This window comes from Sciurus carolinensis, chromosome 14, assembly GCF_902686445.1.
Source record: "Sciurus carolinensis chromosome 14, mSciCar1.2, whole genome shotgun sequence".
NCBI lineage: Eukaryota > Metazoa > Chordata > Mammalia > Rodentia > Sciuridae > Sciurus > Sciurus carolinensis.
Genome location: NC_062226.1, coordinates 43,022,274 through 44,175,706, shown reverse-complemented (window position 1 = coordinate 44,175,706; position 1,153,433 = coordinate 43,022,274). Strand labels below are relative to the sequence as shown.

At 36.3% G+C, this 1,153,433-nt stretch overlaps 5 protein-coding genes and 1 non-coding gene across 10 annotated transcripts in view; 2 read left to right on the top strand and 4 right to left on the bottom strand.

Moving 5' to 3' along the window:
* The window catches only part of Mob3b (MOB kinase activator 3B), a 194,386-nt gene extending 110,747 nt beyond the window's left edge, over nt 1–83,639 (bottom strand). Inside the window, exons 1-3 of one of the 2 annotated variants that reach the window (XM_047525588.1) lie at nt 83,431–83,639; nt 45,324–45,440; nt 9,415–10,030 (exon numbers count right to left, since the gene is read on the bottom strand). In XM_047525588.1, the coding sequence (XP_047381544.1) occupies nt 9,415–9,832 (418 nt within the window). In that variant the 5' untranslated portion in view covers nt 9,833–10,030; nt 45,324–45,440; nt 83,431–83,639. The remainder of the gene's footprint in view (nt 1–9,414; nt 10,031–45,323; nt 45,441–83,430) is intronic. The other variant, XM_047525587.1, reaches the window with a different exon arrangement.
* On the top strand, nt 69,043–69,630 carry Ifnk (interferon kappa). The gene has a single exon (XM_047524007.1). The coding sequence runs from the start codon at nt 69,043–69,045 to the stop codon at nt 69,628–69,630; it is 588 nt and encodes a 195-aa protein (XP_047379963.1).
* Nucleotides 83,640–103,410: 19,771 nt separating the features above from the next.
* C9orf72 (C9orf72-SMCR8 complex subunit) lies at nt 103,411–128,808 on the bottom strand. Of its 3 annotated transcripts, none has more exons than XM_047525722.1 (12): nt 128,742–128,808; nt 121,961–122,448; nt 120,719–120,778; nt 117,930–118,025; nt 117,245–117,309; nt 115,986–116,058; nt 113,888–114,004; nt 109,444–109,679; nt 106,557–106,614; nt 105,559–105,693; nt 105,367–105,476; nt 103,411–105,242 (listed from the first exon to the last, which is right to left on the bottom strand). In XM_047525722.1, the coding sequence occupies exons 2-12, from the start codon at nt 122,402–122,404 to the stop codon at nt 105,056–105,058; spliced, it is 1,581 nt and encodes a 526-aa protein (XP_047381678.1). In that variant the 5' UTR covers nt 122,405–122,448; nt 128,742–128,808; the 3' UTR covers nt 103,411–105,055. The 3 variants fall into 3 exon arrangements, with proteins under 3 accessions (XP_047381678.1, XP_047381679.1, XP_047381680.1); XM_047525723.1 differs by having other exon boundaries at nt 128,702–128,761; XM_047525724.1 differs by lacking the exon at nt 105,559–105,693.
* A 34,022-nt stretch (nt 128,809–162,830) lies between these two features.
* Nucleotides 162,831–164,797, bottom strand: LOC124964638 (ras GTPase-activating protein-binding protein 1-like). Its single transcript, XM_047525180.1, is given in 2 exon segments — nt 162,831–163,964; nt 163,967–164,797. Coding segments are annotated over 2 exon segments (1,368 nt in total). The 5' UTR covers nt 164,775–164,797; the 3' UTR covers nt 162,831–163,404.
* Nucleotides 164,798–496,185: 331,388 nt separating this feature from the next.
* Lingo2 (leucine rich repeat and Ig domain containing 2) lies at nt 496,186–988,558 on the bottom strand. Of its 2 annotated transcripts, XM_047524702.1 has the most exons (4): nt 988,471–988,556; nt 879,825–879,857; nt 815,720–815,878; nt 496,186–498,404 (listed from the first exon to the last, which is right to left on the bottom strand). In XM_047524702.1, exon 4 carries the CDS (start codon nt 498,367–498,369, stop codon nt 496,549–496,551), a length of 1,821 nt encoding a protein of 606 aa, XP_047380658.1. In that variant the 5' UTR covers nt 498,370–498,404; nt 815,720–815,878; nt 879,825–879,857; nt 988,471–988,556; the 3' UTR covers nt 496,186–496,548. The 2 variants fall into 2 exon arrangements, with proteins under 2 accessions (XP_047380658.1, XP_047380659.1); XM_047524703.1 differs by lacking the exon at nt 879,825–879,857 and having other exon boundaries at nt 988,471–988,558.
* On the top strand, nt 639,154–639,227 carry Trnaa-ggc (transfer RNA alanine (anticodon GGC)). Its single transcript has one exon. It is a non-coding gene; the product is annotated as a tRNA-Ala (tRNA).
* Nucleotides 988,559–1,153,433: the final 164,875 nt, after the last annotated feature.

Below are 1,153,433 nucleotides of genomic sequence, written 5' to 3'. Positions count from 1 at the left end.
CATTGCCCTCCAGCACTGAGGCTTGGGCAGCATGATGGGAAACACTAAAAGTCTTTGTTTCTCCGAAGAACATTTTTTTTTTCTCTTAGAAATAGCTAAGACATCCAGTTTGTCTCCTGAGAAGGCAGACTTCAATTTCCAAAGACATGAATTAAGGATCAATTAGATGTATCACTACAAGATGTGTTTGCATAACAAAAGGAGTCGTTGTCAAACTTTCTTCCAATATTAAACTTTTTCTGAGAAATGAAAATATTGTCCAAGTGACCAAAAAAATGCAACCGCCTCACAACTTTCAGGAATACATCTGTTTAACATACACTATACAGTGCCATCAATCAATTCATATTTTCACAGTTGCAACATTTCATCAGGCACTACTTTCTACAGGGTCAAGCTGGGTGCTGTTGCCTATAGAAGAAACAAGAAGTGAAAGTGGTTTTGTGCTGGCCACATACGCTATCCGTGTGAAATGTCCTCTCCAGTTCTATTGTGCACCCCTTCCTCCTTCTACCTGTCAATGCCGAGTGAAGTCTGTCTCATCCGTGGAATATTTTCTGTTCCTTCCACTGGCTCCACAAGATACAGCCAAAGACAGAGGGGAACATGGATGATCAAGTGCACGAGCAAAGGCTTGATCTAGTTATGCATTTTCACCCGAGGTTTCCTCCTTTCTCAGCTCAGTGCACCTGATGAGTCTACTCCATCATACTGCGACTGTGTGGTACGGAAGGAACTCACATTTCAACTTTAGCTACTCTATGTCCCAACACTTTGCCAGGTGTCTTCATGTTGCATGCTATTTAACACTCTCAACAGTCCCACCAAGTGGGTACTTCCCAATGCATTTTACTGATGAGGAAACGGGATCAGAGAGACTGAATATTTGCTAATAAAAGTTAATAACTAGGATCACACTCAGGTCTTAGGGGGACTAATATGTCTATTCCCTTTAACTACTCCTCCTCCCTTCCCAAACTGGCTTGTCTTTTCAGAGCATCCCTTTCACTAGAAGACTGAGGGGGGAAAACCTGATTATGTGAGGGGAAACATGGATAAAATTATCAATTGGAATTTGAAATTAGCATGAGGCTTTAAAGAATGGTTCTGTTCGCAGAGGCCTCTACAGGTAAGACCTCTCTAGACCTATAGAGATACTCTGTCAATCCAGAGGGGAGGTTGGGCACTGGGCGGGAGTAGAGAGAAGGCCTCTAGGGTCAGGACCCCTGCCATGTGCCTTCACATTTGATGCTGAGCTGGCCTGCCTCCCCAAGCACCACTTACTTCCAGGGTGCAACTTCAATGATGCCATTAAAGTCAGAATTAAAGACAGAATTAAAGTCAGAATTAAAGGCAGTTAGTGCAGAATAGGTAATCAGGTTGAATAGAGAAAATGGAGGTCCATCTGAGTCCAGGAAGTTGGAAACTGCCCCTAGGAGATTGGAATGTTCATGTCTCCAGAGCCCTTGGATACCACCCTTCCCAAAAATGTTGTTAATGAAGCAACTCCTCAGCAAAGAGCTACTAATCAATGTCCCTTGGGCTGCCACTCCCTTCCTGCCTGACACTCCTCTTTGGTCCTTCCAGCCCACCTGCTCACCCATGGCCATCCCATCTCCCAGTCACTATGCAGGATGGGGGAAATGAATAAGATAAGGGAGAAGAATGTAAGAGAACACAGGAAACTTCAGTTGTATAAAAGGGACAGGACTTCCTCATTTCACAGATTGCACCTTTGGGTTCCCTTCTTCCCACTGGGAGAAGTCTGTTTTACTCTCCTTTAATAAAGTTTCTTACTTTCTACTCTATGCTTGCCTTGGCATGCTTCTCTGGTATTATACTTCAACATTTGAGCAATCAGGATTCATCAAGGTAACCAGTGGTAGCACCATGGCTACAACTGACCAACCACCAATGGAGCAGCAGATGTCCCCTTCCCTACTCAATTATGACCTTTGTTTTTAATCTCTGGTCTCCACTGAATATCACATGTCCCAGTTTCCCTTCCCAGCTGGTGCTGAGATGTAACACCTTGTCACCTGAGATATGGCCCATTAAAATTACATAGCACAGGTAATGGAGAACCCAGAGCAAGTCAGGACAGCAGGTAATTAGCCTTAATTTACAGGATAGTCTCCAGGCCCCTGTCTCCACTGCCCTTCCTCTCTGCTTTTTAGCATACTGGAGGTCCTTTCCAGAAGTATCTCTTGGGATTTGTTGAGCAGGGATGGTTATTTAACACTGTCCACATTAACTTTACCACCAAGTCACTGAAGTCCTGGGTCACAATGTAAGAGTGAAGAGTTGTGACCCTCCACAATAGACCATCAATTCTCCAGTGGTGGTAGTGAAGGCTTGGGGAGGGGAGTAGATTCAGCTGTCTCTGCATGTTTTCCATGGACAAGCAACTGAACAAACTTGGGTAGTACCAGATTCTAGAAGAGGCAAGTTCTTGAAAGGCACAGAGTATTAGACTTCCCACCTAGAATAATTTGAATCAAATGTAGGAGCCTGACTGTTTGACCCTCCTGTGACTGCTGGTTTTCTCTTAGGATGTTCTTTAGAAAGGATTCAACAACTGAGGTAGCAGGGACGACCCAAGGGTGATGCTGACTCTGGGGTAAGAACACCACGGACTTGAGAGATTGGTGTAGTTTCAAGCAGGGCTTTGGAGCCCAGCTGTGTTCTCTGTTTTGCCTGTGTGATCCTGGGCAAAATACTGAATACTTTTGAGTCTCACTTTTCTGGTCTGTGAAATGGAGATCATACTATCTGCCTTATGAAGTTGTTTTACAGGTTAAACAATGTACCACACATAAAATGTTAAGGTAATATGAATTCAGAAAGTGGCAAATTTCCTTTCATGCCCTCCCAACTAGTAAATTCCTAGGAACCAAACAATTTACCAGATTCCAAAAGCAAACCATGTTTCCAGAGCCTTGGAAAAACTTACCAGTTCACAAGATTATTTATGGAGGTGGGGAAAAGGGGGCTCCACTCCTGGCAGTAATGATCTGAGGACACTTACTCCATCCTTGAGAGATACAGTCCAAGTAACCTTGCCCAACATTGGTTTTAATGAGCAGATTGCCCTAGATGGGACCAGTGGGCTCTCCCTGACTTCTCTAGCTAACCTGCACTCACTCTCTGCTGCAGTTAGCTGATTTGATATTGGACGTAAGATTTAGTACTCTGTGTTTTGAAAACCAACAGTAAAGACCCTTCCTAGTGGCTATCTCTCTAAAGATTTAGGTGCTCATCCCTGAAGCAAGGAGTTGGTCTAGCCCCAAAAGAAACAGTGGAATTTTCCAAAGCCTATAAAAGATGACAACCTGAAGAATTTGTGATTCCCATCACCAAGTGATTTAGCAAGGAAGACTAAAAATTTTTTTAAATCTCACTGAGTCTTAAAATACAGTTTATTATTCTGCAGATACTATTCAGAAATTGTCTAGTAGTCCCCATGCATTTTGGTTGATAGTTATATAGAAAGGCCTGGAGTCAGGGGTGGGGACTAACACACATTTATTTTTAGTAACTCATGTCTCAGGCTCTGGGGTGTGTGTTTATATTCATATTGCCTCATTTAATCCTTATGATGGCATGATAAGGTCAGGATTATAATCCTTAGTTTATAAACAGAAAAATGGAAACATAGAGATAACATCTCATAGCAGCTCATAAATAGCAGAGCTAGTTGATTAAACCCAAATCTGTGTACAAGTCTACAGTGCTATTTCTACCATATGGTAAATACTTTTTGTTGATGCACATTTTATCTTGCCAGTGTTATATGGATTTATATCAAAACTTAAAAATATAAGGGAGACCCACAGCAGAAAATAAGAAGTTAAAATGTATAAGCTAATTATAATTAACCCTTCACCATTCTAAGTCTGAGAAGTTCATCCCTAGGGGAATTTTTACATTCTCACATTCCTTGCCACAATATTTTGAGAGAGGATGAAATCAGATGTGGTCTCATGAGAGAGACTGCCAAAGGGATGCAGCCATTTCCACAGTGCATTTGACCACTGGATAAACTACTCATTTTAGAAAAATGTGCAGAGTGATTTTAGCAACTAGCCATCTGGACATTCTATAAACTGCTCCAAGATAGGGACTTTGGATGCTTTGCTCTCTTGGTAACTAAAACAAGATCTGGTCCTGCACAGCAAACACTCATTGGATAGATGAGTGAATGAATGAATGAATGAATGAATGAATGAATAGCAGTAGCAAGGTGTAGTGGGCCAGCAAAGGGTTTTTATGAGCCTAAGCATCCTCTGCCCAATCCCAGAAGGGAGCCTGGGAACAGTTATGGTACCTAGACACACTGCCTAGGCATGTCGGTGGTGATTTTTTTAGAGGAGCAAAAACCAAAACAATAACCATGTATTAAAATATTCTAGAAAAAAAAAAGATGAAAATTTCTCCATCCTACACATCCAGCTAAAACCATTCATAGAAAAGCCTCCGACCAGAAGGCTTTCCAGAAGGAAGATCTGTGAAATAATGATACAAGCTATGAACCATAGTAGTATGTGAAGACAACAGATTTTTGGTCAAACTCATATTCTGACTCCTAAATTCTGTAGCAGCAGTGCAAGGGTGAGAAAGTCCTTTATCATCTTTAAACATCGGCCTCCTCACTGGTAAAACAGAATGTTAACTTCATTTTTACTCCATTCAGCCGTTGGAGGAATTAAGAAAGACTAAGAGTAGCAGGTACTGCCTGGCATTCAGCAGGCTCCATAGAAGTGAGTTCACTTTCCCTCTTCTTTTCCCTGATCTTTCCTATTCTGGCTCCCATTTTATTTAAAAAACCACAGAGGTGGGTGAGCTCATGTAATTGTGTTTTATGTGTTCTTATTCTTCCTTTTCAAAGACTTTTAAAAAACACATGAGTCAGAGGATTCTAAGTTTTCTAATCAATTTTTTTCCTGAGTTTCAGATCTAAAATATTAAATCTTATTATATAATGGAAAAATAGGGAAGCCAGAGGCAAGAACACAGAACTTATTCTAATTAGATGAGCAAAAGTTTTTTTTTGTTTTTTTTTTTTAATGTCTGTGGTTTTCTGTTTTTCTATCTCGGCTGTTATCTCTAAAGGTGGTTCGAGAGACAATCGTGAGGAGATAGCCCTTGCTTCTGAAGTTGTGGCTGTTTTCAGGGCTCCACAGGGACATCTGTTGGGTTCCTCGCAAAGGAAACCAGAGGGGTCCAAGGGAAAGTGGAGGAGACTGTGGTTTACAAGGGAGCCACATCTGTTTGGTATTCTCCCATCTGAGAAAGCAGGACTTCTGGAAAGGCACAGGTCTCCTTGTTAAACTTGAATCTAGCAACAGATGAAAGCCTTTTTTTTTTTTTTATCTTTCCTCATTGTTTCAATGGCAGAGACCAACAGCCATTTATATCCTTTAATTCCTAACTAAGGGTGAAGCCTTCACAGCTGCAGGTATTTTCCGGTTCCGTTTCCTTGGATTACAGTCGGGAGGAGGTGAAGTTTGATGCCCTGCCAGTCTCCAGGCAGGAAACAGAAAGACACCCTGGATTGAAAGCTGCAATTCTAAGCAGAAGTCCTGTTTTTTTGTCCTCCCAGAGGTCTGCTGTTTGCCTAGAGTTCTTTTTTAATGTTATCCTGACAGACATCTTGATCGTTCCCATGATAATGACTCATGACAGCACAAAGATCAAAAGGAAGAAAAGTAGGCTGGAATCAGGGGGAGGAAGAAGAGGCTGAAATGCAGTGTAGAAGAGAAAACGTCTCCTAAAAATAGGTTCTTCCAAAAGACACCAACAATATCTGGGAGCAAATCACAGAGGTATGCAGGATGCTGATGAAGAGCCTCATAGTGATGGGCGATGCTGGTCGTTTTTAACCGACTCCTAACACTGCACCTTGGAAAGGCTAAACAGAAAATGAAACATGGTAGAAACAAGGTGCAGGAAGTACCCAGGAATGGTGACAGAGGGATTCAGAGACATTTGTCACACTTTGCTTTGTCCATCAGTACCATGTACATACTGACTTTATAAGGTTATCTTTCCATTAACTTGTCCATCCAACCAATCATTTATAAGATAACAGGACTGGACTTGGTGCTGGGATATTCAAATGCATAGGACATTTCCTGTAATTATAAGGAGTTCACATTCTAATGGGTGAAAGCTTCTATGGAGGACATAGCTCTCAGTTGGGACTCCAAGGATTCCCCAGACAGAGAAGTGGATCGTTAATGACGAGAGAACATGGGAAAAAAACCAGGGTAGAAAACTGAATGCTTCCAGGGGAAGGAAAAGCATTCTGGGTGGTTATAATTAACAGAAGAGTAGTATGTGCTTATGAAAACTGAAGGTTCATAAGGAACTCAAACAGCTCACCAGAAATAACTCAATTAAAAATACACAAAGGAACCTGTCGTCCCAGCAACTCAGGAGGGTAAGACAGGAGGATCACAAGTTCAAAGCCAACCTCAGCAACTTAATGAGGCCCTAAGCAACTTAGCAGAGACCCTGTCTCAAAATTTTAAAAAAGGGCTGGGGGATGTGGCTCAGTGGTTAAGCACCCAGGTTTCAATCCTCAGTACCAATAAATAAATAAATAAAAAATACACAAAGGACCTAAACAGACTTTTCTCCAAATAGGACTTGCAAATGACCAACAGGTATATGAATGGATAATGAAAACTGTGGTATACATACACAATATGGCATATGCATGAAGTTTGTATATATCCAGTGGACGAATGGATTTAAAAAATGTAGCATATATATACAATGGAACACTATTCAGCTTTGAAAGGAAGAAAATCCTGTCATTTCTGGATGAACCTAGAAGTTATGTTAAGTGAAAAAAGTCATGCACAGAAAGATAAGTGCCATATGATCTTACTTACATATAAAAATCCAAAAAAGTTGAATTTATGAGAGTAGAGTAGGATGGGAGTTACTAGGCGTAGGTAGGGGGCAGCTGGGGAGATGTTGGTCAAAGGATACAAAATTCCAGTTAGCTAAGGGGAATAAGTTCTTGAGATCAATTGTACAACATTGTAACTACAGTTTTTGTTTGTTTGTTTGTTTGTTGTAAACTTCAGGTTTTTAGGTCTCACCTAAGAGATTCTAATTTAGTTGTTTAAAGGGGAGGATCAAGAATTTCCATTTAGAAGAGAAGGTTCAAGTAATTCTGACATAAATAAAAGTTTGAGGACTCTAATTTATATAGCTTAACACTTCCCAAAAGATGATGATGGTTTTTTGTTTTTTAAAACAAAGATGTTGGGTCAAATTAGGAAACACCACATACTAAAGTATTTTCTTCTTGGAAATTCATAATGCACATTGCCATATTAAAAGTCCTGTGGTAAAGAAATCAATTTCACTCAGTATTTCCCAGATGTATTTTTCCATGGGGGTGGGGTGGGGGATCATATTAAGATCTCTCAGAATACCAGTGTGCTATGGAGTATGGACTGGGTAGAACCGAAACAGAAGACTCAACTTGTTCTCTGAGTATTTTGAATAAAGAAATGTCTAGAAAAAGAAAGCAAAGTCGGTAACTCTGGGGGACATGGAGGCATCCACCCATTTCCTCCGAAGTCTAAAACCATCTATGATGCCCTGTTTTCCAAGCAGACAGCCAGAAGCTGCCTTGTTCTCAAGTAACACACATAGCTTTGCACTGCAATTCCTGTTCAGCAATTCTATCTGCTAGGGAGAAAAAGTGCCCAGAGTTCAAAGTATCCAGGAGCAGGCACAGGGGAAGGACAAAGAGGAGGTATCTTTGTGCACATTTATCTATCTTTATTGCTATCATATGTTCTGCTCAGAGCTTTGCCCATTGTTTATAAGGTTTCCAGAAGAGAAAAATTCCTCCCAGCACAGTAAGTAGCTCTGGCAGTCAATGAAAGTGCAAAAAGACAAGTCTCTAAGGAATTCCCATCTCTCCCAGGTGCCCAGAGAAGTTTTTTAACCTACCTTCCATGCCTCTATGCACACTACCATACAGTCTACCTCCTTCCTGTTTACAAGGGACAAGAGATAGAGGGAATTGGACAAGCCTTGGTAACAACAGGATTCTGACAAATCAGTTTGTGTGCTGAATATTTCAAGATGTTTAATATTACACCAATCAATTTATATGCTTTTTTTTTTGTATAAACTTAATTACTTCCATACGCCCCTTCTCAACTTTCCACATGCCTCATGGGAAACCACTCCCCCCACCACCCCACCACCCCCCGCCGCTAGCATCTAAAAGTGATTTCAACAGTGTGCTTCAAATACTTTTTTTGTAATACCTCTGTCATCTTGGAGCTTTTTAAGAATGCTAATAGCACAGTATTTACTCAATCATTCCAGAAATATTTCCTGAGTGCCCCCACAGGCTTGAGGACACTGTACTAGGCACTGCAGATACAATCATGGAAGTAGGGTATCACTCATTCCTATTGAGTCCTAAGAATGAAGCACTGAATTCTAAATTTAGCCCACCAGTGGTCCACAGCATAAAGAAATATAAGAGGCAGAAAAGGTTTGGTCCTTCCTTTAAGTTTTTTATGGCTTATAGCACAAAACAAACCAAAGCTTTTGCATTTTAAGAGTTCTGGTAGGTCCAGCAGCTATGCAAGGGTTGGAGTTAACAGTGCAGCTTGGAATTAATAACCTATGATTAGAAAGAAGGGAACAGAATGCCAGGATCTTCAATTCCCCAAAATGTGATCCCCTATTTGTTTGCTCCCCAAACAAATCCATGGATTCCCACACTGGGGTTTATTAATCCTAAAAGCTAAATACTGCCAGTAATGCATCAGAATCAATATAACCTCAACGAGCTAATTAGTCAAAAAATAAAAATCTTACCAAGATAACTGGGTAGATTTGGAGTCTAGTTCTAAGAAAGCCAATTAGATCAAATCTAACAGAGGATCAGCGTTCTCTGGCATGTAACACAGTTCTACTGGGGTCCAAAAAATAATTGTAAGTGCTTCATAAGTTATTTTTAAAAATTTCAATAAGGTTTTTAGGTATGGAGAAAGAAATTTCAGGTCTATGACTGATAGAATTCGGGGAGTCAGGCATCATGGTGCGTGCCTATTAATCCCGGTGGCTTGGGAAGCTGAGGCAGGAGGAACGAAAGTTTAAGGCCAGCCTCAGCAATTTAGTGAGGCCCTATGCAACTTAGTGAGACCCTGTCTTGAAATAAAGAATAAAAAGGGCTGGGTATATGACTCAGTGCTCCTGGGTTCAATCCCTAATGCCAAAAAGAAAACAAGAATTTGGGGAAACATTGCCACGGGTGCTATCCAGCACTCACAGAAAACTGGGGAGAACCACCTTCTGCACACTTTCTGAGCTTGAGTGGGGATGAGTGTCAATAAATAAATAAATAAATCAGGCTAGTCATGGACTTACCCACACATGTCGGAAATATATCCTCATTATTGATCTGGACCTCAATCCAATCCATAAGAAGGTTCATGTACTGGGGAGCTGGCAGCGCAGTTGGTTTCTTATACTTGAGGTCATCCTGCCACCGATACTCATATTTGGGGCCCCCTGACATCACAGGGCAGGTCTGCTCGGTACAGAATTCACAGATGGTGCCATAGATGAGGTTGATACGATTAAAGAAGTCCACCACGTGCACCGCCACCCAGTCATTCTGGTCTTCCCCGCTCGGAAGCTGCACAGCCGCCTTCAGGTCCACACCTGAGTTGAGGGAGGCCTGAGCCCGCTTGTGCAGCTCAAACCTCTGTGTACCAGGTTCAAACTTCCTCTTGGGCCGAAAGGTCTTGTCCTTGTTGAACACCTGCTTCAGGGCTATAGACATGGTCTTCTCCTTCTCTTCCTTTCTTTTACAGGATGCAAAAAGGCACTTGGAACTTTTCAGTGAGAGATCACAGCCCAACAGGGTTTTCCACTGCCAGCCCTCTGGCCCCAGCCTTGCAGCCTGCAACTTGTAATCTCTCTTAAATGGCCCCTTCCATCTTCTTCTTGAATGATAGCCAAGAGAACCTCATGTTCCTTCCTAAAGGCAGAAGAGAAAAGGGAATTTGTGAGTGGTTGGTTTGCATTTAAGAAATGATAGAGCAGAGAGGGTATGGGGGCACACGCCTGTAATCCCAGAGGCTCAGGAGGATGAGGCAGGAGATCACAAGTTCAAAGCTAGCCTCAGCAACTTAGCAAGGCCCTATGCAATGTAGTGAGACCCTGTCTCAAAATAAAAAAGAAAAAGAGCTGGAGATGTGGCTCAGTGGTTAAGCACCCCTGGGTTCAATCCCTGGTAGAGAGCGAGCGAGAATGAACAAATGTACAGAGGCTTAAACACATTTCCTGGCTTCCATTCAGGTATACAGACAGGAAGTTAAACCACTGTCCCATGACTCTGCACTGGTGCTGTGAACCATAGAAATGACTATAGAAGCAAAGACATCATTTTCTTCCTTCATGACCTTTGTCAAATCTCTGCTGGCTCTTCTCTGGGTGATCACAGTTCAATGAACCTCTCCAAGGTGGCAAGGATGAGTGTGTTGGTCAATGACCTTCATATACTCCATTCTAGAGCTTCCTCCATTGCCCTCCTAAGGAAGCATATCATTACCCCTCTTTTTCCAGAAAGATATTATGGGAGCAGGAGTGGCTATCATACCTACTTGGCTAATCAGAATTTCTCTCCTGGGAATTTAGAACCACATTCCAAATTCCAAATTCCAGCTTTTGTTGGATATGATTCATGATAGGTGATGAAAAACTGTCATGGCCCCGTATGGACCATGTGTAGTAAAGTTGAGAAAGATGAACTGTAAAACTAAAGAAGAAGAAAGCAAAGAAGAGAAGGAAGGAAGGAGGGAGGAGGTAGTGGCAGTAGTAGTTACTGACATTCAGAGAAAGAGACAAGAGCTCAAGAGGGCTTAGGGAGAAGACAAGAGAAAAAGGAGACAGACAACGAGAAAGGAAAAGTGGTTTCTTTTGTCCCAGATAATCTTCTAGGAAGTGGTTCCAAATCCTCCTGAAGCTTAGCTGTGCTTCCTGCCTTTGGGATTCCATTTGTTTTTCCTACATTAGTCAAATAAATCTGTTATTTTAGTTCAGCTAACTTGAGTGAATTTTGTTTCTCTCCAAGGATTCCTAACTATGAGCGCATTTGTCACCCCTATAACATGTCATCTTTTAAATATTCTAAATACCACAGCCTAGCTAGCACTTTGCCACAGAGTTGTCCAATAGAACTTTCTGATAGTGTGCAAATGTTCTCTATATATTTTTGTGCAATATGACAGTCGCTAGTCACATGTGTCTAACGAGTGATTGATATATGGCTTTTAATGCATCTTAATTAATTTAAATGTAAACAGGCACATGTGACTACTGGCTACCATATTGGATGGGATAACTTTGAAGACTTCAAGGTTCTCCTTTCCAATAGTCTCATTTAACCCTCACAAAAATTAAGTGAGGTTTATGGATTTATAGTAGATACAGTAGGTTTAGAGCAGGTATTATTTTCCTGGATCTCCAAGAGATAAAATTACTTGCTTAACAAGGTCCTATAACTAATAGAAGACACAGTTGGGATTGAAATCCAGTTCACTGACCTCTAGGAAATGTTCTTTCCACATTACCTGACTTTCTAAAAAGTGAAACCTTTCAACCTCCCTTCAACCTACTGGTTCACAAATCTCTCTTTACCCAGAGTTTTATCCCTCTTACCTTTTATTCACACATTCCCCAAAGACTGCTAGTCTAATGTGCTAGAGGTGAAGACTCCCACTGCTAGGTCATGCTCTAACAATGTGAGCCAGAAGCCAAGGCCAGATTCAGAATTGCCCATCATGGACTCTATTAAAAAGGACTTGGAGCACAATCCCACTGAACTGTCTTTTTCCCACTTGGAATGGATTCTGTTGTCCCATAATCAAACATGGCTTGGTGATGCATTTGATCTTACGTCATCAAGGCACCTGAGATCTTTGCTCAGAACTGCTGGTCAGGCTGCTGAGTGGCTCCCAGCAGCTCTGCCTGCTCACTTCCTCTCCCCCGACTTCACCATCTTCCTAATAAGGTTTTCACTGACATGCCCTATCTGGAAGGTGGTTCTTTTTCCTCCTTCTCAAAGTCATTGAGCATTCAGTGCCTGCCCCAACAAAGAGATCCATGTGGAAAAGCAGTAGTCACAAGGCCTGAGGGAGTATGTAAAATCATAATCCAGGGAAAGTGCTGCAAACTCTAGGGAAAGCAAGGGGCAAACTCCTTCTCAAAAGAATAACTTCCCAAAAACTTAGCCTGCTTGAAAATAGGCCTGAGAAAATGGAGAGTCTTGAAAGGGCATTTCAAAAATAAAAGGGTGAGCTAGAGGTTGGGGAGAGAGAGAATGGTGAAGATTTTTATTTAAAAAAAAAAAAAAAAAAAAAAAAAAGGCTAGACAATAGTCCCTCTATGTCTCCAATGCTTAATTGCTGAGAGTGAAGCAGTAACAACCCAGCAGCTGCCTCTCCAATGTCTCCAGTAAAGAGGACTTGCTGTTCTGTTATTCTGATAATGAGGGTATCATCCATTCCCACGGTCCTCAGAGCATCTTCTTTCATGGCTTTATATGATTCTGCTGTCTCCCGTGGTCTGGAGTATCTATTTGTGTGGACACCATTACCTGTGACAGGTTCTCATGGATACCATGAAGTTTGTCTGTCACCTCAGATGGGAGTGTGAATGGGACAGAATAATCATAGCAAATCCTCAAAATCTTGCAGTGGTTGGTACTCAGAAATATTTAAAGAAATGCTAAAATCTTGTTTGACGTTTAGAGATTTTTCTCCTAGAAATACATAAACAACAAACTTTAAGATTTCAGTCTCTTGAACTGGATGGGTGTTTATCCAAAACTTAACCAGCTTTAATAAAATCACCTTGTCATTGTCTCTCCATTTAACAGGCTTCCCTGGGGAAAAAGACATCTTTGAAGGCTTATTTCCCAGTCAACCCTCTTAAGGGCAGCTCTTGGCCACCATTTATTAAATTCCACATATATCACTAACATTCCTGATCCTCCCCACACACTGTATGGTTGAAGTTATGATCATTTTTTTAAAAATTGAAGTTCAACTAGATGGAATAATTGCTAGAAATCACAAAGCTAGTAGATGGTAAGGCTAAATTTTGAACTCACATCCCTGTTACTGAAACACACATGAAGGTTTCTCACTAAAGCAGTCTTAACATCTCATGAACCTTATGTTTTCAAAGTTCCTGCTCCTGTTTTCAAATTTCTCACAAACCAGGTGATAAGGGAAGCCAGAGTGGGCAGTATCATCATGCCCATTCTACAGATGAGCAAATAGAAGCTCTGATCACCTAGTGCTGGATTGAACCTGTGAATCATTCTGATGTGGTTGGTCATGAGGCTGTCTCTTCTGGGGAAACCTCTTCCTCTACTGTGAAGTTCTTAGGGGAATGGTTGGTCAGGTGGGCCCCCATGCTGAAAGACAACAGCAAACAGGATGGGTAAGAACAGTTTCATCATGCCACCAAATGAACAAACAGGCATCCATTTGTGTCTTGTGCCAAGTGTCAGGCATAAAGACACTTTAAAGAGTTTGAAAGGAAAAAGGAAACAGCACACCAACCTGGTCTTACTTTTCATCCTCTATCCCTAGTGCAACTCCATTCGTGATTAATTCTGTCAGCTACTAAATGGTTAATGTTTGTCACATGTTAATGTGGGACCCCTGTAAAAATGCAGGTTCTGATTCAATTGGTCTGGGTGGCTAGTGAAAGACTGTAGTTCTAACAAGCTCGCAGGTGATGCCAAATCTACTGGTCCATGGATGATATTTTAAGTATCAAGGCCTGTCCTAACCGAAGCATCTTGTTAGAAATGCACTCTCAGGCTGCACCCCAGACCTAGCAGATCTAAATGTGCACTTCTCAGAAGAAGATGCTTTGAGAAGCCTGGGTTTGGAGGGATGCCTGGCTGGAATAAACAAATAAACGTCCAGTTGTTTTGCTGACAGTTTGCTTCAACTGTTCAGTTGAGTGTGCGTGTAATTGGATGGGGGGGTGCAAAGAGAGACCCACTGTTGTAAATACAACCGCCTTGGCAGATGGTGACAATGACCGCGTCTTTTGATCTGGATGGATTTGGATAGCACAGCACCCAGCACCTAGGAGGTCCCCAGTGAATACCTTTTCATTATGCCAGATGGGGAGCAGCTGCTGCTACTGCAGCTGCATGTGTGGAAGTTCCTTGGGCTCAGTAAAATGTAGCACTAGCAACAACACAGTGATTATTCTCTGTCCTTGTTCAGAATCCAGAAAGAAAAGGAAAAATTCTAAGTTTTGCTCCCTGGGTACAAACTCTAAGCAAATTCTGTTATGAATAGTACCTACTAAAAGGCTGATTCTCAAGAAATATTTGAAACTAATTGCTCGTTCAAACAAATAACATTTACTAAAGACCTTTTATTTGCCAGGGTTAGACACTAAGGACACAGAGTTAATTAATTACAATTTGGCCCCTGTTTGCGAAGAGTTCACAATTTTGTGTCTAAATTTGAGGTGAGTCTGAGGTTTTGCTTTTTATGCTACAATCTTAATGCACCAGAATGGATACCAACGTGACTCCCTTGGCTTATTCCTTAGGTTAGGAAATAAAAGGAAAATAAGGAGAAAGATCTTAGGAAAGATAAAAGCAGAAATCCAAATAAATGACATAAAACTGACAGAAGCTTCACGTGTTTCCATATTTTATGCTTAATAAATCAATTTTAGCAATAAACCATAATGCACTACAAAATATGCCGAGAGAATTCAGCTAGGCTGCAAAGGAATGTTGATGAGGTAACTAAGCAACATTGGCAAGGAAAGTTCTTATTTTTCTTTTTCTATTGATGTCTTCTGCCTCATTAGTTGAAATGTGAGAGTCTTTGCCAAGGATAAGGAAGAAATGAAACAACTCTCCCACTCGCTCCGGAGAACTCCATCTTCTCCAGCTGTGACCACTTCTGAGACACCTTGGTGGAGCAGAAAGGTAAAGGGACCAAGAAAGAGAGGGACTAAAGTTGATACTAGGTGGAGGAAAAGAAGTCTGAAATCTCATCTGTGGGAAGGAAGATCTTTCCTGGCAGGACCAGCGGGCAGAGCAATTCACTACAAGAAGGCCATAAGAGAAATACCCCAGTCAGGTGCTGTGGTGCATGCCTTTGTAATCTCAGGGACTCGGGAGGTTGAGGCAGAAGAAGCACAAGTTCAAGTCCATCCTGCGTAACTTAGCAAGACTGTTTCAAAATAAAAAGGGCAGAGGGTATAGCTCAATGGTACAGCTCCTGGGTTCAATTCCCTGTATAGTAAGAATAAATAAAAGCCCCAGAAACATCCTACATGAAGAAGGTACAATGTCATCTTTGTTATCAGAGCCCCCAGGAGCTGGAACAGTGCTGGCACAGAGCCTACGTCACTGAATATTTGCTGAATGAATAAATAAATGACAGTGAATGAAGAATGCTTTACATTAAAAGTGAAACCACAAAAGCGAAACCAAATCAGACCTCCTGTGTGTATTATTTGTGAATTCTACTTCAACCTGAAGCTCACTGCCAACTCTCTGAGTCAGGATATCTCAGCTTCTTGGATGCTCAGCAGCCACATGCCCATCTCCTGAAGGAACAAGACATCTGTCCATTTCCTTTTCAATGGACTACTCCTTTCCTCTGTGCTATCTGAAATTCCAGTTCTTCAGAACCAAAGAATGACAACTGTGATTTCTCATCCTCCCCCTCTATTTTTCCTCTGTGTGGTTAGAATAGTCTGTGAACTTTCCTCTGATGCCTCAAATATTGAATTAAAGTAGATTAGGTTTTTTGGTTTTTGTTTTTTACGTGTGGTGCTGGGGATTGAACCCAGGGCCTTGTGCATGCAAGGCAAGCACTCTACTACCTGAGCTATAGCCCCAGTCCTTAAGTTTTTATTTTAGAGTTGTGTGTGTTGAATAAAATAAGCATCATCTGACCTTCCCATGCTCCTCTAAAGGATGTCCTTAAAGCTGTCATTCTGTCCAACCTTATGCACTGTTTTACTCCTAATCTCAGTCGGTGCTACCTTTACTGACAAGACGACCCCAAAATTGGAGAAGATTCCTGTCTGAAAAGCAGTTTTACTTTCTTTTCCCCCAACTAACCCACTTCCTGCACTTGGAGCTGCCATACTGCTGCACTTTGTTAGATTAGTTGGAGGAAACACTGCTGCCTCATTTTCATCTGAAAGACATGCACAATTTCAGAGTTTCAAAATACCCGTGTTATTTCTGAACATGTCGTTTCTGAAGTTAAGAGGAACAGGTACAGCCCTGCATAAGTCTGAATCTTGATCTTCACTCCCATCATCTTCTAGCTCTTCAATGCCCAGTTGAGTTGCATGCTCACTGTTTTCATCTGCTTCGTTACTGGCCATGAGTGCATTCTAGCACTAAATGCATTCTAGCATTAAAAGTATGAATAAGTATTCAAAAAATGAAAATATTACATGCAACTGATATGCTACTGCAGCAGCAATAACGGAAACAAGGAAGGCACGGGTGGTTTTGGCAAAGACCCATAATAATTTAACATTTCCTAGACTCAGAAGCATCACGAGAGGAGGACTGTTACTCAGAACTTCATTGCTGTGACCAAAACACCAGACCAGAATAACTTAGAGGAGGAAACGTTTATTTTGGCTCAGATTCAGAAGTTTAGTCCATGGCTGGCTGATTCCATTGCTCTGGGTCCAAGGCAGAACATCATGGTGGAAGGGTGTGGTGGAGTGAAGCTGCTTCACTCAAGGTGGCCAGGAGGCAGAGAAAAGGGAAGGGCTGCAGGGAAGAGAAACCCTTCCAGCCCATGCCCACAGTGACCCATCTCTTCCAGCCATGCTCCACCTGCTTATGTTACCACTCAGTTAGTTCACTTAAACTAGGATGGACCAATTAGGCTACAGGTCTCCTAATCTAAACATTTCATTTTTGAATATTCTTTCATTAACCCAGGGGCATCTCATATCCAAACTGAAATATTCTGCCCCTAGGCCCCAAAAGTTCATGTCTATCTCACAATGCAAAATGCATTTAGTTGATCTTCATGAGTCCCATAGTCTTAATAGTTCCAGCATTTCCCAAAACTCTAACTCCAAAGTCTCATCTAAGACTAAAAGCAAACTCTGGGCTGTCTTTGTAATGATCAAAAGTAAGTTGCATGCATATAAAATGTAATGGCACAAAGTAAACATTTCCATTCCAAAAGGGAGGAATGGGGGCATGAAAGGAAGGGATGGAATCAAAATAAAACCAAAACCCAGCCAGGCAATGGGTTCCATAACTCTGCATACAACATTTAGGTGTGACATGCCTATAAGATGTGCTCTGCAAAAGACGTGGGCAGTCCTTCTCTTTTGGCCCAGTACTCATGGACTCTCAGTCTGGCTCTTTCCACAACCAGCATCTTTTCTCAAAAGACAGTCCATGTTACTGGTATCTTTTAATTCCTAGGGTTTCCATTCCAGTTTCAGCTTCACATTCACAGTTTCATGCATTCCACCTAAGGGGCACCTCAGGGATTCTGATTTTGTTACACTTTGGTTTTCTGGGTCTTCCACTGAAAACTCCAAGGAAGCCTCCATGACTCCTTAACTCCAACATTCTGCATCCCTGCAAAATCAGCACCATATGGATGGCACCAAGGACTAAAATCAGCTGGTTCAGTAGCTAGGTCCCCTGGGATCATAGCTGCAGTGGTCTCTGAGTGTCTAGGTGGCTGAACAGTTGAAGCAACTTCCTAAGTCCTTTTACTAGCCAGGTACCCTCATGATCTCTTAGAGGAGTTTTCACTAAAATCTTGAGGCACAAGCCATCTTTTTTATTGTTTCTGTGCAAAGTACTTGACTTTTCTTTAGTGGTGGTAATGTCTCCAACAACCATAACTTCCTTGTCACCAGTTTTACGGGCACTTTTTCTGGCCAAATAGCAAGTTTTAAAATCCTCCTTCTCTGCTCTTTGTTCCTAATTATTCCAGTAAACCTATCTAAAAGCTACCAGCAATATCCATGACTGACTGTATGATGTCCTGCCTTGAAATTTCCTCCACTAGATTAGTTAGTCCATCACCTTTAAAGTGTCAGGACATGGGCACAATACAGACAAGTTCTTTGCCAGAAAACACAAATGCCCCTAGTCCAATTCACAATAGAATCCTTATTCCCCTCTGAAACGACACAATGAGTACAATCTTTACTGTCAGCATTCCTATCAGCATTCTAGTCTTTTAAGCTCCAGAATTGCCCACTAAGCTCTGCTAACAGCATTCTAAGACTTTTCCAGCCTGCATCTTCAAATTTTTCTAAACTCTTTCTGCAAACCAAATCCAAAGGTTGTTGAACCACAGGGTCGGTTAGTCACAGCAATGACCCCACTCTAGGTAACAATTTTGTGTTAGTTAGATTTTCATCACAGTGGCCAAAATATCTCACTAGAACAATTTAGAAGAGGAAAGGCTATCGTGGCTCCTGGTTTCAGAGGTTCCGTCCACGATGGGCTAATTCCATTGCTCTGGGCCAAAGCTGAGGCAGAACATCATGGTAGAGGGGTGTAATGGAGGGTAGCCGCTCTACTCATGGTGGCCAGGAAGCAGAGTGGAATGAAGAGTAAGGGACTACATAGGGAAAATGAATCCTTCCAGGGCATGCTCCCAACTACCCTCTCCAGCCATGAACCATCCGCCTACAGTTACCAGCCGGTTGGTTCACTTAAATTAGAGTAGACTGATTAGGTTACAGATATCTTGATATAGTCATCTCACCTCTGAATGTTCCTGCATTAACCCAGGAGCTCTGGGGTGATGCCTCATATCCAAACCATAATAAGGACCTTCAGCAGTAAGAAAGAGTAGAAAGGGTGGAAGATAAGGAAAAAGAGGAATTTATTTGGTGTGACTTAATATACCACATACTCACAGTCCATAGAAGAAAGACACATCTAAAACATTTCTTTCCTTAAAATAAAGAGAATAATGTTCTCTTAAATAAAGGCTTTCTGGAGACTCATACAGACTGGCTTGGGTTGCCAGCAATAAGGACAATGGGGAATTTATGGCTCAAACTTGGATAGGATTGATCTATCTTACCACAGTTTTAAAAATAGATAGTGAAGGCAAAATTATCATAAGAGTTCAGGTGACCCACTTAATCTTTATACTAGACATTTTAATAATTATATTGACATTTTAAAAGGAATAAGATAAAAGGTAAAAACTTCAAGTCAGTTTAAATTTTTTACATTAATTCCAGATCTTTTGACCAGCTAGAAAATATTCATTTTTGTGGTTTTTAAAAAAAGCAACAACGTGATTTGAGAAACACAATATCTATGTCAGGTGAGGTAGGAGAAAGGTGGATGGGGAGGGAACTACAGACAAAACTAACATAACAACTGAAATAAAGAATTAAGACAGATCAACCAATACCAGGGAAAAAGTCATTGTCGATTAACGTTTTCTTTCTTTTTTCTTTGAGATACAGTATGACAATCATTCTTTCTTGGAAAAGTTTTACTTTAAAGGAAAAATGTTCGAATGCAAGGAAGTTGGTTCCTATAATTGTCAACAGACTTATTTACCCTTATCATTCTTAGTGAATTTAAGACTCAGGCTGGAAATTTTTTATTGTTGGCTCCAGAGCAGCTTATGTGCGACACTGCAAGAGATCTTTGAAGGGAGATGGAGAAGCCAAAATGGGCTGGCAGACTGGAAACTGGAAAATACAGTTCTAATTTTCAAAAGTATACAATTTTAAGCTTTAGGGTACCAGGGACGGTTAAAATTTATACCAATCACAGGCAAAACTTAGAGCCAATCAAACCCAGTGACCACAAGCACAGCTTCTGCAGGGTTGCAACAAGAATTCAAGAGGTTATATGTAAAATGTTTGGCACATGGCAGGTACTAAATAAAAATGGTTGTTGCTATCCCATCTTCATAATTTGGATCTCATGACTGTGTAAGTTTTAACAGAAAATCAGATGTTGGAGAAACCAAATAGCCACTCAGATTCTATCTTAGGATGCTTAAAATTCTATTCAACCTAATTAGATAATAGTAACAGTAAAAACTGACATGTATTGAGAACTTGCTATTTATTTCAGTCTTCACAATGTTATGCATTATTATCCCTATTTTATACTTCAACTGACAGTAAGATAAAAACTTTGTTCCAGGTCATAGAAGCAATTTGTAGTCCAGCTGACTCCAAACCTCTTCACACTGCCCTTTAGACAGCTGGATGATTAAAAAAAAAAAAAAAAATAGGCCCAGAGAAGTTCTAGGTCACATCTAAGGGGGTCAGGAAAGGAGATGGGAGCAACACAGACATAGTCCTATGCCAGAAGACATCTTTCTTGAACTTTTGTGGTCTGGAGTTGGAAGACCTGGATTCAAATCCTGACAATAACTTCAACTGACAACATCTTTGGACGAGACACCCTTTACTATCCTCAGTTTTGTCTTCTTTCAAGTTAGTGCTACTTACACCTCAAGGTTATTATGAAAACTAATAGAGATCAGAGCTGTGAAAATACTTTGTAAATGGAAAGCAGCTATGTGGTTGATACCGTGACTGGTACCAAAGAGAACTAATACTAATCATAGCAATCTGATGGTAAGTCAGCATTCCCCAGCACTTATAACTCATTTAGACTAATATCATGGGGGCATTCCAGTATTTTTTCTTTTTCTGCAAGTCATAAAATCTAGTGCACATGGTTTATTTCATGAATTTGGACATTACATTACCAGAACAAATTATATCCCTCATGTTCTCCCACTAATTCCTCAAATGCTTTTCAGAAGGAAACACCAAATCCTGTCATGCAAAATTTTAAAATGCTCTACTTTTAGCATATGCATTAAGTTATAGCCCAGCTACAATCTCTTTATTATTTTTTTAATAATATCTTTATTTATTTTTATGTGGTGCTGAGGATCAAACCCAGTGCCTCACACATACTAGGCAAACACTTTACCACTGAGCTACAACCCCAGTCCACAATCTCTGTATTCTGATATCAGGAGTAACTTTTCTAACTGTTTACAAAGCTGCCAGAAATACAGAGATCCTGCTGCAGGATTAAGGCTGCATCCCTAGAAACTCTCACAAGAAAACAGACCAGTAACATTACCTCAGAGCTTTTCTCGTTGTCTAGATGAAAACATGTAGAAAGAAAATAAAACTGAAATAAAAACTAAGACAAGTAATCAATGATGCTATTGGTTCTACCCTTGGAAACATGTTCACAACAAGTAAAACAAAAAGTATGAAATAAAATTGAGTCAAATGCGCAATTATAAACCCTGTGCCCACCTGGGAAAAGTTCTACCTTTAGAGCCACAAATATGTGGTCTTGTGTTCATGGTCTCCTCATTGACTCATTCCCTCTGAGGCTACATGGTTAAATGAGGCATTACTACCAATATCATAGCATATTTGGGGGACAAGTGAGGTAATAAAAGCAAAGACAGGCAAATACCAAGCATTAAGTTTATTGATTCATATTTCTCATATTAGCAGGTTTCAGGCTTCAGGAACAACGGGGAATCCCAACCATAATCAGGGTTTTTTTTGTTTGTTTGATTGTTTGTTTTTTACTTCTTTCCCACAAGACTTAAGGACCTGGGTCTCAAAATGTACAATATCTCAGAATCTGTTAGAGAGACGCATCATTTCCCCACATCTGATTTTTATGAGGAAGAATTTTCCTAAGCACATTACTGGCCTATCTTTGTCCTTTTATTAATGTTGCCTCAGGAGATGAAGAGGAACTGATTTATTTAATTGGTGAATTCAAGAAGAATAATCTGAGCATGCTCAGTTGGTTCAGCTTTCCCTTTTTTCCTCTTGAGAAGAAGTTTCTACCCTCAAGGAGTGAGCTATTTGCTGCTTCCCCAATTTCCTGTTCCTATGAATGGAGGAGGCCTGAGCACTCCACTACTGCATGGAAAAAAGGTGTGTACACTGCAGGGTGGAGTTAACAGGCCCATCTGCTCCAGGCCTATGGCTATATCCTCCAGTCTGGCTTCTAGAATGAGTAAAGTCAATGTTCATTTTTGGGGTTTTGTTGTTTTAATCAATTTCTTAAAGCTATTTAGAGAAGAGTGATAATATTTGTTTATTGCAGGGCCCTCTTAGAGATCCAGTATTAGCTTGTGCAGACTGGCTTTCCAGTGCAAAGTAGTGAAAAGCTAGTTTTTTGTTTTTTGCTTTTTTTTCTTGCAGATATTTGTGACAACAATTCTGAAAGAACCCTGCTTAAGATGTAACTTACTTGCTGCAGGTCTGTGGCTACGTGCTAGGAAGGCCTGGGAGAGAGTCCAGTAACAGGGTTCATTTGTCCCAGATGCTGCCCAGCTGCTGGCACAAAGACTGAGACTACTTAGAACAGAGTGTCTCTCATCTGTGAGTGAGCTCTGGCCTGGAGTCCCCTGTTCTGTATGTTGACTACCATCCAGGACACATGGTATCAGAAATGTGTGCTACAGGGAATCTAAAAACTTGCCAGTCACCCAGATAAGGCCCTTGCCCAGCCTCAATTTCCTCAAACTTCTTTCTGGTTCAATTCCAAACCCAATGTAGAAGGTAGGAGGTAGAGAAAGAATAAGGAAAGAAGGTATAGTGAATCATCCCAGTCCTGTGTCTTCTGCATCTTGCATGCACCTCTGACATGCAAACCCCATGACCCCACAGTATGATGCATTTTTGTGCCCACATGGCTGGTCTCTTCATCAGGCTGTGAGTAGAATTCATTGAAGCATTAGGAGGACCTAGTGCAGAACCGGCAGGAATAGGAGATCAAGAACCTTTGTGGCTCAAATGTTTATCTAAATGACTGCTAATCAAATATGACACAGATAATCAGTGCTTCCTCCTGCTGACAGATCATGCCCCCATAATCATGATGAGATATGATCTACACAAGAAACCTTCTCAGAAAATAGCTACTCAATTCAAAGAACAACCACAGCTACTGGACCTGCTGTTTCCCAGGTCAGTGGAAACAGCTGGCATATTTTCATTTGGTAGCATTCAGTGAAAAGTCAGCTCCTTTGGAAGCATGCCCAACCTTAAAGAATGTTTAAAAACTCAGGATGGATCCTTTTTATAGATCTTTGCATAGTGCTACAAAGACCTCTACCTGTGTACTTTGCTTAAAAATAAGTTTTAAAAATATACATTAGGGTTGGGGTTGTGGGTAAGTGATAGCACGTTCGCCTAGCATGTGTGAGGCACTGAGTTCAATTCTCAGCACTGCATATAAATAATAAAATAAAAGCTCATTGACAACTACAAGAAAAAAAATATATATATATTTTAAAGGAAAAAATAACAGAGAAGAAATTAATCAGTTTAAGAATTTTTTTTCCTAATATAAAAAGAAAAGGTAACATATTTCCTTGAGTGCAAACTCTCCTTTGTACATGATACGAATATGTAACTGAATTCCATCATTGTGTATAATTATAGTGCACCAATAAAAATAAATAAATAAAAAATAAAGCAACATAAGACTTACTGTATAGTCAAAAAAAAAAAAAAAAAACTCTACTTTTATGACTTTGCTACCCTTCCCCAGGCTGTCTCTGCTGCTGCATCCACCCCAGTCCTCTTGTCCCCTCAGTTTGTAACCCTACACGATACCATGCGCCAGTTCTCCTTGTGCTCTGACCTACACACCTCTATGTGTCCGTTGGAGAAATCTGACAGAAAATTGTTGCTGATAAGATTTTACAGCAGAAAGAACTCTTGAAGCATCACTTATTTCAATTCAACCTTTTAATTTGCTAAAAACAAAACCAAACACACCTAATGCCCAGAAAAGTGAAGTGAATTTTTTAAGCCCACAGTTAGGAATGGCCTGGGCTGAAAGCGAGTCCTCAACCTTCATGTTAATGCTCTTCCCCCTGAGCAATGGCTCTCCTGAACACTTCAGCAAGGCGGGTGCTTACTGCCTTGACAACTGCCCCACTCAACTTCTCTTTAGGTAGGTAGATTTTTTTAAAGCCCCTGGTAGTTTTTTAAAAAGTGGCAGAGCTCTATTCTCCCCCCGCCACGTGAGGTCTTATGCAGGTCACTAATTTTAAAAAATTAGACCAAATTCCTCTCTTCTATAGTTGAAGTTGGAGAGAGTCTACCTTGCTCCCAGGTCACTCAAACACCTTGAAGAAACTGCATGTTTGACTTTATCAGACAACTCAACATATTCCTAATGCACCACTGTGCTTGTCAGTGACAAAATCTCTGCCCTTGCCCTTTCCTCTGCCTGCCACCCACCATGATCTGCCTCTGGCCTTCCAGGCCCTGACAATTGGTGCTTCCAAGTGACCTCTCCTGACCACACTATTAGGAAGCATCTGTTGTCTCTGCTTTGCTCCAGAGCTCTGAATCTGCTACCTTTCTTTTGTATCAAAACAGTTTGAACCATTCGCTATTGTCATGCCTCACTCCCAGCTATGACAGAGCCCACACGCCCATCTGTCAGTCACTGTGGGTCCATCAAAGGAGGTTTAAACATGGAGTGCCCCTTGGGTGGAGTTCAGCCCACTCCTTCCCTTCTCTCCTGACCCTTCCCTAATCTGCCTTTGTTTCTGCTTACTCCTACTGCACTCATTTTGATCGCTTGCTTCTAAGCAAATATTTATGGGTCTGACTCTTCCTACACTCTTCCCCCAGCAATGCTTCCCATTTATTCTTTTTCACTTTTCTCCTTTTGACTTCAGGACTCTGGTAAATGGTGACTGCTGAATTTTAAAAATACAACCCCTATTCACCCTGAGCCATCTGTCGACTGACTGACTGTGAAATTCCCGTCAGGTCTCCTATGGACCCTCAGAAATGCAGGAAGATCACCTGGGGTGCGTGTTTAAAAATGTAGGCTCTTGAGTTCCAGCGCTCACCTTTGACTGCATTGGTTCAGATGCACTCTAATGTTTAAGAACTCTGAGCCAGGGAGGCTGATACACCTGCTCTGGCATATTCAGGGGTCACTGAACCCAAAGTTATTTGCCCAGCAGAATAGGCATGATAGAAACGTGGTCATCTGAAGACCCAAGTTTCCAGCAATAAGAATGACAGAAAAAGTTCTTGGGGAGATGGAGGACTAACCTGAACTACACTGGGGATAGAGGTGGCCCTTCCCCTGCTAGCTATACCACCCATGGAGCGGATGGCTTCCCCTGTGTTCTGCATCTATTGGTCCCTGAATCTTACAGCCTGGTGGTTAAGTATAAATGAGTCTGAGATCAGACTACCTGAGTTTGACTCCCAGGTCTACCATCTTCACATCTGCTGTGCTCTTGAGCTTATTATACCATATCACTAAATATTATTTTCCACTTCTGTAAAATGAGATAATAAAATGATGATCTATCTCCTAGTGCTATCGTGAAAGTTAAATGATATTATCCAAATAAAGCCCTTGACACAGGGCCAGGCATAAGAAAAGTATGTAATTATAAACATTAATTCTTATCATTACCAAAATGCTATCTTGCATATATTCAAATATATATGTGCCCCTCCTGGACAGGGAATTTCTTAAAGCAGAACCCACAGGCTTCCTCCTTTCCTCCTTCCCTGCTGCATAATACACTCTTATTGCACTGTACCTTGAAGCACTGCAGTGGTGTTCCGACAGGACAGTAGGTGAGAAGGGGTTAGCAGCATCAGGCATGGCACACTGTAGGCATTCAATAATTGTTGCTGATAATTGAAGAGGGTGACCTACTTGACCCCTCCTGAGCAGACCAGGCTTTCCCTAGGGTGGAGCACAGATCAGGAGGCTGCTTCAGCGACCTCATGGGAGGCTGGCCAGAGGCGTATGTTGACTGGACACTTAGGCCTGTTATTTTGTCTGGAATCCAAGTTCTCTTAGCAGTGCCAGAGAAACTCCTCCTGAATCGAGGGATGCTTTTTTAATACCAAGTATCTTAATTCTGATTTTCTTATGTAACCACAATGTGTAGACTTGCCAAAAATTTTTAAAAATAGAAGGAACAAAAAATTAAAGAGAAAAGCTTCTCATAGTTTCTAAACCAACTTGCAGTGGAAACTGTTGCCTCACAAAAGCATGATGGGTGTGATTTTCTTCACTCACTTGGGGGAGCTGTATTTGTTTTCTTGCTTTATTCTTTGGGTGGTTTTATTTCTTTTTCCCACACAATTATTGGCATGACAAGTAAGGATGGCACTGCTCTTTTTAAAACAAGAAAACCTACACAGGGGCGGGGCGAGGGAAGAAGCCCTCAAAATTCTCCAAAGCTTTTAGTAACTTTTGCCAGGGGAAGCGTCTACTCAGGCAAAGCCATGGAAAACAACTGCCCTTGCAGTCACTGGGCTGAGCCAAATCCCTGCAGGGAGGACTTGCTTTATTTTTGGCCCAAGCAGAGTCCTGGAAGCCACATCCACTGACTTCTTTTTCATTTAAGATTCTACTTCGTCAATATGTCCTGATGAGTAAGGCCCCCATTAGAGGGTCCACTATTTGTAAGAAAAAAAGAGGAAAGAGAAACACACACTCACTATTCCTAGGAAAATGGTATCTGCCCAGCAAGAGAACCAAACAGGTGTTTGGTAACAGCTCTTCCTCTATTCCCTTTAAATTGTACTTTATTCTATGGAAAGAAAAAAAAAATTCCTTTTGGAAAAACATGGTGGGTGGTGTAGAATTCTATAAAAACTCTGATAACTATAAGCATTTCTTCAAAAGCCTAATATAAGTGAAAAACTGAAAAATACAGAGTTCCACAAAGACAACTAAGAATGTCATGTACAAAAGAAGCATCTAAAAGTCATTTTGGCACATGTCAAATGCAGACCTTTATGTTTCTGAATGAGGTACAAATCATTTCCAAATATTTATACTTTAAACAACAGATACCTGTTCCCAGACTCTAGAGATTTTATGTGATTATATAATGAACTAGTCCTCACTTGGTCTCCTCCATTTGTCCTAACATTGAACAGCTTCTAGAAAAAGACAAAACCTGACAGAACAGGGCAGTATAGCCAAGGAACTCTGATTTATTTCAGCTTTGAAAGGCCTCTACACTTGGATTCTCATTTTTGCAGGGAATGCAATCCACAGGACTCAGCTTGCTGTCCTGAATAAAGTACACGTTTTTCTCATCTAGCAGAGTAATCTTGTGAAATGTAAGCACAACCTGCCCAGGCGTCTAAGGGAGGCACAAGGAGGAGGGTGGGGTCATGCTGGGACATGGAAGAAGGAGTCACTCCAGGTTTGGAAAGCCTAGCTCCCAGGGCACCAGGCTTACAGGAGGGTCCTCACTTCCAAGGTGCCTAGATTTCCAAGCTGGAATCACAAGAGAAGAAGGAGCTGCAGCCTTGAGGGCGAGGTCTCCAAACTAACCTACCTGGTCCCCTTTGTGGGGCAACACAGGAAAGGAGAGACAGAGGGTGGGGGAAATCCCAGCTTCTTTGCACATAAGGCTAGCACAAACAGCAAATGTTGATGAGAGAACCCATCAAGACGTTCCCTTAGTCTCATCATGGGTCATGTACCCTCCCTAGGTCCACACCCACCTAACCCTGCTTATAACAGGAAGGTACCTTAGATTCCTTAGGGAAGCTGCCAGGATAATCAAAGCCTTCAATGGGGCGCCTAACCTAACAGGAGCCATAGCGCCATGGGCTGAATGTTATGCCCTTCAAAATCTACACACTGAAATTCTAACCCCTAAGGTGATGATATTTGAAGAAGGACCTTTGGGAAGTAATTAGGTCAGATGGGATCCACCTTCATGAATAGAATTAGCTTTCTTGTAAAAAGGACACCAAGAGCTCTCATGCCTACAGAGGATCCACACCAGAACCCAACCATGCCGGGGTCTTGATCTTGGACTTCCAGCCGACAGAACTGGAAATAATATTGCTGTCGTTTATAAGCCACCTAGTTAATTATACTTCATTATAGCAGACTGAACTAAGATATATACAAACTTGGAACACCAATTGCTTCATTTTTATAGTAGTATAGGTTGAAGATGGTGTTTAGTTTTCTAAAACCACCTCAAATTGTGTGAGGAGATGAAATAATTCTTATAATAATTTACATTTCCTCCAACCATCCTGGTAAATATAAGAGGGTTCTTTTATATAAAGAAACTTTCAGACTAACAAGGAAATAAAATCTCATTATTCCAAGTCCTACCACAAGCTCCTGAACTCTGAAGATGAAGAAGAAATAATTCAAGTGGATCTTCCCTAGACATCGTGGGACCAAGCTTATTTTTCTCAATTCCTCTCATCAAGATTAGCCAAATAAACCTTACCAAACAAGTAAAGGCAATGGCAATTTTTAATGGCACAACCCAGGTCATCATATCCTTGACCAGTTACCATGATGACAGGGATTGCATGTGCCTGCTGGTTAGAACCTTTGTATCACTTGTTATGAGACAACAAGTTATTTCCTATTCTGGGAAATTTCAGAGGGTGGAGAAAAAGGAAGCCAGGAAGGGAAGAGATATTCATGACAAAATCTGGCAAAGTCTCTTTGAGGATCTATAAACTCTCCCTCTCAGGTAGTAGCAAATAACCCCACTAAGATGAACTTTGAAATCTAGAGTAAAGTTTTTGGAGATAAATCTAGTACTAGAAATTAAATCTTAAAATATGCAAATTCACCTTTAACAATCTATCAAAAGACAGAAGTATTGGGTTATTGTGGTAAAAGATTTCTAAGATGGCTCACAATGCCCTTATATAACCAATCCTCTCTGTTTGAGAGAGGGCTAAAACTAGTGACTTACTTCTAATGAATGGAATACAGCAAAAGGAAAGGGGACCACTTCTAAGATCAGGTTATAAAGGACAGTGACTTCTGTCTTGCTCCACTACTTTTACTCTCTTGTTTGCTCATTTTGATGAAGTCACAGTCTTTTATATCCAGGAGATAATAATGTTGCTTTTAAGTCAGTAATTTGGTAGGGGAATACTTTGTTATGAAGTCATAGATAAATAATATGGTTGTTTAAGCATCATTGTTTATAATCACGTACACAAAAAGAAAAATGACCCCAAACTCCATTCAGAAGGAACTAGTTCCAGAGTGATACATTCATACAAACAACAATGCATAGCCCTCAAAATACTCTGAGGTCAATATCTGTATTGAAATTGAAAGAAGTCCATGAAAATGCAAAACAAGTTGCAAAACGCTATGAGACGTCTAAAATAGGGCAGATACCTACATTTCCATTCCTGTAAACTCCACACAAGCTCCTTATCCAGTTTTCCCATCTCAAAAAAAATTCCAATTGTCTAGTTGCTCTATTGTAATGTATGTTACATGATACACGTATGTGTGTGTGTGTGTGTGTGTGTGTGTGTGTATTCATTCTAGACTCTTCTTTCCTCACGCTGCTCATCCAATCCTTCCATGAATTAGTTTACCCATCCCACGCTTCTCATTCAATCCACCATTCTCTCTTTCTTTACAGCTGCCAGGGACCAGACCGGTTGGCCTGCTTCTACTTCTGCTCCTCTTCAATCTAGTTCTAGATAGTAGCCAGAGTAGTACTCTAAAAATATAAGTGAGTCAGGTCATTACCCTCTCCAAACCTTGTAAAAGCTTCCCATCACAACTAAGGATAAAAACCAAAGTCACCATATTGGTTCACAAAACCATGATGTACAGACCTGGTCCCTGGATACTTCTCCTTCTCCTACAACTCTCCCCTCACTCACCTGCTCCATCCCAATGGCCTCCTTGATGTTTCCACAACACACCAAGACTGTTATAACTTCAGGACTATTAGTTTGCTAGGATTACTGTAACACAACATCTAAAACTGGGTGGCTTAAAAAATAGAAATATATTGTCATCGTTTTGGAGGCTAGAAGTCTGAAATCAAGGTATCGGCATTGCATTGCCATGCTCTTTCTGAAGAGTGCCAGGGAAGTATCTGCCCATTCCCTCTCTCCTTGCTGCTGGTGGTTTTCTGGCTATCTCTAGTACTGCTGGAATTTTCAGCTGATGCTCTTGTGTGCATGTGTATCTCAAATTTCCCCTTTTTGTGACATTTGGGGTTAGGGACCTGGCCTACTCCAATGTGACCTCACCTTAATGAATTATATCTATAAGGATCCTATGTCCAAATAAGGTTATATTCAGAGGGATTGGAGATAAGAACATCAGTATGAGAATTTTGGATAAGAAACATGATTCAACTGATGACAAGAGATTTTGCAATTGCTATTCCTTCTCCCTAAATAGGGAAACTCACCCAGTGTAGCTGCCATGAGAATGTGTCTTATAGACATCCAGCTTACAGGGAGAATAATTACCCAGGAGTTAGTCACAATGGTCTTGTTTTGAAATTCTCTGCATTTCTGCAAAAGCCAGGCTTCCCACAGGCTACTTCTAGCTAGTGACTGAGCAGGCAGGGATACCACGACAAACTTGTTCCTGGGAGATGAAAACTCCCATGACAGAGGGCTTCAGCTCAAAGACTCCCCAGTGGCCTCGCCTAACTCTCTCAGAATGGTACAGCACTCTAGGATGCTTCCACTCAGCCTTCATCCCATTGCTTCTTCACCTGGGGTCAGACTTGTATCACAATCTGATGAGCCTCCTGGGGTCCCACCCCCTTCCTCTTTTCCCTCCCGGTAGGAGTACTCAAAATGACTCTGCATTTGAATGCTCTGCCACAGCCATCTTCAAATTCTTAAGATGTTAATTTGCAATAAAGGGTCCACAGATTCATTCTGCACTGGCCTCTGGTCTTACTTATAGGAGTTGCCTTAACAGATCTCTTGCAGAGATAACCCTGTCTTGACATCTGCTTCTCAGATTACCCAAATGGAAACCCCAGATATCAGCATGTCTGTCTCTTGATCACATCACATAAGTCTCTGATCAAAGGTCCTTTGCAGTCCTTTACAAAGCACATTCACCTGACCTGTTCCTTCTCTCTCCCCTCATCCTGACTTATCTTGCTTTAATTTTCTTCATAATTCCATTTGATTTTACAGTATTTCTAATTGTTGTCTTTTGTCTTTTCTTTGAGAATGCAAACTATAGAGAGGCAAAGACTTCGTGTTGCTTATTTTTGTACCCTAGATCTATAAAATAGCCAGAGACATGATAGTCAATAAACAGTTTGTGAATGTTGAACTGAACTCACCGGTATATCCCTTCAGTTTCAAATATATATAAAATAAAACCCAATGTGGCCATCAGGAGAATGTATCATACAGACTTATAAAACACAACTGTTCTCTTCAATATAAGCCAGACATGAAGGGAGAAGCCAAAGTCAAAGCAGTAGGCATGATGTTAAATGCTTTAGTCACCCAGAGGTGGATACAGGTGGAACTGGATACAGATGTTTAGGGGCCTAGACTAGGATTTTAATGCCCAGTTGAAGACAGGTGATATGGTCCTGGACCCCATGCAAGGTAAGAGAGTAGAATCACATAATTTCATCAAATAAAAAATTCTTGAAAACCTTCATCTATATTAAAAAAAGACTAGAAAAACTATCACTGTCCCCTAAGTAGATAAGGGAAAGCAAGTAGGTCATGCAGACCATCTCAAGGTGAAAAAAATACACCTAAAGAAAAAAAAAGGATAAAAAACAACACCAAGCCTGTGCCATATACAAGTGTATTGCCCCAATTTACATTGTTTAGATTCTGCAATAAATCTGAACCAAAAAATCCTGAACCAAAAATCACCATTAAAATGTTCCCAGAATCAGGGGAACCTCTGCAGAACCAAACTCAGAACGCTAAATAAAAATACTTTCATAACTCAGGACTCACAAGCCCCCCTCAGAGTAAACAACTCTCTGCTGATCAAACCAGATAAAGAACCAAACCAGTCAGAAGGAGCCTCCTAGCACACCCAAGAAGCAATGCTAACAGAATAACCTGATAGGTTCTATACACTATGTTTAAAACTATTTTATTAAATAAAAGAAGGAAAAATAATGAAAGAACCATCCTCTATAAATAAAGAAAGGGCAGATTTGAAATTAAAAAAAACTAAATAGAATTCTTAAAAATGAAAAAAAAATACTGTAAATCGAATCCTAGATACAACTGAAAAAAGAATTATTATTATGAAAGATGGATTTGCAAAAGTGTTCTGAATGTAACAGAGTGAGAAAAAAACAGATAGAAAATGTCAAAGAGAGGTTATAAGACATGGAAATTAAATCAAGAAAATTAAACATTTAAATGGAGTTCTAACACTTTTACAGTGTTGTTGGAATTATAACGAGTACAACCACTATGGAAATCAGTATGGAGGTTCCTGAAAAGACTAGGAATGAAACCACCATTCTACACAACCACACCACTTCTCAGTATTTATTCTAAAGAATTAAGAGTCAGCATACTACAGCGGTACATGCATGCCCATGTTTATAGCAGCACAATTCACAATAGCCAAACTATGAAACTAGCCTAGGTATCTGTTAATAGATGAAGGGGTAAAGAAAATGTGTTACATATACAAAATGGAATTTTACTCAGTCACAATGGAATTTTATTCGGTCATCTACAGGAAAATGGATGCAACATAAAAACATTATATCAAGTGAAATAAGCCAAACTCTGAAAGTCAATGGTTTTATGTTTTCTCTGATGTGAAAGCGAAGAAGATAAAGGAAAAGAAAGGTGTGTGAAAGGATTTTGTGAAAATAGAAGGGAAATCAGAGGAGTATAGGAAGACCAGGAGGAGGAAGCAGGAGAGGGAAAGGGGAGATACTGGGAAATGATATTGGCCAAATTATATTGTTATATCTGTGCATGTACAAATACGTAACAATGAAGTCCACCATTATGTATTCTTATAACACACCAATAAAAATGTGAAAAAAAATGTTTAAAAACTAAATGGCATTCTGGAAGGAAGGAGAAAGAAATTGTGAGAGAGGAAATATTGAAATGATAAAGCTAATAGTTCAGCAGAAACAAAGCAATACATGTATGCTTGAGTTAAAAAATTACAAATCCCAATCAGGATTTAACACACACACACACACACACACACACACACACACACATTTAAGAAACTACAGAACATCAAAGTCAAATAGAAAGTCATAAAAACCACCAAAGATAAAATGATAAATTACCAACCTAATGAGAGTGACAGCTCATTTGTCATCAACAATATAGAGGCCAGAAGATAACAGAATAACATATTCAAAGTGGCATAAGAACATAACTATCAAACTAATATTCTATATCTAACTAAATACTGTCCCCAAAATGGGAGTGAAATAAAAATATATTTATACAAGAAAGAGGAGGAGATCCAATTTGTGGACAGTCCTTGAAAGAAATACCAAATAATAATAACATATTTCAGCATAAAGTAAACTGAGAAAAAGAAAGATAAACAACAAGGAAAGATGATAATAATCATATTAATAAATTTATAAACACCTGAACTGAAAAATCTTTATCAGATTAACAGGGAGAGGGGTTATAAACAACTTGAAACTATATAAAACTTGAAACTATTATTGCTGTAAACTAAATATTTATAGCAATAATATGGAAGGGCAATTAACATAAAATAGTCCAAAGTCTGTGTACTATTTTATAAGGGAATAGCAAGTTTGAATAATTTATTTTTTTAAAAAAAAGCTAAGCATACATATTATAATTGGGGGAGATGAAGGAGGAGTGGGAGGGTAAATAGAAAGTGTAATTTCTAAGGTAGTAGAAGGGTAGAAAAAGGAAAAAGAACACTCAAATGAGACATGTAAAAACAAATAAAACCACAATAAATTTGCCATCAACAGATCCTCATTCAAAGAAATTCTAAAAAATGCCCTTTGGGCAAAAAGAAATTAACCACAGATGTAAGACACATAAGAGGAGTTTAAGGAGTAATTTCTAGGATATAGAAAGATAAATGATTCTGAGATATAAGAAAAAAGCAAGAAGAAAAGAAGTGGTAAAAACACAGATAAGTGAATATAGGCACTGACTCTATAAAAGAATAAGAGAAACGATGACTTGAGAGATTTAAAAGAACTCGTAGACTTAAAATACTCATAAGCTAGCATAAGGATTGGAGGTATGAATGGGAAGGGTGTTATTCAGAGGAAGGTAAAGGTATTGATCACTTTGGGATTTTATAATCTAAAGATGTGTGCTGTCATTACCAGGTTAGTCACTAAAAGACTGTAACAGAGTATGATGTTCAGAGTGTTCAGGAAAAAACAAAAAATGGAGTGATACAAAAACCCCAGCAATCCACAAAAGATAAGAAAGCAGAGAAAAGGAAACACAGGGATTGTAGGACAAACAGCATGAAAGACTCCAGATGTGAATTAAAATCTACCAGCTAATATAACAAATGTAAATCAACTGAACTGAAGGCTCCAGGTAAAAAACAGTCACAAATAGGAGTGCTTACTGGGCAGAGCAGGTCATATAAATGAGTAAGCAGGGAAAGAAAGGCAACCGCTCCCAGCAAATGGCCACTGATGTCTCCTCAGGGTCCAGACACAGTGGGGCATGGAGGGTCCTGGGTTGAAGTGGTGGGAGTGTCTGTCTCACAGACCGCTGCCATGCGGGAACACAGGCCAAGGCCATATAGGCCAGCCTTCATGCAAGGCTGGAAATCAGTGTTTTATGGGAAATCTGCTTTCTACACATTGCTCCCTAATTTTTTTAAAAAGCAAACACAAATGAAGAAGAAGGAGGAGGAGGAGGAAGAGAAGGAAGGGGGAGGAAAAGATTAATCTAGGGGACAGAAGCAAGGAGATAAAATGAAACAAGTGAGAGAGAAAAAAAAAGCATGGCAAATAAAATACAAAAACATCCCACAAAAGAGAAATTTTAAAGAGAAGAAGAACCCTCACAACATGCATGAAGTGATGGCTGGTCCTAAAACACACTGTGATCCCCACCCTGTAATTTCCACCCTGCTCTACCTTATCATTTGGCTGAAGACGCCTAACATTAAAGGATGGGAAAATCACTGAATAGTCCAAACATGAGACACGCGGAGCCCCAGTGGTCACTCTAACTCAGAATAATGTCTGGATGTTTGTTCTGTCAGTTCTGCTTACACCAAGTCTCCCTCAGGGCCTACTGGATACCTGGGTTTGTCTAGCTGTTAAGAAAAATCATGATGTTGAGAAAAACCATGATGTTAAAAAGAACCCTTCATGTCTCAAAAGACGGAGAAGAGAAAGATAAGGAAAGTAAAATCAATGGCATTCTCCTTAAGTTATTCTTTGAGTCTGCTATTTTTCCTGGGATGTCAGTTCTTCTCCCTGGCCTATGGGGTTAAGGTCTCAAAAGTTCATTGTGGCTTCCAAGGCCTTTTGGACCTGACCTAGCTGTGTCCCAGCCGCTGACTCCACATGGCTGTCCATGCTGGATCCTCCATTAGGTTGCCTCTTTCCATCTGCACTCTAAACCAAATCCACTCCCACGAGAAGCATTCTCTACAGGTTGCTTGAAGTTCCTGATGAAATAGTTCTGTATGAGAATGCACCAGGCGGCTATTTTCCAACTTAGCTGTGCTCTGTAAAAATATGTATCATGAGGGCTGGGGTTGTACTTGAGTGGTAGAGCACTTGTATCTGATGGGGTTTGGTCCCCAGCACTACAAACGTATAAATACACACACACACACACACACACACGTGTGTAATGATACCAAGAAAGTTGTGTTCACTGAAATTCCAGAAGGCATGAGGAATAAATGAGCTGACCTGATGGGACTGTTCCTGGCAAGGAAAGCACATCCTGTAGGGACAGGATACTTTTCCTGAGGTGTCTTGCCTACGGACAGACAGGCCTCCTGCTTAACTGCCTTAGACACTGAACACACAGCTACAATGCCTACTGCTCACTCTTTTTTCAGGGTGCACATAGAGATTTGATGGCTTTAAAAAGATTATTGTCTCTAGAACATAAAGAGAAAAATAGAAAATTTGTAAAGATTTAAGTAAATATCTCCAAACATATAAAGCTTACTTCTTTTTTTTGAGGGGGCGGTGGTACCAGAAATTGAACTCAGGGGCACTCAACCACTGAGCCACATCCCCAGCCCTACTTTGTATTTTATTTAGAGACAGGGTCTCACTGAGTTGCTTAGTACCTCACTTTTGCTGAGGCTGGCTTTGAACTCATGATCCTCCTGCCCCAAGCTGCTGGGATTACAGGTGTGCGCCACTGCACCCAGCTTGATGCTTACTTCTTTAATTGTTAAATTTATTATTTGAAAATATTTTATTACATATGAAAACAATTGTAGGTTACATTTTCTCATTTTTAAAAAACTCTCAACTGCACTGCTCCTGAGAAATCTGAGCCAATCATAAATTGAATGAGTTACTTATAGTCAAATGATACCGAAAAGCAAATTATAAACATGCTTTTCATTGCTTGAAGCAAAAATTATATTTAATGTGGGGTGTGGGTGCACATTGATATGTTTGGCATGTGTGTGGGCAGAAAAGAACCTAGGGCCTCAGAATGTCTCAAAGCTCTGGTCCCATGTGCAGCTAGAAGGTACAGAGGGTGCTGGTAGAATATGAAGCAACGCAGGGGGAGTGGCACTGAAATCTTTAATAAAACTACAGGCCCAGCACGATGCTGATTTCCACTGGATTTCTTGGAGGACTGCACACAGGATAAGGCTTTGAGTTCAGGTAGGAATCTGTGGGAGTGAAGGGCTACCAAATTCTGAGGCAGGGACAGAGAGACAAGGAAGGCCTGAGGGCAGAGGGGCCATGCTGAGCTCAGAGAGCTGAGTGTCAGGGTTCAAGACAAGTTCTGTCTGAGTTTTTTTGAGAGACAGTGATGCACCAAATAAAAAATGTTACTGCATTTCATAAGGTATGCTCTTTTGAAAATTCAGGGCCTATCAAAATTGTCTGGAGCTAAGGATGGGTTGCAAATAGAAGTGGTCAGGAGTGTTTTTATAAGGGCTCCCAATCAGGGGTTCGCATTAATTCAGAGATAAAGGCATTAGGGCTAAGAAAAAGTTCTGCTACAGAAGATTCTGATCCAACAAGTCTCCCAGAGTCTCCAGGGCAGCCTCCTGTCCACCAGGTCCTTCCAGTTATATTAGATTTCTGTTAAAAATGAAACGAAATGAGCCAGGCATGGAGGTGCACGCCTGTAATCCCGGTGGCTCAGGAGGCTGAGGCAGGAGGATCCAGAGGTCAAAGCCAGCCTCAGCCACTTAGGGAGGCCCTAAGCAACTCAGTGAGAACCTGTCTCTAAATAAAATACAAAATAGGGCTGGGGATGTGGCTCAGTGGTTGAGTGCCCCTGAGTTCAATCCCTGGCACACTCCAACCAAAAAAAATGAAACAAAATGAAACAAACAAACAAACAAACAAAAAAAAACCCAGGTGGGGCAGCAAGCCATCATAAGAAGTGAACATGTCTCTCTGTACAAAACTGATGGGTGGAAAGTAGTAACCAGAGAGCACAGTAAAGTCCATTATTTTAAGTTGACTTGTACTTTTAATAAAAAGCATAAAGAACTTGAAAAATATTTGCTGCTAACCTCCAATGGAGTCACACCAACCAATTGACATTGAAGGGCTGCCATGAAGGTTCCAAGGGCAGTAGTCCCAGGATAATTCCCTCCTAATTGCTCCAGACTTATTCCTGCTGCATTTTAGGTCTGCTTATCCTTTCTCTTTCTCTCTCTCTCTCTCTCTCTCTCCCTCCCTCCCTTCCTTCCTCCCTCTCAGAACTCAGAGACTGGTTCCATCCATCCTTAGACTTTTTCCGCAAGCTCTTATGTACACACGTGGACTCACCAGGGTACCAGCTGATGAAGCAGATTCACACAGACTGGGGTACCCACTTTGGAAGAGGAGTCTGGGACATAAAGAGATAGTGACCATTATACCTCAGTTAGTAGAAGTGACACCTACCCTTTAATCTTGACAAGATGTGAGCCACCAGGAAAATTAGGCCTTTTACTATGTTTTAAACAGGCCACTCAACCAAGCTCAGAACCAGCATTTTCCATTGCCAGGTGGACAGTGTCAGCTGGACATTTCATTGGCATCCATTCTACATACTGATAAAAATATCAGTAACAACAGAGATCATAGCAAGTTGTTTTTATATATTACTTATTTCATAATGTGAACTCATCAATCCTCATAACAATCTATAAAGTAGGTGTTCTTATTATTCCCATGTTATAGTAGAGGACACTGAAAAAAGGTTAATTTATTTACCCAAGGTTGCATAGCTAGGAATGGGCACAGCTGGGATTCAAACCTAAGCAAGCTGGCTCCATAGGACAGAGTCTTAGCTTCTAAACCACGCCAAACAAAACCAAGCAGAATTCTGCCACAAGATCAGTCAATTCTCCTCCTCTTCCTAATGTTAACAACTTCTTGTTTTGTTGGTTCATTTGTTTGTTTTGTTTTATTGTGTGATCCTGGAGATTGAACCCGGGGGTACTTTACCACTAAGCTACATCCCCAGTCCTTTTTATTTTTTATTTTGAGACAGTCTCACTAAGTTGCCCAGGCTGGTCTCGGACTTGGGATCTTGCCGTCTCAGTCTCCCAAGTCTCTAGGATAGCAGGCAAGCGCAGTGGAAATGAGTCTTTGCAGAAGACAGCCATACACAGAGTCCAGAGGGATTCAGGATAATTCAGAGGTAAGGCAAAGAGTGGGGAAAGTTTCTAGTGGAGAAATCCTGGCAAGAGAAAAGTCCTGACAGGAGCACTGAATTCTTCTGTAATCCTTGAAAACACTGCAGAAGGTGACGGTGGCGACTTCATTCCTTCACCGTCAGTCGAGTTCTTTCAGATCCTCTCCTTCCACCTTCATCATCTTAGGTCCTAAAACGTATGCTGTGTTTATCCACAGAAGAACTTAATTACCACTACTAAAACTAATACAGGTAGTTTTTAAAAAAAAAATTGTGATGAAGAACTCTGGTCAATGTTTTGTCAGTCCTTTAGAGAGCAGCGTAATCCCCAGATCAACTTAACAAAAAAAGTATATTTAAAATAAAAATTATTATATATGATACAAAAATTATATTATAATATGCATTGAATTTTATTGTATGTAAGTGTTTATTTTAATATATATTTAAATATTTTTTTTTTGGTGCCAGAGACTAAACCCAGGGCCTTGAACATGCTAAGCAACTGCTCTACTATTTAGCCATATCCACCCCACCGTTCCCCCTAAACAGAGCAGATTTTAGCAGATTCCTATTGTGTTTATATTTCTTTCTTGTGTGTAGATCTGTGAGCCAAGCTTTATCTTTTATAAGCATCAAAGTTTCATTTAATTAAATGGATCCAGACTTTTCAAAGAAGATCTGGAACAAGACAGCCTGATAATAGTAACTATAGGAAGGAAAACAGATGATTTCCAACTCTAATTCAAATTCCATGCTAGGTTAACAACATATGGAGGCAACAAACAGAAATGATTCCCTGTGAGTTGGTCAGTCACATCCCACATGAACAGAAATGAAGCTGGTCATGTGGCAACCAAGCATCAGAGTTTCGTATGTGATTAGATGAGAAGTTCTGAAGCAGGCTTTCTATGGAGAATAATTGTGTACAAAGTAGATAAATATTCAATTACACGACAAACTTTGTGTAATAAAAATTTTTTAAAGTTAAAAAAAAAACAAAACTTTTACCTAGCATTTAACATTCTGAACATACCTAATCCCCTAGCTTTCTATTAGCTCTGGTCTTCTAGAAGTGAGGAGCAGAAACCCACCCAGGCTGATATAAGTAATGGGAGGAGTGGTACTTTCAAGAGTATAATATTGCAAGAAAGAAAAGGTGGTTTCACATTAATTCCAACAGAAGATGAAGTAGGACTTGGCCTCATGGAAACTGGGAAACTCATGGCAATTTCAGAGTTGTCAGTGCTGGAAGACAATTCTCTATGATGCCTCTACAAATCTTAACTCCAGACTATCTTTTCTGAAATCTCTGCACAGCAAACAGCCTAGGAAGCCAGGGGTAGGATTCCCTGCAGATCAGAGGGCACATTTGTTTCCTGATCAGCATAGTAAAGACAGAACATCCTCTGCCCACGGAGGATGTGTTTACTTTCCAGAGTAATAAAGATAATGTTACTGTCTCTAGTGGGGAGGATGGGCAGGTCCCCTTATAAAATTGGGAGTTTCCTAAACTCAATGTTGCTCAGCTCTGAAATGGACCCCAGTACTCACAGAATGCACTTGGCCCACCTCCATATCATCCCCATGGGAACTGGGGTCAAGGAAGGACAGATGTCAACATGATGCTCAAGCTACCTGCTGGCCCTGAGCCATAAACAGAAGAGATGCTGCATTTGGGTTTGTTGTTTCCTTACCAGCAATTTAGTGATTTCTCACCCTATGCTGCTACATAGTACTGCTTGGCCACTGACTCTTAGAAGCAAGAGTCTATAGATTTTCACCTTTGTGTCTGCTATTAAAACAATTCAACCATCCCAACAGAATTTTCAAGTAAGTATTTCTCACCCTGATGCTATATTATTTCCTCTGTCTATTGGTTCTACTAAATTATTGTGATTTCTGCCTTCTCATAATTTGAGTTTGCTCATAGCCTAGTATTTGCATTTTAGCTTCCTTGGTTGACTATCTGATAATCTTTACCTCTAAAATCAGATTTCTGAGAGAAGTAAATTATTGCATCAACTTGTCTGATTGAATGGAGATTTTGAAGCCAGGTGGGCTTCCCTTGAGTCAGGGGACCACCCATGATAATTACTTATCTGCTGTCCAAGTCTCATACCTGGCTTACCATCTTTGCTTTGTGTTGCCCCTAAGGCTGGAAATCTATAAGCAACTTATTCCCAAGACTTATTCCCAAGTTCCTTTGCCCACTGATTCCCTATTGTGTTGAATTCAGGGGAAGTGGAGGAGGATGAGCATCAGGCAGAAGAGAGAGAATATTCCTGCACTGAACCCTATCAGTGTGGCAGCTGCTGTAGCGGTAGCAAGAGTGGGATGATTCAGGACACAATGCCTCGCTCAGAGCCACGCTGTTCAGTCTAGTAGATAGCATGGTACACTCAGATTAGTGTCACATCTCTAAAGTATTCATGACACACCCATCAATGATCAGGTGGAATACCCTTTGCCTCCCCCACAGAACACCACGGTATCTTGGTCAGCACACAGAGAGTGGCTGCCACGATGTATGAATTTCAAGGCTGCCCGTGCTCACTTATCTGGTGCTGGGTCTGAGAGAAGGGCAGGTATGAAGTTATAACCATTCTATGGCAGGGACCCAGAATTACTCATACTCATTCTGGAAAGATTGGTAGCTTGCACAGACTAAAAAGGGGAGATGTGATGATGTTGGTGGGAATGTTAGATAATTATGGTTCCCACTGTGGTATTAGTAAATTTGGTATTTGCTGCCAGGTTTGTTTTCTGGCCATTTTGGGCTCATTTTTCAGGTTTTCTCTGCTGTTTTATATTCACATGTGCCTTTTGTCAACTGTATTCCCTTTCGCTTTTCCTAGTCCATCCTCCTCTTTCACTAGCGGTTTTCTTCCCTTGTCATTTAAGCTTTCTCAGTTATGCATAGAAATCCAACAGAAGCCTTTTGTGTGTGACTTTGCCTTGCTCCCAGGCAGTTCTGAAAGCAGCAGGTGCCTCCTAGGCAAAGGCTTTGGGTAGACCTCAGCCTACAAATCCTGGGCTCTCACTCTCAAAAGCAGTAAGATGAACTAAAATCAAAAACAAGTCTGGTGGGGGTTAGCTCGCACCTCTTGAACTAAAGCCACTTGTCTTGACATTTTTTAAAAACACACTATGTTTTTGGAATGAGAGAAAGACTATGCTGCTGGTATAGAACGTATCACATGGTAGAGGAGGCAAGGCATGGATTTCCCTAAGCAAGTGATAAAGATCAAACTGTGTGCATGTGGGTGGGGCTGGCTTACAGGGTGCAGGCGCTGTAAGTGGAATAACAAATTTACCTAGATGGAAATAGGTCCTGGAAAGGGAAATATCACATCAGATAGGAAAAGAATCTATTTCTTTTTGCCCAGCAAGGCACAAGTTTCAATATCATATGAATAATGTCTACCTGTATGGCAATATACAAAGCAGATTCTCTCCACTCTCAGTAAGACCTATCTCTGAAATAGGCAAAGTAAAAAGGAAAACAACTATAAAATGTGACTTGATGTTGTTTATGGATCCATTTGTGTGTGTGTGTGTCTGTGTGTGTGTGGTGTACTCGTTAAATAAAGATATAAAGTACCAATAGTTTCTAACTAGAGGATAGTTGTCGACTCTGGAGAGAAAAACAGTGAGAGAGAATGGGGATGCCTGTAAAGTTTTATTTCTTTAATAAGAAAAAAGGGACCTAAAGCTTTTGTGGAAAACTGTGCTAGATCTGTGTAGAGTACATTTAGGAGTATAACCTATTATTTTCTATTTCTCTTTATTTAAAATACTTCATGATGTAAACAATTACAATATAGAAATGGGAGTGGTATAGTGGAATTCTTCAAATCATACTCCCTCCTTTAAAGCATGGCAGATGGGACTGACAGAGAAACTTATGAAATCACATTCACTAAAATGTATCAGAGCGGAAAAAAAAAAAAAAAAGACAAATAGACACACATCTGTTTCCAAACTTTTTAGGAACAATCCCATCCATCCTAGAAACACAGCAGCCAAAGTGATACTTCCGAAATACATATGTGATCAAAGTTCCAAGCTCAGAGCCCTCAGGGCACTCCACTGCCTTCATAGCATAGGAAAAGCACCTGGTCCCAAACTCAGGACCCCTCCAGATCTGGACCTTCCTTACTCCTTTGAATTCAATGCTCCAGTCAGAATATACTTCCTGGGCGCCCCCAGGGCTGCATTCCCTGACTTCTGGGCTTGTGCATGCCATATCTCTGACTGCCTTGTGCACTGTATTCCTTTTGCCCTTCCTGGCCCTGCCAGGGGCTCCCTGCTCCTTTCCCTCAGGTCTGAGCTTCCATAGGCATCTGGGAAGCTGTCCCTGCCTGCCTGAATCTGAGTTAGGAGTACTCCCTCCGTACTTCCTATGTCATAACTCTTACCATAAGAGAAGCCAGCTGCCTGGTCCTCTCTTTCCCCACCAGAGAGTGAGCTCGTGTTAGCAGGAACTGTTTTGTGGATCTCTGTGCCTAACACATGGCATAATGCCTGTAGCCCAGCAAACCTCAGTAAACATCTGTTCATAAGTGGAGAGTGCCTGAGTGACTGGATGAATGGATGGCCCTAGAACTAGCACTGCCCAGCTTCCCTAGTCACTTCTAGTCCAGGGTCAAGAGGCCCAATCATTTATTTCCTGAAACACATAAAAAACAATGAAAATCTTTCAACCCGTATTTGATTTCTTAAAATGGCCACTTTTTGCTTAATTAAGCAAATTCAGCAGGCCAATTTGCAGTGATCACAGATGAGACAGGATTATTCAAACCTGTTAGAGACTGGGGAGAGAATAATATAACATTTTATAAATTTATTATAATAAACTGGTGATCACACTATTGATTTTTTTAATTTTTAATTTTTAATTTTTTACAGACTGCATTTTGATTCATTATACACAAATGGGGTACATCATTTCATTTCTATGGTTGTATATGATATAGATTCATACCATTCATGTAATCATACATGTACATAGGGTAATGATGTCTATCTCATTCCACAATTTTTCATACTCCTCCTCCCTCTCATTTCCTTCTACATAATCTAAGGTGGTGTATTAAGACATCAGGACTAATAGTACAGTTCATTAGAGCACTAAGGAAGTCACATGCCTCTTACACTCACCAGGTGAAATGGCAACACAACAAACTGCTCATGTCACTGTCATGCTTTCCTTTGTGTGTGCTGCACACACAAAGGCTCACCTGACTGACCTGAGTCCTCTTGTTCAAGGTCTCTGTCCAAACACAAAATTCCAACACCATTCAGCCCAATCCCCTGCTGCACATAGGAAACTAAGGTCCACACCTTCAGTAAGCCAATAGGTAGCAAGCACTTACAACGCATCAGGGAGAAGCCCTAGGCCCTGGGAAGACAGAGATGATGAAGACGCAGTTCCTGTGTTAAAGGCATTTTTGACTTTGGGAAAGAGGTTCAGACAGCCCTCATCACACAGTTGCAATGAAATACTGAAAGTATTGTCCTGTTTGCAGAATTATGATACTACCCAAAGAGGAAGAAGCAAGTGGAAGTATTTAAGAGAGTCTTAAGAAAAGAGATCTCAAGACCCTCTCTTAAATTCTACCATCTCTTATGGGAGATAAAATTTGAAGTTGGTCATTTAAAGATAAGTAGGAATTTGGTGGGAGATAAGAAAGAGCATCCAGGCAAAAGGAACAACATGTACAAAAGCCCATGTGAAAGCACTTCACCTACTGGGGAGGAAGCTGGTGTGGCCCAGGGCTTGGGAATAAGCAGTGGTACAAGGAAGAGATCTATACAGGTTCCTGACCTGCACAAAGGTTCCGTGGGCCACTGCCCACCTAGCCAGGTTTCTTGACTCTCACTCCAGGGCTCTTTTCACTAGACCTCAATGCCTTTATTTCCAATAAAACACAGTCACATGAAACAACAATCATTTTAAATAAATGCATCAAATGCTGTGGGCATAATGGGAAACTCAAGAGGAGGCCTGAAGGAACTTCAGAAGAGAAAATTAGAAAGGGGAATATAGCAAGGATGACAATCAGAATAAATGAGGTGATGTCGTTGATCCGTGGGCCACGAGCTGAGTGGCGAGGTTCTAGGGTACAACAGCTATAAGTTAAAATAAAATGGATGGCTGAGGAAGCCAGGAAGAACTTTGAGAGGATTACCCCACCCATGTGCCTGCACACCCTGGGCACACGTCCATTGCAGCAATCATCACACTGTACTAGAATCCACCTCCCCAGCTGCTCTACTGGGCTTGGAGCTCCTTGAGGGCCAGCAGCCCATCCTTACAGCCCTCATGGCTACTGCACTCAATTTAGACAATTCACTCAATTTAGGGTAAAAGGCAATAAGTGAAGGGAGGAATGAAGCCATGAACGGAGTAAAAAGTGAAATTCGGGGAAATTGTTGTTGATTAGCACATTAAAGTATAAATGAGTTCACACTTTGTGTTTCTTAATTACAGAGTTGGTTTCACATATCACTGAAGCCAGGGAATGGGTTAACCTGCTCCTAGCACTAGCAGGTCTTACTCACTGTTTCTCTGTTGCCTCCCTCCTCTAGTCCTCCTTCCCCAAATAATTAACCAGTAAACTCACCCTGCCTGCAAAGAAGAATCAGGAAAACATCAGAAATCAACCCCAGTCATAAGTCCACGTAATCAGTAAGCTTTCTTTTGGTTTACAGGAACCAGGACGTCTGGAATTCCTGGTGACCTGTGGACAACATGAAACCATGTCAAGAGAACTGATTACTAAGAAAATTAATGACTACTCCGGGGCCCACCTGGCTATGGCTGAAATGAAACGCTCTAGAAACCTCACAGAAGCTTTGTGCCTGTGACCTCTGGCAAGATGGAATTTTGGGAGCAGCTCTCCATCTTCCAACTTGCCAGCCTGTTGCCAGTAAAGCTGTTTTTTCTCCTGTCATTCTGTCTCTCCAGTTGTTGGCTTTATCGGGGTGCAGCAGAACCAGACCTTTCATGGTCACATTACTAGTGTTGTTGGTGTTGAGTGCTTTATTGAGCTTGATAAGAACCATCCAAAAAGCTCAATCATGGACTTTCACTTTAGAAATAGAAAAATTCAAGAATTCACTCTACTGTAACATAAAAAGAAAGACCTAGAACTCCCTTCTCTCCAGGGAAGTATCCCCCCTTTAGGGGACACACCAATGTAACAACATCTCTTAGAAAACAATCATTACTGATACCATATTAAATCAGAATAGATTCTCTTCTAAGGCATTTAACAGATCCATCCCTCTATGCGCTTCCAATTTATTGATTTTCTAAGTGACTGAGGATCTCTAAAAACAAAGAAGCAAAAATCTCTCATCACACCTATGACAAAATGAGGCAAGTTTTCCAACTACAGAGTCAACTTGTACAATGAAATCATGTGTGTGTGTGTGTTTTTTTTACTTTTATTTTTTATTTATTTATCTTTATGTGGTGCTGGGATTGAACCCAGGGCCTCACATATGCTAGGCAAGCGCTCTACCACTGTGCTACAACCCCAGCCCGTCACTGTGTTTTCACCTAATGCTACTGCAGGAATAAGCAGAGATCAAATTGGCCAAGTAAGTCACTGAAGCAAAATCTGGTTTTATTGCTAGGAGTTAGAAACCTATCAAACTCAGAAAGACATTTAAAATTCCATATTAAACAATATTAGGAAACAACTGTCCAAATGTGATCTATTACACAGCTTGAGTCTTCTGATCAGAGACTCCAGTTGAAGTCAATTGGTCGGTTCAGGTCTCCTTCCTATGGCTCTTTCCTTGCCAACTAAAGACAATACACACAGAGAGTGGCATATCAACTACTCAGCCTCTCCAGGTCTGTTTAAAAGTTTAGTTCTACAGTCTATGTTTTCAAAAATGTGGGTGTGGTTAATCTTCTCAATAGAATAAAAGGACTCTAATAAATAGGATGCATCCCATTTGTAATAAGGGACTGTGTAATTAGGTATGTTTTAAAATGTAGCTCTGATTTAAACAAGCCACCCCAGGCAGTCAGATATTAGTACTTGTCAGTAAAGGAATCCATCCTTTCTGAATTCTAAGCTTCCAGAGAACTTTAAAACCATCTGTTAATTAAGGTTTTCTGCACCCCTGCAGCCTCATTGTGCAGTTGTTATTAAGCATTTTATTTTCTTGGTCCCAAAGGCTTTCAAAGCAAATGCATGTTCCCCAGCAGACTTTTATATTTTCTTACATAAGAGTCAGTTTTCCACTCATGATCTAAAACAAATGTTAATTAAAGTGATGGTTAAGATGGCCCACACTTTTTCCAAACATTTCCAAAGCAGGCACACTCCACTTTCCTCTTCCCATATTCCAAGAAACTCTAGCAAGTAATTAGTTTTCTTCTTTGGATGAAAATACCTAGAAGAAAGCAGTCAAAGAATATTCAGAGCTGCTTCCTGGAAAGACAGTCTTAGAACAGCTCACTGTTTGGGGCTTTCATACAATGCCATAGGAAGGTCAATTCCTACAGTCTCTGTGGAGGTCACTTTAAAACCCAATTGTCCTTTGAATCACAAATCACTTCAAGAATGTTTCCAAAAGGAAAATTGCGGATTTGCACAAAAGTTGGATGTAAGAGTTTAAGTACATCTTTATCACAACACTGTTTATCATTCTAACTTGAAAAACACAACTATCCAAATAATGAAATTCTACCTAGATATTAAAACTGCTTTCATAAGGTATTTAGATATGAAAATATTTATGATTAAGTATTATAATGAAATAGCATGTCTAGAATTCTGTTTCCTAAAAAAATATTAGGACTTGACTGAAAGTCAAGTTCACAATAGTAACTTCTAGATAGGATGATTTTAAATTTCTTCTTTGTACTTTCCTTAACTTTTGCAGCTTTACATTTAATATACTAGAAATGTATTACTTTGTAATTAGGATAGAAACTGTTTTCCTCATTTTTTTCTTCTTATCAACCTGAAAACAGTCTTCACACACATGTGGAACTAATCACTAGATTAGTAGGAAATTAACAAAATTAAATAATGATGGGTGAGCATAAAGTCAACTTACCACATAGATTTGGTTTTAACTTCTTGTATTTAGATAAATTCTTGTATTTAGATAAATTCTTCCCAGTAACTAGTTCCAGTTTCACCTAGCTGCTCCTTTCTCTGAAACAGTTCAGTAATTCCTAGTAAATCGGAATGAAACTCCAAGACAGACAAGGAAATGAAATGTGCCCAGGGAGCTGGCCTCACCGCTGTGCAGAGGGATAGCAGCTATGCCTGTGAAGGGATGAAGCCTTTGGACAGCAGGATAATGGAAGAGGGAAAGGCCATTCAGATGACAGCTGCCAGCTCCCTCTCCCTGTCCTGTCACTCTGCTGCCCACCCCCTTCCGCGGGCCTTGATTCTCAGCCCACAGGAACACTGTGGTGCGTGTGGCCTTCATGGTGTTCTCACACTCCAAAAGCACAGAGGATAAAAGGCTGCTGTGTTGAAAGCTTGTGCCTCATAGAGTATCAAGGGTGCTAAAAGTGCATAAAAATACGACGCTCCTTTTCATATCAATTGCAGTGTTGGCCAAGCTACTCCCCAATCTGCCGGGAGGTACAAGGGTGAGCATTGTTTAATTGGCTTTGGGAATCTGAGCTGTGCTAGACCTTTAATTAGAAGTTGTTAGAGTAAGTGTTCGATGTGTGTGCTAGGCAGGGGCAGCCGGGTTCTGCTAGGGTCATGATATTGTGCTCTTAAAATAAAGTTAGAAGAATTCACTTCTTACTAAAAGAAAGTTCAAGGTAGCAGGACCCTAAGCTTTTATTCATGACCTTAATCTCTTTGAATACAAATAAGGCTTAATAACGCTTCAATTGTTTATCCTCAATTTCAGAATTTTCTTATCCAGGCCAACAGAGAAAACTCAGATTTACAGAATCGGAGTTTCATGCTCAAATGTGTTTAGCTGCCAGGTAGATATAGAGACAACTGATGCAAGAAAGGTACACCATTGAAAAAGGGTAGTTCCTCAGCGCCAGCCACAGGTGCTGTGTGGGATCCGTGGCTGGATCTTCTGATTTTTTGAGAGTAACTGGAAATCACATTTTCATGTGAAACCTGTGTAATTTTACACAAAGAAAAATCACTGCTCTCCATGAACAAAACAAAACATCTCTGAGGGTAAAAATAGGCCTACAGACTATAGATTCGTGACCTCTGATTCAAGAAGAACAAGATGTTAACATAGGATTTTAAAATGCACTAAATGTATTGTTCGTGCACATAAACGCTAGAAAAGAATCATGAATTTAAATTCTAATCTGCCTGACCAATTTACCCTAGTTAAGTTCCTAAAATCATTTTTGGTCCCTTTTCCTCTGTTAATTAAAATAAGAATAATGTTCTAGGGTTTTAGAACTTAAATATTTTACCCAAGGGCTTAATAGGGCAAATGCATTTATTTTTGTACTCAGAGATACTGCTGATTTCTCTCTTTTATGTGTGAAAAGAAATGAGGACAAAGTAAAATCATATGTAAGGTAGAGCATGAGGCTGGAACACAAAGTCTTGTCTCTTTATGATTTAACAATGAAATAAAAAAACTTCTCTAAAGGATGATCAAGAACACAAGCCTATTAACCCTTCAGGTTCAGGAAGCAAGTCGTCATGCAAACAAATTACTTTTATAGTAGTCCCAGTAAGATGAACTCACATTCTTCCTTCAAATTCCTGGAAAGGAAATGTGTAAGTTTAGACATCTTTACATGTCTTTAACAACTGGAAAATTAATCACATCTACAGCATGGTACATTTTAGGATGAGTAACTCAAATGTTCACAGGGATGTCCAATTTAACGAACAATCCTAGTGTCCTGGAACTGATACTTCAATATTTACTAATTTGCTTTCTACACTTGGCATTTCTTGGTAGAATGACATCTTCCAATTTGTGAGGGAAGTGAGTCATTTGGGCAAGCATTCCATCTTCTAAAGGACAAGTCAAAGCAAGAATAAATATTTCCCCCCTGTGTCAGTACAGGAAAACTGTATTCTAATAGTGAAGGAGCTCGACTTTGGTGTATCATTTGTTTATAGATAATCTTTGCAACCTTCGGAACTTTGTATATTAATGTAAACAGCACAGAATTAAAATTTTGCCATGAAGTTTTAAGTTGAAATAACATATAATAAATAAGATACTAATACAGATACCAATTTCACTTTAAATGAGTCTGGTTCATCTCTTTAGTTTCTTTTTGGGTCTTCAATTTCCTGTACTAGGAAAAGGAAAAATAAAACTGTGATCTATAGATATAAGATAGATTGTGAGAAATCCAAATTCCTTTGAAAGCTGCCTTATTCGCTAATCAAATTACAGAAAGAACAAACAAGTATCCTTACTTAAGGGACACAACCACACATCCTTTAAAATTCCTACTACAGCAACAGGATCTGTTAAAAGGCACAATTTGCAAGACAGGAATATACTCCTGGAGCAATGTCATGAACTTCCAGCAAGGAAAAGAATCCAAGAATTGATAGATTAAGGCAGCCTCTGGTTTGTTTGCTTGACAAAAATAAGTTACTAGGAAAAGAGGAAATTTTAAAATTACAGCTGAAGTTTTATCCATAGTCCTTGACAATCTTTCAGGAAAAGACATCCTCAATAAAAATATATACAATCAACAAATATACAAAAAAATGTTCACCATCTCTAAAACTTAGAGAAATACAAATCAAAACTACCTTAAGATTTCATCTCACTCCAATTAGAATGGCGATTATCAAGAATACAAGCAACAATAGGTGTTGGCAAGGATGTGGGGAAAAAGGTACACTCATATGTAGCTGGTGGGATTGCAAATTAGTGCAGCCACTCTGGAAAGCAGTATGGAAATTCCTTAGAAAACTTGTAGTGGAACTACCTCTTGACCCAGCTATCCCACTCCTTGGCCTATAAAGAAGGACTTAAAATTAGCATACTACAGTGACACAGCCATATCAATGTTTATAGCAGCTCAATTCACAATAGCTAAATTGTGAAACCAACCTACATGCCCTTCAATTGATGAATGGATAAAGAAACTGTGGTGGATATACACAATGGAATGTTATCCAGCCATAAAGAAGAAGAAAATTATGGCATTTGCAGGTCAATGAATGGAGGTGGAGAATATCATGCTAAGCAAGATAAGCCAATCCCAAAAACCCAAAGGTCGAATTTTTTCTCTGATAAGTGGATACTGATACATAAGGTGGGGGTGGACACAGGGTGGTAAAGGAAGAAAGGAGAAACTTTGGATTGTGCAGAGGAAAATGAGGGGAGGGGAGGGGGCAGCAGATGGGAAAGATGGTAGAATGAGACAGACATTATTACCCTGTGTACATGTATGATTACAAGAATGGTGTGATTCTGCATCATGTACAACCAGAGAAATGAAAAGCTGTACTCCATTTGTGTTCAATGAATCAAAATGCATTCTGCTGTCATGTATAACTAAATAGAATAAACAACAGAAGAGAAAGGGTCACAGACTGGAATCTGACCCACTTTGTCCTTGTCTTCTGCCACCAGTTCAATCCCCATTTTTCTTCCACGCACACATCATCCCTCCTCCAGTTCCGCAGATCTCCAATTTCCAATCGTGATTTCCCAAGTGTAGTGCTGCAAGCTCTGCCTTCATACTTCACTGCTTACTATCAGATCAATACAATAATGAGAGAATTCTCCTTTATATCAGCACACCCAGCCGCGCAGGACTAGAACTATCCTGGTGGAGTCAGTCATTGATCTATATCTCCGGCACCATATCGAAACAAGATAATATTTACATACTCGAATCCAACTTTCTCTCTACTATTTGAATGACTTACTTTAAGATTTATCTCTTCTCCTAGAGTCCAGGGGTAACAGAGCTAACTCTTTAATTTGTCATCTGATATTCAGCATTTTATCTCTAAATAACTAAAAAAGTATAGGACATCCCACACTGGATAAAAGACATGCCTTGAATATCATCTTGAAAAATGAGACACCTTCGGCCAGCTGAGGACTGTTGTGTGGAGACTCTAGTCCAGAGATGGCAGGACATGTGCCAGGTGTCCACACCTCCCCAGGTGTACAGCTGCCTCCCAATCAGACAAGGGCTCTTTCGGAATTCAGAATCTTTCTTGACACAGCCTCTCCAGGCAGACACTACCTAAGGGTCCCACTTGATTCTCCAGATGAAGAGCCTTTGTCCTGGGGCCACCAAACCCTCTGTCCTCCAGGATGTCAAAACTAAGTTCTTACAGATGGCAGTGTCTTCGTTCTTTCTTAAGAGAATATCACAAGGAAGTGGGCAGGACTCTCATTTTATCTGGTATTTAGCCTAAGCCTTAAGATCAGCAATTCTAAAACACAGCTGTCAGCTCTCTGTGACAAAGTCCTCCATTATCCTATTTATCTCCCCACTGAATTCTTAGCCACCACCCTCAGAGGTCTACTGACCCTTTTTGGAGGGTGGGGATAGAGGAAAGTTCCTCAAAGTGTGAGCCGATCAGTCACTTCAGAGCATGAGAGGTGCTGACCCCACCATTTTGTAATTCAGTGACATAGGAACCAGACTCCAGGCATGTAATTCTTCATGAATGAAGACCTGGAGGGGGCTACACTGGAGGCAGAACGTGATGTGTGTTGGGGGTCTAACAACCAAAAGGAAAAAGAAAATAGGGGAGAGACATGGAGCTCAAAAAGAATGTCCTCTTGTCTTTACACCACACCTATATTTTACTAGAGGAAAAAGAGCCCAGAAACATTAAACCTAGCAACTTTTTATTCACATCTGCTGCAATTCAGAGCCCAAGTGCTCTGAAATGACGAGATGAGACCAAGTAACAAGACCTCCATGTTCCTTCAGATTATCAAGTTGCCATAACTGAAAGCAAAAGTGGAGGCAAATCAATCTACCATGTTGAGGCTACTGTTCTCTCTGGGCAGGGGAGGCTGCCACTCATGCCTAGAAGGCAGCCCTGCCTTCTTCCTCCAGCAGTCCTGACCTGCCAGGTGTCAGTACCCTGTCAGCTCCTCTGCTCTGCCTGCTTACTGTGCCCCAGATTCTGACTTGTGCTTGCTAGAAATACTGACTGGATCTCTGTAAAGCAGAGTTGGCCAGTAGCACCAGAATCATCGAAAAAAAAAAAAAAAGTGTATTGGACCCTTAATGTGCTGTCCAGATTCCTTTAGGATGAGTGTCTTTATGTTCCCAGTTGTTGGGAGTGTTGGAGGCTGACAGCTCCAGCTGAGTGCTCTCAAGGAATCATGCTTGGTTAGAGAGAGAGACTCCCCAAGGACGGAGCTTGTCCCATGGGGGATGGGCCACCTGCATCCACCAACTGGCTGATGCAGGCACATCCAGGCCAGACCCCCTTGCCTTGATGAGGAATAATTCCTCAGGCTGTCTGAGCTCCACAGCCCCCTATGCATCACAGTCAACTTCTCCCCCTGCCCAATTTTGCTCCTTTATTTATCTGAAGGGTGTTGTTGCCATCAGCTGTCCACAGTAAACCTCCTACATGCAAATCTCAGGGTCTTAGAGAGTGATTCCTGAAGAATTGAACTGTGACCTCAGACAAGGTACAAGTAATGCTTCATTACTGTTTGCTCAACTTTAAATCCATGGATTGTTTACTGACATCCCCAACACTTGTATCAGCCAAATTTAGTCTTTGGTATTCAGCAGATGCATGAGGGTACCCCAGTCTGTCCCCTAGTCCTGTTATACCAACTGTACTGTAGAATTTATGCCATAATTTTAATATACACAGTCCTTATCTCACATGATTCTGATATGCATCATTTCGTGACTGCAGGGTATTTATTAATAATTGAATGAAGTATATTTTCAGCAGTGAACTCTTTAGTTCAGCAGTTATTACATAAATAAAAGATGCACATCACAGCTAGCAACCAATCACATCACTTCTTTCAAAGTCTGTTGGTGTCTGATTTGGTCACTGTAATCTGAGCAGGGAGCATGAGCCAGGGTGATGGTTGGCCCCTGGAATTTAAGGAAATAGAGAAAGGACAGCAAGAAAGCAGGACCCTTAGGCCAGATGCTGGGAGCAAGACATTAGAAGGGACCTAGGAGTGTGTTAATCCAACCACCCATTGCCTTCAAGCACAGGAAAAATGGAACCTTTCCTATTGCTTCTCTAACAAATTATCACAAACTTAGTGGCCTAAAACAACACAAATTAATTATCTTACAATGCGGAGGTCAGGAAGCTAGAACAGGTGGCAGGGTTAGGTTCCTGCTGGTCCTGTGGAAGAGAACCCATTTCCTCACTTTTCTTGCTTGCTGAGGCTGCCTGCATTCCTTGACTGTTGGTCCTACAAACTCTGACCTCTACTCTGTTACTGCATCTCCTCAAACTGTGACATGCCAGCCTCTCTCTTTAAGGACCCCCAGATAACACTGCAATTAACCATTTCAATAGCTTTAACATGATCCCATATGCAAAATCCCTCTTGACTTGTAAGAAACATATTCATAGGCTTTATGGATTAGAATATGGACATCTTTGGGGGAATATTACTTTGTCTCCCACACCCCATCAGGTTTTCCAAAATGACTAGTGCTCTCTGGACAGTGTCTGGCTTTTGGTTGTCAGAAAGACAAAGCTGCCAGCAAACATCTGACTACAGAAAAGCTCTAGTTTCTGACAAAAAGCAATCAAATTTGTCAAATGAGTAATACAAAACTTTTAGTGCTCATTATTTAATGTAAGGCACAAATTTGTTCATTCAATAAAACAGTATAAAAAGACACATTGTTGTTCTAAGGTCAAGTATTAATATCAACATATATTTGCTACAGGAAGGGAGGGAAGGTGGGAAGGAAGGAAGGAGAGAGGGAAGGAGGAAGGAGAGAAGGAGGGAGGAAGGAAAGAGGGAGGAAGCTCTCCAGACACTCCAAGTTTCTCAAATTTAAAGAAACATAAATCAAGTTTTCAGCCCAACAAATATATGTAATACTTTAAGTGACAACATGCACTTCATTTACAACTGTATTTTCCTTTCAAGGGAATTTTAACACAACTTCTGAAAAAGAAAACATAATTTTAAGTCACTCATTTGATGAAAGTAAGGCATTTATGTGGTAATAGAAAAAGAGAAAGGAAAAAAGAAATGGGGAAAAGGCATTTTACAACATAAAAGCATGAGTATCTCATACTTCACTTTTGTTTAAAAATCAAAGAAAACAATGATGCTATGTGATCACTACTGCTGCTTATGTTACCCAAATAAAAGTAATTTTATAATCCTCTCTGGAGATGGGTCACCAAAATCTGGATATCGGATTTCTTTCCTAGCATTGTCTACTTTGTCCACTCTACTTAGATCAGTGGTTCAGAGTTGGTTCCCCCAAAATACTAGATCCTCAGGATATGAAGTGTGATTTTTTTTTAAAGTACATGGTCACATAAATTTAACATGTCATGGGTTAAACAAGTTGAACAGGTATCATGATGCAAGATTTTAGAGACTTTTAATATGCTACCATACACTGAGTCTACACTCGACATATAGGTATTCTAGATTTCTTTAACTACAAAATCCTTTTGTGGTGTTTCTAGCAAAACTAGAATTTCACTGACTCAACTCTTGGAAAGTGGATGTGAATACTCTGCACCTCAGGATGCTTTCTGAAAATCAATCCAACCTAACTGCTTGATGCTTCTGCTCCTTCCCACAGCCCGTCTCTATAGTAGGATCCAAAGGACAGCCCTGGGATGCTCATCACATTTGCGGCTGCGCAGAGACCTTGGCAGACCCAGGCTCTCGCCTCTTCTCCCAGGGGCAGCAGTGCCTCCTGCCCCTTCTGCCACAGAAGCCAGAATGAATTCCAGCCACACCCTGGAATCAAGACTGCCTGGTCTCCGAGGTTAGGTCAAGCTGCAGGGACTCATAAACAGCTTCCAAGCATCTAAACAGACCACATAAAGAGGGAAAGGACTGCGCACTCCACAGGCAGAAAAAGAGACCCAAGCGTGTTTAACTCATCTTGTCAGAGCCAGAAAGACTTTACCAGTCTGTCTTTAAAAAGTTATTTTTGAGAGGTTAGGGTTGTAATGTTATTAGGTGACAAATTTTCTTCTTTATTAAAAAACAAAAAAAGGAAAACATGACATGCTCAAGACACCTATTTTTGACATAAGTAACAGCTTAATGGAAAATGATGCAGAGTTTAGTTTTATGTGACTTTGCCAAGATGTGCAACTCTGTTGAAGCCCTAGTCCTTCAACTATAAAATGAGGATAAAAATATCCATCTTGCAGCATTCTTTGGGTGACAAAGTGAAATAACAGATGCAAGTTAGCAATGCTATGCCCACTGCAGTAGTAACTGGCGATGGTACCAGAGATCTTCTATGTGTTGGTCCCGTGGTGAATACACTCCATAGGATCTGGTCACCCCACAGCTTACTATTTTATTTACTTATTTGTTGTTGTTGTCATCTTACTATTTTATTCTTTAATTGACAAAAAAATTGTTATGTATTTGTCATGTACAATATGATGTCCTGAAGGACATGTACACTGTGAAATAACTCTAGCTTATAACATGGGTTCTAGTTTTTAAAGAAAGTCAATGATAATATCTTTCTACCAAACAGTTTTTTCGATTTTTTTGTTTGTTTGTTTTCTTGTTTGTTTTGTTTTTATTTTTTTGATAAAGAAAGCATGCTTTTTTTAAGATGGAAAATTAATCATTTATCTTGTTTTCGGTATAATTTTGAAAAGAAATTTTAAGTCTTTTACTTCAACAGTACTACTTCTTATACTCTTTCAAAAAAGAAAATAACTCTACTGGAAAACTAACTATGGTTGACAACTCCAATTCCCTCTAGGTGGGTTTTAACAAATCTCTACTGGGCATGTACAATGTGCCCCATGATGCCCGGCCAACACTGTGGGCCAATTTATATCAGTGCAAATACATTCTGACTGATAAGACTGTTTTCCCAATGGATCAGGAGCATGGCGGAGGTGAGCTAACTGTTCCTCAAACTGTGCCCTCCCTTTTCTAGGCATGTGATGACATTTCCTGGCATCCCTTGCACTTTACTGTGACCACGTAAGTGCCAGTCTATGTGATGTGAGTGGAAGTGGTATGTGCGCCCTACACCTAGCCCACGCAGCCCTCCACACACACTCCTCTATGATCTTGCTACTTGGCCCCAACTTGATGAGGATAAACCTTGCAACTTGGGAAGCCACCTGGAAGATGGCAGAGCCACAGATCAAATGTCTCTGTCCCTGATCACTGCTTAGAAAGGGCCCACTGCCCTTTTCTTTTCCCTGAAAGAGCATCTTCATAGGTTGTATGGCTTAAAATTTAAAGCCATACATTTTAAGCCATAAGGTTTAAAATTTAAAGTTCACATACCCCCATTCCAAACAGAGGAGCCAGCAATGCTCTTCCATGTTTGAGCTCTTCTATGTTTTTGGATGCTTTTTACAGTAGTGAGTATCAGGAAAGTCCTGAGACTGTTGCAGAACATTATGAGATTATTTGTAAAAATATGAACCTAACCGGTGTGTACCAAATCAGATGCTAGCTCATAAAATAACTAATCTAAAGCTAAGATATCACTGTAAACTAGGTTTTACTAGGTAAACCATCAGAGGTGCCACAAGTTTAAGAAAAATATTGAAAATTCATCTGAAATGTAGAAACTTCATTGATTTAATATTTCTGTGACACAAGAAAGGCTGTGGATGTTCACTTTCAGGGACAGGAACATCTTGATCCACTCTATTAAACACCAGTGCTTCACAGAAGTGCAGTTCGAGTCCGAGCATTAGTACTGAGAGACATTTCTGTGATTTAAAAAAAAATCAGAGAGAGATGACATTGTTGGCTATAGGCTGTCATCTGTATTTCATAAATAACAGATTAGGATCACTTTCTCTAAAAATTATATTATTTCTTAAGTTATGCTTTTGTGTTTATTTAACTGTAAACTATACATATATATCTATATAATTATAGTTATCTATGATATCAATAGATCATTTAATTGTTAGAAATACAAGGATATTCATTTGTCCTGTGTGCATATAGGAACTGCATCAGGGATACTTTCAAAAATTTAAGCCTCAAGCCAAACCTGTGAAATTCAAGCACTAGCCCCAACCTAAGTAAACCAATTAAGTAAATGATTTATGTCATTATCTAATGAATAAGGACCTAACCTAGTTTAAGGCCATGGAGCTAAAGATCTAATGCCAAATGTGATTACTTGCTTACTGATTACAAAACCCTGTCATGTTGATTTGGTACAGACCTAAGAATCAAATGGATAACCAGTGGCACTTCTGGAAACTGCCTTTGGTGACAGATGTTAGTCTGGACCCAAAATGCATCATAAGCAATTTACTAAAATCATCTCTCAAATCAGTCTCTCATCTCATGATCCTGCCTTTACCTAGACCACAGAGTTCTCACCTGTCTGCTGAAATACAACTCTCAAACTGGCCTTGCTTCCATGCTTGACCCTTCTCCAAACTTTCCTACCACCGGGCCACCAACATGTCTCTTTAAAGCACATCATACCACTCTCATTTAAAACTCTTTCATATGTTTTCAGTGGTCAAATAATCAATTTGGAAGTCCACCATGGCCTGCCACAGCATACACAATCCCAACCATTCCGGTACCTGCCTCTCTGTTCCTTTTGTTCTAACACAATTAATCTCCTTCGCATTTAGATATCCCAAGCTCTCTTGCATCAGAGCCTCTGAACTGGCTGTTCTCTTGGCCCCAAATGCTCTCCTTCCTGCTCTACATAGCTGACTTTTCTTCATCCTGCAGAACTCAGTTCACCTCTCGCCTCACTCAACCACTCTCTGGCACTGTTTATATCCTTCATAGCACTTATTAAACCTTATAATCTTAATTTATTTCCTGAAATCCTGGACATTCCATGGACATAAACCTTCTCCCACCCCTCTTTTACCATGTTGTAGCAGGCATTATATCCTCAGACATGGATGATGGATAGACTGTAGTAGACTCAGTATTGCTGGGACCAACCATGAGAATCTGTATTTCCATATTTAGCAATAAGCATGTCTGCCCTGTCCTGACACAGATGTTATAGGACATGCCCAATTTCTGTTCTCTTAACTCTATCTCCACTGAGAATGCAAAGAAGCTTCAGTTCTGGGGCCATTCACATGGTCCTTTCCACATAATGAGTTTTACTCTTAAAGGAAAAATACTCAAATATACAATACTGATAATCCCAAGAGGATGTGATAATACTAGTTGTAACATTTGGAGACATGAGGCTATCCTGGCTTTAAATTTTAAGCCATACAACCTATGAAGATGCTCTTTCAGGGAAAAAAAATTACTTCAATGGAGAATGAACCCCCAGCTGCCTCCTTAGGTGGCTGAATCTAGTTCCTTAGAACAGCACCCAGCAACTCAACCTATGACTAGGTGGACATCCAGTATGCTCTTCCCTGGTTCATGGCACTGAACCATCCCACACGATAGCTTGTTTTTTTCAGTGCTGACTAAATGGGAGAGAGTGGTGCCTACAACTTGTTTTCCCAAAAGTTCCTCTGTACATTTAATAGGGAGTACAGGACTGGATCTGGGCAACAGCTCTGGAAATGCCAGGGCAGTCTGTGGAGAGACTGCCAACATGTGTGACCACACTTTTCCCCATTTTGGATGGTGGGGAGGAAACACTACCTCAGGCCAACTCAGCAGTCAAACTCCTTCCTGCAGCTTGACATGAGGAACCCACCGAACCCCTGCAGAGTGCTGCAGAGTGCCTGCCACAGAACTGCACACTGGCAAGGAGACATCTGTCCACCTGAGGGAGGTTCAAGGATCAGCCCTGCCATGCACGTGGCAGTGGTCACTCCTGTGAGCGTGTTCCAGGGTCTTTGCCCAGGCTAGCCCACAGTTCTCTCTTTGAAGGCCTACAGGAGAAATTCCTCCCAGAACTCAGCACCAGAAAATGATCTGCTTCTACCGAGGACAGTCTTGCTGTTGCTATGTTTTATCTTTTGGATAGTGTGAATTTTTTCACTGATAACATTTTCTCTGCTTGCAGAAAAGATAGGGAAAAATATGACACTCTCTGCAATAATTACCTGGACATTATGACATGCATTTTTATGTTCTAATTCTAACCCTGACTTCCCATTTTCTTTCTCTTATTTTCCCTTAATTCTGATTTATTACTCTTTACCCTCTTGTATTATAGGTCTTTAAACAGCTTCAAATTCTTCCTCCTCTTTACTGAGGATCAGAACACCTATACTGTACAGTGGCTGTAAGAATTATAGAAGATGTAAAGAGTTGGCACATTAGTAATTGCTAAATAAAAGTAAAGTCTATGCAGATTATTACTAAAGAATACTTAAAGATAATGTCTGGCTGATCATGTTGGCAGATCTTTGAGAACATTACTAATAGCTAATTACTAATATCATTGTATAGCACATTTCTTTCTAATAAAGACCTATAGTTAAACAACTTCCAGGTAAGTACATTGTCTGCCCTAAGCCATATTTTTTACAACATACTAGAAATGGTGTAAGAACCTGTCCCTTTTAGGGTTTCCTGCAGCATATCCCCTACTATAGATTGACTGTGTCCTCCCAAAAGATGTATATTCATATACTATATGTATATATGGTTAGTATATTCATATACTAACCAGCAGAACCTATAGTGTGACCTTATTTGGCAAAAGGTCTTTAGAGAGAGAATGAAGTGAAGATGAGGTTATACTGGATCAAACTGGATTAGGGTGGATGCTAAATTCAGTGAGCAGTGTCCTTACAGAAGGCCCTGTGTGGAGACACAGGCACATGGAGAATGCCATGTAATTATGGAAGCAGAGACAGCAGATCTAGAAACCAAGGATTGCCAGCAGTTACCAGAAACTGGAAGAGATAAGGAAGGGTTCTTGCCTGGAGGCTTTGGAAGGAGCATGGCCATGATGATGCTTTTATTTCAGACTTCAGAATTATGAGAGAATAAATTTGTTTGTTCTAAGTGTCCAGTTTGTGGAAGTTTGTCAAGAAAACGCTTGGAAAGTAATACATCCTCCGTCTCCTACAGCCCCAAGTGGCCGAAGTAGAGCAACCAAGCTGACCTTGATGATGCTGACAAAAACTCACAGACACACATCTGGCAACAGGATGTTTTTCATGGAGGGTATATTCTAGAATGGCCCAAAGAGCTTGATCTTAGGATTCAATGGATTATGTCCTCTCTAAGCTTTAAATATCTCATGGGTAAGATGGTGTCATCTTCAATGTTAGGTGTAGGTCAAACAGTGGAAAACAGAGCTTAGCTGGGAAGGGCTGCGTGAAAATGTGTTGCTGAGGAGAATTCTGCGGCCATCTGGGCAAAGTGGCAGAGACAGATAAAACAGTTGAAGTATTCCCTCCTCATTATCCATGTGCTTCTGGCACTTTCCTTCTCGTTTTCCTCTTCTGCTGCCCACTCTTTAAACACAGGAGATTCTCAGGGTTCCAACACTGTCCCATGTCTTTTCATTTCTCCCTAGCTAGACCCACTAATTGTTATGGTCTAAATTATCATCTAAGGCTGCAGCTAATACTTTCAAATCCTCTCCCAGGATCTCCTGCATCAGTCTTTTGTACTTGTCCAGACCCATATGTCCAGCTGAGAACTCACCAGTTGCACCAGTAGGCCTGCTCACCCTTCACAAGCAATCTCAGCTAGTTAACCTCAGCTTCTCCCTAGTTTCCCTTGGCCTCTCTCTCACTCTCCTCCTATTCCAAATAAATTGCCATTCTTACCTTCCAAGTAATTCATTCATTTCCATATCTACCTTCACTGTCCTAATTCAAACTTTTGCCTTTTAAAACTGAACTCAGGTATCACTGCCTCCATGAACTTCTTCAAGGGATGACATCTGTCTTGTCTGCCCTTGTATCCTTAGATTTATCATTGTCTAAAACCATAGGCAACTGAAGGTAATAAAGATGACAACAGTGAGGACAGCTATCATGCAGTGACCACTTACTATGTACCAGGCACTGAACGTCTGTCAGCACTGAACATCTCCACAAGCGTGCTTTGGATAGATATTCTATATCATCCCTGTTTACAGAGGAAGCACAGAAAGTTTCAGTGATTTCCTCAAGGTTACACAGTTTAACAAAGACAGAGTTGTTGAACTGATCAGAAATTCAATTTCTATTATAATATATTCATAGGTTAAAACACTGAAATATATTTATTCACCAAATATTTATTGAAAGCATGCTATTAATACACAAGAGTACAGGCAATGATACAGTTATAGGCATGATTTGATACATTTCATGTATTTGATGAATGTGTTTGATGATGTATTCAATGAATACATAAATAAATTAATTTCGGATATGGGACAAAGTCCAATATCTCTCAGGAAACCCATTATAAGTCACTTTTCTAGGGCAATGACTTTAGGCCTGCACTGACCTAGGAGTCTAAGAAAATGGAGTCTTTATTTGCATAATGATAAATAACTTTGTAGAAATAGGAGAGGATCAGACTGAAATCAGGGTTTTTTCCTTTGCTAGGCTTCCTATTAGAGCTGAAAAACCCTTGTGAAATACCAGCCCTTGTGAAATACCCTTGTAAATTATGGCTACTCTCTCTGGCCTCCCAGAAAGGACAACAGATCTCTGGATAGGGGAGCTTCTCCTCTGGAAAGAATCAGAGGGAAGGGAGCTTTCTGCATGACAATGAAGGACTTACATTTTTGGAGTCAAAGTGAGGGGACCTGAATCTCCATCCAACTTTCCCCAAGTACCAGTGTGACCTTAAGCAAGTCAACCCTCTGACCTCCATAGTTGATGTTTAAATAAGTCCTCGGAACCCTACTTCTATGATTAGCGTCTTCACGTCACACGCTTCCTAGGACAGGGGTGTCACCAGGAAGAAAAGATATCCCCCTCTGGCTCTAGATTATTCCCAGACACCATTTCTAATCCCAGGCATTGCAGGGATACTAAAGAAGTTCAAAAATTTGCAGCATGTGAGTCCTCTGCCAGTCTAGAGAAAGATCTCTTGACTTTTTCCATAAAAATGCTTTTCTATGCTCTTCGTGAATGTCAAGAAACATTATGACCACATATGAGCTCAACAGTAATTAAGAGAAGACACCTTCCTCATCTCTGCACCACCAACTCCTTAGATTTTTATCTGTGACAGAGCACATCTGTCAATTGCCCACTCCACTCTTGTCATTTCTTCCCAACTACTACAGGCACCCTCAGAGGTCTTTTAGGAAGAAGTCCACATCTGCTCAGCGAGTAGAAAAATCATCCTGATTAGTGACATCTTTCATGGCCACCATCTGAAAGTCCTACTACTACTCCAGAAGTGAAAGCCCTATTGGGACTCAAAAGGACCTAGAGAAGCCTACAGTGGAGTAAGGATGTGGATGGAGGCTCTGCTAGTAACCCCCAAACAGAGAATATGTTTTATATGTGCATATTTATTTACAAAAGTATTTATTTCACATGGTAAATTTCTTTTTGTCAGGGATCATTTTCTAATGATTCAAAATGCTTCCTATGTAGGGAGTTACTATGTGCATAGTTTTCAGCTGGGCTATAAAAGAGAATCAGGTGTTAGTTTGTCCCAAGAGCCTCCCTAATGGTGATAAGATAAAGTGACCATTGTTGGTCATATCTAGTACAAAGGACTCATCATGTGGAGGATGTTCTCAGAACTCAGCAGTTTTGCCCACAGTGGTTAATATCAATCAGGCTTGAGAATCACAAGAAATCACATGATTCAACACTCAGTGTCTATATGTAACAGCTGCCATGGATACCAAACTGACCAAGTCACTTTTCTAGTCTGGAGGGGAACATTTAGGAATCAACCAAATAATACAAGAGTTTGATATCATTAGAGTACAAATACAAAAGTACTTACGACTTAAACAGTCCCAGGGAAATTCAAAAAAGAAGCATCGGAAGTAGTAGAGGACATTAAATGGACACTTGAGTGGCCCTCAATCATTCTATGAACTCTTCAGTCCACCCCAAACACCTGACTTTGTCCTCCTCATATCCCTGTACAAAAAGAACTAAACCAAGAACTAACTTCCCTGTTGAGACATGGCTTCATTCTCTTCATTCAGTCATCCAACAAATACTAACTGAGCACCTACTATGTGCAGAGTGCTATGTTATTAAAGGATCAGTATTGCAATTTTTATAATAGTATTTTGACAACTGAATAAATACATATACTAGTCCTCCCATCCCACCCATGGAAGTGATCCAGGCCTCTCAATCTCTGAGGGTCCTACTGAACAATCAGGAGGGAGCACCAAACAAACCAGCCACGATATGTGCTATCATGAAAATTAAGAGTATAATGGGGAGAAAGAAATGAGGTCACATACCAAACTGTTAATTACAGTTACTGCTTGAGAGGAGAGTAGCATCAAGTGAGGCTGAGGTTTCAGGCGGCCTTCACATCCCTTGAAGAGTTTGAATCTTTGCAGTATGGACGGATCAGTGTATTATTTGTGTAGTCATTATGAACCTCTATACCAGATACAGCATTGAAAGAAATACAACCAAGAAAGGGACGGAAGACCCTGTGAGATGCTGGACCCAATGAGGAGGCAGTGAGATGGAGTTGACAGAGTTTACAGGGTTGGTCCAGGCTGTAACAGCTCCAAGTTTGGGGAGACCATGGTCTACATGCCCTGAGGGAAGTTCTGCCTGGCCTGGAAGGAAGCCTCCTGTCCCTGGGCTCTCTCCTGGACTCAGTCACCTTCTGAGCTCACAAACAGAATGACTCATGTTCACAGACTGAGTAACAGGATGATCAAGACATTCTCACCCTGATCTAAAACCTGCCTCATCAGGGGAAGCAATAAATCTTAACAGCAGATGCTGTGTGTCCCTGAGCTGAATCAAAGCTATTTTGCCAGACTGAAATATGTCTCATGTCTCCATTTTGTCAAATAAGTTGCATCTTGTCCTCCCACTGTTTGCCTTATAATCCCCACAAAGTAACACAGTTCCATGAATAACAGGGTTGCCTCTGCTAATCAGCTTCCCCTCTGGGGACAGCCTGACTACATAGAGATCACTCCAGGTCATGCTAAGGAACTAAGAACCTAATATTACAGGAATAACTTTAGCACACCAATCACATCCTGCTAATGATAGACTGGGCAGTTGTGGTAGACACATTCTAAGGATAAAGGTGCTTTCTTATACTGACATTCTTTTCAAATTTCTGATTATCTTTTGAGATACAGTCAGGTGATGGCTTCAACAAACTAGGCAAGACGCAGTAACTAAGCATTCAATAATGTTTCTAAATGGAACAAATTGCAGTGATCTGTGCATACAGTGTGCTCTTTCGGATATGTACTGTTGTTAGGAACATGTGCACAAGTAAAGCCAGCACAGAGAATGAAATCAAATGCAATTCCACAGGAGAAAGAGAGAGACAGACAGACAGACAGACAGACAGACAGAGAGACAGAGAGAGAGAGCACAGAGGAAAGGCTTCCTGCAAAGGCTGTTTTCTAACTCTGTACAGAGACCAGTGGGAGCTTGCATGGTGAAGAGGCTGGCCAGATAAAATAAATTAAATTTTTGGATAAACAATGAATGGATATTTTTGTGAAAGTTGATCTCAAATACTGCATGAGTGTTCAGTAATTTTATTTGCTAAATCAGGCAATCCTAATGCTGGGAAAGGGGCAGGCATGCATGCCAACCATCTTTCCTTCTTTGTCACAAATATTGTCAATATCATCATCAATTAACATTTACAAAACATGGGGAAAGAGGTTCATGCTATAGGAAGCCCTAAGGTTTGATCCTCCTACTTAAAACACTCCAAAGCTGCCTGTTTCTTCAACTGTGACTACCTTGAGATCATGCACTGTTTATTCCTCCTTACATGCCACCTGGGTCATGATTTACCTGTGATAAATGCTTAAAATATTTTTCAATAAATGAGTATATGATGTGGAACAGCAGTAAAGGGAGGAAATTTGGGATGAAAAAGTAGAAATGACAAAAACTATGCATGGCGGAAAATACAGGGAACTTCAGGATGGTTTAAAAAAGACAAATCTGTTGCCACTCCATCACCTATGAGCAGAAACTTCTTGTCATAGTAAGACAACTGAACAACCTCAGTTTGGTTAGTACTGCTGAACTGTCTAAACAAGAAAGTATACTGGGCACTATAGGCAAGCTGGGGTGTGGGGTAGAGTGTAGTAGATCAGGAGATCAAAACTTACACAATTACCTGTTTTAAAAACTTATAATTAAGGAAGACGAGGCACTGCAAAAGCTCAAAAGAGGAGGAAACAGGTCTAACTGGGACTAGTCAAGAAGTTTTAGATAGAAGAGATATGAGCTATATAAGAAAGCATGGCCCTCAGTGGGCACAGTGGGTGCACACCTTTAATCCAATGACTTGGGAGGCTGAAGCAGAAGGACTGCATGTTCAAGTCAGTAACTTAGCAAGATGCTGTCTCAAAAAAAAAAAAAAGTAAATAAAAAGGTCTGGGGATGGAGCTCAGTGATAGAGCACCACTGGGTTCAATTCCCAGTGCTGTTTAGAAAGACAGAAAGAAAAAGAACAGAAAAAGAAAAACAGGACCCATGACCCTCAGGGGTGCTTTGCACTTTATAGATAGTGTGTACATGTGTGCATGTGTAAATGAGTGTGTGATCATAAATGTATGTATTCATACATAAACATATTTTAAATAAAAAGCTGCAAGAACAGTAAACTGAACTCCCACATAACTCTACATTGCTCATATCAACTGAATTGGAACTGAACCTTAGGGGAAATTGACATTTCCTTTTGAAATACTCCAGAATGGACATTTTTAAGTAAAAAAAGAATATTGATTACATTTCACGTATATAATAATTTTCCTTTTTTAGTGTATCTTCTTTTAAAAATCTAATCTTGCCTTATTAAATGAGAAACGCTGATCACAGAAAACTTAAAATTTTAGATAAATAGAAATATAAGAATAAAAATTACTCATTCTTTCAGTCAGAGACTCAGCTGGGCACGGTGGTGCTCACCTGTAATCCCAGCAGCTCCTGAGGCTGAGGCAAGAGGACTGAGAGTTCAGAGCCAGTCTCAGCAACAGTGAGGCACTAAGTAACTCAGTGAGACCCTGTCTCTAAATAAAATACAAAATAGGGCTGGGGATGTGGTTCAGTGGTCAAGTGCCCCTGAGTTTAATCCCTTGTACCAAAAAAAAAAAAAAAAAAAAAAAATCAGAGATAATGACTCAAAATTTTTAGCATATATATCTCAAGGATTTTTATGTATATCTATGCATATATCTATATTTAACAAAAAACAGCATCAGAATCTACCATGAGGAAGCTTGTTTTTAAGTTTCAAAGTGTATCTATCCAAGGGACCAAATATAGTAGCACACATAATTTTTAATACTTGCACAGAAGTCTTAATTGACAGTTTACTGAAGTAAGTACCCATTACTGTACATTTAAATTGTCTTCCATGTTTTAGCTGTGATGAACTTTCTAAGAGGCTAGTCTTTAAGGACATTGTCAGTATTCCTTGGAGATAAATTCCTAAAGGGTGAATTGCTGAGTTGAAGATTATATACAGTTTTAAGGCTTTTGATCCATAGCCTCCACTATTTTGACCTCTATGAAGGCTACGTCAATTTCTAATCTGATAAAAAGGTTCATTTTTCTAATTCCTTTTTGAAATTAGTCACCCAAGAAATGTGTCTGGGAAACCAGAATTTATATAGATAGAAAATATAGAGCAATATATGTACTAAGTTTTCTTTTCATAAGAAACCAGTCCAAAAAGACAAGATTTTAAGAAATCTTATTTATTCAAAATGAGTCTTTGATGAAGCCAACTGATTTAGACAAGAATTTTTAAGCCAAATTTTCAATGCCTGTGGTTGTTGTGGAATTTTGACTACTTACCATGTTTAAATGACTACATTTAAAACTAATGTATTTCTTTAAAAAAAAAATGATAAAATAAGCTAGACTCTTTTTTTTTTTTATTTTTTTAAGCTAGACTCTTTTAATGAAATCCCATTTTATCTTTCTAGGGAAAGGAATCCATTTGCTTTAACCATAATCAGAAGATTATTCGGCCAAAGTTAAAGGCCATGAATGGAGGATAACCATCATTACCACAGTCCACTGGTCCAGGTGTGAATTAGTCTGGCTAAAATGGGTAGTCTCCTTCCTATTGGCCTCCTTAGTGAAAAAACAAACACAAGAACAAACAAAATTCTTTACAGTCCAGAACCATCAAGCAAAAAAAGGAGAGATAACCAAGCAAAAGTTTAAAAAACTGTCTAAACTAAATCTAAAAAAATAGAAAAGAAAACATATAATACCACAAAAGAGAGACACATGAAGCAGAAAAATATCCTCAAATATAACAGAACTCACTGGAGGATTTCTAAGGCATATGAAATGTAAGAGATGGATTTAACTGAAGGAAAGAACAACTGGAATACCAGCCTCTTCTAATGACAACAGAAAATCCAACCAGTCTGTCTTTTATTTGATAAATGCCACCTTAAATTGACCAACTCTGTTCTTCAGCTTTTCTTGAGACCCAGAAAAAACAAATAAAAACAAAATATTCAAATATTTAAACTTAATTTATCAAAATTGAAAAAAACCTAAATCAGGTTATGTTCTGGTAACCTGACCATCAATAATCACAGTCATTTGATCAATGTCTATGATTAACTCAATGAGAGAGGATGTTTGGCTACAGGGCTATGTATGAAAATATATTTTCTGTAGCATCAATCTCTATTATGTAACAGAGTGGGTAATTTTTCTTTTAAATTAAAAAGAATCCTTTCTCTTTTCCAGTTCTGGGGATCAAACCCAGGGCCTCACATGTTAGGCAAGTGCACTACCAATGAGCTGCAACCCCAGCTCCTCTGTATCAGTTTTGTTAGGGTGATTCTTTAGTGCTAGGATAGGCCATCTAGGTATCTAAGGTAAAACAAAGGTAATGCTCTGCTCACTTTTCTCAAAAAGAAAAAAAAAATTTTTTTAACATTTCTGGTATCCGTGTAGTGAACCAAAGGTAAAACAGTCCCAGGGGCAAAAGAAGCTGCAACCTAACAACCATCAAATGAAGAGAATGCGAAAACTCCTCCCCATAAGGAAATTCAGGTATATAGAGTCACATATAAGTGAACTTAAAGCATCTTTGTCAACCTCGGGTGTTGGAGATTTTGGTTTGGGGAAAAAAAAAATCAAGGTTGACATGACTCCAAAGTACATCTGGCTTGCTCACTTTGTGGGTTTGTTTGTGACTTGCATCCTCTCTCAGGACTGTAACTTCCTGAAAGTTCATCTGAGTACAGTCACCTGGCAAAATCTGAAGCTTCTGAACGAGATGAGCAATTCAATTCCTATAGAATGTCTCAGAGAAATCCAAGATTTTAAGTTGCCCAAAGAGATCCAGCCGGAGAAAATAAGCGTCAAGTACATCTTCTATGAAATGTACACACAGGCCTTCAATATCTTCAGCCAAAACACCTCCAACTCCACTTGGGACAAGGAAAAACTGGTACAACTCCAAAACAAACTTTATGAGGAAATAGAGTGTCTGAAACAATGCTTTAAAAAAGAGAATAAAGAAAAGGAAGACATGAAAGAAGTGAAAGCTGATGAAAAGGAACACTCAGGAGCTGGGGTGCTCTGGCAGGACCAACTCAAACTGAGGAGATACTTCAGCAGAATATACAATTTCCTGAAGGATAAGAAATACAGTCGCTGTGCATGGGAGATCGTCCGAGTGGAAATCAGAAGATGTTTCCACTACTTTGAAACATTCACACACTCCTCTTAGGAAATAAGGTATATTTTTTAGAATAAAATTCTAATTTCCTCCAAAATCCCCTGCTTTTCCTCCCTCTTCATCTTCCTTTTAAGGATGACTATACTATCCTAGAATCAATCCTGTGCTCAGTCAGACTGCTGGCAGTTTATGAAATGTTTGTTGTCTAACTGAAGTCTGACCTTGGAACATCAGTCACATTCATCTCTCAAAAGAGATAATACCAACCATCTAATGAGTGACATGACGAATTCTGTTAGAAAGTCCTGATGACAGGTTTAAAGGATTAGATTTCCTCTCCATCTTATTCTACTTTTTCTTCCTTTTTTCTTTGGCCCTCTTGTATTAGCTTTGCTCTACCACCTTCAAAAGTCACCAGGATAATGGCCAGAAGACATGGAGTAGAGAATGCTGCAGAATACAACATCCCAATGGCCTACCTTCTGGTTGTCAAGGTTGTTTATTCTATAAAAGTTCAGCTTCTATAGAAGCTCTGTAGAGTCAAACCCCTCACTCCTTTCCCAGAGGAAAGAGGATGACATTTCTGGACATTTGCTTGGCAGCTTGGTTGGTTTGAAATGATGCAGTTTAAAGAATGGTATTCACAGTGGTATTTAGATGGACTGTTAAATTAGATGACCAGTAAGCTTTCATTTAAATAGTCCTTGGGAGCCTATTACTCTAATGCAAAGTGCCCCTCATGCCTGATGTATACTGTTTGATTCCTATGTCTAAAGGCATAGAAAATTCTAAAAGAAGTATAGTTTTAATTCTCACTGTTTTTGTTTTTGTATGTTCATGTGCCTAAAATGAATGCCTTAGAGTCATTTTATGAAAGAACTTTACATTGCATTTTCCGAGTTAGAAGACTACTTCCTGTCAGTCAAGTTAAGTAGCCTTCCTAATAATACATGGCACTTAAACTTTTATCTTTTATCATTATAATAAATTACTTTATATCCGCATTACCTAGATTATTTACTTAACTCTTCTTGGATGGTCCTTTGTCTGTTTTAATTAGCCAACTAGCTAAATGAATTGTCTCTTTCTCTTTCTCCTCTATCCCATTTCAGAATCATCTACCTTCAATCAAGAATTAACCCAGAGACAGTGGTTACACAAATGATGGTGAAATGTACCTGATCCAGTTCTTGAAAAACCTCTCCTACTAATGCTATTAACAACACATTACTAAACAGTTCAGATTCAAGACTGTTCCAAGGGCAGGGCTCTTAGCCAAAAGAGTCAAAGAAAGTCTTACCATAAAAGCAAGGCAAATTTCAGCCAAAAAGTTAGAAGAGATGTTTAAATGAACAAGACGTTGTGGCTCATGGAAAACAGGTTATCAGCAGAAGGATCAGATAATAAAATGAATTAGCGTAATCCCTTTAGTAAAAACTACTCATCAACAGAGTTCTTCCAGATTTTGGGGTGGGGGGTGTAAAAAGAACAGCAAGAGCTATAAAGGAATTAGGGCATGCAAACAACTAAGCAGAAAATATATACTTGATTTTTTTTCTCTGATTTTCTCTAATACTGCCTTTACCTGCTCTAATTACTAGGATGATGGTGGTTACTTTAGTAATTTATTGTTGCAGTTTTGCCAAGCATTTTTCTGCATGAGGGAAGATAACTGACCAATAAAACTGACACTTTCCAATCAGTATAGATTGTCTGATTATGTGGGCAGGGGCAGCCATCACATGTATGCTTTTTTTTTTTTTATTGTAAACAAATGGGATACATGTTGTTTCTCTCTTTGTACATGGCGTAAAGGCATACCATTTGTGTAATCATAAATTTACATAGGGTAATGCTGTTTGATTCATTTTGTTATTTTTTCCCTTCCCCCCACCCCACCCACCCCTCTTTTCCCTCTATACAGTCCTTCCTTCCTCCATTCTTGCCCCCCTCCCTAACCCTAACTCTAACACTAACACTAACCCCTCTCACCCCCCATTATGTGTCATCATCCACTTATCAGTGAGATCATTCGTCCTTTGCTTTTTTGAGATTGGCTTATCTCACTTAGCATGATATTCTCCAGTTTCATCCATCTGCCTGCAAATGCCATAACTTTTTCATTCTTTATGGCTGAGTAATATTCCATTGTATATATATACCACAGTTTCTTTATCCATTCATCAATTGAAGGACATCTAGGTTGATTCCACAATCTGGCTACTGTGAACTGAGCAGCTATGAACATTGATGTGGCTGTATCTCTGTAATATGCTGATTTTAAGTCCTTTGGGTATAGGCCAAGGAGTGGGATAGCTGGGTCAAATGGTGGTTCCATTCCAAGTTTTCTAAGGAGTCTCCACACTGCTTTCCAGAGTGGCTGCACTAATTTGCAGCCCCACCAGCAATGTATGAGTGTACCTTTCTCCCCACATCCTCGCCAACACCTGTTGTTGCTTGTATTCTTGATAATTGCCATTCTAATTGGGGTGAGATGGAATCTTAGGGTGGTTTTGATTTGCATTTCTCTTATTACTAGAGATGTTGAACATTTTTCCATATGTTTGTTGATTGCTTGTAGATCTTCTTCTGTGAAGTGTCTATTCATTTCCTTAGCCCATTTGTCGATTGGATTATTTGCATTCTTGGTGTAGAGTTTTTTGAGTTCTTTATAGATTCTGGAGATTAGTACTCTATCTGAAGTATGATTGGCAAAGATTTTCTCCCACACTGTAGGCTCTCTCTTTGCATTGCTGATAGTTTCCTCTGCTGAGGGAAAGCTTTTTAGTTTGAATCTATCCCAGTTATTGATTCTTGCTTTTATTTCTTGTGCTATGGGAGTCCTGTTGAGGAAGTCTGGTCCTAAGCCGACATGTTGAAGCTCTGGACCTACTTTTTCTTCTATAAGATGCACGGTCTCTGGTCTGATTCCGAGGTCCTTAATCCATTTTGAGTTTAGTTTCGTGCATGGTGAGAGATATGGGTTTAGTTTCATTCTTTGCATATGGATTTCCAATTCTCCCAGCACCATTTGTTGAAGAGGCTATCTTTTCTCCATTGCATATTTTTGGCCCCTTTGTCTAGTATGAGAAAATTGTATTTATTTGGGTTTGTGTCCGTGTCCTCTATTCTGTACCATTGATCCACCTTTCTATTTTGGTACCAATACCATGCCGTTTTTGTTACTATTGCTTTGTAGTAGAGTGGAAGATCTGGTATTGCGATACCCCCTGCTTCACTCTTTCTACTGAGGATTGCTTTAGCTATTCTGGGTTTTTTATTCTTCCAGATGAATTTCATAATTCCTTGCTCTATTTCTGTAAGGTACATCATTGGGATTTTAATTGGAATTGCATTGAATCTGTATAGCACTTTTGGTAGTATGGCCATTTTGACAATATCAATTCTTCCTATCCAAGAACATGGGAGATCTTTCCATCTTCTGAGGTTTTCTTTAATTTCTTTCTTTAGTGTTCTGTAGTTCTCACTATAGAGGTCTTTCACCTCTTTTGTGAGATTGATTCCCAAGTATTTTATTTTTTTCAATGCTATTGTGAATGGGGTAGTTTTCCTAATTTTTCTTTCTGAAGATTCATCGAGAACTCAAAGCTGCCGGGTGAGTCTCTCCTGTTGGGGAGGCGTCCCGGATGGGGCGGTAGCCCCGGAACGCAGGGAATTTGTGAAGTGGAGTTGCTCGGTGAGACGCCCCTCCCCCCGCTGGAGCGGTAAACAAGGACAACTGGGATCATCGTAGAGGAGGCGGCTCAGCACAGCGCTTGGACTCGAGCAGCCGCTGGGGCTCCGGGCGGCTGCCTGGGGAGGAGCTGCGTGGACCCAGAACAACCGCTTCTGAACACCGGGGGGTTGCCCGGAGGAAGAGGAGGAGCGCAGCGGGACGCTTGGTCTAGGAGTGACTGCATCAGAGCCACGGGCGGTTGCCAGAGGAGGAGCTGCATGGTGAGCTGTTTGAACTCAGAGTGGGCACTCCTGAGCACCGGGGGACTGCCCGGAGGAAGAGGAGGAGCGCGACGGGACGCTTGGTCTGGGAGTGACTGCAGCAGAACCACAGGCGGTTGCCAGAGGAGGAGCTGCGTGGTGAACTGTTTGAACTCAGAGCGAGCGCTCCTGAGTGCCGGGAGGTTGCCCGGAGGAGGAGGAGGAGGAGCGCGGCGTGTTGCTTGACCTGGGAGTGACTGCATCAGAGCCGCGGGCGGTTGCCAGAGGAGGAGCTGTGTGAGGAGCTGTTTGAACTCGGAGCAGCTGCTCCAGAACACTGGTGGCCTGCCTGGAGGAGGAGAGCGGTGGGACGCTTGGTCTGGGAGTGACTGCATCAGAACCACAGGCGGTTGCCAGAGGAGGAGGCGAGTGGTGAGTTGATTGGACTAAAATCAACCGCTCCTGAACACCGGTGGCCTGCCTGGAGGAGGAGCTTGGTGAGTCACCTGGTCTCGGAGCCAACGCTCCTGAACACCCGGGGGGCTACCCCAAGGAGGAGGAGGAGGAACAGGGCGGGTCACTTGGACTTGGAGTGACTGCCTAGGGCTATGGGTGGTTGGCGGGAGGAGGAGACCCGAAGTGAGTTGTTTGGACTCCTAGTGACTGCATCGGAAACTGGGCGGCTGTCCGGAGGAGGAGGTGTGTGGCGGGTCTCTGGGTCTCGGAGCTATTGTACGGGGCTCCAGGTGGTGGCTCAGGGGAGGGGCTGCATAGCCAGGTGACTGGTGCAGAGCAGGGTCCCAGGAGCTAGGTGGCTTCTTGCTGGAAGAGCCGCACAGAGACACGCCTAGGGACGGAGCGAAGTTTCCAGGACTGCGGGCAGATTCTCTGGGAGAGGCAGCCTAAGGAGACTCGCCTGTGAAGGGTGAGGCTCCCAGGCCCAGGAGGTAGGTCCGGGCCCCTGGGATCGTTGCAGAGGAAGACAGCCCAGCCCAGGCAGTAGTTGTAGATTGAGGGGAACCTCTAGGAGGGCAACTGACCAGCGAGACATCCCCACCGAGTGATTCTTCCCGGCCGGGGGAGGTTTTCCCACAGGGACGGTAAAGCCAGAGACATAGGCACAAACAGGCCTTGCCTCAGCCCGCAGTCTAGTTCCCCATTGGATGACCATTGGTCAACAAGTGGAGGCACCTCTGCCCACTAGCAGGGAATATACGCCACCTGAGGGTTACCACCCTAGAGAGGCAGCTTCTTCGTGGAGCTCTGCATTATCAACCTCCTCCAAGACTTCAGGCTACTGAAGGATAAGAGGGGATATACTAGCAATCTTCAGGGACATTATAAGTTGATAGAGGAAATCTGCAATATCTTACTGACCCACTGATTCCTGAACAATATGAGAAAACAAGGGAAGAAGATGCCCCAAACAAATCTAGATGTTACATCAATAAAATCCAACGACAGCATGGCAGAAGAAATGACAGAAAGGGAGTTCAGAATGTACATAATTAAAATGATCAGGGAAGCAAACGATGAGATGAAAGAGCAAATGCAGGCATTGAACGATCGCACCAATCGACAGTTAACAGAGCAAATTCAGGAAGCAAAAGATCATTTCAATAAAGAGTTAGAGATATTGAAAAAAAACCAAACAGAAATCCTTGAAATGAAGGAAACAATAAACCAAATTAAGAACACCATAGAAAGCATAACCAATAGGATAGAACAGCTGGAAGACAGAACTTCAGATATTGAAGACAAAATATTTAACCTCGAAAACAAAGTTGAACAAACAGAGAAGATGGTGAGAAATCATAAACAGAATCTCCAAGAACTATGGGATATCATGAAAAGGCCAAATTTGAGAATTATTGGGATTGAGGAAGGCTTAGAGAAACAAACCAAAGGAATGAACAATCTATTTGAAGAAATAATATCAGAAAATTTCCCAAATCTGAAGAATGAAATGGAAAATCAAGTCCAAGAGGCTTATAGGACTCCAAATACACAAAATTACAACAAGCCACACCAAGGCACATTATAATGAAAATACCTAACATACAAAATAAAGACAGAATTTTAAAGGCTGTGAGAGAAAAGAACCAAATTACATTCAGGGGGAAGCCAATACGGATATCAGTAGATTTTTCAATCCAGACCCTAAAAGCTAGAAGGGCCTGGAACAACATTTTTCAAGCTCTGAAAGAAAATGGATGCCAACCAAGAATCTTATACCCAGCAAAACTTACCTTCAAATTTGACGATGAAATAAGATCATTCCATGATAAACAAAAGCTAAAAGAATTTACAAAAAGAAAGCCAGCATTACAGAACATTCTCAGCAAAATATTCCATGAGGAAGAGATAAAAAACAAAGAAGCAAATCAGCAAAGGGAGGAATTATCCTAAAGGAACTGTCAAATAAAGGAGGAACCAAGATGTGTCAAAATTTTAAATATGAACCAAATGACTGGGAATACAAATCATATCTCAATAATAACCCTGAGTGTTAATGGCCTGAATTCATCAATCAAAAGACATAGACTGGCAGATTGGATTAAAAAGAAAGATCCAACAATATGTTGCCTGCAAGAGACTCACCTCATAGAAAGAGATACCCATAGACTAAAGGTGAAAGGATGGGGAAAAACATACCATGCACATGGGCTCAGCAAAAAAGCTGGAGTATCCATCCTCATTTCAGATAATGTGGACTTCAAGCCAATGTTAGTCAGAAGGGATAAATAAGGACATTTCATACTGCTTAAGGGAAGCATAAATCAGCAAGATATAACAATCATAAACATCTATGCCCTAAACAGTGGCTCATCCATGTATGTTAAACAAATCCTTCTCAATTTTAGAAACCAAATAGACCATAACACAATAATACTAGGTGATTTTAACACGCCTCTTTCACCACTGGACAGATCTTCCAAACAAAAATTGAACAAAGAAACCATAGAACTCAATAACACAATCAATAATTTAGATTTAACAGACATTTATAGAATATACCATCCAACCAAGAGTGAATACATTTTCTTCTCAGCAGCACATGGATCCTTCTCTAAAATAGACCATATATTATGCCACAAAGCTAATGTCAGCAAATACAAGAAGATAGAGACACTACCTTGTATTCTATCAGATCATAATGGATTGAAGTTACAAATTAATGAAAGAGTAAAAAACAGAAACTACTCCAACACCTGGAGATTAAACAATATGCTACTATATGATGAATGGATAACAGAAGATATTAGGAAGGAAATTAAAAAATTCTTAGAGGGAAACGAGAACAAAGAAACATCATATCAAAATCTCTGGGACACTATGAAAGCAGTACTTAGAGGAAGATTTATTTCATGGAGCGCATTTAATAAAAGAAGTAAAATTCAAAAAATAAATGACCTAACACTACAGCTCAAAGCCCTAGAAAAACAAGAACAGACCAACACCAAAAGTAGTAGAAGACAGGAAATAGTTAAACTGAGAGCTGAAATCAACGAAATTGAAACGAAAGAAACAATACAAAAAATTGACAAAATAAATAGTTGGTTCTTCGAAAAAATAAACAAAATTGATAAACCTTTAGCCACACTAACAAAGAGAAGACGAGAGAAAACCCAAATCACTAAAATTCAGAATGAACAAGGAAATATCACAACAGACACGACCGAAATACAAAACATAATTAGAAGCTATTTTGAAAATCTACACTCCAACAAAATAGAAAATTTCGAAGACATCAACAGGTTTCTAGAGACATATGAATTGCCTAAACTGAACGAGGAGGACATACACAATTTAAATAGACCAATTTCAAGTAATGAAATAGAAGAAGTCATCAAAAGCCTTCCAACAAAGAAAAGTCCAGGACCAGATGGGTTCTCAGCCGAGTTCTACAAAACTTTTAAAGAAGAACTCATTCCAATACTTCTCAAAGTATTCCAGAAAATAGAAGAGGAGGGAACTCTCCCAAACTCATTCTATGAAGCCAATATTACCCTGATTCCTAAACCAGACAGAGACACATCGAGGAAAGAAAATTTCAGACCAATATCCTTAATGAACATCGACGCAAAAATTCTCAACAAAATTTTAGCAAATCGCATACAAAAACATATTAAAAAGATAGTGCACCATGATCAAGTGGGTTTCATCCCAGGGATGCAAGGTTGGTTCAACATCAGGAAATCAATAAATGTCATTCACCATATCAATAGACTTAAAGTCAAGAATCACATGATTATTTCGATAGATGCAGAAAAAGCATTTGATAAAATACAGCACCCCTTCATGCTCAAAACACTAGAAAAAATAGGGATAGTGGGAACATTCCTTAACATTGTAAAGGCCATCTACGCTAAACCCATGGCTAATATCATTCTAAATGGTGAAAAACTGAAAGCATTCCCTCTAAAAACTGGAACAAGGCAGGGATGCCCTCTTTCACCACTTCTATTCAATATCGTCCTTGAAACTCTAGCCAGAGCAATTAGACAGACCAAAGAAATTAAAGGGATATGAATAGGAAAAGAAGAACTCAAACTATCCCTATTTGCTGATGATATGATGGTATACTTAGAGGAACCAGGAAATTCCACCAGAAAACTTTTAGATCTCATAAGTGAATTCAGTAAAGTAGCGGGATATAAGATCAATGCACATAAATCTAAGGCATTTTTATATATAAGCGATGAATCTTCAGAAAGAGAAATTAGGAAAACTACCCCATTCACAATAGCATCGAAAAAAATAAAGTATTTGGGAATCAATCTCACAAAAGAGGTGAAAGACCTCTACAATGAGAACTACAGAACACTAAAGAAAGAAATTCAAGAAAACCTTAGAAGATGGAAAGATCTCCCATGTTCTTGGATAGGAAGAATTAATATTGTCAAAATGGCCATACTACCAAAAGTGCTATACAGATTCAATGCAATTCCAATTAAAATCCCAATGATGTACCTTACAGAAATAGAGCAAGCAATTATGAAATTCATCTGGAAGAATAAAAAACCCAGAATAGCTAAAGCAATCCTTGGCAGAAAGAGTGAAGCAGGGGGTATCGCAATGCCAGATCTTCCACTCTACTACAAAGCAATAGTAACAAAAACGGCATGGTATTGGTACCAAAATAGAAAGGTGGATCAATGGTACAGAATAGAGGACATGGACACAAACCCAAATAAATACAATTTTCTCATACTAGACAAAGGGGCCAAAAATATGCAATGGAGAAAAGATAGCCTCTTCAACAAATGGTGCTGGGAGAATTGGAAATCTATATGCAACAGAATGAAACTAAACCCATATCTCTCACCATGCACGAAACTAAACTCAAAATGGATTAAGGATCTCGGAATCAGACCAGAGACCTTGCATCTTATAGAAGAAAAAGTAGGTCCAGAGCTTCAACATGTCGGCTTAGGACCAGACTTCCTCAACAGGACTCCCATAGCACAAGAAATAAAAGCAAGAATTAATAACTGGGATAGATTCAAACTAAAAAGCTTTCCCTCAGCAAAGGAAACTATCAGCAATGCAAAGAAAGAGCCTACAGAGTGGGAGAAAATCTTTGCCAATCATACTTCAGATAAAGCACTAATCTCCAGAATCTATAAAGAACTCAAAAAACTCTACACAAAGAATGTAAATAATCCAACTGACAAATGGGCTAAGGAAATGAATAGACACTTCACAGAAGAAGATCTACAAGCAATCAACAAACATATGGAAAAATGTTCAACATCTCTAGTAATAAGAGAAATGCAAATCAAAACCACCCTAAGATTCCATCTCACCCCAATTAGAATGGCAATTATCAAGAATACAAGCAACAACAGGTGTTGGCAAGGATGTGGGGAGAAAGGTACACTCATACATTGCTGGTGGGGCTGCAAATTAGTGCAGCCACTCTGGAAAGCAGTGTGGAGATTCCTTAGAAAACTTGGAATGGAAACACCATTTGACCCAGCTATCCCACTCCTTGGCCTATACCCAAAGGACTTAAAATCAGCATATTACAGAGATACAGCCACATCAATGTTCATAGCTGCTCAGTTCACAATAGCCAGATTGTGGAACCAACCTAGATGTCCTACAATTGATGAATGGATAAAGAAACTGTGGTATATATATATACAATGGAATATTACTCAGCCATAAAGAATGATAAAATTATGGCATTTGCAGGCAAATGGATGAAACTGGAGAATATCATGCTAAGTGAGATAAGCCAATCTCAAAAAACCAAAGGAAGAATGATATCGCTAGTAAGTGGATGATGACACATAATGGGGGGTGGGAAGGGTTAGTGTTGGGGTTGGAGTTGGGTTTAGTGAGGGGTGCAGGAATGGAGGAAGGAAGGACTGTATAGATGGAGGGGAAGGGTGGGAGGGGAGGGGGGGAAGGGAAAAAATGACAGAATGAATCAAACAACATTACCCTATGTAAATTTATGATTACACAAATGGTATGCCTTTACGCCATGTACAAACAGAGAAACAGCATGTATCCCATTTGTTTACAATAAAAAGAAAAAAAAAAAAGATTCATCGCTTATGTATAAAAATGCCTTAGATTTATGTGCATTGATCTTATATCCCGCTACTTTACTGAATTCACTTATGAGATCTAAAAGTTTTCTGGTGGAATTTCCAGGTTCCTCTAAGTATATAATCATATCATCAGCAAACAGGGATAGTTTGAGTTCTTCTTTTCCTATTCATATCCCTTTAATTTCTTTGGTCTGTTAATTGCTCTGGCACATGTATGCTATTATAAAGAGTACATCCAATAAAAAGGCAAAGTAGAACACCCCCGCCAAAATGAATGTCAAGGACACCAAGAGTATCATCACAAAGGAGGAAGTAGGGAAAACATTTACTCTCACTTTCAATTTAAGAAATGCAAAATAAGGCAGCAATAAAGTATTCCCATTGGTATGGCAGAGAGGAAAAACAACAATACACAGTGTGAGTAGAGGGTAAGATATGCAAAACAGATCCTCTTGCATATTGTTAGGGAGATGATAAACAGGATAATATGGCAATATTAAATATCCTAAAAAGTGCACCAACTCCTTTCCCATCTCCAGAAATTTATTCCAAGGGTATAATTAGATAAGATTTTTCACTCAAATGCTATTCATAAAATTACCTCCTCCTCCTCTTCCTTTTGTTTCTTTTAATTTTCACTTCTGTATTTTCTATTTTTGTCTACAATAATTTTGGGGGGAATTTTTTAAACTCTAAAATTAAAAAAAACTGTAAAGTTTATCTTCATCTAGGAGTACCCTATTTCCTTTATGTCCTTTCACCTTTTTAATAATGTTTTTGGGTACTTGTTGAACAACAGTACCCAAAGCAGGCCTTTCTTGTGTAAGGCCTTATTGTTATTTTGCTGCTGCTGCTAAATTTCAAAGAATCCTTCCTTGGGGATCATTTCATAATGAAATGTATGAAATGTCTCCCAGAACTTCAAAGATCTTGCTTATTTTTTTTTCTTTTGGTGATTCCACTGGTAATATCCAGAAATTGCTGGAGAAAGTTATCTTTGTGTCCATATTCCTGACTTAGCAGTCTTACTTTCTCTGTTAAATGAAAGCTCAAAAGTTCTGTTAAGTCAGTAAAGGGAAACCTAGACCTGTGCAGAATCCAGCACAATAAAATTTCCACTAAAAATCTTTGAGTGGGGACCAGGAGGGTAGCTCAGTGTTTCAGCACTTGCTTACCATGCAGATGCAGGAGACGCTGGGTTCCATCACCCAGCAAGCAAAAAAAAAAAAAGGGGGGGGTGGGCATTGAATGGGCACATAGGTCACAAAAGTCCCCACATAAGCCTCCTCCTTCCCCTGAACTGGAGAGTGATCAAAACTTGGAGAGCTGGAAGACAAGGGATGGGGAGGTAGCTCAGTGGTAGAGTGCATGAGGCCCTGGGTTAAATCTGCAGTAGGGGGTGGGGAGAACAAAGACAAATAGAGTGTAACTGAGTCTCCTTGGGAGAGGGACTGATTAGGACTCCCATAGAAAAAAACTGGCGAAACAGGTCAACTGCAAGGCTATCAAGAAGTATAGGTTCCAACAGGTGCACAGACTCAGCCTCCCCTGATAGTAAAACCGGCTCTCCAGAAACCATCTGGGGCACTTTCCTTCTCAGAGCGGCTAATTTGCTTTTACCCTAGTTTCTTAGTAAATGGTCCACACTCAATAAGAATTAATATGATGTTTTCGCATCTAGTTTTTACAGGCAAACAGGGCCACCTGTAATCTACCAGGTGCACCCACAGAGGAATTTGGGGGTATCCCAAGCCACTTGTTCTCAGAGGTTTGGAAGCAGTAATACTGATCTGGCCCCACTTGCACCATGTGCTTCTGGTCTGCTTTTTCTACAATGCAGGGAAGAGGTGTGTGGGGTTGAACTTGAGCCCTATGAGAAGTTAGAACTCCCCATAGACTCCACTCCAGAGTGTGCCACTACACCACTATTTCCAGGTAAAGTCTTGAAGTTTCCCAAGTTATCTGCTTCTCCAATCTTTAGGGAGTATCACCTGCCCTCCTGCCCTGGGAAACTCAAACTCCAGAACCTTAGCCTTATGCCTACCAGAGGTGCCCTGGCTCACTTCTACTGCCCTGAACAGTGGCCCAGTCACAACGTCCTTAGTTAGCGATTGAAATCCTCTAGAACCAAACGCTGAACACCCCAGATTGGGGCAGAACCTTGCTGCCACTCGAAAGCAGCATCCCTCTCGGATTTTCATCCTTTGTGGAGCGCTTGGGATAAGATCTGAGAAATGCGCCCTGGGCCACAGGCAGCCAAGAAGGCGGGGAAGAAACAACTTTCTCTCCGCCCTTTAACCACAAGGCCCGAGTGCGGCGGCCTCACCAAGGTCCCCCAGCCGGGATCCCAGACCCGAGTTGGCCCAGGGACTGGCGTGGAATGCGGGGGAGGGGGACAAGAGGTGCTTCCTTCTCTCTCCAAGCCCCACCAGATGTTGGAAACACAAACAATAAGGGAAACGTGGAGAAACAAAAGGCCATTCGACACAATCTCGGTCGGCTATGTCGCGGGTCCCTGCAGGAAAGGGTTGGGTGGGGGGCGTCAGGAATGGGGGCTGAAGGAATTTCGAATGGTTTAGGGTCCTCTGGTAAAGCCAGGCGCCGGGGGTCGACCCTTCACCCACATCCCCTTGCAGGGGTCCAAGGTGGGGTGGGGAAATCGAAGAAAACGTTAAGGGTTTTCACCTTCTTCATGCAGGGAAAGAGAGGGGCTGTAATTCCAGATGTTTGACAGTTGGCCTAGGAGTTCAGTAGGATCTGTACGTCCCACATACCCTCCCTCCCTCTGTGAAGCATCCACAGCCCGACGGCGGGCGGGTGCGGAGCGGGGAGCGACCTGGCTAAGGGTGCAAGTTCCCTTACTCATTCCCAAGTCGAGCCTCTTCACTAAGATCAAGCCGCCCAAACACTGTCCTCTGCCCAGACGCACTTTTGTAAAAGTTTGTCTTCCCGCCACCCACAGCCCAGCGCGCACCCTGCAGGCATCTGTGATGAGGGATGGCTTCGGGGATAGATTTGCACCCCGAAAGGAGGATTTTCTTGGGATATCTTTTAAAATAAAGGCCACGGATTCATGATTAGAAACTGGACCCAGGTTCCTGCCGGGGAAGTGCGCACCGGGAGGCGGCCAGAAGCCGAGGCGCGGGCACGGTTTAAAGTGGGCTCCAGCCCCGGAAGCCAGCCGGCGGAAGGCGGGTAGGGAGGGGTCCACCACCTCCCGGCTGCCTGTTGCACCGGCCCCAAGTGCGCCCCACACCTCTGCCCTCTTGGACACAATCCGAAGCGAGTTGCTACGGGACTGCGTCACCTTTCCTCGCTGGGAGTGGGGTTCTTACCGCGGGGTTTTTACCTTCAGTCTAGGGCCCTGTCGGCTCTCTTTGCCCGGTCAGCCGTAGTAGGCGCAAGAAGAAGAGGGTGAGCTCCAGGAGAAGGGGCGGACGTTTGCCGATCCACGCGAGGGGCTTTCTGGTCCGCGCGCTGAGCTCTGGCTGTAGCCGCCGCAGCTCCAAAGCAGCCCCCACATGCACCCAGCGCGCCTCGCAGCCCTCCGGGGTTCTACTATCGCCACGGGGCGCCGAGCAGGGACCCCTGGCGGCCGCCTGTGGAACGGCAGCTACGTGGGAGAGAGAAGTCAAGTCGCCTTTAGAATCATCCTCGCTCCAGAAAGACTTGGGACAGTCTAAGGGAGCTCAGAACCTTGCAGAGAGACACAAACCCTCTTGACCAGAGCGGCAAGAAAGATGTCGGATCAGAAAGAACGCGTTCTGGGTCCACAGTGGCCATTTCCAAGGCACCCAGAGAGAAGCAAAAGGCTTACCTTTTTTGAGATTTTCTGAGTGTTAAAAAATGCCACAGACAGAATGGAGCATTAATCATTGGGAAATACTTTGGAATTTCAACAGATTTACTAGAACAAGCTGGGAGCCATGGAAAAAACATGACCTTTGAAACAAAACCCACATAGCCTTCTACTCTCTAGTTGATCTTGGTCTACCTAGGACCTTTAGGCCTTAGTATTCTCCTGTGTAGGTTGAAGGGTGGTGGGGGGAAGCAATATATGTACTTTACAAGGAAGTTATTGAAGATAAACTAAATATAAAAAGTTCATAGTAGGAGTTTTCTAATATGAGGTTCCTGCCTTTCTGAGTGAAAGAAATGAATATTTTATTATCTTTCTATTCCCCTTATGATAGCATCTTAATATGTACTAATATTACATTTTACAATTTTTACTTTACATTTTAAGAAGGTGTGGAAATATAGTAAGTAGAAACTAGGCAATATAGAGAAAATACCCTCCTCAAAAAGATTTCTCCAGGACTACTAGATGAGAACCTCTAAAATCACATGTTTTGCACTATCAGGTCATCTCTGATATTGCAAAATAATTCAGTGAGCAATCACCATCCAATGAGATAAACGTGGATTAAATGATTCTATGTAATTCTGTGTCATTTGGGCAATAAAATATTCTAGACTGTGAATATAAAACTTAAACATAATGAAAGAAAACTACCAAATAAAAAAGTGCAGTCACCAAGCAAAGTTTCTTCCATCTGTCACTGAGGAATGCAAACTTATTTACAAGCTGCCGCAATCTTTACACACACAAACCCCAGTCACTGCATTTAAAACTTCTTTGGGCTCTATACAAGCAAAGAGCTTACCCATCATGCAGAACAGTTAGGATATAAATGTCTCTTAATTACATTACTTTACTTTTATCAGTCCTTCTCTCACTCATTAGTCCCTAGTTCAGAGGAGAATGTTGGCTACCTTGAGATTCTCATTACATATCTTTTTTTTTTTTTTTTCCTGTCAAGAAGTGAAGATAAATAAGATTCCTTAACTCACAAACCTAAGCAGAACCTTGACATACAACTTTTGCCCTTGGAGGTAGGACTCACCCCTCTGGACACAGATGAGCAGTTCATGGACAGAGCTGAGAGCATTCAATTTGAACCAACAAACATTAGCAGAACTGTCTCTGTCTCTCTACTTGGACTTCAGTCTTACATTAGGGATAAGAGAGCTTTTATCCCACTTCTACCCCTGTAGTGGCTCCTTCCCTGGGGAGGATTGGCGACTGGGAGGGAATCTGAGGTGTTGCCTGGCTAACTTTCACCTCACCCACCCTTGGATTCAGCTTCTCTACCTGTGACCAGGTGGCTGGAAGAGGATGCCTCCACCTTCAGCACCTGCTCATAAGGACCATCGTTGTAAATTTGAGCCCTCTTTGGTCCCTCTGAGCTACATCTCATTCTCTTAATTTATCAGAACCCTGCATAAATATTACAGAACAAACTTAACTCCACCATGAATAGAGCAAGAAACTGTTTCCCACTGGCTGCCATTCCTTATATATGTGCTTCCTTCTTCCTTAAAAAAGCAATATGGCTGGGTGCATGGGCACATGCCTGTAATCCCAGCCACTTGGGAGGCTGAGACTGGAGCCAAAATTAGGCGATAAGCAACTCAGTGAGACCCTGTCTCTAAATAAAATACAAAGTAGGGCTGGGGATGTGGCTCAGTGGCCCCTAAGTTCAATCCCTGGTACCCCACCAAAAACAGAGCAACCTTAAGATGAAAAATAAACAGGGAAGATTCAGGTAACAAAAATCCACCCAAACTGAACTGATTCAAACTTGCTTCCACTGCAGTCTATCCCCTCTCGGTGAAGGGCCACTTCAACCTTTCAGTTGCTCAGGTCCCAAACCATGGAATCATTTTTTACTTCTCTATTCTGCCTCTGATCTCTCAGCAAATCTTTTTGCCTTCAGAAGAGATCCAAAGCAGAACTTCTTCTACCATCTCCACAGTTACCACCCTGGTCTAAGCAACCCCTACCTTTAGCCTAGATTTTTACAATAGACTGCTACCTACTCCCCCTGCTTTCATCCTGCCCCCTGTACTCTAAGCTCATTATTGCAGTGAATGTATTCTCTTAAAGTGCATGCCACATCATGTCACTCTGCTACTCAAAATCCTCCTTTGGTTTCCTGTTTTACTCAGAGTAAGCCAGTACATGCTGATACCCATGTGTTTCTGACTTCATCTCCTACAAGCCCTTATATCACAAAGGTCTCTCTATCCATACTGCCCTCCGTGGTTCCCAGAAATGCCAGGGAAGTTTCTACCTTAGACCTTATCATTGTGTCCCTCTGCTACAACAGTTTTTCTGATGGCTCAGCTGCTTCATGGCTCAGGTACTCCCTCACTTCCTTCAGCTCTTTGCTCAAAAGTCACAGAGTCCTCCTGTTTCAATCTGATTTAAAATCACAACCCTCCTCTTCTTCTGACACACCCTGTCCACATTCCTTGCTCCAGTTTTCTCCATAGAATTTACTGTAATCTGATACACTATATATTTTACTTGTTTTGTTCATTGCCCATATTAGTATTCTGTGGCTGCAGAACAAAATACCACAAATTCAGTGGCTTAAAACTATGCAAATTTATTACCTTATAGTTCTGGAGGTTAGAAGTGCAACATTGCTCTTTTTGGACTAAAATCAGCATGTTGGCAGTGTTGCATTCTATTCTGAAGTCCATGTAAGAGATCCATTTTCTTATGTTTTTGCTGTTATCAGCTTCTAGAAGGCTGCCCACATCCCTTGCCTCCTCTTTAAAGTCAGCAATGACCCATTGAGTCCTTCTTTTATAGCATCACTATGACTATTCCACCTTCCTCTTGCATTTATAAGGATCCTTGTTGTTGACCTGGGTCCATTCAGGTTTCCTTCTCTATGTTGAGGTCAGCTGATTAGCAAACTTAATTCCATCTGTGACCTATTCTCCTTTGCCCTGCAATATAACATATTCACAGGTTAAGGAGATATATTAAATAGTCTCTAGGCACTGTTATTCTATATCCCATGCTTACTTTTTCTACTAGAATTAATGTAAACTCTAAGAAATAGGAATTTTTGTCTGTTTAGTTCATTGCTATATCCCTAGATTAGCTCAAAAAATGTATAGATACTTGACATTGACTGAAATGTGTTCCCTCAAAATTCATATATTGAAGCCCTAACTCCCAGGGTGATGTTTTGGGGATGTAATTAGGGATTGATGAGGTCATTCAGGTTAGGCCATTATTATAGGATTAGTGCAGCATCAACAGAGGGAGGAGGAGAAGGGAAATGGAAAGAGGAGGAGCAAGGGGAAAGATAATGGGGAAATGAGGGAGAAGGAGGAGAAGGAAAGAAAGCCCTTTCTCCACCATGTTAAGGACACAGGAAGAAGGCAGTCAACTGCAAGCCAGAAGGGGGCCTTCGCTAGAAACCAAATTGACTGTCTCCCTGATCTTAGTAATCTTTCCAGCCTCCAGAACCGTGAGAATTAAACTTCTGTTGTTTAAACCTTCCAGTCTATGGTATTGTGTTATGGCAGCTCAAGTGCACTAATAAATTATTGAATTAATCAATGAAGAGACCTCACTGTAGGCATTGCAAATGCTTTACATCTAGTAAGGTCCCAAAATACTTCAGGTGCTTGCTAAACACTTTGCCTGAAACAGCTCATTTAATTTTCATGAGATCCCATGTGGTAAGCACAGGTGAGGAAACTGAGGGTAGAAAGTTGAAGTAATTTGCCCACAGACATGCAGTTAGTAATCATGTTGCCATGTGTCTTGAGCTCATAGCTGTAACCCTTGCACTGCCCTGCCACTGTTGTATGTCAGTGGGCAACCTGGATCTTGCCCTCACGATGCGTAGGCTCTAAGAAAAATGGCAAGGGAACCACAAATAGCAATGATGCAAGAAAAGATGGAGGGAGGTAGGATTTTAAAAAGCACAATAAATGTACATGGAGCATATAGACAGGAAAACAAATATGGGTTGAAACAATTGTGAAGAGCTTTAGGGAGGATGGGATAGTTGAACGGACCTTGGAAATGGGGGGCATTGCTTTAGTTAGGTTCAGATCATTTAGAAAGAACCACAGAAATAAACAAGGGAAAGAATAAAAATTTGAGATGTATTCTGGAAATAAAGATGAATTTAGTTGGCATGAGGACCAGGCAAGTAGATAGATGAAAAGGGCTGGGGTCCCAATTGCTAGGCTAAAGATCAAAGGAAATTTAATGGTTTTTGTTAACAGTTATCAATGGGGAAAAATTACCTGAAGCAACTGCCAAAGTAATGTTCAAAGCTGTAATTCAAAAACGAACAAGTTGAAGAGAAAAAAAACTTTTTGCCGGGTAAAATGTTTTTGAAGAATGTTAACACTGTGAACAGGGAGACTGAGGCAGGAGGATTGCAAGTTTGAGGACAGTCTAGGCAACTTAGTGAAACCCTGTCTCAAAATTAAAGCAATTTAAAAAGGGGGCTGGAGATGTATCTCAGTGGTAGAGTTCCCTGGAGTTCAATCTTCAGTTCTGAAAAAAAAAAAAAAAAAAAAAAAACTGGGGGAGGGACAGTGGCAATTTTGGACTCATAATTCTGGGTCCAGAGTAAAACATGTATCTTAGATTCATAAGGTTCTAAAATAGCAAAAATGGACAATAAGAGTGTGTAGCCCATTCCTGAACTTTAGACCAGTGTTGTTATTTTTTGTTTTGTTTCGTTTTGTTTTTCCCTCCCCATTTCCATTGCATAGGTGAAATATCTGGCTGGAACGATTAAACAACTTCTCAAGATTTCAGAATTAGTAAGACAGGGACATTGATTCCAGATCTTATATACATAAGTGCTCTGTGTGTCTTAATATATACATGGAAAAGATAAAGTTGTCAACTTTTAACTGACTTCTCCCTGGGTTCCTATGGAAGAAATCTGAGGAATTTGTGGATCTTAACTGTAAGTTCCCCCAGGGAAGACAGAAGGGCCAGGTTCACCTGAAAGATACCAGGGAGATGAGGTGGCCTGGTGATTTAGGGGGTTGGCCTTTCAGGTCGGAGACACCCAGAGTAACTGAGTCTAACTTCTCTAAACTTCACTGGCCTCATCTTATAAAATGGGGATAACAATAAAAGCAGTTGTATGAATTTAATGAAGTAATGCATAAAATGTGCCTAGCACAGTGCCTGTCACATGGTAAGGATCAAGACATGCCCCATGTTCTTTCCCACGCATAGTTCTCACACCACCCACAGGTAGGTCCCCCCTTGTGAGGATAGGAGACCCCAGCACATGTTATAGTCACACTGAAACTGGAAGCTTCACTGTCCCTTGGTATGTTAGCTTCTGGGATTGGGAACAAAAAGAGAGTATTTCCAGCTAGTTTGTTATTGAATGAATAACATTCACATTTATCACCCATTTCTATCATTTTCAAATTATACTTTCTACATTTCCTCTAAGAGGAAAATCACACTGGTCTTCAATAGGTGTGTGAGCAAAAGCCCCCAAAGATTCTGTTACCAAGTCCCTTCCTTACGTCTTCTTCCCCTCAGAGGTACTGAAAGAACAAGAGGATAGGATATTGAAAAGGTGTCACCATAACAAGATCCTAACACTCAGGTGGCAACAGAGTAAGAATGAAGAAGCATGTTTGCCTCTCAGTGACAAGCATAGACCCATGGTCACATGTTCTGGACAGCAGAGCTCAGAGTTCAAGGGCTACTTGCCTTTGGTGAGAGGCTAATCTTATTCAATTTTGCCATATCTGATTACCCAGCATCCTGGTGCTCTGGGATGTGCTGGTTTCAGTGGTTACAGGCAGTTACATAGAAGTGGCAGTCATTCTCATTCTTTGCATCTTGAGCAAAGAAAGATGACACATCTAAGTGAGTACCTACCAAATCTGCAATAGTAAAGCATACTTGTTTTCAAGACCCTGACTAAGTCCAGGGCTCAAGAGATTGTCTCAATGTTTTATAGGAGTATCTGTGATAATAGAATTTATATTAATGAGGCCTGGGTCCTGAAAATGAATGTGCATGGTTCCTCCTAAAGACAGAAGTAATGGAAATTCAAACAAGAAGATAGACAGATAGGTCCTTTTAAGCAATTTGAAGCTGTAACGAGAATCATATATTACCTTAAGGAGTGTTTTCTGCTAGCACAATGCTTATCATTTAACAATAATGACACTTTCTGTCTACAGTAATTTCCTCTGAAACCCACATTAAGTCAATCACATTTTGCAGAAGTGGAAATGAGACATAGAAAGGTCAGATCTGGGAGTGAGGAAAAACTATGACACTGTTCAAATCTGCACCTGTGGCAGCTGCTCTGGGTGGTGCAGTGTGCAGTCGTAACAGGCAGGCATCTACCTTCCAGTCTATAGGAATGGAATGAATGTTCTTTTCCAAGTTACTTTCAAGATAATTTTATGGAAAAAAGACTATGCTCCTTGCTCCTGAGCCTGCTTTGTTTTTGTCTTTCATGGTAACCCAATGCTCCTTCAGATCTTCCTACTAGACTTTGTGTCTTCCTTTTGAAAAAAATAAATTGAATTTTTAATGAGTGACTCTCCTGGTATGATGGTGGTCTGCCTCCATACTTTTAATGATGCACAGGAATTCCCTCATCATGAAACAGGTTGGTTTAGTTATTGACTGAGGATGTTAGTTTCCAAGAGAATCTAACAGAGACACCCTAGGCTAGATCCCCCAAATCAGTTCTAGAGTGAAACTTTAGTATCCTTCCCAAATGGGAAAATAAGACCACTGTGTGTGCTTAGTAGTTTTGGGAATTCATGCTCTCAAAGTAATGAATTCAGAAAAGCATAGGAAGATAAGAGCAGAAGCTAGTGCATTAGGGAGGCTTCTGACTTGACGTACCCATACCCATCTTCCCAATAGGAGGATAATGAGGATCTCAAGTAACTTTCTTAAGCTGATAAATATTTATTTTATTGCTTTTATGATCAGTGACCACCACCATAATGAACATGAATCATCAATCCCCAACCACCTTGTGTGGCAAACAAAGGAGTCTTTTTTATCTCCTCAGCCTTCCTTGAATGCTTGTGGGAAAAAAAATAAAGGAAGTAAATGTTCTACTGTCAGACTGAAGGCAGCTTTTGATGAACTGGAAACTTCTCCAAACCACCCCACTACCCTCCTGTCATAAGAAAATAAAGAAGATTTTTTTTCTTTCACATCATAATTAAGGCAAAAGACAAAAGTGAGAGTACCTTTCATTGTGATCTTCTTCAGCATTCAACTATTCTATGGACTCAGGATTCTATTTTCTCAAGATTTCAATTAGGTTTGATACACTGTTCAATAATAAGTTCCTTTTAAGAAGCTACTTCACCAATTGGAAATCCCCTTGGGCTAAAAATTATTGAATTTCTAAATGGCTTCTGGCCAGCCTCAAATTGTGATTGCATTGCATGTTCAGCAATACAAGAGACTTGCCTTGGGTATTTAGTAGCCTTGATGATGCTTTTCAGATGAAAAACATCTCTCAGAAAAGAGTTTTGGAAAAGTTTTAGTTAAGATTTTCCCTATGTCTTGTTGCCTAATGCTCTGTAGACATGAATCCAGAACTAGCTAACTTCCTCTCTCCTGTCCTCCCTTCTTTTATTACTCCCTTTCCCCTCCTTTCCTTTTTCTTTTCTCTTCCTTTCTTTAATACCTTGTTCCAAAGAGCATTACCACAGTTCGGTAATTCATCAAGATTTCTACCCAGTACCCTAGAAGAACAACTCTTCTTTTTTATAAAATTGAATTACATGTTCATCTCCTTTCCTGTATTCTTTTCTGGATTTTGTTTGTTTGTTTGTTTCCCCAGCTCATGGTAACTCAGGTTTTCACTTGAAGTGGCTCCTCATTCCTGCTCACACTAGCAGCCCCAGAAGCCAAAAGGAGAACATATCTGACAGAGAATCCTGAGAAACCTGGGGCCGGAAAGGATCTCCACAATCCTAACCCCCTATGACAAAGATGGAGACCCAGATACACCAAGCACCAGTCTGAGTCTCAGTTTGTTGGTAGCAGCACTAATCTTAGAACCTAGATCTCCTGGCTTTCAGACCAGGCATTTTTCTTGGTTTGGGAAGAGATTCCACTGTTGGCATTGACCAGTGATCATGGCACTCCCGTGCCTCTCCTCCTTGCCTTCTTTCCCTACCTCTACTCCACCGCCTCCCCCACCAACCTGCCCCAGGCTATAGTTCACTGAACCTTCTTGGCTGATGACATAGGAGTCTGGCATAATCTCTTTAAAAATTCCTTCCTTTTGAGAAGTTTGTTTGCCCAAACCACTTCATTCTTAATCCTACCTGCAATTTCCTCATTCCTTGGTTTAGTTTTGGAGTTTTGAAAGAATACACTGAAACTCATTGCTTTTACCTTTTTCCTTTTGCCTCACACATAGTCCAGCTAAAATTCATTGGGTCTGACCCGTTTTAGCAGAACTGCCCAGTTGATTCATGTTCTTGAGCATTGATAAATAATTGGTTGTGGTTTAAGTCACTGAATTTTGTTGTTGTTGCTTGCTGCTAGGTCTTGAGCAAGGGCCTCACACTCTTCCACTGAGCTGCACCCAGCCCTTAAGTCACTCAATTTTGCAGTGATTGTTATATAGTATTATTGTGGCAAAAGTAACTGATACAGATAATGTAGAGGCTATGACTATTAAGCCTTGGCTTGTACGCAGTCATTAAATGTTTGACAGACTAGAATAAACTTGTCTATAAATTAATATTCATAAATAATGGCTTGATGAAATTTATTTTGGTAGAGGTCAACAACATTAAACAGCTATTAAAAACAATGAACATAAATTCAACGAGCTAACTCTTTAGGATTTGTGGATTTTTCTCATGTATTTTAGATATCAGTAAAGAAAGCCTGTTATAAAGCAGCATGTAACATATGATCCCAGTTTCTAATATTTAAAAAGACAACATTGTGGAAATTCATGGAAAAGGACCTGAAAGTATGCATACCAATATGTCAACAATAGTTTTCTGGATGAAATCATAACAGGTAGTTTTTTTTTAAGGTGTTTCTTTATACATATACATATATATAATTTTAGTTGTCAGTGAATCTTTCATTTATTTATTTATATGTGGTGCTGAGTATCAAACCCAGGGCCTCACACCTGCCAGGCAAGTGCTCTACCAGTAAGCCACAACTCCAGCCCCAATAACAGGTAGTTTTTTTTCTTTCCTATACTTCTTTATCTATTTAAAATTTTTTAAATTTCATTTTTATAGTAATAAGGAGAAAAGGTCATAAGAAATATTTTTATTGAGTCTAAGACACCTGGAGTGAGCTACCCTGATATGACATTTCCTATTTATTTCTCTAAAGCACTAGCTATCTCACCGAGGACCTCATACCGCACCCAGGGAGAGGGCGACACAGTTAGGCTTTGTTTGATACCAAATGAATGTGCTGAGTTCTTGCATTGTTCCTGAACAGCTCTGTTTTGAAGCTCAGCATCGGGCCCCATTCAGCCCCTGGCTGGAACTCTGCAATTCTGCTGGCATTGGCAGAAGCTATAAATGGATCCTGCCATGACTGTGGGGGCCTACCAGGGTGACTCTCCCCTCAACTGCCAGTAGCAAGCAATGGCTGGTCTGCCAGGACCTCTTCTGTCCATTTCTGTGTTCCTCCTCTTCATTGTGTCCCTCCTTTCACTTTGTCTTAGTGAAATGTGCCAAACTGCAGCTTTTCTGCACATCCTTCCTCTGGCACAGAAACTCTGCCCCAGCCCATGGGGTTCCAGCAGGGTCCAGGAATTTCAAGGGCCCCACCTCCCAGGCATTATATAGGTACTTGAGCCAAGCAGCACCAATTGGAGTCTTCCCTAAGATTTCATACATGGGCCCTGAGGTCACCAAGCAAGGATGATAGAAGCTGGAGCTCTCCATGTCTAAAACATCCCCCCTTCACCACTCCTGAATAAGGGCAAACCAAGCTATAAAACTGAGAACAGAAGCAGCAAAAGAAGCAACTGAGGGGGACACAGAGAGAAAGCATTGGTGACATTATTTGAGTTCCTGCACCTAGTAGTGCCTGAAACCAGTGCCAACCCTGGAATTTCCAGTTATAGTTTCCTTTCTTCTTTAGTTTGAGTTGGGTTTCTGTCACTTGCCGCAGTGAGTTCTAATACAATTCATAACCTGCAGGAGAAATCTCAGAATCATTCAGTGAAGAGTTGGAAGGACCCTCAAGACCATGTGCCTAAGTATCTAGTGCAGCTCCAGAACATGTATATAAGGTAGAGGGCAGGGAACTAATATTTCTGGAGTATCTATTATTGCTAAGACCGTTCTAGGCACAGGGATTTTCACATATATCAGCTCATCTAATCCTCCCAATGACCTTGGCTGGTAGGTAAAATGTGACACCCACATTTTAGAGAAGGGGAAATTTATCTGAGATTTATACTGTGCTTCTTAGGTGCTCTAAACCATGACTTGGTGTCTTCTCATATCCATCAGGCCTAAAATTACTGATACTACTGTTTAGGGATTAGGGTTTGGTGCAGTAGAGCAAAGATGGTGCTCTGTCACAGCTCTCAACACATTTTTTACTTGAGTGCATGTGTGAAATGGCCAGTTCCTAGACCTCAGGTGCACACCAGGCATAATTTTGCTGTCTGCTGCAATACTGTTCCCACAACTGCAGGAGCTTGTTCAGCCCAGGAGCCAGCACAGCGTCTGTGTGGCTGTGAGGGAGGCTGATCACATTCTCCAGGGACAGCCAAATGTAGAATGAGACCAGTGAATGAACACTTGAGGTGGGTGATCATGGGAGGCCTTTTTCATGTTTTTTAGAGACCCAAGCAAAATTTAGCACCAGTTGCCTGAAGTGGTCACTTGCCAAATTTATTCTTACATTGGCTTTTCCTTTGTGTTCCAGTCTGCCTGTTCTCATGGAATCACCTCTTATATAAACTAACTGCACTCCAGTCCTTGTCTCAGGTAATTTTGGGAAAATCCAAACTGCAGTACTTGATTCCTAGTAGACTGGAAATGAAGACCGTCTTGTGTGCTGACCACTAGGTGAAGAGGTTATTGTTGTGAGGCCTATAAGAAAAATGAGCTCAGAGGGAGGCCCTGAAACAGACACTGAATTCCAAGCTAGGAAATCTATTAAGAAATACTTCCTATGTAGAACTTCCTTTGAGAAACAACATTCAAGTGTGGATTAAACGTGCTCAGAAGGAAATACATTAAAATATTAATCATTTTTTTCCTTCTGAGTAAGTTTTTGGTGCAAATTCCTCAGAGCTTCCTCACTTCTCTTGTTATTCATCAGTCCCAATATGCTCCCTGAGGAATCTTAATTCTTGTCACTGCAGATAATGACCCTTTTTCCTCCTCCTGAAATTAGGTAGAAGCCAATTGACTATCATTCCTCACCTGGAAGACAGCACTGAGTTAGTACAGGGTCTGGCGTTTGCAATGGAAGAAGGTCAAGTTCTAATCATCTGGGTGACTTGGTCTGTCAGTCAAGTTTTTCTATAGAAACAAACCCCTGATTTGTCAACTTGATTGAGCTACGGGGTGCTCAGATAGCTGGTAAAACATTATTTCTTGGTGTCTCTGTGAGGGTGTTTCTGGGAGAGATTAGCAGTTGCAGGAGACAAGACCTCTTCGTCATTGGGTGAGGGCATCATTCAATGTGCTGAGAGTCTGAAAAAAACAAGCAAACAACAACAAAACAAAAAAAACAAAAAAAAAAAAAAGAGGAAGAGTAAATTTGTTCTATCTTCTGGTGCCGGGAAATATTTCTTCACCTGTCCTTGAACATTGCCTGGTTCCTGGGCATTTGTACTCTGGAACTTATACCATCAGTGCCCCCATAACACACACCGATTCTCAGACCTTTGACTGAATTATGCCATTAGTCAAATGCTTCTCCTCCTCCAACTTGCAGATGGCAGACTGTGGGACTTCTCAGCCTCTATAAACATGTGGGTCAAATTCCATAATAAGTCTCTGTATGGATAGATGCATACAGAGATAATCTCTTATTGGTTCTGCTTTGGTGGGGAATCATGATTAGTAAATCTCTCAAATCCATTGGCTAACACTGCAAAGTTTAATGTCTTGCTTATGCAACACGCACACCTCAATGGCAGCTGGAATAGAGGCTCTGCTCTAGTATCTTCCTCGGTGAAACCTAACCTGAAGAGCAGTCTCCGTCTAGAGCTGATGGCCACTGTGGCAAAGTGAAAAGTAGGCAGAGCACCTACTTCCATATTGTCTCTTGAACTGTTCATCTAAAAGTGATTTATACCGTTCATGTTTCATTGACCAGAGAGAGTCAGTGGTCATGTCCAAGTTCCACTGAGAGGGAACACACAATCCAACTTCCAGATTGAGAAAGGAAATAAACAGGGTGTGAAAAAAAGGTCACATTTGGACAATCATTTAACCAATGATCAGTGATCTCACATGCTATGTGTGTTTATTTTAGGAAGTTATTATCAGAGTTAAATGAAAAACTGCCTGCAAAGGACATGGCACAAAGCCATTATTCAATAAATGTTGATAATTTAACCATGATTCTTTTTATTCCTTTGTATCCCTGAAATAAAATGTTAAGGTTTACCCCTGTCTTTTCAAGATCTCTGGGGATTAAAATTCTTTAACCATGTTTTTCCATAGGTTGCATCTTTTCCTTCCTTCCTTCCTTCCTTCCTTCCTTCCTTCCTTCCTTCCTTCCTCTTTCTCTCTCTCCTTTTTTTTGTACTGGGCATTGAAACCAGGGGTGTTTTGTCACTGAGCAACTTCCCCACCCCTTTTCATTTTTTCTTTTGAGACAGGATTTTGCTAAAGTTACTGAGGCTGGCCTCAAACTTACAATCCTCCTACCTCAGTATCCTGAGTTGCTGTGATTACAGGTGTGCACACTGTGCCCAGCCATAGGTTGCACTTTTTACTCTTAAAGATAATTTTCTGTGCCTTTTCTTTAATTTCTCCAAGTTCTGTCCATTCTAAGATATGAATCCAACACAATGTTCCCCACATAAGAAGGATCTGAAACACCACTAAGGGAATGAGAACATACTTTGTTTTGAAGGCGAGCTCTACAAATATGATAATTGCATTTATTATCTATAGCATATATTATTCTGGTATCCAGACAAACTCAGTATAAGTACATTAGTATGGTATGGGCCTCATTAGAAAGAACATAGTACAGTGATGCTCAAAAAACTAGGACTGGGTACAAAGTTATTATAATAACTTACGCTCTGTTGGCTAAGTATGTTATTATAGTTTCAATGGAACCATTATTTTGTCAACAGAACACATGGTGAAACCTGCAGGGGCTTCCTCTGACTTCATGAGAGTATGCAGAACCTGGCTTTCCCTGGGGAAGGCAGGGGCCTGGCAGAGTCTGAGCCAGAGCCTGGGACTCAGACAGTAGCCCCTCCACCCTTCACCATCCTAGCGTTTGATTTGGAAAGCCAGTTTTTCCAGAATTTAGTCAGAAGACTTTCTTATTGCCTTTGGGTAGGGTCTAGGCCCCTGGCCCCTCCTTGTTTCCACATAAGGTCATTGACCCTTAGTTTTTTATAAGGTGTTATTTCTGCAGAATTTGGATCAGGGGCTCTTTCTGTTCGGCAAGTGATTTTGCTCATGTGGACCCTGGGGTTGTTTACATTTTCAGGAACTGCTATTGCGAAACTCTAAAGTTTATTTTATGCAGTGAGATTGCCCTCGCCAGATGAATACACTTGGTCAAGTTATTTTTAAAACTTTTTTTCCTCTTAGCTCCTTAGAGAAGCTCTAGTCTCCTCTTGTTTTGTGAGTCGAAGCCAGGAAAAAAAAAAAAAAAAAAAGCCAATTCTACTGAGAGAAGTCAGAGAAAATGTCTAGCCAAACTGGATCAAAGAAGGTTCTCAGCTTCGAACAAAACAAAACAAAACAAAAAACCCTCTATGCCCTGAATGCTGGGATAAGACACTATATGGTACTAGTTCCAGGGCCTTAAATCTTTGATGCTCCTAGAAGACCCTGCACATATTGGGGGATAGGGTAGGCTGGGGGTGGGGCTGGATGTTCATCCAGAAGAAACAGCCTCTACTGCCAACTGGAACTGCTACAATACAGCAGCAGGGAGACCACTAGAGACTGGAGGCAGTCAGGGTGCAGAGCCACAAGCCTCATCCAGGTCAAAAGCCTGAGGACCCATTAGGCTACCTTGCACACATTTTAACAACTAATTTTTAAAAATAATTCCTTAGGACATAGATTCTTATCTTTTGGAGGATCAGACACCCCTTTGAGAATATGATGATTATAGAAAAATATCTGAGGAAGGTTTTGGGAAAAAAAAAAAACAACCCACCCCTCAGAAAAATATACATATATGCAAATTTTTGCTTACAATTTCAGTGGTGTAATTGGGATAACATCCAAGAACCGTTAGGTTCAGAATTTGGGGAAACTTTAAACCTGAGTTTAACAGATGTACATACTATTCATACATTCATTCAGAACTTAGTAAATTACTGTTTCATAGCAGGCACTATGTTGCAAGCTAGGGAGACAAGGACCCAGCCATGCACAGCTCAGTCTAATAGGAGATACAAACAAACTCATAATAATGGTGCATAATAATGAGTTAAGTGCTGCTAGAACTATAAGCACAGGAACTAAGAGCCCTCAGTAGAGAGCAATTAATTCAACATGTGTTTAATAAAATTATTATGTGCCTGGCAATTAGGTAGAAGTTAGGGCACAGAGTAGGTCTCTGGCTCAGGGAGGCTTCATGTCTGGAATATTCTAAATCCAGAGTTAAGGGAGGGTCCTAGAAGAACATGACCCACCTACCGTGAATCCTGACAAGTGAAATTTACCCAGTTGCATGGAGAGAGATTCTAGCTGGTGAAAGCAGCTTATATATGCACAGGCCCAGAAAAGCAAGGTGATTTGGGGAAACTACAAGAGCTCATCAGGGCTCCACACATGTAAGTGATGAGGGAAAAGGCTGGAGAGGTGTGCTGGGGTCTGACCCCAAAGGCTCCTGTGCTTCACCATGGAGTGTAGACTTTATCTTCTGTCAAAGATTGTCACTGAGTGTGTGAAGAGATCAGTTTTCTATTCTAAATATCACTTGGCCTTCTGTGGAGAATATGGATTAGGAAAGGGGGTATAGGGAGGTGAATGGGTGAAATCCTGGACCAGAAGGAAGGAAGCTGATGAATTAATCAGAATGAGGAATGATGAGTCCTAATCATGACATTAGAACTGAAAAGCAAGGTGAGGCTCCTGGACAGTGCCTCACATTCACTGTCTCACTCCCTACAACAACTTTCACCTAAGGCAATCTCTCTGTTGTGCAAGGTAGTGATGGGTTCAAGCTAATAAACTTAACTTGCTACCAAGGGGGTATCTAATAATCAGATGAGGAAACTCTAAATTTAATTGCTTAATGGTGATAATGACAATGATAATAATAGCTGCAGAACAGTTATTATTTTTCCAAGTATTCTATATGTATTAAGCCAGTTATTATTCAAGTGGTCCTATGATGTAGGCTCTATTCTTATTCCTATTGAATAAGTGAGGATACTGAAGCAGCACAGAGAAGTAAATACTTTGCTTAAAGTCATACAGACCCTTCCTCTGAACAATTCTATTTTTGACTACAATTACAAACAGAAACATAGTCTTTCTCCGTAGAATTCATATAAGCATTAAAAATGACTTTTTTTCCCATTTGTTCTGAACAAGAACAATAAAAAGGTTTCCACATCACTCAACTCCAGAAACGTCAGAGAGGTACATAAAGCAAAATACTGGGTGTGAGTGTTTTTGCAGATTCAAACTCCAAAGAATAGAAAAGCAGAAAAAACAAACAATGGTGTTTTTACACAATGATTGCTGTTTTCCTTTAGACATAGAGAATTTTAAAACTTGAGGAACCCATTCAACTTTCAAAGCATTCCACATTCCCCACCCACAGCAGATGCCAGAAGGTGCCAGTTTGAGCCAACTCTGAGTTCAGGAATGATTTTCTAAATACATATCAGATTCCTTGAATGTCTACACTCCACAGATGGATACCTACCATCATCCTAACTGGCCTGATGAACAATGCTTAGGACTTTATTATCCAATTTGAAAAGAACATTTCAGCAGGAGATGATAGGCACAAATGCAGAAATGGAAAATGCTAAGGCATTACCACTTCAAAAAGATTGAACATCATGGTTTAAGGTCTTTGAAATTTTAGAGCTGGGTTATGCATAGGCTTAATTTCCAATGAAGGTCTTTGTGGAAAAAAAAAGGCTGATTATGTACAGAAAGTAATTTCCTCAATTTGCAGGAAATTGTTCTTTTCGAAGAGGAAAAAGAAAATAATGTCTATTATATTCACTATATTCATTCATTCAACTAATGTTTCCTGGAAGCATGCCCTATGTCCAGCATCATGTAGGCACTGAAGTACCTGAATGGAAAAGCATAATTTTTTAAATAGATCTCTGTGCTAGCATAGACCTAACACAGCTGGGGAGATGGACAAGCCAGGGAATTGTGTAATAAATGTGACACATATGCACTAGGTGAACCTGGAGAAGGAAGGTCAGAGGGATGAACAGAAATGTTGTTGCTGAATTTGGACTTAATTCTGTAAGTGCTCAAGATTCATTAAGCAGAAGTAATTAATTTCAGAATGATCATGCTATTATCAATGTGAAAGTGGTTGAAGGATGAGGGGGAAATCAAAGGCAGATTGAGTTCCACTTTGTAAAAATCATTTCTGGTGCTTCACTATTTGTTTCCAATCCTTTTTACCTTGCTCCCAAATACACACAATTTAGACATTTTCTAATTTTTAAAAAGCGCAATTTACTTTCCACATTTTTGAGGTTTTCCCAGATATACTGGTTTATAATTTAGTTCTTCTGTGACTGAGAACATACTTTGTCTGACTGAATCCTTTTAAATTTATCGAGACTTATTTTATAACTCAGAATATGGTCTATCTTGGTACACATTTCATGTACTCTTGAAAAGAATCTGCTGAGTTCTACAAATGTCACTTATATCTACTTGGTGACAGTCTTGTTGAAGTCTTATATCCTCATTGATTCGGTGTATTCTTATTCTATCACACATTCAGAGAAGGGCATTAAAATCTCCAACTAAAATTATGGATAATGGATTTTTTTTCTTGCAGTTCTATCGGTTTTTGCTTCATGTATTTTGAAATGTTTTTTAGGTAAACATTTAGGATTGCTATTTTTTTTTTTTTTTTGCTCTGTTCTCTTAATGGATTACCCTTTTATCATGAAATGACCTTCTTTATCCCTAGTGTGTTAGTTAACTTTTCATCACAGTGATCCAAATACCTCACAAGAACAACTTGGAGGAGCACAGATTTATTTTTGCTCACGGTTTCAGAGGATACAGTAGATGGTCCGTTGCCCCATTGCTCTGGGCCTCAGTGATGCAAATCATAGTGGAAGGGTGTGGCAGAGGAAAACTCCGAGAGGAGAGGGGGAGAGAGAGAGAGAGAGAGAGAGGGAGGGGTTGGGGAGAGGGGGGGGGCAGGGAGAAGAGAAACCTTTCAAGGCATGCCCTCTGTGACCTACTTCTTCCAAATAGGTCCTACCACACAGTAGTCCTTTCAACCATCGCTGGATTAATCCACTGATGGGGTTAGAGCCCTCATGATCAAATCACTTCCAAAAAGCGCTACCTCTGAGCACGAGACTTTTGAGGACATTACAGATCCAAAATCACAATACCTGCTGCTATGCTTTGCTCTGAAATCTACTTTGGTTGATATGAATATTGCTACCCTAGCTTCTTTTGATTAACATTAGCATGGTGTTCTTTCCCTTTCCTTTATATTTCGTCCATTTGCCATTTGTTTGTTTCTAGGGCACCCTACCACTGCAGTTATATCCCTAGCCCTCTAAAAACTTTTTGAATTTTGAAACGGTCTTGCTAAGTTGTCCATGTTGGCCTTGAACTTTCATCCTCCTGCCTCAGTCTCCTTAGTAGCTGGGATTATATGTGTACACTGCTGCACCTTTATTTTTAAGGTGCATTTCTGTTGGCAGCCTACAGTTGGATCTTGATTTTTATACAATCTGACTATCTCAGACTCAAGTTTTTAATTGACAAAAATTAAATACATTATGATGTACAATATTTGATCCCACATATATGTGAGATTATTTGGCATTAATTTATTTTAATTGTAATGTTTAGAACACTTATAAGTAAAATCTCTTAAAATAATTGTGCTTAAGTAAAAATAAATGTTGAGTTTATAACATAAGGAGAGGTAGAATGTGAGTCCACTACAGTACAAAGGTAAGAAAGAAAGAAGTATACCACTGTAAAGATGTTTTTCTTTCATGTTTTTTGTTCATTAAAATTGTACATAATGGTGGATTACATAATCATACATGCTCAAAATTTAACAATATAATTTGCCAATATCATTCCCTGATATTGCCCTTTTCCCTCCCCTTCTTCCTCCCCCTGATTCCTTTACTCTGCTATACTGATCTTCCTTCAAATTTCATGAGTCCCCCCACCCTTCTTTTGCTTTTTCCTCTCTAGCTTCCACATGACAGAAAACATACCCTTGGCCTTCTGAGTTTGGCTTATTTCACTTAGCATAATGTTCTCAAGTTCCATCCATTTTCCTGCCAATGACATAATTTCATTCTTCTTTATGATTGAATAAAATTCCTGTGTGCATATATACCAGCACTGCATGAAGCTTTGGTTTCTTCTCTGAAAATTTTACAGATGAAATGTCAGGTTTTGTTTATTTTTATTTTTTGCGGGGTAGAAATACTGGGAATTGAACCCTCAGGTGCTTTTCCACTGGGCTACATCCCCAGTACTTTGTACTTTTTGTTTTAAGACAAGGTCTCACTAAGTTGCTAAGGTTGGCCTTGAACTTGTTATCTTTCTGCTTGGACCTACTTAGATGCAGCAATTACAAATCAGTTTGTGCTTGGTAAATCAGTTTTGTTTTAAAGAAATCTTTCAACCCAACTGCTATATTTGTTGATGAAATTTTTTCCTTGAAATGAAAATGTCAATCCTATTTCTTGCTTTCCAAATTAAAGAGTTCAGATTAATTGTATTTTTACCTTGGATACCTATACCAGATGCCTGGACTTAGTGACTTTGGGTAATATTAGTATCATTATAACAGCAAACTTTAGAAAGTTTATGCAACTACTATTTTACATTTGAAACATGTAATTGAAAAATCAAAATGTAATCCTGGAAGTTAAACAAAACACTTTTTTATTTTTTAAACATAAGATTGCGGTACCATACAGTACCTTTAAATATATTTTCTTTGCAAATAGAAAATTAAGAAAGATAGGTTAGATTCAACATGACTGTCAGCCAAACTAGAAGCTAATCAGTCTTCCGATATCATAATAGTGTTTTTTCTTGAACAATAAGTGAAAGAGACAAAATTTCAAAGATATTTTATTCAAAACTCTCCAACTAGGAGAAGAGATACATAACAATGTTTACACATGCTTTAATAACTTATTTCACTGTACATCTTACATTCTACACAACAATATAATAAACCAGCAAAAGAAAATAAGTCAGTATTTAAACAGGAATCTACCATATAAAAGCATTGAGTACACATGGGACACTAAAAGATGGTATCTACAAAAATTATCGTGACAGAGCTACATGTAGTATATCCATCTTGTTCAGTGTATAAGATGTCTACCTCTTTCTGACTCATCATGCAAAAGCTATTATGACCTTTCAGAATAGAATATACCTTTTTCATTAAATTTTGTAAGTGGGAGCAGAAAAGCTCTATCAATTTTATACCTGTCATCTAAATATATTTTCCCTTTCGAATCATTTCCAGTTTTAAATAAAATAATGTTGTGTTTAACATACTCATATGTTAACACTTTTCTAGAACAGAATTATATTAAAATTATTTTATAGCTAAACACATTAAAGAAAGTAAAGAAATAGACCACTTAGTTCTGACAAAGTAGCACCTAGAAAAATATCACTTCAGTGAAGTTTCTCCCACTGCCCTTATGTGATTCAAGCAGCAAGGCAACAACTTCAAAAATGTGGGCAGAAATAAAAGGAGGAAGACGACAAAAAACTGTTTTCTGTTCTCAAAAGATCTTATTAGTTAGTGCATTCTCTAACCAACCTGGAGTCATCATGACTGCAAACCAGGTACATGGTAGGCTCTGTAGGAGGGAAATATAATGGAAATGACTGACTAGTAGAATCTGAACTTTTTCCAAGTAATTATATTTTCCAAGAGGGGGAAAAAAGGCACAGGAGGTGCACATTTCTATTTGGCTTGAAAATAATGAAAATTAATTTAAAAGTTGGCAACAACCACTAAAACAATTCAGTTCCTATATTTTCGTGGACAGAGCTCAACCGTATAGGATATTGACAACAACAATAAACAAACAAAAACCATACTGAGTTTACCATAATCAGGGATTGCACATAAGTGCTTGACATTTTTATATGGACTGAATCTAAGGACTACTTACTACAAAGTACGATCTAATAATTAATTTCAGTAGTTACTGATTATTGATCAATATCTTCTTCCTAAAAACCTATATTTGAGCTAATTTCCTTTCTGTGGAACTGAAAAATTTAAATGCTCTAAATTTGCGGATGATTGCAAAAGGCTTACAAGAAATCCTACATACCAACAAACACTAAACAATGTAAAGTCAATTACTATATTTGCAAAAGCTAACTCAGATTTTACTTTGATACATGTAAACCATGAATCATAAGTTTAAAAGAAAAACAGTAGTTGTGGTCAAATTTATGTACTATTTTAATATCTTTAAAAGACAGCAATAATATTTATTATAATTGTAAACAGAAGAGAGAACATCTAGGAAGAGAGACATTCAATGTAATGATGCACCTGACAGCCCCTACAGACCTTTTGTGGCAACTGTAGTGTAACTAACTTTAACTGCAATGCTGAGTAGGACTCTAGAGGTATAAACCTGGGGGAATGATGCTTCCCACACCATGAAACTACTTCAACAGCAATTGTGATTATGATGAAATATACTTAATAAATCACACCTTTAAAAAGTCATTAGAACATCTCGTTCTTGTACACTAGTGTAGAAAGGTCTTCCAAAGATAAAAGAATGTAGGCCTGGTTTAATTTTCTCAGCTAGAGCCATTATTATGTTAAGATCGCCCTCTGCTGTTAAATCAAGGTCTATCTTCAGGTTCCGAAGAGATTTAAAGGGCTTTTTCCCCTTTTGCCTACAAATAATAAGAAACAAAGCAAAACAAAACAATCAAACATTATAATACAGAAAATATCAAAAGGGAACAAAACAAAAAGTTTTAACATACAAATTTTCTTCTGTACAGGACTGTTACTCACGTATCATCTTCTATGTATTTTATTAGTGTCAAGGCTTTTCTGTGAAGGACAAGCAGAAACTGTGCAAGGAAAGTACTCCTGAGAGATAAACCAGGTTTCAAATGAAAGACCTGCAGGAAAATGAAGCATTTTAACACAGATCCCTACCATTCTGTATATACAGCATACCTTCGTGACAGTGTCGACAGTTACCTGGCAGAGAATGCATATTAGAGCCATTTCCACTGATGCCCTCCAACAGACAGGAGTGGCAGCACTGGTCTGAAAGCAATCTGAGTTTTTTGAATTTCCTATTTTTTCCATTTTGATACACTCAAATTCTGCATTCTATATCAAAACATATCCATGATCATTAATTTTATTATGAAAAATCATTATATAAGTTATTTCATGTTGTATTATATAAATTTTTCTAATCAAATCTTAAAATTGAAGCTCCCACAGGTTGGGCCATGCTTAGACTATGGTTTTGAAATACATATCTATACTCTAACGTGGGTGGGAGTATGTGTGCTTATGTGGGGGTAGAGTGGAAGGGTTTTCATTTCAGCTTGAGAAACGTGGAAATTGCATGACTACAAACCATCCTTGAACTTTGCAATATTTCACACACTACACAGACCTGAATTCAAAATTTCCAGTTAACATAAGGATCTCATTATTTCAAAGTAACATCTACAAGCTTCTTGGCCTGATCCCCAGTATAACATTACAACAAAGTGTTATTATGTAAGAAATAAGTCCCAGGTAATCTATCATTTTCTTCAAAAGTATAATTAAGTAAATTTTTTTTTAAATGAGACAATAAAAATGTTATCATTTATATAGAAGTATATCAAGTTTTAAGAACATTTTTGGATCAATTAAGGCAAATAACCTCCCTTCCCTCAAAAAACAAAACAAACAAACAAAAAAAACAAAAAAACCCAAAACCCCTTGAGTGAGGCTAGTACTTGAAATTAAAATATTTATTTTAAGTTGAAATGCTGAATCTTTAATTGTTAATGTACAGGCTACTAATAATTCAAAAGAAAAAATTATTTAGAGATTTTAAAAAGATCATAAAATAGGCACTACAAAAAGACAAGGACTTAAATCCATGATGCTTTAAATATATAGCACAAGCACCATATGACATGTTTTAAAAGAAAACATTTCATCATTCTGACAATGGCTGGTTCCATGTTTACCTGATCCAGGAAGGCTTTTACTAGAGTGTCTCTGTGTAAGACATCCTGGAAAATATTCCTATGAAGAAAAGAAAAAGGTCCAAATGTTGAAATGACAATTCAAGACTTTCTACAACCTCTCACTCCAGTTAATAAGTTAAATTCATATAAAAGGGATATCATGCATAAATATATGTCAGAGTATAGATGTACATATTTGGAGATAGAAAATATATTTCCAGGGGCTAGAGGGGAGTTCAGTGGGATGTGTGCTTAGCACGCATGGGGCCCTGAGTTCAATCCCTAACACCAAAAATGAATAGATAAAAATAAATAAATAAAATAAAAAATACACAAATAGATTAAAACTCAAGGATATATTTGCACATTATTGGTGTTTATCAGGCTAACATATTAATTATTTTCTCTAAAGAGTATTCTCACACCATGGAACTACTTCAACAGCAATCACGATTGTGATGAAATATACACAATATACCAGGAAGGGTATGTATACATCTATTAATCTATTTCAGACCTCTCATCTTACCCACAAAACAAAAAAAGTCTTAGACAATTAATAAATATAATTACTAATTCTTACAATCTCACACACACACACAATAAAATACCAGCAACAAAAATAAACACTAATACTATCACCAAAAACTAAAACAAACCAGTGACAAAACCTAAGAAACATTTGAGTGGGATCAAAGAATAAACCCAGTTGATAATGGACAACATTACAACCTCTGGGTTTGAATCAAGAGGCCACAATTTGCAAATAAAAAGCCAGCAACCTAAGAAAGTGTTATCTACCCTGGCAATGGCCAATGAAATTATTTGTGCCTAACAGAGTCCCTAGGACATACCAGATGCTAAAACAAACAAAAGACTGTTTTCTTCCCAGGTCTCATCACCTTTTGTCTTTTTTCTCTTCCATCTTCCCTCGGCTATATTCAGGTCAGAGAGGTAATATAATATTCAATAAACCAAGTGATTTTTTAAATGAAAGACTGAAAATAGTAGAGATCATGATACTACTAAATGGAGGGACACAAAAGAAGACAGGTGGTGCAGAGTAAGTAAGAAAGTAACTCAAGTTTCTTAATTTAGGAGATGAGTGAAACTATACAGCAGGAACTGAGAAGGGAAAATCATGATTTCATGACTATTGGCTGGGGATTGACAGTACCACTTCTCAAACTTTGAGGAAAGGTCATTACCATTAAAACCCAGTGTTCTGATTTTGTTTCACTGAATGAATACCTTGATCATATAAGAATTATATGAAGCAAAGTACTGGAAAGAATATTTCCAGTGACTGAATTTTAACATATTGGCAATGACTAAAATTATTTTAAAGTTAACATGAGGTAGAATGCTTGCCTAGCACGTGCAGGTCACTTGGTTGGATTCAGCAGAGCAGGAAAAAAGAAAGAAAAAAACAAAACAAAATAAAACAAAACAGCCCCCAAAACTTAGAAAAAGTGGATAATATTGTTTAAAACATACAAAATGGTAAAATGAATCTATGATAAAATTTACACATAATCTTGTGATTAAAACTATTTCTGACAATTTTATGTTCAAAACATTTACTTGTAAATAAAATTTTAAATTTATGATATTATTATTCCATGTTCAGCAAAACAAGAATAGCTGGCTTAAACATATCTACAAAACAAAATGAAAACACTAAATGGTTGCAAACTCATTCTAAAGTTCACTAAACTCTCTTAATGGAGTTCCTATGCAGTCAATCAACTGAAAAAGAAAAAATCTAAACCCTTTAGAAAATGAAGATTAATTTCGAGAACGTCTATACCCGTACCCAAACTATGAATAACGTGAAAACTCAGTGACATGGAATTCCATTTTGCCAATGCTTTTTTCTGAAGCAATTCCTCTAAAACTTTCTAAGTAGCTAATCAGAACACTGGAGACCTGAGAAAGACCTGATTAAGTCATCTTTATACACCTAGAGACATGTGTTGCTGGGGATCCCTTGGACATGATGTTCCTATTCTGTGCTTTCAATCAACATTTTACTGTGGCTATTGGTGTACATGGTTCTGCTGCCTCAGCTCAAAATTTTCCTTATGAACACTGCACAGGGCTGCTCCATCCAATTTTACTGCTGCTTTATATACTTAAATTTGGATTATTATAGTTAAGGCTTTTTGAATATATTCTATGTGCCAGCACTATTTCAAGCACTTTTAATTGATTCAAAAAATGGTAATAGTATACAATTCTTTTTCTAACTTCAAAACACCATTAAAGTATTTCTTGAAGTTTTATAACTGTGGATTTATCATCATGATGTTTTTTCTTTAACTGAAGCACAACCAATATTTAATTATCATTATTATTCTTTTTAGTGCACTGATCACACTTTGAGGTAAGAAATGACTAAGGCAAATTAAAAAATAATATAAAATATATTACATGCAATATAAAACACAAAATAAAAGAACGCTATATTAATATATTTCAATAGTTCTGCTGTATTTTATATTTATGTACAAGAAAAAAAGACTTAGAATTACTTTATATAATGATCCTGTTCAGATTGTTATACACTAAACTATAAGCAATGCAAGGTCTGGGAGGCTGTCTGATGGACTACTATTAACCATACTGTTTACTACAGGGTCTAAGAACTCAGTATCTATGTGTTAAGTAAGTATTTAAATGCTTCTTTTAAGTGCTAATTTTCACTTATTTTAGGGGAAACACAATATTTTAAAAATGGAATTTTAGAAAAACAGTTGATTAAATATTTTGAAGAATCATTATGCTAGTGATATTTCTTTCCTTTCGAACATAATGTGTTTGTTTTTACTCATAAAAGATACAATTAATATTGTTTGCTAAAATCAAAAGGCAGAGCATTACATACAAATCAGGAGTGAAGCTCTCGTCTGTGTAGATGATGGTATCCTGTGCCATGTCTTCTTCTGAAGTAGCTCTCCAGAATGCCGTCAGTTCCGATCTCATGTATCTACGCTGATTATAAATGTGTTCATGACAGGGTGGCATCTGCTTCACAGTGTTGACATCCACATCAATATGTGTGGTGGGATATGGCGCATACATGACTTGTCGGAAGGGCAGTACAAAGCTTCCAGTTGAATCCTGTCAAAAGGAAAAGAGAACTTAACTGTCTTATGTGCCAAATGATATGAAGTATTTTTTTTTTTTAATTGAAACCATGGGCTTTGATTTTATTCTAAGAAATTTATCATGACTGCACCATACCTTACAGACAGAAGTGTTCATTATAATATCAGTTTTAACAGCAAAAACATGAGAAACATTCTTAAGCATACAAAAGTCATTAATAAATTTAAAAATGCATTTACTATTTAACAGATAAAAATAAAATTACTGAAAAGTTTGTGTTGAAACTGGAAGAGGTTTTCAAAATATTGTGGAAAAAGCAGGTTAGAACATGCAGAGTATATCCAATGGGGACAGGTTGAAGAAACTACATACGGAGGAAAAAAAAAAAAAAAAAGACTAGAAAGATATCTGCCAAATAACGACTGTGGTTATTTACAGCTGGGCATGGTGGTATATGCTGGTAATCCCAGTGACTCAGGAGGCTGAGGCAGAGGACCATGAGTTCAAAGCCTGTCTGAGCAACTTAGCAAGGCCCTAAGCAACTTAGCGAGACCCTGCCTCAGGATAAAAAAGAAAAAGGGCTGGGGATGTGGCTCAGTGTTTAAGTGCATCTGGGTTTAATCCCTGGTATCAAAACAACAATTAAAAAAAATAGTTTTTTGCTGATTGTGTAATTACAATAGATGTTTTTTCTTGATTATTCTATGTTATTTTGAAATCTAAATGAACATGTACTTTTAAAGTAAAACACTTCTTTCTAGGTACAGTCAGGTAGCCAGTTACCACATAAGGAATACCTACTGAATATGAGATACTCTGTTATGAAAAGGACACAGAGGCTATTTATATTTTTTTATTCTAATAATGCTGCAGTAATCATTTTTAAATAATGTCAACGTATTTTCTGGAAGGCTATAAAATTTAGACTTACATAGAGAACTCTTGGAATAGTTTTTCACTAAATCATAGTTTCAAGTTTTCCACTAAGCTTCTGGTATAGGTCTCTTTCAGGACAAAAACCATGTAATGAAATGAGAGACTGCTGGGGAAATAATTGTATTAAGCCCTTTATATTATGCCTTTAATAGGAAGAAGTACTGATTTTCAAATTTGTAAAATTTAAATTAGAAACTTTTTTTTTTGTGGTACTGGGAATTGAACTCAGGGGAACTCAACTACCACATCCCCAGTCCTATTGTGTATTTTATTTAGAGACAGGGTAGCACCTCACTTTTGCTGAGGCTGGCTTTGAACTCTCAATCCTCCTGTCTCAGCCTCCCGAGTTACTGGGATTACAGGTGTGCGCCACTGCGTCTGGCAGAAACATGTTTCTTTTAGTTTATTTAAATACTACTGTTCTGAGCGCAGAGCAGGCACATTACTGTGCTGAATTAATAACTTACAAAGCTGAATTAATATTTACAAAATTTTATTGTTTCATTTTTAAATTCTTAACTGACACACAGTAATTGTACATATTTATGGGATATGACATTTCAATACATGTGTATAATGTGTAACAATCTGATCATGATAGCATATCCATCACCTAGACATTTATCATTTCCTTTTGTTAAGGATGTTCAAAATACTCTCTACAAGCTATTCTGAAATAAACAATTGATTGTTGTATCAATTCACAGTTATCTTAACATTCTATAGGGCATTAGAAGTTATTCCTCCTATCCAACTGCATCCCTATACTCATTAACCATCTTCTCTCCATTCCCTCTCCCCGACACCTTTCCCAAGTTCTGATAACCATTACTCTATACTTCTATGAGATCAACTTTTTAGCTTTTACATGTACGTGAGAACATATATTATTTATCTTCCTGTGCCTAACTTATTTCACATAATAATGTCTTTCAGTTTTATCCATGTTATAGCAAATAACAGAATTTCATTTTTAATGACCGAATAACATTTCATTATATATATCTACCATTTTCTTTATCCATCCATCAGTGAACATGTAGAATGATTCCATACTCTGGCTGTTGTGAATAGTACTACAAGAAACACACTTATGAAGGTGTTTTTTTGAAATGTGGATTTCATTTTCACTGAGTACATATTCAGTAGTAGGAATGCTAGATTAGATGGCAATTCTATTTCTAGTTTTCTGAGGAATCGCCACGCTGTTTTCCATAATGGAGTGCTAATCTGTGTTCCCACTACATATGAAAGATCTCCTTTCTCTATTTTTGAAAGGAAATTATTTTTTGACTTTTTAACTGGGTCTAAATTGGTATCTCATTGTCATTTTAATTTGCATTTCCCTGGTGATAATTTTGAGCATTATTTAATTTATTTATTGGCTATCTGTATATGAGAAATGTCTATTCAGGTAATTTTAAATCTGATTACTTTTTTTAAAAATTGCTATTGTTTGAGTTACTTATGCATTCTGTATATTAATTCCTCGTCCAATGAATAGTTTGCAAGTATTTTCTCCTGTTCCACAGTTTGTCTCTTCCCTCTGTTGATTGTTTCCTTTATTGAGTCAAAGTATTTTGGTTTGAGATAATCTCGTTATTTTAAATTGATTTTATACAGGTTAAGAGACAGTGGTCTAGTTTTATTCTTCTGTATATGGATATCCAGCTTCCCAGTGACATTCATTAAAGAGAATTTCTTTCCTCTAATGTATGTATTTGTATCCTTTCGCAAAGCTGAATTGGCCGTAAATATTTCTGGGTTCTCTATTTTGTTTCATTGATTTATGTATATGTTTTTATGCCAGTACAATGCTGTCTTGCTTGCTATTATTTTGTAATATGATAAGAAGTCAGGTAATATGCCACTAACTTTGTTTTTTTTTCCTTAAGAATGCTTTGGCTATTTAGGGTCTTTTGTGGCTCCATATAAATTTTAGGAGTGTTTTCTTTGATTTCTGTGAAGGATATCATTGATATTTTGAGATGAAATGTACTGATTCTATAGATTGCTTTGGGTGGTAAGAACATTTTAAGATTTTAATTCTAGTTCATAAACACTGGATGTCTTTCCATTTTTTTGTAATCATTTTCAACTTCTTTCATCTGTTTTATAATTTTCATTACATAGCTTATATTATTCCTAGATATATATGTTTTTGTAGTTACTGTGAATAGGTTTTTTCTTCTTGATTTCTTTCTCATGAATTTTGTTATTGGTATATCAATCAGTACTATTTGTATGTTAACTTTTTTATCTGCGACCTTACTGAACTTGTTTATTAGTTCTAACAGTTTTTTTGATGAGGTTTTCAGGTGTTTTAATATATAAAATCAAGTCATCAATAAACAGGGGTAATCTGACCTCCTCCTTTCTTTTATGTTTTTCTCTTACCTTCTTGCTCTAGCTAAGATGTCCAATACCACATTGGATAGGAGTGGTGAAAGTGTACATCCTTATCTTGTTCCTATTCTCAGATGAAATGATTTCAAGTTATCCCTAATCAGTCTGATTGGTTGTAGGTTTGCCATGTACAGCCTTTCTTGGACTGAGGTATGTTCTTTCCATACCTAAGTTTTTAAGGGTTTGTGCAACATTTTTTAACATTTTAATACTTGTTTTTCTTCCATTTTGCTATACCTACATCCTTAAGAGAGCATTTACTATGAAAGAAAAACACAACCATAAGGAAAGCTATTTCTTCATTTCTTTGACTATAACTGAGATATCAATAATAAATTCAATAAAGTGAACAATTGCTTTCCCCTTAATAATTGAAAATAATTATCAATTTACCTTTATATGTTTTGGTCCCTGAAAAGTAAACTCAGTTAAGTGAATATAGAACTTTTTCTAATATATATAGAAATACATATTTTTCTTATGTGTATGTGAATATACATATGAATTACTGAAATACTTTTTAAAAATGCTTTAAAGTTTTTCAATAAATTTCACAAGTAAATACAAAATGATAACACAAAAATTCAAATCTGCTTAGTAAAAAGAAATATTTAGAGATGCAACCTAATTTGAGCATATATTTTTTAAAAATTCCTGAGGCTAGACACATACCTACAGGAAACTATCTGGCAAATAAAAGATATTCCATGGTGTTGCACTGATGATTCTAATTGTAAATCCTTAAGAAATACACTCTATGCTCAGAACTATGTAAAGGAAGTCAGTCCCTGGGCATTAAACAAAATACTTATTTTTACAAAGAGTCTTAAAAATTAGTTTTAAAAACTGGTTTTACTTGTGATAAATGGAAAGTATACCTTAAGCAGGCCTTGTACAAAGAGACCTGACTCATATTTAAATGATGATTCTGCTTCACATAATCTGGAGCATTTTCTCTCGGCTGGAGTCAGAAAAAGGCATAATGTTCTCACTATCTAGAAAAGAAAAGATTTTAGCATTAAAATATGAAGTAAAAAGACCACTGGTTTGCTTATGAAAAAGATTTTTAAAATTAAAAATTTTAATTGTTATTGTCAATAAAATATAAATCCTGAGCAATAAGTATTCTTTAGTCACCTGGAACAGTCCCCAGGATACAACACTTATTGCTTACAAAAGGTGATTTTTGTGACCAATTGAGTTCAAGAAATGCTTGGTATATTAACTGTATGGTATCTCAAAACCTGTAACTTTTTTTTGGTGGTGGTGGGGTACCAAGGATTGAACCCAGAGTCGCCTAACAACTGAGCAACATCTCCAGCCCCTTTTTAAATTTTTTTTTTTTTTTTAAATTTTGAGACAGGGTATTGATAAATTGCTTAGGGCCTTGCTAAGTTGCAAAGGTTGGCTTTGATTGCCATCTTCTTGCCTCAGCCTCCCCAGCTTCTGGAATTATAGGTATGCACTACCATGCCCAGCAAAACCTGTAATATTTGAATACAAATTGTGATTCTCTAGGTGAAAAATATAATACGTACTGTTTCTCATACTATTTGACTTATTTGTATTAGGTCATTAATTTCAGTGGGAATTAATGACCCAATACAATAATTGGTTATATTTCCACCCAACAACAATTATTTTTCAATCACGTAAATAACTTTGGGGAAAAAACTAAGTGCATTTAAATTAGTCCAAACTATAACTTCTGTTGTAATAGTTCTACAAGTAAATCCCATTATAATGAACATCAAGGAATATTCAAATTCCTCCACAGAAAGAGAATTCATTCTATTAAATTTGACTTAATATAAGCATGCTATTGGTGGGGGTTCAGAAAACACTGATTCTAACACCATCTAACCTATAACACAACTAGAAAAAATAAAAATGAGTCATATAACTGTTGGAATTCTGACTAGAGTGATAATTTTAAAGCAGTGGCTTTTAACTAGAGCAGAAGCACTGTTTCTGTCAAATTAAAAAGACAAAAGGCAAGTTATTCAACCTTAAAGGGATAAAGGATAAGAAAAATTTTTCATAAACACAGCCCCAACCACGGAGCCTTCCTCCTTTCATAATGCAGATCGAGAAGTACTTCTAAAGAACTCTAAGGCTTTGGGGGTACAAATGGAAAGCTACCTTTTTGGAGCAACAGAAATAAGATTACTAGTTCCTAGATGAAATACAATGAGAGAAGAATATTAATCTCTCATAAATGATTGTGTGAGATTAATTTTGGAAAATTAAGGCTCATGTGAATACATGGAATAACAAATTAAACAAAACAAATAATGAATAGCTTTGTAAAACAAATAGTCACCCCCCCCAATATATCTCCTGTGTAAATGTTAAAAAGAAATTAGGTTTGCTTAAATTGATAGACCTATGCACTTATCTCTGGATTCTTTCTAATTTCTAATTAATGGTCACTAAAGAAAAGTGCAAAATACCTTAATTTACTGACTAATGCTTGGAAGTATAACTATTCATTAATTATTTACTCAAAGCACTGAAGGAAGTGGTCAAAACACTATTGAGTAAAGTACAACCTCCACTGACCATCTAGAAGTAATAGCTATCTAAAAGGGACAAAAACCAAGGTAGTGAAATCAAGATGATCAAACACACTTCCTTAGAACTAGTACCAAAAGTACATTTTATCTTATTAAAGATAAAATTGGGAAATAGAAGGCATTTTTAAAGTTATCTGATTTTAAAATATTCTCAAAACCCTTTATACACAACTGAGATTGGTGTTTATGGGTTATCAAAATGAAGGTGATAACTGAATTCTTATTCAAACAGTTTATTTCAAATTCATTTTTGCCATAGGGTGTCACAGTAATTTGCTAAGATTCTAACTTCTTATACTATGAGATCATTTAAATTGTAACTTGACATTTAAATGAAAATCCATGATGGGTTAGTAGTATTAAAAATTCAGATCACAGACTGTGTTATAAAAGGAATTACCTTATTTACTTTCTCTGCACTGCTGCCTACTACGACAGAGCAGCCACAGGTTTGCAAGTGTGAACTGATGGCACTGTAGATCAATAAAGAAAACAGATTTAAGACACTGGCTGTAAAACAACTTCATAAACTTAAAAAAAAACAGTAAGTGAGCTTCAAATAACACAGAACAGCTTTACATGATAAACACCAGTGCTATAAGTATAATGCTATCTTTTATTTGTATAAAACTTTCCATTTTCTAGGGGCCTTTCACAGAGATTTTATCACTTGAATATTAAGATGACCCAGTTAGTAAAACATCATTTTATACCTGAAGAAACTTATACATAGAGGGGTTAAAGTCAAATGAGATTAAAATAACATATGAAAGGCTGCCACTAGTATATTTAGTACTAAAGGGCTTATGATTCAAGCCATTAAGACTTTTTTTAGGTTAAACAAACCTGATATTTCATCATGAGCCTAAAGGAAAAGGATGTAAACATAAAAGTGAATACTTTATTCTTTCACTTCTCATTTTTAAAAACAAAAGTTCATGATTACCTGCAAACGTAAGAAACTAAAATAAAATAGAAGATAAGATAATACACCTAAGGCACTTGGTGTTAGGAACTAACACATAGGCACCCAATAAATAGTGGCCATTACTATTATTTTCCTTAGAAGAAATACACATAAAAAATGTGAACTATTGGCTCGTAAGTAATTTTATGTGCCAGGTAAGTGGTTTAAATGATTTATTTGTTCGATGCTCACCATAAACCTAGAAAGTAAGTACTATTATTATTTCCATTTTACAGATGAGGAAATGGAGGCGCAGATACTTCAGGCGGCTTGTCCAAGGTCATACAGCAGTAATTCAGGCAGTCTGGCTTGAAAGTCACACTCTTAAACACTGAACTTAAACAGTTGGATGAAAAAGATCAGTACAAATATGGGTAATTTCCATTTTAAGGGTCCTTGGTTTTAACTTTACTAAGAAGTAAAACAAGAAACCAGAACAAAAGAACCAAGCTCTCTTGTCTGGCACTATCGAAACTCAGCATCTTTAAACAGTAAAAGGAGTAATAGCAGATATATCACAACAAGTGAAAAAGTACCACATGGGTAAGTGATAGCTCAAATATGTAATGTTGTCCTTAAATAGTCTGGGGAAGTAGGTATCATTATTTTCTTCCTTCCAAATTTTGTCATAGGTGAGCATAAGATTTGTATCTGCTTCATTCAGCATTTGGGAAATAAAACAAAATTCTTACTTGAGAAGAAAGCCTTCATGACAACTGTCACCAATATCATCATCATTGAGTACTGTATCAGCTATCTGAAATGCACCCAAAAAATGAACAAGTGAGTGAATTAGTCTGGGTTTAACAGTATTGAAAAAACACTTTTATACCTAAGTTTTAAAAGTCTAGGTTCAATATAACACACTGTCCTCATTTTTGGGCATCATGAACACCCATAAAACAATCTCTGAACTACCATAACCTTTCAAAGAACAAATGTGAAAGCTAGTCAGTCAGGTTAAGCAAACTTTTTACAACACGGCTTCCTCTTCTGAGCTGTCAGAATCAAGAGACCAACCTCAATGACAAAGTCAGAAAGCAGTAAGAATACTTTCCAAAGATTTCTCTATACATGCATAATGTATGATTTAACATGTTCTCAACAAATGATTAAGGAAACTGAATTAGTGTATGTAAGTAAACGTCCACTGACTCATTATTTTGCATACTGCTTTGTTCCAAAAAGCACTGCATTAAATACTTTAATGTTTCTATAAAATCTGGAATTTTCCCACTTTCAGGAAATAGAAAAGTGGTGAAATAACTAAATTTAATTCTGTCATGACTATTGGTGATAAAAAAATATTATTAAAACACATAACAGAATAATTCAGGAGAACTGATAAGGGTTACCATTGCCCCCATAAGAACTTACATCTATTTCTTCAGGAACACTGTGAGATTTCATAGATGAAAGCAGTTCCATTACAGGAATGACTTCCCCAGTAAGCATTGGAATAATACTTTGACCCTGCGTAATAAAGTAAAATGAAGAGAAGATAATCACATACTAGAGGAGAAGATGGGCAACAAATAATTAAAATGAATGCAAAGAATAACAGCCTTTGATGGAACGTTTGGTAACTTGTTCAAACACAGACCCAAACAATCTACTATAAAATATTTCTAAAGAATTTTCTTGCTATTTAAGCTCATATTTATTCTTTCAGGAATAATTTTCTTTAGTACGCATGGAATCTCTGGTTTATCATTTACTATTACATGAAACAAACAACCGTGGCAAATTTAGAAAGGATCCCCTTTGAAATTTAACTGAGATATAAAAACTTTGTTAAAGGCCATCAATAAATTTTCTATTTAAAAGTGAAGAAAGTCGAACTTAAAAAGACTTTGAAACCCATACCAAATAACTCACTGGTAAAGTTTTAATAAATAGTCAACCTCTACATACAAAATAGGCTATAATCTATCCAAAGGCAAATCAAAATCATCACAAATATTTAAAAAGTCTATTAAGAGAAGAAGTTCCTTGAGAGATCTTTCAAGGTGGTACTACTATTTATTATGTTGCAAAATATAATTTTGGAATTTGTATTTTCTGGAATAAAGCTTACAGCACAAATGTAAAGTGTCTCAAATAAGGGTGATTCCTCATTTGCTCACTACCACACCCCCATTCTGTTTTACAACCAATGTAAATATGTAAAATTTTAAAGATGCAGATAAAATTATTGAATCTCCATCAATTTTTAGCTAGACACGCTGAACTTCCATCCTTGTTAAGTGATTTCAGATAATAGCTATGAATGTGACAGCTATGAACATCCAAAATCAGCACTCACTAAAGTTGCTTCAGACTACTCTGTCATCCCCAAGAAGGATTTTTGTTCAACATAAGGCTGTCGAAAGCATATAATGTGAGACATGCAAGGACTCATTTATAAGACAACTCCGCCTTTTCAGAAAGAACAATTTCAGGAAAATATTTCCCCTTACTTTAGGCTTAGATAACATTTTGGACAAGGAAATTCAGACATTTATGATCACACTAAGTAAACGGACAGTCTAATGCTCAACAACAAAAATACTACAAGGCTGGATACAGAAGAGGCTCTTTAAAATATATATATATATATACATATACACACACACACACACACACATATCCCCCAGGTTTCTTTCCCTCCTTGTACTTCTCTAATTTGAACTTCTCTGTTTCCTCTTTAAATTTCCAATTTGTCCTAAATATCCTTTCCTCCAGAAGGGTAAGATAACAGTTTTAAGAAAAGCCCTTAAGAGAGGCAGAAATTCATTAATCATGGCAGAAATTCATTAATCAAGGTTTCTGGTTTGAAATAACAAAATCCCACTAAACACAGAATTTTATTTGATCCTAAATTTCCTTATCTTGAGATAATTCTACTTAATTACTCCATATGTATCAGGTTAGAGGCTGGTGAACCCACTAAAAGTGGAATTTTATTTGGTCCTAAATTTCCTTATCTTAATTCTCCTTAATTACCCCATAAATATGAGGCTGGAAATTGGTGCATCACCCCATTCCTGGGGACCTGCTTACTGACCAGCAAGCAAGTAAAAGCTAGGTTTCTCTAGATAAAGGTAAATAAACCTTTTCTTAAAAGTCTCAGCCTTTTCCCCAGAATTACTTCACCTGGCTTGGAAGATTGTTCACAGAAGTACAAAGATAGTAATTTTGTAAAGTTATTTTATAGGGTTTAGTACTTTCTTTGTTAATGTCCCTGTACTCTCACGAGATTTTTTTTCTTTTTTTTTGCAGGCCTTATACCTGCTAGACAAGTGCTCTTCTGCTGAGCCACAGCCCTGGAAGCCACAGCCCAATGAGTATTTAGAAAAGTTGTTTTTTAAAGCATCATTCCATCTCAGTCATGCTAAGGAGAACTAGAGCAAAGGCAACGAAGCCATGCTTAAAAGACTGGAATTTTACAAGGAGGAACCACAAGGGAGGGTGGCATGCCAGGGCAATAGGAGTAAAGTTAAGAACCTTTTCTCCACTGAAGATTCCCTCCAGGAGAACTTCTTAACTCCACAATGAAAATGGACTGTATTTAATTTCTATAAGGGAAGTCATCCTTTTGAAGTCATGCTTCTCAAACTCTTAGCATCTATTCCCCAAGATACACATGGCACCTCTTCCTAAGGAATCAATGTTACTGAATGACTGAATGGTAAGAAGCTAAAAAATATCACTGGAAAATTTCAACATTAAAACAAACAGCTATGTCCTGGAATAAAACGTAAGCTGCATTAGTTTTAATGGTACATCATAAAACTAAAGAAATACTGTACTTAAAGTTGTGTTGCACCCCTGAACACCCCACTCCTCATCTTTCAGTTACTTTTATACAAATATCTGAGAAACAGTATCTCAAAGAAAATCACATATACATTTAAAAATTTTTGTATGGACAAGTTTTCAAAAAAAGGGAGCAAAATAGTAATTTGTAGATGTAATTATCACTTCCCTTTATTTAACTCTTCAGACATAAGATACATAAATTTTTCATCCCATTTATTTTATATTCCCCCATGAAGATTCTGTTCATTTTCAGGCTCACTCTGTCAGACTAACAATGTTATCAAGGCCTTAAAAATAGCCATCACCTTATATGAACATATGCTATGGGAATAATGTTATCTGACAGCATGTAATCTGCATTTTACCTGATCTTCCATTCTCTCTGTGCCTTCTAAGACAATCTTCTGGATGTTTTCTTGCCTTTCCTAAACAAAAGAAAATTTATTTTAAAAAAAGTCACAGTATTTGGACAATTCTTTATTTTTTCAATGTACATGTTCTGTGTAATTTATAGAGAATATATTCTCTAGAGGGAGCTAAAGGGAGGGAGGTAGGAAATGAACTCAACAAACCCATGCTCTCATAGACCATATAAAACAAAATCAACATATTCTTTATTTTGAAGTGAGAAAAGAAATATAAATTTAGTAGAAAACAGTCAAGGTTATGTCTATAGTTTCAAAAAGGAACATGATGAAGCATTTTTCAAGTGAAACAAGATCAAATTGAATCTGAGGAATATAACACGAGTTTATTGTAAATGTTTTTCATAAATGTGAGAAATAAGGAGATGAGTCTACAAAGAGTAAATATCTATTCTTTAAAGGTGCCATTTTTCCTTACAATCAGTTAGAAGCCTTATAAAATTAATAGTACCTTAATAAGACTTTCGGGTTAGTATTAAATTGAAAAGTAGGAAGGAGAATTAAATTTGTTGTGTCAATATGCCAAAAGTATATTGAAATATAAATATCATTACATATTAGACTATAGGGCTTAGAGGAAAACAATAATTTCATCTATCTTAACCTGCAAAATTAAACCTAGAAACTGGCACAACTTTCTCATTTTATAAATTTGGGAACTTGGCAAGTTAAAGGGATGAAAGGCTACCTGGAAGATAGTTTATGAAACAAATGTTCTGAACTATTATAATACACATTACATTAAGTGCAAGACTGGGTCAAGCAATGAAAGAAAATAAAAATGTTTAGAGTGAAAGGCTCCCAAGACAAATCTAAACTCTAAAAAGTTTTTCCTCTAAGCTTTAGCTTTTTGTTTGTAATAGAGTTACAAACAAATGAAAGAAATGAAAGAAAAATAAAAATATTTAGTCAAAAGTTCCCAAGACAAATCTAAACTCTAAAAAGTTTTTTCTCTAAGCTTTAGCTTTTTGTTTGTAATAGAGTTACCACCTTCTACTTTCCATGGTTATTGTGAAGACTATAAACATTAAACTAGATTTATCTATATCTATTGGGGTAGACATAAAATAATGGCTATTGGCAGATGTTAACTGCACATAATTTCTAAAAATTAAATAAATATTTCTGAAAATAAACTCTGAATGGCTGTTAGCATGATTAACAAGTCGAGAAATCACTCACCTTATGCATCCATATCCTTCCTTTCCGAATAATATGTGTTAATCTATCAACACACACTCTGTGGAGTGGGAGGTAGAAACTAAGCTCTGTCTGTGGAAGTATAATTGATAGTCCATAAGTACTTCGATCTCCATTCCAGTTTCCATCAAAGATTAATGAAACAATAATTACTCCTTTTTCAGATAAGACAAAAAACTTTACATCTATAGCCCCACTCTCTGCATTTCGAAGAATTTCTCCATTTAGGGTGTGGTTGGCAAGGAAAGTTATTTCTCCATCGCTGAGAAGTACCTGGTCTGTCTTTGGGGCCCAAATGTGCCTTACTCTAGGACCAAGAATGTTGTCCCAGTAAGCAAAGGTAGCTGCTAGTAAAGGTGATTCACCACTTAAAGCAATCTCGGTCTTGGCAACAGCTGGAGAAGGTGGTGGACAAAGAGTCGACATCACTGCATCCCAAATATTACATTATCCAAATGTTCCAGAGATATCTAGATAAGGGCATACAAAAAAAAATGATTAGGTTCAGCAATTTTAAAGAGACTCATCCAAACCCCCAAAGGGACAAATGTTATAACTAAAGCTCATACAACAGACCCCCAATGTTCCCAAATATTTAGTCTATGTGCGATTCTAGTATGATTGGATATTTGGTTCTTAACCACTGCAACTAAAAAGGAGCAAAATGAGAAGGGGAAGCCTCAGCTAAACATGGTGACACTTCTTCTTGAGGGTTGAACTGTGTTCCCCCAAAAGATATGTTCAAACCCTAACTCCTTATTTATGTTAATGTGACTTTATTTGGAAATAGGTGTAATTAAGTGAAGATGAGGTCATATTAGATTAGAATGGGTCCTAATTCAGTGAACATCTAAGGAGAGAGAGTGATTTGGAGATACGCAGACACAAAGGGAAGACAGTCATGTGAAGACCAGAAGGTAGAAACTGGAATGATGCATCAACAAGCCTAGGAATGCCAAGGACTACAGGTAACACCACAAGTGGAAGTGCAAGGAAGGAGGTTTCCCTAGAGCCTGTAGGATCATGCTCCTGCTGATATTGGACTTCCAGCTTACAGAACCCTGAGAGAATAGATGGTTGCTGCTATAAGTTACCTACTTTCTGGTGCTCTGTTACAGTAGTCCTAGAAAAGTAATACCACACCTGACAGCAAAAATATCTTAAATCTGCTAAAAAGACTAAAAAAAATAAAAAAATGTTGTTTTTTTTTTTTATAAGATGACAAAACCACACATCTGAAGTCATAACAACAACAGAAATGATTAAAAAGTCCTGTTATCCTTGATAGACTCTCAAGATAATCAGGGTACTGAAGTTCAATTCTGGTATTTAAAATGCCACTTAAACATGAAAACAAAGATAAATACACTTAATACATTAGTCAAGAAAATGGTATAGCACTTTACCATTGTGAAGAGAGTTCTATAGTAAGTGGTTAAAATAAATGCTTTAATTATTAGGACAGGTAGAGATCAAAAGGGATGAATGAAGTCTGTTCAAAGCTTTCAGTCTGCTGAGGAAACAGACATAGAGAAGTGCAAACAAGCTTGAGACCAAGCTAGAACCCAGGGCTCAACTCGTATATTTTGATCCACTGAAAGATATCACTCTGAAAGGGTACATTCCATGTAATATTAGTGTAAACCTAACCACTCTTGCAAGTACTATAATTGAAGACTTGTGATCAAAAGATTAAAAGTGAAAATCATTAGGATAATTTTATATAAATCTAAAAGTATGGACTCTATTATCATAATGTAATGGAGAGCAGCTACAGGTGAATGCTGATATACCTGTATGATGGCTTTGGAGCTAACATTTGATCTGTAACAAAAACTTATGTTGAATTAAACCATTTTTCATAAAGTAATTTTACCCATATCTTGTCAAAAGAGTTCAGTCTTATGAAAAGCGGTGACTTCTATTTTTAGAGCATGAGGTGAATATTTTTATCATGTCATGAAAAGGCATAAAAAGTGTGGCAAAATACTTAATGGTGAAATGTGTGCAGAAATAGCTAACAAAAAGACAGTATTTACATGTGTATTTTTAATTTCATAACTTCATTTAGGTAATGTTTGCTTTTTAGTATATGTCAATTTAACAAGACTTAAAAAGAGCACAGTGGTTATGAGCTCTACAGCTTGTTTAAAACATCTACTGTTCTGAATACAACTTAGTCAGTTTACAATGATGAAACAACGTAATTTGAATTGGAACTGTAATGACGCTATTGCTGTCACCATTAACAACAGCAAACCAGAAGCTGAGGTGATAAATTAAGAAAACACATAACCATAAAATCATACTGCAAACTATTTCTCTTTTATTCTCTTTTTGGATAAAAAGGTGAATAATCAAAAAGGCAACATTACAACTCAAATTATTATATTGAAAATAAAACAATTTCCTAAAGAGAATTTCAATAAATCTGATTGAAAGATGAGAAAATCTTTATATGATTGTGAGAATTAAATTACTATTGACCACTAATTACATTCAGTCTCATCCCCAGTATAAGAAAGAAAATGAAGGGTAAGAATCACGTTGAATTGCTTAGCTTTAAATGTTGACAAAAGAAATATAGTCGTTGCCTCTTATCGCAGGGGGGATACCTTCCAACTGGATTCCTAAAACTAAAAAGATAGCACCTCTCTATATATACTGAGTTTTCCCTCCACATACATATCTATGATAAATTCTAACTTATGAATTAGGCACAGAAGGAATTAACAATAATAAAAAAATAGAATTATAACAATATAATAAGTTATATGAATATATATTGAATATATTTTGCTGAACTGTGCTCACCTTCTTCTTCCTATGATGATGGGAGATGATACAATGACTTATAATGAGATGAAGTGGGGTGAAAGACATAGGTGCTGTGACTTAGCTTTAGGCTACTACAGACCTTCTGATGATACATCAGGAGAAAGACATCTGCTTCAGGTGACCCTGGATCACTGAATCATGACAACATTGATGTTACCTGTCAGTAGCAGACAACTTTGATGGTTGAAGATATTCCAAGTTGAAGGGTAAAATCTTTTGGAAGAACATTTAATCAGAAGATGTCTCTTTCTAACTCACGGGGTTGCTGCAGAGGTTTTAATCCTTTGGGTGACTTTAATGCTGTTCTATCTGAAGATTTTGTCCTTTAATATCTGTACAATTTGAAACACTTCAGCAAATTTCGGTAATGTTCACTTTGCTAGTTGTTTGTTTCATCTTCCTCTTTCTCTGTAGATTACTAAATAAGTTCTTCTAATTCCTCATTTTCAAAACTTCCCGATGGTTTTCAATGTTCTTCTACTTCTTCAGCAAGCATTTTGGCAAATCCTTCTCCACCAACTTGTCTTGCAGCCTCTCCAGTAATTTTTGTATATTGCAGTAAATGGCTTGATGCCACTTGTTTCAGAATACCTGCTAATGCCTTTGTGTAAGTTCAATGCTTTCTGGTGCAACGTGCTGCCATCAATCAGAACACATTTTGTCTGTCATCCAACCACAAATTTAATGTGTTTTCCATCTTAACTAAGTATTTATCACACACTGTGGCTGTAACTTTTATAATTTGAGGCAACTGGCAAGGCTAGCATAGTATTTTTTCCTTCCTCACAATTTCACAAAAAGAAGATTCATTTTTACCATAGATCTTACTAATGTCAACATAGAAGGTTTTTTCCTTTCCTTATTAAGAACTTTTCCCTTTTCCCTTAAAGGAAGAACTTTATGGCTTTTTCTTTGGCATATCCAAATTGCCAGCATCCCTACTCCTGTTTTTTGGGCCAACATTAAGTAAAATAAGGGTTATTTGAACATAAGCACTGCAACACTGTGACATCCTCTCTGATAACCAAGATGGCTACCAAGTGACTAACAGGAATGCAGTATATACAGTGTGTGGATACACTGGACTGATGAAGGACAATTGGATGAAGAGATGAATCATATACTGGGTGGAACAGAGTAGAAAGGTGCAAGACTTCATCAGGTTACTCAAAATGGCATGCAGTAAAATTTTTCATTTATTATTTTTGAACTAAAGTTGAATGTAGTAACTGAAATCATAGAAAAGGTGGGACTACTATAACCTAAGAAATGAAATGTCACAGAGAAGTATAATTAGGAGAGTTGCAAAAATAAATTTTTTCTTGAAATCATTTTTGATTAGGAAACTCCAGTACAAATATGGCAAAAATTCAGCTCAAAACCAAAAGGTTTTTATCTATATATATCTTATGTACATGTAGTGTTGGCTACTCCAGAAGGTTATCTAACATTAGCCATATACTCTTTTTAGGGAAGCCAGGATCCAAATTGGGTGAGATGGGAGATTTGCCACTCCTATAAACAAAGCACAGGTTTTTTTTTTTTTTTAATATTTTGTTTTCTTTTAAATATTTTGTTTTAGTTGTAGGTGGACACACCTTTATTTTTATGTGGTGCTGAGGACTGAACCCAGGGCCTCATGCATGCTAGGGGAGCACTCTACCACTGAGCCAAAACCCCAGCCCCCAATACTTTCTAAAATAATCCAACATATGCAAACATGATATTAATTAGCACCTGTTAAATCTGTCAGACATTGGTAAATTTGAGCTTTGCTTCTTAAATCTTGTTAAAAATTGGCTCTCTCCTTCTTGGTTGACTGGTCCACTGCCACTGTGAAAGAGAATTCTTCCATCATAAGGCTCTCACTCCCAATAATATGCTTTCTGTTTATTTCTCCCAGGCCCAAGAGAAGCATGGTCCTAAACCAGCCCACCTTCCAAAACAGGGGCTGCCTAGGATCACTTTGTGGACAGTGAATTGCCTAAAACACTTTCTAAATTTTTAACATCAGGCAAGACTCAGATGAAGTTTCTAATATCACTATCTAGCCATCTCTCACAGATTCAAATTTCTCAGATTAACAGGTAGGCTAATCTACCATCCCTTAGAACTAACACAGTCAAATAGAGATATTTTTATCACTTTCTGAAGTTGAATGTAATTGTTTCCTGGAAGGGGTAAATACTGGCTTGGTTCACAATCAAGAATATAGTCTGCAATTTTTCTCATTTTTGTTTCATAAAGAGCAGAGTCATCTTGAGGCAGTTTCCAACAAATTCAGTCTTCTTAAAGTGGCAAGAGCCTGGCAGAGGTACTGGTTAACAGTGCTTGTGTAACACCATCATTCTATAGTCGCTCCCCCCAATCCATGGTTTTACTTTCTAAGGTTTCAGGTATCTGGGGTCAAACTTGATCCAAAAATATTAAATAAAAATTTCCAAAAAAACAATTCGTAAGTTTTAAACAGCACACCATTCTGAGTAATGTGATGGAATCTCACACTGTCTGCTTCAAGGATGTGAATCATCCCTCTGTGCTGTGTATTCATACACACACATATTCATATGTATATTCATATACTCTAACTGCCCATTAGTCATTCAGTAGTTCTCTTGGTTATCACAAGACTGTCTAGGTATCAAAGAGATGGTTCATGTAACCCTTATTTTACTTAAAAAAGTTGAAAGTACTATAAGATATTTTTAGAGAGAACATTCATATAACTTTTATTACAGTATTTAGTTATAATTGTTCTATTTTATTATTAATTTCTTGGGCCCATTTAAACTTTATCATAAGTCTGTATATAAAGGAGAAAACAGTATACACAGTGTTCTATACTACATATAGGTATAATCTGTGGTTTTAGGCTTTACAGGAAACCTTCTTAAGCACACCTTAAAGATAACTACCCTGTATTTCAAGTATCCTGGTTCCATATAATTAGTACCCCATATGTCATAGTCTTGTTTTCTGTGACACTTCTAGATTATGTTAAAAGCTTCCCAAAGTATGCTGAAGATCCTAACAGTATTTTCTAAGACCCTTTTTAAACCGTCTGTACAAAGCAAAAGTGATGCTGATTGTGTACTCTTGCTCTGCATCACTGGTGATGGACAGGAACAGAATGAACACACTGGTGATGGGCAGGAACAGAATGAACAGGAGTTTATTCACCTACGCCTAACAATCTGGGAGTCTGAAAGGTAGACTTCCCTCCTGTTCCTGAATTCAAGTCCTGGTGGAATTCACCATGATTAGAGAGACCCTGTGTGGACGCAGAGATGTAATCAGTGCACTTCTTTCTGGAACAGATTACCATCAACTAAGTGATGCCTAACTCACAATGGTCACTTCCTTTAATAAATGTATGCAATCTCGGAGTTGTGAAGCAACCAGCCATGTCTCAAAGCACGGGAGTACACTCTGCCTAGCACAGCTGCCTACATTTGCAAGACAGCACTCCTCAGAAACTTCTACTGACAATCCGTAGGCGAGCAGTAGTAGGTTCACACCCCATGGCACCCCGCGCTGCCTCCTCACCGACAGAAGCCCTCTCAGGCTCGCCCGACTCAGTGCGGAGAGGCCGCGCGCACTCCCGCTTTCCAGAGGAAAGCCTCCAGCCCGCAGCGGCAGCGCCGTCGGAGGTTCCCCTGGGTCCTGGGATGAGGCCGGCTCGCGGCCTGCGGGCGGAAAGCCGGGAGAGGCCCGAACCCATCCCTGTCTTCCCGGCGCTGCCGCCGCCGCCGCCGGGGGCGGGATGTAGGCAGCTCCACTACGCGTGGCTGGAAAGCCCGAGGGCGGCTTTCGGTCAGGGAAGAGAATGAGTCGAGCCCTGGGAGAAAACCCGCAGTCGCCCCCGCGCCGAACCGGCAGACTGACCCCAAACTACCGGTCGAGGGCTCGCCAACTCCTCACTCACCCACTCGCCGCCGCCAGCGCCTCCGCCACAGCCGCGGGCGCAAGGACCGCAACCGCAGCACCGCCCCCGGCCCGCCCCCGGCCCGCCCCTCGGGCGTCCTAGAGCTCCCGTCCCGCCCCACGCTGCGCTTCCCGTTTAGTTCTCTTCTGGTTAATATTTATCGGCTCTTTTCTTGTTGGCTCTGTGAGAATACTGAGGAAGCAAGTGGAGGGCAGGAAGGGCGGGAAAACAAAAACACACACCACCTGCTCTAGCTAGACCCGCCCCTAGAGAGAAGGAATAGGGCAGCAGGCGTGGCTGACGCGCCAAGCGCCATCTTTCACGTGGGCGGAACATGTCCCTGCCTGACGCACGCCCATTTCCTAGTGGGACACCGTAGGACCCTCCTAGACGTTTTCAATTGGCGAATGTCGTTGGCGCGTGAGCTGGTGAAAGGAGGCGTGGGGGTGGGCCGAGAGGCAGGTCATTTTTCTGAAGACGTGCTGTGTGGAAATGTTATCGTGGCGTTAACCTAGATAGATGGTGTGGCCAGTAGTAGGGAAATCTGGGTTCCGAGAAAGGAGAACAGAGTAAGAGGTTGTCAGGTAGTGGACGTTCACCAAATATTTGATGAGTGAGCCCCCCTTTACCATATGGTTAGCTAGAATACGTTTATAACTCCGTGACAAGCACAGTGTATTAGGCACCACCCCCGGTAATTCATCACCGCGATTCTATCTTCTTTACCTTTAAGCATTTCCTCAAGCATGATTGTCATTCTTGTAAACATTTTTGCGAATCGCACGGTTTGCGTACTTTTTTTTTTTTTTTTTTTTAACCTTGGAAAATGCACTTTACCTTTACGTTTGATATGCTTGGTGATTCTTTTGGTCTACAAGTGTGCGTGTGCCTGTTTTTCACTACAGATGAATACCATTTAACTTTTTTTCAACATTAAAAGTCATACAGCAATGTTTTTTAGTCTCAGAACAAGAAAGGGAGAAATACACAAATACCTCTCATCAGTCTATACCCTCAGACCCCTTACTTACTGTTATATGCTAAGTGGTTACCATTTATCAAGTTTTTGCACGTTTTGTATTATGCTATTCATTCCATAAGGAATTATACCTCATTTATATGTGCAATTGAATGCATAGAAACAGTAGAACCATGATTGGGAGGCCAGAGTGGGGCTGGGAAGCTGTAGTTTGATCTCTACAGGAAGTTTTAGTTATGTCAGATGAGTAGGTATAGACACCCAAAGTACAACATGATGAATATAGTTAATATTGTATTCTATACGGGGAATTTGCTAAGTAGATTTTAGGTATTGTCGTGCACAAAAAAGGTAACTTTGAGACAATGGGTCATTAACTTTTTGACTGTGGTAATCACTACATATGTATGTTAAAAAAGTCATGTTATGTACTTTAAATATATACAATAAAAAAGAATTACACTTAATTTTCCTAATATCTTTGGGATATAGATATTGCCATCTTTGTTTTTCCGAGGAGATAATGAGGGTTCGGAGAGAGAGAGTAAATTATTTACTCAAGTCCACCTATTTAATTGATTCTGTTCAGGTTCAAGCAATTTCAGAGCCCATGGAGTGCTTAGGACATCAGTCTGATACCAGATTGATGACGGCCCTTCTCAGATAACACTTGTGGTGGTTAATACAATCAGAGTAAGATTGGAACTTGGATTAAGTGCCTGGGGAAGGATTACGACTCCTAAAACAGTTTTTCCTACTTCAAAATTTTGCCTGGAGACAAAATAATTCCATTGTTTCCAACAGATTTCTGGTTTGTGCAATATCATCCCTAGAACAATAGTTTCATAACAGAATTAATGAAACACCAAGGCCTAAACTCTGCATAAACCTGAGAAAAAGGGTAAGTTGTAATATAAAAGTGGTTTTGTAGGGTTAGGGTTAGGGATTTGTAGGGTTAGGGATGACACCTGTAAGCCCTATGGCTCAGGGGGTGAGGCAAGAGGATGGTGAGTTCAAAGCCAGCCTCAGCTAGGCAACTCAGTGAGACCCTGTTTCTAAATAAAATACAAAATAGAGCTAGAGATGTGGCTCAGTGGTCGAGTGCCCCCGAGTTCAATCCCTAATACTCACCCCCCCCTAAAAAAAGGTGGCTCTGTATGCATGATGATTTGTGCTCAATGAATGTGAATCTTTTCCCCCACATCTAAATGGACAATTATTTAGTTTTTGTATAGCAGTACAGTAGCATATGTGTCTTCCATTGAAGTGGAGCAAAATAGGAGGGAAATAATAATTATTATTCTGTAAGGTGGTTCATAGTACTTGTATTGCCTTAAGATGTAAAATTGGAGGACAAATATTCTAACATACATCCCTTCCTCAGAAAACCAAAGAGAAAGTGACATTAAGTATCTAGTAAGGTGATCCACCTTAGCTCACCAAAGATAGATTTGGAAGGACTCTAATCCTTATTCCCTCCAAACCCTTAATCTGCCCAAAGAAACAACTCAAATAATTCTACCATCTAAGTGAAAATGAGCTTTGCAATAGATTCATCTCTTCAAACGAATCATAGTCCCCTATTTTCAATCAGAAGGACAATTTTAAAGCCCCTATTAGAAATGTTTGAACTAGTCACATAAAATTATAGAAAGAGAACTAAGTGAACAGTAAAGCAGATAAAAACAGAGCTGCTGTAAGTATTCTCTGCTTTTGATTAATTATGAAACTTTGGGCAGTACTCTGTGACTCAGTTTCTTTAGCTACAAAATGGCATGCATAATAATTTCTCGCAAGGTTGTGAGACTCGTGTGCAATTAAGTAAGCTAAGAATTTAGAACAGTACATTCAAGAAGTGATGGCTCTAATCTCAAATTTAGTAATTACCCAGGGATAATAGAAGCAATAACAAATGAGTTGTAAGTTTTTAAGCTATGTACATATTTACAGTTTTAATAAATATTATATCACAACCCAGAGAGCCTTACTGCTGTCTCTGAAATGCCAGTTGTTGTCAGAAAACCTGTTTCTCATCCTCTCTATTAATGTGTTTCAGAAATGTAATATCTGTTGCTTCAGAGTTGGAGCTGAGGGTTTGTTGATTAGCTCCCATTTACCAAGATTATAGCAAATTAGATTTAACTGTGACTGGCATGTGAACAATCTGATGTTGGACATGGATGAGGAATATTGCGATATGAACCACACTGCATTTAATTTCTTTTAAGTAATGAGATTTTATGTGGTTGCTTTAATCATTGCGGACTTAACAAAATGTACTTTATGGTACATTACCTTTTGGTGAAATCTGAATGAACCAACACACGATGGAGGTACATCCAGATGTAAGCTTGGTTCTTAAATGTATCAGCGTAATTCCATGAGCCAAGTGTGATGTAATGGTTTAGATAGATCTCTGTCTCTGGAGTCAACACGATATAGTTCCAACTGCACAATGTAGGCAACACCCTTGCAAGAGAATGTCATTAAGATCCAATTATATTTCCCTTCAGCTCCTCCTGGGACTTGCAGTTCTATAAACTAAACCCATAATATTCTCAATGAGAGGAATTCCATCATCTACCAGGAATTAGCCTCTGTTCCTTCCATTGTTGGTGTTCAGTTATGAGTGACATAAGGCCTGATTTAGAGTTCCTGAATAGGGGTAGGAGATGAAGTTCTTAGCATCATAATATACACAATATGAAAGAAAACAAGATATAGGAAAATAGAGCACTCTTCTTAAGTCTTAAGAGCACTAGCTTATGGAGGAGAAGAGAATTTGAAACATTACAATTTCTTTAGAGGCAGAGCGAAGTTGTACTTGATAGTCTGGTGATCATATGGAATGGATTTTAGATGCTGTGAATAAGTGCACTCTGATGCTTTTGATGCTGCTGTATATGCCTGAGTATCAGAGGACCTGTCTAGATGAACCACAGAGTTCTCAATGGCAAGGACTCCCTTTTTACCAATGCATTTCCTAAATTCAGCTCAGAATATTTTCCTGAGTACATCTGTCTTGTTTTACCCTTCTCACAATGCTCTCATGTTTGCATTTATGCTGTACTTCATTGTGCTTACTGACATGGTGCTTTGTAAGCAGGTTCTTTAGTTATTTTCTGTATAGTGTGCAATAGTTGCCTCTCTACTTTGTCACAGGACCATATGCTTGCAATTTCACCCATTGACTCCTTTTTTTTTTAGCGTGTGTCAGATGATTAGCAATGCCATGTGGTTGATTGAAACTTCACTCCAGCAACTCAGGAGTATATTCCTGGGCCAGTCTCCTGTGATGCAATTGCTTCTTTTGAAAATAGCTTTTGCCTTTATTTAAGTGTCACACTGATTTAAAGTGGGTGAGAAGCTGTGGGATAACTAAAATCTCTTTTGTCATCAGTGTAGCCTCTTTCCTATCTTCCTTCCCCCTACTATTTCTTTAACCCAATTAAGAGAAGAAAAAATTTGATGATGTACAACTGTAATTTTAGCTACTGGGGAGGCTGAAACAGGAGCATTGCTAGTTTGAGATCAGCATGGGCAACTTAGTGAGATACCATCTGGAAAAATATGGGTGTGTGATGGTCAGGTAGGGATAGGGATATAACTCAGTGGTGGAATGACTGGGTGTTTAATCTCCAGTAGCAGGACAGGGAGGAAAAAAACTTCAAAAAAGAACACAAACTAATGTCTTTGGACCAATTTAAGTCATTTAGTGTTCAAATGTTTTGACATCTGGTAGGTTTTGACATCTCCCTTTTTTCTTCATTAAAATTGTCTTGACAAACTTGGCGCTTTCTCTTCCATATAGTTGTAAGGACTGATTGCCAGCAAATTTCACAAATAACTTTGTGATAATCTTACTGGAGTTGCATTGAATTTATAGATGAATTTGTTGTCTTTCCATTTATAAGTATGGCATAGCTCTCTACTTACATCTTCTCCTGTCATCATTAATTAGGTTTTATAATTTTCTCTTCATATCTTTTGTGAGATTTTCCCCAAATTGTATATTTTTTTAAATAATGTTTTAGTTGTAGATGGACCCAACACCTTTATTTTATTGATTTTTTTTTTATGTGGTGCTGAGGTTCAAACCCAGTGCCTTACACATGCTAGGCACGCGTTCTACCACTGGGCTACAACCCCAGCCCTCAAGTTATATTTTAAATGTATTTTCACTGAAAATTGTTTCTTCTAAAAATGATACTTTCTACTTGTTGCTGATGTTCAGTAATGCCAGTTTTATGTGTTCTTCTTGAATTTGACAACCCTCCTAAATATTCTTATTGGTTATAAATTTTAAAATAAACAACAAAGCCCAAACAATTCCCAAACCAAAAAACTACGAGTCATTTCACTTCCACGGTCTTCAGTTCTCAATAGCTTCCCATTTTCTAGTGTCCAGGGTTGTAAGTGTGGCTCCAAAGTCCCTCCACAATCTGCTTCAGTTGACTTTCCAGAGTTCACTCCTACTGCCCTTTCCCCTTGCTCTTGCAGATCTCCAAGTGTTCCCTGCTCTGTGACCATTCAGTTTATCCAGCCCTCTCAGTTAATAGGGAAATATCATTAACTATAGCCATATGCTGCCTCCTATATGAAGCCTTCCAAATTTTCCCTTTTGGAATCATTGAATCATTCGATTGTGCACCTTAACCTCCACTAGTAACACAAAAATCAAACTCTATATTCACACTCTACATTTTTAGGGCAAATGATGGTCATCTAATACTGATAGACCTAATAGAAGCTATCAGGAGTGATACAGCATAGGGTTTAAAGGCATGAGCTTTAGAGTCAGACCAATCTAGGCTTAAATTCTGGCTTAAGCACTTCGTACCCTGGGTGTTACTGAACATCTTTGAGTTGCAATTTCCTCCTCTTGAAAATGGAATTGCTTTGAGGATTAGATAAGATGATTCCTGCAAAGTGTTTGCTCTGATACCTGTGCATGGTGATTGCTCAGTAAGATTAGCGACTATTAACCACATGCTCAATGGTGACTGCTGAATAAATCTATTCTGAGCTCCTAGTCTACGGATGAAGATATTGAGAGAGGAAAAGTGACTTGCTCAAGGTCGCATTTTTAGTTTAGGGCTGATCTGTAACTAATACTTTTGCGTGCCATTTACCAGTTGAGACCTCTTTATCAAAGGAAGGCATGTAGAGCCAGGCGCGGCGGTGCACACCTATATTACCTGTGGCTTAGGAGGCTGAGGCAGGAGAATTGCAAGTTCAAAGTCAGCCTCAACAACTTAACGAGGCCCTAAGCAACTCAGTGAGACCTTTTCTCTAAATAAAATTTTTAAAAAGAGCTGGGGATGTGGCTCAGTGCTTAAGTGCCCCTGGGTTCAATCCCCAGTCTGAAAATAAAAAGGAAGACTTGTAGAAGAAGTCTGTCTCCTCATTAGACTGAAAGCTTCCTGAGGACAGAGACCTTGTTTTGTTTATCCTTTGCCTCTAAACATAGTGATTGCTTATGTTAGAATCTCAATGAATGTTGAATACAATTCAACTTAAGAAAATTTCCATTAGAGACAAGTATAAATTAGTAAAATCCCTTTAATCAGCATATAGGTTTCAAATTTTACTAAGTTCTAAATATGGCCCACACTCAAGTAACACTGATGATAAAAAGTGTAATTTGAACATTATTGCATTTTTAGGTGACAAAACAATGGATCACTTAATCATCAAGTTGTCTAGATAGACATTTCATACACTGCTAAGCAAAATGAATAAGAAATTAAGAGCATTTAATACTTTCAATTGTATCTATGGCATTTATCATTAGTTTAAAATTTGTCTATAGAAGATTATAAAGTATTGCCTTCACAGAAGTAATAGAATTTGACAAGTTTTTTTCAAAAGGACTAATTAGTTCTTTTTGTAAAAGCAAGGAACTGAGGTACAGGTAGTAGCTCCACTTTCAATAATATGTGAAGGAACAGATTGCTATGTCATTGTTTTTTATCTCAAAAATGTGTGGAGAGATGTACATCTTAAATAGCTTACCTGGAAAATTGCAGAATGTCTATTTTACTATATTTAAGATTTTGCAAAATTTCACATACATTATAGACAGATATGCATACATAATTTAGTATAGAACAACAAACAATGGATAGATGGGAAGTAAGTTATTATTTTCAAATCATATTATTTTTCTCAAAATTTATTTTGTTACTCAGAAGCAACTCATCGTTTGCCTATATTTTGTGTGCAGGATGTTGAAGAGAAATAATCTTCTCACATTGCTGATCACATCTCAAGTGTCAGTTGCTTTTACCAAATAGTGCTTTAAGAAAAGAATGAAGAAGCTGCACAGGAAATGACACAGGATCTAATACTAAAGCAGTTTTTCCACTAATAAACTATGCATTACAAATCCAGAGATGTGTAGTTTTCTCTTGTGAACATAGAGGAGAAGAGATAAAACCAAGTGGTCTGTTTGATGAATAGCAAACACCTAACTCTCCTCTAGTTTTGTTATACCGAGATCCAATTATCTCCCACATTTCTTGGGTTTTCACAAACTGTGTGTATTCAAGTAGAATTAAAAGGTAAAGGAATCCTAATGAAGGAAAAAAATGTTAAAAAAGAACAAAGTAGAATTGCAGTTCACATAATTTAAAATGTTTAAATAATGTCCTTATGGGAAAAAATTATAAAAAGTGTAGTTCAAATTCATGCTTGGTGTAGGGCAGTTTGCACACTGTCCAGCTCACTTTGCCAAGTGGTTGTTAAAATTAATTATCATACAGCAGCTTTCTAAGTAGAACTCCCAGAAAATATGCTTGGAGTGGAAAAATGCAAATTGGGTTATGAGGTAATTTTGCACTCTAGGGACAGACTTTTTTTTTCATCTCACATTACTTCATGTTGGAAAAGGTTCATTATTATTTATAAAGCAGAACAAGCCCCAAAGTCAATCTATTTCCAGCCGCATTGTCACTTTCTGCATTCCAAACACCACTAAATTCCCAGATGAATAGGCTAATTCTTTCCTTACAGAGCCATAAAACTTGCTTGGGGCATTACTAACTTAAGTGACAGGACTTTATTCAAAATAATTCTTATTCTCCATGACAAGTATTCCAACACCTTATTTGATGTGGCCGTAAACTCTGGTGGAAGAGAAATAGGTTTATTGCTTGCTTATCACTATTAAATTTTGTTTCTTTGAACACCTTGGTCCTATAACAATGGGGGCTGCTGAAATCCTTCAGAATATGGGCTTAGAAGGCAATTATTTACTATTTACCGTTTTACATGCACTCCTAAAACTTATTTTTCAAGTATATTTGATCAGTGAGATGATCAAGTAGTACGTTCAATGTAGAATGCCATAACACCCTATTTTGCATTATCTAAACTTAGTTAAGTAATTAATCTTTTCAAATGCAAAATTAATAAAAGTGTGTTTAAACTAAACAGTAACAAAATTATTATGCCCTCCCCTCCTCTAATATCCCTGCATCCTAATTCTAAAGTAATTTAAGGTAGGGTACTTTTTCTGGGGTGACTGGTTTAACTCATGTGAGATGAATGTCTCTTCAGGGCTCCAAGTTGCCAGGAGAGCCAGTGTGTTGCAGCTAGGAGGTTTTCTAGCTCAGCAAAAGAACTTGTGACAGTCAGAGCTGCATCAGATGGCAGCAGTGGTGATCTCCTGTCAGGGGAGTGTTCAAAGGTGGGCTAGCTGTGCCAAAGAGACCATTCAAGCATTCCATGTTCCAGTCCCAAGAGCCATGATTTAATGGCTTCTTTCAGTGTACGCTTCCTCTTTTCATTGATGCCTGGTTCCTGCGACCTGAAGAGCATTTACAAAGTGAAATCCCTTTGTAAGTGTAGGACAGGAGCAGAAACTTTCAATTCCTCTTCTGATTCTGGCCAACCCATGCAGAGAAAATGTCTGTGAAGGCTGTCAAAGGGAATAAGCTTCCTGAGATGATAGAAGATTTTAAATTGGAGAGGAATAAAATAAAGAAGTGAGACTTTTTAAATTATAAGTTTCAAACCAATTCTTATTTCTGAGAACTACTTTTGTTTTAAAAAAGGACCAAAGACTACTGGGGGATCTAATTTTGCAGGATTATTAACTTTTTGATCTTTGGGTAGAAACCATGGGGCAATGTCCTTCCTACTATTCTCCCTACCTCCTGCCTTGGGAAAAATCAACACTTTCAGAGCAGTGCTAATTATGGCAGAACTTTTTATGAAAAAGGCTTAATTTATATGATATCCAAGCCCATTTACAGTTTTTCTTCCCCAGAAGCATTTCTGGACTATTTTGGCCAATAGGACTTTTTTCTTTTTCTGATCTAGAGCATCTTTTAGGGTTTATTTCAAAATTTGAAACAAGTTTTCATCTATTCTGAGGTGTTTGGATCCATCATTTTAGAATCATGATTTATTTAATGACATAGTTTAGAGGTTGAGAAGATGTAGGGGAACTGGGACAAGGACTTGTTCCTGAGATAGTCTCTGTTTAATTGTGTTCATCTCAAAGATAAACTGCCACTTGCCACCCAGAGGACAAAATAAATACGATTCACCAGAGTACAAATATTTTTACCTCAGGAAGTAATTACCTGCTTCATGTTGGACAGTACTGTTGAAAGTATATTTTGTAGTAATTTTAATCAGTTTTTTCACCACTGTGATCAAAAGACCTAACAAGAACAAATGTAGAGGAGGAAAAGTTTATTTGGGTCTCACAGTTTCAGAGGTCTCAGTCCACAGGTGGTCAACTCCACAGTTCTGTGCATGAGGTATTGGCAGAACGTTATGGTGGAAGAGTGTGATTGAGGAAAGTGATTGAGGACATGGCCACCAGAAAGCAGAAAGAGACTCTCCTCATCATGAACAAAATATAAACCCCAGAGGCCCACCCCCAATAACCCACCTCCTCCAGCCACACCCTACCTGTCTACAGTTACCATCCAGTTGATCCCTATCAGGGATTAACCCAATCATTTCACCTCTAAATGTTCTTGCCTTGTCTCATACATGAGCTTTTGGGGAACACCTCATAACTAAACTATAGTAATAGTCATGTTGGTTTCCAGCACTGATGTAACCAATGACCACAACCTAGGGAGTTTCAAACAACTTTTCTTCATTCTTTCACAGTTCCAGAGGTCCGAAGCCCCAAATCAAGTTGTTGGCAGTCTTCACTGCTCTGGAGACTCTGGGGAAGTATCCTTCCTAGCCTCTGTTTCTGTGGTAGTCCTTAGTTTCCTTGGTTTGTGAACACATCTCTCCAATCTCTGCTGCTCCAGTCTCATGTCCCCTTCTCTTCTGTCTGTTATAGAGATACTTGTTATTGAATTTAGGGCCCACTTGGGTAATGCAGGATAATCTCATCTCAAGAGCCTTAATTTAGCTACATGTACAGACTTCCAAATAGAGTAACATTCCTAATCTCCAGGGATTTAGATCCCTGAAGTCAGACTTGATGAGAAGTTACTAAGTCATTGAAGACATGCCATCCAAGACAATTGGGCATTTTGGGGAGGGATGTGTCACAGGACTCTAAGCAGTATGAAACTTTCTCAGGAACTTCTAGCCCTTACTCACTGGCAAGAATCTACTCCATCTGACTGTGGGAAAGGAGCAGAATTTGTGTGCCTTTGTTTCCATCTCCAACAATCACTATCTGAAACAGTGGTGAAGCATATAAACTTAGTATGCAAGTCAGTTTAATGCCCAGCACTTAAAACAAATGTTTTTAGTAATCCCATTTTGACTGGTTCCAGGATCATATGTCCACCTAATTTTCCTTTGTGCTGTGCTATGGGTAGGTGGAGGGCAGTGCTTATTGACCTCTTAGTTCTTAGTAATCTGTCCTGGGACAGAGGAATTAAGCATCCAAACCTGTAAACCATCCTATTGGAACGAGCTTACTGAAGGAAAACATTTCTAGTTGTGGGTGTTGCTATAGTTTATGAGAGACTTGGTCCCCAGAGTTACACTATTGGGAAGTTGTAGAACTTTTGAGAAGTCAGACTTGATGAGAAGTTACTAAGTCATTGAAGACATGCCATCCAAGACAATTGTTAAGACCTCAATACCTTCCTCTTCCTCTCTTTGCTTCTAGGCCATGAGGTAAGCAGTTTCACTCTGCCATGTATTTCTGCCATGGTATACTGCTTAGCTACATGCCCCGAGCAATGGGGCAAATTATTTTTGGACTGGAACCTCCAAAACTGTGAGCCAAAATAAACCTTTTCTCTTATTAGTTTGATTATCTCAAGTATTTTGTTATGGTCATGGAATGCTGACATAAATGTCTTCAGAACAGTTCAATTCCAGGACCAATTATGCATGTTAGGAAAGCAATTCTAATTTTATAGACACTATTACACATCAATAGAAAACAACATTACAACACAAGATCAATATTTATGATATCATGCTTAATGTTATTCTTTGAGAATGACCAGAAATTGTCATTTATATAGAGATGTGTTCTATTTTGATAATGCTAGAGAACAAGTAATGACTTTGGAGAACATAAAGATTAATGTTCCCAGGTCAACATTTACCCCCTAGTCAATGTAATATTAAAGTCACTAGTACAGCTTACCTGAAGGGAAAATGAATTACATCCCCACTTTCTTTGTTGGTCAACAAATAAATAATAATATATTCTAGTCCTATGTCTGTTGCATTTATTTTTTAGACTTGTTTTAAAACTGAAGAATATAGCACATACAAAGAAAAGTACACAATTCTTAGGAGCACAGATTAGGGAATTATCACAAAGTAAACACCTGGGTAATCACCATTCAGGTCAAGGGGAAAAAATGCATTGGGAGTCTCAATCTCTCCAGGAGTGACCCTCAATCTCCTTCTCTAGTACTATTCTGACCCTTCTCACCAAAGTAGCCACTATCTTGGCAGCTAACAGAATTAGTTTTGTCTGTGTTAGAGTTTTATATTGCATGGATACTTCAAACCTTTTTAATCAAAACATCTGAAAACCATTCCTTTTGTGATATCCCATCTCAGAGGTAGAATAATTGTTTCTTTGTAGGTACCTCTCTGTCGGGAAGATGAGTAGCTTAACCCATAAATCATTATCATAAAAACTTGTTTGTAATTTACGTGAGAAGTCAGCCTGAAGAGTAACGTTGTGACCTGGTGATCTAATACACATAAGCAAATGAAATTATTTAAAATAAATAGAAATGAGCACTGGAATTTTATATTTGTAAATTATCTGGTTCTCCTTGCTTTATTCTTTTCTCTTGATAATATGACTTTAACATTTAGGACATAGTAGCACTTGTTTGATTATTTTAAAACATTTTTCTTTTTACTTGCGTGGTCTCCTGTTAGAATGCATTTTCCCAACAAAATGCTTCAATGTTTAATGGTTAAGAAAGAAATGACTTTGAGGACTGGGTTTGTAGTTCAGTGGTAGAGTGCTTGCTTGCATGTTTGAGGTCCTGGTTTCAGTCCCCAGTGCGCTACAAAAAAAAAAAAAAAAAAAAAAAAAAGAAAAGAAAAGAAAAAAGAAAGGATTCCTGAACTGACTTTGAGTAGAAAGGCTTAAATTTGATGACATAAAATTCTGACTGACCCCAAGTCCTATTAGCCCATGTGAACATTATATGTACTTCATTCCAAGGGTGAAATTGGGTGTGAGATGCAATGAAGAAGGAAAAGGAAAGACCACATGGAATATGAAATCAGGTGTAGGTACAATCCAAATTCAGAAATGTTGAGATGTTGGGGTTAATGTGCATTTTAGAATCCAGGAATTGTGTTACTGCCATCTGCTGATGACATTGTCCAGAGATACCAAATGTTGGTAGAACTTCTAAAAAAAAAGTCAAGAAGTCTCTCTGGATATTTTATTAATGTTCATTGGTTGTCATTAGAAGTAGGAGCAAGTTATCTTCTTAAAGTAGTGGGGACATTTGTGCATCTTGTCATTTCAGTATCTCTCTTTGCCCTTAAATGTTTGTTCTACTGTCTACCTTTCCTTTCTACCATCTAAAGAATTGAATTTTTTGAGTTTGTCCTTTGAGTACCATTTGTGCAAGATGTCTGGGAAAGGAAACTGGCTGCTGGGTTTCTTCTCTAGTTTTCTCTTGGTTAATTTGCATGGTTTAATTGTATATGTTAGTTAATTGTCACTATTAAAAGCACAGCTCCTGACCTGGAAGTAATGAAGTACAGGACAGATACCTCTTAATTTCCCAACTGTGATCTCAGTTTACTGAGAATAGAAAATCCCCTCAAGATCTGAGAGTGTTTGGCTCACATGAAGGAAGTTTCCCAAGGGTGTAAAAAGAGGAAGCTCAACTGGCTGAGTAATCTTTTTCTCCACCCTGTGTCTAAATTCGAGTACTGCCTCTTTTTCATGGGCTTTTAGGAGTGGTCAGTAAATGCCATTTACTTGAAATTGTTTCACTTTGACTTACTTATAAATGCATGTATTTATGTAGTACCATTTGCCATATCCTTATAAATGTTTGAGCTATTACTTTCTTAACTTTTTCTTTAAATCATCTTATTTTCTAAAATATTAGTGTGAGGAAAGATCTTATACCACTTGTATAATATAAACCATTACCACTTCGCCAAAATGTGAAAGAAATAAATACTTTTAAAACCATCTGCGTTTTTGGTAAGTGGCTTAGAAGAATGAATTTGGGATTTGAAATTAGAAGATGAGACTTTTCATCTCAGATCTGCTACTTTTGAGTTCTTTGGTATTGGGAAAATCATTTAACTTCTCTAAATCATACTCTCCTCAATGGAAAAGAAAAAAAGCTGGAGGGGGATGGGATGAGGTGGGGTGGGGAGGAAATATTAATGCCCACTGCAAAGGGTTATCATGGGGATTAGAGATGACACTTATATAATCCTGATATTTGACTTCTTTCTTTCCCAATGACATTGGATCAATCAGGCTGCAAAGGAAAATGGGTGGCTTCTTTTATTTTCAAGCCTAAAGTCAAGGTAGGTATGGCACATGGGGCTCATCTCAAGTGCAAATGCCCATCCCATTGGTTGGTAGTGGTTTCCTGATGTGGCAGGGTATGAGAACCCACCGTGACCTATGAATATATGATGTCTGCTCCAAGTTTTTGGGGAAAGAAGGCTGATCTCACTTAAGTGACACTACTTAACTCCTGACTCCTCTTCACCAACCTCTCTTAGCTCTCCAGAATCTGCATCTTGGAAGTCATGTTCAGCACATACTCAGAGGAGCCCCCCAAAGTCCCCTCAAGTCAATCATATAGTCTTTTCCATCCTGAAACAGTGTTCCAAAGGAAGACCTCGGGCTCCTTTCATTCTGTCACCACTTTCTCACTCCTCTGAAAGAACTCACCTTGCAGTTTAAGGAGTCCTTCTTTAGGGAGAGAAAATGGAAAGAAGAGCTGCCCATGTAACTGATACAATTCTTCTACCACTTTCCATGCCCTGTAATGTGTCACAGAGGGTTATCAGGCACCTGCCCAAGGAGGCTGGGGTGGAAGAACACTATGTGAAACCCTTAGTGTTAATGAGGTTAACACTAACAGCACTGGCTGATTGCAACTTTATCAGGCTCTGCAAATAATTTCCATAATGGGAAGTACTACCAAGAGTGACACAGTAGAGAAAGCATGGGGCATAAAAGACCATTAATGACACTTCCCCTTTTTCTAACTCAGACTTTGAAATGAAAGTAAACAAATCATTAACACACAGCAAAATTATTCTTCTACGTTTTAATGTCTTGTAGGGAAAGAATACTGTAGAAGGAAACTTGATGAAGAACACTTGGGAAAACTTCACTTTTAAATGACATTTTGATGCCAACAGATTCCAAAAGCTGATGTTGACATTTCTAATATTTGTCCATTACTGTTTAATACAATAGGTTAAGTGTTGCTTCAGGGAGTTTGGAATTGTTCACTTCCAAGAAGTGAAGAGGATGCTTATTATTTCTCTTATTACTTCTCTTTAGAATTTGCATTGCTTTTATCATCCACAAACTGCTCCTTGGTAATTTTTATTACTAACAAACCCATAGGCTGATTGGTTTCTCTTGAAATAGAGGGTATTGTGAAGTCACTCAGGATAACAGATATTGTACTGATGGGATCAATTAAAATGAATCGTAGCCCAGGGAAAGGTGCTTTGTGAACCATTACAATGTGACAAGGATGAGTTTGGAAATAATAACTTATTTTATGACCACATTTCATAATCTTGCTCACCCAGATATTTATGACAATCACATTCTGGACCGACATAAAGGATGAGATAGAAGAAGATAAACTGGCAAACATGATTTAAAAGGAACTGATGTTTATTGATGAACATTTCAGTATTTCAGAGGGCTTTCCAAAAAGGCATCTTTTATAGACAACTAAAGGAAGAGGGCTGTTAATTCAGTTGGCATCTGAAAGCTTTTCCACACCTCCTCCTTACTATACTTTCCATTCTCTTGCTCCCCTCCCCATTAGACATTAGAGAACCTCTAGGCAACTGCATTTGAAAATGACCCCAAATCCCTCAAACATTGAAAGGGTCAATATTAGGGTGTGTGTGAGACCCTTCTGTCATTTTTTAAAATCATTAAATTGAATACCTAAGCTGCACAGTTCCTGTCATATTATTTGGAATTCTGATTTTAGTGATTATATGAGAACTTTCTAATATGATGAAGGATTTAAATAACTCACTACGAGATTTTTCTTCTTCATCTTCAGCTTTATCCCAAATCTTCCTTACTCAAACATCTTCAAAGGTTGTCTTTCTGACTGCTGAGGAAACCCCAAATTTCTGCCTAACTTTAACAGCTCAGTTTCCTCACATTCTCTCTACCTCCCTCCTTCTCTAGCCTCGTTAGGCTATTTTTCCTCTGTAATCTCCCTCACACTGCAACTCATGCTACCTCTGTTCTTCCTCTTACCTTCTCCCCTGACTTTCATTTCATCAATCTAATTCCCATATTGAACTTTTCTTTCTCTCTGCCTCTCCAAGTCAGAAAGACCTATTATTCAAGAACTTTTTCTTCCAGAGACAGAGGTTAGTCCATTCTGTAAGTTCCCCTTCCTCTGAAGTAGTTTTTAAAGCCATACTATCCAATAGAAATAAAATGCAAACCACATAGGTAATTTTACATTTACTAAAAACAAGTAAAATGAATTTTGACAATATGGTTTATATAAATTAACATATCCAAAATATCATCATTTCTACATGTCATCAATTTAAAAAATCAGTGATAACATATTTTCAGTTTTTCTAAATCTTAGAAGCCTTGTTGATATTTTACAGCAGATCTGTTTGGACTGGCCAAATTTCAAGTGCTTAATGTGGCTAGTGACTATAATACTGGAGAGTATAGGTTTAAAGTCTGTACCACTGTTATGGTTTGATTGTGAGGCATCCCCCAAAAGCTCACATGTGAGACAATGCAGAGGAGAAATGATCGGGTTGTAAGAGTCTTAACCCAATCAGTGAATTAATCCCTGATGAGATTAATTGAAGTGGAAGGATGTGGCTGGAGGAGATTGGAATTGGGGGCATGGCTTTGGGGTATATATTTTGTTTCTGGAGAGCGGAGTCTCTCTCTCTCTGCTTTCTGATGATGTGAGCTGCTTCCCTTTGCCATGCTCTTCTGCCATGATGGTCTGCCTCACCTGGAGCCCCAAGGAATGGAGCTGGCCTTCTATGGACTAAGACCTCTGCAACTGTGAACCCTCAAATAAACCCTTCCTCCTCTACAGTTGTACTAGTTGGGTCATTTAGTCACAGCAGTAAAAAAGATGACTAATACAATCACCTTCTCTAGCTCTAAAATATATACTTTCTTATATCTTTGTGCCAGGACCTAATTGCAAACCACTCCTTGGCTTTGGAGGCCACATTTTCCTCTGTCTTCAGAGTTCATTCCTGGATATGCAGTAAGCTGTTAGTAATTGCCTATTGATGGATTGGTGATACTAATCTTATCTGTGATTGCTTCAACAGCACATTTACTCCTACTACATCTCCATGCTTGAACATTTCTTCCTCTTCCCCATACTTATATTATGATTCAGTAATCACATCACCTGTGTTGTGTTAGATTTGAACTTTTGTGTGTATGTTAGATGGAATTATAAGAAATAAAATGTGCATTATTTTCAGTTCTGTTGCACTAGAGAGCAGCATTTTCACAGATTACTCACCATTCAGACAACTCAGGCAAAATAGGATTTATAGCTGAAATCAATGGAGTAATTGCCTGCATTGTTCTTCTTTACTTTCCTAACAGAGACCTGGGCAAAAACACATTATCATCTTATGGTCGCAGGACTGAACCATGAAGCAGAGACTCTTCAATTTGATTATAATGGCAGAGACACAGTTTTCCAAGCTGAAACCAAATCACTGGGATAAGAATAGCTTATAAAATAGCAGGCAAGAAAAGAAATCCTAGAGAATGCCAAGACAGAAGAAGGAACCTGAAACAGAAGACAAGATGAGGAGGTTACTAAACTCTGTCATGGTTGCTAAATGGGGATAAGCAGGTAGACCATACAAACCTTATCTGTTCTATAATTCTATGAACAAAATGTGGATGTGCACTATTTCTAGGCTTCTCATCAATTTATTTCAAGGCAAATGTCCCCAAAACAGAATGTTAAAATTCTAATCCTAGAACTGTGCCAATAAACAATAAATCAAAGCTTATAATTTTTCTTATTACATAAATTATCATATTAAAGTTGCAAATATTTTCTCCTTATCGTCTAGTGCCTAGATCTTATAATATTTATTAAGAATCTATCAATTGGTCCCTATTAAGCATAAAACCCATTTAATTTTAAAGTCTTATTTCTGTTTCTTACTGATGATGTCAAACTTAGTTGCCTATTAACTTTCCCCCATGTCATATCCAATATATCTATTCCTGAATAGAATTGCTTATCTTGGCTTAATTTTATGTTTTACAACTTCTACATTTAAAACCTTTAGAGCCTTCACACACTAGTGAATTTCAGTAGCAGGATCTTCATATCATAGCCACTTCAATGAAAGCAAAACTACACGTAAGCACCTGCATTGCTTCAAATGAGGGGCTTGGGAATTTACTGTGACCCAGGTGTGAAAACTGTCAAACTTCTGCTACTGATATTTTTCTTTCAGATCCTATGTGTGTTGTCCATGCCCTGACCAATTCCTTCATCCTGAACACAGGCCTGCACATGAGCATGCTGGCTTCTGAGAGGCCCGAGAGATCCCTGTCTCAATACACACTTATCACTTGCTAGGCAATGCCTAGAGTGCTAAAACAAAAGCATCACTTTTTGCTTATGTATTTTGTCAATGGAAATGGAAATGCTCACAAATGGAAGACTGCTTCTTGGTAATTTATGTCAATGTTTGGCAAAGTGGGCTAGTCCATGATGCTTATTTTTACCTTACTACATATTTCTTGTTATGTTTGTCTTGATTTCATTTACTAAAATATACTTTTAAGTATTTTAAAACTAATAATAAAAATTGGGATTTGTTGTTTGAATGCCATTTTGTAATTTATTTTTAAATTGCATTTTCTTGTAACTCATTTTTATTGCATTGTACAAAAGTATTGGTCTTCAGTGGATCTTTGGTCATAGTTTGAGATAAACTTATCTTATTCCTCGGAATGTAAGTAGGCAAGGGATTCCCATTCCTTCCTTCCCGGCCACCATCTGTCCTACCTTAGAGTAGATTTTGATAGGAGGAAGGAAACATAAATCTTTGACCATGAGAGGGAGGGAATAAAGAAGGGGGAATAATTATTTTATGAAAAACAGGGCTGTCCTTATTTTCCTAAGGTTAGTCTCTGCATCTGTTCTACGAGCTCTTATTGAATGTTCTCTATCTTCAAGGCATTTTCCTTGGTGCTAAAAGGGATTGGGGTAGTCTTGACTTTCCTCTTGTTAAAACTTTAGTCTAATGATTCCCAAACTTGCCTGCTGTTTAGAATCCCATGGAAAGCTTTTGAAAAAGTACAGATTCCTGATTTCATCTGAAATCCTACTGAATCAGTATATATGTGGTTGGTATCTGAAGCTGTGTTTTCAAAAACTTTCTGGCGATTTTGATGCCTGACTCGGTTGATTGTACTAATTTTAGTCCTCTGTCACCCTTTGACATAAAGGGTGTAAATTAGAATTAGCTACTATTGGAACATGAAAAAAAAAGTAATCCCCTCAATAAGTATAGATTAAGTACTTTTCTACACCGTAGATATAAGGAAGTTGAACTAGTCAGGGTTATTAGTGCTAGATACTATAACCACAACATTTACACCTTAATTGGACAATATAATAGAGCTTTATATCTTAGATAGAGTCCAGTGCACATTTGTTCCCTTGGTGAGCTCTTTTCAAAAAATGAATCAGAAATCTATGCTCTTTCAGCTTGGAACCCTGCCATCTTTGCCACAAGTCCTCCAAGTTACCCATGTAGGGGAAGAAGGAGAGGATCATGCCTGAGGCATGTTTGTGAACCAAGCCAACAAGTAGGATATGTTCCATCTGCTCACACTGCCTGTATGGAAGTAGTCACAGTACCTCAGTTAGATGAAAGTGGGCACAGAAATGACCTTTCTCAGTATCCAGGAAGGACATAAAATGCTTTGGTAAATACATATCATCTAGGACACAGATATATAAAGTGTAGTCTCTGTTAGTCTTTCAAACAGCCTCATTTCTCCCAAGGTAGTGGGAAATAGAACCAGTGAGGAGAAACAGTTTAAGCAAGTACAAGTTTACTTCTATAGATTTTATGAAGGGTTGTAAAAGGTGTTCTCCTAATTCTCTCAAAGAATGCATAGTAATGGAGGTCCTTGCTTTTACATTATAAATTACATCATTAGTGCCTCTAAAGATAGGTACATATCTATGAGGTCTCTAAATACTGTTGTACCCATTCTACATTCCATATAAATATATATCATATATATATTCCATAAATATATATATATATATATTTTTTTTTTTTTCAGTACTTGCAATTGCATTCAGGAACACTCTACCACTGAGTCACATCCCCAGTTCACCCATTTTTTTTGGAGACAGGAAGCCTGGTCACTATGTTGACCAGGCTGACTTCAAACTTGCAATCCTCCTGCCCTAGTCTTCTGAGTAGCTAAGATTACAGGTGTGTGCCTCTGTGCCCAGCTTGTTTCAAATATTTTCAATCCAAATTTTCATCTGGTCTGTCTTTTAGCTTAATCATGGATCACAGATGTGATGGTGGTCCCATAAGATTATAATGTGGTCAAAAATTTGCTATTGCCTAGTTAATATCATAGCTATGTTGTAATACAATGCATTACATGTCTGTAGTGAAACTGGTTTATAAAAGTATAGCCCATATAATTATGTATAGTACCTAACATTTCCCAATGATAATAAATGACTATGTTCTGGTTTATGTATTTATTATAGTATACTTCTTATAATTATTTTAGAGTGTACTTCTACTTATTAAACAATTTACTGTGAAAGAGTATGCCATCTTATACAACCAGTAGCCTTGTGCATCTTGTGCTTATTGTCTCTTCATTGCCTGTTTTCTGTTCCGTTCTATTTAATTTCATGTTGTTTTGTTTGTTGTGGTTCTAGGAGCAACAGACTATGCCACACATGTTTAACATATAGCCTCGGTGTGTTGTAGAGTATGGTTTTTGGATGTGTAAATATACTCCATGATGTTTGCATGATAGAATTATCTAAGGGTGCATTGACAGAATACATTGCTGTCATTAAGTACCTGACTTTGTATTAATAAAAGCAACTTTTTATTAGGGTAAGAGATGAACTATCTAAAATTGCTTTCTGTTACCAGGATTATGTACTGAGTAATTGCTCTTCTGAGTAATTATACTCCTGGGAGGTATCTTTAGGAAATAACAGAACACACACACACACACACACACACACACACACACATACACATAATTGTGCATTGAACCATTACTATTATTCAAAATAGATACATTTTTAAATAATCCAATGCCTAAGAGGGAGGAATGGTTAAATAACTGCTGATGCACTCAAATGATATATCAATAATTATCTTAATGTTAAAAATTGATGACTTTCTAGCAGTTTGAAATGAAGTGTATGATATAATAAGGTATTAAAATACCAGCATACAAAGATGTGGACTTTCCCACTAGTAAAACAAAGATTCACTAGTAAAAGGAGAAACCAAGGAAAGCAATCAGAGGACAATGAGATAAAGCATAGAATCTTTCATTTCAGTGAAGCTTGAAATATGGACAAATGAAAGGCAAGAGAGGCAGGAAATGTTGAAGTGCAATCCATTCATCAGCTTTAATGCACTTGCATTGTTGTAGATCCCAGGAGGAAATAAAAAAGCGATGGTTTTAAAATTGTGCCTCCATAGACCCTTGTCTTTACAAGGTCGCAATTTCATTGAGAGCTTTTTGTAAACTTGGGAGCATTTCAGTTATTAATATATTCAGATGATATTTGAAATTCCTCAACAAGGTGTAATTTATCTTTTAAAATAGTACCCTTTCTAGAATGCACATGCTGCACATACAGTTACTAAATGTTTGAATTTAATAGTTTTTAGCACTGCTCTCTGCCCTTGAGTTTTGTTTGAAACAATCTGAATATTCTCTAAAAGCAGTGCAAAGAATAAACATACACAAAAGACTCATTATTTTTGCTATTAAGCACATTGCAAAAATAATATTTATTATGATCTTAGGAATATGGATTAAGAGCAAAACAAGTTACTTGGAAGATGTCATGGTTCTGCAAGAAGCATACTTTGACTTTGAAAGTAGACCAGCAAGGTTGAAGCACAGAATCAAAAGGCCAAAGGGGGCTTGAGAAATCATATTTCCATTACTTGCTTTCATGCAGGACTGCAGCTAACCCATCCTAGAAAAATGAGACCCTGGTTTTTAATGACATTCAGGAAGGCATACTGTAATCATATTGAAGAATGGCTTTGTGAGTGGACAATAAACTTGTCTGCATATCAGTGTTATTGCATTTGAAGAAACATTGCTTTAGCTATAGAAAACCTCAAGGATTAAAAATGCCTGTGTGAGGCACTAGCTCTGGGGCAGCAGTTTGTTTCTCTGGATTTCCACAGTCTATGTGCAGAGAAGCAAAACAGATTCACACACAAATTGTGTATACATATATAAGCTTACAGTAATAAAAATAACCAACTACAAACATTTCTACACAGGACTCTATAAGTTAATGTAGTTTTATTATTAAGTAATGTGTTAAATATCTCCAATTCAGTGGTGATGTCTTAGAAAACCTAGTATTGTCATTCCTTGCTTATTTAAAAATATTCATTGAGGGGCTGGGGTTGTGGCTCAGTGGTAGAGCACTTGTCTAGTATGTATGAGGCACTGAGTTCGATTCTCAGTACTGCATATAAATAAATAAAATAAAGGTTCATTGACAACTGAAACTATTTTTAAAAATATTCATTGAGACTTTAGTGTACAAAGTATCATTTTAGGTGCCATGAAGCTTCCAAACACATAAAAGGGTGCTGCCCTCAAGCACACTTAAGGGTGGGGAGGAGACACAAATAAAACATACCTAGGAAATATGCCATAGGATATTGAAAGGAGATGGATGCCTTGCAGCTGAAGCTAAAGACATTGAACTTGGACTTAAGATCAACTGTTCTCTGGGTAAACACATTCATTCTTTCAACAGATATTTATTCAGTGACCATAGGCCAGGCTCTGTAAAGGTAATGAGTAAACAGTGGTGAAGATGATCTAGATCCAGGTCTCCTCAAGCTTGTAGTTGAGGGATAGTTATGAAGCAAATAACTACCAAGCTAAGTCAAACTAAAACTATCATCAGTGCTGAGAAAAAAAATTCTTCATTTCCTAGGACTATTAACAACAAAATGCCATAAATCCGGTGACTTAGAACAACACAAGTTTATTCTCTTATTGTTCAGGAGGTCAGTAGCTGAAGATCAAGGTGTTGGTAGGGGTGGCTCCTTTGTGGGGGCTCACCCCTAGCTTCTGGTGGATACTGGCAGTCCTTGGTGTTCCTTGGCTTGTGGCAGCACAACCCCAATCTCTGCCCCCATTGTCACAGGGTATTCTCCTCCTGTGTTTCTGTGTCCGAATTTCCCTCTTCTTATCAGGCCAGCAGTTATATTGGATTTAGAGGCCACCCTAATTCAATGTAACTTTATTATAGCTTGATATTTCTGCAAAGACTCCTTTTCCAAATATTTCTCCAAAGACTCCATTTCCAGGTCATGTTCACAAGACCTGGGATTAGGACTTGGATTTATCTTTCTGGAGAACACAATGCAACCCATAACCAAAAAGAACAGGATTACATGAATAGAAGTAGTGTGGGGACTTAATATATATTGGGGCCCTCAGAGGAACTAACATTAAAGATGATCCTAGATGTTACCTAAAAGAAAGGAGAGCAGAAACTTCCTGTTTCTCCAAGAAGGGTCTTTTGAATCCCCCTTCACATTTCCTCTTCAGGATATATGAGGAGTATGGTCCAGGAGCATGGGAAGTCACTTGGGATTAGTTATCACTTAGAGATGCAACCAGAGTACTTGCAAGCTATAGTCAGGTGGAACCTGAGATAGTTCCAGTCCTTACAGGTTTCAGCTACCAATCACAAAAGTCATTTGGCTCTTTACCTTCAACCACATACAAAGCTAAGATATTGGACATTAGAAGTATGGACTTGGTATTCCAATAATGAAGTTGTCATCACTGTTTCATAAAACATCTCAGAAAACCTCATGTGATCCTGAGAGTCAAAACTTCACTTATTATTTTGCCAGTGGAGCAGAACTTGATCACTTTTCTCCCGGAAGGCAGGCAAAAATGTAAGTCTTTTGTGAAATAAATTGTAATTGAAAAATGATACCTTAAGAATACCTCATAAGCTAAGAGAATTCTGCTGAAAGTTACTACTTAGGCTATTTTATTGTAGAGAAAAGGCTGGGGTCTCAAGGTTCACCTTTATTATTACTGTACTTTGGTCATTAGAAATTATCCTTTGTTTGGTATTATGACTAATTATACAAATAAGCCTGGGAAACATTCAGTAACTCTCATTATTCTAGTATGTATGCCCTCTATTATTGACCTCTTCCCATGAACAGTAAGACTTGAAAATCTATGTCATTACCTATAGTGTTTCATTTAGTCCCATTATCTCCTGCATCTCGTTCTTATTTTAGAACCAGTTTTTACTCCTGGACACTGATTTATAAATGTGCTACAATGAAATCACATTTTAAAACAACCATCCAAGTCAGGAATGTTACACTTAAATGCTAACCTCACAGAATACCTGAAACTCCTCCCTTTCAGGATTCTTCATTAGTGTGTATTTATTATTCTCAATTACATTGCTCTCAACATTTATGAATCAGTATTTGGTCCAGATAATTTGCAGCACAAGTTTTACCTTGTAAAGGAATTTGAGAATGCCTTCTCTGTAAGCATAGTTAGTTCTGTGTTATCTTTATTTATGGGTATTCAGATGGTGTAGTCTGAATAAATCAAATCAGATAACACCCGGAAATTTAACTCTGCAGGATGGATTACTTTCCTTCCAGTGCTGGGGATAGAACTCAGGTCTTTGCATATACAAAGCATTCACTCTACCAATGAGCTACATCCCCATCCCTAGATGTATTCTGAATTAGCAATTTTCAAATTCTATGTAAGTCCTGAGAACCTTTCTTCAAGTCCAATATCGTGTACGAACCTGATAAAGGAAACAGATGAAAGTGAAGATGCTTTGATTAAAACAAGGATTGGAGGCTGGAACCTTCAGGAAACCTCAAGGTTTCTCAAAGTCCTGACATCCCTGCCTCAGACCAAGGATTTTCAAAGCTTGTCATCAGTAAGTCCTGGGGGCAGAGGACTCTTCTGATGAGTTGTGGAATGATCATTTTCAAAAGAAGAGAATGCAAATTTCTGTAGGTTTTAATCTTCCTGATGAGGAAGGGAAAAAGAAGCTACTTAATAGTGATCTTGTTGTGTGTTATTATGGGACACAAAAGTTGCATCTTCATTGTTTTCATCTTTTTAAAATTATAATTGTTAACATTTAAACAGCCCTGAGTTCTTCCTTGATTGAAAAGTGGGAGTCCATGTTGTAGAAGGGTCTTAGATCTTTTAGTTTACCTAAAGGAGTCATGGGGGGAAAAGTTTGAAAATCTCTTTTTTTTAAAGCTATATTCAATTTCCTCTCTGTCCAGTCTTGGCAACAAATAGACAAATGAACAACTTTTCATTCCAGCACATTTTATTTCCTCTGGCCACCTTCTAATGGAGGTGTTAAAAGCCAAATTGTGAATAGCTAAAGGGAAAAGCAGAAATAGCAGCAAAGAGCTCCATTAATGGAAGAAGCAATATGTGAAAGGGCTTCAAGATACTGAGAACACAGATATTGTGTAGCAGTTTATTGCTGTTATTATTCTACTATGTGCAAATTCAAAAACAGCAGGATGTTGTTGCTCTGTCTCTGCCTATCTCCCAACCTCTGTGGCCTTACCCCTTCCATAGCCTACCGCTGCCAGCCTCCCACGGGATCAGCCCCACCACTCCTTAGGAAGGTATCTGAGTGCAGTCAGGGATAGCTGCCACCTCAACACTCTGGGTTTGCATCACTTTACTCTCCAAATTCTTAAACCTGTTTTGCTGCAGATCTGATAAGTGGGGCTCTCTGAGTCTCATGACACAAGGCTTCTGGAGCCCTGCTACTCAAAATGTGGCTCAGGGATCAGCAGTGTCAGCATCAGCTGGGATCTGGTTAGGAATGTACCTTACCTCAGACTCAATCAGAATCTGCATTTTTATAAGATTCCTAAGTAACTTATATGCACGTTAACTTTTGGGAAGCACTGGTATAGTCACCCTTGTGACTCAAATCTGTCCCCGGGATACATGCTTCCTCAGTGGTAGTTGACTGTTGCTCATCTACCTGCTTGTTAGGTCTTGTCATTACTGCCTGCTCTGAGGTTGGCCATCACTTTACTGGGCTCAACTCTTTCCTTTCCATTCTTTGTCATCTCATCTCGGATGGCCCCAGGCTGATGCTACTCCTGGTTTGCCTTAAGTTGTGTGCATTGATGATCTTTGGGAACTATGTATCTGCTGTGGTTTGGAAGTGCCCCTCCACCTCCACCAAAGCCTACATGTTAAAGACTTGGCTGCCAGTGTGTGATGCTATTGGGATATGGGACTTATGAAAGAGGTTAGGTCATTGGGTATGTACCCTTGAAAGGAATTTTGGGAGTCTGGCCCTTTCTTATCTCCTTCATTGCTAATTGCCTATTACAAGGTGAACATGTACTCCCACCATGATGGGCTGTGCTGCCACAGGATCGAAGAGACAGGGTCAAGTGACCATGGACTGAAACCTCAGAAATTATTAGTCAAAACGAACCTTTTCGCCTTTTTAAGTTGATTATCTCAGGTATGCATTACGGTAAGGGAAACCTGACTAACACAATGTCAAACTGGACTCCCTTGCAGTATCTGTGGCTCTGCATTCACCCAGTGATGAATATGTTTAACAACCAATGCTCTGACTGAGGAATCATCTTTAAATCATTAACCTGAAAAATTCCTTTAAAAGTATTATTTGAAACTCCTCAATGATTAATTTCTACCAAAAAAAAAAAAAGATTAAACAAAGTTTTCTTTCTTTTCTTTTTTTAAATTGTGTTTCTCAGGGAGCTATTAGTAATGGGAGTTGGATAATGAGAAAAAGAAACCAGGTACAGAAAGATAAATATTGTATGATATCACTCATATATGGATTCTAAAAGAGTTGATCTCATAGAAATTTAGAGTACAATAGTGATTACCAGAGGCTGGGGAAAGTAGGGAAAAGAGAGAAATGGGGAAAGGTTTATATTATTAAGCAGGAAAAAAAAAGTTCTGGTGTTTTATTGCACAGTTAGAAGATTATAAATGATAGCATACTTTATATGTCAAATGGTAGAAGAAAAAATTTTGATTGTTTTTACCACAAAAAGATGATAAAGGTTTGAGGAGATAGATATATTTGGCCCAATTTGAACATTACATAGTGTATACATAAATCAAAACATCAAATGGTATACTACAAATATATATATAATTTTTATGTCAATCAAAAAATAAATTTAAAAATTAAGAAAAAAATATTTTATTTTTTCTCCCTACACATTTTTTCCCTTTTGAACTTCACATTTGATGTCATAATATTGGCTGGTACTCATTCTCAATGATTATGGTAGATTAATAACACTATGGTAGATAAATAACCCTTCAAAAATTTCCATGTCTTAAACTTTGGACCCTTTTACAGGGCAAAAGGGACTTTGCAGATGTAATATAGGTTAGGGACCTTGAGATGAGGGAGATTATCCTTTATCCTAAGGGGCACAATCTAAACATGAGTCCTTAAAAGTGTAGAACCTTTCTCAGCTGTAGTCAGATAAATCTACTTTTTTTTCCTCATTTTTAAAATTTAAAAAAATTGTTCTAATTAGTTACACATGACAGCAGAATGCATTTATACATTTTGATAAATCATACATAAATGGAGTATAATTTCTCATTTTTTTGATTGTACATATGTAGGATCACATCGGTCATATCATCATATATGTACATGAGGTAATAATGTCTGTTTCACTCTACCATCCTTCCTACCCTGAAGCCCCTTCCCTTCCCTTCACTCCCCTATACCTAGTCTAAAGTAACTCTATTTTTCCCTAGTGCCCCCCATTCCTATTGTGAATTAGCATTCATATATCAGAGAAAATATTTGGTCTTAATTTTTTGGGGGGTTTGGCTTATTTGTCTTAGCATGATATTCTCCAACTCCATCCATCTACGAACAAGTGCCATAAATTCATTCTTCTTTAAAGCATAGTAATATTCCATCATGTATATATATAATGGATAAAGAAAATGTGATATATGTATATATCTTCATTCATTCATCTGTTGAAGGGCACCTAGTTGGTTCCATAGTTTAGCATTGTGAGTTGAGTTGAGATCCTATAAACATTGATGTGTCTGCATCACTGTAGTATGCTTATTTTAAGTCTTTTGAGTTTTATCATAAAAATAACATAAAATAACATCTGGGATCCAAAAGGTGTGACCTGTTGTTTCTGACTTTGGAGATAGAGAAACAATGCCATGAATCAAGAATGGTGGGTGGCTTCTAGAAGCTAGAATGGCAAGGACTAGATTCTTCAAGAGACTCTAGAAAGAGATGTATCCTAGATTTCAGTTCAGTAAGATCCATTTTGGACTTACTTTCAACTTTCAGAATGTTAAGGTAATAAATTTGTGTTTTCATAAGCCACCAAACCAATAATTTGTTGTGGCAGCAATAGAAAAATCATGCTAAAGCATTAAACAATTAAATATAAAGTATACAACACCTAGATATATTTTCATAAAAATTTGCATTAAGATAAATATAAATTTTTAAATGACATTATTTTTCATATATCTCTTCAAAAAAGTTTTCTAATGCTACATTTATCAATATTTGGTATTATTAAATTTATCCAACATAAAGGAAAACATACAAACTATAATAAATAAATGTGAACATTTAAAATAAAATTAGTAAATAAAGTTGAAGATTTTTGTGGGGGAGTTTTTTATTTTTTATTTATTTATTTTTAAATTTATTTTTATTGGAAACAAATGGGATACATCTTGTTTCTCTGTTTGTACATGAAGTAGAGGCATACCATTTGTGTAATCATACATTTACATAGGGTAATAGTTTTTGACTCATTCTGTTATTTTTTCCCTCCCCCCACTCCAAAGTTGAACTTTTAAATATTTTGATGTTTAATTAATCTGATTATTCTTATGATAATGGAAGTATTTGTACTTCTTATGTTCTCTGTTCATCTAATTGCCAATATTTTAATCCTATTACACTAAGCTTATACATATACAAATTTAAAACTAATACAAAATTCGTGATGTTGCAAAATGTTCTTAAGCAACCATGTTTGATTTTTAAAAATGAATTTAATTCAAAAGTACCTCTGAACTACAAATTGGAACATGAAGAAAGCAAGAAAATAGATGATTGGTACTCCTGGGAAACTATACTTCATTATGCAAGAATCTATTGCATTCATGTTATCTGAAAGGAAGGATCTGACAAGTTAATTAATTTGTCTCTTCTCTTACCTAAGTGCTTCTGCCACTCAAACACTCCCTGCTATCTAAAGCAGTGTCTCTCTCTGATTTTGGCAGCGGCACAATCCTCAGATCTTCACAAAACTCAGACACTCTTGCCTTTTGTTCAGCAGTTACAGGGCATGAGTTGTGGGAAGCATTTCTCTGGGCCCTGAATGATATGAATCATGAAAGCAGATGTTTATCGTGACAAGTCATGTGTGACAACACTGTGCAATGGATCACGAGGGACAGAGGCACCTGTGTATTTTCTTCATGTATTTATTTGTGTTAGTTTCTTACATTGGCATTCCCCTCTAAAGAACAGGGAATGGATAAGTGACATCTCTTGCCTGAGTTCCAGGACAGTACTGAAATAGCTAACATACCATCCAATCTTCCAAGCTATTATTGCTTGCTTTTTGTATGAAAAGAAAAAAGTTTGTTTCCTTCAGGGTTGAGTTATATTACAAATGGTCCCCCTTTAATTACCTTAGTGCCAGAAGTGCCAGCTCCAGAAATGGTAAGAAGCAGCATTTAAGAAATCTCGTTCCCTTTTATCAATGAGCATGACTCATTTTACAGATGTTTCTTAATCATATTACTTGGGCTTATTACATGTATTATTTGTGCTCTTGGCTTCAAGTTCTTATGCTTGAATTTTCTTCAACCCTAACTTTTGTAATACACTGTTCTTTCTCTTTTCTGATTGCTCTCCTGTAACTACTTTCTCTCTCCTGCAGTGGTACCCTGGGCACGGGCAGTGGTCTACTTCTGCTGCTGCTGGCTCTGCATCTCTGTTGCATGAGCTTCTCCCAACACTTTTCTCCCTGTACCCTGGGCTGAACCTGCTCCTTGTCAGAGAGCTAACAATTCACTGGAGTTTCCTCCATTTTGTGTTGAATTTATTTTCATGGAATTGAGGCTCAGTGTTGTCCCAAGAAGATCCTTGAGATCTAAGTTTTTATTCCAAATTCTTTTCCTGGTAGAACTAAGGTAAATGTCAAAGGTTTCTATTATAAAAGAGAAAGCAAAGCATTGTTCATATAAAAGAAACATATGATCCAAGTTACTCTTGATGTAAATGATCAAGCAAGATACAATTGCTGATCTTATTCCTCAGAACAGTTTGCATATTTTGAATCACTCATTATAAAGTCATTACTCTAACATCTAACATTTATTTAAATAGCACTTAGTGACATAAAAGTAAAATAAGGGAATTGTTGAAATATTGTAGTATATGTTGTGGTGGCAGCTCAGCCATTAGTAGGCATCCCTAATTTTAAAAGTTGTCTTGGTGTGTTCTGTCTTTGCACTAAATTTGCTTCTTATGGTCACAGGTCCTCTCTGCACTGTAAGTGAACCTTTCCCAGCTGTAGTCAGAGAGATGTAAATACTTTTATTATCATTAAAATAAGATAAAATAACATCTGGGATCCACAGGCAGTTCTCTAGAGTACCTCTAGCTCGTTTCCCTTAGAGGAGGAGGTAGGTCCTTAGAAGCAAAAGCTTGCCTGCCTTGGAATTCCAGAGCTGAGCAGCAGGGTGACTCTACTGCCTACTCTGTAGGATTTAGGTAATTCTGGTTAAATACTTGAAGAGCACCATAGAGGTGCTCCTAATGTTTACAAATATTCCTAAAAAATTAATCCTATGAGATAAACTTAGTGGGACATTTTTAAAGAATGAACAAGGAACCAGTAAATTGTAAACTTCCTCTTTTTTTAAACAACAACAAAAAAATCAGAGTTCTGCAATTTCTCAAGTTTCTTTTTTTTTTTTTTTCTGTTCCTTTTCCTGTCTTGCAACCTTGTTAGTACAACCACAGCATAAAATTCTAATATTGTTTAAAAAATTGAGGTTATAACCAAGTTAAACCGGGGTAAGTGGATGTGATCTGCTAAACTCAGACTTTACCAAACTTTGCCTCCTTGGCTTTTCTTCAACTGAGCCCATTTGACCCACATTTATGAGTTCAGTGCTGCCCAATTTCCAAGGGCTGTCCTTTTGAAAACAGGGATTTTCTTTTTCTAAAGAATATCTAGCTCAGTGGCTTATAATTCTAACTGCACATGAAGAGCACCTAGGGAGTTTTTATAAAATACTAGTATCTCAGCTCCATTTCAGACAAATTAAATCAGAAATTCCAGGATGGAGCTTAGGAACCACTCCCAGGTTCTTCTGATGTTTTTCTTGGGTTGAATACTCTTCTATCCTAGGCCAGTGGCCCTCAATGGTGTAATTTTTGTCCTCCAAGGGACATTTGGCAATGTCTGGAGGCATTTTTGGTTGTCCCAAGTGGAAGGGTGCTACTGGCACCTACTAAATAGAGACCAGGGTTGGAGCTACACATCCTGTGTGTATAGGACAAGAGAGTTATCTTGCCACAAATGTTAATTATGCCCAAGATTTACAAACTGATTTAGATGAACACCAAGACTGTGTCAAGTTACCTGAGTTGAGTCTGTTGAGATTCTAATAGTCTATCATAGATGTCATATGAAATCCTCACCTAATCCATAAGCCTCAATTCCTCTAGCTCTGTTTCCAAACCTTAATATTTATTAGCAGAATGAAAGATCTCCAAAAGGTTGATGGTCTTTTTGCTATGTGGATAGCTGAGGAATTATTGCTCCTAACTGCCCATCACTGTGTTCTTCCCCATTTTTGGGACACAAAAGTCACCATCTCTCAACCTTCCTGTTGCCAACTGTTAGTCTTTTCACAGAAGTCTCAACCCTGGAATTTTCATTTGTTGTTCTTGTTTTCTCTCTGTGGTTACAATTGTAAGTAGTGGCAAACAAACAAAAGAACCTCTAGTGGCTTTATTTAGAGATAAGAGGTCACCTAGAATTCAGGGAGAAAATTGACCATCAATTGCAAGAAAATTCTGTAATACAATTTTTGATAATGAAAATGCTACCGGGAAATTTATAAACGAGTAAGACAAGCATACGACTGCCCCAGGAGGCCTCTGAGCAGACGACTATTCTTGAAATCAGAATAAATCAGAAGAAAAGAGTCAGGGAAGGGAAGAATGAATGAATAGCAACTTCTTGCAGGCTCACAAATAGATGGGCAAGTGGGACCACAGAAAGACATTTAGACTTTAATGTAACACTGCTCCCTGGGAGGGTCCAGCCCTCTGGTGTGGCAAAGACTTCAGGGAGAAATGTCCAACAGGGACACTTTATTGCTTTGTACTCTGACCCAGGGCACCAGAGAAGCAAATTTCATCCTTTTTTAGATTCTTGATATGGAGTAGGGTTGAAAGATTTAGCAAAGATAGGTAAAGGGTTCTATTTGAATTTCAGATAAATAACATTTTTTTTTAGTATATGCATCCCAAATATTATATAGGGCATATTTTTATTTAAAATTTTTTGTTGATCTAAAATTCAAATTTAATTTGGCATCTCATCTTTTATCTCACAGCCCTAATCCGGGATTTCCTTCCAAGGAGGAATGATCAGGATTAGACTAACTAGGATAACATGGAACTGCTACTGCAAGATTTACTATCTAACACTGACTTAAACAGAGTTGACGTAGGAAGCAATGGGTGAGGAGTACTCAGGGCTGGTCTCAAGGGCTTAGCTGGAGGTCTCAAATCTCACTCAAAGTCATTTTGTGATCTTCATATCCTTTCCCTCCATGTCATCATTCTTCGCAGCTCAAACTTCATTGAAATTTTTACCTAGAACACTCTCATCCCATGACCACCTAGAGTTAACCTGTCCTAAAATGGCTTTGCCTTTAATTACTGTCTACTTCATTTGCATGTAATTTTTTTCTCCTTTTTTGGATGCCATTTTTATAAGGTGGGGAACCATTGTGAGGTTAATCTGGAATGGAGTATGGTAGAATTTTGATAAAGTTTTCCAACTCTGTTTATTAAGATTCTTTTTGCATTCTTGTCTCCTCTTACTCTGATACTGAAAAAAATGAAAATCATTCCATAGTTCTATATCTTCCCTTGGTTTTAGCCTTCTTCCCATCCCCTTCATTTATTAACTTAGCTTCATGATGCTATTTTTTTCTTTTCCTGTTTCATAGGTCTTGTTCTCCTACAGGGTTTTCTACAAAACAAATGCAGTTCATGGACACATGAAGCAAAAGAGACAGACCTGCATTAGTGTCATCCAACTGAATGGATGAAGATTAATTTTAATGGACTTTTGTCATTTGAGGATTCTGGTTTTACCTACTTTGTGTGAGGCACTGTGAGGCATGTGGACAAGGATATGTAGTTAGTGGGTAAGCCACACTGACTGCTTAGCACCTGACTGTCAACATTACTGTGTGCATCATTCTAGACCTGGAGACTCAGAGGGCAACACACCTTGTCTTCATAGAGGAGACAGATAATAAACAAATAAACCAGCAAAACATTACTCTCAGGTGTGACAAGTGCCATGAAGAAAAATAAGGTGGGGTGATGGATAAATGTACCTTATGGTGAGAAGGAGAGTACATTTAAAGTACAACAGTCAGAGAGGAGTGGAATTTGACAGAGTCTTCATTGATGGGAAGGAGAAAGTGGAAGTTGCTGTCTGGGGAAAAACCTAGACAGAGGGAATAGAAAAATGCAAACACTTAGGCTCAGGAAACAGCAAGAAGATGGTAAGGAATGAAGGGAAGAGTTAGGGAGGGATAAGGGATGAGTCAGAGAGGGAAAACTCCCAGGAGGACACACTGCTTACCTACTCAGGTCTGATATCCCTAGCCGTGATACCATTTCACCTTTCCCTGACCCATGATGCTCTGTCTCAACCTCAGGTATCTCTTCCACTTTCCCTGCTTCTCCAGTTCCATCTGAGACAGATCACTGTGCCAATCTTACTCACTTTGCTTGGGCTCTGACATTTCAAATCAGGTGTTGCTTTTTTTTTTTTTCTACTAACACCTTTTATTCAGTTTTTAACCACATCAGGGAAAATCGAATGTCAAATTTTCCAAATGGCAATTTTTCCACATCAGAAGGTAGTCAACTCTTAAAGAATAAACAATTTGGATATTTCCTGCCTCCAAAATGCTTATCAAATCCTGCCTTTCTCACAGGCTTTGAAACACGTAGAAAATAAGTAAGAAATATTCCAATGAATGAAACATACCAAATGTCAGTAATAAGCAAGATACATTCCTTTGGGAAAATGGCTGTTTAAAAAAAAAATTCCAGTCTGTATATGCAAAGTAAGCAAGGAAATTCAGTCTTTTCATTTTTTCTTCTTTAAAAATCCGTTACTCCTAAAATAGCGTTCCACAAAACTGGAAGTGAAGGACTAAAAGGCCAGGAGAAGGGAGAAGGGAGGGAGCACACACCATTAACACAAAAAGAAGTAAAATTGTTCAAACTTAAGCAGTTTATAAGACTAGGATCATCATACTCCAAGATAACAAAGGCTGGTTGAAGAAATTCACCATTCTGCAGAAGCTGGGGTTTTTATGCTTCATGAAGATCAGTGAAGAGCAATTCACTGCCTTGGAGCAATCCCCCTTCCCACTCCAAATCCTGGTTTCTGCACCATGCCTCCATGGGGAGGGCCTCTCATTCCACCACCCAGCCCACCTCGAGGGCCCCCAGGTCCTTGCAGGTGGTTATCTCCACGGTCCCCTTTCCCAAGCAGCTGAGTCTTCTTCTCTTCCACATTCAGTCGGACTTCACCTCTGAACATGATGGGCCTGTTGCTAAGGACCTTCTGAACAGGCTCAGAATCATCAAACACAACAAAGCCAAAACTGGGTAATTTTCCACCACTATTTATGCGCAGCTCCACCACATTCCCATAATTTTGAAAGAAATCTTTAAGTTCTGATCTGTCCACTTCATGAGGCAGGTTGCCATTGAAGAGTTGGTGACTATCAGGGTGTCTTACAATTCTTCCGGGCTCAACATCACCTTGCTCACCAGCCTCACAAATTGGTCTGGGTCCCCTCTGAGGAGGAATATTTATTCGTTGTTCTCGTACTCTTTGATCCCTCTGAGGCCTCTGGGGTGAAATCTGAGATTCGGGCTTAGACTCTGGACGGGGCTGTGAGGTGGTATCCCAGTAACAGGAACAACTCCACTGGGAGGAAGGTTCTTACTGGTCACAGATGCCCAAGAAAATGTCCTCAGGTCTTCCTGTACTGTCTGAGCTATGTCTGTAGGTGCTGGAGAAGAACTCTTCTGAGCATCCTCAGGAGCAGGTTCTTCTAATACCGGCTCAGACTTTTCCTCTTGGATTTCAGATACAGGTTCTTGCTCTGGTTCTGGTTCAGGATCAGGCTCCGGTTCAGCAACAGGCTCCTCTAAATGTTCTTCCAAGTCATTGCTGACAGTCTGATCATAGAACATTCCAGAATCATCAGGTACCACCTCAGGTGTCTGCTGTCTTTCTTCAGGCTCCTCTACTTCTTCCTCAGATTCCTCCTGAGGCTCAGTGACAAAGCCACCAAAGACCTCATCTTGGTATCTGAAGATATCATTATGAACATAGAATTTATTTGCAACAGAGCCCTCAGAGGCAAGGACAAATGTTTGCATGAATCTTCTCAAAGCCTGGTTGTTGTTTGATAACAGCCCCATCACCTGGACCACCACACCGTCATTAAGAGTAGCATGAGCATCAACATGGCGAATCTTGGTGTGGCAGTTGGTGAAGTTTTGTGACATTACTTTCCTGTGAATTTCTTTCTGCCCATTGACTGCATCTGCTGGCTTTCCATTTGAATCCAATCCCCCATGGACATAGGAAGAGTTCTTTCCATAAAATCTATGCAGCATATCTGAGGCCTGGTTCAGCAGTGTGTAATACTGTCTCACAAATTCCCGCCCGACCAGCAGGGGACTAGGCTTCTCCATAACGATTGCTTTGGTCAATTCAACTCCGCTAGGTCGTTGTGAGAATTACACGAGGCAGACAACTGGCTCAGCACAGTGCCTGGCACCGTGAGGGCTGAGAACACTACTGGTGTTGTCACTAACTCTCCATGCACGCGCTGCTCACTTGTTGCTTACTCCTGCGCGGCTGAGCGGGAGAGGAACAAGCTTTGCCCCACGGCACAGAAGGTGGCAGGAATCCCTCACGCAAGTGCATCCGCCAGGTGTTGCTTTTTAATCAAGCTTTTATTCTCTATTATTTTTCACAACTTTTAACAAAGTGACACAACACCTTTTCATTGAAAACAGCTACGGATTTTATTATAATATCATTTGAATATTAGGAATATGCTAATCAATGGTGTAAATAAAACAAATGCTATAAGAGAAATAAGATGCAAGCATCCCATGACAGTAAAATGTGTATTCCATGGCTTGGATTTGCTTCTTTGCAGCATAATTTAAACACTTTTGGAAATATCTGGAGAAGATAACAAAAATTACAAAAGATGAAAAGAATTTTCTTATTATAGCACCAAACTTCAAGAGGAGAAGGATGCAAAGAAAAATACACTGACATGAAATTTGGTTGAAATTTTATGCTTGTAAAATGATAATATGCTTTTTTACTCGAAAACAATGAAGCTCTTTTAAAAAATTAGTAATTGAGGGTTTTTTCAGTATCCTGAATTGTGAGAACTGTGATACTTGATGTGATAAATCCTGCAAAACTCTCTCTGGGTTATAAAGCCGATTTCTTCAAGAGACACTGCAGTTGAATAAGATAATTTTTACCAAATAGCTCAGGGGAAAAACATGTTTGAGATTTAAGGTGCATCTTTTGTTGAGAAGTGCAAAAGAAAGTAAAAATTTAAGAAAAAGGCAAATTTTGCTGTCAGCTATTTTATGTATCTGTTAATCTTTTATAACCAAGTTTGCAGGGCAGAAATATAAGGAAGCATCTTCTACTTGATTGGGTTACAAAAACAGGTGCAAATTTCAGAGTTCCTGTTAGAAAGGTTTTTTCAGTAGTCGTAAAATCACTTTTCTTCCCCAAATTTTCTGACTTGTACAAAATATACTTTAAAATAAGAATCCTTTCCTCTTCTTATAAAAAACAATTGCAGAACCAGAAGGATTTTTGGTCTTAGTTCCAGGATGCACTTGGCAGGATGCTGAGAATCTGCATCATGCAACATTGGGATGAGGTTACAGGATCAGCCACAGCAGAGGAAATGAAACTTATTAGTTAGATCACAAATTCTCATATCATTGTTGCTCAGATCAGCAACATCAGCATCAGCATCACCTAGCAACCTAGAAATGCAAATTTTCTTGCCCCATTTCAGAATCAGGAATGCAAAGATCAGGGTCCCACAATTACGTTTTGTTAAGGCTTTCGGATGATTCTGACAACACATGCTCAGGTTTGAGAACCGCTGAGTTAGACTAAGATACCACTGGCAAATGTTCCTTCCTCATTTGCTCTTCTGAACAGGCATACCTTCTGCCATTTCTTGAGATCGTGACCACTACAAAATTTTGAAAATGTTTTCCCAGCATATTAAAAATGCTTTCGCTATCAAAATGTATAAATGAATTCTAGTCATATACAACTAATTAGAAAAAATTTAAAAATTAGTAAAAAATGCTTTCACATGTTTTTCTCTTCTTAGACAGACTATATGCTTAATACAAGAATTAGTATGTAGTAACAACTCAATGAGTTTTAGTTCCCAGTCTCCTATCCCTCAGATATTTGCCTGCTATTCATTAATTGAAAGATAAGACAATTGGCATTTCTAAAACATCCAAAGGTAAATTCAGGGAGTAAGTTGGTAGTCATTTTTTATAAAAACTATACTCAAGTTTGCATATCAAATATGTTAATTTATAGAGCAAAGCAAATTAAACACATGTTTATCTTCCTAAACAACCTCTTGTACATTAATAATGATTAAAAAATTAAGACTACCAATATTTCTGACATTTTCTGACATTTCTATATTTTTTCCGTATTATGCAGGAACTCAGACTCAGGAAACAGATTCAGGATTCGGCAGGTGGAAGAAGATGCAAGATGCAGTTAGGATAACAGACATGCTTTATTCAGAAGTGGTAACAGATTCCAGCCTCCGGTCTCCAGCTTCAGCTTTAACCTCAAATCAGTTCCATTTTAGCCTTCATTTTGCTTCCATAGTTCCTGAGTCTTTTACATCAGCCCCTTTGAACATGTAGGCCAAACAAAGACACACTATCAACAAATTGCATTAGTAGGTACATGCTCACAAGTTAATATTTATGACCTTGAGTATATTGCTGAATCAGAGTGTTTTTGGCCTTGACTAAACATAACGTGGCTGATTTCCAGCCCTGGCTATATGCTAACATAGCCCCCAGAAGCCTCAGTGAGGGAGCCTAATTACAGCCATTTTGAGTCTGCCCCAACATCCCCTAAAAGCAAAAATGAAAAAAAAACCCATGTCTTCCTCATCATTTCAAAAATCTCTAGCAGTTACATGTTTCCCACTAGGAAATGTCCATGTGAAGGCTGTGGATATCCAAAGGGTGGTTCTCTTGAACTCTACAGTTTTAGGACCTTCATCCTTTGAACAACTCCTATTTTGGCCAGTGTCAATAATATGATTTGGTAGTATTCTATTTGATGAGGAACAATGTCAGAGATAAATATTTTGCCCATTTCAACAAATTTGAATTGTCCCAGTATTTTTTTGACTACCCAGTAATGATTTTCAGACTTAGGTCCATGAGAAAAAAAAATAATTTCATGATCTTGTTTAAAGTAGACAATCTGGGGGATCCAAGATGGTGGACTAGAGGATGACTGCATTTCCTGTCGCTCCAGAACCCAGGATTGAAGAAGGGGAGGCATTGAGAGACTCAGACCAACATAAGCTGCGGGGTGAGTCTCTCCCACCGGGTGAAGCTCGGCCCGGGCAGCAGGCCCGGACAGGGGCAACTTCTCGGAGCAGGGCAGGGCAGCTAGAGTCTTCCCCAAGCAGCCCTGCTTTCTCCCGTGGCAGGCTCGATCCACAGCCAGCTACTAGGAGGATGCCCGCCCAGTGAGAGCTTTTCCGCACAGAGCCAACCCCAAGCCTGGACCCGGTGGTGGGCCCTGGCCCACAGGCGGCTTCTGGGACCAGGGCAGGGCAGCCAGAGACTTCCCCAAGTAGCCCTGCTCCCTCCAGCGGCAGGCTCGATCCACAGCCAGCTTCTTGGAGCAGGCCGCCCAGTGAGAGCTTTTCTGCACAGAGCCAACCTCAAGCCCTGAACCCAGTGGTGGCCCCGGCCCATAGGCGGCTTCTGGGACCAAGGCAGGACAGGGAGAGGCTTTCCCCTAGCAGCCTGGATCCCTCAGGCTGGGGCAGACTCTGTCTATAGCCAGCTTCTAGGAGTAGGACCGCCCAGTGAGAGGGTTTCCATACAGAACCAGCCCCCAGCCCTGGACCCAGTAGCGGACTAGGGGCAACTTTCTTCAGAAGCACTGCATTATCAAGTTCCTCCAAGACTTCAGGCTACTGAAGGCTGGGAGGTGATATATTGGAAATCTACAGGGACTCTATAAGACAAAGAGGAAATCTGCAATATCTCAGAGTCCCACTGATATCTGACCAATATGAGAAAACAAGGGAAGAAAATGTCCCAAACAAATCTAGATGTTACATCAATAAAACCCAATGACAGCACAGCAGAAGAAATGTCAGAAAGGGAGTTCAGAATGTACATAATTAAAACAATCAGGGAAGCAAATGAGGAGATGAAAGAGCAAATGCAGGCATTGAAGGAGGAGATGAAAGAGCAAATGCAGGCATTAAATGATCTCACCAATCAACAGTTAAAAGAGCAAATACGGGAAGCAAAAGATCATTTCAATAAAGAGTTAGAGATACTGAAAAAAAAACAAAACAGAAATCCTTGAAATGAAGGAAACAATAAACCAAGTTAAAAACTCCATAGATAGCATAACCAATAGGATAGAACACCTGGAAGACAGAACCTCAGACATTGAAGAAAAAATATTTAATCTTGAAAACAAAGTTGGCCAAACAGAGAAGATGGTAAGAAATCATGAACAGAATCTACAAGAATTATGGGATATGATGAAAAGGCCAAATTTAAGAATAATTGGGATTAAGGAAGGCTTAGAGAAACAAACCAAAGGAATGAAAAATCTATTCAATGAAATAATATCAGAATATTTCCCAAACCTGAAGAATGAAATGGAAAACCAGGTATAAGAGGCTTATAGGACTCCAAATATACAAAATTACAACAGACCCACACCAAGGCACATTATAATGAAAATACCTAACATACAAAATAAAGACAGAATTTGAAAGGCTGCGAGAGAAAAAAATCAAATTACATTCAGGGGGGAAATCAATAAGAATATCAGCAGATTTTTCAATCCAGACCCTAAAAGCTAGAAGGACCTGGAACAACATTTACCAAGCCCTGAAAGAAAACGGATGCCAACTAAGAATCTTATACCCAGCAAAACTTACTTTCAGATTTGATGATGAAATAAAATCCTTCCATGATAAACAAAAGCTAAAGGAATTTACCAAAAGAAAGCCGGAATTACAGAACATTCTCAGCAAAATATTCCATGAGGAAGAGATGAAAAACAATGATGCAATTCAGCAACGGGAGGAACCAGCCTAAAGGAATAGCCAAATAAAGGAGAAACCAAATCACGTCAAAAAACAAAAATGAGTCGATAAAATACAGCATCCCTTCATGCTCAAAACACTAGAAAAAATAGGGATAGTGGGAACATTCCTTAACATTGTAAAGGCCATCTACGCTAAGCCCATGGCCAAAATCATTCTAAATGGTGAAAAACTGAAAGCATTCCCCCTAAAAACTGGAACAAGGCAGGAATGCCCTCTTTCACCACTTCTATTCAACATCGTCCTTGAAACTCTAGCCAGAGCAATTAGACAAACCAAAGAAATTAAAGGGATAGGAATAGGAAAAGAAGAACTCAAACTATCCCTGTTTGCTGATGACATGATTATATATTTAGAGGAACCCAGAAATTCCACCAGAAAACTTTTAGAACTCATAAGTGAATTCAGTAAAGTAGTAGGTTACAAGATCAATGCTCATAAATCCAATGCATTTTTATACATAAGTGATGAATCTTCAGAAAGAGGCTAGGAAAACTACTGCATTCACATTAGCCTTGAAAAAAATAAAATACTTGATAATCAATCTTTCAAAAGAGGTGAAAGACCTCTACAATGAGAACTACAGAACACTAAAGAAAGAAATTAAAGAAAACCTTAGAAGATGGAAAGATCTTCCATGTTCTTGGACAGGCAGAATCAATATTGTCAAAATAGCCATACTACCAAAAGTGCTATACAGATTCAATGCAATTCCAATTAAAATCCCAATGACATACCTTACAGAAATAGAGCAAGCAATTATGAAATTCATCTGGAAAAATAAGAAACCCAGAATAGCTAAAGCAATCCTTAGCAGAAAGAGTGAAGCAGGGGATATCGCAATACCAGATCTTCAACTCTACTACAAAGCAATAGTAACAAAAACGGCATTGTACTGGTACCAAAATAGACAGGTAGATCAATGGTACAGAATAGAGGACATGGACACAAACCCAAATAAATACAATTTTCTCATACTAGACAAAGGTGCCAAAAATATGCAATGGAGAAAAGATAGCCTCTTCAACAAATGGTGCTGGGAAAACTGGAAATCCATATGCAACAGAATGAAATTAAACCCCTATCTCTCACCCTGCACAAAACTCAACTCAAAATGGATCAAGGACCTTGGAATCAGACCAGAGACCCTGCATCTTATAGAAGAAAATATAGGTCCAAATCTTCAACATGTTGGCTTAGGATCAGACTTCCTTAACAGGATTCCCATAGCACAAGAAATAAAAGCAAGAATCAACAACTGGGATAGATTCAAACTAAAAAGCTTTCTCTCAGCAAAGGAAACTATCAGTAATGTGAAGAGAGAGCCTACAGAGAGGGAGAAAATCTTTGCCACTCATACTTCAGATAGAGTGCTAATTTCCAGAATCTATAAAGAACTCAAAAAACTCTACACCAAGAATACAAATAATCCAATCGACAAATGGGCTAAGGAAATGAACAGACACTTCACAGAAGAAGATGTACAAGCAATCAACAGATATATGAAAAAATGTTCAACATCTCTAGTAATAAGAGAAATACAAATCAAAACTACCCTAAGATTCCATCTCACCTGAATTAGAATGGCGATTATCATGAACACAAGCAACAACAGGTGTTGGCGAGGATGTGGGGAAAAAGGTACACTCACACATTGCTGGTGGGGTTGCAAATTAGTGCAGCCACTCTGGAAAGCAGTATGGAGATTCCTCAGAATGCTTGGAATGGAACCACCATTTGACCCCAGCTATTCCACTCCTTGGCCTATACCCAAAGGACTTAAAATCAGCATACTACAGAGATACAGCCACATCAATGTTCATAGTTGCTCAATTCACAATAGCCAGATTGTGGACCCAACCTTGATGTCCTTCAATTGATGAATGGATAAAGAAACTGTGGCATATATATACAATGGAATATTACTCAGCCATAAAGAATGATAAAATTATGGCATTTGCAGGCAAATGGATAAACTTGGAGAATATCATGTTAAGTGAGATAAACCAATCTCAAAAAACCAAAGGACGAGTGATCTCGCTGATAAGTGGATGATGAAACATAATGGGGTTGGGAGGGGTTAGTGTTAGGGTTAGGGTTAGGTTTAGGGTTAGGGTTAAGGAGGGTGGTAAGAATGGAGGTAGGAAGGACTGTATAGAGGGAAAAGAGGGGTGGGAGGGGTGAGCGGGAAGGGAAAAAATAACAGAATGAATCAAACAACATTACCCTATGTAAATTTATGATTACACAAATGGTATGCCTTTACTCCATGTACAAACAGTGAAACATCATGTATCCCATTTGTTTACAATAAAAATAAAAAAAATAAAATAATGAGTAAGTAAATGAATAATTCTGTAGGTCAATTTAGAAATATTAAAATAAAACAGGTTAATAATAAAAAAATGTAGAAAATCTGGTCTTATCTTGATTTAGTGACCAAGTGCAAAGTTCAGAGAAAAAAGTACATATTTTCAACTAATATACAAGCATTCTTGGAAGGTTGGGTCTTTCCCTTGATTCTGTGCCCATTTATAATTGGGCACATATGGGTCTTCTTGTCAGTGTAGATACATCCACTATCCCTGTCATGATTAGGACAAGAGAATCATGTGGATTAATGGCACCTTTTCAGGCCCAGGCTCCTTGAAGTGGTTTTGAAACACTACCATAGAAAGAAGTCAGCCGTTCACTTTATGAGACCCCAGCATAGTAACTCCTTAAGAACCCAGTGAGGAAATGTGCTGAAGAAGCTTCACCCACTATGTTCTGGCTACCTTACCCTGGAAACTCTGGTAGTGTCCAGAGACATCATTGTCTGTATGGACAGTGCAGTTCTCAGGAAGGCTGATGAGGATGACCTCGAAGAGGTGACGAGGGCAGTGGGGACTGAATCAGGCAAAGGAGGAGAGTTGGCTCTGTTTGGGTACTGTCCTTATTTGGAGCATATTTGAGAGAATTCTTTGGAGACTGTAATAATGGAATGGCTTAAGAGGACAGTTTAAGGTCTTCAAATTATACTAACTAGGCCTGTTAAGGTAGGAGATATTTGTATCTCAAATTTCGTGTACACAAGGCATGTGTTTTAATCTATGTTAAGGGAAGTCATGATGCTGGAGAAGCATCACTCACTGAACTGAACCTTGTTTGGCCCTGATATTGACTTAGGACAATTAAAAACTTTCAGGAATGGTATGGAATGTGGGCATGTTATTTTACTACATGAGCCTCTACCATACCTAGAGTTTTGAAAAAGAGCAACTGATATTCTGACCTTCTGACTCACAAGTGGAGTCAACCAATCAGAAGCCAACAGTGTCTTGGCTACAGGTGACTCATAGGTGTTCTTTGCACCAGTCACCAAAATTTGATAATTATACCATTTTCCTGAAGTTATAAATATCACAGATCAACTGAGAGTGGATTACCTGGAGGTAATAACTAATATGTACTTAAAACATGAATTTTTTTTGTTCTGTAAGAAATCATAAGAAGCATAGAAAGTTGCCTTCAGAATAGACAGAAAGTTCCAAAGCCTTTGACTTTGAAAGAACACTGTTTATTTGACAGACATCTTTTCTCCTAGCAACTTTTTCACTGGAGCTACCTTAGATTGTTTTTGTCTTCGTGGATTCATAGTGTACTACAAAGAGTCATGGTGGGTGGGTGGGGTTGAAATCCATAGACAACACCTGCTACCTTTAGGTGATAATTAAACTAATCCGGCATAGCCATTGGCCATTATGATTTCTTGGAGGCTTCCTGGAGAACAAGAGAAAATTCCCATGATGGAATTTTCGATTGCTTCCATCATTACGTACATCAGTGATTTTTATCTTGTAGAGAAAATAGTCTGATGTTGTTACAGAGATGGACATTCTTTACCTGCTTTTTGAAAATGAATCATTGGCATTTTCAAAAAGGTCTAACTGGACTTAGCACTCAGAAAAACTAAATCATAAACATTCATAGTATTCTAAAGCACATTCACATACAAAATGCTTAACAGTTTAGATTAGAGAAGAAGGATGGGTCAACTATGTCTTTTCTTCTCTCTTCAAAGTTTTCCAAACTTTTATCTTTTTTGCCTGATAACTATGTAAGAGTTAGCACTCTTTTATTTTACAAATATAAGGATAGTAAATGTTTTCCTAATACAATTAACGAAAACATGAATATTATGAATTATTAGATTCCATTAAATTTTTACTAAGTACATTTAGGCAGCTTCAGGGAGAATGTAGGTCAAATTATGATAGTTTGAACATTAAAAAAAATACTATTGACCTATATTCCGGTCTTTTTTTTTTTTAATTTTGAGATAGGTTTTCTAAGTTGCCAAGGTTAGCCTGTGGAGTAGCTGGAAAATTTTTTATTTTTTAAAGAAATTTTAATGTATAGTTAACATGCAACAAATTTACCCTTTTACCTTTTTTAATTTTTAATTGTTCATTTTGAAGACTTCTGCAAGTTATACAACTGTATGACCACTACCTAGTCAAGACCTTTGCATTATCTCAAGATAATTCCTCTTTGGGGTCAATATCTATCTCTCTACCATTCCCATTCTTGGCCTCAAACACTGCTCTGCCTTTTGTTACTACTTGGTTTTACTTATTTCCCCCTGTAATTTAATATAAGTGGAATCATAAGTCTGTACTCTTTTGTGTTTGTCTTCTTTATTTCAGCATAACTATTGATATTTGCTGGTTGTTACATTAGTCAGCATTTAATTCCTTTTAATTGCTGAACACTATCCATTATGTGGTACTATTGCTATTTGTGTAGTCTATTACTGATGCATTTCAAAGATGTCTCTGGTTTAGGAATAAAGCTCTATGGACATTCTTGTACAAGTTGTTATAAGGGCATGTTTTTATTTCTCTTGAGTAAATATATAAAAGAGGGACTGCTGGGTAAAAGTTTTTCTTTAAACTTTCATTAATGTGTTTGCTTCATTTATTTTGTTTATTTTAGGATTTGGTCTATTTTAGCTTCAAATAAATACCTTCTTATTTGTAATACAATCACTTGGTTAAATTTTTCTGTAGAAATGAGCCATGGTCTAATTTCCTCTTTATCTTAGTTGTGCACTGCAGTAGTGCAGATCTGCAGTACTGCAGATCTGTTGGGAGCTGTGTATAAATTATGAGTTTATTTGAGTCATTAAGGCAGGGAAGCTGCTTTTCTGGGAACTCCTGGGTGAAATTCCCCAGTACAAGAAAGCCCACATCATGCTGACGCCTTGCCTTAGCCCACAGCCCTAGGATCAAACACAGCTGCCTGGAGATGGGTGTAATCTGCCAAGCAAGATCCCTGCCACAATGATATACTTTGATATACTTCCCCTTAATTAAAGGATTGGGGCCTTGTTCAATTGCTCAGTTCTGGTTCCTATCAGGTCTGGAAGACCCATCAGGTGCTTCCCTTTAAATCTAATTTCTGGCTTTGTCTTTTATTCCTTACTGATTATTTTACACTTTTAATTTTCCCAGGCGGTTCACATCTCTAAGCAAGAATCTGCTCCACCAGGTTGCTGGTAATCCCAGCACAGATCCACTGCAGTTTCTTTTGTAGTATTGCCTACATTTCTGGAAACTGGGAACTTGTCTTAGTTTACATGGGAGAAAAGGGAAACATTCCCTGTGGTAAAGTTCAGGAAGAAGGGAACTGGGGACAGAGATAGTAGGCATCAAGATCATTGGCCTATGGACTGGTAGAAACAGGAGATCAGGCATAAGGAGAAAGATAAATAAAGAATGCTGAGTACAGAAGCAATTTAAAAATAATCTTTAAGACCTTTCTATCGTTTAGATAACAAATATGTCACTTTACCTTGAGTTCTTTAGGAACTCTAATTTATGAAAACTCTTAGGTATATAATACCTTCTTATGAAAGACAAACAGATGTAGGATTTTTCTTTTTCTGTTTCATAACATATTATGTTATGTGTTAGAGAACCCTTTCATATCAGGATGCCCAGAAATTACAGCATATTCTACAAAACATTTTTTTCCTCTTCTCCTGAATCCAGATATAGTCAATTTATTGCTATAACTTGGAAGCAACAGGGTGTTCTAGTTAGAGATTACAAGGAATAACTACTCAAATCATTTTAAGTAAAAAAGAGATACATGGAGAATATATAAGGCCATGTTACTAAACTGAAAGTAGAAGATGTGGTCATGTATTGTGGGAACAAAGAGATGGAAAGCTCCTAGGAACTAATGAGTTCTCTGCTCTGACTGTTACTCTCTGGATCTCTCAGTGGGCCTTTCTATCTCACTCCTGTCTTTATTTCTCTCCTTCACTGTATCTCTTCAGCATAATACACTCTTTCAACTGACATACCTGAAAAGTCTCCCTAATTCTTCTCTATACTGCATGGGTTAGCTTGCTAGTCTACAGTCTCCACTTCTTAATTACATAATTTGTCTTGACACCAGCTCTGGATTCAACTCCACATGGCCTTTCTGTCTTTCTAGGCACCACTTATGTAGATTGAAGTTCAAATTCTCAGAAGAAAGAGTCCAGCTGGTAATAGGCCAATGGACTGACAGGTATGGGAAAGCTGCCCATTTTTGGCAATACTTGTGGCCAGGATAGGCAGGGTCACATAGTTCTCTTCTGGTCATCCAGCCCTTCCTTGTAAGCACAATGAGTGAGGAAGTTTAAGGGAAGGTTGGGCAAGGCAGATAATTGAAATGACACGACCACTATGAATGGATTTCTGCCTACTAGAGGTGTTTGGAAAAAACAACAACAACAACAACAACTGTTCTATTAGGTGTCTATTAGCTAACGCTTCCCTGATGTTTAGTGGACAGACAGGTGGGCACTATGGACCAGGCTATCAAACTAGGCATCTAGTTGAACTTCAAACTTTTCAGTCATTTTGAAAGAATATTCTTTCCTCATCTAATAAAAATTATCTGGATTGTCAATGGCCTACTGATTTGATTTAAAACAACTATTTTAATGCTTTTTGGATGAAATATAATGAATAAACACAGAAGTGAGTCAATATAAGGGATAGTGACTCAAGAGCTTCAACAGCAGTGAAGAACATGTCTGAATTTGCCTGTCTGCTGAGCCGCCATCACCTTATCCAATGCATTAAGATCTAAGCCATGAACCTGCAACCTATATTTTGACTAGTCTTGTATGTCATAATACTTGAATTTAACAGAAGCCAGCTATCAGCTTTGACTTACTTTGTCTTTAACTCATCAGGGTGTAAATGGGCTTCAAGGTAATTTTTAATCTATATGTAAATTAGCTATTTCTATAACAGCCATAGTTTGAATTTGAGGATGTGCAGAAAAGAAGGATTGGATTCAAGCAATATTTGGAAAATAATGTCAAGAAAGAGGCTGTACAAATGATACATGACTTCTGATGAATTTGAATACAGGTTACATTAAGACACTTTCAATGAAATTATTGTCATTGAAAATTTTCTGGAACCGATAATGCATGAAGTAATATGTAGAACAGAGAATGAAAATATGAGTTCATTGTAGTTGTGAAACTGTGTTAAAGGTCACACAGTTTTCCATTGGAGAGCTTCTATTTGGCAAATTTTGTATAAAAGTTGATAGTATCTTTACTGAATTTTTTTTCTCAGTAAAGTTATTTAAACATGAAGTGACTAAAACTCTTGATTTTTAGGGGCAGGCAGAGCGAGAGAAAGGGGAAGTACTAGGGAATGAAATTGATCATATTGTATTATATACATGTACAAATATGTCACAATGATTCTCATTATTATACTGTACCAGAAACCTTATTTTTTGATACAAAATGATATGCTTTATCTATTTAAATGTAGGTTTATAAGTAAACATGCTATCATATTTATAGCTGTAGTGGGACATGTTTAAACATCATAAAACCCTAATTTTTCCTAATTTTAATCAGATAAAAGTTATATTAATATATGGTCTCCCAAGCTTTTTAATTAAATGTTTAATTGTTAAGAAACAATGTAACATAGAGAAATGTTCTGAAGGATATTAATAAAAATAATAAGTATTCAAACCTCATTCTAAAGTTGAGTATTAGTCTCTGATTGCAGTTGTCTAGCACAAAGATTAAAATAAAATGGAAAGATACAGAATGAATTATTTTGGTTGCCACCTTCCTTTCTCTAATAGTTTCATGAAAAGAAAAGTTGAAAATTAGCCTGTCACCAAAGTGTTAGATTCAAGATACAACCTAGGACATACTTCCTGAGCTCTTGTGATTATAACTGGCTTTAACTCAGTATGCCGTAAATTTATTTCCAGAGGGAAATCAATGCATTTGTTAATGATTTGAATCATCGTCATTAGGATCAATCTAAAAATACAAATCACTGTCCTTAAGATCAATGTTAAGTACCCTTAGGAATAAAGAATTTCTATACTTCTCAAGTTACTGTCTTGACTGCCCAGAGATGTTAAACACCATTGGTCCTTTAAGTATCAACTCAAAGGATTTAAAAAATTCTGACTTTGTTTGTATTTATACAATCCCCTGGAGTTTAACCACTGTGGTGGATGGTTCTTATTATGAAGTGACTCTCATAAAATTGTGTTCTTGCTGGGAAGTGATTTTACTGCATAAGAAAATGAATGAGCAGAGACCAGTGAGCTGTGTCTGCTGATAGACTATAATTTGCAGGCTGTGATGTCAAAGCAGATTTGAGATTTGTGACAACAGTTGGTGATTGCACTACTGGACAATTCTGTGGTAGCAATGAGCCATACCATGCACAATCTTATTCTACCAAATTGTGTGCCTATAAGTTTAGTTTATGTACATATATATAAATATACAAAATGGTTACGATGTAACACCCGGCACAAAGTAAGAAAATGATAGCAATTATTTGCACTAACCCTATCCCCAATGTTTTATGACATTTTTTTTTTAAACAATCAGACTGGTTTCTTTTCTGTAATACTAAAGTATTCTGTGTCTTTCAGAGTTCAGAACAGTTTTATGTAAACTAAGTTAGTTGGTTTGGCTACCTTCTGAGTAGAGAGGCACACTTGCATAGGGTTTTTCTCACACTCGTAGCTTCTGGAAGATAGCCTGGTGGTCTTGGCAGCCACATTCACCTGTGTGCCAGGTCCCCTGAGAAACAATGGTGCTGGTGGGAAGTAGAATTTTGGCCCCCAGGAGCTTAGCCTGTGATAACGTGTTGCTCTCATATTATTTTAATTGGTAATAGAGACTTTAAGGATGTAATCAAGGTTAAAACCTTAAAATAGGGAGGTTATTCTGGATGATCTGGGTGGAGCCAATCTAATTACAGCAGGCCTGCAAAGTAGAGAAATTTCTGGAGAATTTGCTGAAGTCAAAGATATGGAGAAGTTAGACAAATGTGAAGCATTAAAGGGATTCCATCTACCTTCTTGGTCTTATATTCTATTTAAATTCCATTCTCCTAACTGTTGGCCCATTTTTTTTATGACTTCCTATCCCATCCTATAACTCATTATAACATTCATTAATAGCCTTTAACTTCCACAACATAGGTACAGTTCCTATAAAATGTTATAGTCATGATCTATAACTTCTATGTTATGCACAAAATAAACCTACAAAGGTAGGAAGCATGGCTGGGGAAATTACTCCTCTGATCCAAGTAAGTTTCATCTCTGGAAAATGACTGAATTATATCTAAATCTGAAGAGGCTTTTTTTTTTTTTTTTTTTTTTTTTTTTTTGGTGGTGCTGGGGATTGAACTCAGGGCCTTGTGCATACTAGGCAAGCACTCTACCAACTGAGCTATATCCTCAGCCCCTATATCTAAATCTATTTTAAAAATAGAGTACCATTTCCTTCTCTCTTTTTGCTGACAGCTCCTCCCTACTCCCCACTAAGCAATTGTTTTCTAGTTGTTTGCAATTTAGATTTGGAAAACTCAGATTTATCATATGAAACCATAATGTTAGGCTACTTCAAGGTTGTCATTAACAAACTCCAGCTCTACTTACTCAATAGAGAATTGCCTCTCTTTGGTCCACTTTAGCTCAGAGAACAAATTAACTCATTTGTTTACTCAGAATTATACTTCTGGAGTTAGACGGGGAGAATATGAGTTTACAGTTGAGTTAACTATGGCTATGAGAGCCCTTTCCATTAATTGCAGGCTATTGCAAGAGTGTGTTATGTCCATTATTTCTATTTCCTTTACCAATTTGTGAAAACACCCAGAGGTTTAATAATTGTGCCTTTGCATTCTGAAATAAATAAGCAGGGCAGTCAATTAAGGATACATACATATAAATCAAAATTATTTTCATATTTGTGCTTGTGAAAAAGAGAGATCTAGATGACATTTGTAAAAAATTCCCCCAAATAGTTAGTTTTGGTAGGATCCCTGGTATTAGGAAGTACCCACACATTTCCTCAGCTTTGGAGCCACAGCTGTGGATGTGCCATTGTGGCTGTTTGAATATCTTATCCATATCTTGGTGGCCAACTGATGTTCAGCAAGATGCTTAGCTTCTCTAACCTTGTTTTCTCATCTTTATCATGTGAGAATAATAAGTATTTTGAATCTTTAAAGTACTTGCACAGTTCTTCCAAAGACCATCAGGGAGGATGCTTTCTTCAAGACAATGCAAGGTCCTAACTCATTTAAAGTAGTCCTTTGCACATGGCACATTCCATGTAAAACATTAAGCTAATTGGAATCTCAGATAATTTCTCCCACTAAGCATGGCTAAGAGTTTTCTACATTGTTCCAAAGAACAGAATGACAAAATGAGAGAGGTGAGAGGAGAGAAAAGACTCAGGTGGGTTGGGATGTCTCTGGAAGCTGTCCTGTATAATCCCTTGGAGTAATTAGTGTACAGATGTCACAGATTTTTGTCCCCTGGGGCCAAATTATTTTGAAAGATCTTTCAATATAATTTTAGAATGTTTTGCTTTGGGGGTACCATCTATGATGTGTTAATATCAAATCTTTGAAGTTCATTCTCAGACTTGAATCTGAAGTTACATTTTCAGCATCTGAGAATGGAAATTGAACTTGTGTGTGCTGTCTTTATGATGGTAGCAGGGCATGCCAGGACAGGTCTGAACATAAAAAGAATTATTATTTCAAATTTTCTGAGGATCCCAGAGAGAACTATCTTCTTATATAGAGTACTAATATTTTTCCTTTGATAGAAACTTAAATTGCAGGGAAATTCAGTTGGTTAAAATCTTTCTTTTTCTGCTTGGATATCAGACCCACCAGCGGCAATGTGGAAATTTGTTCTTCATCTCAGTAGAGGACATTATGCTGATCATTTTAGGTGGAAAAGAGTCATTGTTTTCTAAATAATAGTTTGTCAGATAAAAGTATATTATAATCTCTTTAAAAATAATTTAAATTGGCTATAATCTCAGGTGAGTTTTTGTTAGCTGGCAGGGGAGATATGATAAATTGTAACAGATAAAAGATGCTCTTTCATGTAAGTTAAAAAAAAAAAAAACTCCTGTCTCAAAAACATTGAACTACTGAAAGTCAAAATCATAGGAATTCAGAATTCAGCCTCAATCCCCTATCTCCTTCACCCCAAACACCCAGAGGTCCAAACTCTGTGCTTTACAGTTGTGCCATCCTCCCTCAACTCTCTAGCCCACACCCAGCCTCCTACTTCAAGCCGCTCTTTCCTCTTACATAGACCATACACATCTGCTAGCTGGTGTCCTTATTCCTACTGTTGGCTCTTCCATCACTAGAAGTCACCTGTGCAATGCTGCCGGTGTGACTATCTGAAACAAATCCAAGCATGTTGCTCCTCTGCTTGAAAGTGGTTCCTGGCTTCTGTTGTTTAGAGGATGAGGTCTGTTATTACTTTTATATGCCAGGGGGCTCACAATTTTGCCTTAGTCATTTCTATTTTTTTCTGCCCTACCTTCCAGCCATCACTCCCCATTTCCCCACGCCCAAAACAACTCATTCTTCCCAGAATCCACCAGTATACCTTGTTCTCCATCTTTGTTCAAATGATTTTCATTATCTTCTCCTTCTCCCATTTTCCTTATAAACATTAATCTTTTAGATTGAACTCAGTGCTAAGTCTCTGACCCCATCCATCCTACCCACATAGAACTGCCTTCTCTCTCTTTCCTCTGGATCTCTCTAGAGTGAAGAGAGATCTCTGCCATAGTGTTTGCTGTGTTTTATTGCATTTGTTCATGTGACTTTTTTCAACCGCAGACAAACTCTCATTAAGACTATATCTTATGTTGCAAGTAGTAATGTGCCAGCCACTTAATACATATATGTGGAAAGGAGGAGGAAATTGAAAGACCTGGAACAGAGTCATGTGCTTGCCCGGTGTGAGAACATTGACAAACTATGTAATCTCTCAGAGCTTAAGCCTATAAAATGACAGCATTGTTAATTCTTCCCGTTGGACTGGAACAAAACCCTTCATACACAGGCTGTTAGCATTGGCCTTAGACATTGTCTTTACTCTGTGACCACATTTCAGTCCATCATCTGCTCCCTCTCAGTTCTCCAGAGGAATTTGCCTCCTGAGAGTTTCCAGAATTTGCTAAGTTTTTTTCACTTCCCCCTACTCCTCACCCAACACCCCCCACACCACATTTGCATTTGCTGGTTCTTCTGAAAGGGAGGTGGCCCCCACAACTTTGCAGAGCTCCCTGCTTCTCATCAAATACCACCTCCTCAGAAAGGTGTTGACTGACTCCTCTCTAAAATGGGTTGGCTCATATTATGCCTGATTATTATCTTACCTCATAGTGTTCTTGTTTTTTCTTTAAAAATCCATACTCTATACTTATTTTTTATATACCCCCCCACCCACATATACAGTTTCACCTTCTACTTTGTTACCTATGGTCAACTGTTGTCTGAAAATATGAAATGGAAAGTTCCAGAAATAAATAATACATAAGTTTGAAATAACTTTTAGTACAGTGCATTGCTCAATTTTTCTCTTCTATTACTAATTTTTATTAATTTTTATTTATTTATTTCTTACTGTGCCTAGTTTATAAATTAAACTTTATCATAGGCCTGTATATGTAGGAAAAATACAGCATGTATATCTATAGTTTCAGGCACCCACTGAAGGTCTTGGAATTTATTCCCTATGGAAAAGGGTGGACCACTAAATGTGAAAAACACCATATTGGTGTTTTTCAATGTTCACTGTTCATTCCTAGGGTCCAAAACATTATAAGTACATAAGTATATAGTGTATGGCTATTTATATACTTGTATATACTTCTAATTAAAAAGCATAAATCACAATTACTTATTTTTTTTTAAGTCAGGAAAAAATCCTTGCCAGAATATGAAGATATAAGCCTGCTCTAGGGAGATATGTTGACTGAATTGAAGTTTCTCGTGTCCAGATGAACAGATCAGAAAGTAGAAACTCTTGCATCTTACAGAATTGTGCCTGTACCAGGGCAATTCCCATTTGTGGGTGGTATATACATACATACGTACATCTATATACACATGCAAGTATATGTGTGGCCCGTGTCATTGACTCACTTTTCAGATTGGTTTCCTTGACTATTTAATGGAAGAAATGTGTTCTTGAAATTTCTTTTATGTTTTAAACATCATAAAACATTACGGGAAAGGAAATTTGTGAATGGGCATGTGCAGTTATCTAAAATATCCTGAGTATAGTGACCTACAGATATTCTGGATTTTTTTCCCAATTGTCTTCAAAGCAAGCTTAAAATTCTTCAGGATACTAAGCTATTTCACTTTATAGTCTTGTCTTATGTGTTGATACAAAATGAACATTATTCAACTTGATCTGTCACTTTATTTATCACCCTTGACTCCGAACAACTTTCAGTGACTTCAAATGTGCTTCTAAATCATAAAATTTTTCTATTCCTTAAAAGAGGATGTTAAGGCTATGTTGCAGGAATAATGGCAATTCCAAAGGAGATTCTCCTTCTCTTTCTCCCAGACTACTACTCTCTGCAATACAAAATTTTAAGTAATTGCAATATGGCTAAAAATAACTAATTATTAAATGCTCATCTTTTGTTCAAGGATACACCATTCATTTGATGGTTTCTTTAGCTTGGAGTCATACATTGAATAGAGAGGAAATCTCAAAGGGATACGACATGCTTAAGATCCTTGATAATAATTTTTTTGTGAGGTGATTAAGCTACCTGTGTTCTTGTTTCAGTTTCACATTTAAAGAAATGAGATTGCTGAATGAATAAGACATGTGCCTCTGTTAGCAAGCAGCAACATGCCAGAAACAGACCTTGTACTCCAACTTCATCATGGTAGTTACCATTCCACACCACCAGTGAGACTGCCTCTATACCTCCACTCCTGATTCCTGCAGAAAATTTCTCAAAGATTTGATGACAAAGCAATGACAGAATGTTGTAGTGGGGTGGGATACATGCTAGATAGGAATCAGAAGACCTGGTTAGAAATCTGAGTGCTAATCAAATGAAATAGTGCATTTGAAAGCACTTACACTGGTCCAGCACCCAGCTGGCACTCAAATACTGACTTCTGAATCTGAGCTTTAGAAGTTAAAGCTCTAAAAGTCAAGGCCTACTGGATTTTATATACACATTTTAATAATGGGACAAAATTGCATGCTAGAAGAGGTCAGTCTTTTAATAACCCAATACAGTGAATCTCCTAATTCTTAATAAAAAGTATAAAAAGATGAAAGAACCTAGCCTATAATTATTCTGCCAGGTCATGAGATATAAGCAGGTAATTTTAGAATGTTCTATAACAATCCTTTAAACCATGGATTGCATTAAGTCAAGGTAATAATTTTTTGGTTTCCTGTGGCAGGGTATATTTTCTTGATGTAGAAATGTGCAATTCATCATGCAAAAAAATTTTTGTAGGTTAGTCCTCTTCCCCATCCCAATTTTCTTTATTTCCATCTCTTTACACTCATCCATAGCATAATGCAATGTGTGTGTCTGTGTGTGTGTGAGTGTGAGTGTGCATTCTTGCTCCTTTACATACAAATTAAAGCTCAGTGGACATAATCAGTCACCTTTTGACTTATAATTTGTATTTCAGTGGAAAGGCTTCATCTTATTTTTCTCCTTTTGAGAAAACTGTGGAGCAATATATTAGCATTCTCAAATGTGTTGGTCTCATGCATTCCCTTTCTTTTCTTGCATGTAAACTTTGTAGTCTTGCCAAGGAGGTGCTGTAATATCTGCATGTCAAACACAGATTACAAGCCCCCTGGGTTGGATTCACACTGACCTCTTGGCTTTTTACAGAACCTTACATAGCCTTGTCACTAGCTTGATGTTAAAGCAAATAATACTAGCATCCTTAGTAAGGCCTTTGCACTGAAAACTGAGGGAAATTCGACCACAATAAACATGCTGAGAATAAAATCAGGCACTGCTATAATTATTAGGTCAGAGTCAGGTAAGCACAATTATTTCTGTACTGAACAAAGACAGGTGGGGAGTAGCTGGCTTTGCAATGAGGGGGCAAGGTGCATGAGGTCTGGGGATGCTCAATCTATAAGCCCACACACATCTAACACCCCCGAATTACCTCCTATATGTTTTCTCCTTCTATGCTATTCTTGCTTTTTGTTTTTAAAAGCTGAATTAAATTGGTTACCTTTGTTTTTCTCCCCCTTCACATACTTCTTTCTGTGCTTACAGGCAAGGACAGTAAATTAAGCATATCTAAGGATTTAATGCTCAAAATCACCTTGAATAATTGGCTTAAGGGGTTGAGCCATGTTTTCCCTTGGTCTCTTAGTCTTAATACTATTTCTCCTCAGAGGGTACATCTGTCAATAATTGATGGTGCTTTCTTGGGTAAATGAGCTGTTTCTTGAGACATTATAAATCATATTTGGAATCAAGTTTATTTTCAAGCTGCTTTTAAAGTCTTGATGCTGTGCTAACTGAATAGCAAATGCTAAATGTTTGAAGGAGTAGTGTAAGCTCTCAAGGGCTAATGGCATGAGCCAAACTTAAGAAAACAAATGGAATTTATACCCTCTGAGGAAACAGGAACACTTTGGTTTGTCAGAAAAGCATGTAGTTTTGCAAGGACCTTCTGGAAAGGAAAATGTACCAAGTACCTACTATGTGCTGAGCATTGTGATCCATGATTCACTGGGGTATCTGAATCACAACAGTCTCACCTGGCATGTGTTATTATGACTTTTCTTTGGATGCAGAAACTGAGGCCAGGAAAGTTGATAACCTTTTCAATGCACAGATGGTGCAGTGGTAGACTTGGAAATTGGATCAGTTGGATTACAGTCTTGGTATTCTCTTTCTACCAAAAGTCAGACATCCTTTATGACCTGTTCTCCATTCTATGTTTGTCAATGTTCTGATGTTCTTTCATGCAGTTGGTTTAAAACTGAGGCCAACAGCTCCTTATCATCAAGCCTCTTCCAGGTCTCTCAGTGGTGCTCAATTAGAGCAGCTCCATTTCTATGTGATTTGTACAGAGGACTTCAGCATGGAATTTTGGTAATAAGACTCTTCTGCTAAAAGAAGTTTTTATCCCCACAGCTGTGAGAATAAAAAAATCTGTCCTATAAAATCATGATATTAGCATATGCAAGAACACAACTGGTATGCAGAAAAATTAGGGAATATTTTGCTCCTTTCTCTGCTTCAAAAGACACCATCAAAGGACATTCCAGAATGGTCCTACTTGAAGCATTGCTGCATAGTGAGAGCTGAACAGAGACTCAGCATTCTAGGTTTTTATTTTGCTCAGTCATTAATTCACTATGTGCTATCATTTTCCCTTCCTCAGTTTCCACATCTATGAGCTGAATTTCAGACCTTTGATGTGATGATCAAAGAAGACAAGATATAAGAAACTAGTCTGAAAAAGAACTAACATGCTAAAATAGTTAAGTATTGCCACAACTGCAGTTTCTGCTTTTTAGGAAGTTGGAAACTCATCAGTAGTTGATCTGAACATCATAGTTAAGATTTCAAAGGCAAAATGGTAAGAGTTTAGGCTATTTTAATAAGGGACAGATGAGGATGTAAAAGGCATAAAACCATTTTTAAAAGCTCATTCAGAATAATTATTTTAGAGATAATGGTTTATTAAGTCCATAATATCTGCCCTTGAGTTTTAGTTATGCACAATATTGGCTACTGCTCATTTTTAGACTTTCTAATGAAAAGATATAATATAAATCACATTGCCTCTTTGTTTCCCTCCTAATTGTCAGGGAAAATATATGCTTGATTTGAAAGGATGAAATGGCTGACATGAGACCAAAATTACTATCTGTCTCGTGCTTGTTGAGATAAGGAGTTGTTCCTGAATGTCTATCTGTCACTTTCTTCCCCTCCTTTACTCCTATTTTTCTTCTTCCCTTCTAGCAAGCATTTATTAAAATCAATTATTTTCACACATGAATAGAATACAGTGTCTGCTCCAAAGGTTTTCAGTCCACCACCTAAATAAATTAATTTCTTACGATATGAACCAAGTCAGAGATCCATCTTCGCCTTTCTAATGCTGCTTGCTGCACACAGCCTAGAGACCTAGCAGGACTGCCCCATATTGCCTGTGGCAGAAGCCTAAAAGCTTTCATAGTGACTATTTAGCTACAGATAGCTGAGTGATTTCATGTCTGCATCTCAACTAATCAGTTGCATTACAACCCACTTGAAACCTACTCATATCCTTGAGTCTTGTTGATACAAGGATGTTCCTCTGAGGAAATCTTGAGAACTTTCTGTGTGTCTTGCCCTTTTGGTCTCTCATCCTAGTTACATATGTGTTATGATCTTGAAAAAACTTTAAACCTGCAGACACTTGCCCCTGATTCCCTTTTGACCTCTATGCCTTCCCAGCTTTCCTTCTATCTTCTTTCATTTCTTTCTCTTTCTTCTTCTTACCCCCACTTTTAAGAAATTAGGGACAAGAAGGTTAAAATGGTTATGGGAGACCTGGGGAAAATTAATGGAGAAAGTTGAAAAGAAAACATATTAAAAATCAATGGTTTGATATTTTAATCTTCCTTCCAATCCACTTCACTGAATTTCCTTCAGATTTTCCTGTTAACTTTTCAAATTTGAGTTTTAGTTATTTCTGGCCTGAGAGAAAAAGAAAATTTTCTAAGTAGTATCGAGGGGGAAGCTTTTCTTGCAGATGAAATTGCATTCGATAGTGCTTGTCTGAACTGTGCAATTAATGTCATTTGACACAACTAGATCTGTTTCTTAAAAATTCAGTGTTTTTGGAGGTATTTCATCTGTCTGTCATTACAGGACAAAAGTTTCAACAACCACCTCACCCTGTAGCTGAGACCAGATCTGCAGAACACATAAGGGTTTATTTACCTGGAATTTAAAAGAGAATTAAATTATAAAGAAAGATAGAAATGAAAATTACAGGAGGTGATTTTGTCAGTCTACTCTTTTTCTAGCCAGGTACCTAATCATTTCCACTTCTCCCCATTGAGCTATTTTTCCTCTCTGATTCCAGGTAGTGGGCACACAAGTCACAGCAGGTCCAGATCAGCGGAAATGTATACAAAGCTCTCAGTTATCAGCTACCAGTGTACGGGGGTACACAAAGCAAACAGAGTTTGGAGCCAGATAGCCCTGATTCAAATTCTGGTTCTCCCACTTAATTTCTGTAAAAGCTTGGCAAGAGACTAAACCCTATGAACTTTTAATTTGTAAAATGGGACAAACATTTATCTTTGATGCAGTGTTGTGTGAGGATTGAAAGAGGTAATAATTAGCTCTAATTCCGGATAATGACAATACCTTGCATTTATTGGTTAGCAAACTGTAATATATAAGATATCTACAGAAACTCAGTGAGTTAGGACTGAATGAAGATACAGGTTTTCCTGATTCTTCTGCAGTTAGGCAAACCTGTCTTGGTGTCTGTCTAGGTGAATTTATTTAACTCCTTTTAGCTGACATTGAATCAGACCTAAGACTTTTACCTTCCATAGCTCATTTAATCCTCCTCAAAATTTTGCAAGGTTGGGTAAACATAATCCCATAACAAAGATGGGATTAGCGAGGCTTAGAAATGTTAGGTAATTTGCCTGAGGATTTCATCCTAAGCCTGTCTGCTGCTAAAATCTTTGCTCATCTACCATACCATGGTTTTTGGTCAGCTAGTTCTTATCAGTAGGTCACTTGCCTTCTCTGAAATTGCCTGCCACTTTCACACTGGACTCTGAAAAGTCCCTTTTCTAGCCTCTTGGGTAAAATTCTAACTGTTCATTTACTCTTCTGCATATTCAGGAAGCATATCCATTTGGTCTTTTTCCCTGTGGAAAGAGCCCTGTGCAGAAGTAAACCTATTTATTTTCTAAGGTCTACTCAGATCATATCTTGTCAAAGAACATCTACCTGGTCAAGAGGCATACTCTATGCTGTGATGATTTCCCCCCTCCATGAATACTTATTTATGCATTTTAAAGCAATATAATATCGGAGAGCACTTAGTCATTTTATATTAAAATAATAATAGCATTTATCCAACATTTGCTTGGTGCTGAACTCTATTGGCCTTATTTAACTTTATCTCCTGAGGATGCTACTAGTTAGGTTTATCTAATATGCCCCTCACTTTTGAGATGAGAAAATTGAGATTTTGATAGGTTAAGTGACCTGCCTTAAACCACAAATGTGATAGAGCCAGGTTTCCAGTGGTTTCATCCAGAAGCACCATCTCTTAGTGATCACTTTTGCTATCCTCTTTTGTCCTAGTTTGTCCAACACAATGCGTATGACCCCTAGACTTTGCCATGTACTACCAAGGCACTCAGTGAAGACAGTCTCGACTTGATTCATTTGATGGGTGTTTTACCTAATTATTTTCACACAGGTATACTAAACTACTCAATCCATGGAAAGTACTGGTGTTCCCTGGTCTGTCAAATGAGGAATGAGGAGATATTGATTTCTAATCAAAGACAGGGCATAAACTCAATGGATGGGTGTCCAATATCTTGAACTGATGATATTAAGGATCCACCACTCCCTTTCTGGCACTAAGTTGAATCCATTGATTCTATTTACCTTAACTGCTTTTGAGAGGAAAACTTCTACTTTATTCCATGTCTGAAGAGAAATGCATGCAACTGTTTTCTTGAAAAAGATGAAGCAGTGTATGAAAAAGGAGATCATTAACTATGAGGAGGATAATGCAATCAGGTTCTCTGCATGTAAAAATCAACATAATCATAGCAGTAGTTGGAGTCTTTACTCCATGTTAGGTGCTAAACTAGACATCCTTCACACAGGTAGCACATTTAATCTTCACAACAAAGTTATGAGGTTGAAATGTTTGCCTTCAGATTGTCATAGACACTTCAATAGTCTCAGAGAGATTAAAGAATGTATCCATGTTCACACAAAGCAGAGAGACATTGCTTAGTCTACCTGATGTCAGAGACCAAATTCGAACCACTTTACTGCACAGTAGTCCTTGCTTATCCTAGAGGGATATGTTCTAAGACTCCCCCAAAATTGTTGAAACTACAGAGAGTACTGAACTTATCATGTACTGAGGCAATAATTTTTGCAGTTTTATGTGTGATAGTAAAACTAGCAAGAATTTCTTTTTCCTTCTTCACAATTTCACAGAAGATTTTTTTTCTTATCATAGATCTTAGCAACTTTAGCATTGAATTTTTTTCTTTCCTTAATTAAATTGAAAACATTCATCTTTTTACTTAAGGGAAGCATTTTACATTTCACTTTGGCATATCTGAATTAGCAGCATCACTAATCTTATACTTTGGAGTCTTTATGAAGTAAGACAGGAGTTACTTGAATTCAAGTACTGTGACACTGTGATAGTCAATCTTACAACCAAGATGGATACTAAGTGACTAATGGGTGGGTAGTATATATAACATGAATACATTGGACAAGGAGGTAATTTATATGCCAGGTGGAATGCAAAGATGGCTCAAGATTTCATCACATTTCTCAGAACGGTATATACTTTATAAAATACTGTGATGGGCTGACAGATCTGACTCCATGATAATGTTATAGGCCAGACTCTAAGGGAAATGACTAAACAGACTCCATTTTGCTCTGAGACTCCATGTTATATAGGAAATAAGCTTCTCCCATGGGAACACCCTGCCTCTGTGCCCATCATCAGTTACTTGGTGTGACATGTTTAATAATATGCAATGGCAACTCCTATGTAGTAAAGAATTGCTCTCTTTTGATTCCTATTGCTCCTAAGTAATGTACCATGTGAACAGTGATTGTGTGGATGTTAGTAACCATTCTTTAGTTTGTACCTAGGTAAGGGTCATTTTGACCCACTTCCCCCTCTATCGATGATCTCATGATGTTAATGTGTAATTTCAAATCATAGCAACAGACACTTCTGATTGATGTAATTTTTGATATAAGAACCCCTACAACCCTGTGGTCGGGGCTGTTCTCCCAATAACCATTTTTTTGGGGCATTGTGTGAGACAGTCAGTCGGCTGGCTTAATAAAGACTCTCAAATTTGGACTTCTCAGTGGTGATCGGTCTTTTCTTAAGTTGCGCCCCATAACAATATAGGTAGTCTATTGCTAGAATTTTTTATTGAATACTTTCAGCCCATAGTTGACTGCTGGTAACTGAAACTGTGTAAAGTACAAGCTCAGGTAAGGGGATGGTGGGGTGTTTCTGTACTGTCTCTGTACCAAGGCTAGAGAAGAGAGGAGGAGGAGGAGGAGATTGGAAGGAACAGAAAGAGAAATGTCTTGAGCTCCAAGCACATGACGTTATTTTATGGATCTAGAACTTTTTAAGATAACTATTTTTTTTTTTTGTTTTAGAGATGAGAAAACCGAGCCTCAAAGAGTGAGTGACTTTCTCAATGGCACATGTCGAACCCAGCTTTGAATCAGCCTGTTCTTTCTGTCGCCCTGGAATGCTTAAAGGGGAGATGTCCTGCTTCACATCTTTCCTCTACAGTAACATTAAGTTCTATGTTGATTTCCTCTTGAAAAAACAGTTTATATCTAGTTACCTATTTTTGTACACTTTATTAAGATACTATTTACTATTAAGAAAAATCTAAGTGACAGTAGTAGATCTAAAAGTCACTCACTGGATCAAGGTTGAATGATGGAGATTTTTTTTAAATTATTTTTTTTGTAAACAAATGGGATACATGTTGTTTCTGTTTGTACATGAAGTAGAGGCATACCATTTGTGTAATCATACATCTACATAGGGTAATGGTGTTTGATTCATTCTGTTAGTTTTTCCTCCCCCCCCATCCCTCCCACCCCTCTTCTCCTATACAGTTCCTCCTTCCTCCTGAATGGTGGAGCTTTTAAGGTTTTGTGTCCTGTTTTAAATTCTTTTATTACCTTACTATCTGGGGAACTAAGGAAGCTGCTTTCTCTTCTGGGGTTTGTTTCTATAACGGAAGATTTGGATGACATGGTGACAGTGTCCTTGCAACCTTAGATATTTGTGATGTTTTCAAGGCCAAACTGCCTAGAGACTGAGCTTTGAAAAGCTTCTTGAGAGGATGGGTTCTATCTCCCCATCTACCCACAGTTTTGCAGACCTAATCCAAGTATATATATCTCTTGCCAAGGTTCTTACCTTAGTCTCTTAGTTTGTCTTCAGATTGCCAATCTTACTTCAGCACTCCAAACAAGTATTTTCAAACCCATTTAAAAACATCCTTGTCCTTGGTTCCCAGAATCTCCTGACTAAATCCACCATGTGGTTTCCGACTTCTGTACCTTTGCTTTCTCCTTGTGTGTCTGGCTGCCTGGTTGGTTCCTTGTTAGGCATTAGGTCTCAATTCTAGTGCCAACTCTGCCAGGCCAATTCCCTCAAGCTCTGCTTATTCAAGATCATTGCCTCCATTTATGTCAAAATTACCTCTTTTAACTGTTTCCTCCACCAAACTGGAAGTCTGTAAAATAAGCAAGGTCTGTCTTACTCATCTCTGTATCCTCAGTACCTTGCATAGTCTGGCACACAGTGGATGCTCTGTAAATATTTGTTGAATGAATGAAAATCTTAGAGAAATGTCAGTTTCTAATTTTGAAGACACTCATTATATTTAGTTGAAATTTCCTGCTCTATTGGCCCAAATTCTCGTCCCTGGAGTCATTCAAAATAATTTTCCTTTCTTTTGGCACATCCAACTTAAAATTTTTTTACTAGTGCCTTATAATTATACATAATATTGGGGTTTGTTTTGTCATAGTTCTGCAAGCATGGGATATAATTTGCTCCAATTCAGTTCCCAGTACTTTCTCTGTTTCCCCTGTCCTCCCTTTCTCTGGTCCTTTTCCTCTATTCTACTGGTCTTTCAACTATTTATTTATAGTTTTTTAAAATTTAGATATTATAGATATACATAAAGATGAAATTCACTGTGATATATTCATATATGTATGCAGGATAGTTTGGTCAGTTTAGTTCCACTATTTCTTCTTTTTCCCCATCCCTTCTCCATATAACTTTCTAAGTATTTAAATTCAGTTAGGTCTTTTTATCTTGAGACTAAAGACCCTTAGTTCTTCATCCTGTGTTCTTGTACATGGAATATGCACCTTCTCACCATTTTGGCTAGCCTCTTTTATTGTGTTGTAGTTGACACCTGTTTTTCTTAAAATGAGAATCCCAGACCAGAAATCAAGGTTCCAGATATTGTCCCAAGTGATGAATAACCCAGTTTGCCAATCCTTCCCTCTGTCCTGTAAATTGAAATTAAAAGTTGCTTTAAAGTTCAAAAAGTAGCAAATGACTTTGTTAAAATAAGGTAAAATATACACATAATGTGAGTACATAGAATAAAATACATTAAAATCTAAAAGTATAATAACAATGTGTAAAGCAAAAATAACAGAAAGCTGTTGGTACTTTATGAATCTCTAATAATAACTCTGGTGAAGGGTAAGTGCTGCTGTTATTTCCCCTTTTCAGATAAGGAAACAGTAGAGAGTTATGCTACTTTTAAAAATCATAAGAGGAAAATGAGCAGGAGAGGCACATTGCGATTCTTGGAGGACTTTAGACACATTTCAAGTATCTGTAAAAAAAAATTATTTGGGATGTTTAAAAAAAATCATGATGCTTAAACCCTTAAATTAAAAGTAAACCAGTAAATAGTTATCCCCCAAAAAAGTGTGATGTTCTAAACTAACCAACTATACACAGATATCCCCTGGGGCCTCCATGAGCTTCCTGAAACCAAGAACAAAGCATTGTGTAAAACTATGTGTTTCTAAGGTGAAGCTTCTTAATTTTTATCATGTTCTTGAAGGAATCCTTGAGCCCAAAGAGGTTGAGTCAATGTATTAAAAGTAAAGGGACACAGAGTTTGCTGCCAATCACACATGGAACTCACTTTCCTATATACTGCTATTAAGCTGCATTAAGTTGTGAAACTGATATTCTGAACCCACACTTAGCAAAGTATGCTTATCCATGCTGGATTTTATCTTACCATTTTTATCTCTTTCAAAACAGTTTTTCTTCACCTTTCCTCTGTTTTTTAAACTATTTTCAATTTTTTCAAATAATTTGGTCAGCACTCTGTCTTGATCTGTACCTAAATTATTGCTAAATTCTAGGACTGACCCAAGGAGGACAATAGCTGCGGTGATGCTTTCAAAGCCTATATCTCCTTGGCATTTGCTTTTCTCCTCAGGTTGCGGAGGGTGTGTCTTGGGAGTGAACAGAGGCAATCCTCCACTCATTCATAACTAGACAAACTGCTGTTTCCAATCAGCAGTAGCCTTGATGCTTTGCAGATCCAGTTTCTGAGAGTCCATCCACACTCCACATCTTTTCTGTGAGGCTGTCTTGTGGGAGTCTCTCAGGAACATCCCACATGGATAAGAAAAGGGTTAACTGCTGGAGGATGATGTTGGCTATAAATCAATCAATTACCATAAACTTATCTAATCCATAAAAACACAAGAGCCAATACTCTTTTTAAATGAGAGGGGTCCTGACGGGTCTGACCATACCAGTTCTAACTTCTAATAACCTGGAGTAGCCCAACTCTATTTTACAGTCACACAGGTAAAGGGGCCTATACCAGGAGCGGCTTCTGTGATGAACAGGATGGGGTGGAGTTAGGGGAGCCATTTTCTCAGGGAAACTATCACAGAACCAGGCAGGGAACCACTCCCACATAGTGCCACATGCTTCCTGGCAATCTGGGACATTCCTCTGTGGTAGCCAGTCCCTAGAAGCCAGACCTCTGCATCCCATGGCTCAACCTAGTCTGATTCTGCTAAATAAGGATGGCTCCCCACATGTCTTATAGGATGACATTTGCCCTCTGTGATTTTTAGTGCTGTATTAGAGATTCACAACTCCTTCCATGAAGGACCTTAACTATCAGGAATTTTCTTATAACTCTTTGGAAGCACATCTCATCTTCTCATTAATCTCCCAGTGCTTTCTGAGAAACCGGGTTCAGGTATGTATTAGGTCACAGAAATGAGACCTACCCCAATTTCTTCTTTTGCCCCCGGTCTTCAGGTCATTTCAAAGTTAAACAGCTTCTGGTGTGAAATGTGGGACAGATTCAAGTCTTCCTATTTATTTTTAAAATATTTACTATGGGTTAGATGGGCTGTATCTAGAGACATTAAGAATACCTTCAAGAATATATATTTCCAATTTCTGAAGAAAAACAAATTATCAGCAGCCTTTGATTTTTCTTCAAGCTTCAGACTGATGTCTTCCTTTTGTGATAAGTAATAACCTATGTCTTTGCACTTTTTAAAATCTTTTATGTCTCCTACCTATACTGTGTCATCTTTGATTTTTCTCTTTGGCATTTTATTCTATATTAGTGATTAATAACTTTTTAAACTCTATTTTCCAAAATACTTGTTCCTCCTCAAAGTTTCCATCAACTGACTGATTCTCATGCTGTCATTGAAACTCCTTCCCTTCCCTTGACTGACAGCATTTGAGACATTTTTTTTTCCATGTTCCATGCAAATCATGCCATATTTTTGCCACTACTTAAGAAAATATGTAAGCTTTGGTCCATGTTTCCCTTTGTTCATAGCCCTCAGTGTCAGTCAGCCCTTCTCCAGTGAGGGAGTGCTAATGCCACTCCACGGCAACCACCAGCTTGCTGATCCCTTTCAAGTGGGAGGATGCATGGCATGTTGGCCTTTATACTGGGGAACTATGGGAAAATGTTTTTAAGTCTATTTTTCAAAAATATTCTGTATGTAGTGGGGGAAAAAAATACAAGACTTGGGTTGGAGCCTCATTTGGATCATCACTCAGGTTCTGTGACTGTGGCCATCAATTTATTTCCATAGCTCACAACTCGCCACGTTTAAAAAGTGGTAGCAATTCCTACTCCATCCCTGCAGAGGTTGACTGTGGTTAGGAATGGTAGAGATGAACTATGTAAAACATGCTGTAAGTCACTTGGCCCTCCCTGAAAGAGAAAGAATTGTGTCTTCAGGGGAATAGAGATAGGAATGACAAGCCCTGGTCATTGTCAATCATTTGTAATACTTCTTTCAATGTCTGTGATTAAAGGTTTTGGAATTTCTCTTCATCCCATGTCCTTATCTCAGTCTCACACCCTGAGTAGTCAGGACATGATTCTTACTTTAAGTTGTACTGAGCATTTTGCCAGTGCCCAGGCCAGTCATTTTTCCAATCCATTTTGTGCCCCCTTGGTGGACGGAGTCCTAGGTGTGATACAACATGACTTGGCCTGGATTCTCCACTCCTCCTGGCATGCACTCTTTACCTCGCCCCTGGGTTTAGTCGTGTGACTTATTTGGCCCTGGAGTTATTTGCATGATAGAAGCAGAGCCTTGAAAACTGTATTTGTGACTGAGCATGCCAGCTCGTCCTCCATGCCCCAGGAGGAGGAAGAGGGACATGTGGACAGGGAAGAGCTCTCTGTCACATACGTGAAGCCAACCAGATCATCCAGCAATCAGCTAACCCCAGATACGTAGGCAACCCCTGCACAGTTCAACAGGGTCACCTAGCTGACCACTGGTTGCTCTACAAGTGATCATAAACATTTGTTGAATGGCTCTGAAGCTTTGGAGTTGTTGTTGTTGTTGCTTTTTTAGGCTATTTTGAATGGGATAGTTTTCAAATTTATTTTTCAGCAGATTCATCATTGGAGTATAGGAATGAGATTGATTTATCAGTATTGATTTTGTAATATCCTGCAACTTTGCTGAATTCATTTATTAGCTCTCAAAGTTTTCTTGCAGTTTTTGTTTGGTCTTCTAAGTCATGTCATCAGCAAATAGATAATTTGGGCTCTTCTTTTCCTTTTTATATCCCTTTAATTCCCTTCTCTTGCCTGATTGCTCTGGCTAGAGTTTGAAGGACTATGTTGAATAGGAGTGGTGAAAGTAGGTATCCCTGTCTTGTGCCTGTTTTTAGAGTGCTTTCAATTTTTCTCCATTCAGAATGATGTTGGCCTTGGATTTGTCATATATATCCTTTACTATGTTGAGGTAAGTTCCTTCTATCCCCAGTCCTTCTAGTGTTTTAAACATGAATAGGTACCATACTTTGTCAAATGCTTTGCTGCATCTGTTGAGATAATTGTGTAATTCTTGTCTTTAAGTCTATTGATGTGGTAAATTACCTGTATTGATTTCTGTATGTTGAATCCACCTTCATCCCTGGGATGAAACCCACTTGATCGTGGAGCACTATCTTTTTAAATGTGTTTTTGTGTGTCATTTGCCAATATTTTATTAAGAATTTTTGCATCATGTACAACAAATTAGAATAAAAATTTAAAAATTTTTAAAAAAGAATCTTTGCATCCATGTTCATCAAGGATGTTGGTCTGAAGTTTTTTTTTTTTTTTTTCCTTGATATGTCTGTCTAGTTTTGGTATCAGGGTGATAATGGCTTTGTGGAATGAATTTGGTAGTATTCCCTCCTTTTCTATTTCATGGAATGATTTCAGAAGGATTGGTGTGAGTTCAGACTTAAAGGTCTGGTAGAACTCAAATGAGAATCCATCTGGTCCTGGGCTTTTCTTTGTTGGAAGACTTTTGATAGCTGCTTCAATGTCATTACTTGAAATTGACATGTCAAAGTTTTTATATCATTCTAGTTCCATTTGGGTAGGTTCATATGTCTCTAGAAATTTGTCAATACCTTCAAGATTTTCTAGCTTATTGGAGTATAAATTTTCAAAATAGTTTCTGATGACCTTCTGTATTTCAGTAGTGTCTGTGGTAATATTTCATCTTGGATCTTGGTGAGTTTTTCCCATCTTTCTTTTGGTCATTTTGCCTTAGGTTTTATCAATTTTGTTTATCTTTTAAAAAACCAATTCTGTTTTGTTGATCTTTTATATTTTTTTAATTCTCAATTTCATTGCTTTCAGCTATGATTTTAATTATTTCCTATCTTCTATTGAAATAGGTGTTGGCTTGTTCTTCTATTTCTAAGATCTTGAGATGTAATGTTATTTATTTGGTATCTTTTTATTCTTTTAATGTATGAACTCAGTGCTATGAACTTTTCTCTTAGATGTGCCTTAATACTGTCCCAGAGGTCTTGATATGTTGTATCACTATTCTAATTTACTTCTAAGAATTCTTTTTATTTATCCCCTGATTTCTTCTGCTATCCATTTATCTTCAAAACTGTATTATTAAATCTCCAGGTGTTAGAGTGGTTCTGTCTTTTAGCTTATCATTGATTTCTGATTTCATTCCTTTATGATCTAATAGAATGCAAGGTATTAGCTCTAATTTTTGTATTTGCTAAGATTTTCTTTGTGATCTAAAATATGACCTATTTTAGGATGTTCCATGTGCTGCTGAGAAGGAAAGGAATCCAGTTGTTGATGGATGAAATAATCTATAGATGTCTGTTAGGTTCATATTATTAATTGAATTTTTTAGTCCTATAAAATCTTTACTTAATTTTTGTTTGAATCCAGTGGTGAGAGAGACATGTTAAAGTCACCCTCTGTTATTGCATTGTGGTCTATTTGATTCTTAATATTGTGAAGGCTTTGTTTGATGTATGTAGATGCTATATTGATTGGGGCATAAATATTTATGCTCATTCTATCTTTTTGATGTATAATTCCCTTAAGCAGTATGAAGTGACCATATCTGTCTCTTCTAATTAATCTTGGCTTGAAATCTACTTTATTTGATATGAGAATAGCAACCCCTGCTTGTTTATGAAACCCATGTGAATGGTAGGTTTTTCCTGTTCTCTCAATTTCAGTCTGTGGATGTCTTTGCTTGTGGGGTGAGTCTCTTGCAGACAGCATATTGTTGAGTATTGTTTTTAAATTCAATCTGTCAACTTATGTCTTTTGATTGATGAGTTTAGACTGTTTACATTCAATGTTATTATTGAGAGATATTTATTTCCTGCTATTTTTATTTATTTATAATGTTTTCATTGGATTTGAATCTCCTTTAGTTGACTATTCTTCAAGTATAATTTTTTCCTATGCTTGTTTTCATTTTTATTTTTCCTTCATGGAATATTTTACTGAGTCTGTTTTGTAGTGCAATCTTTCTAGTTATGAATTCTTTTAGTTTTTGTGTATCATTGAAGGTTTTTATTTAATCTTAAGTTATGAAACTTAATTTTTCTGGGTGTAGTATTCTTGGTTGACATTCATTTTCTTTCAGAACTTGGTATATATTATTCCAAGTCTACCTGACTTTCAGGGTCTGGGTTGAGAAATCAGTTGAAATCCAGATTGGTTTAACTCTAATTGTTACCATTTTTCTCTTGCAGTTTTAAAAATTCTATCCTTATTCTATACATTGGGCATTTTCATAACAATATATCTTGGAGTGGATCTATTACAATTTTGTATATTTTGAGTGCTATGTGCCTCTTGTAGTTGAATTTCCATCTGATTTATAAGGTTTGGAAGATTTTCCATTTTTTTTTAATTGAAAAGGTTGCGAATTCTTTTAGTTTGTATTTAAGAACCTTTATCTATCCCAATGAATCTTAAATTTGACCTTTTAATGTTATCCCAAATTTCTTGACCATTCTGTGCATGGTCTCTTAACATCTTTTCTTTATTGTTGACTTTATTTTCAATAATATATACTTTGCCTTCAATGCCTGAAAGTCTGTCTTCAAAGTGATCTAATCTAGTGGCGATACTTTCCACTGAATTTTTAATTTGATGTATTTATTTACTTATTGTTGAGGATTTCCATTTTTTTTTTTTCAGATTCTCTGTCTCTTTATTGAAGTGATCTTTCACCTCCTGTATTTGCTACCTCTTTTACTCCATCTTTATCTCCAGAACTATGGATTTTCTAAATTCCTTCTCCAACATTTCCTTCACTGTGGTATCAATAAAGTCTATTGTTGAAGACTTATTGTCTGGGGTGGTTTGTTCCCTTGCTTTTGATATTTTTGTATGTATACTTATCTATTGGTATAGGTCCCACTTCTTTTAAGTGAAGGACTACTTTGTGAGCTTCATTTCTCTTAAGAACCCTGGGCTGGGTGAATATCCAGATAATGACATTTTAAGTCAGTGTGTGACCTCTGCTGTTGCCAATATCAGTATCACTTTAAGAGATGCCACTGAACCCTATTTACCATAATCACTTCAGAGCCATGCCTTATTCTATTCAATCTTATAAGAAACAAAAACTTGTTGCAATTGTTCTCTATAATACCTCAAATTTAGGTATAAACCTATGATAAAGTTCTGAAATAGGTAAAAAATTAGTTGTTATATTTAATAAACATTATAACCTTAAGTGAGGGCTAAAAGTGGTGTTGGGTGGTGGGGGAGAAAGATTGGGCAAAAAGGAGAGGGAAAATGAGAAACAAAGAGTCAGATATACACATATATATGAAGAGACAGAGAGAGAGAGAGAAGATATAAAAGAGAAGGTAGAAAGGAGAAGTAGATGAATAGTGGGTAGTTGATGTAGTAGCATAGTAGCAGATAATGCAAGGGAGTAAGGGGAGAAATATAAACTAGAACCAGGAAGATGCAGATAGGAAGATTGATTCCAATAAATGCCTTAAACCATTAGGTGAAATACATTCAAATGGGTTGAAGGTACAATGTTGGCTATTGGGCTAACAATTATCATTCAAGTTAAAGGGTTATTTACATGATCAAAGTTGATATTAGAGCTGTTTATAGTAAACCATGTCAAGGTAAAAATATCTTACTGAATATTGTTTTGGATTTCATTGGGGTTTGGACACTTAGAAGATGTCCATCAGTTTTTGGCTATGGATCTCTCCAGAGTTACAGGGACACAGGAGTCAATTACCTAGTTGCTCTGAAGTTCCTACCAGTAGCTTCTGGTGTAGTGTCATGGGTTGGCTATTTCTATTGTATGTGGTAGTTCAGGATACAGGCTGTGGAATGTCTCTGTGATTGCTATGGGTCACCATGTATCTGCTCCCCTCTACAGGGTCCTTTTTGTGGAGGTGAAGATCCCCATGGCTATGGGTGCAGGAACTCTATAAATTTTCCATGGGTGCTCTGTGGTGCAGAAGTATTCCCCTGCTCATTGCCACTTTCTGAGGCACTGTAGTGAAGGGTCACCTGGACTCTAGTTTCCACTGCCCCACATTGTGAATGGTGGGCATTGAGTCCCTCTGTTTACTAAGTCTGATGAAATATCTCATCAGTATCCAAACAATTCCCTGTCACTTGCCAGTATTGATCATGGGTTATGCTGTGCACTAGTTAAAGCTGTGATCAGTTCCTTCCTGCTGCATAGACTCTGGTAATTTTCTGCAGGTCTTTATGTTACTAGATATTCAAGCAGCTTCCCTCTCATATATAACGGGGACAATTCCTAGGCTTCCTCATGGTGCCTCCCCCAAATGGTGGTTTGAGCCTGTTGAATCTGCTTTCCTCTGTTTGGGGCCAAACCTGCTTTGTTGCTGTTTCTGTCTGAGTCAAGTTAGTGGTTGCTGTGCAGAGCTTTCTGCCCTCGCCTAGGTTGCAGAGTCTGAGCAGGGTTAGGCACACTTTCTAGCACAGTGGAAGTATATTTTAAGAGGCAGATTATTCAGTTTCTTCTGGTGGGTAACATCTTTTGAGTCACCTTCGATGGTTAATGCAAATTGACTGTGGCACTGTAGTTTGCTGGGACAGGTCCTCGTATGGTTTTAAGTTGTTCAAAAGCCACCACTTTTAAAAGTTTTGTGCTGAGCTTTTTAGTCTAACATTGAATGTATTTTTAATTTCCCCTTTCTTTCCTTAGATTTTAAGTAGTACTAGCAAAATGCCTGTAACTTCCACTTCACACTTAAGGAAACATTTACACATACTTGTTCTCTATTGTATACAGTGATAAATTGAACACATTTGATTTTCTCTGTCCAGGTTTCATAGACCCAGTCATGTGGTGTACAAAAGGGGAGAGAAATAATACATGGTTGGTGTTAGAAAGACAATGAGTGAAATATTGATACCCACTGACCTCTACTGACTTTTAATCCCATGACCTTGCCCTAGTATGTCAGGAGACATGTGAAACTGTCTCTTCCCACTAGGGGCTGGTGGTGGAGTACACAGAACAGTGGAGGTTGTGGTGTGGATAGGGAAACAGATGTCAAACTCCTGACTTTGAGGTAAAAACTTTCTCTGTTCATATTTTTCCTTGATCTCTCCTGTCTGTCACCTTCCTTCTGTAGATAAATTTTCTCTCAACTGAAGTGAGGGAAAAAAGTTGAAAACTAATAAAGAAAAATGGACACTGGTTTTAGAACTGTGTCCTCATTTTGAGCCAGGGCCCAAGTGATGAGCTAAGTGATGGATTAAGAGGCTGAGATGCTAGCCAAGTGTGAAAGGGTGAGGGGGACTAGTGCTTCAGAAGGCATTGCTATGGTACGCTTTTCATCCTGGCAATGTACTTTCCTTACCCCTTGAAGACAGATAAGAACCTGTGACTTGCTAGGACTAAAACATTGTGAATGGGAGTGATGTAAGTAATTTCTCTGTTGCAGCATCTAATTACTGGTGCTAGACTTTCTAGACTGCTTCTTCTCTGACTAGTTTGGAAGGCTGAGCCATTTCATGAAAGGCAGGTATCATGGGAGTTTTCTGGAAGTGTTATGAATTTTATAAGTAAAGAATGAAATCTTGTTGTCCTTTGGATGTTGTTTATTACCACAGCATACCTACCCCATCCTGACTAGGGTAAACATTCTGTTTCCCATCTGGATGGTTGGGAGAAATATCACAAACACTCTCATACCACTCAGTGGAACAGAACAGAGGGTCTGCACTGAGATGGTGTTATGGGTATTGAGCGCTTGGTGACAATTCTAATTGCTCCACTGCCCCAATGAGACATGGGGTAGTAACTGAAACTCTCTGGTATCCCCAGTAAGGATGCATATTATAGTGGACAGACAAATCTGGGATCCAAAAGGGTCTCAAGGTCATGATAAGGTGATGCAACTTATAATTTATGCCATAGGTCATTAGAGCTGAGACCAGATGCCATCCGGGGAATAGCCACTTCAGTGGGAGCCAATTCAGAAGGGTGGTGACACAAAGAATCAGATGTCATGATCACCCATATCAGAGAATCTCAACTCTGGGCAACAATTAAAACATTTCCTCATGTATATTATGTCACTATGTAAGCACTGGAATTAGAATCAAGAAGAAAGGGAAAACTCCATCATCTGAGTATAATATTGAAATTACTAAGAAGTTATTAAAGTGGTTGAGTTTACTTGGAAGCAATCAGATCATTTTCCCATCAGGAAGCAGTAAGGTATTGAGACAGAAATTAACTTTGGTTATAAAGAAAGAGCTCTGTATTTGCCCATCTGAGCTTGTAGCTATGGAAATCATGAATACCTCAAATTTTTTTGTGAGTTACTTTAATGGAACAGAATTCAAAAAGAGAAGGACTAATGCTTTTATATTAACATACAGAGTCATGCTGTTTTGCAACATGGTGTGGTTGTTGATGGTGAGGAATTACCATATTCCTTCACCTTATAAACCTCTGCTGGGCCTTTTGGGAATCTGGACCTGACTATTACCATTGGGCACTGGGCTGTACCTACCCAGCTTCCCATAGATGGTCAATCTATGTAGCTCAGGAACCCAAATCCCAGCTTACTATGGCTGGGAGTCTCTATCCAGGTCCTGGATGCATCAGAGATAAAACCATGAGATCAGGTCACTTTGCCAAATTATCAACATGTTCAGTGAATGCTGGTATTCAGTGGCCCATAACATTGGGTACTACTGTTGGGTGTGTCAGATTCCTTGTTAATACTTCCTTATTGATTTAGAGATATTAAAGATAAAAGTATTTAAAATTTATGCATGAGATTAAGATATCTAAAAGTACAGAACAATGCACTCATTCATGTTGTACTACACATTTGACAAGTATTCATTAGAAAAATAAAATTAAGTTGCAAATAGATTATCTGCTTAAAATAACCCTTCAAATGCTGAGAATGTTGCCAAAAAAAAAAAAAAAGAAAGAAAAAAAAGAAAACCAACATGCCTAGAGTGATGTAAAAAATCTCAAAAAGAGTTGAAATGTGAACACATTGTTCCCTAAACATATTAATACAGGGCTTTCATTAAACCCATTTAACAACTTCCTGAAGAATATTTTGTGTACATGACAGATGAGAAAACTGAGATGAAGATAACTTCTCTTATCCACATACTAACCCAATGAGACTATGCTTACAAATCAGATAGCAGATAATAACTTCTCCAGTATCATACAATCAGTAAAGTGATTTTTTTTTTTTCGTGACCATTAAATCTAGACTCTTAGTTACTCTAGTCTTTCTGAATAGACTTCATAACACCTTATTTGGTGGTATGGATTCCTTCCTCATTCTTATTGGCATACCTTATTGGGGGATTTCTTTAGATAGATTAAATTATCAAAGGGATGCTGATGTCAGGGAAATAAAGTCCCCTTAAAGGTTTGTATCATTCAGTGGTTCTTGGCCTTGGCTGTATGTTACAATCAATTTGGGACTTATAAATCATACTGATAATAAGGATCCACCATGGTCCAATGAAAATAGAATCCCTGAGAGTAAAACCTGGGCACTGTTCTTCTAAAAAGGATCCTAAGTGAGTCTAATGTGTAGCCAGGGCTGAGAATCATTGACTTAAGCTCACATTTTAACACACTGAAAATCAGATTCTATTAGGATAAAGCAATTAGCACAGGTGTTAAGTCAACGCATTAAGAACCTTATCAAAACAGGTAATCATCAGTAGGAGGTAGAGAAAAGAACTCTAATCAGTCATTTAGGAGGGCCTGTAACTCGAGATGTTATTCCGGAACTTGGAAAATGAATGAGCTCTCAGTTGTAGTATTGGCATTGAAATCTCGTATCATTTCAGATTTTAAAAATGAGAAGAGGGAAAATAAATTATGAAACTCTGTTGGGACTGATGCTTTGAGATTTCCCCATGCATTCCTATTTGTGAAACAGTGTTTGAATAGGAATGAGTGTCTGAATGTTAATAGAGCTGCAGGCAGAGAGGAGGCCTTGTGTACTAGGCACACTCTCTGTGCTGGGGGACCCAAAGAGCCACTTCCTGCCAGAGAGGAAGTCACACTCCTAACAGGAAAGACAAGGCATACATCAGGAAAGACCTTAAAATTATGTGACTGAAACCACAATACATTGAAATACATTTAAAATTCGATTCCTCATTTCCAAAGTCCTATTTTGTGGTTAAAATGGTGTTAAAATTAATCATTGTAGGCCATTCTAAGTAAAAATCCCAAAATCCTATTATATGATTGTGAAAAATATAGTTTAACTGTGTAATGACTATGATATTCTGCCATTTCCTCCTTATCTGGCCTTCAATCAAACACCAAATTACCTTTCTTTTTTTTTTATTGTAAACAAATGGGATACATGTTGTTTCTCTGTTTGTACATGGCGTAAAGGCATACCATTTGTGTAATCATAAATTTACATAGGGTAATGTTTGATTCATTCTGTTATTTTTTCCCTTCCTCCCCACCTCTCCCACCCCTCTTTTCCCTCTATACAGTCCTTCCTTCCTCCATTCTTGCCCCCCTCCCTAACCCTAACTCTAACCCTAACACTAACCCCTCCCACCCCCCCGTTGTGTGTCATCACAAATTACCTTTCAATATTGCTAAATTCATCCTCTTCTCCTTCCGTATCTCCCAGTGAAGCACCTGCCATTTTTCTTGTGGATCATAGAAGTCATCCTGTGTCTGCTTCTAGCTTTTTTGAAGTGTGGTCTCTCTCAGGCTAGAAAAGCCACAGAATGGCCTCCACCTGCCTGCAGCCAAGGTTTAAGATCCAAAGCATGACCTGTAGCCTTCTTACTCCACAAGGATTCTGAGACCAGCAGAATTTGCATCACCTGGTAGTTTGCTAGAAATGAAGACTCTCGAAGGCTGTACCTCAATCAACCTGCATTTTTCGAGGATCCCAGATGATCTGTGGGTATTGTAATGTCAGAGAAGCACTTGTGCTTTAAGGACTCTTATGAACTGGCTTTAGTCTATTTCTTTCTCTCTTTTTCTGGGCATAGTGTGCTCCAGAAATATCATACACACCTCAGAGGCACTCTCTTCTCAGCATTGTTCTGGCAAATGCCAGCTTGTTCTTTAAAGACCTCTCCCTGGAGCAGAGTATTTTGTGAAGTTTTCCCTGCCACTTCCTGGGTAGTTAATTCTGCCCTTCTCTGATGATTTTTCATGCATGTGGAAAGTTCTAGTGTTGAAATGGCTTTTTTACTTGTGGCTAAAATTCACCCGCCAAACTTCTAGTGCCTGAAAGGCAGGGACGTGTTTCTAATCTCAGATTCCTGGTTTGTTGATCAGGGATAGGTGGTTGGGCACTTGACAATTAGCACTTCAGATTTATTGCTCACAATTTGGTCTCATCATTCCCTCTCCCTGAAGGTACATGTGGTTCTTCTTCAGCTTCTGAGATGGTCATGCCCGAAGACAATTCTTAAGCAATCTCAGTCTTCTCAAGTTGAAGTTGATTATGAATTTTCTTCATTAAAAATTAGTGGGTATTCATATTTTTCCCTATGTAATAACTTCCACTCAGTCTATGTTTTTTTGTGAGTTTTGTTTTGTTTTTGTAGCAGCCTTCTGAATCAGGTTTCTTGGTCATATCTGAATTTTATAACTAGTAGCATATCTTTACTAGCAACAGAAGAGTGAGCAAGAACTGGTCCAGGAGCATCTGTCCTCCCAGCACTTCAGGGTTGGCGGGTCTCTGCTTCCTTGCTGCCTTGGGATACTGGAAGCGTTTGCAGGTTGCTCATGGGCTTGTCTGGCTCGATATTCTCCCTCCTGCTTTTTCTCAGCTACTCTGCCTGTTGTGTTAATCTCCTTCTTTTCTTTCCCTCTATAAACTGTTTTCCCAAAGATAGGTTTCTAGGCTTAGCAAATAAAAAAAAAAAAAAAAAGAGGCTTTCCAGTTAAATTTGAATTTCAGATAAACAACAAATCACTTTAATAGAAATATACTCCAAATATTGCCAGGGTCATACCTACACTAAAACATGATTTGTCATTAATCTGAAATTTTAATTTAACTGAGAATCTAGTATTTTATCTGGTAACTCCCCTAAGGGCTCAGTCTTTGAAAAACTCACACCTTTTATCATCTCTGAAGTGAGGAAGTAGACAAGTTACTACTTTGAAAGAGAAAGGGAAAAAAAATCCAGGGAGAAACATTCATGTGTTAAGATTTCCTGGTATTATTCAGTCAAAATAACTATGTTGAGTGTATAGGAAACACTCATTTATAGGCACAGGGAACATTTTCATTCCTACATAGAAACTTTAGTAATCTTACACAGGTGATTTGTATTTTCAGTGAGTTTGGTTTCAATACATTTGGGAGAGGGTGGAGAGTAGCAGATGCTAATGCAAATTATGGAATCAGACCTCTGCTTAGTCCTGACTTCACCACTGACCCACTGTGACATTGAGGCATGTCACTTCTTCTGAGCCTTGTTTTTTTCTCATTTGTAAATGGGGATAATAATTATAGATACTAAGTAGGGGTCTTTAAAAATGATGTTAGTTGAGCTAATACATGTTTCTGGCAGCTAGTAAGTACTCGATAAAGGGTTATCTACTAATAATATCCCTACTGCTATTAAACGGTTGTCTCTAGCTAATGTTCTGAGTACTTCAGGGAGCCTTAACTGTTATTTTTACATTAGACCGTCAACATTTGAGAAGAATGGTGGGGTGGGGATGGGACTCTGAACATGTGTGGTATCGATGGTGCCACAGGTAATTTGGATAAAAAGCCACTAGTCTTCCTCAGTCCAGATAATTGCCACTGACTTGAGGTATAGCATAAAATAAAGTCACACAGAGAAAGTCCTATAATTCTGAGATCCAAATGAATAAGGACTCTTATTTTGAATGACTTTGAAAAACAGTATAAGGAGTTTTTACCAACATAAAATATAGTTTTTAAGTGGAAATGTTTTAGATTTTTAAAGGAGAACATAACAGGGTGGAAGAAATAAAAAGTGATGACCCCAAAACTTTCTGGTGTATTTTTATTTTCTAAGTAAATGAAAACTCTGACAATGGAATATTTCACAAATTTTAAATGCATGCTAAATCATCCATTTGAATACTTTAAAAAAATAAATTAAGTGCCTTTTATTAAGAATTCTAGGCCATCACTGGTTGGTTGCAGTCGCGGAGCGAGCTGGCAGCTGAGCCAGGCTGCCTACATCGCTGAGATAAGCAGCGGGCAGACAACCCGCCCAGCCAGCAGCCAAGGACAGACGTCATAACTGAGCGACCCCGCCTGACCCCTGCACCTAGGTCGGAGCCATCACTGGTTGGTCGTAGTCGTGGAGAGAGCTGATGGGAGAGTCAGGCTGCTTATATCGTGGAGGTAGCAGGTGGGCACCCAACCTGCCTGCCTTGAGGAGCGGGGTGGTGGGTAGCCAACCCGCCCAACCACCAGGCCAAATACAGACGCCACCACTGAACAACCCCGACCGACCACCACACCGAGGTTTGTCGCCATCACAGAGTTAGCCAGAGGCTTCTTTATAGGCTGGTGCAGGCATTTTGAATTACTCCTGAGGGCGTGGCCATCATCGTTGGAAGGGCAGCTCCCTTCCTGAGACACCTACAGGAGGTAGAGGACCTTTGACAGGACCCTGGAACCAAGAAGAGGAGATATTGAGAGACTCGGGACCAAGTCAGAACCACCAGGGAATATACCCCACCTGAAGGCCACCACCCCTAGAAGGTCAGCTTCCTAGTGGAGCACCGTATTATCAAGTTTCTCCAAGACTTCAGGCTACTGAAGGCTAAGAGGTGAGTTATTGGAAATCTATAGACAATATTAGTCAATAGAGGAAATCTGCAATATCTCAGTTTCACTACTAGAGAGGTAGATGCCTGACCAATATGAGAATACAAGGGAAGAAAATGTCCCAAACAAACCTAGATGTTATAGAATATCCAATGACAGCATGGCAGAAGAAATGTCAGAAAGGGAGTTCATAATGTACATAATCAAAATGATCAGGGGAGTAAATGAGGAGATGAAAGAGCAAATGCAGGCAATGAAGGAGGAGATGAAAGAGCAAATGCAGGCATTGAATGATTGTACCAATTGACAGATAACAGAGCAAATACAAGAAGCAAAAGATCATTTCAATAAAGAGTTAGAGATAATGAACAAAACCAAACAGAAATCCTTGAAATGAAGGAAAAATAAACCAAATTAAAAACTCCGTAGAAAGCATAACCAATAGGATAGAACACCTGGAAGACGGAACCTCAGATTTTGAAGACAAAATATTTAATCTTGAAAACAATGTTGACCAAACAGAGAAGACCGTTAGAAATCATGAACAGAATCTACAAGAACTATGGGATATCATGAAAAGGCCAAGTTTAAGAATTAATGGGATTGAGGAAGGTACAGAGAAACAAACCAAAGTAATGAACAATCTATTCAATGAAATAATATCAGAAAGTTTCCCAAATCTGAAGAATGAAATGGAAAATCAAGTTCAAGAGGCTTATAGGACTCCAAATACACAAAATTACAATAGACCCACACCAAGGCACATTATAATGAAAATACCTAACATACAAAATAAAGACAGAATTTTAAAGGCCGCGAGAGAAAAGAATCAAATTACATTCAGGGGGAAACCAATACAGATATCAGCAGATTTTTCAATCCAGACCCTAAAAGCTAGAAGGGTCTGGAACAACATTTTTCAAGCTCTGAAAGAAAATGGATGCCAACCAAGAATCTTATACCCAGCAAAACTTACCTTCAGATTTGATGATGAAATAAAATCCTTCCATGATAAACAAAAGCTAAAGGAATTTACAAAAAGAAAGCTGGAATTACAGAACATTCTCAGAAAAATATTCCATGGGGAAGAGATGAAAAACAACGATGTAAATCAGCAAAGGGAGGAACTACCCTAAAGAAGCAACCAAATAAAGGAGAAATCAAGTCGTGTCAAAAAAAAAAAAAATGAGCCAAATGACCAGGAATATGAATCATATCTCAATAATAACCCTGAATGTTAATGGCCTGAACTCAACAATCAAAAGGCATAGACTGTCAGATTGGATTAAAAAGAAAGATCCAACAATTTGCTGCCTGCAAGAGACTCATCTCATAGAAAGAGAAACCCACAGACTAAAGGTGAAAGGATGGGAAAAAACATACCATGCACATGGACACAGCAAAAAAGTATCCATCAATGGATACCGGAGTATCCATCCTCATATCAGATAATGTGGACTTTAAGCCAAAGTTAGTCAGAAGGGATAAAGAAGGACATTTCATACTGCTTAAGGGAAGCATAAATCAGAAAGACATAACAATCATAAATATCTATGCCCCAAACATTGGCTCATCCATATATGGCAAACATCCTTCTCAATGCCAGAAATCAAATAGACCACAACATAATAATACTAGGTGATTTTAACACACCTCTATCACCACTGGACAGATCCTCCAAACAAAAATTGAACAAAGAAACCATAGATCTCAAAAACACAATCAATAATTTAGACTTAACAGACATTTATAGAATATACCATCCAACAAAGAGCGAATACACTTTCTTCTCAGCAGCACATGTAGCCTTCTCTAAAATGGACCATATATTATGCCACAAAGTTACTGTTAGCAAATACAAGAAGATAGAGATAGTACCTTGTATTCTATCAGATCATAATGGATTGAAATTAGAAATAAATGACAGAGTAAAAAACAGAAACAACTCCAAAACATGGAGATTAAATAATATGCTAATGTATGATGAATGGATAACAGAAGACATCAGGAAGGAAATTAAAAAATTCTTAGAGGTAAATGAGAGCAAAGAAACAACATCAAAATCTCTGGGACATTATGAAAGCAATTCTTAGAGGAAAATTTATTTCATGGAGCACATTCAATAAAAGAAGAAAAAAATCAACAAATAAATGACCTAAAACTATGGCTCAAAGCCCTAGAAAAAGAAGAACAGAGCAGCACCAAAAGTAGTAGAAGACAGGAAATAGTTAAAATCAGAGCTGAAATCAATAAAATTGAAACAAAAGAAACAATACAAAAAATTGACAAAATAAATAGTTGGTTCTTTGAAAAAAATAAACAAAATTGATAAACCCTTAGCCACACTAACAAAGAGAAGAAGAGAGAAAACCCAAATTACTAAAATTTGGAATGAACAAGGAAATATCACAACAGACACGATTGAAATACAAAACATAATTAGAAGCTATTTTGAAAATCTATACTCCAACAAAACAGAAAACCTCGAAGACATCAACAGTTTTCTAGAGACATATGAATTACCTAAACTGAACCAGGAGGACATACACAATTTAAATAGATCAATTTCAAGTAATGGAATAGAAGAAGTCATCAAAAGCCTATCAACAAAGAAAAGTCTGGGACCAGATGGGTTCTCAGCTGAGTTCTACAAAACCTTTAAAGAAGAGCTCATTCCAATACTTCTCAAAGTATTCCATGAAATAGAAGAGGAGGGAACCCTCCCAAACTCATTCAATGAAGCCAATATCACCCTGATACCTAAACCAGACAGAGACACATCGAGGAAAGAAAATTTCAGACCAATATCCTTATGAACATTGATGCAAAAATTCTCAACAAAATCTTAGCAAATCACATACAAAAATATATTAAATAGATAGTGCACCATGATCAAGTGGGTTTTATCCCAGGGATGCAAGGTTGGTTCAACATCCAGAAATCAATAAATGTCATTCACCATATCAATAGACTTAAAGTCAAGAATCACATGATTATTGCAATAGATGCAGAAAAAGCATTTGATAAAATACAGCATCCCTTCATGCTCAAAACACTAGAAAAAATAGGGATAGTGGGAACATTACTTGACATTGTAAAGGCCATCTATGCTAAGCCCATGGCCAATATCATTCTAAATGGTGAAAAACTGAAAGCATTCCCCGTAAACACTGGAACAACGCAGGGATGCCCTCTTTCACCACTTCTAGTTAACATTGTCCTCGAAATTCTAGTCAGAGCAATTAGACAGACCAAAGAAATTAAAGGGATACAAATAGGAAAAGAAGAACTCAAACTATCCCTATTTGCTGATGACACGATTATATATTTAGAGGAACCAGAAAATTCCTCCAGAAAACTTTTAGAACTCATAAGTGAATTCAGTAAGGTAGCAGGATATAAGATTAATGCTCATAAATCCAAAACATTTATATATATAAGTGATGAATTTTCAGAAAGAGAAGTTAGGAAAACTACCCCATTCACAATAGCATTGAAAAAAAGAAAATACTTGGGAATCAATCTAACAAAAGATGTGAAAGACCTCTACACTGAGAACTACAGAACACTAAAGAAAGAAATTAAGGAAAACCTTAGAAGATGGGAAGATCTTTCATGTTCTTGGATAGGCAGAACTAATATTGTCAAAATGGCCGTACTACCAAAAGTGCTATACAGATTCAATGCAATTCCAACTAAAATCCCAATGACGTACCTTACAGAAATAAAGCAAGCAATCATGAAATCCATCTGGAAAAATAAGAAACCCAGAATAGCTAATGCAATCCTTAGCAGGAAGAGTGAAGTAGTGGGTATCACAATACCCGAACTATACTATACTACAAAGCAATAGTAACAAAAACAGCATGGTATTGGCACCAAAATAGACAGGTAGATCAATGGTACAGAATAAAGGACACGGACACAAACCCAAATAAATAAAATTTTCTCATACTAGACAAAGGTGCCAAAAATATGCAATGGAGAAAAGATAGCCTCTTCAACAAATGGTGCTGGGAAAACGGGAAATCAATATGCAACAGAATGAAACTAAACCCCTATCACTCACCCTGCACAAAACTCAACTCAAAATGGATCAAGGACCTTGGAATCAGACCAGAGACACTGCATCTTATAGAAGAAAATGTAGGTCCAAATCTTCAACTTGTCGGCTTAGAATCAGACTTCCTTAACACAAGAAATAGCACAAGAAATGAAAGCAAGAATCAATAACTGGGACAGATTCAAACTAAATAGCTTTCTCTCAGCAAAGGAAACTATCAGCAACGCGAAAAGAGAGCCTACAGAGTGGGAGAAAATCTTTGCCACTCATACTTCAGATAGAGCGCTAATCTCCAGAATATATAAAGAACTCAAAAAACTCTACACCAAGAATACAAATAATCCAATCAACAAATGGGCTAAGGATATGAACAGACCCTTCACAGAAGAAGATCTACAAGCAATCAACAAACATATGGAAAAATGTTCAACATCTTTAGTAATAAGAGAATGCAAATCAAAACTACCCTAAGATTCCATCTCACCCCAATTAGAATGGCAATTATCAAGAATACAAGCGGGCTGGGAAGATAGCTCAGGTGGTAGAGTGCTTACCTCGCAAGCACAAGGCCCTGAGTTCGATCCCCAGTACCGCCAAAAAAAAAAAAAAAGAATACAAGCAACAACAGGTGTTGGAGAGGATGTGGGGAAAAAGGTATACTCATACATTGCTGGTGGGACTGCAAATTAGTGCAGCTACTGTGGAAAGCAGTGTGGAGATTCCTTAGAAAACTTGGAATGGAACCACCATTTGACCCAGCTATCCCACTCCTTGGCCTATACCCAAAGGACTTAAAATCAGTGTACTACAGTGATACAGCCACAACAATGTACATAGCTGCTCAATTCACAATAGCCAGATTGAGGAACCAACCTAGAGGCCCCTCAATGGATGAATGGATAAAGAAACTGTGGTATATATATTCCATGGAATATCACTCAGTCTTAAAGAATAATAAAATTATGGCAGTTGCAGGCAAATGGATGAAATTGGAGAATATCATGCTAAGTGAGATAAGTCAATCTCAAAAAACCAAAGGACGAATGATCTCACTGATAAATGGATGATGACACATATAGGGGGTGAAAAGGGGGCAGGAATGGAGAAAAGAGGGACTCTATAGAGGGATAAGAGGAGTGGGAGGGGTTGGGGGGAGAAAAAAATAACAGAATGAATCAAAAACTATTACCCTAGATTAATATATGATTACACAAATGGTATGACTGTACTTCATGTACAAACAGAGAAAGAAGATGTATCCCATTTGTTTACAATAAAAATGAATTAAAAAAAAGAATTCTAAAAATGTAAATACATAAGCAATCCTTGATAGTTATAGAAAGGGAGGCATAGAAGATAAAAATAGTAGGAAAAAGGTCCAAATTTTAGTACAAATCCTATGTATGGAGATAGCCACTATAAATGTTCTTGTGGAAATATGTTATTTTGAATAATTAGCATCTATAGTAGTATCTTTATTAAGTCAATATGCTATCTTATATAGTTTTTAAATCTGATTTTACCACTTAACTTGGACTTATAAACACAAGCACACACACATACATACACACACATGAACAAATGGTACTCATACAAAAGAATATAATACAAGAAGGGCTGAAGAACTCTGAAATAGATACCTTTATACATGCAAATTTGTTCATCATGTTTCAAACAATATGTTTAATATTTTAGCAAGTAGCCAAACCTATGAAATTTTCACCATGTGCCAAATGCCCATGATTTTGTAATACTAAAGTAAAAGCAGCCACCATTGCTTAATATTTAAGTTAATGTGAAAGCCCTAATTCATTCATTCATTTTTTTGTATTCAGTTATTTCGTCAGTCATTTAAATGTCATTGAGGATATATAGGTCTATAATTTTAACCAGACAGGCTTGATATGTGCCCATACAGAGGTCAAATACTAATGGGGATGGTAAAACAAATGTATAAACAAATTAATATCTAATTAAAAGTTATGATTAGGATAGCTGGGTCAATTGGTGGTTCCATTTCAAGTTTTCTAAGGAATCTCCACACTGCTTTCCACAGTGGCTACACTAATTTGCAGCCCCACCAGCAATGTATGACTGTACTTTTTTCCTCACATCCTCTCCAACACCTGTTGTTGCTTGTGTTCTTGATAATCGCCATTCTAATTGGGGTGAGATGGAATCTTAGGGTGGTTTTGATTTGCATTCTCTTATTACTAGAGATGTTGAACATTTTTTCATATATCTGTTGATTGTAATCTTCTGTGAAGTGCCTGTTCATTTCCTTAACCCATTTGTTGATTGAGTTATTTGTATTCTTGGTGTAGAGTTTTTTGAGTTCTTTATATATTCTGGAGATTAGTGCTCTATCTGAAGTATGAGTGGCAAAGATTTTCTCCCACTCTGTAGGCTCTCTTTTCGCGTTGCTGATAGTTTCCTTTGCTGAGAGAAAGCTATTTAGTTTGAATCTGTCCCAGTTATTGATTCTTGCTTTCATTTCTTGTGCTATTTCTTGTGTTAAGGAAGTCTGATTCTAAGCCGACAAGTTGAAGATTTGGACCTACATTTTCTTCTATAAGATGCAGTGTCTCTGGTCTGATTCCAAGGTCCTTGATCCATTTTGAGTTGAGTTTTGTGCAGGGTGAGTGATAGGGGTTTAGTTTCATTCTGTTGCATATTGATTTCCCGTTTTCCCAGCACCATTTGTTGAAGAGGCTATCTTTTCTCCATTGCATATTTTTGGCACCTTTGTCTAGTATGAGAAAATTTTATTTATTTGGGTTTGTGTCCGTGTCCTCTATTCTGTACCATTGATCTACCTGTCTATTTTGGTGCCAATACCATGCTGTTTTTGTTACTATTGCTTTGTAGTATAGTTGAAGTTCTGGTATTGTGATACCCACTACTTCACTCTTCCTGCTAAGGATTGCATTAGCTATTCTGGGTTTCTTATTTTTCCAGATGGATTTCATGATTGCTTGCTCTATTTCTGTAAGGTACGTCATTGGGATTTTAGTTGGAATAGCACTTTTGGTAGTACGACCATTTTGACAATATTAGTTCTGCTTATCCAAGAATATGGAAGATCTTTCCATCTTCTAAGGTTTTCCTTAATTTCTTTCTTTAGTGTTCCGTAGTTCTCAGTGTAGAGGTCTTTCACCTCTTTTGTTAGATTGATTCCCAAGTATTTTATTTTTTTCGAAGCTATTGTGAATGGGTAGTTTTCTTAATTTCTCTTTCCAAAGATTCAAAATCAGCATACTACAGAGATACAGCCACATCAATGTTCATAGTTGCTCAATTCACAATAGCCAGATTGTGGAACCAACCTAGATGCCCTTCAATTGATGAATGGATAAAGAAACTGTGGCATATATATATATATACAATGGAATATTACTCTGCCATAAAGAATGATAAAATTATGGCATTTGCAGGCAAATGGATGAAATTAGAGAATATCATGCTACACGAGATAAGCCAATCTCAAAAATCCAAAGGACGAATGATCTTGCTGATCAGTGGATGATGACACATAGTGGGGGGTGGAAAGGAGGTAAGAATGAAGGAAAAAGGAACTATATAGAGGGAAAAGAGGGGTGGGAGGGGTGGGGGGGTAGGAAAAAATAACAGAATGAATCAAAGACTATTATCCTATGTAAAAGTATGACTACACAAATGGTATGCCTCTACTTCATGTACAAACAGAGAAACAGTATGTATCCCATTTGTGTACAATAAAAATAAATTTAAAAAATGACATGTTAAAAAAAGTTATGATTAAGAAACTAATCATATGTTTTGTTTTGAAATAAAAGTCTAGGCTATATATCAGTGGTCAGGGATAGCTTAGCCATAATAAAGAGGTAAAAAGTCTTGTTATTTGTTGTGCAATATTTTAATTCTCATCAGATACTTGAAAATGTTTATAATCTGTAGTTTAAATATTTAAAATATGAAACTCAGAGAAGTTATACTTTTTGTATATTACCATACAAAATTTTGATACCATAAAATCCAGTGGTGGTGTGGAGAGCACTTTAAAGTTTATGGTTTGGTTGTTCTCAATGCTTACCCATCTAGGGCAATTCCTGTCAACTGGGGTTTGTGTAAATCTGTACAAGCCTGGAGTGGTCCCTGGAGACTAAAGTCAACAGATGCACATAACTAGTAATGACAGGTTTCATTCTGGTTTGCTTTCCCAACCTTTGTTTATTTTTGATACACTCAAATGTATTTTAATAAGATAGAGAATTGTGGACTTTAAGACACATTTTAGAATATTTGGAGCAATGAATATATAAGTGTGTTTTAGGAACTTTTGCAAACATGATTTTGGGCATCTGAGCTTTTGGGAGGAATTGAAGAACAGAGTTCAAGGTTATCAGTGTTGCAAAGTTTTTGAACAGGGTAATTGCTGTTTAAGAAATAGCCGTATACTTTGACAATCAAGACGGAATGAAAAGTCTGGGATGAGGGCAACAAAAAAAATCTAAGACATGCACCTGAGTGGGTGCTCACATCTAATAGGTTAGCAGTGAACCTTAGTGCACCTATGATCAGATCTAGAATCTTCCTGAGGAAGAATCTGCTTTAACAAAGCCTGGGTCTGCTTTAACAAAGAAGGTTGAATAGATGATGATGTCCGTGTTTAATTCCATATTAACAGCGTGATCATGGTGAATTTTTCTTAGGTAGATTTCAAAATGGGTACTTTAATTTCCACCATGATTATAAATGAAAAGTAAATCCTGTGAACAGTATATTTAATTGAATATCTTGTAGGATACTGAGGAAACAGAATGATCATCTGTAAAGGGCTGTTGGTTACAAATCATCTGAAGCTGGAGATTTTTCCCACCTGGAGAGGTCTTGGGAATGGTTTCGGGGGATGACACTGGGGGACTTTGTCTTCATTCCTTCCTGTATGCAGGGGATTGGGGATGAACCAATGACACTCACTTTGGTCAGAGCTCCTCCTCTTCTAGAAAATCACCGGCATGGTGGCATTGTGCTAAGCCCTGCCACCATACTCAGAAACATCATGGTGAGCTACTGGATGGCAGACTGACCCATTATATTAGCTTATATGCAATCGAGGTATTACTATCTGACTAACTCAACCTTAGGGCCTGGGTGATGTTGGGGGGGAGTAGTATCTGAGACCCCCTCTAAACCTTATCATTAGTCAAGGTCAGGGGACAATGGGATTTTGACTGCCATAGACCTGAGAATTAAAAGATCATTTACCTGCTAGAACATGCACAGCAATTTAAGATAAGCTGGTAGAATTCACTGTGTCACAGTGATTACAGGTCTAGACAAGTGGGATGTTAAAAGTAGAAAGTTTTTTCCCAGGTCACCTTTAAGTAGACGTTATAAACCTTTAAATACAAGTTGCTTCTCTTCTCAGGGGGAGTCTGGTAACGATTGCTAAGGTGACTCCCGTTTGTAAGGAGCTGGTATAAAAGCTCCTGGCAGCTATTGTTCTTGGTAATCGGTTCCTTCTCTACTATCCTGAAATTACTTTCAAGGTAGTTCATAAACAGGTTTACAGTTATTTTATGGCTTGCTGTTCAATAGTGCCTCCCCAGTTTGAATTTTGCTCAATATATTTTACCTTCCCAACAGGGCTAAATTTATTGGCTCTATTAGATATGGATGCAAAGTTAGAAAATGGATGGAAGTAGGTGTTTTCTTATTGCACAGAGTAGATATATCAGACCAAATTTGCTGGATTTTAAAGCTCAGGTTTGTTACTTTGCATTTGGCAAGAATAATTTCTGTATTTTTCTGAGAGAAAAAAAAAAGTGTGTTTTAGTTCCAGTACCTAACTCAGTGCCTGGAATCTAGCAAGCACCCGGTGGACATTTGTTTACCAACAATTTATCTCAAAGTTTATTGATTGCCTCCTCTGCACCAGGTTCCATGTCCTGCATGTAGTCATTGCTCCATAATTTAATGGATGAATGGAGACTTCACTCTAGGTCATTAATTATTTATGGAAAAAATACCTATAAAAATGGTAGGACCAAATTAGAATATTTGCTGTCTAAAACCAAAGTTTAGTTAAAGCACTCAGAAAGGGAAGATCAATCTTCTCAAAGCAATAATGATAAATTTCATGAAGAGCATTATTTCTGTGCCCCACAAATATGTTACCAGTTATAGAGTGCTGACTTGAGTGTAAATGTCATCAGTTACCTCACTGTGGCACCAGGGTTGAAGGAAATGCCTAGTACTAGGGCTTATCAGTTTTAATTTCTCCAACAAATTGAAGAGAAGAATGTGTTTTCCTTCACAAAGCACCATAGTCTTGAGTCTGAGCTTCTGAAGACCTGTCCTAGATTCTAACATGGGTGGTAGCTTTCTGCATAGAATGTGAGTTATTAAAAGGAAGAAAGAGGGAGGGGTGGAGGAGGGGAGAAAAGGAGGGAGGGAGAGGGGAGAAGGGAGAGAGCTGATAGAGCCAAAGAACATTAAGATAACACTTAACAGTAGACTATCAGACACAGGAAAAATGAATCAATTCAGAAAGGTATTCCCATAAATCCTCATTACAGGGACTTCTGGAGCTGTCTAAATGGAGAACCACGATTGGCTATTGTATAGGATTCAAACAAATTGGTACAAATTAAGATTATGTGAAAACAGGATCAATGGCTTCTCATCCAGCATTAAGTGAAATAAAGGTAGATTCTAAACATTTCTGTGAAAGCCAGTAGCAACTTTGTTCAAGCACATACAGCTTTGTATAATAATAGAATGGAACCAAGTGCGTAGATTTATTGATAACATATGCTGTAGGATGGAGAGAAAATGACTTTCAAAAAGCCATTTGCAACAGCGACCATATTTTAATATGAAAATATAAACTACATTGTTTTAAAAAATAGAGGTGACATTTAGTAGAGAAGCCTTAAGGGGAACAGATCCCCCTTAAGATTGCACTGAGGAGGCAGAAGAGGATTTGTTTATCCAGCATTATGTATGTTGTTATGGATTGTGGAGAAATGTTTTAGCTCCTAAATATAGTGCACTTCTCTGTTCCCTTTTGATCTGCACTTGTAATACCAAAGTGCTTTCTGAGAGTGACCTGAAACAGTTCTAGTCTTCCTGGTTCCAGATCACACAGCTCAACCCTGGGGCCATGTCCCAGCAGAGGAAGTAGGCAGAGATGACTGCTCATGCAGGCTCTGCATTGTGGAGGTACAGAAAGAGCTTAACCAATGCTGTGAACTGGTAGGTGTGATTTACAGACAAGGTAGCGGGGAACAAGAGCATCCTTCAGGGTTAGTGATCCTCAGGGATACCAGTCTACCTAAAGTCATCAGTTCTGGAAGGTGCATACTAAATTCTGTGACAGAAATGATGTGTTTAAAAAACTTCCCCTTTGTGCTTTTAGATCTGAACTGACCCTTTTATGTTAATAACACCATACTCCAGAGTCTCAACTTATTTCTTGCCAGCAAAGATTCAAAGTTCCTTTTTGAGCAAAACTTGGATATTTTCTTTGGATCCCTCTGAGACATTTTTATATGATTGTATTAATCATGTTGGACCTAATAAAGGTCAACATGAAACTCAACACATAGTGGGACCCTAATTAATATTTGTTAGCTGAAATAAGTAAATTGCTAATGCCTTCCTTTCTGTCTTCATAGCAGCAGCATCTTGTGTTCCTTTATCTACAAAGTTCCAAAGTGCCTTGGTGGTTTCACCTGGGTGGGGTGACTATTATGCTATAACAGGGCCTCCTCGAGGGTAGTACAGGCTTCACTTTTTCCCTCTTTTCTCACTCTCTGTGTTCTGCACCAGAAACATAGTAGATTTCTATTTTTGGTATGGCATTCAGCTATGATGCTATGGAGTGTCTCTGTGGTTCAAACCCCTGCCCTCTTTCTTTCCCTGGAGGGGACGTTAGCACAATTTTATTTCTGATGAAACTGGCATCTCAAATTCTGCCTTAAGTCACCTAAACCCAATTTAAAGCTTTCTTGTCCTCATAGCTTTTATAGATCAGCAGCATATGTCTTGCAGAGCCATCAAATCTAATAAGAGCAGACAGTCTTGTCTCTCTGATGGTTCCTGTATAATCATCCTGTATACACGTGTCATCTGACACAGAACCTTTTGTCAGGTTAAGAAAGTGAAATTCATGAGCTTCACAATAGAGGACATCCTCAGGAGAGTTGCAGCCATGCCAGAGTTGTACTTTCTTCCAAAAGGGGCAGGAGGAAAGCTGCCTTGCTGGTGGGAGCAACACAGTTTGTGTTGTTAGCTCCCTTGGAGGTGGTATCTAAGACCGCTGGTCCATCTGGCACTGATATGGAAATCTTGACCACCATTAGCACATTTCCTGAGCTTGACATTGCCCTTCGGCCAAACTTCACCAACATGGTGCATGCTACTGCTTCAGACAGCAGCCTCTCACGTCAGCACTTTCTGTTGTTATTTCACTGGCCTCCTTTGGTTCAGATGTGACAGTGCAGTCCTGACAAGTGAAAAATTAAGAAAGAACCAGCAAAAAGGTAGAACACTCAATGGACATCACAACAAAGCATAATTACCATTAGGATATGCACACTTCCAAAAGAGGACTTTTTAAGTGTTAAAAGATACTGTGTTGGGATGTTGTATCACCTCTTTCCAGGATACAGCTGACTCTAAAGCAAAAATAATACTACCTAAATTCTATTAATGTGATGTTAGAAGAATATACCAGCAGTTCAGATTTCTCACTAGTAACCTGAACTTGTTCTATATAGCAGACTTACAGGATCATTTGAATAATAAGGGCGATGATGACGATAAAGGTACTTACAATGTCATCAGCTAGTGTGTTACCTTTACTTCCTCCTTCAACAAATCTCTCCTTCAAAGAGACCTACAAAGTGGAAATTACTATCCCAATTTTTACAGGTGATAAAACTGAAACCATGTCACTGAGTTCACATAACTGATAAATACAGGGAACAGATGGTCTAACTGCAAAACTTCCATGTGTCACTAGGTGTTTTATCAGGGAAGCAGAGTAACTATCAGTGATATGGAATACATATTTGATTTTAAGGATTGGAGCTTTCAACTGTAGGAGTTGACGTCTAAGAAAGATTGTTTTCTCTCCATCTCTAAAGGACTTGAAGTTGCCATTAATTAGCAAGGAGATTGTCTTATAAGGGATACAGAGATATTTTATGACATTTTTGGCCTCAATAAGTGCCTGGAATCAGCAACTGGCAAGACATCAAGAACAGGTACAGGTCTCTCTCTCTCTCTCTCTCTCTCTCTCTCTCTCTCTCTCTCTCTCTCTCTCTCCTTTTCTCTCTGGATCTCTTCTCATTCTAGAGATTGACTTTTTTTCTTCGTGCATATGGTGGCAGATGACACCTATGTATTTATCAGATGCATAGATCTTATACCAGATAATAACCTGAAGCTATGGATTCTAATTCCAGATTCCAGGTTTACAGAATCTCATTGACCTAACTTGGCTATAGTGCAATCAACTGTGACTGGAGTCATGGGTGGGTAGCTACCTCCAAAAGAGTGTGCAACCATGATTGTTCTGGCACTTTACAAAGAGTGAATGTCAGGAAGTGATAACTATAACAGGGAGAAGAGTTAAAACACCATTGCCTCTTCCCATTTCTGTAGTTGTGGTGCCAGTGGAGAGCAGTGGTCAAAGTTTGGATATTGATTTTACTTTTTTTTTTAAATTTTATTTGTGGTCCTAGGAATCCAACCAGAACCTTGTGCATACTAGACAAACTTTCCACCACTGAGCTATGCCCTTTCTATTTTTATTTGGAGATAGATGTGCAGGCTGACCTCAAATTTGCAATCCTCCTGCCTACACTCCTGAGTTGCTGGAATTATAGACATGTGCCACACTGCACCGGGTAGATTTTGGATAATTCTGAAATTTGATTTGACAGCTTTGTTGCTTGCTTTTGTAGCAGAGTCTTTCTGAAACTAATTGAGCAAAGGGACTGAGATTTTTATTTTTTAAACCAAAAAACTGGATGTAAAATCTACTTTGGAAAGGTTGTATTCTGTCTGGATTTTCATGGTTTTAAGATAATTATAGAACTGTAGAGATACAACCTAATTCCACTTCCTCAGTTCATTAAAAAAGAAACTAAAGATCAGAAAGATTAAGGGATTACTAAATCTTTTTTTAATTTAATTATATTTTTAACCATAATCCTGTATCCAAATTGCGTAGATCTCTTTGAAATAGGTTTAGAAAAGAAACTCAGTGATCGGAACTCTATTTGACAGTTTGGGTTAATCTTCAAATTTTCAAGTGAATTAGGATAAATATAAATTATTCTCACTATATCTTAAAATAATGAATTTCCTCACCAAAAAGAGCATTTACTTAATTTGACAATCTCTTGGTTCTGATTCTGCAAATGTCTCTAGTTTGAACATACGGTGATTGTACTTACCACCTGTGCTGAAATTCCTGCAAACACTGGGGATTTGAAACCAAATGTCAGCCCCCAAGTTTGATATTTATTGGCTTTAGTAACTCTTTCTCATAACCTTCTCTCGACCTTAAAGCAGTTTGAGATTATTACGTTTGTCTGAGTGTTAGTTAAAACATCATTACACTGTGGTAGAAAATAGTATTTTAGCAATTGTGATGATTTGCTTCAATGCTAGAATATTATACTTCTCTTTGTCATTGTGAGGCTTTCTAAACCACTGATTCCTCTCCTTGATATATCATAATAAAGTTCTTGTTTTTTTATTTTTATCATTTCATTATCTATCTTATGTGAGTTTAAAGTCATTTACAAAGAGAAAAAGAATAAAAGATTTTTCTTAGGCTCCTGCACATTTAACTTTTAGTACTGGAATACTTTTATGCTGTTCTTATTTTATTGCACCTATTAATATTTATGTATAGTTAAATTCCCTTCTAATATTTTCCAAGAGTCCAAACTTTAATAGTATAGGCAGAACAATGTGAAATGTATAATAGAGTGGATGTTGAGGCAATTTACAATAGTTAGCCTGCAGGTAGGACTCTTCTTAGCATAATGCATCAAAAATATATCTCATACTATTCTACAGACTTGAAATGGTTACTATAGTGAAGCTGATTTGAAAAAAAAATCAGCTTATAGGCTTTAAAAGGGAGGGTAGAATAGAATTAATAGAATCAAGGACTGAAATGGAATACATTGACTGGATGTTTATGGAAAAATTTTGTTCAGATGTAAAAAAATATTTATATCTGATCAAAAGGGTATGTGTAGATACATTCCAATGAGTTGATTTTTTTGTTCCTCTTTCATAAATGTTGAATAGGACTCATAGACATATTGAGGAGCTTGTCCAAGGTCATTTAGCAGTGAACCACTAAAGGAATTAACAGAAAGGAAAAGCGTTATGCCCTAATCCTTAGCTCTGCCTTAAATTTTGTACCAAGGTAGGCAAATGACTTGTATGGACTTGAACCAGACTAGGAACTCAGTAAACCACTTATTGATTGAAAACACCAAGTCTCAGTTTTCTCATCTCTAAAATTGGAATGATAAGACCTAACTGCATAAGGGATGAAATTCATAACTTTCATGAAGATACTTGAAAAAGTTTAACAAGAAGGCAAACAACAGTCTTTAAGGGTTTAGAGTTCTGTCTCTACAACTCTCCTGCCATATTGTTTTAAAACACAACATAAAGCAAGAGAAAGCGTATCCACTTGTGGTTAGTCAATATGTGATTGTAAGAAGACTATTGAAAGCTCATAAAAGTTATAGAAAAACAAGAGAGACCATGTACAGAAGACCATTTTAGGAAGAACAGAGGCTGAAGTGAGTTAAAACTGACCAAATGCAAGGGCACTGTCCTCTCTCTGCAGTGGGAGCTAGAGATTATGTTGCCCCTTTGCTTTTTGAGTTCTGTGGAGCTCTGCTTCAGCATCTGCCTTCAACCTGAACCTCTTTCTAAAGAAACCACATGATATCCCAGTGAAGTTGTGGGTTCACGGGTGGGTTAGAGTGCTCCCTTCCTACCTCATTGCCAGCATATGGTCTATGTGAGTAACCCTTCTATTATTTGCACAGCTGTTGAGAAATATCACGTTAAAACATTACATGCACAATTATGTTCAATTATATAAAATGAATCTATTTTACCTAATGCTTATTCTCCAGGGTTTGTGCATCTTTAGTTACAGGAAGTTTAGTACAGAGTGGCAGATGGTACAACACAATATTTGTCAGCTAATAAATTTAAATGTCACGGCATGCTACATATTTTAGAATATATCTCTATATAGTCAAATGCCTGACCCATTTCTGAAGTAGAAGAACAACTGCATTAAACTTTCACCTAGATTCTTCTTTGGTTTGATGATCTGACTTTTGGGTTAGAGGGCAAGTGGCATTAAGTGGTGACATTTTCTCCTCTGTTCTTTGGCCTATTGCTCTTCTCTAGGGACACCACCTGTCAGAGGCACTTGTGTGATATTGTTCTCTGTCCTTTCTCTAATACTGCTTTTCCAATTCCCCATTCTTGTTGGATGATAGTGACACTGCTGTCACATCTTTCCCTTCGCAGTTTCCATACCTGGCTGGGCAGGCTGCAGACTTCCTCCTTCAGTGATTCCAGCAAACCCCAAATTCTTGATGAGAGTTGCTTTATGTGAGGAAGTTCATCCCCTCTTATTTCTCTTAATTTTGCTGTATAGCCTGCTATGATTGATGGGTTATAAGAAAGATTCCACTGGTGGAAGCAGGACAATGGAATGATTAAGAGCCCAGATGTCAGGGATGGAGTTCTGAGTCTCACATGTTAATCTTCTAACCTTGACCAACCTTTCCCCCTTTCTGAACTTCAGCTTCCTCACTTGTAGAATGAGGATGATCAACTCTACCTCAGAGACATGTCATAGAAATTAAATGAGATAAATCATTTAAAGCACTTTCCATGGTGCCTAATACAGAACAAGCACTCAGTAAACAGTATTATTAAGATGATAGGGATGAAATTAATTGGGAATAAGATTTTGTTCCTTCATCAAATTAATATATTATGCTAATAATGGCAGCTAAATAAGCATGTGACCCCTACTCTTGTGATGCTTACATGCTGTGGAGTTTATGTTCTAGACTTTCTGTATTTACCCCAAAGTTCACAGAATCATGTACACAAACCCAGCTCCCAGCTGTGTGGCACAGAGAGGAGCAAGGGGGTCCAAGTTCAAATGTGGCTCTGCCACTTATTCTTGTGTGGCTCCGGATTAACTCACATATCTTTTCTGCATTAATGTGATAATAAAGATAAAATTGCTGTGTGTAGTGGCATATGTCTATACTTTTCAGCAATTTTATCAGCTTATTTCTTTAAGAGCAATTCCCAGGAGGGAAATCCCTCCACAGATTTGTAAACCTTTCACAGTTGTTAGAATATTTTGTCCTATCCCTTTCCAAACTGGCAATACTCTTGTCCCTGCCACTGCAGTTTATAAGTACAAGGTTGGGGGAACATCTCTGTGTGAGCTGTGTGAGAAATGATTTTATTTTTTTCCTCCAAAAGAGTGATCAAAGATTCAAACCCAATGGTTGTAGTGCTAGGTTGAATAAAACTATGGTTTCCTTTGGGAATGGTTCATTTTTTTTCCCTCCATGGGAAAACTCTGTAATCATGGAAATAGGGAGAGACACTCTAACTAGAAGCAGCTAGAGAAGCCAGAAAGAGGGGCTTCATTCATGACACTGGGGCGAGGGTATCAGGACAACTGGAAAGAATAGCTTTGTCTGGACCAAGAGGAGGCATCTACTCATGCTAATGGAGGGCAAGCACTGGCAGAATACAAAGTCAGGAGAGAGAGATGAGACTCAGAAAAGATTGCCCTCAAAGTGCCAGTGTTGTCTGGGCTGTGTTAGGAGTAACGGGGTGCTATCTTCCTGATGCCGGTCACAGTGTCAGGGAGAGGCGCAGAACAGAAAGGATCCATGAAGTAGAATGTTACAACAGCATTACTGGGCATTAGTGAGGGGTGGGAGCCATCAAGAGGAAACCAATCAAACTTGCCTTAACACAAGCCTGGGTTTGACTCTTCGGTCACTCTCTTGTAGGAAAAAAAATCATTTCTCACACAGAGATATTCCCCCAGTCTTGTACTTATAAACTGCAGTGTCAGGGACAAGAGTATTGCCAGTTTGGAAAGGGATAGGACAAAATATTTTAACAACTGTAAAAGGCTTATAAATCTGTGGAGGGATTTCCTTCCTGGGAATTGCTCTTAAAGAAATAATCCGATAAAGGGACAAAGTTTTATGCACCATGATATTCATTGCAGTACTGTCTGTTTTAAAGAGAATTTGAAAATTGCCTCAAAGTCCAATATTAGAAAAGCATGAACTAAGTTAAGCTCATCAAATCAATGGAGTGTTCTGTTACCATTATGAGTTATAATTGAAGACTTTGTAGTAATAGTGGGAAAAAAGTTTGTAACATAAAATAAAACCTGCAAATATTGTATCAAAGTTGCATCCAATGGTATAGCATTTATTTCCACTTACAGAAAAGGATTAGAAAAATGAAAATGGAAATTTTGTAGGGGTGATGAGAATATAGGTGATTTTCTTTTTTATCTTATTAATGTTCTTAAATAAAATGTCTGTGCAACAGAAAGTTTGGGACCAGTCCCGACAGTGGTGATGAGATATGAGAAGAAAGGATTTTGCTGATTTTTATTCCTCAATCAGGGCAACAAAAATGAGATCTTGTTTATAAGGAGTGTTTCACAGGTGTGTTCAGCCACTCTTTCTTTTTACAGAAGGCTGGGGTCAGTTATTGGGGGAAATACAGAAGTGGAAAGCAAAATGTCTTGAAAAGTCAAGAAAATGTTTGTGTTTCATGGCAGTTGCAATAAAAAGATACCAGATGTAGGTCAATGAACAATTTTCCAGCAGGAAAAATTACTGTCCTTGGAGATGTCAATGTGATTAACAGGTCTGTTGGGAGTCAACTTTATCTGAGAGCACTGTCATGGGTCAGGCTGTAATGTTTGTCCTTGAATATCCTCAAATGCATGGAGTCTGAAAGTGTCACTAGTCTGATATGGAGAGTCTTGTGGTGTCTGGTAAATTCTAGTTATCACAGTTAGTGGAGGGCTATGGTCAGATATAACTCTGTGCTGCAAGAATGCACCAGTTCAGAGGCAAGAGGACTAGGTCTTAAGGAAGCTGTATAAGAAAGTCCAGCCAGGAAGCCTTGTCAAAAGTGGAAGCAACTGGTAGGAGAGAAGGTGTGAGAAGCTGCCTAGAGGCTGAAAATCAACTAGTCACCTTAGTTACCCACCATATGGGCGACCAGATGGACTCATCCTTAGGAAGTCAAGAATCTCAGGTCCCTCTGGGTAGGTGAAGTGAAGCACTGAGGCTGAGCCACAGGCTGGGGATATTACAACTGTTTTATTTCCTGAGGTCACAAAATATACTTGAGGCAGTGCAGAACCACAGAGAGCCCAGGGCCTGACTTCTTGGGGTTGCTTCTCCAGGTTCACTTGCATCAGAGGTCTTTACATACACAGCATACCCTTATGGTGCTTAAAACAGAAAGGCAGAAGCTGGGGGTTGAGGTGGGGAAGTAAGGGGTTGGGGGCAAGGAGAGCACAATTTTACTTGAATGTATTCATCCACCTTTATGTGCTCCTCTGTGTGCCCATCAGGGAAACAAAGAGAGGAAAATAGATATCCAGTTTAATGCCTTCCTTTTGAAAAGAACCCCTCTCTCTTTCCCCCTACCTTTCTTCCTCTCTTCCCCCCTCCCCTTCCCTCTCTGTTCCTCCCCAGTATACCTTCTTTTCTCCTTCTTCTTCTTCTTCTCCTCCTCCTCCTCCTCCTCCTTCTTCTTCATCATTTATTTATTTTTTGCATCAGAGAAGAAAGCCTTTCTGATCGGCCACCACAACAAACCAAAAAACAAACAAACAAGAAAGCAAACAAAAACCAAGCAACCACCTTTCCTCCTCCCCTGCAAACTCCAAACAAAGAGATTCTTGCTCTCCAGCTTTGGGGACAGAAAACTGGTCTTAGACAAGGCACTCCCACCTCCTTGTCCAATGGCTGCTTGCCTCTGATCAGACTTTGGTGCCAACCTGAAAATCACCAGCAGGGACTGGCATCACTAGTTGGATTTTCTGATTAAAAATATAACTTAGGGAAGATTGGCAGAGGGTTAATCTAGCAGGCTGGGATCTGGCAGGATTTGAGACAGAAGAGATGGAGGACATCTGTGTTATCTGGAGATGAAGCTCAGTAGAGGCAAGAGAGGCAGGTGAATGACCCAAGAGAAGAAGAAGGGGGGGGGGGGAGAGAGAGAGAGAGAGAGAGAGAGAGAGAGAGAGAGAGAGAGAGAGAGAGAGAGAGAATTGTGAGTGGGTTGAGAAACCCAAGGAGTCTGAAGGGAACATATGAGACTGAGAGGTTGATTGCTCCTGTTCAAGGAAAATGGAATTGGAAATATTAAGTGACATACCTATCTTGTGGTATAGCAAGATGTTGCTCAGGAAGTCTGGTTTGTGGGCCTACAGATGGTCTCTCCTTCCATGAAGTTCTGGGGGCTTGGATTCGTTTAGGACTCTGGGTGACGTATAGTGGTTTTCAATGTAAGAAACATTTCAGAAATAGAACTCGGTCTATTTAAAGAAAACCAATCTCTTTCTTTCTCTTCCCCTCTCTCTCTTCTTCCTTTCCCTTCTCTTCTATTTATTCTTCCTTTTGTTTTATTTTTAACTTCACTCCTTTGTTCTCCTGATAGAGATAACCATAGATGGGACCAAGATCAACAGTAGGCAGGAGGCCAGAGTGAATGCTGGGGAGAGAAGTGGACCTTCTGTGGGAAATGTGGAGTCAGGAAACATGGGCCATGTTGAGTAAGGCCATTGAATCACATCATGAGAAGGGAGAGAGTCCTGGAAACCTGAGGGAGTGAAAGGAAGCCAAAGACAAGGCTTTTTTCAATTAGGCAGGACCAAGATGGCTATTGGCACAGTGGAGTGGCAGGCTGTGGGAAAGCAATTTTGATAGCAGGAGAGAGAAGGCAGTGTGCATTCAGGAAATTAAAACACTTCATGGTACTTTGCATGAAGGGGCCCTTGTACCTTGAGAAAGCACTTGGACTTTATTTAGGAGTTGGTGTGGGGCACTCTAGCATCAGTCTGCTAAATGGGATGGGCAATGGTTTGGGATAGTGTTGGAAGGCTTAGCAGGGAACCTGGTAAGACACGCAGAGGCCCTGACCTGAGACACAGCAGAGAAAATGGGGAGGCAGGTGGTGAAGGGGAAGGTAGGCTCAGAGTTTGTCTCAAAATGCAGGAAGGGAAATTTAGAGATCTTGCTGCTTCTGGGACAAAAATTTCTTCCAAAACAATCTATCCATAAGAAATCAAAAGTTATTAAATGAATGTTATCCCTCTACCCAAAATGAAGCTCTAGACAAGTTGGAGAACAGGTAGGGAAGGAAAGCAGAGGCTGCCAGGAGGAAGGGTTGTCACTTCTAATCAAAACCTGAGTTTCTGGTGACAAGACCCTTCTTGGTTATGGTCACTACCAGTGGGGTTCCAGGTCAGTGGTGTGGCACAAGTACTCCTTCCTTTAATATACCAGGTGAGATCTAAGACTGCATCATGAAGCTAAGTTTTAATGAAGCCTCAAGAGATATAAAGGGAAAAATAAACATATGATAACATGAAACCAGAGGGTTGGCTTAGAAAAGATGACTGCCTGCCAAGGACATAGAATTGACCACCTTGATTGCATAATGTTCAGATCAGAGAGAGGAGACCCAGAGTAAAAAGTGATTCTGAAGACCAGCAAGGACCTCTCCTCCAATATGCATCTTGCCTTTAGTGAACAATGTGCAAATTAGCATTTCTGGCTAGGATGATTTGTCCGGTGGGTAGAGTGATGTAAGGGTCTGCAGGAATCATTTTTTTCTTGACTTTTTGGCATCTTGCCCAAATTCAAGGGAGCCTCAAGTTCCAGGGAATAGGTCACTTTAGGGTAAGAGAGATACTTGAATGTGATGTTTTCAATGTCTCTGTGACTGTTACCAATTCCAGAAAACAATTTCTAGCATTATTTTGGATATTTTAGTGATTAGTGGGGGTTTGTAGACTAGACATAATTGTGGTTAAAGACAGCTGAGGAAATCCACAGGTTCCAGTGGGGTAGGCTGTGATGTAACTCCATCCATGCACGGGACACACAAGATGTGGGGAGGTGGAGTAGCAAGAGGTGAAACATCAAGGGTTGGTCCTGCCTCTCCCTGAGTCATATCTGAATCCCTGTCCTTCTTGTAAACTCAGCTGGGATCCTGGCATAGACAAGGAAAGTCTGACTTACAGAGAAGTCGGCTCATTCCTGGCAGGGACTGGTCTCTCTCAAAGCTATAAACCTAATTCACCAAGGGAATGATGAATATTTTCTCTTCTTACCAGCAGGAGAACAGAGAGAACAGCTTTAAATCCACGTGGCTAGGACTCTGCTGGAAAGGAAAGACCAACAGTCAGTTATGAAAAGCAACACTGATTTTTTTTTTCTCAGTCTAATCTGGCTTTTTGACCCTGATATAGCACATGAAGTATTTCACTGTATTTTCATACCAATCTGATAAGGAAGGCATGACCATTCCAATTTCCAGCATAATGAATCAGGACTGGTTGGAAAGGCTCAGTAAATTGTTCAAAGACACACAGCTAATAACTGCCAAAGTTGTTATCAGAACCCTCAGTCAGTCTGATTCCACAATACCTGTTATCTGATCCAGTGCATGGCCCTACATCTCTTAGCCATTGTGTTCCCATTTCTCTTGGATGTTTATGTCTTTGGAGGACCTGAAGGCCACAACAAGAGAAGCACAGAAGCAGTTAGGGGACAGTCAAAGTCCCTGTGTGCACTGGAATGATCATGTGCTCCATTTGTGGGACATTGTCCATCGACTTGGTTACCAAGAGTCTCAGGGGACTCTGAGATACCAGAGTATGTATCCTATATTGTAAATGGGATGGGACTGATCCACCGTTAAAAAATAAGGGCGCCAACCATCAGGTATTGACGCTACCTCTGAAACATCCAGAAGGAATTGTGCAAAGGTTTGTGAATGTGCGTGTTGAATAGAGGTTTATCTATAGACACTAGAAATAGACTGACATGCAGGTAGGTTTTGGTTCACTGGAGAAAAATAATTTCTAAGAACTGGAGTTGTCTTCAGGGGAAGTGAGCTGGCTCTGTTTCAACGTCTGTCAGGCATATTGGAAAGATCATTGCTATTATTGCTAAGAATTTGGGCAGGTGGCCCCCAAATTCCCTTCTAGTATTCAAATTATAATATATAGGGCTCTTAAAGTTGACTATCATATTTCCTGCTCCATCTAGCTAAGTGCTTTGCTAGATTTGTTGATTGAATAAATGAAGGGCAAGTTGGCTCCTGGGGTTCTCTGCAGTGGTGTGTAGACCACGTTTGCATCCTCCCGCAAGCTTGGTGATCTCACTGCTGTCAAATCTGTGAAGCTATTGCTCAGCCAACCCTGGATGGGCACAGGGCTTTCTACAGGTGTTCACACAGATGAAGAGGAGCAGATTAAAGGACCAGGGAAGTCTTGCAGCTCTCCTGAGATGCAAACATTTCTGAGGCAGGTATTCCTGATCTGGGGCAGAAGAAGAAGTGCAGTTGGGATGACAAAGTCCGATGGGCAGGAAAAAGTGTGGGGCAAAGCCAGAAGCAGGAAAGGGAGAGGAGACTGGAGGTGGAGTCAAGACCTTGCTGTGGTTCTGTAAATCTCTTTACAAAAAGAACTCCATTGCCTTCCATGAGAGCTCAAAGTGTCAACTGCAAATGACCCTTGATCTCCATCTAACTAGAGTGCAGCTGAACCTCTCTGTGGTAGGTGTGAAGAGGAGCAATGGGAAGATGGGAAGATCCCGCACTCCTGAAAGGAGGCTCTGTCGGTGGAAGGAAAGGGAAACTGGAGAACAGGAGCAATCAAGACTTCTCTCTCATAGTTTTGCTTCCACTAGGGATCGAGGGTGATGGTACTCCACATTGAAAAAGGGCCCACTGGCCTGATAGAGAAGGTGGAATTTAAGTAATGCTTCACACCTCAGGAATTTCTCTGAAGTTTTGATTCAGCAAACTCTGACTGGCAGATTTTGACTAATCCAAAGCATCTCCTGAGGGATTCTTGAGAGCCCATTGTCTAAAGAACACCTCTGATGGTTTCAGCAATGGCTCACTCTGTTCCTGTATCTCCTCATGGGAGTTATTCTGAACACTTGGCCAGAGGAACCTTCTTCCAGGCATCCTTTAGCAGGCACTGGTCACCAGTTATGTGCCAACCATGGCTTCGTACTGCCCACCAAAGTGAGTCTAAAAGAACTTCTCTGCTAGAAATTTAAGTTTGCTTGGAGAATAGAAATGTCCTGTGAAAAATATTTTCTATAGCATTTTTTTTTACATAATAGAGTCACGATTTTGAATTGTGTAAACTTGACTCATGATAAAAAATATGTTTATAAATTTAGTCAAATGTTTTGAGTAGTTATAATTTTGGTTTCCAAATGCATTCATACCTCTAAAGCTCCCTGTTTCTTTCAGTGTTTGCCCTAGCTACTCTGATTGGCAGAAGCCCTAGGTGCTATGATTAGTGGAAACCTTAGCTTTTCTGATTGGTGGAAACTATAAATACCCCTTCAGTTCTCACCTGAACTCCTTCATCCTGCACTTCTCCAATATGGTTGACCTTTTTCTTTATCGGGAATACACTTCCTGACCCCCACCTCCACCATTTTTTTTTTTTTCCTATCCAAATCATTCTTATCCTTCCCTTCTCATTCTACCTGAGGTCTCTCTCCATCTCAGAAGCAGGCCAATTTCTTACCATTCCTTCCCTTGGCACCTTGCTCTTTTCTAGAGCACTTGCAAATTCACCACCCAAGTGAGCTTGGCCTTTTATTTTCTTGGTGCACTGTGAGAATCCTGATTGGTGTCCTTGTCTTGGTGGAGCCAGGGCACTTTGTGCCCTGAACTGTACTTGGTAGTTGTACCTGATGCTGTCTTCAAGTGGAGGGAGATCAATTAGTCTAACTCCTACCTACTCTTTGACCCCTTTATTCATAGCAATGTGGGAGGGTAGTGATTTATCTGACTGGTGAGTTCTAGAGAACAAGCTGAATACACGCAAGCCCCCTCTTTTCCCTATGAGATTTGGAAGACTGATGGCAGGGAACATTTGTTCTTGACCATTTTTCAGGAGGGGAACTTTTCCATTTGAGTGGGAGGGTGCAAATCTCCCTAAGGTGGAAGCTCAGGTTCAGACATATTTGGCTCTCTTGCTGAGCACATCTTCCTGTTCACACTTTATGGATAATTAAAGTGATACTTTGAACTGTAGTCTGGCATTCCTTTGTTTTATTTTTCAGGTTATTCAATGCTCAAATGAGGAAAAGGATACTGTTTATTAGGAAATGCTAAAACCCAGAAGTGATGGCCCAGACATAGGTAAGCTGAGGCTGGAAATGGGAAATGCCTGTTTCAGAATGCTGTAACTCATTTCATTTTGAATTGGCTAAATGTCAGGATAAGGCAACTCCGAACTCCACTTTTAACTTCCAGATGGGGTCTTCTGTAAATGGAGTTTTCAGTTATCATCCATCTGAATACTTAGTGATCCAGGCAAAAAAAGGGGTCTTGATTTTGACACTGTGATTCTATAGCTCTTCCTTCTGATAAAGATATCTAAGATGTTTTGCTGCTTGAAGAGGCTACTACTGGAACCTGAAATGTCACTGGGTCAGTGGGAGATGCTGGCTGCATAGTTCCCCATGGCCAAAAACCTGAAGTCCAGCCCACATGAATCTTATGGTCAATTCTAAGTTAGAAGGAATGATCAGGATAAGTCTTTACATGATTAAGAATATAGATTTTAGATTAAATAGTCCCTCAGTCACTAGCTTTCCTGGCCTATTGTCTCTAGCATATGCAGTTATGAAAGTCGTAGAGAAGTTTAAGAGCCAGGTATCACAGTTGATATACTGCTCTCAGGTCAATTAGAGATTTATTGGGTTTGGAATTAGAAGCTGATAACAGAGCAACAACAACTCTGCGAAAACTCTGATGTTGTTTTCTGTGGTTTTAGGTTAGGTGGATTAAAGAGCAAATATGGCTAAATAGAAAACAGTCAAGCTACCAAGTCTCCCATTTCTCAGGCAGAGTATTAGATTGGATCCTGTAGATAGACTTCCCAGACAGGTGGGTCTGTAATTTAATCTCAGGCATGGTTCTTCTAAGAGATTGTGTGGACAGACCCCACTTAGGATTGGATGCATTTAGAATAGAGTACATGCATTTGTGCCCAAGAAATGAAATCAAGCACCTGACTCTCAGAGAAAGCTTTGCATTTAGGATTTTACTTTATAGCTCCGCATGTCCCGTGGGCTGCATTTCTGCATCCTCAGCCTTGAGCACAGGTTGCTGAGGTAACCAACTCCTCCCATTTTTCTGTTATTTTTCTGGTGTTAGCACTGAAAATCCAGCAACCTGCAGAACAGCTCAGTCCATGAAAAACAGGGATGGTTGATCACCCTATACAGTGTGATATACGAATGAGTGTCATGGCAACAGAGCAAGTGTCAGATAGAGGGAAAAGCACAAGCTTTAGCCTGATGTGAGCCTAGGTTAGAATTTTGACTCCTGCTTGTCAAGTGTGTATTCGTCTATAAGTTAGTAACCCTCCCTAAGAGGTAATGCATAGAAAGCACCTGAGTTAGAGCTTGAATATCAAGTGCTCAATAAATTGTTTATTATACATGATTTGAGGCATAAAAATGTTAATTGAGAATGGATTATAATCACTTATTCCTGATTCCTATAGAGGTTCCCAGAAACCTAAAGTTATCTTCTCTGAAACTAGGGACCCTTTGGGGGTCTTATGTCTAGTGTACTTTAAGGACCTGAGTCTTTCTATGCCATGTAGATTTGGAAGTATCTATGTATTGCTCTTTATGCCACTGTCAAGACATTTAGGAAATGAGGAGATAAAACAGGGCTCCCTTATTCTTCTAAAAGCTTTTCCTTAATAAGCTCCTAGTTTGTGTGTACTCAGGGAAGCTGATAGTGAGCTATCATTGGTATGGTGTGGCTGGAAGGAGAGTTACCCATGTTGTGAAGGACCCAATTTTATAGGTTTGAAGCATAATGGAGGTAGGAGAGGGTCTCAGAGTTTTACATGGTTCAGCTTCATCATTTTACATGTAAGGGAATATTTTACGTGTGGAATTGAGAGAAGAAAAATGATTTGCCCAATATCACTCACTGTATTGGTGGGGTCAGGTTCAGAATTGAGGTCTCCTGATAGCTAGTGAGAATATTACATATCACATGTACCACCTTTCCTGCACCTTGTCCATATTTTCTTTATTCTTTTTTTTTTTTTTAACCACAAACATTGTGGCTTAAAACATGTACATGAAACTTACAGATTCTGTGAGTGAAGTCTAGGCAGTTTATCTAGATCCTCTTAATATTTTTCAAGGCTATAATCAAGACGTTGAACAAGCCTCACTCCTCTCTGAAACTCAGTGTTCTATTTCATGGTCATGAGCTTGTTGGCAGAGCTCAGTTCCTTGCATTTGCAGGACTGTGGTCTGTTTCTGGCTGGATGTCACCTGGAAGCTTCTACCACTACTAAGGGACACTCTCAGGTTCTTGCTATGAGACTTTCTCAAAACATGGTACTTTACTTCTTCATTGCCAGCAGGAGAATCTCTCTCCCAGGAAAGGACCAACTTCTTTTTTCTAAGAAATTTTACCTGATTAGGTCAAGTTACCCAGATATCTTCCTTTTGATTAATTCATAGTCAACCAATTTGGGGCCTTAATCACATCTTGTAAAGTCTCTTCACCTTTCCAAACGAGTATAATCTACTCATGGGAGTGACATCCCATCATATTCAGCTTCTTCTCACCTTCCGAGAGAGGGGATTATACTAGGTGTATGCACCAGGGAGCAGGAATCTTGGAGGTCACCTGGAATTCTGCCTCCACAGGAGAGCGTTGGTGAGGGAGCATGTCTCATGAGAAGGGACACCTGAAGCTGAGTGCTGAGGGATGACAGAGATTTTGAGTTTCTCAAGGGTCCATCATTCGTACTTCTTTTACTTAAATTCTAGATGTATCGCACAGCGCCTGGCACATCACAAGAATTAAGTTTTTGTTATAGAACTGAATATAAAAAGAAATGAATTTAAGTCTTAGACACTTGATAAAGAATTTGAGTCTTAGGAACTATCAATGGTCAGGTTCAGGAGAAGACAAAGGAAGGAGTATGAAGTCTCCATGATCATTTGGTCTATATTATTCTAATGGATGAAGAGAATCAAATGTTCAGATCTGGTTTCTATTGCTCATCACTTACAGTATTGCATCCTGCATATAGTTTTCCCACCACATTCTGGTAGAAAAACCCAGGGTTTCTAATGCTGACCCAGGAGGCTGTTTGGGGCATGGTCAACTGGATTCTCTTGTATCCAGAGAATGTATATCCATAGGCATTATAGCTTAAGACCCAAAGAATCAAGCAACAACTGTTTTATCATTTCTAGAAACATTGAAGGAGACTCGGGATTACAGTTACAGCTCTTTGAGCTTAAAATGAGCTTCAATCAAGAGGAGGAAGGAAAGTTGCTTAAGTCAGACCCCACCACTGAAGGTAAAATGCCTATGTTATTTGAAAACCTTAGTTTGAAAGCACTTCTAGTGTTCAGCTCAGCTAATGGGAGGGAGCTCTGTTACAGAATACAATGACAGCTCTGGAAAATAGCAGCGTCTATGACTTTCTGACACAGGGAACACAGATGTAGGAGGGGAAACAGTTTTGTGAAGTGCTACCTTATTTGGAAAAAGCTTTGGTTTAGGTTAAAGAAAAAAAAAAAAAAACTCAAGCTTTGTAAGTTTGGAAATGAACAGAAATAGATATTTCTGGTCAGACGTACCTGGTATATGTATGTGGGGGTATGACGGCAGCTTATGGCATGTTTTTCCTATATAGGATGAAAATGTATAATTCCAGTGCATTTTTAGCTTAACTGTTTACCTTCCTTTTCTTCCATGTCTTTGACTCCAAATTATCCTCTTTTTTTCTCTTTAATAGCCACTGGTCCAAAAATAAAATTATAAAATGAACTTTATTAAAAACAGCAATGAAACAGCACTACCACCACCATCATTTGGGAAATGTCCCAAATGTATCTTTGTTCTGTGTGTGGGTGTATGTGTGTGTGTGTGTGTATGTATGTGTTGGGGTATTTATATAAGTTTTGTATAGAAATTCATTGGTAGGGTCCATCCCATAATAAAGTCATACCAACACACTAAAAGATGGCAAAACTTTTTAGACTAAAGATTGCATCCTCTCAGTTTAGGAAATATAATTTAATGAGTTTCTCTCTTCTTTTTAGCTTTGCACAGTAGCTAATGTTTGAGGAAATTGGATTTCTTTTTAAATATCTGGGGCTCGGATTCTCTGAAGACCAGAATTTCTCCATCTAAAGTTTCTGAAACTTGAATTTGCAAAGGGATCCACTGAGTTACTTGACGAAATGTGGAAAGAGTTATCTTTCTGGTGCATAAGAACCTCATCTTAAATACGTCTTCTGGGGATTTTGATGCAGGGCATTCACACTTGGAAACACATGATTGATAACAGAACTTGGGGATTCAGGGCCATTTTTTAAGGAAAAAATTCAGGAAGTGAACTGGCACTTGCAAACATTTTTTTTTTCATACCCAGTACTTCTACATATGATTATTGAATCACTATTGGAATAAGATGCTGTTGACCACATTGCTCTTTTTAAATATGTGTTCTCTCCCCCATCTAAACTCCAAATGCAAACACTGAATTTATATTCTTAGAAACCTTAGTGAAGCTTTGCTCCAATAGTGTTTGGCATTCATCAATTCCTTCTTTTTGTGCCTTTTCACTTACTTGCCCTTCATTTTTGTCTGTGATAAGAGTTGACCCTGGGTCCTGGAGGGGTTGTGCTTCCTCCTAGCATTCTAAACATTTTCTTTCTTCAGGTTAAGACCAGAAGCAAGGGCACCAAAGTGATATTCTTAGCTTCTGCTAAATGGCTTTGAAAACAAACAAACAAACAAACAAAAAATCTAAAGAATGCCCAGGGCTTTAAATTAAAGAGTTCTTCCTTCATCCTCCTGAGATTAGATCAAATTATCTACATTCTCTGCATTAAGCACTCTAGAAATTCATGACCTGATGTTGGACTGCTTCCCCAAAGTGGAAGGGAAACCCCTAAGCCCCTCCCTGCCATCTGCTAACAACCCTTTTTGAAAAGGAGAAAAGAATTAATCTTTTGAGTGAGCTAAATTGTGTGTGATGGAGCCTGTTGACTTTTGCCTCCCTCCACGGGAGGCCTGTTCCTCTCTATTGACTTCTGTTGGCCCCTGTGGAAGCCTCCCAACCCATCACTCTGGCTCTGACCTTTCTTCTCAGCTCTCACACTCCCTCTGGCCCCTGGCCAATTTCACTGGCCCAATGGGCCTTGTCTGTGAGTTTCCATAATAAGAAAGCAGACTTATCATCTCCTCCTTTGCAAACCAGTTGCCTGTTTTCTCCATTTCTGGCACTCAACTTCCAGACTGTGAAATATGATGTTATATTTTATTCCTTATTCTTCTATAATTCTATATGCGTTCACTTATAAAATTTTATTGTCCTTCCTAAGATCGTTTGACTAAACCTATTTTTTTTCATTGAATCATTCAATTTAAGTTCTTAACATCTCATAAGTGAAATATTACAAGAGGCCTTTAACATCAATTTGCAATCATTAATGACTTGTCTGATATGGACCCACAAACCCACACATGATAGATGGAGAGAGCGGACATTATTTTGCTCTTAGGAAAATTATGTCTTCTAAGATTTTGATACACGTAAAAATTATGGATTCTAGATCCTACAGAGGATTCACCTATTTACTGTTTATAAAGGAGTAAATACTCCCATATTTGGGAAAGTTTTCCTCTCAGTTTAGCTCTCAGATGACTTCAGTGACTGACAGCTGTTGTAGATTGGGTCTGGAAGCTTCCCAAAAGTTTATGTGTTGAGGACTTTGTCCCCAGTGCATCTGTGTTCAGAGGTGGGACTTTGGGGAAGTGTTTGGGTTATGAGGACTCTGATTGCCTCAATAGATTAATCCATGGCTTAATATTTAGGACTATTTAGAGGTGATAGAAACTATAGTATTATAGAAACTAGTTGGAGGAAGTCGGTCACTGGGACATATCCTGGAAGGGCATATCTTGTCCCTGGTTGTCCACCACTTCTTTTTTCTTTCTTTCTCTCTCTGCTTCCAGCTTTCCCTGTGACATGCTGCTGCCTTATCACAGACCCAGAAAGAATGGAGCCAACTGACCATGTACTGAAACTTCTGAAATCTTGAGCCTAAATAAATCTTTCCTCCTTTAATTTGTTTTTCTGAGTGACAGAAAAATAACAACACCCTTCCTGTTTCACACTTTACTGCCTTGTAACAAGCCCTACCATTTTCTCCTCCAGCTCCATTGTGGTCCCTATCCTAGATCAGAGCCTTCAGACCACCATCAGGAGAGAAGAGGAAATTGGGGCAGTTGACTCTCCTGGCAGGACTTGCAAAGGTAAGTAACCAACCATTGAACATGGGGGTAGAGAGGGGAGACAAGACTCCATAAAACCAGAAACACTGCATAGTCTCACTTGTGAGCTCTAATGTTAATTGAGGTTCCCATAACTTTTGAGATCTGAGTTAGGCTGCTTTGAAACTCCCAATACTACAGACCTTGGAGGTCCAAAGCACTCCTCTGAATTTCAAACATGTGCTTACCTTGGTCCTTAGGGTTTCGGCTTCTTTACATGCTGCTTCTATCCTGCTGTACATGGAAACCTCATTCCCCTCTCCAGTTCATCCCTCAAGCACATAAGTGTGAGTGTGTTGTTTAGACTTCAAGGAAAACTTCAGTTGTTCTTGGTGCCGTGCAGCTGACTGCCCTCCCCAATTCTCTTTGCCTAAGCTCCTAAAATTGCCTCCAGAAGCTCCAGATTCTTTTGTTTTACGATTTTCCTTCCTCCTTTAATCCTCAGAGCTGACTAACCCTCAGTTTTTGGAATGGGTAGGGAGAGGTGGGAGGATGGGGTAGGGGGGACGGCATTTAAAGAAGCGTTCTTTTTTTTTTTTTTTTTGGTCTCTTCTTTCCTTAATGTGAATTGTGGTTAATCCTATAAGATTAAAACATTTTCTCTCACTATATCCAATATCATATATACAAATGAATAGGTATATGTATACATATGCCTCTATAAGGAATATTTGAAATATAAAAATGGCTCTTATACATGTACACATACACACAAACATGAAATACACTAATACACTAAGATGGTAACTAACAATGGTCATCTGAATGATGGGATTATGGATGATATTTATGTTCATCCTTATCCTTTACTGTGATTTTAACATTTATATCTGTATTATTTTGTGATATAAAGAGCAATGAAATATCCCAGAGCTCACCTACTGTCAGAATTTACTGCTCCAGTACACTCAGAGGGGAAGCTTCATCCTTGCCTACTCCCTGTGACTTGACTGATCATTTCTCCTCTCTGAGTTGTTAGGGACACAGATTGAATTTGTACAGGTGAAGTCATTGGTTACCTTGAAAGAGCTATTTCAGAGCAGTGGTGGGGACAATTCTGATTTCTAAATGCATATATATATATACACATATGGCTAGATTTGATCAATACTCTCTGAACACTGATCTCTTCAGAAGATTTAATCTAGCCAGGTGCAGTGGTGTGTCCCAACTACTTGGGAAGCTGAGGCAGGAGGATAACTTGAGCCTAGGAGTTCCAGGTCAGCCTGGGAATTGTTAGGGAGACATCTCCTATCTCAAAAGAGAGAACGAAAGGAAGAAAGGAAGAAAGAAAAAGAAAGCAAGCAAGAAAGAAAGAAAATACTTGATTTATAATCTTCTAAAGAGACCAGTTACTTCAAGACTTTGAAAATGCAGACTATCTTTTTTCATTATTTTGAAATATGAAAATCATCTGATGTGATCCCCTGAGTGAGAGGTGGGCAGGGCAGAATGGGCTCCATGTGGGTTTTGGAATGAGTTGTAATTCTTTCTCTAGGAAAGTTATGTTATGACTTTCTTTGCTGTAGATGATACTTAATGTATTTTTTCCTGTCATTGATGAAGGTGATGCTATTTATCTCCTGGGAGAAGGCCCATAGAGCTATTTCTGCAGAAGTAGGCAAGGCTTTTGAAACATGCTTTAATACTCCTCATGTGTCTCTTCTTGTCACTAGAAGACTCATGTTCAAGATGGTCAACTAGGCATAGTGTTGAGAACACAGGTTTAAATTTAGACAGGAACCTGGATTCTAAGATTCTATCTTTTGCCTTGTCACCTTAGGCACAAATTTAATCTCTTCGTTTCCTTGTCTATAAATGGGGATTATGATGCTGACTTCATTGGCTAGTTGGTATAATTAAATGGGACAGTGTATGTTCATAAAGACACCTTGCATCTGTGAATGTTAATCCTCTCTCTGTATGGAACAGAGCATCTATGAACTTGCCCTTGGGGTTGAATTCATGACCTTGGCCCACATGGCAACAATACCACTAACTGGTCCAAGTGACCACTAAGCCATCCGTAGTGACACATGCAATTCCTAGTTTGAGACATTTTTGTCATGATGCCGTGCCATTGTTTGTTATGTGCTATATGTGATGTGATATGATGTGTTATTTTATTAGTAAGCTTAGTAAGTTAGTAAGTATAACTTAAGGGAAAAATGACCTGCAGCAGGTATAAATCACGTATTGGGTCCTTGTTTACTTCCTCTGATAAAGATGCAGAAACTGATCATATGTCATGATGTCAGCTATGCAAATATGTCCCTTATCAGCCAACATGACAAATATCTGGTTGAACAGGTACAGTCACAGGGACCTGGAGAAGATTTCTTCAAGAATATTACAAGAAACATACTGTTTATTTCCAATTTTGTCTTTCATATTTCACTCTACATCCATACATTTAGTTCCTGGAGATAAAAAAAAAACATTAGACATGGGTATAGAAGGAAAGAATATTAAAACTGGTCCAGTTTTCAACCCTCATGTGGTCAAGAGAGTCCCAAAGTGAACCACCGACTCTATGTTCTAACACAAAAGTAGAGGCTCACAGACAACGAATAGGGCAACAAGAAATGTGCTGCTAGAAGAAAACCAGTAGGTGGCGCTGCTGCTCCACGGGTCATTTTTGAGGTCCTCAAGCGTACATGAAGAAGTTGCGTTTTCAAATGGCGAAGTATTTTAATGATGTCAGTCCGAGGGTCTGCTAAAAAGAGTAGCCCCTTATTGTGTCAGTTTGGAGTAAGCTCCTCTCGGAAGGGGCTTAGCTCATTTGACCTTGGAAACTGAAGGCTTAGCTCCACCAAAGAGAAAGAAAATTTAGAGGGAGATTTGCAAAGAGCAGAGCTTTCAATTCCCCCATTGAGAAATACGGTTAGTGGTCTGGAGACAGCAAGCAAAAAACAGCACAACTAAAGATATTAGCCCTGGAGAGCTCTGAGGTTAATGTGGATGATAAGAGCCATGAAACCCTACTACATACTAATTTGGTTTGTTAACTTATTACATCCTAGAGAGAATATTTTGTTCCCCCCTGGACTGGATGAAGAATTCCCCTGAGCAATAGAGGTTTTTGTACCAGGAGATTAAATAGCGTAGAAAATTACAGCCTTGCATTTGTGCTGTCTGAGTTAAGGTGGTGTCAGCATTCCTATTTTAAGCCATTATTTTCAAGGATGTGAGTTTGCCTGGGACATACAGATCCAGCCACAGTATCTCACATGCAAAACTTGTGGTCTGATAGGGCTCATGCAGACAACCAAAATCACTGCAGGAGAGATTGGTCACTGGAATTGACTCATTCTCATTCTTAAACGGAAAAAAATCACAGAAGTAAGTTAAAAATCCATTGCCCAAATATGTAATGAGTTTTTTTTTTTAAAGCTGCAAGAAGATTTGTAATGCAGAGACTAGTGCTCATGCATGACAACTGAATTGACAAAACACACTCTTATTAGCTTTTAATGATTACTTGGGCCAATGGTCTGTGAACTAAGATAGATCTCCATGAAACTGTAATGACCCTAAAGGGTGTCTGGGTAATAAATACATATTTTCAAAATTGGTTAGCACGCACAGATGAGCATTACTCTGAAAGGCCAGCTGGCTGGGTTATGTGATAACAGAGTTAAAATGTTTGACAATATATAGAGCTTCTCATTTTCTATATATGCTCATTGTAATCATAATGGAAGAAAGGTAATCAACACTTACAAAGGTTTTTGTATGGTTCGGAATCTATATAATTTACCCCTACAATGACTTCTATAATAATGTGTGTGTAATAGGAATTATTGTTCCTATTTTAGAGATGTGAAAACTGAGGCCTTATCAGCAAAGCAGCTTTGCATGGGTACTCAGTTGGTGAGTTCTGAGATTGTGAGCTCAGAATTATTCAGAATGAAGTCCATGTTTTTTTTTTTCCATTTCAGTTGCTCATGTCTCTTTTCCTTAAAAGATGTTTTATTTTCTTTCAATTCCAATTTGTTTTTGATATACTACAGTAATCTCAGTATCCTCATCTGTGGAGTGAGGGTAACATTATCTGCCTCTCATGGTTGTTGTGAAAGAGACTTAGCAGGTGCCTGACACACAGAAAGCCCTCCAGGGAGGCAGCCACCATTATGGATGTGACATTTGGCATGGCTTGGGAAACAAAGCCACAGTGACAATGAGCTTTGGTTGCAACTGCATCTTTCAACATTGAAGGGAATTGTGCCACAGAAGTGTTAGTTTCCTTAATTTTCCCAGATTCATGAGGTGTGAGAGTAGAGTGCATACATTGATTTTCTAGCCAATAAGTAGACAAAGACCAAGAAGAAAACAGGCATGGAAAATTGCATGTCAATACTTAGAGAAACAAGGCGATTACAGTAATTGAGTGGAACCAAAAGAAGTCACATGTGCTGTTACCAACTGTCCTTAGGGTACTGGTGCTGGTCTCTCAAGGTGGACTAGGTGGGATTGTGTAGATAGGATACCTTCATCTTAGATCAACAGGGTGCGTTTTTAAGGGGGCTATTATACATATGCAATGAAGTGGTTTCCAGAAACAAAACACATACCAGGGGTTTGCCAATAAGCACACTAGTGCCTCAGTCTCTCTCAGGTCCCATAGCCTCTTGTGGTTGTCATGATGCCAGGAGGTCCCTTGGCTTTTGTGTTGTGGAGTTCACAGTGATGCTTTGTGGACAGAGTCTGCAACTGTGAGAATTAGTCTCTCAAAGGAGACAACATTTGAAAAGGAAAACCAGGGAGGCAGAAAGGCAGAGAAATGGGAAAGGGCAGGATAAGAACACAGAAGAGCAAGGAGAAGAGCAGGTGTCCAATGTGGAGGTAAAGACAGAAAACCAGCCCAGAGAAGGATCTGCCCAAGTCTTACGTTTTAGAATTGTCAGGAATGAGAATTTTCTGCACAATGTAAAACTCACATGTACTGCAGACACATGTGTGTGCGCACACACACACACACACACACACACACACACGCCCCTTAAGTTTTTGAGACAGGGATCCCTGAATTACTAGGCTTGATAATATGCTAAGTGCTTCTGCTCTTGTTAACTAATAGAATCCTACTATGCTGGATATCACATTTTTTCCACATGAGGACACGAATTCAGCTTTCCAGAAAGAGGCAGAGCAAAGGTCTCCATTGTGCCCAAACTTTCATTTTTTTTTCTAACTAGGTCAATGCTGAGTTTTCATTGTGGTGCAAGAAGTTGATAGTAGCACCATTTTCTGAAGTCACTTGTGAAAATAAAAATGGACAAGACTGTATAGATAAACTCCCTCAAACAGAGATCAGTGCATAATACAAACTCAGAAAATGTTTATCTTTACTTCCTCAATAAACATCAGAATGTATGTACCTAATGCTGCCCTGTTAATTACTGAACTGGACTTCATTCAAACCTTTGTATTTGGAGAGAAAAAGTTTTTTGTTTTTTGTTTTTTTTAATAGGAGAAAGACCTTAATTTTTTAAATGGTCTTTAAGAGACCCTGAGAGGTTGCTGAGAATCAAGTTCTGTTTCATTACAAATAAAAACGATAGCAATGGCTGGACAAGGCAGGACAATCAATTACAGGTGACTGTCAGGAGTGGCATTCATTGGGAAGCAATCTACAAGCACAGCAATATTGAAACAGTGGAAGTGCAGTGTTCTTTAATGGCTCTGGCCCTCTGGATATAGGCAGGTGTGTGCGATATGGCTTCTTTAAACTATGTTATTCTTCTTCCTGAGGGATTTCAATTCATCTCCAAGAGCTCATCTCCATACCATGCAGGCTGTTGCTAGTAGAAAGTGTCTTAGGAGGGGCCAGTGGTGAGATTTGGAATAAGGAATCAACTCCTGTTTAATGCAAAGGAAACACACTGATGCTAAGTAGAGAACTGTGCAAATTAACACCATCTGGGTTAATAAGGCCGATGTTGACAGGATTTAAAATTGCTTCCGCAATTAAAGAGCCCAAGGAAATCTATATGCTTGGGTCTCAGTGAGGATACACCAAATAGTGATGAAGATTCGTTGTTTTACTAAAAATAAGACAGGAAGGTTTTACTTTGCACATTTTAAAAGGGAGTGATGCGAAGTCAAGGGAACCAAGCGGGAGGCTTCCTCCAGCCTCACCTGCAGCAGCCCATTTGTAGCATAGCCTGGTAACACCGTTGTTTTCCGAGCAGATTCAACCAAGCCTTGGCACATTCGTTGGTATGGAGGGAAGGCAACTCATTATTTTCCAGGATTATGTGCTATGCATTAAGTAATTATTTGCTGTGCTATGATCACCATAGCTCCATGTTACAGAGTAAAGAATTGAGGCACAGAAAAATCAATGTTCAGAGTCCTGGCCAGTGAGTGGCAGGGTTAGTATCAGGATGCACTTCACTGCCCCCTCCAGATTTTACGCTTAGGCTGATTGGCACCTTTTGTTCTCCAATGACTAGTGACTCTTATAGGGTTGCCACCAGGACACCTGAGTATAGTCTTGGTGTCTAGCACCTGCTGCAGGCAATTCACATCACAGAACTGCCTGGTTGAGGCCAGCCTAGTTTCCTCTCTCTTTGCTGCTAACAAAATCTCTTAAGAACGAGTTCATCTGAATTGACATGTTTAACTTTTGGAAATAGAATAAACATTAAATCAGACACTTCATAAGGAAGCTGTTTCCCCTGCGGTACTAAGTTGCTAACCTGGAATGTTCTTTGTTTACTTGTAGGGTTGTAGGGGTGAGGTCTCTTTGGAGTCATCTTTCCCAGGTGATGCTCACCTGAGAGCATGGTCCAAAGCATCTTTACCATTTCTGATGTGTTCTCAGTAGGGGCTTAGACTCCTGGAAGCATTTAGAAACCAGCTGTTCACACCTTTCTTTGTGAAGAGAAGAAGAAATTGCAGTTCCTTTCCTCCAAGTGATGCATCTTTTCATTCCTTTGTCTATTCTGTCTTAATCCTCCCTACCTCCGTGGCAGGAACTCTTAAGTTGGGGTCTACCCATGGGCTTCAAGGGCTCCAGAGACCGTCAGGAACTGCATATAAATTCTTCTGTGTGTACTTTCATGTATCTCCAGCTCATATTTCTGAAGAGGGGGTCTATGGCTTTAATCTGATTCTCAAAGAAGTCATAAAGCCCATGGAAAAATGAGGTTGCATGGCTCTGTGAATTCCTTTGGATGAGCAATTTCTGGCATGTGTTGGGTCTTTTCTATTATTTTGTCTCTACTATGCATTATTATACATTCTACATTCCATTCGGTTTTTCTTCTACAATGTAGTGGAATAATAAGGATGACTTATGTTGCTTCCTATTTATAAATTTTGGACTCCCAAAGTGTGGGAAACTTTGTGGAGAGTAACTACATTTTCATTACTTTGTTCAAGTAGATGTTACATATTGTTAGTTGGGCTCAGTGGTGCAAGCCTGTAATCCAGCTAAACAGGAGACTGAGGTAGGAGGATCACAAGTTCGAGACTAGCCTGGGCATTTAACTTATACAGACTCTATCTCAAAATAAAATTTAAGAAAAGGGGGTGGTCCTGGGGATGTAGCTCAGTGGGAGAGCTCTTGCCTAGCATGTGTGAGGCCCTGTGTTCGATCCCCAGGCCCTTCCCCACCCCAACACACAAGGGTTGCATATTGTTCACCCATAGGTCAATTTGAAAACATTATAAAATGATTATTTTAAATTTGGAATGACAGTTAGAAATTGATAAATTTCAGATGAAAATTAAAATTCTTGGCTCTTCTCAAACATTCAGAAGACCTACTGAAATTGAACTTATATGCTGGCATGAAAAAGCCAGCTAAGGTGACCTGATACCAAGGTCACCTCTCTGTTACTTTTTATTGCACTTACACATCTTTTCCTCCTTAACGTAGAGAAATATTTTCCTGGACATGCAGTCATCTCATTCATTTGTATTCCCTGAGGCATTTAAGTTTAGGATCCTGTTTTAAAGCTGTAGGATCAGAAAATGAGAAGAGAAAAGGGGAAAAGGATGGTCAAATCCCTTCCATCCAACAGATACCCCTTTCCAGGCTGGTCCCTCACCCCTAGCTGTCCTGAGTGTTGGCTGCTGGTAGCCCACGGCTCCCCCTTCTTGCTTCTTTCTGCTGGCTGGGAAGGTCGCTGCCCTTGAGCCCACTCAGACACTCTGCACCCTGCAGCACACAGCCTGTGACTGATTAACCCAGGATGTGAGGAGCTTGGCTGTTCAGTTTTTGTTTCAGAGTCTCCAGTGGGGTCAGGCTAAACTAAGGCTCCAGCTGAGAAGGCAGTTCTTTCCAGCAACCCTATTCTGCTTCCCTGTCCCATGTCTCTGAAGGGTGCTTCCTAATCAATCACTTGCATGAGAATTCCTGTGTTAGGCTGGGAAATCCAACCTGCTTAAGATGCAGTCTGTTAGAAGGAGACCCTAGGAACAATTGCTGTCTGTGGTTACCAGCTCCAGTTTCTTAATGGAACAAGTGGGACCAGAATCAGAAATGGAATATTCTAGAACCCTTGAAACCATTCCTTACCAGAATAACTGGTGTTTTTAGAGATGGCAAGTAAACTTCACCTCTCATCTAAATACTAGATACTGCTCCTCACTTGAAATACTATGTTGAGAAGGACAAGTATTTTATGCCCTGCTCTGAGTTCAGAGTTGAGCAAGTGACAACACAAAGAGGTTAGTGGGTGGTCTTCCTACTTTCCTGGTACTTGGATATTTTAGGGCAGGGGAAATATTGCTTTGGTGTGTGGGAATTATAAAAGGAGTTAGGTGGGAGTATGAACCCAGAATGGGTTGGTTTGCATAAGAAAGGTTTGTTTGTAGGCAAATTATTATCTTTATGAATTAGCTATTCCTGAGAGAGGGCAGTCTTTCTAAGGATCTGTAAGATTCTCAAAAGTCACAGCACCAAGAACACAGAAAATAAATATAATTAATACAGTTGGCCCTGTGATGACTGAAAGACAAAAGGACAAATATACAAACAGAGAAAGCACAGAGTAAGATGAAGAATAGGCTCAGGGAGAGAATGCAATGAATGATTATGAGCTTGGTTGATACTCTGGGTAGGAAGGGGTAGCATGAGCATCTTTTCTGTCTTGCCTATTCCTTCAAGGCTCAGTGCAGGTGCCATTTCTTTCAGGAATCCTCCATTGACCTTGAATCAAGACTAACTGGTCTTTGCTTTGAGCTTCTGTGATTATGCATATTGCTAAATTTTTCTAAATGCTTATTAGTAATTATAGAGGTATAAATGATGTATACATATTTAAATTGTACAATCTGAGAAGTTTTAACATCTGGGTACCTCTGGAAAACCATGGTCACAATTATGATAATGAACACATCATTCACCTTAGAAAAAATTTTCCTCATGCCCTTTGTTATCTTTTCTACCAGCCCATCCCTCACCCTCATCGTCCTTAGCCTCCCCAGGCAACCACTTACCTGTCACTATAGTCTTGTTTGAGTGCTTGAGACTTTTATATGACAAAAATCATTCACTATGTACTTTTTTTTTCTCTTGTGGTGGGGGATGAGTATTCAATCCAGGGCTTTGCATACACCAGCCAAGTGCTCACCCACTGAGATAGATCCTCAGTCCTATGTGTTCTTTTTGTTTGACTTCTTTCACTTCTTTCAATTATTTTGAGGTTCATTCTATTATTGCTGCATATGTCATGTCTTTTTATTGATAGGTAGTATTCCATTGTATGAATATGTCACAATTTGTTTATCCATCCCCTGTCATTGGGCATTCTATTGTTTCCATTTTTTTTTTCTTTTTGGTTGTTACAAATCAAATGCTGTGCTTATTTTAGGAGAATGAAATGATAAGCCGTAGAGGAGGAGAAAATCATTGCAAAGTATATGTCTGAACAATAACTTGTATCCATAATATTCAAAAGGCTCCCCAAACTAAATAACAAGAAACCAAACCATCCAATAAAGAAATGGGGAAAGATTTAAACAGACACTTGGAGGACATGGGGATAGCAAACACATGAAAACTGCTCAATATCTTTGGCCATTAGGCAAAATTAATATCCAACTGAGATGTCACTTCATTCCCATTGTAGAACAGTTTGGAAATTTCTTAGGAGATTATCCACACAACTACCATGTGATTGGGTTGTTCATAATTACACAAACTGAATTTTAATTCCTGATTATTTGGCTGTTTATTTTACTAGAGTATAAGTATAAACCTTGAGTCTAGACATTGTTTTTGAAATCTTATCTTTTAAAAAGCAAAATAAGCAGAAGAAAATTAGCCCAGAATTGTTTCTGTACCTGGGACCCTCAAGTAAGCAAACCAAACATGAAGACCTAAAGTCTAAACCCCAAACCCAAAAGCCAAAACACAAAAACAATAACAAATACCAAAAAGCCAGTCACAGCCATCTAATGGCTGATTGGTTCAATGGTTGGGGACCTCCATTCAGTCACATCCAGAGGAGGCAAACACTGCCAAGCTGTAGCCTGTCTAGTAATTTCTTCACTTCTGTGTTCAGCTTTAAAATTCTACTGCTTGTGCTACTAGAGTAGAGCTCTCTGGACCTCTTCTTTGCATCTATGAATTCGGTTACATTTCTTGTGTCTAAAGTTTTTATTTTACCACTAGCATCAGGTCTCATCTCTGATGGTTGCTCAGAAAATGTTAGCCCATAAATGAAAGGTGGCTATAGAACATATTCCTGAATTTGAGTGGATTATTATCCCTTTTTAAGAATGAAGGTGAGAACATAGAACAAGCACCCTTTGGACTCTGCCGTTTTGCTCTTTGCCTTCCTGTGAGACATTTTCTAGGTTCTCCTTCAAAGTGGCTACTGCCTACTGCATAGGTATATACTTCCCAAGTCAAGGTGAACACCTTAGGTCCACAGTCTCCCTGGAGGCACCTCTGCTTCCCTCTTTCTTTACCTAGTTTTACATTTATTTATGCAGATGAGGCCTTGAGTTATTTAAGGGTAGGATCCAATTCTGATTTATTTTTGTGTCTCATCCCAGTTATCAGTTTATACATACATTTGCTTAACTCAGTACAATAACTGGAAGAATTAAACATAGTTTGACACCCTAAACATGATCTACTCTCAGGAGATATGGGAACAATGAAAGAAGTAGATAATTACCCTGTTTTTATTCAATTAATCCAAGTGTTGGTGCTATCTCTGGAACTGGACTCTGAAAAAGCTTTAATTTTTTTTCATGCAAGTTTTAAGCAAAATATTAAAGCCAGTTTTTCCAAAAATATTTATTATCTGTGAACATTATACAATATGTAAAAAATATGGAAAATTCACAGGGAGCAGGAAAGCAAATGTGGTGTAACACTTTTTGGGAAGATAATTTGTCAATTTCAATTTGTTTCCCTTTTATTCTAGTATCTGTATTTCTACAAAATCATCCTACAGAGAAGATTAAGATGTCTACCAGACTTTCTTCTATGCACTTTTTAGTTTATACAGGGACATAATTTTGTATCCAGTTTGTTTCCACTTAACACAAGATGATGATAAAATAATCATTCCTTTGTGCTATTTCCAAGTCTTTTACATGTCATTTTAAATGGCTGTGCAAATGTCTAGCACAGAATGCTGGCACATTTCTCTTCTTATTGATGATGTAGTTTCTTTTCATGCTTGGAAATGAGTTATCAATACTGCATGCCTGGTATCTGTAGAATAAAGCTTTTTGTATCTATTAGATTATTTATTTATTTATAGACATTATTTAATTGCTTTATAGGAAGATTTCCAAAAAGGATTGTGCCATTTATTGTAACCCTGGAAGTACTTGAATGTTTTTAAGCAAACTTAATAGCTTTCAAAAATTCACTTGATTGTGAATCAGTTACATGTTTATGTGAAGAGAGAGGCAAGAATGAATGGTTATTTATTCAGTCCCTGACACCCGCTAAAGATCATCTTCTTATTTTGTGCACTTTATTTTCACTGTTTGCTTGTTAAATAAAGCAGAAGTTTAAATATAGCAGAAGATTAATAATTTTTTTTTTGCCACAGTTGATGTTCTGCAGAAGTTATGAGCACTGATTAAGGATCAAAAGAATCTTGCAATTCTGTGCTCTAATTTTTGCATCAAAGCTTTCATTTGGCATTCAAACATTCTTAATGATATGAAAGCATGACAAGCAATATTCTGATTAATTTATTTTCTCTGGTTTATGCTTTTTCACTGCTTGCAACATTGCTACCAGAATCTCCTGAAAAGTAGAATTGAAGGGATTTAGTGTCCATCTCTCAGTCAAATACAACCATCAGCTTCCTAATACAAGATTTGCCTTCATTCAAGTTGCATAGCTTTTCAGATCTATGGCAAGAGAGGTGCAAGTCTAATAAAGTTAGATGTAATGCCAATCATCAATATGATTAGGCTTCAAACTCTAAATAGAAAAAATAAAGATATACTAAAAAGTGTAATTGGAGAAAGTAAATATCAAGTCTTCATCTTTTCTTTTGAAAATGCTCTTGATTCTTACATTTGAGAAGAAATTTATATAGTCTTTGTATTTATTAGAGATATCTATCTATCAAATCTATCACCCACCTATCATTTATAACAGTGACAGGTATCACTTGATTGCTTCTCTGCTGTCCATCACTCCTCTTTGTGATGCTGTGGCTGACCTTATTAGTTGCCAGGCATTGTGCTAGGTCCTGGAGACATGGTAGTACAGAAGATTGACAAGGTTCCTGTCCTCAACAACCCTTCGATTTCCACATAATGAACAAGTAAGAATGACAGGGAAATGCATTTAGTATGAGAGTCATGGATCAAAATGTTCTTCTTAAGGAGGTGAAACTTTTAACCAAAAGATCAGTAGAATCCAGCCAGAGAAACAGGTGGGGAAAGAGTGTTCCAGCAAAGAGAAGAGTTTGTCTGAGGATTGGAGTCAGACTTGAGAGCGATGTATTTTAAGACCTGCAAGATGTAAACCCCATTACCGAGGACTGGGAAGAGGGGGAGAGAGAAACACAGGTTAGCTCTCCGAAGGCACTGACAACTATATTAGGAATTCGGGATTTTACCTAATGTCACAAGGGTCATTAAATCACTGAAGCATTGTTAGTAAATAAGGGATAGGATCAGATGTTTGTGTGCTCATAACTTGGAGTGGCGGTTCTTGATTCTGAGTGCATGTTTGAACAGGGTGCTTAAACAAAACCTGGATGCTAGCGTCTGAATGTTGGTGCCACTTTGTGTTGGAATATAGTGCTCCATGTGATGGCATTAAGAAGCGGAGTCTTTGGAAAGTGCCCAAGTCATAAGGGCTCCACCCTCATGAACAGGATCAGTGCCCTTATAAAAGAGGCTAGAGGGAGCTCCCTTGTTCGTTCTGCCATGTGGACAGTACATCTAGAGGGCAATGTCTTTGAAGCTGGGAAGCCTTGGCACAGACTGAATCCTTATATTTTCTAGCCTTCAGAACTGTGGGTGATAAATTTCTGTTTATAAGTCACATAGTCTAAGATGTTCTGCTGTAGCAGTCCAAAGGGACAAAGACACTGGGCCTGACTTCAGACCAATGACATCAATCTCTCTGTGACAAAATACCAGTCAGCTGTAGCTTTTAATGATCTCCAAGTGATTCCAGTGTACAGGCATGTTTAAGAATCACTGATCTTGAGGAACAGAAACAAATTAAAAACTATGACAGTGTGGCATGATAAGGGCTAAGTGACCAATTATCAACCATTACCCCATTTGTTAGTAGGTGAAATTTTCTAGCCTAAAGATACTTAAGCTGGTCTGTAACAATGCTTCATTATGTTGAAGTCACTTAGAACTCCAAATGCAGATTTGGCATTTTTGCTAATTAGAAAGTGGTTACAGGTAGCAAATATTTTTTTATGTACATTTCTTCAAATACTCAGGGCAAGAGTGGTCTCACTGGAGAATTAGGCAGATGTCTAAAATTAAGAAAATAAATGTAACAAAGAACTTTCTAATGAGTTTTGCTTTAGCTGAAAAAGAATGACTTCAGAGAGTTAAACAAATATTTATTGAGAAAATGAATGAATGAATGACCTCTTTATGGTTAGATTCCAATTAAACAAAATAAGGGAAGCATATCTGACATCTCTCAACTAAAATTAATTAAAAATTAATTTCTCATCTGAGATTAACCTAAATATAAACTAGCCCCTTAGAGCTGTATTAGACTAACTTATGAAAATCTAGAATTAGCATAAAGGTGAGGAGTATCAGTACCTTTGATTTTCCTTTTTTTCTGGTACCGAAAACCAAAGTCAGTTTCAAAAGTATCTGAAGCACTTTTTTTTTTTCGTTTTTGCTGCACAGCTGCTTCTATTGCTTTCTAACATGCTGTGCTGACCTCCAAAGCACACTGTTTACTTTCCTTTAGAGACTAAATCAGATGCACCACCTCTGGAGACCAGGCAGTTTAAAGAAAAAAATCCATTAGACTTTGCATTATAGAAGTATTATGGGGAACAAGGATTGAAACCCTAACATAGCCACAGTAGACCAGCTAATCTCAGTCAAATGGAACATGGCTCTTGTGCACTGATTACGTGGCATGATAACTGATGCACAAATGGATTGCTGTTGAGAGAGAATAAATTAATTGATTATCAGGGGGTATTTTAGTCAACCTATAATATAGTTGGAACTTGAAAATTAATGCTATTAAAATTCCCACTGGATCCTGAATCCCCTTCTGTAGCACTTATTTTCCATTCCACTTCTTTTGGCCCTCTCTTTTACAAGGTGTTGCTTTTTTCTCCAGCAGTTGGTTGTGTGCTTGCTAACCTCTTCCATGAGATTAGAATCCCTTGAGACTACAGTACCAAGCTCATTATAGACTATTTTCCTTTTACTCACGTGTCTGGTGGGGAACTAGACTCAGAGCTGAGATGTGTAGTTATGTGCTTTTTGAATTATGTTGGAAAGAGGATTGGGTTGATAGGTCATTCCATAAGGAAAACATGTGACTGCATCCAGGGTATTATAAAACCCTTCAATATACTGTAAAATAAAAAACCCTGCCTCATTCCCTGGGGTTTCACTCTATCTTGTTTCATCAACACTCAGCTTCCTCATACATATTCCATAGCTGAATTACTGTGACATAGAAAACTTTGATGGTATCTGAATGTTTTGTTTTTAAAGTAGCAATGGAATAAGTTCTGAGCATAATGTGTGCTCTTTTGGTGGTACCTGAAATAAGACTCAAAAACAATTCTTACTGGCACAAAATAAAAATAATAGGAGAATAGTATCTTAATGACTAGAGATTGAGTAAATCTCCCAATTGCTCAGTTTAGGCTCAGCAAATCCTTCACAAGGTTACACTGAGAATTACAGCTATTTACATACTACTGTCCATATGGAACTCCATTCAACTGCCAGAAATGTGTCGCTGGGCCTCTCATTAATTATCCCATCACTTATATCTGATATTAATAGTTACTATAGGAGAAGGAGGTAGAGGAAAGAGAACTAGGAAATGTAGGCTCTAGCTTTGACTGAGGTGTTGAGTAGCATATGGCCTTGGGAAATGCATTGGCTCTTTTTGGAGGAGACACATCTAGTCTGACTTTTTAGTCAAAACAAAGCATTCTCTGCAGCAGAAGCTCTGGTAGATTCAGCTTCCATGTACACACACTTCCTTTAAGAAGAGAAAGCTCATTGTTCCTGATTTAGTTTATTCTTTTGTTGGATACCTCCAAAGACTTGATTTTAAATGGAAGACAGGGTTTAGCACATAGAGAACATACTCTGTGACCATTAGTCATCATTACCACCATAACTGTCATTATAGACCCATATTACATTATAGTATCTGAAAAAAATCAACCTTGTAAAGTTAACATAGCAGTAAAAAGAACCAGTGTTCAGGATTAGACGACTTTAGTAGAAGTTTCACTCTCAGTAATTAAATCTGTATGAATTCCAAGCCTCGATTTTTAAAATGTCCTATGTGAGAGTTTCTATCCCCCTGAGAACATTCTCTGTAAAATATCACCATTGCCTTTTTGACTTCCAGGTTTTGATTGTTAACATGTTTGCAGTGACATCCTTCTCATTCCTTATAACCTCCTATTCCATTTTAAAGAGCTGTAAGGTAACATCTGAAATGGCAGCCCACTGCAGCCCATGCTCCTCAGAGCTACACCTGTGTTCCATTGACCCTTCTATGAGTTTTTTCACACTACGTTGATGTTTCTTTCTTTGACTGTCCTATTGGCTTATGAGCTCACTGAGAGAAGACTTTATATCACTGCTTCTTTCCATAGATTCAATTAGTTGAAGGGTTAATGCTGAAGGGTTATTATGAATTAAATGTTACATTGCATGTGAAAAATGATTTGGGAAAGAGGCTGTGTCATGTGAGGTTAAGGTGGAATTTATAGGTGTTTTAATAGGTGCCTCACTGAAGAAAAAAACTTTTTTAGCAGCCGAGGAGACTATAATGAGGTAGAGAAGAGGAGATGTATATTATTTTCAATGAATCTAATATAGATTCAGAAACTTTCAGGTTCAAACCCTAATTTATGGTCAACATTGGGTAAACCGTAAGATATTGCTAGTTCTTTTCAGTCTTGTAGAGTATTTCTAAGGGACTAGGGTACCTTCTAGAACCATGGAATTCTGAAATGTTTCTCCTATTTATTTATAGACAGAATATGAATCTCCTCTGAGTTTCTATTAAATATTATCTTATTTCACTTAGCATAATATTCTCCAAGTCCATCAATTTATCTGCAAATGCCATAATATTATTCTTTTTCTTTATAATTGAATAATATTCCATTGTGTATATATACCACAGTTTCTTTATCCATTCATCTGTTGAAGGGCATCTAGGTTGGTTCCATAGTCTAGCTTCTGTGAGTTGAGCTGCTATAAACATTAATGTGACTGCATTACTGTAGTATGCTAATTTTAAGTCCTTTGGGTATAAACCAAGGAGTGGGATAACTGGGTCAAAAGGTGGATCCATTCCAAGTTTTCTGAGGAATCTTCACACTACTTTCCAGAGTGGCTGCACCAATCTGCAACTCCACCAGCAATATAAAAGTGTGCCTTTTTCCTCCGCATCCATGCCAACAAAGCCCAGATGTTTTCCCTGACAAGTGGATGATGATTTATAATGGGGGTGGGGGTTGGGTGTGAGAGAAGAATGGAGAAACTTTAGGTAGAGGAAAATGAGAAGGAGGAGGGGGTGGGGGTATGAAAAATGGTGGAATGAGACAGACATCATTACCCTATATACATGTATGATTAGACTCTACATCATGCACAACCATAGAAACGAAAAGATGTACCCCATTTGTGTACAATGAATCAAAATGCAGTCTGTAAAAATAAAAAAAAATTATCTTTTTTGTTGTTTTTGTCAAAGCAAGAACAAACTTCTTATTCACTAAAATTTGTAATAAAAGTTTCTTCAAACCAGCTTGCTGTTTTGGTTAGCTTTAATACCAAGTGTTGTCTGGGATAGGGTTTAAGAATCTTTGTGTGTGTGTGTATGTGTGCATGTGTGTGTGTGTGTGTGTGTGTGTGTGAAAGGTCAGATGGTAAATAATTTTTAGGCTTGGTGGGCCTTAAGATCTCTGTCACAAATTCCCTATCTTATCATAGTGCAAAAGCCAGTCACAGACCATATGCAAATGATTGGGCATGACTGTGTTCCAATCACACTTTATTTATAACAACCAGCAACTAGCCAGATTTGGCCTTCAGGCCAGAGTTTGACGACTCTTGATGTAATACATTGCTACTTAAAGTGTCTTCTGCAGAATCTGAGTATCAGCTACACTTCAATACTTGTGTGAAATGCAGACTCTGGCTCCACGGAGACCTACTGAGTTAGACCTGAAATTTAACAAGACTTCCAGGTGATTCATACGCATATGGATGTTTGAGAACCATGGCTGCAGATGAATAGCACAAAGGAGACATCTGGGAGTATATTGTATCAGGCTTACCAGGGTGGGCTGCTTCTCCGAATGCAACTTGTGAGCCTTTTTCAGTCTCTTCTTCCTGTGCCAATTTTCTTCCCCTGGTACATTCTCACCCACTAACCGCATGCTCTGCTTAGACTGTCAGCTTGCTTTGCCACCTCCTCAGCCTAGCAGCTGCTCATTCCCCAGGTTCTGCGTCCTCAAGGGAGGGCCTTGGGAACTTGTCAGATGCAAAGGGTTTGGCCTGCTTGAAGCACTGCTGAATACAATACTTTGCCTTGTATATTTAGTCCATGACCCTGCATGTACACCTTCTTTTCTGCACCCATTTTTCCTTTCAAGTATCAATATAAATGGGAGCTCAGGGTGCAGAAGCTATTTCCCTTCCATATTGGGATACTGAGGAGCCTACAATAATGATAACATTATTCAGTAATATAGTAATGGCAACAACAACAACAACAACAACAAAACATTCTAGGAGTGCCAGGGAGTAAAGCAATCGAAATTTTCTCATATTTTCCTAGAGGGAAACCAAAGGGCTTAATTATGATGTATGTCTTATCAGGTAAGACTTTCAAGCAAATTTCAATAGACAATCAAGTGATTTCCTTGCTGTTCTCCACCCCTGTCATCTTCTTTATGAATATAGGCACCTATCATAATAAAGTGGACCATGCACAAGTATTGGGTTTATTCAAATGGGTGCTAAGTCGATTATTTAGCTGTGAAATCTGACTAAAACTCCCCCTAAAATAGTCCTCTAGGCTGCACCAACTTTTCTACAGTGGAAGAGGAACTGTGCTGGCTTCAATTCTCAAGTTATTGCCTGGTTCATACTTAAATATCACCAGTGTAGACAACTTGTTTGGAGCCTAGTGCTTCATACATATTAGGTTCTCAATAGATAGTTTTTGCAGGCACACCTCTTCTTCCAGGACACTGTTTTAGTCAGCATTTTTGCTGCTATGACTTGAAGGCCTGACCAGAACAACTGTAGAGGAGAAAAAGTTTATTTAAGGACTCACAGTTTCAGAGGTCCTTAATCCATAGAAGGCTGTCTCCATTCCTCAGGGCTCCACAAAATGGCAGAAGAGTTTGGCAGAGGGAAGCAACTCATGTGGTGATCAGGAAACAGAGAGAGGCCTCCACTTGCCAGATACAAATGTATACCCAAGCCATGCCCCGATTCCCACCTCCTCCAGACACACCCTACAACTTCAGTTACCACTCACTTAATCCTTATCAGGGACTAATTCACTGATTGGGTTAAGACTCTCACAACCCAATCATTTCTCCTCTGAATCTTCTTGCATTGTTTCACACGTGAGTTTTTGGGGAACACCACACATCAAACCATTATGAGCTTTTGGGGAACAATTCAAACCATAACAAGCACCTTACTAAAGTCTCTCTTCCTATAATTTCTTCCCATTAATTTTTCTAGTGACTTGGGTCCTATAAAAAAGATAATAAAAATAATCATTCTTGATTATGCTTGGCACTGAACCTTGATTTTCCCATTTAATCTTTAGTAGTTGCTACTACTATTCTTATTTTAAAGATGAAGAAACCAAAGTTGTTTTGAAAGAGTAAATGTTTTGAGTCTTACAATTAGAAAATGGAAGAAGAGAGATCTGAATCCAGGCAGCATAACTGGAAAGTAAATTCTCTTTACCATGGACAACAATGTAAGATTCATAATAGAAATGTAGGGTATGTTGGTTTTCCTATGACTAGCATTTCCAGAAACTTGCAAGTATCAGTTGCAAAGTGAGTCAGGGACTCTTGATGCCCATGCACAGGAAACAATCATGCATGGGTCACCAGGAAAGATTCTGAAAGCTGATGCTGACATTCTGTTAGTCCTGTGAAAGTACACCAATACAAAATCCTTCAGTTTGTTAAGGGTCTCATTGTAATCAGAACCATAGCTCCATTGAATACATATACTTGCAGAGTTAGCTGCTAGGGTTTCTGTGGTCACCTTTCACATCTTCATTGATAGTGAAGTCTCCAGGCTTCCCACCAAAGCCTCAAATGCAATCCTAGGGCTGCCAGCTGTGCTCCTTGGGGTAAGCAATGCGTTAATGGTGTGAAAAATTGCAGCTTGTAAGCCATTCCTTGAGCAACTGTGGTGACAGTAACAGACCACTTCTGCCACTGTGGGGGCAGGTCTTCTAGCAGAACATATAATTCTAAAAATTAGAATAGGCTGGGTCACCTCAAATGCATAGATATTGAGATTCCATTTGGATTTCTGTGGTCATAAGCCTAAGTATTTGCCTGGAACCTGCTGTTTCAGGCAGTTACTGAGGCCAATAGAACTGGGAGAGAGAGGAGATGAAACAACATCTCAGCTATTCTGCAAAATCAAACCTGAAAGATACATGGAAAAAACAGCACACAATTTTTTTTTATCTTCCTCTGATTGATAATGACAACATATCATTATTTATGGGTTGACACATAGAAGTTGCCCTTCTGGATGGTAGAATAAGTATTTTATGATTTCAAGTGTTATATAAATACAAGGTGGATACTATTGTTATCCACCTTGGTTATAGTGTTTATTGCTGGATTGGCTTTGGGCAGAAAAGCAGTATCTAAGCAAACAGGAAGAAGAAAGAAAAGAGTCAGAGAGATCAAAATGTACACATGAGCTGAGAGCATGCTGTCTCAAAGGTCATATATAATAAGCATGGATGGAATTAGAGGGTGATTTAAACCCGGTTCAAACCAGTCTGTGATAACTTGCAGCATTCATTTCTCCTTGGGAGTCATATCATGTAAACACTGTGTTTGTTTTAGCCTATTGTCCTCCCTTACTATCTAACTTACCCAGATTTCTCAAGCTTCCATTGCTATCCAACCATCCTTTGACTAATACTTTTATATTCAGACTGATTAATTTGCTCAATAAATATTTACTAAACAGCTATCATGTCAGAGGCTCTGGTTAACATACTGGTACAATGATAAACAAGATAGGACTCTGCTGTCAGCATCTAAAAGGATGAGGGGGACAATCGCATGCAGGCAAAATATATTACAGGCCTTAAGAAGTTACCTGTACAATATATACTTGGAGAAAGGAAGAAGAAGGGGTCAGCTCTATCTGAGGGATGGGGTTAGATACAGATCAGAAAAGATTTCAAGCAAGATCTACTATGGCCCAGAGGTGGTTATGACTCTTCAAGGAAACTATATGCCTGATCTGATCCATTATATTCCAACCCAGATGGCCATTTTGTTTGCCTAATTTTCAAACATCAATTGGGCACCTACTTGGCGCCAGGCATTCTGGGAATTTAGTCTAATGTGGATGTAGACATACACTTAAATGTGTCAACAGAGTAGAGGAGCACTCCAGAAATAAATCAGGTGGCATTCATACATCTTGCCCTGATCTGAAAACCTTTTCCACAGGCCCCTGACCTCTCCTCCCACTTTCTGGTGCTAATTGGGATCTGCCTTTATGATCCAACAGAGTCATTGCTGGTTGTGCATGTCATTACTGAGCACTTGGGACAATTGTACTTCCTAGCTTGATGGGGCCACGTGATTAGTCTTAGCCAATGAGAAGAGAGATTGATGAGTGCCACTTTTGGTGAAGTATTCAAATGCTAAGGTCAGAGCCTCAGAAATCTCTTTGTCCTTCTGGGTTAGTGTTTGGTATTATTGTAGTATTCCATTAGTCTGTGTCCCAACTTAACCATTATTAGCAGAAGTCTATGCTGAAATGCATTGGGCATCTAGGGTTAGAAAGAAATAAACTTTTAAAATTTTATATCCCTGAGATTTTGAACATTGGCTTTCACCACATAACCCAGGGTGTCCTGATTATATACTTTTTGGCAAGGCCTGTGTGTGTGTTGCTACCTGCACGTGTTCTTTTATTTAAAAAAAAATCACACTTTAGTGTATGTTTCAATGGTTAGACTCTGTGTCAGCAAACTTTTTTTGCTGATATTTCTAAAAGATCTGACAAGAACAATTTTAGAGGAGGAAAAGTTTATTTGGGGGCTCACAGTTTCAGAGGTCTCAGTCCATAGACAGCCAGCTCTATTCCTGGGTGCTTGAGGTGAGCAGAACATCATGGCAGAACAGTGATGGAGGGAAGTGGTTAACATGATAAGGAAGCAGAGATAAAAGTCTCTACTTGCCAGATGCAAAATACATTCCTCAAAGGCATGCCCCAAAGACCACCTTGTCCAGCCATATCCTACCTGCCTTCCACTCAGTGAATCCCCATCAAGGCATTAATTCACTGATTAGGATAAGAAATTCATAACTCAGTTATTTCACCTCTGAATATTCTTGCATCATTTGACACATGAGCTTTTGGGAGATACCTAATACCTAAATCATAACAGACTCTAAAAGGAGATGAACCATACTTGTCTTATTTATTACTGTGCCCCAAAGGCCTAGTGGTGATTGGCACATAGAAAATAAATACTTGTTGAAAGAACAATGAATAATTAACAAATGAACCAGGAATCATTGTTTGAAATCAAATGTTCTTGAAGAGAAACAATTCTTCATATAGATTCTATACTGCTTAAGTCTAGGAGGTGATTTCAGAGCATTTCTTCTACCCAACCCTAAACTTTGTCTCAGTTTTAAATATACTCAACTCAATAATTCTAATTTCAGTAGGAAAAATTGTAGTTCCCCTCAAAATCAATTTGTGAGACCCATTAATTAGGAACAAAGGTTTTCCCTGAATTGTTCTGGAATTTACTCCATTCCCTTTGCCTTCATTGGAGGAAATGCTGAGCCTGGCTATCATGATTGGGTCTCTTGTTAGCTATAAGCCTCTGATGTGGACAGTGGATCCCCAGATCCCAGGTTCCAGACTACCACATGCTCTAAAATTCATGTCTTTGATGAAGTGAATTCCCTCCCTGCAGAAATACAATTAACCAAAGCAGGTAAGATTGCACCTTGGGAAGATAATGAAGTTTACTTCTCTGCCTGTATAATTTTGCCTGTGTGTCTGGTATCCTAACTTGGATCTCATCCAGTTTACCCCAGGGAAAACATAGCTGGTGTACTCCATGGTGCTTTAATGAAGCACCTGCCTGTGTTAAGAAAACATCAAAGTTGTTCTAGCTTCAAAACAAGCTAAATTGTGGCAGGTACAACTTGGGGTCAGTGTGGGCAGCTCTGTTCACCTTTCTAGTGAACTAATGACAAGAGAATGTGTACCACTGCCATTGTGTGTCATATGTATCACTGAGCTCTGAGTCTTAGCACATCTACTTTATATGTGATCGCTTTATTTAGACTAGGACATGGGAGGCACAGGGAGACAGGCAAACAAGAAAGGCCTTGCACATCGGCTCATAATCCGAAGACCTGTGTTCCTTGAGGGAACACAGAGACAGCCTGGGATGTGATGCAGCAAGTGCCAGGTAGCCCCTGTCAATCACTTGCACCCTCCTCTCACCCGTTCTTCGTGTGCCTCAAGTTGACTTGACAGTCTGTTTTGCCTCAAGTGTAAACCTATTTCCAGCTCCCCCTCTGAAGCCTACTGAGCATTTATGTGCAGAGGAACTGGCTGCATGGCTGAAGCGATCAGTGATCCGTGCTCACTGCCACCTCTCTTTGTCTTGCTTGCTTCCAGGACATTCATCTTCTTGCTAGTTTTTGTCTCCCTGATCATTTGTGATTGGCTGTGTTCTGCCATTATATGACCACTCATCCTTAATTTCCAGTGACAAGGACAGTCTCCTTTTGACAATTAGGGGCACACAAATATAAATAGCATGATTTATAGACCAAAGTGCCAAAGTGGTGGGGGTAGCTCCTGTATAATCTCCATAATGTTGATCTAGAGATATACTCACAAAGTCAGGAAATGAAGAATTTAGGTTGTCCATTTCAAAACTGTTTGACTCCAACTTGGAAGGATAATTCTAGGTTATATTGAAGAAAAAACAATAAAGCTGTGTCAACGTGATAGCAAATCCATTTTAGCACCTCTGCCGTGGATAGGCTTGGATGTTGAAAATATGATGCTAAAGGAAGGACATTAGTTCAAATATTGGGTAGACCTGTGTGGTTCCATGTGTCTTAAGACTAGCACAGAAGGTTTTATCCTTCATTGTTCAGAAAGGAATGGGAAGGGGGGTATAGGAAGAAGTAAATCAGTACAGGAGTATTAAGACAGTACATACAATTGTGGTTATAAAATTAAAGCTATATGATCAAAGCATGTTCTTTGGATATACAAAAGTTTCCCAATTTACTATGGTTTAATTTATAATTTTTTGGTTTTACAATGATGTGAAAATTATACCCATTTAGCAGAAAACAAGCTTTAATTTTTGAGTTTTGACCTTTTTCTAGAGTAATATGCATAAGATACTGTCTTATGATGCTGGGCAGAGGCAGTGAACTATAGGTCTCAGTGAACCACATGACCAGGAAGGTAAACAATTGATGCTCCATAGTATACTCTTGCTAAGCTGGGATGTCTGGTAGGTTATTTATAATACATATGTTTTGGGCTTATATATTTTCAATACATGATGAGTTTATCAGGATATAATTGAGGACAATATGTGTCTCAAACCAGTTTTTTTGGATTTAGTTGATTGGAGACTTGTTCAGAGACAGTGTGTAGTTCTGAGCCTGATCCTATTGATCCACTGAGTCAACAGTTAACACAAAGAACATTTATCAAGCACCCTTTGTTTAAAAGAATGAAGAGAAAAGGACCAGTATATTTAACTTATCCCTTTATTCTCAATCCTTAGAATGAGGTAGAGCATGTAGCCATCCATAAATGTTTGCTGAACTTAGTGGGAGTACTATATGGGGAAGGAAGGCTAATACGTACAGTAAGCACTCACTGGTACATGGCATGAGAAGCCCTGAGAATGCAGTGGCAGATGACAGTGTCTGCCTCTAAGTGCCATACTCAAGTCTTTCCTCATGGATTATACATGCAGAAGATGATTTGGAAAATTGAGCCCTTTCCTCATACACTTTAAGGGCAGTTTTGGAATTGTCTAAGTTTATGATTAATTAAGTTTCCTTTTTCTGCTTATGCCCTTAATTTGCTTGAAGAGAGGAGGATATAGACCTCCAGCTTGGACCTGAATGTGGCATGGAAACCTTAAACCTACAACTCATATTTTCCTTTCTTTTGGTTGATAGATGGCTTAGGTTGGATCAGAGCAAAACACTCATCAATCAAGCTGGGTGCCTCTGAGGGCACTGACTCCCTGCACTGAACTTGAGCGCTGGAAGCATCTCATAAACATACCAAGGGTCATGCATATAGATTAAACCATTGCTCAATGGCTCTTGTGTCTAATTATCTGTCACCTTACTGAAACACTACAACAGAACACCCCTAGGAAACTGACTGGTCCCTTCTCGATGCTTCCACTAGCATGTGTATAGCCCTTTTTTCTCCAAGCCATCACTGTTCAGCAATAGTTTACTGCCCTGTCACTAGCTTCTTGAGGAGTTCAGACTATTCTAAGTGTAGATGGTCCAAAATCACCTGCAGGGGGAGCACACATTGCTAGGAGCTGAAACTTACCTTGGGAGAAGTATAACCATTAAAACCTCTGACTTCCACTTTCTCTTTTGGGTTGCTCTGAACACAAAGGACATTTCTGTTTTGATCATATCTTCTGTGCTGATAATTTGCTGATATAGGCCCAGGAGTCCTCCCTTCCCCACTTTGGTTTAAAAAAAACAAAGGAAAACCAGAGTGAATACTTGGGAAATTATGCATGAGGAGAACTTCATGCAAGACCACCCATTGCATCAGCAGAGGTCAACATTCTCATGGAATATGATGTGAATTATGCACCCTGGAGCTGCTGCTGTGAACGCTGGCTTTTCCCTCCTCAGTGGTCACCTCTGCGTGAAAGCGAAGCCAGTTTTCCAGAGTAAATAAGCAAATAGGAATTTAGAACCATAGCCCGAGCTGTGTTCCACTGTTGGCAGAACCTCTGAATGGTGACATTGCCTCAGGCTCTGCAGTGGGGACAGTTAGCATGATGCATAGAGTTCTAGATGCTCTATTCCATCACTTACAATCACACTTTAATCCCTTATTTATTTCAGCTGTATCAGGGACCCTGCACATGGTAGGAATTCAATCGATGGTGACCGAAGAAATCTATTTGAATGTCATTCCTCTGATAGATCACAAAAGAGGATTAAGGATATGTGAAGACATTTGAGATCATTATTGACTTGGTCTGATGCTTTTACTGTCATAGGTCCCATTTTAGTACATTAGAAAAAGCATAAACTGGGGTTGGGTTTGTGGCTCTGTGGTAGAGCGCTTGCCTAGCACATGTGAGGCACTGGGTTCGATCCTCAGCAACACATGAAAAACAAACAAATAAAATAAAGGTATTGTGTCCATCTATAACTAAAAATATTTCTTAAAATACTTGATGAAATTGGAGAATATCATGCTAAGTGAGATAAGCCAATCTCAAAAAACCAAAGGACGAATGATATCGCTAATAAGTGGATGATGACACATAATGGGGGGTGGGAGGGGTTAGTGTTAGGGTTAGAGTTAGGGTTAGGGAGGGGGGCAAGAATGGAGGAAGGAAGGACTGTATAGAGGGAAAAGAGGGGTGGGAGGGGTGGGGGGGAAGGGAAAAAATAACAGAATGAATCAAACAGTATTACCCTATGTAAATTTATGATTACACAAATGGTATGCCTTTACGCCATGTGCAAACAGAGAAACAACATGTATCCCATTTGATTACAATAAAAAAAAAATACTTGAAAAAAGAAAAAGCACAAATTTTTAGAGTCGGTTTCAGAATAAGAATTCAGCTTTCCTACTTACTGCATGTCTGATTCTGAGTTACATTTTCCTCATTTAAAATATGGGGATTGTATTACTTAACACTGGGACCTAGTGTTGTTATTATATTTGTTATCTTCTGTCTTCAAATCTGGATCATTGTGTGTCTTTGTGCCCAACATCTAGTTACCCTGTCTTATTGGGTTTGACTTCTTTTCCATGACCATGACATGCCACCAAATTTTTAGTTCATGTTTGGATATTCTGGATTTGCCCTCCTAGTGTTGTAACCACTACCAGATGTGACTGTGTAAATATAAATAATTATAATTGAAATTTCATTTCCTCAGCTGTACTAGACACACTGCAAGTACTCAATAGCTGCATGTGGGTAGTGGCTGCCATATTGGACAACACAGCTATAAAACATATCTATTATTGCAGCAAGTTTTGGAGGCATGTGGCACTCTAGATATCGTTTATTTCTCACATCTGGATATCACAGAATGATCCTCTAGCAAACAGATTCTGAGACAGAGATTTGCATTCAGGACACTGATTTGGAACATATCTGTAAGAGAGCGAGGGAAGGGCTGGGGAGATAGCTCAGCTGGTAGAATGCTTGCCTTGCAAGCATAAGGCCCTGAGTTCGATCCCCAGTACCGGGGGAAAAAAAAAAAAAAAAAAGAGAGCGAGGGAAGTAGTCTTAGGCAAAGGAAGAGATGCAATTGTGATATATTCACAAAAGAAGCCTCAGTATGTACTACACAGACTTCCTGACTCAACAGAGTTCTTCAATAGTATCTGGGATTGAGGCCAGGCCTCTGTATCTGTTATGGTTTAGATATGAGTTGTTCCCCAAAAGCTCATGTGTCACACATGCAAGAACATTCAGAGGTAAAATAATTGGATTATGAGACCTTAACCCAATCAGTGAATTAATTCTCTGACAGGGATCAGCTGAGTGTTAACTGAAGGCATGTAGGCTGTGACTGGAGAAGGTGGTCATTAGGGATGTGCCTTTGGGGTATATATTTTGCATCTGTCCAGTGAAGTCTCTTTCTGCTTCCTGATCATCCTGTGAGCCATTTCCATCAACCACACTCTTCTGCCATGATGTTCTGCTTCACCTCAAGCCTGGGGGAATGGAGTTGGCTGTCTATGGACTGAGATCTATGAAACTGTGAGCCCCCAAATAAACTTCCTCTTCTAAAATTGTTCTTGTCAGGTCTTTTAGTCACAGCAGCAAAAAACACTGACAAAACAACCCATCATCAATAGTCATTGGATATTGGTTTCCCTGTCTTCCTTTTGAAGAAGAGGCATACCTTGGAAGAAACATATTTATTTCAAGGAGAGGAATTCCTAGGGGCAACACTACCAGTAGTTGAAGAATAGATACCTCAGTCCTTAAGGGGTGGACTGGGTAGTGCACCACTATATATCCTGCATTGCCCTGTGGTGCTCTGATATCAGAGTTCTCACATTCCTGCTACCCAAGGATCTCACACTCTGGGGTTTTTGCCTCATCAACTCTTTTCTTCTGATGCTCCTGTCCAAGGTAGCACAACAATGGGCTAAGAGTAAGAGAGTTTATCTGAGACCCTGCATTACTTCCAGCTCTCAAATGATGATTCTAACTAGAGTCCAAATTGAGTGATGTTGGAGCCATGAACATGTTTTCTCTGTAGGTCTTACCTTCTGATCTCTAAAATGAAAACAAAGGGAGCAGAGGATAGGACTAACTCAGCTGCTAGGCTAGTACTGACATTGTTCTCTGGTATTCCAACATTGACTCCTAATCATAAACAGTTGTCTTTGGATGATTTTGTTTATAAGTAATAGAAACCAATTCAAGTTACCTAAATAAAATGGAAATTTATGGGAAGGATACTAGGATATATCATGGAATTCAATGTCAATCATCTAGAATTCAGTCCATGCTCTTTTTTCAACTATTGTCACATTAGGGGAACCAATTTTTTCTCTTAAAATGTTTCCCATGTAGCAAGACCTCTATTGGCGTAGCATACCAGGTTGTTTTCTATACCTTCACTCACTCCTTCCTTGGAAAAGGGCAACTTGTCTAATTAATGAATTTGGAGAAATAAGCTGGATGGATCTGTTTGGTTCAGCTTCAATTTTGAAGCTATCTTCTTATAGAGGACACACATTCTGCTCTGCTTCTTTATCCCATAGACTTTTAAGGTTCTGACAGGCACCTGTGGGGAAAGGCTGCAGTGGTCTAGCCCAGACTGGGAAGACGGGCCTGCCTAATCTGAAATTATGAACTAGGGAGCCCATTTTGCCAAATACCTAAAGTTGTAACCTTCAAGCTATATCACAAATAAAGGATATATTTCGATCTCAAAATATATTCTGCATCTCTCAATAAGTTTAGAACTTGGGCAGGAAAGACAGGTCTTTGTATTCTGCCTTCTCAGACCCCAACACATCTCTCTTCTGTGAATATCCACTTTAGATTAGTCCTTTCTGTCTTCTGTGAAATGTCAGAAGATGACCACATCTACAATCATCTGATTGGTTCCCTTTCAATCCCAACTCTTAATTCATACAATAGAAAATCTGATTGATACTGCTTTGGTTAAATGTCCATCTTTGGCTGAATAAATTGTGAAGAATAGGGAAGGGGCAAATTCATGCATTATAGAAATATATGTGATTGGTGTGACCGATAGAAAATGAACTGGTTGTGACTGTTCAAAGCAGTGATATTGACAGCAGAGATTAAGTATTGTGGGTCAAATAATTATTTTCATTAAGCTGATTGAAAAGTGTTTTTCTTTAAGTCTGTCATTGTCATGATGGTCCTGTTTATGTTGCTGTGAATCTATATTCTTTCTAAGTTGATTCTTCAGCTAGGAGAACTGAAGATTATTTGGCTAAATAATCTCTTTATATCTCTCCAAATGTCATATGCTATTGAAAGTTTTATTGGGCAATTACATGAGAAGGATGGCAAAAAGGGGAAAAAGTAGATATTTCATGAAACACAGTTAATTAACAGATAGGAAATTGCTACCCAGAAAGAGTTTTCCTATATTTAGAACCAGATATCACCAAGCTTCGTACAACTGGTAGCTTTTGATGGTATTACTAAAATAATCTTTTACTTGATAGTGATGCTCCATAAGAAAATGCATGGTCAAACCAGAGCATCTTCTGTGCTTTTACTTCAGAATTACTCATATTCTCTAGAAACCCAGAGCCAGCCCAAAGCAGGTTCGTTTAAGAAATCACTAAGGTCATGTGACCTCTGTCACACAAAAGGCAGGATATCAATGATGAGCCACCCTTCTGAGAAATTAATCTTCAATCAACATGTGTATATGTGTCCTCTGGAAGTCACCATTGATATTTCATGGTTTCTTTTATTGTAGAACTGAGGGGCATGTTACATGTCAAGATGAAATCAATGTGAAATTGATGGCTGAGAGGAATTTGGTCTTAAGGGCTTTGCAGTGGTAAAACAAGCAACTGATTCTTCCCCCTGCCTTACTGAACTATTTTACTTGCTGTAGCAAATTCTCTACATAAAATTCTATGTATTCTTTTTACCTAACTCCTTTTTCTCCAGTCCTCCTAACTTCTTCATTGTATTGCTTTATTTTTTTAAAAAAATTACAACATGAATATATGATCAATTTATAATGTTGAAAAACAGAAAATAAGATAAAAAATTGATCATAATCCTACCACTTCAACATTTTAGGCTATTTCCCGTGAAATATTTGGCAAGAATAAAATTGGATGCATTTTGTATTTTGTATCTGTCATTTTGTTTCTGCTTTTTTCTAATTGCTATTATAGTAGGCATTAATCACATTATTCTAGCTACCTTTTAACACAATTTTAATGACTGCTTGACCTTTCTTAATATTGGATATTTTATTTATTATCACTTTTTCATACTTATAAGATTCTATGATTTATATAACTGCATTCATGCAACAAAATTTTATGTATTGTATACATGTGTGTATATATATATACGGTATATTGTATGTATATTATGTATTGTGTATATATACAAATATGCATGTTTGTGTATATGTGTATGTATATATATAATTTTATATATTTTTTTCCTTCAGATTAATTCCCAGAGTGGAATTACTTGTTCAATTTTTCTTTCTAAAATTTCACTTCTTTTTGATTCAGGTCCAGAAAGATTTGCTGGAACCTTGTGAAAAATACACTCCCTTGCTCTGAGATTTCTCTGAACAAACAGAAGTGTGTCCTCTTCATTTCAGGGAAGATGATTAAGTCCCTTCTTGCTTTAGAATGCTTTGAGATGCTTTTACTTTCTCAGTCATTGTCCCCTTCCCCCAACACACAAAAGCATACACCATTCAATCATGGAAAATGGAAAGTTTCTGCTTATCTTGTGCTGCCTGAGAAAGAAATCTCCTGGCAATTTTGAATAATACAGTTGAAAGTAAAGGAGTTCTAAGTGATTTTAAGGTTTTTTTTTTCTTTTTCTTTCCTCAGGCATTCTGTACACATTTGCTACTGAAATCAGTGACCTCAATTATCTGTGGTGTTATAAACACGTGGTGGACTCTTATAGGATGGAGGAAAGGGGACTGGATTTGAAATTGGAACATCTGACTCTGGACCTGGTGATCTGCCACCTGTGTGTATTTTATACCATGCAATGTACCTTTTTTCCATATTTTTTTATTTGTTTATTATAATTATACATAATAGTGGGATTCATTGTTACATATTCATTCATGCACATAACATAACAACATAATCTGGTCAATATTGTTCCTTAGTATCCTCCCTTTCCCTCTCTGCCTTCCTCTTCTGGTCTCTTTCCTGTACTCTATTGGTCTCCCTTTGATTCTCCCCCCCCACCTCTTTTCCTCTTTTCTTGTCTAGTTTCCACATATGAGAGAAAACATACAACACTTAACTTTCTGAGTTTGACTTTCATTTAACATAATGCTCTAACATTCTATCCATTTTCCTGCAAATGACATAATTTCATTCTTCTTTATGGCAGAATGAAACTATATACCACATTTTCTTTATCCATTCATCCATTGATAGACACCTAGGTTGGCTTCATAGTTTAGCTATTGTAAATTGTGCTGCTATACACATGGATATACATGTATTCCATGTGAGGTACTTTATTGAAAATCATCATCTCTTTAGTCCTTATAGAGAACCTCTAGAGAGCACGTGAAGCCAAGGTCTAGCGTGGTAACACAATGACATCTGGCTGGCAAGTGGTAGACCTGAGAAGCTCAGCTCTTTTGACCCAGTCATTTGTTTTTCTCATTGTCCCAAAGTGTTCTTATTATTCATGTTTCATGGGACAACTACTTAACCTCTCAGAGTGTCATTCTTGTCCTTTTTAAATTGTGGATAATTATATCTACCCCACAGGGTATTTGTGAAGATCAGATGAGATTGTTTGAATTGAATGTGCTATTTAAAGTGTTAGGAATTATGAATATTGCTAATGAAAAGATGACTAATGCAATGTTTACTTACATGGCTCATATTGACATCTGAGAATTTCGTATTTACTTGTTAGTTCCTAGTTTCCTTTTTTCTTTTTCTCTAAAAAGGAAAGAAAAATGTAAAAACATTTAATAATTAAATATTAAAGCAATGAATGTAAGCAAAGCAAGAAGTTTGGTTTTTGAATACCAGTTTCTAAACCTCATCAAGGTTGGATAATTCTTTGTTGTAGGGGCCTTGTCTGTTGTATAGATAGACATATCAGCATTCCTGGCTTCTACCAACTAGATGCCTGTAGCATTCCTTTCCATCGAGTCAATAAAAAAATCTCCAGATACTGCCAAATGTCTCTTGGGGGTGGGGGATGCAAACTTGCTCCCACTTGAGAACTACTGCTTTAGCAGAAAGTTCCAAAAGATGCAAATTTTATTCACTAAGGATCTTGGTCTGAATGTTTTTATTTCTTAATATGATAAAAGTGTAATATAGGAGAGTTAGTTCTGCAAAGGAAAATATCTTTGGCATTCGTTGCCTTAGTCTATTCAAATTTTACAACCTTGTTACTAGGTGAACATCATTGTTTTCCTGACTGCCCAAACAAATTTCACTGAATGTCAATACTTTAAGATCTGAACACAAGATTATGGAAAACAAGTAATATAGACAAATAATCCACACAATTACAACAAGAAGCCTTTTCTGGGAACAATAGCTGCTGTAAAATTTCCCATTTTTATTAAAACTTTGGTCTCAAGAATGGGTTTGTGTTGTTTTCAGTTCTTGTTACCATCATTGTCATAACAGGAAATGAACCTAATTGCAATGCCTGGGAGAGTCTGTCATTTGCAATAGTCCGGCCCTGCTCTGACCTTCTGTTATTCCAGAACCACAAGGAGGCACAGCCACTGACCAGAGAAGATGAAGCTCTTCAGAGAGATCAAAGGCCATTGGGGCTGAGTGGCTGTAGGATTTAACACCAGGGATTCTATTCAGCAGTCTAAATTGCAGCAGGTCCGTCTGTCCAAAGAGCAATATAGCACATAGCTATGTGACATCTCTCAGCTCAGCAAAAGGCAATTTCCACTGAAGCAAGGAGAGGAAGATAAGAAGAAACCTAGTATTTCTTGACACCTACTGTGTACCATTGGGCTAAGAATTTTTATTCTGTTTTTTCACACAATCTTCACACCAAATATATGACATAAGTATTATTATATCAATTATTTTTAAATTAAAGGGGCTAAAGTGACTTTTGTAAGACCAGGTACAGCTGGGGATTCAGATTATGGTTTGAAAACCCCTTGGTACTTCTAGCCAATATATTGACATATGAGCTATTGGTCTAATAATAATAGAGCATATTATTATGTTATAAACTTGATTCAGATATTTAAAACAATACATTATTTTGAACAGTGGTTTGTTAATTTGAAAAAGGGGGAGGGAGTCTCATGACCACCTCAAGACTAGTGGGTAAGCAGAGGAAGATTTCTGGTGGTCATGACTGAGGTTTAGAAGTTCTCTAGAGTATCTTCCAAGATATTATAGGCTTTTAGTTTTTCTAAGAACTCCAAACCTTTGTGGTGTTGCCAAAATAAGTCAGTGTTTTTCTTTGTTTTTCCTAATTCAAGGTTTGTTTATCTTTCACCCTTCTATTAAATAAATATTTATGAAGCTTGTTATGTGAAGGGACTGAACTTGGTCCTAGGAACAGGGATAAAATACAGTTCCTTCTCTCAAGGCAGCAACCATCTTGCAGGGAACATAAGAATGATTGTTAATTTCCAAAAATCTTTAGACATCATTGAGTAAGATTAAGAGAAGCTCATGTGAAAATAAGACTATTTAGATCAGGGTGTACATTCTTTTGGATTGGAGCTCACAGCACGACTTTGGAAATAATCAGAAGCGCAGCTGCAGAACTGAGAACAGACTGGCAAAATGAGCTTTTGCCATGAGGTAAAGCAAAGGTCACTGATGAGCATCCTTTGCTGACTCATCTTCCTTTTACAAAACCCTCCCCACCCTAGCACCCTGAGTCTTTTCTCTGTAGCCAAGGTAGCACCTTCATTCTCTACAAAAAAGCAGGCATGTTGTCATTATCTCCTGCTATTCTCTGGCCAAACTTACCTAAATCACATCCTTACATCTTTCTTTAAATCCATCTTAAATTCTCTACTAACCACACATTTTTCTTTGGACTCATTAGCCCACTCCTTTCTTGCTGAAGAAATTGGCAAAGACATTCCTATGGCCTGTGGGATCCTTTCCTGGTCAGTAAACTGGTCAGAGGTTTATGCCTGGCCAAAGGGAAACCATTTAAGCCATGCCAATTCTTTCTTTCAATAACTGGAACTAAGTGGTGCAGAGCCTTTCCAGTGGCGGGAGAGATGGATCTGGTGCATTAGATTGACAGCTATGTTGGCCCAAGCAGAAGAGTTGAGAAATAAAGAGAATAAGAAAGCCAAGGGAAACAGAGATCAGAGAATACTTGCAACTTCTTAGTAAATAAGTGAAACTGCTGACTTTCCAGGGCTGCTTCTAGCACACAGAAGAATGAGTTGTTCTTATTTCTCTGCTGTAGATGCCAAGAGACTTATAAGCTGACACCAAGTTTCTCTTTAGACTCAAGCTAATTAGAATGGGTTTCTCATCCTTTCAGCTCAGCAGGCTTGGAACAAAACCCCTGGCTACACTGATATTCCTATTCTCTGAACTTCCATTCACTTAGTCTGTACTCATTATGTTCTAAATTCTTTGGTTCTTTCTAGAGTTCTTACTTGACTGTGTATGTTCATTTGTGTGTCTTTCATTTTACCCAACAGACTGCAAGCTCATTGAGGGGAGAAGCAAACTCTGAACTCGGGAATCAGTGTTAACTAGTGATATTGCAAGCAGATTCAGGATGCAAATTCTAGCAGTACCACTGTATCAACCGGGATAGGTTGGAGTATGCTCCACCAAGAACCAGCCCTCAAATTTGTAGAGACTTGACAGCACAGGAACATTTTTTTTTTTTTTGCTTATATTAAATGTCCCACCAGATTGGTAGGAGGCCTACAATCATCCCAGTTATTCAGAAACATAGGCTGATGCAGTTTCAATCCTGATACTAACTCCAGGAGTCTTCAGATCAGAGTAAAGTAAACATTGTAGATTAATCATTGACTCTTCAGAAATTCTGCCTAGAGATATTCAATAACTTATTTACATATTTCCTTGACCAACACAAATCACCAGGGTATGTTTAATTTCAAAGGGAGCGAAGTGCAATTCTCTCATGAACTTCAAGAAATCTGAAATGTTTATGAACAGTCTTTAAGACTTAACCTTTTGCTAGTGGTAAAACTCAAGGAATAATACTTAAACTTTTTTTTTCAATTTTGCCTCAGTTTCCTCTTCTTTCAAATGAGGCTAATACTTACCTGTTGTGAGAGTTAAGTGCGATGATACATGTAAAGTGCTTTAACATGTGTCCAGCTCAAGTAGTTGGTGCTAATTGTAAATACTTAAAATCAAAGTTACTATCTTGAGTTATTTCATTCACATTCTCACCTAGGAATCAAACACTCCCACAAATATCACAGTTGGCATGCTTCAGGGATGACATCTTAATAAAACTACTTGCTAATCTTTGATTTCTTATTCATGTAGGGGCAGAAATTTCAACTGGTGGTTTTTTGTGCCATTCTCTTGCCCTATAGCTTGGTTTTCTTCTAAAAAATCAATTGTACTGCAAATGTTGGTCATCATTTTTCATTGCAGCATCTATCCTGCCTTCTGCATGAAATGAAATTCTAAATAACAGTTGATAGCCAAAAAGAAGGGAATATACATCTATTAGCTATCGTGTCCATAATCCCCTTGAGAAAATAAATTTAATGACAAGTTGCCACTTTGAATACCTGCAGATAGTTGGTTTAGGGATTTTTGTTCCTGTTTCTAGGTAGTCCCCTGAATAACATATCACCCTCCTAATACTATTGGGAAGGATTTTTTTCTTAGCTCAAATTGCTGCGCTCAGCAATAGCTTTAGGGGAAAAGCATAGGGTTACTAGTTGCAGAAAGCCTGACATTACTTTTAGAGTACATATCAGAAAGCTTTCCACTCAAACTGAGCACTGGTTAGGAAAAGGAAAGGTGGAAAAAACTTTTAGAAAAGCTCCTTAGAATAAGAAATGCTCTCTATTTTAATAGGGAAGAAATGTGGTTTGGTATCAACAAGGGAGTGGGTAAGATGCAGTGTAATCAGAAAAATGCAGCTTCTAGCCTCATTCAGGGATCAAAGCAAGTCTGTTCTTTGGAATAGTTGCTCGGATATTTGTTTGAGCACACCCACCAGGGGGCCTCAGTGATTTTTTTTCTCTCCAGGAGGGATGATAAGTAGCACTTTGATTCACTGGGAGAGTCTATTTACATGGTGTCTCCAGCTTTGTCTCTCTAAAGGCAGAGCTTCTTTCCACTTTGTGCAGAGCTCTGTTAGCTCCAATAGGCGCGCAGCAGGTGGATTCACTTGGTGGTTTGTGCCCACCATGTCTAGACCTGAACCAGCAGATTCAGCAGGTGGCTTTTTCTATATTGTTTTCTAATTCCTTGGGGATGTTGCTGCTCCTCTGTCTTCTCTTTTCTTTCAGTCATTTTTTTTTTTTTTTTTTTGGTAACACTTCTTCTCCCACCATTTCTCTTGATCTCCACTGGTCTTGCTTGAATCCCTTCTTTTGCCCTAGTGTCAGGCTGGGCATTATGTTATTGGGTTCTTGGTTATAGGTAGACTCAACTATAAGATGGGGTGGGTGTTTCAGAGTAGAATTTGTTGTTGGCACTTGTACAAGTCCCTTAAAGATGTAGTGGATCAGAGCTGGCAGTTGGAACTAACCAGTGGACAAGCCACCTGTTGACTGAGGTTTGGCAGTGTGTCAACCGTGGTGCTATGGAATACTCAGTTGGCTTAACAAAACTAGGAAATGCTTTCAATTAACTTTATAGATGTTGCAAAGAGACTTGGGGAAGTTAAAGGACAAATCTAAATTTTAAATCATTCTATGATACTTAAGCCTCTCTGGAGCTCAGTGTCCTCCTGTGTAAAATAAAAGGATTCCTCTAAATAAGAGTTTCTCAGCCTCTGCACTATAGATATTTGGAGTTGGAGAGTTCTTAGGTATGGGGGCCTGTCCTGTGCATTGTAGGATGTTTGGCAACATTCTTAACTTGTACCCACCAGATGTCAGTAGCATCTGCCTTCACCCAGCTAAGAAAAATATCGCCAATCTTTATCCAAGGGGAGCAAATTACCTCTTGTTTGTCCCTAAATAGTTTCCATGGTATTTGCTAGATTGAACTGTCTACAGTTCAGTGGGTACTTCCTTGGGGTTCTCTCTCAGTTCTTCTACATTTACTTTCTAGTCCTTCTCTTTGCTTAGTTTACCCATCTGCAAATCTGAGATAGTACAAGTGTCCACCTTCCCATGCAATGGTTTTGAGGATAAAGTGAGAAAATGGATACAAAATCCCGAGGACAATCTTTAGCACATGGTAAGTGCTCAGTAAAAGCCACCTGTATTGCTAAAATTCCTGGTCCTCACAGGCATATTAATAACCACAACTCCAGCTCCCTGTCCCAGCTCACTATGGCAGGAGAAGAGAAAGATGAACAGCTATTCTGAAGTTCCTGAAGGAAGCCCTCCCTCTTTCCTCCAGGCTTGTAGCCCATTTATAATTTTTCAGGCTAGTTGTTCTAGTGGTGTGGGGAAAATTAGAACTGACTTCATCCATCTGAAGTTAGTTAATTGATGCAAATCACTTTCCTTGCAGTCAGAATTAGGTAAGGGTAGATCTTAAATGACAAACCTTGCTATTTGTCATTTTCACTAAAAAAAAACCCTCAGCTGCTTTCCATCTCTGTAAATTCTGAAGAGAGGCTGATAGGTTTTGCTCATTTAAATATAACATAGATGCATTTTTAAGAACCCATTGCATCTGAAGGGAGTGGAATTGACAGATCTGGACCTTGGATGCTCATTTGATATACTGATGCTCTATGGAGCTTGGCAAGGCTGTTTTTCAACCCACCCAGGAGCATTTTCTGTTTTCCTCCTTGGTTCTATTTTAGACTCTTACTTTACATACTACCTGCAACCAAAGCAGTGATTATCTTCCCCAGAGAGAAAACAAAGAATATTTTCTTCTGGAAATTTCTAAGATCCTTCTCCTTTCTCCATCCCATATGCAGACCTAAACAATGTCTCCATCTTTGTCTTCTACTCATTTGCCAAGCTCCAACCATTGTGTCAACTGCCTTTTTAGTCAAAATCTTTTTGGTGAATGAATTTTGAGAGCAGTTGGGCTGGGCTGGAAGTCTCTCCCCTGAGGTGATGCTCTCACTTGCCTCTTTTGGTTTTCAGGAAAGAGCCCCATTGTCTTCCAGCTACCTCACAATCTCTCTCCATCTTTTATCCTATCCAATTTCTGTGCTAATGTTTTCATTTAGTCTCTTTTTTTAATGAAATTTAATTACTGCCTACAAGATGGAGAGGCAAGAAAGGAAAAGTTCCCCACTTCACTCTGTGTTCTGAGAGAACTTATAAAGATTATAAAGACACTTCCATGAAATATTTACTCCACAGATCCTCATTGGACATTGTCACCAAATTAGGATTGAGTATCGAGAGGCGTATCAGTGTAGAAATTTAATCATTAGTTTTTTTTAAATGGAAGCATTTTTTCAACTTTTAAATCATGATAGCAAGAGTTGTGAATCTCAAAGAAAAAAAAACAACTGTTTTACAAGAAAGCATTTTACAGTGTTTGGTGAAATGCATTTTTGGGAAGCACTATTTTAGGATATGTTGCTTGTCAAATTACGAATGATCCTTGGAGTTTTATATCCTTGATACTTTAAAATTAAATCTTGCTTTGGACTCAAACCATGGGACTTCTGATTTCAAGAAAGAACATGTACTTACAAAAGGACAGAACATAAATCATAGAGAGCACACTTTCTCAAAAATTATTAAAACATGCAATGCTATGTGTTACTGATTTAACAAATGAGATGTTCAGAGTTATGTGTTTGAGTAGACTTATTCACAGTTCTACCTGTGAACTGAAGATACCATAGATGGCATGCTTTGGGGATGACAAGTAGAATTACTTACTAATTTTCTTTCATCTCTTATTCATATAGGGACAGAAATTTCAACTAAAGGTTATTTGTATTGTTCTCTTGTTTTATAGCTTGGCTGTCTTCTAAAAAATCAATTTTACAGCATTCACATGTGAGGAGGTCTACCACTATGAACATTTTTTGGACTCCCCCAGGGGAGTGAAGCCCTTCCTCTGCTCCCTAAGGAATGGAGGCAAAAGCCCACTAAAACATTGTGCTTTCTACCTCAGAGGATTCTTCTATCAGTCTACTACCTTATGGAATTTGTAGTTGTCCCTCATTGAAACTGTTATGAGGTGATGAGGATTAGTAATCAATGGGATAATTATATTATTTGTAGCACGGAAGAAACTTGCACTATTCTTTGGTGTTAATTTGCAAGAACTAATTTCAGAAGACAACAAAGAAGATCATTTAATATCACTTAACACATAAAAATTAATTCCTAAATGCAAATAGTCTTCATAATATTTTTTGTGATGGCATTGTATAATTTCTAAAACAATTTTCATTGTTTGAAAATCTTTTGTCATTGATAGAACTACCTTACTTCATTCACACACTATTTTCTGTGCTCTATTTCCAGGAGTGTCATGTCTAGGTGAAAGGTCATTAGCAGCTGTCCAACTCTTGCAATTTTTATGGCTAAAGTTCATTGTAAATGACTTCCAAGTGTTTAGCAGTAAGTTCACTAAAAATTTGAGTAATATCACAGCTCACGTGCATGAAAATTTATAGTAGTAGGCATTTAGTGGATTTTATATTTAATTTTAGTAAATGGAATTGCCTGATTAGACAATTTTCATATAGTTATTTTTAATTTTATCTATTTAAAGCTGTAGTCTCATACCAATTCTGTGACCTGGTTGGGCTAGCTACTTGTACATTCCTTCTCATTGGTATATTCATATTCTCTGTATTTTCCTATTTTGTTGATCATTTAGTTGCAAGTCTCCAATAGTGCAATTTCCTGCTGGGTTCTCCAGCTGTGAGACATTCCCTCAATCCCCCCTCCCCCATTCTCCAGCTGTCTGTATGGCAACATCAAATTGCTGATTTTAACACATTTGGTTAGTATTTAACAGGGGCCAAGAACTCCTGTTAACTTCTAAAATGTGTTTATGATGCAAAGACACATTTTGCTCCTAATTAAGCCTTTTACTAAGGGGAAGAAGAAAGGAGTGTAGAGGTTTGAGATTTTAAACATCCACCATTCCAGAACAGGGCAGAAAAAAGTCAAATGAGTAATCCAAGAGTTCAAAGGAACCTGAAGCTCACAGCGCTGTTACTTGTGATTTGGGGGACTAACATTTATTTGCCTTCACTCAGGCTGGGTTGTCTACTGGGAAAGCAGTAGAAATACCTGTTAGGCAGGAACCCCTGAAGTGGACAACACAAGAAACTCCTTTTATGAAGGCGCCAATTTTCAAGTGTTCCAGTATCCTGGAGGTATGTTGTCATTTTTGAAACGTTCGCAACATGCAACAGCAAGAAAGAGACCCTTTGTTAGCTCCATTCAAGGAGGAAAATTGAGATGCAGCTGAGAGAAACAGGAAGAATCCAGTCAGCAAGATAGCAAAGAGAATTTATATTAGATGGCAGATTGTGAACATGTTTACTTTAAGACAGACACGGTGCTGCTACAAGCAAGGCAGGAAGTAATTTTTTTAAAAAACAAGTGTTGGTTCTAATTTGTCTCAAGATGGTGTCCCCATCAACCTTGATACTCAGTAAAAGTATTCCGAAGCAATGAAAAAGCCTCCAGACCAATGCCTGACATAGAACAAGCCCTCAATACATTTTTCCTGACTTTCTTGATTGCTATTTTGTAATATTCTGAACTTGGTATATAAGGAGGATAATAATGTACATAGTGACAGGAAAGCTTTTGTATTATCCTATTTGAGATATCACCTACAGAAAGGGTTACATAAAACCCATTATTTCAGGTGGACCATTTCATTCCTGAACACAATCTGTCTATGAGATCCAATAGAAGCCCTTAGAACCCTGTGAGTTCCTTGTAAAATTCACCACACTTGACTTCTAGCTCTACAGTCTCTTTACTGCTCTTCGGGTGTGCTAGTTCATGCTCTCCTTGGAGCACATGCCAAGATGGAGTTAGAAGTACAAGAGATTTATTATGGGAAATGCTTATCAGCCATAATAGGGAAAAGGACAGACAGGTTAGAAAAGTCTCAGACCTAGAGATAGGTTTGACACCTGAAAAGAAAGAGGGAAAGAAGAAAGATTTGGGAGGAAGTAGCAGGGAAGCTCTAGGAAAGTCTCGATTAGCACCCTTAGGGAGGCTTAGCCCAGAGGGGAATCCTGCTTTGTGCAAGAATAGGCCTGTGTCTACTGAATGCTCAGTGTTACTGCCAGTACCCAGGGAGAATATGGCCCCTGGGTGAACACAGCAGCAAATCACTAAGGTGAGGCAGCTGGAGGCTGTCTGCTAACCATATGGTTCTCTTGTGCAGAGATGGGAACAGAGCATCACCATGCTACCACACCATGACGCCATCTATCACGTCACTACCAACTCCAACACACCACTCCAAGAAGGACACAATCACTAGAACCAACTTTTTAAAAATTTTTACTTATTTATTTATGTATTTATTTTTTACAGACTGCATTTTGATTCATTGTACACAAATGGGGTACATCATTTTGTTTCTACGGTTGTAAACCATGTAGATTCATACCATTGTGTAATCATACATGTACATAGGGTAATGATGTCTGTCTCATTCCATGATTTTTTCATACCCCCCTCCCTCTCATTTCCTTCTATATAATCTAAAGTTCCTCCATTCTTTTCTCACTCCACACTTCCCTACCCCCATTATATATCACCATTCACTTATCAGGGAAAACATTCAGCCTTTGGTTTTTTGGGATTGGCTTATTTTGCTTAGCATGATATTCTCCAACTCCATCCAATTACCTGCAAATGCCATAATATTATTCTTCTTCATGGTTGAATAATATTCCATTGTGTATATATACCACAGTTTCTTTATCCATTTCCTCTGTTGAAGGGCATCTAGGTTGGTTCCACAATCTAGCTATAGTGAACTGAGCTGCTATAAACATTGATATGGCTACGTTACTGTAGTATGCTGACCTTAAGGCCTTTGGGTATAAACCGAGGAGTGGGATAACTGGGTCAAAAGGTGGATCCATTTCAAGTTTTCTGAGGATTCTCCACACTGCTTTCCAGAGTGGCTGCACCAATGTGCAACTCCACTAGCAATGTGAAAGTGTGCCTTTTTCCTCACATCCATGCCAACATCTATTATTATTTGTGTTCTTGATAATAGCCATTCTAATTGGAGTAAGATGAAATCTTAGAGTTGTTTTAATTTGCACTTCTCTAATTACTAGAGATGTTGAACACTTTTACATATACTTATTTATCACCTGTATATCTTCTTCTGTAAAGTGTCTGTCCAGTTCCTTGGCCCATTTATTGATTGGGTTCTTCGTATTTTTGGTGTGAAGTTTTGTAAGTTTTTTATAAATTTTGGACATAAGTGCTCTTTGTGTAAAATTTCCCACGTTTTCAGTATTCTTAGAATGTTCTCTTCACCTAGTTGTCCCAGATAAAGCAGATAAGCTCTGCTTTCTCAAGTCGTGGTGACTTTTTTCTCATATGAATGTACTGGGTATGGATGAGTCAAATGACCTGCTTACTCCATATTTCTCTGATTTCTTCCTCAAAAAAGCAATTTTCTTTAAAGAATACTTCAAACTATATCCCCAACTCATCTTATCTGTTACAGTTATCTCTCAACCTCTTGGTCACTCCTCATTCACTGAAGATTTAGCCCTATCTCCTTCTTAGTCATAAGTTCTGTAACTATGGGGGATTTTAACATCCATGAAGCTGATTTATGTAATACCCTATATGATCAGTTGAATGAATTCATCCTGCAGCTAACTAAGGCCCACTTTTCCAGTGGGCACTGAATCTTTCCTTCTCTTATCTATTCATGGAAATGACTTTTACAACTATTTCCTATTTTCTATATTTGAAATGTGCCCACTTACCAATGGATTAGTCCTATCTGCTATTATATTTCTCATTTTAATCACATGAACTGTAATATTAAAATAAACATTCTTCACCTAAAATAAAATCTGTCTGGACTTATATTTCTCCTGGTTTTCTTCCCATTTCTCTACTCTCCTTCAAAGCAAAATGTTCCATTTATGCCTACACAGCCCATTCCAATCAGGCTTTCATCTCCTGTAGTTCACTATTCACTAGCATTGACTTTTTCATGTTTACCAAGGATCTCCATGTTGCCAGACTCAAAGGTGACTTCTCTTTCCTTATCTTGCTGAGCTTCTTAGAAAAATTTGACATAGTTTACTTTCCCTTATCTTTTCAATATTTCCTTCTCTCAAGTTCAGAAATATAATAGTCACTACTACTTCTTACTCAGTCATCTTTGCTGGCTCCTCCATTTTTCTTACCTAAATATTGGTTCAGTTCTTTACCCTCATATTTCTTGGCTTATACTGACTCCACAGCTGATCCCATATTGTTCCACGACATTAATACCATCTGCATATCTCCAACTTGCATCTCCACTGATCATTACACTTTACATATAACTGCCTCATGACAACTCTACAAAAGCATCTGAAACTTACCATAGACAAATAGCATCTTTGTTTGTTCTTCCACCCTAACATATATGCGTGCTTGGGGTAGGTACATATGCACATAAGAACATACACACCTTCTAGATTCTTCTTGCATTTAGGAAATAGAAGTACTTGCCAGGTCCGCCTCCCCAGGCCCCAAACCTAGGAATCATGCTTAATCCTCTTTCCTCCACAAATCACATTCTTACGTTTTGTCAGTAAATCCTGTTGGTTTACCTTCAATTTATATCAAGAATCTGACCTTTTTTAGCTGTCACCTGTTATGATCCCATTAATGATCACCATAAGTTCTCTCCTACACTCTTCAGTGTTCTTCCATTTCTCATGTTTACCATCCTTACTGCTATTCACCACATTATAGATAGTGATGTTTTTAGAGATCAGATCATTTCACACCCAATGGGGATCACCATACACATGCCAAATAAATATTTTGATCTAGTTGAAATAGAAAAGTATTGAATTTAATGAAAGTTCACATTGATATTTCCATAATTTCTTCCTTCTCACATATCTGCACCTTTATACAAGGGCTAATCCTAAGGCTTTGGAAGACCTTTCTCTTGCCAAACCTACCCATCTTTCACCAGTTCAACCCTTCTTTCACCTTTCAATTTTCTGTCAAAGAACTTCCACCTTCTTCAAGTCTAATAAGATTTTCCAAAGCAGAATTAGTTTCTGAATCATTTGAGCCTCTCTGTACCTGGAATTCACCTCTTCTTAGTACCTGACACTCTGTTTTATTAATTCTTTTTATGCATAAATTTATTTTGGCTCCTTAGTTTAGCATGATGCCTGACAAATAATAGGACACAATATTCATTTGATAGGCAATTGAATAAACAATTTGGCCTATGAATTTTTTTCTACTTCAATTGTAGGAAGACTATAATCAGCCAGTATGATATTGAATAGTTCCCTAAAAACAAAAAACAAATGCAGGCCATTTAGCAGCAGTCACTAAGGGAAAGGGGTTGCCATCTCTTCATCAATGGAGTCAGATACAAGAATTAATATGGAAGGAGGACTCATGATGTCTAGTCAAAGGTAATGTAAATGGGTCCACCTAATGAGAAAACCCCAAGTTAGTCATATGCACCTTGGTTTTAAGAAATAACTAACTTTCAAGTCTTTGAAAATAAGGGATACAAATCTGTTCACTGAATTTCAACAGTTATTTTCTTAAGTTCTATGATTCTAGTGGTAACTTCTATCTTGGTTGTGGGTTAAAAATAAAGCAGAAAACAAAAAAACATATGTTTGACATAATCTTTTGTTTCAAAATTATTGCTAAACTGTAGACGTATTTTCCATTCATTTAAAAAAAAGTCTGCTATGTGTAGTAAATAGTATTTTAATCTTTTCTGCAGAAGTGTGAGTAGTGTGCACACTAAGGGGTAATTCTGTAGGAATAGACTTTTAAATTCAATTCAGCACTTTTATCGAGAATGGAGAAGCTTAAAAATTAAGCCAGCAGGCATCCAAAGCCTGAGAGAACACTACTGGATGCATTCTTAATTAGAGCCAATAAAGTGTGGTTTTAGGGAGCGCTTTCCCATGGAAAACTCAATGGTGAAACTCAGAAGAAGCAAACAAATTAAATTCTCAATATTAACTGTTTGTCACACTGCTTCTCATGGAGTTATTTAGCCCAATGTGATGTTGACAAAATCTCACTTTCTAACTCCAAATAACCCTAAGATAAAGTACCAACTCCTTACATATTTTCCCTGAATATAAAACAATCCATAGTAATTTCAAGTCCTACTACAATGCAAGCAGAAAATAGAATGCTGGAGCAAGAATGATGAGCTGATTGATGGGTGAAGATTTCAGAATCTTGCAATTTGTTCCCATCGGTTTTTTTTTTTCTTTGACTCATTAGGCATATTTTTGTTATGATCATTAAGAAATTATAATTTAAAATTAAAAGTAAATACTAATTGATTTGTGAATCATTCTTTTCTGGAACTCACTGTTGCCAAGAACAGACGGTAAATTAACAGATATGGTTAACAGGAGATGAAGTTTTTGAGACATGCTGAGTACTGTGTTCCAAATATGGGGTTGTAAATAGCATTTCAGTCTTTTCTGAAGATCTATTAGTGGGGTGCACAATTTATTAAAGTGCTTCCCAGAAGATTAAATCGGTCTGAACACTTCTTTTCCTGTCACATTGTAGAAATATTTTGAAGTCATAAAACATAAATATACCTAATGATTTAAATCTAAAATCTTATGAACCCTTGGGAGATAATTCAGAATATTGTAAGTAAGAAAGGGATCAAGCAATTTTTGAACTGACATTCACTAGACTGTGAGTTTTTCAAGGACACATGCTATCTCATCCATCTTTGTTTTCTTTCATTGATTCATCCAGTGAATGATTTTTAGATGTTATTTCTGAATTCTCAGCACCCTGAACAGTCTTGAACACAGTGAGTGCTCTCCTATGTTGTTGAACATGTGAGTGAATGAACAAGTACTCCTAGCTCATCAAGGTTTATTTTTCTTTGTAAAGTTTTCCTTCCTCAAACTTCTTTTTTGAGGAGGTATACTCGAAAAGCTATTTTAATATATCTCGGTTCCTAACAGTAATTTTGACTCCAGTGACAATAAACATTTATTTGGGAAAGTACTTAAAATTAAGTCAAATGGGGACTAGTCGAAGAGGACAAAGCTCAGGTCTAGCAGTGTGGAGGTTTTCCAATATCTAAGCGCATGTATTAGAGACTGACTTTGTACTTTTGGAGGGCATCTGAGTAAAGGCTCCTGGAGATTTAAGTTCATGGTTTAAGAATGTCCTACACTGCTGTGGAATACATGGATTTCCACTCACTGAAAGTACCTTGTAACAACCAGGAAACCTGAGGCCAAACCAAAGGCAGCATTTCAGCATCAGGTGTGTGATTGTAAGGTCTCTTTCTAACCCAAGAGTTCTTTGCGTGAACGAGTACCAATGCTGTCCACTGACTAAAACTCCTTTTGAGTATAAGCCCCAGGTACTTTAAAATTGTAATTCTTCCTGCAATCTTTCCAGAAAGAATTTTCTGTCCATCTTCCCAAAGACCCAAAGACATGAGTAAACAAAAACCTAGGGGAAAATATTACTTGGAAAAGGCACTAATGTTCTCTGATTTCTTCCAGTGGTTTAAGAAAAAAACTCAACATGGTTTTAACCAGTTCATATTTATTTTCAGTTATCACTGCTACAAAAAATGTGTGGGTGTGGGTGTTGGGGCACATGGGGAGGGAAAGATAGTTTTAGGGAATGGAAGGTTCTTTAAGGAGAAGATTGATGAATTGGTTTATATTGGTTTTTATGGTTCAGTAAATTAGTAGTCACATGAGGCTAAGGGTTGTTACTTTATTTCCTTGATGAAAGAATTTTCCAGGCATGTCTCTTTAAGCTCATGCATATTAAATGAGTGATAAAGAAAAAAATAATTAGCTCCTATGTAATTAGAGGGTACATAGTCTTTTCAGCATATCAATCTAATTATATTCTGCAGAATGTGGTCTGGATTTAGAGCTAATTATTAACCACCATTATATGTCAATTCTTAATATTTAAACTATTAATTTTAGTTTGCAACTGATTATAAGCAAAATATGTTTTTTTCTTTCAAAAAGGCAATGCTAAGACAAAGTAACATTATTATTTATGAAGTTCTATTCAAGCTTAATTTCTACTTTAAGCTGCCACTGAAGAATTTGCACTTGTGTTTATTGCACAGCATAAACCAGATAAACAGAATAATACTATGTGCTTCAAAATAAGTACCTACTAATGTAATAAGTACCTGAAGAAATACCTAATTATTTTTTATGAACTCATAATAGTACATGTGGTATTTCATTATTTTATTGCTCTAATAATCAATTGTTCTTTTACTTTTAAAATGAAAAAAGGGACACTGATGCAATTTCAGTGGAAACTATTCAAATTCTAACTAAATTATTGATATAATGAAATCAATGAATAAAGTATCACAAAATTAGAGAGAACTAAGGGAGCCAAGAAAAAGCCAAGTATTAAAGACTCTCCTGACATTATTCCAAAAGGCAGAAAATTAAGATAATTCACACTTTTCAATAGTAAAGACCAACATAATAGGAAGGGAAAAGAACTACATGAGGCCTTGTGGTTCTGAGTAACTCATAATTATAGATAATTTCATCAAATATACCAAACAGGCTTGATAAAAATCTCATAATTAAAAAATACATGTAAACAACATGTTCTTTTAAAAAGTTGATATCTGCTTTTTAAAATATAAATTTGTTTTTAACTGAGAAATCTGATACATATAAAAATCTGATAAATATAAAAATTATACCTATTTATGGAGGTATCATGTGATTTTACAAGTATACATTAAATTATTTTAAATCAGGTTTAACATGTCCATCTTTTCAAACACTTATTATCTTTAGATTAGCCTCAATAATATGATGACAAAGATATATACTATTAACTTTTTTTAATGGTGAAAACATCCAAATTCTTTTCTTCTAGCTTTTTGAATTCTGCAGTAGATTTTATACACTATAAGAAATTAATTGTTAGAAATCTCTTTTACAACTTACTTTCCATTAAATCACACATCATTTACTACTTGTAAGTTTCTTTTAAAAACAATGACAATTTTGTCTTTGTAAAAATTAAAGATTTGGTGGAAAAAATTCATGTGAGATTTGTTTCTAATTTTTTTAGAGCAGCGTGATACAAATCATTGCTATCACTGAGGATAATTAAAAAACTAATTAAAAAGGATGCTAATTCACATTGAGGCGGGGCTAGGGAAGAAGAGAGTTACTTTATGTTAGGTAGAGGGGAGTGAAGGGAGGGGAAGGGGTATGGGAGTAGGAAGGATAGTAGAGTGAAACAGACATTATTAACTTATATACATATATGACTACATGACTAATGTGACCCTACAATATGTACAATCAGAAAAATGAGAAATTACACTCCGTTTATGTATGATTTATCAAAATGTATAGATGCATTCTATTGTCATGTACAACTAATTAGAACAAATAAAAAGTAAAAAAATCTGTTAAAAGACAATAGTGAACAATTATTTAAAGTCTGCAGGTCTTCAATTCAAGACCTTTAAAAGGTGTGTAAGGACCAAAATTATAGGGATGAGGTAATTGCAGAGAAGTGAGATGATCTTCTGCAGCCACATTAATCCTGGGGTGGTGGGACACTTGGTGATTGTGGGTATAAGACAAGAGGTTGAGAACCCATGGTTTTCCTTAGCAGAGGGGCCAGTTGAGTGATGAAGGAACAAACAGAGTTTTGGGAATTCCTAAATTGGACAGACAACTGAAATTCTGGGGTCAAGCTCCCAAGAAGAAAGATGATATGGAGAATTAGGCCTGATAAAGGGTCATTTCCTCTTTAAGGTATTTATTGAATTCTGAAATTACAAGGGTCAAGGGGCCTTGAAGCTAAGCAGAAAGCCACTGGGAAACAAGGTATTTCAGCATACTCAAGGTACTGACGTGGAAAGATTCTGTCCAGAACCTCTAGTGAAAGAGCATAGGTGAATGCATCAGTCTTAAGGTCTGAAACCTGGAGGCTCACACTAAAGGAGCAGAGTTGAACCAGAGGGAAATGGAATCTTACCAGAATTACTGCAAAGTGCCATGTAGCTCAATCTTTAGCAGAGGAAAAGAGTGAATATTTTCTAAAGGAAAGATAATTTTTCTTTTTCTTTTTTTTTTTTTTACAGATAACACCTGACATTCAATAAATTATTTCTGGGCATGATACAGACTATAGCTTGAAATCTAAGATTCACACCCAACCCAAATAGTACCAAGATTCACACATGATTCAGACAGTCATTAGTAGAAAAAGAACTACAGGTATAACTTATATGCCTCCCCAAAACAGGGAAAGATAGGCAAAATAGATGAAGAGATAGAGGATCTCATAAAAATTGGAATATATAAGAAGAATCAAACAAGAATTTCAAAATTGAAAAAATCATAGGAACCAAAATTAAAAAGTCAGTCAATAGATGGTTTAAATAAAATGGCTGAACATAAGAAATAATGAAAATAGAGCAACAGAAACGAAACAGAAATTCTGGAAGAAATAGAAAAAAAAAGCATAAGAAATATGTTGATCTGATTAAAAAGTTTTATATGACATAGAAATCTGAGGAGGAGATAGAAAGAATGTGAACTGAAAACTATTTGAAGAGTTAAAGACCATATCAAAGAAGGAAAATCATAGTCCAATTATCTCTCAAAACTTATTAAGCTGAGGAGTTATGGTTTCTACACTTTTCAATATATTTATTGCCCTTCAATAAAAAAATTAAAAAGCCAATGCATGTATTACTACAGGTAAAATTTGATATTTTGTTCTATGGATATATGCTTTTTCTATGATGCTGAAAGTCTTGCCATCCTAGCATTCAACAGAACTAAAATAGAATAGCAATGATTTTTAATTTTCTTTTTATACTTTTTGATTTGTTTAAATTTTTATAACATACAAAGTATAAGGTAGACTACAAAGAACTCTCTCTAAAGTTCCACTGTGTAGATCTGTGTGTATTTATATTTTTCCAAATAAAAATAGAACCAAATTACACATAATATCATACATTATGTGTTAAAAATATATCACAGAAATATTTCAAAAAAATTCTTCTGAAAAAATTGTTGCTCCCTCAAAGGGAATGAATAATATCTCTATCTTATTATATGTTTTTATTTCCTCATGAATGTAATTTGGATGCAGTGTTTCCTTGGTGGCAATAAAATATTTAGTTTTTTGTTCATTCAGGTATATTTATTGATTCTATCTTACATACAGACACTGTGCTAGATAGTGAAAAATAAGGATAAACAGAACAGACATATTTGATGTCCACATGGAATTTAGTGTCACTTGGGATTACAGACAGTGACATGTAACACAGACAAAGGGTGTTACATGAAAGGAGCATTCAGGGTCTTCCAGGAATGAACAGGATCCAGCTTAAGGAAGGGAGGTATTTGGATAGTTCCTAAAGAAAGTCCAGAGTCCAGAATGTGGGGAAAAAGGTACACACATACATTACTGGTGGGACTGCAAATTGGCATGACCACTATGCAAAGCAGTATGGAGATTCCTCGGAAAACTTGGAATGGAATCACCATTTGACCCGGTTATCCCACTCCTTGGTTTATACTCCAAGAACTTAAAATCAGCATATTACAGAGACACAGTCACATCAATCAATGTTTATAGCAGCTTAATTCACAATAGCCAAACTGTGGAATTAGCCTAGGTGCCCTTCAACAGATGAATGGATAAATAAAATGTGGCCCATTTACACAATGGAATACTATTCAGCTATAAAGAAAAATGAAATTATGGCATTTTCTGGTAAATGGATGGAACTGGATGCTAAGTCCCAAAGAACCAAAGACCAATGTTTTCTCTGCTATGTGTATCTTAAATCACAATAAGGGGGGTGGGTAGGGAAGATAAGAAGTACTTTAGACTAAACAAAGGGGAATGAAGGGAAGGGAGGGAGAATGAGAATAGGAAAGATAGTAGAATAAATTGGACATTACTGACCAATGTAATTCCACATCATGCACAACCAGAAGAATGGGAAGTTATATTCCCTATATGCATATGTCAAAATACATTCTACTGTCATGTATAACTAATAAGAACAAATAAAAACAAAAGGTCCAGAGTATGAGTAAAACTTTTCATGTACATAGGGACAGGGGAAGGGTGTGTTTATGTTGAAAGAGTTATTATAACCAACAAAAGCTCTTTCAAATAATTTCAGAGCCTCATACAAATTTCAAAAGGAAACCGTGTTTTTCTAGAAATGCAAGGTGCCAATATACACATGTTGTACTCCCAGAGAAAGCTTATTGACTACCTAAACTGTTGGATGGTTCACATGCAAAATGGGTATGAATTTCATCCAGATGAACATGTCCATTTCCCCTTATATAATTTTGGAACATTTATTGGTGAAAAGTCATTAGAATGTTATATTCTAAATAAAATTTCCAAATACATCCTTATTTTAAAAACCAGACTACTCTAGGCTATGAGGAAAATCAAAGTAAGAACAGTACAACACATGAAGAAAAGAAAGGGCACTGCCCCACACCCTGTGTTCCAGGACACAGTCGGGATGGCTGTGGCCTCTGAACAAGCTCCCTGTGCTCCAGCACAGATGCGGCAATGAGCCTCAACAGTGCTTGGGGCTGCTGAAACTCACAGGACCTGACCCTAAAATATGTGACCACACATCTCACAGAATTGGACATGCTCAAGGATTTTATTATTTGATTCCCAGAAAAAAAACTTGAATAGTGACATCCTTGCCTCAGAAGTGTCTTCAGTTAGAGGTTGAAGAGATGCTAGTCATTAAGATGAAGGTCAAACAAGCATGGGGAGTGGGGATCCTGAGGGTGCCCAAATATCCAATCCACAAAAAGATCACAATAATGCTGATGTCTTGCCTCTTCCTGTTTTCTGTCAGAGCCAAGGCCAAGAGAGGGCATCAGAGAAGTAAGAAAGGTCAGAAATGAACAACAACTGCCAAATAATGAGAGTCTGTATGTGAGAACTCTGAGATGAAAAGCTCATCATTTGTCCCTAAAAGCCAATGGGATTTTAAATAAATAATTCCATATCTATTTGCCTTTGTATTTGGTGCTTCCTATGAGCTAGTGGAGATTCCAACAATTTGGTATTACAGTTGTCACTGATTTTTTTAAGAGAAACTGGATGTTTATGCTTATTTTGTTCTTCAGTGTACTGAAGTGTACTGTTCTTCAGTGTACTAAAGTAGGGAATTATATAAATTGATTTTCAAATGTTGAACCAGCCTTGAATTCCTCAGATAAACCCTTTTTAATCATGATGCACTATACTTACTATACATTGTCAGATTTTATTTATTACTTTTCAAAAATATTTCAATGAGAGATATTAGCCTATAGTTTTCTTATAGCTATTCAATCAGTATAATACTGGTTTCATAAACTAATTGGGAAGTATTATTTCCTTCCTTACTTTCTCAAAATGATTATGCAATATCAGCATTATTTCTCCTTTAAATGCTTGCTGTACTTTATTAGTGAAGTTGTTTGACTTGGAGATTTTTATATTATACAATTTTAAAGTATGAATTCAATTTCTTTGACATAGGATTGTTCAGATAACATATTTACTTTGAAGTGAACTTTGTAATTTGTGCTTTTCAAGGAATTTGTCCACTTTTTCCAAATTGTTAAATTTATACACATAAAGGTATTTACCACATTTCCCTATGATTCTTCTAATATCTTATGGGGTCTTCAGAGATGTCCACTTTTATATTCCTGCTATAAGTAATTTGTGAAGTAATTTTTTGTTCACTCAGGCTAAGGTTTATCAATTTTATTGCCTCTTTTCAAAAGTCAGTTTTTGTTTTATTGATTACTTTAGTTCTCTTTTTCCAGTTAATTTCTATGTAACTCTTTATATCTGCTTTCTCTGAGGTTAATTCACTAGTTTCTTAAGCAGATTTATTGGTAATCTTTCCTAATATAAATCTCTAATGTTAAACATTTCCCTCAAAGCACTGTTTTAACTGCATCCCTCATATTTTGAAGTCATATTTTAATTTTCATTCAATTAAAAATGTTTTCAAATTTCCTATGTGACTTTGATTTTGAACCATGGGTTATTTAGTCATTGGTTGTTTAATTTTCAAATATTTGTGGATTTTCTACACATCTTGCCATTGGTTTCTAGTTTAATTCCATCATACGCAGGGAACTTATTTGTAAGATTTCAGTTTTTTAAAACATGTTAAAGTTTGTTTCATTACTAGAACACTATCTGTTTTGCTGAAAATTTCATGTGCACTTGAAAATGACATATATTCTGCTGTTATTGGGATGTTCTATAAATGTCAATGACACCAAATTAGTTGCTAGTGTTCAGGTATTCTATGTTCTATTTGATTTTTTCAACCTGTTCTAACTATTGCTTAAGGGGTGCTAGAGTCTCCCAATGTAACTGGATTTTTCTGTGTTTCTTCTGTCAGTTTTTACTGCATGTATTTCAAAGTTCTACTGATGGATGTGTAGATATTTAGGATTGTCCTATCTTCTAAAAGTATTATGCCCCTTCATTTGTGGGATGTTCTTTGTTCTAGAGAATGGTTACTGTTCTTGTGGTCTTTGTTTTAGCAGGCTGTCAGTCTTCTTAATTTCAAACCACAAGTTTTCTTTTACCTTCTGTGGGTGATGATTCCAATCTTAGTTTTTTTGCTATGCAGTTTTGGGTCTGTCCTGCATATTTGCCTCTCAGTTGTTCTGTGACTTGAGTTGGGGTTGGAATTTTGGCTCCATTTTTAAAACCTTTGCCATACTGCCTTGGGTCTCTCTTCCACATCCAGGTTCAGGGGTGAACTTGAGATTGGTATGGGTTCCTCTTCAAAGTAAGAGTTTCTCTTACTTAGCCTATCTCCTCTCTGGAATTTCTCCCACCTCCATTCTCAAACTTGTTAGGGTCTTTATCCCATCCCTCTATTCAGAAATACAGTATTTCTTTTGTAGTTTTTTTTTTTTTTTTTTTGTACTTCTATTACCATTTAACTTATATGTAGCTTCCTTCCCTACATTCTGGCTTTTTTTCTAAAATCTACCACTTTTTAAATTTTAACCTTTCACAGTTCTCAGGAAGTTGCCACCTGTATTTTTTCAAGTAGTTTTCCTTGTAATCAGAGGACACTATAGACTGTATTAGGGTTTCCTTCAATGCTGAAAGAGACTCTACTCCCTTTTCAAAAGTATGTTAGGCAGACTGAAAATAACTTATTGTTTTGGGATCATCAAGAAAATGGAGAAGTCTTCCTAATTTGGGAGGATCAAGGAGAAAAATAACAGTCACAGGCCCCTGGAAAGCCTTAGAGACATGAGAGGATAAAAGATTCAGGCAAAGCTTTGTCTGTATCAGCTTTTTTCATTCTTCTTCCCTGCTCCAAAGAAATTTACTGATTTTTGCCTGTGAAAATATTTGAAGAAACCCAGAGCCCTACATTTTCACAAAAGATATAAATCTGTTCTTCTGAAAAGTCTGTTGCCCAAATTCAAAATTGTTCATTCAATTGGAATATTGCCCCTGCAGGACCACTCTTTCATTCTTAGGGTGGGAATTGATTTTTCTTCTCTTATTTGTCATGTGAGAGTACTAAGTATATTACAACCTCAGAATTTTCACACATTATTTAAAAACCTGTTCACAATGTGAGAAGGTCTTGCATAGGCTTGTCTATGCCAATGTGTAAAAACCTCCAGCTGCCTTTGAAATTGTGAAGACAAGCCATGCTCCTCATTAAGTATACAGACTAATGTCTGGGGAAAGTGAAAGCTTTCTACAGGCATTTTCTGAAATTTGAATTTTTCCTTATTTAAAGTGACTTCACCCTAACCTCTAAGTTTATGCACACAAATGAATGGATCTTTTCTCTCCATAATTATAATAGCTGCTTACAAAAATGCATTTAGACACTTAAAATTAGGGAGGAAGTAGTCGAAATGTCTGATTTATATAAATCAATGCTCTTTGAATAAGCACATCTAAGTATTTATACTCAAACACTTGTTTGCACAAATTCTGCATCAAAATCAGAATGACAATTTACAGAGTAGTCTTGGAATTGAAAACTAACTGACATAGCTTTGTCACATTCAAACTTGTGTTCTTTTCAGTTCCTTGTCTATATTTCCTACTTCCTTTGATTCTTAACTTTCAAAAGGTAGGTTATTCAAACATTTCTTTTTCTGTTAGTAAGAAAGCATTGAAATGTTCAAAATAGAGAATTTAAAAATAAAGAATTTTAACATTTCCATAATGTTATTTATGAAATGGACTTGTGCAAATATGGTAAAGGCTAGAATTTGCAGAAAGAAGGATCAGAAGATGCATGGGTCTCCTGCACTCTCAAAATGTGATGTCTGAAGCCAGGTGAACACATCCTGGGGATAGGATCTAAGACGGAGCCCACCTCCTTACTGTACCTTTTCTTGTGGAGCAAGTGCGAGAGTTGCTGCTGAAGAAAATATTTTGAAATAGATTGCCAAATAGTCTGGGCTTGATGGTCAGCTTCTTTGGGGAGTTATCAGAGACTTCGGGGGAAGTTGAGGTCATGTTCAGTTCCTCCTCCTGAGGAAGAGCAGCCCCCAGGCACAGTTAGCTGACTGCCAGGCAGCCCAGAGAGAGCTCTCAGGGGCTTTGGGCAGTCCTCTAACACTTCAGTGTCTGTGTTTAATAAACTTTTAAATTTGGAATCATTTTTGATTAATAGAAAGATTGCAAAGAGAGAATAGAGATTTCCCATGTACACTTCATTTATAGTGAATGAAACATTATGATGGGACATTGGTTAAATCTAAGAAGCGATTAACTAAACTTCAGACTTTATTCAGATTTTACCAGCTTTTGCATGAAGGACTTCTTTCTTTTCCAGGATCCAAACCAGTATACTATATTTCACTCAGTATATATCTATTTTCTATGTGAATGAATATTATGGCTTTATGTCACTGAAAATTTTCTGAACATGATCCTTTCGGAAATAGTCATAAGCAAAATCGTAGGCGAAAGTGAACTGATGGGAAATTTCAGCGAGGAATGCTTCTTGTTGACACTTGGCACTCCAGGTGCCAGGTCTTGATCAGGATTGTTTGAGGGCAGGGACTTATCTTTGCACCATCCTTTGTCCTTAGCACAGTGCATGTGCCTTGCAGACATTTAGTACTCATTATGAAGTTAATGAACAAACAGACATCACTCCCCGAAGCTTATTGTCATGGTGTAGTCTAATGTTTCAACATCAGTACCTCTGTATTTTTAGAATTTAGATGGTGTTCCAATGAATCTTTAGTTTCCAACAATACATATGATTGATGGAAGAGTAGAAAATAGTCCATCCTATTTTTTAAAACAAAGTATAATAAGAGAAACTATAACCTGATCATTATTCACGCATAATATACATTCTGCTGGGCATTGCCACCCACCTCTAAGTTCTCCTTCTCCTTTGCTCTTCTTTGTTAAGAGAAATTAACTTTTTCAGTAAGAGATCATTAAGAAGTTGGGTATCCAAGAAGTTTACTGGGTCTCCAATTGAATGGATCAGGTGTGGTTACAGAGTTTTGATGAGTCCTTCACAAATGTGAAGAGTTGGTAGCTGAGCCAAATTAGGTTGATCAAAAGTAGTCCTGGAATTTCTCTATCTGATATTTAGATATATACATTCACAAATGGTGTTGACCCTGCCCAAAGATAGACAGACGTGCACTCCACCCCGTATACATACACAGCCCTTCAAAAGCAATTGGTTTGTTAAGACATTTTCAAAGAAACTCTTGTGATAAAAGTAAACATAGCCACAAATAGAAATTAGAAAATGTGTTTCCAATACAGAAGTCAGTAGCTACATATAACTATATAAATAAAACTATTTAAACTTAAATTAAGAATAAACTAAAAAAAAAAAATCTGCTCCCAGTCACACTTGCCACATTTTAAGTGCTCAGTAGTCACATGTGGCTAGTTACTAGTTACTGCTTTGGACAGTAAGAACATTTCTATTATCTTAGAAAGTTTATTGGACAGAACTAAATTTAAAAATATTAGTGGGATATTTTGTATCATTTAAGGACTAAACTTAAATGATTCTGAAACCAAGCAGAACTGATTCATTGGTTATGTCTTACTTTAATTCTGCTTAAATTCAATCCGAGCAAGTAATCTAGTATTTTCAACTAGTATTTTCAAGTAACCCATATTTTCAACTTGGTTTTTTTTTTTTGTGTGTGTGTGTGTGTGTTTTGGTGGTGGTTGTTTGCTAGACTACTTGCAAATGAACAGTTTAGGGCTCATCTAAATTTCCATAAATGAATTTCTGATTTTATGCTTTAGTTTATTCAAACAATATTGCATTCTTCAAGTTTATTCTACTTACACATTGAGTTTTATTACCACTTTTATCTTCTCTATATTGCTGTTGTTTCTGACCCATAGAGGTTATTTGGTGAACCCAACTGTTTTTTGTATTTTACTTTTACAATATTTTATCTCTCATTTCTATGTATTTGAAACAGGTTGGTGGTGGGGGCATGAGCATACATGAAAGCCTTAATTTGTTACACCATCTTTGCAGTCCTAGTCAATAGTCAACTGATACAATTGGTTCACTGTGCCTAAACTGTTTAAATAATAGGATTTAGGATAAACAACTGTGTTTCTTCTGAGGTCTGCAATTTTCATATGTACCAAGCAGAGGGTGCTTGTGTGACCAGCCCCCAATAGGCACTGAGTCTCTAAAGGGCTTCCTTAGGCAGGACCATGGGATACAGAAGGCACTTTTGTGACTGGGGGAAGAGTGTGCTCTATAGATCCCCTCCTGGAAGGGAAGGAGCATAAGAAAACCTGCATATGGAATGTCTTTTTATTCCTGAATTTTTCCTTTCTAACCAAGATGGTTATTCTTACTACTTTGTTGTAAAAAACCTTATCTATGAGTGCAAATTTATCTGAGTCCTGTGAGTCCTTCTGAGGGATTGCCAAACATGGGGGTAGTTATGGGGACTTCTGATATACCATCTTAAACAAAAGTTCTGTTTTTATTTTTTAAAGGAAAGATAAAAGGGCTTTCATTATGGGAAACTAATGAATATCAATGTTTAAACCAAGACAGACTTAAGTTCCCCCAAACTAAAGATGTTTTCCAGAGGTTAGAGAAAATGAAATAGTGTTTCATATAAATATATATGTTGAGGTGACTGGAACATAGTAGGATTTCAGATATCCTTGCATTTCTCTTTTTCCTATTCCTCTCACCCCCAACCCCATTAGAACCCAATGTCCTCTTAAGTAGGTGGACATTAGAATACATTTATTTGTCTATCTTTCTTCTGCTATTTTCTTTGCTAGAAAGCACACAATATATTTTAAAATTAGATTATTAACCAGGTTTGTTCTTTTGGCATCTGGTGTTTGAGGCCGTTTGAGTTTTCATTACAATGCTTTTCATCCTGTGTTTCTACCAAACGATTCTCATTTGCTCTTTTCATAAAGAGAAATATGAAACAGAGAGAAGGATCATTTCATGGCTTCAAAGTCATCAGGGTCAAGCAGGAGAGCTCATAACTGAAATCTAAAATGTGTGTGTTTTCTTTTTTACAAGTAAAGGGGAAGAGAAGAGGCCATGACCCAAACCACTATCACTTTGGTTGATGAACAGTAGAAATTGAGGCAATTACTAGAGCTTGGATATCAGGTCTGGGATATGTGGGAAAGCACTTATCCAGGAAAGAAGTCATTCAAGAAATTTCCTAACACTGGGATAAATGGCTGAAAGTCTTATCTATGTATTTTATTATAAAATGTATAGCATAAACATGGTCCATAGGTCAGGTCACTGACCAACATATAATCAAAAGGTACATAGTAAAGTTAAGGACTTGAAGGTGAAATCCCTCAAGAAAAGACATTTTAGCATCTAAATATACAGTTATTATTGTCCCCTTTTTACTTCCACCCTTTCCCAATTGTACAAATTTGCTTTTATTTTGTGAACTTGAGTCAAATTTTCAGTAGTGTTCCAATGAATACTGACATTTCCATATAGTAATCTGTCAGTATCTCAATTTAGTGTATCCAAAAATGAATTCAATTCAGAGAAAAAGGCTACCAACCTTATAATCATCCCTCAGTATCTGTGAATGATTGGTTCCAGGATACCCCAAGGATACCAAAACCCATGGATGCTCAAGTCCCTTATATAAAATGGCACAGTATTTGCATAGTCTATAATATCCTCCTGTATACTGTAAATCTTCTTTAGATTACTTATAATATCATACTCAATGTAAAAACTATATAAGTAGTTATTATAGTGTATTGTTTAGGGGATAATGAAGAGAAACACAATCTACATATGTTCAGTACAGACCTATCTGCATAACACTTGAGTAAGGAGCAGTTAAATGATGATGCAGAAATGAATGCCAGAGAGAGATAAGACCTGTGCAATGGAGGGAGACTGTAGCACAGTGTGCCTTTGCAGCATTTAATTCATGTGAATTCAGTGTAGTACTTTGTGCAAATCAAATTTAAGTTTTGCTGTTTGGAACTTTTCTGGAATTTTTTTTAAAAAATGTTTTTGATCCAGAGGTAGTTGAATATTTAGACATAGAACCCACAAATATGAAAGGCCAACTGTGCCTGTTGTATATCACTTGCTATGCTGAGGGTATCTATATATGTCATGAAATAATTATGCTATGGAGGCACTGGTCTTGGCAGTAAATATTATGGGGAAAGGATGCCTCAGTTAAGAGTCTAGGAATGTTCCTTCACTTATCCACAGCCTCTGAAGAGGTTGCACAGATCAGAATCATTTTGGCTATCTTCCAGTTTTGTGAAGCTGGAAGGGGAGACCTTCATCTATGTCTCTCTGACATTCCTGAATGAATTGTAAGTACCTTGCAGTCAGCAGGCAAATCACTCAATCTAGCTCTCCATTTCCAGTATCGCTTCTTTGATGAATGACATAATTATAAAAGGGTCAGAAAAACTCAAAGTCAGTGCTGCAGATTCCCAGCCTAACAAACACCCAGAGGCCATCTCCCAAGTCTCAGGCTATTCCTTTGATGCTTTTTGCTCCTTATCTATTTCTCCTGCTGCTGTTTCTTCTGGCTTCCTCTTACCTGTTGATTACATATTGACCTTTCAGAGGCTAGACACTTCTAAGCCCTGTAGCTAACTTCAGATATTATTATCCCTCCTCTGACTGCAAAGTTGCCAAATGTTCTATTTCAAAAAGCACTGGTCAGGAGTACATCTGCTTATCTACCATTGCTCACACATGCAGCCTGTAGCACATCTATTCTTTCTCGATGAAGACCTGTATTTTCACACATATGACCCTCTGCTCAAAGAAAGGAAGGGAGGAGAGGTAGGTACAGGAGAATAAAAAAAATATGGTTACATGACTTGCTATAACTCTGAGCATATTTACCATGAAATTAAAATTGTATACCAGTACCAGCTGTAGGATTTTTACAAATTATGAATGTCTTGGGATTCCAATATTTCACTCTGTGCTAATCTTTGATATGGCTAAGTTTAGATGTAGCTAGAAGTAATGGAATAGAATAACGGCTGTTGAACATCTCTGTTATTTCTTAGATTATACCTAAAGACATGTAAATGATGAGAGCTGATTATTCAATCTGAGACTATCACTTGAAATGTCTCTAAAAATAAGTTTCTGAGTAGAAAATTGTGATGTTCTAGGTTAGGTTGCCATTTGCTTCTTTAGCAAGTGCTAGACATAGTTTTAAGTCTTTTTTTCTTCAATTAAACATTAGAATATTACAAAAGAAATGCCCCTGGGTGTGTTCTGTATACCCTCTGGATAAAGACTGAACTAGAACTATACTCCTGCCATTTCTTCTTTAAAGGGCTGAAATAATCTCCAAGATCTTCAGGCTTTGTGGATCATAAGGGATTACTAGTGGAAACAGAAACAAATTCTCTCATTAGAATGGGAGTTTGAATCTCAGCTCCACTGAAAGTACTTCTTGATCTCAGCAATTTATTTAATTTTGCTGAGTATGAGTTTTCTCAACTTTGAAAAAGAACTGGGGAAAATATGACATATTTGAGGCCTTTTAAGGATTGAATATGATCTGTAGAGTGTGGCAGACAGTAGGGATTTCACAGATGTTGGCATTCTTTCCCTCTTCCTTCAGTTAGAATGAAAGTCATGGCTTTTGGGGATGGAAGTTTGAGTGCTTCCTTGGACATGTTGCCATATATGAAGATTGGTTTAGATCAGAGTTAAGAGCCAGGCCAGAGAAGATGAGAGCTGATCAGGTTAGGAGAGGGTGACAAGAGGAAAGCCAGAGGGCAGAGGAAAGAGCCATAAAGACGATCAACTCAAGTCCTGCCCAGCGAGGGGCTCCTTACATAATGGGATACAGAAGACAGCAAAAAGATTCGGGGCTGAAAAAGAAACATCACTGACTGTACAAGGGAAGGGATCCTGATGAACTTACAGGGACATTTCCAAGATAAATCTCACCACTTGGGACTGGCTATTGAGAGGACAAGCAGATTGTATCACAGAACTTCCAAACTGAAAGGGGATTTATTTTTCTTCTGGTCCATTTTTCTTAGCTTATGGAAAAAGGAAACTGAGGTGCAGAGAGGTTAAGTGACCAGCACAGAGTCTTTCAGCAAGTTGGTAACAGGATTGCAGTCTCGTATGTCTGTATCTACTGCCTGCTCCTCCAGCTTGCCCCTTCTTTCCAGGTCAGACTGCATAAGGTTCTATAATCTCCCCTAGCAACTGCTGATGATGCTCACGGCCCAGAAGGTAAACTCTCAAGAAATTCTGTTTTACATACACTTGAATCTCAACCACTCACATATTTTCTAAAAGTCACTCTAACCACAATAAGTCTAAATATTTTAGCTGATTAATAGCATATTAAATGCAGTAACCTTGACACATGAGGAACAATTCACAGAGATAAAGGGAGGGAGTTTTGATATAGAGTAGAACCACATTTTAAACCTCTTGAGAAAGTGAAACCATAGCAGATGATTAGGAGTAGAAACATTAAAATACCTTCCCAAGTTAAGATCTAATTCAATTTCCACCAAGGAGTAGGTTTTGGATAGGGCAGAAAAAGCAAAGACTTGTGATTGAATTCATTAGGATTTTTAAAAGATATTTTTAATTTAAAAAATGAAATAAAACAAAAAATATTTTGGTATAAAAACACAAGGATTTAAAATCCTGCCTGTTTTAGTTTGGGGAAGAAAACAATAAGATAGTCCCTGAAGGGAATAGGGGTTGCTGTACAGTCAGTCTTCACATCTCAGATTCAACCAACTGCAAACTAAAAACACTGGGAAAAATGTATCTGTACTGAACATGTGCAGACATTTTTCTTGTCATTATTCCCTAAGCAATACAGCATAATAACTATTTACATAGCATTTACACTGAAATGGGCATTATAAGTAATCTAGAGATGATCTAAAGCATACAAGAGAATGTGCATAGGCTATATTCAAATACTATGCCAGTTTATGTCAGGGACTTGAGCATCTGCAGACTTTGCTGTCTGTGAGAGGACCTGGAACCAATCTGTTTTAGTCAGTTTTTTTGCTGCTATGACTAAAGGACTCAACCAGCATAACTGTACAGGAGTCAAGGTTTATTTGAGGGCTCACAGTTTTAGAGGTCTTAGTAGAAGGTCCGTTCCATTTCTCAGGACTCAAGGTGAGGCTGGCAGCTCACACCATGGTAATAAGGAAGCAAAGTCCACTCGCCAGATTCAAATATATACCCCATAGCCATGTGCCCAGTGAATCACTTCCTCCAGCCAGACCCTACCTGAGATCAATCCACCCATTAATCCACCCACTAATCCATTAGTTTAAGGCTATAACCCAAACATTTTTCCTCCAATCCTTCTTGCATTATCTTACATGTGAGCTTTTGGGGGACACCACATCTAAACCGTAACACAATCCCTGCAGATACTGAGGAGTGAATGTTCATTGATATGATAACCACCCTCCAGGGGTTATGGAATTCTAGGGGATGTGCTTGATAATAAAATTTATGAGTGACTAATGTAAAAATCCTGTGTGACTTTACTACGTTTCAATAAAAATACAATTTCTATAAGGACAAGAAATTTTAAACTTTTGTGACAGAAACATATACTCAGTTTGAACCATCGATAGATAATAACTAACTGGAAGAGTATATGGTTGGCATGACAAAAGTTATTAGATAATCTTAATGGTCATCAAACTATGATAATCTGTTGACTCAATCTCCCTGACTTAGGAGTAGGCCTCCATTTGATCTGATAGTTATATTCATAGTTAGGGGGCTATTTTTTTGGATGGTGCCAGAAACACACTGTTGATGTTATTGTGAACACTCAACATGCTGAATGCCCCTTTTCTGAGGAGTACCTTCATTCATTGATTTGATCAATTTTTAATGAATATGTATTATCAGGTTCTGTTCTAATGCTGGGTATAAAAGAGCCATGGCCACCAGAGAAATAGTAGAGGGAGTGTTATGATTTGAATATAAAGTATCCCCCCCAAAGCTCCTGTGTTAATGCAAGACTATTCAGAGGTGAAATTATTAGATTTTGAGAGCTGTAACCTAACATTCCATCCTATTTTGAATGGCTTAACTGGGTGGTATCTGCAGGCAGATGGGGCATGGCTGAAAGAGGTGGGTCACTGGAGGTGTGCCCTGGAAGAGTTAATCTGCCTTATAATTTCTTCCACTTATTCTCTCTCTCCCTCTGATTCCTGCCCACCATGAACAAAAAAGCAGTGGTCCTCTACCATGCCCTTCTGCCATGATGGTCAACCTTATCCTGGGCCCAGAGCAATGGAGTCAGCTGACCATGGACTAAATTTCTGAAACTGTAAATTCAAAACAAACATTTTCTCCTCTAAATTGTTCTTGTCAGATATTGTGGCCACAGCAATGAAAAATTGACTAACACAGGAAGTAAGTGGAGTTCTGGAAGTAAGGAGTAGGGGGACCTAACCCAGAAAGGAATTGGGAAGTCTTCTCAGTAAATGGTGTTCATAGATAAGGGTGAGATGATGTCCCAGGAGGGACCTAACATGGGCCATCTAGAAACAAAAGGGAGAATGCATTTTAAAGAAAAACACAAGGACATAGTCTTTCTTGATAAGTGTGTGAAAGTTTTTTTTTTTTTTAAAGACAGTTCACATTGTTGGAAAATACGTGAGTACAGTCTCATACATAGCTGAGAAATATAAGTTGGTATGAAATTTTAAGAAGATAATTTGGTAATACTGTCAAAAACTTAAGGGTAGGTATACATTTGACACTAATTTTAGATATGTATTCTAAAGAAATAATTATAGATGAGTAAGAAGATATAAAATATACTAGGTCTCAGTTTTTTGAAGAGAAAATTGGAAACACGAGAGAATAGGTTAAATAAAATTTTATATTTGAGGAAAGAAACAGCTAATAAAATGTTACCATCCAATCATTTAATGGTCTAGATCAGGAATAGCAAACAATAGTCAAACTACGGCAAAATGCCGTGCCATCTGATTTATTTATTTATTTTTTAACTTTTACTTTGAAATAATTACAGATTCACAGGGAGCTGCAAGGATAATACAGAAAGGTGCTGTGTACTTCTTACCCAGTTTCTTCCATTTGTTACATCTTACAAAACTATAGTGTAATATCAAGTCATGAAATTGAAAGAACAATGTGAATGTAGAATCCTGGAATCACAACTATAGTCACAACACAATTATTCCATTGTCACAAAAATATTCTCCTGTGCTACCCTTGTATAGTCTTATCTACCCCTTCTTCCTGAACCTTGGCTGTTACTAATCTGCTCTCCCTTGCTATAATGTTGTCACTTGGGAAACGTTATGTATGTGAAACCATACAGTCTGTCACTTCCTAAAACTGACGTTTTTCCTTTTGCTCAGCATATCATCCTAGAGATACATCATATTGTTGTTTGCTACATGTATCACTAGCACATTCTTCATAATGCTGAGTAGTATTTCATGGTATGGATATCCCACGTCTTGTTGAACTGTTTACCTATTGAAGGATGCTATGGCTGTTAGAGTTTTTGGCTATCACAAATAAAGCTTCCATGAACACTTGTGCAGAGGTTTTGTATGTATATAATAGTTTTTATTTCTCTGAGCTAAAGCCTAGGAATGTGAATGCTAGGCTGGGTGGTAAGTATATGTCTAGCTTTTCATGGAGATGTTGAGTGACTCTACTATTTTACAAGTCAAGTCCCTGAGCAATGTATAAGACATCTAGTTTCTCTACATCTTTACCAGCATTGGTTCTTGTTATTATTATTTTTTAGTTAGTATAATAAATCTGTAGCAATACCTAATTATGTGAGTTCTGCAAATATTTTCTCTCACTTCTTTTCATTCTCTTAATAAGGTCTTTCACAAAGTAAAAGTGTTCAGTTTTAAGTGAAATTGATTTTTTTCTCTTTTTTTGTATTATGGCTAAGAAGTCTTTACTAAGTCCTATGTCCTAAAGATTTTCTCCTGAAAGTTTTTATAGTTTTATGGTTTACATTAAAATTGTGCTTCATTTTGAGTTGATTTTTGTATAAAGTATAAAGTTTAGATTGAAGCTTACTTTTTAAATTTTTTAGTGTGATTGTCTAATACTCTATTACCATTTGTTGAAAAGGTTGCTATTATTCTTTGAATTGCTCTCGCACCTTTGTCAAAAACCTGTTGTGTATATTTGGTGGGTCTATTTCTTGGTTTTATGTGCAGTTATGTTGGTCAATATGTCTAACTTCCAACAATGGAATATTACTCAGCCATAAAGAAGAATAAAATTATGGCACTTGCTGGTAAATGGATGGAGTTGGAGAATATCATGCTAAGTGAAATAGGTCAAACCCAAAAAAACAAAGACCGAATATTTTCTCTGGTAAGTCAATGATGATACATAATGGGGAGGATGGGGGAGGCAAGAGAAGAGTGGATGAACTTTGGACGGTGTAGAGAAAAATGGGGTGGGAGGGGTTGGGGGAAGGAAAGATATTGGACTGAGACAGATATCATTCCCTATGTACATGTATGATTATACAAATGGTGTGAATCTACATTGTGTACAACCATAGAAATGAAAAGTTGTACCCCATTTGTGTAGAATGAATCAAAATGCAGTCTGCAAAAATTAAAAATTAAAAGTTAAAATAAGCCAACAACATCCAAAAAATATATATATATCTAACTTCCATCAGCATCACGCAGTTTTGATTGCTGTAGCTTTAAATATATCTTAAAATTGGACACAGTGATTCTTCCCACTTGAATTTTCTCTATGAAAACTGTTCAAGCTTTTCTAATTCCTTTGCATCTCCATGTATATTTTAGAAAAAAATTATTGATATTCGTGACATATTTTTTTTAACTGGGAATTGGTAGAAATTATGTTCAATTTGTGTAAAAATTCTGGTAGAACTGATTTTTATTTTATTGAGTCCTCTAATCCATGACACAGTATGTCTGGAACCCATTTTGGTTAAAAAAAAAAAAAAAAGTAAAAAGTTCTTATTAGAACATAACTGTACCCATTCATTTACATATTGGTTTTGGTTTTTTTTCTGCCTTAGCAGAGTTAGATTGTTGCTACAAAGATGAAATGGCCTACAAAGCCTGCAAGATTTACTATCTGGTCCTCTATAGAAGAATTTTCCATCAGGTAAATATTCATGCCATATTGTTAGGTGGAAAAAGGAAACATATTAAAAATGAGTATAAGTAGTGTGGTATCATTTTAATTTTGAACATAAATTTTAAACACTCATTATTTATCTAGGTATAGCAAAATGACTGAAACAATGTAAAAATTAATTTCTTGTCTCAGAACATTAGTATCAAGGATGATTTAGGTAGTTTTTTTTTTTTTTTCCTCCCTGCATTTTCTACTTTCTATTCTAGGTAGCTTAAAGGAATTTGGCAAGTTAAGGAAGGCTTCTTTCAAATTTCTCTGTCACTAATCTTCTGATACCTATTCCTTTCAGGTAAAATGTAACTTTCAAATTATGGAAGATATGACAATCAATTGTTTGTGTGAGAGATAGCAAATCATCCCTTCCCAGCATACCTTTTTGAATTACAGATGAATTCTTGCAGGTTCATAATTTAAGCATATTTACTTTATAAGCATAGATAAGAAAATGCCATAGATCTAAAGAGTCCTAATCCTTGGTTTATTCTTGATTAACTGACTTTAGGTCTATTTACCAGGAACTGTGTGCAAATGCACCAGGCTTAAGCCTGAACTCTAAGATGAGAAAATTGGCTACTGCTGACTGACCATTTGGAATTATGAACACTGGCAAAATGAACACTTGCATTTTTGCCACTCTAACCCTCTTTTAACTATTACTGCAGAATGACAGATTTTTCCAGTTCTGATGGTGGATCAACATAAATATAGACAGCTCAAATAGCAAGTCTCACCGTGAGTGTTGTCTGCTGTCTGAGAAACCAAGTGTACAGCATAAAAGACAGTAATTATAGCTATGCTTTCATTTGGAAAGGGCTCTCTGATAAGGTTATTTAAGACCAAAGGGATGCTTAGAAGGGACATAGGTACCTGACAGATTAATAACCAACTTCACAAAGTTAAAATGCACTGCAAATAACTCCATTCTTTTCCTGAGGAAATAATTTCTTATGCTCAAATCTTGATTTTTAGCCATATTCTAAATTTACCCTGCAAATCCATCCTTATTCACATAATGTGAATAAAAATAAATTAACATTATTTTAATAATTCTAGGAATTATACATTAATAAGTCCCTCATCATAACCAGTGAAGAAAGTTTATATAGGAAAAAGACATGAAATTCTAAAATGCACTGATCTTCCTCAGAAAAAGGCAACATTTTTTTCAAATGAAAACATGTTTATTACATAAAGACTGCAGATGCTCAGAACAGCTTGTCATCCCTTTGCTTTTAGGTGATGCCCACACAGTACTAAGAACAGCAGAGATCTGGCAATTTTCTAATTATACGTGATCAATATTGACAACCAAATGGCATCATTCTGGCCCTGGAGTAGATTTCTAGGCCACAGTTATCCTATTTTCTGTCTACACTGCTCATATTAACTGGGTAAATTGGATGAGCAAATCTCCAGTTCTACAATATCAACCTTTAGGAGAGAGGTTTAGGAATTTGCACAATAGTAGAGAATCAATAAAAGGTATGCATTTGTTCGTCTATTATTTTAACAAATAAAGGTTGACCGCTGCTCACTTCTGCTGTGCTTGGTATGTGGAGATTACAATAATGAAGAAGGCAGAAATCCTTCTCCACAAGAAGATTACAAACTATGATAAAAACAGAGTACACAATCATGAAAGCATGATCTAAGGCAGATTTGTGCTGTGGGAGTTCATAGAATAAAAACATGAGGTGCTTTTGTCTGTAGGGGAAACAGAAAAGACCTTCTGGAGGAAGCTACCTCAAGTGCGTAGACTTGGAACAAGGTGTAGGTTAAGTCAAAGGCACAGACAGGGATGCAGGTTCAGACTTCTTATAACCCAAGAAGAGTAAGTTTAAGAAAATGGGGAAATTCCTTTAAGGATTTGGGGTTTTTTAGGGAACTTATAGGCAGATGTACAGGCAACTTCAGTAAGGAGTTAGAATCAGAGTTGAGAAGTGTGTCAATCAGTGTCTCATTGCTGTGACCAAAATACCCAATAAAAACAACTTATAGAAGGAAAATTTTATTTTGGCTTATGGTTTCAGAGGTACAGTCAGTGGTGGGCTGACTCCATTGCTCTGAACCCAAGGTGAGGCAGAAAATCATGGCAGAAGGGCATGATGGAGGAGTGTTTCTCCCCTCATGGTGACCAGAAAGCAGAAAGAGCCAAGGGAAGAGGCTACAGGAAAAATGAAACCTTCTAGGGCATGCTGCCAGTGACCTATTTCCTCTAGCCATGGCATACCTACCTACAGTTTCCTCCCAGTTAGTCCATTCAAACTAGGATGGACTGATGAGGTTTCAGCTATCATAAATGAATCATTTAACCTATGAACATTCCTGCATTGACAGGAGCTTTAGGGGTGACATCTCATATTCAAACCATAACATTCCAAAGAGAGTAACCTAAGGAGAACAGGGAAATTACTGTAAACATACAGGGTGATCTGGGGGGACTTACAGCAGACATACCGCCAGCCTCATGAAGGAATTAGAATTAGGATTTGGAAAGCAATCAGGAACCAAGGGAATTCTTCTTCTATCTCTGCCTCTTTCTCTTTGAAGACTTGCTGTGATGGGCTGACAGATATAACTCCATGAGAATGCTATAGGCCAGATTCTAAGGGAAATGACTAAACAGACTCCATGTTGCTCTGAGACACCATGTTATGTAGGAAATAAGCTTCTCCCGTGGGAATACCCCACCTCTGTACCCATCATCAGTTACTTAGTGTGACATGTTTAACAATACAGAATGACAATTCCTATGTAAAGAAACATTGCTCTCTTTTGATTCCTATTGCTCCTAACCAATGTACCATGTGAACAGTGATTGTGTGGATGTTAGTAACCATTCTTTAGTTTGTACCTAGGTAAGGGTGATTTTGACCCACTTCTCCCTCTGTTGATGTTAGTTTGTAATTTCGAATCATAGCAACAGACACTTATGATTGATGTGATTTTTGGTATAAGAACCCCTACAACCCTATGGTTGGAGCTGTTCTCCCAATAGCCATTTTTTGGGCATTGTGTGAGACAGTCAGTCGGCCGGCGTAATAAAGACTCTCAAATTTGGACTTCTCAGTGGTGATTGGTCTGTTCTTAAGTTGTGCCCTATAACATTGCTTTCTTTACTTTTCCATTCACGTGGTGAAATATGACCACCCCAACTCTTTAATTGAAGGGCAGCAAGGAGACTTGCCTCACATTATCTCAGTTTTATGAACTACTAGGAGAGTGAAGTCACAAATAAGCAGAGCTTCCAGAAGAAGATCTAAATAAGATCTAGTTCCTAGATAAGGGTATATGACTTTCTTGATGATCATATATTCCCTAAAGGGTGTCTACTGTGTTGTATAAGTGGAACCTTAGAGCAGTGCAATTGGAGTACAGGCTTGGAAGGACTGGTGAGGAAAGGTAAATGACCTTAGGAATCACTGAGAGTAGTAGTGTCATAGGATCTGAGTTATGCTTTGGATAAATTGACAATGTTGAATATGATAAAATGAAGTAGTAAAATTTTTTTTTTGCAGAAATTACTTTTATAAGCCACATTAGCTTCTTTTGGAAACAAAGCAAGATGATAAAATAATTGTTAACTTAATAAAGAATGCAGGTTAGAGGGAATAAAATTCAACTTAGAATGTGTTATCTTCTTAGATGTTTTGTTATCATACAATGAGCATAACATCACATTCTAGACCCAACTTTTCTAGTTTAAATATGATGAGAATTCAACTAGGACAAACATGGTCCCTTGTGTGTCCTTCTTCTTGCTTGGTCTACCAGACATTAGCTAAAGTTCTTGGCTCTTTCCCTTTGAGCATGAATTGGGCTTGAGAATCCTTTTCTACCCTTCAGGAGCTCATAAATACCAGCCAGTCTACTGAAAGTGTTATTCAAAGCTCAAATATTTTCCCTCCTTATACTGCAATTCTCAATTGTAAGATCTAGGATTTTCCATCATGATGTCTTCAGCATTGCTAAATGACAGAGAATGAAGATGGAGTCTTTAGTCTAACCTCCTTGTTTTTAATATTTATATGCATTTTTCAGTACTGGAGATTAAGCCCAGAGATGCTCTGTCATTGAGCTCCACCTTCAGCCCTTTTTATTTTGTATCTTGAAAGAGAGTCTTGGTAAGTTTCCCAGGCTATCCTTGAACTTGTCTCAGTCACATCCTCCACTGCACCTCTGAAGCTAGGATCACAGGCATACACCACTGTGCCCGGCTCCAACTTCCTTATTTTATAGATGACAAAATTTAGTGCCAGAAACAATAAATGATTGGCATAATGTCACATGGATTGACTCCCAAGATCATATGCCTTTAGTAATTTTAATGGAAAATTTGTCCTTGTTATAATCCTCTGTTTGGACATTGAGCTTTGATTTGAAATTGGTTTTCTAAATACATTTAATTGAACTTTTAAATTAATTTTTTAAAAATACCATACTTCTCATGAACTACTGGGACATTATTATATGAATTTTTATTTTCTGGTTAATAAAATCTGAATTTTAGAGGACTATTACTCACATACTAGAGTTTAACAATTAAGCAGAAGCTCATAGTCATTTCTTTAATATTATGTGGAACTGGGACTTTAACCTATTTATGTGTATGTGATTGATTTCTCTTTTGATGGCTTGTCAAAAAAATCATACTTTAGTGAACATTACCTGGTTTACTTTGCAAGTCTAAGTGCTGTGCTTGCTGTTCTGCAAGTTATGTATTATTTTATCCTTCTTGCCTATAGAGAAAGATGTCCTGATTCTCAATTGCTAAGGGAGTGCAGAATCAGAATCCTAGAGCTTTACAGTTCTTCCAGATGTCACCTGATTTGGTCCTTGGAGTATAGGTAGATGAATTTTTTAATTAACTAAGACACAACGCTACTAAATCTATTTTGAGTGAACTCGATAGGTGTAGACCAGATTAAGATTTTATAGCCTCCTTTGGTACAGACATTTATTTGAGTTTATAATTCTCCTTTAGGCAGTCCTCACTGTATGGTGTTACAATTATTTGTTCATCTGTGCATTTATCCCTGGAGGTCCTTGAGGACAGAAATATATAGCTTTCATCTTTTAGAACACCCAACACACAGTAGGACTTGCTAAATTCCTATTGTTTAATGCATAAGGCAGGTGTCCAACTGAATTCTTTTTTGTTACAAAGCATAAATGGAAGTTATGTCTTTTCAATTGGCCCCTTTGGAGGGACCTGCATGGCATGTCCCAGCATGGGAACTAATACAAAGTGGCCAATTAGAAAGTGGTCTTTGAATGAATGAATGAATAAAAGATGACTTCATACCTATGAAAAGACTACTCATACATTTATTCTTGCATTATCCCTTGTTTCCCTACTCATATTGATGTATTTAAGATATTTTCCCCTATAAGCCTGTTCATGCCCTGTCAAACTTCAAAATATTAGCCAACTGGAAGATGTAACAGGCAGAGAGAATTATATCATTGCTTCTTGTGCTGGGACCTTCCCTTATATTGCCAATTAAATTTAACAAGCAATCTTGAGCATCTGTGTGCACAAAGCACAGGAGTTAGAGCAGATAAGTAAGACTTTTCAGTAGATAAATGACCAAACATATGCACCCTGTTGCCCCTTCAGTATGGCCAATCCTTGCTGACTTTCTTCCTGCAATGACTGGGCTTCCTCTCATGGTGTTCCTGTACTGAGGCAAGACAGTATCATGCTGGCTATTCAGTCAAACATCCTGTGTTTGAATCCTGAGTGCTATTATTTAGTTGTGTTTCCTTGGACAAATTACTTAATGACTCTGAGTCTCAGTTTCCTCATCTATAAATGGGTATAATTATACTTCCAAGGGTTGTTTGGAAGACTCTGTAATAATGCATGCAAAGTACTTGTCTGACAGTCAACAAATGATGGTTGTTTTTGTTATAACTATAAAGATATATTTACTCCATTTTCTTATATCCTCTCTCTTCAAGGTCCAATTTAAATGTTACTTCCCCTGCAAAGACTTTACTAATGCCAGCCAAAGGGATCTTTCCCTTTTAAAATGTCTTTTGTACTTAGTAGCTCTGCTTCACAATTATTCTCCTGTTACATAGCACTATCCTCTTCTCCAGTGGTTTGTGGCACACAATTTAGCTCATGGGTGTAAAGATATTCAGTAGCATACCACCTTGTTCTGGTTGCCTGCATTTGTCTTCTCCTCATATGAGGTTTAAACAACATGTGGGGTCAGGGACTATGTAATACAAAACAGAATCTCAAAACATACATTCTGATTTAGTGACTGAAAGACCCAGACCTCAAGTGTCTTAGCTCCCTGCTCCCATAAGTTTTCTTGCTAACTCCTGCTTTCAGTTAACTTTTTGATTTCAATAGCACTTGTTTTTTCTTTAAAAAATACTGCCACAGTCAATTTCTGGCCATATAGCACTGTGACAATCATCGGTTTGTGAAGGTTTTCTGTACCAGATTCAACTGTTTCCTCAGTTAAAACCCTAAGCATTCTGCACAGCTGTATGGAATTGGCATTTCTATATTAGCTACTTCAAATCAGCTTGGGGAGTAGCCAAGTCTGGAGTCTTTATCCATTAATTCAAACCATTCTAGGAAAATAGTCTCCAGGACTTGCCTGCCAATTGTGTACCAAGCAGGATGGAAGGCTGTATTTTCACTGTTGTGAGGTCTTCACCTGCTTCTCCACCTGGAGTTTCTTGGCCTTTCCTAAAGGTACACTGTTCAGTTGTCCTGGGGATGATATAGACAAATTCCAGGTAGTGATTACCTTTTGGCAGGGAGGTTCAGAGAAAGAAAGAAGATGAGAAAGGAAGAAGAAATAGAAGCAGTTCCAAATACAATGCTGACATTCTTTTTAATTTGTTAATGGTTACTTGGATGCTGTTTGTATTGTTTTTTTATGCCTTATAATGGAAAAAAGTGTGTATTTAGTACAGTTTTTAAAGTGGAAAAACTACTTTAATGGTAACAATTGCAAGCCTATTATATATTATTTTTTCTTGCTGTATTGTTTCTGTATTCAAAATGCAGAGATAGGCAAGAATTCTAAAACTTAATTTTGTATTGGAATGGTCATCTAGTGCTGCTCCCCTAATCAGCAGGGTTTTCAAACTACCTCTCTGAGGTGCCTCAGGCATCACCCTTTGGAGTGAGCAGATGACAACAGATTGTCTAGGCCCACCATCCCTTTAAACCACATTTGATTCTGTTTTACAAATTATGATTATGAGTAAGAAATGGTTAAAGAACCAGGAGGGATGTCAGTATGGCTGTCTTCTAATATAAAAGGATACCAAATGAGATCAGATTGATGGTATGACTCCAAAAGGAAGAATAAAGGTAAGTGGGAAAAAGTTCCTGGGAGATGGATTTCACAAATTTGCTACAAATAACATGACCATTTGCTATACTTCAGATCTGAAATGTCCCCCAAGGCCAATATCATAAAGACTTTTTCCCCAGTCATGGTCACACTGGGAGTTGGTCGAACCTTTAAGCGGTGGGGCCTTGTTGTCACTGGAGATGTGCTCTTAAAAGGGGTATTGGAACCCAGGCCAGCTCCTGTCTCTCTCCTTGCTTCCTGGCTGCCATGAGATGAGCGTTTTCCTCTGCCATGATGTGCTCCTTGCTATAGGTCCCAAAACAACAGGCCAACCAGCAGGGACTGAAACCTCTGATCCTGTGAGCCAAAATTATCTTTCTTCTTTCTAAGTTGGTGATTTCAGGTATCTTTCACAGTGACAGCTGATTAACACACCATAAATAGCAATTTGCAGAGGCAGTATGTTTGTTTAGACTTGTTTCTGTGGAATTTGATTGTTACCAGTAGGACCTCCTTTCAGACTCGAGGTGTACCAGATTGGATGGCAAATTGTAAGGTCACTCTAACTATAAGCAACAATTTTTTTTTTTTTTTGGCCACAAACGTGTATGATTACTAAGGTTACTTGAGCTATAAGTGATTTTTTTTAAACAAATAAATGTATGATTACAAAGAACTGCTTCCTGAAGCAGAAGTAAGGTAAAGGAAGAGGACCAGTTAGGGAGCTTAGCTAGATCTGCTGTTTTTAAATGTGAGATTCTTATGAGGTTCCTCTGGGATGGAGCCTTGGAGGCTGAATTTCAGCATGTTCCTGGTGATTTTTTTTTTGGCCACTTTTGAGAATCTCTAAGGAGCCTGTTGATTCTCAAGTCTGGAGCCATGACCTCAAGGGTGGGTGGGATACAAAATTACTTTAGTTATTCTAACTGCTGCCCTTTTTCTTATCAAATAAATATCACTCATCTGCCTCATAGTTAATATATTTTAACTCTACGATGTGTTGTGATGAATAAGATATAAATGTATTAGAAAGTTGTCTAATTTTATAAGCTTTATACCTTTGTTTATTCTCAACACATGAGTTACAGACAGGTCATGGCCCGTGGTGCGCTGGTAAATATTGTAATTTTGTGTATTTGGAGTCCTATAAGCCTCTTGAACTTGATTTTCCATTTCATTCTTCAGATTTGGGAAATTTTCTGATATTATTTCATTGAATAGATTGTTCATTCCTTTGGTTTGTTTCTCTAAGCCTTCCTCAATCCCAATAATTCTCAAATTTGGCCTTTTCATGATATCCCATAGTTCTTGCAGATTCTGTTCATGATTTCTTACCATCTTCTCTGTTTGTTCAACTTTGTTTTCGAGGTTAAATATTTTGTCTTCAATATCTGAAGTTCTGTCTTCCAGGTGTTCTATCCTATTGGTTATGCTTTCTATGGAGTTCTTAATTTGGTTTATTCTTTCCTTCATTTCAAGGATTTCTGTTTGGTTTTTTTCAATATCTCTAACTCTTTATTGAAATGATTTTTTGCTTCCTGAATTTGCTCTGTTAACTGTCGATTGGTGCGATCATTCAATGCCTGCATTTGCTCTTTCATCTCATCATTCAATGCCTGCATTTGCTCTTTCATCTCATCGTTTGCTTCCCTAATCATTTTAATTATGTACATTCTGAACTCCCTTTCTGTCATTTCTTCTGCCATGCTGTCGTTGGATTCTATTGATGTAACATCTAGATTTGTTTGGGGCATCTTCTTCCCTTGTTTTCTCATATTGTTCAGGAATCAGTGGGTCATTAAGATATTGCAGATTTCCTCTATCGACTTATAATGTCCCTGAAGATTGCTAGTATATCCCCTCTTATCCTTCAGTAGCCTGAAGTCTTGGAGGAAGTTGATAATGCGGAGCTCCACGAAGAAGCTGCCTCTCTAGGGTGGTGACCCTCAGGTGGCGTATATTCCCTGCTAGTGGTCAGAGGTGTCTCCACTTGTTGACCAATGGTCATCCAACGGGGAACTAGGCTGTGGGCTGAGGCAAGGCGTATTTGTGCCTGTGTCTCTGGTTTAACCGTCCCTGTGGGAAAATCTCTCCCGGTAGGGAAGACTCACTCGGTGGGAACGTCTCGCTGGTCAGTTCCCCTCCTAGAGGTTCCCCTCAATCTACAACTACCGCCTGGGCTGGGCTGTCTTCCTCTGCAACGTTCCCAGGGGCCCAGACCTACCTCCTGGGCCTGGAAGCCTCACCCTCCGCAGGCGAGTCTCCTTAGGCTGCCTCTCCCAGATAATCTGCCCCCAGTCCTGGAAACTTCGCTCCGCCCCTAGGCATGTCTCTGTGCGGCTCTTCCAGCAAGAAGCCACCTAGTTCCTGGGACCCTACTCTGCACCTAATCGCCTGGCTATGCGGCCCCTCCTCTGAGCCGCTACCTGGAGCCCCGTACAATAGTTCCGAGACCCAGAGACCCGCCACACACCTCCTCCACCGGACAGCAGCCCGGTTTCCGACGCAGTCACTAGGAGTCCAAGCAACTCACTTCGCGTCTCCTCCTCCTGCCAACCTCCCGTAGCCCTAGGCAGTCACTCCAAGCCCAAGTGACCCGCCCTGTTCCTCCTCCTCCCCCTCGGGGTAGCCCCCCGGGTGTTCAGGGGCTGTGGCTCCGAGACCAAGTGACCCACCGCGCTCCTCCTCCAGGCAGGCCACCGGTGTTCAGGAGCGGTCGCTTTGAGTGCAATCAACTCACCACTCGCCTCCTCCTCTGGCAACCGCCTGTGGCTCTGATGCAGTCACTCCTAGACCAAGCGACCCACCGCGCTTCTCCTCTTCCTCCAGGCAACCCCCCGGGTGTTCAGAAGCGGTTGTTTGAGTCCAAACAGCTCGCGATGCAGTTCCTCCTCTGACAACTGCCTGTGGCTCTGATGCAGTCACTCCTAGACCAAGCGACCCGCCGGGCTTCTCCTCTTCCTCCCGGCAACCCCCCGGTGTTCAGAAGCGATTACTCTGAGTCTAAACAGCTCACCATGCAGCTCCTCCTCAGGCAGCCGCCTGGAGCCCCAGTGGTTGCTCCGAGTCCTAGCGCTGTGCTGAGCCGCCTCCTCTACGATGATCCCAGTTGTCCGTGTTTACCGCTCCAGCTGGGGGAGGGGTGTCTCGCCGAGCAACTCCACTTCACAAAGTTCCCTGCGTTCCGGGGCTACCGCCCCATCCGTGACGCCTCCCCAATGGGAGAGACTCACACGGCGGCTTTGAGTTGGTCCCAAGTCTCTCACTATCTCCTCTTTTGAATCCTGCGTCCTGGAGCAACGTGAAATGCAGCCGCCCTCTAGGCTGCCATCTTGAAACTCTCCGTATATAAGCCTGATATTCTCTTGCTGTGAAGGGCCAGATAGCAAGAATATTAGGCTGTAATGGCCACATACAATATCTCACATATTCTTCTTTGCTTTTCACAACCTTTTGCCTGGCCGCGAGTCCGACTGGTGCCAAAAGGGTAAATATTAAGCAAGCACTTCTGTGTCTGCATGAGGAGGGTGTGTGGAATTGGGGTATAAGGGGGTAGAGAAAGCTCTGCTTTGTGAAGATTATCAGTTTCTGTATTTTAAATACTTTCATATGGCTACTGACATTACTCCCTTCAGTGTGGAATTAGCAAAAGATGCATGCAATTGTCTTGAGTGCAGCTGGTACAAATTGACTCTAGCAGACCCCTTGGGCCGACAAAGAATCTAGTTCTCATGACTCCTAGATTAGTGTTCTTTTCATTACTCTGCAAATAAAGCTGTCATGTTAATAAGCCCTGGTAGCACATTACTCAGGTGCTGTCTTTGTATATCCTAACTTCAGAGTCACACAAATGTAAAGCTATCCCTATCTGAATTCCTAAGGGCTTTCCTCTTGCCTCAGTATAACCCTTCAGAATCTACAGTTGCTACTTTTTTGTGGGGGTAGCAGGGGTTGAACTCAAGGACATCCAACCACTGAGCCCTATTTGTATTTTATTTAGAGACAGGGTCTCACTGGGTTGCTTAGTGGTTTGCTTTTGCTGAGGATGGTTTTGAACTCGCAATCCTCCTGCTTCAGCCTCCCAGGATGCTGGGATTACACCACTGTTCCTGGCTTCAGTTGCTATTTTTGCTTCTAGTGGAAACTTTCCATGAGATTTGACTTTCTCCTCCACCTGGTTATTTTATTCCATCTAGTTTATCTTCAGATTAGCTCCTTATCAGGTGTCCACTTTAGTGAGGCACAGCCCACCTCATTATGTCTTTGAGTTTCAATCTGATTTGGTCTCCCAAGAATCATGTTGTGTCTTTGATAATATTCTTATCCCAGGCCCTTTTAATTTTTATCAGCTTTCCTTAATACTGTGCTTTCTAAAGTAAGTTCTAGAAAACAGTAATCCTTAAAGAAACTTAATGTTTACACTTGATCATGGAACTTTGTATTTAAACAGGAAATGTGCCTTCCACCCTTTCAGATTCACAGTTCATAGTTGCCAGGTAATGACTCTGCAAAGTCTTACAGAAAGATACTTGGTTTGATCCAGCATTTTCAGAATCTGTTCAAGTATGGATGCTTCCATCACCAACCCTTATTTAAATCTCATGAAATATGCTTTTGCAAATACTGAGTTATCACCTTAGTGCTCCATTTACTATATCACACTTAAAAATCTATATTTCATGGCAAAGTACTCTTTAGTTTCTTTTTACTGGCTGATACCACCATGCATGCCCCACTTTCTACAATTCAATTTGCAGATAGAAGAAGATTGCATTCTGAGATCAATGATTGACCAGACTTCAGTGGCCAGCCTTGTCTATCTTCCAGGATTCCTTTATTCCTTCTTTGAAGGTCTTATCCAGCCTAAGGAAATGTTTCATTTTTTTCATTCAATAAGGCATATTTATATGGAAGAACTACCAGACTGTATTTGTTTGTTTTATTTACTCATATATGTGAATAGAATGGGTGGCATATTGGTAGTGGTGAAGAGGATAAGGGAGTGTGGAAGGGTGTAGGGTAAGAGGACCTTCACAGACAGGGATTTCAATGTGAAGATGCTTAAGGAAATGGAATAGCTCCCTTCTTTCTTACTGGCTTGGTCAGTTTCTTCAGGGTAAACAAGTATGCAGTACCTTTATAAAAACTGCAAATTTATAATGCATTTCTTTGTTTTCCTTAGATAGTGACATGGACTTAAATCTGAGCAGCAGCACCAAATGCGAACCAGGTGGCTTCTGTTAGGCTCTCTGTCCTATTCTTGCATTGATAATCCTTACTTCTTTTTCTTGTTCGGTCCTCATATGCTTGATTCATTGCAAATGTGCTCTCTGGTACTCAGCCTGGGGTCCCATGGCAATAGTCATGAATTTCCTCATTGCACAGGGTGATAGCCTTGGAGAATGAAACCTGCCCAGAAGGAACAATAAGGTTACTAGTATTTTTCTCATGAGTGCCCAATGGAATTATATCATTGCTTTGAATTTCACTCTGATGAGATTTCTTGTCTTTGGGGAATACCTGTTCCGCAAATCAATATAAGCTACATCTGCAGGGAATAGAAATACTTAAACCACCCATCATGGTTCTGAAGATATTTACCTGTCTCAAGAGCCAGTGAGAGAAATGTGGGAACCTTTTCATCTGCCTTCTTCCACTGCCTTGGTTACCCATATCTACCTTAAAGTAAAGTTTTCTGACGTGAAAGTCCCCACCGCCTGCCTCTCCATCATCTGGCCGTTTGACAATTCCCGAGCGTTTCACCCACGGTTCACTCACTGCCAACCTTTACATCCTACTTCCTAAAGCTTCTGCAGTCCAATTTCATCCCTTTTTGTATTTATCTATTCTTGCGATATTGTCACTCTGCATTCACCCTTTCAAAGTACTTCCTGGGAATTTGCTCTTCCTCTCAAACCTGAGCACTGATACCTAAGAAGAGGCACTTACTTTGGAGAGTAAGTGTTGAAACACTCTTAGACTTCTGATCCTTTGTGGTTTTGTGGTTTCTAGGAATTCCCAGTGGAAATACAGAGGAGATCATGGAAGGAGTTTTTAAATGATTATAATCTAAACTGTTGCGTTTGGTACTCCCCTCACTGAGTTGAGTGTACAGATGTCGTGGTGGGTCCTAATCATTCCCATTTTCCCTGTTTGCTTTCTTATCCTTGATCCAATAACACAGCTGACCATAATGCCTCTGCAGACACAAAGGTGGTTCAATCAGAAAAGTCTATTCCTGCTAACTGCCCAAGGTCCCTTTCAATTTATTCTGAGCTCACTGTTCCTTGTTCATCTCCTTGATACTTTGATCTCTAATGTTGTGATTTAAAGCTCACTATTTCTTTCAGCCTTTATGGTTTTTGACCTTTTAGGGGTTTTTTTTTTTTTTCTTTTTGGCTTAAGAGTTGATTTCTATCTTAAGCTCTTTGCTCAGCATACGTTTTGACTCCTACACTTCTTACAATATAAGGTGAATGATGCTCATCTTGGTCCTGATCCACATGGAACCCCGCTAGCTGGGTCAGATTCATCATCTAGGGAGTGGGTTTTGAGATTTTATTTGGAACTCAAGGCTTTTGGTCCTTGACTCATAACCAGCATAGGGATAGTGGTTGAGGTCTTCAGGATACCACAGTGTTGTAGGCGATGTAACACCTGATCACATGCATGGCTCACCTAATGGAAAAAAGTTTGGTGTTATTGAGACTTCATGTATATCCACTTTGGGATGAAGCCTCTACCCTCCCCACCCACATACTACTATTGATCCTGCTGTCAGAGAACCACAAGTAGGATTGAAACAAACTACCATGCATTCATCTAGAAATTCAGTTCTACACGAATTATCACAAATTTAGTGTCCTGGGAACACTTCAAAGGATCTTTGTCTTCTGTTGGGATTTTGAGGCTAAGAAATATATGGTTCCTTCAAAACCCTGGGAATATCCCTTTATGATGTACTGAGTTCCAGTCTGTCTTACATTTGGCATCATTGCTGGACTCAAATGGAATTAAGGTGAGCAATGTACTCATCTGCTTGAAGAGTTGGAAAATTGCCTTTCTTTAGGTGATCCTTTGCATTCTTCTGTTCTGCTTAAAATCATTAAATCTTTATTTTAGGATGGCTCTATCTGCTGCATTCTGCATTTTCTTTCTTTGAATGTTTTTTATAGGCTTCTTTATGACGGGATTATAGATGATTACCTGTTTGCAATATAGGGTGTGTGTAATCTGAAGCTCTTTCGATGTGAGTGCTAGGCAGTGGGGGGGAGGACAGGTTTGACTTTAAGTGTGACTTTGGTATTGAGATAGGTGAAGTACCTGGTCCATCTGAAGCATTTAAAATTGTTAATTGGAATATGCTCTATATCACATGATGAACCTAGGAGATGTGAATATAAGGGAGGACCCTTATTTAGAATCATCAAATACTCCCCTGACTTCCTTGGTAGCTTCTTTAAATTCTCTCATTACAGGGTAATGAGTGAGGTGAGAGAAGCTGAGTTGGGAGTGGACTGAAAAAGACATTTTTTAATTGAAGTTTTATTTATTGAGATAGTTGTAGATTCACATGCAGTTATTTGAAATAATACAGAGAAATCCCATATATCTTTGCCAAGTTCCCCCAATGATAACATATATGGAATTATAGCATAATACCACAACCAGGATATTGACATCGACACAATCCACCGATTTTATTTAGATTCAATGTTTCTACTTGCATATGTGAGCATGTATGTAGTAAGTTCTATTCAATTTTATCTGCTGTGTAGGTTCATATATCTACCATCAAAGTTCTGAACAATTCCAACTCCCTGAGGATCTCTAGAGTTGCCTCTTTATAACAAAACTGACTTCCTGCCAGGCACTGTGTGGCATGCCTGTAATTCCAGCAGCTTGGGAGGCTGAGGCAGGAGGATTGTGAGCTCAAAGCCAGCCTCAGCAACAGTGAGGCACTAAGCAACTCAGTGAGACCCTGTCTCTAAATAAAATACAAAATAGGCCTGGGGATGTGGCTCAGTGGTTCAGGGCTCCTAAATTCAATCCCCAGTACCAAAAACAAGACAAAACAAAACAAAACCATAAAAAACAAAAAACTAAAAAAATGACTTCTTTCTCCTTCCCTGTTCCCTACCTTCCCTGGTTCCAATCCTTTGGTAATCACTAATCTGTCCTCCATTTCTAAAGTTTTTTCAAAATAAAAATGTCATATAAATGAACTCTTATGGCATATAACATTTTGTGGTGGGCTTTTTTTGCTCAGTTTAATTCCCTGAAGATTCATCCATATTTTTGAGTATCATTAGTTTATTGATCTTTATTGCTGAGTAGTAATGCACGCTATGTATGTATTAGTTTATTTAACTACTCATCCCTTGAAGGACATCTAGGCTAACTCCTGTTTTTGGCTATTGCAGATAAAATGGCTATAAATTTCATGTGCAAGTGGTTTTGCATGAGTATAAATTTTTACTTCTCTGAGAGAAATGCTCAGGAGTCATATTTTCTAGGTCATATAGTAGTTACATGTTTAGTTTGTAAGAAACTGCCATTTTCCAGAGTGGCTGTACTATTTTTTTCCCACTGTATCTTTGCTAGCATTTAGTGTTGTCACTATTTTTTTATTTTAGATATTCTGATAGGTGTATAGTAATAACTTGTTTTGGTTTAAATTTTCATTTAAATAATGGCTAATAATATTAAATATCTGATCATGTGCTTATTTGCCTTCTGCATATCTTCAGTGAAATGTCTCTTTAGGTCCTTTGTCTAATTTCTAATTGGATGAGTTTTGACTCTTGAGTTGTTAGAGTTCTTTATATATTTTAGATACTAATTCTTTGTCAGATATGTGGTTTGCAAATACTCTCTCCCAGTTTCTACCTTGTAATGTCATCCTCTTCATAAAGGTTTTCACAGAGCAAAATTTTTTAGTTTTGATGTAGTTCAATGTCAAGTCTAAAAACTCTTGTTTAGCACAAAGATTTTCTTCACATGTTTTAAGTTTCAAAGTTTCATATTTATATACTTATTAATTCTGTGATACTTTTTGAGTTATTTTTTATTTGTGATGAGGTTTATGTTCCAATTGACTTTTTGACTATAATTATCTAATTGCTCTAGTATTGTTTTTTTCCCTTTTTAAAAAATTTTTACTTTTATGGATTATTTTGATTCATTGTATACAAATGGAGTACAGCTTTTCATTTCTATGGCTGTACACGATGTAGATTCATACCATTCATGTAATCATACATGCACATAGGGTAATAATGTCTATCTCAGTCCACTATCTTTCCTTACCCTGCCTCCTCCCATCCCATTTCTCCCTACACAACCCAAAGTTCCTCCATTCTCCTCTTGACCCCCCACCACACCCCTCGTTATGTATTATCATCTGCTTATCAGAGAAAACATTCGACCTTTGTTTTTTTGGGATTTGTTTGTTTCACTAAGCATGATATTCTCCAACTCCATTCATTTACCAATAAGTGCCATAATTTTATCATTCTTTATGACTGAGTAATATTCCATTGTGTATATATACCACAGTTTCTTTATTCATTCATCAATTGAAGGGCATCTAGTTTGATTCCACAATCTGGTTATTGTGAATTGAGCAGCTATGAACATTGATGTGGCTGTATCTCTGTAGTATACTGATTTTAAGTCTTTGGGTATAGGCCAAGGAGTGAGATAACTGGGTCAAATGGTGGTTCCATTCCAAGTTTCCTGAGGAATCTCCATACTGTTTTCCAGAGTGGCTGCACCAATTTGTAACTCCACCAGCAATGTATGAGTGTGCCTTTGTTGACTGAAAAATATGACCTAATATAAAAGAAACCTAAATGAGCATCAGGAAAACATTTTCCTTTTGTCTGGGTTTTAAATGCTGCAATGATGCTCCAGTGTTAGAGTTTATCATGAGGTTCATAATAGTTCTTCAGATCTGTAAAGCAGACTCTAATTTACTCTGGTACATTACTGAAGAGATTACTTCAAAAGGTTTCCAAGGGACTTAAAAAACTCAGGTCAGGGTGATCTAGTAGCCATTCACTGTAGAATATTTTCTTTTACCAAAAGGGTAGAATGAGATGAATCCATGGGTGTAGTTCCAAAAGAGCAGAAAAGTCTTTTTATCTGCTTTATCATTAATCACGCAGGCAAACAGATTTCCAGCTTCAGGGCCTGTGGACCAAGAACTAGCTAGATCACCTCTCAAGAGGTCTCTGTGCAGCGTTCATTGGGAGACTGAACTGTTGATCAGCATGGTCGAATAAACTGACCAATACAATGAAAATTTCTCCCCTGCATCTGCATGTCCTTTAGGTTTTCTACAATCTCAGCAAACTAATTTAGCCTGTTTTCAGTGATTTGGGTCCTCTATTATCTTCTATTCGAAAGTCTTTCCTTTCATTCAGCTGTCACAAGAAAGGGTAGCAGGAATGTATTTTTTCAGCTCTAATGCTGAAAAATTTCAACAATAGTCAAATAAAACACTCACCATTACTGATCAAAAGTCAAGAAATACCATGTCTTGGAAAGGTCTCAATTTAGTTGCCCTTGGACAATTGCAATCTAGATAAAGCACCAGGGTTCAGGGAACTGCATTGGAAACCGGACTAGATTGCAGCTTACAGGTCAGGAATCTAGTCTAGTCCTCATTAGCTCTGGGACCTCAGGGAAACCCTTGACCTCTTTGTATTTTCGTTTCCCTTTCCTCAAAACGGCAATAAAGACTTGTCTTACCTACTTCACTGTGCCATTGTGAAGCTCAAATGAGATAATAAATGTGAAAGTACTCTGAAAACCTCACAGGTTTTCAGACTGAGAAAGAACACTGTGGCAGTCTTCCACAGCTATACAGGAATCCTGACTGCTGCCAACTTCCTCACTATCCCCTTGCCCCAGAATTTTCTGATTAAAAACCATTTGGGGGATTATAGGTCAAGAACCAAGCACAGTGTCTGTTATCTGAGGGTTCAGTCAAACATGGTTGTCATAATTATTCTGTCACATTGCTTTACAACTTGTCATAATCCGCTAGATAACAAACTTAGTTATGGGTTGGGGCAGAGAAGGCTGGCCACCAGATGCTATAATCTCCTTCTGGGGTACAAATCATTGGGAAGTGGCTGCCACCCGGGGACTGTATTTTCAAATCCCTCTTGCAGTTAGGAGTAGACTGAACTTTACCCAGAAGAATGTGAGGAAAGGTGTTGTGTATCACTCTGAGGTGTGTCTCAGAGAACTCTTTGGAACCTCTGCTCTTTTCCTTTTCTGGCTGCCTGGAATGGGGACGATGCCCAAGGAGACTTTGGAAGGTGTGTATTGAAGATAACAGAGCCCCCATCTGTCCCCTGATATTCTGTGTCTGCACAGAAAAGAACCAATCTGCCAACCTGTTTAACTGCTCAGGAAAGGTGTTGCTTGAGCCGAAAATAGATTTCTATTGCATTTGATTCATTCTGTGTTTTACACATTTTTAGAGCAGTTAGTCTAACTTATGGAGGTCGTGGTTCGCTTCCTCATTTTCATGTGAACGTGTTACATATATACATAGAGATATATGTATTTAGATTACTATGTGTCACCTTATATAATCTTACTTCTGGATCTGCCTAACCACACCAGCTTAAGGATCATGTCTTAGGTGACAGCCACAGAGGCATCTGCCTCAAGTCCCTACTCTGTTCTGAGGGTACCCAATTCTACCCTTGAGAGCTTATTTGGATGCTTCCCTTGTTTGGGGATTCTTAAATTCAAGCAGGAAGAATGGTGCAGCTGTGGCCTGAGCTTCCCAGGGTGTAGCATGATGGCTGAGGCTGACTGTACAGATGGTTCCCTAGTGTGCCTTTATTCCCATGGGGCAGCTCAGTCTCCTGTCCCTGCCCCTTGGCTTCTGGCTCTCACCTTCCACTCTTCCAAGGTTTACCAAATCTTTTCTGTCTCAAATGGGAAGAGACTTTTCTTCAGGAAAGGGGGACACTCTTTCTACAAATCTGAAAGGTCCCATCCCTAAGTGATTCTCCTTTGGGGACCTGTTAAATAGCTTGACCTCTCCAGAATCCAGTAACATCTATTGAAATTTGACTTTCAAAGTCTAGGCCTGAGGACCATTTGACACAGAGACCATCCTGTGTCTCACAGTAGGGCTTTGCATTCATGAACATATATCCTTCCCGTTACCTTCCCTGACTTCAGAGTTGATACCTCATTTGAATGGAGTAGCCTCTATTTCCTTTCCCCAAGACTCCATGCAGATGTCTTTCTAAAGAAACGTCACCAACTATTTTTCAAGTTCCCCTTTACATTTTCACAGATCCCTTGAGCCCTTCAAGGCAAGAACACTGGACCATCTGATGTAGATCCAAGAGCCACCTGGTAGATTTGCAGATGGGAACCTAGCATGGCCCTTGTTACTGAGCTATGGCAGACAGATGCTGATCTGTCCTCACAACTGAGGTGCAGAAGGTGCTTGCCAATCAGGAATCCATTGGCATGTGAAGAACTGCCTGGGAATGAAATCATTCAAAGAGAAAGGGAGTCAGGTGCCCAGGCGTGGTTTCAGCATAACACCCTCGTGGTTGAAAGGCCAAGACAGTTCTGACTCAGCTACAGCCTGGTGTTAGTCAATAGATGCCAAGATCAAGTAGAAAGGAGATGAAGACAAAAACATAAAGTGGTTTAGACGTACGGAGCTCCTGAGGTTTGGAACACAGGACAGTATTGCTTGGGGCTAATTTTTATAAAGAATAGCACAAGTTGGGTTTAGGAATTATTTCAATTTTATCCTCACTTTCACTTTCATCTCATGCCAAGATTCTTGGCTTTGGGGAACCTGGGGCTATGTCAGTGGTGTTTGTTTACAGAGATATTGGGTAAGGAATGACCAAAGTAGTGAATGGTACAAAGAAAAAGGTCAGTTAAGAGGCTAAAGGTGTGGAGTAAAGATGACAATGAGGACAGTAGTAATCAGACAGATGTGGCCAGAGAAAAAGAGAAAGGAGTTGGAGGAGATGATTCAGGAACAAATCTGCTGGCAAGATGAACAGCATTTTTTTTTTTCTCCTGTGGTCTGAGATGAACTTCACTTAAAATTAGTAAGAGTCTTTACTTAACTCCACTCACGTGAAGAAGTAGAGCTGAGAAAGATATTCTAAGAGGATGAAGGATAATCATGGGGACTCTGGACATGTGAAATATTGTATATTTCTCTTATGTCTCCCTCATGACATGTAAAAAACCAAATTACACAGAGCAATGATGTCTGGGAGTCTCTGGTTCAAATAAATCAATCAGAAGTAAGTTTTTTAAATGTAATCTTTCTACTTTAAGAGTTGACTTTATTAAGTGAAATAAGTGAGCCCTACAGCTATTAGCCACACCAATTTTTGTGACATGTTTGATAGGCAGCATTTTCTCTTCCTAAGGAGTTTCATCTAATCAAATTTTCTTAATATGTCTCACATTTGGTGCAGGCACAGAGTCTATAAACTTTTCCACCTTTACTTTTCATACCCTGCTAGGTTTGTCAAACACAGTGAAGCTACCAGCCCCTTAGGTACCTTAGAAATATGAATTTGAACAAATGAACAAAACCCCAGGACTGAGAAATGCTAACATATCACATAGGCATTTGGGTGGTTGTTAGCATCACAGCCTCTGGAAGAGATTTAGGCTTTGATTCCAGCTCTGCCCCCTTCAGGTCAGTCGTAGACCCAGTGAAAACGGATCCAAGACAGCTTCTTCAATTGAAATCAGAGACAGTAATCGTACCCACCTTCTGGGCAGAATAAATGAAATGAAACATACAGATTGCATAGGTTCATAAATAAACCCAATAAAATTTGTATCATTTGTTTACACGAAGTCTTCATCAAGCTGTGCCTGAAGCAATTTAAAACATTTCTGCCTCTATTAAAATGAAAGTATTTTGCTGGTAGTACAATTATACTACCAGTCATAAAACCAACAAAAATTCTAGGGAGACTCCTATCTGGATGGTGACGAATAGCATGTGTAATTGTGTGTGGGGGGGAGGGGAATGAAATGCAAATGACAATGGAATGGTAAACAGCTTATATCTAGACTAGTTCAGAGAATGTTAGAAAAATTAAGTTGGAGTGACTGTTATCTGTCCTATGAGTTATGCAACCTTTCTAATCTCTGAAGGATGAAAATAACATTGCCTTCCTTATAGGATAATTAAATGAAACAATGTATATAATGCCATAGTGCTGTACCTAGAGCACAGGAATCACACTGTGAACGCTAGCTATTACTAACCCACAAACTTGCAAATCACAGACTTTTGTCAACATGGGATTCACCTACCCTTCTAATTTAAATATAGAGCCCTATATATTCATAGTCCCTATGGTTCTTTTGGGGTTCATCTGTTCTATGTGAATGGAGGGGTATAATTCTCTATGATTTTGAGTCTAAGCGCCAATTTGCATGCCAGCCAGACATGGATAAATGCCTGTATAGAAAAGACTTGAATAGTCTTCAAAATATTCTAATTATTCATCTGAGCAATTTGGTTTCACAAAAAAGTTCCTTGAAGAATTGAGCATCATCAACATTTGTCTAAATCAAGTAAACTCAGAATGTTTGGTAGGCTATCTCCCAGTGTGAATACAACTACTGTCCCAGAAATAACAGAAAGAGTAACTCAACCCATACTAAGTCGCCTTCCTGCCTCAGATCTCTCCCCTCTCACATTGGTCTTTTACACCTCACCAAACTTGTTCCTAGACACAGATCTGAGCATGTCTCATCTCTAAGTCAGACCCTCCAGGGGCTCCCTGTCATCAAGACCTTCATCTGACATGCCTGGCACAAATTCCTACTCTCAGCTTAGAGGATGCCTCCTCAGAGACCTTATGTTCTAGAGATACCCAGACACATTTTATTCCATGTCCCATGCCTTCCCAGAGGGAATATTTAAATTCTACCCATGCATTGAGGCTCAGATAAAATGGCATGTCTTCTTTGAAGCTCTTCCTAATTCCCTTGTCCAAATCCAGGTTGATAATTCTTGTCCCTAAACTATCACAGAACTTTATTTTACTTGTTTTAAACCATATTGTGCCTGCCTGTCTCTGTCTCCCTTCCTCCCTCCCTCCAATATCCTGTGCACCTACTGTGTGTCACATGCTGTGCATATGCTGAGCACCTAGTGATGAATAAAGCAGAAAAGATCCACACACTTAAGGAAATGACAGTCTACTTGGGCAAAAGATCCACTAATCAAATAACCAAAAAGAACATTTATAAAGGCAAAAAGGTATAGATGAGTACCACTAAGGAATTCACAGGGTACATTAGCTAGAACAGCAGAGGTAGAATTTGTTTTGAGGTACAGAAGAAAGAATTTTGGTCAGGAAAATGCTGCAGACTTGGCATAACTTACTTGAAGGTGCTAACAACAGAGATCAACAGGTGTCATATGTTCAGGTAGGCTAGCCTTTAATCCAGAGGAAAACGGTCAAGCTCTTTTAGAGAACTCCTTAAAAAATTACGTTTTTTTTGATGTTCACCTAAGTGCCCAAGAGCAAAACATAACTCTCTTCTTGTTAATTATCAACTTACCTAGAATTTGCTGTTTTAAAACTGTTTTTTCCTGTTTCCCCTTTCTCTAATTAAATCCCAGTTTTGATTTGTTAAATGAAAACAAAATTGTCTTTTTATTGGGTTCTTCTGCATGTAAATAATATGCTAATCAATAACTGTATGCTTGTCAAATTTTTTTGTTTGTTTTGGCAGAAGTTAGCCTTTTTTTGATGCTTTTACTATGTGCCAGACTAGGTGCTAAGAGTTTTAGATATATCATTTAATTCTCACAGTAAACCTCTAAGATCAACTACTCTCCTTTGATCACTGATGGAAACTAAAGCACAGAAAGATGAGTCAATAGAGGACTATTATTTGAACTTAGTTCTCTGATGCTAAAACCTGCTCTTCTAATCACCATCCCATGCCACTCCTAAGTCCTACCACTTGTACAAACTTGTTAAGAAGAGAGAAAAAATGTTTCATCCATAGTGAATCCTGACTGACTGAGATGAAAATCAGGTAGCAGATGTAATACCATCATATTCTAGAAATACAGGGGCTTATTCTGATTTTCTGAAAACTTGACTCTCAATTTTGAGAACTCAAATCAGTCTGAATTCTAAATGCCCATTTTCATAATAACTAAAATAAGACTGGCTCACAGACAATAATTCTGTGATTTTTCCAGGAGAACTGTTAGATGACATTGTTAAATGTATTGTATTCCCTTTGATTTCTCTCAGTACATTTTTTCTAAGTAGATTTTGTCATATTTATATTTTATCAGTGTGAGGATGCTTATTGCACAAATCAACTTTAATCTCTCCTGATGTTTCTCTCCTAACTTCCTTATTCCTTTTTTTCTATGAAAATTTTTTCTTCCCTCCTTTTGAATTTCCTTTGCTTTTCCCCTTTCTTTTCCCTTCCCTCTTGTTTCCACTTCTTTTGATCTATCCACACATGCATCTGTGCATCCTTCTTCTCCGTCTGTAAATGAATCAAGAAGTAGGAAAAGGGCTTGGGATATGTCTCAGTTGGTAGAGTGCTTGCCTTGCAAGCACAAGGCCCTGGGTTCAATCCCCAGCACCACAAAAAAAAAAAAAAAAAAAAAAAAAAAGTAGGAAAAATGAGATTTCCAGGAAGTTTAAGAATTCTCATATTCAACAAAAATGGTTTCCCATGCTTTAGAATTAGAATTAGCTGAGGTCAGAAGTTGGTAGACGAGTTAACATACTAGTTTAAGCATTTCTCATTGAGGGTGATTTGTAACTTTATTTGGGAACAATTGTTGTTTTCTCAATAAAATTCAAAGGTACTGCTTGCTCCCCACCTCAGAGGATTTCTAAAACTTTCAAAATTCCTCCACCATGAATGAAAAAAATAAGACTATGTGATAAAGAGGTGGACCCTGAAACCTTGAACATGGAGATGCTTTTCTGATTCCAAACTATGCTTCAGTAAGCCATCCTGATTAACTTCCCAGGCTCTTCACACTTTCCAGTCAGGTCAGAATATCTCCAAGGGAAACCACTTATCTGTCACTTTGGTGATGTCCTACAAAATATCAAAATAGTACAGATGATAGCAGTTTTAAACGTTTTGGGACATACAGGTACAGGTGTTCAATCAGATGTATGAGTGTAGGATTAAACGTTGAGAGAGCATCATGAGGTGCCTGGTAAATTGGTATCTCCATAAAGCAATATTCTTTAAATAGTCATTCTACATTTATGTAGTGGCATGGGGAGGATCTGGTTTTCTCTTAGAACTGTATTCCTTTCTTTACATTCAGAATAATAAAATTGTAGGCCCTAAATAATATTTTTGAAGTTTCTGGAATTGTATTTCCTTCCATAGTTTTTAGTCATTCATAATTAATTATTCAGTTGCATTTACTAATGATATGTTACTTACAGCTGTAGGCTGAGTTTAAAGTGTTCTTTCTTTCTCTAGATTAACAGTGACTAAATATTTTTCAGTTTTATTGTGGTTTTAGCTTTTTCTACTTTCCCATTGTTTAAGTTGGAGGATTTCTTGGAATTCACCTAAAAATTTTAAATTTAGATAAAGTAATAACATCTCATTTCAGCAGGCATTATACCATGCTTCTTGTTTTTATTTCAGATTTTTTTGTATGATTTGATTTGACCTTTGATGGGTATTCTCTATGTTGGTGGCTTGGCTTTATAGATATGGAATATAAAATTTTTATACCTGTTGATCTATAGCACACAATGAATAGCTATATAGTTTTCCAGATCACCAACTTTTTCCGCTGATTAATTTGAGAAGTTTTGCCAGAGCTGAGGGAAGTTTGCACATGTACTCCTCTTTACATGGCAAAGAGGATCTTAGGCCTACAGATTTATAGAAACAAAGTTAAATCCAGCAGCATCCTCAGAGATTGCGTTTCAGAGGAAAAGAAAATCGCACTCAGAAGGATGAAGTCGGACCTTTCAAAACTCCTGAAAGCAGTCCCTCTGTTCTGTATGCAGGAGGGCAGCAGTCACATGTGGTTCTTTTGGGTTTCTCTGGTTTTCATGCTTTAGTGGCATTGGGGGCAATGTTTGAAGCACCAAGAACCTTTTGAATGTCTTTATCTTATTCCTCACAGAGCAGCCACTACCAAAAAGCTTGCACTCTGAAAGCAAGATGTGGGAAGAGAATTATCCAAATAATATAAATACAATTGTTGCAAATACTACAAAGGAAAGGGAAACAGTTCTATGAGTGTATATATGCAAAAAGAGGGACCTGACCGGGTTAGGTAGATTGGGGAGACCCTCACCGGGGATCTTAAGGGTGATTAGGAATTGTGCGACAGTTCCATTATGAGGGCTGTCATCCAGAGATGCTGCGCCTACTAGAAGAAAAACTAGGCCCAACTCTCCATTGTGTTGGTTCAGGAATGGACTTCCTCAGTAAGACTCCTAAAGCACAAGAAGTAAAATCGAGAATCAATAAATGGGATGACATCAGACTAAAGAGCTTCTTCATAGCAAAGGAAACAATCAAGAACATAAATGAGAGTCTTCAGAATGGGAGAAAATATTTGTCATCTGTACCTCAGATAGAGCATTAATCTCTGGGATACATAAAGGACCCAGAAAACTTAACACCAAAAAAACCAAATAACACAATCAATAAATGGGTGAAGGAACTGAAAGAGCACTTCACAGAAAAAGAAATATGAATGGTCAAAAAATATGAAAAAATGTTCACCATCTCTAGCAATTATAGAAATGCAAACTAAAACTACACTGAGATTTCATCTCGCTTCAGTCAGAATGGCAATTATAAAGAATACAAGTTCAATAAATGTTGGCAAAGATGTGGGGGAAAAGGTACCCTCATACATTGTTGGTGGGACTGCAAATTGGTGAAACCACTCTATAAAGCAGTATGGAGATTCCTCAGAAAACTTGGAATGGAACCACCGTTTGACCCAGTGATCCCACTCACTCCTCAAATTATCCAAAGGACTTAAAATCAGCATCCTACAGTGACACAGCCACATTAATGTTTATAGCAACTCAATTCACAGTACCCAAGCTATGGAACCAACCTAGTTACCCTTCAACAGATAGATATATGGATAAAGCAAATGTGGTATATTTATACAATGTAATATTACTCAGCCATAAAGAAGAATGGAATTATGGCATTTGCTGACAAATGGATAGAACTGGAAAATATCATGCTAAGTGAAATAAGTCAGTCCCAAAAAACTAAAGGCTGAATGTTTTCTCTGATATGTGGATGCTAATCCATAACATGGGAGGATAGGGAGGGGAAGTATAGAAATTCATTGGATTATACAAAGGGGAATAAGGGGAAAGGAAGAAGATGGGAATAGGAAAGCCAGTAGAATGAGTGGACATAAATTTCCTCATATATGCTCATATATGAGTACATGACCAGTCTAACTCCACATCCTGTATAACCCAAGAATGGGATTGAAATTGGAATGGGTTTCTCTCTATGTATGTATAATATGTGAAAATACACCCTACTGTCAAGTATATCTTAAAAAAGAAAGAAGAGTGCTGTTATAAAAAAACATCCTCTAGTGCTTAGATCATAGGATTTGAGACCTCAAGCACTGGGATTGACTATCTGACTGAAACTCTCTCCCTCAAAGCAGGGTCTGTGTTCCCTGGGTAAGACCCTGAGGTTCTTCTGTTCCTCACCAGAGTTCTTCTTTAAAATTAAGATAATATTATCAGGGTATTACACTATTAAGCTATCATCACACTATTATGAAAATCCCATGTGAGCCTCTAATGAAGTAAAGTATTTGAAGCACTTTAACACAGTGCCCAACACACAGTAAAAAATCAACACGTTGTCCACCGTCATCCAGCACTTTGCACATTACAAACCCCTTTTGTAGAAATCATATATCATTTGGTCACCAATGCTTGCCTAGAGTACTTAGCACTTAGGGTATTTCCCCTCTGCTAATGGTATTATGATTCTATTTGGAGAAAATAAACACTGTGGACCTCTCTTAGGCTTTGTTTTAGAGGCCAGAAGTATCCTATAGAGAAAGTCCAGACATAGACTGTGTCTTGGGGTCCTGAAGAACATTCAAGCATCCTCCTAAGTAAACTAGAAGTTTGTCAGTGTTTCATTCCAACAGTGTTTCATGTGGAATAGAAGCACGCATTTGAAGGACTAGGTTGCATTAAGGATTTTGACAACATTTACGGTTTAAGTGACCCTCTGGAGTCATGTCCTCTATTCAATAATGATGTAGGGTGAGTGAGCAAACAATTTAAATGTTGCTCTAAAATAACCTGAGCATGGTATTGTGAATAGTTGTCTTTATGTTTCTCTTCAGTGAAGTCACTTTCCATTGTTGTCCATTTTCCTTCATAGGTATAGATCTTTGATCAAATCATTTAGCATCTTCTAATAATTCTTCAAAGCTCCTCTACAGAAATCTACTGTAAGATGGAATGAACTATTATCCTGACTGTAAAGGATGCCATTTCTCTGATCAAGAACAAATTTTCCACGGTACACATTTGACCATCTTTTTTTTTTTAATTTATTTTTATTGTAAACAAATGAGATACATCTTGTTTCTCTGTACATGAAGTAGAGGCATACCATTTGTGTAATCATACATTTACATAGGGTAATGGTGTTTGATTCATTCTGTTATTTTTTCCTTCCCCCCACCCCTCCCACTCCTCTTTTCCCTCTATACAGTCCCTCCTTCCTCCATTCTTGCCCCTCTCCCACCCCCCCTTATGTGTCATCATCCGCTTATCAGTGAGATCATTCATCTTTTGGATTTTTGAGATTGGCTTATCTCACTTAGCATGATATTCTCCAGTTTCATCCATTTGCCTGCAAATGCTATAATTTTATTATTCTTTATAGCTGAATAATATTCCATTGTATATATATATATACCACAGTTTCTTTATCTATTCATCAATTGAAGGGCATCTAGGTTGGTTCCACAATCTAACTATTGTGAATTGAGCAGCTATGAACATTGATGTGGCTGTATCTCTGTAGTATGCTGATTTTAAGTCCTTTGGGTATAGGCTGAGCAGTGGGATAGGTGGGTCAAATGGTGGTTCCATTCCAAGTTTTCTAAGGAATCTCCACACTGCTTTCCACAGTGGCTGCACTAATTTGCAGTCCCACCAGCAATGTATGAGTGTACCTTTTTCCCCACATCCTCTCCAACACCTATTGTTGCTTGTATTCTTGATAATTGCCATTCTAATTGGGGTGAGATGGAATCTTAGGGTAGTTTTGATTTGTATTTCTCTTATTACTAGGGATGTTGAACATTTTTTCATATATCTGTTGATTGCTTGTAGATCTTCTTCTGTGAAGTGTCTGTTCATTTCCTTAGCCCATTTGTTACTTAGGTTATTTGTATTCTTGGTGTAGAGTTTTTTGAGTTCTTTATAGATTCTGGAAATTAGTGCTCTATCTGAAGTATGAGTGGCAAAGATTTTCTCCCACTCTGTAGGCTCTTTCTCCGCATTGCTGATAGTTTCCTTTGCTGAGAGAAAGCTTTTTAGTTTGAATCTATCCCAGTTGTTGATTCTTGCTTTTATTTCTTGTGCTATAGGAGTCCTGTTAAGGAAGTCTGATCCTAAGGCAACAAGTGAAGATTTGGACCTACTTTTTCTTCTATAAGATGCAGTGTCTCTGGTCTGATTCCAAGGTCCTTGATCCATTTTGAGTTGAGTTTTGTGCAGGGTGAGAGATAGGGGTTTAATTTCATTCTGTTGCATATGGTTTTCCAGTTTTCCCACACCATTTGTTGAAGAGGCTATCTTTTCTCCATTGCATATTTTTGGCACCTTTGTCTAGTATGAGAAAATTGTATTTATTTGGGTTTGTGTCCGTGTCCTTTATTCTGTACCATTGATCTACCTGTCTGTTTTGGTACCAATACCATGCCGTTTTTGTTACTATTGCTTTGTAGTAGAGTTGAAGTTCTGGTATTGTGATACCCACTGCTTCACTCTTCCTGCTAAGAATTGCTTTAGCTATTCTGGGTTTCTTATTCTTCCAATTGAATTTCATGATTGCTTGCTCAATTTCTGTAAGGTATGTCATTGGGATTTTAATTGGAATTGCATTAAATCTGTATAGCACTTTTGGTAGTATGGCCATTTTGACAATATTAATTTTTCCTATCCAAGAACATGGGAGATCTTTCCATCTTCTAAGGTTTTCCTTAATTTCTTTCTTTAGTGTTCTGTAGTTCTCATTGTAGAGGTCTTTCACCTCTTTTGTGAGATTGATTCCCAAGTATTTTATTTTTTCCAGGCTGTTGTGCATTTGATCATCTTATATCCAGTATTACAGCACATCTGAGGGTATAGAGAACTATATTTGCAATTATATAGCAGTTAGCATTGGTTGATTCTTTCAATTTGCAAAATATTTCATTATGTTTGTTTCTCACAGTAGCCTTTCTCAGTTTTCACTTTGCTAAATGAAGACCTAGAGATGCTAAATAAGTTCAGGTACGTTGGTTGATGACAGAGCATGGACTTTGTTTTAGTCAGCTTTTTCACTGCTGTGACTAAATGATCTGACCAGCACGATTATAGAGGAGGAAAGGTTTGTTTGATGGCTCACAGTTTCAGAGGTCTTAGTCCATAGAAGGCTGTCTTCATTCCTTGGGGCTTGAGGTGAGGCCAAATATCATGGTGGAAGAGTGTGGCAGAAGAAAGCAACTCACATCACCAGGAAGCAGAGAGAGAGACTCCACTCTTTATATACTCCATAGCCACACCCCAATTCCCACCTCCTTCAACCACACTGTACCATCTTAATTAATTCCATCAGGGATTAATTCACTGATTGGGTTAAGACTCTTACAGCCCAATCATTTCTCCTCTAACCTTCCTGCATTGTTGCACATATGACTTTTGGGGGACACCTCACATCCAAACCATAACAGACTTGAACCCAAATGTTTCATCTCAAATGGAGAGTTCTTGCCACTAAACTTTGATTGTGTGTGTGTGTGTGTGTGTGTGTGTGTGTGTGTGTGTGTGTTGTTTTCAAACAAACAAACAGTAAGCATTTTGAAGTTCTGAGACTAAAACACAGAAGATGATCTTTGACCAGTATGTCACTGAGGATCCCACTGAACTACTGTCAGGTTCCAGGAGTATTAGTAATTCAAAGGCGAGGGAGGAGGACATTGCTGTGCCTCTGCTGAGTTGAACCATGGAGACCAGGTTGCAGCAGCCACCTCAGGGAGAATGCTCCAAGGTAGAGTTGAATGAGGCTTCTAGTCCCTGTGACTCCTTCCGAACTTGAGAATTCCCCAGAGGCAAATGTCCTTTCAAGACCTTTGGGGGATGTCCAAACCTTTTTGAAAAGGAGAACCCCCAGCCATTTAAGGAAGTCACTGACAAGTTGCTAATGACTCCCTGAGGGTTCCCTCACTTCAGGCACTTTAAAAATCGTTTCATTTGAACTTGAATCAGAGCATCTTTTTAAGAAAATTCAGTTTACTTTTTACCACTGTCCTTTGGGAATAAGTTAAGGAAACGAAAGCCATTATCTGTTTGTGGCTTTGCTGAATCAATGATTTTTACTCACTATAAACCCATGTTCTTTTTCATGAAAAGATGGCATAGGCATTTTTGAGCCTTCAGCGTTGAATATGCAGAGAGTCCTCTCTGATAATTAGACCTGGCTTCACTGCAGTGCACATCAGCAGTGGCAGGGGCTTTTCCATATTAGACACAGCAACAGACAGAGGTACAGATTCTAATTAAAGTAAAATTTAAAACGGGACTCTGTTTAGAAGGCAATAATAACATTAGGAAATCACAAAAATGGTTTATTCTTCTTTGAATGTTGCTCCAAATTGGACCTACTCTTCAGTCACTTGATCTAATAATTTTGCTTTGAGGAGCAAATGTAATGGACCAGCATATGTGGCTTCGGCTTAGAAGTGAAAACTCAGCAAAACCACCATAGTTTCTTAAATTTAAGACTCCATTGATTCTAAGATGCATCAAATTATTTTTATGTACCACTAGAAAGAGAAAAAAAATACCAGTTGCTGCTCACACCAGCCTCTTATGATATCTTGGATATCTACCTTGTCTTTTCAATGGTATGGGTGATGTTCCCTGCCTTTATTTCTTGGCACAGGAGAGACACGTGTCTTCTGCTTGTGTCTCAATCACAAGATGTAGTACTTTCATCTATGTCTGTGAAGTTCTTGGCTCTTGCTTTGCAAGAAAGTAGGGAGTTTGAAACATTACTTTGACAGTGAGTATTTATTTCCCTAATAGTATCAAATTTACATGCAGAGGCTCAGTATTCAACAAAATGACTTGGTTTCAAAATGAATCTCTTTTTGAAAGACTGAAAAGTTATGCCATTTGATATGTCACCACTGCCACCTGGCCAACAGCGGATGTAAAACATCATTGATTAGAAGGTGCATCCCAGTTTTAGAAAAGTTAAAATGTGACCCAAAACGTGTGATCCAAAATTGAATTATAATAGTTCATAGTTCACCAGCCTAAACAGCCAAGAAATGAGAAAATCACTCAACTGTGGGAATTTCTGACACAATGACAAGATGGAATTGAATCAGTACCAGAGTGACAAAAAGGGCCTTAATGTTCTCCTCAACTTAACAAAATTTTAGATGGATTTCTTCCTGACTAAAATTCCCTGACTTCCCCTTTCTTCTCTTTTAAAAAATTAAGTTTATTTTTAACTGATACATAAAATATAAAAATTATACATATTAATGGGACTTCATATAATGTTTATGTCTATTTTATATAATGTTTAAATTGACTTAAACATATCAATTTACTCAAGTGTTTATTTTTTTTTTTGCACGAAAACCCCAAAATTCTTTCTTCTACCATTTCGAAATGTACAATTCATTAGTGTTGTCTGAAGTCACTCTACTGCTCAATTGCACACCAGAACTTGTTGCTCCTAACTGCAACCTCATACGTTTGCTCACTGTTTGCCATTGTTCTCAAATCATTTACTGCAGAAAATTTGCAATGGTATGTTTTTCTGCTTCTTTGATATGTAAATTTTCTAAGATTCTATCTTTCTCCATCCCTGAAAGTCATCCCTTTGAAATGAAATTATCTGAAGAGACAGGCCACTATCTCCCAGACTCTGTGAGGGGGTAGGAGTTTAGCTCCAAAGGGCAGCTGTTTGCAAACACAGATGGCCTAGCACACTAACCAGCCTCTTCTGCTAACATTCTCTAGGACTTTCATATTTACTTACTCCAGCATTTAAAAATCCTCCTCTTCCGCTTTCACTGTCTCCTGTTGCAATAGGCTGAAATAAGTCTTCCTTGCTTGTTTAACTGGTCCAGTGCATTTTCTTTTACATTAGTTACTTAGTTCCAGAGAAATGGTCAGTATTAAAATGGTTCTTTTTAAACACTTAACATATGCTACTTTGAATTGTGAATGTTTTATGCATGTGCTTTGGCCTCTAACACAGCTTATTAGTTTGTATGTATTCTGAGAGTAAAATCTTAGTAATGTATTTTCCCCTGAAGTATTTCCCTGTTGTAAATGCTAAGTGTGAATGTGTTGAGAATTATAATTTATGGTTAGAACTGGTCATTTTTATTGTTTAGAACCATAGGAATTGAGAGGTTAAAAGGAGATTCTTTTTAGTCCACTTGTCTAATTTTTCAGTCTAATGTTCTGTGGACCAGAGGGTTTAATGATTTTCTCAAGATCACATACCTAGTTAATGGTTGGCCAGAAAAAATACCATGTTCTAGAAAAGGAGGTTGATTATCATTGGTCCTCCAGGCCAAAGATGTATCACATTGAGCTATACTTTGAAGACACCTAAAAAAAAAAAAAATGCTGACCCAGTTTTTCTGTCAAGAGCAATTAAGAGTCTCTGCTTGTAGGTCCAATCATTGATGGTTTGCAAAAGCTTACTGGGTGACATTAAGAGTCAACTGGGTCTAAGAACTACTAGAATATGCTCTCTTCTTGTGTACAATATACTAAAACTTAGTGAGAAACTCATTGTCAGTTTGCATTTTCTGCAGTGTTAGAGGGCTAAAGTTTGAAAGCTCTTAGCATTTGTGGATAGAGTCCTGTTTTAAAAGACATCTATTGTTCCTTATTATTTTTATTCCTTCCACTGTTTTCATGCTTAACAGCATGGCAAGTTGCATGTTGTCTAACTCTTTTGCTGGTTACTGTAGCTCACAGAACCTGGGAGGGTGACCTTTGTAAAAAAGCAAACCGGGCCAAGCATGGTGGCACATATCTGTAATCCCAGCATCTCAGGAGGCTAAGGCAGGAGGATCAAGAATTCAAAGCCAGTCTCAGCTAAGCAACTCAGTGAGACCTTGTCTCTAAATAAAATAAAAAATAGGGCTGGGGATGTGACTCAGTGGTTGAGTGTTCCTGAGTTCTATTCCCAGTACCAAAAAAAAAAAAAAAAATTGTAACCACACTTGATATACTTCTGGAGCTGGCCATTTCACAGTTTGGGCTGCTGGACACAGAGGCGGAGTTCTTCTGCAAACATGTCTATAATGTTACCAGTCTGCTAGACTGGAAGCACACAAATCTGTACAGGTGATAGTATTTTTGCAGGTAAGGAAGATATATTTTGAGACTGCATGCTCCTAGAAAGAAAAGAATTGTATAAATGCAAATGATCATTTTTATTATGCAAATAAGTGAGCTTAATACAGTAATAATTGCAATTAAAAAGAAATCCAGGTCCCTATGCCCTGGAGAGCAACACCTTTGTAAAGAAATTTTAAAAAGACTTTTACAACAATTATTACATGCCCTAACTGCAAGGCTCTGAGCAAGAACCAAACTTTTAAGTGGGTGTTTTTTTAATCCATTAGACATAAATTAAACCAAACCAGGAGATTGAAGTGTCTCCTCCCTCTTCCTCCCACACCACTATCGGCCAAACCTGAATGTGCTGATGTTTGCAGTATTTGTAGGAGCACTGCTATCTTCTGGAGCAAAATCAACGCTACTGTGATGATTTGGGAAAGAATTAGAAACTATATATTTTTTAAATCTCCCTTTATGAGCAATTTAAATTGGCAGGAAAAACACAATTAAGCAATTTCAAAGGTGTAATTTTATGGAGATTTAAACATCACATCTCTAAACACTGTTTCCCAAAAAGAAATTTGTAATTAAGTTTTCCTATTATTTATAGTCCTCATCTTTGGAAGACAGTGGCAAAGAAAATTGCCAAGAACATGATTTTTACAAAGTATCATTTGAAAAATTCTAGCCTTAGAATGTTGAAACAGACAAAGGTGAAAGTGACTATAGATTTCACACGAGGAAAAAGAGCAGCGACGTCCTCCTGGCATCACTATTGAGGTCATTAACCAGAGGACCCTGCGGACTCCATCCCTTGGCTTTAGAAGTCAGGAGCTGATGGGAAAATGTCATACCTGCAAATAAGAGATGGTGCCATAGGTACTGTAAAAGGAAAGGCAATCACCAGATGTCTTTAACTCTTCCATCTTCACATCCTATCTTGGTAATCTTCCAATACAAGGTTACATTTTATAGTTATCTCCAACAACATCGAGATCTGCTTCAATTACCTAAAGTTCTGGGAATGAAACCCCAGTTTTTGAGCAATTCAGGTTCACTGCAGACTTCCTTGTTTGAAAATTTTGTGGTGAATTAATAAAATCTGACTCCCAATTTTTCTTACTGCTAGGTAGAAGTTGCTTCTCAAGTTCACATTTGATGATATCTGGTTGGAACTTGGAATTGGCCATCAAGGAAATATGCAAATGCTATGACTAATCAGAATTTTTGGAGAGAGCTGGTTGTTAAGCCTTTATCAGCACACCTTTACCTATGGAGTTCAGCAGAAAAACTCTACTTCCTCATCTCTATAACAGTCTTTCAAACATGTTTAAGGTTCTTCTTCTCACTCAGAAATTCAGGCTATGCAAAGGAGAAGGACCTTGTTAAGGGCTCTGGGGGGGGGTCCCTCTAATAGTTGCAAGGGACTTATATTTGTCTGTGTGTGCATACCCACCTAAGATATACTGCTTGCTTCATTGAGCTGTTTCAGGAATTGAAGAATGCCTGCAAATTACCTAGCACAAGGTAAGACTTGGGATATTTATATTTCTTATTATTTTTAGTGCAATGTTTATTGTTCCAGAGAAAAGTTTGTCTTACTCTTTTCTTCTAGATAGGGAGATTAAGGAAAATTACATCCTAGGAAGAATTTTTACTTTTTTCCAAATTGTTTCATCTGACTAAATATAATGCAATTCTGATTAGGTATAAAGGCCACATATACACTTACTTCCAACTCCATATTAAATGCAACATGTTGTTAGGATGTTTGGATTATTAGGATGAGGATCCCACAGTCTGACTTGCTTTTGTCTTGCGAAAAGAACCTCAATATTTTTGAAAATGTTTGGTTGTAATGAACATAATCTCTGACCTATGGAGAGACTGTGGAGGGCATAGTCATTTCCCGTGTGATCCTTCTCTGGTTTGTCTATGTCTCGGAGCCTGTAGCACTCCTGGTCCTCTGTTCAGGATTTCCTACCTTTCTTCTCCTAAAGTCCTTAAAACTCATGGCTGTCTTCTTATAATCCTCTCTCCTTGAGAGTGGGCATGAACTATGGATATGATGGGATAGGAGGCCCATAATTGGGTTATGCTATATGGCACAATTAATTTTTTTTTTTTTTTGGTACCAGGGATTGAACCCAGGGACACTTAACCACTGAGCCATATCCACAACTCTTTTGTATATTCTTTTATTTAGAGACAGAGTATCACTGAATTGATGAGGCTGGCTTTGAACTTGTGAGCCTCCTGCTTCAATCTCCAGAGCTGCTGGGATTACAGACATATGTCACCATGCCCAGCTAGCACTCAATTTTTAAAAAAAATTTAAATTTGTTCTAATTATTTATACATGACAGTAGAATGCACCTACATATTTTGATAGAGTATACATAAATGGAGTATGATTTCTCATTTTTCTGATTATACATATTGTAGGATCACATCAGTCATGCAGTCATATATGTACATGAGTTAATGTCTGTTTCACTGTACTATCCTTCCTATTCCCATACCCTCTCCCCTCCCTTCACTCCCCTCTACCTAATATGAAGTAAGTCTATTCTTCCCTCTCCACCCCCTTATAGTGAACGAGCATCTGCATATCAGAGAAAACATTCCTGGTTTTTTGGGTTTGGCTTATTTTTCTTAGCATGATATTCTCCAAATCCATCCCTTGTCCAGCAAATGCCATAATTTCATTCTCCTTTCATAATTTCATTCATAATATTCTTGAGTAATATTCCATCATCTATAGTTTAGTTATTGTGAGTTGAGCTGCTGTAAACATTGATGTGACTGCGTCACTTAGTATGCTAATTTTAAGTCCTTTGGGTATAAACTGAGGAGTTGGATAACTTGGTCAAATGGTGGTTCCATTCCAAGTTTTCTGAGGAATCTCCATACTGCTTTACATAATGGTTGTACCATTTTGCATTCCCCCAGCAATGTATAAGTGTAACTTTTCCCCCACATCCTCACCAACATATGTTGCTTGTATTCTTCATTATTGCCATTCTGATTAGAGTGAGACAAAATCTTAGAGTAGTTTTGATTTGCATTTCTCTAATTCCTAGAGATGCTGTACATTTTTTCATATATTTGCTGATTAATTGTGTATCTTCTTCTGTGAAGTGTCTGTTCAGTTCCTTAGCCCATTTATTTATTGAGTTATTTGTTTTTTTGGTGTTAAATTTTTTGAGTTCTTTATAAATCCTAGAGATTAATGCTTTATCTAAGGTGCATGTGGTAAAGATTTTCTCCCAATCTGTAAGTTCTCTCTTCACATTATTGATTGTTTCTTTTGCTGAGAAGAAGCTTTTTAGTTTGAATACATCCCATTTATTGGTTCTTGATTTAACTTCTTGCACTTTAGCGGTCTTGTAAAGAAAGTCAGATCCTAGGCCAACTTGATGAAAATTTGAACCTACTTTTTCTTCTAGTAGTTGCAGGGTCTCTCTTCTAGTGCCTAAATCTTTGATCCATTTTGAGTTGAATTTTGTGCGGGGTGAGAGATAAAGGTTTAATTTCATTTTGCTACATCTGGCTTTTCATTTTTCCCAGCACCATTGTTGAACAGGCTATCTTTTCTCCAGTGAATGTTTTTGGCACCTTTGTTTAGTATGAGATAACTATATTTATGTAGGTTTGTCTCTGTGTCTTCTATTCTGTACCATTGGTCTACATGTCTGTTTTGGTGCTGTTTTTATTACTATAGCTCTGTAGTAAAGTTTGAGGTCTGGTATTGTGATGCCTTCTGCTTCTCTTTTCTTGCTAAGGATTGGTTTGGCTATTCTGGGTCTCTTATTTTTTCAATTGAATTTCATAATTGCTTTTTCTATTTCTATGAAGAATGCCATTGCAATTTTAATAGGAACTGCATTAAATCTGTGTAACACTTTTGGTAGTATGATCATTTTGACAATATTAATTCTGACTATCCAAGAGCATGGGAGATCTTTCCATCTTCTAAGGTCTTCTTTGTTTTCTTTCTTTAGTGTTCTGTCATTTTCATTGTAGAGTTCTTTCACCTCTTTTGTTAGATTGATTCTCAAGTATTTTATTTTATTTTATTTTATTGTGGCTATTGTGAATGGGGTTGTTTTCTTTATTTCTCTTCCAGTGGATTCATTACTGATGTATAGGAATGCATTTGATTTATGGGTATTGATTTTGCATGCTGCTACTTTGCTGAATTCATTTATTAGTTCTAGAAGTTTTTGGTAAATTTTTTTTTGATTTTCTAAATATAGAATCATGTTATCAGCACATAGGTCATAATTTGAGTTCTTCTTTACCTATTTATATACCTTTAATTTCTTTCTTCTCTCTAATTTCTCTGACTAGAGTTTCAAGGATAATGTTGAATAAGAGTGGTAAAGGAGGGTATCCTTGACTTATTCCAGTTTTTAGAGGGAATGTTTTCATTTTTTCTCTTTATAGAATGATGTTGGCCTTGAGTTTAGCATATATAGCTTTTATGATGTTGAGGTATGTTCCTATTATCTCTAGTTTTTCTAGTGTTTTGAACATGAAGGGGTACTGTATTTTATCAAATGCTTTTTCTGCATCTATTGAGATAATCGTATGATTCTTGTTTTTAAGCCTAGTGATATGATGAATTACATTTATTGTTTTCCATATGTTGCACCAACTCTGCCACCCTGGGATGAACCCCAGGTGACGGTGGTGAACTATCTTTATGATATGTTTTTGTATGTGATTTGCCAGAATTTTATTAACAATTTTTGTATCCACGTTCACCAGGGATATTAGTCTGACATTTTCTTCCCTTGATGTATCTTTGTCTGGTTTTGGTATCAGGGTGATATTAGCCTCATAGAATGAGTTTGGAAGGTTTCCCTCCTTTCCTATTTCATGGATTAATTTTTGGATGATTGGTATTTATTCTTCTCTGAAGGTCTTGCAGAACTTGACTGAGAATCTGTTTGGTCCTGGGCTTTTCTTAGGTGGTAAGTTTTTTTTTTTATTGTATACAAATGGGATACATGTTGTTTCTTTATTTGTACATGCAGTCAAGGCATACCATTTGTGTAATCATACGTTTACATAGGGCTATGATGTTTGATTCATTATTTTTTCCCTTCTCCCCACCCTTCCCACCCCTCTTTTCCCTCTATACAGTCCTTCTTTCCTTCATTCTTACCACACTCCTTATCCCTAACCCTAAACCTAATACTAAACCTAATGCTAACCCCTCCCACCCCCCATTATATGTCCTCATCCGCTTATCAGCGAGATCACTCGTCCTTTAGTTTTTTGAGATTGGCTTATCTCACTTAGCATGATATTCTCCAATTTCATCCATTTGCCTGCAAATGCCATAATTTTATCATTCTTCATTGTGGAGTAATATTCCATTGTATATATATGCCACAGTTTCTTTATCCATTCATCAACTGAAGGGCATCTAGGTTGGTTCCACAATCTGGCTATGGTGAATTGAGCAGCAATGAACATTGATGTGGCTGTATCTCTGTAGTATGCTGATGTTAAGTCCTTTGGGTATAGGCCAAGGAGTGGGATAGCTGGGTCAAATGGTGTTTCCATTCCAAGATTTCTGAGGAATCTCCACACTGCTTTCCAGAGTGGCTGCACTAATTTGCAACCCCACCAGCAATGTATGAGTGTTCCTTTTTCACCACATCCTCGCCAACACCTATTGTTGCTTGTATTCTTGATAATCACCATTCTAATTGGGGTGAGATGAAATCTTAGGGTAGTTTTGATTTGCATTTCCCTTATTACTAGGGATGTTGAACATTTTTTTCATATATCTGTTGATTGCTTGTACATCTTCTGTGAAGTGTCTGTTCATTTCCTTAGCCCATTTGTTGATTGGATTATTTGCATTCTTGGTGTAGAGTTTTTTGAGTTCTTTATAGATTCTGGAAATTAGCGCTCTATCTGAGGTATGGTTGGCAAAGATATTCTCCCACTCTGTAGGCTCTCTCTTCACATTGCTGATAGTTTCCTTTGCTGAGAGAAAGCTTTTTAGTTTGAATCTATCCCAGTTGTTGATTCTTGCTTTTATTTCTTGTGCTATGGGAGTCCTGTTAAGGAAGTCTGATCCTAAGCCAACAAGTTGAAGATTTGTACCTACTTTTTCTTCTATAAGATGCAGGGTCTGTGGTCTGATTCCGAGGTCCTTGACCCATTTTGAGTTGAGTTTTGTGTACGGTGAGAGATAGGGGTTTAATTTCATTCTGTTGCCTATGGTTTTCCAGTTTTCCCAGCACCATTTGTTGGTGAGGCTATCTTTTCTCCATTGCATATTTTTGGACCTTTTGTCTAGTATGAGAAAATTGTATTTATTTGGGTTTGTGTTTATGTCCTCTATTCTGTACCATTGATCTACCTGTCTATTTTGGTACCAATACCATGCCGTTTTTGTTACTATTGCTTTGTAGTAGAGTTGAAGATCTAGTATTGCAATACCCCCTGCTTCGCTCTTGCTACTTAGGATTGCTTTAGCTATTCTAGGTTTTTTATTCTTCCAGATGAATTTCATAATTGCTTGCTCTATTTCTGCAAGGTACATCATTGGGATTTTAATTGGAATTGCATTGAATCTGTATAGCACTTTAGGTAGTATAGCCATTTTGACAATATTAATTCTGCCTATCCAGGAACATGGGAGATCTTTCCACCTTCTAAGGTTTTCTTGAATTTCTTTCTTTAGTGTTCTGTAGTTCTCATTGTAGAGGTCTTTCACCTCTTTTGTGAGATTGATTCCCAAGTATTTTATTTTTTCGATGCTATTGTGAATGGGGTAGTTTTCCTAATTTCTCTTTCTGAAGATTCATCACTTATGTATAAAAATGCATTGGATTTATGAGCATTGATCTTGTAACCTGCTACTTTACTGAATTCACTTATGAGATCTAAAAGTTTTCTGGTGGAATTTCCAGGTTCCTCTAAATATATAATCATGTTGTCAGCGAACAGGGATAGTTTGAGTTCTTCTTTTCCAATTCGTATCCCTTTAATTTCTTTGGTCTGTCTAATTGCTCTGGCTACAGTTTCAAGGACGATGTTGAATAGAAGTGGTGAAAGAGGGCATCCCTGCCTTGTTCCAGTTTTTAGAGGGCAAGCTCTCAGTTTTTCACCATTTAGAATGATATTGGCCATGGGCTTAGCATAGATGGCCTTTATACTGTTAAGGAATGTTCCCACTACCCCAATTTTTTCTAGTGTTTTGAGCATGAAGGGATGCTGTATTTTATCGAATGCTTTTTCTGCATCTATTGAAATAATCATGTGATTCTTAACTTTAAGTCTGTTGATATGGTGAATGACATTTATTGATTTCCGAATGTTGAACCAACCTTGCATCCCTGGGATAAAACCCACTTGATTGTGGTGCACTATCTTTTTAATATATATTTATATGCAATTTGCTAAAATTCTGTTGAGAATTTTTGCGTTGATGTTCATTAAGGATATTGGTCTGAAAATTTCTTTCCTTGATGTGTCTCTGTCTGGTTTAGGTATCAAGGTGATATTGGCTTCATAGAACAAGTTTGGGAGGGTTCCCTCCTCTTTATTTCATGGAATACTTTGAGGAATATTGGAATGAGCTCTTTAAAGGTTTTGTAGAACTCGGCTGAGAACCCATCTGGTCCCGGACTTTTCTTTGTTGGTAGGCTTTTGATGACCTCTTCTATTTCATTGCTTGAAATTGATTTATTTAAGTTGTGTATGTCCTCCTCGTTCAGTTTAGGTAATTCATATGTCTCTAGAAATTTGTTGATGTCTTTGAGGTTTTCTGTTTTGTTGGAGTATAGATTTTCAAAAGAGCTTCTAATTATGTTTTGTATTTCAGTCGTGTCTGTTGTGATGTTTCCTTGTTCATTCTGAATTTTAGTAATTTGAGTTTTCTCCCTCTTTCTCTTTGTTAGTGTGGCTAAGGGTTTATCAATTTTGTGTATTTTTTCAAAGAACCAACTGTTTATTTTGTTAATTTTTCCAATTGTTTCTTTTGTTTCAATTTCGTTGATTTCGGCTCTGATTTTAACTATTTCCTGTCCTCTACTACTTTTGGTATTGGTCTGCTCTTCATTTTCTAGCGCTTTGAGCTGTAGTGTTAGGTCGTTTATTTGTTGATTTCTACTTCTTTTTTTGAATGTGCCCCATGAAATAAATCTTCCTATAAGTACTGCTTTCATAGTGTCCCAGAGATTTTGATATGATGTGTCTTTGTTCTCGTTTACTTCTAAGAATTTTTTTATTTCCCTTCTGATGTCTTCTGTTATCCATTCATCATATAATAGTGTATTATTTAATCTCCAGGTATTGGAGAAGTTTCTGTTTTTTATTCTGTCATTTATTTCTAATTTCAATCCATTATGATCTGATAGAGTACAAGGTAGTATCTCTATCTTCTTGTATTTGCTAACATTAGCTTTGTGGCATAAAATATGGTCTATTTTAGAGAAGGATCCATGTGCTGTTGAGAAGAAAGTATATTCGTTCTTTGTTGGATGGTATATTCTATATATGTCGGTTAAGTCTAAATTGTTGATTGGGTTATTGAGATCTATGGTTTCTTTATTCAATTTTTCTTTGGAGTATCTATTCAGTGGTGAGAGAGGTGTGTTAAAATCGCCTAGTATTATTGTGTTGTGGTCTATTTGATTTCTGGAATTGAGAAGGATTTGTTTGACGTACGTGGATGAGCCAATGTTCGGGGCATAGAATTTTATGATTGTTATGTCTTGCTGATTTATGCTTCCCTTAAGCAGTATGTAATGTCCTTCTTTATCCCTTCTGAGTACCTTTGGCTTGAAGTCCACATTATCTGAAATGAGGATGGATACTCATGCTTTTTTGCTGTGTCCGTGTGCATGGTATGTTTTTCCCCATCCTTTCACCTTTAGTCTATGGGTACTCTTTCTATGAGATGAGTCTCTTGCAGGCAGCATATTGTTGGATTTTTCTTTTTAATCCAATCTGCCAGTCTATGTCTTTTGATTGATGAGTTCAGGCCATTAACATTCAGGGTTATTATTGAGATATGATTTGTATTCCCAGTCATTTGACTCATATTTGTTTTTTGACATGATTTGGTTTCTCCTTTATTTGGCTATTCCTTTAGGCTAGCGCCTCCTGTTGCTGATTTGCATCGTTGTTTTTCATCTCTTCCTCATGGAATATTTTGCTGAGAATGTTCTGTAATGCTGGCTTTCTTTTTGTAAATTCCTTTAGCTTTTGTTTATCATGGAAGGATTTTATTTCATCGTCAAATTTGAAGGTAAGTTTTGCTGGGTATAAGATTCTTGGTTGGCATCCATTTTCTTTCAGGGCTTGGTATATGTTGTTCCAGGCCCTTCTAGCTTTTAGGGTCTGGATTGAAAAATCTGCTGATATTCTTATTGGTTTCCCTCTGAATGTAATTTGATTCTTTTCTCTCGAGGCCTTTAAAATTCTGTCTTTATTTTGTGTGTTAGGTATTTTCATAATAATGTGCCTTGGTGTGGGTCTGTTGTAATTTTGTATATTTTGAGTTCTATAAGCCTCTTGTACTTGGTTTTCCATTCCATTCTTCAGATTTGGGAAATTTTCTGATATTATTTCATTGAATAGATTGTTCATTCCTTTGGTTTGTTTCTCTAAGCCTTCTTCAATCCCAATAATTCTCAAATTTGGCCTTTTCATGATATCCCATAATTCTTGTAGATTCTGTTCATGATTTCTTACCATCTTCTCTGTTTGGCCAACTTTGTTTTCAAGATTAAATAATTTGTCTTCAATGTCTGAGGTTCTGTCTTCCAGGTGTTCTATCCTATTGGTTATGCTTTCTATGGAGTTTTTCACTTGGTTTATTGTTTCCTTCAATTCAAGGATTTCAGTTTGTTTTTTTTTTCAGTATCTCTAACTCTTTATTGAAATGATCTCTTGCTTCCCGTATTTGGTCTTTTAACTGTTGATTGGTGCGATCATTTAATGCCTGCATTTGCTCTTTCATCTCCTCCTTCAATGCCTGCATTTGCTCTTTCATCTCCTCATTTGCTTCTCTGATTGTTTTAATTATGTACATTCTTAACATCCTTTCTGACATTTCTTCTGCTGTGCTGTCATTGGGTTTTATTGATATAGTACCTAGGTTTGTTTGGGACATTTTCTTCCCTTGTTTTCTCATATTGGTCAGCTGTCAGTGGGAATCTGAGATATTGCAGATTTCCTCTATTGGCTTATAGTGTCCCGGTAGATTTCCAGTGTATCACCTCCCAGCCTTCGGTAGCCTGAAGTCTTGGAGGAACTTGATAATGCAGTGCTTCTGAAGAAAGCTGCCCCTAGCCCCCTACTGGTTCCAGGGCTTGGAGCTGGCTCTGTGCGGAAAGGCTCTCACTGGGGGCCTGCACCGTGCAGCTGGCCGTGTGGGGGGAGCCCACTGCCGGAGTGTGGAAGGCTACCTGGGAAAGACTCTAGCTGCACTGCCCTGCTCTGATAAGCCACCCCTGTCTGTGCCTGCTGCCCAGGCCAAGTTTCGCCCAGTGGGGGAGACTCACCCTGTGGCTCTATTTTTGTCCAAGTCTCTCAATGCCTCCCCTTCTTGAATCCTGGGTTCTGGAGCGACTGGAGATGCAGTCACCCTCTAGGCCACCATCTTGGATTGCCCCATGGAAAGAGCCTGCGGCCGGAGTGGGCCGAGCCACCTGGAGAAGTCTCTGGCTGCCCTGCCCTGATCCCAGAGGCTGCTTGCAGTTCGAAGCTCTCCGTTGGCTCGGGGACTTGTGGCTGGCTCTATGTAGAAAGGCTCTCACTGGGCGGTCTGTTCCGAGAAGCTAGCCTTGAAAGGCGCCTCCCACCGCAGGGGTCCAGGCTGCTTGGGGAGGTCTCTGGCTGCCCTGTCCTGGTCCCTGAAGCCGCTTGTGTGCCGGAGCACGCCGCGCTGGCTCCGGGACTTGGAGCTTGTTCTGATCAGAAAGGCTCTCACTAGGGGGCCTGCTCCGAGAACCTGGAGAAGCTGGCTGTGTGGGAGGAGCCCAGCGCCGGAGTGCACAGGGCTGCCTGTGGAAGACTCTAGCTGCCCTGCCCTGCTCCAATAATCCACCTCTATCTGAGCCTGCCACTTGGGCGAGCTTTACCCAGTGGGCAGACTCACCCATGGCTCTATTTTGGTCCGAGTCTCTCAATGCCCCCCCTTCTTAACTCCTGGGTTCTGGAGCGACTGGGGATGCAGTCCCCCTCTAGTCCGCCATCTTGGATCGCCTAGGTGGTAGGTTTTTGATGGCATATTCTATTTTATTGCTTGAAATTACTCTGTTTAAATGGTATATGTCCTTCTGATTCAGTTTGGGTAGCTTATAAGTCTCTAGAAATTTGTTGATGTCTTCAAGATTTTCTGTTTTATTGGAGTATAAAATTTCAAAATAGTTTCTAATTATCTTCTGCATTTCAGTTGTGTCATTGTGATACTTCCTTTTTTATCACATTTTTTAGTAATTTGGGTTTTCTTTCTCTCTTTATTAGTATGGCTAGGGGTTTATCAATTTTATTTTTCAAAGAACCAACTTTTCATTTTGTCAATTTTTTGAATTGTTTCTTTTGTTTCAATTTCATTGGTTTCAGTTCTGATTTTTTTATTTTCTGTCTTCTACTATTTTTGGTGTTGATTTGTTCTTCTTTTTCTAGGACTTTGAGATGTAATGTTAGGTCATTTATTTGTTGGCTTTTTATTCTTTTAATAAATGGGCTCAATGCAATGACCTTTCCTCTTAGTACTGCCGTCATAGTGTCCTAGAGGTTTTGGTATGTTGCATCAGTGTTTTCATTTACCTCTAAGAACTTTTTCATTTCATTCTTGATTTCTTCTACTTCATTTGTCATTCAATAGTGTATTATTTAGTCTCCATGTGTTAGAGAAGCTTCTATTTTTTAATTTAATCATTGATTTCTAATTTCAGTCCATTGGGATCTGATAGAATGGCAGGGTATTATCTCCGTTTTTTGTATTTACTAAGAGTTGCTTTGTGGCATAAGATATGGTCTAATTTAAAGAAGAATCCATGTGCCTCTGAGAAAAAAGTGTACTGTTCATTGATGGATGAAATATTCTATATGTATGTCTGTTAAGTCTAAATTATTGATTGTATTATTTAGTTCTATAGTTTCTCTATTGAGTTTTTGTTTAGAAGATCTGCCCAGAAGTGAGAGAGGTGTGTTAAACTCACTCAGTATTATTGTGTTGTGGTCTATCTGATTCTTGGAATTGAGAAGTGTTTATTTGATGTACATAGATATTCCATTGTTTGGGGCATAAATATTTACAATCGTTAAGTCTTGCTGATGTATAATTCCCTTCAGTAGAATGAAATGACCTTTTTTGTCCCTTCTGATTAACTTTGGATTTAAGTCCACTTGATCTGATATGAGGATGGAAACTCCTGCTTGTTTATGCAATCCATATGAATATGTTTTTTCCCATTCTTTCACCTTCAGCCTGGCACAATTAATTTTTAAGAAAGGGAGATTACCCTTTGTGGGTCTGGCCCTACCAGATAAAACTTTGGAAAAGACTGGGCTCTTCTTAAAGTCAGAGATTTGAAAAGTGGGACAGATTTGATGTCAGGAATATGAGTAGATTGAAGCCAGTTGACTATGATGTTTAGCTATTCATTTATAATCTAGATAGTTTGTATGAAGTATAATGACTTAGATTAATTAAAGTGGTTGATTTGCTTCAATTGATGTAAGATAAAGTCTTGCAGTCCTTATATCAGGAATTTATTAATTGTACTTGCTTAGGACTTTGAAGGCCTTTGGTCTATTTAGCCCCAGTTCCTAGTTCAAAATTAATAACATAAATGCAAATGGTAATGAGAGTATTAATGTATGAGTATAGATATAAAAGGTGTTAAGTTTCATATTTCAAATTGTCATTTTATTTTTATACTATTAGTGGGTGAAAATACTTTGCATGATGTGGACAGTCTGTTACAGGCTTTGAATTTGGAGGGTAGCAGTTCCTGAGGATTTAAAGCAGCCTCTTTGAGCTCTCAAGTAAGCAGAAAACAGGACCTCAGGCACACAGCCTCAAGGAAATTAATTCTGCTGACAGCCCGAATGAGCTTTGATTCTTCCCCAGGTCCTTCAAGAGAAAACTCAGCCTGGCTGACATTGTGAGCATGAGACCCTGAGTGAAAGACCCAGCTTAGCCTGTATTGACTTTTGACCTACAGAACTGTGTGAAGATAAAGGTATTAGGATGCTAAATTTGTGATAATTTCTTATGTATTAATAGGAGACTGAAAGATATGAGCTATCAAATGCCTTCTTGAATTATCCTTTCCAGTCTAAATATCTTCAATCTCTTTACTATATTGCCAGGTTCCCTCAGTCACCATGGGTTTCTCCTTCTGGATTCTTCCCAGGTCCCCCTGAATGTTTCCCTCTAAAGTGAACTGCCTTTTCTGAGGTTCTGGCTCAATATTCACTCCACCCAAGTAGACTCTATGCTAAAATGACCCAAGAGACATTCCAAAATGAAGTAAAGGAACTATGAAGGGCATAAAATTTTGAGAAGACATGCATAAGTTACTTTGACTTGAAAATGTATAAGTCTTTTCCAGAACAGGGCAGGCTAGAAATAATTGAATAACAAAGCCTCTGGCTGAAAGTGAGACCTATCTCTCTACTGAGGCACTTTTTATTTATTTATTTTTTTACACTTCCATGTGATTATTTCCATGTCTGTCTAACCTGTGAATGTGTTGGGGTTGAGGGACTATGTTACGGTTCATCTCTAATCTCTAAGCGTAGGTGCTCAATAAATGTAGTCCACATTTACCTGAAATGGAAGCGTTTGCAAATGAAATAATTTATAGCTTGCTGAGATTGATTGAAGATATTCTCCAAAACTGAAAAACAATAGAACTATTTGTTCAGAAAGATCTGAGGGCTAAAGATACACCATGGAGTAAATACTTTTTCAGAATCAGAAAGCAATTTTGAGAAAGTAGGAGGTACTGGTGAGCTCTTTCAGAGTGGGAGATGAAGAATTGAACAAAAATAAAAATGAGACACCTCAGAATTTGCCATAGAACAAACAAGACAAGAGGTGATAACACTGATAGTTTGAGCTGCTCTCAAGCATGGTTCTATAGTTCATGAAGGGCACTGTTTCTTCTTCGAGGGAGACTGGGTTATGTACACAGACATAGCCAGGAGGATTTGTCCACCGTAAAAGAGCCAAGCTAATATTAAGAGAAGAAAATCCACTCACAGCTGAAAAATAAATGGAACAAAGAAAAAGAAGCTGAAGTGCTGTAGGCAAGTCTGGGCTCTCCTATAGGGAACCCAATTAGTACTTTCTACCTTGGGCTACCGGTTTGTTAGAGTAAAATCTGGGGAGCAGTCAAGAAGTCAGTAATTGGAGAATAATAAAAACCAAACCTAAATATATGGTTGTTATTTGCAGTATTCACATAGCATGCATACATGTAAGATTAGTAAAAGTTTCAGCATTTGTTAGTTGGGGAAACTGAGGCTCAGAAGGTAAGTGAACTGCCAAAGGTTGCAGAACTGGTAAGTGATAGGGTCAGGACTGGAGCACAGTATAGGAAAGAACCAAACACCATGTTCTTTCAGAACATCAAATCTTCTCTCTAAGAAAGAACTGAATAGAAAAATATTGTGTATTTTAAAACCAACATCCAAATTCCTCAGCTTTTCTATGAGATATAGATGAAAAGTTATGCTCCTAGGAAATTCATTTGCTATCTCTGAAAAAAAATCCAATAATTCATTCATCTCTGATAGTCTTTGATTGCTTAAAAATTTATTGAGCCCCTAAAATGAATAAAGTGAGGACTGAGATGTTATAGGAAATACATAAAAACTAGGAATTCCTATGCTTGCATATTCATTTATCTAATAGATATTTACTAAAGATTTTTGTTCCAGGCAGTCTAGGAATTCTAGACACTAGGACATTTTCCTCTACCAACCAGTTATGCCAAGGTTTTTATCGAAATTTGATTCATAAATTACTGTCTGCTTTGATGCCAGTCCTATATCAGTGATAACCCTACAAATGAATCCAATGTTATGTATTTTACAAATTTCTTTCTAAAAGCAGTTACTTTTTTCATTCAATGTTCAAGTGTCCCTTTTACCTTGAAGGTACAGGTAATGTTTGTTTTCAGTGGTAATACTGGTGATGAGAATCAGGGAAAAGTACTGTTTCCCTGATGTGAAGATTGAACACCTGAGAAATGCTGAGGCAGGTTCATTTAAAGGATAGAACAGAGACAGACTTCTCTGAAAGGGAAGGTACCCCAGAGTTGCCCGTCCAAGGAAGTGGGAGTGTCCTTCCCCTTTTATACATTTTAGATTTCCTTTGTTCTCATGCTCACTCCTCCTCCATCCTGCCTACATGACTAGTGACCAAAATGTGGGCCAAAAGGTGTAGTGATCCAGGGGCAGAATGAAGCAGCCCAGGGTACAGGCAGGAAGGGAGCAGCTCAGAGGACATTTGTTAACAACTCCTACAACTCCCTACAGGGAGGAACAATCCCCTGGAGGCAGGTTACCTTGGCAACAGGTGGAGGAGGAAGGGGATGTGCTCTGGAGGTATTAGCATTTATTTCCTCCTGAATCAGCCCCCATCTTTCTGACCCAATCATTCATTACCTACACTGACTGTCCTTTTGCCCCCAGCCTCAATAGTTGCTAGGAAATAAGCCAGCAACTACCACTTTACATCACAGAAAATATTCACTTAGGATGTTTAGCTTTTTATTTTATATTCTGGGAAATAAAAACGTATAACCCTTCTTTGCAGTTCACCATCTTTTTACAATTTTTTTGTTGGCTAGGCAAATTTTTTATATATTTTTAATTTGTTATTAGTTACACATGTTAGAATGTATTTCAAAACACTATACATACATGGAGTATAACTTCTCATCCTTCTGGTTGTACATATGGAAAATTACATTGATCACGTAATCACACACACACTTAGGTAAAGTCCGATTCATTCTATTTTTCCTATTCCCATACCCCCTCCCTTCCTTTCATTCCCCTTTGTATAATACAAAGTATTTCTATTCTTCACCCCCATTGTGATCCGCACATCAGAGAAAACATTCAGTCTTTGATTTTTGGGGGACTGGCTTATTTCACTGAGCATATTTTTCCAGTTCCATCCATTTACCAGCAAATACCATAATTTCATTCTTATTTATGGCTGAGTAATATTACATATATGTATATATACCACATTTGCTTTACCCATTGATCTGCTGAAAGGCACATAGGTTGGTTCTATAACTTAACTGTTATGAATTGAGCTTCTATAAACATTTATGTGGCTGCATCACTGTAGTATGCTGATTTTAAGTCCTTTGGGTATAAGTCAAGGAGTGGGAACTAGGTCAAATGGTGATTCCATTTCAAGTTTTCTGAGGAATCTCCATACTGATTTCCAGAGTGGTTGCACCAATTTTCAGTGCCACCACCAATGTATGAGTGCACCTTTCCCCCCACATTCTTGCCAACATTTGTTGTAACCTGTATTCTTGATAACTGCCATTCTGACTGGAAATGAAATCTCAGTATAGTTTTAATTTGCATTTCTCTAATGGCTAGTGATGTTGAACACTTTTTCATATATTTGTTGTCCAATCATATTCCTTCTGTGAGATGAATGTTCAGTTCCTTTGCCCATTTATTAATTAGGTAAGTTTTTTTTTTTTTTTTTTTTTGGTGTTAACATTTTTTTAGTTTTCTATATATCCTGGAGATTAATGTTCTATCTGAGGGGCAGGTGTGCAAAGACTTTCTCCCATTCCATAGGTTCTGTCTTCCTGTTACTGATTGTTTCCTTTGCTGAGAAGAAGCTTTTTAGTTTGAAAACATCCCATTTGTTGATTCTTGATTTTATTACCTGTGCTTTAGGAGTTTTGTTAAAGTAGTCAGTTTTTAAGCTGACATGATGTAGATTTGGGCCTACTTTTTCTTCTGTTAGGTGCAGGATCTCTGGTCTCATGCTTAAGTCCTCAATCTAATTTGAGTTGAATTTTGTGCAAGGTGAGAGAGGTTTAATTTTGTTTTGCTGCATATGGATTTCCAGTTTTCCCAGCATCATTTATCAAAGTAGCTATATTTTCTCCAATTTATGTTTTGGTGCCTTTCTCCAGTATGAGATAACCATATTTATGTGGGTTTGTCTCTCTGTTTTCTTTTCTTTACCATTAGTCTACATTTCCGTTTTGGTGCTAATACCATGCCATTTTTGTTACTATAGCTCTGTAGTGTAGTTTAAGGTCTGGTATTGTGATGCCTCCTGTTTCACTTTTCTTCTAAGGATTGCTTTGGCTATTCTGGGTCTCTTATTTTTTCAAATGAATTTCATGATTGTTTTTCTAGTTCTATGAAGAATATCTTTGGAATTCTAATAGGAATTGCATTAAACCTGTATAGTGCTTTTAGTATTATGTCAAAATGACCAAAGTTAATCTTGCCTATCCATCTTCTAAGGTCTTCGTTTGTTTTCTTTCTTTAGTGTTCTGTCATTTTCATTGTAGAGTTCTTTCACCTCTTTTGTTAGATTGATTCTCAAGTATTTTATTTTATTTTTTTGGCTATTGTGAATGGGGTAGTTTTCCTAATTTCTCTTTCAGTAAATTCAACACTGAGGTATAAGAATACAATTGATTAATGGGTGTTACTTTATATCCTCTACATTACTGAATTCCTTTATGAGTACTAGAAGTTTTTTGGTGAATGTTTTTGATATTCTAAATAAAGAATCATGTCATTAGCAAATAGGGATAGTTTGAGTTCTTCTTTTTCCATTCATATCCCCATAATTTCTTTCTTCTGTCTAATTGTCCTGGCTAGAGTTTCAAGGATAATATTGAACAAAAATGGTGAAAGAAGGCATCCTTGTCTTGTCCCAGTTTTTAGTGGGAATGTTTTCATTTTTTCACTGTTTAGAATGATGTTGGCCTTGGGTTTAGTATGTATCACTTTTATAATTTTGAGGTATGTTCCTGCTTTTCCCAGTTTTTCTAGTGTTCTGAACATGAAGGGATGCTGTATTTTCTCAAATGCTTTTTCTGCATCAATTGAGATAATCATATGATTTTTGTCTTTAAGTCTATTGATGTGATGAATTATGTTTATTGATTTCATAAGTTGAACCAACCTTGCATCACTGGGATGAACCCCAGTTGATCATTGTGCACTATCTAGTTCATATGTTTTTTGTATGTGATTTGCCAGAATTTTATTGACAATCTTTGTATCTATGTTCATCAAGGATATTAGTCTGATGGTTTCTTTCCTTGATGTGTCTTTGTCTGGTTTTGGTGTCAGGATGATACTCACTTCACAGAATGAGTTTGGAAGGGCTCCCTTATTTTCTATTTCATGGAGTAATTTGAGTAGTATTGTTGTTAATTCTTCTTTGAATGTCTTGTTGAACTTGGCTGTTTTTTTTTTTTTTTTTTGGATTTTTTTAGTTGGTAGACTTTTTTTTTTTTTTTTAAGTTGGTAGACTTTTGATGGAATCTTTTATTTATTGCTGAAAATCACTCTGTAGTATATGTCTTCCTGATTCAGTTTGGGTAGCTCATATGTTTCTAGAAATTTGTCAATGTCTTCAAGATTTTCTATTTCATTGGAGTGTAAGTTTTCAAAATAGTTTCTGATTATCATCTGTATTTCAGTAATGTCTGACATATTTCCTTTTTCATCATGCATTTTAGTAATTTGAGTTTTCTCTCTATTCGTTTTGCCATTTTGTGGCAAAATGTTTATCAATTTTATTTATTTTTTCAAAGAACCAACTTTCTATTTTTGTCAATTGTTTCATTTGTTTCAGTTTCATTGATTTCAGCTCTGATTTTAATTATTTCCTTTCTTCTACTACTTTTGGTGTTTATTTGTTTTATTTCTAAAGCTTTGACTTGTAATGTTAGGTTTTTTACTTGGCTATTTTCTACTCTTTTAATGAATGAACTCAATGCAGTGAACTTTACTCTTAGCACTGCCTTCATAGTGTCCTAGAGATTTTGATATGTCATATTGCTATTCTCATTTATCTCAAAGTATTCTTAAATTTCATCCCTGATTTCTTCAACGATCCATTGATCATTTCATAGCCTATTATTTAGTCTCCAGGTGTTAGAATACCTTCTATTTTTTTTGTTTTATCATTGATTTCTTTTTTCATTCTATTGTGATTTGATAGCATGCAAGGTATTATCTCTAATTTTGTATTTGCTGCAAATTCCTTTGTGACTTATTATATGGTCTATTTTAGAGAAAGATTCATGTACTGTTGAGAAGAAAGTGTATTTAATCATTGATGGATGAGATACTCTATGTCTCTCAAGTCTAAATTATTGATCGTATTATTTAGTTCTTTAGTTTCTTTGTTTAGTTTTTGTTTGGAGGGTCTATCCAGTGTTGAGAGATATGTGTTAAAGTGACCCAGTATTATTATGCTGTGGTCTAATTGATTCTTGAAATTGAGAAGAATTTGTTTTATGTAGATGCTCCATTGTTTGGGGCATAAGTATTTACACTTGTTATGTTTTATTGATGTATAATTTATTTAAGCAGTATGAACTGTCCTTCCTTATCCATTCTGATTAACTTTGGCTTGAAGTCCACTTTATCTGATATGAGGATAGAAACCCCTGCTTGTTTATGAGATCCATGTGAGTGATATATTTTATCCCAGCCTTTCACCTTCAGTCTGTGGATGTCTTTGCATATGAGGTGAGTCTTTTGGAGACAGCATATTATTTGGTGATGTTTTTAATCCAATCTACCATTTTCTATTCTTTGATTGATAAGATTAGGACATTTCCATTCAAAGCTATTATTGAGATATGATTTGTTTTCCTAGTCATTTTGGTTTATTTCTGGCTTTTAGTGTGAATTAGTTTCTCCTTTTATTGACTATTCCTTTAGTGTAGTTCCTCCCTTTGCTTGTTTTTATTTTTATTTTTCATTTCTTCTTCATGGAATATTTCCTGAAATGCAAGCTTTCTGGTTGTGAAATATTTTAACTTTAACTTTGTTTATAATGGAAGGTATTTATTTCATCTTCAAATATTTGGGTATATTATTCTTTGTTGGCATCCATTTTCTTTCAGAGTTTGTTATGTATACATATTATTCTGAGACTTAGCTTTGAGGGTATGGGTTGAGAAATCAGCTGAGATTCAAATTGGTTTTTGTCTAAATGTAATCTGATATTTTTCTCTGGCAGCCTTTATAATTTTATTCTTGGTCTGTTAGACATTTTCATGATAATGTGCCTTGGTGTGAGTCTGTAATTTTTTATATTTTGGATCCTGTATTTGGTTTTCCATTTCATTCTTTTTAGCTTTAGGAAATTTTCTGATATTATTTCATTGAAAAGATTGTGCATGCCTTTTGTTTATATTTCTGAACTTTCATCTATCCTGATAAATCTTAAATTTAGTCTTTTCATATTATCCTATATTTCCTGAAAGTTCTGTTCATGGTCTTTTAACATCTTTTCTCCATGGTCATCTTTATTTTCAAGATTATATTTTTTATCTTCATTGCCTTCAACTCTGTCTTCCAAATAGTCTACACTGTGATGCTTTCCCTTGAATTTTTAATTTGGTTTACTGATTCCTTCATTTTGAGAACTTCTGCTTGATTTTTTTCAGAATTCGTATCTCTTTATTGAAGTCATCTTTACCATCTGAATTTTCTCTCTGATTTCACTCCTTATATCATCCTTATTCGCAGATCAGTTTAACTACATACATTGTAACCCCTTCTTCGATATTTCTTTCACTGTGGTGTTTATGGATTCTATTTTTGGAGCATTTTGGTTTGTTTGGGGAATTTGTTCCCTTTTTTTATGTTGTTTCTGTGTCTACCTGGTTAGCAATGTGGATCTGAAGAAGTACAGTTTCTACCCTATAGACTTATAGTGTCTCTGAAGGTTTCTGGTATCTCACCATTAAGGGGGAGACAAATAATACCAGCAACCAATGCAAACAATATACAGCCTTAATTCAAATAGCTCCTACTAAGATGTCTACAGTTTTGTCACAATAAACAGAAATGATATGTCCAGTTATTATCTACTATAAAAGCAGTAAATTTGCAAAAGAGTTTATAATTTCAAATGGTGGACAAAAAAAGAACAGAAGTGGTGTAGGATGTGATGTTTATGAGGAAGGAGGAGAGCAGATAGAAGTAAAAAGTTAAAGGAAGAGTGAAAGGGGGATTAATAGAGGTTGGCTATTAGGAGGAGAAAAGAGAGAAAGAGAACCAAGGGAAATGGATATGTGACAGAAAAAATACATATCAAATAAAAATTTTAAAAAATTAGGAATAAAAAAAAGTAAAAAGAAAGCATATAAAACAAAAGTGAAATATATTAATACATCCTGGTCCTCAATAAGCTGATTCATGCAAAATAATTGTTTTCAAAAATGGTAGAAATGTGAAAGAAAGTGAAAAAGAAAAACAAGAAAAACATCTTGAAAAATTGAACATTTTTTTCCATTGGAGTTCGAAAGATTCTCAGCTTCACTTCTCAGCAGTTAGGTGGGATTGTCAGGAGTGTGGTGCTTGCTCTACCCTCAGGGTGGAGTTTCTAGGATGAAAGAGTTAATCCTGGATGCAGAACTCCTGGAGGTGGTGTTTAGGCTTAGGTATGCTCGAGTCTCTTGATTGAATACCAGTTAATCTGGAGATTGTAAATCAGTGCACCTCCAGAGCCCAGCAATTGCCAGTCCATGCCAGAAGACTGCATCCCAGGAATCTCCTTTGAGTTCCACTCATGTGGTAAGAATACAGTTCTTAGTTCTCTATTTCACCTGTACACCCCACAATTCCTGGTCTCTGAATCAGTCCCCAAACTCAACCTCTCCTTCCCCTGCCCTTTTGAATTTCTGGTCAGGCATTTCTTTTCTGACCAGCCCTGCAAGCAACTGGATTGGAAGGGGAGAGGGAACCTCAGTGGGTTTCCTTGACCAGTATTCCCCTGAGTAAACCTCTCTCCATGCTTTATTTTCTCCTGGTCACTTAGGTACACTCTGTCATGCAGTGGTGGTTTGCCCAATTTGCTTTTTGAGCCAGACTCAGGTCTGCCAGAAATTGGCTCCTCCAGCAACTTGTCTGTGTGCTGTGGTTGCAAAATGGTTCCTTCCACTCTCCTCCATACACCCCCAGAAGAAATAGCTTCTTTCCCGTACAAGGATATTGCATAGCACACCTTATTGTTTAGTTTGGCAGTGACTCTGGTCTCTGAATTCTCTGTACCCCAACTTGCCTCAGTTCTCCCCAAAATGGGGAGTTCCTTTAATTTCCTTATTGCTTTATTGCATTTGTGGAGGGACCATTCTGGCTTGTGCCTATAGCTGCTACAAATGGCTGTGGCATTGGGAATTTCTTCCTTATTTATTATATTCAGTCTCCTGAGGTCCTGATCTGTTTTGAGTATCCAGTATTCAATTCCAGTTAAAGTCCTCCCTAAATTTTGTTCATTCATCCACCTTGCTGAAAAGCTGTCTGTCTGCTTTTCTTGGTTTCATGCTATGGCCATCTTCTCCTGTTGTGCTATGGTAGGTAATTAACAATGAATATCTGCATTGTACAAAAGAACTGTTATGGTTATTTACCATTTCATTACAAAGAATCATATCATTTTTATCATTGGAAATACCAATCTGTGAAGTCATTTAATGATGAAGACATGCAGTGCAGTGTAATCTAATATGCTGAAAGTGAACAAATGAATGAGAATGCCATTCATGGTTGTTCCCCTCCCTCTATTGGAACTCCTAGGATAGTTGATTTGCTATGATACATATTTCTGTAACATAAGGATAAGAAGTCATAAATAGATGTTCTAATATTTCTCATTTCATTTCATAAATCTATTTGTTCCATCTCATACCAACACATTCATCACTCCTCTACCATTGTCCTCTATTCTCCAAGCAACCTCAGTTCATTTTGGAGAGCATCATTTAAATAATCCATGATAATTTGAAAAAAAAAAAAAAGATTTCAGTAACACATTGTAAGGAGGAAATGAAACATAACCCACACATAATCTACCACCCCAGGCAAGTGTATTTTACATAATGGAAGTTTTGTGTTTATGATTGTTAGTAGGTTTATGTATTTGTATGAGTATAGTTTTTTAATTAATAAAAAACTCAACACTAATGTTAATAATGGGATTTGTTTCATTTATACAGACTTCTTGTTAGTATAAATAAAGCCTGTTTTAATATTTATCCTACATTCATTTTTTTTAATTTATCTCTTTATTCAGTCATCTTACCAAATTATCTGTCATTCTCTTATTAAAAAACTAGAGGTACTTGATTAAATTTTCTTGATGTAGAATAAAATAACCAGTAAGATATTTTTAAATATTTAAATCAACTGATTCATCTTGTCATATACCATTTGCTACAACCTCCAAGATTAGAAATAATGTAAATATATTTAGCAGTTATAGTGTAATTATATTACTAAGCAGCCTATCATTCTCCTTTGGATTTAACTATGTACTGCTACATCCATTGCTTACAACTGATCACTCTATTTTTCATCTTTTCCTATCTTGAAACTCCTGCTCTGATATTTTTTTCTTTGTTTCTTTTCTTTTCTTTTGAGCTGGTCTCTTCTTATATACCCTTATTAGAGTGGTTACTTGGTGAGTATGATCCCTGACTCTGAATGTAACCAGTTAAAAATACTTGTCCAGGTGTAGGGCTTTGAGTTCCACCGACCTCTTCTCAGTGTCTCCAGATGTTATTTCATATCTGGATGTTGCAGATGTAAAATCTGATCTCAGTCTGATTCTCTTTATTGTGAAAACTAGTTATTCTTTTTTTGATGAAGCTTTTAAAATTTTTCAGTTTATTCTTAGAGATCATGATTTTTTATATATTTAATGTATATATTTTATCAAATCTGAAAGCTGGGTAGCTATTTACATTTGAGACTCAAATATTTCCTGTGCTCTTGAAAATGTTATTGTTTGATTAGCTATAGCTTTCATGCATGTGGGGTTTATTTATTTATTTGTTTATTTTTATCTTTTAAGAACTCAATGTTATTCAAATCTTAGGCTCCCTAGATCCATGTGTCAAGTATTTTCCTCATGATATAAATCACTTTTTTTTCACTTAATCTCTGACCATGACTAAGGCATTAACAAAAATATACTCATTTTTGATGTGTATGGTGATTTTAAGTTCCAGAAAATACTTTTGATTCTGAAGTTGAAGATTCTTAAACATCCTCCTCTTTCCTTTTCCCTTTCTTCTTCATCTCTTCTTACATTTCCTTTTTCAATTTAAGTCACAATTTTGATTAGAGAGGTCCTGATCAGAATGTTTTACTATTCCATCTTCTGGATGGTATGATCATTACATGCATTTTTATTTTTCTTCACTCCAAGTTTATATCTACCTCCCAGAGTTCCTTAGTAGCAGTAGTATCCCAAGTGGCCTGGAAGTGCGGCAGCAGGGAGGTTTTCAGTACTGTGTCAAATCACTGAGAAAAAATGAAATGGACTTGGAAGTGAAGGAAACAAGATTCTATTCAAGTCTTCGTCTTCTAAGAATTCTCTCCTCACTTTTCAGTTTAATAAATCCTCACTTTAAAAAATTTTAAAGGGGCTGGGGAGATAGCTCAGCTGGTAGAGTGCTTGCCTCGAAAGCACAAGGCCCTGAGTTCGATCCCAAGTACCACCAAAAAAAAAAAAAATTTTTTTTAAAAGAGTAGTGAAAGGTGGTCCTGGCTGAGGAGGAACAGATGGCCAGAAGCTCAGACTTAACTTCCTGAGTTTCTGGTATTTGCTGGTAACCACACTTCTCACTCTCATTTGTGCACTCAGGAGTCCTTGTTTTAAAATATAGATTGTTATTATTTAGGCATGGCAAGGCCAACAGATTAGGAGATAACTGTCATTGAAAAGAATTTGATAGATTCACAAACTTCTAGAGAATAGGGCATATCAAGGATGAACCTTATAAATGGGTACTTTGAATCCCTCCAAAATACATTATGGAAAGTCTCTGTGTACATGAACTGAATCTGATTCCTGGCCTGGTCTACTCTTATCTTGGTTCTGACTTGTGCATAGTCACTCACTCTTTTCTAATGGCATTAATACAGTAAACGCTAATCCCCTGAGTGATCCATCAACAGAGTCTGATACTGTTGTTTGGCAGGAGTCAGGAAAACTCTTTCTGAATCCTGGATCCTTTCATGTCTGTCTTAATTCTGGTTTCTCCTGACATCTATGGCACCCATTTCTTGACACTAAATTTACTACATTGGTTCCATCACAGGGTTGGGAAGGTATTTGTGTCACTTCCTATGCCACCAGCCATTCATTTCCTATCTTTGGTATAATTCTCTGTGTTGTCTGTATGAACTCAAGGAGCCAATTGTGATAACACTGTCTATATATGAAAGTCCATGAAAGTTTCAAAGGATGAAATAAAGTAATGGACTTAACAGATGACTATGTTTGCTTTGATACAAATGTGAAACTTAAGCTATCAGTTTTCTCTGCCTATAAATGAAAAAAGCCTTTTATTCTATCTCAAAGAAGCCTCACTCAATTGTTTGTCCATATTTACAGTCCTTTTTGTATAGTTCCTTCTCTGCACCCTTATTTCTCTCTCTAGACCTTTTAGAAATTAGTTAGTCATAATAATTTGTCATCATTTATGTGTACTTCAGGGATATTTTATTCAGACAGATCTACCATTCAAAGAGAAGAAATGTATACAAAGATTGAAGGAATAAATCTAGTTTATATGGCTTAGAGAGCAAAGAGACCTGAATTCTAAGTGAGTTTTACTTGCTTTTTTTTTTTTTTTTTTTTTTTTAAACAAACCTTGTATAAAAGAGTTTGAACGTGTGTTGGAAAGAAAACACAGACTGAGTGGGAACTGTTACTTCTGGCTTATCTAAAGTTTCTTGTCCTCTCATGAATACCAAAATAACACTAAAACATTTTGAGTCATGTTTTTCCCCCTCAACTCCATTGGACATAATAGAACCGAAACTGACCAAATGAATTAAACTGAGACATATGAAAAAACTGAATGGTTAGAAAAAAGTAAAAATAAATCTTAGAATTAAGCTTTTAGGTTTACCTAACACCCAACTGGGCAAGTATTAGAGAAAATGATTATTTGAGATACAGAAGACCACCCACTAACCCTAAGCTTCTTATATTGGGATGAGGGAATTGTTCCTGCACAAAATCAAGGTTCTTGCCCAAACATTCACCCAAGAATCAGCACCTGGGAAGGTGGATTCTATATTAAGAGAATATCTGCTCCTAATTTTTCCTACATGGATCAAGAGCTCAGTAAGACAGATTCCTTGACTATGTGAGCATATATAATTTTCTGAGCAAACAGGTTGAAATACACTGACATATTTGGGAGGAGATTAATAAGTTACATGATTCTTAAGACATATTCATAAATGGCTTATAGAGTATAAAGAGTATTTCTAAACCTAGGATAAGGGAACTGAAGAATTTCTAGATAACAAAAGAATTAACAGGTGCTTTAAATACCCTGGCTCTTTAAAAATTTTCAGACCCTTGTTAAATCTATTGAGAAACTTCTTTGCTGTATTGTTAAATTACAGTGACATTTGGCTTGTGAAAAACTAAAAGAATGTTAGTATTAAGGCCCACTTAAAGATTTTTCTTCTCCCCGATTTTGTTTCAGAGTTAAAAAGTAAACATTCTTGACATTCTTGGGACCATTTAGTCATAATTTTTATCTTCTTTCAACCAACTCCTTTCATGTAAATTCTTCCAACTCCCCACTGCACCATTCCCAAACAACCACCATGGTGAACAGCAAGCTTCCAACTTTTGGCTTTGATCCTTACTAGAGGGATCTGACCTGACCTTAGGCTCCCCTGATAAGGATCTTGTAGCCATAAATACAGCCATATTCCCTTTTACAGGCAATACGAGAATATGATCAACCCCAATAATTAACTGCTATTATTAATATCTTACACAGATTCAAAAAAATTTTAGAGAACAGGGATAGAAATGGACATGAAGTAATAATGCAAGCTATCATCAAATTATTTTTCATGAAGTTATATAGAAATCATGATAAAATCTATTTAATTTTACCAATTTGTCTTAACCATAGTCAAACCCATTAAGACCAGAGTAATGAATAGCAACCAGTTATTATAAATGACAAGTCATATTTCTTCAAAGAGCACTTTCAGGTATGGTTGTGCTAACGGGAGAGTGTGTACTTGTGCCTGTGTATTCAGATGATCCTCCTGTGCTTACTACATCAAATTGTGACCCGTAATTTTGATGTGGTTATCTTGGCTTCCCCAGTTAGTAGTTTGTTAAGAAACTGATAAAAACTTACTTAGGAGGATGCCTCTGAGATCCTGGATATCATCTGTTGTATGAGGATACTTTTCTGTTTAGAAGTTCAGAAACTGGAACATCTGACATACAGCGTAGAGCTGGTAAGGCCCAGAAAGCAAACCAAAGCAGCCCAAGATTTAGTTACCCAACTGACCAGCAAAACTAGTCTCATATAAGAAATTCTTTGCTGGTCAGTCCCAGTGAGAGGTGCGCACAATGATTAGATCATCTTTTCATCCTGGGTAAATACTTCAGGGAAATATGAAATCATAATCAGTTTGGAGTAAAGGCCACTTCATTATTTCAAGTTTAGCCATTATCCATAGGAATAGTTCTTTATGCTAGGTCTAATCTGAAGAGGAAATTTCATACAAATTGGATTCAAAATGTTTCTAATGAATTTTTGATTGCCTTCATTTGACTTTTCCTCTGACTGATACCTCTTGCTTATATGTTTATCATCATGTGGATATACCCAAGGGAATATCTGGGGATATTCACTTGATGATAGAGAACCTGAAAGAAAGTCCTGATGGTCAATTCACTCAGCTCCTTTGGGATCTGAGGTGGATTTGATGGGGGAATGAGAAATCATGAGGAAATAGTGCAAGCCTTACTTGACTAAACAACCATAATTCAGAGACAGATGTGTCACAATCCTAAGATAGCAGGTATTTCTAAGAAACCCCTCAAAGAGTGGAAATTGCCTTTCTCTATAACTTCATCTACTGCTGAAGGGCAGCCAGTCCTCTTTGGTGGATTTCAGCCAATTAGCTCTGCCAAGAGATTGTTTGACAGAGCTCCTGCAATGTTGGCTTCTAAAGCTTTGCCTTTATTCACTGAGATGATCTATACATGCTAGGTCCCTCTCACATATGAGTTATTTTTAGCTATACTCTGAATTTGGATGCCCAGACTTATTTTGCAAAGGGCAGGATAATAAATATTTGAAGTTTTACTGAGCATGATTTCTGTTGCAACTACTCAATTCCACTGTTATTGGCAAAAGCAGCCACAGGATAAGAAAATGAATAAGCATGAATGTTTTCCAATAAAATTTCATTTATGGATTTTGAAAATTTGATTTTCATATAGTATTCCTATTGATGAGAAATAGTTTTTGATTTATATTAACTGCTTAATAATTAAACAAAATTCTTAGCTCATGGACTGTACAAAAAACAGATGAAAGTTGAATTTGGCCCATGGGTTGCAGTCTGCCAATACATGCTCCCACTGATTGTTTTTATCTGAATTGTTCTTTGATTGGTTGCAACATGTAGGAAAATAAAGGGAAACAGGAGGAACTTAAGAGAAAAATCTCTAGAATAACCTGATTATGTGAAAGAGAGATTGCCTGCTGAGAAATGTTGACCCTGAGGACATTCTCAGAGAAAACCAAGAAATGGCAAAGAAATAAACTGGAAGATAACATATTTTTCTCTTTGTTTTTAATTTGATGGATTTCAAGCTTCACAATGAAGAGCACTATGCCTGCTTATTTCATAAATAGATGGGTCAGGACAGACTCAGAAATGTTGCTCTGACGTCATCTCACTATTCTGATAAACATGCACCATCCTATGTTCATATGGTGCTGATGAGCTTTTCTCCTCCCAAGCTAATAGTGAATTGGATTGTTGTCTCAAAGAAGCAGAGAAACATATTTGCTTCTGAAAAATGGGAGCATGATGTGCTGATATTTGTGAGAGATTTGTTCTGAGAATTTGTAGGAGGAAGAACAACTAAATGAATGTTGCTGAGTAGCTACCATATCATGCTAATATGTGTAGAGTACCTGGAACAGTGGTTAGCAGAGTAGCTGTAAATACACTCAATAAACAGTTACTAAATGCACTGAATACCTTATAGCAGTTATAGTGTCTTAACAAAACAACCATGCACTTACTTTTCTTCCTTTGTTTTGCACTTAGGGAAAATAAGGTTTGTAAGATTAGGTCATTTTTCTCATGTTACATAATTAGTAAATGGTAGCACAAGGTACATAATAGGCTATCAATAAATATTTACTAAATTTTTATATGAGTGACCCTATTGGATTTGAAGCTATTATGAGGCTTTCTTGCTTCTACCTGGCACAGTGTGTAGTCTGTTCGGGGGACCATTTTAATGCTAAGGTAACTCCTTGATGTGCTGCTGAGATCATACTTAATGAATCCAAGAAAAGAAATTCGTTAGTAGCTAGGCAAGAGTAAGCTCTTGACCCAGAATTGATGATGCTGTTAGGGGATTAGCAGTGCCATGCGTGGAGTTATGATTAGCTAAATAATTGGTGACACTTAACACGGGACTTTTGCCAAGGACAGGGTGGGGTGTAACACCATTTGTTGTTCATATAATTAGATTTTTCACCTCAAGTGAAAAGTAAATTGAGCACAAAATATAAGCAGACCTGAAGTGGCTGCTCAAAGTTGATGTGGATCTTTAATTACAGAACTCATCAGATATTGGACTTCAGACTCACCATGCTGTGCTGATTTGAATTCAGGAATGTTAAAATCTCTGAGATAGCAGATTATTGGTCAGCTCTGCAACTGCTCTGGCCACCAGCAAACGTGAATCATTCATACTGGCACTTCATGAGGATGTGCAATCAAATCCCACTTGAGGTGCCTTTAAATAATTCTGCTTCTCTGCCCTGGAAACTTTCCTCAATCAGTAATCTGGGCTGCTGTTCCTTTCCCCGTTGCTTTCCCCAGCTTGGCAGCCGATGAACCTTTGTGGTCAGAGATTTGCTAATGCATCAGCTCCAAGGCACACATTTCTTGTTTCCTGTGCCCTCTCATTTCCTACCTCTCAAGACATTACCTCTCCAAGGATCCATTTCAGTGTTTCTAATAATTACCCTACTCTTGAGACAGTGACTATGAGAAAGATTTCGGTGTGGCTGGCCTCTCATTTTCCAAAATATGATCTTCTATTGCCTTGCCTGAGTGTTCTGCAAAATCACATCTTCACTGTGCTATACAATACTGTGACCCAAACTAAGAGGAGTGAAAGATTAGGAAGAAGCACAATTTTGTACTTGGAGAATGAGGTGAAGAAAAAAAGTATTTCACATTTCTTTAAAATATACCTTTAATAACGACTAATCATGGATATGGTTTCCTATAGCTTCCTATTTTCTGATGGAACAATGTAATTCCAACAAACTACTTTTTCCAGGTCTCATGACTAACTAGAAAGCAAAGAGTAAATTCTTTTTATGAATATGTGATATTCTTTTTTCATTGTTCCTGAATTTCTACTCCTTGTATTTTACATTATTATTTTATAAAATTCATATAGAATCCTTTAGCTTTCTGTATGTTCTGATATCTCTTTAAGTTCATTTTAGTTAATCTTGTGAATATATCCTTTTTGGAAACTAATTTGAAAAAAAGGACAGATCCCTTAGAACAACAGAATAAGATCTAAAAATTCAATGCACATGCACACTTTCTTTAATTCTGACTTCAGGAACATTTCTGGCTAGTTCTTGATTAGGTGAGCTTATGTTTTACAGCATTTGTAAATGTTTTACAGAATTTGGTTTAGAGTTCTGAGTTATATTCTAAGCACTTCCATTTATAAAGGTAAATACAAAGTTTGGCACATTGGGGTTTGCTCATCAGGGGAAAGCCTTAATGAAAGTATCTGGGCCATTTCTAAGGAGGAGCCTTTAGGATGTGAAAGAAAAGGGTTCAAAGACCGGCTGGCACATACCCCTCTTCCCAGAGCTCTATTAGGGAGGGATGTGAGAGATTGCTTAGGACTGGGGGCTCCTTTAGAAAGAATGTGAACGCAGAGAAGAACTTATTTTTTATGGATAATATTGGTGTAGATATTTATTATTAATATTGCTATTTACACAGGGCTCAAATTGGAGGTGGTTTCTTAGAGATTGGTTATACTATGACCTTATAGATTTTAGGAGGTTATAAAAAGAAGGTTTTCTCTCTTTAAGTTGATGCTGTTTTCTTTTTGTGGTACTGGGAAATAAACTCAGGAGTTCTCTACCACCTAGTTGTATTTTCAGCCCATTTTATTTTTTATTTTGAGACAGGGTCTTTCTTAAGTTGTAAGGCTGGCCTTGAACTTGCTATCTTCCTACCTCAACCTTCTGAGTCACTGGGATTAAGGCATGTGCCACCATGCTTGGCTTCCTGGTTTTCTTTGATTGTTTGTCCCTACAGGTTGGCAACTTTTGCTTTCATTCTCTTTGGGTATTATAAATTGGAAGAACATTCTTCTGCATTAGCCTAGTAGAGGCATAGTTTTTTACTGTGGTCCTGGGATAATTATGAATAGTAACCCTTTTAAATTTCAAAGATACTTCAATTCAAATGGTAAATTACATATTAACCCCGTTAGAAGATAAAATGATGGTTTTATAGGTCTTCCCCAAGACAGAAAGAGAACTATGACGGAGTGTATGTATGTAGTAGTTTGGCTTAGGGACCAACAAGCTGCTCAGAGAACCATGAGGTGAAGGAAGGCGGAGCCCGTGCAGAGAGGTACAGGTCCACAGAGTGAGGTAGAAGCAGGTGGGCCAGCTCCAGGGAATTGGAAGCAGGCTGAATGGGGGTAGGGCGATCCTGGCCAAGCAGAGTGAGCTGGAGGACCTGACTGACAAGGTGGTGCTATCTGAGTTCTTCTACAGTTATTTTTCCTTTTGGTGACTGACTTCATTGCCATAGCAGTAGCACATAAAATAACAAAAAATGATATCCTTTGCCAAGTTACAAAGGTTTAAGAAATCTTATGAAGTTCCTGTAGCTCTTATACTTTCCTTCATTTTATGGACTGAGTTACCCAAAAGAACTCTGGAATTTTTTCTCTGACCTTATTTCTGAGGGCACACCTTATCCAAATTCTGTCTTTCAGATCCCTGCCTTTCTATAGTACACTGATTCCTTTTTTCTCATGGCATACTCCCCCACCACAGTAACCTTTGAAAAATATTAGAGCCGAGTTTTGACATGAACATAATTTAGTCCCATAGGTGTACACTTACATCTTAGGGAACACTGAATGTAATGAGTCCCATCCCAATGAGTCCTGATGTAGTTCTTCATGGTTTCTTATTTTAGTTGCAAGGGATAATGAATCACATTAAGTGTGGGTACTTTATGCTGGATCTTAGAGAAATGTCAAAGACCTTAAGGGAACTAGAGGTAACTGAATCACCTGCTGCTCAGGCAAGAGTCTGGAAAGCAGACTTCAAGAAGTGAATACACCTATATTTGTTTTGATACCTATCACATTCTTTTATTCTTTTACTCATGAATTCACAACACGTATCTACTTATATTTGGAATTCTGCTGGATCTTGGGGACACAGAGTTGAAAAGATACAACTCTTGACCTTATGTAACCCACTGTCAAGAGAAGGGACTAGAGAAGAAAACGAAGGTAACTTGTACTATCTAATAAGTTAAGTGTTCCAACAAAGGTATACATAGACGCTATGGAAACAGAGAAGAGATACGTAGAAAAGTTTTCAAAAGTCAAGGAATTCTTCTGATCATGACTGTACTTGAAAATTTTTTTTCCTGTTATACTCATTAAAGACCCTCATTAAAGCCTTACCACATTTTAATGCCACCTGGCTAGAATTTTATAATATGGACAACAGATGTAAGTTCAAACCAAGGTTCTAAGCTGGGTACAGTGGCACACGCTTGTAATTCCAGCTACTGGGGAGGCTGAGGTAGGAGAATCACAAGTCTGAGTTCAGCCTCAGCAACTTAGTGAGACCCTGTCTCAAAAAAAAAGAAAAATGGAAAAAAAAAAAAAAAAAAGAAAAGAAAAGAAAAGAGAAAAGGCTAGGGATGTAGTAGGGATATAGCTCAAGTGGAAGAATGCCCCAGGCTTTCATCCCCAGGGTAATAAAATAGAGATTCTGAAATAACATTCCCATTATGACTCTCAAACTCTAAAAAATAAGTTTTACAATGCCATTCTGCATGGTTGTGCAGTTATATATCTTCTATGAAAATTTCCATATTCTTAAGACATATTCATAAATGGAATAACAAATCTGCTTGGCATACAACTAAATTCACTTGGAAACTTGATTAAGGCAGAGATTTTCTAGCACTCAGTATGATATCAAATTTCTGGGATTCAAGAGAGTTAGAAGATGTCAAGGGATCAGAATCAATAGAATAGTGTGGCAAGCAGAGTATCTCTAACAACTAACGATTCCACCTTGAGCAAGTCTTAAAGTATGTCTTCTCAATTTGCTTGATTGTGATACTTTGATTAAAACTAAATTGAGTTATCGGTTAGTTAAAGTGGAGGCCTCGCCCCTCAGAGGAGTTGGCTGCATTCCAGGAGGAAGAAGCGGAAGAACATGTTTAGAGAGATTTACCTGGGGAGAGTTTCGTTTAGCCAATAACTTGGTTATTAGTAGCCTGGAGTCTTAAATCTGAATCTAAGATTATTTTTTCCTTATGAAATCATCAGAGCCCTTTGGAAAAGGTGGCTAAATATTTAGCATCTTACATGAAGAGATTGTTGTTACTTGTGCCTGAGAAAATTTCCAAAGTGAAATGGCTTAATAAAATCCTCACAAATGGAAGAGCTTCTTTCCAGTTTCACCGTCAAGTATGACAACTTTGGAGATGGATGACTGAAGCATCCTTGAATGGTAATAATAAATTGGTGACTGCATTCATTAAGGAAAGGAAGGTCCCTTAGATACAGCAGCAGTCTTATTACAATTGTTTTATAGAGAGGGAAACGGAAGGCATCCATTCATGTAGCTAACATTTATTGAAACAAACCATATGTGCCAGGATTTGTGCTAAAAACACTGTAGTACGAGGTCAAATAAGTCATGTTCTTTACTTGAAAATATATTACATTCTAGGGAGGAAGTCAGGCTAGAAATAAATAAAGATACTACAACATCTTTTGTGCCCTAAGAACAATTTGAAAATAAAAAAGTGGAGTGGAGCTCAGAAGATAAAGTACTAATTCTGCCTGAGATTGTAAAGCTGTTTCCCAGGTGAGAGGGAGGAGCAGCATCAGGGGTGTCCAGTCAGGGTGCTGCAAGGGCCTGGTGGTTACAGTTACAGCAGGGACAATAGGGCAGGTTGAGCTTTTTTAGCTTTTTTTTAGCCAAAGGAGTTTGGCCTTCATCTGTGTGTGCAAATGTTTCCTTCTTTAAATATAGTCAGTCCATCGAACGGGAAGTGCTCTTTAGGGTACAATCAGGAAGTAGCTTCTTGCCACCATTGTCCTTGAAATCTGTTTCTCTCTAAATTGGGGAGATATCCAACTTTAATTTTTTTTTTTTTTTAATTTCAAGATAGGATCTTGCTAAGTTGCTGAAGCTGGCTTCAAATTTGCCGTTCTCCTGTCTCAGCCTTCTGAGTAGCTGGGATTACAGAGGTGCGCCATTGCTTCTAGCTAAGATTTCATAGCTTCAAGTCACTTCCAGTTATGAGTGATCAGAAACTCATTAGGAAGTCCAATATTCTGTGAGTCATAATTCCAATTTCTTAGTCTATGAAGGACATCCTCATTGCAGCTAAAACCTGGTCCTGGTTCTAAAGGGGGCTTGGGGTGGGGCATGCCTCTGGACCAGGACTAGGTGACTAGGTTACTCTCTGAGTTCCCCATTTTCCTTACTTAGCTCAGCCTTCTCTAATTTTTCTCCTGTTATGTGTATTCCTCTCTTCTATTTATTTTGCTGACTGCAGGAACAGAATTCCTTTTCACTTTACTAGTGCCTTTTATCTTAGCTGTTAATAATCCTAGTAATAGTAGTGGATATACACATGCTCTTTTGCAGCATGGAATTTTTGGAAGCTTCTGGACCTTGGACAATGACAACTCCCTGATGTGAGTTAGCATTCTCCATCCAGCTGACATCTTTGGATGCCTCCTCCGTGTCTATACCAATTATATATAACTCACATAGAAGCAAATTTACTGCAAAGCTAATGGAAATCTAGCTCCAGAGTCCCTCCCTCCTTTCGAGGGCCCAGAAAATCTTTCAGAAATGTTTGTGTGGCTGTATGCTTTTGTCAAATCTGTAAAAGTAAGCTTATCTTAAAATAATTAGTTGAAAGTTTCTCTCATTTATGATTTTCCTTCTGAAATACATCCCCTTGTATCTGTAGAGTTAGAAGTGTTAGTGAGAGGTTGGTTAAGAAGAGATTGATTTGGGGATTCATTTAGTTACTATTTGGTGAGATTTATTTGTGTGATTCATAAGTGACAAGATTTTGCCAGCTATTCCAGTATGAAATGACTTCTACAAATATTTCTCAATCACTATGATAGGAAAGTGCAGAGGTTTTATTGACATAAATTGTCCAAATGACATGTGACCTTAGAAGAAACAAGATTTGAATTCAAGAAGAAACAAGATTTGAAACATATGAGGCTCAGAGCAAATCTGTGAAAAATCCTCTCAAATATTGTAGATTGGATACGAAAGACACTGTGCAGTTTACCAAATTTGATAATAATCCCCCAAATTTACATGTCACTGTCAAAATAAGATTCGAAGCAGGAAGAAATTTTCTAAACTATCAAAAATTCCTAAAATTAACCATATCCAGTGAAATACTGACTGAACTTTCAATTTTTTTTGTCATTGTTATATGAAGCAGATACAAACAAGATGTGACCAAAAATTTTAGGGTTAAAACAATTTCAGGGGTATATCAGACAGTTAATAAAAATGTGATTTTCTGGACTTTCAGTGCTTTGGCATTTATTGGCTTTAAAAAATTATAATTTATTATTATTCTCGAGAAATATTTTTTGATGTGAAAAGTATCATAAAATTCTGCATATGTAAAAGATGGCTTCCCAAATTGTATTTACTTCAGGTACCACAAAGCCCAGATTTAGATTCCTCCTAAATCTCAGCAGTAAGTTTTCAAGATGATTCAGATCCATGACTTCCAGAATGCCACGTAGGCCACAGGAAATAGTTGTATCCCTTGTTTGCCAAACTTGAGAGGGGTGATTTGCTCTGAAGGTCTTATTCTCACTCTCCTCAGATAGCCAGGGCAATGAGAGGGCATGCTGCGGTGCCCTCTGGCAAAGATTCTCCTATTCCATGCCCATTCCCTACACAGAGTGCTGCTTCGGAGACTTACTTTGAGGCAGAGAACCCAGAATGGGAAATGCCATATAGAATCACCTTTGTAGTTGATAAATAATCATTTCAAATAAATTTGCCCTGATTCTTATCAATGATTCTCTAGACTTTGGTTTTTTATATGTATATATATATACATATATAGTACATGTTGGACAAAGGGCTCATAAATAATTTCACTTTTTCTTGGGGATATAGCACCTCTGGTTAGAGAAAGGGGTATTGTTACTTTACTAAGATGCAAATTTGGGCACAATTATTCTTGTCTGAATGCAGAGTCCTTCCTTTGACTTAAAGATTTTAACCAGCAATCATGCCAGGAAACAAACAAAAGAGAAGAATTCCAGGCAGATGAGTTGACTCCTGCAAAGCATTAGGAGTATAAAGAAAGGGGTCTGGCTCAGCATAGTGGGATATTAAGGCAGCTGGAGCCCAGGGCACATGAGATGAGGTGTAAAGAGATGGTATTAGGGGCCATTTGTGACCTTTTATACAACATTTATTGTTTCCCTGAAAGGGTCAAGGATTAAATCTGGGGCAGCACTTCAGAAATTTTCAGCATCCACCCACTTGAATATTCCTTCAAGTTCTTTTTCTTATGTCCTAAAGTCTAATCTTGTACCTCCACAAATATTTTAGGAACCTGCTTTTGTCTGTTTGGGTAATTGATAGATCATATTTCTTTGCCCTTCAAATCTCTTCCCTTCTTATTCATCACAGATTATGACCTTCCAATCCCAGACTACTTTCTCTGTTATGAAAGAATTCAATGGCAGAGGAATTAAGAGGCTTTTCATGGTATTTTTGGAAAGTACTAAGCCTGGAAAGAGGAAATTGGATGTAATGATTGATTTTTTTTTTCTGTGCTATGTTAGGAATTTCACCATCTGTGCTATAATTTGTACACTCTTTCGGTCAAAGTTCAAAACAATAGCTACCATAAAGGTGTTTTAAGGATGAAAGAAATTGGGGAAGAGGTGAGAGTACTTGTGCTTGCTACATTGCTCTTTTCCAGATGCTTGACTGGACTTCATCTTGTAGGAGTCTCACTACAATCACAGGAAATGTGATTGTAGCAGTTACAGAGGAGGAAAGTGAGAGACACAGGAAGGCAGGGTGAATTGGTTAGCAAGTGACAAAGCCAGGACTATAATTCTAACTACTCAATTCACTCTTTTATGTGGTGTTTTTCCCTGAACAGCTACTGAGGCTGATCAAGGAAAAAGAAGAAATTGGAGTAAGTAGAGACAAAGGAGAGAGTGGGGTGAGCCAATGATAGAGCCAGATTTCTGCCAAGTGGGCCCCACCCTACAGGAAGACCATGGGAGTTTGAGGGTACAGGTATCAGTTTTAGCACAATGAAAGCCAGGAAAGTGCCTAGGCACATCAATCCCTAGAAAGTCTTCCCCTAAGGAGACAGTGGAGATGCCTCCCTAAACAGCCAGAGATGTTTAGGGATGACTCTGTAGGGATTTTAGGGACCCTTAGAGAAGACTTGGTGTCCTGGTGTGTGTGTATGTGATTTGCACATGTTATTTTGCATATTTAAAATGAATTCTCTTTGTATGGAAAAAATTCCCAACATTGTGATTATGTAAGATGAATTTTTCTCCAGGTCATTTGTCCACTATTGTATGTTGTTGAAGAAAATGGCATCTAGCACGAGATTTTTGCCTTCACTTTTCTTTTTCCCTCTAGTATGGTGGGCCAAATGAGTCACTACAAAAAGTTACAACATAGCATAATTTGACTATTTTTTGAGACCAACATTTTGGGGTGAAGCCCAACACAAATGGAGGTTTTATTTTGATGACTTAATATTCAAAGCACTCTTTGGGTATTTATTTTTTTTCTTAGCACAGTTATCTAGATAACTATTTCAGAAACAATGAAATTTTAGCATTTCAGAATATATGAGTCTTTATTCCCCTATACATCTTCTGTTTTTGTAAATATTAGAATGCATGTGGTCTGAGAAAATTTAACAAATTATTTTTGTTGCTTTACTTAAAATGTCTGAAGTCAAACTCTTATGGAGCTGCAGTTTAGTTATTATGCAAAGAAGGAATAATTTATTTTATTCATTGAGTGAGAATAAAAACTATTACAATGTATTTTCAATATTTATAGTTTTTTTCATGGAAAATAAGTATCTCACCAATTTTGCATCATTTTAGTAATAATTTTGGTTGGCATACAACATAGTGTCTTGGCTGAAATATAACAACAGATGTCTACAAATTTTTGAGTTACTGATTTGTGCAATGAAGGCAAATATGCACATACAAATATTCAAATAGGGAAGGAAAAGGGTTCTAGAACACTTAACAATGAAGGCTAACTAACAGGAATGGAGGCTTCACAGGAAGGTACTTACATTTCTTGACTATAAAAGAGTAAGATAAAATGAATTCATTCTCAATAGCTGTGATTTTGCTTAGTAGATATCTTTGAACACTGTGTTAGACCATTTTTCTACTGCTATAACTGAATACCACAGGCTAAGTAATTTATAAAGAATAGGTTGATTTATTTCAAGGTTCTCCAAGTGCAAGAGAATGGCATTGGCACCTGGTCAGTATCTGGTGAAGCCCTTCCTGTGGAATAATGACATGGCAGAGGGCATCACATGGCAAGATAGAGCAGCAAGCCTGAGTGAGCTTGCTTTTATAACAAAGCTACTCCTGCAATGACCCACAAATCCATTAATCTACAAGTGGATCAATTCATTCTGATAGCAGAGGCCCCCACGACTTAATCACTTCTGAAAGGTCCTACCTAGTCTCATCTCTTAATACCTGAGAATGGGGATGGGGTTTAAATTTCAACATGAGTTGTTTTTTTTTTTTTTTTTTTTTTTTTTTGGAAAGATTAAAACCATAGTAAATACCTACCATCAGAAAATATTTTTATTGCAACACTCAGTAGTTCAGGGTGGTTCAGTATAGAATGCATGCTATAAAAGGGAAAGTTAGTGAATGATGAAGCTCTGTATAGACAGGAGCCTCATATTAGGGGAAGTTGGGCATCTTGATTTTATTCTAATGGCAGCAAAGAGCCACTGTGAAAGCATGTGTGTTGGTAATCTTTCTGTCACTGTGATAAAATAAATTAAGTAAATCAATTTAAAGGGGGAAAGAGTTATTTTAGCTCATGGTTTCAGAGGTTTCAGTCTATGATTAGCTAACTCTACTGCTTTGAGGTCTGTGGTAAGACAGAACATCATGGTGGGCAAAGTGTGGCAGAGCAAAGCTGCTCACTTTATATTGGCCAGGAAGCAGAGAAAGGGAGAGAAGGGGCCAGGGGCAAGGTTTACCCTTCCAGGGCACACTCCAGTGACCACCACCTCTTTCACTACATCTCATTTCTTAAAGGTTCTACCACCTTCCAAATAGCACCACAAGCTAGGCACTAAGACTTGAACACACAAACCTTTTAGGATATTCCAGATTCAAACAGCATGCAAATGGAATTAGAGGTAGAAAAGACTGGAGGTAAAAACATTAATATTATATTACTACAATAGTACTGTACTACTATCATAGTCTAGACCTCTCAGGAAGAGGATACAAGAACCAGAAGAAAGGCAGGGGTATTGTGATCTGAAAGATTGAGTGGGAGTCACTGAGAGGTGCAGTTTCCACACTGTAGCAATTTATTGGTAGCAAATCAATACTTGAGAAATAACCCTAAGATTCCAAATGCATATAACCAGGTATATAAATTATAAAAAATAGAGGTCAGAGAAAGAAGCATTTGGGGAATATGACAAGTCATGCAGATATTCATGTAAAGTTTTCTAATAGGTGGGTAAAGTATTATATGTTCTTTGTGAAGAAAATGGGACATTAAGATACATATTTGGGACTCATTTGAAGGCATTTATGGTGTGGGGACAAAAACCCTGGACTTAAGTGCTAGGGTTAAGTTTATAGATTTTTACCATTTTCTAGTTTTGTGACCCTGAGTAGGTCACTGTACCTGTCTTGAATTTCTTGATTTCTTCTTCATAAAATAAGATCACTAGCTGTTTGGAAGTATATAAAAGGTCTATATATTTTCTAATCATCTAGACAGATACAAGAGGAATTACGTGGAGAGCCAATGGTGAATTAGTGAGAAAAAAATGAATGAGATTGCCTAGGGAGTGAGTATAAGGACATAGGAGAAGGTTCTTTGGGAATTCCTACCCAGAGGGGGACTGGGGAAGAGTGATTGGCAGAAGAGACAGAGGAATTGGTCATTGTGGCAAGCCACCTAGTGTCACTCAAGTCAAGAGTTTTTAAAGGATGAAGTTAATAATGCCAGATAATATCAAAGAAAGTTAGGGCCCTACAGAAAGGATCTCATTAAATTGGACAACTTCCAGTGATCCTCAGCAGTTGCAGTGAAGGTATGACAGCAGAAATCTGAGAGATAAATGAGTGGGCGGTGAAATATCTCTCTATAATGTACTTTTGCCACTCAGCCTTAGCTTGGATCCTCTGTGCCTGTATCAAGATTAAGGTGTTGCTCTTTATGCTGTCTGGACTCTTGTGACTTGACATCCTTTGTACTGAGAGGTTAAAGGAGAGATGTGGGAGAAGCAGCAAAACAAAAGCTTAGCAACTACTGTACGCGTTTGGTACCATATATTTTGCATTTACTGTTATGGATAATGACACGGAAAGTTCCATTTGCTTCTATGTAAATAACCATGCCAGTGAATTTTCAGACCAAAATGGATGGTAGAATGCACTGAAATTGCCATTGTGTTTGCCATTTTGTTCCTGCTTGTTTTCTATTTCTTGCTTTTTTTTTTTTGTTCTGCTTGCTGGACTGGGGCTGGGGCTCAGCAGTAACCCAGCAGAACCCAGCAGTCCTGTGAGGCACTGGGTTCGATCCTCAGCACCACATAAAAATAAATATAAAATAAAATAAAAGTATTAAAAAAAGAGTGCTTCATAATATGGATAGAATTTTTATAAATTTCCTGAATCCTAATAGCATTTCTTTCTTTCTTTTCTCTTTACTGAGATTGAACCCAGAGCCTTGCACATGCTAGGCAGGTACTCTGCCACTGAATTACATCTCTAGCTCCTTTTTATTTTTAATTTTTTATTTTAAGACAGGATCCCACTAAGTTTCCCAGGCTGGCTTCAAACTTGCAATCTTCCTGCTCAGCCTCTCCAGCCTCTGGTGGTATAGGTGTGCACCACCATGGTTGCACATTCCTATTTTTTATACCTGTTAGTAAAAATTTGAATACCTTGCTGTCTGGGTGTTTGTATGTGGAGAGGTTGCTGTACTTCTATGGGATGATCCACTCTTATCTTCTTTATAATGTTTCTGGTTCTCAGAATGATTTTCTTCTATCAAATCACATCCTTGGTGAACATAAATCAAGACGTCACCTTCCTCTTTTCTAGGCAAATTGTACTGTAAATAAATTCTAGTTTTCAAAATTTGTGTAAATTAACCCAAAACAAAATTTTCCCTACTTATTTATAATTTTAATAGCACTGTCATGAATAATGTTTAGGTAGTCAGTGCTCTTGAGTTCTGTTCATGATGTTCTTTAAAGTATTTGGGGGAGAGCCTGTACTTTAAGAACCATGAGAAGTCAAGATTTGCCTTCATTTTTTTGTGTGTGTGTGAAGAGAAATTTGAATTCGTATTGAATTTGTCTTTTTCTCTTTATTATGGATAAATTCTGAAGAGGAAATTACCCCGGTAATAGTAAAATATCCTGTGTTAGGAAGTTCCTTATGAACTTGTGAGTCAAGATCCTAATATGTTTATAAAGATTCTACATATATGGGTATTTTTTACTATGATTAAATCCCTTATTGTGGTAACTTCAAAAATGTTAATTTTGCAGCACAAGTCAAATGTAAGGGAATTGACTAATTTGCAAATGCAGATATGGACTGTCATCCCATGCATTATCACTTATTGATTTTATTAGTTCTTAGGACAAATGTAAAAATGTAAAAGACATCAGATAAACCTACAGACAGGTCATCTATGGCAGTATGTTGTCTCTGTTCATCAAATTTTTGCCTTTACAATTATTTTTTCAAACATCTGTGACATAGATGAAAACTAAAGTACTTAGAAAGTGAATTGAACTGGAAGAGGTGATTTAAGGGTTTAAATTCCAGATTCATCATGAACCAACCACACACGTGACCTTGAGCAAATCACTCTACCTCCTCTGGCTTCAGTGTTTCCTCAACTGTAAAATGAAGGTTTGACTAAGATTATCTCTAAGGGTCCTTCCAAGTCTGTGATTCTCTAAGTTTTCTCTTCTTTCTGGCTGCAAGAGATGAAGGATTGAAAGCTATCTTAGCACTAAACAAAAGAACACATGATTTTATGCATGCTGTCTTTCTGAAAGAGTTCACAGTATGAGTTTCAGGCCCTGTCACCTTGACACATCGTCTGTGTTTGAGCTGGATCCCTGGTGCTTTTGTCAGCCCTGGGTTTTTCTTCACAGAAAGTGCCTACAGGCTGAGCACTCTCATCTCTCAAATGTTTGAACACCCTCCTGCATTTGTAATCAGTTTTTTTAAAGCACTGGTTCTCATTAAATAACAAGTTCCCTCATGTAGCTAGGAACCCTTATATTTCCCAAGGACAGTCCCAGTTTAGATTACTTCACTAATTGTTCAGCGTTGCCAGTTCTTTAGTATTCTTTCGTATGTCCAAAGAGTAGTGAAATAAGAAGGTTATGTTTTTCAGTTTTCTCTAGAGAAATAGAACTGAAAAGATTCACATAGCTATATAAAAGGGGGTTTCTTATGGGGATTGGCACACACTATTATAGAGGCAGAATCCCAAAGTATGTCTGCAAGCTAGAGAACCAGGAAAACTGGTGATGGAATTCAGCCCAAGTCTGAAGAAGGCCTTTGTAAGTAAGTGCCAGAGTCCCAAAGCCTGAGACACAGGAGCTCTGATGCCAGGAAAAACATAGACAGGAAAAAAATGGATGTTCCAACTCAAAGAAAGGTAACTTGCCCTTCTTCAACCTTCAGTTCTGTTAGGGCTTTCATGACTGCCCTTAATGGTGAGGGCAGATATTAATCATTCTACTACTTCAAATGTTAATTTCTTCTTTAAACACTCTCACAAGCACACTCAGAAATAATGTTTTACCAGCTATGTAGGCAATCCTTAATCCAGTCAAGTTGACACAAAACAAACCATGCTATAAAAAGTGACTTTCTTTGCCATCTCATCTTAATAGTCTCTTGTTTATTGGTTCATAGACCTTATGCCCTGAGCCTTCTGGGTTCTGTCATCCTCTTTTGATGACTTTCAAGGTATAACTAGACAGGAATGTCGTCCTGAGCTGATGTATCTATGTATTCTTTTCTGTTTCTCTGGAGAACCCTGACTAATGATGTGTTCTTATTCTTATCTGTTAGCTCTTCTCTAAGTTCATAGCCTGGGCTTTGAACTATTAATATAGAACAATTGAAATTTTTGTACATATTTTATGATCACTTCAGGTTTGGTTATGAGGTTATATGAAAGCCCTTCTGTGACCATCTTTGTAGAGACCCACAAGGTAACAGAAGGCCAAGGGACCCTTCATTTTCTGTCCCTCAGAACAGCTTACATTTTTTATCATCTTTTTCTTTGGATCTCCCTTTGTTTAGTTTTTGCTTTGCAGAGTTAAGGTGACAGAGCCAGTGTCCCTTGAGGACAGCCATGCCTGGCAAGCCAGCTTCTGTGATTCTAACCTACTCTTTTCTGCTTTTCCGTCCCCCAGTATTTATTAAGTTTAAGATCCTTTAAGCTATGACTTGGATATGTGAGAGTTGCTTTTTCTATCTTTAGTCAGAATTATGAAGGAGAATCAATGTCACACCCTTACAGTCTTCATGGTAGTTTTACCATTAGTCAGCAAGATTTTAGGGTCATTTATTACCTAAACTCTGTGATTTTTTACTCGTGTATGTTTATATATGTGTGCATATACCTGTGCATGTTGGGACTCAGCAAGAGGAATTCAAAGATACTAAGAGTCTATGCTTGTAAATATTTTTGTGACAGGGGCACAAAATTTTCGTGAGATTCTCAAAGGTATACATGTCTCAAAATAGTTAAGATCCACTGCTCTAGAGGATTATAAATCTGAATGAAGTTCTGGGCTATAAGATTCATACTGGTGTTTTTCCAAATGGAACTTTTCTCTCCATCATAAGCCATACAGCCTTTGTGTCTAGTTTTACTAAGAATGGTGCTGATTTATGCCTATCATCCCTTGATACCCTGACTTGCCCATAATGGGAATTGACATCTGTATTCATCAATTCTAGGCAGCAATAAGGCTCTTAACTGTGTCCCTGGGCTCATCTTGGGCTTCTGTTCTTTGTTGCCTAGTTCTGTTTAGTGGCAATGACAAAATCCAAGGAAGGAAGCTCATTATGGCTGGCAAGCGATCCCTCAGAAACCTCTAAAAGACACCTCGTAGGACATAAAAAGTTCAGTGGAGGTTTTACCTTCTGGGTTGCCAACATCTAAGTTAGATTCTCAAAGGAGAAAATTGGTATTCCTGCATTCCTTATTTGTTTCATATTAGCTGAAACAAATACTTAGCATCTTTATCAGACTAAATCTGCCTTTCCTGTCTTTCTGTTTCAGGTCATTCCTCTGTGCTAGGCAAGAGAAATATAATTGCTAGTGTTCAGACACCAGAAATATAATTACTAGTGTTCATGAGCAAATTCTTTTAAATGCATCCTTAGACATTATGGGCTCTAATGTCACTTAAATATTTGAAGGTTTCTTAAATTTCAGGGAGAGAAAGGACCATGTTCAAGTAGCAGAGTGGCTCATGGGCCACCCATGCACCATTCATCTCCTTCAAATAGATGAGTCTTGGCCCCCAGGAAGGCTACTAGCTGATTCTTTAGACAAAAGTCTTCCCTACCTGTGTGATTCAACCTCTACAGAGAATTTACAAGCTGAATGTCTCTCAGGCTCCACAAAACCACCTCCCTGGGGTCCCTGGAGAGTTAGCACTCCATATGGCTGATCAGTAAGATGGCCCAAATGGGAAGTCAAACTCATCCAGAGCTAGCATGGTGTTATCTGAACTCTTATTACAAGTAGCCTATAATTAATTTGCTGCTGTGGCATATACCAAACTTAAACAAATTAATCAGGGTGGTACTGAAATCAGTTATCTTGAGCACCTCCACATCCTGGCCAGATTTGGACAGATTTAAAACTGAAAGAAAACAGACTTATTACACTCAGTACAAGGAACAGCTACCAGAGAAAGAACCACTACAAGGCAGATGGGTATTCAATAATTTCTGGAGCTTACACAGGGTTAGGAGACATTTGAATCTGACATGATACTTCAGGAGAAGCACTCAATGGACTACTTCTTTGTAGCAGGACTACACTATTCCTATAGTGCTCCTCTAGATGCACTATAAAAATCTTAAGTCTAAAAATGTCAAGATAAAATCTGCCTACCAAATAAAACTTAACCTTCTTTAATGGAAGACAACAAAATCTGGATACTCCATAATATTAAAATAAACTATTCCCTGCATAAAACACAAAGTTAGTAGGCAGGAAAATGTTATAATCTATAATCAGGAGTAAAATAAGAACAGACTCAGAAACTTCAGGAATGATGGGATTATTTGATAAGGGCTTTAAAAGAGTATTATAAAAATGTTCAAAGATTTAAAGGAAAGCATGAACATTTTGATAAGAAATAGAGAATGTCAAAAGAGCTAAGTGGAACTTCTAAAGCTGATACCTGAAATAAAAAATTTGCTGTCTTTGTGCATTAGTAAGTAGATACTAGAGAAGAAAACGTCAATGAACTTAAAGCACAAAAGAAACTATTCAAATCCACATATACACACAAGCAGAAAGTCAGTGTGTAGTCTTAGTGACCTGTGGGAAAATGGCAGGCAATCTAGCATGTGCAGTTAATGTCCCAGAAAAAGAGATAGCAGAAAAAAGTATTTAAAGAAATAACAAGCAAAAATTTTCTTATTGATTAAAACTACATACCTAGAGTTCTGTGAAACTTAAAGAAGCTAAGCATGATAAACACATACAAAAACTGTAGCAGGGCACATCAAATGACTGTCTTAAATAAGGTTCATGCCTTGTAATCTAGTCAACTGAACTAATGGGTCATAGATATTCTGTAAATGTTGGGTATGTATACTGAGAGGACTGGTGGACAATTATTAAAAGTCTTCCTCAGATTAAACTTCTATAACTAATAATGTTTACCTATACCTTTCTTCTCATCATACATTAATAAATTTAAAACAAATGACTCACTTCTGCCATTTATTATTTAGAAACTTTAAGGAAGATAAGATTATAAACACCAACATCCAGATATTATATTACCTGGGGCAGCTATGTGCTGTAGAAGAAAGGCTGGAAGGAACACCAACACTGGCTAGTTACTGGTTTTTTGTTTTTGTTTTTTTTTTAATATGTTTAGTGAGATGAGAGATCTTTTTTCTTTCCTGTGCTGGGGACTGAACCTGGGGCCTTGCACATGCTAGGTAAGTGCTCTATCACTGACTCATATCCTCAGCCACAAGAGGTATGAATTCTTATAATCACTTTACAGATGAGGAAACAGACTCAAAGAAGAGATATCAACTCATTGTGTTGAATTAGGCTGATGTGGAGACTTTAAATTTAAATTTTAAATTTCTATCTGCAATGGATTCCTGGAAAAATAATTTCAACTTTGAAATAAAACTGATCAACTTGCTTCTGCAGTTATCTCAGTCTTTAATTCACTCTTCTGGTCATTCCAATTAGAGGTCTTCAGAGAGAAAGGAATTATTGATAGATTTGGTGCAGTTATCTATCTAACTTAAAGCACTTGAGCTAAGTTAACAATTTCAGTCAATTTTTATTTTTAAATTTGCCACTAAATTACACAAAATAACAAATAGATGAGTTGACTTTTAGGAAGATTTGCAATCTATTTTCTTTTCTGCTTCTTCTTTATTTGAATTATACTTTCACACATATTATGTGTATATATTTGTGGTTGCTTGCCTCTGTGATACTGTCGGTTCTCCAGTTATTTTAATAATTAATAATCGTCAAGAATAATTTCATCTTGAAATTATCTAGACAATAAAGTATGATAATTTCTGGAACATCTTGTATAGACACTACTCAATTTGAGCCTGAATTTTATGTAGAGTAACTTTTTGAGTTAAAATATTACATCATCTGATGTTTAATGCATTTTTAGTATTACAACATCTACAGCTCACCTGGCTTCTTTTATTTTATTGGACATTGGTTTCTGCAGCAGGAGTGTCTACCATTCTTTCTTTTTCTGTCCTTTCCATTTAGACCTACATCTCTACACAGACAGACTATACCCTTCCCTTCTCTGTTTGCAATATGGCACTAAGCAAGGTGGTCTATGTCCTTATTATTCAGAGTAAAATTATTAGAAACATGAGGGAGGGGTGAGGATTACATACCTCTGGTTACTGAAAAGAACAAAAGGAATAAAATTAACATGTTTTGAGTACATTTATCCCACTGCTGTGCTCTGTGATTTACATACATCAACTAATTAATCTCATGTCCAGTATTTTATGTATTACTTTTAAATTATTAATGAGAAAACAGGCCTGGAGAGGTTTGATTCTAAAGTCCATTATATTTCTTCTGTTACTCTCTGTTGTCTCTAAAATAGTTTATAGTTGAATAAGTAGGTTTGTAAATGAGAAGGAATAAGACTGTGAGAGCCTTAGGAAAAATTATTTTAATGGTAGATAAAAGTTAATGATGGTAGCAACAATGAAGAACAATAATATTACATAAAAGATAAAATAATATTAAATAAGCTATATGAAATTCATTGATGGATTAGGCATTTTTCTCAAACTTTAATGTGAATTAGATTCAGCTGTGGTGCTTGATCAACTCTCAGTCCCTGGACCTGACCCTGAGCCTCCTGAATCAGAAAATGTTGGGATGGATCTCTGACAACAATGGTCTAAATGGTATGTTTCAAAGACATAAGATTGAACAAAAAATAATGAAATAAAGACCTAGCAAATTAACAAGATAAAACTGAATTTTCAGTGTATTTATGAGATACTGAGTGAACAAGTAGAATCACTGATGCTCTCCTGCTGAGACCTGTTGGTGAGATCAGGAGGATATGGCTTCTCTGTCCAGCTGCACGACCTTCTTGCCTCCTGATTCCATGACTCTGCTTCCAATAATTCTACGCTGGCCAAGTACAGTACTACTCTGCTCACACCTAGATTTGGAGGACTGTTCAATCTTAATAGTAGGAACTTCAAAGAATAGGACTAAGGTGATAAAGTTAAGAATGAACTTTCATTTTACTTTGAGGAGAGAAGGAAAAGGAAGTAAGAAAGAAGCTTAATGTTTGGGGCTGTCAGTGAAATATAAACATAATTTAATGGATCCCAAGTCACTTAAATCCTAGATCTCTTTCTTTTTGTAAATTTTTTTCAGACTAAAAATTCATTGAAGATGAGAGCTTGTATAACTAACCTTATTAGAGAATTGGAGCAGGACAGACCACCCCAAAAGAGTTCAACTTTTCTCATCAATATTAAATAAACACAGATGGAACCTCCAGGAGAAATTCCTGAATGCTATTGATTCTAAAGATATATGGAAAAGAGAATAGAAGTCAGAAGTACAGATGGGGCAACACAGTCCTGATTTTCACAAAAATCAATTATAATAGGTGTTGGAATATGAACTAGAAACATTGATGTCCCCATAGAAATAATTTAAATTCATATTCTTTTTCTAAGTTGTTTTAAGTAGATGTACTTAAAAGAAAGCAATGATCACAAACACCAGCATCAGGAACAAATTAGGTCAACTATAATTCACTTCCTTCTTTTATAGGACTACGAAATTAGTGGTTCCTGGGAAGTATAGATCTAGGGCATCTCATATGCACTACTGCATTTGATTTAAAATCTTTAAAGCCACGGGGCACACACATTTTCTCCTTGGTTTGCTTAATCTCCTAATCCTTCATCCAGCTTCAGTTACATCAGGAGTCACAATACTGAGAAAGTAGAGTGTTCACAGGGCAAGTGAAACTTGTGACCTGGCTAGGGTGTCTGCCTGCCAAAAATAATTAAAAACCAATAGTTTTGATGCCATTTGACATTTGATATGTCATTGATATTTGGCATCATTTGACGTCATTTGACATTTGATATGTAAATGTGGTTACCCTTAGATTAGACTAACATGAGAAATTGTTATTTAACATTTTCCACTGTTAGTATGCTTTACTTAATAGTGATTTCTTTTTTTTTATTGTAAACAAATGGGATACATGTTGTTTCTCTGTCTGTACATGGCGTAAAGGCATACCATTTGTGTAATCATAAATTTACATAGGGTAATGTTGTTTGATTCATTCTGCCATTTTTTCCCTTCCCCCCCCTCCCCTCCCACCCTTCCCCTCCATCTATACAGTCCTTCCTTCCTCCATTCCTGCCCCCCTCCCTAAACCCAACTCCAACCCCAACACTAACCCTTCCCACCCCCCATTATGTGTCATCATCCACTTATTAGCGATATCATTCTTCCTTTGGTTTTTTGAGATTGGCTTATCTCACTTAGCATGATATTCTCCAGTTTCATCCATTTGCCTGCAAATGCCATAATTTTATCGTTCTTTATGGCTGAGTAATATTCCATTGTATATATATACCACATTTTCTTTATCCATTCATCAATTGAAGGACATCTAGGTTGGTTCCACAATCTGGCTATTGAGAACTGAGCAGCTATGAACATTGATGTGGCTGTATGTCTGTAGTATGCTGATTTTAAGTCCTTTGGGTATAGGCCAAGGAGTGGGATAGCTGGGTCAAATGGTGTTTTCATTCCAAGTTTTCTAAGGAATCTCCACACTGCTTTCCAGAGTGGCTGCACTAATTTGCAGCCCCACCAGCAATGTAAGAGTGTACCTTTCTCCCCACATCCTCGCCAACACCTGTTGTCGCTTGTATTCTTGATAATTGCCATTCTAATTGGGGTGAGATGGAATCTTAGGGTGGTTTTGATTTGCATTTCTCTTATTACTAGAGATGTTGAACATTTTTCCATATGTTTGTTGATTGCTTGTATATCTTCTTCTGTGAAGTGTCTATTCATTTCCTTAGCCCATTTGTCAGTTGGATTATTTACATTCTTGGTGTAGAGTTTTTTGAGTTCTTTATAGATTCTGGAGATTAGTGCTCTATCTGAAGTATGATTGGCAAAGATTTTCTCCCACTCTGTAGGCTCTTTCTTTGCATTGCTGATAGTTTCCTTTGCTGAATGAAAGCTTTTTAGTTTGAATCTATCCCAGTTATTAATTCTTGCTTTTATTTCTTGTGCTATGGGAGTCCTGTTGAGGAAGTCTGGTCCTAAGCCGACATGATGAAGATCTGGACCTACTTTTTCTTCTATAAGATGCAAGGTCTCTGGTCTGATTCCGAGATCCTTGATCCATTTTGAGTTTAGTTTCGTGCATGGTGAGAGATATGGGTTTAGTTTCATTCTGTTGCATATGGATTTCCAATTCTCCCAGCACCATTTGTTGAAGAGGCTATCTTTTCTCCATTGCATATTTTTGGCCCCTTTGTCTAGTATGAGACAATTGTATTTATTTGGGTTTGTGTCCGTGTCCTCTATTCTGTACCATTGATCCACCTTTCTATTTTGGTACCAATACCATGCCGTTTTTGTTACTATTGCTTTGTAGTAGAGTTGAAGATCTGGTATTGCGATACCCCCTGCTTCACTCTTTCTGCCAAGGATTGCTTTAGCTATTCTGGGTTTTTTATTCTTCCAGATGAATTTCATAATTGCTTGCTCTATTTCTGCAAGGTACATCATTGGGATTTTAATTGGAATTGCATTGAATCTGTATAGCACTTTAGGTAGTATAGCCATTTTGACAATATTAATTCTGCCTATCCAGGAACATGGGAGATCTTTCCACCTTCTAAGGTTTTCTTGAATTTCTTTCTTTAGTGTTCTGTAGTTCTCATTGTAGAGGTCTTTCACCTCTTTTGTGAGATTGATTCCCAAGTATTTTATTTTTTTCGATGCTATTGTGAATGGGGTAGTTTTCCTAATTTCTCTTTCTGAAGATTCATCACTTATGTATAAAAATGCATTGGATTTATGAGCATTGATCTTGTAACCTGCTACTTTACTGAATTCACTTATGAGATCTAAAAGTTTTCTGGTGGAATTTCCAGGTTCCTCTAAATATATAATCATGTTGTCAGCGAACAGGGATAGTTTGAGTTCTTCTTTTCCAATTCGTATCCCTTTAATTTCTTTGGTCTGTCTAATTGCTCTGGCTACAGTTTCAAGGACGATGTTGAATAGAAGTGGTGAAAGAGGGCATCCCTGCCTTGTTCCAGTTTTTAGAGGGAATGCTTTCAGTTTTTCACCATTTAGAATGATATTAGCCATGGGTTTAGCGTAGATGGCCTTTACAATGTTAAGGAATGTTCCCACTATCCCTATTTTTTCTAGTGTTTTGAGCATGAAGGGGTGCTGTATTTTATCAAATGCTTTTTCTGCATCTATCGAAATAATCATGTGATTCTTGACTTTAAGTCTATTGATATGGTGAATGACATTTATTGATTTTCTGATGTTGAACCAACCTTGCATCCCTGGGATGAAACCCACTTGATCATGGTGCACTATCTTTTTAATATGTTTTTGTATGCGATTTGCTAAAATTTTGTTGAGAATTTTTGCGTCGATGTTCATTAAGGATATTGGTCTGAAATTTTCTTTCCTTGATGTGTCTCTGTCTGGTTTAGGAATCAGGGTAATATTGGCTTCATAGAATGAGTTTGGGAGAGTTCCCTTCTCTTCTATTTTCTGGAATACTTTGAGTAGTATTGGAATGAGCTCTTCTGTAAAAGTTTTGTAGAACTCGGCTGAGAATCCATCTGGTCCTGGACTTTTCTTTGTTGGAAGGCTTTTGATGACTTCTTCTATTTCATTACTTGAAATTGGTCTATTTAAATTGTGTATGTCCTCCTCGTTCAGTTTAGGCAATTCATATGTCTCTAGAAACCTGTTGATGTCTTCAAAATTTTCTATTTTGTTGGAGTATAGATTTTCAAAATAGCTTCTAATTATGTTTTGTATTTCAGTCGTGTCTGTTGTGATATTTCCTTGTTCATTCCGAATTTTAATGATTTGGGTTTTCTCTCGTCTTCTCTTTGTTAGTGTGGCTAAAGGTTTATCAATTTTGTTTATTTTTTCGAACAACCAACTATTTATTTTGTCAATTTTTTGTATTTTTTCTTTCGTTTCAATTTCGTTGATTTCAGTTCTCAGTTTAACTATTTCCTGTCTTCTATACTTTTGGTGTTGGTCTGTTCTTCTTTTTCTAGGGCTTTGAGCTGTAGTGTTAGGTCATTTATTTTTTGAGTTTTACTTCTTTTATTAAATGTGCTCCATGAAATAAATCTTCCTCTAAGTACTGCTTTCATAGTGTCCCAGAGATTTTGATATGATGTTTCTTTGTTCTCATTTACCTCTAAGAATTTTTTAATTTCCTTCCTAATATCTTCTGTTATCCATTCATCATATAGTAGCATATTGTTCAATCTCCAGGTGTTGGAGTAGTTTCTGTTTTTTACTCTTTCATTTATTTGTAACTTCAATCCATTATGATCTGATAGAATACAAGGTAGTGTCTCTATCTTCTTGTATTTGCTGACATTAGCTTTGTGGCATAATATATGGTCTATTTTAGAGAAGGATCCATGTGCTGCTGAGAAGAAAGTGTATTCACTCTTGGTTGGATGGTATATTCTATATATGTCTGTTAAGTCTAAATTATTGATTGTGTTATTGAGATCTATGGTTTCTTTCTTCAATTTTTGTTTGGAAGATCTGTCCAGTGGTGAAAGAGGCGTGTTAAAATCACCTAGTATTATTGTGTTATGGTCTATTTGGTTTCTAAAATTGAGAAGGATTTGTTTAACATACATGGATGAGCCACTGTTTGGGGCATAGATGTTTATGATTGTTATATCTTGCTGATTTATGCTTCCCTTAAGCAGTATGAAATGTCCTTCTTTATCCCTTCTGACTAACATTGGCTTGAAGTCCACATTATCTGAAATGAGGATGGATACTCCAGCTTTTTTGCTGAGTCCATGTGCATGGTATGTTTTTCCCCATCCTTTCACCTTTAGTCTATGGGTATCTCTTTCTATGAGGTGAGTCTCTTGCAGGCAACATATTGTTGGATCTTTCTTTTTAATCCAATCTGCCAGTCTATGTCTTTTGATTGATGAATTCAGGCCATTAACATTCAGGGTTATTATTGAGATATGATTTGTATTCCCAGTCTTTTGGTTCATATTTAAAATTTTTGACACATCTTGGTTCCTCCTTTATTTGACAATTCCTTTAGGATAATTCCTCCCTTTGCTGAATTGCTTCTTTGTTTTTTATCTCTTCCTCATGAAATATTTTGCTGAGAATGTTCTGTAATGCTGGCTTTCTTTTTGTAAATTCTTTTAGCTTTTGTTTATCATGGAATGATTTTATTTCATCGTCAAATTTGAAGGTAAGTTTTGCTGGGTATAAGATTCTTGGTTGGCATCCATTTTCTTTCAGAGCTTGAAAAATGTTGTTCCAGGCCCTTCTAGCTTTTAGGGTCTGGATTGAAAAATCTGCTGATATCCGTATTGGCTTCCCCCTGAATGTAATTTGGTTCTTTTCTCTCACAGCCTTTAAAATTCTGTCTTTATTTTGTGTGTTAGGTATTTTCATTATAATGTGCCTTGGTGTGGGTCTGTTGTAATTTTTTATATTTGGAGTCCTATAAGCCTCTTGGACTTGATTTTCCATTTCATTCTTCAGATTTGGGAAATTTTCTGATATTATTTCATTGAATAGATTGTTCATTCCTTTGGTTTGTTTCTCTAAGCCTTCCTCAATCCCAATAATTCTCAAATTTGGCCTTTTCATGATATCCCATAGTTCTTGCAGATTCTGTTCATGATTTGTCACCATCTTCTCTGTTTGTTCAACTTTGTTTTCGAGGTTAAATATTTTGTCTTCAATATCTGAAGTTCTGTCTTCCAGCTGTTCTATTCTATTGGTTATGCTTTCTATGGAGTTCTTAATTAGGTTTATTGTTTCCTTCATTTCAAGGATTTCTGCTTGGTTGTTTTTCAATATCTCTAACTCTTTATTGAAATGATCTTTTGCTTCCTGAATTTGCTCTGTTAACTGTCGATTGGTGCGATCGTTCAATGCCTGCATTTGCTCTTTCATCTCATCGTTTGCTTCCCTAATCATTTTAATTATGTACATTCTGAACTCCCTTTCTGTCATTTCTTCTGCCATGCTGTCGTTGGATTTTATTGATGTAACATCTAGATTTGTTTGGGGCATTTTCTTCCCTTGTTTTCTCATATTGTTCAGGGATCAGTGGGTCATTAAGATATTGCAGATTTCCTCTATCAACTTATAATGTCCCTGAAGATTGCTAGTATATCCCCTCTTATCCTTCAGTAGCCTGAAGTCTTGGAGGATGTTGATAATGCAGAGCTCCACGAAGAAGCTGCCTCTCTAGGGGTGGTGACCCTCAGGTGGCGTATATTCCCTGCTAGTGGGCAGAGGTGCCTCCACTTGTTGACCAATGGTCATCCAATGGGGAACTAGACTGCGGGCTGAGGCAAAGCCTGTTTGTGCCTGTGTCTCTGGTTTTACCGTCCCTGTGGGAAAACCTCCCCCGGCCGGGAAGAGTCACTCGGTGGGGACGTCTCACTGGTCAGTTGCCCTCCTAGAGGTTCCCCTCAATCTACAACTACCGCCTGGGCTGGGCTGTCTTCCTCTGCAACGATCCCAGGGGCCCGGACCTATGTCCTGGGCCTGGGAGCCTCACCCTTTGCAGGCGAGTCTCCTTAGGCTGCCTCTCCCAGAGAATCTGCCCGCAGCCCTGGAAATTTCGCTCCGCCCCTAGGTGTGTCTCTGTGCGGCTCTACCAGCAAGAAGCCACCTAGGTCCTGGGACCCTGCTCTGCACCAATCGCCTGGCTATGCAGCCCCTCCTCTGAGCCACCACCTGGAGCCCCGTACAATAGCTCCGAGACCCAGAGACCCTCCACACACCTCCTCCTCCGGACAGCCGCCCGGTTTCCGACGCAGTCACTAGGAGTCCAAACAACTCACTTCAGGTCTCCTCCTCTCGCCAACCACCCGTAGCCCTAGGCAGTCACTCCAAGTCCAAGTGACCCGCCCTGTTCCTCCTCCTCCTCCTTGGGGTATCCCCCCGGGTGTTCAGGAGCGGTGGCTCTGAGACCAAGTGACTCACCACGCTCCTCCTCCAGGCAGGCCACCGGTGTTCAGGAGCGGTCGCTTTTAGTCCAATCAACTCACCACTCGCCTCCTCCTCTGGCAACCGCCTGTGGCTCTGATGCAGTCACTCCCAGACCAAGCGTCCCACCGCTCTCCTCCTCCAGGCAGGCCACCAGTGTTCTGGAGCAGTTGTTCTGAGTTCAAACAGCTCGCCATGCAGCTCCTCCTCTGGCAACCGCCTGTGGCTCTGATGCAGTCACTCCTAGGTCAAGCAACCCGCCGCGCTCCTCCTCTTCCTCCGGGCAACCCCCCGGTGTTCAGAACAGGTCGTTCTGGGTCTAAACAGCTCGCCACGCAGCTCCTCCTCAGGCAGCCGCCCAGAGCCCCAGTGGTTGCTCGAGTCCAAGCGCTGTGCTGAGCCGCCTCCTCTATGATGATCCCAGTTGTCCGTGTTTACCACTCCAGCGGGGGGAGGGGCGTCTCGCCGAGCAACTCCACTTCACAAATTCCCTGCGTTCCAGGGCTACCGCCCCATCTGGGACGCCTCCCCAACGGGAGAGACTCACCCGGCGGCTTTGAGTTGGTCCCAAGTCTCTCACTATCTCCTCTTTTGAATCTTGCGTCCTGGAGCAGCGTGAAATGCAGCCGCCCTCTAGTCCGCCATCTTGGCCCATCCGTGATTTTTTAAAAATAAAATTGATAGATGATTTAAAACTAACAGATTTCATAAAGGTATAAAATGAGGGAAAAAAAACCTCTAGCTCCTTTCTTTAAGAAATATTACTTTTTTAAGTTTCTGAAAAAAGTATCTGCACACCACACACACACCACACACACACACACACATACAGGAGATGTGTATAGATGTGTATATGATTATACTATGTGTGTTACATCTTCCACTTTTACACTGATTGATATGCCTGGCAGATTCACACACATATGTAAATGAAAAATTTTTTATCCTATTATTTAAATTGATGAAACATACTGTATTTGAAGTGCTCAATACCTTAACCATGTTTTACATTAAATACTTGAAATGTAGCTAGTTTGGATTAAGATGAACTATATGTATTTTCTACTTTACAAACAAATTGTATCCACTTTCTATTTGGTGGACATTTAGGTTATTTATAGCTCAACTTTCAAAAAATATTTTTATTTCAAATAGTGCTGCAATGAACATCCTTGAACAGATTTCTTCAAGTTCAAAGTATATTTTGGGTAGAAATTTCAATTTTTATTTTTTATCACAACTTGGTGTCAAACATTTTACAAATCACAGAAACATGAAATCCACTCTCTTTTCTCATTTTTCCTCTCTTTTTATTACATTGTGAGACAAGTTCCATCCCACATTACTATTCAAGAATTGAATGGCAGTTGTTGACTATGTAAGTTTGATAATAGGCTTGACCATTTCTTTGGAAGCCCTTGTCAGGAGTTGAGTCTAGCGTTAAATTACTGGAATATTATATATAATAATAGTAATGTTCCTGGTCAAGAATATGATGTACCTTTCCATTTATTTATAGATTGATTTTGTGTTTAAGTTTTGCAAATTTTCCCTATAAAGCTCTTGTCATCTTTTTTGTGACTTACTCTGAAATCACCTCATCTATTTCCTTATTTGATGTTTCCTAGTTTTTATAGCTGGATAGAGTTTTTTTGTTGTTGTTTTGAGATGGGTTCTTGCCATATTATCCAGTTTTGTCTGGAACTCATAATTCCTTTGCCTCATTCTCCTGAGTAACTGGAATTATAGGCATATGTCACTGTGCCCAGTCCAACCTCATATATTTTTAAGATTTTTTAGTATATTTTTAAGTTTATGCATGTTGTTGGCATATAGAGATTAATTGATGTTAATGTGTATCTTTTTTTTTTTTTTTTTTTTTGTGGTGCTGGGGATTTGAACCCAGGGCCTTGTGCTTATAAGGCAAGCACTCTACCAACTGTGCTATATCCCCAGCCCCTTAATGTGTATCTTGTACATAGAAATTACAATAAAATTTTAATCATTTTTTCCTTAAAACATCAAATCCTAGTTGTATTGATGACATTCTGATGGTTTTAAATTTTCCAGTTTGTCTAGTTTTTGTACTATAAAAATTGATTTGATACAAAATAAAAATACAGTTAAAGCAGAATAGAAATATTTTGCATTTATATATACAATCTATCTAGCATTGGCCTAAAATTTATTGTAGACTAATTAAATTATTGGGAGAACTCCTTTTTTTCTCTTCTTTAAATATTTGCCTTTAGATTGTAGTGGATACTTTTGAATCTGGTCGAAATTGGCTATAAAACCATGTTGACATTGTTTATTTTCATGGGAATAGTTTATAACTACATATTTTAAAATGATGGTCATTATTAAAGCATATAATATTGTTTCTTTTGAGTCCATTTTTGAATTTATATTTTCTAGGAATTCATTTTGACTACATTTCAAATTCATTCACTTCAAATTATAGTATTACTTTCTTTTAGATCTCTGCTGAACCTACAGTTCCCTCCCTTAATTCACACCAATGTCATTTCTGCCTTTTTTCTTTTTTCAATTTCCTTCAGAAATTCATTTATTTTTACAATTTTGCCCCAAAGAATCAGCTCTTGGTTTCGCCTACCATGTTAACTCTCTGATTTCCATTCCATTAATTTTGACTTTTCTCCTTTTCCAACACAAGCACAGAAGGTTTACTGTCCATGGGGCCTGCTGTTCCTCTTCATAGCACAGCAATTGAGTCCCTTTATCCAGGTCGAACATTGATTCATCTTCCCACAGGCAGCCAGTCATGCTATCCCAACAAATATTCACACTCAAGTGTTTTTCCATAAACATATATCAGCATAATGTTCTCTTTTGCCCACCTTTTCTTTTCTTTTTCACTTCTATCTTTTGTGACAAGAAATATTTGGCAATTATTTACAAGCTAGCTATCATAAGTACATATTTTATCATTGTAATAGAGTGCTAAATTCTTTTTTTTTTTTTTAAGATTGATGCTACAACTTTATTAGGTTTTAAATTTTAACATGATGTTTCGTTTTGGTAAATCACTTATATTTGGGCAGTATTTTGTCAACTGCAATGTAATTCAATTAGCCAAAATTTCTGTCAATGTTTCAAGTTTCCAACTAGATAAAATTAACAACAGATAAAATGCTTTTTTGTGTTAATAAAATAACACAAAAATAAGCCAGTCACAGAAGTACAAATATTGTATGATTTCACTGGTATGAGGTACCTACAGTTGTCACGTTTATAAAACCAAAGTAGAATGGTGGTTGCCAGGAGCAGGAGGGAGGAGAAAATGGGGAGTTGGTGTTTGATGGGTACAAAGTTTCAGTTAGGAAATGTGGGAAAATTCTGGAAATGGATGATTATGGTAGTTGCATAACAATGTGAAATGCCAGAGAGCTGTACATTTAAAAGTGCTTTAAAAGGAAAACTTTATGGTTTACATATTTTACCACATGTAAAAAAAAAAAAAAAAAATACAGTCTTTAAAACCACAACAGATATCAGGCCTATTTCATTACATTTATCAGCAGACCGTTTTCATTTTGATAATTCTTTCTCAATTCTTTATCCATTCTTTCATAATAGTATCACCCATGTGCAACCCTTACTTTTTGAATATTGGAACTCTAGAAGTTGTTTTAAAACCTTCTAAATGTTAACCTTTTAAAGTAGTTTAAGGAACATTCTTTCAAAGTTCAGCAAGAGCATTGGTCATTTAAATATTTAAATTTTCTTCCTGAATTCTCAAAACAAATTGCTTTTATATTAGAAAAACGACATTCATGTAAAGTTTATGCATATAAAGTCCTTAGAGACTCAGTTTGAGAAAATATGTCAGTTAGTGCCACTGTATTAAATTCTTTTGAAAATCACCAATGTATCTTTCAACATTGCATGTACCTGAATACTAAAAATAATAACTACCAACTGAAGTTTTTGGTCCACTTGGGCCATGGTAGCTGTGTAATATACAGACAAAAGCATATCAAATATCTGGAGCTGTGGATACTTTGGAAAATTTGCCACATAGGGGGTGGAAATAGGAAAGACAACAGACTGAATCAGACATAACTTTCCTAAGTTCATATATGAATACACAACCTGTGCAACTCCACATCACATACAACCACAAGAATGAGAGGTTATACTCTCTATATGTAAAATATGTCAAAATATACTTTACCACCATGTATATCTAAAAAGAACAAATAAAAAAGTTTTAAAAGAAAATTCGCCATATCTCAAGCACTGTGCTTTGAATTGGCTAAGGGTCAGAAAGCTCTTTTTGAGGGTGAAGTTGTTCAAATTTGAATGTTGTCATCAGTGGATTAAAAAAGTAACCCCCGTCCATCATTTTTACGTGAAAGTATCTCAAAATGAATCACCGAGCCCCTCATGGAATAAAATCTCTTGATAATCAGTTATATTTAAGATGGTTCAAAATTCTGCATCAATCTGACTAAAAATCTTAGTGCTCAGGTTGAGCACTAAGTTGAGACTGAATCTGTATGGGTTTTTTGTTTGTTGTTTGGTTGGTTGTAGTTTTCACTTGTTGATGTGGCCAAGACTAGTGTTCAAACTAAATACTGGAAAACCCTGTACTGATTAGTCTGTACCCAGGTCTGCCTTTCAAGTGCACCCAGCTAGACTGAGTGAAGTTCCCGCCCACAGTACCCACTGCCTGCTCACATCCCAGGATGCACCTCACCCTTGCCCAGGACTGTGTCTGCTGCTCCCACTTTGTTTAGGGGCCTCTTGGATCTTGTGCAGAACCTCCCCTCACTTTCTTTTAGTCAGGTAAGGAGTTGGGAGTTGGCTAGGCCTATGTGGACCCAGGGTCTGCCCTAAACACCTTGTTGCCAAGAGGTAGATAAAATTTCTCTAGGTTCCAAGACAATATACACATTTGTTCATAGCTAAGACTACACTTAATGTTTTGGAAATAGAGTGTATTTCTTAGAAGATTGGGAATGTGTTTACTTTCTTTCTCTCTTAGAAAATTTCTATTATTAAACTTTATTACTATAATCAAAAACATGCACATGGATATCCTGATAGGAAAAATTGACAACAAATGCTACTTTGTTCTTGCTTCATGTCAGCAGTTAGACTGAGTAGGCCCAATGATTCTGCAAGGTCATTTTCCCTTTTTGATTTATAGTTCAGGTTCATAGAGAGCCTTGAAGAAATGAAAAGCAATTCTTTCTTACTGATATGAAGCTATCCTATAGAAGAGGTTAAATTTTTAGTCAGATACGTGGAAATAATAATGCTGAAGGTCCTCTATTGCTTGACTTGGTGTGTTCTGCATTTGTAGAATATGCTCATAATCCCAGAAGGTCATTGAATCCTATGAGTCCCTGATGAGCATTTATTAAAACAACACTTTAGAAAGTGAACTTTAACTGCTCAGCACAATGTAAGTAGGGAACCTTCATAGTTTTTTGACATTGTACCCAGGTGTAGATAGATTACAGCAATCACTTACTAAAAAGACTCAATATCATTAGAAAAATGAGATCCAACTTTTAAGAGTTTTCAGGATCCCTGTAGATCCCTGACCTAGAAGTAGAATCAAAATAATTTATAAAGAATGACCATAAGCCAAGCTGCCCAAGAACTTGGAGGTGAATTGGGATTCTTCTGTGGAACATAAGTAGTGATGATCTGAGTTTAGCTGTCCCTGAGAAGAGGGGCATGGGGAGAACCTTGAGCTCATGACCAATCTCATGGTACAGTCTGGAAGAGATGTAAGAAGCAGAGGAGATGCCACTATCATCTCCTCATGAGGTCATCAAATGTGCCTGTATGTTTAAGAAATGTACCTGTATGTGTTTGTTAACAGTTGTCCTATTCTTTCCCATTGATCACTCGGTTCCAAAGATACTGGAAACATTCAGAATCTGTACTTGTAAAAGTTTTCAAAGCTATTTATCTATCTTTTGCCACGTCCCATATTTGATTTATTGTGTGTCATCACCCACAGAATTACAGGTGACACCATAGTTAGCTACCTCCCTAGCCATGTATTCTTTAAAGGTAGGGTGTGGAAGAACTTAGAGTAGTGTGGGAATGCTCTTATAGATATGAGCCTGGAAACTCCTCTTTTTATGTCCTATGTGGTGCTTTTTACAGGTTTCTAAGGGATCGTTCACCAGCCACAATGAGCTGTCTTTCTTAGGTTTTGTCATTGCCAGATATACTGTGCTGACAGTTTTGTTTTTTTTTTTCCTCCCAATGGGGTAATATTTAATAGAAATAAAGCATAAATGAATCTGTAAGTGAAGCTTCTGTCTGTAATAATACCTCTGAATATTGAATACCAATTTCACTTTGGACATTTAAAAAATGGTACATACTTAGAGAAAAAAGGCACCTATAGTAAAAGCACTAGAATTTAAGTCAGATGAAATATGCTTGAAAGTATCAGGAGTATTTAAATCAGATAAGTAGACTAGAACTCATGATACAGATAGTGTGAGAATTTTCCAGTGAAGGAGTTTGTTTTATGTGAATCCAGAGGGTATGCTCTCTACCTTTGACTTTACAGTAAGATTTGAACAATTACAGCAGCCACGCATGAAAGAAACCCAAATACTTGGTTATCTGAAGTTAACCAACATACTTACTTAGAACTGAACATTTAGACTTTCCTTTTTTTATACACCCAGTTAATTAATTCTTTGACAAAACTTTTGTTCAATAAATGATTCATTGACAAGTGGTTATTGTGTACTAGCCATGAGTCACCTCAGTTGTGAACATGACCATAGTCTCATGGTTTCTTTGCTTGGGCCTTTGACAAAATCTGACACACTTTATTAATATCACCTCCTTTGTGAACCCTACTCACCCCTTTTAGTTACTTCTTTTGCCATCAATATCCCTTTATTAAAGCATACTTCATGTCACATTGTAATTACTTTTTCAGATTTACTCAAGGGTAAGTGAAGGTTAATTTTTTTCTTTATAGTTCCAGTTCCTGGCACATATCAGGTGTTTCATAAGTGTTTGTTAACAAAAAGAATGCAATTACAAACATGGCTTTCATGTCCCCAGCTGTTCAGGTTATTTAAGGGACATCTATAATTCTTTAGTCAAAAGGGAAAGGTAAATACTTCCTTTCCTCCATACCTTTTGCAATCACTGTAGATAGTTCCAGTGTCAATACTACCCACACCAGAGACAGAAGGATTATAGTGAGAGGAAGCAAACAAGGAGCCTGCTTGCTTGCCATTCAAATTAATTCTTGATCTATACTTACTTATACTTCAATTCTCCAACAAGTTAAATACAGGGTAATTTCCATACCATTTAATTTTCATAGTAACCTCTAATTTGATCCATTTTTGAGATATTGAATTAAACTCTCAGAAATTAAATTCATCCCCAATTTACATTTTTGATATGGTTGTTAGAACAGAGGATTATGGTATACCACTGAAATGGTGCCTCTGATTAGACAGCCTTAACTAAAATCAGAAAAGCTTTAAACAGGGCTGTCGACTAATGCTTCAGCAGTCCTTGCCTATTGAACTTTACAGAGAATGATTGTTGTTGACCTATTTGAACCTTCTTTAGAATCAGATTTATCTCAATGGTTGCTGATTATTCATATTCAATCAAATGCTTCTTTCATTGGTTAAGATGGGTGTACTCTGCGAGGAACATCCTGAAAAATCACCTGAAAGATGTAGTATTCACAGATCAGGATTTTTGTCTTGGTTTCCAAGTCTGGCATTTAAGTTACCCAAATAATTTTGTCTGTAAATGAGAGTTGGTTTAGCTCTTTGATCTTTTAATCATTTTATTTGTGGAGGAACATGATATAAATGGTACATTTCTGCTTCAAATCATGGATTCACATTATTAGTAAAGGAAATAAAGTTCAACATGAATTTTATTCCTATTTCTTATTTTTGTAGATGTCTAAAAATATCTACTCTAAACATGAAGATGGAAGGAATTTTGTCATAGCAATATCACTTAAATTAAAATGCTGAGATAGATGACACAAATCACATAATGATTAATCATCAAAAGTAATTTTTGATGCTCACTGGTAAATTCTTCAGTCTCATTGAAAGCAAAAAAAATAGAAGCCCCTTGATACTCAAAAGAGTTGTTCTAAAAAATCCAGTGTTATGGTTTGTATTTGAAATGTCCCCCATGTGCCAAAGATTTGATTGCCAGTCTCCAACACTATTCAGAGTGGGAGCAACTTTAAGAAATGGGGTCTTGTTGGAGGAAGTAGGTTGCTGGGGTTGTGCCCTTGGAGGGAATATTGGAACCCTCACTTCTTCCTCTTTTGCTTCCTGCCTGCTATGAGGTGAGCAGCTTTGCTCCATCATGTGCTTCCCATCATGGTGTTCTGCCTTAGGCCCAGGAAACAATGGAGCTGACCATGAACTGAAACCTCTGAGACCAAGAGCTAAAATAAATCTTTCTTTTTTAAGTTGATTTTCTTAAATACGTTTTTTCCCAGCAATAGAAATCTACTACATCGAGTCATTAGAGTTATTCACTTTCAGAACATGAACACTATTTAATCATTCATTTGACATCCTGGAGATTGTTACCACTAGGACAGTGAAACCTACTAAAGTTAGCTCAAGAACTAAACTTTTCCGACCTTTTATTTTTTCATTGTAAACAAATGGGATACATGTTGTTTCTCTGTTTGTACATGGAGTCAAGGCATACCATTTGTGTAATCATAAATTTACATAGGATAATGTTGTTTGATTCATTCTGTTATTTTTTCCTTTCCCCCACCCTCCCCACCCCTCTTTTCCCTCTATACAGTCCTTCCTTCCTCCATTCTTGCCACCCTCCTTAACCCTAACCCTAAACCTAACCCTAACCCTAACGCTAACCCCTCCCACCCCCCATTATATGTCATCATCCGCTTATCAGCGAGATCATTACTCCTTTGGTTTTTTGAGATTGGCTTATCTCACTTAGCATGATATTCTCCAATTTCATCCATTTGCCTGCAAATGCCATAATTTTATCATTCTTTATGACAGAGTAATATTCCATTGTATATATATGCCACAGTTTCTTTATCCATTCATCAATTGAAGGACATCTAGGTTGGTTCCACAATCTGGCTATGGTGAATTGAGCAGCAATGAACATTGATGTGGCTGTATCTCTGTAGTATGCTGATTTTAAGTCCTTTGAGTATAGGCCAAGGAGTGGGATAGCTGGGTCAAATGTCGGTTCCCTTCCAAGCTTTCTGAGAAATCTCCACACTGCTTTCCACAGTGGCTGCACTAATTTGCAACCCCACCAGCAATGTATGAGTGTACCTTTTTCCCCACATCCTCGCCAACACCTATTGTTGCTTGTGTTCTTGATAATCGCCATTCTAATTGGGGTGAGATGGAATCTTAGGGTAGTTTTGATTTGCATTTCTCTTATTACTAGAGATGTTGAACAATTTTTCATGTATCTGTTGATTGCTTGTACATCTTCTTCTGTGAAGTGTCTGTTCATTTCCTTAGCCCGTTTATGATTGGATTATTTTTATTCTTGGTGTAGAGTTTTTTGAGTTCTTTATATATTCAGGAAATTAGTGCTCTATCTGAAGTATGAGTGGCAAAGATTTTCTCCCACTCTGTAGGCTCTCCCTTCACATTACTGATAGTTTCCTTTGTTGACAGAAAGTTTTTTAGTTTGAATCTATCCCAGTTATTGATTCTTGCTTTTATTTCTTGTGCTATGAGAGTCCTGTTAAGGAAGTCTGATCCTAACCTGAAATGTTGAAGATTTGGACCTACTTTTTCTTCTATAAGATGCAGGGTCTCTGGTCTGATTCCGAGGTCCTTGATCCATTTTGAGTTGAGTTTTGTGCAGGGTGAGAGATAGGGGTTTAATTTCATTCTGTTGCATATGGTTTTCCAGTTTTCCCAGCACCATTTGTTGAAGAGGCTATCTTTTCTCCATTGCATACTTTTGGCACCTTTGTCTAGTATGAGAAAATTGTATTTATTTGGGTTTGTGTCCATGTCCTCTATTCTGTACCATTGATCTACCTGTCTATTTTGGTACCAATACAATGCTGTTTTTGCTATTATTGCTTTGTAGTAGAGTTGAAGATCTGGTATTACAATACCCCCTGCTTCGTTCTTGCTACTTAGGATTGCTTTAGCTATTCTAGGTTTTTTATTCTTCCAGATGAATTTCATAATTGCTTGCTCTATTTCTGCAAGGTACATCATTGGGATTTTAATTGGAATTGCATTGAATCTGTATAGCACTTTAGGTAGTATAGCCATTTTGACAATATTAATTCTGCCTATCCAAGAACATGGGAGATCTTTCCATCTTGTAAGGTTTTCTTGAATTTCTTTCTTTAGTGTTCTGTAGTTCTCATTGTAGAGGTCTTTCACCTCTTTTGTGAGATTGATTCCCAAGTATTTTATTTTTTTAAGGCTATTGTGAACGGGGTAGTTTGCCTAACTTCTCTTTCTGAAGATTCATCACTTATGTATAAAAATGCATTGGATTTATGAGCATTGATCTTGTAACCTGCTACTTTACTGAATTCACTTATGAGTTCTAAAAGTTTTCTGGTGGAATTTCTGGGTTCCTCTAAATATATAATCATGTTGTCAGCAAACAGGGATAGTTTGAGTTCTTTTCCTATTCATATACCTTTAATTTCTTTGGTCTGTCTAATTGCTCTGGCTAGAGTTTCAAGGACGATGTTGAATAGAAGTGGTGAAAGAGGGCATCCCTGCCTTGTTCCAGTTTTTAGGGGGAATGCTTTCAGTTTTTTACCATTTTAGAATGATATTGGCCATGGGCTTAGTGTAGATGGCCTTTACAATGTTAAGGAATGTTCCCACTACCCCAATTTTTTCTAGTGTTTTGAGCATGAAGGGATGCTGTATTTTATCAAATGTTTTTCTGCATCTATCAAAATAATCATATGATTCTTAACTTCAAGTCTGTTGATATGGTGAATGACATTTATTGATTTCCGAATGTTGAACCAACCTTGCATCCCTGGGATAAAACCCACTTGATCATGGTGCACTATCTTTTAAATATATTTTTGTATGCGATTTGCTAAAATTTTGTTGAGAATTTTTGCATCGATGTTCATTAAGGATATTGGTCTGAAATTTTCTTTCCTCGATGTGTCTCTGTCTGGTTTAGGTATCAGGGTGATATTGGCTTCATAGAATGAGTTTGGGAGGGTTCCCTCCTCTTCTATTTCATGGAATACTTTGAGGAGTATTGGAATGAACTCTTCTTTAAAGGTTTTGTAGAACTTGGCTGAGAACCCATCTGGTCCCGGACTTTTCTTTGTTGGTAGGCTTTTGATGACCTCTTCTATTTCATTGCTTGAAATTGATTTATTTAAGTTGTGTATGTCCTCCTCGTTCAGTTTAGGTAATTCATATGTCTCTAGAAACTTGTTGATGTCTTCAAGATTTTCTGTTTTGCTGGAGTATAGATTTTCAAAATAGCTTCTAATTATGTTTTGTTTTCACTCATGTCTGTTGTGATATTTTCTTGTTCATTCTGAATTTTAGTAATTTGAGTTTTCTCCCTCTTTCTCTTTGTTAGTGTGGCTAAGGGGTTATCAATTTTGTTTATTTTTTCAAAGAACCAACTATTTATTTTGTTAATTTTTCTGATTGTTTCTTTTGTTTCAATTTCGTTGATTTTGGCTCTGATTTTTACTATTTCCTGTCTTCCACTACTTTTGGTGTTGGTCTGCTCTTCTTTTTCTAGGGCTTTGAGCTGTAGTGTTAAGTCGTTTATTTGTTGATTTCTACTTCTTTTGTTGAATGCGCCCCATGAAATAAATCTTCCTCTAAGTACTGCTTTCATAGTGTCCCAGAGATTTTGATATGATGTGTCTTTGTTCTCATTTATTTCTAAGAATTTTTTTATTTCCCTTCTGATGTCTTCTCTTATCCATTCATTATACAATAGCATATTATTTAATTTCTAAGTGTTGGAATAGTTTGTTTTTTATTCTGTCATTTATTTCTAATTTCAATCTATTATGATCTGATAGAGTATAAGGTAGTATCTCTATCTTCTTGTATTTGGTAACATTAGCTTTGTGGCATAAAATATGGTCTATTTTAGAGAAGGATCCATGTGCTGCTGAGAAGAAAGTGTATTTGTTCTTTGTTGGACGGTATATTCTATATATGTCTGTTAAGTCTAAATTGTTGATTGGGTTATAGAGATCTATGGTTTCTTTATTCAATTTTTCTTTGGAGTATCTATTCAGTGGTGAGAGAGGTGTGTTAAAATCACCTAGTATTATTGTGTTGTGGTCTATTTGATTTCTGGAATTGAGAAGGATTTGTTTGATGTACATGGATGAGCCAATGTTTGCGGCATAGATATTTATGATTATTATGTCTTGCTGATTTATGCTTCCCTTAAACAGTATGTAATGTCCTTCTTTATCCCTTCTGACTAGTTTTGGCTTGAAGTCCACATTATCTGAAATGAGGATTGATACTCCAGCTTTTTTGCTGAGTCCATCTGCATGGTATGTTTTTTCCCATCCTTTCACCTTTAGTCTATGGGTATCTCTTTCTATGAGATGAGTCTCTTACAGGCAGCATACTTGTGGATTTTTCTTTTTAATCCAATCTGTCAGTCTATGTCTTTTAATTGATGAGTTCAGGCCATTAACATTCAGGATTATTATTGTGATATGATTTGTATTCCCAGTCATTTGATTCATTTTTGTTTTTTGACATGATTTGGTTTGTCCTTTATTTGGCTATTCCTTTAGGCTAGTTTCTCCCGTTGCTGATTTTTATCGTTGTTTTTCATCTCTTCCTCATGGAATATTTTGCTGAGAATGTTCTGTAATTCCGGCTTTCTTTTTGTGAATTCTTTTAGCTTTTGTTTAAAATGGAAGGATTTTCTTTCGTCGTCAAATCTGAAAGTAAGTTTTGCTCTGTATAAGATTCTTGGTTGGCATCCATTTTCTTTTAGGGCTTGGTAAATGTTGTTCCAGGCCCTTCTAGCTTTTAGGGTCTGAATTGAAAAATTGATTTCCCCCTGAATGTAATTTGATTCTTTTCTCTCGCGGCCTTTAAAATTCTGTCTTTACTTTGTATGTTAGGTATTTTCATAGTAATGTCTCTTGGTGTGGGTCTGTTGTAATTTTGTATATTTGGAGTCCTATAAGCCTCTTGTACCTGGTTTTCCATTTCATTCTTCATATTTGGGAAATTTTCTGATATTATTTCATTGAATAGATTGTTCATTCCTTTGGTTTGTTTCTCTGTACCTTCCTCAATCCCAATAATTCTTCAATTTGGCCTTTTTATGATATCCCATAATTCTTGTAGATTCTGTTCATGATTTCTTACCATCTTCTCTGTTTGTTCAACTTTGTTTTCAAGGTTAAATATTTTGTCTTCAATATCTGAGGTTCTGTCTTCCAGGTGTTCTATCCTATTGGTTATGCTGTCTATGGAGTTTTTAACTTGGTTTATTGTTTCCTTCATTTCAAGGATTTCTGTTTTTTTTTTTTTTTTCAGTATCTCTAACTCTTTATTGAAATGATCTCTTGCTTCCCGTATTTGGTCTTTTAACTGTTGATTGGTGCGATCATTTAATGCCTGCATTTGCTCTTTCATCTCCTCCTTCAATGCCTGCATTTGCTCTTTCATCTCCTCATTTGCTTCTCTGATTGTTTTAATTATGCACATTCTGAACTCCCTTTCTGACATTTCTTCTGCTGTGCTGTCATTGGGTTTTATTGATATAGTATCTAGGTTTGTTTGGGACACTTTCTTCCCTTGTTTTCTCATATTGGTCAGATATCAATGGGACTCTGAGATATTGCAGATTTCCTCTTTGGCTTACAGTTTCCCTGTAGATTTCCAGTATATCACCTCCCAGCCTTCAGTAGCCTGAAGTCTTGGAGGAACTTGATAATGCAGTGCTTCCAAAGAAAGCTGCCCCTAACTCGCTACTGGGTCCAGGGCTGGGGGCTGGCTCTGTGCGGAAAAGCTCTTACTGGGCGGGTCTGCTCCGAGGAGTTGGCTGTAGATCACTCCTGCCCCTGGAGGGAGCAGGGCTGCTTGGGGAAGTCTCTGGTTGCCCCGCCCTGCTCTGAGAAGCTGCCCCTGTCCGGGCCTGCCGCCCGGGTCAAGCTTCACCAGGTGGGAGAGACTCACCCCGCGGCTCTATGCTACTCCGAGTCTCTCAATGCCTCCCCTTCTTGAATCTGGGTTCTGGAGTGACGGGAGATGCAGTCACCCTCTAGTCCACCATCTTGTATCCTCTTTCCAACCTTTTGAGACTTAGTTTCTTTCTCTGTAAAATTGGGATAAGAGTATACTTATCTCTTATGAGGTATAATGAGCTATGTGTCTATTATAGTGAGGATAAGAGCTACTCATGAGTACTCATTGCATGATGCTCTTTGACCAGATATAGGCAGATAACCTCACCTAAGGGTGAAGATTTTTCAAACTGAAAACAACATCAGCAAAAGTTTTGGTACACGTCACACCTTTAAGTAGGATTTCACACAATGTTAATGTCTAATCTCTTTGAGAAAGATACTGGCAAAAGTTAGGATGGGTATCAGCATACTGGAAATGTGGGCTTCTGTTAAAAGAGAACTCTGATTTCCAACTGGAGGTCTGTGGGGGAAAATCTATTCCCTGCCTAGCTTAGCTTTTGGTAGCCTCAGGTAGCCCTTGACTAAAAGATGATTCATCCCATCTTCTTGTCATCTTCCTTATGTCCATCTTTCCAAACTTCTCTGTTTGATAAGGGCACTGGATTAGGTCTCACCCTAACAACCTCAATTTAATTTGATCATCTCAGTTACAAAGACCCTATTCCAAACAAGGTCATTTTCCCAGGCCTTGAGGGCTAGGTCTTTAACATTCAATCTATAATATTGATCCATCCTTAAATAAGAGATAAAAAGAATTTAGAGACGAAAACACACCCACGGATTTCCCCAGAGAGTGGAAGAACACTGATTAGTAATTAGAAGCATTTGTTGAAGTCCTTAATTTGTCTCTTACTGACTGTAACACCCCAGGAACTCCTTCTATTCTCTTAGTCTTGGATTTCTTGTCTACAGTGGGAATAAACTTTCATAGTTGTGTGTAAAGTATGATAACAAATGAGGACATGTAAAGTAGTAGTGATTTTCCACTGTTCTATACAAACTATATGCAGTTAAAGCTTTCATAAATGCATTTATTTTGTGTCCTATCTTTCCCAGATTATTTCAGTCACTATGAAGATTGAAAGCTCTGAAACAGCTAAAAGAGAAGCAGAAACAGGAACTGTTATCTATGTAATTAGTTCCTGAATTAGCAGTGAATGATTTAATTGTAAGCATTAAGTATGGTTTAACAACTAACTATCAAAACATAGTTTAAAATATATTGCATGTTTCACAATTTCATGTATGAAATAATTTTCTTTATTAGCCTATAGATATTAAAAATCAAAACAACTTTAAAAATATTTGCAGTTTTTTGGAAGAAAAGCCCAGTGATGAACACCCTAGTGGAAAATATACCAAATTAAAGTTGGTATAGGACTGCAGGGTCAAACTGGGTTCTAAATGCTATGAGATAAACTTTTGTGGTTGGCTAAATGAATTTCCTCAGCCTTTTATTCTGCATGGTTGGTATAAGTTTTGGGGGCTGACAGATTGCTATTATGACCACTGCAGACATTGAAAAATGACCTAGGAGAAACAGTCACTGCTAGGAGAGACAAATAGCCTCCCAAGAGGGAAGGATTCATGCAGAGGTCATTAGCACATATTCAACCACCTGAACCTCAAATATGTGCAGACAGTTCAGTATTTGGCAGAAAGAGTGCAGAAGTTATCTTCTAATCCCTGTTATTAGGCACAAAACAGATAGATACCCAGAGAAAATGAGCAAGGATCTTTAATAGTCCCTGGGCCATGTATCTTCATCAGCATGATCCCTGTCCTATAAGTGGCACAGATAATCATATGCAAGACCATGAAACTTGTATATGCAGATTGTTTTTACTAGTTGGTGTTCAGAAATATCTGACAAGCAAGCACTATACCAGGTGTATTCTAAGTCCAAAGGATAGAGTCAGAAACCAGAAAAGTACCCTTCAAAAGATTCATGGTTTAGCACAGGAGGGCAATAAGGAAACAATTAGGAAATGATGTTAAAATTGCAATGATTGGAGTTGTACAGGTATTGTAGTAATATAGAGAAGAGGTACTTTACCTGAACTGGGAGAGGCGTATAAATGTTTTATAAGGAAGATTTTCTAAGAAAGAGTTTCCACATTCACAGTGAGTTGAAGGTGTGAGCATGGCAAGATACATTATCTTCCTCATTTTAATAAAGGTGAGGAACATTCCATGTTAAGCTGCTACTAAAAAGAAATATTAGGTCTTAATTTAGTTATAAATTGGACTTGTTCTTAAGGGAACTGAAATTCAACTTTTCAATCAATTTGCCTTGGAAGTAGCTATATAAGCTGTGTGTGGGAAATGTTGTTATTCTGAATGGCTAGCTTCTTTTTTTTTTTTTGTACAGTTGTCATATGTCTCTTAACTCAGATTTTAGTCTGAGGAAATAAACTTCTCATTAGTGTAACAAACCCATGCTAGCTCCATGCACACAGGCATTAACATGTATAGTATTTGGTTTATTTTCATGTAAGAAAAATTAATAAAGGTAGCAAATAGTAATGGCCCTTTGTAACCCAAAGTTCTACACATTTTTTTCTTTTTCTTTTAGATTTTTTTTTAATACTGGGGATTGAACCCAGAGTTTTACATATCTGAAGCACATGTTCTCCCACTGAGCTATGTTCCCATTTCTTTTTATGTTTATTTTGAGACAGGGTCTCACTTAATTGCCAAGTTAGGCCTTGAACTTGCAATCCTCTGGCTTCAGGCTCCTGAGTAGCTGGGGTTACAGGTCCAACCTGGTCTCATGGAGTATCTTAATCCTACATGGATTAAAATTTAGCCAGGCACAGTGGCGCACACCTGTAATTCCAAAAGCTAAGGAAGCCGAGACAGGAGAATCTCCAATTCAAAGTCAACCTCAGCAAAAGCAAGGTGCTAAGCAACTCAGTGAGACCCTGTCTCTAAATATAACACAAAATAGGGCTGGGGATGTGGCGCAGGGGTTGAATGCCCTGGTTGAGTTCAATCCCTGGTATCCTGCCTACTCCCAATAAAAACCTGATATAACTGTCCATCCATGGATAATAGATTGCTTTATAGTAAACCTTTGACAGCAGGACTATTCCAATGCTAAAGGATTTTTCCTTGGATATTGTTAGCACTGAGTCTACCTCTCTTCCCAACCTCTATGTTAGTTATGCCAGAACAATATTCTGGGACCCACATTATACCTTTTGTTCTTACTGCACTCCTATAGTATTTATGATATGCTATACAAGTGAGGTCAGGCTCTACTGATTTTATGCACTATAAATATTCTTAGTGGTAGCTTATCTTGTCCAGGCCTTCTTGGAGGTATAAAGGGAGAGATCTTATTATACAGAAACCACAGTGGCCGGGGTAAATTTTATCTTTTCCTCACTTATTCAGAATGCTACTTTTAAATTATTGTATATTTTTCTGAAAATGGATATATATCTTTCAATTTTCATTAATTAATTTGTCTAGTTTTAAATGAATTGCACATAATTTCAAATATTATGGTTTTATAATATGTTTTAGTAAGTATTAATGAAAGTTTCTGTTTGTTACTCTTCTTTTATATTCTCAAAAAATGTTAAACTATAAAAAAATACTGGGAGTTATTTTCTTCCAGGGCTTGAAATGCATCATTTCATGCCCTCCTGACCTTTTGAATTTCTGCTAAAATGTCTTCTGATATTCTGATAGACTTGGCTTTATATGTGATTTGTTGCATTTCTCTTGAAATTTTTAATGCTTTTCTTTGTTCTTTACTTTTGGGAGTTTAACTATAATATATAATGGAGTGGTTCTTTTCTGAATGTGTTTGGGTTTCTAAATGCCTCCTATACCTGGACGTCCATATCTTTCCCAAGATTTGGAAAATTTTCTGCTATCATACATGTGTTTGCTCTGTTAATGGTGTCCCATAGACCTCATATGTTCTGTTCATTTTTATTATTTTTTCTTTATTACTGTCTGCAGATGATAATTTATCAACCTTCTCTTCAAGCCGTGATGCTCTTTCTCTTAATGTAGTCTATTGACAAGGCTCTCAACTGTAACTTTAAAAATTTCACTTATTGAGTTTTTCATTTCTAAGATTTCTGTTTGGTTCTTTTTAATAATTTCTCTTATTTGAATTACTCTTTCTTTCCCTGCACTATCTTCCTTAATTTATTCAGCTATTATATCATGTTTCAATTCATTGATCATTTTTCAAATCACTCAAATTCTTCAGCATTTTATCCCTTTCATTATCTTTGGAATCAATCATTAGAGAGTTACAAACTTTTGGAGGAATTGTGTTGTCTTGTTTTTTGCAGATTTCTTGTGTTTCTTTGTTGAGATTTATATATCTGTTGGGGTGAATATCTTTCACTTTTAAGTGAGGACCTTCCTAGTGAGTAGCCTTGTCTTCACAATTTAACATGGGATATTGGTTTGTTGCACAGTGTTGAGTTTCATTCCAAATGAACTTTGTAGTCTAGTTGCCCTCTGGCTTCCTTGACTGTGATTAGTGGGTTTTGCTGAAGTGCAACCTGTATTAGAGTCTGAGGGACTGGCTGTCTCTGTAGGTTTCCTAAGAGTGGGGCCCTCTGGTAGTTCAGGCAGCAGAGTCTATGGGGTATGCCCTCTGCAGCTTTTCCTCCAGTACTATCATCAATGTGTGGTCTTATAATATATGGGAGTGACCTATGCTGAGGTCCCTTATAAGTGCGGCATCCACTATTGTGCTATTTCTCTCTGTGGGGTAAATTTCCAGAAGCAGGGCTTCAGGCCCATCCCCTCAAATTGCTTATTTGAGGATGGACTATGAGCTGGGGACTTTTATCTCCTCTATTCTTTAAGTTGAAGTGTCCACAAATATTCAAGCAAGATGGGTTGTGGCTGTAAGTTCCAATTTCTTCTAACTGGGCTGGGAATGTAGCTCACTGGCACAACACCCACCCAATGAGCTCAAGGGGCTGAACTGAATCTCCAGCACCATTCAAAAAGAAAAAAATGAAATAACAACATAAAACCAAATCAGAAATAGAAATACAATAAAAATAAAAAACTGCATCATCACAGCACAAACATCAATAGAAAATAAAAAGGCAAATAATACAGAATAGACTACATAGTTAAAAAGAAAGGTAAAATTTGTGAAAAATGATAACAGAATAGTGAAGAAAGGGAAACAAAAGGAAAATGGAATAGAGAAAAAAATTTTTCAGAGGCAGGGAAGGAGAACGAGAAAAAGCCCAATTAAAGAATAACAATAAAATATCACTAAGAAAAATTAGTAGGAAATTAAAAATAATAAGAGAATAGACAAAAAGAAAAAGAGTTGAAAATTCTTTCTAGTTAAGGTTCTTGGATGGGAGATGTTTTTTTTCAGGTTTTGTAATGTTGAAATTCACCAGGTATGGGGGACTCTTGGTTAGTGTGTCACAGCAGAAGTATCTTGTGTCTCCTCCTAGATCACATCAAACAAGTTGGGATGGTATGTAGGCTATGCTGTTTCTTGTTGGACAGGATAAGGGAATGTTGGACATGCCATGACTACAGAAGTTTTCATGTATGCGTTCACAGGGCACGGGGAATATTGTAGCCACCATGAATCCTTCTCTGACCAAGCTTGGTTGGTATGTGGACCTCTTGCTCCAGAGGCCCTCATTCTGCATGTACTGTGTCATGGTTAATGTTTGGGCCACTGCAGGCCCTTCTCACACACCAAGCTTCCATGGCATGTGGGCTGTGCCAAGCACATGTACATTCAACCTGGAGGTCCCTAGTCTGCACCTGGGCATGTAGCAAATGATTGAACTGTGGCATATTCCTGGAATGCTTCCCAAAGTGGCGGGGTGGGAGGGGAGGTTGGACAATCAAACCCTGAGTCCTGCACTGGAGGAGGGGCATTGGAACTGAGCAATTTCCCAGTTTTAATCTTAGCATTCTGACATGGTCCACTCATGACCACCATAGTGACTGTCCTCACTCCTCCTCTCAGAGAGTGGGACCAATCGCTGCTGTCCTTTCCACTCCTTTCTAGTCATAGCCCACAATCCCTGCTGCTCAAACCTCTCAGCTAGTTTGAGTCAGCTAACTCCCTCACCCTACCTCCAGTAAGCCCCTACCTCCAGAAAGCCACGATTGTCTTGTGTGGTCATTTTCCACCCAGTCAATCTGGTGTGGTGTCCACAGGAAGCCTAAATTTTTATTTTTCCATTTTTTTTTTCTGACCCCTAGAGAAGGTTAGTTGCTAACAAGAGTACCCATCTGAAGATGGCTCCTGGTTATAGTTGGGTGATGTAATAAGTTCTCTAAAGCTAGCTTATGTAGGAGGAGTTACTTTCATACCGAATTTCCAAATTGTGTTTATATCTTGTAAAAGTGATGGATTTCTCCTGCAGTTAGGACTGTCAATCTCCTATTATTCTTGGGGTTTTGGCATTCTCTGGCTTTCCTTGTGCATGCAATGCCATATTCTCCATCCCCAGCCAGGTAGTCAGGGTTGAAGTTGCCAATTGCTTTATACTTTCTTGAGTCACCTTTGATTCTCCATGCTGTTTGGGTTTTCCATCACTTTTCATTGGTCCTGAGTCTGTCCTCTCTTTTCTTCTTGGAAAATAGTTTCTCCTTTATTGTCTCATCTCTACTTAATGCACAGAAGTGTTCAAAGGGTAGTTCTGTGTTTTGCCCAACATACCTCCACAAAGGCAATCCCGTATTGGACACCAAAGACCCATGTAGGTACCTGACCTAAAAAAATACTGGGAACAACATAACATCAAGAATATCCTTCCCCTCCAAAATATACTAGTAGATTTTTATTTTATTTTTGATTACAGGAAACAAAATATTATAAACAATTCTCTTTATTTTTCCTAGTAATATTACCATCCCTGGTCTTTCCTAAGGCAAACAACATCATCAATTTTCTATGTAGATTTCCAAGCCATTTAACAATATTTTATGTAGCTATATATCCATATAAAATATGTAGGGTTACTTTTGTATATACTATTGAAAATTAGTATAAAGATATACATAGTAAATTTTTTTCAATCTACTTATTTTTTCTTATTATGTTCTGTAATCTATCTGCACTGATATATTTTTTCCTTACAATTAATATATACTATTTCCTCATGAATTTTCCATCCATTTCTGGCATTTAGTTTTATTATTTTTCCTGTTGAAAACATTACTTTATTTAAAGTACCGAATCTATCATTTCTTGTGTGTGTGTGTGTGTATTTGTGGTTATCATTAAGGATTATTCCTATAAATAGAGTTGCTGGGTCAAAATATATGAACATTTTCAAATTTACAATCAGATCTTGAAGAGATAGTCATAAATTCATGTTTATAGCAGCGATTTTCATATTAGTTACAATGTGGAAGCAACCCAAATGTCCCCTGAAAGATGAATGGATAAGCACATGTGGTATGTACATACACTGGAATATCATTCCTTTTAAAAAGGAAAGGAATTCTGACACATGATACAACTGAGATGGCCCTTGAGGACATTAGACTGAAATAAGCCAGTCACAAAATGATACATACTGTATGATTTCACTTAGATTAGATGTGTGACTTTTATGAGTAGTCAAGCTCATAGAGACAGAAATAGAATATTAATATCCAGGGTTTAGGGAAAGGGGAAAACAGAGTCTTATTTTTAGGATTTCAGTTTTGCAAGATGAAAAAGAATTCTGGGGATGGATGGTAGTGGTCATTGCACAACAACATGAATACATTTAATACCACTCAACTGTAAACTTTAAGTGGTTAGCATGGGAAATATTGGGTTAAGTATATTTTACCACAATAAAGATGTTCTATTAAGAAAATATAGTTATTTAAAAAAATTGATGATGGTGATTACCTTAAGGGGGAGTGAAGAGGGTAAATAACTAGAAATAGCAGCCAAACATGTATTTTTTTGTAAAAATTTCTTTCCTTATGGTACATAGAAGAAACATAAAGGTATAAATCTTTAAAAGGCATAAATCATGCAGAACATTAAATCTTTATCTGAGTCACCTCTTTGAACAGAAGCAGATGGATGCTTAAAGTAGCAAATATTTCTCTATAGTAGATAAGAATAGACATATGAAGAAAGTCCTTATGTCAAAACATTGAATTTTTGACAGTTTTAGTCTGTTTTATTCAGACATAAGGGGATATAAAATAGCTGGTCAGCGATTATTTTGATTTTTCTTTTTCTTTTCTGGAATTAGTTCTATTTTCTTAAATTCTTCCCTGTTGGATTTGTTTTACAACAATTTGTAGATTTTCTATGAGTCTGTTCCAGTTTCTCCTTTTAGAAATCTATAAAAAATATTGCTTCTATTTTATAGTACTGTATCATTGGTATTATATTTTTTTCCTTAAAGAAGATAAAACTCTGAGCAAGAGCAATCCAGAAAATATAATTTAAATGCAGAAATGCAGCAAAGGGGAAAAAGTTTGATATGACAGAGATATTTAATTCATTTTTTAAATTTATTTTTTAACTGATATGTAAAGCATAAAAATTACACATATTTGTGAGATGTTATGTTACATTTCACACATGTACATTGCATAATGTTGAAAAGCATCTCAAACATTTTCATATGCTGGAAACTTTCAAGGTCCTTTCTTCTAGCTTTTTGAGATGTATAGTACATTATTGTTATTTACAGTCACCCTACCATGCAGGAGATCTAGAACATGCTCCTTTCTATTGTGACTTAAAAACTGTTGTTCAAACTTTTCTTTTCTCTCCCTCTGCCTATACTCCTCCCAACCTCAGATAACCACCATCCCGTTCTTAACCATCAAACAAGCTTTTCAAGATTTCACATATGAGTCAGCTCATGTAGTATTTATCTTTCTGTACCTGGTTTATTTCATTTAATGTAATGATCTTCAGTCCCTTCCATGTTGTTTTAAATGGATTTCATTATTTTTTTATGAATGAATAGTGTTGCACTGTTTGCATGTACCACATTTTCTTTAACCACTTATCATTTGATAGACATTTAGTTTTTCATTTCTTGGTTATTGTGAACCATCTGCAGAGAACAAGGAAGTGAAGATGTCTCTTTGACATACTGCTTTCAATCTTTGGATATATATCCAGTAGTAGAGTAGCTAGATCGTATGATATTTTTAATTTTGTTTTAAAAACCTCCATACTATTTTCCATAATAGTTGTACTAATTTACATTCCCACCAATAGTATGCAAGAGTTCCCTTTTCTCCACATCAGAATCAGCATTTGCCATCTTTAGTCATCTTTTATTGATGATGGCCATTCTTACTGGGGTGAGGTGATAGCCCATTGTGATCATGATATTCATTTCCATGATTATTAGCAATGTTAAACATTGTTTTCATGTGCCTGTTAGCCATTTATATAGTGACATTTGAGAAATGTTTATTTAGATCTATTGCCCACCTATTTCTAAAGTGAATTTTTCATTATTTTTTCTAATAAAATTTTATTGAAATGAAATGTACAAAACATGCACAAGTCATAAATGTATAGCAATTTGAATTTTCAAAGAACACGGACCCATATAACCAGCACCCAGCCAGATGCAGGAAAAACATCACCATGATCTAAGAACCACCCTATAACCAGTGAATTTTTTTTTTTTTTTTTTGCTCTTCAGATTCTTTTTGAGTTCCATTTTTATTCTGGAGACTAATTTATTTTCATATGTATAGTTTGCAAATATCTTCTCCCACACTGTAGGTTGACTCTTTACTCTAATAATTGTTTCCTTTGCTGTTTAGAAACTTTTAGTTTCTTGTAATCCTTTTGTCAACTTTTGCTTTTTGTTTCTTGTGTTTTGGGGTTTCTTTTCTTATCCATAAAAAATAATCTGTATGCACTATAATGTACTGAAGTGCTTCACCTATGTTTTCTTCTAGTAGTTCCATGTCTTACATGTAAATCTTCAATCCATTTAGAGTTGATTTTTTTGTAATTGATGAGAGATAGGGATCTCCTTTTATTTTTCTTCATGTGGATATCCAACTTTTCCAGCACCTTTTATTGAAAAGACAGTCTTTTTTCCAATGTCTATTTTTGGTATGTTTGTTGAAGATTAATTGACTGTTCATCTATTAGTTTACTTCTAGACTCCTTATTCTGTTTCATGGTGTATGCATTGGTGTTTATACATTGTCATGCTGTTTTGATTACTACAGCTTTGTAGTATGTTTTGAAGGCAGATAATATGATATATCCTTCTTTGTTACTTTTCTCAAGATGGTTTTGGTTATTCAGAATTTTTTGTGGCTCCATATATATTTTAGAATTGAATTTTTTTAACTCTGTGAAGAATGTCATTGATGTTTTGATAAGGATTACATTTAATCTGTAAATTGCTTTGGGTAGTATGAACATTTTAACAATATTGAGTCTTCCAATGCAAGAATACAGGATGTCTTTCCACTTTTTTGTTACTTCTTCAATTGTTTTCATCAATATTTTACAATTTGCATTGTAGAGATCTTTCAACTCTTTGGTTAAATTTATTCCTATACTTTTGGGTTTTGTTTTGTTGTATAGTTATTGTAAAAGGAATTGCTTTCTTGTAGTCAAGATAATTCACTATTGGCATGTTCAACATTATTGGCTTTTTAGTTGATTTTGTATACTGCAACTTTGCTAAATTTCTTTATAAAATTTATTTCTAATTCTAATATAAATAGTTTTTTGGTGGAGTTTTGGGGATTTTCCTTGTGTAAGATCATGTCATCTATAAGCAAGACATCTGGCTTCTTCATTTTCAATTTCAGTACCATTTAATTCTATTTCCTGATTGTTCTGATTAGAACTTCCAGAACTATATTGTGTAAAAATAATGAAAATGGGCATGCTCAACTGGTCCAGATCTTAGAATTTATGTTTTCCATAGATGATCATGTGGCTTTTATTCCTTATTCTGTTGATGTGGCATATTTCATTTATTGATTTGCACATATTGAACAATTCTTGCATCCTTGAGATGAAAAACACTTAATCAAGGTGAATGATCTTTCTAAAGAAAAGTTGAATTTGGTTTCCTATTATTCTTTTAAGGATTTTTGTGTCTGTGTTCATCAAGGATACATGTCTGTAGATTTCTGAGTTCTGTGTGTGTGTGTGTGTGTGTGTGTGTGTGTGTGTGTGTGTCTCCTTATCTGGATTTGGTATTAGGGTAATACTGGCCTAATAGAATGTGTTTAGAAGCATCTTTCCTCTTTTACTTTTTAGAGTAACGAAAGGAGATTTGGTATTTCTTCTTCTTTGTGTGTGTGATTGTTAAAATTTGTTTTTTTTTTTTAGATATATATGACAGTAGAGTGTATTTTGGCATATCATACATACATGGAGTATACCTTCACATATTTGTGATTTTACATGACATGGAGTTACCCTAGTAATGTCCTCTTGTGTGAACAAAGGAAAGTATGTCTGATTGATTCTATGGTCTTTACTCATTGCCCTTCCTTCTCTTCATCCACCTTTGTCTAATCCAATGAATTTCTATTCTTCTCTGCATATTAGCTTCTGCATATCAGAGAATATTTGCCTTTGGTTTTGGGGGATTGGCTTATTTCATTTAGCATGATAGTCTCCAGTTTCACCCATTTTATTGAACAAATAGCATCATTTCATTCTTCTTTATGACTGAGTAATATTCCATTGTGCATATATACCACATTTTCTTTATTCATCTTTTGAAGAGCACTTAGGTCAGTTCCATAGCTTAGCTATTGTGAATTGAGTTGCTATAAACATTGATGTGGCTGTATCACTATAGTATGCTGATTTTAAGTCCTTTGCATACATACTGAGGAATGGAATAGCTGGGTCAAATGGGAGTTCCATTCCAAGTTTTCTGAAGAATTTTCATACTGCTTTCCAGAGTAGTTGCCCCAAATTTTCAGTCCTATCAGCAATGGATGAGTGTACCTTTTCCCCCAAAATCCTTGTCAACATCTCTTGTTACTTATATTCTTGATAATTGCCATTCTGACTGGAGAGAGATGAAATCTCAGAGTAGTTTTAACTTTCAGTTCTCTAGTTGGTAGAGATGTTGAACTTTTTTTTTTTTTTTTGACCATTTGTATATCTCCCTCTGTGAAGTATCTGTTCAGTTTCTTTGCCAATTTATTGATTGGGTTATTTGTTTTTATGGTGTTAAGTTTTTTAAGTTCTTCATATATCCTGGAGATTAATTCTCTATCTGAGTAGTGAGTGGCAAAGATTTTCTCCCATTCTGTAGACTCTCTTTTCACATTCTTGTTTCTTTTTTTATGAATATTTTTAGTTTGATAACATCCCATTTATTAATTCTTGATTTTACTTCTTGTTCTTTAGGAATCTTGTTGAGCAATTCAGTTGATGGAGAGTTGGGCCTACTTTTTTCTTCTAGTTGGCAAAGGGTCTCTGTTCTAATGCTTAGTTCCTTGATCCCTTTGAGTTGAGTTTTGTGCAGGATGAGAGATAGGTGTCTAATTCCATTTTGCTAAATATGGATTTCCAGTTTTCTGCATTTTTTGAAGAGGCTATCTTTTCTCCAATGCATATTTATGTCACCTTTGTCTAGTATGAGATAACTGTTTTTATGTGGTTTTGTCTCTGTCTTCTATTCTGTACCATTGATCTTAGTATAAGTTTTGGTATTAAAACCTTTCTGTTTTTGTTATGTTAGCTCTGCAGTATAATTTAAGGGCTGGTATTGTGATGCCTCCTATTTCACTCCTTTTGTTAAGGAATTCTTTGACTATTCTGGTTCTCTTATTTTTCCAAATTAATTTCATGACTACCTTTTCTATTCCTATGAAGAAAGTCATTGGGATTTTAATAGGAATTGCCTTAAATCTGTATAGTGCTTTCACTAGTAAGATCATTTCAACAATATTAAGAACACAGGAGATCTTTCCATCTTCTAAGATCTTCTTCAATTTATTTTTTCATTTTTCTGTAGTTTTCATTGTAGAGATCTTTCACCTCTTTTGTTACATCAATTCCCAAGTTTCTTTTTATTCCCAAGTTTTTTATTTTTTATTTTTCAGAACTTACTTTGAATGAGATAGTTTTTCTAATTTCTCTTTCACTTGATTTATTACTGATGTATAGAAATGCAATTAATTTATGTGTGCTAATTTTGTATCTTGCTACTTTGCTAAATTCATTTATGAGTTCTATAAGTGTTCTGGTGGAGTTTTTTTGAGTATTCTAAATATAGAATCATGTCATCAGCAAATAGGGATAGTTTGAGTTCTTTTCCTATTTGTATCCCTTTGATTTCTTTCCTTTGTCTGATTGCTCTGGCTAGAGGTCAAAGACTTTGTAAAATAGAAGTGGTGAAAGAGAGCATGCCTGTCTTGTTCCAGTCTTTAGAAGGAATGCTTTCAATTTTTCTCCATTTAGAATGATGTTGGCTGAGGGTTTAACATATATAGCCTAAATATTGAGGAATGTTCCTACTATCCCTAGTTTTTCTAGTATTTTGAACATGAAGAAGTGCTGTATTTTGTCAAATGTTTTCTCTGCCTCTATTGAGGTAATCATATAATTCTTTAAGTCTATTGGTGTGATGAATTATGTTTTTGATTTCCATATCTTGCATCACTGGGATGAACCCCAGTTGATCATTGTGCACTATCTTTAAATATGTTTTTGTATGCAATTTGCCAGTATTTTATTAAGAATTTTTGCATCTGATAAAATTTTGTATTTTATCATCAGGGATATTGGTCTGAAGTTTTCTTTTCTTGATGTATCTTTTTCTGGTTCTGGTATCAGGGTGATACCAACTTCATAGAATGAGTTTGGAAGGGTTCCCTCCTTTCCTATTTCATGGATTAATTTGAGGAATATTGGTGCAAATTCTTCTTTGAAGGTCTGGTAGAATTTGGCTGATAATCTGTTGGGTGCTGGGCTTTTCTTTTTTGGTAGGCTTTTGATGGTGTGTTCAATTTCATTGCTTTAACTTGATCTGTTTAAATTTTCTCTGTCCTTGTGATTCAATTTGGGTAGGCCATATAGCTAGAGAAATTTGTCAATTTCTTCAAGATGTTCTTTCTTCATTAAAGTATAAATTTTCAAAATAGTTTTTGATTATTATTTGCATTTCGTAGTTTCTTCATGCTATTTCCTTTTTCATCACAAATTTTAGTAATTTGATTTTTCTTCCTTGTTCTCTTCATTAGCTTAGCTAAAAATTTATCAATTTTATTTATTCAAAGAACTAATGTTTCATTTCATTGATTTTTTTATTAGTTTTTTGTTTCAATTTCATTGATTTCATCTCTGATTTTTATTATTTCATGTCTTCTACTGCTTTGATGTTGATTCGTTCTTTTTCCAGGACCTTGTATTGTAATGTCAGGTTATTTATTTGGTGACTTTATTCTTTTAATTAATGAGCTCAATGCAATGAACTTTCTTCTTAGAACTCCCTAAATAGTGTCCTAGAGATTTTGATATGTTGTATCACTATTCTCATTTACCTCTAAGTATTTTTTAATTTCATTCCTGATTTCTACAGCTATCCACTCATCATTCCATAGCCTATTATTTAGTCTCCAGGTGTTAGAGTAGCTTCTATTTTTTATTTTATCATTGATATCTCATTTTTCCCATTATGATCTAATAGAATGTAAGGTATTATCTGTATTTTCTTTGTATTTTTTAAGAGTAGCTTTGTGGCCTAAGATATGGTCTACTTTAGAGAAGAATCTGTGTGCTGCTCAGAACAAAGTGTAGTCAGTCATTGTTGGATGAAATATTCTATAAATGTATGTTAAATCTAAATTATTAATTGCATTGTTTTAGTTCTATAGCTTCTTTATTTAGTTTTTGTTGGGGGAAATCTATTCAGTGGTGAGAGAGGTATGTTAAAGTTACCCAATATTATTGTGTTTGGTCTATTTGATTCTTGAAATTGAAAAGGGTTTATTTGATGTATGTAGATGCTCCTGTTTAGGGATCTTAAATATCTGATTATTATGTCTTGCTGATGTATAATTCCCTTCAGCAGTATGAAATGTCCTTGTTTGTTCCTTGTGATTAAGTTTGGCTTGAAATCCACTTTATCTGATATGAGGATAGAAACCCCTGCTTGTTTACAAGATCCATGTGAATCTGGTTCCCCACCCCCCATTCTTTTACTTTTAGTCTGTGGATGTTTTTGCTTGTGAGGTGAGTCACTTGGAGATAGCATATTGTTGGGTTGTCCTTTTTAATTCAGTCAGTCAGTTTAGGCCATTTACTTTCAATGTTATCATTGAGAAATGATTTTTATTCCCTGTTATTTTGATTTATTTCTGGTGTGTACTTTTAGTTTCTCTTTGATTAACTATTCTTCTAGTGTAGTTCCTCCCTTTTCTGGTTTTGCTTTATTTTTCCTTTCTTCTTTCATGAAATATTTTACTAAGTATGTTTTTTAGTGCAGGCTTTCTAGCTGTTAATTTTTAACTATTGTTTTCATGAAAGTTTTTTTATTTCATTATCAATTCTGAAGCTTAATGGGTATAGTATTCTTGACTGGCATCCATTTTTTGCAGAGCTTGGTATATGTTATTCTCAAACCTTCTAGCTTTGAGGGTATGAGTTGAGAAATCAGCTGAGATCCAGATTGGATTTCCCCTGTAGGTAATCTGATATTTTTCTCTGGCACCCTTTGAAGTTCTATTCTTGGTTTGTGTATTAGGCATTTTCATAATAATGTACCTGGGTATGGGTCTGTTGTTATTTTCTATATTTGAGGTACTGTAAGCCTCCTGTATTTGATTTTCCATTTCATTCTTTATCTTTGGGTAATTTTCTGATATTATTTCATTAAAAAGTTTGTGCATTCCTTTGGTTTGTTTCTCTATGCCTTCATCTATCCTGCTAAATCTTAAATTTGGTCTTTTCAGGTTAACCCATACTTCTTGGAAGTTCTGTTCATTGTCTATTATCTTTTTTCCATGGTCAACTTTATTTTCAAGATTATATATTTTGCCTTCATTGTCTGAAACTCTGACTTTCAAGTGGTCTAATCTGTTGGTGATGCTTTCCATTGAATTTTTAATTTGGTTCATTGATTTCTTCATTTCAAGGATTTCTGCTTAGTTTTTGTTTTTTTCAGAATTTCTCTTTATTGAAGTGATCTTTCACTTCTACTATTTCACACCTTACATCATCCTTTACTTCACAGACCGGTTTAGCTATGTATATTCTAAACTCCTTCTCTGACATTTTTTCCACTGTGGTATCCATGGATTCTGTTACTAAAGTATCTTGGTTTGTTTGGGGCAATTTGTTCCCTTGTTTTTTAAAGTTGTTTGTTTGTCTACCCATCTAATAGTGTGAATCTGAAGTAGAATTTCTACCCTGTGGACTTACAGTGGCCCTGAAGGTTTATAGTACCTCAATGTTTAGGGGGAGACAAATATGACAACAACCAATGCAAACAATATGATTTTTGCTATGACATGTACTATGCTAATTGTTACAAAAACCATAAATGATATTATCAGTTATTTCTCACAGCAAAACTGCAAATTTTCCAAAAGAGTTTACAATTTTGAATGACAAATATGGAGAGAACAGAAGTGGTGTAGGATGATTTGATTATGAGGGAGGAGGAGAGAAGATAGACGGAAAAAAAGACAGTGAAAGAGAACAAAAGAGATTCACAGTTGGCAGAAGAAAGAAGAGAAAGAAAATTAAGGAAAATAAGTTAGTGAGAGAAAAATATATATAAAGTAAAAATTTAAAAATTTAAAATAAAAATGAAAGGATACAAAACGAAACTGAAATATACTTCTCAAACATCCTAGTCCTCAAAATACTTATCCATGAAAAATAACTGGCTTCTTCAAAAATGCTAGAAATGAGGGAAAAAAAGTGAATATGTTTAAATGTCCATGAACCATTAATGTTACAACTAAACACAATTAAACAGTAAAAAGAAAAAAAAAGGAAATAAAGAAAAAGATCTTAATGAAATTAAGAAGATAAATACAACAGTCTTTGGAGTTAAAAAGATTCTCTGCTTCCCTTATCAGCAGCATTAGGAGGGGTCACTGGGGTGAGGGAGGTAATCCCATAAGTGAAACTCCTGGAACTTATTTAGGCTTAGGTAGGCTCTAGGTTCTTCACTGAATGCCAATCGGTCTGGAGATTTTAAATCAGTGCACCTCCATGGCCCAGCAATTGTCAGTCCATGCTGGAAGACTGCACCCCAGAGATTTGCCCTGGGTTCCACTTGTCTGGTGGTAGATCCAATTCTTAGTCCACTATGTCACCTGTAGACCCCATGTTTCCTGGTCTTAGGTTCAGTCTTCAAACTCAATCTCTCCTACTCCCACCCTTGGAATTCTTGGACAGAGGCATCTCTCCCAGCTGGTCCTGCAAGCAGCTGAACTGGAGGTAGAGGGGGAAACCAGGGTGGGTTTCCACAACCAGTTGTCACCTGTGTAAATCTCTCTGCACATTTGATTTCCTCCTGGTCATTTAGGCATACTCTATGTCGTGGGTTTGTCAGGCCTGTATTTTAGGCCAGACTTGGGTTTGCCAGGAATTGGCTCCCTCAGCTGCAGATCCCTGTGTTGCAGTTGCAAAATGGTTCCTTCTTCTGTCCTCTGTATGCTGCCTGGAGAGATGGGGCTTCTTTCCAGCACAAGGATATTGTGCAGCATGCCTATCAGTTTAGCCTGGCAGGGTCTTTGATCTTTAAACTCTTCATACCCATACGTGAGTCAGGCCTCCTAAAAATGCAGGTTCCTTTAACTCCCTTGTCCCTCCACTTTGCTCTGGCTGGTGCCTCTTGCTGCAGCAGCAGCTGTGACACTGGGGATTTCTTCCTTATCTTATTATATTCAACCTCCTGAATCTCCACACTGCTTTGTATGTTCAGTATTAAATTCCAGGAAAGTACTCCCCCACCTTTTTTGTTTGTTTGTTTGTTTTTGTTTTTGTTTATCCACCTTGCTGACATGCTGCCTATCTGCTTTCTTGGTTTCATTCAGTGGAGCAGTCAGAAAAGTGACCTTCTCTATTTTGCCATCTTGAAAACCTGTTATTTCATCTTTAAGTGTTTAGTAGAATTCATCAGTGAAGCCATCTGGTCCTGGACTTCTCTTTGATGGGAGGCTTTTTATTAATGAGCCCATCATATCACTTGCTATTAATTTGTTCATGTTTTATATTCATGATTCAGTCTCATTGAGGTGTACATGTCTAGGAATTTGTCCATTTCTTTTAGGTTATCAAACTTTAGGGCACACAGTTGTTCCTAATATTCTCTAATGATCTTTTGTATTTCTAGAGTATCAGTTGTAAAATCTCTAATTTATTTGCATCTTCTCTTTCATAGTTAGCCCAGCTAAGAGTTTGACTATTTAGTTTATCTATTTGAAGAAACAGCTCTTTGTTTCCTTGAGCTTCTCTATTGTTGTTTCAGTCCCCATTCAATGTTATTCTGCTCTGATTTTTATTATTTCTGTGTAGTACATATTTTACTGCATAATCATCACTACTGCACAATCATTGCACCTGTTTTATTTTCAGTCCAAAAATTGGTTTATGTTTTAGTTGGCTTTTAGTAGTGGTAACCAAACCACCTGACAGGAAAAAGTGAGAGGAGGAAATGTTTATTTGGGGCTCATGGTTGCAGAGATCTCAGTTCATAGATGGCTAATTCTATTGCTCTGGGCCCAAGGAGGCAGCACATCATGGAGGAAGGGCCCAGTGGAGGAAAGCTGTTCAATTCATGGCAGGGTCAGAAGCAGAGATGGGGTAGAAGGCAGAAGGAGGAATGGTCTACAGGGAAGATGCACTACTCTAGCACATGCCCTCAATGACCCACCTCTTGCAACCATGCCTCACCTGCTATGGTAGTCACCTGGTCAGTTCATTCAAAATAGGAGGGACTGATTAGATTACTGCTCTCATAAGAATCATTTCACCTCTGAATACTCTGCATTAACAGGGGCTTTTAGGAAACACCTCATATCCAAACCATAACCGTTTATAACCTTTTATCATGTAACTGTTGCATGTTATAATTATCTTCATCATGCTGCTTAAAAGGTAAACAGAGCAGCAATGCATACAGTGGCATACAGATACACAATTGTCTTCTTGTGAACTGTGAGCCTTAAGCCTAGAATTCTCAGCACACATACGTTGTCAGTAGATTTTCACAAGGTGATTCGCTTGGTTTTATTGAGCACTACAGTACTAACAACAAACAAGTCTTATATGAGTGGCAATGAAGGCAGCATATCAGATGAAGAAATGATAACTGGGTGTGGTGGCACATGCCTATAATCCCGGCAGTGTCAGAAACTGAGGCAGGAGGGTTGCAAGTTCAAAGCCAGTCTTGGCAACTTAAGGAGGCCCTAAGCAACTTAGAGGTCAGAAGCAGAGGTTGGGGAGGTGGCAGAAGAGAGGAAGAGTTCACAGGGAAGATGCACTACTGTCTCAAAATTTAAAAAATAAAAATAAAAGGCCTGGGGATGTAGCTCTTTGGTTAAGTGCCTCTGGGTTCAATCCCTGGTACAAAAAAAGAAAAAAAATAAAATAAAAAAGAAAGAGAAAGAAAAGAAAGGAATGACAGGGTCCTGAAATTTAAATTCTGTGAAATCCACACTTTGCAACACTGTAGTGAATTTTCTCGACTGTAATATTTCAACTACAATGCACAAATCATAACTAATATGTTAACTTTATTTTTCAAACTGGAAAACTATCACTGAACTGATATAAAAGAGACATTTTGATTTGGACTATTCAATTTTAACATATACTCATGAGTATTCTGTGGATTCTAATCTTGAACCATAGACAATTTAATGGAAATGAATTTTAAGCAATACTGGGCCAGGTGTGGCACACTCCTATAATCCCAGTGACTTGGGAAGCTGAGGTAGGAGGATTGCAAGTTCAAGGGCAGCTTCAGCCAATCAACAAGGCCCTGGGCAATTTAATGAGAAAGAGTCTCAAAATAAAAACAGGGCTGGGGATATAGCTCAGTGATAAACTGTGCCTGGGTTCAATTTCCAGTGCAAAACAACAACAACCACAACAGCAATACTGGCACATTAAAAAAAAAAATAGCTTCATACAATGGTTCCATCTCACTTTTTTTGCAAAAACATTTGGCATATAACCAACAATAATTATGTGGTGAAATATTGTAATTGGTTTGCCATTTTTCAGTTCCTTGTTACATGTCTCTGCATTTTGATATGGGAATTGTTCATTATAATATTCTTAGCATTGCTTTTCTGTATCCCGTATTGTGTTTGTTTCATTTAAGAATTCCAAAAAATTCCTCTATGATTTCTTTGTTGATCCATTGGTTATTCAAAAGTAAGTTTTTAAGTCTCCATGTATCTGTATATTCCCAAACTTTTCTTGTTAATGATTTCAAATTTTATTGCATTTATTGGTCAGAAGAGATACTCAATATGGATTTCAATTTTGAAAAATATACTGAGACTGGTTCATGGCCTAATATATGATCTGTCATGAAGAATTTTCCATGTGATTATGAGAAAAATTTGAGTTCAGCAACTTTTTGATGGAATATTCTATAAATATCTGTTAAGTTCCTTTGTTCTAGGATGCAATTTAACACTCTTGTTTCTTTAGTGCTTTTCTTTCTAGATGACCTATCTGTTCATTGCTGAGAGTGAAATATTAAAATCTTCAAACTATTTTCTCTCCATTTAGGTCCATTTATACTTTTTAAAATAATTTTTTAGTTATCTATGGACCTTTATTTTATTTATTTATGTGCAGTGCTGAGAAATTGAACCCAGTGCCTCACACATGCTAGGCAGGCACTCTACCACTGAGCTACAACCCCAGCCCAGGTCCATTAACATTTGCTTTATATATTTGGGTGCTCCAATATTGCCTGGATATGTATTTAGAATTTATCTTTTCTCTTTCTGTCTATGACCTTAATCTTTATATAAATATCTTCCTTGTCTCTGTTTTATTTGATATGACTACTCCTGCTTTCTTGTGGATTCCATTTGCTTAGAATATATTACTTAATCCTTCAGTTCCACTGTTTGAGTCCTTAAAATGAAGGTAGTTTTCCTTTTTTTATACATTCAGTCATTTTATGCCTTTTTATTGGAGAATTTCTTCAAATGGATGAAATTCATCAAATGGATGAAATTCTCCAATTAAAAGTCATAAAAGGATTGAATTTTCACCAAGGCAAAAATTGGTGAGGTTTTTCTATAACCGTTATGTAACTTAATTTCTACTCTTATTGTTTTTCTTTTCTTTTTTCTTAGACTGTTCCTTTGTAGTTAAGTGATTAGTGTGTGTTCATTCCTTCTTTATTGTTTTTGGTCTACTGCTGACTTTTGTTTTGCAGTTACCTTGAGGCTTGTGAAATACATCTTTGGATTATAACAAGCTAGTTTGAAATGATAGCAATTTAAATACCTTAAAGTACAGAAACATTAAGAAATAACAAGAGAAAATGTACAATAAGAGAAATCTACTTTTGCACCCTGTTTCTCCCCACATTTTGAATTTTTGATATTCCATTTTATAGCTTTCCATATTGCCTTTTAACATGTTAATAGAGTTATTCTTAATTGTTTTTTAGCTTAATAAATGGTTAATTATTAATGATTACAATATTGATGAGTTCTGAATTTATATAAATAGTCATATCAGTGAGTTTTATATCTTCGTATGTTTTCTTCTTCGTCATCAATATCTTTCAGTTTAAAGAATTTCCTTTAGCATTTCTTACAGACAGGTCTGGTGAAGATTTAGTCTCTTAGCTTTTGTTTGTCTGGGAAGATCTTTATATCTCATTAATTTCTAAAGAGTGGCTTTGCTGGGTACTTTTCTTGGGTGAGAGTTTTCTTCCCTTCAGTGCTATAAAAATCTCATGCCGTTGTTCCTGACCTGTAATGCTTCTGCTGTAAGGTGCTGTAAGGTCCCTGTGCATTGTTTCTTTTCTTTTGAACTCTTGAGAATCTTCTCTGTTATCATTCATCTATGAACTTGATTATAAAATATCTTGGGGTAGACCTTGTTGAGTTCAATTTGACCTTTGACCTACATGTATGTGGGTATTTGTATTCTTCTCTAGGTGTGGGGAATTTTTTGTTTTTATTTCTTTGAATAAGCTTTCTACCCCTTTGGCATTCTTACTACCTCTTTGAACCAATAACCTGGATATTTGCTCTTTTGTACTATTCCAAACTTCTCATAAGCTGTCTTCATTCCTATTCTGTGCCAGTGGGACACACTGGAGGTTCAGCTTGCATAACTTCCAACCTCATAGGGACTTGGGGCATACCTGCCTTTATCTTAAGACTGTGCAGGCCCTGACTGTGAGATTCAAGTGTGACCCAGCTTAGCAATTGCCTTGGTGGCTAAAGTACTATTTCTACCACCTGTCCTCCAACCTCAACCGCACAGGTATTACCAGGTTGGAGCTCATGTGCGGGCAACTAAAACTATCCTTGTAGCAGGCAAAGACCTCTGCCCCTGTTGGGTGAACTCATGGTTTAACCTCATGGTTGGGTGCACTAAGAGTGTAAGCCTTAGTGCACTTCTGAGACTATGCAGGTCCTTGTGGCTGTGACACTCTGAGACTCATGTTTGACCCAACTTAGCATCGGCATAGGTAGCCAAGGGACTACTTTCACCAACTACCCCAACATTGGGTTATACAACATGATGCCAGACCCCACTTTCTGATGATAATACAGGGTAGTAAGCATAAGGCTTTGATCTGTAACTTATTTCTGGGCTGGTGAAACCTATCACTGGGCAGATCCTAACAGCCCAGTTGGCCTGCTTGTGGATGTATCTCTGAAAAACTTTAGTGACAGGGAAATATATATGGCCCACCCATGTGACTTTTACTCCAGTGAGAATCTCCTGAAGCTGGTTGCAGCAATCTTGGGTCAGTAGCCTACCCTGGTAATAGGAAGTCCACGGCAGTGTGGGCCTCAGTTCTAGCCCTTTTTTTTTTTTTTTTTTTGGCTAGTCTTGACAACAGGTAGGTTTAGGCAGTATTGTTAGTCATAGGTGTGATACAGAGGCCTGGGGCTTGTCCATCCATGGTGACTTTGCCCAGAGCTGGGTAGAATCTTGCAGTGCCTGATCTCAGGGGGATAACTATCGATGATGCATTTGGGCCTACACCAGCCCCAGGCATCAGCTTGTGGGGACAGACTACACTTACTAGGTGCTCTTCTGGGTCTTTCTGAACAATATACTAACAAGGTATTTTTGGCATACCTGGGCTTGGATTACCCTTTGAAATAGTGACAACACATCAACTGTAGACTCCTGGCGACTCTGGACCTGGATGCCATCCAGTGAAGAAATAGTGGAAGTGACAGCAGCAGACTCAGAAAAAATAAGCAACCTGCTTATTTTTGAAAGACAGGCACAAACAAAAGCCAGGTTAGGAAGACTAGAATAAAAACTGAATCCTTCAAAGCCCAGATGACATCACATGCCAACAAGCATAAGGACATAAGCCTTGCATCTGCATATGCTGACAAACATAAGCAGAAGGAGCTTTAAGGAGAGCATGACCTCTCCTAATATTCAAAATAAGGTACCAGGAACTGACCAGATAGTAATCAGTATGAGAGGCCTCTTAGGGAATTTGAAACAGCTGTTTAAAGGAAACTCAATAAGCTTCAAGAAAACACATAAATATTTCCATATTTTAACTGAAAAACTTAACAAAGAAATGGAAACCATTAAATCAAATAAATTCTTGAGATGAACACAGCAAAATTAAAAAGGCAGTTCTGGAGGCTAGATCAACAGTTATGAGCCTGTTGGTGGAGGTTGCGGAGTTTTGTCCAGCGCTGGGTTTGTTTGACAGGCCTGGTACCAGGTTTCCAGTGGACTTAATTCTCCCCAACTTGCCCAAGTTGGAGGTATCTCTCCACAGGGCACTGCTTGGAAAGGGGTAATGCAGGCAAATTTTCCTTCCTGCCATCTTCAGTAGTCTTTTCATATACTAAAATATGCAGAGGTCTCCTGATTTCCACAGCTCTTGTGAAAGTAGGTTGGCTCATGAAGAGCCAGCTGTTCTATTTGTTGCTTCTGTGGGGACATCTTCCTCAGCCATCATCTCGCTTTGCCCATGGCAGAGATATTTCATTCAATTGGAAACTATGGGCATGGTAAGTTTGTAACTGGATGGGAGCATTAACATTTCGAGTCAGTCCCAGAAAATACTTGCAAAGAAATAAGGAGCAAGAATATTATCTTAAATTATGGCAAATATTTGGCAATTCAGAAAAAAAATTTTTTCCAATCATCTATTTTAGAGAGACAGAAGATGACAGTTGAATATTCTTCATTTTCTTTCTTCTTTCTCCTGTGTAGAGACTGATGAAAAGGAAGTCCAACCAGACTAGAGAAACTGAGTTGAATTGGGGGAGGATAAAATGTCGGGGCTTTCTATAACTCTGCTCTTAAATCTACATGTGAAAACACTAAGGCAGAATTTTCACTTTTATACATTTTATGATGTAAGTCCCCAGCACAATTATAGTGAAATTCACATTTATCTTTTAAAAAATTTCCTACCTTCCTTTCGAGCCTCTTTCTACCTCCTTTATCTCCCACCTTGCTCTGTTTGCCATAACATAAAATTCACTTGCCAAAACCTTGCTGCAGACACTGATGGAGTTGCCCATCCACAGCACACTGCATTCTCTATTTTACCTTTGGAAAAGTTTCCACAGCCTTGGGAGTCTTTTTGATGCATAGGGCTATTGTAGAGGAAGACCATATGGTTTGGTTCTAGAAACCGCTAACATGAAACAGATGTTTTCTTGCACAAAGACTTTTGTATAAAATATAGTTTTAACAAAGCAGTAAAATCACCCCAAATATATCTACTCCCAAATTTTATAAGTGGACTTTTTAAAAGTATTCATACTTTTATATTTATACCTGTAATGCTTCTCATTCTACCTCCCCTTATTTCACCTGGATTTTGCTTATCATATCTTTAAAAAAAATAATTTTGTCACACATACATAGATCTTCCTAAGCAGTACATTGTTCAGTTGTATTTGTTTGTACTTTATAAAAATTATGTGCTATATGCAATACTGAGGGAAATGCCTCTTAATTCTCTTTCTCAGATTCTTTATTACATGTAGCTACAGTTGACTCAGATTAACTGCTGTATGTGCTATTGTTTATACATAGCAATTTAGCAATTTTAGTTTTATCAAATTTATGAATATGGCTGCTATGAACCTTCTTATACACATCTCCTTGTACACATATGGAACAGATTTTCTAAGGTATATATTTAAGAGAAGAATGCAGTAAAGGGTCTATGAATATTGCCCATTAAAGATATCACCAAAGTGTCTTATGAAGTTGTTTTTCCAATATATGTTCATAGCATCACTGAGTCCCCATTGACTGCATATTTATGCTGATACTGTTAAATTTCTTAAATTTTGCCTGTGCCATGAATGTGTAATATTATTTCTCATTGGTCTTAATTTCCATTCTTCTATGCACTGGTGAAATTGAGTATCATTTTATATTTTTAATTGCCAAATATTGTTTTCTATTCTGTGAAGTATTTGCTATTTTGTGCATTTTCCACATTATTTTCTAAGAGTTCGTTATATACTTATATATTTGGAATACTAATACTTTATCAAGAATTTGTGGTAGGTATCTTCTCTCAATTGTAACCTGTTTTTTTTTTTTTTTTTTTTTTTTTTATTTCCCAAAGGATTCTCCTGATGAGCAGAAGCTCTCAATTATAATATAATCAGGTTTATCAATTCTTCTGCAGTTATAATTTTCAGAATTTTATTTGAGATGTTGTTCCCTATGGTTTCATCATGACAGTATTTTCCATATTTTATTGCGAAACTTTAAAACATTTCTTCCTTCAGTTTCTGCAGAAGAACTTGGGGAAAACCATGGCTGCAGGCCTTGGTGTGCCAGGAACTGAAAGGCAAAAAGCAGTATGTGATTGCATGGTTCTTGTGTAGCTGCTTTCTATGGAGTATTCTCTGTTAGAGAGGTTTTTCTGTCTTCTGCCCATCAAATCTCAGTTTCCAGATTAGATATTTCATGTGTATAATTAATAAATTTGGGACTCTTCCTTTTCAGAGAACATAAGATTCACAAGGAAACAGGATCACCTTATCTGTAATAAAGGTAACCTCCAGCTGTTGGATACTTGTCTGTCAGTGCAAGTCTGTTGTTTAGCACTTGCACAGTGATATACAGGGTAGGTAGAATAGGCCAAGCCTATCATTTCAAGACATTTGGGTTGACTTGGATGTTCAGAATCATCTTTTCCCAAAGGGCAGACACAGAGGGGACAAGATATGATGGCTTATGGGGGCATCTATATTTCCTCCTTTCCTCTGTCCTTGGGAATGAGGGTCATCTCAGCCCTTCTAGACTGAGTACTAGTACTGTCTTCAGTAGCCACTGAGACCTGGACACAGGACCTGTCAAGTTTAACATGCTAATGAGAACAGAGGCTGTATAGAGGCTGAAGCAGCATGGGAAATTTGTTCAGCACCAGCCATGAATAAAGGCTTTGGGCAAGGTGGTTTTAGGGAATACATGCCTTCTTATCCACTTTTGGATTCTTACCACGGACACAGCTAAAAACCATGTTAGCTTTCTAGGACTATCAAGAAATTTTGGTATTGAATCATGAAAGGTATCTTTTTAGGTCACTAAAATTTCAATAGAAATTAATAATAAAAACTAAAATAAGAAATTTTCATCTTTTGAAATTAGTCAAGATACCTTCCAATGTCCTCTACATCAAAAACGAAATTAGAAAATGTTCTAACTGAAAAAAGCAACAATACAAGTTAAATCTACTAGGACATATCTAAAACTGTGCTTTTAAGGAAAAACTGTAGCCTTAAATGCACACATTATGAAAAAACGAGAAAGCAAGGAATCCTAATCCATCTAAATAAGTTAGTTAAAAAAAAATAAAAAGAATTAATAGATTAAGTTAAAAATGAATAAGAGAATAATGAGGTACAGAAATTAATGGAATATAAAATAAACCCAAAGTGATAACCACAAAACCAAATTTTTAAGAAAAACTACCAAAGTTTATAAATCCTTGGTGAAATGATCAAGAACAGCATCACAAAAACAAATATCAGGAATGAAAAGATGGACTCTATAGATCCTAAAGAAGTTAGAAATGTAAGAAGATATTATGAATAGTTTTTGCTAACAAAAACTAATATTAATAATATTAATATTAATATTTAATATTAAGTAGGATGGATAAATCCCTAGAAAAATGAAATCTATGAACAGTAACACAAAAGAGATTATATAAAAATTTCTCTAATTGTTAAAGAAGTTGAAGTTTTAATTAAAATTTTTCCTTTAGTATGCTCCACTATCAGTCATTTCAGAATATAATAACAATAGCATAAAAGAATTTGCAGAGAATTTAAAAGGCTGCAATTTTCATCTCATATAAAATTTTGTTACAAAACATGAGAAGAAAGAAAAATTATAGGTCAATGTCATTCCAAATATAGATGTAAAAATACTAAGAAAATTATTAGAAATTGAGTCCAGCTTGATTTTAAAGGTAATATTTTATTACTAAATTTATTCTTGGAAAGTAATGGCAATATGCCATATACAAGTGAACCTAAGAAATTAATAACATTAACAGAAAAAAGGAGAAAAATCTCACAATAATTTCAATAGACATAGAAAAAGCATTTTATAAAATTCATCATTTACTCACATGAAAAAAATCTCAGCATGCCAGGAATATAAAAGAACTTCCTCAATCTGATAGAGAATATCTACTAAAAATTTATAGCAAGCAATGTATTAATTAGTAAAAGTTTTCCTCTGGGATGGAGAACAGGAAAAAGATTCTCACTTTTATTTTTATTTACCATTTTACTGGACATTGTAACTGGTACAATAAAGCAAAACATAACTAAAGGTGTAAAAATGGAAAATGAGTAAATAAAACTGTCATTTCCCAGATGCTATAATTATTTAGAAAGCCCCCACTCCAGTAAACCTGAAGATAAGTTATTAGGAGTAAAAGAATTTAGGAAGGTTACTAATTATACCCTAATTAATAGTATTTTTCTTTATCAGGTGAAAAACAGAAAATAAAACTTAAAAAAATCTGTATTATTTTTAGCAGCATAAAAACTCATCAAAACTTGGAAAGACATGTAATGTAAGATATTCAATACTTCTCTGAATAAGATATTATTAAAAGAAATGAAAGAAGATGTAAAGAAATGACTCAATATTGAAAAAACATACATTTCCTTAAGTTTATATCTTCAATAAAATCCCAATCAAAATCTTTATTTTTAGTGTGTGGAAATTGACAGCTTGGGTTCAAAAATTAAAATGAAAAAGGTGAAGCATAACAAAAGCATTTTTAAAAAATCGAATATCTTCTCAACTGGATATGGGCATGTGATAAATAATATAGTGTTTACTTTTTTTTCATACCATTATCAAGGTAAAATTGAAGTACAATAAAATACACATATTCGAAGTATGCAATTTGATCAGTTATGACATGTATGAAACCAATACAATCAATATAAAAAGAATTTCAATTACTTTTTAAAAATTTGAAATTATGCAGACTGTTTCCTGCATGATTTTTACACTAAAAATCATTACCTTTAGATATATAGAAACCACCCCACATGTCAACTATTTCAAAATTAAATGACACACTTACAAATATCTCAGAAAGCAAGGAAGAAAGCACAAGAAAAGTAAATAAAAAGTGCTTTGCATTAAGTGATAATAAAAGCTTAAAATATCAGGATCTCTGGAATAAAACACTACTCAGATGAACATTTATAACTTAAAGTAGTTATATAAAAAAGAAGCTAGAGTAATAACCAAATTATTTGCAAATTATGTAGTAGGAAGGAAAAAATAAGAGTAGGAGCAGAAATATATGAAATAGAGAGGAACTATACAGCTAAATTTTTTAAAAAATTTTACTTTATGTGGTGCTGAAGATCGAATCCAATACCTCACACATGCTAGGCAAGCACTCTACCACTTAGCCAAAACCACAGCTAAAATTTGATAATAATTGAATAAGTCTAATCAAGTAAAAAGTAAGAACACAAAATTAATATCAATTGAAAGAGAGCTATCAAAATTACCCTACAGATGCTAAAAATATATTAAGGTAAAATTACAATCATATGCCAACATATGTGATAGCTTACATAGGTGGTCTATATTAGAGAAGGATTCATGTGCTGCTGAGAAGAAAGTGTATTCAGTCATTGCTGGATGAAATATTCTATATATCAGTTAACTCTAAATTATCAACTGTATTTTGTACTTTGATAGCTTCCCTTTTAGTTTTTGTTTGGGGGATCTATCCAGTGGTGACAGAGGCATATTAAAGTTATCCAGTATTATTGTGTTGTGGTCTATTCGATTTTTGAAATTGAGAAGGATTTGTTTGATATACATAGATGCTCCACTGTTTGGGTCATAAATATTTATGAATGTTATGTTTTGATGTATAATTCCCTTAAGCAGTATGAAATGGCCTTCTTTGTCCCTACTGATTAACTTTGACTTAAAGTTCACTTTATTTGATGTGAGGATAGAAACCCTGGCTTTATTATGGGATCCATGTCAGTGATATTTTTTCCCATCCTTTGACTTTCAGTCTGTAGATGTATTTGCCAAAGAGATGCCTTGACCTTGGAGACAGCAGATTGTTGGGACTTTTTAAAAATCCAGTCTGCCAGTCTGTGTCTTTTTATTGATGAGTTTAGGACATTAATGTTCAAGGTTGTTATTGAGATATGATTTTTATTCCTGGTCATTTGGGTTTATTTCTAGTTTTTAATTTGAATTAGTTTCTCCTTTGATTGACTATTCCTTTAGTGAAGTTTCTCCCTTTGCTGGTTTTCACTTTTTAAAAATTTAATCTTTATGGAATATTTTGTTGAGAATGTTCTGTAGTGCAGGCTTTCTCGTTGCAAATTCTTTTAACTTTTGTTTATCATGGAAGATTTTTATTTCATTGTCAGTTCTGAAGTTCAGTTTTGCTGTTTGTAGGATTCTTTGTAGGTATCCATTTTCTTTCAGAGCTTGGTATGTGTCATTCCAGGGCCTCGGAGCTTTGAGGGTCTCAGTTAAGAAATCAGCTGAGATTCAAATTAGTTTCCTCCTATAGGTAATCTGGCAGCCTTCACTTTGGCAGCCTTTAAAATTCTATCCTTATTCTGTATGTGAGGCATTTTCAATATAATGTGCCATGGTGTGGGTCTGTTGTAATGTTGTACATTTGGAGTCTTATAAGCTTCTTGTATTTGATTTTCCATTTCATTCTTCAGCTTTGGGAAATTTTCTGATATTATTTAATTGAAAAGATTGTGCATTACTTTGGTTTGTATCTCCAAGCCTTCATCTATCTGGATACATCTTAAATTTGTTTTTTTCATATTATAACATAGTTCTTGGAACTTCTGTTCATTGTTTCTTAACATCTTCTCCCCATAGTCAACTCTATTTTTAAGATTATATATTTTGTCTTCCTTGCCTAAGGTTCTTTCTTTCAAGTGGTCTAGTCTGTTGGTGATGCTTTCTATTGAATTTTTAATTTGGTTTATTGTTTCTGCTTTTTATTTTTCAGAATCTCTACCTCTTTATTGAAGTGAACTTTTACTTACTGTATTCTCCCTCTAATTTCATTTCTTATACTGTCTTTACTTTGCAGATTAGTGTAACTATGTGCATTCTAAACTCCTTCTCTGACATTGCTTCCACTGTGGTGTTAATGGAATCTGTTACTGGAGTATCTTGGTTTATTTGGAGGATTTGTCCCCTTGCTTTTTGTTGTTGTTGTGTTTGTGAGCCTACCCATCTAATAGTATGGATCTGAAGCAGTAGAGTTTCTATCCCATGGATTTATAGTGTCCCTGAAGGTTTCCAATACCTCACTGTTTAGGGTGAACAAATGATAACAACAACCAATGCAAACAAGAAACAGCATTAAACAAAATAATTCCTACTATGACATGTACAATGTTAATTAACACAATAAACAGAAATGATATGATCAGTTATTGCCTCATAAAACAGCAAGTTTCCAAAAGAGTTTGTAATTTCAAATGATGGACTGAGAGAGAATAGAAGTGATGTAAGATGTGACAATTATGAGGGAGGAGAGATGAAGAAGTAAAAAAATTAAAGGAAGAGTGAAAGGAAGAACAATAGAGATTAGCTATTAGCAGAAGAAAAGAGAGAATCAAGGGAAACAGAAGAAAAAATATGCATATAAAGAAAAAATAAGATTAAAAATAAAAGTATGCAAAACAAAACTAAAATATACTAATCAAACATTTTAGTTCACAAAAAAACTTGTTCATGAAAAATAAGTGGCCTCAAAATTGCTAGAAATGAGAAAAAAAAAACCCTTATATGAATATGTATAAATGTTCATGTGCCATTAAGGTTACAATTAAACAGATAAAAAGCAAAAATATATATCTTGATGAAAAGTTAAAGAATTATTTTCTTTGGAGTTCAAAAGATTCTCAGTTTCTCTTCTCAGCAGTTTTAGGTGTAACTGTCTGGAGCCTGATGCTCCATGCTCAGATTGCTGAAGTGAGAGAGGGAATTCCATAGGTAGAATTCCTGAAGGCAGGGTTTAAGCTTAGGTGGGTTTCAGGCTCTTTGCTGAATGCCAATCGGTCTAGAGATTTTAAAACAGTGCACTTCCAGGGCCCAGTATTTGCTGGTCCATGCTGGAAGACTGCACCCCAAGTCTTGATCTGCTCCTGTTGTGGGGGAGACAATATTTAGTCCCCTATGACACCTGCAGACTTCATCTTTCCTGGTCTCAGACTGAGTCTCTGAACAATCTCTTCCACCCCTGCACTTCCAAATTCCTGGTCAGATGCATCATTCCCAGCAGGTCCTGCAAGCAGTCAGATTGGAGGGGGAGGGGTAGAGTTGGGTGGGTTGCCAGGACCAGTTGTCCCCTGTTTAAACCTCTCTTCATGTTTGATTTTCCTCTGGTACTTAAGCATACTGTATGTCCTGCAAAGTGTATTTACTGGACCTGTATTTCACACCAAACTTGGGTATGCCAGGAATCGGGCCCCTCAGTTGCTGGACCCCACAGAGCAACTGCAAAATATTTTCTTCCTTTATCCTCCACATGCTGGCTAGAGAGATGGCTCCTTCTTTCCCCACGTGCAATATTGTACAGCATGTCTTTCAGGTTTGTTAGGCAGTGTCCTTGATATCTAAGCACTCTGTACCCAGACATGACTCTGGCCTCCCCCAAATTTGGATTCCTTTAATTCCCTTATCCCTCTACTATGCTCATGCAGGGACTGCTGTGGTTATGACACTGGGAATTTCTTTCTTATTTTATTACATCCAACCTCCTGAATCCCTGTTCTGCCTTGAATGTCCAGTTTTAAATTCCAGTAAAGTCCCCCTGCTTTGTTTTGTTCACCCACCTTGCTGGGAAACTGCCTGTCTGCTTTCTTGGCTTCACTCCTTAGAGCAGCCAGGAAACTGACCTCCTCTATTCTGCCATCTTGGAAAGCCTTCAAGTGTTTTCTTATGTAGGAATTTCTCTTTTAATTATCCTCAAATATCATGAAGATAATGTATAATATTATCCTCTAGGAATCTTACTGGTTTACTCTTCACTTCTGGATCTATAACTCACTAAGAATGTGTGTCTGGTGTGAGGTAAGGATCAAGTTTCATTTTTGTATCTGTATAGTTGACCCAGCAGCATTTTTTGAAGACAATATTAAGGCCATTTCTTTGCATTGATATTTTTCTCACAGATCATGTGTTTGTGCACATGGTTTTGTTCATGCTTCTTTTTTATTGCATTCATTTCTGTGGCTCTGTACCAATTCTAGAAAATTTCATTGGATGTCAGAAAAGAATTCTTTCAAAAATCACAAGGAAAGGAAGATTACACAGCCACTTTAAATATTATAAAAATTATACTTGGGGTGAACTGCCAACAGAACTCTGTGTGTGTGTGTGTGTGTGTGTGTATAGATAGAGAAATTGTTTTTCCGAGACAGATGGAAATATTGTGGACTAAAGCACTTTTAAGTGTAGTTGATTTTAAAAATTAGAGAAAAAAACTTGATAATTTCAAGTCTTAGCCCATATTCAAAGTTGGAAGGTAACAAAAGGTCAACCCATTTATTTTTCACTTATTTTTTTAATTTGTTCTAGTTATACATGACAGAAGAATGCATTTTGACTCATTATATACAAATGAAGCACAGCTTTTCATTTCTCTGGTTGTACACAATGCAGTCACACCATTCATGCAATCATACAGGTACATAGGTTAATAATGTCCATCTCCATTCCACCATCTTTCCCATGACCCTCCCCATATCCCCAATCCAAAGTTCCTCCATTCTTACCTTGCCCCCCCAATTATGGATTAACATCTACTTATCAGAAAAAACATTTGGCCTTTGGTTTTCTGGGATTGTCTTAGTTCACTTAGCATGATATTCTCCAGTTCTATCCATTTACCCCCAAATGCCATACTTTCATTCTTCTTTAAGGCTGAGTAGTAATCCATTGTGTACATATATGCCACAGTTTCTTTATCCACTCATCTATTGAAGGGCATCTAGGTTGATTCCACAACCTAGCTATTGTGAATTGAACTGGTATAGACATTGATGTGACTGTGTCACTGTAGTGTCCTGATTTTAAGTTCTTTGGTTATAGAACAAGGAGTGGGATAGCTGGGTCAATGTGAGACTTGAGCTGCTATAAACATTGATGTGACTGTGTCACTGTAGTATGCTGATTTTAAGTCCTTTAGGTATAGACCAAGAAGTGGGATAGCTGAGTCAAATGGTAGTTCCATTCCAAGTTTTCTAAGGAATCTCCACAGTGCTTTCCAGAGTAGTTGCACCAATTTGCAGTCTCACCAGCAATGTATGAGTGTACCTTTTTCCTCACATCCTCACCAACACATACTGTTTCTTATATTCTTGATAATTACCATTTTGACTGGAGTGAGATGAAATCTTAGGGTAGTTTTGATTTGCATTTCTCTAATTGCTAGAGATGTTGAACATGTAATGGGATAGATTCAAATTAAAAAACTTCTCTGTGAAGGAAATAGTCAATAGTGGAAGAGAGAGTTTATAGAATGGGAGAAAATCTTTACCACACACACATCAGATAGAGCACTAATCTCCAGGATATATAAAGTACTCAAAAAACTGAACACCAAAAAAACCAAATAACCCAATCAATAAATGGCCTAAGGAACTGAGCACACACTTCACAGAAGAAGAAATTAAACTCATTTACTTTAAGGATGTGGAGTGTGAGGTGCAGAAACTTTAAAGTGATTGCTACATCATACAATTAGTAAGTAGAAACCTACCCCAGATGGTGCCTCTCCCATTAGGATTACTACAGAAGTTTCAAACAAAGCCTTTTCTTGAAGTACAGAAGAGTAAATCTAAACAGAGAGCAAAGAGAAGAGGTAAATTCTGAGCAACCTTCAGGTCAGGTCTTCATATAGTGGGAAATTCATCTAATATTCCAGGATACGACTTGTTCATTTTGATCAGTCTCACATGGTACTATTTGTAACTGACAAGTTCACTCCAAGTTAGTTGTAATGGCATGAAATCTGCCCTGTCATTTGATCGTAGAGCATATACTTGGAATAGATGAAACAGATCTGTAAACTTTCCAGTAGTAGCTATGTTTCTGTACTTGTAAATGTGATCAAAGGATTTCTTTCCTTGTAGGATTCTTTGTTGTGTCTGGACTTTTATTTTGATTCTAGCTGTGTTTATCTATGAGCACAAGCAAATCAGACTAGATCAAAGGGTGTTTTCTGTTCCATTTGCTAAGGCTTGTCCCTGTAGTTCTTCCAGAACTTCTTTAGCAGGATCAAGACTGTCTTGATACTGGAGGTGCTTAACAGATTCAAACTTCTTAGAGCTAACACAGTGATTGTGTTGTCAATCAAAAGTAGGTCTGTTATGCTTGACCATTTATATTGACTTTAAAACAAACTGGAAGCATGAAGAGAGAGCAAATGAGTTCCTCTCCTCATCAATACAAAATTTTTATGAATGAAAGAAGAGAAGAAGAAGAAGGAAGATAGAGGAGGGTACAGGTTAAAAGAAGAGAGAAGGAAAGTATGTTATTCCAGGAAAGGGAGGAGGGACACAGGGAATGCAGTTTAACATACACTGAGTATGGATATTCAGTCAGAGGTGAGGTTAAAGTTCCAGTTTCTAGCTTTGTAACCATGGGAAAGTTACTTAATGTTACTAAGCATGGGTTGCTTAATTCATATTGTCTTAATCTGTATTCTGTCATTAAAACAAAACACTACTGACTGCATAAGTTATAAAGAAAGGAGATTTATTTTGGCTCACAGTCCTGGAGGTCCAAGGTCAAGGTTCCATATCTGGTAATGGCCTTCTTGGTAACAAAGACCCAAAGTGGTGTAGGGTATCATATGGCAAGAGAGGGAAGGTGCATGCATATGCATATCTCTGCAGATCTGTCTCTTACAAGGCTACTGGATTCAATCATGGGGTTCTACCTCAATCCTATCTGATCCTGATCATGTCTCAAAGGTCCCACCTATAGACACTATAGTCAGAATAAATTTCCACCATTCAATACCTCATGATGAAAATTAAATTTCAACACATGAAGCCTTGGAGGACACATTCAAACTATATCCAAACCATAAAAATACAATACAAGTAATGGTCAATATTAGTCATTGAATGGTTTCTTTTTTTTCTCTCATATAATTATTTTGAGATCCAATGAAATCTTACATGTTTGACCTTCACTGATACAATCAGAAACCAAGCTATTGTTTGTTTAGCTTAGTTAGGTAAGCTAAATAATTAACTATATTTAAAATACTTCTCCAAAACTAAGTTTCTTTACAAACAATTCTGTATTTTGTATTTGATGAGTCAGACTTTCCTTCCCAAATAATTGTAAAGTGTAAAATTTTAGAGTCTAACAAATTTTTCCTTACCTAAGATTTTAAAGAAAATTCTCCTCTCAGGACAGGGTCACTCTAGTCCATAGGTAATCAAATTCTGTTGAATTTGCAAAATGATCTCCTTAGTCTCATTTAAGATATTAAGTAGTTTGTGGGTGATTATCTGAAGGCTCCATGAGGACACTTAAACCTTGATGAGGAATGATAATTTTCCTAAGAACTAAACATCTTTAATGCAAACTTCATAAATTCCTTGGCATTATCACTAGGGGCTATGTAAAAATATGAACTGGGATGTAACTGGAATTTTCATTACTATGACACTTGGATTGAAGAAATATAGATTATTCTGATCTTGACTTTGACTCAAATTCATAGCAATGCCTTTGGAAAATCTTCAATCAATCTGATTCTCACTTATTGCGTTGTAAAGTGGGAGAGATTTCTGATTTCCTTTTAGCTCTAGGGTTAATCTAAACCTGTCTATTCAATTCCAAACTTCTCTTATTTGAAAAGATGCTTAACTGCCGAGAGTAATAACACATTCTTGGGACATTCAAACTTTATATTTTAGGTTATTGTTATTGTGCCCACTACATCGTTTTACATTTATACTTTTATCCCCTATAACGTATACTGGGAGAGAGAATTATAGTTTTTAATAATTTTTTTCATAACAGTCTTGTGCTATTAGTCAAGGAAGGGCAGCTTCATTCCATGGACCAAGACCATCCTCTCAACCATCCTAAAATTGAAACCATTCCGATAATCATGCCAAGTACCAAATATTGTTAAAGTATTTGTGGTAGCAAGAAGTGACTAATACAGAAGTTTTTCTTTTTTTTTTTTTTTCTGGATTTTTTTTTTATTGTAAACAAATGGGATACATGTTGTTTCTCTGTCTGTACATGGCGTAAAGGCATACCATTTGTGTAATCATAAATTTACATAGGGTAATGTTGTTTGATTCATTCTGCCATTTTTTCCCTTCCCCCCACCCCTCCCACCCCTCCCCTCCATCTATACAGTCCTTCCTTCCTCCATTCCTGCCCCCCTCCCTAAACCCAACTCCAACCCCAACACTAACCCTTCCCACCCCCCATTATGTGTCATCATCCACTTATTAGCGATATCATTCTTCCTCTGGTTTTTTGAGATTGGCTTATCTCACTTAGCATGATATTCTCCAGTTTCATCCATTTGCCTGCAAATGCCATAATTTTATCGTTCTTTATGGCTGAGTAATATTCCATTGTATATATATACCACAGTTTCTTTATCCATTCATCAATTGAAGGACATCTAGGTTGGTTCCACAATCTGGCTATTGTGAACTGAGCAGCTATGAACATTGATGTGGCTGTATCTCTGTAATATGCTGATTTTAAGTCCTTTGGGTATAGGCCAAGGAGTGGGATAGCTGGGTCAAATGGTGGTTCCATTCCAAGTTTTCTAAGGAGTCTCCACACTGCTTTCCAGAGTGGCTGCACTAATTTGCGGCCCCACCAGAAATGTAAGAGTGTACCTTTCTCCCCACATCCTCGCCAACACCTGTTGTTGCTTGTGTTCTTGATAATCGCAATTCTAATTGGGGTGAGATGGAATCTTAGGGTGGTTTTGATTTGCATTTCTCTTATTACTAGAGATGTTGAACATTTTTCCATATGTTTGTTGATTGCTTGTATATCTTCTTCTGTGAAGTGTCTGTTCATTTCTTTAGCCCATTTGTCAATTGGATTATTTACATTCTTGGTGTAGAGTTTTTTGAGTTCTTTATAGATTCTGGAGATTAGCGCTCTATCTGAAGTATGATTGGCAAAGATTTTCTCCCACTCTGTAGGCTCTTTCTTCGCATTGCTGATAGTTTCCTTTGCTGAGAGAAAGCTTTTTAGTTTGAATCTATCCCAGTTATTAATTCTTGCTTTTATTTCTTGTGCTATGGGAGTCCTGTTGAGGAAGTCTGGTCCTAAGCCAACATGTTGAAGCTCTGGACCTACTTTTTCTTCTATAAGATGCAAGGTCTCTGGTCTGATTCCGAGATCCTTAATCCATTTTGAGTTTAGTTTCGTGCATGGTGAGAGATATGGGTTTAGTTTCATTCTGTTGCATATGGATTTCCAATTCTCCCAGCACCATTTGTTGAAGAGGCTATCTTTTCTCCATTGCATATTTTTGGAACCTTTGTCTAATATGAGAAAATTGTATTTATTTGGGTTTGTGTCTGTGTCCTCTATTCTGTACCATTGATCCACCTTTCTATTTTGGTACCAATACCATGCCGTTTTTGTTACTATTGCTTTGTAGAAGAGTTGAAGATCTGGTATTGCGATACCCCCTGCTTCACTCTTTCTGCCAAGGATTGCTTTAGCTATTCTGGGTTTTTTATTCTTCCAGATGAATTTCATAATTGCTTGCTCTATTACTGTAAGGTACATCATTGGGATTTTAATTGGAATTGCATTGAATCTGTATAGCACTTTTGGTAGTATGGCCATTTTGACAATATTAATTCTTCCTATCCAAGAACATGGGAGATCTTTCCATCTTCTAAGGTTTTCTTTAATTTCTTTCTTTAGTGTTCTGTAGTTCTCATTGTAGAGGTCTTTCACCTCTTTTGTGAGATTGATTCCCAAATACTTTATTTTTTTCGAAGCTATTGTGAATGGGGTAGTTTGCCTAACTTCTCTTTCTGAAGATTCATCGCTTATGCATAAAAATGCCTTAGATTTATGTGCATTGATCTTATATCCCGGTACTTTACTGAATTCACTTATGAGATCTAAAAGTTTTCTGGTGGAATTTCCTGGTTCCTCTAAGTATACCATCATATCATCAGCAAATAGGGAGAGTTTGAGTTCTTCTTTTCCTATTCGTATCCCTTTAATTTCTTTGGTCTGTCTAATTGCTCTGGCTAGAGTTTCAAGGACGATATTGAATAGAAGTGGTGAAAGAGGGCATCCCTGCCTTGTTCCAGTTTTTAGAGGGAATGCTTTCAGTTTTTCACCATTTAGAATGATATTAGCCATGGGTTTAGCGTAGATGGCCTTTACAATGTTAAGGAATGTTCCCACTATCCCTATTTTTTCTAGTGTTTTGAGCATGAAGGGATGCTGTATTTTATCAAATGCTTTTTCTGCATCATTCGAAATAATCATGTGATTCTTGACTTTAAGTCTATTGATATGGTGAATGACATTTATTGATTTCCTGATGTTGAACGAATCTTGCATCCCTGGGATGAAACCCACTTGATCATGGTGCACTATCTTTTTAATATGTTTTTGTATGCGATTTGCTAAAATTTTGTTGAGAATTTTTGCGTCGATGTTCATTAAGGATATTGGTCTGAAATTTTCTTTCCTTGATGTGTCTCTGTCTGGTTTAGGAATCAGGGTAATATTGGCTTCATAGAATGAGTTTGGGAGAGTTCCCTCCTCTTTTATTTTCTGGAATACTTTGAGTAGTATTGGAATGAGCTCTTCTGTAAAAGTTTTGTAGAACTCGGCTGAGAATCCATCTGGTCCTGGACTTTTCTTTGTTGGAAGGCTTTTGATGACTTCTTCTATTTCATTACTTGAAATTGGTCTATTTAAATTGTGTATGTCCTCCTCGTTCAGTTTAGGCAATTCATATGTCTCTAGAAACCTGTTGATGTCTTCGAAGTTTTCTATTTTGTTGGAGTATAGATTTTCAAAATAGCTTCTAATTATGTTTTGTATTTCAGTCGTGTCTGTTGTGATATTTCCTTGTTCATTCCGAATTTTAGTGATTTGGGTTTTCTCTCGTCTTCTCTTTGTTAGTGTGGCTAAAGGTTTATCAATTTTGTTTATTTTTTCGAAGAACCAACTATTTATTTTGTCAATTTTTTGTATTATTTCTTTCGTTTCAATTTCGTTGATTTCAGCTCTCAGTTTAACTATTTCCTGTCTTCTACTACTTTTGGTGTTGGTCTGTTCTTCTTTTTCTAGGGCTTTGAGCTGTAGTGTTAGGTCATTTATTTTTTGAGTTTTACTTCTTTTATTAAATGCGCTCCATGAAATAAATCTTCCTCTAAGTACTGCTTTCATAGTGTCCCAGAGATTTTGATATGATGTTTCTTTGTTCTCATTTACCTCTAAGAATTTTTTAATTTCCTTCCCAATATCTTCTGTTATCCATTCATCATATAGTAGCATATTGTTCAATCTCCAGGTGTTGGAGTAGTTTCTGTTTTTTACTCTTTCATTTATTTGTAACTTCAATCCATTATGATCTGATAGAATACAAGGTAGTGTCTCTATCTTCTTGTATTTGCTGACATTAGCTTTGTGGCATAATATATGGTCTATTTTAGAGAAGGATCCATGTGCTGCTGAGAAGAAAGTGTATTCGCTCTTGGTTGGATGGTATATTCTATAAATGTCTGTTAAGTCTAAATTATTGATTGTGTTATTGAGACCTATGGTTTCTTTGTTCAATTTTTGTTTGGAAGATCTGTCCAGTGGTGAAAGAGGCGTGTTAAAATCACCTAGTATTATTATGTTATGGTCTATTTGGTTTCTAAAATTGAGAAGGATTTGTTTAACATACATGAATGAGCCACTGTTTGGGGCATAGATGTTTATGATTGTTATATCTTGCTGATTTATGCTTCCCTTAAGCAGTATGAAATGTCCTTATTTATCCCTTCTGACTAACATTGGCTTGAAGTCCACATTATCTGAAATGAGGATGGATACTCCAGCTTTTTTGCTGAGTCCATGTGCATGGTATGTTTTTCCCCATCCTTTCACCTTTAGTCTATGGGTATCTCTTTCTATGAGGTGAGTCTCTTGCAGGCAACATATTGTTGGATCTTTCTTTTTAATCCAATCTGCCAGTCTATGTCTTTTGATTGATGAATTCAGGCCATTAACATTCAGGGTTATTATTGAGATATGATTTGTATTCCCGGTCATTTGGTTCATATTTAAAATTTTTGACACATCTTGGTTCCTCCTTTATTTGACAGTTCCTTTAGGATAATTCCTCCCTTTGCTGATTTGCTTCTTTGTTTTTTATCTCTTCCTCATGAAATATTTTGCTGAGAATGTTCTGTAATGCTGGCTTTCTTTTTGTAAATTCTTTTAGCTTTTGTTTATCATGGAATGATTTTATTTCATCGTCAAATTTGAAGGTAAGTTTTGCTGGGTATAAGATTCTTGGTTGGCATCCATTTTCTTTCAGAGCTTGAAAAATGTTGTTCCAGGCCCTTCTAGCTTTTAGGGTCTGGATTGAAAAATCTGCTGATATCCGAATTGGCTTCCCCCTGAATGTAATTTGATTCTTTTCTCTCACAGCCTTTAAAATTCTGTCTTTATTTTGTGTGTTAGGTATTTTCATTATAATGTGCCTTGGTGTGGGTCTGTTGTAATTTTGTGTATTTGGAGTCCTATAAGCCTCTTGGACTTGATTTTCCATTTCATTCTTCAGATTTGGGAAATTTTCTGATATTATTTCATTGAATAGATTGTTCATTCCTTTGGTTTGTTTCTCTAAGCCTTCCTCAATCCCAATAATTCTCAAATTTGGCCTTTTCATGATATACCATAGTTCTTGGAGATTCTGTTCATGATTTCTCACCATCTTCTCTGTTTGTTCAACTTTGTTTTCGAGGTTAAATATTTTGTCTTCAATATCTGAAATTCTGTCTTCCAGCTCTTCTATTCTATTGGTTATGCTTTCTATGGAGTTCTTAATTTGGTTTATTGTTTCCTTCATTTCAAGGATTTCTGTTTGTTTTTTTTTCAATATCTCTAACTCTTTATTGAAATGATCTTTTGCTTCCTGAATTTGCTCTGTTAACTGTCGATTGGTGCGATCGATCAATGCCTGCATTTTCTCTTTCATCTCATCGTTTGCTTCCCTAATCATTTTAATTATGTACATTCTGAACTCCCTTTCTGTCATTTCTTCTGCCATCCTATCGTTGGATTTTATTGATGTAACATCTAGATTTGTTTGGGGCATTTTCTTCCCTTGTTTTCTCATATTGTTCAGGGATCAGTGGGTCATTAAGATATTGCAGATTTCCTCTATCAACTTATAATGTCCCTGAAGATTGCTAGTATATCCCCTCTTATCCTTCAGTAGCCTGAATTCTTGGAGGAGGTTGATAATGCAGAGCTCCACAAAGAAGCTGCCTCTCTAGGGGTGGTGACCCTCAGGTGGCGTATATTCCCTGCTAGTGGGCAGAGGTGCCTCCACTTGTTGACCAATGGTCATCCAATGGGGAACTAGACTGCGGGCTGAGGCAAAGCCTGTTTGTGCCTGTGTCTCTGGTTTTACCGTCCCTGTGGGAAAACCTCCCCCGGCCAGGAAGACTCACTCGGTGGGGACGTCTTGCTGGTCAGTTGCCCTCCTAGAGGTTCCCCTCAATCTACAACTACCACCTGGGCTGGGCTGTCTTCCTCTGCAACGATCCCAGGGGCCTGGACCTATGTCCTGGGCCTGGGAGCCTCACCCTCCGCAGGCGAGTCTCCTTAGGCTGCCTCTCCCAGAGAATCTGCCCGCAGCCCTGGAAACTTCGCTCCGCCCTTAGGCGTGTCTCTGTGCAGCTCTACCAGCAAGAAGCCACCTAGCTCCTGGGACCCTGCTCTGCACCAATCACCTGGCTACGCAGCCCCTCCTCTGAGCCACCACCTGGAGCCCCGTACAATAGCTCCGAGACCCAGAGACCCTCCACACACCTCCTCCTCCGGACAGCCGCCCGGTTTCCGACGCAGTCACTAGGAGTCCAAACAACTTACTTCGGGTCTCCTCCTCTCGCCAACCACCCGTAGCCCTAGGCAGTCACTCCAAGTCCAAGTGACCCGCCCTGTTCCTCCTCCTCCTCCTTGGGGTAGCCCCCCGGGTGTTCAGGAGCAGTGGCTCCGAGGCCAAGTGACTCACCACGCTCCTCCTCCAGGCAGGCCACCGGTGTTCAGGAGCGGTCGCTTTTAGTCCAATCAACTCACCACTCGCCTCCTCCTCTGGCAACCACCTGTGGCTCTGATGCAGTCACTCCCAGACCAAGCGTCCCACCGCTCTCCTCCTCCAGGCAGGCCACCAGTGTTCTGGAGCAGTTGTTCTGAGTTCAAACAGCTCGCCACGCAGCTCCTCCTCTGGCAACCACCTGTGGCTCTGACGCAGTCACTCCTAGACCAAGCGACCTGCTGCGCTCCTCCTCTTCCTCCGGGCAACCCCCCGGTGTTCAGAACAGGTCGTTCTGGGTCTAAACAGCTCGCCACGCAGCTCCTCCTCAGGCAGCCGCCCAGAGCCCCAGTGGTTACTCGAGTCCAAGCGCTGTGCTGAGCCGCCTCCTCTATGATGATCCCAGTTGTCCGTGTTTACCGCTCCAGCGGGGGGAGGGGCGTCTCGCCGAGCAACTCCACTTCACAAATTCCCTGCGTTCCGGGGCTACCGCCCCATCCGGGACGCCTCCCCAATGGGAGAGACTCACCCGGCGGCTTTGAGTTGGTCCCAAGTCTCTCACTATCTCCTCTTTTGAATCTTGCGTCCTGGAGCAGCGTGAAATGCAGCCGCCCTCTAGTCCGCCATCTTGGCACCCCCCCCAGAAGTTTTTCTGAACTTTCATTATAAAACAAATGAGGCAAAACCTTAAAAGCTACATAAATTAAGATGCATTTGTGGATCCAAACCACTTCCATTATTAATCCTGAGAGTGTCACTTATACCACCAGGCAGAGATTAGGGGTTTGGGATCTGAGGAGACAGCAAACTGGAACTATCTTTATGTTTTTAGAGTATTTTAAGGTATAGTGACATTGAGTGGTAATATACTTTTTTCCCTCATGTGAGTAGACACCCTCATTATCAAAATCCCCCATCAGATTTTGATATTAACACATCACTATCACCCAGAGTCTTGTTAGGGTTTATTCCTGTTGTACATTCTGTGGCTTTGGACAATGTGTAATGACATTTTTCACTACTGTAGTATTATATGTGTTAGTTACACCGTGTTGCACTGTTTGCCCGTTCCTCTGTGTTGCACTGTTTGCCCGTCTCACCCCTGAGCTCCTGACAGCACTCATCTCTTTATTGTCTCCATAGTTTCACCTTCTCCAAAGTGTTATATAATAGGAATCATACAGCATGTAGCCCCTTCCTGATTAGTTTTCACTTAGTGAATTACATTCAAATTTCCTCCATGTCTTTTTGTTTCTTGATAGTTCATTTCTTTTTAGTACTAAATGATACTCCACTCTTTGGATAACCATGTTTTCCTTATCTATTCATTTACTGAAGTTCAACTTGGTAACTTCCAATTTTTGGCAATTATGAATGAAGCTGCTGTCAACACCAGCAGGTTTTTGTATAAATGAAAATTTTCAACTCTTTGGTAAATACCAAGGAGTGAAACTGCTGAATCATATGGCAAGAATATGTTCAGTTTTGTAAGAAACTGCCAAACTCTCTTCCCAAATGGCCATAACTTTCTGTGTTCCTAGCAGCAATGGATGAGAGTTCCTGTTGTATCTCATTCTCACCAACATATCGTGGTGTTGGTGTTCTGGATTTGGTTCTTTCTAATAGGTGTACAGTAGTATCTCCCTGTTGTTTTAATTTGCATTTCCCAGATGATGTAGAGAACTTTCATATACTTGACTGTCATCTGTCTATAGTCTTTAGTGGAGTCTCACTTGAAGTTTTTGAGATTTTAGCCCTATTTTTAAAAATTAGGTTGTTTGGTTCCTATTGTTGACTTTTAAGAGTTCTTTATATTTTTTGGATAGTAGTTTTTTGATATATATTTTGAAATTTTTTTCTCCTAGTCTGTCTTTTCATTTACTTGACATGGTCTTCTTAGTAGACAAGAAAGTTTTGATTTCAATGAAGTCTAGTTTATTAATTCATTGTTTCATGGCTCTTTGGTGTTGTACCTAAAAAGTCATTGCTAAAACCAAGGTTGCCTATATTTTCTCCTATCTTGTCTTCTAGGTATTTTTATAGTTTTGCATTTTACTTTTAGGACTCCAACACACTTGGAATCTTTGTGAAAGGTAAAAAGTCTATGGCTAGATTTTTTTTTTTTTTTCTCATGGATATCCAATATCTAGTTGTTCCCAAACAATTTGTTGAAAAGACTTTCTTTTCTCCATTGTGTTGTGTTTGCTCCTTTGTCAAAAGATCAGTTGACTATGTTTATATTGGTCTATTTCTGTGCTCTGTATTTTGTTCCATTTATCTACTTGTCTATTCGTTCAAAATGTCATGCTGTCTTGATTACTATAGTTTTATAGTAAGTCTTGGAGTCAGGTAATGTCTGTCCTCCATGTTTGTTCTTCTCTTTCTATATTGTGCTAGCCTTTCTGGGCCTTTTTTTCTTTTTTTATAAATTTTAGAATCAATTTATCAATACTATAATATAATATTATGTTTGGAATTGCATTGAATCTATAGATTAAGTTGGGAAGAACTGACTTCTTGACAATGGCTATGGTCTAGAAGTTTGTCTCCCCCAAATTCATGTTGAAATACTAAACCTCAAAGTGATGCTCTTAATAGGCAGGCACCTTTGGAGGGTGACTAAGTGTGATGTTAACTCTAATTTTTATGTGAATATTCTTTATTAAATTGATGGAGATTCCATCTATTCCTAGTGTACTGAAAATTTTATGTGTAAGCATTGGATTTGGTCAAATGCTTTTTCTGAATTTATTTATATGATCATGTGGTTTTTCTTCTTTTGGTCATTGATATGATGGTTATATCAATTAAGTTTCAAATGTTGAACCATCCTTGTTACATATTGGAGAGATTCTACATAGTCATGATATTTAATTATTTTTAAACATGATTGAATTTGATTTGCTGATATTGTTCAGGATTTTTGCATCTATGTTCCTGAGAGATATTGATCTATGATTTTCTTTTCTTCTAATGTCTTTGTCTGGCTTTAGTATTAGGGTGACACTAGACTCACAGAATAGGTGAGGAAGCATTTTCTCTGCTGATAGCATTGGAAAGAATGCTGATATGTCTTACATATTGGGCAGAACTCACCAGTAATTTGGACCTGATACTTTCTGTTTTGGATGGTAAGTAGGTAATTATTGATTTAATTTCTTTAGTAGATTTAGGTCTATTTCTGGTCTATGTCTTTTTGTGTGGGCTTTGTCTCACAAAAAGATAGATCGTCTTTCAAGGAATTCATTCATTCTACCTATACTCTCCAATTTGTAGACATACAACTGTTCTTAGAATTCTTTAGTTATGAATGTTCATAGAATCTGTAGTGTTGGACCTTCTTTGTCTTCCCTTGAGGAAGGTCTCTTTGAGAGTGAATCAAGAGAAAGGAACAGAGAGATAAGGAGTAAAAGGAAGAGTTGACTATTTTACTCCTTAAACATCTATATCTGGTCTTTTCTCAGGTTTACTTCCTATAAATTTTGATTATGTGGGATACTAAATTTGTTTTTTTCATTGAAAGGTTTTTAAATTGAGTTTCTATCACTTGCAGCAACATATGCTTAACTGACATGCTTCATTATATACAGAAAGAAGCTTTGACCTGGAAAAGTAATGTGATTTGCTTCAGGTTCATATTCTGGGTCAGAATCTCAATCTGTATCCTTTCAGTGCCGAGATCTTTGTATTTCACACCTCTCCTTTTCAGAAGAGGTCACCTACACCCTCGGTTTAAGTAGCTGGCAATTCTCCATCTTGCTCCAGGTTCATTTTGCATTCCCTGACTGTACCAACCTCTGAGTGTCACACAGAGAATGAAGTTCCCAATCATTTATGCTCCTGACACAGAGGCAATAGAATTGACAGATTCAGAAGGCATAAAAAAGATGTCCTTTATTTCTGGGTGTTTGTCTTTTCAGAAATAAATAAGGTTGAGCTTTGATAGGATGCCTTGTAAATAATTCTTAGGTGGAATATTCAGAACACTCCCTTTGCCAAGTCTGTGACAGCTATTATAAATGGAAACGGTGTGCTTTCTCCTACCTAGATGAACTTTAAAAATCAAAGTTTTAATCTTTCTTCTAATCTGGAAACTTAAAAAAAAAAAAAAAAACCTCTCCCTTAGGAATTCTAAAGCTAGGTAATTTCATATGACTTACTTTGATGAGAATTATGTTCAGTGGCATTTTTCTGAATTTTGGTAAACACAGAATATAACCCTCTAGTCCAAAGATATGAAGCTTCATTTAAGCAGTCTTTGGTTTCCTAGTATGTTATGATTCTTATATGATATTGACTTACTGTTTCCTATCAGTCCAACTTGAGCAAAGAATTTGGTCTCTGAAAAAGTTGGTCTTAACTTTGAGGTAAGTATTGTTGAGGGTTCTTGTTGTTGCATTTCTAATCCATCAGGATAACTCGGGGAGGCACTCTGAATATTAAAGTGAATTTATATTTAATAGTGCGTGTAAGTGGTGTTCGTTTAGTCAACAGCAAAGGCAAATGCAGTTGCAACATTTCCTGCTGCTTTTCTCCCTTTATAGTGTAATAATCTTCAAGGTGGTATCAAGATGGCACCAGTGTGAAAGGAGTCAGTTTTGAACACAGCAAGGGTGCCCCAAGCAAATAAAAAACAAACAAACAGCAACCCCCATCAAACAACAGCAAGCAAACAATATACAACACAGAAGCAGAAAACCTCTGATTCTAATTAAGAACTTTATTTCCTGTCTCATATGTGACTGATAGAAATCAAGAAATTATTTTCCTTATAGGGTTTCCCATATATATCCATGAATAAAGCTTCTGTTCTTGCTTCGAATGCCATTAAAATTCTTTTATTTATTTTTTTATGTAATTTTTTTATTGTAAACAAATGGGATACATGTTGTTTCTCTGTTTGTACATGGAGTCAAGGCATACCATTTGTGTAATCATAAATTTACACAGGGTAATGTTGTTTGATTCATTCTGTTATTCTTTTTCCTTCCCCCTCACCCCTCCTACCCCGCTTTTCCCTCTATACAGTCCTTCCTTCCTCCATTCTTGACACCCTCCTTAACACCAAACCTGAACCTAACCCTAACCCTAATGCTAACCCCTCCCTCCCCCCATTATATGTCATCATCCACTTATTAGTGAGATCATTTGTCCTTTAGTTTTTTGAGATTGGCTTATCTCACTTAGCATGATATTCTCCAATTTCATCCATTTGCCTGCAAATGTCATAATTTTATCATTCTTTATAGCGGAGTAATGTTCCATTGTATATATATGCCACAGTTTCTTTATCCATTCATCAATTGAAGGACATCTAGGTTGGTTCCACAATTTGACTATGGTGAATTGAGCAGCAGTGAACATTGATGTGGCTGTATCTCTGTAGTATGCTGATTTTAAGTCCTTTGGGTATAGGCCAAGGAATAGGGTAGCTGGGTCAAATGTGGTTCCATTCCAAGCTTTCTGAGGAATCTCCATACTGCTTTCCAGAGTGGCTGCACTAATTTGCAACCCCACCAGCAATGTATGAGTGTACCTTTTTCCCCACATCCTAGCCAACACCTATTGTTGCTTGTGTTCTTGTTAGTCATCATTCTAACTGGGGTGAGATGGAATCTTAGGGTAGTTTTGAATTGCATTTCTCTTATTACTAGAGATGTTGAACAATTTTTCATGTATCTGTTGATTGCTTGTACATCTTCTTCTGTGAAATGTCTGCTCATTTCCTTAGCCCGTTTGTTGATTGGATTATTTTTATTCTTGGTGTAGAGTTTTTTGAGTTCTTTATATATTCTGGAAATTAGCGCTCTATCTGAAGTATGAGTTGCAAAGATTTTCTCCCACTCTGTAGGTTTTCTCTTCACATTACTGATAGTTTCCTTTGGTGAGAGAAAGCTTTTTAGTTTGAATCTATCCCAGTTATTGATTCTTGCTTTTATTTCTTGTGCTATGGGAGTCCTGTTAAGGAAGTCTGATCCTAAGCCAACAAGTTGAAGATTTGGACCTACTTTTTCTTCTATAAGATGCAGGGTCTCTGGTCTGATTCCGAGGCCCTTGATCCATTTTGAGTTGAGTTTTGTGCAGGGTGAGAGATAGGGGTTTAATTTCATTCTGTTGCATATGGTTTTCCAGTTTTCCCAGCACCATTTGTTGAAGAGGCTATTTTTTCTCCATTGCATATTTTTGACCCCTTTGTCTAGTATGAGAAAATTGTATTTATTTGGATTTCTGTCCATGTCCTCTATTCTGTACCATTGATCTACCTTTCTATTTTGGTACCAATACCATGCCATTTTTGTTAATATTGCTTTGTAGTAGAGTTGAAGATCTGGTATTGCGATACCCCTGCTTCGATCTTTCTACTGAGGATTGCTTTAGCTATTCTGGGTTTCTTATTCTTCCAGATGAATTTCATAATTGCTTGCTCAATTTCTGTAAGGTATGTCATTGGGATTTTAATTGGAATTGCATTGAATCTGTATAGCACTTTTGGTAGTACGGCCATTTTGACAATATTAATTCTGCCTATCCAAGAACATGGGAGATCTTTCCATCTTCTAAGGTTTTCTTTAATTTCTTTCTTTAGTGTTCTGTAGTTCTCATTGTAGAGGTCTTTCACCTCTTTTGTGAGATTGATTCCCAAGTATTTTATTTTTTTTAAGGCTATTGTGAATGGGGTAGTTTGCCTAACTTCTCTTTCTGAAGATTCATCACTTATGTATAAAAATGCATTGGTTTATGAGCATTAATCTTGTAACCTGCTACTTTCCTGAATTCACTTATGAGTTCTAAAAGTTTCCTGGTGGAATTTCCAGGTTCCTCTAAATATATAATCATGTCATCAGCGAAGAGGGATAGTTTGAGTTCTTCTTTTCCTATTCATATCCCTTTAATTTTTTGGTTTGTCTATTTGCTCTGGTTAGAGTTTCAAGGACGATGTTGAATAGATCCCTGCCTTGTTCCAGTTTTTAGGGGGAATGCTTTCAGTTTTTCACCATTTAGAATGATATTGGCCATGGGCTTAGCGTAGATGGCCTTTACAATGTTAAGGAATGTTCCCACTATCCCAATTTTTTCTAGTGTTTTGAGCATGAAGGGATGCTGTATTTTATCAAATGCTTTTTCTGCATCATTCGAAATAATCATGTGATTCTTAACTTTAAGTCTGTTGATATGGTGAATGACATTTATTGATTTCCGGATGTTGAACCAACCTTGCATCCCTGGGATAAAACCCACTTGATTGTGGTGCACTATCTTTTTAATATATTTTTGTATGCAATTTACTAAAATTTTGTTGAGAATTTTTGCATCGATGTTCATTAAGGATATTGGTCTGAAATTTTCTTTCCTCGATGTGTCTCTGTCTGGTTTAGGTATCAGGGTGATATTGGCTTCATAGAATGAGTTTGGGAGGGTTCCCTCCTCTTCTATTTCATGGAATACTTTGAGGAGTATTGGAATGAACTCTTCTTTAAAGGTTTTGTAGAACTTGGCTGAGAACCCATCTGGTCCCGGACTTTTCTTTGTTGGTAGGCTTTTGATGACCTCTTCTATTTCATTGCTTGAAATTGATTTATTTAAGTTGTGTATGTCCTCCTCGTTCAGTTTAGGTAATTCATATGTCTCTAGAAACTTGATGTCTTCGAGGTTTTCTGTTTTGTTGGAGTATAGATTTTCAAAATAGCTTGAAATTATGTTTTGTATTTCACTCGTGTCTGTTGTGATATTTCCTTGTTCATTCCAAATTTTAGTAATTTGAGTTTTCTCCCTCTTTCTCTTTGTTAGTGTGGCTAAGGGGGTATCAATTTTGTTTATTTTTTCAAAGAACCAACTATTTATTTTGTTAATTTTTCTGATTATTTCTTTTGTTTCCATTTCATTGATTTTGGCTCTGATTTTAACTATTTCCTGTCTTCTACTACTTTTGGTGTTGGTCTGCTCTTCTTTTTCTAGGGCTTTGAGCTGTAGTGTTAAGTCGTTTATTTGTTGATTTTTACTTCTTTTTTTGAATGTGCCCCATGAAATAAATCTTCCTCTAAGTACTGCTTTCATAGTGTCCCAGAGATTTTGATATGATGTGTCTTTGTTCTCGTTTACTTCTAAGAATTTTTTTATTTCCCTCCTGATGTCTTCTGTTATCCATTCATCATATAATAGTGTATTATTTATTCTCCAGGTATTGGAGAAGTTTCTGTTTTTTATTCTGTCATTTATTTCTAATTTCAATCCATTATGATCTGATAGAATACAAGGTAGTATCTCTATCTTCTTGTATTTGGTAACATTAGCTTTGTGGCATAAAATATGGTCTATTTTAGAGAAGGATCTATGTGCTGCTGAGAAGAAAGTGTATTCGTTCTTTGTTGGATGGTATATTCTATATATGTCTGTTAAGTCTAAATTGTTGATTGTTTTATTGAGATCTATGGTTTCTTTATTCAATTTTTCTTTGGAGTATCTATTCAGTGGTGAGAGAGGTGTGTTAAAATCGCCTAGTATTATTGTGTTGTGGTCTATTTGATTTCTGGAATTGAGAAGGATTTGTTTGACGTACATGGATGAGCCAATGTTCGCGGCATAGATATTTATGATTGTTATGTCTTGCTGATTTATGCTTCCCTTAAGCAGTATGTAATGTCCTTCTTTATCCCTTCTGACTAGTTTTGGCTTGAAGTCCACATTATCTGAAATGAGGATGGATACTCCAGTTTTTTTGCTGTGTCCGTGTGCATGGTATGTTTTCTCCCATCCTTTCACCTTTAGTCTATGGGTATCTCTTTCTATGTTATGAGTCTTGCAGGCAGCATATTTGTGGATTTTTCTTTTTAATCCAATCTGTCAGTCTATGTCTTTTGATTGATGAGTTCAGGCCATTAACATTCAGGGTTATTATTGTGATATGATTTGTATTCCCAGTCATTTGACTCATTTGTTTTCTGACATGATTTGGTTTCTCCTTTATTTGGCTATTCCTTTAGGCTAGTTCCTCCCGTTGCTGATTTGCACCTTTGTTTTTCATCTCTTCCTCATGGAATTTTTTGCTGAGAATGTTCTGTAATGCTGGCTTTCTTTTTGTAAATTCCTTTAGCTTTTGTTTATCATGGAAGGATCTTATTTTGTCGTCAAATCTGAAAGTAAGTTTTGCTGGGTATAAGATTCTTGGTTGGCATCCATTTTCTTTCAGGGCTTGGTATATGTTGTTCCAGGCCCTTCTAGCTTTTAGGGTCTGGATTGAGAAATCTGCTGATATTCTTATTGGTTTCCCCCTGAATGTAATTTGATTCTTTTCTCTCGTGGCCTTTAAAATTCTGTCTTTATTTTGTGTGTTAGGTATTTTCATAGTAATGTGCCTTGGAGTGGGTCTGTTGTAATTTTGTATATTTGGAGTCCTATAAGCCTCTTGTACCTGGTTTTCCATTTCATTCTTCAGATTTGGGAAATTTTCTGATATTATTTCATTGAATAGATTGTTCATTCCTTTGGTTTGTTTCTCTAAGCCTTCCTCAATCCCAATAATTCTTCAATTTGGCCTTTTCATGATATCCCGTAATTCTTGTAGATTCTGTTCATGATTTCTTACCATCTTCTCTGTTTGTTCAACTTTGTTTTCAATATTAAATATTTTGTCTTCAATGTCTGAGGTTCTGTCTTCCAGGTGTTCTATTCTATTGGTTATGCTTTCTATGGAGTTTTTATCTTGGTTTATTTTTTCTTTCATTTCAAGGATTTCTGTTTGTTGTTTTTTTTTTTTTTCAGTATCTCTAACTCTTTATTGAAATGATCTTTTGCTTCCTGTATTTGCTCTTTTAACTGTTGATTGGTGCGATCATTTAATGCCTGCATTTGCTCTTTCAACTCCTCCTTCAATGCCTGCATTTGCTCTTTCATCTCCTCGTTTGCTTCCCTGATTGTTTTAATTATGTACATTCTGAACTCCCTTTCTGACATTTCTTCTGCTGTGCTGTCATTGGGTTTTATTGATCTAGTATCTAGGGTTGTTTGGGACACTTTCTTCCCTTGTTTTCTCATATTGGTCAGATATCAGTGGGACTCTGAGATATTGCAGATTTCCTCTATTGGCTTATAGTGTCCCTGTAGATTTCCAGTATATCGCCTCCCCGCCTTCAGTAGCCTGAAGTCTTGGAGGAACTTGATAGTGCAGTGTTTCTGAGGAAAGCTGCCCCTAACCCACTACTGGTTCCAGGGCTTGGAGCTGGCTCTGTGCAGAAAGGCTCTCACTGGGCAGCCTGCTCTGAGAAGCTGGCCATGGAAGGTGCACGCCATCAGAGGGGCAGGGCTCCCTGGGGAAGACTCTAGCTGCCCTTCCCTGCTCTGAGAAGCCGCCCCTGTCCGGGCCTGCCACCCAAGCCAAGCTTCACCTAGTGGGAGAGACTCACCCTGTGGCTCTATGTTAGTCTGAGTCTCTCAATGCCTCCCTTTCTTGAATCCTGGGTTCTGGAGTGACAGGAGATGCAGTCACCCTCTAGTACGCCATCTTGGATCCCCCCTAGATTCTTTTAGAGACATGTGTGCCTTGTTTTGTGTTTTAAAACAGGTTTGTGGCCATTGTTTTTCCAGATTGCATTTGTTTGTTTATTTGTTTGAGCTAATGTAAACATCCTGCCTTCTTATATAAATGTGACACTTAATTCTGTATTGAAAGTTAAATGGTAATGGTTAACTGGGAAAGGAAGAGTTAATCTGGCACTCAGATTACAACAGCTGCAGTCATTAGTTGGGCAGAAGCAGACTTAGCTGTAACTGTACTGTAGCTATCCTAGATAAGGAAGTTCAACTTCTGCAGATGCAGATTGCTGAATTGAGGACTACAGTGGATCAAAGTGTTTGATTCCCATTATCCTCTAAGTAAAGTTGATATAAAAGAACAATAGCTTTAAGGTTGATCCAGGTCCTATTTGAACTGTTTAGAATAAAGAGTAAAGATAGCTGTCTCTCTCTCTCTCTCTCTTTTTTTTTTTTTTTTTTTTTTTTTTTTTTTGGTACTGTAAGATGAACCCAGGGTAGTTTACACTGAGCTGCATCCCCAGTCCTATTTATTTTTTATGTTTTTGTGACAGAGTCTTGCTAAGTTTCCAAGGCTGGCCTCAATCTTGCCATCCACCTGCCTCAGCCTCCCAAGTAGCTGGGATTACAGGTATGAGCCACCACACCTGACTAAGACAGTTCTAACTTAATGATGAATAGTTCCATCAGTTTTGTGGTCTGGTGAATTAGAGCAGGTGCTCCTGGGTTGGATTTACTGCTAAATCCGAGCTCATTCAATAGAAAGGAATAATCATAGGAGGAATATTTTGTTACTGAACCCAGTTAGTTGAGTCAGAATTAATACTTGCTGAGGTATGTGTGTGTGTGTGTGTGTTCTTTTTTTAATATTTTTTCTTTGTTTTTCTTTGTTTTAATTTGTTGTACATGATGGTAGAATGCATTTATACATTTTGACAGATCATGCATAAGTCAGTATAATTTCTCATTTTTCTGATTATACATACTGTAGGATGTGTATTCTTTATGATATACAGTGAGGAATTTTGATGGGACGAGGAGCGAGGACACCATAAAACTTCTTAAAATATAGTTTCAAAGGTATAGTATTATTGAACAGACTCTGCTAGCCTGCACGACTATGAGCAATTCATTTTTTTTTCCTCCAGAAGTTCATATTGTTTTCCTAAAATCTGAAAATAATCTGAAGATGTACTAATTAAAGAGATAGGAAACAGTTATGCAGAGAGGGGCCTTCTTCACCACTGATGCCTTGATGGTCAAGTAGGGGGCCTCACTCATTTCAGAAAGGCACATACCAAATAATACACAAAGAACCATCTTTTGTATTTTGGTTCTCTTGGAAAAGGCAGACCTTAAAACATACAACACCAAACTTCAGAGAAAAAAATAAAAATAAATAAAAAACGGAAATGTCTCATAATTCACTAGGAGAGGAATAGCACAGTTTGATTTTGCAAGACACGACAAGCAGGCCTGCTCACTCTGACACATCATTTTCCCAGAAAAATGTTGATGCCAGAGACTTTGGAGAGTGCAGGAGGCAAAGTCTGTGACTTACAATGAAATCAGATGAACATTCAGGCTCGAAAGGTTTAATGAGATCTTTAGAATGCCTTTCTTTGCTTTGGGCACAGTGTTGCTGAAAATTATCTTCAGCTGTTTGCTGATACATGCAGGTCTTTGTTAATTCTGGGTAGTTGGCATCGTGGCAAATTGGGATATGGAATTGCTCTAGTAATTTAACATTTTGGCCAACAGTTAGACACCTGCTTTCTCCCAGCATTAGAATCACCTCCCTGTCTCTCATCTCACTCTGTTTCTGCTTGCTCTTTCTTCTACAGGTTTTCTCCTGGGATGTCCATAGGAAACAAAGACTTTAAAGGGACAAGGTGTATCTAACTGACAAGCAAGACACATACCTTGGCAAAAATGTAGACTCTGTATTTTGTAGATGTTTCAGAGTCCAATTACAGATTAAGGAAAGAAATAGATCAAGCAGAGCTTCTCAACTATGGGACAGGCTCTCCCAGGAGATTGAGAGTTCTCTCATGGCTGCAAGTTCAAATGGAAAAAGTGAAGCAAAGCTGTTGATGACATGGATTTTGGATTTTTGGAGATGGGCTGCCCTAGTTTAAAATCATGGCATCATCCCATGACAGTGTATGACTGGGACAATTTGCTCATCTCAGGAAACCCAATTCTCTCAGTTGTAAAATAGGGACAATAACATCTATCTCAGAAGGTAATTGTGAGCATTTAGTAAAATCAAGTTAAAGGATTCTTACGAAGTGACACATAGTAGGAACTAAACTGTGATTGTTTTGACCTCTTATTACTGTTACCATAGAAGGAATCTGATTTAAGTGGCTTGAAGCATTTCATTTTGATGCAATGCTCTGCTGTTTTTAGGATAGAATAAACTTTCCGCTTGTTACTTTCATCATCTTCCCTCAAGAGTTTTCTCTAAGAACTCATAATGGTACCATGTCATTAATTGGTTAATCAGGGTATTTTTATAGGAGTTAGTTATCTAAATCTCAGAATTAGAAGGTGAGATAGTAAGAATTGTATGTTTTGTATAGACCTTTGAAGTTAATAGAAGGCTCACATATGCATTGTTTTTTCTAATATTTTATTTAAAATATTTCACATATATAAAGTATTTGAAAGTATTATACAGTGAACCACACACACCCTCTCTTACCCTGCAAATTCTGACATTAACTTATACTTGCTTCATTGTATACCTATCAATCAATCCATCTCTCTAGCAATTCATCAATTAATTTTTGGTGCATTTTAAAGTTACAGATACTAGCACAAATTATCCCTAAATGTCAATATGAAAATCATTAGTGATAGTTTTATATACATGTATGTATATATTCAATCACACATATACTCACACATATATGAGGTGTGTGTGTATATATATACATATGCATGTGTATATATACATATACATATGTGTGTATATACATATACATGTGTGTGAGTATATATATACACATATGTGTATGTGTGTGTGTGTATATATATATATATATATATACACACACTATATATATATATATATACTAGGGATTGAAAGCAGGGGCACTTTACCACTGAGCTACATTCCCAGACTTTTTTTTTTAATTTGTATTTTGAGACTGCGTCTCCCTAAGTTGTTCAGGGCCTCCTGAGGCTGGCTGTACTTGGAATCCTCCTGCCTCAGCCTCTTGAATTGTTGGAATCACAGGCATGAGCCACCGCTCCTGGCAATATTTTATAGTGCTTTTTTTAGATAAATTTAGTGACATTTATAAAACTTAAGTGTATTATTCATACTTTTGACAAGTGTATATACTTGTGTAGCCAAAACTATAGTCAAGATACAAAACATTGTCATTACCCCAGTAATGGTTCCCTGGTGCCCCTCCAAATCACAGCGCTTCCTCCTGAGTCAATCCTTGTCCTTGTATTTTGTTCATAGATTAATTTTGCTCTTCCAGAACTTCCCAGATTCTTTAATTCAACATAATCTTTTGAAATGTATTCCTTATTGTCACTGAGCAGTTTTTCATTGTTCATGAATATGTTATATTTTTAAATATATATGTTCTGTTGATAGACACTGGGCTACTTCAAGTTTATGGCTAGTACAATAAATCTACTATGGATTTTCTTCTATAAGAATTATTGCGGACATATGACTTCGTGTGTCTTTGATTAATATTTACAATGCGTATGAGTTCTAGTTGCTACACATCTTCAACAATGATAATTGTTATTGGTCTTTTAAATTTTAGTCATTGTGGTGGGTGTGGCAGTGTCTCAATGTGGTTTTATTATACATTTCTGTGAAGAATGTGATGAGCACATTTTAATGTCTTTATTGGTCATTTTATATTTTCATCTCATAGGGTCTGCTTAAGATTTTAGGCCTTTTTTGAATTATTTGTCTTTTATGTTGTTATAGAAGTTCATCATTTACCTTTGATATCAATTCTTTGTCAGAAATATGCTTTGTAAATATTTTCTCACAATCTATTACTCGCCTATTTATTTACTTAATGATATGTTTTGATGAGCAGTTCTAATTTTCATGAAGTTTGATACATCATCTTTTTCTTTACAGTTATTATTTTCCCTTACAAAACAGTTTCTACATCCAAGAGGTAGTCCCATTTCATTTTAGATTTCTAATTGTATTATGCACATTTAGGTATGTAATGCATCTCAAATAAATTTGGAAATATATTGTGAGGTAAAAACAATAACAGTTCAAAGGATGAGGTATAAATGGCATTACATATTTGAGGGGCCATATATTTTACATGATTGCATTATTTGAAGTAAAATTGAAATATGGCAAATTTGCATATGATAAAACATTGCATAAATATTGAAACACAAAGAGATGAAGTCAGTTAGCTAATAGTGGAGAAAAAGAATCTTATGAATGCTCAGGTAAGCCAAAATAAGGCAAAAAATAGGGGCAAAAAGAGAAAAAAGAACAACCAAAGCAGGTGAAATAGAAAACAAATACCAAGTAGTATATATATATATATATATATATATATACTAGTATATATATATATACTACCTTGGTTTGCAAGCACAAGTTCAATCCCCAGCATATCCCCCAGCCAAAAAAACAGAATGCTAAGCCCAATGATACTGATAATTATATGTACATGATCAAATATTCCAATTAAAAGAGATGATCAGATTCGATAGAAAGTACCTAAACAAATGCATTAAGGCAGAAATTCACTTTACCTCCATGATGTTATAATTTTAACATTATTCACTCCAATGTTTCTTAAAGAGGAAAACTCAGTATTTTGATAATCTGGCATTTCTAATTTCAATAAGCTAATGTATCATTTCTTTTCTTTTAATGGCTATTGTTTCTTTTATTGTGTGCCACACATCTGTGAGAGGGGAAGCCACATTTTTCTGATTTTAAGTCCAGGGCTATCATCACTATACACTGGTGAAATTCTGCATATGGAAGTGCCATGTTCGCTGTCAGGTCCCTTACAAGTCAATAAAGTGTGTGGTTCTCCTTAGGAACCTCATAACTTCAAGTCAGTGGCAAACAGGAGGTTAAGAGTAGTACCCTCAGCAGCTGGCATCCCTGCCACGGGAGATTCCAGTCCAGGTGTCTGGCTTTAGTGAATGCCTGCAGTCATGTCTGCCTGCCAGAGGAGAGTCTCCGATGGCAGGTGCTAAAATCACTTGGCACTCTCTGTCCTAACTTAGTTCCCCATAGTCTCTACCATTTCATCAAACAATTGGTGAAACAGCATGTGTAAAGCACAGGTTTGGGTTACTGTGCTCTCCTCTGTCAGAGAAGTAAATATCAGCTAGACCTGGAAGTGGGAAGCCAGGGTGGGACAGGAGGAGGAAATGGGAACCAAAGTCCAGCAGACAACTGTCATATATTACTTTGCTTTCAAGTCAACTGGAGGTAGCATTTTTTTGGTTTTCTAAATCACAAATTAATGAACAGGCGAGTCCAAATTTTTTTCCCTAATTTTAGCAGCATTCATTCATTTTTTTTTCCCTGTCACGAATGTTTCTAGAACACCATTACCAAAACAGACAAAGTCTGATGTGCTCTCTAAAAGCAGATAGATGGCCTGCTCCTTACCTTTTGGTGGCAGCCCAAATGGATAGCAAAGATTACTCATTGACAGGGTTGGGGAAATATCCAGTGCAGTCTGCACTGTGCTGTGATCCCTTAGTAAATGAGCCACCCACCGTAAAACCAACATTATGTTTCCTCAGACATCAGAAAATATTGACAAATTTACATATGTTCAAGTTTAAAGTTGTGTAATAAAAAAAAAGAATAAAAGATGATAGCAGTGTAAGAGAACAGGTTCTCAACACGTAAGAAATGGTTAACTATTTTAGTTCACTAAATGCTCCTAAAAATCGATAATAAAAAGGTGGGAAATCTTAAACACACAGGGGAAAGCACATAAAATGTGGTTTAGAGAAAGAAAGTAAAGCAAATAGTTAAAAAATAAACAAACATGGAATGAAGCTCAATTTCATTCATAATTAATAAAATGCAAATCCAAAGTAATGATGAGATATCATTCCCCTTCCTCCCCATCAGATGAGAATTAAAATGTTTAATGATATACAGAGCTGGTGTTGAGAGGATGGGTAATAAAAACCTTTAGATTTTGTCTCCAGGAGAAAATTGGGGCAACTTCTCTGGAGAGAAATTTAGCAATAGCTATGAAGATAAATACAATCTATCAGTCCCTTTGCTAGTTATTTGCTGTATGGATGTGCTTGCAAAATTTTTGCCAAGGCACATTGCTATGGCTTGGATTTGGTTTGGGTTTCCCATAATGGCTCAAGTGTTGGATGCTTAGTCCCTAGTGTGGACTGAGTGGAGATGATGTAGAAGCATTTGTGGGAGGTCATCAGGTTATTGAGGGCACTGCCCTTAGAATGGAGCAAAATAGTTCCCAAGGGACCCCTTGGTAATTTTAGTTTAGTAAGTGAGTTGTTAGAAAAAGAGCAGCCTGGACCTGGCATGGTAGCACATGCCCATAATCCCAGCAATTTGGGAGGCTGAGAAAGGAGAATTGCAAGTTCCAGGCTAGCCTCAGCAAGTTTGCAAGGTCCTAAGCAACTGAGCAAGACCCTGTCTTAAAAAAAAATAAAAATAAAAAAGCCTGAGGATACAATTAGGTGGTAAAACACCCTTAGGTTCAATCCACAGTACAAAACAAAAGTAGGCAGCCTGGCCCCACCCAGAATTGGCTCTCTCTTGCTGAGTGATGTCTCCTTTCACAGGAGCTCCCACCACTGATCTGTCATGAGGCCCTCATCAAATCCAGCCCTGCTCTGCTTGAATTTTCAGCTTCCAAACTGAGCTAAATAGACTTACTTTTTGTCATATGTAGATTGCCTCAAGTAGTTCACTATAGTAATGAAAAATGGGTTAATACACATCTTCTAGAGAGAGAGTCGAAATTCTTTCTTCTATATTAACAGTGTTTGATCCCTACTAACGGAAAACACTGATCTTTTCCTGCTCCCTCATTCACTTCTCCCCAGGGCAATTGGAGTGACACATCTGATTTGTAAGCTTGGAAACCAAAACAGTCATGTGCATCTCCATTATCCCTTCCCCCAGCATCCTCCCTTATCGTTTTATTGGTTGCATTTTTTTATTTTTTAGCTTGCTGATAAGTCAAACTTATCATGCTATCCCTCTATTTTGGGGCATAATGATTATTTTCAATTTCTCACCCAAATGATACAATTAGCATCTTCAAATGTGTAGCATTTTGGTTTTGTTATATTGTGAGGATGAATTTGAAGGGTCTTGTCTGATTCATAATGGGTGTTCATTAAATAAATGTTATTGATTTGTTCCCAAACATTTTTTAGTACCTTTATGATCTGAGTCACTATACAAGTTTCTCATTTTCCTTTGGTCAAAAAGAACATTTATTTATGGTTACAAAGGTATTTTCTCCTCAGTTCTAATATCTAACTTTGAGAATGGTGAATATAGTGGAATAAAAGTCTAAGATGTATGCTTTTGCCTTTAAATCCTCTGGACACCAGACACAACAGCAGCTAAACAACCCACTTTTGGTTTTAGCTTACAAGAATAAAACTTGATTACCCAAATGGCATTGTCTCTATACACGTGGACAGCACAGAAGTCTGTCCAAGAAAATAGGTGTTGGTTCCTCTCATGCCTCTATCTGCAGCTCAGTTTCTACTGTTTATTAAATATGCAGAAAATTTTGCTGGGATTTATCATGGGCTCACCAGGCTACCCTCCTTTTACAGAAATAATCACAAACCATAAAACATGCAAGAATTGAAACAGTATATGACATTCATATAAAGACGGTTGTGATTTAAGAGACAGGAAATATAATTATGTGGTGCTGAAGTTCTTGTCCTTTCTTATGCAAGGGCACAGTGAACATAAAGTTCCCATATCCCACCTAGGCAGTGAAAAGTCTTGCTATAACTTTTGTAGCGCTCTCCAGAATCAAACCCCCAAATCACCTCTCCTGACATAGCAGTATGTAAATCGTGATAGAAACATACGTATCTTTTTTAGTCATGTTTTTCTGAATCAAATGAACTTTCAGAAGTGCCCATCTCTAGTGCATCCAGATATAATGTGGTGTCTCTATTCTTCATTTCCAGGAACTCTGGGTAATGCCTCTGTTCCTGTTCTGTTATGAATCCATCTCAGAATTCTGCAACTTATGGACTAAAGGGGAACGTTCATCACCACTGACATACTAATGCAAGTAGCAAGGGGGAAGGAAGGGGGAGGAGAAGCAAGCAGAGACGCACAGAGGGATGCCCTGGCTTATGCTATGTGGCCATGACTAGTATTTGCTATTTTTATGCCTTTTTATTATCTCTCCACATCCCCCCTTTCTCTATATAGCATCTACAGATTGTCAGAATTCTTTGTCTGGTAACCTTAATATTTAGTTTTGAAAAGACAAAGTTTGTGGTGGTCCTGCTGATGTGTGTTTTAGAGTTTGCCCTTAAGGTGAACAGAGTGAGGTAGGAGTTGGTTTAGGGTAACTTCTGGGTTCAAACTTCATTTAGCCAACCACATTTCCTGTTATTGTCAGGGTCAATCACCCCCAGCCAATCCCATGACTCCCCTTTTTGCATAAGGTATATGATCCCCAAATATCCATAGTGCAACTTGGATTTCATTTATTGGAAGTATTATCTTTGTCATAGTAGAAATGTCTCTCCCAAATGTCTCTTTGTCATAGTAGAAATGTCTCTCCCTAACCTTGAGGACCAGTGGAGTGTTGAGTGTGGAATGAAGGGGCAAACATTTTGAGTACAGATGATTAAATGTAATATCAAGAGGTACCAAACACACCTCCACTATTGGGTTCCTAGTTGGGGTTTTCTAGTTGTGAACGAAAAGATGTGATTATTGACCATTGGTTCAGGCATATACATAAATTATAAGATATCACTCTAACTCTATATTTTATCCCAGCTGGTACTATATACACTATTAGTGATCTCTCTCAGTATTCTTCAATACAGCTACTGTGGGATGATAAGGCGTAATAAAGATTAAGACTAGTGATCACCTCTGACTTCAAACAGGATGGAGAGCTTGGTTGTTGCAAAAGCCTTCACTGAAGAAATTAGAATTAAGCACAAAGCTAAGTTATAAGAAAACATTTACTGGATGAAGGAAGGAATTTGTGTTCCAAGGGCATTTGTGTTCCAAGCAGATGGAATAGAGTATGCACCAAGCTTGTAGTGGGAGAAAAGATCTGAAAACCTGCTAGGGCATAATAGTACAGAGATTGAGGGAAGAGAAGCCACAGAGATTGAGGGAAGAGAAGAGCGAAGTGGGAGTGAATGCATAGGTGGGGACAAGAGCACATAGGGCCTTATAAGGCCATGTTAAGTATTTTTGGCATTTTTCTTAAAAATGATAGGAAGTCATAAACAATGTTTTAAAAATGTGTGTGGAAGAGGGACTGTGCAGAAAGGAAAAAAAGTTTAGCATAGCAGATTTGTTCTACAAAACATTCACTCTAGTTAAGACTTAGAGAAACTATGGAAAGGGAGCCAAAAATCATTCAGGGAGACAGGTTGGAGGGAGAGTATAGTAATAGTATGAGAAAAAATGGTGGTAAGTTCATGGTGATGAAGACTTGGACCTGTTTAAATTTCAAAAGATTTTCAGAATGTAATTGATGATGTAGAAAAGGATGCAATTATCCAAGGAGGGAACATAGAGTGAGGACTAAAAAAGGACTGAGGTTGAGACTTGAGCAACTTAAAGCTGTGAAGGAGGAGATAAGACAATCCTAGAGGGTAGGAGGAAACCAGGAGACTTTGTCATGGGAGCCAAGGGAAGAGAGTGTTTCAAGTGTTTGGCATGGGCAAGAGTGTGAAATGCAGAAAGAAGTAAGATGAACACTGAAAAATGTTGGATTTCATGTTAGAGAAGCAGTGGTGATCTGAGTAAGAGCTGCTTTGGTGGATGGATGTGGGTGGAAGAAAGAATGGAAAGTGAGAAAATAGAGACCAAGTGATGGTAACAAAATATTTGAGAAATTCTTTTGCCACAGTGGGCAGAGTGATGAGTTGCTGGGCAGGAATGTGGGTTAGCGGATGGTGTTCTTTTAATGGGAGACTTGCGAGAAGGGATGCTCACTAGTGTAAATTTACAGAAGTAATGGAAGAATAGAACTAAAATAGATGGGGATCTGGATAGCTCCCTTACTGTGGTAGGAGGGAGGTGGATATGGATGTGTGAGTACTGGGGTATTTGGTAGCAGGGAACTGAGGAACTACTATTTGATGGTTCCTAATTTCTCTGCAAATTGGGAGTTATCCATTGAGAGTATGGAGTGATAGGGAAAAGACTGGACAGGTGAAAAGCTCTGGAATCATTGTTAAGGAGAATGGAAAGAGTGAGATGACCAATAAAAGAAAAAGAGTAGGACTATTGGTTAATAACAGTGATTATGAATTTATAGCATCTAAATAGGTAGGCTCAAGGGTAGTTTATGGAGGCTTGAGAGCTAAGTTCAACTGCATTTATATAGGCCAGCAAGTCTCCAACTGTGTGTAACAAGCTTTTGTTAAGTACTTCTGATGTGAGACAGGTATTTTGCAAAGAATGGCACAGGAGGAAAAATTTGAAGGGATTTTGCCGTTTTCTCCCTTACTTGGACTTCATACTCTTCATTGCACTGCATGGTCTGTGAGAACTCTTAAAATGAGGACACTTGCTGAATTTTGTTTGAATCAATTCCCCTAAGAGAGGTCTTCTCTTCATGATCTGGCCTCTGCCTGACAACCTTGTTATTGCCAGTCCCCCAGCCCCTGTCCCCTTTTTCAATATCCTGCACTATTTATATTTCTTAAAAATGTCCAGTCCTTCTTTTGTCATGTCTTTTGGCCACGATGGTTCCTTAGCCTGAACCTCCCTTTTATCCATCTGCTTTTTTTTGTGGTGGGGGGCACCTGGATTGAACTCAGGAGCATCGACCACTGAGCCACATCCCCAATCCTATTTTGTATTTTATTTAGAGACAGGATCTTGCTGAGTTGCTTGGCACCTTGCTTTTGTTAAGGCTGGCTTTGAACTCTCCATCCTCCTGCCTCTGCCTTCTGAGGATTATAGGTATGCCCCACTGCATCCAGTTCTACCTGCTTTTCATATCACCATCACCAGATAGAAACCACTTAAGGGCTGGGGTTGCGACTCAGTGGTAGTGCGCTGCTTGCCTAGCACATGTGAGGTGCTGGGTTCTATCCTCAGCACCACATTAAAAAAAAAAAAAAGAGCAATTAAAGAAAAAAATGAAATAAGCGACAAACCCTTCCTTAAATCATTCCAGATTTATGCCTCGATCCACTTTCTTATTCTCAAAAACTCACCCTGTTCTGTGGTTCTTTTCAGCAGTGGACTGTAAGTAATTTGAAGCAAGGAAACATTCTCTCTTTAGAGCTATCTGCCTAGCACCTCAAACAGGGTTGACACAACAATACACATGGAGGAGAGTGAGTGATGTGATGAAGGTACGTACCTTTCACCTGTATGGGAGAGGAGGAGAGGAGACAATTGCTACAGATACTGCATCAGTTCCAGTGAGTCCTGAGTGCTGTCACCAAATCAGCAAACCCTCTGTGCTGATGCTGGAGGCTTATATTTTTATATTTAATTGCTAGTATTATTCTATACACAATTAGATATGCTCATATATGCATTCATGCATGCACACATTTGTCTATATGCACATTTGCACACACAATTTGCATTCCCTATTTTCTCAGCTTTTACTTCCATCTGCTCCATTTGCCCCAGATTCCTTATAGATTTATGGTTATTTTCATACTCTTCATGTTCATTTTGATCTCTCTCTCGCCTTATAACATTTCCTGTATTCACTCCTCTGGGCCTTTTGGCCTTTCATTTTGTGTTTTATTTCTGCTGCTTCTTTCCAGGCTGCTCAGAGCTCCTCCCAACAGACTTTCAGTAGGAATACCAAGGCTCACTTTGGCAGTGCAGATGTTACACAATGGCAATGTTCAATGCTTTTTTTTTTTTTTTTTTTCCTACGGGGACTGGATGCATACAGTGTTTCACTGCTGATTCTTTGTAATAGTACTGCACAGGCAAAATGTTAATCAATTATAGCAGCAGAACTAATTAAAAGGCATGCATTATACATCTTGTGGACACATTCTTCATTAGCATAAATTCTCAGCATTACACATTCGTGTCAGGGAATTAAAAGGAGAAACTTAAAAATAAAAAGGCAATACATACTGAGACCCAGACACTGGTTTTCCCAAGACTTTTGCTGAGTGTGTATCCTTGTGGATTCAGTAGTTCTTTTAACTTCTGTGTGTGACTTCAAAAGAAAATTACTATGTCCCATCTTTAAATTCTCTAAAAATCCAATCAGCTTTAAGATGATAAAGTTAATCCTACTGCCCCTCAAAGCTTAAGTAATATTTAGTGAATTGGTTTCTAGAAGTAGGACTGAACTCTTATTTTAGTTCTTCCATAATGTTCTCTTATAGGAATTTGATTATGAATAGCATAATAACTAATTATCTCATATTAATAATGTGTTTTCAACTCAGTTCTTATTCTAGAGCCCAGCTTGGTCAGGGACCAGACTAAAGAGTATCTGGTACATCAAAATATTCGGGGAAGGTACTGTTCACAATTCCCTCATATTCCCACTCAGTTATTTGATTTCTTCCTTAGAAGGATACATTAATGCAGGCTTTTGTAGTAGTTTGAACTTAACAATCCTAGGACATGTATTATTGTCTGTGCTCAAAGATTCCTTGTGCATTAGTAATTCTCATAACTTACTCTATAGACACCTCCACATGGAAACCGATTGAATACTAGAAGTAACAATAAGGAGAGGAGAAGGCACCCAAAGTCTCTGAGCCACATGGACTCTCCACTTAACCCCAAGTATTTATATCCCTTCTTAATTTCTTGGCTTCTTTCAGAACAGGATTACACTATTACATGAGCTTTCTAACCGAATTCCATAATTTTACTCTTGGCCAAAAAACAGTTGTCTATGTAACAGTCCAAGTGAGCTTCTGAAAACATAAATCAGGTCACACTACATTCCACCTCAAAATCCTCAAATGCTTACTTCATATAGAAGAAAATGCAAAGTCCTTTAAATAGCCTGTCAGAGCCTACTTGATTTGGTCCCATGGTCAATTTCATTTCTAACCACTGCCTGTTTTTTCCACTCTGTCCAGGTCATATAGATGCTATTCTTGCTGTTCCTGGCATATGTCAAGCTCTCTTCTTCCTCAGGACCTTTGCATATATTCTTCCTTCTTTCAGGAAATCTCTGCAGACATGTTTGCTCCCTCAGTTCATCCAGGAGTCTGATGGGATGTCTCCTCAGAGGGTGTGTCTCTGACTACCCTATCTAGAACTTCGGGTAGCACTACGGCTATTTAACAGTATGTCATGTACTAATATGTGTATTTTCTCTCTCTAGAAAATATAAGATCCTTGTGTTTAGGAGTTTTATTTGTTTGATCCAGTGTTTTTATAGCAACGTCTGAAAGAGTGTCTGGTGCACTGATGTTATTTGGTTTTGTTGAAAAAAATAACGAGTGAATTGTTTTGCTGGGGTTGAGTGAGAAGTCAAATTTGGATTTGACCAGTTATTAAACTCTTTGATATAAGAACTTGTGATGAAGATATTGCAGACAAAGTGTCTACTGTCATTACAGAACAATGATGTAGGATCAAGTGGGATGTATATAGCTTTACCTAAAAGGACAATTTGGGGGGGTATTGAACTAAGGGTCTTACACAGGCTAGGCAAGAGCTCTACCCCAGGGCTATATCCCCAGACCCTTTTTAAATTTTATTTTGAGACAGGGTCTTTTTAAATTGCCCAGGCTGACCTTAAACTTATAATTCTCCTGCCTCAGTCTCCAAGTGGCTTGAATTTCAGGTTTACATTACCACATCTGGCTGACAATCTTTATTTTAGATGTTTTCATCAAAATCTAGTGTAATTCATGATGTTCAAGGAAAAGAGCCCTTTTGTACCCTACTCGTCCAAGTATAAATTGGTATCTCTCTAGAGGTTAATTTATCACTACTTACAAAAGCATAAAAATGGCATGAATGTTGTTCCAGAAGCTGCACTTCCAATAACTTAAGAAATTAAACAAGTTTTACTTTCAAAATTATCTAGTACACTGTCATTTGTAATAAGAAAAAAATATTGGAAACAGCCTAAATACCAAACAATAGGACTTTGGTAAGATAAATTATAGTATAATTAAACAGTGGTATTCTGTGCAGATATTTATGATGGAAAGAGATTCACAATAAAATGCTAAGTGAAAAAGAGGTGCATGAGACAATACGCACCTACTTAAAATATCTATATGATAACAATATGCACCTACTTAAAATATCTGTGATAAAAATAGCGGTCTGTGTTTATGTTGGTTTAATCAACTAAGTGTTAACAATGGTATCTTTTCATGTTGGAGTTTTCAGAGTTTTTAAAATTTTGTTTCTGATTTGGTTTTCTGATGGTTCTACAACAAATATGCATTGCTTGTGTAATTAAAAAATACACAGCAATAAATCCAATAAAAGTGAAAAACCGATTACAGAGCTTCATGCAATTAAGCTCCTATTTCTTGTCTGTGGATATGATTCAGTGTGGTATGTCCCATCTTTTTAGGTCACCCCATCACTCATCTAACTCACATTCATTGAGTAAATACTTTACTCAGAGTTATTAGGTATCCTTTCACCATGGGAATGTTGACTCCACACAGTCCTTTACCACCATGGTAAGCATTTCCACAATACAGAGGCAAGACTATTACATATCATTTTTTTCTCTCTTTCCTTGAAGATATCTCTAAAATGCAAAGTGTCTGTATGGGCTTTTCCTTTTGGATAGCCTACTCCAAGGGGACTTTATGCCAGGAGAGGTGCTTGGTAGCAAAACTGAGTTTTTGGTGTGTCACTCTTTTTGTGTGAGGTCTTCTCACTGTGACCCTGGGATATTTGCTTGGCCCAACTTCCCATAGCAGAGCTGAGACACCATCCTTGTTTTCCACCTCAGAAAGCTGACAGAATCTGGAATAAAAGGCAACCTGCTAAATGACTTTAAAACAGTGGTTAGTTGCCTGCTTTTTCCGGTGTCTAGTGCAATGCAGTATCCCCAGTGCCTGGTGAATTAGCTGACCTGGAGTAGGTACTCGATAAGTACTCAAGTGAATGATTTACAAGGAAGTCAGATATCGGTTTGCTTGTTTCTAATCTCTCTGAAAGCACCCAAGAGTGAGCCTGCTTTTCTAAATTTCCCCGGGTACCAACCCCAGGACATGTCAAAATATAAGGAACTTGGAAAAGGCAGTATGTATGTAATAACTCTGACAAATGAAAGCATGCTATGGCAAAATGACAGTGATGAGAAGGAACATAAATAAACCATGCTGCACCATAAAGATTGCACAAGCACACAGGGGCAGTCAGCTTTGTCTCTGCTTAACATGCAGGCATTTAATTGGGAAACTGAATAATATACTAAGCTCTCTGTGTTGGAATTATTCTATCCCTTTCTGCTTATCTGTCCCTGAATGGGGTGATTTCCAGTGGCATGCTCAGATTGCTTTATTCAACGGCAGCAGGCAGCCCCTGTTAATGATCTTTCCTCTCCTTGTAGTTGGGTGTGGGGTTTTATCATCTTGGGGAAGGTGGTTGTGATGCATGGACTAGATTTGCCACACAGTGTCCGTTTATACCACTAACCTCTGTGAAGAACAAGCAGTCTCTATGTCTTTTCTTTACCACTTAATAGTAATTTCCAAACTTACTCTGTAACAAATGTTCCCTAATTAGGCAAACATGCTCTTTTGTTCCACTTACCCAGTGTTTCCCCTCCTTCTGTGAGAAACTGACCTTCTGCGCAATTGACAGAGGTGGTTCCATGTAAAAAGATGGGGTTTGCTCTGTCTTGGTATAGTTCAACTTAGTTGTATTTTCCTCATTTATTTCAATTTCTGGAAAATATCATTCTCATCAAGAAAAATACCTCATAAGTAAAACAGACTACTCTGTTGTATTTGGGCTACATAACAAATTTTCTGAACTAGTTAATAACATGGGGACTTTGGTAACATGAGTAGAAGATTTTTGAAGGTGACAAAGAATGACAATCTTTTCCCTTGTGGTGACTGTGATAGCGATCATGAGATAATTTCAGCAGAGAGAAAATGTCCCTTTGCCCTTTAAGACAGTCAATAGACTTTTATGAGCAGGCAACTAAAGACTACACTATATTCTTATTTCTTAATTAATACTGAATTATTATTTTCAAAGCATTTCTTGTTAGGCCCATGTAGAATTAACAGAGTTCACCTGGATGGATGTTGTTGCAAAGAACATAAAATGGATGATGAGTAGGAGATCCATGATCTCTGTCAGAGAAAAGCACAAGAAAGAAGTGAAGCTCAACTAACAGCAAGGGGAGCTATGGAATCGAGTGGTGTGTGTACAGCACCGATAATTAGGAGCCTGTTTGTGAAATGATTGTTAGATTCTAGTCTACTTAGGGAAGCATGGCAAAGTGGAAAGGGGTAGCATGGCAGAGTGGAAAGGGGATGGATTTTGGAATTGACAACTCTAGGTGAAAATCCTATAACACGATAAAGATGGTGCCACTCTTTATGGCTCCTGGGAAGATTAATAAGCCTGCTTTTGTACTGTGCCAGATGCCTAGGTGCTCAGTAATTGGGAGCTATTATCGCCTCTAGTTAGGGTTTTCAATTTTCAAAGATGACCATTTAGACCAGTCTGAGTATGAGCAATATTTTTAACAATCAATTTTTAAGGATCTGACTCTCATCATGAATACCAGAAGATTTTTCAGGACCTTTTTCTGAGGATCTACGTAAGAGTAGGTAGGTTGTTTCTACTTAGGGAGTAAAAGTTATTTGGGGGCAATTTGCAAAAGTCCCTGAAATGTTTAACGAAGAGAGGAGTAGGAGAAAGAAAAGGGGTGAAGGAAGGAAAAAGCAGGAGCAGGAGGGAGCCCTAGATGTGATAGTGAAATATTTTATATCTCTATTTAAAAACCTGGGTGATTTCAAAAAAGACTAAATGGTATTCTACTGCAATAATAACAATTGCAATTGCCTTCAAAAGATGGGAGCATTGAAGATTTTTTCTGGCCTATCTGTACTTTCCAAACCTTTACAGTAAGCAAGCATATATTACCTTTATAGCTGGGAAAAAAGCAAATAAAATAGAACCCTTGTTAATTATTTCAGTATCATATGTCTTTTAATGGGCCTTTGAAAGAGTGATGTCTGAGGAGTTGGCTAACAGACATATACACAAAGAATGGGAGGGTCTTAGAAATTCAAGTTCCAGACTCAAAAATCATAAGCCAAGGTCAACAGTACCTTACCTCCTTCAGTGTTCACAAAAGGCACAGGACAGTGTCTCCTGAGGAAGTCAAACTTAGTAAACACAAATCTGATCTTTGAGAAAGAAAGACTGTTTTCCATGTGGACTCTGATGGTCTCTGAACTTTCCCAATTCCTGAAACTTGTTTTCTAGGGTGTTGGGCAAAGGCTTGGTCCGACTAGCCTCTGACAGCATTATGAATCTCTGGGAACCTTAGTAAGCATCGGTGAGTTTAGACAAACCCTGACTGACACAGATACTGACACCCTGGGTCTTGCACTATCTGTAGAACCAGTAAGAATGACTGCAGGGGAACTTGTATTCATCTCCAACTACTTTTACCTTAGGCAGTTATCTTCTTTAAACAGACAGTCTCAGGGTTGACATTTCAATCAATGGGACTCTTCAGGACTAGAAAGTAGCCTTAGTAGACTAGTAAACACTATGGTGCTTGAACACTTCGATTAGCATTTCCACATCAAAATAACTAAGAAAATAGCCCATCTCCTGGGTCACATGGTTGAACCCATATCATACTGAAAATGGCACAAATGACTAGAATCATGAGTTGATTTTGAATAGTGGGAGGCATACTGCTACATCTTTTCCCTTACATAATGCTCTCATTAGATAGAAGGGTGCAGTGGGGCATGATATGAAGAGAACTTCTGTGTTTGGGAGGAATGTCAGATGAGAGACAGGTATTCCAGAAAAAGTGAGTTGACTAATGATATGAAATAAAAGTGAAAGAAATAAAAGTGGTTAAGATTTTTGAGTAATGGCAATAAACCTCTGGGGATGTGTTGTAAGAAATCAGGATACTCAGTTCTTTAAGGACTTCAGTCATATAGAATGAAGAATCATGTGTTATGGGCAGAAAATTAGTGACAATAAGCCAGAGTCCTGAAGAGTCAAATAGTAGCAAAGGGAGTGAACTGAGAGAAATATTTACTAGTTGAAAATCCTTTTCTTTTCCATATTTGTTTATATCAACTTCCCTAACTTGTCTTTCCAATTCTATATATCATCTCTTATACTCAAGGTAAATAAAAAGCGATAGAGCACTTGGATCAATGTATAGAAACCAACTGTTATGGACTGAATCTCATCCCCCCACCCATTCATGTGTTGAAGCCCTGACCCCCAAAGTGATTGTATTTGAAAATAGGACTGTTAGGAAGTAATTAAGGTTAACTGGGATCATAAGGGGCCGAATTTAATTGAATTGTTGGCTTTGTAAGAAGAGCTGATTCTGCATGTGTGTCGTGGGGAGCAAAGACCACCTGAGTGTACAGAAGGCAGCCATGTACAGCTCAAGGAGAGTCCTCACCAGATACTGACCATCCTGGACTTACTGGTTTTCTTCACTGTAAGAAAACAAATTTCTTTTGTTCAAGTCATCAGTGTATGGTCTTTTGTTATGGCAGTCGGAGTTGACTAAAACACCAACATTGTTGTGGGTTTGGGGACTTTTGTCATTGTTTGTTTTAGTTTTCTTTCAATTACTATGGCAGATTCTTGGCGCAGAGGATTTTTTTAAATCAAGCTCGGTTATTTTCACTTCATCCTAAGATTTCCTAACTGACAGAAATGGTATTTCTTGGCCATTTCCAATCACATGCAGTGATATTTTCCACTGGAGGTAAAAAAGAGATTAAAGACACCATATGTCTTGAAAGATCCCTTTCTTCATACCCATCTAACCATTTAGTGTAAGGCTGTGTTTAGCCTTGAGTGTAGACCCCTCAAAATGGTATATTCACACTTTATCTCAAGTTTAGGTCTTGAATAATTCTATTTTGCTGTTTCTCAAGTTCATGCAACAAAGGACAGCTCTGGCGATAAATGTAGCAGAATGTGAAGCTTCTATTATATGATTAATAATGTGATTGCCTTAATGAAACATTAAAAAGATCAATAGAAGCATAAATACTGTTTTAGAACATTCAAAAACCACATGCAATTTTTTTAGGAAAGTATTTTATTTTATTTTTTGTCTCAACAGATGAAATTTATAACCTTGTTTTCTGATAAGACAATTCAAACATACAAATCAATTACAACAATGTGCTTATCAGCTCCCCCCTCCCACCCCTGTATTTTAAAGCAACTGACAGTTTTGAAGGACACGAAGACAATAGGGCTTAGCTAAACAATATGGCAATTAAAAATGGCCCTCTAAGAAAATAATTACAATAGTTGTTGAAAAGAATTTGTCCTTTGAGCAAAACAGACTGAATGAAAATATTCATCATGAAAAGAGGAAGATTTTTATCTTCCCTTCTGATAAGAGAAAAAAGGGGATGTATGTTAAAACAATGGTACAGAAAGCTGGGGAGTCAGTCTGAAAACAATAGAAAGCCCTAGGCAAAAGTTTCTCCAATAAAATGCATCCCCTTGAAGATATCCATTCAAATTCTTACTTTGTATTGAAATAAATAACTGTATTCCCCACCCCCAGCACCAGGAAGTGAATAATTTCTTTTCTCCCTTGTTAAAATTAATTTTTTCAATCTAACAACTTTTAGAGAGGGGAGGATATGTTTTGAATTTTGTAGAAGTCAGCAATAGTAAAGATAAACCAATTAATGGACAATAACATTTTAGAGACTAACCATAAAGGGAGTAGAAGTATCCTGGATGACCTGGGGCTTCCAAGGGAGAGGGGTTTAAACTCACAAATTTTTTTGAGTCACTCTAAATCCTGTAGCACCTTTGTAATAGGTTCCCATTTCTACATACCGCTCCCTCATGCTTTCCACAGCCTCACAGAACCCTTGTGAGGTAGGTAGTGTTATGGTCTTTTGAGAGGTGGGGATGCAGAGATGTTCAGTACTTTATCCTTAAAGAAACATGAATCCAGTAACAGAGCCTTGAGAACTCACTCCAGACCCTTGTCTTTTTAATACATAACTATTCTGACTCCCTGAGAGTGTATCATTACAGCAGGTAGGTCCTTAATACTAGACTCATGCCTGGCCAGATGGACACTAAGGCCCATCTTTCAACCATATTGTTCAGAGGATGGAATGAGAGACAGTTTTTGAGCAATGTGGAAACCAAAGGAGTTAATGGGGATTAATGTTTGAACCACAATTTGATAATGACTTTATTGATGTTACTATGGTTATGAATACTTGGTAGATATTGCATGACTGACTGAATGAATGAAAGAATGAAGGAGATTGTGCTTGGATAAGTGGAATATTTTCTGCATCTTTTTAAAAACAAAACCTGGAGAAATCTGTTTTATAATTTCTAATCAAAGATGAGAAGGAGAGAATTAAGTAGTTTCCTGAATTTTCTGTAGGTGTTTATTTGAACTAATATTGGCAGCATTTAAAAGTATATAAATACAAAAACATTCAAAATAATTTCCAGTATAGACTTTACTTATCAGTTTGGAATCCTAACCGTGAAGTCACTGTTAGAGGCAGTGCAAACCTACATGAGCATCATCCATTTCCTCTACAATTAAATGCTCTCACATATGCTTACTCATTGCCATTTACTTGAAAAGCTCATGTTCTGCAGCTTTTATCAAATGCTATTTTGAAGACATTGAATGATCTAAACAATGAATAATTCTTCTCTGCACTTACCAGTCGGGGGACATTTTTCAGTTACTTTCCATTTCTGTGAACCCATTTTTTTTTTTTTTTTAACTCCAGAAGACTCAGAGCAGAAAACAGTGCTTTATATTGAAACCAACTCTGCATTAATACCCACAGCTTTCTTATAGTAGTGCCATGGAGAGCTCTTGAGACCACTGAAGTACAGGCAACTGGCTTCTCCAGGTATTGCTGAAATAGAAGAGCTTATATAAATCAAGGTGGTGGAGCTGACTTGGTAATCTCTTTACATTACACATTTGTTCTGTGCTCAGTGAATTTATTCCCGGTGAGGTGTTTAAACTGATACACTGTGAGGTTTAAGAATCTCTGGATGCCATAGTATGGATTTGTGTCTGTGTGTATGTTTAAAGAAGTATTTGTTTAACTTTCATGAGAGCCCAGTATGTATATAATGGATGTAACCTATTAGTCTTTTGTATATCCAGCTAATAGCCCATGGCTAAAGGAATAGATTAGATGTAGTGAATTGCTTGTGTGCAATGGGACTAGCATGCTCAATCTCTCTAGCTAAGGAATAATATGACTACTGAGACTGTAGTTAGAAAAAGGTTTACATAAATGTTACCTCTTCCTTAGAGAGAGATTTGGTAAATAGATTTATCTCCTAATGTGACCATAAAAATTCTAAAATTATCTACAGATTTAACTTTTGTAATGATATCCAAGATTTAGGTCTTTCAATCAAAGAAATTCTTGTATATGCTGTTATTTGTGGAGCCTCTCCTTGGGTTTTCAAATCTCAGACCTTGACTTCTGGATGATTGAGTTGTATTTAGTTTCTTTATTGGTGGCGGAACAGAACAGTGAGACTCTTCAGATAGGTCCTTTATTTTCCATCTGCCATTTATTTTTCCTTATCTTTTCTGCAGATGGTACTAGGTAATATATATGTATATATGTGTATGTGTATCTGGCATTAATATACATGTATTATTTAGAGAGATTTATTGATATGTCCTGATTTACAAAGTTCAGAGTACTATGGAATGAAACAATGCCTGCATAACTATATCAAGGGATTTCTTTTTCAATCCAAGTTTTTTGAAAAAGGGTCATAATTTTTGCATTTAGTTATATATAAGAGTTGATGGAAGGCACCAGAATGACAAGCCCTACAAGCCAATGTTTTCAGATTTTCCACCAGTCAATGGTAGAAATACTAGGTGGATTTCCCCTCAGGCTTCTCCATCTTTGCTTTAAGTTGGCTTTATTCCCCATTAATCTTCATGCCCTGTGTTTTGGGTTCGACAACGAGGTAATTAAGAACATAGGGTTGTACAATAAGCTTATCTGCCTTAAAGGGAATGGGTAGGAACTCATAATTTTATTTTGACTATATCAAATGACACAGAAACAACAGCCAGCTAGCTGGAGCAGTATGCTCATGACTGAAGAAAATGAGAGAATCAAAACAAAAAGAAAAACACAAAATTTTGATGAGATTCTAAATTTATGAAGTAGCACATGATCAAGAAGTCTTTCCAAGAACAGAAGCAGAAGCCAGACTGCTGAGTTACAAGGATGCTTAGCTTTCATTTAATATTGTGACTTCATTATAGTACCTCCTTTCCATAATTTAAAGACAAGTCTTGATGTATTGGGTCCATCTTATCCCTGATCAGTAAGTTTCCTAGACTGGCTAACTTGTGATATTAGTTGACAGAGATATGCACATAACACATTCAAGACTATGTTCATGGGAGATTGCTTGTTTAGTCAGACTAGTTTAGTGGTATAAAATTAAAATCCACTGTCAGAGATGTGACTGCTGCCCAGGCAGTTCTAGCATTACCAGGAAATCTCCAGGGAGAAGGAAATTCCTGTCTGGTGGCAAGCTCTGTATTTGCAATTAAAGAATAGCAAAGCAGCCTTTTCTGAATCTCTTGGTAGAGTAGCCTTAGAATTTGTGTTTGCCATTGCCTAGAGGCAAATTTTTTTTTTTTTTTTTTTTTTTTTTTGTCCTCTAACAATGTGACTTGCAGGTACCATTACTGACAACTTTTTGCTTTTTCCTCCTTTGACACCCTTTCAATGGAAGGTATCAGATGAACCACAGAGACTGAGGATGATACTATAGCTGATGACAGGTACCTGAGCACATCTCCTATAACCGATTCCCTTAAATACCAGGGGGAAAGAGAAAGCATCTTCACTCTCAGCAGAAAGATTGCACAAGAGCAGTTTTTAAATTTTCAATTCATTCCCTCTTTAACACTAAACCACCTGCTCTTTCTCCTGTTACCAATTTGTTTAAAGACAAAAGATTTTTCTTTTAAATTCTTTGTCTTTCTACTTTCCATGATGTTTTGAATCATGAAAATCTGGTTGAGTGAAAGCTAATTCAGAAAAAGTAGATGATGATGTTATACGTATGGCTTGCTGAACCCTTCCAAGTCAAACAATTTGCAAGTGATACAGGATTTATTCCTACTAAAGTAGAATGTCTTTATTATGTGGTTTATATTGCATAGATTTCAATATACAGCAGGTCAAACCATGACCCTTTTGTAATTTTTCAGATAAAGAAACTGATAGCCCAGCCTCTGCTTCCTCTTTGAGTAGTCTCCTCTCCACATTTACAGTAGGATTCCAATGGACCTGCCTCTTCTGACAGTTTTGTAGATTATTTCATCAATCACTCAAGCAATTAAAAAACCTTATGCTCCTTGTGAAGTCCATATAACCTATCTCTTTTAATAAGGAAATATTCCCATGTGACTTTAATTGCCCTTTATTATATTTCTTAATAATACCCCAACAGATTTGAGATGTCAGATGCTTAAGCCCTTTTTATCAGCAAAGAAAACATGTTTTTCTAACTTATTTTACATATTAATAAAATAAGTTAACTTGTTTTTACATGTTATAAAAGAAAAAAAAAAAAAACCAACAACATGCCCACAACAATTACCCAATAACAGTCAATAAGACATAAACCTAAATCAATGTACTTTGAATTTAGCACTAGTTTTTTGAGAACAGAAACAAGCTATCAGGCATTTAAGAAAAATTTTGTTAGGTTGTTGGTTAGAAACTTCTGATCATAGGATATTCCCAGAAAAATATTTTGATAGACATTAAAGAAAAATGCAAACACACATATTTTTTTCCTCCTGCTCAAACTTATCAGCTTTTAAAACAGTTACATCTTAAACACTTAAATCAAACACCCTCCCCCACATATTTATATATGTATATATAAACAATAGCCTTTTAATTGATTATGATTTGGGGCATTCTATACCTTATGGATAAAATACGGGACAACAGCTATCTTGTGTATGAAGTGACCCAAGTTCGTATGGTACACCTGAATTTATAACTGGGAAGGAAAAGAGCATGATTTCTTCTAATCAATGCAGTTTGTTCATGACTCAGTTTCAGTCTTTCACTGTCAGACAGATATGTATATGAGTTGGTATACGTTGGACATACATGGTTGTAAAGACTGAGGGAATTTTTTGCAAGTTTGAGTTAATCTGCTTGTTATTTGTTGATTACATTATAGATTGTATAGATTGTATTGCAGGGCAGATTAAAGATATTAAAGCAATTTAGAATAGGAGGTGTGCAATAAATGAAGAAAGTTAACACAGCAACCAAATTTCTGTTTTCACTTTTCCCTTTGAGATCTGATACAAAGTCTTTGGGCCATTTTCAATATGGATAGTTATCATTTGAACTTTACTGGAATTAGAATAGTTAACCAATTTAGAGAACATAAATTTGCATTTTTGTTGTCTCCTAATGGCTATTTAGCATATTAAACTTAGAGCCTTCCTTAATAAGAGAAGTACTCTCTTGATTAAGCCAGCTCTTTTCTCACTCTGCTAAAGCTATAAATAAATCTTTCTATTTAAGACTGGCATTATATCAACCCACCTGCTTCTGGAAGAGAAAAAATCAGATTCACTCAACCTGCAGATTGCTGTCAGCTTGTGATTATGTGAATGGTAAGTCTTAACTTTTAAAGTGTTATATAAGATAGGCTGGAGGGTTTTTTTTTTTTTTTTTTTTTTTTTTTAATAAAAGCAATTTCCAGTTTAACAATTACCCAAAAATTTCCGAGTACCAATGAAAGAAGACTTATCCCCGGAGAGAGCATTCATTGATGAGCCATGACAGCAGCTCAGAGGTGGCAGACATGAGCAGGCAGGCTGGAGAAGGAAGGATCATTTCAATTGTGACATCAGGAGAGACAGGAACACAAGGGAATGCCAGAGCTTTCCTCTCTCTGGGCTCTCTCTGGGGAGTTAGCACAGTGGTTCCTCCTTATTCATGGTTGGTTTTGGTTTTGATAGTTTCAGTTACCTAAGATCAACCTTGGTCTGAAAATATTAAATGAATATTTGTGGAAGATGCATGAAAGTGCACATTCCTAAAGCTTTCATTACAGTATATTGTTATGATTGTTCTGTTTTATTGTTAGCACTGTTAAACTCCAACTGAGCCTAATGTATAAATTAAATCTTGTCAACAGGTACATATAGGGGAAAACACAATATGGAGAGGATTTGATAGTGTGGCTTCGGGCATCCACTGAGATCTTGGAACCTTTCTCTCAAGGATAAGGGCATCTACTGTAGTCCCTGATATTTTCCTTCTTGCCATTCAGGATCTTTTTCAGGGAGCTAGGGGTGGGGGAAGGAGAAGGGTATTAAAGACCTTGACAAATTGAAGTAGGGCAATTGGGGCATATGTAAGCTTATCCTGATCAAATTGCCATATTTGGAAAGAGGAACATCAGCACCAATCTTATTTTAGAAAAATAAACCTTTTACATACATCTTAATCATGCCTTTGTTGTTTCTTTTGCCAACATGTTGCCATAGGCCATCTGTTGAAAAACTCACACAAGATAAGAGTTTCCAGTCCTCATGTTTTTTGAAAAAAAATGCAACTCCATTTACTGCTCCCAAAACTGACTTCAGAATTAAAAACCTGTTATTCATTGTTGATTTACAACTGATTTTCTTAGTTAAACCTTTCAAGCCTAGACTTACGGCCTCTGGACCCAGTGTTCATTAGGCAAACCTAGTTAAAGATCCTAGCTAACCAGCTCTCATTTCATCGTGCAGAACTATGTTACAAAACTCTTTTCCCAGGAGTTACACCTTGTGGGAACACAAATGAGAAGGTTCTCTTGGAAACAGTTTTTGAGGGGTAAAGCAGAGTGTCACCGAGAGCGGTCAGGTATTTGCCAAATAACAAGAAAAAAACCTTCTGTTGTCTAATCAAAATATAAATTTCTAACTCAGTAAGTCAAATAATATTTCATCCCTTAAAGATTTTTTTTGTACACAAAGGCAGAATAACTCCATAACTCTTCAATCAGAAAATATCAAGGACTTCAGCCGAAAGAAATTGAATGGAGCTCCCAAAGTCAATGGTGGGAAATAACCAGGCACATGATGGAATAGTCTAATGGAGAATGTTAATTTCAGTAATAAAGATGATAAATCTTTACCTAAGTACCAAGTAGGATGAATGGCTTTGGCCCTAAAGGTTTTGTGACTGGTTCACATGCCTCAAAAATCCATTTGGAATTTCAAGTGAGGTATAGGTGGCCAGGACATAGAGGATAAAAATAGCTACCAAGGAAAGTTTAAAAAAGAGCACGAGCTCTGATTCTTCAGTTAGAAGTTAACTATAAAAATTAGCAATAAAGGAGATAGAGTAAAAGAGATCCCAGTGCCTCCTTCCATCCTTTCTTTGAATTCCTGATATGTCTTTTTGTCAGGGCTTAACTTTAGAGGCTGAAAATGATCCATTTTTTCCTTTCCTAGGGAGCCTCAAGACACATTCTGTGTTGCTGAACATCTTCCAAGCACAGCCCCTGAGGATAAAACAAACGTCTTGACTCAGAGACGGAGGGAGACCCTGGAAGTATAAGATAATTTACATGGGGCTCTACTCACTTCATCTTCTTTTTTGTATTTCTAATATTAAAAAAATACATTTGTTCCTACTTGAATAATGGAAAGTGACAAAAGGCAGGCTTCAATGCAGGTGAGATTTAAATAATCCTTTTTTAAAGAGTAACAGAAGATTGTCACATCTGGAATCCTGGGAGAACTGAGAAAAAGAATTTTTGACAGAACAATGAGAAAAGAATCTAGCCTAAATACTGTAGAACACACCTGGAATGCCTTCGTACTACTGGAGAGTTGGTGGTAGGCAACTTTTCTGAGAAAGTTGAGCAAAACCAGAATTCTGACAAAGGACCTCAGAAACTAGGAAGTATGAGTCTTAGTGATTCCTGGTTCACACTTTTCACACTTGGAGACTGTTTGACAGGCACATGATTATAAATGCAATGAAAATGAAAAAAAGGCTAAAAAGTAAGTAACATGAATATTTAGAAAAGTAGAAACTCCATATTAGGAACTTATTAAGCAAATTTGTTTGAATTCTCTTACTTTAATATGTATGTCAGACATTTGAGCCCATGTATCAATTTTCTTAGACCATTAGGGCTGTAGTCAGGGAATTTTTTTCTTTTATAGATTTAATGGCTAGAGAAAGTAAATATTTCTCTGAAAAGGCTAATTACATATAGAGTACTGATCAATCTAGAACAAAATGCCCAGTCAAACAACTGTATTTCTTCATAAGTTACTTTGAAACAAACCCTCAAGGAAGAAAATAACTCAGGTTGTAAAATCTAAAGAGAAAAGTTGACCCACATGCTGATCTAAGCAGTTATCCCCTACCATGATGTAGCAAAGGGTTAATCAGCAGTCATAAAGAAAAATTCATGCAATCCCTTTGTAAAACTGGATAATAAAGCCCCAGAGTTACAGTCAACGGAATGCCAGAGTTTTGCAGATATAAAAAGGAACCCAAGATTTGTACCAGTAGTAAGAATGTAGAAAAGTTCAGTGTCCATTCAATTACCTATAAATCCATTGCAACAATGCTTCAGGCAGTAATTAGCCATTTTCCTGGAATAGTTGGTCAATGTACTTTCATGGTCTGAACAGTTAGGCAGGTGGCATATATATTTGTTGCAGTTGAAGCCCAATTCAAACTATAATTTTACAATTTTATTCTTATTAGAAACATTGGACCTAGGAATATTGCAGAGGAGTACTAGAATGTTGAATATTTGGGGTTCCATGAAACTATAGGTTTTGACGGTGTTCAACAGTTAATTAGGAAAAGAAATACTTTGTGTTCAAATAAGCTAAACCCACCAGGTAAAAAATATTTTTAAAAACAATTCTTGTTTATAGGCTTTATAGAGGACTTATTAGGTTCATACAGATGTTGAACCTCATTTGCCCAACTTTGTCAGTGGGACTCTTGGAAAAATGCTTAGCAATATCATAACTGTTCTATGACTCTAAGTATGGAAACCCCTGAGAGAGTTCAATCCCTCTTCTTTGAATGGACTAATATCTAAATCTTTTAACTAAATCTTTTCATGGATGGGCTACCTTTAATCCAATTTTATTTCATTCAGGTGTTTTATGGTTAGCTTTTGACAAAAACATAGCAGTTAGAATCTCAAGCCCTTTTATTAATTGTTCTATGTTTTTGCTTGCACACTCTAATCTGTTAAGTATTTTCTTTATATAAGTTGCAAAATTCAAATTAACTAGTTTCTCTTTTGGAAGACTACCCCTTCACTTTATTATTTTTTTTTTAATTTGAAAGGACCCATCTGATTTATAAGAGTTGAATTTTGATAGAATGCACAACTTGATTTATATTGTTAGACCTAAATAATGCCACAAATGGGAAAGGAATTTCTAAAAGATCTGTTAGAATTACCAGGAAAGCCAATGAAATATGACTCAAACAGGAAATTCTTCAGTCTTTCTATCTCATTCCACCCTTTATTAGGAGAGAAATGGATTTAACTGTGTTGCTATTCAATTGTAAAAACAGTGTCTGAACTTGACACTTTTGGTGGTGGGGATCAATTTAATTTTATTAAAGTTCCTCAAAATTTCAAATACTGAAAAAATCCAGACTTTTGAAAGTCAGACCCCTACCTGACATGTCAAGTGGAAAATCTCAGAGATCTTCACCAGCTCACATGCAATTCAGAGACCTTGTTTAAGAATCTTATTAAAATATGAAAATGTAGAAATTTCCTATTTGTTAATACTGATCGGACACTTCACAAATAGTCTATATTCAATGGCTTCTCAGATCCTATATGTTGTGAAAGTCATTCATTCAACATTTAATGAAATGGAACTATGCTTCCTTTAAATAGATCACTGTTGGGAATGACATGATAGTATTTTTAAAAACTTAAATGTCTGAGAAGCAATCATTAATACCAACTGAATTGGCAAATATCATTAGGTCAGGGAATAAAAGAATCAGCACAATTTCGCATATGTATAGGGCTATAATCTTAGTTTTTACTCAGTAGAGAAAAAAATCAGTAAGTTTTTTGATCCACCTTATTTTTTTCTCACCTCTTTAAAAATAAACAGATTCCTCTTCTCTCCACAAGATAATTTTTAAAAAATCTACTCACTAGGGAAGCAGGGCAAAACCCTGAAGTTATCAAGGTAAAGTGGTGTGTATGGCATTTGAATAGAGAACATCAGAATGGCAGTAGCTAGATGTTCCCTTTAAAGTAGCGGTCCAGTCTTCACGCAGCAATCACATTTTAAACAGATCCTTAGTTGCATGACCATCATGTTATGCATGGGTCACACTGGTTTATGTTGGCATTAGAGAAGAACTCCTTACTCAGAGAGCTTTTGAACAACAGAACTATTGATCTTAGCTACTGGTAAATATTACCCAGTGATTTTATATAATCTTTGCTTCCTTTCATTTTCTATTAACTCATTAGTAGTGACTGGTGAAAGTAAAATCAAGGGGTGGTTAAATGGATTATTTTCATTAATAACACCTACCTTGCATTTTACAGGTACATCTGGTGGCACCCCACCTTCTGGAGAAACCAAGGGCTTTGTTACAGTAAACTGGTCCAGTGTGATATTACAAGTATAAAAAATATTCCATTCTGTATCAAAACTAGGCACATGCCTTTATTTATAGTAACATAAGTTAACAGAATTGAGCAGTTTTGCCTTGGGTCCTATTTGTTGGCATCCTACATCAGACATACACATCTCTCAACACATCTCGGCCGTAACTCCAGGGATCTAGTCTCAGGCTTATCTGTAGGTAAAGGAAGGTGAAATCACACTTGGATCTATAATGGTGAGTAACTAAAAGCACAACCTCTCATTCATATTGCTTTAAAACATATACAGCATATATGTTTAAAAAAAAGTAAAGAATATATTGATCTCTTTTTTGGTGCTGAACCAACAATATGGTATGATGCAAGGCTTTAACAAATGATAATCATAGATACAAATTTTTCTGTAGATTATGTTTTAGACAAATGTGTCTTTTTAATATGTAAATCCTACACTGTAGGTTGTTCTTATTTTTTTTTTTTTCATTTGTTTTTGCAGTGGTAGAAAATGCTGAATAATTGTCCATGAGCATGAGCCAAAGGTTCAGGTTCATTACTGAGATCCCCAGAATGCCAATATTTGCAATGCAAACAATTAGTATCCCACCATGTGAAGGGTTCTGACATATGCCTGCCTGCCTCTAGATGGAGAGGCTCCATAAGAAGTCCTCCTGTTTCCACGGACCCTGCATTGATTGACACAGGGGCAGCTACACAAAGCTGCCTCTTAACCTAGTGATTTACTGTGCCAGACTCTTACTGATTACCAACAATAACAGACAGTAGCATGAGTGGTAGACCCTCAAATCATTTTCATGTTGAACCTCCTGGGTCCAGCCACTTCCCCTTCCACAACAGCACCATTGTTTTTTCGGGGCACATACTCAAGGTCAATGCTGTTTTTGTGCTTGCCTTTCCCTCGGCTCCACACAAAGAGGAGAAGAAAACAAAATAAAACCACTCCCAGGAATGTGAAACAGCCCATGGCTGTGGATACCAGTATTGTTTTAAGGTCCAGGGAAAAAGTATTGGCATTGGTGCCATTGGAAACGGTGTCATTGGAGTCAGTCATGTACATAGGGGTCCTGTTTGCGTAAAGAAAGCGGTCTGAGGCAAACCCTTTCACAGTTAAGGAGGCTGTGAAGGTATCATTCCCAGCAGCATTGCTAGCGATGCAAACATACAGCCCACTGTCCTGATCCTGGGCAAAGCGAATTTCTAGGGTGCCATCGCCCAACACAGTGGCTCTTCCATTGGACTTGGTGGTGATAAAACGCCTTCGGGGTGTCACCCAGGAAATCACAGGCTGTGGGTCTCCATCGGCACTGCATTCTAACTGGACTGTCTGCCCTTCATCCACTAGTAGATGCTGCAACTTCTTTTCACGGATTTTGGGTTTTTTGCAGGTAAAGTAAAAAGAAAGGGCAGTGCTGTGGAAATCCTTGAATGATCTCTCTCGGATGGTGTCTGGGCCAGCACACATGGGCTGCTGGCCACCAAACTGTAGGGTGGGCTGTCGCTGTAGGATCCAGAGGAGACGGCAGTCACAGGCCAGTGGGTTGTTATTAATGCTCAAGACCTCCAAAGCCCTAGGGGAGGAGAAGACATTCTCTTCTAAAGTTTCCAGTAGGTTCTGAGATACATTGAGCACGCGAAGAAAGCGGAGCCCTTGGAAGGAGTGGGGCTCAATGGTGCGGAGCTGGGCCCCCACGATATGAAGCTCTTGAAGGCGGACCAGGTCAGAGAACATGCCTGCTTCAATAGTGCTGATGGGATTGTAGGAGAGGTTTAGGTGTGTCAGGTATACCAGGTGTTTAAAGGCAAGGAAGGGTACAGTGGACAGATTGGTATTAGTGATGGAAAGGGATGTGAGGTTGAGGCCATAGAGGCTATTGGCAGGCATCATATCCAGTAAAGGCCAATAGTCAATCTCTAGGTGTTTCAGGTGGAACAATCTTTTAAAGGCATACACAGGCATATTGTTGATATTAAGATGCTTCAGATGCAGGCTGATGAGGCTGCGGAGGTGGGAAAGGGCTTCTGTTGGTACTGCTGTTAGGTTGCATTTCTCCAGGGTGAGCTGCTCCAAGCTAAGAAGCCCACTGAAGGCCCTGTGTGATATATAAACCAAATCATTGTCCCCTACTTCTAGAGACTTTAGGTTATGCAGATCCTGGAACATGTAGTCCAGTAAAATGACGATCTTATTCTCACTAATGTCAAGCTTAGTGAGGTTGGAGAGTCCTGTGAATACTCCTAAAGGGACCAACTTGAGACGATTGCCTTTCAGGCGGAGGGAACGCAGGTTAAAGAGATTGTTAAATGCTCCTGGTTCCACATTGGCGATGATGTTGTCACTCAAGTCTATCTCCTCCAAAAGAGGGTATGATATGAATTCTTCAGGGTTGATGCTTTTCAACCTGTTTTTGCTCAGGTCCAAGATTTTGGTCTCAATGGGAATACCCTCTGGGATGGCAATCAACCGCCTTCTATGGCAGCTAACAGATTTGTTCTGGGCAGAGCACTCACAGCGAGCAGGACAGCCAATGGTGGATCCCATGAAGATTAACACCACAGCCAGACCCAGGAATGGCTGCCAGCATGATACGGCCGTGTGAAGCATGACTCCACTTCTTAGTCTACACCTTGGTCACAGACCTGCATAGATGGGGCAGAAGAGGGAAGAGAAATTAAGGAAGGGTACAGATAGGTGAAGGGGCATATGTAAGGCAGCAAGTGTAATGGAAAAGACACTGGGTTGGAATCAATCAGATCCAGGATAGTATATGAGGGCTGCCATTTTTACCTACATGATCTTACATAAGGTATTTCACCTTTCTACCCTTCAGTATTCTTGGCTATGAAATGGGGATAATGGAGGTAGTAATCAATTGTAGTAGTTTCCTGGAGTTATCATGACAAGTTCAGTGTTTGACAACTACGAAGAGAGAAATTCAGTGTCTGGCACAGTGAGGCCAGACAGCATACAAATAACACACAAAGACTCTACCTTGAATTCAAATGAGAGGTCAGTGACTAAGAGGAAACCAGTTCTGTGTGAATGGGTGCCTATACCTTTAATGTTGGGATATCATCCACCATTCAAAAGAAGCTAACAGAGTTCCATTCAACCTCAAGCCCCAGGGTCCACTATACAAAACCAATGCAAAGTGCCAAGATTTTTTTTCATATATATATTCTATTAAAAAAATGAACTTTTCTTTAAAGGTAAACCTCTGCCAGAATTCAGTGAATTTTCATTTATGAAGGTATTCTCCATTTACCTGCATTATCTCCTGGTATTATTTTTGTGTTTCTTAGAAAGAAGAGATGGAATCAGGTTACCATAATGGATCTGGTGAATGTGCTTCCTTTATGATTTTGGATTAAATATTCAGGAATAGGAAGAATTGTAATTTTAAGTGGTAAAAACCTTCAATAATAATGTACAAACTATCGTTCTTTCATATTCAAACAAACCAAGTGGACCTGTTAAAATGAAATTAAATAGGTAGTAAAAAATATTGGAACTAAATATGTCTATGTCTTAAATGTGTTAAGCAGATACTGAACCTACGGTTCAATTGAATAGCAAAAGGTATGTTGTTGAACAATGCTTCTCAACTAAGGTCCCCAGGGGAATATTTCAATCATGAAATATTTATGCAAGGAAATATAGTTTAAGACAAGATTTTAGACAAAAGGGTGTTTGGAAACTTCATAATTTATTCCTGAACTGTAAAAGAAGAATTAAAAAATAATTTTGTTAAAATGTTTTACACATATAGGTATATTTATATCTATGGCTATATCTAAAGAAAGTTATACATAAAAATAACTAGTTAGTTCCAATTTAATGGTAAATAACTAGATCCTTAGAAAAATTCCCCCCAAAATGTAGAAACAAGATGAAGATTCAGAAAGTGCTACACAAATAAGATAAATATATAAAAGATAGTTCTGTGACAGAACTATCATCATTTACAGATCAAATTAATATGTCATGAAAACCCACTGAAAAAACATTGGAACATATGAATAAGCAAATTCACGTATTGAAAAATGTATATAGTTATTTTCTTATATGTAAAAATAAGCTCTATAGAAAACATTGTAAATTTGTCACCAGCATTTCTGAAAAATATTAAATTTCTTTGAATGAATTTAACAAACACATATAACTGATGTGACAACTATCAAACCCTACTAAGGAATCAAAATAAAACTTACTAAAAGAGGGATATGTTTATATACTTAGGTTGAAATATTTAGTATTATAAAAAACACATTAATAAAGATTTTTAGACTTGAAAAATTATAATTAAAATTGAAGTTGTGAACTAATGGACATAGATATTTTGAAAGACATCTTTTATTAAGTTTTATTTTGATTACTCTGCTGTCATATTCATTCTATGTGTTTCTTAAGTCTATTCTGGTTTGTCTATAGTAGAGAGAAAAATGAAAATGTATAATAGTAAAAGTTGTTACATAAGTTATATGCACACAGTAAATTACCACCATAGATTTATGTTTGGAAGAATATATGCATGAGAATAATCAGAAACATCAAATAAAAATAATAAAGCACTCTACCATACATTTAAATATAAGATGTAGAAGTATAATAAAGTATGATATTGACATAAAACAAAATCAACAGAGTAAGGAATAATATCTAAATGTATCTGAAAAGTCAGTTTATTTTGAAGATGGCATTTTAATTCATTGAGAAAAATATAAATAATTGGTTAGTTGGAAAAGTTGCATTTCACTTTCACTATCTGTAATAAAACAAATTCCAAATGAACTAAGGATTAAAATGGAAGACAAAAAAAAAGGTACCGAAAGAAAATTCAATTGTTTTATAATATTAGAGTTGCAAAGCAAGTATGTGGCCAGTATGCCACAAAATGTAGTTCTATACTTATTTACATAGAAATTATGATGTACACTCCCATTTGTGTGTATGAACATATGTAAATATGTCTATATGAAAATTATGGACCACAAGATAGGAATATGTTTAGTATTTATAAGAAACAGAACTTTTTCCAAAGTGACTATACATTTGGAATCCCCACTAGCACTGCATAAGTATTTTGGAAGCTCTACATACTCTACAACATGAGTACTGTCAGTCTTTCATCTTTTAGCCATTCTGGTGGGTATGTAGTATTATCTCATTGCATTTTTCTGATGAAAATGCTGAACATCTTTTTGTGCTTATTATCCATTTATATAGATTCTTTGATAAATTTTATGTTCAATATTTTGGTCATTTTTAATTGGGTTGTATTTTATTGAGATGTAAAAGTTATATATTCTAAATACCTGTTCTTTATTAGATATAAGTATTGTGAATATTTTCTGCTCATCTGTGGTTTACCTTTTCATTTTTTTATTAGTGTCTCAAAGAACAGAGGTTTTAAAACCTAATTAAGTCCATTTCAACATTTTTCCATCTTATGATTAATACTTTTGGGGTTCTCCCAAGATCTTTGCTATGCCAATATCATGAAGATTTTCCTCTATGTAGTCTTCTAGAAATTCTGTAGTTTCATTATTTACGTTTAGGTCTATGAGTCATTCTGCATTAACATTTGTGTTGATTACAAGGTGAGATGGAAACTTTGTCCCCCACAGTCATATAGTTTTTGGAATGTTGTTTCTTATAGACTTTCTTTTCCCTATTGAGTTACCCTGGGGAATTTTTCTAAAATCATTTGGTCATATATATATGTGTCTATTCTGGATTCTATTCTTCATTGATATCTGTCTATCCTTTCACCAAAACCACAAGTATCTTTGTTACTGTCAATATTTATGGTAATCTTGAAATCGGCTACTTTTGGTCCTTCAAAAAAATTGTCTTCAAAGAATCTTTTGGTTCTCTGATGTCATTTAGATTTCCATATGAAGTTTGCTATCAGCTTGTTAATTTTTTTTAAGAAAACTTTTTTATTTTTATATAATTATAGATTCATAAGAAGTTACAGAAAAAGGTACAGAGAGTTTTTATGTACATTTCGCTTAGTTTACCCCAGTGATAAAATCTTAAATAACAAAAATCAAAACCAAAACATTGACATTAGTACATTTCATACAGCTTATTCAGATGTCACCAGTTTTACATGTACTTATTTGTGTGTGTGTCAGTGTGTGTATGTGTATGTGTCTGTGTATATAGCTCCATGCAATTTAACCAGATGTATAGATTCCTGTAATCACCACCGCAATCAATATATAGAACAGTCCCATGACCACAGGGCTCCCTTATGTAAGTTTTTTATAATCATACTTATCCCCTCTCCTCATTCCTCACCTCTGGCAAACACTAATCTGTTCTCATCTCTATAATTTTAACAGTTCATGTAAATGGAATCATATAGGATGTCATCTTTGGAGATTAACTTTTTTTCAGCACAACTCTCTTGAGATCCATCTAATCTGTTTAGGTCAGTAGTTTGTTTCTTTTATATTTCATTTAAACATTCCCTATGAAGGACATTAAGGTTGTTTCCAGGTTATTATGAAAAAGCTACTATGGGCATTCTTTTACAGATTTGGGGGTTGACATCAATTTTCACCTTTCTGAAATTAATGCCCAATAGTGCAATTGCTGGGTTGTATAATAAGTCAAGGTTCCAAAGAGACTGACAAACTATTTTCTAGAGTGGCTGTTCTGTTTTACATCCCCACCAGCAACATGTGATCTGGTTTAACTTCAGAACTTAGGGCTAGGCAAAGAGTTCTCAGACTCAACATCAAAAGTGTTATCCATGAAAGGAAAATTTCAATAAGTTGGACCTTATCACAATTAAAAATTTTGCTTTGCAAAAGACACACAAGAGATTGGAAGAAAATATTTGAGAATCACATAGTCAACTTAAGAATTTATGAAGAACTCTCCAAACTCAACTGTAAAAAAAAAATTCCACTTTGAAAATGGGCAAAAGACATGAATGAACAGACATTTCAATGAAGAAGACAGATGACAAATAACCACATGAAAAGATGCCCAAATCAATATTAGTGAAATACAAAATATTCATCTACCATATACCCATCAGTATTAGTTAAAATAAAAAATAGTGATAATACCAGCTTGTTAATTTCTAAAGAAGTCTGCTGAGATATTGATACTGTGTTGACTTTAGATAAATTTGTGTAAAAATATTGAGCTTCCAATCCATAAATGTGATAATCTCTTCATTTACTTAGGTCTTTTTAAGCTCCCTTCAGCAAATGTTTTGTCTTTTACAAAGACAGTGTTTCTTTTCCAATTTTTATCTTTTCTGTTTCTTTTTGCATTTGATAATACCCCCAACACAATGAATATAAGTACCAAAAATTATTTTCCTTGCTTTGTTCATAAAATTAGAGGAAAATCATTGTTTTTTTCACCATAAAGTTTAACAGTGGATTTTTCGTAAATGTTTTTCAGTAGATTGAGGAAGCACTTTTCTCAGTTAATTAAGAATTTATGCCAGAAACAAGTATTAAATTTGAAAGGTGCTTTTCTGTATCTATGAAGATGACCTATTTTTTCTCCATTATTCATTTTAGGCAGTAAATAATACTGATTTCTGAACATTAAAACAAACTTGCACTCTTGGGATATACATTACTTTGCCATTTTTAAATACATTGTACTTTTATGTTTTGTTGGATCTTTTGTTAATACTTGGTTAATTTTTGTAGTTCAGGAGAATTTTTTTTCCCTCTAGTCTTTATTTTCCTTGTCATATGTTTGGGTACTTTTAATATCAGAATCATATATGTCTAATAAAGTCAGTTGAAAAGTATTTCTCAGTGTTTGTGTATGATTGTTATAATTTCTTCCTAAACAGAAAATATCAGTGAAACCAAGAGTCTAGAATTTTCTTTTTGGGCATTCTTTGAACTACAAATTAATTTCCTTAGTAGATGTTGGAATACTTAGATTTTCTATTTCCTTTTTGTGTTTTGTTTTTAAAGAAATTTTCCTATTTCATCTAAACTATCAAATTTGTCTGAAGTTGTCATAAAGTTCTGTTATTTTTCTAATGTTCGTAAGATCCAGGAATTGTTTCTTTCAGTTGTGACACCGGTAGGTTGTACTTTTCTTTTTTCTTGATACATCTAGCTAGAATTTTTCAATTTTATTGAACTTTTCAAGGAACTTTTGCTTGTACTGATTTTCTCTGTTGTGTGTCATTATTTCATTACTTTATGTTCTTATCCTTATTATTTCTGACCTTTGGGTTTAGTTTGCTATTTTGTTTATTTATTTTTTGACTTCCTAAGGTGGAAACTTATATAAAAAATTTTGGATGTTCCTTGTTCTCCTTGTAAGTTTTTAAAACTATTAATACTCCCCCTCCCATGTTTTGCTATAGTTGCATTTCATAAACTTTATTTTTAAAAAAGCAATCAAATGGTTTTCTAATTTACTTTATCCTTCCTTCTATGACCCATGGATGCTATAGAATTTAGTTGGTTTATTTCCAAATATTTAGATCTTTTCTAGATGACTTATTTTTAATTTCTAATTTAATTATTTTTTATCAGAGAAAATACTATGTTAGAAGTTTAATCTTGAAATCTATTGATGTCATTTTACTAGATCAGCATATGATCAATCTTGGTGACTGTTTCATGTTCACTTGAAATGGATGTCATTTATATTTTTGATGGGCATTGTCTCTAAAAGTCATTATGGTTAATGTGGATTATATTTAGATTTTTTAATCCTAAATTTTTTCAAAGTTGCTCTAATAATTACAGAGAGATATGTGTTAAAATCCCTAACTATGAAAGTGATAAAGCCATGATCACCAGCCTGTGGTATTTTTCGGGTGTGGTGAAACCTTTAGGAGGTGGTACCTAATGGAAGAAAGTTAGATCATTGCTGGGTCTGCCCTTGAAGTAGGTAATGGGGACTTGGTCTCTTCCTCTTCTTTTGCCTCCTAGCTGTCATTAGGTGAACAGACCTCCTCTGCCACTCACTCCTGCATGACACACTATGCCGCTTGAAGCCCCAAATAGGGGTAAGTGATCATGTCCTGAAACTGAGTCAAAATTTTACTCCTTGTAAGTTATCTCAGCTATTTTGTCACAGTGACAGAAAGTCAACTAACACAATATTAATTTGCTTCAAGGAAGACATGGGAGCCTTGCAATAGTAGGTTTCTATTTACATCCCCCATCCTTGGTGGAGAGAAACATAGTGGGGAGGGTGTGTGAAGGCAAGGAAACAATGGGAATACCCTGATTGTGACCTTACAATAGTTCAGAATGGCTGGAATACTAAGGAGAAAAAAGAGGCTACAGCAGTAAGTAGAGGAGTGAATTGACATGGGACTTAAGAACTCTGTTAAGCTGTTTGTACTTTATCCTGAGGGCAACAGCAAACCATTTATGTGTTTTGTGCAAAGGAGTAATATGATCAGATTTACATTTTGGAAAGCATGAAATAGACTTGTAGGAGGAAAAGACTTGAATCTAGAAACTCAGTGACTGTTGTATTCATCCAAGATAGAAATAGTGATCACAATGAGGGTTGTGGGAGTCAACTTGGGTGTAGGAGCAGATTCAAGATATACTCCGAATCAGAGCAGAAATGCTTCACTTATAAATTGGATGCAGAGTATGTATGCAGTATCTAAAGCAGAAAGGAGTTCAACCAAGGTGGGGATTACATCTAATTTTAAAAAAATGGTTATTTTGGCTCTGGTCAAAGTGAAGGACTGTCAAAAGGATTAGTACTTGGCAAGCAGGCAAGGTTCCTTGAGATCTGGACCACTTCATCAATTCCACTGGCAGAAGTGGACAATTTGTAGCCATTTTTCATGAATGTTCTTTGATGTAGCTTGGAAACTGTGGTTCTACTTTATCACTCCAACCTTAAGTGTTTCTCGGATTTAGTCTAGAAGGGCAGACTGCCAACTTCATTTAGCTTTTGCTGTCAGCAGAAATCTTACAATCAAAGTTTGCTCATAATGTCCAACTGTGACCAATGTTTGACAAGATGAACTTTGTTTCATTAAGAATAAAGCAGGAAACTAAAATCTATAGGGAGCTTACTAGGGCTTTTCCACTAATTCCAATCAAAGAGACTCTCCAGCACAGTGATTAGTCCCTTTTGAAGCTTAGTGTGTGAAACTGGATACTTTCAAACTCACATTTCTCATATGCTGGGTATTTATTTCCCACCTCTTCTATTAATGAAAGAAACTGAATAAAAACAACAGGGAGTATACTTACAAAACAGCAAAAATTGTGCTTATTCATACCTGGCTCAAATTCTAATTCTGACATTTGTTAGCTATGGAACATGGATGATAACATCTGTGATTCTTACCTCTCCTCAGTTAATTCTTGATAATAAAGCAGAATAAATGTGAGCACTAAATATGGTATATGTAAGGTGCTTAGCACACTCATACTGTCATTACCATCATTTTTATGTGAGAATATTTTGGTTTGTTGAGGCAGATTCTGTCAAGATGGAAACCAAGCCACAGAAGGACATGGATTTCCTCTGAGGACAGGAGAACGCTGCAGAAAGGGGTCTTCGAATGAATGATAAGGTGATTAGGAAAAGTGGAGAGATCAGTAGAATGGAGTCAGAGAAATGGAGAATTTCAAACGTCACCATCTTTTCAAACACAAGCGAGAACAGGGGTGACGGTTGCCCATTGTTTAAAAAGAAAATTCAGAAGGGATACAGCAGCTTTGATGGATGATAAGGTAATGATAGATTGCTGAGTCTGGGAATTTTATGATTAATTTAGTTCTCTGGCAACTGAACAAGGGCACAAAACAATAAAAGGATAGCACAGAAATTCCTTTAAACCTTTACATTGGCTAATGATAGGATTTTTTTTTCCCCAGTAAAACTATTTCCCAATGGAGAGGGATGCGTGACAAGAAGAGTCAGGTGGGGAAGAATAGAAAGCAAAGGATTTAATGAATAAAGTCATCCAAAACACATTCGAGGTTATAATACTGAGATTTAAAGTTTCCAGGTATCTAAAATTGTAAATCAGAAAGACTGGTCTGTGTCAAAAATCAGATGCAAAAGAATTGTGAAACGTTCAATAAAACATTTGAAAACTAAGAGAAATTTCAGTGTGAGCAGGTCTTGAAACTCACCAGGGTTACCCAAGTTCTTTGAAGGACATAGTGAACTTGATATTGAAGCCCAAAATTCCAAACCTGGCAGGAACCGTTGGATTTGTGCTCTTTCTACAGAAACAAAATTTATCCTTCTACATGATCTCCAATTACCCTCCAAAGTGTTGTATTTTTATCATTCTCTCTACTCATTTTTGGTAAGGAAAAAAGTTTCAATATTAAGACTCAACTTAGAGAAAATTGGAAGGGAAATAGTAACAGCCACTGTGGAAGACAGACTTGGAGAAGAATGTCTGATGTTTTATATTGTGAGATAATTTTTAAACCAAAACTTACCAGTGTCATAATAAAATTACTCGGGGTTTCAGGCAGAAGAAAAAATAGTTACTGTTGTAAATATTTCTCAATTAACTGTATTTAGATTACCAATTCTGCTAAGAATTGAAGATAACATTTTGATCTTCAGTTACAGGCTAGAGAATATTAGATGATTGTAATTACTATTTGGTTTGAAGCCCATATAGATAATGTAAGATTCTATCTGTATGGAAATGAGCTGTTCATATGATTTAATGCAATGAAGTTTATATAAGTTGATATAAAGTGAGCATACAAATAGTAAATTGAACGTGAAATCAGATCTCTTTATTTTTTTCCTTTGCTGTCACTTTATAATTTGTTTAGAATAGGTAAACTGATTAAGAAAGTTTTTATTTAACTGGAACTGCCATTGGTAGCAGTGTTCTTTGAGGCTGGCAGATTTTTAAAGTTGACACTTTTCATGTGGCAATTTCTGGGGCTTTTTCAGAATACACAATTAAGGGATATCTTATGCATGGTTCCTTCTGATTTGGATGAGTGAACCTCTCTCAGGCTTGTTGAGTAGTCATTCCACAGTCCAAGGGAACATTGTGGATGCCAAGACCCTATTGCGCTCCTAGGTGGCCTTATTGTAGAGGATACACTACTGGTTCTGGCTCTCTCATGCATGTTGCCTTCAAGGACATGGGAAAAACTCATTTACCCAGAGAACACCTGGAACTGATGCCAGCAATGGGAATTTCTGACCTGATGTCAACAGAAATGAAGTGGAGATGACCAGAAGTATGGACACACAAGGTGGAGCTTTAATTAGGGGAGAGAGCACAGACAGGTCAGGCTGTTCCTCAGGCGAGGGAGGGGACAAGCATTTTATTGGGTTGCTGGGTAGGCTAGGGTCTGTTTTTGCCATGTGGCTCTGTAGAAGTCCTTTTGCTTGAGGGGATAATTTCCATTTGTTCTGTAGAATGTTTACCAGACCTGTGGGGGCAATTTGGTTCCCATAAGATGATTGTTTCTGCTTGGGGTTGGAGCAGTCTCACCATGGAGTGATCTGTTTACAAGGTTCTACTGCTTGTGGAAGGTGTTGGGCAAAGGTGTAAAATGTGTAGGTGCTGCTCTGGGGGTCCAGGGCGGGTGGTTGTGAAGCAGGCAGTTGAATGTGACTATAAATCTTGAAATACCTGACTTAATATTTTTTTTGGGGGGGGTTAATGTTTTTTAATGAAGTGTTGGAGTTAAGATGGAAACATCTCTAGTCTAATTCAGTTCCTGGCAAGAGAGGCTGTTCCTTCTACTGCTGATTAGAGATCTGCTCTCTTTTCACATGTGTGTTCAGATGATAAATGCAAATTCATAGGATTTTATATATATATACATATAAATTTATATATATACCTATACATTATATATATACATATATATAATGCTACAATTATATATACATATAAATTTATATAATGCTACATGTACATATACATATAATATTATATAATGCTACATATATATACATACAAATTTATATGTTACATTTATATATACATATAAATTTATACATATACATATACATTATATATATACATATACATTATATATATACATATATAATGCTACATATATATTTGGTAATTTTTTCCCTTTTTTTATTATTATTATTTTTATTTAGCTTTTAATTTTTACAGACTACATTTTGATTCATTGTACACAAATGGGGTACATCATTTCATTTCTATGGTTGTACACAATGTAGATTCATGCTATTCGTGTAATCATACATGTACATAGGGTAATAATGTCTGTCTCATTCCATTTTTTCATACCTCCCTCCTTCTCATTTCCTTCTATATATTCTAAAGTTCCCCCATTATTCTCTAATTTCCCACCCTCCACCCCCATTATATATCATTCTCCACTTATCAGGGAAAACATCGGCCTTTGGTTTTTGATATCTTCAGCCTTCAAGAGGATGGATTACCAACTTTAGGTAAATAATCCTTAAATAATAAACATGGCTATGTGCAGAGTTGTGCAAGAATCTGACCCAAAGTTTCAGGCAAATTGGACAGAAACAAAATGAAGGTAGAGATGCCATCCCCTTTCCTTCCTTCCTTCCTTTTCTTTCTTTCTTCTTTCTTTTTTTGTACCAGTGATTGAACTCAGGGGCACTCAACCACTGAGTCACCTCCCCAGTCCTATTTTGCAGGTTTCACTGAGTTGCTTCCCGCCTCACTGTTGCTGAGGCTGGCTTTGGACTCTCAATATTCCTGCCTCAGCCTCCTGAGCTGCTGGGATTACAAGCATATACCACTGCACCCAGCTTATCTTTCTTTAAGTTACTCATCAGGCAATTGGTGGCTCAAGCTCCTCCATTTTTGTGGTACTTTTAATGGGTCATGAGTTATATACAGTCTTGGGAATGTATCTGCCCTCTGTCCCTATAGTGGTCCCAACTGTCTCAAAAATTCAAAACAATTCTCATACAGCAGCAACTTCCTTTACTCTGTCACAAAAGAGAATATCTACTTAATATTTGTTTTCAAAATTTGCCAGAAATGGGTTAGACTGAAGGCATGCTGTATGTTCAGCCAAAGCAGAAGACAATTGAAGATGCCATATAATCCTGTCAAAGCTCTTATCTCCTGATTTCAGGAGGAGGGGAAAGCAACCTTCTTGCTTGGTGTGCCATTTGCCTAAGGTTATAGTCTTAGTATTGGAGCCAAAATTTGTATCCAGAATTTTTAGAGCTCTTTTATATTCCTCTCTTTCTTTCTCATTATTACTGCATATAGCTCATCCCAAATAGTAACTAAAACTAATTTTAAAAAACACATTTTTTTACAGTAACATTTTAAAACTAGGGAAAACATACAGTTTCTCATTTCTCTCTGGGCTATGCTTTTGTATCTTTTTCTATGGTTCAGAATCAATTTTCTACTGGACTGTATTTCAAACATGAGTTCATCTTGTATTCAAGTGACTGGTGAACAATTAGCAAAGCTTGTCCTAAGTCATTAATTAATAGTTTCTGTTTAATCTTTGTTGAAACTGGAGAACCCTCTGTTCTGGTGTTTATTTTTATCTCTTTGAAATGTAAATTATTTGCTCTTCTACAGTTCTTTCTGAATCTCCTTTTGGCCTACATAGAATTACATGGGACATATAGGGTATGCCTACTTTACTGAAAACTTTTAAAGATAAAAGTGGTTTTTGTCTAGCTTTGAGGTTTTTCTCTTTGAAATTGATGCTACTAATTAAAGGGTAGTTGGCTTAAGATGCCTGATGGCCTCACAGATGTGATGCAGAATGTCCCCAATTTGTAAGGCAATATTGGATAAGGGCTAAGAGTGTAGATAGGCAACAAACCTAAACCACCTCTTATTCTCAGTTTTCCTTCAAACATAGGAACAATAATAACTATCCTACATGGTTATTGTGTGAATCAAATGTGATAGTATAGCCCAAGTCAGACCTTCATCCTTTATTATTACTTAGAGAAAGGGAAAAGGTGTTGTATACAGATCCCTCAGTTGAGAATACTAAAACCCTCTTTCATGTAAATAGTCACCTACAGAATAGATAATCTGGAGCTACTGGATTAATGTATTAAGGTAGATATTAACATCTATTTGGAGATTCAAAAATTAACCCAGGGCGCAAATGTCTGTGAAGAAATTACTTAAATCCCTCTAAATATAGTTAGAGCTATGAAATAGGTGCCTCACTTTGACTGGAGTAAAAGAAATAAAAGGTTGTCTACCTTTCTGTGATAATTGCTTAGCCTTCAACATCTACCCAGGTCAATCTGTATGAAGTGTGTGACCACAGAGGTTAATAACCTCCTCCATAAGGTTATTAAATTTTACTCAAGAAAATAAGATCAAATAGAGGAGAATTCTGTTAAGTAGTTTCCCTTTCAGAGTCTTGAATTTTATATATTGTTCCATGAAAAACTGGACTCTTTGAAGTGTGGATATTCATGAACAAAGGAGACTCTCTCTGGAGATTACCTGATTTTAATTAGTTGGTGCTGAAGGCACCAAGACATTTTAGCTTTTTTCTTGTTCAAAGCTGTTCAGATAAGATAGGTGTCTTAAATCCCTCCTGGAACACTCTGAAAATGAAACAAATATAAATTTCTACCAGCTTCTGCAACTGATAAATTGTGAAATCTCAACAGTGTACACTGCAGAAGTTTATTAGTTGAACTTCATAAAGATATCGAGGGACTTGGGCTCTATTTTACAGTTCTACCCTTTTCTAAGTATTTGAAGTCCTTTTCATTTGACATGGAGAAAGACAAAAGGATCACAAAGAAGAGGTTTCCATGAACCAGACGTGACACTTGCACTCATAATTTCTATTCATATTTCATTAGCCAGAACGCATCCTGTGGGTATCCCTAATAGCAAGGGAGACTAGGAAATGTAGTTTATCTACATGACTATGAGCAAGAGGTAATAGGTTTGGAAAGTAGCTAGCCTTTCTATGGCAAAATAAATATAAATTTATATTAAGTATTAATCTAGTATGTATGTACATATTTTTGCTTCTATTTTGTTTATTTATAAGTTGTTCCAGAAAGGACTTAAAATTATCTATATTTTATCTAAAAGACCAGTATTATAATTTTGTATTTAACCATTTTTTTGTTGCATATTGGAGACACAAACACATCTAACTTTGGCTTTCATTGATGTAACAATCTTTGCCAGATAGAGCATTGTATCCAAATTCATATTTATATACATATTATTAACTTATCAAATATTATTTTTATAGCCATTCATTTAAGAATGAAGGTCAAATACAACCCATATTAAAAAAAAAACTACATAGCAATCAAGCTCAATAGAAACATACATTCTTTACCTTCTAAGTGTCAAATTTTTGCCTTTAACATTAGCAGATATTTGGAAACTTTCCCTTGTTTTAGCAACTGATGGTTGTCAACTAATTGCTTGAATTCCCTCCACAGGAGTAGAAATCTATCAAAGAAGGAAATATATTTAGTTGAACTCTATAAACACACTGGGTGCCTTCTGTGTGCAAGGCAAGCAGCAGATATAGAGTTAAATAAATGCAATTCATGTTCTCCAACAGCATATAGTCTAGTAGGAAAACGCTGACTAGTAGCATATTAATGATATGAATTTGATTTCCATAAATTTGAATCAATCTATAACTTTAAACAGCAAAGATGCACCTTATTACATTTTTAGTATATTAAAGTATTACAAAACTAATGTACATTTGTAGAAAAATACATTGCTATGATTCTTCTAATCATTTTTTATTTAGGAATTAAAATGATGGCTATAGGAGATATTTAATAACTTGTAAAAATGTTTATATGGAAAAATGCTAAGTGAAAAGGATACAAATTTATAACGATATAATGAATATAAATAAGGGAGAAAATATTCTTATGCAAATGAAGACTGGAAGGTAATTCACCAAAATGGCAAGTGCTAAGATTGTTATAGAGGAAGTGAGTATTTATCAGTTAAGAAATGATTTCAGTGTGTATCGTATTACATCAGTTTTGAAAAATCAAATATTAGAAACCTAAAACTATAATGAAAGTTTCAAAATTTAATCACAGAAACTTTTCTTCTGAATGATTAACTGGTATATAGATATGTCAATGGGCCACAACATACAGTTAAAACAGCAAGTCTTTTTTTAGGTTACCACTTCTATTTTCTCTGTTAATGATTTAGTAATTTATCACCCACAACCTTCTGATGTCCCACCACATATGATGTGCATACATGTTTCATTGACCCGACTAAAGTCTATGTTCTTTTGAGTTGATATCTGTATGTCTACTTGGAATAGTAGTTCTCAATGGTGGTATAAATGTAGAGTGAGTCAGTGGGAAAGAAAGGGCTCAGGCCATAAATGACACAAAGAGAGCTACACATTTGCCTTGGTCTATCTGATGTATGCAGAAACTCTTTTCATACATAAATCTGATTTTCTTTGCTTATTTGTGCCTCAAAGGAATAAAGATAGGGGGCAGTGATCTTAAGCTTAATTCAGTACCATACACAACATGCATGGTGTTTACCAAGGTAATAAAAATAGAACACAATGATTCTAAATACCAGTCCTTTCTTATTAATACATGACATGACTTTGTCAAATCTGCATATCACTTGCACTATTATTTACTTAACATTATTTTTTAAATAAACACGTTTTAGTAATTTACTCTAAAAATTAAAATGTATAATTCCAATGGAAAACCCAAATGGAAAATAATAAGTAACTAAAAAATAAATACACACACACACACACACACATATGCTCATATATATATATACGCAGACCCACAATAGGAACAAGATGAAAATCTGTTGGCTGAGCCATTTAATGGTTTTATTTCAAAACAATTTATCCAGATGAGGATAATTAGCATGTATACTATGTGAGGGTAAATATAATATTTATGATAATGTGATTCCCTATACTATATTAGTTCTAGCTAAAACTTCTTATCTTTCAAGAGACTTGCTCTCTATTTGGAAGAATATTCAGGGTCAGAAAGGTGTTAAAATTAAATATTTCTCATTATAATCTTAAAACTTAAACTTGAAAGGGAATAGTGCTGTCCTCTTGAATTTGTGTTACTAAATTCTGTGTCTCCTAAAATCAGAGCATTACACTGGATTGCATCTCATGCTTTAGGAAACTCAATACTCAGGCGTTGCTTTATTCACTCATGATGCTTCATTTATTCAACTTCTTCAGGTCAAATATTTAAAACACGCAGGAATGTGAATTTATACCTAAGCCTTCTACCCTCTCAGTATTCTACCACTCCTTTCTCCAACACTGTTTTTTTTTTCTTTTTATTAGTTCTAATTAGTTATACATGACAGTAGAATGCATTTTAACACATCATACATATATGGAGTATTACTTCTCATTCTTCTGGTTGTACATGATATAGAATCACACTGGTCATGTAATCATATATGTATATAGGATAATAATGGTGTCTGGATAAAGAAAATGTGGTATATATGTACAATGGGGTATTACTCAGACTTAAAGATGAATGAAATGATGGCATTTGTAGGTAAATGGATGGAGCTGGAGAATATCATGCTAAGCAAATTAAGCCATTCCCCCAAAACCAAAGGCGGAATGTTTTCTCTGATATGTGGATGCTAATTCACAATAAGGGGGTGGCTAGGAAAAAATAGAGGTACCTTGGATTAGGCACAGGGGAGTGAAAGGAGGGGTGGGGGTAAGGGAGTAGGAAGAATAGTAAAATGTATAGAATATTATTACCCTATGTATATTTATGACTACACAACTGTTTTTTTTTTTTTTCATGCAGTTTTGGCATCTCTTTTCATTTTGTTGCTTCAAATCAATTGCTATAGGTAGAGTATTAACACATTTTCTTCTCATATTTAAGTTATTACTAATGAGGTAACAGAAATCATATTTTAATTGATTTTATGGTTTCTTTTAGTTGAAAATGTACACATAAGATGAAGAGATTTCATTTATATATGTTTGGGAGAGGAAAGTTCAAATATAGGTATTTTATAGTTTATTAGTATTTTCCAGTTTGTTTATACTTTGATGAACATTATCAAAGTATAGGGAATCACATTATCATAAATATTATATTTACCCTCACATAGTATACATGCTAATTATCCTCATCTGGATAAATTGTTTTGAAATAAAACCATTAAATGGCTCAGCCAACAGATTTTCATGATTAAAAATGAAGGTGAAAAATAGATAAAGAATGAGAGAACTCAGATAATATAAAACAGTATACACCAAGAAATGAATCCTGGTAATTTAACACTGTGTCATGGAAACCAGTGTCATTTGAGGCTTTCACCTAGCCACTTTAGGAGTACAATTCATAGATTATGTTTGTGTGAAAACATCACTTGAATATTTAAAGCCAGGTGAAGTCTTGGTTTGGTTTTCAGAGAAGAAAACTGATTTTTAAAGTAAGACTCTCAACAGTTTGTGCTCAGAAGAACAGGCAATGTAAACTAACAATTTCTGGCACAAATTATTTATAGGCCTTATTAAATATTTTCTGCTATTTCAAAATAATGATAATAATGACAACATTTATAATATATATTATGGTTTTGAATATGAGGTATTCTTCCCAAAAACTTAATGCAGAAATTTTCAGAGATAAAATGATTAGATTGTAAGAGATATAATCTCATCTGTCCATCCTAGTTTGAATAGACTGACTGGGGGGGTAACTATAGTCAGGTGGGGTGTGGCTGGAGGAGGTGTGTCACTGGGGGCACACCCTGGAAGAGTGAATCTTCCTTGTGCCCCCACCCCGGCTTCCTGACTCCCCACCATGAGCTAAGCAGCTTTCTTTCACAGGGCCCTTCCCCCATGATGTGCTACCTCAGCTTGGACCCAGAGCAATGGAGTTAGCCATCTATGGATTGAGAACTTTGAAACCATGAGCCCCAAATAAACTATTCCTCCTATTAGTTGTTCCTGTCAGGTATTTTGGTCACAGTGATACAAAAACTGACTAAAATGACATGCCTTATTCAGTCCTCAAAACAACCTCCCCTGAGATAGGAAGTGTTCTCATTACTGTTTTATAGATGGGAAAACCAAGTATCTGGGTTAAATTTACTTGTTAGAGGTCACACTGTAAAGAAGTGATAGAAATATAATTAAAACTCAGATGTTTATGGCTTTCAAGTTCTAGTTATTCTGGCAATAAACAATCCTGGGTGCTAAATGATCTTATTTCTGTCTCCTTATCAGATTATGCAGTTGAGTCTCAGGAGGTCATTGCAACGAGTCCAAGGTCATTGAGGCAGTAAGGGTCAGAGCTAGGAATTCCAACTAACCCAGATCTGTTATTGATCTCATTGAACTCTTGTACCTAACTTTGAAAAACAAAGATCTTCCATATCAGAGAAACAAAGAAAAATGAGTGCTATCTCAATACTTTGTAAATTAGATAACCACAATTTATTGCTTCTAACTTAAGTAAGGTCTTATTATATTGTATTAATATACCACGTTCTAAGTATGGGAAACTGAAAGGGGGAAAGAGCTACATTTGTGTCTGCTCTGATGATAAGGTGTTCTATAGATGGAGTGACTAAAGAATATGTCACTCAAACCAGGATACTATTCATAAAATTGCTGAGCACAGGGACTCTGCCAGCCAAAGGTAGACTTATGGTCATTATTCTGGGGCAGGTAGACACTGTCCCCTGACAGTCCTAGGCTGGTGGTTTCCTTGGCTTCAGCAGTTCTGTTATAAATGCTTTTGTTCTGGATGTTGCTCTCAAAACCAATTGAGTGCTTTCAACATTAGTCTGAAGAAAAATTTATTTCTTTGATCCTAATTGATTAATCTAGTTTAGGGAAAAATATCTAAGATTAAGGATGAAGTTTGTGACTAGAATTGAGCAGCTTCTCCCGACTCTCGAGGGCTTTGCCAACATTGCAGAGAGAAGACTAATAGTAAGGAGTTTGCATTTTAACCCTGAGTAAACAACATTGATTTTTATGTCCCATTTTTGCTGTGGGAAGAACGATGCTTATGAATTCTATTAATGCCTCAGGAGATATGTTGCCTTTGACTTTCAGTAGTTGTTCTACACTCTGGTGTGAGAACTTTTTGTACAGTAGACTTACTGTGGTACCAAAGATGTTATAAGTAGGGGCTGAATTCATGATGAAAGACTAAAATCAGCAATTATCAAGAAATCATAGACATAAAGATATGTCTTGAGATACAACCATGAGTGTAACACAAAAAGGGCACAAGACATGTTATATGACCACGTCTGTCCAATTCCAGATTTTGCATCGGCTGCTCACTTGCTAATCACATGCAAACTCATAGAACCCCAATGTCAAAACCTGCATCTTTCAACAATTTGCTCTGAAAGTTGAGCTTAAATACATAAATTAGCTAGCACAGAGGAAGCCCTTAGCAAATCTTTGTTCTCACCTTGATTTTCATTTAAAATAGCACGATCACACCCCAAGTTCTGTAACTGCACTTGCATTTTTCACATTAATCATGTAAAAAGTCATAATCCTCATTCCCCAGCTCCATTTTCCTTTCTTTGTGTGCTCTTTTGTCTTCCCTCTCCGCATCTTTCCTTCTTTTTCCCCTTATTCTGCTTTACTCCCTCTCTTCCTTTCTTTGTTTAATGCAAAGAAGGTGGACAAAGTATTATAAAATGCACAAAATAATTTGGTTGAATCAGAAATTTAACCCTTTTGATGTCAATCATTATTCTCCCAAATCATTAGTCCTTTAATTAAGCATGAGCTAGGTTTGTTTAAGAGATTGTATAATCACAACACTTAAGGAATGTGCCAACTGCTTCCCACGTTATTCTTTTTTTTTTTTTTTTTTTCTTAGAGGGTTTTGTAGAGGATAAAGTTCTCTGTTGATACATGAATATTATCTTTAGATAGAACACTCTTCAAAATTATTTCCTAGAGACAAATAAATATCACAATATGGAAATACTTAGGGCCTTAATTTTAAAAATATCCTTTAAGTGTTCATGTTTGTTTCTGTTCTTGTTTTGACTCTCTCCCCATAGCCCTCAGTAACAGGTACCTACCATGGAATCAAGGTCATAAGATGATTTCTAAAAAGGGAATGAAAAATATGTAGGTAAAAGGAGGTGGAAGAAATGAAGGAATCAAATTCCTTTGTCTTGTTTTAGGAGACAGTAAGGGCATCTAAGGATTTATTGTATGAATTTTATTTTTCAGTACTTTTTAGCATCAGCAGCTGGGTTCCAGTAATTGAAAGCTGATTACTATGTAAAGGAGTGAAAAATAGATGTTAATTAGATAAAATTGTCTGAGGAGAATAGCAACATTTTGAAACCTGGGCTCCAAAAAAGCTAGACTTTCTGCAAGTTTGTTTAGCAAAGAAACAATTTCCCCTCATCATCCCAATCCTATTTCCCTGTCCTAAAAATCCTCTCTGTCAGAACAAGTCATCACTCCACAACACAGGATCTGGGAGAGTACTGACCTTTGCGGCAATGGGACCTTGTGATTTGGTCTTGGCTCACCACCTCCACCAATCCTAAATCTATTTGCTGGGGAGGTCAATTTAAACAATAAAAGACTTTGCTGTCTTTTTCATGCAAGTAGAAGTCACTTAGGTATTCCCTACAGGGTGGCACAGAAGCTTTTGACAGGGGTAAAAGAAGTTTTTCCAACTAGGATGCTCTTCTTGATTTTTCCATATGTTTTCTTTCTCACATTGTTACACCTTAAAGGACACTGTCATGGTTACTTTTATATGTCAACTTGACTAGGTTAAAGGATGCCCAGATAGTTGGTAAAACTTTATTTCTGGCTGTTTCTGGGAGATTGACATTTGAATTAGAAGACTATGTAAAGAAGATCTACACTCATTAATATGGGTGGACATCATTCTGTTGTTTGAGAGTTCTGAGAGAACAGTCTGAAGAAAATCAAATCTGATTCCTTTGAGTTGAACCATCCATCTTCTGCCGTTCAGTATGGCAACTCCTGGCTTTCAGGCCTCTAGACTAGCACCGAATTATACCACCGGCTTTCCTGGTTCTCCATCTTGCAAATGGTGGAACTTCTCTGCCTCCATAATTACACAGCCAATTCCCATAATAAATCTTTCTCTGTATATGTGTGTATATTTTCATATTCTATTAAATTTTTTTTTGAGAATCCTGAATAATACAAATATCTTACAGAATCACCAGTGTTGGCTTAAAGCAGTAGGTTCTCCAACATTGGTATGCCAATATAATGGGGAAAATATTCTGATTCATGAGGCCCAGGGAAAGTCCCCTGAATAAATGTTCATTTTTTAGAAGTACTAATTCAGATGATGAATGGACCACTCTTCCAATAGAAGAATGTAGACTAGAAACTAAAGAAATTTATATGACATAAGAACAAGCTGAATTCTCAGTCTGACTTATGGGAATAGCTATGAGACAGGAGCTCCAAAGCACTTAAGGAAAGAAATGAATCAACAGGAAAGCTACAGTGGGGCCAATTTGGTCAGTATATTGTCTAGAGAAGGGACTCAATGAGTGAGATGAGGATAGTCACTCCTAGTTTAGCATGAACTTCAGGTGGTTCTGGAGAGGCAACCCAAGACCCTTTTATTGTTATTGTTGGAAAGGAATATTACTTCAAAATGATAAAAGCACATGCTGGTCCTTTCATCACTCTTCTTGGTTTTTATTAGTATTTTATTAAAGAAACAGATAAACTACAGTTCTCTAAGTGGAGCACCAATGACATTTATATATGTGGGACATTCCTGTGTCACAGTTAAAATATACTGAAGTAACTCCACCATTTTCACTTCTAGTGAAAAGTACAAATGGAATCCTGAGTAAGAAAAAAATGAGGCCTTATATGCAAAGTCACTGACACACTGTTTGTTAACAGGCTGTATTACTGACAAACTTCCATACCCGTGATATTCCTCACGATGGCTTTGGGAAAACATGGTGAAGAACTGAGACGAGAGAGTGGCTTTGTCCCTGGTGGATCTGAGAGGATGAGGGTCACATGCTGTCGTGGTGAGAATTCAGGGGAGAGGTTGCCCCAAGCTACATTCCTCAGGGATGCCCCTATCTGAGTCCTCTCCTCCCTTCTTGGGATGGAGGAAAACAGTTTTAATTGAAGATCTTTTATCTTCATGGTCTTGTTAGGTGTTATAAAAGTTCTTTAAAGAAGGTTTTTGAGTCTGTGTAGTTTTGAAGAAGGATAGAAATGTGTGAAAAACAGACAAGAGTCAACAGAGGCCTGCTGACCCTGCTAGGATTCTGTGTAATACCTTGCTTAACCATCCATACCATGCTATTCACCATGCCTGGTTCCTACCTGCTGGTTCCCACCAGGTACTGCATGCTGATATCCAGGGCTTATCATACCACATAGAGCTCTCAGAGCAAAACCAATATTCTTTCTAATTACTGAATGGAAGTTTTGAACATCAGCAATTGGGTTTAAAGAACAATTAAAATAACATAAAAGCATTTAATTATTTTGAAAGTTAAAACTGTAGCCATCATTAAGCTGAGAAAAAAGATTTTTAAGTTCAGGGAAAATGTAAGAATAATCTCAACCTAATTGGGGAAATTCCAAGCCTATTTAATGCTGGAAGATTCCAAAATGCTACTTGATGTTAGGACAATTTGCTACAAGAGTCAAAGACAGGATATTTTGAAGTTGTTAACTTATCAAAACTACTGCTTACAGACACATTCTTTTTTTTTTTTTTTTTTTTTGCCAGAGAAGTTATTAGAAATACAAACTTCTGATTTGCATCCTAGGACTATCAGAGGAAAGATATAGGAGCACATTTTCTTCATCATGTTGAGCCTTAAGATCTTTGCAGAAGTGATGATTTAGATACTTAAGAGCAAAGGGATGAGATAAATTCTGTGTCCAATGCAGTTTTTGTTGCTAGCTAGAATTCAGTGATTAAAGCTAAGAAGTCAAAATAGTGATTAACATGCTATTTACAGTGCAAGTCTTGGTAATATACACCTTAAAATATCTTTCTTTTTAAAAATCCCTACCAAAAATGCCATGTCTTTGGTTTGGGATCCAAGACCTACTGAAATAGTGGTATGCTGGTAAATATTTAATGACTAGCTCTCCAAAGGGTTGTAGGAGGCCTGCAAATACTCCCACCATGACCAATATCTACCTGCTGACATTATAATGACATTTTTATAAAATCTGTGAAAAATTCATAGTTGACTCTTGAAAAACTGGAATGAGTTGAATCCAGCACACAGTAACTGGACCCTACCACTCAAATAGCTTTGAATGTCCTAAGGTAATATTTTGTAAGTTGAAAATAGTTTTGTATGAAAATCATGTGAGCAAATGCATTAACAAATCTGTATTTTAAAAAGATACTTATAATTGGGTTTAAAATACTGGTATGTCTTAATTTATAAAACTGTTTCTAAAAGCTGTAAATTAATTGGAAATTTCTCAAAATCAAGGCATAGCAAAATGGCAGCTAAGTAAAATCCTCCAGGGATCATGTCCCCTCAGAAACAACAAGTTAAACAGCAGTCATGCACCAAACTGTCTTCACAAGAACTATGAAAATCAGAGGAAAGAACACAATGCCTTGGTAGTAGTGTAACAAAATTAAAAGACATACTGAAGAAGGCAGCAAGGTACCCTGTCACTCCTCCCATCAATCTAAGTATTTCAGCATGGAGAGGGATGCTTCCCACTTTGAGGAGGGAGAGAAAATAAGGTCCAGGCCTTAGGCTTGGAACCTACCACCAAGCCTGACATGGTGAAACCCAGCATTGGGCAGAGTCCCCTGACCCTAACCGCTAGTTCAATACTCATGGACTGAGCCTCATTCAAACTTGGGTTGCAGAGTGGAGACCAAATTTCCTTCTGCAAGGTAGCAGGCCATGAAAACTAGGACAGGGATTTGTCTCGGAGGTCAATACGAGACCTGCTACAGTGAGACCCAGTACATATAGAAACTGAAGGCCCAATACACAGGCCAGAGCTCACAGATAACTTAAGTGCTGGTGAGGATGTTGAGAAAAGGGAACCTTTACACACTGTTGGTAGGAATGATAAAAGTCATTATAGAAAAGAGTGTGGAGATTCCTCAAAAAAACTAAAAACTACCATGTGATCCATCACTCCTACTACTAGGTACATATCCAAAGGAAATAAAATCAGGATATCTAAGAGACTTTTGTACTCCCATATTTATGGCAGCACTGCTCACAGTAGCAAAGAAATGGAAACAATCAATGAACTAATGAATGGATAAATAAAATGTGCATGTCTTACAATGGAATACTATTCAGCCACACAAAAAAAATGAGATCCTGTCATTTGCAACAACATGGGTGGAACTGAGATCATGTTAATTGAAACAGGACAGGTCAAGAAAGACAAGTACTACATGTTCTCAGTGATATGTGGAAGCTAAAAATAATATCATAGAAATTGAGTAGAATGGTAGTAAACAGAATCTGGGAAGAATAAACTGAGGTGAGGAGTGGGGAAAGGTTGACCAATGAATACTAAGTTATATATATATAACATATATATATATATATATATATATATATATATATATATATATGAACAGGAAGTTCTGGTGTGATACTGCACAGTAGGGTGACTGCAGATAAAATAATGGACTAAACATTTCAAAAAGCTAGAAGAATATTTGAAAATTTTTTTTTGGTATTGGGGATTCAATCCAGGAGTGCTTAACCACTGAGCCATGTCCCCAACCATTTTTAATATTTTCTTTGGAGAGAGGGTCTTGCTGAGTTGCTTAGGTCCTTGCTAAATTGCTGAGGCTGACTTTGAACTCATGATCCTCCTGCCTCAGCCTCCTGAGCTACTGGGATTATAGGCATGTGCCACTATACCTGGCCTAGAAGAAAGAATTTTGAAAATTTCGACTGTAAAGAAATGATAAATATTTGAGTTGATGTTTAACTTGATTGAAACATTGCACGGATTCTCCCTTGAAATGTTCAATTTTTAATTTATGTTTTAGTTAAATAAATTATATGAAATATGAAAACTTCAAATTTGTTACAGGAGAAAGCTAACAAAAGGAAAATTTTTGGCATGTGTTAAAAGAAGATTTCTTCAAAAAGGATATATTATGTATTTTGTGCTACTAAATTTTCACATTTAGGAGCTATGTAGTAGGTGAAAGAGGTTCTTAATCATATTTGGTGCTGATGATTTGAAAGCAACAGTCTATTAAGCCACCTCTGAATGCTAGAAGGCAGTACAGGGTGATGGTTAAAACCATGGGAGTTGGACTGGTTCTATCCCTTAACCCCAGGAAGAATGAAGCTGGGGAAGTTACTTAACCTATCTGTCTCAATTTTCCCTCTGTAAAATGTGATAATAATATCTGTCTTACGGAATTGCTTCAGGTTTAAACAAGTATATATATGTGTGTGTGTGTGTGTGTGTGTGTGTGTGTGTATACATATATGGCACTTAGAACAGTTTTGCTTCCTATTTTATAGCCATGAATAATGTATTTGGGGAAGGCAATTAAATTAAGTCTTGAGTATAGAATTTAAGAAGTATTGCTATAGATTCATGATTCTCAAAATAGTGGGATCCATAAAGCTATGTGTAACAAACTCTGCAGGTAAATATGGTGGACCTACAGTTTGAGAACCACTGAGATGACCTCCAGGTATTACTGTGTTCTAAAAGTCAGTGTTCTTCCCAGAAGAGTTGACTAATCAACTCAAGATTGCCAATACCAGAATCATCTGTAGAGATTGTTTAAAATGAAATAATACTCAAGCATGTCATTACCTATATGTGAATAGCTTTGGAAGAATACAAAAGATAATGCATTATCCAGGGGAGAGAAATAGGAAAGAAAATTTTATCTGTTTCTGTCTCTTAAATTTCGAATCATATCCTCAGAGAACTTGAAATGTAATCACCATTTGACCCAGTTATCCCACTCCTTGGCATATACCCAAAGGACTTAAAATCAGTATACTATAATGACACAGCCACAGCAATGTTTATAGCAGCTCAATTCACAATAGCTAAGCTATGGAGCCAACCTAGGTGCCATTCAACAGATGAATGGATAAAGAAAATGTGGTATATATACACAATGGAATATTACTCAGCCATAAAAAGAATGATTCTATGACTTTTGCCCATAAATGGATGGAACTGGAGACTAACATGCTAAGTGAAATAAGCCAATTCCCAAAAATCCAAAGGTTGAAATGTTCTCTTTGATATGTAGATGCTAACACACAACAAGGGGGTAGGGAAGGAAGAATAGAAGGTCAGTAGATTAGACAAAGGGGAATGAAGGGAAGGGAGGTAGGATAGGAATAGGAAAGACAGTAAAATGAATCTGACATAACTTTCCTGTGTTCCTATATGAATACACCACCAGGGAAATGCTACATCATGTACAAGAATGGGATCCTAATTAGAATAAGTTACACTCCATATATGTCTAATATGTCAAAATACACTCCACTGTTGTGTGTATCTGAATTTTTTTTAAATAAAAAAAAATAATTTCGAATCACAGTAACTTTAAATGTTTAAATATTGAAATTAAGGTATACTACGAATATAGAATTATAGGTTAAAAAGGTCATATCTGTGAGTTTCACCCAAAGTATTTTTTATCAGAGCCCAGAATAGAACATGCCAAATCAGAATCCATGTGGAATATTTCCAGAATCTCCACTTGGTTGCCTTGGTTATCATAAAGGCACATAGGCAGAAACCTGTTATAGGGAAGTTTGCTGGTAGCTTGACATTGTGTAAACTGTGCTCTTTGTTGGACCATCAGAAAAATGAAGAGGTCCTTACAGATGGAACATAACACTGAGGAAAGGCATTATTATGGTTTATGGCACTTGGAAACTCTTCAGATATGGGACATTATTGACACTATGGGGTAGGAAGTTTATTCTATTCTGACCCTTTCATTAACTGAGTAGCTTTGTGTAAGAATCTGTCCTTTTGTTCTTTTCCCTCAAATGGGACCTTTAATAACTGTCCTACTTACCTCCCTGTGTCAAATGGGACAAAATCTGAAACTATTTCTAAAGCGCAAAGTTAATGTAAAAGGTAACTAAATCTGGCTTTGATAGGTTGATTGCACATTTATGATATTTGAATGACATTTCAGGTTTTGTTAGGACAGTTGTTTCATACTGCAGATGGGATATGTGTGTCTAAGTAATTTAAAAATTAGACAAAATTAATGTATCAAAAATCTATATCCCCTAATAAGGTAATTCGGAGGAGCTTAATTTCCTGTCTTTAATCCTATCAAGTTGTACAGACTTTGTGGAATTTAAAGTGTCTTTAACACTATGAATGAATTCATTATTTCAACAGAACTGGATTTATTTCACTTAAAGTGAATGCTTTTATTTGGGCAAAGCATTATAGATCAATTTGTCTGAGTAATTATTACCTTCCCACAGGTTGTAAGATTACCACATGTGAATCTGCCCACATGTAAGAGGGAAGTAAATGGGGTGACGACTTGAGCAATGAAATTAGCATAGAAGAGCCACTTTTTTTCCTTATTCATGTCCTGGTGGTGAAGCAGTCTCTCAGTTTGCCCAATTCCTGGAGAGTTGCTCAGTTTGCCCATACAGGGTGAATTCCTCGAAATCTCTGCCTGAAAGTTTGCTTTTTGGAGAAGAGAGGGGATTTGTGCTCACAGCAGAGTCCCTACTTCTCTTCTTTGCAATGGAATTGTAGTGTTATTAAGTCAAACTACTCTTTTCTACTTATGCAGGTCCAGAACTTCCCTTTCCATATTATAGTTTTTGACCCAGTGACTCAAGTTAGAACAATCACTTAATAATAAAATAATAGCTATAACTTATAGGCCAAAAACCATGCTGTGTTCTTTCTGGGTTCTCAGAACACTGGGTTCTCATATCATTTATTCCTTGCAACAGTTCTATGAAGTACTGCTGAGGTCCTTGGTTTGTGGATGAGGTGGCTATTCTCAAAGCCCCCAAGGAATATGCCTGATGTCACACACAAGAAACAGGTCTGATTCCATCATCTGTACCTTTTATCTACTGGACCATATATGTTCATTTCTCTGAAAGGTGTCTATTCAAAAATTCCACCTTTTGTTTAAAGGGTTAAGTTTTGAGTAGGTGATTCATTAAGTTATATAAAGGTGCAAATTCAAATGTTATACCCTTCGTATCATTCTCAGTTGAGTAGATGATGGGCCAGCCATCTGACTAGAGGGAAAAGAATTATTTGTGTGACAGGAATATACTATGAGCTGGACCACTCCCATGATATTTTGCAGAACCTTCTGTATATTTTTTGATCTAAGTTTGGTTCCAAGTACATAAATCTCTGTGAGAAATCCCGGGAGAAGATTCCACTAAGGCAGCAACAAAGACTTCTGTTTCAATCGACTTTTTATGTAAATGTAGAAAAAAAATGAACCAGAAGCAAACACCTGAAAATTCATAAGATGCTACTCCTCAATAATTATGCAATATTCATGGAAATAGACTTTAGGCATCATGCTAAAATTTGGACTTTACATTCTTTTTTTTTTTCATCAATCAAAAAGTGGAAAAGCAGAAGGGAGAAAAGATGCTCACAACCAGAGACCATAGAAAGGAAGTCAGGAGGAGGCATTTTACAGTCACTCCAATGGTAAGTATCTGAGAATTAAGCCCCCAGACAACTAGGAAGGTTTCAGTTGCTGGGAATATTCACATCCTTCTGGATGACTAATTCATTATTTCAGGAAATAGAGAACTTGAAGGGTGCCTGAGATTTTTTTTTCCCCCTATGGCTTACCCTTATCTCTTCAAAAGAAAATTATTTTTTGCTTTTGCACTTTCCAGGTTACCATGACTCCCTGGCTACTATTATAAATAAGAATAAACTATTCAGGAGCTTCTATTACAAATGACAATATTCTAGGGAAAGCTCTTGAATACATATCCTCAGAAGACGAGTTTTATTGGAAATAAAAAGGGAGTGTGAGTATAATAAACAGCACTATCACTGTACACTTTTTAAATATTCACTACCATGTTAGTAAAATATTTAAAGCGATTATCTGAACTGCTCCCCTTATCACATGGGAGCCTGAATGTGTCACAATCCAATACAAATGTCAGACAATTTCATGGTGGCACAGTGCTTTCCAGAGAAAGACAATTCATGTCAAAGATTGACTACAACTGTTTTTGTTTTTAATGGGGAAGAGATAGATCTCAAATTAAATAAGTGTAAAGACTAGGCATTAAGAGATTCAGTAAACTATTTGTCCCGAATTCCACTTCAGCAAACAAGCCCGGATAGGCTTTGATGAAAACATCATTTGGGGTTCTGTTGAGCATTTGCTTGACTGCTGTTAGCTCCCTATTTCTGGTTGATGTCACTGGAAAGGCTTTCTAATAAAAGGGCCTCTCAGGCCTGGCTACATATACTGTGTGGGTTGTTTGTCCTTTGCCCCCTTTTGCTCCTGGGATAAGATGTAAGAGCATTTCATCTCCAGACTCACTCTTGGTGCTGATTCCACCCTGAATTCTGAAAGCTTTTCCAGCTTTAGACTGAGCCATCCTTAGGTGATCTGCAGTTCAATACAGCAGATTCCTCAGAGGGACTTCGAGCGTGTGACTAAAATGAATGCCACGGGCTCTAACACCTAGATTTATTTCTAAGGGGTGTCTTTCTAGAGACTGTGTCTCCCCAAAATTCATGTGTTAAATTCTAACTCTCAGTATGATGGTATTAGGAAGTAGGGCCTGTGGGAGGCAATAAAGTCATGATGGAGAACTCCTAATGAATGGGATTAGTGTCCATGAAAAAGAAGGCCAAGAATATTCCCTCTCCCCTTTCCACTAGGTGAGGATATAGAGAGAAAATGCCATCCATGAATCATAAAGTAGGCCCTTTCCAAACACTATCTATTGGTGCTTTCATCTTGGATTTCTCAGTCTATAGGATAGTAAGAAATAAGATTCTGTTGTTCATAACCACCCAGTCTATGGTGTTTTGTTACAACAGGTCAAATGAATTAAGGTACCATCTGCACTGATTTGCACTCATCTTCAGTATAAAATTTAACTCCAAAGACTAAGTTTCCATCAGCTCTAAAAACCTTTCCCCAGACACTTTGCTTTATCTAATCCTGGAAGGTTGAAAAATGGAAAATACAAAAAAGTGGTTGATTCTTTTGGACCTCTGGATCAATATCATTGATTGAGAATTTATTATGTTGCATGCACTGTGTTAAACATTTTACATACATCATAGAACAACCCTGAGAGGAAATTAGAATTATCTCTATTTTTCAGAGGAATCTGAGTTTTAGAGAAGTCACTTGTTCAAAGTTACACAGCTAGTTAGTGGTAGACCTGGACTTGAAAAGTTGTTCAGTTTTATTCTAAACTCCATGCACTTCATTGCTAAACAAGAAATAGGAAATATGCTTCACATTGTGTACCAACTCTAATTGGTACAGTAGATAAAGGTGACTTCTAAGGCTCTGTGGGTCATGATCTGATCACAGGACTAGTGGCAACTCTCCTGTGAAGATTTGCCATCCTTAATTTCCATTTTACTGTCCCTGGTCACTTGTCTTTATCACTTAGTTTCCTCATAGTTTCATGTATGTGGGAAGGAAATACCGTGAAGTGGAAAGAATCAGGGTTAGTATACTGCTGGTCACTATCTCACCTGACAATCCTGGGGTACCTACTGTCCCTCTTTTTTATATATATGACCTGGAGGAATTAAATCAGGTAGTCTATGGGAGTAAATAATTTTAGAAATAATGTATACTTTTAAAACTCTTACCAATTAAGCAACTTATCCTCCTAGAAATCTGCCCAAATGAAAACATACAAAAGAGATACAATAATATAAAGCAATGCTCCCAAATTTTGAAAGTGCATTCTACTCTAATTCTTTGATATCAATTGCAATAATGAAAACAAAAGTTTTTCTGTCATGAGAAATTGAATTGTTGCATACTAAAAGAAGAAAGACTTGCGAAGGAGAAAAAAATTAATAATCGCTCAGAATTATGCAAACTAAACTTAATGTGATTGAAAACAGATGAAAACCAGTGTCATTTTTATATTCTGAAGAGGGGGAATCACATCTCCTCTGGGGAGTCACTTGTCTCTAACTAAGCAGGGAGGCTGGATTCCAGTCCCAATCTCTGTTGACATAGGAAGGATGTAGAGTAACTATCTCCAACACCAGCTATTCAGAATGCTTTAGCTTACACGTCAGTTGAATTCACAAGGATTTTGTCTGGATATTGAGAGGCAAAGGTACAAAGTATGAGTTCCTATTTATTCAGGAGAAACACTATAATGTGTAGTCATGAAACCAATCTGAAACAGATCAAGAAAGGCTCAAGCTTGCAGGATATTAAGGACTTTTCTATGCCAGTCATTCATTAAATTCCCTGGCAATTAACTAGCAAGGAAATATTGAATTAATGATCCATTTTTCAGGTTAAGTCTAAGGTGCTTCACAGGGGGAACAGCCTTTTCCAGAGAGATATAGAAAGACATAGCCAACACAGGCAAGCTGCCTAGCATTTTGAGCATCCAGTGTTACATTTAAAAATACATTTTTTTTTTTTGCTCCCAAGTTCAAGAGACAAAATGTATTGCCATTGCCTTTATAGGGAATATCTTTAATGTTTTGACCATCATTAACAAGATGATTAGTATGCCTTTCGCCATCTTTATGCAACAACAGATGTTTGCTTTGGCAATTTTCCCAGTCTTTCTTGTGTCATCAAGCCTAATATTCCCTTTTCATTAGTTGATGTGCTATTCATTTCTGGTCCTCAGTAAAGGGGCTGCTTCTCAACCATGCCATGGAGTTGCTTCGATTTCAGATGTGAGAAGATGGCCTATTTGGGATGTGAAGATATTCCCTTGGCCCTTGCACAGGTCATGTGTGAGGCTCAGGCAGATTGGGGTAAGGAAGCAATAGGAGAAGTGCTCTTTAAGTGGTACTTTTTCTCATTGAGGACCCTGTGTTCATGTTTAGCTTCTAATGTGACATAATGAATTATGAACTAAAGGTAATTGGAAGATTTGTGCCCTCTGTGCAGAACAGAAGTTTAATGTAGGAAAGCAAACCATGGGTCAATTAGGAGAGTTGATCAATATTTATATTGCTCTCTAAAGAAAGGAAATAACCCTGATAGATTTTCCTTGGGATTGCTGATGAGTATGTATTTGTAGTCAACACATGGGGTTTTTCATTGATCTCAGTCAAATTAAAACTTTATTAACAGGTCAGACACCCATCTGTATTTTTCCAGAAGTTACACTCACTCTAAAAGCCACTTAATCCTCCTGCCTTCCATTTCTCTTTCTCTTCACTCCCCCTTAGAATTAACATTGAAGTGCCCACTATGTGCCAAACACTGAGAAGAAAATTGAAGCAGAGAGAGGCTAAGTAAACTTGTCTATTGACACAGGTAATAAAAAGCAAAACATGGATTCACACAGACCTTATTTTCTCTGACTCATAAATCCTGTTATTTATGCAGTTCCACTGTTTCCTAGAGGCAGAATGAGGGTTCTTTCATAGCATGGCCTTATTTAAATGAAAATAATGTGACAGGATATATGTTGAGATTGACAAGGAAATCACCCTCTAACAGCCCAGGACCTGTCCCTACCCACTTAGGAGGGCCCTGGGGCTGCTGCTCCTGCCTTGTTCAGAGAGCAGAACCTCCCATCCATCTAGATTAGTGAAGGAACAGAAAGTCAAATGTGGCCTCTTCAAGTCAAGTGATGGGGTTTAGCATATGTGACCTGAAAACCTTCTAAGATTCAGATCAGTCCCTTGTTTTTTAAGTGGTGATAGAACAAATGCAACAGTATTTTGAAGTTTTCTACTCTGTTTGGATTGAGTGTCCTCACTTTGTTCAAAGGCTGCTTTTAGACATCCAAGTAACATGGAGCACATTAGGTAGTTTCAGGTTTAATCAATAAAATCGACTGGGAAAGAACTCAAAAGCCACATTGCCTGATTTCTTACTTCATGCACTGGGCAGACACTGAGTCTCCTCTAGTGTTTGATCTCGATTCTCCATGAAAATTGAAACTTCCTTCCTGCATGAAATTTTAAATTACAGCTTGCATTATGTTCAGTGGGCTGCAGGGCTACTGCAGCAATCACCTCCTGAAGTGGAGGGATTTTATCTCAGAAGTATTTCAAGGAAGACTCCATGAGAGGTCAGAGTTTTGTCTTATACGCATTGGGATCCTATTCCCTAATGGCTGATCTGGTGCATGCTCTCTATCTACCCATAATCACACCACACATAATTTATAACTAGGGAGCTTCTAGGAATGAGCTCTTTGGATAAAGAAAAGGAAATGTACTTTGGGGCTAATGTGTAAGAGATTTTCAGAAATGTGAGAAACAGTTTATGGTAGTGAAACTCATGCACGCGCACAGGCACACACACACACACACACACACACACACACACACACACGACAAAAAACAAAAAACCCCAAGAACATTTACGTGCTTCCTACATGCCAGTTTCATTCTAAGAACTTTGCATGCATTAAATCCACTCTGCCAATCACCATATATATGATGATATTGCTTAATACAGTAATCTTTGTCATATTTTGCTAATGGGAAGCTGAGATACATACAGGTTAAGTAATTTGCTCACATAGCAAAGTAAGTAGCAAAATTGTGATGTTAATGCTAAGTAAGCTGGGTAAAAGAGATGTACCCTTAACTATTTGGCATTCCTGGATCAATGTTTGTTCTAAGAGCAGAGAATCTGGATATGAATCCCAGTTTCAGCTTTGTGATCTTGGACAAGTCACTTTCATGATGCTTAGCCTCAGCTTCCTATCAATAAAGTTGGGTTAATAATACCAATCCCACATGATGACTATTAGGATCTAGTGAGAAAATTTATATAAAGGTGTTTGGTAAATTATGACATGCTATATACATAACTATCAACAAGCTGTAGACAGCACACATTAGACACTGTCTTTACGGGGTTATATTACCCTGTTGCCTGTGAACCCTCCCCTCAAGGGACTGAACACACAAAGATGCATACTTTCAAATAATTTCTCATTGAATATATCGCAGTAATCCCTGAAACTAGATCTTGATCTAGCAATTAATATGAGTATAAATACAAGATTTTATGTCTCAGAGAAAATGAAATAATTTCTGAACAATGGGTACAAATTTTGCCCTCTAGTCATGGGAAGTGCATGCAGCTTAAAGACTCAATCTGAATGATAATACTGAAAGTATTGTCAGTAGTAAAGATGTTATCACCTTCAAAGCAAGGAGACTGTTGTTCTATGGTCTTAGGGCATAGATTAGAAGGGTCTGTCAATCATTTGAAGTAGGCTGACTCTTAGCAGAAAGGAGATACAGTGAGGAAGTGAGATACCGAATGTAATAGGCCACAGGGCATTGACTCCAGATTCAGAAACTCAGGTACAAGCCATCTATCCATTCGTAAGTCCCTGAATGCTCACTTGTTCCAGTTCCTCTGTCAGGGAGGCAGGAGAGATACAAAAGCACATGAAATCTAGATCTGTGTCTTACTAGAGCTTTTCATACTACCTGTGTGACCTTATATTAGTTCTTCTATCTTAAAAAAAGATGAAAAAGCCTGGGCTTGGTGGGCATGCCTGTAATCTCAGTGACTTGGGATGCTGAGACAGGAGCATCACCAATTCAAAGCCATTCTCAGCAAAAGCAAGGTGCTAAGCAACTCAGCGAGACCCTATCTCTAAAATACAAAAAAGGGCTGGGGGTGTGGCTCAGTGTTTGAGTGCCCCTGAGTTCAATCCCCAGTACCCACGCCCCCCACCCCCCCCCCAAAAAAAAATGAAAAGCCTTATTTCCATATCAGGAAGAAATAAAATGAAATGTCAGAGATAAAGTCACTTTGTAAAGTTTCTACAGCAAATTGGCAGCACAAAGATTGGAATGACAACTTCAGTCTTCGATTCTCTGCTTTATTATTCCTTTTGTAATTAGAACTACAGTTTCTTTCATTTACTTATGTTGGACCATCATATGCCAAGATATTAGTAATTGATTTTTGAACTACCCATATTTTTCTCTCAGCTTTTCCACTAGAAATTTTTGGCAAGGTCTACAGCAGAGTCTTCCCCTCCCAAGATGGGACAATTCTTGGGATTTGCAAAGAAAAAGTGATGTTAAGAAGGCAGGGCAGGGTAGAGGACACAAGGAGGAAGCAAATTCAAGGACTATAGAGTTCTCACAGTTTAAGGAGGGAAAAGCTGTATTGTGTGGGGTGATGAATTGAAAAGAATCCAAAAAGGGTTTATTGCCCAGGACATTGTATACCCTTCACAGAATTGAATAATGCTAGCTTGAACTATTTTGAAATCATTCTTGGTTGCTTGGACTGTGGTAATTCAAGCACAATATTGCTCTGAAATTGATCTATGAGAGTCACAGATTTATAAGCCGTACAATAACTACTGACCTTACCTTAACAGGGGAAGACTGTGTTCCTTCCCAGTGCTTCTCAGATGCTTTAGTAGGTAAGTAATGAGGTGTAGTAGCATGGCTGTCTAAAATCTAGAAGGATATTAGCAAATAGAATTGGGTTTTTGAACAATATCTGGCTAAGTATCTACTTTAAAACTTCCTATAAAACCTGAGTTTGAAGGGAAACACCTAGTGTTTATCATTTGTTATCATCCTATCTGGGGTTAGAACTAGCAATCTATAAATGTGGGCTTTGGGCTCTAGATTGAGGTGTGGGCGTAATATGGAAAATACTGCTCTTTTCTGAACCAAGGAAATGGAATCCTAGGAATACTGACACTGTGGGAGATACAGAAGGGCATAGCATTCAGGGCAAGATGGCGAGTGGTCAGGGGCAGGAACAGAGCAAAGGAGCAAGGAGAGGGTCTTCAGATGAGGTCAGCTTCCTGGTTGATGAACGTGCTTGTGGACACAAGCGGGGGACCCAATCAGACACTTCTGTACTTGTGCTCCTAAGTGGAGGATCCAATAGAAAAAATAAAACAGACTTGTGGACAGAGGGGGCGCTAATCAATAATAGTGAGGAGCATGTGGACAGGGACACAGTGAGGAAAGGAGGAAATTCCAGAGACCATAAAAAGAATAGAATCCTCTATGGGATTCCCAGCTCTGGGGCCCCTTCTCTTTGGAGAAGTCTATCTCTGTCACTTTTGTAATAAACCTACTTTTTGCTTGCTATCTCTGTGTCCTGTTTTTCAATTCTTTGCTGAATGGAGACAATGAACTCAGTATCCCTAGATGGTAACAACACAAGCAGCAAAATTTGATTCACTTTCTGTGCTTCTAGCTCTGAAGTAGAGGTCAAAGCTAGCTCTTGCCCTTTAGGATGTTACATTCAGGAAGCAGAATAGGGCAAGGAGATTGACTTTTACTATGGGTCAACTGGTTTATGTTCATCAGCTATTTTAAAAAAATACTTATAAACACCCTATGCAGGAGTCTTAGCATTATATCCTTCTTAAAACAAGGAACTACTTAGTTTAAATGACTTGCCCAAGGTCTCTAAGTTGTATTTATCACAGATATAAAAGAGGAAGAAAACAATGGAGTTTTTCATTATAAGATACATGTTGGAAACAATGGAGGGTTTGTGGGAGGAGAACTGGTGTATTTCTGATTTAAAAAATAAAGAAATTAAGTACATGGGTCTTCTTTGACTCTGAATTATTTTAGTTTGACAGTTTAGCTGTGATTTTAAAATGCGGAAACAAGTTGGTGGAATTTTTATGTCCTTCTTTCTGAATGAGAGGAGAGGGTGTGTCTACCCGCAGCTTCTTACTCTTCAAGATGAGTGTTGTAATATCACTCATGTGCATCATGTATATACAACACGTATTTATTTTTTCTTCTACTTTTCAGTTCTGCTTTGATGTGAATGCATGATAATTTTAGTTAGTCAAAATAGTATTTCAATAGGGTACTCATTCAAATGGTGCATATAGGCATTTAATACATATAATTATCATTTCTTTCATATTTTTGTTAACAAATTCAGAAAAACAGTTATGGATATAGTGGTTCTACATATCAATTGTCTATTATATACTTTCAGTGGATGATTTATGTAGCTTTTACAATTCTATTCTTTTTTCCTTAAGGCATGTTTATTTGGTTGTGTGCGTGTTTGTGTGTGTGTGTGTGTGTGTGTGTGTGTGTGTGTGTTTCATTTTATATGGGTTGAATCCAGTAATAAAAATGGGATATTTCGCAAAAAAAAAAAAAATACAGTATTTCAAAACTTAGCAAGCCATTCAACCAAGTCCACACTATGCATCCAACATAAAAAGCCACAATGTTTTCTTCTTATCTTTATGTAGAGATAAGACACCATATTTGGCCCCAGGAAACCCTTCACGTGAATCCTACCCTGAATAGTTAATTGTGTATCTTTGGGTGAATTAATGATACAACTTACTGAGACTTGGTCTCCTCAACTGTAATTTCAGGATGATAATACCTAACTTTTAGTTGTATTACAGGTATTAATTGGTAAAACATAAAGCAGACACTATTGTTTTCAATTAGTGTTTATGATTATTACTCTTATGATATTACTCTTGTTCTATGTTGAGCAAATGTGGCAGTCTGATATACAAAAATCTCCTTGTGAATTTACCAACATCGCTCAAGTCACCCTGACTATTCTACAGTGGAAGAGGCTGGATAACATATCGAGTGCAGACAGATTGCAGTGAGGTGAAAATTGCAATAGTGAGAACTCGATGGTGAAATCAAACTGAACTGGTTGTTTATCATTCTGACTGATGGGAATTGAGGATTTCCAATTCCCTCTCCAACCCAAGAAACTTCTTCCTACTGGGAAACTCACCAGCAGAGTTATAAAAAAGGAGAGAGAATTTTACTCTCAGGAATTCCTCTTAGAAAGGAAACTGCATTGTTAGGGAAAAGCATTGTGTCTGCATGGTAGATGGTGAGCCACTGAGGAAAGTGGTTTGGGTAGAATTATTATACACGAGCCTTGGGATAGAGATGGCTTCTGGAGAGAGAGAAGGAGAGAGAAAGCTGCCGAAGACAACAGAATGCAGAGACAAGAAAGAACAGGTGTGCAGACTTGACTTGGGGGGGAAGGTAGAGGCCAGCAGGCTGTGGCTCCACATGAAGGAGAGGTCCTTCCTGGAGCAAGGACCTTCTTCACAAGGGCACTAGAATTATTCTCCAAGTGATATAGAAGCACATATTCTAAAACCAACAGGTTAAAGAGCATTGGTGACACACTCTTAAAGACTGTAGTGAAAGCAGCTAGAGGACGATGAGATACGTAGAAAAAGGAATTGTGTGGCACCTTTTCTGAAATGTTTCTTCACTGTGCAAGAAGATGGAGGGCGTGAAAGAGGGTTTTTGAACATCCCTCTTCACTCAGGGTCAGGAAGACCTGCGCTTTGCACTGTTGTCTACGGAGAAGAGGGCAGGGAGTAGTAATTTCTACTTTTCACACAATGTTACTTAAAATCAACCTGTTTTGTGAGGTTGGGGCAATTATTAACCTTGCAGCATCTCTGTCTTGTACTAAGTAAAATGGAGGTCAACCACACAGCTTAACAGGGACTGAGGAGGATAAAATGAGATTCCTTTTAAAATGAAGCCAATTTTTCCCCATCAGATCTTATTAATAGGCAGTTATCAATTTTGGATCTAACTGATAACCTGTTTTCAGGTGGCTTAGTATGTCTACAATAAGATGATAGTTTCTCTCAGTATGGATTAGACCCTCAATTTCAGTTTTTTAAGCCTCATGCCCAAAGCAACTGAAATAGCTCTGTATCAGTGCTGCATTAAATAAAATAAGATATCTGATTTAAAGTTCACTTTGTATGTCAAAATACATCACTCAACCATGAGATAAGTGGTGTTACAGAAGTGGCCTCATTTATGAAAGGTATCTGTTGCTCAGGCTACAGCCTTGCAGGGGTCCAATACAATCCTCTGCAACTATGAAACTTAATGACAATGGAACGTGATCCTCAACTTCAGTTATGGCTCTTAATATTAAAGAATCCCTCAAACTTTTGGTTATGGTTTGTTCTCCACAGGTTTGTGTGCTAGAAGCTTGGTCCCCAGGGTAATGGCATTGGGAAGTAATAGCTCTTTAAAAAGTGGGACCTAGTGAGAGGTGATTAGAAAACTGGGGAGCCACTGTTGGAAACAACGTAGTTCTAGCAGGACTGGGTTCATTACTAGGAGAGGGAATTGTAATAAAACAGTGAGGCTCACCCTGTCTGGTCTCTTGCTCCCTCTGGCCATGTGAACTCTTCCACACAGTCTACTTATCCCTCTTGCCTACACCCTCATCATTTCCTGCCATTTGCCATGTTATGATGAAGTCAGAAAGTCCTCACCTGAGGTTGACCAGATGGGATCCCCAATCTTGGACTTTCAACTTCCAAACTATGAGCTTGACAAACCTCAGGTATTCTGTTACAGCAACACAAAATAGAATATCAACTGACTTCCCACAATTCTATTCTTTCCCAACTCTTCCCATCTCTCTAAATGATACCACCAGTCAGCCAGTGGCTCAGGGTAAAATCAGGAGTTCTTCTTAATTCCTCTTTTTCTCACACTCCTTTCATCCAACTGGATTTATCCTCAGCAGTGAATGGGTTTAATGCTCTATCATATATTTTTTTAAAATTTTTATTTCAACAGCATAATTGAACATGCAAAAAATTGACATATTTAAAGTAAACAATTTGTAATGTTTAATACATACACATTCCTGTGAAACCATCACCACAATGGAAGATAGTGAATATATCTCTCATCCCCAGTGGGTTGCTCATGCTCCTTAGTAATCCCTACCTCCCAATCCTCCCCACAGTCCCACCTTTTCCCAGGAAACCATTTATCTGTCTTCTATCACTATTTATTTATTTGTAACTTCTAGAATAAATGAAAATCTACCTAAATGGAATTATACAGTACATACTCTTTTTTGTTTATGGATTCCTTCACTCAGCGTAATTAAAGAGTTGCCCTTATCAATAGATGCATCAATAGTTCATTGCTTTTTTTTAAACCCAGTAAATTTTTTATTTGTTCCAATTAGTTATACATGACAATAGAATGCATTTTGACACATTGTACACAAATGGAGCACAACTTCTCCTTCCTCTGGCTAAACATGGTGCAGAGTCACACCTGTAGTGTAGTCATACATGTACATAGGGTAATAATGTCTGTCTCATTCCACTGTCCTTCCCATCTCTCACCCCTTCTCCTCCCCTCACTCCCCTCTGCACAATCCAAATTTCCTTCATCCCCCACCCCCCGCCATTTTGGATTAGTATCTGCTTATCAGAGAAAACGTTCAGCCTTTGGTTTTTGGGTATGGCTTATTTCACTTAGCATGATATTCTCCAGCTCCATCCATTTACCTGCAAATGTCATAATTTCATTCTTCTTTAAGGCTGAGTAATATTCCATTGTGTATATGTACCACATTTTTTTTATCCATTCCTCTGTTGAAAGGCATCTAGGTTGATTCTATAGTTTTGCTATTGTGAATTGAGATGCTATAAACATTGTTGTGGCTGCATCACTGCAGTATACTGATTTTAAGTCTTTTGGGTATAAACCAAGGAGTGGGATAACTGGGTATTGGCACCAAAATAGACAGGTAGACCAATGGTACAGAACAGAAGACACAGAGACAAACCCACATAAATACAGTTATCTCATACTGGACAAAGGTGCCAAAAACATTCACTGGAGAAAAGATAGCCTATTCAACAAATTGTTGTGGGAAAATGGAAAGCCATATGTGCCAAATGAAATTAAACTTCTATCTCTCACCCTGCACAAAAATCAACTCAAAGTGGATCAAAGACTTAGGTACTAGAACAGAGATCCTGTGTCTAATAAGAGAAAAAATAGGTCCAAATCTCCACCATGTTGGCTTAGGAACTGCCAGACTTAACAAGACTCCTAAAGCTCAAGAAGTAAAATCAAGAATCAATAAATGAGATGGATTCAAACTGAAAAGTTTCTTCTCAGCAAAGGGAACAATAACATGAAGAGAGAGCCTATAAGGGAGAAAATCTTTACCACAGGTACCTCAGATAGAGCACTAATCTCCAGGATATATAAAGAACTCAAAAAAATTAATACCAAAGAAACAAATAATTCAATCAATAAATGGGTTAAGGAATCAAACAGACACTTCACAGAAGTACAATTAATTATCAAACATGAAAAACATGTTTCATCATCTCTAATGATTAGAGAAATGCAAATCAAAACTAAGAATTCATCACACTCCAGTCAGAATGGCAATTATCAAGAATATTAGCAACCATAAGTGTTGGCAAGAACGTGAGGGAAAAGGTGCACTCATTGATTGCTGGTGGGACTGCAGATTAGTGCAACCACCATGGAAAGCAGTATGGAGATTCCTCTATCATAAATTTTTTAAAATGGGACCATTTCTTACCATTCTCATTACTACCAACCTAGTTCAAGCCATAATTATCTCTTGTCCAGATGACAGCAATCCTCTTCCTCTGCAGTTGCTTGTCTACCTGGGTCTTCTGCTTTCCATATAGCATTCAGGGCAACCAGGTCACCCAGCTCTATTGATATTTTTGAAATTTGCCAGCTTTGTTGATATTGTTGAAACCTGCCAAGAACTTTCTCACCTCGAGACAACTGCAATCTCTCTTCCCTCTGCCTGAAAAGCTCTTGCCAAGATCTCTGTGAGACCTGCTCTCTGAGTTCATCATTCCCATCAAGGGTTTGCTTACTCTTCTCTCTCCTCCCCTGATTTATTGTTCAAAGCCTCTGTTACTACCTGGAACTTTACTGTATGTTTATTTGCTCCTTTGTTATACCCTAGTTTCCCACAGAACATAAACTTCATCTAGATGGGAACTTCATCCCATTCACTGCCTCATCTTGAGGGCCTACAGTTTGTGTTCAAATTCAGTACTTGTTCAATGAATGACAGAGTGAACTTTGTGTGTGCACATAAACTATGGAAGGAACTACATCATGAAAAGAAGGTTCTTGAAGACATGGGAAATGACATGCTTTGGGCAGACTGGAGGTCATTTTAAATCAAAATCATTTATGCAGCAAAAGCATTATTGCTAGGTATAACTAAAACAAAAGACCTATGTCCACTACAAAAGGACACAGATATATATGAGTTAAGCTCTGCTATATGCTTTTACAAACATGCTATATGTTTTACAAACGTGGTCTCATTTAGTTCTTACTTCAACAACAAAATTGATATTTTTTTTCTTTTCTTTTCTTTTCTTTTTTTTTTTTTAGAACAAATGAGGAAAGGAAACTTACAAAGTGTAGGTCACTTGGCAATGTTCAATCAAAGTGGTAGCATGGAATTTCAACCCAGGTCTTGTGATTTCTGATCTCTTGGTTTTTTCTCCTACATGTGTTGCTTCTATGTTGTTACCAAAGTTAAAAGAAAAAAAATAAAGATGGGAGTAGGAGAGGAGAAATGAGAAGGGGGTCCGAGCTTTGAGGACCTCAATCAAACCATGCTTCTGTACGAATCCTCTCTTACTGCTTCAGCGTGTTTTAAGCAATCATTCCCTTGAATGTATCCTCAGTTCTTATTTAGCAAATGGCATCATTCAAGTACCAGGTCGAGTCTTCTGAAATTGCTTATATTCTACCATTTTTGTTCTATAAAAATAGCAATTCCAGGGGCTGGAGTTGTGGCTCAGTGGTAAAGCACTTGCCTGGCATGTGTGAGGCCTTGGACTTGATAGCACTACAAATAAATGAATAAAATATCCATTGACGACTAAAAAAATTAAAAAAAAATAGCAATTCCATATGATTCAACTTAATAGAATGAGTATTCCTTGAACATAGGGACCACATCTAATGTCCCCTTGCTTCTACTAGTTTTTGTCTCATGGTAGTAGATATATGTGCACCTCTGGTAAACAGATGGAGGACAGATGCAATGGTCTCTGTTTCTCAGCACACTAAATATGCTTTGCAATATCACTGGGCTTCTATACTTCTGCAAAGAATCACATCAATGGTCTTAATTTCCCTATTTCGTTACCTCAATGGAGAACGCTTTCACTGAAACCTCCAACCCAATGTATGTATGAAATAGCCACTTTAAAAAGTTGAAGCAAAGACATTCACAAAAAGAAAACGCATAATAACTACCACTTACATTGTTTCAGATAGGAGGCTAAGCACTGTATGTATATCATCACAGTAAGTCCTCATAACAATAGTGTAAGGAGGAAAAATAATGCCCTCATTTCCTAACAGAGGAAATAGGAGCATTCAGCAGTGGAATAACTTGACCAATGTTACAAGGCTAGTGGTGGAAGAATCAGAAGTAAACCCCAGTTCGGACTGACAGAACCTGCATGTGTAACTATCATCATCTCCACCAAACACCACCGAGTGCTTTGCCTGTGAGAAAAAGTCATTTAGGGTGTCCTGGAATGGGGTGTGGTCACATGTTCATTTTACTATCTGGTATCTACCGTCATTGTGCTTGAAACCAAAGAGCTCCATTTGCTCTCCTGAAGCCAGGGAGTTCAGGATCCAGGCTTTAAGAACCACTCTCCACAGGTGTCCTGCTCCTTACTAAATATAGCCAGGCAGTCAGGGCCATTGCAGATGAGCCACACTACTTGGGGCAGCGACAAAACATGGGAGCGGTGAAGATGCCAACATCAAAAACAAAAGAAAAATAATATAAAACTATTAAGCTCTGCTTTTCTTCCACAAAGTACTTACATTCAGATACTCTCACCACTAAATAGGGAATCTGGGTAAACACAACCAGCAACAATCAGGTTTCTGAGGTGAGTTATTAGGGTGTCCACAGCTTTCTCGGAAGCTTAGAGAATAATTTTTCTCTGTGGGATGATCCACTTGGGGCTTTGGTCCTTCTACATCAGAGTGAACAGATAGACTAGGTGACCTCCCAAGGTTGCCCCCAAAGCCCTCAAGATCTGTGTTCAGACAATAAATCAAAATGAGTTCAGAGTTTTAAGGACAACCATAATTAGCATAGCTCTCTCCAGACCCGGCAGATGCCAGGTGTCAAGGTGTCCTTATTTTTAGAACACTGAAGTTGGTTGCCCACGAAAAGGATATAGACAGAAAGAGAGGGGTAGACAATGTCAAGGGCAACTCCAAACACATAGGAGCATAACTAAAGTATAGATCATGCAAACACAGGCCCAAATAACTTCACCTTTGGTAGATTTGCCATTAACTGTCTTTCTCACATTACAGAATTCCTCCGCATAAAAAACACTGTATGAGACAAAGAAGTGAGGAAAGCATACTATTTTCTTTGTCAGAGGAAGTTCTTGTAGGTATTTGCCTTTTTTTTTTGTAGGGAATGGGCAATTTTTATAATTATTATGTATTTCAATGCCTGCCCCTGTGAACTATCTTACATTTAAAAACTATCTTTGTTCCTTACCTTCTTCCACCTGCCTCTCAATTTCCACAAGGCTCCAGATGTCACCAAAACCATACACTCATTTTCACTTCTTCCCCTGCTAAACCACATCCTGACTCTGGAAAATTCCCATCCTGGGTATTCAGATTGATTTCTCTGACTTTTCTGCTTCTGTCAAGTTGCTGGTAAAGGTGTTAATGATAACACAGTAGGCTATGGCCCCAATAACTCACCATCAGTCTGATGAATTTTGACTGAAAACAACTTTCTAGTCTTTTGTCTTCATCTGTTACTGGCAACATTCTCACTTTATACGCTCTCTTAAATGCTTATGTTTTCCAATACTTAAATACCAAAGTTGGGAGCAACAGGTAGATGGATATTGGACAGCATGTAAATCTCAACCATAAGAAGCAGTGACTACATACAGTCTGACATATTGGTTCAATGAGATATAGGCACTTTAATTAATTTCTTCAACAATTATTAAGTCTTTGCACCATATCCTGTGCAAGTTGCTAGAGAGGAGGCATAGGAAATTGTCTCTGGGTGAAAATAAACTCGAAGGCAGGAAAAGAAGCCGAAGAAAAATTAGTCATACAAAGGGGTAAATGTTATAAATTAGGTGAAAATCATGTGCTATGGAAGAATAAAGAAGGCAGTAATCAACGAGAAAAGGATTTAATGATAATGTACAGTAAAATGAATAAATAAAATTGTACTATTTCTATGGGCACATTACATGTACATATTGACAAACATTAGAAGGCAATGCAGGAAAGAAGTTAACGTGTTAAGATTTCTGGACGGTTTTCTGTTTTTTTTTTTCTCTCTATTTTGTAATAAATGAAAATTTGGTGAGAAAATATTTAACTAAGTAAATGGTGTCTGGTGTGCAGCATGGCTAACTAAAATGAATGGATCTTGCCTACGTAAGAGACACAAAAGCAAATTGTCAGACTTTCTATACACAGGCACAGGAAATCGATGTGCAAACCAATCTCAATACCACCAAATAGACCACATGTGTGAACTAGGGGAACTATTTTTTTCCTTGTATTAGCCAGAATATGTTGTCATTATACAGGAAGCTAACTGTAGAATCAATAGTTCTCTGGATAAAAGGCATTAATCACTTAACCATGGGTTAATGCAAAAGACTTATTGACTGATATGCTAAATTTATGGACTTAGTTGAGCTTTGCATTTGAATTAGTTGAATTCAGGGTTCTTTCATTGTCATACATGGTATTTGGTGATTGTTTTCTTCTTTCTCATTGTAATTTCACATGTATCTTTGACTAAGAAATAGCTTATCTTTTTACTGCTGGTAGAAGTAGTATTTTGAGGATAAATTGTGGACAATTTTAATATTATCATTGACATCTTATGAACAATATTGATAAATTTCAAACTTTATCTGTTCAATTCCTATTTATCATTAAAGTCTATATCAAATCCCCACTCCACAAAATTTTTCCTACCAACAATAAACCTTAAATGGATATCCCCCCTTAACTTCTGCTTCTTTAAGCACAGCTTACAAATGAGTTGCTTATTAATTTGTGCCTAAAAGTTTATGTGCTAGACTTCACTACTTTACTTAATTATAAAGTTCTTAAAGAGAAGTAATCTTACATTTTACCACTTATTCCCAGGATCTAACATATGACTAAAAACATATAAATAGCTCAATAAATGATTTTTTAAAAAGATTGATATTTTTATATACATACACACCCCTATTGTTTTCAGCTTTAGTTCCACACAAGAACCTCTTATATAGGAATATGTCAAACTGAATTAATAATATCCCAAGAAGTGTTTGATACACACACACACACACACACACACACACACACAAAGATTCCCTGAAAGATCATCAGTTACTTTGACATATAATGGTTTTTGCTGGTTTTATACCAAATTTTAATCAAAATCCAGGACAAAATTCTGCAATCTCTGTTAACTGGCTGAATCACAAGTCTATTCAGGGTCAGGGCTAATTATCTACATTTGCACCCACCTGGTAGATGTGAAAGACTTAAGATGTGCATGTGTTTGTTAATTGAGGGTCAAGCTGTTCTTTGTAGAATTCAGCAAAAGTCCAGGTGAATTACAATGGCATTCATTTTGAAGTAAAATTCCCATATTATTAAGCACTTTGATATGTGATTCTTTTGTCATAAGTGAGAGAACCTAAGTCCAGGTGAGCACCAGCCCTAGCTTTGCTTCTAAAAGCTGTGTGACCTTGGGCAGACTCCTTGCCAAGCCTTAGACTTCTGCCTATACATACAGTAGTTTTACTAATGGATCATTAAGTACCATTTCTCTCAGACTATGATTCTCTATTATTTAATTGAATACTAAGAGCCAATTTTTATTGTGTACTTACTATACACAAGGCAATTTGCTTTAATAATTTTGCACTGTGTATCAAGCTGAAATTAAGCCATCTTGGGTTTAACCACAATGGATATATCTTTGTGAAATTGTATCTTTTTGTCTCATCAGAGAACTACTGATAAGTCTGGCTTATTCTTTCTTTCAGATCTAATGACTTTAAAACAAGTTGGATGATATGACTTCAGTGCATTCATTTTCCAGGACTAAGTGAGTCAGTCATTCCCAAAGAGTGTTTTGTAGAGCAGTTGACACCCTTTTCAAATAGTAGGCTTCCCGGGTTTATTTTCTAAATGGGTTTCAGGAAGTGGGTTTGCACAGCTTTTTTTGTTTGTTTGTTTCCTTTCTTTCTTTTTGTCTGAGACTGACATCAGTCTATGCTTCAGTTACTGTTTGGAAGATTATAACGTGTTTATTTTCTACAATAAACTCATTTGTTACCCACTGTGGTAGCTTGTCTCCAAGATTATGCCCATCAATTCCTCTCTTCCCTGGACACACAGGTCATTCTGCCTTTAAAAGGTAAGGTCTATTGGAATGCCCAGCCATCCCGACCCTGGCACCAGTGAGGAAAACTCCAGATGACTCTAGGTTTGCCACCGTCTGACTTAGTTCTATGAGTACTTGAGGGAGTACTGTCATACTGAGTCCTGAAACTTCCAGAACATGAGAGAGAAGAATAAATAATTGTTTTAAACCTCTACATTTTGGGGTGGTATTTTAGGCCACACTGTATAATTTGGAAAATGCACTAAGCTCAGAATATCAGAGAAGATAGAATTTTATTTTTTTGTAAATGATTGAAGTACTTAGGGTCCTATTAGAGGGTACAGATTGCTATCAGTCCCGGAGTTCCCTCCTACTTTCTGTGCTGTCTAAACCTTTGGCAGAGCAGTGAGTTCTAATGCAGCTAGGAATGAAGACTGATGAGACAGAAAGGCCCAAAGGGTCCAAACTCAAATGTACTTCAAAGAAGACAGACACATTGGGCCCTGGACCTTAGACTCTAGGTTAGTGCATGTAACTGAAAATTTTAAAAAAACTAAACAAACACAAGCTGCAAAGTCAATAGAGAGAAGCCGTAATGGCTTAGGAAGAACCTAATCAGAAAGTATAAACCATGTATGTTTGAATGGAGGAATGCCCAAGTGAGAGACTCAAGTGGAAAACAAAAGGTGAGAAGGCTTTGTGTGCAGGTATAACCTGCTAGCTGACTGACAAAACCAACTGCAGTTTGACTCCACAAACCCCCACAACTTAATCTCAGTGTCTAAAGGAGAGAGTGCGTGTGTTTGTAGGTGGCACACAAGTGCATTGCACTGATGCCTGTCTGGAGAGCCTGATGGACCCTACATGAAACATACTCTCGGCCCTCTACCCCAGAAGCAGTCTGTGTATGGAGGACCACTTCCTTCCTCCAGTGTCTTCCTGGCAGAGACCACCACCCAGGTGGCTGGGCTGTCCTGCCCACAGATCTTCCTGTAGAATATTATATAAGTCAATGTACATGACAATGGATATCTCTAAGTACAATTAAAGACAGACCGTACAAATGAGTATTATAGATCAAAGGAGAGGTAGATACTGATTTCTAGGGCTCAACAAAGATGTTAGTTAACATAGATGTGATGGAAATAGAAAATAAATTATTAGAGGGAAGAACGGATTTTAAATTACAGAATTCTCTCACTGTATGTTAGAGCCTCCATATATGATGTTCAACGATTGTTGTTATGATACTTGAAACGAGTTTTTGAGAAGACTGGAATGTTTCCTAAACCCTATTTTTCAGATATGCAACAATGATGTGATATTGATGTTGGATACTTAACAGGATAAGCTCAATGAAAATTCAGATGTGAGTGAGCAGGAACCCTGATGGCAGAGGTTCACTGAAGTGCTCAGAAGGCCCCCAAATTCAACTGTGAGAAGTAAAGCTGTGCTCAAGTTACAGAAAGGCAGGATTCTAAAATCAACTTGTGAGCAACTGTTTGTATAACTCCAATGTGTTTTCCCATTGAAACATCATCATAAAGGATGCTATCTGCACTGGGCAACCTTCGGAAAATTGACTGGACATATAGAGTCACACAGGGTCCTAACAGGAGGATGGAGAACAAAACAGGAAGGAAAGGGAAGAATGCAGGTTATTTTCTTCTGGTTCCTGCATTATAAATTTAAAAAATCAGTGTCAGCTGGGGAATAGCTTAGTTGATAGAATGTTTGCTTTGCATGCACAAGGCCCTGGGTTCAATTCCTGGCACCACAAAAAAAAAAAAAAAAAAAAAAAACTGTGTCAATTGGGTTTGATTAAAATTTTAGTAAAGTTACCACAACAATTCTTTGTTTGGACACTGGACTTTTACATGATTCTGTGTTCATCAAATGATTGACTTTAGTTTCTAAAATAATACCTCTGCAATCCTGGCATCCTATTCAATTAAACATACATTTACTGAGCACCACCTGAATGCCTAACACTGAGCTAAGTGCTGTAGAGCAATTCTGACAGATTTCGATTTGGCAGGCCTGCAGAACTTTTAAAAGTGGAGGCACTATCATAAAGTTGACAGGAGTTTTTTTGTTTGTTTGTTTTGTTTTTAATTGTCAAGAAAGCACACATAAAAGAAAACAACTTCTATATCTATTGCTCTTCACTGTAGCCTGGTAGGAACTTCACCCAGACTCTCCTTTGGGGATTGCTGCACTGTAAAGTACCACCCAAAAAATACAAAACAAATTTCCATCTGCCTGACACATCAGCTTAATTCTTACTTGAAAAATAACAAAAGCTGGTATTTCTTTCAAGACAATTCCAAATAACTCATATTAAAATATTTTAGATTAACTGATTATTACACAGAAATTCAGTATTTTCCATTTCTAGACATTATCTGTTTGGGATCCATATTCACCATCAACAACTTTTACGTATTTTTAAAGGAAGCTTTTAAATCTATTACAGAGATTTTTGAAACTTTTTTTGTTAAGCCACAGAATTCTTTCTTCAAACAAAATCTTACTCCGGAAGACCAATATCTAAAATAGATCAAAGTGAGCTGTTCTGATTGAAGCAGTCTGCTTGATTCCCCTCACCCCTCTCCACCAGAGCACAGGAGCCCCCAAGGCACCTCCACAAAACCTCCAGGGACTCACAGAGCAGACCTGAACAGCACTCATCTAACAGAATCATAGACATTAGAATTTCCAAGTCAGGAGATATCTTAGAAACCATCAGATATTACAGAATAGCAGAGCAGAAAGGACCTTAAAGATCAACTGGTTAGCCCAACTCAATTCTCAGATATGAGAACTGAGGCTCAGAATGGCATCCTTCCAGTGTGACATTCATTGCTACTTAATAGTAGACACATGACTGAAAACCAGGAATCCTTTGTCTAAGTTCAAAGCCTTTTCTACATTATTGAAAAGTCTTTTGGAGGCACTGTATATATAGAGAAAATGATAGGATGATTTCGAAAAGGAATAATTTAAAACAAAGAAAGTATTTACAGAGAAAGCAGGAGAAAGAAAATGGAATAAATGAGTAGAGCTCAACTATTATCAATTTCTCCCAAGTTCAAAAGAAGCAAAATCTAATCATTATAAGTGCTTATAATCTACTTAAGATAATAAAGACAAAGTGATGCAAGAGATATTTATAACTTCTGTAATGTTCTCAGAGTACCAATGCCAAGCAATGACTACAAGTCATCAGAATCTTGATGATTGTTAAAACAGAAGTAACACAGACACATAAAGGAAACTTGCTGCACCATAGTCATAGGGTTAAAGGTTAAAGTTTAGACCCTGTTCTGGTTTGGATATGAGGTGTCCCTCCCCAACCTCCTTTGTTAATGTAAAACATTCAGAGGTGAAATGATTAAGGAAAACTATAATCTAATCAGTGTGTCCTGGTTTGAATAGACTGGATGGTAACCGGTAAGGAAGTGGATCACCGAAGGCATGTACTGAAAAACTTCCCTTCAGCCCCTTCCTCTTTCCTTCTCTGTTTCCTGTCTGCCAAGAATGGAGTAGCACTTCTTCACCATGTCCTTCCACCATGATGTTCTGTCTCACCTTGGGCCCAAAACAATGAACTCAGTCCACAATGAGCTAAACTTCTGGAATCCTGAGTCAAAATAAACTTTTCTGGTCTAATTCCTAAGTCCTTGATCCATTCTGAGTCAAGCTTTGTGCAGGGTGAGAGATAGAGGTTTAATTTCATTTTACCATGTATGGATTTCCAGTTTTCCCAGCACCCTTTGTTGAACAGCCTATCTTTTCTCTTTGTATGTTTTTGGCTCCTTTCTTTAACATGAGGTAACTGTATTTTTGTGGGTTTGTCTCTGTGTCTTCTATTCTGTACCTGTCTACCTGTCTATTTTGGTGCCAATACTATGCCATTTTTGTTATTATTACTCTGTAATATAGTTTAAGGTCTGATATTGTGATACCTCCTGCTTCACTCTTTCTGCTCAGGATTGCTTTGGCTATTCGAGGTCTCTTGTTCTTCCAGATGAAGTTCATGATTGCTTTCTCTATTTCTATGAGGAATGTCATTGGGATTTTAATGGAATTGCATTGAATCTGGATAGTGCCTTTGGTAGAATGGCCATTTTGACAATGTTAATTCTGCCTATCCAAGAACATGGGAGACCTTTCCATCTTCGAAGGTTTTCTTCAATTTCTTTCTTTAGTGTTCTGTAGTTCTCATTGTAGAGGTCTTTCATCTCTTTTGTTAGGTTAATTCCCAAGTATTTTATGTTTTTTGAGGCTATTGAGAATGGAGAGGTTTTCCTAATTTCTCTTTCAGAGGATTCATTATTTAGGAATAGACAATCTTCATCATGTTGGCTTAGGACCAAACTTCCTTAACAAGACCCCAAAACACAAGAAATCAAAGCAAGAGTCAACAAACAGGATGGATTCAAACTAAAAAGCTTTTTCTCAGCAAAGGATACAATCAACAATGTGAAAAGAGAGCCTACAAAGTAGGAGAAAATCTTTTCCACACGCACTTCAGATAAAGCACCAATCTCCAAAATTTATAAAGAACATATAAAACTTTACACCAAAAATACAAAGAACCCAATCAATAAGTGGGTCAAGGAACTGAAGAGACACTTGACAGAAGAAGATATACTGGCGATTAATAAATATATGAAAAAGTGTTCAACATCTCTAGTAATTAGAGAAATGCAAATTAAAACAACTCTAAGATTTCATCTTACTCCAATTAGAATGGCTATTATCAAGAACACAAACAATAATAGATGTTGGCATGGATGTGGGAAAAAGGCACACTTTTACATTGCCGGTCAAGTTGCAAATTGGTGCAGTCACTCTGGAAAGTTGTATGGAGATTCTTCAGAAAAGGTAGAATGGACCCACATTTTGACTCAGTTATCCCACTCCTTGGTTTATACCCAAAGGACTTAAAATTAGCATACTAAAGTGATGCAGACACATCAATGTTTATAGCAGCTCAATTCACAATAGCTAGATTGTGGAACCAACTTAGATGCCCTTCAACAGATGAATGGATAAAGAAATTGTGGTATATATATATATATATATATATATATATATATATACACAATGGAATATTATTCAGCCATGAGAATAATAATATTATGGCATTTGCAGATAAATGGATGGAATTGGAGAATATCATACTAAGTGAAATAAGCCAATCCCAAAAACCCAAAGGACTGATAAGTGGTAGATGATACATAATGGGGGTGGGGTATGGGGGTGAAAGAAGAATGGAGGAACTTTAGATTATGTAGAGGGAAATGAGAGGGAGGATGGGGCAGGGATATGAAAGATAGTGGAATGAGACAGGCATCATTACCCTAGGTACATGTATGATTACATGAATGGTATGAATCTACATTGTGCACAACCATAGAAATGAAGAGTTGCACTCCATTTGTGTACAATGACTCAAAATACAGTCTGTAGAAATAAATAAATAAATTAACTTTTCCTTCTCTGTGTTGTTCTTAATGGGTACTTTGGTCGGAGTGAAGAAAAACTAACATGGACCATATTTGGCAATTAAATTCACAAAAAGTGCTTTGAAACAAAACTTTCATGAACTTTAGGACAAGGCATTTACTTCTTTGCAAGTCACAGAGCTGAGTTATGGCACAGCTGTCCCAATCAATCAAATTGTATACTACAATGTGAGCAATACCGACAATAACCCATGAAATAGATAAATGAGTCCGGGAGCATGTGGTGTAGGCTACTTTATATACCAGATTTTCTCTGTCCAGTCTGACCTCACAGTCAGTGCTCAACACTCAGAAATTCCCTCTCCCTTTCTTCTCCCCATTACTTTTTTCCCCTTCCCTTTTATACTTCAACTTGTTTCATGTTTGTGTGTGTTTGTAAAAATCAGAAACTAGGGCGGGGGAGATAGCTCAGTTGTAGAGTGTTCGCCTCGCAAGCACAAGGCCCTGGGATCGATCACCAGCACCGCAAAAAAAAAAAAAAAAAATCAGAAACTAAATAATCTGCATTTTTCCTAATCTTTAACAGCCAGTTGGATCCAAATTTCTGCTCACATGTAAGACAAACACAAACCCGTTCCTATAACGGCCATTGTCAGTGGTTCTGAATTAGTGTGACTGCCAAGAAAGAAACTAATAAGTCTACCAAATCATTTTCCTACTACTAAAAACCACTGTAACAATATTAAAGAAACATTTCCAGAAAAGAAAAAAAGTCCTCCTTGTCTTTGTATTACAACTGATTCCATTTGTCTATGTTCTCTTTCAATCTGTCTTTGCATTCTCATATATTTCTAAAACAATTGAAATAGTGATCTGGCATGTAATTTTGCATCTTTTATGGTCATGTTGCATAATTAAGTATAGGTACATGCAAGTACCTAATCTCTTTACAAGGGATGTTTAGCAACCAAGCTAACATCCTTGGAGAAATGTAAATACTTAAAAACTAGTCATCTTGATTATCATTTGAATATCACTATGTACCAATGCTGAGGAAATACAAATTTTACTTGTTTGAAAATATTTTTTAAAATTGGCCACTCCATACGTCCTTTAGTTTTTTGAGATTGGCTTATCTCACTTAGCATGATATTCTCCAATTTCATCCATTTGCCTGCAAATGCCATAATTTTATCATTCTTCATTGCGGAGTAATATTCCATTGTATATATATGCCACAGTTTCTTTATCCATTCATCAACTGATGGGCATCTAGGTTGGTTCCACAATCTGGCTATGGTGAATTGAGCAGCAATGAACATTGATGTGGCTGTATCTCTGTAGTATGCTGATTTTAAGTCCTTTGGGTATAGGCCAAGGAGTGGGATAGCTGGGTCAAATGGCGTTTCCATTCCAAGCTTTCTGAGGAATCTCCATACTGCTTTCCAGAGTGGCTGCACTAATTTGCAACCCCACCAGCAATGTATGAGTGTTCCTTTTCACCACATCCTCGCCAACACCTATTGTTGCTTGTGTTCTTGATAATCGCCATTCTAATTGGGGTGAGATGAAATCTTAGGGTAGTTTTGATTTGCATTTCCCTTATTACTAGGGATGTTGAACATTTTTTCATATATCTGTTGATTGCTTGTAGATCTTCTTCTGTGAAGTGTCTGTTCATTTCCTTAGCCCATTTGTTGACTGGATTATTTGTATTCTTCGTGTAGAGTTTTTTGAGTTCTTTATAGATTCTGGAAATTAGCGCTCTATCTGAAGTATGGTTGGCAAAGATATTCTCCTACTCTGTAGGCTCTCTCTTCACATTGCTGATAGTTTCCTTTGCTGAGAGAAAGCTTTTTAGTTTGAATCTATCCCAGTTGTTGATTCTTGCTTTTATTTCTTGTGCTATGGGAGTCCTGTTAAGGAAGTCTGATCCTAAGCCAACAAGTTGAAGATTTGGACCTACTTTTTCTTCTATAAGATGCAGGGTCTCTGGTCTGATTCCGAGGTCCTTGATCCATTTTGAGTTGATTTTTGTGTAGGGTGAGAGATAGGGGTTTAATTTCATTCTGTTGCATATGGTTTTCCAGTTTTCCCAGCACCATTTGTTGAAGAGGCTATCTTTTCTCCATTGCATATTTTTGGACCCTTTGTGATCTCGCTGATAAGCGGATGAGGACATATATTGGGGGGTGGGAAGGGTTAGCATTAGGTTTAGGGTTAGGTTTAGGGTTAGGGATAAGGAGTGTGGTAAGAATGAAGGGAAGAAGGACTGTATAGAGGGAAAAGAGGGGTGGGATGGGTGGGGGGAAGGGAAAAAAATGAATCAAACATCATTGCCCTATGTAAACATATGATTACACAAATGGTATGCCTTGACTCCATGTACAAATAGAGAAACAACATGTATCCCATTTGTATACTATAATAATAAAAAAAAAATCTTTGCATCGAAAAAAAAAAAAAAACTGGCCACTCCAAAAAAAAAAAAAAAAAAGGTGAATTTTAACCGATTGACTAGACAATTTAACCCAAGTGTAGCATGTTTCTTTTTTAGAACAATGACATAGCTGACCTGGCCTTCAGTATGAAGTATGTACTTAATATTCTTTAATAAGAATTAATCACTTCCTATCCTGGGAAGTTTCCATAAAGGGAACACAAACTCTTTGTTATTTTCTCATATACTTTAATTTAAAATACTAGGAAGAATAAATAAAAGTACATTATTTAACATATTTTAAGAGCAGACAATAGTCTATTGGTTCTTGAAGAGTATAGACTTTGATGTGTTTTGTTTTCTTCAGCTTGCACCACAGTGTTGTATAAAAAGAGTATGTGCTCATACTTTTGGTGAACTGAATTTATCTTAGCTTCAAAATAATCAGTTACCAGGGACAAGTCTGTCTGACAAATCTAAGCCAGTTTGCAATTTAGGTCCTGACACTTGGTGAGTCATTCAACTGTGCTGGTGGAATATACACTCCAAGAATTTGAAAAGCTATTACTCTGAGTATTTTTGTCATCTCAGTTGTGGCTTAAATCATTTAAATAAGTTCTGACTCCAGGAGGATTTTGAACAGGTGACTTTTTGTGTCCCTTTGTTTGAATTCATTTTGAGTTCATATATTCGTGTATAGTATGAAGAGCATGTATTATATAATGCCATGCCAGAAAAGAAATTCAGATTAGATAACATGTTCTTCTTTATTCACTTAGAGGGCTCACTCCCTCCTAACACCTTTGTGTGACTATTGATTAATGTGCATCTCCCTTGGATTCTGTAAAGATCATGAGAGCAGAGCAGGTTTGTCTGTGTACTGTTTTATCTCCAGAGTCTGACCTACAGTGGAAACTCAGCAAAAGTACCTGAACAAATTAATGAAGTTCTAAAGAAGGCAGAATTTAAGCTGGGTTTTGAAGACAGGTGAGAGAACTGATGTACCAGAATAAGAAACAAACACCAAATAGGGTGAGTTTTGAAGTGGGGAATTAGAAAGTAGAAATATTAGGAAAGATCCCTAAGGGATTCCACAGAATACAGCAGGGATCTGTGTGTTTTGGTGAAGGTATATATATATGTAATGAGAGTTCAGTCAAGAAATGAACTTCAGTTTTTTCTGACATTATTTTAAAACGATCAAGAATCCTAGGATATGAGGTCTGTCTTTCCTTCTATCTTTTTTTTCTTTCTTTCTTTTTTTTTTTTTTTGTACATCCTAGATTGCCTGCATTATGCAAAAGGAAATTTCCATGATGCACTTAATTAGGCAGTGATTCTGAAAGTGGCGGGTTATTGTTGTTTTCATCTCTGGGAAAAAGAAAAATATTTAACCATTTTTGCCAGTAGCATATGACTCTCAACTGAGTAAACCTTTTACGTACTGGAGGGTATAGTCAGCTGAGATCATAAAAGTCAGTGGTCCTGAGTCACATGGTCATGCTCCACAATGTCCACTGTTCTACCATGTTCTGTGCCCACCGTGGATGCTTTCTTTAGAAGTTTAGAATGAATGGACCTGTTTCAAACTTCGGCAATGTATTTACCATTCACTTACTAGTTTGATGAGGGAATGATCAAAAATGTGCTTCCCAACTCTGAGATGATTGGAGAACAAATGAGACAGGCCCCTTTATTTCTTCCTCCTCCTTCTTGTTAGTTCTGTTTCCCTCTTCCTGTCTTTCTCATTGTTTATGTCTAATTCTCCACATATCCTAGGATATTTGCTGTCCAGTGTTCCAAACTGGTATGCTTATTTTGTATGTAGAAAGTTCATTTTTTAAAAAATCTTGTTTAAAGAATGCAGCTGTTTCTAAGCATCCTGCTGGGCTGAAGGAATGTTTATTTTGAGTGTGTGATGTTTAGGTGATTTCAGTCTGAGATTCATTTCAGTTACCTAGGGAAGTAAGAATGGCAGCAAGTGTGGATATATTTTAACATGTAATCTTTTATTTTGAGTGCAGCTTTGACAGAAATGCAGTTTGCAACTTCCCTCTTTCCAGGGCAGTCAAGTCAAAGCAAAGGGGATTTGTGTGTGTGAGGAAAATATCCAAAAATGCTGAGATGGCCTTATCATTTTGAGATAGCCAAGTTGGTCAGTTTTTCTTTGTCTGGCTTGTATTAAAGCCATTAATGGATTCAGAGAATTGCACTTCCTGTCTATCTTCTTCGATGTGTAAACCCTGGTGGCATCAGAATCATAAAATAGGACTGTATATACTGATAAGCAATTATCACTGGGGCAAAAGGAGGAATGATAAGGTCTAGGCCTATCATAGGGCAAAGACATTAAGATTTATTTCCAGTGTTATCAGAGGAGATTTGTTACCCATGCAAAGCTCTTTCAGGGAGGGGGAAAAAAAAGAACAGCATAAGAGGAGATTATATTTCTTGCAAACATTTATCAATCAAAACAAGAAACTCCGAGTGCAAAAATGAAACACAATCAAAATGTCAATTTTAAATGGGGGTGAAAGCCACAGAGAACATGAACCTCCTGAGGATTAAAAAGAAGAAACTCTTCTTACCTAAGATTTAAAAAAAAAATCCTTACCACAGATCAAAATAGAGAGGGCTTGTGTGAGAAGAAGAAAGAGTGAAGATTGCTTTTACAAATGATTTTAGACTGAAATAATTTATATGGCTTGAATTTAGTCATTGAGAGCAAGATGGAAAATTTATAGAACTATATAAAATGACCTGCATTAGATCAGAACTATAAAAAATAGAACACAGGCTCAACTCCAGGGATGCAGAAGGTTCTTTCATTAGAAAATTCAAGTTATCCATGAAATGCAATTTTAATCATGAACTTGAGGATGATGCATATTAATTCCAAACAAACCCTCTTAACCACCATATCTTTTGCCCCAATAGGACTACAATGATCTCTCATGGAAAGATCAAAACTCTATTAGGAAACACTTCCCATAATGCATTCTTAAGGCAGTTGCACTGAAATAAAAATTTCAAGGAGTGTACCAACTCAGGAGCTACCCAGCAGACTCAGGAATACTAAAATGATTTATCATATATCATGCATGGTTCCCTGTCTCAGAAATGCCTTCCACTAAAACTGAACAGCAATGCCTAACAAATACTTATGATTGAACCAATTTTGTGAACATTTAATTCATATGTACTGAGCTAGTCTCATTCATTTCATTCCTTTACTCATTCATTCATGCAACCATTATTTATTGAACACCTAAATAAGATGTGTTAGACATTGGCCTAAGTACTGGGGAAGCTGAAGTAAAAAAACAGATACCAGTTGCTCTCTTGTGACTTGTAATAGGGCAATCTTGTATTTCACTGGTCTGTTAGTTTGTATTTAAACTATTGTTTAAGCCACAAACTCATTTTGCCCCAGTGATAATTGCTTATCAGTATATACAGTCCTATTTTATGATTCTGATGCCACCAGGGTTACACAGGCACAATGGCACACACTTGTAATCTCAGCAGCTCAGAAGGCTGAGGCAGGCGTATTGAGGGTCCAAAGCCAGACTCAGCAAAGGTGGGGTGCGAAGCAATTCAGTGAGACCCTGTCTCTAAATAAAATACAAAATAGGACTGGGGATGTGGCTCAGTGTTTGAGAGTCCCTGAGTTCAATCCCCAGTACCCCCGCTGCTTCCCCCCCAAAAGCCAGAATAATTTATGAAGCATAGAATATAAAATTTACATTGATAGAAAGGACCTGAGGAATTCAGAGACAGGTCATCTAGCCCAACTCCTAAATTAAAAATAAGGTAAAATCTAGACTTACTTGTTACAAAGAGGCCTAAGACTCAGGAGATGGTGTTAGGCACAATAGTAGCTGAAACCTAAGAGAATCTTTTAAAGAAGATAGTGATTGCATAGTACAACAGAAGAACTGGAAAAGCAAGTAAACATACAAACCAACCAAGAAATGATCTAATACCAAATAGAGTCTTTAGATTATTATTCCAACAATGAGGAGTAAACTTCACTGTGAAAACATTCTTTCAATCAGTGTCTCTCCACAAAAATAACCCCGCTTAACTTTATTTCTGGAGCACTAAAATAACTCTCTTGAGAGTTAAAAAATTCTCCTGGTAGCCCCTCTCTGAGTTATGAGATAGCCTTATGAATAGAACAAAACTTTGTAGCCAAGCATGGTAGCATATGCTTGTAAACCAGCAATATGGAAGGATAAGGCAGGAGGATTGCAAGTTCAAGGTCAGCCTCAGCAACTTAGTGAGACCCTGTCTCAACATAAAAAATAAAAAGGACTGGGGATGTAGCTCAGTGGTAAAGCACCCCTGGGTTCCAGCCCAGACATGAAAAACTAAAAATTAAAAATGTAAAAAACAAATATCATTTTGGAGAAAATATTATTTATAACATTTTTATAATTAATTTAAAAAGTTAACAAATACCTGTTAAGAATCTGTACAACTGAGAGTCTTAACCAAGAATTGCAGGGTACTTTATGGTTTCCTAAGTATTATTACCTTTAATTTTCGTAAAAATTCTGACAATTGACTGGGCAACAACACCAACCTCTAAACTACTAGTGAAAATACATAAGTGACAAAAGAAAGTCAAAGTCCACAAAAGAAATCAAGATTATAGACTAGGTTTTTCTCACTCCTGGTTCGCTCTTCTTTATATTTTATCAAGGTGCCACTCACAAACCTCCTCATGAGCTGGGTGCTATGGCACACACTTGTCATCCCAGCAACTTGGGAGGCTGAGGCAGGAGGATCATGAGTTCAAGGACAGTCCCAGGAGTATCAAGGCACTTAGCAACTCAGTGAGAATCTGTCTCTAAATAAAATATTTTTAAGGGGCTTTAATTAAGCACCCCTGGGATCAATCCCCTGCACCACCACCACCACCACCAACTCCCTCTCATGACCCAAAGCATCAGCAAGTGGGCTTTTTCTCTACTTGTGGGAATATTTATACAGCATCTCCCTCAGAGCTTGGACCATATTTGTTGAAATCAGGGACTTTTGCTACATGTTCTGATAGAACGTCCATCTTACAGCATTTCTCAGCAGAATAGCCTCATAGTCCTTTCAGGAGAGGCCTACGAAGTGAGCTGTCTTCTGTGGAAAGTGGCAAAGTAGGAATAAACTCAAAGATTATTTCACTGAATTGCATACTGATGTAGTACATTAAAATCAAATATAATTCCCTTATACTATTTCTCAGTCTTTTGGTCTTCCTCTATATAATTATAGCTTGTGTGCTTTGGAAAATACATACCTATCAACCTATCTTATACGGAACCTCTAAGATACAACCTATCTTATAAATTATATATTTAATATGTACTTATATATATAATAGATAAGTCATGTAAATATAACCATGAAGGCACAGCTATAAACCCCTTAACTCACAGTGGACACATGGAAGAATAACTATACTATTAGTACTTCTATTCAAAATTGTACTGGAGATTTTAGAGAAACCATTAGGGGTAGAAAGGAAATGAAAGGTTTACAGAGTACGAAGAAAAATAAAACTAATTCTCTGGGGTAATATTGAATTTTTATAGACAGAAGATCTTCTGAAAACCTATCAGAACTAATAAATGAATTCAGTGAGGATTCAGGATATGAGATCAACATAAATACGTTAACTATCAAATTATTTCAGTATTTCAGTAAACAATCTGAAAGTCAAATTATAAAACCAATTCCATTTACAATAGCATGAAGACAAATAGAACACTTAAGAATAAGTTTAACAAAAGAAATACAAAATTAAAAAACACTGTCAAAAGAAATTAATGATGTAGACAAATGGAAAGATAGCTCATATTCATTGATTGAAAGGATTAATATTAAGATGATAAGATTCCCCAAAGTGACCTACAGATCTCATATAACTCTTATATATACAGAACTTATATAACTCAATAATAAAATATCAACCCAATTAAAAATAGGCAAAGGATCTTAAAAGATACTTCTCCAAAGAAGATATAAAAATGACCACTAAGCATATGAAAAGGCAAATGAAAAAACTCTTGACATCATTAGTATCAGAAGAAAGCAAATAAAACAGCCTTGAGAAATCTCTTCAATGGCAATACTAAATAGACAATAACAAGCTTTGACCAATGTCCCTGAGACATAGGAACCCTCATTTTTCTTCGGGTGGGAAGGTAAAATAGAAGTAACCCAATTAAAAAAGAGATTGGCTGTTACTCACAGTTAAGGTAACACAGATTTGCTGTATGACCCAGCAATTCTATTCCTATAAGAAATGACAATATATATCTACAAAAAAAAATCTACATGTGAATATTCATAGTGCTGTTTTTCATTACAGACTGAATAGAAATGACCAAAATGTCCATCACTGATGAAGGAATAAACAAACTGTTTTATCCATATCTATCAAAAGTATAATTCTTTGGCAATAAAGAAATGATACATACTACAATATGAACCTAGATAGCATGATACAAAGCAAAAGAAAGAACTCACAAAATACTATATATTGCATGATTCATTCCATTTATATCAAGTGTCCATAGATGCAGAAAGTAGACTAGTCGTTGTCAGGGGCTTAGGCATGAAGTGGATGAAACAGTTGATACTAAGGATATGCAATTTCTTTAGGGGATGTGTTTTGTGTCACTGTTTACACATCTCTAATAGTCTCAAAACCACTGAATTGTACACTTTAAAAAATATATATTTTTCAACAAATTTTGACAATTGTAATTAAAAGAAAACTTAAATATAATTGATTTGTAGGGAGGTAGTTTATTTGAGTTGTAACATCATTTTATCAGCAAGACTCTACTACAATAATTTGTAATCTGAACACACGGGCACAGAGAATTGCCTCCTCTGTGTCTCAGCTTCCTCACCAATATTATACTAGGTGATTGTTTTTCTAGCACTATGGCCTCCTTTTCCCCAAAATAAAAATTTCATGGAAGCTCAATGTGGAAAGTGGAAAAAAAGTTGAGTTTCTCTGGTTCAAATGGATGGAGGTTCTGAACCTCAATCACAACAGTGATTTCTCTTTGTCCCAGCAGCATCCTCAAGTAGCCACAGAACACTCTGGGCTCAACACAGAAAACTATAAAACTAATCTAAATGGACTCAAAGTTACCTTTTGCTCTTAACAGTATAGTGTTTACTGCCTGTCACCGTATGTTTTTAGTCCTAAAGCAGGTATGATATATGCCTATGCTATAAGACCTGGGTAAAGATAAGGGATGAATCGGTCTGGGTGGTAGAGAGTGATTCAAGAGAATAAGGAATAAAATAAATAAGCAACAAGTTGTTATGATTTGGATATGAGGGGTTACCTCAAAGTTCCTGTGTTAATGCAGGAATATTCAGAAGTGAAATGTTTAGATTATAAGAGCTGTAATCCAACTGCCCATCCTAATTTGAAAGGTAAATGGGGTATGACTGGAAGAGGTGGGTCACTGGGGGCATGACCACTAAGCATGGTTAATCTTCCCTATGGCCTCTCCTCTCCCTCTTTCTGCTTCCTGAATTGCCACAAGAGAAGCAGCTTTCCCCTACCATGCCATTATGCAATGATTTTCTGCCACCTTGGACAGGCCTAGAGCAATGGACTCAGCTGACGATGGACTGAAACTTTGAAACCGTGAGCCAAAATAAACTTGTCCTCCTATAAGTTTGTCTGGTCAGGTATTCTAGTCACAGTAACTGAAGCTGATCTACACAGAAATTGGTACCAGGAGTAGGGTCACTGATTTGGGTAATCTGACCAGGTGGTTCAAAGCCTTTGGAACTGGTTTGCAGGAATAGCGTGGAAAAGTTTGGTGATGCAGGCTGAGAAGTCTTAGAATGCTGTAAGCACAGCTTAATGGGCAATTCTGGTGGAAACTCAGATGAGCATAATGCAGAGAGTAATACAGACAGCAAAGACTGTGCCACTAATGTTTTAGGTGGAATTGAGGCTTCTGTTGGAAAGTAGACTGGAGGCCATTCATGTTTTACTCTGACAAAAAACTTGTCTATATTTTGTCCATTTCCTGAGACTTTATGTGCAGATGAATTTAAGAGTGATAGATTAATTAATCTGATGGAGGAAATTTTAAGGAAGCATAGCATTTAGGAAGTGAGATAGATTTTGCTGGCAGTTTTTAGGAAGATTTACTGTGAGAATTATGAATAGAAAGCAAGCTGAAGGATTTTAAAAACTTGTAGTTTGACCAGAAAAGTTCATATTAAATGGACTAAGAAAGATGTGGTTGTTGAAGAGATAGCATCCCCTAAAGAGATGTTAAGAACTTTGTTCAGAGACTATAGAAAAGATGACTTGAAGGCATCTCAGGTATTTGCAAGATCACATCTATTTCAGGCTAAAGGATGTAGAAGGGAAATTGCTTTGAAAAGAGATCCTAGGAGTACCATGCTTGAACAGGGGAGCCTTCAAAGTTGTTTCAACATGCTGAGTTGCCCAGGAATTCAATCACTGCAGCCAAGATTCAAGGGGGTCCAGTTACTGCTTGAGCTGGCAGCAGATTGGCATCATCTACATGGTTCTGGTTCACAGGAACATTGGATGCTAGAGTTAAAGGGTCGTGGAGGTGTCCACTAAGATTTCGAAGGAGGTACTGGGAGGCTGTTCAAAATATAGCAGGGTTAGAAATCCTGATGGCAGCCCCTGAGAGGGTAATGCATGGAACTGTGAAGGTGAACCCAAAACTGGAATGGAGATTCAAGGAATTAAGAGATGACAGTAACTTGGACTATCTGCTGAGAAAGGCTGCTGGCTGCACAGTCAGTCTAGAAAGGTCATTTGTGCTGCAGTCAGGAAGGACAAAAGGCAAGCTTGGCCCAGCATTTTGGAGAGCACATCTAACTGTTGTGTGTCCTAGAGGATGTGCACAGTTACAGGACCTGTTTGCCACCTCAGTTTCACTCTTATTTTGGTCCCATCCTTTCTTGACCCTCTTACTCCCTTTTGAAATGGTATGTTTACTTTTGCCATTGTATATTGGATATACATAACTTGCTTTTGATTTTTATGGGGGCTTACAACCAAAATTTTGCCTTGAGTCTCAGATGAGACTTTGTGCTTGGACTTTTGGGCAGTGCTGAAGTTGTTAAGATCATGGGGCCCTTGGAGATGGACTATTGCATTGTGAGATGGATGTGAGCTTTAGGACCATAGGCAGAATGTTATGGTTTGGATATGTGGTGCCCCCAAGAGCTCCTGAGTTAACACAGTAATATTCAGAAGTGAAATGTTTAGATTATTAGAGCTGTAACCTAATCAGTCCATCACAGTTTGAATAAACTAAATGGGTGATAACTGTAGGCAGGTCAGTGTGGGAGGAGGAGGTTGGTCAGTAGAATTGTGTCCTGGAAGGGTTCATCTTGCTTTATGCCTTTCCCCTCCCTCTCTGTGCTTCCTGGCTGCCACAAAAGGAACAGCTTCCCTCTGCCACACCTTTCCACCATAATCTTTTGTCTCACATTGACCTGGAGCAATGGATTCAACTGACAATGGACTGAACCTCAAGATGTAAGCCAAAGTAAGCTTTTCTTCCTCTACATTTTCTGGTCAGGTATTTTGGCCACAGTAACAAAAAATAGTACATCATATCAAATTAATTTTTAAAATCAGTCATTAGGAGTAAAAGACTATATTTTTGTGCCATAAACAATCAACTTCTGGTACCAGAATCATTCTTACGGAGATGTATTCGTCTGTTCTCTGTTGCTATAACATGATACCTGAGGTTGAGTACTTTATAAATGAAAGAAACTTATTTATTTCACAGTTCTGGATGTTTAAGAATATGGTGCCTGCTTCTGTTTGGTTCTGGTGAAAGCTTCCTAAGGATGTCATCTTGATGGGAACATGTAGAAGATAGAGAGATCACACAGATAGGAAGCAAAAGATCAATGAGAGACCATTCTTGTTCTTTTATAACAACTTGTACTTATGAGAACTGACTTGATGAAATCAGCATTAATCCCTTCTGTGGGCAATGCCATCAATGACTTAGTGACCTCCCACTAGGTCCCACCTCTTAAAGGTTTCATTATCTCTCACATCATCACTCTGGAAACCAAGCTTTCAACACATGAATCTGCATTCAAAACAACAGGAAATACCATTGCTTAGAAAAATTCTTTTACAAGTCCTTATGTAGAACATGAGACCCTAAGGGCATGAGTATTTGGAGAAAATGAATCCAACAGAGTGCACATTGTTCTGCATTAGCGAATAGCAAGATGCAGGGAAGAGAGTAACAATGCCTGACTTGGGAATGAGGAAGAACAGTTGACAAGCTTTAAGAACAGGATGAAATTCACTTGACTTAATGTTTGTTTCACATACAAATGCTGGGTGCTTTAACAGGAGGCCAGACAAATGAATGCAGTTATATAGGTCTATCCTCTGTATTAACAGTGATGGAATTTTATTTCACTTATTTGTTGTTTAGAAGGTTCATGACCACTGGGATTGATGAGCTCTGTACATTGTCATTTTATTGGAAAGTTTAAATACCCTGGGGTCCTAGCACAAAAAGAGCCTGATGAGGAGATGACCATGGTGTACAGCCAAGGAGGCTCAGGGTATGAACTCAGATCCAAGAAAGCTCATGTGCACAAACAGCTGTGCTGCATGTCCAGGGACCTGTTGGTCTCACCTGGTAACCCAAGTCTCTTAGAAACACCCACATCCCCATGTGGGGCACTCTTATGATCAGAAGATTATGAAATGAACTTTTTATTCTAGGGACCTGTGAAAGTTGCTTATTATTTTCCTTTACCAACTTTGTATCAATGCAAATCTTACTCTTAATTTTCCCCTAGGTTTTTTTTTTTCATAGTAATTTGGTTTAGAACATCAGAAAAAGAAATTAGACTCCTCTTGCCAGAGTGGAAAAGGATTTTCTTCTTTTTGCCCACTGTAGGTAGGGGTTAGGGGAAAAAACACAGGAAAAAGAAATTTTGAAATGAATATATAAGCTCACATACACATAAGATCATTCATGGGGAGGATGTGAAAGTTCAAAGAGTTGGTGTCAAGTTAACTCTATGTCCTTCCTAATCCTGAGAGAAAAGAGAGTTTTTAAAATACTGGACTACATTATTTGGTGCATGTGATCAAAAGGATTATCGTTTCCTCACTATTTATTACTCATCAGTAAAAAATAGTGGGGAGATAGATTTATTCATCAAAGTATCAAAGTCAGGGTGTTCTGAGTTTGAGCTTTCTCAACTGTCTTTACCAAGGTCCATTCAAGGGTATCAAGAAAAGTGTGATTCAGATCATATACTCCCGCATGGTTTACTCATCCTGACATCATGTTCCTGAAAGATTCCTCCAAGGCATCAATCCCTCCTGATTGTTGACATCAATCCCTCCTGCTTGACAACCTATCCATAATGTCTTCCAAGTCATTTCACTCCACAAAGGCCAGTTCAGTGATATTTTATTTGGGGTTTGTAGTTTTCCCAAGAGGATCATTTGCTCCTAGCTGCCTCCTCCCTGGGCAATACCCAGTTATATTCCTGAGGAGCCAACTTTCCTTTTTTCCCTTTTGTGATATCTCTGTCATGAACAGCTGTCAATTGAAATTGACTGTTAAAAGAAACACCATCTTCTCTAAGACTCTTTATTTTTCTGTAGTTTTCAGTGTTTAGAAGTCATCATTAGTCCTATAGGGTATCAAAACAGACTTCTGAGCTCTATCCTGACTCTGGTTTCATAATCATGTCAAAGCTGCCTGAGAATTTGCTTTGCTATCAAATTCTCCAGGAAAACCTCTGTTGTTGGTGTAGGGTCTAGGGCTAGCAGGAGTTATAGCAATATAAGTTCTAGACCTAGAGAATGTCAAAATTGTTTTTTAGCATAAGATACACCAAGTGTCCTTTACAAGCACTGGGTGTCTAGTCACAATCACATTTTTAGAAGTAATAACAGATAAAACATGTTGACACATGTAATTCCCTATTTCTACCTCCTACTGAAGAGTCTCCTCCTCTTTATCTAGCTCTTCATATTTATTCTCTCTTTCCTCCTTCCCCAAGAGTCAGTCAAAAGAGCCCCGTGCTCCAAATGACAGGAAGGAACAATAGGAGTGGCATGAGAACCAAGCACCAGGGCAAACCAATCTGCTCTTTATCTGCTCTGTTGTTGCTACTATGGTCACTACTTCCTCTAGTCTAGTAATTTAGAAATCAGTCAGTCAAGTAATCATTCAAACATGCTGTAAACATTTGACTTGATGCTTTTATCAGTATTTTCAACAACTATAAAATCACCTGTTTGGAGGACTATGCAGAAGATGGGTAGAAGTCAAAAAAGACTGATGGTAGTTCTACCTTCAGTTTCTTAATGTCTACGCTGGCTCTCCATTTTGAAGCCTGTGCTTTGCTTTGTGGCAGGATCCTAAGTTGCTACTAGGAAGCAGAGGCTTCCTACGAAGAAGGGATTTCTGATTCTTCTTTTCTGAACCTGGACTTCAACTTGGAGTTGAAAATCAATAAGTTCAAGGACATTTATTACCTTTATCCTCTTAGCACAGCAAATTGGGAGATGACAGGATTTTAACTAGTCATTAGATTGTTAGGTGAAAGGATCTTTCTAGCTGAAGAATGGAGCTTTCATGGCCCTTATTTTCTTTTCAATTATTTTTCAGGCCTTAGAAAGAACTGAAACTAGTTACATCTCTAAGGTGAAGAGGTGCATGCTCTGGCAGTCTGCTCTAGTATTTCTGCAATGAAGTTCTTCAGGCCTTGACATCTTACAAGCCCACTTGTCAATCATCACTTCTAGCATGTGCAGCCTTTTCACCACCACTGTGTGGGATGTGGTTACCACTCAGAAATTATAGCAAGTTAATCTAGAGGCCTTATTAAATGTCTTTAGAAATGTATGAACACAGTTGGTGTTCTTGAGCATTTGGAAAACTAAATTATTCTTTAGAATTATCCTACTGAGCTGGAAGAAAATAAAGAACATTCACCAAAGGGGAAAAAGTGACAAAAATTGCAATCACTAATGGTTTTTAATTATAATTGCATAATAGTCTCTTGATACAAGTGCTACTCATTGTTTTGATGATTCTTGCCACTGATCCATTAGGCCCCTCCATACTAACAGAAGTACCTAGACTAGAAAACAGAATGTAAGAATATTATCTAACTGCACTCAAGTGCCTTGAAGTAGATCAGTTCAATGACACTCTTAACAATTCTACTATTAACAAATGCTGAGAATATGATAAATGATAAGCAGTTTCCAACTTATATGCTATAAAATGGTTTTATCCTAGGATAAAGTAAGCAAAATATATAACAATAGTAATATTTAGTTCATTATAATACTTTATTTTTAAATTTCCTGACCATTATGAATAGTGCAGTTATAAATATTCATCTACTGGTTTTTATATGAACATGAGTTTTCATGCCTTCAGGATAAATTCCTAGAAGTTGGATAGTTGGGTCACATGGCAATTATATGTAGGAAGAGTCTGACCATAAAGGGTTCACCTGAGATAATTCTGTGGTGGTGGTTATAGGAATCTTAATATGTAATAATATTCAAAGAAGTATACATGGAAAAGCAAATGCTACTGTGTGAATTTAAAATTCTTAACATGTAACAATTTAACAAATTCTCCAGATAATCTGTAGCAGATTTAAAATTATGGCAATCTAATCAAAATTATCATAAAGAACATTAAGATACCTCTTGTATTTCAGAAAGCAAAAGTTTGTAAAAGAAATAAAAAACAAAAACAAAAACCAAAATGTTTGTGAAATATAATTTCTAATGGGTAAAATTATATATCTCCCCCACCACAAGGTCAGGCTACCTGGAAATTCTTTGATTCAAAATATAGTCAAATCCTTCATTCTACTCTCATTTTTGAATGGGAACTGGGATACAAAATTCCTCTTACTTGAACTTAATAATTTAATTATCTTATTCTCCAATCAAGGATTAGCCAAAGCATCTTACATTAAGAACTTCTGGGGCCTGGGATTATGGCTTAGTGGTAGAGCGCTTGCCTACTATGCGTGAGGCACTGGGTTTGATTCTTAGCACCACATATAAATAAATAAAATAAAGGTCCATTGACAACTAAAAAAATGTTTTTTTAAAAAAGAATTTTTGGTAGAATTGAGAAAAGATTCTGCTTCTGTATATGAAATCCATTAAATTTTCAGTCTTCCAATGGCAAATGGTTGACAATTTTATTTCTAAAAATGCATGACATGCAATGGGATAATTAAATATTTTAAATTTTAAAATTAAATCATATTTTTTCACTGGCAAGACCATAATAACAAATCAACAATGAAATAATTTTGAGATTCAGTGTGTGAGAGGAGTAGATTACTGGTCTTTCCTCTACATTTTAAGTGTTTAAGGTTGACAAAATTTTTATCAATAAGATATTCCTTGTAATGATGGCAATTTTCAAAGTCTTTATTGCATTAGGGAAGCAGGTCTTAGAAAGAATCAGAGATTACTTCCATGAAAAGGAAGGACACCAAAAATAGTAGGCATGACTTTAATAAACAGAATAAATCAAAACATACATTTTGAGAAACAGCTATGATTATAAAACTGGAACTACCATTTTTTTCCTATGCAAAATTCACTAATGAAACAAACTAAAGGCAATGGCAAAGAATATTATAAGTGATCAGTAATGTAATCAGACATACTTAAATCTCTGACTAAAATGTCAAATTAAAAGCAAGATTTATCAAAATAACTCAGCTATATAAAATTCTAACAGGGTTTATCTTTGAAGTATTAAGATTATTCCAATTCCTAATTTATTATTATTTTTTGTTTGTCTATACCTTCTAATTTTTCTCATAAACTTTTCTCCAAAAATACAAAACATTGAAAAGTGTTCTAAAAATTATGTATGCCAGGAGCACCTGAGATCAAATGAATCAGATTCTCCAGAGAGAAGCCTCGGAAATAGCCCCAATGATTCATGGGATTGGCTGACTGGGAAACACCGGGTATATGATGTCCATGATCATTTTTCAGACTTAATGGGTCCTCTATCAGTACATGGCATGCTCTAGATCAAGTCATTTGTAAGTGGGAAGATAACTCTTGATGGAAATAAACATGGGTGCCCAGACACACAGTCCTATCTTTAATTTGGTTTTAGTATTAGGGTATTGCTAAGCTTACAGAATTAATTGAGAAGTGTTATCTTAGCCTCTATTTTCTAAAGAGATTGTGGAGAATGGGCATATTTCTCTTAAATGTTTGGTGGTATGTACCAGTAAAATCAACTGGATCTGCCACATGCATTTTTTTGAAAGGTTATTAACTGTTGATTCAATTTCATTAATAGATATAGACCTACTCATATTTTATCAATTTCTCCTTATTTTAGAAGTTTTTTTTTCCCCCCAAGGAATTAGTCCCTTCATCTCAAGTATTCAATTAATAGGAATACAATTATTTACAGAATTTCTTTATTGTTTTAATCTGAGATTTGTGATGAAAACCCTCTCATTTCTGATATTAACAATTTGTGTAATCATTCTTTTTTTTTTTTTTTTTTTGGTGGTGCTGGCAATTGAACCCAGGACCTTATGCATGCTTTTTTTTTTTTTTTTTTTTTTTTACATTTTATGTTTTATTAATATTATTGACTTAGTTTAGGAAATCACATTGCCATAAAATGCTGTTAACATCTCAGGTAGTATCAACATTTTTTAACTAGAAAAAATTTTTCATTTGTACTTTTAGTTATACATGACAGTAGAGTATATTTTGACATATTTATACAAACATATACCACATCTTTTTCTTCTCAGGATTCCAGTCTTGTGGTTGATTGGACATGATGTGGAGATTCACTGTGGCATATTTGTACATGTACATAGGTAAGTAAAATCACATTCATTCCACTATCTTTCCTATTCCTATCCTTTCTCCCTTCCTTCCCTTCATTCCCCTTTGTCTAACCTACTGAACTTCTATTCTTCCCCCTTCCCTCTTTGTTGTGTATTAGCATTCACCTATCAGAGAGGACATTCAACCTTTGTGTTTTGGAGATTACTTATTCACTTAGCATAATAGTCTCCATCTGCCCAGAGGTTTATAAGTTTTATTGATCATTTCAAAAATCAGTTTTAATGTTAAAATAATTCAATTATTAGAATTATTGTCACAGATTACATATTTTAAAAATAAAATTCAAGATGAGATAGTTGGCTGTAAAAAAAAAAAAGGTAGGACATTGAAGAGAAGGTCTTCAATGGGGAATAAGATTGATTGAATTATGAGTCCATGTACAAATACAGCATAATGAATCCCACTGTTATGTATGCCATTACACTTCAATAATGAATCCCACTGTTATGTATGCCATAACACTTCAATAAAAATTTTTAAAAATAAAAAAAGCAGTTTTGTGTTCCCTTATTTTCTCTAGTGTTTCCTTGTTTTCAATTGCATTGATTTATGCTCTAAATTTTATTTCTTTGCTTTTTTTTGGTTTGTGTTTAAATAGTTCTTTTTTACTTTATCACAGTGGATGCTTATATTAATCTTAGAGATTTCTTCTTTTACTTGATACATAGAATTATAAAAGTTATACATATTTATGGGGGGACCCAGTGATATTTTGACACATGTACGTACACATTATGTAATGTTTAAATCAGGGTAAACATCTAAATTCAAAAATATTTATTAATTTTATATGGTGAAAATATTCAAAATCCTTTTTTCTAGTTTTTTTTTTTTTAATATATACTGGAGATTGAACCTAGAGGTACTTCACCACTGAGTCATAACCCCAGCCCAAGTTGCTCAGAGTACTGCTAAGTTGCAGAGACTGTCTTTGAACTGCCTCAATCCCCTGAGCCACTGGGATTACAGGTATGAGCTCTTCTAGGTTTTTGAAATATATATTATCACGACCTATAAAATCCTGTGCAGTATCTTCTGGCAATGGCACACTAGAACATTTACCCCTGTCTAATTATAACTTGGAGCCCATTGATCGACCTTTCCCTGTGCTTCCCTCCCCTTTGTTCTCCCCTGCCTCTGAAAATACATGCATTTAAAGTGTAAGTTGCCCTGGATGCACTGCTTTCGCTACATCCTACAAATAATGAAAACTTGCAATTTTATTTTTATTTAGTTCAAAATATTATTAATTACCTATCAGTTTTTTTTAAAATCCATGTGGTAATTAGTACTGTGTAATATAACTTACTTTCTAAATATTTTGAGATTTTCCAGCAGTTATTGATTTCTACTTTACTTCCATTGTGATCTAAGAACATCAAATGATTTCTGTTCTTTTAAAGATGTTAGGGTGTAGTTTTTGATGCACAGTGTGGTCTCCCTTGGTGAAGGCTCCATGCGAGCTTGAGAAGGACATGTTCTATTGTTACTGAATGGAGATTTCTGTAAGTGTCAGATCAAATTGGTACTACTGTTTAGGACAACTATATCTGCATTTTTTTTTCTTCCTGATTATCGATTATTGAAAGAGGACTTTGAAATTTCCAGATATAGTAATGGATTTGTCTATTTCTCCTTGTGGTTTACTGTTTTTGTCTCATTTATTTTGATGCTGTGTGGGTATGTAGTATACATTCTGGATGGCTATATGCCCTTAGAGATCTGACCTAGTTATCGTGATGTAATGATTTGCTTTGTCCCTGATAATTTCCCTTGTTTTGAAATGTTGTCTGAATTCTTACAGCTACTCTGTTTTCTTCTGATCATTGTAAGCAATGGTGTATCTTCTTACATCTCTGAGTCTTAGTCTCTAAGGTTGATTTCTTAGAGATGACCGAGAGTTCAATCTTTTTTTAAACCCGCTCTGACAATTTCCCTTCTGTATTTGCTGTTTAGTTGTTAACATATAATTATTGATAGTCGGATTGGTATCTTCTGTGTTTGCAACTTTTTATTTATTGCATTCTTAGTACTTTTACTGCTTTCTCTAAATTTGAGGATTTTATATAATTCCATTTTTAGTTAAGATTCTTCATTGATTTTTTTTCATTAAAGGTTGTAGTTTGCAATATACATTTTAACTAGTCTAGGCACTCTTTCAAATAACACTATATTATGTAGTATGTAATACAGGCATTTTAATAAAATGTTCCCAATTCCTCCTTCCCATCCTGTGATTCTGCTGTCCATTTCACTTATATGCTATGAACACTCAATACATTGTTTTTATTACTCTTTTGTAACAATTAAGAAAAATAAAATATTTTACCTTCTTTTTGTCCTTCTGTGATGCCCTTCCTTTCTTGACATAGATCTGAGTGTCTGACCTATATAATATTTATTTCCCTTCAGAATTTATTTTAACATTTCTTACAGTGCATATCTTCTGGCAATGAAATCCCTCTGTTTTTATTGGCCTGAAAAGTTTTAATTTCTTCATTTTTGAAGGATAATTCAGTGGATATTCAAGGTTTCTTTTTTTCCAGTGTTTTACATATTTCATTTTATTCTTCTTTTGCTTATTTTTTGACAAGTCTAATGTAATTCTTAGCCTTGTTCCTCTCTTAATTGCTTCCCAAACTGCATTCTCAGTTTCTTTAAAATGTTTTCCTTTTTGTCTTTTTTCTTCTCCTCTTTGAATATAATATGCCTAGGTATAATTTTTTTTAAGGTGTTTATCCCACTTGGTGTTTTCTGAGAATCCTGGAACTGTAGTTTGGTATCCATCTTTAATTTTGGGAAGTACTGGTCATTATTACTTCTAATATTTCTTCCATTTTGCTTTCTCATCTCCTTTATCTTCCAATTACTCTCACATTATGCCTTTTGAAATTATCCTGCAATTCTTGGGTATTTAGTGCCACTTTTTCAAGGTTTTCCCTCCTCTTTGCTTATCTATTTGGGAATTTTTTACTGGCCCTTTTTTTTTTTTTCTTTTTCTTTTTTTGTTTGATACTGGCGATTGAACCCGAGTAAGCTTAACTACCAAGCCACATCCCAGGCTCTTATTAAGTTTTGAGACAGGGCCTCCCTGTGTTGCTGAGGCTGGCCTTAAAACTGCCATCCTCCTGCCTTAGCCTCCCAAGTCACTGGGATAACAGGCCTGTGCCACTCTGTCCAGCCCTCTATAGACATCTTTAAAATCATTGTTTCTTTCCTTGTTGTTGTTGGTTGACTAATAAAATCATTAAAGGCAGTCTTCATTTCCACTTTTGATTTCTAACATTTCCTTTGATTCTTAGAGTTTCCATTTCTTTGGTCACATTACCCATCTGTTCTTGCATGTTTCTCCCATTTTCCAATGGGATCTTAAACAAATTAATTATAGTTATTTTCAATTCTTATCCAATAATTCCAAAATCTGTGTCACATCTGAGTCTAATTTCGGTGTTTGCTTTGTTTCTTCAGATTATTTTTCTTGCATTTTACCAACTTGAAATTTTGTTGAAAGCTGGATATAACAAATTAGGCAATGTAAATAAACCTTCTCCTATGCATCTAAGTTTATCAGGCCAACAGTTGAAATGTATCTGATGCTTGTTATATTTTAGATACCAGAAGCTTTAAATTCTTCTAGTATCCTTGTTTTTGTCTTCTTAATCAGAGCCTGTGTTGTACAGTTTTTTCAACTGTAACCCAATATTAGTATCCTAGAACACCATTGGTGTGTTGCTAAGATGTGGGCAGAGGAAGAGGAAATGTTCTTTAATCTTATGAATAAATGTCAGACTTTTAGTGAACCTGCATTTCTTGGCTGTGGCTTTTATAAGTATTTTTTAGCTTCCCCACATCCAGGAAAAACAGGAAAGCTCTACTGTGCTAGAGTTCGAGAAATAAATGGGATAAGGCTACAATAGCTCTTTCTCTCTCTCTCTCTCTCTCTCTTGATAGTGAATATCTGTTATAAAAAATGTCAGGGCATATCTTTTAATGTTTCTTCTTCTCCCCTTTACAACCAAGAACTTTCCTGCCTTGTCATTTTGAGACCCTGGTGAGATTCTTAGAAGTAAAATCCACCAAAGTAGGGGGCTTCCCCAAACTACAGCACTCGAGAATTTCTCACTCTTCCTTTAGTGTGTACTCGGCCTTCGAAATGTATCATATGTACCATTAAAATCTTCCTACCAGTGTACGGCTTCAATAGCTTCCCCTCAGGTCAGCGATTCTTAGCATGACTCTCTAGATTCTGCCATAGTTCTAGATTTTGAAGTAGCAGTTTGTCTTGCTTCCTCAATGCTCTAATGAGTCCAAAAGAAGTCACTGATTTTTAGTTTGTTCAACTTTTTCTAGTTATAAGAACAGGGGTTACCACTTTCAAGTTCTTTAAATGTTGCGAGTGAAATCACAAGTGGCACCTTCTTTTTATAATGAAGTGTGTCTGGTGATACCCTTGAGTGAACCTGCACGGTTTTAAATGGTTTAAGTGTTTTTCTGAGCTACTGCCCATGGTTGTGAAGGCTGTTGCTCTGCCCAAAGGCAACCAGCCTAGAAGGCAAGAGAGTCTAGGTGGCGTCCAACTTATGGAAAGGTGCCCAGTGACCTAACAGCTGATCCTGCATTGCAGGGTGAGGCAAGAGAGATTGAAGCCTAAATTGACAAATTACAGCCTTCTTACAAAGCTATCCATTGGATTTTTCCAGCTTACTCTGAAGAGGACATCCAGATCTGTCCCCAGAATTCCTCCACCCTGTTGAGGCTGGACAGAATAGGGCCCAAGCAGAATTCCCTTTCAGATGGAGCCAAATGTTGCAGAAATGTTGCAACTAAGAGGGGCATTTGAACTGCATCTCCCCAGCCCTGAAAATGAAATTTGGTCCTGCTGTGGTTGGTGGCTACAGAATCTGGTAATGGTTCTGGCCCTGTACTGGCAGCAGGCAGCCCTCATTTATTTTGCTGCCTAGCACTAGGGCGAGATCATTGTTTATTATGGCTCAAAGGCAGTAATCATTTCACATAATGTGAGGATTTTTTTTTCACTCAATTACTTTCATGCTTTGGGCTGATGAGAATAATAATCATGTGTTGATTACTGGTATCTTGACTGATGATGCTCAGAAATGCAGGTCACTGCTCATTCTTGCCCTTTCCCCCCCTAAATACTAAAGGTCATGATTTGGAATCTTCTTCAGTTACCACTTTCACATTCCAAAGTTTCTGATGTTGAGAAGACCAAGACAAGATATTCCTTTCAGGGTTCCTCAATTCCTACAGTCTGCCCTGTGGAGTAGTTTATGCTGATTTGTTCTAAAGAGATAGGCATACATAATTCATGTCTTGTGCATTGCGGCTTTTGGACATTGAAAATACTATCTCTCTTTTGGCAGTGCTTGCAGGAACTAGTTACAATAAACATTTCATACCTCAGTGGACATTCTTTTCTCAGCTAATAGGAGCCTGACTTAAATGTAGACTTCATCATGAGAGGAGGGTATTTAATGGTGAGCTCAGCTGAGCAGTTTTTTTCCTTCCAAAGCATAAAATGAACTTATTATCAGTATCAATAGTTGGTTTTTCTCAAAAGGAGTCAAGGTGTGAATGGGCATGAAAAGGAAATTAAATTGAAACTCTTGGTGGTTTCATGGTTGGAGGCCAGTTTAAAACTCAAACTCTAATAACTGCTTTTGAACTAGCCAGGAGAATTGTAAGGTCAGAAAGCCCACAGATTTGAAGGGAGGCATCGGGCTGGGTTTTCTATCCAGAGGGCAAAAGGACAGACAAATGAAATTTCTGAGGATATTGGGGCCATTGCTGATGATGGTTGAATTGATACCTATGTAGATTACACTGATAGGAAATATATTCTATGTGAGTAGAATCCAAGTGGTCTTTTAAAATGCAAACTTCCTTAAGCTGCTCCTCAGAACTGTTCAGCGGGTTTCCGTTTCATTCAGGACTAAGGCAGAGGAAGCTGCTTGGTTGATCAGGTCGGTTTCTTCTGGTGCTCATCTTCATCAACCTTCTGCTGTCCTTCCCTTCTGTGCCCCAGCTGCTAAGGTGCCTTCCTCATCTCTACAACCACATGGTTTTACTCCAGAAACTCCTGTTCTTGGTTCAGGATTCATCTTTTTTTATTTTTTATTTTTTTTTTATTTTGAAGTTTTTCTTTTTATTTATTTTCTTTTTTTTTTCATTTAGCTTTTAATTTTTTACAGACTGCATTTTGATTCATTGTACACAAATGGGATACATAATTTCATTTCTATGGTTGTAGACAGGATTCACCTTAAATGTCACTTCTTCAGCTATTTTTTTCCTATTTATTATATCCCCCTATCAAATGTGCTCATGAATTTTTTTCCTTCTATGATACTTTTTATTACTTGAGTACTTTTTGATGCTTGTGTTCTCCCACTGACTGTAAGTCCCTTAAGGGCATCTGTACTCCAGTGTACAGACGATCTACCTGAGGCATAAAAAAATAGTTGTAAAATGAGTGAATGAATTAGAGCAGTGATTCTCAAACATCTTGGTTTGTTAAAACACACACACTTCTGAGCCCCAAGAGTTTCTGATTCATGAGTTTGGGGCCCAAGAATTTCCATTTCTAATGAGTACTGGAACCACACACATGAGTACCACACAGTAATAATGGTAAACCCTTTCATCACTCCTTTCTGATTGTGGGAACCCAAAGTTAGAAGATTTGCTTTCTGGATCCATCCCTGCAGCTATCCACCTGGAAATTTTTAAGTGAGCCCTTATACTTAGTTAGGGCAATCTATTGCTTATTTCATGGAGGTCTCTCTTGTACCTACTGATTCCTCCCCCTCTGTCATGTTTACATTTTGGGGACATTGTAACCCTGCATTTGAATTACTATAACCACGTCCTTATCATTTTCTTGATCCCCATTCTCTGCTCTTTGAAAATCCTTCATTAATTTTATTGCCATTTTTATGTGCCTAAGATACCATCATGACTATGCCTTGCCTTCATCTAACATTTTGCTGGGAATCTTTCAAGACATTTTACAACCTGGACCTCCTGCTGTGTGTGGTTTTCATCTATCCCACATTCAGCAGGCATTTCCTCATAGTTTATTGCATTTACCTAATTGCCTATCTTTCCAGGCAGGCTGCCAACTGCATAGAGGGCAAGTATGTCAATCCTGTCCACCTTATGTAATAGCTATTGCTTCATCAAACATTACTAGACAAATGAAAGTCACCGAACACTAGGTTCTCCCTCCCAGACAATAATAATAATTCTAGACAACACTTAATAATAATTCTAGAAAACACTATTCTGACAGAATTCTTCTAATCATTTTATATATACCAATTTATTTAGTACTTACACCAAGCATACCTATTTTACAGATAAGAAAATCGAGGTACAGAAGTTAAATGGCCTTCTTGCTGGTCTCACAAGTGGTAATGCAAGGATTCAAATCCAGGAATTTGGCTGTCAGAGTTTATGATCTTACCCATCTTGCTGTACTGACTGAGGTGTGACCCAAATAATGCCTGAAGTACTAAGAATCTGTGTGTCTGTGACAGCTTATTGAGCTATACATACACAATCACAAAAATAATTTAATAAGCACCTTTTATGTGTAGGGAGCTATGACAGATACTGAGGAGGCAAACAGGTATAAAATACAGCATGAGGCCGTCTAGTCCAATAAATGCAGTAGGACAACCCACATTCCACCACTTTCTTATCTATATGACCTTGGAAAAGTTACTTAATCTCCTTCTGTGTTGTTTCTCATATTTAAAATGGGCAAAACAAACATATTTCACATGGTTTCTGCTAGGTGTAACGCTATGTGTATGTAAAGCATTTAGCATGCTAGCAAACACAGGCTTCCACTTCAGCAGAGGTATTGGAGTTTCTATCCTACCCTCCCTCTATCCTCCCCTATTAGTCACAACACAGGAACTGGAAGTGATCCTCTTGGATTAAGAATTTAGCTACTAAAAGCAGTTGTCTCAATATATCCAAGATGGAATACCACATATGGCAAGGTTTGGTCCCGAAAGCTATTTAGGAAGGGTAGAAATATACAATGAAAGAGGGACTGAAGCTCCAAAGTCATAAAACTGTTCACAAATAAGCTTTTGTGAGCACTCACATATTTGTTATTTATTGAGTACCTGGGTGTCAGGAACTGTGCTGGCACCAGGAGTTCAGAGAATAGTTTTTTTTTTTTTTTTTTTCTCCTCCAGAGGGCTTTAAGCACCCCTGTTGTATTCAAGTTTTTGTTGTTGTTCTCCTTGACCTGTGTGTTAAAAATGATTTAGGTTAAATTTAGGCTTGTTCAGAAAACAAACCAGAGTCCTGGCACTTGAACAGAATTAGAAAACTTGGTTGAGCAGACTCTTAACATCACCTTTCAACAACGAGGCGGGTCTGATGCAGCCATAAGGAACATGCATTTCAACATTTCTTTTCTTTCACTTTCTCAGCATTTTGAGCTATTCTGCCTGTCACAGCAATAGAGTTATATCATGAGAAGTTAAGAGGATATTTTGGATATTCAAAATATGAAAGATGAATGTAGAATTTTGTTTTATATATATATTTATTCATGCAGAAGTTATATATATCAATCCCATAAAAGATTATATGCATATTTAATATTGAAAGTAACATTTCTCTATCTAATATATGTGAAGAATGTGTGTGTGTGTGTGTGTGTGTGTGTGTGTGTGTATGACACACTCATAAGCACACATTTGTAATCATTCAAAATTTACTACTTCTGAGCCTATGGGACCAATTTAATCTTGGTGCAGCAGGCCCCAAGGCAACCATCAAACTCTGCACAGACAAGTACTTATTAGGTGCTTACTAGGAAAGTTCATAGACGCTTCCAGAAATAGGACTGGCAGACCTAGATGAGAATACATAAAAGGCCCTCTATGTAAAAAAATTACTAGCACTGCATCTTTCTCCTTATGAAGAAATCTGTTTAACTCATATTTTGTTTGAAGGTATTTATCCCAAACTAAGGCCCTTTAAAAAAGGCAAGTGATGAGACAATTTTTCATCTAGGACAGTGGTTTTCAAACTTTGGTGTATATTGTTATCTCTAAGGACTGTTGTAAAAATGCCAGGTCAGATGCAGGGTGGTATCATCTCTTGAGGGGGGGGATCCAGGAATCTGAATTTTAACAAGGATCCCAACTGTTCTGCTGCCTCTGATCTGTGGCCAACACAATGAGAAACACTAAGGTGTAAATTAAAAGGAGGTAGGAACTCCTTCTTAGCTACTCAGAAGATAAAGGAAGAAGAAGATGCAAAGTTGGTCTGCAGCAGAGGTGGTTAAACCACTGCAAAATTGAGAGGCAGTTAGGGAAATTTAGCACCCAGAGTATCAGCAATAGGGGGAGCTAAGAACGGTACCATACTTATAAATACAAAGACCAGTCAAAAAGAAGATGAAGGAGATGATGTCAGCAAGTATAAAAAGTCACCTGAGATAGGAACTAAGAAGAGATAAATTCAAAAAATATACCTTGAGATATTTAAAGTTTATAATAATTGGTAAACAGGTACTAGATTATTTATAGTTTCTTTTCAATATTCTCTGAAGGGTTATTTTCTTATTTAAAAGCAATAACATATTTTTTCCTATGATTTAAAGAAGTCTTGTGTTTTCATGAGTACACATACACACATATGCATGCCTATACAGATTTCACATTGATTTCATTACTGGCAATGGGAATTATTAGCTGGTTTAGAAATTAAGGATAAATTTCAAGGAGTGCTATGAAGATTAAATACAATAATGTGTGGGAAACTCTGAGAACAATTCCTGGCATGTCTATATTGTTCAATAAATTGTACTTATTACCCTTAATAATTAATGTGAAATTATTTGACTTTGAGAGCATTTCCTGTTGGTTGGAGCAAGGTTGCAGGTCAGAGAGCAAAGCTTAAAGCCACAATAGTTCCAGAGTCCCTAGGGAGGTAAGTAATCAGGTTCCTATTGAGGGTGAGGACAAATCTCAAGTGCGAAGAACAAAAGAATAAATCTGGAATCCTAAAAACCAGAGAGGATGATGCAAGATCATCAGAGATGAGAAAATAGGAGTAAACCAATCCCCAAGGAGAAGGCATTCTGACTTGTAGGAGCCTCCTTATATTTTATTTTATTTATTTATTTATTTTTTTACGTTTACATAGGGTAATGATGTTTATTATATTTTTCCCCTCCCCCCCACCCCTCCCACCCCTCCCACCCCTCTTTTCCCTCTACACAGTCCTTCTTTCCTTCATTCTTACTGCTCTCCTTAGCCTAACTCTAAACCTAACCCTAAACCTAATGCTAGCCCCTCCCACCCCCCATTATATGTCCTCATCCGCTTATCAGCGAGATCATTTGTCCTTTAGTTTTTTGAGATTGGCTTATCTCACTTAGCATGATATTCTCCAATTTCGACCATTTGCCTACAAATGCCATAATTTTATCATTCTTCATTGCGGAGTAATATTCCATTGTATAAATGTGCCACAGTTTCTTTATCCATTCATCAACTGAAGGGCATCTAGGTTGGTTCCACAATCTGGCTATGGTGAATTGAGCAGCAATGAACATTGATGTGGCTGTATCTCTGTAGTATGCTGATTTTAAGTCCTTTGGGTATAGGCCAAGGAGTGGGATAGCTGGGTCAAATGGTGTTTCCATTCCAAGCTTTCTGAGGAATCTCCACACTGCTTTCCAGAGTGGTTGCACTAATTTGCAACCCCACCAGCAATGTATGAGTGTTCCTTTTTCACCACATCCTCGCCAACACCTATTGTTGCTTGTATTCTTGATAATCGCCATTCTAATTGGGGTGAGATGAAATCTTAGGGTGGTTTTGATTTGCATTTCCCTTATTACTAGGGATGTTGAACATTTTTTCATATATCTGGTGATTACTTGTACATCTTCTTCTGTATATTTTAGAAGTAACTGGTTGCCATTGAAGTTGCAGGTCAAGCCAAAAGTTTGAATACTAGTGGTGGGTATTATGTTTTGGAGTTGGAATCTCCTCTAAAGACTCATATACTTAATGCTTGGTCCCTAGTGCAGCAAGGTCTGGAGGTGGGGCTTTTAGGGAGTTAATGGTTTGTGATTGGTTCAAGAAGGAGCTAAATTCATCAGTACATTAATACATTTGACAGGTTAATAATTTGAATAAATTGTTGGAAGGTGATGGAAATTAAAGGAGGTGGGACCTAGCTGGAGCAAGTAGTCCCTGGAGACATGCCCTGGAAGGGTTTATCTTATCCCTGACCCCTCTAGCTCTTGCTCTCTGCTTCCTGGCTGTCATGAGCTGAGAAGCTTTCCTCTGCCATACTCTTCCACCATGATGTTCTGCTTAGACTCAAGTCCAAAGCAATGCAGCCAGCTGACCGTGGACTGAATCCTTTGAAATCATGAGCTAAATAAATTTTTCCTCCTCTAAGTTGTTTTACTCAGGTATTTGTTGCAATGACAAAACAGTGGGTAAGCACTTGGGCACAGATGACTTGAGTTCAACACAAACTGGGGAGTGAGAAAACACCTTTCTTGAGCAACTTCTACTCAGAATAGATGCCAAAACACTAAATTTGATTCTAAAAAAAACTATGGATTCTGATAATTGGAAAACTCTGATAGGATGCTCTCACTCCCCAAAGTTGTTGACCAGAAGACACAGTGATATCCTTCAAAATTAGGTCCATCCTTTTTTTCTTTAAAAGCTACTTGGTCTTTCTATTTTTTGTTGAATTACAAAGGTAATCCTGGAAATTAAAAATAATTTTCTTAATTTCTAATATTATTAACATTTACATGGCAGGTGACAAACCCATTTGCTTTGCACAATACAGATTACCCTGGAGTTACATTATTCAGGTTAAACAATCTATAGATTCTTTAAACTCCCTTCCCTACCTCTGTGCTGTCCAGGTGGGCTTCAGTCTCAGTTTAAACATTCACATGGAAAACCTGTGACCTCATGAGAAGAAGAAAATAGAATGAATCCTCTGTGGGTCATATGCCACCCACCTTTGGATTACCAGTGTCTAGCACAGTGACAAGCATAAATGTACTTAGTATAAGTTTCTTGGTGAAATTTTTAATTGGGCCAAATGAACTAACAAAGAAACTTTGACTTAAAATATTTTGCTTTCCTAATATAGAGATGCTGTTCTAAATATTCAGGAATAGTGACTTAATAAAGTCATATCTAATAAAGGTCCCCAGGGAGCAGGCTTTAATGAAAAGATAAGAATGACTCATAATTAGTATATCAATCATTTGCATGTGAATGAATGCTCGAAAGCAATTTATTCTCTTAAGTAGCTTAAATATTCCATTGTAAGAATGTTTATCCTGCTAATTTGCTTAGCAAACATTACCTTCTTAGTGGCTGTGAAGCTAAACTTCAACCCACCCTCCTGTCCTGATTAGCACAAATTCTGAATCCTGTATTTATTTGCACACCTTTGATAAGCTGACAGATCCCCAGGGCCACATTGCACTTTGAGGGGTAGGGGGAGAGAATGGAGTTGGAGATAGAAAGTAGAGACAGGTAGAGATGAAGATTTCCAGGGAATAAGGATTTATACCATACAGTAACAAAAGTAGTCTGTGAGACAGTGATAAGGACATATGATCACTTTAACACTCTTCCAATTTTGATATCAATTCTATAACAATGAATGGAGCCAGGTTTCACAAGTCTTTATGGTGTTAGGTAAATTCTCTTCTTCTTCTGGGCTGTAATGGGACTTTAAGATGGAAAAAGCAATAACTTCTCCTGGAGATCAAGGTCATGTAGAAGACATGATTTCTCTGATATATCCAAAATGTCAGTAGGACTTGATAACTACTGATACTTACTAAATACTTAATAAATAAAATGAGACTGTCTACCATGTTTTACTTTGATTTATTTTGCAGAAGTTGAACGGTCTCTATCCTGTTTACCTTAGTCACTTAACCTCTCAAAAACTCAGTTTCCAGCCTGGTCAGTGGCATATGCCTGTAATCCCAGTGGCTTGGGAGGTTGAGGCAGGAGGAATGCAAGTTCAAAATCAACCTCAGCAATTTAGGGAGGCCCTAAGCAACAACTCAGTGAAACCTTATCTCTAAATCAAATATAAAAAGGTCTGGGGATGTTGCTCAGTGGTTAAGTGCCCCTGGGTTCAATCTCCGGTACCAAATAAACAAACGAATCAACCATCAGTTTCCTCACCTATATGATGGGGACAATGAGGTGTCATTGGGTGGGATTAGCTGAGATGATTATGATGTGCCTTTGGTGTTGACTGTGACTACTATCTGTGTGGGGCTGACTGGGTGTATCTGGGAGAACCCAGCTAGTTCCCTTTCATTAGTGTGCAGCCACAAGCTGTTTGGTGCACACACTCATCTACCAGAGGAAAACAGATCATTATAGTGAGATATTAGCAATTCTATTCTTAAACTATTGGGCAAAACCAGACTTCACCATAATCCTCCAAATCCTCCTTAAAATACCTTAGCAATCTGGCATGTTATTGTGGTAGCCAACTGTGTGGAAGACAGGCAGTACCTATTAAAAGTTGTTTAGAGATTAGGACTCAGAGAACAGCTGGGCACCTTTGTTGCCGGCAGGCTGCTGACTCAAAATGATGGGGAAAAAAAAAAAAAAGCCTCACTGGGATGGAGAAAGGAGAGGAAAACCTCAGAGCTGGGGGGATATAAAAACAGCTTTGGCCTTTGAAAACAGATTTCTCTGCTGTGCTGTCATGAAGTAGGTGTATGAGCATTCACAATTCCACCTATACACACAAACACACACACAATACATGATAAAACCCAGGTCCAGATGCAGTCTCTTTTCTCTTGGTACTTCGTTTGAGGAAGCATTTGTTGCTGTATTTATATTAAGGAAGTGCACACGTTGCCCTTTCTCGCTACCCAGCCCCCTTCAGTCTCCAGGACTGCAGGAAAGCTGACCACAGAAGGGCTCCCACTGGAGATTAGCAGATGCTGCCCTTGTCAACAATAAATAAAGTTCTCATAACTAAGTGTTCCTGCCTTATGATCCCAGGCATCCAACCCTTTGTGGATCTGGTAAGAGCTTATGGAGAAGCAGGTATCAGAAATCTCTTCTATCTCTCAATGCCTTTGGTCACTCTTATTTAGTACTGAAAGAAGTCTGATGAAACAGACAAAATAGAGTTTCTTAGCCCCTTTTACAAATGAAAACACTGAGACTTTGAGTCCAGAAACCTGTCCAAGGTAACAGAACCAGCTGGCAGCAGACCTGGAATCCTGGAATGAGGACCCACAATCTACTATGGAACATACATTGACATAGACAGATCCTGCCAGAAACACTCCCCACATCTATGTGACGGACGTAACAATAAATGCTATGCCATACACAGTTCTACTCTGGTTTAGTTGAGTCATAATAGAGCCAATCAGTGATGCCATGTCAGGGAAGTGTACAGAAATAGGATGTAAATCAGTTTTCTGCATGCTTTTGTCTGAAAAAGACATTTGAGCCTGGAAATTTTAGAAGAGAGCATCCTGGTTGTCCTCATTCTTTCTATGACAATTATCCAAAATAAATTCCTGCAGTTCCCAAATGAGATGAGAAATGTGCTAGAAAACTAAAACACATGGCTCAAAGAGAGGTCAGTAACTAATACAAAGCCTGCCCCATTCTTGCTCCCAGGATCTCTTCAGCTATTTGTTGTGTTGGTTGTGTATTTGAATTGTGTCTTTCATTTTCTTTGCTCATATCCACTGAGCCCAACTCAGTGTGTTACACCAAATAAGTGTTTATGAATTCTTTTAAAAATTGATCATTAAATTCCTAGTGTGGCCTCAAAAATATGCATATTACATTCTTATAACTGAAAGAATTCCAACAATGAAGGGAAGTTAGGGATAGGGCAAGGGCAGTGCCCTCCAAAATGGGAGCATGTTGGAGACACTGAGGTAATTCTAGGAGGGGGATCGCTCATTAGCAGTCATCAAAATTTCTTGCTTATCTGCTCACTGCTCTGCCTCACTGAATCCCCGTACAGGAGGGACCCATCATCAGCTTCAGTTGGGGGTAGAGAGAGGCAGAGAAGTAGGGATATAAGTGGCCATGGAATAGCTTTGAAAGGCTCCTAGAAGGTCCATACAACAAAATGTCAATTTGGTCATTTCATCATGGACTGATTTTTTTTCTCCTAATTTTTCAAAATATTTTGAGTGTGGATTATTTTTATTATGGCAAACAACAATTACTCAACAATATTTGAAGCATTTTCATTCTGCCCAGGATTAATACTGTTCTTCACATGCCAGTGTAATCTGTGAAATATTAAGAAGTACTTTAAAAAATTAACCAGTATCACCTGCTAAATTTACTAGAGTGACAGCAGAAGATTTTGCTGAGTTCATCTAGTTAGTTTGACATGAACTCAGCCCAAATCATGTGTGTGGTCTCCTACACACATGCAGGACATTTGTTCTGCAAATAATGATTTTGCCTGCCCCTGGTTGAGGGGGGTGCCACCCCTGCCTCAGTTTATTGCTTTCCTTTGGGACCTTGTATATTCTTTTCTTATAAATACAACTTCAAATATCTCTTTCTCTAAGAAGAGGAAGTTTGGGCTGGGGATGTAGCTCAGTTGTTAGAGTGCTTGACTTGCAAGCACAAGGTCCTGGGTTCAATCCCCTGCACTACAAAAAAAAAAAAAAAAAAAAAACCACATCAAGAAGGAGAAGTTCATTTTTATGAACATATGCAGGTCTTCCCTTGAAAAGATGTCTTGGTGAAGCTCCATTTGCTCTGGAGGTCTCCAGCCCTCCCCAGGTCTAAGATGCTCCTCCTGAGTGAATCAGCTTCATTTCCCCTTTTGCTCTACTTTAAACCTGTGAGGTGTTTGTTTCCCAGGGCCAGGGCTTGCTGGGGCATTCAGTTGCCTGTACACCAGCTGCTGCTCTGCTCCCCAGTGCACATCTTGTAACAACACAGCTCCTTTGCTGGTTGTTGAATAGGCAGAGGGGCAGCTGTGAAGGGCAGAAGAAAGCTGATTATTCATTTTCTTTCTTTTGGAAATTCTGCTTTGGGATCTTGTTCCTACTTAGAATGTTTTCCCAGTAGCCCATTCTATTTAGCTCTCTTGCTAGGGAGCGTTTTCTGTCAATTTTCCAAAATGCATATATCCCAGGCAGTTAGTAGGTTGGAGGTTTTAGATATATTCTAGGTAAGAAAGCTCAGCATGGCTCTTCTTTGTGGCCCAGAAGCCCAGATTTTTAGCAGCTCACACATAAGTATCCATATGTGTGATACTTAAAGAGTAGATCTTTGCAAGTTAACCTAGAAAACAGGATAGTAATACTTAGTTGTAGAATAAAGTAGAAAAGTTCATCTCATTCTGGCTTGGAGAACAAGCGTTTATCCTCCAGAAGAAGTTCTCAGGGATAATAGTTAGGGACTAATAATTTTTCAATGATGAGTTAAAAAAATGATATTTGAGCTAATAATTGCTATCTTCTCTTCTTTACAGATCCTTTTATTTCCTTTCACTTGTTTGGTTCCAATACTTAGAAGCAGAACAAAAGTGCCATTTCAGGTAAACCAGTTGGGAATTGCTAATAAGTATGAGTTACAGATTTGCATGTATCAAGTGACTGTTGTCTCGGATGAGCACTGTGTCACTGTATCCATGAGGGGTATATATCACTGGAGGCCCTCCCACCCACAACTGTTTCACACTACAGAAGTAACAACATCAATGCAACTCCTTAAATTACCTGTTTTGATATTTGCACATTTTCTACACAAAAGTAAAAATTATATATTAGCTTGCAGCATCTGCACTCAAGAAAATCCAGCCCTCGGGGTCTTTTGGTACAATGGTCTGAAATTGCTTTTATTTTCCTAGCTCTTGTCAGCATACAGCTACTCAGTTAATGCGTGTTCTCTCTCTGTTTTATGATTTATGCTTCAGAGGGATTTGTATAGGCAAAATGGATAAAGTCATAAATTTCCTTATAGGACATATTTTAAATGACATTACTTTGAATTCAGAGTCTGTATTCTCACTCTGGGTATCAATGCCTTTTCCAAAACAATTTAATAAATAATTTCAAGGGCAGAGTCACACTTATGACAGGTTTTTACATTTAATTCATCTACTTTAGACGAGTCTAATAGTGTTTCTGATATGCAACTGTATACAACAGAGCCTAATGTTATTAACTATGAACTGAAATAGAATTCCTATTAAACTCAATATAGCTTAATAATTAGCACAATGCTACTATCCGTTGCATATTTGCACAACTGAAAAATGTAATACAAGTCTATCTTCAGTGGAAGAATTTAAGTATCTAGTTGAATTGCCCTTTAATGACTACACATATTTCTGGGGCAACATTATTTTTTAAGTTCTAAGAATGTCTTAGAGCATTAGAATAGAAATGAAATTCATCTTTTGAACATACAGAGCTGATATCACAGTAGGGGTCTGTATGTTGAAATTGTATTGTTACATAACTTTAGTTGGAGGGGTCTATATGAATATAAAAGCCTATCATTGTAAGTTTTAGAACATTTTCTTGCTTTATTATTTAAAATAAGAAGAAACAAATAGCATAAATTAAACAATACACATACAATACTAATATAATTCTGACTCAAAAGGTAGTTGACTTGATGTGGTCATTCAATACCTATCCCTCAATATTGATTATTATTGAGACAATGACAAAGAAAAGGGTAGTTTTGTAGTCTAGTTTGAGACTTAGGAAATCCTCTACAGCATTCTATGAAAGAGTTAAAGAATTTAAATGAGACCCAAGGGGATATTCCATTGGTAAGGCAGCAATTACAATAGAAGTCAAAACAACACACTATTGAGTAGGACTACTTTGCTTTGTGCTAATGTTTTGGAAGGGGAAACAAAGACCAGGTAGAAACAATGTTCTGTTCTTAGCTAGACAATCTTATCAGAAATTGGCTTCCTAGTTATTCCTTCTTACAGAGAGCAAGAGGATATAAGAACTCTGCAGATCAAGGGAAAGGAAGGAGATCATCAGAACAGGCCAGACCCATGTGATTCAGGGCTAGTTTTCCCAAGGTAGTCAGATTCTTTATTGTGACTCCTAGGTGGTCAAACATGGTTGCCAGGGAAACCAAAGAGATGAAAATGATCAATCCAGTTCCAGTTGACTTATGGGTGAAGGTACTACTCTGTCTAGAGGGCAGAATTTTTAACCAATGGAGTCAATAATATTTTGGTAAAAAATGTGGTTGAAAGACTACTTTGAGAAACATAAAAGAATGAGAATTAAAGGCATAGGAGCCCAAAGATTAGTATAACCTAAACTACGATGACTCTTAGGTACATAATTAGATGGAGGATAGTCACTGTGTTTTAGTGGTGTGGTGAAATATTGTAGATGGAAAATGTCAATAGATATACATGAAAGGATTAAAACCAAGTTGGGGGAAAAGTCTTCTTATTAACTTAGATGAAGAAAATTCAGGAGTGGGAGAAGTTAGGATATTTCTAGACACAGAAAATTATGACTAGCCCAGCCTGAACCAGAGATTCTAAAAATACTCCAGGAAAAAAGGAAGCTACCAATTCCTACAACTGAGGGGTCGGTGTTTAAATGAGAAGGATGTGGTGCTTATTGCATTTAATTATATTAAAGCCTCAGTGTAATGCATCCATGCTGCTGCTTTGCTTACTGAGTGAATTCCTGTTTTTGAGTCCAAACTCAAGTATTCTGTTCAAATAGTGTTAATGCAGGTAAATCAATGTTGGGGTAGAACTAAATAATTAACCAAATAATTGCCTGGTCACAACCTGTTTTTTCTTAGGGCCCAGTGGGAGCTCTGAGTTGGATGCCTATTTATACAAACACTAATCATGGAACCTACAACCAACTTACATCCCTTTTCTTAGTGGGAACCCCTTCATGGCTCTTGTCTACTGCTCTAGCACCATCTCTTGTCATTCCTTGACTCATTTTATACTCTAATACAACTAAATTCCTTACTGTTTGAAAACTTTGCATGCTAATTACTTGTCTAGAATTTATTTCTTCTCCTTTTTTACCTGGTGGGTTCTTACTCACCCATCAACAACTCAGTCAATCATCCATCTCCTTGAGGAAGTCTTCCCGGAGCCCTCACACAGTCTTAATTACTCTTTCCTTTGCAATGGCTTTGTCTCTTATATACTCTTGATTCTTCAACTTTCCTACTGCATTTTCATTTGTTGGGTTATGTGCTATTTTCCCTGCAGTGTGAACTCTTTGGGAAAAACAACTTTGTCTTTTCTTTGGAGAATCACTGATGGTGTAATGCCAGAAATGACAGGAAGGGGATCAATGGAAGCATCATTGTTTTGGTCTGTTCTGTGTTGCTATAATGGAATACTAGAGACTGGGCTATCTATAAAGGAAAGGACTTTACTTCCGATATGTCCTGCAAGCTGAGAGGTCCATGTTCAAGGACCCTGCACCTGGTGAGGGCATTCATACCCTATGCCAAAAGTTGAAGGAAGAAGGGCAATAAAAGGTGGGAGAGTGCAGGTGAGCAAGAGAGGAGCTGAACTCACCTTTACAATAAGATGCTAACTCACCCACTCTTGCACTGAGGATGTTAACTCATGCATGAGGCAGAACCCTCATGACCTAGCCACCTCTTACTTCACCCCACCTCCCAACAGAGTTGCATTGGGGATGAAGCTTCCTACATACAAACTTTGTGGAACACATTCAAACCAGAGCAATCACTGAAAGAGTAAATGGCTGAATTAGAACCCAGGAACTCAAATATGGATTACCATATCTGGTTACTGTCATTCTGTCAACTTTTCATGCAATGTCTAAAGGATGACTTCTTAAAATATCTGCTATTTGGGGGTGGTTACTATGTTAGGTGCAAGCCTCTCTACAAGTCCTATTATAGGGACTAACTTGCAGTGTCACTACAGCCATGTGAGGTTAGCACTGTTTGTTTTTTACATGAGGAAAGAGACAAATAAAAGTTAAGAAACTCTCCCAGTTCATAGAAGCAATAGAAGTTGAACTGGTATTTGAACCATTCAATATAGTGGATTTAAAAATGTAGGCTCTTCTTAGCTAATTCTAAAAAATGAGCCTGTAATTTCATTTTCTGAGATGATAAGAGGGGTTTTAGCCTAAGTAACCTAACAATTATAATGGATTTAATTTGATACCATGCCAGGACAGACATTTATCATGGTTCACTTAAGTAACTGTTCATTAAGTGGCCAGGGAAAAGAAAACCACTAAGACCAGAAGGGGCTCTAATGAGAAAAAGATGATAATGTGGGAAACCAAGAATCTGAGGTACTAGGAATGTATATTATAGATAATTGTAGAAATGTGCTCATATTCATAAATTTAAAAAGCATTGCTTATAAGCTTGTAGCGTAGACCAGAGTACTGTTGAGACCAAAGAAAAATACTCCAATAGCAACAAAAATGTATTTTTAAAAATGCAGGTTCTTCACATGTGGCTCTTAAACACTATAAAGGACATTCACAAACCACAAGAATATTTTTAAAAATCCCATTTGTTTTCTGTAATCACTTCCCTTAGACCGTAGTTGTTTGCTTCATAGAATGTCTCTCTGAATCTCTTCTGAATGAACCTGAATTTCCTCCTCCAGGACCACTATTCTTCTTGATTTCACAGCATGAAATCTCAAGGAAGGAATTTGGCATGTAAAGACTGTTCTCAGATGGTGAGGGAGAGGAAGACATTGAAGGCAAAGCCAGAGGCTTGCAGGAGAGGACCTGTTTCTATTAGCAATTGTTCCTCCACCTCATGGAACTGAAAAACAAGAATAAGCTGCCTGTGGTGCTCTGCAAACTGGACGTTCATGGAGTCCGGTTTTCTATAAATGTTTCTTAAAGTAACAAGGCTTTGCTTTTAATTTATAAGAAACTGGACTAACAGAGGAAATGACCAATAAATTTGACTAAGCAATTTTTAAAGTTTTAAAAATTCTACATATAAAATGTAAGTACAAAGAAAACCTGAGATTTTTATTTGGGCAAAATATGGAAAACACGTTACTGCACACACATTCTTACAAAAGGGACACAATTAAAAATGGGGAGGAAGGGACATAAACTTACCTGAGGAACTGCCCCTAGGTGGCTGTGAAGGATGGGTATTAAGAGGCAGAGGGTGTGTGTTTGTGTTTGTGTGTAAAAGGACCATCATCAAAGTGGTATCTCTTACAATTCCTTTAAGTATATATAAGACTTTTGTGTCCTGTATGAACATTCTCACATCATTGCCATTGAACCACTGACAAGGGAGGGGTGAGGGTCTTTGTGCCTTTATGGAATATACTCCAAGGTGAACTAACTCAGTCATGGCAAGTCTCAACTCCTGAGCTTTTTGAGCAGACATAAAAACTTAGTCTTTACATAGTTTCCTAATTTAAATTCTTTTCCTCAATGGACACGACCTCCTCAGAAGGCCCATTTCTGCTCTTTCCTTTGAAGGGCTCTGCCTCTGACACAGGCCCTTGTGTATTTCACTGGAGCATCAGTTCCACTGGTTCATAGACTGGCTTAACGTTCTTTCTTTCACATCTTTGCCACATTCTCTGAAAATGGGAACTTAATTAAAACACAAGCTAAGCCAGAGCCCACGTGCTAGTCAGCATGAGATAAAGTAAGTTATTTTATTTTGGTTGGTCCTGGGTGATTTTTCAAAACCATTTTGCTTTATTTACTGCATTTATAGGGTAAATAAGATACTGGGTGATTATCATTCTCTTCCTTACAGATACATTTGACTTTCCTTCTTCTTATTATTTTGTTGTTGTTGTTGTTGTTAATGTTGGAAAAGCAGGTTGATTCATTAAAAGTTAGACATGATCTCTTCAATACCCTTCCCAAATTTATGTGATTACAGCAAAGGCACATTACTAGTGGTTTGTCTTGAACATTGTGGCTCAGTGTTTGACAGGGAGGACTTTACCACCAAAAATGAACCTGAATTTAAAAAACTGCTGAACTGGAAATTTCCTATCAATTTTACTTTGAAATTTTCTTTCCATCTTTTTAAATGGTTGTTCAAAGACTGATTGAAACCTATGTTTTTGTTTTTTGTCAGAGATCTTACTATCTCAAAAGATAGATTCACTCTAAATTGTTTAAATCAATTTTCTTTGTATTTTGAATAAAATCCCCTTTTCTTGATAGATTTATAGCAGTTTCATTCCCTATTATGACATGGCTCATAATCTAGCTATTTATTATAATTCTATTATTCCAACACATATTGAGTGCTGCCTACTTCAAATTTTTCTGCTGTTGGCTACAACCCATTGAGTACCCATTATTCAATAGCTGTCTAGACTGTTCAAAACATAAACGACAGTCCTAAAATAAGGTTTGCTATTTCTGTTTTACTAATAAGGAAACTGAATTTCGGAGAATTAGTGGACTTTTCACAAAATGCACAGACAAATTAGCAGATCCAGTACTTTGAACTGAGGAGAGTCTGATCCCAAATTTATGCTCCCCTGCCCCAGTACAAAATACTCTCTACTGCTTTCTTAATATATTGACCAGTTCATATTAGGCACTTAGCTAGGTGCTTTAGTAACAAAGGGATTAGTCTATGGAACATATTTGGTCCTTGGAACTATCTGTGTGGCAGGAAATTTAATCAAATATGGATAGTACCTGTGGTAGGTGTCATGAGGTGGGGTCTCATTCTCTTACTAGGTGTGATCATGCCACAGCAATGCTGATGACATTTCCTCCATACAACCCAGAGTCTAAATGAAGTGAAAGGTCAAAACTTTACAGTTGTTGTTGGATGAAAAATGTACGTTAAAAATGTCTAAGACCAGCAGTGTCTTATCTGGCAGCTATTCTCTTTCTACTGTACCCATAATCTCCGTTTTCTCAGAGATTGGAGGTAAAGAAAGTGAAGACTCTCACCACAGCAGTCAGAGTTGAGTTGGGTCTAGTTGACATCCTTCAGTGGGTTCACAGAGAGTGGAAGAACATAGTGGGGTGGATAGGTGGACTGCTATCTTAAGCTTCAGTGCTCAACCTATGCTGAGAAACTGAGCATCCACTCAATAGTTGCTTACAACTACTCCCAATCTGTGTGCTCAGTATAAGAGATCTACTCTGAGTTGCCCTTGAGTTAAATATAATAGTGTTAGGTAAAAACAATAGTGTTAGACAGTATCCCTGTGGGTACTGTCTGTGAGGGAGAGTGTGAAGAGAGAGAGAGATGAGCTAGCATGAAAACCTATTTAAGATTTTTTTTTTAAATTCAGCCCAACTGAGCAGTTAGATTTTTAAAAGTCTCTTCTGACTGATTGAGATTTATAATCCATCAACCAGAAATAGAAAATCACAGAAGAAAATAATTTATGTTTTATTTAACCAAGTCACTTTATATTTGGAAGAGATGATTTGGGACCAGAGAATTAAGGCATTTATTCAGAGACATACAAATAGTTAGTGACATTTTATAATGTATACGTTTTTTCTTTCTCTATGGCATCTTATTCTACAAAATGCAAGTTTGTACTTAATGATTATTGCAGGTTGAAAAGTCAATAACTCTACAGTGCCTGGAATAATTCTTTTTAAAATCCGTAAGCTACTTTGGCATCATATCCTATATAGTAACAAAACCAATAAGATGCAATAAAAAGAAAACAGATGTTAGACTCAGAGCTGGTTTTGAAGCTTAGCCCTATGCTTCCTGGCTGTACGACTATGGGTTAGTGAATTTTAAATTTCCAGTTTCCTCATCTGTGAAATAGAGAATAAAATTACCTCCACACATATTTCTAAGGATTTAATTAAATAAAATGTGTGGGAGCACCTCAATTCATACTGGCACAAGTATCAGTTCCTGTACAAGACCAGTAAGAATGGAAGACTCAGTGAGTTAAAATCTACAGACCGCCCGCTTCCCTTTCTTCCATTTGCTTTCATTTTAGTACTCTGAAGCCTTTTCTGATCATGCCTGTTCTGAAAAGGACAAAGGTAGAACATTTGCCCCATTTGCTCATCTCTATCATCACCACCACCTACTACTTGCCCTCTTTTGCTCTATCAGCTCTGTATTGAATGAATCTAGTTGTATAAAACTGACAATAAGTTTTGGGAGAAGATGGCACTGGTATATGCTGGGGATTTGATGATGAGCTATATCTTACACTGATGTGGATATTTTTAATGACATATTCCTATTTTCTTTGACATTTGAAGAGAAGTCTTGGAGAAGGGAGTGACATAGCCAAAGGCTACCCTCTTCCATCCTGAATCCTGGCATTAGGCAGTTCAGGGTATGAAAGACATCTGTAAAATTCTAGGAGATATTTTCCCTTACACTTTAAATTTCATCATACGCCTTGTGGAAAAATTCACATCTTTAATCTATTTTTCAGTGTTTTGTCTCCATTTCAGAGTCCCACTAGAATCTCAAGAAGGATAACTTACTTGCTTCATATTCTACAATAAATATCTTACAGTTTTTACTCTTTCTCCCCCATGTATATTAGCTTTGCCCCTTTTCTTTCTTCTCCTCTTTAGCATGTTAATAATTATATGAATGATTGTGAATAATACTGAGAGGAAAAGAGTTATTAAGGAAACATTGCCATCTTTCATTTCTGGGCTTGACAAACATGGTAGCATGGAAGAGAAGGAAGGAGAGAAAACAGGGTAACAGTTCTACAGAAAACAAGTACTCTTTGGAGGTCTAATGCAATGTGACTAGTGCATTTCATGGGATGAATAAAAATCTTGCTCAGGGAGCATGCACATGCAAATTAGGGCCTCCTGCCTGTGCCAACCCCCTGGTGTTAATGAGACACTCTGCAGGACAGCCTGGCTTTACCAAAAACAGGTATAAGATGTCACTGTGTGCCTCCTGGGCATTGGAAGCTGGCACTAATTTTCAAATTTCCTTCCAGCCTGGCAGGAGAAGAGCTACCTCAGACACATGATAAAACTACAGCATGAAGTGGAATAACAAGACTCTGGGAAGACCTATTTCAGAGAACCATTGTGCTCACTTGGCACGTCGACTGCAACCTGACTGTAACCCCACCCCACATCACTTAGGAGAAAGAACCACCTCTTTTTAAAACTACACAATAAGAAGAAATTTCATCTGACAAGACTCATCCAAGAGGAATTGGTCAACTGAGGACTATGATGTGAGAGGAACGTGGAAGTTGCTACAGCGGTAGAAAGAGATGGGTTGAAGGTTCAGGGGCTGGAACTGCAAGCAGGCAAATGTGGTTGACTAATATCAGAAAAAGAAGACTTCCCTATTCAGACAGCAGAGGGAACACTGTTCTAGTTATCCCATTTTCACAAACTTTTTTTTTGGAAAGTCTCAATGGGACCATGGGACCACGGGACCATGAATCCATCACCCAGCTTTGACAATGATCAAATTACGGCCAATTTCGTTCCCTCAGTTTCTCTTGCTCTCCCCAATTCCTCCATTCCTTATTAGATTAAAACAATTCTGGCTTGGCTTTATTTCACCTATAATAATTCAGCATATGTCTCAAACCTATGATACTTATGAAATAAGTACTATCTTTAGATAGAATATCTTTAGAATCTTTTTATTATTGCTAGAATAATTACTGTCTTCAAAGTCTATGATACTTATGAAATAAATAATTCCTTATCAAATGTCCCTTCAATGTTCAAATTTTACTAATCATCATTTTTTATGTTTTTTGTTTTACATTGTGTTTGAAACAAGATCAAATGAAGGTCATTACATTGTAACTGGTTGTTGGTGTATCTTTTAGTTTAGTTTAGTTTTGTTTTAAATCCATACATTTTACCCATCTGATCTGAAGTGTCCTTTGAATCTTTCGGTCTTTGTACCAGGAGTTGTAAATCTGTCTTTACAGCAACTTGAGGCAATTTAAAGGTCCACATAAGGAAGAGTGGTTAAATCAACTACAGTGTATACATTTAGCTAAATATTACATATGATGTAGTTTAAAGAACACCCTCTTTATTAAACCTAGGGAAAGATATATTTGCATCCTAATGTATCATTTGTAAAATGTGAATAATGATACCAATTCATGGATTAAGTAAATTAAGATTACATTTCCTATCACAGAGCTTAGTATATAACACTGTGGCATGTAGAAATGTTTTGATGTAATTTTAACATACATGATATTTAAATATTTTAATAGACATTTTAGTTTCTCCTTAAATCATATTAGTTTTCAGCAAGGTCTTCAGAGAAGAGGGCAGTGGATATTGCCCTAGTTACCATGGATCAGCTTTACATTTCAAATCAATCTCCAAGAACAGAAAACCTGAAATCCAGGTTTGTGGAGCAACAGCCTGGGTCGCTTTTTCATATCAAGATCTTGGACTTATAAAAATAGCTTTTGATTTGACTTCTTTCTTTCTTTGGTGTACAGAAGGCACCAGATAAACAGTATGTGTGAATCTCTAATGAGATAAAAGGAAACCGCTCTGTCCATGTGCTGTGCTACAGGGCATAGTCTAGACAAGCAGGGTGATGACTAAGAAGTCCAATAAGAAGGGGATGAATCAGGGAGGCAGATGGGAAGCACAGGTGTGCTTATTTCCCACCCCTCCTCCCCCAGGCAGATGTGTTAGGGGTAGGGAGGCTTTCCACAGGTTGGAAAGAAAGTTGAAAGCATACTGGTCCATTTCCCTTCTTCACTTGGAAAAAATCCTCCCCTCAGGACCGTAACCAAAGCAATGTAGGGTATGAAACTGGTTGAATATGGCTAAAGAGATTAGTGTAAGACAGTTCTCTTCTCTCCCTGCAGATCCTGAATGTGCATTCTAGGATCCCTACATGCTAGAGGACCAAGGGAGGGCCTGTGGGCTCTAAGAAGTCAGTGAACTAACAAAGACTATTGCTGGAAGACAGGAAAAACTGAGTCTTCTTTTCCCTGACCATGATGCCATATAGGCCATTTATATGCTCATTTTCACCACACCCCTCAAAAAAATCCAAACAAATCCAGAACAAAATGCATTCAGGTTTCGTCTTAAAAACAAGCCGGAGGAAGGAAGAAAATCTGAAACTCAGCATTTATCTGAAATACAACAAATTATTCAACACACCCCGATCTGAGAGAGTTGAACTTTACATTTCACAGACATGAAATGGTTAAACTGAGACTGAGATACTACTGTCAAGTTTTAGTTTTCCCATTACTTAGTAAGCTAACGAGAAAAATCAAGTTAGCTCTGGAAACATAAAAAGCTATGTTCTCTTTGCACATCTGAGTGTTCTGTGTAATTTGATTCACCCAACACACACTGATCCAAGGGGAAGAAGCAGAATTCAGAATTTTATGCATAGTATGATTATAACAACATAAAACAAAGTTCTAGGGAGTGTAAAAAGATCTAAAATGTAAATAGTGTTGCGTTTGGTTATGGGAGTCTAGGGGGTGGTCTTCTACTATTTTGGTTTATTTCATCATAATACTTTGAATTCTTAATAGAAGAATCTAAACCTGGAAAACAGATGAAATTAAATACATTGCATTGAATGAGCAATGGTTGAGCATGGATGTTTCCCAGGCACTGTGCTAAGAACTATGGAAGAGACAAAGATGGATGAGACATGGCCTCAATGCCAGAGGAACTCACAGCATGGTGGGAGAAACAGATGGGTAAGTGGCAAGGGGAACTCATCATCCGTTGTGTCCCAACTATAATAAAATGCACTTCCCATCTATCTTAACTCACCTCTGGAACATTTCAATTCAGTTTGACGAGGAAAAGTAGAGAGCCAAAATTAAGATATTAGTTTTTAAAATTTCTTCATGTGTCCTCTGGGGGGAAATTAGACATAATGAGGATGATTCCTGCCTTCACTAGTGGACACAGCTTGGTGTGCCGAGAGAGCTCCAGTCTTGTATAGAAAGGACTGAAGTTCAGTTGAACAGAGTTCCAGGGTTCACACCATGAAGAAATTTACTGGATAATAATAATGAGATCTTTTTGCTGTTTCAATTACTAACTTCCCTTAGATGATGTATACCAAATTATTGTATGAACTGATATGAATGTGTACTATATCATGACAAATAGAATTAACAGTTGTAAGGGACATTAGGCATTTATCTAGGTATAGTACTTCTCAAATTTAGTGTGCATCAGAAAACACCTGTATGGTTGTAAAAGCAGAGATTTCTGGGTCCCACCTTCAGTTTCTGAATCAATAGTTTGGGACAGGGTCCTCTAATTGGTATTTCTTATAGCTGTAGTTTCTGGTTGATGCTATTGGTCCTGGTCCTGCAGTTTAAGAACACCAAAGATAGAGGAATGAGACAGACATCATTACCCTATGTACATGTACGATTACATGAATGGTGTGAATCTACATTGTGTTCAACCATAGAAATGAAAACTTATACTCCATTTGTGTACAATGAATCAAAATGCAGTCTGCAAAAATAAAGTTAAAAAAAAAGAACAGTAATCTAGGTTAATTTCCTTCTCAACTTAGGAATCTCTCTTTTATCATCTTTGGTCTCTGCTTAAGGATTTCAAAAGGTGAGACCAAAAATTGCAATGAAGCCAGTTTCGCTGTTGGACAGGTTAATTCTTAAAGATCTCACCATAGACCAAATCAGTCCATTTAAAAGTCCTGTTCACCAATATACTTATCCTCTTCTGAACATAACAGTTCTTCAGATGCCTTCTTTTAACCATGTTTAAAGTTCTCATCCTCAACCAGTTGTTCCATGTCGCTCCTCTTAATCTCCCAGAACGAGAACAACCCAGTTGTATAAGACATTCAAATGTGGGGCTGAGAACATAGCATTCAAGATGTTAAGCCACTGGGACTACCCCTTTCATAAATTGACAACACGTATCTATTAACACAGAACTGGATTTCATTGCTTGGATTAAAGCAATTCTTGTGAAAATCTGTTCCAGGTATATGACCATGAAACAAGTTAGTTGTAGGGACACAGTGACTGGAGAAAGAAGACGGTGCCAAAGCAACTGCTGCAGCTCAGAACATCTGGCCCGTTTTGGGATATTGGCCAGATTGCAGGGAACCCAAACAGTCTCTTTAAGCAGAAAGTAAACAGATTTAAAAGCAATCAGATGGTTTAAAATGCCATCAGTGACTTTTTTCCTTTTCCTGGTATAAAGGCTAGAGAGGTATGCATTGTAAGCACCCTCTACCTCCTCTTACTGCTACCTAAAATTTCCTTATACATATTTCTCCTAATGAAATACTTGTCTACCTAGAAGCCTGGAGTGATATGCCTCTTTCTTTGATCAAAGATTGTCTTCAGCTTATGGAGGGTGAGTCTTGGTTCTGGCAAGGTGATTTCCCAAAAGCAAGTCATATTATTGGTTCACACTAGTATAAAAAGATTATGAAAACTGTGCTCTATTTCATATTCTAAACATATTGACCTTCCCCTCTTTGTAAAATTAAAATATTGACCTTAGCACAATATTTTTTTAAAATTTTGACTAAATTTCATTAATAGCTCATAATTTCAGTTTAATAAGGGTAAGATGGTACTTAAGAGCATGGCTTTAGAAATCTGACCTTTCTGGGTACAAATCATAGTTCTACCACTTAACAGCCATGTGGCCCTAGACAGCATACGTGATCAATTCAAATCTCAGTTTCTTCATAGACATTATTGTGATGATGACAGTAGTTACCTCACAGGGCTCCTACATAGATAACCTGATTGGATAGTTAGATCAATGGCAGGTATAAATGTGAGCTATTACTATTTTATGAAAAGAAGTCTAAGACAGGTTTGCATGAAACATGAGCCAAGGCATACAGAAACATAAATCCTTATTGAAACTCTATTTTTTAATAAAATATAAGACAGGTAAAATGCTTGCCTCAGTGAGACTAAAGATTATTTATCTATCTGCTCACACAAAGGGAATTTACAGACTGAACAAAATTTTAATCAAAATAGAAATATTATTTTCAGTAATCAATAACATTTCCATGAAAAATGTGAGAAAAGATAAGATCAGACAATAATAGAAAATCTGAAAATAAGAAAATCTAATGGTTATTAGACATTAAACTTAAGGATTGGAGTTTAAAATTTTGTGGTACTGGTGTAAACATGGAAAGACATCAACAGGAAAGAATAGAAAAATTAGAAATAAGTCTGAAACATATGAACAGAGTCAGCTTTGCCAAGTAAAAGGATAAGGAAGACTTATTTAATATGTGGTATTAAGATAAAACAATTTAGGAGACAAAAGTATTCAAGTTATGACATAAAATAATCCATAGAAAAAACTTTACGAAACACATTACCATTACTCAATATAGTAAAATTAAAAGCCTCCAAGTGAAAAATGTTGTAATTTTTATATAATTGATTAAAATATATTTGTATTAAAATGTCAGACAAATTAACATTTGTAATATATGAAGAGTACAATTCAAATTAAGAAAATGTCAAAGTTCAAAAAACTGCATCAACAACTGATATATGAACATAAAAATTATACAGAAAAAGTTAATTAAAAAGTCACACAAAAAAGACTATTCTCAATAGAATCTGGGGATAATTTTCATGACCTCTTAATGTAACTACTAAACTAAAAAATATTACATTCATTTCTGGAGAAAGTTTAAAGTATCTGTTAATTTATTTCTAGTGATTTTATAAGTTGGTTTATCCCCTTTGGAAAATAATACATTAAGTATAGTAAAGATATACGTATTCTTTGGTTTAGGAATTTTACTCTCCAGAATTTCTAAGGAAATGATTCAACAGAAATAAAATAAATGTATGCACAAAATAATATATGATTTCAAAAGACAAAAAAATTGCACAAATGTCCAAATTAGAGGAATAGATTTAATAAGATCAACTCAGGCAAATATTATGCAGTCACTAAAAGGAACATTATGAAGGTCATATAGAAATGTCTAAAATATCATGTTCAAGGAAAACAGCAGCATATGTATTCTTATACATATATTTTTGCATTTTGCCTTTTACATGCATGTAGGATGGATTCCATCCTGCATGTAAGAAAATGAATACATGTGCATGTAAAATGCAAAAAGTACTAACAATACTATTAGAGGAGGATCATTGTTTTTAAATCATTATTTAAAAACTCACCCAGGAAATTTTTATTGAATATATACTCTGACTCTGCAAGGAAAATATACAAGGAGAACATAATATGATCTCAGTTGTGATGATATAGTGAGGAAGACTGACACAAAGGCATATAAAAAGATCATTAAATTAGAAGTTAGTAGGTACAGTACTAGAGTTATGGTAGGGTATTTTAGAAGAACCACAGTGGTATTTAATTCAACATACGAATTAATAAAAGATATGGGACCTGAATTACAGGATTAGTAGGAGTTAAGGAAAAGGACAGGTAATTAGGGGAAGGGCATCATGTGCAGAGTATGCTTGATGGTAGAGAATAGTGTGGTGAGGAGAGAAAACCTGGACAGGTGGAAAAGGCAAGGGTTTAGCTTCATATTTAAGTCTGGTTCTAACATGTATTAGCAGGACAATTGAAAACAATTCCTCCTGTGTAAGATGCAAATGATTCTACTTGCCTCACAAACTGATGAAAGGATTAAATGAAATCATATGTGTAACAACGGAGGCACTGCAATGCCCAACATGGGGGAGGCCACCAACAAAGGGAGGTTACTAAGGCTATTTTAAGAGTTTTGATGTTTTTAGAACACTTGATCTTGGCCAAAAAGACTGAGAAACAATGACGGTTTTAGAACAAAAAGTACGAGATTGGATGAAGTGAGAGGTAGGGGACAATCAAATCATGAAGGGCTTCTATATCAGGCTAAAGAACTTGGACTTCATTCCATAAATTATTGAATGCTCTGGAAGTGTTTAATCAGGAGAGCAACGCGGCCAGGGCTGCTTTTTGATAGATGACTGAAAACTGGCTTCAAGTTGGATTGATGGTACTGACTATAGCAAGGAGGTCAGTCAGTAGGCAGCTCTAACGGTTTTGGAGGGGGTGATGAAGGCTTGAGATAGAAATAGAATGAGGGATTGATTCCAGAAATGTTCATCATGTAAAATAGTAGGGCTTTGTGATTACAAAGTTGGGGGCAGGGTTGAGGAAACTGAGTTATCAAGCATGAATATCTTTCTGGTATAGGTAGTTGAGTGGATGAGAGTAGAACAATTAAAATGATAATTGAAAAGGAGCAACAATTTAAAGGAAGACTGAGTTATTGGGTACCATGTTCTAGGTACCACGCTGAGTTCTGAGTTACAAAGATGAATGGCTACACTCATACATTGCTGGTGGGGTTGCAAATTAGTGCAGCCACTCTGGAAAGCAGTGTGGAGATTCCTCAGAAAGCTTGGAATGGAAACACCATTTGACCCAGCTATCCCACTCCTTGGCCTATACCCAAAGGACTTAAAATCAGCATACTACAGAGATACAGCCACATCAATGTTCATTGCTGCTCAATTCACCATAGCCAGATTGTGGAACCAACCTAGATGCCCTTCAGTTGATGAATGGATAAAGAAACTGTGGCATATTTATACAATGGAATATTACTCCGCAATGAAGAATGATAAAATTATGGCATTTGTAGGCAAATGGTCGAAATTGGAGAATATCATGCTAAGTGAGATAAGCCAATCTCAAAAAACTAAAGGACGAATGATCTCGCTGATAAGCGGATGAGGACATATAATGGGGGGTGGGAGGGGCTAGCATTAGGTTTAGGGTTAGGTTTAGAGTTAGGCTAAGGAGAGCGGCAAGAATGAAGGAAAGAAGGACTGTGTAGAGGGAAAAGAGGGGTGGGAGGGGTGGGGGGTGGGGGGAGGGGAAAAATAAAATAAACATCATTACCCTATGTAAATGTAAAAAAATAAAAAATAAAAAAAAAAAAAAAAAGATGAATGGCACGGCCCCTTTCTGTAGGGAGCTTGTATTCGGGTAGGGATGACATAAAAATAAGCAAATAAAATACAGCTTGATTTTCTTAAAGTTAGCTATCTGCATTCTGCCCCAAATCATTTGCTATCTAATTATGAAAAAAAATCATTCATATCCCAATTAAGGGGTATTGTGCAAGACAATGTGGACTCTGAAAATATTAATGTAATGAAATATAAAGATTTGGAGACAGATCAATACTAAAGGCATTAATAAGATATGACAACTTAATGGAATGTACAATCATTGATCAGATGCTAATCTCCCCACCCCACTCCTGGAGAACAGTTAAAAGGACATGAACTATGATAATGGGAAAAGTTGAGTATGGACCATAAGTAAAACAATTCTATCATATCACTGTTAGCTGTCTTGGCTGTACCAGTGCTAATGTGGTCGGTCATGTAGGAGAGTCCTAGCTATTCAAACACAGGTGCTGAAATACTTAAATATTTGGGGTAATATGCCATGATGTCTGTAACTTACAAATGCATATATGAATATTCTGAACAAACATAGAGAAAGCACGTGTGAATGTTGCAAAATGTTCAATTTGGTGATTTAATATGACAGGTATTTGCATATTTATTTAATGCTCTTTCCATTAAATTAGATTTGATTAGATTTGAGGTTTTTTCAAATTAAAAAAAATGGAAAAATACAATGAGATACATGTTATGACAGAAGGGGGATCAACATGCTGTCATCCCAGTAGCAAGTTCACATGATACGTAACCAAAGCAAAACAAAGTTTTAAATCTTTAGTTAATCCCTTTCTCAAAACTAGGGTGTGGCTAATCCTGTGCTCCAATATCTTCTCTACATTTTGGTTTTCCCACATGAAATATGTGAAATTTCATTTTCAGAATAATTGTATCTGTGATGATGAGTTGAGCCACATTCCACTGTGTGGCAGAAACAGCAACCACATGTCATAGTACAGCAAAAAACGTCATAACTGCAGCATAATCAGCAGTATAAACAGTTTTCTCCACAGGGAAAAGTGAACCCATAAGAAAAGATGTACTTAGACCAGTATTGAAATAAATCCACAAACCATTTGACAAATTCCCCCATCTCTAGCAGAAAAGTTCATCCATTTTCAAAGTGTTTCTCTAGAGCATTTTACATTCTCAAATTTTGTCTATTGAATAGATTTCCCATTCCCATTGGTTCTGGAAGAAATTCTTGCAACTTTCATTTAATACTACTACGCACCAAGTATTATGGCTGATATTTTACATATAATATTCATTTGTCCAGAAAATATTTACTAAATAAATGCTTTATGATAGACACTATTTAAGGCACTGGAGATAGAGCAGATATAAATTCTTGCCTCTTGGAGCTGATTACATGCTAATGATCTCAAACTTCACTCAAGATCTCATTCAGTTTTTAGTAATGCTGAAAGGGAAATTTGATGAGATTTCAAACCCTCCAGGTCAACTTCCACCATACTTTTACAGTGTGTTTCAAAGCACATTTTTTTTCTATATCACCCTTCTTTCCACTAATCAGCATCACTGAAATTTGAGGAACTTTCGAGGTGATGTGATTAAGCAGAGATTTGATGAGAAATAAAAAAAAAAAAAAAACTCATAAAAACCAAATAAAAAACAGGATATGCATTCTGTCCAATAATACGCAAGTGAGTCTGGGACACAGTTTGTACAGCAAAATGTTGGCATTTCTTGTACCTAACAATAAAAATAAGTACAGAATATTCAAAATCACAATTGCCCTGGGCACTGTGGCACTGCCTCCAATTCCATGTGTCCTATCTCTCATTATACAGTTGGGGTTGTCTCCTGCATTCTGCTCTTATCACTTTGATATGCTAAGAAGCTCTGAATCAGCGGTGGGTGAATTGGGCCCAGCCAGTGTTCCAGATTTAAATTTTAATTCATTAAAGAAGCACAGAGTTCTCTGTAGTGAATTCAGCAACAAAATTATGGATTCTGAAAAAGACAGTCCAAATATATTCCTAGGGCAACTTGATCTTTGACAAAGTAAAAAAGTGCTGCAAGTTTGAGAGCTGCTTAATGAAAACAACAATAATCCTGGAGAATGGAAATTTAAAGTGCTAATACCAGCAATTAGAAGTAATGACTAGTTTATTAGGCTATCATTTGAACAATGTTATTTCCACTTCAACACAAATCGTATGGCTAATACCTCATACATGGGCAATAGGATCCACTGTGGGAATTTGGGGGCACCCAAGGAGCTAAAGAGCAGAGTTCTGGGACTTCTGTTTCTTACCTCTGAAACATTTCCCAAATATACAACAATGACTGGCACTTGCACCATCTGCCAGAGAGGACGCTGTGCAGCCCAGGCAGTCCATTACTTGGAAACAGCAGACACCTAACTTGACAGCATGAATCTCTCCAGGTAATTTGTGACAAGAGGCCTCAAGAATAGGATCAGGAAATAAAAGTTCTTAGAGTTAGAAAGAACCAGTACTATTCATTCCCAAACTTTCTGGCAGGTATATTCTCACAATTACATATTACGCAAAAACTTTCTTTTTTTTTAAATTAATTTTATTCGTTCCAAAAAATTTTTCTTAAGGAATTAAATCTAGTAAGAAAAAAGGAATATCTGTCTATTAGTTCTCAAATGCAAGAAATATGGCATGAGTTTCCTCCTGGGGAAATGACCAAGCATTTGGACATTTTGTAAAAGTTATTTGGGCTTGAAATGTCTAGATAACTACCAATTACTGCATCTGTATGCAAATAAAAATTCATATCCATATAGCGAATTCAACATTTTTTGAGCATCTACTATATGCTTGGCAAATTTCCAAAGCATTAGGTCTCATCTTTTCTAAAGAACAGCCTCAGTCTATCTTCTTCTGTTGACCCAGCAGTCTCTATAGAGGGAAAATAGGTTGTAGCACAGTTTAGAAATCAAGGAGTTTAGGCTGAAAGGGACATTAGGGGTCTTGGCCCTTCTTGTACTTATCTTCAGATAGTAAGAGAAATCTTGACCACAAGCAAGGAAACAGTGTCAGACAGACATTTTCATGAAAGACCTGGGACCTTCTCCAATCTTCTCTTCTGTTCTTTTACTCAGTTCAATCAGGAGAAGTTGTGATTGCATCTTAACTTTTCAATGTGACTTTGCATTTTGCTTGGCTTGGCTATTTTACCTACTGATTGTGAAGAGTCTGGAAAGGTCAGTAGTAGTTGAAAAGTGAGATAGACTTATCTTCTTATCTATAGCCTAATTTACAGTATATATTAAGGATTTAAGGAAGAAATATATATTATATTTATTGGGTGAAGTCTAAAGTTCCCTAACGTATTATTTTTAAAATTTTAGAAGATACTTAAATTTTTATATCAGTACCCTTTTACCTACTTCAAACATAAGCAAAATACAAAATTTATATTTCCTTTGGTGAAAAGGTACCACACCCGCTGCTTAGAAAATTATTAGTATGTTTATAAATTAAAAACCAAAAAATGTAGAAATGGTAATATTCCAGGCTATCACCTTCAAGAATTTTTAATTTCTAATATTTCCTTAGGTATTTATACAGAACCTAAATTTTAGGTTTTTATGGTATGATTTTAGAAATAAAGCATTTTCAAATATCCAAGCAGGACTTTCACACATGCCAGTCTGTTTTGCACGCCTAACATGATATGACAGTATCCTCTCCTTTCTTCTAAAACATGAGCATCTTTCACTAGACATTTACCAAAATTTAATTGCCTTCAGATTAAAATGAAACACACAAACCTACAACCAAATATACAGCCTCTCAGAGAAAGACTGGATTTTTTAATCAAGGATTTCTGGGAACCAGAGTATGTTTTACTTACAAACAGCATTTCAAAGCAAGCTACTGAAAATATTTTTCTTCTTTTCCTTGTGATTTATTCTCATGTGTGAATTGCCTTAATCTTTTACATTCTTGCACACTTAATTCCTTATGAATGAAGAGGACCTGTGAAGTATGAGGAGACTTTGAACTTGTATGCTTTGCCATTAGTGAGCTTGTGCTTTTGAGTGTCATAGTAGTACCTTGACAGAACAGGACCTGTGGTAGGGAAATTGTTCCTCAGATGAGCTCCAGGCATATCCCAGCCCTGGCTTCTGAATGGCTGGAGCATTTTAGGCCTTGCCCACTTCTGTCATACTCAGTATTGTATCTGTTGGGAATAATGGTATTTGCAGCAATCTATTTGCATGTAGTTTAAGAACTTATGAAAGGTTTAACTTTAGTAAAGTGTGAAGTACTTTTTGTAGACTGATCTTGTGACTTCCACACTGAATGGAACTCTTCATTGGAAGTCCAGGCCTTTAGTGCAGTTTTTCAAAATTTTTATCTCTATCATGGTCTTTCATGGCTTACTTTTGAGATAAAAGGTTTGCATAGAAGAAAAAACAATGAATAAAATTCTTTGTTAACCATCTGCTATGCTATTGAAAAAAAATTAACTATGTTTACTTCTATTTGAAGCTTGTGGATATAATTTGATGCAAAAGTAGAGTAAATCTTATTGCATAATTTGGGTCACAAATTGCATGAGTTTCAGAGCAGGTCTATAGCAAATATTAAGAGTCAATGTTTTTGCCCAGTCTCAATTTTTTTCCCCATGGGAAAACTACTTTTCCTACATTCTTTAATCATTATGCAGAATTCATATGGTTCATCTTAATCTGCAACACCACTCCCCTCACATCCCAGGAGTAATCCAGTGATTTGTGGACAACACAGGACTGAATAGAACAAGAACACTCTTCCCCTGGCACAGTCATTGGCCCAAACCAACCAGTTCCTGTCAGGAGCTATTAAGAAAAAGGCACTTAGGAATCTGCAGCTCTCAGAATGATCTTGGAGCTGTCACCAGCCATTCTGCAGGTGGATGGAGCATGAATGAGAACAGTGTTGTGGTTTAAGCTGGATTGTGTTTTTGCCATTTGTAACTTCAAAGAAACTTGGTTTATATAGAGAAGAAGGTAAGGTGATGACATTTCTTTTAGAATGAAATGTCATAGTTTGACATATGCAAACTCAATTCAGCCTTTTAAAAAATAAGAATGACAAAAATTGCTTTGACCTGAGATTAGGCATACTATATAACTATCATAGAAATATTACCCTGAATTTTAAGAGAATATCTTAATTTGGGTTAATCTCAGAAGCACCTTCCATAAATGGTACCATACAAAATGACTAAGAAACACCATAGAAATGAAAAAATGAATCCACACGATGATATAACGTTTGTTTTTCTAATTTTGAAGTTGCAGTGGTTATACTTATAAATGAAATAATTGATGATTATAAAAAAAAAAATCACTTAAACCAAGATGTCCATTTCAGTTCTCTTCAGGTACTAGCTATCCTATTTTTTTTCATGATATTCTAATTGATTTGGGCTGAAATATATTTCATGTTTAACTCATTTTGGAATCACTATGTTAAGAAAAGTTGAAGTTTTTTTTTTTGTATTTTTGCAGAATTTTTCAAAACCCTGAAATAAACCATATAGTCAGACTTTTTCAAGTTTATGTAATCAAGGAACCTTGTGAGACTAAGCAGTTTTTGAGGACTAGTGTTTTGAGATACAATTTGAAAAATTCATGTCCATGTTGTTTAAATGGGCTTTGCATACAGTACTTTTCAGTCACTAATGCATATAAAATAATTGGCCAAGTAAGAAAGAAATCTCTATCCATTTGAAAGGTAGTGTGGTGGTGTTATCAAGAAAACATCTGTGATCCAGCTCTTCTACTTGCTAGCTGCTTTTTAAGCCCATTACCTTCTAGGATGTTGGTGAAAATAAAATAGGATCTTTTCTCTGCCTAGGCTATTCTTCTTCTACTTCTATATATAGATAACCACCACACACACACACACACACACACACACACACACATATATATATACACACTTTTTTTTTTGTACCAGAGATTGAGCCCAGGAGTGTTCTACCACTAAGTCACATCCCCAGCCTTTTTGTTTTGATATGGGATCTGCTAAGTTGAGAAACCTAGCAAAATTGCTGAGGTTAGCCTCAAATTCATGATCCTCTTGCCTCAGCCTCCAGAGTCACTGGGATTACAGACCTATGACACCTTGTCCAGCACCACCATGTATTCTTAAAAACAAAAACAAAACAGTTCAAGCATTGACACCTCCCCTAACATTCTCTGTTTCTGTGTATTATTATATTAAACCACAGTGCACCATAGCTTTCCCTTTATTTATTAATATTCCCTATTAATCTTTCAGCTACTTTAAAGCTGAAAGTATTTAAAAACATGATGTGATTATTTAAAAACATGATGTGAACATTTCATATTCTTGGGGACAAAGTGCCTGGCATTTAGAAAATTCTTAATAAATGATTGTGCCAACTGGAGAGTTATTCCTCTTAGCTACTTATGCTTGCTCATGAAGAACTCCAGCTACTAGTTGAAACTAAAAGGATTAATGGGTCAAAATATTTGATGGCATCTTCTCTAATTTTTTTTAGTAGTCTCTAAAATTGGATGTGTTCACCAAAGGTGAGGTATAAATGTAATAACTAGCATGTTGAAAGAAATTAGTATTTCTATTTATACATATTTTTACTAAGGAAAACTTCAGTCTTTATAGACATCTAATCATTGTCACCCACAAGACACATAGTGCATAAGGCATTTGAAGTATTTTTTACACAATAGAGGGAGGACTATAACATGTAGGAATAAAACTGACCCAACCCATTTCTCCCTTTTCAACATTGGTTGGTTAAATAAATTTATAGTTTCCATTATGGGGCAAAACTAAATGTCACTGAGTAGACAGATGACTTTAACAAGTTTCTTTCCAGTAAGCCACAGTTTGAAGATAGAGCAAAATACATATAATAAAGCACAACTGACTGAAGAAGGTAAGAACCGATTTTCCTTCAATTCCTGTTTTAAACTTTCAGCCAATTTTTGTGATACGTATGGTTACAGTTTAATCAGAGAAAAAAAATCCATGAAATTTTAAACTTATCAAGAAACTTTGACATGTAGACTTATATTAGCTGACTTTAGTTAATGCTAGTATAAACACTGGAATTAAGATCTTAAAAATATTGTTTATTCCCACTTGCTCCAATCTACTGTTGAAATCTATATTTCCTCCTAGGTATGAACAATAGTACACTTACCTAATTTATAGATAATTATATATAAATTGGTATGCATGATCATGCTTCCTTTCTTCTTATAAGGGCATACATCAGAAAAACAGTTCAGAATTTACACTACAATGGTACAAAGTATTTTACTGGCCAATAAAAATACCAGTAATCAGGGAATGCATTTAGACAGAACTCTGACTTCTCTCGGCACAGAGGATAACCAGGGAATGCCATGTAACCAGTGGTACATAAATGTGAGTAGAGAGCTGATAATAAAAGAACCATCAGGCTTATGGTTTCTTAACCACAGACTCCTGAAAAATTAATTTCTTATCAATAACAACATTCATGGGAACAGACAATTATGGGATACATTCGAATAAGCAAATCCAATTATAAACAGTATATTGGAAAAGTCCTCTACTCATCATATTGACTTTAACAAGTTCAATTCACCAAAATTATATAGCTAACAATGTTGTTATAATGATATTATTTTAATGGGAGGATACTGAATTGACTGTTCTCAGTAATGCTTTGGCCAGAACCAATTGCACAGGCCCTAACTACATGTAAATAGAAGAATGGGGTATGAGAAGAAAAGTAGAAGGTTTTGCAGTCAAAGACCTGGGTTCAAAACACAGGTGTGCTTTGTACTCTCTGTGACTCTGGAAGCTTCACAATCTTTTCTTAGTGTCAGTTTTTTCAGTTATAAAGTGAATTAAAAGTACTTATCATAAATGATAAGTATGGTTTTAATGATAATTGCTACTATTATTATAAAATTAAAGTTCCTAGTCTGCTATATTACAGAACCAACCAAAATGAAAACTCACAATGTGACCACTTGACCAAAAGTTTACACTTAGTTTTTACCAAACAAACTTTCATTATGATAGTCTAGGAGTTAGAAACAATTGAATTTTAAATCTAAATATTCAAAAATATAAAAAAAATCTTCAAAAATATTTTGTTGGCTGAAATTCCATCAGCATTGATATTATTATCATTATCGATGCCTTATGAGAAAACATTTATTAAGCATCTAATTATACTAAATAAATAATTAAAGCTAATGTCTTGATTTCTTATTATATGCTGGGTACTCTTCCAAGAGCCTCACATAGTATTTACACATTTAACCTTTCATAAGACAAAAAACTACTATCCTCAGTTTATAGATGAGGTAAATGGGCACTGAGAAATTAAGCGAGAAGCCAAAGATACAAAGCCAGGAAATAAGTAGATCTCAGGTTTGAACCCAGGCAGTCTGTTTCCAGAGCTTGAGCTGATTGCCACTGTACACATCTGCCTGGAAGAGAGGCAACCTCTGTGAGCTCAATATGCAGAGACAGGACAGCAGAAATGTAATAGAACTGAGATATGACACCAGCTCCTGAAAGGAGATCAAATAAAACAGTAAATCTTCAGGGCTAGTTTATAAAAAATTAAGATTCAAGTTCAAAAGGAAATGTATAACTGGAATTTTGAACTGGGGGGAAAATCTGGCCTAATCTTGAAGTTAGTTTCTGCTCTTAGCCACACTGATCTCTTTTCTTTAGGAAATGCCCTCCTTCTTTAGGGCTTAGAGACATGCCATTTCTTCTTACTGGTACACACCCCCAGCACCCTTCAGTTGCCAACTTTAAGGTCTTTCTTAAGGACCTTTTCCTTCTCATTCCTCCCAAGATGAGGGAAGAATCTACAGTTGCATGCTCTGACTTGCCATTCTCCTTGGAATAATTGTTATAATTATTTGTTATGGTAGTTTTAAAATTCTTTTCTTCCAGAGGATAAGCTCTTAAATCTTTTTGTTTATCCAATTTATGTCATATTCTCTGAATCTAGTAGGTTCTTTGAATGAAAAAAAAAGAATTCTAAAACATGACTAGTGGACACAAAGAAAACCATACTGGTAGTGAGACCTCTAATGATAAAAGGAAATAATGACCACAATGCCCATATGCTCCATGGACACCAGTTCTCCTCTGAAACTTATTCCAACAAACCAGAGTCCCTTCTCTTGTACATTAGAACTTCTCTTCTTGTCATGCTTCCTGAAAGCACAGTCAAGGAAATTAATGAAAATAACATAAAACCAGATAGTAAAGTGATTAAGAGAACACTCTGCCTGGATTTTAATCCTGACTTGAACAAATCTCTCCAAACTTGTTTTCACAACTATAAAGTGGGATAATAAAATAACTTTCCAATAATGTTGGTGTAATAAATAATTAAAATTAAATGAAAAGAACCACTCAAATTTTTTTTTGTTTTGTTTTCCACAGTGCCAGGCAATACTATTTCTACTAGTGATGGGAAAAATGTGTGTGTGTGTGTGTGTGTGTTTCTTATTATATATATATTTTCCCAGTGAGAATAAATGGGATGGCTTTAGGATATGAAAGGTATTCTATCTCATTGCCAGAGGTCATTAGGACCAAACTCAGAGGGCCAGACTTGATCAAGTCCTGATATTTAAGCATTACAGAAACAGAAGGGTAAAAGAACCCAACACCAGAAAAAGGAAGAGAGACATGGAATTGGCTTCATATTGAGATACAGTTTTGCCTGCCTTACCAGCTTCCTAGGATGCACAGCCCTCACTAGCTTTACTATAGGTTGCCACAGAATTGGTGATGACCCTCTTTGGAAATGTGTATGCAGACTTCTTCTTTTCCAGTAGAATATTTCATTAAGGAGTCAATATTTTACATTCAGAGTCATACATTCATCAATGTCTAATCAATAATCAGAAAAATGAGAGATTACACTCCATTTATGTATGATCTATCAAAATGTATAAATGCATTCTACTATCATGTACAACTAATTAGAATGAAAAAATTTTAAAAATTTAAAAATATCATTGTGTGCCCTAAGGTATATATATACTTAATATATTTTATTACATTTATTTCTTATTCATCTTTTACTATATTTATGTGTATACACATAAATGTCAATTATATTATCTAAATGCACATTTTTGAATATCAGGTTATTGAGATATAATCTACAAATAATCTACCTATTTAAATGATTTTTTTCATTATATTGGAACAGACATGCAACCATCATCACATTTTCATCAATTTCTCCAAAAGTTGGTCACTCCTCTCCTACACCCACCTTCAGTCTTACACAACCACAAATCTACTTTCTATCTCTCTATATTTTCCTATTCTGGACATTTCATATACCTGGTGTATTTTTATTACTACATTTATTCTGTTCTCTACATTGCAAAGTCCTACTTGGCTTCAGAAGAATTTAACAACTTATCTTTGAGAGAAAGAAGTAAAAGAACCAAGGCAAAAAGACCTCAGTTGCAGACTAGTTTCTGGAATGATCCAGAAGTTGCAGAACATAGCTAGGAACAATTCATGGTTTTTGTGTGTGTTGCAGAAATGGAAGAACAAAATACCATCCATCACCAAGAACTATTTTTGTCTTAAACATTATTGTAAGTGCTCGATCCTAATGATTATTTATCCAATCTTTCAATCATATATTAATTGAGCCATGTAATGTGTATCAGGCACTATGTTCAACTTTTAACAACAATTCTGAGACAAAAAGTAGGACTATATTGTTATTCCTCTTTTAAAGATAATAAAATTGAGACTTGGAGACCCTAATCCAATATAACCCATACATAGAAGGTATAAAACTTGAATAAGGTTTTTTTACTTCTATTGTGTGCTCACTCCATCATGTTACACTTTGCACTCTTGAACAATCAGTTGTCTTTTTATAAAGACTCTGTGCAAGAGTTAACACCATAAAAATGATTTCAATTTCTCTAAGACCATTTTCCTAAGGTACCTATGATTATAGTTCACTTCTACATGCAACAGAATCACCTCACCAAAATTAATATTGTAGGTCTGAGCACAAAGCCTCATGCACAAAATCCCTTTTCTCCTGGTTTACTGCTCTCCCCTATTGTCCCAAATGCAGAAGGGTTTAGCTATTTAAGCTCTAGAATTTATCATTCTTCTCATTCATGCCTCAATACACAATACTCTCTCCTGGTTATTAAATCCCAGTGGGCTTGTTGCAAACTGAAAAAAAAAAAAAAAAAACATAAGACAAAAAAATAATGTGTGATCATTTTACACAAAGAATGTTGGACTAGAAATTCAATAAGGAGGAGGAAAAGAAATGAGGGAAAAAGAACTGGTGATTACAAGGTCAGCTTCCATCAGCAGCAGCAGTGGCATAACAATATTAGAGAAATGTCTAATCACCTTACCCATCATTGTGCTCTCTTGCTGTGTTTAGTACAGTGTGTTTCAGGGTGGATTGCAGCTTTCCTAGCTCTTAAGTACCCTCCGGTTGAAGGCACCAACATTTCCATGAGGAACACATATTTAACCAGGGGCAGGAATCATCTTCTGCAGTAAACAGGGCTGCCTATATGTAGGTTGGGTTTCCAGAGTCCACTGGCACAAGTCTTCACTGAGCAGAAACAGGGCCAAGCCAGGCAGGACTGCACTGATAGATCAGCCGGGCTTGTCTTGGTACAGTAACCTAATAAACTCCAACTGGGAAAGGCACCACTGATGCAGAGAAACTGGATTGTTCATAGTAATGGGACTTTCTCCAATACGGTTGGTGAAATATGCAAGTGATCCTGTCTGCTAGTAATATCCGGGGCACTACCTCATCCATTTAATTAACCCCCAGAGAGCTAGCCAAGGAACCGCTCTGATTACAAAATAATGGGTCCATCAGGTACAATTAGTACCCAAGTGAAACATGGCAGTTTGCATGAAAACAATTGAAGTAAACAATTCCAGGCCCTGACAGGGGCTTGCTTCCTAATTAACCCTTAGAGGGCTAATCTGTTTGCCTGAACAAAACCTAACCTGGTGCCTTTGCCAATTGGCATGTTGGGGAAAAGATTTTTACATCAGATCTTGCTAGGCATGGCACTGGTAAGTGGAAATGACTATTCCCAGAAGACTTATACCATGGAACACCTTGGAAACATGCAAGATTCAGTGAACTATTAAAAAAATGATTTGCCAAGGCATTAATAGACGGATCATAGAAAATGAAACCTAGAAAAAGTCTTAGAAAAATCCAAAATCCTGGAAGCACAGAATTCCTGCACTTGTTATTGGAAGGCAAGACATTCTTTCTTCAACCTGATAGCTTCATAGAACCTAACACGATGCCCAGCCTGCAGGAGGTACACAACCTGAAACATGGATGTGCTTTGAAGTGAGATCGGAAGAGAGAAATTTGTTAGTTTTTCTGCCATCAAAAAATAAAATAAGCCATGCACTGTGAAGCATACCTATAATCCCAGTGACACAGGAAGCTAAGGCAAGAGGATTGCAAGTTCAAGGTCAGCCTCAAGACTTGGCAAGACCCTATCTCAAGATAAAAAATGAAAAGGATGGGGATATAGCTCAGTGGTAAAGCATCCCTCGGATCAATTCCCATACCAAAAACAAAACCATAACAACCATTGTCTCAAGGTCAGTTTTAATAACTGTACTTTTGTTCTGTAGTCTGATGAGATTTGTATTTATTTTCATTCCTTGCTATAATCCCCCAGTCTCTAGAACTGTGCCCGATATAAAACAGGTTCTTCTCAAAATACTTGTTGAATAAATATGTGAATGACCTAAAATCAGGCTACTGTGAATGAGGGGGTGGGCACAGCAACAGTCATTGAAAAGCACATATTTAAGTGTTGTATGGTAAATATGACAATGATTTACATTTGATAAATATGGTCAGTCTTTATTACTACTTAAAATGTTATTAAATATACTTTTATTACTTTAAGGTACATTTTATGTAATTATAAAAAAAGGTGATAAAGACCTGACCACATTTATCAAATGTAAATTAGTAATTTCCACTTGGCAGCAACATGCCTAAATATTTTAAAAAATATGTATCTTCTAAGAGTCTTATGTAGGCAGATCTAAGATGCTGATTACTAAATAAGTGAAACTTTTCCATTACCCCTCAGATTTTTAGTGTCCAATGGATTGGAAACAGCATGAATTGGATACCATAAGGTTGAATGGTATAAACCATAGTGTCCTTACCTGTAAATGGGATTATTGCTGCCCAAATTGGTCTCCATGTGAAGGACTCAGTAATTATTATTGATGATGATGATAAAGAAAATTATTCCAGCAGTTCACAGTAACACTCAATTTTTCACAGGTGCAAGAAATCATTTTGACTCAGTTGTATGTATGCACATATCCATACTCACAGAAAAGGTTCTCTATATACATCTTACTACATACCAGAAATAAAATCTAGCCAAAGATTGTGGTTCTTGCTGTGCCAAAAACACATCAGAAGGGGATTTCCTATATGATACAGCATTCTATTTTGTTAAAAGTGCCTGAAAATATTCAGTGTGGCAGATTCAATAGTCTGATACCTTACTTTACCTAACTTTTAACCAGTGAAACCACTGATTGTGGAGGGAGAAGCTGTATTTTCTCTATGATTTTGATTGTCAGAGCAGCAGGCAGAAATCATACTCACAATACATTTGTGATCAGAAGAAGAGAGCAAAGTTTGGAAAGTACCACTTGTTGATTTCTCTTTCATTTGGGCAAGTGAATACTGAGAGCCTGTCTTTTATCTGCCTGCTTAGCATGATTACTTAAATACATGTTTAGCGCTGGCACCATGGCAAGCCCAGTCTGAGGCCATGATCTCATATGTACAGGAAAGTCCTCTCAGCTGGGCCCTTTGAAATTGTATCATGACCTCAGCACCTCCGGGACCTCCTAGGAGGAAACCTTAGCTGGAGAACAGGAATTCTCCTGAGGACTGAATTTCCACAGGAGGCTCAAGGGTCCTGGGCTTTTTCTTTATCGAACTGCCATTAAATAAGATTTAGGGAGAAGAAATTTTCATATCACTACAGGAAGAAATACATTCTGTTCTTCATCCAAGACTGACTTAACAAGATCTTTAAAATACAGAAAGGGTTTTTAAGAAACCCATCTGGGCTCTGAATGCCCAATTTGCTTTAAATTCCTGGGAGTCAGGCTGGCTGTCAATATAATCTGAGCAACAATGTGTTATTCATGTTTCTCTGAGGTCATCAACATCTTTGCTTGCTATTCTTACTATTCTTCAGAATAATGGTGCTTAGTGAAGCAATTTCTTCTGAACTTCTACCATGTGCCTAGTTATAGGCTATATTCAAAATCCTATTGTAAAATTCTACACCTCATCACCATCCTTCCCCCAGAGATTTCAATATAATCTAGATTTTTCACCTTGTTATTTGCTTAATAAATAATATCTGTAGATGTGGAACATTAACCTAGTCCTTTTATTTTATGCCAGCTCAAGCTTTAAACTATGCAGGATCACACATTTTTTTTTTTTTTTTGCTATTTATAAACATAAACTATTCCTAAAAGAATAAACTATTCTTTTAGGAATAGTCATTTTTAAAAATCTTTGTGAAAGATTACATATCGATATGCCATTATGCTGATCTTAATTAATAAGGGGACCATTAACAATGAACAAATGATCCTCTGTTAAACTGAACCTTAAAAATAGATGCCAATAAGAACATTGTCTATTTACAAAAATTTAAATTAGAGATAGTGGAAATTTTCATAAAATCTCAGATATTTTTCTTGGATTGAATGTGATAAAAGAAACTGGATCTCACTGAAAATAAAACTATTATTTTTGAAAATATAAGTTTAAAACTCAGAAAGCTCATGTCTTAGTACTTTTATGGAAAGAATTACATATCTGGAGCTATTGTATATGTATTGGGAACCTTGCTGTGCCATTGGCAAGCTGGGTAGCCCTGGACAATTTACTTTGCCTCTGCGAAATAGTTTCTTTCCTGTAACGTGTCTCACTGGATTGTTGTCATTAAAAAATAATATTCTCAATAAATTCTAGGATGCTTGAAATTTCTAGGTCATAAGCACATCTTGGTAAAGAAGCTAATTTTCAGAAGCAAAGAATGTAGTATAAGCCAAGAGTCTTTAATGGCATGCTACTACCAATATGACCTGACATTTTATTGGCATTTAATCCTTTGCAAAGTATTTATCAACACATAAACTTAATTTGATTATCACAACAATGCTAGAAGATAAGATATTTGAAGCATTTTAATCTTCACTTTATACAAGGGAATAGAGGATCAGAGAGTTAAAGTGTCTTGCAACAGGCACCTAGTGAGACTTTAATGACTTAATACTCAGTTTAATTCTTTCCTTTATGTTCTGAATTTAGGAATGAAGTAGTTGACTTTAGGAAATATATTCAGCAAACTTGGGCCATAGTGCTTTTAAACATCAATTAATTTTCTGGAATGAATGAATAAGTTCTATTTAACAAAATAGAATGCTGTATCATATAGGAAATCCCCTTCTGATGTGTTTTTGGCACAGTAAGAACCACAATCTTTGGCTAGATTTTATTTCTGGTATGTAGTAAGATGTATATAGAGAACCTTATCTGTGAGTATGGATATGTGCATACATACAACTGAGTCAAAATGATTTCCTGTAGACTATCTTTGTTTACCTCTTGATTGGGTCCCCAAATTGCTTGGATTTTATGGAATCATATATTCTATTTATCCATTCATGCACGCATGTTGTTTTAGTCAGCTTAGGTTGCCACCGCAAAATACCACAGACTAAGTGACTTAAATAACAGACACACTTCTCAGTCCTGGAGGCCAGGAAGTCCAAAAATAAAGTGCTAGCAAGGTATGTTTCATCTGGAGGACTCTTTTTGACTTGTAGACAGTCACCTTCTTGCTGTGTGCTCCTCTGACCTCTTTGTGTGCACAAGAAGAGAGAAAGAACAAACTCCCTGGTATGACATCAATGTAAGTCCCCACCCTCATGACCTCATCTAACCCTAACAACTTTTCTAAAGGCCCCATCTCCAAATGCCAGTATATTGGGGGCTGAGGCATCACTCTATGAATTTTAGAGGATAAAAACATTCAGTCCATAAAATATGCATTCATTCCATTATAATCATTATACAGTTAATTGTAATTACTTTTACTAATTTAGCAGTGAACAAAGGGGCTCTTTTCCATATATATCATAATTATTTGATTTTCAAAACAATTCTGTATAGTGAGTAAATCAAATTATTATTATCTTACATATAGGAAGCTGAATCTCAAACAAAGTCAACTTTGGAGCTTGATTTAAAATCTAGGAGGACTCTGGAGCTCAAAGCCAATACTCTCTATAAAGCACAAGAAGGTACTGTGATGGAGACAAAGCCATTAATCAATGAATTAATGCAAAATATTTATAGAGTTTACCTCATGCCTACTACCATTCCTGGGGATATGGTAGTGAACATAAAAACTCAAAGAGTCATGCTCCTTTGTAAATCTTGTATTCTATCTAGATCTTTTACCCTCCAGAAACATACAGCTTGGAAGGATATATACACAAAACCAACAATACAGGCAAGCAGAAGATAAAAAGCCATCTGAGCAGTGAAGACAGGAAAATGCAACAGGATTTTAAAGGACACAGAGAATATTTTTAGTATAAAACATTCAGAAAAATCTTCACACAGGGAAGTCCTTGAGGTGAAGCTTGGAGGATAGATGAAATGAAGATGTAAGCAAGCAAGAATAAAAGCAATGCCCTGAGGAAAAGTTTTTCTCTCGTATTAAAGGACTAGACCAGATACTGACATATATTCATTGCTTAATATTTATTGAGTTAGGATACATGGAATGGCATCCTGAAGGAAGGAAGATAAAGTTCAAGGTGTGTCTATAGGAGCTGTAGTGAGAAAAGCAAGTTGGTTAATGTGAACTATACATATCATAGAGAAAGGTTATCAGCAGATTCTTCGATTTTCTTATCTTTCAGCAAAACTTAACCTAGTGACTGTTTTGTATTCAACCCATGGCTTGGGTTTTGATATTGTTTCAGAATGCCTTTCTTCTACCACTCCAAAATGGAATTTCACTTCCCAGAATTTCTGGCCCTTCAATCTCATCAGATTTTCTGGTGAGAGAGCATATTCTCTCCACAAGAGGAACATACTGAAAGAATAGCAACATTTAGTGCCTTGGGAATGTGACGTTGAGCACAAAGGAAAAGATATCCAAGTTATGAGATCTCCTCATTTCTATAGTGTGCTCCTTATTCCCCTATGGGAATCCTATCAGTGGGGGTTACTGGTGACACTTGAATACTTTTTTTTTAACTGCCAAATGGTCAGAGGAAAATGGTATCTCTTCCAATAACCCTTGATGAGTATGGTGGTGCAAGGCAAAGAGATGCAAGAGAGAAAGGGCAGCAGCCGAAGTCAGCCCAAATGTAGCAGGTAAGAACAGATGGTTCAGACAGAGCAAAGTGGCATGCTTAGAATAGACAGCTAATGTAAGCCCACTCTCTTAAACATGAGAAGGCACTCTGACCAGGGTGCCCCAGACATCCTAAACCTGGGAGATACCCCAGGCCTCTCCAACTAAAGAATGATCATTCTCCTTTGGTGGTTCACTACTGGCCAATTTATAATCACAACTACACACACCCACCCTCACTCTCCTCAACCCCATGCTGCAAATATACCAGGAATTGAGTCATCATGAAGAAGACACTTTCCCTGGGGTTGGCTGGGGTCATCCACCTTAGATATGGTAGTACAAAGTTATTTAGCCTTTTCTTTCCCCTTTAATCCTTTCGTCTATCAAGTTTTAGTTTAAAACCTACACATAGCCAGCCACACCGTGGTCCAGACAAACAATAACAAATCAACCAACATAAATAAATAAATAAATAAGACCCCCCCCCCCACACACACACATGATCTTTCAAACATATTTACATGTCCTGCATTCTGACCTTAGATCCCAGGATGGCCTATTCATGTACTTACACAAATGCAAGGAAGCGATGTTGACATCATAGAGATGCTCATATTTCTTCTCTAATCTAATGAGTTGTTTAAAATGACAACTCATTCACAAACTTTTATATTTTAAATATTGGAAATTATAAATTATTGTGATTAATCTTATACCTAATTAATATGTACTTAGTGTCCTCTATGACTATGGACTAGAACTACTATTTTAAAGGGTCTCAGGGAGGCTGGGGTAGTTTACATGTCCATCCAAGTCATTTTTCCTGTTCTGAGGACTTTTTGTTTTGTTTTTAAGAAATTCTTGACTTGCAGTAGTAGCTTACTTATCAGGAGGTATCAAGAAACACCCATCCATCTGGTAATGTCCAAATTCAGGTAATGTGTTTCATAGAGAAAGTCACCATGAAACTGAGTCACCGTTCACAAACTGAATATCAGAAGTTACGTCGTGGAATCATGTAAGAGTGACGCTTCCCTTCATGCATTTATAGGCGACATTAAGAAATGGAAGATGAATATTCTTACTTATTTTTCAGGTGTATTTGAAAGTCTACAATTATTGGTGCTTGGGGGTTGAAGGTGGGGAGTTTGTTATCTCTGGGCTGTAAGTTTCAAGTGGTGCAAGCTTTCAGCATCTGCCAAACAACTTTCCAATCATATTTGCAACACTTACGTAGCATAATGTGGGGTAGGCTATGTTCTTTCTCCTTTCTCTTTATAGCCTTTTAACATAGAAACAGAAATACTGCACTTTTCATTCTTGGCCACTATTGGTGACTTTTCAATCGCTCTGCTGCCCTTTAATTATTTGTTGTACCCTAGTTGATCATCACATGTAGATGTCTAGTGCTTGTCACCTCAAGTTTCTTTTTTGAGGGGTACCAGGAATTGAACTCAGGGGCACTCAACCACTGAGCCACTTCCCCAGCCCTATTTTGTATTTTACTTAGAGACAGGGTCTTACTGAGTTGCTTAGGGTCTCACTTTTGCTGAGGTTCACTTTGAACTTGCAATCCTGCTACCTCAGCCTCCCAAGCTGCTGGGATTATGGGTGTGCACCACCATGCCCAGCCACCTCAATCTTTATTTCTTGGCTGGCTTTTTCCAGATAATTCTGAATTTTCACACTTATAATCACTCAAGATAACTTTGATCTAATTCCTGCTTTTACCAAGAGCTCTTAAGAATACTATCAAGTGGGTATTTGTATCTCCACTTGATAGATAAGAAAGTTAAGGACCAGAAATATTGTGTACCTTGTCCCAAACCAGTCATTAAATCAGTGATAAAAACTGGATATACACCCAGAATCATCTGATTCTAAAACTTTCACTCTTTCTATGCTTTATTCTCTTATCCTGCTTAAAAATATAAATATAGATATCAAATATGTTTATGAATTATATTTGTTATCCCAGAATGAAAACTAAGAGTATAAGACAGCTAATATAATGACTATATGAGTTGAAACCATTCAGCTTTCAATGTATTTCCATCCTCCTACATGCTGTATAAGTTTGTAGAAAATGTACATATAATGGTCTTGTTAAAGCACAGATTTCATTGGAATAAAATCCTATATTCGCCATCTTCGTACATATAAGTACGTAACTACAAATACCCTTTCTTCTAGTAACCAAGCACAACATGTGACTATTTCTAGATAAATAATAAGGAATGCTGAGTCCTATTTTCCTAGTTGTGTATTTTCTGGGAAAAGGACTTACACAACATTTGTACAACTCATGTCTTACACACAGTGTGGATGGAGACTGGAAACACTAGATCTCTTATCAATATTCTGAGACCCATCCTCTCTAAGAATACACAGCTGCAGGCTCACCTTTCAATCTTCCCCTCAGGGGCTTTCCTAAGATATGGCCAGGCAGGGGAATACTAAGCAGAGTTCACACTTGTATGTATCAGAACATTCTCCATCTGGGCTTTAGCAGCAACTAAAACCTTCAAGCCCTCAACCACATACTTTACTTGACGAAGTGACCACTTGGTATAGAAATAAATCCTGACAAAATGCTTCACCTAGACCACACCTAAATGTCAACAGGTTTAGTGTAATTGCTTTGATGTGAAGATTCCTATATATCTTCCCAGTAGGACTTTAAATTATTCCATTTTCTGACTTGAGCTTTTAAACAATAACTGCTTGGTAAATGAGGTAGAAATTCTCCCTTTGGATTTTTTCTTTTTTCTTTCTTTTTTTTTTTTTGGCTTGGAAGCAAATATCTTTAATTCATTTCTACCTTCACCAGTATAAATGCCCCAGAGTCTTGCTCACACATTATTGTCGAGGGGTCAGGAGATATTCTCTTTTTTCAATATATCTAGAAAGCCAGGGTTGGAGACCTTACCAATACTCAGTGCTCTCACTGATAATACAACATGCCTCTGGGGTCTCCTCTTGGCCCATGTCTAAATTCTGTTCAGGTCTGTCTTGTGCTCTAGTGATCCTAAACTTGTTTGATATTTATTTAAACTCTTTGGTCTTGGCTTGACTTCTTAGTTCACATTAATATCCTGATTCATGGCAGATTCTGGACACTTTGGCCTGGGTTTAATTGACCTGGACCTTGGGACAGCAATCAGGTAGTGCATACAGCAGGCCCGTCTCCAGTACTCTTCCTGAGCATACACTGGGGCTTCTGGAAGGTTGACCAGCATTTGATGAAGAATACATGGAAGTCCAACTCTCTTCCCCAGTTTTAGTGAAGGGCTACCCATTATTAATTGGGCCCCTTTAAACTAATCACTTAATTTCTCCAAGTTTGTTTCCTTGCCTGTTAAGTAAGGATGGAAATAACTTGCTTGTCTAGTTTTGTGGCAGGGATGTTATGAGTTCATGCATATATGAGAGAGCTTCATAAACTGAAGGGCCCTGTATACGGTTGAAACAAAAATAAAATATCTTTTAGGTTAGTTCTCTGCTGCCCTCTTCTGGCTCCCAGTTTTCAAAACTGCAATTTAACAGTGGAATTAACCCTTTAAATCTTGAGAGTCCTAATGACTAGACCACTGATAGGAGCAACTTTTTAAAAAGATATACTCTTGTCTCTCTCTCTCTCTCTCTCTCTCTCTATACACACACACACACACACACACATACATATGTAAAATATGTCCTTATATATAAAATATAAGTCCTATAAATTGGTTAAGATTCTTTTAAAGTCTATTCACATTTAGAGTCTAACTTCTGAATCACTTTTCTACTCAGTATTCCTTATCTGAGTTTTCCCAATCAGTCTTGCTCTTTGTGCCTATAAAGAACATTTTTGATGAAGTTTTTCTTTAAGGGTGCTTTACTAGTAGTAGCTAGGGCATTCTTCCAAACTACTGATATTCATTTTATAAGTTTTGAAACTGGGTTGTCTTGATGTGTCAGAATATGTCAACGGGAACTTTTCAGATGGGACAAGTAGGATTCACAATCTTTCTTCAAATGATTTAATGACTGAAACATCAAGGGAATTCTGAGATCTTATGCCACCAGGAAGAATCACTAAAATTTGATAATACAACATAATCAGACAATGACAACTGCATCACAACTGTTGCCTGACTGACAGTAGTTGGAAGACTCACCTTTTATTTTAGAGAAAGAAAATATGAAAAAAACATGTATCCTAGAATTGATGACTCTTTGTGATACTTTAGCATTGAAAATCCCTATATGGTTATGTGAAACCATGTGATTTGTCTTATAATGACTTCCAGAACATGGTGAGATTTGACTATGTCCAGCATTCACTAACATAAAATGCCAGAGTTCTTTATTCCACCAACCTTTGTCTGACTATCTACCATATACGAGGTACTTATAAGGCACTGGAATCACTGCTAGGAGAGACATGGCTTCTGCCTTCCAGAATACCAAAGCTTGTAATGTGTTACATGGAAACTTGGTGCAGAAAATCTCTTAGAAGTAGGTTGCTCTGAGTATCATAACTGACAGATGAAGGAACTGAGACCTGGAGACATTGGTGCCCTACTCAAGGCCAGACACATGAACCAATTAATGATAGCTCCACACATTATACATTGATTTTTAGGGAATATTTTAGGAACCAATTTTAATCAAAAAGCTTCAGTTAAGCTCATCTTTAAAAGAAAATTTGTAATACATTTTTTCTATCAAAATTAAATTAATGTATGAAAGTTCTCCTTTTTCCCTAACCTCACTAAGATTTGCTAATATCCTACTTTAATTGTTTTTAAGAATGTTAGGTATATAACACCATTTCATTGTGGAATTAATTGTATTTCCGGTATCTAACGATGAATGGATAAGAAAATGTGGTATATATATATATACAATGGAATATTATTGATCCAGAAAAAAGAATGAAATCCTGTCATTTACAATAACATGGATGAAAATGAAGATCATTATGTTAAATGAAATAAGCCAGCACAGAAAGATGAGTGCTGCATGATCTCACTCATATGTGGAATCTAAAAATGTTGATCTTGTAGAAGTTGAGACTAGAATGGTGGTTACAGAAGTTGGGACTGACAGAGTGGGGAGGGATGGGGAAAGGTTGAACAATGGGCACTAAGGTACAGTTAGAAACAGTTTCTAGGGTATGCAGGGGACTGCCTATAGAAAACAATAACACATTTCAAAAGTTTAGAAGAAAGGATTTTGAAAGTTTTCACCATATAGAAATGATAATTGCTGGGTATGGTGGTGCACGCCTGTAATCCCAGGAACTCTGGAGGCTGAGGCAGGAGGATCATAGGTTGAAAGTCAGCCTCAGCAACTTAGGTAGTAAGCAACCTAATGCTGTCTCTAAATAAAATACAAAAAAGGGCTGCGAATATGACTCAGTGACTGAGTGTCCTTAGGGTTCCAACCCCTGGTGCTTAAAAAAAAGATAACTGAGGAAATAGACATTTTTAGCCAGATTTGGCATTACACAATATATACATGTGTCTAAACATTACATGGCACCCTATAATATGCATAATTTCAATGTTTTCATGTAGAGGTAAAAAATAAATTCAAAAACAACTTCACATTTCCTGGATTAAAAATGAGAATTAAAATATTTTCATTTTCATTAAAATATTTTAATTTTCATTAAAATATTTTCATTTTATTAGTCTGTTGAGTTTCCTATTCTGTGAAATGTATGTTTATTCTTTTGCCTTGTTTTACTATTTTGGTAGCTTATTTTTTCTCAATGACTTGATAAAGTTTTATATATCATAAATCCTAGTTCCTTTTTGGTTGTACAATCAGATGTTATGATGCAAATATCTTCTGTGATTTTATGACTCCTCTTTTATTTATATCTTTGATGAATGGTTTATAATTTTAAAATAGTCAGTTTGTCCACTTTTTCTTTCATGATGTCTACCTTTTGCGTCCATCTGTGTTAATTTGAGGGAAATATCCATTTATTCCACACAGATTATCAATTGTTACAATGACATCTATTGAGTGACTCATCTTTTCCCCAATGATCAGTAATATTACATCTGCCATATTATCCTAAGTTCTTGTCATGTTTTAATTACTATTTTTCTTTAAAATAAATCTTTAATATTGGCTGCCAAAACTAACTTCACATTTTCTTCTTCATGAATTAGATTTTCTTGATTCCTTGTTTTTCTATATAAATCTTTAAATCACATTGGGTTTTTAAGTGGAAATGTGTTTGGTTGATCATATCTGTTTTCTTGTTTTATCAGCTGGTTACATACACTATCCTTATGCTGTTAATTTATCCCATTGAAGTGTAAGCATGCACACTTAATACAAAGTCAGTCAGCCTCTTTAACCTCCTTCCAAGCAGTAAAAAGATCCAAGAGTACTTTAATCCTGTCCTGGCTTAACTGCATAGCTTTCTGACACTTTACCTAAAGTTTTTCCACCCCCCTCCGTTTTAGGCCTACAAATTAGACATTTTGGGGTTATTTTTAAGAAGACATTGTCTTGAGTATATCAACATGTTGTTTTCTTTGCTCACTTTCCTTCCTTAATCTCAGATTTTTTCCCCGATACCAATTATTTCTTTCTAAAAATATATTTTTGAAAAGTGAAGGTCTTTCATTGGTAAGAAAGACCAATATTTGTTTGTTTCTGGAATTGAACTTATCTCAATCTGACTTTTTAAAACATAGTTTCAGAACAGCTAGGCCCTGTAGGACCCCTGGCTGGACGGACTGAGCCCCGTCTCCAGGATCCCTCAGCCCGACTGATCACTCCCTGCCTCTGGGGCCTCACATTGACTGACTGCTCCCTGCCACCAGGACCCCCAGACCAACTAACTGACTGCACCCTATCACCAGGACCCCAGACCGACTGATTGCACCTGGTGTCCAGGGTCCCTCAACCACACCAAACACGCTTGACCTCCAGGACCCCTGCCTGACAACCGAACCCCACCTCCAGGACCTCCAGCCGACCACATCCACACCCTGAACTGCAGCTCCCCATTTGCCAACACATTTCCAAGCCAGAGGGGCCATCTTGGATAATCCTGGAAGCCGGAGCTCCGATCTTTAGGTGGAACAAATCCCATCCTTAGACACCTGCTGGAGACTTGAAGCTCATTGTCAGGTACCTCTCATGCATCAGGCTACTGAAGACTGGGAGGTTTCATTACTATATGACTGTTATACTTTAGATTTTCTTTGTTCTCCTTATTGAAAATTTTTAAGTTTTTATTTATTTACTTTTCTTGCTCTCTTTTCCTTTTGTTTACCTGTTCCCTCAGAGTCTCTTTTTCCCTTTTTTGCATGCTAACATCCAATTTCTTTTGATTACACTCTCACCCTTTCTATTTTCTAGAACTTCTGTATATTCTTTTCTTATCCCATTAACAGTCACATTCTACATCCCTCTGCATCCTCTTTGTCCTCCATCAGAAACTGCAGACCTTATTGCAAATCTGTTTGTTTTATTGAAGATAATATTTGAACTCATTCTGTTTATTATGACATTTTTGTTATTGTTCTCATAGGGGCTATTTGGTCTAGGATTGCATAGTATCTGAATTGGGCACTGCTAATATTGATCTCCCCTTAAAGAAAGGGTTTTGGGAACCTATAGGGCCCCTATAAGCCTATAGGGGGGAATCTGCAATACCCCAGAACTGCACTGCTAGAGGGGAAGATACGTGAACAACATGAAAAAACAAGGGAAGAAAATGATCCAAACAAATCTAGATTCTATATTAATAGAATCCAATGACAGTATGTTAGAAGAAATGTCAGAAAAGAACTTCAGATTATACATGATTAAGATGATTCGTGAAGCAAAGGATGAGATAAGAGAGCAAATGCAGGCAATGAATGATAATACCAATAAGCTGAAAGAGCAACTGCAGGAAGCAAAAGATCATTTCAACAAAGAGATAGAGATTCTCAAAAAACTACCAAATGGAAATCCTTGAAATGAAGGAAACAATAAACCAAATAAAAAACTCAATGGAAAACATCACCAAAAGAGTAGACCACTTGGAAGACAGAACCTCAGACAATGAAGACAAAATATTTAATCTTGAAAATAAAGTTGCCCAAACAGAGAAGATGGTAAGAAATCATGAACAGAATCTCTAAGAACTATGGGACATCATGAAAAGACCAAATTTAAGAATTATTGGGATTGAGGAAGGCACAGAGATACAAACCAAAGGCATGAACAACCTATTCAATGAAATAATATCAGAAAAGTTCCCAAACCTGAAGAATGAAACGGAAAATCAAATACAAGAGGCTTAAAGAACACCAAATGCACAAAATCACAACAGGTCCACACCAAGGCACATTATAATGAAAATGCCTAACATTCAAAATAAAGACAGGATTTTGAATGCCGCGAGAGAAAAGCATCATATTACCTATAGGGATAATACGGATAGCAGCTGACTTCTCAACCCAGACTCTAAAAGCTAGAAGGGCCTGGAACAACATATTTTAAGCTCTGAAAGAACATGGTTGCCAACCAAGAATCCTATACCCAGCAAAACTAACCTTCAGATTTGACGATGAAATAAAATCCTTCCATGATAAACAAAAGTTAAAAGAATTTACAAATAGAAAGCCTGTGCTACAGAATGTCCTCAACAAAATATTCCATGAGGAGGAAATGAAAAACAACAATGTAGGTCAGCAAAGGGAGGAACTACCTTAGAGAAAAACCACTCAAAGGAGAAACCAAGCCAACCTAAAAACCAAAAATAAGCCAAATGACTGGGAATACAATTCATATCTCAATAATAACCCTGAATGTTAATGGCCTAAAACTCATCAATCAAAAGACATAGACTGGCAGAATGGATTGAAAAGAAAGACCCAACAATATGCTGCCTGCAAGGGACTCATCTCATAGAAAAAGACATCCACAGACTAAAGGTGAAAGAATGGGAAAAAAACTACCACGCAAATGGACTCAGTAAAACAGCAGGGGTTTCCATCCTTATATCAGATAAAGTGGATTTCAAGCCAAAGTTAGTCAGAAGGGATAAAGAAGGACATTTCATACTGCTTAAGGGAACCATAAATCAGGAAGACATAACGATAGTACATATTTATGCCCCAAACAATGGTGCATCTCTGTACATCAAACAAATCCTTCTCAATTTCAGGAATCAAATAGACCACAGCACAATAATTCTGGGTGACTTTAACGCACCGCTGTCACCTCTAGATAGATCTTCTAAACAAAAACCAAACAAAGAAACCATAGAACTCAATAACACAATCAATAACCTAGACTTAATAGACATATATTGAATATATTCCATCCATCAAGGAGTGGATTCACTTTCTTCTCAGTAGCACATGGAAGCTTCTTGAAAATAGACCATATGTTATGCCACAAAGCAGCCCTTAGGAAATGCAAAAAAATAGATACTGCCTTGTGTTCTATCAGATCATAATGGACTGAGAGTAGAAATCAATGACAAAATAAAAAACAGAAATTACTCCAACACCTGGAGACTAAATAATATGCTATTGAATGAGACATGGATAACATAAAATATCAGGGAGGAGATAAAACAATTCTTAGAGGTCAATGAGAACGATGATACAACATTTCAAAATCTCTGGGACACTATGAAAGTGGTACTAAGAGGAAAATTCATTGCATGGAGCGCATTTCAGAAAAGAATGAAAAGTCAACAATTAAATGACCTAACATTACAGCTCAAAACCCTAGAAAAAGAAGAATAGAATAACAACAAAAGTAGTAGAAGACAGGAAATAATTAAAATCAGAGCTGAAATCAATGAATTTGAAACAAAAGAAACAATTCAAAAAATTGACAAAACTAAAAGTTGGTTCTTTGAAAAAGTAAACAAAATAGACAAACCCTTAGCAACACTAACAAAGAGGAGAGAGAAAACTCAAATTACTAAAATTCATGATGAAAAAGGAAATATCACAACAGACACCACTGAGATACAGAACATAATGAGAAGCTATTTGGAAAATTTGTATTCCAACAAAATAGAAAGTACCAAAGACATTGACAAATTTCTAGAGACACATGCTCCTCCCAAACTGAACCAGGAGGACATACACAATTTAAACAGATCAATATCAAGCAATGAAATAGAAGAAGCCATTAAAAACCTACCATCCAAGAAAAGCCCAGGACCAGATGGATTCTGAGTTAAGTTCTACAAGACTTTCAAAGATGAACTCATTCCAATACTTCTCAAAGTATTCCAGGAAATAGAAAAGGAAGGTACCCTACCAAATTCATTCTATGAAGCTAATATCATACCCAAACCAGGAAAAGACACATCAAGGAAAGAAAATTTTAGACCAATATCCTTGATGAATATAGATGCAAAGATCCTTAACAAAATATTGGCAAACTATATCCAAAAACATATTAAGAAAATCGTGCATCACGATCAAGTGGGGTTTATCCCTGGAATGCAAGGATGGTTTAACATCCATAAATCAATAAACATAATCCATCATGTCAATAGACTTAAGGATAAGAATCATATGGTTATTTCAATTGACACAGAAAAGCATTTGACAAAATACAACACCCCTTCATGCTCAAAACACTAGAAAAAATAGGGATAGTAGGAACATACCTGAACATTGTAAAGGCTATTTATGCTAAGCCCATGGCCAACATCATTCTTTATGGAGAAAAACTGAAAGCATTCCCTTTAAAAATGGGAACAAGACAGAGATGTCCTCTTTCACCACTTCTATTCAACATTGTCCTTGAAACTCTCGCCAGAGCAATTAGACAGAGTAAACAAATTAAAGGGATACGAATAGGAAAAGAGGAACTTAAGCTGTCACTATTTGCTGATGACATGATTCTATATTTAGAGGATCCAAAAAACTCCTCCAGAAAACTTCTAGACCTCATCAGTAAATTCAGCAAAATAGCAGGGTATAAAATCAACACGCATTAATCTAAAGTAGTTTTATATACCAGTGATGAAACATCTGAAAGGGAAATGAGGAAAACAACTCCATTTGAAATAGCCTCAAAAAAATAAAATACTTGGGAATCAATCTAACCAAAGAGGTAAAAAATCTCTACAATGAAAACTACAAAACACTGAAGAAAGAAATTGAGGAAGACCTTAGAAGATGGAAAGATCTCCCATGTTCTTGGATAGGCAGAATTAATATTGTCAAAATGGCCATACTACCAAAAATGCTATATAGATTCAATGCAATTCTAATTAAAATCCCAATGATGTACCTTACAGAAATAGAGCAAGCAATCATGAAATTCATCTGGAAGAATAAGAAACCCAGAATAGCTAAAGCAATCCTTAGCAGGAAGAGTGAAGCAGGGGGTATCACAATACCAGAATTTCAACTATACTACAAAGTAATAGTAACAAAAACGGCATTGTATTGGTACCAAAATAGACAGGGAGATCAATGGTACAGAATAGAGGACATGGACACAAACCCAAATAAATACAATTTTCTCATACTAGATAAAGGTGCCAAAAATATGCAATGGAGAAAAATAGCCTCTTCAACAAATGGTGCTGGGAAAACTGGAAAACCATATGCAACAGAATGAAATTAAACCCCTATCTCTCACCCTGCACAAAACTCAACTCAAAATGACTCATGGACCACAGAATCAGACCAGAGACCCTGCATCTTATAGAAGAAAAAGTAGGTCCAAATCTTCAACTTGTTGGCTTAGGATCAGACTTCCTTAACAGGACTCCCATAGCACAAGATATAAAAGCAAGAATCAATTACTGGGATAGATTCAAATTAAAAATCTTTCTCTCAGCAAAGGAAACTATGAGCAGTGTGGAAAGAGAACCTGCAGAGTGGGAGAAAATCTTTGCCACTCATACTTCAGATAGAGCACTAATTTCCAGAATATATAAAAGAACTCAAAAAACTCTACACCAAGAATAAAAATAACCCAATCAACAAATGGGCTAAGGAAATGAACAGACACTTCACAGAAGAAGATCTACAAGCAATCAACAGATATATGAAAAAATGTTCAATATCTCTAGTAATAAGAGAAATGCAAATCAAAACTACCCTAAGATTCCATCTCACCCCAATTAGAATGACGATTATCAAGAATACAAGCAACAATAGGTGTTGGCGAGGATGTGGGGAAAGAGGTACACTTATACATTGCTGGTGGGGTTGCAAATTAGTGCAGCCACTCTGGAAAGCAGTGTGGAGTTTCCTTAGAAAATTTGGAATGGACCCACCATTTGACCCAACTATCCCACTCCTCAGTCTATACCCAAAGGACTTAAAATCAGCATACTACAGAGATACAGCCACGTCAATGTTCATAGCTGCTCAATTCACAATAGTTAGATTGTGGAACCAACCTAGATGCCCCTCAGTTGATGATGGATAAAGAAACTGTGGTATATATATACAATGGAATATTACTCAGCTATAAAGAATAATAAAATTATGGCATTTGCAGGCAAATGGATGAAATTGGAGAATATCATGCTAAGTGAGATAAGCCATCTCAAAAAACCAAAGGACGAATGATCTCGCTGATAAGCGGATGATGATACATAATGGGTGGTGGGAGAAGGCAAGAATGGAGGAAGGAGGGACTGTATAGAGGGAAAAGAGGGGTGGCAGGGAAGGAAAAAATAACAGAATGAATCAAACACCATTTCCGTATGTAAATGTATGCTTACACAAATGGTATACCTTTACTCCATGTACAAACAGAAACAACATATATCCCATTTGTTTACAATAAAAATAAATTTAAATAAATAAATAAACATTTAAAAAATAACTGCATTAGATTGAAAATTTAACATTGAAAGTTATTTTTGGTCATATTAAAAATCAATTTCATTGTCTTCCAGATTCCATAATTGTTGATGAAAAGTTACCTGTCATACTCAGTGCTGATGTTTTATAGGTGAGCCATCTTTTCTCCTCTGGCTACTTTCCAGGGATAACCAAGTATTTGTCTTTGAAACTCTAAGGCCTGTTCTTTCATTGCTTATTTTGTTCCAACAATAGACCCTGGGAATTGTGTCATGAAGTTGGAAATGGTAATGTGTAGTGACAGTAATAAGTAGGGGTGCCTTTCATTAACATTTGTGGTGTAGCTTAGTAAAGTTCAACTGCACAGTTCAGAGTTTCTACACCATTTAAAACTATAATAGATTACTCTATGACAAACACTTTTGACAATGTGGACATATGACTGGATAAGAAGATCTGCAACAAGAATACTGACAATTAATGGAGCATTAAGGTGTGTTCCCACTAAATGGTATACACTTACTACTTTTAGAGTAAATGAGTGACTGTTCTACTCACCACAAAATGTTAAGAAATAAGAGTTGAGGCTATCTCTCCATCTGTTTTCTCCCTCGATTGTGTATTTATTTTACCCCCACAGATGTGCCTCTCTTGAGATAGCCCACATCCTTCCTTTACTGTGAACTGCTTTCTTAAATACGTCTGTGTCCAAAATAATGATGGCAACAACAAAAATAATAATGATTGAGGAAGGCACAAAGGACATAAAGTGCAGTGAATGTGTTTATTTCATTTCCCAAAAATTATACATAAAATATATTTTCACTTACTCAGTCCTATAAAAATGACTTTCATCTTGTATACTATCCTATGGTAAAGGATAGGGATTAGATAACTTCTAACCTGTATATATATATATACTTTTTTATTTGCCATATTTTATTAGTAATATTTACTCACTTATAGATTCATTAATTCACTTAAAAATATTGACTAAGGAAAAAATATTGACTAAGGTCTTCTATGTTCTGGAGACCCAAGTTCTGATTTAATTAAATGGATCAATCATTTTCTCTTTTTTCTCAGAATGAGGAAATAAAAACTCTAGGGTTATGAAGGCAATCACAACACAGGTGTGCTATTTAATTGTCACTGTGGAAGAATATTTTCATTAAAATGCCGTTTAAAGTGAGTAGAAAAAAATACAAAAACTAAAAACCAAAACTCATGTTAAGTACTTGAGATTGTTAAAAAGGTTTGCTTTATTATTGGACAAGACTGCAAGGAGAAAGGGGACAGAGTCAAGCAAAGAGAGAAGTAAGAGAGGAAAAGAGAGAGAAAGAAGGACATATAGGAAGAAAGGAGGGTAGGAAGAATTAAAAAGAGAAAGGAACCCCAATCTGACATCCAAATGCTCAATTTCCAGCTACTTCATTTTGTCAAAATGGACCTATTGGGCTGGTGCAGTGGTATACACCTGTATTCCCAGTGGTTTGGGAGGCTGAGGCAGGAGGATCGCAAGTTCAAAGCCAGTTTCAGCAAAAGCAAGGTGCTAAGCAACTCAGGGAGACTCTGTCTCTAAATAAAATACAAAATAGGACTGGGGATGTGAATTGGTGGTCCAGTGCTCCTGAGTTCTAAACAACTTATCAAGACTTTATCTCTAAATAAAAAATATATTTATAAAATATATTTTTAAAAATATATAATATATATAATATACATAATATACATATATACATATAAAGGGTTGGGGAATGTAGCTCAATGGTTAATGGTTAAGGGCCCTGGGTTCAATCCCTGGTACTCCCCCCCCCCCACAAAAAAAATGGAACTAGTATAGTGCCTTTTTGAAGGAAAAGAACACACTGTATTTGATGATTAGGTCTCAACTCTAGAGAATGATATGGTTGTCATCTATTTGCCACATATTTATGCTTAAGTGGTAGTGTAACATATCTATTTTTTGAAACTTTTAAAGCTTAATGAATGTAACAAACAAATATGACTTTTGTCTAAAAATATGCTAGTGACTGCACTGACACAGGAAAACCCCCGTACTGCTAATCCAAATCCATCATCTGTGCCCATGAGAAGAATGCTCAGGCTGGTAAGAGAGATTCACACATTGGTGAGAGGTTAGTGAAAATCAAAGGAAGTGAATTCATTCTCAGGAAGTGAGTGATCACTGCCAGATGGAAGGAAGTACAGGCCGGCAGGGCAACTGAGAGGCTGGCAGCGGTGCTGTCAGCAATCTGTGAGGAACATGGAGAGCAGAATAGATGCTGAAGGACTATCTGGGTTAATACCTTGAATAACGAACAAACAAAACTCCAAAGTTAAAGACACTTCTAAAACCTAACCTTAAAATGGATTACTTAAAAGAAACTTACAAGCAATTATAAGCAATTAGTAAAAGAATAGCAATCCTAGGAGCTGCCATGTATTTTCCATAACAACCATGTCATACCGACCTCAATACTTTTCCATTAGTTAAATCTTATAGACAGAGTGGGAGCATGTTTCAGCTAAACAGATTGTAAAATAAAAAAACAGAAATGAAAGTAAAAAAATAAAACTAGTTCAATGAGTGCATTGGTTGATGTTTGCGTAGTTGATGGTACCCAAGAGAGGTGGAATGTTTAACAAGAGGAAGATCCCTAGATCCCTGGGGAAATGGGGAAACTCTTTAGGTCGATGGTCCTCCTCAAACTGATTTTTTTTTTTTTTAAAGACTTAGGTGAAGACATGTTTGTTAAACTTGCAGGTGGCAAAAAACTGGAAGAATACTATTTTTTTTTAAAGCAAAATCAGGTTTTTAAATAATCTCAACTGCCTAGGAAAATGAAATTCAGCACAGATAATTGGAAAGTCTAACACTTGAATATAAGCATGATTATTGATTATTTAACAACTTAGCAGGAATGTTGAAGAGCACAAGTAAATGTAAGGAGGTGATGATAAAAAGTAACCATTCTATTCTCTGTGCTCCAAAAAATCCCAGGAAGGACTTATTCAACACAACACAAATTCAAAAAGCCCACCTGTCCAAATGCATTGTGGGATATATTTACTTCAAGTTCTCTTCTCAGTTACTCAAAGACTCTTTAAGGAAAGAAAACTTTAGACCAATATCATTGATGAACATAGATGCAAAAATCCTTAACAAAATACTGGCAAATCACATACAAAAAAATATTAAAAAGATATGCACCATGATCAAGTGGGGTTTATCCCAGGGATGCAAGGTTGGTTCAACATCCAGAAATCAATAAATGTAATTCATCACATAAATAGACTTAAAGTTAAGAATCATATGATTATTTCAATAGATGCTGAGAAAGCATTTGATAAAATATAGCACCCCTTCATACTTAAAACACTAGAAAAAATAGGAATAGTAGGAACATACCTCAACATGTAAAGGCTATCTATGCTAAGCCCACAGCCAACATCATTCTTAATGGAGAAAAACTGAAAGCATTCCCTCTAAAAACTGGAACAAGAAAGGGATGCCCTCTTTCACCACTTCTACTCAACATCATCCTTGAAACACTTGCCAGAGCAATTAGATAGACCAAAGAAATTAAAGGGATACAAACAGGAAAAGAAGAACTTGAGTTGTCACTATTTGCTGATGACATGTTTCTATATTTAGAGGATCCAAAAAACTTCACTAGAAAACTTCTAGAACTAATAAATGAATTCAGCAAAGTAGCAGGATATAAAATCAATACACATAAATATAATGCAGTTCTATTCATAAGTGATGACTTTTCTGAAAGAGAAATTAGGAAAACCACTTCATTTACAATAGCCTCAAAAAAAAAATACTTGGAAATCAATCTAACAAAAGTGGTGAAAGACCTCTAAATGAAAACTACAGAACACTAAAGAAAGAAATTGAAGAAAACCTTAGATGAGGAAAGATCCCCCATATTCTTGGATAGCAGAATCAATCAAATGGTCATTCTACCAAAGGCACTATAAAGATTCAATGCAATTCCAATTAAAATCCCAATGACATTCCTCATAGAAATAGAGAAAGCAATCATGAACTTCATCTGGAAGAATAAGAGACCTCAAATAGCCAAAACAATCCTGAGTAGGAAAAGTGAAGTAGGAGGTATCACAATACCAGACCGTAAACTATACTACAGAGCAATAGCAACAAAAACAGCATGGTTTTGGCACCAAAATAGACAGGCAGACCAATGGTACAGAATAGAAGACACAGAATAGAAGACACAGAGACGAACCCACAAAAATACAGTTACCTCATACTAGAAAAAGGAGCCAAAAACATATGATGGAGAAAAGATAGCCTGTTCAACAAAGGGTGCTGGGAAAACTGGAAATCCATATGCTGTAAAATGAAATTAAACCTCTATCTCTCACCCTGCACAAAACTCAATTTGAAATGGATCAAGGACTTAGGAATTAGACCAGAGACCCTGCACCTAATAGAAGACAAAGTGGGCCCAAAGCTTCATCATATTGTCTTAGGACCAGACTTCCTTAACAAGACTCCCAGAGCACAGGAAATTAAAGCTAGAATCAATAAATGGGATGAACTCAAACTAAAAAGCTTTTTTTCAGCAAAGGATGCAATTGATAATGGGAACAGAGAGCCTACAGGGTGGGAGAATATCTTTTCCACATGCATTTCAGATAGAGCACTTATCTTCAAAATTTACAAAGAACTTACAAAGCTTTACACCAAAAATACAAAGAACCCAATCAATAAATGAGCCAAGGAACTGGACAAACATTTTACAGAAGAAGACATACAGATGATTAATAAATATATGAAAAAGTGTTCAACATCTCTAGTAATTAGAGAAATGCAAATTAAGACAACTCTAAGATTTCATCTTACTCCAAATTAGAATGGCTATTATCAAGACCACAAAACAATAATAGATGTTGGTGTGGATGTGGGGAAAACCGCACACTCTCACATTGCTGATGGAGTTGCAAATTGGTGAGGTCACTCTGGAAAGCAGAGTGGAGAATCCTCAGAAAACTTGGAATGGACCCACCATTTGACCCAGTTATCCCACTCCTTGGTTTATACCCAAAGGAATTAAAATCGGCATACTACAGTAATGCAGCCACATCAATGTTTATATCAGTTCAATTCACAATAGTTAGATTGTGGAACCAACCTGGATGCCCTTCAACAGATGAGTGGATAAAAAACCTGTGAGATATATATATATATACACACAATGCGATATATATATATATATATATATATATATATATATACAATGGAAAATTATTCAGCCATAAATAAGAATAATATTATGGCATTTGCAACTAAATGGATGGAATTGGAGAATATCATGCTAAATGAAATAACTCAATCCCAAAAAACCAAAGGTCAAATGTTTTCCCTGATAAGTGATGATAATATATAATGGGGGTGGGGGGGTGAGGAGTGAGAGAAGAATGGAGGAACTTTAGATTATGTAGAAGGAAATGAGAGGGAGGGGGTATGAAAAATGATGGAATGAGACAGACATCACTACCCTATGTACATGTATGATTATACAAATGATATGAATCTACATTGTGCACAACCATAGAAACAAAAATGTGCAATGTACAATGAATCAAAATGCAGTCTGTAAAAAACAAAAAACAAAAAATTTAAAAAAAGAATTAATGATCCTACCTTTTATTTATAATACTTTATGGTTTTAAAGCTTGTTCCCCACTGCCCCCAAATATACACACACTTTTCATTTGGTCTAGACCATGCTAAGTAAGCATAATAATTTTCCAGATCTTCTCTACTGCACATAATATTGCTTACCTATCTGTTGGTAATTTTTTTTTACCTGCAATTTTTTTTAACATAGGATAGATGTTAATTCCTGGAGGTTGAGTTACTTCACATTTCTTTATAAATGTCTTCTTTTCTCTATAAATACATGCTCCATAGGGGATCTCATTCAGTTTCAAGGTTTTAAATGTCATTTTCATGAGGACAACTCTGAATTCACATGTCTCTTTTTGATCTTCTCCATGATGTCCAGATTCACTTATCCTGCATCCTTGACATCTTCAGTTGGATGTCACAAACAACACAGTTCTGTCTGACCATACAATATTTCCTCCTATAACGTATTTAGCTGTCCATACCAAGCCTATCAGCTCCAGCTCTGAACTCTTTTTAATGACCCACTCTTCCACCTCCACTGCTCCACCATTGTCTAAGGAAGCAACATTTCCCATCATTTCAAAATCCTTCTATCTGACTCCCTGATTTCACTTGTGCCTTCCACAGGACATTCTCCAAAGCTGAAGATATCTTTCAAACCACATGTCAGATTTCCCTATGTCTCTACTTAACATTTTCTAATGGTTTTTCATTGAAATAAAAGAAGACTTATCATGACATTTGGGTCCTTACCTAATCTGGCTTGCTATAGTTTTTTTTTTTTTTTTCTTTTTCTTTTTTCAGACTCTTTTCTCACCCTATCAGTTGTTCACCAGAATCAAGGGTCTTCTTTCTCTTCTTTAAACATTTCAAACTTATTTCTTCTTTAGAGATGGAATTTTTCTAGTCCTTTGGTTGGGATTCTCTGCTCCCAGATTTTTAAGTTGCTATTTTCTTGATGTCATTTGTATTATAGTTCAAATACTACCTTCTCAATAGGGACTCTCATCCGCCTCCCCCTCATTACTGTTACAACATCCTGTTTGTCTCCCGAGCAAGCAAATATGACAATTATATTGCCTGTTTCCTTATTATCAACCTCTTCTGAGAGTGTAGGCAGTAATGGGATCCATAACTGCAAACCACTGTATCACTAAAACTTAGAACAGCGGGCTGGGGATGCAGCTCAGTTGGTAGAGTGCCTGCCTGGCAAGCACGAGGCCCTGGGTTCAATCCCCAGCACCACAAAAAACAAAAAACAAAACAAAACAAACAAAAAAACTTAGAACAGCACCAAACACAGTAGACACATGGTATTTCTTGAATGGTGTATTCTGTAATTAGTGATGAGAAGTCTAAAATGCAGCATTGAAATTTCAATAAGGGTGTAGAGTTAATCAAGAAAAAATGACTACAAGTAGATACTTTCAGCTTTACCGAGATGAGACCATGAAGAGTCGAGGAAGGCTCTGGACTTTAATGGAAAAGACTTCATTCCCAAGTGACAGCAAGTAGAACAGAGTTGGTAACAAGGGGGGGAAGCTTGGAACAGGAGACAAGGTGCACTTCCAATAATTTGAGTCTACAACTTCCTCCTCCAGGAATTCACCAATGGAGAAAAACACTGAAAGCAAGATTTATCAACCACAGCACTACTAACACTTTAGGCTCCATAGTACGTTGTTATGGGGGCTGTTGAGAACATGGTAGAACATTAGCAGTATCCTTGGTCTCTACTCACTGGATGCAGTACCATGTTCACAGCAGTGACAACCAAAATCATCTCCAGACATTGCTAAATGTCCCCAAAGGGGAGGAGAAGCAAAATCACCCCTGGTTAATATTCAAAACTATAAAGAAAGTTTTCACATTTGCATTTAATTTATATTTTGTGTACAGAATTTTGTACACAAGATTGGTTGGAAAAAAATCAGCTCTTATGATGAACCATTATAAGATCTTCAAAAAGGAAGATCTAGAGAAAAAAGTGGCTATGACTTTCATAGTGGTATGTAATGTTTATTTTAGACTCAATTTTTAAATTTCAATATTGAAAATAAGAGGTATTATATTCAATTACAATTAATGGTAGCTTCAAATACAAAAACCTAGAGAGGTTTTGTTGAATTCTGGACAGAGAATGAGCTATATAAATAGAACAGCTGTTTTAAATCTCAGCGTGGGGGCTTTCAAGCTGTGTGACCTTGGATGAGTTATTTAATGTAGCTCAACATCAGTTTCCTCCTCTGTACAATAAGAACAGAATCCCTGTTATTTTAGAGGATATAAAGACTAAATGAAGTAATGCATGAAAATATTCTGCCTGAGTGTGTATCACAAATAGACTCTCTTTGAATGGTGGCAAAATTTTTTCCAAAGTTAGTGGGTTTTTTTCTTTTTATGTCATACAATGTAGCTAATGCAAATATATACGGTGATACAGAACTAATTTACACTGAAAGACACCAAGGGAATGCCTTCATTATTTCCATGCAAATACAATTTGACAGGAGTCAAGTATCAATTAAAGTACTACTTTCTGGTTACTCTTTGGACTACTTGATCATAAAACCTTCTTAATTAGATCTGATCTTTATACTTGGCACATGCTACTACACTCTCACAACCTCTGTTTTACTAATTTCATTTTGTGAGGTATGTTTTCCTTCCAGAAGCAGGTGGGGGTGCTCCTATGTCACTTTGGTTTTTAAAGCACATCAAAGTAAATAAAACAGAAAATTACCTTCTGAAACCTTAAGGCAGAAAAATCTTTAGTGCTATCACCTTCAATTATTGATTTCAAAAGACTTCATCTCAAATTGGTAATGGAGCCATAAGTCAAATCATCACAGGTATGATAACCAGTCTGTGCATGAACTCTGCATAAAATCTTCAATATTATTACAAAGTGTCAGATTTTTTTAAAAAACTTGCTATTGATTGTCTGATTCAGGATCAAACCTCTAAGGTTGTCTTAGCATGGAAATAAGTCACATCTTAATAGAGCTTTTTCAAATTCATACCAAGCTATGAGTATAGCCTTTAGCAATAAAACATGGGCTTAGTATTTGGATGGGGTTTGCAATGAGACATTTTAAAAATGGAAGTAGATAAATGGGTCAACATTTGAGATTTTGAAAACTTTTAACTGGGCTTTCAAGGTCTCTTTTATTTAGTTTTCCAACCTGAGTAGTATTATTTATTGTTTTAAACAAAGTTCTATTCTCTATTTCACAATGAGCCATATCCCAGTTAAATAAAGGTAAAGTTCTCTCATTCTTTCTTTCTCTCTCACCTTTCCTTCTGGATCATTCTCTTGTTCTGGATTTTTCTGACTCTTATGTAAGTTTCCCTTTCTCTGGATTGTCCTGCCATCTCCTCATCCTTGAGGGGGAGGGCCAAACTTTGGATGCAATTTGTGCTATCTTATAAGGTCTATGCTTGTGGGTTCCCACAGTGCCTCTGACATCATCTCCATGATGCACACTGATGACTTACTGTCCCTCCACTGGTACAGTTTGGTGCTTCCATAGCACTGGTGCTTGCCCCTTCCTTAACACTTGTCTTTGATATTATAACTGTCCTTCCCTGCCTGCTTCCTCTCTCAACTGAAAACATGTCCTGGCTTTCAGTGCCTACCTTCAAAAAAGTCTCCAAAAGAGACTCACATGCAGTGCTAAATATTATGTCTAAAAACAAGACTCACAACCAGGACACATTTTTGGTGAAGACAAGAAAATGCCTGCAGGCAAGTAGTCTGAATGTTTGCCCCAGGAAAGCCTGTGGGGTTCTGGAATCCCTTACTTTGGCCTCAGCCCATTTTTAACTCCGTAGAACATGCTGTGTTGCCCCAAGAAGTCATCAGTCTTCTCACACTGTTGTGCCACTGAGTGACCGTGGGAACCTATCTCAACACGATGCTATTGTTCTAAATATGAAAAGACTATCTGGGTGGCCATTATGAAAAAGGAGTGCCACTTCTTCCTCATAATAGGTTGATTATCATGGATTGCTTCTTTCTAGTTGACATCAATGCTACCCCAGGTTAAAACTTCCTGTGTGTCACAGTGGAAAAACTAGGTATTGTGCTTCCCAGAATCCCCTACTCTGCAGCTCCCAGTTAGATTTGGCTGCTGTGAAGAGTGAATATAATACCCCATGTGTAAAACCAAGCATAATGCCTGATGCAAAGTAGTTATTCATTTCACAAATTGCTTTTCTCTTTCTTAACTCTGGAAACTGATGCTACCTTTAGGGCATGCATACCCAATCTAGTGAATTTATGACCTTGAGAAGGCCATCAGATACATTCATTAATCAATAATGATCATTTTTTTCCCCTTGAGTTAACTATAGTAATTGTAAAACCTAGAATTGACTTAGTGTAAAGTCAAAGTGAGGAAGGAATAAAGAACAGTTAAGAGGACATATGTGCTGGCAAATTCATATAATAAGAGTAATTGTACATCATGTGTCACATCGAGATTAAGATCCATTTTTTAATTAACTAATAATGATTATGCTGTCATTTTACTGTGTTGTGCAAATCTTCCCAGACCTTCTTGGACTTTAAGAGTACAATCTGATGAAATATTAATTAAAAGAAAATCGGTATATTCTGAAAAGCAAGGGAAGTGAAGAAAGTGGTTATACATACAGTACTCACAGCATATTTGTTGTCTTAAAGAACTTGTCATAGTCTGGCTTGAGGTTTAACATTATCTCTAAAAAAGACTTTTGTTGGTAACAGAATCATCCTCATTAAGCTCTTTGTTTTCTTTGGTTTTACAAATATTAAAAGCATCACTCACTTAGCATCTATTCCTATTCCTGGAATGACCATGAAATACATCCTTACTTGCATGGTTCAGCACTCAGACACAGAAATATGCCAAGTGTATTTAAAAAGCAGTTTCAAATACTCCATTTCTACTCCTTTCCCTTTATTATTTTGCCAGTTCCTTAATCAAGTATATTGAGGGCCCTTATGTAGTTCCTGGGACAATTCTATGGAAAGTAGAATCTCACCGGCTCATGTTTTCAACCCTAAGACATGGGTAACCTGTGACATCACCTTCAGTATGGTACAATTTCCTCCACTTTAGCTAGGACAAGATGTCAACACCAGTGGAAGGAACCCTTAAGGCAGTTGCAGTATTCCCAATAACTGTAATGGCTCAGTCTAGGATAATAGGCACCTGCCCTGATAACTAGATTATTCATTGTCAATTTATGCTACTTTGATGCCCAGTGAAGCAATTGAAGGGAACAGACCTTACAGTTAAAATCCTGGCACTGTCATTAACTAGCTTTGGGTTAAAGAGTGAACTAATCTGCCTATCAGCTTTTTTGTTTAAAATGGGAATAAGAGTACCTCTTTCACTGAGCCTTAGCAAAAAGAGAATGGAGGGATAAGATCACACACACACACACACACACACACACACACACACACAATGGCTTAGTACAACTAAAGGGCAAATAAGTCCTGAAAATTATTAAGTTTGAAGTTGATTTATGTTCTAGGAAAGACTCTACATCTACTTCTAAGGTATACGCTTGGATTCTTTGATTGTGACTCCTGTGCACTCTAGGTTCTGGTTTTCATCACCAAGCTATATTGATTAAAAGCAAAATTTAAATCCAAATTCTTCTGTAAAAACACCATGGTGATCTGTGTTCCACCTGGTTCTGGCTCCCCTGCCACCTTGGTGTTCAATGATGAAGTCCTAGTATGTCCCAGGTCTAAGTTTTCTGATTACTAATAGAAACATATGGCATGCAACAAATAAAAGAAGCTTCAGTGTAGAACTAGATACCCTTCAATAAATGAATGGATAAAGAAACTGTGGTATATATACACAATGGAATATTACTCAGCCTTAAAGAAGAATGACATATGGCATTTGCAGGTAAATGGATGGAGCTGAAGAATATCATGTGAAGTGAAATAAGCCAATCCCAAAAAACAAAGGCCAAATATTTTTTTCTGATATGCAGATGCTAATTCACAAAAAGGAAAGGTGCTAGGGAAAAATAGAGGTACTTTGATTTAGAGGGAAGTGAAGAGAGGGGAGGGGGTAAAAAGGATAGCAGATTGGACATTTTTACTCTATGTGCATATATGACTACACAACCAGTGTGATTCTACATCATGTACAACCAGAAGAATGAGAAGTTATACTCTGTTGGTGTATGATGTATCAAAATGCATTCTACTTCATGTATAACTAATTAGAACAAATAAAAAATGCTGATAAAAAGATCAAACGTGAAAAAACAGAGGTTTTCTCTATTCCAAACTGAGCAGCATCCTATGAACAATAAGAATGCTATATCCTTTAATGGCAGTAAGCAGTTCATAACACAGTGTCATAAAGATAATGACCTTCATTAAATACCAGACATTAGTCTATGTGCTTTATATGCATGTGGTTTTTAATTCTTTTTGAAACCTTATGAGTTAAGTGCTATCACTGATTCTACTTTATGGCAGGGATAAGTAATGCCAAAAGTCTAAGTAACTTTCCCAGTTCCAGAGTTAGCGAGTAATAGAAGATTTCAACCCAGGAAGTTGGATCTCAAGCACATCATCCTTATTTCTGTGCTAGTTACCTTACCTGCACTAGGCAATGGAGCCAGGCTTCTGCCTTTAGAAGGATTCTTAGACTAGTTCTGAGGCTCTGCTGCCTAAGAGATAGGAATTTAGAAGCAATTTATACAGTGCATTTTCCTCTGGAATGAAAGGACTCATTTCCTTGTCAGAGAGCTGCAGACACCTCTGTGGAAAAAAAATCCCTGGTCATTACCAGGAGCATTAGTTGCAATCTCTGACAAGAAGCAAAGGTTTCTTTGTTCTGATAATGACAAAGATGGGCATTTGGGTGAGGCAGACTATGACACTGCAGAGTAACTTGCTTTCAGCTTAGCAATATCTTAGGGTCATTGTGAAATATAAGTCATTCACAGACTGTATTTAGTGTGGCAATTAGGACATAGTAAGTACTCATTAAACATCAGTTTCTTTCAACTGTCACCTTTGCCAAAACTTTTAATGCTTTCCAATTAAATATTAATGTCAGACACATTATGACACTTTTTCAGCACTTTTGTTCCTGAAAATGGCATTTTAAAAGCCATTGCTTCTGGTCTGAAAATGCAGTGTGCTGCTAGCTTAAATAATCCCTTGCCATTAGAGTGTGGTTTTTACGCTCTCAACCAGGAGCATTAGTGTTGGCAGACTGAGCCATGAGAAAACAAGGGCGGCTAGCCACATTGTGGAAGATCTTGAAATGTGTGTATCTTTCCCAGAAGCTAAACATTTTTTTTTTTTATTCTAACATCTACAACCTTGGAAATTCAGCCAGAGCCACTTTTTAGGAATTTGTAATAAAGGTACATACTTGAAGAATATAACTCTGTTATGTCAACTGCCACATTTATTACAGATTCAGAATTTTCCAATACATCATGAGTCTGGCACCCAAAAGAGGCCCTGGCATATGGCTAGCACTCGATAAGTGTGGTTTGAACAAGGAGCTCTTGGCAAAGGTCCAATAGCCAAACATCATTTATAATTAACATAAAGTATCACCTGGGAACCAGAATTATTTTGACAAAATTTAGTATAATGGGTATGACTTATTAGGGAAGATGATGATGAGATAGTCTTCCCCCATTGGCAATTTACCTAACTTAATTAAAAGGGTACCTAGATAAACCGCTGGGGAGACTGCTATGAACAAATGAATACATTTCTGCTGTTGCTCAGGTTTCAAAAATTTCAGGAAATAACAAGAGGTAGTTTATCTCTGTAAGGCTCCTCTCCCACTTAGCCAGTCCAGACTTTCCCAAAATAAATTTAGTGTATGCCACTAAATCCTCTAAATTTGGTAAAAAATCTATCAAGGTATATTTTATATGCTGAAAAAATTGGTATAATATTCATATTTCATTTTATTTACATGTTTTATAACGAAGCTAGGAAAATCTGTTCTTCTGATAATATTACAAAGATATCAAGCATCATGGGAAAGGTTCTATGTGTACTAAAGGTGGATAGTGATTATTTTCTCCCTTGAGCATCCTCAAACACTTAATTTCAATTTTCATGTTTTCCATTAACATATGAGAAACATGATATAAAAAGCATACTGAAACATGTACCACATAACATACAGAAAAGTAGGACTTCTCTGTACCAAACTCTTTCCTATTTGATGAGGTCCTCAAAGGTATTTGTGACATTCTTCAAAGGGAAAAACAAATACTCCTCTCACTTAAGTTGCTTGGAATTATAATGCACCTTTGGTGGCCCCTTTATAGAGACAGGAGATAGGGCATAATGAACACACATAATCTACTTCAGAAGTAATTAGAAGGTAATCAGACATATCTAAGCCAATAACATGATGTTTTAAAAATGTAATAACAATCTAATTAGAATTCCATGATTAAAAGTTTAATATTATGTCTGAACTCTGAAATTTTCCAATCAGATTTCTGAAATTAAATATTGTATTTCTCTGGGAAGACAGCTGCCCATTCATTGTGACCCACTGAAGAAAATGCACATTGTTAGCCTAAGAATATTCAGCCCCCAGCCAGGCCCAGGACCACTGAAATGCTGTGCTACCTTTACAACCCAATTAGTATTAGGAGGAGCTGATGGAGCAGGATAACACATTTCAAAATGTCTGCAAATAACCCTTGGGAAATGCTTCTGTTCCTTTATTCTAAAAATATACTTTTAAAAAATCTATAACATCACATTTCTTTGTCACCATTTCGTCGACCTGTCCCATGAGTTTGGCTACACTCGGCTCACTTATGTCTACATACAGTGCCTTTGTGTTGGATTATCTATTTCTTAGCAAGTAGCCCTTCCTGGTGCAATGTAGTTTTTAAACTTACAACACGGATCCTTCTCTTTTTCTCTGTATGCTAGATAACCTCTCTGTTGTTATTATTATTATTATTATTTTTGTGGTTATACTAGGCACTGGCAAAGCCACATATAAATTGAAAGAGTCAAGAATTGTGAGCACCATATGAGGATGTTTAGAGAATCAACTGGTAGGTGTTATGCATTCTAAAACATCAAAACAAGAGTTCACAAATAGGTAAGAATATTTATGGGACATAGGAAGTGAAGTCCCCAAAGCTTGTACCCATCTTGACAAGGGCCCACAACTTGTTTGGAATATGGAATATTCTGAGAATGGGATAGTGCTGAGATGAGAAGAAACAGTGAACATGTTTGTATTTTGGACAGAAGAGAGTAAATATCTACACAACTTTTGTGACATTTTTAGGCTGACTTTGAAATGTATTTCATGCTGCAATAGTGTTGGTGGACACTAGAAATGAAACCAAACCCTAGAAACAATATGTCTCATTGGTGTTGAATTCAAAACATTGTGCTCAACCTCAGAAAACCACATATTTCAGGTAGGGCGATAGAAATAACATTGGTATTGCTGGTTAAAGTAACAGAAATGCCAAAACTGCCTCAAATTTCCTTACAAGTCAATTTTGTATCATGATCTTGACTCTTCAAAAATCTAAGCTTCTCTAGTAAATGCCAGGACTAGGAATATTAGTGGGACAATATGTCTAGCAATTTTTTAAAATGGCCATTTTTATGTGTTTATTAGTACATCATTGTTATATAGTTATATAATGTGTTCATTTTGACATAATCATAAATGCATATAATGATTCAATACATTTCAATCTCCAATACTTTCCCCATCCCTCCCTTCCTCCCTCTCCTTGATCATCTTCTTTTATTGGTATTTTTCTCCTTATTTATTAAATTTGTGCATCATAGTATACCTAAAAGTGGAATTGGTATATTCACACACACATTAACACAATTTGGTCAATTTCATCCCACAATTCCTCCCCTTTCACTTTCCTCCTCCTTCTCCTTCCATCCCCTTCCTCTACTCCACTGTTCTCCCTTCTATTTTCATGAGATTCCCCCCTTTTTTATTCCTTATTTCTTCTAGCTTCCACATATGAGAGAAAATTTTCAACTGTTGACTTTCTGAGTCTGACTTATTTCACTTAGCAAGATGTTCTGCAATTTTATCCATTTACCAGAAAATTTCATTCTTTATGGATGAGCAAAATTCTGTTGTGTACATATACCACATGTTCTTTATCCATTCATCTTTTGATGGGGACCTAGAAGGGTTCCATACTAAACAGCCATTTGAATCAGTCAAACATTATCAAGAAACAGATTTTTGAAAAGTAGTTATGCAATTTGACCTTTCATTTTGTTTTCTTAGAGCATGGTATTTATTCCAGAATGGAGACTTATATAGTTTGTGAATAAGAACAAAAGAAACTAGACTTCATCCTTTCCCTTACCTTCTGTATATAATCCATGGGCATGTCTTGCTAACCTAGCCCACTGTTCACTCTCCCCATCTCACTACGGCAATTCTGGCCCACAGCTCAGTATCTCATGGGGACAATCACAAAACCCTCCTATTCGTGTTTACTATTGCTCACTTGGCATAATTAAAGCCAAGATGATCTTAAAAATGCAAATATGATATTAATCTCCTATTTAACATTTTTTAAGATTTTATTTTTTCTGTTTAGATGGCAGAGTGTATTTTGACATATTATACATACATGGAGTATAACATAGGATCCAATTCTTGGAGTTTACATTATGTGGAGTTGCATTGGTCGTGTATTCATAAATGAACATAGTAAAATTATGTCTGATTCATTCTATTACCTTTCCTATTCCTAAACGCTATGCTCTTGGAATGTTCACTCATATTGATAAAGTAGCTTTTGAGGTCAGGAATAATTTGATACCAGAAAATCTATTTCTTTGAGTTCATCATGCATTACTCTTCTCCAAAGTCACTGTTCTCTAGCTCCTTTGACCCTTTTGTTCAATTATGGCCTTGACTTAATGCTGCTCCCTCTGTATGGAATATCCTTTTACTCAGTCAACCACTACACATTCTGCAAGTGTGAGCTACCTACCACTTCAACAAAGAGCATATTCTTGCCTACTATGTTCCCAGCATTTATAGCTCCAAGTATTACTCCTTTTAGCATTTAAAAATTAAATTCAAAATCTTACTTGTGGAATTATTTGTTTTAAATCAGCTTTTCCATTAGATTGTAAGTTCTAGGGGACAAAGATTCTTGTTCACTTTTGTGTTAGCTTATTGTTGCTGTGACCAAAATACCTAATGAGAACAACTTAGAGGAGAAAATATTTATTTTGGCTCAGGTCTCAGAGGGTCTGGTCCATGGTCAGTTGGCTCCATTGCTGTCAACCTGAGGTGAGCTACAACATCCAGGAGGAAAGCTGCTCAGCTGCCAACAAACACAGAAGGGAAGGGGAGACTTCCTCTAACTGGGTCCCACATCCCACAGTTCATCCTGCTACCAGTGGATTAGTTCACTAATGAGGTCAGAGCCCTCATGATGCAATCATTTCCTGAAAGTCCTACCCCTGTCATGTGGGCCATACCTACCCATTGTACCAAAAAAAAAAAAAAAAAAAAAAAAAAAAAAACACAAAACAAACAAACAAACAAACAAAAAAAACAGAAGTTCAAAACTTGTTTGGCAAATAAGAAAATGAATAAAATCAACAAAGAATACCTAGGTGAGACTCCCCACTGTAATAGCAAGTGGATCACCCATTCAAGAAACAAACTTCTCTTACTATGGACTCTTAGCAAGCACTAGGCACTGTGTATACAAAAATAAATGCAATGCTCCCTGCTTTTGAATAGCTAGCTCCTACTTTAGAGGGGCTTGGGGGAGAAAGTAGAGGGAACAGTAAATAGATGAACCAGAATGATGTAAAAATGCTAACAGATCTGAACAATATTATATGAAGTAGAGAGAAATGAACACACCCTGATAAGGAATTAAAAGTTCACATTTAATTAAGAATATGAAAAAAAGTCATATTTGAGTCTCAAAAAGAGAATTAACACAACATTCAATGTTCAGAAGAGAGGTCTAGTTTGCTAATACTATACTCCAGGCTTGTTTGTGGTCATTAGTGGCTCCTTACCAAGACATAACCAAAGCAAAAGAAGCTCTGTGGAAATCAAAGCTGAGCTGATCTTCATCGCAGAGAATGTTACTTCTCATTCTGCAACTTGATCCTGTCTTGGTTGAGTCAATGTCTATCCCATAAATCTCTTCAGGATCTGACTTCTTAGCATCAATGGCTCTACTGGGATTGAAGTTTACTTACAACTTTCTTCCTTTTAAGTTTTGTTTTTGTATTTGCCATTTTGTGTCTCTCCTGATTACATTTTGAAAGCATATTTGATAGAGTACTGCATCAGAAAATATCTAGATGAGTGGAGATGTGTAGTTGGGGGTAGGTGTGAAAGAAAGCTGAAGGAGCAACAGTTCTCCTTGAAGACCTTCAACAATTATACAGTTTCAATTGGGGTACATAATATGTTTATATAATTTTCTTTAAAGGATAATAAAAAGTCATTGGCAACATTATAAAACCAAGGCAAGATAAGGAGAGAAAGCCACAAAATGATGGTTTTTTTTTTTTGATAAATCCTGGCTCCCCCTCCATCCAACACTAGTACCTCTCTCTGCACCTCTGGGCTATGTCCGCCTATACTTGAACTTTGACTATACTATTGATGGTGTGTCCATTCTAGATCAAAATCTTGAAATACAGGGTTATATTTTTTGCCTTTTGATTAATAAGTCTTGAATTTGCTAAAGGCTATGTATTCCTACTAACAGAGCAACCAAATGTTATCCTACAATATTAAAGCAAGACAGCACTTCAAAATAACTATACACATGATTTTAACTAGGTCACTTCAAGGCTATGGCTAAGGGGAGAAAAAGGCTTTTAATTGCTTGCTATTGTAAATGTTGCACAGCCCAATACCTCACAGTGTGAAGGGTAAATTAGAACAACTTTTCATTGACAAAGATTAAACTTTTTCATCATTCCTAAATTCCTAGGGATTTCCCCCACTGATTCTATATGTTTTAAGCTTTTCAATTAAATCTCCTGGGTAGTGATTACAAGAATGCCCACTGACAATGGAATATTGGTGTCTGGAAGAGTTAAACTCTTTCAATAACTGTTCGTCTTGTTTACTCCTAAATAGAGTGACTCTCTCAGCAATGGTACCTTATCAGTACGCACTGCTAGAAGCCAAGTGCAGTTTACATTACCATGCCACCAAAATGGGACTAACGATAAATTTAGTTTTGGAAGAGAAAGAGTTTGTGAAAAGTGAGGAAGTCAAGAACAGTCAGCCTTGATAACTCACTTGTTTTTCCTGGGATAATTTACTTTGACATTTAGGAGTACACACTAGGAATATAAACCCTAGTGAACATGCTACCATAGACTGGTGTGACAAATACAAGCTTCTGCCTTCCAATTTTCCATCAGTTTTGCCTCCAACTCACCTTGATCCCTCCCATTGAGTGTTTTGAATGCTTTAGTGGGCTACCACAGAGACTGTGCTGGAATCACAACTGTTTTGGTCTGTCCCTGGGCTGAAGCAGTCAATTAAAATCAGCTTAGAAACAGCCTTGGAAAGGGTTGAATTTTTTTCCTATAAAATATTTCTGGTGAGACCAAGGGAAAAGACAGCTTTCAATTTTAAACAGTATATATGCTTGAATGATAGATCAAAACAGCCATGTGGGAAACTGGTAGCTTGAAAGGTTGTGGTGAAAATAACAATAATATTTTAAATTCAAGTATTAATTCTGATTGAAAAAAACAAGGCAGAGAAGGGGATCCCCAGTTGCCAGAAATGAGGTAAAAGATGAATTCATTTAAGAGACCTTTATTTCCTAAAACTCAAACTTGCCTTAAGCAATAGAACATTTGCAAGATATTACAGATGGGAGAAGAGGGCAAACAGATCAGTAATTTTATTTTAAATATGCTGTATGTGTTTAATGAGTTTCAAAACAAGGATTAGTGTGAGAGACTACAGCTGGGAAGGCAAAAGGGTTATTTTTTTTTTTTAATTGAGCAGCTTAAAAATAAGCTTAGTTTGGATTTGAGAGATACTTAAAACCATAACCCCAATGATAAATTGTACATCCAAAAGTATAAAGAGGAATTTAACTTTGATTCCTTATCACTCATATGCATGAAGAAAATGTTCACTAGCCTGTTTTCTAAATTTTTATTTACAACTTACACCTACTTAAAAATTACTTAAAAATAGGACATAGGAGAAATTTAGTGACCAAACATCTTTCCAAGGAAGTCTGAAAGTTAGCATTTAACAAATAACTAGCCTTTGGAAACCGAAGAGCTACAGATACATCACATTCCAGAGTGATTATTCTGAACATCTCTGTTTGTGGGGCCAAACTAGTATATTAATCTGGAGAATCCATAGTGAATTCGAGATATTCTTTTGTCTGTCTCACATTTTCTGCTTGGGTCGATTTAAAACATGCTTATGTTTAAACCATTAGCATTCTTCTAAATGTATGTTAGACTTATTGGTAAAAATTTCTGATAATTTACCATGCTTCAAAATATAGATATGTGACCTATGTAACTTAAGATGCCTTGAATTTTAATGCAAAGTCAAAAAGCATAATTAAGTTAAAACAAGTTAAAAATGCACCTGCATTTTCATTTACATGGACTGTGGCAGATTATTAAAATTGTCATAATTCTTTGCAGCTCCTCTCATCAGGAGGAGGAATTTCCGCCCCTTGAAGTGGGTTACCTGTGACTTGCTTTGTTCAATGTAATGTGAGTGAGCACATGCAAGTTCCAGACCTGGGGACACTTGTTCAAGTGGTGGCTCAGTTTCCATTCACTGTCTTCAGACCCTGAGTTACCAGAAGAACAAATCCAGATTAGGTTGCTGGGTGATAAGAGATATAGTGCTACCCATATTGTCCCCATGGCACACAGCCTGCAACCTCAAGGAACAGAGCTACCAAACAAACCAGCGATTGATCTTAGATGCATGAGTGAACCTGTTTAAGCACAGCAGAAGAGCCACTTAATTGAACCAAATCAAGATTGCTGACCAAAAGACACATGACTCAGACAAATAATTGCTGTTTTCAATCACTAAGTTGTAGACTTGTTTGAGATAACATGAAAAATAAGTGATACATATACATGGAGAATAAATATGACAAAGCCATCATGGCCATATAGCAGCAGGAACTGATATTTTAACTCTTTTGAATACCCAAAGAGCTAAGGATAAAATACAGAGTAGGAAAATAAAAGTTATAGGATCTCCCCTCCAAACACACATGAATAAGTATGTTAATGAAAGATTTTAACTGCTGGGCTCACTATATAATTGAAAACATCTTCGTTTAGCCATTGATCGACCTGCCATATGCACATCCTCTGAGGTATGGGGACCCAGAATCACTCATCATTCCAACCTGATTGCAATTAGAGTGAGGAAGTCAGATTGGCACACTTTATTCTCTGGGTATGCAGTAATAGGTTTCTAGAGAGAAAGTAAGAATATGCATGAGCAGCTGAAGACAAAAATACTTCACTTCTGTTTTCCCTCTTAGGACCTGTTTTGAAACACCAGGGGGTGGTTTTTCTTGTGCTGATGAGAAGTCACAGTATTAGGAAGTGCTCAGAAAATGTGCTCTCCAGTGAAGCTCTCCTAAGATATATGAGAATTGCTCTTGTCCTCATTTGGTCCTGTTTGTGTGAGGCACTATTCTAGGTACCCAGAGTACTGTATTGAGAAAATCAGAATCGTACTCTAATGAAACTGATATTCTAGTCTGAGGAGATAATGATAATGAAAATCAAGGAGACAAATAAATGAACAAAAATACCACAGGGTGATAACTACTACATAGAATTCAATAGGATGAATAAATTTAGGGGGGCAGGATGAAGCAAGGTGCTATAGACTGAATTGTGTTGTCCTCTCAAACACATACTGAAGCCCTGTGTGAACCTTGGTGTGACTGTATTTGGACATAGAACCCTTAGGAAGTAATTAAGTCTAAATGAGGTCATAAGGGGTTGAGGTCCTAAGCTGATAGGAGTCAAGGTTTCATAAGAAGAGAGAGTTCTGCCCTTCTCTCTTGCTCTTTCTCCACCCGTGATCACTAGGAAAATATTGTCCAGCAAGACAGTGGCCACCTAGAGGTCAGGAAGAAAATCCTCACCAGAAACCAAATTAGCCAGAATCTTAATCTTGGATTTCTAGCCTATGGAATTGAGAGATAATTTCTGTTGTTTATGCCATCTAGCGTGTGGTATCTTACCACAGTAACACAAGCAAACTCAGAAGGAAATCCCACATAATTTAAAAAATACTCTTTAGAACATTAGTCTTGTTTTCCTCCAAGTTAGATACAAAACAGGAACAATTCAAGACTGACAATTGTTCTTACTCTAAATATCAATTTTCAATTGCCTTCTCTCCCATTTCTACTCAAGAGATATGAAACAATTAAGAAGTCTGAGGAGGAGGAAAATTCATTTCATCTTCATGTCTGACCGAGAAATATAATCTAGGTGATACATGGCCACAGGGTACTGTACACATTTCCCATGCTCCTACACATCCTCTGTTCATTGTTGTAGCTTCACCTTCTTCATATTTCAGCATCTCTCCCCAGCTCCTCCACACTTTCTGTCCCCACAAGGACTACAATGTGTTCTTAAATCTGACAGTCTGACAGTTTTATTTGCTAGCCTGAAGATTTCTCAAATCACTTAAACTACTCAAACTTTTGTTTCCCTATGTGCAAATTGGAGAAAAAATACCTATATCATTGGGTTGCTGGGAAGATTAAATAAAATCATACAAATGAAAGTAATTTGCTCATGGCAAATGTTACTTATTTATACTTTTTCCTCCACATCTTAGTCCTATTCCTCATGCAACTGCTCACTCCATAAGCAAAGGATTCTGAGTTTTTTCCTGGTGTTTCCTAAAGTCTGGAATGAACCCAGCATCTCTCCCCCATTGCTTGACTCCTCTTCAACCCAATTAACTGTTTGCTTCTTCGTTGTTTTTCAGATCTTCCTTTGTTCCTCCAGATGGTTTAATTCTCAATTCTCCCTTCTGTGTTCTCTTAGCATACACCTCTCTCACATAGAGCACTCACCACAATTGGGTCTTTACATGTATTTGTATGATTGTTTGGGATCTTTCTCCCCATAGACCTGTATGCAGGCTGAAATCAATATTTTTCTTTTTTTTACACACTTAGGACCTGTCACAATGCTTAATGTATAGAAATTATAATAAGAGTTTAGAATAATTTTAAACCTTCATTTTAATCATTGTCCTTCAGTATTGCCATTTTACATTTTGGAATATATTCTGAGCTTGGGAAAGTTTTTTAATGTTATGTCTTAATTTTTTGTTTTTTACTTGTAAGTCATTGGGTTGGACTAGTAACTCTAATATTTCTTCAGCCCTAAAATTCCAATTCTTTATCTACATGTTTCCAAGCCACCCCAACTATTTATTTCTTTCAGTAATTCCCATTGCTTTACTTCCAGTAGTTGTCTATGTACCTCCAATAGGACAGAGTATTTCTTAATATTAATTAGAAAAGCACACTAAATTAAACCTTTTCTGAGCAACAGAAGACAAAGCAAAGAGGCCAGGTGCTAATTCATCAATATGATTTCAGAAATAATTCTCAGTTGGCTTGCTTGACCTCATTCACGATTCCTTTCTAAGGATGTTGTGTGCATTTTTTTAGAAGATATGAAACTCCCATATGCTTAGCCATTTTTGAAAATAGGTGAGTCATCCACATCTAGAATTCAGAGGTACTGCAACCTCCCCTACACTTATACCTTCTAAGAAAAAGTCAGTCATTTCAGAAACCCACTTCACGTTTCAGGACATGGAATTGCAGGGTCTGAAGTACAGTCTATCAGAGTCGTTGTAAAGGGAACACAGATATGAGAATAACAGCAGTGCAAGTTCATTGATGCTCACACACAAATGGGAGGGAGAAGCCAGTGACACTGCCGGAGCCTTGTTCAGATGGGTGTAGATACAGGCCTCAGAGCTCTGAGTGAATCTTCCCTTTACTCTTGATTCCGAAAGCTCTCACGGTAACAATACCTAGTGATTCAATCCCAAAAGCCATCTTCGAAAGGGAACACAGACTCTGAGGTCCCTTTAAGGTTGTAATTAGGTTGTTTCCCTTATGAAAAGGCTGGAGGAAATGGGTGTGAGCTAACTCTCTTTTCAGATAAAATTGCCTTTGAAGAGTCTTCAGGCAGCACTATTAAACAGCATGTCACACTTGATGAGATGACTTAACGCTTGGGTACACTTCCCCATGAGGAGAGTACACGGGAAAATCTCCTCCTCCTCACACTGCCCATTGATCTTTCATGCTCACTCCATGCTACTTTCATCTCAGAAGGATCTAAGTGTAACTTCAAACCCAACAAGGAGAGAGGAAAGGCAAGAAGTAGATTCTCACTCAGGAGTGTAACTTTGTGAGCCACAGGTTTCCTAGAACTGCACACTATTTTTTCTGTTAGGTTTGTTAGGAGTAGGAAAGGGAAAAATATAGAATGCAACCTAGGCCTATTGGTTCTTGGCAACACAGGTCCCAATGGATGAAAACTAAGGACCCTTGAATATTTATTAAATGTCAAACACCAGTCTGAATACTTAATTATTTCCCATTTAATACACACACACACACACACACACATACACACACACACACACATATATATACACACACTATTATCAGGTATGTTTTGCAGATGAGGGATGTAGTTTCAGAAAGGTATTCCAATGTGCTGATGCTCCAGCATGAGAGCAACCTTCAAGCCATCCCAATAAGTGAATCTAAAACTTAAATGCTTTTTTTCTACTTAATGCAAAAGTGGGGAGAAAAAGTCTAACATCACAAACTTCTTATGCTAGCTTACTGGAGTAAAGTAAGAGAAAAAAAAATTCCAGGGAAATTTTAACATTGGCCTGCTGTTTCACTAACTTATAATCATATTTTAGGAGGGAAATAATCATACTGAATACAGCTAGTTCAGATAATTGTTATTCTAATTATATGTTAATTCTACAAATATTTTTACCCCTTTTCTGAAGGGAATTAAAAATCTATCAGTAAAGGGGAAGTTGGAAAAAGATAATTGCAGTACAATAACATAATGTAAAGGGCTCCAACCATTTAATGGATCAATGAGGTATACTTTTCTTCTCATATTAAAAATGGAAGAAAATTCTACCATAGAAACATATGAGAGTTTTAGGATCACATGCAAGAGGGATGCATTGTTTCTGGAGAACACATAATATATGAAGGTGATATTTACACCACATCTTAGAGGATGGAATGAGAAATTATTGTAAGACCAGGCTGAAGAGTACATCAAAAAATGGGAACAGCAAGAGTGAAAGCACAAAGCTTAAGAATCCAAAGAGTGCAGAAAAGTGTATTGAGTGTGGAGAACAACAAGAAAAATACTACATATCTTTTTCTTCTAAATGAATTTCAGATTGGTTCAAAGTTGGAAGCCATATGCTACATGCTATACAAAGTATAAAATTGTTGCTAGATTCTCAAAAACCTTTAATGATTTTTTCACCAGAATTAAGTTATAGATATAGCTGTTGGTTTAATAAGGACCAAACAGTATATTTAACAGCAATAACACATTCATAAAGTTATCCAATTTGGGAGTGGTACATAGAACAAAGGTGGATATAAGGAATGAGAAAGGTTGACACCCCTAGGTTTAAATGCATTAACAAATGGCAGTTTGACTTTCAGTTGATGTAGCAATACAGTGATTCTGGTTCACTGGTACAGTGTGGTGTTTGGAAAGCTTAGATAGTGACAGATTATCTTCACAAAAGAATAAGATGGAAGAAAGTACTAGTTGCAGTATGCATATGCTGTTATATATATATTCACCATTACTAGGAAACTTAACTATATGCTAATCAGTATTAGTTGTGTTAATTTTTTACAGAATTTACAAATTGTATCATGCAAGGTTTTTTATTAACATATGGAGTATACATGAAGTGAAGTATAATAAATATGGTACAAGATAGTAAATTATCTTTGCCATGAATTATACAGGAGGATAGTCTGAGACCTTAATAACAAGTGTGTCTTATTCTGTAAAGTGATCTAAGGTAAAAGAAATGTGAAGAGTATGGCATCTTTGATAATTCATAATTTGGGTGAGGAATTAGAAATTAATTGTATAATTTGACCCTGATCCCTGAATTATTACTAGCCAACATCTGGAATAAAATAAGTTAAACAGGGTTAACTGTTTTTGTTGTTGGGAATTAAACGTATGACTTTGTACATAGTAAGCATGTGTTGTACTACTGAGCTATAACCCCAGTCCCCATATTTTTTTTTTAACTGAGACTTACTTCTCTGAGTCTGCTTTTTAAAATGAAACTTAATTCTCTGAGTCTGTGGTCATGGAAGAGCACTAGTGAATAAATTCTGGCAAAACCTGTCTTGAAAAGGAACCTCTCTGGGAAAGGATTTCAGCACCTAGGACAGTAACTGCTAAACCAGATTCACGTTGTGCAGCTTCCCAACCTAGAAAACTCTGAGACTTAGAAAACTACAACTAAAAGCTTTTTTTGAGGTAAAGGGTTCATAAAACCTGAGTTTGTAGAAGAAAAAGCTGAGATCCAAAGGCTGTATCATCAGCTTAGATGACATGTAATCTGGTCTTCCTTTTGGCAAAAATGACAGATTTTATTAACAAAAACCTGACATACATATATTCATAAATCTATGTCTAGTAAAATTTAAAACTAGTCACTCCTGTTATGCTCATCTTAGAAGTATGGTTAAATACACTGGGATAAACATACAAATGGACAAGCACATCAAGATTTCTAGTCAAAATTTTGAAACAATTCAATCTTAATAATTTACAAGTCAAACCATAGTTTAAAACATATTCTTTTTTTCTTATATATGTGTTATAGAGAAAACAGAGGTGAAAAAACAACTTCAGCTTAATTTTGAAAGCTTTGAGTCTTACTTATATTTCAGTTGGGAATGGCTCCTTGTAAGGTAATATGGCAACTTAACAAGTAAATTTCTTCTAAAACAAACTGGAAAGAAATAGGATTGATGCTAATGAAACTGAGGAGGGGACTAAATAGACTGTGAAAGCCTAGGCTGCTGTCCTAAGCACAAAAAGATGGGGAAAACCAATCTAAGGTAATTCAGTTCATCACAAAAACACATTGTCCAATCCGAGGTACTGTGAATAATACCTTAAGCCTGTCACAATAGACGGCAACGGTCTGTCTTTTATTCTTTTATTCTGAGGCAATCTCATTGTGGGACTTTATTTGTGTAGCTAACAATCTGAATGAGGGAGCTCTTGTGAGGACTTATGCACCATTATTGTTGCCAGGGAAACTGGGTCTTAATTTCTAGTGGCTGAATGCCAAAGGAAACAGGCTACAGAGAGAGGGGAGAAACTTAGTAACACTGAATTCGTTGGAAATATTCAGCATTAAAGGGTCCGTTTTTGTGAGATCACAATTTCAAGTAAAACTGTAAATCCCCCCTCCTTTTTAACCCCTTAAGTTTAAATGCATTACCAAATAGTAATTTGATTTTTAGTTGATGTGGCAATACAGTGATGATCATTCATAGAATTTTGAGACTTGAAATGGAAAAAACTTAATAACCAATGTAGATTCTTATTTAATTCCAATAGCAACAACACATAATTATTTTTTTCTGACAGCTCAAACCAGTGTATGGGGAAAGCCTACTGTTTCAATTTACAAGGTTCTTCTTACCCAGACTGGGGAGCTATGTGTACGTTGTGAGGTGCTATTCAGTGGTTCACAACTATGACACTTTAACTGGAACAGAGGAGAAAGGAAGAAACGAAACTGAATTAAAAAGAAAAAAAAGCAAACAAAATCCACCACAATTTTGTAGTAAATGATATCTATTCTATATTGATTTATTTAGAATCTGCTTAAGTTTTGAGACTATTTTGGGTTGTATTTTCCCTCAAAATTAGATTTTAGATATATGTATAGAAGGTTTTTTTTTTTTTTTTTTTTTGTCTCCAGGCCAAAACAAATTCTAGATTATAAATTTCTGGCAAAAATCCTAAACAAATAAATAAAAGAGGAATGAAGAAAACGGAGAAAGATGCGAGTAAGGGAGTGTATATATTCTGTCTCTCTGGACAGAGGTTTCTTCTCTAGCATCATGTAGATTCCTTGACAAATTTATTTATCTGTAAGTAATTTTTAAGTATTGGTAAATAGCTTCAGTTTTACTTTACTGACATGATGAAGACAATAAGTAAAACATGCTCTTTTAGGGTTTTTGTTCTTTTCCTGCTCATATAAAGGAATTGAACGTTCTAAAATTTTAAATCTATTAGCTTTGATCATCCTTACTTTTTTCTGCATTTTGTTTTTCTGTTGGACTTGGTGGCACTCCCATGGAACCTTCAGGAAAACAAAGAGACCCAGTCCTTTTTGTACTTGGAGCTACTGCAGCCAGTAGATAGGCAATCTAAATGAAATCAGCTGGGTCTCTTGGCAGAGAGCCACAAAAGACAATAGGACAATAGAGTCTAAAATGTGTCCCTTACAAGAATGTTCTTCAGAAAAATACCCAAAGATTTATGAAATATATCTTGGAAAAGATTGCATTATTTAAGAAAAAAATACTCTTCTAAAGACCAGTGAATAACGAAAAACCGGGCACTTACAAAATCCAATTTATTCTCATTACTCCACTAGAATATAAATCAGTGAAAATAAGCATGAAGACTTCAGAACTGCTGAATTATATATTCAACCTTTGTGCTATGAAAATAAATATCTTGCAAAAATGTAATATTTAATGCTCTTTAAATTCCTATTAATGGAAAATTTTATAGCACTGCCCAAAATAAATGCCACCATCTTCATTTTATGTATAGGAGAGAATAAAAGATAAATGGACATACCTAGAAAAATCAGACCTGAGAGAGGACTTAATTCCTGGCCTTCATGAAAGCAGAAGATAATACTTCTCTTTACCTAATCCCCTAAATTCAGTGGCTTCAACTAACTTGAAATGGCATACAAGTAAGTTTAAAATAAAACGCTCAATACTATATTCTTTTTTAGTGTCCACTTTGGGGATAGATAATTTACCTGAAAATTCATTATAATAATTTTTCTAGAAAAAGACAGTTGTATGATACTACTACTAGCAATACCCACCATATTTAGGATTATTAAAGTGTGTTAACAATTCCTAGTGAAACAGGGCTGTATACACAAACAGGGATGAGAAGAAGGAAAACAACAAGTGCTTAGTGGCTCACTAGGCATCAAATAAGTACAAAAGACTCATGAAACTCCCATCTTGTGGGGTAGCTCTCAGCATTATTATTTTGTATATAAGAAAATAGAATCAGCAAATTTGGCTAACTTGTCCAGAATCACACAGGCCTGGACAGAATTGGAACTAGAAATATTTGGTACCTAAATCTTTATTTTTCACCATGCTGCAAAATAATAGGTCCATGGGTTTCAATGTGAACATTATGCAGTGGTTCCTCCTTCTTGACTCCATGCTGGGAGTAAAAAGCAAGTTATCCCAGAATATTGCTGACATAGTGTTTTCCATGCTTTTCTATTTCCAAGTCATCATCACGATATCAGCAGACTACACAACATGTTTTATAATTTTGTACCTTATTTCATGTAATTTTTGAAGTTACATTTTTAACTATTATAATTCTTTATTCCTATGAAATTTGTTGGAGGGACCATGAGGCCTACCATAGGCAACCTGCCTACTGCTGCCTAATTTCCAATGCAAGGGTTGGAAATATCAAGTCTGTCAGAACAGAGGTATGGCATGTAACAATTACTTTTTTTTTCCTTTTGGGTGTTTTAATTAGTTTTTATCTTTGGATCAAATTCTTAACATTTAGAAAACATTGAGTTATAAATCAGCATTTTCTTCTTATTCTTGGGCTCACCTATTTCTCTTTGGGACCAAAGTTGAATCAAATATTGAGAGATTTGAATAATGCTCAGTAGAGGAAAGGAATCACTTTATATGTCTAGATTTTTAAAAATAAAACTAAGAATAGTTAATATTTTTCTAGTTTAAAAGAGGTGATCTGTTAGAATTACTTAATTTCCAAAATAGAAATCAATATAATTAACAAAACATAGGAAGGAATGTTCTACAAAGGGACCACATGTTTAGACCTACTTGGCTTTGTGAAATGTGAGGGCAATCTGGAATCAATTCCAGCATCAATTCTACTAATCTGCCTGGTCACTAGTGTCTTCTTTGTTCATTCCCTCTCTCTTGCTTGCAGGTATGTCCTTCCCAACGCTTCATTCTCAGAAATGAAGGACAGCTTCCCAGAGGAAAGGGACCTACCTTTAGTCAAGAGTTACACTGATCTGTGTGGCCCTCATGGTACAGAATATAGTGTCTAACACATAGTCAACATTTCAAAATGTGTTTCTTCTTGACCTTCAGGCTAACATGAAACAAATGCAAGCTATTCTACAAGAGAGCAACAGGTAGCATTTGATTCCCCAACATTGGCATTAAAAATTGCAATACTTGAAATGGAAAAGGCACAATTTTATGGATATCCTAGAACTTTTTCTAGCCTAGTTTTCTGAATAAATATACAATCCCTTCCATAATGGAAATGTTTTCTATAGCTGGCCCATTACTGTGGATTTTCTCAAGGCATGGCTTTAAGAACAAGCAACCTATTCTTTAAAGCATTTGTTGGTAATAGTCTAAAGCATTCCACATGGCTTGGCAATCATGAACCCTAGTCACAAGAAATAGAATCCCATCCAGATTCTGGAAACCTGATTCTATCTTATTACTGCAAGAACTACATTTAAAGTGAGTCTGCTAAAATTATGCCCTTATGTTTAGGAATAAGATCTAAGGTAAGATTTTAGGGAGAATTAATATACTTATTTTTTGTAGGAATAGAAGATTAAACTTCAACTGTCTTCCTTATTAGTAATTTCAAAATAAAAAATGTGCAACAAAAGTTAGTTTTCCTTGATCACAGACATATTATGATTATAGTGGTCCATGTTATACCATCTGCACAATATTATTAAAAATAAACAAGAAAGGATTATAGGATAAACTATATTTATCTTGATCTTTAATTTTAAAATAGCTTTACACACATGATCCAGATAGGATTTTTTTATTTACCACTGAGATCAAACAGAGATCAAGCTTATTTCTCTTGGTGAATCAGATATTGACCTCTCTGGTAATATTCTATTAGCTGTCTGAGAAGTGGGGTCATTATGAATGTTTTGGGACACAGACCAGATTTAGGAAAGATGTCGAGAAAATTCAGACAAAGATAAATAAGAACAAAAAGAAAGTCCATGCCTTTCTCCAATTGTCCACACCCTGCCCTTTCAATCAATTTGAGCAATTTGTAGAGAATAAATATAAGTACTACCAGCAATAATACATTAGATATAAGGAAAAAACTATTTAAAAGATAATGACGTGTCATAAAATGGAAGGCTAATTATTCATGCTAAATGTATAATAGAAGTGGGGTTGCTCCTCAGGCAGCTGTCAGCATCCTTACCTGGACCCGTGTACAAAGAAGGGTGGCTGCAAGAAGTACCCTAAATGCCATTTCAAATCTTAGAGTCAGAGGGAATTGTGCATCTGGTAGGACATCCAGAACTTTGTAGCCAGGTAATACTCTGTGTGGGTGTGTGTATACATACACTCTTCAGCAAAAACATTGGCGAGTAGGAGGAGGGAGAAAACGTACACACACAGCCTTTTTGGTTATTTAAGCATTTCAATACCAGAGCAAAATTGTGGCAATAAATTTCTTAAGACCTTTCAAAAGCCCAGGAAGCATGGCAATTCATTGGCTTAAAGGGAAATAAGGGACATATGGTTTCTTTCATAATTAAAGATCACTATTGATCTGAGACATCTGTTTATTTATCTCAGCAGTCTATATAAATATACTTGTTCCAGAGGGAACTATATACAGAACAGCTCACATGTAACATACCTTAAAAACTTATTTTAGCACTTTAATTTGTGGAACAGAGCATGGTAGAAATTTTGGTCCAAATGCTGAGACTGGATTGTTATACTTCCCCTAATATTTTTTCTGGAGCCAAATTAGACCCACCCTTATAAACATAATGCTGTTGACTACAGCAATTTCTTAGAGTATCATCCCAGGGATAGAAGAGGTTTCAGTTCCAGATCATTGAGGTATACTAAGATTTCCAAGACCAAAACACAGTGGGAGAAACTGAGTGACCTTCTGTTTTTGGAAACAAAAAGAGTGGGTTGAACCCATGGAGACATCACTGAAAGACAGTAATACTGCCTAAGGCTGATTAATCGCTGATAATAGTTATTTTCAACCCTAGTCCCAGAGGTTGTTTTTACATTTCCCAAATATCTAATTTGTATAGCATATTAAAATTTTTGTGATAAATACTTTGTAGTGAGAATTGACTACCAACTGAACTACACCTGTACTCCATTAGCAAAAGGATCTCAATTTCAAATCATTCCAATTAGTTTTAACATGGCTGTTTTAAATGAAGAGTCTTAAATATTAAGGGAGTTCTGTCATGGCAAAATAAACAATAACAAGAACAACAAAAATACTCATGAAAGTTCTGAGAATTTTTCTATTCTAAAATAGTCAGATGTTATTTCTTCTGTGTCATTTTTGTAGCCAAAGTATGTGACACCATATTCTGCACTATATTTTGGTGATGTGACTTATAGTAAAAGTTCAGTTCTAAAGTATCAAAACCATAAATAACTTTATCTTATGGAATTGGGTTACCACAAAAATATGAAACCAAGAATAACTAGTAAATAAATCACATATGCCAGGGTTTGGGGAGGAAGTTCCATCAGATGAATAGTCAAATGTAATGGCTATAAGTAGAAGGGGGAAAAATCCTGTGACCACTGGCCGGGTGCACCACTGAGACTGAAATAACAGTTATTTATGGGGTTCCACCATCTTACAGAGTCTTCCTAAACAGAATGACTTTGTCTCTTTAGTACTACATGTGAATGAAAGCTGCTGCACAGTTATCCCAAAGGTGAATATGTTTGAGATGGTTTAACTAAAACTGCATAGGCAAGGCAAAAATTCACTTAGAGGTTGAGGACACTCAGCTGGGAGAGGACTTACCACTGGCATTAACAAGTCACAAACACCAATTTTAAACATGTGACAAATCAAAACTTATAATAGTAGCACTCCTTTATTTTCCAGTGTTAAATTTGTCTGTATGGTTAATAGCTCTTCAACTGGAGAAGCTTAGTTGTGAGTAACAGTATAGTATTCTCCTTTATAGAGAGGATACTCTTTACTTTGATGTTGATTTGTTCCTGATGAGGGCTTTAATGGGGTGGGGGAAGAAATATGCACCTCACATTTCTACGAAGTTTTATGCTAGACGTTTAATTTGTTGCTTTTGTCAGTGATCACAATTTTAAAATAAGCAATTTTAAAGAAGAAGAAATTGAGGCTCACAGAAGTCCCTTAGGTATTAGGTGGAAAAAATAATTAAATGGAAGTTCAGGTCTGTCTGATTCTATCAACAAAGATGGCCACCAGCACTTCCTTCCTGCCTTTTCACTCCTCTCATCTACTAAGTGGAGACTCATACCCCTTCTTTTGAATCTGGGACTGAGTTGGCTAATAGAATATAGGATAAGTGATATGCTGGGACTTGGGACCTCAGGCCTTAGAGGACTTGTAGTATGTGCTTTCACCCCTGGAGATGGCTACTATGTGAAGGGCAACTAGACCATTGAAGTGAGAGAGGCTCTGGAGGTCTAGAAGGCACACCAGCCCCTGGCTAGAGGGGCTTTACCAATATTGCATGAAATGGAAGAAAGCCATACCCTACCCAAACTGACAAATAATGGCCACACACAATAGGCACTGTGATTCTAAGTAATTAGTTTTTTTTTTTTTTTTTTTTTTTTTGTTAACAAAATTTGTTAGACAACAACAGATTAGTAAAAAAGTTTCCCAAACATAGGCTATTTCTATTGTGTGATGTTGGCTTCCCTCATTATTCATCCTTAACTATTAGTTTGGTAAGGAAACCTTTGAGTCAAACAGGTTCTTGTTATTTTAAGCAACAGAGCATTGAGTACTTGTATTAGTTAGCTTTTTTGCTGCTGTGACTAAATGACCCGACCAGCACAACTGTAGAGGAGGAAGAGTTTGAGGGCTCACGGTTTTGGAAGTCTCAATCCACAGACAGCTGGCTCCATTCCTCAGGGCTCCAGGTGAGACAGGAACAAAATGGTGGAAGAGTGTGGAAGAGGGAAGTGGCTTATGTGGTGATCAGGAAGCAGAGTGAGAGTCCACGCACCAGATATAAATATATACCCAAAGCCACACCCCAATTCCCACCTCCTCCAGTCACACCCTACCACTTCAGTTACCATTCAGTTAATCCCCATCAGGGGATCAATTCGCTGGTTGGGTTAAGACTCCCACAACCCAATCATTTCTCCTCTGAACCTTCTTGCACTGTCTCACATGTGTGCTTTTGGGCAATACCTCACATCCAACCCAAAATAGTACTTAAATCCTGTGAAGTAGGAAGGATTTTTAATCCCTGCTTTACAGGGGAAGAAAGTGAGATAGAGGTACAGAGTTGTGAAGAAGTTGGCAGCTAGAAAGTTATAAATCTAGGATCAAACCCATGAGGCCAGATTGCATAGCTTTCCTCTTAATTATGGAGCCATATCATTTGGATGTTCCTATCACTGATATTCAAATCTGGTCAACTGACACATATAGCTGAGACAAGTACTCCACTTTCATAAGTGAGAACTGTAATACTTCATTTGCAAAACTGACTTGTATATGACCCTAAAGAACTTTCCTTGTATAGCAGCTGTGGACAGTGCACAAAAGGGAACTTTCTTCTTGCAATGCCACAATATGAGTTTAGGGAGTTGTGGGAATGGATAAAACACCTACCATAGGGAACACAAATCTAGGCATGTGGTAAAATGTCTCCTGGCAATGGCTGGCTCTTCCCAGGTTCATCACCATACTGACAGCAGTTTCCAGACATGGAAATAATACTAGTGTGACACACGTGATGTCCCTTTTTCTATGATTTTTCTGATTTAGTGCAGAGTTTGAGGTCAGAGAGACCTTGAGGAGTAGCTTGCTACTTAAATTCTATGACCTTAGAAATTTTTTCCCTCTCCTCTGACATTAACAAAATAGGGATAATAATGTCTAAATCATAGAGTTCTTCTAAGGAGTAAATGAAATCAGATGTGAGTGTGTATACATGTGTATGTGCATGCATGCACTTATACAAATCACAATATCTGGAACAGAGTAATCACTCTGAAAAAGGTAGCTGATGTTACTCATATTATGCTCATGCTTCTGTTGCTGTTAACCAAAATGAGGTCATAGGTTAGAAGGCAATTAAAAGAAAGATTATCATACTAGAAGGGAGTGAAGAAACCCAAAATAAAAAATAAGGTGTGAAGAAATGAGGAAGGTGAAATTATTCAAAATAGGAAATTCAGTTATGTGTCTTTTTTTAATTAAGGGTTTGTTTCTTTTTTAACATCAAATCTGTTTTCTACTGTTCAAAATATCAACATGTAGAATTTATTAAGTGAATTCATGTTCTGGAAAGCTCTGATTAGACGTCAGGTTGCTTAGTAGAGTCTCAGAATGATAAATGAGAAAAATCCCATAGAGATCATCCAGCTCAACACTTTAATTTCACAAATGAAGAAAGGTTCATAAAGGGAAAATGACTTATCCAAACAGACTCAGTTTCTGAGTGACAGAATGAGCAATAGATCCAGGGTTTCCCTATTTCTCAGTCAAGGAAATTTCTCACTATCAAAACCTCAAATGTCTGCTGGGAAAGGAAAACATAACTAAAAAATGCCCTAGTTACCATTGATGATAATGACCATTCCCAGATTAGAACCTGTAACAAAAACACCATACAGGTATGAATAAATCAAACTTCTCAGTATTTCTCTGTGTATAGGAGATATACACATATAGGAGCCAAATATCAATGCCATCTAATTTCCTTTATTTCTCTTATTTTTCCACCTACTAAAGCACATAATCCTAAAACCTGTGCTGACCAAAGGAGAAAAGTTATGGAAATCTTAGCCAAGGTTGGATGAAGGCTTCTTAGTAGCAATTCATTCTTTCAAGGTGAGGTGATCTGAAGTTCACTATTGGACTCAGCTACTCCACTGTTCTGTCCTGGGCTGGACCGATGCTGACAAAGAACTCCAGTGGGGTACGACCTTCACCATCCACAGGTCTGACAACGCTCCCTTTGTTCCCCACAGTTGGTTCTTCTTTCATTATGTATCTGTTACTCATGATCTCCCAAGGAGTTGAGGCCCTGACCCACTATTGTCAGCATGATATTTCGACACTCTTAACCAAGGAGAAATTCCAAAGTCTCAATAAAAGGAATAGTATATTCAGTCATATTTTCTAATTTGTCCCCAGAATAGGCCAGATCCTGCCTAGGTGAATAAATCCCAGAATCACTTCCCTAATTCTTCCCAGACTCATTGGACCTGACTTCCTATAAGTAAGTTGCTGTGAATTATCAATTGTTTGAGCTAAAGCAATAAGGAGAAAAAAAGGAAAACTTGAAAAATAGTTGGGCATTAGTGGTTCAGTGGAAGTTTTTATTGACCAAATGTGCAGATATTTGGTGTACGGATATTCTGGGTAATTGAAAAAACTAACCCAGTCATAAACCTTTCTACTTTAAAATTGTTTTTGTTTTATAAAATTAAAACACTGGGAAAAGAATACTTAGAAAATGAACAGAGGCACATAAAAACTGCTTTTCTTTTTATAGCATGAAAAATAACTCTAAACAGATTTGTGATTTGACCCAGAGCATATGAATCTTTGTGGTATAATAACTTAGGTTCCAGTTCCAGTGGACTTCTATTTCAGAAGACATTTTCCCCCTGTAAAATTCAAGAAGCCACAGAGTGACCTCTTCAGAATACTACAGATATTTCAGGGTCTCATGAATATATTTATTGATCTTTAGGTAAACTCATGGGGATTTAGTCAATTCTGACATTGATTCCCATGGGCAATAGAGGACTTTTATAGATTTAGAGTTGGGCCTCAATTTTAACCATGGGTTTGAACTCCAGACCCTCTAAAATAGATCTTAAGACTCCTCATCAGATTTTTGAAACTTGCTGCTTATTTTCTGATTCAACTGTACTTGTTCTGCTGTGACTGTACTACTTTTGGATTCAAAGAGGTTAGCCACACATAAGTCAGATATTCCCTTTAGCCATAAAACCATGGAAGGTATTTAAGCTTTCACATGGAGAGGGTTGTGTTGGTAGGCAGTAACAGACTTATAAACTTTAATTTTTTTTCTTTCTGATCCAAATTCAAGGGTTTCTAAACTGTTTTTCACGATACCACTGATAATAATTTAATCTGGTAGAGATAGCTGTAAAAAGAGGACATTGCTCCTAACCCAAGGAATTTACAATCTAGCTAGAGAAACAGGCCACATATGTACAGACACAACCAATCATATCATAAATCACACCATAGAAGTCATTAATAAATACATAATAGTCAGTGTCAGGGCATAGAATTTAGAGTGTGGAAGAGCTACATAAAGCCTAGGATGGCCAGTGTTTATGGTTAATAGAGTAGGAAATTGTTTGTGTTAACAGATATTGTGGGCCAAATGCACAGAAATTGAAAATGTTTCAATTCTGAGTAATTCAGCTTGGCTGTAGAAGGAAACCTACATATAGCCCTTCCTATGCAGGCATTTGGAGCTTCCCAAAATGGACTTTACATCTATATTGGCTTCAGTCCCCGCTCTTCACATATAGCTGTCAGGACAAACTGGGATAATGGGGCTTTCTCAAACATGTCTGATTTCTTATCTTTGTCTTTGCTGATGTTTCTTCCTTAACATCTACTATGCCTCTACCCTTCTTCCCCCTATGTCCTCATAATGAGGATTAAAAAATTGTTTTCATTTGGTGCCAACTCTGATAAATTGACAAAGTTTATTGGCAATGATGTGTGGGAAAAGATTATAAGTTCACTTTCAGCTAAAAAAAAAATCCCATGAGTGATTTGCGATGTCCAATAAGAAACAACTTTGGGAGTGATGGTATAAATTCCATGTATTTTGCCAATGACATTCAAGGCCTAGAGAAAGTATCTATCTGAGTCTAAAATATCTTCTGTATCTTTTTAAATCATGTTTCCCTTTCTTCCTTGAAATCTTCACTGCATTTTCCATGTCTTTTACACTCTGTAACTTATTCCACTTTAGGCTTACACTTGACTTATCAATGACAGACTTAAGTTCCTTAACAATAAAGAATATGTCCCAGTCTTTATCGCCCCAGAATACCTTGTATAATAAATAGATGATTAGTAAATATTTAATGAACTGAATATAATGCAGGGAAGAAGAAGCTAAGACTGAAAGAGTAAATGATAGATTATAGAAAGAACAGTTTTGCTAGTAATTGTTCTATCATATTTTCATATATATCAGATTAATCCCCATCATAATTAGATGTTAGAGGACCCTAAAATACATTCTAATTCACAGATTCTAATAAGAGCAGATTACTGACCCACCATTTAGGTACTGAGTCCTTCATTTGGGGGATGAATGAATGAATCACACCCTTAAGGGCTTTTGGGAAAATTTACAACTTTGAAGAAGAGGTTGAAGAAAGAAAGTTGTACTTAGAGTCAAAACTTGAGTTTGAAAATGGATGAAAACTCTTCAACTTGCTGAATTTCAAATCTTGATTTTGAAATTCAAGATCAGATCTCAGTTCTACCTCTCAGCTCCATCGGCCTACCATTGTGCCCTTAGGAAAACTAACTTCTGAATACCTTAATCAATTCCTTTCCCATGAAGTATAATTATACCTAGTTCCAAAATGTTTAAAGCTAAATATTTTAATAACTAACTTTCATAAATTCAGACATGCAAACTTATCAATGCACATACAATATTTTCCCTTATTATATTCTATGCTATGTTTTCATCCACTCTGATTTTTCTAGTTTACTATATAGATTACATTATTAAACCTGCCTCTAAATTTCCATATAAAGATGTGGGCTATAAATATATAAATTGGGTTATATTACAGCCATTTGTAGAACTTTTGGAGGATAAAATGGGATGTTAAACACACACATGCACACAGCTTAATAAATGTGGTTTTCCCCGAAACCTATCATCAAAAGCATGACTTGATACTTTACAAGATGGGAAAGCAGATGCCCAGGGTTATGGCTGTCAGAGTTACATCATTCTTGCTCTTCAACTAGACAACTTTAATTTCTATGGTTAGTTCTTTAGATTTTTCTGAGGTAACATCATTTGACAGGTAAAAATTTTCAGGTATAACTTGAAAGAAATTATCAAGAAATTGCTTTATAAAATGTCATTTCTTTGTATCAAAACCCATCATTTTAATAAATTAAGTTCACATGTAAAAAAACTATAGTGGCTTTGGTTTACATGCTTCCACTTGATGAGAACTGAGTTTTAGTCTGTTGTATGAAGTTGAATGTACTTTATGTCATTTAAGACCTAGATCATTCTATGATCTTCTTTTGGATGGTATACTTCAAGGGGAAAACAAAGATGGACCTGGACCTGCTTCCTTTCACTGGGCATTTACACAAATATCAACAGCAACCACTGTGTCTTAGACTGAGACATCACATCAATGTGAGCAGGCATCCCCGTTCATCAAAAAGTAATCTCCACATTCATGAAGAAAAGTCAGTGAGCTGAAGGTAAGGCTTTCAGTCCATACATTTTCTTAAATACAAATACTCTAAGGATAAGCACCTTAAATGTCACAAAAACACAGAGGAAGGCAGAAATCACCTTCTGCCTCATTATATCAAACCACAAAGCAGCTGACATTTCTTAAGAAAAAGATTATTTAAAATTGCTTAAGAAAGCTAAGATTGTCCTATTCACAAGTAACCTTTGAAGAGATTAAGATAAGACAAAAAAGATATGCAGGATTAAAACTTGTTATTTTTGCATATTCATATACCCATATATTTATATATTATGGAGGTACCAGATATATTAATAATACACTATATGCAATTATGACTAAAATTATATTTAATCTTTGGGGGAGTCTATTGCTATAGCTTATTATAAGCAAATAGAAAATAATTCCATATTTTCAACTAAATGTTTGCTCTCTACTTATAATTATGAACATATATGTTTGAGATCATATTAGACATTCAAATATAACGGTCAATTAGAAGAGTGTCATGTGAAATTTGAGAAAAGGATCGCACTACATATATGAAATTAAAATTGACAATATACAGAAAACATTTAAAAATGAATCATGAGATACTATAAATATTTCTTTCCAGGTAAACTTTCAAACTAAGTGTGAATTTTTGAAATATTAATTATTTTAGATCACTGACCTAAAGAGTTACATGTTAAGAGACAAGTTTGGAAAGCATTGATGGGTACCTTGTAGGTATGGGTCATAAAATTCAGATTCTTTTATTGAAATGAGACTTTGTGTCTACCTCAATGTCACTCCTTTTCAATCTCCTTTGCTAGCTCCTCTATTACCTTAAAAAACCTTCCATTTCTCTTATGTACAATTATGTGTATGAAGAACAAAGAAACAAAATGACAAAAAAACATTAATTTTCAGAAATGCTAGGGAACAGAAGCTGCAACTCCAAATAATACGTTACTACTACCAAATGCTGCTAAGAGCTAAACAGAACTGAGCCATTCAGAAGAAAGGGTAACTGAGTTGGAAGTGACTGGTGACCTAGATGTAGTAGTTTCCAAAAATCACAACAAAGATACATTCCCCTAAGTATCAGAAACCTCCTGAAATGTGAAAGTGAAACTTGTTGCAAGAGCTATAGTAAACTGGACTGAGTTCTATGGAGGCTGCCATCAGAAACCAGTTTCAAGATGACAGGAGTAATAGTAGGGTCAGACCAAAGACAACACCACCAGAAACACATCCTACAATTATTTGTAATGTTGCTTTGGACAATAAGACTGCTTCCCATCACAGTGGTGGGAAACGGGTCTACAGGGCTGACAGAAAAAGCTACTGCATACATTAGGGTTAGAGAGCCAAAGGAAAGCTGACAAAACGGATAAACTCAAGGATTCCGTACAGCAAGAGAACAATCTAAATCTGGAAAGAAGAGGAAACCTTAGAGATGCTAAGCCTGGAAGACTGCCTACACCCTAATTTGGAGCTTTTCGTTCCAGTAAAATGTGAACATTCCTGCACTATCTATCCCATAAGCTTATTGGGAAACACCTCAATACCAAACTATAATACCTCACTCAGCCACACTGATCTCCTAGGTGTATTCCAGCTGTCTCAAAATCAAACATGGTCTCCAGAACTTCCCACAGCTTAATCTCAACATAATGCCATAAAGGCCTTCCCTCCACTTCCTACCTGATTTCTAAGGTATTTACCCATGATATACTTTTCCATTATCCTATTTATTTCCTTTATGTGATGGTACCCATATCATGATCATAATTATCTTATAACTTATATTGCTTACTTAGATACTGCTTTTCTCCCTTTACTGAAAAGTCAGCTCCCTAAGAACATAAGCCTGTATAATCCAACATTCAACACAGTCAGCCCTTGATAAAGTCTGATGAGTAGAGGAAATGAAATGTTTTTTTTTTTAGAGATTTTGTTTACCTGGTTTTTTTTTTTTTTTTTTGGTGCTGGGATTGAACACACAGCCTCCTGAATGTTAGGCAGTTACCGTTGGATCTAATGTTCCAATACTCATATCTAGTACTTTGTAGAGTCTGACAGACTTCACCAAGAACATGTAATAAATTTTAGGTCTTTGAATATTTTGATTTATCAAGCTAGCAATTACATCATTAACTTCAGAATTTTTGTGATGGCCTGGTGTGGTGTCCCACAACTGTAATCTCAGCCGCTTAGGAAGCTGAGGCAGGAGCATCAGAAATTGAAGGCCAGCCTCAGCAACTTAGCAAGACTCTGTCTCAAGAAAAGTTTGGGGGAGGAGACTGGGGATGTAGTTCAGTGATGACTGATCCCTGGTTTCAATCCCTAGTACTGAAAAAAATAAAAACAAAAATAATAATTGGTTGTGAATAACCAGGGTTGCTGCTGGCTCAGATGGAGACATTGTGTATTTCACAGAAGGCAGCCCTCAGAGCCTCACTCAGTCCCTGAACAAGACACTCTCTTTATGGCCATCTCAGATCTCACTCTGCATCTTTGGTTGGTATTTGGTTGAGCACACATCTGTGTGTCACTGAGCCAAATAGACTGAGATTTGGTCTTCCTGTTCCAACTAAGATTAGTGACATTTCTAGTACTTACTGGAGGGAGACTTAGGAGTCCAGAATCATATTTCTGCTTTCCTACTCTGATCAGAATTTATATTTTACTCTGATTAACAAACATGACATGTCAAGGGTAAACTTTGGAGAAAACTACCTCATTGTTATTTTCCCTCTGTTCCCTCTGTTATTTTCTCTCATTCTATGATGACCAAATTTATGTGTCAACTTGATTGGGTGCTCAGGTAAAAATTTGGTTAAGCATCATTTCAAGGTGTGTTTTTGAGGGGATTACTAGGTAGGATCAGCATTTAAATTGGTAGACTAAGTAAAGCAAATTGCTTTCCCCAATGTGGATGGATGTCATCCCATTTGTTGAAGACCTGAATGGAACAAAAAGGGTGAGTAAGGGAGGATTCACTTTGTACCTATTTTTGAGTTGGAACATTGGTTTTCTTTTGCTTTTAGAATTGAACTTGGACTGTAATTTACACCATTTTCTCCTGGTTCTTAGACCTTCAAACTTGAATTAGAACTATACAATTGATTTCCCTGGGTCTCCAGTTTACTGACAGTAGATTTTGGGTCGTCTCATTCTTTATAATTGTGTGAATGCATTCCTTGTAAACATTCAAATACTCATACCTTATATAGATAGTTTCACACACACACACACACACACACACACACACACACACACACGCAAACCCCTCCTATGGGTTTTGTTTCCCTGGAGACCACTAATCACATTTTAACACGTTAATATAATTGTATGCAAGTTGAGTGTCAATTATACTAAACATACATTAATTTAAAATTTTTAAGTCTTAACCATTTTTATGGGGCAAGAATGCATCATAAAGTGATTGGTATACCTCTATAAAAACACTGCTTTTATAGAAATCTAATTAAAACCAGGCCTTCAGAATCAGCCTGGCAAGCTGGTTGTTATTTTTCCCATGTTCTCTCACCCAGAGTCTAGGATATTTTCTAAAGAGATATAGTCCTGGAAATTTCTTGGTAACATGGATCTTTTCTTGATTTTACATATATAATTGATATTTTTTACTGAAAATTTCAACATAAAAACCTGGTATATGTTTGATAGAAAAGTAATTTTCTAAAACCTTATTTGTCCATTTGTTCTTATAATAAATGAAAAGTTTGGTTTTTAAAGCAGTAGGTATAAGACAAATTAAGGTTTTGATCATTTAAATGGAAATAAGGTAGATATACAATCAAACTCTCTAAAGATAAATTTGATATTCTAGTGTTACTTTAAAAATATTCTCATTTGTAAAGGAAAGGGACCAGGAGAGGTATGAGGGGAGGAAAGGGAAAATATTGAAGAACATCACTGACCAAGTTATACTGGTTGTATCAAGTGCATGTACAAATATGAAATAACAAATTCCACAATGATATATAATGCACCAATAAAAATATGGAAAAAATTCTGGTGTATCTTGTGTTCCATGAGGTAAGAGTTTCCAAAAAATTTATGCAAACTAAATCAGTTATGCCTGGAAAATTAGTCAATCTCAACCCATTAATCTCTGTGTGAGAGTAAATTTATGTTTCATGAATTACAAGCTTTCGGGAAATAGAATAAAATTCCTCTAAGATCTATAACTACAATTAGCAATCAAGTGTCAAACCCTTTGCTTCTAAATGTTTCTACATGCATGATCAAGTTCATTCTTATAAATACCCTAGCAGGTAGATGCCATCCCTGTTTTATAAAGAAAAAAAGTCTCAGAAAAAATAATTTGCTCAAGATCATCTTGAGACTTAGAATAAAAGGAACCAGTGACCAGGGTTTGATTCAACCCCATCTAATTCCCCAAAGATTAAAGGCAAACTGATTTTCGATTCATTTGGAAAAGTTTTCAGTATCCTTCCCTGGACTCTACTGATTCTTTTGCTTTGACTTTTCCTTTGACAGCATCTGAAATAATTTAGAAATTCATATCTGTATTAAGAAACATAGCTGAGATTATAAGATATGCTCTATCTACATGTACGCAATGTAGGAGGCAAAGATGCCATTCCAAGACAACTAGTCAATGATAAAGCCAGGCATTAAAATTTTAATTCTGCCCATCTCAAATACAGCATTGATGCATCATTTTTCATTAGACTATTTTTCAAATTTGAATCCAAGATAAGTGATGTAGGGAGATAACATAATTTTCTTTATCGCTCCTAGTCTTGATTAAAGAATTATAGCCTTGCTTTGAAAATCAGGCATTTTTCAGTGACACATTAAAATAATCATGAACTGCATTTCACTTCCTTCAGTAGTGGTACTCATGTCCTTAAGCCTCTTTTAAGAATATCATATAAAAAATTAATGATGCTACTATTTAACAAGCATATAAAATACATGTTATAATAAAACTTAAAAATTTATGTAAACTAATACATCATAGTTATTTTCAATGAATACACATAAACAAGTCTGCACAAAATTGGAATTCCACAAAGCAAAACCTTTCTCTAATTTCACAAATGAAAAATCAAAGGACAAGTGAGGTTAGAAAAGAATCAGCTCCATCTCCAAAATGCAAGTACCAGTATTTATGTTAGAAAAGAATGGGTTATTTCTCCCTAAATGATCAGTTTCACTGAAAGTTTGTCTTTTCACTAGCAGTGATTCTCAAAAAGCCTGACTTAGAGAAGGGAGTGGTCTGTTCAGTCAGGCTCGAAGCTATTTTTCAGGTTAGTTAAGTATCAAAAACCTTACAGCAGCCCTGCTGAGTGCATCATTATCTGCCTCTGCAGAGTGAGAGCCACAATTGTGCCACTTGGTGATGTGGGGTCTGGACCTTAGCAGTGACTCCACTGCCATCTCAGTTATTACTAAAAAAAACACCAGAGACATAACCTTGGCCACTGGTAATTTGCTCTTGGCAAAAGAAAGCTTAGCTTCCAGCAGTTTTCCAGAGCTGGTTAGAGCACAGTTTACATACACCTTATTTATATCATATATACACATGGTGGACACAAATGCCTGCAGAATAAAGTATCCTTAATGCAAATTACATGGATAAAATATATCTTTCTTTTTAATGTATTCTCTTTTCCTATTATCCAATTCTGACACCAGCCTGGTAAATCAGCTACATTCCTTTATATGCACTGGGACACAAATACAGAAAGCAAAAAGCATAAGAGAAATGTAGATTTTAATTAAAGAGCAGAAAGTAAAGCATTTTCCATGGTTAACAATAGAAATTCTTAGATTCTTTACTGTGTCCTTTTCATTGAATTTATCTCTTCCTACTATGAGATTTAATTTAAAATGCAAAGAAATTTTATTTCCAGAGGGTCTTACAGAAAAGTTTTACAAAATACTGTGAGATGAACATTTTGAAAACCAAGATGTACATCACAAAATGAAAAAAAAAAATTAAGAATGAAATATAAGGCAAGTTACGAGTGTAAGCACAGAGGAACCCGAGCTAAGAAAAGGCAAAATTAAGATCATTCTGAATCATTCATAATGACCACTGAACTCATTTATCAGTCCTCTTGGATAGTGTTTGGCCTAATAATTATTATGTAAAAATATTTATGCTTTACAATTCATTTCATTCAAAGACATTCTTCTTACAATTCTTGAAATGCTTAGAAGGTAAAAAATTATTTTTATCCAAGAATAGTGTGTATGCAAACATACACATAACCTTAGCCCCACAAGCAAAATAGAACTGATCATAGATTATCTAAAACTTAAATAGTTGGACTTAAAAACTAGCAGACATCACAAGACAAAAGAACATTTTCTGGGTTCTCGTTTAGAGCTCCTTCAGTTCTCTACAAACATTGAGGCCTGGGGTGGCCAGCACCATCTGCCCACTGGCAACCAGAAACACTTTTCTTCCCCAAATTCCCATAAAATCAAAAGTTTAATCTGCAATACAAACTCAGATGATTTTACTGAGATCAGATGTGATCAATGCATATGAGACAGTGCCTTCAAGTTTGCAAACTAATGAAATCACTCATACTATTGTCTAAGAAATCCTCACAGAATTTTCTATTTCCCACAGGAAAGAAGTTTTACTTATTACCAGGTGTTCTTTCAAGTGCACACACATCATTTAAATGTTGTCTTACTATTTCATTCCCTTCCAGCCTCATTGAATTATTTCTGTTTAATATCTCTGTGCCATGTCCAAAATGTTCTTACAGAAAACCATTCTCAACCTTCAAACTTCTACTCAAACTTCAAAACTTAAATGAAATATATTCAATGAGGCTCTCTTTAAACCCACAAATTCATCACTATACCTAGAACTTCCCCATAGTGTTCTATATACATATTTTCTTTATATCTTAGCAAATTCTCTGGTAAGTTTTTGTTAACATCTGCTTTCACTACTAAATTATAGACTCCACAAATCTGGGTCATTCTCACTCATATATATCTCCAATGCCAATCATAGGGCTTATTACATGGTAATGATCCAAATTATTTTCTTAAATACCTAGGGTTACTTGTTAATTTTTTTTAATTCCATACCTATTATCTTTATTTAATATAATATGTGCTGGGTATGTGGGACACACCTGTAATCCCAGGGACTTGGGAAGTTAAGGCAAGAGAATCCAAAGTTTGAGGCTGGCTAGGATCAGCAACTTAGGCCCTAAGTCACTTAATGAGGCCCTATTTTGAAATAAAAAGAACAGGCAATGTAACTCATTGGTAAAGTGCCTCAGGGTTCAATCAGCAGTGCCAAAAATAATAAATATATAAATAAATAAAATATAATATATACTTCTCATAATCATTAATCAACAATACAAAATTAAAGTTCATATTGAAAATACAAGTTATCTCAAGTCCCAAACCAGTAACATTCAAATTAACATTTATTTCAGAACACTGAAATAAATGATATAGAAAACTTCCTTAGTTATTTAGTGTGGATGAGAAAAGGAAGGTCTTATTAGCTGATTAGGGAAAAGTTAACTTATTTCTGGGGTTCAGTATGAATTTTGAAGGGAGCAACCATATTCAAACCATAGCAGTGAGAGAATTCTTTCATCTCTCTATCCTAAATATTTGGGGTTTATATCAGCAAAAATTCCAAAATATTGATCCTTGCCTCTGATAGGTTAAGGACACTAGCCATATACAGCCTCAGTATTTCCATTCAACTGACTTCAATTTTGATGTAAACTTCCCCCGCTGTATTTTCATTCCAGTTTCCCTAAGTGAAGGGGTGTGTGTGTGTGTGTGTGTGTGTGTGTGTGTGTGTGTGTTTGCACGTGCGTGCGCACTGACTAGATGATTTAAATGACTTCAGAATTGGTTCAGTTAGTAGTCTTAATTCTCATTATAAATCAGTAACTTTCTACCCTGGTTTATGTGGAGTTCTGTTATTGAACAATCTGTTCTGGTAGATTTCAATCTGATCATTTCTAGATGCATTAGCAAGAATTGAATTTCTGGAAATACAAAGCTAAGGGTAACTCTCAATTAGCTATTTGTCCAGCTCTCACCCGAGGAGGCCCTAGATAATTGGCAAGCTGGTTCCACTCAGAAATCACTCTCATTTTCTATAATTGCAATGATAAGCAGTAAATTTGGGGGGATTTCAAAACTTGATATCTACATTAAATCTTTTAGCTTTGTGCCTTAATAGTATGTTTAAAGCAATCCATGTTTGTTGCATTTATTGAATAGTCCTAGAGAGTTGAAAACAGGCAGAACTGTTAAGTCAAATGTGGATTCTAAAGATGAACATGAAGAGCCAATGAAAGCTATAAATGGAGAAAGAACAATTGCTACTTTGCATTTGCACAGATATTTCTCATCTTGAAACTGAATCCCTTTTGTATTGAGTCTAATAAAAATCACATCTCTAAAGTTTCAAGGAGCAGAGGATTAGAGCAACAAAATAAATTGTAAGGAGCTGGCAAATGAGTTAATAGGCTTAAAATGGTTAAGGAAATAGATGAACTAGTGAATCAAATTGCTCAGCATTTTCAATATGAACTAATGACTAGGAAGAAGATTTTCAGTAGAGTTTTATGTATGAAAGATAAACCCAAGGGAAAAGAGGAGGTTTTTGTCACAGAACAAAGGCACATAAATATAAGTCCTGGTGATGAAAATGAGAAAATGAAACTTAAGAATCAATATCGAGTACAGTTTTCTCATCACAAGATTAGAAACATTCCTATTAGGTTACTTAAATTGAGAAAGGGAAACAACACAGTTCCCCAAAAATATATTCAAAAGAAAAAACTCAATGAAGTAAGAGGTGTTCTTAAATCTTCTGGGTCATATTAGTTTTTATAAAGATTTTTCTGGCAAACTCTTTCTGTAGCATGTGTTTAGTGTTAATTTAGGAAGTCAAAATTATTTGTGAAGAAACCTCTTGAATCCTTTCCAGAGAAGGGATAATATATATATTGGATGGTAAATAAACATATGGATAGGTAGGCAGTCAGATAAATGAATAGAGGCAGGTGGACTGTTGAAGAGATAGACAAAAATTTACAAACCTGTGAAAATTAATTGATCTTTAAAGTACTTTGTCACAGAAGGGGTATTATGTTATAGAAATTTCTATTTTCTTCAACTTGGGAGTTGAAGGGAACATATATAATTTTGCCTTCCTAGATGTAGGTTTATCCTACTTTCATACCACGTTCTCAAATTTGGCTACAAATTATAATTCCTTCAGGAATTCCTAGAATGCATTGTAACCCAGGGAATCAAAATCTTCAGGGGAGGGGATTGAGCATAGGAAGTCTTAAAAGCACTACTGAGATTCTTACAGTTCCAAAATTTAACTTAGCAGCATCCATAATTCTAGGAATATGTAAACTTTTACAGAGTCAATTTTAATCTTTGGGAAAATTGGGACAATAAGTAGTACACTTCATATCCTAGAATATATGTTCAGTTCAGTTGCCCAGGAGAGGGTTAAAAACCTGCTGATTCTGTGTTTAGGCCTTTGAAATCACCAGAAGCTGGGGACAGAGCATGGGAGGTAGATATACCAAACAACAATAGGAAAGGAGACTCCCTCCTTCAGAGTTTAGAGTTTGGTTGCCAAATATAAATAACAGACAAATGTGAAGTGCATGCAGGATGGTAAAAGATTAGGCATTTGGACACTGAGGAAGTTCAGCAGGAATGTCAAAAAGAAAGATCAGCATGGGCTTGAACTGCATCACATGACTGCTGTATCCCCTTTGGTCCAGTGGGGAGGATGTTTTATAACAGATACCTTTGCAAGGCCAGATGCCAATACCCAGACACTCCTTCTGGGAGACGGGTTGCACACAGTGAAGAACAGAGGAAGGAAGGAGCATAGAGTGCTGTCAGGTCACCAAGGAGACCCTGTGAGAAGGGCAGAGCTTCCTCTCCTCTTCTCCAAACCTAGGATCATTCAGAAATTAGACTGCAGTGAGAAATGCTCTGCTCTGACATGGGTGCAAGAGTTGGGATATTAGGAACTCCAAATAATTGCTGGAAGCTGAGAGGGTCTGTAGGTATGCAGGAGGAAGGACACAGGTAGAGAGAGAGAGAGAGAGAGAGGAGGCAGTGATAACTTCAGAGGTTTTTTTCATACACTAGATAATTTGTAGTCTCAACTATGAGGTCCTATGGATTTATTTACATTCTTTGGTTATTTTCAGCAATTCTCTAATCCTAGTAGTCTATAAAATAATATGTTTATATAGTATTTTCTAAGAACAAATTTCTTTCTCAAGACCACCACATTATCATCTCTTTCAAAAAGATGAATCCTGATTTATAATTAGAGTCGGGACTGGGTGTCTGTACTTGAAATCAGTTCCAAGATGTGCTTATGACCTATTTTTGTGAACACTTAGAAAACATCTGCTTCATATTTGAGTAAACCATGTGTTAATTTCTTTCCCTCTGTTCTTGCCTTCCTTCCTTCTCTCTCAATCTTCCTGTCATATTATTTCACTCCTCACTGAATGTGAAATTTGAACTGAGAATCAAGTTCCCCTTCTTGTCCATTCTTTAAGCAGTTTTTATAGAGCTTTAAATCAAAAAGCTTCCTTTCCTTCTTTTCTGCTTTTGCAAATAGCTTCAATAAAATGTGAAAGAAACTACTTTATTCCTTCCCAGGTTCAATACTCTAGGATTCCTTGATCAGAATTCTTCCTAAAATGACTCTTTCTTTCACAAGCTGTCTGGGCCTTGGGCCCTTTGGCAGATCTGCTCTGTGCTGAGGTTATCCCTGATCTCCAAGTCTTTGTAGAGCAGACAGATGGAAAGGGATGAAGTTGTATGACATTGTCAAAAATGATTTAATAAAGTACCATTTTATTCTTACATGGAATCAGGAGAGCAAGTCTTTTCCCACTCAGCTCTATTCACAACAGGGGCACAGCATCACCCTCATCACTTAGAAACTGCCAGCTGAACCACAATCAGCCCCCTCATATGCAACTGTCCACAGGTAATGAGCAAGCTGTCAGTCAAACTTTGCCTGGATGATCAAGAGAGTGGTTGCTGTCTGTGGGCCCCTTTCCCCAACATGCCTACTTTCAGGATGTGTCAAAACTGGAAAGGAGAGGATCCAGAAATGGTTCTTACATAACCATCCTCTCCTACTGTCGTCTACTCTGATCTCAATGCTTTCTGAAATGGACATGAAAACTGTTCACTCCCTGCCACTATGTGCCCAGCACTCTTAGAAGACATGAACAACTTACCTCACCCAGTTCATGTGGTCCTCACAATAACCTTAAGGTAAGCACTATTATTATCTCCACAATTTACAGATGAGATGACTAAAGTGTAAAGAGGTATAATGATTTCCCAAGGTTGCATGGTTAAGAGTTCCCGAAAAGGGAGATTAGCAATTCCAAATAAAATGACAGGGATACATGATTTCCGGCAAAATGTTATGAATAATAACAAGTAAGAATATTTTGGGGGATATTTTTGTTTCCCAGGCCTATATTTTATTCACCTCTAGAAATGTCAGGTTAGAGCCAAAACTGAAAGAAGATGTCAGATATCAAGAGAGTCTAAATCAACAAAAATTGATAAAAGGTAGGGACTGAAATTCTAAAAAAAAACACTGAAGACATCTTTTTGGTGAGGATGTAGCAGCCAAGAGGATGAGAATGTTCTCTGGAGAATTTCCTCTAAAATTTTCTTCCTTCAACATGGATAAAATAGCAACACTACTAAAACAATAACTCCTAGGACTTATCCTGCTTCCCTCACTCCTGCTCCAACCATTGCCAGGCAGAAAACAGAATGAAAGGCAAAAGTTAAAACCAAAAATAAATTAGAAATAAAATTCTAGAACTATGCTTCAAAAGAAACTAATAAGTATGCCACTGGCTAGCCTTATGTAGCAAAGGACAGAAAGTACAAACACCGATTGTGTTTTGATAAATGGGGAAAAAATTTAGTTATAGAGGAAATTAAATGTTTGAAACCTAGATAAAATGATTGATTTTCTAGGAAAGCATAAACCACCAAAATTTACTTAAGAAGTGATAAAAATCCTTAACAGGTCAATAATCATGGAGGATATGAAGAACATGGTCAAAGAGCTATTTCCTGAAATAGTGCCAAACTCAGATGGCTTCAAAATTAAATTCTTTATCCTTAAAGTAACACAGGATTTCAATGTTATTTAAAGATTATAAAACTGAACAAAATACAAGACATTTCCTGATTATTTTTACAAAGTCAGAGTAACATCCAAATCCTGAGAAAGTGAACACTTAAATGAGAAAATTACATGATAGTTTCATTTACCATGATGAATAGAAAGAGCCATGAAAATGATTCAGCAGCATATTACAAGAATAATTTATTGTGGCCAAGCATGGTTCCTTGTTTGAGAGCAAAAATATTTTCATATTAGGATATCAATAACTGTAATTCATTATTATAGTAGATCAATGAAGAAAGACCACATGATAATGTGTGCTTTGGAGCATTTGATAAAATCTAAAATTCTTTCCTAATAAAAATATTTAATAAATGAGTACTACGTAAGCCTTTCTTAAAATATAAATTTATATTTATATATATACACGTATATATTATGTATATGTGGAAAAGAACAAATAAAATACCAAAGGCCAATATGATATTTAGACTTAATGGTGATATTCTAGAAGCACGGCCAATAATGCCAAAATCAACTTAAGGATATCTTTTATCATTAGAGCTACTTAATATTATTCTGAATGTGCTGAGAAATATGGTTAATAGTACTATAACTACACAAGAAATATTATAATCACTTGAAGTTGATAGGATTTTTAACTAGACAACTCAAAACAATAAACTTAAACAGTTAGTAGAACTTAAAGATTTTAAATATTATAAAAAATGATTCATAAGTTTAATTAAAAATCCTTCTTACTGTGGCAATAAAACCATAAAAACTTTGAGAATTTAAAAAGAAATGGAAGTTGTACAAATTAAAAACTAAGGGAAATTTGAATATAGGGATATATTTTTGGTCTTAGACCAGATGATTCAAAATTGTAAAGATGTCAATATTCCATACATAAATCTAGAAAATAAAATGCAGTCCCCCAAAACTTATGAACAAAACTATTTTGAAATTGATTTAGAAGAGCAAATATAAATATATAATAATGCAGAAATGTTTTTAAGTGTCATGAGGGCTTAATTACCTTCCCAGATATAAAACATAGTTGCAGTGATTATAAGAATAGGGTGCTGACCAAAGAATGGACAAACTAATGGAACAAAAGAGAGATGTCCAAAATAAACCCAGGTACATACAAGAATGTAAATGAAAATTACATTTTAAATTAGTAGAAAAGTAGTTAGGGTCACAGAGTTAGATATAAAAAACGAAAATACTCTCCAGAAATATTTGCAAACTTATATTGTTACATTGAGTGCATGTGTGAATGTGTAACAATAAATCCCATCAATATATCCAACTATAATGCACTAATAAAAATGTAGAAAAAACCATGTCTTTAAGCAATAAACTTAAACAAATTTAGAATAAAATAATTCAATATAATTGGAAACCAAAAGGACTAATATCCATGATATTCAAAATACCTAAACATCAATGAGGACAAGATTAAAGGCATTTACTAGTGCTCAGCATTATTAAGTTGGGAAAATTTAATCAGAAAGCTTACTATTTACTTATCAGAGAAGCAAAATATTCATGTTATGTATTATTCCTTCAAGTTTACATTTGTACAACTTTCCAAAAGGCAGTGGGGCAATATCTTGTAAAATAAATACCAATAATTTTGAAAGGAATATATACTGAGAATCCCTTGTTCCTTTTCTGGATCGGGGGAGTCTTTGGGAGTTGTGAAGTACAGGAAAAAGCCTGAATACCCATTAGTGAAGGTTATACATGTGTTATGTTGTATCTGTATATAAAGATGTACATCTGTGGCAATGGTGTGTATAAACCTTGTCTAGATTATTGCTATAACCCACAGCATAGAACATTACCTGTCATTTATTGATTTTCAAAAGTTTGTGCATTGGATGAGCAAATGTATTTTTATATGACTAAGTAAAATAGATACATGATTTTATGTTGTATGCTATCAAAAGTCTCTTTAAAATAAGTGACCAGACTATTTCCAGTAGTATATATTTAACAAGATTTTCACTTCTCAATTTTAAAAGATTCTATAATTTTCAAATTGTTATGACAAAAATGCAAGTATATGTGATTAAAATGTTGAAACATGAAGAGAGCACTCTGTTCATTCACAATGAAGCTGTGCTATTTGGAGTCGCCTAAATTTATATCCTTTGTGATCACACTAATAGTGAGGCAGCAGGCCTGTAGTCTCAGCGGCTTGGGAAGCTGAGGCAGGAGTATAGCGAGTTCCAAAGGAAGCCCCAGCAAAAGGTAGGTGCTAAGCTGCTCAGTGAGATCCTGTCTTTAAATAAAAGAAAAAAATAGGGCTGGGGATGTGGCTCAGTGGTTAAGTGCTGCTGGTTCAATCCCCAGAAACCCCACCCATCCACCCAAACTAGTGCGCAGCAGGATACGACAGTATAGTCATGGTAATGTTATATCCAGGGAAAGAAGACAATGAGCTGATAAAGGATTTTTTTCATTAAATAAAGCAAATTCAGTTGAAACAAGACTCACCTCTACTTCATGAAGTGAGATTTACAAAGCACTTTCACATATACATTCATTTAATTCTCATACTTTCATAATAGAAATGAGATGATTACTCGTTTAGAACAAAGAAAGAACCTATAATTATTAACACAGAATCAAAACTGGAACTTGCTTTAATGACTAGATTGTCACAACTATTACAATCATCATTACATAACAAGCTCCTCTAGCTGGACAGACAGTATAGTTTCAGGTAATGAAGAAAACAGGGAGGGAGGAGGTTGGATGGTAAAATTCATATTTCCATCTAGAACATAATTCTGTACTTTATTATTTATTACCATGACATTGTGTTTACCTGTAATATTTTTTCACTCATAAATACAACTTAATTCTTTGGATCATAATACTAAAGAAACATTTTCCTGTTCAAAATAAAGCTTGCCCCCTTCTCTGTAGGGTCAAATAACAATTGAAAAGGTTGTAAATCAAAGATAACACATGCTGATCAAAATGTAAAGAAAGTCTAGGAAGTAAATGTGGTATTTACACTTCTGTACTGTTTGGCCTATTTGGACACATGCCTCTGAGTAGGTTTTTATTTATAAAGACAGAAAGGCAGATTGTATATCATTTTCCTCTTATGGGGGAAATGAGGCTTTATTCAGAGTATTGTATTTCTGGGCATCAAAATAACTTTCTACCTGTATAAAGTTTCCGTGTTTCCATAATAAAAAGAAAGCCTTTATACTCTAATGAATTATAGTGCGCAATTTATAATAAAAGGTTATAAATTTCCACTTTGCAACATTCCCTTTCAAACACCTATGGACTTTCAGTATTTGTTCCAACTACACTTACAGAGATAACAATCTCATCCTAATAATGCCCTAATATTGGATTACAAGGAAGAACACAATGTCAGGTTGGAATGAGAGACAGTTTTCCTCCAATGGAGAAAATTAAAACAAAACTGAACTTGTTTTATTTCTTACTTTCAGTAGTTTTAGATATAATTTGCTTCATCTTTTAATCATGGAATCCCTTGTTGTTATAAGACAAAAGGGAAAAATGTTGGTACATTGCAATTGCTCTGGGTTTTAATTTTCTCCTATGAATTCCAGTGAAATACTTATTATTGGTACTTTATTTACTGGTAGTTCTTATAAATAGGAAAAAATCTGAGTATTAAAATTCATTAAGGAAAAGATAAGGAAAATAAGTAAGCTATTGACACATAATGGTTTCCAGCTTAGGAGAAATAAATTTATCTTGATAATATATTCAATTTACTGTTAAGAATCCAATTCATCTATGTTTAGATTTCCAGAAAATTTAACAACCATGGAATATAGCTAGAAATCCAGAAGTAATGAGAACCAAGGTCTCACAGGAAACCACATCATATGAAAAGTCTATCATGATAAATTATGCCTTCAAGAAGCTCCTTATGCACTCACTTAAGGTCTCTCAGCTTTCTCTTTTCATTTACTCCTAACAACTCATATTTCCTTAAGTCTATTGTTCCTTTTCTCTTAGTTCTCTGAACAGTAGTCAGAATACTCTATTTAAAATACAAAACTGATCACACTACTCCCTGTTTGAAATCTTTGACGATATGACCAATATTTGTGGAAATTAATTACTTTTTTCTGTAAAATATGTCCCATTAAAATATTTATTTGCTTGCAATTATATACATAGTATAATATATCCTTATGTCCATTTATATAATATATGTGTACATATGTGTTCACATGCACATATATCTGTTATCTGTGTATAGTTATGATGGAAAATCAACTCTGGACTTGAGGGAATAAATTACATAATACAAATGGTATGGAATGAATGTTTGAATCTTCCCCCAAATTCGTATGCTCAAATCCTAATTCCCAAAGTAATGGTAGTAGGAAGTGAGGCCTAGGAAAGTGATTATATCATGAATGTGGAGCCCTCATAAACCGGATTAGTGCTCTTATTAAAATAGAAGGGATGTTATTTGCCCTTTCCTCCATATGAGGACATAGTGAGGAATAGTATCCTTGCCAGACACTAAATCTGCTGGCACCTTGCTCATGGAACTTCTCAGCCTTCAGAACTGTGAGAAAGATTCTTCTGTTTATAAGTCACCTAGTTCATATGATTTTATTATAGCGGCTTGAATGGACTAAGGACCAATGACTGTTGATTTTAATCCTTTCAAATGAATTATTCAATACCATAGGAAAGATTTTATTGAAACAAGTATATAAAAAGTTCTGGGCATCCTATCCTTTTCTTTCTGGGTCTAAATGGGCTTTCTAATTTCCTCATATCTTTCATATTTATGTCTTGCGAACAATAACATCAGATATAAGTGGTTTCAAAGTCCAGAGTGTATATACTCTCTACACTGGGAAGAAGCCAGAAAGTGCTCCTTCCTCCAATAGAAACTAACCAGACTCAAAATAACTAAGTAAGAGTAACCACTCTAAGTACTGGTTTGTAAAAACACAGTAGTTAGCATTGTTAAAGAAGTTATTGTGCACCAGGGAGTGTGTTGGGTATTTTTAAGTATATCCCCCTCATTGTAAGACAGGATCTCCATATCTAACCTTATGATTTTTACCCTAAATTTACAAATGAAGGTCAGAGATTTAACTTTCCCAGGGAAATAGGATGACTTTCAAATCAGGTAGATCAAAATATAAGTTTTCCTGTGATATCACAAAGAGAACTAAGAATTTTCATTGAGTTTAAGAAAATGAAAATGAGACAAGTATAATTTGTCATTATTTAGGGAAAAATAGTCAGAAGGTTCCTTTTATCTGGGGACCAGGACATGCCAACTACTAAAAATTGAACTCTTTAGTGGAGCAGGATGCATCTTAATTAGCTTGGATAAATTATAACAATGACAATATTCTAGTTAATATTGTAACTTATTGAACCCTTCCTCTGAATCAAACTGATTTAAATTTTTCAGCAATTTAAGAAAGATTCTTATTTAGTTTTTTTGGCTAAGAAAACTGCAGCCTAAACAGCTTAAAATTGTCCCTAGAGTAACACAAAATTTGAATGGAGATTCTTGTGATTCAAATTCCATTCTTTGCCTCAAGTGTACATATAACCTCACCCACTGTCCAATTTCCCCATTCCCTTGTCTTTACAATAATTCTGTGCTCATCAAGCAAACTCTTGGCTATACATCTGGTTTCCCAATTATGTGCCCCAGATAATGCATACTCAAACTTTTTTAAGATGGCCACCCCTGTTGAACATACATAATGTCTTCTTAGTTTACTCAACACCTGTAGAAAGTTAATTATTGTAACACAGTCCCTTAAATCCTTATTACCCTGGGAACAAATGAAAAAAAAATCATTTTCTGAGATTGCAAACCTATGCAAACCCAACAACTCAGATCACTTTTTGAAAATCTGTAGTAGTTTATAAAGACAATTGTTTTTACAAATTCATCAGCACTTTGTGAAAAGCCTTCTAATGAAGAGCCACACATTACCACCAAGTTTCAGAGCAGACTTATGAGAAGCAAAAACTGAAGTGCCAATGAAGAGTTCTCAGGTACGAGAAAATGTACTAAAGGAAGGTCTGAGAAAGGAAGGCCTTGAAGGGAAGGACTCTGAAGGCAAGAAAAGCAGGTTTCACTCCATCCCAGACTGTGTTCTCAGCATCTCGCTTTCTGCTTTCACCCTCCTTTCTTTGAAATTGGATCAAAACTTGTTATGGGGTGCAACTTAAGAACAGACCGATCACCACTGAGAACTCCAAATTTGAGAGTCTTTAAGCCGGCTTGCTGACTGTCTCACACAATGCCCCCCAAAAATGGCCATTGAGAGAACAGCCCCTACCATAGGGTTGTAGGGGTTCTTATACCAAAAATCACATCAATCATAAGTGTCTGTTGGTATGATTCGAAATTACAAACTAACACCATGAGATCATCAACAGAGGGAGAAGTGGGTCAAAATGACCCTTACCTAGGTACAAACTAAAGAATGGTTGCTAACATCCACACAATCACTGTTCACATGGTACATTGTTTAGGAGCAATAGGAATCAAAAGAGAGCAAATTTTTCTATACGTAGGAATTGTCACTCTTTATTGTTAAACATGTCACACTAAGTAACTGATGATGGGTACAGAGAAGGGGTGTTCCCATGGGAGAAGCTTATTTCCTACATAACATGGAGTCTAGAAGTAAAATGGAGTCTGTTTAGTCATTTCCCTGAGAGTCTGGCCTATAACATTCTCATCGAGCCAGATCTGTCCGCCCATCACAAACTGAGCCTTAGGGCTTGGTGGAGCATGTCTAGTGGACAAGGCTGTGGTTGGAAAACTTGTTATTACATTATCCATGGTGGTAGCAGTGAAACACCACCTGGCATGGACAAGGGCAGTTGCCTTTCTGGCTGCTGTTTTGACTTAGAACTACTTGGCATGGATGCACAGCAGTTTCTAAGGATAGCTGAAGGTGAGTTTCACAGGGGAAGAATCTGAATTTACAACATAGCTAAGGAACTGTCCTTCACCAAGCAGGCATTGAGGAGGAGTTGGTTAGTTTAAATTTTCATTTCCATTGTAAATATTTATGAAGGATTATCTTGAAAAACAAATCTTTATTCAATTAGATTGCACTTCATTCCTATATTTGGCTTCAAAGAAAAATAAAACACAACTATAAAACAAAGCTAAAAGAAGCTGCACACAGACATGCATCTGAAAAGAACAGATCTGATTACCTGAATTCCTAGACAAGTCATCATTTCATATTTGATCTGGATGGATGACAAACTGTTTTAGCACATGAATAGTAATAGTAACTATAAATGTTTTTATTTGGTTACTTGAATTATTAGTGTATAATATATTTCAATTTGATTTTATGACTTTTTTGTTTTGTTTTGTTTTTGGTACCAGGGATTGAACCCAGGGGCGCTTAACCACCAGCCCTTTTATTATATTTTGTTTAAATACAGGGTCTCACTAAGTTGCTTAGGCTGGCTTTGAACGCACAATACTCCTGCCTTAGCTTCCTGAGCTGCTGGGATTACAAATGTGTGCCATCAGGCCCAGGTTGTGACTTACTTAAAATGATCTGGATAATATTTTCCCATCAGTATTATGAATTTATAGGTAAATTAACAGAAATAAAGTGCTGAAACTATGCTATGGCATATTTTAAAGTCAGTTAAAATTCCCTTATATAATAAATTTAACTAGTTCTTTGTTTCAAACAAGTTTTAATGAGCATATGTGCATATTTTCTATTTTTAGCATTTAATATGCACCTATTTCTTAAGATTTTCATTTCAATTGACAAATTGTAATTACATATATTTATGAGGTACATTGTGATGTCTGATGTATGTTTACATTTTGAAATTATTAAACTAATTAACAAATTCATTTTTTTCCTTAGGTAACTGTTTTATAAGCCAGTATTCTGATACCAGATTTTGTTGATTTTTCATACCTGACCATTATAAATAAAAAAGATCAGCCTAAAAATCCAAAATGAACTTTTAAATTCCTTTAGAGCCTTCTGGGTTTTCAGCATTATTTAGAACTCTGACAAATAAAGACCAATTGGCATGTTTCCTGCTTTACTAGACTGCTTATCCAACAAAAGAAAAAAAAAATTTAAATATTTTATTTAAGCTTCAGGTAACTAAGAACATTATTTTTTTTATTTGAATGCAGTTGCTTTGTCTTCTCTTATAAAGTAACCTATTACCCACAGGTGCATTCGACTGAGACCTTTTAAACTAGAAAAAACATGACAGATGTCTGTTCGACAGAGATAATGACTTGGAGCTTCTAACTCAGCCTCACTGAACATGAGATTCTGGTTCTTACAATTGCTGAGAAGATATTGTGCCTGATCAAATTTAGTAAATACAGTTCTCTGGGAAGGTGCTACCTTATGAAAGGGAATCCAAGGCAAGCGTGAAACCAGTGACTCCAGAACATAAGGTTTAATGCAGGTATCCTCTAATGTTCTAACAGGTGGAGAAGATTTGTTGAATTAAGCATGTCAGCACATATCTTGTGCTGACTGGTCCACTGGACTCCAATAAAAATAATGTTCCTCTTGTGTGATACTTTGAGAAAAGGCTCTGGCTTGCAGTGATTTTCTGTGAGGAACCCACTCATTATAAACATTAAGGTTACATGACCCTATTATATTTAAAAGATGAAGTAAGAGGGACTGAAACTGAAGGCAAAAAAAAAAAAGTATCTGGTTTCTAAGTTATTTGTTTCCTCAAAAAATAATGCACAAAATTTCAGCTTAACTGCTATATTGCTTTTGTATCAGCCTCTCCCTACCCACAACATCAACTTACAGATCTTGACTGTTGCACAAAAGGAAAAAAAAAAAAATAACCAACCTCATAATCTGTCCTTCCTGCTCCCCATTCTACTCTTTTCTGCTATCGCTCTTCATCTGATTTTATAATCTACAAATGCACATTGCTAATAAATGCATTCTTCTACAGTCACTCATTTGTTCAAAGAATATTTAATAATACCTTCCAAAGAAAAGTGTCTGCCCCTTCCCTTGTCTTGCTATCTGGTGTCCACACTCCATCTCTACTTGCTGTGAATCCAATAAAGCTGCAGTCTATAAGTGTGCTTACTAACTTAAATCTTAGTTCCCATATCTTGCATCTATCTTTAGCATGAGAGAGGCAGTCCTTCATGCCAGTGCCATGTTGTCAAAATCACAAGAAAGGATTTTGATTCACCTAAGTTAGGTCAGAGTTGCACTAGGTCAACCACCTGGAGCTAAGGAGGTAGAGATATGGTGTAAATGGAAGCCATCTCAGAAACGTGAGGTGTCAGTAGAGGAATGAGCCTTTTCTACTGGAGGAAGACTTACTGGGGAAACCAGTAACATTATCTATTATATTACACGGTTTAATATGAAATGTAGTAGTTTATTTACTATGGGTTAAAATTTGTGTTTTAGGAAGTTATTTTGTGTATTTTGTGTATTTTCTGCTTGGTGTATCTCCTTGTCCACTGCTCCCTATTCTAGAATGTGGCTAGGTGGTGGAAAGCCTTGATGGGACAGTTATTACTTATAATGGAGTTTAACCTGGATATTGTTCATGCATATCAGTTCAGCACAAATTGGTATAGCACAGTGAGAATGACACAGATATAAATGACACAGATATAAAGGGTAAAATGTATCCTGGAAGAAGGAAAGGATTCAACAAAGGAACAAAGTGGAAAACTACCTTTTTGAGTGCACTGTTAAAACATGATGAAACTGAAGTGTCAGGGGAAGCTTACAGGAAATCAACTACTGGAATATTGTAATTAATAGGTTGAGAAATGTTGTTTTTATCTTTTAGCATCAGAGAGAAATTGTAAATTTTAAAACTGGAAAAGGTTATATTCATATTTGTGCTTCAGAAAACAACTGTGGCAGGAGTAAGTTTGAGCAGAGGAGCAAGAAACCAGATGTGGAAAATAATTTTATAAGTCTATTATAAATATTCCAGATAAAAGTGCTAGTTACTTCTTGATATGAGACACGTTGGGAAGAAAACATCAATAGAAACAGTAGTTAAGTAGGAGTTGAGAGAGATTCAATAGCCAAAGGTAAGGGAGAATTCATGCATGAGCGAATGGCATGAACAGTGTGTCAGGAGGTAGATAATTAGTAGGTACTTACTGTGACCTAAAACCAAGGTACAGCAGCACCCCTCATCTACAGAAGGTATGTTCTAAGACCCCCCCATGGATGTCTGAAAGCAAGCAGATATTAGCAAACCCTATATGTCCGCCACGTTTTCTCCTACCCACACATACCTAAGATACAATTTAATGCATAAATTAGGCACAGCAAGAGATTAACAGCAATAACAATATGCCATAATAAAAGTTACAAGAATGTGGTGTGTCTCTCAAAATGTCTTCTTTTACTGTAGATTATAGCAACTTCAGCATACAGTTTTTTTTTTTTTTTTTCCTGTCCTTATTAAGTCAAAAGCTTTCGCTGTTTGACTTCTTACAGTTCTCTTTGGCATGGCTAAATTGTCAGCATCACTATTCTTGTGCTCTGGGGCCATTATTAAGTAAAATAAGGGTTACTTAAACATAAGTGCTCTGGTACTGTAACAGATTATCTGATCACTGAGGTGGCTACCAAATGACTAATGGCAGGTATCATCTATCCTGTGGATGTGCAGGATGGAACTAGATGACATGAGATTTCATCACACTACTCAGTACAGCACACAAATTAAAATGTACGATTTTTTTTTTTTTTTAATTTGGGAATTTTCCACTTAAAAATTTGGGTTATGATGGGCCCCGATTGACCTTGGTAAAGAAAACTACAGAGTGACACCAAGATGAGGGGCTACTGTGACATGAATGCAAAGCCATCCATTTCTTTTATTTTAATATATCTTGGAGATATTTGAAAGAATCCAAAGGTTTGTTTCCAGAGCACAGATAATTTTAAAGGATACTACAAGTTAATCTATAGAATTCAGAGAGAAAATAAGATATGGGGAAAATTAAATAACATGGCTTAAAAGCAACGTACTGTATGCCGATCCTGCTAGTTTTATTTATTTATTTATTTAGTTAGTTAGTTGTTGTTGTCTCTTTGTCTGTTTGGTATTGGGGATTTAACCAGATGCACTTAATCACTGAGTCACATCCTCAGTCTTTTTGTTTTTTGAAACAGGTCTCACTAAATTGCACAGTGCTTTGCCAGGTGACTGAGGCTGGCCTTGGACTTGAAATCCTGCCTCAGCCTCCTAAGTTTCTGGGATCTCAGGCATAAACCACAGTGCCTGGCCTACTAGTCATTCTTAGGACAAAAAGAAAGAAGAGCAAGAGTACATGTTCAAAGATCTACCAGCAAAATCAAGAGTATAGATCATGACATGAGGTCACTTTTTCATTTTGTGGATTACAGAGTGTGTCTGATTCAATAATCACCACCATTACATGGACACACACACCATGTGTATAGCCAATTTTCTGCCTAAATGGTATCCAGCTTGGCTATTTACAATTCACTGGACTTAGTTAAGCCTCTAATAACAATTATTCAACTGATTTGACTTCCTGGAACTCTTCCGCAACACCCAGAATTAAGATGTCTTTTGTCTCTGGCTTGTAACATCGATCAAGATGAAAGTAGGCAAGCTTGCATTTTTTCAGCAAATGATTCTGTCTGCATTTTATAAGGGCAAAAATATCAAATTAACCTAGGAAACTTTCTCTAAATGTTGGAAATTATTTGCTTAAATGTAATAAACATAAAAAAATTCATAGTCCACTGGCCCTAAAATAAAATGAAAATCACTTTTGAGAAACTGTCAGGAGTGATACCTACTATATTATTCATTTACTTTCTAACTAAAAGGTGACTATTTTGACCATTTCAGGAACTTTATAAATTTAGGATTCATTCCCTTTCATTCACCAGCTTAGGAGATATTTATAGGTTTTTTACAACGTGTCAGTCACTGTACTAGACATGAGGGTAAAATATAATATTATAATGACTATATTAATAAAATAAAAATTTGCTGATCTGTCAGAAATTACCCTAAGAATTTTTCATTTATTTACTCATTTCTTTTCTTAAAGCTATGAGATCTGGAAACTTTCATTATTTCCATTTGAGAGATGAAAATACAGAAGCACAGAGAGATTAAGTCATTTGCCCCAAAATACACTGCTATCAAGTGTTAAGATTGAATGCAGGCAATGTCTGCAGGGACCATCCATAGTAAAGGACAAAAGATAAATTACATTGGAGTAGTACTGATTAATGCCTTGGGAGTATGAAGGAAGCAAAGATCATCTTGACATCAGGCAATGTGGAAAATCATCAGGGAAGGCAACATTTGTAACGTATCTGGAGCAATTTTTGTGTTTGAGCTGACTGGTGCAACCACATATGTAGCTAGTATTATGGAGTCAGGGAAAGAGTATTTTCCCAGTTAGTTCCAACTCTAAGTCTTGAACCACTCAACCCTCTTGCATTCTCCTCACCAGTTCTACATCCCCTTTGCTTCCTAGTTTTGTTTTATAAGGTAACCTTCACTCTGTATGGCTCCTCCACCAACAATTTTGGCTTTCCACTTATGTCCATGATTCCATGGACCCTTGGGCAAGCTTTTCTTCAAGTCATTTAGACTCTGAAGCAACTAGGCACCAGCCTCATCTCTGGGTAACACCTAAATCGAGCTTTTCTTCCTGATGGTTAATTTCTGAGACAGAAAACCAGACATATAGGACTCAATGTTTTATTACCATCGCTTCTAATTTTGACAAAAGACAATAAGTGAAAACCCAGATGTCTAAGATAAGGACAAGTGCAGAGTCATAAAATTTATAATTCCTTTAAAGAACAATGTTTTTTATGGCTCATTTGTTCCAACCAGAAGTGAATCAATAGTGTTTTATTGGTCTTTTTCATGCTAAAGCTTTGAAAATGGTACACTTTGTTACTTCACTGCACTTCACCTCAGAGACTCTGACATGCTGGGGACATCCAGGACCCAGAGTTCTGACTTGAGAAGTCTGACTATGGAGTTAGGTGAGGTACAAGAGGGCATGAGATGATTTAACACTGTCTTTCCACTAATCACCCCTGGGTTTTTACACAAAAGATGACTTGTTTTCTCTGTTCAAACCATAGAATAGTTTAGCTGAAAAAATTATCTTCAGTACATTGCAATCTCAAAATCATTATCACCAGGCCATTCTCCATTTTCAGCTTTAAAGGAAGGAAAAATACATGCAAGAAAATGAATTCTGAAATAAATAATTGAGCTTTTAAATTTTCAGCCATAATTATTTTCCATATTCTTTTTGAACTTTCCCTTCCAATAGAGAAGCTGGGGAGGCTTCCTCCCAATGACTTGAGCTCCCCTCCCCCTGAATTTACCAAATCTTATCTTATTAAGGACCTTGGAATCAGACCAGAGATCCTGCAGATTATAGAAGAAAAAGTAGGTCCAGATATTCAACATGTTGGCTTAGGACCAGACTTCCTCAACAGGACTCCCATAGCACAAGAAATAAAAGCAAGAATCAATAACTGGGATAGATTCAAACTAAAAAGTTTTCTCTCAGCAAAGGAAACTATCAGCAATGCAAAGAAAGAGCCTACAGAGTGGAAGAAAATCTTTGCCAATCATACTTCAGATAGAGCACTAATCTCCAGAATCTATAAAGAACTCAAAAAACTCAACACCAAGAATACAAATAACCCAAATGACAAATGGGCTAAGGAAATGAACAGACACTTCACAGAAGAAGATCTACAAGCAATCAACAAACATATAGAAAAATGTTCAACATCTCTAGTAATAAGAGAAATGCAAATCAAAACCACCCTAAGATTCCATCTCACCCCAATCAGAATGGCGATTATCAAGAATACAAGCAACAACAGGTGTTGGCGAGGATGTGGGGAAAAAGGTACACTCATACATTACTGGTGGGGCTGCAAATTAGTGCAGCCACTGTGGAAAGCAGTGTGGAGATTCCTTAGAAAACTTGGAATGGAACCACCATTTGACCTAGCTATCCCACTCCTTGGCCTATACCCAAAGGACTTAAAATCAGCATATTACAGAGATACAGCCACATCAATGTTCATAGCTGCTCAATTCACCATAGCCAGAGTGTGGAACCAACCTAGATGTCCTTCAATTGATGAATGGATAAAGAAACTGTGGTATATATATACAATGGAATATTACTCAACCATAAAGAATGATAAAATTATGGCATTTGTAGGCAAATGGATGAAATTGGAGAATATCATGTTAAGTGAAATAAGCCAATCTCAAAAAACCAAAGGAAGAATGATCTCGCTGATAAGTGGATGATGACACATAATGGGGGGTGGGAGGGGTTAGTTTTAGGGTTAGAGTTAGGGTTAGGGAGGGGGGCATGAAGGACTGTATAGAGGGAAAAAGAGGGGTGGGAGGGGTGGGGGGAAGGGGAAAAATAACAGAATGAATCAAACAACATTACCCTATGTAAATTTATGATTACAGAAATGGTATGCCTTTACTCCATGTACAAACAGAGAAACAACATGTATCCCATTTGTTTACAATAAAAAAAAGAATTTCATATGTAATGATTAGAATATTGATCACAATATTTGCCAGTTCTATAAACACAAGGTCTCTTATGTATCAAGAAGTACATTTTGCTTCAGAATCTTAGCACTCAGGCTTTGTGCTGTAACCATCTCACTGTGATCAACAAATAGTACCTATTGCTGTGAATGACCTGCATCATAGCTCTAGATCGCTCCCATTCACTCACAGGTTTGTAGGCCATGAGACATCCAAGTGCTTCAGAGGAGGTACGGTCCTTTTTTAGTTTGGTGTGAGAAGGAGGCTCAGGAAGGCTTTTTGGCATTTATGAGGGACAAACAAAGGAAGAAAATGATTCCCATTTATTGAAATTTATTGTAGGAAGGGGAGTATATCAAATTGAATGTAGGAAAATGTATTTTTAAATTGAAAGGATGTCTTTTTTTTCCCCTTAAATTTTAGAATTTGATACTACAAATAAAAATGGGATTGTTCTCTAACTAATAACAATATCCATGTTTTTTTCTTGTTTTTTGTATTGTTTCCTTCAAAATTCCAAAGTTAGGCCATTGTACCTTGGCAAGAAAAAAAAGAAGAAGAAGAAGAAAGGAAGGAAGGGGACTTAGGCATTGAATCATATTACACGTATTATTCAGTTGTCACAGGTGGTCAATGAAGACTCTTATCTCTGGGCAACTAGAACTCAAACTTCTCTCAGCTCTGTGTGACTCTGGGATTGTTAAGCATAGAGTCTTAGTTGGTATTTTTCCAGTCTTTAGAATCTCAACTTCTGTGCACATGGTTTACTATTCAGGAGGAGACTCAAGTGAGGTATGTGCAGATTTCTGAATCTCTCATCTCAGTGTAACTCCTTCCTCTCCCATCTGGCAAATTCCAGCACCTCAGCTTCCTCAACCCCTAATCCTCATCCTCTAAACTTTTTAGACCTCTTGCCTGCTAGAGATCCCCATTTCTGCACTGTAATCTGGCAAGAGTGTCTAGGAATAATATCTATGATCACTGGGCTTGTCTCACTTGTTTCCTGTCTCTAAGGGAACACAGTCTTTCTCTGACTGCCATTTAATTTTAGAAAACAGTTGCTCGACATGTTTTCCAGTTTTCTGTGGATTATGGTTGGAGAATGACTCTGCCTCTCTCTTACTGCATATGGCTGACGCAGAAATTGGATTGGCATCCTACAGATTAAAAAGCATGCTAAGTGAAATAAGCCAATTCCAAAATACCAAAGGCCAAATGTTTTCCCCGATAAGTGGATGATGATATATAATGGGAGTAGGCGGATGGGGGATGAAAGAAGAATGGAGGAACTTTAGATTAGGTAAAGAGAAATGAGAGGGAGGAGGGGGGTATGAAAAATGGTGGAAGGAGACAGACAACATTACCCTATGTACATGTATGATTACACAAATGGTATGAATCTACATTGTGCACAACCATAGAAATGAAAAGATGTACCCCGTTTGTGTACAATGAATCAAAATGCAGTCTGTAAAAATAAAAAATAAAAATAAAAAAAGCAACCCAGGTGATTCTAATGGAAAGCCTGGTTTGCAAGCAATTAAGGTGGGCACAGGAGTCATCTTCTTCCCTTCACATTGGGAGGCTTTTGCACAGGAGTGAAGAATTGTGACTTTGCCACATGCATCCCTTCATCCCTTTTGTGGTAATGTTCTCTTATTTTGCCCCAGCTTGTCATGGTCACCCAATTCACTCCCTAAACAAAGCATTCCTCTGGCCACAACAGTTTCATCTCTCAGATTTATGTCTGAACTTCTGGGAAAGAGTCTGGAGGAAATGCTGTGTGCAGTATGTCTGAGGAGGGAGTAACTTTTTGCCATCTTTTGTGCCCTTAATCTAGTTGAGCCTAAAGCCAAATATCCCAGATATTTCAGATCCATAAGCTAATGAATGTTCTTGAGATTTTATTTTTCCTGTAATAATTGGAGCAAGAATTATGTTTTCTCTCAACAATCATGAAGTCCTGATACCAATAGTCGGACTAAAATATGCACATCCAAAGTAATGTGAAAATAGCAACTGCGAGGTTTCTTTAGCCAATGACCTAGAAACTAGAAAAGTTCTGTCCTCCTATCTTTAAAGTTCTCTAAATTTAAGACCATTCACCTCATGTGTCCGTTGTTAAGTAGGTTCAGGAGCTTATAACAGGTGCCATTATTTCATTCTTGTTAATTTGCAGTGCTAATAGCTTACTTACTTTTCAAATGCATTTACTTGGTTCTGAATGGTGATCGTTTCCAAAATGTGAAATCATATGCATGCACAGTCATGTATACTGAACACAGACAGGACACATACTGCTCAGGTGGTATGCACAAGTGATTATATGAATGCTTGATGGTAGGGTTTAAAGATTTGTGGAATTTAAGTGGCACTAAAATAATCATAGCACCCATGTATTGCAATCCGGACAATAAAAATAGTCAATGAATGAAGTTGTCACCTCCATCTCCACACAGTGGTTTTGCCTCTCAGCATCCATCTTTCAGTAATCACATGCATGACAAATAAATAAATGAATGACAAGCACTTATTGAACAACTGACCTATGCCAGGTAATACGTTAACTGCTTCACATGACTTATCTCTTTACAAATGAGCCACATATCTCCACCCATGAATACAATTGTTTCAGGCTGTGAATAGGAAAAAAAAAAAAAATCAAGTCTCTGACTGAAATATGTACTAAATATATTTTGTAGCCATTTTTCAAAGAGTATGGAAAGCTTTATTATTTTCCTTATTTTTAATGTTCATATTTTGACAATTCAATTCACTTTTCCACATAGTTGGGACAGCAGCACAAAGAACAAAAAGGAACGCCTGATCAAATTAAAGGCTTTATCCAAACACTGACTTTTTTTTTCTTCTAAAACTGAATAGTCTTTAAGCAGAGTTGGCGAGAGAAGAGATAAAATTTTACATGAGGAAATTCATATTCAAAATATGGTCGTCCTGAATTTCCAACCAGAATAAGGATGAAGATTTCATAAGTAGAGACTTAATGGAAGCAAAACCAGAAGAAAATATACTTAATAATAAATATCAAGTACAGGAATTCTAACCAATTTACTCATTCAAAACATTTTAATTGGTTTATCTATTCAGCAAATATTTATCAAATACCTATGACACATGTGCTCAGGCCCTCTTCTAGAATCTGGTGATACAGTAGTATAAAATGGACAAAATCCCTATCTTCGTGGAGTTTACAATTTTTTAGGGAAAAAAACAAGAGACATAATGCAAAAAAAAAAAAAAAAAAACAACCAAAAACAAACAACAAAAAAACCACCAGAATTGAGAAATGGTACAGTAGCTGGAAGGGAGAGTGAGGTAATGAATGTAGTATTTTATTTACTTGCTCCAGGAGAGAAACAAAAGAAACAAAAGTTTATAAACTTTGTACCTGGAACTCCATCTGGATTGCTTTTCCTCAAAATAACTGCAAGACTAGCTTTCTGATGCACTGTGCTTGAACATTATCTTTCCAGTGAGGCCTTCCTTGTCACCTAATTTAAGTTTACATCCCTCTACAAACTCCCTAGCACTCCCTTATCCACATATTTTATACTATCATTATTGCTTTTGTTTATTATTTAACTTGGCCCTACAACAATGGATGCTCCATGGAGCAAGGAGCACTTTCTGTTGTGTTCATTGCTAAGTCCTCAGCACATGGAAGAGGGCCAGACACATGCCTGGTATTCAGTATCCTTTTCTGAATGAATAAATAAATAAATAAATGAGCTGAGCTATGAGAGGGAAGGATACATTGTGAGGCATAGAAAGGATACTCCTTGAGACCAATATAATGAACAGGCATTGCCAGATATCATTCCAAGTAACTTTATGTACAAATAATATCTAAATTATTACCCCAAAATATTTATAGTTATTATTGTTTCCTATAAGGAAAAAGAGGGCTTCCACAGACATGTAAGGGATACCTAGTATTTATTAATTCAGTCTACTCAGTGGCACACACAAAAACACAAACTCTAGAAACATGAGTCAAGAGGTCCCTGAACTATGAGAAACTACTTTTATTTTTCTGAGGTCTTGAGTTTTAGATGAGGATAGTTGCCAGTAAGGGCATCTGAAAACTGACTCTACTTCCAAATTGATGGTTTACTGGTTTCCTATTGATGTTGTGGAAAATTACCAAAGAAATAGATATTTCTATGATTAAAACAACACAAATTTATAATCCCAAATCTGGAGGTTGAAAATTTAAAATGAGTCTCAGGGCTATGTTCTTCCTTGAACTCTGGGGGAGAATCCATTTTCTAGCCTTTTCCAGCTTCAAGAGACTTCTTGCATTTGATGGCACATGGTCCTATATCACTCAAAACTCTGCTTTCATCCTTGTATGTCCTTCTTTGACTCTTCTGCTTTCCTCTTTCCCCTTTTAGTACCCTGGGATGATACAGATAATTCAAAATAATCTTCCCATCTCAAGATCCTTACCTTAATGACATCTGCAAAGTCTATGTCATATAAGGTAACACATTTAAAAATTCTAGGGATTAGGATGTGTCCATCTTGTGGGGCCATTATTTTATCACAGATGATTTTTACTGCCATCATGTCTATCCCACAACTGCTTTCGGGACCTCTCTCTCCCTCTGTTTTAGACAGAGAGACATGTACACATATAGATTCCAATAAACATATGTACTTCTTCCAACTACTTGCTCAGCATCTGCATTTCAGTTTAGACATATCATCATCCAAGAGTGTGCCAATTCAGGTCTATATTATGTCCTTCTTTCACTTTTCTATTTGCTCTATATACTACATTCAGGATACATGCCACATTGTATAACCATTTCATGAACACTTGTTTGTATTTTCCAGAGACTATAAGCTCTAGGAGAGCTTTCAAAGTCCTTTTTTACTTAGAGCTGTGCTTGATCAGGGTGGATACGGTACCTGAAAGGGCCATTTTCCACTATGCCCTCTACTCAACACTAAAACCCCACCAAATTGTGAAGAAATGTTGCTGCAGGTATCACAGAGGACTTAGAAGGCTCTCAAGAACACTAAAAAGACAAAACTCCAGTAGGACATGGGACAGAAATGCCAAAACCTAGGATCATAGGACTTACATACCAGTTTTGAATGTATTTGTGCTTTTGCTACTCAATAATTTATCCTTTTTTGATCAAAATTTCCATATTCAGACCTTGCATTATGGCCAAAAAAGTGTACCTCTGGATCCTGGTTGAATTATAATGAAAAGAGCTTCTACTTTCACTTCAAATGTAGCTGCTACTGTATCTGACGTAATTGAGGATTTGCAAGGCACTGGACTAAAGTGCTTTCCATACATTATTTCACTGAATCCATCAAAGAACCCTACAAAGAAGAATTACCTTCATTTTAAGCATCTCAGAATTTTCACCTAAGTGTTGGATATTTCTGTGATTAAAAACACATTAATCTCTGAATAGTAAATCCATAATCAAAGTTTGCACATGAACAAGTAGCTTTGAAGGGAAATTTTTTAGGAAAGATGGACAAGAATGTATCACGAGTTCACTGTGCTGAATCTGTAGGTCTGGGTCAATTCACTGTCTCTGTGTGTAAGTGTCTCAATATTTTTCCCAGAAGTTCTTTTTCTAGTTCCAACCACCCCCACCTTTCTCGTTGTTGTTGTTTGGTCTTTGACACACCTTTCACATTTTTTCATATTCTACTAACAAATGTTAAAAAAAAGAACAGTGCTTGAAATATTGCTTTTTACCCAAGGACTATTTGTTACATGCATGTCCAGCCCTCAAATCTCCAGCATTGTAAAGGTATGCTTTACCTAAAAGTATGGCTCTGGAGGCCAGCATATGCAATTGCAAACTTTCTGGAACTCTTATCTTTGATTGCAACTAACAGAATTAACCCTGGGTGCTTGACATTTTAAAAATTATATAGTCTGAAGACTACAATTCAGTACAGTCAGCTTCCCCTTAAAAATACACTGATTGATTTTAGTTTTAAAGACATCTTAAGGACTTCATGGTTCTTTTTTTTAAAACACAGAGACACATTATCTATCTATCTATCTATCTATCTATCTATCTATCTATCTATCTATCTACCTATGTACCTACCTTCCAGAAGCTGTAGGACTGCTGGAGCTTATTAGGGAATTAGAAAACCACAATCAAGCATCCAATAATACCCTACCTAAATTTTTGCTTCATTTTCCTCATATTTGTCATCTTCAATTCCATGAAGATCTGGTAGCTCACTCACCTTCAAATGCATTTATATCTGCTATTTTCTCTCATATGTCAGGACTTGATAGTGTGAGGCAGATAGATAAACTCTAGGGGAGTGGAAAATTGGAAAGTTAGATATAGCAGGGAAAAAAACCAAAGGGAAAAAAAACCCCTTCTTTTTATTGAGGTTTAAAGTGATGGGACCAATTTTCTGGGTTATATAAAGATGAGGAGACAGTAAGATGGGTCACTCATCTACTACCAAGTAAAGAAGTTAGATCGCCCAGGGAAAAGCTGTCACAATAGGGGAAGAATCACTGCATTTAAACTTTTGGTAAATACACTCTATGGAAAGACATGGGCCATCAGTCCATATCTAGAAATACCACAAATTGCCAAGTGCTCTGCCATATTGGCTTTTTGATGTCAGAATGGTTATTAGAATGATTGTTTTACTGTGTGTATAATTAGCAAGAAAATAATTTTCATAATTTGTTTAGTATAGTGTGTCTCATATATATGTAATATATATATATATATATATATGTATATGTGTCTAATATGTACCTTGCCTATTGAGTTTTATCTTGTTTAGCTACTAATACATTCTTGTAAATTTTGGGGGAAGATAAATTTTGGGGGAGGACATAATATTAGAAATAGGAGACTGGGATCTGTATTATATTTAAAATTACAGAAGCCATTTTAAGTAAAAACTACATAAAAAAGAAATAGGAGGATATTGCAAGCTCTGTTTAAAGATTTTATTAATTTTTTTTTTTTTAGTTTACCAAGTTCAGGGATATTATATCCCAGAGAAACTGGAGAAATCTTTCTTATAAAAGGTTCAAATCTTTTTACTTAGAGGGCTATGAAAAAATATTTTGTAAGGTAACAACATAGATGCACTAAGATTTTTGTGGAAAACATAACAATGAAAAAAATGCATGCACTATGCTTCTGCTAAGCTATTCCAAAAACTGCTCATAGAGGATTTGGCTTAGTGCTGGTGACAGCTGCGTGGTGTGAGCTGCAACATTTCTAAACTGAGAATCCACTTAGAATTATAAGCACTCATTCCTGCCTTAATTATAAAGGTATAATAAAAAATGTTCCCTTCTTGAGGATTGAAAGGTAAACTACAGAATCGACACACAAGGGGTCAGAACAATGCTACTGCAAGCAAATTACTTGCTTTAAGTTTATTGAATGCCACTTGCTCATGAGGACATGCTCCTCCTTCCTGATCTCAATTCACTGTGGCCTTGCTCTATCTAAATCAATCTCTCTCTTTCTTTCTATATATGTGTCAGAAAGACAGACATGCATGCATATACACATTTCAAATAGACATGTGAGGGGCTGACAGATCTGACTCCATGAGAATGTTATAGGCCAGACTCTAAGGGAAATGACTAAACAGACTCCATTTTGCTCTGAGACTCCATGTTATGTAGGAAATAAGCTTCTCCCATGGGAACACCCCACCTCTGTGCCCATCATCAGTTACTTGGTGTACATACTTAATGATATACAATAGCAACTCCTATGTAGTAAAGGATTGCTCTCTTTTGATTCCTATTGCTCCTAAACAATGTACCATGTGAACAGTGATTGTGTGGATGTTAGCAACCATTCTTTAGTTTGTACCTAGGTGAGGGTCATTTTGACCCACTTCCTACTCTGTCAATGATATCATGATGTTAATGTGTAATTTCGAATCATAGCAACAGACACTTATGATTAATGTGATTTTTGGTATAAGAATCCCTACAACCCTGTGGTTGGGCTGTTTTCCCAATAGCCATTTTTTGGGGCATTGTGTGAGATAGTCAGCTGGACTGCTTAATAAAGATTCTCAAATTTGAACTTCTCAGTGGTGATCGGTCTGTTCTTAAGTTGCACCCCATAACAGACATATGCATTTCTTCCAACTTATTCTTGATTATCTTTTGCATTTTGGTTTAGACATTATTATGGTTTGGATATGAGGTATTCCTTAAAATCTCCTTTGTTATTGCAGGAATGTTCATATGTGAAATGATTGGATTGTGAGAGCTCTAACCTAGTCAGTTCATCCTACTTTGAATGGACCCACTTGAGTGGTAACTATAGACAGGTGGGGCGGGGGGGGGCATGGTTGGAGGAGGTAGGTTAATGTGGGGGAATGCCCTGGAAGGGTGCATTTTCTTTTGGCCCTTTTCACCCTTCTCTCTGTGCTTTCTGACTCCACTATGAGCTGAGCAGCTTTCTTCTACTGGACCCTTTAGCCATGATGCTCCTTCTCATCTTGGGCCCACAATATTCAGTCATCTATGGACTGAGTCCCAATCATCCTATCCTTTTCTTAGTTGATCTGCTCAGGTATTTTGATCACAGCGACACAAAATTGACCAAAACAGACATAACCTTATAAAAGAAGATAATCCTGATTCAAGACTAAGTTGTAGGGAGAAAAATCTTTGCCACACATACTTCAGATAGAGCGCTAATTTCCAGAATCTCTAAAGAACTCAAAAAATTTTACAAGAATACAAATAACGCAATCAACAAATGGGCTAAGGAAATGAGCAGACATTTCACAGAAGAAGATCTACAAGCAGTCAACAAATATATGAAAAAATGTTCAACATCTCTAGTAATAAGAGAAATGCAAATCAAAATTACCCTAAGATTTCATCTCACCACAATTAGAATGGTGATTATCAAGAATACAAGCAACAATAGGTGTTGGTGAGGATGTGGGGAAAAAGGTACACTCATACATTGCTCTTGGGGTTGCAAATTAGTGCAGCCACTGTGGAAAGTAGGGTGGAGATTCCTTAGAAAACTTGGAATGGACCCACCATTTGACCCAGCTATCCCACTCCTTGGTTTATACCCAAAGGACTTAAAATCAGCATACTACAGAGATGCAGCCACATCAATGTTCATAGCTGCTCAATTCACAATAGCCAAATTGTGGAACCAACTTAGATGCCCTTCAATAGATGAATGAATAAAGAAACTGTGGTATACATACACAATGGAATATTACTCAGCCATAAAGAATAATAAAATTATAGCATTTGCAGGCAAATGAATGAAGTTGGAGAATATCATGCTAAGTGAAATAAGCCAATCCCCAAAAACCAAAGGTCAAATGATCTCTTTGATAAGCGGATGATGATACATAATGGGGGGGGTGGGAGGGAGGCAAGAAGGGAGGAAGGATGGATTGTATAGAGGAAAGAGGAGTGGGAGGGGTGGGAGGAAGGGAAACATAACAGATTGAGATGAATATCATTACCCTATGTACATGTATGATTACACAAATGGTATGACTCTACTTCATGTACAACCAGAGAAATAAGTTTTACCCCATTTGCTTACAATGAATCAGAATAAATAAATTTTTTAAAAAAGAAACAAGTTAGTAAGTCCCAAAGCCAAAATACCATAACACTTCAATTTCAAAGCAGCTAAAAGCCATTCATGTATTATGATATATCATTTTTCAACTATAAAAATCTATGCAATAAATATTGAAATACTTTGCAAAAAAAAAGACTAAGTTGTAGCACTGTATACTATCTTTGGGATACATGCCACATGGTATGGTGATTGTCTGAACACTTGTTTGTGCTTTCGAGTAGACTGAAAGTTCTGCAAATGAAGAGTCTTATTTATTATGCATCTATCCCAGGATCTACTCTGTAAAAGTTCCTTGATAAACGTTTATTAATGGTTCAATGAAAGAACTTTAAGGAATGACTTGTGGTCTATGTTGAAGCTTATTTAAAGGATGAATGCATTTAATGATGCAATAGTACAGTCAAATGAAATAAGGAGAGGGTAGGTTGGTCAGTGACCTACAAGAAAAATATGTTTAAAAGGCAAAGGAAAACAGTGTCTGTTCAAACTGCCCTTAGGGGAGAGGACACTCTTGCCAAGGCTTCAGTCTTTCTTCTGCCAGCAGGTGAGTGTTCATTATGGAAATGGGTACATCAGGCTATTTCAGCTTATTGTTATTGGACATTTGAATCATATAAGGGATTTCTGGATTTGAATCCAGATATTTCAAAGCAAACTTTTGATTACAAATCACCTCTGTGGTATTCTGATGAGAAGAGTGTTCCACCCATGAGAGAAGGCAAGCTTCCACCCCTCACTCTTTATGCACTTAAGGATGAAATTCCTGGGCCAACAAAAAGAGGCCCGACCCCAGATGGGTTGAATTCATGAAAATAATGCTTCATGGTGGTTGTCCTTCTCTGTGGCTAATTGGCTGTTCTGATAAAGTGATCATCTGTCTTGTCATATCATTTGAACTAACAGATTAACAGCTAAAAAGGCAGGTGCCCTACATATAGTAGCCTTTGAAATAAAAATAAACAGAGCACAGGAAACTGCAATGGCCCAATATTTCCTGTAATTTTTCATAATCTAAAAATTTTGATCAAGCATAGAATGTTTCCAATTCTTAATTATGCCACATAAGGAATATATGTATTATATAGTATTTCTCAAATTAAGGGTTCTTTATAAAGAAAATAATTATGAAATTTGAGCTATTTAAATCTTGCCAATTTAAACTATTCTTAACCAGATATGAATTATTAATGCTTAAGGCCTTTATATGACTATCAGAGAAAAAATAGTTATAAACTAAATATGTGTCTGAAAAATCCAATAAAATTATAATTAATAAGTTTAATTATTGAGAGGCATCTCATAATAGGAATTTTGTTATTATTAACATATATAGGCAATATACTAATATTTGGAACACTGTTTAGAATGAAATAACAATGTGATATGATACTGCTCAGAAATAGTCTCAGTGAGACATCAGTCAGGATGTTCTGAATCATAAACAGTGAGTCTTTGTGGCCAACTGTGAGTTAGTTTTCCCTGGTCTGCAGGATAAGAATCATGCCAAGTCTTGTTCACTCTTACCAAGTCTTGGTAGAAAAACCTTCAACACTTAGATGTTTGGTCTGTGTATTGCTTCCATTATCTCCAATAACTCTAGGCTACATAGATGAAGCCCCCACTCTGGTCTTGGTGTAAATTCCGATCCTGATGGTGAGGGTAAAGGAGCCAGCTTGTCCATGTATGCAAGAATATGGCCTTCCCTATCAGAAGATAAACACCTGGAGGTTGTAAATTGGTGTAGCCACTCTGGAAAGCAGCATGGAGATTCCTCAGAAAACTTGGAATGCACCCACCATTTGACCCAGTTATCTTACTCCTTAGTTCATACCCAAAGGACTTAAAATCAGCATATTACAATGATGGAGCCACATCAATGTTTATAGCAGCTCAATTCACAATAGCTAGATTGTGGAACCAACTTGGATGCCCTTCAGTAGATGAATTGATAAAGAAACTGTGGTAAATGTATACAATGGAATATTACTCAGCCAAAAAGAATAATAAAATTATGGCATTTGCAGGTAAATGGATGGAATTGGAGAATATCATGCTAAGTGAAATAAGTCAATTCCAAAAAACAAAAGGCCAAATGTTTTCTCTGATAAGTGGATGCTGATACATAATGGAGGAGGGGGATAAGGGAAGAATGGAGGAACATTGAATTGTGTAGAGTGAAATGAGGGGAGGGTGCCAGGAGAGAGGAAGGAAAGATGGTAGAATGAGACAAACATCATTACCCTATGTACATGTTTGATTATACCAATGGTGTGACTCTACATCATGTACAACAGAGAAATGAAAAGTTGTCCACCATTTGTGTATAATGACTCAAAATGTATTCTGCTCTCATGTATAACTAAATAGAACAAACAATAAAAAAGTAAGATAAACACCTGGTGGTGGGGATGATACATTCTCTTCACTTCTCCCTTCAAAAAAAAAATTAAAGAAAAAGAAATACAAAAATATTCTATGTTGGTTCCCTGCCAAAGATATTTCCATAATTTCCCAAAGTATTCAGAATAAAACTAACTCAAATATTGTGTTACAGTCTCACACACAACCTTCAAACCTATCATGTCAGCTCATCTCCTGCTAGATGCTCAGTCAGGCACCTTCCACAGTGCAACTACAAGGGGTGGCTTCGTTCGGTTTTTGTGTCCATTCTCACACAATCTGTTCCATGAAGGGTATTGTTACCAGAAATGTTTTCTTCCTGAAGAACTGACATCACTGTGAATGCAAGTTTAATAAATCACTCCCACATAAAACTTCTCTGACAAATTGTGTTTTGCCTTGAATTAATTATGCTCCTTATTTCTATGGCACTAGGGTGCTTTGTCTATACATCTATTGTGATGGTTTTCACACTGACTTTTAATTGTTTGGATAATATGCATATGTTCTCTATTAGAAAGTTGTATCTTTGAAGCTGGCATGGTGGTACACGCCTGTAATCACTGCAGCTTTGGAGGCTGAGGCAGGAAGATCAAGAGTCCAAAGTCAGCCTTAGCAAACACCAGCTGCTAAGCAACTCAGCGAGACCCTGTCTCTAAATAAAATACAAAATAGGGCTGGGGATGTGGTTCAGTGGTCCAGTGCTACCTGAGTTCAATCGCTGGAACCCCAAAAGAAAAAAAAGTTAGAAAGTTATATCTTTGAGGGTAAAACAACTTGCATTTCAGTGTTTGTATTCCTATCATCAAGTGAATTATGTTCAGTGGAAGTTTAATAGTCTGAATTTAACCCAACGTCTAATAATTATGTAATAGACTTCATATACATATATTCTTAATTCTTACAATGAACCAATAAGGCAGAGATCTATTTGTTATTTCTAGATTGCAGACAAGGAAATTAAAGCTCAAGTATATTTAGGATCTTCTCAAGCACAGCATTCACCACAATATTTCCAGATTGATGGTTTGATAGGGACAATTGGCCCTTGGCTCTCTTTTTTACAGAAAACAAACTCATGCAGTCTTCATTCTGAACTTTGTGTCAGCTGCCTGTGCCCCATATTGCTATTCAATCATTTGAAATCTAAGAATCATATTTTCAATCTTTCCTCACAACTTCCCACAGACATGACTTACAATATGGTTCTGACCTCACCTTGGTCACTTTTCCAGTGAAATCAGCACTCTAACACACCTGTTTCAAGTCTTCTACACTTTCATTTGATTGAGACAGCATTTTCCCTGTCTTAGGCACCCCTCAAAAGTTAGGGGATGCAAAATTTGAAATGGTACTGTGGACAGAAGGGGATATATCTAAAGAATGCTTTCTGCTATCCTCTGTTTCTACTGTGTTGTGTATTTAGATAAAATTATAGGCAGCCTTTGTAAAGGGTGCTTTCTTTAAGTACACATTTAAATAGAAGTACACTAGATTACTTTGGGAATAACTAGTTTATTGACATGGAATTTAAAAAGTGATTCGAATTGGAACTGGCTCAAGTTCCACAAGATTTTCCACTCTGGAGCATAGTCATTCCCAGTACTCAGGGAAATGAGAATTCATGCCTTCTAATTTCCAAAGGTCACATAGCATTAATGCTTCAGGAACCTCTGAATTTATAGATATGTGTTCAAATCCCTAATCCACCATTAACCTTCATGAACTTTTCTAAGTCTCATTATCTCCCTTTGTTTAATAGAAATAAAAGAAGTACCTACCATAGAGGTATTATGATAATATCACATGTTGTTTTTCTGTAGTACATATGATGATGAATGTAAAGATTGACATAATGCCTGACACATATTAAATGTCCAAGAAACATTGTTATGATCACTGCAGTGGGAACAGAAGAATAGGAGCAAGAAAACAGATGGATTCAGAATTCTGAGAGACTAGGCACACTGCTGGGTATCTCATCTCATTCTTAACAAAAACTCCATGAAATAAGTTTCAGTAGCATCCCCACTTTATAGATGAGGACACTTTGACCCAAATAGTGGGTGATGTGATTTGAAGGTCTCATTCATGCACTATTATCTGTCACAGGCGACACTGCCAATAATTTATAACTATACAGCCAACCACATACTCATTGCTTTTTCATTCCTTTTTTTGTAAAAGGGAAATATGTTTTAGACCTCCTAGTTTCCACTAGGTGTTTTGAAGGTCATATGAGAAACTATGCAAATGGAGATGTCTCTCTCTTTTACTGCCCTCTAGACAGATCCTGAAGTCCTAGAAGCCATGAAACCTACTTGTAAATCATCGTCAGCTCTTCGCCTTCCATCACTTTATCTCTGCCTTGCTCCCTGAGCTTTAACAGGCTGAAACTGATTGGCACAGCGTTGTCTTTCTGCCTGATACTTCAGGGCATAAACCATGGGTGAAATCCAGCCGCAGACACTAGCAGCTCCCGCAGTGTTGTGATAAAACTGAAATTACAACTCCGAGAAGACAGTGTATACATTATATTAAAATTCCTGGACCATCACATATAGTAGAAGGAAGCTTGAAACTACAGCTTACAATTTTAGTGATCTTGGAGGTTGAAATTCCTCATATGAATGAAACTCACATTCAAAATATATAACAAAATCACAATGAATGCTTCCACCAAAACTTTCTACTTATTATATATAGATAATGAATCTCAGTTAGACACCAAGGGTGTTTTAATTTTAGAATGCTATAAGAATTCATATGCATTATAGAAATACGATTTGATAACCAGAGAAGAAACGGACAAATCTTTGCTGATAACAGGAAATTATCATAATGTTTAGGGAATATTTTGCTCTCCATTCTCTCAAGTTAAAGTTGACACTGAAAGTTATGTTCCCTTTAGACTGTACATTTTCTTCTATAACTGTGCTCTTTTCATAGCTTGATTCTCTTGTTTTTATTCTAGCAATTACAACATAATTGATTCTAGTCAAATGCATATTATGGATATTATTATTGATAGCTGTAGGTATTCAAATCCAAGAACTTTCCAATGGGAAAGAAGAGTCAAGTGAATAGTGCAGCAAAATAATTTTTATTACCTTGTTTCTAAGTTAGGAATGATACATACTTCATTTTCAATTTTTCTGAATCCATGCTCCATTGGGTTATATCAAGTTTCACCTTTAACATCAGCCAAATGGATTTGAAAGGAGACAAATTGAGATTCAAAGGATAATATAGTTTTTGAAGATATAATAAAGTCCACTAACATGAATTGAATAGTAGCTTGGAGCAAGTGTTAAATTTTTTTTTTTTAATACATAGAATTCGTGTCTGCTAGAACCACTTATTTAAATTTCCTCCCATATTTTATTGGAAACTGATACTTAAAAGGATTTATAGTATGACCAAAAAAAATGTCTTAGAACTGGCCCACTATTTGTGGAAGCACTTGGTTTTAACTCACTTGCTTTTATGCAATAAAATGGATACAAAGTACTCTCCCTTAAATAATCACTCACAGAAACATGCAGAATTCTAAAATTGCCATACCTAACTCATTTTGTTTTCTCTTACTTACATTTTTTCTTTAGCAAAGGAGAAATGTGGTTTCTACGAGTGCCTATTAAATGGGTTTTTATGGTTAGAATTCTTTGGAATATTAAATTAGAAAAATAATGGAAGAGCCAAATAATTCCTAAAATAAAACATCAAAGTAAATTATGTATTGTCTTCTTTGAATGTATAATTATCAGCATGGCCTCAAAAATCTATGGTAACAATTAACCTTCATATCCATATTCACCATCCCTAATGATCTTCTACTGACTATGTGACCTTGAACAAAGATCAGTCTTTTGGCGTTGCAGTATGGATTAGGAAAATAAAACCAGATCTCTTTTTTGTAAACCATAGTAGACACTTCTGGGAAGGCTGGAGAGAAGTGTCTGTTTTATCAGTGGTCCCTGGGCTATCCATATGCCTTTTGCTGACTGCCCTCAGGTGAACGTTCTTTCTGTGACTATATGACCAGGTGTATCTTCAAAGATAAGAAAGGTCCCAGGAGAACTCAGTAACTCTTTGCTGGAGCATGTGTCCCATTATTTAGTGTTAATTATTCTACTCTGTGAATTTTAAAGGATATTTCTAAGTACCTATTTTGTACACGTGTGTGAAAAATATTTACAAATTCTACCTCTTTGAATTAGAATACTTGTTACTATGGTCATTCTTAGGTAAAAGGAAGGGGCAGACCACTTCCTTTGATTTCCTCTCAATTCTGTTTTCATCTGTCTTCACTCATTTTTTTTTTTTTTTTTGTTCTCTCTCTAGTTTCAGCCTCTGTTTACCCTCATCTCAAGTATAATTGACTGCTAACAGTGTAAAGGTATATTTTCCAGACAAAACAATGTAGTTCAGAAAAAGGTCAGGCATTAGCATGAGTAGGGGAGGATTTTTGGAGGTTGCCAATTTACTTATCCAATAAATATCATTTTTCTTCTTTTCCCTCCAGAATAAAAGAACCATAGGAGTGCATCACAAAAATATGCATGTACACACACACATACACAAATGTACAATATTTACCTAAGAAAGGGGGGAAAAAATCCAATGAACTGTTCAATACTCAATTTAATATGGCCAGTCAAATGGAGAGCTCCATGTCATTGTGGTCTCCCAGGCCCTTTCATGGAAGCAAAGCATTATGGACATTGGGATTGCATTAATATATGTGGAAAGTTACTGTTAGATTTTTATCAGATTGAGACAGAGACTCATTTCTTTGAACTTCCACTCTAGAGGCCAGTAGAGTCCAATGGAGTTGGAGGTGGACTGCAAGCACCAGATGTCTGAGGGTCTGGGGGAACCTTTGATAAATCAGCTGCTGCTCTCACCACCAACAAGCACGTCTACTGCTTTCAGGTGATATACCTTCTGTGCTGCCCGTGATAGATACCCAGATTTCCAATATAAGGGCTTATGAGTTTATCAGGTGGGAATATTGTATAAGAAGTTTAGTATGAGTAATGCTTGGTGGATTAACCAATTCTATTGTTGCTTGAATGTTTCCTTATTGAGTATCTTAGAATTTTAGGCAAAAGAGATGACTCAGGCCTGTGAATCTCAAAGTGTGAACTCTAGACCAGAAGCATCCACATCCCCTGGAAATGTGTTAGAAATGCATATTTTCAGGTCCTATCCCAAACATACTGAATTAGAAATGTCAGTGGTAGGATCAACAATCTGTGTTATTAAGTTCAACAGATGATTCTGATGTATATTAAAGTTTGAGAACTACAGACATAGGGAATTTTTTTTTTTTTTTTTTGGTACTAGGAATTGAACCTGGCTATATTCTCAGTTCTTTTTATTTTTCATTTTGAGACAAGTTCTTGCTAAGTTACTTACATCCCCACTAAACTTCTGAAGCTGGCCTTGACCTTGTGATCTTCCTGTCTCAGTCTCCCAAGTCACTAGGATTATAGGCATGTGCCACTGTGCCTGGCTGACATAGGCAATCTTGTGAAGTCCAATGTAGTTTTCAATTCCATATTAGGGACCAAGTCCTGCTAATAGTTCACTGAAAGTCATGCTATATGAGGCCTATTTAAATTTTTCTGACAGCATCATTAGGTCAATTCTTATGTCTCAGTCTCCAGAATCACTAGTGAGTTAATGTGAACAAAAATGTAGCTTTTATGCAGGGGTGGGAAGGAGAGACTATCATGAATGAGTGAAAGCTAGTTCCTTGTCTGTATTTGTAAATAGAGTTTTGTTGAAATACAGTCACACTCATTAATCCTCTTATTGCCTATGGTTGTTTTTGCACCACAATGGCAGAGATACGCAATTGAAGCAAAGATCCTACAGCAGATGATGAGAGTTACACATTGCAGTTAGAAAATAACTGTTGCAAGGAGATGCATGAGTTTCCATGCTTAGATTTAGATATAATCTGTGTGTGTGTGTGTGTGTGTGCGTGTGTGTGTTTGCCCCTGTAAGGAGTTGTACAGGGTGCCCTCAACCAAAACCAAAACTGGTATCATCTTGGGACCGAGCTTATACGAAAATGTGCTACTTTGAAAGACTATAGGAAGAGCACTTGAAAATGGGATTAGTATTGTAAAATATGACTGGGAAATAAAAGAGAAAAAAAAGTTTGGGAGTAAAATTGGAAAGTTCATATGTTGCAACATCCTTTTCATAGTAATGACAGACACTGTCAATGGATGGTGAATTTCCTGTTCTCAGAGACCTACCAGAAACCACCCTTCACAGCACAGCTCCATAGGTAGCCATTACTCATTGGGGTTGGAAGGTTAGAGGAAAATTATTGGCCATCCTATTCTTATATGAAAGAGCAAGATTAGCAAAGTATGACTTAAAGTGTTTTCTAGAACCTGTATAGGGAAGTTCTACGGAATCAAGAGGGAAATCTGGAAGGAGAAGTCTCCTGTAAGGGAGTGTTAGTGAGAAAGGAGAGGTAAGTGGGAAGTGACAGAAAAGTCCAGGCATTTTTATATACATTGTTTCATATAATCCTTTCTGTTCTTCCACATGTTAGATAACACTGTCTTTTGTTTATTTTTCACATAAGGAGATGATACCATAGCTCTTAAGTAATGTGCTGGGGGTGAGCCAGTTAAGAAGAAATATGGACTCACACTAAAGTACATATTTTTCTGCTACTCCTTGTACTGCTGCACTGTCTTGCCTGAGGCTACGCTACTCCTAAATTTTACTTTTTCAAAAAACAGACAGTGTGGTTTATCTAAATGAAGGAAGCTGGGAGAAAGGGAGGGGAAGAGAGATGGAGAGAGGGAGAAAGAAGAAAGAGAAAGAAGAGACTCTAAGTAACATAAGTCAAAGACAAAGAGGTTGGCTGGGGACATAATACAAAAAAAAAAAAAGGACATTCTTCTAAAAGAAGAAAGTAACCAATAAAAACAAACAAATAAACCAAAGAAACCCTCTAACATAAGACTTTCAGAAAGAAAGCAAAATGGAAAATGCCCAAAATAACTGACTCCCTATCCATAGCACAAGCAAACATCTGCTGTATTGTCTGACCCAGGAGGCAAATATCCACACACAAATTCTTTATTTTCTGGAGATCATACTAATGAAGGGTGGCTGATGAACAACAGGAGGGATAAACAAGCAAAAGCAGAAAACTAAAACAACTCTTTCCAAAACTTTGAAGAGACAAGAACAGGGCTAAATTTATGGGAAAGTGAAGTAGGTGATTGCTTTGAGAAATGTCAGGAAGGCCCAGCTATGGTGAAATAATAGTCATCCTAGCTGCCAGCTTTCCCAGACAGCACCTTTTGAAAGTTATTTCTTTGGTTTAAGTGTAACCTTCTTCTCTACTTCTTTTTAAAGGTTAACATATTTGGTAATAATATCCTATTTAATCAGAAGTAGCCAGTATGTAAGTATCAAAGGATAAGAAGCAATATGTCTTGCCAACATCAGTTTTAAGTTTTTCCAAGTTATACACAATGCAAGATGTTTGAAGCATCCTTATGTGGCTTTATACTTGTAATAAATTCTGTCCTGTTAATACCATAAACACTATGCCAGTATTAATCAAATGTGTTTCTGAGAATATTCATTCTGTATAATTCTTCCTGATTAACAAAAATGGTAAAACATAAATTTGGGAAACATGGCCTATTTTATCTCCTTCATAGTATATCACAATAAGTACTAATCACAATGGCTCTGAGAAGCCCTAGACTAATGTCATTTAGACAATAATTTCTCCCATTTTATTTGTCCAAGGGAGACTTCACCCCTACATATTAGTATTCTTTAGATAACTAGGATACAATTTTGGAGATAGGATGGTAATAAAATAATACGTAACAACATCTCCTTGCTATCACAGACTTTTTTCATGACCACCCATGAAGCTTTGATGGCTGAAGATACTCTTAGGATTTTATAGTACATAAGAATTATCCAGAAACTTTAAGAAACACAGTTGACATTATTCTGAATTAATTATTCTATGGAGTGGTCAGGAATCTACATTTCTTATATTCTATAGTCGTTTGACAAATGACTTATAAAAGGCATTTCTTTTCTTCCAACATTAATTATATTTATTTTACTAAATAGTATGGTTGGAAAAAAAAACACAAAATCAGAAAACTTTTACCTAAAACTAGTCCAGCTAAGTGGATGGGACTGAATCCAATGCATCCCTACCTTCTTTCTATGTATATGGAACTGGAACCATATCAGACAGTGAGCGTTTGTGTACACTGTGCCCTTCTTGTTGAACATGAATGAACTCCAAATATAAGTGAACTTCTTTGAACCAAGAGAGACAAATGAAGTTTCAAAAGATACAGGCACTTTATGTTCCCAGTTTTAAAAATAAGCCAAGTGATATAAAAGGCATTTCTAAGACTGTACTCAGAAATACAAAGGGGGAAAAAGCCTCTCCTTTTAGGAAACCCAAGGCTTGATTGCTAGAGTCTTGCCTATGTGGATTTGAGGAAATTAGACAAGAGAGACTTGCTGTTGGAGATGTTCAATCTTTTGGGACTCATCCTCACCTATCTATCTTCTTCTATACCCCATTTTTCTGATCAAAACTTTTTTTCTCCAACTGATTCTTAGGCCATATTGCATTATCCTGGACACAGTTTTATGTCTTTGTTCTTTTGACTTTACCATATCATTGGACTTTTGACAAGTACACCTGGCATTCCTCTCAACTGGCTCACCAATGCAGCCCCTTCCTTCCAAGTAGCTTGTGGGTACAGTCTGTGGGGCCCAGACAATAGCAAGCTAAGGCTTCTTTTGTGCTTCTTTTGTAGAGAGAGAAGTGATAAAAATTACTGCAGCTGAGATGCTGGATCAGAGTAGGAGAGCAAAGAGAGGAGGTATAATCCTAAAGTTCATATTTCCTTCATGCAATCATTCATATCTTTCCTAGCCTCTGTGTTCACATTGACCTTCTCCAATAGGGGGATTGGAGAAATGGGCAGAAAGGAGGTTTCTATACAAACAGTTATTTCTTTGAGTGATAAGAGGCTCATATTGTATACAAATAAATTCCTATAGAGGTTATTATTTTATGGTAGCATGAGGTACAATAAATAGATCTATTATTTCAGTGTCTATATAGGTTAATGTAATTGTAAATGAGGGGTTTACTGAATTCTGTAGTAATACTTACTGAAGGCTTGCCATGAGCCACATATAGCTACAGGTCCTGGGGACTTAGCAATAAAGAAAAGAGCAAATCTTCCTGTTATCTGAAGTTTATGTTCTAGACGCTAGAGAGATGAAACAGATAAAGAGACAAATAAGGGTTGGCATGTGGCTCAGTGGTAGAGTACTCACCTAGCATGTGTGAGGTACTGGGTTTGATTCCCAGCACCACATATAAATTAATAAAATTAAGGTCCATTGACAATGAAAAAATAAAATATAAAAGTACCTATATAATTAAAAAAAAGACCAATAAATAAGAAAAATATATATTAGGTTATATAAAGTTCTATGAAGGAGAATAAACAATGGAAAGTAAATAGGGAGTGTTGGAAGGAGCAGAAAAAGTTGGGATTTTATATAGGGAAGTCCAGGAAAATTTAAATGAGTGAAGAATTGAAATGAAGCGTGTCATACAGATATATGTGGAATAAGAATCCTAGACAGGAAATGATAAGGTGAAGATCTTGAGGTATAGCAAGAGCAAGTCTGGCATGTTGGACAAGTAGAAAAGGGACCAGGATACTGGAGAGATAGGCATGGGGAAATATAGAAGCAGATGGGGTCAAATCCATCTTGAGGGACCAAATACTCAAGATGGTAGAAGTCACCATGATTCACTCTGCCTTTAACTTGGAATGAGATATAAAGTCATTTGAGGATGGGTGCAGAGGAGTGGCTTGATCTCATGTATGTTTAAGGGATTCCTTTGACTGCTGTATCAAGACCACATTAAAGGGAAGCAGCCATAGATGCAGGCAGACCAGTTAGGAGATTACAGCATTCTTACAGAAAATAGCTGAGTGTGGTGGAGGTCAGGATGGATTCAGTTAAAGCAGTGTGAATTTGCAGGCATATTTTAAAGATATCAGATCTTCCTGATGGAAAGAAGATTAAGAGAGCATTCACAGATGAATCCCAAGTTTTAGTCTTCACTATTAGAACTGCCAGCAACTCAGAAGCAAAAGTTGACAGGAGGAGCAAATTTAGGAACTGAAATCCAATTTCTGACTTTTTAAGTTTGCTTTGCTTATTTCAGGTATCAAATTCAGATTAGAAGTCCAGAGTGGTCATACATATTCTAAACTTGAAAAGAGAAGGAAGAAGTAATGTGTTTTTGTGTGTGTGACAAATATATTCATCCTTACTAATTTAGACAGGGTTGCATAATTGATTACTTCTTAACATACATGCAATAACATGATCTCTAAGGCTTATCCACAGTCTATACTTCTCTGATTTAATTTTAAACTACAACTAAAAAAAAATTGAAATCTAAAAACCCATAAGAATGAGGTAATCGCCTTTTAATTCTAAACTATGATTTGCTTCTTTATCTTTGTCCCTTGTGCTTGTCACCTCAGACACTTTCATAGCTTCTGGACTCCGCTATCCAAGCTTGTAATTAGTTGCTCTTTATAAAAGGTTCATTAATCCTTTTAATATTTCTCTGCTATTTGCTTTGGACTCTAAATGTTTCTACTTGGCCCTTCTTTAGGCCAAACCGTTTCTTCTGCTGTCTAGAGCTCAAAACCTTTGTGTGGACTAAATGGCTAAAGGACTTTTCAAATGAGCTTCCCCCAGTCTAATTCATTGTTAATTCACTCAGGTCTTCTTTTGTGTGAAATGAACATTACCTTGAACTACTTATTTCTTTAGTAATCTAGATAATTTTCTGATACAAGATTAAATACAGCATGTTTTCTACAAAGCTAAATTGTTCCTTTCTCTCAGATGCAGCAGTTCCTGACTTGTCAACATCACATTTATAAATAGCCCCTATTTATGAATGCCCCCCCTTTTTTTTAACCACCTACAAATTAGAGACACTGCAATGGCCCGGACGACAAGAACACAGGGTATGCGAAGAAACAAAATTAGCATTTTTTTCCTGCAGTTTTGCTTGGGAAAAGCAGTTTCAGGAAAGGAAAATTTGCTATTGTCTTTTCCTCTGTAACCAAAAATTGAGACACATTTTTTCTACCACTTTTGAATGCAAGAAGCAGTAAGAAAGATGACAAGAATATCCTAGACATTTGGGTGGTTTCAAAGGACAATGTTTACAACAGGGAATAAGCCAAGGAAAGTCAAGAATGGCCTTCATATGCATATGATCTGATTTCCTGCTGTTAGGATCAAGAGATAAAGCTATTCCCACTGTGATGGGTTCATCTTCTAAGCTGGAGAGTAACAGTCATTTATACATCATTAACATGTCCAAATATGTCCCAGTTTCAAAACAAAGGACTTTCAGACCAATTGAAGGAACACCACCCATCCTTAATTGCCTATCAGGAAAGAGCATCTCTTAACTGTTTAAGATTGGGGAGGGAAAGCAGGGAAGAAAAGGAGAAAAAAAAAAAAAAAAAAAAAGAGAGAGAGACAGATCTCAAAGTATGCATCAATTAGAAAGAGAATCAGAAATGTTAGAGGAAATATTAGAGGCTTTGTACTAGAAAGTTTACAGTCTGATGCCAACTTCCATGTTTGCTACTGGCTGTCTTGCAAGTTCAGAATAGTTCATGACCTCAGGGTAGTACAACTTCCAGAAATACTCAGAAGTGAAAGTAAAGGTAGACAAAGCAGTGATAATTTTTTTTTTTTTTCTGTATCAATTAGTAGGGAAAGAAATAAGATTTAAAAGATAAGATTGAGTTTCTAGTGCTTTACCCTAGCCTGCTATTTCCTGGTCAACTGAAAGTTTGAAGTGGTTCTGATCAAGGGATCAAAGTTGTTATTCTTGCTCTGTGTGTATGTAAGTTGGGGCTCATGTGTGCTGCATGTGTTTATAAGGGATAGAGGGCAGTGAAGGAGAAGAAAATCGGGACTAGGAAGGGATAATAAACAAGAAAAGGAATCGGGAGAGGGAGTATTTTCTGTTCGTGAAGAACAATGTTAATTTAGGGAGGGTGCAGTTAACTGAGGCCATTTAATCTTGTATCCTTGAATACAGACAGGGTTACTGTTCAAACCCTTACAAAAACAAACACGAACTGTCAGATGCAGTACAAAGAAATCATGCTTCCAATAGTCTCCACAGCTCCACAGTGATTCCATTGCCAGGTTGTCTTCACATAACTGGTGAACTCCTGATTTGACTTGTTCATATGTCAGTTTAAGGGGTTGATGAAACTCCCCAAATTGTAAAATTTGGATTGTATCACTTTTGTTCTGAGGAAGATATCTACAGTTTATGAAGATACAGACTTCCATAACATTTCCAATGTAGTTTTTTTTTTTTTTTTTTTTAAGAAAAGAAAAAAGACTATGTCAAAGGAAATCAAAACTCTTGTTAAATGAACTGAATGCTGTGTTTCTCCAAATTCATTTGTTGAAATCCCAACCCAGAATGTGATGGCATTAAAAGGTGAATTCTTTCAGAGATGGTTAGATCATGAGGGCAAAGAACTCATGAATGAGATTAGTGCCTTATAAAAGAGATTCCAGAGAGTTTCCTTGTCCTTTCTGTGTTGATGCTTCTTCAAGAAGTCATGTATGAAACATTATTGGATCCCTCCCCAGATACTAAATTTTCTAGCACCTTGACCTTGAAATTCCCAGGCTCCAAAAATATGTGAAAGAAATATGTTGTTTATAAGTCACCAGTCTATGATATTTTTTTATAACACACTGAACAATCTAAGATGCTGGTATTTGGTTTTCCATTTATTCAACTTGCAGGATCCAAGGTCATGATTCATGAGGAATTAGGGGAGGACAAACCACAACTAGGCCCAATTAACTGGTAATATGCACTCATGCTAAAAAAAAAATCTAAATTTTAAAATGATGTTAAAGACTTATGAGAATCTAAACACTAACATATCAAACAGATGTCTGCTGTCTTATTGCTTTGCACAGCAATGACTAAATAATTTGCAAATGCTTAAGTGGAGAAACTGAATTATCTGATTGTCAGCCAAGTGCCAGTTAGCATTTTGAAGGCAGTGTGTCTTAACTATCAAAGCTACTGCTCAGTTTTTGTTTGCTTCTTAATTTCTTTAAAATCAATGGCCAGTCCCAAACCATGTCCTCCTGGACAGAGTTTAAGAGAAAGCATTCACATTTAACAGAAAGTCTACGGCTAGACTTGTTTTCAGAATGTAAGTTCGGCATTGTGCCAAGGACATATTACTGTGTAAAGACAGACAAATGAATGGAATAACTCTGGTCACAGTTGTGAAGGAATGAGTTATTTTACAGTCAAGTGTTTAGATTTCCACTTTTCTTGACATTTGACTATTTGTAGAAGACCTGTTTAAAATTATTCCATTATGCATAGATCATGAAGGGAAGGCAAAAATTAGATCCACTTTTAACCTGGGATTCCTTAAATCAGCTGCTTAGAGCCTGGATTCTATGACTGCCTCATTCCTGTGATTTCATTCTCTAAGTAGCATCTCACATAATAAAATGCCAACTTTCACTTAGGCAGGAAGAATAAAATAAAATCTTTCAACTCATTTATCCAGCCATTCCTTCCTTGCTTTTCTCCTATTTCTTTTTCTTCTTCCTCCACTTTCCTCCTCTCCACAGATATTCACTTAGCACCTACTATGTAACTGTTCACTGCAAGGAACATGATGTGAGCTCAGGAAAAGTGAATGGCATGGGTAAATGTCACTAACAACCTCAATGCTAGACCAAAGGGCAACCTCTCTTTATATCTTTCTCTACCTCTAAGCAGAGCCTAAAGTTTTAACCTCTTCCTTTCTTGAAACATTGTTTCCTGATTTGTCACCTGGTTTTCTTCTGACTTATTGGCTACTTTATGATATATTTTTCTGGATCTTCTTCTACTTGGCCTATAAATGCTGCCTAGTGCACATTCTTTGCTAGTTCTTTCTCTAGTTCAAGGGTTTTAGATACCATCTTCATGTTAATGATTCCAAATTTTTCTATATATTCTGGACCTCTCCACTGAGAACCAGGTTGTATATCCAATTTTCTACTTCATATCTAGATATGCATGTACAAAAGAAATCTCAGATTTAAGATGGTCAAACCTAACCTCTATTCACTTCTTGCTCATTCTTCCCCATCTCAATAAATAGCACTATCACTTTCCATTACTTAAGTTTAAAATGTATGAGTTATCTCTCATACACATAGGTGTATGTATGTGATATTCACATGTGAATACACTCAAACACACGTATATAAGTGAATAGAGTTAATATTTTAGTGTGTTTTATACACAAATACATGCAATAGGAACACATCAAATGTTTATTAACTAAATTAATTTATAATTATTCAGCATAAGTAACCTTCCTCAGAATATATTCCAAATCACTGGCATCTTGTCATCCAGATGTTTGATGACATGTGTCCTGGCTAAAAGTGAGCTTATTGCTTGCCTCTTCTCTTTTGTCCTCCTGACCTTTCTGTCTCTAATTGTGATATGGCTTAGCACCCTGCCTGGTTCTGGTGGTGATATGTCTCTCCTTATTAGAGACAACTTAATCAAAAGTCTATGTACTTTTAATGGTATCTTTGCAAGATTTGATAGGTCATGATTTTCAAATCACTAAATGGGCACTTCAGGCAAAATGGCAAAATATTGTATTTATTTCTGATTAATTCGAGTGGCTATAGTTTACTTTTGAAACAGTATGTACCCAAAGGCACAATATTTGGTATATGTATTAGGCTCTATATTTCTGAAAATGCATTTTTAGAGTAAAAATTTATCTTTGAAACTCCTGCATCCTTCCCAGAGGGCAAAAGATAAAACAATTACAACAAAACCCACTGAGACAATACTAAAGACATTAAGAGCAAGAAATAATTGGGGGAACATAGGAGAACCTAACTAGTTTGTCATGCAGAATAGCTCCCATTTGATGTTAACCAACATAGTACAAATTTAATTTATTCCTAGAGGAATAAAGATGAAAAGATAGATTACTCTGATGTTTTCAAAAATTTATGCTGGGATCAAATGGTTTGTGAATTTTACTATTATGAATATGAGTTCAGCCCCAGTGCTTTTCCTCAGAGTAGCCCCATTCATTAGATCTAGGACTAGATCACATTTATCAAGGCTGTGTTCCATTTACCATGTTATTTTACTTCCAAATATGATTAATGAAAAGTTCCTGGTTAAAACTGACACATATCTTTCTCTTTAGTTTTTTTTTAACTAAAAATGAAATAAAGTCTCCTATGATTTCTTAAATATTAAATATATATATATGGAGATAAAAAACAACTTGAGTGATAGATACTCCAAATCCATTTTAAATAGACATTACTATGTCTTTAATTCTGACTGCTGTAAGTTGAAATGTTCTTTTGAAAATCACTTAAAAGCTCTCTAATTGTGAACTATTTTCAGCAGTGAGGTATTGTAACAATAAGAAATTTATGCACATAGTGAGCAGGTCGCAAAAGAGCCATGATTTAGCATGGAATCCATGTAAGTGGTATGATTGGGGTCAAAACATATTTAATGTATCAAATACATTAAATATGTATTTAATGTATCAAAATATGATACATATTTTGTATCAAATACAAAAAGTTTAGGGATTTTGAAAGGTATAAAAGTAATTCCAAGCTAGGCATGGTGGCACATGCCTTTAATCCTACTGACTCAGGAGGCTGAGGCCGGAGGATCACCAGCTCAAAGCCAGCTGCAGCAAAAGTGAGGCACTAAGAACTCAGTGAGATCCTACCTCTAAATAAAAAAATACAAAATAGGGCTGGGGATGTGGTTCAGTGGTCGAGTGCCCCTGAGTTCAATCCCTAGAACCAATAAATAAATAAATAAATAAAAAGGTAATTCCAAAGGAAAATTACATACTAAAATTGGACAATGAAGGAAGAAAGTGGAAATATACCAAATGCATCAAGACTCATTAGAAGACAATAGGTACCATCTTAGAAAGCAGGATTACACATTACATAAAGTTAATGATATAAAGGTAATGACTAGAACAAAAATGTAAACCTTTGTTTTGATTAGCTAGAGCTATATATTAAATCAACTCAGAATTCAGGGGCTTATAATACCAACAGGCACTTTAATATCTCTTATCTCTTCTACAGGTTAGACATTCAGGAAGGACTTTCTGCAGTTCTGGTTCAGAAACCATTCTGCAAGTCCAGTCATGTGGAGGCTAGAGCAGAAACAGTCGGGGCCGGGTAGCAAGGAGCTGTCCAGAGATCTCTGTGTAGTCTTAGAGTCTCTTCGATGTCTACAGGCTAGTTTGGTCTTCTTCACAGTGTGGCAGTCTCAGTGCAGCCAGAGTGCTTAAACAGCAGCCAGCTTATTCCAGAGTGAGCAGTTCAATAAGAAAAGGGGGAGAATGGCATTTTTATGACTTGCTTTGAAATTACCGGACATCTCTTCTACCTTACTCTACTGGTCAAGGCAGTCACAGAGGCCAGTCCAGTGTCAAAGGAGATATTGCAAAGGAGATATGTAAAAATCATATTGCAAGAAGAACATAGGGAATGGGAGATACTATCATGACCATGTTTGGAAAATACTGAAGCCAGAATTGGAGACAGGCAGTTAGTGTAGAAAGAGGGGATCAGGTCAAATCAAGGAAATGAAGGCCATGAAAGCCTTCTGCCTCTGGAAGTTGGAGACTGACCCTGGGAGAATGGAATGTCAAAGATCTCCAGAGTCCATTGATTACCAAATTTACCTACCTTTATCAAGGACTGCAAGCAAGGAGCTGCTAATTAATGCCCCCTGGGCCCTTGCCTGGCTGAATCACTTTGGCCCTCCCCCTGCCCCATCAGCTTCTCACTTTTTACATCTCACCTGCAAAACCAGGCCTAGTCATTAGGCAAGAAGGAGAGATAAGGGGGGAGAGAATTGGAGAACAAAAGAGACCTTAACCTATAAAAGATGCACTCACTTCTTGGGAATTTAGAACATCTGCCATGGCCCCCTTCTCCCTCCAGGGAGAAGTCTGTATTATTGAAGCCAGAATTAAGGACAGGTAGTCAGTGTAGAAATAGGAAATCGGGTCAATTCGAGGAAATGAAGCAATGAAGCCATCTGCCTTTGGAAGTTGGAGACTGCCTCTGGAAGAATGGAATGTCAAGGATCTCCGGAGCCCATTGATTACCAAATTCACCTGCCTTTATCAAGGACTGCAAGCATGGAGCTGCTAATTAATGCCCCCTGGGCCCTTACCTGCCTGGATCACCTTGGCCCTCCCCCTGCCCTTGGTTTCTCAGTAATGCAAAACCAGGCCTAGTCACGTAGGCAGGAAGGAGAGAGAGATAAGAGGGGGAGAAAACTGGAGAACAAAAGAGACTTTAACCTATAAAAGATGTAGGGTGCGCTCACTTCTTGGGACTTTAGAACATCAGCCATGGCCCCCTTCTCCCTGCCGGGAGAAGTCTGTACTATTACCTTTAAATAAACCTGCTTAATATGCTTGCCTTGGCGTGCTTCTCTAGTGTTCAATCTTCAACATTAGAAGAAGCAGAACTCGTCACCGGTAAACGGCGGTATCATTATTACCTTTAAATAAAATCTGCTTAATATGCTTGCCTTGGCGTGCTTCTCTAGTGTTCATTCTTCAACATTAGAGGGAGCAGAACCTGTCACTGGTAAACAGTGGTATCAATACCATCTACCAAAACCTTCCATATATATTATCAGAAGAAACAGATAATACAACAAAGGGAGATACTGGGGAATGGAATTGACCAACTTACATCATGTGTATGACACTATTATGTATAATTATAATGCATCAATAAAAATAAAATAAAGGGAAAAGGAAATACATAACAAAAGAAAATGAATATATATCAAATAGTGAAAAGGAAAATGGAATTTAAAAAAATTATGACATAAAGTAAAACAATAGTAGCAAATACTATGTACCAAGCACTTTTCTAAATCCTTTACACATATTAGCCTAATTAAACCTCACAATAATTCTGAGAAATATATCAGAAATACTACCATTTTACAGATTTGAAAATTAAAGCAAGAAAGGAAATAAATTGCTAAAATCACCAAAGGTACTTGAGGAGCAAAGTCTGACTCTCAACTGCTTCATCACATTCCTCTCAGAAGGGCAGAACTCAGATATAACCTATTTATTTTAACAAAAAAATTGCTTGCTGGAAGGAAAAATTCTAAATAAATGAAAAAGAAAATTACTAGTTAATACTACCTGAGAAGTTTATGCAAAACTACATGATACAGAAATTGAAAAGACAGGGTAAAAACAAACCTATCAATGCAAATAACTACAAAACACTCCTAAAACTTAATTCCAGGCAAAAAGCAAGAGATAAGAAAAAGATCACAATGAGGCAGCAACCCACCAAGATCTGACGGTGATTCATATCCATTCACCAAGAACTATGTAGAGTCAAAACTATAGAAAACAGAGAGTACTTAAATGAAACATATTAATATACTGGGCGATTTAATTCAGCTTTTGAATCCTAACAAAACAAATGGACCAAAAAAAAAAAAAAAAAGAAGAAGAAAGAAGAAAAAAGGATTAGTAATAAAAACAGGGAAAGTTGCTAGGGGTATAATTTAATGATATAGTTCTTGCCTAGCATGTATAAGGTCCTGGGTATAACCCCCAGCCCCCAAAATGAACAAGGGTAAATAAACAAAATATGGATATTTATCTTCTGAAATAAAGGGAAAATACACTATGTGTGTATGTATGTGGATGTGTTTGTGGATGTGGTTTTGGGGATTGAACCCTAGTAGGCCTCCGCCTTACTAGATAAGCTATATCCCCAGACCTGTAATCTCTGAAATAAATTTTGGGACAAAGGGCAAACCAAAACCAGAATGAAAGAATATTTAGAACGTTACAGAAAAGCACTACATGTTAGAACAAATGGAAATCAGGTAAAATAGATTTGGTAAGACATTACATAAAATTTGACAGCTATTAATTGGACTTACCTTAAATAAACATGTGAATTAGGTCTTCTCTATTCTTAATTGTTTTTGTGCAACAACAGGATCTAGAATTAGTAAACAAATTCAAGAAAGCATTCTTTATATAACTAGTTTAAGGATCCAGAAGGTAAATCATTAACTAATCTAGCCTAGAAAGCTAGGAAAATGTATAAACATATGAGGATAAGAAAGGATGGTGGAAAAATGAGAGAAATAGAATACTGAGAGACACCTAAAAACACATAGTTTTCAACATTATACAAATACATTTGAAAATCTGGATGGAATAGGTGACTTCTTAAGAAAATAATAATGAGACTAACAGAAATTACTTTAAAAAACTTCCACTTAAATCTCTCCCTTGTTAATAAATAGTTTATTTATAAGTAGAGAAATGTTATAGTAAAGTTGGATTGTAGTAAAGATGGATTTGTAGGAAGAATGGCACCATTTTCAGGAACAGAAAACTACAAGTTAATAAAACAGATATGAGAATCATACAACATCATCGGTCAAAATTAAAATACTAAAATGAATAGACAAACAATAGCTATTGACGAGATATGTCCGATGAAAAGACCTCATTTGCAATGGAAACAGAAAGGAATAATATATAGGAATAAGCTTAACAAAAACATAAGAATTGAAGTGGATTAAATTCCTAACTTTTAGTAGGAAACAATTGCATTTAAAGCAATGCAAATTTGTTTCATTTCTTAGGAAGATTCTATGTTAAAAGGATATTGATTCTCTTAAACTTATGGAATTTTGATAAAAATACCTATAGGTTACTTTTATAATATCTTGACAAGTTAAATCTAAATTTAATAGAAAAGTATAAGGAAGAATCTCTGGAAAATTCTGAAGAAAAGAATAGAATAATTAAAGGAAGAGAGTCAATATAATATCAAATAGCTTATAAAGCTAAAATAACTAAAACAGAGCAAAATATTAAAAATAGACTAAATGGGTGAGAATAAAAAAACATTTCAATTCACTAAGGAAACATTTATTGTTGAGTAAAATGCTAATAAATAGTAATCTGGAAAAATAACAAATAAAAAGTTATGTTTCTTCTTCATGATTTTTATTAATATAAATTCCAGAGGAATCCAAGATTTCAACATGAACAAAGTAGCAAAATTTAAGAATCTCAGAGTTGTGAAGATTTTCCTAAAGTATAGTGCTTTCAAACAATTAAAAGAAAATACAAATTTAATTCATAAAAATTTAAGGAAACTTACTTCACATAAGAACACATACTTGCAATTTATATTACAAAGGGCTTACTTTAAATCTCTTCACAAATCAACAAGATGTGGACAATTTGCATAAAAGGCTATTAATTATCTTCCTAGGAGAAATATAAAATACTGGAGTGAGATGCCATTGTTTGACAAACAGATTGGGAAAAATTAGAAAAGTTTAACAGAGTATAAATATGTGCTGATAAATATGGGTAGACTTATTTAAACTGGAGGAAAATTTATTAAAACTCTATGAATGACATTTTGGCATAGTCATCAAAATTACGTGCTCATATCATTTGACTCAAATATTTTACTTCTAGGAATTTATAGTATAGATATATACTTGAGGAACAATAAAGAGAGATGTTAGAGGAAAATGTAAATGTGCATCAGTAGTGTATCTCAGAGTAGATTACAATGTTTGTTAAAAATAAAGTGCCAATTAGAGAAACACAAATTAAAACTACACTGAGATTTCATCTTCCTCCAGTGAGAATGGTAATTATCAGGAATACAAGTAACAATGAATGATGGTGAGGATGTGGGGAAAGGGATACATTCATACATTAGTGGTGGGAATGCAAATTCTGCAAATTGGTGTAACCACTGTGAAAGTAGTATGGATATTCCTTAGAAAACTTGGAATGGAACCACCATTTGACTCAGTTATTCCACTCTTGGTGTATACCCAAAGGATTTAAAAAGAGCACACTAGAGTGATGCAGCCACCTCAATGTTTATAGTAGCTCAATTCACAATAGCTAAGCTATGGAACCAATGTAGTTGCTCTTCAGTAGATGAATGGATAAAGCAAATGTGGTATATATATACAATGGAGTATTATACACAGCCACATAGAAGAATGACTGTACGACATTTGCCAGAAAATGGATGGATCTGGAGACTATTATGCTAAGCAAAATAAGTCAATTCCCAAAACTCCAATGATCAAATGTGATCAAATGTTCTCTCTGACACGTAGATGCTAACATACAAGGAGGAGAAAGGAAGAATAGAAGTTCAGTAGATTAGACAAAGGGGAATGAAAGGAAGGGAGGGGAAAAAGGAATAGTAAAACTGATGGAATAATTCTGAAGTAACTTTCCCATGTTCATATATGCATACATCACAGTGAATCATTGTATCATGTATAACGACAAGTGTGGAATCCTAATTAGAATAAGATCTATTCCAGGTTTGTATAAATAAGTCAAATTACACTCTACCATTATATATAATGAAAAAGAACAAAGATAAACAACTTTTTAAAATAATATGCCAGTTCCACATATAAATAGAAAAAAAAGATATCCAAAAGCATGTTTCAGAATGGTGTGCATAGTATTTTACCATTTGAATTATGTGTAAATGTTCATGTATCTGCATTCACCATATGTTTGGAAATGCAGAGATCATCTCTGAATGGAGATAAAAGGAACTGCTGATAGAGTTTACTTCTAAGAATGGGAAAGGGAAGCAAAAGTGATGTTACTTTTTACCAATTATCCTTCTTTGCATTTTAAACTTTTTCCAATGTACTTGAATACCCATGCAGAAATATGTGTTTTAAAAATGGAAATATCTTGAGGAACTTCCAACTGCTGAGTAACCTCAACCATCACTAACAATAATCATTACTTATTCCCACAACAATATTTGGCTTCTTGTTTTTTGAGGACACTGTCAAGAAGACACTATGCTCTGTAGATGGCAGCGAAATGAAAAAATAAAATGATGTGCCTAGGTTTCAGTTTATTTCCAGAATTCAACTTAGTAAAACTAGGGACAAGTTTACCAGTAGGTCCACAAATAACCTCGTAAAAACATAGGATTTCAGAGTCAAATGGACCCTAAATGTTCCATCTGTTTACTGACTTTTAAATGATTTCCTGACAAGAGCTCTTACTTGGCTTCTGTTGAAAGATGTGGAACTTTAGCAATTCTCTTCATTGCAATTAAACACATTTTTGAAAGACTTACTCAGAAAGCTATGAAGATTGCCTAAATAATTTCTTTCCCATGTACAGCTTGAAAAATTCACCAGCTGTCACCCTATCTCTCCATGCAGCCTGATCTTTTTAGAGCACTCACTACTCCTGTGCATACATGTGGTGTAGCTGCCATTACACACAAGTGCAATCTTCTACTTGCTTACCTGACTCCCCTCTGCATTGTGACTTATCTTTACTCCCACGGCCTACTAATCACATTACCTGGCACAGAGGATGTAATTAAGAAGTGATTTGTGATATTGAAATGGAAAAGAACCAAAGTAATGCCATTTTGTTCTGACGTGACTCCACTGAATGCTTGCTTAAATTTTTTTTTTCTCTTCAATCTCCTGACAGCTCTATCTCTGTTGGCAATATAGTATTACCTTCCTGTATCCCTGGCTATGGCCCTGATTATAAGAAAAATGACTCTGAAGTGTATAATAAAAAAAATTCTTTATGTAATCAAAATATCTCTTTCAATAAGGTCTTTTCTAACCTTTATAAACTCTGTACTTCCAAAACTCAAATGCTGAAAGTTCTTTGAGTTGCTAGCCTGCTCCCAGTCACTTGCCTGGCAAGCTCATTTAAGGACCTTATTCCCTTCCAGTTTGGCTCAATAAGCATGCTGGGTCTGTAATTCTCAAGCACTCTGTAAAATATGAAGGCAGGCATTTCCTTAAACCTGGGTTTTTTTTTTTTTTTTTTTTTTTTTTTTTTTCCCAACATGCTCAATAATTTGGAAAGCTATGGGCTATCTTCTTCATTTTGAAGTAACTCAACTTGATCCTTATATTTATTCTCTCTCTCCTTGTCAGTATCTTTCTGCTACTTTGAATTAATGTTTTCTTAAATGTTAATTTTCTATTCTGAAACTGATGCTATATCAAGAATAAAGAGCAGTAGAATATGTCATTTGAAGGAATCCAATACATGAGAAGACCCATTTCCCATGATAAATATGACCATAAGACGAGAATCTTTTGAAATTTAACTATAGGGATCCACAACTATAGGTCATAAAAATAACCAATGAAAACCTCCAAAGTGACTTTCTATGAGCTGAAATTCAAGTAAACTTCATTTAAGGAGAAAAGAAGAACTTCCTGTGTAAAATGAAAGTTAATTTTAAAAACAAGCAAACATCCACAAGATACTTTCTCTACAATAGGGGAATTGAAAAGAAAATAAATAAATAAATAAATAAGTTCTGCATTTTCAAGTAACTCAGAGTTATGAGATTTTTGATTCAATAAACAAGTTTGTATAGTTACCACCAATAAGGGTTTTAAACTGCAAAATAGTGACTAAGGTAGGTAACTCTCTTTCTCCTTCTAGAGTTATTTTAAGTGAAAGACATTATTACCTCATGTACATATATGACTACATGACCGACGTGATTCTACAATATGTATAATCAGAAAAATGAGAAATTACACTCCATTTATGTATAGTCTGTCAAAAAGTATAAATGCATTCCACTGTCATGTACAACAAATTAGAACAAATTTTTAAAAAAATTTTAAAAAGAGTGTTGGTATCTAGGTTTGAATAGGACTTAATGACTTCCCAAACTTTCTTCTAGTTTTATCATTCTACTCCTTTTAGAAGGGGGAAAAAGAGTCTTAAAATTTGGGAGAGAAGAAATAAAACTCCACATTTTTAAGATAAATCACACAGGCTTTCTGTGAAGTGTCATCCTTGTGTAAAAAGGGAAGTAGGTCATGGAGGTTTGAGCAATGGTTTTCCCAAAACACACACAGTTCTCTTAAGGAAAAACCAACCATTTACACAGGTCTTCAAAAATACTTACTTATAAATTACTTCTAAAAATTCAGTATTTTGTCAGGACATATTGTCCACAAAGGCATGACTTATATTATTCAAGATGTTCTTGATAAAAGTCTGCATGTGAGTTGTTCTGTGAAGTTGAATATTTTAATTGAATAAGGGATGGAAGTGACACGTAAATAAGCATCTTCAAAGTATTTATTTTTTACTATAAATTCTAAATTTATAGTAAATAAGTGGAATAATATCAGCATTAAAGTCCAGTGATAAAATATTAGAAATAAAGTTAAAATTATTCAAAGCAACTTTCATTAATAACAGTGGATCAGTTTCTATGTATTTAAGAAGGTGATTCTATACATAAATTATTTTGTAAAATTAGATAAATCCCTGTACAAGAACTCTAACCTGCTTACTATCTTTGACTAAAAAGTTTTAAGCTTTTTCTTTGTCTTATCGCCTCCTTGATGAAAAATCATACTGCTATCTTTGAGGATTATTGTCTCTGGTGTCATTTTTTTTTTTTTTTTTTTTTTTTTTGTCTTTTCCTATGGAGAAAATTGGGCCACTTGGGCTAGGTTGCTATCTGATCTTGAGCTCCTTCCTCACCCACTTCTTCCTTCTCTCCTAGGCTTCCCCTCCCAGGCTCCTGCTCCCTCTCTTCCTCCTCTGCCTTCTAAAACTCTTCTACTTCTTTAGTAGAAGGTTTTATAATAAACTTGCCCACTGCCCTGGCAGTTAGTGCTGCACCTGCTGTCCTCTTTATTGTGAGTTGATTCTGGGTCACTAGTTCTTAGACTTCAGTATTCATCAGAATCACCTGGAATACTTGCTTAAAAAGACAAGCTCCCCTCTGCAGCAGTTTCCTAGGGTTGCAGTAACAAAGTACCATGAAGCAAATGGCCTAAACAGAAATTTTTTATCTTACAAGTCTGGAGAATAGATGTTCAAAATCAAGGAGTTGCAGGAGGGGTCCTTCCAAGGGCCATGGAAAAGAAACTGATCCCTACCTCCCCAGATTAGAGGTGGCTGGCAATCTCTGTGTGCCTTGGCTTATGGATATCTGCCTTCATTTTCACATAGCCTTCTTCTTGTGTGTGTATATATCCAAATTTCCCCTTTTCATAAGGATGACAGTCATACTTTATAATAGAGACCTACTCTATTCCAGCATGACTTTAGTTTTAGTAATTACACTTGCAATAACTCTCTAAGTAATGTCACATTCTGGAGTACTGGGGTTAGCACTTCAACATATGAACTTCAGAGGGGACACAATTCAACTCATAATACTCTCTTTGAAAGTCTGACATTTTAGGTCTGAGACAGGAAAGAGTATACTACATTTTTAACAAATATGCCTGAGAATTTTGATGCAGCCAACTACTCCTCCAAAACAACTGAAAAAAATGGATACAAAAGCTCACCTAGTAGCTTTTAGAGTTGTTAATCCTCTCCTAGAGAAGCAATGCTTCTCCTCCTGAATTTCTCCACCAGAAAGGCTTCACATCAACACATCCTTTATAGTTATAGATATCCTTTAGAAAAATAAAATAAAACTTAATGAAACTATAGAGGGGCTTTTGATGTAGAAAAACACTAGCTGAAATTTTCCTCCTGTGACTTCTTCATTCATTAGTGTATTAATTCATTCATTAATATATTAATCTTGGACAAGTAACCTAACCTTTGTGAGCCTCTATCTCCACAAATGTAAAATAGGAAAAACTGACCTCACTAGTTTGGGAGAACACAGGGGTGTGCCTGGCACAATACAAGTTCAATAAGTGTCATCACCTTTTATACCAATCTTTGGTCATGTAACAAATTGATATTCTTGCGGGGGCTTCAGTCATAGACATTCCCCAGACAATTTCTCTATCAAAAATTCCAGTAAAAGAATAGGGGGTGAAAAATACATTAAAAATAGTTCTTACCTATTTTATTGATTATTGTGTATAGAATATAAACAATGTAAAGGAATGACTTTGACTTGTTCACTGCCATACTCTTAATACATAACTTCAGTACTTAAAACCTAGTAGGTGCTCAATGAATAATATTAAATGAATCAACATAGAATTAGGGAGAAAAGCAGGAAATAATTCTACTATTCAAAATTGTAAAAAACCATACTGCCTTCCACCTTAAATATTTGAGGTTTTATTTTATAGGATAATATTCGGTAAAATAAATTAGGTGACATTATGTGTTCTTATAAAGGATTTATAGCATAGTGTTTCAAAGTTTTTGAATATCATAACTCATTTACCAATTTGACTGACTTTCAGTTTATTTCTAATGTGCACTTTATAAGCAATGCTTTGATATTGTAGGTAGTGTTATTTACTTGTGATAAATTCCATGGAGAGAATTTGCAGTCAAAAGAGGGAGCCCATATTTAGTTTGGGCTGCAGCAAGATGGATGCTAATCACTGAAGTATGATGTAAAAACAGCAGTGCCTCTTTGTATGGGTCATTACAAACAGAATTATCTCTTTCAGTCTGAGGTTCTGAAGGAGCGATAGGCAGTGAGACAGATAAGGAGTAAGGAGCCTGGAATGATAATTGGAAGAACTCTGAATATCAGAGTCATTATTGAATTATAATAAGCATTGCTCCATTAATTAATAGCTCATCAAAGATTTCCATAAAGACTATGAATGAACTCATGGGAAATGCATACTATAAAAATTCAACAACAAAATAATCAATAAACGGAACCAAGGACAATGTCCTATCATGCACAGTATTAGCACCAGTGGAATAAATAAAATATATCTACATCACAAAATGGTATAATGGCATAATTCAAACACAACACTTGCTATGAATGGCTTCCTTAACATTAATAGCACTAAGCCTCTGGGTTCTGGGATGTTTGGTGTAACATACTTCATAAAGATTTAACAGGTATAAAATAAAGCACACAAATAAAAATGGATTATATGGCCAACAATGGGTTAAAATACATGTAATTTTTTTTACTGTGGTCCATCAGAGAATTTGTTATTGTATTGTGCATTCTGAGACTTCCAAAAGGGTCACAGAATATATACACATTTTTGAAACTTACTTGACACTGAACATTTTTATTCACTGAATGCTACAAGGGGCTCATGTTGCATGGGATACACTTCAGTATTGCCTTCCGGGTCCTCAAAGCCAGGTCACAGTTACTACAGCAATTATTTTTCAGAGAGCTGTAGCTTTCCCAGGCATGCTTTATAACTATATCTGCATCTGTAACTACGTCCTCCTCTCTCTTTATAGTTAGTTCTCTGTAGCTGTGGGTTCCACATCACAAACTCAACCAAAGGCAGGTTAAAAATGTAAGAAAAAAGTTGTACCTGGACTGAACATGTTCAGACTTCTTTTTCTTATTATTTCCTAAAACATACAGTACAACAACTAGTTACACAGCCTTCGTATTATATTAGGTATTATAAATAATCTGAAGATGATTTAATGTTATATGGGAGAATGCACATCATATATGCTAGTTACCGTGTCATTTTATGTAAGGGACTTGAGCACCTGTGGATTTGAGTATCTGTTGGGAGTTCTGGAAACAATCCCCTGCAGATACCAAGCAACAAATATATATGTATGTACACATAAATGAGTACACACATACACACATTCTATTATATGTATTCCCTGTCAATGATTTAAATCTTTTGTGGAATTTGTTGCAAATTCCAAAAAACGATTAGTTAAGTAATTAAAATAAGGCTTATTATTTCTGCATTTATAATGTAATGAAAAGACCAATGCAGACAAATTATGAAATATTGATTCTCTTTCTCCAAGTATAACAGTCTACTTTTACTTTGATTATGAATCATTCTTTCTACCACAGTTCCATGGTTACTTATCCTGATCATTGCTCTCTATCAATTGTTAGCTATGTTTCTCCTTACAGAATGACAGATCAAAGTAGCCTCCTAGGCACATATTGCATGTGGCTGGAATTTGGAATTCTGGAATTTGGGTTGACCTTTTCTTCATCAAAGTATCATTCCTCAATTTATACCCAAAAAACTTAAAATCAGCATACTACAGTAACAATGCCACATCAATGTTTATAGCATCTCAATTCATAATAACTAGATTGTGGAACCAAACTAGATAGATGAATGGATAAAGGAACTGTGGTATATATACACAATGGAATATTACTCAGTCATAAAGAAGAATAAAATTATAGCATTTGCAGGTAAATGGATGGAGTTGGAGAATATCATGCTAAGTGAGATAAGACAATCCCAAAAAACCAACAGCCAAATGTTTTCTCTGAAAAGTGGATACTGATACATAATGGAGGTGGGTGGTTAGGGAGGAATGGAAGAGCTTTGGATTGCATAGAGGGAAATGGGGCTGGGGGCAGGGGAAGGAAAGATAGTGGAATGAGACTAATAACATTACCCTCTGTACATGTATGATTACACAAATGGTGTGAATCTACAGCATGTGCAACCATAGAAATGAAAAGTTGTACCCCATTTATGTAATGAATCAAAATGCATTTTGTAAAAATAAAAAAACAAAGTATCATTTGCATTAACTGTTTACTTAAAATGTAACTCTTCTGAGGAGAATTTATGTATTTAATGTTAACTCTTTTCATATATGTAGTACACAAACATGTGTACATGTGTGTATATGTATACATGTGTATGTATGTATGTATTTATACTTATGGTGGTCTTAATTGACACCTCTCTATATTATAATGTGAGATTGCTTGTTTTATCTGAAACAAAAAGGAGACCATTAACATTGACAAAAGGTGACTTTAGTTATCATTCTGAGTAGTGTTTAATAAAGGGAACATTTTAATTTCTGAATTTGGAGGACATAAGTCAATGTCAAAACCAGATGCCAGTTGCTACACTGATCCTCTACACAATTCCTCTACAAAATTTTGTAAAATATTTATTGCTACTGAATTATAAGAAATGATCTCATTTTTAATTTTAAATTAAATTTATTTTTAACTGATACGTAAAACATAAAAATCGTACATATTTTTATGGCACTAAGTGATATTTCTACACATGTATGCATTGCATAATATTAAAATCAGGTTAAATATATCTATCTCCTGAAACATTTTTCATCTCTTTATTATAAAAACATTCAAAATCCTTCCGACTTTTAAAAATATGCAGTTATCATCATTATCTATAGTCATCCTACCCTACAATAGCACACCACAAATTCTTACTACTTACTATAACTTAGAAACAATTGTATGATTGATATGTGACTGTTCCTGCCAATTCAATAATATGTAAATTGTTCCAAATCCCAAATCCACACTAGATCCTCTTCTAGGTACTGGGGGAGGGGGAGACAGAAATGACTAAGACTGTCAGTACTGTCTAAGGATTTTACTTTATTTTATTTTATTTAGGTACTAGGGATTGAACCCAGGGGCTCTTCAACACTGAGCCACATCTCTAGCTGTTTTATATACATGTTATTCAGAGACAAGGTATCACTGAGTTGCTTGAAACTTGCTGAGTTTTTGAGACTGGTTTTGAAACTCATGATCCTCCTGCCTCTGTCTCTGGAGCCACTGAGATTACAAGCATGTGCCACTGTGCCTGGCTCCCACTAAGGATTTATACTACATGTAGGCAACAGAAATCAGTCGCAAGCATTCAACAATCTTTGTATTCAACAGCATGTGACATAAACTGTTTGGGAAGGGCAAAATAAATTTCTCATCAGAATGTTTTCTTTTCTGACATGCACTTGGGTTTTGCTATTCCTTTTCTAGAGAATTGCTTCCCCCAGATATTCACGCGGCTGTTCCCATCATCCAGATCTTAGCTCAAAGTGGGCATCCTCAGGGATGCCTTCCATGTCCATCCCAATGCATTCCTCTGCCATCTCATCATTGCCTTATGCCCTTAAGACACACAGCAATGGGTGACAGCACCCTACCTAACTAGCACCTCTTTGGTTTTCTGTGACCTCTAACTAGAAAATTAGCTATCTGAAGGCAAAGAGCCTTGTCTACCTTGGACATTTTGTTTTAAGCACTCAATAACTAACTATTAAATGTAAATCATTCAATTAAAAGAGAAATAGAGAGGGGGAAATAGCAGTATTTATCCAACTCCAACCAGGTGGGGAATCATTTGTTTTAGTAACAGAACATTAGTCACTAGAGAAACTTCTATGATGAAACACATAGATGGTTCATTAGTCCTCATCATTGTCTGGGTGAAACAAATAAACCTGTGTATACATACGTGTATATACATATGCATTTATATTTATGGTAGTCGTAATTGGCACCTCTCTAAATTATACTATGAAATTGTATAATTACACTTCCTTTGTTTCAAGTGCAAGCTCAGGACTCAAGTGCAGTTTGAAGTACATACTTCCCAGGAAACTGATTTCCAACACACTATAGAAAACAGATACTACAGTTCAGGAAGCCTTACCTTTCTTTACAAATGAAGTTATTAGAATTTTTGTTTAATTATCCAGATTTTGTGAATTTGAATATTTCAAGTCAAACTTCTTGCACAGGATAACCTCCGGCTATGAATGTAATAGAATGTTTGACCTAAAAAGCTTAAAATAAGATATTAAAGTGCAGTGAATATGCAAAAAAGTTACCCTAAAAAACTTTCTGAGTGATTGGCAAATTTCCCTAGAAGCCTTCACCAAGAGTGATTTAGGTTCTATACATTTAATAATGTCCAAATCAAGTACAAAAATATAAAATGCATAGTTTGATACTCAATAAAATGTTTTTTTAAAAAGAGCAATGTGTTTGAAGAAATGTCAATTATTTTGAGAAATGTTTCAGTCCACTGTCCATGTTTTCAGAATGATTCACAGGGAAGCTAAAGGCTAAAGTCAGGGGATAAAAATCATCACCTAATATTAACCTGTTCAGTATTGTACATCTTGGTTTTATGATCCATAACTCTGTAATAATAAGCTGACTTGTGTACCTAACTAATAAGTATATTTCCATCTACAGGTAAATATTAGCTCTTTAAAACACTGAAGGCTTAAGAAGTTTGTGTCTTGAGAAATGTTAGAAGATAAGAATAATACCAGTGTTTACAATCTGCAGCGTTAATATTAAGATCAGAAGGATGTATGTCATGTCTTCTAAAGCTTTCTTGCAAGGGATCTTATGTTTACTACTTTAAATAAATTATTAAAATTCTTTATAGATTATAACTGACTGATTCAATGGCTTCATCATTCCTTTCTGCCAACACAGTTCTTATGCAAACCCAGTTATTTCTGTGCACTTTGATAACTTTTGACCATGTAAAATCCAACTATTTGATTCAAGATCAGACCAGGGTTATAAAACAATTTAAAACACATTACATGCACCTTTTGGGCACAGATAGATAATATTTCTCTCATTCTTATATTTTCACTAATAAAGTAATGAGACAGCTTTAAAGGTTATGCTGTAGTAAATTAAATGTCTAATCACAGGCTGTGGTTTAGCCTCCATATATTTTGCATTTGCTGATATTTATAGCACATCTATAATAAATTTTGGCTACATATACAGTTATTTTTAATATGAAAATATATAATTGCCACTCAAAGTAAAGGTACTTTCAGGTTGACCATGAAGTTTACATTAAATGCAGTGCATTTTCCAATTTCCCACTGTAAACATAGTCAGTTGGAATAATCACATTCTGTTAAGAAGATTAAGACTATTTAATATCATTTATAATTCTTAAACTACAAATTTCACAATTTTCCTTTACTTTGCATAAATCATAACAGATTAGTAAGGTCTTTAGACAGGTTAATTAATGCCTTTAAAATATTTCCTCAAGTTTTATTTGTTTTTAAAAAACCTATTTAATTTCTTACAATGAGGAACTATTACTCATGAAAATAAAATTTACAGCTAACCAGTAAATTCTTCACAAGGAGATAAAAAACCCTTTCTCTTCTCACTCTGAATATCTAATAACAAACTATTCTCCTCCCTTTAAATAACCTTTTGTTCTTCATTCCCATAATGAATTATTAAAGCTACAAAAGGTACTCACATTAAAGTTTATCTATATGTCTCAGCTCTATATGTTCAGGAAAAAAATCCAGAAACCAGTTTTGGGAAGCACTGAACCTGAAGGCATAAGCTTTTGTTGCCCAGCCTAAAATTAATTAGCTATGTTTAATTCCAAAAATAGACTTTCAGTGTCTGCCAATATTTTAGGAACTGAAGGAAAAACTTAAGGTATTTTTTTAAATAAATGAAAGTTGGGTGTTCACACTTCCTCAAGGGGTCTGGGTGATATTTCCATGTACATATGAGTAGGTAGATTGTAAATTCAAAGTCTACTTTGTGGATTATGAGATTGCTACCAATTGAACCTAATTTCCAAGTCCATCTCAGAGTACAGATCCTTTAATACCAGTATTGGACCAATGTCCATTATTTTGTGCCTGGGTTACTTTTTGTAAAAATGTCAGAATACTTTTAGTTGTTTCTAAGAACATCTAGATTTTATAACTATTCAATTGCTGGTTTACCCTCCAAATGCAATTAAAAGAGATTTTTATGTTCATAACTTTTAGATTTGACTTTAAAATTATCATGAGCCTTAGGACCCAAAATATAGTTCTCTTCTCCAACTACTCTCCATTGAGGAGCATATGTACCCCTTAATATATGAATATAAATAATGATATTTTGTTAACTGATATTTTATTAAATTAATTTAAAGTCTTTTATGATGATATACCTGTGGTGAATATTCTTTATTCATTGAGTCTTTTTCTTCAGAAGATTCTCCAGTCCACTATTTATGGAAACTGGAATTATAAACCTGTTGCAAGTTTCTAGGAGGGCTAATATAGGTAAAGAGTCCATTTTTACTTCCTATATTCAAGAAGGTACTAACCTTTCCTTTTATTGTATCTGGTTCCCTGCATCTAGTTAGAAGTTTCCTCATTTCATTTATATAAATAAAAAAAGGTTTTGATCACTGTGTTCGTTGGAAGAAGAGATCTGGGCGGCTTCCAAACAATACTCTAAACTTCCAAACTTCAATTCTTACTATCTTCATTCACCTATGTTCTCATAGGCATGTGAAACCTCTAATTTCTGAGAATTTGGGAGATCCACAGCTTTAATTGGAACTACGATTTGGGTATTATTTGAGTGGATCCCAGAAACTCATGAGTTGGAGGCTTAATCCTCAGCATGGCAATGTTAAACATTTTATTTTGCTGCTTAAGATGAAAGGAATATTTTAAAAAGTCAGTCCTTCCAGCCTGGATTCATCCTGGCTTACGGGTCTCCACTAATTAATAATCTTACCCTACCTTGTGGAAACACTCCAGATTATTTTTATTTGCTTCAATAATGTGTTGGTTGGAAATTTTAAATTCTTCTCATTTTAGGAATGCAAATATTCTTAGCTCTCATAAAATGATCTCTTAATAAAACAACAGAGAGAACCCATAAAACTCATTCTGGGTTCAACTTGAAGAATTAAAAAAATAGAATTGAAGACCAATGGAAAAGAAAAGAAGACACAGAGATATACCCACATAAATATGATTATCACCTGCTAGAAAAAGGTGCCATAAACATACATTGGAGAAAAGGAAGCCTCTTCAAAAAATGGTGCTGAGAAAACTGAAAATCCATATGTAGTAAATAGAAATTGAATGCCTCTATCTCACCCTGCACAAAACTCAACTCAAAGTGATCAAGGACCTTGGCATTAGACAGCCTGAGCATACTAGAAGAAAAAGTATGCCCAACACTCTGTTGTATCTGCTCAGGAACAGATCTTTCAATAAGACTCCTAAAGCATAAGAAGTAAAATGTTATCTTTTTCTGTCTCACATGTATGACTGCCATAATGCCATCTTCCATAGACCCTAATCAGAGGTTGAAATGAAGCAGCTGCCCTATCTTGGATCAAAGACAGGGCCATGTACATTCTAGGCAAGTGCTCTACCACTGAACTATACCCCTAGTCCAAAACCTCTTTTCTTTATAAAGTACCATGAATCAAGAATTTTGTTATAGCAGTAGGAATATGACTAATATAATCAGATCATTTCATACTTGATTGACCATCTGCAGCATTTATGTTTCCTATTCCTCTTTTTCTATGTCCTCACCAGTTGACCATCTGGTTTCCATTTCTCACCATTTTATTAAAATCACTTCTCTAATCATGAACTCTCTCTTCTTGGTCCTTTCTGAGTTTATTCCTATTTATCACAAAGAGCAAACATTTGGGTAAAAGTTTATTTAATCTTGAAAGTAGATACAACACTGTGCTACAAATCCCTCATGCCTTTGATGATTTTTTAAAAATATTTTGTTATGATCCTATTTATCAATTCTCTAAGCATTTTGTGATGATATTGGCTTTAGTTTTAATACAATTTGCAATTTGTGAATTTATTTATTTTTCATTATTTTTTATTTTTATTAATTTTTTTATTTTTACAGACTGCATTTTGATTCATTGTACACAAATGGGGAACAACTTTTCATTTCTATGGTTGTGCATGATGTAGATTCACACCATTCACACCATTATGTAATCATAAATATACATAGGGTAATACCGTCTGTTTCATTCTACTATCTTTCCATCCTCCACCCCCTCCTTTCCCATTTTCATCTATATCATCCAAAGTTCCTTCATTCTTCTCTTCTCCCTGCCACCCACCTCATTATAAATTGTCATCCACTTATCAGAGAAAACATTTGGCCTTTGTTATTTGGGCTTGGCTTATTTCATTTAGCATATATTTTCCAAATTAACCCATTTACGAGCAAATGCCATAATTTTATTCTTCTTTATAACTGAGTAATATTCCATTGTGTATATATACCACAGTTTCTTTAACCATTCATCAATTGAAGGGCATCTCTGTTGGTTCCACAATTTAGCTATCGTGAATTGAGCTGCTATGAACATTGATGTGGCTGCATCACTGTAGTATGCTGATTTTAAGCCCTTTGGGTATAAACCGAGGAGTGGGATTCAATTTGTGAATCTATCAAGTATATGTTCAATCCAGAACTATAAGTCTTAGAAACATTTGTTGTACCTATCATTCATTCTTCACTACCCTGTTGGATTCATCTGTCCTATACACATAAATCTTAACACCATGTCCCACTAGTTCTTAGCTTTAGTTTTCCTTGAAAATTTCCATTTCTACCATAACTGGTATCAAGACCTTGCCATTACGCTATAGTTATTGTGGCTACATTTTCTGAAATAAAAATCAGGGCTGATTGACTAATGGTTTGTTTTCTGACATGTGAGTTTATTTCAAAGAAAGTATACGATCAAATTATCTCAATAATGGTTTGATTTAATGAAAAAATTGAAAACTCAGGGTCAATATTAATCTAGGTTAAAGAGATAAAGCCAAATCTACCTTTGATGAACTTAAGTGAGAGTATATAGTTAATAAAATTCCTTCGTTGAAAGGATACATTGAAGTGCATCAGAAAAAGTAAATTAGAACTCTTCTAGAAGATCCCAGGAGTGTGATGGAATGAGGTAATATAATAGCATGGTAAACAAGTTGTTAGAAATATTTCACTAAATGAATACCTTAGGGTATTTTATATTTTATTTCAACAGATAACAGATTACCCTTGTAGGCATAAAATCATGGAAGGCAAGCTGTGAAACTACTCACACCCCCCCAAATTTTTAAAATCTCATTTTTAGGATTATAAGCAGAATAATCCAATTATCATACTCTAGAGTCCTTTTAATACAGAAAAAAATAATTCTGAATGGATTTACTCTATTTTTTTAGCAAGCAATAGAGGTAGGTTTTATTATCTCCAAAATTACATATATGGAAACCAAAGTTTAAATGACAGAGCCTGGATAAGAATCTGTTATGCCAAGAAAATACTCTACCATGACTAGTAATTTCAATCACTGGAGAGGTTTTTTTTCCTGGAATAATGGATTTGGGGAGTCAGTTTTATTGAGTTATAATTACATATAGTAAAATTCACCTTTTTTTTCCATTTCTATGAATTTGAACAAACACAGACCATCAAAAACCTTCACTACATCGAGATACAGAAGAGTTCCATCACCCCCAAATACTCCTGTATGCTGCCTCTGTATAGTTATCTCCTCTTCCTAACCTCAAACCCTGATGACCACTCATCCCTTTTCTGACCCTACAGATTTGCCTTTTAAAGAATGCCATACAAAATCATTCAGTATATAATCTTTTGAATCTTCTTTCACTTAGTAAATGCCATTGGAATTCATTTATGTTGCCATATGCATCAGAAATCGGTTCCATTTTATTGCTAAGTGGCATCTCATTGTGTGAGAACACCATAGTTCCGTTTATCCATTTGCAAGTTGAGGGTGCCTGGGTTGTTTTTCCATCTGTGGTCAATGTGAATAAAGTCTCTGCAAATATCCATGTACAGGTTTCTGTGTGAATACAGGTTGTGATTTCTCATGAGTAAACATTTAGGAGTAGAATTTCTGGTTTGTATGCTCGGTAGATATTTAACTTTATTAGAGTCAAACTTTTCCCCAAAAGGCTGAATTACTTTTCACTCATGCCAGTTCCAGAGTTCTAATTGCTCCTTTCCTTATCAACACTCAGAATTGTCAGGCATTGTTTTTTCTGGTTGTTAGTTTGTTCGCCATATTGAAAGGTACACAGTAATAGCTTATGGTAGTTTAATTTGCACTTCATTAACTACAAATTGATGTTGAACACCTGGGTATATCTTTATTTGCCATCCAAAAGTTCTCCTTTTGTGTATGTGTGTGTGTGTGTGTATGTGTTTCCTGCATTCCTTATTACATTAGAAAACAATTACTATAAGATCTATAGAATCCCACTCCCATGTCTCAACTACTTTGAAATTAAATTGCACACTAAGTATCTCATAGGTCAAAGAAGAAAGCACAAGAGAAGTAAATAAAAAGTGCATGGAACTATGTGGAAAAAAAAGCTTAAGATATCAGAGACTCTGTGATGAAACAGTACTCAGATAAACACTTACAATTTAAAGTACCTGTATCAAAGAAAGAAGCTAGATTAACAATCATATTATTTTCAAATTAGGTAGTAGGAAATAAAAAAAAAATAAGAGTAGGAGCACAAATATATGAAATAGAAAAGAAATAATACAACTAAAAGATGATAAAAATCTAACAAATCTAATCAAGAAAAAAGCAAGAACACAAACATATCAATGGAAAGGGATCTATCAAAACAATGCTACAGATGCTAGAAATATATTAAGGTAAATGTACAATTGTATGCTAATATATGTGGTAGTTTACATAACACTGTCTATTTTAGAGGATGATCAGTGTGCTAAGAAGAAAGTGTATTCAGTCATTGTTGGATGAAATAGTCTATATATGTCTGTTAAGTCTAAATTATCAATTGTATTTTTTCATTCTATAGCTTATTTTTTTATAGGTCAGACCAAAAATCTTTATTGATTTTCCCAACATTCCACCTTGTTATATGAATTTATATGAACTGCACATTTCTATCAATCAGCAAGAAAGCATGAAATGAAATTTATATTTTCTTACCTTATCCTCAGTGCAACCTTAAAAATCACAAGCTCTAATTGCTTCCTCTACTTCTCCAATTCATGAGAAAAATTAGTATTTCAAAATCAATCCCCAAGTTATGATGATCAAAAGCAACTAAAGGGTAATGAAATCTATCTTCTAAGAGAAGCATTTTATTTAGTTTTTGTTTGGAGGATCAATCCAGTGTACAGAGAGGCATGTTAAAATCACCCAGTATTATTGTGTTGTGGTCTATTTGATTCTTGAAGTTGAGAAGGGTTTGTTTAATGTATGTAGATACTCCATTGTTTGGGGCATTAATATTTATGATTGTTACATCTTGTTGATATATAATTCCCTTAAGCAATATGAAATGTCCTGCTTTGTCCTTATGATTGATTTTCACTTCAAGTCCACTTTATGTGATTTGAGAATAGAAACCTCTGCTTGTTTATGAGATGCTTGTGAAATATTTTTTTGCCATACTTTTACCTTCAGTCTGTAGATGTCTTTGCCTATGAGGTGAGTCTCTTGGAGACAGTATAATATTGGGTCTTGTTTTTTAACCAATCTGCCAGTCTATGTCTTTTGATCAATGAGTGTAGGCCATTTACATTCAATGTTATTATTGAAAAATCATTTTCATTCCCTGCCCTTTTGATTTATTTTTGCTTTTTAATTTGAATTAGTTTCTCCTTTGATTCTTCTAGTGTAGGTGCTCCCTTTGCTGATTTTCACTTTTATTTTTCATTTCTTTTTCATGAAATATTCTATTGAGAATGTTTTGTAGCGCAGGATTTCTAGTTGTGTATTTTTTAACTTTTGTTTATCATGGAAAGTTTTTATTTCATCACCAGTTCTGAAACTTAATTTTGCTGGGTGTAGTATTCTTGACTGGCATCCATTTTCTTTCAGAGTTTGGTATATATTATTTAAGGATCTTCTAGCTTTTAGAGTCTGAGTTGAGAGATCAGCTGAGATCTGGATTGACTTTCCTCTAAATGTAATCTGTCTGTTTTCTCTGGAAGCATTTAAAATTCTATCCTTATTCCGTGTGTTAGGCATGTTCATAATCTGCCTTCGTGTGGGTCTGTTGTAATTTTGTATACTTAGAGTTCTGTAAGCCTCCTGTATTTGATTTTTTACTTTATTCTTTAGTTTGGGGAAATTTTCTGATATTATTTCATTGAAAAGATTGTGCATTCCTTTCATTTGCATCTCTGAGACTTCATCTATCCTGATAAATCTTACATTTGTTTTTTTCATGTTATCCCACATTTCTTGGAAGTTGTGTTCATGGACTAGTAATATCTTTTGTCAATGGTCAACTTTGTTTTCAAGATTATATATTTTGTCTACATTGCCTGAAACTCTATTCCAAGTGGTCTAGTCTGTTTGTGACACTTTCCATTGAATTTTTAATTTAGTTTATTGATTCCTTCATTTTGAGGATTTCTGCTTGATTTTTTTCAGAATCTCTTTCTCTTTATTGAAATGATCTTTCACTTTCTGTATTTTCTTTCTGATTTCACTCCTTTCATAGTCCTTTACCTTGCAGAGCAGTTTGACCATGTATATTATAAATTCCTTATCTGACATTTCTTCTGCTGTGGTGTCACTGGATTCTGTTATTAAAATATTTTGATTTGGGGAAATTTGTTCCCTTGTTTTTTCATGTTGTTTGTGTGTCTACCTATCTAGCAGTTAAGGATCTGAGGTAGTAGAGTTTATACCCTGTGGACTTCTATTGTCCCTAAAGATTTCCAGTACCTTCACCATTTAGGGAGAGACAAATAATACAACCAATGCAAACAATATATGGCATTAAACCAAATAGTTTCTTCTATGACATCAACAATGCTAAATTGTACAATAAACAAAAATGATATTATCGGTTATTGCCCATAAAAAACAGTAAGTTTGCAAAAGAGTTTATAATTTTGAATGGATTGGGAGAGAACAGAAGTGATATAGGATGTGATGATTATGAGGTTGAAGGAAAGAAGATAGAAGTAAAAAAATAAAGGAAGAGTGAATTAGAGAACAGTAGACATTGACTGTTATCAGAAGAAAAGCGAGAAAGGAAATCAAGGAAAACAGATAAGTTGTATATATATATAATATATACACATACATACATACATATATAGGTATATATATAATAAAATTTAAAAAATAAAAATGAAAGAATACAAAACTGAAATAAATTAATCAAATATCCTAGTCCTCAAAGATACTGATACATGAAAAATAACTGCCTTCAAAAATGCAAAAAATGAGAAAAAAATAAATATGAATATGTGTATATAAATGGTCATGACCATTAAGGTCACGAGTAAACCAAGAAAAGAAAAACCAAAAATCTTGATGAAAATTTAAATAATTGTGTTCATTAGAGTTCAAAAGGATCTATTTCCCTTCTTAACAGTTTCAGCTGGGGTTGCTGGGGTGAGAGAGGTAATCCTGTAAGTGGAGCCGCTGGAGATGGCTTTAGGCTTAGTTGGGCTCTAGGTTCTTCACTGAACACCAATTGGTATGGAGACTTTAAATTATTGCCTTTCCAAGGCCCAGCAATTGCTGGTCCACACTGTAAGACTACACCCCAGGGATCTTCCATGGGTTCCATTCATGTGGTTGAGGCACCAATTCTTAGTCCACTATGTCACGTGAATACCCCAACATTTATAGGTCGTAGTTCAGTCTCCAAACCCAATCTCTGCCATTTCTGCCCATTTGATTTCCTGTCCTGGTGCATCTCTCCCAGTCAGTCCTGCAAGAAGGCAGTTTGGAGGGAGAGGGGGAGAGCTGAGTGGGTTTCCATAATCAGTAGTCCCCCATATAAACCTCTCTTCATGCTTGATTTTCTTCTGGTCATTTAGGCACACTATGTCATGCAATGTGGGCCTCACAGGCCTGTAATTAGGGCCAAATTTGGGTTCATCAGGAATTGGTTCCCCAGCTGCCGGTTCCTGAGCTGCACCTGCAAAATGGTTCCCTTCTCTGTCTTCCACAAGGTGCCAGGAGAGATGATGGCTTCATTCCTGCACAAGGATATTGTGCAGCATACATACATCAGTTTAGTTGGACAGTGTCCTTGATCTCTAAACTCTCTGTACTCAGACACACCTCAGGCCTCCTAAAAATGTGGGTTCCTTTAATTCCCTTATCCCTCCACTTTGCTTATGGAGGGACCACTCTGGTTGGTGCCTCTGGCCTTGGCAGCTATGGTGGCACTGGGGATTTCTTCCTTATTTTATCATATCCAACCTCCTGAGTCCCTGATCTACCTTGAATATCCAGTATTAAATTCCAGTAAAATCCTCCCTCCCCCCATTTTTTTGTTCACCCACCTTGTTAAGAAGCTTCCTTTCTGCTTTCTTCATTTCACACCATGGAACAGCCAGAAAAGCAACCTTCTCTATTCCACCATCTTGCTACTGCTCCCTGTTTACTCTATTTTTCAAAGACAGCAATCCATGTTCTTTGATGTCATGTGTAATTTACCTAAACTTGATTGTTAAATTTAAATTCTAGTTATTGCAATGTTTCTCACATTTCTAATGACTTTGGGTTCTTCATGGTAGTTGTAGCTCTAACCATGTGTCCTAATCACTTAAGGTACCAAATCAGTACAGAATTTCCACATTCGAGGGCAAATATGGTATGCTTGAGAAAAGGGAACCATCCCCAGACAGTCCATCAAGAAGGCCATAATAGAGTTCAAGAACTTAAATCTGGACTAGAAATCTACTTTCACACCCAAACTCTAAAAGATGAAGACTCCCCCATGATGCATTTGCTTGTATTTCTCACTTAAGTGGAGTGAGAAAATGTGTAAGTTCAGAAGGAGTCTGAATTCCCTGTTTTAAACCAATCTCTATTTTTAAAATCAAACCCAACTTTAAGCTTTGCAAAATTGCAGAAAATATATGCAGTATTAAATAATATTTACATATTCAGTCTACTAATCCTAGATGATACAAATATACATTACTCAAACTCTTGTAATTAATCACAAGAGTGCATCAAGGGTCATTTATGTACTGGTTGGTAACCATGACCTATATTCCTTGGATTTACCAAGCAAAATATCAATTCCATCTCTTGTATTTTTAGTTTGAAGGCAATTTTCCCCCTGCCATTGAGTTATAAACATAAGTCATTCTTGCTTTTGAAGAGCAACTGTCAAAGGGTTTACTACTCAGGAAATGAAATATATTAAATGATTTTGAAGTTGTATTTCCAAGGTCTTTCAGCATTGTCAAACAGGAGAAGCAACTTCCTGGACTCTCTTGTTGACAGTTTTCTCTGCTCTCTCTACCATCATGCCAAGGAAAGATCTGCAAATTTGATCAGTCAATACTTGAGCAGAGCTGCTTTCTAAAAATCTGGAACTCATATTCTGTAAAATTTTTCTTTCATTTCTGAGGTAAGTAGAGCCAAGCTCAGCTGGAACTCTCAGGACAAGTCGTTCATATCCATGTCATTTATATACTCTCTTTCTCTCATCCATTTTTCCTTCCTTCTCTCAAAATGAACCAATGTACATTCCTCAAACATAGACTCAGGGAGAGTTTGTCTCTTTCGTGTTTGCTTACTTTATTCTTTCTCCCTTTCTCCTTATCCCGCTTTTTTCCTTTCACTGTTTTAACGGTCCAGGACAGAATCTTGTTTTATTTTCTCAAGTTTACCTATGACTTAGATCTCATCTTCAGGGTGACATCCCCAAGTTCAAAATAATCAGTTTAGACCTTTTACTGGAGGTGGAGTTGGCTACTACAAAAAGAGACAATGTAGCAAAATGAAAAGAACATGTTTTTAGGATCAGACTTACAATTTGAACTTTGGATTAGCTAAATGACCTTGAAAATAATAACTTAATAACTTCAAACTTAGTTTTCCACCTGGGAAATGGAGGTAGCATTTTAATAGAAAATTTTTAAAAGTATTTAATAAACCAATATGTCTAAAGACAACACCATCATGGACAGGATCATCACAACTCTCATTATTTCTCTGTGCTGAATAAAAGCACACTATAGACATTATTCCTTATAATAGCTTCATTTACAGCCTATAAATGGAGACTCACAAAATTCAATGTTTCATTTAATGTAGCAAGGTCAATGAAGGGAAGAGTTAGGATCTGAGTTCGAGTCTGTTGTATTCTACAGCTGATTCTCTGAACTCCTATCCAATGTGACCTCCAATGTATTGTCTTTATACATCTGATTTCCCTCAATCTGTTCATGCACAATGTATGCATGAGCTGACTTCAGGGAAATAATTATGTATTTTTTTCTTTGGTCAGGGTCTCTGAAGATATAAATATACACACATATGATATTCATGCACACACTAAACGAAATATTGGTTTTAATCATGCCAAGTTGCATTTATATGTAATGTAGTGTTGTCCAATACAATAACCCCAAGTTTAAAAGTAGCTATTTAAAATTAATTAAAACCAAATAAAATGAAAAGTTCAAATTCTTATCACAGTAGCCACATTTGTAGCACTCAAAATCTACATATGGCTAGTAGCTACCAAATTGAACATCACAAATAAAGAACAAATCCATCATTGTGAAAAGTTCTATGGGACAACAATGGGTTAGAAGAATTATCCATAACAATTCCTTCATCACAGAAGAGAAAGCACTTAGTGTGAAAATTCCCCTTACTGAATCCTAACAGAGAGATACACTTACTAAAAATTATATGCGTCAAATAGAGAATTAAAGTTCATTCTGTCACATTTTCTGTTTATAGTTACTGAATCCGAAGCTGTATGCAAAGCTTTGTCCTAGGCAACCACATTCTTAAGCAAAGCACAGCACACTTTCTAAGGTTATTATTTACCCACTTCGACAGATTCTAATCTTGGACACTCCAGAATACATGCAGGCCTTTGAAGCAGCACAAACATTAGTCATCCTCATTATTTGAAAGTTCCTAGAGTGTTCAATTTGTTGGAGAAGCTTCAATAAAGGCGGAAGGGAGTATAGTTATTTGGGAACCCCGGTGTTTTTCTAGAGGAAATTTAACAGGGCAGAAGAGATGGCATTCTGATATATTGAGCCAATCTTCTGAAATAGTCCATGCAGCCACAAAGATATGGAAAATGAAAAGCAGAGTGATCAAACCATTTCAGGAAAATAAACAGATAAGCACAAAAAAATGAAATTAATCAACATGCTTTTCTTCTGCCTGGTTTTCTGGGGACCTGTATCGTAACTAGTGATAGAACAGCAACTTATTAAGAAACACATATATTATTCTTCCTCTCGGTCTTGTTTTTGTTTCATTTTCACTTTAACGGAAGCAGAGACCAATTGTATAGAAAATATTGATATTTTTCTTTTCAGTCAATAAAGGTAATCATATTACTTAAGTCAGTTTGTAAGTAGCTGCTTATCAATGATTTAATAAAAAGTAGATCTCTCTAGGAATCACCAGACATCATAAATATTCTCTACAGTTAAACATTGATTGTAAACATTTTACATTAGTATTGAATTCATTTACCTCTGGAAAATGGCTTTGAAAACTCAGTGTCTGCATAGTAGGATGAGTTTGTTTAAAAAAAGTAAAAGCTACCCTCTAACTTGCATTAAATTATCAGTTACATTCTCTTTGGGAAATGTGTGTGCTGGGGATCCAGAGGTGATTTACCACTAAACCACATACCCAGCCCTTTTTAAAAATTTTTGAGACAGGATCTCACTAATTTGCTTAGGGCTTTGCCAAGTTGCTGAGGTGGGTCTTGAATTCGTAACCCTCTTGCCTCAGCATCTTGAGTTGTTGGGTTTTTACAGGCATGTGCCACCATGCCAAGCATGAAATTATCAATTACATTTTTATAATGTAATATTCCCTAATTCAATCCTCAGTGTCTGTATTTAAAAAGAATGAACAAAGCCTTACTTTAAGGTATACATTTAAAATGGCTTATGAGGAAGAGAAAGATTATAATTGGCATTATATCTTAAAAAGTATAGGGAAATTGAGCAAAAAGAAAAAAAATTCCTAATCTCTGCAGAACCTATGGGACATTAGATAGGAAGGTATAATTTTAATATTATGTTAGAGTAAGAGCTAAATATGGATTTTTTAAAGTGTGTGAACTCATCTTGAATGAGGAATCCTTTATATTTGCATGCATAAAAGGAACAGAATGAAAATTGCTAATGGATCATGACATTCCCTTTGTCAGGATGTCTACTCTCCTGACAGCTGACAATTGTTGATATTCAAGGCAGCCATTACTAATCATTTGTAAATATATATTTCCAAGGATACTGCATCAATCTGTAGAAAGTCTTTTCTACATTTGAAAATACACAAAAGGATTCTATTCTGCTACTTCCCCAAAGAAAATATTTCACCCCAACTACTAAAGTCCATCTTCTCTAGACAAAAACCATAGAATGTGTCTCAGAAAAGTCCCTCTCATTCATTCTTTACCATCAGCCTATAAAATTTACAAAGAGTGCTAAGAATCAATGAATCAATGTACAAAAATGTAGGCAGTTGAGGATGAACATGAAAGCTTTAATAATCAATAATGATTAGAACTCAGGGGGCAAAAACATTGTGTGAATAGTCAAATGATTATTTGCAAAGATGAGTTAGATATTTTATAATTTGTAAAGGCAAGAAAAAATTATTTGTGGTGATTGAAGCACACATGTCGTTGACCTAAAAGGGCAAGTTATTGTATTCCTTTAATATACTCAAAAGGTTCAGTTTAATCAAACAACTGATAGGCCAAAGAACTGGACAGGGATTATTTCATATAAAAGAAATGTCAATCATGTGTCATTCACACATGTGTGTATGTGTGTGTGAGAACTAAATTGATGGAAGTATCTAATCCATTATATCATCATGGTTCTGGTAGCATAAAAAATATACAGGACCAGAACTCATCATAGAAACATTCTTCATAGTCACGGTATTGATTTCAATTACGATAGCTTTCTTGCTAATGCATTCTGTGCACCTGTTGGTAGGCAGGGAAAGCAGGATTAAATGAAACCAAAAGTCATACCTGCAGGGAAAAAAAAGCTTCATGAAGCCAAAATAGGAAAGAAGAAAACACTGTGAACTATGAGAGCCATTCAGAAAAATGTGCTCCATAGCATGGAGCTTAAAAATCACCCATAAAAATGAATACATTATCCATCTTTTTCTGTTTTGGCACTTCTGCAGTTGACACTACCACTGTCTGCTGTGTTAAGATTGGGAGAACTAAGCTGGAAAATGTGATAGCAAATCCTTAACTCAAGCAGCAGTATATGGGGCAGGCTGTTAAACTGCCATGTTAGCAGAATGCATAAATGTCAACATTATTTTAGAATGATTTATTACATCCATAACAGTCAAAATAAATAAATGTGGCCCCATAGTCAACAACTCACAGATAGCTTTCCTAATTTGGAATATACAGACAACAGTTTCTATTAGGATGACATTTCAGACCCTTAAAAACGAAATTTGGAATTTTGCTAAGGATTTCTGATGTTCTCAGCATATTATTTCCATAATTCCAGAAGGAATGGTGGTTAGTAAAGCAATGCTATCAAATAGTTAAATAAAAGAAGGGTGGAAAAAAAAATCTGTGGTGTAGCTCCCTTAGATATTCATCATTAAAGGGTCCTCAAGTGCAAAGGCAATTGCATTGTGAGGTATCTTTCTTCAATCTGGTGCTGTGTTGAAACGCAAATATTCCTACAAATAAACTTCTAATGAGCAAAAAATGCAGAGGAAGCATACCTGTGTGAGATCAGAATGCAACCCAAAATATTATATCTTCACATGTATTTAAATATTCAAATGCTTCAGAACTTATGTGTTTCAGTGTATTATCTGTTAGGATTTTTTTTTTCTTTTTTTTTTTTTTTGCTAACAAACAGTAAGGGCTTCCATTGGCAACAATATTTTTAAGAAATAAAATAGCTCATTTATGATCATTATTAAGGTCAATGTGCTCTTAAAGTCTGTCACTTTAAAAATAATACATAATTCATCCTAATAAATGAATCAATAAATAACAAATTTCCTATAATATGAGAGAAAAAAGATATTTGGTAGTCATATGATATTTTAAAATTTATTCCCTAATACACAAAATATTTCCATTTTGTGGAAATACCCTTCACATTATATAGACAGAAATGGTGGGAAACTATGATACACTTATTTTATATCAATGAAAAGGACAAACAAATAGGGTTTAATTAATATAGATGTACAAGTCATCATCATTATTGATGATTTTGTCACTAAATTAATGAACATATATATGTAAAACAGCCTACATAGTATATATAAGAAGCATAATATACAACATAATACTTCATATACTATTGCAATGCTACTATATAAATATAATATTATACATTAGCTCATAAATATATGTAAATTGATTGAATTGTATATTATTTTTGCATAATTTTTTTCTAATTCTGGGAGGTGCGTTGAGTTGAATCCAGGACCTTGCACATATTAAGTGCATGCTCTACTGCTAAGCTATGCTCCTATTCCCCTAAGTTGTTTAAAAACTTTAACAATACCCTACTTAGAATTTCTGAAATTAAAAAAAATCCCAGTAAATTTGATTACATAATGTATCCTTTAGGTTAAAAGACACCAAACATAAATGAATTAGTTCCTGTATCTCTATGGGGAAATACACAGTTAAGGAATTTTAAAAGACATTTTTGGGTTGAAGAAAGAAAGAAAATTGGAATCAAGAGTTTGATAACATGTGTGGAAAGCTGGGCACGGTGGCACATGTAATCTCAGAGGCTCAGGAGGCTGAGGCAGGAGGACTGGGAGTTCAAAGCCAGACTCAGCAGCTCAGCAAGGCTCTAAGCAACTTAGTGAGATCCTGTCTTTAGATAAAATATTAAAAAGCATTGGGGATAAAGTTCAGTGGCTAAGAGCCCCTGGGTTCTATCCCTGGTACCAAAAAGGGGGAAAAAAGTGGGAGGGGGAGTTTTAATGAGTTTTTGCATGTTTTCCAAACCTAGCAATACTATTCAAGACCTTATGCAAGGAATAGATTTCATTTTTTCCCCTCCATGTGAGCCAACACTACCATAGAAAAACATTATTCTAAAACACTCTTAGAAATATTTAATCTTGAAATATTCTCTTCATGTTTTCTTCCGCTAATATCATTATTCTCTCCATCTATAGTCTATATTGTCTCCTTCGTTGTCTTGATGCCCAAAATAGCCTCCTCATTCTGAGTTCTACAAATGCTATTTAGATTAGTTATTTTGCCCATTTATTAATTGGGTTATCTGCTTTCTGAATTCTTTTTATACTCTGGATATTAAACCCCTGTCTGGTGGATCAAGTGGCAAGGATATTCTGTAGACTCTTTCTTCATGCTCTTGTTTTCTGTGCAGAAGCTTTTTAATTTGATGCCATCTCACTAATTGCTCCTTGGCTTTATTTCTTGTGCTTTAGGAGTCTTGTTAAGGAAGTTTGGTGCCTGAGTCAATATTTGAGCCTATATTTTCTTCAAGCAATTGCAGAGTTTCTGGTTCAATTCCTAGGTCTTTCATTCAGTTTAAATTGATTTTTATGCAAGGTGAGGCAAAGAGATCAATTTTCATTCTTCTACACATGGGTATCCAGTTTTTCCAGCACCTTATATTTAAAAGGCTCTCTTTTCTCCAACATATGTTTTTGACACCTTTGTAGAGTATCAGATAAATTTATCTATGTGGATTTTTCTCTGTATTTTCTGTTCTATTACACTGGTCTTAATGTCTGTTTTGGTGCCATTACCTGCTGTTTTTATTAATATAGTTCTGTAGTATAATCTGAGGTCAAGTACTGTGATACCAGACACCGTTCAAAAGAAGAAATACAAATGGCCAACAAATATATGAAAAAAATATTCAACATCTTTAGCAATCAGGGAAGTGCAAACCAAAACTACATTAAGATTTTATCTCATTCCAGTCAGAATGGCAATTATCAAGAATACAAATAATAAGAAATGCTGGTGAGGTTGTAGGGAAAAGAGGTACACTCATACATTGTCAATGGGACTGCAAATTAGTAAATTCACTCTGGAAAGCAATAGATTCTAGGAATGGAATCATCATGTAACATAGCTATCTCACTCATTGGTACATATCCAAAAGATCTAAAATCTGCATACTATAGGGATACAGCCCCATCAACCTTTATAGCAGCACAATTCACAATAGCCAAGTAATGGACACATACCTGTCAACAGATGAATGGATAAAGAAAATGTGGTATATATAACACCACAGTTTTACTCAGCCATAAAGAAGAATTAAACTGTCATTTGCTGGTAAATGGATGAAACTGGAGAACATAATGCTAAATGAAATAAGTCAGACCCAGAAAGTCAAGGATCAACTATTTTCTCTCATGTGTCAAAAGCTAGACCAAAATAAGGTAGAAAAAGAGTGGGAAGGGAAGTCCCATGAGAATAAGAGAGTTCAGTGGAGTAGAGGAAAGGGGCTGAGGAAAAAGGAGGAGGGGCAGGAAAAGGGATGAATAGTGGAATGAAATTGACCAAACTATCCTATGTCCATATATGAAAATGCAACAGTGAATTTCACCTTTATGTACATCTCTAACACACTAAGTTTTAATAAATCTATAAATATAAAGAAGAAAGACCAGTAGAGGAGAAGAAAGGGAACAGGAGGAGGTAAAAGGGAAGGAAGTACTAGGGACTAAATTGAAGCAAATTTTATTCCATGCTTATATAATTATGTCAAAACCAACCTCGATATTATGTTTAACTATAATGCACTAATAAAAATTAAAATAAAAAAGACTATTTGGTGATTATAATGTGTGTTGGTCCAAAAGACCCCTTCTAATATTTTGGCCCTTTGATAATAAGATGCTGGGCTATATGAAATAAAAACTAGTTTTAATGTTTAGGATTAACAAGAAAATAATAACATGTCCACAAAAAGTAGGGTATATTGTCATATTGTTTGTAGAAATAAAGCATCCAGGTGAAAAAAGTATGATGACTAACTATTATAAGAATTCAGATGCTAAGTAAATCACATATTGTAGAGAAATAATTTGAACAGAGAGAAGGATATTCTTTAAATGGCTTAAAGTAAGACTAAACATAAAACCCAATTTGGAAAGGGGTAGAGATGGAGGTAGAATTAGATATACAGATCTAGAGCTGAAAGTTTGGGTCTGGATTCTAGTTCTATATGATAATACATAATTCCTATGTGAAAGTAGTAATTTCACCTTAGTTTCCAATTCCACTTCTTTAGTTAGATATATGTGAATTGAATTTATGGAAGAAAAATGAAGTCCCTAGGCTTATGCACACACCTACAAATTGAACCATGTCCTCCAGTGGGTGAACCTAGCACTAGTCCAACCCTCAGAGCCAGTCTCCTTCCTAGAAAGTCAGCAGTACCAGGTGACTCAAACAAAACCTGTTGTAAAGTGGAGGAGTCTGACATTTCCCATAATGAAGAACAGAAATGAATAAGTGAGTTGTCTGAGAAGTTTTTATCATTCCACACCACAAAATCCCTTGCTGTAATCTACTTCCTATTACTAGATTTCTGTCATGAACAGTAGGTGAAGAACATGAGACCGCAATATGCCAAGGTATCACTGGTCCCTGCCTGAAGACTAAAATTCTTCCTGAGCCTCCATCCCATCACAGGGAGGCCATCTGTCATCACAACCACAAACATAAAGCTTCTACTTCTGAGGGTTAATTATTTCAAATCTATTCTTCACATATTAGTCTGGACAACCTGAAATTTTTCTTCTCTGGTGAACGTTTGCCAGAAATTCTAGTCACTTATCTCTTTGCATATCAACTCATGCAGGTAAAGACTCAGTTTTCTCAGGCAGCCTCTGTGGGAAGATCAGTTTTTACAGAATCTAGAGGGCTTAACCCAAGGGCTACTGATGCCTTAGGCTATCCTATGAAATATTCCCTGGCAATTCTCCAAATCCCACGGAAGAGGTAGAGAAATATTTATGGATGCCCTACATGCCAGGTACCCTTGTAAGCCCTGGGCATATAAAATGGATCTAGAAAGAAATAATCCTTGTTTTTTCAAGAAAGTTAATATTCAGTGGAGTAGACAAAGGAGAATGAAGGGAAGGGAGGAAGGAGAGAATAGTGAAAGAACAGTGAAATGAATCTGACCTTACCTTCCTATGTATATACGTGACTATACCACAGTGAATCTCACCATCATGTACCTCCACAAGACACTAATGCAAAAACAATAACCTTAAGTAAATAGCAGAAACATCAGTAGAATAGAGGAAAGAAAACAGGAGAGGATGAGAAAGAAGGGGAATTACTGGGGACTGAATTAGAACAAATTATAATCCACACTTTTATAATTATGTCAAAATGGATTCTATTGTCATGTGTAACTAAAAAGAGCCAATAAAAAATTTTAATAAAGAAAGTGTTCAGAAGTACCAGCTATTTTCTCTATACTGGCTCTTTAGCTTATATAAGAATGGGTATTTGACTTGGGGCTCCTTGTTTAGTTACACTTCTTTATAATTCAGAATGATAGGTATGCTTGCCTTATTCCTTATTTTTAGAGGTTCTTTTTTAAGGTCTCATAAATAGCAAGAATAATGACAAGTAAAATTTCATATTACTGCTGTCAAATTGTCAATATATTTATTTCTCTTGTTGGAGGCAATGTGAATACATATTCCTTAAATTATAATTTTCCTACAGAATGCCTGTCACAGAGATCTTTTATCAAGATTATATTAAGGTTGTGTTTTGCCAAATCAGTTAACTTCCTTCATAAAGCTATCATGAAACGGAGTCTAGATACATCTTTTCTTGTTGTGAATTTTTGTATTTATTCCCTTCATAGTTATTTATGCATGTTGTAGAGCAGCTTTCTACAAATTGTGTTCTACAAAGAACAGCAGAGCTTCTACGTAGGTGGTGCAAAGAGATATTCACAGACTAATTGGACTGTGAAATGCTACATACTGTATTTTCCTTTTGGAGATTCACAATGAAGATCACACGGTTAAAAGTTAGAAGTAGTCCTATAGGAAAAAAAAACTGGTTGAACTATGTTTAACACAGCATTTCCCAAACTTATTTAACCATGAACCTTTTAAAAAATGTAATACTGGTTTCCAGGTCAAGCTCCACCATTTGTAATCATCTTTGTGTCACACAAATATCAAGTTCATGAGAAAAAGGAACCTTGTGTACCAGTAGCATGTGTTGGGCACTCATAGAAATTGGTCTACACAAATGAATAGAAAGTTGTTATACATATAATTTTTAATAGTAGTGTTATGTGGATTTATTCAGAATTGTTTTTTAACTAGCATCTCTGAGTACGGCTTAGAGTTTAATTTTTTTTCAGATTTGGCAAATCATCAAGGAAAATGATGCTTTATTGTTCATTAACTCATTTGGTTTGTGGGTTTTAAGTCTATTTCTCACATGGGTTGGTTTACAGTGTTCCATTCTATAAGGAACCTAAATCCTAGAACTCTGATCTGTAAAATCTCTAGATATATCACAAATACCTAGAGTTAGTTTCCAGGGAATTTGAGGTAATCATAACATGGATTCCATGCCAGACCTTTACTTCTATTGTAAAACACTGAAGCAAAACAAATAACTAACACCCTGCCCGAAAGGAAAAACAAACAAATTCTGAATTCAAATCCACTCAATTCACATATCATTCTTAACTGGGAGTGAGGGGGAAGGAGGGTCAAGACTACTCTTTAAAAAGAAAGCATATGATTCTGTGGTTCAAAATCATATGGAAAATAATTAGGGAATTCTGAAAATTATTGTTCATAAGGTTAAGTATTAAACTTTTGCATTATTAGTCTGAATTAAAAAAAAATATGGACAGTATTCATTGCAGCTATTTCTGGACAAAAGATGAAACTAAGGTATCCAATGCTTTAGTGAATTATTAAGCTTTACTCCTACCACATACAAAACAGGAAGAAATGATTCAAGTAAACACCTGATCATTCTTACATGGTCAAGAGGTGTTTTTATTACCTGAATTTTATTTAACATTTACCAATATTTCCATCAGTCCACTCTTTTAAAATGTATACTTGCTTTTTTTTTTTTTTTTTTCCTGTAGGGCCTTGTTTGGCTTTCCTTAAGAGTAAATAAGTATCTTAGTCAAGGCACTTCTACCTCTGAATATTCCACTCTAAATCCATTTTGGAAAAGTAGCCCACAAAACATTCACCAGAAAATTGTATCTATATTCCCTTTTGTAAAATGTGCCACGGGTTTAGTTTCAAGATATGTTATGAATCCCACTCAAAAGGGAAAATCCAGGAGCATGAACATATTCATTTTCAGAATAAAAATGAAATTCATAGAACAAAGGAACACTAAAATATATACCTGAACATTTTTCTCATTTGATTAATTATTCAACAGTAACATTTTTGTGGAAGAAATGTTTCCCATTCAGTAATTTTGAATTCAATCCTACTGTGATAAAAATGTGGCAAATGTGAAGAAGCACTGGATATTACTTTTTAAATATTGCTGTAACTTGGTATAAGTGTAATTTAAATAGTGCATGAAAATAAATGGCGTTTTCAGGTATTATATGACATTGTTCCTATAAAATTCCAGTCTAAGTCATAAATCACAGCTTTTGAATCAAATACCTAGGTGCACTGATGCATTTCTAACAAATAACTCATTTTAACAGTATAAAACCCATTGGCATGCAGAATTTCATAATCAGTGGCTCTCAGCTGCTCACCTTAAATTAAAACTTGAGTTAGGAAAGGGCGAGACGAAGAAATCGGTATTACCTTGGGTTTTATTTTAACCAAGTCACCTTTGAATCCAATCAAACTAAAGCATTTTTTTTTCCTTATTCTGAACCACAGGCAATTCCTATGATAATTGAGCTCATTTAATTTAGTTTAATAAATATTTAGATGACTCCAAATGTGCACAAAACACTAATAAAATGAAAGACGGGGAGATCGATCTCTGTAGCTAAGAAACTGAAAAATCTAGAAATGGAGCTAAGTATATAAGCAGCTTTATATTCAAGTCATACTGTAAGTTTTTAAAATTAAGGTAAGTGTGCAGCAGGGGCAGGGTGGAGAGATAGTATGCAGCTTCAAAGAATGTTAATATGTACCCAGTAGAGGAGAGCAAGATTGCTCCTTGGAGAGCAGCTGGAATATGACCAGGTGAACATAGGAATTCAGTTGTTCGATGTGTCTGGAGAACAAAAATAGATCTATTGCAGGATGGAGTAATGACCTGAAAAGGAAAATCACCTGAACAGGAAAATGAAACAGAAGCTAGGCAAGAGGGTCTTGCTTTCTAAATTGGGGAACCTGTGCTCAGTTGAAGAAGCAGACCTGGGGATCACTTAAGGGTACTCAGTAGAGGAGAGATGAAATGTGGTATTGTATTTGTGCTGCTCTAACAAAATACCTGAGACGAGGTAATTAATAAAGAAAAGAAATTTATTTTCTTGCAGTCTGGAGGCTGGGAAGTCCAAGAGTAAGGCACCACCAGGTTTGGTTTGGGGTGAGGGTTGCTCTGTTTTCAAAATGATACCTTGTCATCACATCCTCTGGGGGAAGGGCATACTGTCTCCTCACATGGCAGAAAGCAGAAGGGCAAGAGTGTCGAACACTGCATGAAGCCTTTTATAAAGTCCTTAATCGAATGAGAAGAGCCTTCATGGCCTAATCGTCTCTTACAGGCCCCATACCATCATATTCGTCATTAAGTTTCAACACCTGAATTTTGGAGAAGACACATTTCAAACCATAATATGGTATAAATGTTTTATTACAGAAAGATTAATAAATGTTTATCAAGCTTATTGGGTTGGAGTAAAAGAAGATGGAAACAGCAAGATTATTTCAAATGCAGTGGAACAATCCAGACAAGAGGTAAGGAGGGCACAAACTGTGGCAGTGGTTATGCAAATGGATACTGGAAACTTCATAAAGTTTAAAGATTTAAGACTCAACTATAGACTGCATATGGAAAGAGGGAGAAAAGGCAAAGCTGGTTCTAATTTTTTGAATATGAATGTATATCGTATCATCAATCAAAATAAGGAAGTCAAGAGTATAAATTATTTTCAAAAATGAGAGAAAGAGCTGTCCTAGATATTTTGAGTTTGGCATACAATGATGTTTGACAGAGAAGGTTATAAATACCCATATAGGCTGGGACAATGTGCAAATGTGGAAGTTATAGATGTTCAGATGATAGCTAAAATACCGGTGTAGACGAGGCAGCACATCAGACAGACTCTAAGAAACCCAAAGACAGAAGTTTTTGAGTGTCCATATTTTATGTGACTAAAAGAGCAGGAAAAAGGACTGGTACATGAGAAAAAGAGTAACCAGAATAAAGAATATGCACTTTTAACCAATGTTACCACTGAAGGATATAAAATATTATTATGTGATTATTTAAGAAAATATAATTCCAATGACATATTATGTTTCTGGGTGGCAAGACTGAATCACTAAAGATTCTTACAGATGTCAAATTTCCTTGAATTAATATATACGTTAAATACAGTAGCAACTGAAAAAAGCAACAGGACTTTTCTAGAAATTGGATAAATTTTTTATAGAGTTTATAAGAGTAGCAAAAAAAAAAAAAAGTCCCTTCTAACCTGAATACCAAATCAGTCCAAAGAAAAAAATTGACAATTTTAAGCAGTGAAAATTACAATTTCTTAGGGTTTTTTTTTTCCCTTAAGATCAAAAGTGAAAGGATTATGACAGGCAGAAAATATTTTAATGTATAATGTAAATACCCTTTATTCATAAAACTCTTACGAATCAACAATGAAAGTAGTATTTACTCATTTTTCATTTTTTGCTTTGTGCTGGACCTAAAACTTAGGGCCTTGTGTATGCTAGGCAAGCACTAACTACAATCCTAGCCCAACTGAAGATAGCACCTTAATAAAAATATGACAAAAATACATGAACAATTAATGAGAAAAGTTCACATAAAAATTATAAAGCAGATCATAAGCAGAGAAATTTATTCAATTTTACTAGTAGTACAAAAAATAAAAATAGAAATGATGAGATAAATTTTAAAACCTGTTAAATAGAAAACATGTTACTCAAGAAAATAAGACCTGGTCCATAAGGCTGAAGCAATTGGCCATTTTGGATTTAGAAATTTCAAATTTTTCACAATGGACAAATACTGAAATCAGTCATCTTCTAAGCATGGCAATCAAACCAATCATTCTTGAAATGGAAGCAGATTCTACAGATTCTTCCAGTCTAGTTAAGACTGGAAGCTCCTCTAACCATCTAAAACACATGTTAATAAATTTTAATGGCATATTCTCACAACCTAGCCACAGCCACACAAAGGTTGCTCCATTTGATGGTATTCTGAGGACATCTAACTGAAGATTTTTAAAAATGAATTAAATTTCATTTGATCCACATAGTAAAATCCAGAATGCAAATAGCAAGTGGTTGTTTTGAGTTCTATTCTCTGGATCTGGAAAGATCAAGCACACCTCTGGTCTACCTAAAGGACTCCATAGGGTCAGCTATCACCTGTTAGGCTTTCCCTCCTGGCCTCCATTAACCTCTTCCTATTCCTGGCAGAGTGAAATTTTCTTCCCAGTCTCCTATTTAAGTGTCCTTTACAGTTTGTTATGCAGAATACAACCCTGCTATAATCACTGCAATTTGCATGCTTATTTGCCCTATCAATTAGAGAATCAAACATGAGATAAACAGTTTTTTTTCTAATATCTTTGATTCTTGGACCTAAGAAAAGAAGATAAATGGAAAAACATAGTCTAGAGAAATAGAGGGAAAGAGAAATGTATGTTGTGTGTGGGAAAGAGCAGGGAGTATTAAGAGAAAACTGTATATTATGACTCAATTTATTATGCATTCCTTATGTGGTTCTTTAAGTGTCTAATCAAGGTACATACATATTTTAAGTCAAACCATTGCCTTCAGAGGTCTGTTTATCAAGTTTGGATATATTTCTGAATCAAACTGTTGAAAATTGCTAGATATCTCCTTGACTTCATTGAATATATAGCTATGAAAAAATGAATTCCAGGTAGCACGGTGACTTGTTTGTGCAAACAAAGATGCACTTCAGAAAGCTGGTGAGCCAAAGGGTGGCATGAAGAAGCTTCTGCATTTTGAGTTGGGAACAACGATTGCTGTTCTTGGAGAATACTCTCAGTAAGCACAGTGATATGAACACTTGGGAAAGGGAAAGAGGTGACCTCAGCTCCCATTCTCACCATTAATTGAACAATAGGAAGTGAATAGGTAAAAGAAACTGACAGAGAATAAAAGAAGATTACAATTCAATGCTTACCTGTTTATTGGATCTTCTTCTAAAATTCAGTAACTTTACTAAATGAAACTAAACTCTGTGAGACATGATTGTGAATCCCATATTGGCCCTTTTCTCAAGAAGACAAGTGTAGTGAAGGAAGAACCACAGGAGATATGGCACTAAGAACTTATTGGAAGGATCCTAGCCCAGTTTTGGAAAATAAGCAAAGGTCTCTTTAACCAAGAGATATCTATCTCTGTTACCTGAAGAAGTAAAAACATCACCTATAGGAAAGAAGTGGTTGAAAAGATGGGAGCAAATGCCTTTCTAGTGCTGAAAGAATGCTAAACTAGAAATTTAAAGTGCAATTGACATTAGTAAGTACTAAGCCAATTTTTCATAAAATTTTAGAACTAGATAAGGTTTTTTAAATTTCTATATTTTTCAGGTATATGAGTTTACTTGGAGGCAGGCCAAGAATCTAAACTCAATATCAGTTTGTGGAAAATCTCTAACCCACTTGGTTTTTTGAAGATTAAATTAAATAATAGGTATGGGGAGTTTAGGATAGTACTTGACATATAATAAAACCTCCACCTACCAATAGCCATTATTAATATGTGGTATGTGCCTTCCAACTATTAGATAAGGAATTGGAAGCTCTAATAAAGTCTACAAAATTCACAGGAATTGGCAGAACAAGAACTAAAATGCAAACATCCCCAGAATTCTCTCTCTCTCTCTCTTTTTTTTTTTTTCTTTTAGCATCAGTATGTTTTTATTTTTACTAATACTTCAGATTATGGCCTGCTGCCATTTGGGGAGATAGAACAGGTATTCAAATTAAAAGAAAAGTTCAATTTCTCTAGTTTTTTTTTTTCTTCCATCTGGCCCAACTATCACATGTAAAAGGGAAAAAGGGTGCATTGCATATTTAGCTATAATTCTCTAAAACAGAAATGTGGAATCTATATTGTTCTCTTCTGTCTTTCTATTTGGTTGATTATTTGTTTTCTAACAATAAAAGCAATATTCTTTTTCTTTCCCTATGTTAAACATTTAATATTTAAGTTTCACACCAATGTAGCATTTGACACTTAGCAATTAAAAAAATAAGAGAGCTTAGAATGGCTCCTAAAAGACTTTAAAATCCCTCTAGTTAGCAGCCACATACTATGTAATGGAGTTGCAAACAGATCTTCCACAAGAGGGCTTTTGCTTTTGTTAGAATCTTTGGGGAATTCCAGTGTGAGCTATATGAGTGACTAACTTACCATCTGTCTGGTATTCAAAGGAGGGTTCAGGGAAGACAGTAGCAAAGGAGTCAATAATACCTACAGAATACCTGAAATGCAAACTTTCCCTTTCCACAGTTTAACAAAAGCCTACAACACTCTTATGGGAATTAGCATATTTATTAATTATCCCAACTAATAAGGCTTTAATATTTCAAATAAACAAATTCAAATATTTACACAGACAAAAGTTTAATGTATATGAAGTCTCAAGTAAGTGATTCCATTTAATTATAACTAATTTTCATGAAGCATATTAGCTTTGGAAAAAAAGGACAGATTGCTTATTTTCAGAATCAGATTCTTATCTAAAGGGTAGTCACAGAGTGTTAAAATTATCTATTATGAACTGTCTTTGCACATAACCTGAGAGGAGGTAGGAAACACTGCAGGAAGCTTTGTATTGTATTGTATGACTCTGTAAAGCAGTCTTGCATCCATCTTTAAAAATCCCTGAATGTTAGAGAACCCATATTTTTATTCAACCAACTTTCTATATAGCTTCTACCTTTTGATCTTAGTTTTGCCCTGTGGAATTACACAGACTAAGTCTGATCCCTTTTGCACACAACAATATTATAAATTTACTACACATATATCTTTCTTCCTTTGGTTTAAGACTGTAAATCCTCAGGAGAAAATGTTGAGATTAGAAACTTTACACTCAGAAAGGTATTGTTTTTATTAATAAGGGATGTAATGATATTAATGAATAAAGCAAAAGTTCCATAAATTTATAACATCTGTATGCCATTCTTTAAAACATTATTTGAATAGAAATTCAGGCACCCTGATAGTTTAGCCTAAATAATGGGTAGATACAAGTTATAAAATGATTTGCAAGAAATCTCAAAATCTTATCAATATGTATAAATGCATACTACTGTCATGTACAACTAATTAGAACAAATTAAAAATTATAAAAAAGAAATCTCAAAATCACTAAGTTAAATCTAAAAACAGTTGAAGTTGTATTCACAAAACTAAATACTAAATGTTAAGTTTTTATCTAAAACAATATTTTAAAATAAGAATTTGATAATATTTTAAAAGTCCATATGTAACATACATATTTACAAAGAAATACATAGGGAGTAAAAGTATGTAAAACCTTCTTCCCCTTAGGTACAGCATAATTAAAAGATATTATTTTGTTCTTACTTTTTTAAAAGGGAGATATTTGAAACAAAATATTTTTAAAAGTTCAAAGAGTATACAAACCTTTCAAAATACTGAGAATAAAGTAAATACTCTTGGATTATAACAATAATATACATAAATTTTCCAATAAGTAAAAGACTATGATAACTGTAGATGAAAACATGCTGTATGATATTTACAAGAAAATTACCTAAAATAAGATACAAGTAAGAACAAGTACCACATTAGTAAAAAAGAAGAGGAGAAAGAGAAGAGGGAGGAAGAGAAAAACACCAGAAATAGAGTATGAATTTTAGACATAGAAAAAAATGGTAGGTAGTAAACACAAAGTGTATGTGAATAAACATTATAATACAAATGACATAACAGTCACAGATCTTGTGAACTGAATAACATAATCCAAAATGTGTGCAACAAAACTGTAGAAAGTATATCAATAACCCAACAGAAATCATTATGTAGGGACTTTTAACACATTTTTTTGTTTGTAATAGATTCAGTAAAAAGAGAAATTATGTCATAGGAATTTTAATAAGATAGGTAAAAAATTGAGAATTGTACTATTCTGAGAGAGAATTCACCTTTCATTCCTAGTTCCATAGCTCATTAGACAAAAACCTGATACTAGAGTGTACTGCAAAATAAAAATAATTTAATTCATTTCCCAAAAAGAATATTTCATACAACTAGTTAATTTGAGTTAAAGGCAATGAAAGTAAAATTAACAAGAAAAATTCCAATAAACAAGCAAAATCTAGTTCCCAATTCTCTTGGATTTATATAGAGAACCAAAATAGCAAGTTAATAGGTGGGGAAACATTACAAAACTTCACAGGTACATTTATGTGAACCAAATATTTTCTCAATATTACATGCATAATTTTAAAAGCTTCATTAGATAATGGAGTTTAGAAAAGTACTTAGCAAATTCAATGAAAGAATGAAGAAAATGTGTGTTCTTATGCAATTAATTAATATGTGAAAGACAGTTGAATTGAAAATGAAGCCAAATACCAATTCTTCAAAAAATTAAAAATACAAGTAAACTCCACATTGCTGGTGGGGTTGCAAATTAGTGCAGCCACTCTGGAAAGCAGTGTGGAGATTCCTTAGAAAACTTGGAAAAGGAACCACCATTTGACCCAGCTATCCCACTCCTTGGCCTAAACCCAAAGGACTTAAAATCAGCATACTACAGAGATGCAGTCACATCAATGTTCATAGCTGCTCAGTTCACAATAGCCAGATTGTGGAACCAACCTAGATGTCCTTCAATTGATGAATGGATAAAGAAACTGTGGTATATATATACAATGGAATATTACTCAACCATAAAGAATAATAAAATTATGGCATTTGCAGGCAAATGGATGAAATTGGAGAATATCATGCTAAGTGAGATAAGCCAATCTCAAAAAAACCAAAGGATGAATGATCTCACTGATAAGTGGATAATGACACATAATGGGGGGTGGGAGGGAGGCAAGAATGGGGGAAGAAGGAACTGTATAGAGGGAAATAAGGGTGGGAGGGGTGGGGGGAAGGAAAAATATAACAGAATGAATCAAAAACTATTACCCTATGTAAATGTATGATTACAAAAATGGTATGCCTCTACTTCATGTACAAACAGAGAAACAAGATGTATTTCATTTGTTTAAAATAAAAATAAATAAAAAAATAGAAAATAAAAAATAAAAAAGTAAAAGTGTAGAGATTTTATCTTATCCCAGTTAGAATGGTAATCATCAAGAATATAAATAATAATAAATGCAGATGAGGATGTGGAAAGAAAGGTGCTTTTATAGCTTGTTTGTTTGGTAAAGCTGCAAATTAGTACAACCACTGTGGAACGCAGTTTGGAAATTCCTCTACCAAGACTTAGGAATGGAGCCACCATATGACCCAGCTATTCCACACCTTCAGTTCTTCAAAAGAACTGATGTCAGCATACTATAGTGACATGCTTTCCAATGTTTAGAGCAGAGCAATTCACAATAGCCATGCTAAGGAATCAGCCTAGGTGTCTGTCAAGAGATGAACAGATAAGAGAAATGTGGTATACATACACAATCGAGTTCTACTTTGCCATTAAGAAGAATAAAACCCTGATAAATGAATAGGTCAGGAGACTATCAAGCTGATGATGTGAAATAAGCCAGAGTCAGAAAGTCAAAGGTCAAATGTATTCTTTCAGAAACTAGAGCGAAAGAAGGAATCAAAAAAAGGGGATCTCACAAAAATAGAAGGGAGAACATTAGAGTAGAGAAAGAGAATTGAAAATGAAGGAAGAGGAAGAATTGCAGAATGAAATCAACCAAATTATGCTATGTGCATATATGAATATATTGCAATGAATTCCACATATGGATACGTATATTGCACCAATTATAAATAAATATATAAACAAATAGAAGGAAGACCAGTAGGGTAGATGAAGGAGATCGGGGGGAGGGAGGGGGAAGGAAAGGGGAAGTACTAGGGAATGAAATGGAGCAAATTATGTTATGTGTAATCATGAATATACCACAACGAACTCTACTCTTTGTATAATTACAATGCAGTAACAACAACATGAAAAGTAAAAATGTAGACAGAGTTTCAAAAATAAAATTCAGAAGAGTCATTGTCATCTTTGTCATGCATAAAACTTATTAAAACAGGTATTTCTGAGGTCTAATACCATTTTGGTTCTATTTATGTAATATTTTGATTATTGTAGCTTTATAATGGAATTTGATATATGGTAGGACAAATCCTACCTTAACTAGTTTAAAATATATCAAATATCACTACCAAATTTTCATCAGTAATAAATTTTAATTTTTACATTGTTAAAAAAACACAATATTTATTAAGATTTTAATTGAAATACATTATAAGTTAATGTGGAAATAATTTCATGTTTCATACAGGAAATGGATGTGTGTACATTTATTTCCATCTTCTCATACATCTATCAATATAGCTTACTTTTTTCCTGCATAACAGTCTATGTATTTCTTGACTATGGGTTAGTTTTAAATGTATGTTTTATACATTTGACATCAAAATCTTCTACAATACATTTTCTTTTGATTTTAATGGTGTGGAGGGTTAAACTAACGCATCAAAAAGATGACAAAACAACTTCATTATTGAAATATCACACGATTTTCTGAAAAGTAATTTTTATGTCAGCTGTGACCATCAGTTATTTAGCACACTTTCCTTGAGTTCCTACAACATAAGGCAGTGAAAACATAACATAGAGCTCTTAATACAAAGTAAAAAAAAAAAAAAAAGGGGGGGGGGTGAAAAGTAGAAGGCTCGAGGATAGGAATCAATGAGATCAAGAGGTTAACCTGGGTCTCAAAACCAAAAAACATCTATGATCAAAGAAAAGTGGTAAAGATATGCAGGGATATCATTAAATGGGAAGGAAAAAAAGGGTTGCCAGGTGAAGGGTTCAGAATATATGCCTAAAGTGTTAAAAGTAGAAGAGAGGTTTCTTGTTTCTTTTCTTCCCCCCCTGTGTGTAAGCCATTTACTGAGGAGCCATTAATAAGTAAATATGACCACTTAGAAGGGTGGTGTGGGAAATTTTATATAAAATTTGCTTTGATATTTAAAAATTGCAAAAAAAATAAAGGATTTGGGGAGGGTGCTGGGGCTTGAACCTAGGGGCTCACACATGCTAAGCAAGGGCTCTACCACTGACCCACATTCCCAGGCCGAGGATTCTTAAATATTAAAGAAACTTTAGATATTTTTATTAAAATGAAGTGTGGAAATTTTGAATTTAGTAATTACACTATCTTCTCAAATTAAACAGAAAACAACAATAGTGTCTCCTGCAACCTCATAGATTTGGAAATCAGCATGAGCTACTGATGCCATGACATCTAATACTCTTTCCTAATGGGTTTCAAAGGACACACTCCTGCACAGTTATAGTAAAACTCTGTATTTATATAATGGTTTTTGAGATACTCCTTGAAAAAGTCTTATTATCTCTCACCAAATCCCTTTTAGATAAGTATGGGAAGGGGCCATTATCTCCCCTTCAAAGATGAGCCCATCAAGGCACTCAACTTCAATGATTAGTGAAAGGCATGAAGCATGTTCATGATGGAAAGAGCAAAAATATCCTGACACTAGGCATCTTACCAAGAAGATGTGTCCCTCATTCTTCTGTTTTTCTCTACCTTAAACTTATTTGCTTTTCTAATATTTTCAGTACTAACAGTTAATGGGTTTAAATAAAAGTAAAACCTCTTAAATAATACATCTTCCTTACTTTCTCAAATTCAAACCTATTCTAATAGGAGACGCCATAAAATTATTTCTCTTCTATATGTGACTCTTCTATGGATGCATCTATATTTAAAAAGTTGAAAGGTAACTCCCCCTCACCAGAGCTTTATTAAGTTATAATTGATAAAATCATATGCATTTATAGTATATAACATGATGCTTTGATATACGGATACACTACAAAACGATTTTATCACCTAATTAATACCTATTACCTCATATATTTATGGGGTTTTGTGAGATATTTAAGTATTAGTAATTTAAAGTATCTCCTAGTAATTTTCAAGTATACAATACATTACTGTTGTTAATTATAATCACCATTCTGTGTAGTAAATCTCTGAAATTTATTCATCTGTTTAACTAAAATCTTAGTACTCTTTGATCAACATCTCTCCTCATTCCCTCACACCTCTGCCCCAGGCAACTACCATTCTATTCTTGCTTTCATGAATTCAACCTTTTCAGGTTCCACAAATAAAAGAGATTGTGTATTTGTTGACTTCATTGCTGTGAATATTTTTTTGGGGGGGTGCTGGGGACCGAACCCAGGGCCTGTGCTTACAAAGCAAGCACTCTACCAACTGAGCTATCTCCCCAGCCCCCATTGCTGTGACATATTAATAGCTAGTCATTCATTCCTGAAGAAAATACTCTACAGTCATCTAATCTGGAACAATTTCTTTAATCTCCAATAATTCCATAATCAAAAGACGAAATTAAGGTGTTACATTTTTTATAAGAAACCCAGGGAGTGTAGGCAGCTAAACATTTGATACCCACTTCCTGTTTGAAAACTTTGTGACATTATAAAAAACAATTGCAGTCTTAAGTCCAACTGTCTGAAACTTCGATGTATCTGACATTATGACAGTACTATTAGGAAGATATTTGGGAGCACTCACAAATGTGGAAAAGTCTGACTTGATTAAGAAGAAAAGTAAAATGATACTTATCACTACAGAACAGTAGAGTGAGTAGGAGTTAGATCTGTAGAGTCATTTGGTGCTCATTAAATGTTCCTGTGTTGATCCAATAAACCCTTACAGTAGGTTTTTTATTTAACCATGCTAATATTAGAAATAGTGATGTCTATAAACAAATTAGAATTAGAGATCAGGTTTCAATCAATTTTTTGGAATCTCCAGCTTGAGACAGTTGTTCTTAACCCAAGTCATCTATGAAAAGAATATTTATTATTAATAGAAGACATCTATGAAATAAAGAGAGAGCTTTCTAGAACTACTTGAGACTATGTCAAATTTAGGATAATAATTCTCTCTCACAAATATACATGCACACTCAGAAATGTGTCTAGACATATATTTACCTACATGATGTTTTGGGAAAAAATATAAAAAATAAGAAACAAAGTATTGTTTTACCTTGGAAAATGTTTTTTAACATACATTTTATGTATATATATGTGTGTGTATATATTATATATATATAATATATGCATACACATTATCTATAACATATATATACATATATATAATATGTACATACACATATATAAAAAACATTCATTTTGGTTCATGACTATTTTAATCATATCTTAAGTGTTTTTTAAAACTCTTTAGATTAAACCTAGGCATATACATTTCTTAAAATAAAAATGCACTTTTTATTTTGAACAAATGTGTTTCATATACTCATATACTCAAACTAATAATTTAGTTTGTATCAGTACATTAATCCTTATTTTTCAAGTTTTTTTTAATAACTGTGGCTAGATGTGTGTTTAATGTGATTATAGTAAATGGACAGCAACAAGAAATATTTAAAACAAAGAACAAAAGTGGAAGGAAAGCAATAAAGGCCACCTGTATTTTTTTTTCTTTCTTTTTCCTTTTATAGTCATGCTCTTTATAGAAAAGATTCCTAAAATTAATGGACCATAAGAATTTTTTTTCTGGACTGAATTAGGTTGATTGAATAATCAAATTCCACAGTCTAATGAAAATAATAAACTTCCTAAAGCCCAACCTTGTAAAAAAAAAAAAAAAAACTCACGAGTTTTATTGGAGAAAAATTTTATATCAATGCTTAATGAGATGGCAAGCATGCATGAATAATTAGTTTTACTTACTGTTCTCATTAAAGAAAAAAATGAGTTATCATTCTTCTAGGTAGAAAAAAAATTCTTTCCCTATCACTACCATGAACTTGACTTATTATATGTAAAAGAAGAAATCCATTTAATTCTTTCTTGAAGTGAAAGAAGGAATAGGCAATTTTAATCAAACAAAGGGGGGTCACTTTTCCTTTGAATAAATGATTACTTGAAGTTTTCCCCTAAAGTGTTACAAATATTCTGGTGCAAGGGGTAACATACGGGGGCTATGACTATTGTCCTTCACTTTAACATGTTCTTAGATATGAATATCACTACAAAGACATAAAACACTTTGTCTTCAACTAATAACAAAACACTAAAAATTGCCTAAAGGTGAATAATATGGCCCCTTCCTTATAGCCTTTACAATGGAATGGTTTGGAAAGTAATGATCTAGGAATTTCTGGATGTTAGTAACATCCCTTTGAGTTCTTATACTGTGGCCTCGATATCACTATTGTCAAAATATTGGAGACTTCTGCTTCCAGGAAGAAGTGAATGAGCTTTTCCTATTTTTCTCAAGTACAATGAAAAACCATATATGCAAAGCGAATATAGGAAAACTCTAAAAGGTGGAGAGTGGGATGGCTGGCCAGGGGAAGGAACACAACAGGCAGTTCCTGGGTTTTCCTTGTTCTTCGTATATCTCCAAGTTGAGGTTGAGAAGCTAATGACTCAGAAATGCCAACACATACTGACAAAAAAACAAACAAAACAAAACAGAAAGACAACCCATCAAATGACTTCTCTCTCTGGCAAAAGGACCAGGAAAGGGGCAGTACAGTAAGGCAGAAACTTTTGGACAATAACCACTCTGCTCCAGACATTATAGAAAAACCTGTGGGACTCTCCCTCCTGCACTCATGAGGGTGAGGGCTGAATGGGCAGGCTAGGCTTGTACCCTAGACAGCCTGTGACAAGGCATGCCCACACCCCCACCAAAGTCATGTTAAAGAAATAACAATTTCATCTTCTGCCAGCCAGTAATGGTCTCAGTGGAGACCACTTGGGAGGCCTCCACTTAGACTCCCAACAGCAGAAATTAGGTGACCCTCTTACTCCTCATTTAGAGGTGTCAGGAGGACTTTTGGAGAATCAGGACTTTCACAATTACCCATGGTTATGGGGCTACTGCTCAATTTCCCATTTTGGTGTTTGTCCTCACCAGTCCTAGAGCATGAAATCTCTCCCCACAGCTACCCGCAATCAGTTAGTCCCAATCCCTAAGTGAGGAGTCCTCCCTCTAGTGTTTCAAGGCAGGTCAAGTAGAAAATTTGAACTTCACCTCTACTTGGGGGTAATAAAGTGTCTTCCCTCTTTCTGTAAAGATAAATTCAAATTAAAACAAAAAGAAAGAAAGAAAAGAAAGAAAATAGTCATCCCCCAATACCTTTTTCTTAGAGCATTTACTTTAGAACACTTAAAATAGTGAATTTTTTTCTCTGTCCTCTCAAACATATGTAAATTATTTTAAAGCTAAATAAGCATCATGCAAGTTTTAAAACCCAGGAAATCTTTTTCTCAAGGTCCTGGGAGCCATCTATTCAAAATGTAATGATCAAAGAAGATAGAATCCCTATATCCCAGTTTTCATGGAAAAATAAGAGCCTAACATTCTCAGGGGAGATGCAAAAGTAATTCTTTAACAAATATATGAAACATTTCACTTTCCTTTTCATAAAAGCAACCAGTTAAACACAAATGACCATCCTAATTATAAGGTAAATTTAGGCTGAACTGTGTGACAAATGTCAATTCCTCTTATTTGAGAATTGCTCATCATTTATTCTAAAAGCATTCATGCCTGACTATGTAAGAGGAATGGATTTTCTTTTGGCCTTTGAAATTTCTTTAGCAGATTGCTGTGATGGACATAACATTCTGCTTTAATGCTTATATAATAATAATAATAATAAATAATAAATTAAAATTAATAATAAAAATAATTAATAATAAAATTGTTTTCTTTCACTTATACTTTTCTGGAGAAGTGTTCTGAGTTGACAGGAAGTGTTAATTATTTCCTTCCAGAATTTCAAAGGAAAACAAAAAAGGCTATATTAATATCAGATAGAGTTCAGGATAAAAATAAGAACAAAATCTTAGAGACAGAAATGGACATTACATAATGATAAAATGTTCAGTCCTTCAAGAAGCCATAGCAATCCAAAAATGTGTATATACCAAACAAATCTGTAAAATATACATAGAAATTATGGTCAAAATCATTTATCTGGAGTTGTTCTCTGTGTGAAAATAGAGGAAGGAAGGCTGGACCAAAAGTTAGTAAGGTCTGGATCCTTACATGTTCTGTAACTAAATCGATATATGACCAGAGTCAATTTATCTAATTTCTTTAGCCTCAATTTCTCTATTTTTTATACAATATGGAGTTAGATAGATAAGCCACACATTTTCTTTCACTCTAAATTTCTGGATTTCTCTGCTATCATGTAACTAAATGTATTCAAGAAATTGATAATTTTTGGAACAAGCACAAATATTTATAATGATACTTGATAAAATATATTCATTATGTTCTGAAAATAATTTGTAATAATTTACATAAAGGTTATTATATAAATGAAATGGAGGTTAAAAAGCGTAAGTACCAAATTGTTACAACATGGAAACAAACCATATTGTCAACATCTTAACTCTAAAGACAGCTTATCACTTTTAAAACATTCATTAAAATTCACCAAATTACCCCTCAATGTCTAACTCCCAAATTCACAAATGCATGTGTAACTTGTTTAAAAACAGGAACCTTGGTTGAGAGAATTGAGTGACCCTTAAATCTATTCTAAGTGAATATCTCTGACCTTCAATAACGAACCACATTTTAACACAAAATCCAAACAGTCAAATTAGAGCAATCATATGATGGTAATATATTATACATAAAGTATACAGGATATGTATAGTATCAGAAAAATATTACTTTATGAAAATCCTGAGAGATGACATCCATCAAGTCCCACTTAATAGCACTGAGGAAATTAAGGACAGAGAATTTAAGTTGTGTAGTCAATTGCAATAGCACATGAGGGAAAGCAGGTGTCCTGTATTTTTGGTTTATGGGGGCTACTATAAATAAGCCATATCATAATGTAGGACTGGCCATTAACTTACAGAGTAACTTGAATGGACAGCCCCATTTTCACTATTTGCAAAATAAATACCAAAGGAAGCTAGAATTTGGAGAATACAATAAAAGTTCTAAAGTTACTGAAGTGCTGAAAGGTAAGCAAGCAGCAAGTAAGCATTCTCAGAGCAATTAGCAAACTTAAACATCCTTATGTTTCAACTTACTAAAAATGTACACATTTACTTTTTTTCCTTATGTTTCAACTTACTAAAAATGTACACATTTACTTTTTTTTCAATAAACAGGTGAAAAAATAAGGCAGAGAAAAATTAATGGATGTTTTCAAGGCATTATAGTACAGATATTGATTTTCCTGGGTATAAGAACAGATGCACATTTCTTTTATGAGAATACAGTTATATTAAATCTTAAAAGTACACTGTAGGATATTGATAGATGCCCAATGGGAAAGTCCATCAACAAGCATTTATTGACTGCTTAACTCTGCAGGACAGTGTACTAGACACAATTAGATGTCACAAAATAAATGGAAGGAATGACCCTTGACCTTGTAGAAATTAAAAGCAAAGGCTGCTGCATAACGATTATTTTAGAATTTATGAAAGTGTGTCATTTTATATTAGCAAAGAAACATTCTTATTTTTTTCACTCAGTCAAGAGGTAAATATTCCTACATATTCTCAGCAGTAAGCTAAATGATTTCTCTTACCTACACCATATATTTGTGACCTTGTTTTAGCAATCTCCCCCCAGATATTAAATCCATGATAAACAAAGTCTTTTCTCAAATTCAAATGACAAGACTGACTAAGATACAATTTAACCTCATTTCATACTTGTATTAATTAAATTATAATATATTTAAATGTTTAGCATATATCCTACTATGCAATAGTTGCTAATCAAACCTTGGCCATGGTTAGCATTAACATTAATAATACTATTATTATTTCTAAAATTTGTCAGAACATATAAAAGAATATTTACATTTAGGTGCTGTTTCTACCATGTTCTTGGAATATGACAGGGAGTCGCATTAAAATGTGCACCTATGATGCTCTTAACCTCTCTTTCAACTATTTTTTAATACACTATAATTTTTCAGAAAAATAGACTACTTTTAGGGCATTTGATTTATCTGCCTAGATGAAAGACAGACACATATGTATTTATTTCACATCTTCTGCAAAGAATATATCATCATGACACTCAATAAAGAAAAATCTTATAGTTCATAGCAATTGATAGCTTTTAGAGGCACTTTAAATCCCATGAGAAGGTTCACTTCTATCATATTCATCTTTTAACTCCTGTATAAAGGTACCATGAAATCCGTCCTTTTACTGAAAGATAATTTTACTTTTTACAGAAGATAAAGTTCCCTAAAGGTTGTCAATCAAGCTATGATTTTATAAGCAACCAATGGCAATACCAAATCTAATACATAAATCCACGTAAATCCTAAATTTACAAGGGTTGCTACTTTATTAGAGTTCCTCCTTTTTTATTTATGTTGGAAAATGATACTTCTCAATTTTATTTCAGAATAGTTGTGAAAATAGATTTGTGTACAGCCCATGGAAATGTATCAACTCTTTGTCTCACATGGTTCTTAGCATTTAAAATTATAGTTGTCCCAAGTTGGGGACAACTCAGTGATAGAGCACTTGTCTATATTGCACAAAGCCCTGGGTTTGATCCACAGCACCACTGCCCCCCCATACACACAAATTATAGTTGTTCTTCTATATTAGTAGGAGGTTGATTCCAGGAGCCACTGCAGATACTAAAATTTGCAGTTGCTCAACTCCCTTATATAAAATGGCACGGAATCTATACATATCCTAAATGTACTTTATCGCTTACATTACCTGTGCTAGTCAGTTTTCCATCACTATAAAAAATACTGAATATCATGCTAAGTGAAATAAGTCAAGCCCCTAAAAATCAAAGGTCGAATGTTTTCTCTGATAAGTGTATGATGATACATAACAGGGTGGCAGGGAAGGGCAAAGAAGAATGAAGGAACTTTGAATGGTGTAGAGGAAAATGGGGAATAAAAGACAGTAGACTGAGACAGACAATATTATCCTATGTTATATGTATGATTACATGAATGGTGTGAATCTACATTGTGTACAACTTTATAGAAATGAAAAGTGGTATCCCATTTATGTACAATGAATCAAAATACAGTCTGTAAAAATAAAAATTAAAAAAAATGCCTGAGATAATCAACTTAAAAAGAGAAAGAGTTTATTTTGGCTCACAGTTTTGTAGTTTCTAGTTCATGATTAGGTCTTATTGCTTTGACGTGTGGCAAGGCAGCACATCATACAGAAATGCTTCATGGAGTAAAACCTGCTAACTTCTTGGCCAGGATACCAAATAGAGTTCCACTTGCCACCTTGTGGAGAAGACTCCAATGACACAAATACCTCTTATGAGGCCCCATCTCTTAAAGGTTTCACTCACTCTCAATAGTGCTTGTCTTGGAACCAAGTCTTCACTGCATGGACTTTTCAGGGTCATTTGAGATCTAAACTATAACCATATCTAATAATTAGTAATGACTATTAACTATTAAAATAATAGTTTTACCATATTACTTAGAAAACAGTGATAAGAAAAAAATCTAAAAATTCAGTATAGTCACAGTGTTTATCCCCCATCTATTTTTTTATCCTGCATTGGTTAAATCTGCAGATGAGGAACAATTGTTCTTATTGATTTCCAGGCTTGTAGTAAGAGCTCTGAAGATGTTACAGGAAATATATTCTAACCTCTTCTACAGTGATTCCAATCTTATCATCCTGGAAAGCATTACTGTGCAATGGCAAAGAACCTTTCTAAGGTGGAAACCCAGCTCTACAACTTGTTAGTTGATACCATGGCACAAATTGCTAAACCTCTTCAATTCTTAGTTACTTTTTCTATAAAATAGCTATATTGTGGTATGATATATGGGACCTGGGAATGTGGCTCAGTGGTAGAGTGCTTGCCTGGCAATATGTGAAACCCTGGTTTTGATCCCCAGTATTGTAAAAATATAGATAGATATACAAAGCATTCAAAAATATTCATGTACAACAATAAGCAGAGAGCCCAGCACTTGTAATACATTTAATAAACACTAGCTTTATTTTTTATTATGGCTATTGTTCAGGATATAGCTCAGATACCACGTATACCATGAAACTTTGGCTAACTTGCTGCAGTGGAATGAACATTCATCTCTGACTTAGCTTCACATGAAATTCTATGCTTGTTTTTCAACTTTGCAAGTTCCTACCACTCTATTTCCTCTACTAAAGATAATAATATTTCAATGTCATCTTATCAATAATATGCTCTATGAGAGACTGAAGTGGAACTTTTATTCTCTTCTAAGGCACACTTATGAAATCTTGTGGAAGATTTTTAACTCAATTCTGAACTTTATCACTTACAATGTATGCAACATAAGACAGAGTAGTAGATTTTATTGTGGAATCTATGCCCCTTTACATGGGTCTGTGAATCTACAAAAACTGTTGGCCAAACGTCATATGTATCCAGATATGCGTGAATATGTTTCGGAAGGCATACTTCAGATCTTCTGTTTGATTTTCAAATAGGTCCATACATAACACCAAAAGATTGGTCCACTAATTTAGAAATAGACTTGTGATCCAACTCCAGCAGCCAAAGAATGCTACTTCCTGACAGTTATTTAATAAGATATCTTCACCGATTGCTTTATTTTTATATTTCTAATTTCTTTATGCTTATATTCTTCTTTAAAAGTAAAATGCATTTCACCCTAGTAGTGCCAAAACATTGTAAGTATTTAACTAATACTGGTTCCCTATATTTCATCTCAATATACCTAAAGGTTATATAGCCCTACTTCCAGATAATAATTTAATTTTTTATGAGTTCCTCTTTTTAATTTAACAAATATGTGTCTACTATCTTCTTTATGCCAGACAAGATTCTATTTGACTGCTAAGTAAATAAAACTGGCAAGTTTTCCACTACTTTTATAGATTTATTTTTAATACAATAGGCACTAAACAAGTACTTAGATTAAAATAGATTAATGATATAATTTGACATGATTCCATGAAAAAACTAAGCAAGATAATTAGATAAGAATGATAGGACAGGGAATATTTACTAAGGTATTTGGGGGGAAGTTTCACTGAGAAATGATGTTAGAGTAAATATTAAAATGGTGCAAAGCAGTTAGCCAGGAGAGTAGGAAAAGAATATTGCAGGAAGAGGGAACAAAAACAATCAGTTTAATTTGATTAAGAAAGGTGAAATAATTCAGTAAAATAACAACAAAGTAAAAAAATCTTAATTTTTTAGGCTAAATAAAACAATGTTGTCTTCTTTCCGTAGAAAACTTAAAATATACACAAATGAAAGAAAAGAAAATTCATGTGAAGCATTCTAATAATTTTTGTACTTTGGTATATTTCCTCTAAGAATTTCTAGATATATAGAAAATGGAAAGGCACATGAGATACAATGTTTATTTTGACTTTGTTGTTTTACTTTTACTTAACCTATTATGAGGAAGATCTTTCTAAGTCATTAATATTAGTTATACACAGGATTGCTAATGATTGTGTATCATTCCATCATGTAAAAGTATTATCTTTTATATAATAAATTCCTATTGAACTCTTTTTATTTTCACTCTGAAATAAATGCTGCAATCAATATTTTTATGTAACTATCTTTATTATCACTGAGTGGTTTCTTGGATTTGTTTCTAGAAGTAGAATTCATTTTGATCTTACACATCAAAATAGCATAAACTCTCTCTCTCTGAATTATTAGACTCAATGTACATTTAGTTTGAAACAAAAATCTTTAAAGATCCTTTTGAAGTCTACCATTTGTCTATATCAGTAATGCATTTATACATTTATATGTCTATTGGCCTTTTAAAAGAATTCATCAAAACAAAACTATTGTAGTCTACAAAAGAATTGTCACTAAATGAGAATGAACTCTTGATTTAAAAGATGTCTTTAGTGAAAATAGTCTCCCGGAGACTCACTAAAATTATGACTAAGAGAAATCACTAATTCAGAGTTCACTGAAAAATATTCTTGGTTTCCTTACAATTTAATAACAGAAAATAATTCCAACAGTAAGATAACATTTTGGCAATGATGAATCTCCCAAAAATTGTACTTACAGATTTACTTTGAGCTACCTTGATCTCCATGTGTGTTTCAGCAACTCTCTCTGATCCACATGCTTATTTATTGTCTTTGCATCTTATCCTAGAGCTATTTCTGCCCAGTGGAGGAAGAACATCAATAAACTACAAGATTTTATTAGGTTTATCCAACAAATGCTGATCTCTCCTGTTGGGTTTAATTTGTTGGTCTGTTATCATGGTTGTTCCAATACATCATTTAGTGACCTTTCCTTCTCTGTATTCTAGAATCTGTGTAACATTAATCCCTCTATGTTCTTATACTGCAGAATTAATTACTGCTCTGCAATTTTCATTTTGATAATTATGGTGCTGTTGATTAAAGCAAAAAAGTCACATAGGAAAGCAACTGAAGGAATACACTAAAGCTATAGAACAGTCGGTTTTATTCCCTTGTGTTTCATTGACTTGGAAGAGGAATCTGAGCAGACAACTTAACCTCATTGTTAATAATTACACCCTTATGATGGTGCATCTATGAAATGGGAATGATGTTCTGTATCAAGTTTTTGAAACAAGGGTCTAAATCAGCTAATTTTAAAGCAATTCACAAATGAAAAGACTAAAACTATTCAATAAGACTTCAGTGTTCATTTGGATAAAAATGTTTCCTTAATACATTTCATGAGATATGAGAAAGGAGAAAACCATCTCTTTCCCTTTTAAGAGAGAAACTACCCTCATGATATTTGCTTCATTTTTTTCTAAGGGTAAGGATGGAGAGACTCAGGTATGTAAAGCTGCTGAAATAAAAGAAAAATAAGGCACTTAAAATTAAATTCCATGTACTTGTTCAAATAAAGATATTAAAATCCCATTACAGAAAACTTTTCTGGTCTAAAACTTGTTGAAAACATACACACACACGCACGCACACACACACACGCTCCAAGATGATTACACTTATTTTGCTCTTTTTAAAAATATTCTGCTCAACTTAGGTTTCTTTTGTATGCTTCATTAAAAGTATCTTCTAGGATTTTTTTTCCCAGTCTGTTAAAATTAACATATATCTCACCAGAGGGACTTTTCGGAGAGGTTTAAAAATAAATCTGATTCTACAACCCAACAAGAGTTGTGAACTACAACAGGGGACATCTTTTTAGACATTGGGGTATTACATTATCTTTCCCCTTCTCATCTATATGTTCACTGACTTGCCAACCATGCTGAAGTTTATACAATGTGTGTAAGTCATATCCAAGAGGAATTGTTTTTTCTTCTGAAACCTGGAAGCCTGGGCATGTATGGTTTTGACTTCAAAAAATGCAGTGAATATTTGATGAATTGGGAAACTTGACTTTCAAGGCAAGAAAAACACAGGAGGATTGGTCCCATGTAACCTTTATTTAACTCTTGGGTACATGCATATGGATTTTGTTTTTATTTTATAATTTAAAAAGTACCCTCTCCAGAATTAGTCCACATGCATATATTACACACAGCACAGATAAAGCTTTGCTGAGGTGCTATTCTACAAGGAGTGTTGCTTACCATACCCCCCAATTCTTGACACCAGAACTCTGACTGAGACTCTGATAAACACCATTTATCTCTTGTACTACCTACAAAGGTTGCCAAAATTGGGATTTAATCAAGATAAAAATAAGAATTAGCCAAGATTAACTGAAATCAAAATATATGATCGTGAAGGATATAAACATTCAGACTATCTAAATGAAAGTATAATTTGTTGTTTTGCTTTTTCTAACAGGTACCAAAAGAAGAGCATGGGAATGGTTTTCTTTGTGCAAGGGTATGGAAATTTTTCCCAGTTCTACCACAGAAGGAATGTTGATTTTACCTGCTGATAAATGGGATCTGGGTCACTGGACCATATAAGATTTACTGTCGAAAGAACAGAAGGTTTTTGAGGAAGAGCTAGAGGGAGAGAGAAAAAGAAGAGAGAAGAACAGGGAAGGAAATAGAGCAAGGAGGGAGGGAGGGAAGAAGATGGAGAGGGAGAGACTGAAAACTAACAGGAGGAATAAACAGCTTTTCCTCAGATGAAAAGTCCAGTGGAGGGAGTGGGATGGGAGTGGATATAGATGGGTCCTGAGAGTTCAAGAGGAATTATTCAAGAAGAGAAAGAGTAGTGGAAGAATTTTTTAAAATGACCCTGAAGAAAAGATTATCAAAAGTCCAGAAATGAAAAGTTGAGTCACTAATTACCACTCACCAGCCCTGATCAGAAATAGACCTTCCCTTTCCTGATTCCAAAGCCCCGACTAGTTGAGCCTCCCTTCTACACCAGTTAACTAACATCTTATATACTGATCACCAGTAAAAATGACTGTTTTCTACAAATTTCAGAAAGATATATATTGCCCCCTTTGGATACTGTTTTAAGAAGCCCTGGAAATTTGCAAAAGTGAGGTTGAGCTGTAGACACCCAGTAGTCTAGACAGTGTGGACTCGATCTAAAAAACTTCAGACTCCAAAAGATCAGACAATATAATGAACACACTAATTGTCCTGAAAAGTGAATGTACTTATAATCATGTATACACAGACTACAGACACTACTCAGGATACAGCAAATTGTAACCTTTACGTTATTTTTACACTTAGTAAACATTTAGGCTGAACTTCCCAAGAGAACTAACACTTCATTCTTGAAAACTTCTCTGTCCAATCTATAAAAGCTTTTCTGTGTTCCCTTTGGTTCCAAATCCTACTCAGATCTGTGAGAAAAGGGTGACTCTGACTTAGAAATTTGATTCCGATTTCAGAGATTTCTTAGTATCCCCTCTAAGAAACTCGGATCAACTTTAAGAACTGTATCTTAATCACAACTGAACAAGAACACTCAGTCTTGTGAGACAGACTTTTTGAAGGCTGAAGTACTTTGCTATCATTAGCTGGTGGTCCCTCACATGGGGGTTTAGATCATGGTGGTAGAAGTACACTTTCAAATGAATTTGAACCAGAGTCCTATATATCTCGTCAGATTTATACCTGCAAGCTCTGGTACAGATGGGTTTATTTTTCAAGTTCCTCACCTCTAATGAATTCTTTGAAAATAACTAATGGCTATCTTAGGGTAGATTTTCCCTTAGTCTCCCATTCTGCTTTCTCTGCAATGTGTTTGATGGCTGGAGTTTAAAAAACAAAACAAAACAAAATGAAACCAACCAACCAAGCAACCAATGGGCTGTTCAGCAGTATAAGAATAACTACTGCAGTCTGAGTTTAATAACTTCTTGTGGCACCACAAAAAGTCTCAGATCACCAATAGAAATCCTAATCTGGGAGATTAAGGATTTCATGTGCTAGTAGGAATGGGATACATGTAAATTCTGCAACTAGAATCACCTAGTACTATTTTTTAATTGCACTGGATGCTATTTTTTAATGCTTCATTATTGTACAGTTCTAGGAACTGAACAAAAGATTAAATTAGATTATTCTGCTAGAAAAGAGTAACAGTTGCACACAATTAGATCCCTATATAATATAATAAATATAAATGGGAATTAGACTCGATCACATTGGCAAGGAAAATAAGGGAATTGCTTCTTTATATTATGTGTAGACATAGAGTTAGTTACAGAAATGAGAAATAACCAAACTGGAAGAGAAAAATCCTTAGGCAAAGATAAATTCCAGCCTGCTCCTTTTCAACCATACTTAAATCCCACTAGGAATTATAACATAAGTTTCTAAGGAAGCTTACAGCATTGCCACTGTGTTCAAAAATATATGAACCATTCATTACCTTCTATCCTTGAATTGGAATCCAATAGTAATCTTTCTCTATAATATACTTGTATTCATAAATTCTCACTAGAGTCAAAACTCAAAAAATACCTGACATATAGTTCTTTCCATGTTCTTAATAAGGCACTTTTAGATTTCAATTTTTAAGGCAAATTAAAGAGTTCTCTTATCCCTTATCAGATGACAATTATTCCTAGGAACATTGGTGTACATTCCTATAATTCTGAGAAAAAAATAGTACCCCTTAAAATTAAATGACAACATGTTACTCAAGCAAAGGACTATGCAATTTCCAGTGATGGTAATTATAGACTGTAATATAGAAAATTAATATTTGCTAAGCAATGGAGAATTTCACATGTTAGGCTGTCAAAACAGTAGGCTTTATTATTAGAATATGTTGTAGTTTAGTGGGCAAACTTTGGACTAGGTGTTAAAAGGTCATAAATTAATTTTCTAATTTGGCAACCATCTTGCTGATGACTAAGTATAAGGCACTTAATTACCTTTCTTCATCAACTATTTAAATATGAAGACTCACATTTTCAAAGGACAATTTAAATTACATTTAAAATAAATCAATTTAAGTTCAGATACCATGCAAAAATTAGAAAATAATATCCACCTGCACATAGTCTAGGTAGAATCTTCCTTTCAGGGTTATGCTATCTTCCTGCACCTGACTTTTTTCCTTTTCTTTTTTTCTTAAAAAAGGGTGATTTAATAGTTTTTACCATTTGAGTAGTTGAGGAATAACTAGGAAAATGCTCATAAATCACTTAGCAAAGTATTTGACACATAACAGTGCTTAGTGGCTATTACTGCTAGGAGAATAATTTTGTACTTAAACTGAACTCTTACAGATGAAATTTATTCTAATGTCAAAGATAATTCTCAAATATACCATGGTCTCCGATTATAGTTCTGCCATGAAGTAAAAAGGATAAATATTAAGTTATGAAAGCATCCTTGAAAAAAAATAAAAAGATGTAAAAATGGTTCATTTGGATATACAATGTTCATATTTGCATGAAAATAACTTAAAAGTGATTTCAAACAGTCCAGTTTTTCTACAAATCTTCATGTTTTTTTCTTTCCTGTGGTCTCTTAATAACAGAACTGCCAAAGAGTGGCAACAGTTTCAATTGCTACTTTTAAAAACATACATCATGTAAGTTCCAGAAAAAAAAAATGGGTACAATTTACCTGTCTATTCTGATTATGGCTACTAATTGAATGTAAAGGTATTTGTGCATACAAATATTACATTACAATGAAAGTAAAACAACCATCTTAAAACACAACACTTTTTAAACTTAATATAGATTTATAAAGGCAAATGGAAATTTAAAAGCCATCTATCACAGACTTTTATTTAAAGCCCAAATCATTTCTAGAACATTCTCTTCGGCTGATTATTCAGATCATGTTCGCATACCATTAATGATTGGAAACCAATCACTTCCTAAATCATCATTTGCCAAAGCTGAGCAATAGGAGCTGCCATAGAAGAAGCACTTTTTTTTTTTTTTTTTGGAATGGAACACACTAGATTTGTATTCTAGCACAGTCACACAGAGAGTCCCCTTAGTAAAAACAGTCATGCTAATCCTTTGGTTCCTTATCTATAAGATGTGGGCGATAACTCCCTACCTGTTATTGTTTTATGTGTCAAGTTGGCTTTAGTTAAATGCTAGTACATGTGGCTAACATTTATATTTAGTTGACTTTAAGAAGTTCGCTATCAATAATTTGGGTGGGTCTTATTAATCAGACCTGAAGAGTCAAAATTGAGGTTTCCTGAAGTTCTACATCTAGGTTACAGTGTAAAGACCTGCAGACCTATAAAGTTCAAGCTCAAGATTACCCTATCAACTCCTGGCAAAGTTTCTAGTCTGCAAGTCTTCTCTATGGGCTTTGAATTACCAGCCTCCACAGTTGTATGAGCCAATTACCTTAAAACAAATATGTTTGTGTGTGTGTGTGTGTGTGTGTGTGTGTGTGTGTGTGTGTGTATGTGTGTGTATGAGAGAGAGGAAGATAGATAGATAGATAGATAGATAGATAGATAGATAGATAGATTTGGTCTTTTCTGTATGAGTTCCACATAAGAAAATTCAATCAATCACGGGCCAAAAATATTCTTAATTGCATCTGTACTGAACATATACAGACTTTTTTTGTCATGATTTCCTAAGAAGTACATTACACAAATATTTATATAGCATTTACATTGTATTAAGTATTACAGGTGATCTAGAAATGATTTAAAGCATATAAGAGGATATATGCTGTTTAAATGAAAATACTATGCCATTTTGTATAGGAGACTTGAGCATCCACAGACTTTGATCCACCATGGAGGATAACCTGATGCCAATCCCCTGAGGATACTGAGGGACAACTGACTGTACATCACATAGGTATAAGTTGCTTAATGAAGGGAATGAATGGTCTGAAAATGTGTCATTAGCACTTTAATCATTATGCAAACATCATATAGTATACTTACACAAACTAAGACAGCTATAATGTCACTAGAAAATATAATTTTAAGGGACCATAATCATATATGTGGTCCATCACTGACTGAAAATTCATTATATGTATATACATTATGGATCATGAATGTATATACACACACATATACATACATATATATACACATATGTACACATGTATGTATATGTATAATGTATTCTATTGGTTTTCTTTCTCCAGAAAAACCTGATGGATACACTACCTCACAGGAACATATCTTCTGAGGATAAAATGTCACTCAATAAATTTGACTTCCTGATGTCTCCTTTCAAATTATTATCTAAATATTATCTCCCTGTAACCTTTCCTACTAGTCAAAGCTCCAAAATCAGTAAATGCAATACATGATCCTAGATCATATATGACTCGTGTTGATTCCTGTACTACAAATAATATGACTGAGGTAATTGACAAAATCCAATATGAACTGTAAATAATATAAAAGTGGATTACATAGAATTTAATAAATGTACTGTATTGATGTAAGATAATATTGTTTTTAAGAAACGTACACTGAATTAATAAAGCATAAAGGGGCATGATGTATGCAACCTACTCTCAAATGCATGTAGAGTAAATTGTGTGCTAAATTGAGAAACATGAAGCAAATGTGGCAAAATGTAAACAACCATTAATTCTGGGAAAAGTGGGTACAGGAATTCTCTACCATACTTACAACTTTTCTGTTTTCTTAGGATTGTTTCAAAATACAAAGTTAGAAAAAGGCAAAATTAAAAGTAATTAAAGTGGCACAAATGGGTCTTAGCATCTCTTTCAAATCACCTGAACTAACTTGCTGTAGTTGGTAGCATCCTTTTTAAGGACTTTCCTGTTTCTTAAACACTGACTAAACCCATAGTCACACTCAAAGTGGAAAATGGGCCACAGTCTGAGATGATCACAGTAGAAGATACAAAATTACCTAATCATTTTCCTCCACCAGTTTACACTTTTCATATTTGAATGACATAATACTCGTTTTTAAATGGATGAGATTTAAGAACATTTAAGCTCAGTCTGCTTTTTCTTTAACATATTCACCATTTACATATGGTTAGAGATGCTTCCTAGGGTCTAGCTTATTAAATCTTCCTTTGAGTTAAATGAGACACCACGTTAACTCAAAAGGCCCCATGTGATGAACTGCCCCCAGAGGGTCACTTGCTTTGGGACATAGTAAGGAGGCTGACATCTAATTGTGGCACATTGCTTCAACCGTGAAATGCTTCATAAAGAATGAATTTCATTCTGTAATTATCACAAAAAGGTAACAACCAAATAAACTTCTCTCCATTTCTTCTAGTGCAACTAATTGCAAACTATGTGACGGATAAAAGTCACTCAAATGTCATTGTCTGTCACCAAGCCTGACTGGGAATCTTCCAGACTTCTTTCTAAATTCAACTACCTATTAAACAAAAAATTTGGCTAGATACCTTAGAATTTCAAGTTCATTTAACAGAAAATTGACAGAAATTTCTTTTTTCCACTTGAGTTCTTCTCTTCCTGCATACACCTCATGGATTCTCCCTTATCTTTTCTCCACATCTGCTGTCTTCCTTGATACCTGAATGTTGTGATGCAAAGGCAGTGCAGCCAGAAAGTCAAAACCCAAAATTTAGGTTCAGATGCTTACTCTGTGCCTCTTCAGAAACTACAGAGACTTAGGTATGTATGTCTACTAATGCCAGCAAATCTTCTCCTGGCCCAGCTACTCCTAGTCCCTTATGCCCAGAGTAAGGTCTGACCATTATTAATGCCCATTTTGAAGTAGCACGTACATCATTATTCCACACCACAGGACAGCCACAGACATCTGATAATAATGTACTAATTGCGCCCCTTGGTGCATTTATCTTAGGCAAACCTGTCACTAAAATACAGAGGAAAAGTTAAAAGAATTGTGTTACTTATAGCATCATAGTGTAGGAAGGTACTAAAAGAATGAACTCTTCCAGATTTTCAGATGGTGCAAAAAGTCCTGCTTGTGTAGGATGGTCAAGATAACATCACCCTCCTGACTGTACTTTTTTGACTATAGCAATGACATTCCAAGATGTCTTAGCTTCTATCTCAGAGTTAACCAACTTTGAAAATTTCTGTTCTGTTTATTTTTGTTTTTTGTCGTTCTTGTCAAGGTGTTTAAATGCATTAGAATATCAACCTTTTTCTCTCATTCACCTTCAAATCTTTCCCATTGTTCCTTTAATCAGTCTCACACATAGCTGCCTAATTCATCCTCCCTCATCTTACACCTTTGCTTAGAGAAAACGAAATAAGATAAAACAAAACTAAATGAACTTCTTGTCAGAAATCTTCTTATTCAGAATGAATTACAAACTCTTATCTGGGCTTTGAGGTTATCTGGAACTTGCTATGACTACTTTTCTAAAAAGTTTCTTCCTGATTTTTACATTCACTCCACTCCTGATGTGTGTTGTCCTCCAAATGACACCTACACCTGCAGTTCCCTATCTCAATGCCTTTGCTGCTGATGGTCTTTAGGCTGTAATGTCACCATGATCTCCACCTGACCACATTCCACCAATTTAGGATCAGCTTCATCTCCATTTCCCCTCTTTTATAAACTCTTTGTTATTGCCCCACACAGGACCCTCCTCCTACTCTGAATTCTGAGGAGTTCCCAAGTGGCTACATAACTTGTCCTTCCACCACAGGTTCCTGGAGATACCAGTTTCCTTCAAGGGCATGGAGTCTAGAGACAGATCATGCAGGGTCAATTCTTGACTCCTTCATTTCCTGAGCAATTTACTTTTTAATCTTTCTAAATTTTGGGTTTCTCAACTACAAAATGGAAATGTAAAAACGTACCCAATTTATAAATGAGAATCAAATGAGTTAATACTATAGAAAAAACCACTTAGACTAATGACTTGCAACTTAACATTCACCATGTTTGTCAGTATTGGTACTATTTGTGTGTGCACACAATCGTGTCCACACACATACAAACATAGTATTTTGTATACAAACATTCTAGAAATATATGTAAAACAAATATCAAATTAAAAACTCCAGGAAGCTTTGGAAGATGGGGTCTTAGTTTCCTATAGCAATTCTTCTAATGCACAGGCAAATTTGAGTACTCTGATCTTTGTAAGGATGGTGTCTGGTTAATCGTTTATTTGGCAACAATAAATAACAATTTAAATTAGATTTCAAAAGGACCACAATCTGAAGTAAGGAATAAAAAATATTATAGGGTAGATCTCAAGATCATGCCAGAGACTTGGTGACACGTAAACCTAGAACAAAGAATGCATAACATTGCAATAAACATAAACACCACATTCTTGGTTTACATGTTTTTGAATTTTTTGAGCTGAGTCTTCTAGGAAAGCCAGTGTGTGGCAACCAGGGTTCTACTTCTATTCCTGATCTTCTTGGAACCTTGAGTTCATTTGATTAGAAGATGCTCTCCACTTTTCCTAACACTATGGTGATATATTTTTCCAGAAAATTTTTTTCATTTGTAAAATGATATATATCAAATTGATGCAAGGGTATAAAAGTAAATCATATTATTATGTGTTTAACAATTGCTTTTACCAAAATAATTCAAAGCATGTGAAGTTAGGACTACATAACCAATGAACACACATTTTCCCCACCTATTAAATTTGAACTATATTAGAGGTATACTGTAGAAATACAATGTCTTCAGTTGATATTATCCTACAATAACTGGGAAAGATTATGACCGATTTCTTCGGTTATGAAGCATCTACAAGTCATAGTTTTGTGTGCAAGTTCTGAATGATTTGCTTCCCTGCTTATCTTTCTAATTTAATCTAATCACTTCAATGGTCGTCATCTGAAGAACTCACATTTCCCAGAATGCACCCTGCTCTTCCTGGTGCCTCTGCACATGCACAGCCTCTTCTTTTTCCCCTATCATGATAAACTCTTGCACCCTGCAAGTTCCAGTGCATATGTCACCTTTTCCCTCTTTCAGGAGTTTTCTGAGTATAGTTAATCATGTCCAGCTCTTATACTTCCATAGTGCCATGATCATACTTCTATTTTCCTGCAACTATCTATCTTTATTGATAGTAGTAGATCACATACATATATCTACATATATTGTAGTAGATATATATATATGCATACATATATACAAATATACATATATACATATGTGAGTGTGTGTATATATATATATATATATATATATATATATATATCTCTTGATTTAATTGTGAGGCCTCAGAGACCTGAGATCCACATCAATTCATTTCTCAGACCATAGCATCCAGTATAAAGTAGGCATTTAATAAACACTATTTCAGAGAGTGCCTGAATGAACTATCATTTTTCCTCAAGGAAACATGAATTCCATTTTCTCAGTGTCCTTGTCTATAGAATCAATAGTATTGCCTATACATAAAATAAATCTGTTTTAATTTTCATTTAAATGTCATGTTCATATGACATGTTCATGGATGTCCATTTTTATTTTTGAAGACATTTTCTTGGTTCATTCTAATTTTTTCCCAAAATTATCAGAAGCATTTTATGGATGAAGTAATAACTCTTAGGCTTAATATTATGACCTTCACCTTAATAGCAAAACATGTTTTCTGAACTTTGAAACTGTCTTTTTAATCAATAATTCCTGCCTTCAAATGTTCATCTGCTAATAGAAAAGTATCCCCATATGTACCAGAACCTACTGTGTGGGATTATTTTATTCCCCCCAATTTCTTTAGCATAGCCATTCATCCATTCATCCATCCATTCACCAATCCATGCATTCATGTAGCCAACAAAAGTTATTTAAGCACTTATTGAATACTGGGAACTGAGCTCAGGACTGGAAATCTAAAGATAAAAATGAAGAGGATTTGCCCTCACAGGGCACACAGCCCACAGCAGACAGGCAGGCCCATAACCACAAACACAACACAGGAGAGCAAGAGTTAAGTACTAATGAAAAAGGTGTAAAACTCAATGGATGAAATCAAGGCATGAAAGCAGGTCTTCTCCAATAGTTTATAAAGAAAGATTTGAAAATACTTCAAATGCCATACCTCTAAGAATCTGAAGATACCCTTGTATCACCTCACATCAGCCTTTCCATGGACTTCAGCCAAGAAAGGGACAGGAACATCACCCTGCCCTCTCTACGGTATCTCTCAGTTGTTCTCAATTATCGGCTAGAAGCACCGTATCTGAAAACCAGAGAGCCCTTTCCCCTTCAGCCAGCCTGTGGGGTGATGAAAACATGGGAGCTGAGCCTATCAGTGCTTGTATCAAGCAGCTGAAAAAGTTGTAGCCCATGAGTCATGGCTCTTTTCATGTGCTTCCAGCTCTGTGGGAGGAGAGGCCTTTGGCTGGCAGCACTAGCAATCTAGCACCTATGATGATCACTTGGGGAAAGAAGGACGCTAGAGCCACTAGGAGAGCTACACAATCCTCCCACCTTCCTGAAGTGTGCATATCCCCAATGCCACTACCAGGCCATGCCTCAAAATAGTGTGAGAGCCAAAACCCACATTTTCAAAAAAGGGACAAATAAATTAAGCTCCTGCCACCCACTTCCCTTATGTGCAGCTAAAGAAAATCAAATGAAATAAACAAGCAAATTAGCAGCTGGTATGTGAGCTTCAGATCACGAATATGTTTTGAAGCCTCTGCCAACTTGTTCTTCCTGAACTGAATTTGTTCTTGTTGGGAAAATAATAATTAGTAATCATACTACTAATATCAGTGTCTAATGCCTATTGAAAGCTGCCAGTGTACTAGACACCATGCTTACAATTTACAGGCACACTCTATTTATTTGTTACAAAATTCTTGAGATGCTTCTATAAAATCCAGACTTTACAGGTGGGAAGTCTGAGATTCTGAAAGACTAGGTAATTTACCAAAGTTCACACATGCAGTAGGTAGCAGAGCAGAGTCTACGTCTATTGGTATCCCAAGCCTGTTGCTCTTAAGCAATTCACTTTCCTAAAACAAAGGAAAACATTTATGTAAGATCATTAGAAGCATGGGCATTTTTCCCATCACTTGTTGTTATGAAAACTATGAATTCCTGTGAGGTTTATGCAGTCAAGAACATCACTCTTTTCACCTGGAGTCACTTTTTCCTTGCTCAATATTTGTAGGAAATAGTAAAATAAATAAATAATTTTAAAAATACTAGAAGCTTCTAAGTCAATTAATCACAGAGAAGAAAATAGATTTTAAATGTTGTTACTAGTTTAGGTAACATTTTAGTACTAACTTTATATCTATATCTATATATTCATTCTAGGTGCTTTTTTTTCTGCTAACAAATTAGTTTTAAATTATTTAGCACAATTTGGAAAGATTTTCCCATAGTCATAGAGGGACAAATACTTTCAGTGTCTGATACTATATAGCCTAAAGGGTACCTACAAAAAGAAAAACAGCTTTGTAAATAAATAAGACATGGGAAATTGGGACATTTAAAATTAAACAATAATAATTGTTTTTCTGAGAAATAATATAGAATTTGTAAGTAAAAGACACCTGGAGGGAGGGCAATTTAAGTAGATTCTACCATTTTTTAAAATTTAAAATGGAAATCTACCATGAATCAGACTTTAAAAAGATCACAGTGGTTTTCAGTGGGCTAATAAATAGACCAAGGTAAAACCTTCCTGAGGGATTTTGAGTGGTGAAGCAGAAAGAAAACTTAGCTACACCAATTCTGATGCCCTATTATTTGGGGGAGTCAAAGAGGAGAGAGAGGTTTCCAAATAGGCCCCTAAAACTTCCCTGGTGAGTGTGCTCTTTTACTAGCACCAACAGTGTAGTCCAGGAGTTTGTTAGAAAGCAGAATATCAGGTTTCCTCTCAGACCTTCCGAATTACAATCTGCATTGTAACATAATGCTCAAATAATTTCTAAACACAATGATGTCTGATAATATCCACTCTGAAGCAACCCATTAGAGTTTCATACACACTTTTCAAGTTCAGTAAGGGCTGATGACAGCTCAACTCCAGCCAAGTATGGACTTCTGTATCTTGCTCCTATTCTTTCCCGTATAAACCACTTATCATTCTCACTGCTACAGCCGTAATGCAAGCTACCTTCACCTTTCATCTGGGTTATTTTAGTAACCTTCTAACTGTTCTCTACCAAGTTGCCCATACTCCACAAACCCTTCAGAGGGATCTTGTCACTGGGGAGGCCAGATTGTGTCTTTCCCATGTTAAAAATAGTTCGGGTGCCTTTCTTTGCACTCAAAATAAAATTAAAATATCAAACATGTTCTGTGTACTGTCTAACTGTACCTCTGTCTCACAAATCCCTTCCTGGAGCCTCTGAAGTAACTATATCTCCCCCATCTTCACATGGCTTTCTGTTTCTTGAGGGTTTCAACGTGATTGTCATCTCCTTAAAGACCTCTCCCTAATGACTCTCCTCCTTGTTTCCCTAAATTTTCTTTCTTCATTCAAATTACCAACATTAAAGCTATTTCATTTATTTGTATGCTTGCTGTAAATCATCTCCAGCCACTCCAATGGCAAGTTTTATAGTAGACAAACATGAAAATTACTACCTGGGTCAACTGACAAGGATCCCTCCTTTCTCTTCACCTTATAAAATGCTACCCCTGCTTTGACCTGGAGAGGTACCTGGTCTTCAGGTGCTGAATAAATCTATAAAATCTTTTTGAGTCACTTAAATGATTTCAGTTTATTATTTGCCTCCCTTCATTGGAATGTAAAGTCTTTATGGTCTTCTTTTGTTAGGATTGATCTTTCTGATTCACTACAACTATCAGAACTTAGCATACTGCCTTTCCTACAGTAGATGTTAATAAATACTTGTGGGCTCCTCCTAAAACCCAAAATAATTGGTTCTTGCCTATCATATGCACTGAGAACATGTCCCTTTGCACCTTGGACTGTTTCTTTTCAAACCCATTCACATTATCTTGCTCTTGAATCCAGCTTCAATAAATGAGGATGTTCCTCTTTCTACTTGTACTGGTTTTATGGCCTTAATAACTTAATCCTACCAATGGAAAAAACACATAGGTCCTTTTGTATAGATTGATTACTAACACTTGAAAAAGAAAGCAAAAAAAACCTCTCTGTAACTTTTCCCATAGGCAATATGGCCCCTTAACATTTTGATTACAGAGCTTTGAGTAGTGACAACTATTCTAAAAGTCCCCAGATACCCCAGGGCTCAGGGAACAGCTGTAGGACAAGTCATTGAAGGACTGAACAAGGAAATTCTGTGAGCAATCAGAAGAAAGAAGATTGCAGCTTGAATTCTGTTATGGGTATTGTACCAATTTTGCTTTACTTACTATTTCCATCTAATTAACTCTTCTATAAGGAGGTTAGGACCAATGTTATGACTTTGGGCAACTAAGGGTCCTACAAGATTACAAACACCAAAAAATTACAAACACCAAAACTAGGATTGAACACTGGCAGTCGCTGCACTGAAGTGACATCCTGATATCCCTGTTCAGATAGTAAGCCTGAAGAAAGCCCTGTGATCTTCTGACATGTCAGTGTTGACCCTCATAAGCCAGATACCTTGGCTAGAAATAATATCCTCAGCAATTCACCAGACATAACTATTAGCTTTGTACCTTGGGAGCAGTGGACACAAGAAGAATTTCACTGGCATGCAGATACAAACATCCATATAATGGCAAAGAGACTGCAAAGGGATCAAATGTGAATTAGGGAGAATAGTTAAGAGGCTGTTACATCCTCCCAGGAGAAGAGAAGACGGGAGAAATGCATACATCCGCGAGCTCAAATAGAAAGAATGTTCACAGCAGATGATGACAAGCATGAACATTGCTTTTTGAATAGTTGTTAATATATTAACTCAATGAGTAGAACACACACAAAATTAGTTTTTACCACAGGTATCTAGAAAAAGTTTCCTGGACAAAAATGTACTTTTAACTATTCTTTCCTTTGTTCCACCACTTACCTTATACAAACCTTTATTTTATTACTCCAAGTTATATTTCTGAGAGTAAATTTTGAAAGTAACCATGGCCCACTTGTGATTGTATATATATATATATTTTTTTTTTCTACTGAAAATTAAAAACTACGACTAACATATATTGGTTAAATTGACATGGAGATATAGTTGATAGCACATTTTAATATTTCCACTGCATTTATATAGAACTTGGAAATTCACCCATTTTAAATTAGGAGAAAACCACGTCATGCAAATGCTCTCTGAACTGTTCAAACTGAAGATTTCCTTTCATCTACCTCTTAAAATTGAATTTATCTACCAATTATTTCAAACTTCCAACACAAAACCAGACACAGTTTTAGCATAATGTGGTTCTTTTGTAAGCTATTCTTTCTAATCAAACTGATCCAGAATAAAGTGTGACTAAGTGAGTCCTGCATAAAGCAGCAGTGGGGACAGAGTAGCCTGTTTTGTCCCAGGTGCTTCCCTTTATGGGCATTCATCATAGAGGTAGGGTGCTTCTTCCAACCAGACAGGACAAGACTCCTCAGTGACTGCTGGCAACTTTCCTCAGAGTGGGTCTTCACAAAAGCAGCCTGTGCCCTTGGCAGCTCTCAAGTGTATTCAAAGCAGCTTTAATATGGTCCTTGCAAGTGATTAAGCCAGGTGCTTACAGGTATTTAGAGTAGATAGAGGGTGCCTACTCCTTCAACAGTAGAGTAAGCCTTTATTGATTTCCTGTCAGTGTGAGTATCTTCATCTCCAGGCCCCAAGTCATGTCTACTTCCAATCCAGAACACTGGTCTCCTCTACTCCAAAGTCAGTCAAACCTAATCTCCCCACCTTCCAGTAGCCTTCTTCAATCCCAGCCTCCTCGGTTTTCTGCTCAGTTGTATCTCTTCCTGGCCTCATCCTCATTTACAAAACCCATTTCCTTTCTCTTTTCTCATCACCTTTAACTCTTGAACTCCATTTCTAAGTTACAGGGGGTACAAGAATGTATCTTCTGGGCTGGGGTGATAGCTCAGTTGGTAGAGGGCTTGTCTTGCAAGCACAAGGCCCTAAGTTCGATCCCCAGCACCGCAATAAAAAAAAAAAAAAATGTATCTTCTGTGGAAGGACCAGGCACACAGTCACTTACAGCACTAACATACCAAAACAGACCTTGCAACTATATAAAATGTTGAAATATTTATCATAAGTACTAGAATTAAAAAAAGTAGTTGAAAACTCAAGACCAGCATCTTCAAGAAATATTAGGTAAGGCAAATATCATTAAAGCAAGTGATTTCAAGAAGTGAGAGATCCACTGTTTTCTAAATGTTATGTAATATAGAACATAATATAAAATTTTTGATGTAAGATGGAATCACCATTGTTTTATCCAAGGAAACAAAACAAGGGAGGGAAGATTCAAACTTGAACTGATCCTACTGAGATCAGAGTTTAGTAGAGCAAAATTAGATTAGAGTGGCCACATGCCTCCATCCCCTTATGCTATCTTGCATTAAAGGATAAAATCTTCATGCCCAATATCTTAGAGATGTACGAAATCTCATCAATATTAATATACGGCATGGTGATTTCAGTTTTAAGTCTCTTTTCCTTCTTTCTCCCCCAATCCTGATATGTGCCAAAGTTGAAAGCAGGTTCTCTGTTGGGGACAAATTCAAGCAGCTCATCACATCACTCTTCCCCTCTGATGATTAAAGCTTGGTTTTGAGGTCAGGTTTGTCTATGGATTATCTTCCTCCTTTAGATTACATTCTCCCAGGAGGCCCCTTAGCTCTTCAAAACTTTGAAGTCTGGTAGCTGCCCTCAAAGAACCTATGATGTTCCCAGATGTGGGTCTCCCAAATGTTCTCAGCTCAGGCATAGTCTTAGAACATGCTACATGCACATTATTGACTGATTTCATCTTTCATTTTGTACTTCAGACTTTTACATGGTTTTATCTTTTTTCAGGAAGATCAAGGGAGCCCCAAGAAGCAGTGTACAGTATTATGTCACAGTAGATACTTATAAATATTTATGAGTGACTACTGAGGGAATGCTAAGTGGAATGATAAAAAGAATTTCAGATTTATTTGAATATGTAGATGAAAGGCAAAAAATGGGCATTCAAAGATGATGCAAAAATAATGTATAGAAAACTTTCATTTATTAATTCAGCAAATATTTTTGGAGAGTTACTAAATGTTCTTCTTTACTGGAACATTAGACTACAGAGTAAATAAGATACATCTGTGCTCAGAAGTATTTCTTGGTCTAACAAGAGAATCAAATATGTTCAAAGGTAAAATTTATTGTTTTAAGTGTTATAACAAATATAGTATAATAAAGGAACATAAACATGTAAAAAAAAAAACAATAATGTTAGAAGGTTGTAAATTTAACTTCTTAACACAGAAACCCACTGATGAGATCATTAGGGCACCTGAAGTTTGTCTTTGTGTGTGTGTTTTAATGTCTGGCTACTTTCAAGTATGTTCCAATGAAGACACCACCCTTTCACTCTCCTTCATTGTCAAGGGTTCAGGGTGGAAGCTTCCATAGCAGGGTAATCAGAATGGTTGCTAATACCTTTGAGAGAGGTCCTATTTACCCAGTAATATACATATGTGGTACTTTTACTCATTTCTGTGATGTGCTGTAGTCTAAATAATGAAAGCACTTTTCTCTCTGTATAAAGCACACTGGGTAAATCCAATGCAGCAGGCCTGCACACAATTTTCTGCACTGACTTTTCTATCAGACAATTGCAAAATGTGTTAAGTTCCCCTAAAAGTTACTCAGTCACTGACCAATTCTTCTCTGAAATAGTCAGACCTTGAACTGACTCAGATTCAAGTATTAAATTAAAACCCATTGATTTTATTCTTATGTAACAACAACCATAGCACTTCCTTTTTTTCAATACTACCAGAAACAATGTTATATTCAATATACTTATTTACATTAGTCCTTTTTAAGAATTTCATTTAAACTTAAAACATTGAACTGAGCTGTGTATTTTGAAAAAGTAGTTGCTTTAACTTCTTTTTAAACATGGGGAGAGTTACTGAAAAAGAAGGTAAGGTGGGTACAGATGCATGTGCAGAGCAGGTGATATTTGCAAACATTCAAATAATATTGTAAATGTCACTCTGCCAGCAGGAAGATAACTTTATTTTCAAAAATTAATAAATTGTGTAATTTGGAAATACTAGCAAGGAATTTACTTCCAATGCTTTAATATAATATTCAAATGTGAATTTTCAGTGTAACTGATTTCTAAAGTAATAAAGTGAATGAAAATCCATTTTTTTACCATTAAATGCCCCACTTTACCATTAAAACATTTCTATTGTAATAAATGTCATATGCACAGTCCTTATGTATTATCAATTCATTAATTTATTAATAAATACGGAGTAAAGGACTATTAGGTACCAGGCAGTTTTAATTCATCCAATTATCAACATTTACCATTTGACAGACACTTTATTGGGGAATGCTATTCTAAGAAAAAAAGAGTCCCTTCTGGGCACGGTGGTACATGCCTGTAATCCCAGCAGTTAGGGAGGCTGAGGCAGGAGGATCGCCAAATTCAAAGAGCCAGCCTTAGCAACTTAGGCCCTGAGAAACTTAGTGAGACCCTGCCTCAAAATAAAAAATAAAAATGTGCTGGGGAAGTGGCTCAGTGGTTAAGCGTTCCTGGGTTCAAACCCCTGGTACCTCCCCCCCCAAAAAATAAAGTCCCCGACCTTAAGATATTTATCATCTCGTGGGGAAGAAAATAACAGTTGTGGACAGCAACTAACATGGGGGGGACATGGCACCACAAATATACTTTGATAATTGTGGAATCACACTATGCTAAATCTAAACTTGCAGATATTTACATTCACTTCTGGCATTATGAATGTAATCTGGCATTATGAATCTGGCATTATGTGGTTCTAATTTGTGATAGACTTGTTTCTAGACTAAAATTATAAATTCTTTCTTGGCTTATTCAAACACTGGTTACTGGGTTTCCGCATGTGGGAATACTTGCTAAATGTATAACTGTTTCCTAGTAGGAAACAAGATTCCATACAGTAAAGGGGAGCAGAATTTGTTATGGGTCTTTACAAAATAAACACTTGGGAGAAATTCAATGTCCAGTCATGGAGTTCCAGTTAAACCATACCCACAGTAGAATTTTCCAAACCATGCCAGGCGCAGAGGCCAGACACAGACTAACCTGGGTGAAATCTGATTTGACTTGGCAATTAGAAAGATGATTAATGCAATTACCTTCTGATTAACTAAAGGCCACCATTTGAAACAGTTAAATCTTTCAGTATTAGATGCATGATACTGACTAGAATGAATTATAGTTTATCTCACAAGGATGAGACATCTATAACTCATGTGTGAAAGATGTGCAGAGTTCAGAACAAATGAGATCAAACTGTAATTTACCAATCTTTCAGGACAAATTTCTGGAAATTTTCCAATCATGTACTTCAGAAGGTTCTAGCTTGATTACAAATTCTATGTGATGAACGATCAGATGGAGAAAACACTACCCTTTCTGCTAGTGAAGCACTTTTTTATTTTGCTGCAAGTTCACACCATGAAACAAACATTATTTTTCAAATAAAAATATTATAACAGCTTAGGCATTATACTAAGATAACTATACTCCCCTGGCTTGGTAATATAAATTACATTAACTACGTCCTGGAGATGTAAAAAAAAAACAAGAATCGGAAGCCATTTGGTATGGGTTTGAGACATACAGATGTATAGAAGTTTCATGACTTATGATGGTTCAACCTACAGTTTTAAAATTTATGATAGTAAGAAAGCAGTATGCATTCAATAGAAACCATGCTTAGAATTTTAAAATTTGAATCTCCTTTCAGGCTCAGGATATGATGTATGATACTCTTTTAAGATGTTGGCAGCATCAGCTGGTTGCAGCTCCCATTCAGTCCGGCAATCACAAGAGTAAGTAACAATGCACTGTGTTGCTAAGCTCTGAGGTTTGGTGAATAAGGTAAATTAAATGCATTTCTCACTTACAATATTTTCAACTTACAATGGACTTATTGGGATGTAAATGCTATGGTAAATCAAGAAACATTTGTACTAGAAGTTGGCATTCTTGGATAGAAAGTTCTTTGATGCCTCTTGCAGTACTTTAGTAATTATTTATAAAAACTTGTGTCCAGTGCTTTAAGGTTACTAATAATTACCTATAAAAACCTCTGTGCAATGCTTTGACTTTTATTTTTGCACACTCAAACACACACACACACACACACACACACACACACACACACATCACACACATGCTGGGGATTGACCCCAGGGTCTTGCACATGCAAAGCACACTATCACTAAGCCATGCTCCTAGCCCTCAATATATATCATTTTCAATACTTCTCAATATATATCATTTTCAATACTTATAATTCATCTCCTAGAAACTGACATAATATACATAATTACATTGTGTGGCTTTTTGTCACACTTCCAAGCCAATTTATTATATTTCGTGACTTGTATGGTAGAAGTAGGAAAATTCATAATGAAGAAGAATGTTGACATCCAAGATCTTAGGTATGGTTTACTTAAGCCACAAACTTGTTCATGAATATATCTAACCATGTGAAAGGTTATTTCTTAATTGCTTCCGAACTTTTTAGATTAGAGGTCTAGGTCTACACATATACATGATATTGATTATGTTTAATCCAAGAAGCATATACTAGAGAAAATTTACTGATCTTTACAGCCTTGCTAAGTTTCAGCAAAGTTAAACCATGAAAAGGCATTTAAACACTTAAAACTTTTATATCATAATTTGTTTTCAACCTACTTTGAATTGCTCATATAAATACTATCATTTTTTATGAAATCACATTTTTGAGTCACATTGGATGCCATCTGCAATATTTTCAGTGCTAGAGACAGAATTTTTGTTTTCAATCATGATAATTTATATCATATTTACCAGCCCACAACATTTCTTACTAGACTTTTTAGAACCCACTGTTCTTTTCCCATTCCATAATGACATTTCAGTTAAAGACAAAAAAAGTAGGGTTCCAATCATCAAAATTGACAAAGAATTATATGAGTTAGTTTTGATATAATTGAGAATAAAAGGCATATGTTCATTTATATATGCCAGATCTAAAATCAGTAATTCAATGATGCCCATCTAGTTCTTAGTTTCTGTGGTTCTTTATCCTCTCTTTGACTGGGGATCCATTTTTTTAAAAGACCAATTACTGAATATTTTTATTTCTGATATATACATATGTGTATATAAATACACATATACTTATATATGTATATATATAAATACATATATAAGATCTATGAGATACAAATATTCTGGGAAAACAAAAATGAATAAATAACTGGTCCCTGATTTAAGGCTCACTTTCTAGTAAGAGAAAATAAAAGTATTTTCAAAGGGTCAAGAAGGAACACCGTGGGGGAAGATAAATATCATGCAATATCTATAAGGCAGGGCTGGGTTTGTGGCTCAGTGGTAGAGCTCTTGCCTAGCACGTGTAAGGCACTGTGTTCGATCTTCAGCACCACATAAAAAAAATAAATAAAATAAAGGTATTATGTCCATCTACAACTAAAAAAATTTTTTTTTAAATAGCAATAAGATAAAAGGTAAGGCACGTAAATAAAAGTGTGAACCTCCAGACATAAAAAGAAGTTTGTTCATGAATAACTTCCTATGATGCATTAAGACACAAATGGCTTATCGTAAGGGCATGTGAATTACATGTTGAGATTTGCATTTGGGATAGGTTTGGAGTGGTTAGACTGAAGTGAGGGAGATGTACTGAAAGACCAACAGCAAAATCATTTTTTTAAAAGAGGGATACCATTGCAAGAATCTACTGAGAAAATATGGGGGCCAAATTATGGATAAGACACTGGAGCAGGAGAGAAGCAAATAGATCAGAAAGAATATGTAAAAAAAAAAAAACAGAAAAGATCTAGTAATGTTGAGATATGGTAAGAAAGAAAAAGAGAGAAATAGAAAAGGTTCCTGGGTAGAACTTTGGATAATGGTAGGTTGAGTTTGTAAGGGTAGATGATATTTAACTTTTGTCCAGGTCAACTAAGTTTATGAAATATCATTCATCAACAATGAAATTCAGCACATTTTCATTTCCTAGTAAATGATGCAATGTATGAATGCTACTAGTTTAGATAATTAAGCCTCACTTAGACTTCTCTCTGGTCAGAAGCAGGAAGAGTGGAAACAGTGTCCAGAATTTGCTTGAAGAAAACAAAACTATAATCTAATTGTTAGTATTAATATCTAAAGAAGGTATACGTTGCTGGAGGTGATGATCTGTTTAGATTTAAACACAGAAGTCAAAGAATAAAATGTTAGCATGTTCACAGGTTGGGAGGAGAGAAAAAAGAAGAGAAGGCACTGGGAAAGAGGGGAAGAGAGAAGTAGGTGGAAGAGCAGGAGCAGATGGAGAGTTAAAAGGAAAGAGGAGAGGAGAGAGTAAGAGAGGGCAAAAAGAGAATGCGAATGTATCTGGCCAAGGTTTTCATTCCTACTACCAGAGCTCTAATCTGTGGGGAAAAACGGCTCAAAGCCATTCATTCCTCTGATACAATTGACATCCTCTAATTATTCAGGAAAGAGGTGGGCCCACATGATAGGAAGAACCAAATTCTCTTTGTTCTCTAGTTGTTGCTCAGGAACAGTCTTTATCATAACTTAATACACCAGCAAAATGTATTTGACTAAAGAATCCTTTGTACCTAGAACATATACCTCAAAATCAGTATTTCATAGACCATGTGTTGGAAAGCAATCCATTTGGTGCTTTTTGAAAGAGAAATAAAATCTCATATAGATGAAAAACAAAGTACTTTTCAAATTATTTTTAACAGCCATTTATGCAAATATGCAATAAATTATAGGTATGAAATTTCACATACAGGATTTTGTCAAAAATATATGCAAAAATTTATGTTTTCTATTCTTTGATAAAGAGGGAAAATAGACTGTATTGATGTTATCTTCAGCCAACACAAGTTCAGAATCAGGGTTTATCATAGCACTAGCAGTAATGGGGGCTTCCACAAAAAAAATTATGTTTTTTTTCTTTTAAGCCACTTTCAAATTCATAGAAAAGAAGAACACAGACACATACAATAAGAATTTACACAATTTTATAAAAATTTACTATATAATATCACAAACTGCAATCATGTTTAGCTTAGGGAAAGAATTGTTAGGTATTTTCATTGGTTCTTTTTAGTTATATATGACAATATAATTTATTCTGACATAGAAGCATGTAATATCATTTCTTCTATTTAAGTCCCCATTATTTCCCCTTCTCCTCACTTCCTCCCACCCCCTGTTCCCTTCCCTCTATTCCATTGAACATTCTGCTACTCACTTATAGTTTTATTTTAATTTTAAATTAGTAGCTTGTGGATGTACACAATGGTGAGATTCACTGTGGTGTATTCATATAAGTACATATGAATCCTTCCACTGTCTCCATATCTCATCCCTCCTCCCTTCCCTTCATTCTTCTTTGTCTACTCCAGTGATTGTTCTTCTATTCTTTTTTTTTTTTTTTTAATTCTCCCCACCTTATTTTGGATTAGCTTCCTCATATCAAAGAAAACATTTGACCTTTTGTTTTTTGGGACTGATTTATTTCACTTAGCATGATAGTCTCCAGTTCCATCCATTTACCAACAAATGCCTGAATTATTAGTTTTAAAAACTGAAAACAGAATACTGTTATGAAAAACTCACAGGTTTTATAAAGAAGAGTTCCTGACACACATTAACTGTGTGAACCTGGGCAAATTATTCACCTTTCTATGTCCTAGTTTCTTCATCTTAAATATGTGTAAAACTATGCGTGCATTACAGTATAGAGATACTCTTGCATCAAAGATCTGTACTGAGCCTAATATTCAACTTGGGGTGTTTATCAATGTTATTTTATTGCTATTGTCATGTTAGATTCAATAAAGGTATATGCAGATATTGGTTATTCTTCCCTTCGTGTATTTGCAGAGGAGTCTTTGTAAAGCTTCTCTCTAGCAGTATCTTAATTTCATGCTCACCCTTATTCTCAGAATGAATAAATCCTTTCTAATGAAATGTTCCATTTGGTTACTCAGGGATTTCCAACCATTCGGTACAAAACCTCTTGCACACATTCTATCCAATTGCTAGCCTCCCCAGCCAAATGCAACCCAGCACCCTCTTACTTTCCACCATCAGCTTCCTTTGCCTCTGACTGGGGATAGCACTGAGCTGCTAAGGGAAGTTGAGCTGCTTTCCAGGCCTGGTTTGTTGCAGATTCCACTGTCCAAACCTGGAAGATCCTTTGCCAGGCCTGAAATCCTTTGACTCAGCTCTCCTTGATTTACTTTTCACCTCCCACTATTGTATATTCTCTTTCCTTACAACTTAGCTGGTGATCCAGACTCTGCCCTCGCTGAAAAGAATGGAGCCACTCAAAGCCAACAGTCCACAAAGGACTGGCCAGAAACTCTTGAAATTGTCTTTGACCTATTCTAATACTTCTAATACAGTTTTATATCACATGTTGAGAGATTAGTCACAACAGTTATTTTAAAGTATTATTTGAACACATTAAATTCAGTTTTAATTCTGACTTTGCACTTCAAATTTAATATCAGTCTTCTTATAAAATATATTTAATAAAAAAGGTTAAAGGCATAATTATAGATACTGCTTGATTAATGTCAGGGACTCTCAATGACAGTCTATATGGGTGTACATTAAAGTAGTATTTCCAAATTAGAGAATTATGTCAACAGATCAGAATGCTTTCTTTACTACAGTAAGATGCATGTTAATATTTAATTTAGTGAATTTCAATGTGTTTTATTGGTTCCAAAGAGTATAATTTCATAAGAAAAAACACTCTGGTAATCTTTAGTTGTAAAGGATACGAAATTTACCACAACATCAAAACACTCAGCAATATGATTATGAACAGTAATAGATTGTTAAACAGAGCATTATCTCAAAGACACAGCCCTACCATAACTTACAGAAATGCCATCATCCTCAGAAGGAAGATGTTGATAAAAACAGATTAGACAAAGATTTCCCAGGGAGCAGCCTGAAGAAAAAAATGCTTATGGAAGTGAAAGCTAAAACTACTATCAAAGGTAAAATACTGGCCTAAACAAATGGACTTCTAGAGACACTTGTCTTTATGAAGACTTCACATGACAATAATGATAGTAATGACTTATTTGTAATGTATCAGACACTGCTGAATGTTCTGTGTCAATGATCTCATTTAATCCTCACAGTTGCACCCTGGGGACAATATGATTGTCTCCACATTATTGATGGAGAATAGAACCTCTAAGAGGACAACTTGCCAAAGATCACATAATTCGAAAGTTTCAGAGACAGGAATCAAATCTGGGCCTTACTTGAAGTCAATAGCAAGAAACATGACAGTTTCATAGGTCAGTCACAATTTTCTTCTTCTTTTTTTTAATATTGCAGTCATGGGAATTTAACCTGTGGGTGCTCTACCACTGAACTACATCACCAGCTTGCTTGCTTGCTTGCTTGCTTCCTTCCTTCCTTCCTTCCTATCTTCCTTTCCCTCTCCCTCCCTCCCTTCCTTCTTTATTTATTATTTAGAGGTAGAGTCTTGCTGTATAGACAGGCTGGCCTTGAACTTGTGATTCTCCTGCCTCAGCCTTTGGAGTTGGCAGTATTGAAAGCACGCACCACCGTCACCAGCCCAATCACAATTTTCTATACACCTCCTCCTCCAAAATAAAAAGGGTAGTTTCCTGGCATGGCAAGATTTCCATAAATCCTGCCAGAAAAGTGCATACCTAGTACATGAAATAACCAGAAAATGGCAATCCTTACTCCTTTCCCCTAAACATAAGAAACCTATGACAAGTAAAAAGGCAAAATTTGTGAGAACTTGCAAAAGAGAATCTTACTGGATTTATTAAGACAGTAAGGTATTTAATCAATATTTTTCTGTTGTTTTCTTCTTCCTTTATGCTAGATTAAATCCTCCATACTTCTATTCCTTGAGTACTGTTATTCGTCATGCTGTGATTTTTAAATATATTACTAAATACTGTCAATATTGACAACCATGAAAAGATAAGATGCCCTTATTCTAACGATGCCTGGTATGAACCACAAACTAACTGGTCCCTCGAATGAGAGGAAGATATGTTTCTTAAGTAAAAGATATGTTAAAAATATAGAAATAGATTACTTTTAGGCACAGGAATTATATACCTTCAATTAGGCAGTCATTGGACATATTTAATGTGTATACCTGGTACTGGAATTAGGTATTAAAGAAGAAAAAAACAAAACAAAACTCTGACCTCAAGAATATTACCTTTTAATAAATAACATCACCATTTCCCTAAGTCTGCATATTTGGAGAGAAGTTATTGGTTTTTTCCCAGTATATAAAAGAATTTCACCAAAAATAGATGACTCAATTATATAAAATAAACTGACTCTGGCATACTACAGGGGAGCCTTACCATATGGTAATTTCCAGTAAAATAACTGGAGTGAAGGTGATGCTGGGAATTAGGAGTTTCTTCTTCTATAGGTGTAAATGTCCTCAGGCTCATTAGAGGATTGTGTCAAAGAAGGTAGGGCTGAAGTGACTTGTTTGTGTTTTGTGTCTTCTTCAGGTTCCCTTCCCTGGTGTTTCCACAGCTTATAGAGTTCCCCATTATTTTGACCAAATGTGCATCCTGATGGAAAGGACATGATCCTTTCAGCAGAATTACTTAATTAGGTTTAAGTAAGCACTATGTGCCAAGTAGGGTAGGTTTGCTTTCTAGTCATAAAAATGTGCCTGCGATGCATGCTGTATTCCCGGGGAAGGAAACCTAGTGATTGATGTGATGATAAAACAATGAAGGAAAGGATGAAGCCTTAGAGATAAAAGCCTCAAAAGGAAAATAAAGTAGGGTAGCAGCTGCCCCCATTGTAATTGAGGCATAAATTTGAAGAAGAGGATTTGAGATTTAATTTCAAGCACATACTGAGAGTGTGCACACATGCACACACACACACACACATGTACAAGCTTACAAAAGCACACACACAGTGTAATGAAAAACATGTAAGTTAAATTCTGTTCATCCTTTGTATGAAGATTTAAACCATATCTAAAAAAGGAAAGAGGTAGGGAACATAGACTTAAATAATCACTGAATGATTCTCATTTCATCAGCATTTAACAAAATAACAGAGCCAATGATGGGCAGAAACTGCCCTGGGTATCAGTGAGGCAGTAGGCTAGAAACAACACATTGCTGCACCAAAGGTACTGAATGCTCTTAGTTTTCTTTTCTTTCGACACATAACTTCTCTGCCTACACCTTACTCTTTGCAAGAATCGTTCATTAATAAAAATAGAGATCAGGTTACATTTCTTTCATTATATCATATTTCACTATACTTGTGCATGCAAAACACTCCAGGCCAGTCACTACCTATATATTCAGCCTCTTCTTACATCTCTCCCTATGTACCCCAGAGTCAAGCTTTTAATTCTTCAAACATATGTTTATTTTTACAGCATGGTGACTTTGTCAGACTGTGCCCTGAGCCTCAAATAACTTCATACCTATTTCAAATTAATTACAATTTTCTCCACTCTTTAGCTATGCAGCTGAAATGCCTTTTAAGTCTCAAAAACCTTCTAGCATACCTATCAGATTTAATGGTCCTCCATCTTAATTTCTGGAGAATTTTGCTTGACTTAATGCATTACAATTTCTAGTCCATTTTTCCTAGAATAAGCTACTCGTGTGTCTTGGATTTTTTGGTTTGTTTGCTCGTTTTTGTGGGTATAAACTACTTGAGGATCAGACAGGGATGGCTGATAATTTGATTCTGGCCGCATACTGTTTTACATGTTGTAGCCATTCAAAAAATGTTCATAGGGCAAATACATTCATGGTTAGAAAGTACTTATGATTCACATAAGAGTTTTCATGATGGTATCAGCTGTTTGTCTGAATTCTCAAGATTTTCTTTTAGAAGTCTTCAGAATATGAAGAGTTACACAGGTGAGAATATCCTTTGCTCTCTGCAGGGAACAAGGGATAGATACATTGTGTCCACAGATGCTACTTAAATGTTTTTCATGAACTACATCTGCCTTTATATGGGGCAAACTATTATCAGAAGTGCTTTGGAAAATCTCACCTTTTATATCCTGTCTTTATAGCTCAATATTGCTTCTATGTATGAGCATATTGTAATATAATCCTGAGCTAGACGAACCTCGACTTTAAAAATGCTTTAAGAAAAAAAAATTACTTCTAAGCTTAGGAACAGTGCAAAATTTTTATGACTTTGTTATGAACTTCTAAGAAACAGAATTGGGAAGCCTTGACACTCCTTTACCTTTATGGAGAAGCCAGCATACATCATCATAAAAAATGCAACTGCCATTCATACAACAGAGCACAAAAATGAATTTTAAACTAATATAAACTATAAAACTGCAATGTATAAATTTCCCATTCATTTAAAAGTAATTAACCTTTAACTGAGAATATATCAATTCATTGTGAAATCTTCTGTGTTCCAGAGGACACTTCTAAATCATATATTTCCATGCAGGACATTGGAATACACCATCTTTGTGCAACCTACACAGCAAGATTCATTGCAAAGAACTGAGTGAACAGAAGTTATATTTCTTTGTAACACATGGACAAAAATTATTGTACACTTTCCCCAAATTGATAACTTATTCAGGTCATAAAAATACAGTATGCTAAAGGATGAAAAAACATTTCTCACACATAGAGTTGAGCTCTATCTCTGTGACAAGATAATTGCTAAGTGCCTGATCACATGATTATTTACCTTTAAAATAGACTTAATTTTATTTCCCCCCTTTAGTTTTCTGGCTTAGAACTCTGAGGTTTTGACGTGCAGCCCAATTATGTTGAAAATATTGAAAAACACATAACTAGGATGAACTTTATTTTGGACTCAGAGTTTAAAACTTACAAGTTTAAAACTATGGAAGGCTATCATGAGGCCTCACAATAATTATGTGCTAGATACCAATGTCATGAAGCATGGGACTCTGTTGTACTTTTTTTCAACAATGCATCCTGCATTTTGAATTCCCTTTTATTTATAATTGGTAAAATTCTTCTAAATGTGGGAAACCCGCTTTTCACTATACAGAACAAAAACTGAACCACAAATTCAATTCATCAAATAAGACTTTCTGCCATGACTTGGGCAATCAATATTATTTCCAAGAAAGTGTATATTTGTGACTGGGATTTTTCACTTTCATGATATCACCTTATAAACAAATGTCATAGAGGATTTCAGAAGGGATATTTTCAAATACTTTGGAAGTGCCTATTTATATCCAAACAATGATGTGAGACTATAATATTTTGACTGAGTCCCATTTACTTTATTTTCACAAAGTAAGAAAACAATGTTTTGTAAAAAGTTCAAAGAACTCAAGCATTAGTGACAGAATGATCTCTCTCCATTGTTTACTACATTAAAAAATGTTACTTATGGCATTTCTGTTGCTATACTTGTGCCTAAAAAAGTTTGAAATTCCTAAAAAATTTGATGATTTTAAAGTCAGAAGATGAGAATAATTTGTGATTTCTCCAGCTAAGTCTGATTATTTAAATTATACTGTGAGTGAAAGAGTTAAAGAGAAAAATAAGATCTGACCCAATTATGGACAATCACTAAGAAGACTTTCCAGAATGAAAGAAAAATTAAATAAAAAGACACTTGAATTAGAGTATAATATTGTCAATTCTTACAACAGTAATAGTAGAGAATGTCATTGTATCACCATTTTCAATAAAATATGAATAGAATTTAGAATGATTAATGATTTCAGAAAAAATGAAAGGCAGAATAATGATCTAAACTTCTGAATCAGAGTAACTTCGGAGCATGTTATTAGATCACGTACCATGAACTTATATTCACATTTTTATACTGTATAAAATGTAAAAACTGAAAGGCAACACTTTCCTTGCTTCACCTTTGAAAGTACAACTGTTTATGCCATTAGAGTTCAGAGTAGTTACTTAAAAAGGAATCTCTATACCTTGCCATTTCGGCCACTACATTGAACTAGGGTATAAAGTATTCTCAGACCTGCTTTATGCATATCTTAAAATAGCTTCTCTCTCCTCTGGAGAGAATAGGGATTCAATTATTACTATACACATTCTCCTGAAGCCAAGGAAGCTTCACTCTTCAGCAACCTGTTCAGTGGACTCAGAGAACAAATAGAAGAGCTATACATTATTCAATACATCTTGGCAGCACATGAAAGCCCTTATAGCAAGTGATAAATGATCAGATGTCTCCCTCAAACCTTACCTGGTTTACTCTTTTTAAAAGTCCAAGCCTTGCTGTCTATCACGCAAAGCTTTTGGCCACTGGGTGAAATCCAAGCCGAGTAGTTGATCATGATAATTCCAACATGTCATGGGCAGCAGCATCTCTCAAAGTCCCACAAGCCAACCGCTTGAAATGCACCTGCAACAAACAAGTTATTTCTTCATTTTAATTGAAAAATAGTGAACCATGTCCTACTACTAGGAGGCATCACTACTTAATCAATAAGGGAACCATAAAGGAGTGTGTGAGGTGCTATAAATACCTCTCGAGATGCTGATAAACATAAAACTGGAAGACAGAACTTTATGTGCTATGGAAGTTGTTTTCACTAAGTGCATGCTCCTCTAGTTATTGATCTATGTAAGCTGACAGTATTAATAAACTCCATTGATATGAAACTCGCACTTCTACAGTGCATATCTCTGGTCATACTTCATGTAGGTGACCACTTGGGGCACTGAGTACTTTTCTGACTCTATTCATAATATTCTTAGGGTAACTGAGCAATAAGGTACAATAATGCAAAACCCATTCCCAGTTATAACAAAATCCACATGATAGTATGGATCAAGGACAGTTATCTTTGTGAACTGACACTCTAGTCAATGTCAACATTCCCAGTATAAAAATTGGGTCACCTACCTAGAATAATGTGTGAGAAATATCTTTAAGGTGCATATTGAGGTATTTCAAATTTAGCAGCCACCAGGTTTCATATCAGGATACTATAAATCAGTAACCAATATGAACACATTGCAGTCAGAACTTTTGCACAAAGGAATAACCGAAGCCTAAGAAAATAGAAAGATGACTAATTGAAGGTATTCTATCACATATTTAATGGTTCAGCTGTTTGGCTTATATGATTAAATATGGAGGTTAAAATTCATAAGTATATTTGATTTACATTAATGGAGAAAATCCCAATCAACAACTTTTACCTACTATACAAATAACTGTTCAATAAAAATGTAGAAAAATACTAATAAACAGAGTTGTTTAGTGATCTTCCCAGAGTAGGCTTCAATAACTATTAGTGTTTATTTTAAAAACAATAACCATATTTAAAATGCATGTACAAAAGTTATCATTACTATTAATATATTAGTATAATTATTAAATAATAATTATTATTTTCAAAGTGGAGCACAGAAAAGGATAAGAAGTTAGTCTAAGTCTGTGAGAAGACTCATGTAATTATATTCTGCTGATCCATGGACACAGGTGCAAAAACTGATTTTAACAAGTCACAAAATAATATATCCTTATGCACCTGTGATTAGAGCTTCAGGTATTCCCAGAAGCGAGTGTGCAGACTTCGTTAAAAGACACAGCAGTGAGATATTTTATTGCACCATTTCAGCAAGAATGGTAAGATGGCAAGGGGTTAAAATCAAACACATGCCTCAGGCTAAATTAAACACTTCAAAATAACTCATTAGAAAAACACATATATCTCAACACTCTACATCTATACTGCAGTTTAATACAGGAGTGTTATCTTGATATCTTAGTGATGTACATACATCTCCACACATCCAGATACACATACACATGCGCACACGCGCACACACACACACACACACACACACACACACACACACATACAAGGCTAACATTTTCCCTTCTGTTGATCCAAGCTCTGGTACTCATTAACATACAACCTTAGTCAATTTAAAGATGCAAATTATTTTCATTCACGTCAGAATTTTTTTTTACTTATAATCTTCTTTGATAATTATCAAAGCAGTTACCTTATAAAACAATCCTGTTTCATGAGTGGTAATCTTTACTGTCTCTTGATGATGGTGCAGAATATTAAAAGTCAGATACTGATGGAACAGACAACAGCAAAGTATTTATAAACATAATTTCCAAGTTCTCAAACTAGCTTTGACAAGAGGACTTTTTGAAAGCTACAGGTTTTGGAAGCCCCCATCTGTGACCTAATGCTACTTCTTGTACTTTGTTTCTGTTACTTAGTTCAAAAAAAGTTCAAATAAGTCAAAAGAGCTATTTGCTTCATAAAATGGCTTTATTTTGTTATACAGAAATTATGCTACTGATTCTTTCCCAGAAAATATAGGTTTTGTGTATTTTGATTTTCCAATAATGATGGTTTCCCACTGACTATTGATCACAAGCTTATTTATTAACCTACTTACTTATTCCATAAATTGTAACTGAGCACCTCTATCATGTCATGCATGGCATTAGGGACTACCAAAAAAAAGTTAAAGAATACATTATTTCCCTTTGAAAAGACTACCTTGTGTTTTACTCTGATTTGTTAACATTTACTTATAGCTAAGAAGGTCAGCAACATTAGATCAAATTAAACAGTCCTGTCTTATAACAATTCACTATGAAACCAGACCATGGGAATTCATGAAGTTGGTGAGTACAGTACTAACTGCTAAGGATAAACCTGTAATATCAAATGATCAATTCACATACCTGTGCTTCTTTGAGCAAAGGCTTATTGCTGGGATTAGTACTCTGAAACTAAGTTACTTAAATTTTTTAAAAATTTTATTGTGTGCATTAACAACTTCTGAAACTAAGCTGTTTTAAAATACACTAGTCTTACCTTTGAAACACTTTAAAAACTGAATTCTGAATGAATATCTTATATTCTTGTAATTACGCCCCAATCATGTTGATCTAAGTATTTTAAAACAAATTTTTGACAATGTCCAAAACATTCCGTGGCAGATAGAAAGCATGTCATTTAGAAATAATTAATAAAATGAATTTAAAACAATGAATGAATTTAAAACAAAAAAAAAGGTCAAAATAATTTTTTTTTTTTTTTTTAAAGCAGAAGAAATTCAGACATGTCTAGTCCATCCCATATTTTCTTGTTTCTTGGTCTGGATTTAAGTGCTTTGTGACTGAATTTTGATATTCTTTCCTTTCCTTATGCACACCAGTACTACCCTTTAAGTTTATCCTATTGCTTTGAGGAAGCTTTCCAAAGGAACCCCTCAGCACTTAGGCGCTCATTTTATAGGTTATTGATTTGTACTTGTTGATATGTTGCTCTTTAAATGTGGTCTCAGGGATGTTTTGTCTTCCCTGTGGAGTACTGTTGCGTAGCCCCCTGGGTGGCCAGCAGATCTGGAGGAGTGCTCAGCATTTTCTGAGCTCTGTGTACTTGCTAAATGGTTTATTCATGTGTAAGTGACTCATTTTCCCCAACAAACATCAAAAACTTAATCATGAAGAATGTTGAGATAGGTGATTATCAATGATCATAATTAGGTTGCTTTCTGGCTTTAATAATTTCAAATCTATTTCATTTTGCCAGTGATCTTTAGAAAAAGGAGGATGTAATAAATTTTAGCTGCAAAATTATTGCTTCTAAGTTCTTCATCTAACCAGATTTTAAAAACTCACACGTTCTTTCCCAGCAGGCAGAGGTAATGAACAGCTACTAGTAATACTCCTAAGTGCTGGTTGCTATCTATTTTATATATAGTTTCTCATTTAATTTTCTCAAAAACTGTATGAAGTACTCTAATAATGCTCACTTGATAGTGATGAAAACAAGGATCAGAAAGTTTAAGTTATTTGCTGAAGGACATAAAGCCTTTGAAAAACGGAGCTGGCATTTCGGTGTAGTTAATTGAGAGTGCTATACTGTCAATTAATTTTTAATTCTTATAGATTGGATTGAGCAATTCGCTCAATCTACAGATGAAAAGTTTAGTCTCAGGCAAGTGGCATGACACATCACAGGCCATTCGGATCACAGTGGGGTCTGATGAGTACCTGAGACCATGATCTCTCTTTCTTTCCAATACAACACTCTCACCTAGCTTACTCAGCATGGGGTCCAAACAACCATATAGATTTCCAATTCACTTGATTTTAAAGAACCATGTTTAGCACGTTTTAGTATAGAAAGAACATTCCAAAGCCAACAAACAAAATAACAGGATTTGTGAGTACACAATTTTAAATGAGCTTAATTTTCTGAAAGCAACAGATAATCATCCTCCATTTTTTCTAATGGAAAAAATATGACACAAGGAGAAAACTGTGTTAATAGGTTGACAATGCCTACAATTAGATTACAATATAAATAGCATGTTGGTGTTTTACTGCTCATTTTGTGTGGTTAGCTACATTATTAGTAATGACAAATTTGAAATAAATTTCTACAATATTCATTTGATATTTTTTGCATTTCAGAACCCAGCAGGAAAACCTCAAGTGATAGGAAACAAGATCTAGGAAAACTCTAGCAGTTGCTGAGAACCCAGTCCCTGATACCAAATGATTCTTCATGTTTTCTTCTTTGCTCACAGATGCCTAATTCTGAACTTGATGGTGATCTAGCAATTTTGCCTATTAAAACAGTTCACATTCCTGTTTGCATTTTCTTAAAATGAGACATCAATTAATCACATTCCCCAACTTTTCACCAGTGAACCCTGTCTCCATCCTTTTTTCTTTCTTTTTCAGAGTATTTTCAACTTTCTCCGCTCCCTCCCTGCAACCAAAAATAACTGTAAAACTGATTAAAAAAAATAAATGAGGCAATAGTTTTTCAGCACTGAATGAGCCATACAGGCCAAGGGTGTTTGAGAGAAAGGAAACACATGAAATGAACCCTTGATAATTCTACGATTGCCTCTTTTTCTTGTCAACACTTTCCTGGTACAGAGTAGAGAAATATGGCCTAAGGAAAGCCAGGGTCACTGCATTCTTTAAAATCAAGGGAACTGGAAATCAGTGAAGTCCTTTGGACACTAAGGAGGCAGGGCAGGAGCGCCAGGACACTGAAGCAGCTGGAATGTGCAAGGCCAGGAGCCTGGAAAGAGGGAGGGCACAGAGCAAGGGCCCAGGAGTCTGAGTAGGGATTTGCCCTAACTCTTTGTGGGGGAAATGACTTGAATGCTAATGGAAACATGATACATCAAAATGTATAGGTCACAGCTAAATCAACATTGAAATGATACTTGTAATTTAAAACTTTTGTTTTAAAAAGGGTGGAAGTTCTCAAATCATGAATCAAGGTTTCCATTCCAAGAGACTAGAAAAATATAAGCAAATGAAGTTCAAATAAAAGGAAGGGAATAACAGAGATAAAAGCAAGAATCAATGACATAGAAAGTAAATGACAGAAAACTAAGCCAAAAGTTGTTTCTTTGAAAAGGAGCAATAAAGTTGATAAATGCATAGTAAAACATATAAAAAACTGAGAGAAAGTTGCAAATATTTGCAATAAAAGGATATTACTACAGATCTTAGAGGCATTATGATTATAGAAAAGGGATCTTATGAATAACTTTATGACAACAAATTTGACAAGTTAGATGAAGCAGATTTCTCATAAAAAAACATAAAAAATTTCCTTAAAAGTATACCACAACAAAGCAAGTTGATTGCATCTAATAAATTACATTTATAATTTAACAAATTTTCCATAAAGAAAACTCCAGGCTACTGGATGCTATCACTTAGTGAACCTTATTAATTTTTTTGAAAAGAAAATTAATCATTCTTTTCAAAATTGTTTTTAAAATCCAGAAAATAAAAAACAAAACAAAACATTTTCTGACTTATTTTATGAGTTCTAAATGAACCTGTCCTAGTATCAAAGCCTAACTAAGATATTTAAAGAAAAATATGGACCAATATCCCCAATGAATTCAGATGAAAAAAATCAATAGTATAGTGCCATAAGATCAAATTCACCCTGTATATAGAGTAGTACAGTATGGCTTAGTTGGGTTTATTCCTGGAAAAGAAGTTCAGTTTAATATTTAAATGTAATTTTTCATGAGGTCATCTCAAAGCACAATATAAAATAAGAAAACTTTTTTTAAATTCATTTTTATTGTAAACAAATGGGATACATCTTGTTTCTCTGTTTGTACATGAAGTAGAGGCATACCATTTGTGTAATCATACATTTACCTAGGGTAATAGTTTTAGATTCATTCTGTTTTTTGTTTCTTTTCCCCCACCCCATCCCACTCCTCTTATCCCTCTATACAGTCCCTCCTTCCTCCATTCTTGCCCCCCTCCCACCCGAAACAAGAAAGCTTTCAACAACAAAGTGGGAATAGGATAGACCTTCCTCCTTTTGATGAAGAGCATCAACCTAAAGTTTACATCATCCTTAAGGATAAAGGGCTAAACATCAGTCACTAAGATCAAAGTAAGTCAAGCATATTGCCCCTTCCCTGTCTATTCCCTTCCAGCCAATATTATATTGGATGTCCTACCAAGTTCAATAAGGCTATAAAATAAATTAAAGGCATATGGATCAAAAAAGAAGAGGTAAAAATATTTTGAATTAGCAGGATCTTAAATGGAGAAAATCCTTATGGAATATATTAGGACCAAAAAGTAAACTTAGCAAGGTCACAGGATTCAGGGCCAAATAGAAAAAATGAATTGTTTTCCTAGGTACCAGTGGCAAAAAATTGTAAAATGCAATTTTTAAAAAATTAATTCAATATAGCACAAGAAATCATACAATACTTTTTGAAAATTCATCAAAAGATGTAATTGGTAGGCAGAATTTAGCATGGCCCCCAAAATTTATTCCCCTTGCTAAATAGGTTTGTATAATTCCCTACCTTTTGGTGTAGTAGAGACCTGTGATTATGGTTACCAATCAATTGACATTGTGTTAAGCAAAGGATTAGCATGGGTGGGCTTGGCCCAATCAAGTGAGAGTTTAAAAGAAGGTTAAACTTCAGGGGAGTGCCTTCCTTTTGCCCTGAAGATATGGCCTTCAAGAGTTCTACAGTGTATGCAAAGTAATTTGGCTAATAGCCGTGTGAACTTGGAAAAGAACTGTGGTTCAGAAGAGATCATGACACAATTTTATAAGGCTCTATACTCAAAAAGAAAATATTGCTGGGAAAAATTAAAGAGAATCTAAATAAATAAAAGAATATACCTTACTTACAGATTGGAAGACACACTATTTTTAAAATGTCAGATCTCTTTAAGTTGATTTATAAATTCAATACACAGAATCATGACTCTAGAAAGTTTTATTTAATAGAAATTACGAAGCTGATTGTACAATTTGTATGAAAATACAAAATATCTAGAATAACCATACAAAAATAAAGAAGGATAAAATTAGAAGTCTTGACTTAAAGACTTCTTAGAAAGCTATAATAATTAAGTTAGTGGGGTACTGACACAAAAATAGAAAAAAAATCCATTGAAAAGAATGGAAAACTCAGAAATACAACCACACTTACATGACCAATAATTCTAATACAGTATATGTAGTGAAAATATAAAAACATAAACATGAGAGATAGGCACTAAAATCCAATTCCGGTCACACCAGGGGCAGAAGAGAGTTTTTAAAAAAATCAAAGATAAAATATTCAGCATTACCTATTAAGGTTTGCTTTTATATAATAAAAATGAAAACAAAAGATCTTAAGCAAGTAAAAAATACAAACCCTGGTTAAGCCTCTGGGTGCATGGGATATGCTTTACCACTCTCTACATTTTTGTTTGTAATATACCTTTCAAAAATAATCTTTCCTTATAAGCAAAAGAACTTTTTGGCTTTGCAAATGACCTAAATTTTGACTTCAAAAATTTATTTTTGGCAGTTTTCTACTTGACTTTTGTTCTACAGAAGAGGGTAAATGTGATTTCTACATAACTAATTATTGAAAAGACATTTCTTCTCTATATTCTGAGTCTTCTCTGCATTTGTCTTCCTACACAAAACATCTGTATCCGCATGCTCCCAACAGATGGCCACTGCTGCCATACATAGTGTTTGACACTCACCTCAGAAAGAGCAATCCCTGCACTTCTGAGCTTATCCACAAGGACAAGGTATCTCTTTGCTTCAGGCATGGTCCCTCCTTGAGGAGATACTCAAGGAGGAGCTTCGGAGGAGTTCTCTGAAGCTGTGTGAAGTAAGTCTATTTGTGGTTGCATCTGATGCCCTTGGATCTTCAAACTCAGATATGCCAATTGCAACTTGGTGATCCATATCTTCATATCTATGTGATATGTGATCCCTTCTGGGCTTTACTTTTACTTCCAACTACCTATGTGTTCCATGTTCCCCAGCTATCAAGCTGCCATCTCCATCTCATGCAATTTGCAATGAAACTGATGACTTCCTTCACAAATTTCTCCATTATATCCTTTCTCAGGTCAATGAATGGTGTCATAACCACACACTTTTGGAATATGACAAAACATAACAGGCACAAAAAAATCATAAATTATACATACCAATGGAAATTATCTTTTATTCCTCCTCACCCCGTGTTCATACTTCCTCTTGAGTGTCTTGTGAATTTATCTTCTTGTTTTGGGGACTATTAATTCACAAAATAATTTTCCAGTCTCCAGTCCAGCCCCTATTAACCAATGCTTTACATTTCAGTCAGAGAAATCTGACCACTATCACCAATAGGAAAAAATAAAGATTCCTTGACAATGAAATAGTGCCCTTTATGCTATGAATGTATATACTTTTATCAGTACGTCACCTGCCATTCCGCAGTCATTTCTTAATCATGATGTGCTGTGCTGTTTGTTGCTTATCTGCCCTCCCTAAGTTCTTTCCTTGGACTGTAATAACTTCTCTTGTTTTATTTATATAGTGGATAAGTCTAAGTTTCAGGGTCGTGTCGTTAGTTGAAGGTAAGGATTTCAGTAATAACTTTTCATCCTCAGTTACCATGTTGAATCTGAATCATTTATAAAGGTGCCAATCCCCCACATTCTCACCCAAATGCAGAGTAAACTGTAGGCCTCCTCAATACCAAGGATTCTGTGCCATGTTTGTCTTTAAAATAGGCACTGATATTGGCAGTATTCAGGAGTTAATAAGTACACGATAATTGATGAATGGGATTAAACAGAGAGTTATGGGGAAGAGAAGGGGAGAAATGGGAGTGAGAGAGGTATTTCTACAGCTAAAAAGAAACAAAATAACTGTGGCATTTTATGAGACAAAAACTGAAGTAGATTAAATTAAAAAAAAAAAAAACTGTCCCAAAGCAACTGTCCCAAAGCTGGTTAAGAAGTTGGGCATGATGGAGCATGCCTATAATCTCAGTGGCTCGGGAGGCTGAGGTAGGAGGATTGTGAGTTCAAAGCCAGGCTCAGGTATTTAACTAGGCCCTGAGCAACTTAGTGAGATGCTGTCTCTAGAGATATAGCTCAGTGGCTAAGCACCCCTGTGTTCAATCCCTAGTACCAAAAAAAGAAAAAGAAAAAAAAAAATAAGCTGGTCAAGGCACAACTTTTGCAGTAGTATAATCTACATCCAAAATTCTAGCAATTCAAAATGAAAAATGTACAAACCATATTATGCCAAGAAACTAAAGAAGAAAAACTATGTTATCATCTCAATAGATACAGAAAATGCATTTGACAGACCCAACAACTGTTCCTAATAAAAACTCAAAGCAAACTGGAAAGAGAAGGGAACTTTTTCAATTTGATAAAAGACATCTTCCAAAACCTAGAGCTAACATTATAACTGATGGTGAAAAAAACCAAATACTTTCTTCTTAAGATCAGAAAAAGACAAGGATGTGAGCTCCCATCATTACCACTCAACCTTACACTGAAGGTTCTAGTCAGTCCAACATGGCAAGACATAAAAAGCATTGAAATTGAAAGAAATTAAAATTGTCTTTATCTGCAGAATATATGCTTGTCTGAGGGGGAAATTCACTGGAATCTACATATAAAATACTAAATCAGATTAATATTTAAGTGTAGTTAGGTTGCAGAATACAAGAATTATACACTAAAAGCAACTGCATTTTTATATTGCAGCAAAAAAAAAAAAAAAAAAAAACAGCACTGTGGCAATGAAATTTACAAAAAAATCCAACATCATTTCTAAGAGTATAGAAATGAAATACTTGGGGATAAACACTGCATGAAACAGTGCTGAGATAAATTAAAGAATATCTAATAAAAGAAGGAATATACCATGCTCATGTTTTGGAAAACTCATTATTGCTAAGATATAAATTTCCCCAAACTGATCTCTATATGTAATAAAATTATAACCCCAATGGAATGTTTGTAGAAATTATAGACAGATTGTAAATTTATGTAGAAATGAAAGGAACTATAATAATTCACCCAGAAATAACCTGAAAATTAAGAACAAAGTTGGAGGAGTAATGATACCTTATTGAAAGACCTAAAAAATAAATCACACACACACAAATTCCATATACCAAGTATCAAGTATAGTTTTGGTATCAAGACAGATAACTAGATCAAAGGAGCAAATCAGAATGTCCAGAAATAGATCCACATGTAAGGGACAACTGATTTTTAACAAAAGTATAAGGATAATCCAATGGATAAAGGATCATCTTTTCAACAAATGGAGCTGGAAGAAATGGAAATGTATACGTATACACACACAAAAAAAAAGATTGAAAGGAAGAAACTAATTTTAATTCCTATCTCACTTTTTATGATACAGAAAATTTAACTCAAAGATCATACACTGTCTTAGTCTGCTCAGACTGCTATAACAAAATGCCATTTACTGGGTGATTTATAAATAACAAAATTCACTGCTTATGGTTTTGGAGACTGGGAAGTCTTAAGATGGAGGTCCCAGGTTTGCGTCTGATGAGAGTTCCTGCCCTGCTTCTAAGCCAGTGCCTTCTCCCTGAGTCCTCACATGGTGGAAGGGGCAAACAAGTATGTAGGCCTCTTTGAAGAGTACTAATCCCTTTGAGGAGGGTGTAGCCTTCATGGCCTGATCACTTCCTAAAACCCATACTTCTTTCTTTTCCTTTTTGTACTGGGACTTGAACCCAGGAGTGCTTTACTGCTGAGCTACATCTTCAGTTTGTTTTATTTTTTAGACAGGGTCTCACACAGTTGCTGAGCTTGACCTCAAACTTGCAACCCTCCTGCCCCAGTCTTCTTAGATGCTGTGTCACAGGTGTGCCTCACCACACCTGACTACACTTCTTAATACTATCACTTTGGGGATTAAGTCTTAATATATGAATTTTGTGGAATCACATATATTCAGATCATAGCATGGACCTACAACTAGAAAGTTTCTAGATGAAAAGCACAGGAAAAAATCTTTATATATTTGGTTAGATGACGGTTTCTTAAACACTATACCAAAACCATGATCCAAAAAAATTGATAAAGAAGATGTAATAGAAATTCAACACAATTTACACTGTGAAAAACTCTGTCACAAGAATGAAATGACAAGCCACAAAGAGAGGGAAAATATTGGCAAGTGATATACAGGACTTGTGTATAGAATATTCAAAGAGCTCTCAAAACTCTATCATGAGAAAATGAACCAATTGTTTAAAAATAAATAAAATGCTTTAATATACATTTCAACAAAGAGGTTACATGAATGGTAAACCAGCACATGAAATAATGCTCAACAACATTAGTCCTTAGGGAAAGGCAAAATCCAAACAAAAATTTTACCATGAAATACCACTGCACAACTAGAAGCTTAGCTCAGGACTATCCAACTCAAGGCCATACCAAGTGTTGGCAAAAGTATGGACAAACCTGTGTTCTTATACAAGACTGGTGGGAATGTGAAACAATACAACCATTTGGGAAAGCAGTTTGATATTTCTCAAAAAGTTAAACATACAGCAACCATATGTTGCAGGCATTGAACTTCTAGGTATTTCTCCTAAGAAAGGGAACATATGTCTATACAAAGACTAAGAGTTCACAGAAGTTTGTTTTTGTATGTTTTGTATTTTCCAAAAGCTAGAAAAGTCCGTCAACATGTGAATGGATAAACAGTGAAATAAAACTTTGACAAAACCTTTTAAAAAATCTACCTAAATTTCTATTTTTAAATTGTGAATAATTTTAAGACAAAAAGGAGGGAGGGAGGAGGGGGTGATAGAGAAAGGATGTCCAAAGGAATGGGAAAATGATTCAAGGAAATCAATTGATTAAAATTTTGAGAAGGAAAAAAAAAAAAAAAAACCACAAAAACATTTTAAAACTAAGGTAGAAGTTTAGGAGTTACATTTTTAAATTAATGGTCAAAAATATTTCAGTCATAAGTATTAGTATGCATTTAATATTGTATCATTGTTTTTTTTAAGTTTTTTGTTTTAATTAGTTACACATGACACTTTGATACATCATACATAATGGAGTATAATTTCTCATTCTTCTGGTTATACATGATGTAGAATACCAGCAGTCATATAGTTAAATGTGTACGTGGGGTAATAATGTCTGATTCATTCTACATTGTGTTTTATTCTAAGTGAGGACTTGAGATATTCACAAAATTAATAGGCTGGGCTCAGAGTAAGTTCTGCATCCTTCTACCAAAATTTTATTTCTGTCATTACACAAAATAGAGTATAATTAATATAATTCTGAAAAAAACCAATATGCTAATATGAAATGATAAACTCCCTGATTATTGCAGTGGCTGCTCCCCTTTGAAATAATCACTTCCATTACTCAGATCCCACAGGAGACTTCACAATAGAAGAAATCACCTTGCATCTTTACACTTAATCAGAGTTCTGCTGTGTCAGGAAAAAAGGAAAACCTGACCTTCTTGCCTTTAATGACCCAAAGGAAGTTATTTATTACATTGAATGCCATGAAAATCCAGAAAATATAAAGGATCTGAGGCAGAGACAATAAATCATCCCAACTTTTCATACAAACTGATTAATAGTCCAGGTACCAAGCAAAATACCAACAGAGAATAATCCTGACACCTGTTCTAACAACTGATGAAGAAAATATACTGAATGAAAGTTTAATCACTGATTTCCTATTGCACAGCCTGTTTCCTAACGAGACCACATAATTACAAGTGAGAGGATTCATATCCTCGGCTAATACATAATTGTATCTGGAAGCACAGCTACTAAACTAGGAAATTGAATCAGTTTGAAAGGATGCTTTTCACACACAAAAATAGCTGGGGAAATATTTAATGAGTGGGATTCTGGACTACTGTTTACATAGCCAAAATTTTAAGTACAATTTAGGAAAGATCCAAAAGACCCAGAAAAAGGTTCTGGTACTTTATGGAAGAATAATTCATTCAGAAGAATAGGGTATGATATTTTGTGAAAGATTTTGCTAAGCTTCAACTCTACAGGCTTCATTATATTTTGGGAATAGTTGGTGATAACCAATTTTTTTTTTCTTCCAGGATGATTCAAATTCCTGACATTGCACATGTAAAGATTAGAAGAAATTGAAATCTGTCAATCATTGTCATTGCTCTCTTTAAGACTATCCATTCTTAGATTGTCAGGCAGAGAGGCTGGATGCTTTCAGAATCACCTTCAAATATATTCTATCTCAAATTCTATTTTCACAAAATTTGCTTCTCAAGTTCAAGCTTTTAAATGAAATCAGTGTCAAGTAATAAATTCTTTCCCTAATGCAAATTGGAACTGGAAGAATGTAAGGAGGGTCAATGAATATTAACTAGAAGTCCTACCCACATTGTCAGTCAGCTTGATGGTATGCTGCATGTGCATGTGAGCAATTCTTGTTTGAACAGGGTCTTAAAATGTGGATAGACAGATTTGGGTGTTGAACACCATGAGAACTTCAAACACTGAGACCGGTAGAACTGAGTTTTGATCTTTTAAAATCCTATAATATGACTGTAGCATGAAATAATACATTTGAATGCAGCTGGATCCATGGTTAGGGTGCGCAAAAGTTGATCAGCAAATCCTCAAATCTTATAGCTTGAAGCTCAAGACAAAATTTTAGAAATCAAAGTCACTGAGTTTTAGGGCAGGAAAAGAACTTACTACATACTCTAATTCCTCCTTTTTTGCTATTTCCAGTTGTTTTCCAAAAAATATTTGAGTGCTTTCTGTATCCAATGTATTGTGTTATTTTACAGAAAGAAACTGATATCCAGAAAGAGTGCTTTTCCCCAGAGCACTTTGTCTGAGCTGGGTTTTTCTGCATGTCCATCACAAATCTAAGAACTTGAATCCACTACTCTTTGACTATGTCATGTTACATCACAATAAAAACCTGAATCTATGAACTTCAGTGGAAAAAAGTGGCAAAGATTAAAAGGATAAAAAATGACAAGAGACAAGAATACTTTATGATATTCTAATAATTCCCATCAGTGGCAACACAGAGAGATCAACACAGAGGCACATACTTGGTCTTATGTAGTGTGACTTTTCATAACACAAACATTTAAATCTTTCATTATTTGTAGAAAGTTTTAGGTTGACCAACTACTTTTTGGAAGAAACACAATTATTTTTTCCATTTTAGAATTATATTCATATTGTTTAGGTTTTAATGGAAAGAACATGACATGGTCAATTTCATAAGAGAGATAAAACCAATATTAAGTGCATTATTTACTGGTTTAGATTGTCTCACCAATGTTGTTTAAGTAAAGTGTGACAGTCCCAAAGGTGGAGAATACTCACTAGACTTCAGCAAAATATTCCAGAACTTCACCAAAAGTAGAATCTAGATAATATATTACTCACACACACACACACACACACACACACACACACACACACACAGAGTTTCTAATTTCTAATATTTATCTATTTATTGGAATAAATATCATGAATATCAATTTAAAATACTTAATTCTCTACACAGGTTATAATAAAGTTATCTAATTTGTAAAGGTACACAATAATTTATGGACTAGAAGTGTAAATTCCAGGAAAGATTGTCTGACTTTAAAGTTTAAAAATGGCCCTATCACTTACCTACATAATTGTTGACTAAATTTCTAAACATTTCTTTGCCTTAAGTTCTTCATCTGTAAATACAGGGATGATAATATATAATATTTCTCATTTTATAGTATGACCATAAACTTTAAGTGGCCAAATTTTGATGATGTATTTACTGAGTACTTGGCATATAATAAACAGTATAAATGTTAGTTACAAGAGAAATTATTAACTAGATATTATTAAATATATGTATGTATACATTTTGAAAATGATACAAACACTTTTTATTTGAGAAGATTACACAATGAAATGGACATGGAAAGGAAAAATAATATATATTTATGTAAATACTAAAGACTAGTTGTGTGCAGGCTTAGTGCTAGAATTTGAGGGAATTCAAAACCAATAAGACTAAGACATTAACCTTGTCTTTTAAGTGTTTATGGAGGTAGAGAGCCCAAAGTGGAATCCAGATAAGTACATATCTAATCTGAGAAACTAAAAACTTTTATAATGCTGGTATAACTGCAAAGAAGGTGCAAAAAAGAAAGAAAGAAATAGATGATGTAAAATTGGGGAGTATTATAAGGTCAAGCATGTTATCACCAACAGAAGACAGACTAAAGGGTAATTCACATTTATAAAACCAATATACACAGAATGCCTGCTGTATGCCAGGAAAGCTCTATATGCTGAGTGCAACAAGGACCCAAATGTAAGAGATCAAGGAGACTTTAAAAATACATTTGAGCTAAGTATTTAAGAGTACAGAGAAGGGTCTATAATTCGTATACAAAGATCCTGAAAGACCTCCTCTGTAAACATGTAATTTGACACCTAAATGGCCAGTAAGAATTAGCAGGAGGAGTCTAACTATCCTCATCTGTTGGCCACCCAAAGAACACAGACAGCTCCTTATTTATTTGTTCCTATTCATACCTCAACCTCCCTCCCATTAATTAAGCACATACTATGTGCCAGGAACTATGCTTAGCTAGGCTATTTCATGTATATAAATTGACCTTATCTTATTATCTGTTTGTAGGACTGAAAAAAAATTGTGATAAGGAGGATTTCTCCCTAATATATTTCAAACAATGGCATCCTAAAAAGCCAAAAATCTTATCAAAGTGACTGAAACATGTTTCTACCTTAGATTAAACCTGCTGATTTGTAATTTTATTTCATAAGTAAAGCCTTTCAGATTACCATTAGATATAAAATAGCTAAAAGTAGAACTCTGAGTGAAATAAGGTTGGTGTAGGCCATGAGTGTTCTATGAAACATAATCAAAATCTGAGTGTTTTGAAGTTGAAATTTTAATGAATTCAACTGCTATTTCATTATTCTGAAAAGAAGAATATTCTTTAAAAAGGTATGTTCAATAGACACTAATTCTATTTGTTGCTTCCCTTCTGCTGTCCTTATTCACTTAAAAGTAGGTTGATGGTAGAGATGAAATATTGCATTAATTCATGCACAGTACAAGGAGAGCTAGCTGTGTTAGCAGTTACTGACTTTCAAAGGCTCCCTGTCTGCTAATTTAAGTCACACTTTTGCCTGCCACATAGACTATGGGCCAACTTTTGAAGCCTCAATAATGCAGTCCGGTCAAACCTGGATCTAGCCTTTGTTGGAACTAAGCATTCAAAACAAGGAGAGATGAAGAGGTAGCCTGAATGGCCATTCTCTCAGACATCTGTGCAGTGATTTACATCAAAAAACCATCAGCAAGTTAATACAACATGCTGCAGCCATCTAAGAAGCAACAGAGTTGAAACAGGTACCTGGCCCCTTCATCCCACCAGGATTCCCAAGTCCTTTCAAGGTTTGCTGAATTACTACCAGACTACAATGAGACTAATTTGCTTTACAATTGGAACAACAATAACTCAAAACACTTCTACCCTCATAAACACCTAAGACATACAAAGAAAAGAATTCCTTTAATTTCATTATTTCTCTAGGACACCAATAAATTGAGTGAGAACTCTGAATTACAAATTAGCACTTGAAAAAGATGCAGACCATGAACATCAAATTATATACATATTTCTATGTACTTTATTGATTTATTCATAAGCATGTATCATATTGTTTTTAATCTCAAAATTTGTGTTTTGGAGAAGGAAATTAATGTTTACAAAGTGTGTTCTGTGTTCATCTTAGAAATCTCACAGTAATTTTGGGAGTTGGAGATATATTTAGTAAATTTGATGAGGTTAAATGCCATGCTCAAAGTCACAGGACTTATAACTGTCAACAACAGAACATGATACTCCTCTGGCTCAGGACAAAGCTCAGACCTTTTCACAACTATGATCAAGACTGTCTACTTAAATAACTAAGTCCAAAAAAAAGATCAACTGTTCCATTGACTGTTAACAGAAATGTTGCCTGGCCTTGTTGGTCATGTGGCTGTTTTTAAGTAGGTGTGCCCACAAAAAAGGAATCCAGATATAGAAAATATGAGATCATAAAAGGCAACAATTGGAAATGCTTATATAATAGTATTAAAACCATTATTTCTTGAGTGCTTTCTGTAAGCCAGGCACTATGGGAAACCAATACTTGACCAAACATTTTATTTAGTACTCATAATAATGACTGATTCTGTTAGTATAGTCCACCTTTTACAAGTGAAAAACTGGATCTTAGAGAAATTCACTTATTTGCCACATTCCTTCAGTCAATGCATGGTAGAACAGCCGTGGAATCTAGGGCTGTTCCTTGATTCCTGCCTAAACTTTAGTTGTTGTTTAAAACTCCTCATTGTCAGCAACAACGTACCTATTATACTTATTAGGAATGATTAGAAAGTATTAATGGCCCAACAGACAGAAGGGGTTGAAGTATTTAAATCAAGAAACGAGAAATGCAGATGAAGCCAGCTTTAACATGACATAATGTGTAATGAGAAAACTCACAGCTTCTGTACGGATGTCCAATGCAACAGGGATGGCCACTCACTTTGCCTGGCTTGTGGCACTCTCCTCCATTCTCAACCCTGGTAGGAATGGGTCAAGTCCCTCTTGTTCTTCCATCTTGTCTCATGCTTTACTACAGAGCTGATATAGGTTCTCCCTTTTAGAGATTTATATGATCAGACTGGACCCACTCAGATATTCATTTTCATAATCAAGTTTCATAATCTTATTTTTATTATTATTAGTGCATTATAGCTGAATACAACAATGGAGTTTATTTTGACATAATCACACATGCATGGAATGTATGAAAGGAATATATTTTGTTCTATTTCAGTCCCCAGTACCTACTCCTGATCTCTCTCCCCCATCCCACTTCCCTTCTTCCGCTCCTTTGGTCTTACCCCATCTATTTATTTTTTTTATAAATTGGCACTTTATAGGAATACTTGAAGTTATAATCTTAATCATATCTGCAAAGCTGTTTTTTCCATGTAAAGTTAAAATTCCAGGGGTTAGGGTTCTGATACCTTGGTGGGTGGGGGCTTCATTGCTCTGTCAACCACAATCCCTACTTGGCAACATAAGGAAATAAACTATTAACAGATGAAAAGTGGACGAATCTCAAATTTACTGTGATAAATGAAAATGTTACATACTGCATGATTCCTTTTATATGAAAACTAGAGAAACAGAAAGTAGTGGCCTCTAAAAGCAGGAGAGGAGGGGATCATCTACAACAAAGCACCAGGCAACTTAGATGATGGAAATATTTTACATATTTTTTGTGGTCGTGATTACACTACTCTATACTTTTCCTCAAATTCAATGAACTGAACTCTAAAAAGAGTGCATTTTCCTGCTTGTGTAAATTATACTGCAATAAACCTGACCAAAATAAAATTACTGAATCACCCTGGATTTTGAGATATTAGACTTTTAGGACAGGGAAATCTTACTAATATGTGAGAATATGTCCTGCATATTCTGTCCCTTTGCTCCCATGGAATCTCCAGTTATATCTTAGAAGGCAAAATATCCTTCTGAACCCAGGGAAAATTCCATTAGGTGTCATTTGTTCTAGTTTTGCACTGAAGGTGTGTAGTAATCCTCCTGAAAGGTCATATAGCCTATTCCCAAAATTTAAAAGATGTTATGAGGGGCTGGGGAGATAGCTCAGATGGTAGAGTGCTTGCCTTGTAAGCACAAGGCCCTGGGTTCGATCCCCAGCACCCCCAAAAAATAAATAAATAAATTTAAAAAAAACAGTAAAAGATGTTATGAGATTAAGTACTTTGCTTGAGGTCACATATCTGATTAGTATAAGGGCCAAAAGTAGCATTCAGCTCTCAAAGCTCCAGTCTAATACTCTATCACTGAACTGAAGGGTTCCTACAAATCTAAGGGAAACTGTAATTGTTTCTGTCAATCCCTACATTTAAGCATTAATGAGACACCTGTGCAACCACAGAAATTATGAATGGTAGTTAGCACACATAATTGGTGACAATTTAAGTGGTTACATTTACTTTTCCAGATGTGAGTTCTGCTTTTAGACCTCGGGGAATAAAATCATACAGCAATAGACTTTGAGTAGGTCAAAGAAGCAGATACCTTTAGGTTCTGGTTTTACCAGGGCATTCTAGGAATGGTTTGGAGAAGTTAACTTTGGGTTCAGGACACAGAAATGTAAAAGGCAGAGGCAGTAATGTATTGTACAGTTTAATGAGGAGAGCCAGATTCTTCTCTACATGAATGGCAGCTTCATTACCTTCAAAAGATCTCTTCTCAAAGATGCAATTCAATAGAGGACTCTCAATTCAGACTGAGACTAGAGTTTTGTTTACCTGCCAATTCCCTCACACATCTGTTCCCCTTCTGTTTCTTTCTTGATGTCAAAAAGCCCTGTTTCATCATGGCAGGACATTGAAACTCAGGGAGTACTTTTAGCTAGCTTCAAGTAACAAACAGATTCTTACAGTACAGAATTACAGTGAAGTCTGATTGACAGCATTGATAATTGAATGCACTTTGTCTTGCAGCTGCCAATCCATAGCATCAAATGATAACTCATTCAATCACATTTCTTAGGATGAATAAGTATAAGTTGCTTTAATTTTGTTACTTTAAATTTTTTAATAATAACAAACTCATGCATTTACATTAATTCATACCCTTCTCTCAAACTAAAACGTTCATTTTGATTAAGGAAATGCTTAATAAAAGGATGGGGTTGAATGCAAACTATTTCATGTGTTTGTTTATAACTGTCTTGACAAAATACCCAAACAAATTACCAACTAAAATTTAAGAATCAGGAAGCCAGAAACCTGCTTGAAATGTGAGACATTTGGCAAAGACATTGTTACAATAATCTAAAAATATAACCCAACCCAGAAAGTATACCATGTTACATGCAGAGAAAACTAAACTGCAGTCTGGCAGAATCTACTTTAAAAACATCCAGAAATGAATGAGACAGACATCATTACCCTATGTACATGTATGATTACATGAATGGTATGAATCTACATCATGCACAGCCAGAGAAACAAAAAGTTGTACCCCATTTGTGTACAATGAATCAAAATGCAGTCTATAAAAATAAAAAAAAAAAAAATTTAAATCCAGAAACCAGTTTGAAAGTTAGGAAGCCTGATTCCAGTTCATCTCTATCCCTAACCACATCAGTTATTGAGGGCCTACTCAATATTGGGGAATTTATGTGCTATACTGGTTAATGCTCTTTGGTTACAATGAAAATGGTCAAAGGCTAAAGAGAAATGCAGTAGAAATACATTAGCAGTTCACCTCAAAGGGAAGGATGGAAAAGCAGATATCAAAACAGGAAGGGACTAGGAATAAGGACAGGACATTGAAACTACAGTACCTATCCATTCAATGTGAACGATCACCACCATTTCCAATTTCATTGTCAATCTGCTTCATATTCAAATTGTACATTGGAGGCATATGCTCAACATACCTTAGGCTATGTCTTGAGTGGGGGAAAGGTCAGTGCCCACTATACTACATCTCTCACTGAAGAGAAATTTCCCAAAAGGAATTCCTGATAGAACAGGAGATGGAATGCTATGTGACAGAGGGGATCAAGTATTTAAATCTAGTATATGATCTTTTACAAATCCACCAATGAGATTTTTATTTCATAAATAAAATTAATAGCTTTCCATGCTCCTTAAAATGATCCAAATTACCTATCTCAGTTTACAAAGCTTCCAGTTTTGCATGGTATTATTTCCCTCTTTCCACACTAGGCTGGTGATATACCAGGTTTTCTTTTTCTTTAAACGCACCAGGCTCACTTAGCTCTTGGGACTCTGTAGGAACTTTTCAGTTTATTTGAAATGTTATCCTCCCTTTATTTTCAAAGATGATTCTTTCTTATCATCCAGATATCAGCTCAAATGTTCATTCTTTAGAGAGCTTTTACTGGTTGCCTAAGGTAAAATTAACTAGTGGCTTTCTATTATATAGCATTTTTATTCTGTTTTTTTTTTTTTTTTTTTTTTTTAAGTTATCTGTTTCTCCCAGCTAAAACATAAAATCCCATGAGAGTAGTAAACCTGTTTTCATATTTAATAATTCTTGGACAATAGTTGGTACTTGTGTATATGTGCGTATACAAAATAATTTTCAAAATAATCTTATAGAATGCCATTATTACATTAACATTATAGAAGAGGATGCTAAATTTAATAAAAGTTAAAAAATTATATGTCAGAACTTAATGTGTGGTGTAATTCAGAGTTAGATCTATCTGGATCCAAGGATAGCTCAAACACTGTCTTCCACTGATTCTCTACAATCAATTGTGTGATATAGACAGGGAAGTCATCACTAGAGAGCAAGATGACTTTCTGTCTTTTTTAGAAATGGAATCTTTTTTTTCACTATAAATAAATTATATGTACATACTTAATAAATTGCACATTTAGATATTTAAAGATATTGTGTTTGTTTATTATGAAATTAAACAGTGACAAGGTTGTCCTGGCAAACATATTTTAGTTTAGTTGCATATGTTGAGAAAATTCTGTTTATATGTATGCAGTCATAATATAGTGAGTTTTAAAAAACTGACCTCCTTGAAATCTCATGATACTCATCTTCCAGGAATGGCTGAAAAAATGCTATTTCAATTGTGCCAGGAAGGAAGTTAATCCTGAAAAACATATTTTGGCTTTGATAGTCTCCAAGGCATTAAAATTTGATGCATAATACTAATCCCAGAGTGATCTGCTTATTATTATACCCTATACAGTATAGTGTTTACATGCTATATATGTAAAGAAAACTCTGTGGAATTCGGAAAACAGCTGCAAGGAATTTACAATTTAAATCTGTGGATCTAAAGTTATCCAGGATTACATATAGCTCTCAATATTGGGTAGACAAATTCTATGTCTTTTGATAAAACTACATTCTCTCTGATAAAAGAACATAAGAAGCAAGCAGAAAAGATCCAAAGCAGTCTTGAAATAAGCTGTAAATAACCCAAGAGTGTAGCATCAAAGCAAATATGCTTTCAGAGAACAATGACAGGAAAATGGTCACAGGACAGTACCCAATCATAATTAATCCCCATCATCTGTTTTAAAAAGCAGAAGGTTGATGGTCCATATACCTGGATGCAAGGGTGAAAAGAGATAATCAAAAAAATATGTAAAGAAGCTGACAGAAGTAACACATAGAATTATAAAAATATTCAAAAGTACACCTAAATACTAATATATTCACCTGTGTAGGTGAATTAATGAAGCAAGTTGGAAAGTTGTACAATACAAATGCTTTTCTACATGTCTTCCTTTGATTGCAGATTCCACAGACAGTTGCCACGTTTATATAAACAAAAGCATCAGTATGTTATACTAGAGAAAATATTTGTCTAAAACCATAATATTGAATCAGTGAAGCTAATAATTAGAGTCAGAAGAAGATTAACCATGAAGCAAGGAAGTTTAAGATTAGAAGCCCCTTGTTTGCTTGGCTTGCTTCTTCATTTGCATTATCCATTCCCATTCTTTCTCTTGTTTTTCCTTTTCTTTTCTTTTTAAATATTTATTTATTTAATTTGCAGTGTTAAGGATAGTGCTAGGATCTCAGGCATGCTAGGCAAGCATTCTACCACTGACCTGCATCCTCAGTCCCTGTTTTTTGACTTAGCAAAATCTATGCTCCTCCCACAAATTTTCTAAGTTTCATGTCACACAAAACATGCATCTCTTTCTGGTTCCAGTGCTAACTTTTTAATGTGAAAGATCCAGGTGTAGGCATCAATTCCAGCTCTGACCACAGCATGTGAGGTGAATTTCACAAGCCTCTCCTGCTCTCAATGTCCTCTTTCTTCATTTCTTTAATACCTCTCTTTAAATCTCCTTTTTAATCTCTTTCACATGCTTTTCCTCTTTCCTTCCTCCTTCTTGTATCTTTCCCCCTCCATTATGTTTGGATCTGTAATGTCCCCCGAAGCCTCATTTTGAAAGCATGGTCCCCAGTGCAGCAAGGATCAGAGATGGGATTTTTTTAGGTAATGATTGGAACATGAGCACTTTGACCTTATCAATGGAATAGTCTATTTGATGGATTAATAAAAACCCATTGATAGCTGAATGCTCTCTCAGAGGTGGGATCTGATTGCAGGAGGAAGGTTACTAGGGGTGTGCTCTGAAAAGGTTTATCTTCTCCCCAGCCCCTTTCCATCTCTCTTTCTCTCTGCTTCCTGACAGTATGGGTTGAGCACTTTTCCTCTACTCCTCAGTCTACCACAGTGTTCTGCCTCACCTCAGACCCAAATGAATAAAGCTGGTTGACCATATTCTGAAAATTCTGAAACTGTGAGCCAAAACCAATCTTTCCTCATCTAAGTTGTTTTTGTCAGGTACCTTGGCCATAGAGATGAAAAGCTCATCAACATACCCTCCTTCCCTCTAAAAAGGTTTTTTTTTTTTTTTTTTTTTTTTTTTTTTTTTTTTTTTTTTTTTTTTTTTTATGACTATACGCCCCTACTTCCCTTTTCTTAGAGCATCTACATTAGAGAAATTGCAATTGTAAATCCTTTCTCTGCCCCTTCAAGATTTCAACCTTCTCCCAGCTTCTTGCTACTTACATAACACAAGAAAGTCTTTGTCAAGGACCTGGGAGCCATTCCTGTGAAATAAGTCCTCAAGAAAAACAGGGCTCCTTTCTCCTAGTGGAAAGTTTGAAACCTAACTTTAATGAGAGTCAATGAGTAGACACAGATGGTCTAATCAGGTTGTCAAGTTCCCAACTAATGTCCTCCAGTACTCTCCCAGTACTTTTCCACTAGCTCTGTCCCACCTCTTGTTTTAGGGGAGCTGAGGTCAATCTCTCTCCCTTATGGCAATATTCTGAAATAAAGTCATCCTTGCCTATTTAGGTCTTGCCAGGACAATTTTTTTGACAATATATACATACAAACTATTTTTGTGTTTTGGATGAATGATTCAGTTTTAGTGCATACCACTATCTTTCTTCAGAGTTTCTGACCTTGTTCTTCTAGCCTACCTGATTTTCAGTTTCTTTTTGTGTTCATTTAAAGCAGCAGCTCAGGACCAACTGGCAAGGCAATTCTTTCAGGCCTTAGGAAACCAGGAATGCTTTTTCAAGCACATTTATGAGTTAAGGTAGATTGTCTCTCTCATTTTTATCTACTTTCAGGCTTAGCCCAGGAGTAGTTCTCCCTTAGGGGAAGTTTGGAGGATTTCTGTGCCAGTTTCATTAGTGCAGGATATAATTCCTTTTACAGTAAAGCTGGCACAAATTTCTCCCAGAATTTTATGTTTGTATTTCAAAAATAATAGAAATAAGCACACATGCTTAAATCTATACTGATATTAGATAAGGGCTTCATATGGCAATAAATCAATTGGTTTATTTTAATGGCATCTGATAAACAGTGCTGGCAGCTATTCTTACAACACCACCATGATATTGCAGAAATCACACGTCATAGAAAGAGTTACTGATATTCGAGTTCAGTAAGTGAAATTACAGAATTTGAGAAGGAAGGGTAGGAAGGAGGGAGGGAGGGAATGTACAGCATATACGCTCAGCCGCTCATGTCCTAGATATGCCTTTCCAACTTTCTGACTGTGTGAACATATGCACCAAAGCTCTCGTACCAGGAGAACCAGAGCAAATATGAAGCAAGAAAGAACACAGAGGAGGATTTTAAAGGAAGAGGAAAATCACATGTGGACCCAGAGGAAATCACTGTAGAGAGTAGGTCCTTTGGTTCATGGCATGTCTAACAGAAATGGGACAACAGTTCTCAGGTAAGCAGAGGTAAGGAAGTTGAAAGAAAGCTGTTACTTGCTTTTCCACAGCTGGAGAATGGATATCAGCAATAACATTAAAAAAAAAAAAAAAACAACAACGCTATCAGGGATTTTATTTGCACCAATCAATAAGGAAAATTCCAAAGCGTTCTCAGAACTAGAATGAGAGTTGGTTGTGAAGCAAGAACAAGTTAAATAAGAAACAAGGTAAATTCGTGAGACCCTTTCACAACTGAACACATGCCTTCAGAATCCCTGTGGGATATGTGGTTTTCATTGTTCAGGAGCTGGCTCTTATTTTGAGAACCATAAAAGGTAGAAGGCCTTTTTTGCCAAGATTATAAAAGGCCTAAGTCAATGCTTAGAAAAAATTTTTTTAATCAAAAAGCAGTGATGGTAATAATTTAGAATGCTAACCTTACTTTCAGTCCAGAAGATGACATGAAATAAATCATTAAGACTTTGAAGGCACTACGCACAAGCTTTGAAAAAATATGCTATTTCAGGTCACTTTAATTTTTCTTATTAAGTGTGTAGAGGAATGTACATAAAGAGCATGTGTAATTCATCTGAACTCAAATAAGTTATAAGTTTATGTCAGTTAACTTGCTTATTAAGCCAAGAATTTCATCTCAATATCACACACTGATCAAATGACCAACTGGTAGTAGCTTGCAAAGATCTGAAAGATTTTTGTTGAACTACAGAAAAAGTTGAGAGTGATGTAGCACTAGGATAGGTATTGGTGTCATTTTTTTTTTTATAATTTATTTTGATTCATTGTAAACAAATGGGGTACAACTTGTTTCTCTGGTTGTACATGAAGTAGAGTCATACCATTTGTGTAATCATACATGTACATTGGGTGATGATGTTTGTCTCACTCTATTATGTTTCCTTCTCCCCACCCCTCCCACCTGTCTTTCTTCTCTATACAATCCATCTTTCTTCCATTCTTGTCTCCCTCCCACCCCCTATTATGTATCATCATCCGCATATCAGAGAGATCATTTGTCCTTTTTTGGGGGGGATTGGCTTATCTCACTTAGCATGATATTCTCCAACTTCATCTATAAGCCTGCAAATGCCATAATTTTATTCTTCTTTATGACTGAGTAATATTCCATTGTGTATATATACCACAATTTCTTTATCCATTCGTCTATTGAAGGGCATCTAGGTTGGTTCCACAATCTAGCTATTGTGAATTAAGCAGCTTTGAACATTGATGTGGCTGTATCTCTGTAATATGCTGATTTTAAGTCCTTTGGTTATAGGCCAAGGAGTGGGATAGCTGGGCCAAATGGTGGGTCCATTCCAAGTTTTCTAAGGAATCTCCACACTGCTTTCCAGAGTGACTGCACTAATTTGCAACCCCAACAGCAATGTATGAGTGTACCTTTTTCCCCACATCCTCGCCAACACCTATTGTTGCTTGTATTCTTGATAATCGCCATTCTAATTGGGGTGAGATAAAATCTTAGGGTAATTTTGATTTGCATTTCTCTTATTACTAGAGATGTTGAACATTTTTTCATATATCTGTTGATTACTTGTAGATCTTCTGTGAAGTGTCTGTTCATTTCCTTAGCCCATTTGTTGATGGGGTTATTTGTATTCTTGGTGTAGAGGTTTTTGAGTTCTTTATATATTCTGGAAATTAGTGCTCTATCTGAAGTATGATTGGCAAAGATTTTCTTCCACTCTGTAGGCTCTTTCTTTGCATTGCTGATAGTTTCCTTTGCTGAGAGAAAGCTTTTTAGTTTGACTCTATCCCAGTTATTGATTCTTGCTTTTATTTCTTGTGCTATGGGAGTCCTGTTAAGGAAGTCTGATCCTAAGTCGACATGTTGAAGCTCTGGACCTACTTTTTCTTCTATAAGATGCAGGGTCTCTGGTCTGATTCCGAGGTCCTTGATCCATTTTGAGTTGAGTTTTATGCAGGGTGAGAGATAGGGGTTTAATTTCATTCTGCTACATATGTATTTCCAGTTTTCCCAGCACCATTTGTTGAATAGGCTATCTTTTCTCCATTGTATGTTTTGGCACCTTTGTTGGTGCCATTTGATAAAACACAATATTGAAGAAAAATTCCTTTTTGTTGTTGTTGTTATTCTAAGTTTAATAAAACCTAACAGAATAAATCAATGGCCTTGGCTCAAACTTCTCCAGCTGTCACACCCATCCATGTAAGGCTAGGTATTATTCTCTACAAGATCAATTCCCAGTATTTCTTTGGTGTCTTGATGGTACTCATGAATATTCTATTATATTGCCTGAGTCACTTACTAAGTCAGGTCAGGGGTTCCCAAATCTGAAACTCAGCTTTCAATCACCAAAGGGGCCCAGATTTCCTCATAGTTTCATCTGCTCCGTTTACTTGGTGTCCAAAGTGAGGAGGGCAGCCCCCAGCCCCTCTTGCCACACTCTGTCCCAAGGCACAAAGCAAATCTTCTTTTCTCCTGATTCTCTAAAAGCTTCCTTAAAGTAGTGCCTTCTGCTTCTTATTTAACTCTTTCTCTTCATAATGCCTAGACTGGACAGCAGGGGTCTAAGGTCGGAGAACACACCATGCTGTCTATTCAGCCTGCTTGTTATTTCTAGCACCTTTTTAAAAGTTTTAGCACAAGACACTTTTGCTAATTGATTCCTGATTGGTTTGAATCAGAGTTATGTTGAAGGAAGGCTATCCCAGCATGCACATGCAGTTTTTAAAGATTGCACTTGCTATTTTTGCTAGTGATAATCATTTCTTCTCACCTCCCCTTTTTTCTCCCATTTACCAGTGCTATCACTACCTCCCCAATATTGTCAATTCTAGCTTGTCCTTCATAGAGACATGACCTCCACCAAGTACACCTGCAGCTCCTGCTCTGAGTTAGATACCACTCCTCCATGGTCTTATACCACCTTGTTTATATCTTCATCAAACTCCACCATCTATTATTATTAGTATTGTTTATTAATGAGTCGAACTCTTCCATTAGGTAGTCATTGTTAGGTTCTATGTATTTATTTTTTAATAGAGTTTATTATCTTTTTGAGCAAGCTATGTACTGAATTGTGTGTCCCCAATATTCAAACATTTAAGCTGTAGTTCCCAGTGTGATAATACGTAGAGATGAGACCTTTAGGAGTTAATTAAATGATAAGGATGGCACCCTTGTGATAAGATAGTGTCCTTATAAGAACAAACAAAAGCAAGTGTTTTTTTTTTTCCTCGCCCAGAGAAAGATGAGGTCACAGGAGTCCACAGCAAAATGACAACTGCCTACAAGCCAAGAACAGAGACCTCAGAGTGAAGTCCACCTTTCTGTACTTTGATCCTGGACTTGCCAGCCTCCAGAATTGTGAGAAGCAGATTTCTATTGTTTAAGTTACCCAGTCTATGATATTTTGGTTTAGCGTCCCAAACAGTTTAAGACAGAAGCTTTAATTTTTCAGAAAAATTAAACAGAAAGTACAGAGAGTTCTCATTTATCCCCCCAAACCCCTCTTATAGTTTTCTGTATTATTGATAATCATATACTAGCATGGCAAATCTTACCATTGATGAGCCAGGATTGATACATTGTATTAGAACTCACTCATTTTTTTTCCATTTCCATAACCTTTAAGGACTATGTTTGATACACTATAAGTACTCATTAAAAATTTACTAAAGAGTGAAAAAAATGCAGAAGTGGATGAGTAATAGCAATTATGAAACACATGATTTGAGAACAAATTTGGGACTAGAACATCACTTTAGGTAAGTTTTAATATGAACACTCCATAATTCATTTTGCCTCACTTGCAAACAGACAGATTTTTCAAGTGACATTTAGGTCTGGCAGGCTCCTATATTTACCTCAAGAAAAAAAGTGTTTTTCCTTTAAAGATTCCAAATCCAAATGGGCTAAATTTCCTTTATTAAGTTAAAAAGTTTACATTATTTTAAAAGCAATGTTTCAAAACATTTATTTACAACTTCATCTAAGGCCAGTGATTTCATGCTAATTTTAGAAAGTACAAAACTGAATCAAAAAGGTTTAATCCTTTCCAGGTATTCTAATTGGTAAGAAGTTTATACTTTGTCTATAAATTGTAGCCATTATGAATTGTAAATGACTTTTAGTTCAATCCTATAATTTGTTGCTAAGCATATAGCAGCAAGCAATTCATACAAGAGGGAAAAAAAAATACAAGAACAACAACCACCACAAAAAACAAAAACAGAAAACCAAACAACCTAATCCTTACCCAAACTGTAGAGAATTATAATCCCTTGAGGGAATTATTACTTAAAATCCTGGGGACCCTAACTAAAACAGATAAGCACCTACTTATCTGGTACATCACAACCCCACCCCCCACCCCACTTACAGCTAATTATAACACTTCAAGGGGCATTATGTTTTCCAGATAAATGTCACTATTATCTCTTGCAATCAACCAACCACCCTGTTAAACAGAGTACCAAGGCCCTTACAAAAAAAGATTGTTGAGGGCTATCCAAAGGGTAATAAACCAATTAAGGGGGAACAGAAAAACCAAGGCCAGAAAAGGACTCAGTCTCCTTAAGAACTCCAGCCCTGTGAGCACCACACCTTCCTCTCTTTGAGGAGGTCCAAGCATTCCCCTGAAGTACATTACCCTTGCTTCTCACTCTTTCTATGAAATTTTGCTTTACTACTCTGTTTTCCTGGAATTCTTTCCAACAGAGTCACAAGAGTCAGCACTAGAGGACTGTGGTGGTGACCCCAGCTCAACCCAGCAGGTCCCCAACCCCCAAACAATTCCAATCTCAAATACCTGAGAGGTGACTTATCAAGCATTCCAGTCATATTTTGACTACATGGCTGTTTGTGAAGTGCACGTGTAAACATCTGGATCAGGGGAATACTAATTTGGGTAGGGCAGGATTCAATTTAGAGATAACAAAACAGTGCTTTTTTCTTTATATTTTCCTGAAACTGTTCTAAGACTAAGGTAATCATTCCATAACTTTGTGCCCTAGGTATCTAACTGACCTCGCCCTGAAACTTCCTGACCTTTTCTGCTTCCCAGCCATTGATTTTAGTCCATGCCTTATCCAAGCTTTCCAATCTTTCCAATCCAGTACTTGGCCCCCATCCTCTTCTTTAATAAAAATCCCTTATACTTGAATTTTCAAAGCACTGACAAATATAAACAATCTCCTTTAAAAAGGTAATGAATCTTGGATAGGGCATCTTTGTTTTGTAAATTAGTAAACAGAGACTTAGCCCTTAAACAACTAGCACATAAATTACTAGACCTGGATTTGTAGTTTCTAATTCAAGACATTACTCTGAGCTTCCTCTTCACACCTTATCTGGCCTGAGACACACACCACAGGTTTCTCTAGGAGTGAAACCAAGAATATATCAATTCTCTAATGCATGCAAAGGATAATGTCTTGATACGAGTCATACATCTTCTGTAGTGGATATTTCTTACAAGGGCCCTTCTTGCATCATCCTGTTGTGGTACTATGTATCCCTGAAGTTGGCCTTGTTAAAATGGGATAAAAATTAAGTACTGTAAGAGAAAGGATGTGAAAAAGGTTGAGTAACAACCAACCTCAAAATACAGATATATTCTTGTAAAAATCTGAATGGTTTCTCCCATCACAGGAGAATAAAAGGAAATGAATATGTTTTGATTAAATGAAGAGCCTTGCTTAGTCATAAGGAATTGGCTTATGCCTGGAGGAATATTTAAATCCCTAAGTAGGTTCCTAAGGGAAACTTACAAAACTCTGACCCAGAAAATATCCACAGGAAGTAAATGGTTACCACACATATCAGCCTGGGAGTGGGATCTATAAGAATGATCTCTTGAGTTCTTTTCTAGGTCTGTGATCTGATGCTTAAATGGAATCAGAAAGAGAAAATCCAGCACCAGGTAGGTGTCCTCACCCCGGGAAGTTTGCAGTTCGCTGTCTTAACAGGAAAATGAAAATGTTATGATTCAGAGACATTCATCTCTAATTTGTGTAGTTTCACTGATCAGAATCCAGCTGGTCTCTTCAAAAATCAGTCAGTGGAAAGTGGAGGCACATCCACAGGAAACATTACAATAAAGCTTCCTAACAAGTCATGAGTCATATAAAAAGAAGAGCGATTAAGTTAGGAAAACATTATGCCCATGTCTTTGTGTTTTAACAATTGAAGACAAATACCTAAATTTTGGAACACAGGTTGGTTAAACAGGAAGAACACTTGATTCAACAGAAAATAAGTACAGCTGCTATGAAGCTTCTTGAAAAGAAAGACCTTTCAGCATACAGGTAATAATTTAGGCCAATTAGCAATTCTATAAGGATACACCAGAGACTTTTAAAGGACAGATTTGTACAAGGTTAATCTAGGTGGGAGGCTAAAGTATGTTCAGATTTAAAATACAAAGATATTTAGGATAACTGCATGGCAAAGTCAAGCCCTAATGGCAACTTGATGGAGCAGATAAGATGCTTTCCCCATCTTCTTCTAATCCAATGCTAACCCATTCTTAATTTTCAAAATACATCAAATGAAAAATGCACATTACTATTCAGGAAATTAAACTAAATTGAAAACCAGCCAATTCTCCAGTGTGCATATTAAGGCTGTGATGTACTCAAAGGATATTGTTAATGAACTTTCAAAATGTAATCATGTCAGAGTCTTGCTACGTCCTTTGATTTATGCATACATAGTTCTTCAAGACCCACACAATATCATGTAAGACTCTCTAAAAGGGTGTCATCCTCACTCCAAATGATTTAAAAAGTGTACATGAGCAGACATCCTCTCAGTGCATTAAACCTAACATTATAGCTGTTTGAAAAGAGCAAAGGAAATGAAAATACTGCTTACAAATGACCTTGTTATATAATTTTGTCAGCTTACAGTTTCATAAAAGAAAGGAAACTATAATATGGGGCATAGCAACATTAGCAAAATTATCAAGAATTTATTTAATGATGACATATTTTGTGTTTGCAGAGATGATTACAGGCTTCCCCTTATGTTTCAGGCTTTGCTTCTTTGCAAAAGCAGGAGCTGCTTCGGTCCCAAGGCCTTATCTGAATCCCAAGTAGCTGCTCTGGTGGATGGATTTTGTGAACACATAAGTTCTATAAGAAATTTCATGGAGTCTAAGAAAGAGGTTTGGCTGAGAGAGTTTAATCTCATGATGAAAACAAGATACGTAATCAAAAAAGGTGTTATGAGTGAATAAACGCTATTTGTACAACCTATCTTTCTTTTTCTTCTGATAGAGAATTAGGGACCTAATTATGATATAAATATAAATGAAACAGTATTTAGCAAATTAAAATGTGTATTTTTCAATTGAGAAATAGTAAATAGAGTTCGAAAAGTATCCAAAATAAGTTGCTCAATGAAGTTGTATAAGTTCACATATATAAAATTACACACCTGAACTCTGTGTCTACTTTCTCATCTTCAAAAGGTAAAATAAAGTATCTACTGCATAGGGTTTTGTGAGATGAAATGAGTTAATAGTGATAAGGCATTTAAAACAATGCCTGGCAGGAAATGCTTACTGAATAAGCATTTTCCTTAGAGAAAGTCTTCTGGAAGGGCTGGGGTATAATGAGAATGAGAACTGCTGTGAACCTATGTCTGGTATCCTGGAAGCATGAAGCTGAGGCACACTCCAACAGGAACGGGATTGACATGCCCCAAGGAGTTGGCCTGGCCCTTCTCAAGTCCAAGGTAAACACCGGAGCTCCACAGTCATGAACCTGAGGGGTCCAGAGAAAGAGGCCTGTGGGCATCCTGATAGTATCCAAATAACTGAGAAGGGAGACCTGCTTGAGGCCTTGGTGCAACTCAAAACACCAGAATTCAGTATTAAAGAGAGAGCAGGGTACACAAGGTTGTTGTGAAAGCCCAGGAATGACTCAGTCAGAACTCCCTGCCAAACCAGAGAAACAGAGGACAGGAACAGAGTTAAATTAATATAGACATAATAAAGGGGTACAATATCTCTTGCCTGTCCATGTTGTTGGAGTGAGATTCATACTTACTACAAATGTTACTATTCCTCCTCCCCCTCACATTCCAGTCCCAACTGTTAATTCTGTCTATACTCCCCACCTCTTCTTAGGGAAAGGAAGAACCTCTCACCCTTTGTGGGCCTGGTTGTAGGGTATCCTGAAGAAAACTCATACCCCAATTTGAGAAGCATGTTCTTTTACCCCTTAAACATCTTTGAGGATTTCTTTTTGATTATAAAAACAATAAATACAGATAGTCAACAAATCGAAAAATACAAAAAAGTAACAAAACAAAAGAAAAAACCTCAGCCATGATCCATGGGAAATTACTGTGGATATTTTGCAAGCACCAATTTTGAAAAAAAAAAAAAAAAAAAAAAAGTCTTGGTGTTAGGATTCAGTGAAGCTTTTTTCCCGTGCATGGATTGTATAACCACCACCACCATCAATACTCGTTGCTGCTCCATCACCATAAGGAACTCAGGCTGCCTCTTGAGGACCGTCCTTTCTCCCTTTCCTATACCTCAGTAACCACTTGCCTGATCTTCATTGCTTAACTGTATCATTTCACGTATGATACAGTAGGCAACTTTCTGATGTTGGCTTTTTTAACTCAGCATGATGCCTTCAAGAACCATTCAAGTGTGTGCATCAATAGTTTGTTCCTTTCTAATGGCTGAGTAATATTGGCATGGATGTACCTTGGTGTTATGGTTTGGGTGCTGAATGTTCCCCTGAGGACTATGTGCTAAAGGACTGCTCCCCAGGATGGCACTAGTGGGAGGTGCTGTGGACCTTAGGAGGTGGGGACTTTCGGGAGGTTCCATAATGCCTTAGGTCATTGAGGTCATGCACCTGAGGGAACTGTGGGACCATGGTTCATTTTTTTCTCTGTTTTCCTGGCCATAAGATGAGCAGTTTTCTCTGCCATGTGCTCTGCATTATTGCCATCAAAAATACTCAATCACAGGCCTAAAGTAATGGATCTACCCCATCTTCTACTGGGACCTCCCAAACTGTGAACCACAATAAACCTTTTCTCTTTATTACTTATTTACCTCATGTATTTCATTATAGTGGTGGAAAGTTAACACACTCCATATATTTAACTATGCACATCTGGGTTCAGAAGCATGTTTGTGATAAACTCTGTCTAAAACGTCTTACATAGCAACAACAGATTTAAAATATTATATTTATTACTGGAATACTTTTTTAAATAAGAAAGATATCACAAACTATCACAAAGACAATTTTAAACTGACTATACATATCGCTGAATAATTTCTAGTGATAATTGTTCAAATGCCAACTGTTTTGATATACTAAAATTTGATTCAATTTATTAAACTTTTACATGTAACTTTTAAGTATTTTACAGAGTTAAAATATTACAAGTTAATGTAATATAATTATGTATTATAAAATGGTATGTAAAAGACATAAATATCATATAAAATACATATCTTTATATATGCAGAGAAATTCCTGAAAGTACAATATTACTATTTTACGAAGTAATAAAATTGTAAGAAAAATACTACTTCTTCCTGTGTTTGTTTTGCATTTTATACATTTTCTACAAGTCTCATGTATTATTTTACAAAATGGAAAGAAATGAATATTTAAAAATAAAGGCTAGGATCTAGCTGGAAAATGGCCCTACAATTTAAAAATTGGTGGTAAAAATAAAATATAATATAACAAATTACTATCCACCTCTGCTTCATTAGTATGTCAGGGCTTGACTTATCTCTTCTCTCCCACTCAAAGACTTATTGAACACCAGTTGTAAGCACAGCACTTTCCTGGGTTTATGGGACAAATGATACAAAAGCCGAATAGTTCCCGGCGGTGGCAAACTGAGCATTTCTTTCACCCTAAGTTCAGAATGATTCTTTTCCTTTCAAACTTTCCTGAAGGGGAGACAATTATTTTGACTGCAATGGAAGGAAAGCACTGAAAGGATAAGGGGCCATGATAGTTTTGTATGTGGCTATTAGTGGCTGAATGCAGTTATTAAAGGATCATTTTTAAAATACCGAAGTTCAACAACCATATCATTTTGTCTTCAGCCTATGTTCATGATAATGCTTAAATGTCTGAATGTCCTTATTAGCTAGTGACTAGAGTGTCTGTCTTCCATGAAATAGTATAACACATTCATTAGATTAATACTGATTCTTATTGTTTTAATTGCTGACTGATCTAATAAACAATTTCCATGTACCATATTTCAATGAAATACCATCAATTCCCATAACTTTAGGTCTAATCAGTCTGTCCCCACTCCCCCTACACACAAACTAACACAACAAAAGAAAAATTAAAATGAGGCAGGACAGAGTATCTCTCAAGTCTTGGACTATGGTTTGAAGCACACTCTATAAGAAGGAGACTCCTTCAAAGTCTCTTGCTATACTTTAAATTATAAGACATTGAGATGTTTTCTCTTGAATCTAATCTACCTTAAGTGAAATTCTGTTTACATTTCAGACAACAAAATGTCTCTACATGATCTTTTGCTAATTCTCTCAGCACCTTTTTGGAATAGAGACATTATAACTTATCAATTTTACAAATGAAATAAGAAAATTGTGACTTAGGTGGAAGTATTATTAATAACTACTACTGCTATCACTAAATAGGACTCAGACTATGCTGTTTTACATTATTATCCATCTTAATCTCCACAGTACTACTAATGGTAGGCAGTATGTGCAAATGAAAATTAAGGCTGTTTTCATATATAAAACTTGGGATAATTATGTAACTTACCACAAAGACAGTTATGAGATTGTGAATTTAAATTGTTGTTCAAATGACTGGCAAAGTGCTCAGTAGGTGATTAGGGTTGCATGAATCCAGTGGTACTATGACTCTTAGCACTTTTGGTGTAAGCACACTTTTTAACATCAATGCATGTTCTGAATCTGGTTTCAATCAGGCCCATTACACAGCAACATTCAAAGCTATCAAAGGAAAAAATACTGAAACTCAAACTCTAAGCTCAATAATGTTTTTAAAAATATTTGCCTTTTAATTATTATAATAGATTCTATATATTCCTGGAAAATGGTAGTGTATAGTATTTCCAGGCAGTGGATGGAACCATATGAGACTCTATTACAAGAACTTCAACCACAAAGCAATTGGAGATGGAGAGTGCTGTTCATGGAAGTGAACGGACTGGGCAGCTCTACTAATAGAGCCACTATTATAATTTGGATGTGAGATGTCCCCCAAAAAGCCCACATGTGAGACAATGCAAGAGGGGTCAGAGGAGAAATGATTGGGTTTGAGAGTCTTAACATAATCAGTGGATTAATCCCTGATGGGATTAACTGAGTGGTAGGGTGTGACTGGAGGAGGTGGGAATTGGGGCATGGCTTTGGGGCATATATACTTGTATCTGGCAAGTGGAGTCTCTCTCTCTGCTTACTGATCACCATGATATAAGTAAGCTGCTTCCCTTCACCACCCTCTCCCGCCATGATGTTCAGCCTCACCTTGAGCTCCAAGGAATGGAGCCGGCCTTCTATGGACTAAGACCTCTGAAACAGTGAGCCCTCAAATAAACCTTTCCTCCTTTACAGTTGTGCCGGTTGGGTCATTTAGTTACAACAGCAAAATAACTGACTAAAACAAGACACTATACCAAAACACTCCCCTTCATGTCTGTAACCTGGTTAATTACAAATGACTACAGGATCTACATTGCTTCTAAAGATCTTCCAAGGCTTATATTTCATACCCTTGGTCAGCCTCATACTTACCTAGCTGTATTATGCATCAAGAAAGACCTGGTCTACAATTCTAACTCAATAAAACAAGAAAATCCTGTAGGCACACTGATTCATCATTACATAAAATAGATTGGAAATGAATATCACATATTCTGCTATCAATAGACCTAGAGTTGAATTCTGACATGCATTCTGTGACCACAGGTAAACTATGTTATTTATTTGGGTCTCAATTTCCTTGTATATATAGGGTATAAAAGTCCTAACTCATAGGGTTAGTGTGGAGATTAACTGAGATAATATATATAAAGCTTTTATGCATAATGGTATATAATAAGCCCTCAATAGTGGCAGTTGGTTTTTTACATATTAAAATGGGAAACAGAGTCAAGTACAGTGACACACGACTATAATCCCAGCCACTCATTAGGCTGAGGCAGGAGAACGGAGAGTTCAAAGCCAGCCTCAGCAAAAGGTAGGCTTTAAGCAACTCAGTGGACCCTGTCTCCAAATAAAATACAAAATAGGGCTAGGGATGTGGTTCAGCGGTCCAGTGCTCCCTGAGTTCAATCCCTGGTATCACCCCCACCCAAAATATGGGAACTAGATCATCATATCTTACATGAAATGCATAGTATTCAAGAATACATTATATAGTCTCTGAATGGAATAAACTGAAAGTGTTTATAAATATATAAAGTTTGATTTGAATAGTTATAGTCTAACAGATCACAATACTTATTTATCTAAGAAAACAAACTACCCTTGACTGTTTAAAAAGTAATGTTTTTTTTTTTCTAATTCTATTGAGAGGAAAGGGAACTCTATCAAGAGACATCATTTTACTATATCCTTGACAAATTTTCATAACAAATGTGACCCAAAGTATTCACTTTGTTGATTTATTCAAAACTCAAATAGCTGATGTTAACTGAGAAGAGTTCAGCTAATTTCTTAGCAGTGCAAAAACTCAAGGAAAAAAAAAATTCTCCATGGAATACCAACTTGTCTTCAGAGTGGAAGAAGCATCATGGATTTCTGATGCTTATTATAGAAAATATGTAAAGTAGTGAACATTTTATAGAAAAATTTGTTACTGGGTCAGTCAACACAGTAATATATGAAGTAATCGAAAGGATATTTTAGTAAGAGAATCATCCCTTCATGCCATTATTTTCTTAGAAGAACAAGCAGTAAGTTCAAGAGCACAATGCAACCTTTTCCCATTCTCTTTAAAGGGCAAAGAAAATGCATAGCAATAAAACAACTTAATGAGTCCCTAAAGAAAAATGCTTCATGAAATAGAAAACTAAGGAGAGTGAGGACCAATTTCTCATTATGTGCTGTTATCTAGATTGTGTAATGAACAGAGAAAGTTCACATAAGTAGAACAAGCAAGTTTCAGCTTAAATAAATCTTTAACCAACACAATTCATATGACTAAGCCATATACCAAACCATCTTTTATCACATACACCAAAAAAACAAAATTCCTGATTTTTCTTTTAAATGTTTTGACAACAGAGAAACTAGAAAAGGTGTTATTACAGCCAGTAGACACAGATTTGTTTCTACATAATGTTACCTATCATTTCAGGCACATGTTATGTCTATGTCATACTGTTCAGGCTCACTTAAGTCAAATCTTTATTGTATAATAACATGGTTCTATGGAATACAACTTCTTTCTGCTGACTTTTATAAAACAGTGCAGGCAGAACATTAGTTGAGAAAAGACATACTGCATAGTGATAAGAACTCAGTTCTCCATAGAAAGCAGCTAATAAAACAATTGTAGAAAATAAAGTATGGCCTTAAATACAATCAGAAAAGATGTGACTTGTATAGTATTGGCCATTTTGTCAAAATAATATTCACAAATTAAAAAGATAATAATTACACTTTACAAAATCCTTTTGTCATTTTGAGAACCACATAGTAGGTATTGCTTTGTTTAATGCTTACACAGCAGACAAATATCTCAGACTGGTCTCCTAATCCCAATTTTTTTAACTGCTCCTACTCCACCATAAAGTTCAAAGAATTAGATCAACAGTAGTATCCCCTGGTGGGAAATGGTGCAAACCTGTAAATGTGCAAAGGATTCCTTAAGCGTTGGCCAACTTCAGATTCCCTGTGGGTATTCAGACATTTAGAGCCTCTCTTCTCCAGATGGGGTAGAATTAGAATGAATACTCAGCACATTACCCAGGAGCTCAAGCCTTTTCTGCAGCATAACTCTAAGTACTCAAGACAGAAAGGAAAGAGGTTTCTTAAAACCAATAGCCAGGAAAGTCTATTTCTTCTGAGGATCTGAATGTTATCTCCTTTCTCTCTGAAAAATGCTGACAGCAGAAATGACCAGTTTTTCTTCTCTCTACTCAAGGAAGTATAAAGCCAAATCTGGAACAAAACTATAGCTCTCTGCATGGCTAGTCTTCTGCTTGTTGTTTTAACCCTGTATTCTAATCCATATCCTTCCTTGTCCTTTATCTTTACTGTTTACATTTCCATTGTCATATTAATGTTTCTACTATAAACCTCAAATCCTGCAAATAAAAAGACAGTAGAGTCCAAAAAACATGCCAAAATCATCACAATGTGCTGTTCCCACCTCCCATGCTCATCCCCACCAGAGGTAAAATTCTCCTTTCAGCAGTGCTGCAGAGACCCAACAGCAATTGGTGGAGCTGAAGACCTGTTGGGAGGTCGCCTCTTGGTTGCTTTCTAGCATTAGCTGTTTGGTGAAAACTGTTTCTCTCTCTTCTCTCATTTCTCTCTCTCTTTTCTCTTTTCTCCTCTCTCTCTCTCCATGACTTCCTCTCCTGTTTAACTTAGGGTTCAAGTTCATATTATCCAAAACTCCATCAGAAAATAAGCTGAGTACTATATATGAGGCAGGTGGGGGTCATAACTAATCAGAGCAAAAAATTCTAGAGGAGGCTGTAGTGGTGTGAGTTTAGGATTTAAAAATGTAGCTTAAATACAATGTAATACTGTGTGCAAATTTCTCTACATAATTAAAACAAACTAGTTTTTCTCTAAAAGACCCTTAGTGAACATTTTCTCATCAGTTAAGTAACAACAAAACAGCTGGAACTGGTTTTGCTGCTCTTAGTGATGAATCCTTCCCTGTTTTAAATGAGTGGCTTTACTGTGAGACATTCAATAGCAGCAAAAAAGTCTTAAGCAGGATGTTGTAAACTGATTTAAAGATCCACTCTAATCAGAACATTTATTTTCCTTGTGGTCATTTTATAAACCATATGACAATCATCTTTTTTCAGTGTTTCTCATTGAGGACTCCAGAAACGGGGAAACATGAGGTAAGTAGACAAGTGTTGTCTGTTTGGAAATCTAGAATACTATCCAGGGTAGTCAAGGTAATGGGCCAGGTAATGAAGGATTGTGACGGGATAATGACAAGTTAAACTTAGATTTTATTTGTAGTCTATGACATAAATTGCAAACAACAGCAAAGGCTGTTGGTAGTGTATGCACATGTGTGTGTGCTCAGACACACTCTCCTGCAAGCAAACAAACAAACAAGTAAACAATTATGCACTTCTGCTTCTTGGACTGCAGAGTTCTGGATCTACTTGTTATGTAATGGAATTAGTATAAAGAGCAAGACTGGTAAGAAGTCCAAGGCAAAATTTTTATGGTTCTGGCAAATTAAGAAATCCAGCCACAGATTATCCTGCATGAATAGAAGGTCCTGTCTACATAGACTGTCCTGTAAATCTATTTATAGTAGTGGTGATTAAAAAGCCCTGTAGGCACCTCGAGGGGAAAAAAAGAAAGGCTAAGAAGTTACTTAAAAGGAAAAAGAATTAGAAGGAAATCAGTCGTTTCAGCACCTCTGGAAAAGATAATAGAATAATGTTTCCAGAGTTCTGAGGAGAAAAAAAGAGTTATAACTCAAGAAATACATACCCACAAATTCACTTAAAAGCAAAAAAGCTAGGCTTCCTTTCTACACCATTCAGGACTACTCCTTAGATCTGATTAACTGAGTGAAACCATTTAGGAACATATTCCAAACAGTGAGTGAGAGACAAGGTTCAAGACAGGGAAGATACCTTGCTGCATGGAAACCAATTCAACAGTAAATTAGAATCCTACACTGCCTGGTACAAAGTAAACACTCAGTAAAAATTAGTTAAATCCATGGAGCCCTTATACTTAATTGCTAATATTATATTAGAGTTTAATGTAAATACAGATGTCTAATGTAAATTATTTCTGAAGCAGTTACATAATGTTAGAAATAACACATTTCCAGATTATTCATGGGAATATATGGAAGGCACGGCTAACGCATTCAACTTGCTGAAAGAGGTATTTATTGATATAGTTTCAATCTTAAGTAGATAAAAGGATATACAATATATTATTCAAATTGTACAAATATATAATATGTGCAGTAGAACCAGGATATAAAATCTTCAAGTCATGTGCCTGGCAGGATAGATTTTGAAGGTCCTGAAAAACCAGGAACGACTGATTACCAGAGAAAAGATTACAACCTGAAAAATCCTAAGAAGAAAGAGGAAATCATAAGAAGACACAACAATAGACAATGTAAAATTATATAAGAGGAATAAGATAAAAACTATCATCATATAGATGAATGAATTAAATTTACCTTGCAAAAGACAAACTCATTTGTGATCAAAATAATTTTAGTTATTGAATACTGACATGAATCACACCTAAAGCAAAATAATTTTTGGAAAGAATTAAAGTTGAAGATAAAGAAAATATATGCTAAGCAAACATGAAGGAAAAGTGAGCAATATGATCATAAAATGGAACTCGTGACTAAGATTTTTATATTCTATAGTTATAATCTAAAAACTACAATGCAGATCTAAGCAAGCCACGGACTATTATATACAAATAAAAAATTAAAATCTACTTTTAATCAATTAAATATAAAAAATTTAAATTATTTGGAGAAGTTTAATGCACATTTTTAAGTCTAGCAGATTCATTATTCAAAACAGATATAAATTAACAAGCTTGATTAAATCATATGTTGAAATTGAATCCTGTTAAGAATGATTATATAGTTTCTTTGAAAAATAAATTGCATATTTTGAAAAGATTAAATTACTTTGAACTTAATAAGTTAGTAAGTTCAAATAAAAAATTACTAGCAGTAGCAAAAATCCATAATGATTATTAAAAATTTAAAAATTATTGATTTATTTTCATGTGGAGGATAATATCAAAATATAAATTTAGATTTGTTTAAAATTCATCTAATCTAACTCAATCCAACAGTACATTAAAAAGATTATTCACTATTATCAAATGGGATTCATTCCAGGGATGCCATATGTTGGATTGACATATGTAAATCAATAAACATTGTTTTAGTCAGTTTTTTTATTGCTATGACCAAAAGACCTGATAAGAACAATTAGAGGAGGAGAAGTTTATTTTGACTCATGGTTTCAGAGGTCTCAGTCCATAGATGGCCAACTCCAGAGTTCTGGGCCCAAGATAAGGCAGAACATCATGGCAGAAGGACATTGCAGAGGAAAGCTGCTCAGGAAATGGCAAACAGGAAACAGAGAGAGCACCTCTCCTCAGGGATAAAATATAAACCCTACAGTCATGCTCCCAGTGACTAGTTCCATCAGCCACACTCTACCTACCTAGATTTACTGCCTAGATAATGAGTTTTAGTGTATTAATCCACTGATTAGGTTATAGTTTTCATCTTATCTCTGAAAATTCTTGCATTGTCTCACACATGAGCTCTTGGGGGACACCCTGTGTTTAAACCATAACAAACCTGATACACCACATCAACAGAATGAAGGACAGAAACCAAGCAATCTTTTTAGTAGATGTATAAAAAGCATTTGATAAAATTTAGCATCCTTTCATGATTAAAACTGTGTACAAATTAGAAATACAAGGAATAGAAGTAAAATTTGGGGGGGTTCTTTTTAGTTATACATGACAGTGCAGTCTATCTTGATAAAATTATATATGCATGGAATATATCTTATTCTAATTAGGGCCCCTGTTTTGTGGCTGTGCACAATGGTGGGATTCACTCTTGTGTATCCATACATGTACATAGAAAATCTGTCAGATTCTTTCCACTGTCTTTCCTATTTCTATCCCCCCTCCCTTCCCTTCATTCCCCTATGTCTAATCCTCTGAACTTCTAATCTCCCCAATCCCCTTATTGAAGGTTAGCTTCCACATATCAGAGAAAACACTTATACTTTGATTTTTGAGATTGGCTTGTTTCACTTAGCATAATAGTGTCCAGATCCATCCATCCATCCATTTACCTGCAAATGTCATGAAGTCATTCTTCCTTATGGCTAAGTACACCACAATTTCTTTATCCATTCATCTGTTGATGAGCATCTAGGTTGGCTCCATAGCTTAGTTATTGTGAATTGTGCAGCTATAAACTTTGACATGGCTGCATCACTGTAATATGCATATCTTAAATAATAATGGTCATATTTGACAATCCAACAGCTAACGCTAAACTGAATGAAGAAAAGCTGAAGACTTTCTCTTTTAATATCTATAAGAAGACAACAATACCTACTTTCACTACTTTTGTTCAACATAATTCTTAAAGTCTTAACCAGAGCATTAAAGCAAGAGAAAGAAAAAAGGATGTCTAAATTGGAAGTCAACTTGTTACTGTTTTCAGATGATGTAATCTTATGAATAGAAAATCTAAAAATGCTAATATAAACTATTAAACTAATAAATATTCATCAAAGTTGAAGTATACAAAAATCAAGAGACAAAAATCAGTAACATTGCTATACTACAATATCTGAAAAAGAAATCCAGAAAGAAATCCTGTTTTCAACAGCGAAATCAACAACAAATACCAAACAAACCTAAGACAATTTAGCTGGAGGTAGAAGGGATTTACCATGAAAACTATAAAACATTGATAAAAGAAATTGAAATAGACCTCCTGTGTTCATGGATTAGATTAACCAATAGTTTCAGTGTCTAACTACCCAAAGTGATCTACAGATTCAATGCAATCTGTATCCAAATATCAAAAACCTTCTTCACAGAACTAGATAAAAATGATAAAATTCACATGGAGACCTCAAGTCCCCCAAAATATGATGCAATCTTGAACAAAGAGAACACAGCAGTGGGTATTATGCTACCTGACCTCAAAATATACCAGAGAGCTATAACAATTCAAATAGCTTGACACTGGCATAAAATCATGTACATAAACCAATGGAACAGAATAGAGAGTCTAGAAAAAAACCATGCATCTTCAGCTAACTGATCTTTGACAAAGGTGTTAATAATACACACTGGAGAAAGGAAAATCTTTTCAGCAAATGGTGGTGGAGAAATTGTATATCCATACAATTCTATTTCTCATTGTAGACATAAATCAACTCAAAATGGATTAAAGACCTACATATCAGACTGAAAACTGTAAAACTACTAGAAGAAAACATATGGGAAATACCTTAAAACATTATAATGGCAAAGGAAATTTTAGCTAACACTCCAAAGCACAGAAAATTAAAGGGAACATACACAAACAGGATTATATAAAACTGAATACTTCTGCAGAGCAAAGGAAACCATCATCAGAGTAAAAAAATACAACCCATGAAATGGGAGAAAATATTTGCAAACTGTACATCTGACAAGGGGTTGGTATTCAGGATATACAAAAAACTCAAATATCAATATAAAAAACAACCTAATTAAAAGTGGACCGTAGACCTAAACAGATTTTCTCAAAGGAAGTCATACAAATGGCCAAGAAGTATATGAAAAAAATGGTCAGCATCACTAATTACAAGGGAAATGCAAATCAAAATCACAAAGAAGTATTTCTCGTTTTAGTTAGAGTAGGAATTATGAAAAAGACAAAAGATAGCAAGTGTTGGTGAAGATGTGGAGAAAAGAGAACCCTTGCACACTGTTGGTTAGAAGGAAATGTGTGCAGTCATTGTGGCAAACAGTAAAAATTAAAAGTAGAACTGCCATGTGAATCCCACTATTGGTCATATATGCATAAGAAATGAATTCTGTATTTTGAAGAGACATCTGCACTCATACATTTGTAGCAATATTTAAAACAGCCAAGAAATGGAAGCAACAATATTGTCCATCAACTGATGAATGCATAAAGAGAATGTGGTACATACACACAATGGAATACTATTCAGCCATTAAAGTAGACTGAAATCTTGTAATATGAAACAGCATCAGTAGAACTGAAGATCTTATCCTAAGTGAAATAAGCCAGGCACACAAACACAAGTACAGATCTCACTCGTGTGGAATCTAAATACATTGATCTCTTAGAAGTTGGGAATCAAATGGAGGTTACCACTCATACAGTGGGTACTATTTATATGACTTATGATTGAATTCCTTAAATCATATTATGTTTATGAAAAAGTTTAGGCCTTTTCTTTCTTTCTTTTTTTTTTATTGTAAACAAATGGGATACATGTTGTTTCTCTGCCTGTACATGGCGTAAAGGCATACCATTTGTGTAATCATAAATTTACATAGGGTAATGTTGTTTGATTCATTCTGCCATTTTTTTCCCTTGTCCCCCACCCCTCCCACCCCTCCCCTCCCTCTATACAGTCCTTCCTTCCTCCATTCCTGCCCCCCTCCCTAAACCCAACTCCAACCCCAACACTAACCCCTCCCACCCCCTATTATGTGGCCTTTTCTTTCTATATGCACAGACCAATAGTTTAGAGATGTACATGCTCCATGTTGGTGTTCATTATTACTAATTTTGCTTTAACTTATAGTAAAAATGCAAACCATTTTGAGCTATTTCTTTGGAAATATAAAGCAAGTTCAATAAAACATGTAAACATTTTGCAGCATACTACCTTTGGCTCTAAAATTACATATCAAAATGATAGTGTTTAATAGCTTCAGATGTTCTAAAACTTCAGAAATTTAAACACGATTTTCCTTATCAATTCTTTCAAGTCATAAATGCAGAAATACTCAAATGGTAGCATTTAAGGTAAAATTTCAAAATTCCTTTTCAAAACAAACTCGGTTAATGAGTTTCTAAAGTGAATTTCTGAAAGACAGTTTTTAGTTACTTTAATATCCTTGCCTCCCAAAATATAATAAAACAAACCTACACAGATTTTATCTTCTTGCTTGACCAAACAGCAGACGTTATACTTTTCAGAAGTTTTATAGGTTTTTTTTTAATCTGTCCTATCATATCTAAATTCACATTGAAAACTCTTTTAATATAATTTCACACCTATCATCTCCTCATCCACAATAAATTCAATAGAAGGTATGTTGTTGTCAGTAGCTAAAAGTAGCCAAATAGAATCTAATTATAAAATGTAAAAAATACAGAGACTTGAGAAGCTTCCTATTTTGTACTGCTGAATTTGTTCTGCATCTGGATCCATTTGAATGAAGCAGCTCTTACCATGGTTTAATTCAAATCCTGAAAGAAATGTGCTCACTGGGCTGGGGATATAGTTCAGTGCAAGAGTGCACACCTACCATGTGTGAAGCCCTGGGTTCAAGTCCCAGCAAACACACACACACATATACACACACACACACACACACATACAAACTGCTCATTGATTAATAGTACTAACAGAACTTACCCAAGAATTCTGAATAGAAAGAGAAATACATTCAAGTTTGAGTCCAGAGGAAATATATTTAAAAATCAGAATTCTAATGAATAGACATCTAAAACTCAAATTACTTGTCTTTACCATTTATTTTTTCTCATTGAGGTTCATTACAATCTCAGATCCCAGATAGCTTCCTTCTGCTCCCATCCCTATGTGTATATGTGTGTACCTGTGTATGTGTGTGTGTGTGTGTACATATACACGTGTGTTGTTATGGAGGATTCATTTTTTCCATAATATCATTTGAAAATTGCTTCTAAAGTAAGCTGCTGACTATGTTTGTATTCTGTTTCTCTTCAGTGTCAGACATTAGCTGAAACCCTCACATTATTTCCACTTTTGAGGTAACAAAAGGTTTCTTGAATAAGTGAGGATGGGTCTGCAAAATTATATATAGAACCTTTTTCCCCACCAGAGATGCACAGTGATCCCTGGAGATCTCTCTGTATTTCTCTTGAACTTGGCTCTGCATGTTGATCAGCAGACTTTAGGAGGGTTCACAGGGAAGAATAGAAACCATAGCCTAAGAAAGATTGCTTTTATGTAGTTACTGCACATAATACTCACACTGTACTCTTTGGGAAATGTGGTTTTTGTTAAGGTGTGAGTGTGTGTGTGAGTGAGTGTGTGTGTGTGTGTGTGTGTGTGTGTGTGTTTGAAGAGAAAACATCTATCACCAGAGCTTTAATTTATTGTTGCAAGCATTAAGTAACATCATGTTACACAAAGGTGCAAGAAAACCTTAAAACTGGTCAGGTGAAATTGGCCTGGCAGGGAGTGATAAATATGAACTGAGAGATGAGATAATTTTCAGCTTCTCAGGATATTACAATGATGTATGCAGCACTTAGTTAGGTGTTTAATGTCTTCTAGCATCTGTATAGAGCTACAGATTATGGAATCACCTGTAGAAGAAAACAATCATGGACACTTCATGCAGTTGCTAAAATGTCTTAATCGTCATACATCTGACATGAAGATATTTGTTTCTGGCTATTATCAACTAGGTATTCATCAAAGTGGTAAAGTGTAGAATGACATCAGAGATGTATGTATAGGTTTGAAAAAATCATTGAATGTTATTACTGTCTCCCTAGTTCCAATCAGAATACATTTTTCAATCATTTCTCCCTCTGTCCTTTGAAAGACATGACTCCCTAGGTCTGTAGACAAATCCAATTCAGTTATGAGCACCACCATACTTAATATATGTGTACTTATAAAGTATATGTGCAAACTTTAATATATGTGCACTCATTTCTCACTACTCATTACTTATTGTTCTTTCTTCACAGCTGTACAAACTGTCTTTGAAAAAGTTGAATGAATGCCTATTGTTCAGTTGGTCAGTAGCAGCAAGAACCATACTCAAGGTCCAACTGTTTTCTCATAAAATTGGTGCTTTTAATCACTGTACTATGCAGCTCTTTCTTCATGGGAAACAAGAATTCAGCTAGACAAGAACTTCCAAAATCAGAAACAAATTCCTAGGGTTATAAGGAAATTGAGCAAACATTTACTCAAATGTCCAACTATTAGAGTATCTTTTCGATCACATTTCTAAATAATCATCATTCAGTATCTACCTGAATAACCCCAGGACAGGTGGTCAATTCTCTGCTGTTATATAGTATTAATTATAAGAAAGATCATCCTTCAATTAAGTGGCAACCTTCCTTTAGCAGCGCTTGCCATTGGATCCTACTTCTAATCTCTAAGGTTGCTTCTGCTTCCACTGAGTGATACTTAGAACAAAATATCAGAGAATGGATAAAAACTGCTCCAAGAACTTCTAAAGCACTATTACTAACTTCAAAATAAGCATGCATATTACTTATTTAAATATGTACATCTAGGCTCCTATGCAATCAATTTCCCTAAATGATTATAGCACTAATGTGTTCCAGGACAGAATATGTCATTTGTTGTCATCTATCCCAGTGTCAAGATCTTGGTGAGTGGTTGGGATGGCTAGCAGTCAAAATAGATAAAGTATATCAAGCCCTCTACTTTGTGGTTCTTTCAAGCTTGCAAAGCAAGTTAATCATAGTTATCTTATGGGTTCTAAATTAACCACTTATAAAATTGGGACAATTGGAAAATACATTCTTTTAGTGGTTAAATAGCTAGAAATCTTTCTGATACAGAAGTAAAGCAAAAACCAAAACAAAACAAAACAAAAAATAAACAACATTATACTTGAGGGATATAATATTTAGCCTTTTCAGGATATAATTCCATTATAGAGCATATAATTATAACTAAAGCAAATGTTAAGTGTTAGATTCACTATGTATAATCACAGACATGCTATTTTTCTATATGACAAATATTCCAAAATAGAATCCTAAATTCGTTGTGTTTTAAAAGTGAGAAATTTATATGATTATTAATAATTATAACCATACAATACAAGCAAGAATTAAGGTATAAATAATCATGGCAACATTTTAAATTAGATTATATTTTTTGCTTAAACAAGTAAACCACAGAACTGTAGTGTTATGGTTTGAATACGAGGGGTCACCCAAAAGCTCCTGTTAATTCAAGAATATTCAGAGGTAAAATGATTGGATTATGACAGCTATAACTTCATCGGTCCATCCTAGTTTAAATGGACTGACTGGGTGGTAGTTTTATGTTGGGGAGGTGTGACTCAGGCAGGTGGGTCACTGGGGGCTACCCTGAAAGGGTGCATCTTCCCGGCAGTCACTTCTCTCTCACTCTCTCTGTTTCCTGACCCCACCATTCACTGAGCAGCTTCCCTCAATGAGGTCCTTGCTATGATGTGTTGCCTCACCTTGGGTCCAAAGCACTGGAGTTGGCCATCTAAGGAGTGAGACCTCTGAAACTGAGCTCCCAGTAAACTTTACCTCCTTTCATTCGTTCTTTTTGAGTATTGTGGTCACAGTAATGAAAAAGCTAACTAAAATATGTACTATGTGATATTTCAATCAATAATGAGATATCATTTTTCTTCTATTCTGCAGCAGCACTTACAGACACTTTCAATATTAACTATGATTACTTTCAATACTAATGATTTCATGTTAGTGTTTTAAAAATACACAGAGTAGGAAACAGTGGGAAACCTCTCATGGAGGTTGACTTCTATATATTTTATAAATGGGGTTTTCATTCAGTATTCTCAGTGAATGAGTCTAAAAGGGAATCAATAAATACTAGACATAGCATTTAAATAAATAATTAAATAAACTAAATGAATCTAGAAATTTTAAAAGTGGGGCTGGGGCTATAGCTCAGTGGCAAAACACTTGTCCAGCACATGTAAGGCACTGAGTTCGATCCTAAACACCACATAAAAATCAACAAATAAAATAAAGGCATGCTGTCCATCTACAACCACAAAAATTATTTTTTAAAAAAGAAATTTTCAATGCGTAGCTACATTACTTAGGTAGAAAAGCATGATTTTTTAAAAGCTTTAAAAGGTTATAACTATTTTATTAATGTTTCCAAATCTGAATTAATTTCATATAAAAGATAGATTCAGAATAATTTGTTTTCTTCCCCATCTAGACTGTTAAAACTGTTAAAACGATTTCACAGCTTTTAACTTGAAAACAGGTTAGTAATATCTATAGCAATAAAACTTATCACGCTCTTACTATATACCAGGCACTATTTTAATTGATTTGCCTTAATTAACTCATTTAATCCCCATAGCAACTCTTCAGAGGTATTTCTATCTCTAATTTTAGATGATCAAACTGAAGTGCATGAAGTTGCTTCTCCAGGCCATAGAGCTAGTAATGGATTCCAATGTAGGATGCCTGGTGCCAGGCTGACATTCATCCACTGAGCAGAATCTCTTGTTGTACATGACTATGCCCAATTCATAGCAGACTCTACATCATTATTTTTCAATTGATTGGTCACAAATGAAAAGAATAGTTCGATTTATGTTGTGCTCAAAATGTGACAAACTGTAATCAAGCCCCTTTCCATGGCTCTCAGTATGAGACTTAAGTAAAGTCATTCAAGGTCAAATAATATATCTTAAAAAGTTTTACTCTGACCAGGAAAGGAAATAATTGGGACCATGATCCCTTAAACCAGACACATGAGCCACAGGCAGAAAATGCAACTTCTCTGTTCATCAGTTTCCTCTTTTATAAAATGGAGTTGTTGGTGGTGGTGGCACCCAAACCGGAGAGCTAAGGTAAAGACTATATATCTGGTACATAGCGAACATTACTGTTTACTATGTTGTCATTATTACAGTTCAGTTGCTTTACCTGACTCCTTTCTTACTTCTCGAGGCTAGGAAATATTTTTATTCATTCAAATATAGGTTTTGGGGCTGCTGATCTTGCCTAGTAAAGGTTGAATCCAATTGCTGCTAAAGGGGAATCTGTGTGAGTCTGTTCATTTTCATTAGCCAATGTCCAGGCTTGCTAATTCCAGATTGTTTTGAGACACCAGGGAGAGTAGGGAAAATCACAGAATGCAAATTTTCATGTGCCTTTGAAAATCAGCAAATCTGTTGCCTGTTTCCTCTGCCTAACCTGAGATGGCTTCCAAAAGAAGTCATCCAAAAAGAGTGGATGGCAAGGAGGACTTCTCCTGCATCTCCCATGGTTTTGGAAAGGGGAGGAACAGCTCTAATGTCATGCAGTGGTGGTGGTGGTAGTGGGAACTGGGAGAAATGCTCCCCAGATTCCTGTCATCTTGAGAGGTAGTCAAAGCTGCTTTATTCTTGCATCTCAATTCATCACAGGGTGCACACAGCAAACAGATTTTGGGAATGGCTCTTCAGAGAATACAATACTTTCCAAGGGATACTTCCTTCTGTGTAGCACAATTTCAGGTCAAATTGATATCAACCTTCTTAACTGTTAAACACAAAACAAAATATCAGTGGTCCCACAAGAGAACTCCACCCTCCACATATATACAACCTGTTCTAACCTTGGCCCTGAAATTACAAAAATATATGAAATGATTCTTTTTTAACTATATTCCCTGAATAATCACAAATACATTTTTAGCATGATGCTCTTTTCATCTCAATCACTATCATTTGAATGACAGAATGCAAATAGATTTATGGAGCATGCCACAAAATTAACATTTAAAAGGGAAAAGAATTACCAGTCACTTTTTCCGCCAAGTCATTTATAATCCACAGAGAAAAAAGGCACAATGCATACACAATGTATGTAGTTACAAAATGAAGATGTTGAGACAGAATCTTCAGTAGCATCTGACTGAGTAATGCACAACATTTTTTTAGCCTGATTTTTCATACATGTTTTCTTCTTAGAACAATGTTATGTATGACCTTCCAAAATTAGTCCATAAGCGTCCGTTGGCTCTAGAAGCTAAGGCAGTGAGGTCCAGCTGCAAGTGAATGGCTATGGAGACCTGGCTGTGAATTCTATTTCCATCCCTTGCAGCTCATGTAGTTTGAGGTTAATAACTTTCTTTGAACTTCAGTCAGATCACCTATGAAGCCATATACACAAAAATGTTTTCCCTGGAGTTGTAGATGATAAGTGATTATGGTCATAAGCCACTTAGTATATGAGAGCTCACCAAATGTTGGTCATTATGTAACCACTAAATAGGGCATACAATGTATTAGGCTACTAAGAAGGATAATGAATTCTTTAAAATGAGGGAAAAAAATGGAATTTGAAATTCACTCTCAGATCTTTGAGCACTATTTCCTTATTTGGAAGTCAGAGAAAGGGCTCTTATACTGTAACCATGGACTTTGGTTTCAGCAGAGGTAGTTGAGGAAAAGAATGGCTGATAATACTTCATGCCTGCAACATACACCCTCTGTAGTGAGATTTATAGTTGACAAAGTTTGGACATACAAATTGACTGGGCTTACTTCCTTTAGCTTTCTAGGACCGTTGCTTTTTAAATTTCCAAATAAACTGCTCCAGAACTTCCTACATCATCTGAGAAACTGAGTGCCTGCCACAGGATTTCTGAGGACATTGAAGATGCACCTATTCTGGCCTTTCTCTGAATATGCCTGTTTATCTCACTTAATGTCCTCTGTGGACTCTGCTGGCTACCCTGCTTTCCCTACTCCATTAACCACTACTTTTTCTCTTCAATCCCTATGTTCTCCAAACCTAAGTCAGAATGCATGGGAATAAGCTGGAAGAAGATGCAAGATAGCAGAAAAACAATGGATTTAAATATTGACACTATATTTTAAACTTGCTGTACCTGTGGGCAATGTACTCTGATATTTTTGATCCTCTCCTCTCCAATCTTATCCTTATCTCATTCCATTCTTCTCTACTTTGTAAATGTTAGGACCACAGCTAAACTGATTTCACAACCTCCTAATTCGAAATGACTCAAGATTTAATACAATTTTTCTGTCTGGAACAGTCAAAAGTTATAGTTATAGGACCTTGATTTCTAAACCAAGTAACTATCTGCTTCTAAAAATGTATATTGCTTTTTCTAGATTATGGAAATTAGATAATTGTTTAATTATTTAATGTGCTTCTTTATTCATGTTAAATATATTACTTCATTTAATTTTTATAGCAACTTCTTAAGTTAGGTAGAACAGACCTTTACAGATTTCTCCGACCTTCAAAGATGAAGAAACTGGTTCTCAGACGTGTGGAATGATTCTCTGAGGTCACACAGATTGGTTCTGCTTTAGAAGACAGACTTATTTCCATCTCTTCCCTGCTACATCACCCAGGCCATTGATTTTCTAAGGGCGGCAGAGTATTGTTTGAATTTGAATTTTTTAGCTAAATAGAAGTTGCTAAAAGAGACAGATTCCTGCTCTACCATTATCCATAGACTCTGAATCACTAGGGTTGGGCAAGATATATCACTTTGAAAGGTCTCCAGGGAACCAGTATGGATCAAACCAGGTGTATCATTTCCCTAGATGCTGTCAATTGTATGAGAGACAGAAAGATAGACTGCCAGTACTTCTAGAGTCTTCAGTAAGGATTTTACTGTTCTGCTTCAAAAGGATTGGAGGGAAGCTAGAAGTCAAACACAAGTGAAAACTATATAACTTTAGGTAAACCAAAAGCAAAGATTAAGAACCGAAAGAGCAGAAGAACTTAACCTGTTATAAAAGTCGCTTGGTTTAGAGCTGGACTCTTCATTCTTCTGGCAGTTAAGGTAAAAAATAAAATGACCTGGAAAGTGTTTTATTCTGACAAGATTAATTTAGTTTCAATTCTCCCAGCATTTGAGCAGCAGAAGAGATGTCTATTGCATTTTCATTTTCTGAGTAAGAACTCAAGGGAACTGCTTATACATCTGGTCTAAGCATAGAGTTTAGAAACTACTTCCACATTTCTTGTTCTATTCCAGCATAATTATATAGTCATAGTAATAACCCCAATTGAGTATCTACTGCAGGTCAAGCATGGTAAACAGATTATCCTATTTAATATTCATGAAACCCTTAGGATGCACCCCTCATTTTATGGATGAAGAAATTCAAGTTTAGTAATTCTAAGCAACTTGTCCAAAGGCATACTCAATTAGTGGAAAAACTGAGATGCAAGTCCAGATAGTTCATTTCCAGAGCCTATGCTCCACTGACTCACAGATCAAAAATAAGTGAACTAACCATACCACCTAAGCATCAGTCCTACTGGGAAGAACTGAACTGGGGTAAGAAACTAAAGAGGAAAATCTGAAAAAATCAGAATAGAGGTTGAATGGGCAATTATATAATAGGAAGGAGCAGTGAATGACCCCTTGCTGGTATGTAATTCAATTTGACTCAAGACAGTAAGTATCTCTAACTTAAGTTTGGCTACCAGTAAGCCTTCAGGTAATAGTCATGCAAACAGAAGTTTAGGGTTCTTCCAACATATGAAGAAATTCAGACAGCACCATCAGTCATAGAGACAGTCAAACACTTCATTACTATTTGTCTTTCGAGGTCACAAATTAAAATCCCCATTAATCAGTGGAACCACTGGCAGTAGCTAGTTGCACATCTTCACTTGAAAAAAATCCTGTATTAAAAATTGCACTTTAGAAGTTTCCTACTATTGTCATGATTGATTTCTGAGATTTTTGTTGTATAGTCATTTGATGTCTTTGAGTTTAATAATTACTTTTGTGTGGATTTAAGCAGATGAACACATTTAAATATCTTGTTAGATGATAATTAAAATGCAAGTATAATATTTGAGGCAATATTTCATATATATTGATGACTAGGGTGTTTCTACACACTTGTAAGCTCAGCCTCCTATCCTAGAAAGAATTTGGACACCTGGATTTATCTCCCAAAACTGAAAGTAAGCTCAAGAGTACATGATGTGCATTTGAGATTTCCCTTTATTATAAACTAGAGAAATTTTCTGTAGACACCAACACCTTAACCTGTGTTCTTTAGATGTAAGATGTTTCTGTTTACAGTAGTGTGTTTATACTCTACATAATGATATTTTGTTAACCTTGTGTTATTCACAATAGAAAAATATGTACAATGATACATTCTTTGCAAGGCATTCAGCAAAAGGTTCATCACACAGTAGGCACTCAAAAAATGTTTCCCCCTTTTTTTTTTTTCCAAATTCAAACTGCTTTCTTCTGTATACTGTCTTTGCTTTGTTTTCTAGCCAATATTCACATGTTCTCAGCATTGCCTTTGTCTCCAAATAGGAGATGGTTTGAAGCTGCCTTTTGTCACTTCTCTTGTAGCTCAAAATAGTTATAAACCTAAGCTCCCCAAGAGCCTGTGATATCAAGTGAGTCATAGAATGTCCTTCTGTAGATGATTCTGTGAGTTGCTTTATATGATTGGACACAATAGATTTTTCTCCGGGTGCAAATGATGTGTTGCTAGTAATTGACTAGAAAAAATTCCTCATTCTATTTTGTAAGTATCTGGTTTTGTTTCAGTGCTGTGTTCTGAGCCCTGCCTGTGGCTGGTTTGCTTCATTTTTCTTTATCTTGTTTTCTAACTGGGATATAAGACAAGATGAACACCACAATCAAAATGGCACCATGCTGCTGAAACTGACATCCAGCACTTTTGGAGGTCTTCAAAAATGCCGTCACTTTGTTCTGTGTTTAATGTCTACGATGTGGAATTTGCTGAGGCACCTGCCATTTTATACAGTTCTCTAATCTTCCTCTTTATTAGCTGTCTGAAAACATCATCACACTGACTATTTGGTTTAAATCCTGTTCACTCTCCTAATATAAAAAAGATAAGAGAATGTCCCTGAAGACATAAACTTAGTCTCTTCCACTATAGACAGTTATTTTTTTCAATGTAATTTTCCTTTAAACAAAAATTCTTTTATATTTCAACAGGAAGAGACTCTCTCTTTGCCTCCTAAGTAAATATTTTGCATTACAATTGTCCAGATGTGCAAGATGCCTACTGAAGCTTTCTTTGTTTAATGACTAATCATTTAGATGAGTTGTTTAAAAAGGCCTACACGACAGTGCATATTTTCATTCATTCACTTATTTTATTCATTGAAATAATGTTTATTGGGTTCCTGCTATAAACCACATAAAGTGTTAGGTCCTGTGAATATCAAAAAGAATAGGATGGTTTTATTTGAGAAACAAGTAAAGAAGATAAACTCACAAAGACACAGCATGTTCAGTGCTTTGGTACAAGTGTGAGTGAAGTCTTGGAACACAAAGCATCCCTAAGTTTTAATAAAGGGAATACAAGATTTCACCAAGGAGGAGCAGATACTAGTCAGCTAAAGGAGTGTGTCAGACAGGAGGGAAGAGGGGAGTATAGGACAGGTGGAGTCCATCATGGTTGCAGCAAGTGGAGTTTGGTAGGGGAAGATTAGGACAGGAAGTTAGAAATGTCAACTGGGTCAGAGTGTAAAAAACTTGTGTGTCATGCTAAAAAGGTCTTGATTAATTGCCTAAGTACTGAGTAAACAGTTGAAGAATGGCCCAATGCCAAGAACCAGGTCTGTGGTGCAGAGGAGAATGGCATCTTCAAGTAGGCTGTAGAGTAAAACACCAGAAGGCAAAGCTGTGCCATCTCAGGATACAAGATCTTGGAGCCACACTCCTGCCTGGAAAAGGGCCTCTGCAGGCCCAGGAGGAGGATTGCTAAGGCAACAGGGAGGAGAAGGCAGCCAATTGAAGGGACCAGGAAGAAAGAAAAACAGGGGACAGGTGGGAAAAGACAGAAACACAGGGAAGTGAAGAGGGATTTGCATGGGGGTTTCTTAAACTGTTTGGGATATACTCTTCTATTTTTTTCTGAGTTAAAAAACATGAACGAGAACTAAGGGGTAAAAAGGAAGTTGCACTTTGTGGTACTCTTTTCTTCCAAGAGAAGTGGATACAGTTTGGGACTAGATTGGAGGACTTAGAGGCAGAGGGAAGAGAAAGATGTAGGGTGATACTGGCAAAGGATGGATGTATCAGGGACTCCTTGTGTGTGACTAGGAAAGGTTATTCCTGTAGGAGAGCACCTGGGCAGTCCTTCCCCACGAGGGCCACACTACTTTCAAAGGAGATATCAGAACTCATCCTTGGTATCTATCCTGTTCTTGAACTTTTCCCAGTGTTAAATCAGAGGCAGAATAAGGCCCAGACTGTTCTAATTCTACATTTAGCACTTTTCTTCAAACTTAAAGCAGTGGAAGCCTGTTGCTTTCTTTTGTAATCTCAGTAGTTACTGTACTAATAGCTACAGCTTGCATTTCTGATGGTCTTTGTATTTCTGGAGTAGAACAGGGCATAGAATCATCCAGTGTAAAGGAAGGAAGGACTTGGAACACTACTTCCATTATCTACCTAATGGAAGTACTTAAAAGTGCTTGCTTTTCTTTATTTCATTTCTGTTATGTGATCTTCAGGTTCTGTTCAGAAGACCTTCCCAGGGAGAACTCACCAGTTATCTGTGCTCTGGGAAAGTCATGTTTCTCATTACACTGAGTTGGAGGTGTTTTCTTGAGCATTTTGGCTTCTTCTTTTATTACTTGGTTCCACAGGACAAATTGTGTCTCTCTTCCTACTATGACTCCTCCAAGTATCTGAAATCAAGCTAGCACATTTACATGATATTCAATAAATTTATTTCCATTCTTATCCTTCCTGGAGTTACAAGTTGCTCAGTCTCATAGTTTGCATGATATCTATTAATCTATCAATGCTTCACTCCCAAATTTTCCTGCAAAATTTAAATCTTGTCTAAATACATGTGACTGCAATGATGTACTCACTTTTGTGTGCAGTGCTGTGTTTAGTTTCAAGACACCCCTCCTGGGGCCCTCTACAGTATTTTCACTGCAGCTGTTTTGATGCACTGGGTTTATTCTCTAGAGGGCCCTACATAAACTGATACCCTGCAATGTTCTGCCCTGAAAATTTGGGGACTTGTTTCTCTTTACCACATGGGTGATCCCCTGCCTGGATGGAGTGTGTTGCTTTTTGAACGCATTGATACACTGAACTCTAGTTTGCAGGCTTGATACTGAGAAGTATCTATCTTGGTTATTAGTCCTTTGTAGGTTATTTTTCTCTCTTTTTTTCTCTGGAAGCATATAGAATACTCTCCCATCTCTTCTATTTTGAACTTTTAGGTTTTTTCTTTTTTTTTTCTTGAGAGCACCATTGAGCCCTTTACATCTGAAACTTTACATCTCAGTTTTGAAATTAGTTTGTAACTATTATTTAGTAATCATCTACCTTCTTCTCTACTTCATGAACTATTGAGTCAGGTGTCAAGTATTCAGAATTAATTCTGGTTTGCTAAACTGTTTCATATTTTAAGTCTATTTGCCTTTTTTTTCTATTTTCTGGATACCCTCCTTAAGTATAATTTCTAATATCTTCACTTCTTCTTCAAGGAACATTTTATATTTTATGTTCCTTTTCATTTCTATAGCATTTCATTCTACATTTGTGATTCAATGTCTCTTCATTTTGAGGGCATTATAATTTTTATAATTTTTTTCACTCCTTGCATAGTTTACTTATTTCTGTTTGTGTAAATATTCCTCTTTTATAGACTACAGCTCCCTTCTTTTTATATTTAAAAGCAGAACATAAAAGGCCAACAGGAATCTCTGGATGTGTTAGCAGGAGTATCAATTGGTGAGCCCGAGTATGTCCACAATAAAGCACTCTCTTGTTATTTCTAGAAATGAAAGCATCCATACCTGTAGTTATTTTTCTTTAGGATTGTTAAGAGTCTACAGAGAAGACTGTTCTCTTTCCTTGGATATTTAAGCTTGTCTTTCACAGTTCTGAGAGCCAAGTTGAGGAAGTGTGTTAAAGGTCTTACTTTTCAATATGTATAACTTTTATTTTTATAAACTTTATAAATACCCTATTTTCAGTAGCATGCCTTATCCCTTCCTTCAGCTGAACCCAGTATATTCAAGACCAGTGCTTTTCCAGTTGAATTTTTCAGAGACTAAATCCCAAGTCTTTGACAGGATGGTAGATGGGTTTAGGGTGTGGGAGAGAGGATCTCAGGGTCCAGTTGTTCCATTTACAGATTGTCAACCTCCATTTTCACATTTTCCTCCCTTTCTTAATTCCTACATTCAGTATCTCTAATTCCTGGGAATTTCTGGGATTCAGCAGCTCAAACACTGGACTCTTTTCCTACATGCTTTATTCCAACCCTCTGCTCTGGTACAATAAATACCCTGTTCATCTGCTTTCCAGCTTTTAAATTGGCCTTGCCATTTTAGGTCTAGCTTTGTCTGTCTTCTCATCATTTTGTCTGGTGAGGGGGAGAGTGGTGATTATGCCTTCTTTGTCTGTGGAAGGGAATAGAGAGAAGAGCTATATGTTTGACTAGAAGTTAATTAAAAAACCTTTCTTGTATTCATGCTCTCCCTGCCTAGTTCCTCAGCCAATAGCAAAATACTATGACCACCCCCATCCCCATTTCTCTCTATAGCATACAGCTGGCCCAGAAAAGATGTGAATATTTGGGTAGGCCTAGCATTTCCACAATCTGCTTAATCAGTTCTTATTGCTTCCTTTCTCACAGGAAAGCAAGGAGAATATATCAACATAAAATCAGAGAGGTAGGTGGGTAGGAAAAAAGGTTTTAGGCAGAAAGATGAGATTGAAGAACATAATGAAATCATGAGGAGAGAGATGTACACAACAAAAATAGGAAGTATCAGGGCTTAAGGAAGATTCAATGTTTGGGAAGATTCAAAAATTTTCCCCATGTGAATTATTCCAAAGGTGGAGAAAGGGATCTGTCAAAGAGGTTCTTTGAGTTATAAATTTAATTGACATTAATGATCTTTGAAGAAGTCAAGTGAATATTAGAATTTCTCTTTAATTAATAATCCTATAATCTATGCTTCCTTGAATGATATTTTATATATTTCACATAGCAAAGTTGGTTATTTATAGCCTTCTAAATTTGTGGTGCTTGAATCTAAACACAAAATTTCCAGTGTGAAAATATTAAACAACTCTGACATGGAGAGCTACATCCTCTTTTCAAATGCATGTGAAGGACAAAAGGAAATGAGATCTGGAATCTGTAATAAAAAGGAAATTAGTTTTCTTATTTCTAACTCTTCCTCTCTATTTAAAAAAAGAAAAGAGTCCAATCATTCTAATGTTTAGCCTTCGGACCTTTCCTCCTATCTACCCAAACATACATTCATATTTTCAATAGGCATTCTCTATCTCATCAGTTGCCCAATGGTTTAGTTGGCAAGTCATTAAACCTAAGTAATCCTAGCCAAATGATTTCTTTTCCTGTTCTGGAAATAAAATTCATGGCCTTGCATATGCCAGGCAAATACTCTACCATTGAGCTATATCCTCAATCCAAATAAAAAATTTTAAAATGATTCATTTGACCATCTCCTCCTCACACACATCCTAAAATATAAATATATGCAAAGCCCACAATAAATCCCAATCATCTTTGCTTTCTGATCATTTTCATTGATGTCCCACTCCCCACACTGCCCTTCACCTTTCACAATGAACATCCCTATAACTCACTGGCCTTGAGAAGGTTTAGAATCAAAACAAACTTCCCAGCCTTTTACATATGGTTCACATACAGAGAAATGGCAGCCATGAGCTCTACTCTCAGGGAACTCATGAGAGAGTCAGGGAAGTAGGAGGCTTTGAGAAATGCTTACAAATAGAAGAGACAACAACTTCAGGCAACCAGATGGTTATGAGTGCCGTATTTCAGAAGTAGTTTTCATCTCAAATAAAAGAACTTTCTGTCTTCCTTACCAACCATTAGGGAATGCCCCATGGTAAGGTAGGAGTTATATGAGGTGACTGTGGTTCCTACTTGTCCCCTGTCTACTTCATAACTTAGGATTGTGTGCTTAAACTCTGTGAGCCTGGGTTTTGTTATTTGAAGAAAAAGATAAGATTAAAATGAATACTAGTTGAGGTATTCTTTTGTATGCAAAAATTTGTGATTCCTTTTCACAGGAAGGGCATAAATAGATCTACAGTGGCTAATGAAAACCATCAGAAACATTTATGTAGTATGCACACAAATGGTTGAGTGACCATGAACTGTTGTAGGAATAGACTGGGTGTCATTGGCAGGTTCAAAATGGGTCTTTTCACATACTTAAGTATTTCATAGAGGTGGGTTTGAAGTTTTCCAGAATGTTTTTCCCCTTTTAATTTATCTGCAACAGCATTGTACCTTCAAGGATGGGAGATATGTTTTACTATTTACCTGTGGAGCCAGTATGGGGATCATAGTTCCATTTCAACCCATTCAAGTTTCAGACTTTATAGATTAAAAAAACACTTGTGGCTTAGTCCATTGGAGCTACTATCAGCAAATACTATCAACATGAAAGTTCATAAAACACAGCTATCTATTCTCACAATTGTGGAAGCCAGGAAGTTTAAGATAAAGGCACAGGCTAGCAAGGTGCATGGTAAGGTCCTGCTTCCTCATAAAAAGTGTCTTCTGTGTCCTCCTATGGTGGGTGTGACAAGCAAGCTGTCTAAGGCATCTTTTCTGTGGGGACTAACCCCATTCAAGAGGATTCTGCCCTTGTGACTTAGTCACTTCCCCAGAGGCCCCACCTCTTAATAATATTACTTTGAATGGAAGACTTCAACATATGAATTTTGAATATAAACATTCAGATCATAGCACCTTGTCACTGCAGAGCTCCACTGTTCTTTTATGCAGGTGTGCACTGTATAAACTCAGTTCTGAATTTGCTATCTCAGAAGGCAGATTGAGAATTTTTAGTACTATTCTGCTTTACTTAAATAACAATATACCTGGCAATTTCCATTATATCAAATTAGAAGTATCATTTTCTACATTATCAGAGCGGATTCTTTCTCCCCAGAAACTCTAAGCTTAACATGTTTTCATAATTACCATAATAAGTGTTGGAATAAATCTGGTAGCTTGTGAAGCTGGCAGATCTTCCCTCTGCATGTCATCAATCAACGGACTTTGCAGAATCTCTTGCTTCACTCAGAAAGACTAAACAAAGTGAGATTTTTTTGACTCAGGCTCCTTACTATTAAGCTTACCAGGAGCTCCAGCACCAGAGGTTGCTTCTGCATGGACTCAGGATGTCAGGGAGCTACTGTGAGGTCACTGGCTAGTTTCAACCAAGGGAGCACTGCTCTCCTCACCAACATCGGTACACAGGAGCAATATACAGACAAAACCACTCAGATCTCACCAGAGGAAGAGTATTCTAATTTTAGTCCTGTATTTTACTTTTCCACTCTGTCCCTCATATTCCTCAGCCTATTACATTTATTGCCAGGAAAGAATGTTTTCTTGGTGATGCTCTTATATCAACCCTCTCTCCTCCCAACCTCGCCTCCTCTCCATTTATTAGCTCTCATGTTGCCAAGAATGGGGACATTCTACACACAAATCACAGGCTATGCAGGTTTCCATTTGAGTAAGATTTGAAAGTTGGCACCAACTTTCACTCCTTCTATTTCATTCCTCCTTGCTATGACTTTCTTCTCCTCTCAGCAATCACACAAATGACTTATTTCCCTCGCCTGGATGATGATATTAAAATCTTATATTAAGAAATTCAAGCACACACAATTTGCCACAAACAAGTATCACCTCTTGGTGGACAATCTTAGGTGATTTATATTTTGATATGAAATAAAAGCTTGTTATGCAATGAATACATCTCTGCTGGTGAAGCACCAGGAATCAAGTCATGAAGGAAGTTTATTATAGGGAAGTAAAGATTCTGCCTGCCCCTAGTAACAATGCTGACAATTACTGTAACATAACAGAGTAATAAGAGTGGCAAAGATCTTTTGCTGCATTCTTACAATATGACAAAGTGACTTGTAAATACATAATCTCTTTTATTTCCCAATAATCTCATAAGATAAGAACTATTATTTCCTTTACTTTGACATTGAGTAAATCAAGGATTAGAGAAGTTAATAAACCAACCTGAGATGCACAGATAATACATGTACAAACAGGATTCAAACCCAGGCAGTCTGATACTAGAGTTCAACTCTCAATGGCTACTTCCTGCCTCCTGGTATTACCTAATAACATTGATAGCTGAGGTGATTTAGACTATTTTAGTTAAACAGCCAACAGATATGGTAGTCATCTCCTAATTATGACCATTGTTTCTGAAAACATCTCTGATGGAATTGTTAAGGTCCTCAAGCCTTTTAGTTACAAGGGTTGGGGAGTCAAAAGTAGTAATGAAATTGAGAAAGGTTTTATATTAATGCTTATTAAAATAAAACAATCCCCTAAATTAAATATAGTATTTATCCATTTGAAATTTGTTTAATAAATATTCTGCTATTAACTTCCATTTACCAACTCTTGATGAGTGGAACATTTTCAGCCTCTGCCTTCCATGAAGTCTGCTTCAATCCATTCTTACAAAAAGTCACTCTGTGTATCTGGTTTCTACCTAAGTGGACAATGCCTTTCGTGTTTTCAAATTCACAGCAGCAGCATGTTTGTTCTTAGAAAGTCTTAAAAGTGCTTAAAAGGTAGAGGAAAATAATACATATGGTCTAGTATTTTGAGGAAGGGTAACTGGTATTACATATTACTATACCACCCCTGACACACACACACACACACACACACACACACACACACCATACACATGTGCACACAAACATACCACATCACACAATTATTAAAGATGTTGTGATTTTCTTATGTTAACACTGTTGTTTTTCGATTATTTGGGAGTAGATGTATCTGATAAGTATCAGCTGAGTGAGTAATGTTGGTTTCCCCAACAATACCAGAAAGAGCAAGTTAAATCGAAGACCTGTGATAATAGGTGAGGTTTGTTGTTAAGACACAGAAGAAAAGGGGTGGAGACACAGAATCTGGTAAAGTTCAGCCAATCCAAGTATGGATAGAGGAAAATTAGATGACAGGCCTTGCATATAATATATATGTAGTAAGTGTTCATTTGAAAATGTGTAAATGGTGGATGGATTGAATGATGAACGGATGGACAGAGTGGGAAAACATTATTTCCAAGTTCACAGTTTTGCCAAGGATTGAATCAGCTATTCTATTTGATTGTTACATTGCATTCTGTTAAAATCTGTTTTGTACTTTTCCATCCATGAGTGAAGAAAATAGAAATAAAATGTTCTCTAATAGCTATCAGTGAAAGCTACGGATATTTTTTGCTCTGTTTCTTTCATACTGTTCCATATCAAGGTACAAGTTTTAAGACATGGTGAAAAGTACCAACCTTGAAAGCCAAATTCTGTTTTTTTGACTTTACCTAAAACAAAAAAGAAAGAAATATGAGTCAATTAAATCAATACAAGCAGGGAAGAGGTATTTTCTTTTCTTTTAACCTTTTACCCATTTTCCTGTGTACAAAGGGAGAAATACCTGATGGAACTTTTTCTCCCTAAACAGTTTTTATATATTTTGTGCTTTTTGGTATTTTGTGTTTATTTTTTAAAATTTCTTGGTGGCAGAGCAAGTATGAATGACAATGAGTGGCGATAGGGGGATGCTTAATAAAAAGTATAAAACTAAATTATAAAAAAGAAAATATTATATAGGCAGCACTTAATCAACCCATGGAAGTTTGCCATCATAACATTTTCCCATAAATTCAGGCAAGGGCATTTGAAGGGGAGAGTACAGTTTGTTCTCAGGTTCTGTATTTCTACCCTGGAATGCTGATTAGAATACAGACTTTTGCCTCCTCTCTCTTCTCACTCCCCTAATAATCTGTTCTCCCTTACGGACCAAGTGATTATTGTGTTGTTTATAATAACTGTTCTACATTCCTTATGGAAATTGTAATTATGATGCTGAATATTCAAACTGCAAGCCACTTTTCTCAGGGAAATTGTAATTATGATAATGCAGTATTTACCCAACCAATGTTTTCAAGTCATTGTTCTCTTTGAGGAATGAGGAGGTGAGAGAAAAACACTGACATAAAACATCCTTTTGGGATCTCAGATATGTATTCAGGCAAGGAATAGTAATAATAGCTGTTATTTGGGTTATGGCAAGCATGACACAATCAAGTTTCATATATATGCCATGCACGAACATTTTGCAGAGGTATGTACAAATTATACAGTTTTCCCATTAAACTGAAACAATTTCATGAGTTACATTATTATCTCAATTTTATAGACAAAAAAACTGAAACTTTTGCTCTGCACTGTGATAAGGCCTGAAGAGTATTTGACACATCAATACATGTAAGTTATCCTATTTTTGCTAAAAGTATATTTTTATGTAGATGTGATATCTGATTTTGCAAAGAAAAAATTCTAGAGGAATAGATATCAATAACTTCAACTAATATTTTAGTAGTAGATTGAGGAAGAACCTTTTTCTCATAATACATGAATATTAGAGCTTGAAATGTTTATGCTAAGAATGCTTTTTTTCTTGTCCCTAGAAAACAAATTTTTAAAGTATAAAAAGATAAAACCAAGGACACCAGAAATAAATGCAAAAATTGTATTCTTTCAAAATGAAAACACAAAACTCAAAGCCCAAGGCCAATCATTAAGAAATCTTATGAGTCGAGCCTCTAGGTAGGATAGAAAGTACATCTCTGCTGATTGATATCTGCATGCCTTATTTCTACTTTGACAGATCTCTACAACCAGTGTCCCAAACAAGGATGGAAGTCCTGTTTTTTCTTCTTTGCTTTATAATGATTATTCGGGAATTTTTTTTCAATATTATTAGGCAAGAATAGAGTACCTGCTTTATATAAGTACTTCATAGATGTGTTTTAAAATCCCCTAACTCTGTAAGACATGTATTTTTACTTTAATTTATAAATGAAGAAAATGAGCCTCACTAAATTTATTTGTTCCAATATGCCAAGCTGACCTATGTTCTTTTAACTAGGCAAATTGACCAGTGTAGATAAAAAAAAAAAGAAAGTAAGATTAATAGTGAACTAAGAAACTGAAAGTAAAGAATATAAGAAATAAAAAAGGCGAGGACAAATATACAAATTAGTGAGTTTTTTAAATGTTTTTATTTGTTCTAATTAGTTATACACGAGGGTAAAATGCATTTATGCATGTTGATAAATCATACATAAATGGAGTATAATTTCTCATTTATCTGATTATATATATTGTAGGATCAACCAGGCTTATATGTACATGAGGTAATAATGCCTGTTTCACTTTACTATCCTTCCTATCCCCTTACCCCTTCCCCTCCCTTCACTCCACTCTACCTAATATAAACTAACTCTATTCTTCCCTAGCCCCACCTCCTTATTATGAATTAGCATCCAAATATCAGAGAAAACATTTGGCTTTTGGTTTTTTGGATTTGGCTTATTTCACTTAGCATGATATTCTCCAACTCCATCCATTTACTAGCAAATGCCATAACTTCATTCTTCTTTAGAGCTGAGTAATATTCCATTATGTGTGTACACACACACACACACACACACACACACACACACACATATATATATATATATATATCACATTTTTCTTTATCCATTCATCTGTTGAAGGGTACCTAGGTTGGTTCCATAGTTTAGCTATTATGAATTGAGGTGCTATAAACATTGATGTGGCTGCCTCACTGTAGTATGCTGATTTTATGTCCTTTGAGTAAAAACCGAGGAGTGGGATAGCTGGGTCAAATGGTTGTTCCATTTCAAGTTTTCTGAGGAATCTCCATACTGCTTTCCATAATGGTTGCACCAATTTTCATTCCTACCAGTAATTAATGAGTGTACCTTTTTCCCCACATCCTCACTAGCATTTATTGTTGCTTATATTCTTGATAATTGCCATTCAGATTGAGTGAGATAAAATCTTGGAGTAAGAATCAATAAATGGGATGGATTTAAGCTAAAAAGCTTCTTCTCAGCAAAAGAAACAATCACTAATGTGAAGAGAGAACCTACAGATTGGGAGAAAATCTTTACCTCATGCACCTCAGATAAAGTGTTAATCTCTCGGCTATATATAAAGAACTCAAAAAACATCAAAAAAAAAAAAAAAAAGAAATAACCTAACCAACAAGTGGGCTAAGGAACTGAACAGACACCTCACAGAAGAAGATATACAATTGATCAACAAATATATTAAAAAAATGTTCAACATCTCTAGCAATTAGAGAAATGCAAATCAAATTAGTGAGTTTTTAAGAGAAGTACATTTTAGCCACTGGAACACATCTTGTGCAGCTTGAGAAATCCTGAAGTCTTTTCTTTTTCTTTGCTTTATTATATTTCTAATACTCTGCTCAAGAAGTTCCATCTGCCCACCCCCTCCCTTCCCACACACTTCTTTTTTAAGAATGAGAAACCTCCTTTCCATTTGTGTAGTAGCACATGTCTGATTCATGTGGGTCAATCAATAATCTGTTTTTGATTTCCCACAGATGAATAGGTTGATGAGCTCTCCAACCTTACAGCAGCAGTGACCAATGCTGGGCCTCAATGGTAACTGTTCGCCGCATGTGCCTGCAGGATCTTGCTCAGCACCATGATATGAGAGCTTATCAAGTGCTGGATACATCAATACATGATACTGCATAATGTGACTCCACACCAAAGGAACTTTTTAGGACTGAACTACAGCAGTGGGTGCAAAACCAGGGGATCCACTAATCCTGGTACATCATCACATGATCCAGAAGTGGCTGGCAGGATAGAGTGATGGAACAGCCTTTTAAAGGTATAGCTGGGGCTGGGGCTGGGATGTAACTTAGGATTAGAGCACTTGTGTAGCATGAAAGAGGCCTTGTTTGATCCTTAGCACTAAAACCAAACAAAAAACAAACAAACAAAAGAAACAAAAGTGAAGCTTCTGTACCAGTTTGAAGATGACATCCTACAACAGTGGGGTATCATCCCAAAGGCGTGGTAAATATTCTAAAGCACTGACCATTTTTTTGATCCTGAATCCCCATAGAATATGTGGTCCTAGGACCCAAGGGGAAAACATAGAGTGGAGTGGTTGAACTTAGCATTATTCCCATTGTCCGTATGGGGATTTTGTGTTTCCTGTTCCTACAAATGTAGGCTCAAATTTAGGATCCTGGTTTTCAGAAGGAGAATGTTTCCATGAGGGGACACTAAGATAATTGATTCCCCCTATGCTGAATCCCTTGGGGTCCTGTGACCAGAGACTGGCAGCAAAAGAAGGAGTCACTGCATTGGCAGGATGATCACACGTCCTCAGGAGAAGGGATAGCGGACAGTGCAGAAAGAGATAGGGAAGAAGGTCTGGTGTCCAGATGCTTCATGGGGCATTTCTTAGTAGTTTTCTCTCTGCTTTTGATAGCAAATGGACAAATATAGGCCGAGGTAGGGAATGGTGAGAAGGAGGGTCTCAGCTCCTTAAGTAACAGTCTATGTGACCCAGCAGGTATGCTAAATCAGTTATTAGAGGTGCTGACTGAGGAAGCGGGAATCACAGAATGGTAATAGAAAAGAGAAGACGAGATCGCTTGTGATTTTGAGGCCAGCTGCAGGAGCAGGGATGTTTCCCACTGACATTTCTCTTAGAAGTTTCCTCAACACAGGGAACATTCCAGGACTCTGCATGAGCTGCTCTAAGATGAGATAAACTTAAATGAAGTAAGTAGAGTCAAGTTGCTGGGATTGTACTCCACTCCCCCTTCACGGGTGCCTTCAGCTGCCCAAGGTGGTAGCTGCTGGTAGCTTATAGCAGAGTCCTTCTCTGGGAATCTTCCTCCTCCCACCCAAGGGAACAACTTTTGACCAAAGTGATTCCCCACAACACAGACAGCTCATGTCTAATGACTGATTAATATGGAGTTCAAAGGTCAAGCCCCCTTTTTTTGAGTCGAGACACCTATAAACATATTTATCCAGTACACTTTGCAATAACTTTCTTCTATCTCCAAGTCTTTTCTTGGGGAAATTTACCTCAATCAAGAGGAGAAACGTAAAGTTCTACCCTATTTGTGTACAATGAATCTCAATGCACTCTATAAAAATAAATAAATAAATAAATAATTTAAAAAAGAATGTAAAATTCAAAAGACATGAATCTGAGAGTTGAACATCAATATATTTGTCTCCAAAGTTTGCCTGCATTCTATTTTATCTTCCTGTCTCCCACTAAAAAAGTTTAAATGAATTTTCTAAAGTTTTATCCATGCAGTAGTTTTAAGTAAAGATGGTATACTTAAGTCTGTACATAAGAAGGCATTATTTAGTGTTATGCAATATTGGCAATTATACCTCTGTTGGAACTTTAATGTATTTATATCTGTTGCAATTCAAACATTTACTGAGATAAATTAGTAGGTATATACAAATTTATAATACTTATATTAAAATATTTGTATATACATATAAGCATGCATATATCCATATCCTACAAGATGTATCTTAAGATTTATTTCAAGGTTATTTTGAACAAAATCCCTAATTATTCTAGCCTGTTTTCAAAGAACAATATGATACTTTTAATCACGTAATTTTCTAGGAAAAATATTCAAGACTTCTCTGTTGCAGAAAACTTCAGAGATTAGTTATGGAACAAGGGCTTACATTTTCTACGGTAAATGTAAGGATTTTATCAGGCATGAAATGTAGTCAGAACAATTTACGGTCCAGTAAAATATTACTTCAGGCAGCCTTTACAATCAGAACACACAAGTTACCCAATTCTGTGCAGTTTTAAGAAAATGTGTTTAGGATTTTATAAGCAGCAAACAATGCTTCACTCTATTCCTCAAGAAATTCTGCACTACCAATTCCTTTATTTCATTTATTGACTCTTAATTCTAGATCAAATCATTGCATTTTTCCATTTACAGCTATGTGCCATCGCTAGTTAATTCACATGATTCCCCCACACAGTGCCAGAAGGGCTTACACATAAACGTAAGTACAAAGCGTTAGAAAAAATTCCTCAGACGAAAACCACAAAGCTTATAAGAAATGTATTCTAACTGCCTATAGTGAGGCAGAAAAGAGTTATTACACATTGAGGAAGTGCCTGCTAGTTCCAGTTTTGTCTTTTAATTGTCTTCAGTTACTAGATAGAAGACTGTTTGCACCATTTTTAGGGGAATATGTTTTTGAGAAACTCAAACATCAGAGGCACTTGAAAGGTTTCAGCTGTGGTAACTGGCAATAGGCGCCTCCTGCATTATATATCCCAGGTGGTGATTTATGTATGAAATACTTCAAATGAAGCATGAAGCAAATGGAGAAGTTTCTGCCAAGAAGTAGGTTTTGCACAGCAGTGAGTTCTGAGTGAAGGACTCTTCTAGACTTACAGAAACATTTCACTAGGCCACTGTTCACCCAGTGATTGATAAGGTCATAGAACCGTACAGAGTAGGGCATTCTTAAATTTATTCTGGGATCATTTACTATTCTTAAGCAATTAATAGCATGTAAACCTGTAAATTTTGGAAGGATAGCAACAGAAATTTATATCTATTCACTCATCATTAAAATTTGGTTTGTGGATAACACCAAGTAGCCCTCGACTTATCTGAAAGGAGTCTACTTTGATGCATCATGCCAGCACATCTGACCTCACAAAGATGGCACCTGTTTCCAGTGAATAATATTCTTGGATTCAGGGAAGAGAGTCAGTTTCTGCCCCTGACACCAAGAAAGGCTGTAGCTGAAAGACTGTCAGTACGGATAGTAACATCATCACAGCAGTACATAACAAAAAATAGAACAATAAGTAAAAAGTGACTTACATATAAAGTGGAGTTTACTTTGTAACACAAGGGTCTTTCTAGGATAGCCCTTACAGTGGAAGATGATGTGCTATTTTGATATATTTTTAAAAGAATGTTTAGAATTCCTCAATTTTTTATTAAATAACTGAGAGTAGTTGGGGCAACTGCTTTCAAAAGGTGAATTTTGCAGGACTTGAAGTCAGCAGGAAACCAGAGATGTGGCTTGGAGATGAAAGGGCATTTTATATGAATTGTAGAGGTAGCAACTGCAAGAAAGTGAAAGGTTTATATGAATTGTAGAGGTAGCACATGTAAAGAAAGAGAAAGGTTTCTCATGTTTGTTTGGTGGGATCCTATTCAGAGGACTGGCAAATGTTGCCCAGATTAACTAATCTTGCTTTTCTACTCTGGGAAAGCAGAGTGATGTGGTTCAGAGAAGAATCAGAAGGTCAGAATTTAGTCTCTGTTTCCTACTTATTATCTGTTTTAAGGCAGCATTTTTCATGAAGATTTAACATGCTACTCAAGTCAAGGAAATCCCCTGAACAACCTTATCTAACATAGAATAATGTAGACAAGAGTATGGAGCTAAGTACAAGTTATCATCCACAGGAAATGTGGTGTGTTTCCCACAAACGCTATGTTAATGTAAGTTTTGTTATTATGCCTCTAGTGTATAGAGGAAGCCCCTTTTATTCTCAGTTGTCACAACAAGATGAAGCATTACTGTTTGTTGTTATTGTTTAGGATATACATTTTCTGAGATCTACAAACAAATGGAATACCATCTGGTTGAAAGGCTAACTTAGTGGAAAAACTCAAAATAAGATGAAGAATGACTGAAGGAACTGAATACAATCAGAAGAGGCATGAAAGTTGTTTTTGAATATCTGAATAAGTATCATAAAATTTTATCTAGAAAGATTTGAGTGACATGAGGAAGAATAATATCTAAAAACTATCTCAAAATGGCTTGTGTTTCATTATGACAGGGGTTGTCAAAGTAACCCTAACAGGTCACCAAATTCCACCACTTTTTTTTTTATTTACATGGTGTTTATGTCTGCTTTCCTACCACAATAGCAGAGTTGAGGAGCTGCAACAGAGTCTGTAGAGTCACAATGGGAGTATATCTATAATCTAACCATTCACTAAAAGTCAGTTAACCCTTGCCTAAAGAGATAGTCAATCAATCATCCATTCATTTATTTGTTCATATAGCAAACATGTTTCAAGTATTAATAATGGACCCAAAAGGTACCAGAATTGATACTGGCAAAACATAAATAGGGTGATGTATTTTAGACTAGGTACCAATTTCCCTATCACCGAACATAGTTAGATGACCAGTAAGATAGAATTTTAGAGGGCAGTAAATCAGGAAACAAATTATAAAATTCAATGAGTTCAGAGTTCAAAGGTTTCTTTCAATTGTAAGATTCTTTCCCCCACTTGCTCTGGTACTGAGAATTGAACCCAGGGTGCTCTACCATTGAGGTACATCCCCAGTCCTTTTTTATTTATTTTAAAATTTTGAAACACGGTCTCACTAAGTTGCAAAGGCTGGCCTCAAATTTGTGATCTTCCTGGCTTAGCCTCTGGAGAAGCTGAGATTTAAATGTGCAACACCATGCCCAGCTCTACTGTAAGATTATTTAAAAGAGGAAAAGGTGTTGAACATGGTAAGTAGGAAAGATGGAGAAATAGTAGGTGTGGTCCTCCAGGTACGGAGAAGAGACAAGGTGGGTGATCAGAGAATGAAGAGTATCCAGATGGATATGCATAGAGGGTAGAAGGGTGGAAATACAAAGACATATATCTGGAAAGTTGGAAAGTACCAAATTAAGAGGAGCATTCTATGCCATTTTTAATATTTTTTATGTTATTTTGTAGTTAATAGGAAGCTAAAATATCTCTTTAAAAAGGAGCAATATAAACAAAATGAAGTTCTGGGAAGATCAGTTTAACAGTAACATGTAGGATGGATTTAGAGATGGAAGATAGAATAGCTATGTCCAGGTCTCAAATAAGAGGAAAGAATACTAATGAGTGGATTGTAAGAAAGTAGCAGAAATTAATGTATATTACATGAATGTGATATTTTGGGTTCACAGAAATTTGGCTCATATATGAGAATAAGGAGCAGAGGCTGAATGTGATTAGAAGCCAGACCTGGGGTGCCTATTTCATTCTCAAGTCAAGAGATATCTCCATATAGGGTCTGAGAGCATGGTGCACTCCATCATGATTTTAGCCAATATCCAAAGAAGTCCTGCACTGGTGATCATAGAAAGTGGTATCATTACGAACAAGAATGAGGTTTGCACTCTTAGAGAGGAAGCCATCAACTTCTTCAGGGCACTAGTTTAAAAATACTTCTGAAACAGAACTGTGGAGAGAATCAACCAGAAATTCATTGCACAGTTTTGATTAACTTGGTAGAAATAGAGAAAACTGAGTTTTCATGTGTTTGGATGCCAGTGGCAGTAAGACTAATTCCAGTCCCAACTGGCTAATAAGTTTGGGGCTAATATACTCATGCAATTTGGAAACAGTTATGGATATGTATGCAGGTAGCAAATCTTACAGAATAAATACTGCACAGATAATAGTTATAACTACGTTTTACTGGAAGCTGAGATGTGTCCTTTGCAATTTGTGCTAAAATATGCACGCAGTTACATCAGATATACGAAACCATACCTATATCTGAAAGGGCACCATCAAGAAGAAAAAAGAGCAACAATCTTTCCATAATTGTTTAGCTATTGATAAAGTTTCTCCATTATTCATCAATTGTAATCTTGACTTTAAAGGAAAGCTTCACCCTCTGCCCATAGTCTACTCAATTGTGTCTCATCCAAGTGTTAAGCTTGGAGAAAGATGGTTATTTATTGACACTGAAGGACTGATTCAGATAGCCATGCATGTTCCACTTCTAAATACTCTGCTAGACAGAGAAGAAGCCAATGCTGCACATTCTGAGATTTTTGACCAAATCATTATAATGTTGCCATGTGAGTCAACAGACTCAGATCATCATTCAAATTTTGTATTTTAATTTTTTCTGTTTATAAATCCATGCTTTTAATTCAACATACTATAGTGGGGATATTATAGTGTCAAGAGTCAAGTCTTCAGATTCAGTTGGACCTACCTTGGATGACAGCATTACTACCTACTAACAGGGAAAACTTAAGTAAGTTCCATAACTTCCCTGAGTCTCAGTTGCTTTATCTATAAAATGGAGATAATTATACTTACTTCAAGGTTTGCTTTGTGAATTAATTAGATATTAGCACCTGGCATTTATTAGACACAAAAAAGTATTAGCTGCACTTTTTATTTAATACTCTTTCTGATTATTAAGCCATCTTAGCTGGTCACATTTATCATCTGTGACATTTAATATATGAAAACCTTGTTAGAACATCATGTGTATGGAATATATCATTCTCTTCCATGGAATGATTCACATGGAAAAACTCATCACATACATCTTTGCAAAACAATAGCACTGATAAATTGTATGTGAAATGAGTTTAGTTAACTTCCTGCACACATTATGGACCATTAATAGGTGCTCATTTATATTAGGGACAGAAATAACATCTACAGGGAGAGTTAACTGAAGTCCAATTAAACACATTTTATTTTATCTATGTTGTACATCAGCAGTATTTAAAACAAAGCCTTGAGTCTCATGGGGACTCAGTCACACACAATCTGCAGCTTTCAACACCTTAAATCCTCTTATAGGAATATTATAATTCAGTTCCACAGGCCACATGGTACACTTCAACTGAAAGCAAAAAACATGTAGTGGTTAATAACATCTGCTCTGCTTCCCAACAACCTCAACATGGCTCTTCAACTTACTGTGCAACATTGGCAAGTTCCTTGACTCTGTATCTCACTTATCTAATCAGTAAAATGGTACAATAAAAAAATAAAATATATTCAACTGGGCTATTGTAAGGTTTGAATGAGATACTGTGAAGTGCTTAATTGATTGCAATCATTAAATACCATCAGCATGTTTTACCACTTTTCTCCTAACAGGATGTATGGAGATCTATGACAAACGATATACACGTAGAACAGAAGGACAGAGACCCTACTGTAAAAGAGGTGTCTGCCATTGTTGTAGGACTGATATTCCTCTATGACAAACAATATACACGTAGAACAAAAGGCCAGAGACCCTACTGTAAAAGAGGTGTCTGCCATTGTTGTAGGACTGATATTCCTCACCCCTAGCAAAACCAAGAGTGGTTCCAAGGCCCCAAGTTAAAATTCTTCTTTTATTCCTTCACCTATAGGTTGAAGATTGTTCACCCTAGCATGTATGCCAGGCCCTTCCCAGGTGATTCCTGTGCACTTTGCTGGCAGTGCCCACTGTTCCTTTCTAAAACTGAAACATTCACTATACCATGCCAATCTATTATCTGAACCTAGGTTCTGCTATGCCTCTTGTCTTTCACTATAGCTCCTTCTTTACCTGGAAGGCTTTCTCTTTCATAATCTGCCATGAGTGGCCATAGAGCTTGAGAAAAGCTCAGGAAAAGAAGTTTGTGGACTTGCAGAAGGAAGAACTGCAGTACAAGTCAACCTGTTCAGGGCAGTAGAGACAAGTGAGGTCAGTGGAATCCCAAGAGTGGGAAGTCAGTCTCTTCAGGGAAGAAAGCAGTCTACATGGAGAAACTCCCAGGACATGAAGTCATTAATGTAGAGCGAATCTGGAGGTGAATGAAAAGCAGGGGATTGCCATCTCCAGGCACCAAACACTCAATTAATGCTAAATGTCGACTTAACGTGAATGACACTTGGTAATGTAATTCTCGGTAAGAGCATCTGTACAATATTTCAGATATTCCCAGGGGTGCTTAGAGGGAGTAAGTCAAGCAGATAATATTGTGTGAAATTAATTAAACAGAGACTTCAATGTAAAGAAGCTCTGTATTGGAAAATGAATCTTTGTATATGTATTTTTTTGCACCTCACATGCAGTGTTTAGGGTTGCCTAGAATTCTTGTTATAAGAGAATTTGGGGTAGAGAAACATGATCTTATGCTAATACAGAAGATAAAGTTATAAGGCTTGAGGGCAAGATTATACCTATGAAAGCTCTTCTCTATATTTTCATATTTACTGATATAAAACATTGCACATAGAGCATGTGTTAACATTTACAAATACTAAATAAGTAATAAAGGGTACTTATACTACTATTTCTATTTTAATTGCTATTTAAATTATTTGAGATAATTTGAAAACAGTATTTAGATAGTCATTCTTAATAATGGCATAAGCAAACCCACTCCTCAAAATAAAGAGTAAGGAATTTATACTGTGCTCTGTGCTCTTCTTCAACCTCAAATACATAATTTCCCTTAACCCATCTCCTCAGGCAACAGACATGCTGAATTCTACATTTATTTTTTCTGTCTTTTCTTTTATATAAAGTAATCCTATCTCATATATAAGTATTCATATAGAAAGAGGTATGTGTGTTATTATTCTTAACTATAAAATAGTGATCGTGTTTTTTTTTTTAGTTAACAATTTGTTGTAGTTTTCAATGATTCTACTGCATCTACATTTTAGTTTATTTCAATTCTACATTTTTTCTATACTTTAAGGTAATCATCCTCTTTTTTTTCCATTATTTTTTAATTTATGTTATCTGTTATTGGGGATTGAATCCAGGGGTGCTTAACCACTGAGCAACATCCCTAACCTTTTTTGTTTTATTTTGAGTCAGGGTCTCCTTTAGTTGTTTAGAGTCTAAGTTGCTAAGGCTGTCTTTGAACTTGAATCCTCCTACCTCAGCCTCTGCAGTCACTGGAATTTCAGGCATGTGATACCACACCCAGCTTTTACTTTATTTTTAAACAAATTCTTCATCACACATTACATTAATTGAATTCCACTCCTCAAATCCATCTTCTATTATGTTGGTATTATCATTCTAGATTTCTAGTTTTCTCTTAGTTTGTATATGCTTTCTCTTTTTCTCTGCTCTTGGATTTTTTCTTTTTGTCAATTTTTAAAATGATTGTTTTTAAGAACAAATAACATCCTTTTAAAAATACCACATATAGCCAGGTGCAGTAGTGTATACCTATAATCCCAGCTATTTAGGAAAGTGAAGCAGGGGGGTCATGAGTTCAAGGCCAGATGGGCAACATAGTGGGATACTCATCTCACAAATCAGAAATGCCACTTATTTCTTACATCATCTCCTAAGATTTACAAATGGTTTCCAGTGTGTCTTTGTCAAAGTGGCAGAGGTTTTGTATTATAAAAAAAGTCATGTCCTCATATTTAAACAGTTATCTAGATAATTTTTGAAATATCTGATGCTAGTGTGATTCTTGTTTCTTCCATCTATTTTCTTCTATTTATTTTTTCATATGATGCACTGAGCTGGACACTAGGATACAGGAGTGCACCAGAGGCATAGCCCTACATTCTTAGAGGGCGCACCCTAGTGGCACACAAGGGGGCTCCTAAGCCTGGTTTTAAAGGAAGCCTTACCTTCCTCTGTTCTCTTGAAGATCTAGTGCTCGGATTCTACTCCTCTACCATTTATGTGACCTGATTTGCTACTTTCAGCTCCATGTTCCCTATATAATGTAATTAACCTCACCCGAAAGGATTTAAAATTCACGTGGCTTACCTAAACCTGATTGTTTTCTCACAGCTGTTGAAAAGTAAACTCAGATAGAGAAATAGTTTTATACATAAACTCAAGATCAGAGAGGAGGGGGAAAAATTGCTGTATGCAACTTCACCCCTTCACTCTGAATGGAGAAATATAGAGAAGGCACAAATACTATTATTCTTTGGAATGCTGTTTTTCTCTTCTAGGCAAATAACAGATTTGTGACTAGGAAGAAGCTATGTGCAGCTCAGAGAAAATTACGAAGCAGAGGGAAATGGAATGAACAAAAGATAAATATTCAAAATATAATCTTGCCCTGGAAGTCTCAAATGTACTAAATCCTCTATGAATTGTGTTTCTTTCCATAAAAACAGGATATGATCATAGAAGGATATATGTGCATGCAGTTCATTAGCATATCTTTCTGGATACCTGCAACAAGGCTTAGCCAGGGATTCAGAAAAGGCAAAAGAAAATGGACGCAGGGAAAGAAGAGTGATGACAGGTTGGATTTATTTGGAAAACCTGCGTATCCCTGGCAACTGTGTGGACTTTGCTTTTAATGAAATAACTCAATTCAATATATATCTTCTCACAGAGCATCATTAATAAAATACTATGGTTCTGAGCCTTCTGGGAACTCAAACATGATAGCAGCAGATAACTGCCTTTGAGAAGAATATCAACAAGCATGAAGTGTTTTTTTTTTTTTTTTCCAAATAAGTTAAGACTTTAATATTGGAAACCTTATACACACCACAGTATCACTGACTGACATCCTTTGGCCTGTCTGTGGATCACCTGTTAGCAAAGACGTGATGAGGGACAGTGTCTCTCTCTCTTTTAAAGGGAAAGGATACACAAAGTCTGACTGAGAGCAAAGGCTGCACACACTTACCCTGCTGAATTGGCTGTGCCCCCTGACACACAGGCCAGTTTTGTAGCTGGCACTTTCACTTGCTGCTAAGGCACTGAGACAGAGGCAATCATGTCTGCACATGTGTGTGTGCTTGCTGCACTTTTTCTTTTGCTTCATCTTTCCCTAAAACTGCACAGATTGCTTTCCCCCTCTGTTTTTGAAAAATAAAGGTTACAAATCATAATGAAGAAAGATCAAACACATATACAATTTGATGCATAATTCTAAAAATGAAGGACTGTAAAAAATGTGTCTATATGATTTCTATTAGAGATGATACTATACCATACTGTCTTCAACTAATGAAAATTAAACATTTTCATAGTCTTTGGGAACAATCATAGCTGATCATGTCAATTAACAGAGCAGTACCTTGTGTACTACATAAGAATTTCACATACTCTCCAATTTGGGCTTCTAATTTTAAAAACAAATTCTGATAGGTTCTTTATAAGAGTCTTGGAACAACTCATGAGCATGAATGTGTAAAAAAATCATTAACAGAATAATTTCAACAAAGATAAAGGGAAACATGAAGTTCTTATCTTTTTTGTGGAAATAAAGCTACTAAACAAGTTATGCATCTACAGAATATTTAAATTTTTAAGTTAAATATTCAATATGTAGTAAGAATGTAAACTTTGTGTTGGGTAATAAACTATACTAATAAGGACTGTGTAACTAATATTTAACTTAAGCAATAGAACAAGGCTACCACCTTTGAGTGGTATCAGTCATTACTGCTTTCCCCTAAAGATACACACCAAATTTAGCTTTAATCGTTCCCTCTGTTCTTTATCATTTTACCACTCTGGTTAATACATTCTCAAATACACTCCTAGTTTGCTTGTTTCTAAAGTTGGTATAAGTAGTCTATTTTTCTACCTGTGTTTTGTTCTTAAAATGGAATCATTGTTTTTTGCAGCTGTAGTCAATTAATTTTCCCATTAAAAAAAAAATACCACATTTCCCCCTCTATTCAATCACTAATGGAAAGCTGGTATTTTTTTCCCAGTATTTTAATATTATAAATATTGCTTCTACTAACATTCATGCATGTTTAGGAATCCTGGGACACACAAATAAGGCTTTCCCTTAGGTTTATTTCTAGGAATGGAATTCTGAACCATAGAGGAAATACATATTCAACTTCACTGAATGCCGCTTCCTTTTCCAAATCTGTTTGTTGGAACCATGGATTTTTAATATTTTTGTTTGTTCCACATCTTTGTCAAAATTTGACATTGTAAACCAGATGCAGTGTCACACACCTATAATCCCAGAGACTTGGGAGGCTGAGGTAGAGGATCACAATGCAAGGCCAGCCTCAGTAACTTAGTAAGGTCCTAATCAATTTAGTGACACCCTGTCTCAAAATTTAAAAAAAAGAATTAAAATATTTTAAAAAGAACTGCATTTAATCACCAAAAAGAAAAACAAAACACTTAACATTATGTCATTTTTTTTTTTTTTCCCAATCCTGTATCTCACTCTTGATTTCAGTGTGTCTCTCTGGTTAATGAGGTTGATGATACATGGATTCTCAACTGTGACATGCCTACTTAAATTATTTTCTTGTGTGTTTTGTGATGTTTATTTCAAGTTCATATTCCTTGAAGGTCCTATAGGAATTGTTTGATGATGCCTGGGCAAAAGGTGAATTCAACCAGATGTAATTCACATTTTCTCCAGTCATGCATTTAGAAGTTTTACCAAATGGCAACAACTTTTAACAACATTTTGCTGGAGGGTTTGTTTGGATCCCTCAAGAAGAATGAATTCAGGCTGCAAACCATACATGAGGGCCTCCTTGTGGTTTCTTTCTTTTTTATTTTGTTAAATCCACTTAATGTCAAGGTTCAGGGTAGGCAATTATTTTTGCTATTCCTTGGAGTGCGAAGAGCTTATTTGTAGTTTACCTTAAAAACACAGGTGCAGCCCTTTATAGCCTCATTTTCCTGAGTATGTCTCCTTCAGGCTCACATCTTTGATCAGCTGTAGGTGATTTTTTTTTTTAAATCTAAAGTGGTTAGTTACTCTACAATACAAAATATTATGTTGAAAAATATGTAAAATATTCTTTATGAAATTTTATATTATATATGCTGCTTACTATTGGTATCAGGTCTGCTATTTTGCTGCCGCCATTATTCTCCCTCCCCCACACCATTTTACAACCTAGATTGCTAGCCCACAAACTTCCTAGGCAAGTCATTGGTCCAAATTGTTAGCCCATGAACCTCCTCCCCAGTCATTGGTCTGTTGTTATTAGCCTGCGAAATTCCACTACTTAAGAATAACTCCACCGCCATTTTCTCTATCTCACCCTCTCTCTCCACCTCACTCTTGCTTGTCCTCTTGCTCACTTTCTCTCTCTCTCACTCGCTTGCTATCTCTCTCACCTTTCGGGCAGACATTTTGCCTGTCTGCTTAATAAAATCTCTTGTGTGAGTTCCCACATCCAGAGTAGTTTCTGGGTGCTTCTACTTACCAATATGTCTAAGAGGAGCTAATTAAAAAGACAATATCTTAATTTCTTGTCTCCAAATATCTTTACATTCTCAGAGATTTCTAAGGAGGGGCTAGAAACTAGAGAGCAATTTTACATGGGAGATGTGCTTCAACTCTCCTCACTCATCTGGGTGGTATCCCCATCTTCCACAGAGGTTGAGAAGTATGCTGTTTTAGTCAGCTTTATTGCTACTGTGAGTAAAGGACCCCACAAACTATAGAGGAGGAAAAGTTTATTTGAGAGCTCACAGTTTCAGAGGTCTTAGTCCATAGAAGGCCAGTTCTATTCCTCTGGGCTTGAGGTGAAGCAGGACATCATTGTGGGTGAGTGTAGTTGAGGGAAGCAGCTTACGTGATGATCAGAAAGCAGAGAGAGACTCCACTCTGAAGATTCAAAATACGTACCCCACAGCCACATCCCACATGCCTCCAGTTACCATGCAGTTAATCCCATCAGGGATCAATTCACTGATTAGGTCAAGGCTACAGCCCAATCATTTCTCCTCCAAACCTTCTTGCGTTGTCTTACAGGTGAGCTTTTGGGAGACACCTCACATCCAAACCGTAACATGCTTTCCATAAAGGTTAGACATACATGACACAAAGGTATCATTGCCACTACCCAGGGACTCTAGGTATCCACATCCCCACGTTTGACCCTCATCTAAAGCATTCTGCAGCCAGCACCTCTCAGTGCTGCATCACCCTTCAGGAACTTAGTCATCCTTCTTGAAAACCAGGCAGTGGAGCACCTCAGCTTCCCCAGTAAAGAGGAAAACTCATCTTCCATAAATGTATTCAGGGGCTGGGGAGATAGCTCAGCTGGTTGAGTGCTTGCCTTGCAAGCACAAGGCCCTGAGTTCGATCCCCAGTACCGCCAAAAAAAAAAAAAAAAAAAAGAACTTCATAAATGTATTCAGAACTCTGCAGATAGACAATCCAGAACTATTTAAGTTCAATAGACATCCAGGAATTTTTTACTCAGTTGAATAATGTTTTTATTTTCAATTACATATTTAAATACATACATACCATAAATTTCTGATTTGGGAGGAAATAAAACCTGAATTTAGCCCTGGCATTGTGTTTCAGATTCCATATCTCCTTTTCCCCTCTGTTGGCATCAGGGTTTTTGGATCATTGCTCGATTCCCCTGAGTTAATTTGAGAAATCAAATTATTTTTTCTTTTGTGCTTTGAAAATGTGACAGGTAATGGTGCAATATGTTTTCTGCTTATATTAGTATCAAACTCCACTTTTATAGTCCGAAGAGCCATTATACCAATAATATTTACCAAACTTTTTTAGTATCTACTATCTGTCAAACAATATGTGAGTGTTTTGCAGATATTTTCTCTAATCCTTACGACTTTTCATACGGGCCCAGATCTCCTGACTAGTAAATGCCTGAGTAGTGTTCTACCTCAGGTCGTTGCTCCACATTTTCTGCCTTACTTTCTGTAATGCTGCCACACATGGTGAGGAAATAGCTTCCCCATTGTTCAAATCCAGCAGGTGACTGCAAACTTAAACTATTTCTTTCAGCACAAGCAGGTTTAGAATTGTTTGGCAAGTAACAAAGGAAGAACCTTTTTATTGTGAAATCTTAATTCATATCCATGAATAATAGGTGTTTACCCTGAAGCTTTGTGTTATTTAATAATTATCTCGTTAAATCACTTTATGTATCAATTTATTAAGTCTGGAATAAAGAAATGGACTAACTGATATTTTTAGCTTTGGTATTTATGAATAACTTCCCTTGCTCTCCTGCTATTAAAATGTTGACATATGCCCACAGAATATAAACAGGTTTGTTTTGAATGCTATCTATAAATGAAAAAAGGGAGGAAAAAAAAAAACCTTCACAATGGAGTTTATGATCACAGCCCTCGTGGACCCTGATATATACATAAGTCTTCCATTTCTTAAACCTTCCTGTGCTCCATTTTCCTTCCTATAAAATGTGGATAATACACATTTGACTTCCCTCAGGTAGAAACTATTTAGTGAAGACAAGAATGCAAAGACATTTGGTTCCTTCAGAGCTAAGAATTTTACAAACAAAAGACATTATCCTGATGCTATAAAACCTCTCAAATGCAAAGTATAAAAAAAAAATTCAACCCAGTACATCATTGAAAAGGCTTTTATCTTCTTTACTCTTCTACCTTAGCAGCATTAGCTTCAAAAAACCTCTGATACACTTGACAAGTCAGAGAGAAGTATTGTTACAGATGCAAAAGTAATCTATATGCAGGTACTGATCCAGTAATATGTCTCTCAGATGTATAAAATCACTAAAACATTGATGCAGGTAATTATCAGAAAAATTCTAATTCATCATTAGTTTGCTTGCTTATTGACCTATTAACTTAAATCTAGTTGTTTTTTTAAATCAACTTTATGTTGGTATAATTTATGCATAATAAAATTCATACAGGTTAACTGTTAAATTCAATGAACTCAGACAAAATTGTAAATCCAAATAATAACTATCACATCTATTAAATATGGGATATTTTCATCTCATCTGAAAGTTTTTCCTCAGGATTTGTTGCATAGACCCAGTTTTAGCTCATTAGAATTTAGATATTATATTTGAGTAGGTGGTATTATCTTACATTCAAAATTCTTACGCTTGGATTCATTACCAGAGAGACTAGAGTTGGGCAGTTGGAAATCCTCAGTTGTTCTGCTACATATGAATTAATATTTCCTTGGAAAGAACTTCCTGTCTAAGATCTTATTATTTTCTCTTGTACCCTATTTTTCCCTTTGAGCTTCTTATCATAATTTGTATTTATTATGTGTGTGTATTTTATTTAATGTCTATCTCATGCACTGGACTCAGGACCTTCCAGAGTTTGAAATCATGTCTTTTCTTTTGCTGCTATGTTCTTGATTGATGCTTTACATTTCTTTGGCACACAGAGGTGCTTGATAATTATTTTTTGAGTACACCAATAATGAATGCCTGATTCATTCATACAAGTGTTAAGTACCTACCATAGACAGGTAGGCATTATAGAGGAATCTAAGGGTAAAGAATTTTTAATATGAAGGCAATGACACATGTTACACTCACAATTATGTACCTATAAAACAACATCTTGGTTAATGCCATCTTTAGTCTGTTAAGATATTTTCTCTTTTAATTAGGCTTCAGTTGTATGAGGGAGGGAGGACCGCTCTTTGAGAAAAAAAGGCATACTACACACACGAGACATCGATACTTCTTTCAAGTAAGACTCTCTTGGATCTGTATGTGTTGTTCAATAGCTGTTCCTTGACCTGTGATTTACACATTAGTAGAATAGAAATAATAAAGGTTCCAGTCTCATCTGGGTGGTGAAAGGTTACAGAGAAGAGACACATAGGCAAGATGTGGAGGAGGAGCAGGCCCACAGAGCCTCCACTACTTCTTCAAGTTAACCACCCTCGTAGCACCTGGATACAAGTCTTCTTCTTAGCTCCAACCCTCCCTCCTCTTCATGGAGGTCAGTGTTGGGGGCTTACAGTTACAAGTCTCTTGTCAATTGCTTTTTCTGGTGACAATAGACTGAGGTTAGGTAGGGTCCACCCTAAGTCACTTCAGGAGCATAAACTTAGGAGTGTTCACTAAAGGTGCTTATGAATAAAAAGAGATGCCCCTATCATGAAACACCAAAGGTTTTATGCTCTGTGTACCAGGAACTGGTAACAAAGATCAAAAATATTTCTCATAATATGACAGTAGTTTAGCAAGTTATTATTTTTGTAAATGTTGGAAGTAGGAAATATATTATTCCGAAGTTAACGTTGTAAATGATGTTGAGGGAGAATAACTTCTTAAAAGCAATCTTAATTCTTAAGACAGCCTTGTCAGAAGAATATTTGACTGGTGATTTTATCAGAAAAAAAGTGTCATAGAAAGAATGGACTCTTGCCTGAAGTCAAATAGCCATAAAATAGCTAATATTTGAACTCACGATAAGCTACTCTAATGTTTGAATTTGAGCTAATATTTGAACTCAAGACAATCTACACTAATGTTTACCTTTCTTAAATGAGTGTTTCTTATATTTGTCTTGCACCTACTATGTGAAAGTTATCATGCTAAGTGAAATCAGTCAATCCCAGAAAACAAAAGTCAATTGTTTTCCCTGATAAGTGGATGTTAATACATAATGGGGGTGGCGGGGGTAAGAGAAGAATGGAGGAACTCTGGATTACATAAAGGGAAATGAGAGGTGGGAGGGGACGGGGATATGAAAGTTAGTGGAATAAGATAGACATCATCACCCTATGTACATGTATGATTACACGAATAGTGTGAATCTACATGGTGTACAAACATAAAAATGAAAAGTTGTATTCCATTTGTGTACAATGAATAAAAATGCAGTTTGTAAAAATAAAAAAAAATTTTAAATGAAAGTGCTCTTCTGGGCCCACGATACAACCATGAACAAAACATAAACAGAGTTCTGCAGGGAAGATTGCATTGTTCCTATTTCAAACATAAGGAAACAGGCTTACAGATTACTCAGCTAACAAACTGTACTGAACAGCCCAGAGTGAACCCTCTGCCTTCTGATTCAAGATTTGGAGCTTGGTTATACTTAAAGTGGAAGTGGGTCTCATATTAACAGCAAAATAGTGAATTTCAAGGCACAACCAAACAATATTCTTAAGATGGGATGGGGGGTGGGTTATTAACAAAAGATAGATAAATAGCTGTAGAGTAATGAGCAAGGCAATATCATCTGTCAGATACTGACACCAGGTCTGTCAATCAAGTGAAGAATACCTCTTCCTCTTCCCCAGTGCTTTGGGGAATTCAGTGTTCTCTTTCCACCCCTTCCTTCCTTCCTTCCTTCCTTCCTTCCTTTCTTCCTTCCTTCCTTCCTTCCTTCCTTCCTTCCTTCCTTCTTTCCTTCCTTCCTTCCTCCCTCCCTCCCTCCCTTCCTTCCTTCATTCTTTCCTGCCTTCCTTCCTTCCTACAGTAAAGATAATCATACCTAATCCAAAGTCTTTTTGAAAGAAGGTATTTCCTTACTTACGAAGATAGGGAGATACAAGATAGCTGATTAATCTTTCCTCCCTGGATGTCTTTTGTTTTCTAAATCTCTCAGATGAATCATGGAGGTTGGTAGAAGTGCTTGATAAGAAAAAAATTATTAGTATTGAGCTGTATCTAGATCTCCTTTTTATTACCCAATACTATACACATACATTCTTATTAAAAAAGAAAATCCTCTGTGAAGGAAATAATCCAATTCATTTTCCAAATGAGAACAGTGTAGCTAACAGAAAGAACAGAATTAACAATAGAATTCCCAGGCAAAACCCCTTGTCATTTCCTTTGTTCGTAAAATGAACACAAGTGGAGAGTATATTAATTTTATTACAAGATAGAAGAACTAAACTTACCATCTTTTTGTACTTTACTTCTATTTGGCATAAGGCCATTGCTATCTCATTCATGAGATTACCAGAGCTCAAACAACTACTGATCTTGGCACTTGAGAACAGAACTTAGACATTCTTATTTTATTAAAACATAGAGTCATTGGCAGGGGAATGATATTAACATGTACTTCACAAGGATTCTGTTGGCAAGTCTGTCCCAGCCCACCATCAAAACTCGTAACTGTCCACACTTGAAAGAGATAAAAGCCCTTTTATTCCATTGCTTCAAGTAAGCAGTATGATCATGGAGTAAAACAGGTCAATTATGTGCTTATAAGAAACAAAGGAGATAACAAAAATCAAATATGCAAATAACAATTTATTACTGATCACCATCTATTAAATTCAATGTGAGTTGTACAGAAAATGTTACTTTATTGTGATATTATTCACCAAAACACTACCATTCTCTTTTCCAATGCCAATATATTAGAAATTTAGAAGAGAATATATATTTCATTCTAAGAAAATGAATATTTCTGCATAAAGTGTATTTCAAAAGCAAGACACTGAAGCAAAGATCTAGAAGAAAGCCTGAAATAATGGAAGTAAAACAAAATTCATTTCTTTCGGCTCAAAATGGGAAGCCTGGATTCCTGGGCACATGTTGGTATGACAGGAGATATAGCAATTTAACAGAAAAAGTTGGCACATGATCTGGAATGTCAACTTTATTTGTCTTTAAGTAATTTAAATTATTATCTATATTTGTAGACAAATATATATTTATATGTGTAGTATAATATTGAATGCAAAATTTCCATGGCTTCTTGAGATAAAACATTAGCATTCAGTTAAGTTTCATAATTGTAGTTGGTCCCTCAGGCTATTGCCTAGATTTCTGTAGGAAAATTTCACACTTCTTCTGGCATTAGGAATTTTTTTTTGAAAAGCACTATTGAGCTTTGTTAATAGTGATTATAGAAATTTCATCAAATTTTTTTCTTTTTGCATGTAAAAACATTGATATTAGACCTCAAATTTGACCTCTTGGTCTTCGACATTTATATTTCTTAAGTGCTTATTATATTTGTTTAGTACAGTCAGAACTCTGCTCTATAGGAGATTTCTATTCATTTATTTCAGGCAGGAGAAGATGAGAGAATGACTCAATTAACTAACTACTGCTATGGTTTGAATGTGGTTTAACCCCAAAGTCTCATGTATTGGAAGATTGGTAGCTCAGGGTGGTGGTATTGGGAGACGGTGTGGAACCTTTAAGAGGGGCTCCTAGTGGGGCTGTCCTTGAAAGGAATTAATTCTGGTCTCACGGAGTGAGTTCTCTCCAGAGTGCACTGTTATAAAATTCATAACTAACCAATCTCTGCTCTCTGGCTTCCCAGCTCATCATGTGATCTCTCTCTTGCATGCACTTCCATCATGATGATCTGCCATGAAGTGACACATCTGAGGGTCTCTTGCCACAAAGAGTTAGGGCCATGTTATTTAGATTTTCAACCTCCAAAACTGTGAGTTCAATTAATCTTTTTCTCTACAAACAATCCAGCCTCAGGTTCTTCAATATAACAATAGAAAACTGACTTCTACAACTACCATAATTCACACTGAGCCCAGGGTATCTGAAAACTGAAGATCCTATTCCCATAGTTATGCTGTGTTGCACTTATGGTAATCCATTTCCTCTTTGCAAAATGTGGTTGATTAACTATTTATTAAATAGACATTTATTCAGAAATTTCAGGTACTAAGTGCTATTCTAAGCACTTTGCATGTATCGACTCATTTTATCTTTATAATAAATGTCTGCCAGAGTTATGAGTACCATGAATAACATGTAAAGTAAATACAAGAAAAGAAATAGAGGTAGATGGGACTACATTAGATATTATGGTCAGGATGTTTTGATACTTTATTTAATATTTTATATGTTATATTAGGAGTTGCCTATTTTGGATAGGAAGTAACATATGCATAGTCCTGAATAAAGTAAAGGTCATTCATGTAACTATCAGAGAAGACAATATTTCAGACCAGTCATTGCTCTGAGACTATAAAATGTGCTTGAGATGTTGAGAACTATCAAGTTGATCAGCTTCCTAGAGAGAATCTTGTACAGTTAGGAAGAGGTGAAATCAGACAGGAAAAGACCCTGGCTTTACTCTCTGATGGTAAGACAAACTGATTCACCACTTTTCAAGCTGCTTTTGCAAGTATTTTAATAATCTAACCTACTCTTTCATTTTATCATAATTAAGAAAATGCTTATAAGAAGTTCCCAGGCATAGAATTTTTGTTTACATATTTATCTCAGGAATATCTGAGCTGTAATTCATTGTTCTCTCTTCTTCACAAGAAGAAGACTTCTTCTTCACCCTAGACTTAGTTTTCTAAGACTTCCATCATTTGGTATGTAGATACAAAACTCACAATAATGCTTATGGAAGAGGCAGCAAAAGTAGAATAGCATCCATATCCCTCAAGATCTTCTAGAAAGGATAATTCATACATGTATACATATATATAATTGAAATCTCTGTAACTCAGAATGCGAAGGTATTACCTCAGATAGACCACAGTAACATTCTACTATTTAGATTAGCTTCAATACTTAGAGGTATACCCTACAGTACAGTAATACATATTTAATGCAAAGTCTACAAAATATATTATGCTGACTTCGGTAATTATTAATTTTTATATGTATATAAATATTATATTTTAAGTAAATTTGGCAATAATCCCCAAGTATTCCCCAAAATCTTTGAGAAAATCACATCCAATTCAAAGTTGAGTAGACTTCTTGTTACTAAATAACTTAAAAAACAAAGTGGAAAATCCTCTTACGTTTTTATTAGAAAAATTATAATGTTAGAGCTGAATGTATTCTAATGTGCATGTTGTAATGTGGATGGGTTCTTCAAAATGAAGAGAGCCAAGTTTTTTTTGTTTTGTTTTTGGTTTTTTTTTTTTTTTTGTTTTGTCTTAAAGCAATGCTACATGGCTCTGCCACTTGCTAGCTTATGAACTTGGAGACATCACTTAACTTATTTGACCCTCCATTCCCTTACTACAAAATCGGAATAGAATACTTGCCTAGTTAGGTTATTCTGAATATTAAATATAAGACATGCACACCACTTAACTTTGCCTGACACTTCAACACAGTGTTGAGACCACTCAACACTGGTTACTGTTGTTATTTCCTCTGTCTGTTTCAAGTGTATTTTCCTTATGGCTCTCCTAAAGCTGTCATGTCATCAAATCCTGTGACCTTTGTATCCCTTCATAGCATGTAGTGTTAATACATATGTACTCCAGTGAGCTTTAATAAATGCCAACTAAAGTAAATAACAAAAGTCATGAACTGAAAATGAAAGAAAATTATCACTGGGGTTAAATGTGCATGTTAAAAGTATGCTGCCATAAATGCCAGGTTGGGGGCTGAGATAGAAAAGATGGATATTTTGATTACCTGTAAAGGCTGACTAGGAACTGAGTGGAGATTATTTAGATGGCCCACATTGTCTGAAATTCAGACTATTTAATCTATGGCAGATGATAGAATTGACTATACAGGGATTATGTTACCTAGCACTGCACCTGGATTTTGAGTATGTTTAAAAAAAATAGGTTGATTTTATTAGCTGCAAAGAGCTATTGAAAGTTATTATCCAAATCAATTCATTTTCATTTCTAGCACAAATGTGTTGGGCAGCTTTCCTTCATTGTAACAAATACCAAATATATAAATCAGTTTATAAGAAGGAAAAGTTGATTTTGGTTCATGGATGCAGAGGTTTCCAATTCATGTTCATTTGACCCTTTTGCTTTGAGACTGCGGTGGCACAGTTCATCACGGCCAGTACATCTGATCCACTCATGATGGTCAGGAAGCAATGTGAGAAACAGGAAGGGACTAGGGTCTAAATACCCCTTTCAAGGTTTTGTCCCCATTCATATAATTTCTTTGCACTAAGCCCCACCTCCTAAAGTTCTATTACTTCTCAAGAATGCCAGGGGCTAGGGCATAAGACTTGAATATGTGGATCTTTGGGGGAATATTCAAGGTCCAAACTATAGCAGAAAAAGTTCAGCAGAAACCATTTCCTTGATCCTGTTATGAATGAACTTTTCTACATCCATTTTCTTTCTTTTTCACTTATCCATAACTCTTACTTACAAAACAGCATTTGGACCAAGAGTTGATGTAGGTACTGTTTAGTTTAAAAATGTAAAGTAATGTAATTTGTCAATGAGGATTAAAAACTATTCAGAAAAGAGTTAAGCAATAGAGAAAGAAAGGGAAAAGGAGTATTCTCATTATGCAGTTGCCACCAACAGACTGTTATGAAAACTTAAAGCATGCTGAGAAATAGAGACACATACTGGATGAACAGAAATTCTATTAGAAAAGGCGAGAAGGTGAGGGAGGACAAGATTGAGAGAGCCAAAGAAGAGTGCATGTGCTTCACATAATTCTTTGTTCTGACAACTTAGCTATTTCTTCATATTTTTTTCATTTAGGAAACTTCAATTTTGAAGTGGTACCTAGGAGATTGGCTACGTTAAGTAACTCAAGGCCTGTCAATTTCAATGTTCTAATCATTAGATCATGGAGACATAACGTGTAACAACCCTCTTCCCTCTTAAATTCAAATCCTCTAAGGAACAAAATTCAAGGAGACTGTAATTGTACTCAGTTCTTTCAGTCATGGTCCACCATTCAAAGCGGCAAATAGAGATATTCCTGTTCTTGTTGTTTAAAAAAAAAAGTAATATTATTTAAAGGCATTTTCCCAAACCTTGGAGAACTTAGAATCTATTAATTCCCTTTAGAATCAAGATATTTCAGATATCCTATCAGAGAGGAAGTGATGTCAGTACTAGACCTGCTAGTGGCTAAATATGCATTCTTCTGTAAATATGAGCAGTATTTAAAGGGGGTACATAGGCTAGCCACCTTTTCTGCTGAAAATTTAGGCAACATAAAGCAAAAAAACATCTGTCTGCCTAGCCTTTGACCAAATCAAGTTCCTGAAATTTATCCTGGGGAAATAACAACAAATGTGTTCAAAATCTCTAGATCATAACATTGATTATGAAAGAAAAAAAAAGAAAAAAGATGGGAAATTATGTAAATATCAAAAGTGATGGACTAGATAGATAAATTATGATAAAAACTTCTGTTTTGACAAGTTGCCCGGTTAATAAAAGAATAAAAAACATTATTAAAACAACTAGAAATATAAACATAGAGAAAACATGATTAGAAAAATTAATTGAAGAAGAAATATAAATAACCAGAAAAAATCAGTAAAATATCCAGTCTTAGAGTAATGAAAGACATGCTAATTTAAACAATGCAGTTATATAATTTTCTATCCAAAGAAGCCATGAAATACTATAGATTAACACTGCTTGTGATGGTCAGGGAAGATTTCTTAGTGCAGCAATCATGGAGTCTTAAGAATAGTTATCAGAAAGGTAGAATGAGGAATATGTTAATTATTGTGATAAAATATGGGATTTGACTTTAGCCTGCATTCCATTTTCAGAACTCTAAGATTGTATTTCAAATATATTTGCAGTGAGAAATAATTAAAATTAAAACCCATTATGAACATATGAAGATATCTATTAAAGAATCTGTTTAAGTACTAACCAATACCATAATTGAATTAGAGCTTAGTTTATAAAATTAAAATAAATGATCTATGCCCACAAAAGGTAGTCAATTTAGTTTTGCAGCATTATTTTGTTGGAAGGAAGAAATAGTGACATGTTCATCCATGTGAATAAAATGCAGCTGGACTGCAGAATGTGGTTAAACAGCAAAGTGGCTCTATTATGACCCTTTGGCACCAGAAAGACCAGCACAAGATATAATCATATCTTTGAACTACAGCCTATTTTGAGATGAGAATTTATCTGGAGTCAGAAGAGTTGGATCCAAGTGGTAGTTCTGTCTTTTATCATCTGTGGGAGCTTATAAAAACTCATGAATTTTCCTGAATTTCATTTCCCAGTTGTGTGCAAGAACTGGCTCATACCAGCTCATGAGAGCCAATCATGAATATCTCTTCCCAGCTTTGTGCTCAGTGATGTTACATTGGTAGCTTGAAATTAGGCAGGGTGGATGTAGTTACATCATGGAAAACAGCAAATACTTCAAACTAGGTCTCCTATAAATTCTCATGAGTCAGTTGAAAACCATTCACAAGTATACCACTGGTTTAAATAACTGCTGAAGAATTAAGAACAACATAACTAAGGTATTTTAAAGTATCTTGTAAAACATAATATGAATTGTGAGGTATTAATATCATTGTACACATTCTGTTTTGATATTTCAAACCTTGAACAAATAATTATCAAAGGCAGTCATTACTTCTAGTGAAAAAAAATTTTTTTAAAGTTGAGAGAAATGCTTCATTAATGAGGGCGAAAGTAGACTTTTCAGAACTTAAAACTTTATACAGGTACAGGAAAACATCATCTAAGGAAGGAAGTTAAGATAACCTGCATAAGGCAAGGGTTGCATGTAAGGAGTTAGGTCAAAATATGAGGGCACTTGAATGTCAAGGAGAACCACAAATAATCTGTAAGGTATCTTTTATTTTTAAATACTTTATGAAATCCAAGAGAAATTGGAGTTTGAGACAAAACAAGATTCTCTGCTTTTTCTGACAAGGTGGGGTCTGGGTAAGTTATAGTCCTCTTCAGTTGAGAAAGTGTTTTCCCATTAGCAGCTAATCACAGTAGGGGAATACCTGCTGGTGTCAGCTCCCAGGGTTGCAACCCACAAAGACGGATTTTTCTTCACTATTATGAGTGGTGTGTTATTCTTAAGGGCAAGGCATGCCCTCCAGTTTCACAGCAGATCCCAACAGCTCACCCCTGCCCCCCTTTCTTTTTGGGTTCTTGTCTCACAAATTTGAAGAATGAAATCCATGGACAAGAAAGAGTGAGCATAAAAGAGAAGGATTTATCCAAGTGAGTAGAAAACAGACAGAGCTCCTTCAGGGTGAAATGAGACCCTGGAGGGTTGCCTCTTGTGTGTATTAGTCTAGGGGTGTGTATAGCTATGTAGGGACATTGATGCTAATCAGGTCTTGGAAAAGTACCATGACTGTTATTAAATAGGTATTAGAAAACTGTTAGGGCTATTGGTTAGTCCTTGAGTCTGTAGCCTTCCTTTTCCCACTACCCTAGGACAAAGGAATTGGCTGGAATATTTGGAATGTTTCTACAGATTCACTTCATGGAGTAGGCTCTACCTTAAAAAAGATTTAATGGGGGCCCATTACCTATTCTATCTTATTCACAATGAAAAAAATAATAATTTATAATATTGATATTTCTATAAATAATCTTGTAAGTAAAGGACCTACAGTGTCAAAAGAAGGCGACAATTAAGATTTTAAATGTTTTCTTAGACTGAAAAAACATGATGCTATTTGAAGGGAAAGACTAGCTTTTGGGCACTTGAGTGATGAAGGCCTCGTTAGGGTAATGTAAGTTTTTAAAACCCCATTTCACATCAATGGACTTCCTGTAACCTGGGACCACCACCTTCTTGATTTTGTCCTTTTGTGAGCACTCATAGCCATAAGACTAAAGAAAAAATAAAAGTAAAAACTTGGTATCAGCATAGTAAAACAAAGTCACATTCTCTTTTCTTTCATTTATATTTTCTTTCTTCTTTCTTCTCACCCTATTTATTGAATAAAGTATGTAAAAAGAATTGTTACAGTGTGCCTCATATTGTATATAAATATAATGAGGCATAGAAGATAAAATATTGAAAAAGTAAAACTAATATACAAGTATTATCAAGGTGTCAGAAAATGAGTGATAATTACAACAAAAATTATCCTCAATGACTTTATAATGTCTTTGCAGTGAAAAATCTCACCAGCATATCCTCCAACTCCCTTCCTTTCTCCCTCCCTTCTCTACAGGTTCTCTCCTCCCTCCTTCCACCCCTCCTTCCTTCTTTTCTCCCCCTTAGGTCTTTGCTTTCCTCCACTTTTCCCTCCAACACATCATCTCTATTTAGTTCCAAACGATCTTTATGGAGGTTCCTAGTTAGGTGCATGCACAAGGAGAGCCAATACCCTCCCAGTTGTATCCTAGGCTGTCTTGCACATCATATTTCTTCATTCTTCTTTCTCAGTGAATCTTCTGCTTCAGTAATATATTGATAAGTCAGTTGCCAAATCTCTTAGACTTCCAGCCTTCATGCAATGTGTACTCAAAAAAAAAAGCAGATGTCTGGCAAAAATTCACATCTGGTCTCTACCACATGGCAGCTGAGGTATGAAAGGCAAATTATTCACCTTTTCAATGCCTAAGATTTTTAATATATAAAATAGAGATAATACCTTACCTACAAATATTGTGAGAAATTAATGAGTCTGGAAGGACATATGATGCTCAAATGATACCAGTTGTCCTTCTTAGGACAGAAGGAATAAGCAGAGAAAATTGACACAACCTGAAGAGGAGGTATGGCCATGAGAAAGGGTGATCTTACAGGAATGGGGCCTTCTGTAGAGTAATACAACCACTGCCATTCTGCAGAAGGAGAGGAGAGAGACATGGGAATAAATACCCCAAGGAACCTTCCTTCCTCCCATTTCATCTTCTGCAGGAAACTCTGGCCTGATCTGATTGGAAGCCAGAGGGGAAGATGCCCTATTTATTAATAAGCCCAGGAAGTTTAGCCTCATGCAATATAGAGCCAGAGGGACAAGAAAGGGCAGAACTGGAGAGTATCCAGTATTATCATCAACATCTTTATCATCACTGAATTTAATACAATGTCAAATGTCAAAGTACCTGAATGTGAGAGAGTTATCAAAATGAGAGTCATAGTTATATTCCTTACATGGTAAACAAATGTAATGCTGTGTAGAAGATAAAAACATTGAGAAAAGTGATATTAGAGAGTGAAAATAAATCAGCTTTTTTTGGACTCTCAAAATAATATGCATACAACTTTAATCTGTTTTGACAAGTAGTACAGTTTACATAATGATGATCTGGTTCCTTCCAACAAAGTTGCGAACCTCTTGGAGATCAAGGACCGGGTTGTATTCAGTTTTATACCCTGTAAGTCAGTTAACTGGCACAGTTATTTGCACGTGCAATGTGAATGTAAGGCTTTGTAAGTTAAATCAAATCTTTTTTCTTTTTTCTTTTTGGCATGATTTCTCTTCTCTCCTTAACTCTTTATAATGGAGATTAATTTAGACTCTCTGCTTTCTTTTGTTAGCTCTCCAATGATCTCTTTACCTAGATTTTCTGAGCTGAAGCTAACCTAGCAAGCCAAAATCATTCCCCCTGAAAGACACAGCATAAGTGGGCAATACATTTATAAATAACTAGATTTTTCTTTTTTTGCAGATACACATTTGGAATTTTTTCCCAACCTGTCTCTAAAAAAGCATTCATATAACTCATTTTAATTTCTTCCATCATGTCCTTCCTTTTCCTTTTATCTACGCTAATAACTGAACGTTCTTTCATTGCTCTTTTCCACACTTGCTTGTGTATGTTAAGAAAATAATGTGTTGCTCTTTTACATAATATAGAATAAGAATATTCCCTATACCATTTGTGGTAGAAATCTAAAGGGAAAAAAATCAACTCATTTATTTATTAACTTATTTTTTTATTTTCTTTTATTTTTAAGTGAAGCCTAACAGGTAAACTATTTTAAATATTTAAAGGGGAAAAAATCAACTCATTTATTTATTAACTTATTTTTTTATTTTCTTTTATTTTTAAGTGAAGCCTAACAGGTAAACTATTTTAAATATTTTAAAAGTGGAAATCTCTTTGATTTTATTTCCTCTAAACTATATTACTGAAAAAAAAATTGTGTCAGAAATGAATTCCCACGATGAATTATTTTATGTTTATTTGTCACAGTAAAATGAATATAACTATATTTAAAAGAAAAAAAAAGAATATGAAATAAGAAAACCAATAGCACTACTGTAAGAGTTATTTCAAACTGGGTTGTTAAGACACTAAAGGCTGCCCTCTTTGGGGGCATATAATTAGATAGGACCTGGTGCTTTTGAAATACTCCAGGGACACTTGCATAATGTGAACACCTGCATTCAGGCTAATTTTGACAGTCAGGTTTTGATTGTAATCTCACATGGTATAATGCCTTTTACCACAGTAACCATGGCAAGGCTGAGTCATTTCATTCATACCTGAGTGTCACTGACCTTCAGAGTGGAAAGTCATGACTGCCAACATGTATGAGGGAACATGACGGTGAAAACTAGAGGTTGACCACTTGACATATGGACCTTCGAACTGAGGAATCTCATTTGGAGCAGATCAGAGGAGATTTCATTCTCAATTAGACTAAAAGAGATCTAACTCAATGAGGAGGAATGCACCTTTCCCTTATGGAAAAGCACAACTTAAAAACAATTCCCTGCCTAGGAATCCTATGCAAAAACTCTTGATTTCCTTTGCTGATATTTTAATATTCTATATGCTTAAAACATTCTAAGAACACTAATGTATATTAAAGTAAGTTGTCTATTTAATTTAAGCTCCTTTTTATTTTTCCCTGGTCTTTAGTAATGCTGTAATATTATTCAACATTGTTATATGAATGCGTGCCTTCTTAATTGAAAAATAATTGGGTTCTTCAAAAATGGGGGTGTGGGGCTCTCTGAAACCTTGTCATAGTTAACTCCAAACCTATGTCTTATACTGTCTTCTTAGTGACTCCAAACCTGTCACCCCTACCTGGAAGTCTTACAGTCACCTCTAATTCAATTAATTTTACTAATGAGTGAAGCTCAACAAATCCTTTATCCAGTAGCTTTTCTTTCTCTTAAGAATTATCTCTATTACTATTAACTTTGAGCACTCATCCTGCAGTAGAAATATGTACACCCACTCTCTCTCTCCAAACCCCTCCTCCCTGTCTTTAAATAAAAGGGTGAAAACAAAGCAAAGTTACTGTATTATTGAGCTTGTTTGTATTGAAAGTAGCTTTAAAGCTGTTCATTTAGGAATAATGCATAAGATATTTCTCTTTTATCAAATTTCTTGTCCTTGGCCATATGGCATTTAAACTCCTCCCAGATCCAATGTAGGCATCCTCCCCCATTTTGCTGTATAATATCTTTCTTCTTTTTTCATTTTTTATTTCACCAATAATGTGAAGATTAAAAGTAGGTCATTCCTTTATTCGTTCAACCAGGAAGCATTTATTAAATGACTGCTATTAGCAAATATTAGGTTATTTTATTCTTAATTTTGCTAACAACTTCTGGGCAAGTACTGTACCACTGAGCTACATCTCTAGCATGTGTCAAAAGTTTTCTATTTTTCTCCTTGATTACAATTCCTTCATGGGCTATCCATGCCTTTATATAATTTTTTTAAATATATAGTTCCTTGTTTCTAAAAGTTCCTTGATAAACCACTGCCCATTGAATAGATTTGAAGTTTTGATTTACATTCAATATTTCTAAGAATTCTCCACACTGCTTTCCAGAGTGGCTGCACCAATTTGCAACTCCACCAACTTTTGACCCCATTATCCCACTCCTCAGTTTATACCCAAAGGACTTAAAATTAGCATACTATAGTAATGCAGTCACATCAATGTTTATAGTAGTTAAACTCAAAATAGCTAGATTGTGGAACCAACCTAGATGCCCTTCAATAGATGAATGGATAAAGAAACTGTGGTATATATATACAACAGAATATTATTCAGCCATAAAGAAGAATAATATTATGGCATTGGCAGATAAATGAATGGAACTGGAGAATATCATGCTAAGTGAAATAAGCCAATCCTAAAAAACCAAAGGTCGAATGTTTTCCCTGATAAGTGGATGATGATACATAATGGGGGTGGGGGGATGGGGGGTGAGAGAAGAATGGAGGAACTTTAGACTATGTATAGGGAAATGAGAGGGAGGGGCATATGAAAAATGGTGGAATGAGACAAACATCATTACCCTATATACATGTATGATTACATGAATGGTATGAATCTACATTGTGTATGATCATAGAAACAAAAAGATGTACTCCATTTGTGTATGATGAATCAAAATGCAGTTGGTAAAAATTAAAAAATAATTAAGAAAAAAATTTCTAGTGTCTGACTCCTACCTACCTGTTCAACTTTGCCTCCCATTATTTCCAAATATCCTGAATCTATGGTCATTTCTAGCCAGATCTATTAGTTCACTCTTCTTTCTATGCATCCTCCATTTTATAACCCTTGAAAAACAAAGCCATATTTTCGAGTCAATTAAAAAACTATATATCCACCAGACACTAAAAGAAGCTATAAATAAATAGCAGAAGGATTAGTAGAGTAGAGGGAAGGGAACAAGGGGAAGGAACAGAGAGGTATTGGGAACTGAATTAGAACAAATATTATTCTATGGTTTCATAATTTTGTCAAAAATGAATCCTAATGTTATATATAACTAAAAAGAACCAATAAAAATAACTTTGGGGAAAAAAAGCGATGAAAACCACTCTACCTTCATGCAGATTCTATGTACAATTCAGTTACTTTGGTATTTCTTGATAATCATGAGGCCACCTGAACTTTCCCCAAGAAAACTGTCCTTATTATTTCCTATTGATTCTTTAAGGTTCAAATTAAAAGTACAGAACTAGGATAAACATGTTCTCAGACAAAAAGTTATTGTGAAAGGGCTATTTTTATCCCTTCTTTCCATCAACATTAGTCCACATGAGATACCAGGCTGGCCAGAATGCTCTTAAGTAATGAATTTCTACTGCATGGTGAAACATTGACTCTTAGAGTTTAGGATGGTTCTATGGTACAGCTGAACAATCAGGTTAACTACCACCAACAATCTCAATTAATTCCTTCATCTCTGTGTTGAGTGCCATTTACTCAATGAATCTCCTGTTGCAGGGGCTAAGTATTATAAATAAGAAGATATAAAATTACTGCATTCTTATTTCTAGACATAAAAATGTATTCTGAAATGCATTTAGGAAGGTTTACATTGGAGCACAAACTATATGTCAAGATAAAGTAAGATAGGAAAGAAGTTTAAAAAAGGAATGAATAGGAGAGACAAATGAAAATTTGAGGTAAAGAGGAAAAAATGGTAGAAAAACTTAAGCCAGGGTATAGTTAAATAACAAATCATTTACGATACAGAAAATTAACTTCTTTATAACTCAGCAGGGCAGGGCTGAAAGGGTAACTACTGGTGCACAAAGATGCTATTAAAGGTTTTTAATGCTCCTTAGTGAGTTACACTATGTAGAGGGAAATTACTGCACAGAGTGAAAGGTAAGGATTCCAGTTTAAAACGTACCTATTCCCTGAACCAAGTGTCTACCCACCACAGTGGAGAGGTTTCTAAGGCCACAACAAAGAATTTGAGAAAGGAAACATGGATCTGGTGACAACTCTTGCAAATTTTCTTAAGGATTACTGCTAATTTGTAGCAGAGAGCAAAGTGTGAAAAGACACAGGCTAGAGGGAAGAGTGGAAGAGTGGAGAGGGAGCAGGGAATGGTTCTATTTTAAGATGATTCTTAATTTACAATCCACTGTCAGCCTTTTCCCTACTTTACTGTTTACTGAATCACTGCAACTTTCTAACTAAGCATTTGTTTCACCCATAAACCACTGAGGAAGCAATCAAACCCATAAGGTCCACTCTAATGAAATCTTCTCAGTTGTCCAAGGAATTCTAATAGAACAAAAACTTGTAAGATAATGTGCATTTGATACAGCATAAAGGGAGCCTGGCCCTTGACTTGGAAAAATAAAATGGATTCAGATATGTCAGCAACTTACAATTTCACACAGGATACATCACTTATCTCCTCTAAATTTCAATTTCCTCACATGTAAATCAAGAACAGTTTTATTAGAGGTTTCACAGAGCTCACTTTATACAGCACTTAATACATTACATGGCAAATTAAAAATACTCTAAATACCTTGAGTATCATCATTATTATTAGTTGGGACATGGACCAATAGATTTGGAAAGGCCTTCAAAGGATTAATTCTTTTATAGACACACAAGAGAACTCAGGCCCAGGGATATTTCCAACTTTATCAAAGTGACCCAGAAAGCAAGATGGTCTTCTGGTCCAGGGTGCTTGGCCCTTCTCCATGACAAAGGAGAATAGCTTTGCTTTGAAGCTCACTAAGTATAAAGCATTTAGAAAATAGGCCTCATGGGTGGTGTATGAATTTCTAGCACTTCTTCTAAAAGACTATAAACATTAATGATGAATTTCATCTGCTTTAATGTCATATCCAATATATTGCCAAATGACATTAATTAGTAGCTTAGAACAAGTTCCCAATAATCATCCCTTCCCTCATTTTCTATTAACCTCTACGGGGTACCTCTCAAAAAATTATTTTTCACATAGGCTTATTTTCATATAGGTCTTAATTTTGGACACAAGTTTCCTGTGTTAAAAATAAAAACTTTCTGAGAACAAAGGGGAAAAAAAAGTCATGCTGTGTGCTCAGTTGCTGGCCGTAATTACTTCCTGAATTTCTATTATCAGATCATTGGTGTATCCAAGTTCTTAAATGATAACTTTCCATAGACTTCAGCCATCTCACCTTATAGTTGATATGGTTTTGATGGCCACCTGAACTTTTATTTTTGAAATTAGACATTCATTTATTGATTTTTTGGTAGCATGCACATGTGCACAGTGTCCCAGTACTTTATGTTGAACTTTGCAGTTGAAAGTGGTATAGGAGAGCCAGGTTTATTGAATTTGATGTAGATGTTCTGAAGAGTGTTAAATGTTTAAGTATATTTCCCAGTTGAGATTCTGATATGTAGAATTTAGAATATAAAATGGCTTAAAAATTATGTTTCCTGGAATAGTTTGAGAAGACACAGTACTAGTTTTTTAAAAGTTTGCTCAAATCAACAGTGAAGCCATCTAGTTCTGCACGTTTCCTTACATATTACTGATGTAATTTCATTGCCCATTGTTAGAGTGAGATCCTGTCATTTGTGGAAACAGGGAGGAGCCTGGAGGAAGTTATGTTAAGGGAATTAAGTCAGGCACAGAAAGACAAGTATGTACCTGTGAAAGCTAAATCTCATGGAAGTAGAGAATAGAACAGTGGTTAGTAGAGGCTGGGAAGCGGGAGGGGAGAGGAAGTGTGGGGTGAGGATGGTTAGCAGGTGCATGGGTGCAACTAGATAGGAAGGGTAATTTCTGTTGTCCTATAGCATGGTAGGGTAACTATGATCGATACAATTACTTGCTATATTTCAAAAACAGTAGTGAGGCTTTTGAATGTGCCCAACACGAATAGATGCTAAATGTTTGAGTTGATGAATATGTAAATTATCCTGATTATTTCACATGTATACATGTACTAAAATATCAAACATAACCCATAAATGAATAATTATTATGTGTTGATTAAAAATAAAAATTCATATTTTCATATAAAATCTAGTTATTTATCACACTGTGTGCGTGTGTGTGTGTGTATGATATCTTAAATTCATTTGAAAAGAACACAGAGTATCAAGGTCACACAGTAACGATGCCCAAGATGTCATGAATAGTTGTGTGCACTGATGAGGTTGTTACCCTTCTGCTAAACAGACCACAAGAGGCACAGTCTCTGCATTCCCAAGTGGACTTTAGGCATCATTTGGTTCAATAATCTCTTCAAATTGATAATAAAAATCATATATTTTGCTATTAAGAAAGAGAAAAGGAGGAAGAAGAAGGAATCAAAGGAGGAAGAAAAAGAGAAAGGGAAAAAAGAGAGATGGAGGGACAATCAGGAAAGGGGTTAATATTTTACTCAGCCTTCTTATAAATGTATTTTATTTTATTTTATAATTTGTATATGAATATATTACTAAGCAGGCAAGCTGAGAGTCACATAAACTATTCAGAATTAGAGAGCGTGTCTTATGGGGTTTTCTGTTAAAAATAACAACACGCTCTCACATCTCATGCTAAAATTAAAAAAAAAATAGTGATTAACAGAATTATACAAGCATCACAACATAAATGCTTTCCAATCATCTGAAAGGCTATTTAGACTTTTTACTCACCTAGAAAAGCAAATACACCATAAAACATAAAAGAACAAAAATGAGTACCAGATCCAAGAGTCCCATGAGAGCGCCTATAAGTGAAGTCTTAACATTAATCAGAGTATGAAGCTGCTGCTTTGTGACTGCCAGTAGCTTGTTATTTCCAAGATGAAGCCCAAACAAAGTTTAGTAAGGGACAGTTCTTTCTCTGTTAGAATCTGTATTGAAAGATTTAGAAAGCACAAGAAGAGAGAACTGCATTGTGTATGTACTACTTGCTTGCTATTGCAACATAGACTTCAAAAATTTACTCTGACATTTTGGAATTCTGATCATTTCCCTTTGTGTTTCCATAAAAACATGAAAAGGCAATTGTTGGGCAACAATTTCAACATCTTTCATTGAATATTCTGAAAATGGGACAAAAGTGTACAACTTTACAGTCGTTAGTTAATGAGAAAAGAAATCAGGTTCTCTTACAGATTGCTTTCCCCTCCGTGTCAACATGTACAACCCAAGCAGGCTAAGATTCAAGGAGTTGCTAGGAGTTCACAGATGTCCACCTTTGAGGGCTGCTAGCTGCAAAAACAAATTCTCAATGCAAGCTGCTCATGTGTGGGAATTCTCTTTTTTCCCTTAACTATGACAGCACGTCGTTATAAATCAGGTGTTAAGAGAAAGCATTCTAAAATACAAATGTATGGATTTTAAAATAGGTATATGGAAATGTACTAAGACTGGGTTACTTAAAGACTCAGCAAGTCCTGAGCAAAATATATTTAATGAACTACATGCTTCCTTTTTAGGATTTGTTTCAAAATCTATCCAGGATCTAGATTGGCAAAAAGAATTTTCTCTTCAGGTATTGTCTTTTAAATTTTATTTTTGTTGTGGTAAAATACACATAAAATTTGCCCTCTTAACCTTTTTGAAATAGAGTCCAGTAGTATTAAGTACCTTCAAACTGTGGTGTCATCAACAATGTCCCCCCTCCAGGACCCTCTTCATTTTATAAACTGAATATGTTACTCGCTGAACAATGAAGTCATCCCCTTCCACACAGGCCCTGGCAACCACCATTCTCCTGTCTGACTGTGGTTTTGGCTACTCTAGGTAGCTCCTGTAAGTGAAATTATAGACAGCCCTTTTGTGACTGGCTGAGGGAGTGTGACTGGGATGTGGGAGTTGTCCCTTCCTGTTTCCCACACACCTCAAGCAGAAGCCAAGTTCATGTCTGGGTTACACCTTGATCCTGGAATTCCGTCACTATTGTTGATGATTATGATGATCAAAAATAGTGGTACTCCATCTCACCCCAATTAGAATGGCGATCATCAAGAACACAAGCAACAATAGGTGTTGGCAAGGATGTGGGGAAAAAGGTACACTCATACATTGCTGGTGGGGTTGCAAATTAGTGCAGCCACTCTGGAAAGCAGTATGGAGATTCCTCAGAAAGCTTGGAATGGTACCACCATTTGACCCAGCTATCCCACTCCTTGGCCTATACCCAAAGGGCTTAAAATCAGCATACTACAGTGATGCAGCCACATCAATGTTCATTGCTGCTCAATTCACCATAGCCAGGTTGTGGAACCAACCTAGATGTCCTTCAATTGATGAATGGATAAAGAAACTGTGGCATATTTATACAATGGAATATTACTCAGCCATAAAGAATGATAAAATTATGGCATTTGCAGGCAAATGGATGAAATTGGAGAATATCATGCTAAGTGAGATAAGCCAATCTCAAAAAACTAAAGGATGAATAATCTCGCTGATAAGTGGATGATGACATATAATGGGGGGAGGGAGGGGTTAGCGTTAGGGTTAGGGTTAGGTTTAGGGTTGGGGTTAAGGAGGGTAGCAAGAATGGAGGAAGGAAGGACTGTATAGAGGGAAAAGAGGGGTGGGAGGGGAGGGGGGGAAGGAAAAAAAATAACAATGAATCAAACAACATTACCCTATGTAAATTTATGATTACACAAATGGTATGCCTTGACTCCATGTACAAATAGAGAAACAACATGTATCCTATTTGTTTACAATAAAAAAAAATAGTGGTACTTTGAAAGGGGTCTTTAAAAATATAAGAGATATTAATATCATTAAATTGATATTAATTTAATTATTATTTAATTCTCACATTTGAAAGCGTCTTAAGTAATTCACAAAACTGCTTCCCCTAAGACATATTTGTGCTGAAACAGAGTTGTACAAAAGCAAAACAACAGCTTATCTTTTTTTTTTTTTGGTTTAGTTTTGACAAGTGAGAAAATTTCCATAAGCTTTTTACCCCAAGGCTTCCTACTCTGGGCTGCCAGCTATCAAAATTAAAAATAATAAAACTTTCAAAAATGTACTTGTTACTGTTTTAGGGGACAGAGAAAGGGTCCTTGAGTGGTAGGATTTCATTTCTTTTCAAGGTCCATGAGAGTATTTCATCCTTATTTATTCTGCTCTAGCTTTTAATGTGGATAAAACTCATAAAGCTGCTGATATGCTCACTGTGTGTGCATATGGGTGTATGCAACGCTGTTTAAACAGGAGACAGGTAGATATAGGTAGACAGAATTAACACATATATTCAAAATAGTTTCCCTCGCCATGTGCATGCTGGTCTTTAAAATTGGCTGCAAAAAAAGAAGACAGCAATGAAAAGCCTGATATTTGTTCATCTTTTTCCAAATCATGCGCTGATTTAGAAAAAGGAGATTAGAGAAAGCACATCTCTTACCAATTGTGTATTTAATATTTGCAATGCAACTATTTGCTAAAAACCCTGAAAGTTTTGACAGGGAATAATTGGCTAGACTATCAGCATGTAAATTTGAATCATCCTCTGATGGAGGTGGAGGAAGTGGTGGTGGGTGGGGACCCTTTTCTAGTGAGGGGATGTTTTATATATTAATGAGTGAACCAGGTTGGCTGCTCTGCAGCCTCCTCTCCAGTGGGCTTCACTGGCCTATGGTTTTTGCTACAGTGATGGTGGCTATTTTTAAATCTGAGAAACTGATGATTTTACCCAAATAACACATCCCCAGGAAATCGTCACAGATATGCATTAAGATTTCATGAGTAGAAAATTATTCAAAAGTTATTTATCACAGATACAGCATTGAAAACAACTTAAGCTTAAAAATAAGGAGGCATTTTGATAAGTGTGTAGTGCAAGTGAACTTTATGTCTAAAAATGACATTGTTAAAAATATTTACTGGTATGGGGTATTAGTTATTAATAATATTGCTCAGTGGCATCCACCATCTATAATAGAAGATAGAAATTGAGCAGGTGAGAAACCCTAAAAGGATGTGCACCCAAAGCCTTCACAACAGCAGATTCTTCAAAATGCATTTAGAATATAAATCAGTTCCCAGGCTAGCTCCTTCTGTTTTTAGGTAAATGAGGCTTGCTCACACAGCACTGTGAAGTAGCAAGGAGACTCTCAAATCTGTGTCTGAGTGCATCCAAGACATGGCATCTTCCTGTTAGCTCTGCCTCCAGCTTGGCTGCTTTCACTTTTGACGTACCTGAAAGTTTTTTGAAGACAGCAGCAAGGGTGATGTGTTTAGAATGAAATTTGTATGCTAACACTTTTCAAAACCTTCAATGGCATCCCATTGTATTGGCAATAAATCCGAAACTCTACCATGGCCTGCAAGGCCCTGCTTGAAATGCCCCACCTGCCACTTGCCATCTCCCTCATCACCCTCTAGCTGGAGCTCATTTGGCTCTATTGCACTAACAATCCTTCAAAGTTCCCCCAAGTTCAGTGTCTCTTTCAGTACCTCATTCTTCAGGTCGCAGCTGGCATCTCAAAAACACTCACAACTTAGCTAAAATAGGCCATACTGAGTCCTGTATTTTTTTTCTACAAAACACCTTATTTATTTGTAAATTATTTTATTTGTCTGTCTGGTCCTTCAAAGAAAAACTACTAGACTACATGCTTCAGGAGAGTTGAAATCATATCTTTTTTAGAAATAATTACTCTAGAGTGGCTGGCACATAGTAGGTGCTAAAAATAATTGTTACAGGAAAGCAGGGACAAAAATCTTTTATGGTATATGGACATGAAATACAGTTGCAACCTCTATTAAAAACAGTAAGAACAATAACTTAAGACAGTACTCAGGTTTCAAATTTTGCAGAATACACTACCCATTATTAAATCAAAGCCTTGAACAAGCAGCCCATTTATCTGTTCAACTTTTATGTTATTAAAACATTGATGGTTAAAAATGGAAGATTTTGATGCTATTCAACGAGTTTATAAAAATCTTAGGCAAAATGCTTATCACACCCTCTCACATGTGGCGGGAATCCTTATAGCAGGTATGTAAACAATCTTTGTCCACATGTAAGAAAATTATATTCTTTTCATAAAGTTAAATATGTTCCATTAAATAAATATACTTCATCATTATCCACTTTAATTAAAGATGCTAGATTAATCAGCTGAGGCAGGAGTTATCATAATCAATAGCATTCCTGGAAAAGCACAGAATTGCTATGGTTTTCTCTCCTCTGTGGTTCTTGCATTTAAAATACTCCCCTACACATGTACATACACACTCACACACAGAGCTGGCTTTCAGAATATTCTGAGCATCTACACTTCACTAAGGTGTGCCATTACTTCACTATCACTTAAAATGGATTTTTATATTAAATTTTCTTCAAGAGATATTACCTTTTGTGAAACATTAATTATTTTTAGAGAAAGATAGGGAAACTCAAGATTACCAAGTGTTCCGAGTGAATTACAATGAGTGGATGCCTGCCATCCCAGCATACTCAGCTCCAAATCCCGAAGAGAGAACCTCAAAATATCTATCAAGAAAAAATTTTGACATGTTATCTCTTCACTCTAAGTATCTTAGAAAAGGTCAGAACCTGTCTGGAAAGCAATGAGCAGTGGAGTGGTTTTGTCCAGAGAGCTGCATTGTGTAAGAAACTGCTTTTATTAGACCATGTTAAGATAAAGGCCTATGCTATAGCACAAAGTTGTTTATGCTTCTAAATTAAATGTATACATTTTTCTACCATAACTGCAGCGATGAAGAATTATCTGTATGTAGCCAATTATTTGTACTAACAAAAAAATACATGGATACACACATGCATTTACATACCCTCCCTGTCATTTTAAGTACACAATTTACTGAAAGCATGAAGTACATAAGCATGTAGATTATAACTGTAACTCTGATCTAGTGAAGAAAAAAATCACTGCTGATGGAAACTATTTATTGCAATGCAGTAAGGGGTTGAGATAAAAAGACTGTTTCAATTACATACTGATGTAAAATTTATAAAGAATTCCTTTAGGAAAATGAATAAACTGCGAAGGACTCTGGGATGGCCAAATTGTTCATGGTTTTTGTGGCATGGAGGTGGGTAAGGAAGGAAATTTCCAGGTCATGGGCCGTGCCTCTATTAGGAGCAGATTTAGATCAGTGGGGCTCAGCCCCATTCCCGTCCAAGAAATAGGGTCCTAGGATTTGGTCGTATAGGGAAGCAAAAAAACTCACAAATGGTCTGAAGGGAGTTTCCAGTCTAAGAAACATGAAAGTATATATATATATATATATATATATATATATATATATATATATATATATATATAAAAGATAATTATAGTGCAATGTGCCACAGAACAAGATAGAGAATTAGAATATGGAATTGGCTGGGAAGAGGAATTATAGACCTAAGAATAAATAAATAATTAAGAAGTAAGTTTTCAACAACAGAGTTGAAACAGTTATGTTTTCACAGGATTTCCCTGCATAAAAGTATGTAAGCTTATTAAAGGAGTAGAAGTTATCAGTGGAGGGAATAGGAAAGAAGTATCCATGTAATCACATGTGTAGAAAGAGACATTTCTACTCTCTCATTATTGAGCCCAAAGAAGGAAGAGGTTTAGAGAAAGAAAGGGAAGACCTGGTCTCCTAAACAAGATGCTAGAGCATTTCTGTGATTCCAAGAATAATAAACATACAAATAAACAAAAAAGAATTCACTGACATGGTGCTTCCACACCTCACTTCTTTTTGGATTTTGTCACCAACTAGGACATTTTAAAATACAAAATAATCCAAATCATATCCTCTCCAGCTAACTTTCATGGTATGGACACTTTACATGAGGCCTTTCTGAACACAGCAGCTCAGTGGCAGGTGGGTTTAAAGGGAGAATTATCTCTATTATTGCTGTGTCATCTGCATTTGTGTCTGACTAAATCTTCTCTATTAACATAAAGTTATAAATTGCTAGAAATTCATTTATAGTCCTTAAAAATATTTTCCATTATTTTCTTTTTGCATGATGTTTGTATAACATTCATGTAAATATAATTCTAATTTTTTTTTAAATATAAAATTTAGGTAGGCATTATAGAAAGAAGCACAGAAAGGATAATAAGTAAAGATAAAATGTTTCTCTGCCTATTTATTGGCTAAATGACTTTGAGCAAATCCTTATTTACTAGAACTCAAGGAACTGTTCACATGATCTTTCTAGTTCCCTTCCAAACCCTAAATTCAATAATTATATCCACTGGAAATTCAAGTCATATTAAAGGTAGTGTATTTATTTAGTTATCAAATTATCTACATTTAATTATTATAGGACATGTTTTATTTTAAATATGATGCTATAGTTAAAATATTTAAATGAAGAGTCAAAGCAGGTCCCTGTAATATACTTTATTTGTGCTTTATGCTAGCAATTAATTATGATAGTAATTATGTCTAAATGTTTCATTGATCTGAAAATGAGTATTATGTTTGATGCCATAGAAATATATACATTAATTTTAAGGAGATAATGATTTCACAAAGTTGGAAAATTTTCCATTAATTATAAAACAAATGATTTATAATGTTCTTTAAAAAATGAAGCTGCTTTTTGATTTGCAAAAATATTTGCTGATCTCTCAAAACCCTTCTCAGCATCTCCTCCTTCAACTTCCCTAAAAAATTATCCATTTGTAAATTATCAAATAAATAAATTTGTAGCCATCCCTCAGATAACTACAAACTGACTTTATAAGTGGTAAGAAGTGGACTGAACTATGACTTTTACCCTTGAATTAATAAAAACTACAGTGAACTATAATTATATCAAAGTACAAGAGATATTTTCTCTATGGGTGATTACTATTTTTAAGTGGTAAATATCAAATTTCTTCAAGAACTTCTTTGGTGCGCCGAATTTTCTGATGCCACAACCATGTGATTACTGTTCCTGTTAGGTAGACAAACACTATGTACTCATGAGACTGTGCCAGAATTAGAAGGAATTAGCCAGAGTCCTAACCACCACTTATTAACTCTGTGATGTTAGGTAATTTAGTCTTTCTACTCTCTTAAATAATGGACAGGATTAAGAAAGGCCGGTTAGATTCAGTACTTATCATATAGGGAGTGTTTAATAACTGTCCACAATCAGAGGCCACAGTCTCTTGATTATAAAGCCAACATCTGGATTACAAGAGAATCTTAGATTGAAAATGGAAATGTGCATACTAATTTACCATTTAGCATGATCTTTAATATTGGTTGGAGGTAGTTTTCTTCATCATAATAAAGATTATCTTTTAAAATCTTGAATGAATACTGTTGATTTCACCAAATGCATTTTAGTGCCATCAAAATATTCATATAGAGAGGAGTTTCAAGATGGCGGCCTAGAGGGCGGCTGCATTTCACGTTGCTCCAGGATGCAGGATTCAAAAGAGGAGATAGTGAGAGACTTGGGACCAACTCAAAGCCGCCAGGTGAGTCTCTCCCTTTGGGAAGGCGTCCCGGATGGGGCAGTAGGGAACTTTGTGAAGTACAGTTGCTCGGCGAGATGCCCCTCCCCCCGCTGGAGCGGTAAACACGGACAACTGGGATCATCGTAGAAGAGGCGGCTCAGCACAGCGCTCGGACTCGGAGCAACCACTGGGGCTCCGGGCAGCTGCCTGAGGAGGAACTGTGTGGCGAGCTGTTTAGACTCAGAGTAATCGCTTCTGAACACCGGGGGGTTGCCCGGAGGAAGAGGAGAAGTGCGGCGGGTCGCTTGGTCTAGGAGTGACTGCATCAGAGCCACAGGCAGTTGCCAGAGGAGGAGGCGAGTGTGACTGCGTCGGAAACCGGGCCGCTGTCCGGAGGAGGAGGTGTGTGGCGAGCTGTTTGAATTCAGAACGACCGCTCCTGAACACCGGTGGCCTGCCTGGAGGAAGAGTACAAGTGCGGTGGGTCGCTTGGTCTAGGAGTGACTGCATCAGAGCCACAGGCGGTTGCCAGAGGAGGAGGCGAGTGGTGAGTTGTTTGGACTCAAAGCGACTGCTCCTGAACACAGGTGGCCTGCCTGGAGGAGAAGTGCGGTGGGTCAGTTGGTCTCCCAACGACCACTCTTGAACACCTGGGGGGCTACCCCGAGGAGGAGGAGGAGGAACAGGGCGGGTCACTTGGGCTTGGAGTGACTGCCTAGGGCTATGGGAGGTTGGCGGGAGGAGGAGACGCGAGTGAGTTGCTTGGACTCCTAGTGACTGCGTCGGAAACCGGGCCGCTGTCCGGAGGAGGAGGTGTGTGGCGGGTCTCTGGGTCTCGGAGCTATTGTACAGGGCTCCAGGTGGCGGCTCAGGGGAGGGGCCGCATAGCCAGGTGATTAGGTGCAGAGTAGGGTCCCAGGAGCTAGGTGGCTTCTTGCTGGAAGAGCTGCACAGAGACACGCCTAGGGGCGGGGCGAAGTTTCCAGGACTGCGGGCAGATTCTCTGGGAGAGGCAGCCTAAGGAGACTCGCCTGCGAAGGGTGAGGCTCCCAGGCCCAGGATGTAGGTCCGGGCCCCTGGGAACGTTGCAGAGGAAGACAGCCCAGCCCAGGCGGTAGTTGTAGATTGAGGGGAACCTCTAGGAGGCGAACTGACCAGTGAGACGTTCCCACAGAGTGAGTCTTCCCTATCGGGAGAGGTTTTCCCACAGGGACGGTAAAACCAGAGACACAGGCACAAACAGGACTTGCCTCAGCCCGCAGCCTAGTTTCCCGTTGGTTGACCATTGGTCAACAAATGGAGACACCTCTGACCACTAGCAGGGAATATACGCCACCTGAGGGTCACCACCCTAGAGAGGCAGCTTCTTTGTGGAGCTCCGCATTATCAACTTCCTCCAAGACATCAAGCTACTGAAGGATAAGAGGGGATATACTAGCAATCTTCAGGGACATTATAAGTTGATAGAGGAAATCTGCAATATCTTAATGACCCACTGATTCCTGAACAATATGAGAAAACAAGGGAAGAAAATGGCCCAAACAAATCTAGATGTTACATCAATAGAATCCAACAACAACATGGCAGAAGAAATGACAGAAAGGGAGTTCAGAATGTACATAATTAAAATGATTAGGGAAGCAAATGATGAGATGAAAGAGCAAATGCAGGCATTGAATGATGAGATGAAAGAGCAAATGCAGGCATTGAATGATCGCACCAATCGACAGTTAACAGAGCAAATTCAGGAAGCAAAAGATCATTTCAATAAAGAGTTAGAGATATTGAAAAAAAACCAAACAGAAATCCTTGAAATGAAGGAAACAATAAACCAAATTAAGAACTCCATAGAAAGCATAACCAATAGGATAGAACACCTGGAAGACAGAACTTCAGATACTGAGGACAAAATATTTAACCTCGAAAACAAAGTTGAACAAACAGAGAAGATGGTAAGAAATCATGAACAGAATCTGCAAGAACTATGGGATATCATGAAAAGGCCAAATTTGAGAATTATTGGGATTGAGGAAGGCTTAGAGAAACAAACCAAAGGAATGAACAATCTATTTGAAGAAATAATATCAGAAAATTTGCCAAATCTGAAGAATGAAATGGAAAATCAAGTTCAAGAGGCTTATAGGACTCCAAATACACAAAATTACAACAGACCCACACCAAGGCACATTATAATGAAAATATCTAACATACAAAATAAAGACATAATTTAAAGGCTGTGAGAGAAAAGAACCAAATTATATTCAAGGGGAAACCAATACGGATATCAGCAGATTTTTCAATCCAGACCCTAAAAGCTAGAAGGGCCTGGAACAACATTTTTCAAGCTCTGAAAGAAAATGGATGCCAACCAAGAATTATACCCAGCAAAGCGTACCTTCAAATTTGACGATGAAAATAAAATCATTCCATGATAAACAAAAGCTAAAAGAATTTACAAAAAAGAAAGCCAGCATACAGAACATTCTCGGAAAAATATTTCATGAGGAAGAAATAAAAACAAAGAAGCAAATCAGCAAAGGGAGGAATTATCCTAAAGGAACTGTCAAATAAAGGAGGAACCAAGATGTGTCAAAAAATAAATAAATAAATAAATAAAATTTAAAATATGAACCAAATGACCAGGAATACAAATCATATCTCAATAATAACCCTGAATGTTAATGGCCTGAATTCATCAATCAAAAGACATAGACTGGCGGATTGGATTGAAAAAGAAAGATCCACAATATGTTGCCTGCAATAGACTCACCTCATAGAAAGAGATACCCATAGACTAAAGGTGAAAGGATGGGGAAAAACATACCATGCACATGGACTCAGCAAAAAAGCTGGAGTATCCATCCCTCATTTCAGATAATGTGGACTTCAAGCCATGTTAGTCAGAAGGGATAGGAGGACATTTCATACTGCTTAAGGGAAGCATAAAGCAGCAAGATATAACAATGGTAAACATCTATGCCCCAAACAGTGGCTCATCCATGTATGTTAAACAAATCTTTCTCAATTTTAGAAACCAAATAGACCATAACACAATAATACTAGGTGATTTAACACGCCTCTCTCACCACTGGCAGATCTTCCAAACAAAAATTGAACAAAGAAATCATAGATCTCAATAACACAATCAATAATTTAGACTTAACAGACATTTATAGAATATACCAGTCACCAACCAAGAGCGAATACAGTTTCTTCTCTTCAGCAGCACATGGATCCTTCTCTAAAATAGACCATATATTATTGCACAAGCTAATGTCAGCAAATACAAGAAGATAGAGACACTACCTTGTATTCTATCAGATCATAATGGATTGAAGTTAGAAATAAAAGAAAGAGTAAAAACAGAAACTACTCAACACCTGGAGATTGAACAATATTTATTATATGATGAATGGATACAAAAGATATTAGGAAGGAAATTAAAAAATTCTTAGAGGTAAACGAGAACAAAGAAATATCATATCAAAATCTCTGGGACACTATGAAAGCAGTCCTTAGAGGAAGATTTATTTCATGGAGCGCATTTAATAAAAGAAGTAAAACTCAAAAAATAAACAACCTAACACTACAGCTCAAAGCCCTAGAAAAAGAAGAACAGACCAACACCAAAAGTAGTAGAAGACAGGAAATAGTCAAACTCAGAGCTGAAATCAACAAAATTGAAACAAAAGAAACAATACAAAAAATTGACAAAATAAATAGTTGGTTCTTCGAAAAAATAAACAAAATTGATAAACCTTTAGCCACACTAACAAAGAGAAGACGAGAGAAAACCCAAATCACTAAAATTCGGAATGAACAAGGAAATATCACAACAGACACGACTGAAATACAAAACATAATTAGAAGCTATTTTGAAAATCTATACTCCAACAAAACAGAAAATTTCGAAGACATCAATAGGTTTCTAGAGACATATGAATTGCCTAAACTGAACGAGGAGGACATACACAATTTAAATAGACCAATTTGAAGTAATGAAATAGAAGAAGTCATCAAAAGCCTACCAACAAAGAAAAGTCCAGGACCAGATGGGTTCTCAGCCGAGTTCTACAAAACTTTTAAAGAAGAGCGCATTCCAATACTTCTCAAAGTATTCCATAAAATAGAAGAGGAGGGAACCCTCCCAAACTCATTCTATGAAGCCAATATTACCCTGATTCCTAAACCAGACAGAGACACATCAAGGAAAGAAAATTTCAGACCAATATCCTTAATGAACATTGACGCAAAAATTCTCAAAAAAATTTTAGCAAATCGCATACAAAAACATATGAAAAAGATAGTGCACCATGATCAAGTGGGTTTCATCCCAGGGATGCAAGGTTGGTTCAACATCAGGAAATCAATAAATGTCATTCACCATATCAATAGACTTAAAGTCAAGAATCACATGATTATTTCGATAGATGCAGAAAAACCATTTGATAAAATACAGCATCCCTTCATGCTCAAAACACTAGAAAAAATAGGGATAGTGGGAACATTCCTTAACATTGTAAAAGCCATCTACGCTAAGCCCATGGCTAATATTATTCTAAATGGTGAAAAACTGAAAGTATTCCCTCTAAAAATTGGAACAAGGCAGGGATGCCCTCTTTCACCACTTCTATTCAATATCGTCCTTGAAACTCTCTAGCCAGAGCAAATAGACAGACCAAAGAAATTAAAGGGATACGAATAGGAAAAGAAGAACTCAAACTATCCCTATTTGCTGATGATATGATTGTATACTTAGAGGAACCAGGAAATTCCACCAGAAAACTGTTAGATCTCATAAGTGAATTCAGTAAAGTAGCGGGATATAAGATCAATGCACATAAATCTAAGGCATTTCTATACATAAGTAATGAATCTTCAGAAAGAGAAATTAGGAAAACTACCCCATTCACAATAGCTTAGAAAAAAATAAAATACTTGGGAATCAATCTCACAAAAGAGGTGAAAGACCTCTACAATGAGAACTACAGAACACTAAAGAAAGAAATTAAAGAAAACCTCAGAAGATGGAAAGATCTCCCATATTCTTGGATAGGAAGAATTAATATTGTCAAAATGGCCATACTACCAAAAGTGCTATACGGATTTAATGCAATTCCAATTAAAATCCCAATGATGTACCTTACAGAAATAGAGCAAGAAATTATGAAATTCATCTGGAAGAATAAAAAACCCAGAATAGCTAAAGCAATCCTTGGCAGAAAGAGTGAAGCAGGGGGTATCGCAATACCAGATCTTCAACTCTACTACAAAGCAATAGTAACAAAAACGGCATGGTATTGGTACCAAAATAGAAAGGTGGATCAATGGTACAGAATAGAGGACATGGACACAAACCCAAATAAATACAATTTTCTCATACTGGACAAAGGGGCCAAAAAATATGCAATGGAGAAAAGATAGCCTCTTCAACAAATGGTGCTGGGAGAATTGGAAATCCACATGCAACAGAATGAAACTAAACCCATATATCTCACCATGCACAAAACTAAACTCAAAATGGATTAAGGATCTCGGAATCAGACCAGAGACCTTGCATCTTATAGAAGAAAAAGTAGGTCCAGAGCTTCAACATGTCGGCTTAGGACCAGACTTCCTCAACAGGACTCCCATAGCACAAGAAATAAAAGCAAGAATTAATAACTGGGATAGATTCAAACTAAAAAGCTTTCTCTCAGCAAAGGAAACTATCAGCAATGCGAAGAAAGAGCCTACAGAGTGGGAGAAAATCTTTGCCAATCATACTTCAGATAGAGCACTAATCTCCAGAATCTATAAAGAACTCAAAAAACTCTACACCAAGAATGCAAGTAATCCAATCAACAAATGGGCTAAGGAAATGAATAGACACATCACAGAAGAAGATCTACAAGCAATCAACAAACATATGGAAAAATGTTCAACATCTCTAGTAATAAGAGAAACGCAAATCAAAACCACCCTAAGATTCCATCTCACCCCAATTAGAATGGAGATTATCAAGATGACAAGCAACAACAGGTGTTGGCGAGGATGTGGGGAAAAAGGTACACTCATACATTGCTGGTGGGGCTGCAAATTAGTGCAGCCACTCTGGAAAGCAGTATGGAGACTCCTTAGAAAACTTGGAATGGACCCACCATTTGACCCAGCTACCCCACTCCTTGGCCTATACCCAAAGGATTTAAAATCAGCATATTACTGAGATACAGCCACATCAATGTTCATTGCTGCTCAGTTCACAATAGCCAGATTGTGGAACCAACCTAGATGTCCTTCAATTGATGAATGGATAAAGAAACTGTGGTATATGTATACAATGGAATATTACTCTGCCATAAAGAAAGATAAAATTATGGCATTTGCAGGCAAATGGAGGAAACTGGAGAATATCATGCTAAGTGAAGCCAAAGGAAGAATGATATCGCTAATAAGTGGATGAGGACACATAATGGGGGGTGGGAAGAGTTAGTGTTAGGGTTAGAGTTAGGTTTAGGGAGGGGGGCAAGAATGGAGGAAGGAAGAACTGTATAGAGGGAAAAGAGGGGTGGGAGGGGTGGGGGGAAGGGAAAAAATAACAGAATGAATCAAACATTACCCTATGTAAATTTATGATTACACAAATGGTATGCCTTTACGCCATGTACAAACAGAGAAACAACATGTATCCCATTTGTGTACAATAATAAAAAAATATGTAAATAAATAAATAAAAATATTCATATGTATTTTCTCCTTTAATCAATTTAGGTAATGAATTACAAAAGTAATTTTCTAATTTTAATCAATTCTATCATTTTCAGAGTAAATCTCTCATGATTCAAGTGTAGTATTCTTTTACTATTGTAAAATTAATATACTCATGTTTTCTGTTGTCTTTTTTCTTGTTATTTCTATAGTTCAGGTATGTTTTGGGACTAGGGCTAGACTAATTTAAGGAAATAAATGGGAAAATTTCTATCTTTTTTTTTCCTGTCCAGATACAGTATAAAAAACTACTTGGTAGTAAAATTTTTCTCATTTTTAAAATCTCTATTATGTTTGTTGTAATGCATGTACTTACAAAATAAAGAATCGGTGTGGTACCACACATCTGTAATATTAGCAATTTGGGAGAATGGGGCAGGAGGATTGCAAGTTTGAGGACAGTCTAGACCTTGTCACACACACACACACAAAAAAAAAGTGAAAAAATCTGGGATATAACTCAGCCCTGAATTCAATCCCAAGAACCAAAAAGAAGAACCAAAAAAAGATTATTGACTATTTATTGAGTAATAGGCATTTCATAAATATTATTTCATTTTTGTTACAGTAATTTGTAGTCAATAACATCATTGCCATTTTCTAGATCTGAAAACATTCAAAAGTTTTATTTGCTTAAACTAAGCTGTTGAGAAAGGTACAATTTGTATATAGGCCAGCCTGGCCCCATTAGACCATTCTGTTTCTAAAGAGAGTCTGAAATAAAATTAATTTGGCCAATGAGTGTCAATGTTCTATAAATAAAAAGAAACAAAATGTGGAGATGTATAAGGAAAAAAATACCACTATTCAACTTTATAGTGCTAAAATGAATCAGCAGTAAAGGAATACATGAAATTCAACAATTTCATAACATTCAGAAAATAATGTGGCATTTTAAAAATTTCTATTCTAAGAAAACTAAATTTCCAAAACTGTCATTAATAGAGATACTACAAATGAACAAAATTACATGTAAATTTTAATATATCATTACAGTATTTAATATTAATTTATGAATATTATGTTTGTTATTATATAATATAATATTTAATATAATTTATAAATAAATATAATTTTATATGTAAAAGTAAAATTTCTTCTAAAATTTTAAAATGTTATGAGTAAAAAGTAATAAGTAAGTCTATTTACCAAAATAACAAGTAGGAAAATCATGATTTTAAAATATGAGGAATAACTGCATATTGTAGGAAAGAGAATATAAGGGAAAAATTAAAATCATCAATACCAAGTAATACATTTATGTTTGTCAGTGCCGCCATGTCAAAAATTCAGCAAGTCTTGGCTTCAAATTAGTAAATATGTAATTCATCCCTTTGTATCTTAGTATTACACATTTAACTCCCACAGAAAATATCATTGCCAAAGAACATTACATCCTGAAGTTATGCAAATGTGGTAAAGTTCAACAGTAAGTCAAACGTCGGTTACTATGTACTAAGTTGTAGTTAGGTGAAAGGAATTCTGGGTCCCTTTTCACAGTAGTGTGAGTATAGATAGCAATTTTGTACCGTATATCTCAAAATGCTAGAAGGAAGGATTGTGATATCCCCACAAAGTGGTGATAAAGGTTTTTTATATATACTTAATCTGATTGCACAACAGATAAGTGTATCAACACTTCCCTATTAATATGTACTTTTTGTTTTAATGTGTCAGTTAAAATAAACATATATTTAAATAAATATTGTTAGCTCACTCTAAAGACTTGTTTTATCTACTGCACAAATACATCTTTCCACATATCACTTTCCACTTAGTCTGTGTGTGTGCCCTTGTTTACACAGGAGACAGAATAAGGCCAATCATGGGGATCAATTTACAGCTATGGTGGTACATCAGGGATAAATGTGGGGTTACAGGTCATAAGATTGATCATTGTTCTCTATAAAGGTAATGTAACCATATTCAAATAGAATAGTTATAACTTTATTAAAGTTCAGGGAACTTTAACCTAACACTTTATTTTCTTTATCTGTGTCAAATCCATAGATGTGCTCAAAGGAAAGCTTATCTATATTTTGAAATAGCTGTTTTGCAATTGCTTTTCCTGTGTTCATCACTCTTTTATGGCCATGCGGAGAAGAACTAGGTTGTCTCTTTTGGTACGTAAACTCCTGAGACTTCAGATTTTTAAGGTATGAGTGCTGGAAAAAGTCTAAAAACACTAACCACATTTCAAAGATTCTTGGAATGTTTGAAGAAAATGATATATAGTTGGTGATGATAGAAATCATCACAAGATAATCCTTATACAGGTAACAGATGTCTTTCCCTCTACCCAAATTATTCTGATCACTATAGAGTAAAGGTTTTGAAGTTTACAGTAAAGTGCAGCATTTAGAAAAAATTTAGAGATGATATGAGAATCTGTATAATCCTTGCAAAAGTTGTCCTTTCCAGCCAGAGAATAATTAGGCAAGGAAAACAAATAAAATGGATCTTAAATTAGAAGTGAGAAATAATCTCTGTTCATAGGTAGCATGATTTTATACAAAAAATTCCTTTAATATTGCGCTTACGTGTGTGCGCTCACACACACACACACACACACACACACGCAATTGGAACTAACAAATTAGTTCATCCAAATTGCAGAATACAAACTTGATACAGAAAAATCAGTTGCATTTTGAAACACTAACACAAAGGAAACTAAGAAAACAATTCCATTTATAAAGGCATGGAAGCCAATAAAAGACTTAGTAATAAACAAAAGGTAAAATACTTATAACTGAAAACTATAAGACACTGCTGAAACAAATAAAGAAGATGTAAGCCAATGGCAAGACATTCCATATTCATGAATCGTACCATGTAATATTAAGATATCAACACTAATATAATCAACATTGTAAAAGCTACCTATGTTATGACCAAGGCCAACATCACTCTAAATGGAGAAAAACTGAAGGCATTCCTTCTAAAACCTGGAACAAGTCAGGGATGCCCTCTTTAACCACTTCTATTCAACATTGTCCTTGAAACTCTAGCCAGACCAATCAGAGAGACAAAAGAAATTAAAGGAATACTAATAGGAAAAGAAAATTCAAACTATCACTATTTGGTGGCATATGATTCTATATTTAGAAGATTCAAAGTATTCCACCAGATAACTTCTAGAACTAATAAATGAATTCAGCAAAGTAACAGGATATAAAATCAACACCAATAAATCAAACACATTTCTATACATAAGCGATAAATCCAATGCAAGAGAAATTAGGAAAACTACCCCATTGACAATAGTCTCAAAAAAATAAAATACTTAGAAATCAGTCTAACACAAGAGGTGAAGGGCCTTTACAATGAAAACTACAGAATGCTAAAGAAATAAATTGAAGAAGACCTTAGAAGATGGTAAAATCTCCCATGCTCTTGGACAGGCAAATTAATATTGTCAAAATGACCATACTACCAAAAGTGTTATACAGATTTAATGCAATTCCTATTAAAATCCCAATGACCTTCTTCATAGAACTAGAAAAAGTAATCATGAAATTCATTTGGAAAAATAAAAGACCCAGAATAGCCAATGCAATCCTTAGCAATAAGAGTGAAGCAGGAGGCATCACAATACCAGACCTTAAACTATACTACAAAGGAATAGTAACAAAAACAGAATGGTACTGGCACCAAAATAGACATGTAGACCAATGGTACCAAATAGAAGACATAGAGACAAAGCCACATAAATACACTTATCTCATACTAGACAAAGGCTCTGAAAACATATCCTATTCAACAAACGGTGCTAAGAAAACTGGAAATTCATATGTAACAAATGAAATTAAACCTCTATATCCCACCCAGCACAAAAATCAACTCAAAGTGGATCAAAGACTTAGGCACTAGAACAGAGACACTGCCTAATAGAAGAAAAAGTAGGCCTAAATCTTCATCATGTCAGCTTAGGACCTGACTTCCTTAACAAGACTCCTAAAATATACGAAGCAAAATCAAGAATCAATAAATGGAATGGATTCAAACTAAAAAGCTTCTTCTCACTAACGTGAGGAGAGAGCCTAGGGAATGGGAGAAAATCTTTACCACACACACTTTGTAAAGAGCACTATCCTCAGGATATATAAAGAACTCAAAAAACTTAACACCAAAAAAAAAAAAAAAAAAAATCAATGAATGGGCTAAGGAACTGAAGAGACCCTTCACAGAAAAAGAAATACAATTGATCAACAAACATATGAAAAAATGTTCATCATCTCTAACAATTAGAGAAATGCAAATCAAAACTATTTTAAGATTTCATCTCACTCCAGTCAGAATCACGATTAACAAGAATACAAGCAACGATAAATGTCGGCAAGGATGTGGGGGGAAAAGTATATTCATATATTGCTAGTGGGACTGCAAACTGGTGCAACCACTATGGAAAATAGTATGGAGATTCCTCAGAATGAAATGGAACCACCATTTGACCCAGCTATCTCACTCCTTGATTTATACCCAAAGAACTTAAAACTAGCATAGTACAGTGAAGTTACAACATCTATGTTTATATAGGAGCTTAATCCACAATAACTAAACTATGGAACCAACTAAGATGCCCTTCAACAGATGAATGGATAAAGAAAATGTGGTATATATACACTATGGAATATTACTCAGCCCTAAAGAAAAATGAAATTATGGCATTTGCACATAAATGGATGGAACTCGAGATTATCATGCTAAGTGAAATAAGCCAATCCCAAAAAAACAAAGGCCAAATCTCTGATAAGCAGATGCTGATCCACATGTTGGGGGGTGGGAATGTAGGGAAGAATAAAGAAACTTTGGATTGGGCAGAGGGCAGTAGGGGAGGGGTGGGGCAGTGGGGATGGGAAGGACTGTAGAATGAGACAGACATTACCCAATATACATGTATAATTACACTACTGGTGTGACTCTGCACCATGTATAGCTAGAGGAAGGAGAAGTTATGCTTCATTTATGTACAATGGGTCAAAATGCATTATATTGTTATGTATAACCAATTAGAACAAATAAAAAATTTGAAAAAGAAGTTTCAAAAGAAAAAAGAAAAAAAATGATATCAATACTACCTAAAGCAATCTACAGATTTAATGCAATTTATAGCAAAATCCCAAATGCATTTTTGGCAGTAATAAAAACTGCATCCTAACATTCATGTAGAATTTCAAGAGACCTCACACAACCAATCTTGAAAAACAAGGTCTCCCACTACCCAATCTCAAAACTTACTACAAAGTTACGGTGTATTACTGACCAAAGAGAGACTGACTAAAGAGAAAGAATAGAGAACCCAGAAATATATCCTTGCATATAAAATGAAATGATTCTTGACCAGGGTGATAAAACCATTCACTGGGTAAAAGGCAGTGTTTTCAAAAAACAATGCTGGGAAAACAGAATATCACAGAAAGAAAATAAAGCTGAAACTTTTCCTTACTTACAATATAAATGAACATTAACTCAAATACTTCAAAGACTGAAACTACTAGAAGAAAACACAGACATTACCAGGTCATCTGATTTGGAAACAATTTCTTGGATATAATACCAAAAGTTTACGTAACACAGGAAAAATTGATAAATTGAATTTTATAAAATTAAAGCTGTTTGGGCATCAAAGGACACAACCAACAGAATGAAAGGCAATGTACCAAATGGAGGAATATATTTTCAAATCATGTATTTGTTAAGGGGTGCATACCAGAATATATAAAAGACTCCTACAATTCCACCATACAATCAATGAACAACTTGATTTCCTAAGAAAAATGGGTAAATGTCTTGAATATGTATTTCCCCAAGGAGGACTTACAAATGACCAATAAGCACATGAAAAGATATTCAATGTGACTAATCATTAGGGAAATGCAAGTCAAAACCACAATGAGATAAAACCTTGCATCCACTTAGACAGCTATTATCAAAAACCAAACAAAACAAGAAACAAGTATTGACGAGGATGTGGAGAAATTGGGATAGTTGTATGCCGTTGGTCAGAATGTAAGATGGTACAGCTGCTATTAAAAGCAGTATGATGGTTCCTCAAAAACTTAGAAACAGAATTACCAGGTGAGCCAACAATTTCACCCTGGGGAATATCCAAGAGGACATAAAGCAGGATCTTGAGGACATATATTTGTACCTCCATGTACACACTCAGCATTATTCACAATAGTCAAAAGTCAAAAGCAAACAAAGTGTCCATCAACAGATAAGTGCACAAAGTTTTTCAAACATATTCAACTTGGTAATATTCAGTCTTAAGAAGGAAAGAAATGATTACACATGCTGCAACATAGATGAACATTCCTCATTATGCTAAATAGAAGAAGTTAGTCACAAAAGGATCAATAACAATTTCACTTATGCGAGGTACCTAGAAGAGTCAAAATCAGAGACAGAATGTTAAAATAGCACTAAATATTTATAAACTGTAATGTGAAGAAAAGAAAACTGAATGAAGCAATACCTCATTTTCTTCCATTCTATGTTAATTAACTTCTCCATTTTTCTTCTTTGTAAACTAAGGATAATAATATCTACTTCCCAGTGCTTACATTGATGCCAACTTTATAAAGCTGTAGCCAGGTTAAATCAAATAACACATTTAGTGCCTCATGTGAAGTAGGTATTCACTGGATTTTTATCTTAAATTTTCTAACACCCTGCAGCAGCCCTGATGTTTCTGATCAATAACATATAGATGATAAATAATATTATATATTCCATCTCATTTAACTCCCAAAGATTATATGTTTTTATATTCCGTATTTTAAAAATAAAAAGAACTTATATAGATCATAATATGTGAAACATTTTGAACATTATAACATATCTAAAATAAGTATGCAAGCATGCATATATATATCTATATATTGGTTCCCAAATACAAAAAAGGAGATACTATAATTATGATGTTTAAGTAAAAGAGAGACAGCTCACCTGCCCTGAGAGTGCTGAAGTCCTAGCACTGAGTCTTGCACTAAGGCCACGCTCTTAATACTGCGCTAGCTGAAGATCTTTTTCCTTTTATTAAGATCTGCATCATTTCTTAGTGTGAACATGTTGACAAGGATGATATCCAACACAAGAGTATTTATGGGAAGTCAAAAGGAACACTATCTACTTATCTACCAGGGCATCTTCTCCAAGAAGTAAAGTCTTAATACTCAGTGAACCAGCTGCCTATGGCCTGTGATAATCAAATATATCGTCACAATATGAGAGCTGCCCACAGAAGTCAAAATGGGAACTCCTTCAAGCAGCAATTAGTAGAGTCTATGTTTTTGTTTTGTGTTTTTGTTAAATGCAGATGAATTGCTTTCTTTTCAAAATGCCTATTCACCTTGCTTCTTTTTGAGAGCCACTTTAGCCATATTTTTATTTCAAGATTAAATTCATCTATAATTATAATTTGCTTTGCTTCAGACAAGACAGTCATTTATTTTGAAGTTGAACACATTTAAGGTACTTTGAATTGTACCATGAAATCAACTACTTAAAATAAAATATTTTCTTTTGCCATTATGCAGATCAAATGCAGATTAACAGATCTCTCTCTCTTTCTCTCTCTCTGACACACACACACACACACACACACACACACACTGCAATACAATGACATTATCCTACCAATGCACACCTTTGAAAAAGGCTAATTAACACATACAACCTTAAAATATCTCCCCTATACTTATATGGCTATAACATATAATATCAGAAAATATGGATACATGTAAATATTAATTTGAATAAAATCAGGGATGGGTAGTAACCCAGCTAGAAATAGTTAATGTATCTCAAATAATTGACATCAACTCCTGGATTCAAAAACCCTAGTCCTAGTTTTTTAAATTGAACTTTGGAAAGTGACCACAAGTATTCATTAAATTCAGATGATCGATTACAATGGTATATAAGGTAAACTAAAAATCAGGCTGGTAACAGTTTTGAAGCCTACAAATAAAGTCTATTTATATTTCTGGAGCATAAAAAACTGACTAGTTTATTTACTGTCATCTAAAATATACACAGGATTACAAAGCCAGGACCGATCTCATCAACCTGAAAACTAAGAAACATTTTTGTTGATGTTTTGAAGTAAAACTAAGTCAGTGAATCAAGTGCAGCCTTCTTAATTTGGAAGGTGGATAGAATAGGAAATTCTGCATAGGAGAGTGCTACCATAGCCACTACTGCTAGTAAAGCAATTGAAAACAGTGCTTTGTTTTGTTATTTGTTAGCTTGAAGCAAGCAACAGTAAAACAGAAGTTTTAAAAATATACAAGTATAATGTGTGATAATGCTTCCATACCTTTGCCCTGTTTGAGAAGAATTAAGGTACAGAAGCAGCACAGAGGTTTACAGTCCAGCCAACTGGAAGAAGTTTAATAGATATAGTCTAAGGGTGTCTGAATGAAGGGAAGTTGCACCAACATCCTATTTTCCCTGCTTTTATGCATGGAGAAATTTTAGTTAACAAAAAAAGAACAGATTATCATCTACCTGCTGGATTCCTCTTTAACACAAGATTCAGTTCAGGTATTACTTCCTCCCTTCTTTCCTCTCCTACTGAATAGCATGGGATTCCAATTTTTCTTGGAACATTATATGTTACCAAAATTTGTTTTTCAAAGGTCTCTCTCTCTCTGCTTCTGAAACATTAGTATACTGTCAGAGGGCAAGGCATTGAATTTTCACTGTATTTGTTTATTTGTTCAGTAACTATTTACTGACAACTTACAATAAATCAGATACAATATTGAAAACTGGTGACAAATATTTTTAAAAATTGAGTCATTTCATCTACTTGGCAACAGTGGCTAGTTTGTATATGATTGCCCTAATTCCTTCTGTACTGCTGTGAAGCTCAAAGTGCTATGAAGTCACATAAGGAGGACTCTTACGGTAGAATTGAAGGCTTGAGAAAGACTTCTTGGAAGAAAGGACATTTAACATGAATCTTGGAGGCTCAATGGGAGTGGGAGAAATGTGAAAAGTCTTGATGTGGAGGCAAAGCATAATTAGGTAAGAGGAAAGAAATATAGTAAGGTCAAGTATGGAATTAATGCCTGATTTAACACAGAATATGTCATATGGTAAGTCTCAGCAGATGTTGAATAAGGACTCAGTAAATCTCTAAGAACAATGATGTATATTTATTCAATGGATCCACAAAAAGGAGCATTGGTTTATGCAACATTAGAATTTGGGGATAAAAGATATCAGCAAGCAAGGTTAAGGTCTGCTCCTTGCTATTATTCAATCCAAGAAGACTAGCTCCCTACACATAAAAGACATCTTAAAAATCTACTGTCTGGTTTAATATTGCTCAGTTGATTGGGATATCAAAGAGATGTTCTTTTTCTCTCATATTTATTCCTTTTCAATAAAAAAAAAATCACATCTTAGTACCTCACAAACACCAGACACTATGTGGGATACTCTAAGGGATAACAAGATGTAAAAACAAGAAGATATAGTCCAGAGGAGATTAAAGCTCATTATAAGCTCCCCTCTTCCATGAGCTCTGCTCTGGAGGTGGGTGGCAGATGCTCAGAGACTTCTTGCAAGCACATGGTCCATGCTATCACAGGGATTCCTGCTTAGGAGATATGTTGGCCTGGGTGTGAGTAGGGTTGCTTCACCACTCAAGCAAATAGCTGCGAGTACTTACTGAGCATCCATTTCACCTAGCACCCGGTGTAGATGCTCTCCCCAAGTCCTCACCATAATCCTTTGAGGTGATGATCTTCACTTCATCTATAAGGTAACAGACTGTTTATACAAGTCATTACTGAAATTCTACAACTAATAAGTGATAGTGATGGGTTTCGTGCAGACTTGTCTCATTCTAAAACACAGCTTTTTAATTTCTATCCTAAAACTGCCTCTTTACCAATCATTTTATGATCCCATACCACAACAGGGTTCTAAGTGAATAAGTACGATAATATTATATTTTAGATTTTATTTCGTATTTCCCCAAACAATACCACATCTGTGTTTCCTTTCAGCATCTCTGTAATACCGTCAGACACACTCAAGACAGGAGCAGCATAAAACATTACCTCAGAATTTCTTAACATGGAAAAATATTTCCTAATCATAAAAGGTAACGGGTTGAAGTCAGTTCCAGCAATGCATCACTTCCTAATTTAAAATGATGCCTCTCCTAATAATGTAATTTCACAGAACAATAAACAAAACAGCTATCTGTTTAGTTTTTATATTTCATCTCAGGATCAGGAACAGGGATTTCTAATATTTGGGAAGGTTCTTTGGGCAATCTTTGAGAAAAGTGTTTAAGGAGATCATCATGTGAATAATAAGCCGGGGAGGGATGCTGATCTTGTTTGCCATCACCCTCTGTCTGACAGCAGAACTGCGACTTCTCTTCAGTGATAGAAACTGGGATGTTGTTTTAGACTATCTCCTCTTCCTGAATGTACGTTATTTTCATATCTAATCAATTCTGTGGTTCATCAGAATGGTTAATTGCTGAGAGAGTCATCTGATCAAAACAACTAGACCTCATCAGCCATTTGGCAATGCAATGGGGGTTTTAGCCATCAACCTCAATTGACTCAAAAATGGGTGACTTATTCAGCTTTAATCAGAGCAGTGAGGCTAGGCTTGACTCTGGTTTCATTGGGGTCATGGGATCTGGGTTTGAAACCACCTCTCTCATTTATGAATGACTTTTGACAGCTTATTTGAATTTTAAGGATGTGTTTCTTTAGCTGAAAAAGGAAATTATATCTACTGCTAATAGAATGTAAAGAAGTAAACTATGTCCTAGTTTTCTTCAGTTATCCACATAATCAAAAGGCAGTCCTATCAAAATAAACAGGTAGCACTAGAGAACATGATTTTTATTTTGCCCTGTCTGTCAAATGTGTTAAATAACTTTGGTTGACATACTGTTACTAACATACATTTTTGACAACCATATCATAGCAGTGGAAAACGAAAATAGAATTATTTTAATAAATCATCCTAACAGCTCAGTACATTTTTAATGTTGGCTTAGCACTTTTATCTGTTTTAAAAAAACCAAAACTGATAATATTGTATGGGGATATACATCAATCCCCCTCACCTTCTTTCAAATTAACACCTTTATTTTATTTATTTAATTTTATGTGGTGCTGAGGATGGAACTCAGTGCCTCACATGTGCTAGGTAAGTGCTCTACAACTGAGCCACAACCCCAGCCTCCCCAACCTTTTTTAATTGAGAGCCCTGGGATGATAGAAGTTCCAAATGACTCAGGATCCCTTTAGTTCTAGAATGGAAAGTAGAAGTAAAAATAGTCTTCAAGCTCTTACACACTAAACTAGCTAATTACTATTCTCATTATCACTGAAGTACTTTTCATTTTATTCATTTCTCAGTCAGCTCTTTTGTGATTTCTCAACCTCACCAAAGATGCTATCTATGGTATTCAAATGGAACCTGAATTCATGTATATAAAAATTGACAAATGGGGAAAAGAGAGATGGAAGGGAAAAAATTGAGGATAATCTAGAAGGGTGTTATAAGGTTTCCAGTTCAATTCAACAAATACATGTCGAATCACTGCTTTTGTAACCCCTGTAGTACTTACAGAGTTGCATTAGATATATCTTTGAGCTGATTGCATTAAATTACATTTATGTGTCTAATTCCTGGAAAACATCAGGAAGAACTCTGAATAAGTAATCCTCAAGGTGGGGTAAGGTGGATTTCCCAGGACAGATCTGTGAGTGTGTGTGTGTGTGTGTGTGTGTGTGTGTGTGTGTGTTTGCAATTTGGGGTATTTGATGAGATTCTCTAAAGCTTGTATGTGTATATTTCCTTCCAATGCTCATTGATTGAAAATAACTGCCTGAAGGACACCATTGAGAAAGATTTTGAGTCCCCTCATAGATTTGACAAAGGACCCTATTCAGAATCTCAGTCATATCAACGATTTGGGTGAAAGGTTTCAAGTTTGTTTTCAATTTACTATTCCAGGAACCATAGGAAAAAAAATCATGCTTCCCAGTGTGGAATAAAAACTGTGTATACCATGTAACACCCTACTGCCCCATCATACCACAAAGACATGACAGGAACTTATGGTGCACTGGATGCAACCTACTGTTTTCCTGCTCTGAGCCTCTGTTTATTTTCTTTGAGAGAAAAATCTCCTTTTGTTTCAAGATCTAACTTGAGACTTCAAACTTTATTCCAGGAGTTAGGAATTATTGGAGATCTGATTCCTTTTGTTTCCCTATATCATCCTATAGAGGCCTTTAGCATATGGTCTTTAACGAATGGTTTTGCTTACGCTTACTTTAGTCATTTACTGCTAGGCAACACGTGCTCTAAAACTTAGTAACTTAGAACATCAAATGTTTATTTTCTTACCATGTCTGTATGCCAAGAGCCTAGAACTGGCTCATTTGGTCTGCCTGGCTGTCATCAGATTGTATTCAATCAAGGCCGGAGTCATTTTAGCACAGGATGAGGGCTAATAAATTCTTCTCCCCAAAACTCATTTATGTGGTTGTCATCTTATTGTCAGGATTCTGTTCCTTGAAGCTCTTTGCTACTCCAAGGGGGAATCTCCACTGAACTTCACATAACATAGTAACTTGCTTACTCTAGCACAAGCAATGGGAGAAAGAAAGAAGGAGAGAGACCCCAAGACAGAAGCCACTGGCTTAAAATGATCTAATCCTAGAAGTGACATCCCATCCCACCCCCATCCCACCTGTTGCACTCTATCCATTAGAAACGAGTCAGTAAACCTACCCCACACGTAAGGCAGAGGGATTATTCAGGATGTAAATGTCAGGAGTTAGGAATTATTAGGGTTCATCTAAGAGGGTGCTGAATACAGTATCTTCCTAACTATCCTTAGCTCTGTGAGGACTGAGACAAACTCAATTCCCATGCTCTCCTATCATCTGGTTAGTGTCTGGCAGAGTAATATTATAGAAAGGAAAAGGGAAGGGAGGGAGGGAGAAAGAGAAGCAGTAGGCAATCACAGCCAAATTACAAATTAAATCTCTTAACTGGAAATGACCAATCTATAGAACCATCATTTAGAAGATATAAACAGAATGCTAATATTTTAGTCAAGATGGAAATTATATGAAATTTCTAGTGTTGTGGCCCTTGATTGTGGCATTTAACAGAAACAGAATTTATAGCTTAACAATTCTGATATAGGTCTGGAAAAGAATCACTGAAGTTAAAAATAAAGACCATTATGTTCATTCTCAGTTCATGGCAGCTCCTTGCAGTATGTTTTGTAACTCTTCCAAAAGGCCCTGTGGCTAAAACACTGACATTTATGGATGTAGTTTTATGTAATAAACAGAAGTTCAATTATCTTAAATGGGCTATCTTAAATGTTTTTTCCAAAGCAAATTCTAATTTAGGCTGATTTCTCCTCAAAAGCAAAATGAAAAAGTATCCAGTCTCTTGCTTCAGTAATACTGGATATGACCCACCCCCCAAACCCACCCTGCCAAAATCTCTCCCTTAGTTATTTCCTCTCTCTTTTTCTAAACATGTTGATTATGGAACACACAAATGATTAAAATCTGGTTCCTCAGAATCCAGTGTTTCTACATTCATATTGGCATGTGCTGTGGCTTGAATGTGTTGCTAAAAAAAACCTGTGCTTCTGAGCATAGTGGTGCACACCTGTAATCCCAGCAGTTTGGGGGGCTGAGGCAGGAGGATTTGCAAATTCAAAGCCAGCCTCAGAAATTCAGTGAAGCCCTAAGCAACTTAGTGAGACTCTGTCTCAGATTTAAAGAAATAATAAATACGAAGGACTGGAAATATGAGTCAGTGGTTAAAAACCTCTGGGTTTAGTCCCCAGTACCAAACGAATAAAAATATAAAAATAAAAAAATAAAATATAGAAGCATGTGCTGGAAAGTTGATCTCCAGTCAATCAGTATTAGGAGGTGTGGCCTAATGAGAGAGGCCATCAGACTCCACCCTCAGGTATGAATTAATGCTGATTTAAAAATGTGTGGGGCTACAAATTTGATCTCTCTCTCTCTCTCTTTCTTCCTCTCCTTCTTTCCTTCATCCTCTATATGCTCTTTCTCTTGTGCATGTACTCAAGTAACTAACATCTTGTGAATGTATCCTACCACATTATATACAGAGTATGGTAGAAGCAGATGACAAAGATTAGTGGCTAAGCCTAGAGAGATACAAAGATAGTCATCTTCTTAAAAATGTTTATAGCTAAAAAAAAAAAAAAAAAAAAAAAAAGTTTATAGCTACTGAGAGAAGAAACTACAATGGTTTCCAGTCCAGTTCAGATTAACGTTGATTTTGGTGACAATTTAAACATATGAACAATACATTTATTTATATGGGTTCGTTTGAGTGTCATGTCAGAACTAATAAAGTATAGTTTGAATACCTTCAGACTGAAAGCAGAATTCACATTGAATTTTGTCTCTATTTCTTTGCATTTAGGGTCACATTAATCACAAATTCGGAGTATAAAAATATTACAAAATACATTATGTTGTAATTTAAAAACATAGGATTCTAATGTTTGTACTTAATTTTGATTAATTTCCACAATAGAACATTACAGATAAAAGTGATGTTAACTTCAGCTTGACTACATTTTCAATTTATTATCAGCTAAATATACTGAAGATCAAGCACAATTCCCTTAGCAGAAAATGAATTTTGTTGAGAAATCTTGTCTTATTTTTTAGAGGTCAGATATGATTTAGAATTTCTGTAGAGAGCTGAAACAGGTAGGAAAAGACACTACAAAAAAACCAATAATACTATGCATTTTGTTATTCCAATCTTGAAAAAAATATGATTTCATAAAGACCAGACATAGCAATTGTCTATCATCTATTTTTAAAAAAAGCAGTGGATTATATGGAAGAAGTGGAAAAGACAACAGGGGATGATCTGATGGGAAAACATCACTACATGAAATTCAGAGTTGGGGAAGTATATTAAAATGTGATCTTGTAAACAAATTTCCCAAATTAAAAATCCTAGCTGGTCATTATTCACTTTTCTCTGTAGTTGTAACCCTATACATCCCTATAAAGGGTGGATCTCAACCACTAGGTGCAGAAAGCCGTCTATGACTAGCAAAATCAGGCTTGTTCGAGGCATCAGATATGGAAGTCTGGTTTTCAGGAACTGGCAATCTTGAGAGATTGTTTCAGATGGCCTGAAGTATGTGGTTCCTGTGCAGAGTGGCTCACTGCTGGAATTTGCCTGTCCTGAATGTGTCACATGACCCACTAGAGCAAATGGTTTCCTTAACTACACCCCATCCTGTTTCTCACAGAAGCAGCTCCTCCTGGTCCCCCTTTTACCTAAAGGACAAGTAGGCTCTTCCATTATTAGAGCCAGATTAGCATGGCTCAATCGGTCACGCACCTGATTCAAAAGAGATAATTTTCTCCTGTGGTTCTTTCTATTAAATAAGTTTTTTAGCAATGAAATTACAGTCAGCCCATCCCTCCAAAAGAAACCCTTTCCCTCACCCATGAGGGACATGGACAAAACTGGAGAACTAGGTATAGAGACTAGACTCTAAAGCTCTTTTATTCTGTATTTACTCAGTGAATATAGTTTATAAATAATCTACATGTAAAACATCATACAGAAAAGCAGATGAATAAGAAATGTCTCTCTACAACCCAGCAACAGAGACAAACCTAATGAAGTCTAGAGTCAGGCTAATGGAAAGGAAGAGACAAATATGAGATATACTTTTAAATGAGAATATGGAAGTCTGGTCAGAGGCTGGATATGGGACTGGAGAGTGACCTTTTATAAACCTTCCCATATTTAGCTTCTATCAAGTCTCAGGTCTTCTGTTTCTACATTCTTATAAGTGCCTGTCATCTGCTCACAGGGCCAATGTTGTTAACACATTTTCTTCAAAGAAGAAGGCTAAAATAATCTTATATGAACATTTATCTTTTCTTCTCTGCTCATGGTCTGGATTGACTTGAATTGTCTTGGCTCATGTCACAGCTTGGATAGTCATTCTTTTCAATTGTTTTTAATATTTATTGGTTCTTTTTTTTTCTACATATGTTTATAAAATAGCTATACAAAAGAAAAAGAAGGTGGAGGAGGAACCCCAATTATCCAACCTATGAAGAAAATATTTACCAAAGCATAGTTAGCTTAGATACTCTATGCTTTATCTTTTTAAAATTTATTTTATTCTGAGACAGTGTCTCACTAAGTTGCCCTTGCTGGCCCCAAAACTGGATTCTCTTGCTTCAGTCTTCCAAGTACCTGCGATCAGAGGCCTGGCTCCACATTCTCTATTGATCTAATAAAATTCTACATTCTTCCTTTCTTACTTTTTGATTCACCGTTAAACTTTTATTCTCTTCTGTAAAAGCCCACTCTTTTTTCTTTTGTTAAAGTTACTTTTTGGAGAAAAAAAAAGTATATCACTGGTAGATTTTGTTTAATACCAAAGAACATAGAATGAATATTCAATACATAATTATTAAAACAAAATCACTAAAAGAATTAAGCAGTAAAAATCAAACTCTACAGGCTATGCATACTAATGTCTGTGAATTAAAGAAAAAAACTTTTTCAACTTTACTGTAAAGTTGCTCAACTTTTATTTATCATATGTCACTTTAACTATGTTTCATAATTTAATGATGTACAAGCTTTAAAACCCTTGTGATCTAAGAATCTCATCAAATTTTATTTAGGGTTATTGCTATACAAGACAAGAAGGGTTATTGTGCTTTGCTGCTAAGAAAACTTCTAAATTAGCAAAAGATGTCTCAACTTCCCAGGCTAGAGAAATGCTAAAAGAGATAATGAGAAAAAACAGGAGTTGACTCGAAAAGTTCTAATGAGCTCTGGACAATGGAGTTTGATGCCCCACTGTCATTTCGTCTGATTTCAAAATTTCTGCAAAGGGTTAATAAAGTTGACTAAAAATATAATGGTAAAAATGTATACTAGTTAATAGAATATATGTGCATATATTTGTCCCATGATTTTCATTCCTGATTTACAGGAATATAATGAGAATATCCTTTCTTATTTTTGTGCATGAGATAGCTCTCTCTTTGGAGAATGAAGCATCGGACTTAGGAGGAAAGTGATACAACAAAAGACCAAGTAAGATTGTAGTTATTATGTGCAATGGGGTCAATAGAGAGTAATAAAAATCAATATAAAAGAAAATAGAATGAACAAAACTTGGAAAAGCCTTGGATAAATCAATAGAAAGAGTGGACTGGGAGTATGTGAGGTTTTAGAACAGTAAATACTTACTGATTGACTGACAGGTTGGTTTAACATTCTTGCCACTTATTTCATTCTTAGAGTTTCTATTTGTGTCTGCCAGCAGTGATCCACAGTAGAGAGCTGTTACCAAACTCCTTAATTTGAAGTTTTATTACTGTATAGCCCCCCTTTCTGTTCTTAACATAATAAATAGCCCATTCTACAGTTTCTCAGAAAGTTTGAACAAACTTATCCATAGCAGAAACATGTAAATTATAAGGACTTCAAATATTCATTTTGTTTTGTTTTGCACTTGGTAAACTCAGGAATTAAATCATTTCCTTATATAATAATCAAGAACTTTGAGATCCTAAGAACACAAAAAATCTTAATAGAAGATTATTTGCTTCTAAGGTCTTTGTAACCTAATAGTTCTATTAGCACTGAGCACCAACAAGTCATAATACCTGGGGACAGTCAGCACCCCAACAGGAAATCGGATAGTCTGTTTGACAGAGATGAACAAGGAGGAATATTTATAAAGTTGAGATGGGGTATAGGGAAACAAAAAAATGATGTAGTAGTACTTGACAGCTAGCAAAAGCAGGAAGTCTTTACTCCAAGGCCTCAAGGGGCAAGAGTTATTGGGACCTTGCAAACACATCTCTGTGGAAAGGACCATCTGCCAGGAGCTACAGCCTTGAGTTTAGTTTACTCCCACCCCATGAAGACCTAACAGACAGTGGGGTAGGGATTATAAACCCCAATGTGATGGTTATTTTAGTTGTCAAGTCGACTGGATAAAGGAATACCTAGAGAACAGGTGAAGTATTATCTCCAGGAGTGTCTGTGAGGGTGTTTTCAGAGGAGGTGGGTGTGTTAAGTTAGTGGAAGAGTGGGGAAGATCCACCCTCAATTAGGCAGCCGCAGAGACTGGTTGGGGCCTATAAGTAACAAAAAGGCAGAGGAAAGCAAGTTTGTGCTCTCTCTCTCTTCTCTGACTGTCTCCCTTTCTTCTCTGGAAGTAGGCAAACTTCTCCTCCTCTTGGACGTCAGAACTTGGAAGCCTTTGGACTTCGGGTTTTACACCAGTGTCCCACCTGATTGTCACATTTTCAATTTCGGACTGAATTACAGCACCAGCTTTCCCAGTTTTCAGTTCACAGATGGCACCTCACGGACTGTTTTCCATAATCGCATGAGCCAATTCCTTAAATGATTCTCTCTCTCTCTCTTTCTCTCATTGGTTCTTTTTCTCTGGAGAACCCTAATATACAAGTATTGGTGAGTAGCTTACAAATGTTCACCATTGCTTTTGAAAATCATCATTGCCTAATATATTTTTTCTTAAAATTCATGAAGCCAAGATAGTTTGGGAAAGAAGAAAGGAAAAAAAATCATGAAAATTTCCTGAGTCATTAGTTCATTTCATCAAATGGGGTAGATGGGGTGGCTGCATGCCTCTGTCCAGTATGATTAAGGACAGCCATGGGACTTCCTTTGTCTAGTGATATGTGTCACTTCTGGGGGACACTTTAAGATCTAGCATGTGATTCATTTTACTATCTCCTTCTGCCTGCCATAGTACCCAGTGATGTTGCAGAAAGTCACTTCTCTGAATCTCAAATCCGTATAACCTGATGTGCATATGCTTCCAGGAAACATTAAATGTAAGCCGTTTTCAGACTCTGAGATTTGTCATTATTCATTGTTGTAGCTTAATGCAAACTATGGTGTATGATACCACCATGGAGAGGAGTACCAATACCATGAATGTCTTATTTCCACATAATGAAACTTCATTTTCCTTAAAACTCTGATAATTTTTCTAGTTTGTTTGTAAAGAGTTAAAACATTCTCAAGAGTATGTGCATTTTCTGATTTGATGTACCTGACATTTAGAAATGCTGAAGAAATTTCTGGAATATTTAGCATGTATACATAGTGATTATTTTATATTTTCTATGTAAAAGACAAACATAAAAGAAGGTGTGAATAGTGTACATAAAGTAGCAGGTGTACTTTCAATGGACTACAGAAGGACATCTCTAAAAGTTGTGCTTCTAGAAAAATGTATCATAGCTTTTCAGAGGAATCTGGAAATAGTCTCCATTTTGAAAAGCAAAGCCATCAACTATGAGACCAGAATGTTACCTCTAATATTCTCACACCATTGATCTCACAAGTTATTTTTGTAATTTTTTCTCCTTAAAACTTTCAGAGCTTTTTAAATTCACTTATGCCTTTCAGAAAAACATGTTAAATAAAAATTACAGGAGGCTCTTCCTTTGAACTAGGCTCCTACACAGGACCACAATAAACCAGATAAACACAAAATGAAGTCACCCATGTTGGAAGTCCACAGTACCAAACAGAAACTAAAATGTTTTCTGTCATTCCCATTTTCAATCAGGAAAATGATTGATGATAGACAAATTTCCAAACAGACCAACTGACATGACAATGAAGTTCCCTCTGCTTTAACCCCTATGTCCTTCAATCCTTACACAAGTAGACTGAGGGATTCTGATGTTAGTTAGTCATCATCCCTTTTTGCCTCCCCGTTCCCAACACATAAGAAAAGTAACTCTGAAATGAATGAAGCACATGAAATGCCTTCATTTATTCTTTCTCTTTTCTTCTTTCTTTCACTATCTGTGAAGTCAGGCTTCTCTGTTCAGCCTATGGGAACACACATTCTATCTTATGTAGCAAAGTGTTGTCTGACTCCAGAATTGCAAAGTAAAGCTATTCAAGATCCTTAAACTAAAATTGTTGTAAATTTGTTCTTTGACATGCGATAGGGGAAAAGAAACCAAAAACTCTGAAAAAAAAATAATAATTTAACCTTGGATATAATAACCAAAGGGATGCAAATATCTGAGAATGCTTTTCTGTCTCAACCATGATTGTTCTACCAAGTAGAAGAAAAAAGAGGGATCACATTAAAAGGAAATTAATCACCTGAAACATTCTACATATGCCTTGATGATTAATGGGAATATTTTATTTCTATCAGTTACGCAAATCAGAGCAAGGTATTTTAAGGTTTTCCCAGTTCACATATTAATTCAGAACGTATAAGACCATTTGAATGAAAATGACTTTCCAACCTCTTTAAAGTCCTGTGTATATAAGCACAACATTGCAAATTTATTGGCCTTTTTGTGGTGCATTAGCTCATCCTCCCCAGTAGAAAGGTTACATATTAATCTAATTTTCAGTTAAATAAAAAAGTTCTTTGTTTAAATAAAAGTGTGAAATCTACCACTTTGTTCACCTTTGATGGATTTTAGATCCATAGTTCACATTAGTTGTTGTAAAACTTAAGTCAATAGCCAGACTACCTCGGGCACTTACTGAAAAAGCAGATTGCTGGGGAATGTGACTCCAGAGCATTTGATTTGGGGGTCAGATTTTGGTTCCCAGGTGATTTCAAGGTAGTGAAGTAGGCACTGCCCACTGAGGACACAGCCAAAACATAGGTCTTGATATCTTGTAACAGAACTGAACATTGATTTTTTTTTCTTTTTCACCCTACATTTTGCAGTCACCCTGATTTTTATCAGTATCTACTTCTCTTAATAACAAAGGAGCAAAGGATGTACTATGTTATTGATTTGTTTTCCTTGATGAAGAGTAAATTATGCTTCCATTTATTATTTGAGTTACTAATTTGAGATTTACTGAAAACAACTCTTTAGAAGTCTCTCTGGTTGCAAAATTTAGACTGTTAAAACTTGCTGTGTTTAAATTGTATTAATTGTTTCTGACTTCCTTGAACTCAGATACCCTTAATTTCACCCACTGTTTTCTTCTGTGAATGCTCTTCAAGATTTACATTGATTAGATCCTTTTTATCATTAGTTTGTTGTAAAATTTTTTTTTCCCACTGGCAATGTCTTTATAAGTATAACCCTTTCTGTTTGATTTGTTTAAACTCTACAGGCTCTCTCCCTTTCTCTATGATCTCTAAGGGATTTCTTAAACTTTCTGAACATAATGAAAACATTCTTAATATTTACAGATTATAAAAATAAATAGCCACACAACTGTAATTTTAGCTACTCAGGAGTCTGAGATTAAGGTATGGCAAGTTCAAGGTCAGCTTGGGCAACTTAGCAAGCCCCTGTTTCAAAATTTAAAAAAATATATGAAGGGCTGGGGATGGGGATGCAGTTCAAAGATAGAACTTCCCTGGGTTTATTCTCCAGTACCATTAAACAAACAAACAAGCCCTGCTAATTGTTCTTTTGTCATTGATCATCTTACATTATATTTCTGTTTATTTCTTCTTTAAGGATCTAAGAAAGATATTGCAGAATAATTATCAAACTGTTAGTAAACAAGAAATAAATGAATGACCACCCTAAATTCCACTACTAAAAAATAATTGCTGTTAAATCATTTATTCCAAGTGTGTATGTGATTTTTGAAAATAAAAATGGATTCATAGGGCTGGGGTTGTGGCTCAGTGGCAGAGCGCTTGCCTAGCACATGTGAGGCACTGGGTTCCATCCTCAGCACCACATATAAATAAAATAAAGGTATTATGTCCATCTACAACTAAAAAATATTTTTAAAAAAACAGATAGAAACTATCACACTGTATCCCAAAAGTGTATATAAGTATGTATTGTCAATTAAAATTAATGTTAATTTAAAAATTCAGAAAGTGGACTAATATGCTATGTATGTTTTGTAACTTTTTTTTGCCTTTCCTGTTTAGCTGTTTCCTTCTTTAATACTTAGCCTCTCTTTTCCTTTGTTATGGTTTCTCCTCTTAGGGTACAAGTAGCAATATTTTTTATGAATACAGTTTTACTCTTTACAAATAGACTCCCCTTGCAAGAGCAACCAAGAGAGTGTATTCAAGAGAGTTAAGGATCTCTGATGGATAAGTAGGACTATTTAAATTTCTTTATATCCCTAGGCATTAGTCTGCTTATGTGCATTCTTTTGTCAGTAATATATTTTCTTGCTACAAATTCATGGTCTCATTAGCTGAGGTCATAATCCTAAGGTTATGAAAACATATGAACCTTGTAGTGGGGAATTTGGTTCCATTTTTAAAGGATCATGTACTCCCTTTGGTAAATCTTCATTATATATTGTGTCCTGTGTTTTGGTTATGGTTCCAGTGTTCCCAAATTGTTCATGTGTTGTTAGCTTCATCCTCAGTGTGGTGATTTTAGGAGGTGGTGGGACCTTGAAGAGGTGCAATATAGCAGGCAGCTGCAAGACCGGCCTCTCCTTACTCTCTAGTTTTCTGTCTCATGTGTGAAGTTTTACTTTTCACAAGTGCTCCCACTACCCTGATCCCATCTGTCATGATGTTCTCACCAGAGGGCTGTCATGCTCTTGAGCCTCTAAACTGGGACTTAAATAAACCTCTTTTCTTTATAAGTAACCAGCCTCAGGTGTTTCATCACAGCAATGGAAAGTGAACTATAACAGTATATATTTTCAATATGCTTCATATTAGATGTATTAGCCTGAACAATGTTGTTGTTATTATTTTTGTTTTCACAAACTGGGGATTTCTAAAAACAAGACTCCAACATTCATGGACTGATAAGCTTTAAAGTAAAGATTACCTCAGTTGTAATTTTATGCATGTGCACTGATAGGAGTGGAAATGATATGTTGATAAGTCAAACAGACAATGGTATATATAAGAGAAAGAAGGGAGGAAATGCTGCAACAAGAAAAATTGGATACATTTTCATGTCAACTGCCCTGTTTCTTCTATGGGGTGCCTATTGTGCTTATTACAGTGTCTGGCTTGGTGAATGTATTGAAGTGGCAATCACTATAATAAAAGCTAACATCCCTCTAGTGTTTACCATGTGCCAGGCACTGCACTGAGAGTTTTATGGATCATGTCATTTAAGCCTCCCCCAAACCTGTGCTTATCTCATTTGAGTAACTTAGAGTCACGCAGGGCTAGGGATCAAACCCAGAGTCTCACACATTTGGGATCTTACTTCTTCATTAACCTTTATGATCGGTACCTATCATTAGTTCCTGATTTACTAAACACTGTCATTGTCAGTAGGGTGGTAAAGTTTCTCTTCGGCAAAACAACTTATTTGTTCTCACTTGATCGTTACTATACTCCTCCAATTGCCTCCCAGGGCTGGGATATGAAGTCCTGGTACCTCAACCTGCCCATACTGAGGGTTGCATTCAAAGTTATAGAATCAGTTCATCTTCCCAAATCCAGCACAAGCTGGCATAGCCTTGATTTTCTTGTTGGAAATTATAAACTGGAGAACTAACTATGTCACAGTGGCAGGCTGATGAAGGAGTCAAACTATCTTGCCATCTGTGATGGTAATTAACATTGAAATAATTACACAGCTTTATTACTCCTTTTGTTCCATCCCAATAAAGTATGCAATGTCTACATGCAGTTACATCTAAAAAACACAGTGCACAGGGAATAGGGACTTGGAGCTGTGGAAGAAACTTGAAATTATACTTATGAAAGCACAGTTTTGTTTAAAAAAATTGAGGGATATACTGGGAAAATGTGCATCTGATTCTGCTTAGTGACGATGTAACTCTTGGTGGCAACATCTTCGTGTGTGCAGCATTTTTAAAATGAAATACTGTGGCTATAATCTTTTGTGATTATATTCTAACACAGAAGGGAAAAGACCATGATTATGGGTTATGATATACTACCTCACATTACTAAGGGTATTTGCATTCAAAAAAGAGAAATTCTACCTGACATCAGACACAATTAATTCTCCTGATCTATGCAAATAGTTACATGGTTATTTGGAAAGATAATATCACAATTTTATTACTATTAAATAAGACAGTTGAGATAGAATGCTATGCAGAAAATATATGATTTTATGATTTAGGGAAGTTTTTCCTTTCATCAAAGGATCCTAAGGAATGTTTATTTTCATTTTGTGTTGAATACCTCATTATGATTATTATTGTTACTACCAAGAATATAGAGTGAGACACAAATGAAAGAACCCTCTATTGTGCAGCATGTCTGACAATGATTGCAGCAACTCTGAATGACAGAACTTGGATATGTTCCATGATCCATCCTGCATTGCATTTGCAAATGTCTCTCCAGTATGTTGTCACACATGTCCGTCACATTCAAATTACATTATAGAATTTCCAAATACTGGAAAACTTGACCAGTCCAAACTAGATTTAGAGGAGCACAACATTAAGAGCACAAATTGAACCAAGTCCAAATCCCTAAGACCTATTAACTATTTGTCCTTGAGCAACTATTTTATTAACTAACATCCACCCTGTAGGACAAGGCTTGGTGTCCTCCTTTTTCCCATCACTTCATTCAGTCAATTACAAAGTCTTGCCAATTACGTTTCTGGAATATCTCTTGACTCCAGTCACTCTCTGGATCCTTTTGTCATTACCTGCTCTGAGACACTGTCATTTTGTCCTTTGCTCCTGCAAAAGCCTTAAACTGGCATGATTTTTCCTACCTTGTGCTGTTGTCTAATTCATTCCTTACAGAATAGCCCAAAATTGGTTATTTACAGTGAAATCTGATTATACTTCCACTACTCATTAAACAAACAAAACACAAATAAGCAAATAGGCCTCTCTCCTTCCAATCCCTATAGGATACAATCTACAATTAACAGGTAGCGTACAGGAGGCTCTCTGCACTGCAGTCACACCGGCAACCTTTTATTTTCCTAAAAAGTGCCATTCTCCATCTTGTCTCAGGACCCTCTATGCATGTTCCTCTCTGCCTCAAATAATCTTTCACTATCCCCAAAAGTCCACTGCCCCACCTCCCCTTGTCTGTCTACAACTCGGATCAGGACTTGGATTTAAAAGATATTTTTCTCTTTGAAACCTTCTCAATCCTAGACTAGGTCAAGTTTGATGGTATATTCCTCATATGACTCCAGATTTCTCTGTAGTATCATGGCATAACTACAACTGTGGTCTGAATGTTTGTGCTGTGGCCCCTGTTCATACATTGAAGCCTGATTCCCAATTCAAGAAATGGAACCTTTAGAAGGTGATTAATCATGAGGGGCAGAACATCACAAAAGGGATTTGTGCCCTTATAAAAGATGCCCAGGATACATGTTTGCCATTCCCTCATGTGAGGACATAATGAGAAGATGCCATTTATGAGCCAGAGCAGCAGTCTCACCAGACACAGAATCCACTGATGGCTTCATCTTGGCGCTTCCCATGCACTAGAATTGTAAGTAAATCTCTGCTATTTACGAATCACTTCTGTTTTAGTTCAGTTTTCACTGCTGTGACTAAAAGATCTGACCAGAACAGAATTAATGGAGGGAAAAGTTTATTTGAGGGCTCACAGTTTCAGAGGTCTTAGTCCATAGAAGGCCAAGCTCTAGTCCTTGGGTACATGAGGTGAGGCTGAATATCATGGCAGAGTGTGTGACAGAGGGAAGCGCTAACATGAGATCAGGAATCAGAGAGAGGAAAGACAACACTCACCAGATTCAGATATATACCCCATAGCCAGGCCCCCAATGAAACCACTGCATACCCCCCAGCCATGCCTCAGTCTGCCTCCAGTTACCAGTAATCCCATCAGGGATCAATATCACTGATTAGGTTAAGGCTCTCCTAACCCAATTATTTGCTCCTCCACTTTCTTGCATTGTCTCACATGTGAGCTTATGGGGGACACCTCACATACAAACCATAACAACTTGGTTTATTGTATTTTGTTAGGACAGCTCTAATGGACAAAGGCAGCAACGAACAACTGATTGTTCTTTAACAAGTGCTTAGGAGGGGTCCCAGTGGGTTGTGGGAATTCTGCTTCCCATCCAAAAAAAAAAAATTCAGTAGTATAAGAGACTGTATAATCAGACCTCAACTGCATGGACATAAGCAGCTGGTAACAGCTGTGGAAAAATGAGTGAACTTTGAACCCCAGATTCTCTACCAACTGAAATAATACATGTATTTAATGATATTGTGGTAATTATGATGTGATATTATGCCTATGACCCTGAACACAGTACCTTCCACATAGTAGGCACTCAAAATTGGATGTTTATAAATGATTTGATACAGTTTTAAGCTTCTATCAATTCCTATGACGGTACAACTTACACTGATCCAAAAATGTACTTAATTTATTTAGGTAACACGACTTAAACATATGGATGAAAGAGATAAAAGTAAACACTAGAAGCTGCTGGTATAATTCATTACTTATGATAACAAAATATATTTGGGGATTGGGAAGGGGCTTAGGGGAGAGCATTGCCTAGCATGAGCAAGGCCCTTGGTTTAATCCCACTGCTGCAATCAATCAAATAGAAACATGCGCGGGCACATGCACACACACACACACACCACACACACTTATTTGGCAAAGTTCTCGTAGTATTGCACATACAAGCTCAAAATGACTAGTTTCCAATTGTTTCGAAAAGAGTAATAGCACCTTCTCTATCAGTATGATTAAAGTCCTAAATGCACAAGCTAAAGAACTATATATATTCCAAAAATATAAACTGGTTTATATCATGTAGCTTTAAATTATTTGATTGATGCAGAAACTCACCTCTCTGTTTATTATGACACATGAAGTATTTTGGAAAAATGCAGAGAATGCACGTTGATGACAGAAAGGCAGTGCATGCACTCTCGTGACATCCTTCTGGATAAGATGGAGGGTTATGACTATCTTGGAGGACTTACAATGTGCTGATTCAACTGGTGCCAATCAGAAGAGAGTCTCCAACATGTCTCTGTCTCACTCATTTTTATCAATGAATTGGCTTAAAGACAGAGAAGCTAAGCTTTTCTAGTGAGTCTATTACTTAAATTTGAAATGTAGAGAGTCTGGGCAGGGAGGCAGATAGCTAGTCTATTTACTGGCAAAATTGATTATATCCAAAAAAGACCTTTGAAAGGATAAAATAAAGGGCATTTAAAAACAGCATTAAAATGATGCATGTATTTGAAACTTGTGAAATACAAAATATGAAAGACTCGCCTAAATTAAAATAAGGTGGTATTAAAAAAACTGCAGCGTTTAATAAGCAGTGTCATGACTGGCACAAAAGTTAAACAATAATAGCCACAATAAATCATTTAAAAGCTACTATAACAAAATTTAAGAATTTATTAATAGACATGTAGTTGTCAGAAAAGCAGTTTGCTTATTAAATTTCAAGTCTCACATTTTAAAGTCTTATTGATGAGGTGAAAATGCATGCAGAAACAGGACATCATTAAAATGCATTACACCTACTCTATGTGTACACTTAGTTGCTGAAGGGAATTCAGGAAGGGAAAAAGGGGTTCTTGATGCCAAAGACCTCAAAGGTTCAAACAAAATATGATGTAAATGTAGAAAACGATAACAGAAATGAGAAAATGGAAAGGAACAGAAAAGAAAGTAAAGCTAACAGTGTGTGAAAGCTGAAGTCCGTTTACTTCCTACTGATCATAAAGGCACAGCACCTTCTTGGTGGATCCAGCATTGAAGCTAGACCCTGTGTGACTGTAGGATTATACAGCTGGAGAAACAGTATGCCAGACTAGAAGGAAGAGTGTGTAGAAAAGTGCAGGCACAATTTCTGGGTTTGTGTTTGTGAATGGGGAGTAGCTGGTTTGACTAAAACATAGGGAGATTCAAGGGAAGCAGCAAGAGAATAAAGAAAGCAGGCTTAGAGAGGTAGTGAAGGGCTGCTAATGGCAATGCCAAACAGTTAGAGCTTATTCCTGGGCAGTGACAATCCAGTGTGTGTGTGAGAGAGACACAGAGGGGCGAGAGAGAGGTAGGTTGGTATGGGGGGATGGATTTTACTTGGATTCTATTTAACGTTAGCCTTTTCCACACCCTATGCCTTTCTTGGGCATTTCTATCCATGAAACAAGCCACAGAGGCACAGCCTGTTTGTGTGATGTTACTGTTGGATTTTGCACCAGTCATTCTCCATGTATCGCAAAGTTCATTACCAGAGATGCTTGGGCTCTGTTTTTAATAAAGTATCTTAAATTCAATGGCAGCCATTATTGGTTAATTTCTAACTTCTTATATGTCAAGGCGGTCTTTTCCCCTCTCCTCACAAAAAAAAGTACAGATGTTAATTTCTTTAAAAAAAAAACAGTAAGTCCTGAGTAAATTTAAAACAAACATACATAGAGCCAGAATGGGGGTTTAATATATTTAACAGTTAACCTATTGCCAGTTCCACTACACTAATAAATTACTGGTATCCTTTAAAGAAATGTTGATATTTTGATTTTTTTTTCTTCCTTCCTTCTTTCTTTTGAAGAGTCAGAGCCTAAGAGCTACTTATTTCCATAGAAAAATCATGGAGAAAGGAGACTGTGGGAAGTCGTGAATGAGCTTCTGAGGGGGCCTGTCTGAGCCATCTCTAAGCAGAGGTGAGCCCCTCAGAGAACTCTGGGAATAATCTCACCCATCCGAGACTGCTTTGTTGTCTTGGCAAACATCCTACTCAAAGAGAATTCTATGATACTGCGGAATTTATTGGCTCAGACTTCCCTAGGTTCAAATGCACCTCCCCGGAGAGTGAGAGAGATATCAGTGCACCCAACTAGCCTCGTGGTGCCAGCTGCCTGGAGGAGGAAGAATTACTGCCCAGGTGATAGGTCTCCAATCAGGTCAACTTTCCCATGATCTCTCAAATTTTGTCTACCTTGAAGACCTTTCCTCACACAAATCCCTTTGATGTGTTTTATTATAAATAAAGCATTCACAGTTTTTTTCGCTTTGTAGTAGACCAGACCCATCAGGTCTTTTCACCTATCAAGGCCCCCGCTTTCAAAATATTTCTAATCCTTTGTGTTTATTTCTCATTACTACTTTTTCAGCCTTTTATTTCCAGCAGGCCCACACCTCCTGAGGGTTACTTATTCCCTCCCTGCATAGGCCTTGGGTGAGATGAGACCAGTTAGGATATGTATAAAAGGCAGACTTAAAATGGGACTACCATTTCTTACCTCATTTCCTTTGCTTCAGTTAGTGGTCCCAATCTACAGGGTTAGCATAATCTAGTTTATGATTCCATTCTGAGACAGCTATAAGATGTCCCCTTGGCTATACCGTCTAGTAGAACTCAAACATCAGGCTAAGTTATCCAGGAGTATTTGGCTGTATTAGAACAGGGACTGAGGCTGAACTGTATTTCCTAATCCCTGATCCTTGTGTTGCAGGAAAGAGGGAGGACTGGAATGCTCTTGGATCCCTAGTGGCACAGCGACCACAGCGACCACAGTGACCATGATTCCACATCACCCATGATTCACAATGTCACCTGGGTGCCCCTCTGATACCTCTCCTTGCTATGTGCAAGTTTTGGGATTGACTCTTCCTCTCCACAGGTTGTCTGAAACTGTATACCATTTGGACATTGTTCCTTGGACAATTGACTATTCTCTCCTGCAGTGTTTCTGAAATGTGAGCTGTGGACCACTGTAACAGCTTCACCTAGGACATTCCTTAAAATAAGATCCACTGGTCAAATCCTAAGAAAAGTTGCTCAAAATGCTTGGCATTGAGTCCTATGAATCCGTACCTTAACAAGCATTCTAGGTGCATCTTATGCTCATTGAGTTGAGTGTTACTCTGTATAAAATGTCACTGTTTAAATGAATCATGATAACTTTAAAGAAAGTCAAACAAAGTAGGGTTTTTGAGCTGAAAAGAATATTTAAAATAGTTTTGGGAAGACTATGATCCTCATTCCTAAACATCTAGAGTGGTGACTTTAATTTGGAAGTTTTCTGATTAGAGTTCTCTGCTATTTTTCAATCCTGGGATTCAGGAAAGGACTACTAACAATAACATTTAAACGCTAAAGTCTGAATAGCCATATGCTGGTTAAATGTTTCCTGCCTAGTTGGTATAGTTATAAAATTAATCTAACCCAAGAATATATTTTTACATCAGTTCATGTGGTATATGGATGGAGCATGGTGTTCATGTCTATGGGTTGCAGTGCTACTGTGAAAACTTACATATTTTCACAAATACATTAACTCTGCCAGAAGATAATCCATGTTTTTATTTATACTTTTTTTCATTATAAAAAAGTTAAGCCACATACAAATGAAACATTAATACCAGTAATACTTGTATTTAAACAGCCCATTCTCCTCTTGATGTTATCACTTAATTGAGGTGAATAGTATGAATAAGCCTGAGTTTTCCTCCTTTGTTTTGAATAGAATCAATCTTAAAAAATTTCGTTTTTGAACAAGGCATTGGTAGAATAGTTTAAGGAACTACAGCTGTATCTGCCATGTGAAATACATGATTTTTTAATCTAAGTGTGAAATTTGTGTCAAATTGATTAACAAAAACCACAGTTTCATACATTGAGCCCGAAGGATTGATAATTAGTCCCAAGTTTTCAGTGTCCCTGTGCCCCATTAGAACTCTATTTGGGATGGTGTTTCAGACCCTTGCAATGTTCATTATGAATGCTGCTCTAGAAATCTCTTTTCAGGTTTTAAAGTAAAAACCCAAAACCACAATCTTGACACAGTGGGGGGAAAATAGAACAAGAGAATGGCATATGTAATGCTTATCTTATCTCTTAGGCTATTTCCTAACACCAGGAAAATAGTATTTAAAAGGTAGAATAGAATGCATATGCAAATGAGCTTGCCAAAGTTTATTTCTTTGAATTAAACTAGTGCATTTAATAAAAGCAAATTCAGTTCAATCAATTCATGTTCACCAAACAGACAAATGGTCTGTTTTTATTAATATCCTCACCTTGACACCAACTGGGTTGGCATTGAGTAGAAGTGATCTTAGCATGCTTTTCAACCAGGCAGGAACCCATTCAGATACATGATGAGAGCAAACCATCAGCAGCATTGACAGTCTGCTTAGAATGGGGAACCAAATGCAAACCTAGGTGTTTGCATGCAACATGTTTGCATGTTGGCAGCATTTTGCTCTTCATCTATTGTTGTTATAGCTCACAAATAAAGATGTTTGTGTTAGAGTTCAAATTCTGATACATGCACTTGCCCATTAAAAATGTAAATACAGACTTAAATACTGTTAGGGTAAATCAGCCCCCTCTTACAAAATTCCAATTGAAAAATGTCAAAAATAATGTCAATGTAATACTGACATCTGATATTTGAAATATTTACAAAAACATAGAATTTCAGTGTGTATAAACCTTAAAGCCTTTACTGATTAAAAATACCATAATGGTGAAATTTAGCTGATGAAAAAAAAAAACTCTAATCCTCTAAGACATAGAATACACTAAAATGAATTTTCATCTCAAGCTCATGCTCTACTGATTTGTCCAATGTTTATGTGTGCTATTTCAAACACAAATCACAAAAGATGGGTGAAAATTTTAGTGATACTGTTTTATCTTCATAATAAAACCTGATTTAGAATATTTTCATTTGAAAACTAAGTCGATATTCAAACAAATTTTACTAAGCAAAGCGTAACAAATGAAACGGTATATAGACATTGACTTCAATTAGTTCACAGGTTATAAGAAAATAATAAGTAAAATGTCAGAACAGGGTTTTCACCTACACTTAGTGACGTACTTGTGCCCCAGTGGGTGGTGTTAAGTATTATATGAATAATGGGCTCCAGAGAGAAGCACATCTGGGCTACTCTGGTAGATTATGTAGTATATTTAAGCACTCTGGAATATTCACAATGAACATGAGAAAACTGAAAAGTTTTTGACTATTCTTTGAACTAAAAAGTGTATCTAATTTTATTTATTACACAATTTCCTCCCACTTTTGATGCTAGGATACTATCTACTCTCTTTCCCCCTGTGGTTCACTTTCTAGCATCTTAGGGAACCAGTTTCCTTGGAACAGGTTTTGGGGAGTATCTCAAAAGCAGTATAAATTGGGCAAAGCAATTTTATACAAGGTGATGTGATTATAGTGGAACCTGAGGAAGTTTTATAAACAGAAAAACCTGAGGTGGGTCTTGAAGAATGAGAAGTAATTTTTCTATATTCAAGAGAGAAAAGAAAATTCTAAGCAAATATAAGAGCATATGTAAGAGTCCAGAGTTGCAGGGAGGTGGAAATTTAATGGGGAGGAGGGGGAAGAAAAAGTTTAGAAAGAGTAAGCATAAGACAATAATCACAGGTCTTTTGATGTCTTGCTTAAGGAATTGTTTGGACATTTTTAAAATTATTTTTTATTTCAGAATATTTACTTTTTTTTGGTACTGGGGATTGAAATCCAGGGCCTTAACCACTGAGCCACATCCTCAACCCTTTTATACATTTTATTTATAGACAGGGTCATGCTGAGCTGCTTATGCCCTCAATAAGTTGCTGAGGCTGGCTTTGAACTCGCAGTCCTCCTGCTTCAGTCTTCTGAGCCGCTGGGATTACAGGTGTGTGCCACAGCACCCAGCCTATTGAACATTTTAACTTTATTGTGCAAAACTTGGAAAGCTCTGCATGCGCGCACATGTGTGTGTATGTGTGTGTGTGTGTGTGTGTGTGTGTCTAATACATAAAGTAGTTGGGGACAGATTTTTCAGCATCTTCTATGTTCTAAGTACTGTGATAGTAACAGTGGCTATGAGAGTACATGATAAAGCATGCTTGCTGTCAAGAAATTCAATTATTGGGAAAAATACTCATAAAGAGAGAAATGTAGTGAAGGGCACATAATTTCATCATCTAATATTCTGTGTTATATAGGTGGTATTCAATTAATATTTTTTGCATATGTGAAACAGATAAGTGTTGGCGCTAATATCAGTGTTTTACTAAAATTAAGAGCAACATGATGCTATATTTTGGCCTAAATGCTTAATACATTCTGTGAAGTAAATGAAACATTCAGACACTGTTTTAACATTGAACTCAAAGAAAATTTCATGACTGTATTTTCTTTGTTCTTAGAGATATTTAAGTATAGAAGTTTTAAAATCATGACATAAATTACAAGGAATCTCTACAAATATTTCAACAGAAGAGTAAAATGGTCCAATTCACATAGAAAAGTGTACCAGATTTCTTGATAATACTATAATATGTCCATCCAAGTGTGTGGTGTGCCCTTTATTTCATTGATACTCCTACTGGTCCAGATATAGCCTGAGTTCCTCTTTGGCAACCACCTTCAGAGCTGAGAGAACATGATTCAAACAGCTTCCTAATGCTGTGTTGAATGCCAGTGCCACTAGAATTATTTCTCTATGTATTTTACAATTCATAAAATGCCTTCAGATGGCTCTTCCCTGCTGAAGAACATTCATGAATGTTGACCCACGTGTTTTAATTTCTATAATAGTTTTCTGCACTCTATCTATAATCATGGTTGGAGAGGTAGAATCAGAGAACTGAAAAGATCAAAACGTACCAAGGACTTGGAACTCAGACCTTAATGAGACATGTCCAAATTATTCTTGAGTAATAGGAGTATCACTAGTATCAACCTCTCACTAAAGGTTACTTAGAAGGGCATACCTGGTAGGCAGGCACTGTGATACCCATCTATAGTACAAATGACTCAGATGCTGAAGCAAGAGGATCCCAAGTTAAAGGCCAGCCCCAGCAACTTAGTGACACCCTGTCTCAAAAAGTAAAAAGAAAATGATGTAGCTCAGTGGTAAAGCACTTCTGGGTTCAATTTCTAGTCCAAAGAAAGAAAGGCAGGTGGGCACACATGGTGGGAGACACAAGTTCATGTTTACAATCTTATTACTTTCGTTTATTAATAAATCAGATTAATAAATCTCAGTACAGAAACACAAATTTTTCTCTTATATTTGTCAAAACTTTTTCAACTGTACTTTTTATTGTTTGTCCCTCATCTGTTCTCATAGATTACTAGAGATAGATGATACATAGAGAGACAGAACAGGGTGTTTATCCAAACATCTATATATAAATATATACTACTATATATATGTAGTGGTATGTTTGTGTGCACAACGATTTACAAACTATATATATTCATAGATTTTTGATCATGAAACAGAAAGATAAATACATTTGAACTAAATGAAATTAAGATGAAGATGTGGAAATGATATTGCAAAAGGAATCAATTCAAAGCAGTGAATTGTTAGAGTTAATACCTTTAAATAAGTTTCTGCACTTGACAGAAATCACAGAAATGGATTTTTCCCTCAAACTAAAAGATCACAAACATTACTGAAACTTCTTTTTTTCCTCCTTTGGGACAATTTTAATACAGAAGAAAGTGCTTTAGTGAACAAGTTAATGAAAAAATACTACTTAACCATCTGCTAGAACAGAATGAGAAGCATTTTCAACACCTCTCAGCCTCTGCAGCTGAATTTCAGGATGCAACCCTCGGTATTAAGAACAAGTACTAAGGATTTCTGAAATCATTTTGTTCTTCTCTTTTGACATTTCTAGTATTCTTATAGACCCCTTCACTAACTTCCTCCATAGTTTTAACATCTCCTGAAGTTTTAAATTAAATTTTGTCAGTAGTGGCAAATAAGTTATTGCACTGAACTCCATAGCCTTGAACAACTTGACTGTTGCACCTGGGAATCTTTTCATGTGAAGGTGTAGAAAGACACACCCATTTGCAGGCGGCCACTGTTAACAGGGCCAATTCCATTCCTGGCATGGAATTTATGAATTGGGTAGCTTTGAATTTAGATGCCTCCTCCCTTGGGTGAAAGAGATACCAGTGCTCCTAAACAGCCTGAAGGTGCCAGCTGCCTGGAGGAGGAAGAATTACTGTGCAAGAGATAAGACCCCCACTAGACCAATTTCCCACAGTTTCTCACTTCTTGTTTATCTTAAAGAACCCTTCCTAACAAAAATTCCTTTGATGTGTTTCCCTATAAATAAAGTTTGGTGGGCTTTCTCCCTTTGTTAGGCTCAGACTCCTCAGATCTTTTCCACCTCTCAAGCCCCCACTTTATTTCTATTCTTGTGTCCTTCGTCTTTATTTCTTAATACTATTTTTCAACCTTTATTTCCAGCCAGCCCACACTTCCATAGGGTTTACTGATTCCCTTGCTGCTCAGGTCCCAGCGAGAAAATCTACCTTCTTTCTGGCTTACAGGAACATCATCATGCTTGCGGCATAGAATATGAGCTACAGGTGAGACATGGTGGGATACACTGGTTTAGGAACAGAAGTCATTAACATCTGAATTGGTTCTGACATCAGAATATTTCCAGAGTACAAGTACTGTAAGTCTATTGTTGTTGTATATTAGACTATTCAAATAATTCTCTTTGCCTTGACTGGTACAAGTGAATATATTTTTAATATGAATCCAATATATTTCATAAGACAATTTGATTTACAAAGTAATCTGGCATTAGCATGATCTCCTATTCAAACGACTGTGTGATGACAACAAGACAAATCTAACCTTGCCCTAACATGCTTACAGAAAAGCTACACTCATCAATAAACAACCAAACCAGATTTGCTGTTAAATGACAACCAAGGCATACAATTGAAATCAATGCATGGACATAGGATGCAATTAAAGTCAAGAGCCAGGGAGGGGGAAAGATGGGTGTAAACAGCAGAGAAAAAGTGGCAGGCAGAAGGGTTTGAGAAGAGACCATACCAAGAGTAATGGACTTGTACAATAGGGGTGGACAGGCCATGCTACTGTCTTGCTTATAACACACTAATAGAATCCGACTATCCATAGGGACAGGTAGAGACTCCTTACATAAAAGATTAGTGCCTTTATCATATTGGCCTTATTCAGCACTCATATCCCCCATATTCCCTGCCCCACAGCACTCTATGCTGCGACAGTCGCTTCTATCTGGCATTTTTATACCTTCCAGGACTAACAGTGTGACACCTTTTGTGAACTCAAAACTACCTGCTGATTAATTTGTCAATGTTCTTCATTTCAGACTTGTTTGCCCCATGACAATTTTCATCTGTGTTCACGTAAACAAACTCTTACCTGAGTCATAACAAATGTGCTATATTTTAGTTACATTAACTGAATCACTGTTAATATATCTGGGTCTTTTTCATGCCTATGAATATTGCCAAGAATTCAAGAAGCTTTGAAACTAAAAGTTGGTCTTCAAGCCACTGATTCTATTAGATTCTCAAGTTCCCTTTCTGAAACTCATTCATTGTTAAATACGGTTCTGTTTCTTGTTCCCCAACCTTCCAAGTTCCTCTGAAGACCATACCACGCCAGGCTTACCTCACTCTTTATTGGTGAACTCTCACATTTCCTCCATTCTACTTCTGAAGCTTCCTGGATCAACTGTCCATTCTTGAATTTCTGTTTCTATCTGGCAGAGACTATTTTTATCTGCCAGAGGTTCTCATTGTTTTTTAATACTTACCTCAGCATACTGGCACTTCTACATTCCCTACTCCCCATGTGTTTTCTTCCCTCTCAGTTTTATCCTCAGTCTTTTGTCTCTCAGAAAATAACTACCATTTGTTAATCTACTTAATCCAGGTGATAATCCAGCTGGTGGTTTTTTTTTTTTTTTTTTTGACTCCGTATTGTGTTAAGTGCTTCACAAGCATGATGCTATTGAGTCACCATGTCAAATTTATTAAAATAAGTACTATTATTATTGTCATTTTACCAGTAAGCAAACTGGAAAAAAGAAAAAAAGACCTTTGAAGTCACACACTCATTAGCACTAAAACTAAGATTACACCTCATGTGATGACAGAGGCTGGCCCCAGCCCAATCACACTTCTTATGCCCACCCCACCCAGCAATTGCCTCACTAGCAGTCTCACCACATTTTTCTCAGACTCCTCCTCTCTATGTCTTCTAACTCAGAGGCATAATAGTACCTTCTTTCTCAGTACATACAGAATTTCAAAAGGAAGAAGAAGAAACAAAACAAGACCTGGACAGAATATTAAAAGAGAAATTTGGGCTTGGAGAATCTCCCTTGATTTCAGAAGTTTGCTCCATTTGACTGTTTTCCCGTGCTCAGATAAGTAATTGCCTCACATGCTCTATGAGACCCACTCCATGATATACCCATTAGAACTGATGCTATGATCTTGGAAGCCCCATGAAGGCTGTTATCTGACATGCGTGACATAAACTGAGCATGCACACATATAAACTTTTGTTAATCTGAATGTTCTAATTCAAGGAGTACCTATGAAATATAAGAGATGATTTGGAACAAGGATTCTTTATGGTTAAAACACCTCTTTCACTATGATGGATTGCTGTTCTTCCCACACAAACATTATGGATTATCCTGTGCTCATTCCTCATTGGTAATTGTTCAAGATAACATAGGGCTGTTTCTACTCGCTATGTTGGCTTCTTCTTACCTCTTCCTCAGATGAGGAGCCCCCAGAACCATGGAAGCAAAAAGCATTTTCTATATCCTATGAGGACAGAGTCATTCCTTGAAATCTCTCAAGTGTTAAGGAGCCACTTAAATCATAAATGAGCATAATCTATCAGAGTTGATTCCAGAAGTGACACAGTCAAGTAGCATATCGTGGAAACTGGAAAACTAGGGAGATAAGGGAGAAACCTTGACTTGTCACGGTGGTTTAAAGAATGCTCGTGGGTTCTGTGTATGACAGTTCTGTATAAACACAGCGCTTTTTATCTTGCACAGGGCCAGTTACACATCTCCTGGCACAGTATAATAAAGGAGAGGCTTTCAGAGAGGACTGAAATGCTGCCAAAGCATTCAGCGAAGTTCTGACATATATTAACAACACTAAACTATACACCACAATCTTAAATCCTCAGTATTGTTATCAAGTCACAAAACAGGTTTAAATGTACATGCCAGTACCAGGAATATAAAACTACCTTCCACCAGGGGACAAGAGCAACACTGCATATGCACTTCACATTAATGGTTTCCTTTTCTCTTGTGTCATCACTACTTTCTTTTCCCCTCATAGAAAAAGTTATTGGGAAGCATAAATTTTGATTAATGGTACAGCTCAGCCAAAGCATTCTCATTGAAAAGAATTAGCAAGCCAGGCAGTGTACCACAAAGTGAATCTCAATGAGAATACTTTACAAGGCAAATTACAAAGGAGACTATAATTATCAATTTCCTTCAATGTTATTCAGGTTTATAGTTTGGAAGAAGAAAACTGTTGGGAAAATTGACTTGATGTGAATTGATGAATTGGTAGGACTACTTTCAAGAAATGAAAAACAAACCATTTTAGCCTGAGATCACACATACCATGTCACATGTCAGAGTATACAATTTATCACAGATTATTCTCTAAATTTTTTTCAGAATGTATGTCATTTTTTTATAATGAAGGATATTTCTGTGACAGAAAAACACATTTTTTTTTTTCAAGTGGAAAGATTCTACATTTTTATACTTCCCAGGACTAACAGTGTGACACCTTTTCGGAACTCAAAAACTACCCGATGATTAAATTGTCAGTGGTTTTCATTTCAGCCTTGTTTGCCCCACAACATAGGTTTGTTCACATAAACAAACCTTTATCTGACTCATGACAAATATCCCATATTTTAGTTACATAACTGAATCACTATTAATATAGTTAGGTCTTTTTGATGATTGTAAATATTGCCAAGAATTCAAGAAGCTTTGAAACTGAAAGTTGGTCTTCCAGCTACTAATTCTATTAGACTCTAAGTTTCCTCTCTGAAATTCATTCACAGTTACATAAGGTTCTGTTTCTTTTCCCCCAACCTTCCAGGTTCCTGTCTGAATGTCACACTACACCAGGCTTACCTAACTCTTTTGGGTGAACTCTCACATTTTCCTCCATTCTACTTCTGAAGCTTCCTGGATCAACTGCCCACTCTTGACATTCTGTCCTGGTTACAGAAATAAAATTCATGGCTCCATTAGAACTCTACCCCAGAACTAGACACAATTAAAACTGGAGAAGAGCAAAAGCCAAAGAAACCATCAGACATAAGGTAGTACATAATGATTCTTAGGGGAGTTGAGGGAGAAGAACAAGCTATTAAAATGATATGGAACCTAGATATGGATTACAATTCTGCATTTCTAAATTCCAACACAGTAACATGCTTTATTTAATGACCATGCATAAAACAAAATCCTGGCACCACTGAATATCTGTTCAATTCCAACCATCCAAATAATGCCCTATGAAAGTATTAGCACTCATTTGCAAAAAGAAAAAAAGAAAAAAAATGACACTTGAATTAGGAGAATAATGAATACATAAATTCCAAAAGCAAACAAAACCTACTCTACTATGATGTTCAGCTCTTTATCTGATCTTCTGGAAATAAACATTTATAAAATGGGAAGGAGAACAATGATGAAACTGTGATAGGTATTTCACATGTAACATTTTTCTTAAATCTTCACAATAACCCCAAAGTTTGGTATTTACATAACCACTTTACAGTTAATGATTTGAGATAAAGAGATTTTTTTTATTGTAAACAAATGGGATACATGTTGTTTCTCTGTTTGTACATGGCATAAAGGCATACCATTTGTGTAATCATAAATTTACATAGGGTAATGCTGTTTGATTCATTCTGTTATTTTTCCCCTTCCCTCCACCCCTCCCACCCCTCTTTTCCCTCTATACAGTCCTTCCTTCCTCCATTCTTGCCCCCCTCCCTAACCCTAACTCTAACCCTAACACTAACCCCTCCCACCCCCCATTATGTGTCATCATCCACTTATTAGCGATATCATTCGTCCTTTGTTTTTTTGAGATTGGCTTATCTCACTTAGCATGATATTCTCCAATTTCATCCATTTGCCTGAAATGCCATAATTTTATCATTCTTTATGGCTGAGTAATATTTCATTGTATATATATACCACAGAGATAAAGAGATTTAATGACATGTTGAAGGTCAATAATCATCACCTCACTGGATAGTCGGTAAATAATAAATGAAAAGGCAATTTGAGTCAATTACCAGAAAACACTAGTTAGACATTGACTTTGTGCCAGAAAATTCCATTTCTGTTATCTTATTTCATGTTTTTAAGTGAATGAAGAGATATTAATTATGAATATCTGTTTGGGCCCAGAGTTGTATATATACAATGTTTTTGGTCCTTAAATTTAGGAATAATGACTTATTCACAGTTGTTTTCTTAGCACCAATGTTCCAGGTCAATAGATAATACTAAGTAAAAATTGTACTTGCCAAATAAAAAGTATTTATTGGTAATTCTTATAAAAGGCTCATCTAGAAAACATTTGGAGGCCTTAAAGCTTCTATATTGTTATCACAATACTATATTATGTGCTTTGAAATCTGAAGTGAAGACATACACTTACATACTCCAACTACTAAAAACCAATCTTCTGAAATTATAGAATATAACATAAAGATGAACCAACATGTGGAACATGTTCTATGGACTTGGAGAAACTCATGCTAAAAGTTGTATCACACATTCATGTATTTCATAAACATAATGAATGGGACATATATGTATTCTTCTGTTTGAGGAGTTTATTTCCATAGCACAATAAATTTTGTTTCATAATTTCCTACATCTGTGCATTTGTGTCTTTATTTTGTCCATTGCTATTTTGTTAAACAGTCCCTTTTTTACATTACCAGTACATATGATTTAAATAAACATGCTGCCTTGAACTAATTCCTATAGTCTGGAAAATCAGATAATAAAAAGTTGCAATAGGGGAAAGAAACAAAAGAAAGAGTTTCATGTTAATGAATAAATGGAGAAACTGAACATTTTCAGAGCAGGTAGTTATAAAAATGTTCTTTAAATGGAAAGATATTATGTAAACACCAATAGAGAACTATTGGGAATGGAATTCAAGAAAGTAACACTAATTACAATAGCTAGAAAAAAAAACCTCATAGGAATAAATTTTTCCAAAGAGGTGAAACATCTCTACAATGAAGACCATAAAACATTAATGAAAATAACTGAAGAGGACACACAAAAAATGTGAAGACATCTGTTTTCATGGATTAGAAGAAATAATATTGTTAAAGTGTTCAAACTTCCCAAAGTGATCCAAAGATTCAATGTCAATGCAATCCCTATGAAAACACTAATGATGGAATTAGAAGAAACAATCTTAAAATTTGTTTTAAAACACATACACAAATTATGTCATTTGCAGGGAATTGGATGAAACTGGAGAGAATCATCTTAAATAAAACAGACTAGGAAAGACACACACACACACACACACACACAACACACACACACACACACACAATGTGCACACCCATAAACCCTGAATATCCAAAGCAACATTGAATAAAAGAAGATAGGAAGTGTTACATTACCTGATTTCAAAATATAGTATAAAGCTTTGGTAATTGAACAGAATGGAATTGGCATAAAATATAAGCTAATGAAACAGAATAGAGAACTCCCAAATAAACCCATGCATCTATACACAGCTGATTTTTGCCAAAGATGCTAAGTAAACACATTGGAGAATGGACAGTCTTTTCAAAACTTGCTGCTAGAAAAATTGGGTGTCCACATGCAGAAGGATGGAACTAGATCCTTCTCTCTCACCATAGATAGTAATCAATTCAAAGTGGATTAAAGGCTTATATATAAGAACTGAAACAATGAAAATTTTAGAAGTAAAGGCATTCGTTAGGACACTGGAACCAGTTAGGATTTACTCAACAAGAACCCCAAAGTACAGAAAACAAAAGCAAATATAGACAAATGGAATTGAAAAAAAAAAAAAAAAGCTTCTACACAACATAAGAAACAAACATCAGAGTGAAGAGACAACCTACAGAATGGAAGAAAATATTTGTAAACTCTACCTCTGACAAGAGGTTGATATCTAAAATATAGAAGAAAATCTAAAAACTCAATAATAATAATAACCTGATTAAATAATAAGTAAAAGACCTAAGTAGATATTTCTTAAAAGAATACATAAAATATGACAAGCAGGTATAGGACAAAAATGTTCGCCACCACTAATCATCAAAGAATGCAAATCAAAACCACATTGAGACATGAACTCACTCCTCTAAGGCTACCATCAACACTTAGTATCTGTAATGGCTAATTTGAATGGTCAATTTGATTGGATTAATATATGTCCATGATTAACAGACTTCTGGGTGTGTCCATGAGGGCGTGTCTAGGAATGATTGGAATGTGGCATAGTGAAGTGAATTGGAGACCCTCCCTAATTGTGGGCAGAACCACCCAATAGGATGGAATAAAAGTTGGAAGAACAAGGGAACAGATGCAGATGCAAGCTCAGCTCTTCTTGAAGGGGTTCTTAATTGCCGCTTTGATCCTCTGAAGATATCGAACTCTCCCTTCACTCCTCCAAAGCTGGTCAATGATTCTCCAGGTAGTGTCCAGAAACCTTGGTCTCCAACTAGGGTAACACTGTGATCTTTCTTGTTTTGGGGCTTCCTCCTCTTGGACTGTGCAGCTGCTAGTTCTTCCAGCTCTCTAGCTGTAGACGGCCATTGTAGACTCTCCAGCTTCTGGTAATGTAAGCCAATCTAAAAAATCCCCTTTATTAAATCGACTTCCTGTCGATTACATTCCTCTAGAGAACCCTGACTAATACAGTATCTTTAGGCTTTTTGATGGGGAAAAAAAGAACACTTGTACCTTGTTGTTGGGAATATGAATTAGAACAGCCATTATGGAAAACAGTCTAGAAATTCTTCAAAAGATTAAAAATAGAGTTACTGTGCTCTCCAGCAATCCCACCACTATGAAGCCAAAGGACATGAAATCAGTATCTTTAAGAGACATCTACACTCGCCTGTTCACTGCAACATCGCCATAAAAAAGAATGAAACCTGTCATTTGCAACAACACAGATAGAAACCGAGGTCCTTATAATAAAGAAATAAGTCTGATACAGGAAGACAAGTACCAATTTCACTCAAATGTGGAATCTAAAAAAGTTGATCTCATATAAGTTGAGAGTCGAACAGTGGTTACCAGAGGCCGGGAAGGAAAGGGGCAGGGAAGCTTGAGGAAAGTCATTAACATGTACAAAGTTATAGTTAGATAGGTAAAAGAAGTTCTGGGGTTGCATTACACAGTAGAGTGACTATAGCTAATGATAATGAACTACATCTTTTTTTTCTTTTAAAATAAATAGAACAAAGAATTGTGAATGGTTTCCTGATGAACTAAATGTTTGAGGAGATACTATGTTGAACCTAATTACACATGTGTTGAAAATCACATGGTATTTATTAGCATTTATGATTCTTAGGTTTTTATGTATCGGTTAAAATTAATTTAATTTAAAAAGATGCTATGCAAAATATAATGCATATGTAATAGGAAGTTTTGCTCCTTCCTTTGGGAATTAATTCCTGTAATGTTCGTTTTTTGTGTGTGTGGTGGGGGGAAGGGGTTGCAGGATGGATGATCTTCTGCAATAATGGATTTCTCTAAGCCTAGGAGACAACTGGTGGTAATGTTTGGAGGTGAATCTAAAAAAGATAAGTGAGAAACAACTCAACTTCATAATAAAAATAGATTAAAAATATTGAGAACCCCCTGTCTTTTTTCCTCTTAAGTTAAAATTATTAAAACAAACAAACTTAATTTCCAAGGAGTAAACATACTTGAGATTTTTGCATATATAACACGATCCTAAACACTTGGACACAGACCCATTTATGCTTCTCTTTCTTCTTTATTGTCCACTTTTTTCCTAATATCAAAAGAAACGTAGTCTTCCACAAATATTTGATTCACTTTTATAACAAAATAAAATGATAGAAGATCATACTGGAAATTGAAGTTGATTCTAAAGGCACACAAATCAAAATAATGTTCTGGATGGCCACTTTAGAACATATCACACAATATTGAGATAATAAGACAATTCTCGATCTGCCTCACTAAGAACGTGAAGTGCCACACAAAACAGTCTTTTCACAGCCTCAATGTTGTCTCTTCACCATTCACCCTCCAAACTGTCAGTTATTGGGGGTCTTTGTGGGAAATGTTCCAGCCTTGCAGGGTGCATTAACTATTCCATCAAAGATAACATATTTGTGTCAAAAATTCCTTACCACCAGCTTGGCATATATCTTTTTCTCTTGATTGGAAATAATTAAAGAAAGTAAAGAAATGTTGGATTATTAAAGGATGCAAAGCAATTGAAATAAGAATCAAATGTTTGGCATTGAAATCCTGAAACATAAGGGTCCGTTCCCCCAGATGAAGAACCAACTCATCTGATTTCAGCGTAGTCTGTGAATGAGTGTCATCAATGATTTTTCATGGGTAGAATGTGGGAGGAAGAATAAGGGAATAGTTCATGAGAGTATAATATAGACAAAGGTTACAAAAAAAAATGAAGTTCCAAAGACAAGTGAATGAAGTAACAGAACTTGATTGTATCTCTTCAAGTTTCTTAGGTAAGGAAAAGTAATGAGTGTGAATGCTCTGACATACCAGCAATAGTAACAGGTCTACTTACTTATCATGCTTAATTTTTCAACTATTCCATGAGTTACATGTCAGCATTCCATTTTACAGATGAGGAAAAAGACTTAAAGAAAATCATTTACGAAGAGAGTATCTATGGAGACAGGATTTAAGGCACAATCTATTTCTAAATCCTGCATTCATTCTCTTCTCAAGTTATTCCAGATTTTAATGTAACCTTTATTTTTGTCTTTGCTTAACATTAGTCTTAATCTACACTACCTTCTTATTCCATGAAATCAGAAAACTGAACTTCACAGAGAAGCTAACCCTAACGAATACTGCATGAACAAACAGAAAAATCCCATAGTCTTCCTTCAATACAAATAATGCTGAATTATGATGAATAACCTGGTTTAAATAATGTTTTATGAATAAATAAAATAAAAGCCAGTGCCTTTTGTTTGCTTTATGTCAACAGAAGGGGTCTCAGGCAGGACTAACATTCACCAGGATCTAACTAAAAATATCTTATACCTAAATTTTCAATGGCTTCTCGCTTTTGACAGAGATAAAGCACATTTGGTACATGGATTAAGACCACAAAACGGGGGTTAAAAAACTGAATTTACAAATTTCTCTACAACCATTATTTTAGAGAGTTATGAAAATTTGTATTAATTTATGTAAGTGACTTTTTAAGTCTGTGCTATGATTTACTCAAAATTTGAAAGATTATCATAATTCTTGCTCAAGCTCACAGAATATCACTACCAGAAATATCTGTGGGCATCCTCTCCTCTACTTCCTTCCACCATTTGTGGGATAAGAAAGTAGATGTTCCATGAAGTAATGTGCATTCATAGGGTAACTTGGTTTTTGAGAATTAGAAATGAGTAATAATCAAGCCCAGGATAGTTTCTCAAGAAACTATATACTCTGCACTAAACATGGGAAAATTGCCTCTCCTAGGCATTCTAAAACATCTTGGGGAACCCTTAAAGAGCAATAATTCCCAACACTAAGTTTTGCATGACAGCTAATATTTGAAAACTGTGGGAAACAGATGCAGAGTTGGGCAGCTTGGACAGAATATTCTAGGGCACAGATATGATGTTTAGGTTGGGTGACCATATGTTCTGGTTTACCAAAGTCATTCCTACTTTGCACCATTATCCTCATAAATTATTATTGGTATTATTTTCACTATCAAAAATGTCTTGCTTCAGACAACAAATTTTAGGGTCATGCAAATTTTAGGGAAAATGAGTATTATCTCTAGTCTTTTTCATCAATGCCTATAATTCCTTGCCCACATATGCAGGATCTCTTATTAAAGAAAAATTCCATAATGCAGGAGAGCTTAACAAATGTTTTCAGTGTGAAGTAATTTATTAAATAATTTTTATCTGGTACATATTATTAAATTATTCGGGGAGTGGAATGACAGAGTAGGAGGTCACTAGATCATTGAGATCTCCTCCCCCCCAAAATACATTAAAAATACATTAAAAAGAAAGAGTGAAAATGAGTTAAGTGTTCACCCATCTTCCAATTTTGCCAGTGGATTATCTGGATTGGGGAATGCTAGTACCTTTCTACTGAGGAAAACATCAGATTATGCCAATTGGAGAGAAGGGATTCAGCCCTGGATGTTTGGAGACAAAGGCCCGTAGAAAGGGCACCCAAAGTGCCATAAGGAAATTATGGATTTTTACTTGAATTTGCACAAATACATATTCATATATGTATAGCTGTATGACAAAACACTCATGTGAGATGGTTTCAGGGAAGGAAGCCAATATGAGCTATCAGAGAATTTTATAATTCATAGATAAAAATTAAATGAAAAATAATGCATTGCAGTTTAATGAAACCAGCTTAAATCTAAGGTAGCTGTTTTAATTGACAGCATTGCAAGGAAAAAATATCTTCAGGATATTTTTATTTTAACAGGTTTAATGAATTTAAAGCAGTTTGTATTCACTTTTTTCTCTTATAATTATATTTGTGTTTTACTTGAAAGTAGAGGAAATGAATCTGTTTTCATCTTCACATTATGCCTCCATAACAGAGGAATTTGTGATAAGTTTTCACGTTATTGCTCGATTTTCTGCCGATTCATGAAGACAAACCATTTCACTTAAGGTTGGAAAAAGATGTCCTTCTGATCAGAAAAATTCATTTATACCTCACAATTCCAATAGTCTATAAATCTTCATCTTGTAGAACAGCTCTTCAACATTTGTTCCTTATAATTAATTAGACAAATGATTCTATATACCACAGAAGTTATAGAAGTGATTTATATAAATTCTATTCCAATGCTACAGTAAAACTACTTTGCTAACTTTCCTTTCTTCTACAAAGAAATCAGTAATAACACAATTAGAGGACTCTAATTCAGTTCACATTTAGTTTTCTTGAATAATAAACATGAATTAATATAAAATGAATTTAAGTTTTATGTTATAGTTGTTTGGATAAATGGACATCCAAATCTTCTCATTTTAATAAATTCCACTAACAGATGCTTTCATTTGCTTTACACGTCTGTCATCTTCAGTGATTTTTGTTTTTGAAGAATGTGTTAAACATACAGTTCCCTTTATGTAAAACTAATTACAAGTGTTCCTACTTTGAAAGCTATATTTGTGGGAGAAATTATAAATGACATCTGGGATATAATCTTGGGTAAAATAAACATGCCTAAATGAATGAATCATAATATCCATATTTCTTCTCAATTTGTTTTACTCTGCTAAACTCCTACCATTTTTTTCTAAGGTCATTATTAGCTTTTTATTTTATGTTGGGGACTTGGCTACAGAAATTCATTAATAACTTGCTATCTTAAGATTTTCAGGACAGCATTCATTTTCTACAGTATTATTTGAATTATAGTTAGTTTTTAAGTTAAATCTAAATAAATAAATAAAATCACCCAACTACCCCTGTCTTACATGCATATTGCTTACCTAAAAAAATAGTGCTCCAAAATGGTTAAAATTGCTCAAATTTGCTTATACAGAATTAAGGACAAACTGATAGTAAGATAGAGGTAAGGTAGGTGAGTGTGATCTATCAAGAAACAAAACTAAGCAAAACTTTAACTTGGTTGACCTTAAACCCCAGCTCTTTGCCCCTCAAATCATACATGAGAGAAGCAAACAGTAAGGTAGAAACAACATTGACACAATCAATTTATTGATTCTTCCTTTCCTACGATGATTGGCTTATAAATTTTCAGTCACTGGAATTCTATCAGTACTAAAATCATGTATGGAAATAATATACAAAACATTTAATATCGTGATATATTAAAATGAATTTGAATCAAAAATTTAAAAAATCCTTGGTAAAGTGGAAGACTAGGAAACTCAAAGCTCCTTCTCCTACCCCACAAAAACAAACAGAGCCCCTGTAGCCTGATTAAAATAATAAAATCTGTGAGGTTCAAAGATTTATAGTAACCAAGCTAATGTTCAATCAAGAAAAAGTCAGATTCAAAATGATGCCAACTTCTGTGGTGTTCCATTGTCCTTGCCATATTCCTTGCCCTATGCAGTTCTTCACAGGGGCCCAATTCTCAGTTCTTTCCTTTCACCAGAAAAAACAGAGTAGAACATATTTGTTCTAATCTGTTTGGGCATTTCCAAGGAACTCATTTCTGTCTTACCTGGCTTGAAGTTTGGAGAGGAATAGTGGCATCATTTGGATCTTAGGCTAGAAAGTGGCAGCCATGTGAAAACTGTGTGGAGAGGGAGCTACAGATATGCAGAAGCCAGGTAGATAGAGGTTACTGGCAGATGCACAGGACATCTAAACATCGAGGAGAATTCAAAATGTGATTTTGGGGAAATCAAGATGTTTGAAACTAGGCACATGCCTGAAATCCCAGCAGCTCAGGAGGCTGAGGCAGGAGGATCTCAAGTTCAAAGTCAGTCGCAGTAACTTAGGAAGGCCTAAGCAGCTCAGCAAGTTCATGTCACTAATAAAATATAAAAAAGGTCTGGGAATGTGGCTCAGTGGTTAAGTGCCCCTGGGTTCAATTCCTGGTACCAAAAAATTAAAAAAAAAAAAAAAAAAAACTTTGAAAGTAACCATGAGTTACATTAGCAAGATGGTGTACAAGGAACAATCTCCACAGAGATTCTCCCACAGATTGTTCTCCCACAGAGGCAATAAATAAATATCTACACACTGATTAATGTATGTTTATGTGAGTTCTAGGGACTAGTCAAAAATCTACAGTGCATAGAGGAAATGGGAAGCATATATACATTCTCAGAAAAGACATATACCCAGAAAAAGTCTTAACATGAGATTTCATGTTAGGTGGATTAGTGACAGATTCACCTACACATAGCCAGGCTACAAACACTGGTCAAAATGATTTCTTTTTAAAAAGTTCAGCAAAAAATCATAAAGTGTTCAAAGAGATAGGGAACCATGGTCCTTTAAAAGGAATTAAATAAAATTCCAGAAACTTTCCCCCAAAAAACACACACATCAGACACATAAGGCTGAAAAACGACCACCTTAAATATGCTTAATGTGCTCAAGAAGAATATGGAGAAGATGGCAAATCAGGAAAATGATATGTTAACAGAAGAATATTTTATAAGAAATCATTTTTTAAAGTACTTAAATTTTGGAGCTAAAAAATACAATATCTGAATTGAAAATCCACTAGGGATATTCAACAGCAGCCATGAACAACAGAAAAAAGAATCAATGAACCTGAAGACAGGTCATTTGATATTATCTAGTGTAGTCTGAGGAGAAGAAAAGACAGAAAGAAAGAGAGAAAGAGTAAATGAGAAAGAAATGAAGGAAGGAAGGAAGGAAGGTGAAAAGTGAACAAGGCAGAACCTTGGGACTCACAGGACACTAGTAGGCACACTAATACATGCATTATAGGAATCCGAGAGAGAAAGAAAGAGAAATGGGCAGAGATATTATCTGAAGAAACAGCAGATGAAATACAGGGATCTACAAATCCAAAAAGCTCCCAAAGTCCAAACAGAATACACAAAGATACTCACACTGAGGCATACTATTATCAAATAATTTAAAGACAAAATAGGGTATCTTGAGAGTAGACAAAAAAACTGTACATCATATATAAGGAACATCAATGAGATCATCAGCAGATTTCTTAGCAGAAATATTATAGGTCAAAAGAAATTAGGATGATACATTTAACATACTAAAAGAAAAAAAATTTAAAAACCGTTCACCTAGAGTTTCGTATTTTCATAATTCTCCAAAAATTAGGGAGAAATGAAAACATTCCCACACAAAACTGAGACAGCTAACTATCAGAAGATTTACTTGGTGACAAATGCTAAAGGAAATCTTTCAAGTTGAAGTAAAAAAAAGATGCTAGACAGTAATTCAAAATCATATGAAAATATAATGTTTTCCAGTACAGGTAAATGTATGTATGGCAAATAAAAACAACAGTGTTATTGCAATTTTGGCTTTTCACTCTTTATTTCTATAGTATTTAAAATGCATACATTACATATATTTACATATAATATACATGCATATAAATATGTTTAATATCAGTAACTAAAAGGGCAGAGCTTTAAAGGGGTAGAATTTTCATATGTAATATTTTCATATGCAAATAGTATATGTACAATTTCTGGAAATGGATCATGGCCATAGTTACCCCACAATAAGAATGTATTTAATCCTATAGAACCGCACACTTAAAAACAGTTAAAGTCACAAAGGTAATGTTATATATAGGTGGCTACATTAAAACAAAGAAAATTTTGTGGTTATATTTAGCTGATACCTGACATTTTGTTTTCATAAAAAACTGCACATGGCGACATAGAATCAAATCATGGTCATCCTAACTATCTCAAAAACATAATAGCTAAGTTCTCACACTCTTTGGGAACAAAGAGTAGTGGAAGTCAATGAACCATCACACAGCACACCAGAGAAAATGCCTGGGAGAATAATGGAGTCCTCATGCTTGCTGCATGGGTGAGAGTCCTAGGCCCTCTGTCAAAATCATGCTGCCTTCCTGGATCATTTTCATTCCTGTTGTCCATTTATCATCCCTCGTTTCAAATGACTGGACAAATAATTAGTTTTCCTAGCACAGAAATGGAAAGTGCGATCACTGTCCTGCAACGAACTCCAATCATCGCTGCTGAGCTGTGATTCTACTGTCATAAGATTGGTTGGTGACCAGTGAAACAAGACAAACAGTGACAGATTGCAAGCCGTTAATTAGTTAATAGAAAAGTAAAAGTGGAATAAAATTGATAAGACGAATTTTAAACTGAAAGGGATTGCCAGGATTTCATTCTCTTAATGACATGCTGTTTTTCTATAATTTTCATTTTCTTATTGAAAGGGAAATTTTAAATCCTCTTAGACTGAGTGTTCAATTCAGCAGAGGTGAATAAGACTACCACCTTTCTCCATGCCTTCTTTAAATTTCCACATACTTTTTAATTTGGAGGTGGCTAGGGAATTGCTGTTCTGGGGTAGTAACCATAATCAACTTTCATCACAAAATTTTTAATTGCAATCACAATGGTAAACTATAGCACATCCCTCAGAACTAAAACAAAAAAATCTTTGAAATTTCCAAGTGTTGATAAAGAAACAAAACTACCAGAACACTTCAACACTCTGTCAGTAGAAATGTAAACAGGTATCACCATTGGTGAAAGTAGCATTATTATTAAAAATAAGCTTCTAAAGTCAGATAAAAGCAATTGCACAATAAAAAATTTCATATATACATCTCAAAATACATGTATAAGATTGTAAGACCCTCAAACTAGTCCTGATGAATCTCACATGTATGGATCTCACATACATAAAATTTAGAACAGGAGTCCACACATAATACAATTATAAACCTTATTATTAAATTTACATGTAAAGCTCAGAAGCAGGTTAAATATTTCACAGTATTAAAACTCATAGTTCGAAAGAGGTTATCTTATGAAGGATTGGGATTTTCTACTTGAAAAGAACAAAGAATACCTTCAATGATGTTGATTATTGTCTGTTTTCAATCTGAGTGGGATTATACAAATTTACAGAGACAGAATTCACTGGACTCTTCAGTTAGGATTTACACACTCTCGTTATGTATATTTCAACAAAAATGTTTATTTAAACTAATGATGAATGATTATTTTACATGTCAAAACAGAAGAGGCCAAAAGAGGAAAACATTAAAATCACATATTATTCCACAGTGTGCACAGGTCTTGTTATACCCAGGTTCATACATGAACAATTAATTAGCACTGACAGTGTTCTTAGGTTAAAACCAATTATCAAAATAAACTAACATAAACAAGAAAGTCTGAAAACACAAATAAATATATAAGCATGAGTAATCTGAGTAATTTTTTTTAAAAAACCTATTATATTCAAAATAATCTTTTATCTAGGTTTATCATTAGGTTGTGCTAAATTTTAAAGAATAGGTAATTCTTATGCTGTACCAAAAAAAAAAAAAAAAAAAAAAAAAACTCAGACCACAGCAAAGAATTTTCAGAAAAGGTAAAAATATTTTCCTTTTATTTCCTGAGTGAGAATTTTTTTTCCTTGTGGTTTTTGAATTATTGCTTTTTCTAAGATTCAATTTGTTCTATTTTTAAGTCACTATTACCTACACATTTGCTTTCTGTCTCCCATGCTGGCCATTCCCTCTCCATCGTTTTCATCACTAGTCCTTGCCCTCTGTGGGTGTGAAGCAGATGAGTGCTTCTTCAGTTTCCTTTCTACAAATCTGATTCTGTAATTTGTTGTTCCCCAAAGTAGATTTGATTCTTTCCTTGCACTTTTCATTTCCTTTCACTTCTTTGTATTTCACCTTAGTCTCTCTCTAGGCTTTAACTTCTGAGTCATTCCCAGGGTATGTAAGGATGGCAAAATGCTTTCTAACATTTTTTCCCCCCGACTTTTGTGTTAACTCATTGTTTTTCATGTGTTCATGTTAGTCAGCTTTTTCTTGCTATGACTAAAATGCCAGAAGGAAATAAAAATAACTTAAAGGAGTAAAGATTCATTTTAGCTCACACTTGTAGAAGTTTCAGTCTATGGTTGGCTAGTTGACTCCATTGCTTTGGATCTGAGGCAAGGCAGAATATCATGGCAGAAGAGTATGGTAGAATAAAGGTGCTCAGTTAATGGCATCCAGGAAGCAAAGAAAGGCTCTGGGGGACAAGATATACTCTTCTAGGGCATACCTCCAGGAACTCACTCCCTCCAAGTAGGCCTTACCTTTGCAGTTTCATCGCATTAGGAATGTATCAATAGATTTATCCACTGTTGAAGTTAGAGCCCTTATGTCACAATCACTTCCCAAGAGCCCAAACCCCACCGCTGAACACTGCTGCACTGGGAACAAACCTCCCGCAGATGAGTCTTTGGGGGACATCCAAGATCCAAATCACATAAATGCTTTTCTTTTACTTTCATTTCTCATGTCAAGTAATAATTACCAAGATCTAGATCAGCATTTGCTGATCTTGTTGCTATTATTTCTTTACTGATGTGAGACTGAGATCAAAACTGTTGAAGTGTAATGTTTTCCAACAGACAATTGATAAGATTGACCCTCAGCCTTTGGTTTTACTGAAAATTTGATTTTTAGCAAAAGTTTTTAAATTTCATAGTTGAAGAGTAGATCATTACAAACAACCTCAGACCCAAATTCCAATGAGTTACAGGGATTCAATAAAGTAAAATGTTGGTGGACCATCTTTCCTGCTGTGTGCTCATCTCACCTTGATATGAACTAGCATTTTACACACACACACACACACAAAGTGTTCACAGTTACTACTATCTCTGCTCCCAGCACTATTCATACAGTACATATTTGGACTATATTTCCTTGAATGTAACACATCAATATACATTCTTCCTCGCTTTCTTCTTGTTTCAGAGGGAACAGGAGGAACAATCCATAAATAGATATAATGTAAAGTCATTGACTGAAGAGAGGTGCTCAATATAACCATTTAACTTTTTGACTGATGTCAAATATTGGATGTCTGAGTCAGGGGCAGAACGTAACATGCACATTGTCTTTCTCTGTTATTGATGGCTGTAGGTTTGCTCTATTTTATATTATGAATTTCAATTTAGCAATGTAAAGACTTCTCAAAATTTATATGTTACTGAAAGTCTCAGTTATGAATGATATCATAAATTTCATCTTTCTCAATGCCCTTCTTGCCTTTGTGTGTATGTATAAATATATACGTGTGTGTTTGTGTTAGTGTGTGCACACATGGTGCTTAGGATGAAACCCAGGGACTTGCACATGCTAAGCACATGCTACACACACCCTTTATCACTGAACTATTGAGCTGCATTCCTGGTACACCCACAGTTATACTAAGTTGTATCCAGCACCGTTAAGCTGGTGGAACTTCAAAAATAAAGCCTTATTTCTGACATCTTAAACTACAATAAACCATTCTATCGACATCATTGAGAGAAAAATTCAATCTTCCTCTAATATTTACCCACAACCAAAAGCTATTCCTGAACATCTGTGCAATAATACTTTGACACAGATGGTAAAATAGTTATTAATAAAAGAGCACATGCAAATATTTGGATCCATTTCAGTAGAACTGAGAAAACTACAAAACCCTCTTACTAAGTATATTCTCACTGCTGACTCAATGTGCATTTAACTTTGTACCAAAAACGCTACAATTTTTCTGGTTGTTTTTTTTAAATGAACAAGTAATATTTATTTTCAAGTCCCTTCAATGTAGTAGGGAAATGTCATTCATCTTCTTTCCATAACTGGCAATAATCCTGATATTTTTCTCTTACAATTATACACAGGGCTATACTCTGCTTGGGAACTGACAAGGCCCATTTTTCTGAATACACCTTAACTTTTCTTTTCAAAGATTAAATAAAATGAAAAAAAAAAAGAAATGAAAAGCATCTTGAGAAAGTTTCAACAACATATAGCAACTTTTTAAGATGTCTTCATGTCTTATAAATAAATTTAAAAGAAATCATTCCTAAAGATTTCCAACTGTTTTTCCACTTTTTCATATCAATTGTTTCATGTAACTCTTCTAAGATGTTGTATCATTGTAACTTTTCTTAAACTGACTTTATTTTAACAATCATGAATTCAATCTTCTTTTCCCTTAGATCACAAATGAGGATTCTTGCTGTATGGCTTTCTGGGGTAACAGGAGAGACCTGGACTAGAAGATGGAAGTCTAGGACTGCATGTTAGATTTGCCTCATGTTAACCTATTGGCGCTACATGCTTTGATCTCTGTGCTAGTGTCAGTCTGCAATCACTGATGGGTACCACAAGGAATATGGAATTGGAGAGAAAGTATTAGACACTTCTATAGAAATGTGGTTGGTAGACTTCTTTTTATTACAAAATAATGATAAATAGAAATAGAAGTGTGGATTTGTATTTATCCTGTCTTCTTTATCACTTCATTTCTTTTAATTGCTTTCTCATAATTTTGCAAAGACATTCAGTCTGCAATGCATAAGAAATACACTGACCCTTAGCCGCAAATTGAGAAGCACTGAACTCTAAGACATCCAGTGAGCCAGTTAATCTTTCAGAAACTCAATTTCTCTGTCTGTAAAGATAGAAATAATGATCCCCAACCTATTTTCTTGACAGAAAGCACAATTACATATTCACAACTCTAAACTATAAGGCCTTATAAAATATGCAATTATTATAAGCTAAGTAACAATCATTCATGAAGAAGCATGGAATCTCAGTTGAAAGAAGTACAGTGTATAGTAGATACTTAATAAATGTTTCCTGACTTTATAAGTAAATACAAGAACAGAAACCTCCATCAGAAGAACGGCTCTCTAAAAGCCATCTCAGGGAGCAGTGTGTAGTTAAAGGCATGTCACACAACCTGCTGACAGCACAGTGTCTTCCTGTTAATAAGTGTAATCATAATTGCCAACTTTCAGTTTTGTACTGAGGATGAAACAAAATGATGAAGTATTTAGTATGTATTACTTGGCTGATGGAAAGTATTCAACAAGAATGAGTCTTCTCACCTTTTTCTCTATGCTAAGGAAGCCACTGAAGTCTTTATGTGTAATTTCTTAGTTAATTCTTAGGAAAAATCTAACAAGATAACTATTGTAATGTTCATTTTTAAATAAGGAAAATCAAACTAAGAGAATGTGAACAACTTCAACAAACTTCCACAACTTCTTCTAATCCATGTTTGTTTATAAAAATGTTGGTGACTTTTCCCAGAGGAAACTATCTGCTAACAGTCTTCCAAGTCAGAACAGATTTCACAGACTAGATATTAGAAACACTATCATTTTTAAAAATTTATAGACTACAGAATAAGTATATAAAAAACAGGATTGACAGATTTCATGACATGAAGCTATCTCCCTAGCCCCTAAGGAAAAGAAACACTTTACCACTTACCAGTTTGGATGACTGGGCTCCTCATGCTGGTGGTGGTCCCTGTCAGGGTTCTGTGCTGAGGCTCTTCTCATAACCCTGCTACAAGTTTGGGTGAAAAAAAAAGAAAAGAGAAAGGAAAAGTGATGTTTACTTTAGGAAGAATTTTCATGTATTAACGACTGTGACAAAAAGGCACATTAATGTGGCACCTGTTACAGTTTTTTTTTAATTTGTTCTAATTAGTTGTACATGACAGCAAAATGTATCATGACTCATTGTACATGAATGGAGCATGATTATTCATTTCTCCCGTTGTACATGATGTAGAGTCATACCATTTGTGTGATCATATAAGTACCTAGGTAATGGTGTCAATCCAACGGGAATTAATCACTTTCCATGTTTGGGGTTTTACATTTTGAATGTAAGTATATTGTCATGTTCATCTTGGAAGTCTCAGGAAATGATGAGTGTCACCCGGGCATTCATTGAATTATTTTATTTTTTATCAAACACATGAATAAATAGCATTCATGTTCAAATCCATTCATATATTTGAAGGTTTATGTTGTTCATAAGACAAAATGGTAATTTTTAAATAATGTAGTTGTTTATGGAGGAGAAAGCAGACCTGAAGAAATGTCCTTTGATGTGCCAATAAACCTGCCATCTCACAGGGTACAATGGGACAGTGCACTCAGCATTCCAGTCACAGATTATTTCTTGTGATTTCAGTATTTAATAATCATTGGACAAAACTGAAATTCTATCAAAAAGAGTTCTGATCAATTTGTACAGGAAATTTAAATATAATCAATTAAAAGCTAGAATAGGCTTTCAGAGTAATTTTAAAGCTGAAGAAGGAAATGAGTTTTGTTTTTTAGAGTTGGAATATAACGTCTCCATTTTCCTAAACAACCTTTTCCTTCTCACCCTACTTCCCATCTTCACCCAGATCCCTTTCTGCAATCCACAAAATGAGGGAAGGGTAAAGATGACAGAGAAAGATAAGTTGACAGAAAACAATAGAAACTACTCTCATTTTTCATTCATTCAAAAGCAATGTGAGGAAGTGACATGCTCTCTTCAGATAAATACAATGTCAATCATTTTCCTTCAAATGTCATATATATGCCTCAGATTTTCCAGTTGGCACTGCCACTTGTGTTACCAACAATAATAGCAATAATTATTGCTTACAATGCATCGGAAACTATTTTTAGCATTTCATAGGTTGATTTAATTAAATATTCATAATCCTTTACCGCAGGTATTACCATTCCAAATTATTATTTTTTGGTATCAGGGATTGAACTACTCAGGGGCACTCAACCACTGAGCCACATCCCCAGCCCTATTTCGTATTTATTTAGAGAGAGGGTCTCAATGAGTTGCTTAGCACCTTGCTTTTACTAAGGCTGGCTTTGAATTCGTGATCCTCCTGCCTCAGCCTCCCAAGACTCGGAGATTACAGGGATAATTCCACTGCTCCAGGCCCCATTTTTAAAGATGAGAAAATGAGGCACGGTTTATTCAAAATCCTCTGGTGGTAAATTACAGAGTAGGATTTGAATTTACTCCACAGTCCATTTTCTTCTTAATCTCTATACTATTTTACTACCTTTCATACCTAGCCAAAGTGGTACTCTGGATTTTCCTTATCTCCTTCTCAGGTTACCTAGGAAATAAACACATCTGCTTTGTATTCAGTTCAGAAATGCGGGTGTCTTCTGTGAATCCTTCCTTTTCCATGTTCATTCCTATATGCTAACTATAGCTTGATTCCATACAGCCCTCTTCTCCCAGGCTAGTATCAATTGATGCTACCATCATCTACCACCTAGAATACAGCAAACACCATCTACCTTTTCTCACTCATCGCCTTCTTCACCCTTTGACCCCACTACTCACAGAATTAGACTTCGTATAGCACAAAGCATCACTTTACTTCCCTGTTTAAAATATTTCCACAGATTTCTATTGCATTTGGAATAAAATCCAATTATCTTTTCCTGGTCTGCTAGTCTTGACACCAGCTAACTACAGCCTGTCTCTCAAACATTATTTGGTACAGCTTCCCATTTTCCTGCAAACTCTTCCTCCTTAAGTTTCAGCCTTCAGCCCTAAGGCCTTTGCTCTTCTGGCAATCAAGCCTGGAATGCTCTGTGCCTGGATTCCTTGCATTCTTTAGGTTTAAGTTCAAAAGTCATTTTCAACGTGGTTTTTCCTGACACTTCAAAGTGTCCCTCCTTCCATCACTCCCTATAATTATTTTTAAAATTTATTTCTTACTTGTCTTTCAGTGTGTTTTGTATGCAAAATTTTGTAACAACTAATTTTTATATTTTTATTTTTCAAAAATGCCATTACAGCTAGGTCAACATTACACTATAAGTAAACAATTAGTAAATCTCACATATTTTTGTTCTTGTTGACTTTGCAATTTATCCATAATTCTGAAAGTAACAATTTTCCTTTCTTTGAAAATAAATGTGCATCTTGATGTCACAAGGTATAGACTCTGATAAATGTAACAAAGCATAACAAAGTAAATGAACTATTGGCTTTTTGTTACTGGCTAACAAGATTTTAGATAACACTTACTTTCTTCTATAATTGTCCCATATTTCCAATATCTTTTACCCAATACATTTAATAACCACTTATTAAATCCTAAAACATATCACATTAAATATGTACACTTTATACATGTGATGTTATCTCACTTAATTGATAAGATTAATGTTAACAATATTAGTTACAACTGTAGGCACTTACTAATAGTCAGTTAGTGCTTTGCATATATTAATTCACTTAATACTCATTTTAAAATAAACTGTGAATATGTTGAATTTTTATGTGGAGGGATTAGTTCAAATTTATATGGCTCATAAGCCGCAAAACTGACATTCCAATTCAGGTATGATAAGTTTTGTTTTATAATCAAGGGAAAATTAATATTTTTAGTTCAAATATCTTCTCTGCTAGAATTGCCTATTTTAATAAGATCAGAGGAACAAACTCTATATTGTATACTTTACTGAAGAAAAATTTATGCCAAAATAATAATTGCTTGCAAAAACACAGGAACAATCATTATAAAATTCTACAGCATACTGGTTACTTTCCTTGCTTGCAAAATTTAGCAAGAGATCATTTCTTTCATTGTTAAATGTTACTTGGAGTAACTGATTAAGATCTTTTGGAGGGCAAACATTTTATCATTGTTAAAAGGCTGGAAGATATTAACTAGATACTGTCTGGAAATGTGACTCAGTTGTAGAGAACTTGCCAATGCACTAGGGCCTGGGTTCAATCCCGAGTACCACAAATAATAATAATAATAATAATAATAATAATAAATGGTAGGTAGACCCACATAAGTAAGATATGCTTATTTCTCACATATCTTTTCAGCCAAGTTTCCAAATAGCACTCTATTTCAGTAGCGTTTCTTCAAATTTCATTAACGAAAGAGTCACTAATCACCATTCCTCCCACTATTTGTGCCATTATTGAAGCACATCTTAAATGTTGGCACCATGTGATTCATACACTTACACACACACAAAATTTATATTTATGGAAAATTTTAATACAGTTACTTCCTAAGCAGAATTCAATCATCATAATAAATTATTATTATCTACTTTGATAGATTATAATGTCATAATTTTCTGTGAGGTTAATTTACATTTCCAAAGAGTTGCTGGATAATCATTGTGGGTTACAAATGGTGTCTCTTACACTGAATACCTAATCAAGAACTTTTAGCAACAAGGGAAAATACAGACTCTACCTAGGTTCGTATTACACCTTTCTGAAAGAAGTTTAATAAGAGCTGGCCAGTGTTCCTTTTCTTCATTACTTCTGGCAGCCACCTTATCATTTTCTTTGTCTGCATAGTCAAATATTATCTTCAACCATTTTGTGAAAGGAAACACTTAAGTGGTTCCATAATATAAAGCATCTTAACTTTGTGCTTTAAAATCATTTATTCGGAGAAGTTTATGCTTTTCAAGAGCAGATGGGAAATGTTCAGAGAAATTATGGTATAAGAGACAAATGTGGGAGTAAAAACAATAGTTAAAGTAAATTTCAGACAAGAGCAGAGAGAAAATATATTGTATAAAGAAGTGTGGGAATGGGGAAACATTTCAAAATTAAGGTGGAAACTATCTATTTCTGGGAGGAAGAATACAAGAATTTTAATACTCCTGAATAAATGTTTTCCTGGGATGACTGACCATATCCTCACTGGGCTTCTTAGAGTTTAGTATCTTTCCTATTCGGTTTACCCCTAAACCATTTCCATGCTTCCTATCCAAATTTTCTTACTGCTTGTTTATTATTTATTCATTTTTATCTATTTATTTATTTTAGTATCCAAACTCTTCTCTCTATTTTCAGCGTTGATGACATCCTAATAAATTATAATTTTCAAGGGAGTTGATAGACTTTCCTGAAGAAACAAAGTGAAAAACAAAAGTGTTGCTTCTTCTCTATTTCTTATCCCCAGAACCTCTTGTCTTATTTCTATTACAGTAACTGTTTTTTAACCAAGTAACCATGGACCTCAAACACAATCCTGCCTTTTTTTTTTTTTAACTTGTGGTACTGGTGATCAACCCAGGGCCTTAAGCTTGCCAGGCAAATGGTCTACCACTGTGCTACATCCTCAGCCCCTGCATTCCTTTCTACATGAGGTTCCCTTCCCACAATCCCATCTTAAATTCTTTAAATCCGTGAATCTTGTCAACCCATTATCAAAACATTCCTGAGGCCCCCAATTCCCTGTGGAATACAAGGAGTAGGAAATTGAGTCCCATTTCTAAGTAGGCCTGGTCTCCACATCTTTAACTGTCTTTGATCTACCTTTTCAGGCTCATTTCTTGTGTTGTTTGTTAGAATTACGATTGCTTCACCTTGAACCTATTATCATCATTTGTCCACATTTCCACTACCAAAGAAAATCTTGCTGATATTCCTATCTCCAAAGCAAAGAACTGTCTGGTGATGAAGTGCTTTTTTGTGTACTGCAGGCATTTTGGAAATAACTCTTGGATCAAACTAAATGAGTTCCAGTATAAATAAAGAACCTGAGACAGTGCAGACAGCACTCAGGAAGATATCGGTGTGACAGCTAGAAAGATGTGGTGTGACCCTCTGCAATTGATGTTTTGTATTGAGTGCAGAGTCTAATAAAATGAGTTCTATCATGGAACTTGTGTGCTCAATGAAATCCGTATTGAACCAAATTTGAGCTTTGATTGCTGCTTTAGTCAAAGAAAAAAATCTAAAAAACTAAACCATAACTGGAATCATAACTTGAGTCAGAATCTGGCCTCAAAATAACTGTTCAAATGTCCTTTCTATTCTAATCAAAGTGAGAAGTGAAAAATATTTATATTATATATGTTGCTTTTCCATGACATTATTTCAAAGGTACTGAAACATAACTTTATTTATTCTAAACCTCTAGCACATTTTACAGTTTGAGTCATTTTCTAACACTTTCAAAGCTGTAGCACATTAAATTATTCTTGTTCCATAAAGCTTCTCCAAATATCCATTGTTAACCTAAAAAGATTGGGGGACAAGGGGTTATTTTAAACACATTCTATTTTTTTCACATAGATCCATACAGACAGCTTCCTAGAAAATGTTTTTTATTAGTTTAGGAAAAACTTCAGAACCCAGAAATTTAGATAAGACAGGAAGAGAAACCCATCTCAAGATAGAAGCTAAGTTGTCTCTACAGCATGGGCATTTAATCAGAGTTTCTAGTGTCAGTAGTGGCTTCTTAATATCATAGCATTTCCTAAAACACTCTTCGCCCAGTGAGGTGAGTGATCATTGCTCTTTGAAGTTTGATTGCCAGCCATATGGGTAGAGCTGAGTGATACCCACGATCACACAATCTTCAAGTTCTAAGTGACTCAGGTTGTCCAGTCCAGCTCCTACTCACTGTGAGGATACTGGTGCTTGTTGACAAGAAGTCTACAGTGCATCTCTCTTCACACCAACAAAGGAAATTAAAACAGCAGTTCCAATATTTGCAAATAGGCAGCCACCTGGTACCTGTCACACTACTGTCCAACTTTTGCTCTCTACAATTCAGAAGACATAGAATCCCAGTTTCACATGGTGGTTTCTTAAACAATTGAAGCAAGTTATCATTGTCCTACAAGGATATGGAGCATCTTTCAGACTCAACCTCACCACTTTCTTAAACAAAAAAATGACAGCTACATTTCACACATGAGATGTTTGCAGACACTTCACTCTTTTGGTTTTCTTCGTTTAGATGTGATTCAGGTTGTCAATGTCTCCTTTTACAATACATTGATCACCCTATGACATTTCTGAAACTTCTAGCAGAAAAGAAATACCCTGATAACCATAGCAAATTTCTCTGATTTATAAAGAGTAGAGAGGCCTGAACTTAAATAGAATTTCCTTTTTCCAAAAGTGGTCAGAGAAAGAACAAGCCACCATTGTATTAATGGGATATGAATCCCATTCTCTACCTGGTATTACTGAGTGGTGTCAGAGAGTGAACACTGTATACAGGATATTGTCTGCAAGCCACCAGCAACATTTAAATGAATTGTCTATATTATCTGTTAAATCTCTGAAATGCTGAACTCTCTGAGAGGGATGAAGAGGGTATCTTTTAGAGAAATGACAGGTGGGTCTTGAGTCTTCTGCTCAACCTTGAACAGGTCACTAACACCTGTTGTCTTCAGTTTCTTCATTACAAATATAAGTGTGGCCTAGATGATCTCTATGAACCCATGCAAATTCTAATATTTCCTGATAAGCTTCTATACTCTTGATCTGAAATGTCCCACAAAGGCCCTTGTGTTAATGGAATGGCCCCATCCACAGCGCTATTTGGAGGTGATGGAGTCTTCGAGAATGGCACCTAGTTGGATTAAGTTAGGTCATTGGAGGTATACTCTTGATGGGGATATTGGAATTCCTCTATCCCTCTTCCCTCTCTTCACTTCCTGGCTGCCATAAGGTAAACAGGCTTCCTCTGTCATTTGCCCCTACTATGATGTACTTTGCAGAAATACAAAGGAACAGGGTCAAGCATTCATGGACTGACACCTCTGAAACCAGGAGCCAAAACAAACTTTTCCTTTTTTAAAACTGATTATCTGCTATTTTGTCATATTAATGAAAAGTTAACACATAAGAAACTTCAAAATTTCAAAACTTATTATTTGTCAGGAATAGTCTTGAAATCTTATCTTTGATTATAATTTAGCTCATACTTAAGTAATAAAATCTGAGAAAAAAGGGCTTTACAGTCCTGGTTCATTGATTGGTTCACTCGGCAATTTATTTTTGAATATACTATAAGCATATCACAGTGGTTGGCAACATGGAAAATACAAAGGAAAATCAGCACAGTTCATTCCGTTGAAGAATTTGAAGTCTTCTTAGGTAGATAAGACACTACAATTCATAGTACTGCAAAGATGAATGTCAAATAAATGGTGATAGAAATAAATGACAATGGAATTTACAAGAAGAGAAGATCATTATGGTCTAAAGAGATAGAAAACACTTCAAGAAGCAGATGGAGGGATAAAGGGGCAGTTGATGAGGTAAAACCTTGATAGCTGGGAGAAGTGAGTATTTGCATATGGATCATAATGATCAAGTTTTTAGATAAAAAGTCCTGTAATGCTCTAGAAATTTTGTAGCAACTGCATGCAACAGTCTTAAAACATGTACTTGTTGGACAAGAATCCAAAGGTAAACATGTAGTTTCAGAAGCCCAGTGTACACACAGTGTTCTCCCCTGCTTAGTTAGCATGACATATCAACCTTTCACAAGGTTTTATAACCCCTGTGTGGTCTGTGCAGTCTTGTAACTATCAGGAGACTTGAGAACAGGAAAGCATTTGACACCCACTTTGGGAATTTGAAATATACTCAGGAGACACAGATTAAAAACAAAAATACCCAAAAATCTTCTTTTCAACTGGCTTTGGAGGAGATGATTTTAAGAGTTCTGTTATTGCCAAGTCACTGTTCTTGGATCTCCACCAATTAGCATGGCAGAGGTTTAATGACTTTAATTATGGGGCCAAGTGAAGCAGCTCTGAATAAGTAATTTTTGTGATAGAAGCAAAGGCCTAATCTTTCTGAATTCATTCCTATTTGTCTGTAAAGAAATCAATTTAATATGTATGAAAAGAGCTGAGGACATCCTTCTGAAGCCTGATTAAGAATCTAGCAGATGTGACCCATTGAGTCTCGTTGATAACTTCTTTTAATAATTTCCATAAAAGTAACACCATTTATTATTTGGCCTATTTTCCTGAAGCGAATAAATATAGTAGTGACAATTCTAGGGTTTTGTGTGCTGATTTTTATATGCAAGTCAAATAAATATAGACCGTTATGTTTGGTGGTTTGTGGTGGTTCACAAATGACTGCTGGAAAATATTAAGTACCTGGTAAATATTTACTGAGTAATTGAGGTTGAATTAAAAACTAGGATTGTTTTTTCATTTAAAGCCAAGATGATTTATTACAATCAGTAAATTTCTTCTATTCTTTCTCCAAAATAAACTACACATGCTTACTTGCATATGTGATGATGTGCATATATACTATTTCCTGTTCTTCAGATTTCCTTCTCAAAGTGTGTTCCCTTGACACAGGAGACTCTCCTCCTTTTATATTGAACATAGTACAGGTTTTATTAGGCTTCCAACTAATCTTTTAATGTCACAAAAACAACTTACATGAATTCTGCTGCAACTCATGATACACAATCCCAAGTTCCAAGGTACAAAATGCTGAATGGGTTTTAAGAGAACACAAAGAGCATTGTAATATCATAATCTTTGCAGGAGACAGTGTGCAATCATTCCCTGCAAAGTAAGAATGTAGAGCCAGGCTCTCTCATCAGGTGTTTGCACTCTCTCTAATTAAGGGCACTGAGCTACTTGAGAAAAAGAGAAACAATTTGGCTTGCTCATTGCCAAGCCAAAAAGGCAGTTCCAAGATGGCCTCAGGGAGTGTGAAAGAAAGTATGGGGTCAAAAATGTCAACAATATGTAAAGCTCACCATGGAAAGAAAAACTGAAGTTTTGCTTTGACAGGAAGAAAGTCCAGATAAAGTTGAAGATACTCACTAATAATTCAACAGATATTATGGAGACAAACACTGGTCCCCTTGGTGCAGGGAACTATCTTCGTTTCATCCTCTATGTTTTTCTAAAGAGGTTGTCTTCAAAGAGTCTATAGAACAGCAGAATCTTTTGATAAATATTCCCTTAGTTTGCTATTCCCACCACTGTGATTTAGGGAACGCATTAAAGAACAAATTGATGCTTTCAATTTTTACCCACCAGGTATTTCTAGAATGCAGATAAGGTGATTTGGCATTAGTCAATCCTATAAGACTGATACTATTATTTTGATAACTGTTAAATAACATTCGAGTCATATGCCTGATAATTTTTTATGTTGAAGTTGCATAGAAATTTCTGTAAAATATTTGAAAACTACATTAATGACAGGTTATTCAATATAATCAATCCTCCCATGAAACATGCTCTGCTCTTTCTCAACTCACATACAATGTATGGAAAATGTCAAAACTGCCCAGTGAAAGACTAAGTAAGGTATACACAAAAATACCCACAAGAAAGACTAATAGTAACAGCAGCATAAATCTTAATCTTTTCTGTGCTGTGACAACTCAAGTCCGGGAATGCAGTTAGCTGCATTCAGCCTTGAACCTAATTCATTGCTGATGTGGCATAAATGTTAAATACTGCTGCTATAGTCATTAACCCAAACTCATTAATTAAGGGAGAAAATTATGGAATATTTTTTCAGCTTAATTTGCCAAGATGTTTTCAGTCAATATAGGTTAACCATTTGATGAGACTTCTTAGCTGCTAATATGGCCCATAGTGTATAGATTAGAAACCAAAACAACAGAGAAAAAGTAGCTATTAAGCACACTTTAAAAAAGTTTCAAAAGTATACTCATGTATATACTCTGAAATTCTCTTAAGTCTGGCCCCGCTGACATCTGTTCTGAATATGTACGTGCTCTTTCTTACCAAGCCAAATGATAGGGAATTTCACTAGAATAAACAAACAAACAAACAAACAAACAAACTTCCACCTTTCCCAAAGGGTGATTTTGACTAGAAAAACAAAAACAAAAGCAACTACATGAGATATAAAGAAGGAAATTGCAGGTACTGGAATATCAGTCTGGATTCATAAGGTTTCAGTGTTTGTTCAAGTTTGGCAAATATATGGATATGCCTCTAAAACTTGAGAAGATGTTAGGAAGTCTAAAGAATGTAATGATATCCAGGCTTTCTGGTAAAGAGCTGTGTAAAGAGAACTCTCCTTGTTTCAGCCCTGGAACTCAAGTTCAATGTGAAGACAGAGAATCCAAGGGCTAAATTGCTGAAATCCTCCTATTTTCATGGACTAAAAAATAATGTTTTTTTTTTAATCCTAGTTTTAAAATGATACATTCATAATGAACTACTAACAAAATATTAGAACTAATTTAAGTACATATTTCATTATTCACACTCCTTTAAAGAACACTGGGCTAGGTGGGTACATGTTGTGACGTAGGATGGTGGTACCTGTTTCTATATCATCCTAATCACACAAATGCATTTCCAAGAGACTTGGATTTTAAGTACTCGGAGTCAATGCACATAAGTGGTGAAACTTACCAAATATGCTAACAAAGAGACTCTGCCCTGAGGAACTAAAGTCTATCATTTATTGACTATGTAAGTTTTTAAACAGATCCAACACCTTAGCAGGATCATCAAAAGTGAGACATCCTACTAAGACAGTGAAGGCAACACAATCCAGGATAGTGGTGAAAACAGCATTTCTGGGGTAAAACCTTGAGTTAAGATTTTAGTATTGCCATTAATTGGCTATATATTCAGCAGGTTATTTGACTAACCTAAGAAACTATTTCCTTCTATGAAAACAAAATAGATACTTTCTATATTCATCTGAATCAAATGAGGTGTTTCAGAGTATTTAGAACCTAATACGTAATCTATATGCTTTTTTGGTTTTTGTAACATCCTTATTATTAGTATTCATAGGTCGAAAACTTGAGCATCCCTCAGTGAAAGATGTTTTTTTCTAGAAAGAATTTGATCAAGGCTGACTTACCACATGGTGATTCTATGTATATGAAATTATAGTCCCAAGTTAAATTGTAATCATGCCTGAGTTATAGTATCTGCTGTCATTAAATTGTCTGAAGTCGAATTAGTTGTTTACAAATGTTTGCCCAATAAACAAATAGCTCCTGCTTTACTCAGTGTTTTCAAATTTATAAGACATTCAAAAATTATTTTGAGCACAAGGCCCTGGGTTCAATCCCCAGCACCACAAAAAAAAAAAAAAAATTATTTTGTATTTTGTTCTCACTTGTTTAGCATGTTTACTGAGATTCAGGCTTCAAGGAAGTTAGGAACACAACAATATCTAAAGGAATGGCTGTCTACCAAAAGTTTATATTATAATTATGTGTATATGGTAAACAAAGGAATTCTCCTACCTACTTCTCTACCCTTTGCCACCAACTTTAATTGCTCCAGGGCAATAATGGACAAAGTTCATAAATAATTTTGACCATCATGCTTTTAAAATGTCATAGCTCTGGCATATGAGAATAGCTTTCTTCTGCAATTCTTTCTTCCTTTTAATATTATGGGTAAATTGGCAAAGAGCCTACTCTGAAGATAGGCCTGAACTTTTGTTCATCTATCTCTTTATCTCTTCTTGTATTTTGCATTGAGTTTCTCCTTCTAAGTCCATTAATTAGTTGATAAAGCTAAAGCTAGGGAGGTAAGGAAAGGCATATAATGTGGTTTATGTAAAAAATAAAACTTGTTATTCCAATTAGCAGATCAATATTTATATAAGTTGTTGCAGTTATTTAACAGAAAGCTGGGAAATGGATATATTTATATAAATAAAAATCATCATAATTTAAAAATATTTTGCATTTATGTAATATTCTAAATCATTCAACTTAATTTTAATAATCAGAGTTCTATTTTCCCATATATTTTCATTAATTTATGGAAATTTTAAGTAAACTGTAATTTCAGTAATGAGACTAGCTAGAGGTTTTGAACAAATATAACGGACTCAGTAGAAAAATACATGTTTCTGTGTATTAGAGAACTTCTGGCTGAGAGGACAATGTGCTTTGGGCATACACAAGTGCAGTTTATATGGGATTGGACAATTTTACTATTTTGGTGAATCTGTTAGAGAGTTATTGAGTCATATGTTGGGAGAATGTCTCTCAAGTATGGGCCCAAAATTAATAATAAGCTGAAACATTCTTTTTCTATGTAACATTGCCCTTGATAAGTTCATCTCTTTCAAGAATTCCAAGGAAAAGATGAACAACTGGTCTATTATGTTTGACCATTCCTGTACTGACTAAATCCCACCCACATCCATAATATTATAAATAAGGCAATATAATAAATGAAAATAAAATTAAAGAGCAAGAAAATTACAAATTGAGTCTTAGCATCAAAGTAGTCAGCAAAATTCCAGATTGGTAGACAGTTCATGGTGTGTATGTCTGCTTCCAAATCCCACTCAAGTAAGTTGGTTAAGGAATCTCAGCAGAGCCAAGGGAACAGGCCCAAGGGAACAAACAAAACTTGAGATCTGTTCCATTACAACTAGACAAGCTTATGGGAAAGACAAGCTTATACCAGATGATCCATCGACAGCAAAAATAGGCTTAGAAATATTGATTCAGTGGTTCCCAAATGTAGGCCATAGACTACTCTTAACTGATTGTACAAGAATAAGCTCATATTTGTTAACAAATTTTCCAGTCTCCACCTAAGAGATTCTGATGAAGTAAATATGGTTGAACTAGAAATGTGCATTTTTAAAGTTTCCCAGGCAAATCTGGTAAGGAGTTAGGATTGTGAGGAACTGAGTTAAATGACTTGTCCAGAATAAGTCCAATAAGTGAAAAGACAATTAGAAGTCACTTTGTCCAATATTCTTTTATAACACATTCCCTAAAGTTAACATGGAATTAGTTTAGTCTACATAAAAGGCAATAATTATAAATGCTTTTAGAATAAGTGGAGAATCTCATCCACTGGTCAAAAGATCAACACATCAAGCAGCACTGGCAAGGGCCTGGATAAATGCATCCTCTCACAATACTGGGATTATAGAAATTAGTTCTACCTTTTTAGAGAACATTTTTACATATCAAATTTACTGGATTATTGCTCATAATCTATAATCTATTAATTTTACTTCAAGAAAATTACACAGCTAAATCTTTCACATGTTTAAAAAAGAATAAAATGTTTATTGCAAAGTTATTCTTTTTAACAAAGCTTTCTTGGTAAAAAAGTTAGCAGGCAAAATCTGACATGAATTGAATTCATTTGGCAGCAGAACCTGGCAATATTGTCTCTAGGTTATTGATACAATTTACCTATCCCTTTAAAGTGAACATTCACGTTTTGTAGGGATATTAATGTGTTTGATTTGGGGATGTTGTTGCAAACCCCAGTATATGCCTGTTATGTAATATATGTTATATCTTAAAAATATTTTTGTATCACATTTCGGCATTTCAAATTTGGCTCTCTCTGCTATGAATCCCAATGGAGACAGATCTGAGCAGGGATCTTCTACAAAGAACTGAATTCCATTAGGTGCTATGTGTCTCATGAGTGCCAATGAGAGAAAGGGTATAAAAGAACAATATCTGATCAATTCATATGAACTATACAGTCCCCCAGTTCTATCTCATTTGGTGGGGGACTCATCATTCTAAACAAATAGAGCATTAACAACATACAGCATTAACTCGTATTCTGAAAACTTGAAAGCTCAGTGATAGCCTGGAGCACATTTTTTAGAATGAATCTAAAACTACTGCAAAGTATGTGTATAAAATAAATGCTTCCACCATCATTAATGGATGATGTGCAATTGACAACCTGGAGCTGCAACATGTAGCTTCAGGTGACAATAAAATACTACACAATCCTGTCAAGCTTAATTTTTCCATTTTATTTAAAAGTGGGTTTGAAAATCACTTTAAATCCCTTCCAAGCTTCTTTTAACTCCTAAACCACTAACAGCTATTGCTTATTCTCTCCACTGGTAAATACGCACAAGATGAATGGCTTGAATTAAAGAGACCACTAACCATCAGCAGGTCTCTGAATTTCAACCAGCATCTGGAGGTTGGAACATCTTAACACTCTAGTAAAACTCTTCCACCTGTCTTGAGAAAAGAAAACTTATCAGCAAAATACTCTTAAAGGAAAAATGTGGTCAAATTATCCCTAAAATAATGGCAGTTTTCCAGGTTCATAAAGGTATATAAACATTAACTCACTATATGGTTCCAGTTCAAAAGAAATGGAAACTGAAACAACTCTGATAGGGGCTCACTTCTTTCAAGTTTGTTTGCTGGGTGAGATGCTCAAAGATGTGCATTTTTAAGAACAGGAGTATCTTCTATCTATCTCCTATCAAGTCCTTAGTTTGTGGGTGTTGTCATCGTATTTCTAGGCAATGATCTGCACCTCTAGAGAATCAAAATTTCTTTTTGTTTTAGAAGGAAATACTTTTGTTAATATTTCCACCTATATTTCTTTCATTAAATTCAATGCAAACCTTATAAAATACTCAACCCCTTATTTCCTGGGACCAAAAGAAGGAAATAATTATAGCAGACATATTGCTTCCAAAACTAATACTGAGAATTTGTTAAATCATCAAATAACAATAACCTATTAGGGTTCTTGAGTTTTGAATTCATAGGATATTATATTTAAAATAAATATTATCAAGGATTTATGCTAACCTGATAAGTAGGTGGGAGAGATAAAACAACACTTATCAGGTGATACACATCATCATAATATTGTCTAAACTGTGCAGAAGAGGTAAAGATAAACATTGTGGGATACAGAAAGATACAAGAACTCACAATTTTTACTCAAAGACTTATTTTGTCTCTGTCTCAGAAGAAAGACTAAACTATGTGGACTTCACCTATATCCATGTCAGCATAAGTTTGCCAAGATAGTAAACTTCAATTTATTTACTCATATTTTGAAGAGGGCCTTGTTCAACTCCAAAATATTACAGTTGCTATAATCTTCACCTTCTTTTATAAATCATAGAGAAGGGAGTAGAGGTCAGTTGGAAGTGCAAAGGCTATTTTCTAAAAATGGACTGTAGGGAATCAAGAAGTAAAAAGAAAATCTCAAGCCTATCTAATATATATATTAAAGATCTTGGGAAAGCCTTCCAGTCAATAATCAACAACCATTAGCTTTTCCTAACATGCAAATAAGGAGCAAATTTCTCGTTCTGTTGCAACTAGTTCAATTCTACTGCTTGGTGATAATTATCTAAAATTGACTAAAATATTTCAAATGATCTAAATGGAAGATTAGATATATGATGACGTCATTTGCTTGAAGATAGAGGCAAGATATTTTCTCAGAATGTACTACAAGATAGAGAGAGAGAGAGAGACACAGAGAGAGTAAAACAGAAGAGTTAAAAGGTATAATAACAGACTTTAATGTTTCGAATTCATCTGATAGACTTTCCAGAAAAGTATAATAAAAATTATGGAGGAGAACATTTTTAAATAAAAAGACGAAATAAAGTATCTACAAATCAGAAAATAAGATCACTACAAATAGAAAGGGGACTAGTAAGTATTGAGCAGAAAGAATAAAAAAAGTGAAACTGTGGCAGTATCTCAAATGCCAAATTACAAAAAGCTACAGGAAAGACAAACAGGCTGAATTCAAAGGAATGAAAATTGGATTAGTTGAAGTTATTTTAGCAGTTACAGTAGATTGACAAGAAAAGTGCAATGTCTTCAAAAACCGAGACACAGCAGGATAGCATTATGGAGTAAAGAAAAATAAAGGTATTTTACAATAGTGTATCTACAAAATACAGGTGTTTTCTGAAAAAAATAAATAAATAAAGGGTATAGTCTAGAAATATAGATGAAAATATTTCAATATAGATAAACATATTGAATCCATGCAATATGTTCAGCAAACTTGTTGTCACTGTACTTACATGAAAATATACTTGAAGAACCATACATCATATATTAGTAACAAGGAACTATTTATATAAACTAATGATAAAGCAGGGCAGGTGACCCAGAAAGCACACTGAGGTTTTTTTTTTTTTGTTTGTTTGTTTGGATGTCAATATAGATTCTAAGTAATTCCAGATATTGATAGAAAATATAACTTATCAAACTATAAATTAAATCTTAAGAATTGCCACCACCAATTGTAAATAAGATGAAGAAATTGTGAGCCAGCACAAATGAATAAACAGAGCAAATAACTTTTCATTAATTCAACAAAGATACAGGGATAGGAGAAATTTAAAGGAAGTATCACAAGTAAACAAACACACACACACACACACACACACACACACCCCATTCCTGGCATCTTACACTTCCTTTCCATGAATTTTTCTTCTTAGATTTCCATGACACCTCCCTCTACTGCTCTTTGTTCTTCAACTCTCCCTACCTGTTCTTAAGGGTTCTTGTTTACTTGTGGGCCAAGTATCAGTATTTTCAGAATCATTATTTTCAGTATTTCATCTTGACTTCTTTCTTGATATACCACCTCCCAAATGATCTCATTTATTCATTCACCTGGTTGCAACAATTGACAACTCACATGCCATGATTTCCAGCCCGGATCTTCTGAATGACATTTCAGGTTTTCCATTCATAGTTCGCTCATAAATATCTGAGAATGAACTTAAAACTCAGTATATTCCTTATGAGTTTGCTGAAATGAGCCCAACTGCTACATATAAATGTGACGCTCTTAAAAAAAAAAACAAACAACTCAGTTTGTCCAAAAACAAAAATATCTTTTTTACATAATTGTCACTTGAGTCTCATAACAAACACTTCATTAAGGTCTATGTAATGGTAAATGATGAAATACATATTTTTAGAGAACACAAAAAATAGTCTAACAATTAGGTGAATATTATAGTGGTATCTGTTGTTCAGAATGTTTGGATTGACAAAATAAACTTTAGAATCAGAAATTAATTAAAAGAAGTAATAATGTCATCCAGCTCTGGAGTATTTTATATTTTTTGTACAGTGCTACACACCAATAAATGCAACTGTAAAAACAGTCCTTGATATACAACTATTGCTTTTTAGTGCCATAAAAATGTACTTTCAGGAGAGTAGCACATTATAGTTTAAGTGAAGCTCTTCATTAGATAGTATGAGAAAATGAGGCATGAAAGGAAGATGGAAAAGCCTCCTTAATAGTTCCTGTGCAGATAATGTAGGCCAAAGACAATCAATAGCCATGGCTCATTTATTTTATATCCATGAGTACTTAGAGGCAAAATGTTAGTGTTTGCTATCCTGTTGGCTTTCTTTGCTCTGTATCAGTAATGAAAAAATGGATTTGCATATCATGGTATAATTTTTACAAATTTAACTCTAACAACAGGCTGTTATTGTTGACCAATATGGAAAGAAATACTTTCTGTGTTACTCTTGGGTCATTAAATTCCCTTCTAAGCAGCTTTGATTACAAATTTAGTAAATTCCCAGAATAAGCAAAAATAATCACTATAAAAGTTCATAAATACATGGTAAAAATTGATTAAATGTAGCTAAATAATTGAATTCCACAAAGAATCTGTTATATGACAGCATAGTTGACAAAGTCAGTCCTGAAATTGACATATTGCAGAGCATATGGTTTTTAACAGTCTGTTGATGGAATTTCATCTGGAACATATCTTTTGGTAAAGATGAAGGTCCACAGAGCATCACCTTTGGGATGACGGCAGGTTGGAATGCAGTATGTGTCTACATAAAGTCAAAAGACTTATCTCATTATTACTGTTGTGTTTTTTGAGAGTAGACTAATATTTGGTTTTGGATATGATAAGTGAATGTTAGTCATTATGTTTTGAGCTGAATGAGCATTTGCTATTAGTTAAGAAGAATATTTTAAGAAACTCTTCCTGGGAGAGCAGAAAGAATTATGAAGAAACACTTGCCAGAGCAAATAGACCAAAAAAATTAAAGGCATACAAATAGGAAAAGAAGAACTTAAGCTGTCACTATTTGCAGATGACATGATCCTATATTTAGAAGATCCAAAAAACTCCACTTGAAAACTTCTAGAACTAATAAATGAATTCAGCAAAGTAGCAGGATATAAAATCAATATATGCAAATATAATGCATTTATATTCATAAGTGATGAATTCTCTGAAAGAGAAATTAGAAAACCACTCTATTCACAGTAGCCTTAAAAAAAAAAAATACTTGGGAATTAATCTAACAAAAGAGGTGAAAGACCTCTACAATGAGAACTACAGAACACTAAAGAAAGAAATTGAAGAAAACCTTTGAAGATTGAAAGAACTCCCATGTTCTTAGATAGGCAGAATAAACATTGTCAAATTGGCCACACTACCAAAGGCACTATACAGATTCAATGCAATTCCAATTAAAATCCCAATGACGTATCTCATAGAAATAGAAAAAGCAATCATGAACTTCATCTGGAAGAACAAGAGACCTCAAATAGTCAAAACAATCTTGAGTAAAAAAAATGAAACAGGAGGTATCACAATACCAGACATTAAACTATACTGCAGAGCAATAGTAACAAACCAGAATGGTATTGGCACCAAAATAGACAGGCAGACCAATGGTACAGAATAGAAGACACAGAGACAAAACCACATAAATACAGTCACCTCATACTAGACAAAGGAGCCAAAAACATACAATGGAGAAAAGATAGCCTGTTCAACAAAGGGTGCTGGCAAAACTGGAAATACATATGCAGTAAATTGAAATTAAACCTCTGTCTCTCACCCTGCACAAAACTCAATTCAAAATGGATCAAGGACTTAGGAATTAGACTAGAGACCCTGCACCTAATAGAAGACAAAGTAGGACCAAATCATCATCATGTTGGCTTAGGATCAGACGTCCTTAACAGGACTCCCAGAGCACAAGAAATCAAAGCAAGAATCAATAAATGGGATGGACTCAAACTGAAAAGCTTTTTCTCAGCAAAGGATACAATCAAGAACATGAAGACAGAGCCTACAGAGGGGGAGAAAATCTTTTCCACATGTACTTCAGATAGAGCACTTATCTCCAAAATTTATAAAGAACTTAAAAAACTTTACACCCAAAATACAAAGAACCCAATCAATAAATGGGCCAAGGAACTGGACAGACACTTTACAGAAGAAAACATACAGGCAATTAATAAATATATGAAAAAGTGTTCAACATCTCTAGTAATTAGAGAAATGCAAATTAAAACAACTCTAAGATTTCATCTTACTCCAATTAGAATGGCTATTATCAAGAACACAAACAATAATAGATGTTGGCATGGATGTGGAGAAAAAGGTACACTTTTACATTGCTGGTGGAGTTGCAAATTGGTGGAGCCACTCTGGAAAGCAGTGTGGAGAATCCTCAGAAAACTTGGAATGGACCCACCTTTTGACCCAGTTATCCCACTCCTTGATTTATACCTAAAGGACTTAAAATCAGCATACTACAGTAACATAGCCACATCAACATTCATAGCAGCTCAGTTCACAATAGCTAGATAGTGGAACCAACCTAGATGCCCTTCAACAGATGAATGGATAAAGAAACTGTGGTATATATACACAATGGAAAATAATTCAGCCATAAAGAAGAATAATATTATGGCATTTGCAAATGAATGGATGGAATTGGAGAAAATCATAACTAAAATAAGCCAAGCCCAAAACACCAAAGGCTGAATATTTTCCCTGATAAGTGGAAAATTATATATAATGGGGGTGGGGGGTGGGGGGAGTGAGAGAAGAATGGAGGAACTTTAAATTATGTAGAAGAAAATGAGAGAGAGGGGTGTAGGAAAAATGGTGGAATGAGACAGACATCATTACCCTATGTATATGTATGATTACATGAACGGTATGAATCTACATCATGTACAACCTTAGAAACGAAAGGATATACCCCATTTGTGTACAATGAATCAAAACGCAGTCTGTAAAAACTTAAAAAATAAATAAATATTTAAATTTAAAAAATTTATCTACTTATAAAGTCTTTTTCTCCCATATTTCAAATAGGTAGCTATATTTTATAATAAAGAATTGTGGACTCAACATGAAAAAAAAAATGAATTATGAAGTTCTTCCATAAGAAAGCTCCCATATGTTATATCTTCCCTGGTTGAGGGCCTGAGGGTGAAGAGAAGCAGGAGGAATTATTGGGAACACAGTGAGGATTAAAAAAAAGGCAAAGAAAAAATATGGGGGGGGGATTTGCATAAATAAAAAACAGAATAAATGGTCAAGAAATAAGTCACATTAAGAAAGGTATAATAAGAAAAGATGATTAGGTTTGAAGGAAATTCTAGGCTGGAGGTTCTCTTAAAATCTTGTAGACCTCTCTTACTGCCTATTTCTAAAAGTGAAGAACAGAATGAGGCCTCATATCACAGAAAAATTATCATCAAAGATCAGAACAAAAGCAAACATATTCTAATAATGCAATATCATCTCAAGTTATACTTCAAAATATATACTTAGGAAAAAGTTTGTTTTTTTAATGACTTAGCTTCAGAAGTCTTAGAAAGGGTTCTGAATAAAATAATGCCAAAAACTTTTCTCTAACTTTCCTCTATATTTTGATATATTTACTCTGTGTAGTATTAACTTTTAAAACACTGTGTTAAATTTCTGTATAGCCTTCCATTTTCCACTATAACTTTAGATGAACTTACATACAAAAACATGGTAACATAGGTAGAAAAATGCAACTTGCCATGGTATATAAGATATGGTGAAGCATAATGCTTCAGAAAGAGCTTCAAAAAATGTGTAGAACTAGCCAGGGGTAGTGGTGCAACTGTAATCCCAGGGGCTCTGGAGGCTGAGGCAGGAGGATCAAGAGTTCAAAACCAGCTTCAGTAAAAGTGAAATGCTAAGCAACTCAGTGAGACTCTGTCTCTAAATAAAATATGAAATAGGGTAGGGATGTGACTCAGTGGTCAGGTGTCCATGAGTTCAATCCTGGTACCAAAAAAAAAAAAAAAAAAAAGGGCAGAATTAACCAGTACACCCATAAAGTTTCTAATTTAGGAAGTTGAAACATTAATCCCTACTCTGCCATATTTACACTGGCATAGTTCTCATGTGATTGCTTCAAAAGTTTTCTTTAACTGTTTCTAATCTCAGTGTTCTTTTGCTGCTAGATTTTTTTCACATTTTACCTTAAAAATTCAATTAGCTTCATTATGAAAATGGATAAAATATAATGATCACGTTTTTTATTTTAGACCTAGTATGTGTCAAATACTGAAAATAGTCCCTATAGGAAAAATAGGACATTGCAGTGCTCTCAATCGGCTTATGAATTAGCTGGGAAAGAAGGAATGGAGAAATGAGGAAGAAGTAAGGAGAAAGGATGCACCTGATGGTAAAGAGTAAGAATAAGTAACTTATTCTTGCATTGAGGAATCAGTACAGTTGGAGTTAGAAAGGCTTCATGGAGGAGGCAAAACAGGAACTGTGGCTTGCAAAGAGCATGAGGGAGTCACTGTAAGTAAAGGAATTGGCAACAGTGTGAAAGAACCAAATGCTTTCAGTGAAGAGTTCAAGTGAGAGAAAGATAAGAAACCAGATTACTTAACTCAGTGTGAGCCAGTTAAAGAAAGGGGCTTTGAATGCTGTGTTGAAAAACATAAAAATCTGTCTAGTGATAGAAGAAGCAAAAGAAAGACACCAAAATATATGTTAAAAAATTAAGCATTCATAATAATTTGATCATATATACTGAGCACTTCACTTGATCTTTAAAAGAGATTAGTGGAAACTTGGCCCATAAGCAAAAGGGGAAAATATGAAACAGTATTTATGGAATAAAGGAGATTCAAGACACAGAAATGATTCAGGGACAGCCAAAGGCAAAAAGCAAAGCTGACGCTGCTCCTCAGCAGCTGAGATTTCATCTCCTAACAGGCTCTTAGTTGGCTGCAGTTAAGAATTAGAGAAGCAGGGGTGAAAGAAGTCAAAAGCAAAGTTGCTAGCTATTGCTTCTCACATTTTCTAGGTTTGGGTAAAGTGAAGATAAATGTTTAGTTATAGTCTTAATCTGTTAACAAAGGTACATTGAATTGGAAGTTCTAAGCTTTTTTCAAGTCAATTCTTATAAACTTTTAGTTCATATCTTTTTTAGTAATAGGTTGCGATGATTATAAATTATATATAAAAATTCACTCAGGACAAAGGCTTACTTTTCCCTCCAGTGTTTGGAAAAGATAAACATTGCATTTATGTTTTCTTTTTGACCCTAAGGCTAACAAATGCTTCGTTTAGCAACTAATACATAATCTGACATAATCCGCATTTGCAAAACCCAATTCAGACACTAATATTTGGGAAATTCAGCCTGACCTAAATTTCACATTCTTTATGTATCTACCTAATGTTATATTTTTCTTTAACTTACTCTTGTATTAGGTATTACATATTGACTAATGATATAGTATTTTTTCTCATTGTTTTTCTTTAGAATATTAAGAAGATTAGTGATTTATTGGAACTAACCAGCACTCAAAATCACTAAGGAGGGACTGGGTTGTAGCTCAGTGTTAGAGCGCTTGCCTAGCACCTGTAAAGCACTGAGTTCAACCCTTTTTTTTTTTTCTTGGGGTGCTGGGGATCAAACCCAGGGCCTTGTGCTTGCAAGGCAAGCACTCTACCGACTGAGCTATCTCCCCAGCCCTGAGTTCAACCCTTAATACCACATAAAAATAAATTAATAAAAGATATTCTTTTAAAAGAAATTTTAAAAATTTATAAAAATCACTGACATCAATAAATAGCATTCCTTCTATCTTCCAATTGAATATAATCTATTCCTATGCAAGAATATTTTTCCTATTATCTCTAAGTACATCAACTTAATTTCTGCAATAATACCGACCAGTGAAAAACCCCTTTCTTTATTAGTAAGTACAACAAAATATTGAGAAATAATACACAAATAACAAGGTGCTTTGCCTGTATGCTATAGTTATATTTGATATTCACAATACTCCATCTCAAGTAATTATGATTTTACATTTTACTAGAAAACTAAGGCTAGCTTGAACTCCTGCTCCATGCTTTTTTAAATAAAGTTGTTTGGGTCAAGTCACAGCATGAAAACTGCATTTCTTTATTTGTTAGGTGTGAATATGGTGCTATATTCAACCATGTTCAATTTAAGAGTAAGTTTCAATGAATTATTAATGGAGCAACATCCTAAGATTGCCAGGACAATTGTTTTCTGGATTTAATTGAAGAGTTCTTAGACCAGAAATATATATATTCATATATACTCTGAAAATTTCTTCACTTATTTTTAGGAACTATTAACTCATTTAGACCACATAGAAAAAACACTACTTAAACTGCTAGCAATAAAATTGTTCATTCTCAGGTACAATAATTTTCATCAATGTGAAAAGTTCTGTTTTTAAATTGCCACACTGGTCATTTACAAAGGTGTTTCACACAGGAAGAACTATCTCTAACGGATTTATTAAATTGTCTTCTCTTGAGCCCTAAGGTAATTTAAATTTTATTTATTTTCCTATGCTACTGTAAAATTCAAAAGAGTTACAAAGAGAAGAGAGAGTTCTGTATAATGGAAAGTTCATAAGATTTGGAATTAAACAGATGAACAAACAAACATGAATTTTGTTTCCACCTTTACTTGCTAATATTGAAAGTCAAAGTCTAGGCAGACAGATGAGAAGTACCAACGGAGGTACCCCCAGGATGGCACATCCAGTTAATACATATATAAGCGTGGCTCTCTTTATAGTGAAGAATGATCTTTCCTAAGAGTCTTCTCTATGTCACATCCTTCAGGAAGACAGTGCACTTCCTCCAGTCTGTTGTAAAATGCCCCATTATCAATGCAAACTGGAGTCATGACAAAGAACTCAACTTTCCCATTTAAAACCCACCATAATCTTGACTCTGGCGCCTGAGCTACAGGATCATACCTTGAATATTTAATAGATATTCCAGACTTACATGTGCAGAACTGAATTTTGTACCTTTCACTCCACCTCTTATGAAATAAAACAATATGTATTGAGATCAAAAGATGTTCAAGATAACTCAGTTACATGCATACATACGTGAACGTATATACATATATATACACACATATATAATATACACATATATATTCAAGTATTATAGTGGCTATATCGAAAATGAGGGAATCAAAACTTTCAAGTACTAGAAATTATGAGATGCATTTATTAAAATATTTATAATGAGCCCCTAAAACTTTTATAATAAGGGTAAATTAATTTTAAACTAGAACAAGTAGGTTTTTATATTTTTCAGAAGAATTTCATTTAATTATATTTTGTGACTAATAGGAGAGCTAGGATGACAGTGAAGAGTTCATGGTAAAGGCAACCTTTCCAATAATGTATTTTGTCATATTTGGAAAGAATAATAACAGGTATTCAACATCAGTTTTTCCTTAGTAGGTGGGTTAAATGTATGTGGGATAATCAGGGTTCATTCCAAATCCTGTAATGATTTAGACTTTATAAAAGTATGCTTGGTGTTCTTAAAGCTCTGGTTATGGAACTATTGATGCATATATTTCCCCTCCTGTTCTGTTAGTCTGTTGTTTGTCCGGTTGCTACAATTCCAAGAATTTCATGACATGTCTTTGTATGCTAGCAGATTTCAGTTTAAAGGTTTCACTATTGACATCAGGACAGATTATTTCCTGAGGGCTCATTTGTATGTGCAGGACTGGATAGCTGAGTGACCTTTCCAGGGTGACTTGCAACAATATTTCAGTCACCTCAGTGTGTACCAAGTGCTAAAGATGGCAGAACTGAAGCTCCTTCTACCTTTCTATCTTCATTTCTTTAGCTCACCTTCTTTTTTTCCTTTCCCTTCTTATTCTCCTCGTTTGCTAATGCATTTTTTAAAAATTCTAATTCGTATGTGTAATGATTTTTGTACTTTTTTGCAATTATATTTTTCTAATTACTTGGGTTCATTTTTTGTTAACCCCTACGTTTTGTTTTGGATTCCAGAATCTATCCTCTTGTTTATTTGACAAGGAAGCAGATGTTTGGTTATCTGAGTCCTTTTCTTGAAAGACAGAAGAAAATATTTGTAAGGTATTCCAATCCTTTGGTTTATATTCAAAATAGAAAACCTTAATAGTGGAGTAGAAAGATTATAAGACTTAGAACACGTGGATTTTCCCCTACATTTGCTGAATGACTATACACACACACACACACACACACACACACACACACACACAACACATTTTGGGTTAGTTTCTTACCTAAGAATAGGTGTCAGCACCTGTAATATGATATAATCTTGTGGAGTTGTTATGAGCTCCACATGAAACAAGTATGCCAAGAATCTAGCAGAACACCCATGATACTGAACTTGTACCTCCCCTCACCCTAGAACTCATCTGCTCTAGTCTGTATAAGACTCATTCTGATCTATCGTTTTTACCTCAACCTCTTGCCTGCTCCTCTACCAGTGAGATTCTACTTTACAATCAACCTACTTTACAACCTAAAAACTGAATGTGCATTAATTTCCTCTGGTCATACTTCCTGTGGGTTACTACCTCTGGAACTGAGACTTGATATTGCCCCTCCTCTATGACACATCTCAGAGATGGAACTTTGTTCACACGATTTCACTCTGTATTGCTTAAAACTCCTTCCTACTCTATTACATCCTGTAGACTTACTGATATTTTATATAATGTTCTGACTACTCAACTCCTTTTGAAATCCCTGCCTGAAATACTTTCCTGTATGAATATCCTTTATGTCAACAATCTACAACCCTGGTACCCCATGAAGATGCTTAGAGAAAACAGTGCTTTACATGAGTGTTATGAATGGAATTCTGTCCCCAACAAATTCATATGTTGATACCCTAATCCAATGTATTTAGAGATGGAACCTCCAGGGAGGTCAAAAAATTTACATGCGGTCATAAGGGTGGGGCCTTAATATACTGGAACAAGTATCCTTTTATTTTTTTTTTTTATTTATTTATTTTTTTCATTTTCAGTGTTTTTTTTTTTAATTTTTTTTTTTTTTTACGTTTACATAGGGTAATGATGTTTATTTTATTTTTCCCCTCCCCCCCACCCCTCCCACCCCTCCCACCCCTCTTTTCCCTCTACACAGTCCTTCTTTCCTTCATTCTTACCACTCTCCTTAGCCTAACTCTAAACCTAACCCTAAACCTAATGCTAGCCCGTCCCACCCCCCATTATATGTCCTCATCCGCTTATCAGCGAGATCATTCGTCCTTTAGTTTTTTGAGATTGGCTTATCTCACTTAGCATGATATTCTCCAATTTCGACCATTTGCCTACAAATGCCATAATTTTATCATTCTTCATTGCGGAGTAATATTCCATTGTATAAATATGCCACAGTTTCTTTATCCATTCATCAACTGAAGGGCATCTAGGTTGGTTCCACAATCTGGCTATGGTGAATTGAGCAGCAATGAACATTGATGTGGCTGTATCTCTGTAGTATGCTGATTTTAAGTCCTTTGGGTATAGGCCAAGGAGTGGGATAGCTGGGTCAAATGGTGTTTCCATTCCAAGCTTTCTGAGGAATCTCCACACTGCTTTCCAGAGTGGCTGCACTAATTTGCAACCCCACCAGCAATGTATGAGTGTTCCTTTTTCACCACATCCTCGCCAACACCTATTGTTGCTTGTATTCTTGATAATCGCCATTCTAATTGGGGTGAGATGAAATCTTAGGGTAGTTTTGATTTGCATTTCCCTCATTACTAGGGATGTTGAACATTTTTTCATATATCTGTTGATTACTTGTACATCTTCTTCTGTGAAGTGTCTGTTCATTTCCTTAGCCCATTTGTTGATTGGATTATTTGTATTCTTCATGTAGAGTTTTTTGAGTTCTTTATAGATTCTGGAAATTAGCGCTCTATCTGAGGTATGGTTGGCAAAGATATTCTCCCACTCTGTAGGCTCTCTCTTCACATTTCTGATAGTTTCCTTTGCTGAGAGAAAGCTTTTTAGTTTGAATCTATCCCAGTTGTTGATTCTTGCTTTTATTTCTTGTGCTATGGGAGTCCTGTTAAGGAAATCTGATCCTAAGCCAACAAGTTGAAGATTTGGACCTACTTTTTCTTCTATAAGATGCAGGGTCTCTGGTCTGATTCCGAGGTCCTTGATCCATTTTGAGTTGAGTTTTGCGTAGGGTGAGAGATAGGGGTTTAATTTCATTCTAATGCATATAGTTTTCCAGTTTTCCCAGCACCATTTGTTGAAGAGGCTATCTTTTCTCCATTGCATATTGTTGGAACCTTTGTCTAGTATGAGAAAATTGTATTTATTTGGGTTTGTGTCCATGTCCTCTATTCTGTACCATTGATCTACCTGTCTATTTTGGTACCAATACCATGCCGTTTTTGTTACTATTGCTTTGTAGTAGATTTGAAGATCTGGTATTGCAATACCCCCTGCTTCGCTCTTGCTACTGAGGATTGCTTTAGCTATTCTAGGTTTTTTATTCTTCCAGATGAATTTCATAATTGCTTGCTCTATTTCTGCAAGGTACATCATTGGGATTTTAATTGGAATTGCATTGAATCTGTATAGCACTTTAGGTAGTATAGCCATTTTGACGATATTAATTCTGCCTATCCAGGAACATGGGAGATCTTTCCATCTTCTAAGGTTTTCTTGAATTTCTTTCTTTAGTGTTCTGTAGTTCTCATTGTAGAGGTCTTTCACCTCTTTTGTGAGATTGATTCCCAAGTATTTTATTTTTTTCGATGCTATTGTGAATGGGGTAGTTTTCCTAATTTCTCTTTCTGAAGATTCATCACTTATGTATAAAAATGCATTGGATTTATGAGCATTGATCTTGTAACCTGCTTCTTTACTGAATTCACTTATGAGTTCTAAAAGTTTTCTGGTGGAATTTCCAGGTTCCTCTAAATATATAATCATGTCATCAGCGAACAGGGATAGTTTGAGTTCTTCTTTTCCTATTCGTATCCCTTTAATTTCTTTGGTTTGTCTGATTGCTTTGGCTAGAGTCTCAAGGACGATGTTGAATAGAAGCGGTGAAAGAGGGCATCCCTGCCTTGTTCCAGTTTTTAGGGGGAACGCTTTCAGTTTTTCACCATTTAGAATGATATTAGCCATGGGCTTAGCGTAGATGGCCTTTATAATGTTTAGGAATGTTTCCACTACCCCAATTTTTTCTAGTGTTTTGAGCATGAAGGGATGCTGTATTTTATCAAATGCTTTTTCTGCATCTATTGAAATAATCATGTGATTCTTAACTTTAAGTCTGTTGATATGGTGAATGACATTTATTGATTTCCGAATGTTGAACCAACCTTGCATCCCTGGGATAAAACCCACTTGATCGTGGTGCACTATCTTTTTAATATATATTCATATGCGATTTGCTAAAATTTTGTTGAGAATTTTTGCGTCGATGTTCATTAAGGATATTGGTCTGAAATTTTCTTTCCTCGATGTGTCTCTGTGTGGTTTAGGTATCAGGGGGATATTGGCTTCATAGAACGAGTTTGGGAGGGTTCCCTCCTCTTCTATTTCATGGAATAGTTTGAGGAGTATTGGAATGAGCTCTTCTTTAAAGGTTTTGTAGAACTCGGCTGAGAACCCATCTGGTCCTGGACTTTTCTTTGTTGGTAGGCTTTTGATGACCTCTTCTATTTCATTGCTTGAAATTGGTTTATTTAAGTTGTGTATGTCCTCCTCGTTCAGTTTAGGTAGTTCATATGTCTCTAGAAATTTGTTGATGTCTTCGAGGTTTTCTGTTTTGTTGGAGTATAGATTTTCGAAATAGCTTCTAATTATGTTTTGTATTTCACTCGTGTCTGTTGTGATGTTTCCTTGTTCATTCCGAATTTTAGTAATTTGAGTTTTCTCCCTCTTTCTCTTTGTTAGTGTGGCTAAGGGTTTATCAATTTTATTTATTTTTTCAAAGAACCAACTATTTATTTTGTTAATTTTTCTGATTGTTTCTTTTGTTTCGATTTCGTTGATTTCGGCTCTGATTTTAACTATTTCCTGTCTTCTACTACTTTTGGTATTGGTCTGCTCTTCTTTTTCTAGTGCTTTGAGCTGTAGTGTTAAGTCGTTTATTTGTTGATTTCTACTTCTTTTTTTGAATGCACCCCATGAAATAAATCTTCCTCTAAGTACTGCTTTCATAGTGTCCCAGAGATTTTGATATGATGTGTCTTTTTTCTCGTTTACTTCTAAGAATTTTTTTATTTCCCTCCTGATGTCTTCTGTTATCCATTCATCATATAATAGTGTATTATTTAGTCTCCAGGTATTGGAGAAGTTTCTGTTTTTTATTCTGTCATTTATTTCTAATTTCAATCCATTATGATCTGATAGAGTACAAGGTAGTATCTCTATCTTCTTGTATTTACTAACAGTAGCTTTGTGGCATAAAATATGGTCTATTTTAGAGAAGGATCCATGTGCTGCTGAGAAGAAAGTGTATTCATTCTTTGTTGGATGGTATATTCTATATATGTCCGTTAAGTCTAAATTGCTGATTGTGTTGTTGAGATCTATAGTTTCTTTATTCAATTTTTGTTTGGACGATCTATCCAGTGGTGAGAGAGGTGTGTTAAAATCGCCTAGTATTATTGTGTTGTGGTCTATTTGATTTCTGGAATTGAGAAGGATTTGTTTGACGTACATGGATGAGCCAATGTTCGCGGCATAGATATTTATGATTGTTATGTCTTGCTGATTTATGCTTCCCTTAAGAAGCATGTAATGTCCTTCTTTATCCCTTCTGACTAGTTTTGGTTTGAAGTCCACATTATCTGAGATGAGGATGGATACTCCAGCTTTTTTGCTGTGTCCGTGTGCATGGTATGTTTTTCCCCATCCTTTCACCTTTAGTCTCTGGGTGTCTCTTTCTATGAGATGAGTCTCTTGCAGGCAGCATATTGTTGGAGTTTTCTTTTTAATCCAATCTGCCAGTCTGTGTCTTTTGATTGATGAATTCAGGCCATTAACATTCAGGGTTATTATTGTGATATGATTTGTATTCCCAGTCAATTGACTCATATTTGTTTTTGACATGATTTGGTTTCTCCTTTATTTGGCTATTCCTTTAGGCTAGCGCCTCCTGTTGCTGATTTGCATCGTTGTTTTTCATCTCTTCCTCATGGAATATTTTGCTGAGAATGTTCTGTAATGCTGGCTTTCTTTTTGTAAATTCCTTTAGCTTTTGTTTATCATGGAAGGATCTTATTTCATCGTCAAATTTGAAGGTAAGTTTTGCTGGGTATAAGATTCTTGGTTGGCATCCATTTTCTTTCAGGGCTTGGTATATGTTGTTCCAGGCCCTTCTAGCTTTTAGGGTCTGGATTGAAAAATCTGCTGATATTCTTATTGGTTTCCCTCTGAATGTAATTTGATTCTTTTCTCTCGCGGCCTTTAAAATTCTGTCTTTATTTTGTATGTTAGGTATTTTCATTATAATGTGCCTTGGTGTGGGTCTGTTGTAATTTTGTATGTTTGGAGTTCTATAAGCCTCTTGTACTTGGTTTTCCATTTCATTCTTCAGATTTGGGAAATTTTCTGTTATTATTTCATTGAATAGATTGTTCATTCCTTTGGTTTGTTTCTCTAAGCCTTCCTCAATCCCAATAATTCTCAAATTTGGCCTTTTCATGATATCCCATAGTTCTTGGAGATTCTGTTCATGATTTCTTACCATCTTCTCTGTTTGTTCAACTTTGTTTTCAAGGTTAAATATTTTGTCTTCAATGTCTGAGGTTCTGTCTTCCAGGTGTTCTATCCTATTGGTTATGCTTTCTATGGAGTTTTTAACTTGGTTTATTGTTTCCTTCATTTCAAGGATTTCAGTTTGGTTTTTTTTCAGTATCTCTAACTCTTTATTGAAATGATCTCTTGCTTCCCGTATTTGGTCTTTTAACTGTTGATTGGTGCGATCATTTAATGCCTGCATTTGCTCTTTCATCTCCTCCTTCAATGCCTGCATTTGCTCTTTCATCTCCTCATTTGCTTCCCTGATCGTTTTAATTACGTACATTCTGAACTCCCTTTCTGACATTTCTTCTGCTGTGCTGTCATTGGGTTTTATTGATGTAGTATCTAGGTTTGTTTGGGACATTTTCTTCCCTTGTTTTCTCATAATGGTCAGTTGTCAGTGGGACCCTGAGATATTGCAGTTTTCCACTATTGGCTTATAGTGTCCCAGTAGATTTCCAGTGTATCACCTCCCAGCCTTCAGTAGCCTGATGTCTTGAAGGAATCTGATAAAGCAGCTCATTCGAAGAATACTGCCCCTAGCCCCCTACTGGTTCCACGGTTTGGAACTGGCTCTGTGCGGAAATGCTCTCACTGTGGGCCTGCACCGTGCAGCTGGCCGTGTGGGAAGAGCCCACTGCCGGAGTGTGGAAGACTACCTTGGGAAGACTCTAGCTGCCCTGCCCGGCTCCGCTAAGCCACCTCTATCTGGGCCTGCCACCCGGGCTGAGCTTTACCCAGTGGGCAGACTCACCCGTGGCTCTATTTCAGTCCGAGTCTCTCTATGCCTCCCCCTCTTAGCTCCTGGGTTCTGGAGCGACTGGGGGTGCAGTCTCCCTCTAGGCCACCATCTTAGATCTCCCCGTGAAGAGAGCCCGCAGCCGGAGTGGGCAGAGCCGCCTGAAGAGGTCTCCGGCTGCCCTGCCCTGATCTCTGAGGCTGCTTGCAGATCGAGGCTCTCCGCTGGTTCTTTGCAGGAGTACACTGCGCTGCAGCGGCTCCGGGACTCGGAGCCTGCTCTGTTCAGAAAGGCTCTCACTAGCGGGCCAGTTCCGTTCTGAGAACCTGGAGAAGCTGGCTGTGTGGGCAGGGCCCACCGCCGGAGTGCGCAGGGCTGCCTGTGGATGACTCTAGCTGCCCTGCCCGGCTCCGATAAGCCACCTCTATCTGGGCCTGCCACCCGGGCCGAGCTTTACCCAGTGGGCAGACTCACCCGTGGCTCCACTTCAGTCCGAGTCTCTCAATGCCTCCCCTTCTTAACTCCTGGGTTCTGGAGCGACCGGGGGTGCAGTCTCCCTCTAGGCCGCCATCTTAGATCTCCACAAGTATCCTTTTAAGAGCAGTAAGAAGGTAGCCTTCTAAAGCCAGGAAGGGGCCTCACCAGAAACCAACCCTGATGGCACCTTAAACTTAGATTGCTAGCCTCCAAAACTGTGAGTACTATGTCTGTTGTTTTGTCAGTCTGTTTGTGCTGTTTTGTTACGGGAGCAAGTCAGATTTTGATTATTTTGATATTCTAACAATACCCAAATATTTTTGTAGAAATATAAAACAGTATCACAGAAAATAGTTATTGTAATAATTCATAGTTACAACTGATATCAATGCAGTGGCAGTTGCTCAGCCTACACTGTGATCCAGAGAAGATCCTATCCATAGGAAGTTTACAAACCACGATTTTAAAATGCTCAAGTATTAATTATAGCTTGGAAGGTGAAAAAGTTTATATTTGTGGAAAGTAAGACAAGTTGTTATTTATAAAATTCACTGAAATAATTCCTTAAGCATGTTTTATATATATATATAAAATAAAATATATGTGAATATATATGAAATATTGACAAATATTCTCATTTTGTTCTCTACATGCAAACTTATTTATTATGAATAGTCAAACAAAAGTGGATGGATGCAGGTACATCCAACTTGTCTGCCAATCAATTAATCAATGAATGTAATTTGTATTTATGCAAAAAATACTATGACATAACTCCACCTTAATTTATTGCAGTATCTAAATTACAGACTTGAAATGAATACTCTTCCAGTGCCTAAAATCCATGGTGTTTCCTAAAACTATGTCAAAACACATAATTTTTTAGGGTACAGCAATATATTTGAAGTTTCTAGAACTGTCTGAAATCTCTTTATTTTTAAACGCATGCAAAAGATACACTTAAAAAATGTATTTCGGGGCTGGGGAGGTAACTCAGTCGGTAGAGTGCTTGCCTTGCAAGCACAAGACCCTGGGTTCCATCCCCAGCACCACAAAAAAAAAAAAAAAAGTATTTCCCTATAGATAATTTGCATTTTTCACTCAATATTTAAAAATTGAGTAAATATCCTCAAATCTATTTTATTGTCACTGGAATTATAAATTAGATATTTTATTATTTTTTCTTGTATTTGAACACTCTTTAAGCAAAATGCTGGATGATTCTATTTTAGTCAACATTATTTTGTGAACAATTCAAATAATTTTCTTAGGAAATTATCCATGATAACACTTTATTTTTCTCACATATATAGTTAAGTTAAAAATATTTTGGAATAAATAACTGATAAAGTGTTTTGGAGAAAAATTAGAGGTTGACACAAATAAATAATTTTATAAAAGCATAAAAACTTTATAAATACAGATATAGTAAAATTGATATATTGTAATCTCCCTCCAAAAGTGGGGAGTGTTTCAGTATAGGTAGGATCATTTCAAAATGATTTTGGAATACTTTAGTGTTTTCACATACAAGAGAACAGAAACTTAAGTTTCAAACAGATGATGTTTAGAAATAAGAAAGAAGAAAATGTCCCTGTTGACTACCCTAGTTTTTGGTATATGGTTCCAGAGACACAGGTCCTGGTCCTGGGTGCATCCTTATGGCTCTACTCCACAGCTGTCTCCTGAAGAGTGAAGTGATGATAACAATGAATCTACCTCATAGAAACAAAGTAAGAAATAAAGAAAAATATATAAACATCACTGAGGACAGTATCTGATACTCTTCACGAACATTACTGTGGTTGCTATGTTATTGACATTGTTGCTATTGCTGTTAGTGTGTCAAAAAACATTCTATCCTAAGAAGTAATAGCTCAGGTTTACAGGCCCCTCATGTAAGTCTAGACTCCAGATCAGATGGTACATCAATAAACTCTTTGTCTGTAAGACTCTGACATATATTTGAAAACAGTAAGACCCCATTCTTAGGTCACTTTTTTTTCTTTATTAAATATTAGTAACAATGCCTATTTGGAGTAATTTCAAAGTAATATAAGTACATTAGGGGCATCCATTGCCAGTCTGGAACTATGGCAACTGGTACAACTTGATTACGAAGGTGTCGAAACAACTTGGCAAATATCACTTAGGCCCTTCATGCCTGGTAGGCAGAATAACTACCTCAATTTTTCAAGGTGATTAAGCTGATTAAGTAAGAACATTGTGATTCTTCATTCATTCGTCTTCACTTAACCAGATGGAAAGGTCTTTTCTACAGACAAATGAATCTAAGTGGTAGGACTTAATCTTCCTTTTCTTTTTCTTCCACACTACCATAGCTGCCACCCCTTCTAAGACAGATTTTTAATAAAACATAATTCAAAGACCCTCATTTCAGAGTTGTGAGGTTCCTCTCCTCTCTTTTTAATTGAAAACATTTAAGAGACTTTTTAGGAAATAAATGCTGAAGCACTAATCTATGAATGCCATTTAATCTCTTCTTTCAATCAGTTCACATGTTTATTTATGAGAATCGCTATGCCTGCTAAGTGTTGAATTAAAAGGATTGGAGGGGAGGAAGACACTATTTGGAAAAACTCAGAAAATAGTGCTACCTGAAACATTTATGAACATCTATTGCAAACACTGTTAAAACACAGTAAATTACATTTTAATTATTTTGTAAATGTATTGAAATTAAAAAGCATTTAGAAAGCACTCATCTAGAGTTGAGGAGGTACAGATTAATCACGTGGTTACACTGAATATTCAAAAATTCAGGAATCTTTAATGGGGCAATAGTAATTTTCAAGCAGCATCAGAACTGGCACACGCTCAGGGCTGCTTGGAGCACATTCTCACACTTCGGAAATGTTTACTCTACCCAGCAGCCTATTTCCCCCAATAGAAACACAATGAAAATTCAAACATAATAAATCATTCCCAAGGTACAGAGATTCAAATGCCACAAGTGCTTTGATTCACTCTGCTTCAGGGCTGGAATTTATAAATTGAAGAACTTTTAAATTTGTTAGAACACAGCACTCTGGAAATGAGAAAAGCAAAGCCAATTGGATTCCTGGATCTTATTTGTGTGTCACTCTGCATTACCCTTGGCAGTTAGTCACTGACATAACCAATAGGGTGCCAGAGTGTGATGTATGGAGCAGCCATTTCACCAGCAGGACAGCCTCGAGAGGCTCAGACATGGACAGCACCTCGGAGGTGCCCCCAGACTATCACCCTGTTTTAAAAATGTAACAAATGAATCTGAGAGATGAAGTGAATTAGTTCTGGCTTTCCAATTGTGAAATCCAGAGGAAAACTCAAGATTCCTGATTCCCAGACTGGTTTTCATTTCTCTCCACCAGTAAAATATAGGGAGAGCATGTACACACTTGCCACCTTCAATTAATGAGTCACTTATGAAGAGTGAGGGAATATGACACCTTGAAATGGGCCACTTGGACATAGGATTCCCTGGAGCTAAAGGCATATGAAAAACAGCAAATTGAAGAAGAGCATACTAATATTCCTTTTTCTCTCTGAAAATAGGAGATAAAATCTCCCTGGTGTAAAATGTTCCCTGTACCAGGAGAAAAGAATTAGTCTTTGATGGGTAGTCATATGTAAGAGAATTCAGCACCAACAGGCTGTATTAAAATTAATGTTATCTTTTAAGCCTCTCTTCATAATTCAGTTTTTTCACAACTTCCTACTGTTTGTCCAGGTCAGCTTAGAAGTGATTGACTCTGCTACTTTGAGTCTTCCTTTCCTGAGGAGGGCCCCTGTGTTATGTAACACTTATATTAAATTGGTATGGTTTTCTCCTGTTAAAATTTCTTAGGTCATTTTAATTCTTAGACCCAGTCAGGGCACTAAGAAGACAGAGGAGGAGTTTTGACTTCCCTACATTGACATGTGTTCACTTTGTTGTGCTTTCGGCTTTCCTTGTACTATTAAATCCCATAAACATTAAACTTTTGAAAGACTATCTCACAAGATCTTTTGTTTTCTCTTACTGTCTTCACTTCTCTTTAAAGACTATTTCACAAGGTCTTTTGTTTTTCTCTTATAGTTTTCACCTCTGCCATAAGTTGCTCAGGTAAACAAATAATTAATGTTTTGGACACAAAGCTCTCCTTTTCGGAAACGAGCTATGCACGGTATCTAAGATGGTGAAGCATTTATAGAACATGATATGCTCTGTTTAAAAAAATCACTCCTTTCTTACGTACTGTGGCTTGAATCATACTTATGTAAACTCAAGATGCTAAAAAATGTTACCAGCCCCATAAACGAAGCTGTAGAATCGCAGAATTGCCAGGTAAGAAATATTCTTTGAGTTGCACATCCTTTCCCCACACCTGAAAGTCTTCAGGAAGGAAAAACTATAAGGCAGGTCTGCAGCTGTTCTTTCAACCTCTCATCATGCAGACTTTTGCAGAACACTTAGTTTTCATTTTTTTTATATGTTTTAAATTTGTTCTAACTAGTTATACATGACAGTTGAATGCATCTTGACACATTGTACACAAATTGAGCATAACTTCTCATTCCTCTGGTTGTATGTGGTGCAGTCATACTGATAGTATAGTCATACATGCATATAGGGTAATAATGTCCATCTCATTCCACCATCCTTTCTACCCTACACTCCCTCCCCCCTTCTCTCCCCTCTGCCCAATCTAAAGATCCTTCATTCTTCCCTACCTGACCCTCTTCAGAGAAAATATTTGGCCTTTGGTTCTGGGGGATGGGCTTATTTTTGCTTATTTTGCATGATATTCTCTAACTCCATCCATTTACCTACAAATGTCATAATTTCATTTTTCTGTAAGACTGAGTAATATTCTATTGTGTATATATATCACATTTTCTGGTGAATCTAAATTCTTCTCAAGTTCAAAAAGGTATGAAGTTTTCCTTGTATGGATCATGTTTTTGGTGTTGAGTCTAAGAACCTATTGTCTAGTCCTAGATCACACAGGTTATCTTTTCTTCTTCCCTCTCCTCTTCCTCCTCCTTTTCTTCTTTATGTTTTATGATTTGTATCTATGATCCATTTTGAGGTATTGTTTTGTGTTTCAGTGATGGGAATTGAACTCAGGGCTTCCTGCATACTAGCCATTCCCTCTAGTACTTAGCTATATCACAAGTCCTTCTGTTCACTTTTAGATAAGGTCTGGGGGTTGGATCAATGCTTATTTTCCAGTATTTTTTCTTTTTTTTTAAGTACAGATAGATGGTCCCAATTTACAATGGTTGTACTTAATGGTTTTACCATTTTACAGTGGGGCAGAAGTAATATGCATTCAGTGGAGTGGGGGTAGTCAGTGGAAACTGCACTTCAAATTTTGATCTTTCCCTGGGATAGCAATGCTGTACACGAGCAGTCACAGCTCCTGGTCATCTGTAACATGCACTTAACATGATATGTCGGTGAATTAAGTGCATTTTTGACTTATGATGTTTTCACCTTCGGATGGCTTTATGTGGACATAACCCCCAATGCAAATCAAGGAGGCTCTGTATATGAGAATTTGATTGATGTTTGTATTTTGATTTCATATTCTATAACATTTTAATTTTTTAGATTATTATTATAAACTAAGAGTTTGTCTGCTAAATAATTTGGATTTTCAAAATAAACATCATATGATAAGGAAATAAAGGTAGTTTTACCTCAGTCTTAGAATTCTTGCATAGGTTGTGTATCCCTTATCCAAAATGTGTGAGATCAGAAACGTTTCAGATTTTGGATTATTTTGGATTTTGAAATACATGAAGATAGAGAATGAGATATGTTGGGGTTAGGGAAATATAAACCAATTTGCAATTTTATATAATGTTTCTAATAATTTTGTTCATGAAACGGTTTCACAGTGTGAAATTTTTCACTTCTGGTGTAATGTTAAAAAAGTTATGGACTTTGGAGCATTTAGGACTTAAAGCTTTCAGATAAGGGATACTGAACCTGTACTTCTGTTTACCTGCTGTGCTAGCCAGAAGAGTCAATAGAAAACTGAATCGAGTAGAGATAAGGAGAGTCTTAATTTGGTCCTGACTTTAAGAGTGCTTGATATAGTAAATACATTCTCTTTTACTAGTTTAAGAATTTATTAGGAATGTTTGTTGAATTTTACTGAATACCTTTTCTGTACACATGAAATGATATTCTTGTCTCTGCCTTTCATCCATTAAGAGATTTTCTATGCTGATTCATCCCTACTACTCAAGGATAAATCTCACGTGTGATTTTGTATTTTCTGGCTCACTGCTGAATTATACCTTGTAGGATAACATTGACACTTATCTAATGAAAATCTTAGGGTAAACTCTTCAAAATATTCTGTTTATAAATACCTAACTTGGCCTAATCTCATAAGAGCATTTAGCTAGGTACAAAATTTTATACAACTGTTCTTTTTCTTTCTCTAAATCCATTGGAGAGATTTTTTTTTTTTTTTTTTTCTGTTATCTCATGCTACAGGGGAGAGATCTGCCGTACAGGTCCTCTGTCCTGACCGTGAGGTCATCCGTTCTGCTAACTACATTCTATCTCTAACTACATTCTATCCTTTTCTTTTTTATATATTTACAGATTGATTTTTTTCATAGGTGGTTGCTCAGTATTTTCATATTCTTTTATTTAAATAAGAAACTTGTTTGCACTTTGAGTGTCCTAGGCAAACTTCTTTGGAAATTTTTGTCATATTCTCCCATGGAATTGCATTTAGATGGAGTGAATACATATTCTAGATAGTGATTTTTATTGACTACCTTTCTTAAAAGATATGTTCATTTCCTATGAAATTTGATTTCAAATTTATTTTAAGGTGCATTTTATTTTTCTCTCTCTGTCCCTTTCTTTTCAAGCCTTCCTCTCTCATGAGTTTATTATTGTCTTATCCAGCTCCCTGCACACCAAACTCAAAACTAGTCCAGTGGAGACCCTGTGGGGACAATGTTCCTTTTGGGATGATGGCATTTTCTAAAGCCCGGTTTTGATAAGAGTGAATAGAATTCTGAAACTAGTGACAATGGAAATTGAATATTGGAAAGCATACCATATTGAACAAATTTACTCATGGCATCAAGACATATCCCAATAAAAGTATTAGACTTTAAAAACAGAGAGAGAATCTTTTGGTTCCCAATCAGGGAAATCAACTCATTTACAAAGGATTGAAGATCAAGTGCCAACAGGTTTTTCCATAGCATCCCACTTCTTAATAGAACAAAACAGTGTTTACGTGGTACTCAGAGAAAATAGTTTCCATTTTTCTATTGCTGAAATTTAGGAATTTATTAGACTTGCTGGGTCCACTTCTACAAAAATTGACATTGTGGCTAAGTCTCAACAAATTCAAGGGCATCCCTGGAATACAGTAATATAGACAAAGGATACTTGTGTTGCTAAGAACAGGCCCTGTGGAGATATGGCATCCCACTCCTGGGTACAGACACCCCTGGTGCTCTGGTAACTTGATTTGCTGACTGGCATTTCTGATGAGGTCTGATGTGACCTGTCTAATCTTTCCAACTAAGCTGAGTTTTGCTTTACAGTGTAATAAATTCCAATTTTCTTATTATTTTATTTTATAAACAAACTACGTGTTACTCCAAATGATTGCAGCTGCTTTTCTAAAAATTTAAAGTGAATGGAACATCTCCTGGGAGTAATCAAAATAGGTCAAAATTTCCTTCAAAATGCAGTTTAAAGGAAAAATCATCTTCTTTTATATTATGTTAAACATTATATTGAAAGTGATGCATTTTTGAAAATTTGTGACTTGGAAATAATTTTCTGGAAGCAAAATAGTATATTTTTTGTCACAGAAGTAGAATCATTTTATACATTTTAAATAGCAAAAGATATTAGAGATTATATCATCTAATACTCTCATTATATAAGTGAAGAAACCTGATTCCCTGGAAAACCCATGCCGATTAAATATTTGGTAGAGCTGGAACTGGATTCTAACTAAGTCTTTGATTGCTTATCTAATGTTCATTAAACTGCTCTATAACCCCCTGTCTTTTCCCCTTTGGATCTGCACCCCTGATATGTCATTATTTTTATTCATTCCACAATGATTTATTTATTGTCCAAAATGGGCTATTCTTTGAGATGGAGGCAAAAAACATAGAAAAGTCCCAAATCCTCAGGGAACCTCTATTTTTCTTTTTACCATTATCCTCCCAAGTTCCACCTTCTTCAGGTATTTAAGACATTCTGGGTTATAAGCCTGAGGCAGATCTGGGAAACCTGTGCTCTACTCACTGCTCCTCAGGGTTACACAGCCCTGCTCTGTGCTCCTTCAACACAGATGCTAACCCCAAGCAGAGACTGGCTACTGAGGAGGTTTTTATTTGCTTGTCATTCCTTCCTCTTTTACTGTGACAGTCTGAGGAGTCTGAGGATACTGTATTTGTGCCAGTATCTCTAGTATCTGCATAGTTACCTGGAACAAAATGAGTGCTCAGTAAATATCGTTTGACTAAATTGAAAATGTCTGCATAAACAGAAGATTTTACATTGACCATTTACACTAAACTGTGAATAAGTTTAAGTAAAGTAATTCTTCCTCTTAGGGTTATTTTTACCTTATTTGCTCCTACCTTATCACTACTAAGTATTGTAAAAAAAAAAAAAATCCAATTCATTTCTGGGACTCCTCCCTTCTCCACATTGATGTCACACATTCCCTAGGTAACCTCTCAGCAAGAAACATCCTGCAGTATAAGGGAGGGCACAAGCCCCTGCTCTGCTCAACCCAGGGTAAGATGCTGATGCTAGGATTTTAACCAAAGGGAGGCACATTCCATTGGGTTTCTGAGAAAAATCACTTTAACTTTCTGTTAAATGCCAAATTGATTTTAAAATTGCCACATGATAACTTGCAGCACAAAGCGATGAACAATTTAGGACTTTGGAATTAGAAGTCATCTTTCAGAGTTGAGCTGTTGTCATTTGTGATCAACTGAAGGAGATGTATAATCTAGTTTCAGAAACAGAAAACAATAACAACAAAACCCTCAGCACCAACATAAAAATCTTCACATTCCAGTTTAGTAATTACACAGGCCAATTTATAATTCTTTCTCAGCTGGAATCTGAAATGGCAGAGTCAATAGTTTCATTCAGACCTTTTATCCTTTCACTGGGCCATGCTCTCAAATTGAACACTGCTTATACTTTGTATTAGGAATGTGAAAACACTCCAGGATGTCTCTGTATTAAAGGGAGCTACAGGGGTTGTAGTACATAATTGTCTTTGAATTGTGTTACAAATAACTCTACAGGAGACATTAAAATTTGACTCTACAATCTACTAAATACTAAGAAAAATAATGTCAAGGCGCAGTCTATTATTATGTGAAGCAAAGGTGTGTATTTCCTATGATATTACTTGGTTTTTGTCATGAAAAAAATCATTTCTTTAAATGCATCCGCTGCTACTTTAAAACACAACATTGTTTCTTCATTTTTTTCAATTACTAAGGATTAGGTGGTATTCAAACAGTACCAACAGTCTTCTTTCTGGATTTCACCTGAGTACCTTTCAGAGTAATTCTGAATCAGAGGAACAGTTATTCCAAGTCCATGCTCCTTCTTTCATTCAGGAACTCCAAACTGGAGGCTCCTTAGCCCTTAATTGATTCTTAGTTATCTAAAATGTACAACTGCCATACTATAAAGATGACAATGTAGACTCATGTAATTGAAAATGGCAATCATTCTCAAGGTTTTAAAATCCTACCTAAACTATTCCTTCAGGCAACCAATCAGATCAATTGCAAATGAGTTCATTTGCCATCTTCCTTCTGACTGCTTGGTTTACTGCTCTGTTGGATACAAAAGAATTTCAGATATGTGTCTATCACAAAAATATTAAATCTGGTTGATTCAAGAAATGACATAAATACAAAACAATGTGAAAGGTTAAATTAGTGTATGGGTAAATGCCAGTTTTGTTCCAGGATTATCAGTCCATGCATGTAGATCCAAATGAGCAGATTATATGATGCAGTAAAATACCAGGGAAAAGTGGAAAGGACTCTAAACTTAAAGATGAGTGTTTTAAAAACTTCTACTTTTGGCTCTCGCTGGTTATTCAGTCTTGACTTCACTCACCAAAAACTTTGAGCATCAAAGTTTTCTTCTTCAAAATAAGATTAAACTTGACACAGAAATTTTCAGCTTTAACATACTATGATTAAAGTGGGAGGAACCAGAGGGAAATGATCCTTGAGTTTTGAGTACAGTGAAAAGGATGATGGAGCAGGGGTCCTTGAAATGACCTTTGGAAGATGTGCTGAATTCAGATTCTCAGAAGCCGGGGAAGATGCCACCAGATGAAAAATCCAAGTGAGTAATGGCTTTTGATCAGAGAAATTCAGATAAGTTTGAGAGCACATGATGGCGGTGATGATGGTGATGAAGATAATGCAAAATATTTTATATCATAATAATACATCACGATGTGCCATCTGCCATTCCATTTTGAGCAAATCATCCCTCAGGCAGTAGCTGCACTTGCCAGATTTTACACAATGTACAATACAGTTTAGTTCAAATAAGAAAAACATCTAAAATTGGAATACCTTTGCCCCAGCGACAACAAAAAAAAAGAGTGTGATGTCTTCATTAATATGCTGATTTACCCATCTCCTCTCAGAGTAAACATAATGGCCCCATGCACAGTATGACCCAATTAACAACATACCATTGGTTCTTTCCAACTCTAAAGGGTACCTTCCCTGAAACTACTGTGTGCAAAGAATAAAACTGTATTCAGAGTTTGGGGGGGAAATAAAATTAAAGAACTAGGCTTATGAAAGAACTGTATTGTTTTTGATCACTAGAATAAAAATCGATAACATTATAAAAAGGCAAAGTCAATTAAATGTTATACAATGTAAATCAGTAATATTGAATCTTTTACTGTTGATTTCCCTCTGCCACCTTTAGATCATAATAAAAATCTGAGGGTTTCCCTTCTCTAAAAATTAATTGGTTATATATGAATACTGAATTGTATATTAAGTGTATATAGAGAAACATCTTTTTCTGTGCCTGTCCTTTTTCTAGTCATCATAATTTCCATATGAAAAGTCCTACTATGTTCTCCAAAACTGCACAGTCATTTGGATTGTCAGATTTAGTCAGTAAAAATACAGAGTGTCAAATTAAGTTTCAGATAAAAAACAAAAATGTCTGCAGTCTTTATCCCTTCCACCACATGCAATTCTAGAAGTTCTAAGGCACTGGTATAATGAGACAAGGAAATAATAGGAATTGCTATAGTTGTGTGTTATGTAGTAATACGTAACTGTATTTGGTATTTGCCTGGACTTGTAAAATTAAAATAAAGGCGCCTGGTGACAAACTTGCTGTGTAGCAGGATGACACTCCTGAACAATGCCGATATGAACTTTTATCTATGATTTGAGTGGTGGCTCATAGTATATGAATGAAGCATATACTATGATAAGCTTATCAATGAAGACCAGAGCATGACTGGGCTGAAAATCACTACTCAAACCCCTGAACTTTTGGAGCACACTGTCAGCAGCACTGTGACCAGAGGACTCCACGTCACTCTGTGTCTCCGCTCCATCACAGATTGCTGATCGAGCATTGTCACCAAGGCCAGATGACTGACCACCTCTCCCAAAGCAACGACTGCCACCCAGCATCTGACTTATCGGACACCTGAGGACATCAAAAGACATCCAAGGAGCTGAGAGAAGCTACAGCTGAAAAGAATCCCCTGGGTCTTGCTGAATGACTTCTTAGCTAACAGAGGTTGCATTGAATAAGTCCATGGGGATTGAACTCTAGGTGAAGAAGGGAGTGAATCTTCAATGTATTTGTGACTGGCTATTATTAGGAATGTTGAGTGTACACTGCATGAATAAAATCCACTTGTTGGAACCAAACTTGATTCCTCTCTTACTCACTGCTCGTGACAACTGGTAATCTTTCCCACATTGTCTTTTTTTATTTCTCCCTATGTTCTAAGACTATTACGCTTTGTCTGTATATTTTCGTTTTCTAAACACCAATATTGTCTTCTAATTATGTCAAATAATTTGCATTATCTCGTTTAACTTTCTTGAGGCTTAGAGTGAAGATAATTTATTTGTAACCAACTAGAATTTTACACACAGAGAACTTACATTTTGGAATGACCATCTTATTTAGTTTGCTTTGACTCAGCCAAAATATGAAAATAAAAATAAGTTCAGAAAGTTATACAAAATATATCATCAGCAAATTATCAATATAATAAATGTCAAATTTCCATATGCTTATTCCCTTTACTTATATTAAAAATTCTGAATAAATGACCCTGATTTTGTCATATATTAAGGGTCAGCACTTGAAATTTGCAGAGAGAGTATAAAGGAACTTCAGTTCAAATCATGAAGAGTAAAAATAAAAGCAAACCAACCCAGGGCTTTTGTGTATGAAAACTTGGAACATTTCCAATACAAAACTTTCAGGAGCATTGAATTATTCATTTTTATTTGGAAAATATTATGGGCTAACAGCTGAACAAATAAAATAACATGCTAAAATTGTAGTCATTGGTATCTAAAAGCATAAAAATGGTTTTTAAACTGTTATGAGAACATTTTACCTTATTTTACAAACATAATATTCCAATAAGAGTCATTCACATATATAAAAATGAGGCAAGTATAAGTGACAAGATTCTGAACTAAGTGCAGAGACTCTCTTTCTATTTTCTTACACAAGGAGAAGCCTTAAAATTTTTAACAAGTATTTTTCTGCCTGTTTTCTCATCTGAAAAATGAGAACATCTTTCAGATCTATAACTGAGGAAAAGAAAGTGGGAATAATCTTAATGTCTTAACCTTAATCTCTTGCTCCTCCCTTCCCTCCCAACCTCCTGTCCTCTTTGCCTGTTACTAAATTCCACCTGAGGCACATAATTTTGCATTACCAAGTTTTTAGAAGTGACATTTTGAAAGAATGAGTATAGAAAGTGGATAGTATAGAATGAGTATAGAAAGTAGAATGAGGGGCTGGGGAGAAAGCTCAGTCAGTAGAGTGCTTGCCTTATAAGCATAAGGTCCTGGGTTCTATCCCCACCACCCCCCCCAAAAAAAAAAAAAAAAAAAGGGTAGAGCCAGGAGAAAGGAAGAGAGGCTTGATTTCACTAAGCCAGCATGAGATGCAGCTTTAGTCCTTTTCTCCTGTTCAGCTAAAGCAAGTCATGAAAAGCAGCTAAGATCCCAAATTGGTATTATTGTTGATACAATGTTCCGCTGACTCACCAGTTTTGTCCTCAGATTTTTCTTCCAAAGCCCTGCCCCCTTTTTTTCTTTCCAGAATAAAGGAGGACCTGACCACTTCCATTCGTTACACTGAACAACAAACAAAGCAAAAAAAAAAAAAAAAAAAACTTTGTCTGCCCCCTGATTGTGGGCGCTTTCTCTCATTGACATTCCTTAAGAGTTTCCTATATATTCCTTCATATTTGGTGGACAGTTTATATGCTATAAAAAAACAAAAAGCTGGAGTATCCCAAGTGACAGTGCTCCCCCTTCCTATGTACCTCCAAATAGATCAGCTCTGAATTCAAGGAGAGAAACTAAGTGAACTAGAACAGGCCAGAGAGAAGATTATTTCACAAGCCTCTGACCCTGTAGGAGGGGGGATTGGGTTTTCATCTACTCTTTCCAACCACAGTTCTCTCACTGAGAGTTGTTAATTCATTTCTCTTTTTGTTTCTTTGTTTTATATGCATGATTTAATTTTTTAAATTTTTATTCATTTTAATTAGTTATACATGACAGTACCATGCACTTTGATACATCATATATAATGGAGTATAATTTCTCATTCTTCTGGTTTTACATGATGTAGAATCCCACCAGTCATATAGTTAAATATGTACTTTGATAATTATGTCTGATTCATTCTACTATCCTTCGTATTCCCATACCCCTTCCCCTCCCTTCACTCCCTTCTCTCTAATCTAAAGTAACTGTATTCTTCCCTTCCTCCTCCATCCCCCCATTGTGAATCAGCATCTGTATATCAGAGAAAAAATTCAGCTTCTGGTTTTGGGGATTGGCTTATTTCATTCAGCATATTCTGTAGTTCCATGTATTTGACAGCAAATGCCATAATTTCACTCTTCTTTAAGGCTGAGTAATATTATATATATATATATATATATATATATATACATATATATATATATATATATATAAAACTTTTTTTTTTAATCCATTCAGTCTTGGCAAAGCAATAGCTTGGACTCTGTACATGGCATCCTTGGCTACTTGGTCCTCTTTAGTTTATCTTACAAGGACCTGAAAGCAGAACTAAAGTCCTGGTGGACCTCTCAATATTGTGTCAGTGAATTACAACAGGTATTGTCTACATTTTCTGGCAGTGTTAAATTGGCTGCAGACTATACATCCTTTTATCTTTAGATTATGCCTTTGAAGAGACTATGTACAGAATAAGAGAGATTGTTTATAAAGAGGGCTGCAATCAAACAGGAGTTTAGTAAATGGTGGTGAATATTTGCTTCAATGTTTCCAGTACCTAGAACAGTACTCTAATTAGGAAATATTCAAAAATATTTAAAAAATGAATACAAATAAATTAGTTTAAATATAGTATAGTGATTTTTCTGCTTGGGAATTATATTATTTCTTTCAAGTTTAAATACCTATTCTGGATTGCCATCATAAAGATAACATTATATAATACATATGAAAATTCTCTGTGAAATAAACTGTGAAACAAATCTTATAGATTGTTGTTGTTAGGATCTTTCAAATTAGTGGAGGATCTGAACCAATTGCTATAAGCAGAAATATAAATAGCACATTCTTTCTTATTGAACTGGTTAAGAAGACCCTTAACTATGCACAATTTAATCTCACCTTATTTTCATGAAATCTCATGTTTCTTTTCTAAATCCTTGGCTGGATGACAACCTAAATGTAATTCAGAGGTTCAGAGAGGGTTTAAGAAATGCATTCAAATATATGTAAATTGTCAATATTAAGAGATTTTCCATTTATTGAATGACTAAAAGTGAAAGATACTATTAATAAGCACCTGCTTTGTTCCTGGCATCTTTGATGGGTATGCTATTTTCATTTTCATGAGTCTTATGAAGTACATAGTATATTTACTGATCTTAAAAAGAAACTAAAGTGCTTTTGTCCTTTTACAAAGTCTACCCTGATAGTATTAATCACTTCAATCTAAGTTTGTTCACAAAGGGTAATTTGTTCACATAGGGTGGAAAACTCACATCCTTAACCTGGATGCCAGAACAGTAACATGAATGAATTATATGTAGTGGGTGGCTACGAGGTACACTGAAGGGCTTGGGCCCTATACTGGGAAGGAGTTTCTACACAACCCCAGCTAACTAAAGCATGGAGGGACAACAATTTCATGATCTTTCAAAAGAAGCAGGGAATTTTTTTTTTTATGTGATATCGATATCTTCAAATTTTCTGTTACCATCTAATTTTGAACAACAACAAAAATGAACAATATTGAAAGCTGAACACAGTCGCTCTCCATTCCACAGCATTTCAGCTTGTTAACACTATAGCACATTCCTTTGCTTTCTGCAACACCATGCTGAATCTGTTGCTTCCCTTTCTTGATGATTTGTTCAGTGTGCCATCTCTGAACTCTCCTCTGCGTGGGAGAAACTATAGGAAGTTGGTGCTTGAACAGAAGTGTCATAAAGAAAAACTCTCTGTGTATCAATTAGATATTGTTTCAATGCTACATAACAAAGAGCCAGAACATCTCTGTGCCATACAAAAAAAGCATGTGTTGCTTGCTCTTGAGTTTCTGGCATATGAGGATCAGCATGAGTGTATCTGCTTCACACTGCAGCCTTTGAGGCAGCTCTGCATCATTTTTTCTGTTGGCTAAATGCCTCTCCACCATGTGTCTGTCAGCATACCCCAGGAACAGAAGTGTAGTTGGGCAGGTCAGCTTCATGTGAGGTTATAGGCCAAGGAAAGGACTAAGCAGAAATGCAAGATTTCTTAAAAGACTAGTGTTAGGATAGGCAAACTACAGCTTCTGCCTATGCATCCACCACTGACCAAACACACCACCAGTGTAAATACAAGGACTCTTGCTCAACCACCACCTAACCAGGTCTTGTACTAAAGCAGCTCCCCATTGATTTCCCCGATCGCCACTAAAATTCCCAAATGTTATCATTCTTAAGTTTCTTTCTAAGAAAATTGGCTTATTTTCTTAATCCAATTTTTATACAATATAATACTGCTTAATATTGTTTGCTTCCTTTAAAAGCTCTTACATACTGAAAAATTAGCAAGGTAAAAACAAAACATTTTATACAGCTGAAATTGATTTATTCTGCAGAATTAAATATACATACACAACAAAGGAATAATTATTGACATTGTACCATCCTCAAAACCTATCTATTTATAGTTTAATCTCAGCTAAATAGTAGTATCAATATAGCTGAATATTAAGCTCTACTTATTATTCATGGCACATTATTCTAGAATTTTGTCAAAAAATCAAAACAAAAACTGTTCTATCATTTTCTATGAGCTATGTAAAAGTTAAAATTTATGTTCACACAGTTTTTCAAATTATAAGTGCAACAGAAAATTGTATGATGTATTACATAAAACTTCAAAAATGACTTTGCTATTTGACCCAAAATTTTCATTTACATAGAATTCACATATTTATGTTCAAGAGTATTTATTGCATTGTTCATTTTGTAAGAAATAAAAAATATAAAATCCAGCAATACAGGAATTTTAATGTGAATTTCATCAAATTCACACAATGAAATGCTAGGTCACGTTGAAACCATGCCACATGAGAATTCTGTGTTAAGTAGGATACAGGCAAGGTCTAAATGAAAGTTAATAAATTTATTTTCAAAATTATACTCAGTGATTCTTAAACTCTTGCAGGAGCATACCAATATTCTGATATAAGCCATAAATTTTATAACAGAAAAATTCAGTCATGTACACAAGTAACAAAATGGTATGCGATTTGAGGAAAGGAATATGAAATTCTGGTAGCCATGTTTAGGATGCTAAATAAAGGAAGCCTGATATGTATTATCATATTTTTTTAAAAAATAATTGGTCTCTATTACTTTATTTATCATTATACACATACAATGAAATGTGACATGGTTGTGAAAACAGACTTCTTTTCTTCTACAGACAAAAAGAAATGCTGAGTAAATTGTACACACATGCATGTGCACAAACACACACTGAACTAAACCAGGTAGCTGCATTTAATAGAAGAAAGAGAATATCTGCATGTGTAGAGATAATGGGAGAAGCCAAATAGATAAAAGGAAGGGTTGGTGACATTTTCACAGTCTTGAAGATTCACAGAAAAATTTAAATTCTAGCCCTGGGATTTTAATGCATCTGAAGATAGGAAGAATGGTCTCCAATTCAAGTTGAGCAAGAGAATGGTCTCCAATTCAAGCTGAGCAAGAGAACTGGACCTAAAAATCCCAAGCAAAGGAGTTCTTCCATTGCCAAGGAATTTGGTGGAGTTTTATCTTATAAGTTTCATTTGACATGATACCATTTTTTGGTTTTTGGTTGGGTCCAAAAAAAAAAGATGTAGAGATTTGGAGCATCATTGACTAGAGATAGCCTATGGGTTAGAGTATTAACACTGTTCTGAAAGAAGAGACAACAGAACACAAAGTTTTAGCTCTTTGTGCCTAGTTTTGGTGGGGAGATTTCAGAAAGAAGATAGTCAATTTGACATAATTCTGATTTTTTAAAACTAAAATTACTTTTTAAATTTTACTCCTTCCTTAGTCTAAAATAATTCAAAATTTGAGATATTTAGCAATTAGGGGTTCTTACTCCATAGAAAAAACAAACACTGTGCTTCCTGAAGGAATGTTTTAAATTTTGACAATTTTATCCAAGTAGTTTTCAATATTTTCCAGTAAATTAAAAGCAAAAATACAGTTACTGAAAAAATACAGCTCCATTGTACATATAGTAGAATTGAGCAATAATGCATGAATAAATACTTCCTCTTACCTAAAACCAGTCATTTGAGAGAGGCTTGAATAAACAAACCATGCACAAGGAACAGAGACAGACAGAGGGTGGTCGCATGGGTCACTGCAGAGCTCAACCGAGATTGCCTTAACTATGGAATATTTTCAGTGTGTTCTCATTCAGTGAAAAATTGGGATGAAAGCATGCTCTGTTGAAATCTAGGAGAGATGTTACCAACAAGCCATCAACTCACAGAATTTGAATAGATTATGTTCCAGAAGAGTGGGGTTGAATTATAAAACAAGACACTTGGTTCTTAGCAATTTTAGGGGAAAATAATGAACAATTGGAATGGATAGGCTAATCATAGTGACTTACAAATCTTATGAAATAGAAATATGAGAATTAAAAAATTTCTTCAAGGATAACAAGGCTCACTCTTACATATGGTTTAGAGTCAGTTTCCTCACTCTATTGCCATTATAACAACATAGGTTCTAGAGCCAAAGTGACTGAAGTTCAACTCCATTCCCCTACTTTTAGTGGCAATGTAATTTTGGACAAGAGATATAATTTATATAGTCTCAATTTCCCCATCTGTAAAATGGAAATGACCATATTCTATGTCTTAGGGTTGTTATGATGATTGGAAAAGGTAATTCACATAAAAAGCCAAGGCAGTGCTGGATACTGTAATCACACATTAATGTGAGTATGTTCACATTTTTTCAAGTATGTGCACATCTTTTCAAATATGTTTCTACAACTTCCTTTATAGGCCCTATATCATTCGGGTCCCAGTCACTGCAGAAATGTTCTTTGTTCCATAATCACATAATTTTCCAGAATGTGAGATGTGACTAGGAAGAACTTTAAGAGATAGAAGGCTATTATGACATGCCTCTCTCAACTAGAAATGATATCTAACATTCATGGAGGAAATAACTCATGGTAGACAATAGTGTGCTTCATATGCATTACATTAATTAATTCCAACAAGGTAACATTACATTCCCCTCTTCACAGATGGTGATGAAAGATCAGAATTCATTGAAACTATTAAGTGGAAGAACCAGACTTCAAAGAGATCTTTTATATTTTAAATTCATGACTTCCTCCTTTCAATAGTGTCTCCGTTGTGGGTTGACTTATATCCTCCCCAAGTTCATATGTTGAATTCCTAAATCTAAATATTTCATACCTATAAGCTTACTTAGAAATAGGATTATTGCAGATATAATTATTTAAGATGAACTCATGCTGCAGTAGAATGGGTCCCTAATCAATTATGACCCTCATTCTAATAAACAGGGAAAATTAAGACACACAGGGAGACTGCCATGTGAAATTTAAAGAAGAAGACATAGAACTATAAACATTGGTAGCAGACCACCAGAAACTAGGAAAGGCATGGACTATAATCCCCCACAGACCTAAGAACCAACATTATTAATATATAGATCCCAGACTTCAAGTTTTCAAAACTTAGAGGCATTATCTTTCTATTGTTGAAGGCATCCAGTCTGTGGTATTTTGCTATGTTGGCTGTACCAAAGGAATACAGTCTCCTTTAAAGTATACAAATCTCCTTCTATCCCTTCCCCTCTCATTAGCATGGTCTGATTACTGTTTCTTATGAATATTTAGAATAACAAATAATTTTGATTATTTCTGAGGCTTTCCAAAAAGTAACTTATTAGAAAAATAGTTATGAACTTCTAGCACTAGCAATAGACTAAGTTGCTTAGAACAACATTCTTCTACAAATAGAAATGTTGAATAAAGTAAACCAAAAAACATTTTAAAGTAGACCAGCTAAATTTAAAAGAAAAAGAAATTAGAAGGCGCTAAAGATAAATTTAGTAAACTAACAAATTAGAACTAAGGAAATTTCCCAGAATTCATCTCAGAGAGTAAAGATAGCTGAGGTTAATATATAAAGGGTATCATGAGAAATAATAACATGCATTGTAGTCAATCTGCAGGAACAGAACAGAGAAAATAGGAGAGGGAGAAGCAACATTCAGAGTTAAAGTGAATGAAAATGATCCCAATGAAAGTAACATGTGAGTCCCGAAAAAGTGCAAGTATCGAATATGTTAAATAAAGAACAAACCCATACTTAAAACTTAGAAAAAAAATCCAAATTTCCAAAACAAAAAAGACAAAATTCCCTACAGTTCCTAAAATAATTACTACTAGATTGACAGCAGTTTTGGAATCAACCACAATAAAGAAGAGAAGACAGTGGAAGAATACATTTTCATGTATTGTGAGAAAATATCTGTCAACCTAGAATTATATCCCCAGTTGGGCTTTCAATCAAGAGTGAGGTTAAAATAGATATTTTCAGTCAAAGTCATTACTACTCACAGATTTCACCAAAAGATGTTAATAGAAGTACTTCAAGAGAGTAGAATTTAACTCCAAAGAAAATAGTGGAGTATAAAATAAAACAGTATAGAAAAAAACAGATTAGTAAATGTATTGACTATAAAAGGCATTGCCCATACTGATAAATTCTGAGGACTTAAATTCAAAATACAGACATGAAAGATGAGGGGGGGTGATAGTTGATTTAAAAGACTTTAAGTTCTTTATATTTGAGGGAGGCCAGTAGAACTATTCATTCATAGTTACACATGGGTAAGACAAATTTTAAGTATTAAACCATTAAATGTAAGACTATTACAAAAAAAATACAATGTGCAATTTCATATTAAGAAAAGAAATCAGGAATACAAAGAGAACTTGACTAAGGTCTTAGTCTGTTTGTGCTGTTGTAACAGAATACCATAGACTGGGTAAGTGACAAGGAATAGAGATTTATTTCCCAGAGTCTGGAAGCTGGGAAGGCTAAAATTCAGTGCCAGAATCTGAAGAGAACTTTCTTGCTACATCCTCATGTGGCAGGAGGAGGAAGTAGAAAAATAAAGTGATTTCATCCCTGCAAGCCCCTGTAATAAAATTAATCCAACCATGAGGACAGAGCCTCAGGACCCAACCACCTTCCAGAAAGTTCCATCTTCCAACACTATTGCACAAGGGAGTAAGTCTCCCAACACATGAATTTGGGGAGAACATGCAAACATAGCAACCAATAGAAAGAACTGGAAAAAAATTAAAAGGATACAAAGGGAAAGCATGGTTGAAGAGGTAAAAGCCTCACATAATAGGGAATATATTCAAATATATTAATAGTCTTACAAATGGTTGAAACTTCTCAGCTTAAAGTCAAAGATTTTGCAATTGTGTTTTTAAAAAAATCTGATGTGCTTCTATGAGGCACATTTGAACACAAAGTTCACAATGTTTCATGTCAGGTCGAAATTATGATGGAGAGTGGAGCAACTGAGGCAAAGGGCAGAGCACCACATGGTGACCAATCAAACAGATAGGAAAACACCACTGACCCTTACCTCCACCTGTCACTCAGCAGGAACCCCACCCATTCTGGCCTATAAAGACTCTGGGCAGTTGGGGCCATGTGCGATTTTCTCTGGCTCTGTACCCTGGTGGGGCTGGGAATTTTGCCCAAGAGCCAAATTCCAATAAAGCTTGCTTCTGCCACTTTCTGTCTGATTTTATTTGGCCACTAGCCGTGACCCCAAGCTTACATTTGATGTCGAAACCCAGGAGGGTTTTCGGGCTTCCCACCCATTGGGGTTGAGGTCCACACCCTCCCTCAGACAAACCAGGAGATTCCATTCCATTCTGCTCCATTCCGCTCCATCCTGTTTCCCTTTATTTGGCAACTGACAGGGTAAGTTCCCTGGGGCTTTTCCCATTTGCCTTTCCAATCTTTACCATCCGATTTGCACGGGGTCTGTCTGCTGTGTGTGCCACAGACCCCCTGTCCATTCTGTTTGGGCTGTGGTCGCTGTGGAGACATCCCAGCCTCCATTTAGTCCCCCCCCATTTATTCCATTCTGGACCCCCAAAAGTCGAGAGACATTTTCGTTTTTGGCCCATCCAGCATTTTTCCAGTGTACACAGGCTAAAATTGGGACACCTTTTTCTGCTTCTGCACATCTATCTGGGTAAAGGTGGATGGCTAATGGGAAATACCAGTAGCTCATTGGACCCCAAAACTCCTTTGGACTGTCTCTACCGTAATTTTACTAAACTGGGACTCCCCCAAGACTAAGGTAAACGACTAGTTTTTTATTCGACCATGGCCTGGCCTCAGTATGTTTTAGAGAATGGCTCAAGATGGCCACCAAAGGGCACTCATGACCATTTGTAAGCTTTTCTTTTTGGAATTTGGTGCTCACCCCGCCCTTTCTTCTACCTGTTCTACCACTCAAGTTCTCCTCACAGGCTGGTCCCAAACCCTACCCCCTCCATACTCTGGCCAGAATTCCACCTCCTCTTCCTGTTCTCTTTCTGCAAACCTGCCCCCTCCTCCTGCAGATGCAGCTCCTCCTACTCTTCCTCCTCAGAGCCCTCCCACCTCCCCTACTTCTCCTCCTCCAGAATGTCCCTCCACCCAGTCTGTCCGCTCCTCCCCTGTTAGCGCTCACACACGATCTCATCAGACCTTCCCACTGCCTAACCCAGAGTTTCTTTCTTCTCTGGAGGTGGCTGGTGCAGAGGGCATTGTACGAATCCAAATTCCATTCTCACTCCAGGATCTTTCCCAGATTGAGAAACGTTTAGGGTCTTTCTCTGCTGACTCCTCTACTTAAGAAATTTAGATATCTTTCTCAGACTTCTGATCTCACTTAGCATGTCTTTCTTCCGCTCTCAACCCAGACTGACCACCCTGCATTCAACAGGCACCACAAGATCTTGTCAACCAACTCTACCTAATGGACATGACTTTCCCCATAGATACAAAAAAAAAAAAAACAAAAAAAAACCTTCTAACAAAGTAATAATTAATGGCTGTGTCATTTTTCCAGGACTCTTTTTTTTTTTTCTTAAATTCTATATTTTTTGAGCTCATAACATTGATGTTTTGATCAGTCCTATTTTTATTGAACTCGAGTTTTTGAGTATCTGTTACATTGCAATGGAAATCTCACCTATAAAAAATACAAGGCCTTTGTTTTTGTGTTATGTGTATATTGTGTTGTCTATTTTATGTCCAAAAATTGTGTACATATCATGACTTACTTCACACATCTCCAGGTGGTCAAGTTTAAAAATTTTAATTGATATTAATCATTTGTTTTCAGAACTTGTCTCCAATAGAAAAGAGACCACAAATTCAATATACCTATCTGATATCTTGGCTTTTACAGTAAAATAAGGATTTGACATGTGTGGGATTACTCAAATGTATTTCTTGGAAACATCTAATTAATTTACAGGGTGTTGCCACTGGCCTCCTTGTGCAACCAACCAGACCTTCCTACAGACTGGTGGCATATCTCTCCAGGCAGCTTGATTCAGTCATTTGTGGGTGGCTACCATGTCTCCAAGCACTGGAGGCAGTAGCTGAATTAACTAAGGAAACTCTAAAACTCACCCTACTCCAACCAATAACTGTGTTTTCCACCCTTTACTACAGGACCTCTTAAACCATAAATCCCTTCCACTCCCACAGGTGCTAGAGGCCCTACATTCACCTCGTGAAGACCTCTTCAATTACCCATTCCCCTCACCTGACCTAACCACTTTTGTAGATGACAATTCTGTGCTGGGTCCCAATGGACGCTGTAGAGTCACTTATGCAGAGGTCACCACTGCCTCAGTTCTGGAAGTCAATTGCCTTCAAGAAGGGACCACTTCCCAAAAGGCTGAACTCTGCTCAGATTAGGGTTCTAATTCCATCCAAAGGTAAACAGGTTAACATCTACACAGATTCCAAATATGCCTTCTTGATTGCTCACTTACATTTGGCTATTTGGAAGGAGTGCAGATTTTTCACCACAAAGTGGTCACCAGATAGGAAAGAAAAATAGAAGGGTCTAAGTATAGGAATGTATTCAGTAGAAGGGAAAAGAAAATGTTTCTGGGTAAGAAAGTCTGTGTGATAAAATTCATGAGGGTTTAAGTAAGTGCTAAGAAAGTCTGTGTGTAAGTAAACGGCAAATTTCAACAAGTTTGCATATAACTAAGTTAGTTTTATGTACGTGAGACAATCAGTTAAAGCTATTTAAGGTTTTCCTAAGGTCAAATAATAATATGCTGATATAAACCAAAGTTTAATCTATATGTTAAAATGACAAGAATTCCTTTAAAAACACCAATTTACTCTTGACATTGTGTCTGTTAAGTTTTATTTTTTATAAACTTCTTAAAATGACATTTAAGAAAGAGTGTGATGCACAATAGCAAAAAAATGAGACAACAGTGACTGAGATTAGGGTCTCTGATGACCTCATGGCTGTGGCATGCTGGGTGCCTGGGAGTGTTCCTGTGCAGGAGCATAAGATGCCTAATTGCTGTGGCAGTACCCTCTCTGGTGAGGCTCTGTGCAGGAGTCCTATCAGCTCTGACATTATCTCAGGCACACAGCTCTTGGGCAGGAAGGAACTCTTTTGTTAGATAACCAGTGTTTCATCAGCTCCCTTCTGTGGTTCCTTCCTGCTTTACAGTAACTTTGGACAGTGGACTTTCTTGAGAGCTACACAGAGCTCCTAACATTGCACTTTGCAGCTGTGAAAAAGTTGCATAGATGTCCTAGTCTCTGTAACTTTCCTGAAAGCAAAGAATAATGCTTACATAATCTATAACCTGATAATAAGATATATATAAAGATTGCTGATGTAATTCTTTAGATCTGCATTTCCATCAGAGAACAGAGCTCCATCTGATCCCAGCTTAATCTTCAAATCTGTGTTTTGTGAAGAGTCCCACATTACCTGAGATAAGGCTCTACCTCACACTCTGCTTCATGTTAGAATGGTTCCAAAGTAAGCCAGACTTTAACTCATTTAAAGTTGTGTTCAAAGTTTGATGTTTGTTGTAAAGATTACTGTGATCTCAAACAGGGGATATAATGAATAACTCAGCCAAAATTCAGGATAGCTATTGCACAAACTGAATGTTTTACTGTTGGTGATTCCACTTTGTATTTTCCTTGTAAACTCTATAACTGTTGCCTGATTAATTTTTTTGCAGAAGTACTGCTTCAAGAGCAAACACCATAAATTAACTTGAAATAGTAAGCCATTACCTATAGGACAGATAATGTAGACCCCAATAAGATAAAAGGGGGTGATTAACTATAAAGTCATAGATATTGAAATTAAAGCCCAGTACTCTTACTTTATGACTGGTGAGACTAACTTGCTAGATGTTTAAGATCAAACTTAGAAACTGAGATTAAATACAGAGGCCAAGAAAAGCCAGTATTTGGCTCTTGCCCTGAGAGTCAGCCTCAATCCTGGGAACAAGAGAACTTCTCTAAGGAGCTTTGCAACTCTGGGCCACACAACATCCCAATCAGGGAGATTGATGAGACACTGGAGGATGATAAGTCAATCAGTGCACCTGCTGCAGAGGAGGGTCATTAGAAAGGGAAGCCACCTCATCGAGGAGACCCTGCCTAACGGACGGCACTAACGGAGCTAAGAAGCTGCTCTTAAGTTCACTATGAGTGATCCCTGTGGGAACTCAGCTGACTCTTAACAGACAGAAACAGGTCAACTTAACCAGATTGGTCTTAAACAACTAGCAAAACAGTTAAAACTGAAATATAGCCATCCTTGGGCATTTAAAAGAAACAATGGTTAAATGCAACCTAAGATGTACACTTGTGTTAACCCCCCTAGAATAAGTAAAGACTGGAAGCTACAAGAGAGAGATTTTTAGGCAGATGTACCTGCTATCAACAGAAACTGCCAGAATCAGAAGTTTTTAGTCAGTTGAAGGCCTACAGTTCCTCCTAAGCTACATAGAAGGCTTAATCTATGTTTGCTAGTATGATTATCTAGCCCTAAGTCACAGAAATATAGAGATCTCTACTAAACACAGGTTATACCAACAAGAGGACTTGGTTATGCACTCACTTTCACCCAAAAACTACAATAGCAACTCCAGAAGGCAGTAGAGACATCTGCTGCCCCCCTGACATCCTTGCAAAGATGAATAACATTTATTGCTCAAGTTTCCTTGCAGAACCATCAAGCACTGAATCTGGCAAAGGGGGAACATGCCTCTTCCTAAGAGAAGAATGTTGCTGCTGCATCAATGAAATCAGTCTAATGGAAAAGCAACATCAAAACTCTCAGACGTCTAAATGAAAGGCTAAAGCAAGAAGAATCAAATGACCCCTGGTCATGATGGCTGAACTCCACTCTTGTAACTTGGCTGACCCCTACCATTACTCCCCTATTTGTGATAGAATTTCTGCTAATGATTGCTCCCTGTTTTCTCAGGTTTGCCCAGAACTACATGAGTGAGGTTGCCAGGGTGACATACAACCAGACTCTTATAGCTGCCTCCCCACCGACCTAGAACCCGAACCTTTTGTTCCCCACGACGCCCCCTAACATGTAGGAAGTAGCCAGATGGACTCCTGTGCCCTATATCACCAAAAAGGTTGGGATGTTAGGTCGGAATTTGGGCCACTTTCTGTCCAATTTTATTTGGCCACTAGCCATGCCCCTGAGCTTACATTTCAATCTTTCAATAGGGTTGAAGTTAGAGATACTTGTATCCAGTAATACCAACATAGAAAAGGTTAAGTATTAGAATTAGATAGCCTTAATTTTAAGTAAAATACATTTATTTTACAAAGTAGGTCACTATAATATATATCAATGACAGTGTGGTTAGGTTCTTATTGTTTCAATTAATATATCTAGAATGGTGCTAAAGCTAGAATTGAGGACAGGCATTTAGTGTAGAATAGGGAATCTGGTCAAATAGAGGAATGGAGGCCATCTGAGTCTGGGAAGTTGGAGACTCCCCCTGGGTGACTGTAATGTTAATGTCTCCAGAGCCTTTTTGATCACCAAGGTTACCCGCCTATACTACTCCACCCAAAAAGGCTGCAGACAGGTGTAATGAGACAAGGAAATAATAGGAATTGCTATAGTTATGTGTTATGTAGTAATAATAAGCTGTATTTGGTATTTGTCTGAACTTGTAAAACTAAAATAAAGGCACCTGGTGACAAACTTGCTGTGTAGCAGGATGACACTCCTGAACAATGCCGATATGAAACTTTATCTATGATTTGAGTGGGGACTCCTCCTATAGTTGTGTTCTGGTGTTTATCAATGAAGACCAGAGCATGACTGGGCTGAAAATCACTACTTAAACCCCTGGACTTTTGGAGCAAACTGTCAGCAGCACCGTGACCAGAGGAATCCACGTCACTCTGTCTCTTGACTACCCTGGCTGCTGTCCACTCTATCGCTGATTGCTGATCGATCATTGTCATTGTGGCCAGACGACTAACCACCTCTACTGCAGGGAAGACTGCCACCCAGCCTCTGGCTTATTGAACATCCAAGGCCAGCCAAAGACATCCAAGGAGCTGAGAGAGGCTACGGCTGAGAAAAAATCCCCTTGGTCTTGCTGACTGACTTCTTGGCTAAGAGACGTTGCATTGAGTAAGTCCATGGGGATTGGACTCTAGGTGAAGAAGGGAGTGAATCTTCAACGTATTTGTGACTTGCTATTATTAGGAATGTTAAGTTGAGTGTGCATTGATGAATAAAATCCACTTGTTGGAACCAAACTTGATTCCTTTCTTACTCACTGCTTGCAACAGGAAATTGCTAATTAATACCCCCTGGTCCCCTACCTACATGAATTCTTCCATTTGGCCCTTCCCTGCTGCCCATCTGCTTCTCACTTTTTTGCCATCTGACTGGTGTCTCCTGTGCCTAATCAGGTGGGCAAGAAGGAGAGAATTAAGCGGGGGGAGAGCAGGAGAACAAAGGAGACTCTCATCTGTAAAAGATGCAGGGTGCTCTCACTTCTTAAGATTCCAGAAAATCAGCCATGGCTCCCTTCTTCCTCCTGGGAGAAGTCTGTGTTAATACTTTTAAATAAAACCTGCTTCACAGGCTTGCCTCAGTGTGCTTCTCTGGTGTCATACCTCAACATCTGAGGAAGCAGAACTTGTCACCCAAAAATGGCAGTATCAATGCCTGGTGCACAGTAGGTGCTCACAAATTTTTTTGAGTCATATATTGCAATAATACCAACAGAAAAATTATCAGGGAGTTAATAAAATTGAGTCTATTTGTACTTAAAGCTTAACCTCAAAATGTAAGAGCATGCATTATGAAGCTATGATAAGGTCTATGTACACACACACACACACACACACACACACATTTTAGAAAGAGAAAGGCAAGGCAAAACATTTTAAAGAAATTGTGAACTTTGCAATGGAATCCTTACTGCCATCTGCCTGACTGTGCACCTGTCTGAATTAGATAATGTGACTGGTAAATTACAGGTACTGTGATTCATACCAATAACACTGTTATGTAATACCATGCCTGTGTTCTCCTTGCTTATTTAATAATGGCATGAGGTGCATTGATAAATCAGTCATCTTGTTTAGCTGAGTCCCTAATGCTAAAAGGACAAGGTGATCTTCAAATTCTGTTTTCAGTGTGATTATGTTGCCATCTCCTCCCCATTCTTCAGTAGCATCTGGCAAGTGTGCGATGTGAATTGTTAATTCAACTCTAGCTATAAAATTAGTCCAGGTTCAGCAGAGAGTGTAGGAGCAGCTGGTAAACAATGCAGGATCCCACAGGCTCCATTACCTGAAAACATTTCAACATGATGCCTGACTCATCTCCTGTCCCCCATTCTTTTCTCTCCTCAGGTGATGATGCAAAAATTAGCAAGGGCTTCTAGGTAGAATGCTAAAGATGGGGAAGGGAGTTCCAAATCTAAAAGAAACAGGAAACTCTGGAGAAACACTCTTCTACCACTGGGAGGGGACTCTCCCCTTATTTATTATAAAGCTATATCCAGCGGGGATTCTCTCTTTCCACCATTTTTATTATGTCCTTTTTTTCCTGCATAGTCTAGGAAAAGAATATCATTGATATTATAACTCTAGTAACAGTTTATATATATATCGTTTAATGAAGGAATGAAGGAGATCACCAGGACTTAGGTAATACGAATGTGTAAGTACTGTTATCATCCCATTAAGCACACAGTTTGGAGACGGGGTTAATTGTGGATTGGACAAAATTAGATATGCTTTTGCCAATACAAGCATTCCACTTTATTTATATCTTGTCATTGCAATGTCAAAGGCTGGAGTCTTTTGTCCAGGTGGTCACCTACTTAACCTATCAAACTAAGATTCGAATGCTCATTAACTTTTGTTTCTTTCATAGTCCAATTAAAAGCAAAGCCTTTTATTTCATTAATGACTTCAATTTCCTGTCCAAGAGCCAATTCCACAGCAACATATTTGTTATAATAAATTATTCGAACACATTTCTGATAGCATTCAAAAAGGTTAAATGGAAAGGACCAGGAGATAATGCCAAAGTAAGAAAGAATGAATAATAAAAATGTGGTTGCTGATATTGATGCAAGGTGGTAGGAAGATAAAAACAACCAAACTATGCAGTATTTCTCAACACTTTCATCAATTAAGATAATGTCCATGTCTGCAAAGGCGTTCAGTGGTTAATTTACCTTGGAATATTGAAAAGAACTCTGTAGCCTTTCAAGACAGAGAATGTTATGGCCTTGGCAGTGAGTTTCAAAACAAGCATTTCTCTCAAGGAGGGAACACATTTTCTGTCACATGCATATGTGCTTTGGCAAAAATAACAGGTCCATATGAGGATGACATAAAATTAATCATAAAGTTCATCTTTAGAAAAACATTCACTAGCAGAAGAGCAAATTCTCAAGAAAACATCAGGGATAGGATAACCAGGTTAATTTTATGATTGACTCATCTTTCCAGAGGGGTGGGAGAGACATCCTTTGGGTGGTGACATTGCTCTAGGACTATTAAGAAGTCTGAGAAAAGCAGACTGCACAATGTTATTTAAACTCAGGCTGCTATAGGTTGGGTACCCTGGAAGTAAATGTCAACACAATCAAAAACTATAGAAAGAAGGGTCAGAAGTAGGATAAGGAAGAAGTCAAACTGTGATGCTTTCCAATGAAGCCTTTTACAAACACTCACCAAGTGTCTCAAGAGGAAAAGAAAGGGCAAGCCTGTCCTCTACAGACAAGGCAGATCCTACAGGAGTTGGACAGACAAGCAGACCCTTATGGCCCTGAAAATGCTAGCTGTTCTCACAGCTGGACAGCAAGACCTACCTTGCTGTCTAAGCAGCACATCCCATCTACTAAAAGGTCCCAAAAGAAAGTGGTCCTCCAAGATAGTATTATGTCAGGCAAGAGACCATGTATGTGGAGGAATAGATACTGTACTGTGCTGTGGATTTCTTAAATCCCCTAAAGATGAGCTGCACACCCACCCCTATGCCGAGGTCAGAAACCATCAAGTAGAGCTAGCCGGCCCGCTGACCGCCAAGCCAAGGTAGGACACCATTGCTGAGCTAGTCCGCCCGCCTGACCCCCAAGCCGAGATAAGTTGCCATTGCTGAGCCTGCCTGCCTGCCCCCCTACTGCTGAGGGACACTGCACTTGCCTCTGTGCTGACTCAATGCACCCTCGCTGGGCTCCCCAGCTTCTTTGGAGGCTGGTGCAGGCATTTTTGAATTATTCCTAAGGGCGTGGCCATTATCATTGGAAGGGCAGCTCCCCTCCTAAGACACCTACAGGAGACTGGAAGTCCTTTGACAGGACTCAGGATTCAAGAAGAGGAGGCATTGAGTGGCACAGGACCAACTCAGAGCCGCCGGTGAGGCTCCCTGGACGGGTCAGTAGTCCCGGAATGCAGGGAACTTCATGGAGTAGAGTTGCCCAGTGAGACTCCCCAACTGGAGCTGTGAACCCAGACAACCGGGAGCATTGGAGAGGAGGACTGCCCAGCAAGAGGCTTCAGTGCAGAGTTAGGGTCCCAGGCCTGGGCAGTAGGTACAGTCCCCAGGGAATGTCGTAGAGGAGGGCTACTCAGAAAGAGAGTCCCTCACAGAGCCAGGCCTCCCAGACCAGGTGTTAGTCTGGGCTCCAGGGAATGTCACAGAGGAGGGCTGCCCAGCCCAGGTAGTAGTTCTGGACCGAAGGGAACTTCTCGGAGGAGAGCTGCCCAGTGAGACATCCCCACCAGGTGAGTCTTCCCTGCCGGGCAAGGCTTTCCCACTAGGGTGGTAGAACCAGAGACACAGGCCCAGACCAGCCATGCCCCAGCCCACAGTCTAGACCCCTTTGGACTGACCATCAGTTAACAAGTGGAGACGCCTCTTCCCACCAGCAGGAAATTACCCCACCTGAAGGTCACCACCCCTAGAGGGGCTGCTTCCTTGTGGAGCACTGCATTATCAAGTTCCTCCAAGACTTCAGGCTACTGAAGGCTAGGAGGCAAGTTATTGAAAATCTACAGGGACACTATATGTCAATAGAGTTTCACTACTAGAGGGGTAGATACCTGACCACTATGAGAAAACAAGGGAAGAAAATGTCCCAAACAAACCTAGATACTACATCAATAAAATCCAATGACAGCATGGCAGAAGAAATGTCAGAAAGGGAGTTCAGAATGTACATAATTAAAATGATCAGAGAAGCAAATGATGAGATGAAAGAGCAAATTCAGGCTTTGAAAGATTGCACCACTCAGCAGTTAAAAGAGCAAATGTGGGAAGCAAAAGATCATTTCAATAAGGAGTTAGAGATACTGAAAAAAAAAAAACAATCAGAAATCCTTGAAATGAAGGAAACAATAGAACAAATTAAAAACTCCATACAAAGCACAACCAATAGAATAGAACACCTAGAAGACAGAACCTCAGACATTGAAGACAAAATATTTAATCTTGAAAACAAAGTTGACCAAACAGAGATGATGGTAAGAAATCATGAACAGAATCTACAGGAATTATAGGATATCATGAAAAGGCCAAATTTAAGAATTACTGGGATTGAGAAAGGTTTAGAGAAATAAACCAAAGGAATGAAGAATCTATTCAATGAAATAATATCAGAAAATTTCCCAAATCTGAAGAATGAAATGGAAAATCAAGTCCAAGAGGCTTATAGGACTCCAAATATGCAAAATTACAACAAACCCACACCAAGGCACATTATAATGAAAATACCTAACATACAAAATAAAGACAGAATTTTAAAGTCTGCAAGAGAAAAGAATCAAATTACATTCAGGGGGAAACCAATATGGATACCAGCAGATTTTTCAACCCAGACCCTAAAAGCTAGAAGGGACTGGAACAACATTTTTCAAGCTCTGAAAGAAAGTGGATGCCAACCAAGAATCTTATACCCTGCAAAACTTACCTTCAGATTTGATGATGAAATAAGATCCTTCCACGATAAACAAAAGCTAAAAGGATTTACAAAAAGAAAGCTGGCATTACAGAACATTCTCAGCAAAATATTCCATGAGGAAGAGATGAAATACAACGATGTAAATCAGCAAAGGGAAGAACTACCCTAAAGGGATAGCCAAATAAAGCAGAAACCAAGTCATGTCAAAAAACAAAAATGAGTCAAATGACCGGGAATACAAATCATATCTCAATAATAACCCTGAATGTTAATGACTTGAATTCATCAATCAAAAGACATAGACTGACAGATTGGATTAAAAAGAAAGATCCAGCAATATGCTGATAGACTAAAGGTGAAAGAATGGGAAAAAACATACCATGCACATGGACTCAGTAAAAAAGCTGGAGTATCCATCCTCATATCAGATAATGTGGACTGCAAGCCAAAGTTAGTCAGAAGGGATAAAGAAGGACATTTCATACTGTTTAAGGGAAGCATAAATCATCAAGACATAACAATCATAAATATCTATGCCCCAAATAGTGGTTCATCCATGTACATCAAACAAATCCTTCTCAATTCCAGAAATCAAATAGACCACAACATAATAATACTAAGTGATTTTAACACACCACTCTCACCTCTTAACAGATCTTCCAAACAAAAATTGAACAAAGAAACCATAGATCTCAATAACATAATCAATAATTTAGACTTAACGGACATATATAGAATATGCCATCCAACAAAGAGCGAATACACTTTCTTCTCAGCAGTACATGGATCCTTCTCTAAAATAGACCATATTTTATGCCACAAAGCTAATGTTAGCAAATACAAGAAGACAGAGATACTACCTTGTATTCTATCAGATCATAAAGGATTAAAATTAGAAATAAATGACAGAATAAAAACCAGAAACTACTCCAACACTTGGAAATTAAATAACACGCTATTGTATGATGAATGGATAAGAGAAGACATCAGGAAGGAAATAAAAAAATTCTTAGAGGTAAACGAGAACAAAGGTACATCATATCAAAATCTCTGGGACACTTTGAAAGCAGTACTTAGAGGAAAATTTAGTTCATGGAGTGCATTCAATAAAAGAAGACAAAATCAACAAATAAACAGCCTAACTATAGCTCAAAGCCCTAGAAAAAGAAGAACAGAGCAACACCAAAAATAGTAGAAGACAGGAAATAGCTAAAATCAGAGCTGAAATCAATGAAATTGAAACAAAAGAAACAATAGAAAAAAATTGACAAAATAAGTAGTTGATTCTTTGAAAAAATAAACAAAATTGATAAACCCTTAGCCACACTAACAAAGAGAAGGAGAGAGAAAACTCAAATTATGAAAATTCAGAATAAACGAGGAAACGTCACAACAGACACGAGTGAAATACAAAACATAATTAGAAGCTATTTTGAAAATCTATACTCCAACAAAACAGAAAACCTCGAAGACATCAACAGGTTTCTAGAGACATATGAATTACCAAAACTGAACCAGGAGGACATACACAATTTAAATAGACCAATTTCAAGTAATGAAATAGAAGAAGTCATCAAAAGTCTACCAACAAAGAAAAGTCCAGGACCAGATGGATTCTCAGCAAAGTTCTACAAAACCTTTAAAGAAGAGCTCATTCCAATACTTCTCAAAGTATCCCATGAAATAGAAGAGGAGGGAACCCTCCCTAACTCATTCTGTGAAGTCAATATCACTCTGATACCTAAACCAGACAGAGACACATCGAGGAAAGAAAATTTCAGACCAATATCCTTAATAAACATCGATGCAAAAATTCTCAACAAAATTTTAGCAAATCACATACAGAAATATATTAAAAAGATAGTGCACCATGATCAAGTGGGTTTTATCCCAGGGATGCAAGGTTGGTTCAACATTTGGAAATCAATAAATGTAATTCACCATATCAACAAACTTACAGTCAAGAATCACATGATTATATTGATAGATGCAGAAAAAGCATTTGATAAAATACAGCATCCCTTCATGCTCAAAATACTAGAAAAAATAGGGATAGTGGGAACATTCCTTAACATTCTAAAAGCCATCTATGCTAAGCCCATGACCAATAATATTCTAAATGGTGAAAAACTTAAAGCATTCCCTCTAAAAACTGGAAACAAGGCAGGGATGCCCTCTTTCACCACTTCTATTTAACACTGTCCCTGAAACTCTAAACAGAGCAATTAGACAGACCAAAAACAAATTAAAGAGATACAAACAGGAAAAGAAGAACTCAAACTATCCCCTTTTGCTGATGACATGATTATATATTTAGAGGAACCAGGAAATTCCACCAGAAAATTTTCTGAACTCATAAGTGAATTCAGTAAATTAGCATGATATAAGATCAATGCTCATAAATCTAAAGCATTTTTATACATAAGTGATGAATCTTCAGAAAGAGAAGTTAGGAAATCTACCCCATTCACAATAGCATCAAAAAAAATAAAATACTTGGGAATCGATCTCACAAAAGAGGTGAAAGACCTCTACAATGAGAACTACAGAACACTAAAGAAAGAAATTAAAGAAAACTTTAGTAGATGGAAAGATCTCCCATGTTCTTGGATAGGCAGAATGAATATTGTCAAAATGGCCATACTACTAAAAGTGCTATACAGATTCAATGCAATTCCAATTAAAATCCCAATGATGTACCTTGCAGAAATAGAGCAAGCAATTATGAAATTCATCTGGAAGAATAAAAAAACTAGAATAGCTAAAGCAATCCTAAGTAGCAAGAACGAAGCAGGGGGTATTGCAATACCAGATCTTCAACTCTACTACAAAGCAATAGTAACAAAAACGGCATGGTATTGGTACCAAAATAGATAGGTAGATCAGTGGTACAGAATAGAGGACACAGACACAAACCCAAATAAATACAATTTTCTCATACTAGACAAAGGTGCCAAAAATATTCAATGAAGAGAAGATAGCCTTTTCAACAAATGGTGCTGGGAAAACTGGAAATCCATATGCAACAGAATGAAACTAAACCCCTATCTCTCACCCTGCACAAAACTCAACTCAAAATGAATTAAGGACCTTGGAATCTGACCAGAGACCCTGCATCTTATAGAAAAAAAAGTAAGTTGAAATCTTCAACATGTCATCTTAGGATCAGACTTCCTTAACAGGACTCCCATCGCACTGGATATAAAGCAAGAATCAATAACTGGGATAGATTCAAATTTTAAAGTTTTCTTTCAGCAAAGGAAACTATCAGCAATGTGAAAAGAGAGCCTAAGAGTGGGGGAAAATTGTTGCCACTCATACTTCAGATAGAGCACTAATTTCCAGAATATATAAAGAACTCAAAAAACTCTACATCAAGAATACAAATAACCCAATCAACAAATGGGCTAAGGAAATGAACAGACACTTCACAGAAGAAGATCTACAAGCAATCAACAGATATATAAAGAAATGTTCAACATCTCTAGTAATGAGAGAGGTGTGGATCAAAACTACCCTAAGATTCCATCTCACCCCAATTAGAATGGCAATTATCAAGAATACAAGCAACAAAGGGTGTTGGTGAGGATGTGGGGAAAAAGGTACTCTCATACATTGGTCGTTGTGTTGCAAATTAGTGCAACCACTCTGGAAAGCAGTATGAAGTTTCCTCAGAAAGCTTGGAATGGAACCACCATTTGACCCAGCTATCCCACTCCTTGGCCTATACCCAAAGGACTTAAAATCAGCATACTACAGAGATACAGCCACATCAATGTTCATAGCTGCTCAATTCATAATAGCCAGATTGTGGAACCAACCTAGATGCCCTTCAATTGATGAATGGATAAAGAAACTGTGGTATATATACGCAATGGAATATTACTCAGCCACAAAGAATAAAAAAAATTATGGCATTTGAAGGCAAATGGATGAAATTGGAGAATATCATGCTAAGTGAAATAAGCCAATCTCAAAAAACCAAAGGATGAATGATCTCGCTGATAAGCAGATGATGACACATAATGGGGGTAGGAGGGGGGCAATAATGGAGGAAGGAGGGACTGTATAGAGGGAAAAGTGGGTTGGGAGGGGTGAGTGGAAGGAAAAAATAACAGAATGAATCAAAAACTATTACCTTACGTAAATGTATGATTTACATTTGTATGTACACAAATGGTATGCCTCTACTTCATGTACAAAGAAACAAGATATCCCATTTGTTTACAATAAAAAAAAATTAAAAAAGAGGAATCATAATGATTGCACCAATTTGCATTCTCAACAGCAGTGTGGGTGTAACATTTCCCCCACATTTTTGCCAACCTTTATTGTTGTTTGTTTTCTTGATAATTGCCATTCTGAGAGTGAGATGAAATCTTCAAGTGGTTTTAATTTGCATTTCTCTAATTGCTAAAGATGTTGAACATTTTTTCATAAATTTGTTGATTGATTGTATTTTTTCTTCTGTAAAATGTCTGTTCAGTTCCTTAAGCAGTATGGAGATTCCTTGAAAGACTCAGAGTGGAACCACCATTTGACCCAACTATCCCACTCCTCAGTTTATACCCAAAGGACTTAAAATCAGCATATTACAGTGGTGTAGCCACATCAATGTTTATAGCAGCTCAACTCACAATACCTAAACTATGGAACCAATCTAGGTGCCCTTCAACAGACAAATGGATAAAGATAATATATGATGGTATATTTCTAGCCTTAAAGAAGAATGAAATTATGGCATTTGGGAGTAAATGGATGGAACTGGAGAATAAGCCAATTCCAAAAAACCAAAGGCCAAATTTTTCTCTGATATGCAGATGCTAATTCACAATAAGCGGGGGATGGCTAGGGAAGAATAAAGTTACTTTAGATTGGGTAGAGGAGCGTGAAAGGAGGGGAGGGAGTAAGGGGGTAGGAAGGATAGTAGAGTGAATCAGATATTATTACCCTATGTACATATATAACTATATGACCAGTGGGATTCTACATCATGTACAACCAGAAGAATGAGAAATTATACTCCATCTATATATGATGTGTCAAAGTGCATTCTACTGTCATGTATAACTAATTAGAACAAATGAAAAACAAATAAATCAATAAAAAGTAAAAAAAAAAAATCCCCTAAAGGCATTCTCACTCAATTAAAAGATATTGAACTAAACTCAAACTCATAGCAATGTACAGTATGTTTCCCATGGAGCAAGAAAACATCAAGGAAATGATGCCTAAGAGTCAAATATAAATAATTTATCATAATTTATATAGCTGATCCTTTCCCTCTTTATCATTGATTAACCCAGAAGAATTGTTCTCATTAGTGTGATTAAGAATTATTTAGTCACATATGGAAGATACAGGTTCTGAGTTATGAACCCCACAGATTCTGATTCATGAGAGCAGTACTGAGTTTCAGGGATTCCTGTTTTGGAAACTCAGTGATGCTGATGTGGGATGGTGCTAGTACCACTAGAACCACACTTGGAGGAAAACGGTCCCTAAAAGATTCAGAAAACTGGTGCATACAACAGTCCTGTGATTCAGGTCTGGAAGAAGGAAATGTTGTCTAGGAATGGGCAGAAAAGAATAAGAAGAAAACCTCAAGGGTGGCCACAGAGAACATTGAGGAGAAAAGTCCCAGCAGAGAAGCATGAAGACGCGTGTCCTTTGTCAAATGCACTGGGTAGATGTTTCTGGAAGAAGAGTAGGCACTTCTAAAACACAATAATGTGCCAAATGATGTATTTCGTACATTGGGAAGTGACAATTGCATTAAAAGACAGAAGGTGGATATGAGACTTCCAAGTTACCTAAGTGTCTTTAGCAGATTTAACAAGCCTCTGAATTTTCCATTTACAGCTTGATAAGTTGAATAAATGTCTATTTAAACACACATTTTATTTAGCTTATAACCAAATTCTTATAAATCTTTTTATATCTAAATGTATAAAGGCATGGCTCTGGAACCAAGAGAAAGTTTTAAGGGCTACTCGTTACCCTTCTTTCAACGCCTTTACAAGATTTTATTCATTATTAGAAAGACAGTTCTGGATTATCAAGCACCAGATCTCTTCATTTATGCCCTGTGAATAAATCTGACACATTTATGCAGAGCACTGAATAATTTAGTGAACTGAGGACACTTGGGATTGAACTATGCTCATATTTGGAATGCCTCAAAATTTTATGGATTTTTAGTTTAAACTCAAAAACAGTGACCAAAAAAAAAAAAAAAAAAAAAAAAAACAGTATTAACACAAAAGTAGATAAATGAATGTACAAAGATTCCTTGCTTTTTCCATTTTTAACATGAGTCTACATGATTTTTATATATACTCTGAACACAGAACATTAAAAGTGTTTGACAGAATGTGGAAAATTCATTTTAAATAAAACATAGTTTCTCACATTTAATGCAGGTCCAATTAAAAGCTCAAACTCATTATTCGTGTATTAGAATGTGAAAGTGGGGGTAGAAGGCTCTTGGTGACATACTTAAGTCGGATACAATCTTGACTCTTCCATTATATCATCAAAGAAACCAACTATGACTCCAAGGAAAATGATTATGATGTTTCATCATAATGGAATGATTGTGAAGATTTTGTTTTTATGGAATATAGGTGCCTGCTCTGTTATTCAGAGACTTCACATATTATAAACAACCATCTCAGGGAATCTTATATCTACTGCAGTGACAGTTCCACTAAGTGGGCACTGGGCTAACAGGCTATCTGCTGTGGCATTTGTAAACAGCACTGGCTGATGTTCTAGGAACACACAACTCCCTTTGTAGTCAACAATGCATTCTCCGTCAGATGGTCTGCTTTTGATAGCTCTACTCAGGATTTGTTGATTTACTGTGGGGAAAACAATATGCATTCGTATAGCTCTGCACTTTGAGAAGTAAAGAGATGTATTTTGAATTTTTATCATTTCCTGGGCTAGGTATATATGATACTCTGTCAAAATGTTGGAAACAACATCAAGCCTCAGTTCCCAGTCATTCTGTCCATCACCAGGGTAAACAACTGATATTCTGCAATATTCTGCTTTGTTAAACTATACATATTATATATATATATATATATATATATATATATATATTTATTTACAGACTGCATTTTGATTTATTGTGCACAAATGGGGTACAACTTTTCATTTCTATGGTTGTACACAATGTAAATTCACATCATTCGTGTAATCATACATGTACATAGGGTAATGATGTCTGTCTCATTCCACCATCTTTCATACCCCCACCCTCTTCCCCCTTTCATTTCCCTCTATGTAATCCAAAGTTCCTCCATTCTTCTCTTACCCCCCACCCCCATTATGTATTATCATTCTACCTATCCGAGAAAACATTTGGTCTTTGGTTTTTTGGGATTGGCTTATTTCACTTAGCATGATATTCTCCAATTTCATCCATTTACCTGCAAATGCCATAATTTTATTCAGTAGGTTAGGAGTATTAAAGGCATTTTGACTTAGGGTATTTTCAACTTATGAAAGGTTTATCAGATATAACCCTGCTATAAGTCAAGGATCATCTGTACTCCTGCACTTCTGTTTGATCAATGAGTCCTTAATCAACAAGATTTGACTGGCCGTGTAAAGGATCTAGCAGAAGTCCTGTAAAACACACACCCAACCACATTAGTTTTCCAACTCTGTATAAAAAAGCCGAAAGCTCTTAAGAGCAAAGAGAAGGATAGAGCAGTGCATTACTAGTTGGCATCAAAATGCCTAAAATATAAAACTGTAAATTCCATGGATCTTCTGTTTTTAAGTAGGGAGGAGAGTTTAGTTGCTCACCAAACTCAACCTCCTCAATTACCAAATCAGAAAACAGACTTAAGGGATTAATACCCACATATTACTTATTTTGAATCAGGAACTGTGTTAATGATATTATATATGTTCTTTTATGGTCACTGTCAAAACAACCCTAAAATAATAATTTGCATATGAGAATTAATTTCTGTATTTTTATGGGTGAACAAAGGAGTCTTGCTAAAATTTATGCAATGACTAGCTGCAGAGATTAAAATCACTGTCTTTCTCCCAAACTCACTTTTCCTGCATTATGTCAGATTGCATAAAGGGGCCAATAAAGATTTTAATTGAATTGAAGGGAGGCAGACAAGGTAGTGATTCATTTATGTTAGATTTAATTAAGAGAAAGAATTCAAGTGATAAACCCAATGACTTTGGGGGCTAGCCAGGAGGCCTAAATAAATGAAGGAGTAATAACTATTAAATAGTATGGAGGATTTCTTACCTCACCTAAAGCATTTCCATTCACTTCTAAAAAAATTGGCTGGTCCAATAAGAAATATCTGCCAGGGAGTTACCAATTTGTGATTTGTAAAAGGAGGCAAAGGAAATAGATCTGCAAAAGTAAATCTGGAGAACATTCTAGGTTTGGGATGGAGGCAGTATAATGTGTGGGAAGGTACGACAAAAAGATGAACACAGCAACAAAATGAAGGGGCTGACTGGTTTCAGTCATATCAAGGAACTATTTACTTACTAAATGTAGTGAAGGCAGAGCAGGGAGTGAAGTTGAAGGAAGAGACAAAAATGGGAGAACAGTGTTGGTGGTCCTTAAATACTAGTCCAACAGAAAATAAAGGGACACACTTAGAGATGTGCCAAAGACTCCCTTGCTGAGTGCTAGGTGTTCTCACTGTATATTGTCCTCATAGAAGCCTATAAACTTTACAGAGTGTAAATTGAGACTTACTGAAGATTAGTAACTTTCTTAGAACCATCAGGCTCACAATGGGGGACCCAAAATTCAGATTTTATCTGTCCACATCCCTGAAGAATTCACTTAACACTGCACAACACAGATTTCTACAGGAAATTCTACCTCTAAGTTCTTATTACACATTAGCTAATTTTATTCTCATAAAATAGCCTATATAAGAACTAGAATGAAGTCTCATTCACATTTAATAGAAAAGAAAACTGAGGCACTGAGTGAAAGATGAAATTTTAGTCCATCCAATTAAAACAATGGTGCTCTTATTTTCTCAACTCTACTAAAGTAGAATTAACAAATAAAATAGTCTATATATAGTTACAAGGTGACATTTTCATCTAGGCAACATTGTGAAATTATCAATTCAAGCTAACTAATGTGTCCATCACCTCACATACTTATTTATCATTTGTGGTGAGAACATTTAAGATCTTAGCAATTTTCAAGAATACAACACATTATCATTAACTACAGAACTTAAGTCTTGTGTCTAACTGAAACTTTGTTCTCTTTGATCAAATAGAACTACTTTATAATCCAGCAATCCCACATATGGGTATATATCCAAAGGAAATGAATTAGTATTTCAGAGAGAGATCTGCATTCTTTTTTGCAGCATAATGCACAGTGGTGAAGATATAAAATCAACCTTTAAACAAATAGTGGATTATAATAAATGCTTTACTCACACACACACACACACACAGGAATCTTCTGCAACCTTAAAAGAAAAAAAAAAGAGAAGGAAGAAAAGGCTGAAGAGGAGGAGGAGAAGAAGGAGAAAATCCTGTCAAATGTTGCAACATGGATGAACCTGGAGGACATAATATTAAGTGAAATAAGCCAGGCACAGAGATACAAATAATGGCATATTCTCACTTATATGTGGAATCTAAGGGTGCTCTTACCCAAGGGTAAAATATGTTGCTCAACTAAAACAAGTGTGAAAAGGAAAAGAATCCTCACATCCATTCATTTCATTTAAGGTAATATAGCTTTGGTATATCACTTCAATCTGGTAAAGAAGATGATAACAGTCATATCTCTACTTGAATTCTCAGGAACTTTTACCTTCAGATCCTCAGATACTAAACATCCCCCCACTCATTCAATAGCAATATTCCATTGCTTGGGACTCGGATCAAGAATCAGGTAGATTTCCAAGTATTCATGTAGAAAATCAAATGTCTTCTTCTATAATCACTATCTGAATATGATATGAAACAGGCATATATCTGTTCTATAACCTTCCTTTTTTCTTTCACAAGTTTTAGTAACTAAAGTTGCAGAAATATTTAGATATAAAGCAGTTTTAGTGATTTCATTTAATGAAAATGCTTAAATTTGGGAAGATACCCTTTAGAATGTTTCATTTTCATCACTCTGATGTAAATTCAAAATCAAAGTTCCATCAACAGTGGGAAAAAACTGCCATTAACTACAGACAGCAACTTTGCTCTTAATGGAAATACTAAATCACTGCTTTCAAAACTAAATGATATAAAACAGCTTATTTCCTTAAGAATGAGGAACATTTTATTTTTAAAAGGAACATATGTTATTTTCATTTACCTTAAATGACACATGGAAATTAAGAGCCTACCATTAAAAAGACAAATGATTTCAAGAAATGAAATATAATGCCAACAAGAATTTATACTCATTTCAAGACTAAAAAATGGAATATTACTCATAATAAAAAGGGAAGGGTTAGGAAACTAGGCTTAATGCCCAGAAAAATAAAAGATAAAACCTGAAAACAACAAACTCTGGGCATACATAAATTGAATGGGAAGTAAAAGCAATTGAACTCAGCATCTTCTTCTGCACTAACTTCAAAGAAAACTGAGGTAAGTTTCAAAGCAGTTTCGTAAAATAAAAATAGTCTACATTAGTATGTTGTAGTTCTTTTGATTAGCAGTAGCAAAACCAGACTCTGGTTACCTTTAGAAAAAAAAAATTTCTAGAAACAGGATTTAAAATAGAATACAAAAAATGAGAAGTAGCCCAGGCAAGTCATAGGAAAGCAGGAACTTGGAGAGTCCAGAGGTTCTCACTAGAGATGAAATTGAAACTTTCTTTAGTAATTTCAAGTAAATTTGCTAGGATTTCAGAAAGTCCAAGTCACTTTATCCCCAAATCCAAGTTTTGCTTTATAGTTAAGTGTACAACCTTTGATAGCCAGCTGTATCCAGGGGACTACCATGAAGAACAGATGAACAACTGGTATCCTTCTACTCTTCTTTGAGGGAAAATTCCCCAAGGTAGAACAGGTATCTAGTTGGCATTGTCTACACAGAAAATTAATTACTACAAACAAAAGAACAAAACCAAAAATCAACAATTAAATATCACATTGACTTTCTGATTCAAGAATTATCTACAATGTTAACATATAGGAAATACTCAATTATGTAAGTATTATAGCAAACTAACACCCAGTGGAATTATTGCAAAAATGCAAGGACATGGAGTTATTACCATTTCATTTAACTTCTTCACCCAAGGGATATTAACTTCACTGTTCAATATATTTATTGTTTACATACTTAACTTGTGAAATTAGATAATATTCTACAACTATAAATGAAAATCAATACCTGCTTTTATTATCCAGACATAACCCATCCCATATTTTATTATGCAAAATGTTAAACTTTTGCTATAGTTCTTTCAGGTATTATTTTTAAAGAAATATAAAAGTTTTATAAAAATGAAACAGTCCCTTACTCACTAAAAGTAATTTTCCTGAAACTGGTGTTTAGTATTCCCTTTTATTATTTTGAATTTTTCTCATATACTAAGGTACTCATAAACAGAAAATATCATTTTTGTCTGTGCATAAAATTTGTACAAATTTTATTATATTGTCAGTATCTATCACCAACTAGTTTTTATCATGCAACAGTACAGTTAAGAGAGTCACATTCATGCATGTAGTTTAAGTTCATTCACTTTAAACACTAAACTGATTCCATTGTATGATTTTAAATATGTATTGATGAATATTGATGTTGTTTACTTCCTTACTTCTTGCCTGTCTGATTACCTGTCTAAAGGAATGAGGCAATAAATGTATTAGGACAGGGCTACTAGAGTGTAGACATAGGAATTTTATGTAGGGGACAAAATTAAAAATAAAATTTTCGATATATAAAGATGTTTTAATCTTTGTTTTCACTAGGTCTTGTTCTTCAGAATAGTTCTTCCAGTTCATAGTCCCAATAACAGTGCATAAATATTATCTTTAAATGATGTCCTTCCCAATGATGTGTATTATGATTTTTCATATTTTAATCGTCAGGATTTTTTATTAATAGAAAGTACTATCTGTTCCTATAATAGTGATGACATAGTTTCATATATACATTGGTCATTATTTTTTATTTAGTTACCTTTTCTTATTGGTAGATTTTTATACATAATGGGTAAATTTATTTGTCAGCTAAACTATTTCAAATATCTTTTCTCCAATCAATGACTTATCTTTTCATATGATTCTTGGTGTATTTTTCTCTCCTGCATACTCATAAGAGTTCTTTGAAAATATCTTCATTTTAACCTCCATTATTAATGACAATTTAATAGGGCATAGACTTGTAGATAGACTTCTTTTCCTTTTCCTTTAGCACTTAATAGATGTGTTCCATTATCTTCAGACTCTCCTATAAGAACAGGAGAAAAACCTTTTTCATACCATTCATTTTTAGCAATGCTATAGTTACTTTGAAAAATACCTTTTTATCTTGGCATTTCATGTGTTTATTTCTATGTGTCTAGATATGGATTTATTCTTATTTATCCCTCTCAAGAATTTATGAGTTATTTGAGGACTTGCCTTAAATTCTAAACAATTTTCAGTTACTACACATCAATACGCAGAATTTCTATTTTCTAGATTTTCTTCTCCTAAAATTCTCATTGTTTTAACTTATATGTAATATATTTTCATCTATTCTTCTAATTTATTAGCCATGTTTTTAAAATTCCATTTGGTTACTTTTGGTTCCTTTTGTTATTGTTGCATCCTATGTAATTTCTTCAAATTTATCTTCCAGTTTACTCATCATGTCTTTAGCTTTGTCTAACATATTATTCAAATCATTGACTGAATTTTTATTTCAATGACAATATTTTTCATCTATATTAGTTCTTTATTAGTTCTAAGTTTTTCAAATATGCCTTCTTATTTTTCTATTTTTAATTCATTAAGTTTCTTACTTTAAACACTTACTTTTATTACATCTTTCCAAATGTCTATTATGTCTGTAACTGCCAAGTTGCCACTATTTCTATTTGCTGTATTGACTGACACTCTCCCATTGAATTTTAATCTTCATATGTATAAAGTGCTGTAATTGAATTTATTTTTGAATATTAAAAAAAGCTAACTAATTCTCTGCATCCTTAAAAGTAGAGTTCCATAGAGACTTATTTTGTATTTCCTTCCTGATAGTCTGATAGCCCTATAGTTTTCAAGGTATCTTATAACTTTTTATACTAATCAAAAGATACATGATGTTTCAATATTGAATATTTAAATTCTTTCTCCAAATAAGGGTATATATTTAGTAAAGTTGTAATAAACACTATAACCAGTTTTAAAGAAGTTTAGCAAAACATAATTCTAAAATTTAGGAAGAACAAAGAATCAAAAATAACCAAGGTTATTTCCATTAGAAAATGTGTCCTACTACCATGCTTAGAATATACTAATTAATAAAAATAATAGTCCTGTATGAATAGTTCAAATAGAATACAAGAAAAATGATCCCATATACATAGCCCAATGAATATATGGAAACTTAAATTACAAAAGAATTATGGGTGATTTTGATCATGAAGGAAAATCAAAATTTGACTCACACCTATCTCATGTGCAAAAATGAGTATCAGGTTTACAATGATGTAAACTGTATGATTTTAGATTTAAATTTCTTTAAGAAGATGCCCAAAATATAAGCAATGAGAAGATTAATAAATTATAATTTATTAAAAATTAATACTTTGATAACAAAATACTAATTAAAAAGTTACAAAAATAAAGACAGAAGTCATTAACAAATTAAGAAACATATAAAGAATCAGTATTCAGAACACGTGAACTTCTTTACATAAGAAAAAGGTCCATAAACCAAAAGAAAAATGTACAAAAGTTAATAATAGGCAATTATCTGAAGAGGTAATAAGAATGACTAATAAATATATAAACAAAGAATCCAAAAATTAACATTAAGAAAGGTGACATTCTGTTCTATATCATTAGGAGAAATTATAAAAGTACGATATTGATAGAGAAGACATATAACAGGGTCATGCAATATGTTTTGGAATATAAATTAGGAAAAAAACCTCTGAAAGATAAAACTAGCCATATCCATTAAAGATTTCCATACCTGGACAAACTCAAGTACGTAAGAGAAACATTTATAAAATGACCAATTTAGCATTGGTAAAATTGGAAACAAAAATATACATCCAAATATTTATCTATTTTTTGATTTTTCATAAAATAGTAAGCACCTGGGAAAATAGGGGAATTAAAACTACATTCATTAACATAAGGAAATATATAAAAACAACTTTCTAGAATGTTCTTGAATTAGAAATATGTACATCATATGAATTACAGAAATTTGAAATATGTGAACCATGCTATATGTACTATTTATGTCATATATATTCATGTTATAAAACTTTAAAGAAGCACATGAAAGTACTAAATATTCATATCAATAGTTTCTTCTAAGACAGAGAAAATGGAATAAGATCCAGGATGAATGTATAGGAGACTAAAAAGAATTTGCAGTATTTACAAACCTTCAGAGTGTATTAATGGTCAGTATAATACTTCCAATATATTTCTGTAGGTTAGAAATATTTTATAATAAAATAAAGACAATAATGTCTTTGAGTGAGTAGGCATTCTTTAAGAAAATGAAAAAAAACTATATAAAGAGGTAATCATTTAAACAAATCCTGTGTTAATATTGTAAACACTGCATAAATGAATAAAAATAGACTTGAAATAGGGCTATCAGTTCATTAGAAGTTTCTATGTAAAAATCATAGTCTGTCACAGAAAAATGGGCAAGATACCTAAATTGATAGTTTGCAGAGGTATAAATGACCCATAATCATCAAACCATCTATATATTTTCTTCTTATATATAAAATTTATATATTTATGATTAACTACATTCCTGTATATTTATACTTTAATTATATCAATTAGGGAAAAAAACCCAAACATCAGAAGTAATTTAATAGAGATGGGGTTTTAGGTGTTATTTTAATTTCTAGTGTTTTTAAATAAAAAGTCTGTTAAAATTATTTTTAACTTCTATTGAAATTATATTCTCATGGGTTAAAATGTGCATAATTCAATTGCTTGCGTGCAGAAGCCAGGTCTTGCCACACATTTTTCCAGCTTTTTCAGAGGCAAACACTTCAAAATATTTTGCATTATTCCAGTGGTATTTACATGTGCATCTCTCTATAACATGATCATATTGTTCATTCTTAACTGGGGGAGGAGAAAGCAATGATTGTGACATTGTATGTTGACTTCAGTTCTATTTTGGAAGGTACAAATTTAACTCTTACTCACTACCCTGACAGTGCTGGCCCTCTCACATACGTCCTATTTCTTCATCCCCTCAATTGTGGATGGATATTTAGGTGTATATATTGTCCATCAATATAAATACTATTTGCAGCAAAGAAATGCCACATATTATTACTCCTACTCTTCTTTGGTCTCTCTTCTTTTTTTGGTTTATTGTGGTAAGGCTTTTTAAAATTTTATCCTGTGGTTTGTACTGCTATTGTTCTCTTAGTTTTTTAGAAATAACTCCTCCCCCTCCAGGAATATGACCATTAATATGACATATAAATATGTAAGAAATCATAAATTTGTCTTACTAAAGAAATACCTCTTGACAAAACTCATCTTGCTCCAAATTGACTGGAGTGCTCTCTAGACTGCTCTGTAGCTATGGTCTTATGACTAGTGATTCCCTTCACCTTTTTTCTAGATGGGATCCACTGTTGCCTGAATCTGCCTTTGTTTTTGTTTACTGCCTAATATCAGTCGAAAACTTATTCCAGAAATGTCACGAAAATAAGAGCACAGGAGATTCAAGTCTTTCATGTATTTCAAACATAATTAGCCATACAGTTATAGTTGACAGCTCATAAGAGTCATGAAGACTTAGTCTTATGTTTTCTGACATTTACTATTGATATTCTATTTTATTTCATACTAATGTTCTCTTTTTTCCCCTGAAGGAGCTGGTATTCAGTTCTGCACATCTTGAGTTGGACCTAATTCCATCTATAGTTCTGGAATATGATAGAGCTATTCAGTATGGAAACATGTTCTTTCATTCTAGGACTCTTGCATAAAAAGTTTTTCCTTGATGATTTCCTAATCTCAAACTTTCTTTTCTACTTCTGGCATACTTACTTTTTAAAGTTCTTCTCTATTGGTTTCCTTAATTTATGTATGTATGGATGTGTATTTCCTTCTCCTAATTTCCATCTTTGACATTTTGCCTTCCATTCTCGAACAGTTTCTCAAGTTACTGACTCTAAAACTTTTATCAGATTTTTTTTTTCTTTTATAATATTTTTGTTTCCAACACTTAAAAAATTTCCACGTTCTTGTTTTAGGAATACAAAACTATTTCTCAAATCTTCGAAGACATTAGTCACTTTTTTTGAAATTTTCTTTTTGTGTAGTCTTTTTTTCTGGTTTTTTTTTTTTTTTTTTTTTTTCCTATTTGCTTTGATCTCCTTGATAAAAGATGCTTTCTTAAAATATCTGATAATTCTTAGGTTCGTGCTATTATGTAAGCCTATTAACCCCAGTCTTCACTATCTTCTTGGTTCTAGTTAAGGAATCCCAGAAATTCTAATGAAAATTATGATTTTCCTTAGTTCTTTTTGTTTGTTTTTGGGTTTTGCTTTTTTATCCTCTTGGGTAGGGCAGATTCCCTAGAAAAGATTCACATTTCCTATTTGGAAGAAATTCGGCTGCCAGGTGTTACCAGGGACTTGAGTGGAAAGGGAGAGTCATGCACAGTGAGTTAATTCAGAATATAGTCTCTTTATCTCTTCTTCAGTTTGGCTTCATATCCTGTGTCCTGATGTCCTCTAGGCTCTGGTTCATTCCAGGGAATAACCTCTTCTCTACTAATTGGTGAACTGACTGAACTACAGCAGCAACAATACAGACTCCCAGCTATTAAAAAGAGATCAGAAACCCATCTTGTGTTTTTAGCTACAGTTTTCTCTTTTGGCAGAAGTACTTGGTAGGACAAATTGCAGTTTGGATGAAGAAATTATCATGATGAAAATTGTGAAGCTTCTAGACTGTCTGCACTTTCATTTTGGCAGTCAATAAGTAAATAAATAATAAAGCTAAATCTCAGCTAAATCTTACTTTGTACCTTCAGAAATTCCAATTGTTATCTCCCTCTTTCTCTTTAAAATTGTAGGTTCCTATAATTTTTAATCACTCTTACTGCTTTATTACATCACCAAAAGTGGTATTCCCTACTAAGGAATCTGCATAAATCAAAAAATGCCCATTTGCCAATGATTTAAATAAAATAAAATGCCCAATATGAAAGTATTCAAAGGAAAATGTAAGTAATGTATTCGCAAATTTCTTAAGAAAATCATGCATTGCTTTCTTAATTTTTGAGAAAAAATTCACATACATTGTTGTTTAAATATAAGACTTGATAATATTAACTAGGTTGTTTACTTCCTTGGGTAGGACGCACTTTATGCACATATATTCACTACACAATAAAGGCTATCCTGAAAACTGTCATCAAGGAAACACACACTGTCAACACTTTATAGGGAGAGTTGCCAGTATTTGATCCAGATGTTTATTAACATTTTCTAGCAAGGGACTTTCTGGTTTTTTTGTGTGGTCATTGTTGTTTTCAGTTTTGAATTTACAACTGTGACTCAAAATCTCTATTTTTCTTCATCTGAAGACAGCTCAGATATTTATACTGAGGTGTCTTCAAACTAAAGACGGTGGATATATGTCCCGTGTTGCCCAGTAAAATCTTCCTTCTAGTTAGGAAATACTTTGTCAATTCTCAGTGGTCCCACACATAGAATTTCTGGCCTAATGGGTCATTGTCCGCACTTTTTGTTGCCTGTAAGTCCTCTCTAAGCTGTAGTACCTTCTTCTCACCACAGGTTCCAGTTTCCTATAGGACAGGGCTACTAACATCTTTTGCTATACTACTGCAAAGTCATGGAAGCAATTTTCTTAATCCAAAATTGGGTGATTATTATTATGTCCCCTTTCAACCCATATAATTTCTATAAGAAATACAACTAACTTTTTCTTTCTTTCATTGCTTATAAAATGTTTGTCAATCCTTTGTCAAATTTCTTTCTTTCTTTTTATTCAGTACAAAATTTTTCTTTACTGTTGGCAGCTATTTTTAAGTTGTTTGGGGGAAGGATCTATATCTACAAGGTGTTTTTCATTCAACAAATTTAGAGTACCGAATTGCTTCTGAGGTTAGAATCTGGGAAAGAGTACAAATAATCCAGGAATTTATTTTCACTAGTTTGAAAGTAATATAAAACCTTCCTTTCTTTCAAAATCTGTTTTTAAAGGAAAAACCAGGAGAAGCAGGAATGTTCTGTCTAGCCATGTGCAACATTCAGCTGAAAGTTGGCTCTGGTCTCTCCCAAGTTTATCAACCATGTTTTGGGGGTAGGGGGAGGTGGTATGAATATAATTAGAGTAAAAGAATGCTCATTGCTATGAATTAAGTTACCTTTACATTTTTTCATTTTTCCTTATCATTTAGATCTGTAAAGGTTAATTCTGTGTTTCAATGAAACATCATTCTGGATGCTTCTGTGAAGGTGTTTTTGGATGAAATTTACATTTAGGTTAGTGGACTTTGGGTAAAGCAGTTTTCCCTCCTTGATGTGAGTGGGTCTCATTTAATCAGCTGAAGGCCTAAAGAGAACAAGACTCATCTGAGGATAAGAAAGTCTCCAGCCTGACAGCACCCAGACTTGAACTGTGGCATCAGTTCTCTCCTGGGTCTCCAGCCAGTCTACTTTACAGATTTTAGAAATGCTAGTCTCCACAATTACATGAGTCCATCTTTTATAATAAATCTTTATATACATATCTTATTACTTTTGTTTCTTTGGAGAACCTTTATTAAATACAAACAGGTGTTTGTGAATGCAATGATTGAAAACTAAAAGTTGAGTCCGTGAGCCACACTGTGTGTCTTATTCTTTTCCCAAGACATATTAGTTCTGTGCAGAATCAAACAATGGATCAGTAGGATAAGAATTTTCAACCTTTCCCCCAATGAGTCCACAACCCTGTGTTCTTACAAAAGAAATGGCAAGTTCTTTATCTAAAATAAAAGTGATACATAAGGAAAGAAAGAAGGTGGAGCACATGATATGATACCTATAGGCACACTCATGTTCTTCTATCTCTGACTGTTTAATTTTCTCTCACTAAGTGGACTCTGCTACCTGCTTCATTTTCCAACATCCTTTAAAACTCCCAACCAACATTTAGAAAATGTGTATGAACTTTGAAGGCATTGTCTAAGAGTTGGGTAAAATTATTATTAAAGAAAAAAATCACCCAATGGTATTTTCAGAATCATTTTCAAAGAAACAGCTCTGAAGCCCATAAGATGTGGACGTTGTTATCACAGGGAATCAGTGGTATAAACATTTACAAATGTTTAATAAACAAGAAAAATAAACAAAATAATGTGTGGGCAATCACTTTCTTAATTTACCTAAGGAAATTTATTCATGTTTCTACAATTGATTGACAGAAAAAAACTTACATGTTATGCATAAGTAAACAGTTTAGTAAATTGAGGAAAATTATAGAAATACATATATATGATTATTATTATGCAGTTAGAAGTGAAGAAGGAAAACAATGAGAAGCTGACGGATGTAGGCTTTATACTTCTGCAGACATACCTTCACATAGTGAGAATGAAGCACTGCAGACAGATTTTCAGTATGCTAATACAAGCTAAAATGCTCTTAATGAGACCTCCAGCTGTCTACTTTTCAATTTGCACTCAGTGAATTTACTTTTCTACTGCAAACTAATTAAGACACTCTCATCTTTTTTCCTTGAAGTATCTGCAATAGCTGCTTTGAACTTTCCTGGTACATTAGCAAATGACCCCATGGAGTGGGCAGCCTATACAGATTGAAGGGGAAATATGAGAATGATACACATGAAATAGCATGTTAAACAGTTAACCTAAATACTCTTCTAATAAACCATGCCAAGCTGATTGGTCTTCTTACTGGTATAATTTTCAGTTTTGCAGGTGGTAGAAAGCCTCTTCAGAAGCCATGCAAGTAGAGTTATGGTTTCAATGTCCCCTCCAAAACTCATGTTGAGGTTTAACTGCTATCACACTGTCTTGAGACTAGGACTTTTAAGAGTTCATTTGGCCCTGAGGGCACCACTCTTAGAAAAGCATCAATGCCTGCATTGCAGGAGCAGGTTACTTATTAAGGGTTCTGCCTTGTCTGTTCTCTGTTTTGTGCATGCTCCCTTGCTCTTCGGCCATGTTATGGGGCTAGAAGGCCCTCTCCAGATGTGACACCTCTATCTTAGACTTCCCAGCCTCCAGGACCATGAGTCAAATAGATTTATATTGTTTATAATTTACCCAGTTTGTGGTATTCACTTTTAGCAGCATAAAATGGACTATGAAAAGTAGTGAACAATAATTATTAGATATCAGAAGGCACTGAACTTAAATTATTTTTTGTGCATTGTTCTCAGACAGCTATATTTTCCTCATATCCAAAGTTTCACAACCTTCTACCTACCCATCCCTAAATTCCTATGTAGAAAGTCAAAATGAATGCTAAGACTTCAATTTCCTTCAACAGAAACTGAGCATTGCATTTACTTTTTTAAAAAAGAAGAGAATTTGATCGAATTTAATCAAATTGCACCAAGAAAATGTACCTTTATTTCACAAAAATATAGAAAGATAAGTTCCTACAAAGCTTTTCTGTGTCATGCTAGAAGTATTATTGACAAGGTTATAAGGTTTACAATGTTAAAAGTTGCAAAGAAATATGTCTTTATAATGACATAATCCTCTTGCTGATGTTCATCCTTCACCCTCCTATCACGCTGAGTGTTACAGTTTGAATGTGAGGTGTCCCCCATAAGCTCCTATGTTAATGCAGGAATCTTTGGAGATTAAATGATTGGATTGTGAGGGCCATAACCTAATCAGTCAATCCTAGTATGAATGGACTTAACTGTGTGGTAACTGTAGGTTGGTGGGGTATGAGAGGTGGGATATTGGAGGCATGCCTCTTCCCTGTGGTCCCTTCCTCATTATCTTTTCTCTGCTTCCTGGCCACCATTAATGGAACAATCGTCCTCCACCATAACTTTGCATCATAATGTTTCACCTCACTTTGGTCCCAGAATAAAGAAATCTGCTGACAGTAGACCAAACCTCTAAAACCATGAACTGGAAGGAACTTGTCTTCCTATAAGTTGTTCTCACTAGTTATTTTGGTCACAGTGATGCAAAGCTGTACACACTGACAGATTCAGATCCATCCTTTTAAGAGTGACATGTGAATTCTTAAGGCAAGACAGAAGCAAACTAGCTTTTACCACATTTTGCATATAATTGTCACATTTGATCATTACAACAGTTATTTAGGAAAAACTTCCTATCTATATTTTATAGGTGAAGTTTCAGTGAGCAAACTATTGACCAAAATTCCTAATTGATAAGGGGGAGGGCCAGGAATTAAATTAGATTTACTACTGTTTATTTTTCTAAACTATCTCCTTTCTGAGAATGTTAATGATTTAAAATAGGATGCTTAAAACATCCTAAACAAATCTACAATATGAGAATTTCCACACTTAATTATCAGAAATTATAAAGCTTTCTGTTTATGCCAAAGTCCAAAAGCTATTCTGGGCAATAAAAGAATAGCCTCTCTAAAGACAAATTTGGCAAGAGAAATGCAGTCTAATTTGCTTGCATTACAAAAATAGAAACACATGTAAATCTGAAATTAACTGTCTTTGTTTTCTGCAGTCCCATGCAAATGAAAATATGCAAAATAGGAAATCCTTGAAAGAGAAAAAATGCACATGTTGCAGTTGATTGTTCTGTAGTTGTCGTTAATGTTGTTGTTTTTAATTGGTGAGTTCTTCCTATTGGAACTCCTAAGACTACTCAGATTCTTTGGCATTACTCCTCATAACATATCAGCTGAAAATCTTTATGAAGACCATAATGCTCCATCAGAGATTTTTGGCTAACACACTGCACTGCTGATGTGACATTCAGTGCCCAGAATTGTTGTTGCTGAGCCCAGTAACCACCTCCTGAGTTGTTTTCTGTACAATTTGTGCTGTTTCCACCAACAGGTTTTCTAGATGGCTACACCTCCCCTTCCTGAGTACAATGAGTTAAGCATATTACAAAAGGCCCGATTTTTATGAATGTAGTGGCACAAACTACAGATGATCACTGATAAGTAGAACCGATGTCTGCACATGAATGTCTAAATCAGTGACAATGACAAATAGCTCTTTTATGAGGCACCATAAACACATGACATGTTTTGAGGCACCATAAACACATGTTAGGCACATAACACATGACAAATATCACAGAAACAAGAATAAATGGAAGGAAGTAAGTAAAATAACTATCATATAGAACAAGTCTTTATGCATGTGGAGAAAATACTCTTAAATTATTAAAATATCACATGCTTCCAAAAATGGGAATTATAATCAGTCTCCAAATATTAGAAGCAGAAAACTATAGGGAAATTCTAGATCTGCAAAATAGATACAATACAATGGAGATAATTAAATAATTTTCTTAATGTACAGAAGGCATTTTACATGTGACACCTCACCAATCTTACCAACACTAATCTTCTAAGTCCTACATTCCCACCAATAAACCTATAGAGTCAAATATGGCTGCCAATAGTCATGCATGCCTATTTAAATTCAAATTAAATAAAATAAAAAATTCAGATCCTCTATTTCACAAGCCACGTTTCAAGTCCTCTATAACTACTTGTGTCTAGAAGCTATTGTACTGGATAGTGACTATAGAACACTGCAGACGGTTCTATTGCATAAATTTACTATTTACTGGTACTGAAATCCCACTATAGACATTTATCCACAAACTATGGTATGTACAATTCCCTCTGTGTGAAAATGCTGACATTTCCTATCTGTCCTTCATATTTACATTCTGAAATGTATATCTTCAAGTGTAGACTGCATGTCTTATCTATCTCCCTGACTCATGTTCTAGTCAGAAATAATTTTCAATTTTTCTGAACTTCTATTTGTTGTCCGGGGTGGGGGGGCGGGGATTGAACTCAGGGGCACTTGACCACTAAGCCACATCCCCAGCCCTATTTTATATTTTATTTAGAGACAGGGTCTCACTGAGTTGCTTAGCACCTCACTTTTGCTCAGGCTGGCTCTGAATTCGTAATTCTCCTGCCTCAGCTTCCTGATTACAGCCTCTGGGATTACAGGCATAGGCCAATACACCTGGCTTCTGAACCCTTTTTGAGTTTTGTTTATAGTGTTCACATGCTCTCACAATGCTGCTGTAAACTTAAGGAATCTGGGAAAAAGAAATATTTTCTCACAAACTTAGTAATGGGGGAAAGACTGAATAGTTTTGTTCTCTTCTCAGAGTGTCTTGGGCATTATATATACTCAATGCATATCTTTTAAATAAGAAAACACAATTCTCATTTTAAAAAATATTTGGCAATTTTAAGAAAACACCATAATTATCAAATATTTTCATTTTCTGGGAGAAAAGTGAGAATCACAGAGTTGACATGTATGCTGAGGCGATAAATCAAACTACTTGGTAATATGCCACCAGCTTATCAGAATGGATAAGCTGGTGGCATAAATAATAATGGATAAATCAGATTTTAGCACAAAAACATTCTTCTCCTTATCTTCTGAACATTGGGAATGTCCAAGCATTTCTGGAAAAAAAAAAACAAAACAGGGATAGCTGTAAAAATGTTGGGGGAGGAAATTGTAGGAGGATCTGGCCGTAGATATTTTTTCCAGAATGGTAGTGATTCAATATTTTATCAGTAAGTGGGATGATACCTGTGTTTACTAACAGCTCTCATAATATAATTGTCTCAATGTCACATGTTGGTAGAATTTTCCCTAAGAAAATTTTAAAACAACTTTTCATGAATACAACTACTGTGCCACATGGGATTCCCACCTTCTGGGATATTGAAGTAAAAACATTTCAACTGTTAAACAGGCATGTGATCTTTATACTACTGGTATAATGTCATATGCATTTGTATCAAGACTACAACAGTCCAGAAAACTGCTCCCTCAGATGCTGTGTTTGGGGTAATTGATGCTTTAGGCCTAAAAATCTTAATAAGCTGATACTTTTATTTTCAGAAGTGCCTGCAAGGGGTGCAGTTCTAAAAATTACTTTCAACCTGGTTGATTGGCTAACAAAGTGAAAGTAGTTTATGACAAATAAACAAGTAAAAAACATGTCATGCCTTGCACAGCTTTTAACATAAATGCACAAAATCATTTCATTTCTTTCAATAAAAAACTTTTTGCACCTGTAATAAAATACCTGATGTTTATGCAGAAAAAACTGCTTTCATATAAAAAATGTTCGATAGCTCATTGTTACCGACACTTAAAATAAATTTAATAACTTTTAAAAAGTGGCCAGTCATAGTAGTGTAAAATCAGTAGTTGATGTGATATCATTTTTTTGCCTCAATGCTCTAGCTTTAAAAAATGTTCAGTTTGTAAGTAAATCAAACTTTACTTCTCTATTGATTTTTCTCCAAACAGAAAATGAATATAACTTATTGGTAAGACTGTCAATATCCTAGGTGGTCATTTTATAGTAAGCATTCTTTTCATTTAAAAGAAGAGCTATTAATTACTTCTAGCTTAAAAACATGTGGGATAAACAGGTTTCTCTTTCTTCTCTCCTGCTAACATAGTTTCTACTCTATATCTATTTACAGATATTTTATAGTCCTCTCTGTGCTGTGCCCCATGAATAGTAAGTTTGAACCTTTACAGATATGTTATGAGCACACACATTCAGTTAGCTTGATTCTATGGGATTGGGAGAAAGCACAAATACTTGAGGAATTAAGGTATCACACCTAAGAAAAACAAATAAGAAATTTCCAACATCTAGCACTGCTTTGCAGGATCAAGAGAATGCATATAATTTTAGGAATTTCCTCTAAAGAGAGAAGACGAGAGGAAGAACATGTAAATCCATAGAAGAGATCTGAGAGAGAACCTCAGAATCCTTACAGCTGCTGACTGATTAAGGGGTTTCTCTTTTAAAACCAGTGAGCGAAGACTGAAGGAGGTTATTGATTCTCTGATTGTAAAGGCAACAATGCAAGACTTAAAGGCACACTATTCCAGAAACACATGACACCAACAAAATCACATTGATTTTCTAGTAATCAACCCAAAGATATGGAGACCAATGATTTTATGAAAAAGAATTTAAAATAATTGCTTTAAGAAAGCTGAGTGATCTAAAAAAAGAACACAGATACAAAACTCAATAAATTCTGGAAAACAATATATTTTAAAAATGTATGTTCAGCAGAGATAGAAATGACTTTTGAAAAAAGAAACATTCTGAAACTGAAGAATACAATGAATGTAATTAAAAAAAAATAATAAAGAACCTGGAAAGTCTACTTTACCAGGAAGAATAATCAGTGAACGCAAAGAGAAATCATTTTAAATTGTCTAAAAAGAAAAAAAAAATGAAAAGGAAGAGCAAAACCTATACTATTTATGGGACACATTAATTTAAGAAAAAATAATATAAATAATACGACAATAATGAGAATCTTAGGAGGAGAGAGGGAGAGAGAGAGAGAGAGAGAGTCAGTTTACATAAAGAAAAAAATGGCTGGAAGAATCCCAAATCTCGGGAGAAATATGGATGTCAAAATACAAAGAAATTAAAAAGTTTCCAAATAAGTTCAGTATAAAGAGGAGTTTGTGAGGATTCTTTTTTAGTCAAATGGTCAAAATTAAGGACAAAAAGATAATTTTAAAATCAGTAGAAGAGATTTATCACATACAAGTGATACCAGTATATTATTGGTAGATTGTCAGCAGATACCTTGCAGGACAGGAAAAAGTGGGAATATATATATTCAGAATGTTGAAAGGAAAAAAAGAAAACAATGAAGAATACTTATTGGGCAAAACTGTCTACCAGAAATGAAGGTGAAAATAGACTTTCACAGACACACTAGGTCTGAGTAAGTTCAACACTAGATCTGACTTGAAGAGTCATTCATGGACAAATAAAAGGGAAAGATAGTGGCCTTTTGAAATGTAACTTGAAATGTTCACTTGCATCATCCCTACCAAATGAGGTAAAATTGAGAGGACAAGGAAGGATTCTTAACCATAATTGTTGAACACTCAAACTCTTCCATTAGGAAACTACACAGAAGGTAAAACTCATAATGTAGACAAAGGTCTTCTATTTAGATAGAAGCAAGAAAATGACTATTCTTTTTCTGATTCCAAATAGGCTATTATAGTATTCCATGATTATGGATCTTTTAAAGGAGACAGCACACCCTACATGATTTTTTAGTTTAATATCTTCAGACTTTAACTCCCTTTGTATTCTGCATTATAATAGACAATCATACTTTTGCTTTTAGGCTTTAATGTCTAACTCTATTCACTTATACACTTCAGTAAAGATTAGTCTACTACCTGTCCAAGAAATACGAAAAGCCAGACTGGCCAACACCCTAATTTCCTGAAGACTGGGGAATGGACTAGAGGGAGGAACTGCAATAAAAACAGACTTATCACTTTTGTCTGCAAATGTCCAATGGGTAGTTAAAACAGGATTAAAGACAGCATTTCTGCTTCCATTTTGAAAAAAATAATTGCTAAAGGGAGTTCTTCAAGCTAAAACAAAAGATGCTAATTATTAATTAAAAACTGACGAAAATGTAAAATTCACTAGTAAAGTTCAGTTTATAGTCTAATTCAAAATACTCTAATACTCTAATGGAGGTATGCAACTTACAACTCTAGTTTAAAGACAAAGTTTTAAAAATAACTATACATAAAATAATTCTTAATAGATATACAATATAAACATGTGAACTCTGATATTGAAAATATTAATGGGCTGGGAGTGTCCTCCGTGGTAGATTGCACTTTTATTTTATTTGATTTTTTTGCGGTGCTGGGGATTGAACCCAGGGCCTTATGCTTTCAAGGCAAGCACTCTACCAACTGTGCAATCTCCCCAGCTCCAGAATGCACTTTTAGTGTAAGCAAGGCCCTGGGTTCAATACTCAGCATAAAGAAAACACAGGGAACGAAATAAAATGTTGGGGAAGGGAGAAAAATTATAGAGGTTTTTATATGTGATTGAAGTTGTCATTATCTGCTTGAAATAGACTATCATATATTTTGTAAACCTCATGGTAATCATAAAGCAAATATCTATCATAGATATCCAAAATACAAAGGGAGGGGTCAAAGCATACCATTAAGGACAAAAAAGAAGACATACACAATTTAAACAGATCAATTTCAGTCACCAAAATAGAAGAAGTCATCAAAAGCCTACCAACCAAGAAAATCCCAGGACCAGATGGATTCTCAGTCAAATTCTACAAGACCTTTAAAGAAGAACTAATACCAATACTCCTCAAGGTATTCCAGGAAATAGAAATGAAGGGAACCCTTTCAAACTTATTCTATGAGGCCAGTATCACTCTGATGCCAAAACCAGACAAAGATTCATCAAGGAAAGAAAACTTTAGACCAATATCACTGATGATGCAAAAATCCTTAACAAAATAATGGCAAATCACATACAAAAATATATTAAAAAGATAGTGCACCATGAACAAGTGGGGTTTATCCCAGGGACACAAGGTTGGTTCAACATCTGGAAATCAATAAATGTAATTCATCACATCAATAGACTTAAAGTTAAGAATCATATGATTATTTCATTAGATGCTGAGAAAGCATTTGATAAAATATAGCATACATTCATGCTTAAAACACTAGAAAAAATAGGAACAGTAGGAACATACCTCAACATTGTAAGGCTAGCTATGCTAAGCCCACTGCCAACATCATTCTTAATGAAGAAAAACTGAAAGAATTCCCTCTAAAAACTGGAACAAGGCAGGAATGCCCTCTTTCACCACTTCTATTCAACATCATCCTTGAAACACTAGCCAGAGCAATTAGACAGGCCAAAGAAATTAAAGGGATACAAATAGGGAAGAAGAAAACAAACAAACAAAAACAGGATTCTTTGTACAAAGCATCTACAAAATAGCTAGAAAACAATTAGTAAAATGGTATCTGTAAGTTTTCACATGTCAATAATTACTTTAAATGTAAATGGATTAAATTAGCCAGTCAAAAGGCAGATAGGGAATGACTATTTTATATGACATATATAAGAACTAAATATATGCTGCATACAAAAGACTCACTTTAGCTTTAAGGATACATGTAAGGTGAAAATGAAAAGATATTTCATGCAAATTAAAATAAAAGGACTTCAGGGGTACTATGATTAGATGAAATAGTAATTGAACCAAAAGCCATAAAAAGAAACAAAGATGGTCAATAAATAACTACAATGTATCAGTTTATCAAGAGATAACAATAGATACCAAAGTCAGACAAGGACACTACAAAAACAGAAAATTATAAGTCAATATCCCTGATGAACATGTATGTCAAAAATACTTTAAAAAATACTAGGTAAAAAAAATTGAACATCATATTAAGAGAATTATACACCATAATCAAGTGGTATTTATTTCTGAGATGCAGGAATATTTCAACATCTGCAAATTAATACATATGATATACTACAAAATGAAAGATAAAAATCATATGATCATCTCAAAAAATGTGAAAAAAATTTATAAATTTCAGCAAACTTATATAATAAAATTCTTCAAAATATAAGTATAGAGGTAATATACCTAAGTATAATAATGCCACTTATTAAGTGAGTATGGTGAACATTATACTCATTGAAATGTTAAAGAATTTTTTGTAAGATAAGGAATAAAATAGAGATACCCATTCTGATCACTTCTCTTCAACATAATGATGGAAGTTCTAGCTACAGAAATTTCACAAGAAAAATATGCATTGGAATTAGAAAAGAAAAAGAACTGTCTCTAGTTTCAAACATGATCTAATATATAAAAATTCCTACAAACCCTAAAAAAAACACTTTTAGAACTAAGAAATGAATTCAGGAAACTTGCAGGATGCAAAACGAGTATACGGAAATCTAATGTTTCTATAAACTAACCACAAGACGATCTGAAAAAGAAATCAACAGAACAATCATAGAGAGAATAAATCAAAAAGAGAAAAACATAAAGAAATTTAATCGAGGAGTTGAATGATCCATACACTGATGAAACAAATTCAGGAAGATACCAATAAATATACAGATAACTTGCATTCATGTATTGAAAGAATTCATGTTGTTACAATGTCTGTAAAACACCAATATGAATATTGCAATCAAAATCCCAAATGTATTCTTCACAAAAATAGAAAAAGAAATTCTAAAATTTTTATGGAAACACAAAAGACATGGAATAGCTAGAGCAATTTTGAGAAAGAAGAACTAAAATAAAGCCATCATACTTTCTGATCTCAAAATATCGATGTAGTTACGTAATTCAAATATTATAGTATGGGCACAAAACCTGACATACACTAATGGAACAGAATATAGAGCCCAGAAATAAATCCACTAATTTTTAACCAATTTGCCAAGAGTACAAAATGGGAAAGGACAGTTTATTTAAATTGGTGTTGGAATACTGGATATCAACATGAAAAATGATTGGGTTCTCAGTATACGCCACACACAAAAGTAAACTCAAGATGGATTAATAGCTTAAACATAAAACATGGAGTCATAAAACTTCTAGAAGAAAACAAAAAGGAAAAGCTCTTGACATTGGTATTGGCAATGATTTGGGGGAATCTGATAGCAAAAGAATAGACAAGAACAGCAAAAATAAGCAAGCAGGAGTACATCAAATTAAACTGTTTCTCTTCAGCAAAGGAAACAATCAACACAATGGAAAGGCAACCTGTGGAATGGGAAAACAAATTCACAAACCATATATATGGCAGGGGTTAATATCTAAAGTATGTAAAGAATTTATACAGCTCAATAGGGGTAAAATTCACATTAAATATGAGCAAAGGAATTTAATAGACATTTTTATTTCAATGAAAGTATATAAAGGCCAACAGGTATATTTAAAAATATTCAATATCATGAATCATAAGGGAAATGCAAATTAAAACTGAACTGGGATGCTGCGATATCACCTCACTCCTCATAGAACAGCTATTATTAGAAAGGAAATAACAAGTATTGATGTGAATGAGCTAGAAAGAAATAGGTATGCACTGTTATTCGGAATGAAAATGGTTTAGCTACTATGGAAAACAGTATGGGAGTTCCTCAAAAAACTAAAAATAAAACTACTGTAGGAACCAGTAACCTCATATCTGCTTGTGTATCCAAAGAACATTAAATCAGAACCTTTAAGAATTATGTTCCTATGTTCATTGAAACATTCTTCATAATAGCAAAGACATCATAATAACCTAACCATTGCTCCATGGATGCATGGATAAAGAAAATGTAACAAATACAATGGAATATTATTCAGATATAAAAATCCTGTGATTTGTAACATCATAGATTAACTTGGGGGACATTATATTTAATAAACAATGTCAAACACAGAAAGACAAATGGTACATGATATCACCAATACATGTAATCTGAAACTGTCTGTCTCTTGGAAACAGAATAGAGAGGTGTTTACCAGAGGCAGAAAGAGTGGGTGATATTGAGAGATATTGATCAAAGAGTGTAAACTTTCATGTATAAGATAAGTAAGTTCTGGACATCTAATGTGTAGCTTGGTGATTACTGGACATCTAATGTGTAGCTTGGTGATTACTGTTAATCACTGGTGTATGCAAAATTCGCTGGAAATTAGATGTGAAATGTTCTTGCCATAAAAAAAAAAGAAGTGTAACTATGTAAGATGGAAAACATTAATTAGTTCAGTTATGGTAATCTTTCACTATGTATTTTAAAACATCACACCATATGTCCTAAATATATAAAATCTGTATTTGCCAATCATATCTCGGTAAAGGTTGGAGCAAATAAATAAATAAAATACCTTTAAAATGCAATAATAGACTATTAAATAATAATGAATACATTAATAAACTAATAAACTAATAGACATTAACATTTATAAGCAAGGGAAAATGAAAACAATAAGAATAGTCAAATGAAAACAATAAGAATAGTAAACAAACTGATGGTGGAGAAGATTAAACAAAGGGAAACAACACAAGCAGAGAAAATAAATATTTAAAATACCATGTGTAAATGCTGTCTAGAGGCAGAGTCATCAATATTTTGATAGCCTCTCATCAAGAAAGACAAAGTCACAATGATTGGCATTATTATTACCTATTACTTATAACTGGACAAAGAGGAGGTGATTTGATAACTTACTCCACATCACAATTACTGTGGAAATATGTTTATTTGAAATGCTGACATTTCTTTTCATCAAAAATGTGATAAACAATTCAGTATTATAAGCCGAGCTATGGTGTGAGTCATCCCTAACATTTCTTTCTATCTTTTCTCTCATCCTTAACATTTCTTTAACTATGTGTTGAAGAGAAAAGTGTTCAGGAACAACAATAAAGAAAGTAAGAAGGATATTCTTGTCTGACTGTCCATTTGGAGGTAACAGGGAAAATTGGTATTTTCAATTTTAGTTCTGAATGTTAATATTATCAGTTTTCAAGTTATGTCAAAGACATGTAACTTTTATGAGTAGAGCTAAGGTCACTGGAGTAGGTTATACAAACACACTACAGGATACAGGATTGGCCTTATCCTGGGGATCAGCAATGTGTGCTTTTGTTATGGGGATTCTCTTTGCCTTAGCATATCTACTACAAAGTTACATCTACTGTTCAGATCTTTTTATGATTTGGCTTTAGCAACTAGGAAAGATTTATCATTGGGTTGGCCAAACATAAGAACAAAAACTTAAAATACTCCTCAATTTTTTGTCATATCATAAAACCTGCCCTCTGTCTTTGTTTTAATTGTTTTACTGCTTATACTACTTCTTGGAAAAGTTGCATAGGTTGTTTCTAAATAGACAGAAGTCATATGTCTTAGCAAAAAAACCCACAATGTGCTTCCAAGAGCCTTGATTTTAAATTGTAAAATGGAAACAGCTGAAGAAAAACTTGTAGTAACATTCAACGGAAAAAAAGAGAGTCAGAAAAATGAAAATATTAAAATTATAAAGTAAATGGGGAAAACGCAGATAGATCAATCAAAATAAATCAGAATGCATCACTGGGATGTTAGAAAAATAAAAGGCATGTGAAATAGTTTGAGCAACTTAGGAAAAAGAAACCTTATGAAGGAGCATAAAGAAATTTTCTCATGACCACTTTTCTCCCTGGGATATTTTCTTCTGGGGTAAAGAAAAAGAAGATGTTTAAGAAAAGACTTACTGTATATATTTATAAAACTGTCATATGTTATTCCATTATTGTATATAATTTTATGTTTTATGTATCAGTTAAAATTTAAATGAAGGGGGGGAAAACAATACTGAGTAAATGCAACGAGACCTTGGTGATCCTGTGCATCCTGTGTAATAATGGCTCACAAGACCTTGAGAAAATGATCAGTGTCTAAGGTGACCCAAGCTCAGCTGGCCCAGGACAGCTCTGGTTTACACTGGTTGTACTATAACTTTGTCTCTGTTTTAATTGTTTTACTGCTTATTACTTCCAAGAAAGTGAAAAAAATAATGGCACTATAAAACCTGAAGAATCTTAGGCAAATATGAATTTGAAATTGATCTGAATTTTAAATGTCATAAGTAAAGATGAGATGAAAGCAATTATATAATAAACTCAGGAAATTCAGGAAAGAATCTAGATTATTAATGTATAAACAGAATTTCCTTCAGCTTTGCTCTACCAAATGAAATGCCTTAAAGTGTACAATGATTCCATATCTAATTATAAGTTCACATGCTCTGGCATCATTCCATTAAAATGCACAGTTACCCTTACACCAAGACTCCCATGTCTGCTAAGAGATAGACCAGAACTACCTCAAAACTTTCAAATGATTTTTGTCATATTTTTCTGCTTGGAGTTAAAATGATATATGAGCTACTTTCGCAGCCAGAAATAATTGTGGCATATTATTGAATATTTTACTATTTTTTGTTCACAAGAATAATAAATAATTCCTACTTAAACTGTGAGAGTCAGAAAGCAGGTGAACTACTTATTTAACAAATAAAGTATGAAAATAAAGAATACACTGCAAATCTTTTAGATATTCATCTTTTGGAGTTAAAATATTACGACCAACCATCAACAACTTTTATAATCAAAAAAAAAAAAAAGAAATGAACAATATAGAAGAGATATTGGAATAATATAGAAGCATATGAAATTTGGAAGACAGGTGGTCAGCTATTACCCTCAAAATGCTATTTTTACATTATAATTCAGAAATGAAAATGGTAGTTTTCACATTAATAATAGCACAAAGTCACTGATAGGTATTAAATGAAAATCAACCCTTATATAAAACTCATAGAAAGAAATATACCATAAATTTCACCACAGACTACTAACCCTAAACCATGAATATGTGCTTTTGTGTGTGTGTGTGTGTGTGTGTGAGAGAGAGATGGAGGGGTTATACTCACTATGGATGAATTTCAAGGGCTAGATCAATGCCCCAAAATTGTGTGCTAAATATAGCTTGTGCATGAATTAAATTCCAATAATAACTTTGCATCTGAGAAAAGATACATGTTGTCATGCACTTTACAAGGACATTTTGATCAATAAACGAGCACATATATGATGGGGACCCCATAAGTTTATAATGGAGTTGAAAAATCTTTATTGCCTAGTGACATCATAGCCATCATAACACCATAGCACAATGCAAAACTAACATGTTTGTGGTGATACTTGTATAAATAAGACTATTGTGCTGTCAGGATGTATTAGGCATAATGCTTTATAATGACAATAAACAAGTTTTATTAGTTTATATATTTACCATTCTTTTAAATCACAATCGTACACATACAAATAGATGTACATCTGTAAACTTATAGCTATAAATCTGTAAACCATCCTCAGGCAGGCCAGGCCCTTCAGGAGAAATCCTGATGAAGGCATTGACTATTATCATAGGAGATGATGACTCCATGCACGTTATTGACCCTGAAGACCATCTAGTGAAATAAGATGTGAGGTTCGAGACAGAGGGATTAATGATCTTGACACTGTGTGGGCCTAGGCTTACATGTGTGCTTATTTCTTAATTTTTTAGTATAAAAACTTTGAAAGTTAAAAATGTAAATAAGTTATATCTTACAGCCTACTACACATTTAGCAGTGCAGGGTAGATCTGGCTACAATAGCAAATTTTCAGGAGATCACCATGAAGAATATCTGATATTTTCCCTAATTCATATTATTCAGGTGGATATTTCAGGGCTATGCACTGTAACACTACATGGGCAGTTATTGATATTTTAGAATTGGTAACATGAATCCCCAGAACATTCCCTGAATGTTCTGAAATAGCTCTGGACAGAGAGTCAAAATATCTGAATTTGAATCCCAGCTCCATCTCTACCTGGTTGAGGGGCATCATGCAACTTCCTTACATCCCATACTTTCCATCTTAATTTTTAAAAGAATAATTTCATTAAGCATGTCTAAAATTTGTTTTTCAAAGTAAAATCCTTAAGACTGTAAAAATATCTTATTAGGGAGAGATGAGGTAGAAAAGTATTTTTTTAAGAATATCACTTGCACTCTTTGCCTAGGACAAAGGTATCTAAAACTATTTCTAACATATTTATTTTGATGGATTGTTTGTTGTTATACAAAATGACAAAAACTCACTTAATGATAGAATGTGCAATCATCTTGTTAATTTGGATAGGAATACCCGTGTGTGTGTGTGTGTGTGTGTGTGTGTGTGTGTATTTATACTTCAAGTACAAAAGAAAAATGTTGACTTAGAAATCCAATAATCTTGAATAAAGATTGTATACAAAACAAACTTGTGAAATATTTTCCATTATGTGGATATTCTATAATGATTGAATATAGATATTTCTGAAATATTAGTCTCATAATTAGAGTCCAGGTTAACAATAGTACCCACAGTAAAATAATAATAAAGACATACACTATTGAGTAGGTTTTGGGACTTTTTGGAAAACATTTTCACATACATTATTGTTTAAAGCATCACAACAGTTTCCAAATTAGCTATTGCTATTTGTTAGAAAAGAAAAATAAATCATAAAGTCTCTTTCAGTGATAGTTCAAGGTCACCATAACTTTTCCCAATATTTAGGAACTGGTCAAAATATTTCCATGATTAGAAGATATTGCATGTTGATAAACAGTAATATTTCAAATAAAAATAAAGTAGGTGAACCATTCATTCACTCATCTGAAGTAAAATGGAATCCATAAATGTCAAGTAGGATAAGGCAATATGGAGACAATGATTATCAAGTCACTCTTCTTGGGGAATGTACAGTCTAATTGAGAAGACAGACTTGTGAACAGATTTTTGCCCAGCTGCTGTGGGAACACAAAGAAAATAGCAGCTAATTGTGAATGGAGAAGCTGATTAAAGCTTCACAGAGAAGGTGACAGCCTATGGAAGAAATAAAGACTTTCTTCTGGTGAAGGAGAGAAAGCAATTCTCAGCAGTGGAAATAGCTGGAAGGTACTCAGGAGCAAAGCACATTCAGAAGATGAAGAAAACTTTGATGTAGCTGGAATGGTACATGAATGGAAGATAATGATGGGAGACAGGAGATTAAGGAAATCTATACAGGATTGGGAAGTGCCTTGCTGACAAACTAGGTATTTTGAACTATACCTCAAAAGAGGAGTCTCAAAAACAGAGAAAAATTCTCAAATGGCTCTAGGTGGATGCCTGAAATGGGATGGGGGTTGGGCAGGGTGGTAGAAAATCCAAAATCTTCTTTCCCAAGAATCTTAGCAAGTCCTATTCAATGTCTAGGCACGTTTAGGTATCAGATTAAATTTATGCAATAGATCTTTGCCTTTAGGTAATTCTTTAATTTCAGAGCATGAGTATTTTACAGTGACTTTATATTGAAATGCTAAAAATCATTTAATGGTGTTTTAGACACTTATTCTTTCTCTTTCTGTTTATTCTGTGCTGTATATTATTGATCAGAAATAAGACTTTCCTTACAAGACTCAATTTATTACATTGCAGAATTTGTGACTAGGGAAAACAATTTCCTTGGTCTTAAACAAGCACATGTTTCTCCTACAAAAGAAACAATTTTAACTTAAATTAGGAGAATGTCCCTCTGTTATTGGACATTATGGTTATAAATTCTGTGTAAACCAACTATTCTGCTCTAAGTACAAAGATCAATCTTTGTCTTCTCTAGGTTTCTTAGTGAATGCTAATTAACATTCTTCAGTATAACCTTAACTGTGAGTCCCTGGTTCTCTCTGAAGGTCAACATGCTATTTAAAGAGAAATATGTATGAATCCATAGTTGGTTTAAAGTTAGACATAGCCTATTTTTAAAAAGTAAGTATAATAAGTTAAGCCAAGAATCTATTATGTGTTAGAGATTGTGGGGCTGGTAGTTTCCTCAGCCAATATATTATGTCTAAATAACCTAAGGATGCCAAACATAAATAAATAGTAGAAAGAATGAATTTAGGAAAAAGAGGACTAAAGATAGTGCAATTTATTTTATTAAGATGCAGTTATTTGTCAATCAATATTTAAATCATAAAAGTTCGGTGGCAATAGCTATAGAGTATTTGCCTTAATCTAAATGTCCACGTCAAAAGCCTTTAGAAGGTGAGAATCCAGAGAATTAACATCACCGACCTTGGGGATTCTTTTACCTGTTTCCTGACCTCTATGTGATACTTTCATTTTCAGCCTTATTGTTTTAATCCCTGAGAAAATTTCAACTCCAATGGAATGGTATAAAAAGATCCATTTCTGAGGGAGGGGAAATAATATAAAACCTCATACATTTTACATAATATTCTAGCCTTTATACTGACAAAACAATGCTTTGGTGATGGTTGTCTAATAAACTCTGAACCTATAAAGAGAAGTTTTTGAAATTATTTTTAAAAAGTGATACTAAAAAGTCATATTTCAGCAGTAAGGGAGGAACTAAGGAGATAGGAAGTTCATTTGGTAAGTCTCAAGATTTTTAATAACTGTGTTATTTTGCATGAAATAGTATATGATCTTGCCCCAGTCACTGGGCTAGTATATTTTAATGAGTCAAATAATCACAAAAACACAAAGGTTGCCAAATTGAGAGGGAAGATATTTGAAATAAAATTGTATCTAACTCTTCATATTTTAATATCTTCTAGACTATTTCAATGTTCAGAATTAGCTGAACTCTATTGCACTCCCAATTATATCTTTTCCAGAAGAAGTAACAATAAATTGGTTTAAAAGAGAAAAAGTGATTGATATGGGAGAAGACGAGTCAATACCAAGGATAATTCTGTCTAGAATCAGTCTTCTAAGTCAGAGAGAGAAATACTAGAGCACATTAAAAGCCTGATCATGTATCACCCAAAAATTGCTTCTGTGGACCTGGGAAGGCTCTCAAGACTCCTCAAATTCACTTGGTAAAGGTGATCTTTATTTCTGCAAGGTGGATACTTAACTGATCCATGACCCAATTGCCATACCAAAAGCAACAGCACAGTATGTGTATATTTCTGCACCACAAGTAATAGACTCATTCATTAAACTATTGTTTCTTTGTTTTATGTCACTAGTAACTGCGGGGATAGATTTTGGGTAGGTGAAATGTAACATACAAAGCTTCAGAACAATGTTAGGAGAACCTTAAAAGTTATCAGCTTCAGCAACGTGTCCATTTAAAAAAAAAAATGGTTGCAATTCTCTGGCACCAATTGCCATTGCCCATCCTCTTTCCCTTTCACTGAATAGATATCCTGCAAATCATTTATCCCTATAGAAGAACCATGCTGTTTAATCTATTTTAGCTCTTGAACACTTGCTGTTTTTGGTATAAAAATCACTGCCACCATGGGAAAAACTGTGACACATTAACTGAAAAAAAAAAATAGAATGTTGTATGGTTACACAGTCTTCTAAATCCACTGCTAACTCTAGTGAGATGCACAGCATGTTTAAGGTCAAGAATGCCCAGCACTTTGGGATTCAAACGGTCTTTTATCAGAGGATACAGGAAAAGATATCTTTATTATATTTTGATGATCAACATTCAGTGAGCTCTGGGTAGCAAGAAAGGAAAACAATTTCAGAGTTCAAGAAGCAAACTGAGCCATGACTCATGTTGACACTCCAAATACTGGCATTTTTCACTCAGCAGCAGTGGGTGAAAGTTGTCCTGGAGTGACACTTCAACCTTTTGGAAGTAAACATTCTTTTCCCTGTACATAAAATAGATTCCTGCTGCCCCTCAGACACTTTAAATAGATGAATAAACCAATTCAGTGGCTGGGTAGGGAGAGAGAAAGGGTAGCAACATAATTCTCTCTTTCCCAAAATTCAGGATGGTGGCATTGAAGGTGGGACCCCGTAACCAGCAGGGAGGTATGAAGGAAGACACTTAAGCAGCTGGCATTTGATGATAAGTTCCTGTGATGAATTTTGCCTGCTTTACCACTTGAAATCTATCGATTCAACAAATATACTCTTAGACATTTCTTGTAATGACAGAATATTGTGTGCATTTGCATGTCTTTCTGGTGTGTGTGTGTGTGTGTGTGTGTGTGTGTGTGTACTGACCAATAATTGCATATTTTATCAATGAAGTATGACCATAAACATGGGAGTCAAATACACATCCTAGAATAAAGTTTTCATAAGATAATCATGAATACCTGTGGGTATATAGTAACTGACTATACTGTCTCCAGCTTTTCCTAGGCATGTACAGAAAATAAAGATCAAATCACTCAACAAAGGCTGAATGTTTTCTCTGATAGGTGGATGCTAACTCATAATAAGAGGTTGGGGGCTAGGGAAGAATAGATGTACTTGGGATTAGACAGAGGGGAATGAAGGGAGGGAAGGGGATATGGGGGTAGGAAGGATTGTAGAATGAAGTCATTATTACTCTATGTGCATATATAATTATACTACTGGTGTGATTCTTCATTGTGTACAACAGGAAGACTGAGAAGTTGTACTACCATTAAATATGATGTGACAAAATGCATTCTACTGTATGTATAACTAATTAGAACAAAAAAATAAACTTACCATCTTGTAGACAGTATGAACATTAATAAAATTTAAAAAAAAATCACCCACTATGGAAAAGAGGAAAATTCCAAAGTCTAAACCCAAAATTAATTTAAATAAAAACATAGTAAAGGAAATCATATTCATAATGAAAGAAACATACAAGAAATCTAATAGATGTCAATTATGAGTTATGTCAATTCTCATATGAATGAATCTTTAATTTAAAATGGATTCCTGTGACTACAGATGCTAATATAATGCAGATATACACATATCCATACAATTAAGAATACACCTATTCCAGCAACACAGGCAGGTTTTCTATAAAAAAAGATTTTCTATAACTTTAAATGAGTAGTAGTTTTCCTTCTGGTGATAATGCTTTACAAGTATTCATTTATTTAATATTATTTCTGAAAATGAATTTTTATAATCCACATTGATTTAATAAACTTTGTTCTTTTAAGAAGTACTCTATGTAAGTGTGGCAGCATAACTTTGCCAATTTTCTTTTCTTTTTTTCTCTTTCCACATTATTTAATTGGTGCACTGTAGCTGTACATAACAGTGGGATTTGTTGTTACATATTAAACATGCACACAACATAATATGACCAATGTCAGTCCCCAGCATTACCTACCTCCCAAACCTTCCCCTACCTCTTGTCCCTTTTTCTCCTGAGCACAGTAACACAACTGAAAACATCAATCTTGCTTCCACAGGCAGGATTGCTTGTGAAAGTTCACAAACTGGACTTCCAAAACTGCACAAGACCAATTCTGACTTCTTGAGGGGATAGTGTGCCTTACAAATACAGCTCTTGCTATCAGTCAATGAGAAGTTTGCATCAGTTATGAAATTCAATTATTATTAGTTAAAAGTTCACAAGCATTTTAGTAGTTCAACCCTGGTTATGATTAGTTTTGTATTAGACTCTAACACTGACACAGTGACCCACTGATATGAGATCATCATATTAATTCTTTTCAATTCCTGTAGTATCCGTCAACATTTTAATTTGTGCACATGTGAATGCAAAATATATCTTGCCAAAATACAAGTGTGGTTTTCATAATGAATTTTTTTAAACAGTGGATAAGCACTAAAAAGGAAAAAGTACTTTTGAAGACATTTGTGCAGATAAAACTGTTCAGTGAATAAAAAAAATGATAGAGCGGCAAACAAAAAAATAGCATATTCTATAGTTAGGCCTAAAATATATATATGATTTCCTCAACTAGTATTAAAGAAAAATGATATTAACAAAATTCAGAAGATAAAATAATGACAGTAGAAGTTTAATGGCTACCCAATATGTACATTTCATCAGTTTTACAGCTCAAATAACTAAACATACTGCTACCAGAAGCATTTTCCAATTCCAAAAGAGCAAGCAGAGTTTCAAGTGTCAAAATGAATTCTACTACAAAAATAAAAAATGCAATAGGTCCATTTACTACTACAGAGATTATCAAAGATCTAAATGCTTCACCTTTTTTTATGGTGTAGCCATAAATGCACATTATCACAATGTAGGAAAAATGTTCCCTTGCTTGTGAGATATTTTTTCATGAAAAAGTCTTGGTTATAAGCTACTGCAAGGAAACTCTTTCCAGATAAGACTTCAGCAACAGCAAATCTTGGCAGGGACTATTTTATTTGAATTGAAGTTAATAAAGGAAAAAAAAAGTCTACTCCATTTTGTAAACATAATACAAATAAAAACTTGTATTTTTATTTGTATTAATATTTATGTAAAAATTTATGTGAGTGCAGATAATATTAATTCAAAGGTGAAGCAAAATACTAAGGATTCTCTGTAGGTGTTGGTTATTCTGCACATATGCTGCATAATGTTGCTGAAACTGTATTTAATATTTTTCCTATTGACACTGAGGTAATTACAATGAAATTGTTCTCTTTAGGATTTGTACTATTCAAACTGAGCAATTAAATGATTTTTGTGATTTTTGTTTACATTAGTATTCAATTCTCTCACATGCAAAAACCTGTTAGATCTTTAACAAATGCACTTAAGAACATCTCAATTTATTTGAAGCACTCAAATCATACTTTAATTCTGAAGAAAAGGTGCCCAAAATTCTTGTTTAACTATTTTAATAGTCCATTGAGTGATGCCTACTAATTTTATGTTCACAGTTCCCAATATCTCTTTAGCAAATTGGAATGGAAACAGTATTCTTGAAGAGGTCTATTGTTTAAAAGGACATGTTGAATGTGTTAAAGGAAAAATCCACAAAAATGTCCCTTTAAGTGTCAGGGCTATTATTAAAGTGGATATTATTATTTATGAAAGGAAGCTAAATTCCAACTTAAAATGGATAATTATTATAGCTTTTGTCATTACTATCTTTTAGAATACTTTTCAACGGTGTTTTCATGAGTGTTACTAAATAACATCAGCATAAGAACAGGGGGATCATTATATGTTGAAAAGAAATTAAAATTCATCATAATGCTCTTTTTTGTCACTGTACAATGTTTTTAAATGCCACTAGTCAATAGATGCAATATAATACTGAAAAATGGAAAAAAGCAAGTTAGGCCATAAAGATGGCCTTACTTGCATCAGAAACTCCATTTGAAGAATGATTTTCAGATTTGTTGGCTTTATGCCAATGTATTTTCAGTATACTGTTTTATAATGCCAATGTTCAGCATGTTTTCTCATAATGAATGCTCAACAGACAGAATAATTAAATAATATGTGTGTGTGTGTGTGTGTGACCAATGTGCAGCTAGGCTGCAATGCAAATGGAATATAGACTAATTGCAAGAAATTCTGAAGTGGACTGCAAAATACAGAATTGTTAGGAAGAGTCAAATTATTAGAGAAGTATAAAAAAAGGTCTAATTTAAATACCTATAACTTGTTTTGGATAAACAACAAAGTGTTTTTAGTATTAGTTTTCTCATAAAACAATTTTAATCTGTATGTTTTCTTAATGTGCAAATATAAAGACAATTAGAAGTATCTCTAACTTATCTAGGTTAGCATTCTGTATTCTTATTGACTAAGTCTGGGAACCCTCTCTCAGGAGAATAACTGACTTGGAAACATTTTAGTGTTGTTTCTTGGATTGGGGTTTCATACAATGGGAATATGGTATAATTCAAATTCCAGGACGACAGGATTATAGGTATAGTAATTAGGGAAGATTATTAATAGTAAGAACACCAAGGTGGTTTTCTGCCAAGTCTTAGCAGATGAACTGATATTTTTGCTGCTGTTATTGGTTCACCTGGAAGTCATTTCCCCTTTCATTGGAAGGCGTCATTTTTGAGTGTCTGACTTAGAAAAGTAGTGTGTGTGTGTGTGTGTGTGTGTGTGTGTGTGTGTGTGTGTGTTTGGGGGGGAGGACAGGGAGGCTCAGCCTCAGCTCTTGCTTCACAAGTTCCAGCCCTCTGCCACAAGTGGCACCAACAGCCAGTGAAGTTTGAAATTTCTGGACTGGGCATACATCTAGGGCAGTTCTGACTTCTGTTTGGGTTTTTCCACATTTATTATATTATTAATTTTGTGTTTTGTGAGGGTTTTGTTGTGTTTGTAGTTTGTGGAGGACTTCTACATTCTTAAAAATTCAGTAATGCTTCTCAAAATATGTTTGCTCTAAATTACTCAGTGTAGAGTTGTTTTATGGGGAGGATTCTGGTATTTCAGAATATCTGTTCTTGTTAAACTGCAGCAAAGGAAATGCCATACAGTCCCTTCATAAGATAAACTTAGTATCAAGTTTACTAGAAAATGTTAAAATATAGCCCCTATGGAAGATTTGTGGGGTTTCTTGTACCAAAAATTAATTTAATTTTTACTTTTTTCAGAGCAATATATGAATTTCTTTTAGGAATCAACCAAATACTATATATCTTACAAGAACAAAAGAGCACCCTCTTCACTCCACATTCTTCTATCACATATCCTCTCTCCCAGAGACAACCACTTCATACTTAGTATTATGCAATTCATTTTCAGTTTCCATATTCTTAAATGTGTTGTTGTTTTCATAGCTTATTAACTTTTGACACTCAGTGAATTTAGCCTCTTCCTAAAAATGATGAGAATTTGACTCTCATAGTCATCCCCACTTTCATAAAACCATCCTTTAAAATAATTACCTAATAAATTTAGTCAACATTTAGTATTTGCACTATTATGCCTTTAAAAATCTGTTCCACTATTCACTATTGTGCTTAGTAATATTCCTATCTCTCAATATTTTTTGTTTCTCATAAGCAGAAGTATTTATTCTTCCTAAATATATTTGTCCTTCTAGTATCTGAGTACTGTACTATATGTGCTGTGTTTGGAATACACTAGTAGATATCTATTTTAGTTTAAATCTGGATTAATTAAATCCAGGGAAGGAAGGAGTCAATTTGAGCTCTTGCAGATGGATCACTTGGGCTTCTCAAATGTGAACAGGATCATAGAGGTAGACTGATGTTGGCCTTGCATATACATGCCCATCTGAGGCTCATTGCTCCTGCTCAGAATGATAATAATACTGTGATTCATTGAGTATCTGATGTGAGCCCACTCACAAGGCTTCACACATAATTACTACTCCTTACAACACACTTGCAGAGAAGGTATTATACCTACTTGGCAAAGGAGCATTTTCTGGCTATGCATAATAGATACCTTTTGATGTTTCCTCCTATTATAGACCTATTATTTCCCTCTTTTCATTCTCTTTGGTGGTCCTCTCCTGCCTTTCAAATATTTTATAAAATATAACAACTTGCTCTAGATAGGGAAAGAGAAGACCGAAAGAGATATAGTACATAGTTGCTTGGATTTCTAAATACCTAGTGTCCCTTCATTTCCTTGCATGAGGTATGTCTACTACGTAAGTAGATATGTGTGGACATACATAAGTTTTCTTTGCAAACTCTCTTATAAACCAAGCACCAAAAGTAATGTATATCTTTTAATAAAGCTCATATAATCAGGAAGTAGTAGGATCAGGATCAGGAATTATTCTGATTCCCAAGTCAGAATTAAACCTTAGTTGTGTGCTTTCACTTCAGTGTGTCACACCTATAATTCCTAACCCTGACATGCTTCAACCCAAGGAACACTACATCACTGTTAGTGATATGAAAAAGTTAACTAGCTATTACCATAACTGCCAGATTTCTGGAGTACGGTTTAAGTCTTAAGAGAATATAAATCAGTATAGATACTGTATTTAAATGACAGCCAGCAGGATGGGTCATAGCTCAGATTAGAGCATGTAAGCAAAGCCCTGAGTTCAACCCCAAGTACACCAGAAATAAATAAATAACCAAACAAAATGCAATAAATTCAACATGCTACATACTTTACTTTGGCGGCACAAAGGACCAATGTTAACCGTATTACAATGATGGATATCTACACTTAGAAGTGAATTTGCGTATAAAAAAGTAAAAGCAATTTCATCATCTACATATTATTTAAAAGCAGCACATATTGAGATGGCACTTAAGGTGCTCTCTAGAAAGGAGCACTTTTTTTACCCTTTGTTTTGCTAAGTAATGAGCTATTTAAAATTAGTCAACTCATATTTAGCATAATTTGCTAAAGTATGTAGCTTAGATTTTATTTTGCCAAAATTATCATCAATCATGGTTCATTGCCTTTAAATCTTCACATTTGGTTCAGAGTTTCTTCCTTTAATCCTCCTCTAAGTCAAACTGCTTGCAAACACATTTTACAGAAAATGTGTACTAAGAGAAGCCCACTTTTACTTTTCATTTTTGCTTCAACTTGACTTCTTCTCTAAATGCTATTTTTCAAGTAATGACTATGTATTCTGTTATTTTATAAAGGGAAGCTGTGTTTACAAAGTATAGAAGAACTGTGTACATAAGGTGCACTATTTCACACTGTCTAATTAAGCTATGAAGGTTTAAGCTAATGAGTTTCCTAAATAGTTTTGGAATGGAGAGCATAATATTGAAAGCATAGTGTGGAAAGGATGGGGATTATCTAGTCCATCTGAGTTTCATCTCACCTATTCCAAAAAGATAGTTTTATATCCTATTTTCAAAAACTACTCAAGAAAAAGATTCCAAGTTAAAACCTGTGTGAAATAATAATCCCTCAAATGATTCTATTACAGATTTTTCATGTGTGAAATGACACTGGAGATGTGGTTTATAAATTTGAAATGACATTTGAGCCAGTTATTTTCTTTAAAATATATAGTTTCATTTGAAGAGGTCTTATTAAGTAATTCTGTGGGTAAAATCACAGAATATTTACCTGAAAACTTGTTTAACCCCATCATGATCAGAACTGATATTCATGAGCACCCATTGTCAGTATTGGCTGTATGAAATCTATAACTCCACTGTTATTACCATTTATCTTCTTGGCGTCAAGTTTTGTATTTATCACTTCAAACAGGGAAGGAAAGGTTTCTTTCAATGATACAGAAAAAATGGCAAGTAACTAGGAGAAGTTAAGTGTATTTCACCCAATAATAGGAAGATGGGTCAATTTTGAGGGAGAGACACAGAATATCATTCTTTATTCTTCATTGTCTCCCGGAGTGTATGTTGAGTTCAACCTTCTCAATGTCATACCCACCCTTCACTCATCCCACATTCACATTGCAGGTATTTGCCTGAATAGGTTTTCTAATCAAATTGTTTTGCTAAGATGATGTTTTTCCCATCCCATCATTGTAACTATTTCTGACATAAAGAAGTCATTTCTTGAGCCTGAAAATTCTATTAATTTTTAAGATCCAATTAATTTCTCATAGTTTAAAGAATCAATTGCCATCTAAGGTCTTTGCTCTATATAATCCTATACTTGGTATTGTTTGTAGCATTTATCATACTAAAAACCAAAAGTAGGGGTTTAATAATTGCTTGAGGTTTTGGTAAATAAAACAAAGAAGAAATTTCGCCATGGAAACAAGTAACATGTAATGTAATATGAAAAGAGGCAATACACACTTTTCTATGTCTGCACCTATAAATGATCTTGCAAGGGTTCAGGGACGGAAGTGGAGCTAGGGACACACCTTACCTGGAGTTGTGTTATCGTACTTGTATGTGCACTTGTTTGTGGGTTTGTGCTAATTCTCCTAACCATGTTATAGCAAGCGTGAACTCTAACATTTGGAGGTATTTGGACAACTAAGCATAAATATATTAGCTCAAGTAGGATACTGTTGTGTGAAGGGACAGAAGATTGCTATTTAAAGAAAATAAGAAAAGGAATTTTAAAAATCCTTTGTTTGCATATTGCTGTACACAAAACCATTCAGTGATTACCTATAAAACTCAATTCAGTGACTACATATAAATTTTAATTCTGCATCAAAGACACAGCTCATAGCAACAGGCTAGTAACACTTTTACTATGACATTTAGTGAGGGAAGATAGCACACACTTGAAAGTGAAGGACATTATAATATTATCTTTTGGGGCATAGGACTTTGCCATTTCCCCTTTTCATATCTAATTTGTGGTGCAGAGTTACATATCACATAACAGGCTAGAGTGTCTGCAGATTAGAAAGGGTTGTGACCAAGTAATTATCTTGGTCACAACACTCCATTCGGCATAATCAAGTAACTCAGTCTATTCAATAAAACTGATGCTAAACATTTTTTACCTGATTTTGGGAAGTTGTTCTATTTTCCTGAGTGTGAATGCAATAAAATTGCATTTTTTTTGCCAAATCTTAGGTCCATGTTTAGTTGAATGGCTCTTAAGAAATGCAAATATTGACTTTTTCTCTTAGTGATATCACAAGAAAATTCAATTCCTAGTGGAATATTTTCTATAATAACACATATCAGCCAAGAATATGTAACATAAAATTGTTATGCAGAATGCTTTAAATTTTCATTGTAGGTTTCAGTGCTGAATAAGAAATAAGGCAATCAACTATATTCTTGTAGTACCTATAAGACCCTGGTTGTAAACCATTTGTAAAAACTTATCTATTCTCAGGCATACATGACATCAATATCTTTGGTATAAAACTGTAGCATTTTCCTCAATAAACAAATAAAATGCAGGCCTTATCTCTTATTCATATATGCTTATGGTTTCACAGTACATTCTCTACCACCCATTAATTGTAACTTCCAATGAAAATATTTAATTTCAGTTCCATCTAGGACAGATAAACAGAGAAGCAGGAGAATGTCTGTCTCACTCTTGAGTAGTTGGTAAACAATCCAAACTCTAATGCAGGTCACATGTGCCAAAAAGGCACACATCTCTCTTCCACACAGCCAACATATCCATTTTATATTCTTTAAAATGGCAATACTGATTTTAAGTCAATAAAAATGAATTAAAAAAAAAGAAATGAAAAAAAAATGGCAATACTTTCTGGAATAGAGTTCTTTAGCTGAGAAAGCTATCGGAAAGTATGGCAATCAAGAAGGGAACAATAAGAAAGCTGAACAATTACAGCATCATGACCCCATTGCCATTGTTAGTGACACTCCTAACTGGACATGGTGGTATCTGCAAAAATGGACTAACTATTGGTCAAGGCTACAAATAACCTACATCGTAAAAAAAATTTCACATCAAAAGCAACACTAGTAACAGCATTTTAGAAGTTCAAAGCTCTTTTGGCCATTTATCTTCACTGATATGAGATGCAGCTGTTCATCAAGAAGTTTTAAGTTAGTAGCCAACCACAGAGCAGAAGGACTTCTGCCAAAGCAATGAGCTTTTGCAATCATAGAAACATAATTTTCAAAAGCTAGCTTGCTGGTGTTTGAAAATTATAAAACCATTTCGTACTTTCTAAAAGCCTCTCCATTATGAATGAATAGGTAGATAGATTATAGATATCCACAATGGACAATAAATAGCTTCAGGTCTCCTCTGGGAGTTATCACACATCAGTCCAACGGAAATTCCCCTAAAAGAAGACTAAATAAGTAATAAATATTCTTAAAAACAAACACCACAAAACCCTGCAAACAGAAGTATCTTATAAACCTCACATTTATACTTTTTTTGCTAACAAATATCCAGGAACAAGTATTACTAATTAGTAAAAGTGAAGAAATCAGATGGATTTGTACATTATTTGAGTATTTGCATGGATAAAGATAGAATTCACTATGGCAATAAAATAAAAAATAACATGACTTATTTTCACATGTTATTTTTTTAATTCATTGGAAAAGAGAAGGTGTTCAGGAGCCTGCCACATTGAGACTACCAGAAACAAAGCAGGGAACTGAGCAGAAGAAAGGACAGCTCAGGATTGCTTACCAGCTCTGTGATGGCAGTTAGCCAAATGAACAGTTACATGACAAGGATACAGCCACACTGTTTCTCATTGTTTATCAGACCTGTAACCTACAGAAGGGCATAAATTCTCAGCTATGCTAGATTTCAGTATGTCCTCAAAAATCCAGGCTTTAGGAAATTCAACCCTGGTCTATTTCCTCATAGTGGTATAGAATGATAGAGGTCTACAAAACCAGCAATCCTGTTACCCAGATCCTAAAATGATCAATAAAGCAAATTGTCTTTCACAGCATTTTTTTTAATAAATAGGAACCTTTCATTAAAGCTCAGGGATAGTAACTCAAACAGTTAAATAAGTTTTTCAGCCAACTCCTGTCAGATATGTTGCAATATGAATAGTTTTTGTTACATTAGTTACACAGAAACTGCATAGCTAGTATATTTAAAGATGCTTCAAATTTTCATTCTTCCTTGGACCAATAGCAGAATCTTTGCAGTGGCTTACAAAACATTTGTCCATGAGGCCCTAAACCTTGTGTCTGCCAACAGCTCCTCCATCTGCCCATGGCACTCAGAAATTGGACTACTCTATCATGATGGCAATTGAGTATCTTGCCTACCTTAATGATTCCTGCCTTGTTTACATTATAGAACATGTTTCCTGCGGTGTTGAAATATAATTTATAGGTAATACTGAATAGCTTTATTGCAAACTGCACAAAAACATACCCATCAATGAGTTTATTAAGTATTAGAGAATTAGATAATTGCTGTTGTGTACATTCTACAAGAATCCTAAAATAGGTGTTTAAAAATGTTTTAATCGAATTGGAAAAATTGGTTGGTGTTTATGTATGAATGGGAAACAAGATTTTTTTAATACTGTTTTTAAGTAGCACAATTTTTTCAGGAACAAATCAGTTTTGGATAATAAAGAAAGTGTAGAGTTTAAAGAGTTTTCTTTGTTTCTTACAGCCTCTCCTATAACTGTTGTCTTTTCCTTTTTAACTCACAGACCATGATTATGTAGAAGTTTATTGTTTCTTCTATTATTGGTCTCTAAAGTATTTTCTTTAATTTTAGAAGTCCTACTTACCTGGACCATTAAAATAAGACTAAATGACTTATAGAAATGATTCTTTCTGGGCTGGGGATATAGCTCAGTTGGTAGAGTGCTTACTTCACAAGCACAAGGTCCTGAGTTCAATCCCCAGCACTACCAAAAAAAAAAAAAAAGATTCAGTGTTCAATTAGGACAAAGTCAGCAATTAATCACAGGATTAACTCTGAGGTTCCTAATAGTCAAGACAATAAGGGAAACTGCATGGTAAATTGTGTTTACTATTTGTTGAAATGATGTATTATAGTATAGAGTTGGAGCAAATTTATCTACTGAAATTATGTCTATTCACAATAAATAAAATTAATACAAAATGCTTTTGAAGAGCTAATATATTATACATTAATGAATATCATTAGATTTTATTCTAAGGAATACTGCAATTCTATCATACCAATGCTATTAAAAAACAAATCACTCAATGGGAAGAATAATATGGGTGTTCAATTTACCAAGGAAACTATGGAATGAAGGACCAGTTTATAGTTAAAAGGTGATTAATTGTAGTGAAGCAAATTTCTTCAAAAACATCATAACACAAATAACAGTTTAAGGAGCATTTGTTTTCTCCTGCAATGAGGACAAAATCAGCAAGGCATGAGCTTATTGTTGACTGCACTATTTTGACATGGCAATATTGCTTTCATGACATTATAATTTGCATTGTTTCATTGTTATATGTTTATGTCAATGAAGCCACAATATTTGCTAAAAATGCAATACCATTTTCCTAAAATCTAAAGAAAGCAATGTGTTTAAGAAAATGTCATAGCACTCTTATAATAAGCATTGGCAGGTATGAACTCTTCAGTCAGGTGGATGTCACCGAAGTTGACATTTGTGAGGAAGGCCAGTCTGAGCCATGAAATAGAGTAATGCAAATAGTGATTACTGAGAAACAGAATTTGATTCCACTTAAGAATATACAGTAGGTCAAAGTGGGTTACAAAACAAGGAGCTGTCTAGTGCTGTTCACTAGGGAAGCAAGTTTAATGACCTACATAATAACAAGCTGCAATTAGCATACTGAACTATTTGCGGGTAAATACATGCTTTGAAGTGCTTAAAGGCACCACAGCAGGCTGTTCACTTAACTAGTTTAAAGATTCCCTCCCCAAAAGTCTTATTTATACCACTATTTCATATTCCTGATGTAAACAGGAACATTTCATATACAAAGATACCAGAACACTTGGAAATACATTCTGCATAATGGATCCTTAGTCCACAGAGTGTCATTATGGAAACATCAGGAAAATTAAAAAGAATAAAAAAATAAGGAGGAATATGTTGTGCCCCAAAGTGGAGCATGTTTGTTTTCTGCAAACAGATTTTATTGGAGCTTGCTGAGCTTTGTGGAAAAGAAAATTACATATAGTTTCCTCCATGACACACCCAGCAGGGCATTTTTGAGGACATTTTTTTTAAATGGGCACAGCAGCTTCCAGGGGGACAAGTATTTCCATCTTTTATTTTGCTGTATTGAACTGCATACCTTGTTGTAGACTTCGGAGAGCTCATAGTGTGAGTAGTCAGGTCTTTCTGTAGAACCATGTTTTGTGACAACACAATGTGAAAAGACAATCAGAGAGACAATGCCCAGCGTGTATCACATAAGCAAACTCTTCTAGTTAAAGCTTATTCCCAGAAGATTAGATTTCTCAACCAAATATGTAGCCAGGTGCCCACAAATCCTGAGATCCTAAATCCTCTGACCAAGTTGATTCAATTCTGTGATCTCTTACTGAAAATATTTGTTGATTCACCTTAATGGTTTGATGATGGGGGGTGGGTAGAGACTGGAGAAGAGGGTGTCAGGGTGAATAGGGCTTGATGCGCTTGACATCTAATCAGTGTCACTCAATCAGAGTATATGGCACAATTAGCATCTTATTATGGTGTTTGTTTCTTCTCTTTTTGTACTGCATAATTTGGTACTTTATTATACCGTTTCGTGCACTTTAGCTGCTTCATGTAGGGCACTCCTTTATTTGGAAGTCACTTTAAAAAAAAAAAAAAAAACTATGAAAAACTCTAGCTGAGAAAAAAGTAGTACCTTCCAAAAGTAAATAAAATAAAAAACTCCAAAACAAACTTAAGTTTTCACTCACAGCTACACATTCTATCTGTATACATAATTATACCAAGTTTGCCATCTCTGTCTATAACACATCAGAAACAGCAAATAAGAGACCCTGGAATGTGTTATTCAAGGCTAGTGGGAAAAAGGCAGATTGAGAGCATCCAAGAATAATAGTTGACAGTGTGGGAAGAGAAAAATAAGCTGTAAAACTCAAAGGCATAACAATTTTTCTTAGGTCACAGTCTCAAGAAGTAGATTCTAAAGTAAGGATTCAATGGTAAATACTTTATTAAGGAAATGCTCCTGGAGAAATGAGCCAGGGAGTAGGAAAGCAAGCCAAGAAGGTCCAAAACCAAGCAAGGGGTGATTTCAGGCAAAATTCCAGCCTCAGCCTTAAGCTGGGCGAAACTATGAAGAATTTATTTTGCATCAGTGTTTACCTTATTTCAAGGTAAGGGACCTGGTTTTCTTTTGAGTTCCTTTATCAGTCTTTCTTTGGCTTAGGGCCATGCATAGGTTGGCATGTAGGGGGATGTGCCAGGAGTCTGGTAAATACTAAATAAATGTACCTACAAAAACATAAATGGATTTAGGCAATATTACATTTAGTTATTAATGATAAAGACTCTGAAGTGGTAAAGAGACACTGATGGGGAACCTAATGTATTTTCATGCACAATATATTATCTTTACATTTTTGAGATTATATATAAATACATCAAGTTACAAGCTTATATTACAGTCATTTTTCTAAGAGTTAACTACATTTACATTAAACTGAGTGATTGTTTCAATTGCCTGTTTATTTAAAATGTGTCAGTACTTAGAGGTTATATTTTTCAGAGAAAAGTAAATAAATCTCATAAAGACATACTCATAAATGTTTTAATTTGTATTTTTTTTTATTCTAGAGAGTTACAACGGAGGGAATCTTCCTTTTCTAACATATTTGTTACTTTCAGAAGGATTCATATTTAGATTTCTAAAGGCATTGTTGTTTCTGCATACAGATGTCTAGAATAACAATTTTAAAACAAGCCTAATCCCGAGTGACTGTACATCTGTGTCACAAAACACTCACGTAATCTGGCATGATTAAAAGGTTTGAGGATCAGAATTCTACAGCTGAGAGCCAAATATGGCCAAGTATGATCTATTTTTCTCCTTCCTAAATGCAAATAAAGACTGCTACATAGATAATAGAAATCAGTTATTCTTCTACAGTTTAGTTTCATCAGAATTTTGGATAAAGAAAATGTCCAGTAGCAAACAAATCCTTCAAAAACAAAGACACTAGAGTTTTCTAGCTCATGCCTCAATCCTCTATTGCAAGTTGGCAAAAAAAAGTCTATATGAAATCGGGAAAAGTGATGACTAGCATTTTAAATAACCATTCGATAATAAGATGTTTGTTTGTAGAGAGTCTCCAGAAATAATCACTGTCTTTTTTTCTCAAGTACTGAGTAAGCCACAGGCGCTGGCACATAGTAGACATTCAATAAATATCTTTAGTTGAATGAATGAATACAGAAAATGGTTCAAGAAATAGGTACATACAGAACTATTTGCAAAAGAAAATCTAGGAATTATAGTGATTTCTGCACTGCAAATTATAAATCACGACCACATCAGTTTAAACAATCCATTGGACCAAAAGGAACTATACTTTAGTCTGTTATCTTTAAAGATTCAGTTCATTTTGTCATATGTGAAATGTGTGATTGTAAATCTTGCATTCTTTCTCAGAGGTCTCTCTTTTGGGAAAAAAACAAAAGAGCAAAATACATTAAGGATGAAATTCTGGTGACACAAATTGGCTTCATAATCCAGTATTTGCCCACTCAATTAAGATTTGCCAATGATTTGGGATCAGGCTCAGACAATTCAGGACAGTGCTATTTCAATTTATTCTTTGGCATAGTCCTAGTGTTTCTGATGTACCTCATCAATGCCCTTCCACCACCCCTCCCCAAAAGCTACAAACTGTTTGAACTTTCCTATTAAAGATTTCCATTTCTGAAAATTAAACCGTTTAAGTCCTGTATGATACATTACAATGCCACTTTCTATATAAATCTCTCTAAATCCCATGTGGCAGGACAGGCTGCTTAGCAAAGTGACACACAAGCTCACTGTGCTTAGTGCAAAGTTCAACCCTTCAAAGTACAAGCTGAGGCACAACAGTGGTCAGCAATAGCAAGAACCTAAATGCCCCTGTGGAAAGCACATAAAAATGTTAAAAACTCTGTCTCTGTCTCTGTCTCTGTCTCTCTCTGTCTTTCTCTGTTTCTCTCTGTCTCTCTCTCTCTCTCCATATATACATATATATATATATATATATATATATATATATATATACACACACATACATATAAATTCAAAAGCATCTTATAAATGTGTCCCAATGAAGCATAATCTTTGTTCTTCATAGGAGCTCCAGTTCAATTTGGATTACCTTTCAGAGAAATGAGATTCCTGAAGAAGGTCAAAATGATACTTTTTTTAAATTAAGATTAAAAACAGCAATCCTTCATATTCCAAATCTTGTGTTTCTCTGTAGATAATTATTTTTCAAAAGACTAAAATGGGGGTAGGAAGCCTTTTTATTTAACAATGGAAGCATTTAGAGTCATGTGATTTTATCTGAAATCTACTATTATTGAAAGATGTCCTTTTAACTCTAAAATTAATCTGCCCTAAGCATCCAAAGAGAAATGTTTTTTTGAAATAAGCATTTTTAAAATCCTTGAATGTACTTTTTTTTTGTATTTATATATCCTGTGTCACATCCACATTAAAACGACCCACACCCAGTTGTATATATGGAGAGATTCACCACATGAAGGTGGTGAAAGGCACTGTTTGTTATGGTGACTTAACCACTTTTAAAGTGCCAGACACTGTGCTCAGCACTTTTAGAAACACATAGGTAAGCATCATTTTTATCCATATTTTGTATATCAGGGAACTGAGGTGTAAATATGATAGATAAGCAGTGAAATTAGGTACCCAAACTGAAGGATGTCTGAATCCAAAGTCACATTCTTGGCTGTGAAGCTTGTACTGTGTATGTAATAGCTACTCACCCATGTTTACAGAGAAACAGAAATGTGGTTAGTTCCCATACAGATGAACTGTTAGTGTAAAGTGCACAGAGGCTTTCATTCATGTAACAAAAAGAAATAGCTCAATAAGGTATATATTAATACTACACTGAAAGCAGAATATTTGGGCTACAGTGATTTAAATTAAATGTATCATTAAAATTAATTTCACTTATTTCTCTTTTCTTTTCAATATGATTTCTAGAAATTTTGATTTACTAAAACAGGGTTTCTTCTGTGGCTTCTCATTATTTCTATTGGACAGTGCTGCAAGAAACTATACAGTCTTCATTTTTCTTTGACAAATTAGGAGAAAGGCTTTAAAAGGCTAACCTTCTTCTTGGAGAGTCTCTGACAATTATTCATTCTTCTGTGTTTCTTTAATGGCACGCTCAATATATTTTATTTAAATGTAGTTATTTAGGGCTGGGGATATAGCTCAGTTGGTAGAGTACTTGCCTTGCAAGCACAAGGCCCTGGGTTCAATCCCCAGCACCACAAAAATAAATAAATAAATAAATAAATAAATAAATAAATAAATGTAGTTATTTATATAAATATTGTATATTTCTCACTAAAACATAAATTCCTTAAAGTCAGGCCCCAGAGTTTTCATCTTGCAATGCCAAGGAACAAGGAAAAGGAGGTTTTTAAATGGTTTTTAAGTGAATAACAATCTCAATCTTTTTAGTCTAAATCAGCCTGTTCTTTCTCATGAGCTGTCTTCTCATCACCCATAATGGCATCAGAAAGGACTCTATTAAGATTAATAAGGGATGGGAAAACTACAGATTACAGTCCAATCCAGTCCACCACACATTTTTATAAATATTATTTTACTGGAATATATCCAAAGACATTAATTTGTGTGTTGTCTATGGCTGTTTTAGTTATAATAACAGAACTTAGTAGTACAAAGAAGAGTAACCCTCAAATCTTGAAGTATTTGTGCTCTGCCCTTCATGGAAAACATCTGTACATCCTGAGATAGTTTAAGTCCTCAATCCTTCCTTTTCTTCTATAACTTGCAATTCAGGTAACAATTTGAAGAAATGCACAAATCCTTTTAAAACTTTCCATAAATCAAATTTGTTCATATTGTGTTTCAAAGATGTTTGTATTATAATAAAAGTTTCTATAGTAGCAATCCAGGAATCTTGTGTGACTATTTCTCTGTTAAGATACTGAGGCTTAGAAGAAATTTTCATGTCCTCTATGCTTATGATGTGAAATAGGGGTTATCTCTTAAAATTAATTTCAGCCAAGGTCCCTAGAGTTCAAGGTTTCAAAACTTATAATACTATGTTCAAAACAGCTGCTATAGTACTTGTTATATCAGAAATGTCATTGAAGAGAAAATAAAGGATGCATACCTAACAGGGAGTCAGTACTTTAAACAACTTTTCTATATAACACAAGAAAGCAATGCAGATATAATAGTATTACAAATGTGGACTATCAATAAAAGGCAACTTTGTGTTTTTTATTTTATTTTCCACCAGGTGGTTAATTTAAAGGTTACAAAGAGTGAAGGAAATTGTCATTTTATTTGAGAGGATATATTTGTTTTGATATGATCAATTTATCCCAATTTTTCTTGATGTGGAAAATGAAGTAATATTGGAATTATTCTTAAACAAGGTATACCTTTTTTTTTTTCATTTTTACCAAGGATATAATGAAAGGATACAGAAACATTCACTTCTTACTGGTGCTTCTATCAGTAACTATGTTCAAACTTCCACATGTCATCTTCTTAAGTGACAAGTACTGTGCATACCATTATGTAAATAAACAGTATAGAAGGATCATGGAAATTTTCAAATGTTTTTATCAAATTTTGCAATGAATTATTTTGTACTGATAAGCATTCTTACAAATTAAATCCCAAATATATATTGGGGTATCTCATGTGCATGTGTGTGGATGTGTATATATACTTTTCATACATGTAAATTTCATATATATATTTACATTCCATTCACTACTCCATCCTTATTTACTTCAATGGAGAACTGGGTTACGTTTTGAGGAAAATAATTTTTAAAACTCAGCAAACTCTTTAAAATATTTAAAGAAAAATTTTAGTGAAATATGTAACCTACTAAATAAAACAAAAAAAAATTATTCTGAAATTCCAAGGAATTTTGGAAAACAATAAATCCTCCAGTAGGACTAAGCAAAAATGACTCATTTTTTAACAACAGGGAAAACACTAAACTTCACTTACAAAAAAAATAATTAATAAGTATTAGTATATTTGAAGAATTGGTTGATACTGGTATTTTCATTCCATCCAAAGATCACTTACAAAACAGGTTATGAAAAAAGACCAGAACTATATATATATGATATTGAGCATTTGACAGTGTCATCCTTCTTCATACATGTGATTTATTATTTAACAATATATAATAGTTTATATATATTTTATGAATTTTTACAACTCTGAGTATTCATAGAACCTGCAATGCATTTCTTAGTTGCAAATGATAAAAACAGAACTCAAAATAACTTGAGAAAAACAGCAGAATTATTGGCTCACTGACCAGATCTTTAGGAAGAGAAGAGGCTTGAAAAGTATGCCTTAGTACTCTCACTCACTATGGTTCCATGCTGTCATTATTAGTCCTTTGAAAAGTCTCTTATTTTTTCATGTTATAAATAAATTTTTCTTAAATGATCAAAAAGATGCCCACTGGCCAAACAACCCAGCATGTTATATCTATCTAGTCTAAAGAAAAAAGTGAGACCAAAAATTCCTCACCTTTCACGTTAGAAGCATCATGGAAGGATGCTTTTGTTTTTCCCTCACTTTTCCTATTTTCTATTTATTTATTTTTTATAGACTGTATTTTGATTCATTGTACACAAATAGGGTACATCATTTCGTTTCTATGGTTGTACACAATGTAGAGTCATACATTCGTGTAATCATACATGTACATAGGGTAATGAGGTCTGTCTTATTCCACCATTTTTCATACCCCCCTCCATCTCATTTCCTTCTACATAATCTAAAGTTCCTCCATTCTTCTCTTACTCCCCACACCCCCAGCCTCCTTATTTTTAATTAATTAATTAATTTACTTACTTTTTTATTTTATAGGACTGAGAATCAGAGCAGGACATAGCACATGCCAGGCAAACACTCTACTAGTGAGATACAACTCCAGCACTATTTATTTTTTTAAAAAAATTGATAGTTGGGTTGGGGCTATAGCTCAGTCTTAGTGTGCCTTCTAAGTATGTATGCTCAAGAACCCAGGTTCAAACTTCAGCAAGAATGAAAAAGTAAAAATAAATAAATAATTGAATAAATAATATGAGAGGTAAAATTGTATATCTTTACCATGTACAACATATAAAAGACACTTTTGTATGTCAATACCATGTACTATATATATATATATATATATATATATATATACATACATACACACACACATATACAGAGACACACATCTATATATCTCTCTCTATATATATATATATCCATGTAGATATACATGTAAATCTATATATCTAGATATATAGAGCGAGCAATATAGATATAGACAGAGACACACAAAAACATTGTAGAATGACTTTATATAGACATTGTGGAATGACTAACTCTAGATAATTTTCATATTTATTCGTGTAGTTATCATTTCTGTGGTGAGAATGTATTCATATTCTTAGTATATTTAAATATAATATATGACTCACTATCATCACTATGTCATACAATATTGTTGGTAAATTTGTCCCTTCTTGCCAAATGAAATTTCATGTCCTCCCCAGATTCCATAACTACCATAATGTTCTCTACTTCTTTGAGATAAAAATTTTGCTTTTTGGATTCCATAAATGAGTGAAATCATGCAGGATGTAGGATGGACCCTTATTGACCCTTATTTGGACATAGGCCAACTCTTTAAAGCAATTATTATGGGCAAGTTTAGGGATGGAGCAACATAATTGAGCAAATATGTATCACATAATTCCATCAGAACTACATGGAATATGGACAGAATCATTCCCCCAAAACAAGAATTTCTGAAACAAAAAATAACTGATGTTGTGTTAGAATTCCCAAAGATAAAAATAAACCATCTAGTGAAGATCCACGTATGTGGTGGCACACGCCTATAACCCCAGCTTCCTGGAAGGCTGATGCAGGAACATCATGAATTTGAGGTCTGATTGGACAATATAAAGAAATCCTATCAATCAATCAATAAATAAAACTTAAATAAAATATCCAGGGGTATTGCAGTGTGCTTAAAAAAATCATTATGTAAAAAAGACACTTCAAACACTTTTGCCTGCATTTCTCCAATTTATAATCTAAACTGATCACCCAACAAATTTGTAATTTTGGAGTGGGGAATTTTCATTTGCCAACAACTGAAGTAATAGTGTTTTCACTAATAACAGTTTTTCATCACAGTTTGTAGGAAGAAAAAAAATGTTAGCACTATCTTTCAGATATTCTCATGATGTAGACTGAAAAGAGATATACTGAAATAGGAAAGTTTTCATAAAATTATTTGTAAGGTACATTAGAACACATTGACAAGGATTTTCTATAAGTTATTCTAAATTATAAATATTTATTATGAAAAATATTTGTTTTGAAACATTTTTTTAAAATTGGAATTTAAAATTAAACATATTCTAGAAACTCTCTAAAGACCCTTTGTAAGAATAAGTTTTGTCATATGCTATTCCACAGTAGAGTGACTGTAAGTAGAAAAAATGTATTGCATATTTCAAAATGATAGGAGAAAGAATTTAAATGTTTTCATCAGAAAGAAATGATAAATATTTGAGGAGATGGTTATTTAACCTGATTCAAATTTTACACAGATGTATCAAAACATCATATGGTATTCCATTAATACATACAATCTCATGTTTTTATCTATTAAAATAAATTCAACTAAATGAAAAGAATCCATTACAATTTTTAATAATTCTTCTTACTTTAAAACTTATTTTCAAAAATGTTTCCTTAAATAAACTCCTGGAGTGCCTTCTTTTCATGCATTCACACAGGTTATTATATGAGTAAATGGCAGAAGTTTCCTCTTTTAGAAACTTAAATATTGAGGACAAGGTTGTTGAAATTAATAGTTTCATTTGGTTTTTGTGAATGTCCAATACTCTGATAAACTGCTTCTCAGATTCAAGGATCCAGTAGTATTAGGAGGTAGGTCTTCTCAAAAGGAAACATTTTTCAAGTTTGTTCAACATTTCCTAAACTAAAACAAACACTTATTTTAACTGGAAAGGGGTACACTCCATAGGTAACTTTTATTTCCCATCATGGAAGTACTAAAGATTTCATTTAAATCATTACTTGCTTTGAACAAAAGAAGTTATGAAAACTCTGGTGGTATTGAGCATATCAGAGGAGATTAATTCATATGCACATTCCTTTCTTTTAAAAGTAGAGAATAGTGGGGGGGTGTTTGTTTTGTTTTTATTTTGTTTGCTCAAAAATATTCTTGAAATAGTTAAATTAGCTTTGAGGTCCTTTCAAAATCAATATAATGACATATATTTATAAACCAAAACATTTTTTAACTCTTATAAAATGTCAACCATGTACATTAGCCAGCCAAAGACATTTGATAAGCCACACAGATCAAAGAGCTAAACAGTCCTTTACAAAATCATGAAAATATTAAATGAAAAGAGAATGCTTATTTTAGAATCTGGTTGAATATGCCCTTCATAGAAAGTATACAAAACACAGAATTATAAAAGACCAATGAATTCATAATAGATGATGGAGGAAAACATTCTTAAACAATATTCTCAAATATTCTAATATGTAATAGCTGGAAAAAATTTTCAGTTCAACAAATGAGCCAAATAATACATAAATAGTTCATTATGAATCAGTAATTCCTGTAACTGCCCAGTTGAAAAGCATATATAGGCAAATAATTCATGAAAGCACAATCACAGTGACCAACAAGCATTTTAAAAAGTTATTTAACCTGATTTTAAGTAAAGAAAATTCTAATAAAAGACAGATGATACACAGTGATAAAGAAAATACAAGATAATTAATAATTCCATACACAGATTAAATTGTAACCTGAAAAAGTCTTTTGGAGAGAAATTTTGTCTTTCAAAACTTCAGATATAGTTGGTTTTGTTTTCTTTTATTCTTTAATGTTTTTATTTGTTCTAATTAGTGATACATGACAGTAGAATGCATTTATACATTTTGATGTATCATACATAAATGGAGTATAATTTCTCATTTTTCTGATTGTAAATATTGTAAGATCACACTGATCATGCATTCATATATGTACATAAGGTAATAATGTCTGTTTCAGATGTACTTGTTTTTAAGATAGTTATCTTAAAAAATATTTGCACATGTGTGTATTATGGACATAATTTAAACTAGCAAACAACAACCATAAAGAAACTTGGGAAAACTATGTAAGTTCTTCAAAATAAAAACAACTAAAGTAAGTCATGTGCATCCTAGAATATATGTGGCACCATGAAAGAACAGATATGTATCTATCTGATGTGACACAGAAAGATGTATTATGATGCACTATTATGTGGAAACATCAAAATACAGAACATTGTGAAGCAAGGTCCGTTCTGGAAGGACACTTACCAAAGGCCTAACAGTGGTTGCTCCTATGGAAGGAAAAGACTGGGAAGAGACAGAAGTCAAGGAGAAACTTTCATTTACCTTATATGATTCTGTTGTAGTGTGAATTTTAAACACCAAGCATGTGTTACTTTTGAAATAAGAGCATTTCCAAAATTTTAAAAGAAAGCAACATTCATTGCTAACCATATTTGCAAATATTTTCAAAACATGAGTAGATAAAAATAGAGCCATAAATGAAGGCAAAATACTGTTTCCTCAGGTAAGTAATCTCAATACAAAATCTAGACCTTTTTATTTTGAAAAGCAACTTATTTCACCTTCTCTAGTTAGCACACGTATTGACATGGTCTGAATGTGTCCCCCCAAATTTATACAAGAAACTCGATCTCCAATGTGATAGTATTGAAAGGTGGCACCTCAGGAGATAAGGAGGCTAGAGCCCTCATGAATGAGATTAGTGACCTCATAAAAGGACCACAGGGAACTATCTGAGCCCTTTTGTCCCCTCCTCCTTTCTATCTCAATGGACACAGAACTCCAAGCTCTCTTTCTTAGAAGCAGAGTCCCAGGCCTTGTAGACACTGAAGCTGCCAAAGGCTTGATCTTGGAATTCCTGAATTCCAGGACTATGAGAAGTCCCAAATTTCTACCATTTATAAATTTCAATTATTTATAATTCAGTCTCTGGTATTTTGATATGGCAGTATAAATGAACTATGACACATACAAAAAATGGCAGGAAATGGGCAGAAGTTTCACCAAATATGGGTGAACTCAAAAGGTGTTGTACATTATTCATTTTCTCCAAATCTTGAACAACTTTTAAGTTGTTTTCATAGATCTCAGATCCCTTATATTTTATTTCAGCTTTTGAAATCCTGTGTTCTACTATTGTAAAATAATATTCAGGAAAACATACCATGACTTTCTTTTCATATTAAAAGTCAGATGCAAGCCGGGTGTGGTAGCGCACTCCTGTGATTCCAGCTTCTCCGTAGGCTGAGACAGGAGGATCTCAAGTTCAAAGCCATCCTCAGCAATGGTGAGATGCTAAGCAACTCAGTGAGACCCTGTCTCTAAATAAAATACAAAATAGGGCTGGGGATGTGACTCAGTGGTCAAGCGTCCCTGAGTTCAAACCCCAGTACCCCCCCTCAAAAAAAAAGTTAGACACACAATAATAATCTGAGGGTAAAAATGTGCCTCTTTAAGGCAGCTGCTGTGATAGCTACTGTGGAGCTACCTGATATACAGGAGCAAGCTCACACTGCAAGGTAGAATCAGGGGTTACTTGGAGAAAGATTCTATTCCTTTTGCTCTCAAAAAAATTACCAGATGAAGGGCAAAGTATATTTAAAGCAGATAAGACTTTTTTCCAGCTTTTTTGAGGTATAATTGATAAATAAAAATCAAATACATATTTATGATATAAAATGTGATATTTTGATGTATGTATACATTCTGAGATGATTACAACAATCAAGCTAATTAACATATCCACCATCTGACAAAGCTAACAATTTGTATGTGTGCGGTAGGAACACTGAAGATTTCTCTCATCCCATTAGAAAAAGATGCAGCATTAACTATGCTGTACGTTGATCTCCAGGACATATTCATCATGCATAACCAAAACTCTTATTCTTGGACAAACATATCCCCATTTCTTCCACTATTCAGTCTCTGACCAAACCATTTTATTCTCTGCTTCTAAGTTTGACATTTTAAAATTCCCCATATAAGTGAGAATATGAAGAATTTGTCCTTCTGTGACTGGCTTATTTCATTTAAGATAATGTTAGCCAGGGGCATCCATGTTGTCACAAATAACATCATTACTTCTTTAAAGGCTGAATAATATCCCCCATCCTTTTTAATATATTTATATATCATATATGTATATATGATGAATATGTTTATTACTTATATATGGGACATTTTCTTTATTCATCTGTCAGCAATGTCATAGATCTATATATCTATGATGGATATACATACAACATCTATCCAAAAGGCAAATAGATTCTGATACTTTTAAAATATGGCAACTACTATGACACATAGATTTTCAAATATTATGCTGTCTGTTGATCAAATCTGAAATAATGGTCATGAGAAGCATTTACATTCATTAAAAATGATCTATTATACTTACCATCAAACTGTAAGTCTTGGGTCAAGTATGGCCCTTCACCTCTTTTGAATAGTTCATGAATCAAAAAAGATTTTTACATTTTAAATAGTTGTGAAGAAGAACAATATTTTTGACTTGTAAAAATGGTAGATAGAGCATTCAAATGTCTAGATCAATAAGATTTTCTTTAGACAAAATGCAAACTATTAAAAGTTATTCAGTATAAATTTCTTGAATTCATAAAGCTATTTTTATGAGAATTTCCTAATTATGGAAGAATATAAATAAACAACAATAACAACAAAATCCTGCCTATGGTGCCTCTAAAGAATTTAAGTAGGTGAGCACTTTCACCTTGTTTCAACACCCCCCTCCTCAATATTTACCAAAGTAAAGGTCATGAGTGAATGAAAATCATATGGATGTTCATGTATTCAGATGAGATGCTGATATATGAACCCCAAAACTAAATTTGTAATCTTTGAAGAGGCAACTAGATTCCATTTGACAAACAAGATGAATTGTTGATAGAGTAAGGTAGTGAAATATGGGTTATTACAGTGAATGTACATTAATTTGCACATAAAGCCTATTAGGCTGGTGGAAATCAGCATATGATAGAAACATGCAGGTCAGATTAAGGCGTTGGACAATGGGAGGGATCTAATGCTCCTTTTATGACATTAGCCTAATTCCTGTACTGGGAACAGACTTCAATGGTGCACTCATGTCTTTAACTTAACTGGAGTCAACTCTGTCTTCAGCTACAAGAATGGTAGTCAGAAAAGCACTAGACTAATTTGTTTCCTCTGGTTGTAGAGGTTTCTTTGAGTCTTCAGCCCTGTAGGCTCCTCACAGAGTTCCTTCGACACTGAATAAACATGACTTTCAGTGTCATCAATCAGAATTATGCCTTTCATCTTCTTTTTGCAGCAAAGATGATATGAAGAGAGGTTATTTTAATCTTTCTATACTCTAAATGGGAGAGCAAATTTGTCTTCTCATGGAAGGCAGAAAGGAGGAAGGATGGAAGAACTGAGGATTCAGGGATGCTCATCTTTAAAATATCGCAGTCATTTGTCTTTTCTACTTCTGAGAATGGCCACGGATAATTTTAGTATGAAAAATATGCACTTGGTATATTCAAGGCGATTATAAGATTGTATTTAAAACAAGAAGGCAGACATGGTGGCACACACTTGTGATTCCAGCACTTCTGGAGGCTGAGGCAGGAGAACCACAAGTATAAGGCCATCCTCAGAAAATTAGTGAGGCCCTAAGCAACTTAATGAGACCCTGACTCAAAGTTAAAAATAAATAAATAAATAAATAAATAAACGGGGCTGGGGATGTGACTCAGTGGTAAAGTGTCTCTTGGTTCAATCCCCAGGATATATATATACATACATAAATCTTAGGAGAAATTAGAATTTAAAAGACTATGCTAGTGCAATAAACAGTGTATAGTTCAAAGTATCTGTTTATTATACAAGAAAAGGGGCTGTAATGTAAGTTCCATGAAGGAAGTGACCCAGGCTAGATAATTATTTTATCCTCTGGGGCCTGTACATTGCCTGACATGAGAAAGGTACTCAATAAATATTTTTAGAGTGAATGAGAAATCATTGAATCCTTAATGTACAAAAAGTAACATTGTTTCAAAAAGCCCCATATCACAATAGAAACTCAAAGGCAAAGTACATTAACAGGTGATATATAGCAATAAGGTGAAACAGAAAAATCAACTAACTTATGCCATTGTATTTTGCATGTCAGATTGGTATTTTTATAGCATTGACAATTGCCCAGTGTTGGTGAGAAAACTGACATTTTTCATATAGCTTGGGGAGAGTATACACATTTGAAATATTTCTGAGGGGCGTTTTTGCCTATGCATCAAAATGAATATTAAAATGTCAAAATCATTGCTTTATTAAACAACACAGATGTTTCAAAACCAAGTTCAGAATACACACACACACACACATGCACACACAGAGGCATGCAGAAATGAATGTGTGCTGCATGACCATTCTTATAAAGTTCAAAAAACATGAGAAACTAAGACAACCATGGTGGTAGTAATCAAGATAGAAGTTAATTTGGAGAAAGGAGATAATAATTCAGAGTGGGGATGAGAGGAGATTCTGGGATCCCAGTAATGTTCTATTCCTTTTTTATGCCTTTATTGGTGCATTATAATTATACATAATAGTGGGATTCACTGTGACACATTCACACATGCACATAACACAATTTGGTCACTTTCATTCCCCAATGTAATGTTCTATTTCTTGAAGTGGGTTGTAGTTACATAGTGTGTTCAGTTTGTGAAAGTTCATCAAGCTGTGTACTCAAGATTTTTCAGTTTTCTCTGTATGTATTATACTGCAATAAAGAGTTTAGTTTTTAAAATATGCATTATGAATATTTCTGTTCTACTGGTCAAAACACAATGCACATAAACATATAGTTATGATCACTAAAATGCATGGATTCAAAGAAATAAATAAAAGCAAAGGCTGTATACATGTGCAGGCATGCATACATATACACAGGCATATGAAATATTTTCTGAATAGATTTCCAATTCAATGGAAGTCCCTTAGGCCTTGAGCTAGCTCTGACCCAAATCAGCTGTTATCAAACAGACTGAAGTGATGTGTCTCAAGGTGACAAAAGATGGTTGAGGTCACCACTTAACAAAGGCCCTTAAGTAATCAGCCACCAGAAATGCCATAATGCATTACTAAAATTGCAAGGCATCTCTGCAAGTGAGAGCTCTGTGTATGAGGGCACACAGAAATAAAGTCCTCTTGGTCATAAACATCCTTTGTACATACAGAAATGTACCTCTCTGTCCTGATTATAGTCCTTAAATAAAAACAGTCTGTCATCAACCACATCACTTTTAGCTGTGTGGGCACTGTGCAATCATTTGAACTGGACAGGTCAAAAGTCAGTTATCTCTGAATGAAACAAATAATAAAATGAAGAATTAAATGACCTTTGCTTACATGCAAGGTTTTTCCAATTTGGTGGAATGTTTGTAGTTTCATTACCCATACAGGTTTTGAACTTCCTGTATTTTAAAGTTTCTCCATTTTGAATCAGATTCAAAAACCTCTTTCATCACAACTATAAATGCAAACTAGGCCATTGCTGGCATACATTGATTTTTCTTTTTAAAACTGAAACAATATTCCATTTAAGGGGTATTTTACTTTCATTATGTCATGGGAATATGATATTTGTGATTTTCCTCCCTTTTTAATAGTAAGTTAGCCATGGCAAAAATATTAAGTAAAGAGTAAGTCCTCTGAATTAGAAAAGAGTCAGAGGAGTCTGCAAATAGCATAATAAAGGTGTTATTTCATGCTTCTGTTAAAGAATCCAAATAAGAGTGGTTAGTTTCATGGTGATAGCATAAAAGGCCATGTCTGCCTATCCTTAGTTTATTCTAAATAATGTTTCTGATTATTCCTAAAGTCATTAAGAAGCCAGAAGCTATTTATATGTTTTCACCATAAAGTTCTTCTCTATAGTTTGAATCTGAAAGGACAAATCCATTTCTGTTTTCATTTTTATATTTTTTATTTACATTATTACAACCTTGCATAAAACTTTTGTTAGAACATGAAATGTACTTTTAATAAGATACTTGTATTTCATATTAACTAAGTTTGCATAAGACAAAAATTCTAGTTACCCTTTTCCTCTTAATACTCTTTCAGTTGCTCCTTGGATAGTGTTCTCAAATGAAAAAGAAATGTATGATATAAATATACTTGTTTAGAAGGGTTTCTCTAGTGATAGAGATAGCATTGAAGCTGAAACTTTTCCCAGATAAATTAAGGTGATCACTAAGTTAACACAACTCGAAGAACTTTCAAGGAGGAGCTGGATGTTACTGGCAAGTTTATGCAGTAGCACAGGGACTCAGGTTTAGGGTATGCGATAAAACTGGATTTTAATCCTAGTGCAACCCTTGCAGTGACCTTGGGAAAATTAGTGATTTCCATATTGACAAAGATAGAAGAGAACAATACTTCCAATCTGGTTCTTTTTTAGTGTTTGCCATGTAAATTACAGGGAGAACCTCCACACACCCAGTTATCAAGTCAAAAATCCTTGTTATTTTTTTCTCTATTCTTCATCACACGTTTAATCATTTCCCCAAATAGCTTTCTCTCTCTTTACCTTTCCACCATTTACCATCCCACCCAAATCACAAACATATAGTGCTAGAATCATTACAAGAATGTTCTGAAACTTTCTACAGAATTAATTCAACACATAGCATCCAGGATGTTCTTTTTATTAAAAGGTTTAATGAAGTCACTCACTACCCTGCTTATAACTCTGTATGACTCTCCATCATGAATTATATATTTAAATCCTTTCACCAGGCTTACATTCTCCTCCTTACCTATTATGACCCAGCCACGGTAGATCTATCTATAATGTCCTTCTTTTTTATTCTGACTCCAAACTAACCATCGATTACCTTTTCCTTGACCACTCTGAAAGACACGCCAATTATTCAAAATCCTATCAGTGCTGAACATCCTATCACAGTTTCCTAAGCAGGCTAGGAAAGGAGTATCATAAGTTCCAGGACAGTCTAGACAATTTAGTAAGATCCTGTCTCAAAATAAAATAAATAGGACCTTAGATGTAACTCATTGGTAGAATGTTCCCCTGGTACGCAAAAGCCTTGAGTTTGATCCATAGTAACACACACACACACACACACACCACACACACACACACACAGCCTTACCTATTATTATTTATTTGTTTTATTTACTTCTATACTTTCTGTACCTGACACACAAAATGTGCCTCTGAAATATTTGTTAAATGAATAAATGAACTTGAGCAACTTCGTTATTATAAAATACACATAATTTTACTTACTGTCAGTGCTGGACCAGAAGCTAAATGGGACAAGATACATACAGTGATGAGCACAGTGCCCAGGACAAAGTAGGACTTCAGAAAACCCTTATTATCAGTGTGGTGTTTCTGTCATCATTTTCTTGTTAAAAATAAAGACTATTCTAAACAATTGCAAAGAATTTCTAGTTGATCAATATTCTCCTAAGTATGAGAGATGAAGTTTTTCTATTTTCAAAGGAAATATTAAACATAGTACTTTTACATAAATGACCCAGGAGTGAATGGTTTTTAGCATTATAAGCTAACCTGGGCCATGGTATTAATGATATATATATAATCCTTTAACCTTCTTTTCTTTACCATCTTGATCATCTAAAAATTACCACGCTTGATTGTTCTGTGTGTTAGAAGGGACCAGAAAAATATAAATGATGAGCTTTTAAGAAGATGAAGAGGTAGGGTTGGGAGTCGAAGAAATCTAGATTCATTCCTGGTATCTTCCACTTGCTGACAAGCTTTGGATTACAATTTATATATGCTGATCCTCTATCTCCTCATGCAACTTCTTCCCAGACTTATTCGTTAGGATGAATAACATAATGATTATACTTCATCCAGCACAATAGTTAAGCATATGATTGATATTTAATTAATAGTTCTTTTCCTATAAGCATGATAGTGAGAAATAACTCTGGGAGCAGCATATGGCTTTTTATCCCTGTATGAGCTTATCTAATTTCATAGTAATTTAGGCTTGCTTTAATTTCCTTATTCTATTCCTGGGGGTGCCAATTGGTCATATTGTATGAAATATATATATATACATACATATACATAATGTTAATTTTTAATATAGTCTTTGGGTAAGTCACAGTACTTAATTTGAAATACAAAGTCAGAATGTATGAAACAATTCAATAATAAATAATGACGAATTATAGGGACAAGCTAATCATTCAAAAAATGAAAAACTAAGCTGTCTTGTTGACAATTTTATTTCTTAAATAAAACACGCACCTATTTCCACAAACTTGCAACAAACCTGGAAAATGGAATACTGCCTAGAATCATGAGGAATTTGAACATGAGTTATTGTTATGGTCCATTAAACTCACTCTAAAAATCTTAATATGTTTCTGCATCAGAAGGCTGTGCATGTACAGACACATAACCACACTATCACAATGCCCAAAGAGCAAATTGCTCAACTCAGCTGCATCAATGGTCCTTCCACAGAGAAAAGTCTGCGGAGTTTACAACAGCTCTCGGGGCAGTGTTCTCCTAAGTGAGGTAAATGCTCTCTTTGCATTGTTTTCTTCCTAGGTGATTTAAGCTGCCAGGCAGATGACTAGGACTCAAATACTGGAAAATTCAGGAAAGCACTCTGTCATTTCTTAAGTGTTAGTCAAAATGTATTCCTTAGAAGCAGAGGTAAAATAATAGTGGAAACAATAATTTGAAAAAGCAGTTTTCCCAGCTATTCCTGTTCAGCATCTGGTTCTGTTATCTTCTTTCCCGTTTATTGTGATGTATTTTTATGCCTTAGACCTTCTTTAGCATATCATCACTCAGCTCTAATGCATAAGACACAGAAATTTATATTGAAAATGATGTTCACAACTTATTTGCTAGAGAGAACCTAAGGCATTGGTTGCAGTGTGCAATACAGTATCAATTACCATTCAAGGCAGGGATCTAAGTTTTCTTTCTTTCTTTCTTTCTTTCTTTCTTTCTTTTTGTGATGACAATCTATTAGGGCTCGACTGATTGGAGCATATATGAATGGACATAAAACCTTAATGAAAGAGTGGATTGAAAATAAATACTTGACAAATATCTCAAACACTAATTAATAAGTGATATTTACAAATAATCTATAAGGGAATCATTTAGGATTAATAATATTCATTTCCCCACAAAATAAACAGCTCACATGAATCTCTTTAAGCAGGAGAAAATTAGTCCAACAAAAGTAAACTCATGGCCCTGCCGTAGTCATAATATTTTTTTTTTCTTAAATAGAATTCTTTTCAAATTTTTTATTTTTTGATTTTAGTCATGCATGACAGTAGAGTGTATTCTGACATATCATACATACATGGAGTGTAACTTCCCATTTTTGTGGCTGAACATGATGTGGAGTTACACTGGTTGTGTATTCACATATGAACATAGGAAAGCAATGTCCAATTCATTCTCCTGTCTTTCCCATTCCCATTCCCACCTCCGTTTCCCCTACTCTGCCCTGTCCAATCTGGTGAACCTCCACACTCCTCCCCTCTCACCTATTGTGAGTAAGCGTCTGCATATCAGAGAGAACATTTGACCTTTCCATCTTGGGATTGGCTTGTTTCACTTAGCATGATAGTCTCCAGTTCCATCCGTTAAATAGAGAGAATTCCTAACTGTTAGCAGAAAATGAATGCTCCATTGAATAAAATATATCAATAGGCCAATAACAAAATACAAACAAAAAGCAACAAATATATCTGGAATATTAACATAATAAAATATGTCCAAACTTATTAAAAATCAAATATGTGAAAATTAAATGAAACATCAAGACTTCATTGTCACCAATCAGTGTGTCCACGACCACAGTGTCTTGATAGAGATGTGGAAAATGGGGCATTGATTTGCTGTTGGTCTGAGGTTGAACTGTTCCACTCTCTATGCAAATAATTTTTAATTTATATTGATTTATTTATATTGAGACACGTGTTTGTAGTTTGTAAAAGAAAGGCATTGAAAGAAGCAAGACAAAATAAAGAAACAGGCAAAAAAAATCAAATTTAAAAATTAGGAGAAGTTTTTAAATTTGGTAAAAGCAATTGCTTTTCATGTGTTACGTAGACTGATGATTTCATTGAATTAAGTGATTATTTATTTATTTTGATTCACAGCAAACAAATGGGGTACATCTTGTTTCTCTGGTTGTACATGAAACACAGGGACACCATTTGTGTAATCATATGTTTACATAGGGGCAATGATGTTTGACTCATTCTGTTATTTTTCCTTGCCCCCACCCCTCCCAACCCTCCCACCCCTCTTTTTCCTCCATACAATTCATCTGTCCTCCATTCTTGCTTCCCTCCCACCCCCCATTATGTATCATCATCCACTTATCAGAGCATAATATTTTTGGTAAGGAAAATACCAAGATCAACACATACAAAATCATCTGAGGAAAACTACATGTTATTGAATTTGTCCTAAAACCTGGGAGAGTTCAGGAAAATACATCTGGTATATTTAACTTTGGATGGGAAAGATTACACATGAAAGATGGGTTCCTATTGCGTAGGAAGAGCTATAAGTGAGATATGTATATATGTGCATATATATATAAATATATCATACATATGTATGTGTCTTTAATTCTAGACAATCCTTAGCTAAAATATAAAACATAATGGAATGTAAATTACAAAAACTTTCTAAAAATTCACTTGGATGAATTCATCATGAACTTTAAAATTGTTCAAATTCTTTGGTTTGAACAAATTCCATTAATTCATTCTGAAGAAATGTGCATAAAATCAGTCAATAAACAAAACAAAAAATATTTTTCTACATAAGAAATATTTGTAATTATAAAAACATAGAATTGTATTTAAATAAATCTAAATGAGAATATACCAAGTGTTAATATTACCATTGGGTATAGAATTATGGGTGATTGGATTATTTTAGTCAAATTTATTGAAATATAATAATCATAAAATAAGAGTGTACCATTTCAATGACTTTTTAAACAAATATAACCAAACCATATCAAGATAAAGGACACTGTTTTTTCTACCCTGTGCAATAATCTCCATAGTATTCTTTCTTCACTTGTATCACCTCAACTGACACAGAGAACCAATGACTTTCTTTCTGTCATTACAGATTGATTTTTTTATTTTGTAGAATTTTCTGTAAGTGGAATATACATATATATATATATATGGATTTTTTTACCCAGAATCTTTCCAAGATGTATCAGCATTGAGTTTTGTTTTATTTTGTTTTTTGGTACAGTTACTTTTCACTTATCATGTTTCTGAGACTAAACAAATGTTGTTGCACATGTTAATAGTCTATTCCTTTTTCATTGCTGAGTACTAGTCCTTTGTGAATATACTACCATTGACTGATTGATTGATTGATCAACTGAAAAACATTGGGTTGTTTCCAGTTGGGGAAATTATGAAGAAACCTAAAAAATAATTTAAATATAAACCTTTGTGTGAATATATGATATCAATTTTCTTGGGTAAATACTGAGGAGAAACTTCTTTATAAATATGTTATTTAAAAAATTGGACAACTGTCTTCAAAATGTTGATGATATTTGAGAATACCACAAATGCCAGTGTGTGGTATTATCAGTCTATTTAATCATAACTATGTTGGTCATTGCATAGTGGTAACACATTGTGTTCAATCTTCAGTTCCCTGATGATAATATCTTGAATATCTTTTCATGTACTTTGTAGTCATTCATCTTTCTTTGTATGAAATGTCTTATCAAATATTTTCCAACATTTTCTTTTATGTTGAGTTGCTTATCTTATTGTTGGATTGTGGGTGTCCTTTGTTTATTCCAGAAACAACAACAAATATTGTAATTTTTTCCAGCTCATGGTTTGCATTTTTATTTCCTTAATGAAGTACTTTTAAGAAAGAAAAATGTGCTGGGTGCATTGGCACATGCCTGTAATCCCAGCAGCTCAGGAGGCCGAGGCAGGAGGATTGCAAAGCCAGTCTCAGCAAAAGCGAGGTGCTAAACAACTCAGTAAGACTCTGTCTCTAAATAAAATACAAATGGGGCTGGGGATGCGACTCTGGATGAGTGCTTCTGAGATCAATCCCTGGTACTTCCCCAGAAAAAAAGAAAAAAAGTTTAATTTTAATAAAATTCAATGTATCATTTTGTTTACTTCATGATTTATGCTTCAAGTGCTCTGTCTGATCTTTGCCTCCCCCAAACTCAAGATTGTCCTCCTGTAATATACTCGAAATTACTTTCTGTAAATAGTAAAAGTTAAAGTTTGAGGTTCATTCCTTTACATGAATGTATCATTTCATCATCATTTATTTAAAAACTTACTTCGGATATATTTTCACACCTTTGGGGCTGGGGAGATAGCTCAGTTGGTAGAGTGCTTCCCTTACAAGCACAAGGCCCTGGGTTCAATCCCCAGCACCTTTGTCAAGAAGCAATGGTCATTTTTTGTGGGCCTCATACCTATATGGATGCATATATATACACATATATATTCTCTCTGTGCTTGCATTTATATATTTTCTAATGGTATTTATACAAGTTTTCTGATTTTTTTCTGCAGTCTCACATCTGATCTATATCTCAACTTGTAAATATTTTCATTTAAAATACTGTACTTTTCAGTTCTAGAAATTTTATTTTGTTCTTTTTGTTTGTGTTCCATTTATCTCATCATTTTCATTTTTTAAATTTTTCCACATATTTATAGTGCTGTTTGAAAGTCCTTGCCTGTTAATCCAATCATCTATTTCATTTCCGAATCTCTACTGATAAACCCACAAGTTTTCTCCCAGTTGTGGGTCACATTTTCCTACTTGTTTATTTTTACAACTTTTTAATTGATTCTTTTTAGTTATGAATAACTTTGGGATTTATTTTGACATAATTATAAAAGCATGGAATATGATTTGCCCTAATTCAGTCCCCAGTATTTCCCCCTTCACTCCTCCCTGGTCCTGTTCCCTTTCCTCTGTTCTCCAGAATTTCCTGCTATTTACTTGTAGTTTTCTTTTTTATTCATACCTTGTGGATATACATAAAGGTGAAATTCACTGTAGCATATCATATATGTACAAAAAAAAGTTAGGTAAGATTCATTCTACTCTTCTTCCCTTATCCTGTCCCTCCTCCCTAACCCCAAATCCCCTTCCTCTACTCCACTGATTTTCTTCTATTTTGATGGAGTCCTCCCTCTCCTATTCTTTTTTCTCTATTTTTCATTTTTTTTTCCTTTTTTTGAACTACCTTCTGCATAAAAGAGAAAATATTTGATCTTTGACTTTCTGAATCTGGCTTCTTTCTCTTAGCATGACAGTCTCCAGTTCAATCCATTTACCAACACATGCCATAAATTTTCTTTTTTGTGGCTAGGTAATACTCCCTTGTGCATATATACCACAAAAATGTGGTATATATTCATTTATCTGTTTTATTTGTTCATTTATCTGTTGCTGGGTACCTAGATTGGTTCCATAACTTGGCTAGTGTGAATTGTGCTGCTATAAACTTTGATATGGCTATATCCCTACAGTATGCTGATTTTAGAACTTGAGGGTATATATTGAGGAATGGGATAACTGGGTCACATGATAAGTCCACTCATAGCTTTGAGGAATCTCCATATTGTTTCTAGAGTGCTTGCACTAATTTTCAGTCTTGTCAATTAGTACAATTGGAGTGTACTTTTCCTCCACATCCTTGAAAACATTTATTAATATTTGTATTCTTTATAATTGCCATTCTGACTAGAATGAGGTTAAATTTCAATGCAGTTTTGATTTGCATTTCCCTATTTGCTAGAGATGTTGGACATTTTTCATATATTTATTGACCATTTGTATTTGTTCTTTCAAGAATGTCTACTTACTTGACTCATTAATTAATTGGGTTATTAATATTTATTGTTACTAATATTAATTGGGTTATTAAACATTTATTAATTGCTTGCATGTATAATTTTTAAAAATTTCTTTATATATTCTGGATCTTAATGCCCTCTCTGAGGAGCAGGTGGCAAAGATCTCACTTCGTAGGCTCTATCTTCATGCTCTTGTTTTCTTTGCTATATAGAAGTTTTTACTTTGATATCATCCCACTTGTTGATTTTTGGTTTTATTTCTTATGTGTTATGGTTCTTGTTAAGGAAGCTAATTCGTCTATTGATGAGTTGGAGTGTTGTGATATCTAATTACTACTTAAATATATTTTTTTAAGTTTCTAGGAGCTGGGAATGAAGATCTGTGGTAGAGTACTTGCCCAACATGTTTAAGCTCTGTGTTCAAACCCAGTACCAGAAAACAAAAAAATTTTTCTTTGTTTTTCTGTGTTTCTTAAGAAAGTACTGAATTTTGTGTTGATAGGCAATGAAGAATAGTTTTATCCAAGGCAGATAAAGAGTAACCTTTGTTCTAGGTATCATTTGTCCCTTCTGCAGAGGTGAGTCATTTTTATAGTCTCTACAGAGTATCTTTTGTATTTGTGAAGGTCTCTCTGCTCTGAATGGACAGATCTATTTTGTATCCTAGTCCTAAGCAAATATATTGACCATTTACTTTACATCTCCAACAGACCTTTGTTTATCTTACGGACTTTAACCATACAGGTGTATAGTTTTGTGTCTAGTCACAGACCAAAGGGACCCTCTATGTTGATATGTTATTTTAGAGTTCTCGCTTCCTCTCCCTCTCTCTCTTTTTACCTCTTGCACAGCAAATTCCATAGGTCTTATTTCTTATAACCTCACTAAATGTATTCTCAACAGATCAATGCTTTCCTTATGCCCCATCTCCCGACCCTATCCCTGAAAAATAATCTGGAAAATGTCTCTAGAAAGAAAGCGAAGCTGATTACAAGTTTCATCTTATTTTCTGTCTTTTCTGATTTAGTCTTGTGTTACCTATTCTATGTTTAAAATTAAATGTTTCATATACTTTGCCCAGTTTTTTGGCTGTTCAAGTTGAAGAGAAGTCTAGTTAAAGTTATGGAAACATGAACAGAATTTGGAGTTGTTAAAGATACTTTTATATATGTAACTTTTTTCAAAATTGTCTATTATATATAGATAAAATAATTTTATAATTAAAATATACACAAAAAATCAGCATCTTGTTCTAAAGTGAAGATGATGTTACATATCAATGAGATAAAATATACATTTTGTTTCTCCTTTTGTTGGGGCATTAGACATTTTGACTTCGGAAGAATATACTTCTCATTTTTTATGATGATAGGGAAAATTTTTTATCCATATTTGGAAGTAAGGTTAAAATAATTATTGTCTGCTTTCTTTTTCTATCTCAATAATGCCATTCTTCATGGCTGTAGTACAAGTTTTTATTTGTGGAGTTATGAAAAATGCAGGCTAGGAACCCAAGCAGAAAAAGAATGTTGCCTTCGAAGTCAAATCCCCAGTGGACAAAAAATTGTCTCAAAAACATGCAGCAGGTTTCAGTACAATTCATAGCTACTGACATTTTATAGACCTGGAAGATCCAAGCTTAACTAGCATAGAAAAAGTAATACATTTCCTTCCTTTTGTAGAAGGCTGCATATAATATATCTTGGAAGACAGAGTTGAGATTATCACCATGTTCTTCTATGGATAAATATGGGAGTTCAGTTTCTGAGGCTGTGGCATAGTTTGCAAGCAATAAATTCACATAGCCATAAAAAAATGCTACTCGAAGAGAAAAAAACATTGGTGGTGTGTATTTCGGTTCTGTGCACTATAGCGTACTGATTTACAGAGGTGGTTTCTCAGTACCTTATACTTTACAAACTCATATTTACTGTCCTGTAGTGTGGCTTATTCTCCAAGGGTTTTGCTTTTTTTGTGGAGAGGGAAGGGAAAAAGGGTGCAAAACACAAATTCATTTGAAGCAAGGGGCATTCAATGACAGAAAGATGACAAATAAGTGCATCAGGGCTTAATATTATCTACCCTATACCCCTGGTACCCAGTCTCCTGATTTTTGCCTTCATAAACTTAGTTCAATATTTTATTTCTGCACAATGAAGTTTGTCTCAATAAAATTAGTTCCTGCAATTATCTTCCTCAGCAATGATGAGCCAGCAGTAATGTGGTAATTTTGTACTAATAGCTTAAAGTGTGGTATCAGCTAATGCCTCTTTTCAGAGGCGCTGGCATGCAGACCCTTAACTAGTTTCTCATGTTTGTGGATAAATCTCTGCAGATTCCCAGGGTCCATGCAGTTTACATTCATAAAAACATAAGTCTACTACCTTATTTTATACAATAAGTAGAATTTATTCATTTATTAAGCATTTACTATGTGGAAAGCCCTACTCTAATGCTTTACATATACTCTATCTTACTGTCAAGAGAACCTTCCAAGCAGTCACAAAACCCAGTGTGAGATTATGAGAAGCTGGTTGGTATATGCTCATTGCGGTTTAAGTGTGGGCAGTACAGCTGACTTCAGGAACTGGTAGCATAGGGAACCACTGTATTATGTTTGCAACATTATAAAAATAAAAAAAATATTTAAAAATAAAAGACTTTTAAAAATATGCTACCAGTACTCCAAAGATCAATCTTAAATCTAACTGAAGAAAATAGACTGTGCTTAAAAAAGGAAATAAAAAACCATGGTAGTTTTCTTCCCTTGCTTTTTTATCTATAAGAAATAGTAGGTTCTAAAAGTAAATCCAGTTGTGATAAAGGGACAGAATACTGATTCCTTTCATTCCCTGTGGTCGAGTACATTATTTGAACTTCTTACTGTGCATCCCAAGGGAGGGTTATTTCTTACTAGTTTTATTCCTTTGGCAGCATCTTTAGAACACTGCTGACTTTTCTCCCTGAGCGTGCTCTAGCTACTCAGCCAAGGGCTTACCCTCCATAGCTGGGGTAAAGTGATTGGCAAAGGCTAAGCTTACAGCCATACTGCAAAGCAAGAATGGAAAAACAATGTAAATTCCTAAAAACTGGTAAGCTGCTTCCATAACCTTAAGGCCCTTCATTTTATGATCCAAAATCCCAGGATGTATCATGCCCCATGAAGAAGCTGTTAGCATATCTCCTGGAAAGGGCTAGCTTATATCATACTGAGTTCCAGAGACATAACTATGCATGTATTAAAAACTGGTTCTCAGTGCTGGATCCTCATCTGTGGACAGAGATAATGGAGGTACTAGAGTTGGTAGAAACTTTGGACCTTTACCAAGTATGGAAGTTTTGTAGCTCTGCTTTTTCAAACTGGCCATTCCTATTTCCTGAGTAATTTTTGGATTTATATCAAGCTAATTATCAATGCACAACACTGATCTGAAAGCATAACTAAGCTTTGGTGGGGGAAGTACAGTTCACCAATCAAACTGTGTTTTCACTATGGCGTAGGATTTGAATTCTGCTGTACTTATTCACTGCTTTGTGACCAAGAAATACAGTTGCTGCCTGAAGTGCTATTTCAGGGAGGGGAGAGGATAAGGGGAAAACACTCTAGCTTCTTCCTTCTTTCTGCCCTCTGTTTTAATTGTCATTCGTCATTAGCTCAGCCTACTATTAAAATTAATATATAGCTACATGGATGAATGAATAACATGTTTGCATGCCAGAACATGTTCATATACACCATTTCAGAATTCTTATACACTCTGAATGACAGAGGGGCATGATTCAGCCACAGTTCTGAAAAAAAATCAAATGGAGGTGAAAGAAAGAAACACAATAAACTAGAAGTCACAGCCCCAAATTGCAACTGGTATACCAAATTCTTCATAGGTTCTTAATCACACAGCGACAAAGCATTGGGAATTCATGACTTCTGCTGACACAATGAAGAACTTTTAAAATGCCAGGTAAAGATCAGGATTTGGATACTGGACCTCCTTCAAACAAACGTTTATATCTACATTTCTGGCCTTCAATTATGTGTGTGAGAGTTTATCATAACATAACCTTTCTATCCTTTGCCCTCTTACTGGTGATCACCTTCATGATGCCTCACCAATGAGGGGCATTATATATCAATAGTACACACACACACACACACACACACACACACACATTTCAAATTGAGAGAAACATTGATTCTATTTTAAAAGACAGAGAAAAACACAGATATTTTAAGACATGCAGAATAGGTAGCCTTACGTTTAAATTATATTTATAAAGAAATCAGTTTAAAACTCTATCTTGATCTGCTATAAAGGATGGATGTTCCATTAGTTCTATTATATGGGATTTTTTTTTTTTTTTTTTTTTTTTTTTTTTTTTTTTTTTTTTTTTTTTTTTACTGGAAATTGAACCCTGGAGCCCTTAACCATTGAGCTACATTCCCAGTCCTTTTTAAATATTTTATTTAGAGACTGGGTTCTTGCTAAGTTGCATAGGGCCTCACTAAGTTACTGTGGCTGGCTTTGAACTTGTGATCCTCCTGCCTTAACCCCCACCTCCACCAGCCACTGGGAGTATACCAGTGTGGAGTGTACCAGCCGTGGAGTGTACCACTGCACCCAGCTAGAATAGGACTCTTAAGGAAAGGTTTAGGAAGAAACTATTTCAATTTATTACCAGTTGAAAAGTAATGCATTGAACAACAAATGGGGAATGGATACACAAATAATTGTAATTTATTTTACACGCACTATGATCTTTTTATTCCTTTTGCTTTTGCTATCTACTATGCATGTTTATGCCAATGGATTAAGCAATAACATATAAAACAACTACTTAGATAGGGTTAATTTGGAGTAGGATTGGAATACGAGGAATTATCTCAAAAAGTATAAAACCAATTCGTTCATTTCATTGGGAAGAAAACAGATACAAATATACTTTCCCCCCAATACCTTCTTTTAAGAACAAAATCTTTATTCTTCCTGTGGAACCACACCTCCTCACATTCAAGCATAGTACTATTGGTGGAGTCAAATCTTTTCTTCCCAACTTTAGGGACTAACAGGTAGTCTATGAATAGCAATTCACTGCTTGCTCTCTCTTTGCCCCAGTAAATGGTTTAGGATATGGGATGAAAGAAACAGTTAAAAAGTGATATTAACTATGCATTCTGGATGAAACTATTAGAGAAGAGAAATAGAAATGTGAGGATATAAGCTTTGAGTTGTAGGGGGAACTCCTACAGGGAGGAGTGTGCCTCACAAGGGAACCAGCAGTAGTAAAGAAAAACAAAAATATGCTAAAAAATAGTTTACTGATTCCATGTTTGAGAACCTAGATTCATCCATACTTGAAAGTTTCAGTGATGCATCTAATATATGAAGTTTCTTCTATAAGTGTTGGACTGTCATTATAATAAAATCTTTCTATTATAGTAACTATAATAAAATTCAAAACACAGTAATTAAAATCAGAATGATGAAATGGTTAAACAAGAAAAGCATAAAGCAAGTGAACTTCCACTCTTATTGTGATATGAGGAAGTGGTCATGGAAAAATACAACATTTGAGCCAGGTGTGGTGCCTCATGCCTGTAATCCCAGTGACTCAAGAGGCTGAGGCAAGAGGCCAGGCTCAGCAACTTAGCAAGGCCCTAAGCAACTTCATGAGACTCTGTTTCAAAGTACAATAAATAAATAAATAAATAAATAAATAAATAAATAGGGCTAGGGTGTAGCTCAGTGGTAAAGTGACCCTTGGTTCAGTCCCCAATACAAAAAAGAAAGAAAGAAAGAAAGAAAGAAAGAAAGAAAGAAAGAAAGAAAGAAAGAAAGAAAGAAAGAAACAGAAAGAAAGAAACAGAAAGACATTTGAGATACAGGTTTAATGAGTAGAGGTATCATCATGGGTGGAGGGAATATTACTTTAGATATACAGTAAAATTAAAGGATCTGGGGTAGAAAAGTACAGAGAATATTCAGAGAACTGGGTAGGATACAGGGGAAATTACATTTTATTTTATTTATTTATTTTATCTGTGGTACTGGGAGTTGAACCTAGGGACTAGCTATATCCCCAACCCTTTTTATTTTTTATTTTGAGATAGGCCCTCACTAATTTGCTCAGGCTGGCCTTAAACTTGCAATCCTCCTGCTTCAGCTTCCTGAGTCCTGGCATTATAGGTGTGTGCCACCGTGCCTGGCAAGAACAAACAAAAACATTTTATGTGATATTTGAGGAAGAAAAGGAACAGATAAGGGAGTAGGCACAGGAAAGTAAAGCAAGAGATAAGCCCTCAAGATCTGGAGTTCATATTGGGAAACACGTAAATCTTGACCAAATAAGGATTAGTTTAGATTCGAAACTGATATGAGTTAAAGTATAAAACTTCTGACAAAAAAAAAAAATGATTCTATAGAGATTAAAATAACAGAACCATAAGGGAAGACCTCAAAATATATTGTCTTTAAAGTGATCCATTCAGATAATTATTTTTCAAAAATCATTATTTTTCAAGACTTTAAAGAAATATCTTCTAACACTTCCTCTGCAAAGATAATATTAAATTAGATGTATTACAAAGCCTGTGACATTTACGTCACCAGCTAAAAAAAAATTAGCCTCAGGAAAATCCCCAGGGAAAAGAATTCTTTCCATGTCCCAACTTCTCATCTCTGCTGCTGACTGCAGAAGAGAAGGGCCTTCACACAGAAGTGACCCAACACAGGAGGGAGTAATGGACCTTTGCTTTCTGTCTAGGGCATTTTCAGGAGGTAGGAAAATGAGACATTCTGACCTGATTTCACATATATTTGCAGTGGGCAATATGATGGAACTTTTTCAGCTACAGCAGAAGTGGAAAGAAAAGATACTATAGGGAAGGGTTAAGAGAAGAAAGTTAACAAATCACCATCAGGATCCGGGACAAGACAAAGTCATGTGTGAATAAGGAGTCAGTCAGATGGAAGAGGAGAGGGGAAACAGGTTGATTTCTAACAGTACTAGAGTAAAACACAAGAGTGGAGACCCGTGTTTCCTGCCCAGGCAGTGGAGATCTTTGAGAATCATTCTCAATCCCAGAATGACCTAGTTTCCACTCCTAGAAGATTTATTCCTTACTGGTTCCTATAAAATCCTTTCTCCCATATGTTCTACTTGTGTTTTCATAATATCCCCACTTTCTTAAACTGGCTAGAATACAACTCTTTTTCTTACCTTTAAACAAGTTTTAATATATAGACACATTTAATCAGACACGTGAACACATAGTAAATGTCTTCAATATGCTGTAAAGTTCACTGTGAAAATGAGAGAAAAATGCTTTCTTTTAAGAAAAATGAAAATGTGTCCTTGGGAAACCCCAAATTTCAGTAAAATATATTCTGCTAAAATTTTTGAATTCTGGGTAAAACAATAATTTTAGAATCACTTTGGATGTGCTTTAGCCCATCTCTTGGGCCCATATTGGACCTGTTAACTCTCACCCTTAACACTTCAATTCAACCTTGCTGGATTTGATCACATATTATTAGGATCAAGAATAGTAATGCTGTGCTTAAGACCCTAGATTTTATCCTCTGCACTCTTTAAAAGAATAAAATAAAATAGCAATGCTGTCATAATATAACAAAAAAAAAGATAAAATTGACTTTGAAACAAACATGAAAATAACTTTTGAGGTCTTCTGAGCCAATTCTTTATAGGGTACTTAAAGTGGAGGACTTTGTTGTATGCATAAATTGTGACTAGTCATAATACAGTCAAAACTTACAATCATAACTTTGTGATCACAAAATCCTTTGTAGAAGGTAGCTAAGTCCACCACTGCACCATCACTACACACAAGACCAGCATGGAGGGGAACCTCAGACATGATTAAAGAAGATAAACATGGGGCTCAGAGATAGGATAAGAGGACTATGACTTTGTCTGTTTAACTACTGTGGCATATACCTGGCCTATTATCATTCAAATATATAACAGTTGACGTGACCACTGTAACATTAAACTATTTAAAATTATTTTTAAATTCATGGTGGATTTTGGGCCCTACTGTGTTTTATCAAAAAGAAATTATTGAATGTCGTAACTGCTAATATATGTATATGATGAATGAATTAATGAAAGATCACTATTTTAGGAAGACATATTCAATATTTTAAAGGATTTCTGATCCTTCAAAAGGAGGAATCCTTGCTATGTAATGTGAAGAAAGAAAACTTTTTTTAATCCAAGAAGATTTTAAATTGCAGAACAAGTTGAAGGTGGCATACACTTAGAAGCTATGATAAGTTTAGAGATTATCTGTTGGTTCAACAAAAACCCTGGGTGCCAATATTGCCAATAAAATGAACACTGATATTCCCTTATCAGATGGTTCTAAAATCTAGCTTGTAGGTTCATGCCCTATCATTTAATTCAGTGTCTTTCAGTCATTATGGGTTAATTGATAAGAGAAAAAGGGAATGAGTTATAGTCCCCGCAGTGAGAATTGGACACAACCCAGTGCTCTCTTATCTATGCAAAGCCCATTAAGGATTGTGAGTAGGTAATTCATATAAACATAATTCATCATGTAAATTAGAATAAGGAAAAGACTGTGAGGAGTCTTTATTCCATACTAAAGCCCAAAGCCTGTAAAAATTCAGTAACTGAAGCAAAACAAAGTCCAGTTGTGGGACTATTTCTGTTAATATAGTATCTGATCCAGTGAATAGTATCAGTTTGATAAGGGGGAAGAGATCCAGTTATTTCATTCTGTCTGGTGTCACAGTTATCAAACAGTTCAAGGTGAATGAGAACATAACATACAGTTAGGGACCAAAGACTTCATTAGAAGGCAACTCTTTAGATAGACCATGTGAAGAAATTGGTTGCCTGGACAAAAATAACTGGGCAAGTAACTGATATAGGAAGACATACTAAGCACTGCTGAGTTTTCAAAAGACCAAAGTCACCTTGTCTAGAGAAATCAAGGTCTAACATTAAACCCTAATCAACTTCTCAGATAAGAGAGTGCCATGGACAGATTGGCCAGGCCAACCCCAATAGATTTCAAAATCCAGAGTAAAACTGTGCTCCAAACCTCACTAATTAACAGCCTTAGAGCACTGCACAGACTGGTGGACACCACACTTCAGAGACAGACAGACCTGAGATGAGTTGTGGATCTCACTGAGTTCAGTAACCTTAACCATTTGAATTTCTCTGAGTTTCAGTTTATTAATTTAAAAGTGGGTTTAATAATAGTGTCACATTCAGTTATTGTCAAGACCGAATTAGAAACTGCAGATAAATTCCTTAGTAATATCACCTGGCTTAAAATGAGTTCTTCATTTTTTTTTTTTTTTCTTTTCGTCATGAAAATCTCTGGGGAATCCCAGGAAAACACTCCAGAACCACATGTTTACATATTTTCCTCAAAGTGAAATCCTTGGAAGGGTCTGTCTCTCCACCTGCACCATCCTGAACACTGTATCTCTGATAGCTAATGTTCGAATATCTTTTGAAGTTAGAGAAAATAAAGCTAAGATGTTGAAACTGTCATTTTAGGTGCACATATCATTGAGAAAGCCCATTTTGTAGGAGGTGAGTTGGGACAAATAGCCTGGCAGCATAAATACTATGTGAATTGAGGTTTGCAAAATCAACAAAATTTGACAATTTAGAGAACTTGACTAATTAGGAAAATGGAAGAATGCAGTGAATCACAGACAAGTAAAAGTAGATTTGAATTAATTTGGTGCTAACCCATCCAAATGCAGTATGCCACAACAGAAAGGATCAGACAGAAGAAAAATGATTGAGACATGAGATCCAGGAAAGCCCTCTTCTATCAAGCATCCAGCCCGGTTCCAAGGAAAATTTAGGATTGTGAGGACTAAATACCTCCAATTCTCCATTGGAGAATGATTTATTATGAAATATTACATTCCAACCATTCTTATACTTCCTTTAGTACCATTAAAGAAGGTTTATAGGGTCAATTTACTTTACTACATAGTTTTATTGGAGGAGAGAACCGTTTGCTCTTGGTGGAGTATGTAAAAATTCTAGTCATTATAAAGGATTCTCATTAGTATTTCTGGTTTATATGTGGGTCCGCTTCTGGTTCTGAAAAGTTGAGAAACACCTTTCAGAATGTGGTAACTCAACTGAGAGAAACCATGCCTAGATTTTCTTGACCATTCCTTTGTTACAACTCCCAAAATGAAAAAAGAGAAAACTGATGATCCATAGAATTTGCAAATACTATGCACATTCAGTCTTTTAATCCAACTCAATAAATGATATGTAATCATCCCTGAGTATCACAGAGAATTGGTTCCAGGACTCTTCCAAAATACCAAATCAGTGAATGTTCAAGACCTTTATTTAAAATGGTGTAACAATTGCATGTATACATTCTCCTGAATACCTCAAATTATCTCTAGATTACTTATAATACCTAATGTAATGCAAATACTCTGTAAAGAGTTGTTATACTCTTTATTATAGGAAATGATGACAAGTTAAAGTCTGTTCATGCTCAGTAGAGATATCTCTAGATTACTTATTATATCTAATGTAATGTAAATATTATGTAAAGAGTTGTTATACTCTTTTTTTACAGGGAATGATGACAAATTTAAATGTCTATTCATGCTCAATACAGATATAAGTTTGTTTTCCCTGAGTATTTTCAATCTGTGGTTGTTTGAATTCACAGACGCAGAACCTACGGATACAGAGGGCAACTATGTAGAGATATATTATGGGATGTGTGGTTGCCCTGCAATCCATCACACTCAAAATATTAGTGGATAGGCCCTAAGTACCTCTCACTTCCCATAACTTACTGTGGCTACATAACTCTTCCAATAATCGTTTCCTCATGTTTACTCCCCACTGAGTAAAATAATATATCATTTTATTTACCTGTAGGTACCTCGTCTGAGCTTTAACAGATGCACTGACAGTTATACTATTCAGTGAGTTTTTGTGAGTAATTGACACAATCAGTGTCAATGATTTGGAATTGTTTTCTGTCTTAGCACATGGCTTTATAAATAATGCTTTATAATGTACCTTATTTTCTACTAGCTCCCAATAGCATAAAATGATATATTTTGTTTCCCAAACTATGATTATATATATATTTTTATAAAAAATGTGAATTTTTATACCATGATTACAAAGGAAATTACACAGATGTACTAAAATTTCATCTTACTTTCTCAGTAGGTTGCATTTATGTAAAGGTTACTTTGCCCTTCAGGAATTCATAAATAACTAGCCTTTCAAGACTGTGCTTGCTTCCCTTAACATCACAATAAACCAAACCTTCCACCTTCCACAGAGTTTGAGATTATACCATACATTAACTTGATATATTCTCCATTGAACTTTTATTATTACTTCAGCTTGTGTCACCTTCTATTGACAATAACTCTCTATGAAGTTATTTCTTTTTCTTTCTTTTTACTGCCTAGATAGCTTATGGTTAATTGACCCTGGAAGAATATTTAAATAAAGTGAGACCAAGATGTAGATGCATGCACCCTGAAGAGGCCTACATAGTAGTGGAAATGTGATATGCACAAAACAGAGTGAACAGCATCTGTATTATTTGTAAAGCACTCAATGATGCCTGCACAGTTCCACTGCAGGAAAACAGTGACTTACAATTCCCATACATCAAGATGAACAGACTAGTGTCTCTGAGAAGGCTAAGGCACTTCACAATAATTCAGTCCAGATGATGCTTTACAAAAAATACAATATATTAATCCAATCGGTTTAGAACTCTGCCTTTATGGTTGCCCCAGTTAGTGTATGAAAGAGCACAGACTCTTTCCAGGATGATTATTGTCACTAAATTTACATTAGTAAAGCTTAAATTCATAGCCTACATATTGCCCACTTGTCTCATTTCTCCAAGAAAAGGCTAATGCATCTTCATATGGTACATGGATAGTCCTATACGGGGCACTTATTAAGCATCTCATGTAATATAGTAAATCCAATGAGCCCAGTGAATATCTGGTACATGCGCTTGTTTATACATAAAGTCCAATAATAATCACTTAAATATTTCATTAGAGGCAACAGATAATTCTCTAAATTTTTTTTTGTTGTCTGAATTTAATTTTCAAATTGAATCATATCTTAAGTTAAAGGAAAGCAACTGCCTTCCTTCTTGCAGTAGAATAGGAAGTTGAGATACTCTAAATCTTGGTTCCCTCAATCCAAAGCTACCTACTCCTTCAATCATTTCTCAGGAAAAAGAAAAGAAAGAACATTCTTGAAGAAAAAGTGTATGCATGTGTATATGTGTGTTTATACACCCTAGTTATATATAAATAATCCACCAAAATTCATCTTCTGTTGGTAGAGTTCCATTAAATCAATGCCTCCAAACTTTCACATGGTGGCATGTCAAGAAACTGGTCAGAAAAGAGGTAAGATTGCTTGTAACCACAGGCAACCAGTATGGAGGCACTGGCCACTCCAGGCTCGCTTCAGATACTCTAAGACTGGAAGTAATCAATACCTTAGCTCAATTGTGTCCTACTTCACAGCACAGCAACTCAAACAAACAAACACACTCTGATGTAGTAAAGTTCATGGCTTTAAACTTTTTCAACTTACATGCAATATTTTCAGTCAAAGCAAAGCACATATATGCTTGTAGTATGTTTAAATGCCAGCAACCATAATTGTTATGTTAAAATGCATAACCAAAGAAAATGGGAATCCTTAAGAAGGAAGAGTGATACAGGTTCCAAACTTAATGACAATATTAGTAAAAGTGGCGACCATGGTAATGACTGGCATGTCTCAGCAAAGTTGCTTCCACTTCAGTTTACTGCTTCATTAAATCCTTACAATGATCTAAGATGCAGATGCTAACTTATACAGGAAGAAACTGAAGTTTTGTATGTTAATTAACTTGTCATAACCAACTTATCCAGGATATGACAGATTCTCTAATATAGGTGGTGTCATTCTGAAGATGTTGGCATTGTGCTTTCTCCTAACAATGATGAAAATGCTTTTCTCAGAAAAAAAGAATGCATATGTAGGTCAAAAAATTCCTAAATCACATGGTATCACTAAAGTTAGTAAAAAAGTCATTTAAATTACGTTTTAATTTTCTTCCATTCTCCCTAAATTTCTGTAGAATATGAAGTTAGATAAAAAGCTGTCAAAGCTTGGGAGAGTTGGGAAAATAAAAAAGAAATTGTAAAAGCTATAAACTAACCACTGGATTGGAAATCAAAGAGAAGAGAAAAGTGTGGTTGGGGAGCAAAAGAGATAAACCAAGACCGAGATGAAAGAGACAAATATGTGGGGATGTAGCTCAGTGGTAAAATGCCCTGGGTTCAATTCCTAGTACTTAAAAAAAATTAAGTAAGTAAGTAAATATGTAAATTTAATTCAAATAAAAGCAATTAAACTCTTTGAAAATATTATAATTCTGCCCTTCAATAGTCTTTAACAGCTTTACCTCCCTGTGTGAAGATCCAAATCACTCACACAGGGTACATGGTTATAAGATTTTTAGAGCAGGGCAGGGATCTAATTGGCATAGAAATGGATTTATCCAGGGTCATCTGATCAGTAGCATAGGAAAGACTAGACCTTGATTGGTCTATGTCTGATTCTCTCACTTACCGACTCTCTCTGGCAACCTCTACTGATTCTATCTTGCACCATCATGCTCACCATTAATAAAAGCAAGAAAAGAAGCCAACAAATATGTTCCATGGAAGCATCAACCATTTCCATCAGAGCTCTCTGAGAGGTTGATCAAATTTATCCATTTCCACTCAACACTTCCTGACTCAAAATTAAACCTGCAGAGAGATTTAAGTCCACTGCTAATTTCTGTCATAATATTAGTGCATTGTTTTAGTAAAATTTATTATTTTCAAAAAATTTAAAGGTTTTCCACATTATTTTGTCTTTCTACTATGAAATCTGAAATGGCCCTCATTTCTACAGCTTTCAAAGCAAATTCATATATTACATAATCTGATAAGATTTCAGTTTCTATTTCTGAATTTATCAATCTCTACACAGAAATATCCACTTAATTCTTCAGCCTCTCCAATCTCTAACAGTTCACATCTCCTTACCATATCTAGTTTTTTCCCCTATTCTATGTTTTTTGGTCATAATGTACTCTTTAACTTCTTTCTTCATTTGTGTTAAAATTCAGTCTTCCCTGTCTATCTAATTCCATGCACAAGTACCTAACTTTCAACTTGAAATTTTTAATTTTAGATAAACTTGTACTTTATTGTCATAGAACTTTGTTCCTAAGATATTAGAGCTTTTCTTACATGATAATATCTGCATATGTCCTTTTTCCCTACTAATTTGTAAGCACAAGAACATTATCTGTGTATATTAAGCTTTTTCATCTCCCACCTCCCCACTAGAATAGGCGATTATTATTTAAGACATGGGTATTCAATAATAATTTACTGAATATGTGAAGTTAATATATTTTCATAGATTATTATTTGTGAATTTCCCTTCATTTATAAAACATCAACTTTTGGACTGAAATTTTCTGAAGATTTAGAAATGTGACCACAATGAAGATTGATATTGCTTAAACCCAAACTATCGAAATTTTATTTGCTCTTAACAGCTTAAGGCTCTCACTGCTACTGAGACTCATAGAAGAACAGACTACTATAGAAATAGAGCAGATCCCATTGTATAGATCTATCCCATTGTATAGATTTCCAAACTATACAATGTCTTGCTATTTGATTGAACAATGGACTGTTATTCTCAACTGATGAGGGAAGAATTCCTCCAAAATCATGCTGTGTTACTTATTAGAGGCCTAAAAGAATTATTGAACACAAATTGTATCTGGTTCTTTAAGCAGTGAGTTTGGTATTATTTTACTGTTTATCTTGTAGGCCATGTTCCTGAAATAACAGGGGAAAAATACAAGGAAAGATGTAGCTGCTCAAAGAGATGAAAGATACCAGTTTATGAAAGAGTTGAGAGAGTTGAAAGAAGAGGGAGTGAGAGGTTGATTCATTTTTAATTTACTCACAAAATCCTTGTGAAATAACCCTAGAATATCAGAATTAGGGCAAAAGCCTCACAGAGATATACAAATCTTCAGCCTGGAGCATCAAGATTAGAAAATACACTGAATCTAGGGAAAACATGATAATTAATTGATAAAAAGTGTATGGCTAAAACAAGATAAAATTTACTAATGTATACCACATTTAATCACCCTCAGAATTACTTAATGTTAAAAAGGGGTTTAAATCTTTAGTTCAAAGATATTTATCAGTGCTGTGGGGGATATGTATTGGGGTATTGTTAACAAAATTAAACACACACACACCCAAATCTCAATATACTAATAAAGTAGAAGTTCATTGCACAGTAATTCTGCACGTACCATGTGAAAATTCCATGTGGGATTGTTTCATGCATTACCAGGATTTTTAGATAGATGAAGGTTCCAGAAGCTTGTGACTGTATCACCTGGAGGAGTGTTTCCCTAGTCAACTTGAAAAGAAGAGACAATACTGAAGGACCTTGCAAACCACTCAGTCGCTTTTGCTTAGATTCTAGAGATCCCAATAGTCACACAGCCCACCCCAAGAGTGAATGAACAAACTATAACCCTCTACTTGCTTGGAAGGAGAGGGAAATTGAATAGGTGACAGCACTGGACATCTCCATCACAGAATGTCAAAAATTCAATCAATCCATAAGCAACCACTATCATCCTGGTTTAACACTCAGTTTTCTCAAATTTATTTCCTTTTTGAAAATGTTTTTTGCTGTTAGGAGAAGTAATGCTGGGGAGTGAAACCAAACAGAGGAAATCAACATAATAAAAATAAGAGAGTCTAATCCAAGAGTATCTTCATCTTCACAGTTTCTAATGAATATTAGAGCTGGAATTTGACCAGGGAACTATGTCTGCTATTGTTTCCAACTGATTGCTTTTCTGGTTGATTCGTACTCCCTTTTGATTCTTCAGCGCACAAGACATACCCATTTAGTAACTCATCAACCAGGGTCACGTGCTAAAGGAAAAGAAATGAAGTATTTGCTCTAAGGGAAATGTTCTTATTATACCACCTTTTATAAAACAGGGGAAAGAAGCTTAAAAGCTTATCCAAGCCTATCTAGGTAGACAAATGGCTGAGCTATGATTTGACTTTCAAACTTCATTCTTCACCTTCTCTAATAGAGATAGAATTGTGAATGGTTTACAACAAAACAGATTAGTATGCAATAGCAATTTAAACAACAACAGCAACAAAATTCCAAAGAATAGTAGGAAACGAAAAATTCTAGCAGGGAAGTTGAATGTCTGAAAATAAATTAAAATAAAATAAAGCCTGTGCAGGAGAGAGGGGATTGAGTTGAACCTTGAAAGATGAGAAAGGCATTTGAAGTAAGAGTGAAGGGGGAGGAGAAAGCAGAGCACAGGATAAGTTAAGAATGTAATGAGCCAGAATGAGAAGAGGTGGGTAAGGAGAGATGTGGCAGAAGATGAGGTAAAAGACTGATGGCAGACTACAGGTCTTATTTGCTTAGCTATATGGAGGTAGCAAGCAGGACATTATTCTATAGTAACTCATGTAACTAGAAAAAGCACTGAAGGTATTAACACACTTAATGAGTCAAAAGGCTCATTTTTTATGGAATTATAGCATTTCTGGAGTCCTATGTAGTGCTTTACACACTGCAGGTGTTTAATAGATATTTCTTGCACATTGAATGGTATGTAGGTCAGGTGTACCTAAGGAGAATTTGCCCTGAGGACAAGACACAAAAACTACCAGAAATCTAAGGATAAGAGAACTATAAAAACAATCTTATAGAATGAATTTATCAATGAGAACACAGAACACTAAGAAGATTTTGAACATTATTCTTTTCTATAGATCCCAGGGAAGCTATTACCTATGGATATTCCTCAGGTCATATTTTAAAACAATCTATACATTATGAAACAATACTAAACAATGATAATGACAGTTAATCCATGAACATCAAAAGGTTGTGTCATTATACACTTCCAATTATACTTGATAAGCTTATGGTTACCCATGCTAATACTAAACAATACAAAACAATGAGTGCTTTAATTAATGAATATGTATATAATGGTTTGTCCTTTACTTGATAATCAGGAAAGACTTCTTTCACTGTTCACAAATTGCCCTTACAAGGATTACTTTGAAATAAATAAGTAGAGGAATTATGTTTAATATATTTGCTTAGAACAAGAGAAAAAGTTTGAGTTAACCAGATTATCTGTGGGAAAATGCATGGGTCATCCAAATCAATGCCCCAAAGCCCTTTTGCATTCAAATAAGGCAAGCAAAATCAGTCTACAGTTAATTAGTGTATGGTATATCTAGCATATTTTTAGAATCTAAGCTTAGAAACTGACATTGTCAAGTAATATTTTCTTCTCTGGTGGAATAATTGGGTATAGAGTCTTTATTTTCATTTTACAAGATACTTATAGTATGAAAAGATTGAAAATAAACTTGAGTGGTTGGGCATCAGGAGATCTAATTTTGCCTCAACTTTATTGGAAATAATCTGGGAAGCAAAGGAATGATGTTGATGTTCTCTCCTAACGCTAGCCTCCTGTCCCTTGGTGATTTTACATTCATGTAGAGGTTTCCGGTTGCCTCACGGCTTTTCAGAGGCAGTACTCTTGTGGCAGTGAGGCACAATAGTTAGGAATACAACATCTGGAGAAGGACAGGCAGATTTGACAAACAGCTTTACCATGACTAGCTCTGTAGTCAGTAAAATTGTGATAATAATGTTTTCCATTCAGAAAACATTGGGAGGATTAAATGAATTTATAATTTGTAAATGTATCTAGAAAATCATGTTTTTAGCAACCATGGTGATTATTAGCCATGAGATCATTAGGTTTTTTATTTTCCTTTATGAAAATGTTATCGCTCCAGTGTAACCAACTTTCAGAGCTACCATTGGAAGAAAGTTTAAAATACACTGTTGACTCTTACCACATGGTACTTAAGATAATATGAGGAGCCAAAATATATGAATAATTAGAGTGCAGTATGCTCAACTTTTAACAAATAATTATACCACAATGCCACAGTTATGAGAGGCAGGAAAATAATGTAATGCAGGCTACAAAAATGGGTGTCAATGTTGGAACTATGGCTTTGGGTTCTGGACACAGATATCCTACCTGACCCTCAGGATGAAGACAATCTAAAGTATATAAAAAATATTAAAATATAATATGAAACATGCTTTTATAATGCATTAATTATCTGAAAATAAATTTAAAAGTATTTATTGTAGAGCAAGTAGGTTAAATCTCAATGAATAATAGAATAAGCTCATGGTCACAGTATCTTACTGATTATAATGGATAAAAAGAAAGATTTCAAAAACATCATCTTGATTACAAAGTAAAAGATAGTAATTATTTGGTAAAGAAATCAGAAGTCATGCCAGGTGTTCATGCCTGTAATCCCAGAGTCTTAGGAGGCTGAGGCAGGAGGATCACTGAGTTCAAAGCCCGCCTCAGCAAAAGTGAAATGCTAAGTAACTCAGTGAGATCCTGTCTCTAAATAAAATACAAAATAGGGCTGGGGATGTGGCTCAGTGATTCTGTGCTCCTGAGTTCAATCCCCAGAACCCCCATAAATAAACTATAAGTCATCAATTTAACCAAATGATTAAAAAAATAATAATACTAATAAGAACAAAGTAGACACCAGGGGTTTTCTTATATGATGCAAAGAGAATTTTACCTGTTAAATATTACTAACAAAATGTATCATTGAATCTTTTCTGTCTTTTCTCTTTTTTTGAGAAAGGTTCTCACTAAGTCACCCAGGTTGGCCTAGAACTTGTGATCCTCCTTCCTCAGCCTCCCAATTCTCTGGGATTATTGGTGTGCTGTACTAGGCCTGGTCCCAACCAAACCTACTTGTGAAGAAACATCAGACTTATCCAAATTGCAAGACAAACTACAGAAGAACTCAATGGCTTGGGTATGTCCATGTCATGCATCATAAAGAAATTCTGAGATTAAAAGAAACTAAAGAGATCTGTGATCTTATACTTCATGGTACTATTAAAAATGTTACTGGCAAAGAGGCAAAATTTGAATGACATCAATGTCAATGATCATAAATCATTGACATGCCTACTTACCACAGGTAGAACCTAATTTTCATTCCTTTGAATGTGAGCTATACTTAGTAACTGACTTCAACAAATAGAAGATGGTAGAGATAAAGTGGTTTATTGATTCTTTTTCTTGCCTAATTATTCTGCTATGAATTGTTATGAACGTAAACAGGCTAAATACCTCACAAAATTCAAAGCAGTGGCTGATCTGGCAGATGCAATATGATTCCATTAGTGGATATTTCAAAAATTTATAGTTTCTACACTGTATAATAACTACACATAGATAAATTTGTCTTAAACCCATAACGAAAAGTTAAAGAGTAATAAAATATATAAGACAGGTTATCTCTAGGAAGACAGGGAGAGGGATTTGATCAGGGAGGAACATATGAGTTATCAGGATCTATTAATTTTTCTGTACACTAGATGGAAGACATAATTGTTCTGCATTTTATGCTTTTATTCACATTTATATACTTCTTTTTATTTTTTAAAATTTTTTAGTGCAGATGAACACAATACTTTTATTTTATTAATTAATTTTATCTGGTGTTGAGAATTGAAACCAGTGCCTCATTCATGCTAGGCAAGCATTCTACCACTAAGCCACAACCCCGGCCCCGTGCACATTTAATTATTTTCATATTTCTCAATATTCAACACGAACAATAAAAGGAAGTATCAGAAAGAAAAGATTTTTGAATGGATTGGGATGGAATGCATCACCATACTGATGCAATATTGTGGGGCCATGCTGAGGAGAACTGTTCCTGACTAGAACAAGCCCAAATGGATAATAATGGGCTCAAAGGACTAGAAGACCAACAAACTCCACCAGGTAGTTAAGATGGCAGATTGCAAAAATTTCCTCATTTCTCACTCCCTACTTTCATTATCCAGTTTGTTTTTAGTGTTACTTTGCAGCTTTCCAAATGAAGAAGTAGGGTCCATTCATTCACCCTCTGTTTCTGGGCTGACATTGTAGCATGCTTTAGCTAACAGAATGTAACAAATGCAACCTTTGGTCAATTCTAACACTGCCTAGAGAGGTCTTAAATGCTTGTATTCTTTGTCTTGAAACCCTGTGGCTACCATTCACTATATGAATGTGCCCAAGGTAATTCACTGGGTGAGGAAAGTCACATGGCTCAGTCATTCCTGTTGCTTCAGTGAGAAAATTACACATAAGAGAGACTCTCCTAGACTAGTCAGTCCTGGTCTACCCAAGATGACCTCACATGCTTGAGCAAACTTAGCTAAAATCAGTCCAGCTGAGATGAGGCTCACCAAAATTACCTGCTCATTGACCACAGACTTATAAGAAAAAGTCAGATGATTGTTACGTTAAACAAGTGGGTTTAGGCACTGTTTCTCAGCCCCAAATTTCAATAATACAATCATTAAAGCAGATATTAATCATAAAGAAACTGATTCTTAAGCACTCAGCACTCTATTTCTCCCCCCAACCATGCTTATTTTTTCCTGAAAGTACTCATTAAAACATGTGTACTTGGTTTAATTCTGTAAATCCATGAAATACTTAGCAGTCAAGAATATTTCTATTATACCTAAAATGTCCCCATTTTGGAAAATTTGAGACACAAAAGTCTTCAAAAATGATCAAAGATCATTTTTAAAATACCTTTAATAATTTTTAAAATACCTTTTTTTCTATAATCCAATTGGAATAAAGTTTTTTAACATAAAATAGAAAAAACTCAAATGAAAAATGCAAAGGCATGTAACTGAGATATGCTGATTTGCCTTCTTTTAATTTGTGGTGTGGTGAAAGTCTTGCTGCACGATGGGGCCACAATATTCATGAGAACAAGAGAGCAGGGGTGGCAGAAGGTATTTTTAACAAAGTCATCAAGGCACTCATGAGGATGGCATATTTTCCATGAACAAGCAGCATAACTTAGTACTCTGCTCTAACACCACACGCAGCATAATGGAAATGACACTTGGAGAATACTGATTCTCCCACAGGGAACTCAACAGTGAACTAGGAAAAGATCACAGGCTCTGACAGCTGATTGGTGAATTAATTAGGTGTTGAACTCTGTTAATGCTGCTGTGAATTACATGTGGAGCATGCACTCAGAGTCATAAAGAGATTCCCAAGGATGCTAGGTGTCACACAACAGTAGGGCAAAATGTAATCAGAATCCAGAGGGAGCCAGATGCAAATAGGTTTACCAGAAACCTGCTGAGATTAATCTTACTTATATCCCTATCTGAGGGGAAAATTTAGATGGGGTGGCAAAATTATTTAGGCTGCAAGTGAAAGGAATTGACACTTTTTTTTTTTTTTTTTATTACTCTCTCTAAGGATTTCTTATGCAGGCTTGAAAAGTTCATACTCATCCACTTTTTTCCCATCTCTAAAATTACTCCTTCTCACGTAACTGCCAAGTATTAGGAGATTTTGAGGAGCACATAGAAAAGACCATTTTTAGTCCTGCTAAGACCACATCACTGTCATTGCTGTCTCTGTGTTCTCAAGAAATTTTCTTTTATTGTCGGCCTCTTTATCTAAATGCATTCCTGTATGTAACATAATGTATTTAATTATTTGTGTGATTTGGGGCAAATCACTAATCCTTCCCTGAGTTTTTTAAATATCTGAAGAATAGGCCATAATAGGGATTAATTACATAAATATTGTTACATGCTTAAAACATTGCCAGTCACAAAGGTTATTGAATGAATATTGACACACTAATATGTTCTCCTATTTCCCCAGATATCCATCACCATTTAAACTTCTGATGGCTCAGCTGACCAAGACTTTGATCTTCAGTATTCTCAGTGACCAAAATATGCCTTTCCTAGGGTCAACTCAACTTTTTCAGAGCTAAAGTACAAGAATATGAACAAAGTTTCACATATCAAGGATAAGAGTGCAAGGGTTCATAAGAGATTTATTAGTTTTTCCCAGTATTTTCTGCTACTGGGAAGATATGGATAGAAATATAGGTCAGGAATTGTATCTGTCAGATCAAGGAAAAAAAAAACTCATCTAAATTCATCTCAAGCCTCTTTTCTGGTGGCAGGACATGCTGCCAGCCTGTCAGGGTGCAGTTGTATTGTGATTACCTGTCCTGCATGCCCTGTGGAAATGACACAAACCCAAATCAATGCAATTCAACCCTGACCTGAGCAAAACACTGGGAGGGGCCTTGGAGAGGATGCAAACCAAAAACTGGGAAAAAAAGCTAAAAAAAAAAAAAAAGAAAAGAAAAAAAGAAAAGAAATCTACTTCATGTCTCTCTAAAATATCTATCCATAATAATTCTGTCTTCTTTCAACAGAAACATTGATCACTGAAAATATAAGTGGTATATAAAGAACACATGAAATATTATAAAATAATTTAAAATGTTACTTCCTCTCTCTGTTGTGCAGTGAAGATAATTTCTAAGTCATAAAAGAATCCAGTTTCAAGTCCATGGAATGCATATAGAAACACAAAAGACAGGCCCCCATTCCTGAAAGAATCAACTTCAAATCAGACCTGAATTGGTGATTGTAAAGAGACCTAAGGAATTCAAGTCCCTTATTAGGACTGATGAGGCAGTAATGTGCTTAAGGAGTAAAAATGCTATCAGTGGGCACTATGGGACTGTAAATAAATAGGAGCAAGAAATTAAATATTTATACTGAGAGAGCCTGTGGTGTTCTCCCTTATTGCTGAAAGGATTTAGGTTTACTAAGTTATATTTGATACAGGATAAAAATAAGAAAAATAATTTAAAAGAGATACAGTAAATCTAGGGATTGAATGTGAACCTATTCAAAATCAGATTGATGTTTAAGGGAATACTGAACATTGGGACTCCTTCCTCAGACGACAGTCCTGTGTAACTCCTGAGGAAGCTATCTGTAAGAGACAATGACAAAGGAGGGCCAAGTTCAATTTATTAAACTCTCCTTTTAAGCCTAAATGAGAATAGAGAGACTTGTAATACATTGATCTGGAACCAGGCTCTGTATTAGAAGTCTAAGAGACCTCTATGCCCACTCCTAAATTTAGGTACAAATTGTACATTTTACTTTGATTAGGTTCAATGCCTTCGATGAAAATAAAGGTAAGAGAGAGTAGCCTAGAGAGTAAGTCCTTGGTTAGTTCACCACCTAGACATCAAGACTCAAAGGAGAAGAGTGTGTTAAAAAGAAAGATGACTCAGCTCTTCCATGTGGGAGGGGCCTGCACTTCAAGTTTAAAAGGAGGAAGAATAGAGCCACATTCCCGTCCATGAACTTTCACTGGATGGGAATAACAGCCCCCTGGCATTTTTGCAATACGATTCTTGTCTCCTCTTCTTGGAGATTAGATTTTCCTTCTCCCTGAAGGCTCTTCCTACAGACACTGCAGTGTTGTGGTTTGGATATGAGATGTCCCCTAAAAAAGGCCATGTGGCAATGCAGGAACATTCAGAAGTGAAATGATCAGATGATGAGAGATGTAAGCTCATCAATGGATTAAACAATTTGATGCATTAATAATCTGAATGGACAGCTAGGTGGGGCATGGTTGGAGGAAGCAGGTCACTAGTAGTATATATACCCTTGGGGATTGTATTTTGCTCCTGACTCCTGTTGTGCTCTCTCTCTTCCACTCATTCTCTGCTTCCTAGCTGATGTGAACTAAGCAGCTCTCCTCTACCACCCACTTCCACCATGATATTTTGACTCACATCAGGCCCAGAGCAATGGAGATGACCAGTTATCAAATGAACCCCTGAAAACTATGGCCCCAAAAGAAAATTTTCTCCTCTAGGTGTTGTTCTTGCCTAGTATTTTGGTCATAGTAATGAAAAGTTGATTTCACATACACAAGTTTTGCACATATTGACTTTTTTTTTTTTTTTTTTTTTTTTCTGTTTGGTATTGGGGTTTTAACCCAGGGTGTTTTACCACTAAGTCACATCCCAGCCGTTTTTATTTTTTTATTTTTTATTTTGAGACAGGGTCTCACTAAGTTGCTGAAGACCTCACTAAATTGTAGAAGCTAGCCTTAAACTTGGGATCCTCTTGCCTTAGCCACCTGAGTAGCAGGGATTACAGCAGTATGCCACCACACCCAACTATGTTGACCTTCTTATCATTCATGTCCCTGCTTAAAATGTCATATCTAGAGTGAGTTCTTTCTTGACAATTCAGAGTAGTGCCTCAGCTCTCAAATTGTTTTACTTCCAACTTTACCCTTATCATAGTTGAATATTTCCTTCCACATATTTTTATTATTAATAAATTCCATATTCCATACTGTTCATTTAGAACATAAACCCTATTATAATGATCTCCTGCATATTGTTTACTCACATATAGATGGTAATAACATAAGAGTTGCTCAATAAAGATTTATTGGATGACTACAAGTATGAATATTTATTTTGGTAGGCCAAGACAGGTGGTAGAAAATTTGGGAACTTCTTAACATTTACCAGGAATGTATGCCAATATACTATAATTATCTTGTTTAATCTTCACAACACCATAATATAAGCACTAAAGAGAAATATTTGATGGCAACATGACCAAATATATCCTTGATCCAAGGAAAAGAAACAAGATATACACCTAGACTGATTCCAAAGCAGTTATGCTTTGCTCCCATGAATGCCATTAGATACTGTTTACATGTCGAGCATGTACATCAGATTTGGTTCTGAGCTTCCTGGTACTCTCCACACACATGCAAGTAAATTTATTGCCTAATCAAATGGAATCATTAGTTAAAATTAATGTGTTGTCAGAAGAAAGTTCTGCTATTTGAGTGTTGAGACTGGAGGAAAATATGTCCCATGGTCTCCTGAAAGGAGAAATTTTATGAAGGATGAAGAAATCCATGACATGAATTACATTACTATAGTAAATGCAAGCATGGGTTTCTAGCATCTATAACACAAATCAATGTAAGCTGATGGCATTGATTCAAGCTGTGCTTCAGTGAAAACACTTCTACAGAGTAAATACAAAGAGTTTAACAGT

What these genes read in the sequence shown, in the direction of transcription:
- Ifnk (XM_047524007.1), top strand. Translation starts at nt 69,043, where the DNA reads ATGACTCCAAAGTACATCTGGCTTGCTCACTTTGTGGGTTTGTTTGTG.
- Lingo2 (XM_047524703.1), bottom strand. Translation starts at nt 498,369, where the DNA reads ATGCTTCACACGGCCGTATCATGCTGGCAGCCATTCCTGGGTCTGGCT.
- C9orf72 (XM_047525722.1), bottom strand. Translation starts at nt 122,404, where the DNA reads ATGTCGACTCTTTGTCCACCACCTTCTCCAGCTGTTGCCAAGACCGAG. An exon ending in CAGAGAGAATGGAAGATCAG is followed by an intron (nt 118,026 to 120,718) that starts GTAAAATGCAGA and finishes TTTATTACGCAG; the next exon opens with GGTCAAAGTATTATTCCAAT. An exon ending in AAATACATAGAAGATGATAC is followed by an intron (nt 105,243 to 105,366) that starts GTGAGTAACAGT and finishes TATTATTTGTAG; the next exon opens with GCAAAAGGGGAAAAAGCCCT.